This window comes from Lissotriton helveticus, chromosome 8, assembly GCF_964261635.1.
Source record: "Lissotriton helveticus chromosome 8, aLisHel1.1, whole genome shotgun sequence".
Classification (NCBI taxonomy): domain Eukaryota; kingdom Metazoa; phylum Chordata; class Amphibia; order Caudata; family Salamandridae; genus Lissotriton; species Lissotriton helveticus.
In genome coordinates, this window is record NC_136069.1 from 1573072888 (window position 1) to 1574226320 (window position 1153433).

At 47.5% G+C, this 1153433-nt stretch overlaps 1 protein-coding gene across 2 annotated transcripts; it reads left to right on the forward strand.

Annotated features, from left to right (window-relative positions):
* The first annotated feature begins 92217 nt into the window (after nt 1-92217).
* Nucleotides 92218-672129, forward strand: PGM2L1 (phosphoglucomutase 2 like 1). Of its 2 annotated transcripts, XM_078658581.1 has the most exons (14): nt 92218-92672; nt 258405-258572; nt 260990-261096; nt 291166-291250; nt 342974-343057; nt 365216-365409; nt 403977-404166; nt 419562-419659; nt 481621-481801; nt 524011-524104; nt 593609-593738; nt 628701-628890; nt 652734-652867; nt 671460-672129. In XM_078658581.1, the coding sequence occupies exons 1-14, from the start codon at nt 92568-92570 to the stop codon at nt 671560-671562; spliced, it is 1863 nt and encodes a 620-aa protein (XP_078514707.1). In that variant the 5' UTR covers nt 92218-92567; the 3' UTR covers nt 671563-672129. The 2 variants fall into 2 exon arrangements, with proteins under 2 accessions (XP_078514707.1, XP_078514708.1); XM_078658582.1 differs by lacking the exon at nt 258405-258572 and having other exon boundaries at nt 92432-92672; nt 671460-671701.
* Nucleotides 672130-1153433: the final 481304 nt, after the last annotated feature.

Consider the following 1153433-nt stretch of genomic DNA (forward strand, 5'->3'; position numbering starts at 1 on the left):
TTTAAGAAATTTTGATGGAGTCATTTTCATACTTTATAGAGAAATACTGATTCCCAGCGGAAGCGCACATATGGGAAGGCTGAAGACTGGAAGGTTTTCAAATCTGGCAGCACGGCACCCCGTGGTAATTGAAGCAGAAATAGACAGTTCCCCACCTACTTAAGGTGTACACACAGCTAATGAGGAATGGACACTGAATTTACTGTAAGTTATATGTTAATTCACCTGCTAAGCCAACAAGTCCCACAATCCAGCGCGAAATGTTGGTACGCCGTGATTGGCAACTGCTTAATAAAAGAATCTGGTAACGGAAGTCAGGTGATTTGTCAGTGTTGTTTCGTAGGAGCACACATAAATATATATATACACACAATATATATATATATATATATATATATGAAGCTTTCAGGGAATAAGGGTCAGAGATAGTGGAATTTTGGATGCCCCATTGAAGATGCTTGCGAACAGAGGATTAATTAATTCTATTATTTAGGATTCAAATGTAGATCTTATGAGGCGAGGATTTGTTAGGAATTCTTGTCTTATTAAATGAATCTACATACTAGATAAAGACAGGGCACTTTGTTTTGAAAAACTTGACTTCCCCAAGTTGACTAAAGACCAGCTCATTCAGACAGATGCTGTGAGAAGTTGGCCTGCTATGTGATGTCCACTATTCTAGTGGGCACCCTGTATCAGTCCAAACAACCCTTATGGTGATGGTTGTAAAGTCAACCTTATAGACCAGCTATCCTAGTGGTAGCATGGACAAAGCAGTCTTAGGCTAAACTCAAGAGGGCGTGTAAAGACAGCTGTTTTACCATATGTAACCCCTTTAATACCAAATGAAAGGACACCACACAGGTTATATATAAATATATAGGTATTTATTTCTAACACAACCCCTCTGAACTCTTTATGAGATCAGAGGCACAAGCACATAACAAGATACTCAATTATCATACAATAAGTTGCACAATATACAGTAGTACCCTAGGGGCACGTCAAACCATATACTAAAATAGTGGTATAAGAACCACGTCACGGACAAAGGATAGGCCTAGGGCCTAGGGAATCGCTGGGGCTACGCTGTACTACCAAAAGATAGGAAGCAGGAGGCACACCGGAGGCGTGTGCAGTGTCTTAACACACACGCAAGTTACCATAGAGTTATAATGGGAACGAAAGAAATGGAAACTAGTTCTTTTAGGACACTTCCGGATGGACTAGGAGAAAGCTACTGAAAACTAGGACACTAGGATAGTCAATACCCAAAGGAGCACTGGAGTACTTGCATTACCTCACCCACAGGAAGCGGGTGCATAGGTGTCAAAGTGTGTCGGGTTTCGTTGCTGAATCCTATGGAGCCTTGGAGAAAGATGCTGCAGACGACCAGGAGAGAAGTGTACGGTTGGATCCAAGGGCGGATCGAGGATGAAGAGTACCTGAAAGCAGAAGGGACAGAGTCTGGGTCATTAGCCAGTGACCAGGAAGGGACCAGGAAGGAGCCAGGCGATGTCGTGAAGCAATCAGGTGATGTCGTGAAGCTTGTCTCTGCAGCCACGTGGACCAGGAGGTGTCGACGACAACCAGGAGCTGGGCACGGACTTTCCCACAAAGGATCTCGCTGTCGGCGGTGTCGGCTTCCGGATTGGATTCAACAAGCATTGACAAAGGCAACCCATGCAGGAATCGGAGATGTCTTCTGGATCAGACCAACAAGGTCTGATGGGCTTCTCCTTTTCAGGGAAGCAAGGGCCAGCCTGGAGCAACTAGGCCAGTGGTGGAAATTTGTAGGTTCGTCGTCACAGAGACCACTAGCCAACTGGCAAGTGACCGGACAGACGCGTCGAGCACAAAAACACTAGCAGGCCCCACGCGGCACTCGTGGAGTGTGGAGGGCTGTGCATCAGTGTAGAAGGTGCTCGGGGCTGGGGCTTCTCAATCCCCAATGCACAGCTTCGAGGGTGCCTCGGGAGCTGCACATGTAGCAAAGTACAGGTTTTCCAAGATGGCCGGTCACACGTCTCTCGTCACCTCCACGGGACTCAGCTTTGCTGTGGCTGTGGATCGGGCTCAGGGAAGTCTGGAAGTCTGGCTCTTGTCAGGCTCTGTGATCGGGCTCTGGCGGGAGCGTCGATAAAGCAAATCGCAGATCGCTGGATGGTGCCTGTTTGCACAGGGTGGTCACTCCTTGACCACAAGGGAGATTCTTCAGTCTTCTATCTTCAGTAGAACATCGAAGGTCCAGAGTTTCGTTTCAAGTTTCAGTTCAGGATAAATCTAAAATCTCTTGACTCAGCTCCTACCTATATACTAATCTGAGGGGCTGGATTACCTGATAGGTCCCTCCTATGGGTGGGACCAGGGAAGGGGGTGGCTACACCCCTTTCCCTTTGTCCAGTTTCGCCCCAGAGCTGGGGCTGGAGTGCCCCAGAAACTGGTTTCAACCGGACTATACATGGGACACCTTGTGTGCCCCAGGCAGTGTCTCATTTCATTCAGCCCTCCCCGCCCCAATACATTATGGCCTGTCTGGGGTGGTGCTAGCACCTCCCAAGGCAGGAAACCTATTGTCCAAGCCTCCCTCGCTGGAAGGACTCCCAGCAGCAGGAGGTCAGACTTGTGTCTGTGGCAGCTCCATCCATTTTGTGATGCCGAGGCTCTGGTTAACTTTAACCGGGATTACTAGGAACAACATGTCTTCTCCCTCTAGAAGGGTGGAATGCTACCCCCGTCGCCAGATCTGGCGACGGGGTAGTATTCCAAAGCGTATGACACCTTACACGACATGTTTTGATAAAGCCAAACCAAAGTTAGCATTCAACCGCGAGGATGATAATGCACTTAAGAGTTTATGGTATGGCTATATCATAGAGCAGCTATAAGGACATGGTTCCAAAAGCTGCAGACAGGCTCAGCTCATGCTAGGGCCTCATCTCACATAAAACCAAGCACTCTGCCTCCAGGATTGTTAAGGCCTGCCATAGGAGTGACTTATAGGTATATATGTGTCTATATGTAAAGGTAGGTATAGGGATACTACACCTAAGCAAGGCGTGATTACACGACCTTGCCCCAGCTGAGTGATCAGCCAGTTGTGTCAATTTGGGTGGCCAGCCAGGGTTGGCATAATACATGCTACAGCCCCTGGTAGGCCTTGGATGCACCTGTATCTACTCTCACCTCAGCTATTTTGAATAGAAACACTAGCTTTGTCCAAATTATGACATTATGAACAAACGGCTCAGGGAATCGAGGAAACAAACTATTAGTATATGATGAAGACACCTTGTTAGTTGTAAATGCCCAAACAAAACAACTTAATGTTAATGTTGAATTGTCACTGTATTGCATGAGTGCAGGAGAATTTCTGGACATTAGGTCGATTGGGACGAAATTAACATTCTTCCACTTATGAAATCTTGTCATGAATATTGCTTTTCTCAAAGGCAAATTTGAAGGGCCAAAGATTCTGTGAAATATTTGGGGATTAAACTAGAATAATAAATGCACATTTTGAAATGATCGAAACATTAATTTGAACAGGAGTAAAATCAGCAGGAATCTCTAAAGCTAATGCTAGGGGCTAAGATGACTGCAAAACAATTGTGTATTATCAACATTTATAGATGTTCAAGTGTTACCATTGCTGTGTTGTGCCTTTAGTGTTCTGAATCCCTTGCTTTCTTTGTCAATTAATTTATTGTAATATTTCATTTGAATATCTTAGTGGTATCCGAATCTGTCATCCTAACTCCAGTGCCTTCATAACGAAGTGTCAGATCTCTGCCCGATTCCAGGGTTTCTGTCCAGTGGCCTCTCTTCTTCAATACCTGTCTTGAATACTTATTTACCATATAGCCCCATCTTAAATTCAGCATGTTGGTGAAAAATGCGAATTTGAAATCATTCACATATATCTTCCTTTTCTCCTCACTTTTAATGTCCCCCACTTCTATTGCTGTCACACTTGGTGAGTATTCCACAATCATACTTCTTTTACTTCTTTCTTGGTTTATGGACATTATAAATTCCGCTATCAGAGACGGTTCAATTAGCCATAGTATCAAGAACACTAAGGTATATATGTTGGAGGAAAAGCATAGGTTGTATAATGTTCCTCAAATTCACCTTAAACCCATGATGCCTTTTCTTCACAACAATGTGGCCTAGTTAACATACATCAGAAAACACATTTTTACACATAATAGAAAACCTGTCTTAAAAGCAATCGAACTACATCAGTCTGTACATGTGCAATTAAGCATGAAATTGCATTTTGATCATTAACAATGCACAAACATATAAATCTATACAAATGACTCACAGAGGCACTTACCTTATTGCCACACTCAAGAAGGCCTTAACGTTAGGGTTGCTTCACCAATTCGAAAGAGGTAGCAAAGGTCAAACCCCCCTTGGCCTGAGTTTTAACAGCTCCTGTTTTCTGCTGTATGGCTGGGGAAACGTCCATGAGTAGAAACTACATAGTAGACATGGCTCTTAAAGCCCTCCTAACTTGACATTACTGCTGCCACCTTCAAAATCCAGGAGGCAGTGCCAGAAGCACTAAGCAGCAAGCCGGGCATAGCAGCTGCTACCTCCGACTACCCCTAGTTGGCACCCAAGGGGGCCAGAGTGAAGGAGTCAAAAAGGCCCTCTTGATGGGAAATGGCTGCCACAAAACAGTAAACTGTCATTTTGCAGGAGGCTCCAAAAATCTTTACAACAGAGTTGCCAACCTCTACCTTGTGCTATAACCTGTAGCACTGTGGCCTTTGGAATGTTTACCATGTGCTGGCCTCTAGAGCGCCTCCTAATTGTCACTCCTGTTTTCCTAACATTATGTTGTACCTCCCGAACCTTATATGTACAACAGAATCAGTACCAATCAATCAATCAATCAATCAGTAGTGTATAGAGCGCACTACTCACCCGTGAGGGTCTAAAGGCACTGGGGGGGTGGGGGGAACAGTTCCGGGTCAGTCAAAGAGCCAGGTCTTGAGGTCCTTCCTGAATGTGTGGAGGGTCTGGGAGCATCTGATGTTTATCGGGAGCTCATTCCAGGTTTTGGCTGCGATGTAGAAGAAAGCTCTCCCGCCAGATCTGCTTTTGCGGATGCGGGGGACCTCTGCCAGGGCGAGGTTGGCGGAGCGGAGGTGTCTCTTGGGTATGTGGAAACATACTCAGTCGTTGAGGTATTTGGGTCCGATGTTGTTGAGGGATTTGTAGGCGTGGGTGAGGAGTTTGAACGTGACCCTCTTCTCAACGGGGAGACAGTGGAGGCTTCGTAGGTGTTGGATCATATGTTCGTGGCGTGGTGTCCCTAGGACGAGCCTGGCTGCGGCGTTCTGGATGGTTTGGAGCTTGCGTAGAAGAGTTTTGTTGATTCCGACGTAGAGGGCGTTGACGTAGTCTAGTCTGCTGGTATTGAGTGCATGGGTGACGGTTTTTCTGCAGTCAGGGGGATCCATTTGAAGGTCTTATGAAGGATGCAAAGGCATTTGAAGCTGGTGGAGTTGACGGTGTTGATCTGATGGTTCATGGAGAGGGAGGAGTCGAGGATTATGCCAAGGTTCCGATCGTGGTCAGTCGGGGGAGCGGGCTCCCAAGGGTCACCAGGTGTTGTCCCAGATGGAGGTGCAGGACCCGAAGATGAGGATCTCGGTCTTTTCAGAGTTGAGTTTTAGGCAGCTGTCCTTCATCCAGGCTGCCACGTTCTTCATTCCTTCCTGGAAGCAGAGTTTGGTGTCTTCGGGATTCTTCATGAGTGAGAGGATGAGCTGGGTGTCGTTGGCGTAGGATACAATGCTGAGCCCGTGTTGTCTGGGTGCCATGTAGATGTTCAAGAGTGTCGGGCTTAGTGAAGATCCTTGGGGGTACTCCGCAGATGATGTCAGTGGGGTCGGAGAGGGAGGTGGGGAGTCTGAAACTCTGGGTTCTGCTGGAGAGGAAGGATTGGATCCAGTCGAGGGCAGTTCCCTCTATTCTTGCGTTGTGGAGTCTGGTGGCTAGTGCGTGAAGCGAGACGGTGTCGAAGGCTGTGGAGAGGTCTAGGAGGATGAGGGCCGTGGTGTGTCCCTGGTCTAGCAGCATGCGGATGTCGCCGGTGGCTGGGAGGATGGCGGTCTAGGTGCTGTGGTTGCTGCAGAAGCCAAATTGGGAGGCATCGAGGATGTGGTTTTCTTCGATGAAGGCGGTCAGCTGGGTGTTCACGAGTCTTTCGGTGACTTTGGCTGCGAAGGGGAGGAGAGAGATTGGCCGGTAGCTTTTCAGGTCAGTTGGGTTGACCGTTGGTTTTTGAGGAGGGGTTTCACCTCCATGCGCCTCCATTCGTCTGGGCAGATGCCGGATATGAGGGAAGAGTTGATTGTTCATCCTAGTTTGGGTGAGGTGACTGCAGTGGCCCTGTAGAAGATGTGAGGGGGGAAGGGGTCTGTTGGGGCTCCTAACTGCGTCTTCTTTATGGTAGAGGAGATGAGCCAGACGGAAGCGGGGGCCAGGAGGTGATGGTCGGTTTTTCGCAGTCGTGGGTGGCGTGGTGCTGTTTTCTGCTGGCTCGCTGAAGTTGTCGTAGAGGGCCTTGATCTTCAGGTGGAAATAGGAGCTGAGTTTGTTTCAGAGTTCTTGGGAGGGTGTGATGTCAGAGGATTCGCAGGTGGGTTTTGTGAACTGCTGAATGACGTTGAACAGTTCCTTGACATTGGATGCGTTGGTCTTGACTTTGTCTCTGATGAAGGTACTTTTAGTGTCCCTTATACGCTTATGGTAGCCCTTGAGGGCGCTCTCGTGGTTCTTCCATGCTTCTGTGGTCTTCTGGTCCCTCCAGGTTTTCTCCAAGCGTCTGCAGGAGCGTCTGGCTTCTTAAAGTTCGATGGTGAACCAGGCGGCCCTCAGCGGGCATTGATTGGCGGTGCGGCGGAGAGGTGCCAGCTTGTCGGGGTTGTAGGAGCCAAAAGATTTTTGTAGTACTTCTCTCCCAGCGGTGCCCACTTCTGTCACTGTCCAACGCCACCCACACTGCAGCCACTTTCATTGGGTCCCTTTTTCTTACATAGTTCCAATTTCAGCTTTATTGCTATGTACGGTGCTCAATTGATCCCCAACTAGATTTGTTCAGCACTAATGAAATATCGCTTCAAACATTACTTTTCGACATTTGTTAACAAAAAAAAAACAGTGTTGCACATTTGTGCAGACATGGATTGATCTTGAGTTGTGCCTTGTCTGGCGTGATTAGTTTGCTCAGTCCGTGTATTCCTTGTTGTTCTTGTAGCCCAGTATTTAAAGCAGAAAACAAACTGCAAGTACCCGAATAAAATGTAAAATGTGATCTAAATAGGTTATTTGCCTGCCGTAGTTAAATCTGAGAGCTCCCATTGGCTTTGACTAGGGTTCTAAATCTAAATATGGCCATGCCAAAGGCAGACCAGCCAACCTGTACCATATCACTCACTTGCTCATCAGGCGGTTTGCTGGCCCACCTTCACCCAGGTCACGCAATGGCAGGCTAGCCAGTGAGTCGCTCTACGTGAAGGGGTAGGGTCTAAGGCGGTCATGTGCACCACTGGCGCTGCCACTGCCCCTTTGCTGTGGTACCAGTGACTTTCTTAAAAAAACATGTTTGTGTGACCATTTGTAATGTGGTCACTGTAAATCAGTGAAATAGTGAATAAAAATACCTGTGAGTTCCATGGTGGAGACTAGAAAACACCTGCTCAAAAAAAGCACCCTCCGTCCGTGACACATTTATTCGTTTATACTCCTCTATTCTTACTAATCATGACTTCCAGCATTTTCTGCAGACTACCTACAGTACTTGAACTGCATGTATCAACGTCAACCTTTTGTTTGTGTTGTAATTCATGTAATATGTCGTGTTTGCTGAGCTGACAGCTGTTCCTTGAAAAATGCTGTAGTCATCAGATTACAAATGCAAATCTTAGCAAGGTTGACTGAGTCTTGCATCCTACCAAATGCCGGTAAATTGAGTATCATTAAGTTGTTAAATAACATTATTTAAAATAGCATAAGTACATTCTGTGCTAGCTTGTCTACTTTCCTGTACCACCCATGGGTCAATATTATATAGACTGTGCAATGAGTGGTCTGGTGGCTCAGTGGACTAATGCGTTCACTGCAGGGCCCTGTGTTGGACCTCATGGTCACAAGTTCAAATTCCAGCAGGACCACTCAGCCTTCCAACCATCTGAGGACGATAAAATTGGTACCATTGAGTTGGGTGACAACACACATCTGTTATTCAGCGCCAAGATACCCGTAGTGGTGAATGTGCACTTTACAAATACACATGGTATTGTGCAAAAGACAGGGAACCCCATTTGTACCATTTTTTTTATACCTGTGTAATAGAAAATGGAACAAACATTAGTGCCAGGGCAAGCTACCCACAAACTGTATGGATATGTTTACATTACAAGAAGTGGAGAAAATAGATGCCCCACCCCCAGTTTGAAAGCGAAAGCTGCGACAACATTTGATACAAACTTATTCTGCCTGGTTGTATTACACAAGTAACAAAATAGAGTGTAAACTCAGCTTGTTCTTGGGAAAAAGCATGTTTGTTTACATCGCTAAGACACTTGCAAAACTATTTAAAGATCTGGGCTCCCTTCCTCACTTTCCACAGAGTTCTCAGACCTCACTTGCCCCTGATATCTGCTGGCCAGCCCAGCATCTCCCACTCCCATCCTCAGGCTCAGCACACACTCTCTATCAGAAACCACAAATTGACCCTACCAGTGGATGACGCCTACAGTATATATGGGAAACAGCGGTGGTCCAGGGGGCAATTGACAACTGATGTGGAGTCGCATTGAACTATGCATTTTCCTGAAACTTTCCTTTCAAGTGATTTGAGGGGTAAGGGAGGGTGATGGGAGGTAGGAAGTTTGTTGAAGTTTAATATCATAAGCTGGCATCTGGGTTGTAGGTTACAAGGTCTGTATTTGATTTTTAATTAGAAAAATACAAATAAAGATAGATATACAAACTATTTATAACACACATCCATATTATGTATCATTAGCAATGGTTCCACAGTAACTTTTCTCGTTTTGGACAGATGCAGACACCTTTCTGTAAGACAGGAACTGGGGTAAAATCTTTTTTGCACCTTTCTTTATTACCCTAAGAGTAAAACATGGCAACATCGTTTCCTTTTTAGCTTTGCCTACAGCGTGCATGCGCTGCCAGCGAACGCTATTGTTCTTTTATAAAAAGCTTCACAGAGGCTAAGAGCCCACCCATTACTTACTTTTACTTACCAGTGGTTGGCTCCCAAGTCACTCTCATTACCTTGCCTGCTCGTGGTCGGTACCTCCTCCTCACCTCCTCCTCACCTCCTGCTTCCTCCTGGGCTTTAGTCTTCCTCCCTTTGTCCCTGCTGTGGAGCATGGACAAACTACTGCTTCCTGTGGCCAGTGTTCTTCCACTGTTCACAAGCTATTTAAGGTACTCTTTTTTTAAATTTACTTTTCTGCCCGCCCATCGTGAGTTTTATCCAACTCACTCCACTCACTTTGTTTCCCCCCGTCTCCACTCTTGTTGTTCTTTTTTTTTTTTAATCTGGAATTTGGTGAGAACAGACATTACCCAAATATACACTACTATTTTGCAATGTTGCTCTTACGGTGGCCAGGAGACCCACTGTTAGATTGTGGGGCAGCCCAGAGATTCTGAGTGTAGGACTATGGGAGGCAAACGTGGACTGGTGCATGCAGGCAGAAAAGTTTGTATATGAGGCAAGAGGTTACCCACAAAAATGTGAAAAATTATGGGGCCAAAGAAAGTAATTCAGAGACATGGACTGAGCTTGTTGAAGTAACATGAACGGCAGGAGTGAGTACATTGTACGCAGTGCCTGTGCTTACTGATGGTTTCTTAGATGAGGGGGTGGTGAATTCGCTGCATATACTAATCCGATAGCTCCAGGATGTCTGTCACACCCATCTATTTTTTATTCTTTGCCGGAGAATGAGAATGCCTAATATATATATCTGACATGTGTAGGTCTGTTGTTTTGCATAATTGCATTGCTACTGTTTCCATGGTTCGTAACATTGTCAGACATCTTAATAAAAAGAATTAAAAAAAATATATATATATATCTATAGCTATATATATATATATATAGCTATATATATATGCATACATATATGTAATGTAACACTACTAAGGCTGCAAGATGATCTGATCCCCCAGGGTGAATCAACAACATTCTCTACAGAGCTAAGCTTCTTCCTGCTGAAACCCTGATGTATTTTCAGCTGATGTGGGTGTGACTTGATTTTCTCATGTATATGTGCATATATCGAGTTGTTTTATGTTTCTCATTGATTGGTGTTCCACGATGAAGGCAGCCGTGCCCAGTGCAGTCTATAAATATCTACTCATTAAAATAAACACAGAGGAATAGCTGCTTTCCACAGCAGGACTGTGAAATGATTCATGAGTCAGATCACTTACAAGATAACAGGATTAAGGGTGTTAACTCTTACCAGAGGCCTTGAAAGCTAATCAGCAGCTGTAAAGTTATCCTGTCACTTCCAATGAGTGTGAAACAATGTCTAGCCTGCTTAGAGGATACTTCTACTCACATTGGTCAACAGCCACGAGGGCCTCAATGCGTTTATTTTTTCTCCTCCTTAGTAACTTAGCACAGGCAAACCCTCTTGAATGTTAACTAATGGGTGCAAAATGTTTAACCTCAAACGGCTCAATGAGGGCTCTCTAGCAAGACTAGTGGGCAGTCAGAGAAAAGGTGGTTTCTTCCAAATGCCCTAGACTAGAGCGGACAATTGTGCATCCTGAGGCTAGATGCTGGTCCCGGATTCTAGAAGGCCCCCGGGAGTGCAGCAGTCACGTTAGACCGCTCTTTGTGCTCTCCAGGGTCTACCATATTTCTGAAGGGGCCACAGAAACTTGTGCAGCCCCTTCTGTAATACCTAGCTCTCAGTCACACACTTTTCTTGGAAAACATTCCCTCATTTGCAAAGAGAGACTCTCCCATGCAAATTAGACCAAACGTTTGCACAAGTGCAATCATAGACATGAACAGAGGATCTCAGGAGGTGCATTAGGAATGCACCTCCAAGGGGAGAGGAGTTGACCTAAGGGCTAGGGCGGTCGACCTCGAATCTGGGGAACCGGGTTCGAGTCATAGCAATGACGCTGAACATCCTGTGATTCTGGGCAAATCACTTAATCTCCATATGCCTATCAAAAATGAATGTATCCTCATGTAACACAACTGATGCTATGTAAAGCGCTCTGATACCCGATACCGGATCAAGTTCGCACTATATAAAACTCCATAAAAAATATGGTGCACCATTAGTGTTCTTCTAAAAAACATCTTCTGGCCGAGGGACTGAGGGACCCAGAAACCCTTCCTTATAGGCCAATTATCATCTTCTACCACTAGCCCTCACTTAGGACTTCTCCTCGAGGTGCTGTTCTCTGACCCGGGATACTAGTAGCCAGGTCAGGGAAACAGTTGTGCTTTGAACATGATGAGCTACACTGTGTCCTCTGTCCCTTTCCCTATCTGGTCTCACTCATCCATATCAAGACAATATCCCAGAACAGAACAGTCAATCCACCCACCCACCTCTTGTATTTCCAGTCACAACTTTGACCTTAAAGGAGTGATGGTCTACAAACCATAAAATGGTGGCCAGAGGCAGAAAATAGACACAATAATATGGCTGAGATTGAAATAGGTAGACTCAAGTAGAACCTGATCTGGCCAAGCAGCTCCTTGCTCTCAGCAACCTTGCAAACAGCTGGCACTATAAATGTCTTCTATGCATGACATTGAGCCACTACACCAGAAACACCAATGAATATGGAACCACCATAAATAATGTCTCGGTGGCCAAGTAGCAAGCAACCACAAAAGTATGGACGAACCATCCTACACATATGAGACCAATGCCTTAAGTTTGTACATGCTTTTCTTGGATAGGTGAACTATGTCTGTAAGTAGAGAAGGTTATCTCAGTTCAGTAAGGACTGGGATGAGGAAGACGCACATGGAGATAGTGGGTACATCATGAGTTGTCAGGAACCTGATTTCCTTCACTTCTTGGTACGTTTTCTTCCTCTGGGCCACCGAATATCAGAGCCATCCTAGTATACGTGTGTGAGGATGATCATGTTTACAAGACAAGTACTGAGAACCTTTGGCTTGCCCTCCCGTGCTATCTCAGGGCAGTTCCGGGTCTTGTAGTAGACAGCAGCAGTTTCACTAGCTATGTCTCAGAGCGGGGACACACCGGGCAGTGTAGCCATGCGCTCTACAAATGAATAAATATAATATATAAATATCGTTCATCTTTTTGATCTTTTGTTGGGCCAGGAAGTACCCGTCTTCTGCCTCATACAGAATATTGACAAAGACTTCTGCTGTACCATCTATATCCTTCAGAATTACTTGTCAGTCATTGATATCTCGAGGGAACCCTGAGATTATGCTTCATATGAATGCAACCTCTCTACAAGTAACTTCTGCGCTCCTGCTGTTCCAAAATGAAGGATGAATGTATTACATCTGTACAGGTTTCTTCTTGTTCCCTAAAAAGGTACTGATTCTAAATGACTTCATGTTCTACAAACGAATTACTATATTATGGTGCCTCTGAGACATTGTATGCAGCTAGAGTACATCAAGCAGCGTCTTCACAAGATTACCTCAAGCAGATGCGAAAATATTTTTTAAGAGCAGGCAGTGGTCCCACGGATCACTACCTGCCCTTAAAAAATGAAAATAAAACTTTTCATTTTTTTCTTTTGAACGCATCCGGTTTTCCCTTTAGGAAAACAGGCTGCATTTGTAAACAAGCATTTGCAATGTAATAGGTCTCGCATTTACGCAAGTTTAAGCTATTGGCATTGTAAATGACAATGCCTTTTATTTATGTTTTAAAATAAAAGACATTGTTATTTGCAATGTCAATCGCTCAAACTCGCGTAAATGTGAGACCTATTGAATTGCAAATGCTTGTTTAGGTAAAAGTGCCTGCCTTTCACCACAAGAGATCTAAGCCTCACTCCCAGCTCCGCCTGTGCCCCTCATGCAGAAAAATACAGCAAATTAATTAAATAACCAAGCACTGTCGCTAAATTGAGCAGACCGGGCTGCAAATTAATTAAATAAACAAGTGCGCCTGCAAAAGTGAAAGGGCCCGCACTGCAAATTAATTAAATACACAAGCGGGGACGCTAAAGTGGAAGCGGACCGCACTGCAAATAAAAAATAAATAATAATAATGCTCTTAGCCATGATAAAGCATACCGTGTAGCAGGACCAGTAAAAGGTTCAGTCCTTATGGGCAGTAACAAATGGAGACAAGGCGGTAGCAAGGAGGATCTAAAAAGCATATTTACCAATCTGAAGCCAGCATTTAAGAATATGGGCGGAGAGTGGACGAGGCTTCCACAGCATACCCTACTACAGTATGCCTCGCAAAGCGAGCAGCGCATGCACGCTGCTGCTAGTCTTGACCTAAAAAGGTCTCTTTATTGTTAAAGGAAATTAAAAAAAAGAAATGAGCATATTGCACTCTTTGATGCAAGCTGATGTAAAGATTGCACATGCACAAAACGTGCTACAACTCTTTTGCGGGTAAGATTGCTGCATGTGTGGATGAAGCTTTCTCGATGTTTGCGTCAGTGAATTTGATATTATGATTTTGAAACCGGCTACAAGAAAACGCAGCAAAACCTAATGTTTCCCATTTTTTTCATGTTTGTTTAACTAGGAAATATCCAAATGCAGAGTGCCTCAATTTATAAAAATAAGAAAGCTGGACCTCGTGGAATAAAATATTTGTTTTTTAAATTGAGAACTCAGCACAAAAATGAGGGATCCCTATTAGCCGGTGTAAAGCTACCTTGACAATCTGCCCACTACAGCGTATTGTCTGGAGCTGTCACCACGGGGCTAGTGTGCAATAAAGCCTCTGACGGGCTGAACACGTTATATGGGTTTTCCAGGTATCATGGCTGCAGTCCAAGCTCCTCCCCAAATCGTGCATCTGAGGAGAGTGGAAAATCCCTCAAGGCTTGTGTTAAGGATGCTAAAAACACCCACTGTGGCACATAGGTGGGTCCGTGTATCCGTGACGCAGCAGCAAGGCTGCAAGTCTGAGGGTGCTGGCCATCTGCTCCAAGCTCTGGCTACCGCAAGGGCGAGCAGCAGTTCGGTGGTGGAAAAGCCTTAGAGTGATTTGTGAAGAAGAACATTTCAAGGCGCTATTCGTAACAGTACTTAAAATGTGCACATAAACATTTCTCCTCAACATGCAGTTTACAGGTTCCAGTTGGTTTACCATGCCTGCTGTAAACAGTATGTGAGAAACAGGTTCAAACCGGGCTGTAATAGCTCAGAGGGTTGACACGCTTGTTGCAGAGCTTGGGCGTGTAATCTCTAGGGCGCAAATTCCACACCCATGAAGATGCTCTTCCAGCAGGTATTCTATAGCAGGACCGGAGGCTTCTGATTATGCTTACTCACTTTCTTTACTGCAAACACAGCAGCCAATAAAATAAAACCACACATTGTAAAAAACATCAATACCCATGAGGCTTTGAACCACGCCTCCATTATCACAGCCAACCACTGCATCTTAAAGTATACAAAGTAGAGAGACACCAAACTGGCTTCCTCTTTGTTTGCTGCTCCGCAGCCCAGATAAGTGCCTCTCTACCTTGTATACTTGCACTATTGCTGTTTTGCATAGTCTTTGCTATATTTTATTGTTGTTCGATTGGTTAATGCTTTTAGTTATATTACACTGTTGTACAGCTTTCTCTACCTTGTGGGGGCTTGTCTGCTGCTCAGCGCGCGTCTTATTCCCTGTGTGACCTCGAGGTCTCCGATATCAGAGCGCGGCTCCTTTGAGCCTGCTCCGCCTCATTTGTCCCCCTTTCAGCACGTGTTGCGCTCTCCTCGTCCCTAGTGCCCCCGATCTTGCTGCCGGGAGCGCTGTCTGTCTCGATCGCGGTCCGCGATCCGGAGGGGTTTGGCCTCCCCCCGCTGGGAGTGGAGCGCACGTCGGGGCCTTTGCGGGCACCCAGGGTGTGTCTCCAGGGCTCGCGCGTGTCTCTGTGCATGCGCAGCCCCGATCAAGTGCCGATAACAACGCTCTGCCCCGAGCTTTACAGGGGTCTTCACGCAGCGGGCCAGGAGCCGATTTGGGCCTTTGTTTGTACAGATAAGGCAGCATTTTTTGGCTATTTAACCCTATGCTTGTGGCAGGCATTAACCCCTGAGTTACCAGGGCTCCTGGAAGCCACAATTTTTGGTGCCCCTATTGCTGATTCAGATAGGGGTTTTCTACCTCCATTAGTCCTAGAGTGGGACTGTATAAACCTTTTGAGTGACTGTATTGTTGTTAGTGGCTCCTGTGCCCGGCACTACTCCCAACCGACGCCCTTATTCACGGCTGATATTTGAGCTTCCCTCTGGGGATTTTGATTGGAATGTTTATATTCTACTACTGAGTATGGCAGAGTACGACTGTCACCAAGAGGAGGTTGCTGAGTGCGATGATGAGTACTATGAGGAAGAGTCCAAGGAGGACATTATTGACAAAAACTTGACGCAAAGTTGGATAAGGCCCTTTCTTCAGCCCTGTTGCCCTTAGCTCAGAAACTGGAGTTGCTATTACCTGCTACCCCAAGCCCCGCTCCTCCTCTAGTTCGGACCCAGCCCCTGTTCCCCCGGCAAGTGAGCCCTCTGGTTCCTCCTGGCCTCATGTACACTCCTATGCTAAACTATATCAGTCCAAGGAGAGCGCCAAAGATGGCGCTTCTGCTCTTCCTCCCCCACAGTCCTCTCCTGTCCCTGTTTTCGATACCACTACTGGTACTGACACAGATTCATCCCAGGATTCTAAAACGTGCAAGTGCACGATGAAGCGTAAGCATGCTTCCTCACCAATCCTCCTTTCTCCCTTCATGTTCGACCCCTCAGACATAGTTCACCCCAGGTCCTCAGACTGGGTCCCTCCCCCTGCGGTGGCTGAGTATTTGCAGACCCACCTGTGTAAAGGTTTTGAGAAAGAGGTTAGGGCGCGCCTGAAGTTGGAATGCCCACGCCCAGACTTAGCCCACAAGGTGGCTCTCACCCCCGATATAGATACATCGATGACCACCTTCTTAAAAAAGTATTAAAAAAATCCTAAGAAGGGGATTGATCGTGCCCTCCGGGCGTGCCAAGATAAGGTCCTTGACCTTTCAGGCCCTTTAGCGAAGATTCTTGAAATGGCCCTCCAAGCTCAGGAGCCAGGGGCTGCTATCCATCCCGAGGTCCTGGCTGGTTGGGCACAAACGACAATTTGCATGCTGGGAAACGCTAATTGCACCTTGGCTTCTGAACGACGGAAGTCCGTCCTGTTCAGGATTGATCCACAGTTGGTGGAATGGATGTATGACATTACAACGCATGCTTTTACGTCGCATGCCTTTACAACGCGGTATTTACAACGGATACCTTTACAACGCATAATGCTTTTAGGCGCTGGATACTGAATTGTTTAATTTACTATTCTAACTCCAGTCCCCGTGGATAGTAGGGAAGGTGTTGGATAGTACATTAAACACATTCCCTATCCTAGAGTGCCCCCCAGCGCAATGCATTGTAATGGTTTGCGTTGTAAAAGTTGCGTTGTAAAGGCACTGCGTGGTAAAAGTTGCGTTGTAAAGGTTGTTTACCTTGCCAAGTTTGTAAGCACGTTGGCATCCCTCGACAAGTCTCAAGCTTCATTGAAGAGAGTGTTAGATCAGGTCTCCGGTAGGGCCGGGCATGGCAGAGGACGCTCGACCGGCCATTTCTCGAACCCAAGTCCTCAGAGAGGATACGCCCCCAGGCGTGGCAGAGGTTACACCCAGGAACCCGAGCAGGCAGGTTTCTACCCCTCCAGATTGCGCGGCTACAGAGGTCGCTTCAACCGTGGTGTCAACCGTGGATATAAGAATTTCGACACCCAGTCCTCTGGTAAGTCCTGTATGTCCTTTGATCCCCCTAGGGGGCAGGTTTTTACATTTTGTGGTCAGTTGGAAGAAGCTGACTTCAGATGTTTGGATCCTTCAGGCCGTACAGGGTTACCAAATAGAGCTGTTGGATTGTCCCCGCCAGGTGTTTCCCCCCTGCCGTATCCTTTTTTCCCTTCTAGAACAGAATTTTATAGTCTCAGAACTGGAAGAACTTTTGGCCAAACAGGCTATTGCCGTGGGACCCTTCCTCCCCGAAGGATTTTGCAGCAACGTCTTTCTGGTTCAAAAGAAAGGCAAAGATCAACGCCTGGTATTAAACTTAGGAGATTTCAATCCTTATGTGGTCTATCGGCATTTCATGATGGAGGGCATCCATCTTTTAAGAGATCTCCTACTGGAGGGGGACTGAATGGTCCGGCTGGACTTGAAGGATGTCTATCTTACTGTACCAGTTTGCCCCTCACATCAAAAATTCTTGCAGTTTCAATGAAAAGGGCAGTGGTACTGGTATCGCACTCTCCACTTTGGTCTCTAGTCGGCCCCGTGGGTCTTCACCAAACTCCTGAAGCCAGTTGTTTCCCGTCTACGGGAAATGGGGGTGCGCCTCATTGTGTACTTAGACGACATGTTAATTCTGGCGCAGGATCGGAATCTTCTTCTCACACACTAGGAGTGGACGATGTGCCTGTTACAGAATCTGGGTTTTTTCATCAACACCAAGAAGTCATTGATGGTACCGAGTGAGCAGATGGAGTTTCTGGGTTTCCTGATAGATGCAGTTTCTGCCCAACTTCTCCTTCCAGTCACCAAGATCATGTCTATAAAGAGGGAGATCAGATCCACTTTGTCCAAGCAAATGATTTCCCTGAGAGTTCTCGCAAGAATTGTGGGCCTTCTTGCCTCGTCGATCCAAGGCATATTTCCAGGTCCCTTGCATTAAAGGGCTCTTCAAAGAATCAAAATATTTTACATTCAAAAGAGGTTACACTACGATCATTTCATTCCCTTATCCCAGGAAGCTCGAGAGGAGCTTCTTTGGCGGTTGGAGCACATGACGGCCTGGAACAGCCGGGCAATCTTCGGCGCCGCCCCGGATGTGGTTGTCGAATCCGACGCCAGCCAATGGGGCTGGGGCGCTCGCTGTGGCGAATTAACCAAAGGAGGACGGTGCTCAGCAGAAGAACTAAAGTTGCACATAAATTGCCTAGAGTTGCTGGCAGGGTCCTTTGCCATCAGGTCTATCTCACCCCTGAAGAGCAATTGTTGCATCCTTCTTCGAATGGACAATGTCTCAGCGGTGAGATATATCAATCGCCTAGGAGGGACGAGATCCCTCATGTTAGTCAACATAGTGAAGGAATTCTGGCATTTCTGCCTGGATCACAAGATATCTGTTGTGGCGGAGTACCTTCCGGGGAAGTTCATTCAAGTAGCGGACTGAAACTCCAGATTCCTCAGGGATTACAGCGATTGGAAGCTTCACCCCTCTCTTTTTGCTCAGATCATGGACATGCGAGGCCCATACAAGATAGACCTGTTCGCCTCTCGCCTCAATGCCCAGCTTCCCCTGTTCTTCAGTTGGAGGCCGGATCCGATGGCTATGGGAACGGACGCGATCCTTCAGCATTGGGGGCATCAGAGGAACTTTGCCTTCCCTCCGTTTGCTCTGATCCCGAAGGTGGCGGCCTTTGTCCGTCGACAGAGAGCTTCACTAGTGTTGGTGACACCGTTGTGGAAGACACAGTCGTGGTTTCCCACACTATTGGAGATATCTGTGGATCTTCCGTTCCAACTTCCTGTGTTCCCGACACTTCTCCAGGACCCAGTGGGAGCGGCCCACCCACTGGTCCTGCAGTACAAGCTAACGCTGATGGTGTGGACGCTCTCAGGAGACATGAGAGCATTGCAGGCCTTTCACAGGCGGTTGCCAATTTTATGCAACAAGCTTGGGCTCCTTCCACCCGAAAGCGATATTCAGCTTCCTGGAAGAGGTGGATGGGTTGGTGCCTTCAACGGCAGGTGGATCCCGTGGGATCAGATGTGACTGAGATCTTAAACTTCCTGTCAGAATGCGCGGAATCAGGCCTTGCTTACAGATCAGTTAATAATTTCAGATCAGCTATTTCTGCAGGTCATTATCATATTGATGGTAAGCCCGTGGGGATGCATTCTTTGGTTTGTAAACAACTTAAGGGTGTTCGGGTAGCTAACCCTCCCTGTCCCAGGTATTTGACTCTATGGGATGTTTCCAAGGTTCTTTCACTTCTGGAATCCTGACCAGATAACGCTGATCTGTCTCTGAACAACTTTCTGCCAAACTTACCATGTTGCTATGCCTCATCTCTTGCCGGAGAGTGTCTGATGTTCGAGCATTGGATCTGGCTTGTAGGATGTTTTCTCCACAGGGTGTCTCTTTTGTGTCACGTTCGGTGGAGTATCCTTCTTTTCCTCACAATAACAAGATATGTGTTTTACAATGCCTGAAATTTTATGAAGAGCGTACTATTGCACATAGATCTGATCCTTTGGGTCAATTGTTAATTTCTGTCCAGAAGCCATTCAAACCAGTCTCTGCTGCTACTTTAGCTAGGGGGGTTTGGTGGGTGATGTCGGAGGCAGGTATTGATATTTCTGTTTATGGTGCCTATTCTGCAAGAGGGGCTATGGCCTCCAAAGCCTATCTGTTGGGATCCCGTTTGGAAGACATCCTCAAAGCAGCTGACTGGTCTTCAGATTCTATGTTTAAAGTTTTCTATTATAAGCCTATTTCTCATGTTTCGGATGTTGTGATTGATGAGCTTTGAACCAGCATAATCAGAAGCCTCCGGTCCTGCAATAGAATACTAAATTTTCCAGCTATTGCGACAATAATTTTAGATTCTATTAAGGACACGGAGGCGATGATTATCCCACCCGCCGGGGCAGTTTATTCAACTGTCAAGTTGTGGAAGGTTATATTTATAAGACTGATATGTGCCCACACTTTGAGAAGTGAAGTTGTGGGTTCCCTTTCTCAACCTTGTTTCTGTTTTAGGAAATGATTCCAGCAAGAATTAACGGGTCACTCCGGAGGGAGATGCATCGCCCTCATGCTTGAAGCGGATGCCTTCGTGTGCTGCGGATTTATTCTCTGTTGAGAATTCATAAAGGAACTGTTCATATCTCCGTTGAGAGTTTAAGACTTTGGTTTTGGTTCGTTTTTATGGACTGAGTTCGTGCAAAGAAAAAGGAACCCAGTTTGGTGTCTCTCTACTTTGTATACTTTAAGATGCAGTGATTGGCAGTGATAATGGAGGCGTGGCTCAAAGCCTCATGGGTATTGATGTTTTTTACAATGTGTAGTTTTAATTTATTGGCTGCTGTGTTTGCAGTAAAGAAATTGAGTAAGCATAATCCTCGCCTCCGTGTCCTTAATAGAATCTAAAATTCTCGTCGCGATAGCTGGAACATTTTGTATTCTTGTTAAAACGGGATACCCGTTCTGATTATATACCCGAGGTTAACAAAATGAAAACCATTGAGTTGTGTTGTAAGAACAGCTTTATCACACACCAAGAAGCCGAACCTTTCGTGCGTTATGCTATACGGGGAAGGGAGCTCACCTTCGCCAGGAGGGTCGCCATGATACAGGCGATGGGGAGGGAGGAAGCAATGCTGACGGAGTGCTGGAGGATGGCAGGTGGTCGCTGCAGGACGGTCCTGATGCAAGGTGCAGCAACGCTCCTCAGTATTGACAATATGCCATCAGGCCAAACGCGTTTCAGGCCCTTGATTGCTGGCCAATGCAAGACAAGCAGCAAATAATTCACACCAACAGTGGGTTTGCATCCATAATACAAGTGTGACAAGGAGGAAAGTCACTGACCGAACGCCAAGTTCAGCAAAATTTCTGTAACAAACTGGAGTGCATGGTGCTGGTAAGCCCACTGGGGTATTGCACTGCCTTTCACCACAACAGAACCAAGCCTTGCTTGAGGTGCCTGGCTCTAGCCTCTCCTGTGCCCCTCACGCCGAAGAAAACAGCGAATTAATTAAATAACCAAGCACAGTCGCTAAAGTGAGCGGACCGCACGGCAAATTAATTAAATAAACAAGCGCAGCTGCAAAAGTGAAAGGGCCGCCCTGCAAACAAATTAAATAAACAAGCGGGGACGCTAAAGTGAAAGCGAACCACGCTGCACATATATATATTTAAGTGAAAGTGCCTGCTTTTCACCACAACAGAACCAAGCCTCGCTCTAGCCCCACCTGTGCCCCTCACACAGAAGAAAACAGCAAATTAATTAAATAAACTAGCGCTGTCGCAAAAGTGAAAGCGGACCGCGCTGCAAATACTTTTCTTTTTTAAATAGTGCTCTTAGCCATGATAAAGCAGACCCTGTAGCATGACCAGTAAAAAGGTCCAGTCCTAATGGGCGGTAAGAGATGGAGACAAGGCAGTACCAAGGAGGGACTAAAAAGTGTATTTACCAACCTGAAGCCAGCATTTAAGAAGTACAATGACACAAAGCCAATGACAAATATGGGCGGAGAGTGGACGATGCTCCCACAGCATACCCTACTGCAGCATGCCTCGCTGCGCGAGCAGGGAATGCGTGCTGCCGCTAGGCTCGACCTAAAAAACATTGGTTTGTTTAAAAAGCAAACACAGACATGGTGGTCGGCTGTCCCCAGCAGGCCTACATCTCTGTGATATGTGAGATTCCTAAGGGGTTGCAAATTGCAACCTACCGCATTAATGTTAATGAGGTAGGTCTTAAGCGACCCCATTAGGAATCGCAAACAGTGTCTGAGACACTGTTGTACATTCGTTTTGCGATTTGCAAAGTGTGATTTGCAAAACGGAAGGGTCCTACATCTAGCCCAAGAGAATGCTGTCACAGCTGGTAGTTCCTTTTAACAGGGACTAGGAGAGGAGAAGCTAAATCGGACAGTACATGCAAGATCAACGTATGGAAAACATAGTGGGAAGACCGCTCACCCAGGGGCAGAGACTAGTGAACTAGCCAGTGACATATGCAAACTAAAGAAGTGTACTAGAAGCCTCACGGCCTCTTTTTCATCCACTGAATAAATGTTTCAACAGAAGAGGGCATGAGAACTAATTTGGCATTAAGACATAATTTGGAAGTTTATAAATGTTTCATCCAGAAAAATATAATTTTTATTTTATTCTCAGCTTTTAAACTCTTCATTGAGTATCTCGTCTTGTCTTCTCCAGATTGCTGTTTTGTCTACATAAGTCTTCCACGATATGCTTAGGAATTCTGACCAATTTGTAGCTTATCCACTTTATCCACAATTTCACTATCAGCCCATTGCTTGAACCGTGTTAATGATTCGCCCCTTCCTATCTCAGTGATGTACTCCATCTTTATCATCCTGCCAGACTCCTGCATTCTGCAGGTCAGGGTTGTGGGGACTGTTGACCTCCAAGGCCTTGGGGGTCACTACACGTGGGTGCAGCACGCACACATACAGATGAGACACGTACTCAGCTTGCTGGTCTGGGCAGGAAGTGCCGTGCCACTTCCAGCCCGTTTATTTATCTCTTTCTGGCCACGCCTGGCCAGAAAGTGTTACATTGTGTGCTGGTGCTTCCGGGGCTCAGGAGAGACCCTCGGAGCACTAGAGCGCTACATCCCTCCCCAACTTGGATTTTGAAAACTTGGGTTTGAAAACAACAGTCAGTAATAGTTCAGCATCTGAAGTCAGCCAGCTTCTGGCTCGGCTTTGGATTAGGTCTAAGATCATACCTCCATCTGCCTCGTACCGGTACCTGCTCAGCTCTCGGGCTGGGTGTCGAGATGTTTGCGTCACCCTGGTCTGTAGTGTCCATAGACGTGCTCGCATCATGGGATCTTCCCGCTCCAGTCTCGGACTCTTCTTCCGCTGGCTCTATTTGGTCGGCGTTGCGTTGTCGAGTGGCTGGTATTTGTTTGAACCAGGAGACATTCCTAGTTACTTCTTCTCCGTCCCGGCGAGCTGTGACGGCGGTGCCCCGCATTTCTTTGACGACCCATGGTTCAGGCTCAAACGCTGTGTTGAACTTTCCTCCAGGCCTTCGGGTTCGGATTAGCACAGTCTCGCCTGGTAGTATACTTCGGGACCGGGCACGCCTCTTGCTGCTTGCTTTTTCATTTGTTCTCCTCCGCCTTTCTTGGGTGCGCCCGGGGGAGTAAGGTGGAGGTGTCCAGTTGTCGGCCATGGGGAGTAAATCCCTTCTCGGGCCAGCAAACATCAGCGCCCACGGTGATTGTTGCGTGGTACTGTGGGGCGTGCTTCTGTACTCCCGCAGAAATAGTTGGAGGGCTTCCTCGGGGTCTTTTCCTTCAGCAGTGGCAATTCGCAGGATCTTGTTGGTTGTCCTCATGAACCGCTCCACCTCCCCATTTGCTTGAGGCCATTGGGGCGTGATTCGGTGATGTCGGATGCCTAGGCTGTGTAGGAACTCCCGGAACTCGCTCCCCTGGAATGGGGGGCCATTGTCTGTTTTGATGACCATAGGAACACCAAACATGGCAAAAGACTTGCTCAAAAGTGGGCGGATGTTGGCAAAACTGGTGGAGGTGGCAAGATCTACAACCGGGTATTTCGTGTAGTTGTCAATCATCACGACAGTGACTCTCCCATCTGGGAAGCTCCCAAAGTCCAGGCTGAGCCATGACCATGGTGATGGAGCATGCTCCTCCGTGATTACAGGCGCGGGTGTGTCCGCTGAGCTAGTTATCTGGCATGCTCGGCACTGGCGCACCACGGTGTCAACAGCTTCCTCTAGGTCCGGGAACCAGACCTTCTCTCGCATTCTAGCTTTCATCCGGCGGGTGCCCTGGTGTCCTGCGTGTGCTAGGATAGTCGCCCTTTCCTGTAGGGTCTTAGGGATGATCACCCGGTGGCCTCTGAGGATGAGGCCATTGCTTGCTTGGCTCAGGTCATGGCGCACTCTCCAGAATTGTGTCAGGCGCGTTCGGTCGCCCTCGCTCCAATTGCTGACATTCTTTAGGAAGTTCTCCCAGGACCCTGATCGTACGGCCTCTGCTACCCGCTGGATGACCGCGTCGTTCACATACTCAGGTATGATGGCGTCAGCTGTGAGGGCTTGTGGACAAGAGGCAGCTGACAGCATGTCCACAAATTCTTCAGTGGGGTTCTCAAGATCTGTTTGTTGGCATTCCTTTGGGCCTGGATGCCTGGATAGAAAGTCTGCGGGGTTCTTGGCCCCAGGGCGGTAGGCTAGGTCCATTTGGTACTGCTGCACTTGTATGGCCCAGCGTTCTATCCTCGGGGGTGGATGAGGAGCGGTGCCCTTGAACAAGGGTATCAGCGGCTGGTGGTCAGTTATCATGCGGAACGGGTGTCCAGAGATGTATAAGTGGAAATGAGCGCATGCCCACTTCACTGCTAGGGCCTCTCTCTCAACCTGCGAGTATCTTGACTCGACCGGGGATAGTGCTTTGCTTGCGAATGCTAGTGGCGACCACGTGCCGGGCTCGGTTTCCTGCGATATCACAGCTCCTAGACCAACCGGGCTGGCGTCTACTACTATTTCGGTGGGTTTGGAGGTGTCAAAGTAGGCCATTGTGGTGCTGTCTAGCAGCGCTGTTTTTATTTTGTCGAACGCGTTGGCTTCAGTCTCTGTCCATCGCCATGCGTTTTCCTTCTTCGTTAGGTTCCTTAATGGTTCCGCAATCGAGGCCAGGTTGGGGATAAACCTTGCACAGTATTGTGCCATCCCCAGGAAGCTGCGCACTTCTGATGCTGTGGTGGGTGCAGGGGCATTCTTGATCGCCACCGATTTGCGAGGGTCGACAGCAACTCCTTCTGACCCGAACACATAGCCAAAGAATTCGATGGACTTCTTGAAAAATTGACATTTGTCCTTGTGAAGGGTTACGCCATATTGTGCAAGCCTGTGTAGCGTTGCTTTTAGCCTGTTGTGGTGTTCTTCGCTCGTTTTGGCATGGATTAAGATATCGTCGCTGACGTTCAGCACTCCTTGGAGCCCCGAGAGGATTTCTTTGATCGTGTTCTGGAAAATCTCAGCTGCCGATGAGATCCCAAAGTTTAACCTCTTGTAGCGCCTCAATCCCAGGTGTGTCGAGAAAGTTGTGATGTATCGGCTTTCTTCAGCCAGTCTCAGCTGGTGATATCCTGCATTGAGATCTAGTTTAGAAAACCATTGGGCGCCGTTTAGGTCCGTCAGGATGTCATCGACTGTAGGTGTGAGGTGACGCTCACGGCGGATGGCTTTATTTGGGATTCTCATGTCGATGCAAATTCGGATTTTCCCCGGTTGTTTCGGTTTCTCAGCTATGACCATGGGGGACACCCATGGTGTCGGTCCGGACACCTTTTCGATCACCCCCTGTGATTCTAGCAGGTTCAGCTCTTGCTCGACTGCAGCACGCAGGTGGAATGGCACTCTTCGGTGTCGGAGTGCAATTGGTTGCACTGTAGGGTCTATGTGTAGTTTGATAGGTGGGTGCTTGATGGTTCCAAGGCCTGTGAACAGCTTGGGGAACATGAGTAGGATGTCTTCAACTTGCAGTGCTCGCACTGCGTTCGCGAAGGCAATGAGGCCTAGGTCTTCCGCCGTGTTGCTCCCTACCAACAGGTCCGCCTCTTTGTCGATCACATGGAATGTGGTCGTGACTTCCTGGTCCTCTGCTCGGACTTGCACAATCATTTTGCCCCGCAGTGGGAGGGGGTCCTGACTGCCATAGGTGAAGATCCTGGCTTTAGACGGAACAAGTGTGGGTTTCGGATTGAGTGCTTTGTAATGCTGAATGCCCATTACATTTACCGTGGCTCCGGTGTCGATGACTCCGATCGCTGGTGAACCGTGGATTTGTATCTGGCACTTGGGTTGCGGCCGTCGACTCTTCTTCAGCTCACTGACAAAGGATACAAAATAGCACTCGTCATCGTCGTCTGTGGACGAATCATCGTATTGTGGTTGCTGCGACCTGTGCGACCTAGTGGAGCGTGACGTTGTGGGGTCATCTAGCGACAGCTGTTTGACTGCCCCAGCGGCCGATCGCCGTCCTGAAGCGTTTCGTCCTCGAGACCCCCCTCTGCATACGCTGGCGAAGTGGTTGGGGATGCCGCATTTGGAGCATGTCTTCCCTCGTGCTGGGCAGCCATCTTGGGTGTGTTCCTCCCTGCCACAGTAGCCGCACGGTGTTTGACGTCGTGTTCGCGTCGGCCCTCGACCTCTGCTTCCTCGGCTCGACACGCGCACTGCATCCACCCGTTCTGTCTTGATCACTGTTCCTGTTTCGTGGTGTGGATTAAGGGCCGCTTCCATCGCGGTGGCGCGGGCGTCAGACAGCTCGTGGGACCGTGCAAGGATCAAGATTTCGTCGAGTGAGATTCGCGGCTGCCTCAGGATCAATGTCCGCAAATGTTTGTTGCGGCAACCCTGGATGAGTTGTGCTGTGACTTCCTTCTTTTCGTCGCCCTCGGTGCACGTGCTTATCAGGTCTCTTAGTCGCGCATGAAACGCGTCCATTGTTTCCCCTTCCCGTTGTTTGGCTTGTCGGAACTTGAACCTCTCGTAATGGGGGTTTAGTTGTGGGTCGAAATGGGCGTTGAGCGCGTTGACCGCAGCATCGAAATCATTGGCGGCACCTGTGTTGGGGAGGTGTCTAAATAACTTGTAAAGTTCTGTGCCTCCGAAGTGGAGAAGTAGAGAGCGCTTCACTTCATTATCTCTCTCTCGGGTGGCTGTGAAATAATTGTTGAGTTGCCCCAGCCACACTGCCCATCGGGGTGCTGCTGTCCCCGGGTCAATCAGCTCGCTGAAAGGCGGTAGCGCCTGCAATTGTGCATGTGTGGAAGGTGTTGGAGCCTGAGCTGCAGGGGGCGCTGCTACCTGTGGTGCCCCTCCGGTGGCCCCTCCAGTGGCCCCTCCTTGGTTTTGAGACATGGTTGCGTGGGCAGTGCTCTCTTCAGGCGCTGGTTATGCTTGCTTTGCGTTTAATTGTATTGCCCTGTGCTTGTTTAATTGTATAGTCCTGTGCCTGTTTATTTGTATTGTCCCGTGCTTGTTTTACTTTTTTTTTTCTTCTTAGTTCGCTCGTGTGGCTGGGTGTCTGTTCAGAGCGCTGGGCGCGCTCTTTATTATATCGATTTTATTGTTCCTTTGTTCCCCCTTCAGCGTGAGGCGTTGTGCACACACGCGGTGAAACCCGAGGCCTGCGTCGGCCTCACTCGTCTGCGCATGCGCGCACTTCATAAGCGGCCGGCTGGGCCTGTCTCCGGCGCCTCCTGCTTCTCCGCCCCAGCGCGTCGCCGGTACCGGTCCCTCACGCAGCTTCTTGCATATGCTGCTTACCGGTAGGCGATTTCTTCACTTTGTTCTCGTCCCTGGGACTCTCGTGACGGTCACAGGTGCCGGGTCGGCGGGTCTCGGCTGAAACGGGGCTCGGCGTCTCCGGCGCTCCCGCAGCCGGTCCGCTCGTGGGTGTGGGTGGCTCCACTCCCTCGTCGCCAGTGTGGGGACTGTTGACCTCCAAGGCCTTGGGGGTCACTACACGTGGGTGCAGCACGCACACATACAGATGAGACACGTACTCAGCTTGCTGGTCTGGGCAGGAAGTGCCGTGCCACTTCCAGCCCGTTTATTTATCTCTTTCTGGCCACGCCTGGCCAGAAAGTGTTACATTGTGTGCTGGTGCTTCCGGGGCTCAGGAGAGACCCTCGGAGCACTAGAGCGCTACAAGGGTCTCCTGGCTTGCCCTCAGCCTGGCTGTGCTGCCTTCCGGTTCAAGTCGTTGGTTTGGTTGGGCCCAAAGGCTTGAATGCACGGCCAATCTCCCTGAGAATGTCTCCAACACTCACAGTGTTTAAAACATGTTTACAAAATCACTTGCTGGGCCTGACCTTCACTCGTGTATTGTGCGTATATTTTTACTTGCTTGCGTCTCATGTCGTTTTCAATTGTTTTCATACCATTTTCTAACCTTGTATCTGTGGCAGTGATTTGGAGTGTAATATGAATTTAAATAACGAAATAAATTAAATTGCTAAATAAGAACTTTCGTAACTACATTTACATTTTGCAGTACGTTTATTTTATTTTATTTTATGCATTGTTATAAAGCTCAGCTCAACCAAGAAGGTGTCGCTGAGCTGTTCAGAGAACAATAAAAGAGATGGAATATATTGTTACTATGAATTCATGAAAACAAAGTATAGAAACATATAATTATTGGAGACAGTACGTATTAGATAGTTTCGAATGGCTACAAAACAAAAGGAATACCCTTTAAAAATTGAAATAAGATCTGGGGCCGAACACATGATAAACAGTGTCGTGTCAGCTGTTGCCCTGCTGGAATTTGCCAGGAAATACTTTCGTTATTAATTTACCCCTTGCAGCAAAGAAAAATGCATTCGATTGTTCCGTCCTCGCGCACTGTGCCATAATCTTGTGCTATATTGAAATATCCTGATATCTTTTTACTGGTGACAATTTCAAATACCACTGATACAAATCTGTTCATGATCTGGTCAGTACCAACAAGAAGTTGAAATAGCTCACAAAACTGGCCTCATTCATACTCTCTTGTCTTTGCATGCTGGAATGTTATATCAAACAACAAAGGTAACCCTACTCACATAGAAGCAGGGTATTTAAACATAATTAAAAAAAACAACGTTCCTATTGGGTACTGCATGTGTACCTTATAAATTGAGGCAGAACGGCGTAGTATTACTGTAGTCAGACGCTAATTGAGATAGCCAGCATAAAAAAGACAGAAAACTGTTTTGGCAAATTAATATATAGTCTGTATTCAAACATATAAATGCAGACAGTGCAAGGTATGTATATGTGTATATATATATATATATATATATATATATATATATATATATATATATATATATATATATACACACACATATATATATATGTATATATATATATATGTATATATATGTATATATATATATATTCACTGAAAAAAACATAGGTTTCAGGAGTTATATAGTTAGGAATTCGTTTTTAAAAAACCTTTGAAATTCACTCAAAAAACTATAAGTTTTAGTGGTGTTATAGTTAGCTGGACATTTTACTCATACAAAACCAATGAAATTGCTCCTATATAGTTAGTTGTACTAACTATATTTCGCGCACCCGCAATCCACTGCTGATGATGTCACTTATTAGATCATTCATGACATGGTCAGTGACATCACTGATGACATCTCAACGTTTCGGGGAGATTCGTGAAGTGGGGGCTGAGAAAAAGGGGGGTCCCAAAACGTGTTTTCCCCATGTTAATTTCCATAGGACGTTCTGACAAGGCTGCAGCCCGAACCGCTGAGCGGAATTACACCAAACTTGGCAAAATTGTAGGGACTGGTACACAGATGTGCCTTTGCTATATTTGGTGAAAATTGCTCCAGTGGTTTTTATGAAAATTAACTTCAAAAACACATATATATCTGGGCGGAGCCTAACCACACATCCCATCGTGAGATCTGATTGGCTGTCAGCACTTCATCCAAGAAGTGTTGGCAGCCATCTTGGGACCAATATACACGATAGCACCTCATTAAAAAGCATTGTAGTTAATAGAGGTTTTAGGACTTTAGTTACATTATAAATCATTTGTTGATGGTGCCATACTCATTTTAGGAATTTTGGTGTGTTCTAAGGTGATTTTACCATGTGAAAAAGCCTTCTGCTGGGATATCATGAATCATGTTTGAAAGAAAACTATTATCTCATGCTTTTCCCACAGTGGTTTGGAAGGGAACTATAAGCTAAACTGAAAGCATATTTTCTGTAAATTCACATTATCTTTCTCAGTCATGTGAGAATGAAGTCTGACATTCTCAGTAAAACATGTACATCCAACAAGGACAGAGACTGTCAGTTGATTCCTTTGTGTTCTACTGCAGCCTCCTAGAGTGTTCTGAAGAACAACTAGAGCGCTAACAGTCCTACTTATTACAAAGGTATGGCACACCTAAAGCCATCTTGATTGGAATAAAGTGGTAACTCTTAAAACATTTAATTTAAAAAGGAGGTATATTGAGGAGGTATATTTTGCCATAGAAAGTATGATTAGTGCTGCAGAAAGAAAAATTAGGGCACATTTTGAGTGACTTCCCAAATCCTCTTCTATTTCATTAAAAAATTCTGACATGCAGTCTCCCAAGATGGCCACCAGAGACAAAAGAGCCCAAATATCACCCAGTTGTAGCCCAAGTATAGCCCAATGACAGAATGTCCCAGAGTGTTCTAAAGAACAACTAGAGCGCTAACAGTCTTACTTATGACAAAAGTATGGCACACCAGAAGCCATCTTGATTGGAATGAAGTGGTAAGTCTGAAAACATTTAATTTAAAAAGGAACAAAATGAGGGGGTTCATTTTGCCATAGAAAGTATGATTAGCAGCAGACTTCCCTGGTGAGCAGTAGCTTTACTACAGTGATCTAATGAGCAACTAGAGTGCTAACATTCAGAATTTATGGCAAATGTGTGACACATCTGAATGCCTTCTTGACGGAACCAAAGTAAACAAGCATTGAAAATGCAATAGATCTCGCCCTCGTTTAAGTTAAAGCCATTCTGTTTGTAATGAGGTGGCTTTTTAGCTTTGCTTTTATTAGTGTTTTTAAAACATTCATGTAAATAACATGCATATGTATGCATATATGTATATGTATGCATGCATTTATATTTGTATTTATATAGATATGCAGATTATATATGTTTATATATGTATGTATATATATATATATATATACACATACATAAATGCATATGCATATATATGCATATATATATGTGTATATGTGTGCGTGTAGAGAGAGGTAGAGAGGTAGAGGTGTAGAGGTAGAGAGGTAGAGGTAGAGAGGAAGAGGTAGAGAGGTAGAGACTAGTAGAGAAAGAAGTAGAGAGAGGTAGAGAGAAGAGAGTGAGTAATAGAGTAGAGAGTGAGTAGCAGAGAGCAGTAGAGAGAGTAGCAGAGAGTGAGTAGTAGAGAGTAGTAGAGTAAATAGTAGTGAGTAGTAGAGAGTAGTAGAGAGTGAGTGGTAGAGAGTAGTAGAGAGTAAGTAGTGGAGTGAGTAGTAGAGAGCAGTAGAGAGTGAGTAGTAGAGAGTAGTAAAGAGTGAGTAGTAGAGAGTAGTAGAGAGTGAGTAGCAGAGAGAGAGTAGTAGAAAGTGAGTAGTAGAGTGAGTAGTAGAGAGAGAGTAGTAGAGAGTGAGTAGTAGAGAGTAGTAGAGAGAGAGTAGTAGAGAGTGAGTAGTAGAGAGTAGTAGAGATTGAGTACTAGAGAGTAGTAGATAGTGAGTAGTAAAGAGTAGTAGAGAGAGAGTAGTAGAGAGTAGAGAGTAGTAGAGAGTAGTAGATAGTGAGTAGTAGGGAGCGAGTAGTAGAGAGAGAGTAGTAGAGAGTAGTAGAGAATGAGTAGTAGAGAGTGAGTATTAGAGAGTAGTGGAGTAGTAGAGAGTAAGTAGTAGAGAGTAGTGGAGAATATTCCAAAGTTTGGCACAGCACCACTTGCACAATACAATAAGTCCAATCAAATCATATCACTTAGAGTCCTTATTGAAGCGCTGAATCTTGGTGTATATTCAAATGCTTTTATTTTCCTTAAGTTTATGTACCACAGCCAGCTGACGCGTTTCATTCTGTACAACAGAACTTCCTTCGGGGGCGTTCTTATTTCCTTCAAGTTATGTCGGTATCCTGTTGTCATATAACTAGATATTTCTTCCAAATGTTAGACGAGACGTAAGTACATTCTTATTCAAAGTGACTAGGTATCAATTTTACCCACACAACTCGGGCAGACTTGAGTAATTTATAGCATCCTCAAAGTCAGTCTTTCAGAAATTCCAAAGTATAGGACATGATAATCCAAATCCAAATGTTTCTCAAGAAAAGTCATTTTCAATCGTTCAGAATTTCGGCGTTTGGGCAGATATGACCCAGGGACCCCCAGTATGCAAGGGGAATTAGTCCCCCCCTCTGCAAACGCGCCAGTCGCCTGCGTTGCAGAGAGGTGTAAAAAGAGGCATAGCCTCATTACACCTCTGTGCAATGAAGCCCCCTGGCAAATACTGGAGGTACCAGGTGGGCTAGTTGGCCCCCAGGGACCCCCAGTATGCAAGGGGAATTAGTTCCCCCTCTTCAAACATGCACGGGGGCTGGGTTGCAGAGAGGTGTAAAAAGGGTGTGGCCTCATTACACCTCTCTGCAATGCAGCCCCCTGGCGCATACTGGAGGCTCCTGGTGGGCTAGTTGGCCCCCAGGGACCCCCAGTATGCAAGGGGAATTAGTTCCCCCTCTGCAAACGCGCCAGGGGGCTGCGTTGCAGAGAGGTTTAACAAGGGGCATAGCCTCATTACACCTCTGCAATGCAGCCCCCTGGCGCATACTGGAGGTTCAAGGTGGGCTAGTTGGCCCCCAGTATGCAAGGGGAATTAGTTCCCCCTCTTCAAACATGCACGGGGGCTGCGTTGCAGAGAGGTGTAAAAAGGGGCGTGGCTTCATTACACCTCTCTGCAATGCAGTCCCCTGGCGCATACTGGAGATTCCTGGTGGGCTTTCAGGTCTTATATAGTTAGGAATTAGCATTAAAAAAAACTTTGAAATTCACTGAAAAAAACATAGGTTTCAGGCCTTATATAGTTAGGAATTAGCATTTAAAAAACCTTGCAAATTCACTGAAAAAAACATAGGTTTCAGGCCTTATATAGTTAGGAATTAGCATTTAAAAAACCTTGCAAATTCACCTATGGTTTTTTCAGTGAATATATATATATATATATATATATATATATATATATATATATATATATATATATATATATATATATATATATATATATATATATATATATATATATATATATATATATATACCAACAATTGCAGGAACCCAAATTAACTGGAGCCACTCGGAGTTTAAACATCTGCTCTTTTATTTGACTGGCAGCTTGCTGACAGGCGACTTTACCAGCAACACACATCCAAAGTAAACGCCAGACGCGTTTCGGGGCTGAAAATCCCTTCCTCAGCGGCGTAGGTCAAAGGAGAAATAAAAGCGTCTTTCTTTGCACACTTAACTTATAACACACTTGCCATGGTGGGCGTGGTCATTTGCATGGCCTTCTGGGGTGTGTAGTCCACAATTAAATCCCAAGTGGGTGCGCTTGCATAGTCCTTCACATCTTATGACAAATAAATCCCAAGTGGGTCGATGTGTGCTACAGGCGTACTCCTGCCTTGCTTTACAGATGCCAGTCCGAGCACCAAACTGTCAGCTCCCTGCAGAGTAACAGCTTGCTCCGTTCCCTGATTCAAGACGATCCCTTGCTGTCTTGAAAGGACCCGCTTCCAATGCAGTGGACTCCTCGTCACGACCGGGCAGGCCGTTTCTATACCAACAATTGCAGGAACCCAAATTAACTGGAGCCACTCGGAGTTTAAACATCTGCTCTTTTATTTGACTGGCAGCTTGCTGACAGGCGACTTTACCAGCAACACACATCCAAAGTAAACGCCAGACGCGTTTCGGGGCTGAAAATCCCTTCCTCAGCGGCGTAGGTCAAAGGAGAAATAAAAGCGTCTTTCTTTGCACACTTAACTTATAACACACCTGCCATGGTGGGCGTGGTCATTTGCATGGCCTTCTGGGGTGTGTAGTCCACAATTAAATCCCAAGTGGGTGCGCTTGCATAGTCCTTCACATCTTATGACAAATAAATCCCAAGTGGGTCGATGTGTGCTACAGGCGTACTCCTGCCTTGCTTTACAGATGCCAGTCCGAGCACCAAACTGTCAGCTCCCTGCAGAGTAACAGCTTGCTCCGTTCCCTGATTCAAGACGATCCCTTGCTGTCTTGAAAGGACCCGCTTCCAATGCAGTGGACTCCTCGTCACGACCGGGCAGGCCGTTTCTATACCAACAATTGCAGGAACCCAAATTAACTGGAGCCACTCGGAGTTTAAACATCTGCTCTTTTATTTGACTGGCAGCTTGCTGACAGGCGACTTTACCAGCAACACACATCCAAAGTAAACGCCAGACGCGTTTCGGGGCTGAAAATCCCTTCCTCAGCGGCGTAGGTCAAAGGAGAAATAAAAGCGTCTTTCTTTGCACACTTAACTTATAACACACCTGCCATGGTGGGCGTGGTCATTTGCATGGCCTTCTGGGGTGTGTAGTCCACAATTAAATCCCAAGTGGGTGCGCTTGCATAGTCCTTCACATCTTATGACAAATAAATCCCAAGTGGGTCGATGTGTGCTACAGGCGTACTCCTGCCTTGCTTTACAGATGCCAGTCCGAGCACCAAACTGTCAGCTCCCTGCAGAGTAACAGCTTGCTCCGTTCCCTGATTCAAGACGATCCCTTGCTGTCTTGAAAGGACCCGCTTCCAATGCAGTGGACTCCTCGTCACGACCGGGCAGGCCGTTTCTATACCAACAATTGCAGGAACCCAAATTAACTGGAGCCACTCGGAGTTTAAACATCTGCTCTTTTATTTGACTGGCAGCTTGCTGACAGGCGACTTTACCAGCAACACACATCCAAAGTAAACGCCAGACGCGTTTCGGGGCTGAAAATCCCTTCCTCAGCGGCGTAGGTCAAAGGAGAAATAAAAGCGTCTTTCTTTGCACACTTAACTTATAACACACCTGCCATGGTGGGCGTGGTCATTTGCATGGCCTTCTGGGGTGTGTAGTCCACAATTAAATCCCAAGTGGGTGCGCTTGCATAGTCCTTCACATCTTATGACAAATAAATCCCAAGTGGGTCGATGTGTGCTACAGGCGTACTCCTGCCTTGCTTTACAGATGCCAGTCCGAGCACCAAACTGTCAGCTCCCTGCAGAGTAACAGCTTGCTCCGTTCCCTGATTCAAGACGATCCCTTGCTGTCTTGAAAGGACCCGCTTCCAATGCAGTGGACTCCTCGTCACGACCGGGCAGGCCGTTTCTATACCAACAATTGCAGGAACCCAAATTAACTGGAGCCACTCGGAGTTTAAACATCTGCTCTTTTATTTGACTGGCAGCTTGCTGACAGGCGACTTTACCAGCAACACACATCCAAAGTAAACGCCAGACGCGTTTCGGGGCTGAAAATCCCTTCCTCAGCGGCGTAGGTCAAAGGAGAAATAAAAGCGTCTTTCTTTGCACACTTAACTTATAACACACCTGCCATGGTGGGCGTGGTCATTTGCATGGCCTTCTGGGATGTGTAGTCCACAATTAAACCCAAGTGGGTGCGCTTGCATAGTCCTTCACATCTTATGACAAATAAATCCCAATATATGTATATATATATATCCGAAAGAAATCCTCAGACCTCCACACCGCACGGCGTGGCGAAAGAAGGAGACAGACCCCACGGCTTCAGGCAAGATGTTTTATTGTTGACCTTTCTGGCGACGCGTTTCGAGTACCATGTACTCTTGATCTGGATATATATATATATATATATATATATATATATCAAGTCATACAAGGTATCCCCAGTGAGAGACGCCAACAGGTGCGTAAAATAGTCGATTTTTATTGCTGGCAGCAAATTGTAGGCAAAGACAAATGTCGGTTCCATCTGCAAAAATTATCAGCCAGACGCGTTTCAGGAACAGCGTTCCCTTCTTCAATGGCATAGATTCCCTTCACACCAAACCGCATTTCCTGCACACCTTTATCCCAAAATCCTGCCCCAGTGGGCCTGGCCAATCCCTTGGCCTTCTGGTCTTAGTAGTGCACAAATAATATCCTCATGTGAGAAGGCTCGGTATGAAGTCAATAACGGAATAATCACCCCAGTGGGTCGATGACAAACACCATGCTTCGGCTGCATTAAATCCCAGCTGTCAGCTCGAACGCACCTCCCGTTGTACCGATGAAGTTAAATAAATATATATATATTGCACTGCCGTAACGAAAACTGAGGGGGCCTCCCTGCATGGTACATAGAGGGGCCCCCTCCGAGCTCGATCAGGAGCTCTCCAGCCAGAGTGCAGTGCCGAGGGGGCCTCCTGGAGCTTGGGGCCCCCCGCACCGCAGGGGCTGTGGGGCCTCTGTTACCCCCTCATATATTGTGAGCAAGGCTGATTACCATTATAGCTAGGTGAAAATGCCCTACTTGTGTCCTAAAGTAACTTTTAATCGAGCTCCTGTCATGCACTGAGTTGTTATCAATGATGTAATTTCAGATGTTACTATAATGTTAACAATGATATCATAGAACATGTCATCAGTGATATAATATCTGAGGTATTTAGCAGTGCATGGCAAGGGAGTGAGTTGTAGTTACTTTAGGGCACGAGCTTGAGATAACTAGAACTGGTGTATTTCAGTGGCTTTGTTAATTTAAAATGGTACATTTTAGCAAACCTTTTCACCTAACTATAACATCCCTTTAACCTCTGGCTTTTAAAGTGGATTCCAAATGTGTTGTTTTAATGTAATGTAAGATATTTTCAACATTTCCAACTATAACTTCAAACATGCACGGGGGCTACGTTGCAGAGAGGTGTAAAAAGGGGCGTGGCTTCATTACACCTCTCTGCAATGCAGTCCCCTGGCGCATACTGGAGATTCCTGGTGGGCTTTCAGGTCTTATATAGTTAGGAATTAGCATTAAAAAAAACTTTGAAATTCACTGAAAAAAACATAGGTTTCAGGCCTTATATAGTTAGGAATTAGCATTTAAAAAACCTTGCAAATTCACTGAAAAAAACATAGGTTTCAGGCCTTATATAGTTAGGAATTAGCATTTAAAAAACCTTGCAAATTCACCTATGGTTTTTTCAGTGAATATATATATATATATATATATATATATATATATTGCGATACTTAGCAAGCAGTTGACGGTTTGCTAGAAAGATGTAAGAGGCACACGCGGAGTCTGGTTTTCAAAAGCAAGAATGCTTTATTCGGTGCTTAAGTGCCCTCTCCCCTCCATATCGACAGACGCGTTTCGCCTTCGCGGCTTTTTAAAAAAAAAAAAAATATATATATATATATATATATATATATATATATATATATATATATATATATATATATATATATATATATATGAACACCAAATCTTCAATTTGCGTAAAAGAAGACACGGACCCCAGGCTGCAGTAAGGGAGATTTTATTCACCTCTCAGGCAATATATATATATTACCTACTGGCGGTCGCCAGTAGGTATATATAGTTAGGATTTTTTCTCTATGGGATTTTTGAAAATTCTATGTCTAATAACTTTGGCGTTTGTGGACGGAATTGGCTGAAATTTTCAGGAAAATGGAACATTTTGTTTGTGAGCAGCCCCTGAAAATTTGGGGGGGTCGTCAAGGGGGGGCCGAGAAAAAAGGGGGGTCCCAAAACGTGTTTTTGCCATGCAATTTTCCATAGGGCGGTTGGCCTCACTTTTAGCTCGAACGGCTGAATGGATTTCCACGAAACTTGGCAAAATTGTAGATATTGTTTGCCCGATGTGCCTTTGCTAGGTCTCAAGATATGTGGTCCTGTGAATTTTGAGTAAATTAGGTTTAAAAAAAGATATATATCTAGAGCCGCGCCCGGTACGCGTACCGGGGAGCGCTTCGGGCGCGCCACGCGACTTGCGCACGGCAAGCTGATTGGTTCTCGGGTGTCTGTAAACATTCAAAACAGTCCGCAGCGGCCGCCATCTTGTGTCTCGGTAGGATTGAGACACAAGAGGTGGCAAAAATCAAAGGGGGGAAATGAGCAAAAGGGGGCAGGGTACACCCCCCTGACCCCCTAGTTTTGATGTGGGGGCCATAAAAGGCTCCCGCGGGTAAAAAAAAAATTTAAAAAAAATTTGATTTTCGCGGGGGGGAGCGCCCGGTACGCGCACCGGGGAGCTTACTGGGGAGCGTACCAGGAGATAAAAAATGACAGACTTTTTTAAAAAAATTAAAAGGATTTTTTTATAAATTGGAGGTAGTTCTGAAAAGAACTTTTTTTTGATTTTGTTGTTTTATATATATATATTTTTGTTTTTGTTGTTTTATATTTTTTTAGACTTTTTTAAACAATTTTATATTTTTTTTGGATTTTTGTCAAGGGAAAAACAAAAACAGGGATTCCAAAACTGCTCAACAGGAGCAAAAAAAATTGAACATTTAGGGACTGGCAGAGCAGCGGTGTTGCTGTTTCTTTAGGGCAATGAGTTCAACACTCTGCTCCCCATAGCAGAGCAGTTCGTCACACTCCGTCACACTCCGTGCAGAGAAATTTGATGCCTGCAAACACCGGCTGAATGTTAGGGACCATTCTTCCACGGGGTGGTCCCGAAGGTGTTGCTCCACCAGTGGAGGTGCTACCGCCATCTGTGGGTACATTCCGTGCCAGCTCTCTGACACTCTCCCTGGCAAAGTTGTTAGGGTGTCTTCTTTTCACATGCCTGATTAAATTAGCATTTCCAAAACTATATTTTTTCAGAGGATTGCCTCTGGATAAACTACTCCCACATATTTTGCAGGTTACTTTGGGAGCGTTGACTTTTTTTTGTCCTTCAGGGATGTCATAAAATTTCCAGATGAAATGGTTTTTTTTCTTCTGCTGAGGAGGGTCCTCATCTAAAAATCCCTCTGAATCACTGCTGGATGACTCTCTTGCAGCCATTGCTGTAGATCAGAAAAGTAGGAGATAAACACAGTACACAGAACAGCTCTTGCTCTCTCCAAGTACAAAGCAATAGTGAGAGAAATGGGTGGGTTTCACACAATTTGGAAAAAAAAAAGTTCTGAACCAATGAAAAGTGTTATTTCAAAGTCACATGGTTTGACGCGCTTACGCTACGCGCCCCGGGGCGCGTCCCGGGACGTGTATCGTAAGCGCATCGGGGCGCTTACGTTGTGCGATCGTATGCGCTTCCGGGTGCGCTTACGCGGTGCGTCATAAGACGCATCTCGCGGCTACGCGATACGTCTCTTATGACGCAAGGCGTGGCGGCTACGCGATACGTCACGATGTTGTTTTCGTTCGCGGCAATAGCGCTCTCGGGACGCTCATCAGTACGCGCCCCGGGGCGCGCCGCAAGAGTGCGCTTTCCCGTGCGTTCACCGGGGCGTGCCGCAAGAGTGCGCTTTCCCGTGCGTTCACCTGTCCGCGCCCCGGGAGCGCACCAAAAAGAATAAAAAAAAAAAATGACAGAACTATAAAATATAAAATTCGATTTAAAATGTATTATTTTTATAAAGATTTGCTATTAAAAAACCTATGAAATTCACTGAAAAAACCATAGGTTATAGAACATATATAGTTAGGAATTAGCATTTACAAAACCTTGAAAATTCACTGAAAAAACCATAGGTTATAGACCATATATAGTTAGGAATTAGCATTTAAAAAACCTTATTTTACTCACACAAAACCATGGAAATTCCATATATAGTTAGTTGTACTAACTATATATCGCGCACCCGCAATCCACTGCTGATGATGTCACATATTACATCATTCATGACATGGTCAGTGACATCACTGATGACATCACTGATGACATCTCAAATGACATCACTGATGACATCACTGATGACATCTCAAATGACATCACTGATGACATCACTGATGACTACATCCAGTGACTGTATAATTCTGTAAAGTTAAAATATGTCTTACATATTGAAGAATGAGTGGATGTATAAGTGTTTTGATGAAGGATTTAGTAGGGGCATGACTGACTGTATGAGTGACTGATTAAATGTGTCTCACTGAGTGCATGGGTTAGTGACTAAACTGTCTTAATTTGTGCATCATTATGTCTGTTGTTCTGTAAACTGCTGCATGTGTTGATCAGTAGCTATATGATTAACTATATGGGTTATTGATTGGTTGCCCAAGCATTTGTATGGGAGACTGAGTGTGTGTGTGGGTGGCTGGGAGGTGTATGACTCTCTGCATAGATGTGTGAGCAGTTGATTGACTAGATGTATGGGTTCAAAAGTGCATGTGGAAACAGCTGTATGGGCAGTTGACTGTGTGCATGAGTGTATTGGTGAGTGAATGGATATCTCAGTGCTACATGTTAAAGTAAGTACATATGTAAAATACAGTACATGTGAGAGTTGACATATATAAATAATTGTGCATAAGAGCCAGTGAATGTGTGAGTGGCTGTATGGATCATTGTGAACTTGTATCCAGGATTGTATAAGTGAGTAAATATGTTTTAGTATATGTTTGAATAAGTAAGGTGTGTATAACTGTATAGTTGAGGAAATGGAGGTGTGATTGATTCTTTGCATGACTGACTAAGTGTCTGAGTAACTCCATGGATGAGTGACAGTCTATGAGTGTCTGTTTACACTGAGTGTATCTAAGGTTATATTAGAGTCTGAAGAAGTTCATCATATTATCACATGAATGATGTCATCAGTGATGTGATCAGTAATGTCAAATGAGATGTCATCAGTGATGTCATCAGTGATGTCATTTGAGATGTCATCAGTGATGTCATTTGAGATGTCATCAGTGATGTCATCAGTGATGTCATTTGAGATGTCATCAGTGATGTCATCAGTGATGTCATTTGAGATGTCATCAGTGATGTCATCAGTGATGTCACTGACCATGTCATGAATGATGTAATATGTGACATCATCAGCAGTGGATTGCGGGTGCGCGATATATAGTTAGTACAACTAACTATATATGGAATTTCAATGGTTTTGTGTGAGTAAAATAAGGTTTTTTAAATGCTAATTCCTAACTATATATGGTCTATAACCTATGGTTTTTTCAGTGAATTTTCAAGGTTTTGTAAATGCTAATTCCTAACTATATATGGTCTATAACCTATGGTTTTTTCAGTGAATATATATATATATATATATATATCCGAAAGAAATCCTCAGACCTCCACAGCGCACGGCGTGGCGAAAGAAGGAGACAGACCCCACGGCTTCAGGCAAGATGTTTTATTGTTGACCTTTCTGGCGACGCGTTTCGAGTACCATGTACTCTTGATCTGGATATATATATATATATATATATATATATATCAAGTCAAACAAGGTAGCCCCAGTGAGAGACGCCAACAGGTGCGTAAAATAGTCGATTTTTATTGCTGGCAGCAAATTGTAGGCAAAGACAAATGTCGGTTCCATCTGCAAAAATTATCAGCCAGACGCGTTTCAGGAACAGCGTTCCCTTCTTCAATGGCATAGATTCCCTTCACACCAAACAGCATTTCCTGCACACCTTTATCCCAAAATCCTGCCCCAGTGGGCGTGGCCAATCCCTTGGCCTTCTCGTCTTAGTAGTGCACAAATAATATCCTCATGTGAGAAGGCTCGGTATGAAGTCAATAACGGAATAATCACCCCAGTGGGTCGATGACAAACACCATGCTTCGGCTGCATTAAATCCCAGCTGTCAGCTCGAACGCACCTCCCGTTGTACCGATGAAGTTAAATAAATATATATATATTGCACTGCCGTAACGAAAACTGAGGGGGCCTCCCTGCATGGTACATAGAGGGCCCCCCTCCGAGCTCGATCAGGAGCTCTCCAGCCAGAGTGCAGTGCCGAGGGGGCCTCCTGGAGCTTGGGGCCCCCCGCACCGCAGGGGCTGCGGGGCCTCTGTTACCCCCTCATATATTGTGAGCAAGGCTGATTACCATTATAGCTAGGTGAAAATGCCCAACTTGTTTCCTAAAGTAACTTTTAATCGAGCTCCTGTCATGCACTGAGTTGTTATCAATGATGTAATTTCAGATGTTGCTATAATGTTAACAATGATATCATAGAACATGTCATCAGTGATATAATATCTGAGGTATTTAGCAGTGCATGGCAAGGGAGTGAGTTGTAGTTACTTTAGGGCACGAGCTTGAGATAACTAGAACTGGTGTATTTCAGTGGCTTTGATAATTTAAAATGGTACATTTTAGCAAACATTTTCACCTAACTATAACATCCCTTTAACCTCTGGCTTTTAAAGTGGATTCCAAATGTGTTGTTTTAATGTAATGTAAGATATTTTCAACATTTCCAACTATAACTTCACTTTAACCTTTGGTTTTCCCACCCATATCTATGTTTTTTTAATGTTATGAACCAATATAGGCATGTACGACTTAAATAATAAATGTGGCTTGGGCAACACGTTTGCTCTGCAAGTAAATTCAACAATGCCAAACAAAAAGTGCCAGGACTGATGTACTGACCTCTACCAGAGACGTTTGCAAGGATCACTCATGCTGTACAAATAGAACCTATTTGTTCTAAATGTTTGAGGGGATCAGTGTTGGCTACAGATCCAGACAGCTCCCAGATATAATACAATCAAGGCACACCTTTGTTCCAGATTTATCAGCTACTCTCGCCAATCAACATTATAGCCATGTTGGCACATCAATATGGACACAACCCAATAGATAATCAGCTTCCAGGCGTTTCCCCAGCAGGGAAGAAACACACTTTCTGATTGGCTGTAGGATGAGCCAATCGTCCCAAGTTAGACAAAAGATCGTGGAAAGAGATAAAGTACATTCCTTGCCTCACACAGCAGAAATAGGTGAGCTGGAAGGCTTAATGTAGACGCACCAATATGGTGGCCAATTTATCAGATAAAGCACATGGTGCAAGCGGTCTGGAGCTATGCCTGAGTCCAAAAGGTCGAGATTTTAATGTTTGCTTGGATAGGAAGTAGTTGTGTCTAATGACTAATTTGTTAACTGTGAAATAAGGAGTCTAAAATTGTAAGTATAGCTGCTTCACTTGGCAAAACTGTTTTTATTCTGGTTAAAAACGTTATCTTCTTGTGCTTCTATTTCCTTATCTGTGTAAATTGGGAGTGCCTGGAAAACGGTTAAATATCAGTAATGAGTACTAAGAAAAAGATAGGACATTTAAATGTATACCAATCCAAGCCAATGTCCTTGAAGAGAGGTGTCTAACAGCAAATCACTGTCTTGGCAGCAGGAATACAGCAGGCGGCCAGCAGCAACTTTGAAAACAGACCCCTCCCCTTCCTTGGTTGGAGATTTACTCACCCATAAAAATATGTGTGTGAGTACATTTTTTACAAACATAAACCCACATTTTGAGAATGCCACACATCCATTTACACGCAAAGAAATAACAATTTGCATGTTTGCATTGAACTTACAGGCACAAATGGCTCTATGAATTTTACCCATTGTATAGTTATATGAACTTCAAGTGAAGTTTGTGTGCATATACTTATGGTTTCCTCCACACACATACCAGCAGAATGGTGCTTCTGCCACATGCGTGGCTCAACATACTGCTTGAAAAGGTAACACACCTTCTGTTGGGACAAAAAAGGTGCCTTGCATGTCTTGTAAGTGAATGAAGTTGTACATCGCATGAATGGGAATTACAATTTTAATGAGATCGGATTTTTTAAGTTGCAAATTTATTTCTATATGGTTCTGAAACTGTCTTTTTCTTTGAACCAATAGTCTAGTAAAAGAACCTTCATCTGATTGCCTACTGTTGGTTTTAATTAAATGTCCGCGTTCTTTTTACCTCCACTGTGGAATTGTCATCAAATAGCAAGATAGTTGCCCTCATAGAAAACATAGGTAATTACATTAGGTAAGAGTGAACGAAACCAACACAACAAAAAACTCAAATTCATAGTCTGTGATTACATCTGCCTTTGATTTAGATCACCACTGCAGTGAAAATGCATCTTTGTTGTTTGTGTGGTGGGCTTGTGTGTTGGGCCATTGGAGGTTCTCTGGTTGGAGCAATGGAGCTCAGCCTCCCTTAACCAAGTCTGACAGCCCCACCTTCTCAGACTAGCACCAGCACACTGCTGCAGAGCCCAGAGACAGCGACATAGTCGACTGGGCCGGGGCAGAGTCAGCCTGGCCTCTTCCAGTGGTACATGCACGGCTGCACGCCGACAGGCTCAAGTGCAGCCTGTTCCCTAGCCGGCAAAAGTGTTTATTCCCCGGTGGAATTAAACAAAGGTACAATGCAGGGATGACACATGGTGGGGAGAATACTTGACTTTGCTACTTAATTTGTTTTCCCAACAACATTTCAATATTAGCCTTTGGGTGGATGTCTGTGTGCCTTGAGGGGAACCGGAACAACACAAAAGGGTAACGTAGCCTTGCCTGTATAGACTGCATCATTAAGATACCCTCACCCAAGGGAGCAGCATAGGCCAACCTGGCCTGATTCCCCCATGCAGTGATTAGCCTCATGGTATAGCAATGTGCATTGTTGTCGCCTGTAACCTTTATGTATAGTATTCAGTTACATGTGGTGGGTGAAATACTTGTTTCTTTGTAATTAAATGCACTAGCTTGACTATGCTTTAACTGTATGTACATGGTTTGTTGAGTTCTGAGTTTCTACCACACACCACCTTCAGAAGTTAAACTAGGGACTTCTTACTCTGAGTATCAACTGCTGAAGGGGTGTACCTCGTGCTCACTTTTAAGGGTGAAGGCATCCGTGGTAAAAGGATCTCATTGTTACAACTGGAGCTAAATAACCCCTGCACGCCCTGATATTGTCAAAAACTTCCCTAACTTTTAATACTGCTTATTCTTCTCAATAAATAAAGACCCTTTTTGACATACTATCTCAGGCCAAAAAGGGGTATTTATGACAAATCCACACCATGTATGTATCACTAATGATTCTGCCACATTTAAAACATTAACTACCCAAAAAGACTACCAGACAGTGCAAAACACACAGTGACGGGCACTACAGGCCACTGAATAACTTATGTAATTGTGCAGGTAGCATGGGGGACAGCAGCAGGACACAGGCCCACTTGATAGAACAGGAACACAGACCACAATGTCAAAGAACCTTTTTGCTGTCCTGACTTGACCTTTTCCATGCCTAAAGTTTTTGAGTTGCTGGCTGTGTTCTTCCTCTTTCTTTTGACTTGAACTATGTTTATCATTTCCCTTAGGTTGGTTCTTAAAATAAAAGATTTAAGCAGTGGAATTGGGAGGACGAAGAGTAGAAAAGAGGCAGCGCGAATGGTAATCACAAGGAGTGTGAACGAGAGGAGGAAAATGGGCATGCACATAGACATAAGGTAAAGGAGACAGAAACTATCAAAAAAGTACCACAGTTGAGATTGAGACATGGGTGAATAAGAGTAGCAAAGGATAAATATAGGAAGTAGAATGGTACCGTAGAAGCAAAGTAATACACCTACAAGACCTATAGAACAATATTTTCAGTGAGGTACAATGGGTCTTGTTCTTTGATAACTATGCCTTGCTGAAAACTATCAGGACTCTTCTAGGATGAGATCTTCCTTTATTTCGAGAACTGTAGACAACTAGAGGAGTTGTCCTCATGGTGTGATGCAAAATGATAGCCCCCCCCCCCCGTAGAATGTGATGAGGGGCCCCTGAGTCAATTATATTTTACAGCTGCTCACTGGCCCTGGGCGCCTTGGGCCTCACAGGGACGCCCTGGGTCATCCTCCTTTTCTCAAAAATTAGAATTTAGAGTCAGTCGAGAGATTTGAAGGATTTAATCACATTCTGAACCAGTTGGTATTTATGTATATGATGTTATGAAGTGTGAATGTTGCACAAAGATAGTCAGTAGCATATCCATGAAACATAGTATGACTCTCAAAGGGGCAGAGTCAAGGACAAGTTGTTCCTGGGCGATAGGAGGCCTTCCCTGAGGAAATTATGTCATCACACCATCACACATGACCACAGCCTGCATCATGCTGAGGTATCAGCTCTCCAGGAGGGGCAGCAATCAGGGTGGCTCTGTAGAATGCAAAGGCTCAAACATTAGCTCTTTCAGTTGAAATTGGGAAGCAAGAGGTATACATTTAATACATTTGCAGATTTATTCAACCACACTTAATTTGTTATCAGTGGCGGTCGGCACGGATGAGTGGTGACGGGGCGGAAATCGGGGGTTGGTGGGGGGGTAAAGAAAAAATAAATGTAACCTACCTCCTTGCCGCATTTTGTCTCTCCTCCGTCATCTCTCTGAGTCGCCCCTCCGCTGTACAGGAACAAGAAGCACCCAGGCCCCCCTGACCAAATCACATTGCTGCAATGCAGCGTTGTGATTGGTCTGAAAACCGTGATTCGGCGCTCAGCCAGGGAATGGGAACCTGGGCATGTTCTCCATCCAAGTTGTAATGCAGCCTGGGTGGAGAACATGCAAGGTGCTCAAATTAAGCATTGGTATTACCGCCAGCAACCAATCAGGTGAGCACGAGCAGCTCATCCCCAGTTCTTGGGTAGCTGTGTGCTAGAGAGGCAGTGAATGAGGTAGCAGCGGGGCAGGGTTACAGGCCGGGTTAAGTTAGTAACACTGAGGCTGCTTCAGTTAAAGGTTTGCTCGCCTATGTCACTGCGACGCCTTTTCAGCTGCCTCCTGTGACCAAGAGGAACCAGGAACTCCCCGCTGACAGAAGGTTGAAATGTGTAACAAACATGTTTGGAATGTGTACTCTCCCAGACACCAGAGCCAAAGAACAACTGGTGAGGAGTCTCCCCAGCCAATCCCAAGCCCTGGTACAGTCTCTGATAACCATCAGCCAAAGAACAACGAGAAGCTCCACAGCTAATCTGTTAATATTAAGAATCTCATCAACCATTCCAAACTCATTACATTTTCTCACTGACAACCAAATCTTATACAATTGGTTGTGAGCGCCAAAGCTCTGGCTTTATTTGACGGAACTATTGCACAGAAGAATCTCAAATAATTGAATCTCCAAAGGAATTCACTATCTCTACAAAATAAAAGCAACAAGCATTGGCAAGGCCAATGGGTCTCGCCTATGGAAAATCTATTGGCTTTATCAACATGTTTTTTAGACATGTTGCACAGCAGCACGGGCTGCTGGACAAGATGACTTAAAGTAAAGGAAAAAAGGCGCTATGACATGGCCACCACAGACCATGCCACAGTGTTTTTTTCTTTAAGCCATGTTGCACAGCAGCCAAGCTGCTGTGCAATATGTCTAAAAAACATTAAGCCAAGCTAAATAGCAAGGAACCATGGGGGGGTAGCAACACAAACCACATCGGAAGGAGGACAGTGGGGCAAGCAGCACAATGGGGATGCGAGAGTGCTGGGAGGTGGAAGAAACAAGAAAGAGGAAGAAGGGATGGAGCAGCAACACAATGGAGAGGAGGAAGAAGGGGTGGGGTTTGGAGCAAGAGCACGGACAGTGAGAGGAGGGAGGGACTGAAGGCACATGGTAGTGCGTTATATAGTATATCAAAAAACCCTACGGTGATTCCTTTAAATTTGACGCTCACACAAAGAAAACTACATTTTCAAAACCAGCACGCTGCTAGCTTGAGGTCCTCTCAATAGCAGCTACTTACTCACGGGTTGAGGTACATAGCCATCTTGTCATGGTATCAGCACACATGATGACCCTAGGAGGTAGGGGTCCAACAGGACCAACTTTTCTGTACCCTTGTAAAAAAACTGTCTCAGTGGTTCCAGCTGCACTGATCGAGGTCTGAGGATCCTAACCACAACTTTCTGGTTCCAATACAGACAATAAACTGTTGTTTAATTTTTTGACAGTTTGAACAGACAATTCCCTGTACTACACATGGCATTGCAAACATGAGGACTGGTACTTGAATGGATTTACATATACCACAAAACATGCAGGAGGTGCTGGGTAGGAGGGAGGGAGCAGCAACACAACTGAGAGCGGGGTCAAGGAAGAATAAGGAGGTGGAGCGCTCAAGGGAGGGACTGGAGACACATCCACTCATATAGAGTGTATGTACAAATTTAAAATAAATTACTTGCAGAAGTACGCAGCCAGTGGAAATACACTGGCTGAAGACAGGACGCACTACTTGGTCCATGCTCCACACCCAGGACAAACACTGAAGCCCCAGCGGAATGTAGGGGGTGAGTAGCAGTCATGACGAATAAGGAGCAAGGAAATGAAATTGACATTGAAGCCAACCAATGGTAATTAATGGTAAGTAACGGTCGGGCTCCAAGCCCATTTTAGGCTTTTTTTGTTAACAAAAGATTTCACCAACAGCGTAGGGAAAACCTAAAAATAGTCCTTTCCTCTACTAATACAAATGCTGTTCCAATAAAATGGCTGTATGCCATTGAAGAGGAAACTGTCCATGCATTTTGTGTGACAGGTAACTATTATGTACTGTTGCTAGGCCAGTTTAACCAGCCCTAAACTACATCAGCTTAGTTGCAAAGGTTCTAATGTTTGAATTGCTCATAGACCAGTTATGAAAAGGAAGAAATAAGTGTTGGGATGGTGTAAAGAGTGCAATCTGTGACTTGGGAAAACATAAACAGTCCAGATATAAAAAAATACATGCAATCAATAATTAAATGCAATCATTAAACGGATTTCCATACACACGCCTTGGCTTTGTTGTGCTTTTACCTGTGTGTAAGGCAATAGCTGAATGCGACACCTTTGAAACCGAAAACCAGCTTAAAGGCTGGGTGACCTTGTGGTACAACTACAGGTCATTTACAAAGTCTGCTGGCATAATGTAGTCTTTTCATGAATCAATACAATTGGCCAGATGAAAGGAACCGGTGTCCATGGAGGTGATCGTCGCTGGAAAAAAACAGACAAGAGGAGGTGCCATTGGCGCAGTGCAAGGAGGAAGCGTGCAATGGGCAATAAAAACAATCCCTTAGTGAAAACCCTTTAAAGGCAGCGCGACCTTGTGGTACAACTGCAGGTCATTCATGGAGCCTGCTGACAGAACATTGTCTTTTCCTGAATCAATAGGATCTGCCAGATAAAAGGAAGCGGTGTCCACAGAAGTGACTGTTGCTTCAAAAAAATGGATGGGAGGAGGGTCCATTGCGCACTGTGCGAAGAGGAAGTGTACAATGGCCAACAAAAATAATCTTTTAGTAAAATTGCCTCAGCTGAAACAAGCACCCAAAAGAGGGACAATTGAGAGCAATGGACCAACAGAAAGCCAGCATTTCGGAACGGCACAAGAAAAAACCAATGGCAATCGGGTGTGCCAGAAGCCCACAGAAGAGATACAACAGGTCTTGCAGACAGCGCAAGCGCTGTTGAGGCTCACCCTAAAAAGCGCTATGATGCTGCCAGCAAAAATGCATTTAGCATGTTATACTGGCCCACCATACCGCTTTCCCTAAAAAATATTTTGTATCCATGCTGCACAGCAGCCACACTGCTGCAAATCATTGCCAAATTCAACAGCTCTCATAGGCAAGCTCTATTGGCTTTGCCAATGTTTGATTATCAACATATCATGGCGTATCCACTAACTGCCTAGGTACAAAGTCGCTTCCTACCCAGAATCAACCCTATACCATAAAAGTTCATCGTGTCTGCCTCTGCCACCCCGCCATCATTACTTCTGCTGAAGTTGAGCCACATGGACCATTGTCAGGAAAACAATTGCGAGTGTTTCTAAGTGCCCACCTAAGCAGAGGAGACTTAGATTCGCTTTGTACCCCCGATGGTTGCGGCGGTATCCCCATTACAGGCTGCTTTTGCAGAGACAGCTGCATGTGATCACCCCTACCGGATTAATGTTAATCCAAGATGGAGGGCATCATACAGCGATGCACCAGTGTTCTACTTCTCCTGCAGTGTCCTCGAGCCATAGTGTTCCTCCGGTGCGCGCGCTCAGTGAGCAGTGCACTTCAACCATTTAACACAAGAGAGAACAGCGTTTTATGTTCATGCTTGCTCTGAAGAGAAAACTACTTGCCATAATTCCTGCTCTTTTGTCTCCACCTTTGTGGAACGGTGTGCACACCATGGGTATTCCCCATTTTGAAGAGATTAGTGTTTCACAATGTTTTTGGGCAGAAATTCTTCATCACAAATAGAATGCCTGAGGAAGAAGAGAGCGTAAACACACGATGGCGGAGTAATCAGGAGGAGACGGACGTTCTTTGACAAAACAAACATCGGGAAATAATCCAAATTCACCGTCAACTGGTGTGTTGGGTGCAAAGAGAACTTTACCTATAGCTGGACAGGATACCGAAACTCACCACTGACTAGAACCTCCACTACTTTAACTCCACTAAGAACCAGCGACAGATTAATTGTGTTTGGTCCTGAAGAGAATCCTTTACATTGATTTAGGATTCGAAACGCGTCGACCGAGGTGGTAGTCGTGTGTGGTGCCAAGTTTTGGCTCTAAATCAATTTATATATAATTTAGAGTGATTAGAAACGATTGCGAAATAGAGTTTTGGTCTTTATTACTGTGTTGATCTATGGAGCTCATTGATTGCATTATACCACTCCTATGATTGTAAATAGGTTTGGCTCTAGTTCCACCATAAAAGACAGCAATCTAACTTTGGCGAATACTTTGAAATAAACTGACACCAATTACCACCACGTATCAGAAATGTTTTGATATATGTTCACTGTCTTGTGTACACGTGTCTTATGTCTATCTGTGTTGTTATTATTGTGACAAACCACTTTTACATTTATTTCCTCTTGCCCCCCAAAGAACTCTATTCCTCGTCTATCATTAATTACGATGATAGTGTGATGTTGTAAATAGATGTACAGACATTTACATGTATAAATTTCTCCTTTGAAATGCAAAAAACAAATTAAACCAAAAGTAAAAGTAAAATAAAAATAAAAAATTTCTAATTTTCCATGAATAATTTTGACTGAAAAAGTGGTCTTTTTTGAGGCAACGACTAGGAGTGTCTTCTTCAACTGATTGAAAACTAGTGCACAGTATTGGCATTTTTCTTGTTTATTACTGAGGAAGAAGAGGACACTATGAATAGCATTTTCCTAAAGCTTCAGTTTGAAGTAATAGACTTTATTTCTAAAACTGTTTTAGCTTGCCTATGAACTACTCAACTGGACATTTCCTAGAACTTTCATTGAGAATAATTTCAGAACCCCAGCTTAGTCCTCACTTCTAGTTATGTGTTCCAAGGAGTTCAAATGTTAATTGGAATTATCAAAAATTAAGAAAAGGTTTCTTCAAGGACACACCCTACAGAGAGGGGGTAGCCTACTAGCAACTCAGGTTAGACAAGAGAGATTGAATGGAATTAATCTAAGAATGAGAATTGTTGAATGATGATCAGAATTAGTTTGAAGTTAACACTCTTCTCATCCATCTGCAGGTACTGCCACAACCCTTCCCTGAACTAGGCACACCTGCTTCCTGTGCACCAATAAGAAGATCTCAAACAAGTACTGGGAGGCTTGGCAGGTTCCTGAATCTGGAGGCGGTCTCTCTTTCTTTTCCCATTCCCCCTGTGGGTGTTAGTGCAGACTTTAATCAGTCTGTACTGGCAACAGCAGCTGGGACTAGGGAGTTAACCCCTTCCACGCTGATAACGAGCTCAGCTCGTCATGAGGTACACCGCTCGTACGCTCATGACGAGCTGAGCTCGTCATGAACCGCGGGATTTCGCGATTCTCAGCGCACAGCGGGAAAACGCGCCGCGCGCATGTGGTTAAGCATCTGATCCTGGGGAAGTCTGGCACTTAGGCAAGAGTCTTGACACACATGAAAGTAAAGTCGCTGCCAAGGGCAGCTGGTCGTTTAGACATCCAGTGTCAGGCCTGGGCTGTGAGAGTTGGATGCGGTTCGTGGACATGTCAGTCTGTAGGACAGGAGTCTGTTTAGTGGATGTTGGAGATGAGACAGTGGTGTTACCAAACTTGAGGTGGCCCCCTTGCACAGTACACAGAGGCCACCCCCCTCCCTGGCCCCCGTGAATCTAGCCCCTCCCTTACTGCGGTGGGTGCAATGGCTTATGTTACCCCACTGACGCTGCTCAGGAACATGTGAGCCTGTGGGAGACACTTTTCCTACCTCTCCATCACAATTGCAAGGTTTGGGTCAAGTCATGTGCATAGATGACTTTGCAAAGTTCCCTCAAGGACTGTGTAGAAATTAGGGGATTTTGGCAGCTATTCTGAGCCGGAATAAGTGAAATATTCTATAAAGGGTCTAGAGATACACAGCACTGGCTGCACCAACAATGGTGAATACTAAAGACTTTCAACTAAAGTGAGTGCTATCATGCACTACATTCACCACAATACACGTATACAAATCTGATGGTGGTATGCGAGACAGTGTGCTTCCTTTCCCTTTAAAATAAAAACGTCAATACATATGTATTCATTTCCCAAGCATGCATCTGTTAAAATCTCAATAAACACCTTCCAAATCCTGACGCCCTGGTTCAGAATAACACGGATATCCATGTCAAGAATAGCAACTAGAACCCCTTCTAGGAAAATGTGAATTGAGGAAACAAGTTCCCCATTCAACTGAAGATATAAGAACAGTGTGCTGAGAAAAAACATGGCATGGTATATGCTGGAAAGAGCTGGGGGAGTGTGTTAAGCTGCACTTGCAGGCAAAGTACAGTTTGCATTAGGAGAACTGTATTTAAGAGTTTACTAGTTTCTACTTAACTAGGAGCTTCTAATTTGTTTACTTTACATCTGAAGTGCTGAGCTCAAAAAAACTATTCAAAAGACAATAGTGGAAAGGTGTTCCTTAGCAACCGGGAGGCGCCTGAGTGATAACATGAACTAAGCAGGTCAACCATAAAAAGCAGGCAGCTATCGCATGAAGGAGAGTGCTATTCGCTTTCAAGGGTTTTTCTTTTTAGTGTTACCATTGAGTCTAATCAAAAAGTAGATAATGACGGTAATGGCACATAAGCAGGTAAAATGCCAGACGTTACAAAACATATAACGAATTGAAAGGATTTGAAAAACAACTTGATAAACTGGGCAGACTGCATGTCTGCAGAAAGGGCAGTGACTTATAGGCCAGTCAGGCTTGTAGCTGAATAGGTGAGTGGCTAATTCATTTTATTGTATTGTAAGAAATCTAATTGCACTCTGTTGAGTGCCCAGTTTTTCTTTTGCTTTCATTGGGCCTCATTTTTAGCTCAGCTCACCCTGTCTCCAGTTTAGTAGATATATTTGACATTAGCACAAATGGGAATTTCTTCCCCACCCACATTCTCCACTTGCACAAAACTCACACCACTAATTTGACACCCAATATCATCAGATATTGTTAGCTGCAAGTGCTGTGCAGGGTGCTTTATCTCTTTCTTTTAGTCTACTGGAAAAACAACAAAGTGATGGAAGGAATGCTTGATTTAACCCCAGCCACTGGCAATCGCTCTGGGCTGCCCTCCAGACAATCGTTTCTTGCCCACTCAGCCATTTTAGAAAGAGAAACGCCTTTTGCAAATCAGTCTTGGTCCTGCTCCAGACCAGGTTCCCTCCAGATGGAAACATAAGCAACCCAAGACCTACTCTGGTCTCATCAGTGAGATATAGCTTGAACCCACTTCTGTGCATGCCTGCCACGCTTAGGGTGCCTACTGCAAGAACAACAAGGGGATGGAAAGAAAGCTTGAATGAATCTCAGGCATGGGTAATCACTCTCGGCCGCATTCCAGACCATCGTTTTTCGTCCACTCTTTCTTTCAAGATACAGACCCACCTTGTGCAAATCAGTCCTAGTCCACCCAATAGGAACAGTTCAGCCTGAACTTCCAAACCTTCGGTGGCATTATGGGCAAGAAAAACAAAGGACTAGGATGCGGCCCGAGTTCTTAGTAGACTAGGCCTGGGAGACTTTTTTTTACGCCGGACTAATTGGAGTAATTCCAGTATTTACACATTACTCTTATGATGCTAAATTATCGAAATTAGGGCGAGATATATCAAATCAGTTTACCCATTCTGTGTCTATGGGAAAATGTGTTCATACATCTGCACCTTAGACTATTACACCAGCTGGAGTAATTAGGAGTAATATGGGGCAAAAATCCGTCAGCAGGAGCGAAGGGACAAGGAACTAAAAGAGAGCAAGCAGTTTCTGCCTACTGCAGTTTGTGTCCTGGAGTATTTAGTGCTATTTTCCTAGCACAAACTAAATTCTTGGCCCATTTTGGATACAAGGGTGCATATTCCACTAAGAAAATAGCACTGAATGCCGGATTGCGCATCTCACACAATTACGCATAAGTATGAGTGATTTTGCTTTAACCCCTTCCCTGCTGCCGTCGGCCGTTGGCCGTCGTGAGCACTACCTCGCTGGTGCTACGAACGTCCAACGGCCGACACGGCCCCGCCCATTTCGCGGTACCGCCGCACTGCCGCGAAATCGCGGCAGGCGGCTAAGGGGTTAATTATGAGTAATGACGTTAGACAGAATTACACCAGTTATGCCCATCCCCTAGTTATTACCAGTGGTGGAGATTAATTCAAGCATTCCTCCCATCACTCTTTTGCTTACTTCAGTGCGATGCACTAAATACGATGGTTCTGCCCAGACATGGGCCTGTGCTCATTTTGCCACTGGAGACAAGCTAGTCCCAACTTAAGAGCCCAAACTTGCACAAAACTAGTCTTGGTTTGCTTGTGTTCAGAGAGGAGCTGACTCTGCAGTTTGGACTGGACAGTTCCTTTTGGAGAAGGGTCGAGGCTGATTTGCATATGACTGGGTCTGATCTGAGGTGGCAGTGTGGGCCTAAAAATGATGGACTTGGATGTGGCCCCAAATTATTACCAGTGCCTGAGATGAACTCAAGTATCCCTCCCATCACTTTTTTTGTTGATCTCATTAAGCCAGCAGGTATCTCCTTACTGTTTTTATAAATGCAGCTACTGCTGTGCCAGTTAGCATCTCCCAGCCCCTCTGCTTAAGGTGCGGCTGGGCTTGTTGACCCAACAAACAATAAAACTGCATATTTTTGTCAATAAATACTATCTACCCCAAATTTATTCTACATATTTCTTTGTAAATATTCATCATGGATATCGTGAACACCTGAATGGAATTTATTATTTGACAGGTAATGAGCCCAGCACTAGTTTGAAGCAGGCTGATCTCCTTGTGGCACGTCACTTTTGAGTTCAAATGCACACCAATGGCCCTATTGACAAAGGTAAATTCAATTGTAAACATGATCAAATCTACCACGTTTATTTCTGCCAAAATTCACAAACGTATTCCTAGCAAATGTAATCTCATTTACGAGGGCAGAGATCCAGGGACGGCTCCTCCGCTAAGGAGGAGGAGCGTCGCCTCACTGCTTTAAGAACAGTGTAGAGGAAAAATAAAATGATTATAACACAACGTTATTATCATTTTATTTTCCCATTGCTGGGTCCTGGGAGGGGTGGGGTGGGCCAGACCAGGGATAAGGGTGACGAGTGTTAAGCACACTCTAATTGCACATGACTGTTTGGCCGGCTGTCTTGGCCAAGCCAAACAGTCATGTGCACTTTGCATGTTCTCCACCCCGGATGCATACAGCATGGGTGGGGAACATGCACAGGCTCCCTGTCCCTGTCTGAGCGCTGAACCACGACGCTCAGACTAATCACAATGCCGCATTGCAGCGTTGTGATTGGCTTAGGGGAGCCTGGATGCTTTCTGCGACGAAAGAGAGGCAGCGGCTGGCAACGCGACCAGCAGGTAATTTTTCTTTCTTTTTTATTTTCTAACCCGTTTCCTACCAGCCGCCACTGCGGAGATCACCACCACACGTACGGACGTCTAGACACTTCTAAATCCCACTGTAGGGGCGTTCCAAGTCTTGGTTTGCCTTGAAAGTCTGGGAATATCCACAAACATGTACCAGGGTGGGAAGTGGAGTGCATTACCTCTAGATCTATATGCTGGGGCTGTATGGGCACAGGTATTTTCCAGACGGAGAAAAAACAATGTTTGCAGAGGGTATCTTATCCCCCCTGCACATAGTATTCTGATGTAGAGCACTCCAGGCCGTGCTAACAGGATAACGCTTGAAATGTCACATGGCTTGCATATGCCTAGAAATCTATCATTGGTGCAACATTCCATGGGTACTCCCCGGGCCTTTTTCTTTCTTTTTCCTCTTTCTCTTCCCTCTTCCTCCACTCGTGTATATTCCATGCTCCATGTAAATATATATATTTTTTTATACAATAAAAAATTACAGAAATCAAGAAAATTATGTCCAAGCAGAGATGGAGAGCTCCACCCATAATATACTGACTTCTTTTCGGATTGGACCTCCTGTTTCTGGGAACTAGCCGAAAGAAAGCTATACTGGAGTATTCTTTTATTGTAAGTACAAATTTATTCTGCCAACAGCCAAATTCAATTCGGATCGACCAAGAGTGTGGGACGATTCCAGTACATTATGACATAAATCTATAATGATTTCGAAATATAACCAAATGCGTTGAATCTGTTCTGTTATCTCTCGTATTTGTACCCATTAGCCCCTGTGTCTTGGGTATTAATGAGTCATATATCGCTACCGTTGTCCGTCTTCCTGTTGACCCAATAATTATATATCGATTCTTATCGGGGTGATGGGCTCTATATAAAAACCCTGGTATTCCGCCCATCTCTTCCAGATTTTAGGGTGCCTCTACGGACATCCCATAGCCTTGAATATAGGCAGCTCCATATCCGTGCAGTGTTCCATCCCCTTCTTCCAGACTGGAATATTCTTATTGTATGTGTATCCGCCTCCAAATTGCTGATGGATTTACAATGAGTATATTCATCATTGTGAACTACTGGGGTGCTTTACTTGACTTATTAGTAGTTAGTATGCTCCTAATGCACATTCAATTGGATTGAACTGATTAGGGCACAGGAATTGCTGCTAGTGATTTAGAGAACATGCTCAGTACTGTACCTTTGCCACAGACTAGGCCAAGCTAAACATATCCTAATAACTTGGCTATGGGTACCTGCACTGTCAGCTGGAGAATGCCCGCTGGGTGGCTCATTGTAAGGTCTGTGCGAGGACAGCAAGGCCACTCGGCTCTGACTGTCTCTGTTTTTCCCAAGAAAAGGCAAGATATACAGAAGGTAGTGTGCAGACTATGAGGGAAATCACAAGAGCGTACACACAGATTATACAAGCAAGACATGGACACTGACCATTGACTTACAGTCAGAGAGATGTAGTGAGCCTTTTAAATACTAGGACAGAGTAGTTTCTCAAAACATGCACCGCAAGCTTGCTTTTACATTCCATTGCCACAAATTGATTAGAACTATGTAGTGCCGACTCTACACATGGTGAAATGTCCAAGAAGGCTTTATTTAACCTAAAGCGTACAGCAGGGGTGAAAGCGAGCTCCCAGTTCAGATGCCGGCTCCAACAGCCCTAACACATTCTTTGTTAGGCAATCTAGCATTCAGAACCCATTACAAATACAAACAACCCACGAGACTCTACATGCACAAGGAATGCATACACGCACCACAACACACCCCCCTCTTCAAACTTTGAAATAAGGTTTTTTAATAATAACGATAATTTAAAATATATGTTCAACCAAATGCAAAATGAAAATTGCACATGAAAATAGAACCTCCAATCCCCCCCGAAACCCCTAAAAAAAACTTCTTTACTCCACACGCTTTAATAACATCTTCCAACCACTTGGGAGGATGCCTGGTCCTTTTATGCTTGGTCATATCCTATTGAATGTCATCTGTTCCTTTGTGTATCTCATCATTGGTACCCTTAGAAAGTGAATCCTCAATTCCAGGTGATACCTCAGAAGAAGACAAACTTGTTTCATCGCTTCTACTTGCACCTTCTGAATTAACCTCAACCTCATCAAAGGCAGCGGGATTATCCACACCTCCTGCACGACATACCTTTCAGCAATTACATCTTCATCTCCCAAATGCCCAACACTCCTGTTCCTGTCTAAATCTTCATCACAACATGCACCCATATTGCACAATGCCACACGTTTAAGATTCCACACTTTACCATAACTTAATCGGACTGCATTTTGTGGAACTTCCACCACTTCCTCTGGCTCATAAAACGTACTTTCTATTCTATGCACAAACCCTGGTTTCCTAATGCATACTCAATCCCCTGCATTGATGAGTACAAGTTTGGTACTGTTCTTAGTATCGTAATACTCTTTACTCTTTAAATAACTTCATGGTGTCTCTAACAGTTTCAACCAACTAAAGTACCTTGTATCCACCGAACAACGAACCAGGGTTGTTCTTCATTCTCGGATTCCTCCCTCCTATTATTACGAATGGAGACAAACCAGTACCTTTATGCTTGGTCACCCTGTAAGCCCATACAGCTTTCATGACTTGGACACCCAATCTTTGCGACTCGCATATGCAGACTGTAAGACCCCCTTTATCACGCGGTTAAACCTCTGAACTGTGCCATTACTGCTAGGATTATAAAGAGATGTGGCTGTTAATTTCGTGCCAATTCTGTCACAATAATGTTTGAAAGCAACAGACTGAAACTGTTTTACCATTGCCAATAAAATAGTGGCAGGTTTTCCTTTAATGCTGAAAACATGATCTAAAAACAATAGGATTGACTCAGTGACAGCTTTCTGCACAACTTTTATGAAAGGCCACTTTGAAAACAAATCTTGAATTACAATAATGTACATCTGTAATGACCCTACAGGACCTACAGTGTCAATAGCAATAGACTCCCAAGGGTACTTTGGATGATAAACCTCACTCATAGGGAGTCTAAATGTCTGCAAAGATGTGTCAGACCGTGAACATTCTAAGCATTCTCTAAGTGTTCAACCTGTGAATCAAGCCCAGGCCACCAAAACAACAACTTCACAACCGATTTGGTGCGGCCAATGCCAAAATGTCCCCTGTGGCACAATTTCAAAATGCTCTCACATACATTTTCTGGGGGAACGATTCTATGCCCTCTGAAAATCATGCCATGATCCGTGGATAACTCCATTCTTACCTCCCAAAATGGTTTAACCATATCAGACAGCATACTTTTCACAGGCCATTTCTTCAAGACGTTTAGGAAAAGAAACAGGCTGCACAGCACAATGTCTGACTTCTCACAAGACATGTACAAAGATGCCATGTTCTTGAAAGAAAGAGGGAAGGAGCACAAAAGTTACGAGAGAGTGAGCAGTGTTTTCAGCTGAACATTTAGGTCATGTTTCATTCTTTGTTGTATGTAGGGTATACACTTTAGGCATTATTATGAGTACAGTGGTCCTCAGGACTGCTGAACTCGTGATGGGGTCCAACCACAGTCACCACTGCGGGTCCGCCTGAAGTATTCTGAGTGTGGTGGTCGGACTGCCACCTCTAATGGGATCCAGAATCCTACATCGGTGGAGGTGCAGACAGGGAAAGTCATATGCTGGCGGTGCCGATGCAAGCACTGCCGAGCATATTACGACTTGTCTCTCCGTCACATGTTGTGCCCCCCTACAAGTGCACCTTTGTTCCTGCACGGTGTGGCATGCACAACATGGTGCATGCCACATTGTGCAGGAATATGCAGTCGACTTGTCTCTCCACCACCCTTTTCATGGTTGGGAGCCCGCCATGAAAAGGGTGGCGGAGATGCAGGTAAGGGGGCCCTGACAAAGCCCCAGACCACATCTGGACATCGGGGTGCTTTGGCACTCTCACTGCAGTGGTCTGCATGTTAGGCTCTTCTAAGACCCTAACATACCACCGCCGTAAGACCATCACTTCACTCCCCGCACGTCCTCGATTCAACTCGGAATCCGGTGGGCAGATGCACCACAGCCTTGGTGGTCTTCCTTCGGGTGTAATAAGGCCCTTTATGTCATAACCTCAGGACACAATGTTTACTTTTCTATTACAAATCATTAGCGGGTAAGGTAATCAACAGGGTTGTATAGAAGTAAATTAACGTTAAAATACCCAGAGTGCATTAGGTTTTCAAATGAAATGCCAGGACTAGATGGCAAAATGGAGTTTGGAGGAAACCCATGTGTGAGGAGGTCTGAAGTCCTTCAACAATGTAAGGTGTAGTCCCTTTAAGCATAACATCGCCATACATACCATACCATGAGTTTGGTATGGAAGTTGGCCTGGTAATGCTCCTTCCTCCTCACTACATGAGTTGTTCTCTCGTGCTGTGGGCATCCCCCCTGCTGAGCACACCAAATAACGCCCCTGTGCCCTAAACCAGGAACTACTTCATTCTGCATTGGGAACTGAAATATTGAAGGAAGTTCCCCAGTGCCCTTTTATAATTCTATCACATCAGCAAATATCAATATAGGGTAGTCCCTTTAGGGTGGTGCATAAAGGGCCTTACTTCGAGGTCTGGCCACAGCCACCTCTGCGAGTCCGCCCGCTGTTTTTCGAGTCTGGTGTCGAGTGTGGTGGTCGGACCACTGCCTCCGCTGGGATACAGGATCGCGCTGCAGTGGCACAGCAGAAGGGTGCAGGAATATGCGGACGGTGCCGCTGCAGTACCGCAGAGCACATTCATAATTGCATTCCCCATGCCCATTTCGTTGCGGTTAGCCCACCATGAAAAGGGTGGTGGAGATGCAACTAAGGCCACTTCTGGGTCTGGGGGGCTACATGTTGTGCACCCCTGGAATTGCATCCCTGTTCCTGCACAATGTGGCATGCACAACATGGTGCATGCCACACCGTGCAGGAATGTGCTGCAGGCACTGCCACTGCAGTAGAATGATGTTAAGGCTCTCCCATGAGCATAACACAGCCGCCGCCATGAGACCGCTGCAGCACTATCCGCCCTCCCTAGATTAAACTCAGAATTCGGCAGGTGGGCGTACCACAGGCTTGGTGCCCCTCCTGCCAGCGATGCGGTGGCGGTGCTGAGGGAGAACTGCCAAACTCGTAATAAGGCCCTAATCTATGCAAAACCTATTTATTAACGTTTTGCGTGTAGGATTCATGCATTTTGTTTAGTTTTATTACACATTTTTAAAATGGGTAAAAAATAATTTTATCTTCACACGAATCGAGATTCAGGGGGAATACATTTGCTTTGAACCAAACCGTAATTTTTCAATGGATATTTTCCCAGAAGCTAACATATGTTACATGCAGTTTCCCTTATGCAAGATCTGCACTGCGGAGCAAAGGGTTTGGATATTACTCTAGGGATCAAAACTGAAATCTTACTGCCCCTGGACCCTTCTCCTTTTTCGGCAGTTTCCTTTCTGCCCACAAGAATGTGGAATATGCTAAGACTTTGGGGTTACATTTCATACTTGGCTCTTACTGATTCTTAAAATTAAAACTGCTGTCAAAGTGTGCTTTGATACCTTCGAGTTTTGAAAAAGATTGTGCATCTTTTTGCATTCCTACATATAACTCAAATTATGAATGCCTTATTTCTTCATGTCTTGCTCACCGTAACGCCTTATATTTAGGTCTTCCGAAGTGCCAGTTTCACTCACTACAACTGGTTCAGAAAGCAGCCGCAAGATTGCTGGCTAGCTTATAGAGACCATGTGATCCCTGCCCTATCCTCATTCAATCAAAAAGAGGTTATCTATAAATCCCTCTTTTAGGTACATAAAACTTGTTATGCCAAGTCCCAAATCCATTTTATCCCTCCCACAACCATTCTGATCCCTTAGGTCTCAGTATCACTGTATTCTTTAAGTCCTGAAGGTGACGGGAGCCAGTTTAGGCAGCCAAGCCTTTTCAGTGATGGCAGCTACACACTGGAACCAGCTCCCACTAGCTTTACATAAAAAGGCCAACTTGAAATAGTTTCGGAAAGCATTAAAGTCTTTGCTGTTTCATCTATACCATCAGATTTCTGCCTTCTTGCCACAGTGTCTCTTAAGGGGCGGTACCGCCTTTTATAAATATTAAATACAGTATTTGTAATGTCAAGAGGCATGACCTTATTCAGCTAGGAGCACACAACCACCAAGTAAAGAATATTTATTACTTTAGTGGCACTATCTAGGTGACCAATTAATGGCAAAGCTTAGTGGTTTATAAAATGTATTTCACCTTGAGACATCCGTAATACGGTACCTATATAAACAGTTAATAGCCCTGTGGTTACAGCAGTATCAAGCCAGCTTACATTTCTCTGGCCTATGAGTGACCAGATAAATCCACATTACAAGGACACCACTTTTCCATTCCTGGATTTTGTATGTCAAAGTTATGAGGTGTGTTTGGTCCAATTGGCTCACTTAAAATGATCTAAAAATGTCAACACCCGTGATTCACTGATATGCTAGATACAAAACCCAGAAGTTGAACAGTTGTGTCCTGGTCACCCTTTATGGATGCTTTAAGTCGTTACCATTGGTGCAGCAGGGTGCAAAGGGACTTAATGCAAGAAAGAAAAGGCATTAGCAAAGCCAATAGGTCTCGCCTTTGCAGCCTATTGACTTTGCCCATGGTTATTAGCAATGTTATACAGCATCCACGTTGCTGTGAACCATGGCTAAAGAATAATGGAAAACAACCTATATTGGAGCCGGCTAAGTCATTTTGTAGGTGTGTGCACCATGCAAGCATGCACCTGTTAAAAGACAAGGGGGCTTTTTTCTTTTTATTTACCTACCAGCCTTTACCATGCAGCACATTTACTACACAGCCTTTACGCAAATACGTACTTATTATAAGTTTTAACCTTTACCACGCATCCTTTACCAGGTAGTACTTTTTAAAAAAATATATTTTAATAACATAATGTTTATGTTCTTTTTTAAAACAAGGGGGTAAAGGGAGGTCACAGTGATTATATGGTTTACGGGTGGGTAGAGGTAAAGGGAGGTAAGTGAGTATTTTTCAAGTTTAGGGGTGGGTAGAGTTATAGGGAGATCAGAGTAACTAACTGCAGGGTTCAGGTTGGGTAGAGGTAAAGGGAGGTTAGGGTATTTTTAGTGTTTAGGGGTGGGTAAAGGTAAGGGGAGGTAAGGGGGATTTTAGGATTATGGGGTCGGTAGAGGTAAAGGGAGATAATGGTCATTTTAGGGATCAGACAACAGAAGCAGTAAATGGAGGTTAGGAGTAAAACATTGTATTTTGGTGGGTCTCCCCCACCCCAAAAGAAAAAATATATTACAAATGTGGTTTATATGCCCCCCCAAAACAAATTTAAATGTTAGTGTGTGTGTGTGCACAAGATGGACAAGAAAACCATTGAATAAAAAGCAGGCAAAGGAGAGTGACAGTAAAGCCAACCAATAGCACGCAATGGGCGGGCTACAAGCCCCTTGATGTTCTTGGTAAGCTCACAATATGCCTTGCGCTGTCTAGTAGGCTCAACCTAATCAGGTCTAGACATTAGGGCAGCATAAGGGCCCATGAAAGGGGGATGATGGGGAGAAGTGAGTTTATGTTCATAACCACAGAACAGATCTGGGTCCAGATGCGACACATGCTGCCCAGGGGGTCTCTCATGCAGTTTTGGTGTCACAGACTAGAGAAGAAAACAACAGCAGCTGTGGTGGGGACAACACTCTTACAGTGTGAGCCTGAGACTCTCATGTACCATTTTGGGGTGCAGGAACATCATAGGCAGCTACAGAATGAAACACAGTTTCCTTGTAATAGTAGGTACATATATTCAGTCTGTGGCTCATATATGAGTTGTTTCTGAAATAAATGTCATTTCACAGATTGGACTGCTTTTTCCTCATGATAAAGCATGGCTTAAAGTATCACAAATAAGACTCTAAAATGTCACAGAGATCCTTTTGTTACTAGCAGCTCATAAGTTACAATTGTAATATAGCACAGTGAGCGATGACCTGTCATCAAAGAGCTGTATGCAAACTGCATCGTACTGGTTAGAAAGTTTTGACGTTTCCCTGTTTTCCATTATGCTAATTTTGCTTGGGTAGAAATACATTCTTATTAGTAAAACCAACCCCAACCACTGTGGTATGTTTTAAATCCTGAGATCGTGACTCTCCAGACCAAGCACTCTTAGAAAATGCCTATCAGTATGGATAACATGTGAATACTACACATTATAGTACCCTTTTGTCTTATGTATAATTTACTTTCCACTGAGTTACACATGTATGAGTGATTGTCTCTGTACGTGCGTGTGATGTAAACTGCTCTGACACCCTACACTGGTATGAGGGGGGCTATACAACAAATGAAATACATGTCAGAGAGGGGCTAGGGAGAGATGACGAGCACTGTTGGAGGGTGATAGTGAGGGAACCATTGAACGGCCCAAACAAAGATTCTTGCACTGTCAGCCATCTGAAGTAAAGCCGACCTGGACCTCCCTCAGCAAACCCCCTGCCTCCAAATTGTTGTGAGGTGGCCTTGCCTTCCAGATCAGACCTCAGATGCCCAGTGGGTAATAAATGGCCACGGTACAGGACTAAATAGCAGTTTCATGCTTTCCTTTAATCACCTAACCACTAATTTATTGAGAGATGTATGTATTGTAAATCACACCAATACAAATTGTAGTGTAATTAGAAGATGACATGATCAACAATGTTATGTTATGTTATGTTATGTTAAAATTCTTGTAAAGCGCACATACACCCAACGGTTTCTTGGCGCTATGGGCAAAAGGAGACGGACAGAAAGAAGTGAGGGTAACAGAGAGGGGGAAAGGAAGAAGCCTAATCATGTGCTTTGCGGAACAGATAGGTTTTCAAAAGAGATCTAAAGTAGACTTAGGAGGTGGTAAGTCTGAACTTCAAAGGAAATGCATTCCAGAAGGAAGGAGCAAGAAACGAGAATTTGAGCCCACCATGCTTCTTGCGTTTAAATTGGGCGTCGTGAGCAGAGCAAGGTGGGTAGACCGAAGGTTGCGTGATGGTGAGTAATGATGGAGGAGGGAGGAGATGAAGGCAGGGCCGACCCCGGCCAGGGCTTTAAAGATGATACAACTCAGTTTAAATTCGCAGCGCTTGGCTACCGGGAGCCAGTGGAGAGTTTTTAACAAGGGGCGAACATGCTAGTGCCTGGGCTGGTGAAAGATCAGTCTTGCAGCCTGGTTCTGTACCAGCTGCAGACGGTTTAGCTGGTAGGCAGGGATACCAACATAGAGGGAATTGGCATAGTCTATCCTGGAAATTACAAGGGCCAGGAGTGCTAGGGTGAGGGCTTCCGCGGTGAGAAAGCGAGATATCTTGCGGATCTTACGTAGGTGGAAAAAACTAGAGGAGACCACGGTGTTAATGTGGGGCTTCATCGAGAAGTCTTTACAAATGATAACCCCAAGGCTTTTAGCAGAATCAGCAGGGCGAGGAAGAAGGCCCAGGCATGGAGGCCAAAAATTGGAGCTCCATGGGTTAGAGGCGCCCCCGATCAAGACCAGCTCGGTCTTGTCGGGGTTGAGCTTCAAGTGGTTTGCTCCCATCCAGTCGCTGATGAGACACAGGGTGGACTGAAAATTGTGGATGGATTGGCCCGAGGGATCAATGTCAAAGATCAGCTGAATGTCATCCGCGTAATTAAACGCGATGACATTACTGCCTCGTAGGGAGCGGATGAGGGGGGTGAGGTAAAAATCTAAAAGGAGGGGGGAAAGGGAAGAGCCCTGGGGGACGCCACATGTCAACCTAACTTTATCAGCAGAGAAGTGGGAAAGACGCACAGCCTGGTGACGGTCGCTCAAGAAGGAGCGGACACACTCAAGGGCCGGCCCCTGGATGCCTGCAGCCCCGACACGGCCGACCAGAATATCATGGTCGACCGTGTCAAATGCAGCCGACAAATTCAGGAGCACCAGAGCCTGGCTGATCTTGAGGACCGCCCCCCTCCGCAACTCCTCCATCACCGAAAGGATGACAGACTCAGTTGAGTGGGCGGGTCTAAAACGGGCCTGTTGGGGATCGAGAAACTGAGTGCGTTCGATGAATGAACTCAGAAAGTTGGTAACTTGGGCCTCCAGTACTTTGCTGAGGTAGGGGAGCAGGGAGATGGGACGGAAATTACTCATAAGGGATGGGTCAGCATTGGGTTTCTTTAGGATAGGAACAACTTCAGCGGTCTTGAAAGAGCTCGGGACCAAGCCCACTCTAAGCGAGTTATTGAGAAGTGTCAGAGGGGGTATAGGGCAGGCAGTGAAGGCCTCGCGTAGGATGTGGGGGGGGACAGCAATCAGTGGGGGAACCAGAGGCAACCTTCTTTAACAGGACCACGAATTCGTCCTCCGAAATCGAGGGTATCTGTGTGACCGAATGGGGGTTGGGAATGGCAGGGGTAATGGTTGGAGTAGGTAAGGCTGAGGGGGCACGGCAGGAGATGCTATTTTTAATTTTAGCAATTTTGTCAACAAAAAATAAATTGAGGGAGTCACAAAATGCCTGAGAGAGAAGGGGTTTGATGGTAACCCTATCTGGGTGCGAAAGTTCTTCCACAATGGAAAAAATATCTTTTGCCTTAGAGGCTTTTTTTTTTTTTTAAGTAAGCAGTTTATGCCTGTATAATGCCTTGCTTATAATCTTTGAGCAGAGCCGCGAATACCAGCTTCTTCTCGGGGGCGTAGTCTCTCCGCCAGCAGCGCTCAGCCTGTCTGAGCTTAAGTTTCATTACTTTGAGTTCCTCTGAGAACCTTGTCTTCCTTAGTAATAAATCAATACAGAAATTTCTTTTTGAAATGCCTATAGTGTCTTTTTTTGCACAATGATAGCATGACTCATTTAAAGGGAGCCTTAACTGCACTTTGACGTTTTATATGCAGACTGTCTAACTGGACCTATGATGTATACATATGGAAAAATGCCTAATTATAATTGTTTAAGTGGCTGGGTATCCTGATTCACTGTAAGGTCGTCATTTACTATGCTTCAAAAGCTAATACAAGTGCATATATAATGGAAAATGTGTTGTAGAATGCCTAGTTTTTGCCATTGTTTCCTAAATTTTCTTTGGGCCTAGAACCTCCCTCATGCACCCTTTTAGTCGTAAGGCTTGCTCTCTGTGCTCACTCACTACACATCGTATGGGGCTGAGCTAAATTCTTTTTTTTCGGAGCTGCTTTGGTTTCCCAGTCTGGCTCTGCAGGAGGTAACTTGAAACATTAAGTCAAGTTGAACTGAACCAACCCATGCCGCAGTCTCCACCAGACATACAGCCAGCTGACAATGACTTGCCAATCAACTGCAGCAGACCAACCATGGAAGAAATACAGCAAGCCATTAAACATCTGAGAAATGAGACGGAAGCAGGACCTGACAACAATCCTGCAGAGGCACTGAAGGCAGACATTGAAACATCAGTTGACATGCTCTACCCCATGTTTGTAAGGATCTGGGTAGAGGAAAAGTTGCCGTCAGACTGGAAGGAGGACTATCTCATCAAAATCCCCAAGAAAGGTGACCTGAGTAGCTGCACATACTACAGAGGGATAACTCTTCTTTCAACCCCAAGCAAAGTGTTCAACAGAGTCATCCTGAGCAGAACGAAGGAACAAGTCGACGCTCTGTTGCGAGATCAGCAAGTTGGCTTCTGCCAAGATATATCCTGTAAAGACTGGATTGCAACACTACATATCATCATTGAGTAGTCGATTGAAGGAAACTCTCCCCTCTATGTCAACTTGACCGACTATGAGAACGCATTCACCAGCGAGGACAGAGAGACCCTTTGGAAACTCCTCTGGCTCTACGGTGTGCCAGGTACACTCGTAAGAATCATCAGGAACTCCTAAGAGTGAATGACCTACAAGACAGTCCATGGAGGACGACTCACTGAAGCCTTCCAAGTGAGGACCAGAATCCACCAGGGTTGTTATCTCTCGCCTTTTCGCTTCCTTCTGGCAACAGACTGGATAATGAAGACATCCACAGCAAGGAGAGGAAATAGGATTCAGGGGACAGCTTGGATGCGGCTTGATAACTTGGACTTTGCAGAGGACTTGTCCCTACTTTCCATAATCATCTGCAGATGCCAGAGAAGACCGACAAGGTGGCTGCCACATCAGCACAACTTGGCCTCAACATTCACAGGGGAAAAACCAAGATGCTGAAGGCTATCACTGACAGCATCAACTGCAGTCACTCTTGAAGGTGATGCACTGGAATAGGTTGAGGCCTTCACCTACCTGGGCAGTGTCATAGACAAGCAAGGCAGCACAGATGCCAACGTCAAGGCAAGAGTCGGCAAAGAAGGGGCTGCCTTCATTCAGTTGAAGAAGATCTGGAGCTCCAAAGACCTAACACTGCAAACCAAGATCAGGCTTTTAACACCAAAGTAAAAGCAGTACTTCTGTATGGTGCAGAAGGAGGACAATAGTGACCATTACCAACAAACTCTAGACCTTCATCAACAACTGCCTGAGGAAAATCCTCCAAATCCACTGGCCAAACACAATCAGCAACAACAACCTAGGCTGGATAGATCACAGCCCGCATCAGATATCACCAGGCAAGACTTGACCTGGAACCCTAAAAGGGAAAAAAGGAAAAGGAAGAGAGGAAGGCCAAGAAACAACTGGCACGAGGCATCAAGGCTGACTGCAAGGAGATGGAGTACACCTGGAGTCAAATTGAAAGAAACGCACAGGACAGAGGTGGCTATAGATTCCTTGCTGGTGGCCTATACCCCCAGGAGGGGTGGAAGGGTAGTAGGCATAAGCAAGTAAGTAAGTTTAGTCAAGTTCACAGACAATTCTGCATCACAAAAGCTAACATCCATGATTGGTGAGGCATTTATAGATGTGTACAGTGCCTCACTCACAGTAAACTAAATGCACATTTTTGCTGGACAGCTTTAAAACATTTCAGTAAAAACTACTGTATGTTGTTGGCTCTTAAAATTGTGTCTTCACATTTCGCAAAAACACGGTTCTGAAGCAGGCACCATAATGGGCAACATCTTCAACCACTTCTCCATTATGGATTTGATAATATCAGATCTTACATTCCAGACTTTGAAGGGGGTCCAGAGAAGCACACAGTCCTTGAGAGCAACCCGGAGAGTGCGAGTAAAGAAGACAAAAAGTGCAAGGGAGTAGCCAGAAAATTTAAATACCCCCCACTTTGAACCTCTATTGACAGAGCAAGTGAAGAAAATAAGCAAGGCCCTTACTGTAATAGTTTCCTTAACCCAGCTTGCATCCACTCATCTGTCCATCCATCCTGCCACCCTTCCACCCATCCACCATCTTCGCACCTTTCCATTTATCCTTTCATTATTCCAACCAGCTACTGAAATTACATCCATCCATCCGTCCACATATTGATCACTACACCATTGTACAAGGGAGACATCTGAAAAACACATGCACTCTCATGGGGTGTGTTGTGAAGAACACGCAGTATACACCATACAGATGTATATAAACGAAGCTTTAACTCATCCAGACACCTTTTGACCATTCCATCTATCCAATCACCATTCACTTAGCCCATAGATCTGTCATCCTCTCACTCTTCCAGCCATTTATACTTTCACTCTTCTGTCCATCTTTCTATCCCCTTATCCATCTCTCCATCAATCTTTTGTTCCATCCTTTCACTAAATGATCCTTTCACTCTTCTATCCATCCATTCATCCTTTCAACCATCCATTATTGCACTCATTCTTCCTTTTTTCTTTTCCACCTCAATTTCTTTTACTTTGCTATTTCCTTCCTTCTTTGTACCTTTAATTTTTATTTTATGTTATCAGCATTTATAAAGCGCACGTTCACCAAACGGTCTCATGGCGCTAAGGTGACTGAAACACAGCACGCAACTGACCATTACGGATATGCTTGCCTGAAAAGCCAAGTCTTTAAGAGCTTTCTAAACACAGAGTACTGGGCGTTAGATGCGATTTCAGGTGGGAGGGTGTTCCAGATGTGGGGGAGGCAGAAGTATTGAGAATCTGGAGTCGCCAAGTGTCTTTTTCTTAAAAGTAGGACTGGTAAGAAGATTCGAGTACCTAGACATCAGGTTGCGAGAGGGGATGTATTTTTGTATGCTTGCAGAGATAAAAACGGGACTACCAGTCTGAAGAGACTTAAAAAAAAAATAAGGCAACAGGCCTAAAAAATGGAGCGTTTTTCTACAAGCAGCCAGGGCAATTTCCTCAAACAGGGGAGTTGATGTGAAAGTTCCGAGGTTGTTAGTACAGTACTCTGGATGCCTGATTTTGAACCAGTGGGAGTCTTCAGGTCAGACACTTAGAAAGGCTGAAGTAAAGGGAATAGTCCAACCTCAAGGTGACCAAAGCAATAATGGCCTGAGTAAGGGCATCGAAGGAAATTAATTTACTGATCTTTCCAATTTTTTAGAGTTTTAAAAAGCAGCCCCTAGTTGAGGTTTTATAGACAATTTGCCAGAACTCAGAGGCTCTTAACTGAGTTCTTGGGCATGGGGGGGGAAACACATGGTGACAGGCCAGAGTGTAGAACTCTACAGGTCAAGTTGATTTCTGGTAATGACAATCTCTGTCTTGTGGGAATTCAATTTAAGTTGGTTGTCATTCATCCAATCGCGGATGAATAACATCATATTTTAAAAAGAGAGTTTGCATTCCGGGGAGTTGTCTATAGTGAAGATCAATTGCAAATCATCTGCATAATTGTACACTTTGACCTTCATTGGGTTCAGAGAACGCACTAATGGTCAAATATATATGTTAAAAAGGTAGGGAGACAAAAGAAGGACCCCGAGGGATGCCACAGGTCAGCCTAACATTAGGGGAGCGGAAGGTGAAAATCCTAACTGCCTGGGTCCGATCTATCAAAAAAGAGATGATCCAGTCCTGTTCAGAGCCCTCAAGGCCTGCAGCAACGACACTGTCCACCAAGATGTCGTGGTCGACCATGTCAAATGCTGCCAAAGGATCAATAGGCACCAGAGCCTGAGTGGTGTCCCTGCCGGCTGCCTTGCGTAGATCGTTCACCACTGAGAGAATACCCATCTCAGTGGAATGGGCTGGCCAAAAGCCTGCTTGGTGGGGATTAAGGAAGTTAGTTTCCTCCACAAAGAGCAGATGCAGTTATGTTATGTTATGTTATGTTACTCTTGCTTATATAGCGCTCGAATCACCTGGGGCATCTCAGCGCTTTACTCTCGAAACACCCCGAAAGCAGGTAGCACAGAAAGATAGGGGAAGATTTAAACAGAAGTGCCTTTAGATGTTTTCTGAACACCAGGTAAGAGGGAGTTTCTCGCAAGGATAGCGGTAGACTGTTCCAGTATTTGGTTGCGAGGTATGAGAATGCCATACCTCCGAATCTACGAAGTCTGATGCGGGGGACCAGTAGTAGCTGTTGGGAGCCAGACCTCAGAGCACGTGAGGCGACATATTTTTCCAGTTTCTTCTGGAGGTACTCTGGCCCCTGACCCTGAGAGGCCCCGTAGGTGAGGCAACAAATTTTAAACAAGCATTTGCAATGCAATAGGTCTCGCATTATTAAAGTTAGAGCTATTGGCATTGTAAATGGCAATGCCTTTTATTTATGTTTTTGTTTTTAATCATTTACAATGCTAATAGCTTAGCCCCTTCGCTGCGGGGGTAATTCCCCCGCTGTGCTGGGGGAAAAGGTTAAACTCTCGCAAAAATGAGACCTATTGCATTGCAAATGCTTATTTAAAGGACGCCCCAGACACTACTTCCCCAACCTACCAACCTTCAGCTATAGGACAAAACTGCAAGCTTATCTTAACAAGTCCATACCTAAATACATCGTGCTTCGAAGAGCAGAACATGCGCTGCTCAGGAACGACCTTAAAAGTCTCTGTTTTAATAGCATTGAAGTCTGCCATGCTTCTCGCCCTCTTGGAGCTGCATTGGACACCCCTGGGTCGAGTGCAACACAGGAGCTCCTAGCAGGGGGGGCAGGGAAGAGACGGAGGGTAGGAGCCTCTCCTGCTTTAGGTAGAAGTCTGCCATGCTTCTCGCCCTCTTGGAGCTGCGCTGGACACCCCTGGGTTGAGTGCAACACAGGAGCTCCCAGCAGGGAGGGGCAGGGAAGTGCCGGAGGGTAGGAGCCTCTCCTGCTTTGGGTAGAAGTCTGCCATGCTTCTCGCCCTCTTGGAGCTGCGTTGGACACCCCTGGGTCGAGTGCAACACAGGAGCTCCCAGCCGGGGGGGGGGCAGGTAAGAGCCGGAGGGTAGGAGCCTCTCCTGCTTTGGGTAGAAGTTTGCCATGCTTCTCGCCCTCCTGGAGCTGCGTTGGACACCCCTGGGTCGAGTGCAACACAGGAGCTCTCAGCAGGGGTGGGGGGGGGGGGCAGGGAAGTGCCGGAGGGTAGGAGCCTCTCCTGCTTTGGGGTAGAAGTCTGCCATGCTTTTCGCCCTCTTGGAGCTGCGTTGGACACCCCTGGGTCGAGTGCAACACAGGAGCTCTCAGCAGGGGGGGGGGCAGGGAAGTGCCGGAGCGTAGGAGCCTCTCCTGCTTTGGGTAGAAGTCTGTCATGCTTCTCGCCCTCTTGGAGCTGCGTTGGACACCCCTGGGTCGAGTGCAACACAGGAGCTCTCAGCAGGGGTGGGGGGTGGGGGGGCAGGGAAGTGCCGGAGGGTAGGAGCCTCTCCTGCTTTGGGTAGAAGTCTGCCATGCTTTTCGCCCTCTTGGAGCTGCGTTGGACACCCCTGGGTCGAGTGCAACACAGGAGCTCTCAGCAGGGGGGGGGGCAGGGAAGTGCCGGAGGGTAGGACCCTCTCCTGCTTTGGGTAGAAGTCTGCCATGCTTCTCGCCCTCTTGGAGCTGCGTTGGACACCCCTGGGTCGAGTGCCGGAGGGTAGGAGCCTCTCCTGCTTTGTGTAGAAGTCTGCCATGCTTCTCGCCCTCTTGGAGCTGCGTTGGACACCCCTGGGTCGAGTGCCGGAGGGTAGGAGCCTCTCCTGCTTTGTGTAGAAGTCTGCCATGCTTCTCGCCCTCTTGGAGCTGCGTTGGACACCCCTGGGTCGAGTGCAACACAGGAGCTCCCAGCAGGGGGGCAGGGAAGACCCGGATGGTAGGAGCCTCTACTGCTTGCAATAGGTCTCGCATTAGGAAAGTTTGAGCTATTGGTATTGTAAATGACAAATGTTTTATTTATGTGTTGGTTTTGAAAATAGCGAAATTAATAGCTTTGTCATTTACAATGCCAATAGTTTTAACTTTCCCAAATGTGACACCTATGCCGTGTCTTTCTCACAACCACGCTATCAAAGCAAATGCTGTTTTATTAGAAATAACTCACAACGGTTTGTCCTTGTAAAATAAATGATATATGGTCACCCTGGCTCTAAGCTACTTAACTCATGCTGCGTTTTCCAGTGTTTCATATAGAAGGCAGTACGCACTACTTCTTCTGGATTTCCTTTGGCAACACTGTCAGTAAGCATTACAAAACATGCCACGTTTCGACTTGCAAAGGTTTGACCTATTAGCACTACAAATGCTAGTTTTCAAAGCTGTCAATCTGAGTGACTGACAATATAAACACTAAACTGTCAATAAAGCAATGAATCTTAAAATTTCCAAATAATTTGAAAGAGCCCACCTCGGAGAATATACATGATCTTTTATGATCAATATTTTTCAGGCATGAACTTCAACAGTGGTCTCGATTTCCTTGGATAAAATGATGTGAATGAGTAAATCAGTTGCCACTAAAACCATTACCACTAAAGCGGCCAAATGTCATATACAACTCCTTTCAGCCAGTCAAAGCGTTGTGCCACAATTCCTTTCAGCCAGTCATAGTGTTGTGCCAATCAGCATATAGATTTTACTCCATCCTTAAAAAGCGATACTACATGAGGCAAAGTACTATATGTTGGTTAAAATCCCAGGACTTCCTGAAGGTGACCAGCAAGGAGCAGCTTGGGAATCAATGCACCAATCAAAGGCGGTCACTGAGCAACCAGTAAAAGTACCATTATTACAAGGAGCATTTAAAAGTAAATAAAAAAATTAAACACACAACTGGAACGTCAAGTTACGCTTTTAAACAACGTAAGTATATGTACATAAATGCCTACATTAACTGTGCAAGTGGTTTAAGGCCAGGATGAGGCTAAAAGGTAACGTCACATGGGGTGCACCTAGTAACTGTGTTTGAAGTGTCGGCTATTCAATGTGGTCACAATATTTTTTCTCTACGCAGGACCACCTGTGCCTTGCCAAACACATCCAAGTTCCATCGGAAGTTCGAGCTAGGACCGTAGTATTTTTAGTGCGCCACAAAAACATGGACATTTGCCAGGATGGCCTTCGGAAGTGGATGTATTTAAGTCGTTGCGCATGCAAGAAAGAGACCAGTCTTTGACTCCAGGTCCTCGGCCATATTCTGCAAAGTACGAGTTGGGTGGGCCCTGCACTGCTGGTCTCGGACATGTACTTCGCTGACTTGCGATGAACACAAGCTCAGTATCCGGCCTGGGAGGAGTGGGAGGGCGGGGGCTGTCTGCGCATGCGCAACATTTCCAAGTTTCGTTTTGAGGTCGGAGCGCGAGCCGGGCCCCGGAGCGACAGCGAATTGCCGTACCTGAAGTCCCGGGACCCAGGAGGGGGCCCGGGTGAAGACCAGCGGGGAGACTGCGGGACCCCCAAGCCTAAGGGGAGAGCCCCGCATCTTGCAGGCATGGCAGAGCAGCTCGAGTGCTCTGCGAGGCTCCCGAGAAGCCCGAAGCCCGGTTAGGTAAGAGAAAGGAGGGGAGAGGGGGTTGCCTGTCTGGGTGCCTGCGTGTGCGTGTGTGTGTGTGTAAGTAAGTGTAAGTGCGTGTGCGCGCGTGTGTGTGTCTGTGTGCATGCATGCGCGTTAGGCTGACTTGCTGGGAGTATGGGAGGGAAGTGCACGGCGCGGCGCGGGACGGAACGTGCGCGTTCGCGCACCCAAATCCTGGACAAAAGCTCGTAACACCCTTTTGTCCTTCCTTCCCCCGAGACAGGCAACATTAGGTCTCCAGCTGGACGCATCCTTTGGATGCTAACTCCAGCTCGACCTAAAAAGGATCTCTTTTTTTTTTGGAAGCCAGTGTAACCTTCTCAGCAGTGGTTGCGAGGGGGTGCCGGCTGGCATATTCATGACCAGCCTGGCTGCCGTGTTCTGGATGACCTGTAACTTCTTTAAAGATGTGATTCCTATTTCAGCTAGTAATGCATTCCCATAGTCAATACGGCTCATGACTAGGGCTTGAGTAACTGTTCTGCGGTGTTCCGTGGGGATAAACGGAAGGATCTTTCGCAGTAATCTGAGCCTGTAGTAGCAAGCGCCTGACACTGAGGCTACATGATCTAGCATGGACAAGGACTGATTGAGTTTAATGCCCAAGTTGTTGACACAAGATTTAGGCGTGGGGGGCAGGCCCAGTTGTGCAGGCCACCAATCAACATTCCAGACCTCTGAGGCTTTTCCTAGGAGCATCACCTCCGTCTTGCTCGGATTCAGTGGAGAAGTGTGGCTCAATGGTTAGAGCGGCAGACCCTGATGCAGAGGTCTAGCCCGGGACCAGGGTTCAATTCCCCACCTCGGCGGGTCTTGGGCTCAAAATTCCACGGACCTGATAATTCCCGCCTCGGTGCCTATTCCAATCATGGAGTCCCACTCTGCAACTCTGGGCAATAGCTTGCTTAATCTCCACAACGGCCCCCACAACGCTAAGGATGCCTGGCCTCCACCTTGGGGGTGCCCAGGAGTGGACACCTCACAGGAAAAGCCAGGATGGGTTCCACAGCGGTATTCGTACAAGCGCCTTGAGACCCTTGCGGGTGAGTAGTGCGCTATACAAGTATCAATTTACAATTTACATTCAACTGTAAGCAATTGTTGGTCATCCAATTGGAGATCGCAGATATACCCGTTACAAAGCGGATTCTGTCCGCCTCCAAGTTATGGCCAATGTTGAAAAGTAGCTGGGTGTCGTCAGCGTACGAAATTATTTCAAATCCCAGGGCCTCCACCACCTTAGCTAACGGGGCCATATAGATATTAAAAAGCGTGGGGCTAAGGCAGGAGCCCTGGGGGACATCCTTGTCTAGCGCAATTCTATCAGATTGGTAGGGACCCATTAGGATCGATTGTGAGCGGACCGCTAAAAAATTCCGTAGCCATTTATGAGCAAGGCCCTTGATACCACAGAAGCTAAGCCTCTCCGTGAGCCTGTGGTGAGAGATGGTATCAAAGGCCGCGGAGAGGTCAAGCAAAATCAAAATAGCTGAACCTCCGGCGTCCACTGTGGTTCTGGGGGAATCAGTCACTGCTAGAAGGGCCGTCTCAGTGCTAAAACCCCGTCGGAAGCCGGACTGGGAGGAGTCCATGATGTTATTTGACTCAAGGTAGCTGTTTAATTGCATATTAATCCGACTTTCCAATATTTTCCCCAGGAGTGGAAGTAGAGATATGGGGCGATAGTTGGCCAGCTCTGCTGGATTGGCCGTGGTTTTTTTAAGATGGGGCGGACATAGGCTTCCTTCCAGGGGGCTGGAATTACTCCTTCTTTGATAGAAAGATTAAAAATCTTTTGTACTGAGGGGGCCAGACTGTGGGATAGAAGAGACATAATTTTGGGGGGGCAGAGATCTCCTGGTGAGCCCGATTTGGCAGAGGCCAAGGCCCCTAGCGTCTCTGATAGGATAATTGGCCTGAAACAGTCTAAAGAGCAGTCCGTCCTTATAATAACGTCATCTAGATTGACGGTGCTAGTTAGGGTGGCCAGCTTGTCAGTAGGGAAATTTGCATACATTTTTTCAATTTTCTCAGAAAAAAACTCAGCTAGGGAATTGCAAAGGTCCTTAGTCTCAACAGTGGGTTGTTTGCACACCGTTGGTTCAACATAGTCCTTCACGATGTCAAATAGTGCCTTAGCCGAGTTTTTTGATTGCTCAATTTGATTAGCAATGAACACACAGCGTGCTACCTTCAAGTTGCGATGGTAAACTGCCAGGGCTGTTTTATAAAGGTGTGTTGATTGCACTGTTTTATTACGTCACCACTGACGTTCCAGTTTTTTACATAGAGACTTTTCCCGACTCAGTTCTGAAGTGAACCATTTAGCTGAGTTACGGCTTGGGGTGGACCTGGGTTTGTGTTTCGTGGAAATGGTAGCATCCAGAGCTTTCCTCAACCCTTCGTTAAATACTGCCAACATGTAATCTACCCCCCGGTCATCTAGCTGGAAGGTTGTCCGGTAGGCTTCCTCGAAAGCCTGTGGGGTAAGTTTGTTCCATGGCCTGTGTGCGGTAGGGCACCTGCTGCCAACCAGGGGCTGTAGGGGATCGTATTTAAGCGCCTCAATATTAGTAAAAACTAGATCCAGGGTGTGGCCACCTCTGTGCGTGGTCCTTGTATTCTTTGATAGAGGCCCAACTGCTCCATGTCAGTGAGGAGTTTATTTACTTCCGGTAGGGGGCTCAGCCACATAAGTCTTCAAGTACCTTTGCCAGGTAGGGAAGAAGAGAAATAAGTTCACTACTTTCACCTTCCGCCTTTTCCTGTTCCTCCTCTCCATTTTCTAGCTTCCAAATAACATACAGCCTGATTCATCAAGCTTAATTGCACTGGCAAAGGGCCAGATTCTCAGAATCTGGCCCTTTGCGAGTGCAATTTTTGCATTTGGGATTCATCATCCAAAATGCAAAAATCGCTATTAAAGAATTCGCACATTTGCGAGGAATTGCATTTAAGGAATCTCTATTTGAGATTCCTTAAATGCAATTCATGACCCATTTTAAAAATGCGAAATCGCAATTTTGGGCCGCTATTTACCGCGAGGTCAAACCTCGTGGTAAATAGCGAAAACTTAGAAAAATGCATTTAAATGCATTTTTCTAAGTTGCATGTTACACACACACATGTCCTTTGGACATGTGTGTGCGCAACACCAATGTAGATTACATTTCAGGGGTGCTACAGGGTGTCCTTTGGACACCCCTGGCACCCTTGAAATGGCATCCTTATTTGCGAGTAAGGGGCCTTTAGGCCCATAGGAATGAATGGGGAGTTATTCCTTATTTGCGATTAGCAATTTGCTACTCGCAAATAAGGAATGTGTAGGAATCGCAATATATTTAGCAATTCCTACATGAATCCCGTTTTGCAAGTCCTTAATAGCGATTCCTTAATAATCGCTATTAAGGACTTGCAAAACGGGACAATGATGAATCTGGCTGCATATTCTTACTTTTCTCACATTTATTTTCCTTACTATTTATTAGGTGTTTTATATCCTCAGCCTCTTCTCTCACACATTCCCCACCTCTCTGATGACATGATACCCTTCTGAAATTCCATCTACCACCTTCCTCGACCCCCACAAAATCTTACCCACTTTCACCACACAAAAAGGCGCTCTGAATTTGAAAAAAACAGCTTTCACTCTCCCTGACTTTGTCTTGACCCAATCGCCAAGTAGTTAATATTGCTCTCACTATAATCCACAGGACCAACCGCCCTCTTTCCTCCTGAAACAATCCATTCTGTCAACCAAGACGGAACTAACATGGACCCTGGTAAACGCCCCTACAGTAGTTGAAAAGGAGAGATTTGTAACCCCTAATGTGTGGGAGTGTGATACACCCATAGCATGTCCTTGACAGTCTCCTGTACATTACAAAAACTAGCCACTACTAACTGAACGGTACCTTTCACAAGCCTATTAGTGCTTTCTGCCATACCATTTCCTTGGCGATTATATAAAGATGTACGCAAATCTTTAATACCACATTGCTCCAAGAAGGTGACCGTTACAAAGAACGTCAGTTGTGTGCCATTATCTGTAATGAGAATAGAAGGTATCCCTTCCGCCTCAAAAATATCCTTCAACACAACAATAGTACTCTTGGTAGTGATAGCTCTCATGAACCTGACCACCAACCATTTGGACATCAAGTCCACCAATGCAGCCGCAAATCTCAACTTATGCGACAACTCACAAAACAGACCAATAAAATCTAAGCATCCTGTGTGCCAAGGTCTACAAGAATCTTCAATGTGACCCCTTCACTCCTGCATCCCACTCTTAACCACTTCTCGCACTCTTTACAAACACTACAAGCTTCTACCCATTGTTTGATCTGATCATCCAGACCAGGCCACCAAATCTCACTCTTAATCTGTCTGTTTGTCATGCCGTAGCCTAAATGACCTTGGTGCGACAAATTATAAAGTTAAGTTCCAAACCACAAGGACGAACATTACAATCACCTCTCATTACAAAACTAGTTCCACACACCGACAACTCAATCAACACTTTCAAAAATGACCGCACTGAGATTGACACAACATTCTCCCTCACAGCCCCCTTGCGAATCATTTTGATCACCTCCCTTAAAAGCACATCAGACTTCATTTCCTCTTCCCATTCCACACGATTAAACGCTCATATTCCACTGTGAACCACATCTTGCACAGATGCAACCACACCCTTCGCATCAAAATCCTTCACTACTGGACCATCCACAACCTCCCAATCCAAAGACATCCTTGACAAGCAGTCAGCCTGAACATTCCTCCACCCCTGCACAAACTCCACCATATAAATATGTTCCTGCAATCTGGCAGCCAACCTAGTTAAGCTTGCATAACCTTTCTCCGCACCACCTGAGGCTTAAATTTTCAATAATGGTTTATGAACAGTTTGCATAACAAACCGCATACACATGAAAATACTCTGCACCCCACGCAGCCACTAATACTTCATGTTCAATAACGAAATTGTTTCTTTCAGCAGGAGTGAGATTGTGTGAAGCAAACACCACAGTTCATTCTTTCTTCCCATGCACTTGAGATAACACAGCACCTAATAAAGTTGCACTCGCATCCACCATTAATACAGATTGTAACTTATTATCAAATGCAGCAAGAATGCCAACCTCACAAATCTCAGTTTTTATGTAATCAAAACATTTTTGTTGGTCACCCTCCCATACAAATTTGTTTCCATGGCGCAACAACACCCTCAAGCATTCCGTCTTGCCAGCAAAACCTTCCACAAACTTAGAATAATATTCAACGAAGCCTAAAAATTACCTCAACTGATCCTTATCAGAAGGAGACTGGCCATTCTTATGGCTTCCAACAAAGATCGTTTAGGGCTAATATCCCCATCAGATATGGTGTATCCCAAATATTTAATCTCTTCTAACAAAAAGGTACATTTATCTTGATTCAACGTCAACCCAAACTCCCCCAATTTCTTAAGAACCACTCTCAGAACGGCATTGTGTTGTTCCACCGTTTCACCAAAACATCATCCTGAAATAGACATTACTCACTCCTTCCAGCATTGTAGTCATTACCCGCTGAAACACACTTGCTGCTGACGCTACGCCAATCAGCATGCGCGTAAATTGAAAAATACCCTAACCTGTTATAAAAAGAGGTCGAAGCCTTGGAGTCCTTATACAATCTGACTTGATGGTAAACACTCCTCAAGTTCAATATTGAGAAGTACTTACCACCCTTCACTATGGACAACAGTTCATTAATATTGGGCAAACGGAACCTATCAGCCACTGTGGAAAAGTCAGCCCATAACGCACCTGATGCCCAGGCTGCTGGCGCAAGACGCCTCTTAGTTCCCATCTTGAACAATTACCAAATAAAGAGACGGGCGCTGGAAGCAGGAAACCAAGAACAGAGTTTTATTTCTCATGAGGAGAGCCTGTCATGTCGGACACTCGCATAGTGTCTTCAGGAGGTGCTCTAACAAGTTTCTCTGAGGCTTCGTCTTTTATACACATGTTTATGATGCACAAACATTCCTTATTGCAATAAAGACGCTTTGAAGTAGGAGAAAGCATGCTTGGAATCCCAGCTTCAGGCCTATTCCCATACCAGTCGCTCAGATGTCATCCTCCCCTCCTGAATGTAACAAAAGATTGTGATCTCTCAGCCGGACATTCCTACAGGACACGAGGGCAGGAGGGGATGATCAGATCAAAGGTTGGGCAGGCGATAAGATCGGGCACTTCGGTTGGTGTATCACGGTTTTGTTATGCTGGGCAGGAAAAAGGGGGGTGTACATCCACGAGGCTTGGTCTTAGGGCTTGGGACCGGGTCGAAAGGCCAAGTGCAGCTGGGGGGGGCTCGTCAGCAGAGGGGAAGGGTGTTCTTGGGAGGAAATGGGGGGGTGCGGGTCAAGCAGGAGTGTTACTTCTAGAGCAGAGTCACGCAGAGGGAGAGGGTCTTATGGCCGATGCATGAGCAGTGCGCGCAGGGAGGGGGTGCCGGGGGTTTAACAAACGGGCAGAGAGGCCATGGAGCCTAAAATGGCTGTCGTGTACGTGTGTGCATGGGTCTATGCTGGCGGGATAACACAGTCAGTGTTTCGCGATATCCGTTCTGCATACAACAAGGGGTACAGTGAACACAAATGAACGCCGCTTATGTGAATATACATCGCCATTTTCAACAGTCGCCGCTTTTTTACATGAGCTAGTTCATTTCTATACAGTCCATACTATTGGCGGAATGCGGTACATATGTTTTTACATTTGTTGGGTTATTCATACAAGTCTAGAGATCGGCATAATACCTAGTCGGGGTCAATCAAGAAAAATGTTCCGACACATTATAGAATCAGGTTCCGACTTTCTCTCCGGTGACATCAACATACAGTAAAAAGTGCTCTTATACCTTCGGGTCTTGTCAGTGCTATAAGAGACTTTTGGAAAACTAAATACATGAGTGACCAATACAAAAATGGTTGAGGGAGGAATTCAGTTTGATACAAGCAATTAGTCAAGGGGTGGGTAGAAAGTTCAGGAAGGGGGGTCTTCGTCACAATGTCTTTTTAACAGAGTCCGTCTTCTTTTGTTGGCGCTGTTGAGCACCGGCGGTGGAGCTATAGGTCCAGCTCGTATTCATCCTTACGCGTTGCAGGGTGCGATCAGTCCTCTGCTGTTAGATCACAGTCCTGTTTCCTAACTGATCTTCTTAGGGGTGCCTCATGCTGGGCACCTGCGTGTCTTTCTTCTTCCGTGGCAAAACCTTATTCTATCTAAATGCTGCTCTTCTTTTCTGAGTCAAAAGTTATGCGAAAAGGGTGATGTTGTTGAACAATCGAGGGAAGAGAGGGCGGAGTGGGATCAGATCTTTGAACACACCAAGGGACCAAAGGAGCAAAGGATGACGAGCAGGCAGGCCCATCAGTCGGGCTCAAAAGGGACGGGGACTTCAGGCACGAGTGGGTCAGCAAATCGAGGGCTTCAAGGCAGCCCTTCATTCCTTCATCTGCCGAGTTTGAGAGTGGTGCCTCGTCCCGCGTCTCGTTGCTCTGCGACTCCACCTTTGGTCGAGGTCACACGTGCTTCATGATCTGTGGCCAGGCTGTGCGTCACGTCCAGCTCCTCTCCTCCGGTGATTGTATCTTTGAATGAGTACAAAACAAGTTTTAGAAAAACTGGCAGGAGAAGACATTTATACATCTCAATTCCGTCCCCAATCCTAAGTAGGTGGGGGATATGTTCATCGATCACAGTCAGAAGTCATCACTTATGGAGTATGTAGGAGGGCATTCCCACTGAATTCGTAAGCCTATTTGGCGTTCATTCGTGACGTACGTGGAGAGAAATCGGACTCCTATCAACAGTGTATTATATCAAACTCGAAATCGAGTCCTTAGGTAGAGACTCGCCCCTTTTTCTTTTTAACCCAAGTACTGACAATCTTACATTTCCCTTCGGGGTCGGCTAACTCTTGCAAGCAGGGGCGTTATCATCATGAGAGGGGGCAGATGTTAAACATGCTTTTCTTGGGGAGTGACCGTTAATCAAAGTCATCAATTACGCTTCGGGGATAGCTGATATGGAGCTGGGGTCAATCGGGAGAAGCGAGGACGCTTTGGACAGGGAGCTGGGGTCAATCGGGAGAAGTGAGGACGCTTTGGACATCCGCACGTAAGTGCAGAGGGGTGGGGCAATCTGGGCATTGGGGATTGCATTTCTAACGAACTGAAAAACAGAAGACCATTGACATTATAGTCCCCCTATAAAAGGCCAGATTAGGGGACATCAGTCGTCTTACCTGTCCTTTCTTTCATTACCAACTCGGGTTCTATCGTTTTGCAGAAAGGAGAGGTAGTAATATGGCAAGTTACAATCGTTTTAGTTCCTGTCAATTTTGCCGAACACCTTTGTGTTCGAAGAGACCCAATTAGGTTTGTGCCGGTGGGGCACAACGTTACCACAAAAGGGAGGAGGGAACAGGGGGACCCTCAGAGAGAGAGAGAGTCGTCCGCACTCTAAACGAACCATTTGGTACACGTGTGACATGGAGAGAGAGAGAGAGAGAGAGAGAGAGAGAGAGAGAGAGAGAGAGAGAGAGAGAGAGAGAGAGAGAGAAACGTGTACAATAATGGGCCATTCAGTGCGCACACAACACAGAACAGCAGGGGTTAAGTAATACGGAAACACAGGCAGAGGGATGACGTAGATCCATACATTACGTACACACATACTCAGGTGAGGGAGACAGTACATGTATTATATACAAAAATCCAAGACAAAACATAGAACAGTTATTGGCCATAATGATCTCTTCCTGTATGCTGTGCATCCTTAGCATCCTAAGCTCTTTTTTACCTTTTTCTTCTCTTTTATCGTCGGCTGTCTTTACTGGTGGCTTTGGTTGTACACACTTACGCCTTTGGCAATTGGTCAAGAACAAACCTGATCGGGCTAATGTGTTTCCAGGCTGAGGCAACAGTGGGTGTCAGTTGGGAGAACAATGGGGTAGCTTTGAGTTTCATGTCTATGAGGGTGCGAAAAGGATGTGGTAGATTTTAAATGTAAACCTCACCTCAAAATATTCCTTAAACTTTCCCTATTTAGTTAAATGCAGGATGCTTATTCATTAGTGCACGTTATTTTTGGTTGTATTATTCGGGGTGCCAAGCGAAGTCATATTTTGTAGTTTCCGCTTCAGGCTGTCCCCCCAAGCGCTAAGTTCAGGGAGAGAAATAGTCATTGTAGGCACCATAATCAAACCCCTTTTTCCCATCTCTTCGTCCGCTAGATCATCATTTTTTCGTACTTTTAATCGACGTTCCGATGTGACCTGCAGAAAGAGGGAAAAAGAAGGGGGGGGGGCAGCATTTAAAAACACATTAGCGCGCATAAACCCGAAAAGGCTTTTACTTACTACATACTCTGCCTATCTCCACGGAATGCAGTCCCTGCCAACTCGGCATTTAAGCCCAGGTGGACCGCTTAGTGTGGGAGAGATAATTATCGGAAGCCTGTGGATAGCATAGGTCGCCCAAGTGTTGTATTACGGATCGTGTGCAGGGGGGTGGTCAGAACAAAGGGCAGTCAGTGCAAAGTGGGGGGGAGGCGAGCTCGTGCTCTCCTTTGAGGAAAAGGTATTACCTACAGTGGTACGGAGTCGTTGTCGTTCGTACTAGGGGGGTCAGGTGGCACTCCTTCGGGGCGACTTAGGGGCATTTTAAAACAATTTTCCTGATACAGGTAGCATATAAAGTATAGGCTAAATACCAGGATCTTTTAGCGGTTGCTTTAGGCTGTACAAAAATGAGAAACACATACAACAAAAACCTGGACCTTTCATATTTGCAATATTTCTGCGTACTATACTTTTTAACCCTTAACTAATCGAGCTGAGCCATTTCACCTGTATTTTAGTTATATCGGAAATAGTGGTCATTTATTCGAAACTTACCAATTTACGCGTGACAACTACGTTTACTTCTTTTTTCAAAAAATCTTTAATAAAAATGTCGGTGTACAAATACGGGCCTACAACCTCGTGGGCCGGCCACGGAGCAGGCTGGAACTGTACATGTGGGGATACTTAGTAGTGGAAAACTTAGTGGAGTCGGTGGTCGTTGATTTCATAATAAAAAGTGCGACAAGTGCAATAAAATCATATCGAAACTTCAGTGTGAGCGAGTATCATAAGTGTTGAAATTCGAACTTTCAATAATCATGATGTGCCAAAACTTAACAACAATTCATTGTCCGAATGTTCAATCAGTACCCATCTCATGTCAATTCATTGTCCGAACACATAATCAGTACCCATCCCATATCAATTCATTGTCCGAACTGACAGTACACATCCCATATCAAATCATTGTCCGAACACATAATCAGTACACATCCTATATCAATCCATTGTCCGAACATATAATCAGTACACATCCTATATCAATCCATGTGTTTTAAAAAACTGCATACATATCTCATGACACCAAGGCTGAGCAATCGGAGTACAACAAGGAGTTGAAAGCTTCATTTGTACCGGCGCCATTTTGGGTGCAGCCAGGCAGATCCAGGCATAGTCAAAATCTCCACCAACTCGTGGTTGGCCCAGAGCCTCTTTCGGCAGTCCAAGAGTTCCGTTAAAGGGCAACAGAAAGGATCGGCAGTATGAACCATCAGTCAAAGGGGGAGGGAGGCAACAATTTTTTCTACCGGGTCATACTGGGTTTTCACCGGAACTGATCCGAACTGTAGTCTGCAGTATTTTAGTCATTCAAACTGAGGCTGGCGTCAGCATGGGAGCGCCGGCGTCTCGCGGCTACATTTTCATCGTTCCGTGGGCAATCATGGCAGTCATTCCCCATCGAGGGTGTCCGCGGGGGTCGGGGCCCCCATGGCTCTTATGGAATCTTCCAAGTCGAGGAGAACACTTATGATGGTGGGACTCACTTCTTAATCAACAAGCAACTGGGCCATCCCTTCACGCCGGGCCCGCTCCTGTAGGGTGGATCGCCATTTCACGAGTGGGCGAACCCTTGTCGGGTGAGTGGAGCGTTGGGGGTGCCACTGGGGGCCTCCACCTGGGGAGGTGGGAGAGGCTCGTTCGCGCCGCCTCTCCCTCCCAGTGCACCCCACGCCGTTTTTCTCGGCGCTAATATTCACGATGGCCGGACCAGGCGATGAGAGGGGGGGGGGGTCGGAGGCATAGGCAAGACATCCCCCCCCCCCCTGGTGGCCTGCAAGGCGCCGCTTCAGGGCAGAACGGGGAGCTTCTACCAAGCCGTGGCTGGACCAGGAGATGCGAGGGGGGGGTCGGTGGCATGAGCAAGACATCCCCCCCGTGTTGTCGCAGCCATTATTTAAGAAAGAAGAGGGGATGCCCGGATCCCGTCGGCCTCGGCTCCTCTTCTGGCACACCTTACGCGACGACCTCCGGCCGACGGCTGGCAGCAGGACCCGCCCTACACGTGTCGAAGCTCTCGTCTTCCGGATGGGCGTAGCTGCGAACCTGTTGCACTTCGGGAGTTTCCAGAAAGGGGGTAGGTATCTGTTTATTTGTATCTATCTCATGTTACCGTTGTTAGGGCGTGGCAGGCGGTGGGGCAGACATGTTTGGAGCAGTGAGGGGTGGCGAAGCCTGGTTGCCTCGTGGCTGCCGTGATGTCAAGCTTGGCTTCTCTCACCATTTTCATGTTTCTTATTACGGGCTTATTTCTAACGTTTCTTATTTCTAGCGAAATCATGTGTTTTATCGTGAGCTAATTCTAACGTTTTCCTATTTGTAGCGAAATCAAAAACTCATCAGTGGCCTACTGATTTTGCTTTCTTATTTCTTTCTTCCCCTTTTTTTTTTTAGCGTGTTTCATGCTATAGTTTCTGTTAACAGGATACGATGATTACTTCGTTATTGTTGCATATGTCCTTTTTATTAGGGGTGCCCTCTGGTCGAGCCAGATGACCTACCTCTAATAAATGGTCCGGGTGGAACTAGTTTACCAATCAGTGGGGAGTAGATAGGCCCGAGAGATTACAACGGGGGACAAAGGTCCGCCTTACCTACCCTTCACTACTTGCAAAGATTAGACAGAATATTTCTTTTCTACGTTATTTGCAAACAGAGAATACCTCAAAAGAACTATTCCTTGGACAATAAATGTCCAGACAATCAATCAATCAGTGGGGAGAAAAACAGGCATGACGGATTACAACGGGGACAAAAATCTGCATTACCTATCCTTCACTATCTGCAAAGTGGGCAGAATATTTCTATTCTTCCCTGTTTGTAGACAGGGAATATCTCAAAGAGCAATAGTCGATAAAAATCGATAACAAACAATCAGTGGGGAGAAAGATAGGCATGACGGATTACAATGGGGGACAAACGTCTGCATTACCTATCCTTAACTATTTGCAAAGAGAGAGGAACGTTCCTATTCATCGCTGTTTGAAAATAGAAAATGTCTCAAAGAGAACCAATTCTTCAAGTACAATCAATCAATCAATCAGATGGATAAAGCCATCCTACCAATCGGACGTAAAGATGTCCTACTTAACCTTACCCTGACCGGACCGTGTGGGCAATTCTTCGCCTTCCCTTTTCCAGCGCCCGATCGTTCTCTTTCTCCATGTTTTTACCGCAGCATTCCTGTGGGATTCCAGTCAGGACAGTAGGTCACTTGAGAGAGGTCCGTTCGGAATCGGTGAAGTTCATTCAATCGGCAGCCGGGCGAGGGCCCTCTCAAGGCAGGTATACTCCAATCGTTTAGATGTTCACCCCATCGTCTGGACCTCTCTTACCGGACCTTATGTCGCTGATGGGCCCCGCGTTGGGACGCCAATTGTGGAAAAGTCAGCCCATAACGCACTTGATGCCCAGGCTACTGGCGCAAGACGCCTCTTAGTTCCCATCTTGAACAATTACCAAATAAGGTAATGGCGGGCGCTGGGAGCAGGAAACCAAGAACAGAGTTTTATTTCTCATGAGGAGAGCCTGTCATGTCGGACGCTCGCATAGTGTCTTCAGGAGGTGCTCTAACAAGTTTCTCTGAGGCTTCGTCTTTTATACACATGTTTATGATGCACAAACATTCCTTATTGCAATAAAGACGCTTTGAAGTAGGAGAAAGCATGCTTGGAATCCCAGCTTCAGGCCTATTCCCATACCAGTCGCTCAGATGTCATCCTCCCCTCCTGAATGTAACAAAAGATTGTGATCTCTCAGCCGGACATTCCTACAGGACACGAGGGCAGGAGGGGATGATCAGATCAAAGGTTGGGCAGGCGATAAGATCGGGCACTTCGGTTGGTGTATCACGGTTTTGTTATGCTGGGCAGGAAAAAAGGGGGTGTGCATCCACGAGGCTTGGTCTTAGGACTTGGGACCGGGTCGAAAGGCCAAGTGCAGCTGGGGGGGGCTCGTCAGCAGAGGGGAAGGGTGTTCTTGGGAGGATATGGGGGGGTGTGGGTCAAGCAGGACTGTTACTTCTAGAGCAGAGTCACGCAGAGGGAGAGGGTCTTATGGCCGATGCATGAGCAGTGCGCGCAGGGAGGGGGTGCCGTGGGTTTAACAAACGGGCAGAGAGGCCATGGAGCCTAAAATGGCTGTCGTGTACGTGTGTGCATGGGTCTATGCTGGCGGGATAACACAGTCAGTGTTTCACGATATCCGTTCTGCATACAACAAGGGGTACAGTGAACACAAATGAACGCCGCTTATGTGCATATACATCGCCATTTTCAACACCACAATATCCTGATTTAATTACCATAAGTCAGCACAAAATCTCAGTCGGCCATCCACTTTCTGTATGACAACCACTGGAGAAACCCAAGGAGAGGCTTCCTCAGGCTCTTTAACCCCATCCTTTGGCATATCTCCCAACAAACGTTTAACTTCATCTCTCACAGATAGCGGAATCTTCCTGAGTTTGTGTTGCTTAGATACAACATCCTCCTCCAGACAATCCTGTGGATATAACCCTTAAGGCACCTTATGGTTTTGTCAAAAACCCTTAGAGCACCCTCCAAAATATTACTCACAAGTTCATCTCCCAGGACCATAACCTGATTGGGAGCCCTAGGGTTAAACATTATATTAAAATTAAATTGGTGCATCCACCCAAGTATAGGGAAACCGTCGGCTGACTTGTACAACTTACCCTCAGCACACCGTGCCCCATATCTTATACTCCCCTTCATGTAACCTAAGATCTCAATAGTCTCTCCCTGATTATCACCAGGATTAAGATCTTTAGGTAGCAACTCCACCCCCTTCCAATGTGCTCTGAACAACCTTCCTGGAATTATAGTGTAACAATCCAGAATCAACCATGAGGACCACATCATGTCCACACACATTGCAAACTGACTTGGGTCTTAACAATCATCCTCTGCTATTTGCATCATCATTCTTGTTCCTTTCATCTTCTTAACAAGGATCTATAACTATTACCCTATCCCTGGACATACTGTCATCCAGGACATACACCACGCTCACTATGTACTTTTGATCTTTACTCATCTTGTTACCATCTTTACATATATGAGCATAGTGGGCTTTGCGCCTACACTTTTTGCACTCTTTGTTGACTGCAAAGAATCACTTAGAGTCTGCCAAGTGAAACATAATCATGCAACGAGTACATTCTCTTTCACTGCCCTTAACATTGGTTGAAGAGACCCCTCTTGTATTATTTCTAAAATCAACAATTTTTTTCTTTGAAATAAAATTAACATCACCCGCATTATTCTGTCCACCATAACCCACAATAGATACCTCAACACTTTTCTCTCTTCTACCTAACTCCCTCATACATCGTTGAGACTCCTCAATAACTTTAGCTATGCAAATGGCCTTCTCAAGAGTAGAATTTGTTGCTGCCCATAACCCCTCTTATATTTTTTTCTCTGCACTATGCAAACAGTAGATCCCAAATCAATTTATCAGTCATAGTTCCAAAACAACACTTGACAGAAAGTTCCCTTAGACAAGCTAAAAAGTCATCTATTGACTCCTGTTCTGCTAGAGTATAAAATTGGTATCTTGACATAACTATGTTTGCATCCTTAACATATCTATTCTCCAAGTGTTTTACAGCTTCTATATAAACGTCATCCATGGGCTGACCTTTGAGACCTATCACCATTGTCAGATAGTTGAACACGCTTCGTCCCTCACTCCCCAACACACTTAACAAAAAAGCCTTCTTCCTGGCTGGAGAGAAATCCTGTCCATCTAAAGCTGTAATATATTTTTCCAACATCCTCACCCAATCCTCTCATATAATTTCTGGATTGGCAGGCGGTGGAAAAAATAATAGAGGAACCATAATATTACTTTGTACCGCCATGTTGCAACACACCACAATATCCCTAAAAATGCAGTTAACCTTCGCTGAATAAATGTAACATGTAGAAACTTGTGAAGTTAAGCGGTCTGCAGATCCCCGAAGAATCAATCTGCGTAGCAGTGATCTCAAATAACTACTACTTCTTCGGTGATCTGCACACCACAACATGGTGTGCAGATCACCGAAGAACAAGCCTATGATGCCAACCCTGTTGATAACTACCTTGTAAATAACATGCATGCGCTGCGGCATGGTGTGCAGATCACTGAAAGAAAGGGGGATCTGCCAGCTGTACCGGCGCAAGAAGAAGGTGTGCTGCTCCTCAACAGCCTTTGCAACCTGTATACCGGCTCCAAGACAATACTTCACACCCAAGATGCAAGCTTGTCGTGCTCTGCAGTTCAAGCAGTCGCTTACAAAGCAGGTGATGTCAAATGGACTGCCTTCCGCTGGGGATCATGCTTTCCCTGCTAACAACGAGAAATGGCTGGCGTAACCACAATTTGAGGGCGAATCATCCAGTGCTCCCCCACACGCCATCGCTTGAGCACTCTTTGAAAACACACAGTGGATGCCACAAATTTGAGGAAAATAAAAAAACTGAACGTTTTATGATTTACAGTACGCAATCCTTGTAATTCCTTATGCTTTACAGCTTCTCTGGGGCTATACTTCACGTTTCCCCCCACCGTTTCCAAGCGTTCATCCACCAAGATTAGACGCCGCGCGGCAGGTTGCCTATCTGTCTTCACGGTGGTCAGGCTCAACTCGTTGCCACAAACTTTTGTGAAGAACACACGTTGTGCACGATATAGATGTTTATAAACGAAGATTTAATGAAGAACGCAACCTGGCGTCAATATTCTGCCATGAGGTAGAGTCAACTGTCCCCCTTAAAATCTTGCACGCCTCACAATCTAGAACACATAACCACTTACATTATAACAGAGGACTTCACAAAAAAGAGCTCCTGAAAACACTGCTGCAAACCCACGCCCTGTACCAAAAATGGCCCCCACCCTTCCGGCTCACCAAGAAAACAATAACATGCTGAGTTACTTCAAATGTCTGGGAATGCACTTTGCAATCAGACAACTCACTCCTTATTCTCGCCCTTCACTTTTACACTCAGAGCGATCACAATGCACTCACACTAGTCACCCTGCACTCACAATGACAACACAGCACTTATGCCACTCGCCATGAACTCAAACAGTTCTCCCTCCATTTACCCTCCGGTCACATGAGCACACTGCTCACTCTGCACTCACAGTGATCACTCTGCACTCACAATGCACTTGCGCTGTTCACCTTGTACCTCATCCTGCACTCATGGGACACTTTACTCACCTGTCCCCCTCAGTGCTCACTCTGCAATCTCACTCAAACAAGCCCATCACTAACCATACATTCATTCATCCCACTCTGCACTTACAACCGCACCCAAATTCATATGGCCACCTCATTCACCCTGCAGTCACTCCTCTCACCCTACTCTCAAGTTGTAGCATCGCTCATAGTGCACTCACATGGGCACTGCTGTCACCCACACAGGGCAGAGGGTTAATGTCCCTGCTACAAAGACTGTGTACCAAGCAGATCACAGAACTGAGTGTGAGTAAACTACGAGTAGCCCTAGAAAAAAAATTCAATGTTGGTCAGAAAGGGGCTATAGAGATATGAGGTGCATTGTTGGTGAGTGGTAGTGAGGGAATTGATGGAGAAGGAGGAAATGGGGGAGGGGTGCCAAAAAAGACTGTTGCACCGTGCGCGACCAGTGCTAGGGCCAGCCCTGGCTGGGAGTCTTAGCTCCCACCACCCCATCCCCCGAAATTCTGGTCCAGTTGTGCCCCTGGTACCGGTACTCTCCTAGCCCAAGTAGAACTTGAGAAGTGGGGGTACTCTGTACTGGCCCATTAAAAGCACTGATTTCTAGGTAAGCTTCCTTATGTCCCCAATAGGTCTCTGCAGACAAACAGCTGTGCTGTATGGTAGGCTTCGCACTAAAAACTGGTCCCCCATACCACCCTATAACAATTAAAAGCAGCCATAATTGGGGAGTAGTGTGGTTCTCACAGACACCCCAATTATAGCTCCCAGACGGCGTAGCATGGTTTGTAACATTTGGGGGCGGGGGTAGCTTCAGATTTTCCAACGATCACGTTGGCCTTTAATGTTAAAATACATTAAATACAGGACGCATGAGAGGGGTTAAGGGGCAGTGGAAAGGGAGAGGAATACAGATTGGTAGAGGAACTAAGTGAAGGAAAACACATTTTTGTAAACGTGACAAAATTTTCGAAGATATGATTCGGCAGCTTTCTGAGTCATCTCAAACAAGCCTCGAAAAAAGGAGTCTTCAGACCTAAAACCACATTTCCCATGGTAGCAGGATAACGGTTGACGCATGCGCGAAGTGTACTCCCTCGCCGGCCAGGAGCATGACCGAATTCGCTTCTTCTTTTTCTGTCCTCGCGCCGCCTCCAGCGGCTGTCAGTAGGGTAACGGGAGTGAGCGCGCGCAGGTGCTCTAAACGGCAGCTCGTGCACGCGGCTGTCAGTGTGGCGCTGCGCGCGGCGGCGTGAGGGCCGTTATTTACGTTTGACAGAGAGGGGTGGGCTCTTTCCTCCTGCCCCTCTCCTCCGCCGCGTTCCTTCTGGAACGAACGGTGCCCAAGGGAGAGTGAGCGCGAGAGGCTGTTGGAAACTGCGTGGGACGCAGAGCTCGGAGACGCCAACGCCCAGCGCTCCATCACCCCAAGCTTCCATGGCGCAGCTTTCGTAGCCCGAGCTTTTAGCTAATCCCGTGCAAAAAGAGGAGCTGCGACCGGGCTGGTGCCACCATGGGAGACCGCGGCGAGGATGTCAACTCAAACCAGCTGCTGCCCAGGTGCACCGGGGACTCGCAACTGGACGCCGCCGCCTGCCTCTGGCTGCGCTTGGACCAGGTGGGTACTTGCGCCAGACTGTCACCGCTGACCTGGGCTCGTGCTGCAGGCTCGTTTGCATGCCTAGCAGGCGCCGCGAACCTTCTCATTGGTCAGTGCGCGCGTGTTCCCTGAGCTGGTGGCCAATAGGGCGGCAGCTTTACCATTGTTTGATGACATGACCATGTGCTCTGTTTAGCTTTAAGTCTGGGTATCAACACACTTATCATAACGCTAGTCTAATCTGGGCAAAGGGGAAGCTTGAAACCAGAGAGACGATTTGAACCTCTAAATTTAGCCCCCAATTGGAAGTGTCACAGATGCTGAAAATGTATTATTTATTTTGATTCTTTTGTATTTACGTGTTCGTGGGTAATAGGGCAGTTGTGAAAGTGTAGTTATGACCTCAATTTAAGAGATTTCATATGATGATGTAGGAGGTAGCTGCTTATTCAGTATAACCATAGAATTTCATAACAGACTTTGAGATAACTATGCGGAGTACCACACAGATTTACTTATTTATTGATATAAATAAGTATTATTGATATATCTTTACAATTGAAATCTACTGAGGAAATACAAGTTATTGTGATTTGTTGGACGGGACAAAGCGTGCACACTGTGCCAGGCTTCCTGTCTAATCACGATACCTGGCCGCCTCACCGGCGGGATCCTGGCAAGTCCCGAACAGGTTTGAATGGTGGGAGGCCATCCTTGATGAATGTTTGATTACAGGAGACTCCCCTTTGCAGGATCCGTCTGATTTTCTTTAAATTGGCTGAAATTTCAACCATTAAGTGTGTTCTTCCACTACATACACAGCACACCTTAACGTGTGTGCTGATATCTCTCACGTGGCTACCTCCACTTTTGTAGTCACCTCACCTTTTTTTTTTTTTTACACTGTGGTCCTGAAGAAAGCCTTAGGATTACTGTAAAAGGCTGAAACATGTTGACCTACACCTAAAGGATATTGAAGGTACATTGTCCTCTTTACTATATCCCGCCTCAGTTTTTAATCATGTCCTAAGACCATAAAAGGTATTTTTTTTTGTTTCTTTTGTTTGGGTGTTCCATAGAGACATTTTTAACTTTACCACTCCCTGAGCACACCTCACTGAAACAAAAAAAAAAAACGTTCCGCTGTAGTCAGGCGTTGAAGCACAGCTGGGTTGCATTCGGTAGCCCAGCTGGGACCCCAATGATGAAGTATGCCATATACTAGGTTGGTGGGTGAGGGGTCTTGTAACAAATCCATTTAATATCTGTACTCTTTCACATCATCTTGAGTCAACACAAGTATTAACACTTACCTGTGGGTTCGTCCATGTTGTTTGTACTGCTATATTGGGGAAGACGACGTACCCGTCTACTCTTTCCTCGCACTCTTGCTTTCTACATACGCCTCAATTATAAACATGCATAATCATAACATAATTTCATTGTCCTCATTGTAGTAATTTCGTTTGTCAGAGTAATGTCTTATTGTGTGACTTTCTCTTCAACTAAACACTATTTCTAGAGAGAAGCCAAATGGGGGCCTGGGTTTCTATGCATGTTACGTGACCTGAAATCAATGATCATGCGACCTCGGGTCACTGTTGGAACTGAAGAAACACATATAAAACACACTCGGCTCAGGTGTGATTCTTCAAGGGAATGGTAGCATCACAGCAACCTCAAAATCTTCGAAGGCCCTTGTATCGCCTTGCTCCATGTCTTTAGGTCACCAGGCTGGACTTACTTCGGCTTTGCTCCGGCAGTAGTGAAACGCAAACTACCGCACAGCTGCGTATGGTATTTAAGATCTAGGGAAGCACAAGGCAGCTTTGTTGGAGCACCAGCGCAGGGTACTCTACCAACAGAAGGTCAACCTTAGGAGATATCGCTCTGCGCTGGCCTTTCCCCTTGCATAATCATCTGCTAGGGTAAAACTATGCAGTGTATTTAATTAATTACCCAAATGATCTATACTAAATCCAGTAGAGCTGGAATTTCCACACTGCAGAGGGTGCACGAAATTTTCAGTCAGCATTGTTGCCAACTTAGGGCCCAAATAACACATGTGATACCAACAGCTGGCGTTTTGTGGTTTGTTCACAGTTTGCTGAAATACGGGGCACAGTGGACACAGACATTTGCCAGCCATTTTGGACATGTTTCCATTTTCTCACATGATTAGCACTCTATAACATGCTAAAAAATACAAATATGGCAAATACGGTTGGCCTAGAAGTTGCGGTATGTCATAAATGCTCTAGCTTGGCACATAGGGGAAGTTAGACGCTGTTTTAGGTGACTAAAGTTGAGTTCGGATATATTGGGTGGCAAAAGCCACAGTTAACCAGGCTCCAGACAGGAGACGGATTCAAAGGCACATAATCGTATAGGTGGAGTGACACAGGAAAGGAAGGTTTAAACCAACCCTTCAACTGTTCCATACACAAAAGTTTTATTAATGATGACCTGACCAAGTCACCAACCATTCCGAACGTTACCTAACCTCCCCTCGCTTCTCCTCTCCATCACCACTAAACACTCGCTGAGACACTAACGCTGCCTTTCTTTATCCAGTTCCACGTCCATATAATATACAAAATGACATTATTACAGATTTATCCAATAATTTGAGTCACCTACTTTTGCTCGGGGTTAAGTGGCGCTGGCTGTTACTGACCCAAGTCCACTGACTGTCCACTCAACTTTGGAGTCGGATCTTTGTGGTGGTGATCAGTCACATACAAGGCTCTGCTCGAACCTACCTGGCCACAGCAGATGTAAGGTCATAGGTATGTTCTTGATCTGACTCCGTCCTGCTCGCTCTCCGAAAGAGGGGAGTGGGGAAGACGGGCATTGGCCGAGCAGCGGCCCAGCAGCGACAGAAATGGCCAAATTACTGCATGGCTTGACAATACACCATTACAGTGATTGGTCATTACTCTGTGGGCAGAACCTTCCACCTTGCTGCACCATGTGCACAAACTGTGCACCAGAGAGGCCTAGACTAGGCCCCAGCAACCACGTTTATCAGCCAATCCTGAGGCTGATCCCTTGCTGTTACACAGCAAGAGAGCAGCGCCTGGCTTGAGCGTGCGATTCACGGCTCATTTGGAGACTGAGGGTCTGCGGCTTTGAGCAATCCCCGCTCACTAATGTCGAGAAGCCTCTAGTGTGCATGACGAGCTGGCTGGGGAAAGTCAGCTCTCCAACCCAACACGCGCACTTTGTGGCCTAAGTGCCGTGCTCTCGATGCCTGTGACCCATGTGTGTCTGCCTACTAAATTACTTGAACATACACCCCCTTTAGAGCCGCTGCCATACCTGCCGCTGAATGCTGACTCGCAAGTTGCACTTTTTTAATTAGTTTCAAATTAATGTAAGTGCACCTTACTGTGTATATTCATTTGAATGTACTGGTGGCCAAATATCAGTGGGGAACACCCCAATACCCTAAAGCAGGAACCGCCCCTGGTATTAACAATCACTGTTCAGGTATATATAAACAACAGTTTGTGCCACTTGATGTTGGAATATGAATGTTCCCCCAGATTGACTTTGGAATGTTGACCACTTTAATTTATGTAAATTATTTTTGTGAGGCACTGGCGAGCTACAACGTGGCCAAGTCAGAACCCTAGCAGAAGCTCACACTGCCTCCGTGCCATCTCACACACCGATACCCCCTCTGATACCAATGATAACTGAAAAAGTAAACCACAGGTTTTAAAATGCAATGAAATGTGTGGATAATCCCTTGAGCTGAAATTTCCTTATGTCAGATAAAGAAGCTTAAGCTGTCTAGGTCTAAAGGCTGCTGTGACATTCGACATGACATGATGAGGTCTATTGATTTTTTTTTTTTTTGTTGCGACTAGGAAAGTACAGTGAAATGACTCTTCCTGTCAAGGTCACTGGGACAGTGGAAGTGCTGGTCATGTTTTCTCCCTTTTAATCAGGCCAGGGTTCGGCCAGCTTTACTCTGTGTGTTGTTGAAAAGTGCCTTCCTTCTTAGCACTGAAGGTTATGCTAAAATATGTATTTTTATGGAATGCGTCACAGTGAAATTTCCATGCGTTTATTTATTACTTCTCCTCGCCTTTCAAAACAGGGCATACACGTTTCTTTTAGAGAGGGTCTTCACCTTTCACGAACAGTAGACGTGCAAGGCAAGGCATGCGATTTCCAAATCCGCTAAAATGCAGATCTGTGCTGTCCAGTTTTGCTGGTGCTGATCGGAAAGACGGGTAGGCTGTCGTTTGGTGGCCTGGCTTTAAAGATGACCGCAAAATGCAGACCCTGGCTTCGAACCAAAAGTCTTTCTGGAATCTTTTTTTATGTGAATCCGCTGCCACACCGATTGAGCCAGTTTGTTGAATGTGACCAGTCACCTCAGGGGACGAGGTATTACAGGGAAGGGCATGTAAGCAGTTCTGAGTGAATTTCATGAATCACTGAACTGTTCTTATACTGCGACTCGTTTCGATCCCTTCGAAAGGACGATTTTCATTCAGTTTATTATATTTTTTGTTATGCCATTCCAATTTCGTGTGTAGCTCTTTTTATTCAGCCTATATCGCAATTTTAGAACTGATCTATTTATAAAATAATTAAATGATATAAAAAGCTAGACATACTCCGATACCAACCCCCCTTTCGCTGAGACTATTTTGCGTCAATCGATACATTTCTGTGTCCATCAGAAATGCACGTGTTCAGTAAAAAAAAAAAAAACATGGATCCGTAGCGACGATTGAATATTGCATGGAAAGAATGGTACAATTATATCTCCTGACTCACTAGACAGAAGTCCCTTCGCAAAGTCGAGTCAAAGAAGAAATAAAAGCTAGTCCAAAAATACTGTGCTAGTAGATTTATTGCAGTTTCCAGGGCAATTTACCAGTGGCGGCTCCTCCGCCTTAGCGGAGGAGCGTCGCCCCATTGCTATTGCAGCTGTGAAAAACAGAAAATGATAATAACAAGACGTTATTATCTTTTTTTTTTTCGGGAGTCGGACCGGGGCTGGCTCCCTGACGCCAGAGCATGGGGGGGTGGTTTGCACTCCTCAGAGTGCACATGACAGTTTGGCCGAGCCTCTAGGGCCGACCAAACCGTCATGCGCACTTGGCATGTTCTCTATTGGGCTGTGTTGCAGAGCCCCATAGAGAACATGCCCTGCCTCCACAGGCACTACCTGGGCATCCAAAAAAGGATGCTCAAGCAATCACGACTCAGCGCCATGATTGGCTGGGAGAGCCTGGAAGCCTGAGTGCTTCCGGTGCTTCCAGCAGAGTAGGAGAGGTGTGCGGCGGCGGGAGAGGCATGCGGCGGAGAGTGTACAATTTTTTTTATTTGTGTTTAACCCCCTCCACCCCCGTTCCGAGCGAGCTGCCACTGCAATTTACATCCCAATAATATTAATTTGCCTGAAACCAAAATCCACGTGAAACTGCTGCAGTTATAAGCTGGAGTGCTGGTAGCATTCCTAAGAGACCATCCAGTCCATACATGTTCTGGTTGTAGGGCACTGGCACTTGCATCAGGCCATCGCACAATTATGTCAGTTCTGCTGCTTATGCTAGTGGTGTTGGTGTTCGTTTAAGTCAGTAACACTGCAGCTCGTTAATCATGTGCTGCTGTAGCTTAGTTACTGGATGCCGAGGTGCAGATGCTCAGTTCTTACGTGACACTGTAGCTAAGTTACTAATGTAGATATGCTTTGTTATGACAGTGGTGCCGCTCTTCAGTCTTATCCGAGCTCCTGTTGCTCAGATATGCCTTGGGATTTCTCAAATTTTCCGTAATGCCAGAACTAGTGGTCAAACATACCCGTGGTGCTTCAACTCCATTATATCATGCAGTGCATCTGGTGTTACTCGGTGATCCCTGTGGAACTCCTTTATTATGTTTGTGACTTTGCAGCTATTGCATGTTTCTGACTTCTGTTCATTTATAGGGCATAAACCATCCTTCAATGCAAGTATTATTGGGGGTAGTAGGTAAGGGGGTTGAAGAGGGCAGGGTGTAGAGCAGCCATGGCCTTTTCTTAAGGCCCAAAGAAAGCCAATAGTAGATGGCTCAGGGTTTGAAGTAAGGCAACAGTCCAAATAGCCTCATGGATTACACACAATGTTCTTAATAAGCCTGTTTGTTTAAAGTCCATCTCAGTGCTCAGTCGTCCCATCAACTTTCAGATACACGTTCAAACAATGTCTGTGTCGTGGCTTAGCATGTGTGAGAACAACTTTAGTGGCAGGTGCTCTCAGAACACGTTTGGTGGAGGAGGTAACTGACGGAGTGCTGAAACTTTTCAGACACTCACCCCAGTCACAGATCTGGGTTAAATCCATCATCGTTCTTTAGCTCACTTCACCACCTCAGTTCAGACCCAGCCATATGCAAATCAGTCTTGATCCTGTGCCTTATGAGAACAGTACAGCCTGAACTGCCAAGCCAGGTCTTCCCTGAACCGGTGCTTGTTTCCGGTCCAGGGAGGACCTGGCGTGGCTGTTCGGTCTGGGCTGTTCCCATGAGGTACAGGGTCCAGACTGATTTGCATATGGCTCAAGTGAGAGTACAGTGAGGAGTATTGTGATATGTATTACACTGTATCTTATTGTTGGACTTGGGCCTTTCTGCAGGGTCATCCCTGAACTTTTTGCCTTCCTCCTATATTCTCTCTGACCTGTTTTTGTTGGTTTAATGACACTGGGCACTTTACCACTGCTGATCAGTGCTAAAGTGCATATGCTCTCCCTACTATAAATTAATGCTGTATTGATTGGATTCCATGATTGGCTTATTTGGTTTACTGTCAGACCACAGTAAAGTGCAACAGGAGTGCCAGGGTTTGTAAATCCAAATGCTGCTAGTGGGCTTGCGGTACAAAAGGGGGTGGTGATGGACGGAGCATCTGAATCAATCAAACACTCACACCCAGTAAAAAGATCTGGGTTTAATCCATCACCATTCTTTAGCCCACTCTGCCACCCCAGTTCTGACATGGCTATATGCAAATCAGTCTGACCCTGTGCCTCATGGGAACAGTATAGCCCGAACTGCCAAGCCAGGTCTTCCCTGAACCGGTGCTTGTTTCCGGTCCAGGGAGGATCTGGCGTGGCTGTTCGGTCTGGACTGTTCCCATGAGGTACAGGGTCAAGACTGATTTGCATATGGCTTGGTTGGTATGGTGAGAAAAAGAACTATGGATTTAACCCGGATCTCTTGATTTGGGGGTAAATGTTTGCATTGTCCAGCAATGGCTATTTAATTAAACATCAACAAAAAAAGTTTCACATACCTTTCTCACTGTAGGAAAAAAAAGCAGCATATGTAATTTGTAATGTTCAACAGGGATTTTAACGGACATTGCTGTTAGACATTACTGAGTCTCCATGAGAAGATCCTCCTTGGTATTAAATATAGGACTTCAGGATGGATCTCCATTCGTGATGACACCTATTTTATTTTCAGTAGAGTTCACCTTCTCTGTTGGGCTGTTATGTTGCATGTTGAGAAATATCAGTACCCTCTGATCTGACTAGTCGTTTTCCTTAGCAGGTCGGGACAAAACTGCCATCCAAGTGCTAATACATCTCAAAGTGGTTCCCTAGTTCTGTTGACACCTTTCAGGGTTTTCCATTATTAACCAGAACCCCTAAAATCCTCAGGTTTGTAGCTTGTGGCTTTTTCCCCCAGAATCTCCACTCTAGGCTAGGTGGTAGATAGTTTTGGGTGTGCAGCCTTAAATATGTTTTGGAATTAATGTTTGCTATAGCTTCAGTGCAGGAACTCGTCTTTCTGTCTTACCCGCTCTAGCACACATGTTCTTCATTTTAGCCTGGACTCCTCTACATATCTTCCTATGGAAACTTTCAAGCAATGGGTAGGTCTTCCTCTGGCTTTTGTGTGCTCTTACCTGGATCTTGCCCCTACTGAGTTTGTATGAATGCATAATATTTCTGATTAATCTATTACATTTGTAGTGACAACCCTGCTGTGTATACAGTTAATCATATCCTTGTTCAGTTGCCTGTGGGAAAGAGTTATTTTAAGAGTGTTTTTGCCCTTCAGTCAGAGGTGTAGGGGGAGCAATAATTGAGTGTATTCTGTTTCCTCCTGCACGTTTCAAGCTACCTGTCAGACATGGTCTCTTCCGTCTTTCTTAATAAGTGCCACTTTCTAGCTGTCAGGAGGCCTCACCCCATGGCTCCGTTACACCGCTGGTACTCCTAGGCGCCCTTCTCCTGGCTGCATCTCTCTCATCATACACTACATTCACTGAACCATTAATTAGCAGGTTGGTAGCCGTACATCTCTCACTTGGCAGTCCTGTCCATCAAGACATCGTCACTATTTGTTGTGGGCTTCTCCTTGGGAAATAAATGTAGTCTGCAGCTGCAGTGCTCACGTGTCCCGTTGGAAAGCGCTCCGGTCAACCTAGATCCCACTTAATGAGCCTAAGTTGGAGCCTCAAGAGAGAGCAGCCATCTTGGACCACACAGGCTCAACCTCTCACGGAAACACTTTAATGTGCACTATCTACTAGTATTGTTATTATGGAATAATGCTTCTGGCAGTTTAACTGGGGGGACTATGTTAAGGTGCAATATCTACTTGTATTGTTATGGAATAATGTTTCTGGCAGTTTGACTGGGGCACTATGTTAAGGTGCAATGTCTACTAGTATTGTTATGGAATAATGTTTCTGGTAGTTTAACCGGGGGCACTATGTTAAGGTGCAATATCTACTCGTATTGTTATGGAATAATGTTACAGTAGTTAATGTACAATATCTATTAGCCTTTCAAGGCATATGACGCACACTTAGCACTTCGTGACGTGGAGTTGCACTCATAACATGTGCCTCGCATGCCAATCTTAGTGATACAGTGATCTGCCTAGATACCCAACTTGAATGTTCTTTACCCCTGAAAGGCAAAGGACCAAGGGAAAAATATCCTTTGTCAAGTAGGATCTGTGCATGCTGATGCAGTGGGATTGCAAGGAATTGAATAGCTGAGCCTACCTAGAAGTGCCAAACAGACTGATGGCGCGCAGAGTTACCTGCTCAATTTACTATACTCACCTGGGCCCATAAACATACATACTTTTGAACAGGTAATCCGGCTTTTACCTTTGCCAATCAGGATTTTATTCACTATAGGACTTATAACTATACACCTTGACTTGCCAATCCTTGTCACCTGTATTCAAAGTCCTAAGGGATCAAGGGTGTTAGAATAATAGGTAGAAAATGTCATTTAGCTTCATAAATAACCACAGACTCTGGAAAGTTTTAAATACCCTATCTATGTAAATTCTTAAATGTCAGAGTTATTATGGAATAATGTTTCTGGTAGTTTGTTAATTCACAATATCTACTCCTATTGTTGTTATGGAGTAGTGTTTCTGGCAGTCTTTATAGTGGTTTCATTTACCACCCAAACATTCTCGTATGATGGCATCCTTAATTTACAAGTATTGGAGCCCTCTGTGGAATATTTGTATTGTATGTGCCACGTTCATTTATTTTAGGAAATGAAAGCAAATATCTAAACTTTCTAGCTTGAAGAGCATACGCCTGCCTCATATCTCAGTCTTGGCGAAGGAGTGGCAGGGGGAGAAGGATTCGGATAAAAATGCCTTGTGTGATGACTTCAGACTCAACGTGGAGAGCGATAAGATGTGCATAATCGGCAGCAGTTGCACATAGTGTAACATTGTGACCGTATATGCGTGGCCTCCGTTATGACCTCCTGATAACTTGAGAATGTGAAAATGAATTCAGCCGCAAAAAAATAACATGTGCTGAGGGAAACACATTCCGCAGACCGCTTTCTCTCTACTGATCCCACACAATCCACCGTTTTTATAACGAAGGTGGGTAGCCTGTGAAGAGATTGAAAGGACACATAAGGAGTCTGCTCACGTGAGGGAATCGAAAAGAACAAGAATAAGACACTGTTTGCAACAGTACTAGAAATGACAGTGGAGGAAAAGCCAAATGGAGAAACGCAAATAAGAATCTACAAATTCTTTAAGGCTTCTTTCTCAAAATCCAGACAGTTTCCACCAGGGCTTCACAGTTAACTTGGTGGAGGAGACAGATCCCTCCTTCAGGTTACTAGTGGAAGAAATTTGTACTAGGATGGGGGATTTAGTGGCCCACATTTCAACTAGTTAAAAGTCCGCTCTTCTGTACTAAATACAGTACACTAAGGTACCGATTACAGCATGGTTCGAATCCCATTTGTCACTGAGCAAATACCGTACGTTGTGCTATTTGGCCACATGTTTTCAGTCAGAAAATCCTGCTGAAACTTTTGTTGGCAAAAAGCACATCGTTTTGTTTTGTGCACCCAAGACCATGCTCTAGGGACCCCAAAGGGAAAGCCCGGTTTTTGCCAGCAAGATTCTCAGCAGGATTTACATACTGAAAACTTGTGAGTAGATTAGCACATGGGATACATGCCGCCTGAAACTGAATTATCATCAGTGATGTAATAATGGCCTATCTACTTACAAAGACAGTAACAATGTAGACTTGAGTTTTACAGTCCATAAATATTAACTCTCAGACTTCATATACACCTCATAGTGTCACTTGTCAGTTAATGTCAACACCCGTTTGCATGTGTAGAAGTCTGCTCAAAAGATAATGGTATCATCTTTTGAAGGCCCCACATCCATGTGCTTTGTGTGGCACGTGATCTTGACTTTTGGGTGTAATATGTTGCACTGGGCTGGGCGGAAACGGTAATTCATTAAATCCGACAATGGCAGTTGGGACTGCCGTTTACAGTAGCATTGTTTTAAAAGTGATGTATATCAATCTCACCGAAGGAAAATAACTTTGAAAAGCAGAATTAGTGTGCTGGGTCAGTTTACCAATCTGTACTGCATGCTTTGGAAACTGAGTAAAAAACAAAATCTCTGCATGGAAGATACAAGATAGCTCTGGAATACCAAAATGAAGTTCGGCTTTGTTGGTTTGTCAGGGATGGTGTTCTATTTGCAGTTGTTTTGGTGGTGGTGGTAACATTGGTAGTGGTGGTACTGTTATTGATGGCGGTATGATTGGTATTGCTTATGTTGCTGGTGGTATTCTTTATCTGATCAATACATTGCCCAATCATAGACATGGTGCATATAGCCAAGCACATGAAGATAGCTTACTATTTATTATAAAGCACCTTGCAAGTTACTTACTCAGGTGCTTTGTCAATAAATAAGTAGTGCATCCACACAGTGTTTTTTAAATTGTATCTTTTTACTGTCTTCAAATATGCGTGGCATGATTGAACATAATTTCCTAATTGTGATCCCCAGTATTTTAATAAAACATTGCAGTTCCTGGTTTGATCTCTACACCAGCAAGAATGCAACCTAGATACCCAACTTGAATGTTCTTTACCCCGAAAGGCTAAGGACCAAGGAAAAAATATCCGTTGTCAAGCAGGATCTGTGCATGCTGATGCAGTGGGATTGCAATGAATTGAATAGCTGAGCCTACCTAAAAGTGGCAAACAGACCTTGACGTTTATCTGCTTCTCGTAAGCCCTTTCCCTTACTCCACCTCCAGCAAACATCACAGGTCCACTGGTGGGTTCTCCTTGGACAAGTCTGTTTCCCTGACTATCCAGCCTTGTTATCCGAGCATAGCCTCATGAGGGCCTTCTTTCAAGGCATATGACGCACACTTAGCACTTCGTGACATGGAGTTGCACTCATAACATTTGCCTCGCATGCCAATCTTAGTGATACAGTGATCTGCCTAGATACCCAACTTGAATGTTCTTTACCCCAGAAAGGCAAAGGACCAAGGGAAAAATATCCTTTGTCAAGTAGGATCTGTGCATGCTGATGCAGTGGGATTGCAAGGAATTGAATAGCTGAGCCTACCTAGAAGTGCCTAACAGACTGATGCCGCGCAGAGTTACCTGCTCAATTTACCATACTCACCTGGGCCCATAAACATACATACTTCTGAACCGGTAATCCGGCTTTTACCTTTGCCAATCAGGATTTTATTCACTATAGGACTTATAACTATACACCTTGACTTGCCAATCCTTGTTACCTGTATTCAAAGTCCTAAGGGATCAAGAGTGTTAGAATAATAGGTAGAAAATGTCATTTAGCTTCATAAATAACCACAGACTCTGGAAAGTTTTAAATACTTTATCTATGTGCATTTAAAGCCTTTTTCGATTAGGACACACCAATACAATAATGTATAGAAATATTAGGAGACTCTTTTAGACATTGATACCTGGGAAGGGTGAGAAAGGGAAACAGTACAATGACCTTACCACACAGATTATATTTACCTAGAATGGTGTGAAGACCAGCCCTGGCCACGGGCTGGGACAAAAAACACAGGACTTTCCACAGATCAGATGCAAATGAAACCGGACAGGTGCAGAACAGGACAGGTTAATGCGGATCAGGACAGGACAGATGCAGTTCAGGACAGGTGATGATCAGGTCAGGACAGATACGAGTCAGGACAGGAACCCTCAGCTAAGTGCAATGCCTGCGTCACACCCCTCTCTACCGATTGGGTTATCGATTCTTCTCCCCAGCAATTCCCGATTCTTCTGACAGAGTGCTCCGCCAGCACCTCTGCTCTCAATCTCCTATAGCATTCGTTGGGTCAGTGACAGGTCAGCTACTCGGACAAGTCGGACAATCTAACTAGCTAAACCTACCTTAGTTATACCATTTTCAGGGCAATGGACCCCCCGTGTTGCAAATTCGTATATTCCCTTGGTTTGATTGGTCAAAAAGACGAGGAGAGGTCATCACACCATACCAGTATGAGATCGTTTCCATTCAATATTGTAGATCAATGTTCCTGCCCATAATTTACTTTCCCATGCACTTTTATTCCACCCAGCAATAAATGTTTCAAATGTATACACCATGTATTTCATCAGTTCCTCTTGAGGGGTCAGGCTCTCATCTTCCCAGGAATATTACAAGTAAGTCGGAACTTGGCTGCTTTTCAATGCCAATGCTTCAGAGTTTTAGAGTTCCTCTCCGCAGACGCAGCTCTTTCAAGATGGAGTTCAGAAAACATTTGTCGGGCCCAAATACGAGCTAGCAGCAAAGTCACAGAGAAACAATTTAGAACATGGAAATAAATGAATGCACTGTATGCCACTTATTTCTACTCTATTCCCATTACTTTATTTTTACTATAGCTTTATTAGTTAAGTAGCACAAACAAAGTTTAGTTAAAACAGGAGCAGGTGCTTTAGTATGTGAATCATGAAGCAGCCATCTTTAATACTAGTGCGCAGCTGCAAAGAATTCCCACCAAAGCGAAAGATACGTCACACCACGTGAGTGTGGCAGACTCATGCGCAGAAAGTTTCCTGCGTTTTCGGCGGCCATTTTAATGCTTTCGAGTTACTGTTAGTAAAAGCACATAGGAAAGCTTCCCCTAGATACTAAAATGTCGTGTAGTGCGATTTATTAGTTAAACGAAACATGTTGTTTAATAGATTACTCGTTATTTCGAGAGGATTGAATCCAAGCAAGTCTCTATACGTATGAAACCTTGCTCCATCAAGACCTTGACGTTTATCTGCTTCTCAAATCCCTGTGGGTTACTCGTAAGCCTTCTCCCTTACTCTACCTCCGGCACACATCACCGGTCCACTGGTGGGTGCTCCTTGGTCAAGTCTGTTTCCCTGATTATCCAGCCTTGTTCTCCGAGCAAAGCCTAATGAGGGCCTTCTGCTTCGAGGCATATGAGGCACACTTAGAACTTCGTGACGTGGAGTTGCACTCATAATATGTGCCTCTCATGCCAATTTAGTGATATAGTGATCTGCCAGATAGAGGTGAGATTGTGCAAAGTAGAATGATAGAACCTCGTACCTGTCACTTTCTCATGATCCAGCTCTGTTTTCTGAGCAAAAATGTCTTAATTTTAGCCATACAATTCAGATGATCACATTATTTTAATCTCCTTTACCCTCTGGGCTGGTGCAGAAAAGGGGCTGACTGATACTCTGAATACTAAATGACTGTCCGGTAGCAGTGGAAGAACACTGCCAAGTGTGCTAAATGATAAATGAGCTCTGTGTCTGGAAGGGGAGGGAGTTAAGGGCTGCCTGGTGCTATGGCTTGTAAGACTGGTGCTACAAAATGGCGTCTTGCCAACAATCAATTCATGTCTTGCTGTGTCTTGCCAACTTCCAACAAGCAAATAGTCCCTATTGCACTGCCCCTCATGAATTGCATTATGACCGTGCGAGAGAGAAATATTCTTCTGTGCTGACGTATTATGTCAGTGTCTCCAATCAGTGGCTGTTCGAGTCTGATACAAATAACTTGGGGGCGATTACAGTCTCGGTTGGAAAGCCTCCGACCTAAGCTTTCTGACCGAGATAGTCCGTTTAATTTCCGACTGCCTAATTACAATTTAGGCGGTCAGAAGTGAAAGCGGCCGGTCATTCCGGCTGGATTCTGATGGGCTCAAGAAGCCAGACGGCCAGTTGGAGAGCGGCGCGGAATCCATATGGACAGTGTTTTACACCGTCCGGATTACAATTCTCTGTTTCCGGCAGGCTTTCCATGCAAGGCTTTTCGACATTGAAAGCCTTTTGGCACGTGACTTTGGGAGCCCCTAGCAGTGCCCCCTTATGTTTGCGGCCTCCCGTTGCCTGACATCATATTAAGCCCCTTAGTGATTTCAGAGAATTTACACAAAGCCCAATTTATGTGTATTCTCAGCATTAGGTCTTTCTGCACTGTTAACCCTGAGCTAAAAGTGAGCCATTCAACATTTGCCACTCGTGTTGACAGCCAAAATCCACTTTACAGACCATATACCAGTTTAGTGTGTGTGGTTTGTACTGAGGGTGCATGGGGCATGCACCTCTGCAGGCTGCTCCACCCTTGTTTGCCAGTAAATATTGAGCGTTCCTGCATCTTCCGTGCTGTTCAAGTGCTAAGCTCTTTTTCATTCTGCATTGCAGCTCGCTGGTATCTCCTTGTTTATGGTATTTATTGCTTACCACTTGCAGTCTAGAGCTGGTGCTGCAGCTGGAGCAGTTGTATCTCATGAATGGGGAAGTAAGGGATGGGTCAGACAGCCAGAGAGTGATTTGCACTACATTGTTTAGTGTATGGTGGCTTCTGCAAAACTCCACCATTAAGCAAAGGGTGTTAATAAAACTGAAACCAATGACTGAGTTTGGAGCTTTACTGAAAACGTTTCTGAATATGCAAATTATAGGTGTGGGTGGCGAAAAAGTCCCTCTTTGCAATCCTTGAATGGGAGGGACATCCTCCCACTCCACCTGAATTTCAAGTAATGACATTCCCTATTGACTATATAACTGCAGCAACAAACTTTGCAAACACTCAGGTACTCAAAGTCAGACTTGCCTAAATTCATTTTTGTACATCGGACCCAAAATTCTTGCCTACATTCAAAAGGGTCCGCAAAGGTCTAATGCATGCTTTGCAAGAGTTAACATCAGTTTATGTTTAACCATATATTCCTAGGTTGGCAAGGATACTATTTGGAATCCAAAAAGATTTTAATTATAAAAAATGCCTTTTTACCAGCTGTGTGTCATCGCTGAAAAAACCATCCAGGCAGTCCAAGACCTTTTGAGAGCTTGAGTCTTAGGAGTATCGACTACAGTCAATATATATTGGTGAACATGGTTGCTCATCAAACTTACGATAAAGTGCCAGTATTCTAATGTCCCAGAAATCCATGGATGCTGTCTTGGTATTTCTTCTTTGCAGGAAAGTTAAGTTATTTCAGCCCGTGAACAATTCATAAACTTGTTTAATCACTTTTACACTTTGAGCTCCGCGTTTGCTTTCCAACCCATTGCGATATTTCTTTTTGCAACTATCAACTAGCCAAATCTACAAGTTTACATATTTGACGTGATAAACACTGTAGAGGATGTAATGGAATCTCTAAATCTGAAACCTCTTTTATGCCTCCAGTACCTCCTCCCAGTATGACTGCAAATCTTACCAGCATCAGATGTTTACCATCTAGCAGCCCCTCCAAAATGGCATACCTACCTTCCGTGTCTATGTGGAGACCACGCTTTACTTGTGGGATTTCCAGATCCGCTTCCCTCTTGAGAAAGCTGAATAGGTGCGGCCAGGATATCGCTTCTCCATTTCTTCCTATGTTTCTTTCATTCAACTTTTATTAGGTGAGTCTCCTGGAGACATGCGATTCACATCTCCATGCGTTTTAACATATAATGGGACACTATAACACTTTGCAGGTGTACCCAGCCCCCTCAAGTACCAAGTAATGCAATTTATTGATCTTCCCAAGGCCAACTCAGTTCCCAGACAAGCCTACCGATTCATACTTCATCTCCTGTGTACATTTGTATTTGGGGAGTACCTGTCGCTGACTGTCCATGCCTGAGGATATACTCATACATGAGTTGTATGGCTATATGGCCTCATCCCTGTATTAATAAATGCTTTGGTTTAAGATGTGAATAGATTACCATGTATGCAAAAGACAAAAAAGTGAGTTCCCGTTCAACTCCTCAGCTGAGATTGTATAACAACCACGCATCCTTCCTTTCAACCAAGAAACTCATGTTGAAATTCTCCAATTGAGTCATTAACTGTGTGTTTATTAAAGAAGAAAAACTACTATCATTCGGTTTGTTCCTACACGGTTCACAGAAAATACAGCCAAAACCCTGTAAGCTGTGCTCTTCACCTGCGATATGTAGTTCATGATCCGTTCCTCAGGCAGACCAAGTGGCTCCATTGTGGCTCTGGATCCCTTCTGGGAGTGCTGAATCCTAAAGTTCACACTGATCATGAAATAAGCCCAGCAGCCATAGGGGTGCACTCTGCTCCCCAAACCAGAATAGCTGAATTTCAAGCATAATCTCAGTCTGCTCCTTCACCCAAGATACCATGATCCAAGAGCTTTGAGTACCGTGTTATTGGTGATGAGTTATCTTCAATCCGATGAGCTTCCTCTTTAGCGGCTTGTTACTTGATGGGGCGTCCTCATAATATTTCTCTAGGTCTTTCTGTCCGGTGCCTGGAATTCCTCCATTGACATACCCTCTTATGCATTAGTTCGTTCCAGTCCTGCATTTTCAAGCCACATCCATGCACCCATGGGGAACTCACAGAACTGAGTTTTAACCTTAGGTTCTAACGACCAGCCTTGTACGGTTACAACAGGGCAAATTGAACATGATGCTTACATAGTCATTGACCTTCAAGAAGCGTGGCGCTGCAGCTGTACCAAAGCCATGTAGTCAGGGAAGATGTCAACCTTAGAATTTTCAAGATTCCTGGGGCGATATTCCTGTGCTGTTCCCAGTCTCTGTAGTTAAGTTGAGTAATATTCAGCCTATGTGACTCCTCCAGCACCAGTCTTCATTCAGGTGCCCTTTCCTCTACATAGAGCCTCTGCAGTGTTCCACCGAAAACATGCCGCAACAACAATTTTCCAGACAATCTTCAATGTTCTATGGAGCACCAACCAGCGATACGCTGCTCTTCTGTGATCGCCCTTCAGCATATTCCGCTCTGCTTCAGAACGCCCTTCAGCATCTTCCGCTCTGTGCTTCAGGGTCTCCACTGCCCTAGCTAAGTCTTTCACTTGAACTTGCGGTTCTCTCACTAAGGGGTGCAATGATAACTTGGACTCATTTTCTGTAACACTGGCCGCTTTTTGCTGATCTGCTCTGAGCAATGTTAATATCAGGAGTGCCACTTTGGTGTCCAGAATGGCTTGCAAATTAGCATAAGATTTTTCACTGTGTACTGCCACTGTCATTTCCACTATTTTGAGATTTATTTCTGTGCCAGCAGCCACATCGGTATCTGTACCTGGCCCTTTATCCCTGTGTTGGGGCTTTCCCATTTTGGGTTTCACCACAATGCATTTCACGGTTTGCTGGTGGTGCATGTCGGATTCCTATAGTCTCTGCTTCTAATGATTGACATGTTATGAGACACCCTTTTGCTTCTGCTGAAGCACAATTGCTTGTTATTGCCTAGCGCCTTTTTTCCTTTTTAAACATTAGGCATGTTTACTCTCTACACTTTCATTTCTTGTAACGTTTTGCTTTTAGTATTTTTTCAGTAGATGATTTGACTGTAACTCTAGTGCTGAGGCCATGAAACCATTGTTTTCATTGAGCTTCACATTAGTGACGCTAATCTTCAGAAGGGTTTGCTGCATGCTCATGAGGTGTGATTTCAACGTTTTGTTGAGAGGGGAATGTCCCTACACTTCCCACCCTCACCTTGAGTGTTAAGCTGCACGCATCTGATTTCCTATTTTTTTTTTATTATTAACACCAGTCGCACACTAATCTATTGTGTGTGTGTGTTTTGTGGAGGCTGAGGTCTATCCCTTGAAATGAACGTGGTACTGAACCTGTCCTGGACTCCGAGGCATGCATTAAGCGAAGTATTGTCCCTGTCATGGGTTTTGCATGTAGAGCAGTGGGGGTAGCATACAATGTTTTTGTGATCCTGTAGTGGTGACTAGCTCTTTTTTTATCTATGATAGTATTGGTAGCCTACCAGCTCCTGCATGTAAAGTTCTGCTACTATAAATTAACCCAGATCCTATTAACATTCCAGCACCTGTGTGCATCTCTGTAAATGTGTGGAGTGTGTGATGCATACATAGAACGTGTCCAAGTGAAGTAGCGTGAAGCCTGGCCTGTTCATGTGCACAGGATGAAGATTAGGTTGCTTCTACCAGACAGAGGAAGTGTATTGTTGACATTCCTAAGACGGGAGGGAACCTAGACACTGCATTGGGAAAGGAGGAGGCAGGCTTCACTTTAGATATTCAATTAGGTCATTTTGTTTCAAGAAGCTGCAGTGTAGTCTTCTTGAGCAATGCTACCTAGTAGATGATTGGGATGAAATGTGAGATCTGCAGTCTGCAATTCAGAAACTGCAGCCTCAAGTCAGAGACTCCAGTCTCTTTTATTAGGCATAAGTTAGTAATGAGAGTAAAAAAAACACGGCAAAGGGCCTGATTGTTACTCAAACAAAATATAAAAATTCCACTGGATATTCACCTGGAAACCGTAGCCATTAAAAAGCTAACTGTTTCTTTCCCAGAAATGTGGCATGAGCATTAGGGACTCAATTGTCCTTTATTATGTCTCACACACCAGACAGATTAAGCTTTTTGGTGGTGCAACACTTATTGTGGGCTTTTCAGGAATTTATAGTGGGTTTACAGCTTGCCCATTGTTTACCATTGGTTGGCTGTATTGCCGTTCCCATATTCTTGCTTCTTATTCTTTGAATTGCCTTCTTCTTCCTGTGCTTGTCCCTCCCCTGGAGCATAGCCTCTTTACCATCACTTTGAGTGGCTGACTTGTATCCTTCCACTGCTAACTTATAGATAACTACGTTTTTTTTTTGGGGGGGGATAAGGAATTACCACAAGAGAGCGTGTGTTTCCCATCTCTCTCCCTCATGTTCTTTCCGACACATGCTCCATATTGCCCTCTCCGTGTGTTTTGTCGGTTTCATGTCCTACTTCCCTGCTCTCCATTTTGCTCTCTCCCTTGTGTGCTTCTTCCCTAGCTATGTATTGCTCTCTCCGTCAAGTGCTGATTTTCCCCTTCCTGCGCCACCCGGGCATTATTTTTATTTTATCACACTCCCACCCAGCTCCATGCTCTTTAAAAAAAAAAAAAAAAAAAAAAAAAAAAAAAAGTACTTGAATAAATTGCTGCCAGTCCTTGCTCTGTCTTTAAAAATGGAAAAAAGTATTTCACAGTAATTGTTTGAATCAGTACTTTCTGGTTGGCTGAAGGGGTTCCCCCAGCAAGGATCAATGTACTGCTCCAGTCAGGGGCATGTGATTATACACACTGTACAACCCATGCTCACCCTTTGGTAGCTTGGCACTGAGCAGTTAGGTATCCATCAGAAGCAAAGTGTAAAGCAAGAGCGCAACACTTGAACACAACCATATTCTGCACAACACGAGAGACTTCACTCTTGACGTTGAGAAATGTATTTTATATCCGGCACACATTAAACAATGTAACATGAATACTATTAGAAATGGGTTCTCTAGTTGGCAGTGGTTTGCAGCATGGCACGAGCAGTCAGGCTTCTCAGTCAATGTGTAAAACATTTGTACATACACATAGTAACACAGTGAAAACACTACAAAAGGACATTACACCAGTGTAGAAAAATAGCCAATATTTATCTGAATGAAACAAGTCCAAAATGACAAAAATCCACATACACAAATCAAAATATTACTTTTCAAAGATTAAGTAAGTTCAGTCCATAGAAATCTATGAACACGTTTCTTTTAGCACAAAGTACTTTGGATGCGTCAAAATTCAAAGACGAAATGTGTTGGTTCCTTACTCCCAGGGGAGGTGATGTGTTGGTTCCTTACTTCTGGGCAGTGGAGGTGATGCTTTGGTTTCTTACTGCAATGAGAGGTGATCCGCCGATCTCAGGACTCGTGGCCCCTGTTCCTTACCGCAGGTCGACGTCAATGAAGAGGCGGCAATAATCCAGACGCGCTGCGTTGATGCGACGGCAGTGAGGCAGGTGCGAGTGTCGATGTCACAGCCACAAAACAGGTGCTGCATCGAGTCTCCAGCATCAAAGAAGGGCAGCATCGTAGTCTGAGTGGGTGCCTTGGACGTCGGTGACACAGCGCTCGGGTCTCAGGCTGCATGGATTTTTTTTTTTCAGCTGCAAAGCAGGTGCTACATTGAGAAAACAGGAATAAGGAATAATTGAATTATGGCTCCTTGAGAAAGCGCGATAAAGTACAAAAGCGCTTCTAATCGCCTTATCGATAGTAAGTTTTTCTGGCTCGTACATTTTCTCAAATTGAGCTTTTATCTCTTTATGCTGAGGGACTATTTATATGTAACCCCAGGTTCTTTTGGCGTTTTAGTAAGAATCCGTGTGTGGCCGTGTGGTGGACCTTAAGTTATTGATTGGCCAATCTGGTTTTTCACAGGTGATATGATGGTTTTTATTTACCTTTGTATGTACACTGGGTGAGGTTGTGGCTTTTTATTTTATTCTACTTCTTATTTTTTCATTTTCTGGACTTAACACTGGTGTCCTGGTTTGTAGGTCTCTAAGTCTTTTCCTTCGAAGAAGCCTATAAGAATTTTATTGTAATATATTATGCCTTTCTCCATTGTACAGATTATTAATTGCTCAAGTAAATTTCAAGTCCTGAAGATGACCGTATAGTAAAATAACGGTCGAAACGCCGTTGACGCTTCTGGTGGCCTAAATTATTGGAGGACACATTATTGGAGGACACATTATATTTGTGTGTATGTTGTTCCTTCATTGTAACATGTAAGGTCTTGTTGGCCACTTGTCTGGTTTTTGGTTTTTGTGTTTTTTTACCAGCTCTTTTGTCTTGAGCGCAATTGTTCTTTAAAACAAATTTTTTTTTCTAGTATATATAATAAATATCAATGATTTTTTCTACTGTACTTTTGAATTGAAAGGCTCTTATTCTTGTGCTTCTTCTTGTTTAATCTATGTTACTTTTAAATTGTTGCTTTCCTGAACCTCTTGTTAGGTGTATTGACATTGAGAAAACAGGCGCTGAGAGTCGATGTGTGGATATTCTCCACCTGGTTACACTTTCTAGGGCCCACAACTGCATTGGGCATGACTTGACCAGTCCGGGCTCTCAGCAGAAGAGTCCAGGCATTGGTAGAGGAAGTCTTTAGCCCGGAGACTTCTTTACAGGAGGCAAGCATGCACAAGTTGAACCTGGAGAACCTTAGAAGCAGGATACAAAAAGTCCAGTCCTTTCCCTCCCAGGACAGAAGCAGCAGGCCAGCCACAAAGCAACAGGCAGAGTGGCAGTCCGTCCTACATCATCCAGCCTTTCTTCGTGGCAGAATTTCCTCAGTCCAGAAGTGTTCTGATTTTGGGGTGTCAGAGGTCCAATACTTATACCCCTTTCTGCCTTCGAAGTAGGCAAGCTTCAAAGGAAAGTCTTTGTAGTGCACAAAACCCTGCCTTTCCCTGATCTAGCGCCAGACACACCACAGAGGGCTGGAGACAGCTTTGTGTGAGGAAAAGCACCGCCCTATTCAGGTGTCAGTAACAATTTCCCCCACCACGCTAGGTCAAGAAGGTCAATCAGGCTGGTGAGGGGGCCATCAGGAAATGCAGGGCACACCTCAGCTCCCTTTGTGTGACTGTCTAGGGTGAATGCAAAAACAGCCCAACTGTCATCCTCCCTCAGACGTGAATTCTATGGACAGTCAAAGGCCCAGCATAGTAAAGCAAGAAAACGCCCACTGTTAGAACTGGCTATTTCTGGTAGGCTAAGGCTGACGCCAAAGCCAGCAGAAACCACCATTCTAGTCAGGGCAAAGGAGTCACACGCCAAGATAACCCCTGCTCACCCCCTTGGTAGCTTGGCACGAGCAGTAAGGCTAAACTCGGAGGCAATGTGTAAAGCATTTGCGCCAGCACACAACAGCAACAGCATCCTAGGCACACCACAAAAGGAACTCCACACAAGGTTATATGAAAATAACTTTTATATTGTCAAAACACATCAGATAAAAATCACACATGTACATTGTGCCAACTGGCACGGGCATTATTCACAAGGGATTATGTACAAGACAAGGCCACATGGGCCACTGTCATAATCAGCACTTAGTAAAAATAGCACTTCTAGAACTTAGAAGTATAGCACAAAATAACAGTTATAAATCACAACCAGTAACTACTGGTAACAGGTAAGTACCACCTACGCAACCCTAACCACCTTAGGAGAATGTCACGCAGGGAACCAGGACCTTACTAGGACCACCTGTACTGGAAAGAACAACCACCTTGGAATAAAATACACTTAGGGGTATCAGCAAGAACACATTACACATGATGCATCAAAAACACATTCAGAGGTGCAGGGAAGGAAAAACACATGATGCATAAAACCTACATTCAGCGGTGTAAGGACAAGGCACATGATGCATCAAAAACACATTCAGAGGTGCAGGGAAGGAAAAACACATGATGCATAAACCAACACATTCAGCGGTGTAAAATCAAGGAAGACACATGATGCATAAAAACATTCAGAGGTGCCAGACCATAACTCAATAGCGCAAAAACACATGATGCCCAAAAACATTCAGAGGTGTAAGATCAAGGTGCGTAATCATATTAAATGCATTACATTTCCTAGCACCACATCACATTGCGCAAAACTCACATTAGGCAATTACCATCACATAGATAATCACATTGCGCCTAAATAAAATCACATACCAGCCCCCATCTAATAAAGGGACTAAAGAGCCCTGTGTCCAGAATGTCAGGGCGTGCTGCCAATGCAGCGCCAGTCAGGGGTGCGCCACGGGCGCTAAACCTAAACGTTTCAGGTGCCCACTACTTGCTGGGCACCTGGGAATAATCACAACACCTAAACGGTGCAGCTGCCCACTAATGGCTGGGCAGCTGGGAATCAACAAACTGCGCCAGGGCCCTCACTGCCCCTAGAACAAAAGCTGCGCCCAGCTAGAGCCACACAGGCTCTGCAACTCGGCGCACGTTGGAGCCACACAGGCTCTAGGACATAATGGGGGCGAGGGAGCCATCTAGCTCCTTAAGGCAAACATGCCCTTGAGCCTCTCAGCTCCTTAAAACAAATATGGCCCCTTCAGAGCTTTGTGGCTCTGACCAACATGCCCCCAGGACTTGGGAGCCATCTGGCTCTATCAAAATGGTGGGGCAGCCCACTGCCATCTGGGGGCACCCTAAGGCACAATCGCACGGGGCGCTCAGGTCCAACTATGCCCCTCTGGAGCCTTCTGAGGGCTCTAAACATTGTGGGGCCATGGAGCCGCTCAGGGCTCGATCTACGAAATGCCCCCCTGGATCGTTGGAGCCTCTCGGGCTCTATATACCATTGGAGCGGCCCGCTGCCATCCGGGGCCGCTCTGACCGTCACTCTGAGCCCCCAGCCCTCCCGCATTCACCGGCTGCTTCTTGACTCCTCCGGTGGCTGTCCTGGGCGGCAGGGCTCAGCCCAAGAGCTCCTGCTCCTCTCTGGGCTCTCCTGGCACTTGGGGAGCCAGGCGTACGGCGGCACTTCTCTCACAGCACGGGGCTCCTCTTCGGGAACGGAGCCCCGCCGGTACCTCCAGCCGCCTCTTCTCTGGGTGCGGGGCTCCCCCCAGGTCACGGGTGCCCCACAGCGGCAGGCGCCATCTTCCTCTCCGATCGGAATCACACGCAGGGCTCGCACCGCCGCTGCGGGAGCCCTGCTTCCTGTTTCCTTCCTCCGGCCGGAGCCAGCTTGTGACAGGCTGGCGGGGGTAGCCAATGGCAGCGCGGCCCCGCGGACGAGCCCCCAGGCTCCGGGTTGCGCTGCTGAGGGCAGGGGAGATCCTCCTCGATAGACTACGGGGTCAAACAATACCGGGTGGGCACCGGCCAAAACAATCAAGGCGCTCCCAGACGCCAGAGGCCCGTAAACGCGCTCTCAGGCGCTAGAACAGAAATAAAGCGCTCCTAAGCGCTATGGGCATGAATCAAGCGCTCCCAGCGCTATGGACACAAAAAATAAAGCGCTCAAGCGCTAAGGGCGAATACAGCGCTCCCAGCGCTAGATGTACCCAGGAGTCCTGAAAGCACTCCCAGGGCGCCATCAGCAAAGAAAAGTCCTCCAATCAGCCCAGGCAAGGCAGAGGGGTCCCCCAGAAGTCCTCCAGGCATCCAGGGGCTGGGCAGGGCCCAGGGAGGCAAGCCTTTCCCCTGAGCCCAAGCAGCAGCACGCCCCTGGCAGGATTCAAGTCAGAAACAAGAACATTTTGGAAGGGGACATAGCCCCTTTTTATACAGAGAAATCCTTTGTCTAGCAGGGTGCAGGCAGTGTGAGAACCAGCTAGAACTGGTTATAGGGAATTCCTGTCACTGGCCAGGCTAGGGACATCAGACGCACCCCAGGGGGTGGAGCCAGCATTGTGTGGGGAAAACCCAGCCTCACTCAGGACCCTCAGACCAGACAGTCAATCCACAAGCAGGCCCAGGCTCACTCCTCCCCTCACAACAGCATGCTAAACACTCCATTCACCACCGGGGCAGACCCTCCCAGACTCTTGGAGCCAGGCTCACCAGCCAGCCTCAGCCAATCACACGCCAGACACAAATTACACAAATATGCCAACTTCTAAAAGTGGCACTTCCACACTAGACACATTCATGCCGCATACATCATTACGCAGCATTCAATCTCACGAGTTCGTACATACTAAACTCGACCCTGCACTCCCCACACATCAGGAACTACCATGGGCATACATATTCCCCATTCATTCCTATGGGAGGGCAGGTCACTCACCACACATGCACAGAGAGCTCACGCACTTTACACTGTACCACAGTGGAAAAGTGCGCAAAGGCCTAAAATCACCCAACACCAGGTTCCAGAAACAGGCTAGGAAAAAGCAAAAAGTTTAGGGGTGAACCTGCCAAAAAGGGCCAGGTCCAACACCCAATTTTTAAAACTGGGAGTTTCAAACACTGAATTTAAACACCAACTCCACCAAAATATGTATTTTTTAAATTGTGAGTTCAGAGACCCCAAATTCCAAATCTCTATTTATTCCCAATTGGAAGATACACTTTTAAATGTTAAAAGGAGCTCCAATGATAACCTATGGCAGAGATCGACCTTGCAATAGTGAAAAACTAAATTAGAAGTGTTTTTTTGATTAGGACATATAAAACTGACTAGTACATGTCCTACCTTTTAAATACACTGCACCCTAACAATGGGGCTACCTTGGGCCTACCCTAGGGGTGCCTCACATGTAGTAAAAGGGAAATGTTTAGGCTTGGCAAGTGCCAGGTCGACATGACCGTTTAAAACTGCACACACAAATACTGCAGTGGCAGGTCTGAGACATGTTTGCAGGGCTTTTCTTGTGGGCTGCACAATCAGTGTTGCAGGCCCACTAGTAGCATTAGATTTACAGGCCCTGAGCACACACTCCACTGCACTAGGGGCTAACTTATAAATCAGATATGACAATCATGGATAAACCAATTACAGATATAATTTACACAGGGATCACATGCCATATAGTGGTGGTAAAGTGCCCAGAGCCCTAAAATCAGAAAAAACAAAATGCAGCACACAGTTAAAAACAGGAGGTCAGAGGCAAAAAGACTGGGCAAAGTGCACACCAAAAAATGCCTGATCTAACAAATATCATGGAGTTCTGGGCATAACTCACCCTTGGCAATATTACTATAAGTACTAGGCCCCACTCGTGTTGATCAATTCTCGATAATATGCACACATGGGAAAAGTCATATTCTAATCTCCACTCAGCACCCTTATGCGGTGCAACACGTTGTCAGCCCCAGGCTTGCCCCCACAATCCAAATTATGCAACTTCACACGGGTACAGGGTGCACCCTGGGCTACAACGATATCAGTAATATGTACATACACAGAATTATAACACTTTAAGCAGCTCTGCGGGCCGAGGCTGCACTGGTAACCCATTGCTGAGAGTTAAAATGCTTTAAACAATAGATTAGCTTATATACCAACACAGTCAACCAGTATTATGAAGCACAGGCGGTCTCACACACTCACTTTGCACCGCTACCAAGTGTGACAGGTTGCAGCCCTGTCCTTATGGGCACTTTCGCACACATCTGCACCCGACACCCTAAAGCGGTGCCACTGACAACCAAACACTCTGTAGACCCTATGGCTGCAAGCTTCCCACCACCCTTCAATTCACCCCCACTGTCCCAGACACCCCGGATTGAAGTTCACCAGCCCCTCCCTCCGGACACAAGGCTACTCGTGGCTGAGATCACACCTCATCTGGGTCCCTGGAAAGCAGGTGAGGATAGACGGTATGCATAAACAAGAGGTAGATGTTAACAATGGGGGTCTTTGCGCCATTTAGGATGTTCATGAATAAAACAAAGCAGAAAAAGGCCACAGGCAAGAATTTGTTACAAACAGTGGTCCACTATGGCCTTCTGGCACCAGCCTTGTTCTGCTCTTGACCTGCTCTGAACCATCTCAGAAGCATCCTTGCTGCCTAGTCCATTCCTCTCACTCCTACCTGGCACCACAAACTCTTCTGAAGGGCCAGATGGGGGAGAGGGCAGTTGGTGCCCCATGATGGGGCCAGTGAGAGAACAAGCAGTAAATGGGGAACAACACACCGGGGAGCCTCTTGGCTTGAGGAGGCACCCCATCTTGTACACATTGATCCATATGGTGCCCCAACAATCCAGGCATGGTTTGGCGCTCGATGAGATGATTCCCGCCAGACACTTCAGGGTACACGAAGAAGAGTTGCAATTCCGTACCTCCCTAGACAGGAGGCACTATATCCGGTACACCATGATGTCGTTGCACCAGACGATTCTGTACACACACAGGCGCAAGTTCAGCACTGCCTCATGAGGTAGAATAAGACTCTGCAATGGGTGTGACCGCCACCTCCGAGGATCACCACCCGTGAATCGGATTCCGCACGCAATGAGCATGCAGGTGGCATGGCACATGAGAGAAATGTGGCACAGTGGAAGTGGGCCACTTTGGATCCTGCAATTGGTGAGTCACCCCCAACAAGAAGCTTATGCGTGCTGGGGTCCCTGCAGTACAGGAACCACTTCTCATTAGATGCGGGCAACGTCTTGAGCTCGACACTAGGCACTCTGGTCTCAAGGCACGATTCTTTAGTTCCAAGCTCTCACCGCGCTGTCCAGGTTTCAGCAGGCGATGTGGGCACTTAGTGGGCACCTCTATCCAGATGTCATTAGTCGATAATGTGGGACCCTCGTAGGAGATCTTTGATATCCATGGCACCTCCGAGAGAACGGGAGACTAGCCGACGGGTCCTTAGGAGCCCACTTCAGGGTGCCACACGTCAGCAGGTCGTTGGCCCAGGCCAGCCTACATTGAGAAAGGTGTGCCGTCCTTTCCTCAGGCAGTTATCCTCCATGTGCACAGCAGAATCCTCTGGCAATGTGCACAATGCAGTCCAGGTTCTGTGTAGTAATCAGGACAACACAGGTGTGATGAAGTCAATGTAGGTTTATTCCAGTAGTAGATAAACATGTACAAATCCTCACCAACAGGTATATCAACAGTCCTACGTATCCATCAACAGTCCCACCGGGAGCAGCCTGCTAGCTGCTCAGCCCCATCCATCCAACTGTCATTCAGCTCCAGTCATCCAAGCATTCCACACTCAGCCCTCACACCAACATTCCACTCAGAACATTCACACAGGCTGAGCAGCTAGGGACAAGTTAACATAAGAGCTAGATAGCAATGGGACATTACTACATTCTGCTGTCCTGTTACTCCAGAAGGGGATCTCTCTGTTCAATGGATTGGCAGAGGGTAGTTATAACCCATTGGGTCTTTGAAGTTGGGGGAAGGTTTAAAGGGTATTCCTTTAAACCACAGGTGATTCCCCAAAATTTCCATCTTGTCTGCAATGAGGCAGTGGAATGCTGATCTCTATATTTATGGGTGCCGTGATCTGGCCAGAGTCCAGGTGTCACAATTTCTGCCCCCCATATATTCTGCAAAACCCTCAAATGGCAGTGGTAGCGTATCGCAATTGGTTTATGGCCGTCACTGGGGAATGTCCAGATGTGTGCTCCTCCGGCCTCCAGTGTTGACCGGCGCCAAACACAATGGCACACATTGTTTGATGCATAGAATGTTCACTGTCCAAAAGTGCTACGCAAACAAATGATGAACGGAATGCTGAATAAATCATACATTCTCCCGCAGTCAAGAGATCTGGGTTAAATCCATTGCTTTTTTGCTCACCATACCACCCCAGTTTAGACCCAGCCATATGCAATCAGTCTTGACCCTGTGCCTCATGGGAACAGTCCAGGACGAACCTCCAAGCCAGGTCCTCCCTGGACCGGAAACGAGCATCCTGGGACCGGTTTCTGGGTATTACCCTTCATCAGCCAGGCTACCTTGAATGCAGTGGCACAGTGAGCAAGGCACCCACGTCTGTGCATACCCATCCCACTTAGGGTTAAAAGGGCGCCATCAATTGTTCCTTTTTGCATTTGTCACCCGAGTGGGATGGGTATGCCCAGACGTGGGCCCTGTGCTCTCCATGCAACTGGAGTCCAGCTATCCTGGTTGATGAGCTGAAAGCCCGAAACCGGTCCTAGGATGCTTGGTTCCAGTCCAGGAAGGCCCTGGCCTGGCAGTTTGGGCTGGACTGTTCCCATTGGGTCCTGGGTTAAGACTGATTTGCATATGGCTGTGTCTAAACTGGAATGGCATGGTGAGCAAAAAAAACTATGGATTTATGCCCAGATCTCTGTACTAGGGCGAATGTATAACATTGTTCTGCATTCCGAACATCAATTGTTCTTTTTGCAGGGGTCTCCTTTAATGGCATGAAGCCACATTTATCAGCCGTGATGAACACATCCACCATGGTGGTTTCATCACTCAACAGGGAGCTCGGCCTAGAAGAGGCACAGCCCTCCCTTGTTTTTTTCCCTTGGAATGAATACTGTTGTGGCTTGCCTCCAGTCTTTTAGCAGTATTCCACCTTTGTTGGCTGCCTCCTTTGCTGCCTTAAGTGGACCCGTAATTCTAGACCATTGGGACCTGGTGCTTTCCGACTGTGTGCTAGTGGGTTATTGCCTTGGAGAGCTCCAATTCCATGATCTCTGCCTCCAGAGTAAGCCTCCCCTCATCCCAATAGGTGAACTGGCAGATCTCATACAAAGTCAGCTAGGGTGTTTCCAATCTGGGCTGTCTGTGATTAATACAGACCATCCAGGTGAATGGCAAATGCCTGGGCGATGCCCTCGGCATTGGACACCATAGACCCGTCCGCACCTTCTGGACCTACCTCTGTTCTTCCTCCATGTGACCAGCCAGTCCAGGAGCTTCCCACCTTTTTTCCCCACTTTCTGTAGGCGAGCCTGCTTACTCCGGTAGCTACCTCTCACTGATTGAGTAGCACGGGCCCTGTACTTCTCCCGGAGACCTCCAAATGGTTCACACCCTCAGCAGTGGAGGTGGCAATGAAGTCTACCTCACCTCGGGCCAATTCCTCCTCCATGTCTCGCAGGTCTTTCTCTCGCTCTTCGCATTTCTCTTCAATATAGGCTATCAGGTGGCCTAGCATGACTGACTTGTATGCCTCCAATAGGGTGGCGTCTGAAATGACCCGTGCTGTCTCAGAGATAGTTCTCCGTTTCATTGACCATAAGTTTCAGCATGTTCCAATCTGTCCGGTCCCAGGGGTCACGTCTCCACCCACCCCTTTGTCTGGGCAAGGAAGACCGTTTTACTGTTATGATAGAAGAATAATCTGATATGCCTCTGGTAAGGTAGTGTGAATCTCCGGACACTCTCTGCTGGTGTGGGAGACCAGCAGATAGTCCAATGTAGACAGGGAGCACATTGAGTTGGAAGCATAGGAGTACTGGCGCGGAGCAGGATAAGTTCCCCGCTGTATGTCCACCAAGCCAGTCGCCTCTAAGAAAGTGTACAGGCGAATATCAGGTTTGGGTGGTCTACCGGACATTGTTACCCTGTCCAGGTCCCATTGAAGGGTGAGATTGAGGTCCCCACCCACCAACAGGATCCTATCCTGCACCTCCCCCAGCCTCTCCAGCCCAGGTTTCTGCAAGCCGGGGGTGGGGGGGCAGTGCCAGGATGACACAGCTATATTTATTCCATTCCACTGACAGACGCAAAGCACCCTTGAGGATTCACCCAGCTGTTGATAATGTATTGCTGTAGGGACCTACGAGCCAATATTCCTATCCTCCTTGATCCCGATGAGAACCCTGTGTGGACCAGCACTCTGTATCTCCCTCTCCCTAGAAATCCAGAGCTACGCCCCCGCCCCCCCAAGGGTGCCTCCTGCAGCAGTATTATTCCAGGGTTGTGTCTGGTCAGATACTTATACACCAAACGCCTCTTGAGTGTGCTGCCTAGGGCATTCACGTTCCAAGATAAAAGCTTGAGGGTCAGTCTGTCTGTAGAGTGACTATCCCCAGACAGTGGCATGAGATATGTCCTCCTATTAGTGGGTGGTCCCCGGGAGGTGCTATCTTTCCTCTATGTGAAAAACTGTGACACCCCCAACTCCCTCCTCCATCCTTGCTCTACTGGCTCTGAACTATCTGATACCCCAATGCTCAAAGTGTCTGTCACCCCCTTGCATCAAACCTACGTAATGGGATCAAAATATACATTGGTAACTAGAAGTGGGACTGGTCCTGGCTTGCGGCACCATCCTCCAACCACATCTATACCCCTCCCTAGGGCCGCCAGCACAGGAGTCCATATTGCGCCTCCTGGTCTCCCTTTTAAAAAATGTATTCTGCTGTCATCAGGATAACCTATGGCGGACCTAATGGCATTACCAATATATGTTAAACCTTTTTTTGTAGCCCATAGAGTGATAAACGGTTCCGGTCCTGCTGGTCTCATGAGCTATGTTACCAAATAGACTCTTGGACTTGTTTTGTAATATAATATAATGTTTTTAAACAAAGCACTCCTTGTTTTTTAAACCTGACTAAAATTTGAAAATGGCTGCCCCTAATGCTGGTAGTAGTCTAGTTTTGCGCTTGTTTACACAATTCCCAATATATAAGGGCTTAATGAACAATCATCAATGACATTCTAAAGATGTGCAGTGAAAGCAAATCCTTACTCACTGTAATGTTTATTTCAGCGTTGTTGTGGTATTTTAATTCATAAAGTCATTCCAAACTGGGGAGGCGTAGTGAGCAGAAGAACGATGGATTTAACACAGATCTTTTGACTGGGGGTGAATGTGTGATTTATTCAGCATTCCGTCCATCATTTGTTTGCGTACCACATTGCGGGTGAAAATCAACACGCTGATACCCTGAATCGATTTTGACAACCGCTGAAAACCGGCATATCACCAGGCAAGAGTTTAAAGAGGTGCCTTATACTAGGCACGAAGAATCAGGAGACACTAGGTTGAGGATGTGAATATGATTATTTATTTCGCACAGAGCGGGAGAGCGCCGAGCATCCGATGTTCTCCACTACTTCCGCTTTCCTCGCGCGCATGTGCAGACGCTCTCGATCTCGCGTCTTCGCGTGCTACGTCGTGGCGTAGCACGCGAGAACTAGAGCGCAACTCTACATATCTCCCTCTTTTTTATTAACAACAGAAACATTATCATTGAATGTCCCTCAGGATGCTTAACTTCCCCCCAGTTCAAAGTCTCGGAAGCGGGTGGTCCTTACCACCACTCTGCCTGCCCCTGTGCGTCTTACTGGAGTTGAGAGGGCTTCCCCGGTGCCATTCTCTGCAGGGCTCACCACCTTGTCTCTCCGGGTGCCTGGCTCTTCTCTCCTCGGGGTCACTCTCTCCCCTTCTTGTTGTTCTCCCGTCTCCGGCATCCCCTGGTCTCCAATCTCCTCACTGTTCCCATCTGCTCCCGGATCTTCTTCTTCAGCAGGGGTACTTCCCTCATTCTCTCTTTGTCTTTGGTCTTGTTGTGTCCTCCCGTTCTCTTCCGGGGACCATTGTAGGATTTTGTTGCATCTGTACATGCGGTCTTGGAACCACACATTACCATCACTGAGCAGTGCTGCCCTATTGTATACTTGTAGCGGTTGACTGTATTTGCTGTCTCCTTTTCTTCTTAGTACCGCCAATTTAACTCTCACCCATTCCCCTCTCTAAAGGGCTGTTTCCTTCACATTTCTCCTCTGGTTGTAGTGCTCAGTGTATATCCTCTGGGCCTTCTCTAGGTTGTGCTGCACCACTGCAGACCATTTGCTAGTGATTGATTTTTTCCCTCCATGCTACATTGTCCTTGGTGAAGGGGTGTCTTCCTCTTAAGATTTGGAAAGGGCTGTACCCAGTGCTGGTGGGGGTGATGCGGTAGGCCCACAACATACTTTGTACTTCTTTCTCCCAGTCTTTACCCATTGTGATGGCAGCTTGGATGGACCCCATTATGACTCTATTGAACCGCCCCACCTGTCCATTGCTCGAGGGATGGTATATGGAGGTATGGTTGATTTTGATCCCGTTCCTCTCCGCATACTTGTACCACTTCTCCGAGGTGAATTGAGGTCCATTGTCGCTCAGGATAGATCTAGGAATGCCTTCCCTGAGGAAGACGGAAGTAAGAAACTTAAGCACTGTCTCCGCATCCATCTCTTCCTGTACGTGCACCTCCGGTCATTTCGAGTACTTGTCGACGAGGACGCACAGATATTTGGGTGTCCCCAGGGCATCCAGCACATGTCCCAAAATGTCTACAGACACTTCTTCCCAGGGATTACTCGGTTGGGCAAACTTTCCCAAGGCCGGCCTTAAGGGTTTCAGTTTTGTCCGCTCTTTGGCATTGATCGCACTCTCTCACGTGTCTCTCCACTTGGATGTCTACCCCTGGCCACCAGTACATCTGCTTAACCCTCATCCTGGTTTTTACGATACCTAGATGTCCTTCATGTAGTAACGCCAACAAGTGAGGAACAGCGTTGTCGGGGGAACTACTTTGTCACCACTGTACAGGAATATTCCTTTGTCACCCACTGACAGTTCTTCTCTGACTTCATAGAATTGCCTGAGCTCTTCTCGTAATCGTTTCTTCTCTGGCCACCCGTGTATTATGAACTCCTTGACCTCGCAGATGTCCTTGTCTTCTTCATACGCTTGGGTCCACTCCTGATTGCTTATCACCCGTTCAGGGTCTTCCATCACGGCTACCATCCCCTCGTTTTCTGCAGATGGGTTGGGAGCTTCTTCCATAGCTGAAGCTCTACTGAGGTAGTCTGCCACTTTGTTTCGTGTCCCCGGTATGTATTCCACATCATACCTGTACTCCAGTAATTTCAATGTCATCTTGGCAATGTTTGGCGTGGCACTCGCATACCCACTCGAGGTGAGCACTTTGACCAATGGTTTGTGGTCTGTCTTGATTTGGAATCTCGTGCCCCATAGGAATTGGCGGAACTTCCCCATGGCCCACACCACGGCCAGCATCTCCTTCTCAATCACACTGAATTTCTGTTCTGTGGGTGATAGGGATCTCGAGGCGAAACCGAGGGTCTCCATCGTCCCATCCTTCCTCTCCTGCATGAGGACCGCTCCCAGTCCTTTCTCGCTGGCGTCCGTCGTCAATATCGACTGCCCACGTGGATCGTATCCCTGTAGTGGTACAGCTTGACTAATATCATTCTTTAAGGCGTCAAATTCCTTTGGTGCCTCTTCCGTCCATTTGAACAACGTTTTGTCCCTTATCAGCTGCCTCAAATGGTGGGTCTTGGTGGCGAAGTGTTGTACAAACTTACTATAGTATTCGGCCATTCCTAGGAAGGATCTCACCTCTTCTTTGTTGGCTGGGGCCCATGGGTCGCAGATTGCTTTCACATTTGCTCTTTTGGGTGTGATGCCGTGTCCTCCTATCTCATGCCCCAAGTAGGTGACCGACGTCATTCCTAGTCGACACTTCTCCCATTCTGATGTCAATCCGTTGCTCTCTAGCACTCGAAGCACCTTGTCTAGCTTCTTATCATGATCCTTCCGGTCTGTCCCCATCACCAGTATATCGTCCTGGAAGTACCGGACACCCTGGATGTCCTTGAAGAGACTGTGGGTGCATTAGTTTCTGGAACACAGCGGCTGCCGAAGCAAGGGCATTCTGCGGAATTGCTAGCATCTGAAGGGTGTTATGAAGGATGTTAGTTTCCGGCTTGTTGGGTGCAGATGTATCTGGTGATAGGCAGAAGTGAGGTCAATGGCGGAGAACCACTTTACTCCCTTCGTCTTGGTCAGCATCTCTTCTATGCGAGGCAATGGGAATTTTTCCACGATTAGGCACTTGTTCAGCTCTCGAAGGTCTACACAGACGTGGACCTTGCCATTAGGTTTCATCGCTACCACCAGGGGTGCCAGCCACTCCGAGCTGTCTATTGGCTCGATGATTCCATTTTCTTCTAATCTGCGCATTTCCTGCTGTACTGCTTCCCTTACAGCTAGAGGCACGTTCCTGACCTTGTGGGATATAGGTTTGGAGTTCTCTTTGAGTACGATCCTATGTGTGAACTTCTCCAGCTTGCCGACCTTCCCGCCAAACACTTTCGGGAACTCGCTCTTCATCTTCTCCAGGTCTGGCCAGCTCTCTGGGGCTGTCATCAGCACTTGCGTGTCTCCCCCTGGGTCCAATTTTATCCCCAGGTCACCTTGGTCCATCCATCCCAAGACTGATGGGCCCTTCTCAGCTACATACAATTTGCATTCCGCACTCCTTCCTCTGAACTCGAAGATTAGAGCTCTGTATCCGACCATAGGAATGGGTTCGCCTGTGTACGACACCGGTCTAATATCAGGTGGTTCTAATCTTGTGCCCAAGCTGGGTCTGAATTCTTCATTCCACACCGCTCTTTGGACGATAGTGTACAGGGATCCCGAGTCTACTACGATATTGCTATCACTCCTCCTATCACCATGTCGCATTGTGGTTTGCGGGAACGCTTACAGTCAATGCCCAGCACTTGCCCTTCCACACATAGTACATTGTCCTCCTCATCTAGTTCTTCTTCTTCCTCCTGTTGATCCTGCGCCACGTACTTCACCGTGGGTCTCCTCATTTTTCGGTGACATACCTTTTTGTAGTGGCCCACTATGCCGCACAACATGCATTTTGATCTGAACGCCGGGCAACGTTTGTCCTGGATGCATGGGCCTGGCTTCCGCACCAGTAGCACGAGGTCATGCTTTCTTTGTTCTGCTTCCATTGTTGTCCTGGTCTCCCCATCCACTTGTTTGGCCCTTTTCCTTCCATCATCGTGGCCTTACTCCTTCCCGGTGGCTCTGCGTCATCCACCTTGTTCACCATGGTCTTCTGGACAGCTTCCCTTTTAGCCGCGTCGGCACACTGTTTCGACAACTCTGCCTTTTTTACCATGGCTATTACTTCCTTAAGCGATGCTTCTCCGTTTACCCACAATTTGTCTTGTACTGTCTTGTTGGTGGTGTGCATGACTATCTGATATTTTCTGAATTCATCGTGCAGAGCCCCATACTTGCACGTTACCGCCAACTTTCTCAACGCTGCGACGTAGTCATCAATGGATTCGCCGGCTTCTTGTTTCCGCTGCTGGAAATTGTAAGGGTCAATAGAAACGCACACCGCGGGACAGTAGTGGTTGTCAAGATCTTCTATAGCATGCTTGAATACATCATCGTCTGCATTTGGTCTGGGTGTGGGCACCATGTTTTGAAAGACTCTCATCCCTTCCGGGCCTAGGTTGTGCAGGAGTATCCTTCTCTTCCTCGCACTGGGGAAGGGCTCCCCATTTTCGTCTTCCAGGGCTTGAATATAGTTCTTGAAGTACTCCCTCCAGTCCTCCCACTTCATTTGAGGTTGTCCAGGCTTCGGCAAAAATGGGATCGGCGTCGTGAGTGAAGACGCCTGCGCGCTCATTGTGGCGCGTCTGTCAGGTTCTGCCCCTGGACCTCTCGGGCTGCCTGGCGCGTTCGCGCTCTCGCCTTGCGCTTGGTTCGGCCTGGGCTCTTCTGCTCCCCCTTCTCTGCGTCTTGCTAGCTCCGCCAGGGCCTCAGTGGATTGCCGCTGTACTCTCGCCGTACCTGCTGCTGCTTTATGCCTCTGCGTCTGGCACCTTAACGTGTGGGTGGTGTCCCCCCCCCTTTTCTGCGCATCCTCACGCGCTACGTCGTGACGTAGCACCCGAGAACTAGAGCGCAACTCTACAAAGAGTTGTTAAAACAACATTAAAAAGCACTTTCTCGAGATTAGTGTTTGTTTAAAAATTTTCAATCGTGAGCACCAGTATCAAAAGTTGCATATGAATAAGAAGGGACATTCTTCAAACTGAAATTTTTTTTAAGGATATGTTTTTTAAGAAACCAATGTTTGCGTATAAAAATTTCTAAAAATATTAAAGCAATTCTACTGGGTTCTCACACAACAAGTATGGCTTCTGGAAACGGCACGAGGTAGTGCAATAATTGCATACACTTCAACAACATCAAGGGATCCTATGACAGAGCAACGTATTATTTTGAAGCACTTGGCCACTTGTGATACAAAGAATTGCATATATTCACTGAAATATCCATGATGGATGTTGTATATAGGGAAACCGGTGAGGAAGGTCTAAATTTGTATATCCGAGCATAAAAGCAACATTTGAAATAAGAATATGAATTTCAGCATGTCTGCACACTGGCATGAGTTTAATCCTCAATAACATCAGCCAACTTTGTTTCAAAGTTTTAGAAACCATAGAAAATTCACCTGAAATTAACAATAGCAAATATTTGCTACAACGTAAATGTATGTGTACAAAAAGATTAAACAACCTCCAACCAAGAGGAATGAATGGCCGGATCAAATTAGCTTCTGTTTTGTAATGTTTATTATCATTCATCGATGTCATGTTAGACTTTCAGTAGATAGTAGTTGTATGTAATATTTTTATTTTATTTGAGCATAATGATTCATCATTTCAGCATACTTTTTTTTTATTGAAGGTAGGCTGGCAGAGTAGGTTATTATAATATACTTTGATCAGATTTGATTATACTTAGGATAAGATTAATCTTTGAATGGTGATAACATGATGTATGTTTAACCCCTTCACTGCGGCGGCTATTCCGCCGCAGTGCTAAGGGGGCGGGGCGGCCGCGCGGCGGCCGCATGCTGGTGACGGAACCGCTCCGTCACCAGCGTCGGTTGAGCTGTGCTCGTGACGGAGCGGTTCCGTCACGGCCCGCCCCGCTCAATAGAACCCTCAGCGCAGGCGCGGAATTCGCGCCGCGCATGAGCGTTCTATCGAGCTGGGCGGGCCATGACGGAACCGCTCCGTCATCAGCACAGCACAACTGCGGCTGATGACGGAGCGGTTCCGTCATCAGCATGGGAGGGGTTAATAGATATGTTTCCTTTTGAACTTTTCTTGTTGATTTCTTCAATAGCAGTTTATATGTTGACTCAGGACTCATAATTTTAAGCTTGGACATAGGTGTAAGCACCAATCTAACCTCGTTAAGATAGCCTCCACAATTGCATGTTAATGTGCTCTGTTGGGTTAGTCAAAAGCGGGCTCATGTGTCAATTTATAGGTTTCGTCTGCACGGCTCTTGCACTGTGCTTGTGAAACCTGTTATATTCAATACATCTTAAAAGGGACTTACATCCTGCCTTCATTTATTATTGCTCTGTGTGCTAGCCACTTTACCTTTCCTCCGTTTCTATTGGTTGTAGCCTGTACTTACTTCTGTGTTTCTCTTATCAGTTTCCCGTGGCCAAAATACTCATTTCTATCCACTATGGTGGGTGGAACTTTTATTCGTTTGGTTAAGACTGCACAGCGTTTACTATTTATATTTTTTTATCTTTTCCTTGCTGAATGCATTTAGAGAATGCTTGCTTTGTTTTGTTTGTCTTGTCCTGTCTGCACACATTTCTAATCAGCTTGTTTAATCTTCTCTTTCTTTCTAAGATGCATGTTTAGCATGCATTTTATGCATGTTTGTTGGCTCTGGTTTTTGCTTGGTCCTGTATTTATTGTACGATTGGTTGCTTGTATTTGATTAGTAAACTGATCGATGTTGGTTATTATATTTGTATTTATGAATGCTGATTATTGTGCTAACACACTTTTGCTGTGTTGCCTTTTGAACTCGGGCAAATGGCTATTTATGGATTTTAGCTGTTTCTCCAACACATTCTTTACTTAATCTCTTTGTTTCAGCTCGCACTTAAAGCAAGCTTGTAAACTGCATGTGTTATTTGTTGTCAGACGTCATTATGGAAATATAGTTGATTCTGCACACTTTTCAAGCATGCTTAAACGCTGTATGCCTTTTTTGAATTCGTTGAGGCGTTTTATATTCTCTTATATCCTTTTGTGAAGACCGCGGGGGGAAAGCAGTCTCTGGACCTGTTTTACTTACCTATGGGCAGGTTTGTTTCCAGTGCAAATTCTAGAGCTCTGCTCTGTACTTGACATCAGCATTCTTAGTGGCATAAGGGCTACAGTGTTGGACTTAGAAGCTGAGGAAGCGGGTTTGAGTCTCTGCGTTGGCTCAGCATCCTGTGATTCTGGTAAAATCACTTGTGTGATAGGTGCGTGGTTTTTTTTCACTTGGTGCATACATAGTTTTGTCATTTGTTTTTAGAGACCTGTTTCACAGCAGTGCTTGCTTCTGTACAACACTGCTTAAACGTATAAACATTTTTGAAAGCGCTGTGACCCGATCAAGGTTGGCCGCATCAAAGCGCTTTTTTAAAAGAAAACTTAAAGCAATGCTGCATAGCAGCTTGTGCTGCTGTGTAACATGTTAACAAAACATTGACAAAACCAGGAGATTTCGCAGAAGCAAAAACTATTGGTTTGTTTAATGAGATCAGCACTAATGGGGTGTGTTAGAGCTGGTGAATATGCAGGTGCAACCAACAGGTAAGCAAATATATATGCACAATCTGGGATTATGCTCAGTGGTTATACTGTGTCTCGCTATGTTGATGATGAGTTTGTGTAGAATTTAAGTTCACAGGTGTTGAAAATAGCACATGAAAGTCAATTACTTGTTGGTTATGTGGCGATGACTCATTAATTTTGTTGGTGAGATCATAGTCTCATGAAAAGATGTTTTTAAATGTATTTTATTTTTGCTATTTTATATAGTGTGGGTATGGCCCAAAGCCATCGGAGCGCTTTACAGTAATAGCATGATACAGAGCGCTTTACAGCAGTATCAGGATGCAAGGGTACAGCAAGTTTCAGTTACAATAATTATGTTCAGGCATATTGCATAGTTAGATGCGACCAGGACAAATGCAGCTGTTGGACAAGGGGTGTCGTACACAGTTCAAGCATTGATGAAGATGGTGGAGTGACACAAGAAAGGCAGTTTGTTTCCTGGGTAGAGTACTTTGGTATGGTTGAGGGTGATTAACCCAGGTGTCTGTCAAATTGGAGGAACATGGGGTCCTTTTTTAAGGTGGCTATGCAGTTTGTTAGGCTAAGGGGGGGGGGAAGGTAAGGAGTTCCAGATTCTTTTGGCACTACCAGAGAATGAATGGCTCATGTACCGTTCTCCGCTGAAGGTGGGGGGTTCCAGGAGCAGAGATTGAGCATTTCTGGAACTCATATTTGCTCCAGATATTTTTGAAGCGCTCGGTGGGTAATGCAAAGCAGTTTTGAATTGGGCCCAAACTTCAATGGGAAGCCATTGGTGGGTTACCAGGGCTGGTGAAAGGTGGTCAAATTTCTTGAGACCTAACACCAAGCACGCTGCTGCAAGTAGAGTTGCTCTCAGTGAGCCTAGATGAACTTTGGGCATTCCGTAATCTAGTCTGTAGAGGACAAGAGACTGCACCACTGTTTTGAGGTCTTGATCCGGGATCAGTTGTCGAACGCCCCACAGCTGCCTGAGTTGGTGTTGTGCGTTTGAATTGGGCCCGAACTTTAATGGGAAGCCATTGGTGGGTTACCAGGCTGGTGAAAGGTGGTCACATTTCTTGAGACCTAACACCAAGCACGCTGCTGCAAGTAGAGTTGCTCTCAGTGAGCCTAGATGAACTTTGGGCATTCCGTAATCCAGTCTGGAGAGGACAAGAGACTGCACCACTGTTTTGAGGTCTTGATCCGGGATCAGTAGTCGAACGCCCCACAGCTGCCTGAGTTGGTGTTATGCGTTTTTGGCCATGGCCGTGATGCGGCTGTGGAGGTTTAGATGATTGTCAAGGGTGATACCAAGGGATCTAGCACGGTCATTGGCGCACTGGGTTTTTACAAGGTATTGGATGTTTGGTATGCATAGATATTGCTCTATCAATTTGTGGCTGCTCTTGGCAATGTTTAGTTTAATGGTAGTTGTTTTTTGCCGAGCTTCTCATAAGCTTCTTAGTTATATGGTGACAGAGGTGTATTCATTTTATAGGTAATCCCTCTGAAGAAGGGCAAGGAGGTCCGAAATGCCTTGAGTTGAAAATAATTGTTCAGTTGGATGAGCAGTTCGGATGAGACACTTAATGTGAATGATTCAGTGGGCCAAACTAACATTTTAAAATGAAGTGGGATTTTCCTCTGTATCGACTTTATGTATTAAAGTACCACAACATTGAAATAAACATTACAATGTATAAAGATTTGTTTTTACTGAAAGTTTTTCGAATGTCATGGATTGTTCATTAAGCACATCTATATTGGGCATCGGGTAAACCGGTGCCACACAGGATTCTCCAGTATTGAATCTTGCATAGATTCACATGCTTGTATCTTCCTGGTCGTCCGGGTGGGAGTCTTGCGGTAATTAGAAAAGAAGTACCATAGAAATATATAGGAAACAATCAGAAGGAGAGACACACTTTGGCGGTCGTTAGCCTCCTTATGTAGGTCCAAACTTTGACCAATCACAGACCAGCCCTAGACCTCCGCTCCCCAGTCAGAGCCACCAGACCTTAGATTTATAACTGCACGTCATGTGTAAGAGGGTCTCCCTGAGCTGTGCTCCATTTTCCAGTGGTAAACTTTTGACCTTGTTTGAATTCACCTCAAGGTAGTGATAGAGATCATAGGTCACCCGACCAACAATTTCACCATATAGTTTTCGGGCCCATAAATTTTTAATTCATCATATACATTAATCAGGCGACCTTACAAATCTCCACCAGCAACCCTGAGTCCTTCCTATTTAATTCTAGTGTACCCGACTTACCAATCCACCGTTACGGGTACCTATGACCACAATGGATCAGGGAGCTAGCTGTAAAAGAAGGCAGGCAATAATACAAACCCAACGATATAGTACTTCGGCAATAAATGATCGCAGACAACTGGAAGTTTTAAAGGTTTTATCTAGAAATCAGTTTCGGAAATCATTAAGTTTACAGTCAGAAGGCAATCGATAATCAAGATAACGAAAATCACATAACTATAGAGAAAAAATATAAGGGCAATCATTTAAGTTGAAAAAATAGTGAGACAGGGAAACACGCTAAGTAGAATTTAAAATGAAACTCAAGAATAGACATCTATAAATGGGCAAGCTTATGCACGTACTAGACTTATACTATGGGAACGTACTTCACGAATATAACTTTAAAAATAGGATCAGATTTTTAAGAGAAAATTATAAACCACATTTATAATTCAAACAGTACGGAGAGTTGTACTAAAAGGAAGGGTAACATAGGAACATGCTATGAAAATAGAATGCAATGGCTTTTCATATAGTAGATTGCGGACAGCATGGAAATTAACGTATGCAAAGGTATGTCTTTATTAAAGCAAAGACAGAAAAATAGAATGTGCAGTATAGAGTTCTCAGCAATATATTTACCTAGAATGGTGTGAAAACCAACCCTGGCCACGGATCAGTCAAGGACAGGAAATACCCCCAGGAAGGACAGTCATCAATGGGACAGCAGGTGCAGAATGGACACCCCAGGACAGGACAGGAAGACCAGATTAGGATCAGGACAGGACCACCAAGGCAAGACCAGCACCCGCAGTTTGGAAGCAACGCCTGTGCTCCACCCTCTCTGCAGCTATCAGTCAGAACCCCGATTGGGTTAGCGAACTCCCCAGCAAAGTGCTCCGCCAGCACTTAAGGTTTAGTAAAACCTTTGAGTCTATGATCAAATTCGGACAGAGTGCTCCGCAGCGCTCTGTATTCAGTCACCTATTGAGTGCGTTGGGTCAGTGACAGGTCAGCTATTCAGACAAGTCGGACAATTTCTCTAGCTAAACCTAGGCTAGATATACTGTTTTCGGGTCAGTGTACCACCCCCCAATGTTGCAAAGTGTCAGAATCCCCAATTTCGATTGGTCCCAAAGTAGGATAGGTTAGCACACCAATCAGAACAAACTTCTACAAGCTCTAATTTGCATGATATGGAACCGCCTAGCAGATTTGGGGTTCCCATGAGAGAATACACAGAATACAATAGAAAAATATCATTGTAACAGTTTCAGAACAGTCAACTCCATCTTGCTGGGTCAGAGGTTGCTTTCACATGAGCATCTTGACTATAGCTGCCAGCTGGCTGAGTTCCACTGCTCAAGGCTACCTTCTCCCGGGCTCCGCGACATGCGCAGAAAGGACTTCCAAGATGGTTCCCGTCTCATTCAGACCCCCCATTTATCGCGGTACATGAAAAGTAAGCGAAAACAAATTAATACATAGAATATAAATGAATTCATTTGTGTGTCTTGAATAGCTACTTCATTTCTTACTTATAAAAATATACTATGCAATTACGGGTTAGCGCAACAAACAATAACACGAGAGCATCTGCGCAAGCTTCACCACGTTAAGACACATACAGCCATTTTAAAGGCAAGTACGCATGCGCACATTTTCCCACCATAACTGCAACTACGTCACGTGAGTGTGATCAACGCATGCGCAGTAGAAAATCCCCAAGCGGCGGCCATTTTATAGACAAGGGTTATTCGTATTAGTAAAACACATAGGCAAGCATCACTAACATACACGCACATCCAAAATAATAGAAAATTAGTAAGACACACAATTGGATTACAGAGTTATACATAATTCGAGGTTCATTATTCAAGCAAGTCACGTAATATGTGAAATCTTGCTTCATCAATCCCCTCTTTGATGATATTTACTATCATCACAAAAATGGAACCAGATGCCAACTTTCTCTCACACTTTGTGCATCTCAATCTCTTCCAACAGGCGATTCAATTTCTCTTTCACATCTTTGCTAGGGTGAGAATTTTTCACCCTTTTGTAAATCTGATTATTCAGTTCTTCCAATTCGAGCTCATTCACACTGCGTTTCACACCTCTCTTATTCATAGTGTACTTCCTTTGGTGTTTGCGACATTTGCAGCAGACAAATATAAGGAATACGATGAAAACTATCACTCCAATTGGCATCAGTACCTTAAACAGTAAACCTTTCCCTAAATTAGCAAACCAATGACCTACATTGGAGAGACCATCAGTAAGTCTCTTCCAGGCACTATCAACCTCCAGTGGTTTGAGTTCCTTTTCCAAATTAGTAATGTTTTTCACATATCTTTTGATCTGTACACTTTTATCCGGTATGTAAGTGCAACAATGTTGCGCTTTCAACATCCGGCAGACTCCGCCCTCTTTTGCTAATAAGGTGTCAAGCGCAAGTCTGTTCTGCAAAACCATTGATCTGATCGCAACCATTTCGGTATTGACCAGCAGAAATCCATGAGCTGTGTCAGTAGACAACACATCCACTATTGTGGATAATTTGCATATTCTGTGTGTGTTCAGAACCACTCCCACTCCAGGTATCAGTGCACTAAAAATACTACCCATTATTTCACCTACGCTTTCTCTTTTACTACGCACTAAGCCATTAGTGTTTTCACTGCTTCCAGCAATTTCATTCACATGGTATATTTTCGGGAAGACAATGCCAAAGTAGCAGCTTCCATACCAGTGATCCGGCAATTTGAAATAAGCCTTGTTTCCACATATATAATAAATTCCTGGAAACACAGGTTCTGACCCATTTTTGAAACCCCAACCTCCAATTACCTTGTAATTGTGTTCACATTGACTGGAACCAATGAAAATGTTATTATAATAACTAGTCTTCTCGCGGTGAAGACAGAGTTTCCCTTTCCTTTCGAAATCCAGCAACAAAGCAGGGCCACTCCCACCATCTGAGGTGCTTTCCATGTTCTCAGCCCATTTAGGAGTTTCTTGTCTTTTGTCATTTGCCTTTCTTTGGAAACTCTCCCTTCTTTTCTCTGCCATATTTAAAAACATTTTTTCTTGCTCATGTAATGAACAGGTCAAGTTATCTCTGTGTGCGTCATTTAGGTCTATGGTACCTATAGTCAGAAAGTATTCTCCCATATAACGTGTAACGTCACTTTTAGTATGTACAGGATTCAGATTTCCACGTATTGGAAGTTCAGAAAATATCACGTCTGAGTTAGAGTAATAGTACTGTAACGGTCCTCTTTTGTAAAACAAACTTGCTAAAATACTACAGGAAACTCCATAGGTCAAGGGTAGGTGATAAGTCACGCCTTCAGCTACAGAAGTAGGTAGCTTCATGCAGACATAGCAATCTTCTATTTCCATAGTTTCTACATAATGCACGAACAGGTTTGCAAAAACATTTAAATGAGTCTGGTTCTTAACTCCGTGGTAATGTAGTCCTTCCTCATCTGATGCTTTTAAGTCTCGTTTTGTCTGTCTGAGTGCTTTTTCACGTCTTTCTACACTTCGTGTGGTCAGTTCTTCAGTATCAGTAGTCACAGTTTGTGTAGGGTCAATATTAGTATTTTTGCTTACTGTATAAGGAATGAAAACTGTTAGTCCTATCCAAACTATTAACACTATAGCTACACTACATATACATATTTTACAGCACGTTTTACAACAACTGCATCTAGGCCTTCCATTCACACTTGAATCAGACATTTTGCTCAGAAGAAGTTTTCAACCCCTCTTTGTAACTTTGCACAGGTAGCTTACTCTGCGCAACTTCAGGTTAGTTCGTCTTCTTCTTCCGCAGACTGATCAGCAATCGGTTCTCCGTCACTTTCATCAGTTATATCAAGATCCTCAAGATCCTCCAAAATTAAATAGGTCCATTCAGGATCTTGGTATTTTTCGTTCAGTCTTTTTATTCGATCACTCCTTCTTTTGGAGCTTTCTCCAGTTTGCTCTGTGATACGAGGACTTTTCCTTCTTTCTGCAAGTTTTTCTTCTACTGTTTTTATTCTTAGTCTCAATCTCTTAATATATCTTGGTTCGATATTTTTCCTTTTCTAGAGTCTTTTAGCTGGCACTGTGATTTGGCTTTCTTCTAATGCTCTTTTAATCACGTTTGTTTGTGGCACTTCTGTTTCTGTTTCTTCCCTTCCTGTCTGACCAGTCCCAGGTCTTGTATCTATTTCTTCTGCCTGGTTGCTAAGCTGGCCTGGTTCAGGTGAAATTTGGTTTTGGCTTTCTAGTGTCTCTGTTTCTGTGTCCTGAACACGTTCTTCTAATTCTATCTGATCCTGTTCAAGCACTTCGATCCCTTGATTTTCTTCTGCTCGAACCTTTACACTAGTTCTAGTCTGACCCCTTTCAATTTCAGGAGTTAGTGGAGGTGTGTCGATTACTTGCTCTGTCCCTGTCTGACCTTCCCCTTCGTCCTCAGATTTGACGTGAATTTCAATAATCTGAGGGTCTTCGCCTGTGCCTATCTCGTCCTCTCTATTCCACTCTCTATCTTCGTAGGTTCGCTCTCTTGTTCTGATTGGATCTTCAGTTAGGTCGATTATGGGTATCCAATCCTCTTAGCTGGTGCTCGGCTGTTCGTTTTCAGCTACTTCAGGACCAACGTCTGCAGACCCCTCAGCTGGACAACCTTCAGCTCCAGGTTCCTTGTCTGGAATTACCTTCTGTGTATGGCTGGCATGGATCCACTTGGGAACGCCTGCACACTTCACCGCTGTCGTGGTCACCAGTATTATTTGGCGTTTTTCTCCCCACCTCGGTGCAAGGCAACTCGAACGAGTATGTTTCTTGATTCTAACCCAGTCGCCAGGAACCAATTTGTGGACTGGAGTTGTAGGATTGGCGACGGCCTCTTCCCCAATCTGGCGAGAGATAGAACGCACTTGGTCACCTAGTTGCTTGCAGTACTCAAGTACCAAATCATCAGTAATGTTTAACAGTTTGTATCCTGGTACCCATGCTTGTCTCATCACTCTTCCCATCAGGATTTTATGTGGGCTCAGGCCTGTTTTTCGGTCTGGAATACTTCTGAGTCCCATCAGAACAAGAGGCAAGGCATTTATCCAGTTCAAGCCAGTAGAGTCACACATCTTTGCCAACCTTGATTTTATAGTGCCATTTATTTGCTCTACCCCTCCAGATGCCTCTGGACGATATGCACAGTGCAGTTTTTGGGTGATCTGGAATGCTTTACAGAGCTGATCGATTACCTCATTCTGAAAATGTTTGCCTCTATCTGATTCAATTGTGACTGGAACCCCGAACCTAGGTATCAATTCTCATAGTAACAATTTGGCTACTGTTATGGCGTCACTTTGGCAGGGTAGGCTTCCACCCATTTGGAAAATAGGCAGACAATGACAAGGACATATCTCTTTCCCTCACAACGAGGCATGGTGATGAAGTCAATCTGTATTCTCACAAAGGGTCCCCCTGATTTCCCAATTTTTCCCAGTTCAACTACTGTCCTCTTGCCAGCGTTGAACTGCTGACATGTCAAGCACCTCTGGCAGAGTGATTCTGCTACCTTCCTGAACTTCGGATTATACCATGTTTGTTGGAAAACCAGAACCATGGCATCCCTACCAGTGTGTGAACCTCCATGTATCAGTCTTGCCATAGACGCAAGCAGATGTCTAGGTAACAGAGGCATACCATTTGGGCCCACAATGACACCATCCTCACTTCTTGGTCGACAACCAAGTTTCCTCCACTTCTCTTTCTCTTTCGATGGCACAGCATGCTGCCAATCTCTCACTTCTTCCCAGGTAGGCACTTCTTCAAACACCATAAGTTGGCAGCTGTTTCCAAGCCCCCCCAGTTTAACATTTACAGACCTGCAATTTCTGACGCAATGTTTTGCCACTTCATCAGCAAAATTATTTCCCAAAGATACGTGGTCAAGGCCCTTTTTATGAGCAGCACATTTGACCACTGCCAATTCCTTTGGTAATTGGATTGCCTCCAGTAAATCTTGTACAACCCTTCCATTTCGAATGGGAGTACCTGATGAAGTCAGAAATTCTCTTTGTAGCCATAATTGGCCGAAGTCATGCACAACCCCATAACAGTACTGACTGTCAGTATATACTGTTATTCTTTTGTTTTTCCCAATTTTGCAGGCTCTTATTAATGCAATCAATTCGGCTACTTGTGCAGACTTCACTCCAAATAAACAGGATGCTTCTTTAATGCTGTTTAAAGTGACTACAGCATAAGCAGCACCTAGGCCCATAAGTTTGTGTGTCATACATGAGCCATCCACAAAAAACTCCTCATCATTTACAGGCAAAGGTGTTACCTTAATGTCTGGGCGGGGTTTAGTACTGAATTCTGTCAGATCAATGCAGTCATGCTCGTTCTCTCCCTTGGCTTCTACAATCATTGAGTCAGGGAGTAGGGTGGCTGGATTCAGGATATTACACCGAGTAATGACTACATTTGCAGCACCCACGAGAATCCTCTCGTATTTAGTCAGCCGACTAGGGGTGAGATACTGTGTCTTGGTTCGGGTTAGCAAAATTACAACTGTTTGTGGAACATACACAGTTACAGGATGTCCCCTAACAATGGATTCACTCTGTTCTAAACTCGTGCAAGTTGCAGCTACTGCTTTCAGACACCCAGGTAATCCAGCAGCCACTGGATCCAAAGTGGCAGAAAAATATGCCACTGGGCGTCTAGTCAACCCATGCTCCTGAGTTAAGACTGACAATGCACAGTTGTCTCATGTGTCACAGAATAGTGCAAACTCTTTGGAATAGTCAGGCATCCCTAAAGCAGGGGCTGTACACAGGCAATCTCGCAATTTAGTGAATGCTGTTAAGCTTTCATCATTCCATTCCACTGGGTCCTTTGCTCCTTTCTTTGTCATTTTTATTAAAGGCTTTGCCAGGACTGCGAATCCCACAATCCATTGCCTGCAGTAACCTACCACCCCAAGGAACATTCTGACTTCTTTCTGAGTACGGGGTAACTGCATCTTTTGAATTATTCTGACTCTCTCTGAGGTGACTTTTCTGATTCCTTTTTCTATCTGGTGCCCCAGATATTTCACTGACTTTGAACAGAACTGCAATTTTTCAGGAGACACTTTATGTCCCTTTTCACCTAGGTGATTTAGTAAAGCAATGGTGTCAATCACACAGTCTCTATGACTTTTAGACGCCACCAAGAGGTCGTCAATATATTGCACCAGAACAGAGTTTCCAGGTAAAACTAAGGATTCAAGGCACTTTTTCAGAATCTGATTAAAGATCGAGGGGCTTTCTGTGTACCCTTGGGGGACACGATTCCAAACGTACACGTGACTGTTGAAAGCAAATGAGAAAAGAAATTTGCTGTCTGGATGCAATGGGATCGAAAAGAATGCGTGACATAGGTCAATCACAGTGAACCACTCAGCATCCCAGGGAATCTGATACAGGATCACTGCGGGGTTCGGGACAATAGGACAGCAAGGAACAACGATCTTGTTTACCTTTCTCAGGTCCTGCGCTACTCTGTACTTGCCACTAGGCTTCTTGATTCCAATTATGGGGGAATTACACGGACTACTCATCACTTCTTGTATGATGTTGGCTTCTAGCAATTTCTGTATTTCGATGGCAACTCCTGCTCTCACTTCAGCACTCATTTTATATGGCTTGGTATTGGGGTAAACTGCATTTTCTTTCATGGATATTTGTATTGGGTCTACATTGGCCATTAATCCTACATCCTTCCCTGTAAAGTCCCATACTTCTGGTTTCACTGTCTTTTGGAGTTCTTAGGGTAAATCTTGTATAGTCATTCGTTTAATTTCTGATTCAGGTCTTATTAACATTAATTTGTATATGCCATTTTCGTCTGGGCTTTGAATTTCGACGCCCTTTGGGGTGCAAAAGATAGTACAGTTCATTTTGCACAACAAATCACGTCCTAGTAAGTTTACTGGACTGGTGTCACAAACGACAAATCTATGCATTTCTTTAAAGTTCCCTATTGTGATTTCCATGGGCTCAGTAACTGGGGTATTAATCAATTGATTAGACACACCTACTACTTGAATTGCTTCTCCCGAGAGGGGTAGGTTCGGAAGGTCCCCTGTTCTCAAAGTAGAACGGGTAGCACCAGTGTCCAATAGAAAGGTGACATCATTTCCATCAACCTTTCCTTCAATGTATGGCCCTGACTGGTCTACCGGCAAGGAGGCGCCAAGTACGCACTCCTCGTCCTCCCCTCTCAGGCCCCGTCAGTATTGATCGTCGCAGAGAAAAGTGTCATTCAACAAAAACTGCGAAGTTGCTGCATTTCTATTCTCATTGCCTCCCCAGATCTCGATGTCATCACCCTGTGGCGACTTTCCCTTATAATTTGGTTTTGGCGCTCGGGGCAATTGACTTGCCTTTACCTGATGCTGGGTTTTTCTTGATTTTTCATTCTGCGTCTGTGGAATTAAATCAGGGGTTTGGGTATTATCATTCTGCAAATATGGACACTCGTCTCTCCAGTGCCCGATTTCTCCGCACTGGTGGCAGGGAAATTTCTTTTTAGCTTCCTCTCTGCTCATTTTTACTTTGGGCTTCCCTCCACCCCCAGAACCTTGATTTTGGGTATTTTTATTTATTTTATTTAATTGTTTTTCCTGTTGCTCAGCTAATTTTACTTGTGCCCACATGACCTTCTCCTTCAAAGCCTTACGCTTTTCTACCATCTCATCCTCACAGTACTTGGGCGTACCGTAGGACCTCATCCATTTTCTTAGACTGCCAACAAATGTTATTATCTTTGATCCACTGGCAAATTTCGAGTCTTAAACCGTTTACAAACCTGTAAATTAAATGGGTCATATCCTTCATCTCGATGTTATCTATACCACTGTATGTTTTAAACACCTGTAACAGTCTTTCATAAAAGGAGTGTACAGTCTCATCCCTTTCCTGCGTGGTTCTATCTATCTTGGTCCAATCAGTTTCCTTTGCAGGCACCTTTTGCTTCAGATGTTGAATTACCTGTTCATATTTTTTCATCACTTCCTTAGAAGGTTCTCCTGTTTTAGAGTCCCTCGGGTATTCCTCACTAGGCCAAGCTATGGCTATCTTATACTCGGTCCATAAATCTACAGGGACCACAATGTCAAAGAACCCAACCAAGTCTTTCCATAGGCATTTTTGCACCTTTACAAACCTTTCCACTTGCCTGTACCAGTCCTCGGGTTTTTCTCGCAATTTTGGGAAATCATTTGTAAAGGACACAATATCCTGTCTGGACCAGGGCACATGTACATATTTCCCACCTGGCACTTCTCGCATAGGGTACAACTGCTCTGGTTTGTCAACCTCTTTTAGAACAAATTCAGGAGTTACTTGTTTAGACCTGGCCTCATCTTTCTTCCTGGCCCATCTGGCTTTCCATCTTTCTACATCTCCCCATTTCTGCAATACTGTCAATAATTCTTTGACCTGGGCCTTTTTCCCTGACACATTCAGGTTTTCCAAATCTTTGTCTGAGAAATCTGCTCTGTACGGTTTTTGCAATGGTTTTGATTTTGAAATATCTATTCCCATACTAGCTGCAGTGTCTGTTAGCTTTTCATGGAGTACTCTAGCATTTCGGGTAAGACTTTTGCAAATAAACAGCATCTCTTCCTCAGAATAGGTATTTAATCGGTCTAGTCCTACGTTTCCTGCCATTAGTTCTTCTATTTCTACTCTTAATTTGTAGAGATCTAAAGGTTTCGTCTGTGGAGTTTGTTTTTCTAATTCTTGACTCCATTTTTCGATTTCTTCAGGAGTCACCAACGTGACACTCTTAGTACCCGAAGTCGATTCCATTTGAATCTCCCTCGTGTTGAAAGGATTATGTCTTTTCTGCATCCTTTTCCCTGTGTCCCTAATGGGCAGATCCATTAGCGAGACCTCAGACTCGCACTCACTTGTCTGGTCATCTACGATTAAGGGTTCTGGTCTTGGCGGCGCTATAACTGGGGTAATAACTGGAGTTTTTGGACTCCCTTGTCGGTCCCCATATAACGGAACCACTGGTCCAATAGTTACTGGGATTGTCAAAGCGTCAGGGCTTGTATTTAACTGGGAGATTTTCTGAATTACCTCAGCTCTCTGTTGAGCTAGAGCCTCTCGCTCTCTTTCCTGCAGTAGTCTATCCAGGCTTATTTCAGGCACTATTTGCGGAGTCAATGTTGGGGCAGTTGGGTGCGTCATACTAGGTCCTTCACCATAATTAGGTCTTGGGAACAGACTTCCTGTGCCTAGGGATCTTGGTTCTTCCTCATACGGAGGTTGTAAGAAGGGCATTTCTGAACTTGAGGGTCTCGCCTCACCTTTGTATGGAATTCTAGAGCAAAAGTCTCGTTCACGTGAGTATCTCGCCTCTCCACTAGCGGGTATTCTTGGGTAAATATCTCTCGTATCTACAGGTCCTAAATTCTCGGCATAGGGAGATATATGGCAACCCCCTCCTACACTTGCAGATCTGGCCTCATCCTGAAGAGGAGGTCTTCGAGAATTATCCCCTTCACTGGAAGGTCTATTTCTTTCATTGTAAGGAGGCGGACTTCTCATAAACAGGTCATCTAATAATTCATCATCCGACTCTCCAATGGGCACCCAATGTTTACTCTTTTCTGTTTTCTTTTCCCCCCCAGGAGGAAACAGTCCTTCTACAATCATATTCTGTCTCCATTGTTTCATCTTTTTGTCTCGGGTCTCTTGTTTCAGTTTCGGATACCATTTTGTTAAACCTTTATCCATGCGGGGCTTGTCTCTCTCAAAAGCCTCAATCTCCCATTCCTCTAATGCTTCGTACTGCGTTAATCTAGGTCTGGGATGTAAATCATTCATTCGGGTTCTTAAATTAAATAGAATCCTGCTATTAAATGTACCGTCTAACGGAAAAGCCAAAATTCCGTCATCCTTGGTGTATTCCACCCAGTTTTCCAACCATACACACGAGTGGTACCCTTTATCGAACATCATGAAAGATGCGGGAGTATTTGGTGGCGGTATGACAACACCTTCTCTGGTTCTAATCGGTTTGTCCTTTTTGAAATAATTCTTTACCTTATTTACAAGAGACAATTTTCTCTTATTTCCGTACATAATGTCTGTTTTATGACCTTTCCACTGATCGTTCTCAAACCCCATACACCGAGGATCAGGTCTGGTATGCGGTCTATACGAATGCCACATACGATTCCTACGAGTGACTTTTGTTTACAAAATCACTTCCAATCCAAGTGCGTCTTTTATTTTCGTGCAACCAATGAAATGCACGGTTTCAAATAATTTCGACCAATGGGTGCGCGGCCTTTTCGCGAGACAGTTCTCACGCTTCGGCACTCGCCCCTCCTTTACAATTCCAGCTCCGCTACACACCCGCTGCGTCTACCAATCCCAGCGCGGCACGGAGTGACGTCAGAGCAGCTTCACAACTGACTCCCTCCTTCACAAGGTAACGGAAACTTTATTTCTTTCTAAAGTGCTAGTGCTTGGTTATTTAACAACGAATACACATTCGCCACTGTACTCAAGTGTCTAGACAGTAAAGAATCTGTTTCACTGCAAGTAAACTACTTCCATTTACTTTTCACACACTACGGATAGATCTCTTCTGCCTACCCTTCACTCAAGCATTAAGGAACCTGCTACTTCTTTGACTCATCCACTTCTTTTCGGGATATATACTAAGTCTAAAGTTTCACCAGCGAACCCCTTTGCTATCACCCAAGCTCCGATGAACCTGCTACTCCTTCCGGTGCGACCCTTACTAGGTTATATCACAATAGAAGTTTTGCCAGTAAACTCGTTGCTATCATTTATTCAACTATTCATTCAGAAAAACCCTAGTTAGTGCTTCCAGTTCTACCTAACCTGCACCAACTTTCCTTAAGTCAGTGACCTCAAAGCAAGTGGATTCTCTTCACCACTCGCTATTCAATTCCCCCGGGGATTCCCAACCAACATGTAACAGTAACTAACGAATGGGTTAATACATGTATCAGTACAATAATAGGAAAACAATTTAAAAACATTTCATAATTTTTTCAAGCAAAAATTTCACGTGAGTGATCAATTCACATGAACTGCTTACTCTTGTAGCAGCATCAACGTTTGTTCTAGCAGCAATAATTTCTCAACTAGCAGCATCCAACTTGTCTAGCTTTACTAGTCCTACCTAACTTTAACTAGTCCCTAACCATCACCTCTGCTACCAGAAAATTACTGATAGAGATCGTAGGTCACCCGACCAACAATTTCACCATATAGTTTTCGGGCCCATAAATTTTTAATTCATCATATACATTAATCAGGCGACCTTACAAATCTCCACCAGCAACCCTGAGTCCTTCCTATTTAATTCTAGTGTACCCGACTTACCAACCCACCGTTACGGGTACCTATGACCACAAAGGATCAGGGAGCTAGCTGTAAAAGAAGGCAGGCAATAATACAAACCCAACGATATAGTACTTCGGCATTAAATGATCACAGACAACTGGAAGTTTTAAAGGTTTTATCTAGAAATCAGTTTCGGAAATCATTAAGTTTACAGTCAGAAGGCAATCGATAATCAAGATAACAAAAATCACATAACTATAGAGAAAAAATATAAGGGCAATCATTTAAGTTGAAAAAATAGTGAGACAGGGAAACACGCTAAGTAGAATTTAAAATGAAACTCAAGAATAGACATCTATAAATGGGCAAGCTTATGCACGTACTAGACTTATACTATGGGAATGTACTTCACGAATATAACTTTAAAAATAGGATTCCTATACATCTATAGGAAGGGTAAAGAAAGTGGAACACACTATAACTCTAACGAAGTTACTTTAGATCAGATTTTTAAGAGAAAATTATAAACCACATTTATAATTCAAACAGTACGGAGAGTTGTACTAAAAGGAAGGGTAACATAGGAACATGCTATGAAAATAGAATGCAATGGCTTTTCATATAGTAGATTGCGGACAGCATGGAAATTAACGTATGCAAAGGTATGTCTTTATTAAAGCAAAGACAGAAAAATAGAATGTGCAGTATAGAGTTCTCAGCAATATATTTACCTAGAATGGTGTGAAAACCAACCCTGGCCACGGATCAGTCAAGGACAGGAAATACCCCCAGGAAGGACAGTCATCAATGGGACAGCAGGTGCAGAATGGACACCCCAGGACAGGACAGGAAGACCAGATTAGGATCAGGACAGGACCACCAAGGCACGACCAGCACCCGCAGTTTGGAAGCAACGCCTGCGCTCCACCCTCTCTGCAGCTATCAGTCAGAACCCCGATTGGGTTAGCGAACTCCCCAGCAAAGTGCTCCGCCAGCACTTAAGGTTTAGTAAAACCTTTGAGTCTATGATCAAATTCGGACAGAGTGCTCCGCAGCGCTCTGTATTCAGTCACCTATTGAGTGCGTTGGGTCAGTGACAGGTCAGCTATTCAGACAAGTCGGACAATTTCTCTAGCTAAACCTAGGCTAGATATACTGTTTTCGGGTCAGTGTACCACCCCCCAATGTTGCAAAGTGTCAGAATCCCCAAATTCGATTGGTCCCAAAGTAGGATAGGTTAGCACACCAATCAGAACAAACTTCTACAAGCTCTAATTTGCATGATATGGAACCACCTAGCAGATTTGGGGTTCCCATGAGAGAATACACAGAATACAATAGAAAAATATCATTGTAACTGTTTCAGAACAGTCAACTCCATCTTGCTGGGTCAGAGGTTGCTTTCACATGAGCATCTTGACTATAGCTGCCAGCTGGCTGAGTTCCACTGCTCAAGGCTACCTTCTCCCGGGCTGCGCGACATGCGCAGAAAGGACTTCCAAGATGGTTCCCGTCTCATTCAGACCCCCCATTTATCGCGGTACATGGAAAGTAAGCGAAAACAAATTAATACATAGAATATAAATGAATTCATTTGTGTGTCTTGAATAGCTACTTCATTTCTTACTTATAAAAATATACTATGCAATTACGGGTTAGCGCAACAAACAATAACACGAGCATCTGCGCAAGCTTCACCACGTTAAGACACATACAGCCATTTTAAAGGCAAGTACGCATGCGCACATTTTCCCACCATAACTGCAACTACGTCACGTCACGTGAGTGTGACCAACGCATGCGCAGTAGAAAATCCCCAAGCGGCGGCCATTTTATAGACAAGGGTTATTCGTATTAGTAAAACACATAGGCAAGCATCACTAACATACACGCACATCCAAAATAATAGAAAATTAGTAAGACACACAATTGGATTACAGAGTTATACATAATTCGAGGTTCATGATTCAAGCAAGTCACGTAATATGTGAAATCTTGCTTCATCAGTAGTATGTTTTTTTTTTTTTTCAGAACAAGCTTTATTATCATATCAGGAAAGATTGCAAAAACAGTCCACGGTACTCCGAACCCCGGAGGAGCCATGAGCATAACTGTAAGGTACAGAGATTAGCAATCAATGCAGCAATCAACATGAATCAGTTTCGTTCGAAGAACCCCCCCACCACACCACACCACAGAAACAACCCTCCACCCGGGACCCGCCCTAACCCCAAACACGATGTCAGTCCATATTCGGTAATGCAGTCTATATGAAATCAGCAGTACACTCCTACCCCCGCCCAGGTCCATTGAGCCGCTGCTCACCGACAGCATCCCGTTGTGTCGGCGGCTCCAGCCACAGCCCCCTATAGTCCGCCCACCTCTTCCAGATTTTGAAATGTTTTGCAGGGCAGCCTCGTGCTTCGAACACCGGGTGTTCTAAGCTCATACAGTAGTCCAATTCCTGCTTCCAGGCCTCTGTCGGGGGAGCTCGAGAATTTTTCCAGGCACGATCCACGTCCCTTTTAGCCACCACTAGGCCTAGGAGTAAAAAGTGCCTTTTATATATGTTGCCTCCAACCTGCTCTAGGACATGTAAGAGACCCAGCTGCGACGTACGGGGTAGTGTCCAACCCAGCACCTCATCCAGACAATCCCAGACCCGCCTCCAGTACCCCTCCAGTGCCCCGCAGGACCACACCGTATGTATAAACGTGCCCACCTCACGGCCACACCTCAGGCAGTCGGGGGAGGCAATCGGACCAGCCCTATGCAATCGCTCTCTCGTGTAATAGGCCCTGTGCAGGTATTTAAATTGAATGAAGCGTAACCTTACTGCAATAGCCGTCTCCCTTGGGGCTGCTAGGGCCTCTCTCCTGCTCTCCTCATCTAATTCTCCTACATCTCTTTCCCATATAGACCGCAATTTGTCCAGGGAGGGGGAACAGTGTGTAACGAGGGATTGATAGATGCGAGATATTTTTTTATCTTCCAGTTCCCCCATGAACAGTTTGGCTTCCAGGGGGCTGAATTCTGGCAGGGATTCCAGGCCCTCAAAGGCAGGGGAAATAGCGTGTCTAAACTGTAGATATTGAAAGAATTGGGAGTTCGGCATATCGTATTCGTCCCTCAGAGCCTGAAACGATTTAAGGGCCGTTCCCCTCATAACATGTCCCAGTGTCGAAATCCCTATTGCGTCCCAGCCGCGGAATCCCCGCAATGCCGCCAGGGCCGGCAAACGGCCGTTGTGCCACAGAGGAGTCTCCTGCGTCAGTGTGTTCCACCACCCCATACGTCCCAGCGCTCTTCGCCACACCTGAAACACCACCTGTGTAACCATCGGAAGTTTCTTTCTTTTTGCTGCCGAGTAAAGGAGCTCATGTAGGGTATCGGGATCCATCAGATACCGCTCCAAGGCATAGGACGGGTCACTGTGGTCGCCATACCACCATTCGTTTAACACCAACAGGTGGGACGCTTGGTAGTAAGATAGTATATCTGACGTTGCCAGGCCACCACAATATGTGGACAAGAAGCAGGTGCGAAGCGCCACCCGGACAGCGCCTCCGGCCCATAGAAAGCGACCCAGTGCCGAGTTGACCTGGCGGAACCACTGCGGCGAGACAGGGTACGGATGATTTTGTAGTTGGTATAGTAGACGCGGGAGGGCTACCATCTTAAATATGGTGGAGCGGCCATATATATTGAGGGGCATGCGGGACCATGTCTTCATATCGATCGAACTTTGTCCCACACCGGAACGATATTGCGTTCCCACGAGACTCCCGGTATATCCGACAGGAATACCCCGAGATATTTAAGGCCCCCCCGCTGCCACCCGAAGGGCCGACGCCCAGTCGCCAAGCTCCGCACCATCTCCTAGGGTCCATAGAGTAGATTTCTGTACGTTAAGATTGAGCCCTGAGACCTCACCGAATACCCTCATGATTTGAAGGACTCTTGGGCCCGACCTATTAAGGTCAGTAAGAAAGAACAGCACGTCGTCTGCATAAAGAGCGATCCTATCCGACGGCCCCGAGTCCCACTCAAACCCCCTCATCTATGCGGACCCACGCCGCTAACGGTTCCATGGCGAGAGCAAATAAGTATGGCGAGAGTGGGCAGCCCTGACGGGTCCCCTGTCCAATAGGAAAGGTCTCCGAGACAGCACCCGCCACTCGGACCGACGCAGTTAAATCAGTATACAGCAGCCGAATGTAGGAAAGGAAGTGGGGTCCAAGATTTAATCGCGACCTGAGCGCCTGCAAGTAGACCCAGCTCAGGGAATCGAATGCTCGATCTATGTCCGCCAGCAGCAACGCCGCTCGGGCTCCGGTAGCTTTCATCATTTCCAGCGCCGCTTGGGCTCGCCTGATATTATGCCTAGTTGCTCTGTGGGGCATAAACCCAGCCTGGTCCGGGTGGACCAGGGTGGTGATGAGCGGGAGAAGGCGGTTGGCAAGGGCCTTGGCGAGTATCTTTGCTTCAGTATTCAGTAATGAGATAGGGCGATAGGACTCGTGGCGGTCCGGAGGTCTCCCCGGTTTGCAGAAGACCACTATCTCTGCGTGTCTCCCGGCAAACGGCCCGCCTCCCTCGCAGCCTCCAATGCCCTCCCATAGGGTGCCCCTAGCTGAGTATGATATTTCTGAAATAACTCACACGGGAACCCGTTAGGCCCGGTGGCCTTCCCTGCATTCAACTCTCCTAAGGCTGTTCCCAGTTCCTCCGCAGATAGAGGGAGCTCGAGGCTCTCACGTTCCTCATCGGAGATCCCGCGCGGCGGGAGATCCGCAAAAAACTTGTCAACCTCTGCTGCCGGAAGGGATTCTCTGGGGGAGTACTGACCCGCAAAATAGCATGCAAAGCTGTCAGCGATCGCCTTAGGGTCCAAGAGGGAGCCACCAGCTCCACCCCGTAGTGCTGGCAATATCGGCGCCTGAAGTGTGCCCTGGCACAATCTGTATAGCATCGTGCTCGATTTGTCCCCCCACTGGTAGATTCTGCTCTGTGTCGCAAGCCACACCTGGCTTGATTCCTCCAGTTGCAGGGAAGCAGCATCCCGCTGCGCCTGCAGTAGCCGCCGAACATCCCCCTCCTCTCCGGTTTCTGCACAGGAGCTCTCTAGGGTACGCACACGGTCTGCAGCCCTCTCCTGCTCTGCTCCGCGCAACTTACGTGCTCCAGCACACCAGGCTATGTCTACTCCCCTGAGTGTGGGTTTCAATGCTTCCCAGAGGGTCATGTCATCCACTCCCGATCCTCCATTATCAGACCAGTAGTGGGCTATCGCTTCCCGCATATGGGATTGATACTCATCCTGCTGGAGGTGCCAGGTGGAGAGGCGCCATCGAAACGGCTGCCGTCTCCTGTCCAGGCGGAGATCCATTACAATGGGAGAGTGATCCGAGAGCCCACGCGGCAAAGGTAGTATGTTTTTACCCTTCATTACTTAAAGATGTCTGATTGTCCTAAGAAGAGGCTTTTCAGGCCCTGTGGATCCTGTGGAAAAGCAAGGCTATTTCTGAAGATCCACATAAGGATTGCCTTTATTGCCTTTATCGTAACATAAGGGAAAAGTCTTTAAATACTGTAGAACCTTCTCTGCTATAACTTTGAAAGATAGAGAAGCCAGGTTATTGTTAGGGTTCCAGAAGAGGACATCAAAATCAGGTTCTGGGTATGATATTGAAAAGAGCCCTGGCCATCTTCTGATGTGAGGAAGCGTAAAAATGAGGGCTCTACCTCATTAAAGGGTGAAGAAATTGAAGGCAGAAAAATCCTCCATTGCCGAGAACTGTTGTTAATCCTTAGGATCCAGGCCTAAAGAAGTTGTCTGCTGCTTCTCTGCCTGTCACAACTCTCAAGCAGGCTTCGTCGATGATGAAGACACCGTTTACGGACCAGTCATCGAGATCTTCTTCTAGAAGCTTTTCTCTGGTACCAAAGTCACCCGGAATTTCATGTTTACCTAAGGTTTCGCCTTTACTTCCTTCTCACCTCCAAATACGGAGGAATTGGGGGATGACCGTCTTTTTGGTCCCGCTTATAGTCCTTCACATCTCAGAGTCAAATGTCAGGACACTGATATGGAAGAGGAAGCTCAAGCGCAATCGGAGTATATGGAAGGGGACTATTCTTTTCCAGGACACTCCCAAGTTCAGCGTTATGACTCTTTTCGAGAGCACTATCCCTACCAGGCTTATGAGGAGCGTCGGGAGATTCGGAGAGATTCCATGTTGGTCCCAGTCTCCATAGTCCCGGATCTCAGACCTATGGTTAATGATTACTATAAGAGATTTCCGGACTCTCATGCTCTAATTCCTTTGACACCTGGTGGTCTGAGTCTTAAAGTTGCTCCGCCTCCACCTGTGGTTTCTCCGCCGCCTGTTGCTCAGGCTGAGAAACAAGCTCCTCGATGTATTACCATCACCATTACATAGAAAGTGAATCCAGACGATCAGCCCAAGGAGGGCGAGCTCACGCAATATATGAACCTTCTTGGCCAAGAGTGGGATGATTTTGTGGCTCCATCTTGTCCGTCGCCTTCTCAGACTATTTCACCCCCGGAAGACATAGGGGTCTTCCACGAAGTGCTTGAGAAAGCATCCAAGAGGTTTGATCTGCCTCTACCCGTGGTGCAAACCGAATGTTTTCTTTATGATGTTAAGGACACTTCAAAGAAATCCGTCCGATCCATCCTGATTGTCGACCGCATTTGGAGTGAGGGCCTGAAGATAATGAAGAATCCAGCCTCCGTCCCGGCTGTGTTACCGAGGATGGAGAAGAAATATAAGGCACCAGAGTCTGCTCCAGCTTGTTTAATTGGCCATGCTCGTCCGGATTAAGTTATAATGCAGGCTGCCCGGAGGTGTTCAAGGAACCCGCAATCTCCTTGTGCTGTACCGCCTGATAGGGAAGGCAAACTCCTGGACAGTATCGGCAAACGATTTGCAACTATGACAGCTACCGCCTTTAAGGCCTCTAACGCATTGGCGATTTTGGGAAGGTATGACCGCCAATTATGGTCAGATCTGTCTCCTGTTCGCGAATTCCTCCCGGAATATAAGAAGAAAACAGCAAATCACCTCTTGCAGGAGGGTGCTAGAGCGTCTTCTTAGGTGATTGAGTCCGCAATGGATTTATCTTCCATTACATTCAGACAAATGGCTGATGCTGCAGTCTTGTGAAGGCAAGGCTGGTTGAGGTCGACGTCTTTCCGCCCTGAGGTCCAATCCAAGGTGCTAGACATGCCCTTCGGAGAAAATCTTTTCGGAAAACATGTAGGTGAAGAGTTGCAGGGCATTAAAAAGGATACTGAAACTGCACGCTCATTGGGCATGCTGCAACAATGGCGATTCCAGTCCTTTCGAGGAGGCAGAGGTAGAGGTCAATTTTTTTCAGAGACCATCTTACCAGTCTTATAGATATCGGCCATATGGTCAACAAAGCTACAGATCACAGTATGGAGGACAGCAACAGCAATTTTGTTCCTCTAACACTTCTTACAACCAACAGTCAGTCAGATTTAAGCCTGCATGAGGAAAGCTGCAGGATTCATCAGACGGCAGTGACATCTATCGTCCAGTCACCTCAGTTCATTCCCAACATCTTCGGTCTCATCACCTCTCTCCATTTCCGCATCAATGGCTAACCATCACGAGGGGCAAATGGGTGCTGGACATCATCCAACACGGCCACACCTTAGAGTGTGTCCACAAACCCCATTGAACTCTGCCTCTAAGAAAATCTCACCATCATCATTTGTCCTTGTTGAGGCAAGAGATTTCAACGCTACTAAAACAAGCATTTACAATGCAATAGATCACGCATTTACAAGAGTTTGAGATATTGCATTGTAAATGACCATGCCTTTTATTTATGTTTTGGTTTTTAGAACCTAAGTCTAAGGCATTGTCATTTACAATGCCAATAGGTTAAAATCTTGCTAATGCGAGACCTATTGTGCTGAACTACAGTACGCGGGGTGGGGAGAAATAAATCGATGCTGCTTTAGATGCACTCTAGGTGTTGGAAACGGATGATACTACAAACTCTTTTTCAGGCAGAGTCGGTGTCTGGTGAAGCAGCGTCGCTGCAGAGCTTTTGATTACCTCTTGGCGCTCCTGTTGAAGACTGGGAAGTGCTATAAACTCCTGACCAGTGGCACAACTGTCTCTAAAACTATCACGCAGTGAACGACTATGCTGGTTCTCACAGCCAATCGCAAACCCACACTTTGACTCCGCTTATACTCACCCAATGAACAAAAACAATTCTGTCCCTAATTGTAGTTACACAGCCTCTCTACAGTGACCTCGTTTCGCCACAACCAATACATTGTTTCCTTATACCTTACTGTGGCACCTTTACTTCTGGCTTCTGCTGCCGAGTAGTGGGGGCGGGTCAGGGGGTGTCATGTGAGTCCGGGGATGCAGCAGTGCTGGAAGCCAGAGTGCACGTCCTAAACAAAGAAAGTGAAAGAACGGTATGCCGCGCTGTTCAAAAGTATGAAATCAATGTTTGTAAGTTCTTTTTGGTGATCTGCACATAAGAAAACAAAAGTGTGGCCACCACTTTACATATTTAGCATGGTGTGCACGCTATTATTAAAGTGAAAACCGGACTGACCCACTGTCAACGATTAAAAACAATGAACAAAAGAAAAGCACGTCCGCCATTATCTCATCTGAGGCGGCTGCTTAAATAAAACCAGACCTAACAAAAAAAAGTACTGGCACAGAACGACAGAACATGGTTGGGACGGGTAAAGTAGAGAGGGTAGTGTACTGTTAGGGTGGGTGGGCTAGGAGCCAGGTGTCCAGAGGGAGGAAACTGGTTATGATTGGACGCAGCGGCTGAGCCTTGGGTGCAAGGAAGGTAAGAGGCTGAAACAGTAAAGCCGAGTGGGTGGAGGGAGTAAAGTGATTGAAGCTATGGACGCAAAGCCTAGCGTGTGCGTCTGTGTGTGTGTGTGTGTGTGTGTGAGTGTGCGCGCGGTGGGGGGTTCAGGGTTACATGCATCAGAGCCGGGTATGCACAGATATGCAGTGCAAGGCTACAAAGCAGACTAGTGAAGCCGATAAGACGTGTGGCGCTGGGGAAGCGGTAGCGGTGAGCGGGCATGGTGCTGTTTTTAAACAATCCTGTAGAAGGTCCGTGAACTTTGCTGCTTCCGTCTTTTTTCTGCTGCACAATAAACATTGACGAGCAAGGAGCAAGGAACAAGGAGCAAGGGGTGAGGCTGCGACTGAAAAAAGAATGTTGCCGCCGTGTGTGTGCTAACTGTGTAGGCATGAAGGCACAGTGAAACGTGCAGAGCAAAAATAGCTAATTAAGTAGGAAACAGTGAGCTAACTAACCTCTACAATACCGGCGTGGTCTGCGGCTCGCGCATTCACTCGCGAAAGTGAAAGCGTGGGAGAGCGCGAGAACAGACGTGCCCGTTCACCGCCCATGTCTGCTAAAGCGGGCGTTCACACCCATTGTCTGCAATGGGTTTTTAAGCTCGTGCACATCTACTGTCCCACTTCGCAGCCTACACAGCGACAAAAAGACGCGCTTCCCGAGCAGCGCTATGCGCTGCATCGCGAGGCGAGACCTAAAAAGGGGGGATAGAAAGAGTGCCTTTCGGGCAACGAGGGAAAGGCTTTAATTCCAAGTTTTTCTTCGCGAGGCGAGACCTAAAAAGGGGGGATAGAAAGAGTGCCTTTCGGGCAACGAGGGAAAGGCTTTAATTCCAAGTTTTTCTTAATCAATAAAAAATGCGGAAACTGGAGGCAAGTCATGGACCTAAGGCAGTTGAACAAATACATCTAAAAACAGTGTTCAGAATGTTCTCTCCTAGAAATTCTCTTACCAATAAACGAGGGAGATGTTCTAGCGTCTCGCGACCTCTTGGTCGCATACTTTCACATCCCCATTCATTCAAAGCATCGCCAATTCCTGAGTTTCAAGGTGGCTGGGTTTCAATACCAGTTCAAGGTTTTGCCATTCGGCCTTTGCTCAGCTCCCAGAGTCTTCACAAAATGCATGGCTCCGGTAGCAACCTTCATAAGACAGGGACACCAGGTTTACCCCTACTTGGATGACTGGCTGGTAAAAGGGGAGACATTTCACCCTGCCAGAAAATCTACGCGGGCCTGTCAACGGCTCTTCAAGTCTCTGGGGTTACTGCTCAACGCGGAGAAGTCACATTTGATTCTGAACCAATAGCGTGTTTTCCTAGGAGCACTTCTAGACACAAGGCCAATGATGGCATATCCCACTTTGTAACGGAAGCTCAAGATAATGCGCTTAGCATCCCTCCTACGTGCAAAAGAGTTCACTTCTGTGAGAGTATTCAAATCCTTACTGGGGATGCAGTCCTCATGCATCCCGTTGATTCCAAATTGTTGGCTGCACATGAGGCCTCTGCAGGAGCAGTTGGACATGCAGTGGGTGCAGATACACTATTCATTCGAGGACGTCATCTCCCTCTCTCAGGCGATAAAACAGTCTCTGTCATTGTGGAAGAAGGAAAGCAATATTTCTCCGGGACTTTCGTTCCAGCCAGTTCAACCTCCTTATATTAGGACAACAAACGCCTCAATGGATGGTGGGGGGGGGGGGGGGCGCGCATCTTAAAGAGCTGCAAATTCATGGAAAATGGTCCCTTCAAGAAACCCGTTCAAACATCAATCTCTTAGAACTGAAGGCAGTGTTTCTGGGACTGCAGGTGTTTCTTCCCAGAATTCAGGGATCTTCCATTCTAGTAAGAACAGACAGTACCACAACAATGTTCTACCTTGCCAAGCAAAGGGATATCAGGTCTCTCACTCTATCGGATAAGGCCCAGGAGATTTGGAGATGGACCACATAACATTATAGATAGAGCATGTCCAGGGCGTGGACAACGATTGGGAGGATTCTCGGAGCAGAACCAATTACCAGTTTCACGAATGGAAATTAACTGACGCCCAGTTGAAGCGGATCTTCAAATTGTGGGGCACTCCAAAACTGGATCGATTTGTGACAGAAAACAGGAAGTGCGAAACGTTCACCAGTAGATTTCCTCAAAGGAATTCTTGGGATGCTCTGGACGGGAACAGCCGTTTCCCCTCATCCCACGAGTCTTGAACAAGATGTGGCAAGAACCATGCCGTCTAATTCTCATAGCACCGGCGTGGACGAGGAGTTCTGGTACACAGAGCTTCTCTTGTGTTCGCTATCCCCACACATTCTCTTTCGTCCGGCTACCGAACTTTCGCTCGATGAGCAATGGTCAAATTGTTCATCCTCAAATCAAGTCTCTAAGTTTGTTAGCCTGGAAACCTCACAACTATGAATTCGCAGACTTAAACATCTCTCCGGATTGCAGGTCCATTCTGCAGCGGGCCAGAGCTCCATCCACTAACCGTTACTTATTTTGCAAAATGGAAGAGATTCTGTCACTGATGCAAAGAAAGGAAATTGGAGCCTTTACGATCAAGTCCGGAGCAAATCTTGCCCTGCTTGCTTCACTTAGCCAAGTCTAAATTAGCTCACTCATCTATCAAGGTGCACCTCGCGGCAATCTCCAGGTTTCGTAGAAGGCCAGGGGAACTCTCTTTATGGTCAACAAGACTCGTTAAGGAGTTTATGAAAGGACAATTCAGAGTTTTCCCACCCTGAAACGTCCTGCAGTTCCGTTGGAACTGAATACAGTTCTGGCTCAATTAATGAAATCACCTTTCTAACCCATTCATAAAGCTGATTTGAAATATGTTTCTTGGAAGACGGCTCTACTCTTAGCCCTCACGTCGGCGAGACGAGTGAGTGAAATCCAAGCTTGCACGATTGCTGAGCCTTTTCATCAAATCACAGGATAGCTTATCTTGAGGACAAATCCCCAATTAATTCCTAAAGTTCCAACTTCATTTTACTTGAATGAACCAGTTGTGCTTTCCACATATTTTGGGAATCCTTCATCCAAAGCGGAAAGAGCATTGCACTCTAAATGTAAAGAGATGTACCAAGTTCTACATGCACAGAACAAAAAGTTTCAGAAAATCTGATCAGTTGTTTGTGTTCTTTACATCACCTAGAAAGGGTCAAGCCCTTTCAAGAAACAGTATCGCATGTTGGATTTTCTCAGCAATTGTTTTCTGCCACAGCAAGGCTGGACAACCTTTATCTGCAAATGTATCTGCGCACACAACGAGGAAGATGGCAGCTTCTACACCATTGTTTGCTGGTGTGTCGCTTCCAGACATTTGTAGAGTGGCAACGTGGGCAAAGGTGCACACATTTACTAAGCATTACTGCTTAGACTCCGCTTGGAAAGAGGACGCAAGCTTTCCTGAGACATCTGTTTGCCTGAGGTAAAGTGTTTTTATATCTATTATTTGAATTTGGCCTCGTGTATTTGATTGCCACAGTTATGAATTGTTTATGATTCGTATTAATGTATAATTTATAAAGATTATCATGTAATCAATATGTCTCTTCTGGCAAAAAAAGGGCTTCACCTAGCCTCAAGCTATGGCTTTACACTGCTAACTACTCTGATACAAGCATGTGAATCTATGAAATATTCAATACTGGAGAAAAAAACAAGTTACTTACCTGTACACTGTGGTACTCAGTATTATCTTTCATAGATTCACATGCGGGCCTTCCTCCCTCCCGGCTAGGCTTGCCACTTCTGATCTCAGGCTATTTCTTTACCTTAGCACACTTGTGCACAAAATCTGAGGTCTGGGTGCTCTGAATGGGGAGCTTAGGTCAAGGACTGGTCTGTGATTGGTCCGCGTTTGGGCCTACATAAGGAGGCTAACGACTGCCAAAGTTTGTCTCTCCTTCTGGATGTTTCTTATGTATTTCAATGGTACTTCTTTTCTAATTACCACGAGACTCCCACCATGACCACAGGGAAGATGCAAGCATGTGAATCTATGAAAAATAATAATACTGGAGAACCACAGTGTACAGGTAAGTAACTTGTTTTTTACTACCAGCATTCGGAGCAGCCATTTATTTTCAAGGTGGTCTGTGATCTGACAAAGAGGACAGTGCGGTTATTCCCCATTTCAAAATAGGCTCTCTAGGAGGAAAATATTGTTCAGTTAAAGCTACTAAGGGGTGGAGATAGCTATTAAGTGCCGTTTTAACAATTGTGGATTACGTAGAAATGAAAAACTTTTCCAATTGCTTAAATATTTGGACCATTGTGACCTACCTGTTAAAATTAGTTCTTGTTTGTAAGACACTGCTATTCTGTTGCTGTTCCTTTTCTTCTTTCACCTAGTACAAAGATGCATCCATAGTGTATGTCTGTGCTTAATAGGTTTGTATGTATTTAGTCAACAAAAAAAGCACATTACCACTGCTGGGATAGTGCTAGCCAGTATTACCATGATGGCAAGGGGATTGATGCTGAAATTGAATTCAGATGGAATCTGACGCTGTGCCAGCACTGCGTATATTACCTATTTTAAGGGAATACCATTATGGATGTGAATCGCCCTGAAATAATTCGTAAGGTGCATGGGGAGTGTGGTAAAGTATTAGGGGGAGGGGTTGAAACTTGAAGAAGGCTGTATAATTGCTTGAACATCCTTGTATCCAGATAAAAGCTGTTATTTTCTGATTCCCAAATGGTAGATGTCCTTTGTGTTTGTTGGTGGCATTGTGTGTGTGGGGGGGGGGGAGGGGGGAGTGGGAGGCAGGGGCACAGCTGCCTTTACACGGTATGACTGATCATGCAGTTTCCTTACTGTCCTCGGCAAAGTGACATAACGAACTTACACCCAAGCGTAGCGTTAGCTCGGCGAGGGTTATCACCATGGTGTTTGTTGGACTTGGCTGAAAGATCGGATGGTGTTCTCATATAACGAATTGCACACAATGTAAGGTGAGCTGGCTAGTCTGCGCGTCAGCCAGTCGGAGTGTTGTGGGTGTGTCGGGTCACTCTGTGAAGGTTTTACTTTAGTGCTTGCAGTCAGTGGGCCTCTTGAAAGCGGCTCTTTGTTTACAGCTTTAAAAGGACTGGTTACATCAGGCGCCTGCCGGCTCGGAGTCCTACAGGGGATTGAGGAGGAGCGCTCACCTGCGCCCGCTGTCTGACAGTGCTCCCTTCAGGGCCGGTACTATGGAAAGGAGCTTCGCTCTGCACCATGAACCCCTCGTGCCCCACGGGAGGGCGCACCATCTGCACTGCACGTTACCCCCTTGTTTAGGAACAGAAGTACAACCTTCAGGGGCGCAGAGGGCACAATGCACCCTCTGTCATGCCCTGGTGAAGCACAAGAGGAGTTCACTTTACTCGCAAATGAACGCACATTGTGGCTATTAACAGCGACGGTATGTGGCTATTAACAGCGACGGTATGCATTTATTCTAATGCGCATTCCCGTTATGGTGGGTTGTTTTGTTGCTGACTGAGGGCAAAGGGAATCTTGTGTATCCTAATTTAGTTAACACAAGTTATTCGTTTTGAGCTATAAACGTACTTTGAGCTTATCAGTCGACACTAAAAAGCTGCATTATTAAAAATATCCCTGTTCAAAAATACTTCCACAATGTTTGTTGTCATCTCAGCCATCCCCCATTCTCAAACCCCAGTCTGCCCATGCCTTGCTCTGTTGATTTTCAGTTTTGAAGTGCCTTGTTTGGGAAAGTAGGTTAATCGCTAAATCTGCGCCCCTCTGTTACTGCTGGTATGTTTCTGAAAGCTTACAGGGGCATGCACTTGCAGTCCTTGTTTTCAGAGGATTGGCCTGGATCGTAATGGTGCACTCAAATTCCTATCTCGCTGATTGTAGGCCAGATATGAAACTATTTTCGTGTTTCCTTCAGAGTAAACACATCGAGTGTGCCAGCCTCAACGTGCTTGAGTATTGTTAGTCCACATACCAGGCAATGCGCAGCAGGTATTGGCTTTTAGAAGTCGATGTTCTGCCTTTTGGATAAATTGCAGAATAAAAAGGTGACTTAATCCTTGTTTTAATTATTTATCGAAATTGGATCCCTTAAGCCAGTCATGGTGTCATTCTTCCTTTAACACCTGCCAGTTTGTATTCTACGTAGGATTCTGACCTACTTCTATGCTTCACATATTCTTGTATGTGCTTTCTAGTTGTTGTCTTTTTTGGATCGAGCATACCATACCGCTCACCTCAATGTGCTTGGCTGCAAAACACTTATTGTGGGCTAACAAAACTTAAAAGGGTTCACATCCACGCCCCATTGCCTGCCATTAATTGGCTTTATTGTCATTCTCATGTGCTTCTTATTAGATGGCTTTCCTTGTCCATCTTGTGTTTGTCCCTCCCCTAAAGCATAGCCTCTTTACCATCTAGTTGATTGGCTGGCTTCTGTCCTTCCACTACTCACTTTTTGTAATTTCCTCTCTTTTTTGCTTAAGCACTCCATGAGAGTGCATGTTTTTTCCAGCTCGCTCCCTAGTGTGCCTTGCTCCTCCACTAAATATCTGCACCTGTGATCCAAATCGCTGTCTCTCATTTTGCAACACTCTTGTGTGCTTCTTCCCCCTGACAAACTACCTGCCCCTGCCCATGTGCTTCTCTCTTTGCTCTCCTTCATATGGTGCTTTTCTCCTCCCCAGTCCATGTTGTTTCTCCTTATCTCTCCTCCATTGCCCCTCACAACTACCTTCTTCCTTTAAAAAAATAGAATTATTTTTTGAGCGTTAGGACCAGGAAGCACATTGCTGTGGGACTGAGTGTTCCCTTAAAAAAAAGAAAAAAACACAAACCACTTTTTTGTTACTGTTTTTTTTCTTTTACAAATCCATGTCATATTGGAAAATACCGAAAAAATGGCACTCAAGCCTTTTTGTGGGCACGCGTGCATGATACAGGTGCATGCACATGGTATTATTAGGGTGACCAGAATTTTAAAGCAAAAAACCGGGACATTTCACAAAAATAGAAGGACTATAAATTTGTCATGCGAGCGCACAGAATGACAACGCTCCTCAGCAGAGAATTACAAAACAGGCAGTAAGAACATACATAAGATGCAATTTTTAAACCCAGTAGCTTGCCTGTGAATTAAATTGCTTTCTTGGGACAATTGCTAACTATCCCCGCTTTGTAAAACATAAAACACCTCCCCACGTTTTTAGTCGACCCTCTCCAAAAACCGGGACATGAGCTACATTTCTCAAAAACTCCCCGGATAGCTGGTGAGAAACTGGGACCGTCGTGGCAAATCTGGGACACCTGGTCACCCTAGTTATTATGCATGCATACACATAGAAAATAAAAAACGTTTGCCCATGCTGTACAGCATCTTGCCTATGCTGTACAGCGTTGCCAACAGGCATTGGCAAAACCAGTATGCCCAAGAGGCAAAACCTGTTAATACTTGTTTCACAACACAAAGCAGTTGTACATTTTCCATTTATGTAGCATGGAGTTCTGGGGGTCTAATTTCCGTGCATGTAGCCCGGGTCTGTTCTGTGTGTGACTTCCTCACACACATTGTCTTATCTGTATGTGCTATCCTCCTTAGACAATTGTTTTGGGTGCCTAGCATTGCAGATGCTGTTGCCTGGATTTGCGAATGAAACCACAAGCTGTCTTTCATTTGTTGCTTCGTTAGGTCTTTTGCAAGGGCTGATCTGGTATCAAGGTATAAAAGCGCTTAGTAACGGGAAGATAAAGAAGTAGAGTGCTACCGTCTGCCCTTCATCAGACTGTTCTAAATGATCACCTGCTACATTAACAACAAGAGAAACAAGCCTTGATAAATGCATTAGGTTTTGACTTTGTGATAAAAAAAAATTGGTTTGAGTTTAGCTTGGTGAGCAGTTGTCCAATGTAAGTTACTGAAACTCCATAAAAGTGTTATGACTTGTTTATTGAGAAAGATCTGCTCACGTGGACTGCCAACACAAGGTGGGTATATAATTAGAGAGAAGTTGCACTGTCCAATGGGGCAGTGCACTAGAAAATCAAGAGTTAATGTGGATATAATGAATAGTACAGAGGTAGCAAGATAATGGCTATGAGATGAAAAACTAACCATAGTCAATTGAGAATGGCTGGAAAAACTGCTCATGAAATCAGTTAAGGCACATTCATAGACAAATGAGTAGAGGGGGCCACGACTATCAAAAGTGGTCCCGCCCAGGTGAAGAACCTGTGAACAATGGACAAGAATTAATAGGGGAGGGGGTCGGCGTATGAGCCAGAAAGAGACTCTGCATGCAGTAAGGTGAACAAGTGTACCTGGTTGCTGGGAGGGATTATGCCCAACACCGGTAATTATAGTGGAATGGCGATACCATCAGTAATTGCACAGGTCGTGCTCTGCAAGGTGACGTGGCTGGGGAAAGTAAGGGAGGGGAAGAATAAGTGAGCATTGAGACTGGTCGGTTGGACCGAGCACGTGGGAGGCAAATGAGAAGGCACTCATCGGGGAGCTGCAGCAAGTGGTCAAGGTTCAATGCGGGGATCCAGTCCGTTCATGCATTAATTATCTTTACCAATAGTCATATTGAAAGTGTTTTTCATAATTCTTTAATTGAAATTAGGATTCTTCAAAGTGGTTTCTCGTTCATAGAAGTATACTTAATTTCCTCAATGCATACACACGTCTGTATACATACATGCGTCTATTTCTGCCGAAATAAAGCGAGACACTAGCAACTGAGCAGAGGAATAAAAGCAGAACTGAATGGGTGCGCATGCATATTAAGAATGAGAGCACGCGACATATGAAGCACGCCGACAGCTAAAGCAGAGGCGAAAGCAGCTGCCATATTGGAGAGGGACCGGTATGAAACTGAAGTGCCCAACGGGGATAAGGGTGTAATGTAAAACTTGATGTCATAAAGAAAAAGGGCTCAACGCATAGGGCACAGTTAAGGGAAATAAGGAAATGTATGTGGATGAAAGGAGCCGGATATTCTCAGTGTAGTCTGCGCATGCGAGCTACCGAGGGGGACACAGTGGTCATAATGATGACTGTGCACGCACAATTGAGAAAAGTCGGCCATACAGAGAAAGTAATTCCCAATGGCGAGGGAAGACTGGCGGGTATATATAAGGTTGAAACTATGGGTAAGGAAGTTGGGCACACATTGAAACCACAGAAACAATGATACCATGTAAAGCACAACGAGTACAGGCCAGTGACAGAAAATAGCCCCACAAAGCGGATGAAAACAGTACTTGGGCCACGGGAGACTGATTAGATTAGCCAATACAAACAGAGAAAATGTAAGTGGATAGCTGACAAACCAATAAAAAGCAAGGGCGTGATGTAAAGCCCTTTTAAAGATTAAACATTGGGGAGAGGAGTTGGCGTAACGGCTAGGGCGCTCGACCTCGGACCTGGGGATCTGGGTTCGAGTCTCGGTAACGACGCCAAAACCTCCTGTGATTCTGGGCAAATCACTTAATCTCCCCGTGCCTGAAAAATGAAAGTGTGTCCTCATGTAACGTAACTGGAAAATATGTAAAGCGCTCTGATACCTGATTCGGTTCGGGTCTAGTTCGCGCTATATAAAACTCTGCAAAAAACCAAAAAAAAACCATAAAATTTCACAAGCACAGGGCAGGTGAAACCTAAAAAGGACTTATTGAGACAGTTGGTCCAGGGGTGTGGAATTTATTAAAATATCTACTTGTCCATGGGGCAGGTTGCTTCATAAATCTACTTGTCCTGTAACAAAATCCACTTGTTCCTTTGGTGCCATGTTGGGCGGTGACAAATTATGGCAGCAATCTCATTATATAAGAGCTCTTATATAGCCTCTCTGATTATGCCAGGGCCCATACCATAGTAGTGTTTGAATACTGGCAATCCCTTTGTTGCTACGTTTCCGCAGATCTACATACTGGGACTGAAGGTAGTGGTAAACAATAGTTCCAGGGTTAGAATGTCCTTTTGAGTCTGTGCAAACCTACTAGCATGTTTTAAGGGTTTTCAACAACTCTTCTCTAATCTTTTCCAATACTGAGAAATGTTGGAAATTTACTCCTGACAATGGCAGATGTAAACCTTCTTCCAGAGTTGGGAAAAAAGTGGTTGGAGGGAAAATAAGCTTGCAAACACTCAGGTGTTGGCATGAGCAAATCTACACTTGCATATTTGCTCATGCTAAAATGCAGTTCACAAATATTTTCTAGGAGTACTATTTCTTGCAGTACTGCTGTAAATTCGTTTGAACTCACGAAAGGCATATAGCTGCCCTTAATGCAAGGACATATACCAAGGGTGCACTTTTGAGACTTACTTTAATAATTGGGCCCCTAATTTGGTCTGGTGTGAACCATGACCTTTTGTGTTTATTAAAATTCTCGCTCTGTATCGGCTGGCTTCACAGTTAGTGACCGCATTCTGCTCTTTCACAAGGAGCATATCGGCACACAAAGTAGTTTTGTTCAGTGACGGTAACTAATGTGGCAGTGTGTGCTTTTTTGAGTCCAAAAACTATTTTTGCTTTTGCCAATGTTTGTTATATTGGTGAGGGCCCAGCAGCTCTCACATCAATAAGGTTTTACAAAAAGCAGGCCAAAACAAGTCACACATTGCCAAAACTAAAAAGCTGACTACCATTTCAGACCTACTGGCTTTGCAAATGCTTGTTTATTTTTGTTTCCCAAAATCTTATTGAAACTGTTTACACTGATTTTCTAATATGAATATTTTGCGGAAATACTAGCATGCATCAACACATTTTACAAAATGATGCTGAAAAAAAAATGGTAACTGAAACTACAGTAGGTTAGCAAAAACATTTTTTTCCTTCTACCATTTTTTAGGAACATTTTATTTTGAAAGCAAAGAATCATTAATCTTGCTTTCAAGCTTCTGCAAATATTTGCATCTAATCAGAGAGCATTCTGGGAGCATTATGCATAGTCTCATATTGGTAAACTTCGAAACCGTGTGTCCACATTTTTATACTGGAACCACTGTCAGTAGTGTAGTCAGAACTTACATTTACTGAGAGCCTCAGCCTAATAATAAAGGCTCTCAATTAATGAACCATAAATACAAGTTTTGACCATATTATCATATGCACACAAATATTAACTTAACTGCAGGCAGTGCCCTTCCCTGATCCTTAATGTGGTACTGCAAACTGGCAGCCAAAGGGTTTGCGCTGCAAGGGGTTGGGCCTGCTTGTCCCAAGGACAAAATGCACATTAAAACTTGTTGCCCTTGACCCCTAAGGAACCTTGGCTGTGTGAGGCCAATAATTTTAAGAATGTAGGACTTTTTTTTCATCTAAGAGTTTAACCAAATTCACAAACTCCAACTAATTCAAACCGTTCATTAGCCAAATCAGTTGCAGATGAGAATATTCAGAATTTCTTTAAAATCTGTATTGTTTGTGCAATTTCAAAGTTTTATAGAAATCTCCTCTCCCTTCTAAATCCGCTTCTTGTAATTTAACATCTATGCCTGTCTTCTGCATAGTGATATATAATAATGGTGCATCTGCTTTTATTACTTTTTATTCCATGTGGTGAAATGCACTGTTCATTTTACATTCTAGTACTGTACTTTGTCATACACCACTCATTAGCGATCATTTTAAAGGACACAAAACTCCGATATTAGAGTAGAGAATTGGTGTAAAGCACTGATGCACAACACATTCATTCTAGCCTGCAAACTTATTCAGTTTTCATGCTTACCATTGAATATGGAAAGGCTTCCGATTTCGATCCTATGTATGAATATTTAAAAAAAATATATATTTATTTATTGAACAATTCTATACAGGTGGACTCAAAATGTAATTGACGGTATTAACAATTGTAGCCAGGTGTAGATAGCATACATGAATCCATGTATATCAATAAGCATCCAGTTCACTGACACTTCTCATTTAAAATGTCAGCCAGCAGATTGACATTAAAATGGTATTACCTGGTTATCAGGCGCGGTCTAGTATACAACCAACAGTTCCCTCAGGCAACTGCAACAAAGGGCCTTATTCACACAGGTAAATTTACACTATCAGTGTAAGTTTACTATTTCTTTGTTATTCACAATGTAAGAGTGTAGTTTTACGTGTAGTATCTTTTATGTGCAGAGTTTTCTGCAGTTATAAAGGTACTACACGTAAAACTACACTCTTAGTTTGTGAATTACAAAAAAATCATAACCTTACTCCAAAAGTGTAGGTTTACCTTTGTGAATCGGTCCCATAATATTCTGATGTGAAAGGGGGAGGGTTGGAGAGAAACGGGAGAGAGAGAAAGAGCGGAAGGAACAGAAAGCAGAAAAATGATCCCCCCCTAAGACATGTCTTGCGAGCACTGGCCTTTCCCTATTTGACCACCACCCTCAACCGTGCATCTCCCCAGACTTCATTCCCCTCACACAACAGGCTAAATGCTTCCCCGTCTGTACTAAATACATTATCTTAAGTACTATATTAGGGCACCCTTTCACCCTACTTCGCTTCCAATTTTTCTAAATAGCCATCCCGGTGTATATATCCCTCAAATCCTGAAATCCTGCCTTCCATGTGGTTGTTCGGATAACATATATATTTCGCCATGCACCCATTTGTGCAAGTGTCGGAGCAGTCCATCAATGGTGGCGCAGCAAGGGACATTCACGACATAGCAATGCACCTTTTCGTAAGCACCAGTACTAAAACAACAAATGTATACATACATTTGCTTTCTACATGCACATCATTAAGCCTAGCAGTCAAAAGTGAGGCCTGTATTGCAAATGTCCTTCTGGGGAGATCCAACACACATTAGAATACATCCTCCCAATAAAGACCCAGTCCCAGACACTGCCACACCATGTGAGAAAACCCAGCATCTTCCTCTGCATACCTAGGACAATCACTCAAGGCCCTGGGTACATGTGGTGTTTTTTTTAGATTGGGGCAAATAAGTGTGCTGAATAAAATTAAACTGGGAGAATTTTAGTCTGATTTCTTCTGGAATTTCCCTTTACATTGCCAAAGCATCTGGTCCAATCCACTGCTAACTCCTGATTCAGATGAAGCACCCATCATTCTTTGAGTTAGCCCAACAGCCCCTTTCCTAGGTTGTGTAATAGTGCTTTGTAAAGGCGTGTAACTGCCTTCCTATTGTGTCTGTATGTCAGGAGCAACTGCAAGAGCTGGGAGACCTGTGGATCCTCATAGGTACTGTAAGAAGTGGAATATTAAATGTTGAGGCTGTTTAGGCTTCACCATGTAATATTATGACAATACTCCCAAGGATGGTTCTTGGATTCACTGTAATAAATCCTTAGCTCAGTCCTGGTAGAGGGGCAAACAGCAGTCAAGCTTTATCAGAGGAACGTGTCAAGCATTTCAGAATACCAACATGGACGATGAGTAATTGACATGACTCAATATAAATCTAGCACCAGTTTATAAACATAGTGTATTTTTATCTTAATTTAGATACTAAAATGAACGAAATAACTTACTATAACTAGAGTTATAGATTTTAGAAGCAATGTAAAATCAGTACAGAAAAATACAGTAAAACTTTATCCTTGTGGTCAATAGAGAAAACCTCTAGTGGCAATCGTTCACTTGCAGGTTGAGTTGCATTGTACCCTTGCCGGGTAAAGGTAGTGTGGGTCCCTGGACCAATCCACAATAGTCAGCCATTTTACCTGCCCTGTCGCCCCTGGGTGCGGAGTTATCAAAGCTGTCACTTGTGCTGAACAGGAGCCATGGAAGAGCTGCTTTTACTGCTTACGCGGCACTGCTGGGAACAATATGCAAACACAAGATAGCAGGGTCGTTGCTGACATCGGTTGAAGGTCGGATGGAGTTCCCTTTAGGTGCAGCGTTGAGTGTAGGGGTAGTTTCCTGGACTGGTAACTAACGTACCTTGGCTGCGGTAAGTAGAGCAGATGGTTACTTCAACGTCCGGTGGTCCCGGGCACCACAGGAGCTGCTTGAAACTTCAGGGAAGGCATGACTACAGTTTCCACAGTGCACTAAACCATCTGAATTTGGGCGATCCCTCAGAAGTCCCATTGGCCAGCAAATCTTCAGACCTGAAGCGTTTTACGTGCAGTTTGCAGGTGAAAAGTGCCACTAGTTCGAAGGAGTCCGAAGGTGTTTCAGTCTCTCACAGGGGTCCCCCTGTGTTGGAGAAGTGAGAGTTTGGCTAGGCCGAGTCTAAATCAGGCAGTTCCAGGAGGGTTGCCACAGGGACAGAGTATCCCCCTTTTGCTTTTGGCAAAGTCCTGTTGTCTCAGACGCAGGTCATTTTTTTGTCCTCTTCGATGCAGGTCAGTCAGAACTGGGGTTGTAGTGTAAGGGGTGGCCCTTAAATGCTAGATTTAGGGGCATTAAGGGTGAGGGTGCAAGTGGCCAGTGAGCTATTAGTCTCAATTGCTAATCCATCCCTGGGATGTAGGTCACCTTTTCTACCCAGAACCCACTATATGTACCACTTTTAAAAGTGGAAGAGTTCTTCCTTAGCTGTACAGACCGGGCAGCCCACCCTAGAGGTGTGGCTAGCCTTTTGGGGCGTTGTACTGCTCCTGCATACCTAATCTCCCACCTTTCCAGGAGCTAATTTTCCTCGGGCAAAGGGAGGACTGTTTCCTCCTTTTGAGAATCAGCCTTGATGCATATCAGAAAAATGTAGCCTTTGAATTTACCGCCTTGAGCCACTTCAAAAGCCTTCATGGGAGGGAGGAGGATTGACCTCCTTCCTGCCTAGGCCTTTGTTCATGAATCCTGGGAGTGTTCCCACTGCCTAGCAGGAGGTTAAAATCCTGTCTTTGCTGGCAGCAAGCGTAGGCTTCCAGCTAGAGCACAGAGAAGCTGGGGCAACCATGTGGGCAACCCGAAAAGTAGGCACCTGGGTTCATGCCACATTGCCCCTCACGAAAGATTCATGTCAGGGGCGAGAGGCCATGTTTGATACTAAAGTAGATGTATTTAGACAGTACCATAATAGAGCTAGCGACCTCGGATCTGCCCTTATGCAAGGCCATGTTATCCTATGGACCTCCTGTGACTTATAGTGTACTTTAATGGTAAAGGCTACTAAAGGGACATACAAGCTTGCACGTACATGCCCACACAATTCATATAAAGGACCCTGCCTCCTGGGCTCAAGAGACCTTCCCTAGGGGTGAATGAAATATATTAAGAGAAGTGCATTGACTTTGCCACATATGGTGAGGGCAAAGTCAAAATGGAGCAGTTTACACTGTTCCTGCATTCTGCAATTGCAGTCCTGTTGTCAGTAGTTTATTTGGGTCACTCAGGGTGGCACAACAGTGCTTCAAGCCCTGGGGACCCCTTTGCCACCCATGCTCATTCAAAGTCATAACCATCAGCATTGGAGCGAAAAGTCGGGGGGTTGACCATATAAAAAGGGCACTTTCCTACCCGTACTTTTGCAAATAAGGGACAGCTGTTGTGTAACTGCTTTATATAATAAGAAATTGCTAGGACTTATATACTTCCTTGAGATTTGTGAAAGGTTGAAATATATTACTATTGAACATATGTTCCCACAAAGTTAAACCTACTTCTGTCCAAAGTAGTATATTGAATGCCTTTTTGAGTCTGGCACAACTGGGTAACTATCACAAGGCAGCTTGGGTGTGTATATTCAGTTTGCTTTGAACAGAACCTACGGGCCACTCTCATTAGCATAACCTCCCCCTCACCGCTCACTTTCAGTCACATCAGCCACTACAGTACAGTGTGTCCCCCCAATAGCTACTGGCTTACAGCCTCCTGCTCCAGGTCATATCTGTCCCCAAACAACCTCATCAGCCACTGTAATTGTGCTGCTGCATAATATAGCTCATAATTGGGAGCACACAACTCTACCTTGGCTAAGGGAGCATACAATTTAATTACTGCCACCCTCTGCTTTCCTGTACCCCATATCAGCATTGTAAGTAATGACTGCAGCCCACTGAAGAAACCTCTGCTCAGCACCACAGGGATTGCTGCAGAGAAGTGCAGGAACCTGGGCAACACTAACATTTTTGATATTGCCACTCTACCCTTCCGAGACAATGAAAGTGAGCTTCAGAAATTGAGGGATTTTATCCTGGATGCCAATGAATGCCCAAGGTTCCAGTTGACCAAGTCCTCTTCTAAATGATACACATGCACCCAGGTATCTAAATGCATAATATTTCCATTGCTGTCCGGATCTGCTGACGAGAGAGAACGGCAGGGTGTTCCATCCCAACCTGCCGTCCCTGAAGCTAGCAGTATGGTTCCTGAGTTCGTCCAGTATGGACATCTAGGCCTCTCGCAGGACTGTATGCACATTTTAAGAGAGGCAAGGAGAGCTTCTACAAGAAAGACGTATGCTTTGAAGTGGAAGCGGTTTTTCATGTGGTGTGCTGCTGAAGGTCATGACCCGATTCGAGGTCAGGAACAGGTACTGTTACCATACTTACTTTCTTTGGCCAAAGCAGGTTTACAGTATTCCTCTATTAAGGTCCATCTGGCAGCAATAACAGCATATCGAATGTCCCCTACCCAGGTGTCTTTCTTTCAAATGCCAGTTGTGAAGAATTTTCTGGAGGGTCTCAGGAAAGTGTATCCTCCTGTGAGGGCTCCCTCGCCCCCTTGGGAGCTTAATGTGGTTTTGTCTAAATTGATGGGTCCTCCATTCGAACCTATACATAAGGCCTCCCTTCAACATCTGTCGTGGAAGGTGTCCTTCCTTGTAACTATCACTTCTGCGCGCAGGGTGAGCGAGATTCAGGCTTTTTGTGCTACGGACTCATCCCAGATTCCTTCCTAAGGTAGTCTCGGATTTTCACATTAACCAGTCAGTGACACTACCTACGTTTTTTGCTAATCCGAGCTCTTCAGCTGAAAAAGCTCTACACTCTTTGGATTTGAAAAGAGTTTTGAAGTTTTACCTTGATAAAACTAAGAGTGCTAGAAAGACTGATCATCTGTTTGTGAACTACGGTCCTCTGAATACAGGCTTGCCTGCTTCCAAGAGGTCCATTTCTAGATGGATTGTTTCATGCATTTTGTTATGTTATCAGTTGGCACGGAAACAGCTCCCGGGTAGACCGAGAGCGCACTCCACTAGAGGAAAGGCTGCTACTACAGCTATGCTTAAAATGTTGCTGTTCATGAAATTTGTAAGGCAGCTACATGGCGTTCGGTTCACACCTTTGCTCGTCATTACTGCCTTGATTCTGATACTCAGGCGGATGCCCAGGTTGGTCAGGCATCCCTGAGGAATTTGTATGGGTAATATCTATATTAGTATACTGTTTAGAGAGTCTGGTATTCGTCCGCAGGGTATGGGATGGGCTTGCTACTCTATTCAGTGCTTATGACTATTGATGAGTATCCCCTGGAAGAGAAGGATTAGTTACTTACCTGTAATCCTAGTTCTCCTCCAGGGGTATACTCATCAAAGTCATAAGCACACCCACCCGCCTCCCCGGGCAAATACCAGAACTGTCTTTTTTACATGTTACCCATGCAGTTATCACAGTGTTATACGCCGTCCAAAAGAACTGACCTAACTGTCACCTGTGGTGCATGATGGGAGCCTGGAGGCTCACCGAGGTCTTAAAGGCACGGCGCCAGATTTTTTTCTGTTACAATGCAGCCTATCTAGGCTAAAGCTGCCTCTATGATCCTGCCTGTGTTTACCTTTGAAAATAAAGGTTGTGTGTTTCAAAGAAAACCAGGACAGTGTTTTCTTCTTTGCATTATCATATAATGTAATTTATATGTCTTTATTTAGCAAATGTAAAGATTTTACAGGCAATAATGGCAGTTTTTTTGAGCCTAGTATGGTGTATATTGGGCTGCATATGTATATGTATATGCATAATATATATATATATATATATATATATATATATATATATATATATGTTCTGCGTATTTATATGTATATATATATATATATATATATATATATATATATATATATATATATATATATATATGTGTGTATGCAATGACGGTAACACCTGGAGCGCTCCACAGCGGGTGCATGCGAGGGATCAACCGCAGATCCAAATTCTTTTTTAGTTCAAAAAATTCGCAGCACTCAGGAATCAACAAAATGACTGATTTATTTAGCAAACTCCCACAATCAGTCTGTCACACCGACGCGTTTCGGGCATGCGCCCTTTTCTCCCGTGAGAAAGGGCGCATGCCCGAAACGCGTCGGTGTGACAGACTGATTGTGGGAGTTTGCTAAATAAATCAGTCATTTTGTTGATTCCTGAGTGCTGCGAATTTTTTGAACTAAAAAATAATATATATATATATATATATATATATATATATATATATATATATATACATATTATTGGCTATTGCTCCGGGATCCCGCACGTGGGCGGGACTATTCAGTGCTTATGACTTTGATGAGTATACCCCTGGAAGAGAACTAGGATTACAGGTAAGTAACTAATCCTTCCGGACCCTAGGCCCATAACAATCATGCCAATGGTTCCATTGCTAAGGTGAAAATATTAGGCTATTGGGGCACCCTTGCAGAATACCTCTTTCTAGATTAAATGCCACAGAGATCAATTTCCCCACGCAAACTCTGGTCAATGGCTAGTACAGCAACTGAAACTATCCTATATTGTCAGGGCTCACTCCTATCTTCTGAAAAATCATCATCAGGTAGTGTCCTCCCAAGGTATCAAATGCCTTTTGTATGCCTAACACAGCCATCTGAGTGGTGACTCCACATCTTTGGGCCCAATTTATAACTTTGAACAATTTGCATACTGTCAGAAATATATTCCTACCGGATATGAAACCATTGTGGCCTAAATCTACAATAGTTTGCACTATTGGTACCAGGCAGTTTGCCAGCACTTTATATTTCAGTTGTAATAAAGATAGGGGGTGATACGAGCTTAAATTCAGAGGATCTGTTTTTCTTTTTGAAAAGATGACCACCAAACCCCTCCAGCATGTATAGTGCTGCAGCCCCCTTTTCCCGGCTGTCTCATAAACTTGAAATAAGCGAGGAAGTTGTGGCTCATTGGTGGCATTAAACTTTGTGTCCCCTGTCCGTTCTGTGGTCTTACCCCTTGATATCTGTTTGAGTGGCAACTTTATCTCATCTCAATACCTTCATATATTCCTCAATAGTACAATACAACAGATTGATCTGGGTGTGGAACTTGTGTACACCTGAGCAAAATGAATATTCTCGGATGCATAGAAATTCACATATCATAACCTGATTTAGACGCCCATTTCTGTAACTGTCTGACAGCCATAATTGATTGTGTTCCCCTCAGCGGCGGGGTGGATCTGTCTATCTCCGTATTCAGTACACAGTTGGAATCCCTGCACCATAAACAATGGGAGTGTGTGTTTCTAATTAGGGATGGCATGATAACGGTTAAAAAATGCAGCCTGTTTAGCGTTTGGGAGAGTATATTGTAATCGCCGCCAGCGGTCATCTATTCAGATCCCCTCTATCACCACGTATCTGCCCTCCTTGTCAACTGTAGAGCTTTTAAGAACAAATGGGAACTTGAGGCACTCCAAATCAGCACTCCTCTGGCAAAACCTGTTTATGTGGTCCCTACTACTGTATCCCTCCTGCACTACTTAAAGTGGTTTTTTTAATGTCTCTAAACTGCACTAAAAATATATAGGAAAAACAGAACAGGGTGGCTGGACAGGATTATTCATGAAACAATTCACCAGACACACAGTCAATCTGTACCGTGTGACCACTGGATTTAATTTTCCAAACAAGTTTATTTTTCTTTTTTACATTTATCAGCAATTTTTTGAAACACAAGCACAAACAAAACCACTGTCAATTCAAAAGGTTCATATATACAGTATCAGGAATAAGTCTACCTTTTGTCCACCGAACCACAATGTCTCCAAGAACATCATAGCTTTTGAACGCTCAGTCATGTCTGCCTTGAACTCGTTGGAGAAGAAACGCCCTTTCGTCCCCCTAAACATTACGAAAAAACACAAAGAAGCCATTCAAGAACTCAAGACGCAACAGGAAGCAGTAATAAGGCAAGCAGACAAAGGGGGCGCGGTGGTTCTCTGGTCTAAAAATTTATATCGAACTGAAGGTCGGAATCACGTGTACAACCAGGAGTGGTACCGACGGATCACGCATGATCCCACTGCACAGATCCAGGACGAAATTGGAAGATTGGTCAACACTGCCAGAGAAGCAGGGATACTTGGACCAAAAGAATCTGAATATCTGGTGAAGCGTTATCCACGGACTCCCCATTTGTACTTTCTCCCGAAAGTACATAAGGACCCCTTGACACCTCCAGGACGCCCGATAGTGTCCGGGTGTGACTCTGTGTTTGAACCCACCTCCAAATTCGTGGATGTGTTCTTGAAACCCCTTGTGGTTCAGGTACCATCCTACCTCAGAGACACCATGGATTTTATAAACAAGGTGGAAGGGCTGCCATTTGATTCCTCATGCCAATTGCTAGCTACCATGGACGTGTCATCTCTGTATACACAGATACCACAGCAAGATGGCCTGGACGTTATGGAATTATACCTGGAGAACCGACCACGTCCACACAGGGTACCGACTGAACTCATCATCTCTTTCGCAACTTTGGCTTTGAAGAAGAACTTCTTCACCTTTGAGGACGAGATGTTCCTACAGATCAAAGGCTTGGCAATGGGCTGTCCATTTGCCCCTGAGATGGCTATTCTGTTCATGGGCCAATTCGAAGAGAAATATGTTTTGAACAACAACCCATACATAGGTCATATCGCCCAATGGCTCCGTTTCATAGACGACGTGTGGTGTGTGTGGAACGGGACACCGGCACAGCTTGAGGAGTTCCACGTGTGGTTGAACGATAGGAGTCCAGATATAAAATTCAGCCTGACGCACAATGAGAAGTCCTTACCATTTCTTGATGTCGAGATATCTGTGAGAAATGATGTGCTCACATGCTCACTTTACCAGAAGAAAACTGACAAGAATAATGCCTTGCATTATAAGAGCTACCACCCGCGGAGTTTAAGAGACAATCTGCCCTATGGACAGTATCTCCGGGTGAGACGGAACTGTTCCACCATTCAACAGTTCGAGTTACATGGACAAGGACTGACTACGAAATTACAGGAACGTGGATACCCTCGCAAGCTCCTAAAACACTCTATGAAGAGAGCGAGATGGACACCAAGGGAACATCTTCTTGAGAAGAGACTGAGACCGACGACGGAAAGGATGGTCTGTGTGTCTACTTTTGGTCCCCATACCAATCAGCTCCAAAAAATAATCAGAAAAAGTTGGCATTTGGTGCAGGAAATAATGCCTGATATAGGCACACCTCTCTTTGCCTTAAAAAAGAACAGGAGCATTGGCCAAATGATTACATCGACCCGCCCTCCTCCAAAAAAGGATTCACAAGGTACGATTTTTGGAGCCAATCCAGTTTTGGGCCATCGGAAGTGCGGGACATGCTCGGTCTGTAACCTAACAATAGAAGGTTCCCTGTTTACAGATGGCAAAAAGTTCTGGCGACACAATGAACACACGAACTGTAAGACAAAATACACTGTGTATGCCATCCAGTGTCCGTGTAAAAAACTGTACATTGGTAAAACCACGCAGGAAGTCCGCCAAAGAATTATTCAACACCGCTCACGGATCAATAACAAGATCTTGACTGCTCCTCTTGTCTCTCATTTTTTGCAACAGAAACACTCCAGCCAGGATATAAGATGGACTGTCCTGGCGGTTATCAGGGGTGGCAGTGGAGATCCTGACCTTCGCCTTTCTCAAAAAGAGGCGTATCTTATCCTGAAGTTCGATACATCCAATTCCGGATTGAACGAGATGTCTGAAACTGTCAATTTATGATTCCGCCCTTGATGTTGTCCAGTTTGGCTGTGCTGCACTACTATAACTTTCGCTGTGTAATTATTTTCCATTTTCTACTCACGTTTTTAACAATATCCACTGAGTCGCACAAGGTCTAGTATTGAGTCACCTTGTCTTTTGAGTCATGGCAGTGTCTATGGGTGCAATGCAATTATTGCTGTTCAGAACTCTGAAATGTACAATGAATTCAGAATTTTCATGTGCTAGATGGGTATATTGGCATGTACTACTGTAGTGAAAACAACGTGTATGAGGACGTGTAGTGATATTGTGTAAATATTGCTCATTTCGACTGATGAAAATGTCTTTTTTTAAAGTGGTCTTGTAAATATGCCCATGCGCGGGGAGGAATGTCGCGTTTGGATGTGTATATGTACATGCACCACGTTGGGGAAAACAAGGGATATGATGAAATAGAGTGTTATTGTGTAAATGTGGCTCATTGTATTGACCTTGTAAATATGCCCATGTGCGGGGAGGAAAGTCATGAAAATCAGTTGAGCAAGCAGTTGTATTACGAAAATGGGGTTGCTTCTGGCATGCCTCCAAGCATAATATCAGCCGAGACGCTAGTCTTTAGTTGCATCAAAACTACAGATCCCAGCATTCCTCAGGGGCATCACGGTCACTGTGAACCGGATCCAAAATACCTTCTGGTGTCCAGGCGTCCCATCTACAAATTGCACGCCTGTAGAATTATGAAATTGCGAGGCTTTGGGCAGGCTTCCTTGTATAATATCAGCCGACAGGCCAGTCTTCAGTGTTCCCAAAAACTACAGATCCCAGCATTCTTAGGGGCTCCATTCCGTTTTTTGACCACACCCCCTGTTACTGTGAACTGGATTCAAAACACCCACTGGTGTCCCGGCGCTCCACCTACAGACAGCTTGTTCCTGGGAGAGAGTGAGCAACACGGACCTTCTGTGGCTTGATTACTTCATTCAGAAAAGTAAGCATTGCTATGCGCAGCGGTTTGTAACCAGCTCCACTGCTGCCTCCTGACCCTGGCGCTCACAAAGGGTTTCTCTCCTTTTTCAGCGGGCCAACTTTAACTGCCGGCCTGAACTGAGGCCAGTGACCGGCCGCTTCCCTCCCTGTGGTCTGCATAGCCAGGTAGGAACCTCGCGCAAGTCGTTCTTGGCGATTGGGGGGGTGTTGTGCTGTGCACCCATGCCTTGAGAGATATATATTCCATACATGATTTTGTATCACCCATCTAGACCTACACGCGCAAAATAATGTGAGCCGCCCTGATACCTGCAAGCTTCTGAAGCCTGACACCACGCCTTAAGTCCTGCTCTGCGCCTATTGCAGGTATCAGCCCGTTCGCCTTTCCTAGTGCGACCCTTTTAATTCCCGTGCATTAAGCACCTTTATATATGTCTTTTAGGTGTGAACACGACATACCTACGCCACGGCAACCTTTGTGCCCGCGTGCAGGTAAATACTTTCCACTTCTCATGGAGTCTGAGTAGGCATTTTACAGTACGTCAATGTACGTCTGACACCAAATTCTGTACTTTTTTGCAGAATCTGTTTCCCAGTCCCTGTCCTGAAGAGAACCTTGAATACTTAGGTTCGAAACGCGTCGACAATACCACCCTGTGGCTACAACAAAGGGTGCCGCTAGGATGTAAATCATACCACCACTCTGTATCCTAGCCTTGCAACCCTATTTAACATTACACCACAGGCTTTCGTTGACAGGCAGGCTTGTTTTTGATCTCAACCCCGCCTGTCACTTGGTTTTTTCAATCTCTAGGACTGGTTCCCGTTTGTTCGCTTATGGATTAATCTCTGCACTGTATATAATTGCAATTTATTTGAATTATTATACATTTGTGATTGTCTTTTGGTGTGTCTAACCAATCTTTTGTTTGATTCTTTGTTGTAAACTTGTAAATGTGTGCATTTGTAGATACTGTATATATGAACCTTTTGAATTGACAGTGGTTTTGTTTGTGCTTGTGTTTCAAAAAATTGCTGATAAATGTAAAAAAGAAAAATAAACTTGTTTGGAAAATTAAATCCAGTGGTCACACGGTACAGATTGACTGTGTGTCTGGTGAATTGTTTCACGAATAATCCTGTCCAGCCACCCTGTTCTGTTTTTCCTATTGTTGAGATCCGGGTTGGTCAGATGTAGGATCCAATACCTTTACTGTTTCACAGACTAAAAATATATAGGACATTATAAATACATTTCTTTACCTATTAACACGTTAATAAACTGGTAATATGTAGGTAACAACAATGAAACCTACTACTTACCTATATTTAAGACCCTAACCTAGAAAGCAGTGAAATTCAGAACACAGCCAAACTGTGCAGTAAACAAAATGGCTTCTTTTTTAAGTTTGGTAAACACAGCCATTATATACCACTACCGTAGATTGGGGGTCTAGAGGGATAATAGATTATAGACTAATAGGTGTACGTTCCCTCATGTAAATTGAATACAAGTATAGAACACCAGAAGGCTAAAACATGTGTACGTAAGTCAATGTTTAGTGCCTCTCTCAAACGCAATACTACAAACATAGAGTGACTGGGGGAGACATCCCTTAAGGATAAGAACCCTCACTCTGTTATCCTCCAAGTCCTCGGGATCAGCGTGATGCAAAATAAGGGCCACCTCCTGATCTATCCAAACCTTGAATGCTGTTATAGCCAAAGGTTGAGGAAGGATCAGGCGAGGGCAATAAAGCCCGCGGGGAAGGGAGGGAACTGCGGGGAAGGAGATCTGAAACGACAAACAATAAAACACGTTGAATCAGTCCTTTCTCCGTTCTATATCAGTGAAAACAACGAGACACAACCCATCCATCTGACCCCTTACACAATCTACCTGTAAAGAATATGAAAGGTGCGGTAACTGTGGAAGATAATGCTCTTCACCCACATCCGAGTCTAGGATGACTGTGAACAACGTTATTCCCACCTGCAACACATAATGCACAACCAACCTTACACACAGTCCTAATATGTGGCTAGTGGAATGCTGAGGATTAGGATGGAAAGAGTACGTACCCCTCTTTGTTAAAGGATTAACTGCGAAAGGGACATCATGTAGAAGTAACGTGTTGGTGCTAATGACGATAAACCAAAATTATCCTGAACGGGTTGCCTCACCCGGTAATTATGTCATTCATGAACAGTACCTTCTTGTCCAACGAAGCACCAGAAATCTGTAGAGGCACTTGCAGGTATACCTGATTGTTGGTATCCACAAATCAGAAGCTCAATAATACCGCCGTGCCTGCATATAGTATTTCCTACGCCAGGGCAGCAAGACGCCGTAATCCCTTGAATACAGACCGCTTACCAAGCCTGGTAACGTCTGTGTGTTAATAGTAGCGATTTCGTCCTCCGCATAAGCCTACGCAACAGGCTCACCAACAGAGGGCAAAGGTGCAATATGAATCAGGCCGCCAAAAAGGGGAAACAAAGAGTAATCGTCCTCCGCATGAGCTAGGGATAGCTCTTCCAACGGAGGGCAATTCAGAGCCAGGAATCCCTTTGTGTTTGATGAACCAATCGTCCTCCGCATGAGTCTGCAGGACTCTCCAACGGAGGACCTAAACAACAGATTTATCGGCAACCTGCCGATCGCCTAGAGCGTGCAGAACAGCAAGAAGCGCTGTTAAGAATCAAGAACAAGAAATCAGGAAACCGCATCCGCAGTACTCCTCTCCGGGTCAAAGTTCCAAAGAATATCCGACGCTGGGAACAGGAAGTGATTCCGCTAAGTAACCTTCCGAAGCATACCGCAAAGGTCTCTGGGGAATGTAGTTTACCTGGGGAGAATCAACACACTTCCGCATTGCGGAATGCAGCGGCGCTCTGCCGGGATCATAACACACTCACCCGAGGGTGACCTGCTTCATCATATGGGTCCCCCTTACCAGTGTGGAAAACCTAGTCACCACTGGGAGCTACTACTTCCGTGTTTAAAGAAGGAGCTCAGAGATGTTTTAACAGGTAAGGAACAGGATGATAATCCCATATCTGAGATGATAGGTGTAGTGAGGTATGCAGCGCTGTGTGAAGGTGTGGGTTAGTGAGATTAAAACTGCCTAAGTGGAATCACTGAGTAGCTTTATTAATGTGTTCAACTTGACAGGGTTAAAAACAGCACAGTGGTATGGATATAGAACCACTGTCACCTAATGGTCGACATGTTTCAGCCTGTTGATCAAAAACAAAAGTATCAGCGGCTTTCTTCAGGATCAGATGTACTACGTGCTAATGCTGATGCAATAATGTGAACATTATATAATAATAAAGAAAAGTTTTATACAAAACCGGTATTCCTGCTTTTCCTTTTCTTTGTCAGGTCATACCCAGGTATCTATGTATAAATGCAAGTAGTAAAAAAGAGAGGGAAAAAGACACAAAAACACAAATACTGAGTTATCACATGTAACAATTTGTGTAATATTTGCATATATCACTGTATTGCAAATGTGTAAATGCTAGTACTAGTCATAGGTTGATAAGGACTTACCCTCAGTTGTAGGATAGTCCTGCCTCACCTCTACCTGGCTGGCTGCTCTGGAAGGAGACCCCGCACTGCGGGAAAGGAATAGAGGTGTCTAAATAGGTACACCATTTTTTTCTTCTAAAAAACTCAATTGCCCTGTCAAATTAAGAGGCCAAAATTGCCCATAGTAGTAACAGGATGCTAACCCTTTGGATTTAAACTGAGGACAAACATATGGCATACTTTAGGTGAGAATGTTGAAAATGGACTATTGGATTATTCTCACTGAAAAAAGTATTTAACAAAGAGAAAGGTGAACTAATTTAAATTCAAGCACCCAATCTAGTGTTTTTACCACGAAAGAGAGATCAAAGGCTACTAGTCTTACCTGTCCGTCGGTACCACGATACGTGGGAGAGCTTGCCCCGGGAGGTACCGAACAGCAGGCAGACTCTTGTTTTTATCGTGGCCCTCTGATTGTGTACAGCCGAGCGCGACCCAGGGGCCTGATATTAAAGCCGGCTTCGCTAATGCCTGTAGTCACTCCGCGCATGCTAAGGGGGACAATGAGTCCAACCCACGCATGCGTGTTCATAATGCTTGTGTCAAGGAGAAATAAAACAAACCTGCGCATGCGTGTTGAAAGGCTACTACGCCATAGCGCATGCGTGAGAGCTAACCCTTTTAAATGCCCGTACTAAATATATATCGAGTCATCGTATAGAAATGAGAAAGGGCCTAGGTGATAATAGCACCACCATTAAGCCAGTCAAACGGAACTGTGATATTACAGCTAGCTAATATTTGTGATCACGCTACGCATGCTGCTGGGACAATTATTCATCCCTGCGCATGCGTGTTCGTAATGCGAGTGTCAAGGGACAATGGATCAAGCCTGCGCCTGCATGATAGAAAGGAGGTTTAATACGCTATTGTGTGTACATGAGAACCCGATAATGTGTCCGTGCTTGATACATAACGGGTCGTCGGAAAAATGTCACAATACTATATATAGATGGATGGGAAAGAAAGTAATACTAGCACTACCATTATGCTTAGTCAAAACAGACTGAAAGGGCACTACCTTATGCATCCATTCGCGTTATGGTTAAATGAATGTATAAAAGATATTGATTTTCGGCAATGATGAATAATATGTCAAATAATTATAGTGAAGAGAGGGAGCAACCTTTTTCTCATTCTGCTACTCCTAAATCACATAGTGATGAGGTAACCCTAATTATGAATTGTCAGGTGTTGAAAGGTGTTAAAAGTAGAAAGGGGAGGCAGACCTTCTTCTCATTCTGCTACTCCTAAGTCACATGATGATAAGACGACCCTTACTATCAATAGTACTATCTGCGCTAACGGTTGCGTTCTATGTATCCTTTGCTAGCAATGCAGTAATAGTCTCAGATAGAAACCCAGGGTATGTCCTCGTTTAGCCCCACTTGATCTGTTCTGAGTTTGTAAACCCACTGTTGTTCTTTGCGAAAGAGGAATTTTGTGGGATCAGCCAGATGGGGTGGAATCCAGGGTTTATCCAGCACCACTCAACGTAAATCAGTGTCAGCGTGGCCTTTGTCCAGAAAATGATTGGTCAATTTGGTTGACCGTTTCCAACATCTTATTGTGCTCTTATGTTCTTGGATGCGGATCTTTATTTTTCTGGTGGTCATTCCCACATAGCGAAGTTGACAAGGACACCAGATCAAATAAATCAGTCGATCGCTGTTGCAATTAGTATGCTTCCCAATTTTCCATGGACGTGACGTGCCTATAACTATTTCTAAAGTTTTCTCAGTTTGAGGACAGACTGTGCACGTCCCACATGGAAAGTGACCAACTACCTGAGGCATGTTCCAAAGTGTGGTTTGTGACGCAGTGTTCTTGATATCATGAGGGCGAGTATGGACCAATTTGTCTCGAAGATTAGCACTTCGTTTGTACGCAAACAGAGGGCGCTGGATAGTGTTGTTAGCGAAGTTCAGAACCCCCCAGTGTTTGTTAATACTCTTTTTAACAGAGTTTGAAAAGCTCGAGAAAGTGTTGACAGATGTTATTCTCTGGTTGGTTTCTTTAGCTGTACTTTTTTCCAGTAGTGCTTCTCTATTGTTGTTTGCTGCCCTTTTCTTAGAGTTACGGATAAGACCTGTAGGATATTTCTTTTCTTTAAAGTCTAGTGATAGTGCCTTAGCTTGTTTCTCATATTGTTCCAATTCACTGCAATTACGTCTTATACGTAAAAACTGACCAAAGGGCAAGTTTTCACGAAGCGCTCGTGGATGGTAGCTTGGGGAATTGCACGAGGTAGGTTTTCTATAAAGCTCTGTCACCAAAACTCCATTACTAGGTTTTATTAGTAAGTCCAAAAAAGGTAGACTAGTTCTTGAGAATTCAAGGGTAAATCTCAAGAAATTATCTTGCTGATTTAACCATTCGTGGAACAATGTTAGTGTATCCTCATCACCTCGCCAGATGACAAAGATGTCATCTATGTACCTTTTCCAAGTACATAGAAGATTGAAGAATGGGTTGCTAGGTGTTAGTATAGTCTCCTGTTCAACTTTGTGGACATATAAGTTGGCCAAGCTGGGGGCACAAACACTGCCCATACAAGTACCTGAGATTTGAAGGTACAATTGGTCCTCGAACTTAAAGAAGTTTTCTTTAACCGCATGCGCGCTAGCGGGTTTTTCCGCTGTGCGCTGATTTTTGAAAAACGCGCGGTTTGTGACAAAGCCAGCTCGTCATGCGCGTAGCACAGGTAACGCCCATGACGAGCTAGCTTTGTCATCCGCGTCAAAGGTGTGAAGTACTTTTCTAGCACAGAACATCACAAACTCAATGGGTGTTATACTCTCCCAAACCAGGTTTTCAAGCATCAATTTAATGGTGGTTAGTGTCTCTTCCTGGGGAATACAAGTATAAAGTGATTCCACATCAAAAGATACCAGCCAATCTTTATTAGTATGAAACGGTAACTCTTGGATATCGGAAAGAAGGTGCTTGGTATCTTGGATTAAGGTGGGCATTTGTGACACCATCGGTCGGTCGGAGAAATGAATCCACGAAAGTAGACAATTGTTCGAGTGGGGAACCGATCCCCGAAACAATCGGTCTACCTGGTGGTGGTCTAGTGGCTTTATGTATTTTAGGCAATACATAAAAGTAGGGTATTACTGTGTAAAGCGCCTCATGGTCAGTAATCCATTTCTTCTCCTTAGCTTCTTCCACTTTGCTGATGATTTCATTAGTCAGTCGTCTTTTATACATTAATTTAACCATAACGCGAACGGATGCATAAGGTAGTGCCCTTTCAGTCTGTTTTGACTAAGCATAATGGTAGTGCTAGTATTACTTTCTTTCCCATCCATCTATATATGGTATTGTGACATTCTTCCGACGACTCGTTATGTATCAAGCACGGACACATTATTGGGTTCTCATGTACACACAATAGTGTATTAACCCTCCTTTCTATCATGCAGGCGCAGGCTTGATCCATTGTCCCTTGACACTCGCATTACGAACACGCATGCGCAGGGATGAATCATTGTCCCAGCAGCATGCGTAGCGTGATCACAAATATTAGCTAGCCATAATATCACAGTTCCGTTTGACTGGCTTAATGGTGGTGCTATTATCACCTAGGCCCTTTCTCATTTCTATACGATGACTCGATATATATTTAGTACGGGCGTTTAAAAGGGTTAGCTCTCACGCATGCGCTATGGCGTAGTAGCCTTTCAACACGCATGCGCAGGTTTGTTTTATTTCTCCTTGACACAAGCATTATGAACACGCATGCGTGGGTTGGACTCGTTGTCCCCCATAGCATGCGCGGAGTGACTATAGGCATTAGCGAAGCCGGCTTTAATATCAGGCCCCTGGGTCGCGCTCGGCTGTAAACAATCAGAGGGCCACCATAAAAACACGAGTCTGCCTGCCGTTCGGTACCTCCCGGGGCCAGCTCTCCCACGTATCGAGGTACCGACGGACAGGTAAGACTAGTAGCCTTTGATCTCTCTTTCGTGGAAAAAACAATTTACTCCACTGTACGCTACACCTCTCCAATCTACTTCATGATACTTAGAATATTGTGGGATACAGTGTTGAACGCAGCACTGAGGTCAAGCATAAGAATGACCGTGGTAGTACCTCATCTATAATATGCCTTGCAAATTCGGAGACAGGAACATGGCTGACTCATTACTATAGTAGGGACAGAAGCCTGATTGGGTGCCATGTAAGAGCCTAATATCCTCCAAGAAATTGGAAAGCTGCCTGTTTGTGTAAAGCTGCCTGTTTGTGTTTTTCCGCTAGTTTGCCAAAAGAGGCAGCAGTGATATGGGCTGATAATTCTCAGGGCTCGATGGATCCAGTAATGTTTTGTTTGGGGTACACAGCCAGAGGAACGGGAGAGATTAATTACTTCGCAGACAGCAGGTTGGATAATCGCACAGACGTGTTCCAGAATGGCTGGAGATCCAGAATTTTTTTTTTTAATGCTGTTTGTCATTTTAAACAACATACAAACATAATAACAACATCCCAAGCTAGTCAGTTGTATTTTCTATAGCAAGGCCTGGTGCAAACCTGTGTCTTATGTTAATAGAGAAAAATAAACAACCACCTATAGTTATGCCACTACAACAGCACGGGTACACACATTTAGTCAGTTACATTGGTTCGAGAAACTCATCACATCAGCATAGTTTCACATAAAGGCAGCAACACAGTCATCATATAGGGGGTTTTTCTGCACCGACACGTGGCTCGACATACCCCCACCCCTACACCCAAGTGTACATCTGGGTTATAGCATCCGCAAAGTGATACAGTAGTCACAGGTATCGGATCTCTTGTGATCGCAAGTCCATCATTCACACATTAGCCTCTCTGTTCGTCCCATCTTCATTCCCTTGCCCACTCACCCAGAGCATAAATGGTTCCCAAATGTCACCATTCACCGTCAGCGCTCTGTGGGACTCGCGCTCACCTGCCTTTTGCTGCCTTGAGAGAGAAGCTCGCCGCACCCGCCCTGCGGGTGCTGCTTCGTTTGCTTAGACTCTGCCTGTTGCTGTGGGGGCACTTTGCTTTGGACAGAGGGACCAGCAAGGCTACAGGGCTGCGAGCGTGCAGGGACTACCTATCCCAGGTGTCCCTGCGAGACCGAGTCCACCTTCCGGTCCGCTCTCCCTGTAGCTCCGCCCTCTGCCCCTCGGTGCGCTGTGAAAATCACCTGGAACAGCCCTTGACCCTTGGGACACCATTCACCGTCAGCGCTCTGTGGGACTCGCGCTCACCTGCCTTTTGCTGCCTTGAGAGAGAAGCTCGCCGCACCCGCTCCGCGGGTGCCGCTTCGTTTGCTTAGACTCTGCCTGTTGCTGTGGGGGCACTTTGCTTTGGACAGAGGGACCAGCAAGGCTACAGGGCTGCGAGCGTGCAGGGACTACCTATCCCAGGTGTCCCTGCGAGACCGAGTCCACCTTCCGGTCCGCTCTCCCTGTAGCTCCGCCCTCTGCCCCTCGGTGCGCTGTGAAAATCACCTGGAACAGCCCTTGACCCTTGGGACACCATTCACCGTCAGCGCTCTGTGGGACTCGCGCTCACCTGCCTTTTGCTGCCTTGAGAGAGAAGCTCGCCGCACCCGCTCCGCGGGTGCCGCTTCGTTTGCTTAGACTCTGCCTGTTGCTGTGGGGGCACTTTGCTTTGGACAGAGGGACCAGCAAGGCTACAGGGCTGCGAGCGTGCAGGGACTACCTATCCCAGGTGTCCCTGCGAGACCGAGTCCACCTTCCGGTCCGCTCTCCCTGTAGCTCCACCCTCCGCCTAATCTTAGTTACTATAAACAGTGTTTGTCTCCCGCAGCGCGGGACGCAGCGCCGGGGCGAAGACCGGGCTAAGAGCGCGCCGTTTGAGGCCGTTCGAGGTCTAAGAGGGCAGGGCAGGGCCACCCCCCTTGAGTTCATTATATTACCCTTTTTGTTATTAGCGTTAACCTCATTGTGTACCCTTGTTTTCTGCTGTGTCAATGATGTGTTCACGGGGTAGTCGGAGCAAAACTGCCATGGGTCTCAAAAAACCTAGTGGGACTCTGGATGATTTCCTTACAAAGACTAACTTGGCCATTGATGCTGAAATAAATAAAATGCAGCACAGGGTTTCCCTGGAATTAGATGCTGCGCGGAAACTGTCTATGGACATTGCTTCCTCTAAGAAATCGTCCCTAGGAAAGCTGGCCTTAGCACTAACTCCCGAGCGTCCAGCTGGTCCTCGCCCCTTGATTACAATGGCTGAAATGCATCACCCGCCACCCATATCTCCTCTTAAGCAAGTTAAGGTTTCTATTCCAACCGCTTCAGAGGTGCCTGTACCATCTATTTTTGTGGCAGGGAAAAAATCACCGGGAAAAATTGTTATGCCCAGGTCAGCTGCTATCGCTAGAAAGGCTGCTCTCCAGCGGAAAAAAATCCTGGCAAGGTCTATCTTTGCTCGTAAAAAGGCAAGGATTGCCCGTTCCCAGTTTTTTAATAATCGACGTCCATTGGGTATACTAGGGACAGGGGATGCAAAAGATAAAGTTGTCCCTGCTCCACTTGGTAGTGACATTAGTTTTTCCCCAAGTGATGTCGAGTTTGAATCCTTAGTGGAAAATTCCCAGGCCAACCATAACATAGTACCAAATAAGTGTAGATTGAGTGAGGTTGAGGGGGACAGAAGGAGGGATGAGGAATTTTTACAAACAGTTTGGGACACGCTCAAAAAGTTACTTAATCCCCTAGAACTACGACTCTCCCGTATGGAAAACCATTTGTTAGAAATGGATAAAACTATTGTTACATTGGCCAGCCTTAGTCTCAAGCAAATGGAAGCTAGGGTCATACAGGATGGGAGCTTGACTTCACAGCCACCAGTGGCAGATCCACCTGCCCCCCCCACCACAAACCCCAAACCTGTGCCTAAACCTCGTACAATTGTTGGAGATAGTGCCATCAACTCTTTTAATCTTAGCCTTTGTTCTATGCCTCAAGACCCAATACCACCGAAACCCACACAACAAGCTTGCCCTGCTAAAACTACAATTCCACCAAAGGCGAGGGCTCACACTAGCGCATCACAGAACACAACACGTCCCAAACCTAGCCTACAACCTGTTGTACAACGTTCTAACGACTTGATTAACAAAAACTGTCCACCGTTAGAATCTAGTAGACCAAACTTTCGTGGTGGATATATTGATCTACCTCCTGAGGCGAGCTCATATGTCATCATACTAACTGGTGTTCCTTCTCTTGGCCAACAAACAAAAGAGGACCCTTGGTCTCTTAAAAATAAGGTCATTCACTGGCTAAACAAGAACAGACAGATACCTAGTCACCTAAGAAGCCAGGTCTTAATGGTGCGAAGAGTACCATGGGTTGGACGCACTTATAAAAACATTACCGGTGACTGTATAGTGGTGTCATTTGCTGATTCCAACACTGCACAGCACCTTTGTTCATGGCCCTATTATGAAGGTGATCAGTCAATCGTTGTTAGACCCCTCACCTTTTTTTATCCCCCTCAACGGCAATTTGACATGGGTGGGTCTTGGATGACAATTCAAAAGTCCAGGCATAGAGGTTTTGGGTATGGTGGGCCCACACAGAACACTGGATGGCAAGGCGTGCCTACTTGTAACATGTTTGGCTGTTTGGATGAGGTTGACTGACATGGGGGGGGGTTGCTCTACAGCATCCAGTAGATCTCAGCTTGCCTTCCCGGGTAGCACCTAGTATAGATTGCACTATGTTGCCATCGGGTTTACTACTTCCAGTGGACATTGTTGGTGAGCGTATTCTGATTGAGTCTGGAGTTCCGGGACATACTGCGACCTCCAGTTTTAGTAATCCAGCTAATCCAATAAATATGGCATCTTGGAACATAGCAGGTTTAAGGGGTCGCCTGGACAACGATGATTGGGTCGATTTCATCACCACTCACGATATCATTGTTTTCCAGGAAACCTGGTCAGTTGATCCCCTGTTTAGAGTAGGTTTTCTAAACTTTTATACACCTGCTTTGCAGGGTCTTAGGGGCAGGCCCTCAGGTGGGTTAACTATTTGGATAAAAAACTCACTCGGCTTTAGTGTGAAGGAAATCCAGGTGAAGAACCCCGATCTCCTTTGTCTATTATTAAGCAAGGAGAATTGCAAGGATATCCTTTTAATTAATATCTATGCCCGGGGTTGTCAGGGTGGAAAAAAACAACCCATCCTTAATGACTTGGAAGCCTTCCTAAATGAGCAGAAAAGTGACCAGCTCGTTTTGGTGGCTGGCGACTTGAACTGCACATTTGAACCCATTATGAATCTTGGTGAGGATATAGGGCTGGAGGATGACTCTGTCTGGAACATTCCCCCGCTGGCTATAACTAAGGGAGTTAAGGGTACGGAGGCTGCCTTCCACTGGCTTGGTTTCTGTCTGGAATGGGGGTTCCGGGCGGTGAACGGGCGTTGCTTATCTGATAAGGTGGGCAATCCAACTTTCAATAATGGGCTTGGTGTGAGTCGTATTGACTATATTTTGGTCAATATTGATTCCTGGGACACAGTAGTGGACATGTCAATCGAAATAAGGCCAGAGAGTGACCATGATCCGCTCTTACTTGTATTTAAGGTCCCGGGTTTAGCACCCCCCCCAGGCAGAAACAGCCTGCATTACATCAGACCTGGTTTTGAGTGACAATAGAAGACGAGTCCAATGGCCGAGGGTCATAGTAGATCAGGAGCTTGTCAGTCAAATAGAAAATCTTGTCCTCGAAACCAGAGACAAGATGCTTGCATTTTCACCTGACGACGACAGGGCTAAGCCCACTATTGTTGATCTTCACGAGACATGTTTTGCGGCCATTAAAGAACTGCTTACTAGGCCATATAGAAAACAGAAAGTGAAGCAACCCAAAGGTTGGTATACTAAAAATTGTAGAGAGGCCCACAGTATTCTAATCGCTGCTGTTAAATCTAGAAATACCCCAGAAATCAGGACAGCCCGACAGGCCTATAAACACATTATTTGGGAAGCCAAAAGGGAATGGGACGATTCATATTGGACGGAACTCCTTAAAGCCTGTGAATCGTCCAACCAGATTAAGTTTTGGGAGTTGGTTAGGTGGGGTCGGGGTTCTGAATTACTTACTCCGGAAAATTATGTTTCCTCTGCTGATTGGGTGGAATTCTTTTCCTCTCAATTTAAAGACCCTAACATTGTTCATTTAGCTACCGAGTCTGTAGTGGGGACTTCATTAGAAGTTTATGGGGATGTTCTTAACTTCTGCTCCTCTGACACTGAACATGCTTTACACTTAGTCCAGTCTGGGAAAGCCCCAGGCATAGATGCTGTTCCTGCAGATCTTTTTAAATTAAACATAGAATTATGGGTCCCTTATATAACAATTTTAGCAAATTCTATTGCAGCGGGAGCTAGGGTGCCACAATCCTGGAAAGGGGCCGAAATACTTCCTGTACATAAGAAAGGGGATCGAACTTCTCCGAAAATTATCGCCCCATCAGCTTGATTGATACTATTCAGAAAGTGGTATCAAGAATGGCCCTAGCTAGAATCCAGGGGTGGATGGAGCAGAATAATATACTCTCCCCCTTGCAAGCAGGGTTTAGATCAGGTACTAGCACCCTAGACCAGGTGTTTCGCCTTACCATGTTATACTGGAAGGTGGTCCTCTTGGGCGGAGGTGTCATGTACGCCGCCTTTGTCGATCTCAGGTCGGCTTTCGACCTGGTTCCGAGGGCCAAGCTGTGGGATGCCCTTAGACTTATGGGCCTTCCACTTGAACTTCTAGAGCTGGTTAGGCGTCTACACGAGGATAATTTTGCCCGTGTAAGATGGGGGAAGCAGGGTCAGGTAACCGCCAACTTCCCTGTCGAACGCGGGGTTCGGCAGGGTTGTGTGTTGGCACCCACGCTGTTCCTCCTATTCATTAATCGGGTGGTTGCCTTCTTCAACGAAACTCAAACTGATGCACCCACCCTGGGGGGGGGCAAGTACCCCATGCTAATATTCGCCGATGATACCCTGCTCCTTTCTAGGACTCGGAGTGGCCTCCAGGCAGCTTTAAATAGATTTGCAGAATTTTGTTCCGAAAATGACCTTCAGATTAACGCTGATAAAACAAAATTTATGGTTTTTAACAAAAACAAACAAATTACAAGTTCATTTTTATTAGAAGGTGTCCCTATTGAACAGGTCAAAGTCATGTCCTATTTAGGCGTGACTCTTGACCATCAACTTAACTGGAATCCTCAGCTGGAGGTTTTAATTCTAAAATTTGTCCGCCTTACTGGCTGCTTGTTAAAGGAACAAAAAAAAACCTTGACAAAACGCATTACACCAGCTTTAAAAATCTATGAGGCCAAGGTTAATGCAGCCATTTTGTACGGTGCGGACATTTGGGGCTACAAAAGCTTGACAGCATTGACCATAGCACAGAATAGGTTCCTTCGGAGTCTAGTTGGGCTTCCGCAATCGACACCCATAAAACCTTTGCTTTTGGATTTGGGCTGTAGACCTCTGGATGAGATGGCACAGTACCGGCTTGTCGCCTTTTGGCGACGACTCTGGACTACTCATGAGCTTAGTCTCTTTGCCCACGAACTGTGTGAAATTAGATCATTGTGGGGTGCCATGAAAATCCCTTGGTGGCGGGAGGTCAAACAGATTCTGCACTCCATGGGCCTTTCTGAATTATGGTTACATCCGGAATGTGCTAGGTTCCCCTCCAAAGTGGAGTTTAAAGAGCTATTTTGGGCAGCAAAGAAATCTGCATTGGTTTCACTCTCATCAGAAAATAGCCTAACGGGATTGTTCCTAACACATAAGATTATACCATCCCTTGAGCCTTTTTGGGATTTGATATGCAAAGCCCTTGACCGTAAGCTGTACTTTCAGTTTCGGGTGGGAACGTTGCCGATCAATTCCTTTACTGCAAAATGGACAAAGTCTTCTACCTCCAAGTGTCCTTTTTGCTCTGATCAGGTTGAGAGTATTGGCCATATATTTTTTGCGTGCCCAGCATATCGATTGCCCCGACTAAAATGGCTGCAACCAATTTGTAAAACTTTAAATTGTGTAGAGAATCGCACTGCCCTGTTGAAACTACGCGACATGCGCACTGAAAAATCTGTGATTTGTGTTGCTAAATTTCTGGGGTGGATGTGGCTGATACGTGCAAAGAACGTGTAACCCTGCTTTGATTAACTTGTTTTCTTTTTCTTAACTTGTTTTTAAATTTTGTATGTTGCCTACGGGCAATCTTTCTTTTTATATTTGGGGTTCCTTGGAATACGTAAAAATGTTGATATCTTGTAAATGTTTTTATTCCGTGTTCTTTTATGAATTTTTATTCGAAATAAAGACTTATGAACTTGAAACTTGGTTCCCAAATGTCGCGAGGTCTGGAGGTGGGTGGCATTAGTTCCCAAAATGTTCCCAACTGTGTGTGACCATAAGTGACATCTGCGAGCCAGCCCCCGATGGTGCTTTACGCCTGCCCCAGTGTATTGACACTTGCCTTTTAGCGTACAGGAATAGTAGTGCATGCAATTTCCTGAATATGGGTGGGGTATCTTTGACATAGCCCAAAATACTTAATTCTGGGGATGGGGCGTCCTCCTGTCCCACAATCTGATTCACCGATGTAAAAATCGAAGACCAATATTCCTCAAGCTTAGTGCAGCAACATGCTATGTGTAAAAACGATGCAGGGGAATATCCACATCTCCAGCATCTATCCTCCCTCCTGAGCCCCATCCTGTGGAGACTGATCGGAGTCCTATAGAACCTGTGCAAATATTTAAAATGTATTAAACGTAACCTGTAATTAGGAGAAAGTTCCGTAAGTTGCCCACAGCAAAATTCCCATTGCTCTTCAGTAAGAGGAGTGAGAAGCTCGTCATTCCAACGTTGTAGGGATGTAGACTGGTCCACAGGTGCAGTGTTTTGCATTTGCTTATATAACCTAGTTACCAGTCTCCAAGGGGATGGGGAACCCACCAAAGCCTCTAGCGCATGAAAGGTCAGGGGTGCCGATGGAAAATCATCATGTGTGCGGCAAGCTGACTTCAGTTTATGGTATAAGAACATCTCCGAGAAGGGCACAACCTGTCCCTCCGTAGCCACGGGGTGGGGGGGGGGGGGCATAAATTCCTTATCAGGAAATAAATCAGCAAATGTATGTAGGTCTAGCTTCTGCTGCAAGTGTTTACCAATTCCACCTTCAATACATGGTAGTGGGTTTTGCACCAGGGATAGCGAGGGGGCATACAACAGCGGGACACCCGCCCTTCTCCTCCACTCCTCCCACACCCAGCGCAGTGTCTCAGCCGTGTCTACATCCCCCTAGGATGCTTCGCCTTTACGCAGATGGCCACCTTTAATGGGGTCGGTGCTACAGCATCTTGTTCGACAGCTACGTGGGGGTGGAACTGGGTCGGGTGTACCCAGAAATGTAAAAATTGGGCTTGAGCGCATATCGCATAGAGATGCATGTCTGGGGCGTCCAGCCCACCCTGTTTCAAAGGCAATGTCCGTATGTCCAGGAGGCCCTGGCTTGTCCGCCCGCCCATGCCAGTGTGACGAGCTGCGATTTTAAGGTGGCGAAAAAGTGTGATGTGAGCGGAATCGGGACATTAACAAATAAATACAGGAATTTAGGTAATATAACCATTTTAGATAATGCAATTCTCCCAGTAAGTGACCGGGGTAGCTGTGTCCACAGTTTTACCTTCCCTTCCAACCACGTCCTAGCCCTCCAGTAGTTCAAGTTCCAGAAGATCCCTGCTTATCCAGACACCGAAGTATTTAACCTCCTCCGCCTCCCAACTCAGGAAACTCAGATGAAACCTGTGGGGTACTGTCTGTTAAGGGAAACACGACCGATTTAGACCAATTGATGGAAACACCGGCCAGACCCCCAAATCGGATGAAGTCACATAATACTGGGTCTAGGTTTACCTCTGGGTTAGTGAGATAAAGGGTCACGTCATCTGCATATAACGAGATCAGAAGGCTCTTGGAACTGAAACCTATATCCCGTGCAGTGTGGTGCTGTCTGATACGAGCTGCCAGTGGCTCCATTGCTATTGCAAAGAGCAACGGGGACAGGGGACAACCCTGCCTCGTACCTCGCAAAATAGGAAAAGGGCCTGAGACCTGGCCATTCACTTTTATCCGGGCACTGGGTGCGGTGTACAGCGGACGAATTCTAATGGTAAGGAGTGGACTAAACCCCATTCTAGCCAATATGGCAAATAAATATGGCCACTCAAGAGCGTCAAAGGCTTTTGTGGTGTCCAAAAACACCACTGCAGCGTGCTCACTTGGATGTAAGTAATGTAATGTGGAGAATATGGTGCGCAGGTTGTGTGACGTCGATCGCCCTTGGATAAACCCCGACTGGTCAGGGAGAGCTATCAGGGGTAGCATAGGCTGTATCCGGTTAGCTATTAATTTGGCCAGAATTTTAACATGAACATTTATCAGTGAGAGGGGCCTGTATGAATCGATCTCCTCTTCTGATTTACTGGGCTTCAGCAGCATAATTATCATGGCCTCTCTCATAGTGTCAGGCAGTTAGGTTTCCCACTTCCAAAGCCTCCTCGTACAGCGCCAGAAGCCTAGGTGCCAGCTCCTCCACATAAGCCTTGTAAATGGAGGTGGTCAAGCCATCCGGGCCAGGGGCTTTGTCCAGGGGCAGACTTGTGATGACTTGGGCAACATCTTCAGTGGTTATTGGAAGATCCATATACTCCCTGTGTTTGCTGTTAAACCAGACTAGCGCAACTGAATCTAAAAAGGACTCCATCCCCTCTGGGCAGGCATTCTGAGTGGCAGTGTAGAGGTTGTAATAAAAGGCAGAGAAGGCATTTAATATCTCCCTTTGGCCTCTAATCACAGTATCTGATGTGGCGTATATCTCACAAATGTATGTCGCGGTTCTGGATGGCCTAATCCTACTCGCCAACATGCGGCCTGGTCTCTCCCCCTCTCTGTATCTTCTGGCCTCCGCATATTTGCCGAGGAATTTCACCTTGCGCTGTGCCTCTTCAGCATACTCTAGTAATTTTGCCTATAGCAGACCGGCAGTTTTCCGATCTTCTGCATTGTAGTATTGTGTCTCAAGACTTTTGATGGCAGTCTCTAGGGATGCTAGGGAACCTCTTATAGCCTTCAACACCCCCGCCTGACGAGCTATACATTGACCTCTGACGACTACTTTAAAGGCCTCCCAGAGGGTGCTCTCGGTGTCTACTGACCCCCATTGATCTCAAAGTAGTTTGTGATATCTTTCCTGATCTCTTCTTTAAAGGCCTCATCAAGTAGGGCATGCGGTGGGAGTCGCCATGAGAATGCACGCCTGGGCATTTGGGGAATCGATAACTTGAACAGGAATGGGGCATGATCTGATAGGGAGCGGGGCATATGTTCTATGTCGGTGGTCCAGGCAGCCACATCCCGGGATATCAGCCAATAGTCTAAACGGGACCATGCCTTATGATGATCAGAGATACAAGTATCCTTCCTCAGTAAGCTGTGTCTGTCTCTCCATATGTCTATTAGTCTACCATCCTCAAGTATCTTTTGCAGGGCCGTACTGGCAGTCCTAGCAGTCCCCTTTCTATCTAATACATCATCTATAATGGCGTTAAAATCTCCCCCCCCCCTTAAAATCGTGTCACATCCGGTTGCCCTAATTTTCGACCACACAGTGTGAAAGAAATCAGGAGAGTCAACATTTGGGCTGTATACGACCACGATGATGATAGACACACCACATAAGCGTCCCTGTACCAAGATATACCGGCCGGACGGATCTCCGTGAATCAGTCCTTCCCTCCAATCCAGTCCTCGCTTAATCAGTACAGTACAGCTACTCCCCGGGCATAGTTGGAGTAGATGGCCGAGTATACATGACCCCATCGATTATGGCGCAGTTTTTGGGATGGTGTGACATTCAAGTGTGTTTTCTGTAATAGGCAAATATCGATATTGTGACGAGCAAGGTAAGCATGAACTAGCCTCGATTTTCTGCCATCATTGAGTCCCCGAACATTCCAGGTGAGACATCTTAAAGTGTCACGGAATTATGTGTGCAGCTGTGCTATACAATCTTCCTGCAATACCCCTGACATGACGTGGCATCATCATAATAGACATCAGTTATACACCAAATTACAGTTTGACTGGCATTTAACATCAAAACATTACCTCCCACCTTCACCCCCCCCCTCCCCCACCCACCCACTCCAACCCCCCAATTAGGTTGCAGAGTAACCTTCCCTGAGCTCAAACCCAACCAAATCTGCATCAAAAAACGGGAACCTTCCCTTGGGGGCGTAACAGTACCGGCCAACTACCTTGCATTATAAAAGGTGGCCGGGAAATCTGCGGATGTCTCAGCACGCCCAAGACCTCAGTAATTAGAAACAATAAGAAATGATGTGGCGAATGGCATTAGTCCTCTCGTACCCAGATAGGTCAGCTGGACCTTGGCCTTCTGTCTCCGTGTCAAAGTAAGGACGATATACTATTCACATGATACCCATGTCAATCATTGTCACTCAGATGACCTCCTGCCGCTTCCATCCCCGCCTGTTGTTTCTTGGTGTTTTTCCCTCCAACATGCTTTGCAAATTTCAATGCCGATTTCGCATCCGTAAAGAAATGAGGCGTTCCGTCCAACAAGACCTTCAACTTGGCAGGATACAGCAAAGAGTATGGGATCTGCGCCTGTAACAGGATTCGTTTAGCAGGAAGAAATTCCCGTCTCGCCACCTGAACCGCCGGGGTAAAATCTGGATAGAACAAGATGTTATTTCCTTTGTGTGTAATTTGGCCCTTCTCCCTAGCCATCCGCAAGACTAGATCTCTCTCTTGGTAGTTCAATAATTTCGCAATTATGGGCCTGGGCGGCGTTCCAACAGGGGGCTTCTCCCCCAGCGATCTATGTGCTCTCTCCACTGCAAATACCACAGAGAGGTGCGGGTCAAACAGTTCATGGATCAGGTCGGCAACATAGGACTCCATTTTAGTGATTGCGGTCGTCTCCGGAATTTCAGTGATGCGTAGATTGTTGCGTCGCGATCTAGCCTCCAAATCCTCATTCTTAGCCCTGATGACTCCTACTAGTTTATCCATGTGGAGCAGTTGCTCCTTGGTCTCTACCTGGAACTCATGGTATTCAGTATGACAGTTTTCAAGCGCATCAAGCCGCGTCTCATGTGTCATCACTTGTGATTTGACTGAGTCAAGTTGGGACGTTAGGGTGTCAAGCTTAGTGTCTATTCTTTGGAGGCTAAAACGCATTTCTAGCATAAGTGTCCAAAGATCTGGGCTTTGGTCGTCTGTGGCTGAGTCCCGTGAGCTCTCCGCCTGGGTCTCCGGTTCGGATTCCCCTTGCTTAGCGGACCTCTTACTTTCGAACGCCAGCTTGGGTTGCTTAGCATCTTGTCTCCCCATAGCGTCTGGTATGTGGGGCAGTCAGGAAAGGTGGGCAGCCCGCGCCCCAGGATATATACCATGTGAGCCCCGCAGCGGCGCAGCCTATGCCCACCCTGGTCTCAAACAGCTGCCCTCGATATATGCGGCCCAACCGGTATGCAGACTAGAACCTTCGTCAGCCAGAGTGGACCTCTTGGATGTAAACTCCCCGCCCGTGTTCCACTCGCTGGCGGATAGGGCTATATCCAACCGTCAATTTCAGTGTTGAAGTGCGCGCTGCGGTATAGGTCCTCTCGACTGCCGCTGCCCGCAGGGATGCAGGACAAGTTTAGTTAGGGAGGTCTCTCTGCTTGCTAGCGGTTCCTACCCAACCAGGTCCGGTGTAACGTGAGTCCCTCGCCGTCACAGCTTTTCAAGGGGTAGGTAAGCACACAGGTATTCTGCGCCAACCTGTGGGCGCCGAGGATCAGCTCTGGCCCGACTCTGCCTCCGGTCCTGGCCCAGTGGGCTGTCAGAACATACCCTCGGCTCAGGCAAAGGTCATCATCCCGCGCCCACAGCCTCCAGGTCTCACTTTAGGGCATGTACAACCTATTGCACCCTCTCCACAGCGCTCCGGGGACAGATCGGAGGGTGACACAAAATGGCAGCCGAGAGCTCCGTGAGGGCCGCAATTCAAATCTGGGCCAACTGCGGGCTTCACTCACACACCCAGGCTCTGTGTGCCGGCCCTCCCCTGCAGGTGTCTACCAGCAGCTCCCGGGTCCGAGAACCCCACCACTTTCACTTACGCAATGCACACCGCCGTCCTGCCTGTATAAAATGGCGACCACTGGGCTCCTCGTCGGACGACAGGCCAGAATCGCACTCGGGGGCTCCGCCTCGTCAGTGTGGGCGCTTGAGGTCTGGCCACCTCCATCCGGTATCTTGTCAACCCCTCCACGTAGCTCCAACCAGCGACCGCCACAGCCGGCCCCGGAGCAGCGGACCCCTCCACCCGCTCGCAGTACTCTCGCTATCGGCGTCTTCGCAGGGCTCACACGGGCAGGGTCTGTCTTCGCGGATAATCCGCACCCCGCTCGCACCCTTTTGGTACCTTACAGGTGCCTTACAGCGTTTCTCATCCTCTCCGTGTTTTCCTTTTGCAATAATAGTGTTCCCACGGCTAAGCTGAGGTGAGGTGTCTCCGCCACTGTCAAAGGCCTCCGGATCCTCGGGCTCAATTATCTACTTTCTCCGACCGCCGGCCAACTCGACTGTCCCCGGCTGCTCGGCAAGCATGTCGTCTCATTCATATCCAGCTCCACACTGTACAGGGGCCTCAGGATTTTACATGCAGCATCGCCATACTTTTAATGGGTCTGGGCGATACCAGGTCTCTCCGAAGTGTAGGATTTTGGAAGGATTTCGTCCCGACCGGCGGAGCACACTCAAGGAGCAGCCATTCCGCTGCTCAGCAGGCCACGCCCCCCGGAGATCCAGATTTAACAATGAAGCTAAAGGAAGTCCGTTCAGTAAAATAAATTGAATAGAATTACTGTATTTTAACACTAGTGGCTGACTGACCAAACCACATCTCAAGCTGCGGGTGACACCTAACTTCTATAGACGCTCATGGGCATTCGTGCGCTCTACAAATCTGATAATCAAATCAATCTATAGGGAAGGAGATATAGATTTTCTGTACTTTTTAAGCTAAAAAGGAGGCTAGTGCATTGCAACTATCTTCAGAGGGTGACATGAGAGTTTTTACAATTTGAAAGATTTCGCCCGAAAAGTTATCAGCAACTGAGATCTTTTGTGAACAGTGCGCTTGCCGGGTCTGACAAATAAGCTGATGATATTCTTTTAACGCCATCTTAAACTTCACCTTACAACAGTGGTCATATTTTTTCTGCCAGGGGTGCTTACACTCCTTAAAAGCAAAAAGTTCACCATCTAACCACCCTCCTTAGTGCTTTTGTCTCTGAGCGGCTTTTATGATGAAGGGGGCAATCAATTTGGTCAGAGGCTTCTCTTAGCCAGTTATCCATTTGAGTACTGGGGCTGATTACATTGTGATCCAGGCTCAAACTATCACTTTTTATAGTATGATTGAGGAGTCCCTGTAACCCACTACTGAGTCCAAGAGGTTACGAGAGTAGAGATCATGGGTATCCTGTCACAGAATAGGTTTAAAGGGATGGCTAGGTGGTCTGACCATAACAGTGAAAATGTCAATTTTAGCCAAATTAGTAAATATGGAGTCGAGAATATGACCCAATATGTGTGTGGGGGTGGATACTAAAGGGTTTTTTCTATTGGTCAGTTAACATCATCAAAATGAACATTGAAATCCCCTAACAACAAAAAATAGCACAGAACTAGAAGGCACAGTATATCTGCTGATGAGGTTGAAAAACTAACCTTGGCCCAATGGGTCGGTCAATTAGAACTCCCGGCATAACAACGTTTTTTGAGAGGGTCAGAGAGAAAAGGGACATTTCACATGAGGAGATCAGAGGGAACATTCATGGTCTCCCTTGATGATTATAGCAATTTCCTACCCTCTCTGTAATGGCCTATCTTGACTGACCAAGTAACCATGCAAAATGGCCTAAAGCATTTCTCTGGGAGGAGTCCTCATTAAGCCATGTTTCGGGTAAAAAAGACTGCGGCCTGTGTTCCTCAATGAAGTCGCACATTTCCATACTTGACCAGTGACCTTCCATTAAGAGAAAAGAATTTAAAAGGGTTGTGCACTGGAACCGCAAGATTTGTTCTGGTCATCATTGTTGTGGGAGTTTGGAGTGAAAAGCCGCAGTGGCTTCACGTGGAGTCCAAGTTTCCCAAGTTCAAACACCCACTGCAGGCTGCAGGCGAAGTAGGGAGCAGGCTCATGAGATCCGCTTTGGTGTAAGCAATAGGTACTCACCTAAAAGGACCAGGGGTCCTGCCCCTGGTGCCGTCCAGGTTCGTATAGGTGCAGACTAGCTTGCTTTAGGCTTCCTACAGCGGCCTCGAAGTACCCTCTTTTACGGCAAGCTTCCATAAAGCCGAAACACTGACCAAAAAGAACGCTTAAAACCCCTGGTTGCATGGCTTAACACACACCACTGATGATCTGAATCTCACGTCCAGCAAGCCTCCGCTCTCCAAAGGAATGCTCCCAAACAGTTGGTAAACCCTCACACAGTAGAAAATCGAGGTTAAAAAAACTGTTTTTGGAGTCACGCTAACAGGCGATCTTACGAACGGTAACATTTAAAAACAGCATTTTCTGCTACATATTGCATGTATAACTGTTCTTTCCCTGCTTCTGAAAGGTTGGAAGGGCTGGGGATCGGGCACTCTAATATCTGCTAAGCTTCTGTAGTATTGTATCTTTTATAGATTGACATATTGAATCTTCTCCGTCGTCCTGGTTGGAGTCCCACGGTAACAGAAAATAGCAGTATTAAAACTCAACATTCAAATGCCCATAGAAATTCACTAGTCTTTAGCAACCCATTACCATTGTTTTAAAACATACAAGCCCTAGCCATTCAGAGCATAGACCACAGTTTCCTTTCCCTGCAGGGCCACCATACCTCAGATTTCTTGCCACACATCATGTGATTGGGAGTCTCCCTGAGCTCTGCTCAGTCACAGCTTTTCTACTGTTGTCCTTTTAAATTTCCACCTAGCAGTTCATTTCTTCATTTCATATCTTCTTCTGATGTACAGTCCAGGAGTGTGAGTACCTATTTTCTTTTTCATTATGTCTGAGCCCATAGTAGACTACGGCAAGGGGGTCTAAAGTTGATGAAGAAGGCAGCTTATTTTCCTGCGGTGGTACCAAAATAAGAAAAAATACAGGGAACCCGAAGACTCTCCTGCATGTCTGATTAGTCACCCTCGGCCTGATTCTGTTAATATGCAGGCTTCTCCGTGTGCGGCTCCACCTGAGAAGGAAGGGCGCCTACTAGACCACATCGGCAAAAGGTTCTCCGCTATGGCAGCCACTGCCATCAGGGCCTCCAAAGCCATGGCCATCCTCGGGAGATGGGACTGCCAGATGTGGTCCGACATCTCTGCCTTGCTGGAGTTTTTTTCCCCTAGGACAAGGAGCCAAAGTAGGTACTATCAGAAAGAGCCTCTTCCGAGATGATTGATGTGGCTCTTGATATTTCATTGACGCCTTCAGGCAGATGGTGGGGGCGGCGGTGTTGAGAAGGCAGGGGTGGCTAAAAGCAACAATGTTCCTCCATGAGGTTCGGGCAACTTGGTACTCCCTATATAGCGGAGAACACAGGGACACTCCAGGGCATAAACCACGTGATCGCTGGTACAGGTGATAAATTTAGGGATGACTTTTTGCATACCACTGGGGGTTTTGTAGGTTTTACAATTTTCACTATTCCTGCATGCCTTACAAGCATAACACTTGTGAAATCCCTTATTAGGTTATAGCCAATTGGTGTTCGATTCAGTTTGACAATAGCTCTTAACCAATTTGTCACGGAGCGAATTGGTCTTTTATAGGCTATGGTCGGTGAACCCCCAATATCACCCCCAATGACAGGGTCCACCTGAATCAGCCCCCAGTGTTTTTTCATGATCGACTTGAGTCTCCCAGATCGACCATTGTAGGTGGTTTTCATTCTGGGTATAGTGATGGCTTTTTTTATCTGGGATTATTCTGTTTTTATTAAACCGAGCCTCAGCCTGTTTGACATCACGCAACTTGTTTTTTGCTTGGGACAGGATTTTATTGGAGGTCCTCTGTTTGAACCTTTCTAACATGGTGTTCCATTCTTTAGTGGATCCAATGTCTGTACTGCAATTCCTGCGAGCCCGCAGCAACTCGCCATAGGTAATAATGTTGAAAAGAAAGGTCAGATGATGACTGCGTGCGTGTAATGTACTGTTACCCGCAGTCTCTTTCCTAAATAATTTGGTCACAAGTTTGTTGTCATGTACTGTTACGCGAATATCAAGGAAATCACACTGTGTTTGACTGATTTTGTGTGTAAAACTGAGAATAAGATTGTTAGAAGAAAGACACTCAATAAACCTCAAAGCTTTGTTTCTCATCACCATCCCAGATGAAGGTCATTTATATACCTCAGCCATAACGGTACATGGTTTGTGAAAACTTCATTGGCATCTGTGCATTGCGCATAAGACGCTTTATGGACAGGCGCCTGCCTATATTAAGGAACGCCTGACTCCATATCTGCCTAAACAGACTCTTAGATCATCCGACGCCCAGCTGTTGGCCTGCCCCCGTTTTAAAATGGCAACTAAGGGTGGAAGAGCCTTTTCCATACAGACTCCACTGTTGTGGAATAAGCTGCCAGACTATCTTCGGAAAGAGACTAGCCTCTTATGCTTTAGGAAACAGCTAAAAACTCTTTTGTTTAGAGAAGCCTTTGGATCTATATAATCTATTGCTCTTTCCCTTCTTTCTGCGTGAGATTTCCTGGCTGCTCCTTTGGTCATAAGCGCCTTGAGACCTGTAGGTGAGATGGCGCTATATAAGCTAAAGTAACAATAACAATAACAATCTGTCCAGACCACCTGCTCCTCCCACCAGCCATGGAACAAATTCGCCAGGTTGGGGGCGTAGGAGGTGCCCAGGGCAGTGCTAGACTTTTGACGGTACAGTATTTTGTCAAATAGAAAAATATATTCCTTCAAACAATAAGAACTCATCAATTTCTGCATAATCCAATGGTCATAGAGGCAGATTGGTCTCCTCTGTAGATAATATAAACGAGCATCTACACCTTGCTCATGTTTAGTACAAATATATAGAGAACATACGTCCAATGTAATTAGTGACAAGCCTTTTTCCCATTTTATATCGTGGATTCTTTTCAGAAAATCCGTACTGTCCTGAAGTATGATCGTAGATCTTTAACATAGGGTGCCAGAAAATGACACAGGAAAATACGTGTTCTCAAGTAGTCCCCCTTTGGACATGAAGTTTGGTCTAACCAAGGCTTTTGTTGCATGCTTGTGGACCTTTGGCAGAAGGTATAAACAGGGGACACGAGGATTATCATTTCTAAAAAATGTGATTTCCTCATCCTCAATTAGGCCTGCACTCCACGAATTATGCACCATCTCGTGATATCTTGTGATAGTATTCTCGTATGTCTGCCACGTTATGCATTCATAGCAGCTTGTATCGCCAAGTTGACGCAATGGCTTCTGCTTAGTAGTCCTCAACTTCCAATAAAACAATGTTTCTCCCTTTGTCTGAGGGTTTTATTATTATTGAGAAGTCTTGTAATAGATGATTTAATGCTGTCCATTGGTTCTTTATGAGGTTATCCTTGATTCTATAGTTTTGGTGACGCCTTAAACGTATCAGTCCCTGAGTCAGAACTGAATGAAATGCCTCGATGTTGTCAAGCGGGACGTTGGGATTAAAGCATGTTTTACTTTTCATACCTCATTTACATGAAGAATCAATTGTAAATCCTAGGTTATTCAGGGTATTGCCCACATTGTCACTTGTTATAGCTTCCAGATTGTTCTCAAGTTCATGTATATCTAAGATGGAGATCACATCGGCAAGTGTAAATGTCATTAGTGAACTGGTAGTTTGTTGTGAGATTCCGGTATGATTATATCGTTCTGGTTTCCTGGATATTTGATGTAGTTTAATTTAAGTGTACTTACATACAGAAATAGATCAATTGTAGTTTCCACATAATTCCAGTCAATTGCAGGGCAAAATGATCATCCAAATTTCAGTAGTGATTCTTCTTCTGAAGATAGGCATCGCTTTGAAAGATTGATAATGGACTTATCCATCATGTCACTGCTAAAGGACTTTTTTTTGCCAGAATTTGTTACGTCCACTTCTGTTCAGTCTTTGTTTTTCTCTTTGTTTACGCCCCTTCCTCTTAGTTTTCCGCGTCCTCTTCCTACTGCTGCTTCTTCTTTTTGCGGAGTGTGTGCTTTTTGTTCCTTCTGCTGTTTGAATAGTTGGAACTTGTGTAGGAAGGTCAAGGGACGCAGTCCAAAAGGGGCGGCAGGTGTGGTTCTTTCAGGATCAGAACTTCCCTCTGAGCTTAAATCTATCGAGGTCGGATCACAATATCTTTGTTGGTGAATACATTGGGGATCACATTGTGCCCAATCATAGCGTTTGGCCTAGGTTAGGATTCTTCCTTCTGCGTAATCTCATTTATCCTGCAGAAATTTTCATTGTTTTTAGGTCGAGCCTGTAACAGCGCGTATGCGCTGTTCTGGTGAAGACTCATGTAGGGGGTTTAAGAAATCACTTCAGATGCTTGCACACTCTGCGTGTGTGCTTTTACTTTTGCCCCATTCTATTGGCCTTTGCGTGCATCTTTTTAACAAAGACAGCACGCAATTGGCCAAAGGCGGGCGCATTGCTCCGCCCATGTCCTATTGGTAGCGGTTACACACACAGGCCACATCTGTTTTCAATTATCGTGCCCAGACACCGGCGCCATAATTGAAAACAGATCGCTCGCTTTGGCGCACGCGCTTTCACAACACTCGTGGGCTTGTTTCCCTGAAATGGTTCACCCGCTGGGTCTGCACTGGTTGAGGTTTCGTGTTTTGCTACACAAGTTACAAATTAATTCTGTCTTTGTTCCGCTCAACCAAATCACAGTGAATGTTACGATGTCTAACACGACTACAACCACTTGCTCGTCAGACCGTTTTTAGTATACTCTAATGGTGTCCGTTTTCGGACGTGACCCTCAAACAGTGCGTTTGTAACAAGAAGTTAATCGAAGGACACTAGATTAACGTCTGACTTGCAGTGTTTCAACTACTTAGAGTGGTCCCTACAATGGTGGGGAGCACACCGTGTTATTTAAATACCCCTCACACACCAAAAGGACCCTTGGTGTCTTGCTTCATCATTGGGGTCTTCGCACCCCTGTAAGGGATGCAGTGTGCTGCTAACCGACGACTACATGGGAGTTCTTTTATTATTTTGGCTATGTGTGGTGCGTGTGGGGTTTGTATGTTTTAAGTGAGTGGTGGGTTCCAAGAGTGAAAAAGTGAATATTAAAAAGGTACCTGGCATGTGGGGTCTAGAAAAACCTCTAATGGGCCTCCGTGCTGGTACTGTTAAAAGGGTGGTTTTGAGGTATTTTGTATCTTAATGTACAACACCTCATGTGTGCGTCTTCAGGACGGGGTGCACAGATCCCCACCTTACTCACGTTGCTGTGTCTACTTGACGTACCAAAAAAATACAAATGTGTTTTTAAACTAAAAAAGTGGCTACTATGTGCCTACTTATCTATTCATCGGTATCTGCACTGAGAACCTGAAAAAAATGGGAAGGAAAGAACACAAAAAAGAAGCGTATGGTATTACTGTTTTTAAATATCCAAACATGCTGGTTCAGTGACCTAGAAAAAGTGAGGGCAGCGACTGCTAGTCAAATTTTGTCATCCTATTGTAGTGAGGTATACTGTAAATAAGAAGGACAGACCCAAGACGTACAAAACATATAACATAAAACACGCGCTCTAGTTTGATATCTTGTTCAGTTTGTTATGGACAGGGATTTATATATGTCAAAAAATAGTGAGTAAAACAATTCTTGTGCATACTTGCTGCCAAAGTAATGGTTGGCATCATGAGCCTCCAGAATGGTGGGATCGTAGTGCTTAATAGCACCCTGGAAAAAGGTAGGTAGAATAATCAATTCACAGGCTTGGCCTTGTATTTACTTAGTATGATGAAAATGCCCCTGAAATCTGTCTTGGCATGTCATACTCTCTGCCACACTAGAATTCTGGCGTTTTACTTCCCCCAACCGCGGCTCTGCCGATAATGATTGAAGCTCTGTACTCTAACCTTAAATAAACCCATCAAGGTGAGTTAATTGGTGAAAACCGGGAAAATTTACGGGCCAAACTAGGTAATTCCAGTCATGTAATGTCATTGTAATCTCCCACACTGGTAGTGTTATCTATACAGCACACGCGCAATGCGAGAACCGCTCATGCGCCAGTGCCAAACGAGAAACACTTGGTTACTGTTTACGCGCATGCGTGTAGTCTACTGCAGCACCGTTGTTAATGCAGTGTTTCAATGCACGCTGACTTGCAATGTTGTAAAGCTAGTTACGTTTACACGCACCTCAACGGGCTTCTTTATAGCTCAAAATGTGGTCAACTCTTGTACATTTCTTTTCATATCGATTTCATATCCGGCCTCTTTCCACTTGCGGAACTGAAAGGTTCAGATGATGTCGCCAAACATAGGTCGAGGCGTGTCATGAAGTCACTGGATGTCCGCCTAATAAGGCAACGTCTCAATCAATCAAACATATTTGTAGAGCGTGCTACTCACCCGCTAGAGTCTCAAGGCGCTGGGAGGGGGGGGAGCCGCTACTGCTCGAACAGCCAGGTCTTGAGTTGTTTCCTGAAGGAGAGATGGTCCTGGGTCAGCCGTAGGTGGGTGGGGAGGGAGTTCCATGTTTTGGTCGCCAGGTAGGAGAAGGATCTTCCTCCGACGGTGGCTCTGCGAATTCGTGGGACGGTGGCGAGGGCGAGGCTGGTGGAACGGAGCTGGCGGGTGGGTGTGTAGAATGTGAGGCGGTTGTTGAGGTATTTTGGGCCCATGTCATGGAGAGCCTTGTGTGCGTGGGTGAGGAGTCTGAACGTGATCCTCTTTCTGACAGGGAGCCAGTGCAGGTCTCTCAGATGGGCGGAGAGGTGGCCGTGACGGGCGATGTCCAGGATGAGTCGTGCAGAAGCGTTCTGTATGCGCTGGAGTCTTTTCTGTAGTTTGGCTGTGGTTCCAGCGTAGAGGGTGTTCCCGTAGTCCAGTCGGCTGTTGATGAGGGCCTGGGTCACCGTCTTTCTGGTTTCGGTGGGGATCCACCGGAAGATCTTTCGGAGCATGCGCAGGGTGTTGAAACAAGATGATGAGACGGCGTTGACTTGTTTGGTCATCGTGAGGGAGGAGTCCAGGATGAAGCCCAGGTTGCGTGCATGGTCCGTGGGCTTGGGGGCGGTGCCCAGTGCAGGGGGCCACCAGGAGTTGTCCCAGACAGAGGGGGATGGTCCCAGGATAAGGACTTCCGTCTTGTCTGAGTTCAGTTTCAGACGGCTGAGCTTCATCCATTCCACGACTTCTTTCATTCCTTTCTGGAGGCTGGCTCTGGCGGTGGCGGGGTCGTTGGTGAAGGAGAGGATCAGCTGGGTGTCGTCAGCGTAGGAAATTATGTTTAGGTTGTGTTGGCGTGCGATGGGTGCGAGGGGGCTCATGTAGACGTTGAAGAGGGTGGGGCTGAGCGAGGATCCTTGAGGAACGCCGCTGATGACTTTGGTGGCCGCGGATCGGAAGGGGGGGAGGCGGACTCTCTGGGTTCTTCCGGAGAGGAAGGAGATGATCCACTCCAGGGCCTTCCCTTGGATTCCGGTGTTGCTGAGGCGCTGTATTAGTGTGCGGTGGCATACGGTGTCGAAAGCTGCTGAGAGGTCCAGGAGGATGAGGGCAGCTGTTTCCCCGTTGTCGAGCAGGTACCTGATGCTGTCGGTAGCTGCGATGAGGGCGGTCTCGGTGCTGTGGTTTGCTCGGAAACCGGACTGCGAGGGGTCGAGGGATCCGTTTGTCTCGAGGAAGGCGGAGAGTTGTTTATTGACCGTCTTCTTGAAGACTTTGACAGGAAAAGGGAGGAGCGAGATGGGGCGGAAGTTCGTGAGGTCCGTGGGGTCCGCGGTGGGTTTCTTCAGGAGGGCGCTGAGCTCAGCATGTTTTCAGCTCTCCGGGAAGGTGGCGGATGTGAAGGAGCTGTTAATGATGTCCCGGAGTTGGGGTGCGATGATGGAGTCGGCTTTGTTGAAGATGTGGTGTGGACAGGGGTCGGGTGGGGAGCCGGAGTGGATGGTGTTCATCATGCGGGTGGTGTCTTCGGTGCTGACCGCGGTCCAGGTGCAGAGGGTGGTGGTGGGGGGCGCTGGTTCGGTGGTTGGGTGCGTGGTCTGTGCGCCGAAGCTGTTGTGTATGTCAGCGAGTGAGTCGCAGAGGTCTTGCGAGGGTTTGATGTCGTTGTTGCAGGCGCTGGGGTTGGAGAGCTCTTTAACGATGCTGAAGAGTTCCTTGCTGTTGTGGGTGTTATTGTTTAGTCGTTCTCTGAATGTTGTCCCTTTGGTGGTTCGGATCAGCTGGTGGTGTTTGCGGATGGCGTTCTTGAGGGCTGTCATGTTTTCTGTTGGCTGGTCGTGGTGCCAGGCTTTCTCGAGGGTACGGCAGGATTGCTTGGAGTTTTTGAGGTCGTTAGTGAAACATGAGGCTTTCTTGCTGCCGGGTCTGCTGGGAGGATTCTTCAGCGGTGCAAGGTGCAAGGTGCAAGGTCATTGGCGCAGTTGGTGAGCCACTGTGTGAGGTTGCGGGTTGCTTCGTTGGGGTCCGTCGTGTTGGTGGGAGGGTTCTGGCTAAGGGAGGTGGTGAGCTGGTCTGCGGTTATCTTGCTCCAGCTTCTTCGGGGAGCCTGTTGCGGGTGGTGGTGGGTCGTGGGTCTCCTGAAGTTGAAATGGACGCAGCTGTGATCTGTCCAGTGTAGTCCGGTGGAGTGGCTGAAGGAGATGTGCTTGCTGGAGGAGAAGATGGGGTTAAGCGTGTGGCCGGCGTAGTGGGTGGGGGTATTCACCAGTTGCTTGAGTCCGAGGTTGGCGAGGTTGTCCAGCAGGGTGGTGGTGGTGTTGTTGTCGTTGTTGTTTTCCAGGTGGAAGTTGAGGTCCCCTAGGAGGATGTAGTCTGAGGAGGTGAGGGCGTGCGGGCTGATGAAGTCTGCGATGGCTTCGCTGAATTGTGTGCGTGGTCCCGGGGGTCTGTAGAGGAGAGTGCCTCTGAGGGTGGTCTTGGGGTCGGTGTGTATCTGGAAGTGAAGGTGCTCTGCGTCGGTGAGGGTGTCTTCGGAGTTGGTCGTGATGCGGATGGTGTTTCTGTGGACGATGGCGATGCCTCCACCGGGGGCTGAGGAGGCGTTCATCCATGTTTCTGTGAGGAAGGCGACGTCTGGTGATGTTGTGTCGAGGAGGTTCCAGAGTTCGACATCGTGCCTATGGACGGAGCGGGTGTTGAGCAGGATGCACTTGAGGTGATTGTTGCTGTTGCCTGGCCTGGCGGGTGTGGTGCCGGTTCGGAGGCAGGTGAATTTGCAGGCTTGGCAGGTGAAGGGTCCGTGGGTGTGTTTCGGGGTGGCTCGGTGGCAAGCGGGGTTCCGGCCGGTGTTGAGTGCGTGGAGGGTGGCGGCGGCGTAAATCAGTCGGGTTGGCTGGTATCGTTGAGGGCCAGGGGTCCTGGCGCTGGGCACGGTCCAGGCGCGGACAGGCGTAAACGGGCTTGCTTTTGGCGCGCCTTCGGAGCGCAATCGGCGCGCTCGCTGCACGCGGACGCTGCGCGTACACGTGGACTCCGCCATAAATGGCGAAGTGGGAGGGAGGAGCAGCTGGGAGGCAGGAGCGGGGCGGCGAATGGGAAGGGGGTACAGAAGAAAAAGGGGCGGGCCGCAGGGGAGCAGCGGCGGGGAGCGGGGGGAGAACAGATCGGTAAACGGAGGCAAGGGGGCAAGTCACGAATACAGAAAATACAGCGACAAATACAGGCACAGAGAAACCAAAAACACGACGTGCACCCATCTCCCCTCTGACGTGCACCCATCTCCCCTCTGACGTGCACCCTTCTCCCCTCTGACGTGCACCCTTCTCCCCTCTGCCTTGCACCCTTCTCCCCTCTGCCTTGCACCCTTCTCCCCTCTGCCTTGCACCCTTCTCCCCTCTGCCTTGCACCCTTCTCCCCTCTGCCTTGCACCTTTCTCCCCTCTGCCTTGCACCCTTCTCCCCTCTGCCTTGCACCCTTCTCTACCTTGCACCCTTCTCCCCTGTCTTGCACCCTTCTCCCCCTCCCCGTTGCACCCTTCTCCCCTCTGCCTTGCACCCTTCTCCCCTCTGCCTTGCACCCTTCTCCCCTCTGCCTTGCACCCTTCTCCCCTCTGCCTTGCACCCTTCTCCCCTCTGCCTTGCACCCTTCTCCCCTCTGCCTTGCACCCTTCTCCCCTCTGCCTTGCACCCTTCTCCCCTCTGCCTTGCACCCTTCTCCCCTCTGCCTTGCACCCTTCTCCCCTCTGCCTTGCACCCTTCTCCCCTCTGCCTTGCACCCTTCTCTACCTTGCACCCTTCTCCCCTGTCTTGCACCCTTCTCCCCTCTGTGTTGCACCCTTCTCCCCTCTGCCTTGCACCCTTCTCCCCTCTGCCTTGCACCCTTCTCCTCTCTGCCTTGCACCCTTCTCCCCTCTGCCTTGCACCCTTCTCCTCTCTGCCTTGCACCCTTCTCCCCTCTGCCTTGCACCCTTCTCCCCTCTGCCGTGCACCCTTCTCCCCCTTGCACCCTTCTCCCCTCTGCCGTGCACCCTTCTCCCCCTTGCACCCTTCTCCCCTCTGCCTTGCACCCTTCTCCCCTCTGCCTTGCACCCTTCTCCCCTCTGCCTTGCACCCTTCTCCCCTCTGCCGTGCACCCTTCTCCCCTCCTCCTTGCACCCTTCTCTGCCTTGCACCCTTCTCCTCTCTGCCTTGCACCCTTCTCCCCTCTGCCTTGCACCCTTCTCCCCTCTGCCTTGCACCCTTCTCCCCTCTGCCTTGCACCCTTCTCCCCTCTGCCTTGCACCCTTCTCCCCTCTGCCTTGCACCCTTCTCCCCTCTGCCTTCCACCCTTCTCCCCTCTGCCTTGCACCCTTCTCCCCTCTGCCTTGCACCCTTCTCCCCTCTGCCTTGCACCCTTCTCCCCTCTCACTCTCCAACATGCAGCAGTCACGAGTGACGACCCCTCAACGAGGAGTGAGGCAAAGACAGAAGCTGGCACATTGCGGCTGCATCAGGGCATAAAGCGCCCACCCAACGCTCTCCACCAGGTCTCTCACCCTGCACGCACCCAATGCTCTCTACCAGGCCCCTGAACCTGCACCCACCCAACGCTCTCCACCAGGCCCCCCACCCTGCACCCACCCACCCAACGCTCTCCACCAGGCCTCTCACCCTGCACGCACCCAATGCTCTCCACCAGGCACCTGAACCTGCACCCACCCAACGCTCTCCACCACCCTGCACCCACCCACCCAACGCTCTCCACCAGGTCCCTGACCCCGCACCCACCCACCCAACACTCTCCACCAGGCCCCTGACCCTGCACCCACCCAACACTCTCTACCAGGCCCCCCACCCTGCACCCACCCACCCAACGCTCTCCACCAGGCCCCTGACCCCGCACCCACCCAACGCTCTCCACCAGGCCTCTGACCCTGCACCCACCCTACGCTCTCCACCAGGCCTCCACCCTGCACCCACCCACCCAACGCTCTCCACCAGGCCCCCCACTCTGCACCCACCCACCCAACACTCTCCACCAGGCCCCTGACCCCGCGCCCACCCACCCAACGCTCTCCACCAGGCCCCTGACCCCGCGCCCACCCACCCAACGCTCTCCACCAGGCCTCTGACCCTGCACCCACCCTACGCTCTCCACCAGGCCCCCCACCCTGCACCCACCCACCCAACGCTCTCCACCAGGCCCCCCACCCTGCACCCACCCACCCAACACTCTCCACCAGGCCCCTGACCCCGCGCCCACCCACCCAACGCTCTCCACCAGGCCCCTGACCCGGCACCCACCTTACGCTCTCCACCAGGCCCCTAACCCTGAACCCACCCACCCAACGCTCTCCACCAGGACCCTGACCCTGCACCCACCCACCCAACGCTCCCCACCAGGCCTCTCACCCTGCACCCACCCACCCAATGGAGGTTAAAGACAGTCATTTTATGCGTATCTGTGCTCCCAGAGAGAACACTGGGATACCGCCACAGGTTTATTAAGCAGCGCACGAACACCCTCTCTCTCTCCCAATCATTAAATTATTCCACCATTTAAAGAATCCAAAATATGTCATCAATAATGTGATTTTTCTGCCTGATAATGGACTTGGTACAACGTTGCACATGAATTTGAAAAAGCTGTCATAATAGGAACGTTCCTGAATGTCATTTGACAGTTGAAAAGTTTTACCGTTTTTCTGTGTTTTGGTCGGCTGTTTTTTATTTTTTATTTTTTTTTATTTTTTTTTGCTGCAGATTTATATAGCGCAAACTCGACCCTAAGAGCACCAGTCACGTTACACAAGGATACATTCATGTATTCTGTTTTTGTAGGTGCTGGGAGATGAAGTGATTTGCCCAGAATGACACCGGATTCTGAGCTGACGTCGAGGGTCGAACCCGGTTCCCCAGCTCCAAAATTGGCAGCTCGCAGTTTCACTACATTTTGAGGATAATTATATATTTTTTTCAGACCCACATCCTGCACAGCGGCGCGGCGCCCCTGGCTTCTCTTCACGGCGCACACTTTGGGAACCACAGATGTATGACATAGATATTAGGAGTGTACTCCCTGGACAGGTCCTGAGCATGGGTAGAGGAGGGGAGAAGATGGAGCTTGAGGTCAGAGCTACCCACTTTGGAACTGAGGAATCAGGTTTGATTCTGGTTTTGGCTCAACATCCTGTGATCCTGGACAAATCACTTAATCTCTCCGTATCTAAAAAAGGAACATGTCCTTATGAAATGTCATTGGTGCTCATGTAAAGCATTAAGCGCTCTTCTCTATATGCCTGATGAAATTATGTTTTGTTTGAATTCGAATGTATGCATTGTGTGGGAGTGAGTTAGTGGTTGATTGATTGAATGATTGAATTGTATGTCATTTTTTCATTACCTTATGTGTTTCTTTTGGGCTGATGTTCTTCTCTTTTGTATTGTCTACATAAAATGAAATTTTATATGTAATATGATGATCAAAATGATTTTTTTTTTATGCTTCATCATTATTAAAATGTGAATATTATCCAAAACTATTATAATTACAAAAATAAACACTGTAAAGTAAACAGCTGTTCTGTGGGTGTTTATGGTTGGTTTTATATTTTGGAACTCCCCTTTCTCCAGTATTAGGGGTGTCTTTCATAGATTCACATGCCTGAATCATTCCCCGTCGTCGGAGTGGGAGTCCCACGGTACATAAAAAAGCAATAATATGTAGTAAATACCAATAAAAACAAACCAGGAAGTAAAGTAGCCCAGCTACAGTAAGAAAAACTTCCACATCTATGACAATCCTAGTCATTTTGTATAGTCCAAACTACAGCAAACCAGGTGCCAGCACCCACCAGAAGGTTCTCCCCAGAGGCTCAGGCTCTCAGATTTTCTACCGCACGTCGTGTGAAGGGAGTCTCCCTGAGCTCTGCTCAGTTCTTTCAACTTATCTTCCTTTTGGATCATTTTTTCTAGAATGTCTTCAAAGAAGTCTCTGTTTAGAGCCTGTGATTCTTGTGGTAAGCTCCGGCTTTTTAAAGAGGACCCCCACAAGAAATGTATTTACTGCCTCTATCCAGATCATCAGGTCAAGGACTGTAAGATCTGCAGAACCTTTCCTCAAAAGACTCTCAGAGACAGAGAGGGTCGGTTGCTTTTGTGGCTACAAAGGCTTAAGGATTCTGATAATCCTGTTTCTGAGGTTGGCAGTGTTGCCTCTGGTTCCACTTCAGCGTGTAAGAAGAGGCCTGCGTCTGAGGTATTGCCATCCCCTGGGGCTAAGGTTGTTAAGAAGCATCAACCTTCTAAAGGTTCTGACTGGCCTTCTACTTCTAAGGTTACCCCCTCAGGCAAGGGTTTGGAGGTTCCTTCTATACCTCAAAAACGGTCCACCAAGAGCTTGCCTCAGACATCTGACAAGATTTCACCTCAGGAAACTTCTTTCTCGTCGACGACGCCTTCTTCTGTTTTCTCGTCGACGAAGACCTCCGTTGAAGCATCATCCACGTCGACGATGACCTTCTCATCTCCTAAACCATTGATGAATATGACGACGACAGCTTCTTCCCCAACCATGGTCTATGTTACGGTAAGACCAATCTCGTCGACGACGGCCATCGTCGACACCTCGTCGTCGGCTCCTCTGAAGGCTCTGCCGTCGACGAGCAAGATGCCATCGACGGCTTCGTCGGCGAGCTCCATTCCGCCGACGAAGTTGCCACCGTCGACGAAGACGTCAACGAAGGTTGCACCGTCGACGACGAACATCCCGTCGACGAAGTCCGATCCGTCGACGAAGCCCGATCCGTCGACGAAGCCCGATCCGTCGACGAAGCCCGATCCGTCGACGAAGCCCGATCCGTCGACGAAGCCCGATCCGTCGACGAAGCCCGATCCGTCGACGAAGCCCATTCCATCCCGTCGGCGAAGTCCGTCCCGTCGGCGAAGTCCGTCCCGTCGGCGAAGTCCGTCCCGTCGACGACACCGCCGGCGGAGCCTTTGATATCTGCTACTGAAGCAGCAGAAAACGCACAGTCGACGCCGCAATTGTCATCTTGCACTGCGTTACAGGTATGGTCACCGTCGACGGTGTTCTTTACACCAAAGCCATCATCGCAGGTGCCTGACCGACTTTTATACTCAGACAGTGAGGATGATGTGGTTCATACATTCGGAGCGGCGACTAGTCCGTCTGAGCTGAATATCAAGTTGCAAGAAGACGAACTGGAGGATGAACAACCACCTGTACAGATGGAGCCCCAGATGGACAGTTTACCTGTCGCGCAGGTACCAGTTGCCTTTCTGACCAACCTTCAATACATGTTGGACGATTATTATAGAAGGTTTCCACCTTCTGAAACTACGGGCTCAGTGCCTGCTACTCCGGCCACTGAAGTACCGGTGCCAGTTTTACAACCAACAACTCCTGTTTCACCTACTTCGCAGTCTCAGGTGAAGGAAGTAGATCCTCAGTCTTCGGATGAGGAGGAGCAAAGAGAAGAAGGAGAGGTACAGGATGAGTCTGAGTGGGATGAATACCAGGTTCAAACACCTTCCCCTTCGCATCAAGCAGTATCAATTTCACCACCAGTGGATGTGGTTAGCTTCCACCTTTTAATGGAACGTGCAACTAGACGTTTTCATATCAATATGGAGCATAAGGAACAAGACTGTTTCCTATATGATTTTAAAGATCAGCCCAGGTAACAGATTAAGTCTATACCCATCATTGACTTTATTTGGCAGGAGGGTATAAAAGTCATGGCAACCCCGGCATCCATTCCTCCAGTCCTGCCACGTTTGGAAAAGAAATACAGAGCACCGGACAAATCTCCTGCGTGCCTTATCGGACAGCCGAAACTTGACTCTGTGATTGTCCAGGCAGCTCAAAAGAGGGCTCGGAACCCTTCTTTTCCACTTACAGCCCCGCCAGACAGAGATGGCAAACGCCTAGATTTGATAGGGAAACGTGTCTCCACTATGGCGGCTACGACAGTTCGAGCGGCAAATTCATTGGCCATCTTAGGAAGGTATGACCGACAGATGTGGTCGGACATTGCACCATTTATTGATCTCCTACCTGAACCTTCTAATGCTGAAGCGCTCAAGATACTACAGGTAGGCCAAAGAATCTCAGAAGAGATTATTGATTCAGCAGTGGATGTAGCCTCAACGGGCTTTCGGCAGCTAGCGGGAGCTGCGGTTCTTCGCAGACAGGGTTGGCTACGGTCTACTTCCTTTAGACAAGAAGTACAAAATAAGGTGCTGGACTTGCCATATGATGGCGAATATATGTTTGGCCCTCAGGTGGAGGATGCCTTACAGACAATAAAGAAGGATACTGAAACAGCAAAATCCTTAGGTATCCTCCAATTCCGCAAGCCGCCCTTTCGAGGAGCGAGAGGACGAGGATCGTCCTCTACCAGAGGTGGATATAACCAACAATCCTCTTACAGACAAAACAATCAACGATACCATACTCAACGCTATCAATCTTACGGCCAGAGAAAGCCCACTTATGCCCAGAACAGGGGAAAGGCGAATTATCGTGGAAAAGATAAGCGCCAATGAGACTTTTCACCTGCCACCACCACTGCCCTGCTCTCAAGAACGAATTGGAGGACGAATATCCAAATTTTACTCCAATTGGCAGTCAATAACATCAGACAAATGGGTCCTGGATATTGTGGCCAGGGGTCATGCCCTTGAATTCGAGAAATTTTCTCCAAATGTTTCCCCGAAAGGACCACCCCCAGCTCACCTGAAGGAGTTATTTGCCCAAATCAAATTGATGATGCAAAAAGGAGCGATCGAGAGCGTACCTCAGAAGATGAGGGGAATGGGGTTTTACTCCAGATTTTTTCTAATAAGGAAGAAGAACGGAGAGTGGCGCCCGATTCTAGATCTTTGCGCTCTAAACAAGTACTTAAGAAAATTAACTTTGAGGATGTTATCGCTCCAGGAAATATTGCATCTTTTGGCAGCGGGAGATTACATGGTCACCTTAGATCTCCAAGATGCATATTTCCATATTCCCATTCTACCTCGACACAGAAAATTCCTGCGCTTCAGGGTGGCTGGCAGGGATTACCAATTCAAAGTTCTTCCTTTCGGACTATGGTCAGCGCCAAGAGTTTTTACCAAGGTTCTAGCTCCGGTAGCGGCGCACCTCCGGCTGGAGGGAATCCAAATGTTCCCATACTTAGACGACTGCCTTATAAAGGCCAATTCGCGAGCAGTCGTGCAATCTCATCTACAACAGTGTCTACACCTGTTCCAATCTCGGGGGCTTTCCATCAATCTCGAAAAATCCCAATTGAGACCTTCTCAAAGACCAGCTTTCTTGGGAGCAACATTGGACACTCAGAAACTACAAGCCTTTGTCTCGGAGGAGAGACAAATGAAGATAAAAAACATGGCGCAGTATCTGTTATCAAAAAAGTCAGTTTCTGTTCGGCTATACAAGTCCTTTCTGGGGATGGTATCTTCTTGCATCCCATTACTACCAAACTGTCGTCTCAGAATGAGACCTTTCAAGGAGGAGCTAATCCTGCAGTGGTTACAAGTCTCCGGGACGTTCGAAGATCTTATCAAGTTCACACCGCTAATGCAAAACTCTCTACGCTGGTGGACACAAAAACGACATCTCCAGCAGGGGTGTGCATTTCTTCAAGAGTCACCAAGTCTCACCATCACGACGGATGCGTCTCTCGAGGGCTAGGGAGCGCATCTTCAAGGTCTCACAATCAGCGGCAGGTGGACTGCTCCACAAAAGCGATGGCACATCAACCGTCTGGAGCTGAGAGCCATATTTCTAGCACTCAAGGCGTTTCATGCAATCATTCAGGATTCCAATGTGTTGATAAGAACAGACAACACAACAAGCATGCATTACGTCAACAAGCAGGGAGGAACTCGATCTCTTCTCCTCTCCCAGGAAGGCCAAGAATTATGGGCATGGGCCTTACAGCACAATGTAAATCTTCAAGCAGTGCATGTTCCAGGAATAGAGAATGTCTTGGCAGACACACTCAGCAGGACGACAGTCTCCACTCACGAGTGGGAGTTACATCAGCAGACAGTGGAACGCATCTTTCGCCTGTGGGGTTGTCCAGACCTAGATCTATTTGCCACAAAGACCAACAGCAAATGCCAATTCTTTGCAAGCTGGCATCCCCACAAGGACTCTCAGGGGAATGCGTTTTCGATAGATTGGTCTCGGACATATGCGTACGCTTTTCCGCCGATTCCACTAGTCCCCAGGGTTCTGCGGAAAATGAAAAAGGAACCGTGCAGATTGATCCCGATTGCCCCCAGATGGCCGCGCCAGTATTGGTTTACAGAACTTCTTCTTCTGTCAGAGTGCGAACCAATTCAGTTGAATCCAATCCCGAACTTACTCAGCATGCAGAACGGTCAGGTCTACCATCCATATCCAACATCACTGAGATTAGCGGCTTGGCGCCTGAGTACCGCGAGTTCGCCCACCTAAACATCCCAGAGGAATGCAAGGAGGTTCTGGCCAGGGCAAGGGCACCTGCTACCATAAAGACATACAGTCTAAAGTGGAAGCGTTTCTGCATCTGGTGTCACGCACACGGTGTTCATCCTTTTTCAGCAACTCCGGAAGAGATTCTACCTTTCTTCCTACATTTAGCAAAATCAGGCCTGCCTCACGCAACCCTGAAAGTTTTCCTGGCGACGATCTCGAGATATTGGCAGGATGGTACTAATTCCTTATACTCTGCGAGGATTATACAGCAATTCTTTAAAGGACTCTTTAGGATGTTCCCTCCAGTACGATGACCGCCTCCGGTGTGGCATCTTAACGTTGTCCTGGCACAACTCATGCGTCATCCTTTCGAAGCCATCCACAAGGCCGATCTCAAATATCTCTCGTGGAAGGTAGCACTGTTGCTGGCTTTAACATCCTCCAGAAGAGTCAGTGATCTTCAGGCTTTTACAGTTCACCATCCTTTCCTGCAGTTTACAAGTGACTCTGTAATACTCCGCACTAATCCGAAGTACATTCCCAAAGTACCTTTGGATTTTCACCTTAATGAACCTATAATTCTGAAGTCATTTTTTCCTAACCTGCAAGCACCGGCGGAAAAGGCATTGTATACGCTGGATGTTAAGAGATGTCTTAAATTCTATCTGCAGAGGACATCCGCCTTACGCTCTTCTGACCAATTGTTTATCACCTACGGTGCTATTCATAAGGGGCAGGCAGTTTCAAAACAGACTATTGCAAGATGGATATCTTATGCCATTGCCTTTTGCCATATGCAAGCAGGACAACCGTTGCAAGCAGCTCCTAGAGCTCATTCCACAAGAGCAATGTCATCGTCTATGGCTTTATTTGCTGGAGTTCCTATTCAGCAGATCTGCAGAGCGGCTACTTGGGCCAGTCGCCATACATTTACCAAGCATTACTGTCTGGACGCAACCAGCGAAGCTGATATTTCTGTGGGTTGTGCAGTTCTACGAAATCTTTTCAAATAAGGTGAGCCTCTGTTTCCCACCTCCATTACTGCTGTCAGATGCTTCATATGTATGTTTTACCCATGTTTACATGATTGCATTATCCTGTGCTTATGATATGTGTATTTTCAGTTTACACTGTTTTATGACTTATGCTGACAAGCTTTGCAGCCATTGGCGTCTGCCTAGCACGGATTTGTACTGCTAGCTACTCTGATTCAGGCATGTGAATCTATGAAAGACACCCCTAATACTGGAGAAGAACAATAGTTACTTACCTGTAATATGTGGTTCTCCAGTATTGGTGTCTTTCATAGATTCACATGCAACCCGCCCACCTCCCCTCAGAGGCTTTTAGGCTATTTTGGGTTTACCTACACTCCTTGCGAGAAAATCTGAGAGCCTGAGCCTCTGGGGAGAACATTCTGGTGGGTGCTGGCGCCTGATTGGCTGTAGTTTGGACTATACAAAATGACTAGGATTGTCATAGATGTGGACGTTTTTCTTACTGTAGCTGGGCTACTTTACTTCCTGGTTTGTTTTTATTGGTATTTACTACATATTTATTGCATATTATTGCTTTTTTATGTACCGTGGGACTCCCACTCCGACGACTGGGAATGATTCAGGCATGTGAATCTGTGAAAGACACCAATACTGGAGAACCACAGATTACAGGTAAGTAACTATTGTTCGTCCTTCTCATACATTGGGGATGCCCTTTTTCATGTTGTTGAATACTTATTCTGCCCTGGTAGGTTGTTCCCCTTGCCTTTATTAATTTTAGGTTTTCAGGGCCCCTCTACTGTTTTTTGCGCTCATGTAAAGCACTCCAATATGTTTGGGTTGGGTTTGCTCTATATAAAAATTGAGGGAAAAAAATGAAAAAAAATAGTTTCATTTACTCTTTCAATGCTATTTGCATCTAAATAACCGAAGGTGCTCATGACTCCACAAGGAGCATGACCCCCTCCTTTGCTGCAACACCTTCCTTTCTGCCACTGACCAGCATCTCTTTCACAGCTCATCAGCAGCTGAAAGAGTTGATTGCCTTTTTAATGGTTAGAACTGCCAGGCGCCAAAATGCGGGATTATGGGCATCATCTTTTGCCTCTGAGTAAGAAGTGTCTGGATCTTCATTGACAGGCGGGCTTCACAGCTATGTCTGTAGCCGAGTCCTGTGTGCGCTGTTTGTGCACCTCCCCGCCGCCGTGATGCTCTTCTTCTGAAAGGCAGAGACCAGGGGCAGAGCAACCTATTCATCACGGAGGCGGGGCGAAAGTGACACATTCTTAGTGCGACTTTCACTCTTCCTTTGCCACATCGTGCGCGTAACGGCGCACCAGGGCGCCGTGGCGCACAGTTTGGGAACCACAGGGCTATGCCAATGCTTTTTTTTTTTTTTTTTGCTGTATTGTGCTGAGCGCAGTGGTGTAGCGCGAAATAAGAGGCCCTTGAATCTCAAGCATTCATTGGCTTATGCTGAATGGAGGGCTCTGAAGGGTTTCTTCCTCCCCTAACTACACCATACACCTCCCCCACCCCTGCTCAACTCCCCCGCAAGTTTGGCGTGGGCCTGACAATGCCTCTGGCAGTCTGCCCCGGTGCACTAGAGATGACCTTGCACTACAATTCCTACTGTGAACTTCTACATAAAACATTGAACCCCAGCAAATTTATTTCTAACATTCTTTCGCTGCAATTTGTAATAGCCTTGGAAAAAACACATTTCCTGACCATTTTAGACCTCTCCTTGAAAGCTTTTCTCAATACTACGGGGGATGGTACTTGAGATGACTGCGATCGGCTGCCAATTTGTAACAGATTCTATTGTAGGCGCATATGGATTCACAGTTTAGGAAAGCGCCGGAGAGATAACTCTGGAAAATAAAGCACCCACACCATTGCCCCATATTTCCTTAGGTAGTTCAGTGGTAGTAGTTGTGTTGAATTATTTTGCTAAGTTATTTGGGAACGTAGACCAGTGCATTTCAGTTTGTGGACGCGGTACAAAGGCCTGGAAAGTGATTCCTTTATATGATGTGGCGAATGGAATGTGGGTGTTCTAAGCTATTGGGTACGAAAATGTGAAACTTCCAGAGTGTAGAAATTCACATTGAACCATATTAAATAAATGTTAAAATTTGTGAAATTCATCAAATGTTCATTTTTGTGAACAAATTAAGTGAGTAATTCAAATAATAGGAGAAATCATCAAAAAACGAATCTGGGGTCATACTCTTTTTGATAAATATAACATTAGAAATATGCCAATTGATTATTGTCACATACGAGTACGCATTAGGCACATTGTGTAAGGACACCATTCCTCTCATTGTTTTATAGGACAAAGATTGGAATATCTAAGTAAGAGCATCTAAGAACAGAATAAGAAAGATACGATTGACAGCTATGAGTATGTGCGTGAACCCCGCCCCCCCACCAAATAAAATGAAACAATGACTTGCCAAAACATTTTGATTTGGGTACAGACATAATTTTTATTTAACCAAAACATAACATCAGAGAAAATTATAGCCTTCACATTAAGCATGCTACATGAGCCAGAAAAAGATAAACAGCTGTCTTCACATGATCATATTCAGAAATCATAGCACATCCTAAAGACAGCACGAGCGAACAGTTGCATCCTGCTAAAATTACCAGAGAATAGCTATCTGATTACAATGGCTCACTGCAGGATAATTTACATAGCACTCAGGCCCACAATTTACAATTTTACTATTCTATTCTGGGTTTGGTAAAGCGTGACAGCTTCCCCAGCAAAGGGGCGTCCCGGCGCTGAGAGAAGTTACAGACCCTACCAGGAAGAGGAAGGGGGGGGGGGAATGAAAAGCTAACCGGAAGGAAATAGGAGGGTCTTGATGGCTTTTCGGAAGGTAGGAAGGCTGTCTAGGGAACGGATGTGAAGGGGCAGAGCATTCCATAGCTTGGGTCCCAGGACCCTGAAGGAGCGGCCTCCAGTGCGGCTAAGCTTTGCACGAGGAACACTCAAAAGAAGCTGGTTAGAGGAGCGCAGATCACGACCAGGAACGTAGGGGCTGATGAGATTTTGTAGAAGAGTGGGACTTCCCTGCTTGACGATTTTGAAGATCGTGATGAGGGCCTTAAATTGAATTCTGAAGCCAACGGGCAACCAATGAAGTTTGCGGATGGTAGCTCTGGCTGAGCATCTTCGGGGAAGACCGACCAATGTTCTCGCCGCCGCGTTTTGCACGCGTTGAAGTCTAGCAATTTCTGTTTTGTTTGCGCCCAGGAGGAGGACATTCGCGTAGTCCAAGCGAGAAAGGATAGTCACTTGGACAATCAACTGGCGGACCTTCGGATCGAAAAAAACAAGTATAGAGCTGAGATTTCTCAAAAGACCTATACAGGTGGCGGCCACCTTTTTGGTGTGTGTCTGGAAGCTGAGTGTGGCGTCCATCCAAATTCCAAGATTTTTTACAAGGGATTTAGGGAGTGGGATGGAACCAAGGGATGACGGCCACCAGTGTTCATTCCAAAGGCTGGTGTTTCTGCCAAGGAGAAGCACTTCGGTTTTCCCGGCGTTCAGTTGGAGGTAATTGTCCGTCATCCATTGTGCCACTGCTGCCAGGCCATTTTTGAACCTGCAGGCCGCAATGGAGGGGCTTTCCGTGAGGGTGATGACCAACTGGGTGTCGTCGGCATACGACACCAGCGTCAGCCCCCACTCTTTGGCCACCTCCGCAAGAGGCTGCACGTATAGGTTAAAGAGGGAAGGGCTCAACGATGAGCCCTGAGGGACTCCCTGTGTTATGGGATGGGGTTTGGAAAGAAAAGGAGGGGCTGACACCCGAAAGGATCTGTCCTTAAGGAAGGAACGGAACCAGGTCAGAGCGAGGCCAGACACGCCGGTCATCTCCAGACGCTTAAGAAGAATGCCATGGGATACCGTGTCAAAGGCTGCGCTGAGATCAAGAAGAATCAGCGCAGCACTTTGACCGGAATCTAAGATCGTCCGGAGGTATTCGGTGGTGGCCAAAAGGGCAGACTCCGTGCTGTGGCCTGGTCTGAAGCCATTTTGAGATGGGTCCAGGATGTCATTCAGGTCCACATGTTTGGAGAGAATGCCATTGACGTGGGCCTCTGCAATTTTGGACAGCCAAGGGAGTAAGGATATTGGTCGGACGTTTTCCGGTTTCGAAGGGTCCAGGGAGGGTTTTTTGATAATTGGTGTCACCCATGCCTGTTTCCAGGCTGCCGGAACAGTAGCAGATGAAAAAGAAAGGTTAAGTATGTCGATCATGGGGGGTAGGAAGAAGTCAAGCGAGTCCATGAAATGGGTAGGGTTCATAGGGTCTGCAGGGGAGCCAGACTTCACCTTTCTGCACAGTTTGATTAGGTCATCAGCAGATATATCGGGGATTTGAGTAAGAGGGGTGCAATTGGAGGTGAGATTGGTGGGTTTGATGGGGTGGGAAAATTGCTGGGAAAAGGTTTTGTAGATATTCTGGACTTTCTCTACAAAATATGTAGCGAGTTGTTCACATTGTTCAGCAGATGCAATATTGGGAGAAGGGGACCTAGAGCTCTGAAGTTCTTGGACTAGTTTAAAAATTATTTTAGCCGGATTTGGACTTGAGCTGATTTTGTCAGCATAGAAAGCCGCACGGGCCGTACGGATGGCTTTTTGATATGCTTTAAGTTTTGATATGTAGTTGCTTTTGTCTTGATAGTAAAAGTCTTTCCTCCAAAGACGCTCAGTTCTTTTGCAATCTTTGCGCATGGCTTTGAGAGTGTCATTGTACCAAGGGTTGGACGGTGTGGTACGTCCTTTGGTCAGTTTAGCAGGAATAAGAGTGTCAAGTCCACCCGTAATCCAGTCGTTAAAGGCGTTATATGTCGTGTCAATGTCTTGGTTGTCTTCCCGGTGGAATTCTCCTAGGGTATCATGGAAGACCGCGGTGGATAGTTTGTGCCATGGTCTTTTAAGGCGGCGGGTAGGTTCGATTTTGTGCGGCCGTCCAGGGAATAGGATAGTCAGTTTGACAAGATAATGGTCCGTCCATCCCATGGGTATGGGCATATCAGTAGTGGCCTCGTGGATGTTGGTAAAGACCCGGTCCAGAGTATGTCCCGCTAGGTGAGTGGGAGCTTGAATGAGGGAATTAAGCTGTAGGGCAGAGAGATCCGTAAGAAGATTTTTAATAGTGTGGTCGTTAGAAAGGTCAAAATGAAGGTTGAGATCGCCCAGGATGGTAAAATTGGCAGATTTGGTCACCAGTGCAGTAGTCCACTCGAGGAGGGCGTCAATAAACCTGGAAGCAGGGCCAGGTGGGCGGTAGATGTACAGACCAGACATTGTGAAGTGTGGGCTAGCTGTAATTTTAAATCGGGCGCATTCGCAGTCACGAAGAGCTTCTTTAATAAATGAGCAGGTGAACTGCTTCTTATAAATTACCGCAATGCCACCGCCTCTCGTGGCCCGGTTTATAGTAGACATGTGATAGTCGTCTGGAAGCGTGAGATTGGGAATGGCAGACGCGCCATCCCGTAACCAGGTTTCGCGGAGCGATGGTCCTTGACCTCCATATACCGAACAGCTGTCGAGAAACCTGATCCTGCCCAGCACCAGATAGAACAAGCATTTGCAATGCAATAGGTCACGCATTTGACAAACTCTGACCTATTGGAATATATTATAAATGACAATGCCTTCTATTATTGCAGGTTTTTTTAACACATAAATAAAAGGCATTGTCATTTACAATGCCAATAGCTCAAAATCCCGCAATTGCCAGACCTAATGCATTAAAAATGCTTGTTTGATTTTGAAGGTGTCCTCATATGTCTTTAAGCGTTCTTCCATTGATTTTAAGAAATTCAATAACTCATTTATCTTCCTTGTGAGCCTCCAACTGTGATCGAAAAATAGTCAATTCCTCTCTGGTTTTATCAAGATCAATTATGGCATATTTTATTAGGATTTATAACATCCCTTTGCATGTCTTTGCCATAAAAGTTTCCCATTCAGTTAGAAATTCAGGATTGTGGTTCTCATATGTGGGTATGATTGAAATCCAACACTCCCTCTGGACACTGGCAACCTCAACATAATTTGTAAGTGAGGTGACCTCCCACCATTTATTTTGTTCTCGTTTCGAAGGTTTTTCAAAGAGATTTAGATTTTGTTTCAGTGTCAAATCACCTCCGCCTGTAGATGGTCCAGTAACTGTGGGTACTTGGTTGGTATCGCCGTTTTCATTAAAAAGGGAGAGTGCAACAGCTTGCCTCTCAAACAAATCGGAGACTGTGATAGGTAAAAGCAGCTGCGGATTCTTGAATCCAGGAACATTATTGATCTAAACACGAGAATGGCCTTTGGGCTAAATAGAGAAGAGGAATTGCAACCCATATTGGGGTGTATTTACCCCTTTATGTGCTTTGGGAATTTATCCTCTTTTTTTTTTTTTTTTTACTGCATTCATTTCCAACCTCGGTTTCCCGAGATATATTCTTAATTCGTACTCACATCTAATATTTTATGACATCTTTTCATTTGATCTCAGCATAGTGATGTTGGACTCTGTTTGATTATTCTGGATTATTGTTTTCCAGAAAATATACGGTCACTTGCCCTCCTTTTATCTCGTTATTTGGATTGTATTATCCTTTTGACTCTGTCCGAAGGCCCTGCTGTTAGATGAGATAGGATATTCTTGGATTTAGGAGTATCCTATTGTTATTTTCGGAGTTCACCTCACATAGAGAGTGTATTATGCAATCCTTTTTCACTTGTTTTTTTGTTTAATATAAGCACTAATCTTCACTACACACATCCCACCATTGTGCCCATTATATGTCTATTCAATGACAGCCAGTGACATATTTCTACTGCTTTTGTATAAATGTATGTGTATACACAATACTTCATATTTTAAAACTCTATATGTAATTGCTGAGTGGTTGTTATATATAGGTATATGTATCATCTGTTTTGCCTGTTATTAATGGATCACATCAGATACAATGCCCGAGGCTAATCATTCATTTTTTGCATGGATGCTACTATTTTAGGTGTTCGTTGCAGTTGATGAGTTGGTAAAAATGTAATCATTTGAAAATTTAAGAATTTACAAATTTAGTAAATCAAACAGAACATGCACAATAATGTGAATACGACTATCATTAGTTGCGGTATTTTGCACTGCATATTGTATTATCTATGTATGTTCATGGCAGTTCACAGCACGAAACTGTCTTCCATATCTACCAGGAAGCAAGAAATCACTGGTACGGGGAGAGAGGCGGGACACTATGCTTTACGTGAATCGCTAATTAATTTGCAAACACATCGGACGTATATATTTGATTAGTTTAAGTATTTGGGTTTGAATTTTCTGCTCCAATATTGTTCAAATTCCTATGAACTATTTCCAGACAGAATAATTGTTATCTATGTTGTTATCGTGTAAATCATGCTGTGCAGTATGTCTTTTATTTCTGTGATGACGTATTTAGTGGCATGGGTCATGGCGGCATGTTAACTTGACAAGGGCCGTTTCGACTGAAACGCGCTGTACGTTGTGCTCCTAATAAATCACTTGTGGTTAGAATTGGTGTGCTGCCTTCCCTTTCGGATTTTGGACTTTCTTGAAAAACATATATATTGATGTGAGCTCATGATATATGCGCTTTACAATTATTATTTTAGTTTTATTTTCAGGGTCGCAAGGTGGGATGGTTCATCTTGCCCGCCACTGCTGACCCTTTGATAACTGCTTGCTATTCTGATTCAAGAATGTGAATCTAAAAAAGGTACAATACTATTATTAGTGTTGCATGCACTCACTGCTTCTAATGCTTGCCACAAACAGCGGCGAGACAGTAGGCAAACTGGATTAAATGATTTTCACATTTGCAATTTGCACATTGTGTTGGGGGAGGGATCCACTGCTTGTTATGTTACGCATATTTTTATAGAGCACTATGACCCATGGGGGAGATCCAGGCACTTCACATGTGAGTGAGGCCAACCACTTGGGGACTTACTCAAAGAGTCACATCTTGAGCTTCTTCGGAATTCAAGGAGGAGGCTCTGTTGTGGTGAGGGAGAATGTTCCATTCTTTCGGAGCGATGTAAAAGAAGGCCGAACCTCCTGGTCTGTTTTTGTGTATGCATAGTGTTGGAAAGTGGATTTTTAGGAGTGGTAAATATATACCTACCAGTGGCAATAAGGCGACTAACCTAGTCCAGGGCTCAGAATAGGTCTCAGAAAATTATTCCCATGCTCAACCCTTGGTAGCTTGGCTGCGAGCAGGCAGGCTTAACTTAAGAGACAGGCATGTAAAACATTTTAAAAAATCAATTAAGAAAATAATTAAGACACAACATACAATAAAAGTCCAGCACCATTTTATATAAATAGGAAACATTTTGATCTTTAAAATAACACCAAATTGAGAAAAATCAAATATAGGGAACCGTAGATATGTATTTTGTTTTATATAGCCGATTTTATTGGCATACATTCAGCGGCAGTGATCTTAATCATGTTTACATCGTTATTTTGTGAACGTGGATATGAATGACGATTATAAACAAAACTTTTAAATAAAACAAATCCAATGCCATCACATGCTTATTTTGTATATATAAAAGATAGATATGTCATAATTATATTCATCCTTCTTTCAAGGTGTATGCATGTACTGTGTAACATACAATCTAATTTCAGAGTCAATTGTATCCGTCGCTGTCTCAAGAAGTGGTTGGACCAATCCTCTATAACCCGTCCATCTCCGCCATATTTTTGGATGTTTCTGTGGACATCCACGAGCCTGGATGGCAGGAATCTCCAGACTCATACAATAGTCCATGCCATTCCATTTCCCCAGGCCCTTATTAAGGGGGGTGTGTCTAGCTTTCATGCCCTGGCAATGTCTTGTTTGGCAATGGTGAGACACAACCAGAGAAGGTGTCGCTTACACTGGTTACCATCTATGATGTCTCTTATATGTAACAATATCAGTTTGGAGGACCTGGGCAATTCCCATCCTAGGACCCCAGCTAGACATGCCAGCACCCCTGCCCCAAACCCATCCGGTGCTGTACATTCCCATACTGTGTGTATGAAAAACCCCTCCTCACTCAGACAGCGTAAACATGTAAGGGATGCTAGTAGGTCTGTGCGTCACAGCCTATAATGTGTGTAATAGCCTCTGTGTAAGTACTTGAATGGGATGAGTCTGTCGAAGATATAGCAGCCCCTCTGGGGGACTCAAGGATGCCTGGCAAACAGATATAGGGCCCCTAGACGCTGACGATTGGACTGAAGCACTTGAGTTTCTTGAGGGCGGTGGCACTGTGAGTGATGAGAGATTGGTATATTTTGGGGAACTTGTGTTCGCCCAGATCCGCCGTGAGGGGTTTGGCCTCCAAATAATTAAATTCTGGGATTGATACGATTTTGTCTGTGTGTGGAGTGATAGCGTGTCGGAAATGGCAAATATTTGTAGAACTGAGAGTTGTGGGGAGAGAACTTGTCCCTAATGGTCTGAAATGATTTGAGCCGGTACCCTGGAAAATATCACCAATGGTTGATAAACCAATATAGTTCCATTCGCGAAACCGCTGGAGCCCCGATAAGTGGGACAGGAGCTGGTTATGCCAAAGAGGTGCTTCACGAGTAATACAGCCCCACCACCCCATTCGTCAGAGGGATTGACGCCAAGAAAGAATAGCTACCCTGGTGGCAGGTAGCAACATACGATGACTAGAATTGCTATATAAATGGGATGTAACAGCTGGGTCATTCAGAATCCAGCATTCTATCGCATACGCTGGGTCATCGCTAGAGCATTAGCGACAATCATTAATCACCTGCAAATGTGAGGCGATGTAGTAGACTCTTATATCTGCGGCCACCATGCCTCTGCAGTACATGGACTGGAAGCATGTACGGAGATCGACTCGGGACGCACCACCACACCATAGGAATTGTCTCAATAAGGCATTGCTACGCCTAAACCAAGTGGGTTGAATTGGGAATGTATGGGAGATCAGTAATCTTTAAAATGGTCTCTCTACCGCAGCTGCTCTATCACCTGCAGCACTATCCAGAGATGGGGGTAGTCCTATCCAGAGCTTGATGCTGGAACACAACTTTCCCTCAACAATGCCCAGATTGCTGTCCTATGAGAGTTGGGGGGGGATTCAAATAGGAACACACCCATATATAGCAAACCATCCTTAGCTAATTGTAAGTTCCCGCCCACTTGCCATGTCCCAGGGTACCTCTCAGTGGCCATATTGTGGACTTATGAGGATTTAGATACAAGCCTGATGTCTCATCGAAGATCCGCATAATCTGTACTATTCTGGGCCTGGATTTATGTGAGTCTGTGAGAAAGAAGAGCACATCATCTGCATATAGTAGGTATGCATTTTTAAAGATGTAATACTATATAGCACATAGAAACCTAGAACACCTATTGGGACATCTGGTATTGCTAGACCTGGACAAAGTCAAAGTTTCAGCCTGACCGCGATGGAGCGTTGCGCGGCTACCCCTCACGGTAGGTCTCTGTCAACGTTTTTACCTTCTGACTTAGAAACTTTTCTGGAGCTTTTTCTCCCGGGTCCCTCGAAGCTCTCCACTAGTACGGATTTGGTGACTGGGTGAGGGTTTGCCGGTTTGCCTTGCGATGAGCTCCAGGTGAAATGTTTGGAAGTCAGACCTCCGGAGCTTTCCAGCGAGGCGAACCAAGGATCCAGGCCGGTTCGTGGATGAAGGTGGGTGGCTTTGCTCTCGCGGTTAGTCCCAGTCACCTCTTCTTCCTTTGGACTTCAACTTTTACAGAGCTTTTCCTTGTGGGGTCCCTCAATGCACTTCAACAGGCTGGATTTTGTGACGGTTCACTGACTTAGGTTTCGAACAGCTCCCGGTCAAACTCTGGAAGTCGGACCTCCAGAGCTTTTCAGCAGGGCGAACCTAGCCGACAGGGCGAGTCGTGGTTGAGGGTCGCCGGCTTTACTCGCCACGTCGAATCGGTCCACTTCTTGAGCTTTTTTTCAAAGTTGCTCCAGACTTCTCCGAACTTCTTCCTGAAGTACCTTTGAGGGTCCCAAATTGTCCAAAACTTACTGCAAGGGTCTGGAACCTCAAAGATGGTCCTTGAAAGTTTGGGACTTCAATTTTCAGAATCCACTTTGACAAAACCCTTATAAATCCACTGAAAGCACTCAAGGCTGGGGATTCTTGGTGGTGAAGATCCTGGTGAGCTCTGTTAACCTTCAGCTTGCAGGGAGTCCGCTCTTTAGTTCTTTTAAAAAAGGTTTGGTCCACAGGGCTATAGTTCCAGACTGCAGCAAGGTTAGTCCGAGTGCTGGGCCTGTTTGGGGCAAGTCAAAATTCCAGCATGGACCCTTCTTCTGTTGTTTTCAAGGTGTAGATCTGACCTGCTCTGCCCCTCTCACTTATTCAGTGTTCTGTGGGGAGGGAACCCATGTCTAGTTAGGTGCAGGGCAACACCCCAGAGCATTACCATTTCCTCCAAAGTGTGGCACCATCGTCTCCCACAAAGCACTATTGCTCCAAAATTCAATGTTGCTGAAGTCTCAGCAGAGAGGCAAGAGCTGGCTAAACCAACTTTCAGGATGGCTCATGTCCATAGTCTCCTTCCCCTTGGCATCTGCACATTCCTTCCTTAAGCCTGCCATCTGCCTCTCCTCCTGTGCCTTTAAAGCTCATGGCTTACGACCCCCCCTTGCCCTGGCATTCCTATTCAGCAGAACAGTCTCCTCCCACAATGGCTTGTCTCCCCAGGTACCAGGTAACTGAATGCCATGTTAACCTATATGGCTGGGGATCTGCAATGGGAAATTGAACTGGGCAATTTCTCCATCATCAGAACTTTTAAAACATCTTTTATAAGGTCCCTTCCTAGATCTACAGGACCACCCACCCCTGGAACACCTAGGAAAGACGTAAGGGGTTCTGAATATGTACAAATAGTGCAGATCCTCACTCCACAGTGCTCCTAGCCCAAAAGTCGCTATTGGGAAGCACTTTACTGAAATGGGGGAAGTGGTGTGCAATTTTACTAACCCCAGGGTATATGAAACCTATTTTAGAAGGGCCCTCCTAATAAGTACCAGACTCCTCATCCCTGGGACACCTAAGGGAACTGAATATGCCAAAATATTGCTGTTTATTCATTTTTAAGTGCCCCAAACACCAAAGTCGAGTTTGGGCACAATTTACATGTTACAAGCAGTCCTGCAATACAGGGCTCCTCTTAATCTGACCTCAGGCCGCAGCAGTGCACACATGCAAGTGCTGAAAGGGCTGCTGGCCTCTAAACGGCCATGCTCTATTATATACTAGATACTTAAAGGTAGTTTTAACCCCCCTGCCCAATTATCTACTAGGGCCTTATAGGAGAGATCATGCCAGTCATAGGAGTACCCTAACACATAGTGTACCCTAGTGTATGTAGGTGTTTTCACTGTGTTCGAAGTATATTTTCAGCATAGGACTTGCCCTGGTTAGGCAGAGCCCAGGACAATCCGAGTCAGCTACCACCAGTACCAGTCAACAAAATATGGGGGTGCACAAGGATGACTCTGCAACACATAGCAGTAAGAATCTAGCTGAGCAAAGGTGCCTGGACGGTCAGTGGAAGTAAAAGGAGCTGTTCAGGTAGTCTAGGCCTGCGTTGTGTGGTGCTTTATGTTCTTCCACGTACCCAAGAGAAACTTCTGATCCTCTAACCTCGCACTAGCTGATTCCCCGCGCATCCACAGATCCAGGGCAGGCGGAAGATCCTTCTCTCAAATTGCAGCCTAATCCTGGAATGAGCTCCCGGCAAACATCAGACGCGCCTCCTCCCTGAACACCTTCCGGAAGACCCTCAAGACCTGGCTTTTCGGCTAACTGATCTGCGGAGCCCTTCCAGTCCCCCACCCTTCAGCGCCTTGAGACTCCCACGGGTGAGTAGCGCGCTTACAATTGATTGACTGATTGATTGGTGAGAATCTTTAATTTGTGCGCTTATGTATGGGGAGCCAGTGGAGTTCCTTCAGGTGGGAGGTTGTGAATGATTCTGGCTGCTTGTTCTAGGCGGTGTGTCTTTTTGTAGCCTTTTCGTGAGTTGCCTGGGATTTCTGCAGAGAGCAATTTCCCGTAGTCTAATCTGCTGGTGATGAGGGCTCGGGTGTCTCTCTAGTGTTGTTTGGTAGCCATGTGAATATTTTTCTCAACAACCTTTGAGTGTGGATGCAGGATGTGGCGACAGAGTTTCCCTGGTTGGAAATGTCCAGCTTATTATTGATGATGATCCCAATGTTTCCGGCTTGTGAGCTGGGTGTGTCTGTAAGCCACCAGTCTGAGTATGACAGTGAGGCATCGTTTTAAAAAATTACAACTTCGTTCATGTCAGTGCTCATCTTGAGGAAGTTGGACTTCATCCAGGTGGCCACTTTGGTCATGCAGGTGTTGAAGTTGTTGTGACATATACATAAGTTGCTTTGATATGTACATAAATAGAAATTCTATATTTTTTTCATTTTTGAAATTCACTCAGCTTGTTGGTGGTGTAGGTATTTTATAGTGCTGGAGGGAATGAGTTAACAAGGGAAGGACAAGAAACCGTTTTGTGCACTGGAATTCAAAGAAGGAAGTTCACTACAGAAATGGATAAACTGAATTGTAACATGGATTGTTAATGGGCGGGGACGTTCTAAATGGTGAAAGAGGGTGGGGCGGAAGGAAAGGTGTTTCTCTGTCTAAGCAGGCATGTTCATATTTGCCACCGAATTACACGAAGCGCGATCACTCTGTTTTCTGAGTGCAATGAGGATTAAACTGTTCGGACGTGGAAGAAAGGCTTCTCACTCAATCATGCGCCTGTTCATATGTTTTAAATTAATGTACAAATCTGCTTTAGAAATCCCAGAAGACCCGCACTCTCTCTCCCTTTTGTATGTCCTACATTGTTGAACCATCGCTGCTCTGATTGGTTGGTTCAAACATGACCGTCCCTGATGAGGACCCCTATAGTTGAAAGGGCAGTACCTTTGAAATCTTAAGGAGAATTTCCGCCTTTTGCCGGACCTCTTTGATCACCAGCAACATTCCATCTGCATGAATAATTTCCCTTGCCTCCTGATAGCGCGAGATGACCAGTTTAGAATATTTCCAAAACACCATACTCACCTGGGCCCATAAACATACACACATTTAAACCGGTAACCTATTTCCTGCCAATCAGGAGTTTATAATTTATACCTGTACACCTTAAGTGACCAATTGCTTGTCACTTTTATTTCTAATCTCTTAGGTCAATGAATCGGGTAGTTAGAATAATAGGTATAGAATAACAATTTACTTTTATCATGGAATAACTACAGACACAGGAAAGTTTTAAACTCTTTATCTATGCAATATTTTGTGAGTCAAATACCAATACATGTCGGTGAATAATTTTTCAATTAGAAAAATAATGGTCAAAGAAAGAATCTTTAGAGACTTAGCTAAACTTTTAAACATTGGTACCTAGGAAGGGTAAAAAAAGAAAACTGTACAAAGACATACCACACAGATTTATATTTACCTAGAATGGTGCGAGGACCAACCCCTGGCCAAGGGCTTTAAAGAAAGGGCTCCCGACTAATCAGGAGCCAACAGGTCTGTTCTGGACAGGTGCAGGACAGGACCGGTAACCTCTGCTAAGTGCAACGCCAGCGTTACACCCCTCTCTGCAGCTTCTCACGTTCCCTTCTAAATGGACAGATTCTTCTCCTTAAGCAATCTCCCGATTCTTCTTTCAGAGTGCTCGACCAGCCCGTTGAGGTGTACGGCATCCACAATCTTCAGCTTACGTTGGGTCAGTGACAAGTCAGACAATCTGACTGACTAAGCCTACCTTAGTTATACCATTTGCCAGGGTATGTACCACCCCCCAATGTTGCAAGTTCGTGTATTCCCTTCATTTGATTGCTCATTATGACGGGGAGAGGTCATTGCACCATACTGGTATGAGGTCATTTTCCTTTAGTTTAATTGATCTATGTTCCCGCCCATAATTTACTTTCCCAAGCTTTTATTCCACCCAGAAATATTTTTCATTTCATATACAATGTATATATTTTATTTGCTTTTCTTCCTTTCTCTGGGTCAAGAGGTGAGGTTCTCGGGCACATCGCGGGTAAGATGGGACATGGCAGACATTCAATGCCATGACTTCAAGGATTTCAGAGTTCTAGTGCGCACGCACAGTAAATCCAAGATCGAGAATGCAGACACCCTTCAGGCCAAATACGAGATATTAATAAAGTCAAAGGAGGACACGTTCGAATACGAAAATAAATGAATGCACTGTATACCACTTATTTCTACTCTAATCCCATTACTTTATTTTAACTATTGCATTAGCAGATTAGCAAGACAGGTGAGGTTTAGTTCAAGCAAAAGCATATTAGCAAGTGAGGTTCGAAGCGGCCATTTTAGGCACTACTGCACAACTGCAAAGAATTCCCACCAAAAGCAAAGAACGTCATACTACGTAGATGTAGTAGACGCATGCGCAGAAGAGTTCCCGCGTTTTCAGCTGCCATTTTAAGACACTTCAATTACTGGTTAGTAAAGCGCATTGAAAAGCTTCTCCTAGATACTGAAATGTCGTGTGGTGCAATCATTAGTACTTACAAAACATGTTGGTTAATTTGTTACAGGTTATTTCTAGAGGACTGAATACAAGCAAGTTTCTTTACCTATAAAACCTTCCTCAATCTCTCCCACCCCAACTCTCTATCTTGACCATGCTACTCCATCGACCCAAACCCAGGGGTGCACGCCCAGTGACACTCAATGAGAGGGCACCGTCCACGGATTCATAACTGCAGACCACGCTCAGGCAGCAGCAGATTACGTGGCCCGATTGTCCTTTACACCGATCAGTCTGTGCCTGTGCCCTTACCAGGAGTAGTGTGAGGAAGAGAGCCATCACCCAAAGAGGTTCTTGGTGCATGCAGGTGATGAAGACACGGAAATGCCTACAGGACATAACCACCAGCTATGGCCTCTCTCCGTGATGTGGTGGGGACATGTTCCTGGTGACTGTTTAAAGGTGAAACCGAAAATATTTCTGTGGCATCATGTTGACATATAGTGCCATGTTTGGGGCAGCAGGTTTTTCTTATAGAGCAACATTTCTCATGGTTCCCCTAAGTCAGCATGGGTCCCCACCACTGGTAAACCCACAGCCAGCAAAGGCAGACACTGCCCTTTCTGTCTGGGAACAGTGATGTTTCTGTTTTCACGTCATGTTTTTCTTACTCCTGTATGCCATAAGAGTATTTCTGTTTATAGGATTTTACGTTTCTGTTGATTTTTTTTCTTAACCCATTACTCTTGTATAGCTCATATTATGGAGATTGCCTTTATTTATCTGAGTTAGTTCAGATTGGGGATAAGTGTTTATAGGGGGCCACGATAAAGCCCTCCAGAGGTCAAGGCTGAAGGCAGTGCACGTTTCTTAATATGTCTGGCAGTGCATCATAAAGCTGAAAGAGTGCGTTTGGTGTCTGTGTGGTGGGGATATGAGGAACAACATGGCGGATAGAGTAAAAGGAGGGTGTGCATCTGAGTGTTTCAGAAAGGTATGAGACGTAAAAAGTGTAAAAGTATAACCGAGAGACTGCAGAAGAGAGTGATGTAAAGAGGAAAATGGGAGTGATTGAGACGCCCCGAAAATCTCTACTCCTTCCAGACCATAGTAATGTTAAATTCAGTCTGCTTAAATGTTTACATCAGTTTTTGTGTGTATATATTACACATATACACCCCATCTTCGTGATTGCAGGTTGTGGGTGGCCCCACCAGTCCCCCTAACATTCAGTTCTCGACACGCCTCTGCTCTTTCTTTGTGGACGTCTGTTCGTGCACAGATATAAGGGCCGGTGCCTTGAAACCCGCCGCTGAGTAGCCCATGCTCTTGGGCTAGTGAGGAGCCCTGTGACCCAGGCACGCTAGGGTGCATCTCGTCTGTATATGTACCATTGTTTCGGAGTCGCTGTATCTGAAGATACTCACTCTACTGCTTTTCATTTGGCGAAGTCCGAATTCAGAACTTTTTACTAACCATACGTGATTTGTTATGGATGGGATTGCTTGAGAAGCTTTCCTGAAGTTTCGTTAGTCTTATCATTCTGTGAGAATGTGGCCTGCCAATCTGGAAAATCATCATATATGTTGCAGACAAAATTAAAACCTCGGCAAAGATCTGTTTGCTGTGTTAATGAGAGGTTTCCTCTCCGAAATCAACTCTTTGGCAACGTTTTGCTTCAGAAGTCATTCCCGGAGCAGTGTAGGACCGAAATATGGCGCTTTGAAGTCTGATCAGACTGCCAGCCATTAGCAATGCTATGTAACCCCAGCGATGGGTTGAGTGCAGGGTCGCTCGACGAAGAGAGCCCGAGGCTGTTGAATTATGTAATGCAATAGTGGGCCTGGCAATTGGCTGACCTCGTTACAGTAAATGTCAATGCGTGTCAGCTTTCAGGTTTTCTAATTTCAGCAGTTGGTCGCCCCGGCAGTCCATAATCTTCAGAATGCTTTAGGACCTTCACTTGCACACGCACACATGTACTCCTATACATGTGTGCATTTATTTGTATGTATTTGTACACATCTATATGCACCTCTTTACGTGTATATGTTGTGCTCGCCTATTTGTGAACATTTGCTTTGGCACTGCATATGTTTGTCACTGGCAACACCAAAGGATAAAGTGACGTTATAGTTGGCTACGGTTATAACATCATTACATACATTTAAAAAACACTGAAATTCACTGAAAAAATATATAGGTGAACGTGAATTATAGTTATGCATTGAAAGGAGGTAGGAGCTAATGTTTAAAAACCACAACCAACATTGAGATTCGCCAGTTGTAAGTTAATCAACGAACTATTACTTGCACCCCATCATACACTGCTTATGACCTCCTATTGCATCACTTATGGTGCCATGTTAATGGACATTGAGATTTCATCAGTGATGTCATAAAATGACATCCTTGGTGACATCAAAGTTTTAATAAAATAGCTTTCCACCTCCTTTCAAGCAGTCCACAATAGTGATGTCAGTATTAGTTTGTGTTGCAGGAGCAGAAGGCACCTTCTTGCGCTTGCACTTTTGCAGTTACCATTTGGAGAGACAAAGTGTGTAAAGTGTTTTTTTGTATACTACAGCTCATGCCCCTGGTGCAGCTAAGTAATGACTCCATATTGAAAACATAACCTCCGGCCATGGACAGTGCTCTAGCAAGCCCCTCAGAGTGAAGCAGCCCGCACAACCAGTTTCAAGTGCAGTTCATTCATGTGGGCAGTTGGCGCTGTCGGAGCTGGGGAATAGATAATTTAGCCATACAATGTCGTTTAAAGCATATTTACTTATTGGTTGAAAACTTCAATAGAAAGTGCGTTCTTTTGCTTGACTACTTTCAAAATGAACATTTTAACAAATGTGTAGAAAGTTATTTACTTGGGTGTTTGAGCATTTCTAACAGTCCCTAAAATATGACGTGGAGTAGGAGGGGTAGAAAATTAGGATTATTCCTCTACTTATTAAGCTCTAAGGAAGAGAAAGCATTTTTTTCGTCCTGTTTCTGAAGCGCTCTGACTAGTCCAGTATGGCTTGCGATACTTTCACGTGGTACTCCAGTATTGTTTTGTATTTGGTATTAAATGCTCGCTGCAGGTGCAAAGCTGAAACAATGCAGATGTATCCTAGCGGTCTCTATCAAAATGGCAGTCATTTATTCTAGGAAACTTCTAAACTTTTAAAAGCATGGGGAAGATGTTTAATGCAGTGGTCAAATAGTATTTTAACCTAAGGCATGTCAGTGCAATCCATAAAAACACTGCTCAGCGGTTGCTAAGTACAGTAGTAACACCCCTATACTTGAGGCAAGCTTCAAGTAGTGCTCTCTGCTGTGGTTTGTCAGCAGTGTGTTTTGCATGAAAACTTAAAAGCCCTTGGTTCGTGCCCTTTCTTTCATTGGGACTTAATTGAGATTACCGAGGACACAATTACTGTCCATGTTGACATCCGTACTATCCAACACCTCTCTAGTACCTTCCCCGGCAGGTTCAGTTTACTGTAGATTAATATTCAACCAAGCCCTCCACATGCAAAGCCAATCTGTTACCATTATGCTCTCACACTAATTTTTTTTTTTATCCAAGCTAATTGTTGTAAATTAAGTCCAGTGGTCAGTAGTGTTGGTTACAAGAAGAAGGTTTATTAAGACTTAGTTACAGGTTATTAAGATGGTAAATTTCAAGTAAGTAGTAAGTAAATAGCATATAGCCCTGCCAGGAGCAGCATCCTTGCTGCCCAGCCCGTATCTTCAACTGACACTTAATCCAACCCCAACACTCAACGTTCTACATGACCCCACACACTGCTGAGCAGCAGGGAACGCTGGGGAGGATGCATTAAGTTACAACAATAAACTAACTGGCTAAAGGAGAAAGAAAATAATATGGCATACTCTGTCTACATAAGGTAGCCAATTCCTTGGCAATAAATGACTGGTTGAAGAGGGGGAAATTAGTTCTCCATGATTTGGAAACCAGTGGCGAAGTTCTGTGTCTTGAAACACAACAGTATTACTAGGTGCAGATCAATACAATAGAGAAAGCATACAAGAGATTTGAACAATTTCAGATCTGCATTGTGAGGTTTATCCTCCATGCTGAAGCGAGACAAAATCAAGGGCTATAGGAATTCCCAAAATCCAAAGTGTTAGCTTTGAAAAGTTACATGAAAGCGTTTCCTACCTGATTAACAGCTAGAATGCCCTTATCACACAGTAGAAAGCGAATGACCTGTTAATAACAGGATGAAAATGAAATATGAGTGCTAATGACCCTTCAGGACTTGAATCTCAGTAATGATATTTTATGCACAGCCTATACCTGAAAGGAATCCGTGCTGACTGGTTGGAGTCTTTCTGTTCCCAGGTCTGAGCCCTGAGATGGCTCAAGAGAAAGGAGCTGTAGGCCTTTATATAGAACTGGCAGATAGAGAGGTATGTGCCTCTGTCTGGCATCTGGCCAAGCTCTGGATATTCTGAGATGGAAAAATCATTGTTCTCGCTGAAACTGAACATGCCTGAGAGTGATTTGGTATGATTTAGGCTATGCACACCCTGGAATTAACTGCTGTTATGACTATCCTATGCCGTGGACAGGATTAAGGCTATTCCCTAGGTTTAGGAGTGAAGGCCTTCCCAACCTTGATGTTGGCAGAGATTCCCTGGAACAATAGAGGTCAGGTAGCTTATCCCCGTTTATCTTGCTGTTAATAGAAGTAGAGGGGTAATTTCGATTTCTGTTTGGATGGAAATGGTTCACGTCTGCCCTAGTTGTTAGTTTATTACCCCACAAAGTACTAAAGATGAAGTGTTTGCACACCTATGTTTTCTGTGTCCTTCAGTGAGTCTCACAAAACATATTACTCAGGGACTTGGGGGAGAATAGGGGCTCCTTTTGATTCACTGCAATGTGTTAATTGTTTTATTTTTATTTTTTGAGTTGTGATATTGTGTTTCTTCCAAACATCCTCCTTAGTTCTGAATTCAATTCAGTCATTGAGTCCCCAGAGATGAAATCTGGACAAGAAAAGGGAAGATTGTTGCTGTCAGAATGTTCTGATCTGAGATACGTCTCTAACGGCAGTGATGTGATTCCTCCCGTCTCCATATCCAGAGTCAACCATTTTCAATAATGATATGCTGGTCAGTAGTAGACTCAGGCGCAGGTGTGGGAGAGAGGTGGTCGAATGGGATAAGAGGGACAGACACTCTTGATGTCACCACTCGGACCCCTCACTCTGCTGGACGCGGATGTGTGCTAGAATATGGTTTGGGTGGCTTAGAAGCCGTACACTTGACAAATGTGCATTTGATCTCAGGGTAACATGTTTGAATACCGGTTTGTTCACTTAGCCATTCATTCTTCTGAGGTTAAAAAAAGGAACACCATTGAGTTGGGTTACGATAAACATCTGTTATTTCAGCACCAAGCGACCCAAGGGGAAACATACGCTTTACAAATTTATGTTATGTTATTGAGTATGTTTCCTCGTGGTCCAAAGCGTACTTGCTAGGCAACTGAAATACTTTGTTGATGCCGTTAGGGCCTTGTTGTGAGATCTTGTAAAAACTTTAGACAGTGCTTTTACTTTGGAAGTATGTTTTGTAGTTGTAGCTGAGGACAGTTAGATGTTCTAAGGAATTTAAAATGCTTTCTAAGCAAATGTTAACACCTTAAGTTACCATTACAGAGATGAACCTTCACGGAGTATAATCTATAATTGTGTTGCACTTTTAATATTGGGTGGAACAGGTCCCACCATAAAGAATGAGTGTAGTTTGCCTGTTAATTATGTGTTGCATCTGAATCTCCTATTTCGCATGGGTTGGAAAGCTATCATTCACCCTTGGATGTAACCTGTCATGGCCAAAGAAGGGCAATGAATGCAAGACAAACTTGATGTACAGACCAGCTTGCTGATATTTTCCTGTTAGCTTTATTAAAAGTCGAATAATAAATGATTTTTTGTAACTTTAAATATCCTTTTTGTATCACTATGTAAACAACTGATCCTGCAATTCGAAGCACTGTGTGGAGATCCAGCTACTGATTGATTTGCATTGCCTAGACGTCCTTTTCATGACGGAAACCTGGACACTTCCGGGATTGGAGGTGGATTTAGGCCTGGCCTGCCCTTATGGGTATAACATTTTACACAAACCTTGATCCAGGGAACGAGGAGGTGGGATTGGGATTATATTTAAGGAACACTTGAATTTCGCCCAATTGGACATCGATGAAGCTGAAGGGTTTGAACTTATCTCATTAAAAGATCATAAAGGTTGCTCACTGGTGGGCATTATCTGTTATAGACCCCCAGGAGTGGCCAGTCCATCCCATATGCAGGGACTGATTGATGTCATCTGCAATATGGCCCTCACTCACTCCAATTTAATTATCCTGGGTGATTTTAACATGTGGCTGAATGGAAGGCTGGATTCGGGTTACAGTAATCTGATCCAATCATGCAAGAGTTTGAGCCTAGGTCAATGCGTTAATGAAGCCACTCATAAGGGAGGGAACATATTGGATCTGATCTTCTCTAAAGCACAGACTTTGGGAGCAGTTGACATTCTCCCGGTTGACTGGTCTGACCATTATTTAGCCAAATTTCAGATACTGGACCCTAGAAAGGAATGTTCAACCACATTTAAGAGTAAGGGCATCTAAGAGTAGAGATTGGAAGGGACTTTTAAAGAACAAGATCACCTCATCCCTGTCTTTTTTCCTTTGACAAGGATGTTAAGAATGGGGGTTCAGTGGAGGACAACTACATAGATTATTGTCACCAGATTGAAACTAGGTTAGACCAGGTTGCTCCCATGAAAACTTTTAAGATGACCGGCAGACCACCGGCCTGCTGGTATAATGAGCACCTTAAATCCTTAAAACTGACGTGCCGACAGGCGGAGAGGAAATTGAGGAAGACTTACTTGGATGTGGACAAATGTGTGTGGAAGGCTGCAATAGTGGACCATAGGAAGGGAATTGACTCCGCAAAATCAGAATATTTTGGCAATACTATCTTAAATTCTAAAAATCAATCCAGAACAATCTTTCAGATAGTTAAGGATATGACGGGTCCTGAGTGCCCACAATCCACAATCCCGCCACCTCAAGCTTTGTGTGACAATTTAGCAACTTTCTTTATGGTAAAAATAATCAATATTATTGATGGTGACTAATGTTTCTAGAAAGGAAGGCCCTACCATGGAAACTGATGGGCCACAAGATATAGGAAAGATAAATGAGGTAGAGTCAGATTCTCTGACCTCCTTGAACCATTTCATACTTTTCTCGGAGGAGCTTTTTAACAGAACTGCTTTGAGTGAGTCATCAGGTTCCCCTTTAGACCCTTTCCCACACAAAATTTGGAAGGACTTGAGTTCTGAGCTCTTTCCTATTTTGGTGCCTGATTTGTAATAGTTCTTTAACTTTTGGACTAGTAGCAGCGTGTTGCAAACGGGCGGTGGTTACCCTGCTCTTAAAAAAAAAGCAACACTCGACCCGACCTGTGCTGGTAATTATAGACCAATTTCTCTATTACCATATCGAATTAAAATCATCGAACGTCCGGTCAGCAGAACTCTGTCTCTATTCCTGGAATCTAACACTAGGTTGGATGATGTCCAGTTTGGTTTCCGTCCGGGTCACGGAACGGAAACTGCCTTGGTGACCGTGTTAGATGACCTTCGATTGCGGGCAGACAAGGGACAATCTGGCATTCTTATTTTGCTTGACCTTTCTGCCACTTTTGATACGGTCAGCCATGACATTTTTGCTGACCAGACTCGAAGAGGTTGGGGTGTCGGGGACAGCACTAGACTGGTTCCGTTCATATCTTTCTGACAGGTGTCAGGTGTCAGGTAACGACCCCATTGTTACCTACCCCGATGTATCGATATACATTTGTGGGTGTATGCTTGTTCAGGAGGATGCCATACCTGCCAAGCATCACACAGCCCCAGTGAGTCCATCGGAGATACAAAGGTGTTGGACGGATCTGATTGGCTGTGCGCGGGGGGAGGGGAGCTTTATGTCAATGTCCTGGTCTGGGGTAGCGTTAACGTCTCCCTGATGAGCAATACCTCGTATAGTAGTGCAGCAGTGATGTCCATGAGTTTCTCAAAAGTTTGGCAATATAGGTGAGGAGGGATATCTGCATTAAGGATATTGGATGGTTCCCCTCTAGAGTCACCACCACCCCCACATAATGGCCATGGGCATTGATGACTTGGGTGACCACCAAGGGAAGATGTTTTTGGAGTAGGATTGCTGCCCCCCGGAACCCTTGCTAATGCTAGAGTGATGGGCTTGTTGTATCCGAACCCAAGCAGGAAAGGACACTGGGTGCCCATGAGGCGAGTCTCCTGTAACAACGCAACTCCTGGTTGGTGACTTTTGAGGAATCTAAGGACTGCTGTATGCTTAATATGGTCCAAGAGGCCATATACGTTAAATGAGAGAAGGCTGAATTGATCCATTGGGTATGTGTATAGGTTCAAAAGAGCGAATGGGTTTGCCTCTCAGAATGCCGGAAAAGAGTGCCAGGCATGCACAGAACCAATCAGAACTAAAGAACAGAAAACTTGTGAAACCCCAGAAACCCTCCCACCCTACACTTCCACCCCAGAAATATCTGTCGCTCAATTTCCCACAACAAAACATGTGAAATACATCACACGGTATTCAAGGTGGACCTCCTTATATGTAGGATCTTTTAGTCTGCAACTGAAGTGTGTACTGGTCCCAAGGCTGTTAACGGATGTGAGCTGTCTAGAGTGTTACATCTGTCCGTCAGTGGGTGCCTCCCCATCCGGGGTGACCTCACTAAAAGACCTTAAGGTATCATTTTGCGTAAGGGGGACAGTCATGAGGTATTTGACACCAGCCTGGCTCTGTGTCTAAAGATTCAAAGGAGCACCCACGCTGCCCCCACCCTTGTCTGGGCTTAGGATGCTGATGGTTCCAGCAACGGGTAGTATTTGGGGCTGGTGGTCCCAGGCTTATCTGGGCAGCAGGGCCTTGGAGCTCATAGCGTCGGAGGGACTTCTACTCAGACTCCCATTCCTACAGCTTTTCTAGGGTATCGAAAAAGTGGGAGCGAGACCCATGAATGACCTTCACCTGCACTGGGAAGAGCTGCATGTATTTGAGAGACATTGTTCTGAGCTCCTGCTTGACGGCATCAAAGGATTTATGCTGTTTCTGGGTAGCTTTTGTGTATTCCGTGCAAATCATTACATGAGTAGATTGAAAGTGGAGTTCACCATGAGCATGTGCTTGTCAAATAACAGCGTCTCAGTTTTAAAAGCTCAGTATCTTGGTGTTTAAAGGGTGAGAAGGTGCCCCTGAAGGAGGGCTTCTGTGCCAAGGCTCAGTGTGCCTGTTCGACCATGAATCAGGGCGAAGGAGTTCCCTCAGGAATCCAGGACTTGATCCAGTTTTCAACAAAAGTTTCAGAGTTTGGGGTTTCAACCCCCTTAAGGAAGACCACAAAACAGCAGGTTGCTGCTTTGGGATAATAGTTTATTTGCTTCTGCTTTGAGGTCCATCAAGTCGTCCTTGAGGGTGGACGCTCGGTCTTCCGCTTCAGTAACTCTGAGTCAAATTACGAAGATGTTTCTGGAGTAGCACCACATCGGATCCAACGTTGCAAATCCTCGATTTGAGGGCCTCCTAGGGTTTGGGCCATGTTCGCAGCTGCTGGGACTTGCGGACCCGGGCCACTGGCTGTTTGTTGGCTGAGTCAGAAGAGTTTTTTGTGTATTTATCATTCTTAGATTGTGCCACTAACAGTGGGTCTCTGTCCTTTTCCTTCTCTGTCGCAAATAGGAGGGCATAGGGCCACCATTTGTTACAGGGGCGTAAAGGAGCAGGTCCACACAAGTTGGATCTGGAGAGGTGTAGCTGCCTGGCGTAGCTCCATTGAGGCACCAAATCGGTGCTCCAGAAGAGGAGAGACAGATTTTTCAGTTCTTGGCCAGCCGAGGTAAAAGTCTGCCAGCAAGGGTTGCCTCCAGTAGGGCTCTATCAACAGGGCCTTAGGCAAGGGTTGCAAAGTATACAGCAATGTCCGGAGAGGACGGGCCAGGGCACCATTGCGACCAGAGGACCCTGAAAGCAAGGCCCTTGTCTGAGATCTGCAAGTGTTGGTTAGTGAGACCCATGGGCTGGGCACAGCCAAAGCGTCACCTGGTGCGATAATTGTGGCTTCCAGGAACAGCTCGCAGGTGCAAACATAAAAATGAGGCCCGGGGGGGGGGGGGGGGGAACTATCTAGCCACTGGGTGTCTGGGCCCGCGGGAGCCCGTCGCTCCACTGACTCCATCACTCAACCCACGGTTCCCACCGCAGGCTCAGGCTCAATCCAGGTTGAAGGGGGAGAAAGGCTCATCCACCATCTTGTAATTGGTACACGAGCCACGGTCCGGCATTGCGGGCCCCTTGGCGTTGCCAGTTGAGGCCAGAATAGTATGGGGCTCAGAAGAAAAGTTTCCAGCCCACCAGAGTTCCGAGGGCTCCAGCCTACGTTTAAGGATGAATGCACCAACAGCTGGTGAGTCTCCAGCAATCCATGGAGGAGGTGGCCCCGCTTCAGCGCTCGAGGGCAGGCTCCATTTTGGGAAGCATAATCCCAGGACTGCAAGACCCCGCCAGTGAGGCAGGCTCCCTAGGAGTCGGGGAGCAGTTCACGGCAGCCTACAATGGCCTTGGTCGTCGGATGCAGTCGAATGGCAGAAAAGGTCCGAGGAGCATAAGTAAGACGCATCCGCCATCTTAGCTGCTCTGGCCACGCCCCCTCATTTCGGAGTATAATGTTGTGGTGCCTTCTTGAGTTGTGAGTATAGTTGTCATATGGGGAAGAGCTGGCTCTTCCCTAATCTTCTGGAGTGAATATGGTTGTCTGTGAATCTTCTGTTTTAGGGTAGGGAATTTAATAGTTTGGTTAACTGAAAAGAGAACGATGTTCCCCCAACTGTTTCTTTTCTTGCATGTAGGAATTATGAGATGGGGAGCTATTTTTCCTTTGTATGCATTTGTTGATTTTATTCCTGATAAAGAGTGGTCCTTTGCATTGTATTGCTTTGTGTGTGATACAAAGCAGCTTGAAGGAGGATCTTCTGCTAACTGGTAACTAGTGTAGCGCCCTCAAGGCAAGACCGATGTGTGCTTGTGGCTTCACATGTAAGAGTAGTCTTGAGGTAGTGTTCTAAATTCTTTGTAGTTTTCTCATAGTTGGCAAAGTTGAGCTATGTTACAGACCATTAGTATATTCCAATTTTAATAGGACCAGAGAGATGGTACCTTGAACCTTGTATGGGAATCCTAGGTGCGGGAAGATGTCGCAATGTTTTCATTGTGAGAAAGCTTGATTTGGCTACCTTATCCACTTATGAATTCATTAACAGTTTGACTATCATTGTAATTCCAAGTTTTTTACCTCCTTAGATATTATTGGAGGGGCTTCTAGATTATCATGCCAGGTGCAGAGAGGGTCATATGTTTTCCAGTTGCCACACACGAGTATCTTGGTTTTGATGTTTTAATGATATTAGAAATTGGGTTACTGGTTGACTGGGGTGTGAGCCCTGGTCAAGCATACCACAATCCTAGTCTGGCTAAGGTACAAGCAAACCCCAAACTAATTTATGCTCAACCCCCTGGTGGCTTGGAACAGAGCAGTCCGGCTTAATTTAGAGGCAATGTGTAAGTTATTTGTGCAACATCTCAAACAGTAAAACTATGGAAAAACCACACAAAAAGATCCCACACCAGGTTAGAAATGCAGAGCCAGATGTGCTAAATAAAACCAGACCAAAATGAAAAAAATCCAATCAGTAGAACCAGGTTTAGGAATAATTAAAGAATAAACTGTTAAATAGTGGGTAGCAACAGAAAGCGCCAACTGGGGCTATCTGGTCTCGCTAGACCAGGTCAGAAACAAAAGTTCAGGCCGACTGCAATGGCACACTGGTCGTGTACAGTCCCAGATTAATCGTGTTGAAGTTTTACCTTCTCCTGTTTTGTGCTAAGTGTCCCGTTTTCATGGAAGAAGATTGCCAGGAGGAAGGAGAGCACGCTGACGATGGTTGGTGTGGTGTGAGGAGCAGGCTGGGTATCACAGACAGACGGGCAGGCTGAAGCTTCGCATTGGAGATCCATGCAGACGTTCTATTTTTGCTGCACAAGGAGACAGACTTGCAGTGGCTCGCGTTGATTTTCGATGCAAGTGGCACAATTCCTGTGCAAACTGGCCCATTTGCAGCTGTGAAGAGCCCCAAAGCTTGAATTAAAGAGCTCCGGAGCCACACCAAGGGTTCAGGACTTGAGGGGCGCCTCTTGGGGGTCAGGATTTAACTGAATATGGACCCAGGAGCTGTTGGGCAGCCGGTGATGTCCCTAAGGCTCAGATCAGGTGGCCAGCACATTAACTCTTTGAACCACTCAGGGGCCCTGGGTTCTAGGTAGGTTAAAGTTCCTTTTTTCTTTCCTGGGCAAGAGGGAAGCAGGCAGCATGTCAGCACAGCAAGGCAGCAGCTCCTTCAGAGTAGCAGTACAGCAGAGTGGCAGCCATTTCAGCATCAAAGCAGTCCTTCCTGGCAGACTATTCACAGGTCCAGAAGTATACTGAAGTGATGGTGTCTGAGGTTCTTCTTTAATACACCGTTGCACCTTCGAAGTGAGGAGAAGCTTCTAGAGGCATGCCTTTCAAGTGCATCCTCTGTATCTGCCCTAATGCAAACAATAACGTTTTTTACCAGTGTCACTGTGTTATAAATGGATATTGCTCTGGTCTGCACATAGACTTTAATTACATACAGGCCGGGACGGATGATGTTTCACAATCCACAATATCCCGTTCCAAGCATGCTCATTCTAACAATTTTATCTTTTTTAAAACTTTTTATTGGTCTTTAAAGAGAGTTGACTGGCCCAGCTCGTAACAAGCCTTTTCAGACTAGCTTTCATTTTGTGGTTTTCTATATAGGATAATCAGGCATATGGGAATGTCATCAATTGAAGAGCAAGGGGGCAATGGTTGGAACCACTGCCATACATATAAATCATGTAGTCAACCATTTTAATGTTTGGTTGTGGATTGTTGGAGTTTACACAGTTGTCTGTGTGACTGAATGTTGGCCCAGTGACCTATGGTTTGTCAGAGATTGAGGGATAGGATGGTCCTTCCTCAAAGAGTGAATGGCTGAATGCACACTGACCAAGCCACAAGTATGTGCGACATGGACGAAGGGCATAAAAGCTTGTTTCCCTCTGTTACTCGTTGCCACCAGGTGGCACTGTTATAGACCAACTCTATGGAGAGGAGTAGCATTGTTTTCCCTGATAACAAGAAGGTTCCCTTTTAAAATGTAGAGCAAGGTCTGATTGTCGGTACCCGTAAACTGGATTAAAGGGCACTCATGCTACCTGCCTAAGGAGAGAAGGTTCTAGCGTATCAGCCAGGATAACAGTTGATGAGTCTGAAGAGAACATTGTAGGGCTGACACTTAATACCACCCTTGAGGACATTCCTTGGGCCAGCAACAACAGGGTTCTGGTGGGCAGGACACAGCAGCAGTCCAAGAGTTATACAGTTGGGCACTGTGTTCTCCTTCCTAAGTCACTGGTGTATGAACCTCTGGTGCTATCGGTTGCCCCACCGTTCTGAAGGACTGCAGTAGTGTGGTTTGATGACAGGGTTCAATCACATGCTAAAAGCGAACACTATGTGAGTACCATATGTGGGTCCCCAAACAAGCTTTAGGTTCAATGACGACTATAGTTATGATCCTCATTACGTTTTGTAGTCGAAACCTGCATTCCAAAATAATCAAAAACTGAAATCTGCTTTAAAAATAGGAAATCTATTACATCTGTGTGTTGATTTAACAGTTTATAAAACTGAATATCAGTTGAATGTGCCAAAAGGTTGCTTCCAGTGAATCTGTAAGTATTCAGATTTTTCTTTGAGCATTTCTAAATCTACTCAAACGTACTCAAAACAAAAACCATGAATACTTAACCGCATGCGTGCGGGCGGAATTCCGCCCGTACGCTGAGATTTGCGAAAGCGCACTTTACGTGACGAGCTGGGCTCGTCATGAGCGTGCGAGGAGGCTACCTCATGACGAGCCCAGCTCGTCATCAGCGTCGAAGGGGTTAACAGATTAATTTGAAAACACACTTTTGTAACATTCAAGTGATATTCAACTTTATAAACTGTGAAATCAACTAAAAGATGGAATAAATACATTTTCCATTTTTAAAAGTTTTGATTTTTTTAAATTATTTTAAAACTCAGACCTCGCCTATAATACGTAGTGGGGATCAGGGCTATAGTCTTCACTGGACCTACAGCTTGTTTGTGGATACATAATGGCCGAAGGAACAGAATGCCAACTGATCCAACACACCTGAACTTCAAAAGAGTTATTAAAAACAATCACGTTCCAGTAGTGCCCATGAACGAGTTATTAATGTATGTATGCAGAGGTCTGCGGGATTGAGAGTAGTCCCTCAGTACAGATAGTGGAAAACAGATTCTGTAGAAGGGTGTTCAGAGCACTGATCTCTGGCTCCAGTTTTATTTGTCACAACGAGCTAAGCCTCCCTTTTGTTAAGGATTAAATCAGTGCCCGTCCTTTGCTTTTTAGGATGCTATTTAGCAAAACACTGAGGGAGCACTAACAAAAGATATAAAAGATTGCTGCATGTGACAATGGGAGGAAAATCCAGTGGTTAAAATGTATCTAATCTTGTTTGCGCAAAATTGGCCTTAGCTAATTATATGAAAATCCTGAGGGCCCTCACCTTGTTACTAAGAAACCGCTGCAGCTGCGCTGGCATGAAGAAGTGCAGGAATAGAGAATAAAAAGGGAGACCGTAAAAACAAGTGTATTGGACTACCTTACTATGAATCAGGAACGAGTTGGCTCACCACAAAATTATTTGACTGGTAATACGAGTGATTGGGAGGGCAGTTTATTGTTTCATTTTAGAGATGGCACCATAAAATATTGAACTTTCCATTAGGCTTCCAAGCCAACCTAGACTCCTGTCCTTGTCCCTGTGATGGGATATCCGGGCAATCGATGCTGCACTTTTTATTCTTTTTTAGTTTTTATCTTGCATACACTAAGTTTTTTCTTCTTCCTTTGATTAAGATCCGTCATTTTAGCAATTGCAGAGAATCTAATGAGGCATTTCTCTGATTAGAAGATGAGGATATTATTAACTGTTTTAAGCTGTTTTTGAAAGTTGCGGTGCGGGTACGAAAATCAATGTATGCATTGGAAATTTAGTCTGCTCAAGAGTTTGGATTTACACTTTAAAGTCTGCTCTGATATGCACTGTGCTGTTTTTAATATATTTTTAATCACAATTTTATTCTGTACTTTTATGGCTCAAAGATCTGAACCGAATAAAGAATTGATTGATTGATTATTGATTGATTGCATGTATGTATCAGGACCCCCTGCTACTTATATCAGTTCCCAGGGCAGTGATTATTTAAAACCAATCCCTAGGCAACTATGGTGCTATTTAACAGTATATCTAAAGATTGCTAAATAATACTCACAAAATGAAGTAATCGTCATGTGTGGTTCACCATATTGACCTATCCACACTGGGTGTCTCAGCACCTAGGTCATCTCCAAGGTTTGTCCAGGTTGAATGCTGTCCCATTATGGTACCAAAAAGCAGCCCCACGAATGAAGAAACATGTCTGTAGAGTAGTTTACACATTTTCAGGTCACTGCGATGTAACCAGTTCTCTCACTTTCAGAATAAGACCTGGCAAGCCCCTCACCAAGCCCTTGTTCTCCTGCATCCCTCGTTCTCTCTGCTGCATTTGCCATCTCCTCCCCTCTACTAAACGCTGTCGGAAATCAGCGACAGCCCTGGTTATTCTGTGGTTTTACAGAAAGCAAAGAACTCTCCACCATGGTACCTCCACCACCCCTGCCTCCCTTCCAGGTGCCTGTGTGCCTCCTCTTTTGGTGTCTAGATGTGAACTGTTGATGTGCTCCTGCAGGGCAGATACCTGTAGCCTGACTGAGAGAGAAGGTGTGCCTGAAACGCATTACTTCGGAGGGCCTACTGCACTTACTGAGAAGCCAAGTGCTGGTGATCGGACTGACTGTTCTGATCTTAATTCTTCTCCCAGATAAGAGGCTGGGGGTGGTGGAGGTACTATGGTGGTGAGTGCTTTTCTTTCTGTATTCCCACAGAATAACCAGGGCTGTCGCCTGTTCAGACCGCGTTTAGTAGAGGGTAAATAGTAGCATTATAAATGTATGTTGACATATGCCGTTATTTAAAGAAATATCATCCTGTTTTTTAATTTCCATGCTGTTCATTTGCTCAGCTGCTGGCCTATAATTCAGCATTGAGAGTCACTTAAAAGAAGCCCAATTTTCTTTTTTTTATTCACTTTTAAAAATAACTGCAGACAGAATATACATTATTTTCTGTCTGTATTTGTCTGTAAAAACGGATAACAGTGAGCCTTATTTATAATCTACCTTCATAGCTTTGTAAGGCTTTAAAATTACTAAATATATCTCTCCTGTTTAAGCGCTTTAATAGAGAAATTTGGGCCTTATGTATGACCGTTTTTTACAGTTGCAAACGGGCAATTGACCCGGTTGAGACTGCAAAAACCAGTGGTGGCATGTACAAACGCTATTTTGCGAGTCGTGAACTCGCAAATTTGCGTTTGTGAATTGCTATTAGGAAGGGGCATGCCAAGGATGTCCCCTCCTAATAGCAAGCCAAAATGGTATGTACAATTGTTTTGCAACCGCATTTGTGGTCACAAAACACTTGCTGTGTCCCACCTACTTGAAGTAGGTGGTAGGCCACTTTCAAACGGGAAGGGGCCCCAGGGGACCTATTGTGAATGTATGTAAAAATATTTTTTAAGAGCTGGCATTGGTCTCATGGACCACTGTCTGCTCTTAAAAAAGGAAACGTTTCATTTTCCTTTTTTAAATGCATCCCATTTTCCTTTAAGGAAAATGGGATAGATATGAAAAAATGCTTTATTTAAAAAGCAAAACCAAAGGGGATGATGGACGGAGTGTTGAACATTGCAAGCACTCACCCCCAGTCAACTGATCTGGGTTTAATCCATCATCATTCTTTAGCTCACTCTGCTACACCAGTTCAGACATGGCCATATGTAAATCAGCCTGACACTGTGCCTTGTGGGAACAGTCCACCCCGAACTGCCAAGCCATGTCTTCCCTGGAGTGGAAACAAGCATCCTGGGACCGGTTTTAGGTTCATAACCCTCATAAGCCAGGCTATCTTGAATCCAGTGGCCAAGTGAGCAAGGGACCCACGTCTGGGCATACCCAGCCAACTTAGGGCAAAATTAGCATAACCAAAGGTTATGATGGACGGACTGTTGAACATTGCAAGCACTCATCCCCAGTCAACTGATCTGGGTTTAATCCATCATCATTCTTTAGCTCACTCCGCCACCCCAGTTCAGACATGGCATATGCAAATCAGTCTGACCCTGTGCCTTATGGGAACAGTCCACCCCGAACTGCCAAGCCATGTCTTCCCTGGACCGGAAACGAGCGTCCTGGGACCGATTTCTGGTTCATAACCCTTAGCCACTGGATTCAAGATAGCCTGGGTGATAAGTGAGCAAGGGACCCACGACTGGGCATACCCTGCCAACTTAGGGCAAAATTAGCAAAAACCAAAGGGGATGATGGACGGAGAGTTGAACATTTCAAGCAAGCACTCACCCCCAGTCAACTGATCTGGGTTTAATCCATCATCATTCTTTAGCTCACTCCGCCACCCCAGTTCAGACATGGCTACATGCAAATCAGTCTGACCCTGTGCCTCATGGGAACAGTCCACCCTGAACTGCCAACCCGTATTTGAAAAGCAGTCACAGACCTGGTGTGCTAGCCACTCCCAGTGGGTGGAAAATTGCGACCTGCCTCATGAATATTAATGAGGCAGGTCATTTGCAACCCCATTAGGAATCACAAAAACCGTGTCTCAGACACTTTGTGGGTAACAAAATGGCAGGGTCGTACATCTGGCCGTTAATGTATATTTCCATTTTCCCATTCTAACCTTTCCAAGTTGTGGCTCCTAAACTACTTAGGTGGTGTTGAAATGGAAATAAAATTAGGGGTAGAAATAGGCGACATGATTCACCCCTCACCAACCCCCACCAAAGCAGTAAAATAATGTAATCCCTAATTACTTGAATTACCTGTAACCACCTTTGGTTCTTACTTTTCTGAGGAAGAATATCCCATCTAGCAGCCTCTTTTTAAAGCTTTCTGAGAGACAGTAGGGTTTGATCAGGGGACTGCTTCAGATCTTCCTATAAGACAGGAAGTTCTGAAGTTGAACCATTTTCTTTGGAAAATTCTGCAAAAAAAGCACCTTTCGGTCCTATGTTTTTTTTATTTTCTAGGTTGGAATACTATTACAACTCTCTTTCTACATTCCCACCCTTGTTGTGCAGACACATTGTTCCTTCTGAGCTGCATACAGTTCAGATGGGTATTATCCATCCCCCAACTGAAAACCAAAACCACCACTGAGCATGGTGAAAGTCAATTGAAATTCCTTCTTCTGCCCGTGAGAGTGCAGTCTTCCTTTTTTCTTTCTTTTCTGTACAAAACATGATGAAGCTCATAGATTCCAAGCTAACCTGGCAAAAATTTATCAGCTTGTTCGCCAGCCCAAAGTTCCTTTTTTTTGTAGACTAGAACGCTGAAATATCCTTACTAGTTTCCCTTTCCTGCCCGCAACTGTGTAGTTGATGCATAATCCTAACCCCATTTTGATTGTGTGAATAATATTAATCTGTGTGCACTAAAACATGTATTATTCTATCTTTATTGCTGGATGCAACCTTCATAGTTGTATGCAGGCGTTAAAGAAGTTGCCCGACAATACAAAAGTGGAAAACCATAATTTTTAGCCCTCTTTAATTGTGCTCCCAAAAATGTTAAAATCAAAGGGGTTACATGAAGGTGCACGTTGAAAGAAGTGCTTAAAGTGCTCTTTTGGGTATCAACAGTTGTTGGATAATCTCAATAGGCCAGTAGTGGAGACCGCTTGTGGCTCCCTACAGTCCTTACATTTGGCATCAACATTTGCGAGCCATGTTATGCCCAGATGGATTGAAATTTCCATTACTCTGTGAATTTCAGCTATTTAATATAAAGGCAAATTGAGCTTATCCTGAGTGTGCAAAGATTCATCTCACTAGAAGTAAAGTGGCCTCAGGAGCCCTTTGAAGTATTATCCCCTTAAGAGAATATTGGCTATCTTTTTGTACATTTTGTTCATTTTAATAGCTAGAATTACTTGTTATGGCTGAAGTTGAATTCTATACTCTGAATGCCTAGCCAGAAAGGAAAAAAAATGTCGCTGAGATGTAAAAGTAGTTTATTGGCAAGCTTACTGTTAGACGTGACATCCTTTGTGTGGTTTTCCCTTTCTTCCTGCTACCCCCCACACGTTTTGCCTTCTCCCCTCCTGTTGTCTGAATTGTGTTTTGTAGGCATTAAGACTCGGCTCACTTTACCAGTGTGCTAACCAGTGCTAAATGCTTGTGCTCTCTCCTTTAAACATAGTAACATTAGCTTACACCCACATGGCACATTTAATGTATATATAGGTCCCTATTAAAGTGGTACTACATGTCCCCAAGACTTGTAAATTAAATACTAATAATGGGTCTGCACCACTCATTGTGGCACTTTCTTAAGTACCCTTTTAAAATGTCTCAGGTCTGCCATTGCAGCATACAGTGCCAAAATGGCCTGGAAAAATAAACCTTTTGGAAGGCCTTTTTAATACATATAAGCTGCCTCTAGGGTCGAGCCTAAATAGCCCACAGGGCAGGGCTCATTCTTTTTAAACAGTATGACATGTTTTTAAGTTTTACTTGTCCTGGTAGTGGAAACTCCTAAACTTCTAAATTTGTTACCACCTACTACTCCAATAAGATAGCATTAGGTTATCTTATTACATTTAATTAGGTATAAAGTATTTTGGGGACAAGTAGAAATGTCCTGTTTGGTCTGAGAAGAAAAGTAATTTAAAATCCTCTTTAATTGTAAAGTCGCATTTTAAATCACAATCCTGAAAATGCAACTATCAGAAAGTTGGCATTTTGTTGTCCTGACCATTTCGTTTCTGTGTCTTGTGTATTCCTTTCAGACAGTAAGACAAAAGGGGACTAGATGTTGGCACGATGGTCCATCTTGTTGGGATGGGTGAGACTGAGCTGTTTCCTACCCCACTTAAGTTTCAAAGGGCTGACTCAGTACACTCACAAAGGAACTTGACTCCACTCTTTTGTCATCCAAAACCCCTTGGGGTCTGGAAAGGGAACGGAAGTAATTTCCTGAACCAAATGTGGAGGTTTCCTAGAACTTTCACCCACTTCAAAGGACCCTCAGACCAATTTTTCAGTAAACGCATGGACCTGCAGAGGACCCCCAGAGGAATGCCTAGTACTCCAGAGGGCTGCCCTGCCTCTTGAGGACTGCTTTGTACTACAGAGGACTGCCCTGTTGCTTGAGGCCTGCTATGCTGCTTGAACCCAGGACTACCAGAGTGACTCCAAGGGCTAGTTTGCTTGCCTCCTGTGTGAGGTATAGGGACATAACAAGCTCCAGAAACCTCAAACTCTGCACCTGGCCTTTGCTGGGATTTAGTCTGGATGCCCCGAATGGTGCCCATTCAGTCCTGGACCCTTAAGTGTGAAGTGGAAGGTGCTGCTCCTGATGAACCTTAAAAGGTGGAACTTGAAAACCTTTTCACCATACAGTGGCCTGAGAACTAACAGATGACCTGGACCTAACTACTTGCTGATCCATCCAAGGTGCATCAACGGTTGGCCTCACTACACATCAGTTCCTGCTATGTTCTTCTCAGCAGCAAATCCTGTTCAGTGGGAACTCCGAGTGATAGCATCTGGCCTGGTGGAGCCCTCGTTGGCTACAGCCTGCAGCTTCTTTCCTCTGGAGATTTTCAACGTTAAAAAAAGTGACAAGGCCCAAATGTAGAACTTCATTCAGCTCCTACTTGACGATGACAACGCCTCCTCGTCTGACATCGCTGACTGTCTTTTCCTGCTGAACTTTACCTTCTCAGTAACATTTCTTCTAAATTTCTTCTTCCGAAGTCCGAAGGTAATACTAGACTGGGCCAATCCACCTTGTGATGCCAAAACATGCTCCATTGCGGTTGGCCATAGCTTTTGACTTTGCTGAGGTCTTGCATTACTAGATTCCTATGGTTGGCGTTTTGATCCTTTAGGCAGAATCTTCACTAAAAAGTTTAAAAATTCAGAACTCCAGTTCTTCTGATTGGAATTGATTAATTTAGGTCATTTTATTTGTTAAAGTCGACTCTATTTTTCTATATTGGTGTGGGATTTTTTTGAATACTTAACACCGTGCCTCTGGGTTAAGCCTGGCTGCCTTTTGTGCCAAGCTAACAGAGGGTTAAGCATAGATTAATTCAATTACTTTTATGGTTCACACTGATAAGGATACTGGTTGTTGCTTGAGAAGAGGGTTTCATCCCCTCAATAACCCAATTTCTTACATATACTGCCCTAGCTTTATAAGCAAATATTCCTTCTTTCCATTTTCAGAGGCATAGTTTTACCTAAATAGACCAAATGAACTGAAAACGGAAACAGTTTAATGATGGTGTTGGAACAACTACCATCAAACTGTTTTCTTTAAATGCATGTCCCTCTATCTTAAAAGGTTTGCAGTTTTAATCGTTTTTTTTTGTTCTCTTCAATGACTGGCCATGACCGGTGTATTTTTCTGTTTGTCAATCTGTGGATGAGACTTCCCTGGAGAACTATTGTTAAAGGTAAGTAAGTCATCCATCTACTTGCTCCGTCAACAGATACTTGGGCATTTCTGCTTCCCTTGATCATATAATTATCTTCATGTCAAATTGCCTTTTCAGACAGATTAGCCAAATATGGCCATTATGGTGTGGTTCATGACTAGCTACTGAAACTATCCTTGCTAACCCAAGCCTTTTCTAGCTCTTACTGTACTCCGTTACTTTTGAACAACTAACCTCTGTCATTATTTAACATGTACCAGGTTTGATAAATGTACTACAGTAAACGCCGAACAATAGTTCATGGTAATGTACCCATGCTGTATTCTGAAAAGTAGGGCAACAGTCAGGCTGGAAAGCTTAATTAAAGGGAATGAATGTTACATTTGTTTTGTTGAATTACCAAAGGTTCCAGTTTCATCATTTCTGAACCAGGCTTCAATATTTTTTTTATTTCTTTATTTTGAAAGAATCCAAGAACAAGAGCCCAGATTGAAAATCTGTTGCTTGATGGTAAAAACAAAGAGCTACGTGAACGCCTGTGTCGGAGGATGAGCTTTGGGACAGCAGGACTTCGCTCTGCTATGGGGGCAGGTTTCAGCTGCATCAATGATCTCACAGTGATTCAGACAACTCAAGTACGTTGCTTTGCTTGCATGCTCGTCGATAACTGGCAGCATTTTAATCATATGCCTTCATGTAGTCAGAAAAGCTTGATCACCAAAATGTTCTTTCCATTTTAGAATTCTCACTGATATTCATAACCATTGAATAGTTCTCCCTCTGTGAGGGATCCTGAAAAACCTTCACAAGACTTTTATCTTTCTGTATTTCTTCAAATATTTGCAGCGCATATCTAGGGGCTATTTTGTTTGCGTCAACAGTGAATGGTCTCTTAATTGCAATTCACCCTTCTGTATTTTCATGTCACTCCATTTCTTTTATATTCCAACACATTCATTGACATATAACTTTATTTTACCATTGTAAATGTGTTCATGTATATATGGCTGTCTTAAATTTGCTCTTTTCTTAAACCTGTCTAGTCAGAGGGCTGCTTCTTAGGTCTCTCAGTATTAGTTAACTTTATTTTCCTGCACACACTCCCTAGTTGCATGAAGTGATTTCAGGATCACAGACGTTCTGATGGGGTACTAATCAATCTAGCCCCTTTGAGAATGCTTTGTGGCTCATGGGACACACAGCATGTAGCCCTCCAGTTCTCTCCCTGTCTGGCCTGTTAACGAGGAGACCATAGAGCCAGCTAAGGCAGTCTTGTTTGCTTTCCATCCCAGCAGGACCTGGCTGAGCTGCCCCAGAGAGGCTTGAAGTATGTTGGGGTGCCCTGAGAATGAAGGCAGGTGATACCCACCAAAACCTCAGCTACTGATAGTGTTTGCCCAACCCTTTGCATTTGGTAAGGTTGGGGAGCAGAGCGATTTTCCTTTATCCTTAAGGCCATGTTGTTTCCATGTGCTCTCTGCTGGCTCGTCGTGAAGGAGTAGGGAAAGCCACACCCCCATCTGCATAAGGGGATACAAGAGTTCATCTATAACCTAATTCTACACTGTTGTGATCATAGTGGCAGACCAATTGGAGTGATGTCTTGTAGTGAAAATCAAATAGAACCACTCCCCCCTCTTGGAGATTCTCCCCTCAGAGATTTTAAACCATGGGACTTGCGCCATGCACGTGTCACACGGAGCCTTTCAATTTCATAGCCCATGAAGGAGTGGTAGTGCTTACAGTTGGTGAAAGGGCCTTACTTAAATGAATCAGTGAACTTCATGGTGGTTTAAGATGATATTGCTGTTGCAGTTTAACTGAATGCATTAATAGTGAGGTTGATGGTGTTCAAGAAACCCCTTGGTTTAGTGGCTGTGCTCTATGAAGCCTTGGAATAAAATAGGATGAAGGTATACTCGCCTCTAAAGGATGTAGGAAAGTTTAAAAGTAGTATTGAGGAAAAGGCATGGAGGGTCCTGTAAAGGCATTTGGATGTATAGCAACAGTCTTCTAGACTTCACTCAAAATGTACGGTTGGAGCACCGCAGTAAAAGGAAAATGCTTGGGGCGCTTCAGCACACCTCACTGCTAACTCTGACCTACATCGAGTCTCCAAAGCAGAAAGGAAAGAAAGGGGAGGAGCACGAATTATGTAATGGACAATACTCCACTACCCCGTCGATGTCAAACGATCACCTGCATGCTGACCATCATAGATCTCGGTCTCAACGTCCAGAAAGTCAATGTTGGGAACCAGACTGGCATGCGGTCAGACACTGGAACTTGTGCACTTTAAACGTCACTAACAAGCTTTTTGATGCTAAGGCCAACAACGTCAATACACGCTTTACTATCCTGTTCATTTTGAGTGAGCGGTCTTTTCCCCTTGTTGTAAAGACATCATTTTTCACCTAATACATCGTAAGAGAAAAATTGTCTCTTATCAATTTGTAAACTGATTCAATTCTTGCCCACCCTGCCCAGGCTTCAGAAATGTTTGGTATCTTTAAGCGGAGGGGAGAGGGAAGGGTTCAGGTTAATGTATGAAAGTATGTGCAGCTTACCTCGATGCTTCGAAGCAGGATTGATGATATTATTCTACTTGCGTGCTTCCGGGAATTGACCAGTGCTGGGCAATTAAACATTTGTGTATTATCTATATTAGTAGTCTTGAACTTTGCTCATCTACTCCTAGTCCCACGTTTTCCAACTATTCAGGTGTCCAGCAGACCCTGTACGAAGTGAAGAAATTGATATTTTTCATGGTGCAGGTTTGACAATGCAAGAAAGCATCCTTAAGAACGCTTTCCATAGATCCTCCAGCTCCATCGCTGGCACTTATTTATTAACTCCTGCACTGCGGAAGCCTTCTTGCTGGGTAGATTGTGATTATTTTCATAGCCACAGAGTCCGCAGCTAAGGTTAGTACAGTAAGAATGTTTTTCATTCTTTCTCTTTTTTTGTGCAGTATGCATGCTTGAACACAGAATGGAAGCTTCACATAAGGACACAGACCATAACCATCCTCTTTGTTTCTCTATTGCCACAGGGGATGTACAGATACCTTGCCCGATGTTTCCCTGACCTTAAGGAGAGAGGGCTTGTTATTGGCTATGACACTCGGAGTCAGTTGTCCAGCGGCTGCAGCAGCAAGAGGTAATGAGCTCATGTGTATGGTGAAAAAAAAATATTTTGCCACCTCTTTCGGTTTTTCTTCAGACATTAGATACACAGACCCGTATAGTTTTAACCAGAGCAGCAGTGCTGATGAGGTTATAATCTAGGGTTGTATACATCGAACAATTAAGGGTATAGTAGGGCTCTCCTGTGATCGTGCATCTAATATACACACATCTAAATTAGGGATAGAACATGACAGAAATAAATGTTAACGAACTTAGTCATCTGATACTTTAAATTGTTAGAAATCTATAGCTTTGTGCCCTTGTCCTGAATGACTGCCAGGAGCCTACTTGGATATAGCCCTTTGCTTTTAAAAAAAAAAGTATAAGTACAACTTTTCCCTGACACAGCATTTCAGCAGTTGAGCAGATGTACTCAGTAAGATTATTTTGTATCACCAGATGTGAATGCATGTAGATTTGTAGGTATGTTGTGTGGTTTCCACTGGTAATAAAGTAGAACACGTAGGTCAGTATTTCCAGTTTAATGTATCATAATCTAACACTTTACTCCTGAAACCATAGACAATAAAAACAGTGCTTTATCCATACAAAGCAAAAGTATATATGTTTTTATTTTAAACAACGCATAGCATCAATGGATATGTGGCAATTGAAGCCATTAATGGAAAACAGGATCTTGTGAAACTGACTGAAACTGTGCTTTTGTTATTTGAAAAAACTCTACAAAGACCCACTTTTCATAAAATGTGAATTATATTTGGGGTAGATAACCTATGAATGGTAAACCGCTACGTCTAATATCTCTTGAAACGGGAGTTGCTTGTGGGATGAGGCCCCCAATGCACTTATTATTTTTGCATTTTAAATCTTTAGTTAGTTTGTAGCCTGTACTGTTTTTTTTGTTTTGCAAAATAGGTTCTATGGTTGTTTTTTTCAATTAACAATTATACATTTGATTTTGCGAAGTATATTGTGGTAATTACTTGTTATTTAATCAGTAGTAACAGTATACATAAATTCTAGGATTAAGCTAGCCAGGTGTTGAAAACCATCTTTATTGGATGGATAGCTGGATATGTTATGTTATTCCATATAGCTGTTCGTGAGTGTATGAAACTAGACCCTGTCAATTTACAACTTGCATCTCTAATTCTTTTTAGTTTAAGGTGGAGGAGGTGGTATTCCAGTTTGGCAACAAATTCACAATAATTTAACAATGGACTTAGTAAATAATTGGGGAAAGAAATTTAGATTCTGCATCATAGGAATTCCCTTTGAAGTCCTAACCGGTTGAGTAATTCCCTTCTGCATATGGGGACCCCGGAGCACTTCATAATGTGCATATCTATCCATACGTCCATAGAAAGGGGGAATCTCCTTTCATGCCCATATATTGTGGAGTACCCTCTAAAAGTCGATTTATAGGCAGGCTTTTCTGAATTTTAGACTTTAATACCAAACACCCTTTTTTCACCCTACATTGTAGCACCTATGATTCTCCAGTATTAGAGGTGTCTTTCATAGATTCACATGCTTGAATATTCCCGGTCGTCGAAGTGGGAGTCCCACGGTAAATAAAATAGCAATAATGCTAAATATATATAAATATATATAAACATAATACAAGATAAAGAAAGGAAATACAACTGAAATCCTCTAAAAAAGATTCCTACATAGGAATGCAAGGTGTAGAGAAAAAACTATTTGTAACACATTAGTGTCATTATGTTAGTCCAAATTACAGCCAATCAGGCGCCAGCACCCTCTAGAACCTTCTCCTCAGAAGCTCAAGCCCTCAGATTTTCTACCGCACGTCGTGTGAAGGGAGTGACGGGAGTCTTCCTGAGCTCTGCTCAGTTTTCAACTCAACTCTTCTAGTTTCCAGTGTTTATCTCAACATGTCAAGTATAAATACATGTACATTTACATTTAGTCCAAATTACAGCCAATCAGGCGCCAGCACCCTCTAGAACCTTCTCCTCAGAAGCTCAAGCCCTCAGATTTTCTACCGCACGTCGTGTGAAGGGAGTGACGGGAGTCTTCCTGAGCTCTGCTCAGTTTTCAGCTCAACTCTTCTAGTTTCCAGTGTTTATCTCAACATGTCAAGTAAGAAGTCTTTATTCAGACCTTGCTCTTCTTGTGGGAAGCTGCGCCTTTTTGAAAAGGACCCCCACCAGAAGTGTATCTACTGTTTATACCTTGATCATGAGGCTGGCAGCTGCAAGTTCTGTAGAACTTTTTCTACTAAGACTCTTTAAGACCGAGAAGGCCGTCTTCTCCTTTGGCTGCAACTTCTAAAGGACAAGGATTCTGCACTGTCTTACGCAGAAAGTTTTCATTCTGGTCTTTCTACAGCAGCCTCTAAGCGTGGTAGTGTTCAGGAGTTTCCTTCCCCTTTCCTCAAAAAGACTAAAATGGCCTTTTCTCTGGCTCCTGTGGTGTCTTCTGCCACTCCTACCACCTCTACGCCCACGAGACCTGGCTCTCAGGCGTCTTCTGCTGCCTCTCGAGGTGTTTCCACGCCTCTTAAAGTTCCGCCGTCGACGGGAGCGTCTACGAGCGTTCCGACGACGAGAACAGCATTGCCTGCATCATCGACGACGACGACGCTGACTACAACTTCAGCCTACAAGTCGACGAGGGTTTCATTGCCGTCGAAGCCTGTTCCGTCGACGATTCCCATCTCCTCGTCATCGAAGAAGAAATCTTCGTCGTCATCGTCGACTCCGTCGACCAAGGTCTCGTCGACGAAGACACCGTCGACCAAGGTTTCGTCGACGAAGAGATCGTCGACCAAAGCCCCGTCGGCGAGGACTCCATCTACGGAGGCTCTACCAGCGTCGACGACTGCACCGTCGACGACGGCACCGTCGACGACGGCACCGTCGACGACTTCGTCTACAGTGGATTGCCCGTCGACAGTGACCCTGACGACGGCTCCGTCGACGGCCAAACCGTCGACGATGACTTCTTCAAAATTATCTTCGTCGACAGCCAAATCAGTATCGTCGACGTTAACGACGACGGCACCGTCGACGGCGGCACTGAGTTCATTTGCCTCTTTGCCGTTAGTGCCATTGAAGACTACAGACTCTTCACATCGTCGCACTAAGGTTCCGTGCCAACAGATCTCTGATCCAGAACCGCAACCACCTTCTCCAATGTTTGCCACTACCTCTGAGCATGACACAGACTCTAAACATGAAGGGGATACGTTTGGGGCGGCACATAGTCCTTCTGATTTGATAATTAAATGTCAAGACTCTGATTCTGACGACGATGGCGGAGACCAAGAGTCTCCGCAGGAGGAGCAGTTGGTCCAAGTTCCTATGGCTACCATTCCATTAACCTTGATTTCAAATCTCCAACATATGCTGGATGATTACAACCGCCGTTTCCCAGCAACACCACAGACTACGCCTGTGCAATCTCCTGCTCATGTAGCAATACCTCCACCTTCTCTGCCGTCTGTCCTACCACCTACAACTTCGTCTCAGGTTCAAACGTCCATTAGAATCCATACAACGGTTTACCCGCAGGATGCGGATGATGAGGCGGTCCCAGAGCGTGAGGACGGAGAGGTCCCTGACAATTCGGATGATGATGCAGGCGACCAGGATATGGCTGAATGGGACGATTACCGGGCACAGACTCCCTCTCCTCAGCCAGGGAACTCTGGTGAATCACCTCCTGTAGATATCGCCAGTTTCCATCTTTTAATGGATAAAACGGCTCAGCGTTTCAAATTACCAAGATCACAACGCGAGGAGGACTGTTTTCTTTATGATTTTAAAGACAAACCTTATAAGCAGGTCCACACAATTCCTATCATCGATTTTGTGTGGAAGGAGGGAATTAAACTCATGAATGCTCCAAACTCCTTACCTGCTCAGATACCGCGCCTTGAGAAAAAGTACAAGGCCCCAACTTGTTCTCCAGCTTGCCTGATTTCTCACCCCAAGCCGGACTCTGTAGTGACTCAGGCTGCACAGCGTCGAGCACGGAACCCAACGTCTCCAATCACAGCCCCTCCTGATAGAAAGGGTCGACGCCTAGATGCTATTGGCCGCAAGTTTTCAACTATGGCTTCAACATCTGTCCGGGCAGCCTATGCCTTAGCCATCTTGGGACGTTATGACCGGCAGATGTGGTCAGACATTTCAGATTTGATGAACCTCATACCTGATGCTTCCAAGGCTGACGCTCAACAGATTCTTCGCGATGGTCAGAGGGCGTCGGAAGAAATGATCGACTGCGCAGTCGATATTGCTAACACAGGTTTCCGTCTGCTTGCAAGTGCGGCTGCACTCCGACGACCGGGCTGGTTAAAGTCCACCTCCTTCCGGCAGGAAGTCCAATCCAAAATACTGGATATGCCCTATGATGGGGAATCGCTTTTCGGATCCCATATCAATGACGCCCTGGAGTCCATTAAGAAGGACACTGATACGGCAAAGTCTTTGGGCACGTTGCAATTTCAGAAGCAGTCCTTTCGAGGTGCGCGCGGACGCGGCACCCCTTCCAACGTTCGAGGTGGGCAGCAATACCGCTCCTACAATCAGAGCGGCCAACGTTACACGCCCAATCAGCAATCTCGTCAACAGCCCTCCAGACCCTACAGAGGAAAGTCTTCTTATCGTGGATCCAATCCTAAACGCCAATGACTTTTGTCACCCTCAAACTGTTGGAGGTCGAATCTCTCTGTTTTATTCTCAGTGGTCCTCGATCACCTCGGACCGCTGGGTTTTGGACATTGTACGACGGGGTCATACCCTAGAGTTCGTAGAGATTCCTCCTTGTACTCCACCTCGTGGCCCGCCTCCTCCACATCTCGAGGAGCTTTACCATCAGGTCCATCTTCTTCTTTTGAAAGGTGCAGTCGAAGTGGTCCCGAAACATCAAAGAGGGAAAGGGTTTTACTCTCGATTCTTCCTCATACTCAAGAAGACCGGAGATTGGCGACCCATTCTGGATTTGAGGGCTCTCAACCAGTTCCTAAAGTCCCAATCGTTCCGCATGCTGACGTTACTGGAAATCCTGCGTCTTCTATCCAGCGAGGATTTCATGACCACCATAGACCTTCAAGACGCATACTTTCATGTCCCAATTATCAAACAACATCGCCAGTACCTGCGTTTCAAGGTGGGACCAATGCATTTTCAGTTCAAAGTTCTGCCCTTCGGGCTGCGATCAGCTCCTCGTCTGTTCACGAAGGTACTGGCCCCTGTGGTGGCTCACCTTCGTCTACAAGGAGTTCAAATCTTTCCATATTTGGACGATTGCCTTCTAAAGTCTCAATCCCACCATCAGCTATGTCAGGACACTCGCCTTTGCCAGCAAGTGTTTCAGTCCTTGGGGTTGACCATCAACATCGAAAAGTCACAGTTTGCGCCTCTGCAAGCCAGAACCTTCCTGGGAGCGATCCTAGACACAAAGCTCTCGAAAGCGTTCGTCTCGAACGAGCGACGTCAGAAGATCCTTCGTCTGGTCTCCCTTATTCGAAGAAAACAGTCCGTTTCTGTTCGAATGTTAAAGTCATTCTTGGGAATGGCGTCATCTTGTATCGCACTGATCCCAAATTGCAGGTTGCGCACCCGTCCCATTCAGGAAGAACTGGACTTACAGTGGTGTCAGGTCTCCGGGTCCTTCAACGACCTAGTTGCAGTCACAGCCCGCATGAGAAAGAGCTTGCTTTGGTGGGCGCAGCCAACGAATCTGGAAATGGGAATGTCCTTCCTCGTTCACGCACCAGATCTTACGTTGACGATGGACGCCTCCCTGGAAGGGTGGGGCGCTCATCTCCAGGGCCTATCTAGCAAGGGCAAGTGGACTCTGCCCCAACGCACGTGACATATCAACAGGCTAGAATTGATGGCGATCTTCCTAGCGCTCAAGTCATTCCTCCCTGTAGTTCACGGGGAGTCAGTGCTTATACAAACAGACAATACCACCAGTATGCACTATGTGAACAAACGGGGAGGAACCAAGTCTCCACATCTGTCTCACTTGGCCCAGTCAATCTGGGATTGGGCTCTCCGCCATCACATCACCTTGACAGCCGTCCACCTTCCGGGCGTGTCCAACCTCCTGGCGGACTCTTTGAGCAGGTCCACTTCCTCAACACACGAATGGGAACTGCACCAACCAACTCTAGATCTTGTCTTTCGCCAGTGGGGTCGCCCAGATCTAGACCTCTTTGCAACACCGGAGAATCGGAAATGCCTGTCTTATGCAAGTTGGCATCCCCACCTCGGGTCGTGCGGGAATGCCCTTTTGATCGACTGGTGCGATCTATTCGCTTACGCTTTCCCGCCGATTCCATTAGTACCGCAGGTGCTGTGGAAGATGCGGAGACAGCCCTGCCACATCCTGTTGATCGCACCTCGTTGGCCCAGGCAGGCATTGTTTTCGAAACTGCTTCTGCTGTCCCAGTGCGAGCCCATTCCTCTACGTCCTCGTCCAGACCTCCTATCGATGGACAGGGGCCTAGTGTGCCATCTGGACCCCTCCACGCTACAATTGTGGGCATGGAACCTGAGCACCTTGAATTTGCAGATTTGAACATATCCCAGGAATGCAGAGACATCCTGGCTTATGCCAGGGCTCCGTCTACCATCAAGACTTACAAACTCAAGTGGAAGAGATTCTGTCATTGGTGCGCGGCAGCCAATATCCACCCCATTCATTCCACTCCAGAGCAGCTTCTTCCATTCTTCTTGAGCCTCGCTCAGTCAGGACTCTCTCATGCTACCCTGAGAGTTTTCTTAGCTGCAATATCTCGTTTCCGACATGATGGCTCTTCTTCCCTCTGTTCATCCAGGATCATACGTCAATTCTTCAAAGGGCTTTTCCGCAAGTTCCCACCTGTTCGGCGCCCTCCTCCATCTTGGCACCTCAATGTTGTACTATCTCAACTTATGAAGTCACCATTTGAACCTATCCATAAAGCGGATATCAAATTCCTCACCTGGAAGGTTGCGCTACTTTTGGCTTTGACCTCATCTGGTCGCGTGAGCGACCTTCACGCTTTCACTATCAAGCCGCCTTATCTTCAGTTCAAACCTAACGGGGTGTCGCTCCGCACTAACCCCTCCTTCCTACCTAAAGTACCTACGGATTTTCATTTGAATGAGCCTGTGTTCCTCAAAACTTTCTTTCTGGACCCAAAGTCTCCGGCGGAGCAGCGCTTGCATTCTTTGGACATCAAACGATGCCTTAAATTTTACATTGCCAGAACTGCCCCCTTCCGCAAGTCCGACCAACTGTTCATTGCCTACGGACGACTGCGTAAGGGACATCCAGTTTCCAAACCAACTGTTGCCCGGTGGCTTTCTTCAGCCATTGCCTTCTGCCACCAACAAGCTGGCAAACCATTGCAGTCTTCAGTGAGGGCTCATTCTACGAGGGTGATGTCTTCATCCACCACCTTGTTTGCTGGTGTGCCTCTTCATCAGATTTGCCTTGCAGCGACATGGTCCAGCAGGCTCACCTTCACCAAACATTACTGTTTGGATGCCATCAATGAAGCGGATAGCGCAGTGGGACAGGCAGTGCTTCGCCATCTTTTTCAGTAAGGTGAGCCTCTGTTCCCCCCTCCTTAGTGTTTTCCTGTGATTGCTATGATGTGTTACATGGCTGTATTATTATTATTACTGTCTTGGTTTCTTCCTTATATGCCTAGCAATCTCAGTTCTCGGAGGTTACTGCTTTCTATTCTATTCAAGCATGTGAATCTATGAAAGACACCCCTAATACTGGAGAAAACCAATTGTTACTTACCTGTAAACAGGTGGTTCTCCAGTATTGGTGTCTTTCATAGATTCACATGTGACCCACCCTCCTCCCCTTAGAGGCTCTCTTCTCCTCATACACTCTTGGTTACTTTGTGCTACGAAAATCTGAGGGCTTGAGCTTCTGAGGAGAAGGTTCTAGAGGGTGCTGGCGCCTGATTGGCTGTAATTTGGACTAACATAATGACACTAATGTGTTACAAATAGTTTTTTCTCTTTACCTTGCATTCCTATGTAGGAATCGTTTTTAGAGGATTTTAGTTGTATTTCCTTTCTTTATCTTGTATTATGTTTATATATATTTATATATATTTAGCATTATTGCTATTTTATTTACCGTGGGACTTCCACTTCGACGACGGGGAATATTCAAGCATGTGAATCTATGAAAGACACCAATACTGGAGAACTACCTGTTTACAGGTAAGTAACAATTGTTCTTCAACCTTCCACCTACATGCCTAAGGAATGAGGAAAAGTACAACCTGACAGGATTACATGAGAAGAGAGTTAAATAAAACCTCCTGTCTCTAAGTCTCCAGAAACGCCCACTTACTCGACATCTTTTACATCCAGCAAAAGTGTAACACTTTATTTAGTTTCTGTAGATGTTTTCCCGGCTGAATATCATCTCTTTATTAGTAAGTGTCCCTTATGACTGAGGAAGAAAGTTACTCCAGATCACACAGAGTATGTGTAGTGGGTCATGTTTGAAGACCTTAGTGCAATGGATAAAGATATGAAAAACCCTCCATGGAACACTACACTCACTGGAAAGGTGTCACCGTCTCTAAAGAGCTCCAACAGATGAAGATTCAGACAGAGATCTGATAAATGTGAGAAATCTTAGAAACTGCATCAGTGGTATCATTCTCACCGTCGACTATGTCAAACACTATCAAAGACCACAACCTTGACGTCGAGAGCATTTGCCCTGGTTCAACCTCTGAAGCAAAACACCATCACCATTCTACTACTTGACTTAAAAGTTGTAAGCCCTCCTAACAACATCATCCCGACATCAATGCCTTTTTTGAAAATTGCCACTTTCTGATGGATTCTTCCAACCACGGATTCCTCACCTTATGAATATTCCCTGGTGCCAGGCTGTATTTTCAAACTCAAAAGGCAGTAATCCTGTGTGCTGAGAGTCGGCGTTATGTGGCTCAGTGCTAAAATCATTCTGCTCAGGAAGTGAAGAATGGATAATGGAGCTGTACATAGGCACCACCCATGCGCACTAATGTCAGTTCCTTGCTTTCTTTCCTGCAAGCCCTCCATGAGGCCCTTTCCACCATGGTTAGATTTGGATCGGAGGGGAAGTGCACTTCGTCCCTGGAGTTGAAGAGAGGGGTGCGCCAGGGGTGTATTTTGGCCCCCTTTTTTTTCTTCATTCTGTAGGTCAATGGTTTGGAGGCGGCCTTCTTGGAACAGGAGCTAGACGTCCCATTAGTAGGTGCTCGCTAATCACCATTTCTTCTATATGCATATGATGCTGTCTCATGACTAGGACTGCCAACAAGGCTGCAACGATTGATAGAGCTGTATCTAGGGTATGTGGAAGGCTTGGAGCTTTCCACAAACCATCTCAAATCCCATGTGATGGTGGAGGGACCTAGGAATACCAGGTCAAAAAGCGTTGTGTCAAAGGGTCATACCATCTCTAGGGTGGAGCTCTTTTACTGCCTGGGGATTCTTTTAGACTCCAGGTTTTCTTGGCAACCACTGATGAAGGGAAACTCACTGAAACTCAAATCTGCCAATGCGGGGGTTACCCTTTTAGCTAGACGCTTGAGCCAAACTATTGTAGAGGCGATGTTAAAGGTCTGGATGGTTAAATGTATGTCACTGGCCAGCTATGACTGTGAGATTTTGGGTTATGCGTTGTGTCCCCAGTTACAGGTAGTTGAAAACTCTTTTCTCAGGGGCCTCCTCAAAGTTCCTGCAAGCATCTCTTCAGAAATTTGCATGGTAGCATTGGTGGCATAACAGACTGGATTGCCCTTTGTCCCCTTATCTTCTGGCTATCAGTCTGGTTGAAAGAAGATATTTCACTTAATAGGCTCATAATACACAATTGTATGCTATTGGAAGGAGCGATTAGTATTTCTTGGCTAGCCTATATCAAGCTTACTTTTAAGTCTTTGGGTCGACCTGAGCTGTTTTCTAATCCTGAAGGGACAGTCAAGAGGGACTTCCCAGGGGTAAAATATGCCTTTTTTGAAAGGGTGGCTTTAGAATGGGAAGGCTCCTGATTTGCTTTATGTATAACAAGATTTATCAGCTTTTGTTACCTAGAGGGGCTTGGTGTACAGTATTAATCTCCCTCCTTGCTCTTGTGATCATGTGTCCCTCCCTGATACTTTCCATCTTGTTATGATATACCCTTGATTTAACCAACTTAGTCCTGCCTCTTCTGGTGAATCAGAATTTTAGTCAAGTGCGGACAGCTTTTTACTTTCTCCAGATGTTAAAAACACCCACAATGTGTTACTATTTAGCCTGTGTATCATCAGGAGTTGTTAATGGGCGCTGAAAATGAATTCTAGCTGTCTGGTTTTGACAGGACCGTTGTTCTTTTAATTGATAAGATGATCTATTTTTATCCCATGCATTTTTATCTTTAAGTGGATTTTATGTACATATTGTATTGAATGTTGGGAGATTTGGGATACCGATATTATTATTATTATTATTATTTTTTTAATTTTATTATATTGCATGATATATTTTCTATGTAGTTTCATGATTTGAAAGAAAATCGAATAAAGTTATAACTAACAGTTCCTTTATTTTCACGTCTACACAAGCAGACCTGGAGCTCTTCTTCTCTTTCTCTACACTCTGTTTTCATCATTAACTGGTGCATTGGAAAGGAGGGAGCCTCGTACGCTGTAGTGTTGCTTAGGGCGGCCGAGGCTCTCAACCTCGAGCTTACTATGGTGGCGGTCAGAACTAATCTCCTGCCTGAGGTGTTTCAACCGGCGGGGAGCACTTCGGAGCCCCTGCTGCTGTTTAATGAGGCCCTCACTGACGTCCTTTTGGGCACATGGTCCAGGCCCAACACTGGGTCTTCCGTGGACAGGATGGGCGCCCGGCTCCGGGCGACCACACTTTCCTCTCCCAGTACCCCACCCCGGAGAACTTGGTGGTCCAAGCCTCAACCTCCAAAAGCACCTTCCCTAATGCTCCACCGAAAAGGGAATCCAAGAAGCTGGACCATCTTGTCAAGAAGATTTTCTCTTACCCCAGTATTGGAACTTTCATAGATTCCCATGCTTTGTATCATTCCCCGTCGTCGGAATGGGAGCCTCGGTAAATAAAAAAATATCATAACCATAGGTACAAAAGAGAAAATCAGGCCTAGGCCTCATCTCATTTTGTAGCATATCACTCTCTTTGTGTAAAAGAGCCCAAACTTTCTGCAACAACCAATCAGAATAGCCTCACCCCATAGAACCTTCCTGAGAGAGCCTCAGATTTTTCTACCGCACGTTGTGCTAGGGAGTCTCCACTGAGCTCTGCTCAGTTTCTTTCTTTTCAACTTGATTCTTCTACAAATTACTTCAAACTATAATGTCTGACAAGGAGAAGAAGGCTTTGTTCAGGGCCTGTGCTACCTGTGCTAAAAAGAGACTTTTTGTGGCGGACAAGCATGATGACTGTATCTATTGCCTGTATCCGGACCACAAGGCCACAGATTGCAAAATCTGTAGAACTTTTTCGACAAAAACATTAAGAGACAGGGAGGGCCGAATATTGACTTGGCTGCAGAAGATGAAGTCACGGAAGGAGGTGCTGTCTTCAGATGAGGAGAACTCTTCATCTGCTACATCCTCCAGAAAATCCAGGAAGACGGGTAGGTCACCTCCCTCTACTTCTTCTGGGGCCCCTGTCAAGGCCCAACATAAGTTCTCTGACAAGTCTGAGAGGGCTAGTCCTATTAAATCTCCTCACCGAGGTGAAAAGGAGAGGCTGGGACAGGCTGCTGAGGTGGACACAGCCAAGAAGGTGAAAAAGGATGTTTCTGTTCCTTCACAACCATCCCAAAAAGTGAAGGAGACTAAAAAACTGGCTTCTGCCTCTCAGGATGGAAAGCCTGACAAGAAGCAGTGTCCGTCGACGACGAAATCAACAGGTACGTCGACGACTTCTTCTCAGAAAGACCTGTCTTCTCATATAGCTCGCGTCGACGGCAACTCCATTGATGGTTTCGTTAAGGTGCCTTCCTATTCGTCGACGATGGCTGTATACTCGACGTCGACGATAATGACGACGAGGGTAGTGTCGATGGCTGCATCGACGACGAGGACTACGGCGACGACAACGTCGACGACGGCTGCTGTAATGTTGATGACGACGAGTTCGTCGACGATGCCGTCGACGATCAATTCACAGTTGACGATGAAAGCTCCGTCGACGAGAACTATTTCTCCGTCGACGGTTCCATCGACAATTCCATCGACGACGATTACACCGACAGTGCTCTCGACGACGACTCCGTCGTCGAGGTCGTCGACGGTTCAAAAAATCCACATTTCCATGCGAAAGCAGCAAATAATGCCGGAGATGACTTCTCCTAGACGAGTAACACCTTTGCCTCCTACTATGCTGTTGGATGAGGAGTCTGATGACGAGGAGGATGATAATCCGTATGGGGATGCCTACAGTCCCTCGGACTTGAATGTGAAGTGTCAGGATACGGACACTGAGGAATATTACGAACACGAGTATGTCCAGCAAAGCAGACCTCCTCAAGCCTTAGGACAGGACATGGTGGCCATGCCATCCTCTCTAGTCTCGGATTTGCAAATGATGTTGCAAGATTATAGAAATAGGTTTCCATCTCAACCTATAATACAACAGGAGCGTCCTTCTTCTCCTGTTAGACCTCCTGTTCCTGCAAACATTGTGACATCGGTGGTTCCACGGATGGTGGAACCGGAACCCAGCGAGGAAACCCAGCAGGTTGTGGATGAGGTTTCTTCTGATGACAATGTTCAGGAGGATCCTACGCATGATCCAGATCTGGATTATGATAATAGTGGCCCTCAAGATCCGGATGTGTCAGGACAGGATTCGGCTACCTCTCCACCAGCTGACATTGGGGGTTTCCATAACCTCATGGAGAGGGCATCTAAACGATTTGGTCTGCCAATCACGACTGTGCAGACAGACTGCTTCCTCTATGACTTTAAAGAACCATACAAGAGATCAGTTCGATCTATACCTATATTAGAACATGTATGGACAGAAGGGGTCATTCCTGTTCTTCCCCGGCTGGAGAAGAAATATAAGGCGCCGGAAGGCAGTCCAGCATGTCTTCTGGGACAGCCTAAACCAGATTCTGTCATATCTCAAGTGGCACAAAGCAAATCGAAAAATCCTTCAACGCCCCTTACTACACCTCCGGACAAGGAAGGGAGGCACTTGGACAATGTAGGCAAAAGATTCTCCTCTATTTCCAGCCTCCTAGTTCGTGCTGCCAATGCTCTTGCCATCCTAGGCAGGTATGATCGCCAGATGTGGTGCGATCTATTCCCGTTTGTGGAACAGCTTCCAGAAGCAACCAGGGATGAGGCCAGAAAGGTGTTGATGGAAGGAGAGAGATCCTCGTCAGAGGTAATAGATTGTGCTATGGACATAGCGTCTACTGCTTTTCGTGCTCTGGCTGGATCAGCTGTACTATGACGTCAGGGCTGGTTGCGGGCGACCTGGTTTCGCCTGGAGGTCCTGAATAAGATCTTGGACTTGCCATTCGATGGAGAAATGCTTTTCAGGAAGCATGTGGATGACACCCTTCAAAGCATTAAAAAGGATACGGACACAGCAAAGTCATTGGGATCTTTGAACTACCGTAAGGTTCCATTCAGAGGTGCGAGAGGATGAGGTTTCTCCTCTTACAGGGGTGGCAACCAGCGGAGATATTCATCACAATCCTCCCAATCGTACAAACCTCAGTATTCCAAACATCGCCAGGGCCAGTCGGCGTCTTTCTCTCGTCAACCACAGAGAGGACGTCAAAATCGACAAGGGCGAGACAACTCCAAGAGGCAATAGCGGCTTCGTGGCTCTTTCTACTGTTCCTGCTCCACTAATAACAGTGGGGGGCAGGATCTCTCATTGTCTAGACAGCTGGAGAATAATAACATCCGACCATTGGGTCTTGAATATCGTGCAGTGTGGCCATACGTTTGGAGTTTCAAAATCTACCTCCAACCAGAGCTCCAGGCGCCAGTCAAACGAAACATCTGGGATTGTTACGTCTCCAAGCCCACCAGCTTTTTATCAAGGGGCGATAGAGCCTGTACCTCTCTCGCAGAGAGGGAGAGGGTTTTATTCCAGGTTCTTCCTGGTTCGCAAGACGACGGAAACTTGGCGACCCATATTAGATCTACGAGAGCTCAACACTTATCTCATCAAACTGTCCTTCAGGATGGTCACTCTCCAGGATATTCTTCGTCTGCTGAATCCAGGAGACTATATGGCGACTCTGGATTTAGAGGATGCTTATTTCCATGTGCCGATCCACCCAGCTCACAGGCAATACTTGCGATTCACAGTAGGCAAGAGCCATTTCCAATTCAAAGTACTTCCTTTTGGTCTCCGGTCTGCACCGAGGATATTTACAAAGATATTTGCTCCAGTAGCGGCTTTCCTCAGGAAGCAATCTCTGGAAGTTTTTCCCTACCTGGACGACTGGTTAGTCAAAGCTCCATCTTTCCAGGAAACTTCCAGGGCCATTCAAACCTGCATTCAATTGTTCACTCACCTGGGCCTTCAACTCAACGTGAACAAGTCAGTTCTTCAACCGTCCAGGTCAGCAAGGTTTCTGGGGGCAATTCTGGACACGAAACACTGCAAGGCTTACCCAACAGACGAACGTCAAAACAAATTGATGCTCTCGGCTCGCCGATTACTAAAAAAAGAAATCCCTATCAGTACGGCTCTACAAGTCCCTGCTCGGATCGATTTCATCCTGCATACCATTAATTCCGCATTGCAGGCTGCGAATGCGGCCGCTGCAAGAGCAGCTCGACAAACAATGGTACCAAGCAGAGGGCTCTTTCGACGACAGGATTGCTGTGACATCAGAGATGAAAGAGGCATGCGGATGGTGGTTAGTGAAAAGCAACATCGCGAAGGGATTGACTTTCATGCTTCCTCCGTCTCCCATGGTTCTCACCACGGACGCCTCATTAGAAGGCTGGGGAGCGGTGCTCCAGGAACTACAAGTCAGTGGTCATTGGGATCCAGGTCAACGCCAGTGCCACATCAACCTATTGGAGCTCAAAGCCATCCGATTAGACTTGCAGGCTTTTTTGCCACGGATTCGGCATCATTCAGTGCTGGTCCGGACGGACAACACGACGGCCATGCACTATATCAACAAGCAGGGGGGAACCAGATCTCAGACTCCATCCAAAGAAGCTCAACTAATTTGGGATTGGACGATTCTTCTCAAGATTGCTCTAACGGCTGAACACCTTGCAGGTTCGCTCAATATAACAGCGGATGCGCTCAGTCGTCAGAAATCGATCAATCACGAATGGGAGTTAGACCAAACCATTCTAGAGCAGGTGTTTTCGATCTGGGGGACCCAGACCATAGACCTGTTTGCGACTCCGGAGAACACCAAATGCCGGTTCTATGCAAGCAGGGATCACCATCCGGGGTCCTTGGGGAACGCGCTTTTGATTGCCTGGTACGGCGCATTCTTTTACGCTTTTCCTCCGATACCTCTAATCCCGAGGTTAATCAGGAAAATTAAGGCAGAACCGTGCAGAATGATCTTGATTGCACCAGCGTGGCCCCGGCAGTTTTGGTACACAGAACTCCTCTTGCTCTCCCAGGATCATCCCATTCGACTGCGACTGGTTCCTTCTCTGTTGTCGAGGTCTCAGGGTCAAGTGCTCCATCCGGACCCGAGCTCGCTTCACGTGGCGGCGTGGCTCCTGAGTACAGAGAGTACCGAGATTTGAACCTCCCCAAGGAGTGTAGGGACATCTTGTCTTAGGCTCGAGCTCCAAGTACGAACAAAACGTATAAAGCAAAATGGAAAAAATTCTGCCTACGGTGTCAGACACAACATCTTCACCCTTACACTTCAGCTCCACATTAGGTTTTACCATATATCCTGTCGCTGGCTAAATCAGGGTTGGCTCATTCTTCTGTGAAAGTTCATCTGGCGGCCATCTCAAGATTCAGGCGGACATCTTCAGGTCCTTCTCTTTGGTCCGCTAGGATTGTCAAGCAGTTCTTAAAAGGCCTGTTTCGGATGTATCCTCCAGTCCGTCCGCCGCCGCCGATTTGGCAGCTTAATTTGGTGTTAGCTCAGCTAATGAAAGCCCCGTTTGAACCCATCCACAAAACGGACCTTAAATTCCTATCTTGGAAGCTAGCTCTTCTGTTAGCATTGACATCTGCCAGGAGAGTTAGTGAGCTTCAGGCGCTGTCTATAGTGGAACCTTTCCTTCAGTTCAAGCGGGATGTCATGATCCTTCAAACAAATCCGAGGTTCATCCCAAAGGTTCCGTCTGAATTCCATCTGAATGAACCATTCATTTTAAAGTCATTCTTTCCGCGACCTACTTCTCCAGCAGAAAGATCCTTGCATTCTTTGGACGTTCAAAGGTGTTTAAAGCTCTATTTAGAGTGCACAAAACCTTTTAGGAAATCCTCACAACTGTTTGTGTCCTACAGTGCCCCACGGAAGGGATTTCCGCTAACCAAAGCCAGCATTTCCCGCTGTATATTCAGTTCTGCCATCAAGGAGTGGGCAAACCACTTGAAAGAAAAGTCCGTGCCCATTCCACAAGATCTGTGGCATCTTCGGTGGCTCTATTTTCTGGAGTCCCCATAATAGACATCTGCAGGGCAGCAACGTGGAGCAGTACACATACCTTCACCAGACACTACTGCCTAGAGTCTACAATGAAGGAGACGCTGCTGTTGGGCAAGCAGTCCTCAGGAATCTTTTTCAATAAGAGGTGAGCTTTCCCTACATTCCCTCCTTCCTGTATGTCACATTTTGTTTCAGCTATCGTGTTGTTTCTATGGTAACATTTTATGATTTGTTTCCTAGGAGGATAGCTATGTTGTCATGTCATGAGATTCATGTAACAAAATGTGCTTTTATGGCTTACTGCTAGCTACTCTGATACAAAGCATGGGAATCTATGAAAGTTCCAATACTGGGGTAAGAAAACAAGTTACTTACCTGTAACTTTGGTTCCCCAGTATTGGTAACTTTCATAGATTCCCATGCGCCCATCCTCCTCCCCTGGGAAAGCTCGGCCTTTTTACTGAGATAGTGGCTGTTTGCACAACGGCTACGAAAATCTGAGGCTCTCTCAGGAAGGTTCTATGGGGTGAGGCTATTCTGATTGGTTGTTGCAGAAAGTTTGGGCTCTTTTACACAAAGAGGGTGATATGCTACAAAATGAGATGAAGCCTAGGCCTGATTTTCTCTTTTGTACCTATGGTTACGATATTTTTTTATTTACCGAGGCTCCCATTCCGACGACGGGGAATGATACAAAGCATGGGAATCTATGAAAGTTTGGTAAGTAACTTGTTTTCTTCCGCCAGATTAGGACTGTGGTCCCTAAACACAGCATGTCTCTTGGCCCGTTATTCGCACTCAGTGTGGGATATGGTGGCACACGTGTTGCCTCAGTGTCCGGAGGATCCCGGGGAAGTGCTCTCCCAGGCTGTCGCCGCTGGGAGAGATGCAGCAAAGTTTACGGTCCGTTGTGGGCTGGAACCGCCGACTCTCTGGGCAGGACCATTTCAGCGTCGGTAGCGCTTTGCCGCTACTCCTGGATGAGGTCCACTGGCTTTTCAGGGGATGTCCAGAACACCCTGATGGACATGCCTTGTGATGGCTGTCGCCTATTTGGCGACCAAACAGACAATGCCCTAGAGTGCTTCAAGGACTCACGGGCTACAGCCAAGCGCTTGGGCCTCTCCTCCCATCCGGAAGAGAGACCACTGGTCTCTGGTGGAGTCCGGGCTTCACATCAACCTTCTGGAGCTCCGGGTGATTCATTTTGCACTGAAGGCATTCCTTCCCTCTGTCCGGGGAAGAGTGGTGCAGGTGTTCATGGACAACACCACCGCCATGCGGTACTGCAACAAACAGGGCGGGGTGGGGTCGTGGACTCTGTCAGGAGGCCCTCCGCCTCTGGACATGGCTGGAACATCAAGGCATTTCCTTGTTGTTTCAACACCTGGCAGGTTCTCTGAATGGACGGTGGACTAAATCAGCTGCAGGTGCATGATGGATCACGAATGGCGTCTTCACTCTGAGGTGGTGCTAGGTCTCTTTCAACAGTGGGCAGAGCCTTGGTTAGATCTATTTGCCACCGAAGAGAGCGCATAATGACAGCAATTCTGCACGTTGGAATTTCCAAGGAAGCACTCACTCAGGAGTTGCGGTCTGTTGTAAGCCTTTCCACATATGCCACTTCAGCAGATCATGTGCGATGGGGCTCAAGTCATTCTTGTGGCTCCGGATTGGGCACAAAGAGTCTGATATTCCGAGCTGCTCAACATGGCCATCGATCCTCTGATCAGACTGCCTCTTCGGGAGGATCTTCGTGGAGATTGAGCGGCGGCAGTTGACATCTTTCGACCTGCCTCCTGAAGTCTGTGATTTAATCTTGGCATCCAGGCATCCCTCCACAAAGACGTTCTACACCTGCAGGTGGAACACATTTGTGACATGGTGCACAGCAAAGGCTGTGGATCACCTTTCTGCCCGTCTTTCTGAAGTACTCTTGTTCCATATGTCTTTAGCCCAGCAGGGCTCTACTCTGGGCACTATCAAGGTATACCTTTCAGCCATATCTGCCTTCCTTTGGCTGCCACATCAGCCTTCTCTTTTCAAGTCCCCGGTAGTTAACCGCTTCTTAAAAGGCTTAACGCATCTTTTTCCTCTAATCCCTTTCGTTATGCCTCAGTGGGTCTTGAATCCTTTGCTAACGTATTTAATGTGTGCTCCCTTTGAGCCGCTTCACAACTCTCCTTTGCGTCTCTTGACTCTTAAAACTGCTTTCCTGGTAGCCATCACTTCTACTACAAGGGTGAGTGAGCGGCAGGCTCTTTATTCAAAACCTCTTTTCTTGTCTATTATTCCGGACAAGGTGGTCCTCAGGACCCGTCCATCTTTTCTTCCTGAGGTTGGTTACTACCTTCCACATCAGGCAGACCATTACTTTGCCCACCTTCTTTCTGCCTCCGCGTCATTCAAAGGATGAAGAGAGGCTCCAAAGTCTAGACCCAAAACTTGCACTCTCATTCAGTCTGGATCGCACAAAGCAGTCCCGGGTTGATCAACTTTTTGTTGGTTACGTTGGTGCAAAGAAGAGCCATGCTATACACAAACGCACCATTTCTCAATGGTTCGTGTTGTGTATTAAGGCTTGATACTCTCTAGCTAAAAAGGTGCCTCTAGCGGGCTACATGCTCATTCTACCAGGGCAACTGCAGCCACTACTACCTTGGGAAGGGGAGTGCCTCTGAATGACATCTGTCAAGCAGCCACGTGGGCATCACTGCACACGTTCACCAAACACTACTGCCTGGATAGCTAAGTCCGGAGAGACGGCTTTTTTGGCCGTTCTGTTCTCCAGGATTTTTCATTGTGATCTTGGTTTGCAGACCCACCACCCGGGGGGGGGGGGCTATTGGTGGGGTATCTATTCTAGTGTAAGGAATCTATAACTAACGTGTTTCTTTCAAATGCACAAGTAACTTACCTTTGGTAACGATATATCTGTAAGAAACAGTTGGTTATAGATTCCTTACCGCCCCTCACATCCTCCCCATTATACAAACTGATTTCTAGGGTTGAGGTTATCCTTTCAGGGCCCTAGTTTTGTGCACCAATGGTCATTCGCTTGCATGGCTCTGCATTTCTTACGCGGAAAGTAGTGTACAGAACTGACGTCAGCACGCGAGGGCGGCGTCTTAAGTAGCTGCCTGACATCATCCCGGCGACCACGACGCAGACGATGGACGCAGAGAAGACCGACGCCACCTCCCAACGTGCAGAGTTACTGCTGACAAAAAACTTTCCAGATCCAGTCTGACGCCTGGGGGTAATTCTAAGGTAAGGAATCTATTACTAACTAATGTTTCTTACAGATATTTAATTACCGAAGATAAGTACCTTATGATATATATATATATATATATATATATATATATATATATATATATATATATAACTCCAAACAAACTCCACTTTTCTGGGGGCCCCCAATCATGCAGGGTGGGCTCTTGGGCCAGGAATGGAGATCCTGGAAATTGCTGTTATGCTCCCAAAAGGAAAAGAGCCCGACATCGACTTGCTGACAAGTAGACTTTATTCGTCATGAAATGCAGAGAGAAATGCACTCTTTAAATCCTAACGTGTTTCAAATTTCCAGCCTTGCTCACAGGTGAGTGCAATTGTTCTGTGTAGTCCAAGTGGTCATGTGGTTTGCTCCTTGAACCACAAACACCAGCATGCATCAGTACTTCAAATGCGCTGCAAGACATGGCACTTTGCACAATTCTGCCAAATAGCATTTCCACAGCCAATGTCCCACATATTATTGGATGCTTGCTGGTAAAATACCCTGCCCCCTCCCTCCATTCACCGTATTGGGTTTTAGGAGATTCGGAGTTGTGATGGAACCTGTTAATCCTTATCCAGGTCGGTAAGAAGCACCATGCTCTGGCAAGCATAATAAGCGCACATGAGAGATGGAAGGTAATGTATTTTATAAGTACCTGCCATTAGAAAGTCCAGTTAACCGTTTGGCAAAGTATCTCCAGAGGTGCACAATGACTTTGCCAACCTCCTAAGCAAGATGCAGCAACAATTCCATGAGCAGGAACTCATCAATAATTCCTACTTCCTTTGGTCCAACTCTGGGGAATCCTAGACAGATCTCGCCGGGATGCAGAACGCAAAATGCCAAAACTTCGCGCTTTAGGGTTTTATTACCCACAGTTCAAGGGCATAGCACTATGGAATAATTGGTCAGGCATCTTCAGCTACTCTTTTCCACCTCTCCCACTACTATCATAAGTGGTGAGGAAACTCAGGCATACATCTCTCACTTTGATTCTGGTAGCTCCCACATGGGCAAGGCAGTCGTGACACACCAGTTTAGTAGAGCTCTCTGTAGTTCCTCGAGATGCTCCCTAACAGGCAAGACATTTCCACACAGAAACAAGGCTGCCGCACATCAACATCCCAGACAACTCAATATGGCTCCTGAGGCCCTGGAGTTTGTTTACCTAAAATTGCCATCCAACTGTGTGGACATTCTCAGGAGGCGGGAAGCGCAATGACTTATCACTAGAACAGGTAATGTGACTACGTGGAAAAAATGTGTCCACTATTGTAGTATTCTGCTCATTGATCACCTGAAACCTACAATACAACATCTTGTATGCTACCGTACCACTTACAAAAGGCAGGCCTAGCTTACAGGTCTATACAACTACACTTTGTAGCTATTGCTGCATATCGCCAGAACAGTGAACAGCAATCTCTTCAGAATCCTTGTTGATAAAAACATTCATGGAGGGTTTAAAGAGGATAATGCCTCCAAAGTCACCGCCTGCTGTGGTCTGGAATTTTAATGTGACACTAACCACATTCATCGGCCCTCCTTTTGAATCTTTTCACTCATACCCACTCTAGTTTCTCTCATGGAAAGTTGCTTTCTTAGTAGCAATTACTTCCTTAAGAAGGGCCGGTGAGATGCATGCTCTGACTCTAGAAGAACCTTTCTTTCAGTTCTACCCAGATAAGGTAGTCCTTAGAAAAACCCCTACATGCTTGCCAAAATTAGTGTCCTCTTTTCGCCTGAACCAAACTATACCAGTTTTCTTTCCCATAGTGCCCACACCATCAGCTTGCTTCGCCCTGCGCACATTACACTTACATACCAAGGAAACCATGAGACATATTTGTGGGAAACCAGTGTGCAGGTTTATTTGCGTACAACACAGGTACTGATAGGTGGGTCATCTTACAGGCGATCCAATGCAGCAGCCTCTCGCTGACCCGCATGCCCAAGGAGCCATCTTGCACGGCGAGGCGATGCTCTGACGGTGCAGTACATTATCACTTTATTTCGTTAGACTCCCGCCCCCCCTGTCAGGGCGGGAGATGAGGCACACCCCCGGTCGGTTCAGGCCCCCCGACCGCCCGAAGGACTAACGGGGCGCCGACGCTGTTTCCTGGAACCCCCTCGGCTCCAGGTTCTTGGCTCGGGCACCCTACTGTGCCAGGCAGAGGTATTTAGACTGTATCCTTCTGCCGCAGAGGTACCCCTACTGTCCATCTGCTTCCAGATCGCCCTGTACTCCGCCACAGCTCTGGAGGAGGCTTCCGTCGATGACAGAGCCCCCCACCCACCTATCTACTTTCTGACACTGTTTCGTGCACCTCTATCATATTCCCCTTTAGTTTCATGCACCTCTATCATAGTCCCCTTTGCCACACCACTATGGAGATACTTCACAACCGTTCTTAGGACACGCCATTAGTTCCACTATGGAGATACTTCACAACCGTTCTTAGGACACGCCATTAGTTCCATAAACCGCACCTCTAATGGGGATGCGTAGGTACAGGTAGAAAAGACACCTTTGTACACAGGGTGCTGTACTTGTTTGAGCCTCAAAGTGCTCTATTACGTACTGGATACCCAGTTGTCGCATGGTAAAGCCCCATCTGAACCTGTCCGCACTTTATTATGCATTGCTCTCGCCACCTTAGGACCTGAATAACCCATAATTCACTGACTCAGGGCGCCCGCTTAATATGTACCTGTCCCAGGGCCCTCCACCTCTTGTGAATCCTGCAGTTTGAATTAAGCTGTTTGGCATTAGCTGTCAATATCTACAAGAGGGGCCGCACATCCTCGCTTGGTCCCTGCTTCTCTGTTGCATTCTGCATGTTATTTGCAATATTTTATTGGATGCTAATGGAAGACCGCTGATACCAAAAGAGATGCGTATGGCAGGCATAACGTTAACCGCATGCGTGCGGGCGGAATTCCGCCCGTACGCTGGGAATCTGTAAAGTGCACTTTACATGACGAGCTGGGCTCGTCATGAGCGTGCGAGGAGGCTACCTCATGACGAGCCCAGCTCGTCATGAGCGTCGAAGGGGTTAATGCCTGCAGTGAAAAGCCATCATGTATCAACAGATGACTTATTCAGTTAGTATTTGTTATAGCTTTACTTGCAGCTCAAAACTAGAATCCTTCTAACGTACCACCGTGTACTATGAAGGATATGGGACTCCTGTACCTTGTGACCCTTGCCGTCACATGACACTATGTATACTGCTGTGATTACCCACTTACGCAATGTAATGTACATGTATAATGTGCATGTTACTAAAGCGCTCTACCATCCTGTAATGAGAAGAGTAGTGCTATAAGGAATGATAGTGCTTCCTCAAACGTTATTTGGGTAGTACAAGGACAGAGAAAGACATCTGGCAATCTTACAGTGCCTGTACTTATATGTAGGATGAACAAAGTCAAGGCATGACTATCCTAAGTCACTGCCGTTTTGCTGCTGTATTATCCTTGTACCTGTGTTTAGTACTCTTTTTAACATGTAACCGTAATGCGGGCACGGCATAGTGGTCATTATGACAATGGATTTCCGTCAATCCTCCTTCCCGTGTAATGTTGTAAATACGGTATAGTTGCTAGAGGCCTTTCAATGCCATGACCTTGACTTCATGCTCTATCCTTCCCCTCAGGGCACTTAAGGGTGTTATTTCTAGATGTCATATTAGTACACCTTTCTTACTATGCTTAATGGACAAACGTAAGCTGTTTTCGGCCAGTGCCTATTTGCCTTACGAATCTGGTGCTGGAAAACCCGTGATATGTGACCAAGCAAGCGAAAGCATTACGGAAGTCACCCTGTGATCAGGATTAATTACTTGCTGCGTGAACCCAGTAGCCGGAACAATGACAGTGCATGTCCTGGCTAAACACTGCAAGGTCATTACCTGAATGGTCATATCGTAGCCTGGTAGATACACCTAACAGGTGGTATGCTACTTCTCGACTGCTGTTTGCCTTTGCTACTTGAACAGTGCCTATTTTGTTTGTTCCAAATTGTCCTTGCACCTCATGAACTTAACGTCTGCTTTTATCAGTTTTCCCATGTCATTTATTGTTCCTATTGTGAAGCGCTCTCACGCCTTCGGGTAAACCTGTGCTATATGAAAACGCCTAAATAAATAAATGAACGCCGGTGACCTCAAGCAATTGAAAGACTGCTTCATTCCGGGTGCGTGTTTGCCGACCATGCGCGCAAGTGGCTGTGACTCCTGCTAGCCCTACTGAATGTTATGCTGGGATAAGCAAGAAGATCAGAAACAGTCTGATGAACAGCAACCACTACTGACTCAACATGCATTTTTGGAAACCGCTGCCAGCTGTTTGTTCGCACCTCTTTAGAATCACTTTTCTGAGACCTTCTGATTTAACAAAACTTCTAATTATTTATATAGATAAGAAGCAACGGGAAAGGGACCAAAAGAAAATCGTTGGAAGCTGGCACCGCCCCGGAGGGTTCACGTTTCGGCGTTGAAATATTACTGCCTTAGGGCACGGACAATGACACTGTGACCAGGCTCCGGCTGACAGAGATCCCGGGAACTCGCCATGCCTACCAACGCGGCACCGCTTGGGCACTCCCCTTCCCCTAAACACAAAACAGTTTGTTTCAAATTTGGCGACCTTTGATGGTTGCAACATCAATGTGGAGATGCATTACTAATGACCGCGAAAGGCTCTGCAGATACCTATGCACTCAGAATTAACTATAAAGTAACCGGCGACAGCTGCAATGTAAAGGCACCACAACAAGGTCTTCATTTCGTTATGTCATAATTAATGAGGGTGACGGAAACGGTGCCAATGCGGAGATCTGCAATGCATCAAGTAGAGAGACCGCCGCAACGCTATTTTTCGCACTTACATAGCGCTTATGTTTCTTGACTAGGCATTGAAGCGCTTACGCAATTACACTACCGTGGAACGCTAGCCCTTCCCGAACAGACGCTTGCCGAAGGCAGCCCAGAGCGATACTGCCTATACAACAATGGAATGCGTTCGCAGACAATTCCGCCGAATGAGAGCCCGATCCTCTCCCCCAATGATACATTTGAAAATACGCGGCAGTGTCGGAACCCGTATCGAAGAGAAACCCGTATCGAAGGGAAGGCCCAAAAGAGTAACTAAGAACCAGCAATGCTGCATAGCCGGGAATGGCGGCCGGATATGGCAAAACTCGTGGCCGGTAATGGCGGCCAGATCTAGCACCACCCCAGGGCAGCCTCGCAGACTTCGCTGTTGAGCGCTCTGCAGAAGTGTGCGCCCTGCCCTGCTCCAATTGAGGAAGCCACGTAATGCCCAGTTTTTTTCTTTTTTTTTTTTTTTAAACTGCCTTGCATCGGTGCGATACGAGAAGAACATATTCGTCGAGTGAAGAAATGCAACGTCAAATTATGGACCGCACTCGAGAGGTTTTCCGCTTGGTGCCCCCTTCACAATTGGGGTGCTGTGTTACATTTCGCTTACATGGCGGTCAGAAGTTTACAGCTGTATGACCCCATCAGCAGGGAGCATTTCACCCGGACATGTTTCTGTCATTATATGGTTCTGCTCATTTTACCGACGATAACAGTGTGAATTAAAACAGGTACTTATCCCGTATTTTGTTAAACATGAGAGGAACAACTGCATTGTGCACTCTCCGTATGTTTTACTTATTGGAGACTGGTACGTGACAATACACAAGGGGACGCGAAAATGCCGGATGAATGTTGGTCACAGGCTATGAAAGGAACACTTGCACACCTATCCAACCTGGAAAAATCCCCGGCGCAGCTGAGCCAGAAAGAAGTATGCTCAATGTACAGACGTCAGCCTTGTGTCATGAAAATAAGCGCGCGAGGAGGAAGGTGGCGCGTCGTTGCCCACAATCCAGGGTTTGGATAATACCAGCTTGTTTCAAACAGCCTTGTGTCATGAACATAAGCGCGCGTGGAGGAAGGTGGCGCGTCGTTACCCACAATCCAGGGTTTGGATAATACCAGCTTGTTTCAATGACACTTCTTATCAATGTTCAGTTTTAGAGCGCCCTGCGCATCCGTATTCCCTCCTAACCCGACTCAGGGTTGCCTGGCAACTTTTCAACAAAACTGGGACATAGTAGTATTCAGCACAGAATGCATGCCATCAACGTGGAATGCGCTGTTGAAAGTAATAAACATTGTCAGTCACAGCACGCACAGCAAAGGTTCTTTGCCTGTGGCGTTTTCCTTTTGTGGTCTGGATAGAGACAGCTTTAGCTGTCTGCTAGAGCCGTGCGACAGAGAGAAGGTATTACAGGGGTGGTATGAGCTGTTGTACATTTTGCAATGTACAATGTGCTTTTCATTTGGCGAGGGGGCTAAAAATCAGCTATCAAGCCACGGAGTTTCCTTGACCCAGATGCTGACCCTGGCATCCTCTGTGAGATCCAGCTGCATGCTGGGTTCATGCGTTCCCGTCCACAATGTGATCACCATTCCAGTGACGAGCGCACCGCGTGGCCGGCAATGGCGGCGGGATCCCACCCCACCCAGTGCCCAGTCGACTCTCACATACCTTCACCCTCCTGAGGTCGATAATATGGATAGCAATGAGTAGACTAACGATAAACCTCTATAATATTATATTAAGGACAGAGCATTCAGACTCGAGCGCCGCACACAACAAAGCGGGACACATGCTTTAGGTGGAAATACAATCAATCACGTCTGTCCAACCGAGCCACAGTCACGTTTCATGAACATTTAATAAATGAAGACCATCTTGCAAAAGATAGACTTACAACCGAAATGCTGTGAAGCCAATAACTTAATAACTGCTATTAGAAAACATTTGCTTCCTCTCGAGGGCGGCTAATAGGATTGCTGCCCTAAGTCCTGCGCCATCCTAAAGAATTGCGCCAGAAGAAGTATAGCCTCATACAATGGCAGCTGCGAGGGAAACTCATGGGAGGAAGGGGAACCAATATAACTAAAGTATTTTACTGTAGGGTGCCAAACTTTTAAGCCAAAACCGGGACATTTCCTCAAATTGAAACACACGCCCCAAGCGAATTGAAATCCTCCACGGTCCCCCACTCTGCAACGAGGCGGCATGGACGCTCCCCTCCCTGGCCCGCAGAGCAAACTTTCACCCACCAATGATGGACACCTCAAATGTGTCCCCTATATTAAAAGCGTGAGTACGTGACCCCAGGAAGCATGGCGCCGGAACGGTGAATAAGGTGTGCCCAGGCCGGACCTGCAAAACGTTAACAACCTCTACATAGCAGTTATGCCAACCGTAGCAGCAATGTCGGAAAACACACGAACTGCGCTGTGTCAAATTGACTCCCGGAGGTCTAACACGGGAGTGGAGGACACCCATGATGGGCAAACAAAACATGCGAGCCGCGTAGCACCAACACGACTTGCCTGAACAATGTTGAGACGCGCCGGCTAGCAAAGGCGCAAAGAAAGAGACACGCACCCATAGTGCCGATGCTGCCGTTACCAACGTCCCTCGGCTTGGTGACCGAGTTCGGACAAGGAGATGGAGAAACCCCTGAAGGGTACTGCTGGAGTTCGCTCCATCGTGGCGCCATTGTGCCCTCCCCGTCCCAAAAACACCAGGACCGGGAGATGCATGCAAAGCAACCATCACCCGAATACCACCGTGCAAACCCTACATTAGTGCATTGCGGTATCGAGCTCCGTGAAATTACCAATCCGGCAACTCACCTAACTACGGCAGCGAGCGGAGCGCAAGCGGCGACGATGCCGGCCCGCACCCTCTGATGCCCCCCCCCCCCACACCAGATGACCCCTCCATGCCGGGTAGTCAAATGAGAGCCCCAACGGGAAAAGCGGGGACGAGGACAGCAAGAGCGCCCGCAACCCCCCCCCCCCCCTGGATCAACCCTGACATTCAGTAACACCGAGGTTACTAACGATGACTGATTACCGAAGAACAGAGCCCCGGGCATCCGAAGGGCTGAGGACAAAGGACTGCTGATGGCGGCGGCCCTCATTTTGCCCGCCATAACACAAAATAATTATTGCATGTATTTGTAAGGCGCACTTATCAGCCATGGGTCTCAGGGCACTGAATAACTATTGTTTATCGTAACCCAACCAATCGTCCTCGTTTTATCGACCTCGGAGGATGATGGGCTGAGTGGACCCGCTGGTATTTTTAACAGCCTACCTTGACCTGAGCGTACTCTCAGGTCGAGGGACGTACGGCACCTTAGCACCTTGATTCCTGTCGTGCCGGAATCTACTCCCACTCGTTATCTACTTCCCCAAACTATAGTTTGTTATTCCCTACATGCTTCCCTGAAGCTGTTCTCGCGCTAAAAGGCAACGCGTTCCGCTCACCACAAACGCCGCAATCCTCATTCGTGAATCAAACAATTCAAATTTTAGAGGTGTGGCACAACGGCCCAAGCGGCGGACTCCGGGGCGCGTGGCCCACGGCTCAATTGCCCGCAGCAGTCCGCTCAGGCACCTCGTGGCTCCGAGAAACAGCCTGCCAAATCACCCCGAAGCCCCCCCCCCCCCCAGCGCCCTGAAACTCCCAAGGAAAGCAAGCCGAGGGCACAGGGCAACAGGTCTCAATCGCAGTGCACGGCCCGATGGAAGCTGCAGTGTGGCGCGCAGACAGCGCCGGGCTGCCTCGCAACTGCTCTGAATCACGGGGCGTCAAGCGGTCGCCAGGCTCAGACCCTGCCCTCTCAGCTATGGGTGCCTATAACGGGAGGGGGCAAGCCGACATCGCACGGGTAGCCTCGGACACAAGAGGGCACCGAGAAAGAAGAGGATGCAGCACACGCCATCGTGCTACAAAATCCCAGGCCTAAGGGTCAATACTCCCCCCCCCCCCCCCCCCCCCCCCCCGTGGCATCCAGCCACAGGCCCCTGTGCAACCTGGGCTTTACCCAAGGACGGGGCGGGGGGGGGGGGGAGAGCGTGGCACTCACCTCGAACGGACGACGATCCCCAACCGGACGACGACGGAACAGCGCCCGAAACGCGGGATCATCATCATCATCAGCGCAGAGTTTACAGCGCAGAGCAGCCTAGGACTAGGCGCGGGAAAGAAAGGCCGAGCCAGTTGCTGGGCTTGTACATATCCCCCGGAAGCACCTCCCCCGTCCCCCGGAGAGCCCTCCCCATTGGCTGTTGGCCGGGGGGGCGCGCTTCAGGCTCCGCTCGCCCGATGTGTGGGACTAGGGCGCTGTCCGCCCATGCTCCCCTTCGTGTTGCGCTGCCAGCGGCATTCTACACTCCGTAGCAGAGAGAGCTCTTCATACACTAGATGTAAAAAGTGCACTAAGGTTTTATATTGCTAGAAATAAACCTTTCTGTAACACACAACAGTTGTGTGTTACAATATGCAAAGCAAGTATTACTAGAGGATAGTTAAATGTATCCAGACATGTTACAACAAGCCAGGAAGTACATCATCAGTCCCTCCAAGACCGCATTCCACTAAGAAAAAGGGTGCTTTTACAGCTTTTCTGGGCAACATTTCCATAGCGGACATATGCTAGGCAGCCACATGGTCAACTCCACACACGTTCACTAAACACTACTGTGTGGACGTCCTAGCACAGCAATAGGCAGGCGTTGGAAAGATCATGCTCAGAACTTTATTTCAGGCATCTGCACCATCCATTGACTAGCCATCTCCAGGGGAAAACTGCTTAACAGTTTATGCAGAGCATGTGCATCTGTAGGCACATGTGCTAAGAATGGATTCTGTCACTTACCCTAAAATCATCTATTTGTGCTTCATGCTCTGCATACTCCTGCCATCTAGTGTTGGTCTCGGATATTTACAGTTTGTTTTCCTACGAAGAAGTTTTTCGCGTCACAAGGTGTTGTGACTACACTTCTCTGTAGCGATTTGCCTGGCCATCGGCTGCATTGGTAGATTGTTTTTCGCACATCTGGTGCACATGTTAGTGGAACTAGAAATAGTACACCGCAATGGCCACGCATTTAAAATGTAAAGTAAGCAAATATGTACATTAAATACATATTCCAGGGAGGTGGGTGAGCATATGTGAACTTACTAGTAAAAGTATTTGTTTATTACAGTTTGCACTGCATATTCTCCACAACATAGCATTGTTTATTATTTAAACTCTGTTTTCTCCGTTTTACTTTAAAGGCTTGCAAAGCTTGCAGCTGCTGTGTTCCTCGGTAAAGGTGTACCCGTCTTTTTGTTTTCAAGATATGTTCCTACACCGTTTGTGGTAAGATTCTTTCTTTTCCTTACATGTCATGTATATTAAAGGCATCCGTCTATAGGTTATTCTTCTTTTCATTTGTTTTAAATACATTTGAATTTCAGTAAAAACACAATATACATACGCACAGGATCTTCTATGAGAGTTCTACACATAAATCTTGCGAAGCAATAACATTACAATATACCAGGTTGGTATTTCTTATGATGAAGAGTCTGCTCTAAGAGTCGGGAAATCAAGGAGTTGGGGGTCAGTTTTTTGGGGTAAAAGGATTAAGGGGGGACATAAATCTAACTGGAGAGAAGGCGGGAAACATGCCACATATGCCTTATAGTATTGAACCAAAACTGGTAGCAGCATGCGGTGGAAGTTCAAACAACGTAGGGCAGGAGATGAGCTTAGTTTGGCTGGCTCTCCTGCCACCACCACAATGGATTGACTCTCTGGCATCAGAGGGTAAGGCCAAAGAAAGCCGACTGAACGGAGGGCAGAGGGTAACAAATGGAGTAAAGAGGAGATAAGGCAGCGGGTAGTTAACATTAAGAACATTAGAACAGACTTACATATGTAAAATGGAGAGTAAGGTTCATTGAAGTGCATGGTCTGGGCTGACTGAGTAGGAGGTCCGAGCATATGCTGAGAGATGTATAATAGAGGGCCGTTAATATATCCCGTAAGTTCCTGCCATAAGTATGTCCAGTTAACCTTATCAAAGTCTTTAGCCACATCCAAAGTGTAAATCACCAGAGGAACATTCTTGGGCAACTCTTGATTAAGTCTACAACCTGGTATGTTGAGTCGTGAAGATGCTGCCCCAGAATAAAAATCTTTTGTTCCTCCCTTTGGATTCCCCCGACAACCTTAGATAACCTCCTTGCCGATGTACCTGAAGAGATCTTACTGTCGCAATTGAGCAAAGAGACAATCCTATAAGATTCACTGTGTCTAGGATCTTTATTGGGCTTGAAAGTCAGTGAAATAATCACATTATTCCATTAAAGAGGTATATTATCAGCTTACGTCAGTATGCCATTACATGGGATATGTACACGTTGGCAGGATCATCTCTAAAGCGGTATGTTAATCCTCTGCTCCCGTTCGGGTCTGTGGCTGTTCCAGGCTTCAAATGGGATGTAGTTTCGCTACTTTACTCTGGAAAAAGTGAATTTTAACGTAACAGCTGATCTAATGTACGTCTTCAATTCTAGTTCAACTAAGTACATATTCAGAAAGGGCTCACCTCGAAAGACATCTTTAAATAAAATCTGAAAAAAGTCACCGAACGGCGACTCGGTCGCCTTCATCGCAGAGATCGGCAAATAACTAGCTTGGTCCATTAGCTCCTTACTATAATTGCTGAATGTTTCGGATCTTGCCTTCCAGTCTAGCAGGGCCCTACTGCACTTCCCATGTTGAAATTCCTGGTAACTGCTTGTTCGATTTTGAATTGATAATCCTTTTCCTGAATAGCTAATGCTAACTTTTAGTAGCCATTGATTATAGAGTTTTCTTTCTGTTTTGCAGATATGTATTTGCTGTATGATGCAAGCATATCATTTTCTGGTCATTTCTCCTCGGATCTATGTCTAGCAGTCTTCGTTAACATACCTCCGAAACATGCCTTAAATCAGTCCTGCATGGGGCTGAACCAACATTGGTTCCGAAAAAATCTTCTGAAAAACTTTAAATCTGAAACGACATTTCAGGGATCTGCAGACGTTTTCTATCTAAAGTCCATTCTGAAGTCCCACACCTTAAAGGAAAACCCCCTGTTAAACCAATAGCAGAATGACCAGCGATATGGACAGGGATATGTACTGTCTCCACTCCACTGTATGAACTCTTTGGCTGCAGCCAATTCTCTAAATGTCGCACAGTCTTAATTATTTAGTTATTTCAACAATGCTGTCCCCGCTGTCAGGATATTAATAGTTGGGCGCGATGTAGATCTAGCCAGCACTTTGTCAAATAATGTGTGAAGATCTCCCTTATTCTAATAGGTGATGGGTAATCCAACAAATTAACTAAAAACGGATGTGGAGCGCCGCTATTGGGACCATTAAAGGAGGCAACCTAACATGTAGTGGACAGCAGTCTTATCTTGTCTATACTCCGTGTTCTCGAATAGTCTATTTCAAGGTGCAAAATATGTAACCCATCCTTGCTTATGTAAGATGGCTACACCTTTAATAATACTAGTTTGAGTAGAACTGATCACCTCTTGAAAACTATTTGCCCTTAAAAAGTAGATCGTGCATGTGGGCATGATAAAGTGCATTTAATGCAATAGATTTACTTGTCAGTAAGTACAATGGATATATTGAAAAAAGCGGTCTCTTATTTTTTTCCCTCTCGGCCCATTCACATTCGAAGAGAGGAACACGATTGTGTGTGCCCTCCTGCAGTATATCACCCTTTGCCTAAATAATAAATGAAAAAAGACAAATGTAGGGTCTCAGGAAAAAAAGACATTATTAGTCCTCTTAATATTACTACTCCCTACCTTGTGTGCCTCCCAGCCTAGAGAATCCTCCCATAGTCTCAGTTGGCACTACGAAGTGATGATGCCACCATCCTTCCAAACTACTCTGCATCTAAATTGGGATCACTATTGACTTTTGCAACTGGATCACCAACTTCCTCCACTAAACTCAAATTATACAGATTGTATTTCTCCATATTAATCTCAGCGTTGCTGCAAAAGTGTTCTGTGAGACTTGCGTGCTATTTATACCGGGCTCGAACAGGTGAGCTGAGCAATATATGGATTGATCTCGAAAAATACTGATGGATTCTAAAGTGAGAAGCTCCACGTCTACTAACTCCTCTGTATTCAAAACCACCTTTAGATAGGACCTTGTAGGCAATGTAGCCTTACAGGGTCTCTTAGTATCTTGAGATGGGTCTTTTTTTCCATATGACTGCTGACCTTTGGGATTTTTCCAAGTTTGGTCTCTATTTTACAAACAGAAGTGCGTTTTTAATGGAGCTTCAATCCTTACTCCTCTCTCCAGTGTTCCTCACCAAAGTGTTCCTTTGAACAAGACCTTTACTCTTGGGTAAATAGCCAGGACCTTGAAGGCTGGGCAATGACTTCGCCGTGGGTGGCCTCTATAACCCGTCTTTTCTTAGAAGGTATTTTTGTATACCTCCAGGCGCCATTTGGGACATCTGTTTGTATCCACTTCTGACCCTTCTAATGTATTTAATTTAAACCACAATTCGTGTGCAAAACTTTCTAGAAGTGTAAGGCGCCTGCTGTTTCATCATCAACAGTTAATTGAGTTGGACTAAAGTTTGGCACTTCTGAGGGAAATTAATTAATAAATGACATTTTTAAATGTAAACCTTGACCACGCCAAAGATGTGTACTCCTTACTCTACCTTCCTCGTTCATATACAGACCTCTTTACAAACACCCTTCTGCTTAGAATTAACTTGTAATAATAAAGTAACACGAGACTTCATTTGACCCAGTTTTCCCACGAACGTAATAGTTTCACTCAAAAGTAACCGGAAAACCATAATCGAGGGCAGGGAAAGGATTTTAGCAGTGGCAAAATCAGATCGAAAACTAATTTTGCTGGCCTAAACAGTGGGATTTACATATTCTAGTCATCTGGATAAAGGGTTGCTTTATTCTTGACACTGTACGGGGAGTGGGGGTGGGGGGGTATAATTACCTCAAGGTAAAGGGTTAAATGGAGAATAGAGCGAGGTAGATTGTGGCAATGCTTGCCATTCTGTATGGGCTACAACAAAACAGATGAACGTAAGCAAACACAAGGACCCTGTATGTGTGGCTCTGTGACAACACAAGTGCCGACCGGGACATATCATATAAACCGAGGAAAGCGACACCCAAACAGTAAATGGCAATTTACAGGCTGTAGAAGAGAAAAGCCCTGTCCAGGCTCTTTTCACACTGGCTCAGGGTGACTCTCTTGTACCACCACCCTCACCTCAAATTAGTTGGCCACTGGGATCATAGTAGCTAGTAGCAGCCACGTGTCCCAAGCACTGGTGTTGTCTGCCTTCCCTGTTCTACTGCTTCAAAAGAGGTGATCAGCAGTAGTGAGGTCTCCCACAAAAGATAACTACAGCAGGTATGGTACTCAACAGTAGAACTGCGCCTGATTGTAGAGGAGGAAGTCCGACCAGGCAGGATACCCCAGACCAGGGGTCACCAACATGACAGCTACTCTGATCAGTGAAAAACACTCTGAGTGACTCCCTAATAAATGGATTAGATATGCTTCAGTAAACCCAGCGCTCGTAACCTGTGGCGGCAGGGCAGCGGGGCCAGGGACTACACAGCCCATAACCGCAAGGAGGACGCCGAGACCAGCAGCCCTTCCCCCTGATACTGGGGGCTTTTTCAGCGTTTCGCGCCTCCCACTCCGTGGGAGACGCTTCAGTAAATCCAGCGCTTGTGACCTGTGGCGGCAGGGCAGCGGGGCCAGGGACTACACAGCTCATAATCGCGAGGAGGACCCCGACACCAGCAGCCCCTCCCCCATGACACCGGTGGGGTATTAACTCAGAACTCCCATCCCGCCCCGCGGGACGCGCGCGGGCGCCGGGCTAAGCCCGGGCAAAGGGCGGGCCGTCTGAGGCCGTCTGAGACGGATGCCATATTCCTGACTGTTCTGCCCCTTCTATTTCCCCCCCTTCTTATTTCCCCCCCCGTCCTTTCGCACTTAGGAGACAGGGTCTACCAGCGCTGGGATACCTCTTGGTGACTACGCGCTTTACAAAAATAAATAATAATAATAATAATAATGAGGCTGGGCCAGAGCCTTTGGTCTTTTTTCTCAAATCAGGACATCGCCACAGCAATGAAGTAAGACTTACTAGTGCCACTTCAGTCTAGGTAAAGGGTCGATGTACCTTTTGTAGTGGACTTGATGATCACACTCCCAATTTTAACTTTTTGAGGTATTTTGGCCCTCTTTTTAGCATTTCAATCATATCAGCTTCGTGTACATTTGCAAGTAATTTGTGTTTTGTTATCTCCTGCAACCATATCAAAGCGGAAGGGAAATAAAAACCCCTTGTGCACGCTAGTGCAACGCTCGATAATTATCTGGTGAGAGCAGTAAATGTAATCAACAATGAGATTGACAGAACAGAACGGCGACTTTCATTGGGTCCAGGTAGCTTGCCACCATTGCCCTTAACTCCATCACTAGTAGTAAGTAGGGAGTCTAGTAACTTAGCTAGTACGTCTCCGAAGGCCTCAGCCCAAATATCAATAACACCAACCATACTGGCCGATATATCAAATACTTCAACCCAAAGGTCACCAGCTCCTAAAACTAGGAGGGGCTGTAGAAAGGCTCAAACAAAACGAGGTGGAAATAATAGCAATAAGGGAGCCAAAACACTGCCCACAACCGTATCAGGTTGAGCGGAGCAAACAGATTACCATAGTATAATAACATTAAATGACTGTCAAATTGAGCAATTATTGAATATCATTGGTGCTAAAATAGAAAGCTTAATTAAACCTTTGTCCGAAAAGCTAGACTCCCTTTCTAGAGAAGTCTCTAGGCTAGGTGGTCAATTATCTGCCCATAGCGAACTGGTAAAAAGCTCAAGGGAAGCAGCGGAAGGATACATGGTAGGTAATGTTGTTCCAGATATACCGAATCCTGTGGCCCAATGTATTCGGGAGATGGATAAGATAGTAGCAGGTGAGCATAATCCCCAATCTACTAGTGGTAAGAAGAACCTGGTAGCAGTAGAATCCAAGAGTGGCCAGACAACCATCGAAGTCAAGCGGAGTCACACTATCAATTTACCTCCCGATTGTGCTCCGTATGTGGCTGTCTTAACAAATGTACCACCCCTGGAACAGAATAGGAACCAGAATCAGCCGGAATCATATGATTCTCTTAAAAATAAAACGGTGTTCTGGCTCAATCGACAACGTGGGTTCCCTTTGAATTATTCTAATCAGATCCTCACCACCAGAAGGGTCAATTGGATTGGTAATTCCAGAAAGAGTGTTGAGGGTGACTGTATTATTGTTAACTTTAAAAACCCTCACCATGCTGCAACTACCCTGATAGAAGCGGCCTCATTACCATACTCTGATAAAGGTATTAGTTTACGCCCACTTGGTTTTTTCTATAGTCATATTATTCATGAACCCACTGATAGAGATGAGAGGTTTTTTTGCCCCCATCAGACGTATTGATCCATATCCCGTGTTCGAGGTACCTGTGTTAAATCGGTACCAAGCCCTAAGTACCCTAAATGCTAACGATTGACTTAACCCTGATTGTTATATCAGCACAGAGGCGGTGCCCACTAGCCAGGTTGATAAAGAATGGGAATTATCTGAAGACCCCGGGTTTTTGCACACAGCCAACCTAAGTATGGTTGTAGATGAAAGGGGTAGACAAGATAATGATCGAAGTGTAGGGGACGTACAACCAGAAGTTCCCACCCCAGTAATGATCGGCATCTGTGACAAAAATGGGGTATCTATCGTTAGCTGGAATATCGCTGGGTTGAACTCTAACGGTGATACTTTGGGCTGGATGAATTTAATCAATTCACACAATATTATTTGTTTTCAAGAAACATGGTGTACTGATCTAGTTAACTACGAGGGTTTTGTTTCATATAATTTATTAGCACAGGGTTATGTGTCAGGTAGAGCCAAAGGTGGTCTTTTGATATTAGTTTCTATTAATCAGCCTCTGATTGTGGAGAGGTATCGGAGTGTGGGGGCCCATGTACAGATTCTCTGTTTGCATGAGAAGCACAGTTGTAATGTACTTCTACTTAATTTTTATAATAACATCTTTGATAATACCAGACAGCAAGTAGTGAAGGACTTGGCCGCTGCTATTGAGAACTTGATTGCAGAATCAAATGTTTCCTTTGATTTTATTTGGGTAGGCTATTTTAATATCCCGATCTGTGAAATGTCTACCCAAAAGGTCTGTGGGGTCAAAAGTAACACTGAATAGATGACCTGCATTTTCGCCATAATATTTATGGCAAGTTTCCTAATAAATTTATGGGAGAACATGATCTGGAAATTCTACAATATTTAAATGATGAAAATGGCCAGATTGTTCCTACGCTTATGAGTAGGAACTCCAGTTCTATCATTGACCATGTCATTGTGTCTTCTAATATTGTCCCTTATTGTTTGGCCCCTAGGATTGAAGTCACCTCATTGAGTGACCATAATTGTATCATCCAAGAAACCACAATTTGGGGAGGTAGTACTGTTCACCCTGGGAGAACGGTGGTGAACATTAAACCACATAGGCCGAGCGGTGTGAGACTGAGGTGGAAAGGCGAAAAATCCGAGGAATTACTAAGTTCCAACGTTAAAGGGAGTTTAGGAGAAATTAATTTTATCCTAAACAATGATAACGATCAAGACCGGGTTTTAGATAATTTTAATGGCATTAATAAATATATAGATGCTATATTCATTAGGCCTGGTAAAGTGAAATCCAACCATAGATTGGGATGGTTTGACCATACCTGTACCACACTCTTGACTGAATTAAAACATGCATTGACGATAAGGCCTAGTGAACAAACATAAATTGATCATCCAGTTGAGACTAGATTACAAATTTGCCCTGAAACGTAGAAAGGGAGAGCTGCAACAGCAGGCCTGGGAAACATTAACACAGGCTGCGGAACTGTCCAATTGTACCCTCTTTTGGGCTACGGTCAACTCTCCCTTCCTTAAGGATGATTCTATCCCTGAGCTTATTTCTAATGTCTCTAGTGAGGGGTGGGTATCCCATTTCTCCTCTATATTTAAATCCGATTATTCTTATGAAACTAACCGTAGCTCCTGGCCGATTCTGCCTTTGGATATTACTGTAGCGGAGGTAGAACTAGGCATCCGTGCTAGTAAGGGGGGAAAGGCTCAAGGGCCGGATGGGGTCCCTATAGATGTCTATAAAGCCGTTCCGGCGCTTTGGAGCCCTATATTAACAATTGTATTCAACGCAGCGGTATGCAGCGGGGCCCCCATGACATGGGGAGAGTCCATTATAATCCCGATTCACAAGAAGGGGGATAGGTCACACGTAAAAAACTATGGCCCCATCTCCCTGTTAGACTCCTCAGTTAAAATCATGAGTAGAGTACTGCTGGTAAGGTTGGAAGAATGGGCGGAGGCTAATGGGACCTTTGCAAGTACCCAATATGGCTTCCGGAAAGGCCGGGGCACACTCGATCAATGTATAAATTTAGATCTGTTTATCGGGAAATACACCCAGGCCAAACAGGGTTCTCTATACCTCTGCTTTGCAGATTTAAGTAGTGCTTTCGATCTGGTGGACAATTCCATCCTATGGTCAACCCTGTTACAGCTTGGGGCCCCGGAGGGTATAATTTCCTTTTTGACCCGGCTCTACGAAAAATTACAAACTAGCGTGCGCTACGGCGTTAAAGGAGAGTGTATCCCTAAATTTAGTGTTAAAAGGGGTATTAGACAAGGCTGTGTCCTTGCCCCCCCTGCTTTTTACTTAGTTTTTAAAACTACATCGATTTCATTAATAAACAATTAACGCCGATGCCCCCAGGTTAATGGGGTCGAAGTGCCGGTATTGTTATATGCGGACGATGCTGTGCTACTGTCTAGGACCCCTATCGGTTTACAACGATTGATTGATAGATTTTCAGTTTTTATTAAGGACAGGAAATTGGTTATCAATAAAGGAAAAACTCACTCCATGACCTGCGGGGCAAGTAGAAAGAGGTCAAATGCACTTTTTATAGACGGTCAAAAAGTGCTACATGTAGATAAATTCTGCTATTTGGGAATAACTTTCACAAAAGATAGATCATGGTCTAATGAATTTACTAACGTCTGTAATAAGATGGCTAAAAGTGCTCACGGGGTTTTTAGATTCGCGGCCAAGATCGCCGATAGACATATCAGGGATATGTTGCAGATCTACCAAGCCAGATGTGTCAATCGCCTTATACGAGGCCGGAGTATGGGGATACCATTCTGATAGCTGTCTGCAAACGGAGGAAAATTCTTTCCTCAAAAAGCTTTTATGCGTGCCTGTTTCTGCTCCAACTGAGTTAGTCCATAGAGAACTGGGGATTAACTACTTGTCAGATTTGATATCTCTTATGCCCCTTATGACTTGGAGATCCATCTGGCTAAAGGAGGATACAGCTTTTAATAGATCAGGTTTAGAGGACTGTCTCGCATTAGACAAATACTTAAAAATTCCCTGGTTAAAATATATTGTCCATAGTTTTTTGGAAATTTTTGACATAAATATATCGGTTGATCCGCGTGCTGCTGCCGCAATACCCAAAGGTGAGCTGAAGTCAATATTCCTATTGTACAGAACTAAGAGGCGGGCAATTAGGAATGGGTTATTGTCTTCTACCCTGTTTTATAACCATTACATTGTTAATGAAGGCTATCCATCATATTTATCCCAGGTGACTTGACCATCTCATAGATTTGTACTTATTAGGCTTAGGTTTGGGTTGGTACACCACCTGGTGGCATTTCCCCACCTCAAAAAACATCCGACCGGACACTGTCCATGTGATGGTCTATCTAAGCAGAGCACATTGCACTTTCTTATGATATGCAAATTCTACATGAGCTTCGTATTGCCTATTTAAAACCTATGTTTATTAAATACGGACTCCGTTCTATTAATGATGCAATGAAATTAATTTTTAATATGTAATCTCCTGATGTTTGCTTTTTTACTGCTACATTTTTATACAAATCTATTAATGCCAGGAAAAGCATGATGTTTTAATCTATATGTATATCTCGTATAATATTGCAATATTTGTTTTTCTGTGTTTATCTCATGTGCTTTTATGGTCATTTTCATATGCACCGAATAAAGCTTTATGAATTGAATTGGATTAGATATGGGTACATAAAGGCCAAGCAATTTGAACACTTCGCTCAGTACACCAGTCCTGGTACATAGAGCACACTGCTCCCATGTCAAGAGGGCTGCATCTGTAAAGATTTACAAGTGGGATCTCCAAGAACCAGTATTTTTCTTTAGACCATATTTATTTGTTTATTTGTGTCCCTTCTGAAATGTGACTTTCTCACTGGGGTTTGTAGTCTCTGTCACGCAATGCATGGGATAACGCTGCTCTGATTTCTAGAGCCTTAATGGCTCGAGAATAACAATACATTTTGATGGTGGTAGGAATGGTAAAAGGGATAGCTGCAAAACCAGCCCTAGAGTTTTTGCTGTCTTAGGGTAAATGCCCAAGTACTCACTGATACACCAACGCCTAATCAGTTTTTTTTCTTTAGCATATATATACTGCATTTTAACTAGCATCATTAAGGACGAGACCTTTTGAAAGGTACATTCAGATTTCATATCGCTCCACAAGTAAACATGTCTCTGCAGCCATCCCCATGCCAGTGGGAAATATATGAGGCAATGATGAAACGCAAATTAATGAATGAAGAGATTCATTTAGGAAGCTTAGTGCTCTTTACGAGAGAATGAAAGAGAATGGAAAAAGAGGTGGAGAAGACGAAAAAAGAAAATTTGAAAGGAGAATTGAAATAAAGAACCTGGCAGAGAAAAGAGCAAATGAATAATGGAGAGACAAAGAAAGAAGATGCAAAGACTGCGGCAAAGGTGAAACAAGAAAACACTGAAAAAAGAAAGGAGGGGAGACTGAGACAAGATTAAGAAAGAAGGAATGAGAATGGAAAATAAATAAAAATAGAGACCGAGTAGTGAAGGGAATATAGGGATAAAGAAATAAAGGGGGAAAATGATCAAACGGTGTAATGTGAGGTCTTTTATTTATTGTAAGGCCTCTCTCTTACCAGTCAGCAGCGCAACATTGTTTATTTAAAAAAAGGGTGGGCTACATGCTGCTCCTTTGCTGCCAGCTTTGGAAGCCTTACATAACTGGTGGCTCTGTGCTTTAAAGTGTATCATTAGACGGAGTACAACTTAATACTCTGCGTTCGACAGACGGACAATACAACAACATTTTCCAGCATTCGTGACAAGAATTTTTCATTCTATTAAGGACACGGAGGTGAGAATTATGCCTAACAATTTCTTTACTACTCCAACAGCAGCAGATGAAAACACAGTAAAATAGAAAAAAAATATGTTAACACGCTACATATCCCATGAGGCTTTGAACCACGCCTCCAGTAACAACCAATAAACTGAGTCCAAAGTATACAAATTAACAAGGCATCATCCTGACTGCTGCTTTCTTTGCAAAACGCAGCTAAAAAGTCCCAAGTTAAATAGAGAAATAACTGTCCTGACTCTCAATGGAGGGCAACTCCAACAAGGTTCCCACCTGGAACCCGACATCCAAGGCGAAGACCTAGTCCTGCTGCCGCCTGGAATTAAATGTGCTTCGATTTCTGCTCCTGAAATCAGAAACAAGTTTGAGTACAGAAGACAAAAACCCTAGAATACCAGGGAGGGAAAACAAACAACTATATGCATAAAAAGCCAATATGACAGGTGTAAGCCTTACCTGTCTCAACGGGTGGGATAATCCTCGCCTCTGTGTCCTTAATGGAATCAAAAATTCTTGTCACGAATGCTGGAAAATTTTGTATTCTATGGCAGGAACGGAGGCTCAGATTATGCTGTTTCAAAGCTGACCAACAACCACAGATGAAACATGAGTAATAGGCTCATATTAAAACACTTTTAACACTGAATCAGAAGACCAGTCTGCAGCTTTTAGAATGTCTTTTAGACGAGAACCCATAAAAAAAGCTTTAGACGCCCTAGCGCCTCTTGCCGAATGTGCACCAAACACAGCAATATCAATATCGGCTTCCGCCATAACCCATCACACCCACTGGGCCAACGTGGCCGCAGAAAAGGGTCTGAAGGGTTTCTGTATAGCTGAAAGCAAAGGCCCTAAAGGATCGGCCCTATGACCCAAAGTACGTTCTTCGTATACTTTTAAACATTTTAAAACACATAACTTTTCATTATGAGGAAAAGCAGGATGCTCAACTGAACGTGACATGGCTTTCATCCTCCTGGAGATGACAAAAAAAACGCCATGGGGAGAAAAAATGTCTACTGGCTAGGTCAAGAGCATGAACATCAGACACTGGGCGACATGAAATGAGGCAAATAACATAGTGAGTTTTGCAGATAACTGTTTCAGGGACAAATCTGAATTGTCTGGCCAAGACTCTAATAATCCCAGAACTTTGGAGACATCCCATAAGGTAGTGCACCTGGGTTTAGGCAGTCGAGACACTCTAATACCCTTCAAAAGCTTACAAACTAACGGGTGAAAACCAACTGGTTTCCCATCAATGTGATCATGCCCGGCAGTAAGCGCCGACCTGAAATTATTCACAGTCCGGTAGGAGAAGCCTTGACTAGCACACTCTGACAAAAAATTAAGAACATCTTTTAAATCAGATCCCACAGGATCCACCTGCCCTTAAAGGCACCAACCAACCCATCTTTTCCATGATGCAGAATATCGTTTGCAGGTGGATGGAGCCCAAGCTGTAGTATAAATTAGGCAGCCGCCAATGAAAGGCCCTCATTGCTGTCGTGTCGCCGGAGAGCGTCCAGACCATAAGAGGTAACTGGTTCAGAAGGACCAGAGGATGAGGGGAGCCCACTGGGTCCTGGAAAATTATCGGGAAAGAGGGTAACTGAAATGGAAGATCCACTGACCGCTCTAGAAGCGCTGGAAACCACAACTGTGTCTTCCACAATGGTGTGACTAAGATCACAATGCAAAGGGAGGAAAGGCGTAATTCCTCTGAGGACCCCAATGATGTAGGAAGGAATCGTCCCCAACGCCATCGGGTCCGGCCTCCAGCTGTACAAAAGGGGAAGCTGAGAGTTGAGGCGAGAGGCAAAGAGATCTATCTGACACGGGCCTCAAATAGTCGTGATTTGCAAGAAAACTGAAGGGTGCAACCTCCAGTCGCTGAAGTCCCTGAGGAACCTTGAGTTCCAATCCGCAACCAGATTGCTCTTGCCCGAGGTATACTCCGCAACTACTCTGATCTTCTGGGAGAGGTATAAATGCCAAAATTCTCTCGCAATGTTGGCTAGGAGTTGAGATCTCGTTCCGCCCAGGTGATTTATATACTGCAATGCTGACACATTGTTTATCCATAAGGATGCAGCAATTGCTCTTCTGAGGTGAGATCGATCATATGGCAAACTGTAACGGGGTCACCCTGGCGCACCCCGCCATAGGGCGCGAACTGATCAACTGTGCCCCCCCCCTTTTCTTTCCACAGCCCTCGCAATATTCCGAGTGGAACAGCCCAGACACTTACAGCTGTGATGAGGAAGACGCCTGGCCCTTTAACCAGTCCGGAGGTAGAGAAGAGGAGGAGCCCCGCAGGTGGATAAAGACGGAGAACGCCCAGCACCAGGTGTGTCTATACACCGGAGGAGAGGTCAGAGCGGAGAGGTGCGGAGAGGCGGGAAGCAGCGAGGAGGAGCGGAGAGAAGAAGGACGGGAGAGCAGAGAAGAGGAGCGGAGGAGAGGAGGAAGCAGAGAAAGCGTGGCCAAGCAGAGCGGCGGTGTCAAGTGGAGCGGCGAGACTCGTCTCACGGAAGGAGAACAGCCGGATTGGGAGCGGAGCTGGGAGCAGATCTCCGAGGGCTGCGGGGACCGCGCACTGACAGAGGGAGAAGACGCCGAGAGAGCGGAGAAAGAAAGGGGAACGCCTGGAGGCCAACAACACGCGCCGCCCAGCCGTACGCCTGGAGGGGTACGGCTCACTGAGGCGTGGGTGGCCAGCACGGAGCCTCCAGAGCCCCCTAGACGGAGGAGCCCGATTCTGAGGAAAGAAGAGGGTGCTCGCAGAAAACCACGCAAGGAGAGAAGCAGATCTCCTCGGAGGACAGTAGTTCGAAAAACCTGTACAGATGCTCTGTATGACCAATTAAAATCACGAGTCACAAAAACACGTCTCCTGCCCTTTTCTGGTCCCGCGGTTACACAAACGAAACGCCTAACGACTCTAGACAATTTATGTGTAGTTATAACTCTTCAGCTGACCATCGTCCGCCTGTGGCGAACTCTCCACATCTGGCGCCCCAGCGTCTGGTGTCTGATTCTATGATCATATTGGCAGAAGCTCCGAAAATGGCCATGCCATTCCATGCTTCCATGTGGTCTAGCCACCATTGGAGCGCGTCTTGAGCATCTGGTGATAGTGCAATGAGATGATCGTAAGGGAACTTTTTCTGTAGATAATGAATGTTCAGGCGCTGCAATGCTCTGTAATGCAGAGGACCCAGAAAGATGGCCTGAATTGAAGATGCCAGAAGACCCACAATTCTCGCTAGGGAGCATTAGGAAATCATCTGTTTGGACAGTGTCGAGCAAATTTCATTCTTGATTGATTTTATTTTGGAAGGAAGAAGCAATTGCCCTGACAGAGTTGTTCTGAAAGCCCTGAAAGTCCATCAGTTGGGACGGGAATGTCAAAGACTTTTTTTAGATTCATAACAAACCCTAGGTCTTGTAAAAGAGACATTGTCCATTGTAAATGTGTGAGGAGGAGAGCAGGATCTTGTGCTAGAAGGAGCATGTTGTCGAGATAGACGTTCATGCGAACTCCCATTTCTCTGAGCCGAGTGACCACTGGTTTCATGAGTTTGGTAAAGACCCAAGGGGCCGAGGATAGGCCGAAGGGAAGAGACAGATACCGGAACCATTGCCCTTTCCATTGGAATTGGAGAAACTTCTGATGTGAGCGGCAAATTGTAACCATGAAATAAGCATCTTTTAGGTCCAGTCGGACCATCCAATTGTTTGCCAACAGGTCCCTCAACAAGTGAATCCCCTCCATTTGAAATGTCTGTAGACCACAGAGGGGTTGAATTCTCTGAAGTTTAACACCAATCCTTGACCTCCTGCTTTCTTTTGCACCAAGAAGACATTGCTGCAAAAACCTTCCGCCGTGAAGGGGCCTGCAGCAATTGTCTGCTTGGTTAGAATTTCCTGAAGCTCTGAATCTCTAAAAATGTGCTCTTGTACGAAAAAATGGAGAGGGGGCGGAGGAACCACCTGAACAGGCACGTCGACCAACTCTATCTGATAACCCGGAATCGTATGTAAAACCCACACGTCTGAGGTGAGCTTGAGCCAATTGCTCAGGAAATGCAAAATTCTACCCCCAGAGAAACTGTAGGAAAAAATGGGAGAATTACCTGAGGCCTGGGCATCATTTCTGAAGCCTCTGTTGATTCCACAATTGTATCTGCCTCTGAACCCACGGGATCTGGAGGGATAAAAGCCGGCTTGATCCAGCTCATGTGTGTTGCCCCTTTTTCTGGGAGCGAATCCAAGTCGAGGACCTTGTGGGGTGAAGCGTCCGGCCGAGCTTCCTCTGCCACGACCGGCCCTGCCAGAGAGGGGATGGAACACCCTCTTAAGGGAAGATTGCGATTTATCGAGTGAGGTAAAAGTGTTGACGAATTTGGCAATGTCTTTGACAAACTTCTCACCGAATAATTGCCCTTCAGCCAAAGGGCCAGGCTCTGCCTAGGAGAGCTCCACCAGTTGAGGATCTATTCTCAGGACTGACTTCCTTCTCTCAGAAGATAATCCGCAGTTAGCATTGCCAAGCAGGGACATTGCCAGGACTTCAGGGTGGATAGCCACCCCAGTTTCCTGCGCATCCAGCGCCAATTTCAAGATCTTGGCCAAGTGGCTGCAGACATCTAAGGATTTATCTTGACGGGCCCTAAGGGTTCGATCGATGCCTTTCTTCGGGTCTTTTTTTTAATTTTTAAACATTTTTTTTAAGGAAAGTCTGCATTGATGAATACATTTTGAGGGTAAGAGAAGTCTTATTAGCCAGGTCAGGGCGGGGACATACAGATCTGAGGCGGGTCCGAACCTCTTTATCGAAACTCTTGCTCAGGTTATGCTGCATATAGTCCGACACATCTGGAGCGGGAGCCCAGTCAGAGGATCGGGGGTGGACAATGGCAGAGGGATCGAAAGTGAAGGGAGAGGGTTGGACAGGAGAAAGGGAATGCTTGCGCTTCTTGGTGCGCTTACGAGGGCGTGACTCTTGGGAGGTGTCTGAATCAGTGTCTGTATTGGTAACATGGACAGAGGGTGAAGGATTGGGCTGGAGATCAATCTGAACCTGCTCATCCGTTTGCGCCTTAGCTTTGTGGAGCTTAGAATAAATCTGCACATGAGGCCAGGAGGTTCGGGGGGGAGAGAGCGGAGAAGGATTGGGAATATCTGGATGTGGAGGAGGGGTAGAACCCATTAATTTGTCAAGACATTGAGAAACGGGAACTAAGGCGGAGGAGAGAACCTTATCCAGTTTCCTATCTAGAGATTTGTCCATCATAAGTCTCTAAATTATCGTCAAAATAATAATCCTCGTCCTCCATGGGACCATAGGCAGCCAGTTCATCCTCGATGACCTTGGAGTCTGACATCATAGGGAATATAGCAATATTCAAATAACCAATCTTCAGAGAAGAAATCACAATTTTATCCAACCCTAACTCTCAGCTGAGAAAGGGTGTTCGTCGGGAGCAAAGTGCTGGCGCAGAGAGGGCCAAAAAAGGTACCAAATAAGCTTCTGCAAGTAGGACTAATGGAGGGTAGAGCCCTGTCTTCCTACTAGGTGCAGGTCTCACCAAAAATTACTTCACTGAAGCCAAGCAATTAATCAGAGCCCTGAGCCCTGCTGTGCAAGCAGTATGCTAATTGGTTCCTTGCAAGGCCTGGTACCGGCCCAAAAAATCACTACTTGCTGCCAGCCCCTCAATTATTCAGCCCGGGGCAAGGCTTCCTCGAGTGTGATACACGGGATACCAGTGAACACGAACGCAGTCGCGCGCAGGCTCTCGAGACTTAAGGGCCAGCCCGTACACCTCGCTCCATGAAAGGAGGGGGGGGGGGCAATCCCTCCCCGCAGCGAAAAGCGTGAGTCAAGCGGACATCGGCTTGTGAGCGAGTGCTATGCAAGGTGAAGAAACTTACCCAATTAAAGCGGGGTGAGACCATTTTTTAATAATGCGAACAATAGAGCCTAAAACTCGAGCAGCGCAACAAGGACTGTGGGAGCCTGAAAGCACCAGGGAGAAGCGCGAGAAAAACACAGCGCAATCACAAGCATCAAAACACAATCCAATTGGAATATCAATCTAACATATAACCATAAAAGCATGAATTAAAGCATTACAGCAAAGAGCACAAAAGTTATTTGGACAAATGAACAAGGCACTTATCTTTACTGCGGAGCGGCAAAGAAAGAGGCCGTCAGGATGGTGCCTTGTTAATTTGTATACTTTGGACTTAGTTCATTGGTTGTTACTGGATTCGTGGTTCAAAGCCTTATGGGATATGTAGTGTGTTAACATATTTTTTGTCTCGTGACCTACAATGCGCACAAGCGCATTGAGGGATCGAGAATTCAAGTGCTCGAAATCCTCGTCAAACTAAGGGCTTCTTGCACTGCGGTTTTCTTAGAGTTCACGTGAATCACAAGCACGCGCATTCTGACCAGCCCAGCACATCAAAGGGCTTCTCCTCCCCTAATTATTCATGGCCGGCCGCAGGCCAGCCATACTTCTCCTCCCCTAATTATTCATGGCCCGTACTTTCAGTTTCCCGCCCGGCAGCTCTGCATTCCCCCTTGCTTCAGATAGTGTGTATTTGGTAACCTCCCCCCTCCCCTTCTCTGCCTTCCTTGCGCAATTGAAAATACGACTTTGTTGTCTGCAGTCTCAGCCTCTCTCGCTTCTTTCTCTATCAGTCTCCGACACGTCGCCCTTGCACAGTCCCCCTGCTTCTTTCACCCCCTCCTTCTCTCTCCCTCTTTTTCTCTTCTTTCTGTCTTCCTTACTCTGTCTTCCTAGCGAGAAGTACGTGCTATGTTTTGCAAACACTTCTTCGTTTCTAGTAGCATGGCAACAGGGACACTGCACTCAGTTCAAACCCTTTCAGTGACGATGCTTGTACTGCCCTCTGCTCAGAGGTAACCATGGAGCTACGAGCAGCTCTTAACATTTCTACACATCACTGCAATATCAGAAATGAACAAATGAAACTTGTGCAGTTGAAAGAAGATACGCTTCCATTGCAATGTTTCTGCAAAAAGGGTAAAGACTGTGATAATGTGCTTAATCAGCTCACACACATTCTGGCCATCCCAGCACATCAAAGGGCTTCTCCTCCCCTAATTATTCATGGCCGGCCGCAGGCCGGCCGTACTTCTCCTCCCCTAATTATTCATGGCCCGTACTTTGTTTCCCGCCCGGCAGCTCTGCATTCCCCCTTGCTTCAGATAGTGTGTATTTGGTAACCTCCCCCCTCCCCTTCTCTGCCTTCCTTGCGCAATTGAAAATACGACTTTGTTGTCTGCAGTCTCAGCCTCTCTCGCTTCTTTCTCTATCAGTCTCCGACACGTCGCCCTTGCACAGTCCCCCTGCTTCTTTCACCCCCTCCTTCTCTCTCCCTCTTTTTCTCTTCTTTCTGTCTTCCTTACTCTGTCTTCCTAGCGAGAAGTACGTGCTATGTTTTGCAAACACTTCTTCGTTTCTAGTAGCATGGCAACAGGGGCACTGCACTCAGTTCAAACCCTTTCAGTGACGATGCTTGTACTGCCCTCTGCTCAGAGGTAACCATGGAGCTACGAGCAGCTCTTAACATTTCTACACATCACGGCAATATCAGAAATGAACAAATGAAACTTGTGCAGTTGAAAGAAGATACGCTTCCATTGCAATGTTTCTGCAAAAAGGGGAAAGACTGTGATAATGTGCTTAATCAGCGAGGCAAGGCGACTTCGTTTCTCCACTTCCTGTTGCCAGAGGGGGGGGGGAAACATACGGCTAATTCCGAGTTCTTAAAAAAGGGTGCACCCGAGAAAGCGTGAGACAAACCCCCGATCAGTCAAATTCCTTATTAAAAGAACTGTATGCCATTATTAGGAAAAAAATCGAAACCGAAATGGGGATTCCGCAGTATTTTGTTAGTCTCACTAACGCATAACGTCAATAATAGTAGTACTTACACACCCTCAGCCACCCCAGCCCCGTCCGGACAACTGTGCACTTTTGCTAAGCCCAGGATCCCCGGCATTGCCTCTATAAAAGACCACTTAAAGACAAATACTACGCAATTTCTCAGTCAACTTCCCTTCCCCTTTCAACAAAAATACCGTGATCTTTCAACCTTACTTCCTCATTAGCCTTTCCCTCTAGCCAGAAACTCCCAGCTCGTTTGGCATACAATTTTGACAAAAGATAACTTTATCCTGCAATGCCCCAAAAAATACCCTAAAATGCCAAGGCAAAGTGAAAATAATCCAATGTAACCTGTAACAGAAATTACATGGCTTCATTTACGTCGTCCCGTCTGCAGCCCTCCATGAGCCTACACATTCCTCATCGAGAAACCCCTTACGAGCGCTCTGGAATGAAATTAGCCACTACAAAAGAGGGCAGGGTGGCGTTCTTACAATCACAGGCAACGTTATTTTGTTGCAACTTATTAAGCTGTGAATCACACCACACAAAAGGAACAAACGCAAGGGAACGAACTGTTTAAAATAAAACTCGCCACATGACCATTACTCAGCGGTTTTGAAGCACAACTGCGGGGACATTGGTTCAGACTCGAAACGGCGATTATGCAACGGTTCACTAAGGAACGCCCTTCTTGCGACTCCAAAGCCTCTTTAGGGGCCGGTAGGTTTAAGGCAGCACCAGTTTAGGCATGCACACTTAAGAGTCGCACCTAGCTCTCCCATCTCCAACACGCTGCATCCTGTTAAGAGGACGGGCGATGAGGTATTTGACGAGAAATAAATAAGCTGCTTTTGAGAAAACACTATCAAGTATACACCATAAAAAACGCATTAGCCGAAACCTTTCCAATGGACCGATGCTAAACGTAGCACTTCAAGAACAAACAGGCGAACCCGTCAGTAGACACAATGTGGGATTTTCAAAGGACATGAACAACATCAAGAGTTTTAATATGACTCCACTTCTCAAAACGGAAATCTGTAATAAAAAATGTGCACTTTTAATAATCAAAATAAATAAAAAGTTGCGAGTTGCGGCAGTCGGTGTTGGATATTGGGTAACTAATGTGCCCTGTATGATGCGGGGTCCGCACAAAATTCCAACAGTACTTATTCCCTCACTATTTTAGCCTGCACGCACACAAGCATATCATTACAGCCCGAGGCCGACTGCTATAAGGTTATTAAAGGCCCAATCGCAAAAACTGTGCAGGGAGGAAACCCCTAGCAGTCTTACAGAACACAACTCAAATCAGGAAAAGATAGACCTCTTAGGTCTCGACAAAAACCCTTATCTACAGGGAAATACATTTTATTTCTCGAGGCTGCAGCGGTTTCTTCCAACATATTGTAAAACAAGCACTGGCGTTGCCAATAGGTCTCGCAGTAGGAAAGTTGAAGCTATTAGTTTTGTAAATGACAAAGCCCTTTATGTTTTTAAAATAAAAAAAAAATAAAAGGCATTGTTATTTGCAATTGTAATAGCTCCAACTTTCCTACTGCGAGACCTACTGGCAACGCCAGTGCTTGTTCTATTTCACTGTGTTTTCATTGGCTGCTGTTGGAGTAGTAAAGACATTGAGAAGCATAATCTGAGCCTCTGGTTCTGCCATAAAATCCAAGAAAGCTTGCAGATGTCTGTTAAATATATATTTAGCACAGTGCTGGAAATGGAAAAAATACTCATGGATCAATTTTCATTTAACCCCTTCGGGGCTGATGACGAGCTCAGCTCGTCATGGGCGTAACCAGCGCTACGCAGATGACGAGCTGAGCTCGTCACGTAACGCGGGTTTTTTTAAAACGCAGCGCGCAGCGGGAAAACCGCTAGCGCGCATGCGGTTAAAAGCTTTATTCGGTTGAGTATATCAGCCATGCAGCATAACAGTAGTTAAAAAGGTACCAGGAGGAAAATATCAACAGTTTCAGTAACTACCTCTATGCAAAACCTCCATAAAAAACGACGTACACAAATTCATTACAATAAGTAGAAAAAGGTAACCTTTCAAGGGTTTAACAAATGTTCCAGCAGCAAAATCCAGCTATAAACATCATAAAGTGCAAAATACAGGAGACAAAAATGCAACAGGTACAAATTCATTATACGGTTGGAACAAAAGATAGCCCTTCATAAGTTTAACTGAAATTCCAGTGGCAAAGCCAACATGAAACGACAAAGTGCAATGTGCAAAATACAAAAATAGTACACAATCCAATATACCCTTTAAAATACAGCCACTAGTTATTAACAATTGATTTCCTAGTATTGATGGACTTTAATAATGCTAGGTGGAAACACAGTCCTGGATCCTGCATTCCAATGAGCAGGTTCATGGCATCCTGCGCGGCTATAATATTGTACTTTAAAAAAGTAGGTTTTAAATAAAAAAATCCTAAAATTCAAATAGAATTTACAAAAGAGTAAGATATGGAAGCAACTTTGCTGGGAAGCTCCATCACATGGGCAAGGAGCAGTGGTACTCTGTTTCATATTAGGAAAAGCTACCAAATGATGAGCTATTCCTAGTCTTAGGCGTGTCAATACATATCTATGGGAAACAATAGTTACAAAAGTTAAATATGGTTGGAAACCCTTTACAAGTTCCAGTTGCCGATAAAATATCACTGTCGGTTGTTTCTCAGTTATACAAGAACGAGATACCTTTTTCGCCTCCAGAAAAGCTGTTTTAATCTCTAATTTTGATATATCAAAATTAAATAAGCAGGTAAACCAGTAACAAACATACTTTATCCATGGTATTTTGTTGCAACTATCTAACCTTAAGCAGTCTTGAATTAAGGTTTGTGTGAACGCAGTCTCTTCCTTACTCCATATGGATTTCCAGAGGAGGAGGAGGCGTATAGCCGCTAGATCTGAGATATATTCCAGACCCACCTCAATGTGTATTAATTCTGTAGAGGCAGAGGACGGGGCACATAATAAACATTTAAGGTACAGGTTCTCTTCAATTTGTACAATAGCCCCAGAGAACTGCCCCATATAAGGCTGCTGTCACACACCTGGCCTTGTAAATCTCCACTATATCCTTTGGTCTACGAGTTCCTAATTTAGCTGCAAATCTAAATATGCCATTGGCATACCTTGGCATTTTTGACCTGACATTGGCATGTTCGTGAACTCATGGATCCAATACATTGATGGTTACGGTGTGGAGTAGAAAGAGGATAGATTCACAAGGGGCAGAGTCATGAAGAGGCGAGTCAGCCAGTCAACATTATTTTTTTTAAACTCTGCCACAAAAAAATTGGCAACAGGGACAAAGTGACAGTAAACCTGTCCTGGCTTACTTAATTGATCACAATTAGGCGGCATTTTAAAATGTGTTATGTTACTATAACTTGTAGAGCGTACATGCAGCGGATGGTCTTTTGGCGCTAGGTAACTTTCCAACATGACTCGGGATATTTGTCAATAAGTTTGCTTAAACAACCAAGTCTTCAGCATCTGTCTGAACTTCCTATCATTTGAGGTGGTCCTGAATTCCAAAGGCAAGGAGTTCCAGACACGAGGGGCCGTAACTGAGAACCTGACTCCACCTGTTATATTCCTCTTAAATTGAGGAATCACAAAAAAGTTTAAATGGGTGGATCTTAGATCTATAGTGGGGGAACACTTATGAAGCTGAGATTTAATAAAGGCTGGACTTTTAATTTGCAAGGCTTTAAAAATAATACATGTTTTTGAATGTGAATTACTTTGCAGCTTAGAGCCAGTGGAGATCTTTTCACTTGAGAAATATGGCAACATTTGGGAAGTTGATAAATCAGTTGAGCAGCCTGATTTTGAATCAATTGGAGCATCTGTGTAAGGTGCTTAGGAAGTCCCAGTAGAGAGAATTGTCAAAGTCAGTTTTTGACATGGCCAGAGCTATTATGACTTGGACCAAGGTGTCAGTAATCAGAAATGTCCTTATCTTCTTGATTCTGCGGATTTGGAAAAAGCAGAATGGTGTCACTGAGTCAATTTGTGGTTTCAGAGAAAGAACCTCCTTAGTTATGAAGCCAAGACTTTTTACCAACTTCTTTGGAGGGGGGAGGAGAGGAGGAGTCCATCTTATTAGGCCAAAAGGAAGGACCCCAAAGGTCAAGCCTATTTTTTGTGACTATGACCTCTGTTTTGTCAGAGTTTAGTTTCAGATGATTGCTGTTCGTCCAATCCCGGATGAACAGCAGGTTGTCTTGGAAATGCAACTCAGAATTGGGACTGCTATCGGGGGACGTGGCTTGCTGAGCTGCGAAATGGCCGCTAGCTAGGTGAGCTCCGCTGGCCGGGACATCATCCTTGCACTATCCTGAAACTTGGTGAGCACATTCTGTGCAAAATTACCCCTCGTCTACAGCCCGAGGTATGAGGAGCCCGTTGAGCGGCTGGATGTGGCTCTGCAGGGGACGAGTGCAACCTGGTCTGCGGGAGCGGCTCGATGTGCTCAGGTGAAACGCATGAGCAGCGGACTGCGCGGAAATCTAAGCGTCAGCGTCAAGAGTGCGGTAGACCGTAACCTTAACACACAGTGGCGGAGGATTGGCTAACCCCACGAGAGGAGGAGAACCTGATCGGAACTATCGGACGATCAGCGGCATCCATGGGGGGCATTAACTTTACTGTGGCCGCCCCCGGACGGTAAGGAGACAGATTGGGAGGATGGGCCCTTGCGGCTGAAGCGGAAGGTATATGGCATTCTATTATTGAGCGGTTCCCTCCCCTAACAACAGACATTGATTTTATGAGACCACACGCTAAGGGACTGCTGGGCATACTACGTATCTAGAGAATCAAGGTGGCTGGAGGTCGTTATTGCGTGACAAGGCTGCACTTCTCTGTGTGAGGCCTCCAGCCTACAGTACATAGAGGTTGGTAGCTGAGGATGGTGCTGCAACACAGCTGAGGGCGCTTGGCCGCTGAACCTCCCCCTAGAGACCTTGGGGAAGGAAAGGCGACAACTCCTATGTTTATATGACCGGGAGTTCCTGGCTGCAGGAAATTGACAACCCAGAAGTGGGGCCCTCCTCGCGCTGCCTGGAGTTGCTGCTGCACACTCCCCCCCCCCCCCCCCCCCCAGCCATTATTTCCCCATTGACAATGAGGTGAAGGGGGTTCTATACTCCAGTGAAAGGGGTTCGGGTGGTGGATTGCGCGGTGACTCGGACGGACTCCACCACTGGTTTGACCGGTGATAGAGCAATACAGCGTGCGCGCTGGGTCTAAATCTGCAGATAATTGAACCATGGGGAAGCCAGATGCACAACAACCGAAATTAAACTTTGAGCAGAGGAGGAACACGTGGCTCGCGGAACTTGAGTCGGAGGCAGGAATGGAGAGGCAGCTGGACCAGCAGACGGAAGATCAGGGGGAGGATTTACGTACCTTAATGCTCAAAATGAGGTCCAGTCTTTGTAATATAGATTCCAAACTGGATACGCTGACCTCCCAAATGGACGCTGTTAAGACACAAGTGGGAGCACACGAGACTAGGCTGGACGTGCTTGAAAATAGGGCCTCGGACTATCATGATTTTCAAGTAGAGACGAAAGAGCAATTCCTCCAGATGGACAAAGTGATTGGCATAATACGTGCTAAAATCGAGGATTTGGAGGCTAGGTCTCGCTGGAGTAACCTCCGTATTACTGGCATACCAGACACAACAGCCATTGCGAAGATGGAGACATACGTGGCAGACCTCCTACACAAGCTATTTGACCCACATCTTCCCTCTATCTTCGCGCATCGTGCTCTGGGTCCTCGACCGCCAGTTGGCGCTGCACCCAGACCCATCTTAGCCAAGATTCTGAATTACCAAGATCGAGACACTGTCTTATGCCTAGCCAGGGGTAAAGGGACGATCACCTACGGGGGCAACACAATTTCTTTCTACCCGGACTTCACCCCAGCAGTGCAGGTGGCGAGGTGGGAATTTCTCCAAGTTAAGCGTCTTTTGCTGCAGGCCCAGATTCTGTATGCACTTCTTTATCCTGCAAAACTTAAAGTAACCTATGATGGGTGTGCCCATTTTTTCACGGATGCTAAGCCTGCCCTCAAATTCGCGAAGCATATAGGAAGGAAGGCAACAAAACAACGTTCCAAGGGGTCGGCCACCGAAAGAGAACAGTTTAAGCGACAATGGCTAATAAGGATCATGCACCTAGGAGATCCTTGGACTACATATTTGATTGTTGTAGATGGAAAGTTGAATATCACCATATATTTCTTGTTATAGGTTTTTGTAATACAATGCTGTCATGACTGATTGTTGGTTCTACGGGTTTTACATCTGCCAGTACAGATTTCTGCGGCTATCTGAGGACTATTAATTTGATATAGGTCAGGACCTGATGGGGTAAATATACACCTACTACAATTGTTCGTTTTTTTGTTTTGTTTTTAAAAAAAATATTTTGTGTCCTCATAACACCATTATATGCAAATAGTAGCCTGTTAGCCAAACTGTACCTCCCCAGGCTTTTGCGATACTTCCACAGTTCCTGCGCTCGTGCCCTTCCAGTATCCTGGCTGCACTAACCACGCAGGTGTAATCATTGGACATCAAGGAGTTGTATACTCCTATCGCATCCCAATATTTAAAAGCCACCCATATCTTGGATTGTATATTGGATTCCAGTTCAGTATCTATTTTGTCTGTCTTTATTACTTCTCGTAACCAGTCCATCCCTTGTGGCGGAGAAGGTTAATTAATAGTGAAAAAAACTGGATTATGTGCTGGAATATTCCGGATTGGAGGCGGAACTTGCAGAGAGATTAGATACTTAGGCATTAATATTCTCAATGCTATACAGAATGTCCCACAGCATAATTTGGAGAAAGTCACAAAAGAAATCGAGAAAACCGTAGATAGGTGGAAGAATCTCCCATTGACAATATACGGCAGGGTTAACCGGATTAAAATGGTTATTTTGCCGGAACTCACATTCCTTTTTAATTGTATACCTTTAACGTTTCCAAGTAAGCTAATAGATAAAGTACAGGGTAAACTGGGTAGTTTTGTTTGGGCAGATAGGGGAGCACGCATGTCTTGGAAGAAACTCAGGCAAAGATTGGCAGAAGGAGGGCTTGCTTTACCAGATGTGAGACTATATTGCATGGCATTCCAGTTAAAAAACTGTAGGATGTTATTTTACACAACAGGGCACGGGGTGTGGGGAGGATTGTGTGAGGAGATGATAAGAGTGGGGAGGGGAAGGTTTCTGTTTAAATTTGGCGCCAAGAAATTAAAAAAAAAAAAAGTTGAACTAAAGTTATTGAAGGCAGCTTTGATTCTGTGGGTAAAGATCAGGAAAATGCTAGGATTCGGACATTATTCGGGAGAGGCCCCAATATGGGATTCACCTGGCACCCCCGAATACCTGCAGGATCAATTGAGTGTTCCACTCACATGGGCAGGTATAGCAGTTTGGGGGGGACTTAATAGTGATGGATGAAGTTGTCCCATGGGAAATACTATGGAGCAATACAGGGGGATCTCTGTCCCGATTCAAATTTCTCCAGTTAAAATCTTGGGGGGAAGCAAATAGATGTGAGATAAAGAGTCTCGGGGAATTTGAAAAAAAGTTGAAGAACGAGACCGTGGTAAAGAAAGAAATAAGTGGTTGGTATCATACACTATTGACTTCAGAGGAGGAAAAAATTAAAGCCCCCTACGAAATATGGGACGAGGAGATGCATATTCCTGACCCACTAAAAGTATGGCAGCTTTCGTTTAAGTTATTTTATAAAGTAGTCAAACCATCGACCTTGAAGAGAAACCATTTTTTCACAGCAAATAGATTATATTGGACCCCACAAAAACTGGCAAAATTCGCAGCAGGAGTCCAACCCAAATGTCACAGGTCGCTAGGCGAGAGATTTTTAAGAAATGGACCAAACCTTCACCTACTACAATTGTTCTAGAGGATTTGGGTAATTAGTTAAAAAATATATATATATATTGTAAGAGATAGGAATGACTCACCGACATATTTTTGGCCACCCTGAGAAATCCGGGGAGTATGCCGGTGATACCACGCCCCCAGGGAGAGCTCCCACTAGTAGTTGTATTGTTAGTGATGTTTGGGATGGGTACTCTGCAACCTGATGGGGGGGTTGGAGTGAGTGGTGGGTTGGGGGTAGGGGATGTTTTATTGTTTGCCAGATCTGCTTTTTTTATTATTATTTTTTATTTTATAATAACAAAGCATATGGGACAGTTCTGCACAGGATTAATACAACAGATACATGAATACTTTAGCGGGCCTTTCGCAATTACATTCAAGTTTGAATCACAAATATTGGACATGACATTGTAAACATATCGCTACTTCAACTGTACATCCGAACCAAGCACCACTAGTCTGGCTCCTCATCTTCCCCAGTGGTGCTTGGTGGTTCGCAGATGTTACCCCTAAACGTGTTCCACGCACCCCATATCCTACCCCATTTTTTGGGGCAGTCACGGTGGATGGGAACAGCCCTCTCCGCCACCATTGCCCCATCCATGTCCTTACACAAATTACGCAGTGTCCGTGGTACTGCCGAACCCCACAGCCTGGCGATGTTGCGCTTTGCCATTAACATGCCCAACATTACCCAGTCTTGCTGCCGGTGGTTCAGGTCATTAGGTTCCCACACATTTAGCAAGCAGCGACAAGGCTCCGGCAGCAGGGAGATGCCTATTGTTTGAGAAATCGTGCGCATCACTGCCGTCCAATATGTCGCTATGAACCTGCATTCCCAGATGGTGTGGAAAAATGTCCCCTCCTCCCCGCAGCCACGTAGGCAGAATTTATGCATGGCTCTTCCTATCTTGTGCAGGAGTGGTCTGGTGTAGTACGTACGGTGCAGTATTTTGAGCTGGACCAGTTTTAATCTTGCGGGGATCGCGGCTTCACGGGGCGAGGCGAGGGCCTCCTGCCATTTAGAGTCGTCAAAGGGGCCCACCTCCTCAGACCAGTTTTGTTTCAGTGTGGCTGTCACGTCCGGGAGGTTATTAATAAGCTTCCTATACGTGAGGGAAGTGGCCTTATCCTGCATGTGTTCGGTCAGAAGCCTATCTTCGAGAGGAGGCGACTCCTCCAAGATGGTACCCATCTGTATAACCGACTGTAGCGCATGCTTAATTTGCAAGTATCTAAACATATCCGTCTGCGACATCTCATATTGTGTTTGTAGGTGGGCGAAATCTACCACCTTATCCTTCTTCCATAAATCACCTACCACCGAAATACCAATGTTGTCCCAGGCCTGGAATCCCTTACTATTTCGGAGGAAGCCCAACTTGCTTGAGTCCCACAGCGGTGTCATTTGGGTGATAGTTCCCAAGCATTTGAGGCGCCTGTTGGGCCGGTACCATAACTGTACAGAGTGCTGTGTCGGGCCTATCAAGTCTGGAGGTGGACGAGGGCTGTAAAGATTACCCAACAGTCCCCTACCTTCCAAAGAGTGTCTATCAGCAAAGTATGTAGGCTCAGTTTGTGAGGCGTGTAACCAGAAATTAATCTGCTTTAGGTGTGCCGCCCAATAGTATCGTTCTATATTTGGAATTGCAATCCCCCCATCGTACCAGCTTCTAGTTAATTTGTCTTGCGCGATTCGGGGCGGCTTCCCTCCCCACAGTAGATGGGAAACTGTTGCAGCAACAGTTTTGAAGTATCGTGCAGGGACCAACGACGGAGTATTTTCAAGCACCGGATAGGAAGCGGGGGAGCGACATCATTTTATACAGTGCCGCTTTGCCTAGAAGTGTGAGAGGGAGAGTCTGCCACACCCTCACGTCGCGCTTGAACCGCTCCAGGAGGGGGCTGAGATTTAGGCTATAAAATTCATCAGGGTCTGGCGTTATAAAGATACCCAGGTATTTGAATGCTGCTGTGGTAGCCCTTGGGGGGCAGCTCAGTGGCAGAACAGGCGGCGGACAGGCAAGGACGAACAAGATTGACTTAGTCCAGTTAATCATATAACCTGACACTCTACCGAACTTCTCGCACACATTTAGTAATTCGAGAATAGATTTTTTGGGGGAGGTGAGATACAGAAGGATATCGTCTGCGTATAGGGATATACGATCCTCCCATACATCAGTCCATCGGAGCCCCTTGATGGAGGGTTCCCATCTGATCCAGATCGCAAGTGGTTCCAGGACCAGTGCGAATAGCAACGGAGACAGTGGGCATCCCTGTCTCGTGCCTCGAACAAGTGGGAAATCCCGTGAGATGTGTCCATTTGGAACAACATGCGCTAGTGGTTTAGTGTATAGCAAACTAACCCAGGCGCAAAATTTGGGACCAAATCCCATATGTTGGAGCACTGCGAATAAATAAGGCCATTCGACTGTATCGAACGCCATAGTGGCGTCAAGCGAAAGGATGACAGCAGGGTCTTTAAGATAGGGGGCACGTGCCAAGACCGCATGAAGCCGACGGAGGTTGAGGGCTGTGCTCCGATGTGGCATGAAGCCAGATTGGTCCGGATGAACTAGCGTCGCGAGGTGAGGAGTAAGTCGTAACGCCAGCAATTTGGCGAGTATCTTAGGCTCCGCGTTGATGAGTGAGATTGGACGGTAGGAGGCACAGTCTGTCTTTGGCCTACCAGGCTTATGGATCGCGACAATCGTGGCTAGTCGCTGATCTCGTGGCAGCTCTCCTATTTCAAGACTGTCGGATAACATGCTTAGGAAGAAGGGGGCTGTCGTTTGTATCAGTCTCTTGTGCATTTCAACGGGGAGCCCATTTGGCCCCAGCGTCTTGCCGGACGCTAACTTATGGGTAGCTGTCTGCACCTAGTCGGTGGTAATGTCGGCCTCCAACAGAAGCGCTGCCTCCGGGGAGTGCTTAGGGATTGAAAGATCCTTAATATATTCATATGCCTCTGCGATCGTATAGGTTGTCCGGGGAGCATAGATTTGTTCATAGTGGTCGGCTAGGAGATTGACTATGCCATCAGGATTGGAGATCGGGGAGCCTGCAGGAAGTGCTAGTTGGGCGATGACTTTATGCGCTCTTTTTTTCCTATCCAGCCAGGCTAACATTTCCCCTGCCTTATCTCCCAGCTCGTACACCCTGTGCCTAGTGGCTTGTATCTTACTTTGCGCCATTTCTCTCTGAGCCAAGACTTCTGCTTGTTTTAAGCGAACCGTACAGGCGGTTCCCGGAGAAGGGTGGGCCTCCTGCTCTTCGATGGCTACTGCCAGTTCAGCTTCGAGGCCGTCCAATTCCGCCCGACGCTCCCGTTTGTGACCCAGGATGGATGCCATTGCTTGTCCCCGGAGGACCACTTTATATGCCTCCCAGAGCGTACTGGGTGAATCCACCGAGCCCTGGTTTTCTTGAAAAAATTGTGTAGTGGTACGTGCGAGGGTCGACTGAATGGGTGCGATCTGGAGGAAGCCAGCATGCACCGGGAACATGCGTCTTTGGCAGACCTGGTGATGGGTGTATTTAAACAGTATTGGGGAATGGTCCGAGATACCCCTGGGGGGATAGTGACCTCCTCTATACGCTGTAGGGCATCTGCGGATACTAGGAAATAATCAATACGTGTGAGACATTTATGTACTGCTGAATAGAAGGTGTAGCATGTATCATTCGGGTGCTTGAATCTCCAGCTGTCTGTAAGCCCTAGGGCATCTACCAGGCCAAGAAGACGTCACCCACCCTGCGTTTCCAGCCTAATAGGGAATCTGTTCTGTGAGCCATCAATGATGTCATTGAAGTCGCCCCCCATTAGGAGTGTCGCCTCCGGCAGTGTCAATAGAAACGCCGTAAAGGCTGAATGGGATTGTGTATGGAGTGCAGGTGTGTTAGACCCGTCTGCTTCTGAGAGTCCCCTCACCACTATGATTTCTTTTGTTCCCTTGTACCTCCCAAAAGTTGTCGCTTTTCTTTGTCTACCAGGACTTTTTATGTGTTGTTTCATGGGGTTAGATGTTCCCTGACGCCCAGTTGCTCACAAGGTTTGTGGCACCTATTTACAAGGAACCTGGCGAAACCTGTGGCATTACAAACTGGGGTTGTCAACCTGTGTATATGGCCCCAAAATGGTGAACACCCCTTTTTCTTCATGTGAGTGACTCCCATTGGAGCCTTCATGAACCCTGGCCTTTTGAGGTTTGGCGCCCTTTGTTTGGCGCGCATTCCTGACAGGAATTCCTTTATTTCCCTCAGGTACACAAAATGGCTGCTCTAGAACCACAGTACGGTGGCTGGTAGTGTCCCAAATACACCTCAAGAGTGCCATGTCATTGTCACAGCCAGAGAAGGTTCTAGAACCTTCTGGCTCGTGCCAGTACCCCAGGGCACTGGCTATATAAGGCCCAGTCCCTGGCGGCCATTTTAGATTAGATTAGATTGGATTAGATTAGATGAGAAGAGATTCCAGACTTGACACCAGATTGACACCTGCCCTGTTGACCCCTGAGGTGGCTGGTAGCGCGGGCAGTAGAGCAGCAAGGGGGTTGTGGCGTTGTTTCTGACTGGCGTTCCAGTCAGCTACGTGAAAGGTGTCCTAGCGCCTACAGCGCCTGCCCAGCGAGTGCCTCATTGCCCCCAAAGACTGTGGCTAGATTCGTGTGCCTCCCCGCCCCCCCGGTGGTGAATTGTGACGGATTACGCGAGTCGCGAGGCGAGAGCAAGTTCGCCGCGATCGTCAGCTTTGCCCCCTTCGCGACAGGCGCCTCTAGAGGGGAGCTCGGACGTCTCCGAGCCCCACCAGCGTAGAGCGCTTCCTGCGCAGACTGAAGGTGAGGTGGTGCGCCGGGGCGGGGAAAGGCCGGCCTTCGTTGGGCGGGACTAGCGTCTCTGCCACTCCCCAGTGACCCGGGAGCTGTAGCTGTGGGCGGGAACCACCCTGTATGCGGAAGTCGGAGGGAGGTCTGTGGAGCCCCTGAGAACCCCGTCGCTGACGAGAGAGGTGCTGTGCCCGACTGAATCATATCCCGATTGCAGCCGATGTGAGGTGGGCCCGTTTCGTCATATTGAATGCAGCGTTGTGAAGGAACTGTGAACCGGCATTCGTTTGACTGTGCGTGAGGATTGTGTGACCTCTCCGGCAGCCCGTTCGTCAGTCTAAAGACTTTGAACTGGTGCCGCCTGAGTTCTAGCGGTGTTAAAGCCCGTAGGCGCGCATAGACTTCACCGGCAAAGCAGAGATCCTATCCTGGTGACAGCCGAGTGCAAATGAAGTATTCACTGTGTTTCCTTGCCTTTTAGATACACGCGCATACGCCCTGAATGATCCCTAAAGAGTCCCAAACCTTATTCTGTGCTCAGAGAAGCTGTATACATTGTCATTGAAATCAACACAAACTGTAAGAGTTATCTTTCCCATTTGAAACGTATTACAAATGTGATGTTCCTAAAGTATTTAATTGGTGGCAGCGATACCAGAAGAAACATGTGGTTATTTATTTAAATGAACCAGTATTTATTCTGATATTTATTGTGATATTTATTTGTGGTACTCATTCCTGAAGTTATTCTATTTATTGATGCTATTTATTCCTGACTTTATTTATAGAACTATTTATTATAGAATTGAAACCCAGAATTGTATGACCAAAAGAAATGTGTATGTGCTTTCCCAGTCAACCCTATTTACAACAGAGAACTTTTATATAAAGGAATCGTATTTTTCTACAGCAGTGATGTGGTGTCCTTCTTTTTGGTGTGGCTGTGCAGGGAGTTATTATTGGGTCAAAGCCGGCTTAACACTACAGCCTTCACTTGCCTTGTCACTTGAGCCAAGCTACCCCCTTTGTGCTGGGCTTGCCCATCGCAGGTCCAACATAAAATTGGTGCTCAGCGGGTCGGATTGCGAGCCGTGCTTGTTTTGTACCCCATAATAATTCAGTGTGCACCACTGGTACACACCCGGAGTTTTCTCCTAGCGCCCTCAAATTCAACGTTTTGCTTTCTCCAAATTCTTTCCTGGAGGTGGGTGGAAGTGACCCTCAGAGTTGTATCTGTTGTAAAACCACAGCATGTATCATTCGGGTGCTTGAATCTCCAGCTGTCTGTAAGCCCTAGGGCATCTACCAGGCCAAGAAGACGTCGCCCACCCTGCGTTTCCAGCCTAATAGGGAATCTGTCCTGTGAGCCATCAATTATGTCATTGAAGTCGCCCCCCATTAGGAGTGTGCCTCCGGCAGTGTCAATAGAAACGCCGTAAAGGCTGAATGGGATTGTGTATGGAGTGCAGGTGGTATATAGACAGAGACCAAATTGAACAATCGTCCCTCCCACTGACAGGTAAGCGCCGCGAAGCGGCCATGTTCGTCAATTCGTGTTTGCTGCACCACCAATGGGAAGTTTTTCCTAATAAGAATTCCCGAAGAAAACTCTGCATGGGCCAACATCTGGTATCCCCATCTGTCCAAAGCTCGAACCGCTGACCCAACCAGGTGCGTCTCTTGCAAAAAGACCACCGCAGGGCCACAACGTTTCAGGTATTGCAGTACCAGGCCTCTCTTCACTTTATCTCCCAAGCCTCTAACATTCCAGGTAAGTAGAGTGAGGGTTGTCCGTTGAGCCTGCGGCCCCTGCGAGGCGGTTTCAGCCATCATCTATAGTGAGGTGTATCAAGTATCTAAAATTGCATTTGGCCCGCCAGCTATCATGTGCAGTAAATTGTCTCGAGAATCTAGAATTGCGTGTGGCCCGTGAAGCTAAAGTATCGTCCCATAGTGCTGTCAAAACCAGAGTGAGTGTAACAAACCAGTAAGAAACGGTCATATACGTAACAAAAGCAGCAAACTTTATCGCATAAGTTACCTTCCCAACCCGTGTCCCACCCACCCTCCCTGCCTCCCTGCCAGGCGAACCTGCAACTGCCCGCCACCCCAACTTTGCAGAGTGCTTTATTTTCCCTCCCAAAACTGCAATACTTGCGTGTCGGGGGAGAGTCCTATGAAGCCGCTGCCTTTTGAAGTCCCCCAGGCCCCCCACAGTCCAGAATCCCAAGTCAGCTCAAATGTTAATGTCCTTAGTGCCGCATCTTCAATTATGGAGGATTGTCCGCAATACGGCCAGCTCTATTCTTCTTCAGGATGTGAGTCACGGTGGGGCTCCTGACCCCCGGAGCCCATATCTTCTGGGGAATCATCCTCCCTCTCGGCGGCGGTGCGGTCTCGGTCTTCGGTCCTGTTTGTTCACTGGACGCCAACCCTCCAGCCATTCGAGTGTCGTCTCCGGCGAGTCGAAGAACCATGTCTTCCCTTCAGCCACCACCCTTAGCTTTGCAGGAAATAGCATGGAATATGACAACTCTTGTGCCCGTAGCAGTTTTTTAACTTGGAAGAAGCTACGACGCCTCCTTGAAACGGCTGCAGTGTAATCCGTAAAGAAGGAGAGGGTTGAGTTTAATATCCGGATAGGCGGGGAGATCCTTGCTGCTTGTAGAATTGCGTCGCAATCTCTAAAGTTGAAGAGGCGTGCCAGTACTGGTCTCGGGGGCACCAGGTACTTCCACCAGGTACTCTATGAGCGCGCTCGATTGAAAAGAAGTGTGAGTCCCTTCGGTTGTAGCCTAGTTTTTATCAACTCTTCCACATACAGGTCCATTGCCTGGGTCCCTTCCGTCGCCGGAATGCCTATAATTCTAACGTTGTTCCGTCTTGCGCGCCCTTCTTGGTCGTCCAGTTTGTCAGTGAGCATTTTGTTGTCCTTTTCCAGGCGGGCTACCGATACTTGGAGGTCTGATGTGTCCTGAACCAGGGATTTTGCCACTATCTCTACGTCCTTCACCCTATCCGCCATTTTGTGGAGGTCCGCCCGCAGTAGGGAAACGTCCGTAGAGATCGTTCCGACCGTCGTCTGGACATTTGCAAGTGCCTTCATGATGTCCTCCAGTGTTATCTTCTTCCCTCCGTCGCCTTCCTGCACTTTGCCATGAGGTGGCGTTGTATGTGATCCTTTCTCATATGCATATTTGTCCAACTTGGCCTGGACAGTCTGATTTCTGGGCCCTCTGCCTGCCATTTTACCTTGGGTTGTAGGGCTTGTAGCAGATGTAAACGCGGCGGAGTCACAAGATAGTCCGTTATTACGCTCCCAAACTGTTCCGCTCCCAGCGTCCCGGTCCCCAGGATTTTGTAGTTGAGTGGGGGCGAAAGGTTCGCAGCAGCGTGAGTAGGTGGTCCGGGGGGCGAGGGGGGAGGCCGGACAGGCGATGGAGCAGACACCTCCTGTATGACTGAGTAATCAATGGGTCCCGCTGGCCGTCACCCCCAGGGTCCGTTTACAGTCTCAAGGCTTTTGGTAGCAAAGCAGCTCCGGACAAAACCAGACCCCACTCCTTTGCAGGGATTGTTGGGATATGTTAAGGACACTCCTGCCAAGCTCAGGAAATTACATGCATTACTGCTGCTTTTTGCCAAGCGACCAGTTGCCATGCATTGGGGAAGTAAAAGGGTTCCATCCAAAACTGATTGGATAACAGACATAACATTTGGTCACTCGCAACTGACCACATTTTGGGAACTAATGCCCTCCACATTAAGACCCAAGGACATATGGGAACCATTCGTGGTGTGGGCGCTTGAACATCAAGAGACAACGGACGCCATGGGACCCCAAGAATAGCCTTGAAAGAGGTCTGAGGGAGGTGTGAAATGGAATCTGGAGGTATGGCCAATATGTAATATTGAAATAGCGCAGGGGACCTTGCCTCGCTGTCGCGCTGATGCGCTGGTAACATTTAGTTTTAAAATTAAGGGAGGACGGTATTCTACCCCTTACACACCGGAAGTCACTAGACTTCCGGTGCGTATGCACTGCAGGCCATACGGTGAGGATTAAGGAACATTCCCTCCATTACGCACAGCGAACGCGTGCAGCGGGCGATCCGGAGGCGCACCGAAGGTGCGCCAAAGTTAAGCCCGTCTGCCCCCGTCCGTGCCTCGACCGGGCCGAGGGCCATGGACCCTGGACCTAATATACAACTCACAAGGGAATTCATAATGGGGCTTAACTCCGGTCCAAACATATGTGCACAACCACTAAATATAGCAAACTGGGTAGGACCCTGGAGTTGCAAGATATGTAGGGAAAGTTTTGGGTCATGCATAGACACACAGGCAATCAGTCAAACGAGAGTCCTGCGAGGCGGGCTCATCAATGTTAGATCAATGAGCAAACACGCACTGCATATCTTCGACCTCATAACAGAGAGGGACCTAGACTGTCTTTTCATGACAGAGACATGGCTGACGCCCAACAGTAACCCGGATGTCACAAACACTCGTCCCCCGGATACCTTATCTCTAGGGAAGATAGACTAATCCAGAGGGGGAGGGTGGGGGGGAATTGCGATTATATATAGAGATACACTCCACTGCCATACTTTTGAGATCCCAGATCTCAATGGGGCAGAAAGCATGGGCTTTGCAATAAAGGTGCATGATTCATTTACCTTCACTGGAGCACGAATATACCGCCCACCAGGGAGACACGCAGACTTCCTGGAGAGCGTTGGGGAAGTTTTCAGTGATCTAGTTCTAAAATCAGCAAACTTTACACTCCTAGGAGATGCTAATGTGCATTTAGACTCCCCCCCACGGACCCGGCGGCAATGTGGTTTATGGACACGACGAGTGTCCTAGGTCTAACCCAGCTGACAACCAACACCACATATAAGGCTGGACATATTCTTGACTGCATCTACTCCAACCTAGGGACACTTAGTGTTAATACGCCTCTAACACTAACTTGGACAGATCACAATTTTATCCCTTTCAAACTTAGTGAGGGCCGGCAGGAAAATAAATAATTTAGATATGGCGTCAGGACTCCCCCAGGGGGAACCCTGTTGGAAAAATATTTTAGGACAGACGGAGTTTCTAACTACAGCAGTAGAAAACAGACCGACCCCAACGGGAGACCGAATTAGAGATAGCCAGCTTTTTAGGGAGTGGATCAACACACTCAGCTCAGAAAATACCCACGCTGCACCGAGGATAGGCGCTAGAAAGAAGCAGAGGCCTTCTGCCCCCTGGTTCTCTTTGAGCCTAAAGGAAGAGCAAAGGCATTAGAGCGGAAATGGTGTCTAAAGTACGGGGAAACGGACCAAAACAACTACAAAGCTGCGCGCCGCCAGTATCATAGAAGGATAAAAACTGCTAAAAAGGAACACTATACCGAAGCTATAACTAAAAGTAACAACAAGCAGAAAGAAATCTTCAAGATAGTTAACACCTTTATTAACCCCAAATCTATGCAGAAAGACATTCTCCCTTCCCAGAGCCTATGTAGCACAATAGCGGACTTTTTTGAGGAAAAAAATTCACATTCTCACTAAGGACTTTACTCTTTTTTCGGCTCAAGAGGAAACCGAGAACAGCAGAGTCGCCACAATCAGGGCCCCTATGTCCACTTTTCACCCGGTTAGCCTAGAGGAATCCCAGACAGCAATTTTAATGATTAAATCAGGCTCCCCTTTTGATCCCGGCCCGCCCCTTGTTCTTCATACAATGGTCGATACTGTCAACCCCATCATAAATAGCATCATAAATTCCTCACTCAACCTAGGTTTAGTCCCTGAGGAATGGAAACTTGCAGCGGTAAAACCATTGCCTATCTCCCTGCTTCCGGCTCTCTGCAAATTAACAGAGAAATCCGTGAATAAACAGCTCACTGCTTTTCTGGAGGCCAATAACATCTGGCACCCTAACCAAGCAGGTTTTAGGGCGCAACACTCGATGGAGTCAGCACTGATTTTCACCTCCGAAACACTACGAGCTGCATTAGATCAGGGAAAGAAGGCGATCCTGGTACTTTTGGACCTATCCGCGGCGTTCGATATGGTCTCACATACCATCTTGGTGGACCGTCTAGCCGCGACCGGGATAGCTGGGAATGTTTTGGGCTGGATAAAAAGCTTTCTAGCAAATAGGCGACAAGTGGTTACCTTAGGTCATTTTAGGTCAGAAGAAAAGCGGCTCAGCTCAAGAGTACCTCAGGGCTCCTGCCTGAGCCCGACACTTTTCAATGTATATATGGCCCCCCTGATTGCTCTCATATCATCCTGCAACATTAACACCATCTCGTATGCAGATGATACGCAGCTCATCCTGGTGATGGACGACGATACCAATGAGGCGGAAATGAAGCTTAAAAACTGCCTCAAAGCTACGTTCCAATGGATGAGCATGAACCATCTGAAATGCATCTCAGGGAAAACCGAGATCTTGCCATATGGAAAAGAGAATTTGTTTAGCCCCACGTTATGGTCGCCGGAGGACGCCACTGTCCCCCCCCAAACACTGTCCTGTCAGTCAGAAATTTAGGGATCAGATTTGATTCTTCTCTGGCTTTTAAACAACAAGCAGTGACCATAGCAGGAACATGTTTCGGCATCATTAAGGGGCTAAGAAAATTCTTTGACCTAATACCACTCCCCGCGCGAAAAATGGTTGCAGTGGCACTTATAATGTCATGCCTTGACTACTGCAACAGTTTATATGCAGGGACAAATAGGACGGTCGGCCACAAGCTGCAAATGGTGCAACACGCAGCGGCAAGACTGGTGCTGAGATGGAATAGAAAGACGTCCGCCACAGCAGCAATGAACACTTTACATTGGATGCCGATTCACAAACGGGTTCTTTTTAAAGTCCTCCTAATCACCTTCAGGGCCTTTCATGGAAAAGGACCTAGTTACATTCAGAGTATGTTTAAACACTATATTCCCTTGCAAAATCTTAGATCTCTAAAGGCGAATCTCCTTACCATCCCCAACTTTAGACTTAAAACTAGAGGAGGGAAGGCCCTGGCAGTCTTGGGCTCCAAAGCCTGGAACACACTCCCACCGTCCCTCTGCCAAAATACGTCAGAATCAATCTTCAGAAAGACCCTCAAAACATGGGTTTATAGTTTATCCGATGTGTTGTGCAAAAACCTAATCTGAACATATAGATTTTATTTTTTACCGTCAGTGAGGCATGTCACCTCTGCCTAGCCTTTCTAAGCGCCAAGATGCTCCCTGGAGTGACTGCCGCGCTATACAAGAGCTTTTTACATTACATTACATGTAAATGTGCCTGAATATATTGTACGCATTTTGTATTTTATAATTTTAGATGTCATACCCTGTTATGATTTATTGTGCTGAGGGTACTACTGCATCCTTTGTAATGGCTACACTTAGCATGTTATTGAGACTATATATCAGAGCGATTTATGTATATCAATATGGTTAGAGTACACATGACTTAGTTACGCAACGGTAACCCTGTATTGTATAAGCAACTGACTGGCTGTTGTTGTAATTGTATGTAATGTTGGTTTTTTAAATGCCAATAACAAAAAATAAAGAATTGGGAGTGCTATCAATCGTGAAGAGGAGTTGCGTATCATCCGCAGGATTACAAATTCGGACTCATTTTTGGGAGATAGTGAACCAACGGGTGAATATAATAAATTAAAAAGATGAGGGGAGACGGAAGAGCCTTGTGGCACACCACAATTCAAGTAGACTTCAGGAGAATTCAAGGGGTGAAGTCTAACTAATTGAAATCTGTCCTTGAGAAAGGTAACAATACAGTTGAATGCTGAGTCCTGAAGTCCTGCGACCCGGCACCGTCTGCCGAAAGATTATGGTTGACCGCGTCAAAGGCCGCTAACAGATCGAGGAGTACTAGTGCTTGAGTGTTGCCTTTATCCACTTTCTCTCGCATGTCATCTACTACCAAGAGCATCACTGCTTCTGATGAATGAGCTGGGCCGAAGCTAGCTTGGCAAGCATCCAGGAAATCTGAGGCCTCTATAAAGGAGCAGAGATGGCGGGCTACATGAGCCTCAAGTAATTTTGCCAGCTAGGTAAGGAGTGAAATTCACCGATAATTCTTCGGGTTGAAGGGTTTCTCCCTAGCTTTCTTTTGTAATGGGACTACAGTTGTCTTTTTAAAAGAACTAGGGACTATGCCTTGAGTAAGTGATAGATTAAGGAAAGACAGTGCCAAGTCTGGAAAATGGGTCAATTCTGTTTTTAGAACGTTTGGAGGACAGGTATCATTGGGCGACCCTGATTTTACTTTAGTCAGTAAATCCATCAAGCCCCCTTTACTGATCTCAGGGAAGGACAAAAGATTATTTAGATTTCGCAAAGATTGTGAGAGGGCATTATAGGTAAGGTGATTCTATCAGGGTTGGACAGTTCAGAGACCATTTAAAAAAATCTCTAGATTTGTTGGGGGGTGTTCAAGATCTTGCTAGCGGAAAAAAAAACCTTTAGCTTGCCTGAAACACTGTTTATACTCCTTAAGTTGTCGAACAAAGATGTTTTTAAGATCCGGAGAATAATTATTGCGCATTTCCGTGCGGCGCGCAGATGGTCTTGTTTAGATACTTTTAGTTCATCTGAAAAACATTTATTGGCATCAGGATGTCTCATCTGTTTAGTTTTGTAGAGGGGGAGTGAGCATTACTTGCCTCCATAGCCATTCTGTGATTGCTTCCTCGTAGTCATCTATACGACTATCTTTTGGGATTTAAGCACCTACTACATGTGCCCAGCAACTCCAGGGCATAATAACAGTAAGATAACTCGGATAGTTAATGTTCTTCCTGGAGAGATCTGTGGGCATGTAGTCAGAATGGGCATGCAATGCTCCCTCCCCCCCCCCCCAAAAAATGCCCCAGTCTTTCTGCCCCCTCCCAGGAGGCCGATGGGGTCAATAGACCCTTATCTGCCGCCCGGCGGGGCAGAAAGCCCTCTAGGCACCAGGTTTAAAAAAAAAATGATATGCAGGGTTGTGCGAGTAGGCCTAGTGCCCGGGACAGAAAACGTCCCAAAACACCTCATGGACACATCACTTTTTTCTACTGAAAATTGACCCTTTTTTTTTTTTAATTGTGCCTAAATGTGGATTTTGGACCCTAGCTCAGTCGGCACCTAGGGAAACCTAGTAAAGCAGTACCTTTTTGCAGACTAGACAGCCAAGGGAAGACAGGATGGGGTGACTTGTGTGTCTCTTACCCGGTTCTTTTACCCAGAATCCATTGCACACCTCAAACTTTGTGTATCATTTTTATTGGGAGACCAAGGGGAACGCCGGGTGGTAGGACATTTGTGCCGGCACAGTGATCCCACACAGAAATGTAATGATAATGTGATTTTTTTTGTGTGGGGGGGGGCTAAATTTGAGTTTTGCAGGGGATTCTGGGTAGGAAAATGTTGGGATATCCACGCAAGCCGCACAACCCGGGTGTCTAGTTTTCAGAAATGTGTGGGTTTGGTAGATTTCCCGAGATAGCCGCCGAGCCCGGGACCAAAAATGCATGTGCCCATATTTCAAAACAAGGTCATTTTGCGATAGATAATTTTGATGTCCCCATAATACATTAATCCCTTGCCTGTCGCAGGTACTTGGCCCACCCACACAAGTGAGGTTCCATTTTTATTGGGAGTCCTGGGGGAACATTCGGTGGTAGGAAATTTGTCAGCCTGGTGATCCCACAATTTTCCTACACAGAAATGTGAGAAAAATTAGATTTTTGTTTTTTCAGCAAAGTTTTAGGTTTGAAGGGATTCTGGGTAGGAAAACGCTGGAGGGGTCCATGTAAGTCACACCTCCCTGGACTCGCCTGTGTGTCTAGTGTTAAGAAATGTCGGGGATTGGTAGGTTTCCCTAGATGGCAGGAGAGCCCAGGATCACAAACAAGGTATTTTTGTAATCCATAATTTTGAAGTCGCCACAGTACATTTTGGGCCGTTTCCTGTTGTGGGCACTAGGCCTATCCACACAAGTGAGGTACCATTTTTATCCGGAGACTTGGGGGAATACTGGGTTGTAGAAGTTTGTTGCTCCCCTTAGATTCCAGGAACTTTCCATTACAGAAATGTGAGGAATTTTTTTAAATGTTTTATTTATTTTTACAAAGTTTGGGCTTTGCAAAGGATTCTGGGTAACAGGACCTCGAGAGAGCCACACAAGCCACCCCATCCTGGATTCCCTGGCATGTCTTGTTTTAAAAAATTTATAGGTTTGCTAAGTTTCCCTAGGTGCCGGCTGAGCTACAGCCAAAAATCCACAGCTATGCACATTGAAAATAAAGGGTCCGTTTTCTGTGGAAAAATGTGATGTGTCCACATTGCATTTTGGGCTGTTTCCTGTTGCGGGTACTAGGCCTACCCACACAAGTGAGGTACCGTATTTATCGGGAGACTTGGAGGAATACTGAGTGTGTGGAAGTTTGTTGCTTCATGCAGATTCCAGAACTTTCCATCACAGAAATGTGATGAAAATGTGTTTTGTTTGACAAAATTTGAGGTTTGCATGGGATTCTGGGCAACAGAATCTAGGTTTCCTTAGGTGTCGGTAGAGCTAGGGTCCAAAATCCACAGCTAGGCGCATTGCGAAAAAAGGGTAACTTTTTCCTGGAAACATGTGATGTGACCACGTTGCATTTTGGTCCGTTTCATGTCACGGGCATTTAGCCTACCCACCCAAGTGAGGTACCATTTTTATCAGGAGATTTGAGGGCATGCTGGGTGGGTGGAAGTTTGTGGCTCCACTCAGATTCCAGAACTTTTCATCACAGAAATGTGAGGATCATTCTTTACAAAGTTTGAGGTGTGCAAGGGCTTTTGGTTAACCGCTTCCATGCTCATGACAGAACGGTTCCGTCATCAGCGTCGGTGCTCCGGTGCTGATGACGGAACATTTCCGTCATGAGCCAATACGGTTTTAAACCCTTCAGCACTGCAGCGAAATTCGCGCAGCACTGAAGGGGTTAATAGAACCTATTGAGTGCTACACAAGTCACCCCATCTTGGATTCCTCTGGGAGTCTAGTTTTAAAAAATGTATGTGTTTGTTAGTTTCCCTAGGTGCCCGCTGAGCTAAGGCCCAAAACCCCAGCTAAGCACATTGCAAAAAAAATCAGTTTTCACTGCAAAAATATATTGTGTCCATATTGAGTATTGGGCCGTTTCCTGTTGCGTGTACTAGGCCTACTCACACAAGTGAAGTGCCATTTTTATGGAGAGTTGGGGGAACACAGAATAGTATAACAAGTGTTATTTCTAATTGACTTTCTTTGCATTTCTCCCTTCCAAATGTAAGACAATGAGTAAAAAAGAAGTAATTGTCGTTTTGAAAAATGTCCTGTAATTCGCATGCTTGTATGGGTACCCACAATTTCCTTGGTACCTATTTTTCACTCTTTATATTTTATCAAATTAATGGCTATATATCCGGTACACAATAAAAAGCCATTGCAAGACGCGAGTCTGTTATTGGCTCTGGGCATCTCGGGTACTAGATGAACCTACAAGTCCTATATATCCCCGCAACCATAAGGGCCCAGCAGATATAATGGTATATTGCTTTAAAAAATCTGCCATACTTAAAAGAAGTTGACACACATGGCTGTTTTTTTTAAACTCAATTTCAGTGTTTTGTTTCAATTGTTAGTTTCTATAAAAAAACTTGAAGGATCTACACAAATGACCCCTTGCTGAATTCAGAATTGTCTACTTTTCAGAAATGTATAGTTTTCTGGGATCCAATATTGATTTCATACCAATTACTACAACTAACTAGAAGGTGGTTGAAAGCACAACAAATAGGAAAAATAGGCTATATCCCAGTAAAATGCCAAAACTGTGTTGAAAATGTGGGTATTCTGACAAATGTCTGCCTGTTCCTGAAAGCTGGGAAGATGTTGATTTTTAGTAAGCATGGGCGGATTTTGCGGATCCACGATTCGCGTATTTGCGTATTTACGGATCGTGGATCCGCAAAATCGGTGGATTTTGCGGATTTGCGGATCCGCGGATTTGGGGCGGGGCTTCCATGCGAGTGCACATGCCTCTTGTGTGGGTAAAAGGTCCGATTGTTTTTTTGGCCGATGAATGTGTCACTGCATTTGAGCTTCAACTAGTTTCAGCGACCATGTGTGTGTTACTATGCAATCGCCCCGAAGGGCGCAGGGGTCCCTTAGGTGAGCTGTCCATCATAGTGGGTCAATGGCGGGAAGACGGTGCACACCGCGAGTGTGAGGGCGGGGCTTCCATGTCCATGCGAGTGCACATGCCTCTTGTGTGGGTAAAAGGGCTGAGGCTGATCAGAGCAGTAGGTGAAGAGACAGAAGCTTCTGGTCACAGGAACAGCAAAGGGATTGCGCTCCTGAAAGTCAAGGATGCAAAGGCCTCTGTCCAGCATCACAGCTGATTTTCGACGGTAGATTTGGGAAGAAGGCACACCTGCCTCGACGACGCTCACGATTTGTTTTTGGGCTGATGAATGAGTCACTGCATTTGAGCTTCAACTAGTTTCAGCGACCATGTGTGTGTTACTATGCAATCTCCCCGAGGGGTGCAGGGGTCCCTTCAGCTTCCTGGCCACGGGAACAGCACGAGGATTGCGCTCGTGAAAGTCAAGGATGCAAAGGCCTCTGTCCAGCATCACAGCTGATTTTCGACTGTAGATTTGGGAAGAAGGCACACCTGCCTCGACGACGCTCACGATTTTTTTTTGGGCTGATGAATGAGCCACTGCATTTGAGCTTCAACTAGTTTCAGCGACCATGTGTGTGTTACTATGCAATCTCCCCGAGGGGTGCAGGGGTCCCTTCAGCTTCCTGGCCACAGGAACAGCACGAGGATTGCGCTCGTGAAAGTCAAGGATGCAAAGGCCTCTATCCAGCATCACAGCTGATTTTCGACGGTAGATTTGGGAAGAAGGCACACCTGCCTCGACGACGCTCACAATTATTTTTGGGCAGATGAATGAGTCACTGCATTTGAGCTTCAACTAGTTTCAGCGACCATGTGTGTGTTATAAATATTTTACGATGGCGCCGGCAAGCTGCCAGCGCCATCCTAAAATAGTTACTAAATTAGCTTCAACAGGAAGCTCTAATAGATAAAATAAAGCAGGTGCTCGAGCACCTGCTTTATTTTATCTATTAGAGCTTCCTGTTGAAGCTAACTTAGTAACTATTTTAGGATGGCGCTGGCAGCTTGCCGGCGCCATCGTAAAATAGTTACAACAGGCCAGCAAGGCTTGAACTTTTGCCCCCGGAATCCGCCGCTCGCGGATTTGCGAATTCGCGGGAGTTCGCGGATCGCGAATTTACCGAAAATTCGCAAAATCCGCGAGCGGAACGGATTTTGCGCCCATGCTTAATTTTTAACACCACAAACCCTTTGTTGATACCTTTTGCAGGGAAAAACTTTGGCCAATTTCTCAATTCCCTCCTGGGAAACCTCCAAACCCTGGGCACCTTTCGAATCCTCAAGATTTTGGAAGACAAAGACGCAAATTTGGTGTGGATACCTTATGTGGACAAAAAGTTAAAGGGGCGATGCGAGAATACCCCAAATAGCCCAAACAAAATGGCTTGGCATGGGGAGGGGCTGGGGGGGGCAAGCAGGGTAGTGGTTAAAGTACATGATAACATGCAGAACATCTTTTTTTCCATTCTTGACATTGTAGCATTGACATCAAGGTTTTAGGCTTTAGCTAGCTCCCAGCCTGGCTGAGCAATAGGAGTGCCATTGGCCTTCTAAGTGAATAATTTGTAGTTTTGCATTGGGATCAGCTTTGAACTGAAAGTAAGAAACCTCTCTCAACCTGTGTAGGTTGCTGCTCTGATGACAAAGCAGACAAAACATGGTCACCTTTAATGGTCACCTTTAATGGTCACCTTTAATGGTTACTGGTGTTGGACAATTACACACCAAGTAAAACAAATCTACATTTTTCACTGAGACCGTACCTAATCTGATTAAAGAATAACAGCCTGGCCCGACTAGATCCCACCTCCTCATTTCCTGCACTGATTTAGCAACCAGATTTATTTTGAGATTCTGTTCTCAATTCCAAATAATTTCTGTATTTGTGCCTGGTTTCACGGTAGAGTACTGCTGTTTCTGATGGATATTTCTGACTTCAGATTCCACACCTTTAGAATATTCCTAGGTGCAAGACTGGATCTCTGAGATTTAAAACAGCACTGCTGCTTGCTGTTAGGTGTTGGTGTGTGGCTTTGTGTTGACATTGTTGATGATGGAGCCTCATGTAAGTGCCACACCTTTGTATGCAGATCTAGAGTTTGTTCCCACTTTTTTCACATCAGTTGAGTTTTTTTGTGCAAAATTCCTCTCTTCTTCAGTGTGCATGGGGAACAATGTCACCCCCTAAAACTACAAGGTTTAGGCCTTGTGGAGACTGTTGCAAGCAGATGTCTGAAACTGGACCCCCCTCCCTCCCCCACCCTATGCCTCTGATTCTGGAGTACAGAACATAACTCCAAGTTCCGCGGGGATTGTACTCCTGAATCTGGAGGCGATACAGAACTGTGAACTGAAACTGTACATTGCTGAACACTGAAAGAAGTCATGGAATTCCCGCCCCACTCCAGGACAAAGACGCAGACCTGTCCTAACTCTCTGGGCTGTTCCTGCGTCAGGCCCTCATCACGGTTCAAGTCTTCTGGTAAGTTGAAATGGAAACACAAAATGGCAAAGTGGGATGCATCTCAGCCCTGCCATTCTCTGCTAGAGAAGTTGGGAAGACATTCGGGTACCTCTGAGTCTTGCTACCGATCTCCTACTGAGTAGATGTTTCTGCAACTGATCCTGATTCCCTCCTAGTTCCCTTTGGGCCCCATAGTCATCAGAGGACGTCAATCTGGTTACTGCCAGCAGATTCATTCTCTGCGCCGTCTATATCTCTAGAATCTGTCTCAGACTTTGGAAAATAAATCTAATCCAGCATGAAAGTCCCCCTGTCCCTTTGATGTTGATGCACTGAGGAAGACTTCGCCCCAATAGTCATGTCTGACTCCGAGCACAAATTGTCTCAGCCTAGACTGAGGTTGCATCCTAAAGCTGTACTGTTGCACTAATTCAGACAGAACCATGCCCTTACCGTGGAGCCACCCTGCAGTGCTCCAACAACTTTTCAGTTTCAGCTCTCATCAGAATCAACCATTTTTCAGAAAAGACAATGGAGATGATGGGATAATTCCCCCACACTATGATGATGGGAATCTGTACATGGATTTGCATAAGGCATGTGGGTTTGACACTGGGTTGGGTTCCACCAGGCCATCAAAGGTAGAGAGTGCTTCCTCTGCTGCAGTCAGAAGACGTGCAGCTGACGTACTATATTTACAACTACCACCTATGGAAGTTAGAACTAACCTGCTAAGAGACATTCCCCCCCCGTGCAAGCTTCTTCTGAGTCCTTGCTGCCATTCAGTGAAGCCAGGGCTTTCACCTGCAACGGGTCTAATCTTTATTCTTGCTCACTGGTGAACAAGCAGGTGGCCAAGTTTCACATACTGCTGCCAGGCGACCCTGCGTGATGTAACACCCTAAGCCAGAAATTTAGGTGTTTCTGGACTCCACCTGCAGGGCAAACCCTAATTCATTCCCTGGGACTCCTCTCCGCCCATCCGCCTTCTACCTGACGTAGTCATAGAGAATTGAATCAGAAGGGGAATTTTGTTTTTTCATCTGCAAATTTAGCCTAACGTTCGGGCAATTCCTGCTGTGTTAAAGGGAGATATTCACAAACTTTATGGGACATGGTTATCAAGATCTTGCAGACTGTCACAGAAGCATATTGGGCCAACCTAGATCAAACCAACCGGGATGGTCCAGATGTAGCTAAATACGTAATCCGATTTGGACTAGACTCTACTGATTGCTTGGGCACAGCAGTTGGCTCTAGCATGGTGCTTCAGCATCATGCATGTATGAGATCCACAGACTTCTTTGGTGATGTGCAGGCCTGACAGATAGATATGCCATTTGACGGATCTTGCAGAGAAAGTAGATTCTACACTGGAACACTTCAACGAAAGCCTGGCTACTGCGCATTATTTAGGACTCTCAACTGCTGCAAGATAGTACCCTAAAATATTTGCCCCTTTGGAGGCTACTTCAGTGGTTGTGTGTACCGTCAATACCAAGGCTCACAGTCCCTGCAACAGGCACCCCAGTACTTTCGGAGTCAGGGCGTGTATCAAGCAGACTTCATCCAGACCATCAGGGGCAACAAACTTCCGAGTCCCCAAGCCTGAGGCATTAGTCCGTAAGCCACTTTAGTTTGTTGGGAGGCAGGATCAGATATTTCCTCTAAGGGTGGCAAAATATAACATCCTACAGGTTGTTTCTTCAGCTCATTCAACAGGCTATTTCCTGCCATTCCTTTTCGAATTGCCACATCTTCCTCAGACATTAGAGTGGCTTCCAGAGGAGCACTCATCCATCTTGCTTCTGGAGTTGCAGGCCATTTTGGTCAAACGAGCCATAGATAGTGTTCCAGCCCCTTACATTGGGACTGGCTGTTATTCCTGCTATTTCCTCATGGCAAAGAAGGACTGAGACTGCCGTCCTATTTCAGATCACCACCCTCTGAACATTTTTCTGTGGAAGCACACATTCAAGATGGTCTCATTGGCCTAGGTTCTAGGTTACCTAGGTCCAGCTAACTGGGTGGTGGCTTTAGACCTGTAAGAGACATACTATCAGACCCATTCTACTATCCACAGACTCTACCTGCGGTTCAAGGTAGGCCAGGACCATTTTCAGTGTGCTCTTACCTTGGCACCTGGCTATTAAACGCGGGTTCACCAAAGTCAGTCATACACCACCTCCAGGTGACTGCAAACCTCCTGACTTCATTGAGGTTAACTGTCATTATGCCACAGTCACTCCTGACTCCTACACAGACTCCCTTTCATCTGAGCTATACTGGATGCAGTGCTATTTAAGGCCTCCTCTCCATCCCAACGATCCAGGGCATTCAGTGTATGAGCCTGATGTTTCAGCCTTGGTCCTGTATCTTAGTAAGATTGGCTCTGAGGCTTCTTGGAGTTTAAGCCTCCTGTTTTCTGCCTGGTGACAATGCCAGGTGTCATGTGTGGACTCTGCAATGAAAGTGTGTCTTGTAAAGCGCACTGCTACCCGCACCGCAGGCCTCGTAGCGCTAATGGAACCTGAAGAAACCATTCCTTGACCCAGCAGAACAGAAGAACTACTGGCCCATCTCCCTGCTCCCCTTTCCAGCGAAGGTTCTTGGGAAGGCAATCAACCAGCAACTCTCTGAACACCTCGAACACAACCACCTCCTGAACCCCTCTCAATCTGGATTCCGAGCCAACCACAGCATTTAGACAGCCCTGATCGCAGCCACAGATGACATCAGAGTCCTCCTGGACTGCTGCAAAAAGGCCGCCGCCATCCTCTTGGACCTGTCAGCTGCCTTCAACACATCCTGCTCGCATCACGTCCTGTTCCACAGACTCCAACACATTGGAATGCAGGACGACACACTCAAATGGATTGCCTCATACCTCACTGAAAGAACCCACCAAATCTGTCTCCCACCGTTCACCTTGGATACTGGGAAGATTTCCTGAGTCCCCTAGGGATCATCTCTCAACCCCACCCTTTTCAATGTGTACCTGACCCCCTGAACACCATCATATCACACGGACTCAACAACTTCTCATACACAAACAACACCCAGCTCATCCTCTCACTGTCAGCAGACTCAACCACCATCTGATCCTGCTTTCACAGATGTATGATAAACGTCACTGACTGGATGAAAGACAACTGTCTCAAGCTCAACGTGGGTAAGACAGAAGTCCTCATCTTTGGGAGCAATATCTCGCCATTGAATGACTCATGGTGGCCAGCTGAACAATGCCCATTTGGTGCCCATGAGACCACCTTGCAATCTCTGCAACATCTTGTACAGCAAGTTATCTATGAAGAAACAGGTGAACGCAGTGTCATCCGATTGCTTCCGCACCCTACGCATGCTTCCTAAAATAATCAGGTGGCTCCCAGTCAACACCAGAAGGACCGTTACACAAGTCCTCCTTCCCAAGAGGCTGGACTATGGGAAAACACTCTACGTAGGAGTCACCACATGCCTTCTGAAGAGAATACAGACAATACAAAACTCCGCTGCAAGACTCATCATTGACCTTCCCAGATGGACCCACATCACACCCTACCTCAAGAAACTACACTGGCTCCCCATCCAGAAGAGATGCCAGTTCAAGATGCTGACTCATGCATACAATGCCCTCCACAACCAAGGGCCATCTAAAATCAACAAACCCATGACCTTCCACCAACCGACTAGACACCTACGATCCGCCTCCCTCTTCCATTGCAGACACCCTCCAGGATCTGCGAAAGTAACAGCAGAGGATGCTCCTTCTCACACTTGGTGGCCAAAGCTTGGAACGACCTTCCCCTGTACCTCAGGACCACCCCATCTCTCCGGCATTTCAGGAAAGGACTCCAGGCGTGGCTATTCAAATGAACAGATCACCATGAGGCAGTTAGCATCTCAGACGCCTTGAGACCCTCCAGGGTAATTTGCCGCACTTGTAAATCCTTGATTGAGTGAAGTCACGATGGCCCATCTCCAGGGCAACTTGTTTGATTTCATCCAGGTTTCAGATGAGACTGCAAAAGATCTGCAGTGTTGGCCGCTCAACTACAATTGAACCAGCAGTAGATCACTCTCCCTCCTCATCCAGAGCTGACTGTGGTAACAGATGCGTTCTTGCTCGGACAGGGACGTCACTTGGGAGAGGTGGAGATTAGATGACTCTGGTCTTCAATGGAGACCTGTCTCCACATCATCCTGTTGGAGTTGAGGGCCATTTGCCTGGTGCTCAAAGCCTTCCTCCTGTCCATCAAAGAGAGGCTGGTTCAGGTCCTCATGGACAACACCACCTTTATGTGGTATTGCAACAAATAAGGGGAGTGGAGTACTGGGTCCTGTGCCAAGAAGAACTTTGTCTGTGGAGCCCTTTCTTGTGATTGGGTGGCTTTGTTATCTCTCTCAGGGAATTGCTTTTGGTTTAGTTTCTTTCCTGTCTATTGTTGGGTTTGTTTTGCCCTCGAGCATTTCAGTCATACGTTGTTGACACTGGATAAGTTGAATCCATCTAATGCTTACTTTTGTTTTTTAGTTTATATTTAACACTGCAATACACATTTCTTTCTCTGTCATTCTTGTTCTATGCTCTCCTGCACACTATATTTGTATTCCTGTTCGCTGCATCTTGATTCTCCGTCCAACTTTACATTTTGTGTTTATTAATTTAGCAAGGCCTCGGCATCAGCAAACTGCATCTGGGTGGCTGTTTTCTTTGTTTTTTTGCACATTATCATCGCCTTTGTGTGTCCCTTGTTCTCCACTCGCTGATGACCTGCCTCATTTCCAACTACTCTTTCGTTTTTCACATTTATTTAAAATAAATTTGCAGTGGGACCAGCAGCGGCAAGATGCTTTTGGGCAGCTCTTTTTGTTCTTTTTTGCGCTTAAGCTCACTTTCTTCATTTAAATAAAAATTAGGGCCATGCATGAAAGTGCGTTTGCATGAAACCATTAAACTAAAAGCAATGGCAAAACCAGTAGCTCATAATTTTAGTGCCAAAATATGTTGACTGTGTCAATGGTTGTCTGATCTAGTTAGCTAGACCACGCCTCTTTTTCTTTTTTTCCTTTCAGCACTGTTTTATGAGCTATCTATAACCTGGGCACCAATCATAGGGCTCATAGCGTTACATCTATTCATAAAGTTTCCCAGTTGTGCCTTTCGACATGACCTTAAAATGTTCTGTAGGAAATATCAGAAACTATGAGGAAATGTGTCATGTTAGTGACTTATAATAGAAGGCTGCTTTCTTCATTTTAGCCCTATGCTGTACAGAAGCTCAGAGCTGTTGCTGGTGTGATGATCACAGCATCCCATAACCGTAAAGAAGACAATGGCTATAAGGTAAATGTTCAGTTGACATTCTTAACATTTGTAAGTTTGTAACAATTTGTCAATTGTTTAACTCAAAGTGATGAAAGCATTGTGAGAAATTCTGTTTTTTATGCTTCACTTGAGACAATTCAGTTTGTGCATCTCTAAAGAGCCTATGTAATTTATGGTCAACCCTTCTTCTAGCCATTGGTTGTTCTAAATATCATTCCCTTTGTTGCCACACAAAATAAAATAAATATTGATTGATGGGAACAGTCATTCATGACATATGGAGGTTTGCCTTTGCACTACCAGAGGTAGTGGTTTCATGTGCTGGTGAGTGACTGTATAAACATGTTGCAGTAAACAGCAAGACTTGGACCGCACGGACTCTTACATGAACAAATTCACACCATTGCTGCTTTGTGGTGAATGAGGATTGAATGATATAATGATTGAGTAGACATGCTTAGCACAGCTCAACCTACCTTCAGCACTGATGTACTGTGAGTTGTTTTTAGGGAAGATTACTATATTTTTTGGACTGTGAGATTATTTGATCTGACAACCAGCTGTCACCATGACTGACAGAGGAGTACCTATTTAAACCTTGTTCATCTTATGGTAACAAGATTTACACAGATTACCCACATTCACAATGTATTTATTACCTTTAGCCAAGTCATAAGGGATCAGAGTGCAATATTTGTTAGACTTTTACAACTAAAACATTTTAGGACAGAGAAAGCTTAGCTTTATTGCTTATGTATACAGAGAATTTTTCTCCTAGAGGAGATGCCCCCCCCCCTTCAGGTAATGAATCTGTGAAAAGTGCCCCTCCAAGCACTTCCACAAAGGCAGTGCACAAGAGGAGACTTGTACAGTTTCCTGAGCATGATTTATTGGGTACAACGCTCACAGCCACTACCCCTGGTAATTTGAAAGATCAGCATACCTCTAGGCACTGTAGAGGGGATCAACCTGAAGAAGAAATCCTCAAACGATGTATCTTCAGAGGAAACATCATTGATGACGAGACTGTCGCTCCCGCCGATATCCACACAGTCATCGACAATAAAAACTCTTTTTGGCAAACATGTAGATGAAGCTTTGCAAGGTCTTAAAATTGACACTACGAAGGCGTTATAATTTTTCAGTATTGTCGATTGTGCATGTCTTGTTTTCGTGGCTCAAGAATATTTCAGCGGAGATTCTACAATATAGAGGTCTGGGATGTAAGTATTATGCTCAAACACAGTTTGGATTAGATCAAGGATGCTCCTTTCTCTTTAATTATCAAAAACATTGACTCACATACCTCAACCAGTGTACAGCAATCACCTCATTGTTAAAAGCATCTTTAAAAGAAGCTAGGCATGCAGACTTCATATCCAGCATCCATCTCAGCATAAAAGTAAAATCGCTGCATTTCCTTGCATTTATCACTGCAGGATGGAACATCACTGGTTTCCTGCAACAAATTTCCAGCATCTCAACAGCAAACCATCTCTCAATTTCCCAGCATCCACCTCTCCAGAATGTGACATCACTGCATTTGTCAGCATCTGTTACTACGAGAAGTGACATTATTGGTTTCGGACTGTCATTTTCTTCCTCCTCGTCCACTTCGGGCAGTTTTAAGAGAATCTCACAACCTAGGCTTCGCCATCTAAGGTTGGACACAGACGAATGTGTCACCTATATGACCTGTTTGGACTTGGAAGTACCTAGAGGCAAAATCCCTGCTCCAGGTAAACTATTTTCATTGTGTGTCTCACAGACATCAAATTTCACACCATTCTCACACTCACACCTTTCTAACACAATTACCTGTTAGTAGAACTGATGCTTCTAGCCTCATCCACACACCATTCACTAGAATACACTCTGCTCTCACAACACAGCACATGCAATTGATGATTGTCAGTGCACACTCTGCAGCCATACACGCTCCACAGCAATACACCCTCCAGACACCAATTGCATCTTTACTAAGTGCAGCCTAGATAGACTGTTTATAACTGAAATCTCGTTCACATCCTCTTCCACACTTCCTAGATTTTCTCATCCCTAATTATTATAGCATCCAACACATAGACAACATTCAGAGAATGGGAGAGGGACTTGCGGTCATACTCCGGACATTCTGCCTCTGCGCTCTTAGTAACTATAACATGACTATATTTTTTTAGCTCCTTTTCTGCCAATTACCTCTCTCAACTTCCAAAGCAGCCTTATTTCATCTGATCTCCAGACAGGTACTACCAAAAGAAATCTCCGAACTCATCTCTGTCCCATCCAGCATACCCACCCCACAGTCCTCCGAGATTTCTCCATCCCATACAGCTTGTACATGAAAATTCTGAAATAAGCAATTTTTGGGGGGAGTTTTATATAGTGCGAACTCTACTTGAAGGTATCGGGTATCAGAGCGCTTTACATGAGCACCAGTTGCGTTACAGACGGACACATACATTTTTCTTAAACACAGGGAGATGAAGTGATTTGCCCAAAATCACAGGATGTTGAATGTCATTGCCGAGACTCAAACCCAGTTCCACAGCTTCGAAGTCAACCGCTCTAACTTTCTCAAAACAGTGGAATTAAACCACGCATGAATAATCCAACCCAGTCCAAAAGCAACACACTGAAACGAATTCTATCAATATTCCATAATATCTTTTGCCAGACACCTTTTGCCCTGGACTGCCCACTTTGCCATCTCCATCATAACAAAAGGAGATCCGTGGGCCTCTTCTTTTCTATTCATGCACCATATCGTTTGATAACATAACCTCCTCCTTTAGCTTGTCATACCGCGTTTATTTGATTATGCTCAGATATTTAATTCTCTGCAAATTCCACACTTGTACTTCAAGCACACATCTCTGATTGTCTTCCAGCTATACATCACTGGATGAATCTTTTGTTATGTTTAAATGATGCTGAAACTAAGTAAGTGTTATTCCTATCCTCATCTGTACCTTTCTCCCAGGTTGACTCCATCCCATCCTCCCACTTCACTGAGATTAATCGAATCTGCTCTGAACCTAAGTGATCTGTTCATCCCACCATTCAAGATGGAGGCCTTATTCACTCGCATAGCAGCACATTTCCTACTAGTTAACATCCATAAAATCCTCTTCCTGATTTCTTTCACCAGTGCCCAATGGTTTATCGACTCATTGGTTTTCAGCAGACTGGATTAATGCAATAATCTCCGGTTCCATCTTCCTTGCATCTCCTACTTTCCTCTATAAAGGGGCTGAACATTGTATCCAAAACTTTGAGTCTCACCAGGCTTAACCTCACTTCCACCTACCTCGTCAAAGTAGGGTGGGTAAACTCAAGAAAAAAGAGCATTATATAAATTACTAGTATAAATGTACAAATCAATAATCAATCAATCAATATCTTTATTCGTTCTGATTAGGAATAGACCATAAAAGTACATAGAAAGATTGCACATAACCATGATTACGCATAACATTTAAAAATAATCTTACATGGAGAACAATTAAGAAAGAATATATATTCATAGACCGCTTTAAAATTCCATAATACATCAAATATCCATACTTTAAATAAGCAAAAAGTCAAGTCGGAAATACATTTTAAAACACCATTGCACTCGTATAGAAAAAGGCCGACGTTTGAAAAGAATGATGGGAAAGAAGAAAGAACAAAAACCGCAAAACGGGTCTGCTGTGTGCCCCAACTATCCCATGCGCCCCAACTATTCCCCAAAGTTAAACCAAAGCATCTTGAATAAGCTCCTTCTGTTAAGCCACAATGCACATACAATTCTGACAAATTATCCTGTCATACTTTTTCTAGCCCTGATGGCTGCTTTCTAAAAGGTGCAGACACAGTAAACAGTTTCTGGTAAACTCAGGAATTTTAAGTGAAGGAGAGCTGGTCTACAGCTTTGGAAACCTAGCCTCTGTAACAAATGTGTCAAAGTGCTTTTGTGCTGAACTATGAAATTTGCAAAAGAACAAAGTGCAATAGTTATTGTCACAGGGACAAGTGGATACTATTTTTCCCTCTGGGTCTATTTTCTTTTTAAGTAAGGACCAATGAACTAACCCTGCTCTGAAGCGAAAGAGAAGTGATCCCACCCAAACAAATTCAGAGATAAGTACAAGGGAGGTTTATCTGTGTATAATAGACTACAGTAATTCAAAACCGAGGGTTTAGATAGCTCTATTTTCAATCTTGTGTTTACACAATAGTTTTTAGATAATGTATTCACCTCCTCCCTAACGTTTTTGGGTATAAGACTGGGATCAGTGAGCCAGGAGGATACATCCAGGGATCCAAAAGTGTCCCGTATATATCTCAGCCAAGGTATGGGATAAGCCTTTTCCATTGTTAGGCAATTAAGTATAATGTCCTTACAAAGCTTAGCTGCTGGGTTCAGCCAAATGCAAACCCATAATAAAAGTTGCGCCAGCTGAATCTTCTCCGCACTAAATCCCTGGTTTAACTCTAAGTGGGCAATAAGACTAGAGATGGACGGTGGTAAATTCAGCAACCGTCTCAAAGAGGTTTTCCTCAACTTGCAAAGAGCAACATTTATCAGTGTGGCTCACTGGTTAGAAGCGGCAGACCCTGAAGCAGAGGTCGGCCCGCGACCAGGGTTCAATTCCCGTCGTGGCAGGGTCTTTGGGTCAATGTCCGCGGACTCGATAATTCTCGCCTAGGTGCCTAAGCTAATCATGGGTCCCACTCTGCAACTCTGGGCAATAGCTTGCTTAATCTCCACAACGGCCCCATCAGCGCCGGGGATGCCTGGCTTCCCAGGAGGGACCATCTCACAGGGAAAGCCAGGACGGGTTCCCCAGCGGTATACAGCGCCAGGACACTCCGAGATGGAGTAACAGTGCGCTTTACAAGTATACATTTACAAAAAAAAAAAAAACTCCTCCGCCATAGGTAGCTGCACTAATTCACTGCGAGCTATATACCTTCAGTGGAGGTAGCACGGTCCCGCAAATATATCGTTTAATAAGGTTACAGATTGTGATGGCGGTTTTACTTCATTTAAGGCTAGCCTGGGCAAGGTGGGAATCCCACAGCCCTGATGAACAAAAGGTTAACCCTAGATGACAAAAAGTGTCCACACTCGTTGGTTCATGCCAGTTGATGCAATTTTGGTTACCCTTAGTTTGGCTGGACAGCAAGGCATGATATGTGAATTAGTATAGTTAGTTTTAAAGGAGTACAGAAAATGTACCAAAAGAGGGCCCACGCCTTGATCCAGAAACATTAGCCAAATTTTGGTTCTGTTCACTTAATCAAAGGCGGTGGATACATCCATAAAAGCTAAGTAAATAGGGGTGCCCCTGGCCTTGGTATATTCAGAAATTGTTAGAGCCAGGTCCAAACCTTGTTCATTAGTTCCTAGATTCAGACAAAAACCAAATTGAGAGGGGTAGAAGTATGTCCTTGTTATCTGCCCAATTGACCAAACGGTCATAGATGACTCTTTCAATGATTTTAATAGTGCTGTTGAGTGAAATAGGCCGTTAGCACTTGGGCGACATATGATCCACCTTTTTAAATATAGGAACACTTTTGCTGTGGTCCATGAGGGAGGAACATTAACTAATAAGCAGGTATTAAATGTATTCGTGATAAGAGGATGCCAAATCTCAGGCATGGAGCTCAGCAGGTCCATAGGGACCCCGTCTGGGCCTGGCACTTTCCCACCCTTACTGTGATGGATAGCTAACTCCACATCCTGCAACGCTAATAAAAGTGGGAGGGGGGGGGAGTTCTGCAATCTATTGCACAGAACAGATGTCATAATTGGGGTGTCCTCAATATTGTGAATAGAAGAAAAGTAGATAATCCAGTCCGCAAAAAGAGCATTATATAAATTAGTAGTATAAATGTACAAATCAATTAACATCCTAGCCTTCATCTCTGTAGGTGAGACCATATGCTGCTCACTGGCACGTAACTTTCGAACTGCAAATCACATCCTTCTGGCTACACCTAAGCCACTGTGTGCGTCTTCCAATGTTTGTGCCTTTTGCCTACCAGACCCATTTTGTTGGTATGTTTTACAATCTCTTGCCTGAGCCTTAGACTCTATTTTGAGTTCACAATTTCACTGAAAGAAGAATGCTTATTGCAACATAAGATAACAAAGTATTCTACTTTATTTTGTGTTGTTAGGCAACCAAATGTGGTACTGCAAAGATCAGGGAGGCATGGGGTCGAGGGCTCCATTCCAGGAAGAGCTTCAACGCCGAGAAATGCCTCGGAGGTCAAACCACTTCCAGACGGCCACCCATTTGACAGGCTCAGCGAGCTTAGCAGACGTCATCTGGTATATAGTGATGCATCCTTTGGCTGGGTCTTTTAACCACTTGCAGGAAAAATTAGTATCACCATTACTGCGCACTGGGGTTTACGTCAAGTAGCTCACTGGGAGACTAATTCCACCTGCAGTGGGACTCTGGTCTACTGTACGCCTTCTCACTGCCAGCAGTCCTGCTCTTATTTATAGAGATCCTTAGGAAGGCCTGGGTACTCTGATCTGCTGAGTCTAACAGTTTGCTCACAGGTCTGCCTGCATTTTCAGGAGTACCTTCTGTCCCAGCATATGTACACACACACATATATTACATGCTTATGTAATTTAAAAAAAAAAAAAATTACCTGCATGGTAAAGTACTGCTTTAAGTACCTAAAATTTACTTGCGTGGTACATGTACCACATCGTAGAAACTGCAGAGAGAAGGTAACAAATTGTTTCGTTTTATTGACTTTTCTTTATTGTTTATAAATTGTAATACAGCAATGGGTAATATTGTGGGATAGTGGAATTAGGCAATCTTTCGGCAGCAGCATCTACTACATAACCATGGATTCACTGCATTTACCATACAATTTGCAAACATTTGTGCAAGTCTTAAAATGGTTGCCACCAGTTCATGATTTTCAGAAATATCATGAATTTAGCACTGCACTCCTAGTGTTTTTTAATTTTCTTTTTTGTGAGTTTTTCCACACCTCTGGGTGCCTACCTGCTTTCCATTGGTGTCCGGCACATCTCATGGTACACACATTCCTGTGTGAAAATTGAAAAAGTTGCTGAACACGTAAGACTTTAAAGATTCAATGTCTTCTGATACACATTACTATACTAATCTGTTCCAGTGACTGCAGGCTTCCAGGCCCCTAGAATGGCATCTGCTATCTCAGTAGGAAGGCCAAAGGATTCTTCTAGCACTATTAAATCTCCACATATGCAGCCACATCATCTGTGTATTGACTGTTCAGCTGTCAGAGCTGGTCCATTCTTTACAGGTTGGGAAAAGGTGGCCGAACGCTGAATTCTAACAGATAGCCGTACCAAACTATCCTCACCCAGTCTGAAGTTCTCCCTTTGAACCATGCCCAATCTTCCTGCCTTTTTTTTCTGTACACTAGATGTGTACACTAGATGTGAGAAAATTGGTGGCCTCAAGACCAGATGAACCTGGGCCCTGGTTGTCTCAGCAGATTGTGCCAGAGATGGAGGAATGCTAGAAGTCCAAAGAAAGATGTATCAGTCTCCATTATTGATATTTCTGATTGATAGTTACCTTCCTGCAGATTTCTCCCCACTCATCCCCCTCTGTGATGAGCTAGTGCAGTGACAAATGATGCAGCAGAAGTCACATAACAATATTTTTTACCACCTACATAGGCATACAACCTTAGCTACCATAATACATCAATGTCTCAGAGTTTAGCCCATGAAACTCAACATCACTGAATTCAATCCAAGTCTCTTTACCTAAGGGGGGTCCTTTGATGGATCTTTTGATCAAGCTTATAGAGACTCGGATAATTAGAGATGGATGGACACTTCTTCATTGAGGACCTGGAATAAAGAAGTGTCTTCTTAACATGCATAAAACCCAGAATTCTCAATATGATTAAACTCTAAAAATGATATGGTGATGGGTTAAACCCAGATCAGTTGACTGGGGGTGAGTATTTGATTTGTTCAAACGCTCCGTCCATCATCCCCTTTTGTATCGCTTTGTTCGCCCTAAGTGTGGCAGGGTATGCTCAGACGTGAGTCCCTTGTTCCCTTGGCCACTGGATTCAAGATAGCCTGACTGATGAGGATTATGAATCCGAAACCGGTCCCAGGATGCTTGTTTCCGGTCCAGGGAAGACATGGCTTGGCAGTTCGGGCTGTACTGTTCTCATGAGGCACAGGGTCAGACTGATTTGCATATAGCCATGTATGAACTGGGGTGGCTGAGTGAACTAAAGAATGGTGATGGATTAAACCCAGATCAGTTGACTGGGGGTGAGTGTTTGATTTGTTCAAACGCTCCGTCCATCATCCCCTTTTGTATCGCTAGCGTTTTTAATGGCATGCCTTTTGACAGCTCCAGGCTGTTTTGAGATCAGGATTATTTGGTGCTAGAGCGATTCAAGGATTGTTGCACTACAGTACCAACCTTGGGAATGTTGACTCCAGATAAGCCTTTTTCCAACCAATACATGAAAATCCGAGTCTATCCTAAAGGGCTTGTGTATAGACAGTGTCAGCCCTCCCAGCCTGTACTGCAGCAACCAACTCAGCCCTAGCAGACCGATGGTGTGGCTCCAACATAAACCATTCCACGAAGTAGGGTCAGCATTCTTTTTAGACTTTTTCCCCTTGCTGCAACGGCTACAAAGTCACTTAAGCTTGTTTTTGAAGCAGATGCCGGAGTTTGGTTCCTAAACAGTTTGTCTGCCAAAGGTAGGGTCAGTGCCGTCAGCCATAGACCCCCTCCAGACAATGACTGCCCTCCTGACATCTTTGGATTTTATCATCAATGAGCCAAAGGGCCACCTGCGTCCCACGCAAGGCTTCCATTCATAGGGGGGCTCTTATGGACATGCTGGAGTCGGTACAGGACATTCAGGGGTATGATCTGTTCTTCCTGTATCAGTCTCTCCTGAGGATGACTTGGAGGATTCTTGGTCTTGTGCTTCGTGCATCCTTCTTATCCTGAATGCCAGGTGGCATATGAAAACTCCTGCAGTGGAACCTCAAATTCCTGTAGGCCTATTATCATGGTTGACTCACTGACTCCATACAGATCAAACAGGATATGGTACAGAATATGTTGTGGTAGAAAACAAACATCAACACCTGCATCAGGTCACTCACCATTCTCCACGTAGAGGCAGTGGGTTGTGGTGACCATTTGGTTGAAGTTGAGTTCAGAAGTCTCTGTACTCCAGCGGAGAGAAAGCTCTATATTAGTATTTTGGAGCGTCAGGAGATTTGTCTTGCCCTAAAAGCCTACTTGCCATCCTCTGGAAAAAAAAATTGTGATTCTCCTATTAGCATGCCTAGAGAATCTAGATTTCATTAAAGACACGGAGGCTGACATTATGCAAATGGCTTTTAATGCAGTTCCAAGCAGCCGCATGAGTAATAATACAAAGGTTCCAAAAGAACATTGAAACAAGCTAAGAAACATAACATGACAACCATCTGCCTCTTTTAAATCAGGCGAAGAGAAGATCCAATGAAATAACACAAATAAAGAAATCGAAGGCTGACATCCAAAGTAGCTCTGGAGAGGGTAAACAACCAAATGAAAATCCACAAACGTAGCTCACGAAGAAGGATTATCTGAAAAGAAAGAGAGCAATGAAAAATGTGACCAAAGGATCCACCCACAGGACAAAATAATTACAAAATTGAATCAAGGTAAAATATGTCAATGAGAAACAAATGAAACAATTGAAATAACATGTCCATGATAAACACATGAGCAATCAAAGTATAAGTGAGAGCAAACAAGGACTGACCAAGCACCAAACAGGGAGATGTGACGGGTGGGATAATGTCAGCCTCCGTGTCTTTAATGAAATCTAGATTCTCTAGGCATGCTAATAGGAGAATCGCAATTTCATTACAAGAACGGAGGCTACATTATGCATGTTGGTAGCCTTGCAAAACGACATTAGACATGTGTTTAATTGGTTTACAATAGTTTCTAGCAAAGGTACTAGCATTAGACCAGTCGGCAGCTTTAAGAATATCATCCAACTTACCTCCAGACCATAGTGACTTACTCGCCATAGCACCTCTAAGTGAATGAGCTTGAAACTTGGCAACGTTAATACCTGCTAGATTCATAGCAGACTTAACCCATCGAGCAATGGAAGTCAAGGAAATGGCTTTATGGGGTTTAACAAAGGAAATAAGGAGTTGATTCTCATGAATAGGCCGTAGATTGGACATTTTTTTATCATAGGCTTTCATACATTCAACTACACAAAGTTTCGGACAAGGGTCGAAACGAGGATAAAAGATTGAGTCAGACATGGTTTTGGTTCTTCTGTGGACCTCAAATTTAACTCCAAATAAATTATAGGATCTGTTGGAGATCTCCAGAGCTTTAACATCAGAAACTCTAAGACAACAGATAAGGCAAATGAGAGTAGCCAGTTTAATGGAGAGAAGTTTCCTATTCAAAAGAAAATTGTTGGGCCAAGAGATGAAAAGTTCTAAAATCAAATTCACATCCCAGAGGGTTTTGTATTTTGGTTTCGGGGGTCTTTTGAGAAGCATGCTCTTCATTACCCTACAAACAATGACGTTTTTACTGACTGTCTTCCCGTTAACAAGAACATGACCTGCGGAGATAGCCGATCTAGAGCAATTAATCGACGATTATCCTAAACCTTTATCAAAAAGTTCAGCAAGAAAATTCACTACATCAATGATAGGTGCCTGTATGGGATCCAAATCCCTTTCCAGGCACCAACGAAACCAAGATTTCCAGATATTATTATATCTGTAGTGAGTTCCCGGCGCCCATGACTCTCTGAGGAGAGTAGCAGCTGATGTTGAAAGTCCTGAGACTTCGTTGGATCTCCTGACACTCTCCAAGCAAGAAGGTTCAAACTCCCCAATAGGGTCAGGAGGTGAGAATCTCTGTTTACGTCTGTAAGGAGATCCTCTAAAGAAGGTATCAGAAAGGGAGGTTCGAATGTTAGCTCCAGAACTGTGGGGAACCATGCCTGTGACGGCCAGAAGGGAGTTATCAGAACCAGAGCGCATCGGTCTTGTCTCACTTCCTGCAAAACTCTCTGGATCATTCCAAATGGGGGAAAGGCATATGCATTCATCCCTGAACAGGATTGAAGGAATGCGCTCACTGCTAGAGCACCGGGATACGGCATCCAGCTGTAGTAATGCTCCAGTTGAGAAGTGAGACGGCTCGCGAAAAGGTCTATCTCGAAAGGACCCCAGATCGAATTCAGCAAATTGAAAACGGCGAGGTTGAGCTTCCAGTCGCTGAAGTCTGAAAGGAATCTGGAATTCCAATTTGCAGAGACATTCGATTTCCCTGGGTAGTACTCCGCTTTGAGGGCAATTTTGTGTTCTAGGCAGAACATCCAGAGCTTCTTGGCTAGGTTGGAGAGGTCGGCAGATTTCGTACCTCCCAACCGATTGATGTAGGCCACTGCGGAAATATTGTCCATCTTCAAAATGACGGACCTCCCCTGCAGGGAATGCTTGAAGCTCATAAGAGCATAAAGGCCAGCAGTTAATTCGAGGAAATTTATGTGGTGAGGAGATTCCTCCCGAGACCATACCCCTCCAGTATTCTGGTCCAGGAGGCATGCACCCCAACCATGAAGGGAAACAACCAATTCCCTAAAAAAATCTGGTTCTGAACCAAAGGCCCCTTCTTCCGGCCCTCCCAAAAAGATTATTATTAAACACCCTTCTAATGTTATGTTGGGCCTTATCAAGGGCTGTGAAAGTAGACACGTACATTTCGAGTGATTTGATAAGCTCCTCCCCAAAAAGGAGCCCTTTCGGATTTGAGGAAGGCTCTTTTTCGGCCATGTCAGAAAGTTTGGGATCGAGTTTGTATAAAATCAGTCTACGCCTTTCGGTGTTAATACTCGCATTAGCGTTACCCAGAAGAATGAGGGCTCTTTGACTCCATCCTCTAATCAAATCCGTATTGAGAGGGGTACCGTGAAGGTGACACTCTTCTGCAGAGTCAAGAATCCTAGTAAGAGGGCCGAGGACATCTAACAGGCGGTCTTGGCAGCCCTTGAACGATTTCTCCAGCCCCTTCCTAGGATCCCGTCTGAAAAGGAACTTAATTAGCTCAGGATCAAGATTAGGGGTATAACAGGCCTTCTCGTCAATGGACGGCCTTGAGCACTCTGCTCTAAGTATATTCCTCGTCTCCTTTTCAAGGGGAAAACTTATCCATTTTTTAACGAACTTAGAGACATGATCCTGGGGGGACCACTGTGATGAACGAGAATGTTTAAAGTTCAGGGGGGAAAACATTTCCTCCCCGAGGGGGTCTAAGATACTATCTTTCGAGGAAGTAGGAGGTTCATCCTCCGTGTCGAAGAGGCCAACGTCCTCATCATCCAGGTATAACACGTACTCATCCGGATCGTGTGAATTATCGTCAACAAAGTCCCCCATAACATGCTGAGCACCATGAGACAATGAGCCACCAAGGGCATCCGAAATATCCGGGCCGTGATGGGCACCCAAAGATGTGTCGCTAGGGACATCCTTTTGGTTTGAGGTGCGAGGACCTATAAATTGTTTCGAGGTGCTAAGACCCCCTATACCAGTAGAGGTGCTAGGACCTCCTGTGCTCGCAGGGACACGAGATACGATATTATTAGATTTCTTAGTACGTTTGCCACTCACAGGTAAACTATCACAGCAAGGGGTTTCCTCAGACCCATCCTCCTGAGATGGTAGGGGTCTCTTGTAAGGCACGACCTGGCCAAGTGTCTCTAGCATACATGACCTCATCTCCCTTTGGATCAGGAGTCTAAAGCCTTCCCTATCAAAATTAGGGGTCGTGGTATTATTCAACTCCAAATGCTCCAATCTGTTATTTTGTATTATTTTTTTTTTTTAAATAGAGCCTTAAACACTCTTAAATTATCTCCCCCCCTCCTTTTTTTATATAGAGAGCTTTAAACACTCTTAAGTTATCTCCCCCTTTTTTTTAAATGTATAAAGATCTTGTTTTATGTATAAAGATCTTGTTATTAGGTAGCAGTAAAGCGATACCCTTTTTAGGTCTCGCCTGTCGATGCGCATGCGCATCGAGCAAGCGAGAGTATTGGGACTTATCCACTCTTTATCCACACTGCAAGGAATCGTGGCGATTCCTTGCAGTGCCCGTGACTTTTAAGCTCAATGCGCATGCGCATTGAGCTTAAAAGCGCGTGCACGTCCGTCTTTGTTTACCCGCTCCGCCCCCTCCCCGCCGTCTCGCATTTCCCCTGCCGCATCAAAGGCTTTCACGGCCGGCCGGCCATGCTTTCAGTTTCACGACCGGCCGGCCGTGTCAATTACATTCCAAAGCCCGCTCTCCCTGCTCCGCCCCCTGCTCCGGCCGAGACGCATTTCTCCTCCCCCCTCCCCTCTCTTCCCTCCATCTTGTTTCCTTTAGCTGCCCTGGATGATCTATTCTTACTCAAACTTGCACCGCTTTTACTAACTCTTACCCTTTTAACCTTCGCGATGTTTCCCCCTTTTTACCTCCAGTGCTTGATATATCGTTCTCCCCTTTTTAACTCGGTTTTGCGAGGTCTCCGTTTATTTATCCTCTTGCTGGCTCCCCTTTTCTTTACCCCGCCCGGTCCGGAGGATCTCCTCTGCCATAGCCCGGTGCTGGATCTGTCCTCGTTAGCCCGGTGCTGTAATTGCCACGCTCCCCCTTAGCCCGGTGCTGGATCGCCCTTCTCTTATCCCACACATGAGTTGCCCGACCGTGCTAATCCTGACTGCATGAATAAAATCCAGCACAGGCAAACGCACCCGTTCTCCTACTGTAACTTCAATATACTCGCAGGCTCGCCACCTCACCCAAACGTGCTCCCCCAAACAACGCGGCCTGCCACGCAAGGACATCAAACCTGGTTGCTGGTGGTCCCTACAGCTGCTTGAACCAGGTCCCGAGCTACAAAGAAACTCCAGCATTCAGCACCTCCTCGCCTCACCGCCTCGGTCTGCCTCTCACCTTCGTCGGCATCAGGCCTCCGCCCGCATCCCATAACTGCCATTTTGGGAGCCTAGTGCACCACAGGAAGGTTAAGGCGATCTCGCCCTCCAGACTTCTCCCCCAGGACTGCCGCCTCCGCAGTTTTCCGCTGTGAGTCTGCACGCCGAATCGCCTCCCAGCCGCTCACAAACAGAGTGCACATCTCCCGTTGCCGCAGCCGGTGGAAGTCTCCCCCTCAGTGCGCTGCCGTCATTTTAGATGCGCAGCGCCCAGCGCTCAATCGGGTGATTTTGCTGCACTTACACCCTTGTAACAGCACCAATGCGCCCCAGCAGCAGTCCAGCTCATGCACCAGGATTTCCGCAACCAGTTTTGCAGTAAGGGGCCACCTTAGAATCGCCAACCCCTCACCCTCAACACCTCACCCTCACTCACTCACCCTCAACCCCTCACCCTCAAACCCTCACCCACCCTCAACCCCTCACCCTCACTCACTCACCCTCAACCCCTCACTCTCACTCACTCACCCTCACTCACCCTCAACCCCTCCCCCTCAACCCCTCACCCTCACCCTCACTCACCCTCACTCACCCTCAACCCCTCACTCACCCTCAACCCCTCACCCTCAACCCCTCACTCACCCTCACTCTCACTCATCCTCACTCACCCTCAACCCCTCACCCTCCCTCACCCTCACTCACCCTCAACCCCTCACCCTCACTCACTCACCCTCAACCCCTCACCCTCAACCCCTCACTCACCCTCACTCTCACTCAGCCTCAACTACTCCCCCTCACCCTCACTCACCCAAAACCCCTCACTCACCCTCACCCTCACTCACCCTCAACACCTCACTCACCCTCAACACCTCACCCTCAACACCTCACCCTCAACCCCTCACCCTCACTCACCCTCACTCACCCTCACTCACCCTCACTCACCCTCACTCACCCTCACTCACCCTCACTCACCCTCACTCACCCTCACTCACCCTCACTCACCCTCACTCACCCTCACTCACTCACCCTCACCCCCTCACCCTCACTCGCCCTCACCCTCACTCACCCTCACTCACACTCACCCTCACCCTCACACAGTGCAATAGTTCTCAGACCATTTCAGTTAGAGCTTTTAGAAATGTTTATGGCTTTTTTTATTTGTAATACTTTAGCATTGGCTACAGGAAACAAAAATGCTAAACATTTACAAAAAAAAACCCATAAACAATTCTAAAAGCACTAACTCTAATGGTGCGAGACCTATTGCATTTCCAATGCTTGTTATTTTTATTTTTTGTGCCAGGACCGCCGTTCCAGAAGTCGACACCTCGAAGGCAGAGACGAACGGGCAGCTGATCGCTCAACTGCCGATCGAGGGAGGTGAGGAAAGTACCTTGGCAAGGCACACATGAAGGGTGTTTCTTGCCAGGGGCAATTCCTCTAAAATTGCGCTTCCTACGCGCTGAGGAGAGAGAGTGGGCCCGCCGCGGTGTACCTTGTGCTAAAACCACCGACCGTGCGGGCCCCTTGCGTAAGGAGCTAGGCGGAGCTCCCCGGAAGCGCTCCGACCCGGCCCGTGTGCAGGACAAACACCGAGCTTGAGCGAGCGAGGGGGAGGCTGCTAAAGCGCTCGGACCTCGCTCGTAGGTGACAGTAGTTTAAGCCATGATGAATAGAGATCACTAAAGAGCTGGGGAGCGCGGCGCCAAAGACGGTAGGACGCGGTAGCTATGCGGTATAAACGGAAACAAGGCTAAATATATCCACAGCTCAAAGGCAGGTTAATCAAGGCATTAAGAAATGATGAATACATATAGAGAGACGGACATTAGAACAAGGGAGAAGATCTCCACAAATTGCAGATCATTGGGAGGGGAGGGGAGAGGACAAAGGTGGAGAAAGGGCCACCATTAATCATAAACAGTTAAAATATCAATATATAACACTTAAAATATCAATATATAATCAAAACACTCAAAATAGCGAAATATAATCAGAGAAGATAGTAGGCTACTTATCTGCTTGGAGCCGCATTAAAAAGAGGCAGATGGTTGTCATGTTATGTTTCTTAGCTTGTTTCAATGTTCTTTTGGAACCTTTGTATTATGACTCATGCGGCTGCTTGGAACTGCATTAAAAGTCATTTGCATAATGTAGCCTCCGTTCTTGTAATGAAATCTGTTGCAGGTTGTCACAGACAATGCAACCACCATGTGGTACTGCAACAAGCAGGGTGGCGTGGCATCCTGGACACTGTCAGGAGGCGTGCCTCCTTTGCAGATGTCTGGACCAACAGAGCATCTTATTGATTGTCAACTACCTCTGAATGGCAGAGTGAAAGAACTAAGCATGAATTGTCAGGTGGATCACAAATTGTGTCTTCTACCTGATGTGGTGTAGGGCATCTTCAAGTAGCAGGAATTGCCCATGCTAGATCTATCCAGCAGCTGTCTAGAATGTGCACTATCAGCAATTATGCTCACTGCAGTTTCCTCCAAGACATTTGTTAGAAAACCCATTGATGTTAGATTGGACAGAAGCACTCCTGTATGCATTTCCAACACTAACCTCTCGTACCTCGCGTTTTAAGAAGATTAAGACAGACTTAGCCAAAGTACTACTTCTTAGCATTGACTGGGAAAGAGACTGTGGTACCCAGAGCTGCTGAGCATTTGCTCTTTTATCAAGTTTCCACTTTGGGAGGACCACCTGTCTTAGCAATAGGGCAGAGTCCTGTACCCACATTTTCACATCCTACACCTCCATGCGCGGAGCTTGAGCAATAGCAGCTAAATGTATTTAACTTGCCAACCGAGGTGGTGGTTGTCTTCTTCGCTGCTAGAAGTCCTTCCAAGAAGTTGATCTACCCTGGGTGCTGGGACATGTGTTGCCTTCTGTAGTCCCTGAAGCACTGACCCTGTACAAGTTAACCTTTCTGATGTTCTTTTATTTGTTCTTTTGTTAGCCGAGCAAGGTCTGGCGGTGGGCATGGTAAAATGTTAGTTGTTGATTCGCTCTTTCTGCGTTTACCTAACCAAACATCTTTAAGGCACTGTTTGTGATGCGTTTTCTAAAAGGTTTGACTCAAGTTTCCCTCCCAAATCATTTGTTATACCCCGATGAGATCTGAGCTTGGTGTTGATGTTTCTGGTGTGCACAGCCTTTGTACCTGTGCACAGTTGTTCTTAAAGGCTCTTAACACTAAGCTCTATCTCTGTTATTGACATTACATTAGCCCATCTGTGAGTGAAATGGAGGTGCTTTTTAATTCATCTGCCCAACCACCTTCTTTCTGGAAAAACTACTACTGAAGACTTGGGTAACCTTTCTTCTGAAGGTTTTGTATCTCTTCCACTTTGGCCAGTTGTTTACTCTTCCTGTGTCTTTTGTTGTGGCTCGTCCTTCTTAGAGTCAAGACAATGAAGCCTGTACTCCTCCTTTGAAGTCTGTACGTTTTTACATGGACTAAACAAAAGACCATTGCGTGGATGATCAGCTCTTTGTGGGTTTCTAGGGTGCATAGAAAGGGAAGGTGATGCGCAAGATGACTGTGTTTTTTTTTTTTTTTTTTTTTTAAAACCTTTATTGTGCATCAAAAAGAACAAATACGGGCCAATAACCAACCGGCCGGCCACGGATACGGTCAATGCACCAACACATGCAACACGGTGACACAGTAACAGTTTGTCACGAAAAGCAAGCAGCCGAAAGTTACACTGTAAATCATAGCGTTACTGCGTCTCAGGATTAATAAAGGTTTGTTTTACGTTTTCTGGCGGGTAGGAAGGCCTACAGTCGCCATTGTAGCATAAACAAAGAAATCAAAAGAGCAGAGTCCGTGCAGGCATGTCGTAATAGTAATCACGATACTATCATGCAATCACAAAATCCAGGAGTAAGTCACATAGGCGGAAGAGCGGCTCTGAAATCGCACGCAGGATTATAGCAATCAACGTCATAAACCGTGCTCATCACCCCCCACCCACCAACTATCCCAAACACGGACCCAAGAGAAATTAAGAAAGGAAAAACAAAGGCAAAAAGAAAGAAAGCAAAAACAAGGTACCATAGAAACCGAAACCAAACTCAAAACCCATCCCCCAACCCCCACCCTACACGCATGCAGAGGCTATGGCCTACCCCCCCCCAGCAGTGTCTGTCGCCCAATAAACCCGAAATATAGAGTAAGAAGAGAGAAGAAAAAGGGAAAGAATATAGATGACTTCTAAGATATAGGGAGTGAGAAGAGAGCAATCTAATCTATAACTCCCAGTAAGAAGAAAAGAGGGGGAGGAGCCAACCGGATACCAAATCTCTCGGACACCCCAACCATGCAGCCTCTCCTACCCTATACACCGTAACAAGAATAGAGAGTATACAGCACAAAAGAAGGTAGAGAGAGCACAGGTGTCATATCAGTTCACACTTAAGTGGCGTCCCATCCCGAATCCCCACCTGTCAATCAAACCCAAGTAATCATATCCCCTCATGTGGACCAGCATAAGCAGTGAGCTACAAGCATAACAGAAAACAAAGAGCTTCACATTAGCACACTGTAAAGAAACGCTTCAGTCCGAGACCTCGCCAGCCAGGAATGTACCATCCACCAAGGGAGTCCGCTACCCCTGGCCAGTCCGCACACGTCTCCCCAGCCAAAACCCTCGTGGGGCAACCTCCACCAGCAGAACAAAGGAACAAGATGGCCGCTCTCTGCAGGGAGTTGTTGTTCCGAGACAAAATGTACGGGTCCATTCCCGACCAGATCCATGAACCCCACGGATTAGTGTCAACAGGTACCCCCAATGGTGCAAAATAATCCGAGTCAGAAGCGGGGCAAACTGAGCGTGGGCAGGCAGACGAAGTAGACGCTGTGTCTGCGTCGCTAGTTCCGAAGGCAGCATAACCATGGCAGAAGGCATGAGCTTCGATGGAGGTGGAAACAGTGTAGCGCTGGTGGAGAAAGCGGGCATGAAATCGCGGTCACCAACACTGCCGGAGAGATGAAGTGTGGAGCACTCATGCGGCAACAAAGTAGCCCGATCATGAGTCAGGATAGGCAAAGCGGGACACTGAGAAAAGCAAGCCCGCGGGGCACGAATCACCCCGGGCGCAACAGCCTCAAGTCTCTCGCACAGCGACAGAAAGCCTTCACGCATTTCTGCCCGCAAGTTGTCGATGGCAGCAAGAATAGAGCCAGAGGTCAGAACGGCCGGGCGTTTCATCTGTTCCACAGTCCCAGGCGCGGCCACCAAGACAGTACAGTGCCCGGGGTCCCGCAGCACAGTCCAGTTGTTATCCGGGGCAACGTTGGCAAGCAGTGCAGCCGGACCAGCCATCTTAGCCGCCCCACCGGGGAATATACCGGGGCGCGTGGGCACAAGTATCCCAAAGCAAGAGGGACTTAGGACGTAATAGAAGCCACACGCAGGCAAAAAGGAACAGGAGCAGGCTTGTGGGGAGGCTACGGTATGCAGACGCCGGCCACCACGGGGGGGGGGCTCGGCGCCTCTCACCTGTAGATCCCGGCAGCAGAGGCACCAGTGAGAACCCCCGGTCGGCAGGCACACAATTTAGGGCAGGCGTAGCCCCTTAGCCGACAGCAGCGTCCATCAGGGCGCCAGGCTCGCTCCGCATGCAGAACCCCTCGCAGCTCCGGCAGTCGCCATGTCTGGATCTCAGCCTGTGCTTCGGTAACAGGGGAGAAACGAAATCCGCAAATCCCTCAAAATACAGCGGGTACTGAGGCAGGCAGGGACATCGGGGGAGCAACAGGCAATTCAGCGCTCTTACGCCGTCCTCCCGCTAGTATGCCATGGCAGGAGAAAGCTCAGGATAACGTCGCGAGGAACAAAGGATCGAGGAGCCGAGAGACTACACGTCCGTCCCCATCGCCATCTTGGCTCCTCCCCAAGATGACTGTGTTGAGGTGTATATTCCTCTGTATTGACATCTGCTATGCACCGGCTCGAAAGCCTCTCCTTAAAGTTGTGCAAGCTCATTCCACTAGGGGCAAGGCCGCTGCAATGGCTTTGGCAAGAGGGGTACCTGCTCTAGTGACCTGCCCGTCTGTGTCACAGGCATTGGTATATATGTTCATGAAACACTACTGCCTTGACAATGAAGTCAGGCAGGCAGTGGTTGCTCCTCCGCAAAGGTGAAGGAACATCGCGCCACTGCTTTTTAACAGTGTAAAAAATAATAAATAAAATGATAACACAAGGTTATTAACATTTTATTTCTCCTCGCTGAAGCTGTTTTGTGGAGCTGAGCGGGGATGCTCTGCTCAAAGAGCAGGGAGTGGAGAGGTGAGCCCTTTGTAAGTGTGCATGACTTTTTGGCAGGACGTCTTGGGTCGGCCAAAGAGTAATGCACATTTGTGGAGAACATGCCCAGGCTCCCTAACCCTGTCTGAGCGCCAAAACAACGGCGCTCTGACCATTCCCAACGCTGCTTTGAAGCGTTGTGATATGCTCTGGGTGCTTCCTGCGTGGTTCCTGCTGGAAGAGATGCAGAGAGACGACCGAGGAGGGGTTCAGGGAAAAGGTACATGATTTTTTTTCTCTTTTTTTCTCCAACACCCCTGATCCGTGCCAGACGTCAGTTTGCATAAACTTAACATTGTAAGTTTGCACAAGCTTTCACTGCGGAGACTCCTCCATGGTACTGGAGTGATCTGTTATTTTGTTGTGTGGTACATGTAGTGCTGTTAGGGGCCAGAAGCAGCGCTCTAGTCCTTGGTATGTAGTGTTGTAGCACTTAAGCCAGGTGCTCAGCCTCCCTCTCCCACTTCAGTTTGTCCACTCTCACCCCAAGTCTCTCTGTTCTCTCCAAGTTTCTCTGCTGTTGTCCCTGGACTCACCGGTCCACATTTCTCTGCCCTATCCTAGGATGCCCCCTCTCTCCAATTGTCTCCCCTCATCTATTCAGCCTCCCCAGTGGGTCCTCTTTCTCCCAGTCTTTCCGCTCTCCTTGCCTGCTACTCTACTGTCCCCATTGGCTCTCACCTAATCGGTCTCCTCTTCCTCCCAGTCTCTCCTCTCCCTTTTCACTCCCAGTTTATCTGTTCTAAATACCCACCCCAGCCTTTTCCCTCTTGATTTTCTCAACTCTCACTGTCTATCCGGCCTCACACCAATCTCTTTATTATTTCCTTACTCTCTCATGTCTCTGCTTTTGCAAGTACCCTGTCCGTTCGCACACCTGCCATGTCAGTTGGGCGTTCTCACCTCTCCCTCTTATTTGCCTCTCTCCACTTCCTCACCAGCCTGTCCCGTTCCCCTGATTACCCAATCTCTGCCTCGAGTCCTTCACTATCTCTCCCAGTATCTCACTCTCACTATGGCACACATGGTCTATTCTTCCTCCTTTCAGCATCTCCCTGATACTTCCACCCTTTCTCCTCCACCAGCCTCGATCGCACTGCTCTGCAGGTAGAAAAATTTGAAATCGCAGAAGAGCCATCCTGCTGCTGTGACTGTGTGTACCGTTCTAATACATGTATCCCAGTTGAATAGCAGGGCTCACTTACTTCAGTTGGGTTATTTACGCCCGCCAGGTTCTGCTGCAGTATCAATCCTCCAGGTGGGAAATCTGCAGTTGTAAGTATGCATCAGGACAACAAGTTAAGTGCTTTCGGTATCACTCATTCTGAAAGATTCTCTTTCTAACTGCAGATTCTTCACGGCCCTCCCACTCCCAGTTCTGTTGAGTGGCCTCTTTACCATGTAAAAAGGTCCCTAGTTAGGAATCAGGAATTATTGTCCTTATTAATGTCAATTGAAATCCACAAAACTCCACTATTTTGTCAGCACAAAAATCAACTTTTCTAGTTGGGGGTGGGGGACATAGAACCAGACATAGCATGAGTTTTATCAAGGCCTTCGTGGCTAGGAATGTGAGGCAATACAAATACTTCTGAATGTACCCAATAAATTTGTAATTATGTGTTTGTTTATGGGATATGCCTTTTTCCTCTTAAAAGGTTGGGCGCAGTTAAATTAATTGAGCTTGTTAAATTGTTTCAGGCTTTTGGGAGTCTTATATTGCTCCAATTTGGTTTAAAAATACTTTTGTCTGTTAACTTTGTGCCAAATGGTTAACTGATAGTGGTTTCAAACTTGTGGTATATCAATAAAACCCCTTTGGGTCTCTATTTCATTTCCTAGGTTTATTGGGAAAACGGGGCTCAGATTGTCTCCCCTCATGATAAAGAAATCTTAAAATGTGTTGAAGAAAGTGCCGAGCCGTGGAATCATTCCTGGAATGATAATCTTGCAGATACAAGTTTGTTTACAAAAGATCCTCTTGAAGAAATATGTACAGTTTACATGGAAGATCTGAAAAACATATGTTTTTACAGGTATTTATGTTTTAGAATCTGCTAATCTGGTCACATCAAATTTACTTATTATGTATGTTTTTCTGGATAACTGTAGTTTATATTCAAACACTAACTCGTCGGTCTAGCCAGCGAGAATCCACATTTTCCTCATAGATAGATTAACTTTGTACTTACTGTGAAAATATAATATAAATATAATTTTGCATATAAAATGCTTCATTTTACTATGGTTCATTATGTGCAGTGCCGCAGGGCTCATCCTTGAGCCCTACATTGCTCAATATCTATATGAGGCCTCTTGTGGATATTGTTTTACCCTATGCAATCAATATAGTCACATATGCTGATAATACTCAGTTGAAATCACAACCAGAATGCCATACCTTCCTCCCTCGATTCATGCCTGGGAAAAGTGGCAAAATGGATGGATGGAATACTCATCCCTCAAGCTCAATGGAGACAAAACTGAGCAATAACCTTGCCCCAGAGCCGGGACTGGCATGGCCCAACTGTATGGGCCTGCCTCCTCCTTCTAAACCTATAATTAAAAGCCTTGGTAGTTGGCAGCTTCATGCTTGCTCAGAATGCTTTGCAAAATTCTCCCTCTTCTTTCCTTCACTGCTAGGAGACTGGTGGTCCAGGCCCAGATTCTTTCCCGCCTGGACTATGGGAACTCCCTCTATCTAGGGAACCCAAAGACCACTACAAGGAAACTGCAAATCATACAAAACTGCATCTTGTTGCTGCTCAATATCCCCAGAACCCAATCAGCCAGCCATGCATTGAACGCCCTTCATTGGCTGCCTCAAATTGATAGGATAAAGTTTAAATCTCTATGTACTGCTCATAAAACCCTTTGGGGCAAAGGACCTCCAATCACTTGTTCATTGATTTTCCTTTTATTGCCACAGAAAAAGCTTATGCCCAGCCAATCTATTCCTGGCGATAGTGCCTCAAATAAAAATGGAAAGATATGACGGCCCTCCTTTTCATACAACATTGCAAGGCTTTGGAATACCCTTTTTACTCAAGTATTTGAGCTTTCATAGATTCACATGCCTGAATAATTCCCGTTGTCGAGACTAGAGTCTCCGGTATATAAAAAAGCAATGCTTAGTTGGATAGCAAACTGAAAAGAGGCCTAGGCCCATTTCCCTTTTGCAACCTATAACCTTCGTTAAGTAAAATAGACCAAACTTGTCCCTGAACCAATCCGAGCCCCTCACCCTCTAGAACACTCCTGAGAGAACCTTTTGCCCCTCAGATTTTCTACCACATGTTATGCTAGGGAGTCTCCTTTGAGCTCTGCTCAAACTTTGCTTTTTTCAACCTCATTGAAGCACTTTGTTCTTAGAAATTCATCTAGATTGTTTACTACTCTGGACTGTCTTCAAATACATTCCTTAGAGAATGTCTGGAAAGGAGAAGAAGGGTTTATTTGGAGCCTGTGCCACTTGTTCCAAGAAAAGGCTCTATGCTGATGACCCTCATACTGATTGCATTTACTGTCTATACCCGTATCACCAGGCCAAAGACTGTAAGGTATTTCGCAGTTTTTCAAGTAAGACTCTGAGAGATCATGAAGGGCGCCTTTTGATATGGCTTCAAAAGCTAAAGGCCAAAAAGGAGGTTATCTCCAGTGATAGTGATGAGGCTTCCTCCTCAACATCTAGGAGATCTCAAAAGAGAAGAAATCTCCTCATACTCATTCCTCAGAAGAACGTCCTGAGAAGGCCCTAAAAGAGACCACTCATGGGTCTTCTGGGCGCAGTCCTTCAAAATCTCCTCAGTAGAGGACATGCTTCTGGAGAAAGAACATCGAAAAAGACGAATTCTGGCCGTCAAAATCACCTCCTCAGGTCAAAGAACCCTTTGGGAAGTCGTCTTCTATGCCCCCTGAGGTAAAATCTACAAAACCTGCTGGATCGTCGACGAAGAAACCATGATCGTTGACGACGAAGATTGAGGTAAAGCTCATATCAAAGACACCATCATTGCCTATAACAGTTGCCTCTCTGTCGATGACGTCATCGTCGACGGTGGTGTTGATGCTGGTTACATCGACGACGACTGCAACATCGACGACAATGTCGACCGCGGGATCGTTGTCGAGGGTGACGACGACAGTGTCGACGGGAACATCGACGGTGACTGTCGTTGACGACAGATAAAGCTCTACGCCTTGTGTCGACGATGGCAGCAACGACGGTGGTGTCGACGGTGATCTCGTCGACTGGCTCGTTGGCGAGGGAAACTCCAGAAAAGCTGGAAATTGTCAGGAAGAGGAGAATTACACCAGAGATCACCTCCCCAAGCAAAATTACTCCTCTGGTCCCATCACAGCTACTAGAGGAGCAGGATTCAGAGGACGACAACAGACTCTTTGGATACGCCAGTAGTCCCTCACAACTACATGTGAAATGTCAAGATGATGACTGAGGAGGGATATGGGGAGTATCAATATCCTCCACAACAATGCTATCACCAAAGGTACCAGGACGAGATGGTTGGCATGCCATCGTCCATGATGATGGATCTACAGTTTATGCTAGCAGACTATAAAAAGAGATTTCCGCCGATACCAGCTTTTAGGGGAAATCCCTGTCTCGTATCCACGTTCCGTCCCTACTACTCTAGTTAGGAGCAGGGAGTCACTACAAGACGTTACACCTACAACTCCTCAAACAGTACACCACCAGGATCCTGTCACCACTGACTATGATGACCAGGAGGAAGGAGAAATAACAGATCCCAACAAAGAATAGGATGATTACCTGATTACATCACCGGCATATCCCTCACCAGTACCTGCTGATTCTCCGCCGGTGGACATCGGCGGATTCCATAATTAATGGAAAGAGCTGTGAGGAGGCTCCAGCTTCCAATGTCTACAACACAAACGGAGTGTTTCCTATATGATTTTAACGAGCCATTCCACAAGTCTGTACGGGCTATCCCGATTGTTAGCCATGTGTGGGAAGAAGGTTTAAAAGTCCTGAAGACACCTGCGACAGTTACACCTGTGCTCGCTAGGCCAGATTCTGTCACTTCTCAAGCGGTGCAACAGAAATCTAAGAATCCCTCTGCGCCTATATCAGCACCTCCTGACCGAGAGGGGAGACGCTTAGACAATGCAGGAAAGAGCTTTTCATCCATGTCTGCTCTCCTGGTCAAAGCAGCAAATGCCCATGCCATTCTGGGCAGATACAACAGGCAGATGTGGTGCGATATGGCACCATACATGGACCTCATCTCAGAAGACAATAGGCGGGAGGCAAAAAAGATTCTTCAGGAGGGAGAAAGGGCTTCAGCTGAAGTCATTGACTGTGCGATGGATATCACAACCACAGCCTTCCGGGCCTTGGAGGAGCGGCGGTGCTACAGCGTCCGGGATGGTTAAGGGCAACTGCCTTTATACCAGAGGTCCAAAATAAGATTCTGGATCTCCCTTTCGACCGGGGAAGATTTATTTGGGAAACCAGTGGATGAGGCACTTCAGGGTATGAAGAAAGATTCAGAAACTGCGAAGGCCATAGGTACACTACAGTACCGTAAAGTGCCCTTTTGGGGTGCCCGAGGTAGAGGCCAATCATCCTATAGAGGGGGTTACCAACAGGGAAGATGCCCCTCTTATTCCTCATCATCACAACCATACCATCAACAATATGGTCAAAAACAATCAGGAAACTATGCAAAGTCTGCTCCTAGAGGATGAGGAGGTCGTCAATGAAAGGACCATGGTAGAAGACAATGACAACCTTCTGAATCCAGCTGAATTCCTTCCCCATTACAAGTTCCCCTGGGAGGAAGAGTTGTTTCCCATCTTCATAATTGGCAGAAAATAACGACGGACAGATGGGTCCTCATTATAATACAATTCGGACATACTCTAGAATTTCTTCAATTTCCCCCTTGGACTCCACCGACAGGTCAAGAGATCAAACATCTATCTCAAATGCGTCGGGAGATTCGGACAATGCTCCGAAAGGGAGCAATAGAACCGGTGTCGATCTCCCAAAAAGGAAAGGGGTTTTATTCCTGTTTCTTCCTAGTCCAGACAAATGCTCTCCAATGGCGCCCTATTCTAGACCTGAGATCTCTGAATACCTATCTCAAGAACCAGTCTTTCTGGATGGTGACTCTCCAAGACATTCTGCTGCTCTTAAACACCGGGATCATATAACTACTCTAGACTTACAAGATGCATATTTTCATATCCCCATTCATCCTTCCCTCAGACGGTATCTTCGGTTTGCAGTAGCCTAAGACCATTACCAGTTCAAAGTACTACCATTTGGCCTCAAATCAGCCCGAGAATTTTTACAAAATGTCTGGCGCCAGTGGCAGCTTTTCTCAGGAAGCAAAGACACCAGGTATTTCCATACCTCGACAACTGGTTGGTAAAAGCGCCATCGGAAACTTCAGCCCATGTGTCAACTACGGCATGCATGCAATTGTTTGCCGAACTGGGACTGACTTTGAATATAGAGAAATCATCTCTTCAACCTTCAAGGGAGATCATGTTCCTGGGAGCGATTCTGGACACCTCAGTAAACCAGGCATTTCCCTCCATAGAGAGGCAACTGGGTCTTGTGTCTTGTGCCAAGAACTTCACAAGAAAAAAGTGTCTTGCAGTATGCAGGTACAAGTCGCTACTAGGGACACTGTCCTCTTGCATACCTCTCATTCCTTTATGCCGACTAAAAATGCGTCCATTACAGGAAGAACTGGATCGGCAATGGCACCAGTGAGAGGGATCCTTCGAAGACAATGTGGAGATCACGCTGGCTATGGTACAAGCAGTAGCGCGGTGGACTCACAAAAGGAACATTTCGGTGGGTCTTTCCTTCCTGACCGAACCGGCTCCATTGGTAATTACCACAGATTCATCTCTGGAAGGATGGGGGGGCATTCCTTCAGGACCCACAGGTCAGCTGTCGGTGGAAATTGCAGGAATAACAGCTTCACATCAACTTGCTGGAGATCAAAGCAGTAGGCTTGTCATTGCTGGCTTTCCTACCAAGAATTCAGTGAGCATCTGTTCTAGGAAGAACAGACAACACAACTGCGATGCATTATCTCAACAAGCAAGGAGGTACAAGATCACTCTCCCTGTCGCAGGAAACACAAAAGATATGGAAGTGGGCTGTTCAACACAGAGTATCTCTAAAGGCAGAACATCTTCCAGGAGATCAGAATGTCAAAGTGGACGCTCTCAGCAGACTGAAGTCGACCTGCCACGAGTGGGAGATCAACCAGGACATATTGCAAACCATCTTCATCAAATGGGAAGTTCCGACAGTTGATCTGTTTGCGACAGCTCAGAACAGAAAATACCGGTTCTTCGCAGGTTGACATCACCAATGGGCTTCTTGGGGGAATGCGTTTTTGATGGCATGGTCAGGTGTCTTTGCCTACGCCTTTCCTCTGATTCCCCTCCTGCCATGCATTCTCACAAAGATAAAGAAGGAACCGTGCAAAGAAATACTGATAGCTCCGTTGTGGCCCAGGCAACACTGGTTCACAAAGTTGCTCCTCCTGTCGGAGGATCATGCGATTCATCTACAACCAATACCATCCCTCTTGACAATGTCCCTGGGACAAGTACTTCATCCAGACCTGAAATCGCTGCGCTTGGCGGCCTGGCTCCTGAATCCTGTGAATTTCACAACCTAGATAATTCTACAGAATGCAGATATACTAGCAAATGCCAGAGCGGAAAGTACAAACAGGACATACAGGATGAAATGGAAGAGATTCTGTGTGTGGTGCCAAGAACATAATATTCATCCTCTAAACTCAGCGGCACATGAAATTATTCTGTATATTCTAATGTTAGCAAAATCTGGTTTAGCCCATGCTTTTATTAAAGTACATCTGGCTGCAATTTCTCGAAATGAATGAATGGGGATTTATAACGCGCAACTTAGCCCAAGGGCATCAAGGCGCCAGACAAGGCAGATATCAAGTAACAGGTCTCAGATCACCGGGTACATAACTATGAGTAGGCCTCTCGGAAAAGCCAGGTTTTCAAATCCTTACGGAAGCATGCCAAAGATGGTTGTCCTATCAGGTAGGGAGGAAGGGAATTCCAGAGCTTAGGTACCAAGGTGGAAAAGGCCCTGCCTCCCCATCTCGCTTTGGCAAATCTGGGAACTAAAAGAAGATTTTTTGTAGATGACCGAAGGGCTCCACTGGGGAGGTAGAAATAGGAGAACTTCCTCGGGTCCTTCACTGTGGTCTGAAAGAATTATCAAACCATTCATGAAAGGATTATTTCAAACTTTTCCTCCCAGAAGACTTCCTCCACCTCTCTGACAGTTGAACATTGTTCTATCTCAATTAATGAAGCAGCCCTTCGAACCAATTCACAGGGAGAATCTAAAATTCTTATCCTGGAAAGTAGCTCTTCTAATAGCTCTCACTTCAGCCAGAAGAGTTGGGGCAATACAGGCTCTCCTGATACAAGAACCGTTTCTGCAGTTCAAAGATGACAGGGTTGTTCTAAGGACTAATCCGAAGTTCATTCCGAAAGTGGCAACAGATTTTTATCTGAATGTACCGCTGATCCATAAGAGGTTTTCCCCTCAACCATCAACAGCAGCGGAAAAAGCTCTTCATTCATTAGATGTTCAACGCTGTCTGAAGTTCTACTTGCAAAGAACAAGGCCTTTCCGCAAGTCTTCCCAACTGTTTGTTGCTTATAGTGCCCCCAGGAAGGGGTTTCCTTTGTCAAAGAGGGGAATTGCCCAATAGATTTTGAGTGCCATACAGTATTGTCATCAGGCGGCGGGGAAGCCGTTGAATGCATTTGTTCGTGCTCATTCTACTGGTGGCCCGATTCGGGTCACTTGCTTCAGTTGGTGCCCGAACAGTGACACCATACCATCGGACTGACCCATTTCGTCTGCAAACTGGTGTAGGGGACGGGGCCTCGTCAGGTCGGATGGGCAGATCGGGGATGCCCACAAGACCGAGCTTAGTTCTCGCAGCTGTCCCACCTGTGTGATCGGGCGGTGCCTCTCCAAGCGGTCATCCCGGCTGGGGTTCTGAAAGGCGAAACCCTCGGATCTGACCGTTTTTTCTGAAGAGTCGGCAGTGGAGCATAACTTTGTTCAACCTGTGTGCACCATGTGAGTTTGTCTTGATTCTTGGTAAATATGGCGCCATTTTGAATAATCTTGGATATGGTCTAGCGACCATCTCTTGGCATTCTTGAACTTGTTAGGTCTGAGGCCTGTTTATACACAGAGGGTCTGCGGGTACTCTACCAGGCAACATAATGAATTTGACGTACTCTTGAAAATGCCTGGTGCTCGAGCCTGTCTCTTTGGTGCAGTCTGAGGACTGACTCTTGGTTTTGGTGCAGTCTGAGGACTGACTCTTGGTTTCCTTTGTTTGATGTGGTCTGAAGACCAACTTGTTTAAATAATTGTTTTTTAAAAAGGGAGGTAGTATGTTCGGGAATTATTTGTCTGGTTTGAATAGTGAACGTGTCTTATATTAGGATGCCTTGTTTGAGCAAATTGTAGTGTTTGGGGTGCTGTTGTTGTATGCTAATGCCCGACTGGAGGAAAGACAACCTGCACCTCCGGAAGGCACCCTGAACTATGACATGTACATAAAGCACTGCATTGGCCCTATTATGTTTAGTACATTCTCGCACAAATATACGAGGGACAATGTCGAGATTCAGTGGCCACTAACCGGTACCTTTGATGAACAAAAACTTAATGATCTAGGCATAGGAGCTACAGATCACACACTATGCATGGATCGCCATCTGGTGTTGGCCCGGATGTTTGCACTTGTTTTTGTCTTTGAGAAGTCTTTGGAAGTCACGAGATAGGGGACTCCTCCTTTGGATGATAGTGCCCATGGGCATCGTCTCCATCATCAGATTGTTTTTTTCCTCCATCGGGCTCGGATGTGTTTCTCGTGCTCCAGTTCGGTACTGTTACCGATATAACTTTCAACGTGCAATCCTTCACCCTTTCTACAGTATTGTTTTCGATCGCGAACCATACTTGTCTCGCATCTCTCCAACGTCTAAGTCCTCGATTCCTTCCGACCTACCTGGGCCTTAGCTTCTGGCTCATGGTAAGAACTCCATTCAAGAAGTGTCCTCGATGTGGGTCAAAGTTTCCCCACACCGATCTGCATGAGGTGTGTAACCGCTGCCTTTCACCGGAGCACGAGGCCCGAGACTGTGCAGCTTGTGCCTCCTTCTGCTCCAAGAAGACCATTCGAGATCATCAAACAAAAGACTCTTTTATAAAGGACCCTAAAACTGGTCAGCTCATCCTCCGCTCAAAGAAGACACCACTGGATACGCCTGCACCGCCACCACCACCAAAGAAATGGGACATTGCCACTTCTCCAATGACCATTCCTTCTCCATCACCTCCTCCTCCTCCACCTTCTCCTCCACCTCCCCCACCCCACCATTCTCCTACTCCATAACCCCCACCAAGGGATGATGATGATAGTTCAGATTACACAGGGGAGGGTGCAGGTGAAGATCCACCAGGAGACATTGGTACACCTTCTTCCCCTGACCCCTGGAACGATTACAACACTCCAGAGGTCCCTAATGTTCCACAGGAGGATGTACACCCCTCTAGGCCTTCACCTCCAGAGGACACAACAGGATTTAGTCAGCTACTCTACAGAGCTGCACAATACCATGGGCTTAACTTACATACAGACCCAGTGGAAGAGGATTTCCTAATGGACACTTTTGACACGTCACAAAGGACCACCTCAGTATTGCCTATGCTAAAAGGGGTCATCAAGCATGCACCAGAAGTTTTTAAAGGTCCTGTTATGGCTAGAGTTATCAACCCCAGGATCGAAAAGAAATACAAAGCTGCCCCTGCAGACCCAGCGTATATTAACCACTTGGCTGCTAAGGGGTGTGCGAGGGGTTCCATTGACTTTCCATTGAAATCAATGGAAAGTCCATGACGAGTTACCCTTGTCATTAGCGCTGAAGGGGTTAAAGGCCCGTACCCTTCGATTTATTAGGAGTCTCCAACGCTAGGAAAAGAGCCAATTCTCAGACATCAGGTGATGCTCCACCCCCTGATAAAGAGTCCAAACTCTTGGACGCTTCTGGCAAAAGAACAGCGTCCCAGGCTGCTAACATATGGTGTATTGCCAACACTCAAGCTTTGTTAGCCAGGTACGATAGGGCACATTATGATGAGTTAGAGACCCTATTTCAGCACCTTCCAGACCAATACAAAAACAGGGCCAATGACCTTATACAAGAGGGAGAAGTGATCACTAACACTTCCCTTCGCTGTGCTCTCGACGCAGCAGACACCGCTTCTAGAGCAGTCAACACAAGTGTCCTTCTGCGTAGACATGCTTGGCTACGCATTTCTGGTTTTAAGCCTGAAGTTTAAACTTCTATTCTAACCATTTGATCAGGAACACTTATTTGGACCCAACGTAGATTCATCACTAGAAAAATGAAAAAGGATACAGACACAGCCAAATATATGGGAGCATTGCAAGCGCAAGCTCCCAGACCTTCCTTTCGTCGCTCCTTCTACAAGGGCACCTCCAGAGGGTACTCCTCTGACAACCCCTCCATCTCTTACAAGGCTCCCACCCAGTTTACATTCACCAGAGGTTACCAGAGAGGTGGCTACAGAGGCAACAATAACAAAGGTAGAGGCAAAACCAATAATACCAGATCTGCCTCCACACCTACCCAATGACTTCCCTCCACTCAGCCCAGACCATTCCACTCCGGTCAGGGGAAGAATACAGCATTTCCTTCCTGTCTGTAACAACATTACCACAGACAGGTGGGTGTGACGAATCAGTCGGGTTACTGTCTAGAACTTACCTCTACCCGCCACCATACCACCCAGACAGTGTCCAATGCCGTTGGAAAATCTATCGTTGCTCAAACAGGAAGTCATCTCACTCCTGTAGAAGGGTGCAATAGAATCAGTTCCACTGCATCAACAAAACACAGGAGTTTACTCTGTATTTTCTCATTCCAAAAAAGGATGGCTCTCTAAGACCTATTCTAGACCTGAGACCCCTAGACCTGTACATACAATCGGACCATTTCCACATGGTCACACTTCAACAGGTTCTTCCTCTCCTTTCACAAGGCGACTTCCGTGCCACTCTAGATCTCAAGGACGCCTACTTTCATATTCCCATTCATGCATCTCACAGGAGATACCTCAGGTTCGTAGTGGACGGGCAACACTACCAATTCAAAGCACTCCCATTCGGAGTCACCACAGCTCCTTGAGTATTCACCAAGTGCCTCGCGGTAGTTGCAGCTCATCTCAGAAAACAACACAATAATGTCTTCCCATATCTAGATGATTGGCTAATAAAAGCCAGCTCATACAGTCAGCGTGTACTTCACACGCACGCTACTATTCAACTACTCACCAACTTATTGTTCATAGTAAATCACGCAGTCTCATCTGCAACCGTCTCAAATACAACAATACCTAGGTGCCACAATAGACACCTCAAAAGCACTAGCTTATCCCAGTCCAGCCAGGATAGCAAGAATGCAAACCCTTATAACCAAATTTCAGCCTCAACACTCTCTTCCAGCTCGAGTGTTCATGCAGCTCATAGGGATGATGGCCTCTTGCATATTCATAGTGCCTCAAGCAAGACTCCAAATGCATCCTCTACATGAGTGCCTAGCACGACAATGGAACCAGGCTCAAGGTCAGCTAACAGATCTGGTGTTGGTAGACGGTCGTACTCATCACTCTCTGCAGTGGTGGAACACCAAAAACCGTTCCAAAGGGTGACTGTTCATAGAGCCAGTTCCACTGATAGTCATCACAGCGGACGCATCGCTCTCTGGCTGGGGAGCTCTTCTATTGCATCAAACCATACAGGGCATGTGGACTCCTCAACAAAAATTACTCCACATCAACCATCTGGAGTTATTGGCCATATTCCTAGCCCTAAAAGCATTCCAAAAACAAATATCAGGCAAAGCTGTCCTAGTTCGAACAGACCACATGACAGCAGTGTATTACATACAGAAGCAAGGAGGGACACACTCCCTACAAGTCTCCCAACTGGCACAACAGATATGGAGATGGTCTATTCCCCAGAACATTTTTCTCCTAGCACAACATGTTCCAGGAGTCCAGAACAATATAGCAGATCTGTTAAGTCGTCAAACGCAACAGATTCACGAGTGGGAACTTCATCCGCAAGTTATTCAACAGTTTTTCCACATGTGGGAACAACCAGACCTAAACCTCTTCGCCACACACGAAAATGCCAAATGCCCAAGCTTTGCCGTCAGATATCCACACCCATTGTCCAAAGGCAATGCGATCTGAATGAATTGGCCAGGCAGATTTGCGTACGCTTTTCCGCCTCTCCCACTCATTCCACTGGTGGTGCGCAAACTGCAGCAACACTCACTGACTCTTATCCTAGTTGCTCCAACATGGGCCAGACAACTGTGGTACACAATATTGTTGGAACTATCAGTACTCCCGCACCAAAAACTACAACTCTACCCACGCCTCTTAACCCAGAATCGTGGAGAGATCAGACACACCAGACCCGGCACAGCTCAACCTAGCTATTTGGCTCCTGAGGTCTTAGAGTTTGGTTATCTTAACCTTCCCCCTGACTGTATGAACTTTATCAAGGAAGCTAGACGGCCCACCACTAAAGCCTACTTCGCAGCCTACTGGAAATTATTTGTTATATACTGTAACAACCACGATATCAATCCATTAGATGTGCCTATTCAGCACATCAAAAGTCATCTATTACATCTTCAAAGGTCTAACCTAGCATACACTTCTATTAGGTAACATTTTGCTGCATTTGCAGCCTAATTACAAAATAGGCTACACTTATCGTTATTCAGAGTACCTGCCATCAAAGCATTTATGGAAGGTCTCAAAAGAATAATTCCTCCCAGGGTACGACCCTCACCTGTATGGAATTTGAATATTGTTCACACAAGATTAATGGGCCCCCCATTCAAACCTCTACATAAATGTGAGTTACAATTTCTTAAATGGAAAGTCGCTTTCATTGTCGCCATTACTTCCCTTAGAGTTAGTGAGATACAAGCACTCACTATTCAAGAACCATTTTTACAACTCCATCATAACAAAGTGGTTCGTAACCCCTTCGATGCTTGTGACGGAACCGTTCCGTCATCAGTCACGGCTGAGCTGTGCTGATGACGGAACGGTTCCGTCACGACCGTGCCCTGTTCTGGAATGTCCAGCACAGGGGCGTAATCGGCGCCGCACGGAAGTGGTGAAAACCAATCCAAAATTCCTTCCTAAGGTAATTTCTCCTTTTCACCTCATTCAGTCTGTGGAATTGCCCGTTTTCTTCTCTCAACCACAAACAGTCGCAGAAAGAGCTCTACATACTCTGGATGTAAAAAGAGCACTCCTTTATTACATTGAAAGAACAAAACCTTTTCGTAAAACAAAACAACTTTTTGTATCTTTCTCATCACCAAATAAAGGCAACCCCATATCCAAATCCGGAGTTGCAAGGCGGATTGTCAAATGTATACACATTTGTTATCACAAAGCAAAACACACATTATCTGTTGTTCCTAAAGCCCACTCTACCCGCAAAATAGGGGCTTCAATGGCATTCTTAGGGTACATTCCCTTAGATGACATCTGCAGAGCAGCTACATGGTCTACACCACACACATTCACAAAACACTATTGTGTAGATGTGCAAACAAAACAGCAAGCTGCTGTAGGCCAAGCAGTACTCAAAACATTATTTCAAACTGCTGCAACAGATACGGGTGTTCGCCGCTAAGGATGGATACTGCTATACAATCTATGCATAGTGTGCGATCTCCCGAAAGATCTCCCGCCTCCTTACCACAGAGGCCCTTACCCTGGCGCTGTTAGCGCTAGTCATCTCGAGACTTGATTATGCTAATGCGCTTTATGTAGGCATCCCTGACTACCAAGCCAAGAGGCTACAACAGATTCAAAATCAGGCTGCTTCTCTGATTTTTCGCCAAGCCAAGTACCAACATGTTAGCCCTCTCTTGAAAAGCCTCCACTGGCTCCCGGTTAACGCTCGTTGCAAGTTTAAACTGGGCTGCATAATTTTTAAATCCCTTGCAGGTGGAGGCCCTTCTTTTATTTCCTCCCTCCTTCACCCCTACCTTCCCTCACGCAACCTTCGTTCGTCCCAACTGGCTCTGTTATCAGTCCCCAGATTTAAGAGGAAGAAACACGGTGGTCTTAGGTTTTCTTTCTTAGCCCCTACCTACTGGAATGCCCTCCCTCCCCCTCTAAGGCTGCCCCTTCCATACACCAGGTTTAGATCCCTTCTTAAAACTTTTTTGTTTACTGATGCCTATAACTAGTCCTGTTGTCCACTTCTTTATTTCTTTCTTTGTTTCCTCAGCACCAGCGCCAAGAAACCTTCAGGTGTTAGCTGCGCTATAAAAATCTTTTTAACATAACAACATAACATCTGCAGCTCATATGCCTCAAACGGAAAATGCTATTTACCAGTATGCGTCTGTTCTTGGCATGTAGAGCTGCAGATTCACGCGCGCCCACCTACCTCCCCGGCTACCTATATCCGTTCCGGTATTATCTTAATTAGATACAGCATACATGGGCATCTTTGGAGTTTCCTACAAAACTCCATAATTTCCCTGCTGGCGAAAAACAATCTGAAGATGGAGCCGATGCCCATGCGCAGTATCATCCAAAGGAGGAGTCCCCTATCTCGTGACTTCCAAAGACTTCTCTAAGACAAAAACAAGGGTAAACATCCAGGCCCAACACCAGATGGCGATCTATGCATAGTGTGTGAATCTGCAGCTCTACATGCCAAGAACAGATGAATACTGGTAGGTAACATTTTCCTTCCTGCAGGATAAATTGTTTGCAAAACAAAGTAGACAGTTGATGAGTCTCTTCAGGTATGGCAAAAGGAAGCTAGACAAAGGCGCATGTGAGCAGAAAGAGGCCCGGAGAGGGAAAATGCAGACAGTGACTCGGAAAGCAGTGGCGTATGATAGAGAGAAAATGGAAAAAGTTAGTGTGCTGAGAAAAGTTTCATTTGCAATGTGACAAATCTTATGTCGCCCAAGAGGAGGGTGATATATTTGTGGAGGAGTTGTTAGACGCTCGACCTCTGCCTCCCTAAGCCCTGCAGAGAATATACCCTGCTGTCCCGACGCTTCTGTCTTCTTCCCCTCCTATTTCCACCACAGGTTCTTCTGCTAGTGACCTGGCTGCTTCGGCTACAGCACCTCCTGTTCTTTCTCTATCTTCACATGGTACGGAGGCCATCACTGCAAGTCTCCCTGCTACACTTATTGTTTCTGCTTATGCTCTCTCTCTCCATCCCTCACACCCTCAACACAGCCATTACTAACGCTCGTGCCTGCCCCTTCATCTATTGTGCCTTCTTCAAATGTCTCTTCCCCGACATTGTTGAGCTTTGGGACGCTGGTGCGCGGACCAGACGAGAGGAATTGGGCGGCAGCTCGATAAAGAATGGGGCGGGTGCTGATTCAATCTGATGTGGGAAATGAGGATAAAAAGATGGTGGCTGATCAGGCCGCACAGTGGGCCCAGAATGTGATTTACAGCGTGGAGGATGTGTGGAGTGTGGTGAAAGATTATGAGCGGTTTGTGCAGCAGCATGCCCTCAAGCATATTTTTGCCACACTAATAGGGTTGTGGGAACAGTGTTTCAATCGTGTCGTGCCTCAGCTAATTTATGACATCCGGTCCATATGTATGCTGCCGATATGGCTCCTAATGATGTTTTAGTAATGTTGTCATACTGATTGGGTATCAAGGTAGGTTACAACAGAAAACACTAGCGACAGGGTCACACATGAGGGAAGTACATCCTAGTTTTCACCCTGAGATACTGGAGCTGCGTAATCGGCAGAATGCTGTTGTCAGGCAGCGAGTAGAGGCTCACTTTCAAGAACAATGGGTTTACACTCAATGGAAAAGGGGTGAGGTTTTATCTCTTAAGAGTCAGTTGCCGGATCCTAGGAAAAAATTTGACTACATATTACAAAGAATTGACAGAGGCCGCCTCGTCGACAGTGATGGCGTTGGCAGATAGTGAGATGTTTTCCCAGTTGCTGGTCCCAGTGGATATTTGGATGCAGGTACATACGCAGGACCACGTTGTGGAGTTGGGTGTTGCTTGGGATGGGATCAGGGCATGGGATAAAGAGAGGAAGCCCGGTGAGAAGCCTAGGGCTGAGATACCAGCTTTGCCGAGTCGTATTATTACTTACATGCATTCCCTCATCCCACCTAGACGAGTCGATTGGGACAAGTTAGCATTATGTCATCAGAAGAAAGATGAAATTGCCTTTATTTTTTACTGGATTCAATGGTGTGTTTTTAGATTCCAGTGGGCAGGATCTGTCAATGGAGGGAGTTGTCCGATTGTTCGTCAACAGATTTGTTACGAACCTGCTTCCCAAGATTGCGACTCAGTTACAGGCTTCGGAGAGCACTTGGACTAAATCCTCCACGTCAGTGATATTGAGTATAGCACAGTATTGTGAACTAAAGGAAAATGAGGAGAAGGAAAAGGTGGAGAAGAAAAATAGAGCTGAAGATGAAGGTGTTGATGTAGCAGGCCGCTACGGGGAACGGTAGAGGACGTGGCATCGATGCGCCCCAACAGTTGCCCCGCAATAGCAGGTATAGGGCACCTTTGTGGCCGAACTAATGTGCATATTGTAAAAAGGAGGGACATTGGCGGAGTGAGCGCCCGGAATTGTTGCAGAAAGTTGCGGCTCCCAAAGGACGGGGTTCTCGCTGACGGGGTCATGGTGGAGGTGGTCATGATGGGGTCCAGGCAGAAGAATCTTCGCCTGGCTGTTCTAATCAGAACTATTTTGATGACCCTCGAGGAAGGCAGTGCAATCACGATGATTATTATATGGATGAGGTGACCGGGATGGCCTACAGCTAGGACAGCCAGGGACAGGGTGAAGGACGAGTTTAGAGACCTGTAGATCAGCATGGTCCTTATGTCACAGCGGATTTGCACGGCTCGGTTAAAATATTTGTGGTGGATACAGGTGCACTGAATAGCTCTGTTTCTCGTTCACTGGTCCCCACTGGCAGCTCTGTCTGGCCAAAGTAACGTTTCTGTATGTTTTTCAGACGTACCAGTCGTCAGACCCATTTCCAAACCCCTTGATTTGACTATTGGCCCTTTTACTGTGATACGGACTTGGGGTTGTGGCAGATACCGCTAGTCTCTATTAAGGTTAAAGACAATGCTGTTACCTCGTATTCCCCAGTACAAAATACCACAGGCAAGGGGGGAGGGGGGAGCTCTGTTGCAGATTATACAGGATTTTATTAAGTCAGGAGCTATTGAGGAGACCGCAATGAATGTTTGTAATAGTCCTATTCTCCCCATCCTTAAGAAGGCACTCTTGGTTTCTTCTGATGTTCATCCTGATGTCTATCGTTTTGTAATTGATTTGCACAAGGTTAATAAAATAGTGGTCCTCAGTTCCCTGTGGTCCCGGTCATCACCGCCCTAGTGATGATGATTACTTCCACTGCCAAATTATTTTCTGTATTTGACTTGAAAAGTGCTTTCTTTAGCATTCCTATTCATCCAGATGGCAGGCACCTGTTCGGCTTTGCCTTGGCCTGCAGAAGTTTTCGATTCTATTGCTCTCCTCAGGGCTATACTGAACGTCATGGGATATAAAGTCAAGGATTAAAAGATCAATTGGATTCCCTCACACTTCCCCCAGGTAATGTATTACTGCAGTATGTAGACAACCTCCTAATAGCTTCTGACACTGAAGAAGGTTGCAAAGATGCAATGGTAGAATTATTACTACATTTGGCACAACACGGACGTAAAGTGTCCTTTTCGAAGTTTCAATATTGCAACAGGAGGTCACCAATTTAGATCACCCACTGTTGAAGGAGGGAAGGAGACAAACACCTGAACGTATTAGTGCTATTGTTAAAATGCCCATCCCTAAGACCCAGCGGGATGTGCGAGCTTTCATAGGTATTACTTCGTATTGTCCCTACTGGATTCCTAACTTTTCTTACTAACAAAGCTGCTGTTGCAGCTAACCACTAAAGATGTGCATGAACCCTTGCCCTGGACGCCTGAATTTCAACAAGCTTTTGAGCAACTAAAGGTCGCGCTTTGCTCTGCGCCTGTGCTTGGCACGCCTGATTGCCAGAAGCCGTTCATGTTTTATGTACACGAGACTGCTGGTTGTGCGCTTTCTGTCTTAACATAGGCCTTTGGAGGTAAGCAGAGGCTGTGCGCTTATTTTTCTGCCCTGCTTGACAACGTTGCGAGAGCCCTCCCGAGCTGTCTAAGAGCGGTCACGGCCGTGGCAGTCTCAATCCGACAATCAGCAGGACTTGTCCTTGATACCGATCTCACTGTTATGGTACATCATGCTGTGGACATGCTTTTGAACAAAATAAAGACACAGCACCACCAGTGCATGTCTGACCCTCTTTGCACCACAACTCACGATAAAAAGATGTGCCACTCTGAACCCATCGACGTTACTACCCCTCCCTCCGGACAGTGAGGATGGAGATATACATGATTGTATTTTTTAAACGGAGGAAGAAACGAAGGGATAGGTAGACCTGACTGATGTTCCCTTATCTGACCTACAAGGGGAACTATACGTCGATGTATCTTGTTTTAAATTACCAGATGGCACCATCACCGCAGCATATGCTATTACTATGCTGTGTACTGTAGTTGAGACATCACATGTTCCTTATCAATGGACGCAAGCTTCAGAAGTAGTTGCACTCCTTCGAGCTTGCGAGTTAAGTGAGCGACTGCCTTGATATTTATACAGACAACCAGTTTGCCTTTGGGGTTGCCCATAGTTTTGGGCAGCTCTGGGCGGAGAGGGGATTCTTGACTTCACATGGATTAAAGATCTAGAATGGCCCACTGATACACAGGCTTTTGTCAGCTCTGACACTTCCCAAAAAGTTAGCGATAGTGAAGTGCAGTGCCCATAAGGCAGTTACTGATGATGTGGGAAGGGGAAATGTGTTTGCAGATCAGATAGCTAAGGTGACAGCCTGATCTAAAATGAAAAGAATGTTTGTGGCAAGTTCTACTAGATGGGTACCCGGCAATGTGATTTTTGAAGATGCATCGGGGAACGTTAAATAAATCCAAAGCTAGGCAACAATTGAGGAGTTCGCAATATGGCAGGAGAGAACAGGACGTTTAGACGATGACTGGCGTGGCACTGATAAGTTGGAGAAGCAGAGATGGATTTTACCAGGTACTCCCTGTAGTCAGCATGGCGCACAGGCCAGCCCACAGTAGTGCAAAGGGAATATGTAAATTTTTAGATCCTGTATGGCAGAACAATAACATCCCCAAGGTAGCTGCCCACCTGGTGAAGGATTGCATGGTCTGCATGATACATTATCCTGGAAGAGGTACCCCTACAACTTCTGGTAACTTTGCACCTCCTTCCTTCCCTTTCGAGGTTCTCCAGATAGATTTCATCGAAATGGAACGAGTCAACAATTTAAAGTATGTGTTAGTGGTTGTTTGTGCGTTTAGTAAATGGATTGAGCCAAAAATGTACAAAGAGAACCTCTACGTATATAAATTTAAAGTGTGCTATACGTCATGTATTTTCATTGGCCACTCTTGCTTGACCATCGCAAATATTGACATCATTTAAAGAAATGTAAACATTACTCAATTTATTATTTTTTATATACAATTTTCTATACAAATACATTAATACATTCATAAATACATATCATGACAGAATATTTCTTTTAGAAAGAATTAGATCCGATTGCACAACTATCACTCCGCATTCAATCACCTTCGTACCCAAACATACTCATGCGAAACAAAAAATACATACATCACAAATATACTAAAACCGCATAGTATACACCAAATCCCCTCACAACAAGTGCCAGTGTACAAAAAATAGAATTTTAGCTTAAATAGAAAACACAATAAATCACAAATTAGTTTGACTGTTAGTTTGATGCCAAAACAGATCCAAATATTATCAGATCAGTAAAAAACTTTTAAACATGATAAATCAATTTTCATAACAAGTAAGAAAGGGGACTGATTCAAGGTGCCGACGCGCATTTCGGTGGAACCCTTTTTCCTTTTGAGGTATCACCTTCCTCAGGGCGCATGTGAAGAATTTTCATTAGAAAGGGCAGTGGGACCTGTTGTACTTAAATAGGAAGATGCTGATACAAATGTAGTTCTCCTAAAAGCAGAGGCAGCTATTAGGTTTAAAAGGCAAATATAGCCTAAAACAGTGTCAAAGAAGCTCCAAAAGATTGTGGCTCATTCGGTTGGGAAAGCACACGCTTGACCGCAGGACAGAATCATGATCAAAATTACTAGAGAAACAGCTGCAATAAGGAGGGATAGACTCTCACAATAGTGTTAACGACGGCAGGCTTAACCGAAGATCTATCTTCGATCGTGAAGTAGGAAGAAATGTTTGCAGTGTCCATGTGTAGGAGAATTGCATATGCAGTGCTCGTATAAGCGGCTTCCCGACATAGAATCTCACTCCATCTAGTGGGTACTTAAGTTTGCGGCTACAAAAGATTCCCTGGATATATGGATGTATGTGGCCTGCGACTAAAGAGAACATAATGGGGTCGATTCCGATCCGATAAAAAGCGCTCCGAATCGTCGTACGGAGCATATTTTTCCGTACGAATCGTACCCGTAACCGTCTCCGTACGAACGACGTAGTGCGATCCACACCCGATGCAGCTATCCGTACGAATCGTACCAGGGACCGTACGAATGAAATTCCCGTACGAATCGCCCTCTGAAGTCGCTGTACGTGACGTTCATACGTTTCGCGGCTGCTTTTTACGACCCGGCAAGTACGATCCGTGTTGTGTACGCTCCGTACGAGCCTTTTTCTACGGGAGTTGGAAACTGTCGTACAGTCAGAGTTCGCCCCGAAACAGGTACAGCGAAACCAAATAAAACCAAAACGCTGCCTTAATTCATGGAACTGGAGATAACAATAAGGACCTATGGACTGTCAATTTGAGTTCCAATATTGAGTTTCAATATCTTTTTTTTTTTTTTTTGTATAAGAGATATTTATTAGGATATTGCAAATACAATACATAAGCCATATGAATACAAGTGTTTAACTAGATAAAATAAAACATGAGGCATATGACATATGAATAATATACACTAAAAGGAGGAAGAAGAGAGGAATAGGAAGATAGAGAAGGAGAAAGAAGAAGGAAGAGGAAGAAGGAAAAGAAAAGAAAGGGAAAGAAAGAGAGCTCCAAATCATGTATAAGGGGAATATTTGCAGAAAAGGAAGAGACAGAATTAATAGCGGGAAGATTTGGAAGAAAGGTAGGTAGTAAAGGGGAGCCAAAGGAGATCAGATTTAATTTTTAGAGAAGCAGAAGAAGATGAAGCAACAGCAGTCCTATGTTCATCACAAATGAAATTCCACCAGGTAAGTACAGACAATTTGGAGTTATCTTTTCAAGAGGATAAAATCACTTTAAAAGCTAGAGCAATGAAAGATCAAGTAATCTCGCAGTGGAGGGTACAATATCTATATCAGGTGATAAAGATCCTAAAAAAACATTCAATAGTGATAAAGAGGTGGTAAAGCTAAACATTGGCATGCAAATATTCCAAACAGAATTCCAAAAGGATAAAACAGAAGGACATTCGTATAATTGATGCTTGAGCGTGCCCGGTTCTTTAGAACATGACCAACAACGTGGGGAAGATGTTGGTGAAAACTTACAAATACTAACAGGAGTAATAATAGCTCTATGATAAATAAAAAACAAAGATTGAGTAATACGGGCAGCAGCAGAAACTTTAAACAATTTGGACCATAATCTATCCCAAGTTATAACAGAGAGAGAAACGGACAAATCAGTTTTCCAAGCAATCTCAATAGTTGACTTAGAACGAACAATAGCATTTGATAACAGTAATTTATATACAAGGGCAGCTTTAGGTCGGTGAGTCGAAAATAAAGGATATAGAGGAGTAGAGGGAGTGAAAGGTGGTAAGTAGGAGGTAGTGAAAATTTAGACAAGTGAGATTGTATGGCAGTAGTAATGATGGTATATTCATTAAGACAGGAAGCAGGTAATTGATAAATGGTTTGTAATTCATGGAAAGGAATGATAGAATGATAGGAAAGAAATTGATGAACAAACAAGATATCCTTTTCCTTCCAATATTTGTAGTAAAAAGATTTGCCTTTGTATTTAAGAAATTTGTTATACCACACAATAGAGGACAAAAAGCATTGAAGAGGGGTAAAATCCTCAGAAAATGTATTGTAAAGCAGTATTTGGGAGTATTTCAAAACAGGGTACTTGGCCAAAAAAGAGCAATTTGACATAAAAACAATATGTTGAAAAGAAAAATCCTTTAACAGCGAGCGTTCAAAAATAACCCATCTGGGAATTGGAATTTCCAACAAATCATAAGCTAAAGAATAGGATTGTTTAATCAAAAAAGCAGAGTGGTAAGTTTTAAAATTAGGGAAACGAACACCACCTTCATCTTTAGGACGAATAAGTTTGCTTAGAGCACAAAAATTTAGTACAAATGGAATTTATGCGGGAAAAAAAACATTAGGAATTTTAGTAGGGAGCATAGAAACAGTATAAAGTACATGGGGGGTAATCATCATTTTAATAGTATCCAGTCTACCCCACCAGGAAAGATATAAGGGAGACAAAAGTTGGAGGAGGGATTGACTTTTCTTCAAAAGGGCCTTAAAAGTAAATTTAAGCGTATCAACTAAGGACGAAGAAAACCAAATGCCAAGGTACTTAATTTTGGAAGGACACCACGTAAAATCAGTAGTGTTAAACATATATTGATAACAAGTTTATAACCCGAAATTGAGTAATATAATAGATCTTCTCCAAAAAATGAGGGAGAGATGCAACCGGGTTAGCCATATAAATCAGTATGTCATCTGCATAAGCAGATATTTTAATTTCAACAGAGGAGAGTTTGAAACCAGTAATCTGAGAGTTAGTTCTAATTCGCTCTAAAAAAAGGTTCAAGGCAGAGGATAAATAATAAAGGGGAAAGAGGACAACCTTGTCTTGTACCTCTAGACCGTGAAAAAAACCTTGAGAATTGGTTATTGACAAAAATACTGGCTCTGGGGGAAGAGTATAAAAGTTTGACAAAGGAAATAAAAGAGGGACCAAAACCAAACCAATGGAGAGTTTGAAACATAAATTGCCAATTGATGCGATCAAAAGCTTTCTCAGCATCTAAAGATAGGGCTGCAAGAGGGTCTTTAAATTTTGTGGCATGAGAAATAATATTAGAAAACATACGAGCATTGTCAGAGGCTAATCTGCCTTTCACGCATCCAACTTGGTCATTTTTAATCAAAAGGGGGACAGTGGAATCAAGGCGAGATGCAAGAATTTTAGCAAACATTTTACAATCATAGTTAATTAATGATGTAGGGCGGTCATTTTTGCAATGGGAATGATCTTTGTCAGGTTTGGGAATAATGACAATTAATGCATCCATAAAGGACCCAGAGGCCCTGGTATCAGCAATAAAAGAGTTAAAAAGCTGTAGTAGTTTAGGGGCAAAAATTTAGTGAAAAGTAGAGTAAAACTCAACTGGCGGCCCATCAGGGCCTGGTGCCTTCGATTTTTTTCAGAGAATAAATGGCCTGAAGCACTTCCGGAAGAGTAATATCTCTCTCTAATTGACCAAATTCATCAGGAAGCGATGGTGGTGGGGGGAGACCAGCAAAAAAAGTTCTGGGTGGAGGGGTGTGTATCATCAGTATAAAGAGATTGATAATAATCATGGAAAACCTCGGCAATTTTTTCATCTGATGAGACTAGTTTATTAATAGATTCATTGAGAATAGGACCGACAGTCCTACGTTCAGATTTGATTTTTAGATAATTTGCTAACATTTTACCCGCTTTGTTTTGACCCCCATGGAATTTGGACTTAATCTTAAGCAGAGTATTACATGCTTCAATAGTGGCAATTTTATTAAGCTCAGTTTTTGCTACAATTGGATCCTGAAGGGCAACAGTAGACTTAGAGGTGAAGTATGTATGTTCTAGTTCTTTAATTTTCTGCAGCTGATCCTATATTTAGTTCTGTTTAGTTTCTTTTTTCAGAGACATAGGAAATAGTGAAGGCCCGAAGAGCAGCCTTAAAAGCATCCCAATTATTAGGGATAGAGGTGTCGGATGGGTTGTTAAAAGTAAAAAATTCATTAATAAAAATAGTAACTTTTTTTATAAAAACAGTATCAGACAAGAGAAAGGTATTGAATTTCCAGAGACTAAATTTAGAAGAGGTAAGGGAAAGGTCCAGGACAGCATAGACAGGTGCATTGTCTGAAATAAAAATGGAACCAATTTCGGATTTTTGAATAGAGGGTAGTAAAGACTTAATAACCAAAATGAAATCAATTCTTGAACGGGTATGATGCACATTCGAGAAAAAAAAATATTCAAGTGAATCAGGGTTACAAGTTTTCCAAACATCATATAACGGACGAGAGGTAATGGCAGATTGGAAAGATTTATGGGATTTGTCTGGTTGAAATTTACATGAGGAGAGTATCAGAAAAAGGATCTAACCATTGGTTGAAATCACCTGCATCTACGATATTGGGGCAGTCAATTGAGGAGAGAAGAATTTTAATATCATTCCAAAATTTGGGTTCGGGTCGGACAGGTCCATAGATGTTTAATAAAACCAATGTCTTGTTCTGAATCACAATCTTAGCCATTACCCAACGACCATCATCATCATTTTGAGTAGATAGTATTTGGACTGATAAAGCTTTATGAAACAATATAGCAACACCCCCTTTTTTGTTAATAGCGGGAGAAAATACAACTTGGCCCACCCATTGTCTTTTCAACTTAACCGATTCCACACCTGTACAATGAGTTTCTTGGAGAAAAACAATTTGAGAGTTAAGCTTAGATAAATGGGATAGTACCTTATGTCGTTTGACAGGATGTCCAAGACCCCGAACGTTCCACGTAACAAAATTACACATGATTGAAGGCAGGGAAGATGGGGGATATTTGGAGTGGATACACTTCAAGGAGACGACTACAAAAAAGAACACAACAAACAGAAACATTAAATGTGGACAAATCACCCAACGCACTCACATTATTAGAATACATTGATCCTAAAGCTGCAATAGAGAACAAGAAATACTGAAACAAAAAAAGAGATTGTTTAGAAAAAGAACAGCAGAAAAACACATGAGCAATGAAGAAAAACCAGAAAGAGAAAGAGCATAAGAGGGAAGAGAGAAAAAGGAAATAGATAAAGAGAGAAAGGAAGAAATAAGTGGACAGATCAAGGCATAAGAGCCAGGTCTGAGGAGAAAGGGAAAACCAAAGCAGCGGGAGCGTAGTGATGCCAAAGAGGACATGGACTCCAGCGAGCAGTGTAAACGGAAAAAAAAAATTAAACATAACCACAGGAAAGAAGAGGAGACATTTAATAGAAAGTTACAAAGGAGACTTATGAATTACAAATAGCAGAGCAATCTGAAGCGGGAAAAAGAGCAGTATCAATTATTAGTGTCCATGCCAGAGGGAGAAACATTCTGTAAGTATGAGTGAAGCTTCTGTAGGTCATCAAAAGAGCGAGTACGCCCATTATGTGTAATTTTATAAAGACATGGATGGAGGATACCATATTGGATATTTAACTGTCTCATTTGAGTACGAAGATTAAAAAATTATTTGCGCCGAGCATTCGTTGCGTTAGAGAGATCTTAAGAAATAAAAACATTATGGCCAGACCATATGAGACGTCGTTTGAGCTTAGCAGCCTTCAACACATTCATTAACTCTGTAAACTCAAGAAAAAGCATAATGATGCCACGAGGCTTAGTGGCGTTGGGATTAAGACAACCTAAACGGTGAGCTCTCTGAATGTTGAGAGGATGTGACGCAGGTTGAAGTTCCAAGAGTTTATGTAGAAATTTCTGTAGAAATGACACCATGTCAGATCCCTCAATATTTTCTGGAAGTCCATAAAGGCGTAGGTTATTTCTACGATTACGATTTTCAAGGTCCTCGGCATGAAGCTTCAGCTTCTGAATCTCTTGTTCCAATAGAGGGATCTTTGAGGAAACATCCTGAATGTCACTGACACGTTGTTCCAAATTCAAAACTTTACCTTCTATAACAACCCACCTTTCTTCGATTTGTTTAAGTTTTTCATTGGTTGCAGACATAAAAGGTTGGAGACCACGGACTTCCTCCAAAATAGAGTCCAGAACAGGATTTGGAGATGAGAGAATAGGAGAAGGCGGGTCATTTTTTGGCCTCTTTGATTTTGCTCCAGTGAGAGAAGATTTTGTATTGATTGACTCATGAGCCATATTGAAAACGTGAGGTAAAGGTAAGGTAAAGAACTGACGACTTGATAAGAGCAAGCGCTTCGCAGAAACACTGAGACCAAAAATGGAAATGATCTCCAAAAATTCAGAAATATGAAGAACCACAGATAATCTCGCTCAAAAATATGCAAAATAAATCAGTATAAATCAGTTCCAAAATAGGATGGAGGCAGACATGGGCATGGAGGTGAGAGACCACTTCTTAAGATAATAGGATAGTAGCATTCAGAGAGAATAGTCTCCATACAGAGAAAAAAAAGACAAGGTTTCAGAATATATATGGCTTCTGCAGAGAAAAGAAAGCCATTCAGAGAAAAACTGTAGTTTAACTGTCGATAAATAGCATGACCGGAATGGCAATGCATAAAAAACGGGCTTTCGCGCCAATATTTAAAATGGCGGCCGTTTGTTTCACAGAATTAGAAAAGCAGAAGCAGCTGACAAAATAAATACCAGAAATAATAAAAGAACCATCGCGTTTTACGCCACACTTGAATAATTGTCAGAAGTAAAGTGGCTACGCGATATAAAGGCTGGCTGAAGGGACAGCATACCGGCAATAAATGGTGCGTTGGCTTGAGAGAAGGACGCGGGCTCAGCGGTACAAAATGGCGGCCGCCCGCGTCCAAAACGGAAAAAAGTTACCGGTAGCTGCAAATAGTGGAAAACAAGCAGGCAAGCAGCAAACAAAGCCTCTCTCACGAGCAGCCCATCTTCCGATGGCGAGATGACTGAAAAAGGACTCCTTGAAATGCAGAATGAGGTCTGTAAATCGCCTTGGAGACCCGCAGCACTGCGGAGCTCACGAAGAAGCCACCATCACTCCTCGGCACGCAAGCCACGCCCGAGTTTCAATATCTCATTCCATGGAGACACTGCATGAATACATGTAAAATTGTGTTCAACAAAGTTGTACAATTTTTTCATCTGTACTAATGATTTCACTGTAAGGGAGTGGAACACAACGTGTTGACACATTTTGACAACAAGATTTTGGTTTCTCCTTCCCGCAGCCGTGTAGAGCAGAGAGTGGAGCTGCGAACAGAACGAAGCAGCGGAGGTCGCCCTGCAGGGGCACCGCAGGGGCCATAGGAGCCGTGGCGAACGAGATCAGGCCGACAGGAAGTAACCAAACTAACGGAATAGCGGAGCAACGGAGCGGTGGCAGTGGCGGTGCTGGGAAGAGTACCGGGTCCCGTGGAGAAGAGTAGCGGCGTGTGCCGCGAGGCCGTAGCTGAGTGCAAGTGCTGCAGGTGAGCACGAGTGGTAATGGAGCGCGGTAAAGCCCGTGGGGGAAGACGCAGTGAAAATCTACCGCAGCCGCCGTCAGCCGTCCGCGCTCAGTCGACCGCGAGGGCGCCCTCCTTCTCCTCCACTTCTGACCTGCTGGCCCTCATTTTGGCTTCCCTAGTGCCTGGTCTGCTCCAGCTTACCCCCACCGCAAGCACCACAAGGTCCAACTAATACAAGCATATTGCCGCTCTCTCTGCTAGTCACTCCGTGTGCGTTGCTCCCTCTGCACGGCCAGCGTCCCTCCAACATCTTTCCAGCAGGAGCCACATCACTTTTCAGACAGACGGACCAGCAGAGCCACTGAGCCTCGGAAGTATTGGAGCCTGAAAAGAAAGCAGAGTGGAGAGGAACAAAGGTGAGGATATCAGTGAGGTTATTGGCGGTGGCGGTGGCAGTGGTAGCAAGCTGGTTGCAGGCCAGTTCTTGAGCCCGGGCCTGGGTGGGCCGGTTTCCAAACTTCACAGACCCAGCACCTTGGGGAGCCGGCTACCTTCCCAGCACCCTAGCCTCCCAGCCTCCTCTGCCTCCTCCACGCCTCTACCCCCCACGCTCTCCCCTCCCCTGGTTCCCAGCTCCCAGCAATCACCCAACCTACCACAGAGGTCACGGGCTCTGGGCGTATTTTCTGGACATCCACGATCTTCCGGGAGGGCAAGTGCTGCCTTTTAGCCGGCGGCCTCACCAAGTGAGAGCCCCTGGCTACACGGAGAGTCAGCCTGTTAGACCAGGTCTGACCAAAGTCTGCAGTAGCCTCGTGAGCCCTGCTTGCCAAAAAACTTGCAGCTGATTTAATAACTCTCAACTACCTAAGCTACCCAAAAGTCTATACTAATTGGAAGTCCTCAGTCTTCAGCTTTTAGCCTTCAGCCCTACAGTTTACAGTTCTCACAGTGGTTCTTAAAAACTGACAAGAACTAAGAATCAAGAACTAAGAATCACCACTAGAACTTTTCCACAACCTTGAGTCACTTCAGCTCACCGTTATACCCAGATTTGCCGCCTGCTGACGTACCCTTTGAGCCCCAGTCTAGCTCAGGAGCACCAACCATATCAGAAGACAAGCGGCCAACAAGGGGCTAACAAGGGACTTATAAGCTGGATACACTCAGTATTCTTAAAACAACCTTTGTCGCTTCAGTACCTGAGTCATATCAACCAACTCGCATCAAACAAGGCCTCAGACAATCACACTACAGAAGCCACTAGCTTTTGTTGTAGTTCTGTATCTAGGCAGGCCCCGTGGCCACATCAGTGAAAACCAGCGAGACCTCCCGGAACATCTAGCACGGAGTATCATCTAACCAATTAAATAAGAAAAAAATGTAAGAAATTGCTGGTAGACGACACATCCCTCCGGTTCCCCACAGTAAGAGTTTTCTAAGATTTTCAAACATGAGATCAGGGCGGGAAAGGAAAACTCCATCAAAGTCCATAAAAAGTCCGCTAAGGCAAATGCCATCTCCAATAGTTCGGAAGCATCGACCGATCGACCGGGGCCTAATAGTTCCTATAAACCTATCGATAAATCAACCTTAAATAAGGGATTATTTTAGGAACCTAGTGCCACTGGCTGCCCTGAAGAAAAACTCTAGTCCAAGGGCACTGACCCAGGCTTGTCCCTTAACAAAAGTAGTGGCAACCCCAAACCAAATCTTAATCCAGGCTTCGATCCATGAGGCAGTCAATGAAGGCGAAACTTGCCCGCAGCAATTTTTCACATCAACTATGGAACTAAGTAATTCAAATACTTCAGCAATGCCAATAGGCTGTCGATCATCTCAAGTACCAGGACAGTCTCTTCCGGATCAACAGTTAGTTCAAACCGAGCATGCTTTAACTCAACATCTTACCCTCAAAGATGCTAGCCTCTCAACAGCCCAGTCTGCACAGTTTTCAAGTCAGTCTTCTCCACCATCAAAACTCTCCATAGTACCCGACAAGCAAAAAATAAACACCAGTGTAATGACTTCTCAAGTAGTGTCCCATCCCCATCCCCAACTTAAAAATCCAGAACCAAAAATCCAATCAGAAATGGCCAATCCGTCTGTTAACATGGGAAATCGAGAGGGGCCAGGAGACAATTTTATCCTTACTCCCCTAGACCTGTCGTTTTTTTCTAACGATCAACCAAAATCAGATGCCCATGAAACTTCACCAGCTGTCGATCAAAACAGTCTCTGGATTCAGTTACTACAGACACTTCAAACCTCGGCAGCCGCTTTAACTTACCAATCTGATAAAATGGACATGCAGGTGCACCTTTTGACACGCTAGCGGTGTATACCGCCGGTATAGATCAGAAACTAGAGGCACTAAATCTGCTCATCATAAAAGCTCAATCCCAAGCCAAACTGGTTCAATCGGTATGCTGGTGCTCCCCCATTATCGATTCATTATCAACCCTTCCACAATTCCTTTCCTCCGTGATAACAGAAATCAAAAACTTACCATTGGCAGGGTCATCAGTCTCACCAACCCCGCCAAGCAACACAGTCGAGGGCCTAATTGTCACGGAAGACCAGTCCCTACCTATTCCCTCGCATTTTATGGAGTTAGAAGACAGCAAAGCAACTCCCATTACTCCAGTTGAAGAACTCAATAAACATAGGTTGTCTAAAAGGGAAAAAAAAGACTACGGAAGAGTCAGAATAAACATGCAATAGAAACTAAAACACAAAACTCCAGAGGCCCGGCGGATATTACTCTAGACCAAGTACAAGAGCAGCAGCTCCCTTCAGGCGCAAACTTGTACCTGAACCCTGTACCACAAGCTCCGACCCCCCAAAAAGATTCCTGGCAACAAAATACCTACCAAGAGGGAGGACCTCAAGGACGTTTGTCGTTTCTAGAGCATCCAGTGCAAGCAGAACCCGAACCTGCGACATTACAAACACTTCCCCCGTACCAGTTATATCACGATTGGGAATTGAAAATCCCTTGACGCAGTTTCCAGTCACCATCTTCAATAGCTCATCATTAGAGGAGCATAATCCTCATGCCCTGCAACACATAGTCACCCAGCCTGTCCATCAAAACCCTTTAAAAAGCTCCAGTAGCAATCCGCAAGCATCGTCGAGCAGAGGATTTCTTGTCCAGTCATCATCCAACCACCAACACGAGCCGTCTTCATTACGTGCTGCCACACGCAAAATCACACAGGTTTCCATTGAAAATTCAACGAAAATAAAGTCTCCAATGAATGACAATGCTCTTAAGCAGCCAAACATCAATGCTGGCTCCACACTACTGCTAACCCCGGAGTACGTCTCAAGAGGCCCTCATGATATTTTAAATCGCGGAAACATATTAAGACTCTTTAAATCCATCCCAGACTTGAGCACCTTGCAGTCTAACGACATAATCTCCATCCAGTTTATTCCATCATTAGGCACCCGTGCGGGCGAAACAACCCAATTAATATTGGCCACCCCAGCCATCCGAGAATTGGTTCAGTCAAAAGCAGACCAATTCAAAAATTGGGGCATAATAATAGCATCTTTTAGTGCCCCTTGTTATCCATCAATTTTGGAGACTAATCAGGACCAGGTACCCAGTGCAAGTCCGCCCCCATTTTCAGTATTAAAAACAGCGAGGAGTCGTTCTCTGAAAGCAATACAGAAGTACAAACCATGTCAGCAAAACTCGGCAACAGTAGATTGGTCCTGGCTCCCGGGGGCCCTAGCTAGAAGCCAGAATGATTGAAATATTTCCAATCTAGGCATATCAATATGCTCGTGGAACATCAATGGCCTAGGACAAAAAATTAAATTAGCAGCTACTAGCGCCTTCCTAAAGGAGCATGATATCATTCTACTGCAGGAAACCTGGGCAGTTGACAATACACCAATAGAAGGCTACCTCGAATTCGCATTGTTTGCAACATGACAGTCAAAGTTTGGTAGACCTAGCGGCGGTCAAGTAATTTATGTGTCAACCAAACTATCTCAGCATATTAAGCAGCTGAAATGTAAGGAAAATTGGCTCAGTGGAATATTAATGGGAAGCAGACAGACTGGAAGTCAGCTACTTCTTCTTAACGTTTATATATCCCCACGTACCTCAGAGAAAAAGCCTAACCAATAACGTATGCAATTTGCTTAGCGAGTATGGTAGCATACCGACCATAATCACAGGCGATTTCAACACAAACCTTTATAGTAATCTTATTGAGGATCCGGAGTCCACTCTGCAAATGGTTCCATCATACCTAGTCTCACAGTCCATTCCCATTGACAATAGACCATCTAAATTGGGGGAGTACGCAGTTACCCAGCTCAGCAACATTTGTTATACTGTCCTGAATGGACGTTTCCCCATGGATAAACGCCCAGCTTGGACACGATCCGATGGCCGTACCTTTTCCTTCCTGGATTTTTTGCTAGGGAGCATAGAAATTCTCCCATTGATTGAGAATTACTACATTGCACCACAAGGCGATAGCGACCACCGGCCTCAAATAATAACAATACTCACGAAAGCCCCGCGCCACCAGGAGTTCGCTTATATCCACAGAGGCACCTATACAGAGAATTTAAAACGATTGAAATGGTCAGCCAGCATGGCCCCATCTCTGATGGAAAAAAGTAGAGCACTGCTAAATCAACAACTAGACATTGATTCCACAGCCATTAGTACCTGGGCAAATTTTACCAACCAATTGTTACATGCAGTGCCCGCAAAGAGGAAAACTGAGCAGCAGATATTTCAATCACATATTTCACCAGCAACAAAAAAACTAACGTTTCGCAGAAATCAAGCCCTTCGGCAATCAAGGAAGAGCCCTGACAATAAAACAACATTTCTCCATTATAAGCCAGCTCAAGCAGCCTTCAAGTTCGCCTTACGTAGGGAAAAACGAGAAGCCTCCGATCAATTTTGGTTGAAGCTCTTCCATGAAAGCAGGAATTCAAATTCAAAGCAATTCTGGTCCCTGGTGAACAGGAGCCAGCAAGGTGGAACTGGCCATGGCAATGCAAACATCAATGCAGACGAATGGATTTACTTATCTTCTCATTTTAAGATCACCCATTACAAAGATAACGTCCTACTTCGCCAAGCATAAATAACGCAACAATATTTTCGTCGGAGTCTGCTAATCAAATACGGCCGCAGCCAAGCCCCTTACCCATTAGCACACCTGAAGAGCCCGTCCACACAAGTAGGAATAACACCAATTCTCTCACCGAAAAGCTAACAGTGACACCCGAAGGAATAAAGCACAGGATCCTGCGCTCTATAAAGACAGCCAGGGCTGATGGCGCGCCAGGTCCACACGGTCTCCCCCAGGCACTGTTCAAAACAGAAGCCGAATTCTGGTCAGAGCATTTGACCCCCCTGTTTTTGGAATGCCGATTAAACTACGAAGTTCCCGACTCTTGGAGAGGTGCAATCATCCATTCCATTTACAAGAATGGGAAGAGAAATAACCCTAGTAACTACCGAATGATAGCCCTCCTTGATGTGGAGTCTAAATACTATTTTATTGGAAGATCTCTTGACCTGGGCCAACTAAACAAAATGCCTCCCCTTCAATCAAACCAGTTTCTTGGCTAAATCCGGAACAACAACCAACCTACTGACAATATATGTCCTAATAGAGAAAGATTGAGACCAGCAGTGGAGTAAAACAAGGTTGCGTGCTGGCCCCACTCCTTTTTAACCTGTTCATATCGGACCTTTCACCAGTCCTTGATGCCGTTAATTGTCATCCCCCTCAATTAGATGGAGCACGAATCAGTAACCTCCTATACGCCGACGACCTGGTGCTGCTCAGCCACACGAAGGTGGGCTTACAGAGGCTACTTGATGAACTGCTCCCTTATACCGAAAACAACCTTTTAGAGCTAAATCTATCAAAAACAATCACCTTTGGGAAACCTAAGAATTTGCGCGGAGGGTGGCACTTCGACAACGTAAAAATTGATTCAACACTTCACTATAAGTATCTGGGAATATTGTTTGATTCCAGAAGCTCATTTGCTAGGCAAAAAGAAGCGCTGAGAACCAAAGCTCTGGCTTTAGAGGCTGCAGCAACAAAACTGTCAAAAAACCTATTAGGTCCCAGCTTTATCCCACTGCTAAAAGTGATAAAGGCAAAAACATCTAATTCCCTGACGTATGGCCAAGAGATCATGAAGGGAACTACAAACACTCTTCTAAATAAACTGACAACTAAAATCTGTAAACGTGCATTCAATCTTCCAAACTCAGCATCACCGGCACAAGTCCGCCTGGAATTTGGCTTACTTGATCACCGTGGCGTAGAAGCTGGGGCGTTCATAAAGTTTTGCAATAGACTGCGTCAAGCCCGGGAAGATTCACTGGAGGCAAGAAATCCAGAAAAGTTATGCCAGCCACAAATATCGGCTCCATTTGGAGCACAGTTTACAATTACTTAGCATTAAGGATTTTTGGGGAACACCCCCCCCTCCCCCAGACAGGGCAACGCTGTCAAAAAGGAAACACGCCTGGGCAGTAATCACTAACTTTAACCCAGGAGTAGAATCCCTTCATCTATCAACTACCACAGCACTTTACCTGAAACAAAAGTTCCTGGCACTGAGGTTGGGTGAATGGCCCTTTTTGAAAAATCTTCCAGAATGGCGCCGGAAAGACAGCCACACCCAATGCAGGCTGTGTGGTTACCACACCGAGGGGTTGGAACACATAGTCTGCTTATGTCCAACAATGCTTACCTCTAGACGCTTATTATTGCGAGAAGAATGGATAAGAGTTGGAATTCGATCTTGCCGCCAAGCCATAATAGCAGCCTTCAAACCGGATAATATAAAGCTGAATATCGGTTTACCAAAATTTGTAACTAAAGCACTAAGCCAGTTGGAAGTTATCAGGGCCGCCACCCCTGTCCCGTTAGAGCCGAGGGAAACCTCATTACTGGATACACCAATGTCGGCTATTAACAAATTGCTGATTCAAACTTGGTTCGCGACACTTACAACATCAGTTAAGAACCGAAGTAGAGTTTTAATCAAAATGTTACTCCAACAATTTTTTTTTTAAAAATCATTATTTTATGAACACGATGCATGTTTTCATATTGTAAGGTTTTTAATTTACCAACAATAAAGTTTTTATTTGGTTTCGCTGTAAGGACTTGTGGGAAATGTAGTGTTTGAGGTCACGAGGGAGGAACCGAGTTCTGACTTTAAGGGCGAATTAGATCTTGCACTGTTCAGTCGGACGTAATCTTAATTGACTGAACTACCGTTATTGGTCGAATCAGTACTGAGGAAATGTTTAAATTGCCCGTTCAGGGTAGTTTGGGTTAGATGGTAGACTTTAAAAAGGAGAGCACAGAGCGGCCATAACGTCATTTGAATTACAAGCAGGTAACCTTTCTTAATCAGCAACACATTTGTGAGTGGCTACGATGTTTACTCGCAATTAGCTTCAGTTTATAGCATGGGTTAGGATTCATTTTAGCACAAGTTTATTTAGAGACCACGAGGCAAGTAGAGTGTTTAATTAGCAATGCGGGTAGAATGGCAGGTTAAGTATCGAGGATGGAGTGGGGGGAGGTCTCCGCTAGCCGTAAACTCTTGCGATGGACAGAACATTATGTAAACATTGAGGGATTGTTTTATTGATTTTGTTGTCGTTGTTGTTTTGGCAATCACTGAGTGGTAATTGGGTAGTGTTATGTTTCACACAGCATTAGTACCAATGTTGAAAGTGTTTATGTATAATCATTACAGTGTTCACATACAGTGATTAACATAGGTTTTATGTCATTTTCACATTTAAACAGCTGCCCCTGATGAAGGGCACAAAAATAGCTCCAAATGCATTGGGATTGAGATTTTAGCTGCAAACATGGATTAAAGTCCCGTCGTGATGTGGTAAGAGGCCTGGAAGGGCACAACCGCCTCATGTGAAGCAATATAGGCCTTTGGACAGTGTTATCGTGTTCAAGATAATAAAGCGGGAACATTTGGATAAACATTGAATAAACATGTCAAATCTTCATAGCTGTGCGATTGGGCTTGCAGCACAATGTAGCTGCACATTGTTACTTCTATCAATACACGTGCAAAGATGCGAGGCACGGTCAACCCATTCTGCACGCAAACGGAAATAAATTGAGTAACAAGAAAAACGGATAAATAATGGTGTGCAACTGCGATTCCTTTGCGCATCTCATGGTTATTGTCATTGTCTTACAATGGGGTATTCTTCTTTGGTGAACCTCACAGGATTACAATGAGGATCCCACTAATGAATGTCAAATCTCCCTTGTTCTGGCAAATGCTTTGCAAGTTCACATGTGGATGAAGAGATGCAAAGGATGAAACTGAAATGTAGACTCTATAGGCTGCTGGGCTTGAGAAAAAGAACACATAACACTCTACTTTAAGTCCCTTGAGTGCCACTACAGCCCACAAAGAATTTGGAGCCCTAACTATCCTCTGCACTAAAGACAGCAATATCAACGGCCCAGACTGGTGAGAAGAGGATTTCAGCAACCCTCTTTGAGCTGTAAGCTGTGATTTTCTTCTCATGGCGCCTCATCCCCATGTATCATTCCTGTAGGGGAAGCATCATTGAACATGTAAAGAGTGTTAAAAGATTACAACAGATACATTGGAGCTAAATATTGTAAAAATAGAAAAATATTCTTATTTCAGGTTCAAAACTCCCTATTTGATAATACCCCCAAAGAAGTCCATCCTTTATCATAACAAAGAACTCCAACAGGAGTTCAACATCCTGCTGCAAAATTAATTGGTGGGGATAGGGGGCCCAATCTCTTAAAAGTAAAGAGATTTTACTTTGGTTAATTTCTTGTTATAAAAAGGTACCCAAGCACAAAGTCAGACCCTTTCTCAACCTCAAAATATCGAATCAATGGAAGAGAAAAAAACATTCAGGATGACAGATGCAATAGATTCTCAACTCCATTGAGAAGGCTGGATTTGAGCCATACTCCTTCAGGACACATATTTACGCATTGCCATTGTATCACATCGCATTTTCCTAAGGTTTTTCCAGTGAGTACCATCCCAACTGTTGCAAAGTTCTACAGTTCGGCCTGAAATCTGTCCCAAGGGCATTTCCAAAATGCATGCCGTGGTGGCTTAACTTGAGGAGAAGAATATTCATCACAGTATAACTCCACAATTAACTGATCAATGCCTCTCTACCCGGCCTTGTGTTGCAAGTCTCAAGAACACAAGTTCAGCTTGCCTCATGTATTGCATACTCTAAAGGACCACTTACTCAACAGAAAGACCAGTATTGTATGTCTAGGATGGCATAGCATATTTCTGCTCCCAAATGCTTAACTCACGAGAGAGACCTCCTTCAGTAATGTCTAGAAGATCAGTGATGCCAATTCTCGGGCAGATGTGAAAACGCCTTGATAATCTATATCATGGATGATTTTCTTGGGGAATATTAATCCAGAAGGACATCAGGCACATGGTGTCAGTCAGACATGTCAGAAGTTGATTCTCTGCAGACGGTTTTGGGATAACCATCAATAGGTCTTGAAAGATGCAATGTAGCATGGCTCGTTCTGTGAATGGTGATCTCCTTTTTTCTTTTTCAGTTATTTTTTTACTTACCTTCTGAATGAAAACTTTGTTACTAAATGCCCAAATTTGCTCTGCACGTGAACCCAAACAACTGTGGGACTTGCCAAGGGTTTAACCCTTAACCGCTCCTCTTTCTGTTTTTATAGAAGTTTTGTTAAGAATATAATTGAAAATAAATAGCAGTCCTAATATTCCTTCAATTCAAATTTTTTTGCACATGTGGACAATTTGGCTCTTTTTCTGGTTGAGAAAACCCCATTTATACCAATAGACCAGGTAGCCTTGTTTCTGGTCCAGGCAACCAAATTTATGGCAACTTTTCTTTAATGATTGAGGGATTTGCTTCCATCTCTGGTTATAGAATTCATAAAAATATAGGCAGAAGGTGTCTTTGTCAATGCACGAAAGACTGATATAGCCCCAGAACTGTAAGATCTGATTGCCTAAAAACCAGTAAGATACATGGGAATAAAAGTTGATGTCCACATGGCAGATAACTACAAACTTAATTATGCTTCACTTTTGATGAAGATGTAACAGGATTTTAAGAAAGGGAAGTAGTTATCTCTATTGGTTGTATGAAAGGTAAACATAGTGAAGGTGGTGACGTTACCACAGTGTCGGTTTCTTTTTAAGTGCTTGCCCTGTAATTGGGAGAGGATTTTTTTAGGGAATTAAACAGTGTGATTGAATCCTTCATATGTAAGTTTGGGGATGGGGAAAGCATGAATTTTCAGAAATAAATTCTGTAGTACTATAAGCAATGATGCCAGGCTTTGCAGTAGTTTGAGTACCAATATTTAACAGTTTTGACCATAGTCACGACAAGATTGATTATCCCTCATGATGAGTGCCTGTACTGCTAGGCAACACTAGAAAAATGACTTAGGATAAGAGATTATGAGGATATGGTCTCAAAGTTTCATGCACATTCATTTCTTATAAATGTAAGTTTAAAATATTGAAAGCAATATACTAAATAAGTTTCTAGTGAAGAATGAATTGAGCCAAATATTTCAGAGGATTTTACCACGTGAATGAATGGAAAGAAAAAGCGATTTAGGAGATAAAACTGCTTTTAGATAAGAATGCTTTCATCTATTTTTCTGTCTTACATGAGTAGTTTTACAATGAGGTCCGAAAAGCATCTTTAGCTTTTTAAAATTAAGACCCACTTTAAAGAAATAAATATTCGCAGCAAATGGGTATTTCACAAGACCTTTTGTTCCACCTCTTTAAAAGGCTTTATCACACAGATGTATAACATGTTACTTGTAGCTCACCCATATAATCATCAAAACGTCAGCACAAACAGATACATGCAAGACGAGTAAAGTGAAAATAAGGGGCAGAATATTAATCTGAAAAGCATCAACTTTAAAATATCCGAGATTAGAGACTCATTCACTATTACTCATTATATAGTTTATTCTATATGCTAGAACATCTGAACAAATGTTCTAACAATTGCAGTAATAGCAAAGTGCAGTAGGGCCTACAATTACACATTCTGCAAGTACTCAACTGTCAGAATGCTGGTCCGTGGTGCTGAGACGTATGTGACAACTGGTAAAAACCTGTGCAAGAGGACAGTGTAGTTTCGAGAGGAGGAGGGTAGCTAAAGGGGAAAATGATTAAGTATGTTTTTAAAAATCTTTTTTGTGGCATGTTCACTTATTGCTTAATGGTGTAAATTATGTTACCCCACAACGGAAATGGATTGCATGGTCAAAATCAGGACAATTACGATTTTGGAATAGAATGTACGTAAAAACTGGCCAAATTCCAAAAATATGAGGCAGGGATCAATAACATTGACATATGTTTTGTTCCCTTATGGTTTTTAATTCTGACTACATATTCTGTTTGAAACAGTATATCCTCCTACATACTTCTAATAAAACAGGGAACATTACGTTTAGCTTAAAGAACTATGAGAACTGTTAGTTTTGTCTGTGTCCCACATTTATTGGAATATCCAGTGTGTCGTAGTTGAGCATAAACCATTTCAATTTGACCTTTACAATTATCTTCAGCATTTTTACTGAATGTGAAAGCATGTTCATTTTGGTATCTTTACTAATGTGTTTACTAGAATATATAAATGTTTATGCTTGTTTATTTGGTGTAAAGAAGGTCTTTTAAAGTGGCATGTCTTAGATAGTGGTGGTCCTGATACTGTATCTAGTATTCTGTGCACTGTGAGCTTTAAGGCACCAAGTTCAACATGCTTTACTCCACTCACTAAATGTAGTCCTCTTTTACAGGGAGCTAAACACAAAAACGTCTCTAAAGTTTGTCCACACGTCTTTTCATGGAGTTGGTCATGACTACGTGCAGTCTGCCTTTCGGATATTTGGATTTCAACCACCTATTCCAGTTCCTGAACAAATGGATCCAGATCCAGATTTTTCAACTGTAAAATGTCCAAATCCAGAGGAAGGAGAGTCTGTGCTTGTATGTATTTATCTAATGTTTTGCGTTGTTTCTTTAAATAAGGCATAAATATCTTGAAGATTGAAACAATGACAACTTTGGCTATTGGGAATTTTGCAGGCTATCACTGAAATGAACACAGTCGCACTTTAAAATATCTGTTACATTTCGTTTCATCTGTGGTTAAAAATAGGTTTGAAAGATTTGTTATAGGATTTTTCAAGCTTACTACTAATACTACAAAAAAGCTGTACTTGCACTGGATTTAAACAAAAATGAAATAGTTGAGAAGAAAAGACAGGGATTCAAGCTTCTCGCAGAAAGTCAAACTGGTCAGCATAGATACAAATAGATGTTGCGTGATCCATTGAAAGACAACTTGGTAGGCGAAATAACCTTCACCCTTCAAGCACTAAAGAAGAGTAGCGAAATGTATTAGAAGGCAGATGAGCACAAAAGTGACTTTGCAATAGTTTAGGGCTGGAAGCTGACATGGCACAATACACAACGTTGAGTGCCATAAATGTAAATCTTTTTTCCACATTGAGCCGTAAAAGTGTAAAGATGATTGGAAATCCAAAAAAGGTGACTAATGCTAAAAAGCAAGCTAACCGATCCATTTTGGATAACTTGAAACATAAATATTGTAAATAACTCAAGACCATAAAGACCATTTTAATACGGTGAGTACATTAAAGACCACTTCCACCAGACACCACCATCTGCCATACTTCTATCGCACGTCATATGTAAAGGGAGTCCTTTTGAGCAATACTTCCAGACAGATAATTATATTTTGGAAATTTACACTTCACTTTAGCTTTCTAGCAGACTTTTACCCAAGAGGCCATGGCTCCAATTTTAATCAGGGCAGCACATTCTCTAGCTATTTCAGGAATATCTGAAAGACAAATGTCCTCCGATTTTTCTAGAGCTTATTCGCTTTGCATTGAATGTCACCCACTGCTGGATTCAGGTAATTATCTGGAGGAGGCTACATTTGACATATTTTAGGCTGGAGTTCCTAAGCAGGATCTTGTATATGCTTTTGATGCGTAGATTTTCAGAAAGCGCAGCATCTGATTGGGAAGGCAGGCTGCCGGGCATTGGCCAATGGGCCAATGCCTAAGGGTCTGGCTGGATTTTGCTAGCTCTATCAAGCGGCCCACAGAGCCTTACTGTCTCTTCCCCGCCCGGCCACTGTAATTTGGGGCCAGCGTTATGTGGAGGCAGGTTCAGAGGGAGAAGCAGGCAGCAAAATCCCTAGGCCAGTATTCTGGCTTTTACAGACTTTAGCTTGGCCCCCGTGGGGGCGGGAGAGACGCTCAGAAGCAGTGTCCCACTTCTCTGCTGTTATACTGAGGCTCCTGGCTGGGAGCAGGTTATGCGGCTGTTGGGCCACTATCACCTTAACTTGTGAGCAGCAGCAGCTCTGTGCTTTCCTTCACCCCTCTCCTGCCAGGCCATTGCCCTGAGGCTATACTTGGCTGGGGAGGTGGAAGATCAAGTAACGGGGCCCACTGGGGGCCTGTTGTTGACACCTCTGCTCCAGAGTCTTTCAGTCCTTGGCAGAGGGGGAAGGGGTGTATGTTTGCACTGGCCTCACTGTGAGGCATCTTTCACAGAGAGAAAACTTGAGAGAATGTAATGGTAGGGTCAGAGTTGCTGAATTTGGAAATAGGTTAGAGTCACAACCTTAGCTCAACATCCTGTGTTTCTGGACAAATGACTTAATTGCCCAAGGCCTAAAATAAAAATGTATTTGAACTTCTGTAATGTGAACTTCTGTCATTGCCCTTGGGCTGAGTTCACACTAAAAGTACAATACAAATTAATCTTCTGTTTGCTCATGCTTTAAGATTCTGCAAAGGCTGGAATAGTAATAAAAGAGAATTCTTTATACAATACTAAAAATGCCACGATTCCTTCTTGACATGGCTTTTCTGCCTTTTGTTTAGTTTTTACCGATCTGTCATGGATCATTATAGCAGCATTAGACCACATTTTAAACTCTGTTTAGCTTACGTTTATTGTTTAAAGTACATATCGATCAGAGGAGGTGGAGTTGTGGCCTTTGTGCTACTTTATATCACCTCACTTGTCCATACAAAATGTGCTTCTAGCCAATGTTTCTGGATCAATGAGCTTTAAAATGTCATTTATTAAATATTTCTCTCAAAATGAGCCAAATAAGACCAGCCAAATGCTATTTTATAAAAGTGTTAAATCTGGGAATGTGGACCACTGTTTTAAGGGGTGCGCGGACCAAATTGTGATCCCAGTCCGACCCAGATGATGCGCTCCAGAACACAAAAATGAACAGAGTAAGATCACTGGGAGTATCGCAGCAGTCATTTGGCTACCAACTGTACTGTTGCTAGCTGTACCGGATCCACCTACAATTGTACGGTCAATTGTATCCCAAACAACAGTACAGTGTGCCACATCCTTCAAGCTGTATGAAACCGGATTCACAACAGAGGTGGCACCCATACAAGGGCACAGCCAGAAAACACTGACCTAGTTCACACACTGCCCACACCATTCCCAGTAAAGAACTCATGGGTCCCATAGTAGGGCAAATTTAGTCTTGTCTAGAGGAGGTTTAGCCTTTCACTATGGATTGTGAGGGACTTGATTTAGTAAGAGATATGAGCACTCATTGGAGTTCATCCTAAAACCTTCTCCAGCTCTACCAAGCACAATACAACATAGACATCTGAGCCTTCTTCAAGCTGAAACTCTTTACAGGATGTGGAAGAGAGCTCTAGAACTATTCTCCAAATCCCAGTAAAATGGAGGATTATTTTCTCATTTCCTCCTTATCAGAAAGAAGTTGAAGGAATGGGATCCCATCTTAGACATTCAACAGCTAAAAAGATGTATCAAAAAGCAGTCTTTTCTCAATGTACCATTGCAGGACATTCTTATTTTTTTTTAAAGAAATAGAGTTCATGACAATCTTAGAGCTGCAGTATGCTTAAATTCACATGTCTATCCATGTCTCAAACACGAAAATATCTATGATTCCCAAATGGACAGCTGAACCTGCGGACCTGGCTGAATCATCAGTTCCCAAGAAGGCTCTCTGAGATGCATTTCATCTAGAGTGGAGCATTTGACCCCTGTATGCCTTCCCGTCTCTGCCTCTCCTGCCCGAAGTTCTGAAGAAGTTCAGAAATGCCCCGGCGTAAGTAACCCAAGTGGAATGCATTGGCTCCGGAGAGTGTGGTTGCTGGAAAACTGTGCATAAACATCTGTCCTCCAATGAGGCTGCCTCTTCGGAAGGATCATCTGTCGCAGCAGCTACAGGCCAGGGTCCTGCACCCTGGCCTGCGCAATGTATACCCGCGTGCATGGCAGGAGTTTACTGCAATTGATCTACCTCCTGAAGTAGTGGATGTCACTCAGGTGGCCAGGCATACTTCTACTAAATCTGTCTGTGACTGACCCTGTGATAGGTTTTTTGCCTTGGTGTGACACTTGTATCATGGACACTTTGGTGGTTAAGTTGTCAGATGTCTTACTGTTCGTTTTATTTTTGGCCCAGCAAGGACTTGCAATGGCCACTGTTCAAGTTTATCTTTATGCTCTTTTTTTGCCTTTTTGCATTTGCTGGACCAACCATCCTTGTTCCATTCATCTGTTATGCGTTTTCTCAAAGTTTTGGTCCACATGTTTTCTTCTAAACCTTTTGTGATGCCACAGTGGGACCTTAATTTGGTCCTTACTTAATTTATGTATACTCTTTTCGAGCCATTGCGCTACTGTTCCTTAGTCTCCTTGGTCTTTCTCATAACGATCACCTCAGTTCGCCATGTGAGTGAGCTTCAAGCTTGATTATTCCAGCTGCCATATCTACCACCTTGTTAGAGAAAGTGGTACCTAGGACTAGAGCAGCATTTATACTGAAAGCCCTTTCAAGTTGGAAAGACTGTGCCACTACTGATGTTCTTTGCCCCAGACCACCCCTGGAAAGAGGAGGAGAGATCCCATCACTTGGACCCCACAAAACTCAGCTTCTGCATAACTAGCACCAAAGAACATCGGAATGATGATCAGCTGTGTGGCTTTTCTCTTGTACAAAGAAAAACAAGGCAAATTCAGATGTGGACCTTATCCAGGTATATAGTCATCTCCATCTAGGTCTGCTGTGTGTTGTGTTTTGGCATGCGGAGTGCCTGTCCTAGATATTTATCAGTTTGCAAAGTGGGCATTATTGCACACGCTCATGAACCGTTAGTACGTTGTCTGCCAAGTCCAATGGGAACGGTATTTTGGACGTTCGGTCTTGTAGGACTTTTTTTGTCTGACATCACGCCACAGACCCTTCACCTTAGGAGAGGTGTGTTCAGGGTTCTATTCTAAAGGTGAGTAATCTGCTGTTAGAAGTATCCATCAGGAGAATAAGAGCACGTTACTTTCCGTTGGTAATGCTCTATCTGGTGGATACTCTGATGCAGATTCCTCACTGCCCTCCCACCTCCTGTTCTGTTCCATTTTAAAAGATCCCAAATTAGAAATCTGGTAAGGTCAATTTGTTTTAGGGCTTAGTGTCTGACGGCTTGAAGAGTTTCTAAAAAGAAACTGACGTCAGCAAGTTTGGGAGGCGCCTATATATTTTTACATCCATCACAATTGGGGCAGAGCGGAGTTGATACGAAACTGCACAACACCACCTATTGCTGCACAGGGGATATGCTTAAAAATATTCCAGAGGCAGCCTGGGGATATTCTACAGGTGTGGATTCAAGGGTTAGATGGAGTCTCTACCAGAAAGATTTTTACCAAAGATAGTAACTTGTTCTTCACAAAGAAAACTATGGTTTCCCAATTAACACGCATTTGACAGTATCCCTTTAGCATTGATCATTGCCACATCCCAGTACCCATACATTGTTGCCAGTACCTTGTTCGCACAAACCATTGCTAATATGTACATCATTCCTATTGTCAGTTGACCGGTATCATTTGCATTTCAACTGACCAATCTGTTTTTAGTTTCCATCAAGCACCCAATGCAATCATAGTCGGTCCTGTTGTGGTTGGCTCCACCGTTGATGGCGCCATCATGAACTGCCCCACTTGCATTGACAGGAACAGACCTCAGTGGACCCACTTCATTCACCACGACTTAATGCAGCACTCATTTGCCCCAGTATTGGACTTTCATAGATTCCCATGCTTTGTATCATTGCCCTGTCGTCGGAATGGGATCCTCCGTAACAGAAAAATACCATAGCAGTAGGTACAAAAGTTAAAGACCGGCCTAGGCCTCATCTCATTTTGTAGCCTATCCCCCTCTTTTTGTAAAAGAGACCAAACAATTGCAACAACCAATCAGAGTAGCCTCACCCCATAGAACCCTCCTGAGATATAAAGCAAAATGTGTCTCAGCTGCTGTTTATGGGACTGGGCTTTGGGGACCAGTTGACTTGTTACCCATTCAAAGAGTAGAAAACTCTTTCTTAAAATATATTTTATCTGTCCCGAATGGCATTTCTGCATGTATCTGTCATTCGGAGTTGGGCCTCTCCTTTTATTTCAGATCTAATCAAGCTTGAGCCTGTGCTGCTATGGCACAGACGGGACAAAAGAAGCGACAAAATTAAACAGAGACATAATTTTGGATGTTATGAAATTGGATGGGGCCCTGAGGATTCCATGGATCAGCTATGTTCCTAAATTCTTACAAGATCTTAATTACCTAGAGTACTTTACTAATCCCAATGTTTTTAGGGAAATAACCAGGAAGGATTTAAATGCAATGGGCTTGTCATTCATTGCTAGACACTTCCAGGCTATCATCTGAAATTGTAAAACCTTCTGTCCTACACAATCAACTGGTTTTAATTACTTTTAACATTCAGCACTACCTCGCCTTAGTCCTGAAAGGGTTCCTACTAACTCGATTTCTATTGGGGGTTTCCATAGATTAGTCACTTTTCCTTAACTGAATAACTGGTCTCAAGACCTCCAGTTGTGCCCCTGTGATAACATCTCTAAGCAAACTACGATTCATGTTACTCTTTTTGGCTAATTTTATTCTTATGCCAGGAGGAGTATAGTCCCCGTGTTAAAATGGTTTGGGCTTCGTCAATGTCGACCTGCCCTTTTGGCAAAACAACAATTAGACAATGTGCACAGTGTTTTTAGGATGGCAATTTTTTTGAAAAAATGTCCGTGTCAAAGAAAACAAATGCTTTTCTGTTTTTTTTTGTTTTTTATTCTAGGAAAGCTTGCAGCGTTTAATAATGTTTTATCTTTTCACTGAATTCCAATTAATTTTTGTAAATGTATTTTTATATGAACTTTTATATATGAAATATTGTTATGCTTTTATGATTTGGTCCACAATCGAATAAAGCTTTCTTGACTTAATAAGAGTTATGCAATCCGGCAGGAATCAGTGCTCTTACAGTATCATGCATCAGTGCAAGATGTCCTGGTCGCCCAATGACTCCTTTTCTTCTAATATTTTGTTAGTCGATTTAAAGAGGGAGACTGTCACAGTGTTGCCAGACAGCAACTGTTACTTAAAATAGAGCGTGCATAAGAGAATATAGGATAAAGTACTGGTAGAAGAGAGTAGTGTGAAGGTTGTGAAAAAGGGGGAAGAAGACACAGTTTGAGAAAGTGGGACGTGAGAAGGGTGAAGTCTAGATGATGACCCGAGCCAACATTATGCTCTGGTCAATAAAAGCATAGAATAGTACCTGGAAATCACAATATATCTATCTGTAGCATTTGTAGACAGGTTGGTGGCCTCCAGAAAGAAGAGTGGCTCAAGTGAGTGTACAGTGAGGAGTATTGTGATATGCACTACACTGTATCTTATTGTTGGACATGGCCCTTTCTGCAGGGTGATCCCTGAACTTTTTGCCTTCCTCCTATATTCTCTCTGACCTGTTTTTGTTGGTTTATTGACTCTGGGCACTTTACCACTTCTGATCAGTGCTAAAGGTCATATGCTCTCCATACTATAAATTAATGCTATATTGATTGGATTCCATGATTGGCCTATTTGGTTTACTGTCAGACCCCAGTAAAGTGCACCAGGAGTTCCAGAGCTTGTAAATCCAAATGCTGCTAATGGGCTTGCAGCTCTGGTTGTGCCACCCACAGGAGCAGCCTGTAAAATGTGTCTAAGGTCTGCCATTGCAGAGCCTGCGTACTGTCTGGTACTGTCATGCTGACTGGGCAAGTGCACCTACTTGCCAGTCCCTAAACCTTCCCTTAGCTTCATATTAGTCACCCCTAAGGTAGGCCCAAGGGCAGGGTGCATTGTAAGCATAAGGTAGGACAAGTCCTGATGTGTGTGGCATGTCCTAATAGTGAATTACAACCATTTTCGTTTTTCACTATTGTAAGGCTACCTGTTCTCATAGGCCAGAATGGGCTGTTGGAATTGTTACACTCTATGATCCAAACAGACTCAGGGAACATGCTAGCAATTCGAGTTTAGTATGCCTGAACTCAGAATAATAAAATACATCTTTTAGTAACGTTTATTTTAATGTTCTGTGTTTGCAAATACCACTTTTAGAAAGTTGGTATTTGCTTGCCTAACCATTTCAGCCCCCCTCTGCTAGGATGTGTATCTGCTGTCTGGTTTCTGTGTGTGACAGGGCTGGGGAATTCCAGGAGACAGGCTGGTCAGCCAGGTGGTGAATAGAAAGATTACACCATAATGGGTTGGAGGAGTGCCCCTTGACTCTGAATAAGGCTGTGTTCTACCACCATAATGCTGGCTCCACCTCCTGTGGAGCGTCTGATTTCTCTGCCCTAGACCCTGAAAGCAGAAGCCTGCATCATGTCAACAAAGTGCTCAGGAACTGGACTGAACAAGGCAAAGGCCCCTGGCCTGAAAGAACAAAAGAAATGCAGTATAAATATAGGAGCCCTGCTCCTAAGAAATCAGATCCTGTTTAACCACGAAGAACCTCTGCCCGACAAGAAGGACCTGGAAAAGCTGAAGGAGGAGTACTGTCCCTGACCTGGGGATTGGCCTGCAGTGGGTGCCTTGCTGAGAAAGAAGAGGAAAAGACTGAGAGAGACTTTGCAGAACTTGTGCTTCAACCAAATCTCCAATGGCTTGTGGGTGAGCTTGCCCCCTGAATGGAGTGCCATGAATATTGGACTCCTCCTGCCCCAAGAGCCGCTGGACATTGCCCAAAACTTGCCCTGCCGCTGGAGCGGCGATCGAACTGCGACTCAAAACCCTCTTTACTCTGCAGCCGTGTCCTTGGCCGCCATGCACCGTTTGGCTCCACTCTGTACGAGCTGTAACCCGCACTGTCCACTACCGGGCCGCCTACACCCCGCTGCACCCTCCCCCCGTGAGCCGCACTGTTCGCCTCACCGCCCCGGCCGCTGGCAGTTAAAGACCGGTGCGCCCCGCAAGGAGAATCCGCCCCGTACGCCAAAGCGTACCGGCTCCCCTGGCACCGCACTCCAGAAACCGAACCCGCAGTCGCGCACTGAAGAGTACGGCTTGTACGCGCGAGGCGTACCGGCCGCCCTGTACTGCGCCGCTGGGTTCGGAATGGCATCCCCGCTCCAAGGCACGACGCGCATCCCACGCCGCATTGTGAAGCCGCTACGACCCGGACCGTCGGCTTCCCCCTGCAGCCCCGCTCAGACGCCCCGAACCGAGGCATCTACCCGAGCCGGGCCCGCACCGGAGAAGAGCCCATGCAGGCTCCTGGGACACCTTCACCTGCCGCATCATCGGCGTCGACCCCTACGAACTTCAAGGTACTGTGAGAATCGCCCCTGAGTGTGTGCGCATCGGACCAGCGAGTCCGCAACGTTTTTTACTCTTTTAAGACATGAGAGAACCACGCAGTCAGCGCGACACGCAGAGATCATTAAGACACGCATTTGTGAAGTAAAACTTTGCCTTTCTAATAGTATTGTGGCCTAATTTTAAAACGTAATTGGTTCTTGTGCTAAGCCTTATATAAAGTAATTCTTTTTTATACAAAACCTCGTGTGGTATCCCTTGTGTGGTGTTATCATTGAATTACTGTATGCACTTACAAATGCTTGACCCATAACGCTCTGAAGTTTAGCCTTGTCCACTCGCGCCATGCAACCTAGAGGGTGAGCAGGGGTTATTTTAAAAGAGTAAGTCCCTTGCCCTGACTAGAGGAGAGGGTCCTTGCTTGTCACAAGTCCTTACCCGTGCCAACCAGAGACCCCCCCCATTCTAACACTTATGAAGTGTACCCTCTTTTTTTTGTTCAGTAGAGGGCTCCCCTATACGTTGAAAAAGTGGGAGCTGATCCTGCAGCATGTATATTGTTATGAGCAGTAAGGTCCTCTACTCGCATTACCCTTCTTTGCCCTACTACTTACAGTACGAGGTGTGTCCTGCCTTCACACAACTCCACGTGACCTAGCAAAAGAAACCATCTTCCCTTCCTTATGACAGAATCCGCTCAGTCTCCATTCCAAATAAGCCTATATTGTCCATTGTGTTTTTCCCAAGCACTCAGGTTCAAGGTTGTGAACTGGAATGGGTGGGTTAAATGTAAGTACTGAGACAGGAAAGGTAATCCGAATAAAGAAAATTGTCAGTATGTAATCGTCGCAGTACTTCCTTAACCCCTACCTTGTCCCAGTCTTTACAATGTGGGGGCATACCATACTAGTATACTCACAACCTGTTCTAGTCAAATAATGCCAACTGGTCAGTAATAGAACATATCTAATTAAATAAAGTACAATACTTTAAGTTTTATTCTAAAGTAATGGCTGCAAGGACCCTAGTTACAAAATGCAACGGTCTTTCAACCTCTATATCCAGTTATTCGAGTAACTGCTCAACAGATATCATTGAGAGAAGCCAACTCCTCCCCAGCTTCTGCCCACAAGTTTATCATTCTTAGAGTGGATCAGCCCTGTTTCAAAGTTGGCATAGAATACTCTGAGATTCCTATTCAAAGAAATTGCAAATTCGGCCCAGCGGCTGAAGGAGGAGGATGTCTTATGTTCCTTAATTAAAAAAGATTTGTGACTTGTCACAGAATGTTTTATTTCAGCTTCTCTAATGATATCCAGCAGGTGTACATTTTCCTTGGTTCAGAGGAAGGATCAGGTAACGAGCATTGGCAAACCCATGGAGCTCTCCTGTGTGAGAGGTATTGGCTCTGCCAATGTCTTCTAGCTATGTTGTACAGAAGTCTTAGGACAACTGAGTGGAGTGGCATAGAGTAGAGTGGCTTAGAGTGGAGGTGTGTAAATTGGAGTGGCATAGGGTAAATGGGCATAAACTAGAGCAGACAAGCTTTAGGTCGAGTAGCCTTCAGTCGAGTAGCGTAAAGTGGAGTAGTGTACAGTGGAGTAGCATAAAGTAGAGTGGAATGGAGTAGCGTAGAGTGAAGTGGAGTGGCGTAGAGTAGGGTGACATAGATTAGAGTGGAATGAAATGGCATCAAGTTGAGTTGGGGTAAAAAGGAGTAAAGTGACAGAGTACAGTGGAGAAGAGTATAGCAGCGTAGAGTGCCGTAGAGTGGCATTGTGTGGAGTGACGTAGACTGGAGTGGAATGATGAAGATTAGAGTGGCGTAGAGTAGATTGGTGTAGAGTTGAGTGACATAGAATGGAGTGGTATACAGTAGAGTGGAGTAGAGTCGGGTAGAGTAGAACGGCATGAAGTAGAGCAGAGTGTTATTGAGGATAGTGGTGTAGAGAGCCATAGAGTAGCATTGTGTGTTGTGGAGTAGAGCGGTGTGGCATGGAGTTAAGTAGAGTGGCGTGGAATAATGTCAGAGTAGAGTGGCACAAACTAGAATAGCGTAGAGTGGAGTGACATTCAATGGAATGGCTTAGAGTAGAGTGACATAGAGTGGGGTTAAGTATGTAGAGTAGAAGGGCGTGGAGTGGCGTAGGATGCCATAGAGTGGCATGTTGTGAGGTGGAGTGCTGTAGAATGGAGTGATGTACAGTGGAGTGGCGTGGAGTGGCTTAGAGTGGGGTGGAGTGATGTAGAATAGAGTGGAGTCCCATAAAGTGTCAGAGCGCTGTGGTGTACAGGAGAGTGGTGTAAAGTGGAGTGGCATAGAGTGGAGTGATGTAGGGTGGAGTAATACAGTTGTGGGTGTAAGTAACTAGGGCACCAATAGAGATGGCAGATAGGGTGAAAGTAACATAAATACGAAGTCTTACGCATTTGTTAAAAGAAGTAAAAAAACACATTGCATATCCAGGAATAATACCAAAATGCTTATAAAATAAAAATAATAGTGCATTGCAAAAAGACCAGGCAGAACAAAGACCAGAAAGAGCACATGTACTTGACATGCACTATGCTCCAGGGATAAGCTGACACAAGAAAGGAAGGGAGTGAAACAATCGAAATACTGCAAATGAGTGACAATAAAAACACCTAATGGTATGCTGTTGGTGAGTCGTAAGATCACTAAATTGTAAAGAATGCATCTGTAAAGAATACAAATTGTAAAGAATACAGTGCAAGTTCTGTGTGGTCAAGACCTAAAAAGGAGAATAACGTTATCTGCTCAGTATGAAAGACTGATACAACCTTAGTACTGAAACTAGGTCCTAATCATAAAACCATTCTGTTAGGGCTTTCTCTTATAATGAAGACACTTCTCCAAGAATACAAATTTAAGTAATGACTACCAAAAAGGACTTTACTACCAAAAGCTTAAATTGCACCCAAATCTCCCTAAAAAAGAATAAAACGGGGGAAGTTGTAGTATCATAAACACAAAGGATAAGCCCCAGGAAGGCAATACTGACTTGGAAATAACCCTGCCTTCCCCAAAGGGGCACATCCTACCTTTACTGAAACCCACTAAACTCTGAGGGTGGACACAGCAATACTTGGATCTAACTGTTCTGGAGGAATTATAAAACCGAGCGAGGGTCGCAGGATCATGGATCTAAGAAATGAGGTTAGCACCTAGAAGCAAAGGATAACCAGTGATGATCATAGGCCCTAACTAAGCCCCTGCAAGACTCCTTTCAGAGGCAGCTAATTATAAGGAAAGACCTAAATGTTGAAGACCCCCCTTTTTTCTGCCTTTACAAAGAAAGATAACAACCCCCCCCCCCCCCCCCCCCACCCCCACCCCGACTGGGTTAGGGACTGGGTGGACTAAGAAATGGGTAAATTTAAGAGGAAGAAAGAAAAACAGATGGCACTAGGTAAAACAGGGCCTGATTTTTTTTTTTTTAGTCCTTCATGGACCAGTTTAGGAGTGGGGCCTTTAAAGGATTCTGTCTAGAGGAGCGTATGTAAGTTTATTTTGCTGGGTCACATGGCGCCTATGTAGAGCATTGGACACATTTCATATTGTATGGACTGGGTTATGACCTTGTATTATTTTACCTAATCCAATTATATTTGTCAGTCCCTGTACTTTGAAGTAATTGTTTTCTTGACTTCCTTAGAGTACACGCTTTGACAACTGGCAGGAATGTGTCAGCCCATTCTACTGGGTTGTAATCTTTCCAGTATTGGATATAGCATTAATCACGGTTAAGGAAGCAGGGTTGCTGACGTAATCAATGTACAGAGCTTAATTTCTCAAAATGTATCGGTACAGTTGCTTTCTAGTTTATGACTGGACCATAGAACATGTGCTATGCAGTGTGCTTGGCTGCATCTGTAGCAGAATGAATCAGGTGGTAGGTTAACATGGACCCTGAATTCTTGACTATTGCGATGTTCTGCATTATAATGCTCTGTCATGGGGTATTTTGTATCAACACTTTTTAATGCTCTAGCGTGGTCTTGGATCCGAGATTGCAATGTTGGGCGCGTCTCCCCCACATATATTAAGTTACAGTCTCCATTAGTGAAATATACAATGAACTGTGTGTTGCAATTGGTAGCGTCTCATTTTATAATCTTGGCAATGGTTGTATCTGAATCTCTTAGTCTTGTCCCTGCCCAATTCGCACACATTATAATCATTGCATATAAAATAAAAAAAGTTTTTATGACATCCAAGTATCTTCTCCTTGTGTGTGGGGTCCTTTAGCCATTTTGTGATTCCTGTTTTAGGGAGGCCTATGCTTCTTAAAGGTGTGTGGTGCAACCTCTCCTCAGTATCTTTCAGTTTCTCTCGTACCACTATTCTCTTCTTTAAAAAGGTGTTCTGCTGTTCTCTGCCAACTAGCCCACAACTCCTTTTGTGCCTGGTAAGTTGCCCACTGCTTCTGTCATTCTTCTTTGTAAAGCACAATCCTCAGGCTCTCAATATTAGATGTAAGGATGTTACATTTGTAAACAATCTGATCTGTGACCATCTAAAGATCTACAATTTTTGAGTTTGTTGTCATTGGGAAGAGTTGGGTGTGGCTGGGGCTCGATCCATGACCCAATCACTAAACATTTTCTGTGACCTATGATGTCTAATTCCCCCCCCCCTTCCCTCCTACTCCACAGTAATACTCACCAAATTAACCTTTAGATGGTCCTGCCCAACCTTTGGGGCTTTCATGTTTTCAGTCATTCCTCACCACTTCTATCCCACCTGCTTGCGTGATTTGCACTGTCCTTCTGTGATGCTCATAAAGTGCAATGCAAATGCTATTTAACAACAGCTTTGGCAATACTCAAAGTTTTTTTTTTTGTAGTCCTCTTAATGATAATTGATTTTTACAGTCACTCGTCTTTTTCATTATCTCCTATGCTTCCATGCCAGAGATTACTTTGTTGCTATTGTAAACCTGTGCACCGTACTGTGCATATCCCGTTACAATTTTTGTAATTGTACAGATAGTTCTATCCTAGGTTTGTCCAGCACTGAATCGGAAGGTGGTCTTGACACCTGGATTTCTTTTGGATCCAACTCAAACCACTATCTTCTTAATCTTTGTAGTTTTGTGCAGAGAATTACATGCACATTTGACAGTCTTTGGCATTGTGATGATAGTCCAGTTGAAATAAAATTCTAAAGACGGTTGTCCGAAACAATGAGTCCCAACAGAGATAGAAATTCAGTGAGAGAATAGTAAATCAATATCTAGAAGGTCATAGAGCAGGCGTGATTTGCGTTCACCTGACATGCAGTAGCAAATTTGAGGTTTGGTGGCTCAGCCAGCAGATGTGTTCATGGTCCTGGAAGCTGACTAACTGGAGTTTAATCTTTCATTTTAAGATTGGTTACTGGAGGGACAATATTTGCTGGTCATTATTAGGGTATACTTCAGTTTGAAGGGTACTATGGCACTCCCAGCTCAATGACTGGGAAGGGAATGATTCAATCAGTGAATCTGTGAAACTTACCAACACTGGAGAACTGTGGTAACCGATAAGTAACTTGCTTCTGATCTGCTTTTAAATGTATGTATGCATTGAAAGATACATACACAACCTAGCTAAAACAAGAAAAAGCTGTTAGTTGTTGAAGTGATTCAAGATTGTGTACAAATTGTTGATTGGTTAATGAGGAAAGGGGCTCTCTTTACAGTTAAATCTAAGAGACCAGAAAGTTTCCTTGTTAAGGATAATTGATTGTCTATCCATGTCAATGATAATTGATTGTTTGTTCCACCTGGTTACCCACAGTCCAAAGTCTTTGCAAGTTTGCCCTAGCTTTTCCACAGTACAGCCATTCACAAATGAGTTAACCAACAATCCACTGCACCAGTTCTGAGGTACATAGGTTCCACAGCACATCAGCTCTCCTCCTGTGGCTCGGCACACAGTTTAGTTGCTGTAGTAAACGCACCTTGTGTCCCTTAACTCGTACCCTGTTATTGTGCCTCCTTTCTTCCTCCAGCATCTTGTGTAGAGGTGGCTGAGAACCTCAGTCATAAACATTGAGATGGAAGTTCAACCGGGCTAGGTAGAATTCTTCATAGGCATCACAAACAGCTACCTGAAGAGCTACAACTCTCTTCATTGGCAGATCCAGCTACCCTTCAGGAAGGCCCAGTAATCCTTCATCTGTCTTCTAAACTAGAGTGACTGACGAAAACCATTTATATAATGCCTTCTACCTGATTGGGTCCCATGACCGATGTTTAGACATATGGCTGACATACTAGCTGGCTAAAAGTAGCCAGCCAATCCTCCACAGTAAGATATACGTAGGCAGAAATCTTTACCCAGGTGTTCTATGTAGATAATGGCCTCCTTAACTCTGATACTGTAGTGACACAGGTAGGCTCAACCAAAATAGGTCAGCTTCCTCCATGTGGATCTACAATGTGTTGGGGCAGCAGTTACCTTTACTTGGGTAGGACGATAACCTAACTTGCTAGTTATGTTGCCTATTTTAAACTCTGTGGCCATTTTATTGCTGACTTTTCCTGGCTCTTTCATCTTGTTGTAGCTGCAACATGAGTATATAGGTTTCAGTATTGACGTGTTGTTTAAGGCTGAGTGCACCAACAGGTTTCTGTTTATAATTGATAATTTTTTACTTTTTAAGGAGCTGTCTCTTAGACTGGCAGAAAAAGAAGGTGCAAGAGTGGTTGTGGCTACTGATCCAGATGCAGACCGGTTGGCAGTAGCTGAAATTCTAGATAAGTGAGTGCTACCTCTATTTTAAGGACGTGTATAAAGATGAGACTTCTGTTTTATCTATTAAATAAAGAGGGTTGGTGTGTTTAAACTCTAAAGTACAGCTGGGTGTTGCATCCTAAAATATTTCCTTTTCTGCTTCAACACACCTGAACATTTTGAAGCCATTTATAGTTTGAATTTTACCCTAACAAATGATAGCCACTGAACAGTTAATCAAATAGGCAAAGTGTTGTAATGACTTTCTTTTATTTTGCTTGTTTGAGAGGAGGAAGCCATACCAACATTTTTGTACATTTACTAAGTGGAACAGGTACCAAGGAAACTGCTTGCCTTTTGCAAACAGGTTACCACCCAACATTGGGGATTGGTAAAATATCCATGTTTTGGGACCCTATAAACCAACCCCCTATGTACATCTGGCAGACTGTCACACATACTTGCAAAAAGAACAATTGATGGGCAGAACGCTGATCAATGTCAAAACATTCAACCCGGGGCCAAAATCCATTGGTTTTTTGCTCTCCAAGCCATTCCAGTTTAAACCCAGCCATATGCAAATTAGTCTTGACCCTGTTCCCCATGTGAACAGTCCAGACCGAACTGCCAGACCAGGTTCTCCCTGGACCGTAAACCAGCACCCTGGGACCGGTTTCGGGGTTTCACCCCTCATCAGCCAGGCTAACTTGACTCCAGTGGCATGGAGAGCAACTGACCCACGTCCGGGCATACCTGTCTCACTCGGGGTGACAAATGCAAAAAGAACAATTGATGGACAGAATGCTGAGCAATGTCAAACATACACCCCAGTACAGCGATCTTGGGTGAATCCACATACTTTTTGATGTGTTATAGAAATTTAATAGGACCAGGGCATGCTCCTTTGGCTTATCTACCCCACCTCGCCAGCAGCACCAGTTCTAACTCTCGTTTCGCAGACTGGACACAGGTACCCCCAAAAGGAGCCCAGCAGTTCCGCGGCTGAGACTGTAGTGCACGTTGTCTCCTCGGTAAACCAGCTACCCAGTTCATTATTTTCCCCCCTGCAGTCCAACTTGCCAAGCCCATTCAATATGCCTTTCATGGAGCACCACCACCCGTTTCTAGGCAGGATCTGACAATTCTTGCCAGGCCATTATATTAGACTAGTGGGTCCTGCAAATTGTTCTGAAGGGCTATGCCTTAGCCTTCTTTTTCATACTGCCACACTTTTACCCCATCTCCCCTACGACTTAAGGAGAGCTGTCTATCCGTTTTGTGGACATGGTTCCATTTCATGCCTTTTCCACAGGAAAGAGAATCCAGGTCATTCAGCCTATTATCCCGATCTTTCCACCTCAGTCCTGGATTTAATTTAGGTCCAGTCTGAGGCTCCTGGTGTCCTCCTGAATTTTGCTGGTCCAGTACACCAGTTGGCATATGCAGGCTCTGCATTAGGATCTGAAGTGTTAGTGGGCCCCATAGTCAAGGGTACCTCTCCGACCATGTACAGAGTTTAGAGGAGACTGCAAAGATCTGTAGTGGTTATTGCTTGACCGCGTTTTGTTCAGTGGCAGACACCTCTGCATTCCTCACCCATAACTGACAGAGGTCCCAGACCCAGCTCTCATTCTCACTGCCAGTACCAGAAGAGCAGGATTCTTGCCTTCCATGGGCCTCGTTTTTCCTTCTTCTGGTCCTTGCCTTTTGTGCCTTTTCCCATTTTGCCTTACCCTTTTCTGCCTGACTGTGCCTCATTTTTCCCACACTTGTTTTGCCGCTTCCCGCAATCTCTGCCCACTGCCACGTAGCGCCCTTCCATCCTCCCAAGACCTACTTAATGAAGGCCGCAGCATAGCTGAGCTGCTCGCATTCCAATGTCAAGCCCGTCTGTACCCGTCCATGCCAGGACCGTGCCCAGCAACTACACCTGCGCTGAACTCCGAGCCCTAGACTACGGACACCACAATATAATTTTTCTCCTGTATCCACTGCTCCTTCTCCTGCATCATCGGACTGCCCACTATCAAGCCATCAACCACCACACAAACCAACCAGCACAGTGCACCTGCTCCGCAACAACTTGCTTGCCTCCTCCTCAATACACGCTCTCTTTGCAAACACAGAACCAAAATCTGGACCTTATCACCACCCTCATCCCCAGTGTGGTCTTGCTCACTGAGACCAGGCTCACACTCACGTTCACTCCCCACATCTGCACAGCAACATCCAATGGATACAAGATCACACTCCGAGACCGCACCAAAAAACCAGGAGGAGGAATAGCCACCATCCACAAAGAAATCATCCACTGCGCAACTGAGACAGAATATACCATCCAGACCATGGAACACTTCAACTTTAAACTCCAAACAGACGGGAAAGCAACCATTTTTAAGCACCCTCGCCTACAGTCCACCTGGACCAGGCCCCAGCTTCTGCACAGTCCTTTCCTGACTTCGCCTTTCTCTCACAATTGACTCCAAAGACTACATCTTTGGAGCACTGAATTTCCACCTAAGTGACCTCAATGACACCAACATCGCCAGCCTACTTGACAGCATGAATAACATCGAACTCCCCCATCACATCACTGACCCTACCGACACCAGAGGACACATGTTGGACCCCATGTTCACCTCCAGCAACAAGTACAGGCACATCAAAGAACTCACCTGGACCAATCACTTCATCGTACACTTCAACATCTCCCGTCCCTGAACCTCCATCATCGAGCTACCACGCACCCACCACCGCAGTTGGAGTAAATCATCAGGGAGCCAATGCATGGATGACCTCAACACATAATGCCCTAAAACTGCATCTGACCTGGGCCAACCTGTCATAAAATGGCAACTTGTGGATCACCAGCTGCGCCAACATCATTGCTCCTATCAAGACCAGCAGACACAAGAGATCCACCAATCAGGCAGATGGTACACCAAGCAACTGAGAACAGCAAAACGCTGCTGCTAGCAACTCGAAGGTAGATGGCACTAAAGCAAGGAGACCTCAGACACAACCACCTTAAAGACCTCCCTCATTCTCTACCACCAACTACTCAGAGAGACAACCTCCACAACATTGGACTCCGCCAGATCGTGACCGAGCCCACGCACTCAGCAGGACACCCCCTCGACCCCCTCTTCACTACAGGAAACTCCATCACCTTCAGCCACACCACCGAACTCCCATGGACCGACCATCGTTGCGTCCACTTCACCTTCAGAACACCCACCATCCACAGACACCAGCACCTGCTTCCACAAAGAAACTGGACCAAAATCACCGATGACCAGCTCACCTCCTCACTCAACAACTCCACCCCAACCATCGCAGAAAACGACGACCCCAACACCGCAGCCCGAACCCTGCATAGATGGATCTCGGACAGCACCAACACCATAGCCCCCCTCAAGAAAAACAACAATACCCGTGCCAAGAAAGCCAGATGGTTTACCACTGAACTTCGAGAGTACAGGCGCACATGCCGCCGCCTCGAAAAGGCCTGGAGAAACACCAAATCCACAGAAGCCCACAACAACTTCAGAGCCGCCACCAACGCCCACCATCAACTCATCAGAGAAACGAGGAAAAAAGCGATTGAAGACAGAATCTCCACCCACGCACACAACAGCAAGGAACTCTTCAGCATCATCAAGGAGTTCGCCCAACCCACCAGCGAGTCTACCGACATCCCTCCCTCACAAGACCTCTGCGACAAACTCGGCATCTTTTTCCACCACAAAATCAAGAGCATCTACGACAACTTCGACGAAGACAACCAACACACTGAACCCTCACCAACCACCCCCGACACCCGGAAACCAGCGATTGATGACTGGACAGCCCTCACCACCGAAGACACACTGAAGATAATGAAGTCAATCCACTCAGGGGCCCCCACGGACCCCTGCCCCCACCACATCTTCAACAGAGCCGCCAACACCATCGCACCCATCCTCCGCCAAACCATCAACCGCTCCCTGGCGACCGCCTCATTCCCCGATGACTGGAAACACGCCGAGGTCAACCCCCTCCTAAAGAAACCCTCAGCGGACCCCACCGACCTCAAAAACTACAGACCCATCTCCCTGCTCCCGTTCCCAGCGAAAGTCATCGAGAAAGCCATCAACAGCCAACTTGCCACATTCATTGAAGAACACAACATCCTCGACTCCTCCCAATCCGGCTTCAGAAAAAACTACAGTACGGAAACCGCCCTCCTCGCCGCAACAGACGACATCCGCACCTTACTGGACAAACGAGAAACAGTAGCCCTCATCCTCCTCGACCTATCAGCGGCGTTCGACACAGTCTCCCACCGCACCCTAATACGCAGACTCTACGATGCAGGAATCCAGGACAAGGCCCTCGACTGGATCTGCTCCTTCCTCTCCAGCAGGACGCAGCGGGTCAGACTCCCCCCTTTCCTCTCGGACCCCACACCTATCACCTGCGGAGTACCCCAGGGCTCCTCCCTCAGCCCGACGCTCTTCAACGTCTACATGGCTCCACTTGCCCCCATCGTCAGAACCTACGGACTCAACATCGTGTCATATGCAGACGACACCCAGCTCATCGTCTCCCTATCCAACGAGCCCAACACCGCCAGACGCAACTTTCGAGAAGGCATGGAAGCCGTCGCCAAATGGATGAAAAACAGCTGCCTACAACTAAACACCAACAAAACAGAAGTACTCATCATGGGCCCAAACCCCGACGCCTGGAGTGACACCTGGTGGCCCACCGCCCTCGGAAACCCGCCAACCCCCACAGACCACGCACGCAACCTGGGAATCATCCTGGACTCCGAGCTCAAAATGGACCGCCAGATCAACTCTGTCTCATCTTCCTGCTTCCACACCCTCCGCCTCCTTCGTAAGACCTTCAAATGGATCCCCCTCGAACACCGAAAGACAGTCACTCACGCCCTGGTCACCAGCAGACTCGACTACGGCAACGCACTCTACGCCGGAATAAACAAAAACCTCATCTGCAAGCTACAGAACATCCAGAACGCCGCCGCAAGACTGGTCCTCAACCTGCCAAAACACTGCCACATCTCCCAGCACCTGCGCACACTCCACTGGCTCCCCGTCTAGGCGAGAATCACCTTTAAGATGCTCACCCACGCACACAAGGCCCTCCACGGCACCGGACCAGCATACCTGAACAGCCGACTCAAATTCCACGCACCCCAAAGGACCCTACGATCAGCCCAGCTTTCCTACGCTGTGGTCCCTCGCACCAGAAAGACCAGATCGGGAGGCCGCTCCTTCTCCTTCCTCGTGGCAAAAGCATGGAACGCCCTTCCGCTCCACCTCAGACAGACAACATCGCTCCCCATCTTCACAAGAAACCTCAAAACCTGGCTCTTCGACAGACCCCCTCCTTGATGGAATGGAACCTGCACCCCCCCCAACCCCCCCCACCCCTAGCGCCTTGAGACCCTTACGGGTGAGTAGTCGCGCTTTAACAAACTCCTGATTGATTGATTGATTGACAAGGAGGAAAGCCCCAGCAGACCGCATCGAGTCCAGCTGTACCCACAGCAAAGAGCTCTTCAAGATTGTCAGAGCCTGCCTACTACACAGACAACAGCATTTCCCCCTCTCAAAAGCTACCTTTTCCACGTGAAGATCACCACCATCTATAAGAACTTTGAATCCCAGCCTAAATCCTCAGACTTCCTCCACCTTCACACACACCGAAAAATCAACATGGACCACCGACCTACCTCATGGGACCAACTCACTCCTCAGGACACTACCACCATCATGAACTCAGTTCACTCAAGATCCCCAAAGACCCCTGCCCACACCACATTTTCAACTTCAAAAGCCACTGGATCAACAGTGAGCTTAACACCCTCTTCAATTCCTCACTTGCCATGTCCACTTTTCCTGAAGACTGGAAACTTGCAGAAGTCAAACCTCTACTCTAGAAACCATCTGCTGGCCCGAGCAAACTCAAAAACGACCACTCCTTAGTTTTTTTCTCATCCAAAGTCTTAGTAAAGGTCATCAATCAACAACTTACGGAATGTCTAGAGCGGAACCTTCTCCTTGACACCTTACAATCTGTATTCCATGCCAACCACAACACAAGACTGCCTTGTTCGCAGCCACCAGTGACAGCAGAGCCCTCCAAGACTGGGGAGAAACAGAGGCTCTAATCCTCCTTGACCTCTCAGCAGCATTTGACACCGTATCTCATCACACCCTGTTCAGAAGACTGCATCACATAGGTATACAAACAAGTGCCCTCAACTTGGTCACCACCTTCCACACCGGAAGACCGCAGAAGATACACCTACCTCCATTCACCTCTAAGCCCAAAAACATCATCTGCAGTGCCCCCCGAGGATCCTCTCTCAGACCCACCCTTTTCAACACCTACTTGACCAACATCGTCAAATTCTGTGGACAAAACATCATATCCTATGCAAACCACATGCAGCCCACCCATTCTCTCGCTCTCAAAAGATCCCTCCAACCCAAGAACTAACTTCCACAGATGCATGACGAGCATCGGCAAGTGGATGAAGGGCAAATGCCTGAATCTCAACATGAACAAAACTGATCTTCGGCAACAACACAACCCATTGGAACGTTTCTTGGTGGCCCTCGAAACAAGGACCATAACCCAAACTGACCGACCACACCAGAAATCTCACCATTATCTTAGACAGCAAACTGACCATGAAGCACAAGATCAATGAAATCGCCTCTGCCTGCTTGTGCACACTTTGCATTTTATGAAAAGTCTTACAATGGCTCCCCTGAACACAGGGCAGACTGTCACCCAGACCCTACTCTGTACCAGATTAGACGGCAATGCATTGTACGCTGGGATCACCACACACCTTCTGCCTAGACCATACAGAACTGCACCGCCAAACTCTTCCTTGACCTCCCCAGAAGGACCCACATCACTCAGAAAACTCCACTGGCTCCCCATACAGAAGAGATGTCAATTTAAGCTGGTGATACATGTCTACGAAACATTGCACAGCGAAAGACCTGCCTACATCAACCATTGCCTGAACTTCCACTACCCTACAAGACAACTGCACTCCCCCCTCTCTCGCCCACATTCAAAGAAGCAACAGTAGAGGATGCTCCTTCTCCTATCTTGATGTGAAACCTGGAACGACCTCCCTCTACAGCTACGGATGCCCATCTCTCTACTGGAATTCCAGACAGCACTCACACCCTACCTGTCTGACTGAGTCACCTCAACCATCATAAACTTCAACCGCTTGTTACTCTCTTGGGTGATTAGCCGCACTATATAAATTCACTTGATTAATTAATTGATCGATACTGCACTCCATGTCAACGGTCTGAAGCTGAGGGCCATCCGCTTGCTGTTGAAATCCTTAGAGCCATCAAAGGAAGGCTGTTACAGGGCTCACAGACCACACTGCCGCCATATGGTCATGCAAAAAATAGGACCGTTGTGGGGTCACAGATCCTGTGACAAGAGGCCGTGGCACCTGGAAATGGCTGGGCCACCAAAGAATCTTTCTGGTGCTGATCACATCGCAGGATTGTTGAATGCCAGAGTGGAAGAACTCAGCCATCAGTGCCTAGTGGATCTCGAATGGCAATTGCACCTAGAGGTGACACAAGGTCTCTTCCGTGAATGGGCAGACCCTTAGCTCGATCTGTTAGCCACTGCTAAGAAAGCGTAATGTCTGCTCTTGTGTGCATGGAGTTCCATGGGTGTCTCTCACTCAGAGATGCGTTCTGCCTCCTGTATGTCTTTCCACTATACCACTCCTGCCTGACATCAAAGGAGGATCAGTATCAACTGGGCCCAAGTCATCCTAGTGGTCCCTGATTGGGCACAGCAGGTAAGGTATCCAGAATTCTATAGCTTGAGCATCGATCTATACTCAATCAGGCTGTCCCTCCGTGAGGATCAGCTGCAGAAGCAGCAGGACAGTGTTCTGCACCCAGGACAATCTCCACCTTCATTTGTGGTGATTGTGCAGTGACTTCTGAATACCTTCGACCTTCTCCAAAGGTGGTTGATGTTTTCTTGGCAGCCATGCCTCCCTTGACAAAAGCCATATATACCCCTGTCAATGGGGCAATTTGTGACTTGGCGTGGGGCAAATGAAAACACGGTAATGTGTGGAAACCAATGAAGAGATGACTCTACTAGAAGAAAGCATTAATTAATCTTCATCACTGTATTTCACTATACAGACCAACATTCTAAGTCTGGAATCACAAGCAAGTACCAATTCCAAGCATTGTAAGTACTTTATCTGGCAGAAAAACAATACGTGCATTCCCAAAACAAAACATGGTATTACACATATCTTACAGGAAAGTAGTGCGACACATATCAAAAACATATAGCTGTACTTAATTTCTCTTCCAATGGGCAAATTTTCCATGTGGCTGTGAAAGCTGCGTAGTGAGCGCAGTCCATAGAGGAGGTAGTACAATGTAGATTCACACAGAAGAGAACAACAAGCCCTTCAGACAACAGTAGTGTGTATTCTCAATATATGTATGTTAATGTTTTTTTTGGACTCCTCCACTCCTGAAAGTCAACGTGTTTCGGCCCATCCATTCGGGCTTTTCAGGATAGGGAAAGAAGAGAAAAGGACATGGGCCCACGAACGGTAGGGCTCCTGTAGCTCGTCGGGCTTATTGCAGTAACAAAGTTGCCATAAGGAGGACTGCTCTCACTACGCAGATTTTGCAGTCATATTGAAAATTTGTCAGTTGGAAGAAAAATTAAGTATAGTAAGTAAGTAAGTCTGTTTAAATGTTTATATGCAATGGGGCGTTCAGGAGGTATATGGTGTTGAATTGGGATATTTTAAGAATGATTTAGACGTATTATGTGAAAAGTACGATTCAGATTTGATTTTGTTGGTAGGAGATTTTAATCATAAACTTAACCCTAAACGGCATGACCATATGTATTTGGACATTTTGGAGTCCTATGATATAATTCAAGCAAAGTTTCCCGAAAGTCTTTGTTCAATGCATGATGCAAGTCTGAGAAATTACCTAGCGACCAAAAGTCTCTTTTGCTTGAATGGTAGGTTCCCCCAACACTGTCCAGCAAAGAAAACTTTCAAACAAGGGACACAAAATTGCCCTATAGATTGTTTTTATGCCAGCATGGAACTTCAACTTAATAAAGGGCTTCAGGGTTAACCATATACAAGACAGTGATCACAATATTCTAGAATTGGAGCTGGCATATTTCCATCAAATTGCCTGTGAGATAGTAATCATACATCAGATGGATTACCCAAGGCGTATTTCAACACTGTTAACCGAAAAATATATAGAAAGGTTAACCAGGCTCCAACAAAACATCACTCTAGGAAGTGTAGATGGACTAAACCTGGCCTGGTACATTGAAAAAATAAATCCAGTGGTACAAAGTATCACGATCAAACTTAGAATAGATTTAAAGGACACCAAGAGTAAACAAAATACACAGGTTAGCGAAGGCAACTGGTTTAATATAGACTGTTTGAACAAGAAAAGAGAACTAAGGAGAGAACAGCGTAACTTGCGTAAAAAATTTGATAAGTCTAGGGCAGAAAATCTTGTTTAACTAAAGAAAGAATACATCACGCTTCTTTATAGTACCAAAAGAGTCCATAAGGAAACCTGCTGGGGGAAACTGTTGGAGGCTATTGAATCCAAGAACATACGATTGTTCTGGAAGTTAGTACAATCAGTAATAGAGGCCTCAGGTTCTTCAATGAATTGTGTGGTAGAAGAGGGTGCCTGGGAGGACTATCTGAAGGAATTGTATTCTCCGGGGAGAGAAATTGAAGAGGGAGTATTAGGGGACTGGAGTGGTCTGATAGATAATCTAAAACCAGACTTCTCAGTAGAAAATGTTTTTATTACAATGCAGACCCTAAACTTAACAAGAGCTGCTGGCCCAGATAACTTGCAAGCCTTGATAATAAAGTCACGGACATCATGGTGGGCTGAATTTTTTTCTCTAATGTTCTCAGTAATCCTAGAAACTGGGACGATGCCGATTAATTGGAAGGGTGCGATAATTAGACCGATCCATAAAAAGGGGGATGTCTACGCACCTAGGAATTGTAGACTAATTAACCTACTTGATATTGGTGAAAAGATATTTGATAAAATTATATTAGGTAGGTTAAAGACATGGACAGAAGAGGGATCAGTTATCCCAGTTGAACAAGGTGGTTTTAAAGAAGGCCATTCCACAATAGATCACTGTTTTGCCCTATGGGCCCTGGCCCGGAAATCGATAGAACAAAATGGGAAGTTGCATTGTTGCTTTTTCGATTTTCGGGCAGCGCTTGACTCTGTGGACCGTAATAGACTCTGAGAAGACTTGATCAAATATAGAATCCCGGATGGTTTATTGATGATCTTAAAAGAGTTACATGGAGGGAATTGGGCCCAGGTTATTAGAGACATGCAGGGGTCATTAACTCATAAGATAACTGTAGAGAATGGACTTAGACAGGGGTGCGTTCTGGCACCCCTGTTATGTTAAATTTTCTTGGCAGATCTCCCCGTGGCATTAGAAGTTGAAAGATGCGCTAGCCCAAGAATGAGTGGTCACAAAGTGCCCTGTCTCCTATACGCTGATGATCTAGTGATCCTGTATCAAACCGAAATAGGACTCCAAAGGAAATTAAATGTTTTCAAACATTATTGTGATAGAAAAGTATTGACTGTAAATATGGAAAAAACAAAGGTTTTATGTTTTGGGAAGAGCCAGAAGAATTTTCAGTGTTTTTTGGGCCATGACAAATTGGAGGCAGTTAAAGAATATAGATACTTAGGCCTCTGGTTTGACAGTGCTCTAAAATTGCGCACCCACTTGGAGGCTCAAAAAGCAAAAGCTTTTTCATCCATATGTGGGCTAAAAAAATGTAATAAAGATTATGGCGATATGTCACACAGACCAATGCTAAAGGCCTTCGAAGCAATGATCCCCCCGCAAGTATTGTATGGGGCAGAGGTTTTATACCAGAGTGGTAAATATGAGTGGGATCAGGAAGAAGGAACAGTTTTAAAAATATAAATGTCTTTACCTAGCTGTACAATGGTCCAAGCAATCAGAATGGAACTAGGGTTAACTTTTTGGAGTGTGCAATCCCAAATGGCCCTGGTAAGATTTTGGAAGCGTCAGGACCCAGGAGTTGTACAGAAGCTCTCACAATGGTGTAGAGAGGAGATTCAAACAAGTAGCCTTAGTTGGGCAAAGGATGTGAGAAGAATCCTCCAGAAAGTAGCAGGGCGCCTTAATGTGAGACTCTCCCAGGACTCCTTGGTGGCCGATTTTACAAAGAGAACGCTTAGGGAACAAGATCAGTCTTTTTGAAGGACCCAGGACCTGGATTATTTGTTAATGAAAAAATCGGTCCAGTGGTTAAAGAACTCATGGGCAAATGAAGTTTGGTTTCCGTACTTGGATGTATTGCCCAACCAAGGGTTAAGATATGAAATCCTAAGTACCCGAGTTGGGATTAACCCTTGGAAGATAGACTGGAAAATAAAGACTGTATTGATTGGCCCAAATGGTAACTGTAATTGTGGGCTAGGATTAAGAAATTACATATTGCACATATTGCTTGATTGCACATTTGTTCTTGACATACGGAAATTGTTTTTACGTCCTATATTTTTATCACATAAGATAAATTTGCGTGCCCAAGCGGTTTGTTTACTTACAGATATGCCCTAGTTGGAAATCTCAATAGGATTGGGAAAATTCCTGAAGGCCATAAAAGAATGTGTAAGGGAGAAACTGAAGGAGGGGCATTGATCTTAAATGTTTTTAGGACTTTCACAAATGTGAATTTTTCTTTTTCTTTTTTAGTAGGAATTTAGAGATTTCTGTAAATTGTGTTTAATGAATTGTATGTGTTTGAGGGTGTTACCTTCTTTTAACATGTATAGTATTTTAACTATTTATTGCAGTAGAATTTAGATTGTTTACACCATATGGATCCTGATCGTGTTTTGTGTGTTTAAAAGACTATGGTCTAAATAAAAAAAGTTTTTCTCTCTCTCAAGTAAGTCTGTATAGTGACATACAGTGATAGAGATTAGTTCATGTTTTCTTCTAGTAGAGTCATCCCTTCATTCGTTTCCACACATTACCGTGTTTTCATTTGCCAAACGCATGCCCAGGTTGTTGTGAGAGTAAGAGGGCAAACCCCTAGGTTGTGGAACTTAGTGTGGTGCTAGACAGATACATTCACATCACATAAAGTTATCTGACTTTTTGTTATTTGTTTTGTCCCTAGCTCTGCAAGCCTTTTTTTCTGGGTTAAAGGGTACCTTTCAGATCTTTCTGCTTTTTTTGCAGTTCTGGATCAGCCCTCTTTGTTTTAGTCTCCAGTTGTTACGCGCTTTTTTAAAGGTTTACTTTTATTTCCTCTATCTTCCTTTGTCATGCCACAGTGGTACTTGAATTTGGTTCTCACATTTCTGATGTGCACCACATTTGAGCCACTTCACAGCTGTTCCTTGCAGCTCCTCATCCTTAAGACAGTGTTTCTCGGTGCCATAACATCTGCTTAGCATGCAAGTGTAGTGATCTCCAAGCTCTTTATGTAAACCCGCCGTACACCACATTCTTCCCAGACAAGCTGGTTTTGCGGACATGGATATCTTTCTTGCCTAAAATTGTGAAGTCGACCATCCGCCTCACCCCTCTAAGAAGGAGGAGATCTCTTGTACCACATGATATCACTAAGCTTTTACATAGATCATACCAAGGAACACTGGGTGGATGATCAGCTCTTTGCGGGGTTCTCTGGAGCAAAAGAGGCAAGGCCGTGCAGAAGGAGAACCATCACCCGGTAGATCATGCATTATGGTCTGCTACGGATTGGCTAAAAAGCAGCCTCCAATAGGACTACATGCTCTTTCTACTAGGGTCAAAGCTGCTACCACTGAATTGGCATGAGGAGTGTTTGTCCTGGACATTTGCCTAGCATCTACATGGATGTCTTCCGTATGTTCATGAAGCACTATTGTCTAGACAACCAGGTTCGCCGAGGGGGGTATTTTACCTGCTCCGTCCTGTGGGACTTTCTGGTTGGAGTCCCGCCACAGAACCACATCTAAATAGGTACTGCTCTGGTATCTATTCAAAAGATGAGGAATCTGCGGCTAGAAGTTACTATCAGTAGAACAAGTTACTTAACTTAAGTAATGCTCTTTCTGGTAGAGACTCTCTCTAGCTGAAGATTATTCACCGACCCTCCCATCCTTCCCGTTCTGTGATTGGACTTTATCCATTGATTAGATCTAAAGTCCAGCAATCTGCATGATGGGCACATCAATTGTTTTTGGTGCTCTGCATCTAGGGACACAGATATTCTCGAAAGCAACTGATGTCCGCGGGCGGGAGTGACATCTTTACAGGCTCCGTACGCCATTTGTGTGGCAGAATGGCATCAGTGCTGAGCCACACAGCACCACCTACCGGCGGGCACAGGTATTGCTGGATCCATTCTGACACTTAGGGAAAATTCAAACAATGAGGACTCTGCTGCTAAATAGTCTCTACCAGAAAGAGTGTTACTGAAGGTAAGTAACTTATTCTTTACTAGCAGTATTAGCTTTTTAGAGGTACCTAATAGATATTATTCGCTATGCATGTCCATAAAAAGTATATACCACCCTGGATTATTAATTTTATACACTGTTATGACATTGTGTGGCATCGTCACTGATATGGTGCTGTTCAAACCATGTCTGAGTGGAGGAGGGGTTACAGGTGCTGCGCTGGGCTGGATCAGGTCTTTCCTGTCTGACAGGTGTTTCCAGGTCAGGCTGGGCGAGTGCTACTCGAGGGAGATCAAGTTGGGCCAGGGCGTGCCTCAGGGCTCGTCCCTGAGCCCAACCCTATTCAATATCTATGTCTCCCCCTTAGCGGCCATAGTGGAGGGTCACGGCCTCCGCCTGGTGTCGTATGCCGACGACACGCAGCTGGTCGTCTCCCTATCGCGTGCACCTGGTCTTGAAGCGGACATCTTCAGGAATTGCTTGCAAGATCTTGCAACGTGGATGTCCGCTAACTGTTTAAAATTGAACGGTAGCAAGACCGAGGTGCTCGTGGTGGGGGGAGGGCCCTCTGCGTGGTCGTCGGCATGGTGGCCGCCCTGTCTGGGTGAGGTCCCGGCTCCCTGTCAGGAGGCCAAGAACCTCGGCGTGTGGCTGGACAAAGACCTGGCTTTTGGTCCCCAGGTGAGCCGGGTGACGGGGATGTGCTTCGGGGTCCTAAGAGCCTTAAGGAAAGTTTTAGATCTGCTTCCCATTTCCGCTCGAAGGACGCTGGTGCACGCCCTGGTCACCTCACGACTTGACTATGGTAACCTGCTCTATCTGGGGGCCACGAAAAAGGTCATGGGCCGCCTTCAAGTCCTTCAAAACGCCGCAGCACGGCTTGTACTCAGGCTCCCCAGGAGATCACCATCAATTCCTGCTCTTCAAGCCCTCCACTGGCTTCCTATGGAGGAGAGGATTGAGTTTAAAACCCTTTCCACATGTCATCGGATCTTGAATGGTAAAGCCCCTGTACCGCTTCAGAATCTGGTGTCCCACTACGAGCCTACCCGTAAGTTACGGTCGTCTCAGACCAGACTGCTGACGGTTCCCAGGGTTAGGAAGGCTCGTATGGGAGGGAGATCTTTTAGATTTCTCGCTCCCAAATGCTGGAATATCCTGCCTCCAGAACTACGTCTTGAACCTTCTGAAACCCTTTTCAGAAAAAAGCTCAAAACTCACCTTTTCAGCAGGTAACTTCTTATGGGCGGGAGGGCGGTCATTTCTCACTTACTACAGCGCGGGGACACGCCAGTGGCGTCACCAGGCGCTTTACAAATGCCCAAAATAGAAATAGAAATAACCATACAGAATGTGACATAGATGGTACCACTCAGGTCCAGCCGCATCTATCCCTAGATGTAAGAACTTCAATGTCCAGTGGTTCTAACAGTCACACTAGTTAGCTGTCTTTTTCTTTTGTAGTTAATACTTGCATTACTTCACGCTGCTTGGTGGCATAGTACGACTTGAAGCCAAATGTAAGTGCTCGCCCAGTGTGCTGCCATCAATGCTATGCTTCTCTATCTTTCACAGCCGATCCAGAGTACCCACCATTCCTGATTTTGCTGGTTTTCCATCAACTTCTAAACTTTATACAGTGTGCTAAGGAACAATGTCTCCATTTAAAGCAACTGGATTCAAGCTGTGCCACCACTAAAGGAAGCAGATCCCGGTCACAGATTCTCATGGGATGTGTCTTTGGCCTTAGGACACGATCCTGAAGTTGAGTGATATGTTTGCCCTCATCCAAATTAAGGGGATTTGAGACCAGGAGGTGAACCTGTAAATCAGCAGGCACAAGAAGTTGTGCCTTCACACAGGTCCTGCTCGACCATGATCACTCCCACAACCATTCCACTTCCCACTCCAAGTCTTCTGGAAAGTCCAGGTCCAATTGCAACCATGAAAAAGTGAAGAGTGACAAACCCCATCCCATCACCCCGACTCAAAGGCATCAAGATGTAAGTTGTACTTCATCGAGGGCGCAAGTCCTTCAATTGACTCTTGAGCTGATCCCGAAGGTCCTCCGTTTTCCTGGGCCTTGGAAGACCCTGCAGCAGATTGAGACCTTCAAAGAGGCCAGGCTTCGACTATTCAGTGTGCTTCCGGCTCCCACTTGCGAACCTTCAGTACCCAAAGGCATTCATTTGAGTTACTGTGGGTGGGTCCAACACAGTCTGCCCCCTTCTAACCCCCTATCGGGTGGTCCCACTAAAGACTTCCATACCACCCCCACAATCCTCCCTGATGCTGATGCCGCCAGGACTAGAAGATGATTTGATACTGACGCCTATGTCATATTGTTAACAGATTTAACCCCCCCCCCCCTCATTTACAGTGATAATGCTTATACCTTAACTTATAAAAGGCCAATGGGCTTGACCGCTTCCCTGAAATAGAGCTGGACTTTCCAAGTGAGCTACTAAATAAGTGCCCCATATGTAGTGATGATTCAGAAGGCAGCCAAGGTGTTAGAGCAAAGCAAATGTTGGGCAGAAATTCTAAAGGCTAGGTTGGCTCGCCGAAACCCATGCTTCCTTTTAATTATGCTCTAACAGATACGCTGATGGTTACCTGGTTGAAGCCATAATCCTTCCTACCGATGAACAGGCAGGTGGCTAGACATCGTAGACAAGCGCCAGGTGACCCGTATTTTTCGACCAAGCACTCGAGAGAGCCTTATTGTGCAGGGCTCCTCAATATAGGGAACCTTAGAGAATTGATGCCTTTAGAAAACTCATGTATTCTTCAGCCAGCTTGGTGTTGTGATTTGTTAATGCAGTCTGTCTGTTGGGTTGTTTCACCCATACTTATTGGGACATGACCATCAAGATCTTGCAGGCAGTCCCAGAAGGTCAGAGGCCTCTTTGGCCTGGACGATACATGATGGACAAGATGCACCCAGATATATTAAACTATGCAGGTTTGGATACTGCGGATTGCCTTGGCAATGCGGTTGGTTCCAGTGTTGCCGTTCAACAGTATTCCTGTATAACTTCTCCAGCAATGTACCGGCTTCGCTGATGTGCATGCACCTTGATGGTTTCTGCCTCTTCTGTGAAAATATAGACTCCATTTCAGAATGGATAGTAGAGCTACAGCATGTTGAATGGGACTGTTGAGTTCTGCCGAGCAATTTGCTACACATGTTTTGGGATTGTGGGGGCTGCTCCAGAGGCCCAGTATTTAGACAGCCTTCCTAAACAATGATGCAACAGGCACCCTGTCCTTTTTGATCCTTGGTCATGGATCTCACAGACATTGTGTAGGCCTGCAGGTGTACCATTCTTCCAACTCTTCCTCCCCTGCTATACCAGCCAACAAACTAAGTCACTACTGGGGCAGTATGGAGCCCGCTCACATCGCCTTGTTATAGCACATGGAAGCATTGCTGTATAGAATCTGGATACAATCTGGCACATGGGTAAATATGCTAAGATGAGGAATCTACAGGTAAATAGATGAATCCTAAAACTCGGGCTGACATCTGTGACTGGATGAATAGCAACCAACTTGAATTAAACCCCAGAAAGACTAAAATCATCATGGCAGAATGCACACAAGACTTATGAAACACCAATTGTTGGTCTCGTGAAATGGGTTCTCCCTTCAGCCAAAGAACTCTGCTAAGAGTCTTCGAATTCTTGTTCACAAAAATATTTCCATGAAGCCTCAAATAGGGACAGTAGTTTTACCCTGTTTTCTTTTGCTCCAGAAGATTAGAAAATTTGGCAGATTTCTCACCCTCGAAGCCCTCATTCAGATTGTCCTTGCATTAGTCATTTCATGAACAGGCTATGCGAATTCACTCTACCTTGGCCTCCCTGAATACTTGATTAGGAGATTGCAACTGGTATGAACCCACAGCCAAGCTTATTTACCCCAACACCCCACGAGGTCCCCCTGATAAGGAAACTGGACTGGCTGCCAATGAAACAGTCCTTGCTTTTAAGACTGGATGCTTCATCTCTAAATCCTTTCATGACAATAGTCCTAAGTTTATCTCCTCCAGAATACAAACGTACATACCTTCTCGTAACTTGAGGTCTTCCCATCTTAACCTTCTGGTTATTCCTCCTTTTAAGAAGAGACAAAGAGGCTCTAGATTTGTTTTATTGGGCCCCCTTCTCTGGATTTCTCTCTCCCTTAACATCAGAATGTCTAGCTGTTATTTCAGATTTAGACATCTTCTGAAAACATGGCTTTTCACCCAAGCTTACAAATGAGATACTGAGCTGCACGTTATGTTCCTATTCTCAGGGCCAAGAAACCAGCTGGTTTACTTGTGCTAAATAAATATTTTTAACATAACATAAATAGATTATGTAACAGAGTGTTATCAAAGGCAAATAAACGTGTTCATTTCATTTGGGCTTTACTTTAGCAGTGACACCTGAGTGTCCTTTATGAACATCGCATGCACTTGGGAAAGGTGTTGAAGCATAGTAGAGACTCTTTATCGGACCCCAGAACAGCTGTATACGATAGGTATAATTGACGATTCCTGATGTGTCAGATGTTTGGCACCCTATGCCGATTTTCTCCACGAAGCTTGGACATGCCTTGGAGCATATCGGCTTAAAATCTGCTATATGAAGTTATCCACTTTAGAAGGTTAGTTTTAGTTTATTTCCCCTGTATGTCACTCTGTTGTTTCCACTGGCTTTCTAGGTGATGCAGCAGTTCTTGAATATTATACAGGACTGGAGGAGAAGCAAACTTTAATGTTGGGGAGATCTGAGGATCTGCCTTCGTTCCGCTGAGCTTCAGGTACTTTACATTCAGTCATGGTTTAGCTCAATTCTTGTTCTAAGTTGTTTGAGGATAGTTTATGAGAGTTGAGTACTGTTGGCCAATTTGTAGATCTTGATGCTACACCAATAGTATGTGATTACTTTTAGAAATTTCCTTTTTTATTAATGATCAGCTTCCATAGAGCTGTTACAGCTCTCCCATCTCCCTTCTCGTGAAATGGCTGTTCTGTTGCATTGTCCTTCCAACTGTCAAATCTTGGCCTTCCAACTGTCAAATCTTGGCCTCGGCATACAGACAAATTAGATTGCAACTGAAGTAATTGAAGTTGTCCTTCAAAAAGAAAGGTGTGATGTCATGAAGGTAAACTGTGTTGCTTTACTGAAAACGTTGTTCATCACCACCTGCTTCAACGACTTGCTGTGACATGAAATTTTTGTTTGATCCATACTGTGCCTGGATGGAACTTCAAGGTACAGTACACAGGAAAGTGAGATTCCCTTATAAGAGAATAATGGAAGAGAAAAGTTGGACAAATGCACACAAGATCATAAAATCAAGAGACCAAAGGAAATTCTGGGTCTGTATGAACAAATGTTTCAGACCAAATAAGCCACCATTAGCGATAAACATTGCCCCCAGTTTGGGAAAATGTATACAAGCACTCTTAAGTGGAGTCACCCAGTGATGGTGTAAAATGCAATAAATGGGATAGCACTAACGAATTAGAGTATGAAGCCACAAAAAAGTACAAATGAAATTATTACAATCACATCCGCACAGGAGGTACATATCTTTAAAAAAAAATGCATTCGGGGGTGCCTGGCCCAAATAGCAACCCACCTATGGTGTTCAAAGCCACAAAAAAGTACAAATGAAACTATTACAAAAACATCCACCCGAGAGGTACATATCTTTAAAAAAAATGCGATTGGGTGTGCCTGGACCAAAAAGCAAACCGCCTATGGTGTTCAAAGCGATGGAGCAAAAATAGTCAACAATCATGGCACCTCTCCTCCGGTATTATAGAATGGGAGGAAGCATTCCTGAGTCATGGAGGGGCTCCCTGCTTGTACCAATCCATAAAATAGGCTAACAATCTAGTCTAATCGGATGATTGCCCTCCTGGATGTAGAGGGAAAGTGCTATGCCAGTATTATACTCAAAGAGCTGGCAGCCTTGGCAGAAGAACATAAATTGATCACATATACGCACAAACAGGTTTCCAAAAGGGCTGTCACATCAAAGATCACCTAGTTTGCATATCCTATTTGATCGAGGACACGCTAGCGACAAAAGGGTACGCCTTTTACTTAGCATATATCATTTTTCAAATGGCATTAAACAGTGTGGGCAAAATTAAACAATTAGGGCATCCCCCAAACCCTATTAAAAGCACTTCTCACTTTGTACTCAGAAACCTGGGTGAAAATAAGTCCTCTCCTGATGGTCCCTCACCAACACAATTAAAACTAATGAAGAACTAAAGCAAGGATGCATATTGGCCCTGTTGCTTTTTAATCTGTACCTGACAGATTTACCGGAGTGCTTGGCAGAAGTCCTCCCCCCCCCCCCCCCCCGCCAAACTCACTGGAACCAGAATTAAATAAAAGCAATACTCAGATGATACAATACTGCTCGACCAAACCCCGGTGGGGCACCAGTGACCCTTGACTGCACGGACATCATACTGTAGGGCAATCTGCCTGAAAAGAAGCACAGCAAAAACCAAGGAGATGACAATCGCTAGGCATGTTGAAGGAAGGCCTATTGAGGTAGGGGCCACATATAAGTACCTAAGTGTCTATATCGAACACAGGGAAAGATTGGCCACTCCTATCCCTGCAATACAGGGGATGGCACACTCTTTAGAAGGGCCTTCTGCAGAGTGATGAAATCCATGAGTACACTTATCTAGCCCCCCTAATTCGACTAATGGGTGCACAATTCCTACCATCAGTGGCCTTCGGTGCAATGATTTTTAGGGATAAAATGTCTACATGGTTGGACAGAGCTCAATCAACCTATTATCTAGTATTTTTTTTACCTACCCCTTTCTCTCATGCTCAAAACCCTATGGAATTTAATCTGTCATCTCAAATGTGGATATTAACCCCTTCGCTGCTAAGCCTTTTTTTGGGCTATTTGGGGTAGTTTGCGCTTAGGCCCCTGTAACTTTTTGATCACATGAGGTATCCACACCAAATTTGCGTCCCTTTCTTCCAACATCATAGGGATTCTAAACTTACCTAGGGTTTGTGGATTCCCCTGGAGGGGACTCAGAAATTAGCCAAAATATAGCTAAATATTTTTTTAGGGGAAAAAGGGCTACAGATGAAAGTGTTTGTTTTTTCCTCTGCAAATGGTATCAACAAAGGGGTTGTGGTGCTGAAATCACCATTTTCCCAGCTTTCAGGGACAAGCAGACCTTTGTCAGAAAACCGGTACAAAAGGGGGTGGTGATGGACGGAGCATCTGAATCGATCAAACACTCACACCCAGTCAAGAGATCTGGGTTTAATCCATCACCGTTCTTTAGCCCACTCTGCCACCCCAGTTCAGACATGGCTATATGCAAATCAGTCTGACCCTGTGCCTCATGGGAACAGTCCAGCCCGAACTGCCAAGCCATGTCTTCCCTGGACCGGAAACAAGCTTCTGAGGACCGGTTTCTGGCATTCCAGCCGTCTTCAGCCCGGCTTGCTTGAATCCAGTGGCAAAGTGAGCAAGGGACTCACGTCTGAGCATACCCTGCCACACTTATGGCGGCCAAAAGCGATACAAAAGGGGGTGGTGATGGACGGAGCATCTGAATCAATCAAACACTCACACCCAGTCAAGAGATCTGGGTTTAATCCATCACCGTTCTTTAGCCCACTCTGCCACCCCAGTTCAGACATGGCTATATGCAAATCAGTCTGACCCTGTGCCTCATGGGAACAGTCCAGCCCGAACTGCCAAGCCATGTCTTCCCTGGACCGGAAACAAGCTTCCGAGGACCGGTTTCTGGCATTCCAGCCGTCTTCAGCCCGGCTTGCTTGAATCCAGTGGCAAAGTGAGCAAGGGACTCACGTCTGAGCATACCCTGCCCCACTTATGGCGGCCAAAAGCGGTACAAAAGGGGGTGGTGATGGACGGAGCATCTGAATCAATCAAACACTCACACCCAGTCAAGAGATCTGGGTTTAATCCATCACCGTTCTTTAGCCGACTCTGCCACCCCAGTTCAGACATGGCTATATGCAAATCAGTCTGACCCTGTGCCTCATGGGAACAGTCCAGCCCGAACTGCCAAGCCATGTCTTCCCTGGACCGGAAACAAGCTTCCGAGGATCGGTTTCTGGCATTCCAGCCGTCTTCAGCCCGGCTTGCTTGAATCCAGTGGCAAAGTGAGCAAGGGACTCACGTCTGAGCATACCCTGCCACACTTATGGCGGCCAAAAGCGGTACAAAAGGGGGTGGTGATGGACGGAGCATCTGAATCAATCAAACACTCACACCCAGTCAAGAGATCTGGGTTTAATCCATCACCGTTCTTTAGCCCACTCTGCCACCCCAGTTCAGACATGGCGAGGATTATGAATCCGAAACCGGTCCCAGGATGCTTGTTTCCGGTCCAGGGAAGACATGGCTTGGCAGTTTGGGCTGGACTGTTCCCACGAGGCACAGGGTCAGACTGATTTGCATAAAGCCATGTCTGAACTGGGGTGGCTGAGTGAACTAAAGAATGGTGATGGATTAAACCCAGGTCAGTTGACTGGGGGTGAGTGTTTGATTTGTTCAAACGCTCCGTCCATCATCCCCTTTTGTATCGCTTTGTTGGCCCTAAGTGTGGCAGGGTATGCTCAGACGTGAGTCCCTTGTTCACTTGGCCACTGGATTCAAGATAGCCTGGCTGATGAGGATTATGGATCCGAAACTGGTCCCAGGATGCTTGTTTCCGGTCCAGGGAAGACATGGCTTGGCAGTTCGGGCTGGACTGTTCCCATGAGGCACAGGGTCAGACTGATTTGCATATAGCCATGTCTGAACTGGGGTGGCTGAGTGAACTAAAGAATGGTGATGGATTAAACCCAGATCAGTTGACTGGGGGTGAGTGTTTGATTTGTTCAAACGCTCCGTCCATCATCCCCTTTTGTATCGCTTTGTCAGAAAACCAGCATTTTTCTGGGACATAGCCTATTTTTGCTATTTTTTGTGCTTTCAACCTCCTTCCAGCTAATGGTAGAAATGGGTATGAAAGCAATCATGGACCCTGGAAAGCTATACATTTCAGAAAAGTAGACAAAATTCTGAATTCAGCAAGGGGTCATGTTTGTAGATCCTTCCTTGAATATAGGGAAAATTGAAAATTAGCTGAAAGAAAACAGCCATTTGTCATCGTTTTCACCTGTAACTTCTTCTAATTAGGACAGCTGTTTGAAAGCAATATACCGTTACATCCGCTGGACCTTTCTGGTTGTGGGGATATATAGGACTTGTAGGTTCACCAAGAACCTGACAAACCCAGAGCCAATACCTGTGCGAGTGTCTTGTGTCTTATTTATTATGTACCGGGTATATAGCAATTCATTTGGGCAAATATATACAAAATCGGTATGAAAGACACCTATGTATTTCTGAAATTGGAACAAAATATAGTTTAGAAACAGTAGATATTTGCACATTTCCGAAATTGTGAGTACCCATACTAGCATGAGAATTATAGGTCATTTTTTAAAATGACTTCTTTTTAGGTCGAGCCTAGTGCAGTGCGCATGCGCTGCCCTAATAAAACGACCTCTTGGAATCAAACTGTACTTTTCACACGCTTGTGCGTGTTTTTTTTTTGTTTTTTTTGTTACTTTCTTTCTTTTGGTCTTTGCTTTCGAAGGCAGCACGCTATTGGGCAAAGGCGGGTGCATCTCCCACCTTTGCCTGGAAGTGTAGCTGCCTTCGGCTTGCGGTTACGCGCAGCAGTACGCAGTGTGCCATCTGTTTTTAGCGTGCAGTGGCAGGCACAAGCGCTCGCGCACCTCTCCCGGGCTTGTTTTTTTTCTTGTTTTTGTTTGGCGTCCGAGTCCAACGTGGCCCATCTGTTTTTTCACGTCCGCGCGGCAGCGCTTGTTCACAGAGCATCCTATCTGCTAATTTGTTTTTGTTGACAGGTCCTTTTAACCCCTTCCATGCTGCCGTCGGCGCTCTGACACCGCACGTCCTTTGAACCCCAGTACCTGGCGCGCGCTGGGATTCTGTGCTTTGGGGGCGGGAGTTCACCTCTCCTTTCTAAGACAATGACGCCACTATCCGGACAGCACAACGGGCTCGTCCTCAGGTCTCCGCACTCCAAATATATGTTTAACAAGGCTCTCATTTTTTTCGACAGAAACTGGCTCACTTGAGGCTGCGTTTCCGTTTCACAGTGAAGGTAGGAGGTGTGTGCTTGACTCAAAGCATGAAACACTAGTGTTGGACTTGAAACCACGCCCCGTATCCCCTGCTCTGCCTCGCTCCAGCTCCCTTGATCCTGGACTCAGTGCCTGTGTATGCCTGTTTGTTAACATATCAAACAATATTTCCAATGTGTGTCAGCACCGAGCCAGTGCTCTAAAGGGCGCAAACCTGAGGAGTTGTGTTCTGAGGCAGCAGTGATGCAGACACGGCATCTGTAACTTGTTCGGTCCTGCAGACGTGGTGCTTGGGCCGGCAGTGTCAGGTTGATGCTAGAACTAGCAATGGCAGCAGCTTCCTAAAATAGAAGACATGTAGGCAACAGCGCAGCTTATCAGTCTTCTTATCTGCATCCCTCGCGCTGTGCTGCACACTGCTGTCACTACACCGAACACCCGCAAAGCAGGCATTATTGTGCCGCTTGCACGTCTGGCTACGCCTCTTTGGGTTGGGAGGACTCTAGCTGGTGTGTTTTAAGGAGCCAACATCACCCTCGCGCGTTGGAAGAATAAAAGGCTGGGCTGCACAAAACAGACCGTGGAGGAGTAGCCCTCTGCACCGAATCCAACGGCTGCGTGAGCATTAACATGATTCTTATTCAGCAAGGACACCGGATCAAGTGCTGTTTCATCAGTGGGACCCAGAGGCAACAACCCTAGAGATTGCCACAGGGCTCCTAACAGGAAGCCCTATGGCATTATAACTGTTGTGACGTGAGAAAGGTTTCATAAAATATTTCTTCTTCCTTTTGTATTTGTGCACCACTTTTCACCTCACTTAAAGTACTCTACAGAACCCAAGAGAGTGCAGTATTTATAAAGCTGCATTCGAGAGAGAGAGACAGAGACCTAGACAGAGAGAGAGAGATTTGTTTCAGGATATTCCACCTTTTATGAACTTTGCAAAGAAACTGCATGTGCCTATGTGTGTTATTGCAGAGATGTAAATCCTTGCCACTGAGTCCACAGTTTTGTCACACTGCCTCTGTTAAACGATTCTGCCAGATCCTCTGTTTCTCCCAGAGGTGATTACACTCTACAGGTCCTCTGGGTGTGTTCCATGTTATTTTACGACTTCTCCAGAGGATCGCAGCTCTACTCGTCAAGGGTAAACAGAAAGTATACCCCCACATGTTGTGAAGGACAGCCACTGCACCTCACATGACTCTGGGGGCGCTGACTGCTGGTTGGTGGTCGATTATTTACATGAGGGCACAGGATATTTTTTACCTAAATGCGTTGGCATGCTCTACTCATCCATCAAGTAAAATCCATGTAGTCTTTTAGGTTGAGCCTCAATGAACATAAAATACTCAAGTGCCAAGACTTATAAGGTCCAAAATGCGAGACCTATTGGCTATGCCAATGCTTGTTTACACATTGTCTTTCATTTATAGGGTAGAAATTCATCGAAAGTCAATAGGTAATAACAGTTTTTTTTTAAATGTGTTTATTGATTTCCATTAAAGAGTACAAAAGAAAGTCAAAATGTAAACAATAAATGAGACCATTACATTTCGGCTTTCATTATCCATGTGTAAACATTTCATGGGCAGTATCCTTAGACAATATCTTGAGGGTAGTTTGTGCTTACGTACTTCCATGCATTGAGTGATAACCATTCCTTGAATTACAATATCTCATCCATGTCGATGGTACGTACATAGTCCGTACAGAATCGCCAGTAATCTTTCGGTCCAGATCGGGCGGCAGTTCTTCTTCATATGTCAATAATCGATCTCTACAATAAGACATATCTCGAAACCATTGTATCACCATTAGGGCTTTTGTGCTACCCCAACATTGAGAAATTTGACGTTTTGCTAACAATAATGATATGGCACATAGCTTGCGCTTTTCTGCTTGCACGTTCATCAGTAGACCCAGCACACAGATTTTGACCGTGCACGCGATTTCAGTTCCTACCATGTTTGTGAGTTTAGCGGTCACTTCCTCCCAAAACTTCTTCACCTTCACTCAGTTCCATGCCAGATGAATAAAATCAGCCCCACCTGCCCACATCTTTTGCATGTTGCCTCTTCTTGTAACCCAGATCTTTGTAGTTTAACCGGCGTGTAATATGTTTGGTGGATATATTTGAAGTGTATGATGCACAGGTTGCCATTAGGCGTGAGCAGTTTTACTAATGCACATGCCGTTTGCCATTCCTTCTCGGTTAGTGGGTCATCAATCCATGTATCCCATCTCGCCTTGGCTTTATCAGTAGTGTACGGAATTTCTGCCTGCGCTACCGAGTAGAGCCTTGATACCAGGTGTGAGGTGTTGGATGTCGTCAATAGGAGTTGGAGTGTGTTTAAGCTGGCTGGTTCAGCTGGGTAGCCTGAATATAACTTTTGTATTGCTCTCTGCAGTCTATAGTATGTGAATCGGAACATTAAGGTTTGGTTTTGAATGTATGTCAAGTCCCGTGCCTGTCGAAATTGTCCCTCATGATATAGGTCTCCCATCTTGTCGAATCCTACCTGCCGCAGCAAATCCATACCCACAGCCTTCCCAGTTACCGAGAGCTCCGGGTGAAAGTGTAGAGGCAAGGCCGGTGCATATAACGGTACTTTATGCGCTAATTGTCCTAGCCTTTGCCATGCCTTCGCCGTAGTACCAATAGTGTTTGTCTTCTGCATGCAAAGGTGGTCGTTTATGTGTTATTATGGCTGTCAAGGGCACCGGCATTGCATCCCCCCTCCTCCACCGTAGTGTGTGTGAGATACGGTATTTTATGGTACCAGTAAGCAGCATATTGGGGTTGGGCGCACAAGTAATACAATAAAAAGTCTGGTACACAGAATCCTCCTCTCTCATAGGGTAGCGTTAATGTTCTAAGCTCTATGCGTGCCTGCTTGCCCGCCCAAATCAGTTTTAGCACCAATGATGTTATGTTTTTAAAAACTGCACTTGGGGGAGGGATGGGGATGTTATTAAACAGATAAAGGAATTTAGGTAGGATATTCATTTTCACGATCGCAATACGGTCTGCGAGTGAGAGTGGTAGTTGTATCCAACGTTTAATTTTGTCCTCTAAAGTAGAGATAACTCTTCCATAATTTGTGCGGATGACCACTTCGGGATTTCTATGATACCATACCCCCAGATACCTGATAGGATTGGTCTGCCAGTCTAAGGGAAATTCAGTTTCATGTGGTGTAGTTGTGTTTGTTAGGGGAATAATTGACGACTTGTTCCAGTTTATTGGGAGGCCAGAATGTCTACCAAATTTTATGTATTCCCTCAACAGAGGTGCCAAATTTTGTTCGGGATCATGGACGTACAAGAGCATATCATCTGCGTATAATGCTATGTGCAGAGGTCTGGAAGGGAATTGCAATGCCGAATGCTTATGTTTCTGTCGGACCAGACAGGACAGCGGCTCCAAGGCCAACACGAATAATAAAGGCGAAAGAGGGCACCCTTGCCGTGTCCCTATCTCAATGATAAACGTGTCTGATATATACCCATTGATCCTGACCCTGGTAATCGGTTTCGTGTATAATAATGATACCCACTGTATGAAGATCGGGGAGAAGCCCATTCTCTGCAGTATCGTTAGTATATATCGCCATTCTATTGAATCAAAGGCCTTGGCGGCATCCAACATAACCACCACTGCTTTAGTAGAGGGTCTTAAATAATGAGAGAGGGCGAATAGGGCTCTAGTGTTATGGGAAGTGGCTCTGGTGGGTATAAAACCCGCTTGATCCGGAAGAACCAGATTCGTCATCAATGGCTGCAACCGGACTGCAAGGATCTTCGCCAATATCTTAGAGTCTACATTTATCAGCGATAAAGGCCTATATGATTCACATATCTCCGGATCCTTAGTTGGTTTCAAGAGGGCTATTATTACCGCTTCTCTAAGTGTTGGGGGTAGTTCTGGTTGATCAAATGCATTACCATACATAGCCACCAGGTGGGGGGCCAAGATGTCCACATATTTTTTGTAAAATTCACAGATAAACCCATCCTGGCCGGGGGCTTTCCCATTCGGTAATGACTGTATCACCTCTGTCACTTCCTCTACAGTTATGGGCAGCGACAGATACTCCCTTTGATTATCCAACAGCCATGCAATGGCCACATCTTCCAGATAGTTCAGGACTTCTGAGGGGGGAGCCGAGGATTGTGACTTGTACAATGCGCTATAATTATTCACAAAGCATTGTAATATGCCCTCCGTGTGCGTCGTTAATGTGCCATCCTCCACTTGTACCTGTAATATTGCCTGAGGGCCTGTTCCTTCACATATCTTAGCTGCCAGTATTCTGCCTGGTCTTCCCCCTTCACCAATGTTTCTAGCTGTGTGCCTTTTAGTAATATACTTGAGCTCATCCTCTAGATAGGTTTGGTGTTCAGTGTGTATTTGTCACAAGTCCCCCAGTAATGCTGGATCGTGTGTGCGTTCATAGTTCGTCTCTAGCTCTTTCATGTGGGTTTCACACCTCTTAATCTGTTGTCTTATGTCCCGTAAGATCCCCACCGATGTACCTATACATACTCCACGTATAGTTGCTTTAAATTCCTCCCATAAAATACCCGGGTCCTCCACTGTTGACTCATTTAATTGAAAATAATCTCTTATCGCCTTGTGTATAGTATCAGCGTATACTGTGTGTGTCTGTGAGTGCCTTAGCGTTGAATCTCCACTTGAATGGAGGTGGGATATAATGTGGAACCAGGAGCGCCAATAGAATCGGGTTATGATCGGAGAGGACTTTAGGTAGAGTACGTAATTCCCTCGTCCATAGTAAGGTGTTATCTGAACCTAGCCAATAATCTATTCGAGACCAGCTTTTATGAACCACGTTCATATGTGTTGCTCCTGGCGCATTTGGGTATCTCTACCTCCATATATCTCTCAGAGGTATATCTGCCATAATATCTAATACTTTCGCTCTAGCCTTCTTGTGTGGTTCGGTGGAATTTGCAGAACGATCTATTTGATCTACTAGCGCTATATTAAAGTCCCCTCCCCACAATATTTGCGTATCTCAAAGTGTGTGCATGTGATTCCATAGTTCATGAAAGAATTCAGGTGTGTCCACGTTGGGTCCATATATGTTTGCCAGCGTGATCCTCTGTCCCCTTAACATCCCTGTGATTATGACGTACCTCCCATTGGGATCCAATATCACCTCGCTTGTTTTTAAATTTGTTCCCTTCCGTACTAGCGTTATGACCCCTCTTGAATATGATGAAGTTAGATGCGTGGGTTGATTCCGCCCATTTTGTACCAATAGTTTTATGCGTGTTAGGTGCAATATGGGTCTCCTGTAGGAATGCTATATCTATTCCCCACCGATGTAAACCGGCAAATATCTGTCTAATTTTCTTCGGGTTCGTGAAGCCCCGCACGTTCAATGTGATAAGGTTCAAACTCGTGTTACCGGCAGTGTTTACTTTCTGAGCCATTCAATGTTTTGTAACAGTTCCATAACAGTGATAGTGTAAGAGTGTCTATTCACTTTTCTTTCATAACCTCATGGTAGCATAGTACCCTTTACATGCTCCTGCCATACAACATGAATTTCAGCAATGCATCTTAAATGCTTTGGTCTCTGAACTAGAACAAAACCCCTTCCCCACCCCTCCCCACCCACTTCAGCAACCCAATCCTGCCGAAGCCGCAGCCCCCATTGAACAACCCTTGATACCATAACTTGTATGGGGATCACCCATTTGGAGGTCCACCGAGGGTACACTACACCACCCAACTGAATGGATGGGGGCAGATCTTCACTGTAATATATAGACGTATTCTTTGGGAATTATTTCAGTGCATTACATTACAACAATAGTACCCGTGTCTAAACATTAAAGCAATATCTCACAATACCACTTCTCTATTTCTCTATGCAACAGCTGGAAATAAATAACATCGCTGACTGCATTATCTTAAACACGAGTGCCTGAAAGCAGATCAGAAATATGTCCAGATTCATCACATAACATCTAGCATTATTATTAGATCGATGTCAGTGCGTGTCCCTTCATCTGTACTATATTTAACCGGTTCTGCATCATGAGTCATTATGTGTGTCACTGGTAGACCATGCCAGGCGTAATCAACAAACCTTGGAAAAGGTGCTGCTCAGTTCCATTACGTTATCACTGCGTTGCTCATTCATCGCTTAGTCTGTGCGGATCTGTACATCTGAGTTCTCTACACAGTGTCACAGGCATACTTGCAGATTAGGCTGTTCAGTCTAGAGTATTACTTAGGCCTTGGTTGTGGCCATACACTCACCAATGTCTCTGCCATCGTCATCTGCATAACCTTACCCAAGTGCAGCATTTCCAAGCCTTTCATCGCTAATTCTACCGTTACGGCCGTCGCTTCTCTGTCTCCAGTTTAGTACCATCCCTTTAGTCCGAGTCTGGCTGCTGTTCTCTTCTTTCCGCTGTTTTGTTCGCTTTGACACTTTCTTTATAAAGTCTTGAGCGGCTTTAGGACTGGAGAGAATTGTCGATTTCCCCTCCCATGTTACCTTCAGACAGGCAGGATAGAGCATGGCGTAGCTGATCTGCATTGTTCGCAATTTCGCTTTTGCCTCTGTGAACTCTCTTCGCACTTGTTGAAAGGCTATAGTGTGGTCTGGATAGAACTCTAACTTGTTGCCTTGATGATTTATTGGTCCTTTCTCATGTGCTAGTCGTAGAATATTATCCCGGTCCCTATAGTTCAATACACGAGTCAGATTTGGCCGTGGTGCAGCACCCGGTGGCGGTTTCGGTGCAAGTGATCGATGCGCCCTTTCGATGATAAAGATTGACTGTAGGAAATGGGAGCCCTGTCCGGCCGAGGCGTGCGCCAAGGCCGGGCAGAAACCACCATCCCCCGCTAGGGTAAGAAAGGTACCCGCCCGGATAACCCCTGCTCACCCCCTGGGTAGCTTGGCACGAGCAGTCAGGCCTATCTCGGAGGCGATGTGTAAAGTATTTACGCACGCACCCAGCAGCAACAACATCCCGGGCCCCCCCCACAAAAGGAACTCCACACAAGGTATATAAAAATAGCCTTTGTATTGAAAACACACAGTAGAGAGGAACACACGCTTTACAAGGTGCCATCAGGCACGGGCAGAATCTACAGGGGATTATTTACAGGACAGGGCCCTAGGACCACTGTCAGAAGTATACATTAGATAGAAGTAGCATTTGGAATAGAAGGTAACCAGCAAGTTTCATACATATTACCTAGAACCTTAAAAGGGGGAAAAAAGGCAAAGCACCTGACATAACACATTACTTTCCAAGGGCAACATAGGATCATTCACAGGAATTACAGTAGCAAGATCATAGGACACTTTCTAGGCCAACAGGCCTCTCTGAGGCTAGGACGCCCAGGGTTATGAAGTTAAAGTTAGGCTGCAGGGAGCCTAGAGTCAACCTAAACGTGGCAGCTGCCCACGAAGTGCTGGGCAGCTGTGGTGGAAGAGCAACGTAGGAGCCTCGCAGGCTCAGGGGAACAAAGGGGCCATGGTGGAGCCTCTCAGGGCTCGAGAACAGAAGGGGTCAAGGGATGGAGCCTCTGGGGGCTCGAGGGGACACACAGGGTCAAAGGAGGGAGCCTCTTTGGCTCAGGGGGGACGGAGCCTCTCAGGGCTCAGAACATCGTGGGAGCCTTGCTGGGCTCAGGACATCGTGGCAGCCTCGGGGCTCAGGACATCGTGGGAGCCTCGCTGGGCTCGGGGAATCGTGGGAGCCTCGGGGCCCAGGGCAGCAGCAGGACATGGGCGGAGTCCCTCTCGGGGGACTCCGTTTTTGGTTGGAGCCTCTCGGGCTCAGGGCCACAACAGGGCAGGGGCGGAGTCCCTCTCGGGGGACTCGTTTTTTGGTTGGCGGCCTCCCGGGCCTCTCGGGGTCAAGGCGGCGGCAGGGCATGGGCGGAGTCCCGCTCGGGGGACTCGATCTTCGTTGAGGCCTCACGGGCCTCATGGCACAAAAGGTCTCGGCCTGTAGGCGAGGGGCGGGCACCGGCAATTTACCCTGACGCCCCTCCTCTCTATTCGGGACTCACCGGGTCGGCTGGCGCTCGGTGGCGGCCCGGTCTCTCCTTCTCCAGTGGGGGCTCCCTCTTCTGCACGGGGCCCCCCCGCCATGGCTGGCACGGCATCTCCGGTCTCCCTCACGACTCGGGAGACCGGAGGACAACAGGCAAAGCTTCCGCATGGCAGTGGGAGCGGACACACCTCTTCCCGGCCCCGCCCACAACCAGGTGGCGGGCCGGACATCTGCTTCCGGTGTTTTCCTCCGGGCTGCGGCGGTGATTGTTCTCTCGGCAAAAGAGGGGGGGCACCCTCGGGGCACGGCACAACGGGGGAGCTAGGTACGGCCGGGTGGGCACCGGCGGCGTACATGAAGCGCTCCTTTGGCGCTAGCAGGGAAACGACGCGTCACCCCAGTCGCCATCGGATCGGGGGAAAAGAGAGCGCTCTCAAGCGCTAGGGGCGAGATACAGCGCTTCCAGGCGCTGAAGGACTGGACTTTTTCTAAGGTCCAGCGGTGCCAGGGAACAACACCTGAAACCTTCGTGGGATACCTGTTCAGCGCACAAATGACAGAGACACGGGACACTTCCTTCGGCGTCAAAGATCAGCGTTTATTACTGCAGGGAGGCAAAAGTCACAAGAAGTACAACAGAGTGTAGGTTCTGAGAGTCTGCTTCAAATTGCAAATGTGGATCGCTCCTTATATACACGTTTTCGTCATTACACAACATAACGAACAAAAGGTTACAACTCAGTTCCCACAATAAACTTCAAAAGGACTTCTTTCATGTTTTCAGAACCCTGGAACATAATTTCAGTAACATTGCCGGTTCCCAACTGTAAAAGCACTTTATCTCACCATTAGGCACATTCCAATCTAGTTGTAAACGAGCGAAAGAAAGAGACAGGAACAGCTGCAAGGAAGACAGACAACAGTAAAGAAAAGAGTGTGAGGGTAATATCGGAAGCATTATCACAGGATCAAAGGATTCGATCCTAACACATGTGCGGCTGAAACAATAGACCGGCACGGCAAGATTACCCTCAAGCGGAGCCATCTGCCTTTGCAGTGTCATCCCCTTGTCATAAAAGACGCACAAAAGGAATATGCATCTTCCGCAAGGCTTGGGAACTAAGGGTCATAGCGCGGACAGTTGCCTGCTCGCTGACTACGTGAGGGCAAGAAACAAAATGGGTGCCGTATCTAAAATGGAACCCGAGGGTTCAGAAGAAGAAACGCGTAAATAAGGTGAACCCTTCCAAGTAGTGTAGCGAAAACGCATGCACCCACTAAACTCGTTATTTGCGGTTCATTGATACCAAACTCGCCCATATTCGTTCATACCCGAAAACGTCATTACGATTCTTACAGAACCTCAGACGCTCCTTTTGCCCTCATGTAGGCAAGAACTAATCGAAGTCGGAATCGATCTCGATGTTCATCCGATCATTCAGATGTTGCTGGAACATTATTCTATCCATTAATGTCTCTTTGGTAGCAGGTGGCCTTCTTATACACGTTGTAGCACAAAGGCCACATAAGGCAGGACCACACTGTACACAAAGACAACACGTGAACAGAAACGTAACAACAACCCCTATGATCATCAGAATCTTCCAACCCCATGTCGACATTAGGCCCCAAAACCATCCTAGAAGCGTCCAATCTCCCTCGTCCACGTGTATGGACTCTGAGATTTTATGCAACTTTGAGATGGCTTGGTAAACGGTTGGAGCGTTATCAGGTGTGAAAATGCAGCAGCTCGAATGGATGACCTTACACACACCACCTCTATCTGCTAGTACAACGTCTAGAACCATACGGTTCTGTAGCGTCATAAGCCTATCCGCTTGAAGCTCTGCTGTCAGGTTACCAAGGGCGCTTGCAGTGATATTAGCAGTCGATTCAACCACACGAGTCAGCTGTCTCAAGTTCCTACTATTAACCATAGGACCCCAAAACGGTAGGAAACCCTTAAAGAAGTCTCCTGCCTCTTGACCAGCAGTATCCTCTCTACTAATAACGCCTCTCACAACTCTAGTCTTGTGATAATCTGAGGCAACAGTAAAAGTCGGTGGTAAAAGATTCGCGATATAACAGGTGCCTGAGAAATCACGAGGCAACCATGTATAGGCACGATCATAACACACAAAATAAGTACCCTTGGCAGTCAAGAAGACAGGGGAAGAGAGCATCGGTAAGACATACGTTTCAGCACAAGCACTCTTTCCAAACTGAGCTCTCGGATTTTGACCAAGACCTTGCAGACAGAAGTGACCAAGGTGAGGTACGATCCAAATCGGAGACGAGCTCTTAAGCTGTCTATCACCCACTGATATACTATACTCAGTCTCACTCAGATCCTTATATGCTCGCACCTCCTCCTCTGGGATAAGCGATGCATCAAAAATGTCTCTATCTAGATCAGCAATAGCTATCGCCAAAGACTTGTGGTACGGGCCAGGACCAAGGTTTGCTGAGCGTGGCTCTCGATGGGGGTAGGAATCTAGTGCACTACGGAACATAGTTTGGAATGCTCGAGCTGACCCCTGGGGACTATAAGGAAGAACTAAATACGGAATACCCTTATCCATGGTATGCGGCATTAACCCACACACCCAACAATTAGTGGTATTCACCACCAACTGATGCTGATGCAAGAGTTGAACAAAGGAATTGTTCATAAATTCCGCACGTCTGACTTGTTCATGTTGAGGCAGAAGATGAAAGGAATGTGGAGAAATAGTGGAGGCAGGATTCAAACCATGTGAAGGAGGAGTAGGCGAAATGGAAGGCAATAATAATTGAATCCCAAAATACGTTCCACCCACCAGCAACATAGAAAAAGTTAGGAACAACATAAAAATCTGCAACAAAAAACATTTTGTGCGAAACACCTTATGCAATTTAGATCTTTGCGTCGACATTTTCTCTCTTTTCGACAGCATAGTAAATTCCATCCTCTAAAAAACCGTCCGTGACGTTCTTGACGCACTTCGTTCTGAGTAGCGATTATCAATTCCCAGGAGTTCCCAGAAATCGACAAAAGAAATCGACCTAGTGTCAAAAACCGGCTAAACAGAAAGAAGTACCCGCACGGCCCTACGGCCAACCCAGATGATAGGTTTTAAATGAATTGAGCATTCAATTTAATATAAGTCTCTTAGCTGCACGAAAAGAAAAGGGTACATACAATATAAAATGTCCACAATATTCAAGGCAAATGTAAGGGGGTAATGTAAAATCAAAAATAATAAAAGTATTTTATTAGTCTTTATTGCGTGGTCGAAGAAAATATCGACATCTTCCGGGTCGAGTCTGCTCTTCAAACAACGGTTCAGATAGCAAAGCAGGATTCGAGTATTCAGGTAATAGTTCAGAACTCGAACTCTCCAATGTTGCTGACGAAGGTCTTGTCTTAAATGATTCGACAGAAATGTCTGATCGGACTGTATCGTTTTCTACAGGCTGAGCATCACTAAATGGCATAAAGCCCGGGACCGTACTGGTCTCTGTCGAGGCGACTCCTTTCTTGATCCATGCATCTGCTGGCAAAGGAAACGGAACTTTCTTGGTGTGGGTGGCATGCACCCAATGCTTTCTGCCTTCCAGTCGAACAGCCGTCCTTGTTGCCAGTAACACCTGGTGGGGACCCACGAACCTTGGCTCAAGATTTCGTTCTCGTCCAAAATTTCGGGTGAGCACCCAGTCACCTGGTTGGAGCCGATGACCAGGTCCCTCAGTTTGTGCCGGTAAAGCTTGAAAGACCTGTTGATGAATCAAACTCAATTTAGCAGTCAGATCATAAAGATAGTCAATCAACATTGGATATTCAATTCTGTTAAACTCCTTAGGCCTCGGAACTCCCCAAATATTCGCAGGACGGCCGAACACAATCTCATATGGGCTAAGCCCTACTCGAGAGTGCACGGTTGCCCTGGTCGATAAGAGAGCTAAAGGCAAAGCATCCGGCCACGATAAACCAGTCGTTGCCTGGATTTTGGCAAGTTTCAGTTTCAGGGTGCCATTATATCCTTCCACCAAACCTGCCGACTGAGGATGATTAGCGCTATGAAATTTTTGGACTATGCCTAGGCCACGACACACACTCTTCATCACACTTCCCACAAACTCACTTCCGTTATCTGACCATACAATCCGTGGCATTCCATACCTAGGGAAATATTCCTTGAGCAGGATTTTTGCTGTTGACAGGGCAGTATTATCCTTAAGAGGGTAGGCCTCAATCCATCTGGAGAACGCACAAACCACAACTAGAACATATTTCAGATTATTGCATCTCTCCATATGGATGAAATCCAATTGGATAACTTCAAAGGGACATGTAGGGGGAGCAAAGTGACCAGGTGGAGTGGGGGTGCCCTTACCAGGATTATCAAACATACCATACAGTTCTTAACCACTCTCTCCGCACACTTAGTAATCCCATCATTCTTCCATACAGGAGACAACAACTTGCATATGCCTTTCGCGCTAATATGTGCCGTGCCGTGGGCCATTGTAACAACAGCAAGCACATATGCATCCGGTAACATCCATCTCTGTTTTTCTGACAAGTCAACCCAACATCCATTCCCGTCTAACTTCCCCGTGCTTTCTTTCCACTTAGTCTTTTCCATCTCAGTGGCCTCGTTCTGTATTTCCTTTACACTTTCAATTGTGTCTTCACACATGCTAGTCTCCGCTGGCCATCTCACTGAGCTCGTAACATACATTCGATTTGTCAGATCTCTGGCTGTCTCCTTAGCAGTCTCATCCGCAAATGCATTACCACGGGCCACATCATCCGTCACTTTCCGATGCGCACTACATTTAATTATGGCCACCTGCTTAGGCAATGTAAGTGCATCCAAAAGGTCGTTCACGAGCTGTCCGTGTTGGATCTTCGTGCCATGCGACGTAAAGAACCCTCTTTCTCTCCACAATCGACCAAAACTATGCGCTACACCAAATGCATACTGACTATCGGTAAATACATTCACCCGCTTGCCTCTAGACAACACGCACGCTCTTGTTAATGCTATCAGTTCGGCCGCCTGGGCCGAATTCTGACTCAATCTCGCAGTTTCCACAACCGTACTCAACGTCACCACAGCATACGCAGTCGTCACTTGACCATTCGGCAACTTAAAGCATGAACCATCAACATACAAAGTACCATCGGGATCTACCAATGGAGTATTTTTCAGGTCAATACGACCCTTCGTCTCTTCTTCAGTTCTTGAATAGCAATCATGTGGTACTGTATCACCTGATTCCATGCCGATCGGCAACAATGTTGCAGGGTTCAACACATTGCAACGTTTTATCCGTATATGACTCGCCAAAAGGGTTAACTCATACCCAGACAACCTTGCACTCGTCAAGTGTTGAGTTTTTGTTCGATTCAAGAGAGTGTCAACTGCATGCGGAACCATCACCGTAAGCACATTATCCATGACCAGACCTGCGGACTGTCGAATGGACACCGCAGCTGCCGCTGTTGCTCTTAAACAACTCTGCAATGCTCTAGCTACTGGGTCTAAGGTCGAAGAAAAGTATGCACATGGACGCTGTTTGTCACCAAATTGTTGCGTCAAGACACTCAACGCACAACCATCCCTCTCGTGAACGTATAGTGTAAACGGCTTACTGTAGTCAGGGGTACCTAACACAGGAGCCGAACACAACGCATCACGTAATTCAGAAAAACTTTTCTGACACTCTTCAGTCCAAGGCAAACGAGTCGGAACATCCTTGCACGTAAGAGCTAACAATGGTTTCGCCAATAATGAAAAATTCGGAATCCATTGTCTGCAGTATGATGTAATACCTAGAAAGGCACCTACATCTCTCTGAGTTTTTGGCACAGTCATTCGAGCAATCGCTGCAATTCGTTCTGGGGTTAACCTTCTCCTCTCTTTTGACAATAAGTGACCCAAATAGGTTACTTCTTGACAACAATATTGCAGCTTAGAAGGTGACACCTTGTGATGTAGGTCACATAGATGTTGCAACAATGATACTGTAGCAGATCTGCAAATAGCTTCGGTATCTGCAGCCACCAATAGGTCGTCAACATATTGGATCAAAGCCGCACCCGTCGGTAACACAAATGCATCAAGTTGACTTTTAAGGGCTTGGCTTACATCGATGGACTCTCACAGTAGCCCTGTGGTGCGCGTTTAAACCTAAAACATCGACCACCTAATGAGAATCCGAATAGGTCTCTGCTTTCCCCAGCGATCGGAATACTAAAGAACGCATTCTTCAGATCGATCACTGTAAACCAGGAGGCAGAAGCTGGAATCAGGGTTAACAAAGCTGTGATGTCAGGCACCACAGGAAACTGTGGGATCACTATTTTATTTACCTCTCTTAAATCAATTACAAAACGATACACAGGAGGTTTAGTTGGATCGGTTCGTTTCAAAATGGGTAACACAGGACTATTACACACATTTCCCCGAGTTTCTTCGATGACATCTTTTTCGATCAGGTCATAAATGATCGCTAATAGCGCTCGCTCACCATCAAGAGAGATACGATACTGAGGTATACGTGGTAATCGAACATTCGTTTTCAACTGGACCACATAGGGTGGAATGTTTAACAAGCCCACATCATTGGGACCTGTTGCCCATAAAGACGCAGGAAGAGAACTCAATTCCGGTGGGAACTTATCCATTGATAGGTACATAGGAGAGATAACCCTCTGACCTAACGTAAGCTCCACTCCTTCAGGAGAGCAATACAAAGTCGCATATAACCGTTTTAACAAATCCAGACCCAAAAGATTCTCACCACACCCAGTGGATAGAATCACTGGAGCCTCCAGCTCACGAGGACCAATCGCAAGGGACAAAGGGCTAGAGACAGGATTGCTAACAGGGGCGCCAGAGAATCCAATGTAAACATTCGTTAAGCCAGACAAAGGTGCGCCAGGGAGTTTGGAATGCATGATGGAACTTTTTGCTGCACCAGTGTCCAACAGAAAAGGCTCAACTACGCCAGATGTGGCAACCGCGACGTAAGGCCCTCTCTGATCAACCGGAACTGACACTACTCCCTCTCTTTGTCGATGGCTGTCCTAGTAACGGTCGTCTGCAACAATCTCATGATCAACATAATAATCGTCCACATGGTACTGTGCAGATTTATCGGACCCCGCATTTCGCTGGTCGAAACAATTATTCGCGTCCGATGAAACAGTAGAGCGCTCATGATATTGAACGAAACCTCGACCTCTACCTCGAGAGGCCTGTTGAGGACCACCACGACCTCCCCGAGCCGAAACATTATTATAACGATCACGTAAAGCGGGACAATCAAATTTTATATGGCCCTCTCTCCTACAATATGCACACTGATTATACCCAAGCGTAGATCTAAAGTCAGAGGAGTCAGAGCGCGACTGCATCCTAGTGCACTGGGCTCGTGGTCGATACTGCTGTTGTAAATCATTTTGATTTGAACGTGGAGGATATGCCTGCTGCAACAAAACCTTTGTTTTGAGCTCCTTCGTTTTCTTGTCTGAACGATCACTTTCTTCCTTTTCCCTATTCTCATAATATTGAGCCGTCGCTAATATCTGTGCAGTGGTTGAAACAGCCCATGCACTTTCCGAATTTTTCAATTTGTTGCATAGCTCTGGCAACAAATTTAACACAAACTTATCAACAAACAACCGTTGGCCTCCTTCGGTGCTCATGTCCTGACCACTATGATCGACAAATGCCTCCTCGAATCTAGTAAAGAAATCGGAGACACTCTCGTCTTTCTTTTGCTTGCAAGCCGATAATTTATCCCAATTCACCCTCATCGCTGGCATGAGTGTTTTCATAAGTGTAATGATTTTCTGGGGTAGATCCAAAATTAACTGCTCAGGCTTAGCCCCACCAACTTGTAGTCCATCAGCCGCTATTAGTGCAGGCCAATCACCGCCTAACTCATTCACATGATTCGTTTGGCGAATTTTCGCCCAAATCGGTTGCGGTACGACATTACCAAACAGCATGTCGATGTCAGCGAGGTTCATAATAGTAGCATCTACCAATTGGGACAACTCCTTATAATAACCCGCCGGATTCTTACGCGGATCAGGCAAAGATTGTTTCACCTGCAAGACTTCTGATCGCTTCCATGGGAGGTGTATCCAAACACGTTGGAAATGTGGCAAAACTGGGGGATTGGCAGCAGGAGCACCTGGCATCCATACTGGCGGAACCTCTCTCATAGGATATTGACCAGAGTTCGTTTTCGTATTATCGGTGTCATCATCAAATGACACACGAGAAGGCACTGTGCATCTAAAGGCTAACAATCGCTCTAATGCTCGTCGTACATTTCCACCCACAATCATACCGTTCGAAAACTGACTCTGGAGTTCCGTCATCTCAGGCGGTACATTATTCAAGTCATCATTATACCATTCTTCTCTCAAAAAGTTACACATTTTTTCAAACACGAATCTCTGAGTGGGCTCATTAAACTGAGAGAATGTATCAAAAACCATGCGCGGAGGGTAGTTAGCAGGGTGTCTTATCCATCTACGCGCCATAGTTACCAACGTGGCACTCTCCCTTCCACCAGGGATTTGACTTCGTCTCTGGGGAATTTCAGAGACATCGGATCGAAATAACGATCCAGAAAGTGGGGAGTAAAGGGTAGCAACAGTATTAGGGATACGATTACGAACAGAAGGAGAAAGAAGAACAGGAGCAACAACATTAGAAGTGAACGTAGGGACAGCAGAGGTAGCCAGGACAGTTGAGGTAACAGGAACAATGGACTGAGGAGGTACAGGCAAAAGAGCAGTAGGAATAGGAGCAGGTGGTGGGACAAACACAGGACCAACAACAGGCCGACCAGCAGCCGCTGGAACAACAGGAGGAACTACAGGAGGAACTACAGGGGCTGTAGCACCCTGTGCATAAGGAGGTGGTGATTTCAATAAATAGGCTAACAAGGGATCCTCCTTCACATCTTCTTCCTTTTTAACATGATTAGATGGTAAAACCGGATAACATTTATCTACCTGCATGTGATGCAGTCTAGTAGAAACTTCTATCTCTTTTTCTGCTTTATCTCGCTGATATTGTTCTGCACCTTGCATCATCGTAATGATACCTTCTTTTTTATTTTTCTTAAGCTGTTTGATTTCTTTCTGCTTGGCCTCTTTATGCCATAACCGAAAGGAATCAAACATAGCAGGCCTAGCTTTCTTTTTAAACAATTTAGCTTCAAGATTATCTAAAATCGTAATTTCAAAACTTCCATGCGGTGGCCAACTAAGGTCACCATCGTTTTTCGTATAACGAACCCAATATTCATTATATATAATAGGGCCTACACCATGTCGACTATAGAGCTCATAAATTGGAGTTCCAACTGGAGGTATCGGACACGAGTCCTCCAACCGGGAATCAGTGTTATAACATTTAAAGAAACCAAAGAAACCACTACGGCTAGGCATCTTGCTCACTAACCAAGTATGAAACTTCAAGGGTTATCGAAGCGCTAAATCTTCGTGAAAGACAAAACCCTCGGTTTTTGGCAATTGCAACTGTCAAATAACAACTAAGAACCAACAACTAAGCACCACAAATGCAATGGAACCATGCAAAACAACTAAGCTTCAACAACAACCAAGGATACTGGGAGCGACCCACAAATACTTAACTGAGAGTACAATGGCGTCACCAGGAATGAATGAATGAATGAAAAATATTTATAGAGCGCACGATGGCCAAACGGCTTCCTGGCGCTGGGAGCTCTGAAGAACCGAACAGACAGGGCCAGGAGGTTTAGCAGGGGTAGGCCAGGGCAAACAGAAAAGTTTTCAGCGCTTTACGGAAATGAGAAAAAATAGGGATCGAACGCATAGAAAGAGGAAGGGAGTTCCAGAACCGGGGGGCAAGAACAGAGAAACGGGTTCCACCAGTGCGAGATTTGTGAAAGCGGGGAACAGTGAGGAGGGCAGAAGATGATGAACGGAGAGTGCGGGCAGGGGTGTGACGGGAAATCAAAGAATTGATGAAAGCCGGTGCAGAGTGATCAAGGGCCCGGTAAACAAGGCACCCTAGTTTAAACAGAGATCTCTGCAAAATGGGCAACCAGTGAAGGGATTTGAGGACAGGAGTGATGTGATGGGTTTTGGGCAAATGAAAGATGAGACGGGCGGCCTGGTTCTGGATAGCTTGTAAGCGGCGGGTTTCATAGGCAGGGATGCCAGCGAACAAGCTATTGCCATAATCAAGGCGGGAAGTGATAAGGGCGGAAATAATAATTTTAAGGGAGTCGAGAGAAAAAAAACGAGAGATTTTCCGGATCATTCGGAGGGAAAGAAAACAGGAGGACACCACGGCACTGACCTGGCCATGCATGGACAGGTCCTGTCTGACCTTGATGCCCAGAGTTTTAACAGAGGGAACGGGGGTGGGAGGGGGGCCAAGGATGGGAGGCCAGAAAGCAGGGGACCAGGGACTGGATGAGCCGCCAATCAGGACAAGCTCAGTCTTATCTGGGTTGAGCTTGAGGTGATTGGCGCTCATCCACCCAGAGATAAAGACCATGGTGGAGTGAAAAAAGGATAGAGAGTGAGAAGTAGAGGAAAGATCAAAGACGAGCTGGAGGTCGTCAGCGTAGTTATACACAGAGACCCCCAGCTCAAGAAGAGAAGAGATAAGAGGGTGAATATAGAGGTTAAAGAGAAGGGGAGAGAGAGAGGAACCTTGGGGGACCCCACAGGGCACCGGGAGGGGAGAAGCAGAGAAGCCGGGAAGGTGAACGGCTTGAGAGCGCCCTGTCAGGAAAGAGGTGATCCAGGAGAAGGCAGAGCCTCGTATGCCCGCTGCGCTGACACGGTCCAGAAGAATGTTATGGTCGACCGTGTCAAACGCAGCGGACAGGTCGAGGAGGATCAGAGCTTGAGGGGAGTTGACGTCGGCCTTGGCCTTAAGCTCGTCGAGGACGGCCAACACCACGGTTTCGGTCGAATGACCCGAGCGGAAGCCAGCTTGGTGAGAAGCCAGAAGCTGGCTCCGCTCAACATAAACAGAGAGACAGGAAGTAACATAGGACTCAAGAATTTTAGCCAGATAAGGGAGAAGAGAGATAGGTCTGAAGTTAGAGGGAAGAGAAGAGTCGAGACCAGGCTTTTTAAGGATGGGGGAAACAATAGCAGATTTGAATGAAGAAGGGACCAAACCAGTGGAAAGAGAGGCATTAAGGAAAGAGAGAGGGGTATCAGGACAGGAAGAGAAGAGGGTTTTAAGAATGCGGGCAGGGGCACAATCAGTGGGGGAACCAGACTTGATTTTGGTGAGCAAAGCTAGGAAAGAATCCAAAGGGAGGGGAGGAAAAGAGGAGAAGGAGGATTTAGGCGCAGGGGGAGCAGAGTGAGGAGGAGCAAAAGGAGTGACCAAGATGTTAGATTTGATTTTTACAATCTTCTCGATAAAGAAGTTGTTAAGAGAAGAGCAGAGGGCCTGGGAGGGAGTGAAGGGAGGGCAAGCACGATCAGAGGTGGCCAAGTTGTTTACCAAAGAAAAAATTTCTTTGGCTTTGTTGGCCGAGAGCGCCACCTGTTCAGAAAAGTACTTGGTCTTAGTGGCCAGGATGGCCTGCTTGTACTCTTTAAGAAGGGTTTTGTATTTGGCCTTATGGTCAGGGCAGTAGCTGCGGCGCCAAAGGCGCTCTGAGCGTCTAAGCTCCAGTTTAAGAGTCTTGAGCTCCGGGCTAAACCAACGGTGAGCCTCATGAGGGCGGATGGATTTGACTAGCTTGAGGGGGGCTACTAAATCACATGCAGAAGAGAGCCAATTGCCGACTGCAGCAGCCTGTGAGTCAAGGGGAATACCAGTGAGATCAGGGGAAGAAGAAGCAAGGGAGTGAGAAAGGGAAACCAAGTCAGCATGATTCCAGCTACGGGAGAAAACATTCTTGGGGCGAAGGGGCTTGTGAGGGGAGCCAGTAGTGATAGAGAAAGAGATGAGGGAATGGTCAGACCAGGTACATGGGAGGACACAGGGGGGGGAGACTATGTCCTGAGATGACCAGACTTGGTCCAGGATGTGTCCAAATTTGTGGGTGGGAACCTGGACGTGGGACTTAAGGTTGAGACAGAGGAGAGTGGCCGTGAAGTCCTTAGATGCTGAATCCTCCCTGGGATCGCCAGGCCAGTAGTTAAAGTCCCCAAGCAAAAGGACAGAGGAGTTATTAACCACCAGCGTGGCGAGAAGTTCCTGCAGGGAAGCCACGAACAGGGGCATGTTCAGGGGAGGGCGGTAAACAAGGACGACGGTGAGAGGTGCCAGCAGATTGGAAGAGCGAGCAACCAGGAAGTCCACTCCAGCAATGGGTGCTTGGGGGAGAAGCTGAAATTGAATAGTGGATCGGACAATCATGGCAACACCCCCCCCAACCTTGTCCGTGGGGCGGTCAGCCCGAAGGACATAGTGGGAGTGGGGAAGGATGGCAAGAATGTCGGGGAGAGAAGCCTCCGAAAACCATGTTTCCGTTAGGAATAAAAAATCAGGGGAGTCTGTAGTAAGAAGATTAAACAGGTCGAGTTGGTGTTTGCCTGCCGAGCGAGTGTTGAGGAGAAAAGCGGAAGCAGTGTGAGGGGGGGGTGAGGGTCCAATGGGGAGGGGATCAGTGTCTGGCGTAGGGAGGGGAAGAATTGGGTGAGGAGACACAACACGGTCTGAACGGGGAACATAGATATCCAAAGCAACTAGATGCTGCGTGAGGGTGTGGGGGGAGAGGCACGTCAATGGTATAGGAGAGAAGTTGAGCAGGCGTGTACGACAACAAGGAAGCAGGGGGTGTGGCCCCTGGTCCCGGCCCGTCGCGGACGGGCGCAGACGGGCTTAACTTAGGCGCTACTTCGGCGCGCCTTCGTCGCGCCCGCTGCGCTCGTCCGCTGCGCGGCCGGGATAATGGTGCCATAAGTAGGAGACCGGAAGTAGCAGGGCGTGGCAGGGGGTGGAGGGACAGAGGAGCTGCCCCGCCAACCAGAGAGCAGCCCAAGATGAAGCACACGCCCGTCCCCGCCCTCGTGACCTGCCCGTCAGAGGGGGAGGGAACGCTCAGCGTGGGGCGCTCTGGAGGCGGCTACCAGGAAGTCCCAAGAAGATAGGGGGTGCGCGGTGTCCTCAGCGCAGCCCCTGAGGCCCGTTTATCGTCTCGCCGTACAAAGGACTACGCCAGGCGCCAAAACAGGTCGACAGTCAGGGCATCGGTCCGTCGCAGCCGTCAGGAGGCGGGAATCTTCGCGGGAAAAATCTTCGGACCACTTATTTCGACAACAGGATCGATGAAGCGGGGTGCACCTTCCCTCGGAGATTTCACACGAAGTTCCTCACAATCGTCAGGCTTTGGACCGGTACCACTGATGTCGCCCCACGTTGGGCGCCAACTGAAGGACTGGACTTTTTCTAAGGTCCAGCGGTGCCAGGGAACAACACCTGAAACCTTCGTGGGATACCTGTTCAGCGCACAAATGACAGAGACACGGGACACTTCCTTCGGCGTCAAAGATCAGCGTTTATTACTGCAGGGAGGCAAAAGTCACAAGAAGTACAACAGAGTGTAGGTTCTGAGAGTCTGCTTCAAATTGCAAATGTGGATCGCTCCTTATATACACGTTTTCGTCATTACACAACATAACGAACAAAAGGTTACAACTCAGTTCCCACAGTAAACTTCAAAAGGACTTCTTTCATGTTTTCAGAACCCCAGAACATAATTTCAGTAACATTGCCGGTTCCCAACTGTAAAAGCACTTTATCTCACCATTAGGCACATTCCAATCTAGTTGTAAACGAGCGAAAGAAAGAGACAGGAACAGCTGCAAGGAAGACAGACAACAGTAAAGAAAAGAGTGTGAGGGTAATATCGGAAGCATGATCACAGGATCAAAGGATTCGATCCTAACACATGTGCGGCTGAAACAATAGACCGGCACGGCAAGATTACCCTCAAGCGGAGCCATCTGCCTTTGCAGTGTCATCCCCTTGTCATAAAAGACGCACAAAAGGAATATGCATCTTCCGCAAGGCTTGGGAACTAAGGGTCATAGCGCGGACAGTTGCCTGCTCGCTGACTACGTGAGGGCAAGAAACAAAATGGGTGCCGTATCTAAAATGGAACCCGAGGGTTCAGAAGAAGAAACGCGTAAATAAGGTGAACCCTTCCAAGTAGTGTAGCGAAAACGCATGCACCCACTAAACTAGTTATTTGCGGTTCATTGATACCAAACTCGCCCATATTCGTTCATACCCGAAAACATCATTACGATTCTTACAGAACCTCAGCGCTAGAGCCACAGCAGCACAGGGTTCTAAAGGATTCCAGCGGAAAGCGCTCCCAGGCGCTAGGTAGAAAGTATAGCGCCTCCAGGCACTAGGGCAACAGCAAGGGACTAAAGGTCTGGCAGAGTCCAGGCCAGCAGGAGTCCAGGGGCTGGGCAGGGCTCAGGGAGGCAAGCCATCCCTGAGCCCAAGCAGCAGCACGCCCCTGGTCTGTTTCAAGTACAGGACAAGAACGATTTGTAAGAGGACACAGCCCCTTTTTATACAGCACAACTCTTTGATGTAGGGGGGCAAGGTGGGGGGAGAACCAGGCGCCGCTGGTCTGGAAGCACTCAGGATGTGCTCAGCCCCTCACTGTATTCACTGGCAGGGCAGGGTCATCAGTCACACCGCAGGGGCCGGAGCCAGCATTGTTCGGGGAAAGCTCAGCCCCTCCCCTCACATCTGCAGGCTAATCTCACACTCACCCCTGGGGCAGGCCCCTCCAGACTCCTGGAGCCAAGCTCACCAGCCGGCTCCAGCCAATCACACTACAGGCATACTTTACCTTATTATGCCACTTTCTAGAAGTGGCACTTACACGCTAGCCACATTCCTCCAACATACATCATCACATAGCATTTCATCACACAAGTCCACACATACCAAACTCGGGCCTGCACTCCCAACACCTCAAGAACTACCCTGGATACATACATTCCCAATGCATTCCTATGGGAGGGCAGGCCATTCTCACCCACGCATTCAGAGAACACAGCACGTACATTGCGCCCTGTGCGCAATCACCAGATAATCTTAGCACTAGATCACCTATCACAAGCAACAAGTTTCAGGGGTCAACCTGCCAGAAGGGCCAAGTCCAACACGGCTCCCTCCCAGCCAAAACGCAGGGTAGACCAATCACCACAGTGATGGGCTTCCCTGCTTTGGGCGACAAAACACGGACGAGGCCCGCACTGTAGGGACACTCCCCGGTTCTACAAGACAAGAACAACAAGTACACACAAAAAAACAACAAAAAAAAAACAGGGGCCCAACCAGGCTACTCCACTGGTACTCCTTAGTCGTCCCCGGCTAGGACCAGGCCCTAGGCCATCCAGACGCCACTGGTCCCTGCCTCTTCGCAGAGTGGAGGGTAGTAACCCCAGGCCTTCACAAGCCACTCTCCACTCCCTTTCTCTGGGCAGTTCTAACTACCACTGTTCCCTCAACCTAGGGTCCGCACCCTCAGGCTGTCCAGAGGTCACGGGCAAGCATGCCCCACCCTACCTCTACTTCTGAGGTTCTGCACTCTCCCAGGAGAGCACCCTCCAGAACATAACTCTCTTTCCCAGCTTCCAGGACTCTCTCCCTCCACTGGTCTACCACCTGGGATCTAACTTCACCAAGAGGAGCCGCGACACCGTCAGCAGGGCTCATAAATTCCGAATTCAGCTCTCCCCAAGGTCAGCCGCGATAACATCAGCAGGGCCTACTTGTCCAGGATACAACTATTCGTTCATTCAGCACTAAGAGGAGCCGCGACAACGTCAGCAGAGCTCATAAATTCCGAATTCAGCTCTCCCCAAGGTCAGCCGCGATAACATCAGCAGGGCCTACTTGTCCAGGATACAACTATTCTTTCATTCAGCACTAAGAGGAGCCGCGACAACGTCAGCAGGGCTCATAAATTCCGAATTCAGCTCTCCCCAAGGTCAGCCGCGATAAGATCAGCAGGGCCTACTTGTCCGGGATACAACTATTCGTTCATGCAACACTAAGAGGAGCCGCGACCACGTCAGCAGGGCTCAGAAGTTCCAGAAGACACCTGACGCATCAAACACATTCAGCGGTGCACGGAACACATGATGCATCCAACACATTCAGCGGTGTAAGAAAGGCACAGCACTAAGAGGAGCCGCGACAACGTCAGCAGGGCTCATAGATTCCAGAAGACACCTGACGCATCAAACACATTCAGCGGTGTACGGGACACATGATGCATCCAACACATTCAGCGGGGGAAGGAAGAAACAGCACTAAGAGGAGCCGCGACAACGTCAGCAGGGCTCATAAATTCCAGAAGACACCTGACGCATCAAACACATTCAGCGGTGTACGGAACACATGATGCATCCAACACATTCAGCGGGGGAAGGAAGACTACATTTAACGTTAATTCAGCCAGCGCCCCATCTCAGAGACCTGACACTCCAGTATTCAGCACGCTCCCCATCCCAGAGAACGTACACCCAAGTACTGAGCACAACACAACATTCATCCACACACCCCCTCCCGGTTGGCAAGACAGTTTCTACCGCCCCTGATTTCTCAACCTGACCCCATGTGGCACAGGTACCATTACTCCAGGGAGGGAATAGGGAACACATACATTGGATACATTTTCGCTGCCACCACTGGATCTCACCCTACTGGTGACTCCAGAAACATACTGCACTTAGGGGGGATAACTATCCTCCCGAGCTAGAGACACTACCCTCACAGCGCACAAGAACACATTTCTCCAGCAACTGACATTTCTAGCAACTTTTAAAAAACACAATAATCCCCTTTCCATGTGACCATCTAAGATGCAGAGTTTTGTAGTGGGGCCCGTTATCGCTGTGGTACTGCGCAAACACAAGTCCAAATCCCACCGCTAGCTGCCAATGTAGGAAATGGGAGCCCTGTCCGGCCGAGGCGTGCGCCAAGGCCGGGCAGAAACCACCATCCCCCGCTAGGGTAAGAAAGGTACCCGCCCGGATAACCCCTGCTCACCCCCTGGGTAGCTTGGCACGAGCAGTCAGGCCTATCTCGGAGGCGATGTGTAAAGTATTTACGCACGCACCCACCAGCAACAACATCCCGGGCCCCCCCCCTCAAAAGGAACTCCACACAAGGTATATAAAAATAGCCTTTGTATTGAAAACACACAGTAGAGAGGAACACACGCTTTACAAGGTGCCATCAGGCACGGGCAGAATCTACAGGGGATTATTTACAGGACGGGGCCCTAGGACCACTGTCAGAAGTATACATTAGATAGAAGTAGCATTTGGAATAGAAGGTAACCAGCAAGTTTCATACATATTACCTAGAACCTTAAAAGGGGGGAAAAAAGGCAAAGCACCTGACATAACACATTACTTTCCAAGGGCAACATAGGATCATTCACAGGAATTACAGTAGCAAGATCATAGGACACTTTCTAGGCCAACAGGCCTCTCTGAGGCTAGGACGCCCGGGGTTATGAAGTTAAAGTTAGGCTGCAGGGAGCCTAGAGTCAACCTAAACGTGGCAGCTGCCCACGAAGTGCTGGGCAGCTGTGGTGGAAGAGCAACGTAGGAGCCTCGCAGGCTCAGGGGAACAAAGGGGCCATGGTGGAGCCTCTCAGGGCTCGAGAACAGAAGGGGTCAAGGGATGGAGCCTCTGGGGGCTCGAGGGGACTCACAGGGTCAAAGGAGGGAGCCTCTTTGGCTCAGGGGGGACGGAGCCTCTCAGGGCTCAGAACATCGTGGGAGCCTTGCTGGGCTCAGGACATCGTGGCAGCCTCGGGGCTCAGGACATCGTGGGAGCCTCGCTGGGCTCGGGGAATCGTGGGAGCCTCGGGGCCCAGGGCAGCAGCAGGACATGGGCGGAGTCCCTCTCGGGGGACTCCGTTTTTGGTTGGAGCCTCTCGGGCTCAGGGCCACAGCAGGGCAGGGGCGGAGTCCCTCTCGGGGGACTCGGTTTTTGGTTGGCGGCCTCCCGGGCCTCTCGGGGCCAAGGCGGCGGCAGGGCATGGGCGGAGTCCCGCTCGGGGACTCGATCTTCGTTGAGGCCTCACGGGCCTCATGGCACAAAAGGTCTCGGCCTGTAGGCGAGGGGCGGGCACCGGCAATTTACCCCGACGCCCCTCCTCTCTATTCGGGACTCACCGGGTCGGCTGGCGCTCGGTGGCGGCCCGGTCTCTCCTTCTCCAGCGGGGGCTCCCTCTTCTGCACGGGGGCCCCCCCGCCATGGCTGGCACGGCATCTCCGGTCTCCCTCACGACTCGGGAGACCGGAGGACAACAGGCAAAGCTTCCGCATGGCAGTGGGAGCGGACACACCTCTTCCCGGCCCCGCCCACAACCAGGCGGCGGGCCGGACATCTGCTTCCGGTGTTTTCCTCCGGGCTGCGGCAGTGATTGTTCTCTCGGCAAATGAGGGGGGGCACCCTCGGGGCACGGCACAACGGGGGAGCTAGGTACGGCCGGGTGGGCACCGTACATGAAGCGCTCCTTTGGCGCTAGCAGGGAAACGACGCGTCACCCCAGTCGTCATCGGATCGGGGGAAAAGAGAGCGCTCTCAAGCGCTAGGGGCGAGATACAGCGCTTCCAGGCGCTAGAGCCACAGCAGCACAGGGTTCTTCAGTGTTCCAGCGGAAAGCGCTCCCAGGCGCTAGGTAGAAAGTATAGCGCCTCCAGGCACTAGGGCAACAGCAAGGGACAAAAGGTCTGGCAGAGTCCAGGCCAGCAGGAGTCCAGGGGCTGGGCAGGGCTCAGGGAGGCAAGCCATCCCTGAGCCCAAGCAGCAGCACGCCCCTGGTCTGTTTCAAGTACAGGACAAGAACGATTTGTAAGAGGACACAGCCCCTTTTTATACAGCACAACTCTTTGATGTAGGGGGGCAAGGTGGGGGGAGAACCAGGCGCCGCTGGTCTGGAAGCACTCAGGATGTGCTCAGCCCCTCACTGTATTCACTGGCAGGGCAGGGTCATCAGTCACACCGCAGGGGCCGGAGCCAGCATTGTTCGGGGAAAGCTCAGCCCCTCCCCTCACATCTGCAGGCTAATCTCACACTCACCCCTGGGGCAGGCCCCTCCAGACTCCTGGAGCCAAGCTCACCAGCCGGCTCCAGCCAATCACACTACAGGCATACTTTACCTTATTATGCCACTTTCTAGAAGTGGCACTTACACGCTAGCAACATTCCTCCAACATACATCATCACATAGCATTTCATCACACGAGTCCACACATACCAAACTCGGGCCTGCACTCCCAACACCTCAAGAACTACCCTGGATACATACATTCCCGATGTACGCTTCCATGCGGCCTGTATTTGTCGATTCCGGCAGCCCTGCTATTCTTATGTTACGTCGGGAGCGAGCCTCCAACTCCTCTGCCTTAGCCTTAATCACGTCGGACTTTTTCCATGCCATTACACTTGCTCGTCGTTGCTTGTGCCTCGTCCTCGAACGCCGAAATGCGTGTTTCAGCCGGCTCCAGCCGCTCCCCTTGTTTGTCCATTTTTGCTGCCTTGTTGTCCATTCGACATGTTAAGTGATCTAGTTTTCCGTTGATGTCTTGCAGATTTGACTGTATGGCTTTTAGGATGGATTCCATATCGCTTTCTGCCGGCCTATATGAAGATGGCTCGCCCTCCGCCTGCTCTGCAGTACCCATTGGCGCCTATTTAGCTTCAAAAGTTATCTTGGGTTGTGGCCTGTCTGGACGCACCATCGTTGAATGTTATGTGGCTTTATCTATCTGGATGTACCGTTATGACGTTTTACGATTCACTATTTTAAGCTAATGTTGCATCCATGTACACTCTCATACAGTACCCTGTGCACAGTCGGGAAGGTGGGTTATAGCGTTGCAATGTTCCGATATGCGTCTCCTTCGCAGAGAATGGGACTGATTGTATCAGGCTATGGGATAGGCTTATTATGTCTTACTCATCTAACGGCGTCAAGTTTTCCCCTTCTGCTGCTGTTTCTCTTCGTGATGTATTCAGTAGTCGGGACTTCTGAAGCAAGGAAAATGGCGTCCACCTCTACAAACAACTTCCCCAGATTCACCTTCAGAGCTATTGGTTGGGTGTAGCAGGTGGTCCCCATATCACCGAGTCTCCGTCATCAGCCACATCTAGTGCCCCCTTTCACCGGTCCCCTGGTCCAGAGCCGTGCTGGTCAGCTTGTTGTGTGCTCATCACCATTACCCAACACAATTGGCTAGCATGCAATTCTACGCTCTAGTGATATCGCTGTTAATATCCTCATTTGTGTAGGTGTGTTAGTTGTATGCCAATGACTCTGCCATCACAATTGTATTCTGCCGGTCCCTTTCATTAACACCTCCGATGTTGCGCCCCATTGCCACCATTTCGTGGTTCTAGCCTTTCCCGTTTTCAAGTGTAGCAGTGATATTAATCACGCGCGTTCATCTCCGCTCATTAGCGCGATTATGCAGGTATTGCACCGACGTTGCCCCGTTACTTGCCATGTAATATTCTGGCGATACAAAAGGGGATGATGGACAGAGCGTTTGAACAAATCAAACACTCACCCCCAGTCAATTGATCTGGGTTTAATCCCTCACCATTCTTTAGTTCACTCAGCCACCCCAGTTCAGACATGGCTATATGCAAATCAGTCTGACCCTGTGCCTTATGGGAACAGTCCAGCCCGAACTGCCAAGCCATGTCTTCCCTGGACCGGAAACAAGCATCCTGGGACCGGTTTCGGATTCATAATCCTCATCAGCCAGGCTATCTTGAATCCAGTGGCCAAGTGAACAAGGGACTCACGTCTGAGTATACCCTGCCACACTTAGGGCGAACAAAGCGATACAAAAGGGGATGATGGACGGAGCGTTTGAACAAATCAAACACTCACCCCCAGTCAATTGATCTGGGTTTAATCCATCACCATTCTTTAGTTCACTCAGCCACCCCAGTCCAGACATGGCTATGTGCAAATCAGTCTGACCCTGTGCCTTATGGGAACAGTCCAGCCCGAACTGCCAAGCCATGTCTTCCCTGGACCGGAAACAAGCATCCTGGGAACGGTTTCGGATTCATAATCCTCATCAGCCAGGCTATCTTGAATCCAGTGGCCAAGTGAACAAGGGACTCACGTCTGAGTATACCCTGCCACACTTAGGGCGAACAAAGCGATACAAAAGGGGATGATGGACGGAGCGTTTGAACAAATCAAACACTCACCCCCAGTCAATTGATCTGGGTTTAATCCATCACCATTCTTTAGTTCACTCAGCCACCCCAGTTCAGACATGGCTATATGCAAATCAGTCTGACCCTGTGCCTTATGGGAACAGTCCAGCCCAAACTGCCAAGCCATGTCTTCCCTGGACCGGAAACAAGCATCCTGGGACCGGTTTCGGATTCATAATCCTCATCAGCCAGGCTATCTTGAATCCAGTGGCCAAGTGAACAAGGGACTCACGTCTGAGTATACCCTGCCACACTTAGGGCGAACAAAGCGATACAAAAGGGGATGATGTACGGAGCGTTTGAACAAATCAAACACTCACCCCCAGTCAATTGATCTGGGTTTAATCCATCACCATTCTTTAGTTCACTCAGCCACCCCAGTTCAGACATGGCTATATGCAAATCAGTCTGACCCTGTGGCTTATGGGAACAGTCCAGCCCGAACTGCCAAGCCATGTCTTCCCTGGACCGGAAACAAGCATCCTGGGACCGGTTTCGGATTCATAATCCTCATCAGCCAGGCTATCTTGAATCCAGTGGCCAAGTGAACAAGGGACTCACGTCTGAGTATACCCTGCCACACTTAGGGCGAACAAAGCGATACAAAAGGGGATGATGGACGGAGCGTTTGAACAAATCAAACACTCACCCCCAGTCAATTGATCTGGGTTTAATCCATCACCATTCTTTAGTTCACTCAGCCACCCCAGTTCAGACATGGCTATATGCAAATCAGTCTGACCCTGTGCCTTATGGGAACAGTCCAGCCCGAACTGCCAAGCCATGTCTTCCCTGGACCGGAAACAAGCATCCTGGGGCCGGTTTCGGATTCATAATCCTCATCAGCCAGGCTATCTTGAATCCAGTGGCCAAGTGAACAAGGGACTCACGTCTGAGTATACCCTGCCACACTTAGGGCGAACAAAGCGATACAAAAGGGGATGATGGACGGAGCGTTTGAACAAATCAAACACTCACCCCCAGTCAATTGATCTGGGTTTAATCCATCACCATTCTTTAGTTCACTCAGCCACCCCAGTTCAGACATGGCTATATGCAAATCAGTCTGACCCTGTGCCTTATGGGAACAGTCCAGCCCGAACTGCCAAGCCATGTCTTCCCTGGACCGGAAACAAGCATCCTGGGACCGGTTTCGGATTCATAATCCTCATCAGCCAGGCTATCTTGAATCCAGTGGCCAAGTGAACAAGGGACTCACGTCTGAGTATACCCTGCCACACTTAGGGCGAACAAAGCGATTTGTAATTATTTTGGCCACCATGAGTGTGGAAGGGTATGCTCAGACGTGAGTCCCTTGCTCATTGCACCATCAGGATTCAAGCAAGCCGGGCCGAAGACGGCTGTAATGCCAGAAACCGGTCCCCGGAAGCTTGTTTCCTTTCCAGTGAAGAATTGGCTTGGTAGTTTGGTCTGCCCTGTTCCCATGATGCACTGGGCCAGGGACAGACTAATTTGCATATAGCCAGGTTCTGAACTGGGATGGTGCAGTGAGCTAAAAAACGGTGATGGATCAAGCCCTGATCTGTTGACTGGGTAGGAGTGTTCTGATTAACTCAGATACTCTGTCCATCACCACCCACTTTTTGTAATTATTTTGGCCACCATGAGTGTGGAAGGGTATGCTCAGACGTGAGTCCCTTGCTCATTGCACCATCAGGATTCAAGCAAGCCGGGCCGAAGACGGCTGTAATGCCAGAAACCGGTCCCCGGAAGCTTGTTTCCTTTCCAGTGAAGAATTGGCTTGGTAGTTTGGTCTGCCCTGTTCCCATGATGCACTGGGCCAGGGACAGACTAATTTGCATATAGCCAGGTTCTGAACTGGGATGGTGCAGTGAGCTAAAAAACGGTGATGGATCAAGCCCTGATCTGTTGACTGGGTAGGAGTGTTCTGATTAACTCAGATACTCTGTCCATCACCACCCCCTTTTTGTAATTATTTTGGCCACCATGAGTGTGGAAGGGTATGCTCAGACGTGAGTCCCTTGCTCATTGCACCATCAGGATTCAAGCAAGCCGGGCCGAAGACGGCTGTAATGCCAGAAACCGGTCCCCGAAAGCTTGTTTCCTTTCCAGTGAAGAATTGGCTTGGTAGTTTGGTCTGCCCTGTTCCCATGATGCACTGGGCCAGGGACAGACTAATTTGCATATAGCCAGGTTCTGAACTGGGATGGTGCAGTGAGCTAAAAAACGGTGATGGATCAAGCCCTGATCTGTTGACTGGGTAGGAGTGTTCTGATTAACTCAGATACTCTGTCCATCACCACCCCCCTTTTTGTAATTATGTAATATTCTGGAGCATATGAGTTGAGGGCTTTGGTGCACATCGCAATTACAGTCGGCTGTTTGCTTAATACACGGGCGCCGCCATTTTGATTCTCGCTGCCCTTACAGTCCATCACCCAGCGTTTTGTCTCGCAGCGCAGTTAAGCCTTACCGCAGCCTTTCAGGACACCAGGTATTTCTCCGAGTCCAGATTCCCCCGTCAGAGGCCAGTAATTTGCAGCAGTTGTTACACCTCTAGACGGCAGTCGTTCACTCCTGGCATTTCATTACTGACTGCCGCCATCTTACCCTCTGGTCGCCTCCGGCTGCAGCCTCTGGTTTATCCTGGAATTACGGTTTGTCAGTGATCTGAGCTGTTTCGCTTTACTCCCGGTATCTTCCCATTTCACTTTTTGTGTGTGGTGCCTTAAAGTTCGGTCATCCGGCACCTGAAATTCCGCATTGTTGGTGTCTGCCCGGCGGAGCGGTCACATCATACAGCCATTCATTCCGCTGTGCGCCCCCTAGCGCCTCCCCAGGTAATAACAGTTGCTCTACAATTCTAAGTTACCCTAAGTCTCCCGATAAAAATGGTACCTCACTTGTGTGGGTAGGCCTAATGCCCGCGACAGGAAACGGCTCAAAATGCAAAGTGGAAACACTTTATTTTTACAGTGAAAACTGACCCTTTTTTTTGCAAAGTGCCCAGCTGTAGATTTTGAACCCTAGCTCTGCCAGCACCTAGGGAAATCTAGCAAACCGATACATTTTTTAAAACTAGACACCCAGGGGAATCCAGGATGGGGTGAGTTGTCTGGCTCTCACCAGGTTCTGGTACCCAGAATCCCTTTCAAACCTCAAAATTTGTCTAAAAAACACATTTTCCTCACATTTCTGTGGTGGAGAGTTCTGGAGTCTGCGTGGATCCACAAAATTCCATCTAGCCCAAATTCCTCAGTCTTCCGAGAAAAATGGTACCTTACTTGTATGGGTATGTTTATTGCCCGTCACAGGAAACCGCCCAAAACGCAACGTGGACACACCACACTTTGACAGTGAAAACTGACCCATTTTTTGCAAAGTGCCTAACTGTAGATTTTGAACCCTAGCTCTGCCAGCACCTAGGGAAATGTGGGAAACCTAGCAAACCTATACATTTTTTAAAACTAGACACCAAGGGGAATCCAGGATGATGGGGTGACTTGTCTGGCTCTCACCAGGTTCTGTTACCCAGAATGCAAACCTCAAAATTTGTTTAACTCGTTTACAGCGGCGAACATTCCGCTGCGGTGCGGGTGCTCTTAAGGGTGGGGGGGGGGCTGCGTCGGCCAACGGTCGTTCGCATCACCAGAGAGGGAGTGCTTCTGTCGGCCGAGGGGAGCACGGAACGGGTTAAAGAAAACCCATTTTCCTGACATTTCTGTGGTGGACAGTTCTGGAATCTGTATGGATCCACAAAATGCCATGCACCCCACATTCCCCAAAATCTTCTGAGAAAAATGGTACCTCACTTGTATGGGTGTGTCAAGTACCCGCGACAGGCGCCCAAAACCTATCAAGGTGACATCAAAATTACAAATCACAAAACAACCTGCTTTTGCAGGGGGGGGGGGGGGTCCCATGAGTTTTTGGCCCCGGACTCGGCGGCCATCTAGGGAAACCTACCAAAACCCTTTAATTTTTGAAAACTAGACACCTGGTGGAGTCGAGCAAGGTATGGCTTTCGTGGGTCCCCCAACATTTCCCTACCCAGAATCCCCTGCAAACCTCAAATTTTGTTGAAAAAATAATTGAAAATTGTAGGATCATCAGGCTTACACAAATGACCTACTACCCAGCAACCCCCCAGGTCTCCTGATAAAAATGGTACCTCATGTGTGGGTAGGCATAGTGGTTGCAACAGGAAATGGCCCAAATTGTACTGTGGAGACTTCAAAATTACCTATAACAAAACTACCTGGTTGTGGGAGGGCACCTGTTTTTTTTGCCCCCAGCTGGCCGCCATCTATGGAAACCTACCAAGCCCACACATTTCTGAAAACTGGGGAGTCCAATGAGGTATGGCTTGCGTGGATCCCCCAAAGTTTACCTCCCCAGAATGCCCTGCAAACCTCAAATTTAGTGAAACAAAACACATTTTCCACATATTTATGGGTGGAATCACCTTGCCGGCACAAATGTCCTATCCCTCAGCATTCTCCTTAGTGTTCCGAGTAATATGATACCTCACTTGTGTGGGTGTCCAATGCAGAATTGGCTAAAAACATATTTTAAAAAAAATGTAGCGCTTAGAATTGTAGGTGCAATACCCTAAATCCCTACGTTTTGGGCTCTTCACAGTCACAGGCCCTTACCCGATTCACGCAAGTGAGTTATCATTTTACTCGGGAGACTGAGAATAACGCTGGGTGGTAGGAAATTTGTGGATCCACGTAGATTCCAGAACTTTCCCAGATAGAAATTTCAGATAAAAAGTGATTATTTTTTTTAGGTAAATTTGAGGTTTGCAGGGGATTCCGGGTAGGAAAACATTGGAGGACCCACAAAAGCCATACCTTGCCAGCGAGACATCTTGGGAAACCTACCAAACCCACACATTTCTGGAAACTAGACACCTGGGGGAGTCCAGCGAGGTAAGGCTTGCATGGGTCCCCCAACGCTTTACTACCCAGAATCCCCTGCAAACCTCAAATTTAGCTGAAAAAAAATCACTTTTCTCAAATTTCTGTTTGGGAAAGTTCTGGAATCTACGTGGATCCACAAATTTCCTACCACCCAACGTTCTCCCAGGTCTCCCGATAAAAATGGTACTTTACTCGCGTGGGTGGGTCAAGTACCCGTGACCGGCAAGTGCCCAAAACCTTTTGAGGCATCAAAAGTACAAATCACAAAACAACCTGGTTTTGCAGGGGGGGTCCCATGAGTTTTTGGCCTCGGGTTCGGGGGCCATCTAGGGAAACCTACCAAACCTCAAATTTAGCTGGAAAAAATAACTTTTGTCAAATTTCTCTTTAGGAAAGTTCTGGAATCTACGTGGATCCACAAATTTCCTACCACCCAACATTCTCCCAGGTCTCCCTATAAAAATGGTACCTCACTCGCGTGGGTAGGTCAAGTACCCACGACAAGCAAGTGCCCAAAACCTTGAGGCATCAAAAGTTCAAATCACAAAACAACCTGGTTTTGCAGGTCCCATAAGTTTTTGCCCTCTGGTTCGGCAGCCATCTAGGGAAACCTATCAAAACCCACTCATTTCTGAAAACTAGACACCCGGTGGAGTCCAGTAAGGTATGGCTTCCGTGGGTCCCCAACATTTCCCTACCCAGAATCCCCTGCAAACCTCAAATTTTGTTTAAAAAAAATCAATTTTTTCTCACATTTGTGTGTGAGAAAATTGTAGGATCACCTGGCTGCACAAATGTCCTACTACCCAGCGTTCCCCCAGGTCTCCCGATAAAAATGGTCCCTCATGTGTAGGTAGGCATAGTGGCTGCAACAGAAAATGGCCCAAATCGTACTGTGGAGACTTCAAAATTACCTATAACAAAACTACCTGGTTTTGGGGGGGGCACCTGTTTTTTTGTCCCGGGCTCGCCGCCATCTAGGGAAACCTACCAAACCCGCACATTTCTGAAAACTTGTCACTCTGGGGAGTCCAATGAGGTGTGGCTTGCATGGATCCCCCAACGTTTCCCTAGCCAGAATCTCCTGCAAACCTCAAATTTAGTGAGAAAAAACAAATTTTCCACATATTAATGGGTGGAATCACTGTGCCGGCACAAATGTCCTACCCCACAGCATTCTCCTTAGTGTTCCGAGTAAAATGATACCTCACTTGTGTGGGTGTCCAATGCAGAATTTGCTAAAAACGTATTTTTAAATGTAGCGCTTAGAATTGTAGGTGCTATAGCGTAAATCCCTATGTTTTGGACTCGTCACAGGCCATTACCCCATCCACACAAGTGAGGTATCGTTTTACTCGGGAGATTGCGAGGAACGCTGGGTTGGTAGGAAATTTGTGGCTCCACATAGATCCCAAAACTTTCCCAGACAGAAATTTCATAAAAAAGTGTTTTTTTGTTGTTGTTAAATTTGAGGTTTGCAGGGGATTCTCCCCTTTCCAATGATACCTCTCCCGTCTTTCTACGTGATCAGGGGGCTGGGATAGCCCCCTGAGCACATAGCAAGTGAAACTGAAAGAAGCCTAAAGGCTAATTTCAGCTTCGGTTTCTATGAAACGACATCAGCGCGATGTGCGCGCTGATCATTATTTCCTAGAAACCACTGTGGGACTTGGGAGCCTCAGAGGCTCTTCCCCAGCTCCTGATGCTTTGGGGGAGAAAAAGAAATCACAGAGGGATTTCCTGTGCCATGGTGTCAGACACACTGGAGCCGTCTGACACACATGAGCACTTATGCATCGGATGGCTCCCGCCCGTCCGACGCATGCAAGGGGTTAAAAGCTAGCTTGTAGCTTACTCTTTGAAAGCAAAAAAAGCCCCGGATTACACTCTAGAAATCTAAATCTAGTAAATGATAAATAATCTAGGGTCAACCGGACACAGAGTTATAATGCTTGCCTTGAAGCAATTGAAGCCTGTGAAATTTGGTCATCCTCCTTACCCACAGCCGTGGCTGTAAAACTATTAACTAAACAAGCAAAATTAATATCAGCTGAACGTAATGCTTTAGCCATGCAAAACCTGAGTCACAGCAGTTGGGTGTTAAAATTCTCACAGTGGAGGCTTGCCAATTATTTTTCGTCTTTAAAGTCTATAATGAAGCGCCAACTAACAAGACTACGGTTCGGAATAATCCTACTGCTGGGAAATAGCCACACAGTGCCGACTCTGCAGGAAAAGAGAAGGCAACCTCCCCATCTGGCGTATCCTAAATATACAAATGTGTATGAAAGGTGACTCAGTGCAATAAGCCGCTCGTTTTTTAAATTCACGACAGCAGCAAAATCCCTGATGGATTCTGACAATTGTATAGATTTTGATTATCTTGTGAGCACGTCTAGCCATCCTTTTTAAAGTATCGCTAATTCATTGATTTAAAGAGGGCAAGGCCCATAAATTGACATAAGCTTTTATAGAATGATGGAAAAAGTGTTTTTTTAAATGGTTTTTATGCAATCAATTGCAATGATTTTAAGTAATTGTGCAATAAAAACCTATCTATTTACATTGGAAAAGTGTGGAAGATAGACCATCCATCAGAAAGAGCATTGCTGAAGGTAAATAACGTGTGTGTGTATATGTATTCTGTACACAATCTACTGATGGTACATACTGTGGCAAGCTTTCAAACAGCTTGTAATTCCACGTAGTGAATTTTTTCTCTTCTGTTGAACCTAAATGAAGAGATAAATGGGTGAAAGCAGGCAAGTTGGCTGCTTCTGAATGTCTGCATAAGCCTAATGCTTGTGCTAGAGTTGAGCACCATTGTGAGAAAACTAGAGGAGACCCATAGTAGGTAATATTGGTGATAGCTGAAATGTCGAGTGAAAACTGTTGGGGTAACTTCTGATATCTGACTACGGAGGGCCATGTCAATTTCCCAACAGTGCTGCAACATCTTCAAAAAATACACCATGATTGTTGCTGAGTTGTGGGATGTGTAATACAACAGGAACAGAACAGCTTGACGATTAGATGGTGGCACTGGCTCACTAGAGCCAGTAGAATGACATTCTGAGTCCTCTAACTAAGGAGTTCGGAAGCTTATAATTTGGGCTCCGGGTTTTATGTTTAAAATGTTTATTTTTAACATTTTCGTCACTATTTATCCATATTTTAATTTTTTTGGGCCATTTGCGTTTTGAGAATAGAGTTGTAAAATGGTGCATTTTCATATGTATTTAATTGATATACATGCATTCATACTTTGATACCTTTTGTGATTTAGCATGGTAAGCAGTTTAATATACCAAAACACTACACCCACTGTAAATATTAGAATTATACTACAAATGTATGTTCACACATGCCTGTATTTAATGAAATGCCATCTTGTTTTTTTAACTCCCTATGCTGTCTATCTGCTTAGCTGTTGGTCTGGAATTTACAAAAGACAACTTGGAGAGTCACTCACAAGAAGCTCAAATTTCAGTATTTATCTACAGACAGGAAAAATACACATTGTTTTATGTCTGGTTTTATTTGTAGAAACCAGTAAAACAGAAAACCTGGAACTTTGCTTATAACCCAGGATGGGTGTTAAGATTGCATGGTAAAGGATGGCTAGTGGTGGTATGAGATCTCTCCAGAAAAATGTAATAAAGGATTATGCTTTCTAAGTAACTCTTGACATTATACATTTGGAACCCCTCGGGAAAAGAAGCAAGAAACAGATGGTTATTTACTCATAATATTATGTGTTCATACTTTGCCGTTAAAACAAAGCACCTACTTGGCTACTCCCCTTTTCTTCATGCAATGTTAGTTTAGTCCTGTTAACCCCCGTTTCAGATGGGGAGAAAGGCTATTTGATTGTTGGCAGTTACTGTTTATTACTGCAGAAGAAAGAGCTTTGAGTTTTTGCAGTGTTTCTAAATGTCCCATCTGACATATGGGAACAATGAAATCTTCCCTTCACTGTGTGCAAAATTAATATTATCACTTTTTTATTTGCAGTGGTCGATGGAAAGTATTTACAGGCAATGAACTGGCCGCTTTACTTGGATGGTGGATGTTTACATGCTGGAAGGAGAACAATCAGAGAAAACTTGATGTGAAGGATATTTACATGTTGGCAACAACAGTCTCTTCTAAGATCTTGTCAGCAATTGCACTTAAGGAAGGATTTAATTTTGAAGTAAGAACCTGCCTATCTTGCAATTAAATGCTGAGATAAGTATGTCACTAAGCTTTTTATACTATAGTATGGTGGTGCTTGGGTTTGTATGTGCTTGATAACAACCTTCCTCACTCCCCATAAGAAAAACATAGACATTTTTTTCAGATAGTTGATCAGCAGTCTGCTCTCATCTTCACGGGTTATCAAAGACGGAGACTGGAATGTGACTATTAACCCTATTCTGAACAGATTGGGCAGACCAAACGTACAGTATGTCCATGACAAAAGAGCTTTTTGAGACCTGATGAAGGGCCATGTCCTAAGCAAACCCTGGCGACAGTTACATCCACAAACCATGTAGAAGGAGATTGATCTGTCACATGGTGCCCTCATAACACCCAAACTCAAATGGACTATTTTCTCTACAACCCTCTCTTGGCCCAATATTTGTCCAATGCAACCTTAATCCTTATTGGGATTTCAGGTCACGACCTCTCCCTACGAAGACACAGAGGCAAAATGCTGCCTTGCAGGATATGTGGAGAGATATTTGGAGGATAACAAAGACTCCATCCACTCAGCACAGACACTACGGTGGCCAGATAGGCTGTTGTGCGAGGACTGTTGATCAAGGACTCCGTGCTGGCCAAATGGAAGCTCAAAATCAAAACTCAACTTGGAATCACAGATCAGGTGCTTGACCGCTGCTTACTCCTCATCTCAGAACCAGGTGCTCCTTAGGGAGCTCCTATCAGCCAAATTGAACCTGCTTTATACATCAGAAGCAGATAAATGCTTATCCCACACCTGTGAAAGGGATATAAAAGCGGGGCACCTACTGGTCTTTCAACTCTGCCAGCTAGAATCCTCTAGGGTAATTTCCACCATTCACGCTACTGCAAATGGCTGCCTCCTAACCCATCCAACAGCTATAGTTGCAGAGATTTAGAAATATTACAACATATTTATACTGCTGGAGTGCCCCCAACTACAGATGCCAAAGCTTTTTTTTCGTAACGCCAAGCTGCCAAAGCTGACCTAAACTGTATTGCTACACCCTCCGCAATAATAGAAAATACTGCACCCCCTCACCAAGGCACACTAAAGGCAAAGCAGTAGAAACACCCAGAAAAGGATTTCACTCTTATAAAATGAGCCACATTAAGACTGTTCTCAGAAAAGGCACAGGGTTTTATTTATGCAATACTCTAACAAAAACTAAAAAACTATAAAGGGTCTTGGCTCTCACGCAGCAAGGCTGGGCCCGTAATATAATAGAACAAAACAACTGCCAATGCTGAGACTGACTAAACAACTATTTAAGATCGTTTCATGAAGGAAAACATGAAATTCTGCTTTACAGATTGCAACTTAGTCGAACGCTTATTATTCAATATTCATTTAATTTTTCAAATATTTTTTCAAAGAGCAACATATCTTAGTTATGCATTTCAATACATAAAAAAACGAACATATTTGAGAACAAACTGATGAGGACACTGTAAAACAAGTTCATCACCATGCACTTGGCCAATTCCACATTCATATCACATTCATACAAACATCCATCCTAGATCCAAAACAAACAATGAAAAAAGGTCCCTTTAGCACATCTACGTGTATGATTGAACAATGAATGCATCATATGTCACAAATTTAAATTAATCCAATCTTTGGCAAGGGAAATATTGCCTTATATACAGAAAACTTTTTTGTGTTCAGGGACCAGGTTGGTCGACGCGTTTCGAACCCCAGCTGTTTAGTGGGTTCTCCTCAGGACCAATAACTATCTTCAGATCTCCAGCTCGTGATTATAATCCAGTTATGCCAAAATCCAAGTATCACCCAATGACAACACGTGAGTTGCACGGTTGTATGCGTCAAATAATCCTTCCGTATGCAGATAGTGCCCGGCAGACAGGGATTGAATCGAGCAGTAAACGGAACCCACACCCGCCCGGCGATATGAAGACTTGCAAGTTAAGCTGAGCGCGCTGGTTACCGATCTAGACGTTTAAACTCATCCACCCATGGGGTTGAGGACACGATTTCTTACGGTTGAATTGGTTGGACAACCACTATCTGCATACGGAAGGATTATTTGACGACCTTAAATAGTTGTTTAGTCAGTCTCAGCATTGGCAGTTGTTTTGTTCTATTATACTCTAACAAAAAGGCTTTCCTAGATGTTAAATGAACAACGTTAAAGTGTGTGTGTGTGTGTGTGTGTAAGTTTAATTCTCCAGTATTAGGGGTGTCTTTCATAGATTCACATGCCTGAATCATTCCCCGTCGTCGGAGTGGGAGTCCCACGGTACATAAAAAAGCAATAATATGCCATAAATATGTAGTAAATACCAATAAAAAACAAACCTGGAAGTAAAGTAGCCAAAGCTACAGTAGAAAAAACTTCCACATCTAAGACTATCCTAGTCATTTTGTATAGTCCAAACTACAGCCAATCAGGCGCCAGCACCCACCAGAATCTTCTCCCCAGAGGCTCAGGCTCTCAGATTTTCTACCGCACGTCGTGTGAAGGGAGTCTCCCTGAGCTCTGCTCAGTTTTTTTCAACTTATCTTCCTTTTGGATCTTTTCTTCAAGAATGTCTTCAAAGAAGTCTCTGTTTAGAGCCTGTGAATCTTGTGGTAAGCTCCGGCTTTTTAAAGAGGACCCCCACAAAAAATGTATTTGTCTCTATCCAGATCACCAAGTCAAGGACTGTAAGATCTGCAGAACCTTTCCTCAAAAGACTCTCAGAGACAGAGAGGTTTGGTTGCTTTTGTGGCTACAAAGGCTTAAGGATTCTGATAATCCTGTGTCTGAGGTTGGCAGTATTGCCTCTGGTTCCACTTCAGCGTCAAGAAAGAGGCCTGCGTTTGAGGTATTGCCATCTCCTGGGGCTAAGGTTGCTAAAAAACATCAACCTTCTAAAGGTTCTGACAAGCCTTCCACTTCTAAGGCTGCCCCCACAGGCAGGGACTTAGAGGTTTCTTCTGTACCTCAAAAACGGTCCACCAAGAAATTGCCTCAGACAGCTGACAAAGTTTCACCTCAGGAAACTTCATTATCGTTGACGCTGCCTTCTTCTGTCATCTCGTCGATGAAGACCTCCGTCGACGCAACGTCGACGATGACCGTCTCATCTCCAAAACCAAAGATGATTATGACGACGACAGCTTCTTCACCTACCATGGACTATGTAACCGTAAGACCTCTCTCGTCGACGACGGCCGTCGTCGGCTCTTCTGAAAGCTCTACCGTCGACGAAGAAGATGCCATCGACGGTTTTGTCGGCGAGCTCCACTCCGTCGACGAAGTTACCACCGTCGACGAAGACGTCTACGAAGGTTGTACTGTCAACGACGAACATTCCGTCGATGAAGCCCATTCCGTCGACGAAGTCCGTCCCGTCGACGAAGTCCGTCCCGTCGACGAAGTCCGTCCCGTCGACGAAGTCCGTCCCGTCGACGGAGCCTTTGATGTCTGCTCCTGAAGCAGCGGAAAACACACCGTCGACGCCGCAATTGTCATCTTGCACTGCGTTGCAGGTATGGTCACCGTCGACGGTGTTCTTTACACCAAAGCCATCATCGCAGGTGCCTGACCAACTTTTAGACTCTGACAGTGAGGATGACGTGGATCAAACATTCGGAGCGGCCACTAGCCCTTCTGAGCTGAATATCAAGTTGCAAGAAGAGGAACAGGAGGATGAACAACCACCTGTACAGATGGCGCCCCAGATGGACAGTGTACCTGTCGCGCAAGTACCAGTTGCTTTACTGACCAACCTACAATACATGTTGGACGATTATTCTAGAAGGTTTCCACCTTCTGAAACTACAGGCTCAGTGCCTGCTCCTCCGGCCACTGAAGTACCGGTGTCAGTTTTACAGCCAACGAATCCTGTTTCACCTACACCGCAGCCTCAGGTGGAGGAAGTAGATCCTCAGTCTTCGGAGGAGGAGGAGGAACAAAGAGAAGAAGGAGAGGTACAGGATGAGTCGGAGTGGGATGAATATCAGGTTCAAACACCTTCCCCTTCGCATCAAGCAGTCTCTATTTCACCACCAGTGGACGTGGTTAGCTTCCACCTTTTAATGGAACGTGCAACTAAACGTTTTCACATCAATATGGAGCATAAGGAACAAGACTGTTTCCTATATGACTTTAAGGATCAGCCCAGGAAACAGATTGTCTATACCCATCATTGACTTTATTTGGCAGGAGGGTATAAAAGTCATGGCAACCCCGGCATCCATTCCTCTAGTCCTGCCACGTTTGGAAAAAAAGTACAGAGCACCGGACAAATCTCCTGCGTGCCTTATCGGACAGCCGAAGCTTGACTCTGTGATTGTCCAGGCAGCTCAAAAGAGGGCTCGGAACCCTTCTTTTCCGGCTACAGCCCTGCCAGACAGAGATGGCAAACGCCTAGATTCGATAGGGAAACGTGTCTCCACTATGGCGGCTGCGACAGTTCGAGCGGCAAATTCATTGGCCATCTTAGGAAGGTATGACCGACAGATGTGGTCAGACATTGCACCATTCATTGACCTCCTCCCTGAACCTTCTAAGGCTGAAGCGCTCACGATACTGCAAGAAGGCCAGAGAATCTCAGAAGAGATTATTGATTCAGCAGTGGATGTTGCCTCAACGGGTTTTCGACAGCTAGCGGGGGCTGCGGTTCTTCGTAGACAGCGTTGGCTACGTTCTACTTCATTTAGACAAGAAGTCCAAAATAAGGTGCTGGACATGCCATATGATGGCGAATATCTGTTTGGCCCTCAGGTGGAGGACGCTTTACAGACAATAAAGAAGGATACAGAAACAGCAAAATCCTTGGGCACCCTCCAATTCCGCAAGCCGCCCTTTCGAGGAGCGAGAGGACGAGGATCGTTCTCCAACAGAGGTGGATTTAACCAACAGTCCTCTTACAGACAAAACAATCAACGATACCATGCTCAGCGCTATCAATCTTACAGCCAGAGAAAGCCTACTTATGCCCAGAACAGGGGAAAAGCAAATTACCGTGGAAAAGATAAGCGCCAATGAGACTTTTCACCTGCCACCACCGCTGCCCTCAAGAAAAGATTGGAGGGCGAATATCAAAATTTTACTCAAATTGGCAGTCAATAACATCAGACAAATGGGTCCTGGAGATTGTGGCCAGGGGCCATGCCCTAGAATTCGAGAAATTTCCTCCAAATGTTTCCCCGAAAGGACCACCTCCAGCTCACCTGAAGGAGCTATTTGCCCAAATCAGATTGATGATGCAAAAAGGAGCGATCGAGAGCGTACCTCAGAAAATGAGGGGAATGGGGTTTTACTCCAGATTTTTTCTAATAAGGAATTAAAACGGAGAGTGGCGCCCGATTCTAGATCTTTGCGCTCTAAACAAGTACGTAAGGAAATTAACTTTCAGGATGTTCTCGTTTCAGGAAATATTACATCTTTTGACAGCGGGAGATTACATGGTTACCTTAGATCTTCAAGATGCATATTTCCATATTCCCATTCTACCTCGCCACAGAAAATTCCTGCGCTTCAGGGTGGCTGGCAGGGATTACCAATTCAAAGTACTTCCTTTCGGACTACGGTCAGCGCCAAGAGTTTTTACCAAGGTTCTGGCTCCAGTAGCGGCGCACCTCCGGCTGCAGGGAATCCAAATTTTCCCATACTTAGACGACTGCCTTATAAAGGCCAATTCTCGAGAGGTCGTGCATTCTCATCTACAACAGTGCCTACACCTGTTCCAATCTCTGGGCCTGTCCATCAACCTCGACAAATCCCAATTGAGACCTTCTCAAAGACAAGCTTTCTTGGGAGCAACATTGGACACCCAGAAGCTACAAGCTTTTGTCTCGGAGGAGAGACAAATGAAGATCAAAAACATGGCGCAGAATCTGTTATCAAAAAAGTCAGTTTCTGTTCGGCTATACAAGTCTTTTCTGGGGATGGTATCTTCTTGCATCCCATTACTACCAAACTGTCGCCTCAGGATGAGACCTCTCCAGGAACAACTAAACCTGCAGTGGTTACAGGTCTCCGGAACGTTCGAAGATCTTATCAGAATCACACCGCTCATGCAAAAATATCTCCGCTGGTGGACACAAAAACGACATCTCCAGCAGGGGTGTGCATTTCTTCAAGATGCAGCAAGCCTCACCATCACTACGGATGCGTCTCTCGAGGGCTGGGGAGCGCATCTTCAGGGTCTCACAATCAGCGGCAAGTGGACTGCTCCACAAAGGCGATGGCACATCAACTGTCTGGAGCTGAGAGCCATATTTCTAGCACTCAAGGCGTTTCATGCACTGATTCAGGATGCCAATGTGTTGATAAGCACAGACAACACGACAAGCATGCATTACGTCAACAAGCAGGGAGGAACACGATCTCTTCTCCTATCCCAGGAAGCCCAAGAACTATGGGCATGGGCCTTAAAGCACAATGTAAATCTTCAAGCAGTGCATGTTCCAGGAACAGAGAATGTCTTGGCAGACGCACTCAGCAGGACGACAGTCTCCACTCACGAGTGGGAACTACATCAGCAGACAGTGGAACGCATCTTTCGCCTGTGGGGTCGTCCAGACCTAGATCTATTTGCGACAAAGACAAACAGCAAATGCCAATTCTTCGCAAGCTGGCATCCCCACAAAGACTCTCAGGGGAATGCGTTTTCGATAGATTTGGTCTCTGACATATGCGTACGCTTTTCCACCGATTCCACTAGTACCCAAGGTTCTGCGGAAAATGAAAAAGGAACCGTGCAGATTGATCCTGATTGCTCCCAGATGGCCGTGCCAGTATTGGTTTACAGAACTTCTTCTTCTGTCATAGTGCGAACCGATTCAGTTGAATCCAATCCCGAACTTACTCAGCATGCAGAACGGTCAGGTTTATCATCCAGATCCGACATCACTGAGATTAGCGGCCTGGCGCCTGAGTACCGTGAGTTCGCCCACCTAAACATCCCGGAGGAATGCATGGAGGTTCAGGCCAGGGCAAGAGCACCCGCTACCTTAAAGACATGCAGTCTAAAATGGAAGCGTTTCTGCATCTGGTGTCGCGCAAACTGGGTTCACCCTTTTTCAGCAACGCCGGAAGAGATTCTACCTTTCTTCCTGCAATTAGCAAATTCAGGCCTGTCTCACGCAACCCTGAAGTTTTTCTGGCTGCAATCTCAAGATATCGGCAGGATGGTACTAATTCCTTATACTCTGCGAGGATTATACAACAATTCTTTAAGGGCCTCTTTAGGATGTTCCCTCCAGTACGACGACCACCTCCGGCGTGGTATCTTAATGAATGTAGTCCTGGCACAACTCATGTGCCATCCTTTCGAACCCATCCACAAGGCCGATCTCAAAAATCTCTCGTGGAAGGTAGCACTGCTGCTGGCTTTAACATCCTCCAGAAGAGTCAGTGATCTTCAGGCCTTTACAGTTCACCATCCTTTCCTGCAGTTTACAAGTGACTCTGTGATACTCCGCACTAATCCGAAGTACATTCCTAAAGTACCTTCGGATTTTCACCTCAACGAACCAATAGTTCTGAAGTCATTCTTTCCTAACCCGCAAACACCGGCGGAAAGGGCGTTGCATACGCTGGATGTTAAGAGATGTCTTAAATTCTATCTGCAGAGGACATCCGCCTTGCGCTCTTCTGACCATCTGTTTACCACCTACGGTGCTATTCATAAGGGGCAGGCATTTTCAAAACAGACTATTGCGAGATGGATATCTTCTGCCATTGCCTTCTGCCATATGCAAGCAGGACGACCGTTGCAAGCAACTCCTAGAGCTCATTCCACAAGAGCAATGTCATCGTCTACGGCTTTATTTGCTGGAGTTCCTCTTCAGCAGATCTGCAGAGCGGCTACTTGGGCCAGTCGCCATACATTTACCAAGCATTACTGTCTGGAGGCAACCAGCGAAGCTGATACTTCTGTGGGTCGTGCAGTTCTACGAAATCTTTTCAGATAAGGTGAGCCTCTGTTTCCCACCTCCATTACTGCTGTCAGACGCTTTATATATGTTTTTTACACATTCTTACATGATTGCATTCTCCTATGCTTATATATATGTGTATTTTCAGTTTACACTGTGGTATACCTTATATGCTGACAAGCTTTACAAACATTGGCGTCTGCCTAGCACGGATATGTACTGCTAGCTACTCTGATTCAGGCATGTGAATCTATGAAAGACACCCCTAATACTGGAGAAGAACAATAGTTACTTACCTGTAATCTGTGGTTTCCCAGTATTGGTGTCTTTCATAGATTCACATGCAACCCGCCCACCTCCCCTCAGAGGCTTTAGGCTATTTTGGTTTAACTTCACTCCTTGCGAGAAAATCTGAGAGCCTGAGCCTCTGGGGAGAACATTCTGGTGGGTGCTGGCGCCTGATTGGCTGTAGTTTGGACTATACAAAATGACTAGGATAGTCATAGATGTGGAAGTTTTTTCTACTGTAGCTTTGGCTACCTTACTTCCTGGTTTGTTTTTTATTGGTATTTACTACATATTTATGGCATATTATTGCTTTTTTATGTACCGTGGGACTCCCACTCAGACGACTGGGAATGATTCAGGCATGTGAATCTATGAAAGACACCAATACTGGAGAACCACAGATTACAGGTAAGTAACTATTGTTCGTATAAGTATATTGGTCTCGACCTGGGGAGGAGAGCAGTTAGTGATCTAGCGAGGTTGCGGCCGATTCTTTATTGGAGACGGCTCTGGACTACCCCGGAGATTCTGCACTACACAGAGGGGTTTTTAGCCATAATAAATGCTGATATCTTTCATAGGATAGAATGGCTAAAAAACCTTAGGTCATCCTTATATGATCTTGGCCTTTCAAATTTATGGGACAATCCAACTGGGGAGCTCTTTCCAAGTAAAAAAGTGATTAAAGACCTATACTGGGATCATGTAGCAGCAAAAGTGTGGAGTAAAACTAAATCTGATTCCATGACGGGCGTTTTGTGGAAGCTAAACTGTATCCAGTTTTGGAACCCTATTGGGGTAGTATAACCAATCCTGGGGACAGGAAGCTTTTCTTCCAGTTAAGATCAGGTGCCCTTCCATTGAGATCACTGACAGGTAGGTGGAGGAGCTCCTCCACTCTATATTGTCCAGCCTGTGGTGCATCAAATGAAAGCATAGGCCACTTTTTATTCTCTTGTAAAGCCTATGACATCCCGAGGAAAGTTTGGCTAGTCCCTGTCTGTAAAAATCTAGGGACATTTAGGGGTGTAGAGGCCTTACGAATCATTTGTACCTCTACTTATATGCCTGTAGTTTTAGCAACAGCTAAGTATTTGGGTTGGGCATGGTCTATTAGATGGAGGGCTGTTCCCAAGTGTACACTGAATGAAGTATCTTCCCTGGCACCCGTGTAATTATGTACCAAAGTTTTATATCTATTTGTTTTTAATTAATTGTGCATGTTTGCTTAATCCTTTTTAAACTATTGTATTTAACGAGGAAACAAATGTTTAATCATGTATTTTAAATGTATGTTTGTGCTTTTATGAGACTAATCCTCGAATAAAGCTTTTGAATCGTATATGTGTATATATATATATATATATATATATATATATATATATATATATATATATATAATATAGCTCTCACCAAGCACAACACACTCTGTGTGTGTGTGTGTATATATATATATATACACTAAAAAAAACATAGGTTTGATACATGTTATAGTTAGCTGGACATTTCACTCATACAAAACCATTGAAATTCCCCTGTTATAGTTAGTTCAGCTAACTATAACTCGCGCGCCTGCAATGCACTGCTGATGACGTCACATATTACATCCCTCATGACATGGTCAGTGACATCACTCATGACATCACTGATGACATCTCAAATGACATCATTGATGACATCATCCTGTGAATGTGTGTCTTTCTGAAAAATAAATATTTTTTATATATGTATATCTAAAGGTCGACGGAAGAATAAATGGGTAAATAAGTGTCTAAGTGGATATTTTTTTCGTAAAATTGATTGTATAACTGACTTATTCAGTGTATCTTAGTGAATACATGTATTAACGAGTAATGTTTAAATATTTAAATATCTGTATTAGTGTCTCACTTTGTGTATAAGTGGCTGCATGGGTTGGTGAGTAGCTACATGAGTGTGTATATGGGTTAGTTTGTTTTTTGAGAAACAGAATGAGGGTCTGTATGGTTCGGTGGGGATATTACTTAGTGTATAGATGCATGAATGAGTGACTCACTGTTTGTATGTGTTTTGAAGACAGCATGTGTGCAGGACTGTATGAGTGGATGAGTGTGTATGGGTGTGTTAATGAGTGAATGACTGTCTCAATAGTGTCTTTATGAGTAAGTTTGTTTTAAACTAGTATATGTGAGTATTGATGTATATAAGTGATTATATGTGAGAGTGAGAGATTGGACGAGTTCCTGTATAAATAAGTATGTGTTTCTATAAGTGATTGTTGAAGAGAATAAGTATGTGTACGTTTCGGTAAAAGTAAGTGCAGTGGTGTGTGTATAGCTGTATATGCAAATAAATGGATGTTTGATAGTTTATTTGCATGTGTGAGTATGTGTGTGAGTAACTATGGATGAGTGTCGGTGTGTAACAGGACGTATAGGTGTAGGAGTACATATGATGAGTGAGTACATGTATGAGTGACTATATAGAACTGTTGGTGAATGAGTGGATGTGTATGTAGATTTTGGAATTACTGAATAGGTTGTTCTAACTGGTATTGATATCTCCATTTTTTTGAAAATTTTTGTTTCTATTTTTGAATGTGTATCAAGGGTTATATTACGCTGAGAGGAGGTCTGCCACTCTTTCACAAGGATGATGTCATCAGTGATGTCACTGACCATGTCATGAGTGATGTAATATGTGACGTCATCAACAGTGCATTGCCGGCGCGCGAGTTATAGTTAGCTGAACTAACTATAACGGATTTTCAATGGTTTTGTATGAGTGAAATATCCAGCTAACTATAACATGTATGAAACCTTTGGTTTTTTTAAATGCTAATTCCTAACTATAACGTGGCTGAAACCTATGGTTTTTTCAGTGAATTTCTAAGGTTTTTTAAATGCTAATTCCTAACTATAACATGGCTGAAACCTATGGTTTTTTCAGTGAATTTCTAAGGTTTTGTAAATGATATTTTTTAAATGTATTGTTATATTTTTTTATACTGATTTACTACATTATTTTAAATTATTTATCTTTAGATATTTTATTTTATTTTTTAAATTACATTACATATTTTTTATATAAATTGAAAATTAAAAATATTGAAATTGTAATAATTTTTTTAACCCCTTCGACACTCATGACGGAACGGTTCCGTCATGAGCGTCGGTTGAGCTGCAGGAATCTGCGCCGCGCTGAAGCGGTTAATATATTTTTTTAATTTATATATATTTTATATAGCAGGCAATCATATCCTATGGAAGGAAATTACAGTTACTGTAACTATGATTAGAATTACTTTTCAGGATCAGTAGTGGGCTGAAAGATGCAGCACTGAGGTCTCTCCTAATAACAGGTGAGTAAATCTGAATTCGTAGTTCAGCTGATTTTTGAGGAATGTTTTAAAGTTCCAAAACTCCACACTTAAAATAATTTCCAAGGGAAACCAGTCAATGTTAGCCTATGGAAGGAAATTCAAGTATGGTTAAAATTACTTTTCAGGATCAGTAGTGGGCTCAAAGATGCAGCACTGACGTCTCTTGTGATAACAGGTGAGTATTTTGCTCAATAGTGAAGGAAGGGGGCGGGGCCTGAGGTAACATGTGTGCAAACACGCCCTGTGGCGCGTTTTAGGTTGGGGAATTAATTCCTATTCAATCCTGAGGTCCCCTGTGAGCCAACTAGCCCACCAGGTACCTCCAATATGCGCCAGGGAGCTGCGTTGCAGAGAGGTGTTCAGAGGGCACTCTCCCTTTTTACAACTTACTTACTGGAGGTACCTGTTGGACTAGTTGGCCCCTAGTGGACCTCTGGATTGAAGAAGAATTAATTCCCCAACTTAAAAAGTGCCACAGGGCATGTTTGCACACATATCACCTCTAGCCCGGCCCCCTACCTTCACCACTGTGCAAACACGCCCTGTACCGCGTTCTAAGTTGGGGGGATTAAGTCCCCTTGCATACTGGGGGTCCATTGGGTACAACTAGCCCACCAGGAACCTCCAGTATGCGCCAGAGGACTGCCTTGCAGAGAGGTGTAAAAAGGGGCGTGGCCTCATTACACCTCTCTGCAACGCAGCCCCCTGGCGCGTTTGCAGAGGGGAAACTAATTCCCCTTGCATACTGGGGGTACCTGGCGGCCAACTAGCCCACCAGGAACCTCCAGTATGCGCCAGGGGGCTGCATTGCAGAGATGTGTAATGAGCTTCTCCCCTTTTTACACCTCTCTGCAACGCAGCCCCCTGGCGCTTTTTCAGAGGGTTAAGTGATTCCCCTTGCATACTGGGGGTCCCTGGGGGCCAACTAGCCCACCAGGAACCTCCAGTATGCGCCAGGGGGCTGCGTTGCAGAGAGCAATAGTCTTTGGATTTTGGAAGAGAGAGCAGGTTTCCTGCTCTCTCTTCCAAAAACCAAAGAAGTTTGTTATGGTAGGGTGGGAGCCGCGAGGCTCCTGCCCTACCATAGCAAACAGCAGTGCAGGAGCTGGCCCTGGGGGGTGGTGGTCCCCAGGGCCATCCAGGAGGGGGTCCGCGCGGCACCCCTCCCAACAATTGTAAAGCCCCGGGGGTGGTGGTCCCCTGTTTTAAATATTAGTGCCCCGGGGAGGTGGGGTTCCCCGGGGCGTGTGGGGGGCTTTAGCCCCCCCCACCCCCCACACAGGTTTTTTTAAAATGTATTTTATTGGAAGCCCCGGGGGGTGGCAGTCCCCGGGGCTCGGGGGGCCTTAGAGGCCCCCCATCATTAATATCAAATTCCCGGGGGGTGGCGGTCCACAGGGCTGCGGGGGGCCGGGTGCCCCCCCCGCTAGCATAATTACTTTGCCCCCGGGGCGGTGGCGGTCCCCGGGGCAGTGTGGGGGGGGGGGATTGGCCCCCCCATACTTTTTAGCCTAATGCCCCCGGGATTTGGTCCCTCCGGGGGCTAATTTAAAAAAAAAAGCAGACCGGAATTTTTGTTTTTCCACGGGGTTCGCGTACCTACGCGTACCTACGCGGGACCCCCTGAGAAGGCCTAGGGGGTCAGGGTGTTTCTACCCTGCCCCCTTTGCGTGTTTTCCCCTTTGTTTCACAGCTTTCTTGTGCCTCGGTTCTACCGAGGCACAAGATGGCTGCCAACACTTCCAGGTTTGGAGTGTTGACAGACAGTTGACAGCCAATGAGCATGCAGCTCATGCTCGGGAAGGTACACTTCACTGTACGCTTACAGTACGCGTACGGTAAGCACCTATAGATATATCTATGATTTTACTTTTGATTTTCTCAGGAACTACTGAACGGATTTACACCATTTAACAAAAAGGATAATCTGCGAACCAAACTCTACCTTTTTGCTAAATTTGGTGTAATACTGTTCAGCCGTTTTGGCTGTAGCCTTGGCTAAAGGTCCTATGCAAAATTGCAGGGGGAAAACACGTTTTGGGACCCCCCTTTTTTCTCGGCCACCGCTTGACGGATCAACCCCAAACTTTCAGTGAAGGAGCGGAGCAGGCCATCTTTTTGGAGAATTTCGGGAAGATTCGTCCACCGGCGCCAAAGTTATTCCAAATAGAATGTTGCGGATTTCCTATGGAAACTAGGTCCTAACTATAACTACCTACTGGCGACCGCCAGTAGGTAATATATATATTCACTTAAAAAACCATAGGTATCAGGCACGTTATAGTTAGAAATTAGCATTTGAAAAACCTTAACAATTCACTGAAAAAAACCATAGGTTTCAGGGATGTTATAGTTAGTTGTACAGTTCACTCGTACAAAACCATAGAAATTCCCCCGTTATAGTTAGTTCAGCTAACTATAACTCGCAGCCCCGCAATGCACTGCTGATGACATTCCATATTACATCATTCATGACATGGCCAGTTGCAGAGCCACCACCACTCGTCATCGAAGTCTTTGTCTTCGAACAAGTAGAACCACAAGAATTAGGCGAAGCAGCATAGTCTCTCTTCGCGTTCTCCCTATCCGCCATCCGACACGGGAAGTGGAAGGTAGTCGTCCGGTTCCGCCAGCGGAGCTTATTGGGTCGACTCTGGCCTTCCCTCCCTTTCCGGGAAACCGCAGCGACCCCTGCCCGGCTTCGCAACTTTTACAAAGCCTTGCATTTCATCTTTGGGCAGCCCGACTCTGCCAGCATTCACTCTAGTCCCGCGTGGCTCCTCTGGCGCCACCTCTGACGCCGGTCTCCCCCTTGATGTCGGGACCGGCTCTGACTGGTACGTTTGTACCCGTGTTCTCCCCTGATGTTTCCTACCACCCCGAGTGGCTACCAGGAGAGGGTGAGAAGGACTGGGAGGGGTCTGTGGGCCCTCTTGCAGACCAGCTAGAGGAACCAGACTAGAGAGGGGAGTTGGGAGATGCATGTGGTCTGGACACCTCCCCAGACCTTAGCATGCTTTCTCCCCCTACCGTGGCTATGGAGGAGGGTGCATCTTTCGCAGTGGTGTTGCGTAGGACCTCTAATTTCCTACCGTGGCAGTCAGGACTAACCTACTGACTGAGGTGCTTTGCCTCTTCGGAGCCCCTGCTGCCGTTCAGTGAGGCCCTCACAGACATCCTTTTGGGCACTAGGTCCAAGCCCAACACAGAGTTCCTGTGGATAGGATGATTGCCCGACGCCACTGCCCGGCCCTGGGCGACCCCATTTTTCTATCTCACCACCCCACCCCTGAGAGCTTAGTAGTCCAAGCCTCAAATTCCAAGGGCGCATTCCTTAATGCACCACCCAATAGGGAATCCAAGAAGCTGGACCACTTTGGGAAGATGTTTTCTTCCTGAAGCTTGGGACTGCGGTTGGTGAAGACTGCATATCTTTTGGCTGTTACTCCCACTCGGTGTGGGACACGGTTGCGAAGGTGCTTCCCCAGTGCTCGGAGGAGGCCCGGGCCGTGCTCTCGCAGAGGGGAGAGATGCCCGAAGTTCGCCATCCGATGTGGGCTGGATACCGCCGACTCACTAGGCAGGACGATTCCCACGTTGGTAACCCTTAGACGCTATGCCTGGTTGAGTTCTACTGCCTTTTCGGGGCATGTCCAAGCTATGCTTTTGGACATGCCCTTTGATGGCCGTCGCTTGTTTGGCGACAAGGCGGACAACGCGCTTGAGCGCTTTAAGGACTCCAGGGCTATTGCCAGGTCCTTGGGCCTCGCATCCAGCTCCAGCCCAGCGCAGTCTGTCTTTTGCCTCTTTTGTGGCTATGGATGAGGTGCCCCTCCACGTTCCACCCAGAGCTCCAGGTCGGCGCAAGCTGTCCAGCCTCTGCGAAGCCGGGGACATGGGACCCACCGTCGTGGGTCTGGGGGCCAGCGGGCAGCGCAGTCCACCAGCACCCCCTCTGCAGCAGCCTCCAAGCCCTCCTGGTCTGTCCTTTCAGGGCCACCTTTTGCCAGTGGGCGGCAGGATTCGCCTTCGCCTCCCCCACTGGCTCACTATCATGTCGGACAGGTGGGTTTTGCAGATAGTCTGAAGGGGCTACTCCCTCCCCTTTAAGACTACCCCTCCATCCATGCCACCTCAGACTCATTGCATGTCCCTTCTCCAACAGGAAGTTATGGCTCTCTTGGACAAGGGAGCCATCGAGTGCAATCCTGCCCTAGAAGTAGGTCGTGGTTGTTATTCCCCCTACTTTCTGGTGCCCAAGAAGGACAAGGACCTGCGTCCTATCTTGGATCTCCGGAACGTCAACCGCTTCCTCTGGAAGGAGAATATCATAAGGTTGCCCCTAGTTCAGGTCCTGCCTGCTCTCGACCCTGGAGACTGGATGGTAGATTTGGACTTGCAGGACACTTATTTTCACATCCCCGTCCTGCCGGCCCATCGGTGTTACTGACGGTTCACGGAAGGCCATGAGAACTTTGAGTTTACTGTGCTCCCCTTCAGCCTTGGGTGTTCACGAATGTGATGGCGGTGGTTGCAGCTCATTTGTGCAAATCAGGGGTTCCAGTCTGCCCCTATCTCGATGACTAGCTATTGAAGGCGGGCTCGCCCTAGGCTGTCGTCTCCCACCTCCAGACTATGGCCGACCTCTTGAATTCGCTGGGGTTCCCCGTCAATGTGCTGAAGTCGCACCTGATTCCCTCTCAGAAGCTCCTTTTCATCGAAGTGGTTCTAGACACAGCGCAGTTTTGTGCTTATCCTTCCGAGCAGCAAGTCTGGCATATTTGGGCTACGATTCCAATCTTTCGGCCTCTATCCCAGGTTTCAGTCCGGATGACCCTGAGGCTACTGGGTCTCATGGCCTCCTGCATCCTGATGGTGGACTATGCCAGATGGCATATGCGGGCTCTGCAGTGGGACCTGAAGTTCTAGTGGGCACAGCATCATGGGAATCTTTACGATTACGTCCAGATCTCGGAGGGCACTGCACACCAATTGCAGTGGTGGCTAACAAACCGATATTGGGTCAACGGCAGATCCCTCTCCCTTCCCCAACCGGAGTTCACACTGGTGACGGATGCAGCTCTGTTGGGGTTGGGCGACCACATGGGAGATTCGGAGAACAGAGGCCTCTGGTCTCCGGTAGAGCCCGGACTCCGTATCAACCTTCTGGAGCTTCCGGCGATTCGTCTTGCACTAAAAGCATTCCTTCCCTCTGTCCGGGGAAGAGTGGTGCAGGTGTTCACGGACAACATCACTGCCATGTGGTACTGCAACAAACAGGGCAGGGTGGGGTCGTGGACCCTATGTCAAGAAGCTCTCCGCCTTATGGACATGGCTGTAATATCACGGCATATCTCTGGCGGAATACCAGGGTGGACGAGCTCAGCCGCATGTGCATGATGGATCATGAATGGGGTCTTCACTCTAAGGTGGTGCAAGGTCTCTTTCAGCAGTGGGGAGAGCCTTGATTAGATGTATTCACCACCGAAGAGAACGTGCAATGTCAGCGGTTCTGTGCTTGGAAATTTCCAAGGCGGCACTCGCTAGGCAACTCTTTTCGTTGCGGTCTTCTATATACCTTTCCGCCTTTACCACTTCTGCCCAGAGTGCTGAAGAAGATCAAGCGCGACCGGGCCCAAGTCATTCTTATAGCTCCCGATTGGGCAAGAAGAGTCTGGTATCTCGAGATGTTACAAATGGCCATCGATCCTCCGATGAGACTGCCTCTTGGTGAGGATCTTCTGTCGCAGCAGCAGGGGACGGTCCTCCACCCAAACCTGTTCGGCCTCCTCCTCCTTGCATGGACATTGATTGGCGACATCTACCGACCTTCCTCCCGAAGTCTGTAATGTTATCTTGGCAGCCATGCGTCCCTCCACCAAAACTGTATACGCCTGTTGATGGAACAAGCTTGTGACATGGTGTGCAGCAAAGGCTGTGGATCCCCTTTCTGCCCCCCTTTCAGAGGTTCTTCTCTTCATTCTTTCTTTGGCCCAGCAGGGCTCTGCTCACGGCACTCTGAAAGGCTATCTTTTGGCCATTTCGTACTTCCTTCGGCTGCCTGACCAGCCTTCTCTTTTCAAGTTCCCTATTGTAAATGGCTTCCTTAAGGGCATTACTCACTTGTTCCCTCCAACTCCTTTCGTGATTCCACAGTGGCACTTGAACCTCGTTCTCACTTTTCTTATGTGCGCTCCTTGCGAGCCACTGCATAACTGTCCTCTCAGACTCCTGACCCTTATAACTGCCTTTCTGGTTGCCATCAAATCTGCTCACAGAGTGAGTTAGCTACAAGCCCTTTCTTCTAAGCCTCCTTTCCCGGCGGTTAATCTGGACAAAGTTGTCCTCCGCACTAGGCCTTCTTTCCTTCCCAAAGTGGTTTCCCTATAGGTCAGACCATCACTAAGCCCACCTTCTTTCCGCATCCTTCTAAAGAGGAATAGAGGCTCCACTGTCTGGATCGCACACAACAATTCTGGGTGATTGACCAGGTCTTTGTTAGTTACGTGGGCGCCAAAAATGGTTAGGCCATGCAAAAACGAACCATCTCCTGAAGGGTCATTCTTTGCATCAAACTCTGCTATTCCTTAGTGAAAAAGGAACCTCCAGTGGGGTTGCATACCCATTCCACCAGGGCGACGGCTGCCACTACTGCTTTGGGATGTAGTGTCCCCCTTCTTGACATCTGCCAGGCAGTTACGTGGGCTTCACTGCACACGTTTACCAAACACTACTGCCTGGACAGCCAAGTCCGGAGAGACGACTTCTTCAGCAGTTCGGTTCACCAGGACTTTATGGTGTGAACTTGGATCGCAGACCCACCACCGGGGTTGGTATCGCTGGGGTATCTATTCTAAGGTGAGGAATCCATAACCAATTGTCTCTTTCAGATGAACAAGTTACTTACCTTCGGTAACGATTTATCTGTAAGAGACATAGATTAGTTATGGATTCCTCACCGCCCCACCCATCCTCCCCATTCTCTGAACTGACTTCTAGGGTAAGGGACTCTCTTTAAAGGACCTAGTATTTGTGCACCAGTGGTCAGTGCCTTGCATAGTTCTGCGCTTCTGGCGTGGAATGTCGTGTAAAGAACTGACGTCAGTGTGGCGTCTAAGTAGATACCGCAACTTCATTCCGGCGACCACGACTCCATTGACAAACGCAGAGTTGACCAATGCCACCTATTGACACGCAGCAATACTGCGGAGGAAAAAATTCTCTGCATCCAGTCTGTTCCCTGGGGATAATTCTAAAATGAGGAATCGGTAACTAATCTGTCTCTTATCATTAGGGAAGGTAGGTAACTTGTTAATCTGGGGGCCTGCCTGTGTGCGCAAAAGCTTAAGCTAGACAGTCAGAATTCAAGATAGCATGAGGGCTTGTCAAAGCCAATAATAAGAACTTCATAATGCTTCCCAATGTACCATACATGCTCATTTGTGCACCACTGACTATAGCACTACACACTTCATCTCCCAATGTACAACATAATGCACATTTGAGCACCACTGCGTGAGAAAACTACACTCCGAAACCAAGAAGTACATTCCACACCTCTCTCTCATACTTTCAAATGCACATCCCACATGTTCTGTTCATGGCAAGACTGTCCTACTCTGTGAAAGCACCCCCCCCCCCTCTGCAGCTACAAGAACCACAAAAGGAATCTTCAAGGAAAAAGGTCACATGCAGAAAACATGATGTCGCACATTCAAAAAAACACCTAAAGTCAATTAAAACAATGGCAGTCAATGGTCATCATGTGGTCCCAGTACATAGGAGTAGCTCTGGCACTACACCAACCCAATTAGTACAAATAGAAGGAGCGATTACAGCGGAAGAGGTCTCCTTAATGATCAATGCAGTGTCCTTTGGGAAGGCCCCCAAAGAGGATGGTTTCCCAGGAGAAGTGTACAAAGCCCTAAAAATTCAGACCATCCTGATACTCATTGTGGTATACAGGGAATCCTTAGATACTGGACACGTATCCCTGATTTCCTTATAGCCAGAATTTCGGTGATCAGAAAACACGGACGTTGAAATACAGGCCAGAATTTTAGCGACGCTCCTCAACAAAGTCATCACTGCCCTCATACACCCTTCACAGCTGGGTTTTGTCCCTGGCCGCTCCTTCACCAACCGCGTTTGCGTGGATGAGAACGTCCTCCTCTGCTTTGAAGCCAAACAGACCATTGAATGAGTCGACTGGGGCTATCTGTTTTTGGACCATGGAGAGGATGGGCATAGGCTCCAATTTTCTTACCCTTACCAAAGACCAGTATCACAAACCCACCACATCCGTCGCCTGTGATGGGTTCTTCATCTTATATTTTACCATACATTGAGGTACTCAGCTGGAGCGTTTGCTTTCACAGTTATTGTTCCTCTTGGCATTAGAGCCTCTGGTGATTGCCATATGCTCTAACAACATTAGTAGCATAAACAAAGCAATGAGGGAGGTCAAGGCCTTCTATTACGCGGATGACATTCTCCTGACTTTCGCGTTCTTTGGAGATGACAGCCTCCCTGATGGCCCAACTGAATTCCTTTTTCTAGGTTTCTGGCTATAAAATAAGTTGTTCCAACTGCGAGGCGTTGCCCCTGACATCTACAATCACGAGTGCCTTTTATGTATACCCTGCCATTTAAGTCCCTAAATAAAAAAAAAAAACTTTAATATTTGGTGTGTACATGTACAGGGGCCTGTGGGACATGGTCCCTGACAATACTCAACTGATTATGGATTCTGCAGGTGGGCTACCCTGAATCCGTCCCTGTGGGAAAGGTTGAAGACATCAAGTTAAATATTCTCTCCAAATTCAACTACATTTTCAGCACGTTGTCCCTTTTTATACCACCATCCACCCACTGAGGCAGTAAATGATATGCTTACCTGTTTATCTGGGATTTGGACAAACAAGGCATGAAAAGAGCCAAGCTGCGGCTTCCAAGTAGTGGGGAGGTCTACATCTTGCTCACTTGAAGGGCTATTGGTTGGCGCAACAATTGGACCATTCGATTTATCTGCTGCCAGATTCTGGCTGACTCCTACTTGGGTGCCACTAGAACACCATATGCTATAGACTTCTGGCGACCTCTCCGTGTATTACACCTCACAACTGCCCATTATCCCTCTTGCCAACCCCATCATCCTTGCGAGGGGGAGAAATCCACTGGGGTATTTGGATCATACATGACATTTGTATTATTGTTGGCCTGGTCTCCAATGGCTCGATAAAGACCATTATTCAACTGAGATGAGAATTTCGTTCCCCCATCCCCCTAACAGATATGGAGAGTTTCTGAACTGTTGAATTCCCTGTCCCTCATCCTGGGAAGAATGCATATTGACCAACCGTGTTTCTCCTTTGCTCCATACAACAATACCTGGAAAAACTTTGGAGGGATTGTTGAATTATACGCTAGAGTGATTGATGACTGTTTCTTTTTTGACACATCGAGAGCATTAGGCAGTTGGTAGGAAACAAGATGCGACACACAATTCCTGGAGGATGCTTAGGAAACTATCCTGGCCAGGTTAGACAATTGGCTGAGAGAGGTGCCACTCAAGTAGTTATTTTAACTCCTTCGCTGCGGCGGCTATTCCGCCGCAGCGCTGAGGGGGCGGGGCGGCCGCGCGGCGGCCGCATGCTGGTGACGGAACCGCTCCGTCACCAGCCTCGGTTGAGCTATGCTGATGATGGAGCGGTTCCATCATGGCCCGCCCCGCTCAATAGAACGCTCAGCGCAGGTGCGGAATCCGCGCCGCGCAGGCGTGCCGAGCGGGCCATGACGGAACCGCTCCTTAATCTGCACAGCGCCACCGCAGCTGATGACGGAGCGGTTCCGTCATCAGCATGGAAGGAGTTAATATGAAGAAAATGGAGGGAGCACCAAGAATGAAGTCAAACTCTGTTAGATATTGTCTTTTCAGTATCTTTTATTCTCTTTGTGTTAAACAGATGACCGGACAACAGCCAACGCGTTTCGTTCCTTTCAAAGGAACTTCATCAGGGCAAAAAATTGTATGGATCCAATTGTATAAATTAGTAGTAGACGGTCCCACAATACGGCTGATTTGATAGTAGACTCCGGCCAAAGTAATCAAAAAAATGTATGCGAAAGGGTCCAAATGTATGAATTAATAGTAGATGGTCCCACAGTACGGCAGATGTAATAGTAGACTCTGGCCGAAATAATCCTGATTGTCTTCTGTTTTAGGGGCGGTAATGCCCGGCAATCGATTGGTGTATTTTAATATCCTCCACTGCAGGCATTAGTCCCCGGCTAAATTAAGCAGTGCACACCTCAGCACAGATTCTTGTTGAAGATGCAATGAAAGGGATTGCGATATAGTTCACGTTTTATGGTAATGCACTATGCTGACTGAAATCTGGGCACAGATACATGGCCAAAGCATTCTTTCACTCACTTACATATTCTTTTTTTTCTGGTCCTGAAGAATCGCTAAGGATCTCAGCTCGAGACTAACGGGCGCAAAACATGTTGACGCAATAATTCAATTATTCAATCATTGCTAATAACATTTCTGTGTGTTTATACAGTTTGGTAGGTCAAGATTGCAAGAAATGTTTCACAGCACTTATCCCATCAGCATGCTTAATGCTGGTATAGAGAGTAGTCACAGCTAATGTCATCATATAGTAATCATCATTCCAAGGTAGATCATAAATGGGTCTCAAAAATTCACCTGTGTCCTTGATGTAAGAAGGCAGATCTATTACATAGGGCTGTAAAATCTAAGGAGGGTTTTTCCAATAGACTGTCCATCGTGGAAATGATTGGCCGACCAGGTGGTTCCACGGCGTCTTTATGAATTGTTTAGAATGAGGTATAATATTGGTATTTTGGCGAAGCCTTTGTGCAGGTACTTATATTCATCTGAGCTGATTAATCTCATTCATTTCCATTCATCATGTTTAGCATAAAAATCAATTTGGACCTTTAGTACAGGGTGTATGTTGCTCTTTATGCAGCACTGAGAGTCGTTAATTTGCTTGTGGGTCTCATTGATGTATTTGGTAATGGGCCATACAACGATCAGTTTCCCAAGTTGTCTCATTGTGGCTCTAAATATCCGCTCTGCTTCCTTTGACTGTAGATCCCTGTGATTGCGTCCCTAGAGACATGCATGCTGCATTTTCAAATAGAGTAAGTGCTGCGGCTTCCCTGTCCCGCAGCGCGTCTGCAGATATCGTGGTGATTATTAAATTCAAATAGCAGTTTGGATGTTAAAAAATATATACATCAAGCAAAACAATGGAGCATCGAGCCACCCAAGATACCGCTCCTCCCCTTTGTCCAAAACTATTAACTGGTGTAATTATACTGCGTGCACTCCAAGAAGGTTTATGCCACTCCCAAGGTGCTACCATTCATCTAGAAGTCCAGTTCTTTATTGTATATGTTCCAAGTCATCTTATTTTCATTGGTGATAACACAAGACAGGCAACACGTTTCATTCACCACATGTGAACTTCCTCAGGGCTGAAAGAGATGCATAAAATCACATAGATGTGCAACTCACATAAACACGCAAAATACTGATTTACATGGATTATTTCACAAAAAGGTATCCAACAAATAATCCCTATTAATACAAATTCAAGGACAGAAAAGACTATCGCACAAAGACCCACAATGGTATCCCCCATTCATAAAACGTGCATCATATGTTAGCAGAGACAATTAAATCCTGTTAAAATATATCAAGAATATTCTGATCTGAGTAAAACTAATTCAAACAGGAGTTTAAAGGAACTTTTTGAGTGCGGAATGAAAGCTGGGTTTAAATTTTATTTTAGCTGCTTTAACCAAATGTCATCTTGTGTGCCTCATATTCTTTAAAGATGAGATCGTTATGTGACCTAAGCATTCTTCCACTGACGTCCCTTTAGAAGATTTTTTTCTTTACAATTCTTTTGATTAATTTGTAATAAAACAATACAGGTCATATTTGTGTCTATACAGAAACGTTTTTACGCAGAATACCAGGTCTGTTCCACCCAGGGAGCCCCCTACAACGCAGGTATAATAATGTGTTTCCAGTTCCTTGTCTTTCTTTCAGCGCAATTTCAGTGGTTGTGGAGATACATAGCTCTCCTCTGTAAGTCTTCCATTTCCCCCACTTTTTATCTCATTTTTGGGGCACCCTCTATTTTTTAAACACGTCTTTCTCTGCGATCATACATTTGTCCCTTTCTTTAGCCCATTCTCTCGAAGTCGGCCCTTTTGCGGTTCCCCAGCGCATTGCTATGCAATGTTTGCTTTAGAAGATTTGACTTCAGAAGAAGCAAATTGAATTTCTCCTCTAGAATTGTGGGCTCAGCATTTCATTGAGTCTGGTTTATACACATCCTTTGCATTTATCCAGTATAGTTTTGCTGAAGGGCTGATCTTGCCATCCTTAAAACGTGAATGACTTTTCATTGAATAAACAATTTAAACTGGATTATTTTAAACAAGTTGGATATTTTTATATTTCAAGGTGCCACAACTGTGCACTGATAGCCATCCTAGGGTTCTTATGGGCAGTTTTTTTATTGTATTCCAGTGGCTGGGTAATGAGGACGGTTGTGGTCCTCTGCTTGTATACCTCTTGAAGAATGTGTGGCTACAGAGGATAACACCACCCGCCAGCCCATGACGCTATGGTTCCCTATAATCGGGGATTGTAGGACTCAGTTTGACAACTCTGCACATTACACACACTTACTTGGAGTAAGGAGGGGAGATGGGGGATCTCCTTTGGCCCTGATGAATGCCCCTGACCAGTACTGCCAAATATTGTGCGCAGAAACATGTTTGCTTAACCCCTTCGACGCTCATGACGAGCTGGGCTCGTCATGGCGTAGCCTCCTCGCACGCTCATGACGAGCCCAGCTCGTCACGTAAAGTGCGTTTCCGCAAAACCCAGCGTACGGGCGGAATTCCGCCCGCACGCATGCGGTTAAAGATAGATGGTAGGGTCATTACAGCTACATAACTTCCCAATTTTTGGTTTCAGTTGTACCTAAAGTACCCATTGTTAAAGGCACTATCCCGGGTTCACCTCAAGGTATTGTTTTTGGTCTCGCCTAGGCAGCGCATGCACTGTCTCTCCGAGACATCAAGTAATCTATATGTTCTGTGAAACTCCGCCTATTGGTGGGTAATATGTCCTGCTGCTCGCCATTTGTTTAACGTTGGCATGCCTCTTGTTAGCTGGGTTTTTACTGGCTGTTGATCCAATACTGACTTCCGTTTAGTCCGGAAGCAGCAGCGACTAAGTACTGTTTTTATCCGCTTTTCTGTGTGATGCGTGTTTCAGGGGAACTTTGTTTTACGTTTTTGGCAGCCCAGCATGCTGAGTTGCAGTTAATGGTTTCGCTTTCTGGCCTCTTCGTTTAAGGTTGATTTAATTTATGAAGTGGTCTCAGTGTTATTTTTTTTTTTACTCACCCCTGTGCCTCTTCCTTTCCCGGCTCTTGCTGCCTCCCTTGTGAGCGTCTCTGCTGCCCCCAGCTGCGCTTTCCCTCCTGCGCACAACAAGCTCCTGCCTCATTGCTTTCATCCACTCCCTGTGTCTATTTTTGCAGTTTTATGTAGCTCGAACGTGACCAGAGTGCTTTTACATGAGCACCAGTTACATTACACAAGGTCGCATTCACTTTTTTTTAGGTACGAGAATATTGATAAACCATCTTTATTAATTCTGCACTTATGACTATATTTAACACTTGTTACCGTGACGTGACGTCCCTGGGGAATTAATGCTCTTGCTTGAATGCCCCATTAGTCGGTCTTTTTTAGGAGGTTATGATAACACTGTCTTTTGCAACACGGAAGGTGTCTTTCTACAAAGCTCCTTACCCCTATGTTTAATATCGCACCCCCAGACCATGCGGTTATCTCTGCTTTTGGAGCTCACGCTGACCTTGCTTCTGCAAGTGTCTGTTCAGTCGACAGATGTTGCCTCAGACACCCAGGCTGAAGGACGCCTCATGAAAGCATGTGCAGTGTGACTAAAAAACATTCACAAAGCCAATAGTTCACGCATGAGCGCGAACTATTGGTTTAGCCAATGCTTGGTGTTAACTGTGTTACATGTGTAGGACCATGTAAATAACGCACAGATGAGAACTAACCGTACAAATATATTGGCGTCCACTTTCTGCCTCTTATGGGGAGTTTTGCAAGTGTAATACACATTATGGAATCCATATATTCGCATTCAATTTAGTGTACAAGAAACGAGAACTCATTTCATAGTTACCCACAGTAAACCAATTCAGATCACTGCGTCAGGCAGGATCTAGTACATTATAAATCCCTAAAGCCCAGTTCGGATTAAACTACCCTACGCATCAGTCTCCAGTCAGGAACTAGAGGAACTGTTAGCACTGTTAGCACACTTGGTTAGTGCATTTTAACTCCGTGCTGGCCACACAAGTGCTGTATCCTCTGTGTCCCTTATCCTCCTTTTTTCCCCCCACTGGCTGTACTTGTCGTGCCTGCAGCACTCCAAGCTCAGTGGGGCAATATTCTGAGCAAGGGGGGCTGTTGTGCTCGCTCTATTAACAGCGCCTAGAAGTGAGCGAGAGTGGCGCTTCCTGTTGTGTTAATGTCAGTAGCTTGCTTTAATGGCATTCATACCGCACCATCCCAAGTGCATTGTTCTAGAGTCATTATTGAACCCTGTGCTTTTCTGGACAGCACTACTTTAAATACTGCAGTACACAGTACAGGCTCACAGAGCCATTAAAATGGTGGAGCGCCTGGAAGAGGAGGTAAGGCGCTAGTTGTAGCTGTGAAGATACTCTGCGCAATTTCAAGCCAGCCACGGTGGTGTTTGCACACAAAGGGGAACGCGCAGCCTGGCACACAGCCCTGTTACTCCGGAGTCGTAGAAGACACAGGCTAGGACCCCGTGGCATCATTCATACCAGCATGACTTGGCGTGGTTTACCACTCCGGTTCATACGTTAAAAACAATGGTTCCTCACTATAATGAGCTTTTACAGCGCACTCCAGGTATATGAACAATTCTAATCACGGCACTTCAAAAGCCCAGTTTTTTCCAAATGTCATCTTAGGGTATGATTGTGCAAACTACTACATAAAACAATGACTTCTCTGCTGCAGACCACGCCCACCTACAGTGGTGGCTTGAATCAAATTTGACTCCATTTGGAGCAGCACACCTTTTGAACTAAGCCGCCATTGTGACAGTGCTGATGTCATCACCAGTAAAGACCGTGTTTCTCATGAAAGTAGACGGTGTTTTTCACTTTTCATCAGTCTGCCCTGAAATCAGCCTCGTGTTCCTATATCTATTGATGAACGATGACCCACTGACTCTGGCCATGTCTAAGGCTTTGGGTGCCTCAGCCGCAGCCCAGTCACCTGCCTGTCTGTGACTTAAGGACTAACTTAGAACACAGTGTAAGAAAGTCACCAGACCAAATGACATCATCCTTTCTGGTGTTACCGTGCTGTTTACACAGTTGTGCAAACAGGTGCGCGCAAGTGTTATTTGCGCTATTTTAAGGTTTTGTCTACAGAGCGCATTCACTGTGAACAAAAAATCTTAGAAGAGGCTTAGAGCCTGCCCTTTACTTACCATTGATTGGTTCCCACGTCACTAATATCTTTATTCACTATTGGTCAGCACCTCCTTTTCACCTGCAGCTTCCTCTTGGCCTTCGAGTCTTCATTGGTGCCATGGAGCATGACCCATGTACAACTTTCTGTGGCCAGTGTTCTTCCCACCACTGGCCGCAGGCTCCTGCTGGTACTCCTTTTTTGTTACTTTTGGACATGCACGTTAATTGAGGGGATGTCCAAAATTATCTTTTTCCCACCGCCCGTGCCCTCCATTGATTTTTCACTCACTCACCCCTCCTCCTTCTCTTGACCTCAGATGTGTTGACCCCCCCCCCCCCCCAAACACCCCGCGCTGTGCAACATGGCTTACAGGAAACAAGCATTTGCAATGCAATAGGTCTTGCATTTGCGAGACTTGGAGCTACTGGCATTGTAAATGACAAACCTTTTATCTATGTGTTGGTTTTGAAACATATAAATAAAAGGCATTGTCATTTACAATGCCAATGGCTTAAAATGTCCCAAATGCGAGGCCTATTGCACGGCAAATGCTTGTTTAATCTGGATCCTGTCTTCTCCAGTTAGCTTTCATTAACCACTCCCTCTTATTGAGGTTGAGTCAACCATGGTAGTAACAATCTTAATAGGGTGGCATGAGGTCAGCGATGAAGCATTCCGCAGCTAGTGGGTAACTCTTCCTCCACCAACCTACTTGTCACTCTTGGACCAGGATATAGATTAGTGTTCTAATTTTGGATCTTTCTCTAAAATAACATGGTTACGGCCAAAATTGGCTTTTTACGGCCAAAATTGGCTTTTTACAGTGAGTCTTTGTACTTTTGTTTACTTTTATTCTATGTATTATAACTGTTCTTATCTGTATAAAACTGTGTTAAAGCTCACCCCAGAAGCAGCCCAGGTAGAGCCTCCTTGATGAAATGGGCTGAGGCAGAGGTAGGTCATAGGTCTGAAGAATATACTTGTACATCTGCTACAGATGCCTGGTTAGCTAACCTAGATAGCTGAAGAGGCTTGTTATTCAGAAATGTAAGTCTTTCATCAGTCATCACTGCTAGCATGCTCAGTCGTTCTTGATATAGGTACTGCTTAGAGATGAGAACTAACCGTACAAATATATTTGCTTCCATTTACTGCCTCTGATGAGGGTTTTTTCCAAGTGTAATACACATTATGGAATCCATACATTGGCATTCAATTTAGTGTACAAGAAACGATAACTAATTTTGTAGTTACCAATAGTAAACCAAGTCAGATCATTGCGTCAGGCAGGATCTAGTACATTATAAATCCCTAAAGGACAGTTCGGATTAAGCTACCTTACACACCAGTCTCCAGTCAGGGGAGACGGGGACTGGAGGAACTGGTAGCGCACTTGGTTAGTGCATTTTGACTCCGTTAGGCCATTTACAGACATAGTCTTGGTTGTTGATGTGGTCTTTATAAAGAAATGGGATTCAGTGTGAGTTGCTGTGTCTCGGGAATGGATTCTGCTCTGAGCGCTAGTAAAGTTTGAGATGCTGTGCTGGGACAAGACATCGATGTCTCTAATCCTTGTGTTCTGAGGAAGTATGGTATATTGTATTGACACATTGTCCAAATAATGTAATAACATAACTGAAATCATAAGGTATCCTTAACTGTCGACCATCCCTTTAAGGCTATCTTTTAGGCCTGGATTACCACCCACTTACAGTACAATAAGCTGAAAGAATATGTTCTCTCTTCCACCTGTGAAAGAGCGGGTACCCTGAGTGGCAGACTAAAGCAAAAATACATGTGCTGAGAGTGAAACATAGTTGGTTGGTTGGTTGGTTGATAGCTTTATTTCGATATGCAGGTATCATAAGAGCAATACAAAATTTATAAAAACAGCACATCGTCAAAGGACTGTACATTTAAGAACAAAACAGATAAAAAGTAGCAATAAAATCAACAATGTTATTTAAAAATGTATTACATAGATAAAGACAGTCTTTTTGAACGGATCAACCATACACATTTTAAAAATTTAGATACAGCACAGACGACCCGGGAAGATGTATCAGATAATAAAATCCGTAAAGCCACCAAATGCTGGCGAGTACCCAATTGTCTGCAAAGCGGTTTCAACCAGTGAGATCTTGGGCGGGCATAATCTGGACATTCGAAAAGGAGATGGGTGACAGTTTCGGGCCTATTAATGCATAGGGCGCAGTAGCGTGATACCTGCGCGGGCTTGTTCCATCTAGAGATAAGGTCATTTAGAGGTAGTGTACCTAATCTGAATTTAATGAAGAGTCCCCGGTCCATGGGTATCGTAATTATATCCAAATATGGCTCAAGGGCAACAACGTCTTTTATTTGCAAAAAAGCTGCGGTGGAATTGCAGTGACGCTGATTGCTAATGAGCTTGGCAGAGACCCATTCCCAATAAAGTTTTTTTAAGGTCGCCTTCGGAGGTGCACAATGGGTGGACCAGCACAACCCCAAACCTAATTCCCCTAAGAGATTTTTCATATCCTTAAGCCATTTGATCTTATTCCAGCCGTCCAAGCCCATCACCTCTGACAGCCCGTCTGCATAAGATTTTAGCTCCGGAACCCTCCACAGCCGGGCCCAGAGAAGGAGAGGCCGTAAACAGGCCTGATCCTTAATTGCTTTGCAGCCCGTATCCAAAAGCACAGGAACTGTCGGGGTGCTCATCGGGATGGCCAGGAGGTCCTTTAGGAATTTATTCTCAGCTTTAGTCAGTGCCTCCACATTACCTAGTCCCCAAAGCTCAGCCCCATAAAGTGATGCAGTTACAGCTCGGGCTTTGTAGATATCTATTATTGGAGCTACACATTGCTTAGATGAATTCTTGTACTCCTTCAACAGAGCTCCCCCCACCCTTTTGTGACTGATGGTCATTTTATTTATATGGGGTGTCCAGCTCATGACATCACTCATTCTAATTCCCAAATAGTCAAATTCTGACACTCTTTCGAGAGGGATAGAGTTCAGAATGGGAGGGCGGCCGAGCTTACGGGGTGGGTGCATAATGAGGTATTTAGTCTTATCCACATTGATGACAAGTCCTCTATTTTGTGCAAAAGTCCTGGAAGCGGTTCAAAAGCTTCTGGAGACCCTGAGGGGTTTTGGAAATGAGGAGGGTGTCGTCGGCAAACAACAAGGTTGGGATCCTAGTGCCCCCCAGGGAGGGTGCATCTGCTGGTTCGCCAAGCAGGTGCTCTACCACCCCGTTCACATACAGGGAAAATAAGGTGGGAGCTAGTACGCAACCCTGCCGGACGCCCCTAATGACCGGGATCCGATTGGTCTTTTCCCCATTCAGTCCCCATCGCACCTGGGCATAGTTGTCTGTATGCAGTTTGATGAGGAGCATTAAAATATAAGGGGGCATCCCCAGACCATACAACACCCTCCAGAGTTCCTCCCTAGGAACCAGGTCAAAGGCAGTCTTCAGGTCTATAAAGGCCAGATAAAGACTGCCTTTGCCCAGCTCCACCACCTTCCAATAAAGTAACAGGAGTCTAAAGACTTGCTCGATAGTTCCTGTACCTGAACGGAAACCAGCTTGCATATCGGACAGTATGTGGTTGTCATCCACCCAATGGAGGATCCTCCCCAGAATTGCCTTGCCCGCCAACTTCTGGGTTGAATCAATAAGGCTTATTGGCCTATAATTTCCCGGTGTGTCCCGACAACCCTTTTTAAAAATTGGGACCACCTCTGCCCCTTTCCAAGACTCAGGCACAGAACCTCCCTCAAGGATAGCATTAAGGAGGCCAGAGATCAACACCCCCCATTCCCTTGGGTAGGCTCGGAGAAGGTCCCCTGGCAGCCCATCTGGGCCAGCTGCTTTTAGTGGAGCTAGAGTTTTAATCAGATTCGTGACCTCCCGTGCAGAGAAGAGGTCAGTGGCTCTAACCACAGGTGAAGGGGGGGGGGGAAAGGGTCGTTAAGTGTGCCTTCTACGGCAGAGTAGAGTGCCTTAAAGTGGTTAAACCACACCTGGGCAGTAATAGTGCAAGTCCTCAAGGTATCATCTGGGCGGTTTCTGCTACCCACCAGGTGCCAGAACCCTTTGGCGTCTCTCCCTCGACTGGCGACCAGGAGGTCCTGCCAAAAGGTGTCCTCCCATTCCTTTTTGGCATTTTTTAAGCAGTGTGAATAAAGCCTTCTGGCCTCCCTAGTCCTGGCTTGTGATTTGGATTTAACCGCTTCTACAAGCAATATCTTTGCTTCCCTACAGTTATAATTATACCAACCCTGTCTGGCCCGAGGGCGTAATTTCTTCCCGTTGGGTCTGACCGGGACAATAAACAGGTTGGTTAACGCCTGAGTTAGGTTACAAAACCTATTTGACACCCCCACCACCCCACCCTCAAGAGGGTCAGAGTTATCTAGGGCTGCCGCTAGAAGCTGCGTTATAGAGGATGTTATCTCGACTGAGAGCGACAGCCTTGCCCACTTTAGCCGTCGTCCACAGTTGGAGACAGTTGACATGTCAGAGACAGTGGCGCGTCGGGTTCCATTCCCTATACCTTCTAACCACCACGGAGTCATGTCGAGAGAGAGCAAATTGTGATCGCTCTCGACGGAGGGTATGATCGCCATGTCTTTGACCGAACTCCATAGGTTAACGTCAAGCAAAATATAATCGATTCTTGACGTATGGCTAGGCCTGTTGTATGTGTTAGCTCCCTTTTTGTCCGAATTAATCCTGCCATTAAGAGCCCTCAGGTCAAACTCCATTAATAGGGAGTTTACCTGGAGCACCACTTCCGTCCATCTTCTAATAGGGCTGATCTCTAAAGCCGGAATCCCCCTCCTATAATCTACATCTTCTTGTTCTTGTGTAACATCTGAGCCGAGAGGCTCAAATGTGCAGTTGAAGTCGCCCGCTACCACGGTGCAAGACTTATAGGGAGAGGATCGAAGCAAACCCTCAAGGCAGGTTATAGTAGGGTATGCTCTACCCCCCTTGGTGCCTCCTGCATAAATGTTATAGATGTTTAGAATAACACGGCCCTTGGGGGATTTGAGGATGATGTTAAGGAGATCCGGACACTTAGTGTCGTGCTCCTCCACCCTACAATTAAGAGAGGAGGCTACCCAAACAAGGAGGCCTCCCGAGGGGCGACCCATACCAGTCCCTGAGTGTACAGCCGGTATGTAATAAGAAGAATAACCAACCTTATGGGACGGGTCCGTACTCCAAGTTTCCTGGAACAGGCATATGGAGTACCCCTCCACAAGAGTGTTCCAGTCGGGTAGGGCCAATTTCCTGTCCAGGCGGCAACATTCCAGCTGAGAACCCTAACAAGTGGGTCCGCCACAGCCGAAATGCTGCCGGGCTCGACAGGGCCCTCCATGTCTATGTCTCCCGGAGGAGGACAGACAGTGTCAAGCTCGGTTTGGACCATCGCCACCCCTGCTTCCCAAACATCGCCAGGTGCGACCTGCTCCCCAGAAGTAGGCAGTAAGTCATTTCGTACTACAAATCTGGAGCTTCTAGTGTTAGATGTTCTATCCACACTATTAATTCTACCCATACTAGTTTTTGGGTCGTCAAGAGTCTGTCACCATCCCCTCCCTAGGTCTTGCCAACCACCCAAAGGATTACATATCGGGCCAGTGGTGTGGTTATAATACTGTGGCAGTAGAGCTGGTGTGGCAATCTCTGGCCACGGACAACTAGAGGGGCAATTTTGCTCTTTAAACAGACAGGTCAAAACACTGGTGGGGCGTGGGTAGAAAAAAGTAAGGTCAACAATACCAATACCTCCATTACTTGCGCCCCAACCCTGTCTTGTTAGCCATCCTGACACCCTTGGGTCTTGAAAGTTAACCACAATACAGTCCCCCCCAGGCTTTTGGTGGTAGAGCCTATCCAATCTATTCTCCTCACCCCCAATATGAGACCATCAACTTCCCCTGGTAGAGGCCGATTCACCCTTAACCAGTGCATAGCTTTATTTTTAAGCATCTGGAAGGTTTCTCTCTGTCCTAGTAGAAGTGGTGGAACATTTACAAGGACTACTACATAGGGGAAGAAATCAGGGGTGAGGTTCATGGGGGGTTTCTTATGTGGTGGCTTTATCAGGGGTGGTATGGACGGTCTGGTAACAATAGGGACAGGGCGGGGTATAGGTTTGTTTGCTAATGGTTGATTATTAGTAGGTGGGGCAGATGGTAAAGCGGTACCCATTCTGGTACACGCGTCACCCCCTGCTTCTACAGTAACCAGAGGGTTTGCACTAAGCGGCAGTTGTTGCGCCGCAGTCTGAGCTGGGGCTACAATGCTGGAAGGATTTATGACAAGTCCCAATGGTGCTAAATTGGGAGGCTTAATAGGCTTCTTCACAACCGCATTAACATTCTTTGGTGGTAATGGAGAGTTAGGTTGATGCCTTTGCCCCTTAACTTGTGGTGCAGCTTGAGTAGTGTTCTGGCACTTGCTACTTTCGGCCGGCTTAGCCTGAGCTTTTATCAAAGCCTTAGTAGAAAAAAAATTGTCTAAAGTTACCTGCTCGAAATGGTCTAAGCAGTCAGAAAGCTTAGTAATACGTTCCTCTAACGGTAGCAGTATTGACCGTAACAACCTTTCTAAGTCAGGAAACAGGCTGCTTAGGGGTGGCGGTTTATCAGCAATTACCAACCCAGTGACTGGAAGATTGATAGTACTAGGATCTGGGCTGTCTAGTGTCACAACAACCCCCTCTTGTATAGTTTCCCTACCTTGGCTTACTTCGGTAACAGCCTTACTGGGACACTTTTATTTACTTTTCTGAGTTTGTATGGGGGCTTAGCTGGGAAACATTTTCTGGATACAGTATTCCTTTTTCTTTTAGGACCTGATTTAGGGTGGGTCAATGAAACCTGGGTACATAGTTCAGCTGTACAAGTTATAGAGTCTATATGGCTCACACAAGATGGAATCAGTTCGCCTGCAGTACCCCGGATCTCCTTAATAGTAATTGCATCATGAACTAGTTCAGTTACTACAGGCAAGTTTAGTGAAGACAGAGGTGTTACCAATGCAGGATAGATTTGTGCAGAGCGCTTATCAACTGGATTTTTGAGAAGTTCAATGGATAATCTCCGCTCAGCACGCCTCTCTGCAAGCGATATTTCTTTGTCAATAGACTGATTCGGGCGGTTGAAAAATTTGTCTAAAGGACCAATAACTGCTGGGCCAGCATCGCCCGGTGAAGTCATCAAGGCGGTGCTGCTTGGGAGTTCCGGCATTCTTTAAAGTTACCAGCCCTTTTACAACACTTGCTAGTAAGCACTTGTATGGCACAGCAAAGTACTAAGGAATATAAATACCGTCAGTGTCAGGGGGGGTGGCCCAGCCCGGCCTCCTTCAGCCCCGGACGGCCACAGACTGCCCCGCCCTTGTCCCGGGCGCGCTCCCGCGCAGCGGCCCCCAGAACTCTTTTTAAAATAGAGAGGGAAAGATTATGGGCGGGTGGGCGGGGCCAGCAGGGAGAGCAGCCCAGGTGTGGCGAGGGCTCGCAGGGACTCCTGGTAGGTTGAGTCCCTGCTTCCTAGCTCGCAGCCCTGCCGTCAGCTCCACACGCCCCGAGGTCACAGCTCCTCTCTGGATGATGCACGCACTTGGAATGCGGCGCTGCGGGACCAGCGAAGCTGTTCCGGCGAGGTCTCTCTCACACCACAATCCCGGTCACAAGGTGAGAAGTCGTTAAGAGTAGCAGCAAAACAGGCAAAAGGGTCCCGCACAAACAAGCACCTCGCCCGCTTTTCACTCCGTGGGCGGGGGGGCGTGGCCAGCAGGGAGAGCAGCCCAGGTGTGGCGAGGGCTCGCAGGGACTCCTGGTAGGTTGAGTCCCTGCTTCCTAGCTCGCAGCCCTGCCGTCAGCTCCACACGCCCCGAGGTCACAGCTCCTCTCTGTGTGATGCACGCACTTGGAATGCGGCGCGGTGGGACCAGCGAAGCTGGTCCGGCGAGGTCTCTCTCACACCACAATCCCGGTCACAAGGTGAGAAGTCGTTAAGAGTAGCAGCAAAACAGGCAAAAGGGTGAAACATAGTAACTTTGACTCATCTCTGTCACAAATAGCTTCACTCTAGAGACTTTCATAAAAAACTTGACATGTCTGCTACAGTTACTGAAGTGGCATGGTGGGAAAACAAGCGACGGATTGGAATGCAACCTTGAGTGATTGCTGGTGGTTTCGTCTTATTACAAGCATTCCTCCCATCATCTTTTGTGTGTTTCCAGTTACTGGAGTCAGTATCCTGCAAAGATAATATGCGTCATAAAGAAAATGAACAGATGCAGCACTTGCACCACTACTAGATATCAACCCACAATCCACCTTCCAAGGGACCCTATTCAGGATCTATCCTCCTATTCCTCAAAGAAATGTACCTAGACCCTGAAGAACCTATCGGTTACCAGCCAGTTAAGCATTTACCATTCGTCATAAAAATGGATGAGAAAATTGTCAGCAACCTGTTCCATGACACAATCAAGAGCAGTCCAGAGACTGCAACAATCTGCACGGTAAATGACTCCACGCAGAGCACATGGTGCCTTCTACCTTCTCATCCTGTTCAGCTTCTCTGCATTTCTCATGATTTATTCTTATGTACTAAGGAGTTGCAAACAATGCTGAAGCCGGTAGATATAGCAGCAATGTGAAGGAGTAGGCGGACCCAACCACTTTTTGTTCGATAAATATTTGCTAATGTGAAATGCTCACCCTGTGTCAAACTGCATCTACGTTTTTTTTCTTTAACTTTTGCAATAAACTTTGTCCTTGTTGTCGAAGATGTTATTTCGTACTACATGTAAACTATTGACCTTCACTATTTTTTCATTATGTAGGTTCCGCACTGTTAATTGTAGAATATTCTCTGTATTTTTATCTCAACTTCCTGTTGTCTTCCTAAAATTAATTGGGATGCAATGAAAGTATAATAATCATATTTGTAACAAAATAAGTTTTATATAGCTCTGGCTAGACCCAGAGGTATCAGAGCGCTTTACATGAGATATGACATTGTTTCAGAACATTGTTACAGAGTTACATCAGTGACAGTTACCAGTATATGCTTAGGAGAAAAAACGTGCGCTTACACAATAATATAAGATAATTAGCACGTAGGCCAGACTAATGACTAACAAAAGCTTGATTGTATGTCAAATTGTCAGTGTAAGCATTATCACAGATGAGTACCCCATAGTTTTTGGTGTCACTTCTTACATGCAATAGTTTAGGTGCCAGTTTTCCACAATTGGCAATCTAGGTTGGAAGGCCCAAGTGATGCTGCTCTAGGTCATCAGACCTGGGCCCGCTTGAATCCTCTCCTTTCTAACCCGGACTTAGGCACTCTCCCTTTATGCCAGCCATTTGATTGTCTGACTAGTGACAAGCAGAGAGGAGTATCATTCGTCCGATTTCAGTCAGCCTTGCCCTGGAGTTTGATGCATTTTAGCTAGAAGCAACTCTGAGTAATAAACAAATACCAAATACAAATAAACCATGAAGGGTGCACTAGGAGGCATTAGGGTCCCTGCATGCAGTCACTGTTGCAGTCCAATCTAGTGAAAATAAATGTTATTTATCCGAATGTTATGCAATTTTGTGCCTGTTTTGTTGGACTCTAGTTTCCTCTCTTAATTTGCCACACTTGGATGAGTTTTCTCTGCAGTTTCGGGACAAATCTATTTGGGTTGGCTCCACAGAGGTTGCTCTCAATGCAGACAAGCTAAGAAGGCCCAGTCGCCGTTGCTCAAGGTCATAGGATTTAGCTCCCACAAAACCCTCCAACTATCTTCTGTGTCTGTAGCTACATACATATGCCGGATGGGCCTCATATTGGGCATTGTTCCACGCTCTATCAGGAAAAATCTGAAAATGCACCCGCCTGCATACTGTTACCATTAGTATGCAGTTACATGTCTGAAAACATGCTCACATCCTATTGCTTGGCCCCCATCTGCTGAAGGCTGCACCTTAAGAAAGATGATGTCTGTTTACTATTTATACACACAATATCTGAGACCTTTAGAGATGTCCGCTCTATTAAACCGGACGTAAGTACCACGTCTGGGCATATTGTCACAGCTCCGGAACTATATCCATTGAGGTCATGTCTACATGAATTACCACAGTGCTATGCATTGTCCTTCATATGGCTGCACTGTAGGAAAACACTGCCAGCTATTTCCTCTGTAGGAAGTGCTGAGGTTTAGAGATCGCCTGTTGTAAAAACGGAGCACGTTACAAATCAACACCAACTGCCTTTTTAACTTACTTTACGTGGGAAGAGGGTCCTACGGCAGAAGACTGCAATCTGCAGAGGACGGCGGGCACAGAAGACGGCGGGCGGCAGAAGACGGCACAAGTAACTTCCCTCCAACGGCCAGAGCTGCGTATGGCAATCGTATGCCAGTAATGGAGACTACCTCCGACGCCTGTAAAACGCACGTACGACGCATATAGGTACGCACGTATGGCGGCAATGCGTCCTTGGGACAAAACATGTCCCCGGTTTTTGCAGGTGGGACGTATTTTGGCAGAGGCTGCTTCACTATTCCCCACTATGGTCGCGGCTCCCTGCCTCCTCATTACAGCGCACCGGGGTGCCGCAGCGCACAGTTTGGGAACCACGGTCATAGGAGATTCTTCTGAGAAAGAAACAAAAGCATGATATTGATTACCCATTAGTTAGGTAGGATATTAATAACAAATTAAGGTACACACTTACAAGTATACGTTGTCAATCATTAATTGACCAAGTAAATGTTTTAATATTAATAAAAATCAGTTAACACATTCCAGCGTTCGCATGTGTTAATCTGATGTGTTGGAGTCCATTATCGTCCAATCACAACTGCAATAAATATAACATTTGGTGTTCCCAACACAGTGTCCTTAAAATTCACATTTTTTAACCCATTTTATTAGTTTTCGAACGAGCACGGAAACATTGATTACATAAAAGTCTTGCATTTGGATAATCAGTTGCAAAGCTGCCAAGGTTTCAGATATCTATGTGTGACACTTTCATAACTTCAAGATAATTATGAGTGATAGTCAACGACTCTGAGTGACACTTTCTCACGAGCAAAATCAAGCAATCAAGACGAGGAAAACATATGAGTATCAGAAGTTACACTCATTTGAGCAACGAGAAACGCTAAGAAGATCTTAAAACAGCGGCAAAGCACCAGAAATAGAAGGGCACGTACAACCCAACTGTACCAAACAGGATGTGAGAGGCCCCAGCGCGGATGATCTCAGCTGCCAATAAATGATCATCATTACTGTCACTACAGTCATCTGACCTGCCGCCGCAAAACCGGACAAGCCTCACTTAGGAAAGTAAGAGGCTGAGGCACACAGACGGTCACTTTTTCAAAAGACCTACGACTTTGGCTCTGCTGCTTGCAAGCTCTCCAAAATATTACAAGTAATTATACCCAGCCACTCAGTCAACGTGGCACCAGCCGCACCCTAAGAGCAGTCATTAGCCAGTCAGACTGTCTCAGAGGAACTACAGGCTCCGAGGCCTCAGGCTCATGGTGGATTACCACGCTGCCAAACTGAACTGTCTGCCAGCCTAGCCCACCTTTTAGCCAAATTATCACTGACTGGAGTCGTGATGCAGCTGATGAGAATCAGGTTGTTACATTGTTTGTGCTTTAGCCAGCCCAGAGTGAGCCTGCTGCAAGCAGCTCTGACCACACACTGCTAGCCAGCTTTCGGTCAGTGGTGCCAATAGCGCTCCGGCTTGACAGCTGAGGATGTGCTATTATACGTGACTTGGCATTTCAATGCTATGATGCGGACCACCACGCTGAAATGTGTTAGTCTAACGCCTGATGCTTGGTACCTGGCTGTACTGCAGTTGTGCATGCATCTTAGTTCAAAGTCAGGGGCAGAGCACCACTGTTAACACATGGCATCAATAGACGGTGGTTATAAAGCAGTTGTTCAACAACCAATGAAAAGACCTACAAAAAAACTTCCAGGTCTGAGTTGTTCTTATGACTTGAAGTCAGTATTCAGATGTTGTCCAATTTGCTCAGCAGGAGTGGGCAGGATGAGGGGGGGGGAGTCGGTGCCCTTTAACCCACCCTGTCGTTCAATACTATTGTCACATGTAGCTCCTTTCTACACCTTCCCGTCCCTAAATTAATCTTTGCTGCTGCATATCGACTAGTCAATTCAAGTTATAAGGATCTTCAATTGCGCCTGTAATCACTTATCAGTTTTCACCTGTTTTCCTAAAATTCGTAATTTCTTTTTTTTTGCAGAACTGGGAAGCAAAGTTAAGATTTCTGTCCAGTTTCTTCGGTATAGGTAGCTAACATCCTTCTAGCATGGCTACCCCCAATTTTTGTTGGTGTTATTCTGTTTTCTGAATAGTCTGACTGGGGTCCTGCTAATCAGGACCCCTGTCACTGTGCTTTCTCACTAAATTTGACAGTGGCAAGTACATTAGTACCTTCCCAATTGGTTTATGGTGTACCGATGTAAGTCCTTAGTATATTGGTACTAAGGTACAGAGGGCATAGGTACACCAGGGGTCTCCCATGGGCTGCAGAATGTATTATGCCTCCCTTGAGAGACCACTCAGACTGTGACTACAGGCCTGCCATTGCAGCCTGTATAAGCTGGTGCTAGCACCACTTACGATAGATATGTTTTCTTATATCTGAGATCACTGTACTTAAAACGTAAAAGTCACCCCTAAGACACGGCTTTCAATCCTGAAGGGAGGGTGCTAGGTTATAAGCATGAGGATGCCATGCATGAGTACAACATCCCCAACAAACCCTGGAGTCTATTCTCCAGGCTTTGTAAGTGCGGTCAGCCATTTTGATATATATATTGGCCATGTGTCATAACATTACATATGTTGGAGGTATGATTCCATGCACCAGGGGCTCCTCCAGGAAGCCCTCAGGGCTCCCGGTAACAGTCACCCAGGGTCTGCCAGCAAGCTAGTGCTTTGGCCGACCCCAGACACGATTCCGCCCTCCTGCTGCTGAGCTGAGCTCGAGCAGAGGAAGGTAGAACAATAGATTTCCTCTCACAGGGAAGGGTGACCACCTCCCATAGAGGACTTAGTGTATTGGGCTGGGGTGGGGGTGCTTGCCAGCGCCACCAGACTGCTTTAGAGGGCACACTTGTTGCCCTCCTTGCATACTCCAGTTTGAGCCAGTTCAGAGAGCCCTTGGCTCCAGCTCTGGCACAAAACTGGACCACATGGCAGTATCCTCCCCTCTGTCCAGCCCCTCCTCTGGTAGGGACCCTTGAATCATCCCAACCTTTTTTCTAGGGTACTTAGGGGCATACCTGTGGGTGGCTCTTCAGATTCGTCTTGGGACAAGATTCAAACGTGAAACCACTTCAACTTCGACCATCTGGGCAACTTGGACTTCGTTGGCCTTTACCTACAACAGAGACTGCACCAAAGAAGACTCCTGCTGCTCCTCATCTCGCTGTTCTGCAAGTAGTCTTCATTGTCGGTGCCTGTGCTTCGTCCAGGTTTCTTTCCAGGCCTGTGGGCATCAAAGACACCGCAAGAAATCTCCCTTGGAGTGAAGGAGTTGGACCTCTGTATCTGCAGGCACCACAATAAAGCAGACCGTTCTATTGCTCCTGACGTCCCACAGACTCCAAAAGGTGCATTAACACAGGTGGTGGTTCTGCAACTCCCTCGAGGCCTGACCTGTCCACGCATGTTGCTGCTGCTAAGGCTTGTTGGTGCTCCAGCCGTCGACAACCCCCTGGTTCTCAATTTCCGTCGTGGGACAGCTCATGAATGTCTCCTGGTCTTCCATAGCGTCGCCTGGTCCTCACAGCTGCAGCAACGAGGTCACTGTCTTCACTCCTGCGTCTTTCGTCATCAGTGGTCATTGGTCTTCCGTGCCTACTAGTCCCCTCCGAGTGGCATAGACTCTGTCCTCTCTGCTTGCAGGTACCTCTCTTAAAGAATCCTTCCTTGGATTACACTGGACTCTTCCAGCTTCTTCACTAACGGCATCTCTCCTTAAGTCCTCCAGTGTGGTCTGCAGTGGTTTCCGATGTCACTTCTCACCAATGCACCACAGTTCTCTGGTGTAGGTATCCTGGGTCCTGGGGTGGGGTGACTCTCCAACCTTTTGTCTTCCACTGGGTTTCTTCAGGGTCCACTGGGAAGGGTCCTTCTTCATGAAAACGGCAACCACAAATTTCCCATTGACTTGCATTGAGTACACAGCTGTGTTTCCACTCTGCACACAGCCTCCGTGAGGTTCCAGGTTACCTACCTAGGGTGGTTCCTTGGGTCCCCAGCTCTTCTGAGTCTTCTTGTCCAAGTCCCGACTTCAGTTGTAGTTCGCACTTCGCTTCTTTAGTATATGGTTTGGTCTCCTTCTGGAAACCACTGTGTATTGATGCTTACTTACATGTTTACAAATGAAGTGATGTGTGTATTGTGTTGATATCTCCAGGTAGGAGATATACCAATGTGTTACTGAGTATGTATTTTTGCTAACACTGAGGTAAATTTCTCTTTGGTATACCTTTTTACTGCCGTTTTTGTATATGCTCATACTTCCTTACACGAGGCCTTTATGCCAATCATCAAAACTCTTTCTGCACCATCTTACTTTGGGAAATCCTCCTGTAACAATAGTTAGTCAGCAGTTTGAGAAGCATGAGCACTTCCATGATGGGAACCACAGACTGGGACCCTGTCAGGGGGAGGGGTCTCTGCATGTCAATGCTAAATGCCTTCTTTAATCTAGCACATATTGTCACAATATTCAGTTAGGGGACAAATAAAGTTAGCTCGAGGGGAGAATGATGGACCAAGTTAGGGCTGTAGTGATATAAGTGCTAATGTTTCAAGAATCAGCCTGCATTTGTCATGGATGTAATGGTAATGTAATACGACGTATGTGGCATGATCACCTATAGACTTTCAGTACAAGAGTTACACATCTACCCAAACCTTTGCCTAACTCTGGTTTTATTGTTTCTTTTTTTAGGAAACGCTACCTGGTTTCAAATGGATTGGCAATCGCGTGAAAGAGCTGCTGGATGATGGAAAAGACGTCCTCTTTGCATTTGAAGAGTCTATAGGTATGCTGTACTTTATAGTACTCGGCTGGTGTTTTATGTGAGAAATGATTACAAACATGAGTTATTAGCTGCCACCCCTTTCATCTTGCAGATCGAAGGTGTGTATCAATGTAAATATGCTGTGCATCTTAAATCTGAAACATTTTTTTATTGCACGGGGATTTCTCATTAATATAAAATTCCAACACACTTGTAATGAAATGCAAAAGTATTGTCATTCTTAGGTGACATAAACCATTACCACATGATAACATTTCTCCTTTTGTATACACGAACATTAGCGATCTTTTCACATTAGGTTATTTTTACAGCTCTTAATTTGTGCTGGTTGCCACCAGCATGTAGACTTGGGGAACGATAATTTCACCGTCTTCCTTCGGACAGCAGTCCCAATCATTAATGTTCCATGTTTGCCTGTCTCTTTGTGGGCCCACTTAGGCCCTGACATCCATGTCTTGTCACTGCAGCTTCACCACCTCATACAGTCTCATGAATTAATCATGAGGTGCATCTCCTAACATGTGCATCCCATATCCTTTCTTGAGCTTGGTCAAAGCTCGCTTTGCAAAATCTAGGTGGCTAAGCTGAGAGACAGTGGTCAGTCACGCTCTGCCCCTGCTGTCTTTGTCAGTGGCCTCTTTTCCTATTCTCCACAGTAGACCAGTACACTGGCCTCATACGTGCTGCCAGTGTGCCCACCCACTTGAACTGTGACCCGTGACATAGCGAAAGACCACCGCTGCCTGCTATGCCACCGTGTCTCTGGCAGTTAGACATAAACTCGGACTATCGCCACTGCGACTGGTGTGACCCAAACATGAGGTGCTGCAGGCCTGCTCTGGCAAACTGTTGCAGCTTGCAACAAGAGATTCTCACATTCACGTTTATGGCAAACCCCCTCACATAATTGCAGAACTAACTGAGATGCAAAGACCAACATGGACTACCTTCCCAATGTAACTTATCTCCTACTTTGAATACTCAAAATAGAATTTCATGAATATTATTATGCAGTAATGAAATTAGCTGAACTTCATGAATATTATTATGCAGAAATGAAATTAGCTGAACTTCATGAATATTTTTTTTTTTTAAATCCTCATATCCACCATGGTAGAAGAAAGCCATCTAGAAACAGGCCAAAGAACAGCTGTCTCAGTGTTATACCGGATGGGATCTTATGGAGAGAGGGGGCCCGACATCCCACAGCTGTCACTGGCTTAGTCTCACTTTTGGCTGCCTTTGGAGAAGCCCTCAGCATGTCCTAAGCCGGGCTTGACCGGTTATCTGCTGCATCGAAGGCTGAAACATGGGCACCATAGTAGTGTAATCATTGGACCCGGGGAAAAAAAAAACCCGGATCTTTATTGTGCCCAGACCAGCATGTGCCAGAAGGCTCTTTTGTTTTTACTTCCCAATCTAGCTAGATCCATTCTGGCCGTCAGTAGGATGGATGCCAACCAGTCCCCATGTGAAGGAGGTAGGGGGTCCTTCCACCTCCTGCAAATCTCCCTCCTTGCCAAGAGGATAGTGTAGAAGGCAAGACTTCTTGCTGGTCCTTGTGCACCTGTCAGGATCCCAAAGATTAGATGGATAGATCGATGATAACTGGGAAGCCCAACGATATTGTAAGGGTCTTCCCTATTGCTTCCCAAAATGTAGCGACACGAGGGCATTCAAAAAACATATGAGTGTCTGGTGCTGCCTGGAGTCCACACCTTGGACACACGATTGGGTTCCCTAAAGCAAATTTAGATAACCTCTGGGGAGAGTAATACGCTCTGTGCAGGGTGAATAGATGATTCCTGCGAAGCCATGAGGGTTTTACTAAATTCTTTAGGAGCTCAAATGAGGTTGACCAAAGTTTTAGAAGATCTTGACCCGTGATTAAGGTTCCCCAGAGATGGACTGGTAGCGTGAATTCACCATCAGATTCCTCAAGCAAGAGTCTGTACCATTTTGAGACCTCCTTTTTAGATGGACCAATACTCACTAAGTTCGTTATTACTTGACTGAACCCTCCAAGAATGAACCTATTTCTTTTTAAAGGTATAGAATTATAGGCCTGTGTCCAGCTAGTCATTTGTAAGTATTTAAACCTCGAAATTGATGACCCTGTCCTATTCTGGAGGTGTTCCCACGAAAGCAAATCTCCCTCATAGAAAAGATCTCCCCAAACTTTTAGGCCTGCCTCTTTCAGAGGCATGGCTAGAGTGTCTTCTAACCAGGCCGGGCTTTCAGGTAATCCCCAGAGCGGTGTCTTATCACAGAAATACCCTTGTTTTATAAAGTTTGTTAACTCATTCCACATTTTCGCTAATCCATATAGGACCTTCAATTTAATCTTTTTAAAGAATTTCGGGTTGCCAAATTTGAATAGGTACCCCGACTGACTAAGACCTTCCCCCTCCAACATGGCTGAAAACATCAGGCCTACCCCATGGTCTGTCGGTTTTTTTAACAGCATTCGAGTATGCGACAGCTGAAATGCCCAAGCATATAGTTTTAAATCTGGGGCAGCCAAGCCCCCCTTCTCCCATCGCCTCCTAAGCTTCTTCCAGGCAATTCTTGGAAGTTCTTTGTTCCAGATAAAAGAAGTGATATCTGACTGTAGTTTAGATATGTAAGTCTGTTCAAAATAAAGAGGGATGGTATTAAAAAGAAATGAGATTTTGGGCAAGATGGACATTTTAATCAAATTTACTCTCCCAATTAAGGATAGTTGCAAATGGGACCACGATTGCATCAACTTTCTACATTCTTTGGCGACTGCTGAGAGGTTTACAATAGCGAGCTTATTAAGATCTTTTATAATATTTAAGCCCAGATAACGCATTGATTGCCCCGGCTGCACTTCCAGAGCACTGACATCATCATTCCAAACCAACATCTCTGTCTTGGAAGTGTTGATCTGGTACCCCGATATCTGACCAAAACGCCGAGCGATTTCAAATATTACAGGGAGGGCTGTGGTCACATCTGATGTGAAGATAAGCAGGTCATCCGCATATAGAGCCACCTTTCTCTCCCACCCTCTGTGACAAAAAGATCTGATGGTAGTCTCTCTCCTAAGTTGTTGTGCGAGAGGCTCAATATAAAAGTCAAACAACAGGGGGGAGAGCGGACAACCCTGCCGAGTCCCTCTGGTTATAGAAAAGGGATCTGACAACTCCCCATTAATCAGTAGGCTCGCCATTGGACTTCGATACAGCAGACCAACTGTACGGCGGAATCCCTCACCCACACCGAATTTGGCCAAGGCCCCCGACAGGTATACCCAATTGACCCTGTCGAAGGCCTTGGTTGCGTCCAGCGTGAGGACAGACAGGGGCAGGTTCTGTGAAACCGCTGTGTCCATTGCCCCTATTAACTCATAAGTCAGTTCGTATAGCTGTCGCCCCTTTACAAATCCCTTTTGATCTGCGTGTAGAACTGACGGGGCTACCATGGCCAACCTAGAGGCCAATACTGTGGTAAAGATCTTATAGTCCACGTTTAAAATTGAGATTGGCCTATATGATTCACAGGCGTCTTTAGGTTTCCCGGGTTTCAGGATGAGCGTGATTGATGCATTGCCCCATGATGTTGGCGGAGAGTGACCTTCAAGGAGGATTTGATTGAACAGTTTAGTAAGAAAGGGAACTATCTCAGCTTTTAGGATTCTATAAATTTCTGCAGGTAGGCCGTCAGGCCCTGCAGCTTTACCCTTCTTACTTCTATTTATGGCGGCCCTTACTTCTCCTTCAGTTATGGCGCTATCCAAAAATTGGGATTGTTCATTCGTTAATCTAGGTAAGTCTATAAGTGATAGCCAGTCTGTGACCTCCTCAGGGCGAGTTACAGTTTCCTCCCTATAAATGGTTTCAAAGAATTCTTTAAAGGCCTTCCTTATTTCGACATCTGATGTTAAAGATTTGTTACCCACATTAATCGTGGCTACGTTGTTCTGGGCCTGGTCTGTTTTGGTCTTCCAGGCAAGCATTTTACCTGCCCCTTCGCTGTATTCAAAATGGGCCAGCTTACTTGCCTGCCATCTCTGCTGTAATCTGAGATGTAATACTGTACCAAGATTAGATTTCAGTAATGCCATTTCCCTTCTTTGTGTTTCGATGATGGATTCATCTGCCCCTCTACTAGTGTCGATAAGATTTTGGAGGTTAACTATACTTTTTTCAATTGAAGAGATTTGTTCCTTGTACTGCTTCCTTTTATATGATGCGTTCCCTGTTATGAGCTCCCTCAGAAACGCTTTAAACGAATCCCAGATGATCCTAGCAGATGCTGAGTCGTTATCTAAAAAAAAATTGTGAGACTCAAGATTGAAGTATACCATATCCTCAGAAGAGGAGAGAAGTGAACGATCGAAGGACCATCTTGATAGCACCCACTCCGTTCCTTGTGCCAGATCCATTACCACTGCAGAGTGATCTGAAAGATGTATTGGGAGATACTCAATGGATCTAACATGATCAGCTAGCATCCGACTAATTAGAATAAAGTCGATCCTTGACTGGTGTTTATACTTATAGTTCCGGAAGGACACCCCTTGCTGGTTCCCGGACTTCTCTCTCCATATATTGTGGTATCCATACGTTTTCATTGCAGAGTGTAGCATATCCCTAGATTTAGATAGGACTAAGGATCTATTATTGGGGGATTTATCCAAAATCGGGTCTAATACCACATTAAAATCACCCGCTATGATGGTTGGCTCTGGGAAAGACAGCAACTGAGAAAACATAGCCTCCAGTGTAGATGGGTCGTCCTGATTCGGCCCATAATAGCCCAAGATTGTGATTAGAGATCCAGCCATCATCACTGATGCGATGGCCCATCTGCCACCTGGGTCCACCTGTTGAGATAATAGCCTGGCTTTGGCCCCTTTTTTAAAAATAATAGAGACCCCTCTAGTGTTTGCCGTCTGAGTAGTTGAGACTGCAAAGTCAATCCATCTATTTTTCTTAATCAAGTCAGCCATTTCTGAATATATTAGATGAGTCTCCTGGAGTATAATGACCTGCGCCTCCATATCTCGGAGGTATTGTATAATTTTATTTGCCCTAGGTTTGGTGCGCAGGCCATTAATATTCCAGGAGAAGTATTTTATATTAACCATCTTTGTCATAACAGTTCGTAAACAAAGGAGATAGAGGTGTATCCTGTCGATAAAACCCCATATTGCCCAAAAGACTTTCCATAAGATTGCAGATCTTCTTTCTTTCTAACATGTCTTGGCTTACTGAGGACTTTTTTCCATTTTTCCACCCCCCACCACCTTCCCTAGCTAAGTGCCTCCCCCCCTTCCCTCCTCCCCACCCACGGAAAACCCTTGCGATATCTAACCGGAACGATGTCCGGTTGATAGCGCCCCTCCGCGAACTCCCGGAAAGAAACGCCACCCTCTATACGTGAGAATAGAAAAAAAAAAAGGAAAATACCTAGTGATAGCTAATCATTTACATTTTCCCTTTCTAACTTTTAGGGTATTTAAGATTAACTTGCTCTGATTTGTTTTAAAAAATTTTTTATTAGAAACTTTAGATCAGAGAAAGAAAGCATAACAGATTTAACCCCAAAGCTTATTATTAGAGCTAGGAGTTAAGGCCACTCTCTAATTGAGTTACTAGACTACTATTCATGTTTTATTTTTACTACCCATCTGCATCAAGAGATCATCAGCTGCCTGGACTTGACCTAATGTTAATCATCTTATTATTGTACATGATTTTCATAGCAGCAGGGAATGTAAGTTGAGCTGTGGCTCCTAGTGCTCTAAAGGCTTCGAGACGACTCCCAAACTCCCATTGTTTCTCCAAGGTGATTCTTGAAAGATCTGACCTTATCAAGAAAGAAAACCCCTTTCCAGCCAGAGATTTTTGCTTGAGCGCTAAGTTGAGGATTTGCTCTTTCAGAACATATTTGTGAAAGTTAACCAAGATTTTGCGTGGTTTTACTCTCTGAGCGTTGCGTTTGAAAGGATCCCTATGTACTCTTTGGATATCCATAGCAAGCTCTTCCAATGAATGGTCCAAACTCAAGGATTCTTTTAACAATACCGCTATGTATTGCTTTATGTCTGATCCCTCAGAGCCCTCTGGTACGTTCAAAATACGGAGGTTCCCCCTCCTCGCGTTATTTTCTAATGACTCCATTCTATCGGTAACTGCTTGCTCCTCTCTGGAAAGCCTCTGGATATCTATTTTCGCCTGGTCCAAGTGGACCGATAGTGACGATGTTGTCTCTTCAAGGACTCCAGTTCTAATTGTGAGCTCATCAATTTTGTTATCCAAGGACTTGCAATAACTTCTTATTTCAGCTTGGTTGGCAGAAGACTCCGCAAACCCCTTCCTTATTTCCATCGTAAGGGCTGAAAACATACTTAATATAGAAGCTGGAGTTATGTCATCTTTAGCCTCGGATTCAGTTTGAACCGTATGGGATACATTGGGGCATTCAATCTGATCAATGAGATCTCCCCCAAGGGCCATTGCTGCTTCATTGGATCCGCTAAGAGGAACCCTAGTAAGAATCTGGAGATCTAGGTCTGCAACTCCTGAAGGAGTGTTCGGTAAAACCCCCGGCTCTGAGTCCGCCTGAACGAACAAGACCTGTGGAATAGACTGGGAAGGTTGTGGAGGCTGAGTTTTTCCCCCATCTCCTAAAACCAAGGTGGAGTCTTCATGCTCAATGACCCCCTCTTCACTGCCTTCATGCTCCAGCTCAACTTCAAAAATAGAAGAGGCCATATTGCAAACTTCTGTTAAAGGAGAGGGTTCCAATTCTGATTCAGATAACAATACTTGATCCCCTGAAAGATGTAGTATCTGGGGGATAGCTTTGAAATAAGATCGTAAAGATGGCGTAATTTTAGAGCCTTTCTCTATCGCAGTTAACTGTTTTTTAGATTTAGCTTTGGATTTGGCGCTATGCTTAGTGCCTCTACTTTTAACCTCTGTGTTTAAGTAAGAGCATGATTTTTTCTCTTCCACTGCTGTAGTTCGGTCGGCTGAACTTCATGAATATTATTATGCAGAAATGAAATTAGCTGAACTTCATGAATATTATTATGCAGAAATGAAATTAGCTACTTGTTCTCAATATCTAAAGTGGAGCAATGCTCATAGTAGTGCCTGAGCTCTGTTTTTCTGCTCCCAATGAATAAGCTGTTTGCTAAGAACAATGGTCGTGCTAATGAATTTTATTGTTTTTAATTGTGATTCTTTCAGGCAAAGAATACCAAGTCGTTTTTTCTAGTAAATACAGTAGAAGACTCTGCAGGATAATTAGTTTTAGAAGCATTGAGCTCATCCTCTGTGACTTCATTACAGAAGATGCGAAGAAGCAGGGATATTTGGGGCAAAGCGCAGGTCATGGAGGTTGGTGAGTGACATAGTGAGGTGTGAAAGAAGAGTGATTTAGAAGCACATGAAAGCAGCTGATCATCAGAGACCGATCAGACGGAGAGGAAATACATTGGAGCACGGAGGGATTGAAAGTGAGCTATTGAGGAACACCAGCATGATGCAGAAAGGGTGTCAAGTTGCACATGAATGGGGGCTTGGTTGCAACTCGGAACAGTTTAGGGAGAATAGTAGAACAAGCAGGGAGGGACACCGATGTTGGTAACTCAAGGCATGGTGGAAATATCCATGGTGTGATGGTGCTCAGGCTTTGCAAAATGCTGTCCATCACATATTGATGGTAATTCTTGGCATCGTGCGGTGCTGCCCACACCTGATAATGTTGGCCTGTCAATAATGGTGGTAGAGTTTGGCATAAGGAGAATGTCCATGGCATGATGGTACACACCATTGGTATTTATGACCTTGGCATATAGATGTTAACTATTACATTAAAGGGGGGGCGTAGTCTACCCGCGCTGCAGAATGGCCGCTTGCTGAGAGTGCTCTGCCGGCCCGGTCCATAATCCTCGCAATATCCGCTGCTTGGAAGAGCCATCAACCCCTGCAAACCACGCCAGTGCTTTACCTGTGGTGCGTGAAGGTGAATGAGCAGAGTCTGACCACTGCAACTGGCTGCCATTAAGTGGAAGGCTGGTGGCGACCAGAGGCTGTGAAGACTTGCGCCGCTTCTAGAGGCCGAGCGCGGCTGCCACCTCTGATTCCCATCGAGCGCGGCTGCCACCTCTGTTTCCCAACATCCTTGGTTTGCGAAGGAGGCTGTGGGCTGAGGGCTCCGTGGCATTGCCAATTTGCTCCTCTTTGCTTTGCTGGCTGAGCCCACGGCCCAGGAGGCCCCACTGGCGGCGACTTCGGCTGGGCCCGCCCGCCACCCGGGAGCGAGCGGAGATCTTATTAAATATACATAATATCAGTATTATCAGTTTTCCCAAGAAACAGTAAACGGAGGCTTCCTCAATTAAATTCTTTATTCAATCCTCTTTCTCTGCATTTTAACAAACTGATAATACTGATATCTATACTAATATAATAAAGAGAGAGCCCAAACCTTTGAGGCGGTTAATCTCAGGAACCACAGCACCAACCACAACACCCAATACAGCGTTGTAAAGGGCAGTTGCAGTAGAAGGACATAGGCTATGTCGACGCCCACCATATACATTTAAAAGGTAAAAGAACCGTGTTAGCAAAGTAGTCCCTTGTGGGCGTGTCTGTGTTGTGCTGTGGGCGTGTGCTGGGGGCGTGACAAACGCTGGGGGCGTGTGGTACGTTCCGCCCTTCATGCCATGTCTCATATCGTGTGCTAATCCCACCCTGCTCCCTTCAAATACCCCTGCACCCCATAATCATAACCCACCCTTACTCCTTAAAATACCCCAACACCCTTAAACACTAACCCATCTTAACCCTATAAATATACCCTGTACCCCAAAACCCAAACCTATCCCTAAACCCTAAAAATACCCCCTGTACCCCAAAACACAAACCTAGCCCTGAACCCTATAAATACCCCTGTACCCCAAAACCCAAACCTAGCCCTGAACCCTATAAATACCCCTGTACCTCAAAACCCAAACCTACCCCCGAACCCTAAAAATACCCCTGTACCCCAAAACCCAAACCTAGCCCTGAACCCTAAAAATACCCCTGTACCCCAAATCCCAAACCTAGCCCTGAACCCTAAAAATACCACTGTACCCCAAAACCACCCCTGAACCCTAATACCCCTGTACCCCAAAACCCAAACCTAGCCCTGAACCCTTAAAATACCCCTATACCCCAAAACCCAAACCTACCTCTGAACCCTAAAAATACCTCTGTACTCCAAAACCCAAACCTAGCCCTGAACCCTAAAAAATAACCCTGTACCCCAAAACCTACCCCTGAACCCTAAAATACCCCTGTACATCAAAACCCAAACCTAGCCCTGAACCCTAAAAATACCCCTGTACCCCAAAACCCATACCTATCCCTAAACCTACCCCTGTACCCCATAACCCAAAACTATATCTGAACCCTTAAAATACCCAAACACCCCAAAACATATACCTCAGTACCCCAAAACATATACCCCTATACCCATACTTACCTTATCCAAACATTAAAAAAAACATGCTTTTACCATTCATGCATTTACAACGAATTTCGTTGTAAATGTATGAGGGGTAAAAGCATATAAAAAGTAATGCCATGCGTTATACTGGCATTGCGGAGTCATGGTACTTTCGTAATGAAAGTATGCGGAGTGATGGTATGCGGAAAGAAAGTTTCGGAATAATGGGTGTTTACTCTCCCCCGGTAAGTACATTGGTGGCATGGCGGCCCACATCTCCAGCAACATACTCATATTTTTTCACCACCAATTTGAAAAATGCACAGGTCTCTCTCATTGATGGCCAGCACCGACATACACTTTTAGACACACCTCCCGCCACAAGTTCTAGAATTGCGAACTTTAGAGCTGGGGAGCTACATTCGAATCTCGGCATCAGCTCAACATCCTGTGATTCCAGGCAAATCGCTTTGTCTCCCCGTGCCTACCACAAATGAATGTGTTCTTCTGTAATGTAAATTGTGCTCATGCCATGTTGTCGAGTTCGCGCAATATAATAATGCAAGGAAAAATAAAGTAGGGAAACTGGAGTTCACACACTACTGAACGCGCACTCTTAAGTGCATCAGCAGTGCACTGTGAATCGGAGCGTTTCACAGGCCTGTCACAGATAAGAAATGCTATCAAAACGAAATCGTACAAAACAATATACTTCTGACCGGCAGCAATTCATACCCGGACAACGTCACGACGGGCTGCTAGTTATGTATATTTAATTAGTTCTTTACTTGTAAGATGCAATATATGTACTAGATTGTTGAAGGGTGCAGACCATCTCCTGTGATTTATTTCATTGTTGGGGTTGGGCCATTCCTGTCTCACCCCCTTGTCATAATTTGTACATCAATATATATATAGTGTGGGGGAGACATTAACAGCGGACCAACCCTTGCTGCCCTGCAGTCAGCGGGGGCACTCTTCAGCCACACGCCGTGAGGGGAACGGCTGGTAAACCGCGAACGCCGTGAGGGCAACGGCTGTAGTCTACATCGAGGGACTACACTTCCCAGCACCACCCGGGGCCGGCTCACATCCCACACGCGAGCAGCACGCCCGGAGGCGCTTCAAGAGGTTCGCGCTCCACGAGTCCTAGGGGAGACATTAACAGCGGACCAACCCTTGCTGCTCTGCAGTCAGCGGGGGCACTCTTCAGCCACACGCCGTGAGGGGAACGGCTGGTAAACCGCGAACGCCGTGAGGGCAACGGCTGTAGTCTCCATCGGGGGACTACACTTCCCAGCACCACCCGGGGCCGACGCACATCCCACACGCGAGCAGCGCGCCCGGAGGTGCTTCAAGAGGCTCGCGCTCCACGAGTCCTAGGGGAGACATTAACAGCGGACCAACCCTTGCTGCTCTGCAGTCAGCGGGGGCACTCTTCAGCCACACGCCGTGAGGGGAACGGCTGGTAAACCGCGAACGCTGTGAGGGCAACGGCTGTAGTGTCCATCGGGGGACTACACTTCCCAGCACCACCCGGGGCCGGCGCACATCCCACACGCGAGCAGCGCGCCCGGAGGTGCTTCAAGAGGCTCACGCCCCTCTCGCCCCGTGAGTCGCGTGCGGGGGAGAAGCCCGGGACAAGGGCGGGACAGTCTACGACAGTCCACGACTGGACGAGGCTGGGCTGGGCCCCAACCCCTGTTTCTTCGTACCCAGCATCTCAGACTCTGCCGTTTGCCTGATTATTGGTCTACTCCCGGTAACAATAGTATTCCTAAACCTAGTTCCTAATCTAGGGGTCTGATATTGGTTTTACCGTTTATTTTAATATTGTGTTTTTAAGTCATTTCATATTAAGTGCTATTCGGATTTATCACCTATTTTATTTCCATCTGGTAATATCTGTGCTGGTTATATTGTACCCTCCTCCTAGGCAGTATGCCCAAGTTAGTCGGCGGGAATTCCCGCCCCATTATCTCTACACTTGACAACTACTTAGTTAACGTGGTAGACAAGATTAATAAGGAACGAAGACTGTCTCTGGGTCTAGGAAGTGTCCCAGACCCCACGATCCCACTGGTCTCTGCAGAGATCCCTGTCCCTCTGCCTACCCCCTTGTTGATCCCCACCATTAATGACAGTTGTGTAATGGGCTCTCAGGATTGTGCAACTAGGGAGGGTAGCAACGAAATAGAGCCATCACAGGATATCCATGACGTTGAGGATTCTCACAAGGAATCCGATGCTAAGGAATCCGATGCAAACGAGTCCCATAATGACTGACGCCCCGGGTTCCATGGCCCCCAAAACTCATAGAGTGTTGAGGTCAGGGAGACATCTAAATAGACCTATACTGTCCAAAAGGGGGGGGGGGTCGTAAAAGTTAAAAGAACACTGTCTCTGTATCAAACAGGGGGCCCATTGAGCTAAACTGTCTTTATAATGACGCTAACTCCACCCACCTGAAACTAGCTCCGGATCAGCTCGAGCTGCTTATTGGTATGATTGATGCCAAGTTAGACAAAATTGTTCTTCCACTTTTGGATAAACTTGAGGCTGTCTCTAGGGAAGTGATTAGATTGGGTGTGTTGGTGCAATCCAGCTTAAAGCAAAATAACAGTCCGCAACCAGCTGCTGTGGCCGCTGTGGCTGGGGGCAGGACTAGTAAGCCCGTGCATTCCAGCAAAGACCCATCCAGTGTTGGAGTGGCCCGTGCAGGTTCTAGTATTCCTGCACAGTCAAATAGTAGTCCTTTAACAGTTATTGCGCGGCAGGGCGCTACTGGCAAACCAAAACTACCGTATACAGGGGACACTATTAATGTTACTGCAGTAACATCTTTATGCTCTAACGATGTCCCTTTGAACCCCCCCACTACCCGTGCCCCGGGGAATCAGTTGAAGATTACCGAAAGGGGGAAGTCTAACAATTGTGGCCTCTCTCAACGGAACCTCCCACCGGACTGCGCACCATATGTGGCAGTCCTGACTAACGTTACACCAATCGGGGAGGATGGGCTTCACCGCTCTATGGAATCCCATGATTCCCTTAAATACAAAACTGTGGCTTGGCTCAATCGGGAGTGTGGCTTTCCAGTGGCTCTGGCGGACCAATTTTTGACCACTACCAGAACCAACTGGATTGGCACGTCCCCGAAGAACATCTCTGGGGATTACGTTATTATTAATTTTAGTAACCCACACCTTGCCACAACAGCTCTGATCCGAGCCACTTCCCGCCCCTGTAATGAGCAGGGCATTTCACTCCGTCCCTTGGGTTTTTTCTATAGACAACACACTAGCCATCATCCTAGTAACACACGGGGGGAGAGAACGAGGGGAGAAGCTTCGCATAGCTTCTCAAATAGTTTCCAGGTGAACACTGTTAATAGTTTCCAATGCTTTAGTGGGCTGTATCAAAACAATTGACTGGAGCTGTGTACGGTACCCCCAGAATCTTTGGAGAGACAGGCTCTGTCTGGTATGGGACAAAGTGTTTGTATATCAGGGCCTTTGGTTAATATTTTTGGGACAACTGTAGATTGTACGCCTATGGGAAAGGAGGGTGATCCAGTAGGGTGCTCGTAGTCATTATTGGAGCTGTGTACGGTACCCCCAGAAATTTTTGAAAGACAGGTCTCATCTGGTATGGGACAAAGTGTTTGTATATCAGGGCCTTTGGTTAATATTTCTGGGCCTTTGGTTAATATTTCTGGGACAACTGTAGATTGTACGCCTATGGGCACGGAGGGTGATCCAGTAGTACTGGATACTACTAACATCGCTATTCTCCAGCAGGGCAGTAACTGTTCACTTTTGGGGCCTGGTGTCTCCGGTTTTTCCAGCTGTTACATTGCCAGTTGGAATATTGCGGGTATCAGGTCCAAATCAGATTGTCTGGGTTGGACTGAATTTTTAGCTCTCTTTGATATTATCTGTTTACAGGAAACCTGGTGTAGGGACTTTAAAGGATATTATGGTTTTGTCTCTTACCAGTTACCTGCTAAAGGTTCCCTATCAGGTAGAGCTAAGGGGGGCCTTTTGATTTTGATTTCTGTCCAAACTCCTCTGCTGGTCAAAAAATATGTACAAGTTGGGGTACACTCCCAGATTTTATGGCTGCACAATACAGAAGGCCAGAATATTTTATTAATACATTTTTATAACTACGTTTTTGATGATACTAGGGATCAGGTGGTTAGAGCACTATCAAGTGCATTGGATGACATCCTCAAGGATTCCAATGTAGTTTTTGATTTGTTTATGGCAGGGGACTTTAACACCACTACCTGCCCACTCTCAGATGCCAAGGTATGTGGGGCGGTGGACTGTCATGGAGATGGAGTCCCCCATTTTCAACATAACTATTATGGAGATGCTTTAAACAGTCTCCTTGACTCACATAATATGTATTTTATGGTTAACGAGAAAAATGTACAGGAGATTTGCCCCACTTTCACAGGCCGGGGAGCGAATTCTGTTATTGATTTTATTTGTATCTCCTCGAGTCTTGAGGCCTGGATTATGGCACCTAAAGTTATAGACATCCAGCTTAGTGACCACAATTGCCTTATAGTAGAGGCCATGCTATGGGAAAATAAAGGGACCCCCCATCCCGGGGTGTATTATTAACAACATTGAGGCCGTGCGACCTAATGGCACTAGACTCAGGTGGAAGGGGGATAAGGCTGAAATCATGTCCGATTCAATCATTACTAGTTGCCTGGCAGGAATTACAGGGATTTTAGAAGACAATCAAGGTACCACCGGCTCTATTGAGTATTTTATTGGTATTAATGCGGTCATCGACTCCAAGCTTACTAGTACTCTCAAGCACAAGGAGGAACGCCTGTGGGGGTGGTTCAATCCAGCTTGTACCCTGGCCCTAAAGGAACTAAAGTCAGCTTTATCAGTTACGCCTAGAGATACGGGTTTGGTTGTAGATCTTGGAGCCAGATACAAAGAAACCCTAAAACGGAGGAAATTGGAACTCCAACAGGAGGCATGGGACAACTTGACCCTGGCTGCTGAATTGAATAATTGTACCCTGTTTTGGAAAACAGTTAATTCCCCATTCCTCAAAGATGATAAGATCCCTGAATTAACTTCCAACGTTATGAAGGAAGAGTGGGTTTCCCATTTTTCTAAAATCTTTGATTCGGACAGTGCATCCAGGGATTTAGGGGATAGGTGGCCGCATACGCCACTCAATATCACCGTCCAAGAGGTTTTAGATAGCATAAGGGTCAGCAAAGGAGGAAAAGCACAGGGTCCAGACGGGGGGTACCAATCGATGTTTATAAATTGGTCCCGGAAGTATGGGGGCCTCTGTTAACTAATATCTTCAACGCAGCAGTCCGTAATGAGGTGCACCCTACCTGGGAAGAATCTATCCTAATCCCAATATTTAAGAAAGGAAACCGAGGGGACGTTAAGAACTATCGTCCAATTTCCTTGCTGGATTCTTCCGTAAAAGTAATGAGTAGAGTGCTTCTAGTAAGGTTGGAAGAATGGGTGGAGGCTAATGGCATTCTAGCAGAGAGCCAGTTTGGGTTCAGGAAGGGTCGCGGTACGATTGAGCAGTGTCTAAATCTAGACCTGCTCATCGGTAAATATACCCTGGCAAAGACCGGCACTATTTATCTCTGCTTTGCGGATTTGAGTATTGCCTTCGACCTGGTGGACCATGGTATTCTCTGGGCAAAGCTAATCGAAATAGGGGCACCCGAGGGAATTGTGTTCTTCCTAGCACGTCTTTACGCCAAACTACGTGCTTGTGTCCGTTACGGTTCTAACGGGGAATGTACTACTAAGTTTAAAATCGGGCGTGGAATTAGACAGGGATGTGTGTTGGCACCACTGCTTTTTACCCTTTTCATCAATGAGATTGATTCTTTTCTCAAATCTCTGGCAGTGGATGCTCCCAAAATCAATGAGGACAACGTCCCTGTGTTACTGTACGCGGATGACGCGGTCCTAATCTCACGCACCCCCATCGGCCTTCAACGGCTGATGGACGGCTTTTCGCAATTTATTAAAAGCAGAAAGTTAGTGTTAAATAAATCTAAAACTTATGTTATGGAATGCGGGCGAAGGAACAGAAAGAAACAGTTTTCCTTTTTTTATAGAGGGACAGAAGGTCCAGGCTGTTGACAGTTTTTCGTACTTGGGGGTCACTTTCTCAAATAATAACATTTGGGCCAATGAACACAAGAATGTCCGGGCTAAGATGGCGAGGAGTGCTCATGGAATATTTACTATGGCTACGAAACTGGGGGACAGGCGGGTTCATGGCATGCTTAAAATTTTTCAGTCCCGTTGTGTCTCGATTGCCTTGTACGGAGCGGGCATTTGGGGCTACGCCCCGGCAGGGTCTCTTCAGGTTGAGGAGAATGCTTTCCTGAAGAGACTTTTGTGCCTGCCAAGCTCTGTTTCTAATGCTTTAGTGCACAATGAACTGGGTATTTACCATCTTGCCGACTGGATCCTCCTTATGCCACTGATGCTATGGCGTTCCATTTGGATAAAAGAAGAGACCTCATTGTGCAGAGCCATTATTTCTGATTGCCTTTCTTTGGACCATCATTTAAAGATCCCATGGTTAAAGTATATTGTGGATAATTTCCGTGAGATCTTTAACATTAACATCAATGCGGATCGATAATGGACTATTGAGCTGTCTAAAAACAAACTTAAGCACTGTTTTTTACAACAGCTTTCCACCAGGAGACATCAAAAAAGCTCTGAACTCTCAACATGTGTTCTTTATCATGATTTAAATGAATTTGTGGGTTTCCAACCGTATTTGTCACAAGTGACCTGGAAGGCACATCGATTTGTGTTGACTAGACTGAGAATCGGAGTAGTCCACAACCTTGTTGCTTTCCCCTCTCAGCATTCACATCCTGCTGGCCCTTGTCCGTGTGACAATACCACCCCTCAAAGCACTGTGCACTTTCTTTTGCTCTGTCAGCTGTACAAATACCTGCGGATTGCTTATTTGAAACCCCTGTTTGTGAAGTTTGGAGTCAGGACAATACGAGACTGCATGAGCCTGCTTTTTAACTTACATCATCCTGACGTTTGTTTTTATACGGCTACCTTTCTCCTTAAATCAATTATTGCAAGGAAAAGTATGCTTTTTTAACCTTTTTACATTGCTGTATCTCCTGCTTTTGATTGTTGTTTTATATTGTTGTCTTTTTAATGCGGTGCTTTTATGGACTTGCCTTTTGTTCCAAATAAAGCCTTATGAAATGAAATGATATAGTGTGGGTGTCACATTAATCTGTAACTGCGATTTATTTGAGCAATAAGAGTGCAATTGTACTGCTTCTATGACCAAGTTGTTGTAACTGTTTTTGTTTTTGAAATGTCAATAAAAATTTAAAAAATGATTGCATTAGATTGGACTTCCACAGCATACTGGTGTCCTACTGGCCCTAGCACTATATTGGTATTTATTGCTATTTTGTGGGCATCCATTTGATAAAATGTTGATACAGGAGCATACACGGCGGAGTGTCCATATATGGCAGTGGTACATGCTAGTACAGAATGGAAATGAAAAACTGAGGTTTGGGCCTCAAACCTGTGTCCACCCAAAACAAAAAGGTTGTTTTCTAGGATAGCATATTCCTATCTGTGGTTTGTTGAAAATAATCAACATTTCGCTTGGAAAATGTTTCCAAATGAAAAGCGTATAATTGATAGAAAAAGTGCAAATACTCACAAGCTGATATCTGGGAACAAATGATGATAACTGCCAATATCTTATCTAAAAAATGCAGATGAAGTCAGGCATTTAAGAGGGTGATCCTATTCAGACCCCCCCTGGATATTGCGGCAGCGATTTGCAAATTTAGCAGCACTAAAATTGAAATGTAGCGGCATAAAAAATTAACATTTTGCGGTATTATTACAGCATTTTATTTTACTCTGAATCATTCCTTTTCAGCCTTAAATCAATATAACATGTTTTATTAGAGTATTCCACTTTGAAATAGGCATGTTTAAAGTTTCTGCTGCTCCACAGAAGCACAGCTCCAATCCTAACCTAGGCGTCTATTAGGATGGCGGACGGACCTGCGTCCGTCCGTCACCCCCGAGGTGGAGGGAACGTCCGCAGGGGCAGCGGCGGTCCCTCCGTGCGAATCAGGATGTGACCGCCACCCTGGTGGTCACATCCCGTATATTTTACATTGTGGCGGGTGCTGCTTTAAGCAGCACCCGCCGCAATGTAAAATTTGCATGTGTAGCCTTCGCATGCACAACTTGGCAGGCACCGCGTGGTGCCTGCCACCCTGTGCATGCCAAAGCAGGGGGTACCATAGGTACCCCCTATGTGCACCCCCCAACACCCTGGTGACTCGCAATGGGCCCCCAAACACGAAAGACCACAGGCTTTTCCACGGCGGAAAAGCCGCTGCGGAAAAGCATGTTTTCTGCTCCATCCTAATATGGCTGGCGGTGTCTGATAGACACCGCCAACATATTAGAGCTTTTCCGCCACGGTCGGAAGGCGACCGCGGCGGAAAAGCGGCGGACGGTCTTCTCGTCCGCCGATGACCCCCTAGCCATCCTAATCTGGCGGGGGGTCTTTGAAGGCACCGCAGCGGTGAATCCGCATCCTCTGGGCCGGCGGTGGCTTCCTCCGGCCCGGAGGATGCGGATTCACCGCAATCCTAATCGGCCCCCTAGTTGGAGGGGGTCGTATTTCTCCCTGGGATGTTCTAGCACCCATATACGCACTCTTGCCGGGAACCACTGCCTCCCGGACCCGTGAGGCATGAACCTTCCTACTCAGGCACCCTAGACGCAGGATGGTAGTGGGTGGAGAAACTTGTGGTAGTGGAGTACGTTTTCCACAGTTACGTAGGCATAAGGTAAATCGTATACAAATATTACTTAGCGATGGTCTCACCAGCAATCACAACTCTGCCCCAATCATCATATAGGAATGCATGGTGATATCCCTGAAAGGAAACTCTCATGTATCCAAATATATATTTATCCCTATTTGCCTCTTCCCAACCACCCTCTTGACTCATTTACAAAACAGCTGTCCCTAAGCGCTTAATGCTGACCTTGAGGTGCCTTTGCCTAAAAGCGAAAGGGGTGGTGGGGTACAAAGAGCTAAATAAAAGGCCTTATCACTAACCTTTAATTGATAGAGTCCCTTAAGGCTTCATGATTACAAAAAAAAATATTCTTTTTAAGAGGTAATGTAAGGTTATCAGCTGAGTTGTAGAGTAATGGGGACACTTACTAAAATGTTGCCACTAGGTACAGTCTGATTACTTATTGGTAAAATATACATTTTGAAAGCACTTATTTAAAATCTTAAACACTACTTGAGGATGTGGCGTTACAGCTAGAGCTGCCGACTTTGAAATTGAGGAATTAGGTAACTGGTGCTCATGTAAAGTGCTCCAATACCTTTGGGTGGAGTCTGCACTATATAAAACTGTAAAAAAAAAAAAAAACTTTGTGGCAGCCTAACTTATATGGTGTGCAATACTATTTCAAAATAATGAACTACATATTCAATGCTTTCTGTCACAGGCTGGGACTTCTAACTCAATATTCCACACTGCACCAACTAGGATTCAGTTCTGTAGACGCCCCCCGCCTCCCCAACCTTAGATGTCGCATTTGCCACCAATTTGATGTTTTGGGTAGTTTTATGTAGGACAAATTTGACCCGAGATATCGCAGCGCTTTACATGAGCCCCAATTACATTACACAAAGGTCACATTTATTTTTAGGCTTTTCATTTCACTGTTTGTTTACTATTTTTTTGCATTCACGCTTATAAAATAACTAAATCCTTTCAGAATGTATTCTTTTTAGCCACCTCTTTGACCCTGCTACAACCCCAGCCCCGTACCACTCCGGATCACAGATTCTGTACTGTTTAATGCACTTCAAGTCTGATTGTAAATTAAAACTGCCTAGAAATGCATCAAATAGAGATTGTCGCACTTCCAGGCAATCTTCATTTACACTTTGCTGAGGCATGTGCACCCCACAATTTGAAAACCTATAAGTCTAGGGTCTCGCTACCTGTAAAAGTATTGCAAACCAGGTGCCGAGCCACGATTTGTGTGGGTGTACACCCGCAAGATGGCCACAAGATGTCCTCGTTTCCCAAAGGTTGTGACAAAAATTGTGTTCAATATGTTTTCACGAGCTTTTGTCAGCCTCGTGGACAACAAACAATATCAGATCGTGTATTCTCCAAATTTCGCTGGCAGTTTTGTGAAAAGCGCAGCCTTTTTACAAGCAGATTTCGAATTTTTGGGGAAAACCGAAAAATCCTGGATGCTCTGCCTATTCAGGTCAATGAGGACTGGTCACTTTCGGAGGGTGATAAAGGTTTGAAAAGGAGGTGACTCCATTAAAGTCTGTGGAGGCATTTTGTCCGGCGGGTGAATAGAAGTAAAAGGTGCAGGTGAATTGACAGGTATCATTATTGTTTTAAAAAATATTTAGTCATGGTAGATTTTTGAGTAACAAACTCACTGTCAGCAACCCTTCTCTGTCTGCTGTCAGGAATTCCAACAACCCAAACTTAATTCAGTGAGGTAGAAGAACGGAGTTCTCTTCACTCCTTAGAGACCACCATAGCTCAGAATTCTACTGTACGTCCCGTGTAAATCAGACCTCGGAAAGAGCTCTGGTCTTTATTGCCATATTGGCTACTTTGAACTGAAGTTTGACCTTTTCGTCCACTCTCTTGGACTCCTGTGAGCTCCTGCTGTAGTTACTGTAGCATAGAATATTTCAGAGTTTAGTTCAGTGTTTCTGGCCCATGGATAAGGGCTCAACTGCCATGGCGACAGACAAGGAGAAGAGATCTCACTTGAGAATTCGATTCTTTTGCGCTGTTGTCCCAGTGTTAAATGCCGCTATTGCTCTCACTCACAGCATACGCCTCCTCAATATGCCATTTGTCAGACCTTTCTATCAAAGATCTTTAAGTATTATGAAAGAAGTTTGACTTCGTATTTTCTCAAGAGGAATGATTGTTTTTGTAAAACGGATGTCCTCTCGCCAGGGTATGATTGCATGTGCAGTATTCCACCCAAGCAATTCCACAAAGGTTGGGAAAAAGAGAAAGTATTAAGAATTCCCACTTTTGGAATTTTCTTGCAAAGTGTCAAAATTCGCCTCTCAGAAGTTCCTCTTAAAAGGAATAGAGAAAGACTTTGGAGTTCTCGTCACCCAAAATTATGTGAAATTCCAACTCTTCAGACTACTTGTCAGAATTTCCCCCTAACCTGTTGACTACAGGAAACCTCTCCTTGTCAAAAAAAGCACAGCCAATGCCTGCTCCATTGATGAGAAGGAATGCCCCATTGAAGACTGCCTCGTCGACAGATAAGCCCCCCTTGATGACTAACCAATTGATGGTTATGATTCTGTCAAACTTCTCAATCAACTATGATGAAGAAGACCTCGTCGACGGCTCTGGAACAGCACTATAATAAATATCACTTACTCTGTATTTCCACTGTCTTTTACACAACCTCAGGCTTCAGGTTTGAAAGAGTTGTTACAACTCCTAATACACATTCTGAATTTAGAGCTAAATGCAGACATGATTAGGAGTAATTGGATGCTACCTACACACCAGTGTAATTGAATGTGAAATATATCCCAGACTATGAATCCACTGCAAAAGAGTCATGGAGACTTGTGGGGGGCTTATGATAGCAGACATAATTAGGACAAGCATTTTGGACATTAGGAGTGTCCCTACGATGCCAGGCAGCACTGATGTGACCCACCTATATTGCAGGAGCTCATAGACTTCCTGAATATCCTTCAACAGATGATTAACACTTTCCAGAGGCTGATTCCATAGCTGCAGCCTTACAGTCCAGTTCCTCAGCAGATGCCTGCTACTGTACCTGAGCAGCATCCCCAACACTGGTCTAACTTCCATTGGCAGGGCCTTCTCAAACACCACTGTTGCCAATACAACCCCCATTGACTCCTAAGCAGTCGCCTTCACCAATACACTCAATAACTCCCACACCTCGTGACATGGAGGATGTGAGGGGGGCGAACCAGAGGTGGTAGAAGGGGAGATATCTTTGGATGAACTAGATGATGAGAAGACCAGCACGAGACAAAGAATAGAGTCTTTGTCGTCCCTGTTGAAAATCATAAGTTGCTACACCACTCTGCACTGAGGTAGTGAAGGACCATCACTAGAAACTAGGGCTCATTGCTTTTACTATCAGTTCATATGATTTTTATAACTTGGCATGGGCACTCTGAAAATAATATAGACAACGGATTGCCCATAGCGAATTTTAAACACACCACCCAATCTACCACTTTCCCCCACACTTAAGAAGAGGGCATCATCACTTTATTTGGCAAACAGAAAACAAAGAGCCCACTTGGGGGAGCCCGCTATCTCAGCACCCACCCAGAGAGGAGCACGGCCTGATGATGAAATATGCCACTTTGTTCGATGAAGGCCAGTACATCGTTTAAAACTTGCCATTTAGGACCACTTTAAATCCACCTACCTCAGTGCAGAGTTGGTGCAGCAAAGGAAAAGCATACTACTTCATTGAAATGGGGAGGACATGTGCTGTATGGGGAGGACGTGCTGGACCGCTATTTTGCTCTCCATCCCCTTTTCTAATTGATAAAGGCCATGAGTCTCAACCGCAAGCAGTCCTCTCTGGCTTGTACTGCTCGCTTCCATGCTCTGCTAGAGAAAGCAGCCAAAAAAGCTTGGCTTGTTAGCATTGTCTGTGGCAACAACTCTGATCCCTTCTATGACTGCAACTGTATTTCTATGTATTCCCTCAACCGCAGCGCCCAGACCGCAATCAGGACTCTTCCATAGTTTTTGAGCCATGGCCTTTGCGCCCTTAGCGCCATTACTTCATACTGTCTCCTGACTCTAGCAGGCATCTTTCTCAGGCATTACTAGTCTAGTCCTGAAGATGATACCAGAAGTGTGCTTAAGGGATCAAAATGTTGTCAGCTTCTCATGCTCGGACGCAAACTTATACCCCTTATTATGCGGTGCCTGTATAAGCTTTACACAGTATAGGATAAGCTACAGTATAGGATAAGCTACCTTTTACGGTAAGGGGATACCTTTCCTCGCTTTGGCGCCTTCTCTTCACGCTGCTGCAGGCGCGCAGCGCTTTAAAACTTGCATTTTTACTCGTTTTGTCTGGTTGTGTAAAATCTGTGATTTTTAATCAGGTTCTTACCTGTTTTTAATAGCGCGGTAGCGCCCACATTCCTGCACCATAATTGTGCCCCCCACCGCTTGCAGAAGCGGAGCGCTGTCACCTGGCATTACTGTTTCTGGACAGGAAGTTGGGCCGCCATATTGGGGCTGCTGCCTTGCAGCGCGCCACTTCACTCAGCGCTCTAGTTCTCCGAGGGGAGAACGAGGAGGCTGTATTTAAGGCGAGCTGGTGGGAGCTGCTCGACCTTTACGGTAAGGGGATACCTTTCCTCGCTTTGGCGCCTTCTCTTCACGCTGCTGCAGGCGCGCAGCGCTTTAAAACTTGCATTTTTACTCGTTTTGTCTGGTTGTGTAAAATCTGTGATTTTTAATCAGGTTCTTACCTGTTTTTAATAGCGCGGTAGCGCCCACATTCCTGCACCATAATTGTGCCCCCCACCGCTTGCAGAAGCGGAGCGCTGTCACCTGGCATTACTGTTTCTGGACAGGAAGTTGGGCCGCCATATTGGGGCTGCTGCCTTGCAGCGCGCCACTTCACTCAGCGCTCTAGTTCTCCGAGGGGAGAACGAGGAGGCTGTATTTAAAGCTCGCTTCCTCCGCGCAGCGGGGACGCGCAGCGGTGGCGCCTGACTCGCGCCTGAGTCAAGCCAGAGTCCTGCCCGTCTGCGCCCGTCAGCGTCCCGGAGGCGTTGCGGCCGGCGGGTGGGGCTCTGCTCTTCTAGTATGTGTAAATCTGGCGTACTTCTGGTGCGGTACACAGGTGAGGAGTTGCGCTCTCTGAATCATAGGGAGAATTGTTGCTGTTCTGTCTTTCCGGGCCGCCACAGGGGTAAGTCTCGGTGCCCGGGTTGTGGCTGGCGTCCTAACCGGGCTTTGTCCTCAGCCCCGTCTAGTATCATAGCTGGCGCAGAGTACGCCTGCATGCTGCTAAATACCAGATCAGCGTGCAGTCATGCGCAAGACATCTTTGAGCTTCTCGAGACAGAGAAGCCACTCTGTTTAATGTTTGACGGAGACGTGGTGGGGAGATTCCTCCAACCCCGATGTGGCAATGGCAATCCCGCCTGAGTAACATCTTCAGGAAGGACAGAGCGAAGGGCAGGGGCGGTGGGGTCGCTCTGGTGGTGAGGAAGGGCACGTTGTGCACCGTCTTGCCCACGGAGGATATCCGTGGATCGGAATCGCTGGCTTTTTCACTCACGCTAGCGCCGCACCAGTCAGTGAAGGGTCTGTTGGTCTATCGACCCCCTGGCCCGCTCGGAACTTTCTTTGCCGACCTTGATTCGGTGCTGTTGGGTCTGGCCCTGAGAGCAGAACACTGCTTAGTGGCGGGGGACTTTAACATCCGGATGGATGATCCGTCTGACCCCGCGGCTATAAAGCTTTCTGAAGCCATGAATCCACTGGGCCTTATACCTCATTTGCAGGGGCCGACTCATGCTAAGGGGCATACTCTTGACCAGGTTTTTTCTACATCCCCTTTGGTGGTGAAAGAGATTCTCCCGGTCTTGTGGTCGGATCACTGGCTTGCCAAATTTGTGATCAGTGGCACTGCCAGGTCGTCCACCCCTGTCCCACAGCAACGGGGACAAGCTTTTAGAGCATTTAGTAGAGTGACCCCTGAGATGCTGGCACAGGCTGCTTTGAATCACCCCTGTCCTCTCTCAGGTGAGCTGGAGAGGGATTTGGAGTCCTTGCAGGATTGGCTTACGGAGAGGCTTAATGACCTAGCCCCGATGCAGCCCCCCCGCTTGACATCAAAGCGGGTGTCGGCCCCTTGGTTCACTCCTGCACTGTGGGCTACGCGGCAGCAGTGCAAGGTAGCCGAAAGGGCCTGGCGGGCTCACTATGACAGCATGGACAGGTCCGCCTATAAGGCTGTGGTTAAGGTCTACCACCGGGACATCCGCCTCGCAAAGAAAGCCTATCTTGCGGGGAGAATTGAAGCGGCCGGGAATTCCAGCAAGGAGATTTTTACCATCGTAAGAGAATTCATTTCCCCTCGGACCATTACATCGGAAGAGGTGCCCTTAGGCTCCTGGGCGGCGGATCTTGCTTGTTTTTTTACAAGCAAGATAAAACTTATACAGGACTCCTTTTCATCTGTAGTACCTGTTAGGCCGCCGGTGCCCGAGGTTGGTATGTTTTCCTCTGTTGCGCGGGGCGCCATGTTGGCCGAGTTTCCTTCTTTGTCTGCCCCCGCCTCTCTAGCGCTTATGGGCAATTTAAAATCTGGGTCTCCGCTGGACCCTTGCCCAGCTAAGCTCTTGGGTAAATTGGCGGAGGTGATCAACCCACTGGCGAACCCTCTCCTCAACTTGTCGTTGAGTTCGGGAGTGGTTCCGTCAGAGTGGAAGCAGGCCATGGTCATCCCGCTACTTAAAAAACCTGGGCTTGACCCAAAGGTCCCAGCTAACTATAGGCCGATTTCGCTGTTGCCGGCTCTTGTAAAAATTTTGGAGAAGCACGTTCAGTCGGTGCTCTCCAATTTTTTGGAGTCCCACGAGATTCTGCATGACTCCCAGTCAGGCTTTCGCTCTAATCGTAGCACCGAGACCGCGCTCCTTGAGGTTTCTGAAACCATCAAAGGGGTGTTGGATACCGGGGGCAAAGTCATGCTGGTGTTGTTGGATCTGTCGGCGGCTTTTGACACCGTCCCCCATGATGGCCTTCTCGCAAGACTCTTTGAGATTGGTCTCCGGGGGACGGTGCTCAGATGGTTTTCGTCTTTCTTAGCCGGCTGCCGGCAGACGGTCTGGACATCACCTGACTCCGCCATGATGCCGCCATTGGGAGTCGGGGTCCCTCAGGGCTCTATATTGAGCCCGACCCTTTTTAACATCTTTATGACCCCTTTGGCGGCGGTGGCGGAGTCATTTGGTGCCCGGATCGTGTCGTATGCCGACGACACCCAGCTCCTTTTCTCTTGCGAGAGAGGGGCTGACTTTGACGGGGAGAGTATCCGGAATTGCCTTGGGGCGGTGTTCACATGGTTCCAACTGAACAGCCTCAAGTGCAATTCCAATAAATCTGAGGTACTCTTTTTCGGGTGCGATATAGAGCCCAGCTGGCAGGCCTGGTGGCCCGTCGACATGTTCCCACCATCCGGCTCTTCCCCTATGGCTAAAACCTTGGGGGTTAAGATGGATAAGGGGTTGACGATGAAAGCCCAGATTCTTGGGGTGACCGGCACCTGCTTCGGCCTATTAAAAATGCTGCGGAGGTTTCTGCCTCTTCTGTCAGAGGAGCATAGGAGGCTGACTGTGCAGGCTCTGATAGGCTCCAGGTTGGATTATGCCAACATTCTTTACCTGGGCCTACCAGAGTACCTGCTACAGCGGCTTCAAGTTGCGCAGAATGCGGCGGCCAGGGCCATTTTTGGTCTAAATAGTTGTACCAGCGTCTCTGGGCTACTGCTGACGCTGCATTGGCTACCCATCCGCAAACGGATTGCCTTCAAGGCTATGACTTTGGCCTATAAGGCGCTCCACGCGGTGGGGGCAAAGTATCTCCAAAAGAGACTGGCCTTTTACCATCCGGCTCGGTCGCTGAGGTCTGAATCTCTACTCTTGGCGGCGGTCCCTCGTGTTAAGAGGGCCCGCCTGGGTGGCCGCTCCTTTAGTCTATTGGCCCCACAGATGTGGAATTCGTTGCCGCTCCCACTTCGGGGGGCTACTACTCTTCTTGAGTTTAGGAAAGGGCTCAAAACCTGGCTGTTCTCTCAGTAGTCCTCCAGGTAGTTCTTCTTTTATTGTTTGTGTGTTGTTCACTTCTTTTAAACTGTGTTATGTTATTCTGCATTACTCCCCCTTACCTAAAGCGCTGGGACACTCTTTTTGAGTAACCGTTGCGCTATACAAAACAATAAATAACATAACATACTTCAAAATGTTCAATATTTTTTAATGGAAATATTTCCTAGTTCGCTTTTGAAACGGTGCATCTTCCTTTCTGCCCTGATAATCTTGCAACCCATCCTGTTTCGTTGGAAATGCCACAGAATCGATGTGGCCCTCTGGCACAACCCAGATAATATATTTTGACCCCGAGAAAATGCTTGTGTGTACCAATGATCCAGAGTGAGTTCAGACATGGCAAAAGACAGTGTGTACATTGTCCAGTGTTGACCTAAAACCAAATCAATAGATAAAGACCAGACAATGCTGGTTTAAGATCAGACAGTTTCGGGCCAAGACCACCCATTACTGGCTAAAGGTCACAGATCATTGGTCAAAGTCACCCACCGCTGAACAAATATCACAAAAAGCTCGTCCAGAAAAATCACACAACACTGGATCAAAATTATACAACGTTGGACCAAGATCAAACATCTTTGTCATCATGCATAGTTTTTAACCTATCTAATTTGTACTAGAGAGCATGATACTTGCAAATAATGGGTACATTATAATAGAATGGAATTTCTGAATTTCACAGGGCACACACGTAATCAAATTGGCGCTAACCCACGATTTGACCATGCCAGGTAAATGTCATACGTAGTTTGGCCTAACTGATGTATATTTTACTGGACTAACTGATGTATCTTTTGGCCACGGTTCATCAAAAGCCTGAGTTCTTTTTTTCTTTTAAATGTTGTACATGTTCCCACTTGTATGTTGTTCCTTTAATTCCTTACATTAAATGATCATGTCCAGTTGGACTGCTACATTTAGACATCATTGCATCTCTATATAAAAATCTCTTCTATAAATCGTTTCCTTGAAAGGGACCACTGTTCCTGTAAAATACATCCTACTATGTAGGCATTGGCAAATGGGCTCCAAGGCAATGTCTTCTCCTATGCCTTTTTACTATTTACCCTCATTCAGAAGGTCAAAGTGGAGCCATATTTCCTGATTCTAACAGCTGCAGCATATCCACTACAAATGTGGTGTCTGATCTCCTTCGATGGACCAGACTTTCACCTATCCCACTGAAACTTCATCTGTCTGTCCTGTCCAGGAACAATAGGTAAATCCTACATCATGACATAATATCGCTGAACCTGACCGCTTGGTACCTGATCCACTATAATTTGGCCACCTGGGCATCTCCGCAAACTGCAGAGCAGAACTAGTGCAAGCTTGTATGCTTGCTACAACCGAAACCGACAATGCCTAGTAGGAATGTTTCTACCTAAAGTGCAATGATAGAGGTCGTCATGCCATTTCTGTGCAGCTGCACCAGATAGTGCTGTATCTTCTTCACTTACCTAATGAAGAGCGGAAATAATTCTTGGTTAGAGTCCATCTTGCAACTATCTCAAGATGCAGCATATATGATAATCCATCTTCTTTATTTACTCAAAAGATCCTCAACCAGTTCATGAAGGGCCTTTTCTGAGCTTTGTCTATAGTTTGATGCCCTCTGGCGTCATGGGAGCTGAACACTGTGCTTGGTCAGTTGATGCTTTGAGCCCACCTACAGGACAGAGCTTTCCCTGACTCTGACATCAGCAAGGACACTGGGGGAGGTCCAGGCAGTCATGATGAAAGAAGCTCATATGCACTTAAAAAATACAAAGGTATCTTGTGCACCAATGATATTTCATGTCAAAATGTCCTTGAGTTTTCATTTGAGTGGGTAGGTCATTCTACAGTCTTTCTTACTCAACCCTTGCACTTCAGCTGGCAGGACCCAACATTTGCTGAACATATGCTTGCCTATCAGGTTTTACATCTACTGAACTACAGATTTCTGTTCAGTAGATCTGCATATCCACTCCTTTGGTCACCTCAGTCCGAGAAGGTTATTACCCACTAGCTCTCAGCCTGCATCAAATTTCATGAAAAGAAAGCAAAACGTTCCCTTGGCAATAGAGTGAATAAGCATTCCACCAGAAATATGTTGGCCACAACTGCACTCTCATTGTTGGCGTGCCTCTTCTAGATATGTGTAGAGCAGCAGTAAGGAAGAGAAGGCACACATTCACCAAGCACTATTCTTGTATTTGAATGCAGGAGCGTATTATTTATTGGGCCGAGCAGCCTTCCACAGTCTACTTCATTAACTTTAGCCTCCTTCCCGCTTATTCTGAAATTACAGATACTGCTTTCTATTCTGAATCCTGAGCTCAACACTTACACTTCATTGGCTGAAGAGGTGGGTGCCTTACTAAACAAATACTGCAGTTGGGCCTATTTTAACACTGTTTATTGCATATTTAAAAGTACTGGGAATTCCCAGCCTGACGACTAAGAATCACTCAACACACAGAACACAGTGAACCGGGGACCCGAGACACAACGTATGGAGAGCCTTTAGCGAATTGGTTTGTGCTGAAAGTTATCCACTTCAGCCGGACGAGGGGTTTCCTGGTTCCTGAGAGAACTCGGTTTTATAAGAGCGCCTATTCACCTTTAGTCGCCCTCTAACACCTACCCAAAGGATTACTCATCTATTCTTCGGGAATTCGACAAGGACACATATAGACTGTGTTACGACTTTTACATTGTGAGTCTCTAATCAACCTTTATCAACTACGGATGGTCACTGGCCCCGCCGGGTCGGAAATATCACCGGTGGAGCGACCTATACCGGTTTCACGACACGAACGCAAGCACTGAGGAGTCTCGAACACTCTGTTCCAAACGCGACGAAACACGTGTCGGCTGGTTGTGGAACGATTAAACTCTTGAAAATGTTGGTGTTGAGCGAACCTATGAACATTGTTGTCTTTGTCCTTACTAGTTTAAATTGTGCATGTACCTACAGGAATGTTATTAACCAATGATTATGTGTGCATAGACACATTTTGCTAATAGTTTGTTTGTGTATCTGTTGTCACAGACACTCTTTTGAGCGGTCATAGGGTTTTCCCGCTCGCCAGTTGCACCATACAGATATCTTGGAATCACACACATTTTTGCGTACACCGAAGGCAGAGCGCCCATTGACGCCTCTGAGAACGATATAACCCTTTGTAGCTGAGTTTAAGAATCATTCAGGTATGTGGATCTATGAAAAATACCACTGCTGGAGGCCTAGAGGTATAGCTTAGGTGACCATTTTGATTTCCACACCACACCTTCCAAGGAGATACTCAGCCATCATAGCATATGATTCAGCACCTACCTGAAATGGGCATGATGAAACATTACAATGAAGTGCAATATTGAAGTGTAAATGCTATGGTAGACGATTGCCAATGTGAAATTGGGGAGCCCTGTTTTTGCCTGAGGGGACCTACCATGACTCTGCCAAAATACCGCCGACACCGCCAGAGAGTCCACATGCCAGCGCCAGCGCCGTCGCCGCCCCGGGACTCCAATTCCCGGCAGCACCAGTGGCGAGCGCGACGCGCACACCGACCACGAGGGCAGCAAGCGCCAGGAGGCGCATATAGCCAACACAGGGCTCCGGTGGAGCGGGAGCCCTGTTTTTGTCTGAGGGGACCTACCGTGACTCTGCCAAACACCGCCGACACCGCCAGAGAGTCCAGACGCCAGCGCCGCCGCTGCCCCATGACTCCAATTCCCGGCAGCCCCAGCGGCGAGCGCGACGCGCACCCCGACCACGAGGGCAGCAAGCGCCAGGAGGCGCATATAGCAAGAACAGTGCTCCGGTGGAGCGGGAGCCCTGTTTTTGCCTGAGGGGACCTACCGTGACTCTGCCAAACACCGCCGACACCACCAGAGAGTCCAGACGCCAGCGCCGCCGCTGCCCCGGGACTCCAATTCCCGGTAGCCCCAGCGGCGAGCGCGACGCGCACACCGACCATGAGGGCAGCAAACGCCAGGACGCGCATATAGCCAGCACAGGGCTCCCGTGTCGCGGGACGCGCGCCGGGCAAATTCTGGGCCAAGGGCGGGCCCGTTTGAGCCCGTTCGAGGAAGATTGAGGATGGGACGGGGGCCCCCCTTTGCAACTGTAAATTAAGGTTAGTGCCTGAATAACAGTCCACTATTTCCAACTAAACTCTTCTTGTTAATACTACTGCAAGTGAACAAAGGATCAGTTGTTTCCCAAATCCTTGTAGTGATGACTACTTCTAAGGCAGGGAAGGGCAGGAAGTCTATCACTGGAGAGTCAATAGCAGGCACTTTGGATCAATTTCTCATGAGGGCCTCTTCTGTGTTGGCATATGAAATAGAACTGACTGAAAGGAGGTTATCCCTGGACCCCGCCTTTGATAAACGGTCGTCTATGGGCAGACGGGCTCAGGCGCCATCGCCTAACCATCAACAAGCCATAGAAACTGCCTTGCCAGGTGATAATGGAGAGGGGAGCCAGCTACTACCAGCTCCCGGAGGCTCGCCCATTTCTTCTGCTAGTACGGAGCTTACATCAGTTGACCGATCCGTCTCTGATCATAATGTCGAGCATCTTGGTCCATCAACTCCGAGACTGAAAACGCGATCTGCACACAGTTGTAAAGCGGTGGCTATACACCTTGCAGTAGATCCAATTCATAAAAGGAAGCGTGGAGGAGCCCAGCTGAAAAGCAGGAAAGCGAAAATCCAGAAACACGGCAATGTGGGGGAAAGTCCAACAACAAGAATTCCAAATAGCCCCGCCACATGCTAGCCTAGTGTCCAAGTGATTACACCCACACCAAGCCCTAGTGTTGTGTGCCCTACTGAATTTAGATTTTTGGTCCAAATTGGAACTTATTTAGAAAATAGACTCTCACGACTTGAATTATTGTCTGCTCCTGCCCAGGCACAGGATGGAATTAGGGATAAAGGGGGTAATGGAAATCAAGAGAGGCTGTCCAGGCCAACCATTGAAGATGGCCATCACATTGCCACGTCCACCATGAACAACATAGTTGACTTATCTCCCCCCTCTGTACTACCTAACGTTCCCCTACCTCAACCTAGTGTCACTGCTGTGACTAATATCACAGAAACGAGTAGAAGTGTGGAGAATGTGGGTGGTAGTGGGGCTGAGAATCGACAACCTCGAGTAAACAGTAATATGCCCTGTGATGTAATAACAAAAGGACTAACATGTATAGATTTCCCTCCAGAGTCTGTACCAGCCGTGGTGGTGCTTGCTGGGGTCCCAGTGTTGGGTCAGGGAAAAAGGGAGGCTTATAGTGAGCTTAAAAACAAATGTATCCATTGGCTCAATCACAACAGGCCTCTTCCCACTCAGGTATCAGGGGAAATCCTGTTAGCTAGACGAGTGGACTGAGTGGGGCTACGGAAAAAACCCATTGTGGGGGACTGTGTTATAATCAACTTTAGGAACAGTTGGGCTGTTGAACACATTTGTAATTGGGTTCCAGCACGCTCTAAAACGCTAATTCAATCCCTACCCCATACCTACTTTTATCCTGTTACACACACGGATTTTAGTTTTAACAGAGGAGGCCAGTTCTGGGGAGATCGGGATACTTTCGGTCCTTGCGTGCATGCTGGGCTTGCAAATTGGAAGAGAGGCAACATTCACACCCCTATACTGGCAACGTTTCCCCAAAATAATAGATTTAGTGTTTTGGACCAAATTGACTGACGGCCAAGGAGCTATCTGTCCTTTCTTCCCCTCGCTGATGACCAGGGTTCATTAGTAGTTGGAGAAGCCTCTGATGCAAATGAATGCCTCACTCTTATATCTGGTTACCAGGGGGGTGTGTGTCCACTGGAGGTAACCAGGGTTAAAGACACTGGGGGTAGGGGGTGCAAACATGGGGGTATACTGCATGGAGCCCTGTCTCCAGTAATACAGGAGGAAGATAGCTGTGTTACAGTCTTGTTGGAAACAGGAAGGGCCCAGGACAGAGACACAGGGGATAAGGCGCCTAACTACGGTAGGGGGGGGAAGCTCCTTGTAGGCCCACTTGATGGGGATAATGGTTGTTCCGGGGCAAAGGGGGAAACCTTGGGGGGGGCGAGAATAGTGAAAATATTAAAATTCTCTCCTGGAACATGGCTGGGATTAAAAATATATTAGCATGCCCAGAATGGAGTTTGTTCGTAGAGAAATGCGACATTTGTCTAATGCAGGAGACTTGGGCTTTGGAAGAGAATTTGAGGGAAAGTTTCGCCACTTTTAGTATACTGGCTACAACGAAGGGTAGGGGTAGACCATCGGGAGGTTTAAGTATTTGGGTAGGTACACACCTGGGTGCTAAAGCAGCTCAGATATCAACCAATTCCCCTGATGTACAATGTGTCCTCCTAATGCTCCCAGATTCTACACAAATTGCCCTACTAAATATCTATTCGAGGCCTATGCAGAGTGGGCAAGAATCTGGAGTAATTGATCAACTGAGGCAGTTTATTACGACCCTTGATCCAGCAGTTGTTCTAATAGTGGGTGGCGACTTTAACTGTCAGTTTGAGCCCCTTACCAACGCAAGTATAGATGGCATAGCTGACGAAGACCAGTATTGGCGTATTCCTGAATCACAGATTCTTCCAGTTAGAGCTTGGACGCCGCTGGTCCGCCAAATACATTTGTTCCCCCTTTCATCTTCACTGAGGGCTTGTAATGGGAGGACAGAATCGGATAGACCAGGACGACCAACCTTTAATAGGGAAGGGCAAAATTCCCTTATAGACTATATTCTAATTGAACCCAGAACTTGGGACATGGTTCTGGATTTCCATATCCATCCAAGGAAAGACAGTGACCATAATGCCCTGGTTATGACACTTAAACCAGGGATTCTGGGCCTGACTAACCCTGCATTAGAGATCAACCCAGTACAATATCCTCTTTCGCTAACTAACAACAGGCGGAGAGTTAAATGGCCACATACACATGGTTCCCCAAACAGACTTGCATATATATATATCCACAGGCTGTGCCACATCTAAGAGAAATGGGTGAGGTTGGGGCCATGGATACGCATCTAGGACTAGATGATAAGCCTCTGGAAATACACAAACAGCTGACCTTTACACTGTTTAATGTGTTTTATCCGGAAGGAAGTAAAAAGGCAAGACCTGTCTCTACCCATCCCTGGTACGACTCCAGAAGCCGGAAAGCCAAAAAAGATTTGCTATTTGCTGTAAAAGCAAAGAATAAGATAAGGATTAAGCAATGCCGGCTTAAATACAACCAGGCTATTCAAAGGGGAAAGAAAGAATGGGAAGCCAATAAATGGGAGGATCTTAGAATTGCACTCAAGCGTAAGGACTCGAAATCCTTTTGGGCAATCGTTAGCTCTGGGGGGAGAGAAGGCAGATTAGCGACTGAACCCAATATAGCTGCAGCTGTTTGGGAAGCACATTTTGGAGCTTAGTATGCATACTCAGGCGATGAAAGCGCCTCAACTCAAATCCCAGGCCTCCTCCATGAGGATCGACTGGAGGGGGCCTGGGAAATTACTGTATGTGAGGTCGAAGCCGCTATTGTCAAACTTCTACCTAATAAGGCGCCAGGTTTAGACAAGCTCCCGAGGGATTTATTTCGGTCTGAACTGAAAATATGGGCACCATATTTGAGTGTTCTTTTTAATGCCATATTAAAGGGCATGGACCCACCGGATACCGGGCATGGACCCACCGGATACCTGGCGTGGAGCAGAAATAGTTCCTATCCACAAAAAAGGCTGTCCCCTTGTGCCGTCAAATTACAGGCCCATCAGTCTGATAGATATTACTCAAAAACTGATGGGACGGATCATTTTAGATAGAGTCCAGGTTTGGCTAGAGGAAAATGAGATCCTGAGTCCTCTTCAGGCCGGCTTTAGGACGAGTATTTCGACTATGAACCGGATATTTAGACTCCAGGTTTTGTACTGGAAAATGGTGAGCGTGGAGGGTGGCAGCCTCTACCTCATCTTTGTTGACCTGCGGTCAGCATTTGATTTGGTCCCGAGGGATAAGCTGTGTGTTCGGCAGCCCAGCATCTCCTTCCACGACGCAGGGCGGCTAGCCGATCATCTCCGCATCTGGCGTGAGCAGCCGAGCAGCGCGAGCACTCACGCTGATTGCATCTTGCTCTCTTTTGCTGGTTATACAGTAGTGGTAGGTTGGTAGTAGTGTAGGATAAGAGAAAAGTGTGAATAAGTAAAGAGAGAGAGAGATTACAGAGTAGATCCGACAGCTTCAGCGAGCATAGTGTTAGTGACGAACATTTATTTTGCTTGATAGTTCATTCAATTGTTCAGGTTTTAAGGTGGATCAAAGGGGGCCAAGCACCTGTCCAGTGATTCCCATAGGTTCCTGGAGGTGGTTTTCCAGGGTGAGTATCTTATCGCTAGAGTGTCGGCTCCTCTTAGGTAAGTGGTCCATCTGAGCCAACTGCTGTAAGATGCGATGTGGCAGGTTCCATGCAGGATGTCTGCATTATTTGGGCCCGGGCTCATGTGGTGGCACCCAGTGAAACCTTCGAAACCTGGACATTTCTGACCCAGATGAATGAATGATTATATAGGTTACATGATACACACTTTCTATAACACAGAATACTTGCAAATGTCAAAATATGGGTGTGAAAATCACAATTAGTTCACTTCTGTGTGGTGGAATACTCCAAACTTTGGTAAACTACAAAAGTCCTATCATCCTGAGTTCCACACTTCTCCTGATTAAAATGGTACCACATCTATGTGGTTAGGCCTATTGCCCAGGGCAGCAAGAGGCCACAACTTTGACTATGTAAACAACATATGTTATATTATGTTAACGAGCACCTGTTAAGTGCATATCCACAAAATAGGTCTCTTGGCCCTGGGGTAGAAAGAGTCTACTGCTGTCATAGTTATTTATTCTTAAGCTGGTCTGAACAGCCAAGTTTATCGTATTGGAAACCCTCGTAATTCACAGAAGGTCATGCCCTCCTCCCACTCCTTCCCCTCCCCCAGTCTCTTTCTTATATTAATTATATTGACTTACCAGGTTCACATTTTTGGCTTATTTATTTGTGGCCGTCCTGATATGCCCACCCACCCACACGAGTTAATATTATAAGTAGTAGAAGTGTGTCAATGCTTGGTTGTAAGACTTTTGCTGTTCACTACAAATTCGTTATCTTTAGGTATTAGAAATATTAGCACATTAAGTTTTTTTTCCACCAACATTAGTTGTTTGCAGGTAATTCTGGGGAACAAAGATTGATGGCGTTTGTATGTCTTGTTTTCGGAAATGTCTGGGGTTGGTGTTTTTCACTAGGTGCCCACGATAGGCCCACCTACACTTAAGGGGTGCCGTTTTCAGCAGGAGAAGTGTGGGAATACAGGATGGCAAGACATTTGCTATTATGATTTGAATATCTGTGTTTGGATTCCTCAGATTCACCTGGCATTATCAGCAATACAGAAATAAATCGTTTTCATTCACACACAATTTATATTAATGAGATTTTCCATTATCACTTGTTACATTGTTGTGGAACAATGTAAAAAGAATTGTAAATGAATGCTTTATTGTTTGTTCTCTGTGTTGTGGTCTTGCCAAAACCCTGCTAACACTACACATGTCTGCAGCAGGAACAGGTAGTTGTATATTATTTTTGTAGAACTGCCTTCTGTACAAAATTTACAGGTGAAAGCCTTGTGACCCATTTTTTTTTATTCTTACTTGCATCGCTGTGTTCTTTAAGTTCAGTATTCTGCTTCTTTGGAAAAATCTGCTGCAAACTGGAAAGAATGACCTGTTGCTGAATTCACCATTTTGTGTGCTCTTCAGCATTGTATCGCATTAAGGGATCTCCAGTAGATTTTATACTCCCCCGTCAACTCCCTGCACATTTTTGCATGTAGGTATAAAACACAAAGATCGTACATGGCCAGTTTTTTTGAGCGGAGAAAAAATGTAAGCAGTTTCTGGTTGAGGCCAGAAACACAACTCTTTACCTTTGCATTGTATGTGGAAGAAGCTGTATGTCCATCCAAGGTTACATTATTTGTCGGTGTTACAACAAATGGACAGCACAACATTGATGTTTTATGTAAGTCGCCAGGCACTTCAGTATTGGAACTTTCATAGACTCCAATGCTTGTATCATTCCCAGTCGTCGGAATGGGAGTCCCCGGTATACATAAAATAGCAATAGAAACCATTATCAAAACAGAACCTAGGCCAATTCTTGTTTTGCAACCTATCCACCTCTTTTTGTAAAAGAAATCAAAATAATGAACAACCAATCGGATCAGCCTCACCCCGTAGAACCCTCCTGAGAGAAGCTCAGAACCTCAGATTTTCTACCGCACGTTGAGGTAGGGAGTCTCCACTGAGCTCTGCTCAGTTTTTTCCTGTCAACTTAATTCTACAACGTTTTCACCAGTTTTTTCTTCAACAACTTCTTCAGGCTGTCTGATGAAGAGAAGAAGGCCCTCTTTCAAGCCTGGGCTACTTGTGCCACTGAAGAGGTCATACATTGAGGACAAGCACAAAGATTGTATTTACTGTCTTTACCCAGACCATAAGGCTGCAGACTGTAAGATATGCCGCACTTTTTTCACCAAGACTCTGCAAGACTGTGAGGGGTGTCTTTTTTAACCTGGCTCCAGAAGCTAAAATCAAGGAAGGAACCAGTCTCCAGTGACCGTGAAGAAGCATCCTCTGCGACATCTTCTAGAAGGTCTGTAAAAAGGGGTAGAGCTTCTCTTTCACCTTCTGAGAAACGCACTGGTAAGGCCTTAAAAAAACCTGCTGAATCTCCTCACCTAGGTGTAAAGGAGAGGGAAGGACTGTCAAAAGAAGTAGTATCTGAGAGGAAATCCAGCTCTGTACTTCCAACTTCTCCTCCTGCGGCTCCAAAGACCTTCAAAAAGCCCTCCTCATTGTCTTCTGAGGTAAAATACTTGACAAAAATTCACTCGTCGACAACGCTGTCCACGACTCCATTGACAGAAGCTTCAAAGGTACAGTCTTCTTCTCTGACCCCGTCGAAGGGCTTGTTGATGGTGGTTTCATCGTCTCCGGCATTGGCACATATGGGTTCAGTGTCAACGATTCCGATACCGGTGGTGATGGTATCGTCAACGATGGTGTTGACGAGGATGTCGACGACGAGTGTGACGACGACGGCTGGGATGACGACGGCTGTGTCGACGATGCTTTCTTCGTCGTCCACGGTCCCGTTGACGACATCGCAGACAGTGGGGAAAAATTCTATTTCACTCAAAAAGCACCAAATTATGCCTGAGATAGCTTTCCCCAGGACGGTGACTCCTTTACCTCCTGCACTCCTCCTTGAAGAAGAGGAATCGGAAGAGGAGGATGGACATTTTGCTTATGCTAATAACCCTTTCCAATTGCACATTAAGTGGCAGGACACAGATTCTGATGGGAGTACGAGGATTATGAACAGTATGGTCCTTCCTCACAATATCAAGGGGACTACCAACAGGAGATGGTCTCTATGCCTTCCTCCTTGCTAACAGACTTGCAAGCTATGCTGTTGGACTATAGGAAAAGATTTGCAACACAGCCTCTAGTTCCTGTTGTGGTGCCTGTTACTACTGTTTCTCCTTCTTCGTCTTGTTGCCGCTCAAATGCCACCGCCTCAGCCAATGCTTGAAGCTTAGGATGCACCACCTGTTGTGCCCCCGTTCAGAATGACACCCTTCTTTGATGACCAGGGCACCGTCACGATTCCGGATCAAGATGCTGAGTGGGATGACTCATTCCAGATCCGGCTTCTCCTGCTTCGACGCCTATTGATTTCCCCCCTGCAGACATAGGGGGTTTCCATAACTTGACGGAGAGAGCCGCTAAACGATTTGACCTGCCCATGACCAAGGTGCAATCTGATTGCTTCCTTTACGACTATAAGGAACCTTACAAGAAGTCGGTCCGTTCAATACCTATTGTTGGTAATGTCTGGGATGAAGGATTAAAGGTAATGGAAAATCCAGCCACGATCATTCCAGTTCTACTTTGCCTGGAGAAAAATTATAAGACTCCAGATGGTAGCCCAGCCTGTTTGACCAGCCAACCTAAACTGGGCTCAGTCATCTCGTAAGCTGCCCAGAGGAAGTCCAGAAATCTTTCCTCTCCCCTTACCACTCAGGATAAAGAGGGCAGGCATCATGATAAGGCAGGCAAGCGGTTTTCATGTATGTCCAGCCTGTTGGTTAGAGCTGCTAACGCCTTGGCTATACTCGGTCGCTACGATCGCCAAATGTGGTGTGAACTTTCCCCCTATCTAGACCAGTTGCCGGAAGAAGGGAAGAAGGAAGCAAAGAGGATTTTCCAAGAGGGCGAGATAAAATCTGCAGACATCATTGACTGTGCAATGGATATTGCTACTACTGCTTTCCGCTCCTTGGCTGCCGCGGCTGTCTTTCGTTGCCAAATCTGGCTGCGGGCTACTTGGTTCCGTCCAGAGGTCCAAAACAAGATCTTGGATCTGCCTTTTGATGGGGAAGCGCTCTTTGGAAAGCATGATGATGCGCTCCAGAATATTAAAAAGGATACGCAAAATCCTTAGGGACTCTGCAGTACCGCAAAGGTTCCATTCCGAGGGGCAAGAGGAAGAGGTAAAACGACATACAGGGGAAGATATCAACAACAGCGATATTCCTTGTATGGTTCCCAGTCACAAACCTACCAGCCGAACTACAATCAGCGGCCGAATCAATCCTCTTCTTTCTCTTGCTCGAACAACAGAGAAAGACAAGGACGCCAGGGCAGAAACGCCTCTAAGTGTCAATAGCGGCTTGCCGGCTCCAACTGCTGTCCCTTCCCCTGTTACATCAGTGGGAGGCAGAATTTCTTATTACCTACACAACTGGCAACAAATAACATCGGACCGTTGGGTGCTGAACATCATTCGATGCGGCCATAATCTGGAGTTTGTCCAACCACCACCATTCAAGCCCCCTCGCGCCACAGTCTCAAAACATCTTCTATGGTTGGAGGTCCATCACATGCTCCTCAAAGGAGCAATAGAACCGGTATCTATTGCTCAGCGGGGAAAGGGTTTCTTTCTACTCCTGGTTCTTCCTGGTCCGGAAGACTTTAGAAAAGTGGCGCCCTATTTTGGATCTGAGGGAGCTCAATACCGATCTCATCAAACAATCTTTTTGGATGGTTTCACTAAAAGAATCCTTTGGCTTCTCAACTCAGGGTATTACATGGCCACATTGGATCTAGAATACGCTTATTTTCACGTACCCATACATCCAGCTCACAGGAGGTTTCTTCGCTTCACAGTAGCCAAAAGCCATTTTCAGTTCAAGGTTCTACCTTTTGGACTTCGATCTGCTCCACGGATCTTTACAAAGGTTTTAGCTCCGGTAGCAGCTTTTCTTCGAAAACAAAAGCTTCTAATAGATGCATCTGGCAGTGGATTCCTCACCTTGTGAATATCCCCTTGCGTCAGCAACATTCGGAAATTCTTTTTGTAGCTTCGCGCCGTCACAGTCTCAGTCGGCAGTTCTCCGCCAACCCCGAGTGGAGGCTTCATCCGGAGGTAGATCGTCACATCTTTTGGATGTGGGGAACTCCTCTGGTGGACCTGTTCGCCACTCGCAAGAATGCTCACTGCCCGTCATTCTGCACCCTCCAGTATCCGATGCAGGGAGCCTTGGGGGACGCGTTTCAGTTGAGTTGGGACTCGCCACTCCTTTACGCGTTTTCTCCCATACCCTTGATTCCTCGGGTTCTGAGGTAGATTCGCCAAGACCGGGCCCAAGTTCTATTGGTCGCCCCGGATTGGCCAAGGAGGGTGTGGTACACAGATCTTCTCCACCTCTCCTCGTGCCCGCCGCTCCGTCTCCCTTTCAGGGCGGATCTCCTCTCTCAGATGGAGGGGCAGGCTCTACACCCCCACCTCCAGTCCTTACACCTTCATGCCTGGAGATTGAACGGGGCAACCTGAATTCCTTTTCTCACCCACATGATGTGGTGGATGTCATTCTTTCGGCCAGCAAATCAATCTATTTTTACAGATGGTCTAAATTTGTCACTTGGTGTGGAGAGAAATCTGTTGTCCCTTTGAAGGCTCGTTTGTCTGATATTCTGCAGTTTGCTCTTTCTTTGGCGCAGCAAGGGTTTGCTGTTGCCACAATTAAGGGTTATCTTTCGGCTTTGTCGGCATTTCTCTGTTTGCCGGATCAGCCGTCATTGTTCAAATCTCCTGTGGTTTTAAGATTTTTGAGGGGCCTTAGAAATAAATTTCCTCCTACTCCCTTTATTGTGCCTCAATGGGACTTGAATCTGGTGCTTACTTTCCTGATGGGTTCTCCTTTCGAACCTTTGCACAAGTGTCCCATGAGACTTTTGTCTTTTAAGACGGTCTTCCTTGTTGCAATTACCTCGGCAAGGAGGGTAAGTGAGCTTCAAGCTCTTAGTTCAAAGCCCCCATTCTTGACCATTCATGCTGAACGAATGGTTCTTAGGACCAGGGCTGCTTTTCTGCCTAAGGTGGTAACTCCCTTCCATCTAGGACAGTCTATTACCCTTCCTACCTTCTATCATTCCCCACACCCTTCCAAGGAGGAGGAGAGACTTCACCGCTTGGACCCGAAGAGGGCGGTGAGCTTCTACCTGGACAGTACAAGAGAGTTCAGGGTGGATGACCAGCTGTTTTCTGGATTTGCTGGTTGCAAGAAAGGAAAAGCTGTGCACAAGCGCACACTTTCAAGATGGATCGTACTATGCATCAAGATCTGCTACTCCCTGGCGGGTAAGGAACCTCCAGAGGGTATTAGGGCTCATTCTACTAGAGCAAAGTCTTCAACATCTGCTTTGTCTAGGGGTGTGCCTGTTATGGTGTCGGTGACGTCATCGGATTCGCGAGCGATGCCCTGCCTCTGTGACGTCTTCCACGTCGGCGCGAAGCTACAAAAAGAATTTCCGAATGTTGCTGACGCAAGGGGATATTCACAAGGTGAGGAATCCACAGGCAGATACTGTATCTACCAGAAAAAGCGTTACCGAAGGCAAGTAACTTGTTCTTCTGGTCTTTCCTTACCTGGACGACTGGTTACTGAAAGCTCCTACCAGGGGCGAGCACAAAAATCAGTCATAGCATGCACACACCTGTTTGTCAATCTCAGCCTAATGCTCAATGAAGAAAAGTCTTCTCTCCATCCATCCAGAACAGCCAGATTTCTGGAAGCCGTTCTGGACACGTCCATAAACAAAGCTTTACCGACCTTGGAGAGGCAAGAAAAGCTAATGACCATGGCCTCCCGGTTGTTAAAAAGACAATCTGAAAGAAACCTGTAGTGATTCCTTACCTTAGACGCCTCCAGGCGTCAGACTGGATCTGGAAAGTTTTTAGTCCGCTGTACCCCTGCGCGTCGGTAGGCGTTGTCGTACGGCTCCGCGTGCATCGTTGGCGCCGGGATGACGTCGTTGGAGCTACTTAGACGCGCCCACACGCGCTGTTGTCAGTTCTTTCTTTTTCTGCACCAGCAAGCGCAGATCCGGGAAGAGCAAGTACCCCCAGTCACTTTTTGACTGAGTTTTTTTAGGTCTTTTACCTCATCTTTTCGAGTCAATCGACTCCTGGTGTCGTGGGGATGCCCGGGTTCAAGAACTGTGGCGACTGTCAACGCATGATGTCGGTGACGGACCGGTCGTGGAGTCGTCACCATCATTCTTCTGGATCTAAGTCTTTGCACTCGGGGTCAGGTAAGTCGAAGCATTCCAAGAAGAAGTCGAAGAAGCATCGTCGCTCTTCGACTTCCACTCGCCTGTCGCACGACTTGGCTGAGGATGCGGGCAGTGCCACCCCCACGGCTCCGGCGGAGCCTGCGACGTCACCCCCAGCCTACCCCCCCTTCCTGGGTGCGGGGGGGACGCCTGCCCAGGTACAAGAGTTTCTTGCTGCCATAGCCCGACTCTTTGGGCCGTCTGGCCCAGCGGACCAGACTGGGGGTCCTGCTGTGCCATCTCCTGCGGCTCCGGCCCTGGTGTCGCTGGCGCCGCAGGCCCCCCCAAGGATCCCGGATCGGATCCTGATCGATGCCGGTTGACCTAGTGACACCTCAACCGGCACTGATCTCCCCAGCACCGCTTCCGACGTCGCCCGCTCCTTGGAACGACGTTGTTCCATGGTTCAGCACCGATCCGGACACGGTGCCGGATCGACGTCACCCGATGTTGATACTGACGCCGATGGACCCTTTTGTGCCCTATGTCCCGCCTCCTTATTTTGAGCCTGTTCCACAGACTTTGGAGGAAGGGGAGGAGTGGGAGGGGTCTAAGGACCCTCTAGCACAGGACTGTGCTTATGATCAGGACTGGACGGGGGTATTTGGGGGAGGCCAGTGGTCTTGACACCTCACCTGACCTTGGCATGCTGTCTCCTCCTACGTGGCTACGGAGGAGGGAGCCAGTTACGCAGTGATGTTGCATAGGGCGACTGAGGCTCTCCACCTCAAACTCCCTACGTGGCCATCAGGACTAACCTCCTGACAGAAGTGCTCCGACCGGCACCTACCTCTTCAGAGCCTTTGCTGCCCTTCAATGAAGCACTATCTGACGTTCTTTTGGGCACCTGGTCCAGGCCCAACACAGGGGATCCTGTGGATAGGAACGTGGCCCGATGCCATCGCCCGGCTCCAGACGACCCCCTCTTCCTTACCTGACACCCCACCCCGGAGAGTTTGGTTGTCCAAGCCTCAACATACCAGAGCGCGTTCCCTACCGCACCTCCGGCTAGGGAATCCAGGATGCTGGATCAGTTTGGTAAGAAACTGATTTCATCTGCCAGCTTAGGGCTGCGGTCAGTGAACACTGCATGCCTCTTGGGTCGTCATACCCACTCTCTGTAGGACATGGTTGCCCAGGTGCTGCCTAACTGCCCGGAGGAGGCCCAGGTAGTTCTTTCCCAGGCGAGTGCAGCCAGGAGAGACGCAGCAAAGTTCACTAAACGTTGTGGCCTGAACATCACCAACTCACTGGGCAGGTTGATTTCCACGACGGTGGCGCTTCGGTGCCACGCCTGGTTGAGAACAACTGGCTTCTCAGAGGATGTCCAGAACACCTTGATGGACATGCCCTTTGATGGCATTCGCCTTTTTGGTCATAAGGCGGCCAGTGCGTTGGAGCGCTTCAAAGACTCCCGGGCTACGGCCAAGTCCTTGGGCCTGTCGGCCGCTCGGCCTCCTCCGCCTTCTGCCTTTTGTTCCTGTCGTGGCCACGGAAGGGGCGCCCGCAGCATTCGCAGAGCCACAGACCACAGCAGCAACCACCTCAGCGTGGTAGCAGGGGGCCAGCGGCGGGTCAGTCCACCTCCACCCCCGCAGCACCCACTACGAAGCCTTCCTAGTCCGACCTTTCAGGCATATCAGACACCAGTGGGTGGACGAATACGCCATCGTCTCCACCACTGACGAAACATCACTTCGGACAAGTGGGTGCTGCAAATTGTCCGAGGGGGCTACTCCCTCCCCTTCGAGACAACCCCTCCAGCCATGCCACCTCAGAACCACTGCATGTCGAGGGATCACTTGGTGCTTCTCTAGCAGGAAGTTGTGGCCCTCTCGGCCAAGGGGGGCAACAAGCGCGTTCTGATGCCAGAAGTAGGTCGTGGTTGTTATTCCCACTACTTTCTGGTCCCAAAGGACAAGGGCCTGCGTCCTATCTTAGACCTTTGGAACGTCAATTGCTTCCTCCGAAAGGAGAAGTTCAAGATGCTCACACTTGCTCAAGTCTTGTCTGCCCAAGACCCGCAAGACTGGATGGTGACGTTGGATTTGCAAGATGCCTATTTCCATATTCCCGTCCTGCCTTCCCATAGGCGCTACCTGCGATTCATGGTAGGCCACGAGCACTTTCAGTTTATTTTATTTATTTATAAGTTTGTAACGCGCTAGAATAGACTCTATACAGAGTATCTCTGCGCATAGGAGAAAAAGAGAAAGACAGAAAGAAAAAAGACTAGCAGCATCACTTTAGCATATAGTGCAGTTCAGTATGGACATAGGTACATAGACTAAGTCTGAAATAAGAATGTTTTAAGTTTTTTTCTAAAATTCAGATGCTCCGGACATTGCCTAAGCTCAAGAGGAAGTTTATTCCACCAGGTGGGTCCGACAACCGATAGGGCTTTGCCCCCTTGTCTGACCTTCTTTGTGATTGGTACTCTTAATAGAAATTGGCTGCTTGACCTGAGAGATCGAGTAGGATTATATGGGATGAATTTATCCTTCCAATAGGAGGGCCCACATCCACAATCCATGGCATTCAATACTAGCCTCGCTGCAGTGTTTTGTATCACCTGGAGTTTTGCTAGGACACCTTCATTGGCTGACCGCAGGAGTCCATTGCAATAATCCAGGCGACTCAATACTAATGCCTGTACCAGAGTTTTCCTGGTGGAGTCCGGTAGTATTGGAAAAACCTTTCGTAAAAGTCCAATAATATGGAAACATTGGCCAACCACCCAGTTACCATGCTGTTTAAAAGAAAGTTCTCGATCAAGGCGTACCCCTAGGTTTTTTACAACCTGTTTAGGTTCTGGCACTTGGCCAAGCTTGCACGGCCACCAGTCCGGCGTCCACAAAGCTCTAGCCTCCCCGAAAAGCACGACTTTGGTCTTATTTACATTGCATTGGAGATAGTTCGATGTCATCCACTTTGCCACAGCTTTCATGCCTTCGGAAAAGGCCGTCCTCACTTCGTCGGTGAGACTTTTAAAAGGAAACAAGAGCTGGGTATCATCCGCGTAGGAGACTGGGATGAACCCAAACTCTCTCAGAATTCTGGCCAGGGGTGCCACATAGATGTTAAAAAGAGTCGGGCTCAAGCAAGAGCCCTGTGGCACCCCCTTCGTGATGTTAGTCTCTGCCGACCGAAATGGGCCCATGCTGACAGCTTGGGTACGGTTAGATATAAAACTCTTTAACCAGGCTAATGCTGTGCTCTCAATGCCGATCATAGTCAGGCGTTCGATTAAGATATTATTGGATATCGTGTCGAACGCTGCAGACAGATCTAAAAGTACCAGGATAACTGAGTACCCTTTATCCTGGTACATATGAAGGTCATCAATCACTGATAACAGTGCAGATTCGGTGCTATGTTTTGGTCTAAAGCCAAATTGACAACAATCTAGGCTACCAGTCAGTTCGATGTAGTTTGATACATGTTTATTAACATGTTTCTCTATAAGTTTCCCCAAAAAAGGAAGTAGGGATCTAGGCCTAAGGTTAGACCTATCAGTCCAGGGGTTAGAAGGGTTTTTCCTGATAGGCCTCACTAGTGCTTTCTTCCATTCCCCAGGAACTTGACCTTCCATCAGTGAGAGATTCACAAGACATTGAATCTGTGGGCTCAGAGTCTTCCCTACTATCGGCACAATTCTGTCTGGGATGATGTCTGAGGGACTACCGCTCTTAATCTGGCCTAGATAGCATTCGGTCTCTACCAGGGAGATGGGTGGAAAGGTGTCCAAGGTCATCAATCCTGATTCTTTTCCTTTTTCCAAAAGCGAGAATGTTACTCCTGTGCTGGATTAATTGATTCTAGTGATGTCATCATGTATCCTATTTATCTTGTTAGTAAAAAATTGAGCAACTTCGTTGCACAATTGTGACGCTAATTCAGGAGTTTTGCAGGCAGCTGGTTTCACAAAAGACTGGAGGGTTTGGTATAAAATCCTTGGGGCATTTCCTGCGGCTGAGAGTAGAGACTCAATATGTGTTTTTCAGGCGCATCGGATTTCTTTGTGATAAATAGTAAGGGCTGCCCAGTAACGATTCTTGTCTGTTTCATCATGGGTCGTTCTCCACACCCTTTCTAGCTTTCTAGCCGACTGTGCTCCCCTTTGGCCTTACCAGCACCCCTCGGGTGTTCACGAAAGTGATGGCGCCGGCAGTGGTTGCAGCTCATCTGCGCAGATCCGGGGTTTCAGTCTTCCCCTATCTCGACGACTGGCTCTTGAAGGTGGGCTCGCCCCAGTCAGTTGTCTCCCACCTCCAGACTACGGCCGACCTCCTGCATTTGCTGGGGTTCTCCATCAACGTGCCGAAGACGCACCTGATTCCTTACAGAAGCTCCTTTTCATCGGAGCGGTTCTGGACACAGTTTCGGGTTTATCCTCCCGAGCAGCAAATTCGGGACATTCAGGCTATGATTCCTATCTTTCAGCCTCTGTCCCGGATTTCGGTCAAGATGACCTGTCGACTACTGGGTCTGATGGCCTCCTGCATCCTGCTGGTGGATCATGCCAGATGTCATATGCGGGCTCTGCAGTGGGACCTGAAGTGGGACCTGAAGTTCCAGTGGGCACAGCACCTGGGCAACCTGTCCGATCACATCCAGATCTTGGAGGGCACTGAACGGCAATTGCAGTGGTGGCTCACGAATCCCGATTAGGTCAATGGCAGATCCCTCTCTCTTCCTCAACCGGAACATACAGTTGTGACGGACGCGTCCCTCCTGGGATGGGGCGGCCATAGGGGAGAGGCGGAGATCAGAGGCCTCTGGTCTCTGGTGGAGTTGTGACGGACGTGTCCCTCCTGGGATGGGGCGGCCACATGGGAGAGGCCTGTGGCGGAGTCCAAGCTCCACATCAACGTTCTGGAGCTTCGGGCCATCCGACTTGCGCCGAAGGCATTCCTTCCTTCTGTCATGGGGAAAGTAGTGCAGGTGTTCACCGACCACACCACCGCCATGTGGTACTGCAACAAACAGGGCGGGTGGGGTTGTGGACCCTCTGCCAAGAGGCTCTGCATCTCTGGGCTTGGCTGGAACAGCAGGGCATGTCCCTGGTGGTTCAACACTTGACAGAACTCAGCCACTGGTGCATGATGGATCACGGATGGCGTCTGAACTCAGACGTGGCGCAAGTTCTCTTTCAGCAATGGGGAGAGCCTTGGTTAGATCCATGTGCCACCGAAGGGAACACGCAATGTCATCACTTCTGCGCGTTGGAATTTCCAAGGCCTTACTCGCTCGGCGCTGCTTTTCGCCGCGAGTGGAGTGGCGATCTGTTGTACGCCTTTCCTTCTATCCCACTTCTGCCCAGAGTGCTGAAGAAGATCAGGCACGACCAGTCCCAAGTCATCCTTGTGGCTCCGGACGGGGCTCGAAGAGTATCGATCCCCCGATCCATCTCCCTCTCCGGGAGGATCTTCTGTCGCAGCAACATGGGACGGTCTTCCACCCAAACCTGTCCAGTCTCCACCTCCTGGTGCGGAGATTGAGCAGCGGCAGTTGACGTCTTTCAGCCTGCCTCCGGAAGTCTGTAATGTTATCTTGGCAGCCAGGCGCCCCTCCACTAAAACGGTTTACGCCTGCAGGTGGAATAAGTTTGTGGCATGGTGCACAGCAAAGGCTGTGGATCCCCTGTCTTCCCCTATTTCAGAGGTTCTTCTTTTTCTAATCTCTTTGGCCCAGCAGGGCTCTGCTCTAGGCATTATCAAGGGCTATCTCGAGGCCATTTCCGCCTTTTTAAGGCTTCCAGATCAGCCTTCTCTTTTCAAGTCCCCTGTTGTAAATAGATTCTTGAAATGCATCACTCACATGTTTCCTCCTGTTCCTTTTGTGATGCCTCGGTGGGACTTGAATCTAGTTCTTACTTTTCTGATGTGTGCTCCCTTTGAGCTGCTTCACAATTGTCCTCTTCGTGTCCTCACTTTAAAGACTGCTTTCCTGGTTGCCATCACCTCTGCCAGAAGGGTGAGTGAGCTCCAGGCTCTATCTTCCAAGCCTCCTTTTCTGTCTGTCCATCTGGACAAAGTTGTTCTAAGGACTCGTCCTTCTTTCCGCCAAAGGTTGCCACTGCCTTTCCCATCGAGCAGACCATCACTTTGCCCACCTTCTTTCCGCCTACGCATCCCTCAAAAGAGGAAGAGGGGCTCCACCGTCTGGACCCAAAATGTGTGCTCTCCTTCTATCTGGACCGCGCACAACATTTCTGGGTGGATGACCAGCTCTTTGTTGGCCACATGGGCGCTTGAAAGGTCGGGCTGTGCCCAAGCGGACCATCTCTCGGTGGGTCGTCCTATGCATAATGGCTTGTTACTCCTTGGCTGAAAAGGAGCCTCCGGTGGGGTTGCGTGCCCACTCTACGACGGCAGCCACTACTGCTCTGGGACGGGGAGTTCCCTTGCATGACATCTGTCAGGCAGCTATGTGGGCCTCGCTGCACACCTTTTACCAAGCACTACTGACTAGTGCCTGGACAGCCAAGTCCGTAGAGACGGCTTCTTTGGCCGTTCTGTTCTCCAGGATTTTCTGGTGTTATCTTGGTTCGCAGACCCACCACCGGGGTTGGTATTGCTGGGGTATCTATACTTAGGTAAGGAATCTATCACTACGTGTTTCTTTCAGATGCACAAGTTACTTCCCTTCGGTAACGATATATCTGTAAGAAACATTAGTAGTGATAGATTCCTTACCGCCCCACCCATCCTCCCCGTTCTGCGAACCGATTTATAGAGTTACGGTTATCCTTTCAGGACCTAGTTTCATGGCACCAGTGGTCAGTTTCTTACATGGCTCTTCGTTCCTGGTGCAGAAAGTCGTGTACAGAACTGACGTCAGTGTGCGTGAGCGCGTCTAAGTAGCTCTGACGACGTCCTCCTGACGCCAACGACCCACGCAGAGCCGCACGACGACACCTACCGACGTGCAGGGGTACTGCTGACAAAATCATTTCCGGATCCAGTCTGACGCCTGGGGGTAGTTTTAAGGTAAGGAATCTATCACTACTAATGTTTCTTACAGATATATCATTACCGAAGGTAAGTAACTTGTGCGTCACTTTCAGTTCTCCTCTACAAGTCCCTTCTGGGGTCCATCTCCTCCTGCATACCTCTGATTCCTCACTGTAGGTTGCGAATGTGTCCATTCCAGGAATAGTTAGACTTGCAGTGGCGCCAGGGCGACGGATCCTTCGACAAGATCTCAGTTACCGAGGCCATGAGGGACGCCGCATCATGGTGGATGAACAAGAAAAACATTTCTCAGGGCCTTTCCTTCAGGATCGCCCCTGCTTCACACATAATAACTACAGACACCTCGCTAAAGGACTGGGGAGCAGTATTACAAGACCTACATGTAAGCAGCCGTCGGGCGCCCCACCATAGTATTTTACAAATCAATCTGCTGGAACTCAGAGCGATTCGCCTGGCCTTGCAGGCCTTTCCTCCACGAATGCAGCAGTCGGCCGTTCTGATACGTACGGACAACACGACGGCCATGCATTATATAAACAAAGAAGGAGGCTCCAGACCTCGAATGTTGTCACAAGAAGCCAAGACAATCCGGAAATTGGCAATCCAGCAGGAGGTATCACTCCAGGCGGAAGGTGTTCTCAACAAAGCAGCGGACACACTCAGACTGAAGTCGGTCAGCCACGAGTGGGAAGTGGTCAACTCCACTCTACAGAAGGTGTTTCGCAGATGGGGCAGGCCTTCCATAGATCTCTTTGCCACTCCAGAGAACAAGAAATGCCATTTCTAGGCAAGCAGGCTTCACCATACGGGATTGTTCGGGATTGCGCTTTCAATGGCCTGGTCAGGCGCATTTGTTTACGCTTTTCCTCCCATTCCTCTGATCCCCAGACTTTTTAGGAAGCTCAAAGCAGAACCATGCAGGATGAGTCCGATAGCTCCTGCGTGGCCCAGACAATTTTGCTTCACGGAACTGCACCTTCTCTCCCTGGACCTTCCACTTCCACGGCAGCCGATTCCTTCACTGCTGACTATGTCCCAGGGCCAAGTATGGCATCCGGATCCGCAGGCTCTCGGCATGGCTCCTGAGCAGCGAGAATTTCGGGGTCTGAATCTTTCATCAGAATGTAGAGAAGTGCTCTCTCAGGCAAGAGCCCCAACTACCAACAAGACATACATGTTGAAGTGGAGGTGTTTCTGCATTTGGTGCCAGCGAAACGGTGTCCATCCTTTTAAGTCTGAACCACGTGAAGTTCTTCCGTATGTTCTATCATTGGCAAAATCAGGGTTGGCTCACTCTTCCATCAAGGTGCATCTGGCGGCAATCTCTTGCTTCAGACGCACGTCTTCAGGCCTTTCCCTAAGGTTGGTAAGGATCATTAGGCAATTTCTCAAGGGCCTTTTCAGAGTTTTCTCTCCAGTGAAGCCTCCTCCTCTTTGGCATTTGAACTTGGTTCCCGCCCAACTTATGAAGCCTCCTTTCGAACCAATTCACAGGGCGAAGTTGAAATTCCTCTCCTGGAAGGTAGCTCTTCTGCTAGTTTTGACTTCAGTTAGACGAGTGGGGGAATTGCAGGCTCTCACCTTTCAAGAAATCTTTCTCCAGTTCAAAAAAGGTACTCTAATTCTGTGTACCAACCTAAATTCATACGTAAAGTACCTTCAGACTTTCACTTGAATGAGCCGGTTATACTAAAAGGTTTTTTCTCTCAACCAGCTACTCCGGCGGGAAAGGCACTTCACTCACTGGACATTCAGAGGTGCTTAAAATTCTATCTCCAGTGTACTAAGGACTTCAGGAAGTCTTCTCAACTGTTTGTGTCCTTTAGTGACCCTCGTAAGGGTTTTCCCCTTTCCAAGCAGGTGATTGCTTGTTGGACTACCAACGCTATCCAGTATTCTCACAGAGCAGTAGGCAAGCCCATGGAAGGTAGAGTCCGTGCTCATTCCACGAGGGTGATTTCTTCTTCGACAGCCCTCTTTGCCGGAGTTCCTATCTAGGAGATCTCCAGGGCAGCGACCTGGAGCAGTACCCATACGTTTACAAGGCATTACTGTCTGGATTCTGCAAGGCAGAGTGACACAGCAGTCGGCCAGGCAGTCTTGAGGAACCTCTTTCAGTAGTGGTGAGCTTTCCCTTTCATCCCTCCTTCCATGTTACTGTTTTTCGCTGGTGTACATTTTTTGAACCTCGTGTTATATTTTCTAAAGTTTTCGAAGTATGTTATTGACCATTGAAAGTGTCAATTTGATGAATACGCTATTGCTTTGTTCTTGGTTTTATAATGGTCATGGTTCCAAAAATGTGCTGATAACTGCTAGCTACTCTGATACAAGCACAGGAATCTACGAAAGTTCCAATACTGGAGTAAGAAAACAAGTTACTTACCTGTAACTTTGGTTCTCCAGTATTGGAAACTTTCATAGATTCCCAGGCGACCCACCCTCCTCCCCTGGGAAAGCTCAGCCTCTGCCATCTTCAGTGGTGTGCTTACACAACAGCTATGAAAATCTGAGGTTCTGAGCTTCTCTCAGGAGGGTTCAAAGGGGTGAGGCTGATCTGATTGTTTGTTAATTTTTTTGGCCTCTTTTACGAAAAGAGGTGGATAGTTTGCAAAACAAGAATGGGCCTAGGCCTAGGTTCTGTTTTGGTAATGGTTTCTATTGTTATTTTATGTATACCAGGGACTCCCATTCCGACGATGGGGAATGATACAAGCATGGGAATCTATGAAAATTTCCAATATTGGAGAACCAAAGTTTACATGTAAGTAACTTGTTTTCTTCTCTCAGGAGGGTTCTTAAGGGTGAGGCTGATCTGATTGGTTGTTCATTTTTATTGGTCTCTTTTACAAAAAGAGGTGGAAAGAATGCAAAACAAGAATGGGCCTAGGCCTAGGTTCTGTTTTGGTAATGGTTTCTATTGTTATTTTATGTATACCAGGGACTCCCATTCAGACGATGGGGAATGATACAAGCATGGGAATCTATGAAAGTTTCCAATATTGGAGAACCAAAGTTACATGTAAGTAACTTGTTTTCTTCTCTCAGGAGGGTTCTTAAGGGTGAGGCTGATCTGATTGGTTGTTCATTTTTATTGGTCTCTTTTACAAAAAGAGGTGGAAAGAATGCAAAACAAGAATGGGCCTAGGCCTAGGTTCTGTTTTGGTAATGGTTTCTATTGCTATTTTATGTATACCAGGGACTCCCATTCCGAGGACGAGGAATGATACAAGCATGGGAATCTATGAAAGTTTCCAATACTGGGGAACCAAAGTTACTGGTAAGTAACTTGTTTTCATTTCAGCCACTGTCGAGGGAAGCTCAGCATCTATGACAAACAGTGATGACAATCATGATGTCAACAAAAACAGAGCTTTTACCTATGAAAGACAACAGTCAAGCACCTACCTCAGTCACTCATCTCAAAGGTCCCCAAATAGGAACTCAATGACAATCTTCTAGAGATGATTTTCAAACATGGGAAAAGCCAAACCGACCCTTTTTCTAAACCAGACAAATATGAAGTGTCAATTCTTCACAGGGGGCCATCCATAAAGGGGATTATGGTGTAATGCGTTTCCGATAGCATGGTCAAGGACATTGCCCCTTGATTGCCATAAACACTGCAAAAGTGAAGAGGGAAACATGCCTCATGAGCTTAATCCCCTGAATGTATTACCGCCATTATTGGTTCACAGACTTCTTGGAGTTAGCAGAAGTACCACCATTACCATTGGGATCGCATGCAAATTTCCTGATCAGAAACCTCATGCAGGTCCTTTATCATAGACTGGGATCATTGCAATTATTGGTGTAGCTCCTGTCATGTATTCTTGCACCTAGATCTTCCTTCAAGTTGCAAGGCCACTTTAGCAAAGCCAGAGTCAGGTCTATTAATAGAAATTTAGTCACAAAATGGAAAAAGAATTGCATTTGAGGCTCATTAAAAAGGGTTGTATCCATTTTGTGTCGCGCCCTATTGGATTCTGCCATATCTGCTCGAAATGGAATGCCCAGTACTCAATCACTCATCCATCCAAGTGAAGCCATATAAAGGTGCTTCAGCTCACTGGACATCCTTTAATGTGCTCTCACAGGTTACCTAAGAGAATTCTGAAAGCCCTCAATAAAATGGGAATTTAACACAGTTTTATCCAAGTTGATAAAAAGTTCCCTTGAACTAATTCATTCACAGAGCCAGTTTTAAACATCCATCCTGGAGGTTGGTAATGTTGCATGCAGTTACCTCAGTTAGTAGAGTCAGTGAGATCAGTGTTTGTGTGAGTGACCATAGTTACACTTCACTAAAGGCAATGTAATCCTCCCTATAAACTTGTGACTCATTCCAAAACTTCCTCCGGAAGTTTACTTAAATGAGCAACAATTCTGAAAGCATACTTCTAAACCCTGTTGATGCAGCAGAAACACCATACACTCTCAAGATGTATCCAAATGATTAAAGTTTTATCTGAACATAACGAAAGACTTTAGAAACAATTACAAGTCAAGAGCCCTATTACTAGTATTGTTCTCCACCCCAAAGAAAGGATTTCCCTTTGTCAAAGCAAGGAATTTCGAGATGGAACCTCCTGCCACATGAATGTGGGTATCCTCTTTTGCAGACCGCTACTACATGTTCCACCAGTAGAATAGCTAAATCTGCAGCCCCCTACACTGGAGCACCGCTTACTAACATTTGCCGAGCAACTTGGACTAACTGTCACACCTTCACGTAACATTACTACTTAAACACAGCGACAGAGAGAGGAACAGCAGTGGGACAAGCAGCAGTTAGTCCTCTTTTAGATCAAGGTGAGCTATACTGTTCTTCCTTTCGTCATCATGTAATAATGCTTGCTATTATCTTTTAAGTATGTGAATATATGAAAGATGGAAGGTAAAGTTGCTTACTTTAAACTTTAGTTCTCCTTTTTGGCAACTTTCATAGATTCACATGTGACCCTCCCTCCTCCCCTTATATGCGTCTGTGTTTTCAATAAATAGTACATTTCACACCTGTGCTGTAAATATAAGATGCAGTGGCCTCTGGTAGGGTGGACGGGCAGGGCATTCTTTCCTGATTTTCTGGACTATGGATTTTTTGTATTGATGTTCTTTAGAAACAAATGTGACTCGGTCTAAAGTTCTTTCAGACATGTTATGCTCTCAGACTGCTTTAGAGAAGTGTGGCTCAATGGTTAGAGCGGCAGACCCTGATGCAGTAGTCTGGCCGGGACCAGGGTTCAATTCCCGCCTCGGCGGGTCTCGGGCTCAATTTCCTCGGACCTGATAATTCTCACCTCGGTGCCTATTCTGATCATGAGCCCCACTCTGCACCTCTGGGCAATAGCTTGCTTAATCTCTACAACGGCCCCAACAACGCTGAGGATGCCTGACTTCACCTTGGGGGTGCCCAGGAGTGGGCTCCTCACAGGGAAAGGCCAGGAAGGGTTTCTCGGCGGTATTCGTACAAGCGCCTCCATGTAGTCGTGCGCTATAGAAGTGCGTAATTATCATTTATCGTATGGAACTCCAACCTTATCAACTGGGAATGATTCAAGCATGTGAATCTATTGAAGATGATAACAACATAGAACTAAAGTTAAAGGTTAGTAACTTTTTCTGCTGACCCATGCTGTTTACAAGTACTCAATAGCAAAAAGATGAGTGTATGCAGTTTAAGTTGATTTTTTAAAATATTTGTTTTACCCCAATCATCTTTGAATTGGAAATAGTGTGATTTTTTTTCTCCCCTTCTTTGAACTGTTTCTAGTTTGCTTTAGGGAAAGGCGTATTGCTGAAAACGAATAACATGTAATATATTTGGGCTAACTCCTTTGTACACTATACTAAAATGTGAAAAGTAAGACTAAATGAAAGAAGTGGTACTTCCCTAATTACTCAACTGTACTCTTCCTTTAACTAAGTCCTATTTTACCTTGTCATAGTCCTTTGACCTTCCTTTTTAGGTCTCGTCGAGACCTATTGCTGCTCAGATGCCTCTGAAGGGACACAGAAGGGTGCACGAGCGTCGATTTCCCATCGTGGGCGCGCACGCCCAGCTCCCCCCCCCTCCCCAGCCGTGCACATCTCAGTCAGAGTCAGCCATGCCTCTCAGTCGCGCGCGCGCACACACACACACACACACACACACACACACACACACTGCATACACACACACACTGCATACACACGCTCTCACACACTCCCTCACACACACACACACTGCATACACACACGCTCCCACATGCTCTCACACACACACCCCAACCTGCTCACGCGCACACACACAGTCACACACGCGCATCCACACACTCGAACTGAACATCTCCTGTCTCGCTAGCCTGATGCACCAAAAAGCAGTCCCCCTACTCACCGGGCTGACTCAGGACTCCCCCGCTGCTCTCCATGCTGGTCTTTCCTCCTCGGGTCAGGTGTGTAGGGTCAGCGGCTCAGGCGGGGCTCTCCATGACCACGGGAGCCCCGCTAGCTTATTCCCGCAAATCTTCCGGCTGGCTTCATGGGCTTCTCGATGACGAGTTTCATTCCTATACGTCCGATGTGCACGCTCACGGCACGTGGAAACGCGCACAGCGTGACTTTGAGTGTGCGGCCTTCGTGTAGCGTCTCAGGAGCAGCAAGCAAAGAACTGGTCGGTGCCCGATAGTGCACCCTGCTTCTGTTGCGGAGGTTCTTTAGGTGCCAGTGTATTAAGGTAGGATTAATTTCGTTTTTAAATTTCCACTTTTCCTGATCTGCCGTTGTCAGCTGCCCTGTCTCTGTCTGTCTCTCTCGCTGAAACGATGCTTCGTTCCCTTGTGAAATGGATCCAAAAAAGAAAGAAAAACTTTTGTTGGAAGTGTTTCTGACATTTTGCAAAGTGCAGCCTCGGGCCTCTTGCTCCTTGATGACCTTACTTTGATTGAGGCCACATTTCTTGCACAAGTTTGCACCACAGGCAGACAACAGATGAAGTAGGTAGTGGCGCTGCTGACTTGCGCACACTGCTGCAGGTATGGAATGATCATGATGTGCGGCGTGCCGTCCGCCGTCCGCCGAGAGGCTGCAGGTCACAAACAGCACTCAGAGGTCTGGCCCCCCGCCTACCGTGCGACTCACAGCACCCACCGCCCGACGTCACCCGTGGCTAGCAGAGAGTAGAGAAGTTGAAGAAGTTACTTCGAAGACAACACACATAGTAAGTACTAGTAGAACTTTACTAGTAATGCTCGTCCGACTGTCTGAGGCAGCCTGCAGTGCTCAGACATGGCTCTCTGCCATTCTAAGAATGCGGCAACTAAATGTAAAGTAACCCTTCCGGAGTCACATTATACTAACCAGGCCGTGCCGCCAGTTTCTCGGCTTTTCCCTGTTTAGAATGTGAAGTGCGTGGTGCGGCTGAGTTCACAGATCAAAATGCAGGGAGTTCAAAACTGTTTCCACATCACATGAAAATCACGGATCGTGCTTACTTACAAAGAGCGAGTCCTACTTGTCAGGCCATGTAGAATCAATGGACGAGGTGGTGAGTGCCCGGTCTGTGCTCGGTAACTGCCGACCTCCCGTGTCCATCAATGCACACTTGGACCGCTCCCTGCGGGCCCTCACAGTCACCTGTCATAACAGCAGTGCACCCCAGACTCTCCTACGGCCTTTGGAGTACTGGAAGTAGGGTCTCATAGCACCGAGAAGCGGCGTGTGTTTCTGAACGCAGCCCCCCTCCCTTTCTTCCACAGACAGGGGCCGGGCATGGAGGGCGCATCCAATCCTGTGCCAGCTGCTCGACCCTGCTGCTGAACCCTCGGCTGAGCTGGGGAAGAGCGTTCCAGAGAAGCTGGAGGGTAAGCTCTTGGCAGACACGATCTGGAGGGGTGCACGGGGCTGGCCAGGGTGTTGGGGATGCACACATTACTGAAGAGCCTGTTGGGAGTCAAACGAAGTGTCCTCCATCATCCTATGGGGGTGTCCGAAAGTCGGAACTTGACATTTTTCAGAGTTAGGGACGAGTGACTTCAGTGACTCTTAGACGAGTGTGAGGCAGACATAATGTGTGCTGAGCTTTGTAATTTAATTTTGACCTTTAAACTTTCAGGTTTAGAAGTTGAAAGTGCATGAGCAGGACCGCTCTTATAATACCCGAGTTTTTTTAAAATTCAAATATCATACCTCGCATGTTATTAAGATAAATCCACGTTAGTTCAAGTGGGGCGGCTTCAGCTTTCATATTCTCCATCAAATACTAGTTTCTGAACGAGCCTTCTGGTTAGGTCCGACTTTAATCAGTTGCAATAGTTTGCGCGCTGCCGCCATTTCACTGCTAACGTTGAGGTAGAACCCTGCATCCTTATTATACCTGGCCTATGGTTCACTAGTAATGTTCGCTGCATAACACCTCAACCACATACCCTACCTTAACCGCTATGTTTGGCTGTGTTGTCAGTTTCCACAGAAACGATCTCTCCTTGTCTGAGCAATTATTGTCCAGTATCGCAATCAGGACAGTTGCACCTACGTATATGACTACGTATATGAAACTGACTGCATCGAACACTTACATCCCTGCCTAGTGCTACGTGTTAAGACTCGTAGTAGGTTTTGAAATATAACACCACAGAGCTCTGGCTGCCAGCTATAACCTATGTGGGACTGTGTGCCCCTCAACCCGAGGCTTGCCCAGTGCCCGGAGCATGTCTGCGAGTCAGCTGACGGTGTTTGGCAGCTGAGAAGAGATGTTAATGTTGGGGCCTCACATCCATCAGTTGTGGGCCTGGTCCCACTTGTGACAGAAAGGCCCTGGAGCCCCCACTGATGCTCAGCATCCTGATCGGTTTGATTGATGCTAGCAGCAGGGAGGATCCAGGGACCCAGTGTGGGCAAAGGCTGGCTAAGACATCTGAGTATTAGTAGCTCAGCTAACTTGCTATGGCTGTTATTAATAAATGAAATGAATGCTTCAATAATTCTGTGCTGCTTGCATCCTGGGCCTGTAGTGTTCTGAGTCTTAGAACTGTGCACTCTCGCGGTCTGACTCTGTCCTGCTTTCAGCTGCCTGCTGTTAGTGCACTTTAGTTCAATTACTTCTTAGTTTCTTGTTGCTCAAGTGTAATATTTCTGATATGTATGTTTCCCTCATCTTCATTGCTTGATTTTGCTTGCGAGAAAGTGTCACTCATATTTGTTGAAATGTCACTCATAATTACACTGAAATTATGAAAATGTCACACAAAGCATTCTGAAACCTTGGCAGCTGTGGGTAGGAAAAAAAGTCTATACATGTATTCCACTGCCTGACATCCACCCATCTGTACCCATATGTTTCAAGCTCTGTCCTTCTGATCATCTTATTTGCACTCTCAGGGTTCAAAATTCGATAAATAAATAACTAAAGCATTACAGAGCGTTCACAAAGTAGCCAGATTAGTTTTATTAACACCCAAACACAGTAGTGCCACTTTACAGAGTTTGCCAGCGAAGCACTGCTTTTTGTTTTCTCCTCTTTCTTTGAACAGCATTGTTTTCCCTGGGTGATGAGGTGCACCATTCCTGGAGGTACTGCAATACCTGGTTGATGGGTGGAGTGGAAACCGATTAATGTAATCCATATCCGCTTTTTTCCTTATTTTAGTTTATTAAAATGCGAACCACGGCTCTGTGTTTAGGAATGTAGTCTTTTTAAACCATACTGCTCACGGTTAATAGGATATAAGCAATGGACCGTGATACTGGTCCCTCCAGGATCTGTAGTGTTGCTTAAAGTTTCAGTAAAAAACACTCTTGATTTCTGGATAATGAGTATAAAAGTGTTAAGGTAGCCATGTTGTTCTACTTACATTTCACATGCTTTACTTAATCTTGCATCCATATGAGGGTTTGCTTTTTCCAGGAAGGTACTTTTTTTTCCAGGCAGCATATCACTCTTGTGCATAATTTGAATTGTGCCGCATCCAGGTATATATAGCCGGGCACAACTGGGTTGTAGCTGAAGGCAGTGTGGGTGTCTCAGTGGGATAGTATGGTGTTCATTGGGGGATGTGGCACTACGCCAGAGCTGCCGAATTTGGTTCTGGGGAACCAGGTTCAGCCTTCATGAACAGTCCACCAGACCACTCTCCCGAGGGAGCACATTCCCATTGTAGACCTTAGAAGCCCCAGCTAGACCTTTAGAAGCCCAGGCCCAGCCCCACAGCACAGCCCGATGGCGGCACGTGACATGAGTGAGAGTCACGACGCCGCAGCCGCACTAGAGTGAGTGAGTGAGCTCAGCTGACTGACTGAGTCCGGACTTCCGGTAAGTGGGTCTCTGTTACGGACGGTCCCGGGTGGTATTAACTTAAAACTGCTCACAGACTTCTCCCACCCTCAGCTGCCACCTGCCAGCCTGGCCTGTAGACGTTGCTGATTTTGCCTGTCTGGTGTCCTATCCGTCTCCATTCACGCTATGTTTTTGCTCTTCTTGTGGTATTTGTGCTTGCTGTAGGGAGTGTTTGTGGTAATATCAGGGAAATCCATAGCAAAAGTTGGCCCACCAGACCATAAAACGGGCCCTCAAAACAAAAAACATGTCTGTATACTGATTTTGCAGACCAGTCCTTCTGGCACTGCTAGATGCACTGTAGGCCAGCCTCCCTGGAAAATGGTAAACAAGAATTGATGCAATTGTATTTAGTGATAATGTAAAACCTAATAGTGATTGTATGTAGGTTTAAGACAACTGTGGAGGGGTAAAGAGCATATGGTACAGAAGAGAAAACTGGCCCACTTGCATTGTAAATGCTTCATGTTATTTAAAAACATAAACCACTTCAAGCTTTTATCAGTTTACAAAGCACTCAAGGGTCAAGTCAGTGTCCAGGATCTACTCTGCGGAAACTAAAGTAATGAATTCCACAACAATGAGATTTGTTATGGTTTTAACCTTTGGGCAAGGGCTGATATATGCATGCATGGGAGATAGTGCAATTCTTCTAAGAAGAACACTATATTGTCGCATTAAACTGGTGTAAGACGAGAAATATCCACAGCAAATGGTTGGGAAATGTCCATTGCAAATGTTTTTGTGCCTGGTTTTCCACTTTTCACTTATTACAGTATGAGCCCTTAAATTGCTCATTTCCAATTATGCTCGTGAACTTTTCTCCTAGCCCTATCTAGAGGAAATTATGGGGGCAAAAGTGTGCAGAATCGCTCCCCAAAAAGTTGTTCACATGTTATTCCCCGATATATACAGCAGACTTTTTGTCTAGTTTAAAAAATGCCCAAGTATGTTGTGTGAATGGTACTTATTCTGTAATGTTTTTGCTTCGGTTATTACTAGACAACTTGAAATAAGTCCCTAATGGTTATTTACATTTATCTAATAATAACATACATATAACTGTGTTGTGGATAGTGCATATTTACAGTGGTGTGATTAATGGGGAATAGTTTGTGAGAATGCTAATTGTGCAAGTTTTACTCGCTCATTTTCTTCTCACATACTGATTAGTCCCAGCAGTGACTGCAAGATAAACCTGTTGGTGATATAGAATGTATATTTGTCCTTAAATAGTTTCTGATAACAATTTGTGCATAATTTGGGACATGCTAATTTGGGCTGGTTTTTGGGCTGGAACTGGTCTGATTGGGCTTGTTTTGGGCTTATATTTGAGCGGCTTTGGGCTTGGGACGGTCTAAAAATCTGGCAACACTGCAGTGTGCGCCCGTAATGTATTTGTAACCGATCTGCCCGGCAGCCGGCGGCGCCGCGCGGCTTAATTCAGACACACTAATTTCTGTCACCCACCGTCGACAGCCACACTGACACGACATGGCGCCGTTCATCTAAGGCATCTTGGTGATAATTATCGCGGTCGCAATGTTGTGCAGGCCGGCGGGGGACGATTCAGTCACTCAGTCGGGGAGAAGACTGCAGAGGGCATCATGCAGTGTGCTGCAGCTCTGCGGTCGCGGGTCCCTGTGCGGCTTATGCTGAGATTTGAGGTGGTTTAGGGCTGTATGAAAGTTTGCGGGCGGTGCCACAAATTCAAATGTGGCACCTCTCGCAGCACTCCTGCAGGCAGTTCGCACCGGCCCGGGCCGCCAAGCTACAGCAGCTGCTATTAATTGTACCCCGCCGAATGCAGCCAATTCAGAAAAGTTACCCAGGAATTGTAGCGCCAAGCGGCCTCGAGGAAAGTATCACAGGCCTCACAGTCCCCCACTGAACTCATGAGGAGTCTGTACAGCAGCACCCCGATCACTGTGTGGAGGCCGCAGGCAGGGTGGCAAACAGTACTGAAATAGCGTCCTCGCCTGAGCACAGCCTGTCTGCAGTGCGGCAACCAGCCCTTGTAGACCAGAGTGCGTCACTGCCTGCAAGCGTCATCCCCCGTGCAGCTTCTGGACACTCAGACTCATCTGCGACCGGGCCGCCGCCCAAATAGGTACCAGCCCAGAGCCTGTGTTTAAGTCTATAAATGGATCGTGTTATTTCTTGTCCTGATGCTCTATTTCCTTGATGCTTCATTATTGACCTCTATGATGCCTCATTATTGTGTCCGGTATATGGTTTTTGCACTCGCTGGTGCCATATTATTGTTGTGTCCGGATACCCTAGCAGGTGCCTTCTTATTGTCCTCTTTGATGCCTTTTTATTGCCCATGTGATGACAATATAACCCCTCTGATTTGCTCTGCTGCCCTCTCGGATGCCCTATTATTACCCCATCTGAAGCACCACCTTTGTACTCCGTCTTAGATGCCCTGTTATTGTTATCTAATTTGCTATTATTCCTGCCACTGATGCTCTGTTACACCTGTATGGCCCTATCATTGTCCTTTCTGATGCCATGTTAACCCCCTGATGCCCTCTTAAGGCCCCCTCAGATGCAGTAATATTGTTCTCTCAAACGTAGTATGATTTCTTTATTTACTGCCCTGTTATTAACCCATTACCCGTGATATTATTGTCCTGCCTCATGCCGTAATTGCCTGCTCCATCTGTCCGTTAATACCCCTTCCGATACCTCATTACTGCCAACTTTGATGCCAGTGTTGCCCTCTCTATTGTTCTGTTAATGTCTCCTCTGAGGTCTCATTATTGCCCCCTCCGATGCGTTTTTCCCCGCTCTATTCCCTGTTAATGCTCCCTCTGATGCATTCTTATTGCCCCCTCTGATGTAGTTATTGCCCTTTCTGAAGCCCTGTTATCGCCCCCTCCCCTGTCCCTCGTTTGTTTATTTTGAGGTCTTGAAGGAGGAGGGAGGGGGTCAAGAGAGGAGTAAGGGGTTTTTAAGGTTGTTAATGATGGTGGAGCGGTTAGCCGTTGCAATTAATGAAACAAAATATATTTTACATTTTATTTAAAAAATTAGATTAACCACAGTACTCTGGGACCTCATGCACACCAACTTTAGAAATCCTAAACTGTCCTTTGTTGGATTTGGTGATCTAATCTATGTATTACAATACATGGATGATTTGCTATTTTGTCCCATACACGTTTTCTTCCTAACTTCTCTTGATAAAATGTTTAAAGTGTCACATGATTAGATGTAAATGCCACTCATAAGTAGAGTATACACATAAAAATGACATTAATATGCATGCTAAAATCTTGGCAGCTATGTGCGTTAGTCCAACCACTGATGCGTGGTACTTGGCAGGGCTCATGTAATTTATATTTATATGTTTCCCTCGTTTCATTGCTTGATTATGCTCCGGAGAAAGTGTCACTCATAATTCTTTACATGTCACTCATATTTACACATAAATTATGAAAATGTCGCACATTGCAATCTGAAACCTTGGCAGCTATGGTACAGCTGAGGTGCATGCTCGCACGCTCACGACGTTATCCTTCGCTTGTTTTAGGACTTGTGCCCCGAGTAACATGGAATACGGAGACTACTCTGGGGTAATATAAATTTGGCCCAGGCTTACTTAAGAGATTCCGGTAATCGGGCAGGGACACCAATCCAGTTTCACTGCCTGCACTTTATAAAGAGTACATTTTATTAAGTTGTGCTCTGCTATGATCTTTGTGTTGGGCCCTTAACAAACTTGTAATCATCTTCTGAAGCATTCTCCCAGTTTCAGTGGCACGAGCGCCAAGGGGGCACTCTCACGCTAGAAATAATTGACCTTTAGATAAAAAACAAACATGCTGCCCCCTTGGAAAGGCATCCAAACCCTCTGCCACAATGTTCTATTGCGTCACGCAAGCAAATGTGCGGGTCTTTTTCCGCTTCCGGCAAAAACCCTGGAATTTCACATCTCAACCTGCTAGCGTGTGTTTTTTTGTTTTGAAACCTCCCTGTTGTTAATCACCATCACCAAAGGGCCTCCTGTCTGTTGCAACATGCTGATTACTAGCTGGCCGTGGAGGTTCGGGCAGAAATTCTGGTTTCCTGTCTCATGTGACTGGCGCGAGCTGTGGTTCGAGCCGTCAGTCCCTCTCAGGGTTGTTGGCAGCACGAAGCGCTGAGGACTGGCACAGCACCCACGGAAGACTCCTGGGAAGGGGCGATTGGTGCAATTCGGAGCCTTCACCGCGCGTGCCAGTTGAACGTGGTCACCCTCACGAAGAGCGCGCGCCGTGTAAGGCAGCCAAGGAACGCGAGTTCATGCGCCTCCACCCAGGGCCTGCAGCTCCGATCCATTCCAGCGCACACTGCTCGACCAAATGCTCGCCACAGCACCTCCTGAGGCCTACAGTTTCTCAAACTGCCCACAGCATACCGCACTCCCCTCCACCTATCCAGGATCTGAAGCTCAGTGACCCAGCGCCTACAGCTCTATACATTCAATGTACACAGCTCCATCTAGTGCTCAGAGCCCACAGGTCCACCCATTGCCCACAGCTCCAACCGGCGCCCACCTCCTCCACGAAGTGATCGTAGCTCCTGCTCCATACGATAGGCACAGCTCCACCCAGCGCCCACAGCTCCACCCATGGCCGACTACAGCTCTACCACAACCTAGAGGTCACAGCTTCACCCAGTGCCCTCCAGGGCCCCACCAAGTACATAGGGGACTGCCCAGGACCCGCGTCTCTACTCTTTAAGTACCCAAAGCTCCAGCTGGTCCACCCGTGGGGCCCACCTACACCAACCCCTACCTGAGCCAGGAGTGCCCCCGACCCCTTAACAAAGAGCCCTAAGTGCAGTGCGCGAGTTGCCTTTAGCACCAGTGAAACCTCCGATCACACTCGCACAAGCGCCCTGTTCACGACCAGTCACTGAGCGTTTTTCTTTTATTTCGTTTTTACAAAGCACTAGTGCACTCGAGAATGCTTCATGGCGCTTCATGACATCTGTGTGTGCGCGCGCGCCTCTGTGTGATGTCTATTCAGTGCAGGTAATAATAGCCCATAAGATAGCTCAGTGAGTTGAACCCTAGCTAAAATGATCTCAGTGTATCCCTTAGGTTGTTGATCACAGTACGTCAAAAACGATGTTGGGGTCGATACTTATAAAACTGGATTTAATAGCCCTAGGCGACTCCGATCATGAGATGTGCTGCAGAATTGTTCAATGTAAGAATTGCGGTTCATTTTCATTTCAACACCTATTAGGAGCGCTCCGCCCCGAAGAGTAAAGGGGCGTTTTGCATCAGCGAAAGCCACAGCACAAGAATGAACAACCAATAGGAAAGCAATAGAAGAAAGAAAAAAATGGTAAATGAAAACAGCACAGGATACGCGGTGTCAAAGATAACATTTAATTAATTTTAAAAACTCGCGGGTGCTAGCAAGTGGCTGTTCTTAGCATGTGGTGATGCTTCTTTCACCCCGAAAATTAGGACACTTGTTCCATTTTAATTGGCTTTATTAAGTTGACATTGTCTATTAAACTCAACCTGACTTTGGCAATGGTCGGTAAAAAGCCATATTTTGCTTCCTATGTTCTTCTCGTGCGGCCCACTGGGGACGTGGACTGGGGTTGCAGCCTAATTGTAATCTGACACACACACCCACACACACACGCACATCACCACCCGCAATCCAGGTAGTTATATATGTGGGCGCTTCACTCCATTATCTAGAACTTGAAAAAAGTCTTTATTGCTCGATTAACAAAATTCATTGCAATTAAACAAAGATGAGTGTACTTGCCGAGATACCAGATTCAGACGGGAGATGGCCGAATTTTAAAGTCAAAACAGGTTAATTCAAGTCTTTCTCTCTTGTTAAATTGCCCCTTTTCAATACAAGTCAATAGGGTAAATATATCCTAATTTTTTAAATGTCCCTTTTGCTGCTTTCCAAATGTTTGCGTGTATGAAAAAGTCTTTGTCAATCTGCATTTTCCTTGTGCACGACAAGAGGACTGGAGTACGTGGTACACGAGTTTGTGCTTTTCCCGAAGACGTAAGGCCTTATACATTTGCCTTTTGACTTCTTTACTAGTTCTTTCTTCAGTTTGGTTTATTTATTATGAACAAAACTTAAAAGTTGACAGAAATTGACAGAATACTCAGCACCCTAAAACCATCCAATCACCTCACTGACCCCCTTCCTGCTAACGCCGTAAAAGACTTCATCCCTTTGCTACTCCCACTCTGGACTAAAATTATCAATAGCTCACTACAACAAGGAACCATCCCGGACTCCCTCAAAGTTGGACAAGTTACACCTTTACTAAAGAAACCAACAGCCGACCCCACTGATCTAAACAACTACCGTCCGATTACCAACATTCCCACTCTCGCCAAACTCTTAGAAAAATGCGTCCAACTACAATTGACAAAGCACATAGAACAGTTTGATCTCCTCAACCCACACCAATCACGCTTCCGAGCAGGGCACAGCACTGAAACGGCTATGACTCACATAATTGACGACGCCATCCAAATCTTAGATCAAAATAATACCTGCCTCCTCATCCTTCTTGATCTCTCTTCAGCATGCGACACAGTGAGACATGAGAACTTACTCGATCTCCTAAAGACAAGAATGGGCTTCTCTGGGACTGTGCTTCGTTGGTTCACTTCCTTCCTACACAACAGGTCTCAAAAATTCAAGAGCAAAAACTTGATGTCTTCCCCAGTACCGGTATCTGTAGGTGTCCCTCAAAGACCCTGCCTATCCCTACTTTGTTCAACCTAGTTATGGAGCCTCTCACCATCCTGCTACAAGCATCCAATGTACACTTTCACATGTACGCTGATGACACTCAAATATATCTCAAGTTACATTCCCCCAAAGACATCCTGAGTCTGAATTCAACGATCAGAAGCACCCAATCCTGGCTGGCCGATAACCACCTCAAACTCAATGCTATGAAGACTGAGTTCCTCCTAATCTCACCTCCCTCGAAAATATCCTCCACACAAACATGGCTTAAGCACCTAACAGCACTCAATGTCCAACCGACAATCGTGGACTCAGCAAAATCCTTAGGCATAACACTTGACACCAACCTCAACATGCAGCAGCATATCAGCAAGGCTACTAAGGGGGCTAACTTCCAAATAAATACCTTGAGGAAACTGAAACCCTTCCTTCCAGCAAAAGACTTCCAAACAGCAGTACAAGTTCTAGTCATCCCTCGCATAGACTACGGCAGCGTGGCCCTCTGCGGCCTCCCCCTAACGACAACTGCACCCCTCAGAGCGTCACTAAATGCGGCAGCGAGACTCATCACTGGATCAAAAAAACACTCGCATATCTCCCCTGACTTCAAATCCTTGAACTGGCTGCCTCTTGAAGCCAGAATACACCTGAAAATTGCCTGCATGACGCACAAGGCTATTCACCTGAAATCACCCAGCTACCTCACTCATAAGTTGACAATTTCCGGCGGGTCCAGAACTACCAGGAGCACAAACAATCTTCTGCTGAAACCGCGAAGATTCCGGAAGGAAAAAACTTACAAACGCTCCTTCTCTGGAATGGCGCCCAGGATCTGGAACGCACTTCCTCCTGAAACGAGGCTCATCTCCTCCTCCCTTCTTTTTAAAAAAGAAGTCAAAAGTATCCTCATGGCTAAATATACTTGAACAATGCGTCCGACTTACACTGCGAACAGTATTCCAGTATTTTATTATGATATAGCCTATATATTCCTTTGCACATGTGTTGTGACTTATATTAGTCTATATATTTTAGTATATTAGCCTTGATTCCTCATACCTGTACTATACGTAATATGTTTATGTACATGAACTTGATGATTTACCTACCTATTATGCCCCCTTGTTTCCCCTACCCTTCCACAAGCCTGTGTAAAGCGCTCTGTTATCTGCAAAGATCTTGTTCGCGCTATATAAAACTTTCAAAATAAATAAAATAAAATAAATAAAAGTAGTTGAACATAGCTGTTGTTTTCTTTAGACAGAACTAGATTTATAACTGGTCCTGTATGTTTTGGAAACAAATCATCTCCCCTTACTATTCATGATTTATTTTGTTTACTCCTACTTTAAACATGTAGTTCTTACCTGGGGCACCACTAGAAGCATTCGTTCTCAGTAGTATTACTCCACTCAGGACTTTAAGCGGGGTGAAAATAGTGGCTGGGGTGGTCTTTAAATGGAGCGTGGTTTATGTAATTAGGAGCGTGGCTTAAACATGTAAACTACATTTCTATGATTTCCTAAGTGTGCCATCTGAACAGTATTTTGGTGACTCTGAAATTTTTGTTATTGCATCAGATATGTAACACAATTGACAGACTAAAACCAGCCAGAACTTATGACCTTGTGATGATTTTGATGTAAATAACTAATATTGGAAATGTTTTAATCATGTGACTGAATTGTTGAGTTCTGTGGAAGGGGCCTTCAAAATGTCTAAATTACGCCCATTATATTCACTCAATTTTAGACATGTATGCTCTATTTCTCTCTGCGCCCTATAAATACACAAGTAAACCTTACCGGCTCTTGGAGCAGCGATATTGTATATGTTCTGTGTGTGTGTGTGCCTCTGTTCCCGGTTTTCGTGCCTCTGTTCCCTGCTCGTGCCTCTTTTCCCTGCTCGTGCCTCTGTTCCCGGTGCCTCTGTTCCTGGTTTTCGTGCCTCTGTTCCCTGTTCGTACCTCTGTACCCTGCTTGTCATCCGGTGCTTGTACCTCTGTACCCTGCTGGTGCCTCTGTTCCCTGCTTGTGCCTCTGTTTCCTGCTTGTGCCCTGCTTGTACCTCTGTTCCCTGCTTGTTCCCTGCTTGTGCCTCTGTTCCCTGCTTGTGCCTCTGTTCCCTGCTTGTGCCTCTGTTCCCTGCTTGTGCCTCTGTTCCCTGCTTGTGCCTCTGTTCCCTGCTTGTGCCTCTGTTCCCTGCTCGTGCCTCTGTTCCCTGCTCGTGCCTCTGTTCCCTGCTCGTGCCTCTGTTCACTGCTCGTGCCTCTGTTCCCGGTTTTCGTGCCTCTGTTCCCTGTTCGTGCCTCTGTACCCTGCTTGTAATCCGGTGCTTGGACCTCTGTTCCCTGCTTGTGCCTCGTTCTCTGCTTGTGCCCTGCTTGTGCCTCTGTTCCCTGCTTGTGCCTCTGTTCCCTGCTTGTGCCTCTGTTCCCTGCTTGTGCCTCTATTCCCTGCTTGTGCCCTGCTTGTGCCTCTGTTCCCTGCTTGTGCCTCTGTTCCCTGCTTGTGCCTCTGTTCCCTGCTCGTGCCTCTGTTCCCTGCTCGTGCCTCTGTTCCCTGCTCGTGCCTCTGTTCCCTGCTCGTGCCTCTGTTCCCTGCTCGTGCCTCTGTTCCCTGCTCGTGCCTCTGTTCCCTGCTCGTGCCTCTGTTCCCTGCTTGTGATCCGGTTTTCGTGACTCTGTTCCCTGCTTGTGCCTCTGTTCCCTGCTTGTGATCCGCTTTTTGTGCCTCTGTTCCCGGCTTGTGTGTTGCTCTGTGTGACTCTGTCTGTGTGTGTGTGTGGGTGCGTGTGGCTCTGCGTGTGTGTGTGTGTGGTTGCAAATGCAATAGGTCTCGCATTTGCGAGAGATTAAGCTATTGGCATTGTAAATGACAATGCCATTTATTTATATGTTTTAAAAACAAAAATGTCATGAGCAATGCCAATAGCTCTAACTTTAACAAGGACGAGACCATTGCATTGTAAATGCTTGTTATCGATGTGTATGTTTCGAGGATTGGTTTTCATCTTCGGACCACTGAGACTATGTTGAGGAACAGTAGAACTCTTGGGATTGCGTTTATGGATGGGCAGCACTTTACATTCAACTGGAGATGTGCAGTCATGACACACCAATCTCCTATTGCATCCCATTCTTAACCCTTTCTGTCTTAATCCCCGCATTTGGAATTGTGCTGTTTGCTATAAAGTCTCCGCAGCCACTGTGTATTATGGTGTAAAGTAACAATTGTTTATTGCTTCTTTTATTTATATAAAGGGTTTATGTGTGGAACAGCAGTACTGGATAAAGATGGAGTGAGTGCTGCTGTTGTCACAGCAGAACTGGCATCTTACCTGCAAGAAAAGAACTTGACCCTTGTCCAGCAGCTCGCTAACATTTATGAAAGGTAACTTATACACCCATTTTCAGTACTGTCTGTTTTTATATACTCTATTGTTGTTTTGTGTGAGTTGTAAGCAAAACTAATGATTTGTATGGATTTCCAATCGATCTTAGCCTTTCAATTCTGACATGGATTTGTAGTAATTATTTAATTTTAGCACCAAGTATCATCTTCTACTGAAATCATTTGTGCCATCGAGGGAAAATGGTCTTAGCTTGATGCCAATGCTTTTACTTATGAAATTGGCTCTTTTCTTAATTTTATTTCTTACCTGTTAAAATATTGCTTTCTTTATAGGTGTCGCCTAGCGACGCAACTCATGCGCTGCTCGCTCTGAGAGATCTATTGTTGTTAGGTTGCTTGTGGAAGTGGGGTGGAAGCTCTGCCTCTGCTTTTCATTGGCGTGCGTTATACTTATGGTAAATGCTCGCCTTTGATTTGCAGTGAAGCTTTTTGCTCCCCTCCCTGTCTCCTTTCCGGCTTGCCCACCCGGACTGGAGATTGTGCAAGCGCGCAGTGTCTCTTTTGCTCGCGCACGGCGTTGCGTCTCATAGCCTTGTTAAATCTGTGATCACTCTTTTCTTTAATGATTTTCTGTACGTGCAAGGATGACGTGCGCTGCCTCAGCTGCTTTTTGGCAGCACACCTCGCTGTAACTATAACGTCTGTGCGCCTTTATTTTTCATGCATCTTTTTTTCGTCTGCCCTGTGTATCCATTCTGTGCGTCTTTATTTTCCGTGCAGCTTTTTTTCTTCTGCCCTGTGTGTATCCACACCCACCACCACCGCAGCAGTTACAAACCTGGCAGTGGTGGGAGCTTACCCTTTTATTTACGGGGTGAAGCTTCCCAGGGCTGATCGGAGTGCAGAGCACACGGAGTCCACAAACGACCGCACGCGCTATATGTGCCGTTAAATGCGTGAAAGCTGCAACTTCCTCTTTGTCCTGGATTTACGTTACACACAGTCAGTCACCCGCTGCAGGGCACTGCATGGTACAGCATACACGCAGGCCTCGCATTCTTCTTTTTGCTCTGCTGTGAACTTGTCGGTGCTGAGCTATCGAACCTGCTCTCACTCTGCTTAGCCTACTAGCGCCACAAGGATGTTTGTGTCTCGCCGTCTCGTCCTTCAATGAGACCTCAGTCGTTGTATTGCGCCCCAGGCAAATGACCAGTTCCTTGTCCAAGGACTCGTGCTGCACAGATGGTGCCCGCTGAGTCTGTGGTAACCATACTCCTTAAATGCGGCTGCCATTACCCCTAAAACAGCTAAGGGTTCGAGGCAGTCTGGCAGAGGATAATGACTCTCCCTATCTTTGATGCTTACTTGTCTTGCTTCCCCTCACTTCATATATCGGCACGGCACTCGCTTCTATGACACCGTGCTTCATGTTTTGGACAGCACGGTGCAAACAAGGCTTGCTTATTTTGTCCCAGTTTGTGGAAGTGCCTCGCCTCCCTCAGAGTGCACACCGCCTCTGCAGCAGTGGTCCACCTCAATCCTTTTGGCGCCCTCTTTAGATACCGTACTTAATGGTTTGAGCTGCACGGTGCTAACAATGCTTGTAAATGTTAACACAGTTTGGATAAAATAAACAGGCATTGTTAGCACTATGCTGTCCAAAACATGAAACGAGGTAAACTCAGACACCGCCCTTCCATGTTTCGATCAGCACAGTGGTAACAATGCTTCTTTAATTTAGCGCAGCTGCTGACTTTTACTGGCTGTACCTTAAATCTCCTTCACAGCTCCCATACTCTGCTGCATTCACTATTCAGGCGGAAGAAAAGCTGGAGCTCGCAAAGTGCATTCCAGCCTCTTCATAGCAGCAAGAACCTGCTCAAACTGAACAGTTACCAGAACTAAAATAACGGCTTTGCTATCAGGTAAGAAACAAGGAGTTCAGACCTAGTTGAGACCCACGTTGCCTCCACGTTGTAAAACGGGGATTATTTCCTGTGCAAAAACCGAAATCTTAAACTTAATTCCAGGTCCTTAAACACATGTTCATTCTTCCTGGAATGTGTGAAGAATCATCCGTCAACATAATATACAATCAGGCACATAAAAGGTGCCCCAAAAATAAATTCCAGTGATACTAAATATGCATGTAGTTACTACTCTTACTAAACCACCTCCCTATAGTTACCGAAATCACTGCATTGTCAGGTTTTAAAATAAGAGGTGAGACGATGTGTCATAACTGCAAGAGGTGCCGACTTTGAAGTTGGGGAACTAACAAGCAGATTCATCAACCAAAATTGCAATTGCAATAGCTGCGAATTAGCTATTGCGATCGCAATTCATTGATCTGCAATTCATGATACGAAAAATGAACAATTTGCGAAATCGCAAATTAAATCGCACAATCAAGGTGGAACCCCCTTAGCGAATCGGAATTTGCGAGATTCCAATGAAACTGCGATTTAGTTTGCGAATTCGCTAAATAATCGCAAACCAAATTCATCAAAAATCGCAAATTGCGAAAAACCACAATCGCAATTTGCGAGGCGCAATTTAAGGAGAAACCAAACCAGGTGGTAACCATGAAGTCCATTAAAAAAAAAAAGAAAAGAAAATTCCTAAACTAGCTACAGGTGCGGCCCTGACCAAACCCACTTAAGGAGACACAGTAGGAGCATGAGGACATTCACAATGCCAGGATAATACATGGTGGTTAGGCGGCGAAGGCTTCAGGCTGCAGCAAGGACCAGACGCAGGATCCAGGAGCGAATTTTCCGCCAGCGGATCACACTTCTGGGCCAAACAGAGGAGCAAATCTACTCAAAGTACCGGCTGAATGGGGCAATGATTACAAAGCTCATCCGGGACCTTGACCCCCTGATGCAGCACCCAACAAGGAGGACCAATGCCGTGCCCACCCATGTCCAGGTCTTGTGCTGCCTGCACCTCCTAGCCTCGGGAAGCTTCCAGGGGATAGTTGCTGTTGCAGGGGGGATCTCCCAGAGCACCATGTCACGCTGCCTAAACAGTTTCCTGGAGGCCATGCTGACGCGGCTACACCATTACATCAACTTCCCGACCACCCAACAGGACTTGAATCAAACCAAGCTTGATTTTTACAACATTGCGCAATTCCCCCATGTCATTGGATGCATTGACTGTACCCACATCCACATCTGCCCACCAGCACAAACAGAATACATGTACCGGAACCGCAAGTGCTACCACTCACAATATCCAGATGGTGTGCAACGCTAAGACAATCATCACGGACATAGTGGCACAATACCCGGGGAGCACACATGACTCCTTCATATTCCGGCACAGCGGCATGCACACATGACTGGCCAGGGGAGACTTTGGCGAAGGACACCTTCTAGGTAAGTACACATGCCAACAAACAGTACATCGCAACCATGTAGCTGCGCATAACACGCACTCACCCTCTGCTCCTTTCATTCAGTTGACAGCGCCTACGGTGTCCGTGAGTACCTCCTCACCCCATACCTCAACCCTGCCACACCACAGCAACGGCGTTACAATACTGCACACATCCGCACAAGAAATTGCATTGAGCGGACATTTGGGCTTTTGAAGAGCCGATTCCGCATACTACACAAGACTGGTGGGGCCCTCAAATACCAGCCTGAAGTCTGCTGCCGCATCGTGGCCGTGTTTGCAACCTCAACATTGCTACCAAGCGGAGGATACCTGTAGAGATCTCTGGCAGTGAGTCGGATGGGGACAACCGCCCACCTGCACATGTGCATCATGCACGGGGGGAGAATCCTGCTGAAGGACACAGGCGCCGCAACCAAATCACAGTGAACTGTTTCTAGTGCACCCACTCCCCTCACCCAACACTTCACTCATGCATGACAAATGAAATAATGACATGAGTCAGATTAACTTGTGCATATTAAACCTTATTGTTTTTTTCACAATAATGTAGTCATATTATTTTTACATTGCATGAGAGCTGTATTAACTCATGCATCCTCATGTTTGCATGAGAGCTGTATTAACTCATACATCCCCATGTTTGTGAAGAGGGCATGCTTGTATCATCAGCATGGCCCTGCAGGTACATTAGGAAGAGTCAGTGGCGCCTCTGGGCGGATGCTCCCAGTCGCCTTTCGACTTCATCCACTTCAGCATTAGCCCGTGAGGCTGCAGTGGGCCTGGTGCTGCGGCGGGGTACCGTCACCAGCGACAACGACAGGCTGCTGTGGCTGGAATTGCCCTCACTGGCATCATCCCCTCCACTAGCTTGTCCATGGCCAGTCGCCTGCAGACCCTGCACTGCTGTGGTGACTTGCTCCAGGGCCCTAGCGACGTCCTGGAAGCACTGCACCATTTGAATCTGCATCGCTAGGGAGCGACGCGATAGTTGGGAGGTGGCATTCCCGATAATGTGATTGGAGCGTGTGTAAGCTGACAGGGCGGTCAGCAGGTGGCGGCGGCGGTGGACATCCTGCTGGGACAACAGGACCTGGGTGTTTTCTTGGACAGCAGCGGTCATGATTTGCATGCTGTCAGTGAGCTGTCCCACATTACGTGCAGTCTTGTGCAGCTGCAGGTGGATGGCAGCCAAGTGACGTGCCTGCTTCTGATGGACTCGGAGTATGCGACGTTCAATGGAAAGGCCAGGATGCCGGATATTTACCCCCCTGCCAGCGCGTGTTGTTGTCGCGCTGCTCCCTTACCAGTCCACTGGACTGTGATCGCACAGTGGCTGTGCGCCTTGTCTGCCTCCGGGCTGCAACTGTTGTGGCCTGTGCCACTGCCATGGGTGTTACACCGGCTGGTTGTGGCGCGCATGTGGCTGCAGGGTTGTCACTGTCCACAGGGGCAGGTGGTGGTACTACTGCTGCTGGTGCTGCCTGTGATGGTCCTGGTTGGTGTGAAGGACGGCCCTCTCCCTCCGTGTCTTCGGGGTTGTTGTCAATGTGTAGGGCCTCACTGTCCGAGCTGGGTTGTTCTGTGCCACCTGTGATGTAAATGGGACCGTGATTAATGACATGTTTCTTGCACATGGGAGGTTGCTACATGCATGCAGGCTAGCATTCCCTGACTGGCTTTAGGAATGACTCTCACTTGACAGGTCTGGCTGTATGGGGCTATCTGGAAATTGTGGTCACACTACAAGTCCCACAATGCAATTGGGCATTTCTGGTGTGCATGGCCTGCATGACTGGGGTTTTCTAATGGTTAGCTCTGGAGTCATGGCCATTGTCAGGGGACAGGGTCGCAGTCGCATGGCACTTACCTTGGGATTGTTGGGTGGGTCGGGAGGAGTCCAGCCGGGTGACCCCCACGCATGCTTGGGGATTCAGGGTGTCCTCCACAAGGTCCTCCAGTGGGGTGTTGGGTGGTACAGTGGGCTCTCCTCCTCCGGTTGCAATTCGCTCCCCCAACCTCTCTGCAATTCTTTCTTTTGCACGCCCTCTGTGGTCATACCACCTCTTTTTGAGTTCGTCAATGGAGCGCTGGGTCACTCCCACTGCATTGACCTTAGCGCGGATGCGCAGCCAAATGCGCCTCTTGTCCGCCTCAGGCAACTTCCTTGAATCCTTACCGAAGAGCCGGTCATGATCCTTGATGACTCCCTCAATTAAATATTCTAGTTCCTGCTCGGAAAACGTAATTTTCCTTTTTCTTCCAGGGATACTGCTCCCTGCTGCTCCCTGGGACATTTTCTGGTGTTGATTGTGTCCTGGTTTGCTGCTGCAGGTGCTCTGTAGTGGAGCTCTGGCTAGGGCTGCTTCCACTTTCAGGCTCAGTGAGCAGAATGAGGCAGGAAACTGCGTACTTGCTGGTTGTGATGTCATCATTGTGCTCGAAATGCGACTTCCCGTTTTTGCGATCTCGCAATTAGGGAGATCGCAATTAGCGATTTCGGTAATTGCGAGATCGCAATTTCAACAGGGAAAAAGGGCAAATCTGCGATTTTGTTTGCAATTTAGACAAAATCGCAAACAGCAATCGCGGCCGATTACGATTCGCTTTTTTGATTGCTTTTCTACATGAATCCCATTCTGCGAATTCTAAATTGCGATTCGGTAATTTTCGCAATTTGGAATTTGCAGAATGTGGCTTTCATGAATCTGGGGGTTAGTCCAGTCTCGCGTCACCTCAACATTTCTAGGCAACCACTTATTCTCCCAGTGAATGCAAAATACATGGATGTGTCTTGCTGTAATATATCTGGAGCTCCGATACCTTCGGGTCCAGCTCGCGCTATATAAAATTCACAAAACATTAAGTGGCTCACCAACTTCCTGGTGTACAGCAACATAGCACGTTACTTATTTATGTTTGTAAGCTCTATATTTAATATTTAGGGTGTTAAATGCACCTTGGGCTTCAACTATGCAATATCGAGTACATGGTCTGTAAACCTCCGTCTAAGCCTGGTTTTACTTCTCATTTTCATAATGCACAGACTAATTTACAGTTAGCACATGAAGCAGGCATCTCATGTAAGCTGTTAGCAGCAGATCCACACCTGTGTTTTTTTCTTTGCCTTTTTGTGACTAAAGCATGCAAAAACAGGCCTGGGAAAAGATACATCTCAGTATACTGCACACAGATTTGTTGTCTTTCACAATGCTGGTTTGACGAAAAGTGTGAAATAAAAAGGGACAGACATATAGCACATAAGAAAATATTTCTGTATCTTCAGCTGGTTTTAAAGCACATCTATATACTACTGTGGGAAAGATGTATTTTTAGGTTCAAAATCAAGGTAATATGCATAATAGCAACATTTTGTATTTATTAACAACAGAACCGGCATGCAGGGCCGGACTGGGAACCGAACCGGCCCTGGTAAACTGCTCGGCCGGCCCACGGTGGGAGGGAGGGGGGTGCAGCCGATATGTTTGCCAGGGATGGTTTCTGTTGATTTTGTTACAAGGGGCCGGTATTGCCTGCCACAGTAACAAAAACAGCCCCCTAGGGGCCAAAAACCAGCCACCATCCTGGTGGCCCACCGGGGAAACGCCCAGTGCCCGCTACGGCCAGACCGGCCCTGCCAGCATGAGACACTGAGTGTCGCCACTCCACTTCCCTTCTTTCCCACAACTATCTTACACACAATTTCACTCCCTCTGCGCTTCCTGCTTACACATAGCTTCCATACTTTATAGCTTGCACTCTTTCTTTAAAAAACACTCCACTGCAAAAAAACATCATAAATAAAAACAATGTAATTTAGAACACCAATTGCTGTAATTTTACAAATGCAAGACCTATTGCATTGCAAATGCTTGTTCTCTGACTTGTGGTGACATATGAGGTTTCATCTTCAGCACATGCTGTCAGACGACCAATCTGGAAAATGTGCTTTTCGAATGAACTGGATTGACCTCTCAATAAAGACTAGAAATATTGTGGAGACCAGAAATCATGTCTTCTTTACAAATCTACATCGAATAGGTTGATTATAGTGCAGTATTTATAAATCTTTTTCATTCAGGTTTTGAGAAGAATATTCTTCAAAAAGTCCCAAATGTTATAATCAATACCAAAGTCACTACTTCTGCCCCACACTCCAACCTTTGCAACTGATTTGGTATACAGAGCACCACATTAACAACCATGAAAGCTGATGTAAAAAACAAGCATTGGCAAAGCCAATAGGCCTGGCATTGTCTGCCACCCTTCTGGCAATTATTGTTTTGTTTTGTCAAGCTTTTAACAACCTTTGTTTTGGAATATGCCAGGCCTTCATTATTATAAAGAAAACACAATTTGCTACAGGCAAAAAAGGTTTACATTTTTTTGTTTTTTAAAACAGACTGCTAGAAATGGGGATCTCTAGTTGGCAAAGGTATGCACCTTGTCCAAATATGGACCCTTCCTTCTAGTCAGGACAAGGGAGTTGCATACCTAGATCACCCCTGCTCGCCCCCTTGGTAGCTTGGCACGAGCAGACAGGCTTCTCTCAAAGGCAATGTTTAAAGCGTTTGTGCACAACACACATAGTAGGACAGTGAGAACTCTACAAATAGATGCCACATCAGTTTTAAAAAATAAAGTATCTTTAGCTAAAGCGATGGCCCTATAAATAATATCGTTCCCGTAGAATTTTCCTTACAGGGAACATTCAAGGCCATTGATGCCCTGAAAAGTGGGGAAAGCCCCTGGTCCAGTTAAGTTCCTAGCAAATATTTTCCGATCAGAATTTTTATTTTGAGCCTTTATATCAACTTATGCCATTTTGGCTGGTGCCGATATCCCTGATAACTACAAAGGGTCTAAAATCATCCCTGTGTATACAAATAATAGAGATGGGATACTCTTGGTTAACCCCTTGCATGCTGATGACGGAACCGCTCCGTCATCAGCTGCGGGTGCGCTGTGCTGATGACGGAGAGGTTCCGTCATGGCCCGCCCAGCTCAATAGAACGCTATTGCGCGGCGCGAATTCCGCGTCTGCGCTGAGGGTTCTATTGAGCGGGGCGGGCCATGACGGAACCGCTCCGTCACCAGCATAGCTCAACCGACGCTGGTGACGGAGCGGTTCCGTCACCAGCATGCGGCCGCCCCGCCCCCTTAGCACTGCGGCGGAATAGCCTCCGCAGTGAAGGGGTTAATACAAATATATAATGTTGACTGATAATGTAATAAAAGTTTTCTCAAGATAGGTCTTACACAGATAACAGGACTGAATACTGGAAAAACAAATTCAGGCAGGTTTTATGGTCAAGGTCCATACTATTGGCCAGGTATTCTATTTGTATGGGGCAGCATTTGACCTTGTTCCCATGTCTGGCTATAGAAAGTTTTAAAATGCATGGGGGATCTGGATAATCTATTGCCCATAATAATACGCCTTTTCACTGAAAGTTACGCCTGAATAAGATGGGGAAAGAAAGGGGAGTTGACCAATTGAATTAGTATACAAAGAGGTGTACAATACAAATGTGTGCTTGCCTCACTCTAGAGCAATGATGTAATTGATTACTTTGTGGAAAGTAATAAAGACTATCCAGATTGGAAGACTGTAAAATATTTGCACTGCGAGGTGCAGAAGACACTCTTTTAATTTCAAAAACTCCCAAGGGGCTGCAAGCTGCCCTCAACAAGTTCCATCTTTTTCCTAATGGCCAATGCTGGAAATTAGTACAACAAAGAATAAATATGCGGTACTTATTCCACACAGATTATTTCAGGGCTGACTGTAGATGGGGAAACCGTACTTAACAGGGTCAATAGTTTAGAACATCTAGTTGTAAAGCTAGCCAGTACACTCTGTTGGACTTCCCAAATCTTAAGGGCTGCCTAATCATCCATGATAGAGCAGAATTTGTTTTTAAAAATTCGCAGTTCTACTATATTTAGGTCTGTGTCCCCAGCCCTAGAAGTCTATTGTGCGAAGGCTCCAGGATCTGCACCTGGTCGCAGAGATCTGGGGGGAGTTGTAATGATTATTTGACTAGAATGGAGAACCAATTCATACGATTTGTAATAAAAATGCTACAAAGTACCTCAGTGGGTCTTCTTTTTTCGATTTAGACATAAAAGTAAATGCTCATCTAGCCAATCTCAAACCTCTTCTTCATTGACTAAGAATTTGGTCAACTGTTGAAAAGGAACCATGTAAGAACACTTTCGTAAAGTTGAGCAATTTTGATAAAGCTTGCACTCTATCATGCTTAAAAGATGTGAAGGATTCATTTTATTTGAGGAGGCCTCGTGGAAACTCTTAGATTTTAAAAGTATGCTAAAATTTTAGCTCTATATGGACAAGATCATGCCTCCTGGTGCCAAAACTTTTTTTTGTGGAATTCAGATTATGGATCCTACCCAACAATATTTTTAGATTCAAATAGTGACTATCCCAAAATCTGATATATGTCTAGTATGCATGTCTGCACCAGAAACAGAGGCACATGTATTTTTTTGTACGGTGTACCACCATCTTAAGAAAAATGAATTGTCCCAATTTGTCATCATTTGGTCATAAGACAACATTGAACTGTATTAAAGATTTTTAAATTGGATACTAATGATGTTGTAGCCTTTGGATTGACAAAGTATTTGAACTCTGCATGGTGCTTGGGAAAGATTCTGAGGGGCCAGGAAGGGAGACAAAACACTTTAATTGAATTATAAATTATGTATTTTAATCTAAATTTGTATTGTTTGTATTATAATAAGTGTATCACATGAGCTATACACTTGAATAAAACAGAGTGGGCTGGCAGAGCAACTTAGCACATTAATGCAATTGTAACAAATGAAGCACCGTGTTTTTTATCATATTCCTATGTTTATTGCATGAACTAAATATTTTGCTGTTTTATTTTGCTTTACGTTTTATGGGAAATCGCCTGAAATAAATGGTTATCTCCACTAAAAAAGTGGAGGCAGATACCTTGAACTGCCAATACATGTTCTCCTTTGCATGACTAACAGATGTCTCTTCACAGGAAGTTGCAGCCTGCTGCATTTTCTACCTCCATATAACAGCAAAGGGGAAATAGGAAAGCAGACAGAAGAATACTTCTGTTTCCTTAAAGAGGACAATCTAATATGGCAAAAAACCTTTGATAGAAAAACTAAGCAGATTAATAGCAGTAGGAAAGCCAGGCCGATTAATAGCAGGTGAAGATGGGATGCAGAAGATTGAGAGACAGGAGGGCTGGAAGCTTCTCGAGTAAGCAGGAGTGTAATATTGTAAAGCATCCAGTTATCTACTCAGCCAGCTTTATGAGTTTAGGAGTTCTATGACCTAGAACAAATAAGGCAAGAAGGAATTTCCCACAACATTGGATTGGGAAGAATTATTCCTTTGCTAAGGGTAATTTCTGAAGCAGTTTCCTGAAATGTATTATATAGAAATAAAAACAGAAAATCAAGATTTAAGTAAATCACACAGAAGAATGAAACGGTCTCGAAAATAGCATTCATTGTTGCTGCTGCTCACCTAAATTAATCAAGCAGACACACCTGAGAGTAAAGAAACTCACACTCAATTTCGTAAACCAGTATGTATAAAAACATCTTTCATCATATGCTCAAATACCCTTTTTCCTAGGTGCCAGCAAGAAAATGAATATAACAGCCAATATTGGAAAACTGCTACGCGCTCAAACAGCAGCAGAATAATTCTGCTGCATGCTCTAGAAGTGCGAACAGAATATATAGACAGCCTTGTATTTAATGGTAATGTTAGACAGAAATTCAAAGTTTAAAAATTCGAAAATTCAAAATAATTTATTAGGAATTTTAATAAGATATAACACCAATACAACAAGTTTTGCGATTTCCAAAATCCTATGTCGCTTCTTCATTGCTTGTTATTTTAAAAGATATTTAAGAATTTAACCTTTATACAAAAGACAATAAATACATTATCATAAAAGAATGGAACTAAAACGAATATATACATGTGGGACTGAAAAAGGAATTTGGAGAGACAAACATGAAGAGGACATAAACATAAAAAAAAATTACCTCAGTTACTTCTCTCTAAATTCTAAGGATATATATCATCCATCCTGATTCTTATCTCAATTTAAAGGCATTCTAAACAAAGTTCCCCATTTCATTTTACTCTGCAGAGCCGGCACATATTTCATAATTCCTTTTTCCACCATTTTCTCAAAAGATGGTTATCCCTGCTGATTTTCAGGGTATGCTATGAACTTGATGTTTTTACTAAGAATTTCTATGTGCTAATATGATGTAACACTTTATGTGAAATCAGAGTTTCTCTTATTTTTAATTTCTAGAGCTGAAACATTTGTACTGAAGTTATTGATTTGAAAGAATTCTGCCACATTTCTTGGCAAATCTGTATTTGGTAAGAAACATTATCTTAATGTTGTCATTGTTCACAGGAGAAATGGATAGGAATTGCAGTTATTGATTCCTTCTTAAAAAGTATGGGACAAAATACTTTTCTAACCTTTTAATGGTATCAGTCTGTGGGTATTGTCCATGGTTTCGCATCAGTGGCCACAGCAAATCCTGTAGCCTTTAATACAATGCTATCTCAATCACCCCATGTGAGAGATATGGGATTCCATTAAAGGTAGAGGGATGATTTAATTGATGTTGTTTATCATTACCCTACATAACAAATACTGTTTTCATGCATATCTAACTGGATTTAACATGAATTGTGTTTTCTTTTGGGGATGCCTTTATAGATCAGGTTTGCCAATAAGCAAGGCATGTCCTGTGATGAATTCTCAGGTCATGTCTTAAATTACACAAATGTATTTGGATGATTATTATATGGAATTAATAAGTATTATACATTCTTTGTTTAGAATGCCGTTAATTAAGATAAGAATCAGGATGGATGATATTTATCCTTCAAACTTGGAAAGAAGTAACTGAGCAATTTTATTTTTGTCTACTGTTTATGTCCTGTTTGTGTTTGTCTATCCAAAATTCCTTTTCCATTCCCGAATAGATATATCTGTTTCTAATGGATACATCTACCTGTGGATTCCTCACCTTTTGAATTACCCCTGCGCCAGCATTCTGCAGAAACTTTTTTCCTAGCTCTCCCACGAGGACATCACAAAGACACGGCTCCGCTCGCTACTCCATCTGACGTCATCGGAGAAAATAGACCTCGTCAGCCTGCTGACGTCTGTTCCCCTTTTTATCCGCCCGATGACGCGTAACAGTTTTCTGGGACTCTCCATTGATTTCTTTGTTTCTGCCGTTTCTTTTGAAAGAGGCAGCACGATGGTGTCGAAGAAGTCTGGGTTTAAACCTTGTAGAGAATGCAGGGGTCATATGTCGATCACGGACCCTCACGACGACTGTTTGTGGTGCCTATCTTCAGACCATGATGTCAATGGTTGTACCTGCTGTCGGAAGATGAACCCAAAGGCCTTGAAGGAGCGTGAGGCCAAGTTCATGGCAAAGGCAAGAAAGGAGAAAAGAGGTCGAAAAAGATTGAAGTTGAGGTCGTCGACTTCACATGCTTAGAAGTCGAAGAAGCATAAGAAGAAGAGGAGACATGGTTCTTGACGTCATTCTTCGAAGAGTAGTGATTCAAGATCGCCCTCACTGGCACCGAAGCATTGCATTAGAGATGTCATTTCTTCAACACCTTCTCCTTCTCCTCAAGCGACTCCGGCACGTTCTCCGACGCCGACAGGTTCTCAGGAGCGTTCATCGCGCCAAAGGGTACTCCTGGGCCGAGCTCTTCGCCGGCGCCGATGGTTTCTGCTGTGCCTGTACTAGCGACTCCAGTCTTAGACCCGACTTCACAGGCGCCTGCACTGCCTCGTGAGGATCAGGATACAGCTCCGTTCCCATCCTTCCCTGGGCCTGGTACGGATCCATTGCAGTTTCTTAACGCAATGTATGGCGTGTTTGCCAAGGAAGCCTACCTTACCGGTGCGCCTTCGGGCCCTGTGTACCGCGGAGCCCAGGGCAATGGCCATTTGACGTCCTCTGTGGGAGCGTAAGGGATATGTTAGTGGGTTAGGAAGCCCTAATAAAACATATGCTGGAAAGCGCGAAATCTCGGTCTGAAAATGTTTGTCCACTTCGCCTAGCACTTGGGTCCAGTAAGATTGGATTCGGTCACAATCCCACAGCAGGTGCACCAGGTTGCCTACCTGGCCACAGCCTTGCCAACAGAACTTCTCTTTCCTGTGATCTATCTCGTGTACTCTTTCAGGAGTGTAGTACCAATACGTTGTTACTTTCGTGAGTGTCTCAGTGAGCCCAATGTGGTATGCGGAGTGGCACACTCTACAGGAAATTTTCTCCCATTCTTTATGACTGAGGGTCCTGCCTAATTCTTGATCCCATCGCTCTCTGCCCGGGTTATGTATATGAACCTGTGTTGCCTGCAACATCTTATAAAGGTCAGATATGAGTTTCGCATCGGAGGTGCGGGAGATGAGCCACCGTTCATACGGAAGGAGCCGTCTATCTGCGCTTGTTCTTATTTGTGGTTGCAGTGCCCAGTGTCTCGCTTGGAGGTATCGCAACCGTTCTGTCTCTGGGAAGACGTACTCCTGTTTAAATTGGGGGAAGGGGAGCACCCCCTCCGGGCCGTTGATGTGGTATAAGAATCGGCATCCTGCCGATCTCCAGTGTGCGGAAGTCAACCCCACTGTGCCCGGGGTGAAATCAGGGTTATCCAACAACGGGGTAAGTGGAGAGGGGAAAGTGGTGACATCGTGTGAAATATTAGTGGCGTCCCACACTTCTAGGGGAACCCGTGTGATATATGAGGCTTAAAGGTTAGGGGGCCGATGGGGCTTACGTAGAAAGGGGATTTCCTGCAGTGGGCGGCCAGCCACCGCCTGGTCTTGAAAGAGCCAGTGTTTCTCGGACTCCCATTTACTCCATTCTACCAGGTAGCGTAGTTGCGCCGCCTGGTAGTATTTGTGCAGGTCGGGTATTCCTAAACCCGCTGGCTTCCGGGGCGAGCGTGACCAGAGCCTTCCGCAATCTGGGCTTCCGGCCCCGCCAAATGAATTGGGCATGTTCGGATTGTGTCTGCTGGATCTATCCAGCAGGCGGTCGTAACGGTAGCGCCCGAAAAAGATAGAGAATTTGAGGTAAGATGGTCATCTTGACCGCTGCAATCCTACCCAACCAGGAGAGCGGATGATGTCTCCACCGGCTTATCTCCTCCCGAATCTTCCCTCGGAGAGTGGTGTAGTTAGCCATAGCCATGGCAGAAAGTGAGGGGGCCAATTGGATCCCTAGATCCGGGACCGTGTCCAATGTCCATTGAAGGGGATAGAGGCTTTGCAGATAAGCTCTGGTGGGAGAGGACAATGATAGGTCTAAGGCTACCGATTTGTCCATGTTCATTTTGAACCCGGACACTTTGGCAAATGTGTCCAGCTCGGCCATGCATGCTGGCAGGGCGGTTCTTGGGGAGTCTAGAGAGATCAGTATATCCTCTGCATAGAGACTGATTGTATGGTTGAAGCCGCCAAACTTGATCCCCGTTGCCTTCTGATTTTGTCGTATTCTCTAGGCAAGTGGTTCCATATAAAAGGTGAATAACAGTGGAGAGAGCGGGCACCCTTGCCTCGTGCCTCTCGCAATGGGGAAGCTGACTGAGCTGTAGCCATTCACTGGAGCCACCGCCGTGGGGAACTTATAACAGTTAAAGATAAGTTTTCGGAATTTCTCTCCAATCCCCACTTTAGCCATAACCAATTCGAGGTAGGGCCAATGGACTCGATCAAATGCCTTTTCGGCGTCTATTGCCAGCATCATTCTCTCTCCGGGCACTCTGGCAGCTTTTTCTATCAGGTGGACTATTCGTTTGGTATTGTCTACCGTTTGGCGTGCGGGGATAAAGCCTGCCTGATCCGGGTCTATGACCCCGGGTAAGTGGGGAGCAAGTCGGGCCGCTAGGATCCCAGTATACAGTTTAAGGTCTACGTTTAACAATGAAATCGGACTGTAGGCCCCACATCTAGTCCTGTCTTTCCCGGGTTTGGGAATGACTGTTATTGAAGCTTGTAGGTCGTCAGGCGGTATTGCCCCATGTTCGGCAAAGCAATACAAAAGGGGATGATGGAAGGAGTGTTTGAGCAAATCAAACACTCACCCCCAGTCAACTGATCTGGGTTTAATCCATCACCATTCTTTAGCTCACTAGGCCACCCCAGTTCAGACATGGCCATATGCAAATCAGTCTGACCCTGTGCCTCATGGGAACAGTCCAGCCCGAACTGCCAAGCCATGTCTTCCCTGGACCGGAAACAAGCATCCTGGGACCGGTTTCGGATTCATAATCCTCACCAGCCAGGCTATCTTGAATCCAGTGGCCAAGTGAGCAAGGGACTCACGTCTGAGCATAACCTGCCACACTTAGGGCGAACAAAGCGATACAAAAGGGGATGATGGACGGAGTGTTTGAGCAAATCAAACACTCACCCCCAGTCAACTGCCTTGGATAGCTAAAGTAACGGAAGCCCACGTTAACTCAGTTCTGTCTGAGCACCTGGCTCGCAATCAGATACTGGATCCCAGCCAGAATGGCTTCCGGCCAGGACACAGTACCGAGACGGCATTACTTAACATCACTGAACATCTTCGCCAGATACTTGATTCTGGACGGACAGCAGCGCTTTTGTTATTAGACCTAAGCGCTGCTTTCGATACTGTGTCCCACCATATACTGATCCAACGACTAGAGGAAGCTGGAGTTACTGACATCGCTCTCCAGTGGTTTCGATCATTCTTGTCTGACCGAACCTTTAAAGTGGCAATACCACCAGGCCAATCCATCGTCCATCCCTTGGAGCTGGGAGTCCCACAGGGTTCTTCGTTGAGCCCCACAATGTTCAATCTCTATGTGAAACCGTTGGCTGCTGTCGTCAAACAGTGGGGTCTGACAATGACCTCATATGCTGACGACACGCAGCTGGCGGTGACACTCAGCGGAGACCCTGAGGTGGAGGCCCCCAGATTCCGGGCGGGTCTGGTGGCAGTAGCTAGCTGGTTTCGCACCAACTGCCTACAGTTGAATGCCACCAAAACTGAGGTGTTGGTATTGGGGAAGCACGCTGAGCTATGGGGAAACCAGTGGTGGCCACCAGAGCTGGGCGTTATCCCGATTCCAGCTGCTGGAGTGAATAATCTAGGCATTTGGCTGGACCCTGCGCTCACTTTCACAGACCATACTAAGAAGGTGGCGGCCACGTGTTATGGTATCCTGCGGGGCATAAGGCCGGTCTTAAAATACTTCGATCCCCCCACCAGACAGCTCGTGGTCCAGGCATCAATTTTATCTTGGCTGGACTATGGGAGTGCGCTGATGTTAGGGATGAATCAGGCGGAGGCCTCTAGGCTCCAAAGGGTGCAAAATGCTGCGGCACGGGCCATTGTGGGCCTCCCCAGACACTGTTCTGTGTCTGGTACCATCTCGGCCCTACACTGGCTTCCGGTCAGACAGCGGATTAAGTTCAAAGCGTTGTGCTTGGCCTTTAAAATTCTGACATTTTCTTCGCCGCCGGCACTTGCCAATCTACTTACTCCTTACATCCCCCTGAGATCATTGAGATCAGAGGCTCTCCATTTGGCAGTCTGCCCACGTTTTAAACTGAGTAGAATGGGTGGCCGCTCTTTCCGGGTGCTCGCAGCAGGGTTATGGAACTCGCTCCCGGTGTGCACCCGAGCTCTTAATGACTTACTCGCCTTTAGGCAGGCGATTAAAACCTTCCTGTTTCCCGCCCCAGAATAGTCATCCCTTTTTCTTTTATTGTGTGTTATGTTGTAGTGCCTGTCAAAGCGCCAGGACGCCCCTTTGCTGGGGCAGCTGTGCGCTATACAAAAATAAATAACATAACATAACTGATCTGGGTTTAATCCATCACCATTCTTTAGCTCACTAGGCCACCCCAGTTCAGACATGGCCATATGCAAATCCGTCTGACCCTGTGCCTCATGGGAACAGTCCAGCCCGAACTGCCAATCCATGTCTTCCCTGGACCGGAAACAAGCATCCTGGGACCGGTTTCGGCAAACAAATTAAAAAGTCAGGTGAGAATCGGAGCGAGTGCAACGCAAAACTTCTTATAAAAAACGGCAGGAAAGCCGTCTGGCCCCGGGGTTAAGCCTAGAAATAGCGGCAATAACCTCTTCTATGTGAAAGTCTCTCTATAGATGTTTCGTTTGGGGAGTGGACAAAGAGGGAAGTGTAACCATATCTAGGAAAGAGATGGCCTCTGGACCATTCAGCTGACTACCAGTATAGAATGTGGCATAGAAATCATGGAAGGCGTCTGCAATCTCAGCATCCTCCGAGACACGTCCCGTCGGGCGGGACAATCTCCTTGACCTTGTGTTGTTGGCGTGTTATTCGTAACCTGTTAGCCAACAGGCGGCTGCATCTATCGCCCCTGGTATAGTAAGCATGCCGCAGCCGTAGTGCTGCAAATTCAGCACGGTCCATATCTAAGGTCGATAACTGGTGTCGCATAGCTTTGAGTTGCCTCCACACTCTTAGAGCCCCGGGTCTCTGGTGCATTTGGTCTAGTTCATGGACGCGTTGCGTGAGTTCGTCGCGTTTATGCTGACTGTCTCTATTATCCTCTGTTGAGAGGGCAATAAATTCCCCTCGGAGTACTGCCTTTAGCGCTGCCCACTGCGTGGCAAGTTTCGTATCCGAATTGGCATTATGGGAAAGGTAGTCTTTGATCGTGTCTTGAATGTGTTCTACAATGTCCACTATGTAATAACGTGTCTCTAAGGTGCCATATTCTAGGGGGGGTATGATGTAGGTGGGAGGGTGAGAGTGATAGTGACTGGTGCATGGTCTGAGAGTGATATAACTCCTATCTCGGTCGATAGTGCGCACACTGGGCCGGAGGCCAAAAGATGATCTAAACAGTCGTACGTTTTGTGCGCGTTAGAGTAATAGGAGTATTCTTTATCCTGAGGGTGGCAGCTGCGCCAAAGATAGTGTAGGTCTAGTTCCCTCAGTCTGTCTAAGCTGCCGGCTGAAAGCGCCCCTGCCTGGTGAGTGTGTTGGCTGGATCTATCTAGGATATTATCGAACACCAGGTTTAGATCGCCCCCAGGATAATGTGTCTATCTGGCGTGGCTGTGGCTTCGGTGAGAGCCGAATGCAGAAAATTTTCCTGGCCTTCGTTCGGGGCGTACAGGGACCCAACAGTAAACGTGAGACCTCCCAATGCAAAGCGGTATGTCAGCAGCCTCCCCCTAAGTTCTGCGCATTTGTGCAGGACCTCTCCTTTGAATCGTCGTGCTACAAGGATCGCTACTCCCGCTGTCTTGGTGGGGCTGGAGGAGAAGAACTGCATTGGGAATTTACGAGAGCGCAGTCTATAGCAATCTCGCGCCAATAAGTGGGTTTCCTGAAGTAAGCATATGTCAGCTTGCGCATTTTCTAGACAGGATAGGATCGCTCACCGCTTGACAGGATTGTTAAGACCCCGTACATTGAGGGTCAGGACCTTAAGGGTGGTGGGCGGCATAACCTTCGGGGGACCAGATCATGCTACTGTTTGTGGCCCGGTAGTAGCGCCATGGGTATAAACAAGTGTATGGCGCGTAAGAAGTCTCTGTCCCTGTGTAGGCATGAGGTCTAGGGGCTGAGTTCGGGTGTGGAGCACTGGACATCTGCCCCTCCCCCTCCTTCTCAACCGCCCAGAAAACATCCCCCCCCTCCGCCACTCCCCCCTCCCTTCCCCTCAAAAATCCAACAGTTCAGAAGTTTAAAGTCCATCACCCTCCAGGGCGATCAGAAATGTGTACACTCTGGGTAATAGTCAATTCGAAGCACTCCTCCCTCCCGCCGATGAACCGGCATATGAGAGAAACAGCCTGCTGCGGTTACCGGCTAGGCCATAAAAGTCAGCTGGGGTGGGTCGATGCTAAGTCCGAGGTAACCACTTCAACCGCGGCCCGCTGGCCATCAGCAATCTCGCCGTCTCCTACCTTGTTGATGCCACTGGGGTCCCAGGGCTGCAGAACCCCCGGAGCGGGTCAGCGGATCCTCTTCGTCCTCGGGCAGGTCTATCTCTAGAAGGCGATAGGTTTCTTTCAATGAGCGGATCTGATATAGCTTGTTATCCAGTTTGAACACTATGCGGAATGGGTAGCCCCAGCTGTAAGGGATTCGAAGCTGTTGGAGGTGAGCTGTGACAGGTTTGAAGGATCGCCTCTTCTGCAGCGTCAGTGCGGACAGATCTTGAAACAACACTGGCGTTTGATTCCTGAAGGATATGGGATATAGCTGTCTGGCCTTTTGAAGAATGTCCTCCTTCGTGCGGTAGTCCTGCACACACACCAGGATATCTTGCGGGGGGCCGAAGCCCCTCTCGGGGGCCCTACTCTGTGCGCTCTGTCCAGTCGTAGATCTGACTCTAGTGGGCGACCTAATATGTGAATAAAAAGTTCATTTGTAAAGCCAAACAGGTCTTTGGTGTCATCCGCCAATGTCACTCCCCGTATCCGTACGTTATGGCGTCGTGATCGATTTTCCAAATCTTCCATGTGGGACTGCAAATCCACCTGTTGGTCATGCAACCTCAGTATCTCTTGTTGTAGGGCCTCGACGTCCGTGTCTTGCCCATCCTCTTTGGTCTCCAGTGTCATTACCCGCTCCCCTATTCCATCTACCTCTCTGCGGATCTCTTTGACCTCCTCTGTAGATTCTTTTTTGAGGGTGTGGCTGTCGTCCCTCGAAGCAGAGAACAGTGATTCTATGAAGGCTTTCGTGATGGGCTCTGCGCCGTCCGTAGTGCCCGTAGTCGGGCGGGAAACCGCTGCAGCCATATCTTTAGGTGGTGGGGTCACCTGAGCCTTCGCAAACATGTCTTTTACTGTTTTGTCTTTACGCGCTCTCACTCCGGACATGATATATCGGACTCCTGTCGAGGACCGCCTTCTCAGATCTGGCACCCGGTCCTCGCCACAGACCTTGACGCTGCCACCGCTATACGGTCAAGCTCGAGGGAGGCCTGCATGGTGTAGTCTCGCTGTCGTTGATGGCGGGTCCGGGCGTGCACTCGTGCCCGACAACCCTGTCGCCCTTCTCCCTGTATGCAGGTCGGTCCATCTCGCACCTGCTCCGTTCCCTAGGCCAACTCTTGCTCTTCACGCTGCCGCTCTAGCGGCCTCCCAGCCGCAGTATCTACCACCTCCCTCCGCTTCGACCGGGCCTCTTCGGGCTTCTACAGTGGGCTCCCGACCCTATTTCTCCAAAGGGCCGCTTTGGGCGTGGGGTATTGCCAACCAGTCCATCTCCCCACTGCCATCCCCTGCGTGGTGGCGTGGGCCTTCTCTTCGTCTCCCCCGTCCCACGGGCTGCGTATTCTGCTTTGAGATCACCCGGCACTCTTGGAAGCCTGTGGACAGGCCCGGCCGCCTCCGGTTCTCCCCCCACCGGCACTCCGCCCTTCAGGGGCTGTCTTACAGCGTCCCTGTGAGCCCTTCTTGTGCCCGCTTTGAGGCAGTGGCGACCAGCAGTAACTCCCTGACCATGCGCCGCGTGGGCCTCTCGGCGTCTTCCAGACCCCTGAACCGTCCTCTACACCAATCGCGCGGGAGCTCTGCCACCTCTCGACCCCTCACCTGGAATGCCGCTACTCCCTGGAATCGCTGGGCTCACAACCGCTGCCTCACGTGGTTGGACACCTCCGTCTATCCCCTTGCCAGGTAGCCCGGGAACTCTGTGCCGCGGCAGGGTGGCGGGCCGGCAGTCTCCACTAACGTCCCTGCCCGACAGCATCACTAGCAGCTCGTCGGGAGATCGCTCCTCAACTGTCGACACCAAAGCTGTGCTATGTCGTAGGCTACTTCCGCGACCCACCGAGGTGCAGAGTGGTTGCTGCTTCCCTCCGGCCACTCCGGGGCGACCCACTCCTGCGCTCAAAATGGCGGCGGCGCCGCGATCCGCCGTTGTCTCTGCCCCTCCGCAGCGCGTAGTCGTCTCCTCCTCCGATCGCAGTTCTCCAGGTCGGTAGTCGCGGCACGCAGGGCCAACTCCACAGGGCCCCCCACCAGCTAAGCGACGCTCTCCGTCCGGTCGCCTCCTCCAAACTTTCTTCCTGAGGGCCTCCCGAGCTGCAGGATCGCCAGCCGCTGATCGCCTCCGGAGAGCCTTTCCAGTCGCTATTTCGTACTCCTCTCGAAGCCCAGCCACATCAGGGACACCAGGCTCGGTTTGTGGATGCCAACCGCCGCTATAACGGCACTAAGGCCGGCGCTGTTGCAGGCCGTCGGCGGGAGCTCCGAGTTGGAACGTCTCCTCACGCCGCCATCTTGACCACGCCCCCCACTGCTGATTTTGGACCAAATATTTAAACAGAGGTTTTACACTTTCCTTCCTCTGTAGTTTAGCCTCTTTTGCCATTTAATCATACTTTAACTGAGCCTATTTTGGAGGTGTGGAGGAAGCCTCTTTCTGCTCCTGCGGTTTCAAGATCCATAGCAAGAAGGTACAGGCCTGCTCTAAATGATCCTACATTTCTTTCGAGTCATCCTTCGCCTGAAACTTGGTGGTGCAGGCTTCTTGTTCGAAACAATTGGCAGGTTCTTTTCCCCAGACTCCTGGTGACAGGGATTCAAAAAAGCTAGAGCAGTCTGCTAAAAAGGTTTTCTCATCTTCAAGTATGGCTTTGAAATCCACTAATGCAGCCTGCTTGTTGGAGAGATGTATCCATGTTTTGATGGACTCTGCAAAGCTGCTAGTTCCAAAGTTGCCGGAAAATGATAGGATATCATTGCAGGAGGTTGTGTCAGATACTCCGGCAGCAGCTTCTCAGGTCATACAGTCTGGAGTGGACACTGCTGATTCAGTGGCAAGTGTGATGGGCTCTGCTGTGGCTACAAGAAGGCATGCCTAGGGGCGTGGCTAGCCAGGCAGCAAAATGGCCGCTCAGTGAGTGAGCTCCGCCGGCTGCATCATCTAATCCTGCATTAATCCTGCTTCTTGAACTTGTGGGCCCCTGCTCTGTATGTGGGGTGGAATCGGACACCCAGCGGATCCTGCCACAGTCGTTTGGAGCACGCAGAGCGCCGGGGGAGCGGAGCTGTCGCCGCTGGCGGATCGGCCGGACTGTGCGACATCCAAGACCCACTGCTGCGGAGCCGGACTCCGGGTGCCGCGACCCACCGCAGCCCGCGGCTCGTGAGGCCTCTGGAGACCTGCGGGACGCGGCGCGGAAATCTGCCATCGGAGGAGCCGCTGACTCGGAGCGTGCCGGTGAGTCCCCGCTGCCCTGGGAAGGGGTTCTGGGGCACAACTTACCCCGCGGGCGTGGGTGGCCTGACGGTCTCCCCCTGGGCGGTGAACTTTGGCGGGGCTCCTGGGCCGGGTCGGCCATTTTTGCTGGAACCGGCACGCACGGGACGGCGCCGCTGACGATCTGATCGGAGGTCGCGGCCCGGGTCTGCCTCTACCGATTGTGTAGGGAGAAGTGCGGAGACGATCTGTGGGGGGGGCGGAAGTACACCAGAGCCCCCCCGCGTGCAAGCCCTGCACATAAAGTGAACATTCTGGCTCCGTGAATCAAGGCTCGGCTCTACACTGCACCTGAGACATTCACATACTGCCCACGGCGATCTGGTGCCTGGATCGGTGCCCCTGCCACTAGCCCAGGCAGTTCGGCGGGCAGCACTTGGAGCTGAGCTGCCGCGCTGACGAGTTGGATGATCCCGCCATTTTGTGATCAGGGAGCATACTGTGTTGAGCACCTCGGGAGGTGAGAGCCCTGCGGAGCTGCGCGCCGGGGAACTGGGGAGACAGTCTGTCCAGGCTACATATACACCCCCGACCTCTGCTAATACTGATCCGGCACCCCACAAGACCGTGCAAATAAAACCCGTGCGGTCTCGTGGCGTAAGCGACCCGCCGGGTGCCACACCAAGTACGCAGAAATGGGGAAAAATGAAGCTAGGCAGCCCAAAATCAGTTTTGAGAACAAACGCCAAACTAAACAGTCTGCAGCTGAGACGGATGGGGGCGAATCGTCGTTGCAAGGGGCTCCAGCGGACATTGACTTTGGGGCGCTCATAATGGAAGTCAGATCTAGCCTGAAGAGCATTGACACCAAATTAGATGCCATGTCCTCGCAACTGGAATCGGTAAAGACCAAAGTGGATGCCCATGAAACCAGACTGGATTGCTTAGAGAACAGGCAAACCGAATGCTGCGAATTTCAACAACAGGCCAAGAAACATATAACGAATCTTGTGAGGGAACTGGAGACTCTGCGAGCTAAATCGGACGATTTGGAAGCGCGTTCCCGTAGATCTAATATTCGCATTACGGGAATTCCGGAGACGGCGAACACTGGCAAAATGGAGGTGTTTGTGGCGGACCTATTGCACGAACTCTTCGACCCGGCCCTCTCGTCAGTCTTCACGATCGAACGAGCACATAGGTCACTTGGTAAGAAACCACCGGTGGGGGCACCGCCTCGTCCTATCCTAGCTAAACTGTTGAATTTTCAGGACAGGGACCAGATCCTGCGCCTAGCCAGAGAGAGGGGGAAGATCACTCACAAAGGTAACAACATCTCCTTTTATCCAGACTTTACCCCCCTGGTGCAAGCGGCCCGAAAGGAATTCATGTCGGCCAAAAAACTGTTGATGCAGACTGGGGTACAATATTCTTTGTTATATCCGGCGAAACTAAAGATCATCCATGACAACACCACGCACTTCTTCACAGATGCGAAGTCCGCGCTAAAGTTTGCAAAACACATCAGCGGCCCAGGGGCGCGACGGAAGTCGCCCAGACGGTATGAAGGTTCTGCGCAACTCAGCGACAATGACTTGCAGCCTGATTCATGTACGGGCCGTTTTGCGTGGCCCTAATAGCGAATCATAGCGACTCGCTATTGAGGACACGCAAAACGGCATTCATGTAGGAATTGCTAAATCAATAGCGATTCCTACATGTTCTCTATTTGCGAGTAGCAATTTGCTACTCGCAAAAAAAGGAATAACTCCCCATTCATTCCTATGGGCCAAAAGGCCCATAGGAATGAATGGGGAGTATCCCTTATTCTTTGCTACTCGCAAATCAGATAGCGATTTTAAGGGTGCCAGGGGTGTCCAAAGGACACCCTGTAGCACCCCTAAAATGCACATTTGAACAGGTGTTGCGCACACACATGTCCAAAGGACATGTGTGTGTGCAACATGCAACTTAGAAAAATGCTTTTAAAAGCATTTTTCTATGTTTTTGCTATTTACCGAGAGGTCTGACCTCTCGGTAAATAGCGGCCCAATTTTGCTAAATCGCAATTTTTGCAAGTGTCATGAATAGCATTTAAGGAATCTCTAATAGAGATTCCTTAAATGCTAATCCTCGCATATTTGCTAATTCCTCATTAGCGATTTTTGCATTTGGGATTGTGAATCCCAAATGCCAAAATTGCACTCGCAAAAGGCAAGATTCTGAGAATCTTGCCCTTTGCGAGTGCAATTTTGCTTCATGAATCAGGCTGTAAGTGAGCTGCTGATGCAAGAACTGTGCTGTAAATTTCTAGCTTACTTCGCGCCTTGCATAAGGTGCTCTGTTGCCCCCGGCTCCCACTATGGTTGTGCTTGCTTTGCTTAAGTGAGGGGTGGGATCAGGCGTGGTCCCTATTAGACTTCTGCAAATACTTGAGCCCTGCACCCTCCATATGTTTGGCTGAGGTGCTGCTGTTTGACCCTGGGGTGGGGGTACCCTCTGAGTTCAGGAGTCTTCTACTTGCATACAGCCACCCTGTTAACACAGGGGTGTAAGCCGGGAGCACCACGCCCCCATGGGGTGTCTCCCACTGTTTCTGATGTTGGTTTTTCACCACGCTATGCGTGTCTTTCTATGGGATAAGTCACAACCTGATTGGGGGGTTGGTGAGGGTGGGGGGAGGAGGGGGGTGTTTGAAGGTTTGTTATTTCTGGTTCTGGAATGGTGCACTGTGAACTGTCATGTCTCTTCCTTTTTACGCAGGGGATCACTGTGTGTATTTTGTGCGGGTTTTGGACGGACTGCAGTGGTAGGGGCGGCGGGAATCCTGATACTTCTACGAAACTTCCGGGATGGGAGGGGTTAAATTGTGGACCTGGAATATTCGGCGTCTTGGTGACTATAAGAAAGCTAAGTTGATGCATAGTGCGCTAGCCAGACATCAGGTGGACATTTGTTTTCTACAGGAAACGCACATTAACACAACCCCGTCGCCCAGATTGAAGCATTCTAGGTGGTCACATGTATACTCCGCCATTTATTCTAACTATGCAAGGGGGGTGGCTATACTTGTACGAAGAGGGTTGGATTGGCGTGAACACGCCTGTGTGCTGGATCAGGATGGCCGATATGTTTTAGTACATGGCTCGTTACAGGGACGACTGGTAATACTGGCTGCCATTTATGGTCCGAATGTGGATGATCCGGACTTCTTTAGGAACGTCTGGGCAAAAATTGCACTGCTAGATTGCCAGTTGATTGTTGTGGGAGGCGATTTTAATGTTGTGTTGGATGATGACATGAATTGGAGAGGTGTGGGTAGGCCCACGCATGCTAGAGCGCGCCAAGCTGTGCTTGATGTGATGAGGGAGGGGTTGCTGTCTGATGTGTGGAGAGTTCGGCATCCGGGGGAGAAAGTGGGGACTTGTTTCACATGCCATAAAGCTGCTTGGTCGCGCCTGGACTTCTGGCTGGTGTCACCTGAGATGGCGACGTGGGTGGCGGAGATAGACATCCAGGCTAGATCACTCTCAGATCACGCCCCGTGCATGATGGAGCTGTGCGTTCCTAATGCCACGAATAGGGCATTCACATGGCGCCTGCCCCCTAACGCCCTGACAGATCTAGTGTTCACTGAGGAAATCCGGGCAGATATTGTCAAATATTTTGCAGAGAATGAAGGTTCAGCTTCCACAGAGGCCATTGTATGGGACGCCTTCAATGCGGTTATCCGGGGCCAATGTATAGCGAGGCAGGCGGGGGTGTTGCGTTCCATTCGTCGGACGCTAGCCCAGCTGGAATGTGAGTTGAAAGATCTAGACCGGGCTTTTTGCCGGGACCCGACTTTGGAGGTTGCTGGCCGCTTAAAAGCCAAACTGCTTGCCTTTGACGAGGAGGCACAACGAGAAGTGAGGTTCTTGGGGAGACAGGCCGAGGCCCGCAGATATGGAGAGGGGGACAGACCTAGTAGGACCCTAGCTAGGTTGATAACACCTCGTACGCAGACACACTACATTCACACTATTAACAACAGTGAGGGGTCCCTAGTTGTAGGCCAGGAGGCAGTACTACACGCCTTCACTGACTTCTACACATCCCTCTACACTTCTAGACAGCCCAATACCCCTGCCTCTCTAGACAGTTTCCTGGATTCTATTGCCCTGGTGTGGTTTAACGACCGCCACAGACAGTACATGGACCTCCCCGTGTCCGTTCAAGATATAATTCAGGTAATCATGCCAGCTAACAAAGCCCCTGGCCCTGACGGCCTGACAACGACTTTTTACAAGATGTATGCAGAGGAATTGGCGCCGAAACTACACTCTGTGTTTGTTGAGGCCCTTGAACTGAACTCCCTCCCGGACTCGATGCGTGAAGCCTTAATTATCACACTGTTGAAGCCTGACAAGGACGAACTGTCCCTGGACTCCTATCGGCCCCTCTCCCTAATAAATGTGGATGCTAAAATCTATGCCAAAATCATTGCAGACAAGCTCAAGCCGATGTTGCCAATCATCGCACTCCCCGACCAGTCCGGGTTTATCCCTGGCCGTGCCACGTCGCACAACCTCAGGACCATCTTCTCTGTCCTACACTATCTACACCCCTCAGTTCAGGCTGCTGTGGTGTTCCTTGACGCCACCAAAGCGTTCGACTCCTTGGAGTGGCCCTACTTGTTCAGGATTTTGGGCAGGATGGGCTTCAGCTGAAATTTTATGACTCTCATTACACTACTGTATGATGCGCCCAGAGCTAGGGTGAGTGAATGGCCTAGTATCTCAACCTTTTGCCATCTCTAGAGGAACCAGACAGGGATGCCCGCTGTCTCCCCTCCTTTTTGCTATTGCAATGGAGCCGCTGGCGGCCAGGGTTCGACAGCACCATACGGCGAGGGGGATTGGATTTAGCTCTCGTAGTCTACTGATCTCGTTGTATGCAGACGATGTGACCCTATACGTCATCAACCCCGCGGATAACATGAATCCATTGCTCCGCGAATTTGTGCGATTTGAGGGCCTGGCGGGAGTGTCAATAAATTGGTCAAAATCTGTTGCATTTCCTCTAACTGACGCGACCAGTAGGCCGCCCTCGGACTATCCCCTGCGTTGGGAAACTGGCGCTGTTAAATATCTGGGAATCTGGATCAGTCGGGACGTACAGGAGTTATGGTCCCTTAACTTTGGCAGAGCAGTGGACTGGCTGGAGGGGAAGGTAGAGGTATGGAACAGGCTTCCTCTCTCCCTGGTGGCGAGGATAGCACTGGCAAAAATGGTGGTCCTCCCCAAATTTTTGTATCTGTTCGTCAATATTCCGCTGCCCATGACGGCGCATTTTCACGCGCGAGTCAGATCCCTGCTTCTGAGTCTGGTGTGGGCCGGGGGTCAGGCAAGAACTTCTTGGGCACTACTCACGCTCCCTTTACGGCCGGGCGGACTTGGGGCACCCGACTTGAAGTTATACTCGCTGTGTGCGCAGGTGCAATTTTTGCATTTCTGGGTCTTCCCCACCCCTTACCAACCGCATGTGGCGGTGGAGTTGGCCGCCGTGGCCCCATCGCCGCTACGCGTGGCGCTCTATCGTAAAGTCTCGCGCCCTTCAAAAGATGTGGACACTGTAGAGATGATCCGCTGGTCCTGGCGCGAATTGCGAAATAGAGCGGGGCTTTCCATGCTCTATGCGCCTGCAATCCCCTTGCGAGGCAACCCGATGTTACCTTGCTTGTGTGCCAGGGGAGACGCCCTCACAATCTGTGGGAGAAGTGTGAATACCTTCGCGGATATATATCCGAATGGAACTTTCGGGGACTTGGGTGCTGGCACCGACGGCCACCCGGAATCCTTTGCCGATGCGCTTTTGTACCACTCCCTTAGGGAATCTTGTAAGAAGCTGTGGCCCCAGTTTCCCGAGGAACCGCCGCAACTGGATGCCCTACAAAATCTACTCTCGAGACCCTCCCCCAAGAAACTGGTGTCTAGACTATACAATTGCATGCAAGAGCAGGCCCCGATAACTGTACCTACAGCCAAACAGGCTTGGACTGCTGATCTGGTCACTCCTCTGACCGATGAGGTGTGGGAATACTGCTGTAAACAACTCACGGCGCTGTCTCCGAATTATCGTTTACGGCTAGTCCATTTTAAGTTCTTGCACCGGTACTACCGCACGCCGGTGCTGCTGCACCGCATGGGCATCCGGAAAGATGCATCGTGCTGGAAATGTGGCGGGGCGGATGCGTCCTTCCTCCATGTGGCATGGAGCTGCCCTAGACTAGGCGAGTACTGGTCGGACATCTTTACTACCATTAACCAAATCCTGCACAGAACCGATCCACCTTCTCCGCTTCTGGGCTTGCTAGGATATGTTAGAGACACGGAACCCTGTGATAGAAAACTGCATGCGTTACTGCTCCTCTACGCCAAACGACAAGTGTCATTACACTGGGGCCGAAGAGCTTTGCCCTCATTCAACGCGTGGGTTAAAGATGTGACGTATGGGCATGCACAACTCACCCATTACTGGGAGACGATGCCAACCGCCTCCAGGCCTAACGACATTTGGGAGCCCTTCCTACAATGGACTAGGGAGCGTGCGGGCTCGGACACTACCGGTGACTCACCTGACGTGGGAATTTCTGATGATATGGGGTAGGTTGTTGAGGCTGAGTGCGCGATATCGATGGCCTTGTAGCTCCTGCCTGTGCAGATTTGCTTTGGGGCGCGATGTGATCTACGACTGCCTTCCTTTGAGTACTCCCCATGTTAGGCTGCCTTGACATTACTTCCCCCTCTAAGGCCATGCGACCCTCTGTTTTGCTCTGCTCCCCCCCCCCCCCTCTCCCTGTGGGAGAGGCCTCGAGGTCCTTCCGCCCCTGTCACTGGTTATAGTCCTTTTACAGTTGCCCAGCGCGAGAGAGCACGGCCCTGTATGTGAGTGAGGTGCTGTGTGTTTGATATTACAGATCTGCACCAAAAGTTCATGGTTCTTCTTTTCTTTGTTTGTTGGGGTGGGATGGGTGAAAACAGTGCCCGGGGACACATTTCTTCAAGCTGCCGTTTCACCAGGCTACGGCCGGTTGCTCTCTACAGAGTACCGGGGCAGCACTGAGACCTTGAGATCCGTCTGATTGTCTACGGCGCTGGGAAAATGAAATGTGAGACCATTTACCATGCTATTGTTGCACTGATTGGGTACGTGCCGTGCCCTCAACTGTATTACATGTTTCTCCTGAAGGCCATATGGCCTGATTTGTTGTGAGTTTCATCATGCTTTACTGCTTTTCAAGTGACATTTGCCTGCATAGCGGCCTGCCCCCGGGTTGTTGGCGTGACGCAGTGTAACTTTTATTTTTGTGTATAATAAATGTCTTACGCAAAAAAAAAAAAAAAAGAAGGCATGCCTGGCTTAGGTCTTCAGGTTTCTCTCTTGATGTTCAGAATACACTTCTGGATCGTCCCTTTGATGGGTCAAGGCTTTTCAGGAAAAGGCTGATTCTGCATTGCAAAGATTCAAGGACAGTAGGGCTACGGCTTAATCTTTAGGACTCCAAACTCAGTCTAGAGGTTTTGGTTTTAAAAGATATCGTGGCTTTGGCAGGATGTCTTCCTCTTGAGGCCGTCAACAACCTCAATTACAGCAGCAGAACCTCCAGTACAAGTCTTATAGAGGGAAGAACAGAGGTAGATTACGGGATGCAGCCGTCAACTCTCCTCCTCCTCCTTTTCTGCCCTTGCCACTGATGTCTCTGGAAAGCAGCCCTAGATCCCCCATCCTCGAGCATGCTGGTCCTGTAGGGGGTCGGGTGTCCCATTTTCCACCAGATTGGAAATCTATTACATCAGACCTTTGGATTTCGAATCTTGTGGCAAATGGGTATGCCCTTCCGGGAGTCCCCCTCCCCCCCCCCTCCTTGCCAAGGCGGGTGTTAAGAGGACCATTTGTTTCTTCTTCAGCAGGAGGTTCTTCTGTTATTGCAAAAAGGTGCGATAGAGGTGGTTCAGGAGCAGGAAAGGGGTCAGGGATGCTATTGCCGGTATTTTCTGATACCCTAGAAGGATGGCAGGTTTAGGCCTATTCTGGATCTCATGGTCATGAATTTCTACCTCAAGCAGGAGAAATTTAAGATGATGACCCTAGCTCAGGTTCTTCTGGTGTTGCAGCAGGAAGACTAGATGGTGTCGATTGATTTGCAGGATGCGTATTTTCACATTCCCATCCTTAAGTCTCATTGGAAGTATCTCCGTTTCACGATAGGGTCACAACACTACCAGTTTGCGGTCTTCCCGTTTGGACTTGCTTCCGCACCCCGAGTCTTCACAAAGGTGATGGCGGTGGTGGCAGCTCGTATCAGAAAGCCGGGAATTCCTGTTTTCCCTTACCTAGATGACTGGCTGCTCAAAACAAAGTCGCCGTGTAGTATGGTTTAGGGCCTCCTTTTGCGTACATTTTATGTTAGCAGGGTTTATTAGAAATGTAAGCGCCATTTTACCTTTTTGCTGCTTTTTACACACGACACTGTCTAGCTGTTTTTGCAAGTTAACTTTCACGAAGGTCTATACATGAGAAAAGGTTTGTTTTTCGACATCTCTAGACATACATCGTGCCCCCAGTCTGTACAGTGATTGCTGAGCCTTCAAAGTTATCATAACATGTGAGCCTGTTTATCAGCATGTCCGTGCAACACATTCTAGACACAACATTTTGGCAGCTGCGAACCAAGCAAGAGTCTGGCGCCTTTATCATAGCACACTTGCTATAATTTCACACACTTGGAATATTCCAGGGATGCAGAGAGACTTGCTGATCCAGATGTAATTCATACTTACTGAACGGAAAGGTAATGGGGTCGCCCAAAACAAGCTCAAGAGACCTTCTATAGCTTATAATACATAGTTCCTATATAGGGAGGGTGTTTAAACTAGGAGCTATATCACCTGTTTGCACTATCATTGTAATGATTCCTCCTTTTGTATTTTATGGAATTGTAACCATGCTGACCATATTATTTTTAATCATATGTCTGCTTATGTTGGCTAAAATACTGCGCATGAGATCACGTCGTTAAAATAAATATATTAACCTTGCCGTGTCTCCATTCTACTCCTGTTGTCCACTGGTATGAGAGTATAACAAAAGAGTGTTCTCACTTCCCATCGTTCCTGAGATGGTCCTAAGTCGCATGTTCTAGGTTGTCTAATCATTGGTTACTTTGCTATAGGACGAAGAGCTAATGTGACACTGATTGCTAGCTGGTTGGGGTTTTCTAGGAACCGAGGTGAGTTTCTGGAACACCACAATTGACTAATGTCATAGGTCTCTGTGCACAGTTCTGTGTATGAGCAGAAATCCTTGCAACAGCCAAAGATGGTGCTTCATCATCTGCAGGTAACAGCACAGCTGTTATGTTTTGGGCTTCTTGAAAAATGTGCCCAAGTCTCACCCAGTGCCCTCACAACGCAACCTGTTCATAGGGGGACTGGATACTACAGTGTGTCGAGCCTTTGGGGTGCAAAGACAAAATGGAGATAGGGTACTGGTTGGAACAAACTCCGGTAGGGAGACCAGCTAGTGACCCCGGGGATGGGAGTAGACCTGTCCCAGAAGACCGTTTTGGTGCTGAGGCACTGTACCCTTGTCCAGAGAAGTGGTAGGCATGGTGTTGCATGCCCAAGGGCAAAGGTGGGCCTAGTTAGGCTGAATCCATGTAGACCATGAGTGACCTAGAGGTATCTAACCTAGAGCCCGGAGGGTTCTTAGGATCGTCTGGGATCCCTATCATGGGTGGAGATTTAATGGATGGGAGGAGTAGGTGGTCTGAGCGGATAACTGGTGAGTAAGGGGGGGTCTGGTCAGAACCCCTTATAACTAGTTACCGCTGACTACGGGAAGTGTACCCATGTAGAGTTGCTACTTCTTCCCTGTAGGAATCAGCTGGGTGCGGCGTGTGTTAGAAGGTGGTTCTGACACTATGGCCAGCCCAGATTTTTCGCTTTATGAGACCCTAAGTGTTGAGCTTTTACTGTGGGGGAGCCTCATAAGTTGGGACTCACCCACAGTGAACACATAATGAAAGAGACTGCATGGGGATTTTACTGGTGTCCCCCTGGCTTGAGAAGGCCGCTGCACAGCAGCTGGAGTAAAGGACACCGGGCTGGTTACATGCAGATACATGTGTACATGCATGGGCACACGTGTACGGGCTGCGCAGGGGAGATTCCTGGAGTGCGCAGTCCAGGAGCAGCTACAAAGTGAATGGTGTGGCGGGACTTCTGCAGAATTGGGTGGTGACATGGAATAGGCTTTATACAGTGGGAAGAAACATGCAAGGGAAAGCCAGTGTGCTTTAGAGTGTGTATTCCATTATTCTCCTATGGGGATAGGGAGCACATGGGCTAGTTTTACGTTCCTAAGGCCTACAAATTCCAAACACGCACTAAAGTCCACTGTAACAGGTGTGAGAAGAGGTATTCTGCAGAGTCCAAAGTCAGATTTGTACTGCTTTTGGGTCATCCAGAAATGTCATATTTCTCTGAGTCAGCCATAACCAGGGCCTGGCTGGGGCCTGCCCTCAGCAGGCTTGATTGATAACCTTTCTTCTACGAGCTAAAGCCTCCTCTCCAAGGAAGAGAAGATGGGTGGAGCTACAGGCTTGTCCATCAGCAGCTATAACTGGGTGCCAGGTACTAGGCTGCACCAGGGAGAAGGCAGCTCGGGGGGGGGGGGCTTTGTTGCCAGACAGTCCTGCTAGGGTGTCTGGCTGTATATGCGTAATCCTGTGATTTCATCTGTGATGCCTTGAGAGGCTGTAATTGCAACGCATTCTAATGTCCAACAAATGTGCTGAGTACTGTACATGTATTCTTGCTGATGCGCTTAGGTGAAGAACTCAGACTGTTAGCCCTTAAGATGTAGAGGTGTATACTTCAGAGTCAGTAGGAAATGCTCAGTCAGGGTTGTGTGTCACCAGGGCAGGTGTACCTATTTTAAATGCTTGTTGAGGTAATGGGTTGGGTCGCCACTGGGATGATGCCAGTGCGCAGGGCCCTTGCTCCAGGTTATGTTCAACTAACTGCATTTGGGGGCAAGATTGATATACATTCATGGGAATGGTGGTACTAGACCCCACCCCTCTGCGGGAGGGGTGGAGATGTTATGCAATATCACAAAGTAAGTCCCAACAGCTTATGTATATTTGTAAATTGGTGCATAGTATGAAGTAGTGTGTGTTTAATAAATGTACTCTTACTTTTAGAAGGCAAAGTACAGACTTCACAATCAATTATTGAGACTTTTAAAAACAAGCATTGAAAATGCAATAGGTCTAGTGGTATTGTATAACAAAGTGAATGGCTTTAACTTAATGAAAGGCGAGACCTATTGCATTTATAATGCTTGTTTTCATTTACTCCGTTTTTTACAAAGTAGATCAACTTCCCACTGTTTACTAGCACTTTCAGATTTTTCACAACTGCCACCATTAGCATCACAAAGCTTCTCCTCCAACCTTCCTTCGTCCCACTAGTCTTTGCAAGCAGTGTCATCAGGTGACATCACTTTACCGTACGTCACATGTCATGCGATGCGAGGAAATTAACTCCAGCTGTCATTGAGGACAGGGTAAGAGAACGGTTACTCTTACATGGGAGAGAGTAAAGGCAGCGTGATGAAGCTTCTGATAAGAAGCTTAGTTGCCATGACAATGGAAAGCTAGGCAGGAGATGGCGTCGGACTGTCCGTACGTACGCACGCATGTTCTTAGGTTTTAGATGAATGGCGAGAGCAGCCATCTTTGTCCATCCTTACGCGTGCATGTAAAGCTTTCAGAGAATTGATCGCAAAAGGTACTCGCATGGCGAGTGCAGCGCATGCGCTGCTATCGCCGGGCGAGACCTACTTAATATTTCCCCTCAGCCCCGTCTCTCGATGTCCCCCCCGCACTTTGCCCTAGCAACCTAACATTGGAGAACCCACACTAATTGATGGACGCAGCTGGACCAGTTGTAATCTGGAACGCAAGCCACTTCAGTCTGAGCCAAGTCAGTGCAATTCTCTGGATCAGACCAGCGTGCCCCGGAGATGTGACAGCGTTGAACATTGTATCTGGTAGTTGAGCTATTTTTAAAGATGTAATCTGCATAGCTAACTTTACCAAATGATTTTTAACTATTTGTTGTCTGCCTGCTCCTCTGCTCAGTAGACATTTCCTTCTGTGAGTAAATGCAGAGCATATGTACATGTATCACTAACGTATGTTAGCATTAAAATTAAGTCATGTTCTGTGTCTAGAATTGGCTGAAGATCCTCTTTTTGAATACTTGAATGTTTTCCTTTAGATATGGATACCACATCTCAAAGACTTCCTATTTCATATGCCATGACCCAGCCACGATCAAAAGGATATTTGAACGACTTCGAAACTTCGGCTCCCCTAAACAGTATCCTGAATTTTGTGGCTCATATCGGGTTTTGCACATAAGGGATATCACAACTGGTTATGATACTAGCCGACATGATACGAAGTGTGTAAGTTGTGTTTTAATGTACAAACTAATACTTAATTAGCCTTTTCTTATATGACGCTCGCTTAGCAAAGTAAGAAACGTAAAACACATACAATGAAAAGCATGCTTGCATTTTGTGTTTAGCATTTTATCTCGAACGTCTCACCTGCCTTATCGGGCCCAATCTCTTCAAGTAATAGCATTGGCAACGCCAGTGGTTCTGAAATTTTTTGTCATATGTGTTCTTTGTTGCAAATGTAATATTTAGTATGACCTATGTGGATGCACAAACAGTAAACCATATTTACAAGGTCTACCATTCACCCAGACAGCACCCAGACACATTCCACTAGACAACATATGATTACACGCATGAGTACATGCAGATACAGATGTCTTTTGGTGCTATACTGGACAATATCTCGTTGTCCTCATAGTTTATAGAAGGATAAATAGATGGCTGAATAGCTGTGGGGGCCTCTATGGATGGAGTCCTGGATCTGATAGCACCTGTCTGGACAAGTTGCTTTAGGCTGGCAAGGTAGGATGTGTGACTCATTTTAGGATTGTGTCAGTGAAGCCCATGAGAGTTTTCAGGGTGGATCAGTGCTTGATGGTCAAAGGTGAAGGTCAAGTAGGATCAGGGGGCAAGGGTTGTGTTTGCCGTGAAAGACGAGGGTAGTGTTCACTTGGAGGGTTTTATTTCACTACTGCAGAGTGTCTTTTTTTTATCCGTGATTGATAGTCTTGAAGTAGCTTATTGTTGCTGATGTGCGTCTGTAGCTGGGAGTGCTTGCCTTCCACATGTTATTTCCAATATATGGGAAGTGGGTTATAGCACAGAAGTTGGCAAGGTTGGCTGGATCTAGAGTAGGCTTTTTCAGCAGGGGGAAGGATGTCTCTGGTCTTGAGGCTGACTTGGGTGTCCTGGGTTACTGAGGCGTGGAAAGTGTGGACAAGGGGTGTGAAGACCTCTTGTTGCATGAACTTGATGATGGAAGATGGAAACACGTTTTAGCTTTTGACCAGCAAACATAAATCCGATTAAATATTCAGAAAAATATTTTGTCACATATTTTAAATTCTTCTACTAAATATCTTAATGAAAACTTTTTTTTTCTTTTAATAGTTTAGTAAGGCATTTATAGCTAACCAAATTGCCTCAACCTCAATGATCGTTGGAGGAAACAAGCAAGACAAAAAACAGAGCAAGGACAGTAAGGCTAGGCTAACAAAAACGTCTGTTTTTAGTGCTAAGCAGTGTTGCAGGCCGTTTCCAGCTGTACCGTATTGAAACCTAGGAGAGGTACAAGCTGATAACCTTTAGGGTATTCTTCTACTGAACTTGGTCATCAGGATGTGTAGCAGAAAAAAGGGTCTACGAAGGGCAGTGTTTGGCTAGTGACAGTAAGTATGATTTTTTTCCCTTAGACTGAAGCTTAGATTGTGCACACAATTGGTTGAAATCTGCTCACTTTTCCTCTGGAAGACAGTGTACACTTTTCAAAGCTGTTTGGTCAAACCCACAGCTCTATTGTATGTAGATTTATGAGTGATGAGTGTGGTGCGCTGGAAGTCCAACAAGGGTGACATTTACATAATGCACCTACTGCCAACAAGAAAGTGAGTACTTTTTTTTTTAAGTAGTGGAGTTTAAGAAACACGCCTTGTACCTCTGCTCCCATCTAGGAATTTCTATTCAGGGCTGAGCCCTACACTACCCAAGTTTTTTCACTTCTACACAAACTCGTTTGAGTCCAGAAGATTCAACTGAGCAGCAGAGCATTTTATATAGTGCCATTTGGCAGGATCAACGTGTGCTTGCTGAATTAAACGTATATCAAAGATGTAAAGTGACAGACCCTTGCACAAAAGACACACATTCTGTGTTACTTGGCTGATCTCTTGGTATGATAAGGATATGAATGATATGGATAATTAGCTGAATATCCTTAAAAATAAATCTAGGGCTAAATAGCAATGTCACAAATAAAAAGGCATGTGAATGAGCAATGTAACAATTCAGACTTTTTCAATCTTTTTACCGAAATAGCTTGAAACATCTATAGAGAAGAATTTGTAAGTTTGAAAAAACTTGCTTGAACCCTTTATAATGGAAGAGGTGCTGAAACAACAGACTTTCCAATTCTTTTTTTAGGGTGACCTGGAAGAGGTTATCCAGATAATTGTTGGGATGACATTTCAGACCATGAAAGATTGCTTCAATGTCTTTATCTTCCCGAAGGATATGATTTTATGAAGTAGGTTTACCGCACATCAAAGGTGATGCTGGTTTCATGAGATGTCCACTTTCTGGGTGAGATCATTTGATATGCAAGAGTAGCGTGCCTTAATATGTAATGAGGGCTAATTATAACGTATAAACACTTCTTGTCTCCATGTGAAGCCGTTTTAAAGCCATCAGGATTTGAAGAGATAGGTTTAAACTTTATCATCATCTGAGATGAAGGATTACATGCCATGAAAGAGCATGAGCAGATGCCCTACCTCTATAGCCAATTAATTGACATGCGTTTGTAGGTTCAGATTCTTATGCTCAAAGAAGCCTGGTGATTTTGCACATTCCTCAATGACTGGATGACAGTTTGGCTTACCTCAGAACTGCTGTTTAAGCCCTCATCCTCTTGCATCTAAAACTGTCAGCAATTTGGCATGTAGGTGAAATCCCAAGAGTTTGATTTATGAGTGATTTGCCAGTGTCCACCATGTATAACATTATATTGTGCCCACAATCCCAAGTGTTGTAGTATGGGGGATTCTTAACTATCCCAGGGTGGTGGTCATAGCTTGCATCTTTCCACTTTTGGGGTGGGGATAGATTAAACTCCTCTTGTAAGGGTATGAAAGATTTTAGTTCCCCATTCATTATCTCCTTATCCGATAAAGACTTACTTACTACCTTCCATTTATCCCAATAAATAGGTTGCTCTACCGTGCAGATTCTCATAATATTCTGTATGGGTGTAATTTTGTGAAATGTAGCATTGTTTCTTAATATCTTATGCACATTCAGCTAGACTTTAACCATGGTTCGAATCATAAGTTTCTTGGATAGCAATGTAGGTGTTCTAGATGCATTTAACATATGAAAACCTATGCCATCTCCAGTGAGATCTTTTCTGTTCTAACGCCAAAGGCATCAGTAGTTCTTCGCTATATGTACATAAACTACAAAGCCATAATTGTATAGTAGCGCTCAATACTGTGTAGATTCATAACCCCATATTTTCTAAATACTATCAGTTGGTAAATCTTCAATCTGTGCCTCATAATCCCCCATATAAGAGCCCTGATGTCTTGCTCTATGGATCTCCGTTTTGTATATGTAATCATCAGTGGAAGGATACCTAGAACATCACTGAAATCAAACACACAAAATGTGACGAGAAGAAAATCTTGCAAACTTGTTTGGTGCAGGTGCACAGCCGTGTTTCTTCTGATGCATCAATGTAAATTTAAAGATGTATTTATATTTTTTCAGGTGCTCCACGGGTGGCGTCTTCCATCCTAGACGTCTTGTTTGAAACTATGAAAATGTGCTTCTAATGAACTATTAGCTGCATCCCCATAGGCACTCTTTCTCTGGTTCCTCCAAAAAAAACTGAGGACTCCCACACAGTTGAATACAGTTGTTCAAACTTTTCTTTATTCTTTATCCAATTGTTTCATACTTGGTTAATGAAATTTATTCATCATTCCATTTCCATTTTCCATAATTATCCTACTATGACATTGTTGCTTATTCCACTCCTATGCATTTCGGGCTGAAAAGCTCTTCCTCAGGGAGCATCACTATTAATTCAAAGAATAACAACATAAACATTCATCCATCATCTGTGAAAAAATCATCAATGCAGTAACACACTTTGGCAAACTTTATTAGTCATGGCAAAACATGTCGTGATTATACTCTCTCATGGTGAAAAAACTGTTAAAAAGTGCCCGTGCGATGTGTATAGTGCCCGTGTTAACCGACAAGCGATGGGAACTGTGCAAACATCACTATAGCCAAACTTACATGTCCTTAAATCGTTTGTGCTCGCAAGTCTGAAAATACAAAGAAAGCAACATCCTCGTCACATCTTAACAAACTGCCATATTGAGCACTGTCATTCTCAAACCCACCACATGCGGGTGGACTTACTTTCAATAAAAATCTTTTGGTCGCATAAATGCCTTCTTCCGACCTTTGTGGAACGCTCCCGGCGCTTCCATGTTCAAAAAGTGAAGTGCGCGCGATTGGACGCCACGCGTATGGTCACGTGTACCCAACCCCGTAATGGATCCGGACAACAGACTCTACCATGACTACTACAAGAAAACAGCCACCGTCCCTATTCTCTAATGTTTACAATGCTCGAAGAATAAAACCTATTAACCCTTACGCCTTACAAAAGTGTGCACATCCCGAAGTGTATGAAAAAACGAAGTATGTGAGATGTAAAAAACACAAAGCGTGTAAAATCAATTAGTGCAAATTAATGCGTGTACTGGTAATGTGATGCAAATAACCAATGTATCAGCAGCTCAAAGTAACAAAATGATTATTATTCATGCGATGAATGCAATAAAGTACAGCAAACACCAAACTGGTTTCCAAGATTGCAGGCAACTTGAATAGCAGCAAACAGCTATGAAATGTAATCAAAGATAACACGCAAGTTCTATCCCGTCATTGAGACCATTTGGTTTACTGGAACTCAATTTCTGTATCCAAACATTTTCACGTTGCAATAAATATTTATTGTGGTCTCTCCCGTCTTTCTTTTCTATGGATTCCAAGACCAAAAATTTTAACTGCGATATATTGTGATGCTCTTCCAGAAAGTGGGAAGCTACTGTGGACTTCATATTGCGTGTTCAAATGTTGGACTTCTGTTCGGTAATACGTTATTTTTCTTTCTGTCTTGCCCACATACACTTTCCCACACAGGCATTTCAATAGATAAATAACATTGGATGTGTCACAGGTAGCAGAAACTCTGAGTTTAATGTTGTGCCCCTTCATGGGATGCGTTATGGTGTGACCTTTTATTATGTTGTTACAATTGCCGCAATTTTAACATGGTATTGTACCTTTAGGTGCTGTCATTGTTATTGCCTTTTGTTTGAGAGGAAAATCTTGCTATAAGTGTAACCACAGCAGTCAGTCTGGGTAGCATTCCAACCCATCATTTGTTTGCTCACAATGCCAATCACCATGCCACCTCAGTTTGGATCCAGCCGTATTCAAGTCAGTCTTGACACTGCTCCAGTACGGGTTGCTACGATTTTTATGATTTGTGTCATCCCCCCTTAGGGATACGTTCAGGTGAAACCATTTCATATATTCTGAGGGATAATTCTGACAGAGGTGACTCACTTTTAGAATAATCCCCAGGCGTCAGACTGGTTCCAGAAGATTTTGACAGTAGTGCTGTTGCTTAACATCTAGTTGCAGCATGCAGTGCCACCTTAACTTTGTTTCATAATAGGCAGAACCAATATAGGAGCCATCCTTGCACATTTAACATATGTTCCTTTCTTTCCATACCCCCAGCAGCGCATGCTTTTAATTTTCTTTGTCGTTTGCTGAACTTTTTTTGCCAATATTAAACCAATGTTCAGGATAATTATGTTCCCTGCTGAAGACTATAGGACAATGGGATTTAAACCATGCAGTTACAAACAGATGTATGTGACAGACCCCCAACCAGTTATTCCTTTTGTGTTTGGGCTCGAGGCACAACTCCCAAGTTGTGTGATTAGTGCACTCTCATGAATGCAAAGCCAAACCAGTAATATGAAGTGAAGCTGTACTATGCCGAATACCGGAGGAACATTCACAAGTACTATTCGAAGTCAAGAGCGTGGACCCACTCCTGAGGTCATTACAGCTACACAAGTCCTCATCCCGGTCAAGTCCAAATCAAAGTCGGAAAGGAAACACAGAATAGCCAAGTGGGGCTCGTCCCCATCTTCCACTGTATCTTCAGAGAATTTACAAGGGTGTCAGTGTCACTGTGTCTCGCTTCCAGGTTCTGCAATTGATCCAGATTCACCCCAAATACACCACCGACATCGCAACAGATTGAGGGCTTCAGGGAAGCCAGGTTCTGCATCTTTGGTACTGTTCAGGTCCCTCTGGTGCACCTTTGGCCTCAAAGATGCGCAGAGATCTGAAGTTTACACCTACCTTTTCAAAGTCTGTGGCAAGAAAGTACAGACTAGCTCCAACAGATCCTACCATTTTGTTAAGACAGCCAACTCAGGAGAGTCTGATTATTCAAGTGTTTGCAGCTAAGGGTAAGAAGGAGTCTAGTCTTGCAGTTCGCCTGACAAGGTGAACCAATAGATTAGATTCCATAGGAAACAAGATTTTTGCATTGACCATTCTTCCTTGAAATCTTCTAATGATTTTTTTGACATTCAATTATGCATTGTGGTACCAAGCCGTGTGATGGTAATAGGGAATTTGACTGAGGAGTACAGGCAGTATTTCTGGGCTTTCGTATGCAATTTTAAGAACCTGTTGATTGATGGTGTTGCTGCCTCAAATAAAATCATGCAAACACATCTGGTCACTGTGCAAACCTCGGTGCGATGGATGGGCCCCAGTGATGCACATGACCATTTTTCTTTAAATGTGCAGGCCCAGGTAATGGATCAGTCCTTTGATAATTAAAAAGCTTTTGAGGAAAAGGCTGATGCCTCTTTACACAAATTCAAGGAAACTTGGGTGACAGGGTAGGCATTAGGCCTGGCTTCTCCTAGCTTTACATTTAATCAATAGTGTCACTTCAAAGGCTCTAGCTAACTTTGTCTTCATTACGGTAGCCGGAACAGCAGATTGGTTAAGAAGGTAGATTCTTAAAGCAGCAGCACCACCTGTCTTTTTCTCTCTGATTTTTTTTTTAAACTGAGGGATGCTTATTTGCATGTACATGTAACAGAGGCTTGTAGGAAATATCTTAGGTAAGTTGAAGTCTATCTGCAAGCAGAATATTTCTAGGTGGACCTTGTTGACTGTTAAACATTTTTATGACTGGTGTGTACATTTGTTCAGATTGTTTTCAAATGCATTCCACTAGAGGGGTTGATGCAAAATCCGCGTTGCTTAGAGGTGAGCTTATGATGCTGCTATGCTGTCCTTGCTGCATCCTTTTGTCAAACAATATTTATGGAACCTGGAGAGCAACGAATTGTTGTACGGTGTCACACTCCGTATTGATTGGCCGCCTAGTAGCAGTGGGGATAGCAGGAACTGTGTTGGACTGGTTAAAGAACTTTCTCAGCCACAGGAGGCAGGTCACGGTGTTGGGGGAACACTGTTCTGAAGAAAAAATCATACAAACAGGGGTGCCTCAGGGCTCCAGTTTGAGCCCGGTACTATTCAACCTATACATGACCCCCCTGATTGAGCTGATTACATCTTTTCACATCAGCACCATGTCGTATGCTGATGACACTCAGCTCATCCTTGTACTAGACGGGGAAAATGGAAAGGCAGAGGAAAATCTAAGAGACTGCCTCGCCGCAACCTTTGCCTGGATGCGTAAAAACCATCTAAAATGTAACACCGGGAAGACCGAAATTATACCGTTCGGGCCCCAAAACCCTTTCTCCCCAGATTATGGTGGCCACTGGACGCAGAGATCCCCCCTAATACTATCGACACGACCCGTAACCTAGGGATTAGGTTTGATGAAGCACTATCTTTTAAACAGCAAGCAGGGGCTGTGGCAGGGTCCTGTTTTAATATCATCAGGGGACTTAGAAAGGTTTTTGACTTTCTCCCATTGGCAGCCAGGAAGACGGTGGCAGTAGCACTCATAACATCTCGTCTGGACTACTGCAACAGTCTATATGCAGGATTAAATCGATCAGTCCTGCATAGGTTGCAGTTAGTCCAGAATGCTGCCGCCCGTCTGGTCCTAAACTGGCCGAGGAGGTCTTCTGCCTCGGCTGTGCTTAGGGCCCTGCACTGGCTGCCTGTCCACAAACGCATACTGTTTAAGATTTTGGTGATTACCTTCAGTGCATACCACCAGCAAGGACCCAAGTATTTTCTCCCCTGGTTTAGACGTTATGTACCAACACGCACCCTTAGATCGGCCAACATGAATTTGTTGCTGATCCCCAAATTCAGGCTGTCCACAAAGGGAGGAAAATCTCTTGTAACACTGGGCGCTAGAGCCTGGAATAAACTTCCACCCAACTTGCACCTCATCTCCGCTGAGAACAAGTTCCGAAAGGCTCTGAAAACTTGGATTTTCAACCTTTCAGACACAGTATGCATGACTCTGGTCTAGATATAGGGAGATTAGTGTTGATGAGACTGATGTGTGAGTTAATTTTTCCGGCCACTCCACCTAGGCTACGGGCTACAGCGCCAAGATGCTCCCTGGAGTGATAGCTGCGCTCTATAAATATATATTTACATTACATTACATTACAGTATTGACTCTTTAACGGATTTACGTGCTAGAATGATTCCCCATCATTAATCTGGCAGTACCCACTGTTGCATTTTAAAAATAGTATTAAAAAAGCATCTGCATTATTAAAAGGTTTATGAAACCCTCACTTAAGTAGATCAGACACCCTTTTAATAACATCCATTCTTCCGCCAATGAGGTGACAGCTCCACAAATGCCACTATACTTTTGAGTGTTGCTGCACTTTATGTTAAAGGGAGTCCACTCAGAGTTCTGCTTAGAGTTATTCCATATCTGAGGTTTTCTACATCTATTTTTCCCTGGATTAAGATTCCTTTTTTTCTGGAGCTAGTTGCCCTTTCCCATGGATTTTAGTCTTGCGGAACAGTTTTGTGGTTTTGACGTGGCTGAATCACCAAAGTGGATTCTATTCTAGCTATGTGGCTCTTGTGGGAAGAAGAGCTTGTACTTGAATGAGCCTTACTAGGACTGCATCTATTCTCACTAGCCTACAATTTAACCAAAAGACTACAAGGTATGCACAAATGTTCATCCAAAATACTGACAGACTAGGAAGGTTAACTTCTGAGTTGGCTTAAAAAGAAGAGGACCTGTGATCCAATTCCTCTGATGATAAAGTCTACACAAACTATCAATCGACCAGGGTTCGAGCCTCGCGGTTGCGTCTACATCCTGTGATTCTGGGCAGATCAATTAATCTCCCCGTGCCTGAATGTGTAATGTAAATACAGTGTACATGTAAAGTGCTCCAATACCTTCAGGTCGAGTTTGCGCTATATAAATATGCAACCAAAAAAAAAAAAAAGGATGTAAGATGCCTAAAATGTCTTTTTCAGTAGAGGAGTTGGCTTCATATCATCTTTAAAAATCGGCCTCTAGAAATCTAACAAGATGCTAGATCAAAGTGTTCTTTGAGACACGGGTGAGAGCTACAGGGCCAATGGAATACTCATGAATCGGTTTTTGACGTGTTTCACTATGACAGCTGCTGGCATCACTGTCCCCATTGCACCTCCTTCCTGTAAGTTGCCAGAGCCAATACCCTCATCAACACCTAGTACCATTAATTCATTGCTGTAGATAAATCCACGGTCTACTCCAGATTTGTCTACGACAGTCTGAAAACTGTCCTCGTGCAACTGTTTCTTCAGCTACGGCAATGGTGTCAGTCTTGCCTCCTGCTAACAGTCTTCAGTAAAGTTTCTCCACACCATCCAATGAAACTCCTGAATTTGGAAGGAGAATCACAGAATAATGTACCTTTAGACCCGCCATTAATCTATCACAGCGACAAGTCAGTTATCAGGAAAAGAAAACTAGGATGAAGTTAATTTTGACTACTAGTAGGTGGAAAACTCTACTTATAGCTAGTCTTTCGCCACACTTACAATCTGTTCTCAATTCAGATTATCTATTATCAGTCTGTTTACTGGTGTCTGGTTGTTGAATGTCAGCCAACATTCTAAAGATTTAATCCCAGTAAAACTGAATTCTTTTAACTTTTTGGAAAATCCACATACATTATTTCATCTGGTTGGCTGCTTTGGGTGCCTCCATCTTGCTTCATAATCACGTGTCTGGAACCTCTGGACTTGCACTGAATCATATTTAGGTCTGCATTCTCATGTGTCAATGGGGATTAGGATTTGTTTTTATTTGAATATTCACGACAAATTCTGTAGATCCCTATGGTCATTTGAACTCATCCAAAATGAAGCTACATGTCTTCTATGTGTGCTCAGTAAGTATGATTCCGTTTTCCTTAAAAAGCTGCATTGGGCAGCGGTGTGTCTCCTACAGGAGACACATTTATTGGCTAAAGACTGGCATCGCATGAGATCCAAAGCGTTTCCAACTCAGCTCTACTCCTCCACCACGGAGAAAAAAGCAGGAGTGGCCCTACTGTTTGCTAAACACTTCAAAGGCAGGGTGGGGGACAAAGTGGCGGAGATTAAGGGCAGGCTGCTAGCTCACACGATACACATTGGGAGCTTATCACTTACCATAGGGACCATCTATGCGCCTAACGCAAAACAGGAGGCGTTTCTTACGGGGGCACTCTCGGAGGTTCTCGGCACTAGCTCACGACACATATTGATTGGCGGGGACATCAACTTGGTCATGGATAATGTCAAGGACAGGTCAGGTCGTAGATTTGGCGATTCAGGGGCACTGTCCACTGCAGGGAAGCGGTGGCTCACTGACCGGGGGTTTCTGGACACCTGGAGGGAGGCTCACCATACAGCCCCAGGGTATACCTTCTACTCTCATGTGCACCACACGTATGCTAGAATTGATAATTTCCTTAGCTCCACTGACTTGGCCCCCATGACACTGGATGTAGAAGTTGTCCCGGCCGCCCTATCGGACCATGATGCAGTGGTGCTGCGCATGCGGGTACCACGACAGCGGGCGCACAAGGGCAGTTGGCGCCTCCGCGAAACCTTACTCTCCCGCAAGGGAGTCACCGAGCAGATTAGCCAAAGAATCAAGGACTACCTTACCCAGAACGACACGGGGGAGGTGGCTCAAACAGCGGTCTGGGGGGGCGCTCAAATCGGTTATTAGGGGGGAGTTGATTGCAATCTCGGCAGCAGACAACAGGGAACGGAAGGACCGCCGCCAGGAGCTATCGGCACAGGTGCTGGAGTTAGAACAAGTGCATAGTCGCACGGGGGCCCCTAGAATCTGGCGCAAGCTAAAAGCGGCCAGGGCACAGTTGGCGAGCCTGGATCTTGACCGGGCGGAATACGCCGCACTGCGCCTTAAACATATGTACTACGTAGGGGGAGACAGGACGGGTCGTTTACTAGCCAATAGCTCAAGGCGAAAACGGTCCGGGCCAAAATCCCACTCATACGCGAGGATGGGGGCCGGGTGCTTCGGGACGACGACCTTATAGCCAAAGCATTTCAGACATTCTATGCTACACTGTATGCGGCTGACCCCATCGCGGCTGCGGATGCGGGAACAGCATACCTGGAGGGAGCTAATGTGACGGCCCTCAACGAGGCAAGCGCCCTGGCGTTAGACGCTCCTATCCGCTTGGACGAGGTGATCTCCGCTATCGCCCGCCTCAAGCCGCTAAAGGCGCCGGGCCCGGATGGATTCTCTGCGGGCTTCTATAAGTCCTTTTGCCCCCTCCTGGCCCCGGTGCTAACAAAGCTGTTCAACTCCTTCCAGGGGCCGGGATCGATCCCTTCAGAGATGCTGGAAGCGGCGGTTATCGTCCTACCCAAACCGGGCAAGGACAAGACTAATTGCGCGGCTTACCGGCCGATCTCCCTCCTGAACATAGACCTGAAACTTTTCACGGGGATCCTGGCTGCAAGACTGGGCCCTTGTCTCCCCGGTATAATAGAGCCGGATCAGGCGGGCTTTGTCCCAACCCGCCAAAGCGCAGATAACACCAAACGCCTGTTGCACCTGATCGATAAAGCGTGTTTTAACGCCTCGGATGCAGCCCTTCTATCGGTCGACGCTGAAAAGGCGTTCGACCGGGTTGACTGGATCCACCTTGACCGGACGCTTGGGAGATTTGGAATGGGCGAGAGGTTCAGGGCATGGGTGGCTAGTTGCTACACCTCCCCTCAGGCAACGGTTCAGGTAAACGGAACGAGCTCCACACCATTCGCCATAGGCCGCGGCACGAGGCAGGGCTGCCCGCTCTCGCCCCTACTGTTTGCCCTCTACATAGAACCGTTTGCCCAACGAGTGAGGGACAATCGGGCCATCAAGGGCATTACTTTTGGGGGCGAAGAACATACGATCAGCTTATATGCAGACGACGTCTTGGTGGCTGTTAACGACCCCAGGGTCTCGATCCCAGCGTTCCTGGAAGAGATGGAACGTTTCGGTGAGGTGTCGGGCTTTAAGATGAATGTTAGCAAATCGATCGTTCTCCCCCTGGGGTGCAACGCCCACCAAGCCCACAGGGGCTTGTTTAACATAGGTGGGCTAACCACACGTACCGCGCTCCCATATTTGGGGATCGAGCTAACACCTAATACGGCGCAAACCGTGGAGCTGAACTATACTAAACTGCTCACAAATGTCCAGGAGGATATTCGGCGTTGGAAACAACAGCCGCTCTCGTGGCTTGGTCGGGTAGCAGCGGTTAAAATGTCCCTGCTACCAAAGATACTGTATTTGTTTCAAACCATCCCAATCACCCCCCCGATAGGCATGATCAAGAAGTTGCAAGACACCATACAGCAATATGTATGGGCAGGCAAACGCCCAAGGATGCGGCGAGACCTGCTCGCACGCGTTCCCACGGAGGGAGGGTTGGGGGTCCCCGACCTGCGGAGGTACTTTCAGGCTACACAGATGCGATACTTCCTGGAGTGGTCCAGGCCAATGTCAGAGAAGCGCTGGCTATTCCAGGACCGGGCCATGGCTGGGATGCCGCTTTGGAAGATCCCATTCTTGGCTCGAACGGACAGACCAGCATACATTAAGAAACCACCCATCACCAAAACGCTTCTACAGGTCTGGGATGCGGTTGCAGTGACACACGGCCTCACATCCTTCCCCTCTCCAATGACTCCACTGTTCGAAAATCCAGCATTTCCTCCGGGAAGGGTCCCTGGCTCCTTCCCGCAGTGGAGACTGACCGAGTGCAGTTCCGCAGGCCACCTATTCGACACACAGGGCTTTATGTCACTTAGGGACGTACAGGAAGGGTACTCAATCAATAACCCGCAAAATTATCAATATTTCCAACTGAGGCATTGGCTCACTGGAAAGGACATCATACCGCACGTGGGCCGTGCTCTCAGTCCTTATGAGAGATGGCTTCTTGCCAAGACCTCGGATAAAAGGGCGATCACTGAACTGTACAAGATTTTAACTCCGCCCCAGCCACCGAATAAATCCGCGGGCCAGCAGCGATGGGAGAGGGAACTGGGACGCGAGCTCTCACACAGGGAATGGCAGGACATCTACTACCGGGCGCATCATACGGCCCGTAATGTAGCCAGCCGGGAAGCGGCGGTGAAGGTGCCCTATTACTGGCACCTGACGCCAGAGCGCCTACACAAAAGCAACCCCCGCAGGGACCCCTTGTGCTGGAGGGGCTGTGGACACATAGGGACCATGCTTCACCTGCTATGGGAATGCCCGATGGTGCTGGACTACTGGGTGGAGGTCCTTCGGGATGTGGATGAATGCTTCGATACAGAGATCCCCAGCTTTCCTGCGTATGCGATCCTGGGCCTGCCCAACAAACTCACCTTTCCACTCAAATCTATTCGGGGTCGCCAAATGGGACTGGCCATAGGGGCAGCATCGCAACATATTCTTTCTCTTTGGGGTACCCCTAGGAAACCCACTCACACAGGGTGGCTCCATAGATTGTGGTATACACTGGGGATGGAGCGGATACAGGCGTCCCTCACACAGTCCTCAGACGTCTTTAAAGAAACATGAGCACCTTTGATCTCCCTGTTGTCCCAAAAATTCTGAGAACTCACCTGCCCCAAGTATCTTAGAGTCCTTAGACTAGTTGATGACTTCCATACGCCGCCAGGAGATGGGACGTGAGGAGTCAGTGGAGGACACACTTGTACACCATACACCTACATAGCTATACACACCGGACGGAAGGGGGGGGGGGGTAAGGGTTAGTTCTGAGAACGGGGTAGTTGGGGTTAGGGAGGTCCTCTGGGAGGCGGGGTAAGGGGGGGGTTTGAAAGACAGTTAAATAAGGTGCGGGACTCCAGCCCTCTTGCGCGGACTCAAGGTACTCTGCTCCGTAACTGGCTTCCTGCTAAATGCATTGGATTTTGGGGCGGCACTGCACTAGGGCTTTGTCTATCTGTTGGCTGAAATGTTTTACTTGAATGCAACTGTCAATAAAAATATATTTGATCAAAAAAAAAGCTGCATTGGCTTTCTGTACAGAAACCGACTGTTAAAGTAGTGACTTTCATTAATACATTAATTTTCTTAAATAAACCAGACTTGCTAGTTGTAAAATGTACCTGGTACAACTAGTCAGACCAGTACACTATGAATAAGTTTCTCCTGCTAGTCCTGAGAGTAACACCAACTTCATTTGGTGTTAGATCTTTTGCTGTTGCTTCGACCTAGTCTGACTTGCTTTGTATGGTGTAGGACTATTATAGAAGTGTCCCACCAGTCCAACACCTCACACAGATCATTCTCTGCCTCAGAAACCAGAACTGGTGCAACCAGCACCAATCATACTGGCCCATCCTCAACCCCTACTTCAACTATACCATCAAAGGCACCAGTTAGACTACTTCAGCAAGAGGACAAGAATAGCTGGGCAGCCAAAGAGAAAGAGAAAGGTCAGTTGTTCAACTGCCTAAGCACACAATCATCTGAGATGGTGGACTGATTTGCCCAAACAATAGACAAAACAATGCCACTGCTTGTGTATTTGCTGCCTGACAATATAGCGTGTTTCCACCCCATAGTGACAGTTTAATATATGACTTTAAAGAGATGTGAAAAAAGTCTGTAAAGCCTAATCCAAACAATGACACACATGGCAGGAAGGCATAAGGACAATGCCAGCATCAGCCTCCTCACATTCCGTGGTCACAGTGGTGGTTAAGAAATCTAGAGTGCCAGACAGTATGTCAGCCTTTCTAACAGGGCATCCAGATGCAGACTGTCAAAATGCAAGCTATACAACATTGTTCTCACAACCCTTCTCCCTGTACACTCCAACCTGACAGGAAAGGTCATATAATGGACAGGTTTGGTAACAGGATTTCTTCTCTAGTGTCTACTTTCATTAAAGTAAATAATTGTCTGGCTACATTGAAGATCCAGCATCGAATCATAGAAATGCCATTCTGTGGCTTTAACCCACTTGGCTGGCATGTAGCCTAGGCTCTACATTCCAAGACTTACGCAGGTGCAGTTGGATCTTTGATAATTCTACAGTATTAATAGCGCTCACTCTTTTGGGTTATGGGAGGCAGAGGTTAACCTTCTTACCAAGGAGGTTTTAAACCTCTGCTTTACCAACAACCACAACCTCAGGTTCCCTATTACAGACAATCAAACTACCTGTCACCCTACTAGCCAGCCACACCACCTCATTCTAAAGGACAGCCCAAAAAGCAAGGTGGTAACCAGTCCAAGCCTTAGGGCTCTTTGCGCTGTCATTGACTGGCCCCACCAACCCTGTCTCCACACCCATTCTCTCTGGGTCTGACGTTGGCAGGATTTTCTTTTCAGTGGGCCATGATCATCACCACCAGGTGAGTGCTGAATTGGATCCTCTTTGGTCACATGCTCGAGTTTGTTCAGAGACCACCTCATGATTCATAACGGAGAATGATGCACCAACACCTGCAGGAGTTACACACAGAGATTCTGGCCACATTATAAAAAGTGGGCCCAGAAGCCTATCCCAAATCCCAGCTAATGACAGATTTCTAATTCAGGTTATTCCAAGTGAGGAACACGAGGTTGAGGAACAAGAGGGCTTGGAGAATGGCACCCCATTCTGGAAATGTCGTAGCTCAAAATGTTTCAGAATGGTCAGTCTACAAGAGGTGTTGCAGTTACTTCAGGATAGGGGAGTACATGATGTTGGATTTGCAGAACATGTATTTTCAAATCTCCATACACCCCAAGTATTGCAGTTAGCTACTATTGTAAGTGGCTGGACGTCAAAACCAGTTCAAAGTTTTTCCTTTCTGGTTTAAATCAGTGCTCAAACTTAACAAAATGCATGGTCTAAGTGGCTCCTTTCCTTAGGCAAGAAGGAAATAAAATGTTTCCCTTCCTTAATGACTGGTTAATAAACAGAAAACTAATTTCAATGGCAACAAATCCACTGCGCTTTTGAAGGCACAGATGGCTTTGACGTGTCCTTCCCCCGTTGCGGCACACGCATTTGAAATCCTCAGATTATTTACCCCGGTGTTGGGTTGTTTGTAATTACCAACCAAGGCTACTGGTTTCTCGATGTGGTTACATTGTTTCCCTTCCTTTCCGCGTCTTGGTTTCATTGAGACCTGTCCCTCATTGGATACTTGTGCTATATACTTGCTTCACACATTCAGATTGGTGCACAGCGGGTGAATACTCCTTCCCTTCTCCCACCCTGCTTTCTGGTTTTATTATGGACACAATTCTGCAACCGGACCCTAGCTGTGTTTGCTCTCAAAATAATTCAAGACCTCAAGGTTCCCGATGCAGCGTTGTTACGTGCATTATAGGCTCTCCTTTATTAGGCCTTTCCACTCCATACTGGAGTTCTCCCCACGTCCTTTCTTCCGTGCTATTGAGTAATATTCTCCGGTATCATTCTGTAATGTCCTTTTGAAGAGCCTGGTATGTTTATAGGATCGAAACGTCATTGACTCTTGCACACTGACCCTGTCTACAATATTTGACATAGCGTGGATATGCTGCTTTGTATTTGTGGCTAAAATGATTTTCTAATTTGGTCACACATAATATTGACTGAGTTTGTCAATATGATTTTTTTGTTCTGTTTTCTGTTTCTACCCACCCTTTTTGTCTTATTTGTTAAATAAATGTGATCTTATTTGCTTTCATGTACATCAGGTCTGGTTCTAACTCATCAACAAATGTAAGATTGTTGGTCATAGGGACCCTTGTTCCTTTGAACCATTACGTACCGCCTGGTCTCTATATATCCTCGGGTTTCCCTTGTATTTTTGTATAGCAAAGCCACAGAAGCCTTATTAGGCCTTCTCTGAAAATTCTGCTTCTCTTAGTTTGCACAAATAGAACTTCAAGCCTACCAAATACATCCAGTATCTGATCAAGACTTCTATCAGTAGGTTCCATAGCTTAGAATTATTCCCAAACATCAGCCTGGATCCAGAAATCTTTCTTGAGTAAAACCCCTGCACACTGGTAGGTGTCATTTGATTCCGTGTTGCGTTGTCCACGCAGGAAGGGACGTGCAGCATGCCTATTTAGGTACCATTCCAGGGCGCTGATCAGGTTTTTTTTTCCACGCCACTCAGTGCATATCTGGAAAAGAGCTACCCTCGGTCACTTTTTGACGGACCTTTTTACAACCTTTTTTGTAGAAGATTTTTGAAACATTGTCTCCTGGTGTGGCAGGGATGTCCATGAAAAAGGCTGGTTTTAAGCCCTATGGCACCTGTCACTGTCAATGTCGGTGACGGACCCACACCTTCTCTGCCTCTTGTGCCTCGAACGCAACCATGACACCAAGACTGTGGAGTGGTGTGGCTCACTGGTTAGAGGCGGCAGACCCGGAAGCAGAGGACGGCCCGAGACCAGGGTTCAATTCCCGACGCGGCAGGGTCGTGGACCAGGGTCAGCGGACTCGATAATTCTCGCCTCAGTGCCTACTCTAACCAGGGATCACACTCGGCAACTCTGGGCATTAGCTTGCCTCATCTCCACAACGGCCCCCCACATGCGCCGGGGATGCCTGGTTTCACCTTGGAGATACCCAGTAGGGACAATCTCACAGGGAAAGCCAGGACGGGTTCCCCAGCGGTCTACAGCGCGGAGATACCCCATGTGGGGTGATTCATGCGCTTTACAAGACATCATTACATTACATTACAAGACCTGGGTCGATTGTCGCGTCATGCACCCCAAGACCTTATGGGAGTGGCCCCTCAAGTTCCTTGCTGCTGGACATGTAACGCCTCAATGGTCTCGATCCAGGTCAAGAGAAACTTCCTGTGATTGGTCACAGAGCCACTCCAAGCACTCGTCGCCTCACTCAAAGTCATAGAGGCATTCAGGTAAGTCCCACAAACATAAAAAGAACACGAAGTCAAAGAGGACTTCAACTTCGCCCCGTCTGTCAAAATCATCCGAAGTGATGAGGGGACATCGACATTCAAGGCCTTGCTCAATGGTTGAGCCTCGGCCATGGTCGTCTCCATGCTTCCCAGAGTTTCTTGGAGCCAGAGCTCCCACCTCCCAACACCTTGAGTTTTAGGAGACCATGCACATCATATTTGGGTGGCCTGACCACGCTGGCACACTCCCAGGCCTTGTGGCTTTGGGAAGGAGCCCTTCTGGTTTTCCGCCAGCATGTTTGCCCCCGAATCCTTGGATCCATGGATGTATCTGGATAGATGCCAGTCAAGACACCTCGACCTTTCCCAGCACGTTTCCTTTACCGACATCGTTAGCACCACCGGCGCCACCTCCATACTCATCCCTGACTCTGACACAGAGCTGGATGGGTGGCATCGGAAGCAGAGTCTGGTGTCTCGACTTGACTAGAGATATTACTTCCAGGCCGGAGCCTGTGCCCTATTCCTGTGGGCAAGGACTTGGTGATGATTAGGAGGGGACACTGGACTCCTATGAATACTAGCCCATAGATGTCCCCAAGGACACCTGTTAAGATTAAGCAGATGCCAGTGGACTGGACATCGCCCCAGATACTGGCTTGGTTTCTTCGCCTACCATGACTATAGAGGAAGGAGCTTCATTTGCTATTGGGGTGAGGATGGTGCAGAGGTCCTGGACCTTCGGATGCCCTCCATGGCTGTCAAGACAAACGTCCCGGGGCCTGGTCCAAGCCCCGCACCGGGGCTCCTGTGAATAGAACTAATGCCCACCACCACCATAGCCCCAGGTGACCCCAACTTACTCAACCAGCTCTCCACCCAGGGGGGCTTGGTGGTCCATGCCTCCACTTGAAGAATAAATACTGGCACATTCCTTTTCACTCCACCGACAGGGAATCCAAGAAGCTGGATACCTTTGGAAAGAAGATGTTTTCTTCCGCCAGCCTGGGACTGGGGTCTTTGAACACTGTGCGCCTTTGGGGCCGATACTCCCATTCGCTTTGGGACTCTGTTGCGCAGGTGCTGCCTGTGTTCTCAGAGGAGGCTCAAGCCATACTCTCCCAAGCTATTGCTGACAGAAGGAATGCAGCTAACTTCACCATATGCTATGGGCTGTATATGACCAACTCACTAGGCAGAGCGGTTTTATCATTGCTGCCCATCACCTGTACCACTGGAGGTCGATTAGCATCCGACCGCTGGGTTCTCCAGATTGTCCTAAGGGCTTCTCCCCCCCCTTCATAACTACCCCTCCATCCATATCACCCACTTGCGACAGGCTGACAGAGGACCATATCTCTTTGCTCTGCCAGGACACGGCTGATACATCAGAGTATTTACCTGGTGGTTCCACACCTGGCTCTCTAAATGCTAGAGCATTCAAACTCAGGCGAAGATGCCTAACTGATCACAAATTACGTCTCTAACCTGAGGTGGTGCAAGCTCTCTTTCTGCAGTGGGGAGAACCTTGATTAGATCTGTTCGCCACTGCAGAGAACGCGCAATGTCTGCAGTTCTGCGCGCTAGAGTTTCCAAGGCAACTCAGATATGCTTTTCATTTCTAGGGGAGCTTTGTCCCCCTGTACGCCTTTCCACCCATACCATTCCTGCTTGAGCTCTCAAGAAGATTCAGAACGACCAGGCCCAAGTTGTTCTTGTGGCCCTGGACTGGGCTCAGAGTCTGGTATCCCAATCTGTTGAGCATGTCTATTGGTCCTCCTATCAGGCCGTCCCTTCGGGAGGTTCTCCTGTTGCAGTATCAGGGGAGGGAGTTGACAGCTTTGGACCTTTCACACAAGGTCTGTAATGTTATTTTGGCATTTCAGCATTCCTCCACAAAGGCGGTATACACCGGCCTGTGGAACACATTTGTGGAATGGTGTACAGTGAAATAGGTTGACCCTTTATCTGCACCTCTTTCCCAATTTCTTTTGATTATCCTTGCCCTTCCCCAGCAGGGATCTGCATTGGGCATGTTAAAGGTTTATTTATCTACCATCTCCGCCTTCCTACTACTACAAGATCAGCCTTCCCTCTTCAAGTTCCCTATTGTAAATAGGTTCCGTAAAGATCTGCAGCACATGTTTCCTCCAGCTCCTTTCATTATGCCTCAATGGGTCCTTACCTTGGTTCTTACCTTTCTAATGTTTGTTCTATTCGAGCTGCTTCATACCTACCCTCTTCGACTCCACAAGACGGCGTTTCTGGTGACAATAACATCTGCCCAGAGGATTGGTGAACTGCAGGCGCTGTCATCTCAGCCTCCATACTTTTCTTTCTTTCTAGACAAACTGGTCCATCCGGACCTGAGCATCCTTACCTAAGGTAGTCACCCTGTTCCACGTAGGGCATTCTATCACTTTGCCTACCTTCTAAGGAGGAGAGACTTCACCGACTGGACCCAAAAAGAGTTCTGTCATTCAACCTTGTAGTTTTTGTCATTCTTCATTGCCCACACACAATCGTTACCGGCAGAAGACCAACTCTTCTTGATATATGTCAGAGCTAAGAAAGGAAAGGGCATGCGTAAAAGAACAATCCTCCAATGTATTGTACTCTGCATTAAGATCTGCTACATATTGGACAAGAAGCAACCCCCACAAGTTTTGCGTGCTCATTCCACAAGAGTAAAGGCAGCCACTACTTCTTTAGCACGCAGAGTTTGTGTCCTGGACATCAGCTAGGCAGCAATGTGTGTCTCCCTGCACACGTTTAAGAAGCATTACTGCTTGGACAGTCAGGTTCATTGGGACAGGTACTTTGCTTATTAGGTCCCACTGGACTTTCTGGTCTAAATAGTGTTTGCAGACCCTCCGCTTGGGGGGTATTGCTTGGGTGTCTATTCTAAGGTAAGGAATCTGTGGCTAGAAGTCTCTACCAGATGAACAAGTTACTTACCTTCAGTAAAGCCTTATCTGGAAGAGACTCTATCTAGCTTCAGATTCCTAACCGACCAACCCGCCATAATCCTAAAATAACAAATCTGCGGCTAGATAGTGTCTACCGGATAAGGAGTTACGGAAGGGAAGTAACTTGTTCTTCTGTGCACTGTCAAGAACGCCATTTTGGGCAAGCTTCCTCATTGGAAGAGAGGATTCTTAAGCTGGAAGCACTTACATGCAAGTTCTAAAACTACTGACCATATTGGTCCATCTTTTCAAATTACTGATAGGAATGATTCCTTCATGTATTTCTCTCATTCCACTTTGTGGTTGCAGCTGCATAATCTTCAGGAAGAGTTGGACTTCTCAATGGCACCAATCTTCTAGATCCTCAGAGGATAAGATCCTAGTTATTAGCAGGATTGAGGATGCCTGGTTGTGAGGGGAGTTGAGAGCTAACGTGGCAATAGATTTCCGTTTTCAGTCACCACCATCTTATTACATGATAAAATTGGACTCCTCCTTGGAAGGCTGGGATTCTCCCTTTCAGAATTTAGAGGAAAGAGATCTTTACATGCATTAAGAGAAAGTGCTCCAGGTTAATGTTCTGGAATTAAGATCAGCTTTCAGGTGTACGCTGTTAATCTTCAGCCTGTCAAATATTCATATCCTAATGAGAACTGACAACACCAGCAGCACCTTTTTTTATAATCAGGAAAGGATGATGTTGCACTCTTTCGTAGGGCCTCAAATGCTTAGGAGTTGGGTGATCAAGAATGGCATTTCTTGCCCTCTTTTCCGGTATCTTACCTCTGTTAAAAATACCAAAAGTAAAGTTTCTAAAAAAGCATGGCATTTTCATAACACCAGAACACGTTCCAGGAAACACCAAAACATGGGCAGATACCCTCAGCAGAACACTGTATATGGCCCATGAATGGCAGCTAAGTCAGGAAATAGTGGTTGGGATCATATGCAAACGGGGTCATCAGATGTTTGATTTATTTGGCACTTTTGTCAGTAGTAAATACATATTAGTGTCCAGCAGGCAGTTGCATCAGGGACTGGGGTGGAAAGTGTACAAGACCTTTCCTTATGCCTTTCAATCTCTTTCCCTCATTCTGAGAGTGATGAGGACGATCAAGAGGGAGTTCTGACATTTGATTCTCATAGCTCCATAGTGGACTCTTGGGTATTGTTTCATGGACCTTCTTCAGCTATTGGAGGTGCCCTGCAACCTCCTGCCAGGAGTATACACCTACTGCACAGAAAAAGATGGCAGGTTCTCCATCAACATATGGCATCACTAAGCTTACCGGCCTGCTCCTGAAAACCTGGAAAATGCTTAATTAAAACAAGCCAGTAGTCTTCTAAGCTTTTTTTCTTCCATCAAATTAATGCAGGGGAAAGAGCACTCAACGAAGACATTCCCAGATTCCCAAAAGCGGTACAGTTTGTATACTTTAGGCACCCGAAGAAATGTCTGCAACCTGGGTATCGTAAGGTGGATAGTAGCAGCCTTCATTTTTTGCGAATATAAGACTGGTTGTCCCCTGCGCTGTATATTTGAAGCAACTGCAACTCTGCATGCCAAACATCTTCCAGCTGACATTTGCAGAGCGCAACACAGAAGATGTGACCTACATTTAAAAAGCGTTGTTGTTAAAACAGAAGTTTTTTAGAGTGTCAGCCGTTAGAAAAGTCCTCTACAGCATCTGTTCCAGGAAGGTTAGCCTCTTTAAGCATTTCATACAATTAAAATTAACTATAGTTCTGTTTGAAACTATTCACGGTGGTCATTGAGGGGTACATCTCAAAGCTGAGAGGTTAAAGCCCAAGGTGGCAATAAAGGACCATATTATACGTTACCTTTTGTTTTTTCTTTAGATTACATGTCTATTTTGAGGTAGTTAGCTTGGAAATGTGTGTGTTTAACAGAACGACGTTTATTGAAAATATGAGGTACAGTACTGGACTGTACTGTTGGTTGTCCTCTATAAAATGTAGAGAACAATACCTGCATACTTAATTATGTAGTTAGGAATTTGATATTTTCTGGAAAAAATACCCTAAACACATTTTATCTGTAGAAAGATTGTTGAAACTGTACTCGTCAAGGTGCAGCGAACATTGGGCATTGACTGGATTTAGAATGTTTGAGTTCAACATTTCATGAATAAATTGTTGATAAAACATTGAAAAATGTTCAAGGTAAGGGGAATTATGCAATTCTGTTGTGACGTTTACTGCATAACTATGAATTTACAGCAATTGCAGCATAATGGGATGCACGATTCAGAGATCAGTTTGTTTTGTTGGCAACTAAGTCAGAACTGATGTCACCAATACCAAGGAGGCTTATATAGCCTGCTATGAAATCTGAGTCTTGGCAGATTACAGCTCAGCATCAAGCACTGCTACCTTGCCCCAGGTGTTGGCTAAGCAGCTGAAAATGTCTAGATCATGTAGTGGTGCCCATTTGAGGGTTTTGCAAGGAACTTTAGGGGGGCTGATCCATCCATCAGAAATAGCATTACCAAAGGTGAATAACTTTGGAACAGGTTGCCAAATATGTTATTGCAAGTTTTATACATGGTTTGAAATCGGAACATTCTGCCTTCTCCCACAGTAACTATTTTAAAGCTAGGATACATTTTCGTAATCACAAAATTTAAATTTAACAACTTCACTGCTGCAATAATCTCTCACTGTTGTGTTTAGGTGCTGCCTTTGAGTAAGAACAGCCAGATGATCACCTTCACCTTTGAAAATGGTTGTGTTGCTACTCTCAGGACAAGCGGTACTGAACCAAAGATAAAATATTACGCAGAGATGTGTGGCTCACCCACACAAAGGTGAGTGCCCAAGCATTCAAAGCTTTGTTTCTCTGGTGTGTTGTGTTGCTCTTATCTGATGACTAAATCTGAAATTTGAGTTTCGATAGGAAGCAAAATCACCAGAGGCGTCTATGCACGGAGTTGCTCATCTCCGTATGAAAGAGCCCTCTGTATCATGCACCTTTCTAAGGGGCTGCCAAGGACCGGATAACAATAAGGTGTTAATATCAATCCCTAGTTCAAGTGTATCTGATGGTCTTTGTTAAATTTAGTGCTGTAATTGACTGCTTGGCAACATGCTAGAGAGCCCTCTTTGGTGAAGAAAATAAATAGCCTAGAATCGATTCTGCTGCCTTTGGATATGTAGTGATCCTTTCGTTCTGCAGGAAGAGCTTTTGACATTGGCAAACAAAATGCCTAATTTAGCACCATCTATTGCCAAGAAGATTATGGTATAATTCATCCAGCACAGCCTTTGTGGGTTCCTTGTAACTGAGGTGATATATGAAGCTGAACTTTTGACAATTTCACAATGGATTTGGGACTTCTCGAGCGGCTGTCTGCCACAGACATACCTCTAGCCTTTACGAGTAGCCCATAGATTCACTAAGGGCTTCTGCACCATAGTAGTCAATGCTAACCAAAAGCCATTGACATTGGAAATTATAATTAGCCCAGTTAGCTAGAGAGGTTCAGTTTAAGCATTATCTATGGGTGCTCTTAGTCGTCAGGCAAAAATGTTGACAGAGTACCCACACATTGGTATATAAGTACAAAGATGCAACTATTAGGGGTTCCCCTCCTCCAATTCCTATACAGCTCTAGAAACCTCAATGCACCTCCCCCGCGAGTAGAACTGTAATTCAGCTCTAGCTATACAAAGTGAGACCGATGGGATGGCGTGGGACCTTGACTCGGACAACCCCTCTCTGGCAAGGCACTTACCTATGCACCGTGACTTCCCTGCAGGGTTTTTGTCAATGGAACCTAGTGGGGAGATCCAAGTTGGAAGACGTGCTGAAGGGCACTACACTGAAGTCATTCCAATATCTGCCAAAATAATTCCACCTGCATAAGACACAATATCAGAAAGAAACAGGTTAGTGTTAGATTCCTTACCTTAGAATATCCCCAGACGTTAGACTGGATCCGGAAAGTTTTCGTCAGCAGTACCCTTGCGTGTGTCGGTAGGCGTCGTCTGCGGCTTCGCGTCCGTCGTCGGCGTCGTGTTTGCCAGGATGACGTAATTGGAGTACTTAGAGGCCGCCCTTGTGCACTGACGTCCGTTCTTCTTTTTTCTGCGCCAGCAAGGGCAGATCCAGGAAGAGCCTACCCTAGTCACTTTTTGACTAACTTTTTGGCCTATTTTGCCTATTCTTTTCGAGTCGATATCGACTCCTGGTGCCGGTAGGGATGCCTGGATTTAAGCCGTGCGATGCCTGTCACCGCCTGATGTCGGTGACCTACCCCCACCGCCGGTGTCTCTACTGCCTCGGGGCCGACCACAACGACAAGTCGTGCCCCGACTGCCGGGCTTTGACCTCAAAAGCTAGGCGGGAGCGGTCCCGCAAGCACCTCGAGATCTGGCAGGCAGCTCCGTGCCACTCGAGGTCCCGGTCGAGGAGGAAGTTGAGGGACCGGTCGCGGAGCCGCAGCCATCGACGCTCGTCGAGCCATCACCACTCGTCTGGCTCGAAGTCCTCCGGTAAGTCGAGGAAAAAGAAGTCATCGCTCTTCTGACTCCCCTCGCCGGTCACGCGACTCGGCTGAGGGTTTGGGTGACACGGCCCACGCGGCTCCGCCAGAGTCACAGGCGTTGCATCCCTTCCCATACCCTTCGGTCCCTGGACTGCTTTCGACGTCGGAGGAGATACATGACTTCCTCGTGGCCATGAGGACTAACTTCCCTCCGTCAAGGCCTGCTGGCGTGCCTTAGGGCCCTGCAGCCTCGACACCGTGTCCTAGCGGGCCACGGTTCCGGCCCCGGCGCCGTCGGGTGATTGGCCCCGTCGTCGACTTCAGTCCCGACGCCGCAGGGCCCTGGGGGATCCAGGCCTGGATCCCGGTCGACGCCAGTTGACCTTAATGACTCCTCCGCTGGCGCCGACCCCGATGGTGCCACTCCCCACGTCGTTTTCAGACGACAACGCCCCCGGTTTCAGCCCCGGTCTGGGTCCGAAGTTAGAGCGGCGCCGTCTCCGGCGTCGGTGGGTCAGCAATTCACCTATGACCCGTCTCTGTCATTTCTGCCTGTTTATCAGGACACAGATGAAGGGGAGGACGGGGAGGGGTCTGAGGACTGGGCAGATGAGCTAGGGGAGGCCAGTGGTCTAGATACTTCGCCTGACACTGGATTCATCTCTTCTCCCTCCGTGGCTACGGAGGAGGATGCTCCCTATGGTGTGGTGTTGCGCAGGGCAGCCAAGACCTTGGCTCTTGAGCTCCATGCTGCGGCCGTGAGGACTAATCTCCTCACTGAGGTGCTTCAGCCAACAGTAAGCTCTTTGGAGCCTCTGCTGCCGTTTAATGAGTCCCTCACGGAAATTCTGAATGGCACTTGGTCCAAGCCCTCCACAGTGCCCCCTGTGGATCGAAACGTGGCCCGACGCCACCGCCCGGCTCCGGACGACCCCTGCTTTCTGTCCGTACACCCCACCCCGAGAGTCTGGTCATCCAGGCCTCTACGTCCCAGACCGCATTCTCGACTGCTCCTCCAGATCTGGAATCCAAAAAGTTTGACCAGTTTGGGAAGAAACTGTTCTCCTCACTCGGTCTGGGGTTGCGGTCTATCAACACCGCTTGCCTTTTGGGCCGTTACACCCACTCCTTGTGGGATACGGTTGCGGACGTGCTGCCCCAGTGTCCGAGTAGGCCCAGGCACGGCTCGTCCAAGCTCTTGCTGAGGGGCGGGATGCAGCACGTTATTCCATTCGATGTGGACTTGATACCATGGACTCGCTGGACAGAGCGATTTCCACGACGGTAGCGATCGTCGCCACGCCTGGCTGAGGTCCGCCAATTGTTTGGGGGATGTCCAGTCCACGCTCATGGACATGCCCTTCGATGGCCGTCGCCTTTTTAGCGACAAAGCAGACAGTGAGCTTGAGCGTTTCAGGGACTCCAGGGCTACGGCCAAGTCCTTGGGCCAGTCGGGACAGCGCCAAGAGACTTCTGCTTTTCACCCCTTTCGTGGCCAAGGAAGGGGCGCCCCCACGCGTTCGTCAAGCCACAGGCCGCAGAACCAACCTCCACGCAGTCGCGGACATGGGAACTGCCGTGGCGGTGCAGGGGGACGATGGCCGGGTCAGTCCACATCCACTCCCGCAGCATCTGCCTCAAAGCCTTCCTAGTCCGAGCTTTTAGGCCCATTCAACGCCAGTGGGGGGCAGGGCCTGCCATCACCTTCCCCACTGGTGTACCATCACTTTGGACAGGTGGGTGCTGAAATTCGTCCAAAGGGGCTACTCCCTCCCCTTTCGAGGCGACCCCTCCTGCCATGCCACCGCAGTACCACCGCATGTCGGGGATCACTTGCAACTTCTGCGGGAGGAAGTTACGGCCCTCTTGGCCAAGGGGGCCATCGAGCGCGTTCCTGGGCCAGAAGTAGGTCGTGGTTGCTAATCCTACTACTTTCTGGTACCCAAGAAGGGCAAAGAGGACCTCTGGAGCGTCAACGGCTTCCTCCGGAAGGAGACGTTCAAGATGCAGACTATAGCTAAGGTACTGGCTGCCCTAGACCCTGGAGACTGGATGGTAGCGTTGGACTTGCAGGACGCATATTTCCACATCCCCGTCCTGCCGGCCCACTGGCGCTACCTGCGGTTCACGGTAGGCCTCGAGCACTTTGAGTTTACCGTGCTCCCCTTTGGCCTCACCAGTGCCCCTCGGGTGTTCACGAAAGTGATGGTGGTGGTCACAGCACATCTGTGCACATCAGGGGTTCCAGTCTTCCCCTATCTCGACGACTGGTTGTTGAAGGCGGGCTCGCCCCAGACAGTCCTCTCCCACCTCCAGACTACGGCCGTTCTCCTGCACTCGCTGGGGTTCTCCATCAACGTGCCGAACTCACACCTGTGCTCCTCTCAGAAGCTACTTTTCATCGGAGCGGTTCTGGACTCGGTGCAGTTTCGGGTTTCTCCGGAGCAGCAGGTTCGGGATATTCAGGCTCTGATTCCGATCTTTCAGCCTTTAGCCCGAGTTTCAGTCAGGTTGACGCTGCGACTCCTGGGGCTGATGGCCTCCTGCATCCTACTGGTGCATCACGCCAGGTGGCGGATGCGGGCTCTGCAGTAGGACCTGAAGTTTCAGTGGGCACAGCATCAGGGCAACCTGTCCTACCACTCATGATCCCGGAGGGCACTGCGAGACAGTTGCAGTGGTGGCTCACGGACCGCGATTGGGTCAGCGGCAGATCCCTCTTCCTTCCCCAACCAGAGCACACAGTGGTGACGGACGCGTCCCTCCTGGGATGGGGGGGCCACATTGGAGAGGCGGAGATCAGAGGCCTCTGGTCTCCGGCAGAGTCCCGGCTCCATATCAACTTTCTGGAGCTGCGGGCGATCCGGCTTGCACTGAAGGCATTCCTTCCCTCTGTCCGGGGAAGTGTAGTGCAGGCGTTCACTGACAACAACACTGCCATGTGGTACTGCAACTAACAAGGCGGGGTGGGGTCGTGGACCTTTTGTCAGGAGGCTCTACGCCTCTGGACATGGCTGGAACACCAGGGCATCACCCTGGTGGTTCAACACCTGGCAGGTTCCCTGAATGCCAGGGCGGACAAACTCATCCGCCGGTGCATGATGGATCACGAATGGCGTCTAAACTCGGACGTGGCACAAGGTCTCTTTCAGCAGTGGGGAGAGCCTTGGTTCATCAGTACTGCGTGTTGGAATTTCCAAGGCGGCACTCGCTCGGCGACTCTTTTCGTCGTGAGTGGAGCTGCGGTCTGTTATACACCTTTCTGCCTATACCACTTCTGCCCAAAGTGCTGAAGAAGATCAGGAGCGACCGGGCCCAAGTCATCCTTGTGGCTCCGGACTGGGCTTGAAGATGCTGGTATCCGGAGCTACTCAACATGTCAGTCGATCCCCCGATTCGTCTGCCTCTTCAAGAGCACCTTCTGTCGCAGCAACAGGGGACGGTCCTCCACCCGAGCCTGTCCAGTATCCACCTACATGTGTGGAGATTGAGCGGCGGCAGTTGAGGCCATTTGACTTGCTTCCTGAAGTCTGTGATGTGATTCTGGCAGCCTGGCATCCCTCCACAAAAATGGTATACGCCTGCAGGTGGAACAAATTTGTGGCATGGTGCACAGCAAAGGCTGTGGATCCACTTTCTGCCCCCTTTCATAGGTTCTCCTCTTCCTTCTTTCTCTTGCCCAGCAGGGCTCTGCTCTGGGCACTATCAAGGCAATCTCTTCTTAAGTTTTCCTGATCAGCCTTCTCTTTTCAAGTCCCCGGTTGTAAGTAGATTCTTGAAGGGCATCACACACATGTTCCCCCCCTGTTCCCTTCGTGATGCCTCAGTGGGACTTGAACCTTGTACTAACTTATCTGATGTGCGCTCCCTTTGAGCCACTTCATAACTGTCCTCTTCGTCTTCTGACTCTTAAAACATCATTCCTGGTTCCATCACCTCTGCCAGGAGAGTGAGTGAGCTCCAGGCTCTGTCTTCTAAGCCTCCTTTCCTCTCTGTCCATCCGGACAAAGTTGTTCTGAGGACTCGTCACATCGGGCAGTGCATCACCTTGCCCACCTTCTTTCCTCCCTCCGCAGACGAGAGCCTCCACCGTCGGACCCAAAACGTGCGCTCTCCTTTCCTCTAGACACACGCCAGTTCCGGGTGGACGACCAGCTCTTTGTTGGTTACGTGGGCGCTAAGAAGGGACACAAGCGGATCATCTCTCGGTGGGTCATTTTGTGCATCAAGGTCTGGTATTCCTTGGCAAAAAAGGAGCACCTGTCCATTCCACTCGGGCCACAGTGGCTAATACTGCCCCGCTCGGGGACTCCCCTTGCAGGACATCTGTCAGGCAGCTACGTGGGCCTCGCTGCACATGTTTGCTAAGCACTACTGCCTGGACAGCCAAGTCCGGAGAGATGGCATATTCGGCCGTTCCTTTCTCCAGGACTTTCTGGTGTGATCTTGGTTCGCAGACCCACCACCAGGGTTGGTATTGCTGGGGTATCTATTTTAAGGTAACGGATCTAACACTAACCTGTTTCTTTCAGATGCACAAGTTACTTATCTTCGGTAACGATATATCTGTAAGAAACAGTAGTTGGTGTTAGATTCCTTACCACCCCACCCATCCTCCCCGTTCTGCGAACCGATATCTAGGGTTAAGGTCATCCCTTTCAGTGCCCTAGTTTTATGGCACCAGTGTTGGTTTCTGGCGCGGAAATCTATGTACAGAACTGACTTCAGCGCGCGAGGGCGGCATCTAAGTACTCAGACGGCATCCCGGCGAACATGATGCGGAGCCGCAGGCGACGCCTACCGACGCCCAAGGGTACTGCTGACGAAAACTTTCCGGATCCAGTCTGACGCCTGGTGATATTCTAAGGTAAGTAATTTAACACTAACTACTGTTTCTTACAGATATATCGAAGGTAAGTAACTTGTGCTTTATGAATATCTTTAATTACATCACACATTAGACCCCCAAATTTGCGCCCTGGAAACTCTACCTGAATTCCACCCACTTGAGGGCCACCTACTGATTGGTGACCTGGGGCTCCATAAAGTCAAGCAAATTTACCAAACACTGACAACTCACACATGCACAACTCTAGATAAAACTAAGAGAGCATGGCAGGAGGATATTCCAGAATTGACTGAGGTTGACTAGGCTGAAGCTATAGCCAGTCCTTCGGGAGCCGCGTTATCCACACGCTACCGTCTTATTCAATTTAAATATATACACAGAGCGTACTAGGGATTGTCTGCACGTTGTTGGACCTGCAGTTCTGCAGGAGTTATATTTGTTTAACATATTATGGTGCTTTTGGTTTACATTACATCTTGCAAGTACTTGTAGGGCTTCGGTCCATATCGTGCCAAGAAAACCAAATAAAATTTGTTTAAAAAAAAAAAAAAGGATGCACGTAGTGCCACAGGAATATGCCAAAAAAGTACCAGGCAGGCTTAAAAAAATCCCCATTTTCTGAAGGACAGTAGAGCAGGTTTGAGCTCGGATTCCTCAAGGTAGAGGGTCCCAGTAGACACTTACTGCACCCATGTAGAATAACTAAAATTAATATCAAAGCTTGAGAGAGGTTAGGTCCACAACCTAGGGTTATTTTATATAAAAATCCTTGATTGAGCACACCACTTTACCACAGGGCTCCACTTTAACAGGTCCTCTGGGAAACTGGCTACTTGCATAGAACCTGCTTATTAGTAACAGAACAATAACTGGATTTGAACATTAACATATTTACACAAAGTAATAGCATATGTAAATACAACACTTGTCCTCCCTTAAATAAAGAACCATAATAGAGCATAAGACAAAAAGAGCCAAATGTAGTCATTGAGCTTTACAGGTGGACCACCAATCCTACCTTCCCTCTTAACTTGTGATGCCACAGATTCGGTACCAATTGAGCCATCATTATTAGACCTTGACACCTCATCTTCAGTGTCACTACCTTGGCAGGCCACACTTGTAGGAACAATCTCACAAATCATTCGAAACATTAACACTTGGCCTTTTCATTCTCTCCATCTGTCTCATTTCATCACATTTTGTAATCTCACATCTGCATTTGACCACTCTCCTCACATTCCATACTCTTCCATCCTGATGACAACACTGTTCTTATTCACTCACCACTTTCAACGCACAGCCAGATTTGGAATCACCTTTCACTTTAAAACCTGGTTTGAGTATCGTCACCCAATCTCCTACTTGAAACATAGGTTCTCTTACCTTACATTTGTCATCATATCTATTTTTCATTATTTCTTGTTTCATCCTCATTCTTATACTTGGACACCGGGTCTCTTCCTTTCAACAACCGTAAAGGACTCACTTCTGTAAAAGAATGAGAGGGAATAATGTACATCTATAACTTTCCCTCAGCACGTTTTTCCACTCCCTTCTTGATATCTAGGCCCATTCAACACCAACCTTAAGAACACAATTGAATGTCTCAACATTGCCATTTTCTTGTGGTTTATATATGACCGTGGTTACATGCCTGAAGCTACACCTTTTTAGAAACTCCTCCATCTCATGTGTCTTTAGTTGAACCCCATTGCCCTTTATTACCACTTCAGGGCATTCTTCATGGGCAAAAATGTACTTGAAGAATTCCATCACTACATGCAAGGTAGCTTGTGCAACAAATTTGACCTTTAGGCCGTTTTCAATTATAGCAAATTAAGACCAAAGCAAAACATGCCTCTTGCGGTAAACTATACTGGCCATAAATATCAAAAGCCACCTTTTGCCAAGGAAACTTCGGCCAGGACACAGGTTTCAACAGAGCAGGAACTGCTTTCAGCCTTTTGTCACTGTTTATACTCATACCACATTCTCTCACCACCCCGTCCGCCATTCTGTCCATGCCAGGTCACCAAAAGTTGGAGCTGATCATTCTTCTCCTGGATGACATTCCCTGGTGTCCCTCATGTGCAAACCTCAAAATCTCTTCTTGCTTGGACTGTGGAGGAACACATTTTTCTTCGGTAAATATTAGGTCGCCTTTCATTTCCATTTCCTATAGAAAGTCCTAATTTCTGAAGGCACGTTTTTCCCTCTGGGCCAACCTTTCATATGGTAATTTTAGGTCGGGCCTAGAGTCCTCGTGCATGCGCTGCTCTGCAAGACTTCTTGTAGTGGAGTAGGGAGTAGAAGCTCCGTCCATATTTGAAATTGGCTTGCGTCATTGTCCTTCGTAAATGATGGCTTCTGATTTCTTAATAGGCTTGTTAGTCCCTCCTTAGTACCGCCTTGTCTTCATGTGTAACCTCCCATGGCAACTGGCACCTTTACTTTGGTTGTTACACGGTACATGGTCTAAAGACTTGTGAGCACTATTTTCTTTATTGTGTTTCACCTTCTTCAGGCACGACGACGGGCTTGTGTACAATGCCATAGGTCTCGCATTTAAATGAGAGACCTTTGGCATTGCGCATATATATATTTGTTTTGTAGGATCGCGAAACGGAGCGAGCGTGCCCGAGGCACGTAGATATTGCTGCTCCAAATGTTTACGTTTCACACCCGAATGGCGGCATGGAGCCTGCTCAGCTGCTTCTTTACTTTAAAGTTGCAAGTGTATAAACAAATCCCTGTCCTTGTGCTGCTTCAGCCGTCCAGTTTTTTAAATTTTAACATAAAAGTTGAGCTCGACACACGCTCACCCATAGACTCCGCTCACTTTTGCCTGTGCCTTCTTCTGCGCCCCTTCCACTACCAGATGGTGCAGAGTAGAGAGAGCAGCTACACCGTGAACTGTGCAACTTAGGATGGAGCCTAAAAGCCAAAGGATGTCAGGTACTGCAGCATCGTTTGCCCGAGGCATGCTTATAACAGCAGCACCAATCTCAGTCTTGATGACTTCAGCTGTCTCTGCCCTGCACCACACTACTTTTAGCTCACCTGACGGCTGCTTTCACTCACTTTTATGACTGTGGCTTCTTTTTGTCTATTCGGATCCCTGATGCCCTCCTTTCCTGTGGTTTTCCTGGCAGTTGGAGAGGAGTAGGGAGGTGTTGGTGGGAGTCCCTCAGGTCGGCACAGTGGTGCATCAGGACTGGGTGTGCAGGGAGCATGTGAGTGGTGACAGTGTTTTGTGTGTCAGAGTTGTCCATTTCTTTTCACGCTCAGACATGCAGTCACTCACTACGTACTTTAACACTGCTACCATTCACATGGACTGGATAAGTACAAAGTGTGTGTTTACGCACCGCTTGCAGGTTTTCAAAACGGATAAATAAAAGGCATTGTCATTTGCAATACCAATAGCTCAAACTCTCGTATGTGTGAGATCTATTGCATTGCAAATGCTTGTTTTTAGCAATTGCCTCTTCTCATCATCATCCACACTTTTCCTAAATGTCTCCTTCGATATGCTTCTAAATTCCCTGCTCACAAAGCCCTTGATGGTCACAATCATTTCAATGTCATTATGCTCTTTAACATTCTTGTTACTAGGACATGGCAAACTAGACAAGCAATCTGCTGTTACATTGTACTTGTCCGGGGCATATTCCACACTGAAATTTTACTCCTTTAACCTAGAAATAAGGCTGGCTATGTATGCTGTGACATTCCATCCACCACCCAATGACCGAATCCCCACCAACGGATTATGGTCGGTTTTGAAAATTAACCTACTACCCCACACATAGTTGCGATAGTGTTCAATGGCCCACGCACAAGCTAACAACTGCTTCTCGATAAAGGTGCACATCCTTTCAGTATCACTAAGTGTTCTTGACGCAAATGCAACACACCGCTCATCCATCACACACTTTTGAAATAATACCCCAATACAATATAAACTTACATCAACAGTGATGATACAGACTTTGTTCAAACAAAAAGGCTTGAGCGTCGGTGCTTGTGCAATTTCCCCCTTGATTAGCTGGAGCTCCTTTTGTTGTCTATCCATTCAACCAAAAACTGCTTTGTTCCTGGTGAGTCATTATAAGAGTTCCAACATGGAAGCAACGTTTCTTATACATTTCCTATAATATTTGTATAAACCTGCAAATGATAGAAGTTTCTCCTTATTGTCTGAAAGAGGAGCCATAACAATAGCAACTACTAAGGATTTCTTCAGAACCAATCCATTTCCAGATAATCTGTGCCCGGATATTCAACAGAATCACAAGGGAAATTGCACTTTTTTCTTCTTCAGTGTTAGGCCATTTGACTCTAATCGTTTGCATACTTCCATAACACGTTCCATGTGTTCCTTTTCATTCCAGGAAAGTATTTGAATATTGTCATGGAAGTACTTGACATACCTCTAAAAATGTGAAACATTGCCCTTTGAAACACAGATGCCACTGAGGCTATGCCGAAAGGGCATCCTTTTGAATTGGAAAAGACATTTAGGAGTAAGACAAGAAATGAAGTGTTTTGATTCTTCAGTCAACTCTATTTGGTGATAAGCTGAATGAAGATCAAATGTTGAAAATGCTTTTGGCCCCCTCTAGCATACACACTATCTCATTATTATTAGGCAACGGGTGACAATCCACTACCAAATTGGCATTGAGGGCTCTCAAGTCAAAACACAACCTCAAACTTTTATCCAGTTTACGTACCGACACAATGGTAAAAACTCATTCAGATGTTATGTTATTGAGTTTATATAGCACTTGATTCACTGTGGGTGTCTTGGCGCTGCCTTGGAAAAATAAACCATAATGTTAAAGGAATTACAAAGCTTGACTAGGGATTAAAAGCCATGCTTTCAAGGCCTTTGAAAATTGAAGAATATTTTATGAGCATTTGAGATTAAGCGGAAGAGAGTTCCAAAGTTTGGTGGTACCTACCTTACATCTTTTACCGCCCCAGAGTTTTCCTGAATTGACTCCACTTCTTCAATTATCCCTTCATCAACCATACCCTCCAACATTTCTTTTAGTTCATCAATGACATTCCCAGGTACTCGTCTGTGTTTTTGTTTAACAAGTACAGCACGACTTTTAATCTTAATTTTATGACCGGTTTTTTTCAAGTTTCCCAAATCTTCAGAGCATGCCTTAGGAATCTGGCTAATCACCAAATATGTAGTTTGCCATTGGTTACAACAAGTGCCAGCTCTTTACTTCTCGGATTAGGAACTAAGCCCAATTTCCACTGGTCTCTACACCCCAACACATTCACACCCTTGGCAGCCACATCAACTTAATATGAGCCATGTAACCTTTGAATTCAATTTTAACCTCCTCGCACCCCACCCTATCAACCTTGGATCCATCAAAACGTTCTGCAACTATATTGGATTCTTTTAGAGACTTGATACACAATACTCCCCCAAAGTGTTGCACAAAGTAATCTTTTGTAATTATTGTCCATGGTGAGCCAGAATCTGCTATTAGTTCTAGTTGAACAGTTCCATATTCAATAATCGAACTACACAATTGGGTGGTTTAATTTCATCCTGCCTATTCCTACATTCACAAAACTCTTTAATAGATAGAACTACCCTATGTTGCTTCCACCGTCTCCATTACGATCGCAGTCTTCATTTACACATGCAACTTTGCCTCTGGATGTAGTGCTAGTATTGCTATTTTTTTAGGTCCCTACAAACTCGCACAAAATGTCTTATGCACCAACATTTATACATTCTTTACTCAGTACTGGGCATTGAGGTGAGTTGCTACATGATTGATATTGCCGCATGTATAGCAACGACGCGCACTATGAGAGATGCTGCTGTAGCTAAGTTTGCTGCCTAAATGATTTTGCACATTACTTTTATTCTTTTAAAACACTTGACTCTGCCTTATTGTTGCTGCTCACCCAATTACCTGTTTTGCTCTCTTCCCCCCCGGTCCACCACAAGCTCTGCTCGATTGTTGTGGAGGGAGTTCCTGCTCTTCTATTCCACTTCCGGTTGCAAGGGAGGTTGGCGCTCTAGTGCCCCAGCCCCCTCTACATGACCTGATGCCTCAGACGACACGCAGCGGACGCGAGCAACGGGCGCGCAGGCGGGGCACCTAATGCAAGCCTGTCTGCACCCATCTGCGCCTGGACATCGCCAGGAGCCAGGGACCCTGGCCAATTTACTCCTAAAAAGGGCTCAGCTCCACTTAGGTTCTGTACTAGACGGGAGCTGCTGGATTTAAAGGCTCGATCCTATACCCTCTTGCCGGACTGAGTCTTGGCCTTTCCCCAAAGGCCCCTTCACCTGACGAGCTGGCCAGTTTCAGGGCAACTCTGGTAAGACGGTGCCGATTCCTGAGGCTCAATACTACTCTCTTTCAAGTATGGGCTCTCTTATTTCTGAACCTGCTACCCCCCCTGACCAAGCTATAGGTAACTTAAAAGATAAGTCGCAGATGGGATGTAAAGGTTTGCTATGCAACATCCGTTCCCTGCCTAAGCACTCCACTGAGGTCTGGGATCTACTGTCCTCGGTACAGCCAGAGCTGGGATTTCTGACCGAAACCTGGCTCAAGCCTCACTCTGTTCCTTCTATTGCGTTAGACATACCTGAAGGCTACAAGTTCATTAGGATGGACAGACCACTTAAAGTGGGAGGAGGTATTGCTATTGTGGAAAAAGAGAGCATTAATGTCTCCCCACTGGACGAGTGCTGTAATGCTATGATGGAAGTTCTTGTCCTTCGGATAGATTTCTGCTCCCAAGTCAGCTGGAAGGGGACCTTAGTGTATCGTCCCCCAGGACCCTTAGCTGAATTCCCGCTATTACTCACTGAACTAATAGCCCCTCACGTGATTGCGAGCAACAATTGTTTGCTATTAGGTGACTTTAATATTCATAGCAAATGCACTTCCAATGCTGATTCACATGCTCTCATGGCTGACCTAGCACTCCTTGGCCTATCCAAGCTCAATGCAGGCCCCACTCACATAGCTGGTCACAAACTGGACAATATTTTTCCAATTCTCCTAATGTTCAGTGTGAGTCCCCCTTCCAACTAACTTGGTCCAACAACTCGCTGATTGAATTTTCCATTCAGGGCCCAAGGGAGCCGAAGGGATCAAGACCGGCCACATATCACATCCATAGGCAATGGCAGAAAGTCACCTTGAAGAGCTTTCAAACCCCCTTCCTAAGGCCACGGATCATCGCATCGTATAATATAGTAGAAGCCATCGAAGACTATTGATTATCTTGCACCACTGAAACGTCTCCCGATCCACTCCAAACGGCTGCAGGCTGCCTGGTTCTCCCCTCAGCTGCGTGTGCAAAAACAACTTTGTAGGAAATTTGAGACAGTGGCGCATGACCCATGATGAGAGTGATAAAGCTCCGTTTCTGGCCATTTTTTTCTAGTTACCATAATAACATAAAAGTTTTGCATAAAACTTACATTGCCTCCCAACTAGCTATGGCTGGCAATGCCCCTAAAACCCTACATCGTATCCTCCAGTCTTTCACTAATCCCAAGGCCTGTGAGAACCTTGAGGCACCTACGCAATTACTATGAAATGATATCGCACAATACTTCTCACAGAAAATTGAGCGAATCTATGAAAAAATAGTTTTGCCAGGAAGCCAGGGCCTAGCCCCTTTGACTACAGATCTTCCTGAACTGGCAACCCCTCAGCTGCTTGAAAGCTTTCCTCTTCTGACCTCGGCAGATGTTGTAACTCGATCCATAGAGTAAAATCTGGGCCCCCCCCCCGCAACATTATTCCAGCCAAAGTTATCACCTCCCTGGCCACTCAACTCTCCCCCTCGATTGATCATCTCCTCAACCTTTCACTAAGAGAGGTTCACATTCCGTCAGAATGGAAAGCAGCGCAGGCTATGCCCATTCGTAAGAACACCAAGGCCACTCTGACAGATCTGTCCAATATACGTCCCATCTCGCTTTTTCCTTTCCTGGGTAAACTACTGGAGAGACATATTAACATACATCTCGCCAACCATGTCAACCTTACTGGTTGCTTAGACTCCTCCCAGTCAGGCGTTAGACCCAGACACTACACCGAATCAGCCCTGCTAGTGGTCACCGATAACATCAGGATGACCCTAGACAAGGGCCACTCCACGATTCTGGTGCTGTTGGACCTGTCTGCCACGTTTGACATGGTCTAACATCAGATATTACTCAGGAGACTGAAGGAGATTGAACTAAGAAACTCTGCTGTTCAGTGGATGTCGAGTTTATCTGGTCACTCTCAGACTGTCAATCTTGGCCCATACTGTTCGGCACCTATGGAACTGTCCAAAGGAGTGCCTCGGGGCTCATGCCTGAGCCCCACACTTTTTAATATCTATGTTGCTCCCTTGGCCAATCTCTTGAGGACTTATGGGTTTACCCCAATATCATATGCCAACGATACACAGCTGCTTCTCCCTTTTGACAAATTTACACCGTCTGTACAGCTGACCTTCTCCTCTAGAATGAGAGCCATCTCACACTGGATGAAGAGTAATCTCCTCCAGTGTAACGTTGGGAAAACTGAGATTTTGCTCTTCGGAGAGGCCCATATACTATGGTCTCCCGAGTGGTGGCCGCTCAATCTTGGCACACCTCCTGACCCTAACTCCACTATCAAAAACGTAGCATCCGTCTGGACCAAGCCCTCACCCTGAAAGAGCACACCACTCAGACAGCTGGCATCTGCTTCCATATTCTGGGCCTACTCTGCTGAGTCTTTCCTTTGCTGCTTGACTCCACTCGAAAGACTCGGACTCAGGCACTTCTATTAAGCCGGCTGAACTACTGTAACGGTCTGCTGATCTCTGCTAGAGAGACTTCGATCAACAGATTACAGGTGGTCCAGAACGCTGCGGTACGGCTAGTTCCTAATGTGCCCACTAGGACTGCCTCCTGCCCTCTTCTCTTGCAGCTTCACTAGCTTCCTATAAGCCAACGAGTAGAATTCAAAGGTTGTTGTACCATCCATAAGGTGTTTTCCAATCTCGGTCCTATCTATCTGGCGGAGAAATTTACACCCTACCATCCCTCTAGGTCTCTCTGCTCATGCTCCAAACATCTTTTAGAGGTTCCCCGAGTTAGGAGGGCAAGACTAGGGGGGAAAGGCCCTCTCCTACCTTGGCCCGCGTTATGGGAATGAGCTCCCCCTGCACTTTCGGAAGTGCCCTAATCACTTATAATTTAGGAAGCTGCTTAAGACTACCCTTTTCTGTTTCTGATCTTAGCTGCAGTTGCATTATATCTATGTTACTTGTACGAAGCCTAGAGATACTCCTTTGGGAGTCGATTCTGGCGCTATAGGGGAGAGGTGTGGCACCGCGGCCAGGGTGACTGACTCCGAAATCTGGGGATCCCGGTTCGATCCCCAGGGCCGGCGGCAGATTAGCCCAGCACCATGTGACTCTGGGCAATAGCTTGCTTAATCGTCCCGACGGCCCCCAGCGCATAGAGACCCTAACGGGTGATGGTTTGCGCTTTACAAATGTGGATTATTATTATTATTAGATAAATAAATACATAAATAAATGGAAATCCTTTTCAGAGCTTATGAAAACATTCTACCCGCCCACATGCAAAGTTCCAGTGTTCACACTACATACATCCTCAGTTGACATTTTACTCCTTATTCAAATATTTCATCCACTTTTACAATTGTTCCAATGCTTTGGTAGTGCTTATTATATCCTGCAAATTTGTATCACCTATAACCCACAACTGCCCCTGAATCTTATTGCTCTTAACATGTATAATGATTTGATCCTTTCAGTGGTCGCTCCAAAATTGCAGTTTATAGATAGAGCACACAAACCAGTGAGAAACTCATTGATCATTTCACCCTCCTCTGGGGCACGAGTGTAGAATTTAAATCTATTCAGAGCAACACTAGATGTAGGTTTAAAACAATGTATATTCTCACCATGGCTTCGTCAAAAACATTCCTGACCTTCTACTTGCGGTAGTGTTCTGAACACTACTTGTCCTTCTGACCCCAAGCAGTTTAGAAAAATATATTTTTTTCTCTCCATGACAATCTTTCACCATGGAAATCTTTAAGATATGTCATGAATTCCTCCTTCCACCTTACCCCTGGAATGGGAGGTTCACCTTTGGTCTGTGGAACTTTGAAAGGGGGGGGGGTCAAATTGCATTTTCAAAGTAATTTTCAGTCAGTGAACACTGCTCACTATAATATGCAATGAATATTCATAGTTGTTCAGCCCTTCTCTTACCACAAAGTAGGTTAAAGCCACCAAGAACTCTTATTTGAAATGGGCAGCTGACAAAAATAGGTGTTACTTTTGTAAATACCTCGGAAAACCCCTAGTGACGCTCCACACTCTTCCGCTACTGCAGCTTATGGCGGTTGCCTTGGTATTACTCTCCCGTATTGTTGAGTAGTGTATTACATGCAGCGGCAATTGAACTCAATTGATTGCCAGCATATGACGCCCTGATGTGTCATTGCGTATTTCCTGTCCTCAAGGCCTCAGGGACAAATGTTGTCCTTCCTATTGATCTCCAAGAAAACAGCGCATGTCCTGCACCGGTGTGCATTACGTTTCCTCGAGGCGGCGGCTTCACAAGACGGCTGTTGTGCACAGACAATGCAGATTTTTTTTTTAATCAGTAGAACCACCATCCAGCTAAACCACTAACAGCTGGAACACAGCAACTTGTTCCCTATGGTGAACAACATCCATTAATGTAGAATGTCGAAAATATGTAGCTTCAATGGAGACAAAACCGCCCCTGTTCTGCGGATTAGTCTTCAAATCTCGTTATCCACAATCCGGGCTAATTTTATATAAAAGTCCTTTATTTAGCGCAGCACAGTACCATAGGACTCCAAGCTAGCAGGTCTTTGGGAAAAAAATTACTCCTTGCATGGATTCTAGAACCTGCTTAGTAGCAACAGAACAATTACTGCATTTTTAAATAGAACCTACATACACATAGTAATAGCATATGTAAATACAACCTGAGGGTTTTAACATATGTGCTTTTAGATGATTTTTTCCTGTTCAGAATGAGGAATAACATGCAGTATTGACATTACTACTCCTGATTTCTATGCACTTTACCTCTTCCTAACCAGATTTCCCCACCGATATGTTTCCATTTTTTATCTGGCTTGCGAAAAAATCCATATGGACTGTAAAGAATTACAAGGTTTCGCTATCTAGAGCGGGTTTATTTGGTGAAAGGTTTGTGATAGAAAAAGGGCAGCTAGTAATGGTAAGTTTCCACCTCCTCCTTCCAGTTCCAACTGCTCCTGGCTACTCTGTTTAAAATCCAATATTCAGCCGAACCACTTACTACACTGAAGAAAGAACCCAGACTGACTTGCATATAGTTGGTACCTGTTTTTATTAGCTTAGAGGGGCTAACAAATCCGAACTGGAAAGCAGGTCAGAGTGATACCGGTCGCTCATGTTACTTCAAGCTTTACATCCATCTGTTTTTGTGCTGTTTAAGTGAGGTTCCCTCTGTGGGAGGCGCACACACAGTTGTGGATTCCAAGCTTCCAGATTCCAGCTGTGCCTCACTGATGTGTCCCACAAGGCTGAGCTTGGTGTGAGGTTGCTTGCATTCCCCTTTAGAGGGGCTGTAGCCTAGGAGTTTGGGATGGACTACTATTAGTCTGTCTGGAAAACCGTAATTCGCTTCCAGATCTCTACCTAGATTTTTTGTGTTTTTTGCTGCACTTAGCTTTTGCTCCTACTGGATAGGAACAATATGAAAAATACATGACAATTAGAATTTATTTGCACTTCTCCTAGTGCGAACCTTTCTTTATCTTATTAAGCTGTGCTTGAAATGTATATTTGGGGGTATGGGGTGGAACAAGTTGCACATGGGTGGAATAGGTTAGTATTGCTGGTGCGAGGGTTGGTGCCTGGATACAGGTGGTGATGCGCACACTACAACCATTATGGATGTGAGAGTTCCTGCTTTATTCTCTTCAGGTAAATAACTTTATTTTTTTTTATTTCATGTTTCAGTGATAAGTCTTTGTTAGAAGAAGGTCTCAAGAAACTTATTGAAGCACTTGTGGAAAACTTCCTGGAGCCTAGCAAGAATGGACTGGTTTGGCGTTCAGCTTAGTCTCTGGAAGAATGCACATCAAGGGTCCTTGCCACTGCCCATGGAGATCAAAAACTAAGAACACATCTATGTTCTCAACCCACCTTGCTTTCACTGAAATACTTAAATCTATACCTTACAGTTATTTTTGAGCCAGCAATATATTATCCCCTTTGACCCACAGTAGCTGTCTTAAGCCGTTACCTTCATAGGTACTTGTTTTATTTTGTTGTTGTTGACCAAAGAAAGTGCACCATGCTAGTGTAACACTGCACATTTCTGAAAACTATTTATGAGAAGTCATAGAAGCTACTATCCAAGCAAATATGTCTTTGCACACATGGTTATGTTTATAATATATATGTACCACTATTTTTGCTATATATTTTTCATGTATAATGTGTTGTCTCCCAGATAGTCATTGTCAATATTTTTTCTATCATCCTTCTAGTTGTTGTTCTAATGTGATTTATATTGTTGAATGAAAATGCCAACTGGCTAACAATTCGCAACGTAGGTATCGAATTGATGTAACTTTATTTTGAGGTTAAATTATTTTTGTTTGCTGATAAAGAGATACTACTTCTGCTTTAGTGTATTTTTGAGTAAAGCGATAATGTACAGTATCAGATCTTAAAAGCAGTTTTTCTTGCAGGTAGACAACAAAAGTACGTTTTAGTTGTTCACTTACTACATTATATTTTTTAGAGAGCAGTTTTTAATCTTTCTGAACACGGTTTCATGCTTGAGGTTTTGCCGCACTTGACTGTTGTTGCTTCTTAAGGTCGCATATTAAGTATAGAAACATTACTGGCAAATCAAACGTCTGTTTAAAGCTTTGCATTTTTATTATCCCAAATAATTGTCACAAAGTTGCGCAGCGGACACAATTAATCAATCAATCAGGAGCTTGTTAAGCGCGGCTACTCGCCCGTGAGGGTCTCAAGGCGTTGGGGGGTGGCAGGTGTGCAGGTTCCAATCCATCAAGGAGGGGATCTGTTGAAGAGCCAGGTTTTGAGGTTTCTCACGAATATGGGAAGCGAAATTGTCTGTCTGAGGTGGAGTGGAAGGGCGTTCCAAGCTCTGGCCGCAAGGAAGGAAAAGAAGCGACCTCCCGATCTGATCTTTTTGGTGCAGGGGACCACGACTTAGAAGAGCTGGGCTGATCGTAGGGTCCTTTGGGGTGCGTGGAATTTGAGTCGGCTATTCAGGTATGCTGTCCGGTGTCGTGGAGGGCCTTGTGCGCGTGGGTGAGAATCTTGAAAGTGATTCTAGCCTTGACGGGGAGCCAGTGGAGTGCGTGCAGGTGCTGGGAGATGTGGCAGTGTCTTGCCAGTTTGAGGACCAGTCTTGTGGTGGAGTTATGGATGATTTGTAGCTTGTGGGTGAGGTTTTTGTTTATTCCGGCATAGAGTGCGTTGCCGTAGTCGAGTCTGCTGGTGACGAGGACGTGAGTGACGGTTTTTCTGTGCTCAAGGGGGATCCATTTGATGGTCTTGTATGGAAGGCCGAGGGTGTGGAAGCAGGAGGATGCGAAGGTGTTGATCTGGCGGTCCATTTTGAGCTGGGGTCCAGGTTGATTCCAAGGTTCAGGGCGTGGTCCATAGGGGTGGGTGGGCTTCCAAGTGCGGGGGGGGCCACCAGGTGTTGTTCCAGGCGTCTGGGTTCGGGCTCATGATGATTACTTGTGTTTTGTCGGTGTTGAGTTTTAGGCAGCTGCTTTTCATCCATTTGGCAACAGCTTCCATGCCTTCTTGAAAGTTGTCTGGCGGTGTTGGGTTTGTTGGATAGGGAGAGAATGAGTTTGATGTAGTTTGCGTATGACACAATGTTGAGTCCGTAGATTCTGATGATGTTGGCGAGCGGAGCCATGTAGACGTTGAAGAGCGTAGGGCTGAGGGTGAACCCCTGGAGGACTCCACAGGTGGTTGGTGTAGGGTCCGAGAGGAAAGGAGGGAGTCTGACCCGCTGAGTTCTGCCACAGAGGAAAGCGTGGATGCAGTCGAGGGCCTTGTCCCGGATCCCTGCGTCGTGGAGTCTGCATATTAGGGTGCTGTGGGAGACTGTGTCGAAGGCTGCTGAGAGGTCCAGGAGGATGAGGGCTACTGTTTCTCCTCTGTCCAGTAGGATGCGGATGTCGTCTGTTGTGGCGAGGAAGGCGGTTTCCGTGCTGTTTGTTTCTGAAGCCGGATTGGGAGGAGTCTATGTTGCGCTCTTCGATGAAGGTGGCGAGTTGGCTGTTGATGGCTTTCTCGATGACTTTTCCTGGGAATGGGAGCATAACAACTATAAACAATGGTAAATGATTGCCTCATAACCATCTTACAAAATGTTTGGATTATGGTTAGCCATAATACAGGGAAAGAGGTCTCCCACGTCCTATAGATCATGATTATCCCAAAACAGAATCTTGTTGTTGTTACAGATCCTTCTGTAATCTAACCCGATTGTGAAATCCATTGACGTTTGGGACATAGAGCCTATATTTGTTTCAGACTTTATAGGATATCTCCAGTAACAAACAGTTCTCCCCAAAGTATAAAATCATAGAATGTCACCAGATTTTGACAGTCGAATGGCAAGTTAGCCATTTTGCTCAGAGCAGCATCTATTTAAATATGTTCATAAGGAACTATTAGCCACTGACTGACAAAAGGTTAGTTAGCACAAGGTGTCATTTATTTCAAAACATTATCTGGTGTTGATCTGCTAGAGGAAAGTCTTACTTCTGTGACCTTCAATGTGCTTATTTGATAGAATATTGAGGTCAGTGCTGGCAGAATATGTTTTAAATTATATTTTTCTTTTCATAATTTGTGGAGTGTCTTAAATGTTTCATGGTCCCAAATGCAATCCATTTTCAAATGGTTGAAAGGTCAAGGCAACATTGTTAAGCTATTTTTGCAAGAATAGACACAAATAACTGGAATAAATATAGGTATGCTCTTTCTAATTAGAAGCTGACTGAGGAATGATACAAATGCTATGTCAAGGTCGTTATTCGTTGTATTATAGCATGGTAAACTATATAACAATGCTATCACTTAAAGGAATTGTAGCATTGGATAGTTAGATCTGTTCATGTTGAAGAAACATGCTTATTGTATGGATGTCTTACTTCCAGCGATATCAACCTACGTTTATTATTGTAGGTCATGTGGTCTGTGAATGTCCACCTACAAAATGAAGGTGAAGTCTTGATATTGCCACCATTGGTAACCATCTTGCCTTTTCTGTTGTGTTGTAAAATCCTTACAGCAGGCTAGTGGTAAACCAGAAAATTATTTACCTACTGGAGTTATAGAATGGAGCAGTTTGCCAAGGCCTTTAATGCTGATAGCTTTGCACTATTGTATATAGAAAGTTTCTTAAGAGCCTATGATTTTTTTATGAAATGATACGGTATAGCAGAGATGCATGTATTTGCACAACATTTTGCATAGCTAATATGTACTTTTTAAGTTGAATCAGTGGAAGCTATGGAGCTTTGTTTGTGTTACTGAAACATTCACTGTTTGTGGTTCAGTATCTGTATATTAATGGTCTATAGTAAAGGAGATACATACAATACAGAAGGGGACAGAGCAGAGCTGGTTAAGTAATTGAAAAAGGGACACTGAGTAGAAATGTTGTAATCTTTATCGCTATTTTGGTCAGTAAAATGTACTCTGTAGTTTGTCACCTAAGATTGTGATTCACACTGAATGCATGATTATTTGTGATCTAGGTGGGTGGTTAGACTCAACATTGTCAAAACAATGAACTTTCTATTCGAAAATTGCTCTTCAACTGTTTTAATGGGCTAGGGTAAGGATGGCACTCTAATGCTTAATAGATACTAGAAATGTATTTAATCCATGATAACTGCACTGATGCAAGTATTGATGGGTAGGTAAGATCAGGTATTAACTTGTAGTTCTAAATCAACTACCTTACAAATAACCTATTGTGAAGTCTGCTGCAGTGATGCTTGTGTATGTGTGATGCCCCTGCTTCTCTTAGCCCTAGCTCCCCATCTTATCCCTAGGCTAAGTAATAGTAGAGTAGGGAAACAAAACAGACTAATGACTACTCGATAAGAATTCTACATGGATCTGTTACTGAGATACCAAATTTGTGCTGTCCTTCCCAGCAGCACATACCCCAGGTACTTAGATTTGGGAAATAGGTGATGCAATGTTTACCTGAAAGTAATGATACCATGAATATCACAAAGTGTGTACAAAAATGTAGTTTGTGTCAGATGTTTGAAAAAATTCTTTGGCTGAGTGGACACATTGGAGTTGTGCGGAATCATACTCCTGAGAGGGATCCTTTAAAAACCTGACAGCACTCCTTTACATGACTGCCTCTGCCATTCTTTAAACACCTCCTGTTTGCCAATGTCTTACTTTACATCGGTCAGTCAGGAATAGAACATAGTTCTAAATGTTTGTTAGGCTGCTGGTTTCATTAAAGCACCATCTTTCCCATCTAGGTTTTGCCAGTGCAGATGTACAGTAATTAGATTTTTTTTCATGTAGCTCCTTTACTTTTCTCTGTTACTCTTAAATAATCCATGCCTCAAATATCAGCATTACCTTACAGGAAACCACCATCAGGTAGATTATTTTGGATTTACACCCAGGACTGTTCAAACTCCTCTAAATCTGATGCACCTCAAGGGCATGGATTCAATCAATTATAAGGATTTGTTTCTCATGTTTAGGCCCTTCACCTAGCCATTTAGCCCTTGTTACAAATGTGCCAGAGGCAGAAAACATCCTGGTAATTACAAGTTGGACACTAAGGGGCCCCTTAGAAATGAAGAATTATTGGGACAATTTGTAATTCCCGGGCTGATTCTAGCAGTAATTCTGCATTTTCCCCATGACTGGTATGCTTATTGTAGCTGCTTAATGCCTGCTGAAAGTAGCCGAAATGAGCATAAAAATCTGGGGGGGAAATGAAGAATTACTGTCACAATCTGGATAATACCTGTTATTACCAGCCCTATCAGAATTAAGAGGACACTTTTAAGATGGCCTTAGAGGGAAAACCCTTCATGCTTATATGAAGGTATCTTCTCAACGCCATATTTTTTCCTTCAACCCTGGCCGAATATTGTTCTGCAAGGATAATACGTATATGGCAAAGTGCTTTCACCAAAGTCCCCCCATATGACTAATGAGCCTAAATTAAAATATTGTCATTCAGACCATTATACTGTAGTGTGTAAAATGCTACAATGGGTTAAGCCCTGGGCTTCATTTGGGCCCAATCCGTTAGACTAGTAATGTTGCTACAGAGATTCATTACGCATAGGCATAATCCATCTAAAGAGCTTTGTTTTGTTCTCCACAATGAAACATTTCCTAGCTATAGTAATGGAACGCTTCAGTTCTATTAAGGACATGGAGGCAAGGATTAGGCTGTTCTTTCTTTACTTTTTTTTTTAATCAGCAGCCATTAAACGCTTTATTTAACATTTCAAAACCTAATTTCCCATTTGGCACCGGGAAAATACCACAAAACATCTTATTCCAATCAGAGTCCAGCAAGTACCTTCAAGTCTTTTTGCAGACTATCTATCCCCCTCTTTCATTCTGCGACTTCAGCCGATGACTCGAGGATCAATCTTGTTTATTGGAATACATCCCTGATGAAAAAACACAATCCTGTAAGATTCCGTTCCCAAGGGTTTCTTTCAGCCAAATAATTCACAATCAATGACCAAACACAATGACTTATATGTGCTAAAATAGATTGTTAAGCCATTAACCAAACTGGCAGTTACCTACATGTAACCTGGATAATGTACTTATATGAATTTATCATAATAGAAATCTCTTTATGTGGGGGGGGGGTAGAAAAATACATAGCGTGAAAGGGTGGGTTAATCCTTGCCTCCTTGTTCTTAATAGAATTGAACCTTTCCGTTACGATAGCTAGGAAATGTTTCATTCTATTGCAGGATCCAGAGGCAAGGATTAGGCCAGTTTAAAGCTTGTCTATCGCCAAGAATGCAATGTTTGTGACTGTTTTAAAATAAAACCTCTGAAATGTAGAATCTGAGGACCAGTCTGCTGCATTAAGAATGTCTTCTAGACGGGCCCCCAGCAAAAACGTTTTGGAGGCCATGGTCCTTTTCACTGAATCTGCTCCAAATTGGGAAGTGTCAATGCCAGCTTCTAGAGTGGCCCATTTGACCGACCTGCCAATGGTAGGGGAAGACATTGATTTATGAGGTTTAGTGAGGGCAATGGGCAGCTGTTTTTCAACTAAGATCCTATGTCCTAGCTTCATATGTTCTTGCTGCTTTAGCAACACAATTCTGGAACATCTGGGAATACCAGATATGACACCATTTTAGAATTACATTTTGTCCTTCAGGAACTATGAAAGGTAATTTCATCCGGAGTGAATTCACCTGTTATGTCCAGTGCTCTCAAATCGGAGACTGTTCGATAGGAAACCAAACACAACAAGTTAGCTAACTTAGCCGACATCTGTTTTTTTTGACAGATACTTATTTGCAGGCCATGATTTAAACAGGTGTAAAACTTTGTTATCAACCCATACTGTGGAATACTTGGGTTCAGGGGAGGCGGCAGCCTGATGCCTCTAAGCAGTTACACACCAAAAGTGTTCCCCAAGCGCTTGTCCATCCATCGAAGAGTGGCCGGCGGAAATAGCTGATCAGAATAGATTACTAGTCCTATAGGCTAGACCTTCTGATGGTACGGAAGCCAGAAAATTCAAAATGTGGACAACATCCACCCCCATGGGTTCCAATTGTCGTTAATGACACCAACCCAGCTTTCCAGACCAGGCTGTGAGTGGTATCTTGTAGTTGTGCTATCTGCCCAGGCTTTGCCAAGTAGTGAAGCATCTTCCTGTGAAATGCCTGGGACTTTCCAGCACTCCAGGTAATCTTCCATGTCACAAGAGAAAGGGAGCCTGTTAGGACCAGCTGATGAGCATTCCTTTGGGGATCCCAAACGAGACCTGGAAACAGGGGTAGATGTATTGAAAAATCCTAAGAAATATCCATCAGAACTGGAAACCAGACTTGAGACATCCAAATTGGGATGATACCCACCAGGTCTGCCTTCTGCTTCTGAACCTGGGTAGACAATCTCATGAACATTGCAAATATTGGGAACGCATAACCTTTCTCTTTGCTCCAGTCTTGGAGAAACACATTTGTCAACACTGCATGGGGGTCCGGTCGTCCACTTCAGTATCTGTCCAGCTGAGAGGTTAAGAGATCCATCATGAACGTACCCCTCTAGAATTGAATTCCTTGAAACACCGTTGGGTGTAACTTCCACAGACTGATATCTTGGCAGTAACTGGAGTGCCAATCTACCATCTGTTGAATTTTCCCAGAAGATATTCTGCCATGACCATAATCTGGTTGGCAAGGTAATAGGTCCAAAACTCGAGCCATAACTTAGAGTCTTTGATCTCATTCCCCCTAAGTGGTTGACATAGCAGACAGCCTCTACATTGTCCATCTTGAGAAGGACACAACATTGGGTTAGTCTTTGTTCCAGCATTTTACTGCGAAGGAGTCTGCCTTCAATTCCAGGAAGTTTATGTTAAGGGTTTACTCTGCAGATGACCATTTTCCTCCTGTGGAAAATTTCCCACAGCATGCTCCCCAACCAGAGCCGCAGGCATCCGACGATTACAAAATCGGGTTGAGAACCCTAAAATAGCACAGCCGTTCCAGGCCCCCATTTGGGTAATCCACCGTTGCAGTTCTTCCTTGGCCTCCTCTGAGTGGGAAATGGATTGGGAATAGATGAGACTCTGTTGAAGGCGGAAGATCTTGTGACGTTGTAACATGGGGACCAGGTAAAATTGCCTGTATGGATGATGACAGGAGACCCACTATATGAGCCAGTTGGCATAGGAAAGGTTAGGACAGTGTTCTTCTGAGTTTGTGTTTAATTTTCTTAAGCTTTCCAAATGGAAGACTCAGTGTGGCTTTGATTGAATCCACAATGAACCCCAGAAATTTTACGAACTGGGTTGGAGGCAGAGAAGACTTTTGTTGATTACAAACCTTCCACAGTACAGGATATCTATAGTCTGTAGTTGATTTGATGGAGTCGATCTTTGATCCATACTGAGGATGTCATCCAGATAAACAATTCTGATTCCTCAGGATCTCAAGTGTTCCACCAACAGCTTCAGAACCTTGGTGAAACACCATGGAGTAGAGGATAAACTGGAAGGCAGGGAGGTGAATTTGAAAATCGGTGATCGCCATTGAAATTGCAAAAAGCGTCTGTGAAGTGGAAAATAGGGGATTTATGAGATGGGCATCCTTTAGTTCCAAACACACTATCCAGTCGTTTGCCAGTAGCAAACCCCTGAGGGGATGGATGTCCTCCATCTCGATGTGGTGGTAAACCAATTCCCTCATGTTGATGATGTGGCGTTGGCCCTGTCTCTCTTTTCCACCTGGAAGAGATTGCTGAGACAACAATAGGGATGCAAAAAGGCTAAAACAATCGCACACTTCTCTAAGAGATGGGCAGTCTCTAAATCTACTAGATCTGTTTGGCTCTGAGAGAAGGTATGGGGTCTTGGTCTGCGTGGTTGGGATGGTGAACCATTGAACTCTATTTGAAAACCCCATAAGGTTTGAAGGGAACCCAAACATCTGCTGTATGAGCCTCCCAACTGTCGAAGGTCTGTTCCCAAGTTTGATCTCCTCAGAATTTTGAACCCTCACCTTGAAGGGTGTTGTACTCTGGAACCTCCTCACAAACCAAGTCTGCAGGGCTAACTTCTGGTCGGGTAGAAATTTCTTAACCATGATGCATGTTGATATTGTTCTCTTCGTATGTCCGAACCTCTGATGGAGGCTTGATGGAAGGACCGGCTGGTCGACCGGCTGCGGAAAAACACAGGGCGTAAAAATTCTCTTATTCGAAGATTAGGCCTTATCCAGGGAGTTAAAGGTATTAACACATTTTCCAAATACTCAGATAAAGGGATCCTCCAAAGAGACTCTCCTGCATGATGGAGCCTTCTTCTGATGTGGCTAACTCTCCCAATTTGGGGTCTGTTTTAAAAAAGAGAGGTCTGTGCGATTTAGTAGAAATCACGCAGCTGGCATTTCCTAAAAATATGATGGCTCTCTGAGCCCAGTTGGACAATGCCTCCAGGGAAATACCGGAGCCAGATCTTTGCCAATGTCCAGTATTTTGGATATGGGCCCTGTTACATCCAGTAATTTGTCCTGACATGAGTGCCAGGAATACTCAATCCCCTTGTTTGGGTCTCGCACACGTTTTGCTAAAAAGGTAGTCCTTTTGGTGTCAATTTCGAGTGTGAGGGCCAGGGAAGGTCGAGGACACTCTGCCCTCGGGCAGCTACGCGCCTCCTTACCCAGTGGTGTTCATAAACGGCCTGCAATATCGGAAGCAACCTTTGGCGCCTAGGACATTCCTCAGAACGTGGATGTAACAGGTTATGTGGATCTAACATGTTGGAAATAGGAAGATGGTGAGGGAAATCCAGCATGGAATTCCCCTCTGGGATGATCTAACATGTTGAAACGGGAAGCTGGTGAGGGAAATCCAGCCTGGAACTCCCTTCTGGAAAGAAGGCATTTCAAGACTGTCGCCAGGACTGACCTGAATCTCCTTGCCCATCCGAAATGTTAGGGGAGTCATCGCCATCTAAGGGGTCAGGAGAAGGGTTAGAGAGGGAGGAAGGAAGTGCCCTCAGCGGTGCTGGTGTTCTCAGAATGGGGGGCTGGGAATCCATGAAGGCCTTCTTGGTTCATCTACATATTAGCGCTTAGTGTCCAGTGGTGGTGCCGAGGGCTGCCCTGGAAGTATTGGTGCCAGAGGCTCAAATGGATCTACCCTTGGTGTGAGGGGTTTTCGGAACTGTAATTCTATTTTGAGAATTCTCTTCTCCAAGGGCACCACTACGTGGGACACTGCCCTGGAGATGGAGACATCAATGATCTGGCAAAACTGGTTCCCTATAGGAAGATAACCACTTCCTCCTCTTCCATATACTTTTTGATTCTTGCAGAATGAGGGACTGAATAATGCACATTACTGTGGTCCTGAAGAGGGCAATGCATATCTGGGAGTCAACACAGGAAATATAATGGTATTGCCAGAAGGAGCTGTAAATCAGGCACTAAATGACACTTGGGACAATGCACTCCCTTCAATCTAGCAGGATTAATTACTGGTGCCTGGGTGATGTCCCAATAAACTTGCATCGTCTGAGTGTAATGCTACCCAGAGGGATGTTGGACTCCAGGCAGTGGCTCTGTTATGTGATATTTTGGTAAAAATATGTAAAGAATACTTCTCCTGTATTAGGATGCTGCCTGTCGCGCTTCACCAATACTGGGTGAAACTGATGCACCGGCCGCTGGAAGGATGAACGCGCTGAGCCCTAAATCAACAGAGCACCATATGTCAAAGCCTGAAAGTGACAGAAGCGGCCACGGAGGAGCAGGTGCATTCCAACAGCCGTGATGCAAAACAAGACTTCAATTACATGGCAAAAACAATGTACAACACATCACATACCATAATTACAGTAGAAACCACCGATTTACACCATAATAAATACAGTAAGGGAAAAGAGAAGTGCAGCGGTAAAATCACTTAACTGAGGCTGCTGGAGTAGCAAAGAAAGAGGCGGCTAGATTGTCTGCAGAGAGCCCTGAAGAGACTTGTTGGACTCTGATTAGATGTGATTTCTGTGTTTTTTTCCCAGTGCCACATTGGAAATGAAGTTTTGAAATGTTAAGTAAAACATTTATTGTGTGTTGGATAAAAATAAAGTGATGAAAAAAGTCTAATCCTCACCTCCGGGTCCCGACAGAATTCCATCTACAACAATGCATTGAACCAGTGATGAAAGCCCATCCCACTTTGACTCTCCACATGTCGACTCAAGCATAAGAAAGGGTATAACACATGGATGCTCTCTTGTACCAAGTACAGAATGAAGGGGCTGATTTCTATGTTTCTGGAATGTACGCTGTGTTGCCGCGATGACGGAGTATACATACTAGCAACATAATGGCCTGTCCACCCGATTTACATGTGAGTGGACCATTGGTTTGGCTACGGCAGTGCCCACTCCATCACCACCGCGGCCAAATCTATGGCTATATGTCCGCCCACCAAATTAGGATGAGCGGACATATTGCTATTTTTTAACTGTCTGTCACCGCCAGGCAAATCCTGGTTGTGAGGGACAGTGACATGACAATGCTCCCCCTGCCATGGGAGATGACACCCACAGTTTTTTATGGTAAAAAAGGCACTGTTTCAGTATTATTATTTTTGGGGGAAATGAAAAAAGAAAACTGTTTGAAGCATCCTTACTCAGAGCTGCACCTAACAGCAAAATGCATTGGCAGGAACAGATTTGATGGCAGTTCCTGCAAATGAATTATAACTGACCGCCAGCTTGGCGGTCATTAATACATTTGGCGGTGGTCCCTCTACCTTGGGGACAGAGTAATTTACCCTGTTTACCTGCCAGAACGATGAGCCATCAGACAAATAATAAATCCGACCTTAAGTCCCTCTCAACTTTTGCAGTATTGTAGGCAGATTCCATTTAATTAAAGATACTGAAGTAGTGGAGACATTTCATATAGTTCTAAAAACATTATTGCTAAGTCATTGAACATCCAAATATATAAAACAAATTTAAAAAAAGAATGGAGCCTAGTCCATGTAGTCTACTTGAAACTCTTGAAGCCTAATACACAAAGTATACTGATATAAATATGATAACTAACCAATAAAAATATATAAAAGCACAAACTAACACAACTAGAGTTTATAAATGCCTGATAAATCCTATAATTCTTTTATAATATCAAAATCAAACCATGTGCCAAATATTAAAAAGTGTGGTGCGTATAAATAGCAACCTATTGTTACAAATATCAGATTCTCTAACACAGAGTCCAGCCACAATCTACTTATTCCCAACAATATCTAACAACCGTTGTATAGACCAGCAAATCATGTAAATGCCGGATATTGATTTCACAAAATCTTGGGACCACCATTAAATGAGGGACAGAAAACCGAAAGGTGAACGAGTGTCAGGTCGCGTTTAGCACAGAAAGGACAACTAAATCATCATTTGGATTGTCCTTGCTGGTCTCTATCCATTTAAGTAGAGTTGGCACTTGACCCAATCTGAGTTTCAACATCCATCCCCAAATATTCCTAGGTTAGATGTTTTTTAAATACGGTTGTGGCAGAACACTAATCTCAAAATCACACTAAGGATCCAAGGGACACAGTCCCAAATGAGAATGTATCACTCCCTATCAATACCAAAAACTCACAAAAGATACGTTCTACTTGAGTGGGTTTTCTTTTGTTTACTAAGGAAAAGTATTCCTTCATAAGGATGAAAACCCTCACTCACCCGAAGGTGACATGCTTCATTATGGGGCTCCCTCCTCACATCAGAGCCGCAAGGTCCTGAATGTGGGCTACGAGGAGCTGAGGTGTTTTAGATGGGGGGTGCCTCTAAGCAGTGAGGGGCAGAGTGCAAAACCAAAAAAAAGTGAAAGGTTAAAACTATCTCCAGGGACTCAATATCTTTATTCAGTGGTACCCTTCGAGAAGATTAAAAGGTGAGAGGATGGGGGTTCAGAGCGAATATACCCCCTAAGTGGTCAACATGTTTCTGCCTTTAATAGCCTCCAACCGGAGTTCTTAGGCATTCTTCAGGGCCAATAAACAATAAAAGTCATTCTGCATGCAGTGATGGAATCAATCCAATAAATCAGATGGCTTTACAGGCCGTGATAGTTCGAAGGCACGCCAATGATGGTTGATTAATACACCCATCTCCATCTGAAAAAGAAACCTATAAAGATTGCCTTATATAACTATTTTGCACATGAAATATCACAGGGCACATTGACAATTTATCCCCCTAAGATTAAGTTACATATAAGATCATCAAAAGCCAAAAGTGGGTTACCTGATGGAGGAGATACATTCTACCTCTCTACAGCCATATGGTACCCCACGGCCAACTCGGCTAATGAAACCGAAAACAGAAAAATTAAAACAATGACAGTCTAGTGTGGACAACAGTATATATATCCTATACACCATGTAAGATGAGGGTCAGATAGCACTAAATCACTGGACATCCCTATCACAGGCCGGGGATCAGCGAGATGGACTTCATCAATCTCAAACAGAGGTACAATACACAGGTTCATGTTTTAATCCACTTTCGTTGATACATTCCCCTCTAAATGAGAAATGGTCGATCCAAAACCAAAATTAAGTGAAGGATAGAAAATGAGGGAGTCGGTGATGGCATTCGGAGCATACACCTAATGGATGGGTGGAGGTCCTGTTGATCCTCCCAGCAACTTGTCCAATGTAGATCAGAATGCTCACCAACGGAGCCTCAATCGGTGACTCCTCATATCGGGATGTGTGATAGTACACATCTCGAGACCTACTGTAAAAATAAAATCAATAAACCACACAGACTGGTAGCAGTCTATAGTAGCGGGATTACCAAGCATGCCATCTATGGGGGTGGGGGTTGGGGGATCAGCAGGACCTCCACCCGCCTAAGGTATTCAGTATCTTCTGTCAGTTCCTCAGATGTCCTGATGCCCTCACAGAATAACTCACAGAATAACTCTGCCTTTGTTGTGTGGATTTAGGCCCAGATCTCTGTACTGGGGGGAATGTATGACATTGTGCTGCATTCTGTCCATCAACTGTTTTTGCATTTGTCACCCCGAGTGGGATGGGTATGCTCAGACGTGAGTCCTGTGCTCTCCATGCCACTGGAAGCAAGCTATCCTGACTTATGAGGGCTGAAATCCCGAAACCGGTCCTAGGATGCTTGTTTCCAGTCCAGGGAGGACCTGGCTTGGCAGTTCGGGCTGGACTGTTCCCATGGGGCACAGGGTCAAGACTGATTTGTATATTGCTGGGTTCAAACTGGAATGGCATGGTGAGCAAAAAAACGGTGGATTTGGGCCCAGACCTCTGTACTGGGGTGAATGTATGACATTGTTCTGCATTCTGTCCATCAACTGTTGTCTTTGCATTTGCGGGCGTAGGGCGAGAAACTTTACACCGGTCACTACTTATACGTCACCAACTAAACACTATCTATTGTCTCTGAATACTCATACTATGCACTGTCCCCAAACCCTTGTGGTAGACAAGTGGTTAGGACCTATAAGTTGCCCACAATGTAAACAAAATATCGTACCCTTCATGATAAAACGACCCAAAAACGCCGATAGGACTCTCAAGGGAGGCCTTATTAATGCGCGTTCCATGTGCAAGAATGCCCAACATGTATATGACCTTATTGTAGAAAACGACCTTGATTGTCTACTGGTAACTGAGACGTGGCTCAAGGATTGGTCTAATCCGGATATAGTCAAAGCTCTACCACCGGGCTTTTTAATACAGAGACTGGATAGACCTCGCCAACGGGGAGGAGGATTAGCAATTATACATCGCGATTCCCTGAAATGTTCCACCATGGAAATACCCGAAATAAAAGAAGCAGAATGTTTGAGTTTTAATCTTCAAGCTCATGATTCTTTTACCTTCTCTGGTCTATTAGTATATCGACCCCCCGGACAAGCAACTCGGTTCTTAGAAAGTCTCGGGGAAGCACTTGCTAACCTAATTCTACGATTCGCCAATTTCACCCTGCTAGGGGATATAAACTTACATCTGGATAATCCTAATGACCCTAACGTTGTATGCTTTAAAGATACCCTACGCATACTGGGTTTGACAATCCAAACTATGGAGCCAACTCATAATGCGGGGCATATTTTAGATTGCATTTGCTCTAATATACATACAATTACAGTAGAACCACCACTGACCCAAACATGGTCAGATCACAAGTTCATTAGTTTTAATTTGAAAATTGATAATAAAAAAGAAACTAATTCAACTTCATGTAATATAAACTCAACTCCCTGCTGGAGAAAAATCACTGAACACCCGGATCTGATGAACTGGGTAGAGGCAGAAAAACCAGCCCTAGTGGGAAATGCGATCACTGACAATGAAAACTACAAGGGTTGGATGAAAACCATTGGGGAAAGACTGACAACAAGAGGAACCAAATCAAAAAAGATACAAAGAAAAAAATCCGCTCCTTGGTATACCAACTCCTTAAAGGTTACACTAGGAGAAGTGAAACTGTTAGAACGAAAATGGCGACGTCAATATAAGAGTGAAGATAGGGAAAACTATAAAAAGGCTAGGAGGAATTACCATATCTCCATCAAGTCTGTTAAAACTAACTACTACACAAATCTGATTGAGTCAACTAATAACAACCAAAAAGAGATATTTCAAATAGTCAACGGTTTTAGAAAGCCCAAAATATTATCTCAGGAAATTCCACCGTCCCAAGCTCTCTGTGATAAAATTGCGGAATATTTTGAACAGAAAATCACAAATTTCACAAAAGAGTTCCCACAGATCAATCAGTTAACGTTAAATACAGCTGGCCCTATAGTTCCAAAGGACATACCTGGAACCCTAACATGGGAGAGCTTCACCATGATCAGCCCAGCTGATTCCTCCCAAGCCATCTCAAGATTGAACTCAGGTTCTCCTCTCGATCCCTGTCCTCCTCTATTACTCTAGGCCATAAAAGACGAGGTTAATCCAATGATTAATTCAATACTAAACTCTTCACTGCAAACAGGAGATATCCCCACATGTTGGAAGGTTGCAGTAGTCAAACCTCTCCAAAAAAAAGCTATTCAAGATCCTACGACATTGTCAAATCTTCGACCTATATCACTTCTCCCAGCACTATGCAAACTTACAGAGACATGCGTCAATAAACAGCTCACTGCATATTTAGAGGACAACAATCTTCTCCATCCAAACCAAGCGGGCTTCCGCTCTTACCACTCTACAGAATCTGCCCTCATCTTTTTGACGGAAACAATCAGAGCTGCTTTGGATCAGGGCAAAAGAGCAGTCCTGATCCTATTGGATTTATCCGCAGCATTCGACACGGTGTCCCACGATATTTTACTTCACCGCCTGAGAAGTGTAGGCATAGGGGGCACCGTGTTGAAATGGTTTACCAACTTCCTGAGACAAAGAAAACAGACCATCATCTTAGGGCATTACCATTCTGAGGCCAGGGAAGTCCAGTCTGGGGTCCCCCTGGGCTCTAGTTTAAGCCCTATATTGTTTAATCTCTACATGGTCCCATTAATGAAGCTCATCTCCTCCTTTGCTATTAGCTCAATAGCATATGCCGATGACACTCAACTAGTCCTAATTCTAGATGAGGACGCGGCAATCGCTGAACGCTCCCTTAGAGACTGTTTGAAAGCCACTTTTGAGTGGATGAACACAAACCATTTGAGATGTAACACCGCAAAGACCGAAATCTTACCTTTCGGGAAAAACAATCTGTTTTCGCCCCAGACCTGCTGGCCACCCAACGTAGAAGCCCCGCCAAGCACTATAAAGAGCGCCCGAAACTTAGGAATCAAATTCGATGAGGCACTGTCCTTTAAGCAACAGACAAGTGAAGTGGCCGGCTCTTGTTTCAATGTCATAAAGAGTCTTCGGAATTTTTTTGACTTCCTCCCCTTATCAGCTAGAAAAACGGTAGCAGTGGCATTAATCACATCCAGACTAGACTATTGTAACAGTCTGTACGTAGGGATCAACAAAGCAGCCCTACATAAGTTGCAAATGGTACAACACGCTGCAGCAAGATTAGTGCTAAAAATGCCAAGAAAGACCTCAGCATCTGCAGCACTTGACACTCTTCACTGGCTCCCCATACAAAAGAGAATCCTGTTCAAATTACTGACAATAACCTTTAGAGCATTTCATAAAAGAGGCCCAATATACCTGCTCAATAATTTCAATCGCTACTACCCTGGACGTCAACTGAGATCTGCAACGGCCAACCTGATGACTATCCCAAAGTTCCGACTAGCCACTAGAGGAGGAAAATCTCTAGTGGTTAGAGGCTCTAAAGCATGGAACAGACTCCCACATCAACTTCGAGAAATCTCCTGTGAGAGCAAATTCAGGAAAGCCATCAAAACCTGGATTTACAATTTAACAGACACCACCTGTAAAACCCTGGTTTAGAACTGAAGCACCTATATGGGTCGTTACATCTCCCACCTTTTTGGATTACACAAGCCATAAATAAGCGCCAAGATGCTCCCTGGAGCGATAGAGCGCTATGTAAATCCCCAATCAAATCAAAAATCAAAATCAAATCACCCCGAGAGGGACGGGTATGCTCAGACGTGAGTCCTGTGCTCTCCATGCCACTGGAGTCAAGCTATCCTGGCTGATGAGGGCTGAAAGCCCAAAACCGGTCCTTGGATGCTTGTTTCCAGTCCAGGGAGGACCTGGCTTGGCAGTTCGGGCTGGACTGATCCCATGGGGCACAGGGTCAAGAATGATTTGCATATGGCTGGGCTCATGCACTGTCCATTTTCCCTGCAGCTAGGGAACCACACTTTGCACCCCAACCCTAAAGGCTGACGGCCGATTCTATCACCATAACCGGAATGTCACCAAAAATGGCCCTTCTATTCCAGGCTTACAAATATCCTAACCACCACTCCAGCTCTCCTGTTGTCTCTGCATTAACTTGCACCTTCTGGGAACACCTCGCCTTTTTCTGGGTAAACCTGACCTTCAAACCCAGCAAATCTCGATAATGCAATGGGGCTGGAAAAACTGCCTGAATTGATGCGGATAGCAAACCAAGTATCCTTGCAATCCGACATAAAGTTACCCATTCGCTTGCCAACATCCACTTTATCTCCCTAAGGCTCTTCCTCACCTCCTCCAAGGGTAATCTAAACATTCTTTCCAACATCTAAATCTGAAAGCCCAAAAACACCATGTCCTGAGCTGGTTTCGGACATGACTTCTACCTGTTCACTACAGACCCAAGATCCTCCAACACTTGCACTGCCAACTCCGTGTGCTCCTGAGCGAACTCCTTGCTCTCAGCCATTATCAAAATATTGTCTAAATATACATTAAACTTGATGCCTCTTGTCCGCAACCAAGTCACAATTGGTCTCTTCACCTTGGTAAAACACCAGAGAACTGATGTCCATCCAAATGGAATGCTTTTGATCCTCCACATTATCCCTTGCCACAGGAACCTTAGTACATCTTTCTGTTCCCTGCAAACTGGGACCTTCAATTGAGCGTCCTTCAAATCCAGCAAGTTAACTAACTTCCCTTCCATAACAGATCTCTCAGCATATGAAGTTTTCATCTTGAAGTGTTTGAACTGAACCCATTCGTTCAACTCTTTCAACTTTATTACATACCTCATTCCTTTATCCTTCTTTTCTACTAAAATATATTGCTTACAACATTCTCTACCTTTTCTATAGCTCTTTGTTTCTCTAGTTCTTTTACCTCCTGCTACACCATTCTCTCCTCTTCCTTTAAGAAACTTAAAGTGCTTGGCCAACTCCCCAGTATTGGTACCTCTGCAAAACTTAGCCAGTACCCTTGCACTGTTTTCAACACCTACAGATCTGCTGCAATCCCTTTCCATCGCTCAAAATAATGGGTGAGTCTGCCACACAGTTTTACAGGGATACACAAACGGTCTCTTGCACAACATTCCTTTTTGTCCCCATGTCCTCCTGTCTCCTCTGGTTTATCCTCTTCCCCTTTGCAGGTAGAAACCAGAACCCTGATATTCATAGGACCTGAACTCAAGCAAAAAAGATGTCCGAGTGATTCCAAATTCACAGCTGGGGAATCGACCCTGCATTCTCCCTGTCCCATCGAAAACCTTACTGATATCTTTCTGCACTTTCTGTATTGAAATAAATGCTGTGGCATACTTTGCCATCTCCTTCATGAACTTCTCTCCAAACAGGACCTTTGCCTCTAGGGCCGACTGTATTATCAAGTCAGCTAATTTCAGATCTATCTTCATTAGGAGACTTTTCCTGCGCTCAGCACGCAAAGCTGCATTTATGTTTCCCAACAAACACACAGCTTGCTGCACCCATTGCCACAGCTCCAAAATATCCACAGCAATCTCCTGCAAATATACCCCCTCACACATTTTGAAAATCTTTGTTATAGGCTTCAAAACACCTAATAAACAATCCTGATTTCCTTTCAAACCCTTATTAAGACCCCTTATATGATCTCTTCCTGACCTATTCAGGAACATCAAGATCTTAGAGTCTAGCTCAGGTGTAAAAGCCACTTTATTGGCCAACAGTGGCCTTAAACATTCTGACTGGAGTCATGTTCTCACCTCTTTAAGCATATCCCGCGTAATCCAGTACTCCACATATTCGGCCACATGCCATGGCGGAACCCACTGAGGTGACAGAAGGTGTTGAATGGAATGTGGATCGAACATAAAGTCCCTCAAGTGATCATTCACCTGATCAACCTGATCTTTACACTCTTTCTTTATTCTTTTACCTCCTATTTGGTCTTCAACAGTGTCTCCCAAATCTGAGGAATCCAAAATCACTATGTCTCCGTTACTGGAAGACTTATCACAGGCCGGAAAGAGGGATCACAGAGTGCTGTGATCCCTCCATTTGACCCTCTAGCTTTAGCAGCTGCCTCCTCAACAAACCAAACTGTTTGTCTGCTTTTTCCCCACACTATATTTCTCTTCTAATCTCTCCAAACAATCGTCCAATGTTTTTACCCAATTGGGTTGCCAAATAAGAAACTGCCTTGCTCACAGGTTTTTGTACCTTTTCATCAATATTCATCCCTGAAGAATTACAGCTCACCATACTCCATATTTAAATTTACAAACAATCCAGGTCTAACAAATCTTCCTCACAAACCTAAATTAATTTGTTCCCTCACCAGCTAAACTCAAGTGATGGAACTTATATTTTCCTCAGAGGACACCCCAACCCAGCATTCCCTGTGGCAACAGCCTCGCGCTGCGTGGAGAAACGGACTAAAAAGGACCAATAGTCCTAGCCCAGAATATGGCCGCTGTTTGTGCCTAAAAACGAAATCGTAATACTGCAATTTGAAATGGCCGCCCTCTGTACGGCAAACACCAGAGTCCAAATCTTGTTCAGACTCCTCTGCTCAGGACGGTTACCACGATCCAAATCTTACTGCGCAGGCACCAGCCCTAATGGCATCAGCAGACCAAGGTAACTCCTGCGATAAACCCGCCCCATCCTGCGCTTTCACTTGCCTCCCACACATACGAAAATCACTACAAAGCTAAACCACGATTGTTGAGCAATCCCTTGCACGTTCCAGGCTCTATATTACTCAACCAGACTATGCGGGACAGATTGTTGTGCAACAGCTTGCACATGCCCAACTCAATTACTCAACCAAGCTGCGCGGCAAGATGCTGGTCCGTCACACAACCCCTTTCACATGCCAGAGTCAACTGCCTTTTTAAGCGCAACGGCCATAACCGCCCATGCCGAACTCCATAAACTACCCGGATCAGAAGAACTGATTCAGCCCTAGAACTAAGTAAACCTTAACAGCTGAAACGAAAAACTTTTCAGACATTTTCAGTAAGCTTACACATTCACCATATTGACAAACATTTCACCTAAACTCCCAGCTGCCCCATCTCGTACTGGAACGTAAAACTACTCATAGTACATCATCTTAAGAACAAAATAATGCTGTACTTATCTTATAAGTGAGAAGCAACAAAGAAGGAAGATGGCTGCCTGACGGGATTAATAGTGTTTTGGAATGTTCTTAAGATTTTTATTCTAAGTTTTAAGTGTTTGTTCAAGTTGCTACTGTGAGTTGGCAATAAACAGGACATGCATAATATTGACCTCTGTGCCTTGCCATAAAATCAAAACAAACTTCACCTACACAAACTAAACAGAATATACAAGTCAACAATCAAAAAAGCTACAAAAGTTACTAAGACAATTGAAAATGTTAAACATGCAAATAAAGAATTTAATAACATTTTCACAGAATTTCTTAAACCTAAATTCACAGAAGGAACTCATCTCATGTCTCATGAATTTACTAACAAACTGGCAAATCATACACAACCAAAGCAGGCATGTTGGACTCCTATTTAAAACAAGGAGAAACCACCAGCACCAACCCAATTATGACAATCCCTTCCAAGAGTAGTCTATCCCAGCCTCTATATTCCTTCAAACAACTGTCACAAAGTGAATATATGAGTTTAATAAAAGCAAACAGGCCAGCTGGCTGCCTTTCTAATCCTTGTTCACCACAAATCTTCAAGAACATTCTTTTAACCCCCTCTGCTGCCACACCAGTCAAAAAAATCAATAATTCATTAACTACTGGAATCTTTACAGAAGATTTAAAAATGGCATACATATGCCCATTATCAAGGAAAACCAACCTGGACCCTCATGACCCAGACAACTACAGACCGATTACAAATAGACCTGGGCAAACTGATACAAAGCACAACAGTCGCCCAGATGTCACAATTCATTGAAGATAACTCCATACTTTTGGACTTCCAGACACGTTTGTGTCCAGGAATAGGCAGTCTGCCCTCATCACCATCACCATCTGGGCTGACACTAAAAACACAGTAGACTATAGCGGGGTCGCTGCACTACTTCTCTTGAACTTTTTAGCTGCCTTTGACACAGTTGACCATGACACTCTAATCCATAGACACTAGGAAGCCAGCATAGAAGGGAATGCTCTCAACTGGAGCACCTCTCCCAAAGACTTGTAGTCAGTGCTAAATATAAATAGGAGTCTGTGTGAAGAATTTCCAGTGTCCCCCCTCCCTGGTTGAGGAAAGGAAACAAGTGTATTGCTTGTTGTGGGTGGTAGATAATCAACCTCATAAGCTGTTGTATGTTCGGGCTGGACTGTTCCCATGAGGAACAGGGTCAAGACTGATTTGCATATGGCTGAGTCTGAACTGGAATGGCATGGGGAGCAAATAAATGAGGGCTTTAGGCCCCGATCGCTGTACTGGGGTGAATTTTTTACATTGTGAAGCATTCTGTCTATCAATTGTTCTTCTGCATTTGTCACCTTGAGTGGGACGGGTATGGCCAGACGTGGGTCTCGTGCTCTCCATGTCACTGGAGACAAGCTAGCGTGGCTGATGAGGGGTGATTCCCCGAAACCGGTCCCAGCATGCTTGTTTCCAGTCCAGGGAGGACCTGGCCAGGCAGTTCGGGCTGGACTGTTCCCATGGGTAACAGGATCAAGACTGATTTGTATATGGCAGGGTCTGAACTGGAAAGGCATTGGGAGCTAAGAAACGATGGATTTAGGCCCAGATTTCTGTGCTGGCGTGAATTTTGGACATTGTGCAACATTCTGTCCATCAATTGTTCTTTTTGCAGTTGTATGCAATGCTGCCAATCTATGGACCAACTGCTCAGCAGATGTACTAGAGAATTGCAGTAGGAGCAGTCTGTCACCGGTACCTTCCTGGTTGCCATGTGGTAGAGAGCCCCTTCCTACAGCCTGCTAGTGATACCTCCAGTTTATTCAACTCACATTCAATTGATTGCAGTGTCCTACTTCCTGATACTGTTGTCTCAAATTACCTTTTTAAAAGTTTCCCATTCTACCAGTGTGGTTGATGCAGTTTCTTAATTTTCCCTGAAATAGTTACACATGGTCACTCGCTGGGTGTCTTGGAAAGTAGGATCTTCCAGCACGGGCATTAGAAATGCACCATGGATATCTGTGTCCGAAATATAATACCAAAGAGTTGTTCTCTTAGATTGTCCTACCAAGGTATTTGTCATGTTGTACTTGGGCTTGTAGTGTTTTAATTCACACTATCCAGTTCAACCTAACATGCAAATTGTGGTTTGGCAGGAGACCAGGATAAACAGATCACCAGGATTTGCGCATTGGCTACCCATTCAGCCACCCCTAGAGTGCTTTTGGCATTTTGTGCACGGTGGTATTTGGAGAGGGGGAGGCAAGCAATCACAGTCTGTCTTTAAACTCCATTGAAGTACTCACCTTTCAAGAATGGGAAGTTTGGCAACCCTGCCAGCTATTCAGACAGTGTGGCAGAGAAGGATGGCAAGTCTAAATTGGGAGCATGGATGCTACCTTACTATACCAAGGTACCATGAACTTCCCCCTTTACTAAAGGGTACCTGCCTTCTCTGTCTAGCGCTACCATGCCCTAGCCCTCACCCAGACCGTGGCCCCTCTGCCATAAGAGAAAATACAGTGGTGTACATTTGCCCCTCCATTGCCACTGCAATCTGTACTCTTCCGTTGCCATCCGGTGAGACGCTTATGAATAGTAGGTGCACCCTGACTTAAGGTAGAAATCGGTTTTATGATGTCTGATGACCGTATTTATCACTCAGACATTCCAGATGACAACTGTTTAGGTTTTGAGGGGTTTCATGCCTCTATTCTGCATTAGTGGATCTCTTCGCCACACCACAGCTGCTGGAACGCTAAAGGGTCTCTTTCCTGTTTTACCTTCACACCTTTTGCATTAATTAGTTACAGCCCTCCTGAGGAGAGTGAAAAAGTCTCCATGTGTACAATTCCAACCCCAAACAGTAAACTACCTTATTTTGGGCAGTTCAAGAGACTGGAAGTGAACCTATCTTGCAATGGGTGATGCCTCTGCAGCCGTTTTTCGGAAGCCTATATTTTCTAGGCCTCACTTTTATAGTGCCTTTTAGAGTAACTCACAACATGGCTTGCCTTCCATTGCCTTTGTTCTTCTCTCACTTAGTAGTTGGGGCCGCTACTTATAGCTGGCAAAGACAGCTGTATTTACATTTGGCCCCATGTTAAGTTCAGTCTTGTCAATACACCAGCTAAACATTGTCATCTCCTTATTTTTCTTCTCCCATTAAAATAATTCCATGCTGTCTTTGGAGTCATCCCTGGTAGGTCTTCCAGGTCACTCCATGAGCCTTTCGATTGTGTGCCACAGCCTGGCCCCTTTGATTCTGTCTCATCTGACCTTGCTTCTATCCCAGGGCCCCAGAATGTCATTGTCAACACCCTTGTTTGTTCTCCTACACCTGTGCTAGCAGTGGAGCTGCAGTTATTGGCACCCGAGGGTGTCACCTGGATTTATTTGTCCTCTGCTGGTGATATGTTTGTTGCTGTCACACCTTGGAATCCCGCCCCCTCTTTCAGTGGATCCTTATTGTTCTACACAAATCCCATACTGCTGTTGATTGTGCTAGAGCTCTCTATCTTGGCAGGAAACAGAGCGTACATGGGCCTAGTCCTTGCACGTTTTCTTTCTCCTCTAGGTTCAGTGGTGTTACAATGCTGGTGTATAGTCCGGGAATATAATTTCCCTGCTGTCTCTAATTGAAATGTTATGAATAGATATCAAGGACCCCCTGAAGAAGTAAATGCTATAAGTCCTAGGTCAGGGATAAAACCACAATTGAAACAAAACAACCTAGGTACTTGAGCCTAACACTAGTCAAAACTTAATATTGCACAGAAAGAGAGGTTACAAAAAGTATATACTCAATATTTATTACATTCTACATAAAAAAGCAAATATCACATATCAATTACAGATTAAAATTTATCACAATTCATATTAAAAACATAAAAACCAAATATCTGAAAGAAACAGGTTAGTATTAGATTCCTTACCTTAGAATATCCCCAGGCGTCAGTCTGGATCCGGAAACTTTTGCGTAGCAGTACCCCTGCGCGTCGGTAGGCGTCGTCTGCAGGCGTCCCCTGCGGCTCCGCGTCCTCGGCGTCGTCGTCCGTGATGACGTCGCTGGAGTATATAGACGCCGCCTCCGCGCGCTGACGTCAGTTCTTCTTTTTTCCGCGCCAGTTAGCGCAGATCCGAAGAGCAGTACTCCGGTCTTTTGACCAAGTGTTTGTAAAACGTAATCTTTCTACGGTGCCGGTAGGATGCCTGGGTTTAAGAGCTGCGACGAGTGCGACCGCATGATGTCGGTCACCGACCACCATCGACTCTGCCTCCGGTGTCTGGGCGCGGACCACGACGTGGAGTCCTGCGTCGACTGTCGGGCCTTGACTGGAAAAGCTAGGCGGGAGCGGTCCCGCAAGCTTCTCGAGCTCCGAGTGTCGGCCCCGCGTCGAGAGCGGTCCCGGTCCGGTCGGAGGTCGAGGGAGCGGTCGAGGGAACGATCGCGGAGCCGCCATGGGCGCTCCGGGAGTCGCCACCATTCCTCCGGTTCGTCAGGTAAGCACAAGAAGTCGGGGCGTCGCCATCGCACCCCCGACTCCCCCTGACGCCCGCGTGATGCGGCCGGGGGCTCGGGTGGCCCCACCCCCGCGGGCCCGCGTGGGTCACCGACGCCGTCTACCCCATACCCGTCGGTCCCTGGGGAAGGCGCGTCGCGTGAGGAGATCGAGGCCTTCCTCATTGCTATGAGGGCGAGGTCTCCTCCGGCGGGGCCTACGGCGCCTGCGGGGCCGTCGGTCCCGTCTGGGGGCCCGAGCGGTTCGGGTGCTTCTGCCCCGACGCCGCCGGTGGCTCCGGTCCCGGCGCCGCTGGGTCCCTCAGGTTCGTCGCCGGCTGGTCTCCCGGCCTCTCCGGCGTCGGTTCCTTTGGGCCAACCCGTGGTACCGCCTCCGCGTGGTGCAGCGACTCCGCCGTCGGCTCCGGCCGGCGTCGGGTCCCCGGCACCGACGCCGCGCGGCGCCACCCCCATTCCCTCCCCGACTCCGGACACGGAGTCGGACCGGCGTCGGCCGACGCCGGATCCGACGCCGATGGGGCCCGTTGACCCCGATGTCTATATCGTCGACCCAGAATATGGGTATGATGAGGATGAGTATGGAGAGGGTTGGGAGGGGTCTGAGGACCCTTTATCCCGTGCCTGCCAGTATGATGTGGACTGGGTAGGTGATCTGGGTGATGCCAGTGGCCTGGACGAGTCGCCCAACCCTGGGTTTGTCTCCCCGTCCCCTGTGGCGTCTGAGGCAGGTGCTGCCTATTCAGTGGTCCTGATGAGGGCTGCCAAGGCCTTACACCTTGAGCTCCCCGTCGCGAAGGTCAAACCGAACATTCTGACCGAAGTGTTTAAACCGCAGTCATGCCCCCAGGAGCCTCTGCTGCCGTTTAATGAGGCCCTGACGGATGTCCTTTTGGGCACCTGGTCCAGGCCCGCTTCCGGTGCACCGGTTGACCGGAATGTGGCAAGGCGTCACCGTCCATGCTCGGACGACCCTGCCTTTTTATCCACCCATCCCTCCCCGGAGAGTCTGGTGATCCAGGCCTCCACTTCGCAGTCCGCATTTCCGTCGGCTCCGCCCGATCGGGAATCAAAGCGGTATGACCAGTTTGGTAAAAAGGTCTTTTCCTCTTTGAGCGCTGGACTGCGGTCTTGTAATACCGCGTGCCTCTTGGGCCGCTACACCCACTCCCTGTGGGATACGGTCGAAGAGTGTTTGCCGCAATGCCCCCAGGAAGTGCGGGACAAGCTCACCCGGGCCTTGGTTGAAGGCCGGGATGCGGCGCGGTACTCGATCCGTTGTGGTCTGGACACGACCGACTCCCTGGGACGGGCCATGTCCACGACGGTGGCGATTCGTCGCCATGCTTGGCTGAGATCTGCCAACTTTTCGCCAGACGTCCAAAATACACTCATGGACATGCCATTTGATGGCAGTCGCCTGTTTGGTGACAAAGCGGACCACGCGCTGGAGCGCTTCAAGGACTCCAGGGTCACGGCCAAGTCCTTGGGTCTTTCGACCCAGCGCCAGCAGACGGGTTCGTTTCGCCCCTTTCGTGGCCAAGGGAGGGGCGGTCCCACACGTGCTGCCAGCCACGCGCCGCAGAACGCTCCCCAGCGCGGTGGCGGCCGTGGTTTCCGCCGTGGTGGCGGTAGAGGCCAGCGGCGTGGTCAGTCCACGCCTCCCTCCGCTGCTGCATCCAAGCCTTCCTAGTCCGAGCTTTCGGGCTCACGTGACGCCAGTGGGTGGCAGGGTTCGCCATCACCACTCCCGCTGGCGCGCGATAACATCGGACAGGTGGGTGCTGCAGCTCGTTCGAAGGGGCTATGCCCTCCCCTTCGAGTCCACTCCTCCAGCCATGCCACCGCAGAACCACCGTGTGTCGGGGGACCACTTGACACTTCTGCAGGAGGAAGTTACGGCCCTCTTGGCCAAGGGGGCCATCGAGCGCGTTCCTGGGCCAGAAGTAGGGTGTGGTTGCTACTCCCACTACTTTCTGGTACCCAAGAAGGACAAGGGAGGCCTGCGTCCTATCTTGGACCTGCGGAACGTCAACGGCTTCCTCCGGAAGGAGAAGTTCAAGATGTTGACTTTGGCTCAGGTCTTGGCTGCTCTAGACCCACAAGACTGGATGGTAGCGTTGGACTTGCAGGATGCGTATTTTCACATCCCCGTCCTGCCGGCCCACCGGCGCTACCTGCGGTTCATGGTGGGCCACGAGCACTTTCAGTTTATCGTGCTCCCATTCGGCCTTACCAGCGCCCCACGGGTGTTCACGAAAGTGATGGCGGTGGTCGCAGCTCATCTGCGCCGGTTAGGGGTTTCAGTCTTCCCCTACCTCGACGACTGGTTGTTGAAGGCGGGCTCGCCCCAGACAGTCGTCCACCACCTTCAGACGACGGCAGACCTCCTGCACGAGCTGGGGTTTTCCATCAATGTGCCGAAATCACACCGAAATCAAAAGCTCCTTTTCATCGGAGCGGTTCTCGACTCGGCGCAGTTTCGGGTTTATCCCCCGGAACGGCGGGTCCGGGATATTCAGGCTCTGATTCCCATCTTTCAGCCGTTATCCCGGGTTTCGGTCAGGTTGACGCTGCGGCTTCTGGGGCTGATGGCCTCCTGCATCCTACTGGTGCATCACGCCAGGTGGCGGATGCGGGCTCTGCAGTGGGACCTGAAGTTTCAGTGGGCCCAGCATTAGGGCAACCTATCCGACCATGTCCTGATCTCGGAGGGCACTGCGAGACAGTTGCAGTGGTGGCTTACGGACCGCGATTGGGTCAGAGGCAGATCCCTCTCCCTTCCCCAACCGGAGCACGTGGTTGTGACGGACGCGTCCCTCCAGGGCTGGGGTGGCCACTTGGGAGAGGCGGAGATCAGAGGCATCTGGTCTCCGGCGGAGTCCCGGCTCCATATCAACATGTTGGAGCTACGGGCGATTCGCCTAGCACTGAAGGCATTCCTCCCCTTTGTCAACGGGAGTGTAGTGCAGGTGTTCACGGACAACACCACCGCCATGTGGTACTGCAACAAACAGGGCGGTGTGGGGTCGTGGACCCTTTGCCAGGAGGCTCTGCGTCTCTGGCAATGGCTGGAACGTCAGGGCGTGACTCTGACGGTTCAACACCTGGCAGGTTCTCTGAACGCCAGGGCGGACGAACTCAGCCGTCGGTGCTCGGTGGATCACGAATGGCGTCTGAACTCGGACGTGGCGAGAGGCCTCTTTCAGCAATGGGGAGAGCCTTGGTTAGATCTATTCGCCACAGAAGAGAACGCGCAATGTCATCAGTTCTGCGCGTTGGAGTTTCCAAGACGGCACTCGCTCGGCGACGCCTTTCGGCGCGAGTGGAGTTGCGGTCTGTTGTACGCCTTTCCGCCTATACCACTTCTGCCCAGAGTGCTGAAGAAGATCAGGCGCGACCGGGCCCAAGTTATCCCTGTGGCTCCGGACTGGGCTCGAAGGTACTGGTATCCCGAGCTACTCAGCATGACAGTCGGTCCCTCGATCCGCCTGCCCCTTCAGGAGGACCTTCTGTCGCAGCAGCAGGGGACGGTCCTCCACCCGAACCTGTCCAGTCTCCACCTCCATGCTTGGAGATTGAGCGGCGACAGTTGAGGCCATTTGACTTGCCTCCTGAAGTCTGTGATGTTATTCTGGCAGCCAGGCGTCCCTCCACAAAGTCGGTATACGCCTGCCGGTGGAACAGATTTGTGGCATGGTGCACAGCAAAGGCTGTGGACCCCCTTTCTGCCCCTCTGTCTGAGGTTCTCCTCTTCCTTCTTTCCCTTGCCCAGCAGGGCTCTGCTCTGGGCACTATCAAGGGCTATCTTTCTGCCCTTTCCGCCTTCTTAAGGCTACCTGATCAGCCATCTTTATTCAAGTCCCCTATTGTATTACGATTCTTAAAAGGCATCACGCACATGTATCCACCTGCTCCGTTCGTGATGCCTCAGTGGGACTTGAACCTGGTTCTGACTTTCCTGATGTGTGCTCCCTTTGAGCCTCTTCATTCCTGTCCTCTCCGTCTTCTCACTTTAAAGACGGCCTTCCTGGTTGCCATCACCTCTGCCAGGAGAGTGAGTGAGCTCCAGGCCCTTTCTGTTAAACCTCCTTTCTTGTCTGTTCATCCTGACAAGGTGGTTCTTAGGACTAGACCTTCTTTCCTGCCCAAGGTAGTCTCTGCTTTTCACATTGGGCAGTCCATCACCTTGCCCTCCTTCTTCCCGCCTCCGCATCCTTCAAAGGATGAAGAGCGGCTCCATCGTCTGGACCCAAAACGTGCGCTTTCATTTTACATGGATCGCACACGCCAGTTCCGGGTGGATGACCAACTGTTTGTTGGCTACGTGGGTGAGAAGAAGGGAAGGGCGGTACAGAAACGAACCATCTCTCGGTGGGTCGTCCTGTGCATCAAAGCATGCTACTCTTTGGCTCGGAAGGAGCCTCCTGTTGGGCTGAGGGCCCATTCCACTCGGGCTACGGCGGCTACTACTGCCCTGGGCCGGGGAGTCCCTTTGCAGGACATTTGCCAGGCGGCTACGTGGGCCTCGCTGCACACCTTTGCGAGGCACTACTGCCTGGACAGTCAAGTCCGGAGGGATGGCTTCTTTGGCCGTTCGGTCCTCCAGGACTTTCTGGTGTAGGTTGTATTGGTTCGCAGACCCACCACCGGGGTTGGTATTGCTGGGGTATCTATTCTAAGGTAAGGAATCTAATACTAACCTGTTTCTTTCAGATGAACAAGTTACTTACCTTCGGTAACGATATATCTGTAAGAAACAGTAGTTAGTATTAGATTCCTTACCGCCCCACCCATCCTCCCCGTTCTGCGAACTGATACCTAGGGTTAAGGACATCCCTTTCAGGGCCCTAGTTTCAAATGGCACCAGTGTTAGTTCTCACATGGCTCTGCGTGTTCTGGCGCGGAAAAGCTGTGTGCAAAGAACTGACGTCAGCGCGCGGAGGCGGCGTCTATATACTCCAGCGACGTCATCACGGCGCACGACGTCGACGACGCGGAGCCGCAGGGGACGCCTGCAGACGACGCCTACCGACGCGCAGGGGTACTGCTACGCAAAAGTTTCCGGATCCAGACTGACGCCTGGGGATATTCTAAGGTAAGGAATCTAATACTAACTACTGTTTCTTACAGATATATCGTTACCGAAGGTAAGTAACTTGTTCAACATGACAGTGAAAAAAGTGGCAAAAGGAATTAATCTCGGCGCGCGTTTCGGCGACCAGCGCCTTCTTCTGGAGCAGCCACGTTTAATATATTATTCTTTTATGCAGTAAATATTATGTATTATGTCTTCGCCACTGATCATCAAATAATTCGTAAAAACTTTTTGATCTGAAAAAGCATAGTCACTTGCTTCCCGGACTTGCGGATATATAGTAACACAAGAGCTTTAGTAACTGCAGCAATGGCAGAAAAGAAGAGGGGAAGTTCTTCCCGATATGGAGAGTTCCCTATATTGATTATTCTATCCCGATATCAATATGTTAACAGCTCTAGAACGTCCGGGAGCAAGGCGTGGGGGTCTGATAGCTTCTTTCAGTGCCGATAATAATGGCACTGAAAGAAGCTATCAGACCCCCACGCCTTGCTCCCGGACGTTCTAGAGCTGTTAACATATCGGGAAGAACTTCCCCTCTTCTTTTCTGCCATTGCTGCAGTTACTAAAGCTCTTGTGTTACTATATATCCGCAAGTCCGGGAAGCAAGTGACTATGCTTTTTCAGATCAAAAAGTTTTTACGAATTATTTGATGATCAGTGGCGAAGACATAATACATAATATTTACTGCATAAAAGAATAATATATTAAACGTGGCTGCTCCAGAAGAAGGCGCTGGTCGCCGAAACGCGCGTCGAGATTAATTCCTTTTGCCACTTTTTTCACTGGCATGTTATTTGGTTTTTATGTTTTTAATATGAATGGTGATAAATTGTAATCTGTAATTGATAATATGTGATATTTGCTTTTATATGTAGAATTTAATAAATATTGAGTATATACTGTTTGTAACCTCTCTTTCTGTGCAATATTAAGTTTTGACTAGTGTTACGCTCAAGTACCTAGGTTGTTTTGTTTCAATTGTTTCTAATTGAATTGTTTCCTGCCCTCTCATAATATTATATCTCTGTCTCTCCAGTGCATGAGCTTCATCACCTACGGTTTGGGTTGAGAGCCTGGGGGCAGCCTCTGGGCCATGACCAGGTGTGCCCTTTCTGGTGAGAAAAAAGCAGAGAACACGGGTCGGCATTAGTTGTCAGTGTCTGAGACAGCTACTGCTCCATGTGTCTGACCATGTCCATTTCCTCTGCCATCCGTAGATCCACCACTCAATTTTGACTGTCCTGCCCACACTTCCTTTCAAGAAACAGACCTTCTCTGTGAGTTTCTGAATGTGCTTTTGTATGTCAGTCATTATGGGGCGCTGAGACATGTGGTCTGATGATTTGCACTGATCTTCCCTCAAACGACCAAGATCATTTGGCAATGCAATCCCTTAGTCTCCAACGCCTCTCTAGATGCTGTAATGGTCTCCAATATTTTATCAAGCTTGTCAGTGGCCTTTGCATCAATATCTGCTATATAGATTGTGGTGTTTTGCTTCTTCAAGAGGGCTAGGTGGTGTCCATTACTCTACAGCTCTGAATGTTGCCGGGAGCCGCTGCTCCCGGAATCCACACCGCCTGCGGTTGAATGCAGACACAACCCACCGGCTGCCGTGCAGCGCCTCACGGCCAACGCGTGACCGCACCAACAGCGTCAACAGGGCCTTCACCACCTGGCGCACTCTCACCCCCACCGTGACGGCTGACTGCAAGCTCTCCAAGATGGTGACGCGCCTGCGGCTGGCCTCCAGCTTCATCTCCCACCTTCACTCCTGGACTTCTTGACTTTTGCTTTGTCCTGACCGACACTTTGTTGCTGTTTTCGGACAGTTTCTCTGGACTCTAGCCCTCCTCCCATTCCCCCGTCCTTTGACCCTTTTCCCTGTGGAAGATCCTCAAATGTTCCCTCCCTTTTCTGCTTCCCCCTCTCTCCATACCCTTCCACCCCTCCCACCCTCCCTTTGTGCTGTGACTGTATATTGTAATCACTCTAATCAATGGTATTTGCCTTAGACCTTGCACCGTATACCATTCCTATGTGACCCGTAGAGTTTTTCCAGTCATATCCCCTCCCTATGTATATAGAGATAACTCTAATCACTAGTATATGCAGTAGACCTTTGTATTCTCTACCATTCCTATGTGACCATTAGAGTATATCCGGTCTTATCCCTTCCTATGTATATAGAGATAACTCTAATGACTAGTCTCCTATGTGACTTTTAGAGTATATCCATGTGTATCCCTTCCCTATGTATATAGAGATAACTCTAATCACTGGAACATGCAGTAGTCCGCTATGCTCTCTTCCATTCCTATGTGACTTTTAGAGTATATCCAGTCATACCCCTTCCCTTTGTATATAGAGATAACTCTAATCACTAGTCTATGCAGGAGTCCGCTTTGCTCTCTACCATTCCTTTGTGACTCTTAGAGTATATCCATGTGTATCCCCTCCCTAAGTAGATAGAGGTATCATTAGTATATGCCTAGAGTTTATCCATTTGTATCTCCTCCTTGTGTGACTCTATCTCTTGTACATTTGCAATTTTTTCTGTTTGTACCTTTTTAAAACGCATGTAATCCTAAGTCCGTATGTTTTCAACTGGTTCTTATGTAAGTCAAAAATTTTGCAAATTTGTTCTTCCGATTGTAACCTTCATGCCTTATGGTTGTAACTGGGTCCTATGTAAAGCGCTCTGACACCTTCGGGTAAAGTTCGCGCTATATAAAATTGCATAAATAAATAAATAAATACAGCCAGATTTGAGCGCCATGCCTTGAGTGTGGCCAGTGAAGGCCTCAGATGGCGAGATACAGTACAAGTAAGACTGATGGCACAAATACTTTTTGCAGCTTTCAACGTCACTTACTGTGATATAGGGGTGGAGGCCCAGAAAGCTGAGGGCCCATCAATGGAGCGGCCACATTAAGAATTCAGAGAGAGAGGAGGAGGAGGGCAAGGGGTCAGCAAGGCAGTCGAACTTAACCTGGGGATGAAGCCGCTCCGGGAGACGTAAGCAAACTGTCCAATGATTGGAATAGGTGAGGCGTAGTGAGACGAGTGGATATGGTTGCCTAGCCTCTTCCCCTTTCAGGTGTGGAAGAATACCTGAGGCATTGACGTTGTGTTGAACAGCTAAGTAAAAAGTAAAGATTTACATGAACTGCCTGAGGCCAAAGATAATAAGCATACAGAGTAGAAAAGGAAAGATAGCACCTGGACATCATGTTTATAATAAATAAAATTGTTTACTAGCTTTTGTCCTGGTAACATCAGCCTTCCACTCAAAAACATATGATAACCAATTTACACTCTAGGACCATTTTTATACTGAATGCAGCAAATGCATTGTTCTTCAGAGCTTGTGATCAAATGGTTATGCCGTAGTGCTTGAATCTTTTTGGGTGGTGGGCAAACCAGTGCCTGGGAGGCGCTGAATTAGACCTTTATGAACTGAAGCCTGAGCAATAGAACCCAGGCAGGCATGGTTAGGATGATCGAAAATCGAGGTTGAAATACGAGTCTTGGCCAGTGAGAAGAGATGTGAGCCTTCAACATGAAGCTACACATCCACAATTGCCTGTGCTTTTGTAAAATTTCTGTGGTTTCATTTTGGTTAACAGGATTCTCCTTATACTTATGATTGCCACTCAACTTTAGCTGGCCTCCCAGATTGGGTTGGCTTCAATAAACCTACTATTTAAAAAAAAAAACATTTTGCATGTGCTTCTAAAACTTGAGATATAGTTAGTGATTATGAATCGCTCTACCAAGAGGGTACATGGCTCTACATGCCTATATGGTAGTCTAAAACTGAGAACGGTCCAGCTAGATGCTCGTTAATCCATAATTATCCTGACTTTAGTGACCGTAAAATAATAATACATATTTGGAAAGCGCAAACATATCACCCCTTAAGGTTTCAAGACGCTGGGGGCCGTCAATGAGATTATGTGAGCAATTGCCCAGAGTCACATGGTGCTGAGCTGCCGCCGGCATGGGGGATCGAACCGCTTTCTCATCCACAGTGTACTGATGAAGTTCAGTTCTGCCTCAACACTTTGATCCTTCCAGCGGTAGGATGAGAAAATCTCTCGCCAAAAAAAAAAACAACTCACTGTGTGAACAGGTCACAGACTTGTTTGTCTAGAGATGTTGAGACTAGTCGAGATGTTAGTGGGGAAATGAGGCGTTTTATAATTCCACCAGTATTCAGTTTATATACTAGAAAGCCTGGCTCCTGGGAATTTTGTATAGCTGATCTTTCTGAGCATAGTATGCAGGTTCTATTGTCTCATGAAAGTGACTCCATATCGTGTTATTCAGTATGCTTTTTGTTACTTGATTCTGGACAGTTCCATTAGCTCTGTTGTACGTAAGAGGTATGGTTTATTCCATCAATGCTAAGGGGACGCATGTGGTTTTCCACAGGCATGTCTAAGCTGTGAGATGGGCAGAGCGCCTACTTAGTCCACTGCTTGTAATGTGCTTGAGTTGTACTCTTAACTTCATTCAACGAAGTAGACAATATAATCATGTTGTTCTCTTTCACATGTATATTTCTTGAATCTAACTATGGAAATTTCAGTTATCTTGTCCCTTGTTAACAGCTATGACATTTTTCTAATCTGAATTTGTGATTAAGGCATACCATATGTGAAAAAAGGAGAACACATGATTTGATTAATTCTCTTAAGACCTGTGAGCAACCCATCTATTACAACCCCCACCCACCTTTCCACAACACTTTGATTTTTCCAGCCTTCTTCAATCTGGAGAACTAGCGTAGTACATATATACCATGTTGTGAAAGCAGCCCCAGGCATATTGTGGTATGCACTTGTGTTGGATTGACCCTGCCCACAATTCAACTAGTTTATCATCATGCATATGGTAGACATCGCGTTTCCTGTCAGACTTGTTGGATAAAAACACTACATTGTTTTAAATGGATCTGTATGGTTTTGCAAATATCCCTGTATTCCATAACCGCTTTTGCGTTGCTGGCATATAAATATATAAACACAGTAGTAATTCCATAGTGAATATGTTTTAATAAATATTTAATAAGTAAAGCTACTGAAAAGCTAAATAGCACTTCTGAACTTGTTGGCGTTAGGTGAAATCTATGGCAATATTTTAGTGGTAAAAAAACTCAGTTATTATTTCAGCTGGTTGCACTGTTTTCGTATTCCATGTTTGTGTGCATAATTGTTTGTGCTGTAAATGTTTAAACGTTGGCCTTTTCCTATTTACTGTGAAACACATTACCTCGTGTAAGACTGCACTTTACAGATTCAAAACGTCTCTTATTAGAGTATTTTGTGCACTGTTTATGGCTATTGTAAGAATGTGAAAAATAATGAAATCCAACCCAAATACATTGTGGATTGCCTTTTAAATGTCTGAATCTCTGTGCTTCATTTAAATGAGTGAACTGACCATTTCTCAATACTGATGTGGATGGTTTAATTCTGGAACCCAAACGCGGCATTCTTGAGATTGGAGGTACTGTGCATAGTGCTCGTCATTGAGTGAATGAAGTATCTTAGTGCTTGGGGACCATAGGCCGTAGACTTCTTTTTGCATTGATTTCCTTTCTGCAGACTAATGTCGTACTGGGATTTGGTAGCGTCACATGCTTGATTTCTCATAGCTACACATCCATGTTATAATGTAAAACATTTTCATAATTATAATTTACTTTGGACTCAATCTGTTCTACTCAGACAAGGATGTTGTAAAACATATCAATGGATTTCAATATATTGCATGAAATAAGTGGAGTTAAAACTGCCTTGGCTTTGACCTATCCCATTGACACTTCAGAAGCTATACATTTGAAAAACAAAATACCAAATGACCAGTTTCAATCATAGTAGCACTTCTTATACAGATTTCTAACCACAGATTCCCCACCTTCGAATATTCCTCTGGCATCAGACTGGGTCCGGAAAATGTTGAGCAGTACCTCAGGGTGCTGTCAGGTAGCGTCTGTGGCTCTGCATCAACTTCGTCTGTGCTAAAGTGATGTGTGCAGTGCCTCAGGCGCCCCCCTGAGACAGTGACATCCGTTGCTTTCTTTCCACACCAACATCACGGATCAGGAGAGCTACTTCTGTAATTTTTCTGACCACCTATTTGTTGGCTCTTTTTGAGCTATTGCTCCCAGTATGATAAGGACATTTCCCCCAACAAACCTACAGGTTTCAAACCTTATGGGGAATGTCACTTACAATGTCTGTTTTTGATCTCTACTTGCCTGTCTTTGGTGGCTGGGGTTGGACCACAACTCCGTGGTCTCTGCCAACCTGTAAGTCGATGCACCTTAAAGCAATCTGGAAGCAAGCCATTCAGCTTCTAGAGGGGCAGTACTAGAAGGTACTGCATTGTTCTGGGTCCCGAGAAAAATCTTGAGCATGGTCACAGAGTCTTTCTCAATCGGTCATCTTCCCAATCAGTCGTCATTGAAGTCAGTCATCTCCAAGAAGCTTAAAAAAAAAGAAGTTGATGCATTCTCAGACTTCTCCCTCTCGACTTTGTGCATCTAGGCCCCGCTCCCACACCACTCCTGCAGAGGCCAGGCCCACTCCACGTCTCCCTGAATTCACTGGAGCCAAAGCAAACCCTGTCTAATTTAGGGAATTCTTTCAGGCCATGCATTCCATTTTTGGGCCACCAACTTCCTCTGCACACCTTCGAGCCCAATGGAGATGACAGGTGCCCCAGCTGGGATACCACTGGCGAGTCTGCCCCCGATGACAGTTGTGACCTCTGGATCCACCCCAGGATCCGGACTTACTCCGCCACCTGGACCTATGCCCGAGCATGACCTTCTGACACTGCACCTGACAACCCTGTGACCATCTGATGATGCGGAACCCATTCTCAGGTCTCACTCCAAAATGATGGTGCCTCGGCACCCTTCAATGTCGACTCCGGTGCTGACTAGACCACTTCAACCGTCCGGTTCAGACACACTATCTTTGTTCCTTGACAGACCTAATGGGGTGTGTTTTTTGGGGGTGGTGATTACAACATCTACCAGTTCTATGACCTAGCTGATGAAGTGGCCCACTCCTACAATGAGGACAACTGGCATGAGGAGCTGGGAGATGCCAGTGAACTGGACATATCTCCATATTTTGACCTTGTTTCACCTCTGGACCTGCTCTGGAGGAAGGCGCATCCTTTATCATGGTGTTAAGGAGGGCAGCAGAGGTACTCGACCTTCAGTTCCCTTCTGTCCAAGTCAAGACCAACGTCTTGAGAGAAGAACATCAAATGGGGCTATCCTGTATGCAGCCTGCTTCCATCTAATGAAGCCCACACAGACATCCTCTTGGGGGCTTGGGCCAAGCCCTGCTCAGGTGTTCCAGTTATCAGGATGATTACCCATCACCACTGCTCCTCTCCTGAGCCCCTGACTTTCCTCACCCAGAACCCGACTCCCCGAGAGTCTGGTGGTGCAGGCCTCGGCTGCCATAATCAATCACAGCACCTGTCCTACCACTCCTTGAGACAGGGAATCCTAGACACTTTAGGAAAGATATTTTTTTTCCTTTAGCCTAGCACTACGGTCAGTGAACACCACATTCCTCTTGGTCCAGTACACCCACACCTTGTGGGACACAGTTTCGCAAATGCTGCCCCTTGTCTCAGAAGAGGTCTAAGCCATTCTCAACCAGGCTGTTCTTGACTGCCAGTATGCAGGAAAGTGAACCATCTGGTGTGGATTTGACACCTCTGACTTGCTGTGCCAGGCCTTCGCCTCCACAATGTCAGTGCACTGCAATACCTGGCTGATATCAACTGGCTTCTCGGTCAACATCTAGTCATCTCTAATGAACATGCCCTTCGATGGCTCTAGCCTATTCAGCGTTAAGGCAGATACGGTGCTTGAGCACTTTAAGGAGAGTTGGGTCATGCAAGGTTGTTGGGATCCTCCCTGGCACCATGCCAACCACACTCCTCATTTAATCTCTTCCCTGACTACGATATAGGTTATTAGCTGCATTTGCAGCCATATACCCAAGGTCATCAACCTTCCTAGCCTTTTCATGGCCGTGGACATGGATCTCAATGAGGGCATGGGTGTCAAAGCCTGTATACTGTTGAATCCCCTCTCCCTCTGACAGTTGCAGCCTTCACACCTCTTTAGCATGCCCTTGACACAGCACAGTCATTCCATTGGTGGCAGGATCAGGCACCACTGGCCCCAATGTCAAGCAGTCACATAAACCCAATGGGTGCTTCAAATTGTTCAAAGGTGTTATGCCCTGCCGTTTCTGGAAACCCTGCCACCTGTCTCAGAATGCGAAGTCAGAAGATGCAGGCTCTTTTAGACAAAGGAGCCATCAAGAGGGCATGTCAAGGTTGCTATTCCCCCTACATTCTGGTGCCAAAAAAGGATGGAGGCCTTCGCCTTATCCTAGATCCTCTCAATGCCTTCCTACAAAAGAGGAGATTCAAAATGTTTGCCCTAACCCTGATCTTGTCTTCCCTATGTCCCGGAGCCTGGATTGTAGCGATGGACTCAAGGACGTGTATTTCCACATTCTTGTCCTGCAGTCCCACCAGGGTTACCTGCAGTTCACTGTGGGACAGGTGAACTTCCAATTCGCTGTGCCTACTTTTTGTCACTTCTGTGCCCCTTGCATGTTCGCGAAAATGATTGCAGTGGGTGCACCAAATCTTCTGAGGTCAGGAGTCTCAGTCTTACTCTACCTCGATACTGGCCGCTGAATGTGGACTCACCACAGACAGTCGTCACCCCCTCCTGCACTTATTGGCGTTCACTATCAACATGGCAGTCACACCTGACTCCTTCTCAGACGCTTCTTTTCATCAGAGCAGTTCTGGACATGGTGCAGTTCTGCACTTATCCCAAGGAGCAAAAGGCCTTGGGACTATGAGCCCAAAGTTTCAAACTCAGTCTTCGATATCTGTGAGATTGACTGTGAGGCTACTGGGTGTGGTGGCCTCCTGCTACCTGCTGGTGAAATGTGCTAGGTGACACATGCAGGTTCAACAGAGGGATCTGAAGTTCCAGTGGGCACAGCAACAGGGAAACCTCTCTAACCTGATCAAGTTTTATGGAGACTGCAAGAGACTTGCATTGTTGGTTGATGAACCGCGAATAGGTCAGCAGCAGATCCCTCTGCTTTTCCCATCCAGAGCTGACGGCGGTGACCGATCACTTCTCGATTGGGATGGCCACCTGGAAGGGGTACAAATCAAAGACTCTGTTCTCCGGCGAGGCTCCATATCCATCTTCTGGAGCTGAGGGCCATCTGCTTGTCTTTGAAAGTCTTACTTCATCCATCAATGGAAGGCTGGTCTAGCTGGTCTTTGGATTACACCACCCCCATGTGGTATTGCAACAAACAAGGTTGAGTGGATCATGGACCCTGTGCCAGGAGGCCTTACACCTCTGGATATGGCTGGAACATCAGGACCTCTTGTTTGTGCAACACCTGGCAGGATCTCAGAATGCCAGACCAGACTAACTCAGCCTTCGATGCCCTGCGGATCATGAATGATGTCTGCATCCGGGGGTGGCGCAAGTTCTCTTCAGCAAATGGGGAGAATCTTGGCTTTATCTGTTTGCCACTGTATGGAACTCACAATGTCAGTAGTTCTGCACGCTGGTGTTTCCTAAGCAGCTCTCGCTCGGAAGAAATGCCTTTCTGTTGTTACCACACCTGCTCTGAGTTCTCAAGAAGTACGTAACCAACCAGACCCAATTCGTAGATCCTGGCCATGGGCATTCGTTCTGCGATCAGCCTGCCCCTCTGGAAGGATCTCCTGTCACAGCAACAGGGCAGGGTCTTACACTGAACCTTCGCACTTTCCACCGTCATGCTTGGAGATTAAGTGACGACAGTTGAATGTGCTTAATCTGCCTTATGAAATCTGCATTATCTGAAAGAGGCAATTAGTTATAGATTCCTTACCTGTAGAATTACCCCCAGGTGGCGCCAATCCACTCCGCATTCGTTGTTAGCATCGTGGTCACCGGAATGACAATGTGATATCTACTTAGATGCCGCCCTCGTATGCTGACGTTTTTTTCCGCACCAGCCAGCGCAGATCCAGAGAGAGCAGTACTTCCAATCACTTTTTGACTTACCTTTTTGCGACTTTTGTCGATACCGTTTTTGAGTCTATCCACTCCTGGTGCACGTAGGAATGTCCAGTCATCCTCGGCCCGGCTACAAGGCTGATATCTGAAGGAAACACGTTAATTATAGATTCCTTATTTTGGAATTATCCCCAGGCGTTAGACTGGATCCAGAAAGTTTTTTCGTCAGCAGTACCTCTGCCCGTCAGAAGGTGGCATCGGTTGGCTTCGCGTCAGTCGTCGTGGTCACCAGGTGGATGTCGCGGCAGCTACTTAGACGCCAACCTCGCACGCTGACATCAGTTCTTTCTTTTTCTGTGCCAGCCAGCGAAGATAAGGGAAGAACGGTACCTCAGTCATTTTTTGAATAACTTTGTTCTCAACTTTTTCAAGTCTCTGACTCCTAAGGCGCATGAGGGATCCCCGGTTTCTAGGCCTGCAGGTCCCGTCATCGCATGATGTTGGTGACGGATCCACAACACGTGCGTCTTTTTTGCCTGGAGCGCGACTACGACCCCAGTCGTGCTCAGTGCCGTTTGAGGTCCCGGTCGAGAGGGAGGTTGAGGGACCGGTTGCAGAGCCATCACCATTCCGGTTTCAAATCTTCGAAGTGTTCGCACTCAGGGTCGGGTAAGTCCAAGCATAAGAAGAAGCTGAAGAAGCATCGTCGCTCTTTGACTTCTCGTCAGTCGGCCGATCCGCATAGGTACGCAGGTGGTGCCCCTCCTGCTGCTCCGCATGCAGAGCCCGAAGAGTCAACTCTGAGTTTCCCTCCCTTTCCAGGACCTGAAGCGACTCTCGCCCAGCTACGTACGTTCTACAAGGCGATGCATGCAATCTTTGGGCAGAACGACCCTGCCGGCGCGCCTTCGTGCTCGACGGACTCAGTTGGGGGGCCTAGGTCTTCGCTGCTGGCGGCTCCGGTCCACCGCCACAGACCACACCCGTTGACCTCGTTATACCTCCACAGGCGCCCCGGCCGGCGTCAAACCCTGCCTCCATCTCGACGTGCACATGGAGCCGGACCGGCGTCGATCCTGCGCTGAGCGGGGATATTTTGCCCCTGTTCACTCCAGGAGCATTTTTTCAACCTGAGTGGCAACCAGACAATGAGGAGGAGGACTGGGAGGGGTCAGGAGACTCTTTAACTGATCAGCTAGGTTCTGACCAGGACTGGAGAGAGGAACTGGGAGATGCCAGTGGTCTTGACACTTCACCTGACTTTGGCATGTTGTCTCCTCCTACCTCCTGGCCACCCCACTTTCCTCTCCCAACACCCCACCCCGGAGAACTTGGTAGTCCAAGCCTCCGCTTCCCAAAGCGCCTTTCCTACCACTCCACCGGAAAGGTAATCTAAGCAGCTAACCACCTTGGTAAGAACATTTTCTCTTCTGCCAGCTTAGGACTGCGGTCCTTAACCACTGCATGTCTCTTGGGCTGTTATTCCCACTCGGTGTGGGATACGGTGGCGCAGGTGCTGCCTCAATGTCTGGGGGAGGCCCGGGCAGTGCTCTCCCAGGCTGTTGCTGCCGGGAGGGACGCAGCAAAGTTTACAATACGTTGTGGGCTGGACACGCTGACTGTCTGGGCAGAACTATTTCCACATCAGTATTGCTTCGTTACAACGCATGAATGAGGTCCACTGGCTTTTCAGAGGATGTCCAGAACACCTTGATGGACATGCCCTTTGATGGCCCTCGCCTTTTTGGCGACAAAGCAGACAACGCTCTAGAGCGTTTCAAGGACTCACCGGCTACGGCCAATTCCTTAGCCCTCTCCACCCGCCCTGCGCAGTCTGCTTTTCGTCCCTTTAGTGGCTACAGAAGGGGTGCCCCGTTATGTCCCACCCAGAGCCACTGGCCGCAGCAAGTCACCTAACCTTCGTGGGAACAACCATCGTGGTTCCGGGGGTCAGAGGGCGGGCCAGTCCACAAACCCACCCCTTCTGCAGCAGCCTCCAAACTCTTCTAGTTCGACCTTTCAGACCCATTAAACGCCAGTGGGCAGCAGGATCCACCATCAGCTCCCCCACTGGCGCACCATCATGTTGGACAAGTGGGTTTTACAAATTGTCCAAATGGGCTACTCCCTCCCCTTCGAGGTCACCCCTCCAGCCATGCCACCGAGATACCACCACATGTTGGAGGATCATCTGCCCCTTTTCCAGCAGGAAGTTACGGCTCTCTTGGCCAAGGGAGCCATCAAGCGCGTTCCTGTCCCAGAAGTAGGTGGTGGTTGCTACTCCTACTACTTTCTGGTTCCCATGAAGGACAAGTGATACGCAACCAAATAATGGACGGAATGCTGAATAAATCATACATTCACTCCCAGTCAAGAGATCTGGGTTAAATCCATTGTTCTTTTGCCCACTACGCTACCCCATTGGACCCAGCCATATGCAAATCAGTCTTGACCGTGTGCCCCATGGGAACAGTCCTGACCATCCTGCCAGCCCACCAGCATTACCTACGGTTCCGGTAGGCCACGAGCATTTTCAATTTACCGTGCTCCCCTTTGGCCTTACCAACGCCCCTCGGGTGTTTACAAAAGTGATGGCAGTGGTCGCAGCTCATCTGCACAGATCAGGGGTTTGTCGTCCCCTATCTCGACGACTGGCTGTTGAAGGCAGGCATTCCCCAGACAGCCATTTCCCACCTCCATAATACCGCCGACCTCCTGCATTTGCTGGGGTTTGCCATCAATGTGCCGAAGTCGCGCTCGATTCCCTCTCAGAAGCCCCTCTTCATCGCAGTGGTTCTGGACACAACGTGGTTTCGGGTCTATCCTCCTGAGCAGCGACTCTGGGATATTCGGGCTATGATTCCGATCTTTCAGCCTCTATCCCGGGTGTCGGTCAGAATGAGTCTGAGGCTGCTGGGCCTCTTGGCCTCCTGCATCCTGCTAGTCGATCATGCCAGGTGGTGTATGTGGGCTCTACAGTGGGACCTGAAGTTCCAGTGGGCACAGCATCAGGGGAATCTGTCCGATTGCGTCCAGATCTCGGAGGGCACTGCACAACAACTGCAGTGGTGGCTCACAAACCAGGATCCCTCTACCTTCCCCAACCGGACCACACTGTGGTAATGGGCGCATCTCTTCTGGGATGGGGCGGCCACATGGGAGAGGCAGAGATCAGAGGCCTCTGGTCTCCGGTAGATTCTGGGCTTCACATCAACCTTCTGGAGCTCCGGGTGATTCGTCTTGCACTGAAAGCATTCCTTCCCTTTGTCCGGGGAAAAGTAGTGCAGGTGTTCACCACCGCAATGTGGTACTGCAACAAACAGAGCGGGGTGGGGTCGTTGACCCTCTTCCAGGGGGCTCTTCGCCTCTGGACATGGCTGGAACATCAGGGCATATCCCTAGTGGTTCAACACCTGGCAGGTTCCCTGAATGCCAGGGCGTACCAACTCCGCTGCAGGTGCATGATAGATCACGAATGGTGTCTTCACTCGAAGGTGGTGCAAGGCCTCTTTCGACAGTGGGGAGAGCCTTGGTTAGATCTGTTCGCCACCGAAGAGAACGCGCAATATCAGCAGTTCTGCGCGTTGGAAGTTCCAAGGCGGCACTCGGTAGGGGCCGCTTTTCGTCGCTAGTGGAGTTGCGGTCTGTTGTACGCTTTTCTGCCTATACCACTTCTGCCCAGAGGGCTGAAGAAGATCAGGGGCAGCCGGACGCAAGTCATTCTTGTCTCTCTGGATTGGGCACAAACAGCTGCTCAACATGGCCATCGATCCTCCGATCAGACTGCCTCTTCGGGGGGGGTCTTCTGTCACAGCAGCAGGATACGGTCCTCTATCCGAACTTCTCCAGTCTCCACCTCCTTGCGTAGAGATTGAGAGGTGAAGTCTTTTGACCGACCTCCCGAAGTCTGTGACGTAATCTTGTCAGCCAGGCGTCCCTCCAGTAAGACAGTATACGCCTGCCGTTGGAACAAGTTTGTGGCATGGTGCACAGCAAAGGCTGTAGATCCCCTTCTCCCCCTCTTTCTGAAGTTCTTTTGTTTCTTCTTTCTTTAGCCCAGCAGGGCTCTGATCTGGGAACTATCAAGGGCTATCCTTTGGCCATTTCTGCCTTCCTTCGTCTTCCAGATCAACCTTCTCTTTTCAAGTCCCAGGTAGATAACCGTTGATTAAAAGGCTTAAAGCATGTCTTTCCTCCAATCCCCTTCGTATGCCTCAGCGGGACTTGAATCTTGTTCCTATTTAATGTGCGCTTCCTTTGAGCTGCTTCATAACAGTCCTTTAAGACTCTTGACTCTTAAGACTGCATTCCTGGTAGCCATCACTTTTGCTAGAAGAGTGAGTGAGCTCCAGGCCCTTTCTTCCAAACCTCCTTTCCTGTCTGTCCATCCGGATAAGGTGGTTCTCAGGACCCGTCCATCCTTCCTTCCTAAGGTGGCCACTGCCTTCCACATCGGGCAGACCATTACTTTGCCCACATTCTTTCAGCCTCTGCATCCTTTGAAGGAGGAAGAGAGGCTCCACCACCTAGACCCAAAATGTGTGTTCTCCTTCTATCTGGTCTTCCTTTTTTAGCAACAAGGGGCCCCAATTCAGTCAGCCAGGGACCTCGGGGAACAATTTTATGAAACAACAACGGTCCCATGCATGGATTAATAAACAACCAATAAATATAGACGAAATCAATTCTATATTTCAGAAGGACATGCCCAGCCGGACAGAGGTCATTCGGGTTTACTGAATAAACAGAATTCTCAAGATAAAACAAGAATACCTTCCACAAAGCCCCTATGTGGTGCACAAGCCTGTGCCCAACACTCGCGGGGTGATTACAGTTGGAGAGAACAGGAAAGGTTAAAAGGCAAAACAAGCGTTTTCTGTTTACATATGCATTGTACAGAAAATATCAAGCAGCACCGTTACAGAAAGTCAAACAATCAGATATTTGTATAGGGTGCATGAGCAAGTCGACGGCGTTTCGGTTCCACTAAGGAGTCATAGGAACCATCATCAGGACAAACAATTAATTTTGCCTTTTTCACTAGACCTCAATTTTGCCTATAAGGAAAAGATAAGAAGAAAGTATACTTCGTAAACAAAATACATATAAGGAAGAATTAAAGTGACTCTTTGTGCAACGTGCACATGCTCATTGGTCAAGTGGTGGGATCCTACTTTTACCAAGGGTGTAGAAGCGGTGACCTGTGTTTTTTCGTTTTAAGGGCATGCGTCAAAGATTGCTAAATAGTGTCTATAGGACCACAGTGGTTGCGCAGGCAAATGAACGAAGTGCTAGTGAACTATTTCTGTTGTTGGTGTCTACTTAGCGCTCGCCGATTTACGTGAGACAGGTCTCTAAGAGCAGTGGAGGAGCCGCTCTGCTTACCGAGGCAGCGCGTGTTTGGTCAAGGCAAAAGTCGATGCTCAGTATAGCCCGGACCGACAGCCCTGTATAGAGAAACAATCCGCATATTAAAACGAAAGTGCTAAAAACAGTCAGAGTAACAATTAACCGAGGCACGCCATGCATGTAATCTTACCCACTTAAGGCGGCGGTTGCCTAGTTACACAATCGTAACCGGACAACGCCAGGGCAAGCCTAAATGAAACGAACAAGCGTTTTAGACAAAGGAAAGCAGGCTATAGTCAGGAATTAATTCTTTGCCTTGCTTGCTTACTTACCGATATATACGGTCATGGAAATGTTCCCTGGCGTGCTCGTGTGCTCGGATCAGGAAGTGAAGAAGGGGTGGGTGCATTGTGATTGGACAGTGCGCGTGAGATTGTGGGCATAAAAACAAACGAGGGATGTATGGTAAGGAGGCCATCTTGGAGTGATGCCTAAAGTGATTATCATGCAGAGTGACATTTCACATTACAATCTTTTTTAAAAAACCGTTGATTAGTTAACCAAATCCTCAGTTGAATAATCGTTTTGTACAGAGTCTGAAAGGTACGAAAGTCAGATTAAATTAAAGATGTCCACTCCTCTGCAGGTTCAAGCCGGAATTCAAGCTATCCGTCTTCAGTATCCACTTTAATTCTCTCTGTTGAGCATGCGATTTAGGTCGCCCCGTCTTGGTGGTATGATGATCTGTGTGATGACAGTCCAGCGAATCTCATTTTCAGTATGTCCTTTACTCAAAAAATGTTCAACCAAGGGAGCGTTTGGGGTTTTGCACCTAATGCGGCTGCGGTGCTGGGATATTCGTAGTTTAATTTTTTGCTTTGTCTGTCCAACATATATGCAATTACAAGGGCAAAGGATCGCATACATAAGATTACAACTATTACAGTTAGTAAAAGTACGTAAATCATTCTTCACACTTTTTTATACAAATTCTTTACCCTCTATTGCAAAGTCACAGACTACACATGAGCCACATTTGGAATGGCCTCGCAGAGGTGGTAATGACCAATGGTCATGTAGTGTAACATTTCTCCCGGGTGCAGGTGGTAGTGCTGCCCTCACCAATTGGTCTTTAAGACTTTTGCTCTTCTTAAAAGCAAAGAGTGGAGTCTCCCAGTTTAGGGGGCCTGAATTCAGAATGTGCCAGTTCTTTCTTATACATTGTGTTACACGGTGAGATATGGCAGAGAAAGTAGTTACACATACTGTTTTTCCATTAGTTTCTTTTTGTTTGGGCTCTAGCAGAGTGTCGCGGGGACAGTACCAGGCTCTCTTCATAGAGTTCTTTACTAGGCGTTTAGGGTAGCCTCTAAGCCTAAGCTTCTCTGATAAGGTATTTGCCTCTATGAAATAGTCCTCTTTTTTATAGCAATTCCTTCTGAGCCTAAGGAACTGTGAGTAGGGAAGGCTATCCCTTAGTGCTCTCGGGTGACAGCTATTGTAACTAAGCAGGGTATTCCTTTCTGTGGGCTTACGAAATAAGGATGTGTATAGAGTCCCTTCTTGATGTTGAATGTTCAGGTCTAGGAAGGGGATACTATCTTTGTTGTAGGTCAAAGTGAATGTAAGGCCATTACAGTTGTTATTCAGCCAATGTGTCAGTCCTGTAAAGTCCTCAATGGAGCGGCCCCAAATTAAAAAGATGTCGTCTATATAACGCTTCCAGATGTATATACCCTGGTGGAATGGGTTACTGCTAGACAGAATGATGTGGGTTTCCAGCCAATCCATGTATAAAATCGCCAGGGTAGGTGCAAAAATGGCTCCCATGGAGCAGCCACGTACCTGCTGGTAAAACTCATACAGGAAGAAATTCTGGGTAAGACAAATCTCTTGAAGTTGTATGATGAATAGGGTGGGTACCCTATGGGGACGTATTCTAGTGTCTAGAATGTTTTTCATTACAAGTAGTGAGTCTTTCTGGGGAATATTCGTATATAAAGACTCTACGTCTAATGTACATAGAGTCTCATGCATAGGATCAAAGGGGTGGTTCTCGATCAAGTTGATCATGTGCATGCTATCTCTGATATAGCAAGCAGTCGTAGGCACAAAATCCTTCAAAAAGAAATTAACATAGTGGCCCAGAGGTTCTAGAACTGAGCCACACCCAGTATTGGTCTCCCTGGGGGGTTATCAATCCTTTTATGAATTTTGGGGAGTGTGTAAAGAACAGGGGTTCTCGGGTTAGCAATGTTAAGGAAATTATATTCATGTTTGCTTATAATACCATTCTCCAAGCCTTCCATGGTAACGGCATTGATAAGCTTTTGAATGTCTTTAGTGGGATTGCAAGGCAGTCTAGTGTAATGGTCAGTGTTAGATATCTGCCTGAAAAGCTCATTTTTATTGTTACCAATGTCCTGGAGAACTATCCCACCCCCTTTATCTGCTGACTTGATAATCAAGTTGTTATTATTCCTGAGGGAATTAATCGCTGACTTTTCATCCAGGGAAATATTGTAAGGTATAAAGAGATGGGACTTCTCTATATTGGAGATTTCCTTAAGAATGACCTTTTCAAAAGTTATGATTTCTTTTGAGATCATGTTGGAAGTAGGGGAGAAGGTAGATGGTGGTCGGAATGGGGTCGTAACACTCTTAGGTTCCGATGGACTAAGTTCAAAATATGAGCGTAGTCTTAATTTTCTGAAAAAGCCAAGTAATTCAGATTGAAGATTCAGAAAGTTGGGGTAGGTAGTTGGGACAAAGGATAATCCTTTGCTGAGGATGGATAGTTCATGGGTGGATAGAGTATGGTTAGAGATATTGAAAATGGGGATAGTGTTCAGATTGGTATTATCTGTTACCATCTGTTTTCTATCTGGATCGTACATACAGTTCTGGGTGGATGACCAACTCTTTGTGGGCTACGTGGTGCCAAGAACGGTTGGGGCGTACACAAACGCACCATTTCTCGATGGTCGTTTTGTGTATTAAGGCATGCTATTCTCTGGGTAAAAAGGAGCCTCCGGTTGAGCTGCGTGCCCATTGCACCAGGGCGACGGCAGCCACTACTGCCTTGGGAAGAGGCGTTCCTCTAAATGACATCTGTCAGGCGGCCACGGGGGCATCACTGCACACGTTAATGAAACTCTACTGCCTGGACAGCCAAGTCTGGAGAGATGGCTTCTTTGGCCGTTCTGTTTGCCAGGACTTTCTAGTGTGATCTTGGTTTGCTGACCCACCACCTGGGTTGGTATTGCTGGGGTATCTATTCTAAGGTAAGGAATCTATAACTAACGTGTTTCTTTCAGATAAACAAATTACTTACTTTCGGTAACAATATATCTAAGAAATATTAGTTGGTTACCGCCCCACTCATCCTCCCCGTTCTGCGAACTGATTTCTAGGGTTAAGGACATCCTTTCAGGGCCCTAGTTGTGTGCACCAGTGGTCAGTGTCTTGCATGGCTCTCCGTTTCTGACGCAGAAAGTTGTGTACAGAACTGATGTCAGCATGCAATTGTGACATCTAAGTTGCTGCCGCAACGTCATCCCGTCGACCACGACGCCGACGACGGACGCGGAGCCGACCGACGCCACCTTCCAACGCACAGAGGTACTGTTGACAACAAAACATTCCAGATCCAGTCTGATGCCTGGGAGTAATTATAAGGTAAGGAATCTATAACTAACTAATGTTTCTTACAGATATATCATTACCGAAGGTAAGTAACTTGTTCGCTGGTTACAGATCCGCACCGGGTGTGCCTGTGGTGCCTGGATGCGACCGTGATCCCAAGTCGTGCTCCAACTGCCGGACCATGAATCCGAAGTCTTTATGGGAGTGGTCCTGAAACCTTCTTGAAGCCCGGCCGTCTGCTCCACACCGCTCGATGTCCCAGTCACGTGGGAGGTCGAGGGACCGTTGCGGAGTCACCACCACTCATCGTCAAAGTCTTTGCACGCTTCAGATAAGTCAAAGCACAAGAAGAAGTCAAAGAAGCATTGTCGTTCTTTGACTTCTCACCGTTCATCGGCTGGCGTGACGTGGGATGCGGACGGTGCCCGTCCCACAGCTCTGCGTGCGGAGCCTGATGGGCCAACTCCAACTTTCCCTCCCTTTCCAGGACCCGGAGCAACCCCTGCCCAGCTTCGGAAGTTCTACGAAGCGATGCATGCCATCTTTGGCCAGCCCGACTCCGCCAGTGTGCCTTCAGGCCCCATGGACTCGGCTTGGGGCCTTGGGCCTTCGATGCTAGTGGCTCCGGCCCCAGCACCGCAGGGTCCCCTTGATCCAGGCCTGAATCTGGGTTAGCGCCGGTCGACCTTATAACACCTCCCTGGGCGCTGATTCCACTGGCACCACGTCCGCACCCGGTGCCGGTTGTGTCCCCAGGCGGCGTCGAGCCCGGCCTCCATCCTGACCTGGGCACGGAGCCAGACCGACATCGACCGACGCCACATCTGGCGCCGAGCAGTACTTTACCTCTTGTCTACCCTGGTGTTTCTTACAGGCCAGAATGGCAACCAGAGGGTGAGGAGGACTGGGAAGGGTCTGGAGACCCTTTAGCTGACCAGTTGGAGGAATCGGACTGAAGAGAGGAGTTGGTTGGGGGAAGCCAGTGGTCTGGATACATCCCCAGTCCTCGGCATGCAGTCTCCTCCTACCATGGCTACGGAGGAGGGTGCTTCCTTCGCAGAGGTGTTAAGTAGGGCGGCCGAGGCCCTCAACCTCGTGCTACCTACGGTGGCGGTCAGGACAAATCTCCTGGCGGAGGTGCTTCAACTGGCAGTGGCCTCTTTGGGGCCCCTGCTGCCTTTCAATGAAGCAACAGCCCTTACTGACATCTTTTTGGGCACCTGGTCCAACCCCAACACAGGGGCCCCTGTGGATAGGATGATATCCCAACGCCACCGCCCAGCTCCGGGCGACCCCTCTTTCCTCTCCCATCACCCCACCCCTCAGAGCTTAGTGGTCCAAGCCTCTACATCCAAAGAAGTGTTCCCTAACGCACCACCTGATAGGGAATCCAAAAAGCTGGACCATCTTGGGAAGTTGTTTTCTTCCTCCAGTTTGGGACTGCGGTTGATAAATGCTGCATGTATGTTGGGCCGTTACACCCACTCTGGGATACATTAGCGCAGGTGCTGCCACAGTGCCCGGAGGAGGCCCGGGCCGTGCTCTCCTGTGGCAGTCGCCAAGGCAAGAGACGCAGCCAGGTTTACCATCAGATGTGGACTGGACACTGCTGACTCGCTAGGCAGGACGATTTCAATGTCGGTAGCCCTTGGACACTATGCCTGGCTGAGGTAGACTGGTTTTTCCTGGGATGTCCAGGCTACCTTGCTGGACATGACTTTTGATGGCCGTCGCCTGCTCAGCGACAAAGTGGACAACGTCATGGAGCACTTCATTGTCTCCCTGGCTACGGCCATGTCCTTGGTCCTCTCTACCACCCGCCCTGCACAATCTGCTTTTGACCCCTTTCGTGGCTATGGAAGGGATGCCCCGCAATGTTCCGCCCAGAGCCATAGTCTGACGCAAACTGTTCAGCCCCTGCGCAGCCAGGAATGTGGGAACCACCGTCGTAGGTCTGTGGGCCAGCGAGCGGGCCAGTCCACCAGCGCCCCCTCTGCAGCAGCCTCCAAACCCTCCCAGTCTGACCTTTCAGGGCCACCAATCACCAGTGGGCAGCAGGATTCGCCATCACCTCCCCCACTGGCGCATCATCACGTCGGACTGCTGGATTTTGCAGATAGTCCGAAGAGGCTAATCCCTCTCCTTCGAGACCTCCCCTCCATCCATGGCATCTGAGCACCATCGCATGTCGGAGGATCATCTGGCCCTTTTCCAAGAGGAAGTTACGGCTCTCTTGGCCAAGGGAGCCATCGAGGGAGTTCCTGCCCCACAAGTAGGTCGTGGTTGCTATTCCCACTACTTTTTGGTGCCCAATAAGGACAGAGTCCTGCATCCTATCTTGGATCTCAGGAACGTCAACCACTTCCTCCGGAAGGAGAAGTTCAAAATGACCCTTTCTGTGTGGCAGGCGGCCTGGGAGGACATAGATAGGGATGTAAAAACAATGACTTAAGAAATTGTGACAAAGTACGACTGACAGCACCGTGGGGGTATGACACTTTACAATACATTTTTATGCAAATTGAAACATATGCGAAAAACGTAACTAAATAGTATGTTCCTATGTCATAAATGGATCAATCTGCCCCAGGAGACCCTAACGACTCCTTAGAATTGCCTCAGAAGTGATAGGGCATTGTCCTAACAGTCCTATCCGGTATTGGACACCCCTCGAGGGTGCTAACCAGTGGCTCGCCCAAAGAAGCTTTGTTAAACATTCTGGGACCTCAAATGATCCCCTACCACTTACCTGTACTAAACTAACAATGGGTGGTCCTGAAGAAGGTGGAAAGAATTGGTAATATCCACTAAAACGTACGCTGACCTGATGGTGTGACATCCCAGTCACCAACACAGTCATTGAGGGTTGATGAGTCACCCCTGTGATTCTATCTGTGTATATTATGTTGCTCTGGGGTGTGTATGGATGGGAGGTATGTGTGTGAGTTATCTGAGAGGTGAGGACGTGAATGTGTTGTGAGTATGGGGACTTGTAACTTTTAAATAGACTTCAAGATGTTATTTCTCAGGATGTAATGTGACGTGCATTGGATTGGCACAAATTGTATCCACTGTATTTCTACAATGAGATGATAATGTTTCTATTTTGTACTTAATATGTGTTATGAATAAGCACTATTTATTAGATAATGTCTTTCTAAAGGAAAAAAAGTTATTTTGTTTACATAAAATGAATCCCAAATAATAATAAAATGAAGATAAAGGAAAATAAATGTTCATGAGCTTGTGTTACAGATGGTGACCTAATGAGCTGCTGACACTAGCTCAGGTCCTGTCGGCCCTCGACCCTGGAGACTAGATGGTAGCGTTGGATTCGCAGGACACTTACTTTCATATCCCAGTCCTGCTGGCCAACCAGCATTACCTGCGGTTCACAGCTTGCCACGAACACTTTCAGTTTATCATGCTCCCCTTTGGCCTTACCAGCGCCCCTCGGATTTTCACGAAAGTGATGGCGGTGGTCGCAGCTCATCTGCGCAGATCAGGGTTTCCAGTCTTCCCCTATCTTGACGACTGGCTGTTGAAGACGGGCTTGTCCCAGGCAGTCATCTCCCACCTCCAGACTACGGCGGATCCCCTGCACTCGCTGGGGTACACTATCAACGTGCTGAAGTCACACCTGATTCCCTCCCTGAGGCTCCTTTTCATCGGAGCGGTTATGGATACTAAGCAGTTTCGGGATTATCCTCCCGAGCAGCAAGTTTGGGATATTCGGGCTATGATGAGGATCTTTCAGCATCTATCCCGGGTTTCGGTCAGAATGAACCCAACAAAGTGAGAGAGTTACCCTGGTAGGACCAAAAGGGACTGGATAGTATTATACTAAACACAAAAATAATTCCCTTGTGTGTCAAAATACACTTCTTTTTAAAATATCAGTTTACAATGAACCAAAAGAAGTTTTTCTATTTAAACACCTAGGGGCCCATTAGGTTGTAGGGGGGATCCCACCGCCCACATGGCAGTGGCGATCAGCCCTACATCCTTCCCCACCTGCCACCCATTTACCCCCGCCATATTAGTATGGCGGGGGTTAAGACGGTGGACAGGAAGACCGTCCACTGCTTTTCCTCCCAGTCCACAATTTGACTGGGCGGAAAGGGTTTAATATGGCGGCGCCATCCATATTAGCATGGGGGCAGGAACAAGCCTTCTGCCACGGAAAGGCATGCGAAGTCTGCTTTCGAGGGCCTGTTGCGGGCCCCCAGGGTATTGGAGGGGCGGGGGTGCACATAGGGGGTACCTTTGGTACCCCCCTGCATTGTCATGGACATGGTGGCAGGCACCTCGCTGTGCCTATCACCTTATGCATGACAATGCACTCAGCGCATTCCAAGCATTGTAGCAGTCGGTGCTGTGAGCACCGCCCGCCACAATGCTGGGAATGGGGGATGCCACCGCCAAGGTGGCGATGGCATCCTAATCGCCGGTGCGGGACCGCCGCACCACTGGCGGTCGGTCCCAGGACCACTAGGGTGGCGGGCGGGCGAAAGTACACCCGTCAACCTAATGGGCTCCTAAGTGTCCATACACATCGTGATTTGATATACAATTCTTTATTCCACACTTTGTAGGTCTAGTGATCAGCTTTAAATAACAATAAATTTAAAATGCATTTTATTTAAAAACCTTTTTAGTGCAATCTATACACAGTCTGTAATCACAGATTTTTTTTAAATACTTGACAATTTTAAAATGAAAAAAACGCACAAGAAGTCATTTTCATTAAATACTTTTTCTCCTCCAAACAGTACTATGATTCAAATATCACTCTATTTTCCATGTACTTGTTTCTTTGTGTATATATAGTCTACCAATACATACAATATACAACTCTTAAAAACAGTGTATTATATATTTGTCCATGTGTCGACGTGTTTCGGTGTATCTTTAAATTCTTAATACCTTCCTCAGGACTCAATTAAAAAACACAACTTTATCCATGAGAACAGACAATAAATCTAAAAATAAATAATAAATGCAATTAAATTCAATCTTAACTAATGTGGATCAAAATTGGTTATTTTGGTTCAGTGCATTCTATATTCATTAAAATTTTCCAAATAAACTATTGTTAAACCACTTAAAATTGTATTTTTGAAATAGATATAGTACCATACTTAATGGTTACTATTGATCTTATTATATCTGAGATGACAATATAGTAATTTAAAATCTCACCCTGTAATGTCTTTGCAGTGGAATCGCAATGGTATTGATAAAATCAAAACAATTTGTCCTTTTCTGTGAACTGTCTCCTTTTAATTTGGCAAGGATGCACCTCCTATGGATAACATGTAATTTATTATTTATTTCCATGAATCAAACAACAAAACTAAGTAAAACGCCTTGCCCATTGTACTTACTATAATCAGGGCAGAATAATTTTCACTCAGTCATAATGGTTCAGTAATTCTTTTCCATGTTATAAACCTATTGATAGAAGTTTTACATTTGGTTAATGTTATATCCAAACATATAGCAGTGTTTTAATCTGCAATATAAAAGCCACTTGCCATTAACTGATTATACTTTTTAATAATTCCTGTATCAATTCGAGGTATTTTTCTGCTCACAGTGGTAAAGTATATGCAAATATCCTTATGGAGTAATTGCCGCCGCCTTAATCAATTGCATCAGGTCAGTACTCCTAGGTTTAAAACAAGAAGCCCTAAGTTATAACTTTTCTTTTTATAATGGGGCACCTCATTAGAAATCCCTTATTTAAAAAGATTTCATTTCCCAAACCATTTCCCTCTGCTATTTTGTAACCATTCTACTGACGTCATAGCTAATACAGGTTCGGAATGACCAACGTAAATTTTACTCGACAGGGCAGTTGTATCATCGCCTTCATTAATTTATTACTCGTTATACTATCATTTTTTAGAATAATGTTCAATCACATTGCTGATTTTGGTACAGAATATATTATCATCAAGCCTCATCTCAATTATATATAGGCATCCTTTTAAGCGGAATAAATCGCTGTGCCTCACTCAATTTTATTGCAAAATAACAACTACCGCCCAGAGTGCTGTTTTTAACAAACGTAATTGTTTCCAACCCGTACTGCGTCAAAATTATTTTTTCTATGCCTTTCGCCTTTCTTCTATTTTAAACTGTGGCGGTTGCTATATGTTTGGATATAACATTAACCAAACATAAAACTTCTGTCAATAGGTTTATAACATGGAAAAAAATTACTGAACCAATATGACTGAGTGAAAATTATTCTGCCCTGATTATATTAAGTACAATGGGCAAGGCGTTTTACTTAGTATTGTTGTTTGATTCATGGAAATAAATAAATAGCTAATAAATTACATGTTATCCATAGGAGGTGCATCTTTGCCAAATTAAAAGGAGCTGAGCCACAGAAAAAGACAAATCATTTTGATTTTATCAATGCCATTGCGATTCCCCTGCAAAGACATTAAAGGGAGAGATTTTAAATTACTGTATGGTCATCTCAGATATAATGAGATCAATAGTAACCATTAAGTATGATACTATATGTATTTCAAAAATACAATTTTAAGTGGTTTAACAATAGTTTATTTGAAGAATTTTAATTAATATAGAATGCATTGAACCAAAATAACTAATTTAGATCCACACTAGCTAAGATTGAATTTAATTGCATGTATTATTTATTTTTAGATTTATGGGATGTTCCCATGGATAAAGTTGTGTTTTTTAATTAAGTCCTAAGGAAGGTGTTAAGAATTTCAAGATACACCGAAACGCGTCGACTCATGGACAAATATATAATATACTGTTTTTAAGAGTTGTGTACTGTATGTATTGGTAGACTATATATACAAAGAAACAAGTACAAGGAAAATAGAGTGATATTTGAATCATAGTACCGTTTGAAGGAGAAATATATTTCATGAAAATGACTTCTTGTGCTGTATTTGTGAATGTTAAGTGTTAAGTGAATGTTTTCATTTTAAAATTGTCAAGTATTTATGAAAATCTGTGATTACAGACTCTGTGTATAGATTGTACTAAAAAGGTTTAAATAAAATGCATTTTAAATTAATTGTTATCTAAAGCTGAGCACTAGACCTACAAAGTGTGGAATAAAGAATTTTATATCAAATCAAGATGTGTATTGACACTTAGTGTTTAATTATAAAAACTTGTTTTGGTTCAGTGTAAACTGATATTTTAAAGAGAATTGTATTTTGACACATAAGGGAATAATTTTGTGTTCAGTCAGAATGACCATGAGACTGCTGGGCCTCCTGTCCTCCTGCATCCTGCTAGTAGATCATGCCAGGAGGCGTATGTGTGCTCTACAGTGGCACCTGAAGTTCCATTGGGCAAAGCTTCAGGGGAATCTGTCAGATTGCGTTCAGATCTCGGACAGCACTGCTCGACAAATGCAGTGGTGGCTAACGAACCAGGATTGGGTCAACGGCAGATCCCTCTCCCTTCCCCAACCAGATTTCCCAGTGGTGACGGATGCACCACTACTGGTGTGGGACGGCCACATGGGAGAGGCGGAGTCCAGGCTCCACATCAACCTTCTGGAGCGTCAGGCGATCCGTCTTGCTCTGAAAGCCTTCCTTCCCTCTGTCCAGGGAAGAGTAGTGCAGATGTTCACAGACAACACCACCGCCATCTGGTACTGCAACATACAGAACGAGGTGAGGTCGTGGACCCTATGTCAAGAGGCTCTCCGTCTCTGGACATGGCTGGATCATAACCCTGGTGGTTTAACACCTGGCAGGTTCTCTGAATGCCAGGGCAGCCGAACTCAGCCGCAGGTGCATGATGGATCACGAATGGCGTCTTCACTCAGTGGTAGTGCAAGGCCTCTTTCAGCAGTGGGGAGAGCCTTGGTTAGATCTATTCGCCACCGAAGAGAGCACACATTGTCAGCAATTTTGCACGATGGAATTTCCAAGGCGGCACTCATTCAGCAATGCTTTTTGTCACAAGTGGAGTTACGGTCTTCTATACCCCTTTCCACCTATATCACTTTTGCTCAGAGTGCCGAAGAAGATCAAGCGTGACTTGGCCCAAGTCATTCTTGTGGCTCCGGATTGGGCACTTAAAGTCTGGTATCCCGAGCTGTTACCCATGGTCATCGATCCTCCAAACACACTGCCTCTTTGGGGGGATCTTCTGTCGCAGCAGCAGCACCTCCACCTGAACCTGTCCAGACTCCACCTCCTTGCGTGGAGATTGAGTGGTCACAGTTGACAGCTTTCGACCTTCTTCCCGAAGTCTGTAATGCTATGTTGGCAGCCAGGCGTCCCTTCACTAAGATGGTATACGCCTGCAGATGGAACAACTTTGTGGCATGGTGCACAGCAAAGGCTGCGGATCCCCTTTCCACCCCTCTTTCTGAGGTTCTCTTGTTCCTCCTTTCTTTGGCCCACCAGGGTTCTGCTCTGGGCACTCTAAAGGGCTGCCTCTCAGACATTTCAGCCTTTCTTAGACTTCTGGATCAGTCTTCTCTTTTCAAGTCTCCTTTTGCAAATCGCTTCCGTAAGGGCATTATTCATCTTTTTCCTTCTATCCATTCGTAATGCCCCAGTGGGACTTGAACTTAGTACTAACTTATCTTATGTGCACTCCTTTTGAGCAGCTACATAACTGTCCTCTCAGACTTTTAACTTTAAAGACTGCCTTTTTGGTTGCCATCAACTCTGCTCGCTCTTTCTTCAAAACCTCCTTTTCTGGAAGTTCATCCGGACAAGGTTGTCCTTAGAACCCGACCTTCTTTTCTTCCAAAGTGGTTACTTCTTTCCACATTGGTCAAACCATCACTTTGCCCACCTTCTTTCTGCCTCCTTCTAAAAGGAAGAGAGGCTCCACCGTCTGGATCCAAAATGTGCGCTTTCCTTTTATTTGGATCGCACAAGCAATTCCGGGTGGATGACCAGCTCTTTGTTGGCTATGTGGGCGCCAAAAAAAGGTTGGGCTGTGCACAAACGGACTATCTCTAGGTGGGTCGTTTTGTGCATAAAAGCTTGCTAATCTTTGGCAAAGAAGGAGTCTCCAGTGGGTCTGCGCTCCCACTCCACCAGGGAAACGACAGCTACCACTGCTTTGGGACGTGGAGTCCCCCTCAATGACATCGGTCAGGCAGCTATGTGGGCATCTCTGTACACATTCACAAAACATTACTGCCTGGACGGCCAAGTCCAGAGAAACTGCTTCTTTGGCCGTTCTGTTCTCCAGGACTTTCTGGTGTGATCTTAGTTTGCAGACCAACCCCCGGGGTTGGTATTGCTGGGGTATCAAGTTACTTACCTATGGTACTGATATATCTGTAAGAGACCGAGATTAGTTACAGATTCCTTACCGACCCACCCATCTCTGCGTTATGCAAACTAACCTATAGGGTTGAGCACTTCCTTTCAGGACCCTCGTTTTGTGCACCAGTGGACAGTGTCTTGCATGGCTCTGCCCTTTTGGCGTGGAATGTTGTGTCAAAGAATTGACATTAGCGTGCAAAGGGGGCTTCTAAGTAGATACCGCAACATCATTCCGGCAAACACAACGCCAACAACGAAAGCGAAGTCAACCGACGACACATTTTGACACGCAGGGGTACTGCTGACGCAAAAATTCTCCGGATCCAGTCTGATGCCTGGGGATAATCCTACAGGTTATGAATCTATAACTAATCTATGTCTCTTACAGATATATCGTTACCGAAGGTAAGTAACTTGTTTGTTATTCTGGGAGCCAGGCGTCTCTTATCAAAGACTGTATACAACTGCCATTGGGATATGTTTTTGGCTGGTGTTCCTCACATGTTGACTCACCTTCTGCCTCTCTGTCAAATGTGCTATTATTTGTATTGTCTTGAGTCAAGCAGGGTCTTACCATGGCACATAACCCACTCGCGGTTTAAGTCTCCGGTTGTGACATGCTTTCTTAAGGGCTTACAGTATCGGTTCCTACCTACCCCTTTGTGTTATGCCTAACTGGTACCTTAATTTGGTCTTAACATTTTGTTAGACCCTTCAGCCTCAGGGTGGTCTTTCCCCAATCCCTTTGCCTTCTCCACCCTTTGTTTGCTAAATTCATTTTGTTTGACTTAGGACTACAAACCAGTGCTAAAGTGCTTGTGCTCCTCCTCAAATACATGGTAAAATAGGCTTACACCTGATTGCCATATTTAATTTACTTACAAGTGCCTAATTTCCCTAGTTAAGTAGTATACCTTATACCCAGGGCTGGTAAATTAAATAGTCCTAGTGGATCTGCACCACCTACTGTTCCACCCATGTGTCTCAGCCTGGCCATTCTAGCCTGTATGCAGTTTTAAACTGCCAATTTCAACTAGGCAAAATAAACCTTTTGCTAAGCCTGAAACTCCATTTTTCATACATATGTCAACTCTAGGGTAGGCCCTAAACAGCTCACAGGGCAAGGTGCATTGTATTTAAAAGGTATTTAAAAGGTTGGGCATGCATGTTTACATTTTACATGTCCCAGTAGTGAGGCCTACCTCTTGCATAGGATAACACTAAGCTCCCTTATTAGATGTAATAAGTGCTGTTTAGGAGCAGGTAGAAACTTCATGTTTGGTGTCTAAGGAATTGTAATTTAAAACTCTCTTCAATTGTAAAGTTGAATTTTAAGTCCCAGTTTTGAAAATTCTACTGTTGGATGTTATGTATTCTTCCCAGGCAGCCACACAATAGGGGGAGTGGGTGTTAGCAGGATAGGCCTTGTTAGCAGGATAGGCCTTCTTAGCAGGATAGGCCTTCTTAGCAGGATGGGGGACGGAGCTGTGCACAGCCTCACTTACACTTCAAAGATACTGCCTCAGCTCACAAACAACTTCACACTAGCGTTTTGTAACCTCAGACCAGGAGTCAGGCCAGGGAGGAAGGATATTCCAGTCACTTCTGTGGGGTAAACACTCCAGACGTTTCTTCCACTTCAAAGCTGGCACCAAATATAAAACTAGGGCCCTCAGGCCTACTCTTCAGTTCAGTTCCTGTGGAGGAATCATAGAAGACTGTGTCCTGCGGCAGACTGCTTGCTATTCCAAGGGAGTGCCCTGCTGCCTGAAGCCTGCCCTGTGCCATCAGAGGACTGCTCTGCTGCTTGAGACCTACTTTCTTCCTTGAACCAAAGACTTGCAGAGTGACTCCAAGGGCTAGTTGGCTGGCCTCCTGATCAGAGACTCTGGGATAGAAAAGGCTCCATCTATCTTGAACCTGTACCTGGTCCCAGGTGAGTGAGTCTTGACCTTCCAAGTGGTGCCTCTCTAGTCCTGGAACCCTTTGATGGTGGTGCTAAATGTGCCCAGATAGTTGAAAACCACAATTTGGCTTAATAAAATGATCAGCCAATAAGAACTCTGAGAACTGTGAGGAGACTGGAACTACCTGTTCGCTGATCTGATCATGGTGCATTACCAGTCGGCCTGACTTTGCAGTATACCACACAGTCTCCACATTGTGGTGTCCGGTACAGTGTCATAGCAAGCCTGATTGCCTTTTACACAATGTACTAGGAGATCTCCTACATTTGTACCTCTTTTGTACTTTTTTGTGTTTTCATGGAAAAGAGGTAAACAGATTTAGCAAATTCTGCACATGGCAACCAGCCTTGCAATAACCCTGTATGGGATATGTCGCGCTGTATTAAGGACACTACAAATTTGGAGTCTGTGTGGTGTGCCAATTTACAAGCAATATAATAGGAAGACCGCTGTACAATGCTAACATTAACATGGAGCGCAGACACTTCTCGAACTGCAACACATCTAATGTTGTGTACTACATATGGTGTACATGTCTGCTGATTTACACAGGTCTGACAATGCAGCAAGTCAAGGTGCACAATGTCCAGTACAGGAGCAGGATTCGATGTGGGGTAACCTCAGCACCATTGGTAACCCATTGTCATGCACTCAACTAGTCTCAACTGCGGCAACAATACTGGAGCTGATGCGGGACATCCTATCCCACTGAAGACAGCAAATGCCAAGGAACCAAAACCTTAGAACACACACTGTCCCCGAGGGGGAAGGGGGGCTGGGATAAACTAAGAAAGAGAGACTTACAGAATTGGATCTGCTCTGCAGCTGTTCGACACTGCATAACAGAATTTGTCACTTCTGAGACCTATGCTCCCTCGAGGTTCTCCACCATTCCAGGATCGATCAGAGTTTGCCGGATTACCTTTCGACAAGCTTCCGGTCCAACTATGGAAGTCAGACTTCTGGAGCTTTCCAATGGGACGAACCAAGGATTCAGGCTGAAACATGGTTGAAGGTCGGCAGCTTGACTCTTTCTGTTGAGCCGGTCAAGACTTTTAGCTTTGGAATAATTTTTCTCCAGGGTCCCTCAATGCTCTTCATTAGGCCAGGTTCAGTGACGGTTCACCGGCCTGGCCTTGAACGAGATCCCAGTCAAACTCGAAGTCGGACCTCTGGAGCTTTTCAGCGGCACAAACCTGGAACGGCTCGCGGTTGAGGGTCGCCGGCTTGGCTGGCCAGGTCGAGTTGGTTTTTCCAAAGCAGCTCCTAACTTCTGGACCTTCTTCCTGAAGTTCCTCTGAGGGTCTCAAAGTGCCCAAAACTTACCCCAAGGGTCTGGAAGCCCCAATATGGTCTTTGAAAGTTTTGGCCTTCAGTTCCCACAATCCACTAGGACAAACCCCTTACAAATGCACTGGAAGCACTCCAGGCTGGGGGTTCTTTGTGGTGATGGTCCAGGTGAGCTCTGTTAGCCTGTAGCTTGCAGCGAGTACACTCTTTATTCCTCTTGAAGCAAGTTAGGTCCATAGGGCGGTATTTCGAGATTGTGCCGCATGCAGAGTCAGTCAGAGTGTAGGGCTTGGTAGGTGCAAATCAAACTTCCAGCATGGACCCTTCTTTTGTTTCAAACCGCAGGAATGAGACTCTTCCTCCTCTAAGATACTTATTCAGTGTTCTCTGGGGTCAATCTGGAGGGGCACTCCTGCCCAATGAGGTGCAGGGCAACACCCACTGGCATGACCATTTCCTCCAAAGTGTGACACAATTGTCACCCAGAAAGCACTATTTCTCCGAAATTCAATATGGCTGAAGTCTTAGCAGAGAAGCAAGAACTAGCTAAACCAACCTCCAGGATGGCTCATTACAATAACTCTCCTCTCTCCTACATCTGCACAGTCCTTCCTTAAGCCTGCCATCTGGCTGACTTCAGAGAGGACAGGGGGTAAGTGGACCTGGCTGTGTCCTTCTACCGTTGAAGCTGAAGTTTACGACCCTTTCCCTCTGCTCTGCATTCCTGTGGAGCAGGGTCCTCTTACAAGAGAAAGCCTCCCCTCCCTGGGTACCACTTATCACTTCATCAAAGCAGCCTGGCTAATCCACTTAACTCTGACCAATCAGGACAGACCACTGGAAGGCTGAATTTTGGCCTACAGACTAGAAAGTCTTAACTCATTTTCTGTACATTTTAGGATAACTTCAACAACAACATATTGTTGGATTTATCAATACCATTCTCCTAAATCCTTGAACAATAGTTTCTCTTTTGTCCCTGGTGGTAGTTATGAATTCATAATCTATTGCAATGTTAACCTGTGTGGCTGGGGATCTACAATAGGGAAAATTACATGTCCAATTTCTCCAACACCAGGGCCTATAAAAATCCTTTAATAAAGACCCTGCTTATAACTACATGACCCCCATAGGGGGAACTTTAGGGGTCCGAAATATACAAACATAATGTAGAACCTCACTCCACAGTACTCCTAGCACAAGCATATTTTATAAGGGTTCACCTTATAAATAGCTGACACCCTGGGACACCTAGGGGACCCTTGGGGTAGCTAATTGGAGTTTATCCATTTTTTTTAAGTGCCTCTAGCACATAAGTCGAGTATGGGCATAATATACACTTAAAAGCAGCCCTGCAACACAAGGCTACTTTTAAAATGACCTCAGGCTTTCAGCAGTGCACATGTGCAAGTGCAGAATGGGCTTGTGGCCTCTAAACTGCCATGCCCTCTTGTACACTAGGGATTTAAGGTAGTTTTAATCCTCCACCATATTTCGTACTAGGGCCTTTTTGGGGTGGTCATGCCAATCCTAGAGGTACCTCAACCCATAGTGTATACTAGTGTGTGTATGTGTTTTCATTGTATTTTCAGCATAGCACTGGCCCTGGCCCTGGGCCTGGTTCGACTGGGCCCAGGGACAGAGTCTGACCACCAATACCAGTCATCCAAAAAAGATGGGGGTGCCCAGGGCACAGGATGAGTTTGCAACACTCCCCCAGTAAGGAACAGCCGTTCAGGACTATACCCTTTCCAAGCAGTCAAGTAAAACAAGGCTCTGTTCTCAAACTTAGAATCGAAGATTTTCTGTACCTCAAATTCCAAATGGCCATCCAGTGTTATGGGTGAGGAAGTAGGAGCAAATCAGGTCTGTGTATAGTAGGGCTATAATAGGTACAATGAAACACTGGATGAATGGGTAAATCTTCTGGCAACTGTCATTTAACAGCTACTGGGTTAATGATTCGATCAGTAGGAAAGGGACATGCATATCTGGGTTGAAGCTTACGTAGCCCTTGTAATCGCAGTTGTTTAATGGACAGCCAAACTTGAAATCCAACCTTGTAGTCTCTGCCAGTTGTTTTTTTATGTCTGTTAGCATATTTTTCCATACACAACTTAGCCTGATGCAAATGTGATAACACCTGCTGTTGTGAATCAAGCCAAAGTTTTTTAAAAGTCTTGTATGGGAGTTACATTTTCAAAGTGCATTACATTTTTGGGCAACATACTAGGATGCATACCTATTAAAAATAGAAGGACTGAATGCTGTGAGTTATTGTAGGCAAATTCAACGAATGGTAAGAAGGATTCCCAAACCCTAGGAGTACAGATGAATAGTTGGCCCTCCAAATTTATACCGTATTGTTGTTTCTATATTTCTAGATACTGTAGTGCTCCCCTGTTGTTTACCCTGTCCTGATGAAGACCCCGATGTAAGGCACTAGATACGCCTACACATGTAGCGTGGGGTCGAAACGTCGACGGCTACCTCCATTTTTTGTTCAAGTTGACACTCCCGCACTAATTTGAATATACCTGTGTCAACAGAAATTGACCTAAACTTTCGGGATATGTTATGATCCCTCGTTCTTCGGCTCAGAGATCTGAAGCCATGAAACTGTATTGTAATTTGAATTAATTTCGCAATACACAAGTTGTCACCAACTTTATTTCCTCACTTTCTTCTTCCCTCACAGCATCACGCTATCCCACTTCCCTTTCCTTTCGGGAGCACTGTTATTTACCAATTAATATGGTTCATTCATTGTGATTAAGTGACATTGTTTGGTATTTATTTTTATTACTCTACAATAAATTCAACTAAAATGTACTGATTTCCACTGGGACCCTTCTTTACTACACCACTACTTGCCAGTAGAGCTTTGGTCGGGGAAGGAAGGTCAGTAATAAAGTCTATGCTTATGGTATGTCGAAGATTTGGGGCACTAGCAAGGTTTGTAAATATTCTGATGGGACGTAATGGGATGCCTTGTTTTGAGAACATATTAGGCAGGTCTGAATGTAGTCCTGCACATTCCTGGACAATGTGGGCCACCAAAACCATTGCTAACAGTTTGCTATGGACTTTTAACATTCCTGCTAATGTACTGTCATGACACCATATTAAGGCTTCCTGTCCTAATTAGATTGTGGGAACATATAAGGTGATACCATGGTAAGGAAGCTTATTATGTACATGATTATCTTTTTCAGTCATAAAAGCATTTATTTCATCTTGACTCATACTCCGCCTGACTTTAACCAAGAAAGATTCCTGACAATATGTTTGGAGTCTCCAATGTTCTATGTTGTCTATCCCTGAGCGTCCTGATTTGTGTAACCTCCTTTAGATAGTAGATCGGCCTTAATCTGTTATGTGCCTGGACAATAAGTTATAATGAAATGAAATTCACTGAAAAATAATAGCCACCTTGCTTGTCTAGGAGTCAAGGCTTTCAAAGACCTGAGGAACTGGAGATTCCTATGATCAGTGTATGTTGTGACAATATGCTGGTGTCCTAATAGGTAGCGTCGCCATTCTTGAAAGACTAGTTTAATTGCCAAAAATTCTTGTTCAGCAATTGTGTAATTCTGTTCCGCTGGCAATAGCCTTTTTGAAAAGAAGGCACTTGGTTGCATGTGTGCATTTGGGTGCATGTGTCCTGTTGCATCTGCGTACTGGGGCTGTTGGAAATTTCTCCTTGAGTAAGTTAAAGGCAGCATTGGCCTGGAACTATTCTTTTGTATGAGTCTAGTGATGGGGCTTACAATGTCAGAAAAATGGGTGATACATCATCTTTAAAAGTTTGAAAAACCCAGGAAGCTCTGTCCCTCCTTTACTGTGGTCACTGCAACCAATCTAAGTTTGTCCGGACCTTTTTTCTATTCATGGTAACACACTCTGAGGCAAGATTCATCCCAGGAACTCAACAGACAGGGTATGGAATGTGCATTTATCCAACTTGGCAAAAAAGGCATGTTCTTGGAGTCGTTCCAAGACTGTCCTAACATGGTCTCTGTGTTCAGTCATGTTTTGTGAATAGATCAGGATGTCGTTGATGTATACAACAATGCAAATGTCCAGCAAATCTCACCGAACCTCGTTGATAAAGTACTGGAAGGCCGCTGGGGCATTACAGACCCCAAGTAGCATAAAGGTGTATTCCAAAAGTCAGAACTAAGTCCGAAAGGCGGTCTTCCATTCGTCACTCTCTTTTACACAAAGGAGGCGGTATGCACCACATGAGTCCAGTTTGGTGTACACCGAGGATTTTCAAACCTCATCTGACAAGTCTGGAATTAATTGATATTTTTTTACTGTCACTTTGTTCAATGCTCTGTAGTCTATTAACGCCTGCAAATTTCTGTCCCTCTTCGAAATAAAGAAAAGCATTGATAAACCCTAAGGCTAGCATGTCATTTAGGTATCTTTTTTTTTATTGTTCTGTCTCTAGCTGTGAAAGATCATAAACACAACTGCAGGGTACGGAATTAAGTCTATACAACAATCAAATTCCATATGGGAAGGTAGTTGTGTAGCCCTCTGTTGGTCAAAGACGTCTTGAAAGTCCTGCTATTCTACTGGAAGCTCGTTCCAAGGGTCTGGTTTTGAGGCTGCACAAGTCAAGGTAGAGGGAGCTCCTTGTGCTTTATTATAGCTATGAGTTTGACAGTAAGGGGACTCCAAAGTGACCAATAGGAGGTACCTGTCAATGACCGGGTTATACAGTTGAAGCTAAGGGATCCCTAAAATAGCGCCAAAGGTAGTTGTGTCTGTGATCAAAGGTCAAGGTTTCAGTAAACCCATTCTCCCATACTTTATTATAATTACAATTACTAAGGATAACGGAATCGTTGGATAATCAATCCTCCTTGAAGAGAGCTTAGAGCTATCCACGTCTCTAAGATGCACTGGATCATCTTTCCTAACCCATTGGATATGTAAAGACTTGGCCAATGCTAGAACTAAGTTGTTTCTGGTAGCCACTGAATCTACGAGGATTTGTAGAACCTGCCTCTGTTGGGGTGAAATGATAAGGGTGACTGGTATCCTTAAATGTCATGGAACCTTGTGTGAAGTATTAGCCAAGTAATGGGGGTCTGTTCAAGAACTACACCGACTGAGTGACCCTTATGCCAGCCGGGCCCCCCAGTTTTCCTGCACTGTCAGATGTCAATGCACTAGTCTTCTGATATTCCTTCAGTTTGGCCGAGCATTCTCATGCAGAAGTCCCCCTTACCTCTATTCAAACACAGGTTTAATTTATTTCTACATTCTTTTTCCTTGGCAGTCAGAGGACTGCACAAACCCCCAATCTACATGGGTTCTGTAGTATCCAGATTCTTCGACTTTGTCTCTTTCTGCTCAGACTGCACAACTAACAGTCTGGGTTACCCTCTGGGGTGTTCCCCCCCTTTCGTTCATTTGATCTACGTTCAAGCCTGACAACTAAACGAATAAACTCGAAACAATTGAATAGTAAATCTACAATGTGCACCAGGAAATCCCATATTTCTCTTGTCACTGGGTTTCTGAAATTAATTTACCAAAGGCAGTAATGAAGGTAAGAAGGTCCTTATTGCCCTTACAAAGGTTTAACAACTCTATTTCAATTCAATCAACTTTATTTCGCAATTCAATAGAAATGCAGGAAAGTACATATAAAATATACCCCTAGATCCATCAAAGTCCCCTTTTGCGAGTCTGTAATAGCGATTATTAAGGAATCGCTATTACAGACTCGCAAAACGGGTTTCATGTACAAACTCATTTTTTTTGCGAGTCCTACAGCTTCTTTATTTGCGATTTGCGATTAACTCCCCATTCATCCCTATGGGCCTAAAGGTCCATAGGAATGAATGGGAAGACATGTCAATGTGCGAATCGCTATTAGTGATTCGCATTTTGAGTTTGCGATTTCAAGGCTGCAGGGGTGTCCAAAGGACACCCTGTTGCACCCCTGAAATGACATTGGACGCTGGTGTTACGCACACACATGTCCCAAGGACATGTTTGTGTGTAACATACAACTTCGAAAAATGCACTTAAGTGCATTTTTCTAAGTTTCCGCTATTTACCACGAGGTTTGACTTCACTGTAAATAGCGGCCCAAATTTGCGAATTTGCAATTTTTATAAGTTTCATGAATTGCATTTAAGGAATCTGTAGTGTGCTGGTCCCACATGTTAAGCTGACATAAATAGACGCTGTAGAACAGGCCAGGTACATGTAGATGATGTTAATTAGTTCTTCAGATGTAGATATCAAAAGCCCCATCAGGAGCAGCCTCCTAGCTGCTCAGCCCATAAAAAAAACACTCCCATTGCAACAAAATTCATAGAGAAAACATCATGCCAACTGGCATACTGGGGTGTTGGGACTTAAAACCCTCCCCCAACTTTAAGAAAAAAAAATCATGTTCCTAAAAGGAAATGGGACTATACACCCACCCCTATGTTAACCACGTCTTTAAAGTTAACATTTTTTTTTTTTTAAATGAGCATACTGTAGAAAGAAATCAAATACGAGTTAAATAAAACGTTTCACTATAAATATTTCTTCAAATATGAAAAAAAACATTCTCTATAGCCCTTTTGCTTTGTTAGAGCTTAAAATGACACAATGACAGAGGTGTGCCTGTCACCGGTATGAGGCAGACAGGCAAGTTTTATTAACGTATAACACCATTGCTTTTAAGTTAATGGTGTGCCTGTCACCGTGTAATGATGCAGGCAATCCACGATGTGTGAGCAGGACATAGCAGTGATTCATAAGATCAGACGATGTTTTGAATCGCAGATGAAAGTACAGACAGTCATGTTTGAGATAATCCAGAATGCCAAAGAAAACTTTTTACCTCATGTTGACGGTCACCAAAAACATTAATCCCAGTCGAAGCACAAAGCATTTGACACTTTAAAACTCTCACTCTACTTTCATGCTGACACTGCTCACTTATAGTGCTATCATTTCCTTGCTGTCTCCCAGAAATGCGCTGCAGCTCTGCTCCACAATGCAGGCGTAAACTGAATGGTGTAACCTCCATGGCCTCGACTTCAAAATACAAACGTAGCGTTTCCAAAACACTATTGCACCAGACCCAGAAAATGGAGGCACGCAGTTTACGTTGTGCCGGGTGGCTACCAGCACGTTGATGCTTGAGTGTCACTTCAACTTCCCACGACGTCACAAGGGAAGAGTTCTTTGCGGTGAACACACAAGGTAAGTTCCATGCTACATTGCTCGTGCACTTCTTTTAAAACGTAAGCATGACAGTTGAAAATGTTTGAGCATTGCGCAGTGAAAATAAAATGATTCAAATAGTCTAAAACCAGTATGAAATACCCCAACACTGTAACGTGTGCAGCTTCTTTTAAAATGGCACTTTCAAACAAAATTACTCCGTCATGCTTTTGCCTTTCGATCATATGCCAAAATATATTTTCTTAAAATAAAAACTGTGATCGGAATGGCTCAAAAATTAAATAACATTTCTCCAATCATGCTCCGTGTTATCTGCTTTCAAAATAAAGAAACATGAAGTGAATTGCCAGCGCTGCGCTCTAAACTCTCTCTCTACGGGGTCAGAAGCAGTAGAGCACGACTTGGTTAACCCTCAAACATTCACAGTTTGCTCTGACGTTCATAGTCCTTGAAACAGAAAACTGCCTCTCACTAAAGCACAAATTAACCCCTATCCGATGGGCAAAGACACATAAAGTCATTGAATTTCATTCTTTTCTTTATGAGAATAAACACATCTCGTTTTAAAGTTGGCTCTCATGGAGGCTTAAAAAATCTTTTTCTGTTTCATATGCAGTTCGTTAATTAAATTTTCCTGTTTAAAATACCCAGACAAAGCTCACTGGCACGTGGGCTGTCCGCTGTGATGGACACTGATGGGGCAAGCAGGTCGTTATGGTCTGGTTACATGTCAATGATCTTTTACCTTAAGTTGTAATCTTCATAACACGCTACCTCTTCATTTCTTTTCATCTTGTTACGTTTTAAGTTACTGCTTTTTCTTTCAAGAAGATACTTTATTGCTTGAGAGTTATTATTTGCTTACTTGTTAGACTCTAGATGCACTTCATCCTTTAAAATTGTAGGTACGTTGATCCATCGTCGCCAAAATGTAGTGGGCTGGTCCCACAGGTTCTGGTGTAGATATGAAGATACCGTAGACCAAATCAGGTACATGTAGAAGATGTTTATTAGTTCTTTAGATGTAGATATCATGGTCAAGATAACAGCCCCATCAGGAGCAGCCTACTAGCCGCTCAGCCTGGGACCAGCACACTACAGAATCTCAAATAGAGATTCCTTAAATGCAATTCCTCGCACAATTGTGAATTCTATAATAGCGATTATTGCATTTGGGATGATGAATCCCAAATGCAATAATTGAGCTCGCAAAGGGCCAGATTCTCAGAATCTGCTCCTTTGCGAGCCGATTTTCGTTTCATGAATCTGGCCGTAGATTTCTTGTAAAACAGAACTTGAACCCTAAAATTTTATAATATATAACAAACAATTCTCATTTAAAATTTACATTTCACGATAAAATAGAAAAATATAGCAGCAACGTAAACTTCTGGTAAAACAGTCATCTTAAAATGTGATTAAGTTATGCTAAAAGCCTTATGAGTTTTCATGGCTGCCAATAAAAAAAGAAGTCAATGCATAACACACAAACGCAGTTTCTAATTGATAAAAAAGGTAAAGTGCTAGAGAGCGCAGAGTAAATTCTTTTAGAAGTGCAGCGATAAAAATCTTTCTCTCAGTTATATAAAATGGACAAACATTTTTTTACCCTTCTGTCCATGCGATGACAAGGCGATTGAATCGCCTTGTCATCGCATGGACAGAAGGGTAAATTACTCATAGAAAAAACATTATTAGGGTAGCTAGGCATTAACGGAATATAGTTTAATCGAAATCTAATCACAATATAACGGTGCTGATTGTCCTCTACAAAAGCAAGGTAAGAACGAGAATCTTGTGGAATATGAGGTAAACTTTCATAGACCTTTACATATTGTTTAGCCCCTATATCTGTCCCATCTATCTGAAGCAGCTTTCTTTATAAAAAATATCCTTAAATCTTGTTTTAGGAAATTGTTCGCAGATGGTCGGAGTGTCATATAAACGTGCAAGCCCCAGCGATGTAAGAGTTTGTCAATTTTATAATAGCCACGGAGTTTTATGAGCTTGTTCTAGGTTCATTAAGTCTATCAAGATCTTCCGATTTAAAGAAAATTTCTCCTTTTCCACTCAGAAAGCCCAATAGAGAGTGGGGCTAATTTGAAGACATCAGTAATAAATGGCAAACTTATTTCCTTATGTGCAATAAAATTAGTACATGCTGATGGGAGTGATAAGTCTTTTTAGAACATTTATCTTCTAAAACTTGAAGTGCCCTCACATCCGATGTCCCCCATATTGCTGCTCCGTATGTGGCAAGTGATAGCGTTTTGGCCAGATAGATTTTAGAGATTTCCAATAATGGTTTACAGCCCAGTTTTTTAGAGAATCTAAAAATGGCAAGGATACTTTGGGCCATGAGGTTAACTCGACTCTGCAGCATCTCCTTCCAATTCTGGAAAACAACCCCCAGATGGTTAAAACAGTGAACTTGCTCTATTTTTTCAGTGTGTAAATGATATCTCATAAGCTTTTTTTTTATCCCCACCCATCGCTTTATTGTATGTTTTAGCATTGTTAACATTTAAGTCCAAACAGGTCATAAAGGCAGAGTATTGTACAATCAAATTTTGAAGAGCCAAAGGAGTCCTTGCCAACAAACAGCATAATCTGCATAAAGCAGAATTGGGAGGGGGGATGCCAGTACGTGTGGATTACCTTTCGAGGTGTTTACCAGGGTGTTATTTAGATTGTTTGTATAGGGTGTACAGGAACAGCACCTAAACGCACCCTTGTCTGACACCCCTTTCTATTTTAAATGGATTTGTGCATTCGCTGTGCTTCCAATAACGGACCATAGCGGTGGTGTCCATGTATAGGTCCCTTATAAAATCAATTATGGCATCATCCATTTCCTTCAAAATGAGCCAAAGTTTGTTAAGAACAACACAATCAAAGGCCTTCGACAGGTCCATAAAGGCCATGTATATATTACCCTTTTTTGACAAGGTGTACTTTCCTAATATCAGTGCCTAATTGAGACTGATCTATGGTGCCCCTACACTGTCCGTGAGAATCTTGTTTTCCATTGCTCAGGCTTCCAGTTTATTTAACAATAACCTACCCATTAACTTGGAAGTACTATTGAGCAGAGAAATAGGGCAATAGTTAGCAGGGGTAGAAAGATCCCCTTACTTATAGATCAGAATTATAGCAGATTGTTTCCAGGAGGGTAGGTGACCGGAATTGGCTATTGCATTAATCACAGTTAACCATGGAGAACAGTAAGGGATATCTGAAAGAAAGGTGCCCATAGGGACCGTGTCTGGCTCTGGTGCGTTCAAGGATGGCGAATGGGTCAGAGCAAGTGTCATTTCCTCAGGTTCCAAAGAAAGGTATGTGGAGACCTTAGTACAGGGACAAGTGTCTAAGTACATTGCACCTAATTTATTAAGATTTCCTGGAACTACCTTATCCAGGTGTCTTCATCAATGTGTACATCCAGGGAGGGTCCACCACTGTCTTTCAAAAAAGGGGTGTTAATCACCTTCTAGAATGAGGTTCTATCACAAAGAGAAGATGATTGATTTAGGTTATCCCATTCCTTTGATTTGCGCTGTCTTAGTCTAATTTCCCTTGCTGATTTGTAGACATTCCTCAATGTGCCAACATGATCTCTTTCTCTGGGTGATATTTTAAGAGCTTTGCGAAGATTTGCTGAGGCATTAGCACAGTTCTTGTCGAATCAGCGATGCTGTGGAGTATCTCTTACCGGGTTGAACAAGTCAATCGTGATTTAACATTATTTTAGAGATTACTAAACGCCTCAATCACCTGGGTTTGACTTAAAAGTGGGTCCAGGCAGAGGTTAAAATCCTATGGGTTTGCCACTATAAGATTTAGTCTCATAGACTTTATCCCATTCTAAAACAAACCTGTTTTTTCTGACTAAGGTTAGTTTGGGAACTATGCTGCCATTGCGTAGTTTTGGACACAGGAGAGCATGAATACTGTGAATTGAGACTTTAGCTTGTTAATACGTGATCTGAGGATATCCGTCGTGATAACTGATTGTGATTAATATTCCACTCTATAAAAAGTGGGGGAGAGGTTGCCCCGTAATTGGATCTATTTCGTTTAGGGGCTCTAGTTGCCATTTCATCAGTATATTATTTATAACGTCTCCCTGGGGCTCCTGATGAAAATGGCAAATAGGATCTTCTCTGTAGTCTACAATTCCACATAATTCCCGGATGTTTCTTGGGCATAGTTTTAAATAAGAATCACAGAGCAAGATGAATTGTAAAGGTTTAGGATGAAACTCCACTAAATTATCTTAACTAAATGCTGGGGTACCACCTCAGGATTTAAAAATGTATTATTGTAATAAGTCACTTGCACTAGATCCCAGGTGTCATGACCTTTAATTACCAAGATGTGAAAATAAGGTGAAATATTTATAAGACTTAGAATATTAAATGCAGCCAAATTAGACATCAGGGTGAGACCCCCCCCCAGGTCTACCCCCTGTGGCAGGTGTTGCCGGTGTTTGGAACAAACGATATCCATTGATGGTTTTTGGAGCAATTGCCCAAGTTTCTTGTAGGCAGATAATATGAAAATCAGTCAAGGTGTTAAGCCAATTATCATTATCCAGCTTGCTATTATGACCTGCTATGTTCCAAGACAGGAGGGTATAAGATGTGTTATTTGCATCAACGGAAGACACCTTGACAACCGTATGGGCTGAGTCTAGGCAGTCAGGAGCCATATCAACGCTGTTGTTCTATTACTCCCTGAACAGCGAGACCACTGACTCATTGTCAGTGAAATTCCTATCCCACCCCCGCTGCTCCACCATCAAGTGAGGCCCTCCTGAGCCCCTGCACTCTCGAGTGTTGATGTTTGAGGCCCTCCTCCACACGCAGGTTATACCTGCGCCTCATCTCTGGTGGTCCAGTGGACCTCTGTCTTCTTCTCTCGCTCTGCTTTTGCTCTCCATTTTTGACTCGTTTTTTACCCTCACTTCAAGCTCTCCCTTTCACTCTCCTATCTCTTTCATCCACTTTTCTTGCACTTTTCTGCTTTATTCCCCTTTATTCCACTCTTTTCCCTGGTGGTCGAGTGGACCTCTGTTTTCACTCGTTTTTTTACCCTCATTTGAAGCTCTCCCTTCTCTCTCCCTCTATCTCTTCATCCACTTTCCTTGCACTTTTCTGCTTTTTTCCCCTTTCATTCTACTCCATTTCCCTTCTTTAGACCATTTTTCCCCGCCGCTACTGCCCCAGTGGCCCCACCCCCCAGCACGATCAGCGCAACCGGCCCAATCCAGTTCCTCTTCCCACTCCCGCCTCCCAGCTGTCCAGCCCTCCCCGACCCCTACTTAATGGCGACCGCGCAAAGGCAAGCCCGTCTGCGCCCGACCAGCGCCAGCACCCTGGACCTCCGCACCGCCAACGCTACGACCCAGCAGCACTCAACGCACTAAACCAACGGACCCTTCAGCTGTCACCGCTGCCAGCACACCTGTAGCACCACCATGAACACGGACCCAGCACAACCCGCCCGCAAGAACACACCAGAAATGAAGACCCTGCAATGCATCCTCCTCAACGTCAGATCACTCCACAAACACGCCACTGAAATCTGGGACCTCCTCAACGGCACCAACCCGGACGTAGAATTCTTCACCGAAACTTGAACCAACACCACCTTGGGACCAGACATGGCCATCGCCATTCCCCAAGGATACAAGATCTCCAGGAATGACCGCCCCACCGGCCGGGGAGGAGGAATCGCCATCGTCCACAAATCCACTTTCCGCCTGAGCACACTCTCCGACGTGCCCTCAGACCTGATGGAACACGTTCACTTCAAGATATTGGCCATCCCTACCACGACTCTCCGGGCAACCCTCATCTACCGACCCTCTGGCCCCCGCGGACCATGCGCCAACTCTATCACAGGCATCATCTCCGTGCATGCCATTGCATCCACCAACTACACTCTGTTGCGAGACCTCAACTTCCATCTCGACAGCCAACTGGACCTCAACAGCAGATCCCTCCTGGACAACCTCCACAACATTGGACTCCGCCAGATCGTGACTGAACCCACCCACTCAGCAGGCCACCCCCTCAACCGCCTCTTCACAACAGGAAACTCCATCACTTTCAGCCACACCACCAAACTCCCATGGACAGACCACCGTCCACTTCACCTTCAGAACACCCACCATCCACAGACACCAGCACCTGCTCCCATGAACAAACTGGACCAAAATCACCGATGACCAGCTCACCTCCACACTTAGCAACTCCTTCCCGAACCATTGCGAAGACGATGACCCCAACACCGCAGCCTGAACTCTGCACAGATGGATCTCTGACAGCACCAACACCATAGCCCCCCTCAAGAAAAACAACAACACACACACCAAGAAAGCGAGAAGGTTTACCATCAAACTTTGATTGTCCAGACGCGTGTGTCGCCGCCTCAAAAAGGCCTGGAGAATTTCAAATCCACAGAGGCCCACAACGACTTCAGAGCCGCCACCAATGCTCACCACCTACTCATCAGAAATACGAGAAAAAAAGCAATTGAAGACAGAATCTCCAGACAAGCGCACAACGGCAAAGAACTCTTCAGCATCATCAAGGTGTTCGCCCAGCCCACCAGCGAGTCTACTGACATTCCTCCCTCACAAGACCTCTGCAACAAACTCAGCACCTTCGTCCACCTCAAAATCAAGAAAATGTAAGACAACTTCGACAAAGACAGTCACCCCGACACTCTGAAGCCAACGATTGACAACTGGAAAGCCTCACCACAGAGAATACCCTGAAGACAATGAAGTCAATCCACTCCGGGGCCCCCACGGACCTCTGCCCCCACCACATCTTCAACAGAGCCACCAACACCATCTCACCCATGCTCCGCCACACCATCAACCGCTCCCTGACAAACGCCTCGTTCCCCGATGACTGGAAACATGCTGAGATCAACCCCCTCCTGAAGAAGCCCTCAGCGGACCTCACCGACCTCAAGAACCACAGACCCATCTCCCTGCTCCCATTCCTAGAGAAAGTCATTGAGAAAGCCATCAACAGCCAACTCGCCACCTTCATCAAATAGCACAACATCCTCTACTCCTCCCAATCTGGCTTTAGAAAAAGCTACAGCACAAAAAACGCCCTCCTCGCCCCAGCATACGACATCCGCTCCCTACTGGACAGTGGAGAAACAGTAGCCCTCATCCTCCTGGACCTCTTAGCGGCATTCATCACAGTCTCTCACTTCACCCTAATAGGCAGACTCAACGACGCTGGGATCCGGGACAAGGACATTGTGTCATACGCAGACAACACCCAGCTCATTCTCTCCTTATCCGCCGAACCCAACACTGCCAGAAACAACTTTCAAGAAGGCATTGAAGCCGTCGCCAAATGGATAAAAAGCAGCTGCCTATAACTCAACACCGACAAAACAGAAGTACTCACCATGGGCCCAAACCCCGACGCCTGGAACGACACCTGGAATGACACCTGGTGGCACCACGCCCTCAGAAGCCCCACCCCCCCAAGGTCCATGCACGCACACAACTATGGAATCATCCTGGACTCCGAGCTCAAAATGGACCGCCGGATCAACTGTGTCGCATCCTCCTGCTTCAGCACCCTCCGCCTCCTATGTAAGACCTTCAAATGGATGCCCCTTGAGTACAGAAAGACCATCACTCATGCCCTTGTCACCAGAAGACTCGATTATGGCAACGCACTCTATGCCACAATAAACAAAAACCTTACCCGCAAGCTACAAAACATCCAGAACGCCGCCGCAAGACTGGTCCTCAACCTGCCAAGACACTGCCACTTCTCCCAGCACCTGCACACACTCCACTGGCTCCCCATCGAGGCTAGAATCACCTTCAAGATTCTCACCCATACACACAAGGCCCTCCACGAAACCGGAACAGCATACCTGAACAGCCGACTCAAATTCCACGCACCCCAAAGGACCCTAAGATCAGCCCAGTTCTCCTACGCCGTGGTCCCCCGCACCAGAAAGAGAAGATCTGGAGGCCGCTCCTTCTCCTTCCTAGTGCCAGAGCCTGGAGCACCCTTCCGCTCCACCTCAGACAGACAACTTCGCTCCCCATCTTCGCGAGAAACCTCAAAAACTGGCTCTTCGACAGACCCCCTCCTTGATGGATTGGAACCTGCACCCCCCAGCGCCTTGAGACCCTTACGGGTGAGTAGTCATGCTCAACAAACACCTGATTGAATGATTGAGGCCTTAGCTCACCATTGTCTTCACCCCAAATACACCCTATTTGGAAAGGCATCGGTGATGTCTGGTTATTGGGTGCAAGTCAATCACAGGAATACAGGCCTGATAAAGCGGCTAACCTGTTGTGTGCAGGGATTCATGCACTTAATCGACATTGTGATTCTATCTTACACAAGGCGAGCCAGGCTACTACTAGAAACCTTTCCACTTTGAAAACTCTGTGGATTTTAGAAAAAGCCCAGGGGTACAGGAAAAAATCTTAGTCACTAACCTGTGAGTCAAAGGAGGTTGGAAAAGTAGATCTCTTACAATTTGTGGATTGTTAAAATGTAAAACTATACAATCACACTCATAGGCCTTTAGGGTTGGACCAATCCACTGAGTTCTCATTGCCATTATAAGATGGTTCTGACTTAAATGCCCATATCTTGTATGTTTAGAGATCCAATGACGAGATTTGTCCATAAACTGAATAGTGGACTCTCTTTGGGTGGCTCTAAGCACTGGGGCATTTACCAGAACTAGGAGAAAGGGACAAGCCGCCAGAGGGAGATCTAATGATTGATGATATGACTCACTCTGATTCTGGGTAACATCGCTGTGCAGTGAATTAAGAGGAATATTGTAGTTAACGTCCTGTGAACTACTAATGACAGGTCTAGCCTCACAAGCTTTCAGTGGTGGAGGGCCTAGAGATGTTTCCCTCCCACTTGTTTGTGTTGTGCAACTGTTTTATTGTGCTGTGGTGGTGCAGTGAGGCTTTCCCTGACTAAACCTTGTCATGTCCATGATTTGGGGCCTACCAGCCTGGGGATGCAGAGATACGACGATGGGGGGGGGGGGAGGGGATGCGTTATGTAAGGGTTGTGTGAGAGATCATGAGAGATTATCGCTGTCCTGGACAAAAGATTGCTTAGCAAAGAGACGGTACATTGTCTCTTTAAACCTTCCAAATATCATGTAAAACCGGGCCATTATTTTCAATGAGCCCACTTAGCAGCAGTCTCTTCCCCCCCCGACGAGTTAGGATATGATAAAGGCAATCCTAGTTGTATGAGAGGGAAAGGCTCTGGGTTTACAAAGAAACTGCAACTGGCACTGACTGCAGAATACATCAAATTTGTGACTATCCCCAAGAAATCGTTTAGGTGGGGCTGAAGGCACGGGGCTGGAGTGGTAACTGTGACATGAGCAGGATTACCGTTTACGGTAGTGGAAGTGATTGCTTGATTTCACAAATCACCAAAGTGTGAAGGTTGCAAAATGGGACGTGTACCATTGGAAATCATCCCATGCTCCTCCTAGTTACCCATGGGGAGTGGTGAGAGCGAAATCTGACCAGTTCATCCTTAAGCTATTGATGTTCCAGTCGCAAGGACTGAACTTTGTGCTGTATATCCCGTAAAGCCCTTGCTAGATCAAAAAAATTCAGGGTACCTTTGGATAGGGCCTGGGCCAGGTGCTGAACAAGTAAGTACCTGGTCATCCATAACATACGAGCGGTGGAAAGCATGCAAGGCTTGGCCTTCTGTCATGCACTCCCCTTGTCCCAACCGCGGAGATAATATTAAAGCCAATGCGGGACCTCCTATCCTTCCCGAGAACAGCAAATACCAAGGAACCTAAACCTTAAAACACACTATGTCCACCAGGGGATGGAAGGGGTGGGATGAAATTTAAAAAAAAAGAGACTTGTGGTAATGGACACTGCATAACCGGATCCGTTATTTCTGAGACTTTATATGTTTGCGAGGTAGATGTGTACTGGGCCAGATCTATGGTTTTGTGAGGAGGCAATGCACGGGAAATAAGATGTGGTAGTCACCATCCATACACTAGCAGATCTCAAAATACAGTGACATACATCGAATTTGGTGACATGCACTTACAGGTTTTATCAGCAGCATGACATCAGGGCAGAATAACCAAAACCACAGATTGGAATTTGGGACACTCCCAAGGGTTAAGCTCGGAACACAGAATTTGATACAAGGTTCATTCATATATCAAAGACTCTGAAGTGCTTTCTCTAGGCACTACTGTTGACCAGAGTCTTTAATCCTCGCACAAACCCAGTTCTAGTGCTAAGGTTGCGGGAAAGGGACAGAGAGAGAGATAGTCAACTTTTTTAAAGTATACAAGAATTCTACTGGTATTGAGAATGTATGGGAGGCCTTTGAAGCTACAATACATGGATATAACACTTCCAAAGGTATTGGATAAAAGACAGCTATGTTGTTACTCAGGGCTGGGTTGGAGACAGAGCTAAGTCATGCTAGTTTGGATAAGCAACGAATGATAGCTAATGAGGGAGGAAGGCTAGATTACGCATGCAGGAGTATTACTATGAGTGCAGATATATAGCCAACCCTGCATACTTACAAATGGTGTATGAGGAAAGTGAGTACATGGGCAATCTTCTGACCTGTCAGGCTAGAGCTTGCTTAGAGCATAATAAGATAACATCACTAGTAGACATGGAGACAAAGATCTATATCAGAGACTCTCAGCAAATTCAGGAGAAATTTCTCAAGCACTATGATACAATATACAGCAGACAGCCAATTTGGGAGTGCTCAGTAACTTTTTAAATAAGCTCTCTATTCCCAGGTTGAAAATAAATCAAGCACAAGTATTAAAAGTGAAAATCGTCCTTAGCGAGATCAAGGAGGTTGTTAAATCCTTAGCTAATGCCAAAGCCTGTGGGGAAGACAGTCTTCCGGCTGAAATGTATATACGATTTGCACCCTAAATTGTAAAAATTGACCAATCACGTATTGTAGGGGGATGAAATTCCAGGTTTGTTTTGTTTAGCAATGGTAGTTAGCTTTTTAACCACATGCGTGCGGCAGGAATTCCAGCCCTGTGCTAGACATTCCAATCGCGGGCGTGGTCGTGACGAACCATTCCGTCATCAGCACAGCCCAACCGTGACTCATGACGGAATGGTTCCGTCACGAGCATGGAAGGGGTTAAAGAATAGAAAGGACAAAGAGAATAAAAAATTCATGTAGGCCTATCAGTCTCCTAAATGTAGATTATAAGATTATCACAAAACATTTAGCTAATCGGATAACTCAATTAATTGGGAACATTGGTCGATTCAGATCAGTGTGGCTTTGTACCCGACAGACAGTTATTTTCTAATACAAACTTTTTAGCAGAAGCCCTAGATTATTTTGCACGGAAAAGAGTCCCCGCTCAGGTGATGTTTTTAGATGCTGAAAAGGTCTTTGATAAGGTGTGTTGGGAGGGCCTTTTCATCACTCCTAAGTAGTTTGGGATCCCCATCCGATTAGTATAGTTAATATCTAGTCCATATAAAGGGGAAAGAGTGCAAGTTATTATAAATTCTAGAAATATTGTGACTTGTTAAATATTGGGACTTGTGAGGTGACTAGGGGACAAGACAGGGTTGCCCCCTGTCACCTATTCTCTTTGCCCTTTTTATAGAACCATTAGTTTTTGCCATCCTCACAACACCAAATATAGAACAACCTGTAAACGGTATGAATCCTATTAAATTATATGCAGATGACTTAGTGTTGCTTTTTAAACCGGATATGGAAAATCAGAAGAGGGTTTTCTCAATGTTTCAATCATATCAAGACTTAGGAGGGTAGAAGATCAATAAGTTGAAAACAGAGATTTTATTATGTAACTGTGCACATGACACTTTACTATCTGAATCTCATCCATTAATCAATTCCAGACCTAAGCAATATCTGGAGGTTTATTTTGCGGAAAATGTTAAAAACGTATTGAAATTTAATTATATCCCCCTAATTAGTAAGATTAACACATTATTTTCTAAGTGGAACAAGCTGCCTCTCTCTATACTGTGTTGTGTTGCCTTAATCTGGACGTCAGTCTATCCACTGTATAATTGTTTGTGTGCAGCTATTCTCTTGGTACTTCAGACGAAGTTTTTTAATGAAATGGAAGGTATGTTTACAGCTTTTGTCGGGGCAGATAAATCACCTTGCATAGCACTAAACTCTTTATATAGGCCATTGAAAGAGGGAGGACTCGTTCTTCCTAATTGAGAGTTTATTATTTTGCGAATTTTGCACACAGCAATTTTACATTCTTCAAATCTCCAAGTTGGTATGGGTTTGATGATTTTTTTTTCTATTATTTTTTTTCAGGCGTACTATATTAGATTTCCTTTGCCTCAGCAGAGCTTATAAAAAAGTCATGTAAAAGAACTTGCAATGGTATATAAAATATAAGGAACAGTTAGTTAAATATTTTGGTATTCTAATGATTAACGGTGCCACTCAAATGGCTGATGTTCACATGGGGGGGGGGGCACTTTTGGGAAAGATTGTCATTTCAAAGTGGGAATGTAACGGTTTTAGCTCAATCTCAGATTTTATGAATGGGGAATCGTGGAAGCTTTGGTGGTAATATTGGGCCCGGGATTAGGTTTTATACAAATATACTCCAATTGTCTTTCATTACAATTAGAGGTTTCTTAAGGGAATTAGATGTAAGCAGAATTTAGGCAAGTTTGGTATTAGTAGAGGATTTGGTTGAATCCAGAACATGCTGATTCATTAGTGTATGGGTTGCAATTCTTAGACAAAACAAAAGTAAAACAGTGTAAGAGAAAGTTTGGGATAAGCGGCACTCTAAGAAGATATTCACGTCCCACTTGACAGCTGGAATAAGATGAATGAATTTAATTTTACTGTGATGAAAGGGACAAATTTTAGGCAGATGCAATTTTATTCTAAGTGGCTTCTTTATAGAACCCCTACATTGCTACATAGATTAAATACTCCAATTTCCATCTAAATGTTTTAGGTTTAAGAAGGGGGAGGCGGGTTCATGGATTCATATAATTTGGTGCTGTCCAAGAATAAGATTATACTTGTCAGAGACCGAACAGTACTCCTCTCATACTTGAGGGTTGATCCAATCTATTGACGCTCAAACTGCGTTTATGGGGTATTCATCTGATATGAACATGGGCCTCTTGAAAAGAAAAAGAATACATATTCTTGTTTTGATTGCTAGATGAATTTTGTAAAACTGGCGGTCGGATGCAATTCCAACATTTCAGCAGTGGGGATCTAAATTATGTAGACTAAAGGAATTGGAAAGAAGATATGCTTTAAGATCAGGATCTTATGCTAAATCTTTTAGACTATAGTAGTTTTTGGGATAAAACATAATTTTGTAAAGTTCAAAGAAGAAATATGGGAAGTGTGCATTATAATATTTATTGTTTGTGAATATTTATAGGTTGTAAATTGTATCTTGCTTTACCAAATGGAATGTTTTTATAATTTTGAACTATCAGAGAATGACGTTTTTATGATTTTTTTCTGAACTCTTCATTACAAAACGAAACAAATGCTGCAGGGAGGGTCTGGACTATAAACACAAGGAAGTACTGAAGTAAATCACAGAGCGGCCATGATGTAAAGTCTATAGTCTTTGAAGATGTGTATACTCAGTCCTTCTTACTACTATAAGAGGTTTAGTGTGCTCTAACCTGATATCAAATACTTAGTCTAGTTCTTCCACTTGACTGAAGTTCGAAGAAGATCTCAAGGCTTTGACTCGGGGAGTCACAGGGTCCAGAGTAGCTGGGCAGAAGGGAAAGTGGAGGAAGACTTTAAGGGAGCTGGAGCCATAGGAACCTCAGGCTCAGATGGACTTTAAGGAGACTGGAGCGCTTCTCGGTTCTGGCAGGATTCTACAGGTGAGTGGGCAGGGTGAAGCTTGTTCAGAGGGGAGCAAGGCCACGCCACAATTCGGGGTTGGGCTGAGTTTATATATCCTCTCGGAGGCTCAACGGATGTAGTTAGATCACGTGTGGCCACATGGCCATCTGGAAGGTTCTCAAATCTTGGAGAAAGCACATGTTAGTACAATCTCTTTGATCTTACAGAATGCGCAGGTGAAAGTTGATGATCAAAACGAAATAACCGGAAACAAATTTATTGTTTTTACTCAAAAGTGCATAATGGAAAAGAACACCAAGGCCCCAGTATCAACAGGTGCAAGGCTTGCCGTTGGCTCACAGGATTCTGGGGGAAGCTTTTAGAGATTCAATGGAAAACCAAACCAAGGCATTAGTAACAGCGTGTGCAGAGAATCTATTGGTTCACCGGTTTAGGGGGATGCTTGCAGTGATTCAAGCGTAATGGAATTATTGGTCTTGGGGAATATTAGTGATGGTTTCATAGCGCCATGTAGCACCACAGTGGTAAAGCCACATTAGCCCGGCACACTAGGCCCACTACACAGAGGGCGCATGAGGGGGGTTGTAACACCCATTTCATTAAGGCTGGCCACTCATCCAATGACATCAAATGGCAAGTACTTTAGGTGGGCACAGACACCACAAAGGTTTAAACACCAAAGAAGAACATGTGAATTTGTTTCTTTACTCAGATTGAATACAGGAGCCTTAGTGTGTTCTGTATAATGATCTGAAATGACTGTATAATGCCTCGGGTGGTCTTATAGCTATAATTATTTTTATTGGATACTTCTGATATGTCCTTGCTCCCTTGGTTGTACTTTTCTTTCTGTGGGACTTTTCTAATTTGTTTATAACTGTTGACAGACTGGATTCTTTTTAAATTCCTATTTTCATTTGTTGTGCATCATTTGGATCCTTTTTGGCGTTCTTCTATTTTGATTTTCAATGCGTGGTGTCTCCCCTTTGTCTTGTAGGGTCCCTCAAATCAGGGGCCCTCTGCAAAACTCTGGAACACATTGAGGGCGCCAAGCCTCATTCTCAACCGGCATCCTCCATATGGGATCAGCATATGCATCCGATTTAGACAGTGAGGATCTCCACACCGCACTGTTCAGCTACCAGTTTTGATCTGCCTCCGGCCGCTTCTCACTGGTTTGGAACTGCTATGCGCTGTGCTCCTCAGACCCTACATGTACTTAGGCTTTTTCCATAAGGAGAAAGTGGAGTCCTATTCTTCCATTGTTGGGTTTTGATTGTATTTGGGGGGATTAGATATGAATTTTGCAGGCTTACACTCTGTCCCCTGAGTAAGTAAATATTTTGGCTTTATCAAACGATATTTCACTTAATAGGCAAACTGCTTCAGCCTTTGCCACTTTGTGTGCAAGGTAGTATTGATTTCTCCTTTTACATTTATAGCAAGATGGGCCACTTCAATTCTTTGCTAATGTATGTCCATGCAGTTCCAGATTTTCCCCTACTCTTTTCTGTCCTGAAGAGACCTGGCTATTTTATATCGGGTCGGAATGCTGTTGATGTGTATAGCAAACAAACATAAACAGTGAAGCCTTTATATGGCTGAGTAAAATAACTCTGAGGATTCTACCTTGTTTGTTACTTAAACCACACATGAAGGGGGGTGCCATGGAGCCATCATGCCAGATGGCCACATCGAAGTGAAGCCCATTTCGTGCTTTTTTTCTGTGCCGTAAAGGGCCTGCTGCTGCTCCTGCCTTCCAAGCCACACAGGTCTGGGGCCTCCTTCGGCTGGGGGCCTTTGGCTGCGAACCCCACAGTAACAGGTGAGCTGGGCAGAGTGTCAGGCGTTATCTGCTGGTGAGGTCTCAGGCACCCTTTCTCCATCCTCATGGGATCGCAGTGCTGGCAGTGAGGGGCGGCCTGGCTGATGTGGCCTTGCTCCTTGTTTCAGGGCTGCTATCTGGTTGTTGTATTGAATTGGGTTTGTTGGACCTCCTCCCACTCCTAGATTCCCTTGGTCTGGATTCCCAGACCGCTTCCTGGCTAAGCCACTGGTCTCAGGCGGACTATCCCCTAACCCTTGGTTACGTCAAGTTTCCCTCTTTTAAATTGCGAGTTCTAATAAATTCACTTAGAGGCCCTAGTAATGACCCAGGCTCTTAAAATAATCACATTGAACATGAAAGGGCTCAACAACCCAGTTAAGACGTGCTATCCTCTCCCACCTTAAGCACTCTGGAGCACACATCTGCCTTCTACAGGAAACCTACCCCCTTCCTGAATATACCCATAGGCTCCACTCCAAGACATTCTCCCATCAGTTCTTTTCCTCACAATCCACTAAAACCGCAGGGGTTCCCTGGAAAGATTTGTCCTAAACAAGCAGAACTTAAGAGCAATCTACTTGCTTACTCTTTCAGCTTGGCTCCCACACTCTTACAATAGGCTTGATCTACGTGCCAAATGAGGGTCAATAGTGCTTTCTGCGTAGGACAGTGACTGAGATCACTAGATCATCTGATCAAATGCTGTTACTGGGGGAGCAACCTAAACCTGGCCTTTGATAATACCTTAGACAGATCGGCTTAAAGCCAGGGCCAGTCAGGGACCCTTTCTGAGGAGGGGATACAGACACTAAAAGATACAGGGTAATTGACATCTGGAGAGCCTTGCATCTTACAGATTGAGAATATACTTTTCACTCCCATTCCCATAAGACCTCCGCGAGAATTGACTATTTCTTGGTCACTCAGAGCATTGTGTCCCACACCCAACAAGTAGACAAACTAACCCACAGGTAATTGGACCACTCCACAGTGACATTGGCCCTTTCCCTCCCATTTACCCACCCTCCACCCCGAGCTGGTTGCCTTAGAGATACGATACTGCATTGCCCCAAGGTGGCCCAACTGATTTTGAGGACATTACAAGACTATTTAGCGACAAATTACACTCCTCAGACTCCCATAACTATCCTTTGGGATACCCGGAAGGCGGTGATTAGAGGGGAATGTATTGCGATTGCCTCTTCGACATTTAAATGAGCAGAAACAAGAGGGTCCTCCTGACACAACTGGCACAGAAGCTAGAGAGCATACATCAATAGACTTGCACCCCCCTATCTGGCGGCAGCTTGAGGCTGCACAAGCCAACTGTCTGGCCTAGACCTTGACAGGGCCGAGTATGCGGTGCTCAGATTTAACCACACTTTCTTTACTGGGGGGACAGGTGCAGGAGACTACTGCCAATAGGCTTAGAATACAGATATAAACATCTGGGATCTCATAGGTTGTTAGCCTGACGGAAGAGGAACAGATCAGCAGATCGCTGAAACATTTTGCCAATACTACGCGAAACTATATGAGACGCAAGGCCTCCCCTCAGACGCCCTTGATGGTTATGTTTGAGAAGGGGCTACCTCTAAAATAACATAAGACCAGGCTGAGTCTCCTGATTCCCCTATCAGGATTGAGGAGGTGATATCTGCCATCTCAAAACAAAAATCGCTTAAATCCCTGGGCCCTGACGGGCTCACTTCCCTCTTTTATAAGACCCACTGCCCTATTTTGGCCCCATCCTCACCAGAGTATACAAAGCCATTGGGACTTCGTTACTCCCACCAACTATTCTGAAGCCTCAGTAGTCGTAATACCTAAGCCTGGTAAGGACAGACGCCAGTGTGTCTCTTATTGACCAATATCTCTCCTTAACGTAGACCTAAAACTATTCACCAGGATCCTGGATGGATAGCAGGGGTGCGTTTTATAGGGGATGAACACACGCTCAGCCTATATGCGGACGATGTGGTAGCAACGTTATAAGACCCCTGGACTTCCCTCCTGTCCTTCATGGCCGAGCTGGACCAATTTTCCCAGGCGGCAGGCTTCAAGGTCAACCTTCACAAATACCAAGCCCATAACCTATCCCTTACAAACCCCACTTTGGTGGAATTGCAATGCGCTTATCCCATACAATGGGCTCAGCTCGCAATACAACTGCAGCTCACAAAACATACAGCGGCTACAACTCACCACGAACACATAACGCACAATATCACAAACGTATACCACATTACTTTACCAGATACAAGCAAACATACATCGCTGGAGACAACACACATTGTCTTGACTAGGCTGTATAGCCGAGGTAAAGATGACTATATTACCGAAGATACTATTCCTCTTCCATATCCTCCCACTGGAGCCCCCTTCAGGCCACAAATACGCTCCATGCAGCATGAAGTAGAATGCTTCGAATGAGCAGACAAGAGAACTTGCTTACATTGAGACTTGTGCTATAGATCTCCGAGGGAGGGAGGTCTTTGGGTCCCTAACCTGCATGAGTATTACTGGGTGGTACAGTTGAAAACATTTGTGGGGTGGTCACACCCCTAATCTGAGAAGCACTGGCTTTTCATGGACAGAGAGGTAATAGGACAATCTCTGTGGAAGATCCCCTTACTCCGCAGGCCGACATGCCTAAAGGTCTCTACCTCCCATCAGTTATGTTGGCCCCTCTGACGGTGTGGGACAGGATGCTTGGGAAAGGGCCTTAACATTCCCCTCGCTGCTGACCCCCATTGTGGGTAACCCAGAATTCACCCCGGTCTCAACTTTGGGACTTTTATCCAGTGGACTCAGGAGGGTCGTAATTATATTGGGCACTTCTTTGAGTCCAATCCCTTGACCTTCAAGGACTTCCGCCTACAACAGGAACTCCCTTATACTGAACGTTATCGTTATCATCAGATTAGACACTGGGTGATGCATTCCGAGGTCCGACCCCAGGCGCAACACCTTCTCACTCCATTTGAGAAGTGACTGTTATCTAAATCCTCAGATACCCACCTCATGTCTTCTTCAGCCGGCCCCAGCGGTTAATAAATCCCCTGACCAGAGGAGGTGGGAGAGAGAACAAAGTTGCATATTTTTGCAACTGGAATGGGAGGATATTCACTATAGAGCCAGACACACTGCACGCAATGTGGCAAGCATAGAGACAGCTCCTAAAATAGCCACTCATTGGTATCTCACGCCTCCTAGACTCCATGGAAGGAACCCTGCTTGAGACACCTTATCCTGGCGCGACTGCCGCTCCTCTGGCACATTTACTAAGGGACTACCCTAAAATCACCAGGTACTGGACGCAAGTGCTTGATGAAATCGATGCTCATTTTCATACACAGCTCCACGTTTCCCAGCCTACACTCTCCAAGGACTGCCCAACATCCTTACATTCCCTCTTAAATTGCATAAAGGCCATCAGATAGGCCTGGAACTAGAAGCCGCACTTCAGAACATTCTGGCTCACTGGGGGACGGGACACCTTCCTACCCACCTGGGATGGCTCCATCGCCTATGGTATATCCTGGGAATGACACGTATCTCTCTCTCTCTCTTTCCAATCAAGGAACCTCATTCCCAGACCTCTGGAGACCATTTTTATCACTACTTACCTTGGAATTGCATGCCCCAAGTACCTACGGCTTTTAAGGCTTGCAGAGCCTTCTCCGGCAGCGCTCTGAGCTTCAGCTGTGACTTCCAAAAACTTGCCTGACACACATTGTGTGGGATGGAGGATGGAGAGTGGGAGTTGGGGGGAGAGGGGAATTTTGGGGTTATACTGTTTTGAGTAACCTTCATATGCTCCATAACGGTAAGTAGGGTTATAGATTTGTAAGCGATTTCCGTATTGCCTTGTCTCCCTTTGTTCCTGAAAAATCAATTAAGAAATGTAAACCTAATATATCAGTGGCTCCCTAATACATTTTCATCGTTTGATGCATGAAATATGAATTTCTGATTAGGACACTTGTGAACTGAAATATATAACATGAATCAGTATTGCATTAGCTTGCTGATAAGAGCAATTACACTCCTTTAAGTAATTAGCACCTTAAAAACAGTATGCAGATTGCAAATATTATTAACATCTTGAGCTTTAATGTCTTATCAGTTAACTTCACATAATATGGATCTAAATGCACTGAGAAACAATATTTCAGAAATTACTTTAAATTGTAGTCCGTGTTTGGTTTCTAGTTCAGAACTTATCAAATTAATTTCCTCTCTGAATATAAATGTTCGAAATCTGTTCCTTAGTATGATTTGCGTTTTTAGAATACTTTAAACCTATTGAGCTATATGAATGTGGGGGATCTGTAGAAGGAACTCGTCTCAAGTTGTTGTGGGTTTCAGTTAGCAAGATCCCAGTTGCAGCAACTAAACACTTTGATTGCCCAGCAAGGATCCAGTGGGCCACGAGGAACAATAATGAAACTTCAACAATGGTGGCTGCCATTCCCAAATGATGTGAGAGTTCAAGAATCCTAGGCAATGTAGTTCATGCTTGGTGCCGCTGCATAGTGCATACTCTAAAGACGCAAAGCTTTTCACCAGATGGCGCTGAAGTTCCTTGACAAGCTTCAGCCTTTAATTCCTTCGGCTGGAGGTAAGCCACAGTTCATGACAGTTGGATTTCTTCAGTGACAGATTCTGCAGATTGACTGTTTGGATTCTCCAGATGTTGATTCAATTTCATGTAGAGTTTTACGAGTCCCTACTTTTCTGTTTTTTCTTGTATAAGAAGAGTGCATTCTGATAGATCCAGAACTGGCAGACTTAAAGAAAAAACAGGGGGTGGTCATAACAGTCCTAGATCCCATGCACAAAGTGTTCCTTGTAGAAAAGACAGACAGAGGATATTGTTCAGTTATCAATCTTTGCAAATTCAATGAAGGATTGGAATATTGCCACTTCAATATGGAAGGATCCATCCTTTCATGGTTGTGCTCTGTTTGGGCCATTTGGTTTTCGGTTTGGAAATAGAAGGCATGTCAGTCCCCATCTAAACATCCCACCATTAATTCCTCTGTTGGGTGGAGGGAGGACAGTCAGGTTTTTGAACTTTCAGCATTCTATTTGCCCCTTTTCTCTGCACTGTCAGGGGAAAGCTAACCAGGCTTTTACTCCTCCTAGCTTCCAGAGTTCTAATGATTTTACCACACCCGTTCCATAACACAGCATTCTAGATGTGCTAGTTATTCCTCTGAGGAAAGGACGTCCGTACTGTAAGTTGTTAAGTCTCTTCGAAGAAGCCAGGTCAAATATTCAGTGGTGGTTGGATCATACGGTGGCCTGGAGTGCAAGGATGATATTCACAGTCTCTCCAGGTCTACTCATCAGGTTGGACACCAACTGCCTGGGATGTGAGGCTTAATGTGGAGATAGTTCACTTGGTGAATGTGATCTATAGAAGAGTTTGATTTCCACATAAGTTGTTTGGAGCTCCTCGCAGATTTACTGTCGGTTAAGCGTTGCAAGCTGCTGAAAATGCACCAGCTTAAACCCTATGAAGAATCCTTTGGTGCCATGGGAGTGATCACAGCAAAACAAAAGTTAATTGGTCACCCTAGACCGGGTCAAAGTCAAGAGTTCAGGCCTACAGCGATGGAGCGCGGGCCGGATACAGGGACCCACTTAGGCCCGCTGAACAAAAGTACCTTGATCCTTGGGTTGCGGCGACGAAAATGCTGGATGCAGCCAAGCAATGCATCGGTGATCCCCACACAGTTGGGTGATGCACCAGATTTAGTCACGCAATGGCAGCAATACGATGATTCAGAGAGCGATGCACCAGTTCCGAGATGTGGCGGTTCTGAATGCAATGCGCCAGGTTTCTCCATGCAGTTGCAGCAATGCGTTGGTTCGAAAGCTGCATTTCCGGAGGTGATGCACTGGTTCCGAAATCGATATGGTGATCCTGTTTCACAGCAGCTATTCTGCTCTTGCAGCAGAGGATGAATTGGTTCTGATGGAGCAAACACCTAGGCCCATTTTCAATGGTGCTGGACTGGGGTGGTACCACATGGCAGGGCAGACTGACGAGCAGGAGAGTCCAGGTGTTGAAGAAGGTGGTTTGTAAGTCTTTTGTGTTCTTGAGACTTAAAACAACAGACAAGCCAGCAAGCCCTTAGAGTCACTCTTGGTTCAAGTGATGCAGGTCTAGTCCTTCTCACCCTGGCAAGAGAGAGAAGCAGACAGCAGGGCAACACAGCAAAGCTGGGGTTCAGAAAATAGTAGTCCAGCAGAGTGGCAGTCCTTGAGCAGCACAACTGTTCTTCTTGACAGAGTGGTCTGAAGTCAGGGTGTCACAGGTTGAGTACCTATATACCCAGTTGTGCTTTTGAAATGAGGAAGACTTCAAAGAAACCTTTGAAGTGCACATAGGTCTCCCCTTCCTGTCCTGACTCCAGATTCACTACAGGGGAGTATACAGCCCTTTGTGTGTGGACAGGACACAGCATATTCGGATATAAGTGTGAGACTGTGCCCAGTTCCTCCCTCCCTTCTCACAGGAAGGCCCATCAAGGCACATTTCAATTCCCTTTGTGTGTTAGAGGCAATACACAACGCCAAGATGTCACCCCACCCAGACTGAACAGAGACAGGCGGCAGAATAAGTAAATGCCAATTTTCTAAAAGTGGCATTTGCTAAACTGCAATTTAAAATCCAACTTCACCATAAGTTGTGATTTTGAACTGTGAGTCCAGTGACATCAAACCTGAAAAGTATATGTCTTCACAATTGGAAATTACACTGAAGATGTAATACAGTAATTTCAATGTTATCCTATGGGAGAGATATGCCTTGCAGTACTGATCAACACAATTGGAGTTTTGACTACCAAGACAAGTAAAAGTTAAAAGTACATGCCCTCCCATTTAAATATATTGCACCCTCCCCTGTGGGTTAGACAGGGCCTACCTTAGGGGTGACTTATGTATATAAAAATGAAAGGTTTAGGCCTGCCAAGAGGTTTATCTAGCCAGGTCGAAGTGGCAGTGTAAAACTACTTATAAATGCTCTGCTATGGCAGGCCTGAGCCATGGTTAGAAGGCTACTTAAGTGGGTGGCATAATGAATGCTGCAGGCCTACTAGTAGCATATAATTTATAGGCCCTGGGCACATGTAGTGCACTTTAATCGGGACTTATGAGTAGGACTCCCTGTTTTCCGTTTTTACTGATTTTTACAGATACAGACAAAAAACATTGTCTTTCCTGTCTGTATTTATCAATGTGGAAAAAATATTGATAATTTGGCTTCTTTAGTGTGACTCTCCATGGTGAGTTTTTTTACTTTTGGGCCAATGGCTGTACAAATTGGCAGCATGGGGAGTTACACAGCTAAATGAGATGTGCTTGAATGAATGCACATCTCAACATGTATATGTGCTATTATACCATTTTGCAATGTGTGTTTATTATTTTTGGCTGTTTGATGCCTGTCAGGTTTTAGCACATTAAAGTATGAGTGCATGTTTATCCATTAAATAAATACAGAAATATACAAGTTATCAGCTTATCTCTTCACAAAACACAAAATAAATATGGATAAATACCAATAGCATGGCCCAAAAATAAATATGGATAAATACAGATGGAAATGTTCAAAACATAAATACCATAAAACAGGGAGCCCTACTTATAAGTAAATAAAAAATGCCAACTGGGATTAAGCCAATATTCCCATGTTGAAGGGAGAGAGCACAAGCACATCTGAAAGAAACACGTAGTGATAGATTCCTTACCTTAGAATTACCCCCAGGCGTCAGACTGGATCCGGAAAGTTTTCATCAGCAGTACCCCTGCGTGTCAGAAGGTGGCGTCGTGCGGCTCCACGTCCGCCGTTGATGACGTGGTCGCCGAGATGTCGTCCCAGGAGCTTCTTATATGCCGCCCTTGTGCGCTGATGTCAGTTCTTTCTTTTTCCATGCCAGCAAGCACAGATCCGGGAAGAGCAAGTACCCCCAGTTACTTTTTGACTGAGTTTTTTCGAGGTCTTGTCGTAGGGATGCCCAGCTTTAAGAACTGTGGGGACTGTCACCGCAGGATGTCAGTGACGGACGCCCAACGCGTGTGTCTCTACTGCCTGGGGCCCAACTCCAAGTCGAGCCCCGACTGCCGAGCCATGGCCACCGAAGACCTTGCGGGAGCGGTCCCTAAAGTTGCTGGAAGTCCGGCAGCGGCTCCGCGCAGCTCAAGGTCCCGGTCCCGTGGGAGGTCGAGGGACCTGTCGTGGAGCCGTCGTTCCTCTCGATCTAAGTCTTCGCACTCGGGGTCAGGTAAGTCGAAGCATTCCAAGAAGAAGTCAAAGAAGCATCATTGCTTTTCTACTTCCCCTCGTCCGTCATGGCTGAGGGTGCAGGTGGTGCCACCCCTCCGGTCCCGGCAAAACCTGCGACGTCGCCACCCGCCTACCCGCCCTTTCCGGGTCCATCTGCGATGCCTCCTCAGGTGAAAGAGTTTCTTGCTGCCATGGCCCAACTCGTTGGGCCGTCTGGCCTTGCCGGTATGCCTACGGGCCCCGCGGACCTGACTGGGGGTCCTGCCCTTCCATCGCCAGCGGCTTTGACGTCGCCGTCGGCTTCGGCGTCGACTTCGGCCCTAGCGCTGTAGGACCCCCTGGATCCGGGCTCAGTTCCCGGGCGACACCATGCGACACTTGTTGACCTCATAACACCTCAACTGGTGTCGACCCCTCCTCCGCACCACCTCTGACGTCATCCAGTGCCACCGCTGACGTTGGCCCCAGTTTCAGCCTCGACCCGTACACGGCGCCGGATCAGCGTCGCTCGACGCCGGTTCCGACGCCAATGGGGCCTTTTTTCCCCTATGTCCTTCCTCCTTATTTTCAGCCTGTTTCACGGACTTCAGAGGAAGGGGAGGACTGGGAGGGGTCTGAGGACCCTCTCACACAACAGTGTGACTATGATCTGGACTGGGCAGAGGATTTGGGGGATGGCAGTCGTCTTGACACCTCACCTGACCATGGCATGCTGTCTCCTCCTACCGTGGCTACGGAGGAGGGAGCTAGTCACGCAATGATGTTGCGTAGGGCGGCCGAGGCCCTCCACCTCGAACTCCCTACAGTGGCCGTCAGGACTAACCTCCTCAGGGAAGTGCTTCAGCCGGCCGCAACTTCTTTGGAGCCCTTGCTGCCTTTTAATGACGTACTTTCCGACGTTCTTTTGGGCACTTGGTCCAGGCCCAACACAGGGACTCCTGTGGACAGCAATATGGCCTGACCCCATCACCCGGCTCTGGGCGACCACCTCTTTCTCTGCCAACACCCCACTCCTGAGAGCTTGGTTGTCCAAGCCTCTGCTTCGCAGAGCACGTTCCCTTCCACACCTCTGGATAGGGAATCCAAGAAGCAGGAGCAGCTTGGCAAGAAGCTGTTTACATCTGCCAGCTTAGGGCTGCGGTTGGTGAACACCGCATGCCTCTTGGGGCGTTATTCCCACTCTGTGTGGGACACTGTTGCGCAGGTGCTGCCCAACTGTCCGGAGGAGGCCCGGACAGTACTCTCCCAAGCTATAGCAGCCGGGAGAGACACAGCTAAGTTCACCATTTGTTGTGGGCTTGATACCGCCGACTCGCTGGGCAGGGCGATTTCCACGACGGTGGCGTATTGGCACCATGCCTGGCTGAGGACAACTGACTTCTCAGGGGATGTCCAGAACACTCTGATGAACATGCCCTTTGATGGCATTCGCCCTTTTGGCAATAACGCAGACAGTGCGTTGGAGCGCTTCAAGGACTCACAGGCTACGGCTACGTCCTTGGGCCTGTCGGCCTCTCACTCTCCTCCGCCTTCTGCTTTTTGCTCCTTTCGTGGCCACGGAAGGGGTGCCCCAACACATTAATTTCAGAGCCACAGGCCTGTGCAACAACAACCTCAGCACTGCCGCGGACGTTGGAACCGCTCTGGGGGCCAGCGTACGGGTCAATCCACCTCCACTCCTGCAGCATCCACTTCCAAGCCGTCCGAACTTTCAGGCCCATCAGACACCAGTGGGTGGCAGGATTCGCCATCATCTCCCCCACTGGCGCAACATCACCTCGGGCAGGTGGGTGCTGCAAATAGTCCGAAGGGGCTACTGCCTCTCCTTTGAGACTACCCCTTCAACCATGCCACCTCAATACCACCGCATGTTGGGGGACCATCTTGCGCTTCTTCAGCAGTAAGTCACGGCCCTCTTGGTCATGGGGCCATCAAGCCCGTTCCTGGGCCAGAAGTAGGTTGTGGTTGTTATTCCCACTACTTTCTTGTCCCCAAGAAGGACAAGGGCCTGCGTCCTATATTGGACCTCAGGAACATCAACCGCTTCCTCCAGAAGGAAAAGTTAAAGATTTTGATGCTAGCTCAGGTCTTGTCTGCCCCCGATCGACCCTGGAGAATGGATGGTAGCGTTGGACATGCAGGACGCATATTTCCACATCCCCGTCCTGCCGGCCCACTGACGCTACCTGCGGTTCACAGTAGGCCACAAGCACTTTCAGTTTACCATGCTCCCCTTCAGCCTCACCAGTGCCCCTCGGGTGTTTATGAAAGTGATGGCGGTGGTCGCAGCTCATCTGTGCAGATCAGGGGTTCCAGTCTTCCCCTATCTTGACAACTGGTTGTTGAATGCAGGTACGCCCCAGGCTGTCATCTCTCACCTCCAGACTACGGCAGACCTCCTGGATTTGCTGGGGTGCTCCATCAATGTGCCAAAGTTGCATCTGATTCCCTCTCAGACGCTCCTCTTCATCGGAGCGGTTCTGGACTTGGCGTGGTTTCAGGCTTATCCTCCCGAGCAGCGAGTCCGGGATATTCAGGCTATGATTCCGATCTTTCAGCCTCTATCCCGGGTTTCCATCAGGATGACCCTCCGGCTCCTGGGCCTGATGGCCTCCTGCATCCTGCTAGTGGATCATGCCAGATGGCATATGCGGGCTCTGCAGTGCGACCTGAAGTTCCAGTGGGCACAGCATCAGTTCAATCTGTCCGATCACGTCCAGATCTTGGAGGGCACTGCACGACAATTGCAGTGGGAGCTTGTGAATCGCGATTGGGTCAATGGCAGATCCCTCTTCCTTCCCCATCCGGAGCACACATTTGTGATGGACGCGTCCTTCCTGGGATGGGGCAGCCACATGGAAGAGGCGGGGATCAGAGGCCTCTGGTCTCTGGCGGAGTCGGGGCTCCACATCAACCATCTTTAGCTTAGGGCGATCCGGCTTGCACTGAAGGCATTCCTTCCCACTGTCCAGGGAAGAGTGGTGCAGGTGTTCACGAACAACACCACCTTGTGGGACTGTAACAAACAGGGTGGCGTGGGATCGTGGACCCTAGGTCAGGAGGCTCTGCGCCTCTGGACTTGGCTGGAACACCAGGGTATTTTCCTGGTGGTTCAACACCTGGCAGGTACTCTGAAAGCCAGGGCAGATGAACTCAGCCTCCTGTGCATGATGGATCACAAATGGCGTCTGAATTTGGACGTGGCGCACTGTCTCTTTCAGCAGTGGGGAGAGCCCTCTGTTAGATCTATTCGCCACCGAAGAGAACGCGTGATGTCATCAGTTCTGCGTCATGGAATTTCCAAGGCAGCACTTGCTAGGCGATGCTTTTCATTGCGAGTGGAGTTGCTGTCTACTATACGCCTTTCCGCCTATACCACTTCTACCCAGAGTGCTGAAGAAGATCAAGCGCGACCGGGCCCAAATCATTCTTGTGGCTCTGGACCGGGCTCGAAGAGTATGGTATCCTGAGCTACTCAGCATGCCCATCGATCCCCAGATCCGACTGCCTCTTCGGGAGGATCTTTTGTCGCAGCTCTAGGGGACGGTCCTCCACCCAAACCTTTCCAGCCTCCACCTCCTTGCATGGAGATTGAGCGGCGGCAGTTGACGCCTTTCGACCTGCTTCCCGAAGTTTGTAATGTAATCTTGGCGGCCAGGCAGCCCGCCACTAAGACGGTATGCGCCTGCAGGTGGAATACGTTTGTGGCATGGTGCAAAGCAAAGGCTCTGACCCCTTTCTGCCCCCCTTTTAGAGGTCCTTCTATTCCTAATTTCTTTGGCCCAGCAGGGTTCTGCTCTGGGCACTATCAAAGGCTATCTCTCTGCCATTTCAACCTTTTTAGGGCTTCCAGATCAGCCTTCCCTTTTCAAGCCCCCTGTTGTAAGTAGATTCTTAAAAGGCATTACTCCTCTTTTCCCTCCTATTTCTTTCATAATGCCTCAGTGGGACTTGAACCTGGTTCTGACATGTCTGATTTGTGCTCCCTTTGAGCCACTTCACAACTGTCCTCTTCGTCTTCTCACTTTAAAGACTGCTTTCCTGGTTTCCATCACCTCTGCCAGAAGAGTGAGTGAGCTCCAGGCTCTTTCTTCTAAACCTTATTTTCTCTCTGTCCATCTGGAGAAAGTTGTTCTAAGGACTCATCCATCTTTTCTGCCAAAGGTTGTCACTGCCTTTCATATCGAGCAGACCATCACTTTTCCCACTTTCTTTCCGCTGCTGCATACCTCGAAAGAGGAAGAGAGGCTCCACCGTCTGGACCCAAAACGTGCGCTCTCATTCTACCTGAACCGCACTCAACAGTTCCGGGTGGATGACAAGGTCTTTGTTGGCTACGTGGGTGCCAAGAAAGGTCGGGCCGTGCACAAACGAGTCATCTCTCTGTGGAAAAGTAAATTTTGCCATGTTATATGTGCCTACGTGTTCCCCATGTTATGTTATATGTGCATGATCGATATGCATGTATTCCCCTCTGATCGATTAAAGACGCAATTACAGTTGTGTCCATCTCTAGTATGTCAGTTTCCAGTTCTCGTGAATACAACGAATATCAGGCCTATGTAATCCTACGTTGCCACATTTTACAGTGTGCACATTAATTCATTGAATTATCCCCGTTTCTAGGCCTCAAAAGGGCCCGGACTCAGATTCAGCTCCTGTTTCCTGAACCCTCTCCGAGGAGTGATACAGCCCCCACCTGTATCCCTGACCCTTAGCTTACTTTCATGCCTCGCAGTGCCCGGCTCGGCCTGGCTCTGCCTCCCAGTCTGCCAAGAGTATGTTATGTTTCTAGTTATCAGTCCAGCCCTCCTTCTCTGCATTCCTAAGCTACTGAATCGCATCAATAGTTTCCGTCATGGTCTAGCCTTTATGTCTCCATGTAAGAGAAATACTGTATTCATATTCATAGAATATTCCTCGCACATGCAATACATTTAGAATAATGCATGCACCAGTCTTAGTGTCTGTTAGCCTTTATCCTGATAACTTTTGGATTCTATCAACATGTACTATAAACACCAGATACTAGATATGCCTAGGTACATGTCGCTCTGACCCTCCAGACTTTCGTCTCCTCTTCTAGTGCAGAAGTCATAGCCCCCAGTTCTCCCTGGTAACACGTCATTGCCAGTTTACGCGCACCACTAGGTTAGAGGTCCCAGCTGCTCAGGTAGCCCCCTCCATGTTTCCGCCCCGTTTATGACATATTCTGTTACGTTTGCATCACATGTCTATGTATACGCCCTGTACACACCTCTTGTTACACCCACTTTATGCCTTATCTTTCGCGACTGCTACAAACTCCGCCTACTGCTACGCCTACTGTATTGAATGTAATGCATTTGTTTTGATATATATACTGTGCACCCATATTAAAAGTTACCCTTGCCAATTCCCAGATCCTGCCCCCCGCAGCTGCCATCCTATTCCCATGCAGGCTGTCCTGTTCCTGTCCTTTTATACTTAATTAAAGCCTGTCAACTCCAGCTACCTCGAATCTTGACTCTTATTTATTGAGTGTTGGACCTAGATTACCCAAGCCTACATATGGTAGCTTGGCACAGTAGTGGTCTACAGCTAACTCGAGGCGTTGGCTAAGTACTTACAAGTCTCACCCACAGTATCACAGTGATGAACCACTAAAATAAAGACACAACACCTCTGTTTGTAAAAATACCGTTACCTTTTATAAAAATAATATGCTTTTCTTGTTATACTTTTTAGTCAGGGATGAAAGACAATCAAATTACACCTTTTACATGAAATACAATCACACTTCAATATTTTTCCTGTTCAGAATTTAAGAATCAACGGTACATTTAAGGTTTAGAGTTATTCAGGACACAGTATACTTCACTAGAACTTTACAGAAAGGAAAATGCAGCCTGACAGTGCAATTTATATTTAACGACTCATTAGCAGGTACATTAATAGGTACTTTACCCCACAGCTCTTAAGCACTGCTCAACTCAACAGCAAGACCTGAAGGTAGATGTTCACTGTATAACCCACCAGTTATGTGCTAAAAAAAAAGGAAGACACAATAATTTTGGTAAGGTCTCCCCCCTCTGATTGACAGGCACACCTAGCTGGTAGGGAATCTACTTCTTCACTTATCACTAACTGTAGGGGTCTTCACCCAGGAACCCTGTGGTTCCCTGCACCACTTCCTCCTTTCTGCTCCAGTTACTTAGGGGTTACTTTAGTTAGGTTTGGGCTGAACACTAGCCCGTTCTCTTCATTTATGCTTCTGTGTGCAGTTCAGTTTGTGTCCCAGTTGCAGTCCCACCGTCTTGTCTCTTTCTCCCGGTGCTGCTGCCTCCCGTCCCCACTCTACCCGGCTTACTTGTAAGCTGCTGGATGTGCTGCGAGTGCTCTTCCCACTCGCGCTGAAGCCTGGCAGCAGTCGGCGGTCGGGAGAGATCGAGGGAGCTTCTCTGGCCCACCGGCTCCTTACTATGACGATTGTAGCGGCGCTTCTGCCTCCTCAGGATGGGGGAACAGCTACCGGTGCTCCGACGTGATCGGTTCTCCTCAGTCGGCACTGCTCAGCTGGGCATGCGCGAACGCGCTCACTCCCCTTCCGCTTCTGCGCGCTGGCTCCCAGGGAGGACGTAGTTCGCCACACAGACGCTGCTCTGCCTCCTCCGGGCCTGCTCGAACCTAGGCCCCTCCTGCCTCCACAGAAGCGTTTACACGCTGGACATGCGCGGAAGCGCCTACCTTCTCCCTTGACGCGGCCGGTGCCCCCGGGGTACCGATGCCGATCGGAGCAGCGCCACTGCTTCCCTCCAGTCACTTCTCACTTTGGTCTCACAGGAAGGATGTCCACACACGGCGCCCTCGCTCCTCAGGTCGCCAGGGTGCCACAGACACCCGCCTTCACTTCAGCTACTCCACGACTCCGGTAAGCTCAGCGCTGGTTAGGGGTAGCTAGGAATATCTCCAGTTAAAGGTCTCCTGAGAGGATGTAATGGGATTCCAAGATATGAGTGGCTGCTTCCTCAAGTAGCTCGATTTCTTTATCAATAGTTGTTGTCTTGAGAGAGGGATCGGTCAGAGGCTGAAGGGGGAACAATCCTCTGAAGTAACTGTCAGCCTCAGTGACAAACTAGCTGCTCTCAGTGTGTCCACCTCCTCTCACCACTGCCTCACTCCTCTACTCTGGCGTCAGCACAAAATGGCTGCTGGTCACTGGCCTTATATAGGGTGGCCTGAGACCTGCAGAAGTCTCTAGTCAATTCCAGAAGGTTCCCTAATGTTACCCTATGGACCTGTCCTCCAGTAGTGTCCGTTATGGCAGTTGGTGGACACCATTTTAGGTCTCTGGAGATCCCTAAGGTTTCAAGGGGGTGACTAGGCCTCACAAGTGATGAGGGAAAAATGGCGTCATCGCCAAGGAACACCTAGCCCCCTGACAGCATTAAAAAAAAAACTCCTGATGGACACATGTAAAAATAAAAATAGAAACTCTGGGGAGGTTAAGGGGGACAAAAATAAATCATAGTGGTTAGAGTCTTCCCAGAAGCAGGCAGGTCTAACACGCGTCCCCCCCAGCTGAAAGTGGGGAGAACTACCCAACCCCTTGGGAGTTCTCATCACTAAGGCGGAAATACCTGGATAGACCGTCTGCGTTGGCATGGTCTGCCCCAGGTCGGTGTTCCACCCTAAAGTCCATTCCCTGTAGGGAGATGGACCACCTTAGCAACTTCGGATTCTCCCCCTTCATTTGCATCAGCCAACGAAGGGGGCGATGGTCAGTCTGAACTAGGAAGTGCGAACCAAACAGGTATGGTCGCAGCTTCTTCAGAGCCCAGACCACCGCAAAGGCTTCTCTCTCAATTGTACTCCACCTCCTTTCCCTGGGGAGTAGTCTCCTGGACAGAAAGACCACGGGTTGATCCAAGCCCTCATCATTTAGCTGCGATAACACTGCCCCAATGCCATGTTCTGACGCATCTGTTTGGACAATGAATTCTCTAGCAAAATTAGGGGCCTTGAGAATGGGAGCGGAACACAATGCTTGTTTCAAGGTCATGAAGGCTCGCTGGCAAGCCTCCGTCCAGACTACCCGTCGGGGTTGCTTCTTGGAAGTAAGTTCAGTGAGGGGGGCCACGATAGTGCCATACCCCTTCACGAAGCGACGGTAGTATCCAGTGAGGCCCAGGAAGGCTCGGACTTCGGTTTGAGTCTTGGGGGGCTCCCAGGCGATAATGGTCTCAATCTTTGCCTGGAGGGGCTGCACCGTCCCTCTGCCCACCAAGTGACCTAGGTACACCACCGACCCTTGTCCGATCTGACACTTGCTGGCCTTGATGGTCAAGCCAGCCTGTTGCAGGGCATGAAGAACAGCTTGCAGGTGCTGCAAATGGTCCTCCCAGCTGCTGCTGAAGACAGCAATGTCGTCCAGGTATGCAGCAGAAAAAGCTTCCATTCCCGAAAGGACCCTGTTCACCAGCCTCTGAAAAGTGGCAGGGGCATTCTTGAGCCCAAAGGGCATCACACGAAATTGGTAGTGTCCCTCAGGTGTAGAGAAGGCTGACCTTTCCTTCGCCTCCTCAGTAAGGGAAATCTGCCAGTACCCTGAAGTTAGGTCAAAGGTACTTAAGTATTGGGCAGCTCCCAGCCGGTCAATAAGCTCATCCGCCCGTGGGATAGGATGTGCATCAGTTTTAGTCACTGAGTTCAAGCCTCGGTAGTCCACACAGAATCTCAATTCAGGTGTGGTGCCTGGTGGGGCAGCTTTTGGTACCAAAACCACCGGGCTAGACCAAGGGCTACCAGAAGGTTCAATCACCCCTAGCTCCAGCATCTTGGCGACTTCACTTTTGATGTTGGCCTTCACCTTGTCCGACAGCCGGTAGATTTTAGATTTCACAGGTGGGCTGTCTCCTGTGTCCACGTCATGGGTACACAGGTGGGTCCTACCTGGGACAAGGGAGAACAGGGGAGAAAATTGCTCCAGGATCTGGCGGCAATCACCTTGCTGTTCAGAAGTCAGGGATGGCGAGAGAATCACTCCCTCCACTGATCCATCTTTTTCTTTGTACGAGAGAAGATCAGGGAGAGGTTCACTTTCTTCTTCCTCTGCTCCATCGGTCACCAGCATTAAGACAACCTCGGGCCTCTCATGATGTGGCTTGAGACGATTGGCATGCAGCACCCTGAGGGGCTGCCTCGGGGTCTTAAGATCCACCAGATAGGTAGACTTCCCCTTTTTCTCTAAAACCTCAAAGGGGCCTGTCCAACGGTCCTGGAGGGCATTCAGCTCTCCAGGTTCCATTACCCACACTTTCTGTCCAGGCTCCAGTTCCACTGGGTGAGCGTTGTGGTCATACCACTCTTTCATAACTGCTTGGCTGGCCTCCAAGTTGTCTGAAGCCTGCTTCCACAACTTAGCCATTTGGCTCCGGAAGGCCAGCATGTAGCTCACCACGTCCTGGGGAAGCTTCCTGGGAGTCTGTTCCCATCCGTCTTTCACCAGGCTGAGAGGTCCCCTTACAGGGTGCCCATACAAAAGTTCGAAGGGGCTGAAGCCCACTCCCTTCTGTGGCACTTCCCTGTAGGAAAACAAGAGACAGGGTAGGAGGATGTCCCATTTCTTTCGTAGGCTCTCAGGAAGACTCCGTATCATACCTTTCAAGGTTTTGTTAAACCTTTCCACAAGACCATTGGTTTGTGGGTGATAGGGAGTAGTAAACCGATAGGTAACGCCGCACTCCTTCCACATGGCCCGCATGTATGCTGAAAGGAAGTTAGTCCCCCTGTCGGAAATGACCTCCTTGGGGAAACCCACTCTGGTGAAAATCCCCATCAGGGCCCTTGCCACTGCAGGTGCAGTGATGGTCCTCAGAGGTATTGCCTCTGGGTACCGGGTGGCATGATCCACCAAAACCAGTATGAACCGATGTCCAGCTGAAGTTGGTGGATCCAATGGCCCTACAATGTCGATGCCCACCCTCTCAAAGGGGGTGCTAACGACGGGTAGTGGTTCCAGGGGAGCTTTTAGCTTCACCCCAGTTTTCCCACTGGCTTGGCAAGACACACACGTCCGACAATATGTATCCGACGCCACTTTCATTCGAGGCCAGTAGAAATGGGGGACAAGCCGGGCAAAGGTCTTGTCCTGTCCTAGGTGTCCTGCCAATGGTATCTCATGAGCCAGTTCCAGTAGAAAGGCTCTAAAGCATTGAGGGACCACCAAGGCTCTGGCTGAACCGTGGCCAGGTGTCTTGGGCTCACTGTAGAGGAGTCCATCCTCCCAGTAAATCTGGTAGCTCCCTTCAATGTTTCCCGCTGCCTGGGCGTTGGCCTGTTGCTGCAGCCCCTCGAGAGTAGGACACTCTTTCTGAGCTTTGCAGAACTCTTCCCGGGAAGGACCTCCCTCCACATGCCATTCAGTTGGGATGGGTAGGTTTTCCAGGGAAGCAACATTCTCCCCGGTGGACTCCAGATCCACCTCCGCAGGTGGTCCAGTTGTCTCACGAGGTGGAGATGTCGAGGCAGGGTCCTCCGGCCTCCTGTCCTTCTCCTCTCTGGCAGCCGGCTGGGCCATTGTTCCAGGCTCCAGCGTCAATGAACTCCCCCTTCGGGCAGTCGCGGACCTTGTGCTGACACAAGTCCAGTCAGGGGGTCCCAGCATCTCAGAGTGAGTCTGGTACTCCACCCTCCTCCAAGCATTGTGCTCCATATCATTCCCTAACAGGCAGTCAACAGGCACGGCAGGGCTTACGGCAACTCGAAGTGGACCTGCAACCCCTCCCCACTCAAAGGGAACCTCAGCCACAGGATAGTGGCCCAATCTGCCGTCAGCCATTACGGCGGGATGGAGTACATCTGGGATGACCTGCTCTGGAGACACCAGCTGACTCCTTACCATAGTCATGCTGGCTCCTGTGTCTCTCAGAGCCTCCCCTCTTCGGCCATTGATGGTGACCCACTGCTCATACTTAGTAGTATTAGAGGGCAGCTGGGTCTTGGGAACCATCTCTTTATCTCCCAGGGACACTAAGGTGACACCCGCCCGCTCCCCTCCATTAACCAAAGGTATCTCCTCCCCGAGCACTACACTAGTGATTCCCGGGGCTTTTCCTCCAGTGGGAGGGGGTGGTCTTTTTGGGCACCTCACATCTCCTTTATAGTGTCCCACACCACCACACTCAAAACAATGAACAACCCTTGGCTGCTGGCTTTGGCCAGGGGTAGGGTTGCGAGGGGGGTTACTCTTGGGGATGAATCCTCTGCCCCTTCCTTGCGAAGTATTTTGTGGCCCTTTTGAGAACTCCCTCTTAGTTTCCCCTCCCTCTTTCCTCTGGGGGGCGCCCTGTCCTTGCTTCTGGGAATTCCCTCCAGTCCCCTTAGTCGACACCCGGGTACTAACCCAGATGTCCGCCTCCTCAGCAAGCTTCCTGGGGCTGGTCAGCTTGCTGTCCACCAGATGCTGTCTTAGTTCGGGAAGACACTTCTCGAGTAGGTGTTCCTTGAGTATGAGGTCATATAGTCCCTCATAGTCTCCTACTTCGCTGCCTCTTACCCAACCCTCCAGGGCCTTCCTGGCGTAGTCCAAGAAATCTACCCAGTTTTGCGTGCCCAGCTTGTAGCTACCCCGGAACTTTTGCCTATATTTCTCAGGGGTCAACCCAAACTTCTTGAGCAGCGCTGATTTCATAGCCGGATAGTAGGTCTGTTCACTCTGGTCAAGAGCCAACAAAGTATCCCTGCCAGTGGGGGGCATGTATTTGTACAACCCACCTCCCCAGTGGACTTCCAGAATCCCATGGGCCCTTAGCGAGACCTCGTAGGCGGCTAGCCACTTAGCAATGTCGTCACTGGGTACATAACAAGCCATAATATCTTTTGGTAGGTACGGTCTAGGTTCTTTGATGTTGGTCTGGGTATCGCTGCCACCATTCTCTGATTTGGGGGATCCTCGGTTTAGGGCTTGTAAATCCATCTCTTTGATGGTTCGCTCATGTGCCAACCTCCTATCCTCCCTTTCCATGTCCATCCTGGCTAGTTCTATTTTCAACCTCCTCTCCTCCCTCCTATCTTCCAGCTCGGCTTCGGTTAAGCCCCTGTCTGAAACACTGCTGCTTGCCCTTGAAGGTAGCCTGGGACCTGTCAGAAGATTCCCTCTCCCCATTTGGTTCAGCAATGCAGCCTCAGTAACAGTGTCCCCATCACCCACTTCCATTTCTGGTTCCTCCCTTAGGCGAGCTTCTAACCATGCCCTTATGCTTGTCAGCAACTCTCCTTTCTTGGCACCTTTATTGAAAAATACCCCGTTCTGCTGACACCAATCCCTGAGTTGGGCCACAGTATTGGCTTCCAACTCTTTAAGATTCACCTCCAGCTTTGCCATGGTATAAAATTACTCACAGGAGAAACCCACGAAGTGACTTGAGGTTAACCTCCACCCACCACCAGAAGTAAATTTAGAAAAATCAAAAATATAAATTAGGAGGGCCGCAGGGAGAAAACTCCAGGTGAGGTCTTGTGGTTAGCACTGCGTTACTAATAAGTGAGTGTAAGTACAAATCCGTGATCCCACCGCTGAAACACCAATTATGTTGGACCTAGATTACCCAAGCCTACATATGGTAGCTTGGCACAGTAGTGGTCTACAGCTAACTCGAGGCGTTGGCTAAGTACTTACAAGTCTCACCCACAGTATCACAGTGATGAACCACTAAAATAAAGACACAACACCTCTGTTTGTAAAAATACCGTTACCTTTTATAAAAATAATATGCTTTTCTTGTTATACTTTTTAGTCAGGGATGAAAGACAATCAAATTACACCTTTTACATGAAATACAATCACACTTCAATATTTTTCCTGTTCAGAATTTAAGAATCAACGGTACATTTAAGGTTTAGAGTTATTCAGGACACAGTATACTTCACTAGAACTTTACAGAAAGGAAAATGCAGCCTGACAGTGCAATTTATATTTAACGACTCATTAGCAGGTACATTAATAGGTACTTTACCCCACAGCTCTTAAGCACTGCTCAACTCAACAGCAAGACCTGAAGGTAGATGTTCACTGTATAACCCACCAGTTATGTGCTAAAAAAAAAGGAAGACACAATAATTTTAGTAAGGTCTCCCCCCTCTGATTGACAGGCACACCTAGCTGGTAGGGAATCTACTTCTTCACTTATCACTAACTGTAGGGGTCTTCACCCAGGAACCCTGTGGTTCCCTGCACCACTTCCTCCTTTCTGCTCCAGTTACTTAGGGGTTACTTTAGTTAGGTTTGGGCTGAACACTAGCCCGTTCTCTTCATTTATGCTTCTGTGTGCAGTTCAGTTTGTGTCCCAGTTGCAGTCCCACCGTCTTGTCTCTTTCTCCCGGTGCTGCTGCCTCCCGTCCCCACTCTACCCGGCTTACTTGTAAGCTGCTGGATGTGCTGCGAGTGCTCTTCCCACTCGCGCTGAAGCCTGGCAGCAGTCGGCGGTCGGGAGAGATCGAGGGAGCTTCTCTGGCCCACCGGCTCCTTACTATGACGATTGTAGCGGCGCTTCTGCCTCCTCAGGATGGGGGAACAGCTACCGGTGCTCCGACGTGATCGGTTCTCCTCAGTCGGCACTGCTCAGCTGGGCATGCGCGAACGCGCTCACTCCCCTTCCGCTTCTGCGCGCTGGCTCCCAGGGAGGACGTAGTTCGCCACACAGACGCTGCTCTGCCTCCTCCGGGCCTGCTCGAACCTAGGCCCCTCCTGCCTCCACAGAAGCGTTTACACGCTGGACATGCGCGGAAGCGCCTACCTTCTCCCTTGACGCGGCCGGTGCCCCCGGGGTACCGATGCCGATCGGAGCAGCGCCACTGCTTCCCTCCAGTCACTTCTCACTTTGGTCTCACAGGAAGGATGTCCACACACGGCGCCCTCGCTCCTCAGGTCGCCAGGGTGCCACAGACACCCGCCTTCACTTCAGCTACTCCACGACTCCGGTAAGCTCAGCGCTGGTTAGGGGTAGCTAGGAATATCTCCAGTTAAGGGTCTCCTGAGAGGATGTAATGGGATTCCAAGATATGAGTGGCTGCTTCCTCAAGTAGCTCGATTTCTTTATCAATAGTTGTTGTCTTGAGAGAGGGATCGGTCAGAGGCTGAAGGGGGAACAATCCTCTGAAGTAACTGTCAGCCTCAGTGACAAACTAGCTGCTCTCAGTGTGTCCACCTCCTCTCACCACTGCCTCACTCCTCTACTCTGGCGTCAGCACAAAATGGCTGCTGGTCACTGGCCTTATATAGGGTGGCCTGAGACCTGCAGAAGTCTCTAGTCAATTCCAGAAGGTTCCCTAATGTTACCCTATGGACCTGTCCTCCAGTAGTGTCCGTTATGGCAGTTGGTGGACACCATTTTAGGTCTCTGGAGATCCCTAAGGTTTCAAGGGGGTGACTAGGCCTCACAAGTGATGAGGGAAAAATGGCGTCATCGCCAAGGAACACCTAGCCCCCTGACAGCATTAAAAAAAAAACTCCTGATGGACACATGTAAAAATAAAAATAGAAACTCTGGGGAGGTTAAGGGGGACAAAAATAAATCATAGTGGTTAGAGTCTTCCCAGAAGCAGGCAGGTCTAACATTGAGCTACCTGTTTATTGATTATAGTCAAAAATAGAACCGGTAATTAATTATTTATTTACCACATAATGGCACCCGAATAGGGACTTGCCCTTTCCCCACGCGCCGGAGAAGCCACGCAGGCCCCCTGATCCTCTGCAGCCGTGACGGAACCATACCGGCCACGTGCAGATATTTCTGCTTCAAGTATCCCTCAGGCCCACGGAGGAGACGGAGGTTGCGGTCCAGCGTCCAGACGAGGCGGTGGAGGAACGCGGCGAGTCCCGACCAGAGCCCAAGCCGAGAGTCCAAGGTCCGAGGTACCCGGAGGCCCACCTGTAACTGAAGTCCGAAGTCCGTCCGTCCGTCGTCGTAGCAGTCCAGTCCAGTCCGAGGCTTTCCGTTCTTGCTGCCCGGTGAGTACCGTTGCTGGGGTAGTATCTAGACAGGGTCAATTAATTTGTCTCTGGTCCGTGGGTTTGGGTACACAGATCCAACACGAAGTGTCCACCTAGGTGGATGCGGGTCCTGACGTGTCTCTTTATGAGACCGGTAAGTTTCGTACTGTTTTAGCAGTGCATCTAGCCATTCTAGTAAGTTCTGTTCTCGAGAAATTCATGTGTTCTGTTTTCAGTATTTCAGGTAGTATTCTGTTCGAACTGTTATTTTAAATGTTATTCCATGTGTTTTCAATGTCGTGGTATGAATGATTCGTTTTTCAGTTAGTATTGTGTTTATCGTGTATTGTATTGTGTCCAGACTCCAGTCTAAGCCATGCCTCTGTTCTCAAAGTTACGTCAGTTCAAAACTAGAAAAGGTCTGCTCGAGGAAGCAGTTCCTGTCCCGCCTAGGGACAGTCCAGGTCATTTTATGTATCATAAGCATGGCATAAGTGCCATATTATATCTAGACTTATGGGTCGAGTATACTAAAGATCTAGAAGAGAAATATAGATGGCCTGTATCAGGTACATGGGATGCCGAGTGCATCATGCGAGTAGAAGAAGCATTATGGAAAAAGAAAGCCAGACAGTCCCAGAAAGATGCCATCGAGTTATGGCGCAAAGAATCTCATAAAAGAACCGAAAAAGAAATCAGAAAGTTAGAATTAAGTAGAGAATCCTCAGAAAGAGCCCAAGAAAGGGAATTAATCGAAATAGGTGAACGAGTTAAAGCCGAACAGTCAGACAGACAGAGAAATGCCCTCATTAAGGGTATGTATCCTCTTCTTGCCGAGGGCTTGCCGAAAGCAACCCCGGAAGCACCATGTAATTTCCCGCCGCCATTAGTTCCGATTAAGCTACGTCACAAACCGACCGCAGCTGATATTTTTCTCTCGTCCTATTTGGACGACACAGTCCCAGAATATGCAAATCCTGCTCCGCCAGCTCCTGTAAATAATGTAATTCCTGTTCTTCCAGCCACCGGGGCACCTGTTACAGCACCTGTTACGGTACCCCCGGTCCAGCCTACAGTACAAGTACCCGCTACATCGGTCACTCTGCCAGCACGAAGAGTATCCGTCGACGATTCCAGTTTAGGGGCCGCGGGGGGAGGTCCTCCTGGTACCCCGCCGCCACACAAACGTGTAACATTAGTCGAGTTACATGAACGTGCGTTACAGCGTACGCCCAAATATCAGTCCGTTGCAGATATCAGACGAGCTCTTACCGAATGCCGTTATGATCCAGTCCCAGGCGATGATAATATGGTTATATATTCATTGCGTGTAAGACGGGTGACCGAGTATTTGGACACCCTACCGAATATGAAAGAAGATCTAGACAGAATATATCGTTTCATCCGTACAGGAGACGATCCAGAAAGTATTGGCGAAATCATGTCTCTAAGGAAAGCTGAGACCCAGCTCATGCTATTAACATTTCTAATCAATTGTTTAGTAAGGGAACAAGATTGTCCGACTAAAGATCCGACCGAAATGAAAGTCCTGACAAGGTGGAGTGATAATATAGCTGAGGGTAGACACAAGACACTCAGTAGTATAGAAAGTATGTACAAGAAAATTCGTAAGGAAATAATAAGGTTTCACGAGAAACGCAAAGCAGCACAAGTAAGCGAGAAGAAAAACGACTCTTCTACTGAAGAGGTAGACGACGAGAATCCTACCAGAATAGCGTATGTAGGTAAAACTAGACTTCCCGACCGACATTCACGTCTAGAACACAAGAAAGTTTTTCATCTTCCAGCACCAGAACAAGATTCGCTAGAACAAGTATTTCAAGCTACCGATCACATTCTGAAATCACGAATCGGTTATAGTGAACTTAGTACCATGCATGAACAAGAACTAGCCCGATCAGCAGTCCGATGGGTTACTGATTCTACCACTTTTCCAGATGAAATAGTGGCACAAATGTTTCTGAAACTGCCCCCAGCCGAGCAGCGACTGGTGGGTATGTATATGATCCAGCACCTCATTACACTGTATGAGGGACAACATTCTGATCCAGGTCCGTTACATGATGTTCTGAACGAGTTACTCCAGTATAGATGGAAAGGTTTAGGTACCGATTTAATTAGTGTCATTCTAGAACAGCGCCACAAATATAGAACGTTTCTGAACCCGCATTTTGTTCACGTCTCACCTCCAGAAAGTAAACCATTCTACATAGATAGACAGCATCCGTTACGAGAAGTACACCCAGTTAGGACACCGGATGGTGAAATGCAACGAGTATTTGTTTACACCCCTATCACAAAGATGGAACTCTTAGAGATGAAGAAGTTAATTCCCTGTCACGACAAAGATCCAGCAGGGTTCCATCGAGAATTAAAAGACATGCTCCGTATGGGAGAATACACGTATCCAGATATCATTAAAATGTTAAAGGTCCTGTTGCCCGCAGGGGTATATGAGAAACTCAAGGAAAAAGAATGGGAGGTGGGAGAGAAAAAGATTGATTGGACAGCTCTAGAAGCTGAAGATAAAATACGAGTACCAGGTACCGGTCTTGGGGACAAATGTAAAGAATTGCCCGAGTTATTGATACAAGTTTTGCCAAGGTTATTATCCACGAAAAAGGAAGATTGGGATGCAATCTCAGCATGTAAACAGAAACAGGATGAAGACACTAGTGATTTTTATTCTAGATTCGAAAAATGTTTCATTATCAACAGTGGTTTGAAGACAGGTAGCGAGTCATACCCTCATCTTTTTGTTACTAAACTAGTCGAGAATTCAAGTCCACAAGTTAAAAATCGAGTTTTGAAAGTCAAAAGTACCTGGCAAGCTAGTACCCCGTCACAAATGCTTCAGATGCTCCAGTATCACCAGAATAGAATCAGGGAAGAGCAAGAACACGAAAGGAAACGTATGAAAGATACGAAAATGAAAGTACTAGTTGCACAATCTGTTCCACAAGACAGTCAGAAGAGGGGTCCGAATCAAGCCAGTCATCCTGCAGCTCCCGTTAAAGGGACATGCAATTATTGTAAACAGCCAGGTCATTTTATAAACGAGTGTGCAGTTCTGAAACACAACATAGCAACTGGTAAGACTAAAGAAAGACCACGTCCGCCTAGACAAGAACAAGTTTCACCGACTTCTCAGCCACTACAGAATGCACAACAGACAGTTCCAGCACCGCAGCCTATTGCTGCAACACAGCATGTTACACAGCAGATGTACCAGTATGCCCAGACAGAGTATCCAGAGTATCAACCGTATTCATGAAACAGCCTAGAGAGGGAGGTAGGCTTGCCTCTCATCGAGATACCTGTAGATCAAGAGGGTCCCTATGTACACAGTCAAGTATTGGGGAAAGACAGAAAGTTTTTGATTGATACAGGGGCAAGTAGGACTACTATCAGTCATGACGAGGTTCCAGGGGCTCCGCTCTCAGGCTCTAGAAATGTTTCCCTTGGATTTTCAGGAAAGCCTATTGTAAACGAGATTTCAAAGCCAGTTACTCTAGAAGTTGGTCCATTGTCCCGAACTACTGATTTGTTACTTACGAAATCGTGTCCAGAAAATTTGTTAGGTATTAAGACATTGAAAGAATTAGGTGCAGTTATTTGCTGTTCCCCAGAAGGAATACGATTGTTCTTAAGGGACTTTAAAGGTCACTATGTATTACGCGATTTTGATCCAAGATTATCAAATGTACCACAGCATTTATGGGCGCAAGGTCCAACTGATGTAGGTTTTATGCAAATCACACCCCATCGTGTGACTCTCAAGCAAGGTATAGTCCTGCCACGGATCAGACAGTACAGATTGCCACCTGAGGCTGTAGCAGCCTTATCCAAAATTATTGACGAGCTCATTGCTCAAGGAGTGGTTGTAGAAACTGACTCCAATGTATGTAATTCTCCTATCATTCCAGTCATGAAACGTACTGATCCAAATGCACCTCCAGTATATCGATTAGTGATTGACCTTCGAGAACTTAATAAATGTATCATACCCCAGTATCCAGTAGTCCCAGATATTTCATCCCTATTGACAGCCATTGATTCTGAAGCTGCATTTTTTACTGTCATCGACCTCAAGAATGCATTTTTCAGTGTTCCCATTCATCCAGACAGCCAGTACCTTTTCGGTTTTTGTTTAAATGGAAGGAGCTATAAATTCACACGAGCTCCTCAAGGTTTCACAGAAAGTCCTAGTATTTACAGTCAAGCACTTAAGAGACAACTAGACAACATTCACATGCCAACAGACACTGCCCTGCTCCAGTATGTCGATGATCTACTGATCACAGCCCGTTCTGAACGTGACTGCGAGCGAGCGTCACTTACAGTTCTGTATTTCCTAGCCGAGATGGGGCACAAGGTGTCCCCTTCGAAGCTCCAGTTCTGTGTCCAGCAAGTGATCTACTTAGGCCACTTACTGTCCAAGTGGGGTAGGCAGTTGACACAAGACCGTATCCAGTTAATAGCGAGTCTTCCACAGCCCAAGACACAGAAGGAGGTACGTGCTTTTATCGGCCTTACTTCTTACTGCAGACAATGGATTCCTCAGTATGCATTTCTAGCAAAGCCACTGATACAGTTAACGACACAGGAGGCAGCCGTATCGACTGTCCTCCCTTGGACATCTGAACATACACTTGCTTTTAATGAATTAAAGAAAGCCTTATGCCAAGCACCTGTTCTAGCAACACCGAACTACAGTAAGCCTTTTACACTTTTTGTCACAGAACGTGATGGTACTGCATTATCTGTTCTCACACAAGATCAAGCGGGACAGTACAAGCCCTGTGCTTATTTTTCGAGCACATTAGATCCAGTAGCCCAGGCTTTGCCTGCGTGCCTCAAGTCAGTTGCAGCCACAGCTCTAGCAATCAGACAAAGTGATTCCATAGTATTAGGACACTCCCTGACAGTACAAGTTCCACACTCCGTGGAAGTTCTTTTAAACCGAACACAGACACAGCACTTGACCATTGCACGTTTAACAGGTTATGAACTGACACTGTTCCAGCCACACATAGAAATCAGACGCTGCAACGTTCTAAATCCTGCTACCCTGTTACCATCAGTTACTTCAAATCCTGCCACACATGACTGTGTGGAAGTCATTAATACTATGACTAAGCCAAGACAAGACCTGACAGACATTGCATTACCTAACCCCGACCTGACACTTTATGTGGACGGTTCATGTATGAGAACTAGTACAGGAGAACTAGCAGCCGCGTACGCAGTGACTACTGAAACCGAAGTTATAGAAACACGTCGTATTGACACCCTGTCTGCTCAAGCAGCAGAGCTAGTTGCTCTGACCCAAGCCTGCATATGTGCCAAGAACCTGAAAATAAACATATATACAGATTCACGTTACGCATTCGGAGTTGTACACGACTTCGGAGTACTCTGGCAGGAGAGAGGTTTCATGACTTCTCATGGAACCAAGATTCAGCATGGTCTCCTCATTCAAGCTCTGTTAGATGCAATACATTTACCGACAGCTATTGCTATCATGAAGTGCAAGGCACATACGAAAGTTACTGACATCATTTCCCAAGGTAATGATCTAGCAGATCGAACAGCCAAGCTTACAGCTCAGACACCAGACATTCCAGTTAACAAGACACAGACATTCATTCCAGAACAGACTACATGTATGACAGTTAAGGACCCTACACAAGATGTCATAGACATACAGTTACATGCTACTCCTGAAGAAATCAAGAAATGGTCCGAACAAGGAGGGGTCCAGACAGATCAGGGATGGGTGACGAAGGGAAAAGCCACATGGTTTCTCCCCGACTCTATGGTTCAAGTCATTATCAATACCGCACATAGTCCAGCACATCTAGGAGAAAAAGCCATGTTAGATAGTATACAGAACCTTTGGTTCAACAAGCACTTACGAGCTGCAGCCAAGCAGAAAGTCCGTACTTGTATGATATGTTGCCAGTTCAATCCAGGTAAAAGTGTCCCGGTGGAACAAGGTGGATTCCAACCTCCTGACCACCCTTTTGAAGTCCTCCAGATGGATTATATTCAGATGGAGCAATGTCGAGGTTTCAAGTATGTCCTCGTAGTTGTATGCGCTTTGTCCAGGTGGACAGAAGCATATCCAGTTCCAGATTACACAGCAGCGACCACTGCCAAGCAGTTGGTTCGTGAATTCTTCCCCCGTTATGGACTCCCTAGGGTTGTGTATTCTGATAACGGCCAGCCATTCTCATCTGAGTTGATGAAACATGTTTCCCTTTTGTTAGGGTACCAGTGGAAGTTCCATTGTGTGCGCCATCCTGAAGCAGCCGGTCTCGTAGAGAGACATAATCAAACCCTGAAAATCCGTATTGCTAAGACATGTAAAGAGAAAGGTGTAGACTGGCTAGTTGCCCTGCCAGTTGCTTTATTCTTTATGCGCATGGTTGCACATTCCAGATCAGGTCTGTCCCCTTATGAGGTCGTATTCGGCTGCCCCCCAAATATGTGGGGTACACCTAGACCTCGCAGTATTACAGATGTTTCCAGTAATATGTTGACAGATTACCTAGCTTCCTTGATGTCTGCCCTACACTCTTGTCGTTCACAGGTTGCCGCTGCATTTCCAGATAATACCGAAGTGAAACCGCATGAGGTCATCCCAGGTGACCTAGTACTGGTCAGGAACTTTGATCGTTCAAGTCCGCTGGAGCCTCGCTGGAAGGAGCCGAGACTAGTCCTTCTGACCACCCGTACGGCCGTGAAGTTGGAAGGCCGCAAGGGTTGGGTCCATCTGTCGCATATCAAGAAATTTCATGGAATCCGAAAAAAGACTTTTAATGACAATTCCAAAGACTGTTCCATTTCTAAAGACTGCCTGAAACAAGACTCTAAATCAGACATTAATCTCAATCCCGAACTGAAAGTTCCTCTGTTAGAGAAAACTCCGCAACAGGAGTATAAATTAAAACTCCGGTCTAGTAAAATAAGTCAGCCAGTTTAATTGTCTAAGTCCCTCTCGGGTGAAACGGTTAGACAGGTTTCTGACATGTATGAGATAGACCCCCATAGTGAGAGAGTTAGTCAAAACTCTATCAGATGTATCGTCATTCTAAGTTTCCTATTGTTTCTAAGTTTGATGGTTACCTGCACAAGTTATGCATTACATTTATGTTTTCCAATTCCTCATGTAAATAAGTTTTCTAATGTTACAGTAGAGCACACATTTAGTGATCTGCCTCCTCACGAGTTATCCTATCGTCTTGCTATGAGAAATAACACATTCATCAGAATGTTACACTATTCACACCAGACCAGCAATGCCACTAATTGTTGGGTGTGTGGTCGACTCCCCCCTTTCCAGACACCGAAGGGAGTTCTGCCACTCTTTCCTTATCCGTTTTCACATAATGGTTCGTGTGGAGCATGGTCCATGTTAACGTCATCTTCAAATGATATGTCCCTACTGAATAGAACATGTTTTCCAGACAAGCAAGGTCTCCCCCATAGAACAGGGTTAGATCTAGAAAATGAAGTATATAATTTAGGTAATTATTCTTCGAATTTTATGGTATTGAATGTTCAGTCTGATACTACTCCAGACTTACCTGCTATTTCAGTACTACCAGTCAAAAGCGAATTATGTGTCAGAAAGAATGGTTCCGCACATGTAGGACATAGTGATTGTACTACTACTGTCAAGTATAGTGACAGTTGGAAATCTATTTTCAAAGCATCACGTCATTCTTATTTTGTTTGTGGTCAGACCGCATATGTTCGTCTGCCCCTCGATTGGGATGGAACATGTTACATTGCCTTCCTACTGCCACCAGTTTTTCTAGCCCCATCTGATTATCACAGAAACACACATCTAGTACAGGTCAGACATAGAAGGGAGATTGAGTCCCCGATTGTCGATCAAACTGAAACTACTCTAGAACAATATCAAGATTTCAATAAAGGTTTCTTCTTCTTTATAGGACCTATCCAGAATAGTAAGTTAATACGTAGACTAACCAGAACCCTTGAAGCAGTAGTGAATGAGACTACTTCTGCTCTAGGTAACTTAACCGAAGAGCAATCTGCTATGAGATTTGTCGTGCTCCAAAATCGTCTCGTTCTTGACGTCATACTGGCCGATAGAGGAGGAGCATGTAGAGTCATCGGATCTAGTTGCTGCATTTTCATTCCTAATAACGCGCCGTCTGTTTATTCAGCTATAACCAGACTTCATAAAATTGCCCATCAGTTACACCAGAATCCAGGCACCTGGACATGGTCCGGTTGGCTCTGGGATATCATATCTGCCTGGGGATGGAAAGTATTGTCATTTCTAGGTATTGCAGTAATGATCCTATTCAGTTGCTGCCTCTGTATACAATGTGGCCCTGCGATTTGCGGCATTTGTGCTACCTCTTGTATTCCTAGTCCTAAGTCCCGTTCCAAGACAATTCGAGACGAGCAAATGATGCTGTATGAAATGATAGATGGTATCATGAATATAGATGTTTCCTGATGGAAACGTAGGGCACAAGGAGGGAATGTGGAAAAGTAAATTTTGCCATGTTATATGTGCCTACGTGTTCCCCATGTTATGTTATATGTGCATGATCGATATGCATGTATTCCCCTATGATCGATTAAAGACGCAATTACAGTTGTGTCCATCTCTAGTATGTCAGTTTCCAGTTCTCGTGAATACAACGAATATCAGGCCTATGTAATCCTACGTTGCCACATTTTACAGTGTGCACGTTAATTCATTGAATTATCCCCGTTTCTAGGCCTCAAAAGGGCCCGGACTCAGATTCAGCTCCTGTTTCCTGAACCCTCTCCGAGGAGTGATACAGCCCCCACCTGTATCCCTGACCCTTAGCTTACTTTCATGCCTCGCAGTGCCCGGCTCGGCCTGGCTCTGCCTCCCAGTCTGCCAAGAGTATGTTATGTTTCTAGTTATCAGTCCAGCCCTCCTTCTCTGCATTCCTAAGCTACTGAATCGCATCAATAGTTTCCGTCATGGTCTAGCCTTTATGTCTCCATGTAAGAGAAATACTGTATTCATATTCATAGAATATTCCTCGCACATGCAATACATTTAGAATAATGCATGCACCAGTCTTAGTGTCTGTTAGCCTTTATCCTGATAACTTTTGGATTCTATCAACATGTACTATAAACACCAGATACTAGATATGCCTAGGTACATGTCGCTCTGACCCTCCAGACTTTCGTCTCCTCTTCTAGTGCAGAAGTCATAGCCCCCAGTTCTCCCTGGTAACACGTCATTGCCAGTTTAGCGCACCACTAGGTTAGAGGTCCCAGCTGCTCAGGTAGCCCCCTCCATGTTTCCGCCCCGTTTATGACATATTCTGTTACGTTTGCATCACATGTCTATGTATACGCCCTGTACACACCTCTTGTTACACCCACTTTATGCCTTATCTTTCGCGACTGCTACAAACTCCGCCTACTGCTACGCCTACTGTATTGAATGTAATGCATTTGTTTTGATATATATACTGTGCACCCATATTAAAAGTTACCCTTGCCAATTCCCAGATCCTGCCCCCGGCAGCTGCCATCCTATTCCCATGCAGGCTGTCCTGTTCCTGTCCTTTTATACTTAATTAAAGCCTGTCAACTCCAGCTACCTCGAATCTTGACTCTTATTTATTGAGCTACCTGTTTATTGATTATAGTCAAAAATAGAACCGGTAATTATTTATTTATTTACCACATCTCGGGGGTCGTTCTGCACATGAAGGCTTGTTATTCTTTGGCTAAAAAGGAGCCTCCGGTGGGGCTATTCGCCCATACTACCAGGGCAAAGGCAGCCCCTACTGCTTTGGAACGGGGAGTTCCCTTGCATGACATCTCTCAGCCAGCTATGTGGGCCTAGCTGCACACGTTTACCAAGCATTACTGCCTGGACAGCCAAGTCCGGAGAGACGGCTTCTTTGGCCGTTCTGTTGTCCAGGACTTTCTGGTGTGATCTTGGTACGCAGACCCACCACCGGGGTTGTTATTGCTGGGGTATCAATTTTAAGGTAAGGAATCTATCACTACGTGTTTCTTTCGATTCACAAGTTACTTCCCTTCGGTAACGAGATATCTGTAGGGAACATTGGTAGTGATAGATTCCTTACCGCCCCACCAATCCTCCCCATTCTGCAAACTGATTTCTAGGGTTAAGGTCATCCCTTTCAGGGCCCTAGTTTCAAGGCACCAGGTTTCAGTATCTTGCATGGCTCAGCGTTTCTGGTGCAGAAAGTCGTGAACAGAACTGATGTCAGCGCACGAGGGCGGCGTCTAAGTAGCTGCTGCAACGTCATCTCGGCGACCACAACGCCAATGACGGACGCGGAGCCGCACAACGCCACCTTCCGATACGCAGGGGTACTGCTGACGAAAACTTTCCAGATCCAGTCTGACGCCTAGGGGTAATTCTAAGGTAAGGAATCTATCACTACTAATGTTTCTTACAGATATATCATTACCGAAGGTAAGTAACTTGTGCTTTAGAACTTACCAGCAGTAGTAGAGTGTGCAGAGTTGAAAAAACGAGGTCAGAAAATGGAGGGAAGACCAACCTAAGGCTGTCAGGTCTAACAATGTTTAATGTAAAAAGCTTACAAAAGGGTATACAACTCTAATTAAAACCAAGAAAATGGAATTTGGGCAGCACCAGTTGACGGCCTCTAGAAGTGTTGGTGACAAATGATTCTACACAATTTTGGAGACTTGTGGCAAATGGCTCTGGCAAAGCAGTATAAATGTCAACATCCAGGCAGAGGAATGAACAGTACATTTCCAATAAATCTTAAGGGTCTGTGTAGTCAATAACCCATCCACATTCAAGATAATTATTTGCAGCCCAAAATCGAAAACGAGACAGCATAGACCAGCTGTACTGTGGAGCCAAACCCTTAAACATTGCAGCACATTGAAAATACCTAGGTGTAACAATCACTGACCAACTGTCATGGGAAGTCCCTCTGGAAAATAGCCTAGCAACGGCTCAAGGTCTAACCAAAAGTATGATAAGATTTGCAAGGAGACATATTGTGGATCCAAATATTTCAGAAACAGTAATCCGAAACAAAATCAGGGGCATACTGAACTACGTAGCAGAAATCTGGAGAAATGCAACCAACAAATCAGCAATCATCCACCTCGAGAGAACCAACTGGCGGAACTATGGGGCAACATTTTGTTGTCTGTAGGTTAGTTAACTGGGTCTTGATACTTGTAATTTTGGGATATCATTAAGGCGCTTAATCTTTCTGTAGCCTGAGTTTAAAATTGAATTACGGGTTTGGAACAAGCTGTTACACTGTCTGCCATCATGCAGGCAAGTTTTGGATGTGCTAGCTCCGGTTTTACTGGGCAGGGTATTTTCTGCATAGAGTAATACATTGGCAGAAGGACCAAGAGCAGTACTCTATCTTGCATCCCATGGGTTGATCTTCACCATTGCAGTAAAATGAACTCCAATAGTTTCTCTATTTCATATACATATATTAGGTACCTTTAGCCAGGGAGGGTTCAGCCAAACCTTTAATTGCATGGATATACCCTTCAGGCTAGTTTCATTTCATGTCACCAGGTTTTGAACATCAGTGCCTATTCTGTGATGTTTATATTGGTGGGCCAATTGGAAGATATAGTGAAGTCAGTAGATTGGTCAACTGACTCTACTTTTATTAAAATTAATTTTTGAGGAAGTGATCATGTGGCTTTGCTTGTGATGAACAGCTTTAAACATCCATTTTTAAAAAACATCTTCCTGTCCTGAGATAGAATATAAAATGTGTTAGCTACAGAGATGGAAGATTCAGTTCTATAATGGACAAGGAAGAGATGATTAGCTCATTTGGCAACAATTTCCTTTTGGTGTACTCTTACCATACTAGATGGAGTATGAGTATAGTAGTTTGGGTTCCTAGTTTGCTAGTATGATTAAGCAGGATTATTTAGTTTATTATAGAGATGAAAAATCCCCAGAAGGTGTTGAAACTTCTTGAAAACATGAACATTGTCGTGATTTCTCATCCTGGATTTTGATTATGTTTATTAGGCGCTGAAGGTGGATGATATAGGCTGTATGTCTCCTTTTCTTTGAAAGGACCAGAAAGGAATGAAGCGTACACTTGATGTTCAGGATTTTAAGTTGGCTGACTTTGCACAATGAGAGAAGAGCTCAGTCTCCCTGGGCTGATGGGCTTTAGGTGGCTGTTGCTTGATGTTCTTTATTTTAGGATTCCTTGGAAATGTTGTCTTGAAATATGAATGTTTTTGGTAAATGTGTGGTCTTAGTAGCTGCTAAGTATTAAAAGAAAAGAGGGAACACACATAATCCACGCCACCGTGTCCGTAAAAGAATAGAAAATTCCCTTCTTAATAGGACCAGAAGTCCTGCATTGTGGAAATACCAGTCCTCAAATAATTGTTACTCCTGTGTTTAGACAGTACCAGTTCATCTTGTTATAATTTCCTGAAGACCCTGACAGTGAACATCTCCACACAAACTATATTCCTGGTGAGTCCAATTGAGCATACAATCCCATGCATGCATGACTCAATGATATTCTTTTACACAAGCAGCAACATCAGTGCACACCACCTGCTCATCGTTACTGTGAGTAAATCAACCCAACCCCCTGAAAAATTATAAGCAGCTGTGATCGCCCCCATATATCCGTCCCCAACCTGCTTATATCCCCACCTATCCCATCTAAACCCATCCCCTTAATGATTCTGCCTTGACAATAACACTAAACCAAACGAATGCCTCCCACTCATCTCAAACCTCATCTAACCACAGGAAACCCATAACCTCACCATACTACCCTCCCTCACAGCAACAACCCAAGCACCCATCTATAGGGTGGCTGATGTGAGGAATGAGGGGCTTCTTTGGAGACCGTATTCTCTTCCATTGATAATTGGGCAGCATGAGCGGATGTCCTGTGTGCTCCCATGGCAAGACCTGCTAAGAGGAGATGATTGGGTGGGCTAGTGGTGCTGCTGCCCTGTGCATGGGCTATCACTTGGTGGACAGGAATTTCTTGGTGTCGCCAGCCATTGCTGGAGCTTGTCTGTGTCTGCCTGTCAGACAGCACTGCCAGGTGCCCATCTGCTATGTGCCTTGTAAAGTCTGATGTTATCTAACACATTATCACGCCACTTTGTCTCACTCTAGCTGCAACATTTGATACCGCTGAGCTGACCTGGCACGCTGTTGTTGGATGTGGTGTACAATGTTAAGGTGAACCGTGCTCCCCAAATAAGTTCAGAACATGTGTTATGCACAGCACTGCAACCTGTGAGAGGATCCCTGAACTCGATCTGGGATCAGATGGCTGCACTTGCCTCCTTGGAGTGGAGAAGTATGTTTTGCCTCCCTGGCTACCAATTTCTCTATCAGATTATGTGTTGATATGGCTGCAAAGTGACCAGCGGCTGGAACCCACCCTGCCACAAATTCCTCCTCATGTAATTCTGCCATGCATTGCCAGGTCCATCCTCCAGGAGAGGGGCATGCTACTCTTCATCCCCTTCTTCCTTAGTAATATCACATTCACCCTGGCGGACTTTCATGTCAGTAGCAGGATATTTCCAGGTGGGAGGATAAGCAGTGGTGATGGAGTTACCAGCAGCAGCTGAATTGATTGTATAGTTTGTGGAGGCATAATTAGAAGCCACAGGTGGGTAATGGTGTTGCTGGTGGCAGAGGTAGGTTGTAGAGGCCACAGAGGTTGCAGCTGTCACCAGGACTGATGGGGGTACTGGAAGCAGCAGGGATAGAGGCAACAGAGTGGTAGTAGCAAAGATGTAGCAGGTACTTGTCAGCTGCAGTGGAGGCAATGGGTGCTCCCTCTTTTTGCTCATTGTCAAATGAAAAGGACTACTGGATTAGTCACCTGAAATTGTGATCTCATAGTCCACAGCAAGAGTGACATTGTGCCTATTTTGTTTAATTCATGTGTGGTTAAGTGTGTTGACGCATTGAAGATGGTCGAAAATATCCTTATGTGGATATATATGTTCTTATGGCATTTTCCTCTGCAAGATTGTGTCCAACTTTGACTGACTACATGTACATGTATACATCCATCATGTAACCCAGACATTAACGTCTTCCCTGCTGCATAATTGTGCTTTCACTGTTATTTTTAATATTCCATACAATGGCTACTGGGCCTAGCATATCCAGTATGAACCCCTGTCTCTCATCATATTATTTATTTAGATCATGAAGTAGCAAGTCTCCGATTCCAAGTTAATCAAAACTTAAGATGTACTGTATTTAAACACGCCATCAACCAAAAACTTAAGTTGTAATGTATTCAAATATCCCATTTAAAATTATTTATCAAGGCTATTATGAAACAACAAGAATAAAATAAAAATTGCTTTTGCAGGAAGTTAATAGCTCATGTGATTCCTCTTATGTTATTTAGAAACCCATGTTCAGGCTCTTTGTTTGGTAGTCCAGCTCATTGTAAGAGCTGTATATTGCTGAGGCCTATGCGGACCAGGGGTCGTAAAGAAACTTCTTGATAGATCCTTCTTTTATCTTATGTAGGAGTGAAGCACTTCCCAGTGCTTTTGCTGTGCTTCTAAACACATCTGCTAGCTAGGCTCACCCTTCCTTCTATTGCTGCCTCCTTTGTTGGGACACATTCAATATTTGACTATAAAAACAGAATTAGTCTGTTCCACTGTCCCCACCGTTGTGCCTTTTTTTCTCAGGTTCCAACTCGAGCTCTACCCATGAGATTTCAGTGCTGAGGAGCATCTGTAATGAGTTACTCTGATTGCAGCGCACTAGAAATATCACCAGCCGTATTGTGGGCCTTGATGGAACCTCTATGTATATAACTCCACAATTTTGAGGCACACAACAGAACCTTTTTGTGAGAGAGACTAAAAAGAGCTTTTACAAATCACAAAGCTTATACACCATTTGTACTGGACAATATGACAGCAAAAGGCTTCTATTAATCCTATAATATACAGATTACTTTCACATCCTGATTGTTTTTCATCATCTTTATTCATAAGTTCCTCAAATGTGATAAAACAGGATGACATATCCAAGATGAAAACTGCCTATGTGTTTCCGCCACTGGAATACAGGCGGATTTCCTGGAGTTAAATTCTGCCCTTCTCTGACCGAGCATCGCAGAGATATCTGAGCAGACAACGGGGTCGGCATTCTCCGGGCTCGTCTGTTCCGGGAAAGCAGAGCAGTTGAGGCGCAACACCTTCCGGCATAGACAGCAGCGACCCTCTAGGAGTGACGCGGCGGAGGCACAATGAGAGGCCTGCCGGTGCGGAGAGTGCGCACACAGCACAGGGAGGAGATAGTAGCGATCCTATGGGGATCCCGCAGCCATTGCAGACACTCACCGCGAGATGAGAGACGTGAGCGGGGACATTGTTGACATCGCTAGGAGTGCCAGGGGTCCTGGTGGTGAGCCTGCGAGGCTGAGGCTCCCAACACTGTCCTCCTTGGTCTTTTAGGGCGTTACGTTGTATTCAAGAGCCTCTATTTAACGAGCCTGACCCCAAAATGACGCCTACAGAAGATCGTCGCCTGGGGTCATGGGGGCGACACCCTAAGGGAAGCCCCCTTTGGCACGGGGTGGATGGTAATGGCAGCAACAGCTCCGACCTCTAGGGAAGACCATGATTAGCTTTAAGATAAACAGAGTAAGACACCTGAGGTGCCCCGCCTGATCCTAAAATGGCGGCTGTCTCTCCACCTAGCAACTATAACTTGGAAATACTCACCTCAGAAGACAAGCGGACACTGGCTCTGCCCTCAAGCTGCTCTTCTGCACAACAACTTCCCACCCCCCTTGTTGAGCAAAAGATAAAAATGGGGACCGGCTGAATGCTAACACCAAGGTCAGAACCCCTTGCCTGACCCCAAGATGGCTGCCACAGTAGTCCCTTCCATGTTGTGCTCCTACTATAGGATATTAAACTTGACATTGACCTTGCCCCCATCCAGCATACCCATCAGGACATTGAATCTGTGAACTTACCCCCGACCGTGGAGACCTAGTTTTCTAGCCAATGCCCGGTAGGCTACCTGGTAGCTAAAGAGGTGATGGGCTGTGGACTTTCCCCCTCGGCCGTCACCTACCCAGCTGGACGTTGAGGAGATTTTCCTGCGTCTCTTTGTCGTATTCTCCCTCCGACTCCTTTACCCTACCCCATTACCCCTCTACCCTAAATTTATTTCGTCTTCTATGTTCTTTAAATGTTTTCCCATTGAGACCTAGCTATTTGGCCAATGCCCACTGGTGCTACCTGATAGATATAGAGGAGATCGGTTTTGGACTTCCCCCTCGACCGTCACCTACCCAGCCGGACTTTGTGCAGACTTTCCTTCATCTCTCTGCCGTATCTCCCTCCTACCCCTTTACCCTTACCCCCTTCCCCTCTAGACTTCACTTATCTCGTCTTCTATGCTCTTGTAATGTTTTTGTAGCAACTGATGTAAATTGTAACTGATGTAATTTTGTGGAACCTCCTGTAAAGCGCTCTGATACCTTCAGGTCTAGCCAGTGCTATATAAAACTCATTAAATAAATAAATTTTATGGGAATGTGATCGCATACAACCATATTGGCACAAAATACAGGATATCCTTAGCGAAGTGCTCACACTCGTCCTCTGCCCAGAAGCACGGCGATACCTTCTGAATGTATGGGAACCGACGGACCTGAACAGTCAATGCAAACACTGGGTCACACTGGGATTAATGTTGGCAAAGAGAAATATTGCGCAATTGTGGGGAGCCTCGCCGCTGCCTAAAATAGAGGCCTGGAAAACCGACCTAGATTGATGTATGTTCCAGGAAGAGACAGTGTATGTGGCACGGGCTGCCCCCCAAAAGTGGTCCCGGATCTGGAACCCCTGGAACAAACTTCAGAGGGAACATCTGTAACCCACCACATAGCTCCGTCAACACTGATGACTCACCCTCCCCATGAAAAATGTCCTTACTATGCAATATTGCAATATACTGTTTGATAATATATTTGCAAATAGAATGTAGAACTTGATTCCTCTGTACTGTATACTACTTGTCGATGACTATCTTTAACAAAAATACATAATAAAAAAAAAGAAATGTCTCGAAGCAGAGCTCATTGTGTGAAGTCGGCTCGACTTACACCTAAAAAGATGCCACACCCAACAAGACCTCAAGGAAACCTTTACATGATGCAGGATACCCAAAAATCACCCACAATAAGATCTTATGGTTCCTGTGAGATCTTTCTTGCAAGAAGATCTTGTAATTATCATTCCCAAGGGAACTTGGAAAAGCAGTAATTTATGGGGCTGCCGCATAGAATATTGCTCTGGGTGTTTAAAGAAGCACTGAAGGAAAAGGGATCCATTGCATCGCCTGTAGTCGGGCCAAAGCTATCAGGCACCTGAGGGAACATCAGCAAGCCTGAAGAGGGATTGCAGAGTCTGGGTTGGGACTAGTTACTCGTGGTCCAGGCTGGCCATATGTCCTCAATTATGAAGTTTTGATCCCTTTCGAGGATCCATAATAACTGCTGTGAACCTTTTTTATGAAGATGATGGGAAGTGTGGTTTCACCACAACGTATGAAGCCAAAGCTAAAGTCCAACTCCTAATTTGTTGATGAGCAACTAGTAGTGTGATAACCAAAAAAGTAAGACACTGAAAAACTATGATGAACAAGACTTTGCACAATATTGAAATGGTCATCAAATTATTGTTTTATCTTTTCATACAATTGCAGTCTAGTTTTGCTCTTAAGTGTGGTGTGTGCCATAAATGTCTCTCCTGGCTGCTGTCAGTCTTCAAGATGGTCAAGATTATACGTAATACTGCTGGAGACACCACAGGAAATTGGCCTGCATCTTCATTGAGTTGAATACTTTATAGGATATTACCTATACCTTTTAATCCTTTGTCTCTCGTCTGTCGATCTGTATGGAGGTGTACGGAGCCTGGAAGACCTTCCCATTTCTACATCACAATGTACTTAATAGACTTATTCTTTTGGCACACAGCTCCCATAAGCCTCTGGACCATTAGTCCTTACACCATCCTACTCTGTAACAGACAGCAGAGACTTAAAATGACCTTTTACAGGCTTAGATTGCTTGGCTAACCCCCTTCAGTGGATGGATTTGGGAATTATGGAACCTTGCAGAGAGTTCATGGCATCTCTAGTTTGTCTTTGACCTCCATGTTGCCAATGACCTCAAAACTGGCTATTCTGAATGATCAATTTCAGGCACCAGGTGTCTACTGTGCTCTTTTATGAAATCGGTAAGAATGTTTTGAACAGTGATTCTCTTATTCGGGCAGCCAGTGTATCTTATGAAGGGAAAGTGTAATATGTAATCCTGTCTAAAGTTAACTGAATCAATTGTTTGGCCCTGTAATAGTCAAACCAGACGATCACCACGAAAACAGGAACTAAGGATTAGCTGTGGGAAATTCTTCTGGGCTGTTGCTCTTGGGGGACTGGATAAACTGGAGGAGTGCATGATATGTCATTGTAAACTATAAATGATTTTTTGCCTAATTTAGACTAGGAAAATGCTTTTTCCATGAGCAACAAGCAGAACCTATCATGTAATGCTTTCTTTTTAATTAAATTATTGTGAGAAGTTGGCCTGATATATGATGCTCACTAGTTCTAGTGATCACCTTGTATCAGTCCAAACAACCCTTATGGTGATTGGTTGTAAGTCAACCTTATAGACCAGCTATCCTAATGGTAGCATGGACAAAGCAGTCAAAGGATAAACTCTTTTGGCATGTGAAGCCAGCTGTTTTACCACAATATAACCCCTTGAATACCAGATGAAAGGACACCACACAGGTTGTTATGAAAATAAACAGTATATTTATTAATAACAACACCTCTGAACTCTTTATGAGGTCAGAGGGCTAAGCACATGACAATCTCTTAAGTAAAATACGTTAAGTTGCACAAAATCACAATGGTGCCCTAGGGGCACGACAAACCATATACTAAGTAAGTGGAATGTGAAAGTCAATAGTTCAAATGGAGCTGTCCAGAGGCTGTAGGATCGGTGGGACCACACTACACTAACACTAGGTAAGTAATAGGAGGCCCACGGAACGCGTGTGCAGAGTGTGAACTCACACGCGAGATGCATAACAACGTCTATGGACAGTACAGTTTAAAGAAAAAGGTGAGTACGAACAATCCTGAATAGGTAGGACTAAAACGACTGTGGAACTGGACACTAGGACAGTTAAACTACCCTTGAGCACCGAAATGCTCTTGTTACCTCACCCACGGGCCACGGGTGCATAGGATTCAAAGTGCGTTGGGTTCTCGCGTTGAAGTCAATGGAGCCTGAAAGAAAAGATGCTGCAGGCGAACAGGAAGAAGATGTCCGGTGCAATCCAAGGGTGGATTGTTGAAGAAGGAGACCTGAAAGCAGAGGGGACAATGTTCACAGTCACTAGCCAGTGACTGGAGTGGAACCAGGAAGGAACCAGATGTCGTCGTCGTGTTCAGGTGAAGAGTGGACGCTTGACTCTGCAGCCACGTGGACCAGGAGGTGTCTTCGGTGACCAGGATGGAGGCACGAGCTGTCCCACGCAGGCTCTCGCTGTCGGCGGTGTTGGATCCGGAATCGGCGTCAACAGGCCTTGGCAAAGGCAACCCACGCGGTGAGTGAAGAAAGCGTCTGGTGCGGACTAGGAGAGTCCGGGGTGCCCCACTTTTGGAAGGGAGCAAGGGCCAATCTGGAGCAACCAGATCAGCAGTGGAAATTCACAGGTTCGTCGTCTGGGAGGTCACTAGCCAGCCGGCAAGTGACCAGACAACGGGTCGAGCATCAACAAAGCAGAAGGGCCCCACGCAGATCTCGTGGATGCTGGAGGGCTGAGCTTCGGTGCAGGGGCTGCTCGGGGTTGGGGCTTCTCAGTCCCCAAAGCACTTGGTCGAGTTTACCTCGGGAGTCGTGCTGGAAGCGAAGTGCAGTTTCTTCCAAGATGGCCGGTCCCACGTGTCTCGTCGCACCCACGGGTCTCAGCTTTGCTGCAGATGTGAGTTGAGGTCGGAGAGGTCTGGGAATCCGGGTCTCGTCGGGCTCTGAAGTCTGGATCCTCGAGGGAAGACGACAAAGAGAAGCCGCTGGACGCTTGGTGGTGCCTGCTTGTGCAGGGTGGACACTCCTTGTCCACAAGGGAGATTCTTCAGTCTTCTGTGGAGCAGAACGTCAAAGGCCAGAGTTTCTTCTTCTTGAATAGTTCAGGATAATCTAATTTGGAATGGGACCAGCTCCTACCTTTATTCTCCTAAGGGGGCTGCACTACTGACTAGGTCCCTCCCCTGGGTGGGACCAGGAAGGGGGGTGATTACACCCCCTATCCTTTGTCCGGTTTCCCGCCAGAGCTGGGGCTGGGATGCCCCAGCAACTGGTTGGAACCGGTGTATGCACAGGGCACCTTGTTTGCGCCAGGCATGTCTCATTCCTTTCAAGCCTAACCTACCCAATACACAAAATCCTGTCTGGGGTGGTGCTAGCACCTCCCAAGGCAGGAAACCCTTTGTCCAAGCCGCCCTCGCTTGAAGGACTCCCAGCAGCAGGAGGTCAGACTTGTGTCTGTGCTGGCAGCATCCATTTTGTGATGCCAAGGCTCGAGTTAACTTTAACCGGGGTTCTCAGTTACATACATGTTGTGTCCCTCTAGAAGGGTGGAATGCTACCCCCGTCGTCAGAATTGCCGAGGGGGTAGTATTCCAAATCGTATGACACCTTACTCGACATGTTTTGATAATGTTATACCAGAGTTGGCATTTAACTGCGAGGATTATAATGCACTTAAGAGTCTATGGTATTGCGTTATCATGGAACAGCTATTAGGACTTGGTTCCGCAAGCTGCAAACGGGCTCAGCTCATGCCAGAGCACCATCTCACATAATTCCAAGCACTCTGCCTTCAGGATTGTTAAGGCCTTCCATAGGAGTGACTGATAGGAATATATGTGTCCATTTTAGGGTTAGATATAGGTATACTATATCTACAGCAAAGGGTGTTTACACCACCTTGCCCCAGCTGTCATGCAGCCAGTTGTGTCAGATTTAGATGGCCAGCCAGGGGTGGCATAATACATGCTTCAGCCCCTGGTAGGCCCTGGGTACACCTATGCCCTGGGTACAGGGACTGATAAGGTGGCCCAGTACCAATTGGTAAATGCACATAAAGTACATGGAGTCCATTTTAACAGAGAGAGCAGGAAGCCTGGGGTCCTGAATAGCAGGATCCCAGGCCAACTAAGTCAAAAACCAGCAAAACACCAGGCAAAAGTTGGGGTAACCATAGTCAGATATCCACCTTCCTACAATTATCAAAACACGATAAACAATGGCGAGTGAGAAAATCATTGCAGTAAATGTATTTTATGAAGCGCATCAGCCACTGATCTGATATGAAGGCTGTGTAGATCGTCCCCCGGGCGTCCGGGGCTCCATCCAGGCTGACGGCATGGCAGAGTGCCCGGGACGGGCTCCATGCGTCCGGGGCATTCGTCCCCCGGGCGTCCGGGGCTCCATCCAGGCTGACGGCATGGCAGAGTGCTCGGGTCGGGCTCCATGGTTTTGAGGGTGGTCCTCCCCTGGGTGGCGGGGCGCTCCAGGCCGACGGCATGGAAAAGTGCCCAGGACGGGCTCCATGCGTCCCGGGCATTCGTCCCCCGGGCGTCCGGGGCTCCATCCAGGCTGATGGCATGGCAGAGTGCCCGGGTCGGGCTCCATGGTTTTCAGGGTGGTCCTCCACTGGGTGTCGGGGCGCTCCAGGCCGATAACATGGAAAAGTGCCCAGGACGGGCTCCATGCGTCCCGGGCATTCGTCACCCCGGGCGTCTGGGGCTCCATCCAGGCTGACGGCATGGCAGAGTGCCCGGGTCGGGCTCCATGGTTTCCAGGGTGGTCCTCCCCTGGGTGTCGGGGCGCTCCAGGCCGACGGCAAAGTGCCCAGGACGGGCTCCATGCGTCCCGGCATTCGTCACCCCGGGCGTCCGGGCCTGAGAGCTCCAGTGGTCCTCACTGTGCCTGATGCCCAGCCGGGGTCCCCGAGCCCTGCCCGGCGTGGGCAGGCAGAAGCCCTACCGTGAAGGCTCTGGGTGGGAAGCAGGGAGTCCTTTCGATCCCGGCCATCTGGTCGCCCGCAACGCTTTCCTATGGGGCGACTAGATGGCCGTACTTCCCTGGAAGTCCCTATGAGGTGCCATTCACCTCTCGGATCCCAGTGAGGGCTCCAGGAGGTCAGGCACGTTCGCGCCCAGGGTCCCCTGAGCCTCGCGGTGCACACTTGTTCCCAGAAAGAGGGGTAGCCTTCCTCCGGATTACTAGGGACAAGGTACTCTGGGACCCCTCTCGGCCTAGCGGTCCTCAGCTGGCAGCTGGATGGGCCACGATGCCGCCCCAGCCCTGGGTCCGTCCCTGGGCCTGCCGCGTGGCAGGATGCCCTGGATGAGGTCCGGGAGGGCCCGGGCCTGGGGTCCCCGTCCCCCCCGGCCTGCCGCACTGCCCGGGACGGCGGGGGTTCCGTTGTGCTTGGGGAGCCTGGCTGGGTTCAGGAGCTCTGGCCGGGGCTCCGTCCTGGGTCCTGCCGCGTGGCAGGGTGCACGGGATAGGGTCCAGAGGGCCCGGGGAAGGCTACCCCTGCGCCTCTGGGCCTGGGGTCCCCGGCTGGGGTCCTGGGGCCCAGCCGGGCCCCCGTTGGGGTGCTCCGGCCCAGGGCCCTGTCCCCCCCAGCCTGCCGCACCGCCAAAGGCCCGGGACGGAGTTCCGTGGTGCCCGGGGAGGCTCCCCATGCTTGGCTGGGTTCAGGAGCTCCGTCAGGGGCCCCTAAGATGTTGGCCTCCCCACCCGGGGCTCCGTCCTGGGTCCTGCCGCGTGGCAGGGTGCCCAGGACGGTGTCCGGCAGGCCCCACCCTGCGCCTCCGTGCCTGGGAGCACCGGCTGGGTCCAGGGCTCGGGCCCTGGGCCCTGTCCTCCTGCCTGCTGCACTGCCAAGGGCCCGGGTCGGGGTTCCGTTGTGCCTGTGTAGGCCTCCCCTGCTCATCAAGGTGTCCGGGTGCCCCGGGTCGGAGGGCCTGTCGGGCCCCCTGGCAGCCTCCATGGCTGGGGCCCATCTGGGGCTCTGGGCCTCCGGTCCGCCATGCCCTGGCACCCGCTCACTCCTTCTTTGGGGCACAAGGTGTCCAGACAGCGTCCCTTTCATGCCCGGCCATCTGGTTGCCCAGATCCCCTCGGCCATCTGGTAGCCCAAATCCCCTCGGCCATCTGGTTGCCCAGATCCCCTCGGCCATCTGGTTGCCCCTCTCCCCTCGGCCATCTGGTCGCCCCTCTTCCCTCGGCCATCTGGTCGCCCGCAATGCTTTCCTATGGGGCGACCAGATGGCCGAACTTCCCTGGAAGTCCCGATGAGGTGCCATTTGCCTCCCCGATGCCAGCCAGGGCTCCATGAGTTCGGGCACATTTGTGCCCAGGGTCCCCTCTGTCACCTCGAGTGCACGGATTACAAGAAAGGGGGGTAATTTTCCTCCGGATTACTAGGGAGAGGGTCAGACAGACCTCCGTGAGGTCCGGCGATTCTGAATCAGGGGAAGGCAGGACCCGGGCCTGCCCGCCGGGGCCCCCAGGGGCCCAGGTACGCACCTGCCGCTCTGCCCCTTGTTGATGGTCCTTTTCCCCCGCGTTTGCTCAGGCAGAGCTCCGTGAGGCCTGGCGATGCCGAGACAGGGAAGGCAGCACCCGGGGCCCGCCCACCGGGGCTCCCATGGGACCGGAAATGCACCTGCCTCTAGCCCCTCCGATGGTCCTTTTTCTCCGAGTTTTTTTCCCTCAGTCAGACCTCTGTGAGGTCCGGCGATTCTAAATCAGGGGAATGCAGGACCCGGGCCTGCCCGCCGGGGCCAGGAGCCCGGGTACGCACCTGCCACTCAGCCCCTTGCCGATGGTCCTTTTTCTCCTGAGTTTGCTCAGGCAGAGCTCCGTGAGGCCCGGCCATGTTGAGACGGGGGAAGGCATCACCCGGGGCCCGCCCGCCGGGGCCCCCAGGGGCACAGGAACACACCTGCCTCTCAGGCCCCTCCCCGATGGGCCTTTTTCTCCGAGCCTGCTTGCCCCGGGTCAGCGGGCAGGTGGGGGATGCCTAGCCAGCACCCACCCATCCCCATGCGCAGGGCGGCCTGCCATGGGATGCCACGGCCGTACTCTCCGATCGATTGGGCACTCTCGGTCCGTTTAGGGATGGACTGCTTGGCCAGCCTCGGCTGTTGTTTCAAGCAATTAGCTTCCACCCCGCATGGACCGTCCGACTCGAGGGCCTGCCTGCCTGCCGCCTGGCGGGAGGCCCCTTTCAACCGGACACCGGATGCCGCTGCCCAGCAGGTCCGTTAGGCCCCGCGCGCCACTCCGCCGCCCCTCTCTGCCTCAGGATGTTTCCACAGCAGCTCGGAACGAGCGTTCCGAGGGGTGCCGCCGCCGCCAGGCTCCGGCACCCCTGCGTCTCGCTCAGGCAGCGCCTCGGCCCGCCTCTCCCTCCCGGGGGAGACGGCTGGGCCTGCCGGTGCCCATGCGACCGGCGCACCTCTCCGCACCCCTCCGGCGAGCCCTCCCGCCCAGGCGGGTGGGACGCTTCCCCCCCTGACAGGCTCCCGAGAGACGGAGGGTCGCGCGAAGGTGTCCGGTCCGGTCGGGGAGATGGGCACGCGGCTCCCCCCACCCCGTTGTCAGGTGCGGCTACCTGGTTGATCCTGCCAGTAGCATATGCTTGTCTCAAAGATTAAGCCATGCACGTGTAAGTACACACGGCCGGTACAGTGAAACTGCAAATGGCTCATTAAATCAGTTATGGTTCCTTTGATCGCTCCATCTGTTACTTGGATAACTGTGGTAATTCTAGAGCTAATACATGCCGACGAGCGCTGACCTCCCGGGATGCGTGCATTTATCAGACCAAGACCAATCCAGGCTCGCCCGGCCGCTTTGGTGTCACAGGCTTCGTTGCCTCTCGGGCGCGAAGGTGCATCTCCAATAGCTCGTCAGCTACGGGGGCTCACGGGAGCCCTTAAAAGTATTCAAAGATGGGAGCACACTCCTAACCTCTCCGCCGGATCGCCCCTTTGCATTCTGGTACATGCAGTTCGTATGACTTGAAGAGTTAGGAAAAAGTTTGTAAGTGTTTCACCAAGGTTGGTGCAAGTATGTACTTGGTATTTCCAGTATCTCTAGACACAGCTCGTCTTTCGGGATAATATCCCTCATCAGTAGAGATCAGTTCTGGGGTGGCTGAGAAGGCTGCCAAACAACAGTCACAGGCTTCGTTGCCTCTCGGGCGTGAAGGTGTATCTCCAATAGCTCGGCAGCTACGGGGGCTCACGGGAGCCCTTAAAAGTATTCAAAGATGGGAGCACACTCCTAACCTCTCCGCCGGATCGCCCCTTTGCATTCTGGTACATGCAGTTCGTATGACTTGAAGAGTTAGGAAAAAGTTTGTAAGTGTTTGACCAAGGTTGGTGCAAGTAAGTACTTAGTATTTCCAGTATCTCTAGACACAGCTCGTGTTTCGGGATAATATCCCTCATCAGTAAAGATGAGTTCTGGGGTGGCTGAGAAGGCTGCCAAACAACAGTCACAGGCTTCGTTGCCTCTCGGACGCGAAGGTGCATCTCCAATAGTTTGTCAGCTACGGGGGCTCATGGGAGCCATTAAAGTATTCAAAGATGGTAGACCACTCCTAACCTCTCCGCGGGATCGCCCTTTTGCATTCTGGTACATGCAGTTCGTATGACTTGTAGAGTTAGGAAAAAGTTTGTAAGTGTTTCACCAAGGTTGATGCAAGTAAGTACTTGGTATTTCCAGTATCTCTAGACACGGCTAGTGTTTCGGGATAATATCCCTCATCAGTAGAGATCAGTTCTGGGGTGGCTTAGAAGGCTGCCAAACAACAGTCACAGGCTTCGTTGCCTCTCGGGCGCGAAGGTGCATCTCCAATAGCTCGTCAGCTACCGGGGGCTCACAGGAGCCCTTAAAAGTATTCAAAGATGGGAGCACACTCCTAACCTGTCAGGTGGCTTCTTCCTCAGGGTCTGGAGTGATGATATAAGGGGCCCACCTCTCAATACCTCCAACTCTGATTGTAATGATTACACAGAGTATTAAAGTGATTAAGCGGGGGGAAAGGGAATTAGGAAGGGAACAACTGGGAAGGAGATCTGAAAAGGAAAAGTTACTCACAAACAGAAATACACGCACTTTCCTAAGCAAAAAGACGTAAATTAGGACATCAGATTCTGTCCTTCTATCAGGAACTAGCTTAAGAGCTTTGTGGCTTGCGTTTATTCAGACAATCAGATTCTTAGTTGACCTTTCTTTAGATCCGCTATATTGTCGCGATAATACTTCACTTCAGTAGCAACTGCTCAAAGGCATAAGCGGACTAGGTTTTCAATCACCTAAACAATCAGTGTCTTATATTTCCTTATTTTATGTGACTTTAAAAGTATTCGCAAAAAACCATTCATAGAACTACTTATAGAACAAGAATCACACTCGTGAATATGGAAACGAGCTGGAGAAAACATGCATAGAATTTCTACTGAACAAGAATCACACTCGTGAATAAGGTAATGATCTTGAGAATCAAAACAAATGTTCTTAATAATTCACTGAAAGGGTTTTAACAAGATTAGCAATCTTACCTGTAGAGTACGACCTACTCTACTTCTGAATCTGGGTTAGTGACAGGTAATCCCCCAAAAGCTAGCCTCACCAGGAGCCGATCAAGAAGAGAAGCCTCAACAGATTCTAAACTCCTCCTGCAGCTCAGCGAGCGTAGTAGCAGTCTTCAGGCACCCAGAACTCTCCACCGATCAAAAGAAGAAAGCTGGCCTCACCGAGAAACAGAGCCCCAAGATCCTCTTCCTCCTTCACCAAAAGACGCTGAATAGTGACCACGGGGAACTGGGCGCGGCCGCTGACGTCATCGTAGGCACAAGCATGCCAAATCTCACCCATCTCGCGTGAGATGCCAAATCTCACGCATCTCGCGTGAGATGCCAAATCTCACGCATCCTGAGTGGGAAAAAGTTAGTAAAGAGAACAAATATACTAGGACACAAGAACATGCATCTTTAAACATTTGCGACACCACAATCCTCCAGGGGCTACTCTATGACTTTTACCACATAAAGGTTGATCGCACAGCAACAGGCGTATGTGCCTACAGGATGGGGCGGGCCCTAGACGGCAAGTCGCCCTAGTCCTGACATAACCTCTCCGCCGGATAGCCCCTTTGCATTCTGGTACATGCAGTTCGTATGGCTTGAAGAGTTAGCAAAAAGTTTGTAAGTGTTTCACCAAGGTTGGTGCAAGTAAGTACTTGGTATTTCCAGTATCTCTAGACACGGATCGTGTTTCGGGATAATATCCCTCATCAGTAGAGATCAGTTCTGGGGTGGCTGAGAAGGCTGCCAAACTACAGTCACAGGCTTTGTTGCCTCTCGGGCGCGAAGGTGCATCTCTAATAGCTCGTCAGCTACGGGGGCTCACCTGAGGCCTTAAAAGTATTCAATAATGGGAGCACACTCCTAACCTCTCCGCCGGATCAGCACTTTGCATTCTGGTACATGCAGTTTGTATGACTTGAAGAGTTAGGAAAAAGTTTGTAAGTGTTTCACCAAGGTTGGTGCAAGTAAGTACTTGGTATTTCCAGTATCTCTAGACACGGCTCGTGTTTCGGGATAATATCCCTCATCAGTAGAGATCAGTTCTGGGGTGGCTGAGAAGGCTGCCAAACAACAGTCACAGGCTTCGTTGCCTCTCGGGCGCGAAGGTGCATCTCCAATAGCTCGTCAGCTACGGGGGGTCACGGAGGCCCTTAAAAGTATTCAAAGATGGGAGCACACTCCTAACCTCTCCGTCGGATTGCCCCTTTGCATTCTGGTACATGCAGTTTGTATGACTTGAAGAGTTAGGAAAAAGTTTGTAAGTGTTTCACCAAGGTTTGTGCAAGTAAGTACTTAGTATTTCCAGTATCTCTAGACACGGCTCGTGTTTCGGAATAATATCCCTCATCAGTAGAGATCAGTTCTGGGGTGGCTGAGAAGGCTGCCAAACTACAGTCAAAGGCTTCGTTGCCTCTCGGGCGCGAAGGTGCATCTCCAATAGCTCGTCAGCTACGGGGGCTCACGGGAGGCCATAAAAGTATTCAATAATGGGAGCACACTCCTAACCTCTCCGCCGGATCGCCCCTTTGCATTCTGGTACATGCAGTTTGTATGACTTGAAGAGTTAGGAAAAAGTTTGTAAGTGTTTCACCAAGGTTGATGCAAGTAAGTACTTGGTATTTCCAATATCTCTAGACACGGCTCGTGTTTCGGGATAATATCCCTCATCAGTAGAGATCAGTTTTGGGGTGGCTGAGAAGGCTGCCAAACAACAGTCACAGGCTTCGTTGCCTCTCGGGCGCGAAGGTGCATCTCCAATAGTTGTCAGCTACGGGGGCTCACGGGAGCCCTTAAAAGTATTCAAAGATGGGAGCACACTGCTAACCTCTCCGCCGGATTGCCCCTTTGCATTCTGGTACATGCAGGTCGTATGACTTGAAGAGTTAGGAAAAAGTTTGTAAGTGTTTCACCAAGGTTGGTGCAAGTAAGTACTTGGTATTTCCAGTATCTCTAGACGTGGCTCGTGTTTCGGGATAATATCCCTCATCAGTAGAGATCAGTTCTGGGGTGGCTGAGAAGGCTGCCAAACAACAGTCACAGGCTTCTTTGCCTCTCGGGCGTGAAGGTGCATCTCCAATAGCTCGTCAGCTACGGGGGCTCACGCGAGCCCTTAAAAGTATTCAAAGATGGGAGCACACTCCAAACCTCTCCGCCGGATCGCCCCTTTGCATTCTCTTACATGCAGTTCGTATGACTTGAAGAGTCAGGAAAAAGTTTGTAAGTGTTTCACCAAGGTTGGTGCAAGTAAGTACTTGGTATTTCCAGTATCTCTAGACACGGCTCGTGTTTTGGAATAATATCCCTCATCAGTAGAGATCAGTTCTGGGGTGGCTGAGAAGGCTGCCAAACTACAGTCACAGGCTTCGTTGCCTCTCGGGCGCGAAGGTGCATCTCCAATAGCTCGTCAGCTACGGGGGCTCACGGGAGGCCATAAAAGTATTTGTTAGACGGGGACCCTGAGGGTCGGCCGGATACCGAGGGAGAGATCCCCGAGGGGGACCGTCTCCGGCGATCGTACAGACAAGTACCCTCCCTCCCCACAAACAGGCACCACACCAAGTCGAGTTCAAGGCTTTATATAAGGTTCTTAAGGCAAGGATATCAGCGATACAGGATAACTTGGACCCGGGGGTCCTCTCACTTCTAGTCTCTGTAGGGAAAGGGGGTAGCGGGACAGTCTTGGTACCGGATCGGTACAGGTAGTGGTAAAAGGCGAGCTCACAATCCTCGAGCTGGAGGGTCTGTGGATCGGGCCGCGGCAGCGCCAGCAGGCCAAGGTGATAGTCTCCTAAAGCAGAGGGCCGCGGCAGCGCCAGCAGGCCAAGTCGATGGTTTCACGAGGCAGAGGGCCGCGGCAGCGCCAGCAGGCCAAGTCGATGGTTTCACGAGGCAGAGGGCCGCGGCAGCGCCAGCAGGCCAAGACGATGGTTTCACGAGCAGAGGGCCGCGGCAGCGCCAGCCGGCCAAGACGATGGTTTCACGAGCAGAGGGCCGCGGCAGCGCCAGCAGGCCAAGACGATGGTTTCACGAGGCAGAGGGCCGCGGCAGCGCCAGCAGGCCAAGTCACGGATGAGTTCTTCTCGGGTCTCTCGACTCCAGGATACAACTGTCTTCCTGGTCTGGCCCTGCCCCAGTTATAGGTCTGGTCCCCTTTGATGTCCGGACCCTCGCGCCTGGGGGCCGGGAGGTCCGGGATGAGGGAGTCCAGACACCCAGCAGGGGGGTGGAGCCAGCGCCCAGGCGGCCTGGGGTGATCGACACCTGGCGGAGGAGAGCCGTTGACGATTCCTTCTCCCATTGACTCGCCAAGTGGTCACTCTGCCCCCTGGGAGGATGGTGGGGCCTCGATGTCGGGGCCGGCCGGGCCCGGGGTTAGGGTCGAGTGGAGGCCACGCGGCCTCGTGCTGCAGTGCCCCAAGATGGCGGCCGGGTCGATGTCGTGGGGTAGATGGTGACCCGGGCCAGCTGGGTCCGGAGCTGGTGTCTTGTAGTGGAGGGATTGCAGGGTACTTCGGGTGGTCGTTTGTGGACTCTGGCTGGGGATGCAGGGAGAGCCAGGGTCCTGGTCCCATTGCGGGGAGGGGGGACAGCTCGAACATGCGGCCTGTCCAACATGCGTCCCCCCCAGCTGAAGGCGGGGAGAGTCAGCCATCTTCCTGGGGACTCTCCTCCCTGAGGCGGAAAAAGCGTGACAGGCCGTCGGCGTTGGCGTGGTCCTGGCCTGGACGATGTTCCACCGTGAAGTCCATCCCCTGCAGGGAGATGGACCAGCGCAACAGCTTCGGGTTCTCCCCCCGCATTTGCATCAGCCATTGCAGGGGTCGGTGGTCTGTTTGCACCCGGAAGTGGGTGCCGAAGAGGTATGGCCGGAGCTTCTTGAGTGCCCAGACTACGGCGAAGGCCTCCCTTTCAATGGTGCTCCAGCGCTGTTCTCGGGGCAAGAGGCGTCTGCTGATGAAGACCACCGGATGGTCGACCCCTTCGGTGTTGAGTTGGGAGAGGACGGCCCCCACACCATGATCGGAGGCGTCCGTCTGCACAATGAATTCCCGGCTGTAGTCGGGAGCTTGGAGCACGGGGGCCGTGCACATGGCGGTCTTTAGCTTCTCGAAGGCTGATTGGCAGTCCGGGGTCCAGTTGACGGTTTTGGGGCTCTTTTTGGAGGTGAGCTCTGTGAGGGGCCCCACGATGCTGCCATAGTCCTTCACGAACCGCCGGTAGTATCCGGTGAGCCCCAGGAAGGCCCGGACCTCCGTTTGGCTCGTAGGGGGTTGCCAGGCCTGGATGGCAGCAATCTTGAGTTGGAGAGGGGCCACCAGCCCGCTTCCCACTTGGTGTCCCAGGTAGGTCACGGACCCTTGGCCAACTTGGCACTTGCTGGCCTTGATGGTGAGTCCGGCTTGCTGGAGGGCGTGTAGAACCTCCCGCAGGTGGCGGAGGTGGTCGGTCCACTGGTGGCTGTACACAGCAATGTCGTCCAGGTAGGCGGCGCTGAAGTCTTCCAGGCCCGCCAGTACCAGCCGTTGGAACGTTGCCGGGGCGTTTTTCATGCCGAAGGGCATGACTTTAAAGTGGTAGTGCCCGTCTGGGGTAGAGAAGGCGGATCGTTCTTGGGCCCTAGGGGTGAGGCCGATCTGCCAGTAACCCGCTGTTAGGTCGAAGATGCTCAGGTAGCGGGCGGCCCCCATCCGGTCAATTAGCTCGTCTGCCCGGGGGATGGGATGAGCGTCGGTCCGGGTAACTGCATTCAGCCCCCGATAGTCCACGCAGAACCGGAGCTCAGGGGCAACGCCCGGGGCAGCTGCCTTGGGAACCAGGACGACCGGGCTCGCCCAGGGACTGTCTGAGGGTTCGATCACTCCTAGGGTCAGCATCTTGGACACCTCGGTCTGGATGCAGGCTCGTACCCGGTCTGGTACGCGGTATGCTCGGTGTCGAATAGGAGGGCTGTCCCCGGTGTCCACATCGTGGAGGCACCAGGGGGTGACTCCGGGGGTGAGGGAGAACAGGGAGGCGAACTGCCTCAGGAGCGTTTGGCAGTCTTGGCGTTGCTCCGGGGACAGGGCCTCGGAGAGCTGGACCCCTTCCACTGAGCCATCCTGCTCGAGGGCCCTCAGTAAGTCCGGAAGGGGTTCGGAGTCTTCTTCTGTCCCAGTATCAGTAGCCATCAGGAGGCTGAGTTCGGATCGCACAAAATGGGGTTTGAGCCTGTTGGCATGGAGGACCCGTAGGGGGTTCCGGGCAGTCTCCATGTCGATTAAATAGGTGACGGGCCCCTTGCGTTCGATTACCTTGAAGGGCCCGGACCATCTGTCTTGGAGGGCACAGGGCTCAACCGGGGACATCACCCAGACCTGTTGTCCAGGTTCGAACTCAATGGAGGACGTGTGCTGATCGTACCACCTCTTCATGTCCTCCTGACTGGCCTCGAGGTTGGCTTTGGCGGTGTCTCGGAACCGCCGGGTCTGGTTGCGGAGAGCCAGGAGATACCGGTAGATGTCCGGGGGAGTTTTCTGGTGAGGCTGCTCCCAACCTTCCTTGACTAGGCTGAGGGGGCCCCGGACGGGGTGCCCGTACAGTAGTTCAAAGGGGCTGAAGCCGAGGGACTTCTGCGGGACCTCCCGATAGGCAAACAGGAGGCATGGAAGCAGTACGTCCCACTGGCGTCGAAGGGGTTCTTCTAGACCCATAATCATCCCCTTGAGGGTGCGGTTGAATCTCTCGACCAGTCCGTTTCCTTGCGGGTGATAGGGGGTCGTGAATTTGTAGGTGACCCCGCATTGCTGCCAGAGGGATTTCATATATCTGGAGATAAAGTTCGTGCCCCTGTCACTGACGACCTCCCGGGGGAACCCCACCCGGGAGAAGATCCCCATCAGGGCCCGGCCCACCACGGGGGCCGTCACAGTCCGAAGAGGGATGGCCTCGGGATAGCGGGTGGCGTGGTCTACAAGGACCAGGATGAACCGGTGTCCTTGGGCTGTTCGAGGGTCGAGGGGCCCCACAATGTCTATTCCCACTCGTTCAAACGGGGTGGTGACGACAGGAAAGGGTTGTAATGGTGCTTTGATTTTTCGGCCACTTTTTCCGCTGGCCTGGCAGGTGGAGCAGGCCTTGCAGTGGTTGGTGACATCCTTCCGCATGTGGGGCCAGAAAAAATGGGTCACCAGGCGGTCGTAGGTTTTATCCTGCCCCAGGTGTCCGGCAAGGGGGACATCGTGGGCTAAGTTCAGGAGGAAGTCTCGGAAGCGAAGGGGCACCACCAGCACCCGACTGGCCCCTAGTTCTGCAATTTTCTGCTCGCTGTAGAGCAGGTCTTGGTCCCAGTAGATCCAGTGGGCCCCCGAGGTATCCCCGGTGCTCTGGGCCAGGGCTTGCTGCCGGAGTCCTTCGAGAGAAGGACAGGTTTTTTGCTCGGCCCGGAATTGTTCCTGCGTGGGGCCTCCCTCCTGCCGCCACTGTGCCAGGTCAGGGACGTCCCGAAGCTGGTCGGGTCCTTCTTCGGTTTGGGTCAAGGGAATGGCTTCTGGGGCGGCCTCCTCTGGGATGAGCGCGGGAGGAGGTTCTGGCCACTCGGGCTCTTCTGGGCTGGGGACCGCGCGGGCGGTCATGGACCGGGTCGTGACGCAGACCCATTCGGGGAGGCCAAGCATCCCCAGGTGCTCCCTCCGTTCGACAGCTGCCCAGGGAGAGCTTTCAAGGTCGTTTCCTAGGAGGCAGTCCACGGGGGCATCATCGCGGACAGTTACTTTTAACATCCCTGTTACTCCTCCCCACTCGAAGGGGACGCAGGCCATGTGGCATAGGCTTTCGGAGTTGTCGGCTGATCGAACAGGGCAAAGAATGTTCGGCAAGATTTGGTCTGGAGTGACGAGGTGGCGTCGGACCGCCGTTACACTGGCCCCGGTGTCGCGGAGGGCTTCCGCCCGGCGACCATTGATGTTAACCCATTGACCGTACTTCTGTGTGTTGGCGGGAAGGGGGGCCCGCGGAATCATGTCTCTCTCCCCTAAGCAGACCAGTGCCATGGCGGCGGGTGCCCATTCCGAGGGATCGGTCTCGTACTCCTCTTGGTCTTCCGGGATTATTTCTTCCCCTAGGGCCGCCGCTGCAACTTGGCGGGGAGTCGTGTTCGGATTCTTTGGGCAGTTGGGATCACTGGCGTAGTGGCCGGGTCGCTGGCACCTGTGGCACGTAATGTTGGCCCGGAAACCGGCCCGGACGGCAGGGCTTCCCCGGCCAACCGGGGTCGAGGGGTTTCTGGGGGGTGACGAGGGGCCGGGGTCTCTCCCCCGACCCTGACTTCCTCCTCCCCCTCGGGGGCGATACGATCTGGATACTTCGCTGGGTGCGCTCCGGCCAACTCGGGTGCTTTCCCACCGGTCGGCTTCGGCGGCGAGTTGTCGAGGGTCGGTTAGCTTGCTGTCCAGGAGGTGTTGCCGGAGCTCCACGAAGCAGTTGTTCGACAGGTGTTCCCATACGATAAGGTCAAAGAGTTGTTCGTAGGTGGTTACTTTGTTGCCCCTGATCCACCCCTCGAAGGCTCGGCTAAAAAAGTTCACGTACTCCACCCAAGTTGTACCCGGAATCCGTTTGCAGTCGCGGAACCGTTGGCGGTACATCTCAGGTGTGAGCCCGTATCGAGTGAGGAGGGCGGCCTTCATGTGGTCGTAGGAGGTCATTAGCTGGTCCGGGAGTTGCAGCAGGGCGTCCCGCCCTTCGTTGACAAACCTCCCCCATAATCCGGCTCCCCAATCGCTTCGGGGAATCCGGTGGGAGGTCATTGCCACCTCATAGGCTTTAAACCACTGCTGGATATCATCGTTCTTGTGGTATTCCTGGATGACATCTTTGGGGATGTGAACCTTGGGCTCGGTCGAGGCAGACGGGGTCGGTCGTTCGGGGAGCCCGAGGTCTTTATTCTGTTTCTGAATCTCCAGTGCTTTGAGATTGCGCTCATGTTCGTACTCTAGTCTCTTTTCCTCTAGCTCCCTCTGTCTTTGCTTGTCTTCCCGCTCTTCCCTGAGCCGTAAGTGTTCCAGGGTTATTTTTTGTTCTGCCAGCTTGAGTTCCCCATCCAAGCGAAGTCGGGCAAGTTCTAATTCGTGGAGTCTGGTTTTTTCTCTTTCTCGGATCTCTTCCAGGGAGAGATCCGCTCTTTCTTTAGTTGGTGCGGGGCTCGTTTCGGTTGTTTGTGTTCGGGGTACGGCCGTACCCGTTTCTGCCCAAGCTTCTAGGGCTCGTTTGAAGTCTTCCTTTGTGCTAAGACCTGTGGTTGGAAGTCCAAGTTCTATGCAATATTGCTTCAGTTCCCGGTGGTTGTAGTCTTCCAATTTTTCCATCTGAAATTTTTCCGTTGTTCCGCTCTCTATTGACATGGTTGTTGTGTGTGGTGGGGCGAGTGACTTTCTGTACGATTATGCGTAGGTTCGGATCCCGTCGCTGGCCACCAATGTTAGACGGGGACCCTGAGGGTCGGCCGGATACCGAGGGAGAGATCCCCGAGGGGGACCGTCTCCGGCGATCGTACAGACAAGTACCCTCCCTCCCCACAAACAGGCACCACACCAAGTCGAGTTCAAGGCTTTATATAAGGTTCTTAAGGCAAGGATATCAGCGATACAGGATAACTTGGACCCGGGGGTCCTCTCACTTCTAGTCTCTGTAGGGAAAGGGGGTAGCGGGACAGTCTTGGTACCGGATCGGTACAGGTAGTGGTAAAAGGCGAGCTCACAATCCTCGAGCTGGAGGGTCTGTGGATCGGGCCGCGGCAGCGCCAGCAGGCCAAGGTGATAGTCTCCTAAAGCAGAGGGCCGCGGCAGCGCCAGCAGGCCAAGTCGATGGTTTCACGAGGCAGAGGGCCGCGGCAGCGCCAGCAGGCCAAGTCGATGGTTTCACGAGGCAGAGGGCCGCGGCAGCGCCAGCCGGCCAAGACGATGGTTTCACGAGCAGAGGGCCGCGGCAGCGCCAGCAGGCCAAGACGATGGTTTCACGAGGCAGAGGGCCGCGGCAGCGCCAGCAGGCCAAGTCACGGATGAGTTCTTCTCGGGTCTCTCGACTCCAGGATACAACTGTCTTCCTGGTCTGGCCCTGCCCCAGTTATAGGTCTGGTCCCCTTTGATGTCCGGACCCTCGCGCCTGGGGGCCGGGAGGTCCGGGATGAGGGAGTCCAGACACCCAGCAGGGGGGTGGAGCCAGCGCCCAGGCGGCCTGGGGTGATCGACACCTGGCGGAGGAGAGCCGTTGACGATTCCTTCTCCCATTGACTCGCCAAGTGGTCACTCTGCCCCCTGGGAGGATGGTGGGGCCTCGATGTCGGGGCCGGCCGGGCCCGGGGTTAGGGTCGAGTGGAGGCCACGCGGCCTCGTGCTGCAGTGCCCCAAGATGGCGGCCGGGTCGATGTCGTGGGGTAGATGGTGACCCGGGCCAGCTGGGTCCGGAGCTGGTGTCTTGTAGTGGAGGGATTGCAGGGTACTTCGGGTGGTCGTTTGTGGACTCTGGCTGGGGATGCAGGGAGAGCCAGGGTCCTGGTCCCATTGCGGGGAGGGGGGACAGCTCGAACATGCGGCCTGTCCAACAGTATTCAATAATGGGAGCACACTCCTAACTTCTCCGCCGGATCGCCTCTTTGCATTCTGGTACATGCAGTTTGTATGACTTGAAAAGTTAGGAAAAAGTTTGTAAGTGTTTCACCAAGGTTGGTGCAAGTAAGTACTTGGTATTTCCAATATTTCTAGACACGGTTCGTGTTTCGGGATAATATCCCTCATCAGTAGAGATCAGTTCTGGGGTGGCTGAGAAGGCTGCCAAACAACAGTCACAGGCTTCGTTGTCTCTTGAGCGCGAAGGTGCATCTCTAATAGCTCGTCAACTACGGGGGCTCACGGGAGCCCTTAAAAGTATTCAAAGATGGGAGCACACTCCTAAACTCTCCGTCGGATCGCATTTTGCATTCTGGTACATGCAGTTCGTATGACTTGAAGAGTTAGGAAAAAGTTTGTAAGTGTTTCACCAAGGTTGTTGCAAGTAAGTACTTGGTATTTCCAGTATCTCTAGACACGGCTCGTGTTTCGGGATAATATTCCTCATCAGTAGAGATCAGTTCTGGGGTGGCTGAGAAGGCTGCCAAACAACAGTCACAGGCTTCGTTGCCTCACGGGCGTGAAGGTGCATGTACAGTAGCTCTTCAGCTACGGGGGCTCCGGGGAGCTCTTAAAAGTATTCAAAGATGGGAGCACACTCCTAACCTCTCCGCCGGATCGCCCCTTTGCATTCTGGTACATGCAGTTCGTATGACTTGAAGAGTTAGGAAAAAAATTTAAGTGTTTCACCAAGGTTGGTGCAAGTAAGTACTTGGTATTTCCAGTATCTCTAGACACGGCTCGTGTTTCGGGATAATATCCCTCATCAGTAGAGATCAGTTCTGGGGTGGCTGAGAAGGCTCCCAAACAACAGTCACAGGCTTCGTTGCCTCACAGACGCGAAGGTGCATCTACAGTAGCTCCACAGCTACGGGGGCTCAGGGGAGCTCTTAAAAGTATTCAAAGATGGGAGCACACTCCTAACCTCTCCGCCGGATCGCCCCTTTGAATTCTGGTACATGCAGTTCGTATGACTTGAAGAGTTAGGAAAAAGTTTGTAAGTGTTTCACCAAGGTTGGTGCAAGTAAGTACTTGTTATTTCCAGTATCTCTAGACACGGCTCGTGTTTCGGGATAATATCCCTCATCAGTAGAGATCAGTTCTGGGGTGGCTGAGAAGGCTGCCAAACAACAGTCACAGGCTTCGTTGCCTCTCGGGCGCGAAGGTGCATCTCCAATAGCTCATCAGCTACGCGGGCTCACAGAAGCCCTTAAAAGTATTCAAAGATGGGAGCACACTCCTAACCTCCCCGCCGGATCGCCCCTTTGCATTCTGGTACATGCAGTTCGTATGACTTGACGAGTTAGGAAAAAGTTAGTAAGTGTTTCACCAAGGTTGGTGCAAGTAAGTACTTGGTATTTCCAGTATCTCTAGACAAGGCTCGTGTTTTGGGATAATATCCCTCATCAGTAGAGATCAGTTCTGGGGTGGCTGAGAAGGCTGCCAAACAACAGTCACAGGCTTCGTTGCCTCTCGTGCGAGAAGGTGCATCATCAATAGCTCGTCAGCTACGGGGGCTCACAGGAGCCTTGAAAGTATTCAAAGATGGGAGCACACTCCTAACCTCTCCGCCGGATAGCCCCTTTGCATTCTGGTACATGCAGTTCGTAGGACTTGAAGAGTTAGGAAAAAGTTTGTAAGTGTTTCACCATGGTTGGTGCAAGTAAGTACTTGGTATTTCCAGAATCTCTAGACACGGCTCGTGTTTCGGTATAATATCCCTCATCAGTAGAGATCAGTTCTGGTATGGCTGAGAAGGCTGCCAACCAACAGTCACAGGCTTCTTTGCCTCTCGGGCGTGAAGGTGCATCTCCAATAGCTCGTCAGCTACGCGGGCTCACAGAAGCCCTTAAAAGTATTCAAAGATGGGAGCACAATCTTAACCTCTCCGTCGGATCGCCCCTTTGCATTCTGGTACATGCAGTTTGTAAGTATTTAACCAAGGTTGGTGCAAGTAAGTACTTGGTATTTCCAGTATCTCTAGACACGGCTCGTGTTTCAGAATAATATCCCTCATCAGTAGAGATCAGTTCTGGGGTGGCTGAGAAGGCTGCCAAACAACAGTCACAGGCTTCTTTGCCTCTCGGGCGTGAAGGTGCATCTCCAATAGCTCGTCAGCTACGGGGGCTCACGGGAGGCCATAAAAGTATTCAATAATGGGAGCACACTCCTAACTTCTCCGCCGGATCGCCCCTTTGCATTCTGGTACATGCAGTTTGTATGACTTGAAGAGTTAGGAAAAAGTTTGTAAGTGTTTCACCAAGGTTGGTGCAAGTAAGTACTTGGTATTTCCAGTATCTCTAGACACGGCTAGTGTTTCGGGATAATATCCCTCATCAGTAGAGATCAGTTCTGGGGTGGCTGAGAAGGCTGCCAAACAACAGTCACAGGCTTCGTTGCCTCTCGGGCGCGAAGGTGCATCTCCAATAGCTCGCCAGCTACGGGGGCTCACGGAAGCCCTTAAAAGTATTCAAAGATGGGAGCACACTCCTAACCTCTCTGCCAGATTGCCCCTTTGCATTCTGGTACATGCAGTTCGTATGACTCGAAGAGTTAGGAAAAAGTTTGTAAGTGTTTCACCAAGGTTGGTGCAAGTAAGTACTTGGTATTTCCAGTATTTCTAGACACGGTTCGTGTTTCGGGATAATATCCCTCATCAGTAGAGATCAGTTCTGGGGTGGCTGAGAAGGCTGCCAAACAACAGTCCCAGGCTTCGTTGCCTCTTGGGCGCGAAGGTGCATCTCTAATAGCTCGTCAGCTACGGGGGCTCACGGGAGCACTTAAAAGTATTCAAAGATGGGAGCACACTCCTAACCTCTCCGCCGGATCGCATTTTGCATTCTGGTACATGCAGTTCGTATGACTTGAAGAGTTAGGAAAAAGTTTGTAAGTGTTTCACCAAGGTTGTTCTAAGTAAGTACTTGGTATTTCCAGTATCTCTAGACACGGCTCGTGTTTCGGGATAATATCCCTCATCAGTACAGATCAGTTCTGGGGTGGCTGAGAAGGCTGCCAAACAACAGTCACAGGCTTCGTTGCCTCACTGGCGCGAAGGTGCATCTACAGTAGCTCGTCAGCTACGGGGGCTCAGGGGAGCTCTTCAAAGTATTCAAAGATGGGAGCACACTCCTAACCTCTCCGCCGGATCGCCCCTTTGCATTCTGGTACATGCAGTTCGTATGACTTGAAGAGTTAGGAAGAAGTTTGTAAGTGTTTCACCAAGGTTGGTGCAAGTAAGTACTTGGTATTTCCAGTATCTCTAGACACGGCTCGTGTTTCGGGACAATATCCCTCATAAGTAGAGATCAGTTCTGGGGTGGCTGAGAAGGCTGCCAAACAACAGTCACAGGCTTCGTTGCCTCTCGGGCGTGAAGGTGCATCTCCAATAGCTCATCAGCTACACGGGCTCACGGAAGCCCTTAAAAGTATTCAAAGATGGGAGCACACTCCTAACCTCCCCGCCGGATCGCCCCTTTGCATTCTGGTACATGCAGTTCGTATAACTTGACGAGTTAGGAAAAAGTTAGTAAGTGTTTCACCAAGGTTGGTGCAAGTAAGTACTTGTATTTCCAGTATCTCTAGACACGACTAGTGTTTCGGGATAATATCCCTCATCAGTAGAGATCAGTTCTGGGGTGGCTGAGAAGGCTGCCAAACAACAGTCACAGGCTTTGTTGCCTCTTGGGCGCGAAGGTGCATCTCTAATAGCTCGTCAGCCAAGGGGGCTCACGGAAGCTCTTAAAAGTATTCAAAGATGGGAGCACACTCCTAACCTCTCCGCCGGACCGCATTTTGCATTCTGGTACATGCAGTTCGTATGACTTGAAGAGTTAGGAAAAAGTTTGTAAGTGTTTCACCAAGGTTGTTGCAAGTAAGTACTTGATATTTCCAGTATCTCTAGACACGGCTCGTGTTTCGGGATAATATTCCTCATCAGTAGAGATCAGTTCTGGGGTGGCTGAGAAGGCTGCCAAACAACAGTCACAGGCTTCGTTGCCTCACGGTTGTGAAGGTGCATGTACAGTAGCTCTTCAGCTACGGGGGCTCCGGGGAGCTCTTAAAAGTATTCAAAGATGGGAGCACACTCCTAACCTCTCCGCCGGATCGCCCCTTTGCATTCTGGTACATGCAGTTCGTATGACTTGAAGAGTTAGGAAAAAAATTTTAAGTGTTTCACCAAGGTTGGTGCAAGTAAGTACTTGGTATTTCCAGTATCTCTAGACACGGCTCGTGTTTCGGGATAATATCCCTCATCAGTAGAGATCAGTTCTGGGATGGCTGAGAAGGCTGCCAACCAACAGTCACAGGCTTTGTTGCCTCTCGGGCGCGAAGGTGCATCTCCAATAGCTCGTCAGCTACGCGGGCTCACAGAAGCCCTTAAAAGTATTCAAAGATGGGAGCACACTCTTAAACTCTCCGTCGGATCGCCTCTTTGCATTCTGGTACATGCAGTTTGTATGACTTGAAGAGTTAGGAAAAAGTTTGTAAGTGTTTCACCAAGGTTGGTGCAAGTAAGTACTTGGTATTTCCAGTATCTCTAGACAAGGCTCGTGTTTTATGATAATATCCCTCATCAGTAGAGATCAGTTCTGGGGTGGCTGAGAAGGCTGCCAAACAACAGTCACAGGCTTCGTTGCCTCTCGTGCGAGAAGGTGCATCATCAATAGCTCGTCAGCTACGGGGGCTCACAGGAGCCTTAAAAGTATTCAAAGATGGGAGCACACTCCTAACCTCTCCGCCGGATCGCCCCTTTGCATTCTGGTACATGCAGTTCGTATGACTTGAAGAGTTAGGAAAAAGTTTGTAAGTGTTTCCCCATGGTTGGTGCAAGTAAGTACTTGGTATTTCCAGAATCTCTAGACACGGCCCGTGTTTCAGGATAATATCCCTCATCAGTAGAGATCAGTTTTGGGGTGGCTGAGAAGGCTGCCAAACAACAGTCACAGGCTTCTTTGCCTCTCGAGCGTGAAGGTGCATCTCCAATAGCTCGTCAGCTACGGGGGCTCACGGGAGCCCTTAAAAGTATTCAAAGATGGGAGCACACTCCAAACCTCTCCGCCGGATCGCCCCTTTGCATTTTCTTACATGCAGTTCGTATGACTTGAAGAGTCAGGAAAAAGTTTGTAAGTGTTTCACCAAGGTTGGTGCAAGTAAGTACTTGGTATTTCCAGTATCTCTAGACACGGCTCGTGTTTTGGAATATTATCCCTCATCAGTAGAGATCAGTTCTGGGGTGGCTGAGAAGGCTGCCAAACTACAGTCACAGGCATCGTTGCCTCTCGGGCGCGAAGGTGCATCTCCAATAGCTCGTCAGCTACGGGGGCTCACGGGAGGCCATAAAAGTATTCAATAATGGGAGCACGCTCCTAACTTCTCCGCCGGATCGCCCCTTTGCATTCTGGTACATGCAGTTTGTATGACTTGAAGAGTTAGGAAAAAGTTTGTAAGTGTTTCACCAAGGTTGGTGCAAGTAAGTACTTGGTATTTCCAGTATCTCTAGACACGGCTAGTGTTTCCGGATAATATCCCTCATCAGTAGAGATCAGTTCTGGGGTGGCTGAGAAGGCTGCCAAACAACAGTCACAGGCTTCGTTGCCTCTCGGGCGCGAAGGTGCATCTCCAATAGCTCGCCAGCTACGGGGGCTCACGGAAGCCCTTAAAAGTATTCAAAGATGGGAGCAAACTCCTAACCTCTCCGCCGGATTGCCCCTTTGCATTCTGGTACATGCAGTTCGTATGACTTGAAGAGTTAGGAAAAAGTTTGTAAGTGTTTCACCAAGGTTGGTGCAAGTAAGTACTTGGTATTTCCAGTATCTCTAGACACGGCTCGTGTTTCGGGATAATATCCCTCATCAGTAGAAATCAGTTCTGGGGTGGCTGAGAAGGCTGCCAAACAACAGTCACAGGCTTCGTTGCCTCTCGGGCGCGAAGGTGCATCTCCAATAGCTCCTCAGCTACGGGGGCTCACGGGAGGCCATAAAAGTATTCAATAATGGGAGCACACTCCTAACCTCTCCACCAGATTGCCCCTTTGCATTCTCGTACATGCAGTTCGTATAACTTGAAGAGTTAGGAAAAAGTTTGTAAGTGTTTCACCAAGGTTGGTGCAAGTAAGTACTTGGTATTTCCAGTATCTCTAGACACGGCTCGTGTTTTGGGATAATATCCCTCATCAGTAGAGATCAGTTCTGGGGTTGCTGAGAAGTCTGCCAAACAACAGTCACAGGCTTCGATGCCTCACGGGCGCGAAGGTGCATCTACAGTAGCTCGTCAGCTACGGGGGCTCAGGGGAGCTCTTAAAAGTATTCAAAGATGGGAGCACACTCCTAACCTCTCCGCCGGATCGCCCCTTTGCATTCTGGTACATGCAGTTCGTATGACTTGAAGAGTTAGGAAAAAGTTTGTGTTTTACCAAGGTTGGTGCAAGTAAGTACTTGGTATTTCCAGTATCTCTAGACATGGCTCGTGTTTCGGGATAATATCCCTCATCAGTAGAGATCAGTTCTGGGGTGGCTGAGAAGGCTGCCAAACAACAGTCACAGGCTTCGTTGCCTCTCGGGCGTGAAGGTGCATCTCCAATAGCTCATCAGCTACACGGGCTCACAGAAGCCCTTAAAAGTATTCAAAGATGGGAGCACACTCCTAACCTCCCCGCCGGATCGCCCCTTTGCATTCTGGTACATGCAGTTCGTATGGCTTGACGAGTTAGGAAAAAGTTAGTAAGTGTTTCACCAAGGTTGGTGCAAGTAAGTACTTGGTATTTCCAGTATCTCTAGACACGGCTCGTGTTTCGGGATAATATCCCTCATCAGTAGAGATCAGTTCTGGGGTGGCTGAGAAGGCTGCCAAACAACAGTCACAGGCTTCGTTGCCTCTCGGGCGCAAAGGTGCATCTCCAATAGCTCATCAGCTACGCGGGCTCACAGAAGCCCTTAAAAGTATTCAAAGATGGGAGCACACGCCTAACCTCCCCGCCGGATCGCCCCTTTGCATTCTGATACATGCAGTTCGTATGACTTGACGAGTTAGGAAAAATTTAGTAAGTGTTTCACCAAGGTTGGTGCAAGTAAGTACTTGGTATTTCCAGTATCTCTAGACAAGGCTCGTGTTTTGGGATAATACCCCTTATCAGTAGAGATCAATTCTGGGGTGGCTGAGAAGGCTGCCAAACAACAGTCACAGGCTTCGTTGCCTCTCGTGCGAGAAGGTGCATCATCAATAGCTCGTCAGCTACGGGGGCTCACAGGAGCCTTAAAAGTATTCAAAGATGGGAGCACACTCCTAACCTCTCCGCCGGATAGCCCCTTTGCATTCTGGTACATGCAGTTCGTATGACTTGAAGAGTTAGGAAAAAGTTTGTAAGTGTTTCACCATGGTTGGTGCAAGTAAGTACTTGGTATTTCCAGAATCTCTAGACAAGGCTCGTGTTTCGGGATAATATCCCTCATCAGTAGAGATCAGTTCTGGGATGGCTGAGAAGGCTGCCAACCAACAGTCACAGGCTTTGTTGCCTCTCGGGCGCGAAGGTGCATCTCCAATAGCTCGTCAGCTACGCAGGCTCACAGAAGCCCTTAAAAGTATTCAAAGATGGGAGCACACTCTTAACCTCTCCGTCGGATCGGCCCTTTGCATTCTGGTACATGCAGTTTATATGACTTGAAGAGTTAGGAAAAAGTTTGTAAGTGTTTCACCAAGGTTGGTGCAAGTAAGTACTTGGTATTTCCAGTATCTCTAGACACGGCTCGTGTTTCAGAATAATATCCCTCATCAGTAGAGATCAGTTTTGGGGTGGCTGAGAAGGCTCCCAAACAACAGTCACAGGCTTCGTTGCCTCTCAAGCGTGAAGGTGCATCTCCAATAGCTCGTCAGCTACGGGGGCTCACGGGAGCCCTTAAAAGTATTCAAAGATGGGAGCACACTCCAAACCTCTCCGCCGGATCGCCCCTTTGCATTCTCTTACATGCAGTTCGTATGACTTGAAGAGTCAGGAAAAAGTTTGTAAGTGTTTCACCAAGGTTGGTGCAAGTAAGTACTTGGTATTTCCAGTATCTCTAGACACGGCTCGTATTTTGGAATAATATCCCTCATCAGTAGAGATCAGTTCTGGGGTGGCTAAGAAGGCTGCCAAACTACAGTCACAGGCATCGTTGCCTCTCGGGCACGAAGGTGCATCTCCAATAGCTCGTCAGCTACGGGGGCTCACGGGAGGCCATAAAAGTATTCAATAATGGGAGCACACTCCTAACTTCTCCGCCGGATCGCCCCTTTGCATTCTGGTACATGCAGTTTGTATGACTTGAAGAGTTAGGAAAAAGTTTGTAAGTGTTTCACCAAGGTTGGTGCAAGTAAGTACTTGGTATTTCCAGTATCTCTAGACACGGCTAGTGTTTCGGGATAATATCCCTCATCAGTAGAGATCAGTTCTGGGGTGGCTGAGAAGGCTGCCAAACAACAGTCACAGGCTTCGTTGCCTCTCGGGCGCGAAGGTGCATCTCCAATAGCTCGCCAGCTACGGGGGCTCACGGAAGCCCTTAAAAGTATTCAAAGATGGGAGCACACTCCTAACCTCTCCGCCGGATTGCCCCTTTGCATTCTGGTACATGCAGTTCGTATGACTTGAAGAGTTAGGAAAAAGTTTGTAAGTGTTTCACCAAGGTTGGTGCAAGTAAGTACTTGGTATTTCCAGTATTTCTAGACACGGTTCGTGTTTCGGGATAATATCCCTCATCAGTAGAGATCAGTTCGGGGGTGGCTGAGAAGGCTGCCAAACAACAGTCACAGGCTTCGTTGCCTCTTGGGCGCGAAGGTGCATCTCTAATAGCTCGTCAGCTACGAGGGCTCACGGGAGCCCTTAAAAGTATTCAAAGATGGGAGCACACTCCTAACCTCTCCGCCGGATCGCATTTTGCATTCTGGTACATGCAGTTCGTATGACTTGAAGAGTTAGGAAAAAGTTTGTAAGTGTTTCACCAAGGTTGGTGCAAGTAAGTACTTGGTATTTCCAGTATCTCTAGACACGGCTCGTGTTTCGGGATAATATCCCTCATCAGTAGAGATCAGTTCTGGGGTGGCTGAGAAGGCTGCCAAACAACAGTCACAGGCTTCGTTGCCTCTCGGGCGCGAAGGTGCATCTCCAATAGCTCGTCAGCTACGGGGGCTCACGGGAGGCAATAAAAGTATTCAATAATGGGAGCACACTCCTAACCTCTCCACCGGATTGCCCCTTTGCATTCTCGTACATGCAGTTCGTATAACTTGAAGAGTTAGGAAAAAGTTTGTAAGTGTTTCACCAAGGTTGGTCCAAGTAAGTACTTGGTATTTCCAGTATCTCTAGACACGGCTCGTGTTTCGGGATAATATCCCTCATCAGTAGAGATCAGTTCTGGGGTTGCTGAGAAGTCTGCCAAACAACAGTCACAGGCTTCGTTGCCTCACGGGCGCGAAGGTGCATCTACAGTAGCTCGTCAGCTACGGGGGCTCAGGGGAGCTCTTAAAAGTATTCAAAGATGGGAGCACACTCCTAACCTCTCCGCCGGATCGCCCCTTTGCATTCTGGTACATGCAGTTCGTATGACTTGAAGAGTTAGGAAAAAGTTTGTAAGTGTTTCACCAAGGTTGGTGCAAGTAAGTACTTGGTATTTCCAGTATCTCTAGACACGGCTCGTGTTTTGGAATAATATCCCTCATCAGTAGAGATCAGTTCTGGGGTGGCTGAGAAGGCTGCCAAACTACAGTCACAGGCTTCGTTGCCTCTCGGGCGCGAAGGTGCATCTCCAATTCGTTAGCTACGGGGGCTCACGGGAGGCCATAAAAGTATTCAATAATGGGAGCACACTCCTAACTTCTCCGCCGGATCGCCTCTTTGCATTCTGGTACATGCAGTTTGTATGACTTGAAAAGTTAGGAAAAAGTTTGTAAGTGTTTCACCAAGGTTGGTGCAAGTAAGTACTTGGTATTTCCAATATTTCTAGACACGGTTCGTGTTTCGGGATAATATCCCTCATCAGTAGAGATCAGTTCTGGGGTGGCTGAGAAGGCTGCCAAACAACAGTCACAGGCTTCGTTGCCTCTTGGGCGCGAAGGTGCATCTCTAATAGCTCGTCAACTACGGGGGCTCACGGGAGCCCTTAAAAGTATTCAAAGATGGGAGCACACTCCTAAACTCTCCGTCGGATCGCATTTTGCATTCTGGTACATGCAGTTCGTATGACTTGAAGAGTTAGGAAAAAGTTTGTAAGTGTTTCACCAAGGTTGTTGCAAGTAAGTACTTGGTATTTCCAGTATCTCTAGACACGGCTCGTGTTTCGGGATAATATCCCTCATCAGTAGAGATCAGTTCTGGGGTGGCTGAGAAGGCTCCTGTTAGACGGACCGGGAGGGTCGGCCGAGGATAAGGGGAGAGGTCTCCGGGGAGAGCCGTCTCCAGTGAATCGTACAGGCAAGTAACTCCCCCCCCACAGACGGACACCACACAATGATAAAGTTCAACGATACTTTATAGGCAATTCTTCAAGTACGGTAGAATGGTACAAGGAGGTCTGGACTCAGGGGTCCCCTCTATTCTGGTCTCTGTTTGGGGAAAGGGTAGCGGGACAGTCTTGTTACCAAAGAGATGGAAATAGCTCTCAATCCTCGAGCTCGGTGGTGTAGATGAACGGGCCGCGGCGGAGCCAGCAGGTCCCGTGATGGATGAAGGAAGACGACGGTCCGCGGCAGAGCCAGCAGGTCCCGATGAAGGTGGTGGTTACAAACGGTCCGCGGCCACGCCAGCAGGTCCCGACGACGATGAAGGATAGGGCGGTTCCCAAAGCCGCGGCAGCGCCAGCAGGCAAGACGAGGGTGCACAAGACAGAGCTACGGCAGCGCCAGTAGTCCGTCAAGGATGAGTTCTTCTTTGCGTCTCTCGACTCCAAGATACAACTCCCGTCTGGCTCTGGAGCTGTCCCAGTTATAGGGCTGGTGTGCTTTGATGTCCGGACCCTCGCACTTGGAGGTCGGGAGGTCCGGGATGAGGGGGTTCAGACACCCAGCAGGGGGGTGGAGCCAGCGCCCGGGGAGGCGATGGGCGAGCGGTACTTGGCGGGGGAGAGCCATCGACACCTCTTGCTCCCATTGACTGACCAAGTAGCCCGCTCACCTCCTGGGTGGATGTTGGTGCCGGAATGTCTGAGGCCTGGCCGGGCCCAGGGTTGAGGTCGATCGGGGGCCAGGCGGCCTCGTGGTGGAGTGTCCAAGATGGCGCCCAGGATGGGCGCGCAGGCCGGTAGTGGGTCGGCCTACGCGGTCAACAGGTTCGAGTGTAGGGGTCCCTGCGGGGACGGTGGACGTGCAATGGTGGTGTGTGGTACTTGCGGGGCTGGTTCGGGCCTGGTTGGGCCGGGGGAGAGCGGCCCTTCATGTGGCCTGTCCAACATGCGTCCCCCCCAGCTGAAGGCGGGGAGAGTTACCCATTCTCTTGGGGACTCTTCTCGTCGAGGCGGAAGAACCGGGACAGGCCATCTGCGTTGGCGTGATCTGGCCCAGGCCGATGTTCAACTGTGAAGTCCATCCCTTGTAGGGAGATGGACCAGCGTAGTAACTTCGGGTTTTCCCCCCGCATCTGCATCAGCCACTGCAGGGGTCGGTGGTCGGTCTGTACCCGAAAGGGTGTGCCAAAAAGGTAGGGCCGGAGCTTCTTGAGGGCCCATACCACCGCAAAGGCCTCCCTCTCTATGGTGCTCCAGCGTTGTTCCCGTGGTAGGAGTCGCCGGCTGATGAAGGCCACCGGCTGATCACGGCCTTCGGTGTTCACTTGAGACAGGACTGCCCCAATGCCATGGTCGGAGGCATCCGTCTGGACGATGAACTCCCGGCTGTAGTCGGGGGCCTGGAGCACAGGGGCGGAGCACATGGCGGCTTTCAATTGTTCAAATGCAGCTTGACACTCTGGGGTCCAGTTGACTTTCTGGGGCTGATTTTTTGACGTGAGCTCTGTGAGGGGCCTCACGATAGTACCATAGTCTTTCACGAACCTTCGGTAATAGCCCGTGAGGCCCAGGAAGGCCCGTACCTCGGTCTGGGTAATGGGGGGCTGCCAGGACTGGATGGCGGCAATTTTTAGCTGCAGAGGGGCCACCAGGCCGCTTCCCACCTGGTGCCCGAGGTAGGTTACAGACCCTTGCCCAATTTGACATTTGCTGGCCTTGATCGTGAGGCCAGCTTGCTGAAGGGCGTGCAGCACTGCTCGGAGGTGGCGGAGGTGCTCGGACCACTGGTTGCTGTATACAGCGATGTCGTCTAGGTAGGCGGCGCTGAATCCTTCGAGCCCCGCCAGGACATGATTGACGAGTCGTTGGAATGTTGCTGGGGCATTCTTCATGCCGAAGGGCATGACTGTGAAATGGTAATGGCCATCGGGAGTGGAGAAGGCAGAACGTTCTTGTGCCCGGGGTGTGAGGCCGATTTGCCAGTAGCCCGCCGTCAGGTCGAAGATACTGAGGTAGCGGGCAGCTCCCATGCGGTCGATTAGTTCATCTGCCCGGGGGATGGGATGTGCGTCTGTCCTGGTGACCGCATTCAAGCCCCGGTAGTCGACGCAGAACCGGAGTTCTGGTGTGGTGCCGGGGGCAGCTGCTTTGGGGACCAGTACTACAGGGCTGGCCCAGGGGCTGTCTGAGGGCTCGATGACCCCGAGCGTGAGCATTTTGGCTACTTCCTCCTGGATGCAGGCCCGTACCCGATCTGGCACGCGGTAGGCCCGGTGGCGGATAGGGGGGCTGTCCCCCGTGTCCACATCGTGCGTACACCAGGAAGTGACACCTGGGGTGAGGGAGAACAGGCTGGCGAATTGTGACAGGAGAACTTGGCACTCCTGGCGTTGCTCTCGGGTGAGGGCCTCTGAGAGTCGGACCCCCTCTACGGAACCATCTTTCTCCCGCGTTCGTAGGAGGTCCGGGAGGGGCTCGGAGTCCTCTTCAGCCCCATTGTCTGTGGCCATCAGGAGGCTGAGTTCTGTCCGTACAAAGTGCGGTTTCAGTCTGTTAGCGTGGAGGACCCGGAGGGGGTTCCGGGAAGATTCCAAGTCGATGAGGTAGGTAGCCGGACCCTTGCGCTCGACCACTTTGAAGGGCCCTGTCCACTTGTCTTGTAGGGCGCAGGGTTCGGTGGGGGACATCACCCATACCTGTTGCCCAGGTTCAAATTCGATGGAGGAGGCATTCCGGTCATACCACCTTTTCATGTCCTCTTGACTGGCCTCTAGGTTGGCTTTTGCTAGTCCTCGGAATCGCCGGGTCTGGTTGCGGAGTGTTAGGAGGTAGCGAAAAACATCTGGTGGGTTCTTTAGAGGGGGCATCTCCCAGCCTTCCTTAACTAGGCTGAGCGGCCCGCGCACGGGGTGCCCATATAGCAGTTCAAATGGGCTGAAGCCCAGGGACTTCTGGGGGACCTCTCGATATGCGAAGAGGAGGCACGGCAGCAGCACATCCCACTGGCGACGGAGGGGCTCTTCCAACCCCCCGATCATCCCTTTGAGCGTGCGGTTGAACCGCTCAACGAGGCCGTTTCCTTGAGGGTGATAGGGGGTCGTGAACCGGTAGGTAACCCCGCACTGTTGCCAGAGAGATTTCATATATTTCGAAATAAAGTTCGTGCCTCTGTCACTGACGACCTCCCGGGGGAAGCCCACCCGGGAGAAGATCCCCATCAGAGCCCGGCCGACTACCGGGGCTGTCACAGTCCGCAGGGGAACAGCCTCCGGGTAGCGGGTGGCGTGGTCCACTAGCACCAGGATGAATCGATGGCCTTGTTTTGTGCGCGGGTCCAGGGGCCCTACGATATCGATTCCGACCCTCTCGAACGGGGTGGTGACCACGGGAAAAGGTTGTAGGGGGGCTTTCAGTTTGCGGCCGCTCTTCCCACTGGCTTGGCACGTGGGGCAAGATCGGCAATGCTGGTGTACATTGTCCCTCATTTTGGGCCAGAAGAAGTGGGTCACCAGGCGGCTATAGGTTTTGTCTTGACCCAAGTGTCCTGCCAGGGGGACATCGTGGGCCAGGTTTAGCAGAAAGTCTCTAAAACGGAGGGGTACCACTAGGACTCGGCTGGCCCCCAGCTCCGCGATTCTTTGCTCACTGTACAGCAGATCATTGTCCCAGTAGACCCAGTGAGTTCCGGAGGTATCCCCTGCGCTTTGGGCTAGCGCTTGCTGGCGGAGTCCCTCGAGGGAGGGACAGGTCTTTTGTTCTTGGCGAAATTGTTCTTGCGTGGGCCCCCCCTCTTGAGGCCACTGGTCGAGGTTAGCGAGGTCTGGAGGTTGAGCTGGTTCGGGGGGGACGTCACGGTCGGTGGTTTCGGCGGGGGCGACCGGAGGCGGTGGCGCCGGCCATTCGAGTTCCTCTGGGCGGGTGTTGGCACGGGCGGTCATGGACCGGGTGGTGACGCACGCCCAGTCCGGGACGCCCAGCATCCCCAGGTGCTCTTTTCGTTCGACTGCTGCCCATGGAGAGCTTTCCAGGTCATTACCCAGGAGGCAGTCTACGGGGGCATCATCTCGGACCGTCACCTTCAACATGCCGGAGACCCCTCCCCATTCGAAGGGGACGCAGGCCATCCGACACAGACTTTCTGAGTTATCGGCTGAACGTACAGGGCAGAGAATGTTTGGTAAGTATTGTTCGGGGGTCACCAGGTGACAGCGGACGGCTGTTACGCTGGCCCCAGTGTCACGAAGGGCTTCAGCCCGGCGTCCATTGATGCCCACCCATTGGCTGTACTTCTGGGTATTAGCGGGTAGGGGGACCCGCGGGACCATGTCTCTCCCCCCTAGGCAGGCGAGAGCCATGGCGGCTGGCTCCCATTCTTGGTGTTCCTGTTCATATTCTTCTTGTTCCTCTGAGATCTGTTCCTCCCCCAGAGCAGCAGCGGCTACTTGGCGGGGTCTTGGGCTCTGGTACTGGGGGCAGTTTGGGTCGTTTGCATAGTGTCCGACTCGTTGGCATCGATGGCAGGTAACATTGGCTCGATGTCCCGGTCGCGCTGGGGTGCTGCCCCGGTTGGCCGGGGGGGTGGGGCTGGTAGTGAGGGTGACCGGAGCGTTGCTTCTTCCGCGTCCTTGGCCTCCACCTCCTCGGGGACGGTGCTGACCATTGTTGTTCCGGTTCTGTTCGGAGGGCCCATTTCGACTCACTCTGGTGATCTCCCACCGGTCTGCTTCAGCTGCGAGCTGCCGGGGATCCGTTAACTTGCTGTCGAGGAGGTGCTGACGAAGTTCAATGAAGCAATTGTTCGACAGATGCTCCCATACCATAAGATTGAACAGTTGTTCGTAGGTTGTGACCCTGCTTCCTTTGATCCAGCCCTCGAAGGCTCGGCTAAAGTAATTGACATAGTCCACCCAAGTTGTACCTGGGATGCGGGTGCAGTCTCGGAACCTCTGACGGTACATCTCGGGTGTGAGGCCATAGCGGGTGAGGAGTGCAGCTTTCATATGGTCATAGGAGGTCATCTGGTGGTCCGGGAGTTGCAGCAGGGCGTCGCGGCCCTCATTGAGGAATCTCCCCCACAGACCGGCCCCCCAATCGCTTTTATCGATCCGGTGTGCAGTCATAGCGATTTCATAGGCCTTAAACCATTGCTGGATGTCGTCCTCTCGGAAGTATTCTCGAACGACATCCTTGGGGATGTGTACCTTCTTCTCTGTTGCCCCTGGAGTGTGGGGTTGCTCGGGCACCCCTGCTTCTTTATTCTGTTTGCGTAGGTCGATTTCAGCTAATTTCCGCTCATGTTCATATGCCAGTTTCTTTTCCTCGAGCTCCCTTTGTCTCTGTTTCTCCTCTCTTTCTTCTCGGAGACGCAGGTGCTCTAAGTTGATTTTCTGTTCGGCCAACTTTAGTTCAACGTCCATTTTGAGCCGGGCCATTTCCAGCTCGTGTAGTCGGGTTCTTTCTCGTTCCTGGATCTCGTCTGGCGAGAGACCCGTTCTTCGTTCTTCAGGGGCCATGGGGGTTTGTGCTGCTATGTCTTGATCGGGGGTTCCGGCAGCCCCGGTTTCTGCCCAAGATTCCAGGGCCTGCTTAAAGTCATCTTTGGTATTTAGTCCGGTGGTAGCGATACCTAATTCGATACAGAACTGTTTAAGTTCACGATGGCTGTACTCGTCCAATTTCTCCATCTGGAATTTCTCCGTTGATCCGCTGTCTTTAGTTGACATCGTGATTCGCCGTGGGGTGAGCTACTCTCTGTACGGTTTATGCGGTGATTCGGATCCCGTCGCTGGCCACCAATGTTAGACGGACCGGGAGGGTCGGCCGAGGATAAGGGGAGAGGTCTCCGGGGAGAGCCGTCTCCAGTGAATCGTACAGGCAAGTAACTCCCCCCCCACAGACGGACACCACACAATGATAAAGTTCAACGATACTTTATAGGCAATTCTTCAAGTACGGTAGAATGGTACAAGGAGGTCTGGACTCAGGGGTCCCCTCTATTCTGGTCTCTGTTTGGGGAAAGGGTAGCGGGACAGTCTTGTTACCAAAGAGATGGAAATAGCTCTCAATCCTCGAGCTCGGTGGTGTAGATGAACGGGCCGCGGCGGAGCCAGCAGGTCCCGTGATGGATGAAGGAAGACGACGGTCCGCGGCAGAGCCAGCAGGTCCCGATGAAGGTGGTGGTTACAAACGGTCCGCGGCCACGCCAGCAGGTCCCGACGACGATGAAGGATAGGGCGGTTCCCAAAGCCGCGGCAGCGCCAGCAGGCAAGACGAGGGTGCACAAGACAGAGCTACGGCAGCGCCAGTAGTCCGTCAAGGATGAGTTCTTCTTTGCGTCTCTCGACTCCAAGATACAACTCCCGTCTGGCTCTGGAGCTGTCCCAGTTATAGGGCTGGTGTGCTTTGATGTCCGGACCCTCGCACTTGGAGGTCGGGAGGTCCGGGATGAGGGGGTTCAGACACCCAGCAGGGGGGTGGAGCCAGCGCCCGGGGAGGCGATGGGCGAGCGGTACTTGGCGGGGGAGAGCCATCGACACCTCTTGCTCCCATTGACTGACCAAGTAGCCCGCTCACCTCCTGGGTGGATGTTGGTGCCGGAATGTCTGAGGCCTGGCCGGGCCCAGGGTTGAGGTCGATCGGGGGCCAGGCGGCCTCGTGGTGGAGTGTCCAAGATGGCGCCCAGGATGGGCGCGCAGGCCGGTAGTGGGTCGGCCTACGCGGTCAACAGGTTCGAGTGTAGGGGTCCCTGCGGGGACGGTGGACGTGCAATGGTGGTGTGTGGTACTTGCGGGGCTGGTTCGGGCCTGGTTGGGCCGGGGGAGAGCGGCCCTTCATGTGGCCTGTCCAACAGCTCCCAAACAACAGTCACAGGCTTCGTTGCCTCACAGACGCGAAGGTGCAGCTACAGTAGCTCGTCTGCTACGGGGGCTCAGGGGAGCTCTTAAAAGTATTCAAAGATGGGAGCACACTCCTAACCTCTCCGCCGGATCGCCCCTTTGCATTCTGGTACATGCAGTTCGTATGACTTGAAGAGTTAGGAAAAAGTTTGTAAGTGTTTCACCAAGGTTGGTGCAAGTAAGTACTTGTTATTTCCAGTATCTCTAGACACGGCTCGTGTTTCGGGATAATATCCCTCATCAGTAGAGATCAGTTCTGGGGTGGCTGAGAAGGCTGCCAAACAACAGTCACAGGCTTCGTTGCCTCTCGGGCGCGAAGGTGCATCTCCAATAGCTCATCAGCTACGCGGGCTCACAGAAGCCCTTAAAAGTATTCAAAGATGGGAGCACACTCCTAACCTCCCCGCCGGATCGCCCCTTTGCATTCTGGTACATGCAGTTCGTATGACTTGACGAGTTACGAAAAAGTTAGTAAGTGTTTCACCAAGGTTGGTGCAAGTAAGTACTTGGTATTTCCAGTATCTCTAGACAAGGCTCGTGTTTTGGGATAATATCCCTCATCAGTAGAGATCAGTTCTGGGGTGGCTGAGAAGGCTGCCAAACTACAGTCACAGGCTTTGTTGCCTCTCGGGCGCGAAGGTGCATCTCTAATAGCTCGTCAGCTAAGGGGGCTCACCTGAGGCCTTAAAAGTATTCAATAATGGGAGCACACTCCTAACCTCTCCGCCGGATCAGCACTTTGCATTCTGGTACATGCAGTTTGTATGACTTGAAGAGTTAGGAAAAAGTTTGTAAGTGTTTCACCAAGGTTGGTGCAAGTAAGTACTTGGTATTTCCAGTATCTCTAGACACGGCTCGTGTTTCGGGATAATATCCCTCATCAGTAGAGATCAGTTCTGGGGTGGCTGAGAAGGCTGCCAAACAACAGTCACAGGCTTCGTTGCCTCTCGGGCGCGAAGGTGCATCTCCAATAGCTCGTCAGCTACGGGGGGTCAAGGAGGCCCTTAAAAGTATTCAAAGATGGGAGCACACTCCTAACCTCTCCGCCGGATTGCCCCTTTGCATTCTGGTACATGCAGTTTGTATGACTTGAAGAGTTAGGAAAAAGTTTGTAAGTGTTTCACCAAGGTTGGTGCAAGTAAGTACTTAGTATTTCCAGTATCTCTAGACACGGCTCGTGTTTCGGAATAATATCCCTCATCAGTAGAGATCAGTTCTGGGGTGGCTGAGAAGGCTGCCAAACTACAGTCAAAGGCTTCGTTGCCTCTCGGGCGCGAAGGTGCATCTCCAATAGCTCGTCAGCTACGGGGGCTCACGGGAGGCCATAAAAGTATTCAATAATGGGATCACACTCCTAACCTCTCCGCCGGATCGCCCCTTTGCATTCTGGTACATGCAGTTTGTGTGACTTGAAGAGTTAGGAAAAAGTTTGTAAGTGTTTCACCAAGGTTGTTGCAAGTAAGTACTTGGTATTTCCAATATCTCTAGACACGGCTCGTGTTTCGGGATAATATCCCTCATCAGTAGAGATCAGTTCTGGGGTGGCTGAGAAGGCTGCCAAACAACAGTCACAGGCTTCGTTGCCTCTCGGGCGCGAAGGTGCATCTCCAATAGTTGTCAGCCACGGGGGCTCACGGGAGCCCTTAAAAGTATTCAAAGATGGGAGCACACTGCTAACCTCTCCGCCGGATTGCCCCTTTGCATTCTGGTACATGCAGTTCGTATGACTTGAAGAGTTAGGAAAAAGTTTGTAAGTGTTTCACCAAGGTTGGTGCAAGTAAGTACTTGGTATTTCCAGTATCTCTAGACGCGGCTCGTGTTTCGGGATAATATCCCTCATCAGTAGAGATCAGTTCTGGGGTGGCTGAGAAGGCTGCCAAACAACAGTCACAGGCTTCTTTGCCTCTCGGGCGTGAAGGTGCATCTCCAATAGCTCGTCAGCTACGGGGGCTCACGGGAGCCCTTAAAAGTATTCAAAGATGGGAGCACACTCCAAACCTCTCCGCCGGATCGCCCCTTTGCATTCTCTTACATGCAGTTTGTATGACTTGAAGAGTCAGGAAAAAGTTTGTAAGTGTTTCACCAAGGTTGGTGCAAGTAAGTACTTGGTATTTCCAGTATCTCTAGACACGGCTCGTGTTTTGGAATAATATCCCTCATCAGTAGAGATCAGTTCTGGGGTGGCTGAGAAGGCTGCCAAACTACAGTCACAGGCTTCGTTGCCTCTCGGGCGCGAAGGTGCATCTCCAATAGCTCGTCAGCTACGGGGGCTCACGGGAGGCCATAAAAGTATTCAATAATGGGAGCACACTCCTAACTTCTCCGCCGGATCGCCTCTTTGCATTCTGGTACATGCAGTTTGTATGACTTGAAAAGTTAGGAAAAAGTTTGTAAGTGTTTCACCAAGGTTGGTGCAAGTAAGTACTTGGTATTTCCAATATTTCTAGACACGGTTCGTGTTTCGGGATAATATCCCTCATCAGTAGAGATCAGTTCTGGGGTGGCTGAGAAGGCTGCCAAACAACAGTCACAGGCTTCGTTGCCTCTCGGCCGTGAAGGTGCATCTCCAATAGCTCGTCAGCTACGCGGGCTCACAGAAGCCCTTAAAAGTATTCAAAGATGGGAGCACACTCTTAACCTCTCCGTCGGATCGCCCCTTTGCATTCTGGTACATGCAGTTTGTAAGTATTTAACCAAGGTTGGTGCAAGTAAGTACTTGGTATTTCCAGTATCTCTAGACACGGCTCGTGTTTCAGAATAATATCCCTCATCAGTAGAGATCAGTTCTGGGGTGGCTGAGAAGGCTGCCAAACAACAGTCACAGGCTTCTTTGCCTCTCGGGCGTGAAGGTGCATCTCCAATAGCTCGTCAGCTACGGGGGCTCACGGGAGGCCATAAAAGTATTCAATAATGGGAGCACACTCCTAACTTCTCCGCCGGATCGCCCCTTTGCATTCTGGTACATGCAGTTTGTATGACTTGAAGAGTTAGGAAAAAGTTTGTAAGTGTTTCACCAAGGTTGGTGCAAGTAAGTACTTGGTATTTCCAGTATCTCTAGACACGGCTAGTGTTTCGGGATAATATCCCTCATCAGTAGAGATCAGTTCTGGGGTGGCTGAGAAGGCTGCCAAACAACAGTCACAGGCTTCGTTGCCTCTCGGGCGCGAAGGTGCATCTCCAATAGCTCGCCAGCTACGGGGGCTCACGGAAGCCCTTAAAAGTATTCAAAGATGGGAGCACACTCCTCACCTCTCCGCCAGATTGCCCCTTTGCATTCTGGTACATGCAGTTCGTATGACTCGAAGACTTAGGAAAAAGTTTGTAAGTGTTTCACCAAGGTTGGTGCAAGTAAGTACTTGGTATTTCCAGTATTTCTAGACACGGTTCGTGTTTCGGGATAATATCCCTCATCAGTAGAGATCAGTTCTGGGGTGGCTGAGAAGGCTGCCAAACAACAGTCCCAGGCTTCGTTGCCTCTTGGGCGCGAAGGTGCATCTCTAATAGCTCGTCAGCTACGGGGGCTCACGGGAGCACTTAAAAGTATTCAAAGATGGGAGCACACTCCTAACCTCTCCGCCGGATCGCATTTTGCATTCTGGTACATGCAGTTCGTATGACTTGAAGAGTTAGGAAAAAGTTTGTAAGTGTTTCACCAAGGTTGTTCTAAGTAAGTACTTGGTATTTCCAGTATCTCTAGACACGGCTCGTGTTTCGGGATAATATCCCTCATCAGTACAGATCAGTTCTGGGGTGGCTGAGAAGGCTGCCAAACAACAGTCACAGGCTTCGTTGCCTCACTGGCGCGAAGGTGCATCTACAGTAGCTCGTCAGCTACGGGGGCTCAGGGGAGCTCTTAAAAGTATTCAAAGATGGGAGCACACTCCTAACCTCTCCGCCGGATCGCCACTTTGCATTTTGGTACATGCAGTTCGTATGACTTGAAGAGTTAGGAAAAAGTTTGTAAGTGTTTCACCAAGGTTGGTGCAAGTAAGTACTTGGTATTTCCAGTATCTCTAGACACGGCTTGTGTTTCGGGATAATATCCCTCATCAGTAGAAATCAGTTCTGGGGTGGCTGAGAAGGCTGCCAAACAACAGTCACAGGCTTCGTTGCCTCTCGGGCGCGAAGGTGCATCTCCAATAGCTCGTCAGCTACGGGGGCTCACGGGAGGCCATAAAAGTATTCAATAATGGGAGCACACTCCTAACCTCTCCACCGGATTGCCCCTTTGCATTCTCGTACATGCAGTTCGTATAACTTGAAGAGTTAGGAAAAAGTTTGTAAGTGTTTCACCAAGGTTGGTGCAAATAAGTACTTGGTATTTCCAGTATCTCTAGACACGGCTCGTGTTTTGGGATAATATCCCTCATCAGTAGAGATCAGTTCTGGGGTTGCTGAGAAGTCTGCCAAACAACAGTCACAGGCTTCGATGCCTCACGGGCGCGAAGGTGCATCTACAGTAGCTCGTCAGCTACGGGGGCTCAGGGGAGCTCTTAAAAGTATTCAAAGATGGGAGCACACTCCTAACCTCTCCGCCGGATCGCCCCTTTGCATTCTGGTACATGCAGTTCGTATGACTTGAAGAGTTAGGAAAAAGTTTGTAAGTGTTTCACCAAGGTTGGTGCAAGTAAGTACTTGGTATTTCCAGTATCTCTAGACATGGCTCGTGTTTCGGGATAATATCCCTCATCAGTAGAGATCAGTTCTGGGGTGGCTGAGAAGGCTGCCAAACAACAGTCACAGGCTTCGTTGCCTCTCGGGCGTGAAGGTGCATCTCCAATAGCTCATCAGCTACACGGGCTCACAGAAGCCCTTAAAAGTATTCAAAGATGGGAGCACACTCCTAACCTCCCCGCCGGATCGCCCCTTTGCATTCTGGTACATGCAGTTCGTATGGCTTGACGAGTTAGGAAAAAGTTAGTAAGTGTTTCACCAAGGTTGGTGCAAGTAAGTACTTGGTATTTCCAGTATCTCTAGACACGGCTCGTGTTTCGGGATAATATCCCTCATCAGTAGAGATCAGTTCTGGGGTGGCTGAGAAGGCTGCCAAACAACAGTCACAGGCTTCGTTGCCTCTCGGGCGCAAAGGTGCATCTCCAATAGCTCATCAGCTACGCGGGCTCACAGAAGCCCTTAAAAGTATTCAAAGATGGGAGCACACTCCTAACCTCCCCGCCGGATCGCCCCTTTGCATTCTGATACATGCAGTTCGTATGACTTGACGAGTTAGGAAAAATTTAGTAAGTGTTTCACCAAGGTTGGTGCAAGTAAGTACTTGGTATTTCCAGTATCTCTAGACAAGGCTCGTGTTTTGGGATAATATCCCTCATCAGTAGAGATCAATTCTGGGGTGGCTGAGAAGGCTGCCAAACAACAGTCACAGGCTTCGTTGCCTCTCGTGCGAGAAGGTGCATCATCAATAGCTCGTCAGCTACGGGGGCTCACAGGAGCCTTAAAAGTATTCAAAGATGGGAGCACACTCCTAACCTCTCCGCCGGATAGCCCCTTTGCATTCTGGTACATGCAGTTCGTATGACTTGAAGAGTTAGGAAAAAGTTTGTAAGTGTTTCACCATGGTTGGTGCAAGTAAGTACTTGGTATTTCCAGAATCTCTAGACACGGCTCGTGTTTCGGGATAATATCCCTCATCAGTAGAGATCAGTTCTGGGATGGCTGAGAAGGCTGCCAACCAACAGTCACAGGCTTTGTTGCCTCTCGGGCGCGAAGGTGCATCTCCAATAGCTCGTCAGCTACGCGGGCTCACAGAAGCCCTTAAAAGTATTCAAAGATGGGAGCACACTCTTAACCTCTCCGTCGGATCGCCCCTTTGCATTCTGGTACATGCAGTTTATATGACTTGAAGAGTTAGGAAAAAGTTTGTAAGTGTTTCACCAAGGTTGGTGCAAGTAAGTACTTGGTATTTCCAGTATCTCTAGACACGGCTCGTGTTTCAGAATAATATCCCTCATCAGTAGAGATCAGTTTTGGGGTGGCTGAGAAGGCTCCCAAACAACAGTCACAGGCTTCGTTGCCTCTCAAGCGTGAAGGTGCATCTCCAATAGCTCGTCAGCTACGGGGGCTCACGGGAGCCCTTAAAAGTATTCAAAGATGGGAGCACACTCCAAACCTCTCCGCCGGATCGCCCCTTTGCATTCTCTTACATGCAGTTCGTATGACTTGAAGAGTCAGGAAAAAGTTTGTAAGTGTTTCACCAAGGTTGGTGCAAGTAAGTACTTGGTATTTCCAGTATCTCTAGACACGGCTCGTATTTTGGAATAATATCCCTCATCAGTAGAGATCAGTTCTGGGGTGGCTAAGAAGGCTGCCAAACTACAGTCACAGGCATCGTTGCCTCTCGGGCGCGAAGGTGCATCTCCAATAGCCCGTCAGCTACGGGGGCTCACGGGAGGCCATAAAAGTATTCAATAATGTGAGCACACTCCTAACTTCTCCGCCGGATCGCCCCTTTGCATTCTGGTACATGCAGTTTGTATGACTTGAAGAGTTAGGAAAAAGTTTGTAAGTGTTTCACCAAGGTTGGTGCAAGTAAGTACTTGGTATTTCCAGTATCTCTAGACACGGCTAGTGTTTCGGGATAATATCCCTCATCAGTAGAGATCAGTTCTGGGGTGGCTGAGAAGGCTGCCAAACAACAGTCACAGGCTTCGTTGCCTCTCGGGCGCGAAGGTGCATCTCCAATAGCTCGCCAGCTACGGGGGCTCACGGAAGCCCTTAAAAGTATTCAAAGATGGGAGCACACTCCTAACCTCTCTGCCGGATTGCCCCTTTGCATTCTGGTACATGCAGTTCGTATGACTTGAAGAGTTAGGAAAAAGTTTGTAAGTGTTTCACCAAGGTTGGTGCAAGTAAGTACTTGGTATTTCCAGTATTTCTAGACACGGTTCGTGTTTCGGGATAATATCCCTCATCAGTAGAGATCAGTTCTGGGGTGGCTGAGAAGGCTGCCAAACAACAGTCACAGGCTTCGTTGCCTCTGGGGCGCGAAGGTGCATCTCTAATAGCTCGTCAGCTACGGGGGGTCACGGAGGCCCTTAAAAGTATTCAAAGATGGGAGCACACTCCTAACCTCTCCGCCGGATTGCCCCTTTGCATTCTGGTACATGCAGTTTGTATGACTTGAAGAGTTAGGAAAAAGTTTGTAAGTGTTTCACCAAGGTTGGTGCAAGTAAGTACTTAGTATTTCCAGTATCTCTAGACACGGCTCGTGTTTCGGAATAATATCCCTCATCAGTAGAGATCAGTTCTGGGGTGGCTGAGAAGGCTGCCAAACTACAGTCAAAGGCTTCGTTGCCTCTCGGGCGCGAAGGTGCATCTCCAATAGCTCGTCAGCTACAGGGGCTCACGGGAGGCCATAAAAGTATTCAATAATGGGATCACACTCCTAACCTCTCCGCCGGATCGCCCCTTTGCATTCTGGTACATGCAGTTTGTGTGACTTGAAGAGTTAGGAAAAAGTTTGTAAGTGTTTCACCAAGGTTGTTGCAAGTAAGTACTTGGTATTTCCAATATCTCTAGACACGGCTCGTGTTTCGGGATAATATCCCTCATCAGTAGAGATCAGTTCTGGGGTGGCTGAGAAGGCTGCCAAACAACAGTCACAGGCTTCGTTGCCTCTCGGGCGCGAAGGTGCATCTCCAATAGTTGTCAGCCACGGGGGCTCACGGGAGCCCTTAAAAGTATTCAAAGATGGGAGCACACTGCTAACCTCTCCGCCGGATTGCCCCTTTGCATTCTGGTACATGCAGTTCGTATGACTTGAAGAGTTAGGAAAAAGTTTGTAAGTGTTTCACCAAGGTTGGTGCAAGTAAGTACTTGGTATTTCCAGTATCTCTAGACGCGGCTCGTGTTTCGGGATAATATCCCTCATCAGTAGAGATCAGTTCTGGGGTGGCTGAGAAGGCTGCCAAACAACAGTCACAGGCTTCTTTGCCTCTCGGGCGTGAAGGTGCATCTCCAATAGCTCGTCAGCTACGGGGGCTCACGGGAGCCCTTAAAAGTATTCAAAGATGGGAGCACACTCCAAACCTCTCCGCCGGATCGCCCCTTTGCATTCTCTTACATGCAGTTTGTATGACTTGAAGAGTCAGGAAAAAGTTTGTAAGTGTTTCACCAAGGTTGGTGCAAGTAAGTACTTGGTATTTCCAGTATCTCTAGACACGGCTCGTGTTTTGGAATAATATCCCTCATCAGTAGAGATCAGTTCTGGGGTGGCTGAGAAGGCTGCCAAACTACAGTCACAGGCTTCGTTGCCTCTCGGGCGCGAAGGTGCATCTCCAATAGCTCGTCAGCTACGGGGGCTCACGGGAGGCCATAAAAGTATTCAATAATGGGAGCACACTCCTAACTTCTCCGCCGGATCGCCTCTTTGCATTCTGGTACATGCAGTTTGTATGACTTGAAAAGTTAGGAAAAAGTTTGTAAGTGTTTCACCAAGGTTGGTGCAAGTAAGTACTTGGTATTTCCAATATTTCTAGACACGGTTCGTGTTTCGGGATAATATCCCTCATCAGTAGAGATCAGTTCTGGGGTGGCTGAGAAGGCTGCCAAACAACAGTCACAGGCTTCGTTGCCTCTCGGGCGTGAATGTGCATCTCCAATAGCTCGTCAGCTACGCGGGCTCACAGAAGCCCTTAAAAGTATTCAAAGATGGGAGCACACTCTTAACCTCTCCGTCGGATCGCCCCTTTGCATTCTGGTACATGCAGTTTGTAAGTATTTAACCAAGGTTGGTGCAAGTAAGTACTTGGTATTTCCAGTATCTCTAGACACGGCTCGTGTTTCAGAATAATATCCCTCATCAGTAGAGATCAGTTCTGGGGTGGCTGAGAAGGCTGCCAAACAACAGTCACAGGCTTCTTTGCCTCTCGGGCGTGAAGGTGCATCTCCAATAGCTCGTCAGCTACGGGGGCTCACGGAAGCCCTTAAAAGTATTCAAAGATGGGAGCACACTCCTCACCTCTCCGCCAGATTGCCCCTTTGCATTCTGGTACATGCAGTTCGTATGACTCGAAGAGTTAGGAAAAAGTTTGTAAGTGTTTCACCAAGGTTGGTGCAAGTAAGTACTTGGTATTTCCAGTATTTCTAGACACGGTTCGTGTTTCGGGATAATATCCCTCATCAGTAGAGATCAGTTCTGGGGTGGCTGAGAAGGCTGCCAAACAACAGTCCCAGGCTTCGTTGCCTCTTGGGCGCGAAGGTGCATCTCTAATAGCTCGTCAGCTACGGGGGCTCACGGGAGCACTTAAAAGTATTCAAAGATGGGAGCACACTCCTAACCTCTCCGCCGGATCGCATTTTGCATTCTGGTACATGCAGTTCGTATGACTTGAAGAGTTAGGAAAAAGTTTGTAAGTGTTTCACCAAGGTTGTTCTAAGTAAGTACTTGGTATTTCCAGTATCTCTAGACACGGCTCGTGTTTCGGGATAATATCCCTCATCAGTACAGATCAGTTCTGGGGTGGCTGAGAAGGCTGCCAAACAACAGTCACAGGCTTCGTTGCCTCACTGGCGCGAAGGTGCATCTACAGTAGCTCGTCAGCTACGGGGGCTCAGGGGAGCTCTTAAAAGTATTCAAAGATGGGAGCACACTCCTAACCTCTCCGCCGGATCGCCCCTTTGCATTCTGGTACATGCAGTTCGTATGACTTGAAGAGTTAGGAAAAAGTTTGTAAGTGTTTCACCAAGGTTGGTGCAAGTAAGTACTTGGTATTTCCAGGATCTCTAGACACGGCTTGTGTTTCGGGATAATATCCCTCATCAGTAGAAATCAGTTCTGGGGTGGCTGAGAAGGCTGCCAAACAACAGTCACAGGCTTCGTTGCCTCTTTGGCGTGAAGGTGCATCTCCAATAGCTCATCAGCTACACGGGCTCACAGAAGCCCTTAAAAGTATTCAAAGATGGGAGCACACTCCTAACCTCCCCGCCGGATCGCCCCTTTGCATTCTGGTACATGCAGTTCGTATGGCTTGACGAGTTAGGAAAAAGTTAGTAAGTGTTTCACCAAGGTTGGTGCAAGTAAGTACTTGGTATTTCCAGTATCTCTAGACACGGCTCGTGTTTCGGGATAATATCCCTCATCAGTAGAGATCAGTTCTGGGGTGGCTGAGAAGGCTGCCAAACAACAGTCACAGGCTTCGTTGCCTCTCGGGCGCAAAGGTGCATCTCCAATAGCTCATCAGCTACGCGGGCTCACAGAAGCCCTTAAAAGTATTCAAAGATGGGAGCACACTCCTAACCTCCCCGCCGGATCGCCCCTTTGCATTCTGATACATGCAGTTCGTATGACTTGACGAGTTAGGAAAAATTTAGTAAGTGTTTCACCAAGGTTGGTGCAAGTAAGTACTTGGTATTTCCAGTATCTCTAGACAAGGCTCGTGTTTTGGGATAATATCCCTCATCAGTAGAGATCAATTCTGGGGTGGCTGAGAAGGCTGCCAAACAACAGTCACAGGCTTCGTTGCCTCTCGTGCGAGAAGGTGCATCATCAATAGCTCGTCAGCTACGGGGGCTCACAGGAGCCTTAAAAGTATTCAAAGATGGGAGCACACTCCTAACCTCTCCGCCGGATAGCCCCTTTGCATTCTGGTACATGCAGTTCGTATGACTTGAAGAGTTAGGAAAAAGTTTGTAAGTGTTTCACCATGGTTGGTGCAAGTAAGTACTTGGTATTTCCAGTATCTCTAGACACGGCTCGTGTTTTGGAATAATATCCCTCATCAGTAGAGATCAGTTCTGGGGTGGCTGAGAAGGCTGCCAAACTACAGTCACAGGCTTCGTTGCCTCTCGGGCGCGAAGGTGCATCTCCAATAGCTCGTCAGCTACGGGGGCTCACGGGAGGCCATAAAAGTATTCAATAATGGGAGCACACTCCTAACTTCTCCGCCGGATCGCCTCTTTGCATTCTGGTACATGCAGTTTGTATGACTTGAAAAGTTAGGAAAAAGTTTGTAAGTGTTTCACCAAGGTTGGTGCAAGTAAGTACTTGGTATTTCCAATATTTCTAGACACGGTTCGTGTTTCGGGATAATATCCCTCATCAGTAGAGATCAGTTCTGGGGTGGCTGAGAAGGCTGCCAAACAACAGTCACAGGCTTCGTTGCCTCTCGGGCGTGAATGTGCATCTCCAATAGCTCGTCAGCTACGCGGGCTCACAGAAGCCCTTAAAAGTATTCAAAGATGGGAGCACACTCTTAACCTCTCCGTCGGATCGCCCCTTTGCATTCTGGTACATGCAGTTTGTAAGTATTTAACCAAGGTTGGTGCAAGTAAGTACTTGGTATTTCCAGTATCTCTAGACACGGCTCGTGTTTCAGAATAATATCCCTCATCAGTAGAGATCAGTTCTGGGGTGGCTGAGAAGGCTGCCAAACAACAGTCACAGGCTTCTTTGCCTCTCGGGCGTGAAGGTGCATCTCCAATAGCTCGTCAGCTACGGGGGCTCACGGAAGCCCTTAAAAGTATTCAAAGATGGGAGCACACTCCTCACCTCTCCGCCAGATTGCCCCTTTGCATTCTGGTACATGCAGTTCGTATGACTCGAAGAGTTAGGAAAAAGTTTGTAAGTGTTTCACCAAGGTTGGTGCAAGTAAGTACTTGGTATTTCCAGTATTTCTAGACACGGTTCGTGTTTCGGGATAATATCCCTCATCAGTAGAGATCAGTTCTGGGGTGGCTGAGAAGGCTGCCAAACAACAGTCCCAGGCTTCGTTGCCTCTTGGGCGCGAAGGTGCATCTCTAATAGCTCGTCAGCTACGGGGGCTCACGGGAGCACTTAAAAGTATTCAAAGATGGGAGCACACTCCTAACCTCTCCGCCGGATCGCATTTTGCATTCTGGTACATGCAGTTCGTATGACTTGAAGAGTTAGGAAAAAGTTTGTAAGTGTTTCACCAAGGTTGTTCTAAGTAAGTACTTGGTATTTCCAGTATCTCTAGACACGGCTCGTGTTTCGGGATAATATCCCTCATCAGTACAGATCAGTTCTGGGGTGGCTGAGAAGGCTGCCAAACAACAGTCACAGGCTTCGTTGCCTCACTGGCGCGAAGGTGCATCTACAGTAGCTCGTCAGCTACGGGGGCTCAGGGGAGCTCTTAAAAGTATTCAAAGATGGGAGCACACTCCTAACCTCTCCGCCGGATCGCCCCTTTGCATTCTGGTACATGCAGTTCGTATGACTTGAAGAGTTAGGAAAAAGTTTGTAAGTGTTTCACCAAGGTTGGTGCAAGTAAGTACTTGGTATTTCCAGGATCTCTAGACACGGCTTGTGTTTCGGGATAATATCCCTCATCAGTAGAAATCAGTTCTGGGGTGGCTGAGAAGGCTGCCAAACAACAGTCACAGGCTTCGTTGCCTCTTTGGCGTGAAGGTGCATCTCCAATAGCTCATCAGCTACACGGGCTCACAGAAGCCCTTAAAAGTATTCAAAGATGGGAGCACACTCCTAACCTCCCCGCCGGATCGCCCCTTTGCATTCTGGTACATGCAGTTCGTATGGCTTGACGAGTTAGGAAAAAGTTAGTAAGTGTTTCACCAAGGTTGGTGCAAGTAAGTACTTGGTATTTCCAGTATCTCTAGACACGGCTCGTGTTTCGGGATAATATCCCTCATCAGTAGAGATCAGTTCTGGGGTGGCTGAGAAGGCTGCCAAACAACAGTCACAGGCTTCGTTGCCTCTCGGGCGCAAAGGTGCATCTCCAATAGCTCATCAGCTACGCGGGCTCACAGAAGCCCTTAAAAGTATTCAAAGATGGGAGCACACTCCTAACCTCCCCGCCGGATCGCCCCTTTGCATTCTGATACATGCAGTTCGTATGACTTGACGAGTTAGGAAAAATTTAGTAAGTGTTTCACCAAGGTTGGTGCAAGTAAGTACTTGGTATTTCCAGTATCTCTAGACAAGGCTCGTGTTTTGGGATAATATCCCTCATCAGTAGAGATCAATTCTGGGGTGGCTGAGAAGGCTGCCAAACAACAGTCACAGGCTTCGTTGCCTCTCGTGCGAGAAGGTGCATCATCAATAGCTCGTCAGCTACGGGGGCTCACAGGAGCCTTAAAAGTATTCAAAGATGGGAGCACACTCCTAACCTCTCCGCCGGATAGCCCCTTTGCATTCTGGTACATGCAGTTCGTATGACTTGAAGAGTTAGGAAAAAGTTTGTAAGTGTTTCACCATGGTTGGTGCAAGTAAGTACTTGGTATTTCCAGAATCTCTAGACACGGCTCGTGTTTCGGGATAATATCCCTCATCAGTAGAGATCAGTTCTGGGATGGCTGAGAAGGCTGCCAACCAACAGTCACAGGCTTTGTTGCCTCTCGGGCGCGAAGGTGCATCTCCAATAGCTCGTCAGCTACGCGGGCTCACAGAAGCCCTTAAAAGTATTCAAAGATGGGAGCACACTCTTAACCTCTCCGTCGGATCGCCCCTTTGCATTCTGGTACATGCAGTTTATATGACTTGAAGAGTTAGGAAAAAGTTTGTAAGTGTTTCACCAAGGTTGGTGCAAGTAAGTACTTGGTATTTCCAGTATCTCTAGACACGGCTCGTGTTTCAGAATAATATCCCTCATCAGTAGAGATCAGTTTTGGGGTGGCTGAGAAGGCTCCCAAACAACAGTCACAGGCTTCGTTGCCTCTCAAGCGTGAAGGTGCATCTCCAATAGCTCGTCAGCTACGGGGGCTCACGGGAGCCCTTAAAAGTATTCAAAGATGGGAGCACACTCCAAACCTCTCCGCCGGATCGCCCCTTTGCATTCTCTTACATGCAGTTCGTATGACTTGAAGAGTCAGGAAAAAGTTTGTAAGTGTTTCACCAAGGTTGGTGCAAGTAAGTACTTGGTATTTCCAGTATCTCTAGACACGGCTCGTATTTTGGAATAATATCCCTCATCAGTAGAGATCAGTTCTGGGGTGGCTAAGAAGGCTGCCAAACTACAGTCACAGGCATCGTTGCCTCTCGGGCGCGAAGGTGCATCTCCAATAGCTCGTCAGCTACGGGGGCTCACGGGAGGCCATAAAAGTATTCAATAATGGGAGCACACTCCTAACTTCTCCGCCGGATCGCCCCTTTGCATTCTGGTACATGCAGTTTGTATGACTTGAAGAGTTAGGAAAAAGTTTGTAAGTGTTTCACCAAGGTTGGTGCAAGTAAGTACTTGGTATTTCCAGTATCTCTAGACACGGCTAGTGTTTCGGGATAATATCCCTCATCAGTAGAGATCAGTTCTGGGGTGGCTGAGAAGGCTGCCAAACAACAGTCACAGGCTTCGTTGCCTCTCGGGCGCGAAGGTGCATCTCCAATAGCTCGCCAGCTACGGGGGCTCACGGAAGCCCTTAAAAGTATTCAAAGATGGGAGCACACTCCTAACCTCTCTGCCGGATTGCCCCTTTGCATTCTGGTACATGCAGTTCGTATGACTTGAAGAGTTAGGAAAAAGTTTGTAAGTGTTTCACCAAGGTTGGTGCAAGTAAGTACTTGGTATTTCCAGTATTTCTAGACACGGTTCGTGTTTCGGGATAATATCCCTCATCAGTAGAGATCAGTTCTGGGGTGGCTGAGAAGGCTGCCAAACAACAGTCACAGGCTTCGTTGCCTCTGGGACGCGAAGGTGCATCTCTAATAGCTCGTCAGCTACGAGGGCTCACGGGAGCCCTTAAAAGTATTCAAAGATGGGAGCACACTCCTAACCTCTCCGCCGGATCGCATTTTGCATTCTGGTACATGCAGTTCGTATGACTTGAAGAGTTAGGAAAAAGTTTGTAAGTGTTTCACCAAGGTTGGTGCAAGTAAGTACTTGGTATTTCCAGTATCTCTAGACACGGCTCGTGTTTTGGGATAATATCCCTCATCAGTAGAGATCAGTTCTGGGGTGGCTGAGAAGGCTGCCAAACAACAGTCACAGGCTTCGTTGCCTCTCGGGCGCGAAGGTGCATCTCCAATAGCTCGTCAGCTACGGGGGCTCACGGGAGGCAATAAAAGTATTCAATAATGGGAGCACACTCCTAACCTCTCCACCGGATTGCCCCTTTGCATTCTCGTACATGCAGTTCGTATAACTTGAAGAGTTAGGAAAATTTTGTAAGTGTTTCACCAAGGTTGGTCCAAGTAAGTACTTGGTATTTCCAGTATCTCTAGACACGGCTCGTGTTTCGGGATAATATCCCTCATCAGTAGAGATCAGTTCTGGGGTTGCTGAGAAGTCTGCCAAACAACAGTCACAGGCTTCGTTGCCTCACGGGCGCGAAGGTGCATCTACAGTAGCTCGTCAGCTACGGGGGCTCAGGGGAGCTCTTAAAAGTATTCAAAGATGGGAGCACACTCCTAACCTCCCTGCCGGATCGCCCCTTTGCATTCTGGTACATGCAGTTCGTATGACTTGAAGAGTTAGGAAAAAGTTTGTAAGTGTTTCACCAAGGTTGGTGCAAGTAAGTACTTGGTATTTCCAGTATCTCTAGACACGGCTCGTGTTTTGGAATAATATCCCTCATCAGTAGAGATCAGTTCTGGGGTGGCTGAGAAGGCTGCCAAACTAATGTCACAGGCTTCGTTGCCTCTCGGGCGCGAAGGTGCATCTCCAATTCGTCAGCTACGGGGGCTCACGGGAGGCCATAAAAGTATTCAATAATGGGAGCACACTCCTAACTTCTCCGCCGGATCGCCTCTTTGCATTCTGGTACATGCAGTTTGTATGACTTGAAAAGTTAGGAAAAAGTTTGTAAGTGTTTCACCAAGGTTGGTGCAAGTAAGTACTTGGTATTTCCAATATTTCTAGACACGGTTCGTGTTTCGGGATAATATCCCTCATCAGTAGAGATCAGTTCTGGGGTGGCTGAGAAGGCTGCCAAACAACAGTCACAGGCTTCGTTGCCTCTTGGGCGCGAAGGTGCATCTCTAATAGCTCGTCAACTACGGGGGCTCACGGGAGCCCTTAAAAGTATTCAAAGATGGGAGCACACTCCTAAACTCTCCGTCGGATCGCATTTTGCATTCTGGTACATGCAGTTCGTATGACTTGAAGAGTTAGGAAAAAGTTTGTAAGTGTTTCACCAAGGTTGGTGCAAGTAAGTACTTGGTATTTCCAGTATCTCTAGACACGGCTCGTGTTTCAGAATAATATCCCTCATCAGTAGAGATCAGTTCTGGGGTGGCTGAGAAGGCTGCCAAACAACAGTCACAGGCTTCTTTGCCTCTCGGGCGTGAAGGTGCATCTCCAATAGCTCGTCAGCTACGGGGGCTCACGGGAGGCCATAAAAGTATTCAATAATGGGAGCACACTCCTAACTTCTCCGCCGGATCGCCCCTTTGCATTCTGGTACATGCAGTTTGTATGACTTGAAGAGTTAGGAAAAAGTTTGTAAGTGTTTCACCAAGGTTGGTGCAAGTAAGTACTTGGTATTTCCAGTATCTCTAGACACGGCTAGTGTTTCGGGATAATATCCCTCATCAGTAGAGATCAGTTCTGGGGTGGCTGAGAAGGCTGCCAAACAACAGTCACAGGCTTCGTTGCCTCTCGGGCGCGAAGGTGCAGCTACAGTAGCTCGTCTGCTACGGGGGCTCAGGGGAGCTCTTAAAAGTATTCAAAGATGGGAGCACACTCCTAACCTCTCCGCCGGATCGCCCCTTTGCATTCTGGTACATGCAGTTCGTATGACTTGAAGAGTTAGGAAAAAGTTTGTAAGTGTTTCACCAAGGTTGGTGCAAGTAAGTACTTGTTATTTCCAGTATCTCTAGACACGGCTCGTGTTTCGGGATAATATCCCTCATCAGTAGAGATCAGTTCTGGGGTGGCTGAGAAGGCTGCCAAACAACAGTCACAGGCTTCGTTGCCTCTCGGGCGCGAAGGTGCATCTCCAATAGCTCATCAGCTACGCGGGCTCACAGAAGCCCTTAAAAGTATTCAAAGATGGGAGCACACTCCTAACCTCCCCGCCGGATCGCCCCTTTGCATTCTGGTACATGCAGTTCGTATGACTTGACGAGTTAGGAAAAAGTTAGTAAGTGTTTCACCAAGGTTGGTGCAAGTAAGTACTTGGTATTTCCAGTATCTCTAGACAAGGCTCGTGTTTTGGGATAATATCCCTCATCAGTAGAGATCAGTTCTGGGGTGGCTGAGAAGGCTGCCAAACTACAGTCACAGGCTTTGTTGCCTCTCGGGCGCGAAGGTGCATCTCTAATAGCTCGTCAGCTACGGGGGCTCACCTGAGGCCTTAAAAGTATTCAATAATGGGAGCACACTCCTAACCTCTCCGCCGGATCAGCACTTTGCATTCTGGTACATGCAGTTTGTATGACTTGAAGAGTTAGGAAAAAGTTTGTAAGTGTTTCACCAAGGTTGGTGCAAGTAAGTACTTGGTATTTCCAGTATCTCTAGACACGGCTCGTGTTTCGGGATAATATCCCTCATCAGTAGAGATCAGTTCTGGGGTGGCTGAGAAGGCTGCCAAACAACAGTCACAGGCTTCGTTGCCTCTCGGGCGCGAAGGTGCATCTCCAATAGCTCGTCAGCTACGGGGGGTCACGGAGGCCCTTAAAAGTATTCAAAGATGGGAGCACACTCCTAACCTCTCCGCCGGATTGCCCCTTTGCATTCTGGTACATGCAGTTTGTATGACTTGAAGAGTTAGGAAAAAGTTTTTAAGTGTTTCACCAAGGTTGGTGCAAGTAAGTACTTAGTATTTCCAGTATCTCTAGACACGGCTCGTGTTTCGGAATAATATCCCTCATCAGTAGAGATCAGTTCTGGGGTGGCTGAGAAGGCTGCCAAACTACAGTCAAAGGCTTCGTTGCCTCTCGGGCGCGAAGGTGCATCTCCAATAGCTCGTCAGCTACGGGGGCTCACGGGAGGCCATAAAAGTATTCAATAATGGGAGCACACTCCTAACCTCTCCGCCGGATCGCCCCTTTGCATTCTGGTACATGCAGTTTGTGTGACTTGAAGAGTTAGGAAAAAGTTTGTAAGTGTTTCACCAAGGTTGGTGCAAGTAAGTACTTGGTATTTCCAGTATTTCTAGACACGGTTCGTGTTTCGGGATAATATCCCTCATCAGTAGAGATCAGTTCTGGGGTGGCTGAGAAGGCTGCCAAACAACAGTCACAGGCTTCGTTGCCTCTGGGACGCGAAGGTGCATCTCTAATAGCTCGTCAGCTACGAGGGCTCACGGGAGCCCTTAAAAGTATTCAAAGATGGGAGCACACTCCTAACCTCTCCGCCGGATCGCATTTTGCATTCTGGTACATGCAGTTCGTATGACTTGAAGAGTTAGGAAAAAGTTTGTAAGTGTTTCACCAAGGTTGGTGCAAGTAAGTACTTGGTATTTCCAGTATCTCTAGACACGGCTCGTGTTTTGGGATAATATCCCTCATCAGTAGAGATCAGTTCTGGGGTGGCTGAGAAGGCTGCCAAACAACAGTCACAGGCTTCGTTGCCTCTCGGGCGCGAAGGTGCATCTCCAATAGCTCGCCAGCTACGGGGGCTCACGGAAGCCCTTAAAAGTATTCAAAGATGGGAGCACACTCCTAACCTCTCTGCCGGATTGCCCCTTTGCATTCTGGTACATGCAGTTCGTATGACTTGAAGAGTTAGGAAAAAGTTTGTAAGTGTTTCACCAAGGTTGGTGCAAGTAAGTACTTGGTATTTCCAGTATTTCTAGACACGGTTCGTGTTTCGGGATAATATCCCTCATCAGTAGAGATCAGTTCTGGGGTGGCTGAGAAGGCTGCCAAACAACAGTCACAGGCTTCGTTGCCTCTGGGACGCGAAGGTGCATCTCTAATAGCTCGTCAGCTACGAGGGCTCACGGGAGCCCTTAAAAGTATTCAAAGATGGGAGCACACTCCTAACCTCTCCGCCGGATCGCATTTTGCATTCTGGTACATGCAGTTCGTATGACTTGAAGAGTTAGGAAAAAGTTTGTAAGTGTTTCACCAAGGTTGGTGCAAGTAAGTACTTGGTATTTCCAGTATCTCTAGACACGGCTCGTGTTTTGGGATAATATCCCTCATCAGTAGAGATCAGTTCTGGGGTGGCTGAGAAGGCTGCCAAACAACAGTCACAGGCTTCGTTGCCTCTCGGGCGCGAAGGTGCATCTCCAATAGCTCGTCAGCTACGGGGGCTCACGGGAGGCAATAAAAGTATTCAATAATGGGAGCACACTCCTAACCTCTCCACCGGATTGCCCCTTTGCATTCTCGTACATGCAGTTCGTATAACTTGAAGAGTTAGGAAAATTTTGTAAGTGTTTCACCAAGGTTGGTCCAAGTAAGTACTTGGTATTTCCAGTATCTCTAGACACGGCTCGTGTTTCGGGATAATATCCCTCATCAGTAGAGATCAGTTCTGGGGTTGCTGAGAAGTCTGCCAAACAACAGTCACAGGCTTCGTTGCCTCACGGGCGCGAAGGTGCATCTACAGTAGCTCGTCAGCTACGGGGGCTCAGGGGAGCTCTTAAAAGTATTCAAAGATGGGAGCACACTCCTAACCTCCCTGCCGGATCGCCCCTTTGCATTCTGGTACATGCAGTTCGTATGACTTGAAGAGTTAGGAAAAAGTTTGTAAGTGTTTCACCAAGGTTGGTGCAAGTAAGTACTTGGTATTTCCAGTATCTCTAGACACGGCTCGTGTTTTGGAATAATATCCCTCATCAGTAGAGATCAGTTCTGGGGTGGCTGAGAAGGCTGCCAAACTAATGTCACAGGCTTCGTTGCCTCTCGGGCGCGAAGGTGCATCTCCAATTCGTCAGCTACGGGGGCTCACGGGAGGCCATAAAAGTATTCAATAATGGGAGCACACTCCTAACTTCTCCGCCGGATCGCCTCTTTGCATTCTGGTACATGCAGTTTGTATGACTTGAAAAGTTAGGAAAAAGTTTGTAAGTGTTTCACCAAGGTTGGTGCAAGTAAGTACTTGGTATTTCCAATATTTCTAGACACGGTTCGTGTTTCGGGATAATATCCCTCATCAGTAGAGATCAGTTCTGGGGTGGCTGAGAAGGCTGCCAAACAACAGTCACAGGCTTCGTTGCCTCTTGGGCGCGAAGGTGCATCTCTAATAGCTCGTCAACTACGGGGGCTCACGGGAGCCCTTAAAAGTATTCAAAGATGGGAGCACACTCCTAAACTCTCCGTCGGATCGCATTTTGCATTCTGGTACATGCAGTTCGTATGACTTGAAGAGTTAGGAAAAAGTTTGTAAGTGTTTCACCAAGGTTGGTGCAAGTAAGTACTTGGTATTTCCAGTATCTCTAGACACGGCTCGTGTTTCAGAATAATATCCCTCATCAGTAGAGATCAGTTCTGGGGTGGCTGAGAAGGCTGCCAAACAACAGTCACAGGCTTCTTTGCCTCTCGGGCGTGAAGGTGCATCTCCAATAGCTCGTCAGCTACGGGGGCTCACGGGAGGCCATAAAAGTATTCAATAATGGGAGCACACTCCTAACTTCTCCGCCGGATCGCCCCTTTGCATTCTGGTACATGCAGTTTGTATGACTTGAAGAGTTAGGAAAAAGTTTGTAAGTGTTTCACCAAGGTTGGTGCAAGTAAGTACTTGGTATTTCCAGTATCTCTAGACACGGCTAGTGTTTCGGGATAATATCCCTCATCAGTAGAGATCAGTTCTGGGGTGGCTGAGAAGGCTGCCAAACAACAGTCACAGGCTTCGTTGCCTCTCGGGCGCGAAGGTGCAGCTACAGTAGCTCGTCTGCTACGGGGGCTCAGGGGAGCTCTTAAAAGTATTCAAAGATGGGAGCACACTCCTAACCTCTCCGCCGGATCGCCCCTTTGCATTCTGGTACATGCAGTTCGTATGACTTGAAGAGTTAGGAAAAAGTTTGTAAGTGTTTCACCAAGGTTGGTGCAAGTAAGTACTTGTTATTTCCAGTATCTCTAGACACGGCTCGTGTTTCGGGATAATATCCCTCATCAGTAGAGATCAGTTCTGGGGTGGCTGAGAAGGCTGCCAAACAACAGTCACAGGCTTCGTTGCCTCTCGGGCGCGAAGGTGCATCTCCAATAGCTCATCAGCTACGCGGGCTCACAGAAGCCCTTAAAAGTATTCAAAGATGGGAGCACACTCCTAACCTCCCCGCCGGATCGCCCCTTTGCATTCTGGTACATGCAGTTCGTATGACTTGACGAGTTAGGAAAAAGTTAGTAAGTGTTTCACCAAGGTTGGTGCAAGTAAGTACTTGGTATTTCCAGTATCTCTAGACAAGGCTCGTGTTTTGGGATAATATCCCTCATCAGTAGAGATCAGTTCTGGGGTGGCTGAGAAGGCTGCCAAACTACAGTCACAGGCTTTGTTGCCTCTCGGGCGCGAAGGTGCATCTCTAATAGCTCGTCAGCTACGGGGGCTCACCTGAGGCCTTAAAAGTATTCAATAATGGGAGCACACTCCTAACCTCTCCGCCGGATCAGCACTTTGCATTCTGGTACATGCAGTTTGTATGACTTGAAGAGTTAGGAAAAAGTTTGTAAGTGTTTCACCAAGGTTGGTGCAAGTAAGTACTTGGTATTTCCAGTATCTCTAGACACGGCTCGTGTTTCGGGATAATATCCCTCATCAGTAGAGATCAGTTCTGGGGTGGCTGAGAAGGCTGCCAAACAACAGTCACAGGCTTCGTTGCCTCTCGGGCGCGAAGGTGCATCTCCAATAGCTCGTCAGCTACGGGGGGTCACGGAGGCCCTTAAAAGTATTCAAAGATGGGAGCACACTCCTAACCTCTCCGCCGGATTGCCCCTTTGCATTCTGGTACATGCAGTTTGTATGACTTGAAGAGTTAGGAAAAAGTTTTTAAGTGTTTCACCAAGGTTGGTGCAAGTAAGTACTTAGTATTTCCAGTATCTCTAGACACGGCTCGTGTTTCGGAATAATATCCCTCATCAGTAGAGATCAGTTCTGGGGTGGCTGAGAAGGCTGCCAAACTACAGTCAAAGGCTTCGTTGCCTCTCGGGCGCGAAGGTGCATCTCCAATAGCTCGTCAGCTACGGGGGCTCACGGGAGGCCATAAAAGTATTCAATAATGGGAGCACACTCCTAACCTCTCCGCCGGATCGCCCCTTTGCATTCTGGTACATGCAGTTTGTGTGACTTGAAGAGTTAGGAAAAAGTTTGTAAGTGTTTCACCAAGGTTGGTGCAAGTAAGTACTTGGTATTTCCAATATCTCTAGACACGGCTCGTGTTTCGGGATAATATCCCTCATCAGTAGAGATCAGTTCTGGGGTGGCTGAGAAGGCTGCCAAACAACATTCACAGGCTTCGTTGCCTCTCGGGCGCGAAGGTGCATCTCCAATAGTTGTCAGCTACGGGGGCTCACGGGAGCCCTTAAAAGTATTCAAAGATGGGAGCACACTCCAAACCTCTCCGCCGGATCGCCCCTTTGCATTCTCTTACATGCAGTTCGTATGACTTGAAGAGTCAGGAAAAAGTTTGTAAGTGTTTCACCAAGGTTGGTGCAAGTAAGTACTTGGTATTTCCAGTATCTCTAGACACGGCTCGTGTTTTGGAATAATATCCCTCATCAGTAGAGATCAGTTCTGGGGTGGCTGAGAAGGCTGCCAAACTACAGTCACAGGCTTCGTTGCCTCTCGGGCGCGAAGGTGCATCTCCAATAGCTCGTCAGCTACGGGGGCTCACGGGAGGCCATAAAAGTATTCAATAATGGGAGCACACTCCTAACTTCTCCGCCGGATCGCCTCTTTGCATTCTGGTACATGCAGTTTGTATGACTTGAAAAGTTAGGAAAAAGTTTGTAAGTGTTTCACCAAGGTTGGTGCAAGTAAGTACTTGGTATTTCCAATATTTCTAGACACGGTTCGTGTTTCGGGATAATATCCCTCATCAGTAGAGATCAGTTCTGGGGTGGCTGAGAAGGCTGCCAAACAACAGTCACAGGCTTCGTTGCCTCTCGGGCGTGAAGGTGCATCTCCAATAGCTCGTCAGCTACGCGGGCTCACAGAAGCCCTTAAAAGTATTCAAAGATGGGAGCACACTCTTAACCTCTCCGTCGGATCGCCCCTTTGCATTCTGGTACATTCAGTTTGTAAGTATTTAACCAAGGTTGGTGCAAGTAAGTACTTGGTATTCCAGTATCTCTAGACACGGCTCGTGTTTCAGAATAATATCCCTCATCAGTAGAGATCAGTTCTGGGGTGGCTGAGAAGGCTGCCAAACAACAGTCACAGGCTTCTTTGCCTCTCGGGCGTGAAGGTGCATCTCCAATAGCTCGTCAGCTACGGGGGCTCACGGGAGGCCATAAAAGTATTCAATAATGGGAGCACACTCCTAACTTCTCCGCCGGATCGCCCCTTTGCATTCTGGTACATGCAGTTTGTATGACTTGAAGAGTTAGGAAAAAGTTTGTAAGTGTTTCACCAAGGTTGGTGCAAGTAAGTACTTGGTATTTCCAGTATCTCTAGACACGGCTAGTGTTTCGGGATAATATCCCTCATCAGTAGAGATCAGTTCTGGGGTGGCTGAGAAGGCTGCCAAACAACAGTCACAGGCTTCGTTGCCTCTCGGGCGCGAAGGTGCATCTCCAATAGCTCGCCAGCTACGGGGGCTCACGGAAGCCCTTAAAAGTATTCAAAGATGGGAGCACACTCCTCACCTCTCCGCCAGATTGCCCCTTTGCATTCTGGTACATGCAGTTCGTATGACTCGAAGAGTTAGGAAAAAGTTTGTAAGTGTTTCACCAAGGTTGGTGCAAGTAAGTACTTGGTATTTCCAGTATTTCTAGACACGGTTCGTGTTTCGGGATAATATCCCTCATCAGTAGAGATCAGTTCTGGGGTGGCTGAGAAGGCTGCCAAACAACAGTCCCAGGCTTCGTTGCCTCTTGGGCGCGAAGCTGCATCTCTAATAGCTCGTCAGCTACGGGGGCTCACGGGAGCACTTACAAGTATTCAAAGATGGGAGCACACTCCTAACCTCTCCGCCGGATCGCATTTTGCATTCTGGTACATGCAGTTCGTATGACTTGAAGAGTTAGGAAAAAGTTTGTAAGTGTTTCACCAAGGTTGTTCTAAGTAAGTACTTGGTATTTCCAGTATCTCTAGACACGGCTCGTGTTTCGGGATAATATCCCTCATCAGTACAGATCAGTTCTGGGGTGGCTGAGAAGGCTGCCAAACAACAGTCACAGGCTTCGTTGCCTCACTGGCGCGAAGGTGCATCTACAGTAGCTCGTCAGCTACGGGGGCTCAGGGGAGCTCTTAAAAGTATTCAAAGATGGGAGCACACTCCTAACCTCTCCGCCGGATCGCCCCTTTGCATTCTGGTACATGCAGTTCGTATGACTTGAAGAGTTAGGAAGAAGTTTGTAAGTGTTTCACCAAGGTTGGTGCAAGTAAGTACTTGGTATTTCCAGTATCTCTAGACACGGCTCGTGTTTCGGGACAATATCCCTCATCAGTAGAGATCAGTTCTGGGGTGGCTGAGAAGGCTGCCAAACAACAGTCACAGGCTTCGTTGCCTCTCGGTCGTGAAGGTGCATCTCCAATAGCTCATCAGCTACACGGGCTCACAGAAGCCCTTAAAAGTATTCAAAGATGGGAGCACACTCCTAACCTCCCCGCCGGATCGCCCCTTTGCATTCTGGTACATGCAGTTCGTATAACTTGACGAGTTAGGAAAAAGTTAGTAAGTGTTTCACCAAGGTTGGTGCAAGTAAGTACTTGTATTTCCAGTATCTCTAGACACGACTAGTGTTTCGGGATAATATCCCTCATCAGTAGAGATCAGTTCTGGGGTGGCTGAGAAGGCTGCCAAACAACAGTCACAGGCTTTGTTGCCTCTTGGGCGCGAAGGTGCATCTCTAATAGCTCGTCAGCCAAGGGGGCTCACGGAAGCCCTTAAAAGTATTCAAAGATGGGAGCACACTCTTAAACTCTCCGTCGGATCGCCTCTTTGCATTCTGGTACATGCAGTTTGTATGACTTGAAGAGTTAGGAAAAAGTTTGTAAGTGTTTCACCAAGGTTGGTGCAAGTAAGTACTTGGTATTTCCAGTATCTCTAGACAAGGCTCGTGTTTTATGATAATATCCCTCATCAGTAGAGATCAGTTCTGGGGTGGCTGAGAAGGCTGCCAAACAACAGTCACAGACTTCGTTGCCTCTCGTGCGAGAAGGTGCATCATCAATAGCTCGTCAGCTACGGGGGCTCACAGGAGCCTTAAAAGTATTCAAAGATGGGAGCACACTCCTAACCTCTCCGCCGGATCGCCCCTTTGCATTCTGGTACATGCAGTTCGTATGACTTGAAGAGTTAGGAAAAAGTTTGTAAGTGTTTCCCCATGGTTGGTGCAAGTAAGTACTTGGTATTTCCAGAATCTCTAGACACGGCCCGTGTTTCGGGATAATATCCCTCATCAGTAGAGATCAGTTTTGGGGTGGCTGAGAAGGCTGCCAAACAACAGTCACAGGCTTCTTTGCCTCTCGAGCGTGAAGGTGCATCTCCAATAGCTCGTCAGCTACGGGGGCTCACGGGAGCCCTTAAAAGTATTCAAAGATGGGAGCACACTCCAAACCTCTCCGCCGGATCGCCCCTTTGCATTCTCTTACATGCAGTTCGTATGACTTGAAGAGTCAGGAAAAAGTTTGTAAGTGTTTCACCAAGGTTGGTGCAAGTAAGTACTTGGTATTTCCAGTATCTCTAGACACGGCTCGTGTTTTGGAATATTATCCCTCATCAGTAGAGATCAGTTCTGGGGTGGCTGAGAAGGCTGCCAAACTACAGTCACAGGCATCGTTGCCTCTCGGGCGCGAAGGTGCATCTCCAATAGCTCGTCAGCTACGGGGGCTCACGGGAGGCCATAAAAGTATTCAATAATGGGAGCACACTCCTAACTTCTCCGCCGGATCGCCCCTTTGCATTCTGGTACATGCAGTTTGTATGACTTGAAGAGTTAGGAAAAAGTTTGTAAGTGTTTCACCAAGGTTGGTGCAAGTAAGTACTTGGTATTTCCAGTATCTATAGACACGGCTAGTGTTTCGGGATAATATCCCTCATCAGTAGAGATCAGTTCTGGGGTGGCTGAGAAGGCTGCCAAACAACAGTCACAGGCTTCGTTGCCTCTCGGGCGCGAAGGTGCATCTCCAATAGCTCGCCAGCTACGGGGGCTCACGGAAGCCCTTAAAAGTATTCAAAGATGGGAGCACACTCCTAACCTCTCCGCCGGATTGCCCCTTTGCATTCTGGTACATGCAGTTCGTATGACTTGAAGAGTTAGGAAAAAGTTTGTAAGTGTTTCACCAAGGTTGGTGCAAGTAAGTACTTGGTATTTCCAGTATCTCTAGACACGGCTCGTGTTTCGGGATAATATCCCTCATCAGTAGAGATCAGTTCTGGGGTGGCTGAGAAGGCTGCCAAACAACAGTCACAGGCTTCGTTGCCTCTCGGGCGCGAAGGTGCATCTCCAATAGCTCGTCAGCTACGGGGGCTCACGGGAGGCCATAAAAGTATTCAATAATGGGAGCACACTCCTAACCTCTCCACCGGATTGCCCCTTTGCATTCTCGTACATGCAGTTCGTATAACTTGAAGAGTTAGGAAAAAGTTTGTAAGTGTTTCACCAAGGTTGGTGCAAGTAAGTACTTGGTATTTCCAGTATCTCTAGACACGGCTCGTGTTTTGGGATAATATCCCTCATCAGTAGAGATCAGTTCTGGGGTTGCTGAGAAGTCTGCCAAACAACAGTCACAGGCTTCGATGCCTCACGGGCGCGAAGGTGCATCTACAGTAGCTCGTCAGCTACGGGGGCTCAGGGGAGCTCTTAAAAGTATTCAAAGATGGGAGCACACTCCTAACCTCTCCGCCGGATCGCCCCTTTGCATTCTGGTACATGCAGTTCGTATGACTTGAAGAGTTAGGAAAAAGTTTGTAAGTGTTTCACCAAGGTTGGTGCAAGTAAGTACTTGGTATTTCCAGTATCTCTAGACATGGCTCGTGTTTCGGGATAATATCCCTCATCAGTAGAGATCAGTTCTGGGGTGGCTGAGAAGGCTGCCAAACAACAGTCACAGGCTTCGTTGCCTCTCGGGCGTGAAGGTGCATCTCCAATAGCTCATCAGCTACACGGGCTCACAGAAGCCCTTAAAAGTATTCAAAGATGGGAGCACACTCCTAACCTCCCCGCCGGATCGCCCCTTTGCATTCTGGTACATGCAGTTCGTATGGCTTGACGAGTTAGGAAAAAGTTAGTAAGTGTTTCACCAAGGTTGGTGCAAGTAAGTACTTGGTATTTCCAGTATCTCTAGACAAGGCTCGTGTTTTGGGATAATATCCCTCATCAGTAGAGATCAATTCTGGGGTGGCTGAGAAGGCTGCCAAACAACAGTCACAGGCTTCGTTGCCTCTCGTGCGAGAAGGTGCATCATCAATAGCTCGTCAGCTACGGGGGCTCACAGGAGCCTTAAAAGTATTCAAAGATGGGAGCACACTCCTAACCTCTCCGCCGGATAGCCCCTTTGCATTCTGGTACATGCAGTTCGTATGACTTGAAGAGTTAGGAAAAAGTTTGTAAGTGTTTCACCATGGTTGGTGCAAGTAAGTACTTGGTATTTCCAGAATCTCTAGACACGGCTCGTGTTTCGGGATAATATCCCTCATCAGTAGAGATCAGTTCTGGGATGGCTGAGAAGGCTGCCAACCAACAGTCACAGGCTTTGTTGCCTCTCGGGCGCGAAGGTGCATCTCCAATAGCTCGTCAGCTACGCGGGCTCACAGAAGCCCTTAAAAGTATTCAAAGATGGGAGCACACTCTTAACCTCTCCGTCGGATCGCCCCTTTGCATTCTGGTACATGCAGTTTATATGACTTGAAGAGTTAGGAAAAAGTTTGTAAGTGTTTCACCAAGGTTGGTGCAAGTAAGTACTTGGTATTTCCAGTATCTCTAGACACGGCTCGTGTTTCAGAATAATATCCCTCATCAGTAGAGATCAGTTTTGGGGTGGCTGAGAAGGCTCCCAAACAACAGTCACAGGCTTCGTTGCCTCTCAAGCGTGAAGGTGCATCTCCAATAGCTCGTCAGCTACGGGGGCTCACGGGAGCCCTTAAAAGTATTCAAAGATGGGAGCACACTCCAAACCTCTCCGCCGGATCGCCCCTTTGCATTCTCTTACATGCAGTTCGTATGACTTGAAGAGTCAGGAAAAAGTTTGTAAGTGTTTCACCAAGGTTGGTGCAAGTAAGTACTTGGTATTTCCAGTATCTCTAGACACGGCTCGTATTTTGGAATAATATCCCTCATCAGTAGAGATCAGTTCTGGGGTGGCTAAGAAGGCTGCCAAACTACAGTCACAGGCATCGTTGCCTCTCGGGCGCGAAGGTGCATCTCCAATAGCTCGCCAGCTCCGGGGGCTCACGGAAGCCCTTAAAAGTATTCAAAGATGGGAGCACACTCCTAACCTCTCCGCCGGATTGCCCCTTTGCATTCTGGTACATGCAGTTCGTATGACTTGAAGAGTTAGGAAAAAGTTTGTAAGTGTTTCACCAAGGTTGGTGCAAGTAAGTACTTGGTATTTCCAGTATTTCTAGACACGGTTCGTGTTTCGGGATAATATCCCTCATCAGTAGAGATCAGTTCTGGGGTGGCTGAGAAGGCTGCCAAACAACAGTCACAGGCTTCGTTGCCTCTTGGGCGCGAAGGTGCATCTCTAATAGCTCGTCAGCTACGAGGGCTCACGGGAGCCCTTAAAAGTATTCAAAGATGGGAGCACACTCCTAACCTCTCCGCCGGATCGCATTTTGCATTCTGGTACATGCAGTTCGTATGACTTGAAGAGTTAGGAAAAAGTTTGTAAGTGTTTCACCAAGGTTGGTGCAAGTAAGTACTTGGTATTTCCAGTATCTCTAGACACGGCTCGTGTTTCGGGATAATATCCCTCATCAGTAGAGATCAGTTCTGGGGTGGCTGAGAAGGCTGCCAAACAACAGTCACAGGCTTCGTTGCGTCTCGGGCGCGAAGGTGCATCTCCAATAGCTCGTCAGCTACGGGGGCTCACGGGAGGCCATAAAAGTATTCAATAATGGGAGCACACTCCTAACCTCTCCACCGGATTGCCCCTTTGCATTCTCGTACATGCAGTTCGTATAACTTGAAGAGTTAGGAAAAAGTTTGTAAGTGTTTCACCAAGGTTGGTCCAAGTAAGTACTTGGTATTTCCAGTATCTCTAGACACGGCTCGTGTTTCGGGATAATATCCCTCATCAGTAGAGATCAGTTCTGGGGTTGCTGAGAAGTCTGCCAAACAACAGTCACAGGCTTCGTTGCCTCACGGGCGCGAAGGTGCATCTACAGTAGCTCGTCAGCTACGGGGGCTCAGGGGAGCTCTTAAAAGTATTCAAAGATGGGAGCACACTCCTAACCTCTCCGCCGGATCGCCCCTTTGCATTCTGGTACATGCAGTTCGTATGACTTGAAGAGTTAGGAAAAAGTTTGTAAGTGTTTCACCAAGGTTGGTGCAAGTAAGTACTTGGTATTTCCAGTATCTCTAGACATGGCTCGTGTTTCGGGATAATATCCCTCATCAGTAGAGATCAGTTCTGGGGTGGCTGAGAAGGCTGCCAAACAACAGTCACAGGCTTCGTTGCCTCTCGGGCGCGAAGGTGCATCTCCAATAGCTCGCCAGCTACGGGGGCTCACGGAAGCCCTTAAAAGTATTCAAAGATGGGAGCACACTCCTCACCTCTCCGCCAGATTGCCCCTTTGCATTCTGGTACATGCAGTTCGTATGACTCGAAGAGTTAGGAAAAAGTTTGTAAGTGTTTCACCAAGGTTGGTGCAAGTAAGTACTTGGTATTTCCAGTATTTCTAGACACGGTTCGTGTTTCGGGATAATATCCCTCATCAGTAGAGATCAGTTCTGGGGTGGCTGAGAAGGCTGCCAAACAACAGTCCCAGGCTTCGTTGCCTCTTGGGCGCGAAGGTGCATCTCTAATAGCTCGTCAGCTACGGGGGCTCACGGGAGCACTTAAAAGTATTCAAAGATGGGAGCACACTCCTAACCTCTCCGCCGGATCGCATTTTGCATTCTGGTACATGCAGTTCGTATGACTTGAAGAGTTAGGAAAAAGTTTGTAAGTGTTTCACCAAGGTTGTTCTAAGTAAGTACTTGGTATTTCCAGTATCTCTAGACACGGCTCGTGTTTCGGGATAATATCCCTCATCAGTACAGATCAGTTCTGGGGTGGCTGAGAAGGCTGCCAAACAACAGTCACAGGCTTCGTTGCCTCACTGGCGCGAAGGTGCATCTACAGTAGCTCGTCAGCTACGGGGGCTCAGGGGAGCTCTTAAAAGTATTCAAAGATGGGAGCACACTCCTAACCTCTCCGCCGGATCGCCCCTTTGCATTCTGGTACATGCAGTTCGTATGACTTGAAGAGTTAGGAAGAAGTTTGTAAGTGTTTCACCAAGGTTGGTGCAAGTAAGTACTTGGTATTTCCAGTATCTCTAGACACGGCTCGTGTTTCGGGACAATATCCCTCATCAGTAGAGATCAGTTCTGGGGTGGCTGAGAAGGCTGCCAAACAACAGTCACAGGCTTCGTTTCCTCTCGGGCGTGAAGGTGCATCTCCAATAGCTCATCAGCTACACGGGCTCACAGAAGCCCTTAAAAGTATTCAAAGATGGGAGCACACTCCTAACCTCCCCGCCGGATCGCCCCTTTGCATTCTGGTACATGCAGTTCGTATAACTTGACGAGTTAGGAAAAAGTTAGTAAGTGTTTCACCAAGGTTGGTGCAAGTAAGTACTTGTATTTCCAGTATCTCTAGACACGACTAGTGTTTCGGGATAATATCCCTCATCAGTAGAGATCAGTTCTGGGGTGGCTGAGAAGGCTGCCAAACAACAGTCACAGGCTTTGTTGCCTCTTGGGCGCGAAGGTGCATCTCTAATAGCTCGTCAGCCAAGGGGGCTCACGGAAGCCCTTAAAAGTATTCAAAGATGGGAGCACACTCCTAACCTCTCCGCCGGACCGCATTTTGCATTCTGGTACATGCAGTTCGCATGACTTGAAGAGTTAGGAAAAAGTTTGTAAGTGTTTCACCAAGGTTGTTGCAAGTAAGTACTTGATATTTCCAGTATCTCTAGACACGGCTCGTGTTTCGGGATAATATTCCTCATCAGTAGAGATCAGTTCTGGGGTGGCTGAGAAGGCTGCCAAACAACAGTCACAGGCTTCGTTGCCTCACGGGCGTGAAGGTGCATGTACAGTAGCTCTTCAGCTACGGGGGCTCAGGGGAGCTCTTAAAAGTATTCAAAGATGGGAGCACACTCCTAACCTCTCCGCCGGATCGCCCCTTTGCATTCTGGTACATGCAGTTCGTATGACTTGAAGAGTTAGGAAAAAGTTTGTAAGTGTTTCACCAAGGTTGGTGCAAGTAAGTACTTGGTATTTCCAGTATCTCTAGACAAGGCTCGTGTTTTATGATAATATCCCTCATCAGTAGAGATCAGTTCTGGGGTGGCTGACAAGGCTGGCAAACAACAGTCACAGGCTTCGTTGCCTCTTGTGCGAGAAGGTGCATCATCAATAGCTCGTCAGCTACGGGGGCTCACAGGAGCCTTAAAAGTATTCAAAGATGGGAGCACACTCCTAACCTCTCCGCCGGATCGCCCCTTTGCATTCTGGTACATGCAGTTCGTATGACTTGAAGAGTTAGGAAAAAGTTTGTAAGTGTTTCCCCATGGTTGGTGCAAGTAAGTACTTGGTATTTCCAGAATCTCTAGACACGGCCCGTGTTTCGGGATAATATCCCTCATCAGTAGAGATCAGTTTTGGGGTGGCTGAGAAGGCTGCCAAACAACAGTCACAGGCTTCTTTGCCTCTCGAGCGTGAAGGTGCATCTCCAATAGCTCGTCAGCTACGGGGGCTCACGGGAGCCCTTAAAAGTATTCAAAGATGGGAGCATACTCCAAACCTCTCCGCCGGATCGCCCCTTTGCATTCTCTTACATGCAGTTCGTATGACTTGAAGAGTCAGGAAAAAGTTTGTAAGTGTTTCACCAAGGTTGGTGCAAGTAAGTACTTGGTATTTCCAGTATCTCTAGACACGGCTCGTGTTTTGGAATATTATCCCTCATCAGTAGAGATCAGTTCTGGGGTGGCTGAGAAGGCTGCCAAACTACAGTCACAGGCATCGTTGCCTCTCGGGCGCGAAGGTGCATCTCCAATAGCTCGTCAGCTACGGGGGCTCACGGGAGGCCATAAAAGTATTCAATAATGGGAGCACACTCCTAACTTCTCCGCCGGATCGCCCCTTTGCATTCTGGTACATGCAGTTTGTATGACTTGAAGAGTTAGGAAAAAGTTTGTAAGTGTTTCACCAAGGTTGGTGCAAGTAAGTACTTGGTATTTCCAGTATCTCTAGACACGGCTCGTGTTTCGGGATAATATCCCTCATCAGTAGAGATCAGTTCTGGGGTGGCTGAGAAGGCTGCCAAACAACAGTCACAGGCTTCGTTGCCTCTCGGGCGCGAAGGTGCATCTCCAATAGCTCGCCAGCTACGGGGGCTCACGGAAGCCCTTAAAAGTATTCAAAGATGGGAGCACACTCCTAACCTCTCCGCCGGATTGCCCCTTTGCATTCTGGTACATGCAGTTCGTATGACTTGAAGAGTTAGGAAAAAGTTTGTAAGTGTTTCACCAAGGTTGGTGCAAGTAAGTACTTGGTATTTCCAGTATCTCTAGACACGGCTCGTGTTTCGGGATAATATCCCTCATCAGTAGAGATCAGTTCTGGGGTGGCTGAGAAGGCTGCCAAACAACAGTCACAGGCTTCGTTGCCTCTCGGGCGCGAAGGTGCATCTCCAATAGCTCGTCAGCTACGGGGGCTCACGGGAGGCCATAAAAGTATTCAATAATGGGAGCACACTCCTAACCTCTCCACCGGATTGCCCCTTTGCATTCTCGTACATGCAGTTCGTATAACTTGAAGAGTTAGGAAAAAGTTTGTAAGTGTTTCACCAAGGTTGGTGCAAGTAAGTACTTGGTATTTCCAGTATCTCTAGACACGGCTCGTGTTTTGGGATAATATCCCTCATCAGTAGAGATCAGTTCTGGGGTTGCTGAGAAGTCTGCCAAACAATAGTCACAGGCTTCGATGCCTCACGGGCGCGAAGGTGCATCTACAGTAGCTCGTCAGCTACGGGGGCTCAGGGGAGCTCTTAAAAGTATTCAAAGATGGGAGCACACTCCTAACCTCTCCGCCGGATCGCCCCTTTGCATTCTGGTACATGCAGTTCGTATGACTTGAAGAGTTAGGAAAAAGTTTGTAAGTGTTTCACCAAGGTTGGTGCAAGTAAGTACTTGGTATTTCCAGTATCTCTAGACATGGCTCGTGTTTCGGGATAATATCCCTCATCAGTAGAGATCAGTTCTGGGGTGGCTGAGAAGGCTGCCAAACTACAGTCACAGGCATCGTTGCCTCTCGGGCGCGAAGGTGCATCTCCAATAGCTCGTCAGCTACGGGGGCTCACGGGAGGCCATAAAAGTATTCAATAATGGGAGCACACTCCTAACTTCTCCGCCGGATCGCCCCTTTGCATTCTGGTACATGCAGTTTGTATGACTTGAAGAGTTAGGAAAAAGTTTGTAAGTGTTTCACCAAGGTTGGTGCAAGTAAGTACTTGGTATTTCCAGTATCTCTAGACACGGCTCGTGTTTCGGGATAATATCCCTCATCAGTAGAGATCAGTTCTGGGGTGGCTGAGAAGGCTGCCAAACAACAGTCACAGGCTTCGTTGCCTCTCGGGCGCGAAGGTGCATCTCCAATAGCTCGCCAGCTACGGGGGCTCACGGAAGCCCTTAAAAGTATTCAAAGATGGGAGCACACTCCTAACCTCTCCGCCGGATTGCCCCTTTGCATTCTGGTACATGCAGTTCGTATGACTTGAAGAGTTAGGAAAAAGTTTGTAAGTGTTTCACCAAGGTTGGTGCAAGTAAGTACTTGGTATTTCCAGTATCTCTAGACACGGCTCGTGTTTCGGGATAATATCCCTCATCAGTAGAGATCAGTTCTGGGGTGGCTGAGAAGGCTGCCAAACAACAGTCACAGGCTTCGTTGCCTCTCGGGCGCGAAGGTGCATCTCCAATAGCTCGTCAGCTACGGGGGCTCACGGGAGGCCATAAAAGTATTCAATAATGGGAGCACACTCCTAACCTCTCCACCGGATTGCCCCTTTGCATTCTCGTACATGCAGTTCGTATAACTTGAAGAGTTAGGAAAAAGTTTGTAAGTGTTTCACCAAGGTTGGTGCAAGTAAGTACTTGGTATTTCCAGTATCTCTAGACACGGCTCGTGTTTTGGGATAATATCCCTCATCAGTAGAGATCAGTTCTGGGGTTGCTGAGAAGTCTGCCAAACAATAGTCACAGGCTTCGATGCCTCACGGGCGCGAAGGTGCATCTACAGTAGCTCGTCAGCTACGGGGGCTCAGGGGAGCTCTTAAAAGTATTCAAAGATGGGAGCACACTCCTAACCTCTCCGCCGGATCGCCCCTTTGCATTCTGGTACATGCAGTTCGTATGACTTGAAGAGTTAGGAAAAAGTTTGTAAGTGTTTCACCAAGGTTGGTGCAAGTAAGTACTTGGTATTTCCAGTATCTCTAGACATGGCTCGTGTTTCGGGATAATATCCCTCAACAGTAGAGATCAGTTCTGGGGTGGCTGAGAAGGCTGCCAAACAACAGTCACAGGCTTCGTTGCCTCTCGGGCGTGAAGGTGCATCTCCAATAGCTCATCAGCTACACGGGCTCACAGAAGCCCTTAAAAGTATTCAAAGATGGGAGCACACTCCTAACCTCCCCGCCGGATCGCCCCTTTGCATTCTGGTACATGCAGTTCGTATGGCTTGACGAGTTATGAAAAAGTTAGTAAGTGTTTCACCAAGGTTGGTGCAAGTAAGTACTTGGTATTTCCAGTATCTCTAGACAAGGCTCGTGTTTTGGGATAATATCCCTCATCAGTAGAGATCAATTCTGGGGTGGCTGAGAAGGCTGCCAAACAACAGTCACAGGCTTCGTTGCCTCTCGTGCGAGAAGGTGCATCATCAATAGCTCGTCAGCTACGGGGGCTCACAGGAGCCTTAAAAGTATTCAAAGATGGGAGCACACTCCTAACCTCTCCGCCGGATAGCCCCTTTGCATTCTGGTACATGCAGTTCGTATGACTTGAAGAGTTAGGAAAAAGTTTGTAAGTGTTTCACCATGGTTGGTGCAAGTAAGTACTTGGTATTTCCAGAATCTCTAGACACGGCTCGTGTTTCGGGATAATATCCCTCATCAGTAGAGATCAGTTCTGGGATGGCTGAGAAGGCTGCCAACCAACAGTCACAGGCTTTGTTGCCTCTCGGGCGCGAAGGTGCATCTCCAATAGCTCGTCAGCTACGCGGGCTCACAGAAGCCCTTAAAAGTATTCAAAGATGGGAGCACACTCTTAACCTCTCCGTCGGATCGCCCCTTTGCATTCTGGTACATGCAGTTTATATGACTTGAAGAGTTAGGAAAAAGTTTGTAAGTGTTTCACCAAGGTTGGTGCAAGTAAGTACTTGGTATTTCCAGTATCTCTAGACACGGCTCGTGTTTCAGAATAATATCCCTCATCAGTAGAGATCAGTTTAGGGGTGGCTGAGAAGGCTCCCAAACAACAGTCACAGGCTTCGTTGCCTCTCAAGCGTGAAGGTGCATCTCCAATAGCTCGTCAGCTACGGGGGCTCACGGGAGCCCTTAAAAGTATTCAAAGATGGGAGCACACTCCAAACCTCTCCGCCGGATCGCCCCTTTGCATTCTCTTACATGCAGTTCGTATGACTTGAAGAGTCAGGAAAAAGTTTGTAAGTGTTTCACCAAGGTTGGTGCAAGTAAGTACTTGGTATTTCCAGTATCTCTAGACACGGCTCGTATTTTGGAATAATATCCCTCATCAGTAGAGATCAGTTCTGGGGTGGCTAAGAAGGCTGCCAAACTACAGTCACAGGCATCGTTGCCTCTCGGGCGCGAAGGTGCATCTCCAATAGCTCGCCAGCTACGGGGGCTCACGGAAGCCCTTAAAAGTATTCAAAGATGGGAGCACACTCCTAACCTCTCCGCCGGATTGCCCCTTTGCATTCTGGTACATGCCGTTCGTATGACTTGAAGAGTTAGGAAAAAGTTTGTAAGTGTTTCACCAAGGTTGGTGCAAGTAAGTACTTGGTATTTCCAGTATTTCTAGACACGGTTCGTGTTTCGGGATAATATCCCTCATCAGTAGAGATCAGTTCTGGGGTGACTGAGAAGGCTGCCAAACAACAGTCACAGGCTTCGTTGCCTCTTGGGCGCGAAGGTGCATCTCTAATAGCTCGTCAGCTACGAGGGCTCACGGGAGCCCTTAAAAGTATTCAAAGATGGGAGCACACTCCTAACCTCTCCGCCGGATCGCATTTTGCATTCTGGTACATGCAGTTCGTATGACTTGAAGAGTTAGGAAAAAGTTTGTAAGTGTTTCACCAAGGTTGGTGCAAGTAAGTACTTGGTATTTCCAGTATCTCTAGACACGGCTCGTGTTTCGGGATAATATCCCTCATCAGTAGAGATCAGTTCTGGGGTGGCTGAGAAGGCTGCCAAACAACAGTCACAGGCTTCGTTGCCTCTCGGGCGCGAAGGTGCATCTCCAATAGCTCGTCAGCTACGGGGGCTCACGGGAGGCCATAAAAGTATTCAATAATGGGAGCACACTCCTAACCTCTCCACCGGATTGCCCCTTTGCATTCTCGTACATGCAGTTCGTATAACTTGAAGAGTTAGGAAAAAGTTTGTAAGTGTTTCACCAAGGTTGGTCCAAGTAAGTACTTGGTATTTCCAGTATCTCTAGACACGGCTCGTGTTTCGGGATAATATCCCTCATCAGTAGAGATCAGTTCTGGGGTTGCTGAGAAGTCTGCCAAACAACAGTCACAGGCTTCGTTGCCTCACGGGCTCGAAGGTGCATCTACAGTAGCTCGTCAGCTACGGGGGCTCAGGGGAGCTCTTAAAAGTATTCAAAGATGGGAGCACACTCCTAACCTCTCCGCCGGATCGCCCCTTTGCATTCTGGTACATGCAGTTCGTATGACTTGAAGAGTTAGGAAAAAGTTTGTAAGTGTTTCACCAAGGTTGGTGCAAGTAAGTACTTGGTATTTCCAGTATCTCTAGACATGGCTCGTGTTTCGGGATAATATCCCTCATCAGTAGAGATCAGTTCTGGGGTGGCTGAGAAGGCTGCCAAACAACAGTCACAGGCTTCGTTGCCTCTCGGGCGTGAAGGTGCATCTCCAATAGCTCATCAGCTACACGGGCTCACAGAAGCCCTTAAAAGTATTCAAAGATGGGAGCACACTCCTAACCTCCCCGCCGGATCGCCCCTTTGCATTCTGGTACATGCAGTTCGTATGACTTGACGAGTTAGGAAAAAGTTAGTAAGTGTTTCACCAAGGTTGGTGCAAGTAAGTACTTGGTATTTCCAGTATCTCTAGACAAGGCTCGTATTTTGGGATAATATCCCTCATCAGTAGAGATCAATTCTGGGGTGGCTGAGAAGGCTGCCAAACAACAGTCACAGGCTTCGTTGCCTCTTGTGCGAGAAGGTGCATCATCAATAGCTCGTCAGCTACGGGGGCTCACAGGAGCCTTAAAAGTATTCAAAGATGGGAGCACACTCCTAACCTCTCCGCCGGATAGCCCCTTTGCATTCTGGTACATGCAGTTCGTATGACTTGAAGAGTTAGGAAAAAGTTTGTAAGTGTTTCACCATGGTTGGTGCAAGTAAGTACTTGGTATTTCCAGAATCTCTAGACACGGCTCGTGTTTCGGGTTAATATCCCTCATCAGTAGAGATCAGTTCTTGGATGGCTGAGAAGGCTGCCAACCAACAGTCACAGGCTTTGTTGCCTCTCAGGCACGAAGGTGCATCTCCAATAGCTCGTCAGCTACGCGGGCTCACAGAAGCCCTTAAAAGTATTCAAAGATGGGAGCACACTCTTAACCTCTCCGTCGGATCGCCCCTTTGCATTCTGGTACATGCAGTTTATATGACTTGAAGAGTTAGGAAAAAGTTTGTAAGTGTTTCACCAAGGTTGGTGCAAGTAAGTACTTGGTATTTCCAGTATCTCTAGACACGGCTTGTGTTTCAGAATAATATCCCTCATCAGTAGAGATCAGTTTTGGGGTGGCTGAGAAGGCTCCCAAACAACAGTCACAGGCTTCGTTGCCTCTCGGGCGCGAAGGTGCATCTCCAATAGCTCGTCAGCTACGGGGGCTCACGGGAGGCCATAAAAGTATTCAATAATGGGAGCACAATCCTAACCTCTCCGCCGGATCGCCCCTTTGCATTCTGGTACATGCAGTTTGTATGACTTGAAGAGTTAGGAAAAAGTTTGTAAGTGTTTCACCAAGGTTGGTGCAAGTAAGTACTTGGTATTTCCATTATCTCTAGACACGGCTAATGTTTCGGGATAATATCCCTCATCAGTAGAGATCAGTTCTGGGGTGGCTGAGAAGGCTGCCAAACAACAGTCACAGGCTTCGTTGCCTCTCGTGCGAGAAGGTGCATCATCAATAGCTCGTCAGCTACGGGGGCTCACAGGAGCCTTGAAAGTATTCAAAGATGGGAGCACACTCCTAACCTCTCCGCCGGATAGCCCCTTTGCATTCTGGTACATGCAGTTCGTAGGACTTGAAGAGTTAGGAAAAAGTTTGTAAGTGTTTCACCATGGTTGGTGCAAGTAAGTACTTGGTATTTCCAGAATCTCTAGACACGGCTCGTGGTTCGGGATAATATCCCTCATCAGTAGAGATCAGTTCTGGTATGGCTGAGAAGGCTGCCAACCAACAGTCACAGGCTTCTTTGCCTCTCAGGCGTGAAGGTGCATCTCTAATAGCTCGTCAGCTACGAGGGCTCACGGGAGCCCTTAAAAGTATTCAAAGATGGGAGCACACTCCTAACCTCTCCGCCGGATCGCATTTTGCATTCTGGTACATGCAGTTCGTATGACTTGAAGAGTTAGGAAAAAGTTTGTAAGTGTTTCACCAAGGTTGGTGCAAGTAAGTACTTGGTATTTCCAGTATCTCTAGACACGGCTCGTGTTTCGGGATAATATCCCTCATCAGTAGAGATCAGTTCTGGGGTGGCTGAGAAGGCTGCCAAACAACAGTCACAGGCTTCGTTGCCTCTCGGGCGCGAAGGTGCATCTCCAATAGCTCGTCAGCTACGGGGGCTCACGGGAGGCCATAAAAGTATTCAATAATGGGAGCACACTCCTAACCTCTCCACCGGATTGCCCCTTTGCATTCTCGTACATGCAGTTCGTATAACTTGAAGAGTTAGGAAAAAGTTTGTAAGTGTTTCACCAAGGTTGGTCCAAGTAAGTACTTGGTATTTCCAGTATCTCTAGACACGGCTCGTGTTTCGGGATAATATCCCTCATCAGTAGAGATCAGTTCTGGGGTTGCTGAGAAGTCTGCCAAACAACAGTCACAGGCTTCGTTGCCTCACGGGCTCGAAGGTGCATCTACAGTAGCTCGTCAGCTACGGGGGCTCAGGGGAGCTCTTAAAAGTATTCAAAGATGGGAGCACACTCCTAACCTCTCCGCCGGATCGCCCCTTTGCATTCTGGTACATGCAGTTCGTATGACTTGAAGAGTTAGGAAAAAGTTTGTAAGTGTTTCACCAAGGTTGGTGCAAGTAAGTACTTGGTATTTCCAGTATCTCTAGACATGGCTCGTGTTTCGGGATAATATCCCTCATCAGTAGAGATCAGTTCTGGGGTGGCTGAGAAGGCTGCCAAACAACAGTCACAGGCTTCGTTGCCTCTCGGGCGTGAAGGTGCATCTCCAATAGCTCATCAGCTACACGGGCTCACAGAAGCCCTTAAAAGTATTCAAAGATGGGAGCACACTCCTAACCTCCCCGCCGGATCGCCCCTTTGCATTCTGGTACATGCAGTTCGTATGACTTGACGAGTTAGGAAAAAGTTAGTAAGTGTTTCACCAAGGTTGGTGCAAGTAAGTACTTGGTATTTCCAGTATCTCTAGACAAGGCTCGTATTTTGGGATAATATCCCTCATCAGTAGAGATCAATTCTGGGGTGGCTGAGAAGGCTGCCAAACAACAGTCACAGGCTTCGTTGCCTCTTGTGCGAGAAGGTGCATCATCAATAGCTCGTCAGCTACGGGGGCTCACAGGAGCCTTAAAAGTATTCAAAGATGGGAGCACACTCCTAACCTCTCCGCCGGATAGCCCCTTTGCATTCTGGTACATGCAGTTCGTATGACTTGAAGAGTTAGGAAAAAGTTTGTAAGTGTTTCACCATGGTTGGTGCAAGTAAGTACTTGGTATTTCCAGAATCTCTAGACACGGCTCGTGTTTCGGGATAATATCCCTCATCAGTAGAGATCAGTTCTTGGATGGCTGAGAAGGCTGCCAACCAACAGTCACAGGCTTTGTTGCCTCTCAGGCACGAAGGTGCATCTCCAATAGCTCGTCAGCTACGCGGGCTCACAGAAGCCCTTAAAAGTATTCAAAGATGGGAGCACACTCTTAACCTCTCCGTCGGATCGCCCCTTTGCATTCTGGTACATGCAGTTTATATGACTTGAAGAGTTAGGAAAAAGTTTGTAAGTGTTTCACCAAGGTTGGTGCAAGTAAGTACTTGGTATTTCCAGTATCTCTAGACACGGCTTGTGTTTCAGAATAATATCCCTCATCAGTAGAGATCAGTTTTGGGGTGGCTGAGAAGGCTCCCAAACAACAGTCACAGGCTTCGTTGCCTCTCGGGCGCGAAGGTGCATCTCCAATAGCTCGTCAGCTACGGGGGCTCACGGGAGGCCATAAAAGTATTCAATAATGGGAGCACAATCCTAACCTCTCCGCCGGATCGCCCCTTTGCATTCTGGTACATGCAGTTTGTATGACTTGAAGAGTTAGGAAAAAGTTTGTAAGTGTTTCACCAAGGTTGGTGCAAGTAAGTACTTGGTATTTCCATTATCTCTAGACACGGCTAATGTTTCGGGATAATATCCCTCATCAGTAGAGATCAGTTCTGGGGTGGCTGAGAAGGCTGCCAAACAACAGTCACAGGCTTCGTTGCCTCTCGTGCGAGAAGGTGCATCATCAATAGCTCGTCAGCTACGGGGGCTCACAGGAGCCTTGAAAGTATTCAAAGATGGGAGCACACTCCTAACCTCTCCGCCGGATAGCCCCTTTGCATTCTGGTACATGCAGTTCGTAGGACTTGAAGAGTTAGGAAAAAGTTTGTAAGTGTTTCACCATGGTTGGTGCAAGTAAGTACTTGGTATTTCCAGAATCTCTAGACACGGCTCGTGGTTCGGGATAATATCCCTCATCAGTAGAGATCAGTTCTGGTATGGCTGAGAAGGCTGCCAACCAACAGTCACAGGCTTCTTTGCCTCTCAGGCGTGAAGGTGCATCTCCAATAGCTCGTCAGCTACGCGGGCTCACAGAAGCCCTTAAAAGTATTCAAAGATGGGAGCACACTCTTAACCTCTCCGTCGGATCGCCCCTTTGCATTCTGGTACATGCAGTTTGTAAGTATTTCACCAAGGTTGGTGCAAGTAAGTACTTGGTATTTCCAGTATCTCTAGACACGGCTCGTGTTTCAGAATAATATCCCTCATCAGTAGAGATCAGTTCTGGGGTGGCTGAGAAGGCTGCCAAACAACAGTCACAGGCTTCTTTGCCTCTCGGGCGTGAAGGTGCATCTCCAATAGCTCGTCAGCTACGGGGGCTCACGGGAGGCCATAAAAGTATTCAATAATGGGAGCACACTCCTAACTTCTCCGCCGGATCGCCCCTTTGCATTCTGGTACATGCAGTTTGTATGACTTGAAGAGTTAGGAAAAAGTTTGTAAGTGTTTCACCAAGGTTGGTGCAAGTAAGTACTTGGTATTTCCAGTATCTCTAGACACGGCTAGTGTTTCGGGATAATATCCCTCATCAGTAGAGATCAGTTCTGGGGTGGCTGAGAAGGCTGCCAAACAACAGTCACAGGCTTCGTTGCCTCTCGGGCGCGAAGGTGCATCTCCAATAGCTCGCCAGCTACGGGGGCTCACGGAAGCCCTTAAAAGTATTCAAAGATGGGAGCACACTCCTAACCTCTCCGCCGGATTGCCCCTTTGCATTCTGGTACATGCAGTTCGTATGACTTGAAGAGTTAGGAAAAAGTTTGTAAGTGTTTCACCAAGGTTGGTGCAAGTAAGTACTTGGTATTTCCAGTATTTCTAGACACGGTTCGTGTTTCGGGATAATATCCCTCATCAGTAGAGATCAGTTCTGGAATGGCTGAGAAGGCTGCCAAACAACAGTCCCAGGCTTCGTTGCCTCTTGGGCGCGAAGGTGCATCTCTAATAGCTCGTCAGCTACGGGGGCTCACGGGAGCACTTAAAAGTATTCAAAGATGGGAGCACACTCCTAACCTCTCCGCCGGATCGCATTTTGCATTCTGGTACATGCAGTTCGTATGACTTGAAGAGTTAGGAAAAAGTTTGTAAGTGTTTCACCAAGGTTGTTCTAAGTAAGTACTTGGTATTTCCAGTATCTCTAGACACGGCTCGTGTTTCGGGATAATATCCCTCATCAGTAGAGATCAGTTCTGGGGTGGCTGAGAAGGCTGCCAAACAACAGTCACAGGCTTCGTTGCCTCACTGGCGCGAAGGTGCATCTACAGTAGCTCGTCAGCTACGGGGGCTCAGGGGAGCTCTTAAAAGTATTCAAAGATGGGAGCACACTCCTAACCTCTCCGCCGGATCGCCCCTTTGCATTCTGGTACATGCAGTTCGTATGACTTGAAGAGTTAGGAAGAAGTTTGTAAGTGTTTCACCAAGGTTGGTGCAAGTAAGTACTTGGTATTTCCAGTATCTCTAGACACGGCTCGTGTTTCTGGATAATATCCCTCATCAGTAGAGATCAGTTCTGGGGTGGCTGAGAAGGCTGCCAAACAACAGTCACAGGCTTCGTTGCCTCTCGGGCGTGAAGGTGCATCTCCAATAGCTCATCAGCTACACGGGCTCACAGAAGCCCTTAAAAGTATTCAAAGATGGGAGCACACTCCTAACCTCCCCGCCGGATCGCCCCTTTGCATTCTGGTACATGCAGTTCGTATAACTTGACGAGTTAGGAAAAAGTTAGTAAGTGTTTCACCAAGGTTGGTGCAAGTAAGTACTTGTATTTCCAGTATCTCTAGACACGACTAGTGTTTCGGGATAATATCCCTCATCAGTAGAGATCAGTTCTGGGGTGGCTGAGAAGGCTGCCAAACAACAGTCACAGGCTTTGTTGCCTCTTGGGCGCGAAGGTGCATCTCTAATAGCTCGTCAGCTACGGGGGCTCACGGAAGCCCTTAAAAGTATTCAAAGATGGGAGCACACTCCTAACCTCTCCGCCGGACCGCATTTTGCATTCTGGTACATGCAGTTCGTATGACTTGAAGAGTTAGGAAAAAGTTTGTAAGTGTTTCACCAAGGTTGTTGCAAGTAAGTACTTGATATTTCCAGTATCTCTAGACACGGCTCGTGTTTCGGGATAATATTCCTCATCAGTAGAGATCAGTTCTGGGGTGGCTGAGAAGGCTGCCAAACAACAGTCATAGGCTTCGTTGCCTCACGGGCGTGAAGGTGCATGTACAGTAGCTCTTCAGCTACGGGGGCTCAGGGGAGCTCTTAAAAGTATTCAAAGATGGGAGCACACTCCTAACCTCTCCGCCGGATCGCCCCTTTGCATTCTGGTACGTGCAGTTCGTATGACTTGAAGAGTTAGGAAAAAATTTGTAAGTGTTTCACCAAGGTTGGTGCAAGTAAGTACTTGGTATTTCCAATATCTCTAGACACGGCTCGTGTTTCGGGATAATATCCCTCATCAGTAGAGATCAGTTCTGGGGTGGCTATGAAGGCTGCCAAACAACAGTCACAGGCTTCGTTGCCTCTCGGGCGCGAAGGTGCATCTCCAATAGCTCGTCAGCTACGCGGGCTCACAGAAGCCTTTAAAAGTATTCAAAGATGGGAGCACACTTCTAACCTCCCCGCCGGATCGCCCCTTTGCATTCTGGTACATGCAGTTCGTATGACTTGAAGAGTTAGGAAAAAGTTTGTAAGTGTTTCCCCATGGTTGGTGCAAGTAAGTACTTGGTATTTCCAGAATCTCTAGACACGGCCCGTGTTTCGGGATAAAATCCCTCATCAGTAGAGATCAGTTCTGGGATGGCTGAGAAGGCTGCCAACCAACAGTCACAGGCTTTGTTGCCTCTCGGGCGCGAAGGTGCATCTCCAATAGCTCGTCAGCTACGCGGGCTCACAGAAGCCCTTAAAAGTATTCAAAGATGGGAGCACACTCTTAAACTCTCCGTCGGATCGCCTCTTTGCATTCTGGTACATGCAGTTTGTATGACTTGAAGAGTTAGGAAAAAGTTTGTAAGTGTTTCACCAAGGTTGGTGCAAGTAAGTACTTGGTATTTCCAGTATCTCTAGACAAGGCTCGTGTTTTATGATAATATCCCTCATCAGTAGAGATCAGTTCTGGGGTGGCTGAGAAGGCTGCCAAACAACAGTCACAGGCTTCGTTGCCTCTCGTGCGAGAAGGTGCATCATCAATAGCTCGTCAGCTACGGGGGCTCACAGGAGCCTTAAAAGTATTCAAAGATGGGAGCACACTCCTAACCTCTCCGCCGGATCGCCCCTTTGCATTCTGGTACATGCAGTTTATATGACTTGAAGAGTTAGGAAAAAGTTTGTAAGTGTTTCACCAAGGTTGGTGCAAGTAAGTACTTGGTATTTCCAGTATCTCTAGACACGGCTCGTGTTTCAGAATAATATCCCTCATCAGTAGAGATCAGTTTTGGGGTGGCTGAGAAGGCTCCCAAACAACAGTCACAGGCTTCGTTGCCTCTCAAGCATGAAGGTGCATCTCCAATAGCTCGTCAGCTACGGGGGCTCACGGGAGCCCTTAAAAGTATTCAAAGATGGGAGCACACTCCAAACCTCTCCGCCGGATCGCCCCTTTGCATTCTCTTACATGCAGTTCGTATGACTTGAAGAGTCAGGAAAAAGTTTGTAAGTGTTTCACCAAGGTTGGTGCAAGTAAGTACTTGGTATTTCCAGTATCTCTAGACACGGCTCGTATTTTGGAATAATATCCCTCATCAGTAGAGATCAGTTCTGGGGTGGCTAAGAAGGCTGCCAAACTACAGTCACAGGCATCGTTGCCTCTCGGGCGCGAAGGTGCATCTCCAATAGCTCGTCAGCTACGGGGGCTCACGGGAGGCCATAAAAGTATTCAATAATGGGAGCACACTCCTAACTTCTCCGCCGGATCGCCCCTTTGCATTCTGGTACATGCAGTTTGTATGACTTGAAGAGTTAGGAAAAAGTTTGTAAGTGTTTCACCAAGGTTGGTGCAAGTAAGTACTTGGTATTTCCAGTATCTCTAGACACGGCTAGTGTTTCGGGATAATATCCCTCATCAGTAGAGATCAGTTCTGGGGTGGCTGAGAAGGCTGCCAAACAACAGTCACAGGCTTCGTTGCCTCTCGGGCGCGAAGGTGCATCTCCAATAGCTCGCCAGCTACGGGGGCTCACGGAAGCCCTTAAAAGTATTCAAAGATGGGAGCACACTCCTAACCTCTCCGCCGGATTGCCCCTTTGCATTCTGGTACATGCAGTTCGTATGACTTGAAGAGTTAGGAAAAAGTTTGTAAGTGTTTCACCAAGGTTGGTGCAAGTAAGTACTTGGTATTTCCAGTATTTCTAGACACGGTTCGTGTTTCGGGATAATATCCCTCATCAGTAGAGATCAGTTCTGGGGTGGCTGAGAAGGCTGCCAAACAACAGTCACAGGCTTCGTTGCCTCTTGGGCGCGAAGGTGCATCTCTAATAGCTCGTCAGCTACGAGGGCTCACGGGAGCCCTTAAAAGTATTCAAAGATGGGAGCACACTCCTAACCTCTCCGCCGGATCGCATTTTGCATTCTGGTACATGCAGTTCGTATGACTTGAAGAGTTAGGAAAAAGTTTGTAAGTGTTTCACCAAGGTTGGTGCAAGTAAGTACTTGGTATTTCCAGTATCTCTAGACACGGCTCGTGTTTCGGGATAATATCCCTCATCAGTAGAGATCAGTTCTGGGGTGGCTGAGAAGGCTGCCAAACAACAGTCACAGGCTTCGTTGCCTCTCGGGCGCGAAGGTGCATCTCCAATAGCTCGTCAGCTACGGGGGCTCACGGGAGGCCATAAAAGTATTCAATAATGGGAGCACACTCCTAACCTCTCCACCGGATTGCCCCTTTGCATTCTTGTACATGCAGTTCGTATAACTTGAAGAGTTAGGAAAAAGTTTGTAAGTGTTTCACCAAGGTTGGTCCAAGTAAGTACTTGGTATTTCCAGTATCTCTAGACACGGCTCGTGTTTCGGGATAATATCCCTCATCAGTAGAGATCAGTTCTGGGGTTGCTGAGAAGTCTGCCAAACAACAGTCACAGGCTTCGTTGCCTCACGGGCGCGAAGGTGCATCTACAGTAGCTCGTCAGCTACGGGGGCTCAGGGGAGCTCTTAAAAGTATTCAAAGATGGGAGCACACTCCTAACCTCTCCGCCGGATCGCCCCTTTGCATTCTGGTACATGCAGTTCGTATGACTTGAAGAGTTAGGAAAAAGTTTGTAAGTGTTTCACCAAGGTTGGTGCAAGTAAGTACTTGGTATTTCCAGTATCTCTAGACATGGCTCGTGTTTCGGGATAATATCCCTCATCAGTAGAGATCAGTTCTGGGGTGGCTGAGAAGGCTGCTGTTGGACAGGCCACATGAAGGGCCGCTCTCCCCCGGCCCAACCAGGCCCGAACCAGCCACGCAAGTACCACACACCACCATTGCACGTCCACCGTCCCCGCAGGGACCCCTACACTCGAACCTGTTGACCGCGTAGGCCGACCCACTACCGGCCTGCGCGCCCATACTGGGCGCCATCTTGGACACTCCACCACGAGGCCGCCTGGCCCCCGATCGACCTCAACCCTGGGCCTGGCCAGGCCTCAGACATTCCGGCACCAACATCCACCCAGGAGGTGAGCGGGCTACTTGGTCAGTCAATGGGAGCAGGAGGTGTCGATGGCTCTCCCCCGCCAAGTGCCGCTCGCCCATCGCCTCCCCGGGCGCTGGCTCCACCCCCCTGCTGGGTGTCTGAACCCCCTCATCCCGGACCTCCCGACCTCCAAGTGCGAGGGTCCGGACATCAAAGCACACCAGCCCTATAACTGGGGCAGCTCCAGAGCAGGAGGGGAGTTGTATCTTGGAGTCGAGAGACGCAAAGAAGAACTCATCCTTGACGGACTACTGGCGCTGCCGTAGCTCTGTCTTGTGCACCCTCGTCTTGCCTGCTGGCGCTGCCGCGGCTTTGGGAACCACCCTATCCTTCATCATCGTCGGGACCTGCTGGCGTGGCCGCGGACCGTTTGTAACCACCACCTTCATCGGGACCTGCTGGCTCTGCCGCGGACCGTCGTCTTCCTTCATCCATCTCGGGACCTGCTGGCTCCGCCGCGGCCCGTTCATCTACACCACCGAGCTCGAGGATTGAGAGCTATTTTCCATCTTTTTGGTAACAAGACTGTCCCGCTACCCTTTTCCCAAACAGAGACCAGAATAGAGGGGACCTCTGAGTCCAGACCTCCTTGTACCATTCTACCGTACTTGAAGAATTGTCTATAAAGTATCGTTGAACTTTATCATTGTGTGGTGTCCGTCTGTGGGGGGGAAGTTACTTGTCTGTACGATTTACTGGAGACGGCTCTCCCCGGAGACCTCTCCCCGTATCCTCGGCCGACCCTCCCGGTCCGTCTAACATTGGTGGCCAGCGACGGGATCCGAATCACCGCATAAACCGTACAGAGAGTAGCTCACCCCACGGCGAATCACGATGTCAACTAAAGACAGCGGATCAACGGAGAAATTCCAGACGGAGAAATTGGGCGAGTACAGCCATCGTGAACTTAAACAGTTCTGTATCGAATTAGGTATCGCTACCACCGGACTAAATACCAAAGATGACTTTAAGCAGGCCCTGGAATCTTGGGCAGAAACCGGGGCTGCCGGAACCCCCGATCAAGACATCGCAGCACAAACCCCCATGGCCCCTGAAGAACGAAGAACGGGTCTCTCGCCAGACGAGATCCAGGAACGAGAAAGAACCCGACTACACGAGCTGGAAATGGCCCGGCTCAAAATGGACGTTGAACTAAAGTTGGCCGAACAGAAAATCAACTTAGAGCACCTGCGTCTCCGAGAAGAAAGAGAGGAGAAACAGAGACAAAGGGAGCTCGAGGAAAAGAAACTGGCATATGAACATGAGCGGAAATTAGCTGAAATCGACCTACGCAAACAGAATAAAGAAACAGGGGTGCCCGAGCAACCCCACACTCCAGGGGCAACAGAGAAGAAGGTACACATCCCCAAGGATGTCGTTCGAGAGTACTTCCGAGAGGACGACATCCAGCAATGGTTTAAGGCCTATGAAATCGCTATGACTGCACACCGGATCGATAGAAGCGATTGGGGGGCCGGTCTGTGGGGGAGATTCCTCAATGAGGGCCGCGACGCCCTGCTGCAACTCCCGGACCAGCAGATGACCTCCTATGACCATATGAAAGCTGCACTCCTCACCCGCTATGGCCTCACACCCGAGATGTACCGTCAGAGGTTCCGAGACTGCACCCGCATCCCAGGTACAACTTGGGTGGACTATGTCAATTACTTTAGCCGAGCCTTCGAGGGCTGGATCAAAGGAAGCAAGGTCACAACCTACGAACAACTGTTCAATCTTATGGTATGGGAGCATCTGTCGAACAATTGCTTCATTGAACTTCGCCAGCACCTCCTCGACAGCAAGTTAACGGATCCCCGGCAGCTCGCAGCCGAAGCAGACCGGTGGGAGATCACCAGAGTGAGTCGAAATGGGTCCTCCGAACAGAACCGGAACAACAATGGTCAGCACCGTCCCCGAGGAGGTGGAGGCCAAGGACGCGGAAGAAGCAACGCTCCGGTCACCCCCACTACCAGCCCCACCCCCCCGGCCAACCGGGGCAGCACCCCAGCGCGACCGGGACATCGAGCCAATATTACCTGCCATCGATGTCAACGAGTCGGACACTATGCAAACGACCCAAACTGCCCCCAGTACCAGAGCCCAAGACCCCGCCAAGTAGCCGCTGCTGCTCTGGGGGAGGAACGGATCTCAGAGGAACAAGAAGAATATGAACAGGAACACCAAGAATGGGAGCCAGCCGCCATGGCTCTCGCCTGCCTAGGGGGGAGAGACATGGTCCCGCGGGTCCCCCTACCCGCTAATACCCAGAAGTACAGCCAATGGGTGGGCATCAATGGACGCCGGGCTGAAGCCCTTCGTGACACTGGGGCCAGTGTAACAGCCGTCCGCTGTCACCTGGTGACCCCCGAACAATACTTACCGAACATTCTCTGCCCTGTACGTTCAGCCGATAACTCAGAGAGTCTGTGTCGGATGGCCTGCGTCCCCTTCGAATGGGGAGGGGTCTCCGGCATGTTGAAGGTGACGGTCCGAGATGATGCCCCCGTAGACTGCCTCCTGGGTAATGACCTGGAAAGCTCTCCATGGGCAGCAGTCGAACGAAAAGAGCACCTGGGGATGCTGGGCGTCCCGGACTGGGCGTGCGTCACCACCCGGTCCATGACCGCCCGTGCCAACACCCGCCCAGAGGAACTCGAATGGCCGGCGCCACCGCCTCCGGTCGCCCCCGCCGAAACCACCGACCGTGACGTCCCCCCCGAACCAGCTCAACCTCCAGACCTCGCTAACCTCGACCAGTGGCCTCAAGAGGGGGGGCCCACGCAAGAACAATTTCGCCAAGAACAAAAGACCTGTCCCTCCCTCGAGGGACTCCGCCAGCAAGCGCTAGCCCAAAGCGCAGGGGATACCTCCGGAACTCACTGGGTCTACTGGGACAATGATCTGCTGTACAGTGAGCAAAGAATCGCGGAGCTGGGGGCCAGCCGAGTCCTAGTGGTACCCCTCCGTTTTAGAGACTTTCTGCTAAACCTGGCCCACGATGTCCCCCTGGCAGGACACTTGGGTCAAGACAAAACCTATAGCCGCCTGGTGACCCACTTCTTCTGGCCCAAAATGAGGGACAATGTACACCAGCATTGCCGATCTTGCCCCACGTGCCAAGCCAGTGGGAAGAGCGGCCGCAAACTGAAAGCCCCCCTGCAACCTTTTCCCGTGGTCACCACCCCGTTCGAGAGGGTCGGAATCGATATCGTAGGGCCCCTGGACCCGCGCACAAAACAAGGCCATCGATTCATCCTGGTGCTAGTGGACCACGCCACCCGCTACCCGGAGGCTGTTCCCCTGCGGACTGTGACAGCCCCGGTAGTCGGCCGGGCTCTGATGGGGATCTTCTCCCGGGTGGGCTTCCCCCGGGAGGTCGTCAGTGACAGAGGCACGAACTTTATTTCGAAATATATGAAATCTCTCTGGCAACAGTGCGGGGTTACCTACCGGTTCACGACCCCCTATCACCCTCAAGGAAACGGACTCGTGGAGCGGTTCAACCGCACGCTCAAAGGGATGATCGGGGGGTTGGAAGAGCCCCTCCGTCGCCAGTGGGATGTACTGTTGCCGTGCCTTCTCTTCGCATATCGAGAGGTTCCCCAGAAGTCCCTGGGCTTCAGCCCATTTGAACTGCTATATGGACACCCCGTGCGCGGGCCGCTCAGCCTAGTTAAGGAAGGCTGGGAGATGCCCCCTCTAAAGAACCCACCAGATGTTTTCCGCTACCTCCTAACACTCCGCAACCAGACCCGGCGATTCCGAGAACTAGCAAGAGCCAACCTAGAGGCCAGTCAGGAGGACATGAAAAGGTGGTATGACCGGAATGCCTCCTCCATCGAATTTGAACCTGGGCAACAGGTATGGGTGATGTCCCCCACCGAACCCTGCGCCCTACAAGACAAGTGGACAGGGCCCTTCAAAGTGGTCGAGCGCAAGGGTCCGGCTACCTATCTCATCGACTTGGAATCTTCCCGGAACCCCCTCCGGGTCCTCCACGCTAACAGACTGAAACCGCACTTTGTACGGACAGAACTCAGCCTCCTGATGGCCACAGACAATGGGGCTGAAGAGGACTCCGAGCCCCTCCCGGACCTCCTACGAACGCGGGAGAAAGACGGTTCCGTAGATGGGGTCCGACTCTCAGAGGCCCTCACCCGAGAGCAACACCAGGAGTGCCAAGTTCTCCTGTCACAATTCGCCAGCCTGTTCTCCCTCACCCCAGGTGTCACTTCCTGGTGTACGCACGATGTGGACACGGGGGACAGCCCCCCTATCCGCCACCGGGCCTACCACGTGCCAGATCGGGTACGGGCCTGCATCCAGGAGGAAGTAGCCAAAATGCTCACGCTCGGGGTCATCGAGCCCTCAGACAGCCCCTGGGCCAGCCCTGTAGTACTGGTCCCCAAAGCAGCTGCCCCCGGCACCACACCAGAACTCCGGTTCTGCGTCGACTACCGGGGCTTGAATGCGGTCACCAGGACAGACGCACATCCCATCCCCCGGGCAGATGAACTAATCGACCGCATGGGAGCTGCCCGCTACCTCAGTATCTTCGACCTGACGGCGGGCTACTGGCAAATCGGCCTCACACCCCGGGCACAAGAACGTTCTGCCTTTTCCACGCCCGATGGCCATTACCATTTCACAGTCATGCCCTTCGGCATGAAGAATGCCCCAGCAACGTTCCAACGGCTCGTCAATCAGGTCCTGGCGGGGCTCGAAGGATTCAGCGCCGCCTACTTAGACGACATCGCTGTATACAGCAACCAGTGGTCCGAGCACCTCCACCACCTCAGAGCAGTACTGCACGCCCTTCAGCAAGCTGGCCTCACGATCAAGGCCAGCAAATGTCAAATTGGGCAAGGGTCTGTAACCTACCTCGGGCACCAGGTGGGAAGCGGCCTGGTGGCCCCTCTGCAGCTAAAAATTGCCGCCATCCAGGCCTGGCAGCCCCCCACTACCCAGACCGAGGTACGAGCCTTCCTGGGCCTCACGGGCTATTACCGAAGGTTCGTGAAAGACTATGGTACTATCGTGAGGCCCCTCACAGAGCTCACGTCAAAAAATCAGCCCCAGAAAGTCAACTGGACCCCAGAGTGTCAAGCTGCATTTGAACAATTGAAAGCCGCCATGTGCTCCGCCCCTGTGCTCCAGGCCCCCGACTACAGCCGGGAGTTCATCGTCCAGACGGATGCCTCCGACCATGGCATTGGGGCAGTCCTGTCCCAAGTAAACACCGAAGGCCATGACCAGCCGGTGGCCTTCATCAGCCGGCGACTCCTACCACGGGAACAACGCTGGAGCACCATAGAGAGGGAGGCCTTCGCGGTGGTATGGGCCCTCAAGAAGCTCCGGCCCTACCTCTTTGGCACACCCTTTCGAGTACAGACCGACCACCGACCCCTGCAGTGGCTGATGCAGATGCGGGGGGAAAACCCGAAGTTACTGCGCTGGTCCATCTCCCTACAAGGGATGGACTTCACAGTTGAGCATCGGCCTGGGCCCGATCACGCCAACGCAGATGGCCTGTCCCGGTTCTTCCGCCTCGACGAGAAGAGTCCCCAAGAGAATGGGTAACTCTCCCCGCCTTCAGCTGGGGGGGACGCATGTTGGACAGGCCACATGAAGGGCCGCTCTCCCCCGGCCCAACCAGGCCCGAACCAGCCACGCAAGTACCACACACCACCATTGCACGTCCACCGTCCCCGCAGGGACCCCTACACTCGAACCTGTTGACCGCGTAGGCCGACCCACTACCGGCCTGCGCGCCCATACTGGGCGCCATCTTGGACACTCCACCACGAGGCCGCCTGGCCCCCGATCGACCTCAACCCTGGGCCTGGCCAGGCCTCAGACATTCCGGCACCAACATCCACCCAGGAGGTGAGCGGGCTACTTGGTCAGTCAATGGGAGCAGGAGGTGTCGATGGCTCTCCCCCGCCAAGTGCCGCTCGCCCATCGCCTCCCCGGGCGCTGGCTCCACCCCCCTGCTGGGTGTCTGAACCCCCTCATCCCGGACCTCCCGACCTCCAAGTGCGAGGGTCCGGACATCAAAGCACACCAGCCCTATAACTGGGGCAGCTCCAGAGCAGGAGGGGAGTTGTATCTTGGAGTCGAGAGACGCAAAGAAGAACTCATCCTTGACGGACTACTGGCGCTGCCGTAGCTCTGTCTTGTGCACCCTCGTCTTGCCTGCTGGCGCTGCCGCGGCTTTGGGAACCACCCTATCCTTCATCATCGTCGGGACCTGCTGGCGTGGCCGCGGACCGTTTGTAACCACCACCTTCATCGGGACCTGCTGGCTCTGCCGCGGACCGTCGTCTTCCTTCATCCATCTCGGGACCTGCTGGCTCCGCCGCGGCCCGTTCATCTACACCACCGAGCTCGAGGATTGAGAGCTATTTTCCATCTTTTTGGTAACAAGACTGTCCCGCTACCCTTTTCCCAAACAGAGACCAGAATAGAGGGGACCTCTGAGTCCAGACCTCCTTGTACCATTCTACCGTACTTGAAGAATTGTCTATAAAGTATCGTTGAACTTTATCATTGTGTGGTGTCCGTCTGTGGGGGGGAAGTTACTTGTCTGTACGATTTACTGGAGACGGCTCTCCCCGGAGACCTCTCCCCGTATCCTCGGCCGACCCTCCCGGTCCGTCTAACAGCTGCCAAACAACAGTCACAGGCTTCGTTGCCTCTCGGGCGTGAAGGTGCATCTCCAATAGCTTATCAGCTACACGGGCTCACAGAAGCCCTTAAAAGTATTCAAAGATGGGAGCACACTCCTAACCTCCCCGCCGGATCGCCCCTTTGCATTCTGGTACATGCAGTTCGTATGACTTGACGAGTTAGGAAAAAGTTAGTAAGTGTTTCACCAAGGTTGGTGCAAGTAAGTACTTGGTATTTCCAGTATCTCTAGACAAGGCTCGTGTTTTGGGATAATATCCCTCATCAGTAGAGATCAATTCTGGGGTGGCTGAGAAGGCTGCCAAACAACAGTCACAGGCTTCGTTGCCTCTTGTGCGAGAAGGTGCATCATCAATAGCTCGTCAGCTACGGGGGCTCACAGGAGCCTTAAAAGTATTCAAAGATGGGAGCACACTCCTAACCTCTCCGCCGGATAGCCCCTTTGCATTCTGGTACATGCAGTTCGTATGACTTGAAGAGTTAGGAAAAAGTTTGTAAGTGTTTCACCATGGTTGGTGCAAGTAAGTACTTGGTATTTCCAGAATCTCTAGACACGGCTCGTGTTTCGGGATAATATCCCTCATCAGTAGAGATCAGTTCTTGGATGGCTGAGAAGGCTGCCAACCAACAGTCACAGGCTTTGTTGCCTCTCGGGCACGAAGGTGCATCTCCAATAGCTCGTCAGCTACGCGGGCTCACAGAAGCCCTTAAAAGTATTCAAAGATGGGAGCACACTCTTAACCTCTCCGTCGGATCGCCCCTTTGCATTCTGGTACATGCAGTTTATATGACTTGAAGAGTTAGGAAAAAGTTTGTAAGTGTTTCACCAAGGTTGGTGCAAGTAAGTACTTGGTATTTCCAGTATCTCTAGACACGGCTTGTGTTTCAGAATAATATCCCTCATCAGTAGAGATCAGTTTTGGGGTGGCTGAGAAGGCTCCCAAACAACAGTCACAGGCTTCGTTGCCTCTCGGGCGCGAAGGTGCATCTCCAATAGCTCGTCAGCTACGGGGGCTCACGGGAGGCCATAAAAGTATTCAATAATGGGAGCACAATCCTAACCTCTCCGCCGGATCGCCCCTTTGCATTCTGGTACATGCAGTTTGTATGACTTGAAGAGTTAGGAAAAAGTTTGTAAGTGTTTCACCAAGGTTGGTGCAAGTAAGTACTTGGTATTTCCATTATCTCTAGACACGGCTAATGTTTCGGGATAATATCCCTCATCAGTAGAGATCAGTTCTGGGGTGGCTGAGAAGGCTGCCAAACAACAGTCACAGGCTTCGTTGCCTCTCGTGCGAGAAGGTGCATCATCAATAGCTCGTCAGCTACGGGGGCTCACAGGAGCCTTGAAAGTATTCAAAGATGGGAGCACACTCCTAACCTCTCCGCCGGATAGCCCCTTTGCATTCTGGTACATTCAGTTCGTAGGACTTGAAGAGTTAGGAAAAAGTTTGTAAGTGTTTCACCATGGTTGGTGCAAGTAAGTACTTGGTATTTCCAGAATCTCTAGACACGGCTCGTGGTTCGGGATAATATCCCTCATCAGTAGAGATCAGTTCTGGTATGGCTGAGAAGGCTGCCAACCAACAGTCACAGGCTTCTTTGCCTCTCAGGCGTGAAGGTGCATCTCCAATAGCTCGTCAGCTACGCGGGCTCACAGAAGCCCTTAAAAGTATTCAAAGATGGGAGCACACTCTTAACCTCTCCGTCGGATCGCCCCTTTGCATTCTGGTACATGCAGTTTGTAAGTATTTCACCAAGGTTGGTGCAAGTAAGTACTTGGTATTTCCAGTATCTCTAGACACGGCTCGTGTTTCAGAATAATATCCCTCATCAGTAGAGATCAGTTCTGGGGTGGCTGAGAAGGCTGCCAAACAACAGTCACAGGCTTCTTTGCCTCTCGGGCGTGAAGGTGCATCTCCAATAGCTCGTCAGCTACGGGGGCTCACGGGAGGCCATAAAAGTATTCAATAATGGGAGCACACTCCTAACTTCTCCGCCGGATCGCCCCTTTGCATTCTGGTACATGCAGTTTGTATGACTTGAAGAGTTAGGAAAAAGTTTGTAAGTGTTTCACCAAGGTTGGTGCAAGTAAGTACTTGGTATTTCCAGTATCTCTAGACACGGCTAGTGTTTCGGGATAATATCCCTCATCAGTAGAGATCAGTTCTGGGGTGGCTGAGAAGGCTGCCAAACAACAGTCACAGGCTTCGTTGCCTCTCGGGCGCGAAGGTGCATCTCCAATAGCTCACCAGCTACGGGGGCTCACGGAAGCCCTTAAAAGTATTCAAAGATGGGAGCACACTCCTAACCTCTCCGCCGGATTGCCCCTTTGCATTCTGGTACATGCAGTTCGTATGACTTGAAGAGTTAGGAAAAAGTTTGTAAGTGTTTCACCAAGGTTGGTGCAAGTAAGTACTTGGTATTTCCAGTATTTCTAGACACGGTTCGTGTTTCGGGATAATATCCCTCATCAGTAGAGATCAGTTCTGGAATGGCTGAGAAGGCTGCCAAACAACAGTCCCAGGCTTCGTTGCCTCTTGGGCGCGAAGGTGCATCTCTAATAGCTCGTCAGCTACGGGGGCTCACGGGAGCACTTAAAAGTATTCAAAGATGGGAGCACACTCCTAACCTCTCCGCCGGATCGCATTTTGCATTCTGGTACATGCAGTTCGTATGACTTGAAGAGTTAGGAAAAAGTTTGTAAGTGTTTCACCAAGGTTGTTCTAAGTAAGTACTTGGTATTTCCAGTATCTCTAGACACGGCTCGTGTTTCGGGATAATATCCCTCATCAGTAGAGATCAGTTCTGGGGTGGCTGAGAAGGCTGCCAAACAACAGTCACAGGCTTCGTTGCCTCACTGGCGCGAAGGTGCATCTACAGTAGCTCGTCAGCTACGGGGGCTCAGGGGAGCTCTTAAAAGTATTCAAAGATGGGAGCACACTCCTAACCTCTCCGCCGGTTCGCCCCTTTGCATTCCGGTACATGCAGTTCGTATGACTTGAAGAGTTAGGAAGAAGTTTGTAAGTGTTTCACCAAGGTTGGTGCAAGTAAGTACTTGGTATTTCCAGTATCTCTAGACACGGCTCGTGTTTCGGGATAATATCCCTCATCAGTAGAGATCAGTTCTGGGGTGGCTGAGAAGGCTGCCAAACAACAGTCACAGGCTTCGTTGCCTCTCGGGCGTGAAGGTGCATCTCCAATAGCTCATCAGCTACACGGGCTCACAGAAGCCCTTAAAAGTATTCAAAGATGGGAGCACACTCCTAACCTCCCCGCCGGATCGCCCCTTTGCATTCTGGTACATGCAGTTCGTATAACTTGACGAGTTAGGAAAAAGTTAGTAAGTGTTTCACCAAGGTTGGTGCAAGTAAGTACTTGTATTTCCAGTATCTCTAGACACGACTAGTGTTTCGGGATAATATCCCTCATCAGTAGAGATCAGTTCTGGGGTGGCTGAGAAGGCTGCCAAACAACAGTCACAGGCTTTGTTGCCTCTTGGGCGCGAAGGTGCATCTCTAATAGCTCGTCAGCTACGGGGGCTCACGGAAGCCCTTAAAAGTATTCAAAGATGGGAGCACACTCCTAACCTCTCCGCCGGACCGCATTTTGCATTCTGGTACATGCAGTTCGTATGACTTGAAGAGTTAGGAAAAAGTTTGTAAGTGTTTCACCAAGGTTGTTGCAAGTAAGTACTTGATATTTCCAGTATCTCTAGACACGGCTCGTGTTTCGGGATAATATTCCTCATCAGTAGAGATCAGTTCTGGGGTGGCTGAGAAGGCTGCCAAACAACAGTCATAGGCTTCGTTGCCTCACGGGCGTGAAGGTGCATGTACAGTAGCTCTTCAGCTACGGGGGCTCAGGGGAGCTCTTAAAAGTATTCAAAGATGGGAGCACACTCCTAACCTCTCCGCCGGATCGCCCCTTTGCATTCTGGTACATGCAGTTCGTATGACTTGAAGAGTTAGGAAAAAATTTGTAAGTGTTTCACCAAGGTTGGTGCAAGTAAGTACTTGGTATTTCCAGTATCTCTAGACACGGCTCGTGTTTCGGGATAATATCCCTCATCAGTAGAGATCAGTTCTGGGGTGGCTATGAAGGCTGCCAAACAACAGTCACAGGCTTCGTTGCCTCTCGGGCGCGAAGGTGCATCTCCAATAGCTCGTCAGCTACGCGGGCTCACAGAAGCCTTTAAAAGTATTCAAAGATGGGAGCACACTTCTAACCTCCCCGCCGGATCGCCCCTTTGCATTCTGGTACATGCAGTTCGTATGACTTGAAGAGTTAGGAAAAAGTTTGTAAGTGTTTCCCCATGGTTGGTGCAAGTAAGTACTTGGTATTTCCAGAATCTCTAGACACGGCCCGTGTTTCGGGATAAAATCCCTCATCAGTAGAGATCAGTTCTGGGATGGCTGAGAAGGCTGCCAACCAACAGTCACAGGCTTTGTTGCCTCTCGGGCGCGAAGGTGCATCTCCAATAGCTCGTCAGCTACGCGGGCTCACAGAAGCCCTTAAAAGTATTCAAAGATGGGAGCACACTCTTAAACTCTCCGTCGGATCGCCTCTTTGCATTCTGGTACATGCAGTTTGTATGACTTGAAGAGTTAGGAAAAAGTTTGTAAGTGTTTCACCAAGGTTGGTGCAAGTAAGTACTTGGTATTTCCAGTATCTCTAGACAAGGCTCGTGTTTTATGATAATATCCCTCATCAGTAGAGATCAGTTCTGGGGTGGCTGAGAAGGCTGCCAAACAACAGTCACAGGCTTCGTTGCCTCTCGTGCGAGAAGGTGCATCATCAATAGCTCGTCAGCTACGGGGGCTCACAGGAGCCTTAAAAGTATTCAAAGATGGGAGCACACTCCTAACCTCTCCGCCGGATCGCCCCTTTGCATTCTGGTACATGCAGTTTATATGACTTGAAGAGTTAGGAAAAAGTTTGTAAGTGTTTCACCAAGGTTGGTGCAAGTAAGTACTTGGTATTTCCAGTATCTCTAGACACGGCTCGTGTTTCAGAATAATATCCCTCATCAGTAGAGATCAGTTTTGGGGTGGCTGAGAAGGCTCCCAAACAACAGTCACAGGCTTCGTTGCCTCTCAAGCGTGAAGGTGCATCTCCAATAGCTCGTCAGCTACGGGGGCTCACGGGAGCCCTTAAAAGTATTCAAAGATGGGAGCACACTCCAAACCTCTCCGCCGGATCGCCCCTTTGCATTCTCTTACATGCAGTTCGTATGACTTGAAGAGTCAGGAAAAAGTTTGTAAGTGTTTCACCAAGGTTGGTGCAAGTAAGTACTTGGTATTTCCAGTATCTCTAGACACGGCTCGTATTTTGGAATAATATCCCTCATCAGTAGAGATCAGTTCTGGGGTGGCTAAGAAGGCTGCCAAACTACAGTCACAGGCATCGTTGCCTCTCGGGCGCGAAGGTGCATCTCCAATAGCTCGTCAGCTACGGGGGCTCACGGGAGGCCATAAAAGTATTCAATAATGGGAGCACACTCCTAACTTCTCCGCCGGATCGCCCCTTTGCATTCTGGTACATGCAGTTTGTATGACTTGAAGAGTTAGGAAAAAGTTTGTAAGTGTTTCACCAAGGTTGGTGCAAGTAAGTACTTGGTATTTCCAGTATCTCTAGACACGGCTAGTGTTTCGGGATAATATCCCTCATCAGTAGAGATCAGTTCTGGGGTGGCTGAGAAGGCTGCCAAACAACAGTCACAGGCTTCGTTGCCTCTCGGGCGCGAAGGTGCATCTCCAATAGCTCGCCAGCTACGGGGGCTCACGGAAGCCCTTAAAAGTATTCAAAGATGGGAGCACACTCCTAACCTCTCCGCCGGATTGCCCCTTTGCATTCTGGTACATGCAGTTCGTATGACTTGAAGAGTTAGGAAAAAGTTTGTAAGTGTTTCACCAAGGTTGGTGCAAGTAAGTACTTGGTATTTCCAGTATTTCTAGACACGGTTCGTGTTTCGGGATAATATCCCTCATCAGTAGAGATCAGTTCTGGGGTGGCTGAGAAGGCTGCCAAACAACAGTCACAGGCTTCGTTGCCTCTTGGGCGCGAAGGTGCATCTCTAATAGCTCGTCAGCTACGAGGGCTCACGGGAGCCCTTAAAAGTATTCAAAGATGGGAGCACACTCCTAACCTCTCCGCCGGATCGCATTTTGCATTCTGGTACATGCAGTTCGTATGACTTGAAGAGTTAGGAAAAAGTTTGTAAGTGTTTCACCAAGGTTGGTGCAAGTAAGTACTTGGTATTTCCAGTATCTCTAGACACGGCTCGTGTTTCGGGATAATATCCCTCATCAGTAGAGATCAGTTCTGGGGTGGCTGAGAAGGCTGCCAAACAACAGTCACAGGCTTCGTTGCCTCTCGGGCGCGAAGGTGCATCTCCAATAGCTCGTCAGCTACGGGGACTCACGGGAGGCCATAAAAGTATTCAATAATGGGAGCACACTCCTAACCTCTCCACCGGATTGCCCCTTTGCATTCTTGTACATGCAGTTCGTATAACTTGAAGAGTTAGGAAAAAGTTTGTAAGTGTTTCACCAAGGTTGGTCCAAGTAAGTACTTGGTATTTCCAGTATCTCTAGACACGGCTCGTGTTTCGGGATAATATCCCTCATCAGTAGAGATCAGTTCTGGGGTTGCTGAGAAGTCTGCCAAACAACAGTCACAGGCTTCGTTGCCTCACGGGCGCGAAGGTGCATCTACAGTAGCTCGTCAGCTACGGGGGCTCAGGGGAGCTCTTAAAAGTATTCAAAGATGGGAGCACACTCCTAACCTCTCCGCCGGATCGCCCCTTTGCATTCTGGTACATGCAGTTCGTATGACTTGAAGAGTTAGGAAAAAGTTTGTAAGTGTTTCACCAAGGTTGGTGCAAGTAAGTACTTGGTATTTCCAGTATCTCTAGACATGGCTCGTGTTTCGGGATAATATCCCTCATCAGTAGAGATCAGTTCTGGGGTGGCTGAGAAGGCTGCCAAACAACAGTCACAGGCTTCGTTGCCTCTCGGGCGTGAAGGTGCATCTCCAATAGCTTATCAGCTACACGGGCTCACAGAAGCCCTTAAAAGTATTCAAAGATGGGAGCACACTCCTAACCTCCCCGCCGGATCGCCCCTTTGCATTCTGGTACATGCAGTTCGTATGACTTGACGAGTTAGGAAAAAGTTAGTAAGTGTTTCACCAAGGTTGGTGCAAGTAAGTACTTGGTATTTCCAGTATCTCTAGACAAGGCTCGTGTTTTGGGATAATATCCCTCATCAGTAGAGATCAATTCTGGGGTGGCTGAGAAGGCTGCCAAACAACAGTCACAGGCTTCGTTGCCTCTTGTGCGAGAAGGTGCATCATCAATAGCTCGTCAGCTACGGGGGCTCACAGGAGCCTTAAAAGTATTCAAAGATGGGAGCACACTCCTAACCTCTCCGCCGGATAGCCCCTTTGCATTCTGGTACATGCAGTTCGTATGACTTGAAGAGTTAGGAAAAAGTTTGTAAGTGTGTTGGACAGGCCACATGAAGGGCTCGCTCCCTCCCCGCAGGACAGGGCCCGGGCCACCGTCAGCACCATTGCCCGGCCCAGCCGCCATCTTGGACACGGCACCATGCGGCCGCGCGGCCTCAGCCCGACCCCAACCCTGGGCCTGGCCAGGCCCCGACATCCCGGCACCACCCTCCACCCAGGAGGTGAACGGCCCACTTGGCAGGTCAATGGGAGTACGAAGTGTCGATGGCTCTCCCCCGCCAGGTGCCGAGCACCCCCAGCCTCCTTGGGCGCTGGCTCCGCCCCCCTGCTGGGTGTCTGGACTCCCTCATCCCAGACCTCCCGACCTCCAAGAGCGAGGGCCCGGACATCAAAGGGCGCCAGACCTATAACTGAGGCAGCCCCAGGACAGGAAGGCAGTTGTATCCTGGAGTCGAGAGACACCGAGAAGAACTCATCCTTGACGGACTGCTGGCGCTGCCACAGCCCTGCCTTGTGAACTATTGTCCTGCCTGCTGGCGCTGCCGCGGCCCTCTGCAACCTTCATCCTCGTGGGACCTGCTGGCGCTGCCGCGGCCCTCTGCAACCTTCATCCTCGTGGGACCTGCTGGCGCTGCCGCGGCCCTCTGCAACCTTCCTCCTCGTGGGACCTGCTGGCGCTGCCGCGGCCCTCTGCAACCTTCATCCTCGTGGGACCCGCTGGCGCTGCCGCGGCCCGTAGTAACCTCCATCCTCGTGGGACCTGCTGGCGCTGCCGCGGCCCGTTGCAACCTGCATTCTCGTGGGACCTGCTGGCGCTGCCGCGGCCCGTTGTAACCTTCATCCTCGTTGGGACCTGCTGGCGCTGCCGCGGCCCGTTGCCACCTACGACCTCTTCGGGCCCCGCCGGCGCTGCCGCGGTCTGACCCATCCGAACACCGAGCTCGAGGATTGTGAGCTATCACCGTTACACCTCCGTACCCGTGGGTACCAAGACTGTCCCGCTACCCCCTTCCCTTACTAGAGACTAGAATTGAGAGGATCATCGTGTCCTGATCGCCTTGTATCGTACCACTCTACTACCAGAAGTGCCTATAAAAGGTGTTACCCTGATCTTTGTGTGGTGTCCATCTGTGGGGGGGAAGTTACCCGTCTGTGCGATCACTGTGCTCGGCCGACCCTTCAGGTCTCCGTCTAACATTGGTGGCTAGCGGCGCGATCCGAACCAACGCGTACCGTACAGACAGTAACTCACCCTACGACTAAAACCACAATGACGACCAAAGAGAGCGGATCGGCGGAGAAGTTCCAGATGGAAAAGCTGGAAGAATACAACCACCGAGAGCTCAAACAATTTTGCATGGACTTAGGCATTGCTACCACCGGGCTAAGCACAAAAGAAGACTTCAAAAACGCCCTAGAGGCCTGGACAGAGACAAATACCGCAACCCCCCGGGACCCCGCAGCCCCGGAAGTCAACACCACCCGGACGGAGGAACGGAGAACAGGCCCCTCCCATGAAGAGATCCAAGAGCGGGAAAAAAATAGATTACACAAGTTAGACTTGGCACGACTCAGATTAGACGGAGAATTGAAACTGGCGGAACAAAAAATAAACTTAGAACACTTACGGCTCAGAGAAGAGCGAGAGGAAAAACAGAGACAGAGAGACCTCGAAGAAAAAAGACTGGCATACGAGCACGAGTGCAAACTAGCGGAGATAGAAATACGCAAACTGAACAAAAACCTAGGGGTGCCCGAGCAACCGCACTCCCCGGGTCCTACCGAGCAGAACGTCCACATCCCCAAGGATGTGGTCCGAGAATATCACCGGAACGACGACATACAGCAGTGGTTCAAGGCCTATGAGATTGCCATGACCGCCCACCGGGTCGCTCGAAGTGACTGGGGAGCCGGTCTATGGGGGAGATTCGTCAACGAGGGTCGTGATGCCCTGCTGCAACTTCCGGACCATCAAATGACGTCCTATGACCACATGAAGGCCGCCCTCCTCAGTCGATATGGACTTACACCCGAAATGTACCGCCAGAGGTTCCGCAACTGCACCCGGATCCCAGGTACGACGTGGTTGGAATACGTGAACTATTTCAGCCGAGCCTTCGAGGGGTGGATCAAGGGTAACAACGTAACCACTTACGAACAACTCTTCAATCTCATTGTGTGGGAGCACCTCTCCAACAACTGCTTTGTCGAGCTCAGGCAGCACCTCCTCGACAGTAAATTGACTGAACCCCGGCAGCTCGCCACCGAGGCTGACCGGTGGGAGAGCACCCGAGTGGCCCGGAGTGGGCCGAATGAGCAGAACAGAACCAACCAAGGTCACCATCGTCCCCGAGGAGGAGGAGGAGGCCCGGGCCGGGGCAGAGACGCCGCCCCGGCCGTACCCACTAACGCCACCCCGGCCCCAGCAGGCCGGGGAAACCCCCCGATGCGCCCGGGGTTCTGAGCTAACGTGACGTGTCATCGATGCCAGCGAGTCGGCCACTATGCCAGTGACCCGACCTGCCCGAAGAACCAGGCCCCCGGGCCCCGCCAAATGGCGGCCGCCGCCCTGGGAGAAGAACAAGTCTCCGAAGACACAGAGACCTATGAGTCGGAGCAGTTCGAGTGGGAACCCGCCGCCATGACCCTGGCATGCCTAGGAGGAAGAGACATGGTCCCGCGGACTCCCCTGCCCGCCAACACTCGGAAGTACAGCCAATGGGTGAGCATCAATGGGCGCAAGGCCGAGGCCCTGCGTGACACCGGGGCCAGTGTGACGGCCGTCCGCTGTCACCTGGTAACCCCGGAACAAATCCTACCAAACGTACTTTGCCCCGTCCGATCGGCAGATAACTCAGAGAGCCTGTGTCGGATGGCCTGCGTCCCCTTCGAATGGGGAGGAGTGTCCGGCATGCTGAAAGTAACTGTCCGTGACGATGCCCCCGTAGACTGCCTCCTGGGGAACGATCTCGAGAGCTCCCCGTGGGCCGCTGTGGAAAGAAGAGAGCATCTGGGGATGTTGGGTCTCCCGGACTGGGCGTGCGTAACCACCCGGTCCATGGCCACCCGCACCATCCCTAGACCAGAAGAACCAGAATGGGCAGCACCTCCACCCTCGATCACTCCAGAAGAAGACTTCCTCCAGACCGACCACCCGGACCCCACCCCAGAGGGGTCCACACAGCCCCCCGAGCTTCCCGACCTGGCTCAGTGGCGTCAAGAAGGGGGGCCCACCCAGGAACAATTCCGGCAGGAGCAAAAGACCTGCCCCTCCCTCGAGGGATTGCGACAGCAAGCGCTCGCCCAGAGCCAAGGAGACACCACCGGGGCCCACTGGGTTTATTGGGACAATGATCTCTTGTACAGCGAACAGAAAATCGCAGAACTGGGGGCCGGGCGAGTGCTGGTGGTGCCCCTCCACTTCAGAGACTTCCTGTTGAACCTAGCCCATGATGTCCCCCTGGCCGGGCACCTGGGCCAAGACAAGACCTACCAACGCCTGGTGACTCACTTTTTTTGGCCCAAAATGAGAAATGACGTATCCAACCATTGCCGGTCCTGCCCGACCTGCCAGGCCAGTGGGAAGAGCGGCCGCAAACTCAAGGCACCCCTACAACCATTCCCCGTGGTGACCACCCCGTTCGAAAGGGTGGGAATAGACATTGTGGGGCCCCTGGACCCCCGAACAGCACAGGGACATCGCTTCATCCTGGTCCTGGTGGATCACGCTACCCGCTATCCTGAGGCGGTCCCCCTTCGTACGATAACAGCCCCAGTCGTGGGTCGAGCCTTGATGGGGATCTTCTCTCGAGTGGGCTTCCCCCGGGAAGTCGTCAGCGACAGGGGTACGAACTTTATTTCAAAGTATATGAAATCCCTCTGGCAGCAGTGCGGAGTCACTTACCGATTCACCACCCCCTATCACCCCCAGGGGAACGGACTGGTCGAGCGGTTCAACCGCACCCTCAAGGGGATGATCATGGGGCTGGAAGAACCCCTACGCCGCCAGTGGGACGTGCTACTACCGTGCCTCCTCTTCGCCTACCGAGAAGTCCCCCAGAAGTCCCTCGGCTTCAGCCCCTTCGAACTCCTGTACGGACACCCCGTTCGCGGGCCGCTCAGCCTAGTGAAGGAGGAATGGGAAATGGCCCCCCTAAAGACCCCTCCGGACGTCTACAAATACCTCCTGACCCTCCGTAATCAGACCCGGAAATTCAGGGAGATCGCTAAAGCCAATCTGGAGGCCAGTCAAGAGGACATGAAGAAGTGGTACGACCAACATGCCTCCTCCATCGAGTTTGAACCGGGTCAGCAGGTATGGGTGATGTCCCCCATCGAACCATGTGCCTTGCAGGACAAATGGACGGGGCCCTTCAAGGTGATCGAGCGCAGGAGCCCCGTCACCTATCTCATCGACCTGGAGTCCCCCCGGAACCCCCTCCGGGTCCTCCACGCCAACCGACTCAAACCCCACTTCGTGCGCTCAGAGCTCAGCCTGCTGATGGCTACCGACAGTGGCGCGGAAGGAGACTCCGAGCCCCTCCCTGACCTACTGAGGACCCGGGAAAGAGATGGTTCGGTGGACGGGGTCCGACTCTCTGAGGCCCTGACCCCAGAGCAGCGTCAAGATTGCCGGGCCCTCCTGCTGCCGTTCGCAAACCTGTTCTCTCTCGCACCCGGAGTCACCTCCTGGTGCCTGCACGACGTGGACACGGGGGACAGTCCTCCTGTTCGACACCGGGCGTACCGAGTACCGGATCGGGTACGTACATGCATCCAAGAAGAAGTCTCCAAGATGCTCGCCCTCGGAGTCATCGAACCTTCGGACAGTCCCTGGGCCAGCCCGGTCGTCCTGGTCCCCAAGGCCGCGGCCCCGGGCACCACCCCTGAACTCCGGTTCTGCATTGACTATCGGGGTCTGAACGCGGTCACCCGAACCGACGCTCACCCTATCCCCCGAGCAGATGAACTAGTCGACCGCATGGGGGCAGCCCGCTACCTAAGCATCTTCGACCTGACAGCGGGCTACTGGCAGATCGGCCTCACCCCCAGAGCCCAAGAACGTTCCGCTTTCTCCACCCCGGATGGGCACTACCATTTCAGAGTGATGCCCTTCGGCATGAAAAACGCTCCAGCCACTTTTCAAAGACTGGTGAACCAGGTATTGGCGGGCCTCGAAGAATTCAGCGCCGCCTACCTGGACGACATCGCGGTATACAGCCGCCACTGGGCGGATCACCTCCACCACCTCAGAGAGGTCCTGCAGGCCCTCCAACAGGCCGGCCTCACCATAAAGGCCAGCAAGTGCCAAATCGGCCAGGGGTCCGTGACCTACCTCGGACACCAAGTGGGGAGCGGTCTGGTGGCCCCCCTCCAACTCAAGGTAGCTGCCATTCAGTCCTGGCAACCCCCCCGAGACACAAACCGAGGTCCGAGCCTTCCTGGGGCTCACCGGATACTACCGGCGGTTTGTAAGGGACTATGGCAGCATTGTGGGGCCCCTCACGGAGCTCACGTCTAAGAACCACCCAAAAAGAGTCAACTGGACTCCCAACTGTCAAGCAGCCTTCGAGACGCTGAAGGCCGCCATGTGCACCGCTCCTGTGCTCCAGGCCCCCGACTACAGCCGCGAGTTCATCGTGCAGACCGATGCCTCCGACCATGGTATTGGGGCCGTCCTCTCCCAACTGAACCCCGAAGGAGTGGACCAACCAGTGGCCTTCATCAGCAGACGCCTACTGCCCCGAGAACAGCGCTGGAGCACCATTGAGCGAGAGGCCTTCGCGGTGGTATGGGCCCTCAAGAAGCTCCGGCCATACCTCTTCGGAACCCATTTCCGGGTACAGACGGACCATCGGCCCCTGCAATGGCTCATGCAGATGCGGGGGGAGAACCCCAAACTATTGCGATGGTCCATCTCCCTGCAGGGGATGGACTTCACTGTGGAACATCGCCCTGGCCAAGACCACGCCAACGCGGATGGCCTGTCCCGCTTTTTCCGCCTCGACGAGGAAAGTCCCCAAGAAGATGGGTGACTCTCCCCGCCTTCAGCTGGGGGGGACGCATGTTGGACAGGCCACATGAAGGGCTCGCTCCCTCCCCGCAGGACAGGGCCCGGGCCACCGTCAGCACCATTGCCCGGCCCAGCCGCCATCTTGGACACGGCACCACGCGGCCGCGCTGCCTCAGCCCGACCCCAACCCTGGGCCTGGCCAGGCCCCGACATCCCGGCACCACCCTCCACCCAGGAGGTGAACGGCCCACTTGGCAGGTCAATGGGAGTACGAAGTGTCGATGGCTCTCCCCCGCCAGGTGCCGAGCACCCCCAGCCTCCTTGGGCGCTGGCTCCGCCCCCCTGCTGGGTGTCTGGACTCCCTCATCCCAGACCTCCCGACCTCGAAGAGCGAGGGCCCGGACATCAAAGGGCGCCAGACCTATAACTGAGGCAGCCCCAGGACAGGAAGGCAGTTGTATCCTGGAGTCGAGAGACACCGAGAAGAACTCATCCTTGACGGACTGCTGGCGCTGCCACAGCCCTGCCTTGTGAACTATTGTCCTGCCTGCTGGCGCTGCCGCGGCCCTCTGCAACCTTCATCCTCGTGGGACCTGCTGGCGCTGCCGCGGCCCTCTGCAACCTTCATCCTCGTGGGACCTGCTGGCGCTGCCGCGGCCCTCTGCAACCTTCCTCCTCGTGGGACCTGCTGGCGCTGCCGCGGCCCTCTGCAACCTTCATCCTCGTGGGACCCGCTGGCGCTGCCGCGGCCCGTAGTAACCTCCATCCTCGTGGGACCTGCTGGCGCTGCCGCGGCCCGTTGCAACCTGCATTCTCGTGGGACCTGCTGGCGCTGCCGCGGCCCGTTGTAACCTTCATCCTCGTTGGGACCTGCTGGCGCTGCCGCGGCCCGTTGCCACCTACGACCTCTTCGGGCCCCGCCGGCGCTGCCGCGGTCTGACCCATCCGAACACCGAGCTCGAGGATTGTGAGCTATCACCGTTACACCTCCGTACCCGTGGGTACCAAGACTGTCCCGCTACCCCCTTCCCTTACTAGAGACTAGAATTGAGAGGATCATCGTGTCCTGATCGCCTTGTATCGTACCACTCTACTACCAGAAGTGCCTATAAAAGGTGTTACCCTGATCTTTGTGTGGTGTCCATCTGTGGGGGGGAAGTTACCCGACTGTGCGATCACTGTGCTCGGCCGACCCTTCAGGTCTCCGTCTAACAAAGTGTTTCACCATGGTTGGTGCAAGTAAGTACTTGGTATTTCCAGAATCTCTAGACACGGCTCGTGTTTCGGGATAATATCCCTCATCAGTAGAGATCAGTTCTGGGATGGCTGAGAAGGCTGCCAACCAACAGTCACAGGCTTTGTTGCCTCTCGGGCACGAAGGTGCATCTCCAATAGCTCGTCAGCTATGCGGGCTCACAGAAGCCCTTAAAAGTATTCAAAGATGGGAGCACACTCTTAACCTCTCCGTCGGATCGCCCCTTTGCATTCTGGTACATGCAGTTTATATGACTTGAAGAGTTAGGAAAAAGTTTGTAAGTGTTTCACCAAGGTTGGTGCAAGTAAGTACTTGGTATTTCCAGTATCTCTAGACACGGCTCGTGTTTCAGAATAATATCCCTCATCAGTAGAGATCAGTTTTGGGGTGGCTGAGAAGGCTCCCAAACAACAGTCACAGGCTTCGTTGCCTCTCGGGCGCGAAGGTGCATCTCCAATAGCTCGTCAGCTACGGAGCTCACGGGAGGCCATAAAAGTATTCAATAATGGGAGCACAATCCTAACCTCTCCGCCGGATCGCCCCTTTGCATTCTGGTACATGCAGTTTGTATGACTTGAAGAGTTAGGAAAAAGTTTGTAAGTGTTTCACCAAGGTTGGTGCAAGTAAGTACTTGGTATTTCCATTATCTCTAGACACGGCTAATGTTTCGGGATAATATCCCTCATCAGTAGAGATCAGTTCTGGGGTGGCTGAGAAGGCTGCCAAACAACAGTCACAGGCTTCGTTGCCTCTCGTGCGAGAAGGTGCATCATCAATAGCTCGTCAGCTACGGGGGCTCACAGGAGCCTTGAAAGTATTCAAAGATGGGAGCACACTCCTAACCTCTCCGCCGGATAGCCCCTTTGCATTCTGGTACATGCAGTTCGTAGGACTTGAAGAGTTAGGAAAAAGTTTGTAAGTGTTTCACCATGGTTGGTGCAAGTAAGTACTTGGTATTTCCAGAATCTCTAGACACGGCTCGTGGTTCGGGATAATATCCCTCATCAGTAGAGATCAGTTCTGGTATGGCTGAGAAGGCTGCCAACCAACAGTCACAGGCTTCTTTGCCTCTCGGGCGTGAAGGTGCATCTCCAATAGCTCGTCAGCTACGCGGGCTCACAGAAGCCCTTAAAAGTATTCAAAGATGGGAGCACACTCTTAACCTCTCCGTCGGATCGCCCCTTTGCATTCTGGTACATGCAGTTTGTAAGTATTTCACCAAGGTTGGTGCAAGTAAGTACTTGGTATTTCCAGTATCTCTAGACACGGCTCGTGTTTCGGGATAATATCCCTCATCAGTAGAGATCAGTTCTGGGGTGGCTGAGAAGGCTGCCAAACAACAGTCACAGGCTTCGTTGCCTCTCGGGCGTGAAGGTGCATCTCCAATAGCTTATCAGCTACACGGGCTCACAGAAGCCCTTAAAAGTATTCAAAGATGGGAGCACACTCCTAACCTCCCCGCCGGATCGCCCCTTTGCATTCTGGTACATGCAGTTCGTATGACTTGACGAGTTAGGAAAAAGTTAGTAAGTGTTTCACCAAGGTTGGTGCAAGTAAGTACTTGGTATTTCCAGTATCTCTAGACAAGGCTCGTGTTTTGGGATAATATCCCTCATCAGTAGAGATCAATTCTGGGGTGGCTGAGAAGGCTGCCAAACAACAGTCACAGGCTTCGTTGCCTCTTGTGCGAGAAGGTGCATCATCAATAGCTCGTCAGCTACGGGGGCTCACAGGAGCCTTAAAAGTATTCAAAGATGGGAGCACACTCCTAACCTCTCCGCCGGATAGCCCCTTTGCATTCTGGTACATGCAGTTCGTATGACTTGAAGAGTTAGGAAAAAGTTTGTAAGTGTGTTGGACAGGCCACATGAAGGGCTCGCTCCCTCCCCGCAGGACAGGGCCCGGGCCACCGTCAGCACCATTGCCCGGCCCAGCCGCCATCTTGGACACGGCACCATGCGGCCGCGCGGCCTCAGCCCGACCCCAACCCTGGGCCTGGCCAGGCCCCGACATCCCGGCACCACCCTCCACCCAGGAGGTGAACGGCCCACTTGGCAGGTCAATGGGAGTACGAAGTGTCGATGGCTCTCCCCCGCCAGGTGCCGAGCACCCCCAGCCTCCTTGGGCGCTGGCTCCGCCCCCCTGCTGGGTGTCTGGACTCCCTCATCCCAGACCTCCCGACCTCCAAGAGCGAGGGCCCGGACATCAAAGGGCGCCAGACCTATAACTGAGGCAGCCCCAGGACAGGAAGGCAGTTGTATCCTGGAGTCGAGAGACACCGAGAAGAACTCATCCTTGACGGACTGCTGGCGCTGCCACAGCCCTGCCTTGTGAACTATTGTCCTGCCTGCTGGCGCTGCCGCGGCCCTCTGCAACCTTCATCCTCGTGGGACCTGCTGGCGCTGCCGCGGCCCTCTGCAACCTTCATCCTCGTGGGACCTGCTGGCGCTGCCGCGGCCCTCTGCAACCTTCCTCCTCGTGGGACCTGCTGGCGCTGCCGCGGCCCTCTGCAACCTTCATCCTCGTGGGACCCGCTGGCGCTGCCGCGGCCCGTAGTAACCTCCATCCTCGTGGGACCTGCTGGCGCTGCCGCGGCCCGTTGCAACCTGCATTCTCGTGGGACCTGCTGGCGCTGCCGCGGCCCGTTGTAACCTTCATCCTCGTTGGGACCTGCTGGCGCTGCCGCGGCCCGTTGCCACCTACGACCTCTTCGGGCCCCGCCGGCGCTGCCGCGGTCTGACCCATCCGAACACCGAGCTCGAGGATTGTGAGCTATCACCGTTACACCTCCGTACCCGTGGGTACCAAGACTGTCCCGCTACCCCCTTCGCTTACTAGAGACTAGAATTGAGAGGATCATCGTGTCCTGATCGCCTTGTATCGTACCACTCTACTACCAGAAGTGCCTATAAAAGGTGTTACCCTGATCTTTGTGTGGTGTCCATCTGTGGGGGGGAAGTTACCCGTCTGTGCGATCACTGTGCTCGGCCGACCCTTCAGGTCTCCGTCTAACATTGGTGGCTAGCGGCGCGATCCGAACCAACGCGTACCGTACAGACAGTAACTCACCCTACGACTAAAACCACAATGACGACCAAAGAGAGCGGATCGGCGGAGAAGTTCCAGATGGAAAAGCTGGAAGAATACAACCACCGAGAGCTCAAACAATTTTGCATGGACTTAGGCATTGCTACCACCGGGCTAAGCACAAAAGAAGACTTCAAAAACGCCCTAGAGGCCTGGACAGAGACAAATACCGCAACCCCCCGGGACCCCGCAGCCCCGGAAGTCAACACCACCCGGACGGAGGAACGGAGAACAGGCCCCTCCCATGAAGAGATCCAAGAGCGGGAAAAAAATAGATTACACAAGTTAGACTTGGCACGACTCAGATTAGACGGAGAATTGAAACTCGCGGAACAAAAAATAAACTTAGAACACTTACGGCTCAGAGAAGAGCGAGAGGAAAAACAGAGACAGAGAGACCTCGAAGAAAAAAGACTGGCATACGAGCACGAGTGCAAACTAGCGGAGATAGAAATACGCAAACTGAACAAAAACCTAGGGGTGCCCGAGCAACCGCACTCCCCGGGTCCTACCGAGCAGAACGTCCACATCCCCAAGGATGTGGTCCGAGAATATCACCGGAACGACGACATACAGCAGTGGTTCAAGGCCTATGAGATTGCCATGACCGCCCACCGGGTCGCTCGAAGTGACTGGGGAGCCGGTCTATGGGGGAGATTCGTCAACGAGGGTCGTGATGCCCTGCTGCAACTTCCGGACCATCAAATGACGTCCTATGACCACATGAAGGCCGCCCTCCTCAGTCGATATGGACTTACACCCGAAATGTACCGCCAGAGGTTCCGCAACTGCACCCGGATCCCAGGTACGACGTGGTTGGAATACGTGAACTATTTCAGCCGAGCCTTCGAGGGGTGGATCAAGGGTAACAACGTAACCACTTACGAACAACTCTTCAATCTCATTGTGTGGGAGCACCTCTCCAACAACTGCTTTGTCGAGCTCAGGCAGCACCTCCTCGACAGTAAATTGACTGAACCCCGGCAGCTCGCCACCGAGGCTGACCGGTGGGAGAGCACCCGAGTGGCCCGGAGTGGGCCGAATGAGCAGAACAGAACCAACCAAGGTCACCATCGTCCCCGAGGAGGAGGAGGAGGCCCGGGCCGGGGCAGAGACGCCGCCCCGGCCGCACCCACTAACGCCACCCCGGCCCCAGCAGGCCGGGGAAACCCCCCGATGCGCCCGGGGTTCTGAGCTAACGTGACGTGTCATCGATGCCAGCGAGTCGGCCACTATGCCAGTGACCCGACCTGCCCGAAGAACCAGGCCCCCGGGCCCCGCCAAATGGCGGCCGCCGCCCTGGGAGAAGAACAAGTCTCCGAAGACACAGAGACCTATGAGTCGGAGCAGTTCGAGTGGGAACCCGCCGCCATGACCCTGGCATGCCTAGGAGGAAGAGACATGGTCCCGCGGACTCCCCTGCCCGCCAACACTCGGAAGTACAGCCAATGGGTGAGCATCAATGGGCGCAAGGCCGAGGCCCTGCGTGACACCGGGGCCAGTGTGACGGCCGTCCGCTGTCACCTGGTAACCCCGGAACAAATCCTACCAAACGTACTTTGCCCCGTCCGATCGGCAGATAACTCAGAGAGCCTGTGTCGGATGGCCTGCGTCCCCTTCGAATGGGGAGGAGTGTCCGGCATGCTGAAAGTAACTGTCCGTGACGATGCCCCCGTAGACTGCCTCCTGGGGAACGATCTCGAGAGCTCCCCGTGGGCCGCTGTGGAAAGAAGAGAGCATCTGGGGATGTTGGGTCTCCCGGACTGGGCGTGCGTAACCACCCGGTCCATGGCCACCCGCACCATCCCTAGACCAGAAGAACCAGAATGGGCAGCACCTCCACCCTCGATCACTCCAGAAGAAGACTTCCTCCAGACCGACCACCCGGACCCCACCCCAGAGGGGTCCACACAGCCCCCCGAGCTTCCCGACCTGGCTCAGTGGCGTCAAGAAGGGGGGCCCACCCAGGAACAATTCCGGCAGGAGCAAAAGACCTGCCCCTCCCTCGAGGGATTGCGACAGCAAGCGCTCGCCCAGAGCCAAGGAGACACCACCGGGGCCCACTGGGTTTATTGGGACAATGATCTCTTGTACAGCGAACAGAAAATCGCAGAACTGGGGGCCGGGCGAGTGCTGGTGGTGCCCCTCCACTTCAGAGACTTCCTGTTGAACCTAGCCCATGATGTCCCCCTGGCCGGGCACCTGGGCCAAGACAAGACCTACCAACGCCTGGTGACTCACTTTTTTTGGCCCAAAATGAGAAATGACGTATCCAACCATTGCCGGTCCTGCCCGACCTGCCAGGCCAGTGGGAAGAGCGGCCGCAAACTCAAGGCACCCCTACAACCATTCCCCGTGGTGACCACCCCGTTCGAAAGGGTGGGAATAGACATTGTGGGGCCCCTGGACCCCCGAACAGCACAGGGACATCGCTTCATCCTGGTCCTGGTGGATCACGCTACCCGCTATCCTGAGGCGGTCCCCCTTCGTACGATAACAGCCCCAGTCGTGGGTCGAGCCTTGATGGGGATCTTCTCTCGAGTGGGCTTCCCCCGGGAAGTCGTCAGCGACAGGGGTACGAACTTTATTTCAAAGTATATGAAATCCCTCTGGCAGCAGTGCGGAGTCACTTACCGATTCACCACCCCCTATCACCCCCAGGGGAACGGACTGGTCGAGCGGTTCAACCGCACCCTCAAGGGGATGATCATGGGGCTGGAAGAACCCCTACGCCGCCAGTGGGACGTGCTACTACCGTGCCTCCTCTTCGCCTACCGAGAAGTCCCCCAGAAGTCCCTCGGCTTCAGCCCCTTCGAACTCCTGTACGGACACCCCGTTCGCGGGCCGCTCAGCCTAGTGAAGGAGGAATGGGAAATGGCCCCCCTAAAGACCCCTCCGGACGTCTACAAATACCTCCTGACCCTCCGTAATCAGACCCGGAAATTCAGGGAGATCGCTAAAGCCAATCTGGAGGCCAGTCAAGAGGACATGAAGAAGTGGTACGACCAACATGCCTCCTCCATCGAGTTTGAACCGGGTCAGCAGGTATGGGTGATGTCCCCCATCGAACCATGTGCCTTGCAGGACAAATGGACGGGGCCCTTCAAGGTGATCGAGCGCAGGAGCCCCGTCACCTATCTCATCGACCTGGAGTCCCCCCGGAACCCCCTCCGGGTCCTCCACGCCAACCGACTCAAACCCCACTTCGTGCGCTCAGAGCTCAGCCTGCTGATGGCTACCGACAGTGGCGCGGAAGGAGACTCCGAGCCCCTCCCTGACCTACTGAGGACCCGGGAAAGAGATGGTTCGGTGGACGGGGTCCGACTCTCTGAGGCCCTGACCCCAGAGCAGCGTCAAGATTGCCGGGCCCTCCTGCTGCCGTTCGCAAACCTGTTCTCTCTCGCACCCGGAGTCACCTCCTGGTGCCTGCACGACGTGGACACGGGGGACAGTCCTCCTGTTCGACACCGGGCGTACCGAGTACCGGATCGGGTACGTACATGCATCCAAGAAGAAGTCTCCAAGATGCTCGCCCTCGGAGTCATCGAACCTTCGGACAGTCCCTGGGCCAGCCCGGTCGTCCTGGTCCCCAAGGCCGCGGCCCCGGGCACCACCCCTGAACTCCGGTTCTGCATTGACTATCGGGGTCTGAACGCGGTCACCCGAACCGACGCTCACCCTATCCCCCGAGCAGATGAACTAGTCGACCGCATGGGGGCAGCCCGCTACCTAAGCATCTTCGACCTGACAGCGGGCTACTGGCAGATCGGCCTCACCCCCAGAGCCCAAGAACGTTCCGCTTTCTCCACCCCGGATGGGCACTACCATTTCAGAGTGATGCCCTTCGGCATGAAAAACGCTCCAGCCACTTTTCAAAGACTGGTGAACCAGGTATTGGCGGGCCTCGAAGAATTCAGCGCCGCCTACCTGGACGACATCGCGGTATACAGCCGCCACTGGGCGGATCACCTCCACCACCTCAGAGAGGTCCTGCAGGCCCTCCAACAGGCCGGCCTCACCATAAAGGCCAGCAAGTGCCAAATCGGCCAGGGGTCCGTGACCTACCTCGGACACCAAGTGGGGAGCGGTCTGGTGGCCCCCCTCCAACTCAAGGTAGCTGCCATTCAGTCCTGGCAACCCCCCCGAGACACAAACCGAGGTCCGAGCCTTCCTGGGGCTCACCGGATACTACCGGCGGTTTGTAAGGGACTATGGCAGCATTGTGGGGCCCCTCACGGAGCTCACGTCTAAGAACCACCCAAAAAGAGTCAACTGGACTCCCAACTGTCAAGCAGCCTTCGAGACGCTGAAGGCCGCCATGTGCACCGCTCCTGTGCTCCAGGCCCCCGACTACAGCCGCGAGTTCATCGTGCAGACCGATGCCTCCGACCATGGTATTGGGGCCGTCCTCTCCCAACTGAACCCCGAAGGAGTGGACCAACCAGTGGCCTTCATCAGCAGACGCCTACTGCCCCGAGAACAGCGCTGGAGCACCATTGAGCGAGAGGCCTTCGCGGTGGTATGGGCCCTCAAGAAGCTCCGGCCATACCTCTTCGGAACCCATTTCCGGGTACAGACGGACCATCGGCCCCTGCAATGGCTCATGCAGATGCGGGGGGAGAACCCCAAACTATTGCGATGGTCCATCTCCCTGCAGGGGATGGACTTCACTGTGGAACATCGCCCTGGCCAAGACCACGCCAACGCGGATGGCCTGTCCCGCTTTTTCCGCCTCGACGAGGAAAGTCCCCAAGAAGATGGGTGACTCTCCCCGCCTTCAGCTGGGGGGGACGCATGTTGGACAGGCCACATGAAGGGCTCGCTCCCTCCCCGCAGGACAGGGCCCGGGCCACCGTCAGCACCATTGCCCGGCCCAGCCGCCATCTTGGACACGGCACCACGCGGCCGCGCGGCCTCAGCCCGACCCCAACCCTGGGCCTGGCCAGGCCCCGACATCCCGGCACCACCCTCCACCCAGGAGGTGAACGGCCCACTTGGCAGGTCAATGGGAGTACGAAGTGTCGATGGCTCTCCCCCGCCAGGTGCCGAGCACCCCCAGCCTCCTTGGGCGCTGGCTCCGCCCCCCTGCTGGGTGTCTGGACTCCCTCATCCCAGACCTCCCGACCTCGAAGAGCGAGGGCCCGGACATCAAAGGGCGCCAGACCTATAACTGAGGCAGCCCCAGGACAGGAAGGCAGTTGTATCCTGGAGTCGAGAGACACCGAGAAGAACTCATCCTTGACGGACTGCTGGCGCTGCCACAGCCCTGCCTTGTGAACTATTGTCCTGCCTGCTGGCGCTGCCGCGGCCCTCTGCAACCTTCATCCTCGTGGGACCTGCTGGCGCTGCCGCGGCCCTCTGCAACCTTCATCCTCGTGGGACCTGCTGGCGCTGCCGCGGCCCTCTGCAACCTTCCTCCTCGTGGGACCTGCTGGCGCTGCCGCGGCCCTCTGCAACCTTCATCCTCGTGGGACCCGCTGGCGCTGCCGCGGCCCGTAGTAACCTCCATCCTCGTGGGACCTGCTGGCGCTGCCGCGGCCCGTTGCAACCTGCATTCTCGTGGGACCTGCTGGCGCTGCCGCGGCCCGTTGTAACCTTCATCCTCGTTGGGACCTGCTGGCGCTGCCGCGGCCCGTTGCCACCTACGACCTCTTCGGGCCCCGCCGGCGCTGCCGCGGTCTGACCCATCCGAACACCGAGCTCGAGGATTGTGAGCTATCACCGTTACACCTCCGTACCCGTGGGTACCAAGACTGTCCCGCTACCCCCTTCCCTTACTAGAGACTAGAATTGAGAGGATCATCGTGTCCTGATCGCCTTGTATCGTACCACTCTACTACCAGAAGTGCCTATAAAAGGTGTTACCCTGATCTTTGTGTGGTGTCCATCTGTGGGGGGGAAGTTACCCGACTGTGCGATCACTGTGCTCGGCCGACCCTTCAGGTCTCCGTCTAACAAAGTGTTTCACCATGGTTGGTGCAAGTAAGTACTTGGTATTTCCAGAATCTCTAGACACGGCTCGTGTTTCGGGATAATATCCCTCATCAGTAGAGATCAGTTCTGGGATGGCTGAGAAGGCTGCCAACCAACAGTCACAGGCTTTGTTGCCTCTCGGGCACGAAGGTGCATCTCCAATAGCTCGTCAGCTATGCGGGCTCACAGAAGCCCTTAAAAGTATTCAAAGATGGGAGCACACTCTTAACCTCTCCGTCGGATCGCCCCTTTGCATTCTGGTACATGCAGTTTATATGACTTGAAGAGTTAGGAAAAAGTTTGTAAGTGTTTCACCAAGGTTGGTGCAAGTAAGTACTTGGTATTTCCAGTATCTCTAGACACGGCTCGTGTTTCAGAATAATATCCCTCATCAGTAGAGATCAGTTTTGGGGTGGCTGAGAAGGCTCCCAAACAACAGTCACAGGCTTCGTTGCCTCTCGGGCGCGAAGGTGCATCTCCAATAGCTCGTCAGCTACGGGGGCTCACGGGAGGCCATAAAAGTATTCAATAATGGGAGCACAATCCTAACCTCTCCGCCGGATCGCCCCTTTGCATTCTGGTACATGCAGTTTGTATGACTTGAAGAGTTAGGAAAAAGTTTGTAAGTGTTTCACCAAGGTTGGTGCAAGTAAGTACTTGGTATTTCCATTATCTCTAGACACGGCTAATGTTTCGGGATAATATCCCTCATCAGTAGAGATCAGTTCTGGGGTGGCTGAGAAGGCTGCCAAACAACAGTCACAGGCTTCGTTGCCTCTCGTGCGAGAAGGTGCATCATCAATAGCTCGTCAGCTACGGGGGCTCACAGGAGCCTTGAAAGTATTCAAAGATGGGAGCACACTCCTAACCTCTCCGCCGGATAGCCCCTTTGCATTCTGGTACATGCAGTTCGTAGGACTTGAAGAGTTAGGAAAAAGTTTGTAAGTGTTTCACCATGGTTGGTGCAAGTAAGTACTTGGTATTTCCAGAATCTCTAGACACGGCTCGTGGTTCGGGATAATATCCCTCATCAGTAGAGATCAGTTCTGGTATGGCTGAGAAGGCTGCCAACCAACAGTCACAGGCTTCTTTGCCTCTCGGGCGTGAAGGTGCATCTCCAATAGCTCGTCAGCTACGCGGGCTCACAGAAGCCCTTAAAAGTATTCAAAGATGGGAGCACACTCTTAACCTCTCCGTCGGATCGCCCCTTTGCATTCTGGTACATGCAGTTTGTAAGTATTTCACCAAGGTTGGTGCAAGTAAGTACTTGGTATTTCCAGTATCTCTAGACACGGCTCGTGTTTCAGAATAATATCCCTCATCAGTAGAGATCAGTTCTGGGGTGGCTGAGAAGGCTGCCAAACAACAGTCACAGGCTTCTTTGCCTCTCGGGCGTGAAGGTGCATCTCCAATAGCTCGTCAGCTACGGGGGCTCACGGGAGGCCATAAAAGTATTCAATAATGGGAGCACACTCCTAACTTCTCAGCCGGATCGCCCCTTTGCATTCTGGTACATGCAGTTTGTATGACTTGAAGAGTTAGGAAAAAGTTTGTAAGTGTTTCACCAAGGTTGGTGCAAGTAAGTACTTGGTATTTCCAGTATCTCTAGACACGGCTAGTGTTTCGGGATAATATCCCTCATCAGTAGAGATCAGTTCTGGGGTGGCTGAGAAGGCTGCCAAACAACAGTCACAGGCTTCGTTGCCTCTCGGGCGCGAAGGTGCATCTCCAATAGCTCGCCAGCTACGGGGGCTCACGGAAGCCCTTAAAAGTATTCAAAGATGGGAGCACACTCCTAACCTCTCCGCCGGATTGCCCCTTTGCATTCTGGTACATGCAGTTCGTATGACTTGAAGAGTTAGGAAAAAGTTTGTAAGTGTTTCACCAAGGTTGGTGCAAGTAAGTACTTGGTATTTCCAGTATTTCTAGACACGGTTCGTGTTTCGGGATAATATCCCTCATCAGTAGAGATCAGTTCTGGGGTGGCTGAGAAGGCTGCCAAACAACAGTCCCAGGCTTCGTTGCCTCTTGGGCGCGAAGGTGCATCTCTAATAGCTCGTCAGCTACGGGGGCTCACGGGAGCACTTAAAAGTATTCAAAGATGGGAGCACACTCCTAACCTCTCCGCCGGATCGCATTTTGCATTCTGGTACATGCAGTTCGTATGACTTGAAGAGTTAGGAAAAAGTTTGTAAGTGTTTCACCAAGGTTGTTCTAAGTAAGTACTTGGTATTTCCAGTATCTCTAGACACGGCTCGTGTTTCGGGATAATATCCCTCATCAGTAGAGATCAGTTCTGGGGTGGCTGAGAAGGCTGCCAAACAACAGTCACAGGCTTCGTTGCCTCACTGGCGCGAAGGTGCATCTACAGTAGCTCGTCAGCTACGGGGGCTCAGGGGAGCTCTTAAAAGTATTCAAAGATGGGAGCACACTCCTAACCTCTCCGCCGGATCGCCCCTTTGCATTCTGGTACATGCAGTTCGTATGACTTGAAGAGTTAGGAAGAAGTTTGTAAGTGTTTCACCAAGGTTGGTGCAAGTAAGTACTTGGTATTTCCAGTATCTCTAGACACGGCTCGTGTTTCGGGATAATATCCCTCATCAGTAGAGATCAGTTCTGGGGTGGCTGAGAAGGCTGCCAAACAACAGTCACAGGCTTCGTTGCCTCTCGGGCGTGAAGGTGCATCTCCAATAGCTCATCAGCTACACGGGCTCACAGAAGCCCTTAAAAGTATTCAAAGATGGGAGCACACTCCTAACCTCCCCGCCGGATCGCCCCTTTGCATTCTGGTACATGCAGTTCGTATAACTTGACGAGTTAGGAAAAAGTTAGTAAGTGTTTCACCAAGGTTGGTGCAAGTAAGTACTTGTATTTCCAGTATCTCTAGACACGACTAGTGTTTCGGGATAATATCCCTCATCAGTAGAGATCAGTTCTGGGGTGGCTGAGAAGGCTGCCAAACAACAGTCACAGGCTTTGTTGCCTCTTGGGCGCGAAGGTGCATCTCTAATAGCTCGTCAGCTACGGGGGCTCACGGAAGCCCTTAAAAGTATTCAAAGATGGGAGCACACTCCTAACCTCTCCGCCGGACCGCATTTTGCATTCTGGTACATGCAGTTTGTATGACTTGAAGAGTTAGGAAAAAGTTTGTAAGTGTTTCACCAAGGTTGGTGCAAGTAAGTACTTGGTATTTCCAGTATCTCTAGACAAGGCTCGTGTTTTATGATAATATCCCTCATCAGTAGAGATCAGTTCTGGGGTGGCTGAGAAGGCTGCCAAACAACAGTCACAGGCTTCGTTGCCTCTCGTGCGAGAAGGTGCATCATCAATAGCTCGTCAGCTACGGGGGCTCACAGGAGCCTTAAAAGTATTCAAAGATGGGAGCACACTCCTAACCTCTCCGCCGGATCGCCCCTTTGCATTCTGGTACATGCAGTTCGTATGACTTGAAGAGTTAGGAAAAAGTTTGTAAGTGTTTCCCCATGGTTGGTGCAAGTAAGTACTTGGTATTTCCAGAATCTCTAGACACGGCCCGTGTTTCGGGATAATATCCCTCATCAGTAGAGATCAGTTTTGGGGTGGCTGAGAAGGCTGCCAAACAACAGTCACAGGCTTCTTTGCCTCTCGAGCGTGAAGGTGCATCTCCAATAGCTCGTCAGCTACGGGGGCTCACGGGAGCCCTTAAAAGTATTCAAAGATGGGAGCACACTCCAAACCTCTCCGCCGGATCGCCCCTTTGCATTCTCTTACATGCAGTTCGTATGACTTGAAGAGTCAGGAAAAAGTTTGTAAGTGTTTCACCAAGGTTGGTGCAAGTAAGTACTTGGTATTTCCAGTATCTCTAGACACGGCTCGTGTTTTGGAATATTATCCCTCATCAGTAGAGATCAGTTCTGGGGTGGCTGAGAAGGCTGCCAAACTACAGTCACAGGCATCGTTGCCTCTCTGGCGCGAAGGTGCATCTCCAATAGCTCCTCAGCTACGGGGGCTCACGGGAGGCCATAAAAGTATTCAATAATGGGAGCACACTCCTAACTTCTCCGCCGGATCGCCCCTTTGCATTCTGGTACATGCAGTTTGTATGACTTGAAGAGTTAGGAAAAAGTTTGTAAGTGTTTCACCAAGGTTGGTGCAAGTAAGTACTTGGTATTTCCAGTATCTCTAGACACGGCTAGTGTTTCGGGATAATATCCCTCATCAGTAGAGATCAGTTCTGGGGTGGCTGAGAAGGCTGCCAAACAACAGTCACAGGCTTCGTTGCCTCTCGGGCGCGAAGGTGCATCTCCAATAGCTCGCCAGCTACGGGGGCTCACGGAAGCCCTTAAAAGTATTCAAAGATGGGAGCACACTCCTAACCTCTCCGCCGGATTGCCCCTTTGCATTCTGGTACATGCAGTTCGTATGACTTGAAGAGTTAGGAAAAAGTTTGTAAGTGTTTCACCAAGGTTGGTGCAAGTAAGTACTTGGTATTTCCAGTATCTCTAGACACGGCTCGTGTTTCGGGATAATATCCCTCATCAGTAGAGATCAGTTCTGGGGTGGCTGAGAAGGCTGCCAAACAACAGTCACAGGCTTCGTTGCCTCTCGGGCGCGAAGGTGCATCTCCAATAGCTCGTCAGCTACGGGGGCTCACAGGAGGCCATAAAAGTATTCAATAATGGGAGCACACTCCTAACCTCTCCACCGGATTGCCCCTTTGCATTCTCGTACATGCAGTTCGTATAACTTGAAGAGTTAGGAAAAAGTTTGTAAGTGTTTCACCAAGGTTGGTGCAAGTAAGTACTTGGTATTTCCAGTATCTCTAGACACGGCTCGTGTTTTGGGATAATATCCCTCATCAGTAGAGATCAGTTCTGGGGTTGCTGAGAAGTCTGCCAAACAACAGTCACAGGCTTCGATGCCTCACGGGCGCGAAGGTGCATCTACAGTAGCTCGTCAGCTACGGGGGCTCAGGGGAGCTCTTAAAAGTATTCAAAGATGGGAGCACACTCCTAACCTCTCCGCCGGATCGCCCCTTTGCATTCTGGTACATGCAGTTCGTATGACTTGAAGAGTTAGGAAAAATTTTGTAAGTGTTTCACCAAGGTTGGTGCAAGTAAGTACTTGGTATTTCCAGTATCTCTAGACATGGCTTGTGTTTCAGGATAATATCCCTCATCAGTAGAGATCAGTTCTGGGGTGGCTGAGAAGGCTGCCAAACAACGGTCACAGGCTTCGTTGCCTCTCGGGCGTGAAGGTGCATCTCCAATAGCTCATCAGCTACACGGGCTCGCAGAAGCCCTTAAAAGTATTCAAAGATGGGAGCACACTCCTAACCTCCCCGCCGGATCGCCCCTTTGCATTCTGGTACATGCAGTTCGTATGGCTTGACGAGTTAGGAAAAAGTTAGTAAGTGTTTCACCAAGGTTGGTGCAAGTAAGTACTTGGTATTTCCAGTATCTCTAGACAAGGCTCGTGTTTTGGGATAATATCCCTCATCAGTAGAGATCAATTCTGGGGTGGCTGAGAAGGCTGCCAAACAACAGTCACAGGCTTCGTTGCCTCTCGTGCGAGAAGGTGCATCATCAATAGCTCGTCAGATACGGGGGCTCACAGGAGCCTTAAAAGTATTCAAAGATGGGAGCACACTCCTAACCTCTCCGCCGGATAGCCCCTTTGCATTCTGGTACATGCAGTTCGTATGACTTGAAGAGTTAGGAAAAAGTTTGTAAGTGTTTCACCATGGTTGGTGCAAGTAAGTACTTGGTATTTCCAGAATCTCTAGACACGGCTCGTGTTTCGGGATAATATCCCTCATCAGTAGAGATCAGTTCTGGGATGGCTGAGAAGGCTGCCAACCAACAGTCACAGGCTTTGTTGCCTCTCGGGCGCGAAGGTGCATCTCCAATAGCTCGTCAGCTACGGGGGCTCACGGGAGGCCATAAAAGTATTCAATAATGGGAGCACACTCCTAACCTCTCCACCGGATTGCCCCTTTGCATTCTCGTACATGCAGTTCGTATAACTTGAAGAGTTAGGAAAAAGTTTGTAAGTGTTTCACCAAGGTTGGTCCAAGTAAGTACTTGGTATTTCCAGTATCTCTAGACACGGCTCGTGTTTCGGGATAATATCCCTCATCAGTAGAGATCAGTTCTGGGGTTGCTGAGAAGTCTGCCAAACAACAGTCACAGGCTTCGTTGCCTCACGGGCGCGAAGGTGCATCTACAGTAGCTCGTCAGCTACGGGGGCTCAGGGGAGCTCTTAAAAGTATTCAAAGATGGGAGCACACTCCTAATCTCTCCGCCGGATCGCCCCTTTGCATTCTGGTACATGCAGTTCGTATGACTTGAAGAGTTAGGAAAAAGTTTGTAAGTGTTTCACCAAGGTTGGTGCAAGTAAGTACTTGGTATTTCCAGTATCTCTAGACATGGCTCGTGTTTCGGGATAATATCCCTCATCAGTAGAGATCAGTTCTGGGGTGGCTGAGAAGGCTGCCAAACAACAGTCACAGGCTTCGTTGCCTCTCGGGCGTGAAGGTGCATCTCCAATAGCTCATCAGCTACACGGGCTCACAGAAGCCCTTAAAAGTATTCAAAGATGGGAGCACATTCCTAACCTCCCCGCCGGATCGCCCCTTTGCATTCTGGTACATGCAGTTCGTATGACTTGAAGAGTTAGGAAAAAGTTAGTAAGTGTTTCACCAAGGTTGGTGCAAGTAAGTACTTGGTATTTCCAGTATCTCTAGACAACGCTCGTGTTTTGGGATAATATCCCTCATCAGTAGAGATCAATTCTGGGGTGGCTGAGAAGGCTGCCAAACAACAGTCACAGGCTTCGTTGCCTCTTGTGCGAGAAGGTGCATCATCAATAGCTCGTCAGCTACAGGGGCTCACAGGAGCCTTAAAAGTATTCAAAGATGGGAGCACACTCTTAACCTCTCCGTCGGATCGCCCCTTTGCATTCTGGTACATGCAGTTTATATGACTTGAAGAGTTAGGAAAAAGTTTGTAAGTGTTTCACCAAGGTTGGTGCAAGTAAGTACTTGGTATTTCCAGTATCTCTAGACACGGCTCGTGTTTCAGAATAATATCCCTCATCAGTAGAGATCAGTTTTGGGGTGGCTGAGAAGGCTCCCAAACAACAGTCACAGGCTTCGTTGCCTCTCGGGCGCGAAGGTGCATCTCCAATAGCTCGTCAGCTACGGGGGCTCACGGGAGGCCATAAAAGTATTCAATAATGGGAGCACAATCCTAACCTCTCCACCGGATCGCCCCTTTGCATTCTGGTACATGCAGTTTGTATGACTTGAAGAGTTAGGAAAAAGTTTGTAAGTGTTTCACCAAGGTTGGTGCAAGTAAGTACTTGGTATTTCCATTATCTCTAGACACGGCTAATGTTTCGGGATAATATCCCTCATCAGTAGAGATCAGTTCTGGGGTGGCTGAGAAGGCTGCCAAACAACAGTCACAGGCTTCGTTGCCTCTCGGGCGCAAAGGTGCATCTCCAATAGCTCGTCAGCTACGCGGGCTCACAGAAGCCCTTAAAAGTATTCAAAGATGGGAGCACACTCTTAACCTCTCCGTCGGATCGCCCCTTTGCATTCTGGTACATGCAGTTTGTAAGTATTTCACCAAGGTTGGTGCAAGTAAGTACTTGGTATTTCCAGTATCTCTAGACACGGCTCGTGTTTCAGAATAATATCCCTCATCAGTAGAGATCAGTTCTGGGGTGGCTGAGAAGGCTGCCAAACAACAGTCACAGGCTTCTTTGCCTCTCGGGCGTGAAGGTGCATCTCCAATAGCTCGTCAGCTACGGGGGCTCACGGGAGGCCATAAAAGTATTCAATAATGGGAGCACACTCCTAACTTCTCCGCCGGATCGCCCCTTTGCATTCTGGTACATGCAGTTTGTATGACTTGAAGAGTTAGGAAAAAGTTTGTAAGTGTTTCACCAAGGTTGGTGCAAGTAAGTACTTGGTATTTCCAGTATCTCTAGACACGGCTAGTGTTTCGGGATAATATCCCTCATCAGTAGAGATCAGTTCTGGGGTGGCTGAGAAGGCTGCCAAACAACAGTCACAGGCTTCGTTGCCTCTCGGGCGCGAAGGTGCATCTCCAATAGCTCGCCAGCTACGGGGGCTCACGGAAGCCCTTAAAAGTATTCAAAGATGGGAGCACACTCCTAACCTCTCCGCCGGATTGCCCCTTTGCATTCTGGTACATGCAGTTCGTATGACTTGAAGAGTTAGGAAAAAGTTTGTAAGTGTTTCACCAAGGTTGGTGCAAGTAAGTACTTGGTATTTCCAGTATTTCTAGACACGGTTCGTGTTTCGGGATAATATCCCTCATCAGTAGAGATCAGTTCTGGGGTGGCTGAGAAGGCTGCCAAACAACAGTCCCAGGCTTCGTTGCCTCTTGGGCGCGAAGGTGCATCTCTAATAGCTCGTCAGCTACGGGGGCTCACGGGAGCACTTAAAAGTATTCAAAGATGGGAGCACACTCCTAACCTCTCCGCCGGATCGCATTTTGCATTCTGGTACATGCAGTTCGTATGACTTGAAGAGTTAGGAAAAAGTTTGTAAGTGTTTCACCAAGGTTGTTCTAAGTAAGTACTTGGTATTTCCAGTATCTCTAGACACGGCTCGTGTTTCGGGATAATATCCCTCATCAGTAGAGATCAGTTCTGGGGTGGCTGAGAAGGCTGCCAAACAACAGTCACAGGCTTCGTTGCCTCACTGGCGCGAAGGTGCATCTACAGTAGCTCGTCAGCTACGGGGGCTCAGGGGAGCTCTTAAAAGTATTCAAAGATGGGAGCACACTCCTAACCTCTCCGCCGGATCGCCCCTTTGCATTCTGGTACATGCAGTTCGTATGACTTGAAGAGTTAGGAAGAAGTTTGTAAGTGTTTCACCAAGGTTGGTGCAAGTAAGTACTTGGTATTTCCAGTATCTCTAGACACGGCTCGTGTTTCGGGATAATATCCCTCATCAGTAGAGATCAGTTCTGGGGTGGCTGAGAAGGCTGCCAAACAACAGTCACAGGCTTCGTTGCCTCTCGGGCGCGAAGGTGCATCTCCAATAGCTCGCCAGCTACGGGGGCTCACGGAAGCCCTTAAAAGTATTCAAAGATGGGAGCACACTCCTAACCTCTCCGCCGGATTGCCCCTTTGCATTCTGGTACATGCAGTTCGTATGACTTGAATAGTTAGGAAAAAGTTTGTAAGTGTTTCACCAAGGTTGGTGCAAGTAAGTACTTGGTATTTCCAGTATCTCTAGACACGGCTCGTGTTTCGGGATAATATCCCTCATCAGTAGAGATCAGTTCTGGGGTGGCTGAGAAGGCTGCCAAACAACAGTCACAGGCTTCGTTGCCTCTCGGGCGCGAAGGTGCATCTCCAATAGCTCGTCAGCTACGGGGGCTCACGGGAGGCCATAAAAGTATTCAATAATGGGAGCACACTCCTAACCTCTCCACCGGATTGCCCCTTTGCATTCTCGTACATGCAGTTCGTATAACTTGAAGAGTTAGGAAAAAGTTTGTAAGTGTTTCACCAAGGTTGGTGCAAGTAAGTACTTGGTATTTCCAGTATCTCTAGACACGGCTCGTGTTTTGGGATAATATCCCTCATCAGTAGAGATCAGTTCTGGGGTTGCTGAGAAGTCTGCCAAACAACAGTCACAGGCTTCGATGCCTCACGGGCGCGAAGGTGCATCTACAGTAGCTCGTCAGCTACGGGGGCTCAGGGGAGCTCTTAAAAGTATTCAAAGATGGGAGCACACTCCTAACCTCTCCGCCGGATCGCCCCTTTGCATTCTGGTACATGCAGTTCGTATGACTTGAAGAGTTAGGAAAAAGTTTGTAAGTGTTTCACCAAGGTTGGTGCAAGTAAGTACTTGGTATTTCCAGTATCTCTAGACATGGCTCGTGTTTCGGGATAATATCCCTCATCAGTAGAGATCAGTTCTGGGGTGGCTGAGAAGGCTGCCAAACAACGGTCACAGGCTTCGTTGCCTCTCGGGCGTGAAGGTGCATCTCCAATAGCTCATCAGCTACACGGGCTCACAGAAGCCCTTAAAAGTATTCAAAGATGGGAGCACACTCCTAACCTCCCCGCCGGATCGCCCCTTTGCATTCTGGTACATGCAGTTCGTATGGCTTGACGAGTTAGGAAAAAGTTAGTAAGTGTTTCACCAAGGTTGGTGCAAGTAAGTACTTGGTATTTCCAGTATCTCTAGACAAGGCTCGTGTTTTGGGATAATATCCCTCATCAGTAGAGATCAATTCTGGGGTGGCTGAGAAGGCTGCCAAACAACAGTCACAGGCTTCGTTGCCTCTCGTGCGAGAAGGTGCATCATCAATAGCTCGTCAGCTACGGGGGCTCACAGGAGCCTTAAAAGTATTCAAAGATGGGAGCACACTCCTAACCTCTCCGCCGGATAGCCCCTTTGCATTCTGGTACATGCAGTTCGTATGACTTGAAGAGTTAGGAAAAAGTTTGTAAGTGTTTCACCATGGTTGGTGCAAGTAAGTACTTGGTATTTCCAGAATCTCTAGACACGGCTCGTGTTTCGGGATAATATCCCTCATCAGTAGAGATCAGTTCTGGGATGGCTGAGAAGGCTGCCAACCAACAGTCACAGGCTTTGTTGCCTCTCGGGCGCGAAGGTGCATCTCCAATAGCTCGTCAGCTACGGGGGCTCACGGGAGGCCATAAAAGTATTCAATAATGGGAGCACACTCCTAACCTCTCCACCGGATTGCCCCTTTGCATTCTCGTACATGCAGTTCGTATAACTTGAAGAGTTAGGAAAAAGTTTGTAAGTGTTTCACCAAGGTTGGTCCAAGAAAGTACTTGGTATTTCCAGTATCTCTAGACACGGCTCGTGTTTCGGGATAATATCCCTCATCAGTAGAGATCAGTTCTGGGGTTGCTGAGAAGTCTGCCAACCAACAGTCACAGGCTTCGTTGCCTCACGGGCGCGAAGGTGCATCTACAGTAGCTCGTCAGCTACGGGGGCTCAGGGGAGCTCTTAAAAGTATTCAAAGATGGGAGCACACTCCTAACCTCTCCGCCGGATCGCCCCTTTGCATTCTGGTACATGCAGTTCGTATGACTTGAAGAGTTAGGAAAAAGTTTGTAAGTGTTTCACCAAGGTTGGTGCAAGTAAGTACTTGGTATTTCCAGTATCTCTAGACATGGCTCGTGTTTCGGGATAATATCCCTCATCAGTAGAGATCAGTTCTGGGGTGGCTGAGAAGGCTGCCAAACAACGGTCACAGGCTTCGTTGCCTCTCGGGCGTGAAGGTGCATCTCCAATAGCTCATCAGCTACACGGGCTCACAGAAGCCCTTAAAAGTATTCAAAGATGGGAGCACACTCCTAACCTCCCCGCCGGATCGCCCCTTTGCATTCTGGTACATGCAGTTCGTATGGCTTGACGAGTTAGGAAAAAGTTAGTAAGTGTTTCACCAAGGTTGGTGCAAGTAAGTACTTGGTATTTCCAGTATCTCTAGACAAGGCTCGTGTTTTGGGATAATATCCCTCATCAGTAGAGATCAATTCTGGGGTGGCTGAGAAGGCTGCCAAACAACAGTCACAGGCTTCGTTGCCTCTCGTGCGAGAAGGTGCATCATCAATAGCTCGTCAGCTACGGGGGCTCACAGGAGCCTTAAAAGTATTCAAAGATGGGAGCACACTCCTAACCTCTCCGCCGGATAGCCCCTTTGCATTCTGGTACATGCAGTTCGTATGACTTGAAGAGTTAGGAAAAAGTTTGTAAGTGTTTCACCATGGTTGGTGCAAGTAAGTACTTGGTATTTCCAGAATCTCTAGACACGGCTCGTGTTTCGGGATAATATCCCTCATCAGTAGAGATCAGTTCTGGGATGGCTGAGAAGGCTGCCAACCAACAGTCACAGGCTTTGTTGCCTCTCGGGCGCGAAGGTGCATCTCCAATAGCTCGTCAGCTACGGGGGCTCACGGGAGGCCATAAAAGTATTCAATAATGGGAGCACACTCCTAACCTCTCCACCGGATTGCCCCTTTGCATTCTCGTACATGCAGTTCGTATAACTTGAAGAGTTAGGAAAAAGTTTGTAAGTGTTTCACCAAGGTTGGTCCAAGAAAGTACTTGGTATTTCCAGTATCTCTAGACACGGCTCGTGTTTCGGGATAATATCCCTCATCAGTAGAGATCAGTTCTGGGGTTGCTGAGAAGTCTGCCAACCAACAGTCACAGGCTTCGTTGCCTCACGGGCGCGAAGGTGCATCTACAGTAGCTCGTCAGCTACGGGGGCTCAGGGGAGCTCTTAAAAGTATTCAAAGATGGGAGCACACTCCTAACCTCTCCGCCGGATCGCCCCTTTGCATTCTGGTACATGCAGTTCGTATGACTTGAAGAGTTAGGAAAAAGTTTGTAAGTGTTTCACCAAGGTTGGTGCAAGTAAGTACTTGGTATTTCCAGTATCTCTAGACATGGCTCGTGTTTCGGGATAATATCCCTCATCAGTAGAGATCAGTTCTGGGGTGGCTGAGAAGGCTGCCAAACAACAGTCACAGGCTTCGTTGCCTCTCGGGCGTGAAGGTGCATCTCCAATAGCTCATCAGCTACACGGGCTCACAGAAGCCCTTAAAAGTATTCAAAAATGGGAGCACATTCCTAACCTCCCCGCCGGATCGCCCCTTTGCATTCTGGTACATGCAGTTCGTATGACTTGAAGAGTTAGGAAAAAGTTAGTAAGTGTTTCACCAAGGTTGGTGCAAGTAAGTACTTGGTATTTCCAGTATCTCTAGACAAGGCTCGTGTTTTGGGATAATATCCCTCATCAGTAGAGATCAATTCTGGGGTGGCTGAGAAGGCTGCCAAACAACAGTCACAGGCTTCGTTGCCTCTCGTGCGAGAAGGTGCATCATCAATAGCTCGTCAGCTACGGGGGCTCACAGGAGCCTTAAAAGTATTCAAAGATGGGAGCACACTCCTAACCTCTCCGCCGGATAGCCCCTTTGCATTCTGGTACATGCAGTTCGTATGACTTGAAGAGTTAGGAAAAAGTTTGTAAGTGTTTCACCATGGTTGGTGCAAGTAAGTACTTGGTATTTCCAGAATCTCTAGACACGGCTCGTGTTTCGGGATAATATCCCTCATCAGTAGAGATCAGTTCTGGGATGGCTGAGAAGGCTGCCAACCAACAGTCACAGGCTTTGTTGCCTCTCGGGCGCGAAGGTGCATCTCCAATAGCTCGTCAGCTACGGGGGCTCACGGGAGGCCATAAAAGTATTCAATAATGGGAGCACACTCCTAACCTCTCCACCGGATTGCCCCTTTGCATTCTCGTACATGCAGTTCGTATAACTTGAAGAGTTAGGAAAAAGTTTGTAAGTGTTTCACCAAGGTTGGTCCAAGAAAGTACTTGGTATTTCCAGTATCTCTAGACACGGCTCGTGTTTCGGGATAATATCCCTCATCAGTAGAGATCAGTTCTGGGGTTGCTGAGAAGTCTGCCAACCAACAGTCACAGGCTTCGTTGCCTCACGGGCGCGAAGGTGCATCTACAGTAGCTCGTCAGCTACGGGGGCTCAGGGGAGCTCTTAAAAGTATTCAAAGATGGGAGCACACTCCTAACCTCTCCGCCGGATCGCCCCTTTGCATTCTGGTACATGCAGTTCGTATGACTTGAAGAGTTAGGAAAAAGTTTGTAAGTGTTTCACCAAGGTTGGTGCAAGTAAGTACTTGGTATTTCCAGTATCTCTAGACATGGCTCGTGTTTCGGGATAATATCCCTCATCAGTAGAGATCAGTTCTGGGGTGGCTGAGAAGGCTGCCAAACAACAGTCACAGGCTTCGTTGCCTCTCGGGCGTGAAGGTGCATCTCCAATAGCTCATCAGCTACACGGGCTCACAGAAGCCCTTAAAAGTATTCAAAAATGGGAGCACATTCCTAACCTCCCCGCCGGATCGCCCCTTTGCATTCTGGTACATGCAGTTCGTATGACTTGAAGAGTTAGGAAAAAGTTAGTAAGTGTTTCACCAAGGTTGGTGCAAGTAAGTACTTGGTATTTCCAGTATCTCTAGACAAGGCTCGTGTTTTGGGATAATATCCCTCATCAGTAGAGATCAATTCTGGGGTGGCTGAGAAGGCTGCCAAACAACAGTCACAGGCTTCGTTGCCTCTTGTGCGAGAAGGTGCATCATCAATAGCTCGTCAGCTACGGGGGCTCACAGGAGCCTTAAAAGTATTCAAAGATGGGAGCACACTCCTAACCTCTCCGCCGGATAGCCCCTTTGCATTCTGGTACATGCAGTTCGTATGACTAGAAGAGTTAGGAAAAAGTTTGTAAGTGTTTCACCATGGTTGGTGCAAGTAAGTACTTGGTATTTCCAGAATCTCTAGACACGGCTCGTGTTTCGGGATAATATCCCTCATCAGTAGAGATCAGTTCTGGGATGGCTGAGAAGGCTGCCAACCAACAGTCACAGGCTTTGTTGCCTCTCGGGCACGAAGGTGCATCTCCAATAGCTCGTCAGCTACGCGGGCTCACAGAAGCCCTTAAAAGTATTCAAAGATGGGAGCACACTCTTAACCTCTCCGTCGGATCGCCCCTTTGCATTCTGGTACATGCAGTTTATATGACTTGAAGAGTTAGGAAAAAGTTTGTAAGTGTTTCACCAAGGTTGGTGCAAGTAAGTACTTGGTATTTCCAGTATCTCTAGACACGGCTCGTGTTTCAGAATAATATCCCTCATCAGTAGAGATCAGTTTTGGGGTGGCTGAGAAGGCTCCCAAACAACAGTCACAGGCTTCGTTGCCTCTCGGGCGCGAAGGTGCATCTCCAATAGCTCGTCAGCTACGGGGGCTCACGGGAGGCCATAAAAGTATTCAATAATGGGAGCACAATCCTAACCTCTCCGCCGGATCGCCCCTTTGCATTCTGGTACATGCAGTTTGTATGACTTGAAGAGTTAGGAAAAAGTTTGTAAGTGTTTCACCAAGGTTGGTGCAAGTAAGTACTTGGTATTTCCATTATCTCTAGACACGGCTAATGTTTCGGGATAATATCCCTCATCAGTAGAGATCAGTTCTGGGGTGGCTGAGAAGGCTGCCAAACAACAGTCACAGGCTTCGTTGCCTCTCGGGCGCGAAGGTGCATCTCCAATAGCTCGTCAGCTACGCGGGCTCACAGAAGCCCTTAAAAGTATTCAAAGATGGGAGCACACTCTTAACCTCTCCGTCGGATCGCCCCTTTGCATTCTGGTACATGCAGTTTGTAAGTATTTCACCAAGGTTGGTGCAAGTAAGTACTTGGTATTTCCAGTATCTCTAGACACGGCTCGTGTTTCGGGATAATATCCCTCATCAGTAGAGATCAGTTCTGGGGTGGCTGAGAAGGCTGCCAAACAACAGTCACAGGCTTCGTTGCCTCTCGGGCGTGAAGGTGCATCTCCAATAGCTCATCAGCTACACGGGCTCACAGAAGCCCTTAAAAGTATTCAAAGATGGGAGCACACTCCTAACCTCCCCGCCGGATCGCCCCTTTGCATTCTGGAACATGCAGTTCGTATAACTTGACGAGTTAGAAAAAAGTTAGTAAGTGTTTCACCAAGGTTGGTGCAAGTAAGTACTTGTATTTCCAGTATCTCTAGACACGACTAGTGTTTCGGGATAATATCCCTCATCAGTAGAGATCAGTTCTGGGGTGGCTGAGAAGGCTGCCAAACAACAGTCACAGGCTTTGTTGCCTCTTGGGCGCGAAGGTGCATCTCTAATAGCTCGTCAGCTACGGGGGCTCACGGAAGCCATTAAAAGTATTCAAAGATAGGAGCACACTCCTAACCTCTCCGCCGGACCGCATTTTGCATTCTGGTACATGCAGTTCGTATGACTTGAAGAGTTAGGAAAAAGTTTGTAAGTGTTTCACCAAGGTTGTTGCAAGTAAGTACTTGATATTTCCAGTATCTCTAGACACGGCTCGTGTTTCGGGATAATATTCCTCATCAGTAGAGATCAGTTCTTGGGTGGCTGAGAAGGCTGCCAAACAACAGTCACAGGCTTCGTTGCCTCACGGGCGTGAAGGTGCATGTACAGTAGCTCTTCAGCTACGGGGGCTCAGGGGAGCTCTTAAAAGTATTCAAAGATGGGAGCACACTCCTAACCTCTCCGCCGGATCGCCCCTTTGCATTCTGGTACATGCAGTTCGTATGACTTGAAGAGTTAGGAAAAAATTTGTAAGTGTTTCACCAAGGTTGGTGCAAGTAAGTACTTGGTATTTCCAGTATCTCTAGACACGGCTCGTGTTTCGGGATAATATCCCTCATCAGTAGAGATCAGTTCTGGGGTGGCTATGAAGGCTGCCAAACAACAGTCACAGGCTTCGTTGCCTCTCGGGCGCGAAGGTGCATCTCCAATAGCTCGTCAGCTACGCGGGCTCACAGAAGCCTTTAAAAGTATTCAAAGATGGGAGCACACTCTTAAACTCTCCGTCGGATCGCCTCTTTGCATTCTGGTACATGCAGTTTGTATGACTTGAAGAGTTAGGAAAAAGTTTGTAAGTGTTTCACCAAGGTTGGTGCAAGTAAGTACTTGGTATTTCCAGTATCTCTAGACAAGGCTCGTGTTTTATGATAATATCCCTCATCAGTAGAGATCAGTTCTGGGGTGGCTGAGAAGGCTGCCAAACAACAGTCACAGGCTTCGTTGCCTCTCGTGCGAGAAGGTGCATCATCAATAGCTCGTCAGCTACGGGGGCTCACAGGAGCCTTAAAAGTATTCAAAGATGGGAGCACACTCCTAACCTCTCCGCCGGATCGCCCCTTTGCATTCTGGTACATGCAGTTCGTATGACTTGAAGAGTTAGGAAAAAGTTTGTAAGTGTTTCCCCATGGTTGGTGCAAGTAAGTACTTGGTATTTCCAGAATCTCTAGACACGGCCCGTGTTTCGGGATAATATCCCTCATCAGTAGAGATCAGTTTTGGGGTGGCTGAGAAGGCTGCCAAACAACAGTCACAGGCTTCTTTGCCTCTCGAGCGTGAAGGTGCATCTCCAATAGCTCGTCAGCTACGGGGGCTCACGGGAGCCCTTAAAAGTATTCAAAGATGGGAGCACACTCCAAATCTCTCCGCCGGATCGCCCCTTTGCATTCTCTTACATGCAGTTCGTATGACTTGAAGAGTCAGGAAAAAGTTTGTAAGTGTTTCACCAAGGTTGGTGCAAGTAAGTACTTGGTATTTCCAGTATCTCTAGACACGGCTCGTGTTTTGGAATATTATCCCTCATCAGTAGAGATCAGTTCTGGGGTGGCTGAGAAGGCTGCCAAACTACAGTCACAGGCATCGTTGCCTCTCGGGCGCGAAGGTGCATCTCCAATAGCTCGTCAGCTACGGGGGCTCACGGGAGGCCATAAAAGTATTCAATAATGGGAGCACACTCCTAACTTCTCCGCCGGATCGCCCCTTTGCATTCTGGTACATGCAGTTTGTATGACTTGAAGAGTTAGGAAAAAGTTTGTAAGTGTTTCACCAAGGTTGGTGCAAGTAAGTACTTGGTATTTCCAGTATCTCTAGACACGGCTAGTGTTTCGGGATAATATCCCTCATCAGTAGAGATCAGTTCTGGGGTGGCTGAGAAGGCTGCCAAACAACAGTCACAGGCTTCGTTGCCTCTCGGGCGCGAAGGGGCATCTCCAATAGCTCGCCAGCTACGGGGGCTCACGGAAGCCCTTAAAAGTATTCAAAGATGCGAGCACACTCCTAACCTCTCCGCCGGATTGCCCCTTTGCATTCTGGTACATGCAGTTCGTATGACTTGAAGAGTTAGGAAAAAGTTTGTAAGTGTTTCACCCAGGTTGGTGCAAGTAAGTACTTGGTATTTCCAGTATCTCTAGACACGGCTCGTGTTTCGGGATAATATCCCTCATCAGTAGAGATCAGTTCTGGGGTGGCTGAGAAGGCTGCCAAACAACAGTCACAGGCTTCGTTGCCTCTCGGGCGCGAAGGTGCATCTCCAATAGCTCGTCAGCTACGGGGGCTCACGGGAGGCCATAAAAGTATTCAATAATGGGAGCACACTCCTAACCTCTCCACCGGATTGCCCCTTTGCATTCTCGTACATGCAGTTCGTATAACTTGAAGAGTTAGGAAAAAGTTTGTAAGTGTTTCACCAAGGTTGGTGCAAGTAAGTACTTGGTATTTCCAGTATCTCTAGACACGGCTCGTGTTTTGGGATAATATCCCTCATCAGTAGAGATCAGTTCTGGGGTTGCTGAGAAGTCTGCCAAACAACAGTCACAGGCTTCGATGCCTCACGGGCGCGAAGGTGCATCTACAGTAGCTCGTCAGCTACAGAGGCTCAGGGGAGCTCTTAAAAGTATTCAAAGATGGGAGCACACTCCTAACCTCTCCGCCGGATCGCCCCTTTGCATTCTGGTACATGCAGTTCGTATGACTTGAAGAGTTAGGAAAAAGTTTGTAAGTGTTTCACCAAGGTTGGTGCAAGTAAGTACTTGGTATTTCCAGTATCTCTAGACATGGCTCGTGTTTCGGGATAATATCCCTCATCAGTAGAGATCAGTTCTGGGGTGGCTGAGACGGCTGCCAAACAACAGTCACAGGCTTCGTTGCCTCTCGGGCGTGAAGGTGCATCTCCAATAGCTCATCAGCTACACGGGCTCACAGAAGCCCTTAAAAGTATTCAAAGATGGGAGCACACTCCTAACCTCCCCGCCGGATCGCCCCTTTGCATTCTGGTACATGCAGTTCGTATGGCTTGACGAGTTAGGAAAAAGTTAGTAAGTGTTTCACCAAGGTTGGTGCAAGTAAGTACTTGGTATTTCCAGTATCTCTAGACAAGGCTCGTGTTTTGGGATAATATCCCTCATCAGTAGAGATCAATTCTGGGGTGGCTGAGAAGGCTGCCAAACAACAGTCACAGGCTTCGTTGCCTCTCGTGCGAGAAGGTGCATCATCAATAGCTCGTCAGCTACGGGGGCTCACAGGAGCCTTAAAAGTATTCAAAGATGGGAGCACACTCCTAACCTCTCCGCCGGATAGCCCCTTTGCATTCTGGTACATGCAGTTCGTATGACTTGAAGAGTTAGGAAAAAGTTTGTAAGTGTTTCACCATGGTTGGTGCAAGTAAGTACTTGGTATTTCCAGAATCTCTAGACACGGCTCGTGTTTCGGGATAATATCCCTCATCAGTAGAGATCAGTTCTGGGATGGCTGAGAAGGCTGCCAACCAACAGTCACAGGCTTTGTTGCCTCTCGGGCGCGAAGGTGCATCTCCAATAGCTCGTCAGCTACGCGGGCTCACAGAAGCCCTTAAAAGTATTCAAAGACGGGAGCACACTCCTAACCTCTCCGTCGGATCGCCCCTTTGCATTCTGGTACATGCAGTTTATATGACTTGAAGAGTTAGGAAAAAGTTTGTAAGTGTTTCACCAAGGTTGGTGCAAGTAAGTACTTGGTATTTCCAGTATCTCTAGACACGGCTCGTGTTTCAGAATAATATCCCTCATCAGTAGAGATCAGTTTTGGGGTGGCTGAGAAGGCTCCCAAACAACAGTCACAGGCTTCGTTGCCTCTCAAGCGTGAAGGTGCATCTCAAATAGCTCGTCAGCTACGGGGGCTCACGGGAGCCCTTAAAAGTATTCAAAGATGGGAGCACACTCCAAACCTCTCCGCCGGATCGCCCCTTTGCATTCTCTTACATGCAGTTCGTATGACTTGAAGAGTCAGGAAAAAGTTTGTAAGTGTTTCACCAAGGTTGGTGCAAGTAAGTACTTGGTATTTCCAGTATCTCTAGACACGGCTCGTATTTTGGAATAATATCCCTCATCAGTAGAGATCAGTTCTGGGGTGGCTAAGAAGGCTGCCAAACTACAGTCACAGGCATCGTTGCCTCTCGGGCGCGAAGGTGCATCTCCAATAGCTCGTCAGCTACGGGGGCTCACGGGAGGCCATAAAAGTATTCAATAATGGGAGCACACTCCTAACTTCTCCGCCGGATCGCCCCTTTGCATTCTGGTACATGCAGTTTGTATGACTTGAAGAGTTAGGAAAAAGTTTGTAAGTGTTTCACCAAGGTTGGTGCAAGTAAGTACTTGGTATTTCCAGTATCTCTAGACACGGCTAGTGTTTCGGGATAATATCCCTCATCAGTAGAGATCAGTTCTGGGGTGGCTGAGAAGGCTGCCAAACAACAGTCACAGGCTTCGTTGCCTCTCGGGCGCGAAGGTGCATCTCCAATAGCTCGCCAGCTACGGGGGCTCACGGAAGCCCTTAAAAGTATTCAAAGATGGGAGCACACTCCTAACCTCTCCGCCGGATTGCCCCTTTGCATTCTGGTACATGCAGTTCGTATGACTTGAAGAGTTAGGAAAAAGTTTGTAAGTGTTTCACCAAGGTTGGTGCAAGTAAGTACTTGGTATTTCCAGTATTTCTAGACACGGTTCGTGTTTCGGGATAATATCCCTCATCAGTAGAGATCAGTTCTGGGGTGGCTGAGAAGGCTGCCAAACAACAGTCACAGGCTTTGTTGCCTCTTGGGCGCGAAGGTGCATCTCTAATAGCTCGTCAGCTACGAGGGCTCACGGGAGCCCTTAAAAGTATTCAAAGATGGGAGCACACTCCTAACCTCTCCGCCGGATCGCATTTTGCATTCTGGTACATGCAGTTCGTATGACTTGAAGAGTTAGGAAAAAGTTTGTAAGTGTTTCACCAAGGTTGGTGCAAGTAAGTACTTGGTATTTCCAGTATCTCTAGACACGGCTCGTGTTTCGGGATAATATCCCTCATCAGTAGAGATCAGTTCTGGGGTGGCTGAGAAGGCTGCCAAACAACAGTCACAGGCTTCGTTGCCTCTCGGGCGCGAAGGTGCATCTCCAATAGCTCGTCAGCTACGGGGGCTCACGGGAGGCCATAAAAGTATTCAATAATGGGAGCACACTCCTAACCTCTCCACCGGATTGCCCCTTTGCATTCTCGTACATGCAGTTCGTATAACTTGAAGAGTTAGGAAAAAGTTTGTAAGTGTTTCACCAAGGTTGGTCCAAGTAAGTACTTGGTATTTCCAGTATCTCTAGACACGGCTCGTGTTTCGGGATAATATCCCTCATCAGTAGAGATCAGTTCTGGGGTTGCTGAGAAGTCTGCCAAACAACAGTCACAGGCTTCGTTGCCTCTCGGGCGTGAAGGTGCATCTCCAATAGCTCATCAGCTACACGGGCTCACAGAAGCCCTTAAAAGTATTCAAAGATGGGAGCACACTCCTAACCTCCCCGCCGGATCGCCCCTTTGCATTCTGGTACATGCAGTTCGTATGACTTGAAGAGTTAGGAAAAAGTTAGTAAGTGTTTCACCAAGGTTGGTGCAAGTAAGTACTTGGTATTTCCAGTATCTCTAGACAAGGCTCGTGTTTTGGGATAATATCCCTCATCAGTAGAGATCAATTCTGGGGTGGCTGAGAAGGCTGCCAAACAACAGTCACAGGCTTCGTTGCCTCTTGTGCGAGAAGGTGCATCATCAATAGCTCGTCAGCTACGGGGGCTCACAGGAGCCTTAAAAGTATTCAAAGATGGGAGCACACTCCTAACCTCTCCGCCGGATAACCCCTTTGCATTCTGGTACATGCAGTTCGTATGACTTGAAGAGTTAGGAAAAAGTTTGTAAGTGTTTCACCATGGTTGGTGCAAGTAAGTACTTGGTATTTCCAGAATCTCTAGACACGGCTCGTGTTTCGGGATAATATCCCTCATCAGTAGAGATCAGTTCTGGGATGGCTGAGAAGGCTGCCAACCAACAGTCACAGGCTTTGTTGCCTCTCGGGCACGAAGGTGCATCTCCAATAGCTCGTCAGCTACGCGGGCTCACAGAAGCCCTTAAAAGTATTCAAAGATTGGAGCACACTCTTAACCTCTCCGTCGGATCGCCCCTTTGCATTCTGGTACATGCAGTTTATATGACTTGAAGAGTTAGGAAAAAGTTTGTAAGTGTTTCACCAAGGTTGGTGCAAGTAAGTACTTGGTATTTCCAGTATCTCTAGACACGGCTCGTGTTTCAGAATAATATCCCTCATCAGTAGAGATCAGTTTTGGGGTGGCTGAGAAGGCTCCCAAACAACAGTCACAGGCTTCGTTGCCTCTCGGGCGCGAAGGTGCATCTCCAATAGCTCGTCAGCTACGGGGGCTCACGGGAGGCCATAAAAGTATTCAATAATGGGAGCACAATCCTAACCTCTCCGCCGGATCGCCCCTTTGCATTCTGGTACATGCAGTTTGTATGACTTGAAGAGTTAGGAAAAAGTTTGTAAGTGTTTCACCAAGGTTGGTGCAAGTAAGTACTTGGTATTTCCATTATCTCTAGACACGGCTAATGTTTCGGGATAATATCCCTCATCAGTAGAGATCAGTTCTGGGGTGGCTGAGAAGGCTGCCAAACAACAGTCACAGGCTTCGTTGCCTCTCGGGCGCGAAGGTGCATCTACAATAGCTCGTCAGCTACGCGGGCTCACAGAAGCCCTTAAAAGTATTCAAAGATGGGAGCACACTCTTAACCTCTCCGTCGGATCGCCCCTTTGCATTCTGGTACATGCAGTTTATATGACTTGAAGAGTTAGGAAAAAGTTTGTAAGTGTTTCACCAAGGTTGGTGCAAGTAAGTACTTGGTATTTCCAGTATCTCTAGACACGGCTCGTGTTTCAGAATAATATCCCTCATCAGTAGAGATCAGTTTTGGGGTGGCTGAGAAGGCTGCCAAACTACAGTCACAGGCTTCGTTGCCTCTCGGGCGCGAAGGTGCATCTCCAATAGCTCGTCAGCTACAGGGGCTCACGGGAGGCCATAAAAGTATTCAATAATGAGAGCACACTCCTAACTTCTCCGCCGGATCACCCCTTTGCATTCTGGTACATGCAGTTTGTATGACTTGAAGAGTTAGGAAAAAGTTTGTAAGTGTTTCACCAAGGTTGGTGCAAGTAAGTACTTGGTATTTCCAGTATCTCTAGACACGGCTCGTGTTTCGGGATAATATCGCTCATCAGTAGAGATCAGTTCTGGGGTGGCTGAGAAGGTTGCCAAACAACAGTCACAGGCTTCCTTGCCTCTCGGGCGTGAAGGTGCATCTCCAATAGCTCATCAGCTACACGGGCTCACAGAAGCCCTTAAAAGTATTCAAAGATGGGAGCACACTCCTAACCTCCCCGCCGGATCGCCCCTTTGCATTCTGGTACTTGCAGTTCGTATGACTTGACGAGTTAGGAAAAAGTTAGTAAGTGTTTCACCAAGGTTGGTGCAAGTAAGTGCTTGGTATTTCCAGTATCTCTAGACAAGGCTCGTGTTTTGGGATAATATCCCTCATCAGTAGAGATCAGTTCTGGGGTGGCTGAGAAGGCTGCCAAACAACAGTCACAGGCTTCGTTGCCTCTCGTGCGAGAAGGTGCATCATCAATAGCTCGTCAGCTGCGGGGGCTCACAGGAGCCTTAAAAGTATTCAAAGATGGGAGCACACTCCTAACCTCTCTGCCGGATAGCCCCTTTGCATTCTGGTACATGCAGTTCGTATGACTTGAAGAGTTAGGAAAAAGTTTGTAAGTGTTTCACCATGGTTGGTGCAAGTAAGTACTTGGTATTTCCAGAATCTCTAGACACGGCTTGTGTTTCGGGATAAAATCCCTCATCAGTAGAGATCAGTTCTGGGATGGCTGAGAAGGCTGCCAACCAACAGTCACAGGCTTTGTTGCCTCTCGGGCGCGAAGGTGAATCTCCAATAGCTCGTCAGCTACGCGGGCTCACAGAAGCCCTTAAAAGTATTCAAAGATGGGAGCACACTCTTAACCTCTCCGTCGGATCGCCCCTTTGCATTCTGGTACATGCAGTTTGTATGACTTGAAGAGTTAGGAAAAAGTTTGTAAGTGTTTCACCATGGTTGGTGCAAGTAAGTACTTGGTATTTCCAGAATCTCTAGACACGGCTCGTGTTTCGGGATAATATCCCTCATCAGTAGAGATCAGTTCTGGGATGTCTGAGAAGGCTGCCAACCAACAGTCACAGGCTTTGTTGCCTCTCGGGCACGAAGGTGCATCTCCAATAGCTCGTCAGCTACGCGGGCTCACAGAAGCCCTTAAAAGTATTCAAAGATGGGAGCACACTCTTAACCTCTCCGTCGGATCGCCCCTTTGCATTCTGGTACATGCAGTTTATATTACTTGAAGAGTTAGGAAAAAGTTTGTAAGTGTTTCACCAAGGTTGGTGCAAGTAAGTACTTGGTATTTCCAGTATCTCTAGACACGGCTCGTGTTTCAGAATAATATCCCTCATCAGTAGAGATCAGTTTTGGGGTGGCTGAGAAGGCTCCCAAACAACAGTCACAGGCTTCGTTGCCTCTCGGGCGCGAAGGTGCATCTCCAATAGCTCGTCAGCTACGGGGGCTCACGGGAGGCCATGAAAGTATTCAATAATGGGAGCACAATCCTAACCTCTCCGCCGGATCGCCCCTTTGCATTCTGGTACATGCAGTTTGTATGACTTGAAGAGTTAGGAAAAAGTTTGTAAGTGTTTCACCAAGGTTGGTCCAAGTAAGTACTTGGTATTTCCATTATCTCTAGACACGGCTAATGTTTCGGGATAATATCCTCATCAGTAGAGATCAGTTCTGGGGTGGCTGAGAAGGCTGCCAAACAACAGTCACAGGCTTCGTTGCCTCTCGGGCGCGAAGGTGCATCTCCAATAGCTCGTCAGCTACGCGGGCTCACAGAAGCCCTTAAAAGTATTCAAAGATGGGAGCACACTCTTAACCTCTCCGTCGGATCGCCCCTTTGCATTCTGGTACATGCAGTTTATATGACTTGAAGAGTTAGAAAAAAGTTTGTAAGTGTTTCACCAAGGTTGGTTCAAGTAAGTACTTGGTATTTCCAGTATCTCTAGACACGGCTCGTGTTTCAGAATAATATCCCTCATCAGTAGAGATCAGTTTTGGGGTGGCTGAGAAGGCTCCCAAACAACAGTCACAGGCTTCGTTGCCTCTCGGGCGCGAAGGTGCATCTCCAATAGCTCGTCAGCTACGGGGGCTCACGGGAGGCCATAAAAGTATTCAATAATGGGAGCACAATCCTAACCTCTGCGCCGGATCGCCCCTTTGCATTTTGGTACATGCAGTTTGTATGACTTGAAGAGTTAGGAAAAAGTTTGTAAGTGTTTCACCAAGGTTGGTGCAAGTAAGTACTTGGTATTTCCAGTATCTCTAGACACGGCTAGTGTTTCGGGATAATATCCCTCATCAGTAGAGATCAGTTCTGGGGTGGCTGAGAAGGCTGCCAAACAACAGTCACAGGCTTCGTTGCCTCTCGGGCGCGAAGGTGCATCTCCAATAGCTCGTCAGCTACGGGGGCTCACGGAAGCCCTTAAAAGTATTCAAAGATGGGAGCACACTCCTAACCTCTCCACCGGATTGCCCCTTTGCATTCTGGTACATGCAGTTCGTATAACTTGAAGAGTCAGAAAAAAGTTTGTAAGTGTTTCACCAAGGTTGGTGCAAGTAAGTACTTGGTATTTCCAGTATCTCTAGACACGGCTCGTGTTTTGGAATAATATCCCTCATCAGTAGAGATCAGTTCTGGGGTGGCTGAGAAGGCTGCCAAACTACAGTCACAGGCTTCGTTGCCTCTCGGGCGCGAAGGTGCATCTCCAATAGCTCGTCAGCTACAGGGGCTCACGGGAGGCCATAAAAGTATTCAATAATGAGAGCACACTCCTAACTTCTCCGCCGGATCGCCCCTTTGCATTCTGGTACATGCATTTTGTATGACTTGAAGAGTTAGGAAAAAGTTTGTAAGTGTTTCACCAAGGTTGGTGCAAGTAAGTACTTGGTATTTCCAGTATCTCTAGACACGGCTCGTGTTTCGGGATAATATCGCTCATCAGTAGAGAACAGTTCTGGGGTGGCTGAGAAGGCTCCCAAACAACAGTCACAGGCTTCGTTGCCTCTCGGGCGCGAAGGTGCATCTCCAATAGCTCGTCAGCTACGGGGGCTCACGGGAGCCCTTAAAAGTATTCAAAGATGGGAGCACACTCCTAACCTCCCCGCCGGATCGCCCCTTTGCATTCTGGTACATGCAGTTCGTATGACTTGACGAGTTAGGAAAAAGTTAGTAAGTGTTTCACCAAGGTTGGTGCAAGTAAGTACTTGGTATTTCCAGTATCTCTAGACACGGCTCGTGTTTCGGGATAATATCGCTCATCAGTAGAGATCAGTTCTGGGGTGGCTGAGAAGGTTGCCAAACAACAGTCACAGGCTTCCTTGCCTCTCGGGCGTGAAGGTGCATCTCCAATAGCTCATCAGCTACACGGGCTCACAGAAGCCGTTAAAAGTATTCAAAGATGGGAGCACACTCCTAACCTCCCCGCCAGATCGCCCCTTTGCATTCTGGTACATGCAGTTCGTATGACTTGACGAGTTAGGAAAAAGTTAGTAAGTGTTTCACCAAGGTTGGTGCAAGTGAGTGCTTGGTATTTCCAGTATCTCTAGACAAGGCTCGTGTTTTGGGATAATATCCCTCATCAGTAGAGATCAGTTCTAGGGTGGCTGAGAAGGCTGCCAAACAACAGTCACAGGCTTCGTTGCCTCTCGGGCGCGAAGGTGCATCTCCAATAGCTCGTCAGCTACGGGGGCTCACGGGAGCCCTTAAAAGTATTCAACGATGGGAGCACACTCCTAACCTCTCTGCCGGATCGCCCCGTTGCATTCTGGTACATGCAGTTCGTATGACTTGAAGAGTTAGGAAAAAGTTTGTAAGTGTTTCACCAAGGTTGGTGCAAGTAAGTACTTGGTATTTCCAGTATCTCTAGACACGGCTCGTGTTTTGGAATAATATCCCTCATCAGTAGAGATCAGTTCTGGGGTGGCTGAGAAGGCTGCCAAACTACAGTCACAGGCTTCGTTGCCTCTCGGGCGCGAAGGTGCATCTCCAATAGCTCGTCAGCTACAGGGGCTCACGGGAGGCCATAAAAGTATTCAATAATGAGAGCACACTCCTAACTTCTCCGCCGGATCGCCCCTTTGCATTCTGGTACATGCATTTTGTATGACTTGAAGAGTTAGGAAAAAGTTTGTAAGTGTTTCACCAAGGTTGGTGCAAGTAAGTACTTGGTATTTCCAGTATCTCTAGACACGGCTCGTGTTTCGGGATAATATCGCTCATCAGTAGAGAACAGTTCTGGGGTGGCTGAGAAGGCTCCCAAACAACAGTCACAGGCTTCGTTGCCTCTCGGGCGCGAAGGTGCATCTCCAATAGCTCGTCAGCTACAGGGGCTCACGGGAGGCCATAAAAGTATTCAATAATGAGAGCACACTCCTAACTTCTCCGCCGGATCGCCCCTTTGCATTCTGGTACATGCATTTTGTATGACTTGAAGAGTTAGGAAAAAGTTTGTAAGTGTTTCACCAAGGTTGGTGCAAGTAAGTACTTGGTATTTCCAGTATCTCTAGACACGGCTCGTGTTTCGGGATAATATCGCTCATCAGTAGAGAACAGTTCTGGGGTGGCTGAGAAGGCTCCCAAACAACAGTCACAGGCTTCGTTGCCTCTCGGGCGCGAAGGTGCATCTCCAATAGCTCGTCAGCTACGGGGGCTCACGGGAGCCCTTAAAAGTATTCAAAGATGGGAGCACACTCCTAACCTCCCCGCCGGATCGCCCCTTTGCATTCTGGTACATGCAGTTCGTATGACTTGACGAGTTAGGAAAAAGTTAGTAAGTGTTTCACCAAGGTTGGTGCAAGTAAGTACTTGGTATTTCCAGTATCTCTAGACACGGCTCGTGTTTCGGGATAATATCGCTCATCAGTAGAGATCAGTTCTGGGGTGGCTGAGAAGGTTGCCAAACAACAGTCACAGGCTTCGTTGCCTCTCGGGCGCGAAGGTGCATCTCCAATAGCTCGTCAGCTACGCGGGCTCACAGAAGCCCTTAAAAGTATTCAAAGATGGGAGCACACTCTTAACCTCTCCGTCGGATCGCCCCTTTGCATTCTGGTACATGCAGTTTGAATGACTTGAAGAGTTAGGAAAAAGTTTGTAAGTGTTTCACCAAGGTTGGTGCAAGTAAGTACTTGGTATTTCCAGTATCTCTAGACACGGCTCGTGTTTCAGAATAATATCCCTCATCAGTAGAGATCAGTTCTGGGGTGGCTGAGAAGGCTCCCAAACAACAGTCACAGGCTTCGTTGCCTCTCGGGCGCGAAGGTGCATCTCCAATAGCTCGTCAGCTACGGGGGCTCACGGGAGCCCTTAAAAGTATTCAACGATGGGAGCACACTCCTAACCTCTCTGCCGGATCGCCCCGTTGCATTCTGGTACATGCAGTTCGTATGACTTGAAGAGTTAGGAAAAAGTTTGTAAGTGTTTCACCAAGGTTGGTGCAAGTAAGTACTTGGTATTTCCAGTATCTCTAGACACGGCTCGTGTTTTGGAATAATATCCCTCATCAGTAGAGATCAGTTCTGGGGTGGCTGAGAAGGCTGCCAAACTACAGTCACAGGCTTCGTTGCCTCTCGGGCGCGAAGGTGCATCTCCAATAGCTCGTCAGCTACAGGGGCTCACGGGAGGCCATAAAAGTATTCAATAATGAGAGCACACTCCTAACTTCTCCGCCGGATCGCCCCTTTGCATTCTGGTACATGCATTTTGTATGACTTGAAGAGTTAGGAAAAAGTTTGTAAGTGTTTCACCAAGGTTGGTGCAAGTAAGTACTTGGTATTTCCAGTATCTCTAGACACGGCTCGTGTTTCGGGATAATATCGCTCATCAGTAGAGAACAGTTCTGGGGTGGCTGAGAAGGCTCCCAAACAACAGTCACAGGCTTCGTTGCCTCTCGGGCGCGAAGGTGCATCTCCAATAGCTCGTCAGCTACGGGGGCTCACGGGAGCCCTTAAAAGTATTCAAAGATGGGAGCACACTCCTAACCTCCCCGCCGGATCGCCCCTTTGCATTCTGGTACATGCAGTTCGTATGACTTGACGAGTTAGGAAAAAGTTAGTAAGTGTTTCACCAAGGTTGGTGCAAGTAAGTACTTGGTATTTCCAGTATCTCTAGACACGGCTCGTGTTTCGGGATAATATCGCTCATCAGTAGAGATCAGTTCTGGGGTGGCTGAGAAGGTTGCCAAACAACAGTCACAGGCTTCCTTGCCTCTCGGGCGTGAAGGTGCATCTCCAATAGCTCATCAGCTACACGGGCTCACAGAAGCCGTTAAAAGTATTCAAAGATGGGAGCACACTCCTAACCTCCCCGCCAGATCGCCCCTTTGCATTCTGGTACATGCAGTTCGTATGACTTGACGAGTTAGGAAAAAGTTAGTAAGTGTTTCACCAAGGTTGGTGCAAGTGAGTGCTTGGTATTTCCAGTATCTCTAGACAAGGCTCGTGTTTTGGGATAATATCCCTCATCAGTAGAGATCAGTTCTAGGGTGGCTGAGAAGGCTGCCAAACAACAGTCACAGGCTTCGTTGCCTCTCGGGCGCGAAGGTGCATCTCCAATAGCTCGTCAGCTACGCGGGCTCACAGAAGCCCTTAAAAGTATTCAAAGATGGGAGCACACTCTTAACCTCTCCGTCGGATCGCCCCTTTGCATTCTGGTACATGCAGTTTGAATGACTTGAAGAGTTAGGAAAAAGTTTGTAAGTGTTTCACCAAGGTTGGTGCAAGTAAGTACTTGGTATTTCCAGTATCTCTAGACACGGCTCGTGTTTCAGAATAATATCCCTCATCAGTAGAGATCAGTTCTGGGGTGGCTGAGAAGGCTCCCAAACAACAGTCACAGGCTTCGTTGCCTCTCGGGCGCGAAGGTGCATCTCCAATAGCTCGTCAGCTACGGGGGCTCACGGGAGGCCATAAAAGTATTCAATAATGGGAGCACACTCTTAACCTCTCCACCGGATTGCCCCTTTGCATTCTAGTACATGCAGTTCGTATAACTTGAAGAGTTAGGAAAAAGTTTGTAAGTGTTTCACCAAGGTTGGTGCAAGTAAGTACTTGGTATTTCCAGTATCTCTAGACACGGCTCGTGTTTCGGGATAATATCCCTCATCAGTAGAGATCAGTTCTGGGGTGGCTGAGAAGACTGCCAAACAACAGTCACAGGCTTCATTGCCTCTTGGGCGCGAAGGTGCATCTCTAATAGCTCATCAGCTACGGGGGCTCACGGAAGCCCTTAAAAGTATTCAAAGATGGGAGCACACTCCTAACCTCTCCGCCGGATCGCATTTTGCATTCTGGTACATGCAGTTCGTATGACTTGAAGAGTTAGGAAAAAGTTTGTAAGTGTTTCACCAAGGTTGTTGCAAGTAAGTACTTGGTATTTCCAGTATCTCTAGACACGGCTCGTGTTTCGGGATAATATTCCTCATCAGTAGAGATCAGTTCTTGGGTGGCTGAGAAGGCTGCCAAACAACAGTCACAGGCTTCGTTGCCTCACGGGCGTGAAGGTGCATGTACAGTAGCTCTTCAGCTACGGGGGCTCAGGGGAGCTCTTAAAAGTATTCAAAGATGGGAGCATACTCCTAACCTCTCCGCCGGATCGCCCCTTTGCATTCTGGTACATGCAGTTCGTATGACTTGAAGAGTTAGGAAAATTTTTTTAAGTGTTTCACCAAGGTTGGTGCAAGTAAGTACTTGGTATTTCCAGTATCTCTAGACACGGCTCGTGTTTCGGGATAATATCCCTCATCAGTAGAGATCAGTTCTGGGGTGGCTGAGAAGGCTGCCAAACAACAGTCACAGGCTTTGTTGCCTCTCGGGCGCGAAGGTGCATCTCCAATAGCTTGTCAGCTACGCGGGCTCACAGAAGCCTTTAAAAGTATTCAAAGATGGGAGCACACTTATAACCTCCCCGCCGGATCGCCCCTTTGCATTCTGGTACATGCAGTTCGTATGACTTGAAGAGTTAGGAAAAAGTTTGTAAGTGTTTCACCAAGGTTGGTGCAAGTAAGTACTTGGTATTTCCAGTATCTCTAGACAAGGCTCGTGTTTTAGGATGAAATCCCTCATCAGTAGAGATCAGTTCTGGGATGGCTGAGAAGGCTGCCAACCAACAGTCACAGGCTTTGTTGCCTCTCGGGCGCGAAGGTGCATCTCCAATAGCTCGTCAGCTACGCGGGCTCACAGAAGCCCTTAAAAGTATTCAAAGATGGGAGCCCACTCTTAAACTCTCCGTCGGATCGCCTCTTTGCATTCTGTTACATGCAGTTTGTATGACTTGAAGAGTTAGGAAAAAGTTTGTACGTGTTTCACCAAGGTTGGTGCAAGTAAGTACTTGGTATTTCCAGTATCTCTAGACAAGGCTCGTGTTTTAGGATAATATCCCTCATCAGTAGAGATCAGTTCTGGGGTGGCTGAGAAGGCTGCCAAACAACAGTCACAGGCTTCGTTGCCTCCCGGGCGCAAAGGTGCATCTCCAATAGCTCGTCAGCTACGGGGGCTCACGGGAGGCCTTAAAAGTATTCAATAATGGGAGCACACTCCTAACCTCTCCTCCGGATCGCCCCTTTGCATTCTGGTACATGCAGTTTGTATGACTTGAAGAGTTAGGAAAAAGTTTGTAAGTGTTTCACCAAGGTTGGTGCAAGTAAGTACTTGGTATTTCCAATTTCTCTAGACACGGCTCATGTTTCGGCGTAATATCCCTCATCAGTAGAGATCATTTCTGGGGTGGCTGAGAAGGCTGCCAAACAACAGTCACAGGCTTTGTTGCTCTCGGGCGTGAAGGTTCATCTCCAATAGCTTGTCTGCTATGGGGGCTCAGGGGAGCCCTTAAAAGTATTCAAAGATGGGAGCACACTCCTAACCTCTCCGCCGGATCGGCCCTTTGCATTCTGGTACATGCAGTTCATATGACTTGAAGAGTTAGGAAAAAGTTTGTAAGTGTTTCACCAAAGTTGGTGCAAGTAAGTACTTGGTATTTCCAGTACCTCTAGACACGGCTCGTGTTTCGGGATAATATCCCTCATCAGTAGAGATCAGTTCTGGGGTGGCTGAGAAGGCTGCCAAACAACAGTCACAGGCTTCGTTGCCTCTCGGGCGCGAAGGTGCATCTCCAATAGCTCGTCAGCTACGGGGGCTCACAGGAGCCCTTAAAAGTATTCAAAGATGGGAGCACACTCCTAACCTCTCCGCCGGATCTCCCCTTTGCATTCTGCTACATGCAGTTTGTATGACTTGAAGAGTTAGGAAAAAGTTTGTAAGTGTTTCACCAAGGTTGGTGCAAGTAAGTACTTGGTATTTCCAGTATCTCTAGACACGGCTCGTTTTTCGGGATAATATCCCTCATCAGTAGAGATCAGTTCTGGGGTGGCTAAGAAGGCTGCCAAACTACAGTCACAGGCATCGTTGCCTCTCGGGCGCGAAGGTGCATCTCCAATAGCTCGTCAGCTACGGGGGCTCACGGGAGGCCATAAAAGTATTCAATAATGAGAGCACACTCCTAACTTCTCCGCCGGATCGCCCCTTTGCATTCTGGTACATGCATTTTGTATGACTTGAAGAGTTAGGAAAAAGTTTGTAAGTGTTTCACCAAGGTTGGTGCAAGTAAGTACTTGGTATTTCCAGTATCTCTAGACACGGCTCGTGTTTCAGAATAATATCCCTCATCAGTAGAGATCAGTTCTGGGGTGGCTGAGAAGGCTGCCAAACAACAGTCACAGGCTTCGTTGCCTCTCGGGCGCGAAGGTGCATCTTCAATAGCTCGTCAGCTACTGGGGCTCACGGAGGCACTTAAAAGTATTCAAAGATGGGAGCACACTCCTAACCTCTCCGCCGGATTGCCCCTTTGCATTCTGGTACATGCAGTTCGTATGACTTGAAGAGTTAGGAAAAAGTTTGTAAGTGTTTCACCCAGGTTGGTGCAAGTAAGTACTTGGTATTTCCAGTATCTCTAGACACGGCTCGTGTTTCGGGATAATATCCCTCATCAGTAGAGATCAGTTCTGGGGTGGCTGAGAAGGCTGCCAAACAACAGTCACAGGCTTCGTTGCCTCTCGGGCGCGAAGGTGCATCTCCAATAGCTCGTCAGCTACGGGGGCTCACGGGAGGCCATAAAAGTATTCAATAATGGGAGCACACTCCTAACCTCTCCACCGGATTGCCCCTTTGCATTCTCGTACATGCAGTTCGTATAACTTGAAGAGTTAGGAAAAAGTTTGTAAGTGTTTCACCAAGGTTGGTGCAAGTAAGTACTTGGTATTTCCAGTATCTCTAGACACGGCTCGTGTTTTGGGATAATATCCCTCATCAGTAGAGATCAGTTCTGGGGTTGCTGAGAAGTCTGCCAAACAACAGTCACAGGCTTCGATGCCTCACGGGCGCGAAGGTGCATCTACAGTAGCTCGTCAGCTACGGAGGCTCAGGGGAGCTCTTAAAAGTATTCAAAGATGGGAGCACACTCCTAACCTCTCCGCCGGATCGCCCCTTTGCATTCTGGTACATGCAGTTCGTATGACTTGAAGAGTTAGGAAAAAGTTTGTAAGTGTTTCACCAAGGTTGGTGCAAGTAAGTACTTGGTATTTCCAGTATCTCTAGACATGGCTCGTGTTTCGGGATAATATCCCTCATCAGTAGAGATCAGTTCTGGGGTGGCTGAGAAGGCTGCCAAACAACAGTCACAGGCTTCGTTGCCTCTCGGGCGTGAAGGTGCATCTCCAATAGCTCATCAGCTACACGGGCTCACAGAAGCCCTTAAAAGTATTCAAAGATGGGAGCACACTCCTAACCTCCCCGCCGGATCGCCCCTTTGCATTCTGGTACATGCAGTTCGTATGGCTTGACGAGTTAGGAAAAAGTTAGTAAGTGTTTCACCAAGGTTGGTGCAAGTAAGTACTTAGTATTTCCAGTATCTCTAGACAAGGCTCGTGTTTTGGGATAATATCCCTCATCAGTAGAGATCAATTCTGGGGTGGCTGAGAAGGCTGCCAAACAACAGTCACAGGCTTCGTTGCCTCTCGTGCGAGAAGGTGCATCATCAATAGCTCGTCAGCTACGGGGGCTCACAGGAGCCTTAAAAGTATTCAAAGATGGGAGCACACTCCTAACCTCTCCGCCGGATAGCCCCTTTGCATTCTGGTACATGCAGTTCGTATGACTTGAAGAGTTAGGAAAAAGTTTGTAAGTGTTTCACCATGGTTGGTGCAAGTAAGTACTTGGTATTTCCAGAATCTCTAGACACGGCTCGTGTTTCGGGATAATATCCCTCATCAGTAGAGATCAGTTCTGGGATGGCTGAGAAGGCTGCCAACCAACAGTCACAGGCTTTGTTGCCTCTCGGGCGCGAAGGTGCATCTCCAATAGCTCGTCAGCTACGCGGGCTCACAGAAGCCCTTAAAAGTATTCAAAGACGGGAGCACACTCCTAACCTCTCCGTCGGATCGCCCCTTTGCATTCTGGTACATGCAGTTTATATGACTTGAAGAGTTAGGAAAAAGTTTGTAAGTGTTTCACCAAGATTGGTGCAAGTAAGTACTTGGTATTTCCAGTATCTCTAGACACGGCTCGTGTTTCAGAATAATATCCCTCATCAGTAGAGATCAGTTTTGGGGTGGCTGAGAAGGCTCCCAAACAACAGTCACAGGCTTCGTTGCCTCTCAAGCGTGAAGGTGCATCTCCAATAGCTCGTCAGCTACGGGGGCTCACGGGAGCCCTTAAAAGTATTCAAAGATGGGAGCACACTCCAAACCTCTCCGCCGGATCGCCCCTTTGCATTCTCTTACATGCAGTTCGTATGACTTGAAGAGTCAGGAAAAAGTTTGTAAGTGTTTCACCAAGGTTGGTGCAAGTAAGTACTTGGTATTTCCAGTATCTCTAGACACGGCTCGTATTTTGGAATAATATCCCTCATCAGTAGAGATCAGTTCTGGGGTGGCTAAGAAGGCTGCCAAACTACAGTCACAGGCATCGTTGCCTCTCGGGCGCGAAGGTGCATCTCCAATAGCTCGTCAGCTACGGGGGCTCACGGGAGGCCATAAAAGTATTCAATAATGGGAGCACACTCCTAACTTCTCCGCCGGATCGCCCCTTTGCATTCTGGTACATGCAGTTTGTATGACTTGAAGAGTTAGGAAAAAGTTTGTAAGTGTTTCACCAAGGTTGGTGCAAGTAAGTACTTGGTATTTCCAGTATCTCTAGACACGGCTAGTGTTTCGGGATAATATCCCTCATCAGTAGAGATCAGTTCTGGGGTGGCTGAGAAGGCTGCCAAACAACAGTCACAGGCTTCGTTGCCTCTCGGGCGCGAAGGTGCATCTCCAATAGCTCGCCAGCTACGGGGGCTCACGGAAGCCCTTAAAAGTATTCAAAGATGGGAGCACACTCCTAACCTCTCCGCCGGATTGCCCCTTTGCATTCTGGTACATGCAGTTCGTATGACTTGAAGAGTTAGGAAAAAGTTTGTAAGTGTTTCACCAAGGTTGGTGCAAGTAAGTACTTGGTATTTCCAGTATTTCTAGACACGGTTCGTGTTTCGGGATAATATCCCTCATCAGTAGAGATCAGTTCTGGGGTGGCTGAGAAGGCTGCCAAACAACAGTCACAGGCTTCGTTGCCTCTTGGGCGCGAAGGTGCATCTCTAATAGCTCGTCAGCTACGAGGGCTCACGGGAGCCCTTAAAAGTATTCAAAGATGGGAGCACACTCCTAACCTCTCCGCCGGATCGCATTTTGCATTCTGGTACATGCAGTTCGTATGACTTGAAGAGTTAGGAAAAAGTTTGTAAGTGTTTCACCAAGGTTGGTGCAAGTAAGTACTTGGTATTTCCAGTATCTCTAGACACGGCTCGTGTTTCGGGATAATATCCCTCATCAGTAGAGATCAGTTCTGGGGTGGCTGAGAAGGCTGCCAAACAACAGTCACAGGCTTCGTTGCCTCTCGGGCGCGAAGGTGCATCTCCAATAGCTCGTCAGCTACGGGGGCTCACGGGAGGCCATAAAAGTATTCAATAATGGGAGCACACTCCTAACCTCTCCACCGGATTGCCCCTTTGCATTCTCGTACATGCAGTTCGTATAACTTGAAGAGTTAGGAAAAAGTTTGTAAGTGTTTCACCAAGGTTGGTCCAAGTAAGTACTTGGTATTTCCAGTATCTCTAGACACGGCTCGTGTTTCGGGATAATATCCCTCATCAGTAGAGATCAGTTCTGGGGTTGCTGAGAAGTCTGCCAAACAACAGTCACAGGCTTCGTTGCCTCTCGGGCGTGAAGGTGCATCTCCAATAGCTCATCAGCTACACGGGCTCACAGAAGCCCTTAAAAGTATTCAAAGATGGGAGCACACTCCTAACCTCCCCGCCGGATCGCCCCTTTGCATTCTGGTACATGCAGTTCGTATGACTTGAAGAGTTAGGAAAAAGTTAGTAAGTGTTTCACCAAGGTTGGTGCAAGTAAGTACTTGGTATTTCCAGTATCTCTAGACAAGGCTCGTGTTTTGGGATAATATCCCTCATCAGTAGAGATCAATTCTGGGGTGGCTGAGAAGGCTGCCAAACAACAGTCACAGGCTTCGTTGCCTCTTGTGCGAGAAGGTGCATCATCAATAGCTCGTCAGCTACGGGGGCTCACAGGAGCCTTAAAAGTATTCAAAGATGGGAGCACACTCCTAACCTCTCCGCCGGATAACCCCTTTGCATTCTGGTACATGCAGTTCGTATGACTTGAAGAGTTAGGAAAAAGTTTGTAAGTGTTTCACCATGGTTGGTGCAAGTAAGTACTTGGTATTTCCAGAATCTCTAGACACGGCTCGTGTTTCGGGATAATATCCCTCATCAGTAGAGATCAGTTCTGGGATGGCTGAGAAGGCTGCCAACCAACAGTCACAGGCTTTGTTGCCTCTCGGGCACGAAGGTGCATCTCCAATAGCTCGTCAGCTACGCGGGCTCACAGAAGCCCTTAAAAGTATTCAAAGATTGGAGCACACTCTTAACCTCTCCGTCGGATCGCCCCTTTGCATTCTGGTACATGCAGTTTATATGACTTGAAGAGTTAGGAAAAAGTTTGTAAGTGTTTCACCAAGGTTGGTGCAAGTAAGTACTTGGTATTTCCAGTATCTCTAGACACGGCTCGTGTTTCAGAATAATATCCCTCATCAGTAGAGATCAGTTTTGGGGTGGCTGAGAAGGCTCCCAAACAACAGTCACAGGCTTCGTTGCCTCTCGGGCGCGAAGGTGCATCTCCAATAGCTCGTCAGCTACGGGGGCTCACGGGAGGCCATAAAAGTATTCAATAATGGGAGCACAATCCTAACCTCTCCGCCGGATCGCCCCTTTGCATTCTGGTACATGCAGTTTGTATGACTTGAAGAGTTAGGAAAAAGTTTGTAAGTGTTTCACCAAGGTTGGTGCAAGTAAGTACTTGGTATTTCCATTATCTCTAGACACGGCTAATGTTTCGGGATAATATCCCTCATCAGTAGAGATCAGTTCTGGGGTGGCTGAGAAGGCTGCCAAACAACAGTCACAGGCTTCGTTGCCTCTCGGGCGCGAAGGTGCATCTACAATAGCTCGTCAGCTACGCGGGCTCACAGAAGCCCTTAAAAGTATTCAAAGATGGGAGCACACTCTTAACCTCTCCGTCGGATCGCCCCTTTGCATTCTGGTACATGCAGTTTATATGACTTGAAGAGTTAGGAAAAAGTTTGTAAGTGTTTCACCAAGGTTGGTGCAAGTAAGTACTTGGTATTTCCAGTATCTCTAGACACGGCTCGTGTTTTGGAATAATATCCCTCATCAGTAGAGATCAGTTCTGGGGTGGCTGAGAAGGCTGCCAAACTACAGTCACAGGCTTCGTTGCCTCTCGGGCGCGAAGGTGCATCTCCAATAGCTCGTCAGCTACAGGGGCTCACGGGAGGCCATAAAAGTATTCAATAATGAGAGCACACTCCTAACTTCTCCGCCGGATCACCCCTTTGCATTCTGGTACATGCAGTTTGTATGACTTGAAGAGTTAGGAAAAAGTTTGTAAGTGTTTCACCAAGGTTGGTGCAAGTAAGTACTTGGTATTTCCAGTATCTCTAGACACGGCTCGTGTTTCGGGATAATATCGCTCATCAGTAGAGATCAGTTCTGGGGTGGCTGAGAAGGTTGCCAAAGAACAGTCACAGGCTTCCTTGCCTCTCGGGCGTGAAGGTGCATCTCCAATAGCTCATCAGCTACACGGGCTCACAGAAGCCCTTAAAAGTATTCAAAGATGGGAGCACACTCCTAACCTCCCCGCCGGATCGCCCCTTTGCATTCTGGTACTTGCAGTTCGTATGACTTGACGAGTTAGGAAAAAGTTAGTAAGTGTTTCACCAAGGTTGGTGCAAGTAAGTGCTTGGTATTTCCAGTATCTCTAGACAAGGCTCGTGTTTTGGGATAATATCCCTCATCAGTAGAGATCAGTTCTGGGGTGGCTGAGAAGGCTGCCAAACAACAGTCACAGGCTTCGTTGCCTCTCGTGCGAGAAGGTGCATCATCAATAGCTCGTCAGCTGCGGGGGCTCACAGGAGCCTTAAAAGTATTCAAAGATGGGAGCACACTCCTAACCTCTCTGCCGGATAGCCCCTTTGCATTCTGGTACATGCAGTTTGTATGACTTGAAGAGTTAGGAAAAAGTTTGTAAGTGTTTCACCAAGGTTGGTGCAAGTAAGTACTTGGTATTTCCAGTATCTCTAGACACGGCTCGTGTTTCGGGATAATATCGCTCATCAGTAGAGATCAGTTCTGGGGTGGCTGAGAAGGTTGCCAAACAACAGTCACAGGCTTCCTTGCCTCTCGGGCGTGAAGGTGCATCTCCAATAGCTCATCAGCTACACGGGCTCACAGAAGCCCTTAAAAGTATTCAAAGATGGGAGCACACTCCTAACCTCCCCGCCGGATCGCCCCTTTGCATTCTGGTACTTGCAGTTCGTATGACTTGACGAGTTAGGAAAAAGTTAGTAAGTGTTTCACCAAGGTTGGTGCAAGTAAGTGCTTGGTATTTCCAGTATCTCTAGACAAGGCTCGTGTTTTGGGATAATATCCCTCATCAGTAGAGATCAGTTCTGGGGTGGCTGAGAAGGCTGCCAAACAACAGTCACAGGCTTCGTTGCCTCTCGTGCGCGAAGGTGCATCATCAATAGCTCGTCAGCTGCGGGGGCTCACAGGAGCCTTAAAAGTATTCAAAGATGGGAGCACACTCCTAACCTCTCTGCCGGATAGCCCCTTTGCATTCTGGTACATGCAGTTCGTATGACTTGAAGAGTTAGGAAAAAGTTTGTAAGTGTTTCACCATGGTTGGTGCAAGTAAGTACTTGGTATTTCCAGAATCTCTAGACACGGCTTGTGTTTCGGGATAAAATCCCTCATCAGTAGAGATCAGTTCTGGGATGGCTGAGAAGGCTGCCAACCAACAGTCACAGGCTTTGTTGCCTCTCGGGCGCGAAGGTGAATCTCCAATAGCTCGTCAGCTACGCGGGCTCACAGAAGCCCTTAAAAGTATTCAAAGATGGGAGCACACTCTTAACCTCTCCGTCGGATCGCCCCTTTGCATTCTGGTACATGCAGTTTGTATGACTTGAAGAGTTAGGAAAAAGTTTGTAAGTGTTTCACCATGGTTGGTGCAAGTAAGTACTTGGTATTTCCAGAATCTCTAGACACGGCTCGTGTTTCGGGATAATATCCCTCATCAGTAGAGATCAGTTCTGGGATGTCTGAGAAGGCTGCCAACCAACAGTCACAGGCTTTGTTGCCTCTCGGGCACGAAGGTGCATCTCCAATAGCTCGTCAGCTACGCGGGCTCACAGAAGCCCTTAAAAGTATTCAAAGATGGGAGCACACTCTTAACCTCTCCGTCGGATCGCCCCTTTGCATTCTGGTACATGCAGTTTATATTACTTGAAGAGTTAGGAAAAAGTTTGTAAGTGTTTCACCAAGGTTGGTGCAAGTAAGTACTTGGTATTTCCAGTATCTCTAGACACGGCTCGTGTTTCAGAATAATATCCCTCATCAGTAGAGATCAGTTTTGGGGTGGCTGAGAAGGCTCCCAAACAACAGTCACAGGCTTCGTTGCCTCTCGGGCGCGAAGGTGCATCTCCAATAGCTCGTCAGCTACGGGGGCTCACGGGAGGCCATGAAAGTATTCAATAATGGGAGCACAATCCTAACCTCTCCGCCGGATCGCCCCTTTGCATTCTGGTACATGCAGTTTGTATGACTTGAAGAGTTAGGAAAAAGTTTGTAAGTGTTTCACCAAGGTTGGTGCAAGTAAGTACTTGGTATTTCCATTATCTCTAGACACGGCTAATGTTTCGGGATAATATCCTCATCAGTAGAGATCAGTTCTGGGGTGGCTGAGAAGGCTGCCAAACAACAGTCACAGGCTTCGTTGCCTCTCGGGCGCGAAGGTGCATCTCCAATAGCTCGTCAGCTACGCGGGCTCACAGAAGCCCTTAAAAGTATTCAAAGATGGGAGCACACTCTTAACCTCTCCGTCGGATCGCCCCTTTGCATTCTGGTACATGCAGTTTATATGACTTGAAGAGTTAGAAAAAAGTTTGTAAGTGTTTCACCAAGGTTGGTGCAAGTAAGTACTTGGTATTTCCAGTATCTCTAGACACGGCTCGTGTTTCAGAATAATATCCCTCATCAGTAGAGATCAGTTTTGGGGTGGCTGAGAAGGCTCCCAAACAACAGTCACAGGCTTCGTTGCCTCTCGGGCGCGAAGGTGCATCTCCAATAGCTCGTCAGCTACGGGGGCTCACGGGAGGCCATAAAAGTATTCAATAATGGGAGCACAATCCTAACCTCTGCGCCGGATCGCCCCTTTGCATTTTGGTACATGCAGTTTGTATGACTTGAAGAGTTAGGAAAAAGTTTGTAAGTGTTTCACCAAGGTTGGTGCAAGTAAGTACTTGGTATTTCCAGTATCTCTAGACACGGCTAGTGTTTCGGGATAATATCCCTCATCAGTAGAGATCAGTTCTGGGGTGGCTGAGAAGGCTGCCAAACAACAGTCACAGGCTTCGTTGCCTCTCGGGCGCGAAGGTGCATCTCCAATAGCTCGTCAGCTACGGGGGCTCACGGAAGCCCTTAAAAGTATTCAAAGATGGGAGCACACTCCTAACCTCTCCACCGGATTGCCCCTTTGCATTCTGGTACATGCAGTTCGTATAACTTGAAGAGTCAGAAAAAAGTTTGTAAGTGTTTCACCAAGGTTGGTGCAAGTAAGTACTTGGTATTTCCAGTATCTCTAGACACGGCTCGTGTTTTGGAATAATATCCCTCATCAGTAGAGATCAGTTCTGGGGTGGCTGAGAAGGCTGCCAAACTACAGTCACAGGCTTCGTTGCCTCTCGGGCGCGAAGGTGCATCTCCAATAGCTCGTCAGCTACAGGGGCTCACGGGAGGCCATAAAAGTATTCAATAATGAGAGCACACTCCTAACTTCTCCGCCGGATCGCCCCTTTGCATTCTGGTACATGCATTTTGTATGACTTGAAGAGTTAGGAAAAAGTTTGTAAGTGTTTCACCAAGGTTGGTGCAAGTAAGTACTTGGTATTTCCAGTATCTCTAGACACGGCTCGTGTTTCGGGATAATATCGCTCATCAGTAGAGATCAGTTCTGGGGTGGCTGAGAAGGCTCCCAAACAACAGTCACAGGCTTCGTTGCCTCTCGGGCGCGAAGGTGCATCTCCAATAGCTCGTCAGCTACGGGGGCTCACGGGAGCCCTTAAAAGTATTCAAAGATGGGAGCACACTCCTAACCTCCCCGCCGGATCGCCCCTTTGCATTCTGGTACATGCAGTTCGTATGACTTGACGAGTTAGGAAAAAGTTAGTAAGTGTTTCACCAAGGTTGGTGCAAGTAAGTACTTGGTATTTCCAGTATCTCTAGACACGGCTCGTGTTTCGGGATAATATCGCTCATCAGTAGAGATCAGTTCTGGGGTGGCTGAGAAGGTTGCCAAACAACAGTCACAGGCTTCCTTGCCTCTCGGGCGTGAAGGTGCATCTCCAATAGCTCATCAGCTACACGGGCTCACAGAAGCCGTTAAAAGTATTCAAAGATGGGAGCACACTCCTAACCTCCCCGCCAGATCGCCCCTTTGCATTCTGGTACATGCAGTTCGTATGACTTGACGAGTTAGGAAAAAGTTAGTAAGTGTTTCACCAAGGTTGGTGCAAGTGAGTGCTTGGTATTTCCAGTATCTCTAGACAAGGCTCGTGTTTTGGGATAATATCCCTCATCAGTAGAGATCAGTTCTAGGGTGGCTGAGAAGGCTGCCAAACAACAGTCACAGGCTTCGTTGCCTCTCGGGCGCGAAGGTGCATCTCCAATAGCTCGTCAGCTACGCGGGCTCACAGAAGCCCTTAAAAGTATTCAAAGATGGGAGCACACTCTTAACCTCTCCGTCGGATCGCCCCTTTGCATTCTGGTACATGCAGTTTGAATGACTTGAAGAGTTAGGAAAAAGTTTGTAAGTGTTTCACCAAGGTTGGTGCAAGTAAGTACTTGGTATTTCCAGTATCTCTAGACACGGCTCGTGTTTCAGAATAATATCCCTCATCAGTAGAGATCAGTTCTGGGGTGGCTGAGAAGGCTCCCAAACAACAGTCACAGGCTTTGTTGCCTCTCGGGCGCGAAGGTGCATCTCCAATAGCTCGTCAGCTACGGGGGCTCACGGGAGCCCTTAAAAGTATTCAACGATGGGAGCACACTCCTAACCTCTCTGCCGGATCGCCCCGTTGCATTCTGGTACATGCAGTTCGTATGACTTGAAGAGTTAGGAAAAAGTTTGTAAGTGTTTCACCAAGGTTGGTGCAAGTAAGTACTTGGTATTTCCAGTATCTCTAGACACGGCTCGTGTTTCGGGATAATATCCCTCATCAGTAGAGATCAGTTCTGGGGTGGCTGAGAAGGCTGCCAAACAACAGTCACAGGCTTCGTTGCCTCTCGGGCGCGAAGGTGCATCTCCAATAGCTCGTCAGCTACGGGGGCTCACGGGAGGCCATAAAAGTATTCAATAATGGGAGCACACTCTTAACCTCTCCACCGGATTGCCCCTTTGCATTCTAGTACATGCAGTTCGTATAACTTGAAGAGTTAGGAAAAAGTTTGTAAGTGTTTCACCAAGGTTGGTGCAAGTAAGTACTTGGTATTTCCAGTATCTCTAGACACGGCTCGTGTTTCGGGATAATATCCCTCATCAGTAGAGATCAGTTCTGGGGTGGCTGAGAAGACTGCCAAACAACAGTCACAGGCTTCATTGCCTCTTGGGCGCGAAGGTGCATCTCTAATAGCTCATCTGCTACGGGGGCTCACGGAAGCCCTTAAAAGTATTCAAAGATGGGAGCACACTCCTAACCTCTCCGCCGGATCGCATTTTGCATTCTGGTACATGCAGTTCGTATGACTTGAAGAGTTAGGAAAAAGTTTGTAAGTGTTTCACCAAGGTTGTTGCAAGTAAGTACTTGGTATTTCCAGTATCTCTAGACACGGCTCGTGTTTCGGGATAATATTCCTCATCAGTAGAGATCAGTTCTTGGGTGGCTGAGAAGGCTGCCAAACAACAGTCACAGGCTTCGTTGCCTCACGGGCGTGAAGGTGCATGTACAGTAGCTCTTCAGCTACGGGGGCTCAGGGGAGCTCTTAAAAGTATTCAAAGATGGGAGCATACTCCTAACCTCTCCGCCGGATCGCCCCTTTGCATTCTGGTACATGCAGTTCGTATGACTTGAAGAGTTAGGAAAATTTTTTTAAGTGTTTCACCAAGGTTGGTGCAAGTAAGTACTTGGTATTTCCAGTATCTCTAGACACGGCTCGTGTTTCGGGATAATATCCCTCATCAGTAGAGATCAGTTCTGGGGTGGCTGAGAAGGCTGCCAAACAACAGTCACAGGCTTTGTTGCCTCTCGGGCGCGAAGGTGCATCTCCAATAGCTTGTCAGCTACGCGGGCTCACAGAAGCCTTTAAAAGTATTCAAAGATGGGAGCACACTTATAACCTCCCCGCCGGATCGCCCCTTTGCATTCTGGTACATGCAGTTCGTATGACTTGAAGAGTTAGGAAAAAGTTTGTAAGTGTTTCACCAAGGTTGGTGCAAGTAAGTACTTGGTATTTCCAGTATCTCTAGACAAGGCTCGTGTTTTAGGATGAAATCCCTCATCAGTAGAGATCAGTTCTGGGATGGCTGAGAAGGCTGCCAACCAACAGTCACAGGCTTTGTTGCCTCTCGGGCGCGAAGGTGCATCTCCAATAGCTCGTCAGCTACGCGGGCTCACAGAAGCCCTTAAAAGTATTCAAAGATGGGAGCCCACTCTTAAACTCTCCGTCGGATCGCCTCTTTGCATTCTGTTACATGCAGTTTGTATGACTTGAAGAGTTAGGAAAAAGTTTGCACGTGTTTCACCAAGGTTGGTGCAAGTAAGTACTTGGTATTTCCAGTATCTCTAGACAAGGCTCGTGTTTTAGGATAATATCCCTCATCAGTAGAGATCAGTTCTGGGGTGGCTGAGAAGGCTGCCAAACAACAGTCACAGGCTTCGTTGCCTCCCGGGCGCAAAGGTGCATCTCCAATAGCTCGTCAGCTACGGGGGCTCACGGGAGGCCTTAAAAGTATTCAATAATGGGAGCACACTCCTAACCTCTCCTCCGGATCGCCCCTTTGCATTCTGGTACATGCAGTTTGTATGACTTGAAGAGTTAGGAAAAAGTTTGTAAGTGTTTCACCAAGGTTGGTGCAAGTAAGTACTTGGTATTTCCAATTTCTCTAGACACGGCTCATGTTTCGGCGTAATATCCCTCATCAGTAGAGATCATTTCTGGGGTGGCTGAGAAGGCTGCCAAACAACAGTCACAGGCTTTGTTGCTCTCGGGCGTGAAGGTTCATCTCCAATAGCTTGTCTGCTATGGGGGCTCAGGGGAGCCCTTAAAAGTATTCAAAGATGGGAGCACACTCCTAACCTCTCCGCCGGATCGGCCCTTTGCATTCTGGTACATGCAGTTCATATGACTTGAAGAGTTAGGAAAAAGTTTGTAAGTGTTTCACCAAAGTTGGTGCAAGTAAGTACTTGGTATTTCCAGTACCTCTAGACACGGCTCGTGTTTCGGGATAATATCCCTCATCAGTAGAGATCAGTTCTGGGGTGGCTGAGAAGGCTGCCAAACAACAGTCACAGGCTTCGTTGCCTCTCGGGCGCGAAGGTGCATCTCCAATAGCTCGTCAGCTACGGGGGCTCACAGGAGCCCTTAAAAGTATTCAAAGATGGGAGCACACTCCTAACCTCTCCGCCGGATCTCCCCTTTGCATTCTGCTACATGCAGTTTGTATGACTTGAAGAGTTAGGAAAAAGTTTGTAAGTGTTTCACCAAGGTTGGTGCAAGTAAGTACTTGGTTTTTCCAGTATCTCTAGACACAGCTCGTGTTTCAGGATAATATCCCTGATGAGTAGAGATCAGTTCTGGGGTGGCTGAGAAGGCTGCCAAACAACAGTCACAGGCTTCGTTGCCTCTCGGGCGCGAAGGTGCATCTTCAATAGCTCGTCAGCTACTGGGGCTCACGGAGGCACTTAAAAGTATTCAAAGATGGGAGCACACTCCTAACCTCTCCGCCGGATTGCCCCTTTGCATTCTGGTACATGCAGTTTGTATGACTTGAAGAGTTAGGAAAAAGTTTGCAAGTGTTTCACCAAGGTTGGTGCAAGTAAGTACTTGGTATTTCCAGTATCTCTAGACACGGCTCGTTTTTCGGGATAATATCCCTCATCAGTAGAGATCAGTTCTGGGGTGGCTGAGAAGGCTGCCAAACAACAGTCACAGGCTTCGTTGCCTCTCGGGCGCGAAGGTGCATCTCCAATAGCTCGTCAGCTACGTGGGCTCACAGAAGCCCTTAAAAGTATTCAAAGATGGGAACACACTCCTAACCTCCCCGCCGGATCGCCCCTTTGCATTCTGGTACATGCAGTTCGTATGACTTGACGATTTAGGAAAAAGATTGCAAGTGTTTCACCAAGGTTGGTGCAAGTAAGTACTTGGTATTTCCAGTATCTCTAGACACGGCTCGTGTTTCAGGATAATATCCCTCATCAGTAGAGATCAGTTCTGGGGTGGCTGAGAAGGTTGCCAAACAACAGTCACAGGCTTCGTTGCCTCTCGGGCGCGAAGGTGCATCTTCAATAGCTTGTCAGCTACGGGGGCTCACCGGGAGCCCTTAAAAGTATTCAAAGATGGGAGCACACTCCTAACCTCTCCGCTGGATCGCCCCTTTGCATTCTGGTACATGCAGTTTATATGACTTGAAGAGTTAGGAAAAAGTTTGTAAGTGTTTCACCAAGCTTGGTGCAAGTAAGTACTTGGTATTTCCAGTATCTCTAGACACGGCTCGTGTTTCAGAATAATATCCCTCATCAGTAGAGATCAGTTTTGGGGTGGCTGAGAAGACTCCCAAACAACAGTCACAGGCTTCGTTGCCTCTCGAGCGTGAAGGTGCATCTCCAATAGCTCGTCAGCTACGGGGGCTCACGGGAGCCCTTAAAAGTATTCAAAGATGGGAGCACACTCCAAACCTCTCCGCCGGATCGCCCCTTTGCATTCTCTTACATGCAGTTCGTATGACTTGAAGAGTCAGGAAAAAGTTTGTAAGTGTTTCACCAAGGTTGGTGCAAGTAAGTACTTGGTATTTCCAGTATCTCTAGACACGGCTCGTGTTTTGGAATAATATCCCTCATCAGTAGAGATCAGTTCTGGGGTGGCTAAGAAGGCTGCCAAACTACAGTCACAGGCATCGTTGCCTCTCGGGCGCGAAGGTGCATCTCCAATAGCTCGTCAGCTACGGGGGCTCACGGAAGGCCATAAAAGTATTCAATAATGGGAGCACACTCCTAACTTCTCCGCCAGATCGCCCCTTTGCATTCTGGTACATGCAGTTTGTATGACTTGAAGAGTTAGGAAAAAGTTTGTAAGTGTTTCACCAAGGTTGGTGCAAGTAAGTACTTGGTATTTCCAGTATCTCTAGACACGGCTAGTGTTTCGGGATAATATCCCTCATCAGTAGAGATCAGTTCTGGGGTTGCTGAGAAGTCTGCCAAACAACAGTCACAGGCTTCGTTGCCTCACGGGCGCGAAGGTGCATCTACAGTAGCTCGTCAGCTACGGGGGCTCAGGGGAGCTCTTAAAAGTATTCAAAGATGGGAGCACACACCTAACCTCTCCGCCGGATCGCCCCTTTGCATTCTGGTACATGCAGTTCGTATGACTTGAAGAGTTAGGAAAAAGTTTGTAAGTGTTTCACCAAGGTTGGTGCAAGTAAGTACTTGGTATTTCCAGTATCTCTAGACATTGCTCGTGTTTCGGGATAATATCCCTCATCAGTAGAGATCAGTTCTGGGGTGGCTGAGAAGGCTGCCAAACAACAGTCACAGGCTTCGATGCCTCTCGGGCGTGTAGGTGCATCTCCAATAGCTCATCAGCTACACGGGCTCACAGAAGCCCTTAAAAGTATTCAAAGATGGGAGCACACTCCTAACCTCCCCGCCGGATCGCCCCTTTGCATTCTGGTACATGCAGTTCGTATGACTTGACGAGTTAGGAAAAAGTTAGTAAGTGTTTCACCAAGGTTGGTGCAAGTAAGTACTTGGTATTTCCAGTATCTCTAGACAAGGCTCGTGTTTTGGGATAATATCCCTCATCAGTAGAGATCAATTCTGGGGTGGCTGAGAAGGCTGCCAAACAACACTCACAGGCTTCGTTGCCTCTCGTTAGAGAAGGTGCATCATCAATAGCTCGTCAGCTACGGGGGCTCACAGGAGCCTTAAAAGTATTCAAAGATGGGAGCACACTCCTAACCTCTCCGCCGGATAGCCCCTTTGCATTCTGGTACATGCAGTTCGTATGACTTGAAGAGTTAGAAAAAAGTTTGTAAGTGTTTCACCATGGTTGGTGCAAGTAAGTCCTTGGTATTTCCAGAATCTCTAGACACGGCTCGTGTTTCGGGATAATATCCCTCATCAGTAGAGATCAGTTCTGGGGTGGCTGAGAAGGCTGCCAAACAACAGTCACAGGCTTCGTTGCCTCCCGAGCGCAAAGGTGCATCTCCAATTGCTCGTCAGCTACGGGGGCTCACGGGAGGCCTTAAAAGTATTCAATAATGGGAGCACACTCCTAACCTCTCCGCCGGATCGCCCCTTTGCATTCTGGTACATGCAGTTTGTATGACTTGAAGAGTTAGGAAAAAGTTTGTAAGTGTTTCACCAAGGTTGGTGCAAGTAAGTACTTGGTATTTCCAATTTCTCTAGACACGGCTAGTGTTTCGGGATAATATCCCTCATCAGTAGAGATCAGTTCTGGGGTGGCTGAGAAGGCTGCCAAACAACAGTCACAGGCTTCGTTGCCTCTCGGGCGCGAAGGTGCATCTCCAATAGCTCGCCAGCTACGGGGGCTCACGGAAGCCCTTAAAAGTATTCAAAGATGGGAGCACACTCCTAACCTCTCCGCCGGATTGCCCCTTTGCATTCTGGTACATGCAGTTCGTATGACTTAAAGAGTTAGGAAAAAGTTTGTAAGTGTTTCACCAAGGTTGGTGCAAGTAAGTACTTGGTATTTCCAGTATCTCTAGACACGGCTCGTGTTTCGGGATAATATCCCTCATCAGTAGAGATCAGTTCTGGGGTGGCTGAGAAGGCTGCCAAACAACAGTCACAGGCTTCGTTGCCTCTTGGGCGTGAAGGTGCATCTCTAATAGCTCGTCAGCTACGAGGGCTCACGGGAGCCCTTAAAAGTATTCAAAGATGGGAGCACACTCCTAACCTCTCCGCCGGATCGCATTTTGCATTCTGGTACATGCAGTTCGTATGACTTGAAGAGTTAGGAAAAAGTTTGTAAGTGTTTCACCAAGGTTGGTGCAAGTAAGTACTTGGTATTTCCAGTATCTCTAGACACGGCTCGTGTTTCGGGATAATATCCCTCATCAGTAGAGATCAGTTCTGGGGTGGCTGAGAAGGCTGCCAAACTACAGTCACAGGCATCGTTGCCTCTCGGGCGCGAAGGTGCATCTCCAATAGCTCGTCAGCTACGGGGGCTCACGGGAGGCCATAAAAGTATTCAATAATGGGAGCACACTCCTAACTTCTCCGCCGGATCGCCCCTTTGCATTCTGGTACATGCAGTTTGTATGACTTGAAGAGTTAGGAAAAAGTTTGTAAGTGTTTCACCAAGGTTGGTGCAAGTAAGTACTTGGTATTTCCAGTATCTCTAGACACGGCTAGTGTTTCGGGATAATATCCCTCATCAGTAGAGATCAGTTCTGGGGTGGCTGAGAAGGCTGCCAAACAACAGTCACAGGCTTCGTTGCCTCTCGGGCGCAAAGGTGCATCTCCAATAGCTCGCCAGCTACGGGGGCTCACGGAAGCCCTTAAAAGTATTCAAAGATGGGAGCACACTCCTAACCTCTCCGCCGGATTGCCCCTTTGCATTCTGGTACATGCAGTTCGTATGACTTGAAGAGTTAGGAAAAAGTTTGTAAGTGTTTCACCAAGGTTGGTGCAAGTAAGTACTTGGTATTTCCAGTATTTCTAGACACGGTTCTATTCGGGATAATATCCCTCATCAGTAGAGATCAGTTCTGGGGTGGCTGAGAAGGCTGCCAAACAACAGTCACAGGCTTCGTTGCCTCTTGGGCGCGAAGGTGCATCTCTAATAGCTTGTCAGCTACGAGGGCTCACGGGAGCCCTTAAAAGTATTCAAAGATGGGAGCACACTCCTAACCTCTCCGCCGGATCGCATTTTGCATTCTGGTACATGCAGTTCGTATGACTTGAAGAGTTAAGAAAAAGTTTGTAAGTGTTTCACCAAGGTTGGTGCAAGTAAGTACTTGGTATTTCCAGTATCTCTAGACACGGCTCGTGTTTCGGGATAATATCCCTCATCAGTAGAGATCAGTTCTGGGGTGGCTGAGAAGGCTGCCAAACAACAGTCACAAGCTTCGTTGCCTCTCGGGCGCGAAGGTGCATCTCCAATAGCTCGTCAGCTACGGGGGCTCACGGGAGGCCATAAAAGTATTCAATAATGGGAGCACACTCCTAACCTCTCCACCGGATTGCCCCTTTGCATTCTCGTACATGCAGTTCGTATAACTTGAAGAGTTAGGAAAAAGTTTGTAAGTGTTTCACCAAGGTTGGTGCAAGTAAGTACTTGGTATTTCCAGTATCTCTAGACACGGCTCGTGTTTCGGGATAATATCCCTCATCAGTAGAGATCAGTTCTGGGGTTGCTGAGAAGTCTGCCAAACAACAGTCACAGGCTTCGTTGCCTCACGGGCGCGAAGGTGCATCTACAGTAGCTCATCAGCTACGGGGGCTCAGGGGAGCTCTTAAAAGTATTCAAAGATGGGAGCACACTCCTAACCTCTCCGCCGGATCGCCCCTTTGCATTCTGGTACATGCAGTTCGTATGACTTGAAGAGTTAGGAAAAAGTTTGTAAGTGTTTCACCAAGGTTGGTGCAAGTAAGTACTTGGTATTTCCAGTATCTCTAGACATGGCTCGTGTTTCGGGATAATATCCCTCATCAGTAGAGATCAGTTCTGGGGTGGCTGAGAAGGCTGCCAAACAACAGTCACAGGCTTCGTTGCCTCTCGGGCGTGAAGGTGCATCTCCAATAGCTCATCAGCTACACGGGCTCACAGAAGCCCTTAAAAGTATTCAAAGATGGGAGCACACTCCTAACCTCCCCGCCGGATCGCCCCTTTGCATTCTGGTACATGCAGTTCGTATGACTTGACGAATTAGGAAAAAGTTAGTAAGTGTTTCACCAAGGTTGGTGCAAGTAAGTACTTGGTATTTCCAGTATCTCTAGACAAGGCTCGTGTTTTGGGATAATATCCCTCATCAGTAGAGATCAATTCTGGGGTGGCTGAGAAGGCTGCCAAACAACAGTCACAGGCTTCGTTGCCTCTCGTGCGAGAAGGTGCATCATCAATAGCTCGTCAGCTACGGGGGCTCACAGGAGCCTTAAAAGTATTCAAAGATGGGAGCACACTCCTAACCTCTCCGCTGGATAGCCCCTTTGCATTCTGGTACATGCAGTTCGTATGACTTGAAGAGTTAGGAAAAAGTTTGTAAGTGTTTCACCATGGTTGGGCAAGTAAGTACTTGGTATTTCCAGAATCTCTAGACACGGCTCGTGTTTCGGGATAATATCCCTCATCAGTAGAGATCAGTTCTGGGATGGCTGAGAAGGCTGCCAACCAACAGTCACAGGCTTTGTTGCCTCTCGGGCACGAAGGTGCATCTCCAATAGCTCGTCAGCTACGCGGGCTCACAGAAGCCCTTAAAAGTATTCAAAGATGGGAGCACACTCTTAACCTCTCCGTCGGATCGCCCCTTTGCATTCTGGTACATGCAGTTTATATGACTTGAAGAGTTAGGAAAAAGTTTGTAAGTGTTTCACCAAGGTTGGTGCAAGTAAGTACTTGGTATTTCCAGTATCTCTAGACACGGCTCGTGTTTCAGAATAATATCCCTCATCAGTAGAGATCAGTTTTGGGGTGGCTGAGAAGGCTCCCAAACAACAGTCACAGGCTTCGTTGCCTCTCGGGCGCGAAGGTGCATCTCCAATAGCTCGTCAGCTACGGGGGCTCACGGGAGGCCATAAAAGTATTCAATAATGGGAGCACAATTGTTGGACAGGCCACATGCAGGGCTCGCTCCCTCCCCGCAGGACAGGGCCCGGGCCACCGTCAGCACCATTGCCCGGCCCAGCCGCCATCTTGGACACGGCACCACGCGGCCGTGCGGCCTCAGCCCGACCCCAACCCTGGGCCTGGCCAGGCCCCGACATCCCGGCACCACCCTCCACCCAGGAGGTGAACGGCCCACTTGGCAGGTCAATGGGAGTACGAAGTGTCGATGGCTCTCCCCCGCCAGGTGCCGAGCACCCCCAGCCTCCTCGGGCGCTGGCTCCACCCCCCTGCTGGGTGTCTGGACTCCCTCATCCCGGACCTCCCGACCTCCAAGAGCGAGGGTCCGGACATCAAAGGGCGCCAGACCTATAACTGAGGAGGCCCCAGGACAGGAGGGCAGTTGTATCCTGGAGTCGAGAGACACCGCGACGAACTCATCCTTGACGGACTGTTGGCGCTGCCACAGCCCTGCCTTGTGAACTATTGTCCTGCCTGCTGGCGCTGCCGCGGCCCTCTGCAACCTTCATCCTCGTGGGACCTGCTGGCGCTGCCGCGGCCCTCTGCAACCTGCATTCTCGTGGGACCTGCTGGCGCTGCCGCGGCCCGTTGGAACCTTCATCCTCGTGGGACCTGCTGGCGCTGCCGCGGCCCTTTGCAACCTGCATTCTCGTGGGACCTGCTGGCGCTGCCGCGGCCCGTTGTAACCTTCATCCTCGTTGGGACCTGCTGGCGCTGCCGCGGCCCGTGCCACCTACGACCTCTTCGGGACCTGCCGGCGCTGCCGCGGTCTGACCCCCTCCGAACACCGAGCTCGAGGATTGTGAGCTATCACCGTTACACACCCGTACCCGTGGGTACCAAGACTGTCCCGCTACCCCCTTCCCCTACTAGAGACTAGAATTGAGAGGATCATCGTGTCCTGATCGCCCTGTATCGTACCACTCTACTACCCGAAGTGCCTATAAAAGGTGTTACCATAAGCTTTGTGTGGTGTCCATCTGTGGGGGGGAAGTTACCTGTCTGTGCGATCACTGTGCTCGGCCGACCCTCCAGGTCCCCGTCTAACATTGGTGGCAGCGGTGGTATCCGAACCAACGCGTACCGTACAGACAGTAACTCACCCTACGACTAAAACCACAATGACGACCAAAGAGAGCGGATCGGCGGAGAAGTTCCAGATGGAAAAGCTGGAAGAATACAACCACCGAGAGCTCAAACAATTTTGCATGGACTTAGGCATTGCTACCACCGGGCTAAGCACAAAAGAAGACTTCAAAAACGCCCTAGAGGCCTGGACAGAGACAAATACCGCAACCCCCCGGGACCCCGCAGCCCCGGAAGTCAACACCACCCGGACGGAGGGACGGAGACCAGGCCCCTCCCATGAAGAGATCCAGGAGCGGGAAAAAAATAGATTACACGAGTTAGACTTGGCACGACTCAGATTAGACGGAGAGTTGAAACTGGCGGAACAAAAAATAAACTTAGAACACTTACGGCTCAGAGAAGAGCGAGAGGAAAAACAGAGACAGAGAGACCTCGAAGAAAAAAGACTGGCATACGAGCACGAGTGCAAACTAGCGGAGATAGAAATACGCAAACTGAACAAAAACCTAGGGGTGCCCGAGCAACCGCACTCCCCGGGTCCTACCGAGCAGAAGGTCCACATCCCCAAGGATGTGGTCCGAGAATATCACCGGAACGACGACATACAGCAGTGGTTCAAAGCCTATGAGATTGCCATGACCGCCCACCGGGTCGCTCGAAGTGACTGGGGGGCCGGTCTATGGGGGAGATTCATCAACGAGGGTCGTGATGCCCTGCTGCAGCTTCCGGACCATCAAATGACGTCCTATGACCACATGAAGGCCGCCCTCCTCAGTCGATATGGACTTACACCCGAAATGTACCGCCAGAGGTTCCGCAACTGCACCCGGATCCCAGGTACGACGTGGTTGGAATACGTGAACTATTTCAGCCGAGCCTTCGAGGGGTGGATCAAGGGTAACAACGTAACCACCTACGAACAACTCTTCAATCTCATAGTGTGGGAGCACCTCTCCAACAACTGTTTCGTCGAGCTCAGGCAGCACCTCCTCGACAGTAAATTGACTGAACCCCGGCAGCTCGCCACCGAGGCTGACCGGTGGGAGAGCACCCGAGTGGCCCGGAGTGGGCCGAATGAGCAGAACAGAACCAACCAAGGTCACCATCGTCCCCGAGGAGGAGGAGGAGGCCCGGGCCGGGGCAGAGACGCCGCCCCAGCCGCACCCCCGAACGCCACCCCGGCTCCAGCAGGCCGGGGCAACCCCCCGATGCGCCCGGGGTTCCGAGCTAACGTGACGTGTCATCGATGCCAGCGAGTCGGCCACTATGCCAGTGACCCGACCTGCCCGAAGAACCAGGTCCCCGGGCCCCGCCAGATGGCGGCCGCCGCCCTGGGAGAAGAACAAATCTCCGAAGACACGGAGACCTATGAGTCGGAGCAGTTCGAGTGGGAACCCGCCGCCATGACCCTGGCATGCCTGGGAGGAAGAGACATGGTCCCGCGGACTCCCCTGCCCGCCAACACTCGGAAGTACAGCCAATGGGTGAGCATCAATGGGCGCAAGGCCGAGGCCCTGCGTGACACCGGGGCCAGTGTGACGGCCGTCCGCTGTCACCTGGTGACCCCAGAACAAATCCTACCAAACGTACTTTGCCCCGTCCGATCGGCAGACAACTCGGAGAGCCTGTGTCGGATGGCCTGCGTCCCCTTCGAATGGGGAGGGGTGTCCGGCATGCTGAAAGTAACTGTCCGTGACGATGCCCCCGTAGACTGCCTCCTGGGGAACGATCTCGAGAGCTCCCCGTGGGCCGCCGTGGAAAGAAGAGAGCATCTGGGGATGTTGGGTCTCCCGGACTGGGCCTGCGTAACCACCCGGTCCATGGCCACCCGCACCATCCCGAGACCAGAAGAACCCGAATGGGCAGCGCCTCCGCCCTCGATCACTCCAGAAGAAGACTTCCCCCAGACCGACCACCCGGACCCCACCCCAGAGGGGTCCACACAGCCCCCCGAGCTTCCCGACCTGGCTCAGTGGCGTCAAGAAGGGGGGCCCACCCAGGAACAATTCCGGCAGGAGCAAAAGACCTGCCCCTCCCTCGAGGGATTGCGACAGCAAGCGCTCGCCCAGAGCCAAGGAGACACCACCGGGGCCCACTGGGTTTATTGGGACAATGATCTCTTGTACAGCGAACAGAAAATCGCAGAACTGGGGGCCGGGCGAGTGCTGGTGGTGCCCCTCCACTTCAGAGACTTCCTGTTGACCCTAGCCCACGATGTCCCCCTGGCCGGGCACCTGGGCCAAGACAAGACCTACCACCGCCTGGTGACTCACTTTTTTTGGCCCAAAATGAGGAACGATGTATCCAACCATTGCCGGTCCTGCCCGACCTGCCAGGCCAGTGGGAAGAGCAGCCGCAAACTCAAGGCACCCCTACAACCATTCCCCGTGGTGACCACCCCGTTCGAAAGGGTGGGAATAGACATTGTGGGGCCCCTGGACCCCCGAACAGCACAGGGACATCGCTTCATCCTGGTCCTGGTGGATCACGCTACCCGCTATCCTGAGGCGGTCCCCCTTCGTACGATAACAGCCCCAGTAGTGGGTCGAGCCTTGATGGGGATCTTCTCTCGAGTGGGCTTCCCCCGAGAAGTCGTCAGCGACAGGGGTACGAACTTTATCTCAAAATACATGAAGTCCCTCTGGCAACAGTGTGGGGTCACCTACCGATTCACGACCCCCTATCACCCTCAAGGGAACGGACTGGTTGAGCGGTTCAACCGCACGCTCAAAGGGATGATTGGGGGGTTGGAAGAGCCCCTCCGTCGCCAGTGGGACGTGCTACTACCGTGCCTTCTCTTTGCCTACCGAGAAGTCCCCCAGAAGTCCCTCGGCTTCAGCCCTTTCGAACTCTTGTATGGACACCCGGTGCGAGGCCCGCTCAGCCTAGTCAAAGAAGGCTGGGAAATGCCCCCTCTAAAGAACCCTCCAGATGTTTTCAAGTACCTCCTAACCCTCCGCAACCAGACCAGAAGGTTCAGAGAGATGGCAAAAGCAAACCTGGAGGCCAGTCAGGAGGACATGAAAAGGTGGTACGATAGAAATGCATCCTCCATCGAATTTGAACCTGGTCAACAAGTGTGGGTAATGTCTCCCACCGAACCATGCGCCCTGCAAGACAAATGGACGGGGCCCTTCAAAGTAATCGAGCGCAAGAGCCCTGTCACCTATCTCATCGATATGGAATCTTCACGAAACCCTCTCCGGGTCCTCCACGCTAATAGACTTAAACCCCACTTTGTACGCTCAGAGCTCAGCCTCTTGATGGCAACCGACAATGGAACCGAGGAGGACTCCGAACCCCTCCCTGACCTCCTACGGTCACGGGAGAAGGACGGCTCCGTGGACGGGGTCCGACTCTCGGAGGCCCTCACCCTGGAACAGCGCCAAGGCTGCCGAGTCCTCCTGCTACAGTTCTCCACCCTGTTCTCCCTCACCCCGGGGGTCACCCCCTGGTGCTTACACGACGTGGACACGGGAGACAGTCCCCCTATCCGCCATCGGGCCTACCGCGTACCAGATCGGGTACGGGCCTGCATCCAAGAGGAGGTGGCCAAGATGCTCACGCTCGGGGTCATCGAGCCCTCAGACAGCCTCTGGGCCAGCCCAGTGGTACTGGTCCCCAAAGCGGCCGCCCCCGGCACCACGCCGGAGCTCCGGTTCTGCGTCGACTACCGGGGCTTGAATGCGGTCACCAGAACAGACGCACACCCCATCCCCCGAGCAGATGAACTAATCGACCGCATGGGAGCTGCCCGCTACCTCAGCATCTTCGACCTGACAGCGGGCTACTGGCAGATCGGTCTCACACCCCGGGCCCAAGAACGATCGGCATTCTCTACCCCGGATGGCCACTATCACTTCAAGGTCATGCCATTCGGCATGAAGAATGCCCCAGCAACCTTTCAGCGGCTAGTAAACCAGGTCCTGGCAGGACTCGAAGGATTCAGCGCCGCCTACCTGGACGATATCGCCGTGTACAGCCACCACTGGTCCGACCACCTCCACCACCTCCGAGAGGTGCTACAGGCCCTCCAACGAGCTGGCCTCACGATCAAGGCCAGCAAATGCCAAATTGGCCAGGGGTCCGTGACCTACCTCGGGCACCAGGTGGGAAGCGGTCTGGTGGCCCCTCTGCAACTCAAGATCGCTGCCATCCAGTCGTGGCAGTCCCCCATCACCCAGACCGAGGTCCGCGCCTTCTTGGGACTCACCGGCTACTACCGACGGTTCGTGAGGGACTATGGCAGCATCGTAGGGCCCCTCACGGAACTCACCTCTAAAAACCAACCCAAGGAGGTCAACTGGACCCCAGACTGCCAAGCGGCCTTCGAGAAGCTGAAGGCCGCCATGTGCTCCGCCCCGGTGCTCCAGGCCCCCGACTACAGCCGGGAATTTATCGTCCAAACAGATGCCTCCGACCACGGCGTTGGGGCAGTCCTTTCCCAGCTGAACTCCGAAGGGCTTGACCAGCCAGTGGCTTTCATCAGCAGACGGCTCCTGGCCCGAGAACGACGCTGGAGCACCATCGAGAGGGAGGCCTTCGCCGTGGTGTGGGCCCTCAAAAAGCTCCGGCCTTATCTCTTCGGCACCCACTTCCGGGTCCAGACCGATCATCGACCCCTGCAATGGCTCATGCAGATGCGGGGGGAAAACCCGAAACTACTACGTTGGTCCATCTCCCTGCAGGGGATGGACTTCACTGTGGAACATCGACCCGGCCAAGACCACGCCAACGCGGATGGCCTGTCCCGCTTTTTCCGCCTCGACGAGGAAAGTCCCCAAGAAGATGGGTGACTCTCCCCGCCTTCAGCTGGGGGGGACGCATGTTGGACAGGCCACATGCAGGGCTCGCTCCCTCCCCGCAGGACAGGGCCCGGGCCACCGTCAGCACCATTGCCCGGCCCAGCCGCCATCTTGGACACGGCACCACGCGGCCGTGCGGCCTCAGCCCGACCCCAACCCTGGGCCTGGCCAGGCCCCGACATCCCGGCACCACCCTCCACCCAGGAGGTGAACGGCCCACTTGGCAGGTCAATGGGAGTACGAAGTGTCGATGGCTCTCCCCCGACAGGTGCCGAGCACCCCCAGCCTCCTCGGGCGCTGGCTCCACCCCCCTGCTGGGTGTCTGGACTCCCTCATCCCGGACCTCCCGACCTCCAAGAGCGAGGGTCCGGACATCAAAGGGCGCCAGACCTATAACTGAGGAGGCCCCAGGACAGGAGGGCAGTTGTATCCTGGAGTCGAGAGACACCGCGACGAACTCATCCTTGACGGACTGTTGGCGCTGCCACAGCCCTGCCTTGTGAACTATTGTCCTGCCTGCTGGCGCTGCCGCGGCCCTCTGCAACCTTCATCCTCGTGGGACCTGCTGGCGCTGCCGCGGCCCTCTGCAACCTGCATTCTCGTGGGACCTGCTGGCGCTGCCGCGGCCCGTTGGAACCTTCATCCTCGTGGGACCTGCTGGCGCTGCCGCGGCCCTTTGCAACCTGCATTCTCGTGGGACCTGCTGGCGCTGCCGCGGCCCGTTGTAACCTTCATCCTCGTTGGGACCTGCTGGCGCTGCCGCGGCCCGTGCCACCTACGACCTCTTCGGGACCTGCCGGCGCTGCCGCGGTCTGACCCCCTCCGAACACCGAGCTCGAGGATTGTGAGCTATCACCGTTACACACCCGTACCCGTGGGTACCAAGACTGTCCCGCTACCCCCTTCCCCTACTAGAGACTAGAATTGAGAGGATCATCGTGTCCTGATCGCCCTGTATCGTACCACTCTACTACCCGAAGTGCCTATAAAAGGTGTTACCATAAGCTTTGTGTGGTGTCCATCTGTGGGGGGGAAGTTACCTGTCTGTGCGATCACTGTGCTCGGCCGACCCTCCAGGTCCCCGTCTAACAACAATCCTAACCTCTCCGCCGGATCGCCCCTTTGCATTCTGGTACATGCAGTTTGTATGACTTGAAGAGTTAGGAAAAAGTTTGTAAGTGTTTCACCAAGGTTGGTGCAAGTAAGTACTTGGTATTTCCAGTATCTCTAGACACGGCTAGTGTTTCGGGATAATATCCCTCATCAGTAGAGATCAGTTCTGGGGTGGCTGAGAAGGCTGCCAAACAACAGTCACAGGCTTCGTTGCATCTCGGGCGCGAAGGTGCATCTCCAATAGCTCGTCAGCTACGCGGGCTCACAGAAGCCCATAAAAGTATTCAAAGATGGGAGCACACTCTTAACCTCTCCGTCGGATCGCCCCTTTGCATTCTGGTACATGCAGTTTATATGACTTGAAGAGTTAGGAAAATGTTTGTAAGTGTTTCACCAAGGTTGGTGCAAGTAAGTACTTGGTATTTCCAGTATCTCTAGACACGGCTCGTGTTTTGGAATAATATCCCTCATCAGTAGAGATCAGTTCTGGGGTGGCTGAGAAGGCTGCCAAACTACAGTCACAGGCTTTGTTGCCTCTCGGGCGCGAAGGTGCATCTCCAATAGCTCGTCAGCTACAGGGGCTCACGGGAGGCCATAAAAGTATTCAATAATGAGAGCACACTCCTAACTTCTCCGCCGGATCGCCCCTTTGCATTCTGGTACATGCAGTTTGTATGACTTGAAGAGTTAGGAAAAAGTTTGTAAGTGTTTCACCAAGGTTGGTGCAAGTAAGTACTTGGTATTTCCAGTATCTCTAGACACGGCTAGTGTTTCGGGATAATATCCCTCATCAGTAGAGATCAGTTCTGGGGTGGCTGAGAAGGCTGCCAAACAACAGTCACAGGCTTCGTTGCCTCTTGGGCGCGAAGGTGCATCTGTAATAGCTCGTCAGCTACGGGGGCTCACGGGAGCCCTTAAAAGTATTCAAAGATGGGAGCACACTCCTAACCTCTCCGCCGGATCGCATTTTGCATTCTGGTACATGCAGTTCGTATGACTTGAAGAGTTAGGAAAAAGTTTGTAAGTGTTTCACCAAGGTTGTTGCAAGTAAGTACTTGGTATTTCCAGTATCTCTAGACACGGCTCGTGTTTCGGGATAATATCCCTCATCAATAGAGATCAGTTCTGGGGTGGCTGAGAAGGCTGCCAAACAACAGTCACAGGCTTCGTTGCCTCACGGGCGCGAAGGTGCATCTACAGTAGCTCATCAGCTACGGGGGCTCAGGGGAGCTCTTAAAAGTATTCAAAGATGGGAGCACACTCCTAACCTCTCCGCCGGATCGCCCCTTTGCTTTCTGGTACATGCAGTTCGTATGACTTGAAGAGTTAGGAAAAAGTTTGTAAGTGTTTCACCAAGATTGGTGCAAGTAAGTACTTGGTATTTCCAGTATCTCTAGACACGGCTCGTGTTTCGGGATAATATCGCTCATCAGTAGAGATCAGTTCTGGGGTGGCTGAGAAGGCTGCCAAACAACAGTCACAGGCTTCGTTGCCTCTCGGGCGTGAAGGTGCATCTCCAATAGCTCATCAGCTACACGGGCTCACAGAAGCCCTTAAAAGTATTCAAAGATGGGAGCACACTCCTAACCTCCCCGCCGGATCGCCCCTTTGCATTCTGGTACATGCAGTTCGTATGACTTGACGAGTTAGGAAAAAGTTAGTAAGTGTTTCACCAAGGTTGGTGCAAGTAAGTGCTTGGTATTTCCAGTATCTCTAGACACGGCTTGTGTTTCGGGATAAAATCCCTCATCAGTAGAGATCAGTTCTGGGATGGCTGAGAAGGCTGCCAACCAACAGTCACAGGCTTTGTTGCCTCTCGGGCGCGAAGGTGCATCTCCGATAGCTCGTCAGCTACGCGGGCTCACAGAAGCCCTTAAAAGTATTCAAAGATGGGAGCACACTCTTAACCTCTCCGTCGGATCGCCCCTTTGCATTCTGGTACATGCAGTTTGTATGACTTGAAGAGTTAGGAAAAAGTTTGTAAGTGTTTCACCATGGTTGGTGCAAGTAAGTACTTGGTATTTCCAGAATCTCTAGACACGGCTCGTGTTTCGGGATAATATCCCTCATCAGTAGAGATCAGTTCTGGGATGTCTGAGAAGGCTGCCAACCAACAGTCACAGGCTTTGTTGCCTCTCGGGCACGAAGGTGCATCTCCAATAGCTCGTCAGCTACGCGGGCTCACAGAAGCCCTTAAAAGTATTCAAAGATGGGAGCACACTCTTAACCTCTCCGTCGGATCGCCCCTTTGCATTCTGGTACATACAGTTTATATGACTTGAAGAGTTAGGAAAAAGTTTGTAAGTGTTTCACCAAGGTTGGTGCAAGTAAGTACTTGGTATTTCCAGTATCTCTAGACACGGCTCGTGTTTCAGAATAATATCCCTCATCAGTAGAGATCAGTTTTGGGGTGGCTGAGAAGGCTCCCAAACAACAGTCACAGGCTTCGTTGCCTCTCGGGCGCGAAGGTGCATCTCCAATAGCTCGTCAGCTACGGGGGCTCACGGGAGGCCATAAAAGTATTCAATAATGGGAGCACAATCCTAACCTCTCCGCCGGATCGCCCCTTTGCATTCTGGTACATGCAGTTTGTATGACTTGAAGAGTTAGGAAAAAGTTTGTAAGTGTTTCACCAAGGTTGGTGCAAGTAAGTACTTGGTATTTCCAGTATCTCTAGACACGGCTAGTGTTTCGGGATAATATCCCTCATCAGTAGAGATCAGTTCTGGGGTGGCTGAGAAGGCTGCCAAACAACAGTCACAGGCTTCGTTGCCTCTCGGGCGCGAAGGTGCATCTCCAATAGCTCGTCAGCTACGCGGGCTCACAGAAGCCCTTAAAAGTATTCAAAGATGGGAGCACACTCTTAACCTCTCCGTCGGATCGCCCCTTTGCATTCTGGTACATGCAGTTTATATGACTTGAAGAGTTAGGAAAATGTTTGTAAGTGTTTCACCAAGGTTGGTGCAAGTAAGTACTTGGTATTTCCAGTATCTCTAGACACGGCTCGTGTTTTGGAATAATATCCCTCATCAGTAGAGATCAGTTCTGGGGTGGCTGAGAAGGCTGCCAAACTACAGTCACAGGCTTTGTTGCCTCTCGGGCGCGAAGGTGCATCTCCAATAGCTCGTCAGCTACAGGGGCTCACGGGAGGCCATAAAAGTATTCAATAATGAGAGCACACTCCTAACTTCTCCGCCGGATCGCCCCTTTGCATTCTGGTACATGCAGTTTGTATGACTTGAAGAGTTAGGAAAAAGTTTGTAAGTGTTTCACCAAGGTTGGTGCAAGTAAGTACTTGGTATTTCCAGTATCTCTAGACACGGCTAGTGTTTCGGGATAATATCCCTCATCAGTAGAGATCAGTTCTGGGGTGGCTGAGAAGGCTGCCAAACAACAGTCACAGGCTTCGTTGCCTCTTGGGCGCGAAGGTGCATCTCTAATAGCTCGTCAGCTACGGGGGCTCACGGGAGCCCTTAAAAGTATTCAAAGATGGGAGCACACTCCTAACCTCTCCGCCGGATCGCATTTTGCATTCTGGTACATGCAGTTTGTATGACTTGAAGAGTTAGGAAAAAGTTTGTAAGTGTTTCACCAAGGTTGTTGCAAGTAAGTACTTGGTATTTCCAGTATCTCTAGACACGGCTCGTGTTTCGGGATAATATCCCTCATCAGTAGAGATCAGTTCTGGGGTGGCTGAGAAGGCTGCCAAACAACAGTCACAGGCTTCGTTGCCTCACAGGCGCGAAGGTGCATCTACAGTAGCTCATCAGCTACGGGGGCTCAGGGGAGCTCTTAAAAGTATTCAAAGATGGGAGCACACTCCTAACCTCTCCGCCGGATCGCCCCTTTGCTTTCTGGTACATGCAGTTCGTATGACTTGAAGAGTTAGGAAAAAGTTTGTAAGTGTTTCACCAAGGTTGGTGCAAGTAAGTACTTGGTATTTCCAGTATCTCTAGACACGGCTCGTGTTTCGGGATAATATCGCTCATCAGTAGAGATCAGTTCTGGGGTGGCTGAGAAGGCTGCCAAACAACAGTCACAGGCTTCGTTGCCTCTCGGGCGTGAAGGTGCATCTCCAATAGCTCATCAGCTACACGGGCTCACAGAAGCCCTTAAAAGTATTCAAAGATGGGAGCACACTCCTAACCTCCCCGCCGGATCGCCCCTTTGCATTCTGGTACATGCAGTTCGTATGACTTGACGAGTTAGGAAAAAGTTAGTAAGTGTTTCACCAAGGTTGGTGCAAGTAAGTGCTTGGTATTTCCAGTATCTCTAGACACGGCTCGTGTTTTGGGATAATATCCCTCATCAGTAGAGATCAGTTCTGGGGTGGCTGAGAAGGCTGCCAAACAACAGTCACAGGCTTCGTTGCCTCTCGGGCGCGAAGGTGCATCTCCAATAGCTCGTCAGCTACGGGGGCTCACGGGAGGCCATAAAAGTATTCAATAATGGGAGCACACTCCTAACCTCTCCACCGGATTGCCCCTTTGCATTCTCGTACATGCAGTTCGTATAACTTGAAGAGTTAGGAAAAAGTTTGTAAGTGTTTCACCAAGGTTGGTGCAAGTAAGTACTTGGTATTTCCAGTATCTCTAGACACGGCTCGTGTTTCGGGATAATATCCCTCATCAGTAGAGATCAGTTCTGGGGTTGCTGAGAAGTCTGCCAAACAACAGTCACAGGCTTCGTTGCCTCACGGGCTCGAAGGTGCATCTACAGTAGCTCATCAGCTACGGGGGCTCAGGGGAGCTCTTAAAAGTATTCAAAGATGGGAGCACACTCCTAACCTCTCCGCCGGATCGCCCCTTTGCATTCTGGTACATGCAGTTCGTATGACTTGAAGAGTTAGGAAAAAGTTTGTAAGTGTTTCACCAAGGTTGGTGCAAGTAAGTACTTGGTATTTCCAGTATCTCTAGACATGGCTCGTGTTTCGGGATAATATCCCTCATCAGTAGAGATCAGTTCTGGGGTGGCTGAGAAGGCTGCCAAACAACAGTCACAGGCTTCGTTGCCTCACAGGCGCGAAGGTGCATCTACAGTAGCTCATCAGCTACGGGGGCTCAGGGGAGCTCTTAAAAGTATTCAAAGATGGGAGCACACTCCTAACCTCTCCGCCGGATCGCCCCTTTGCTTTCTGGTACATGCAGTTCGTATGACTTGAAGAGTTAGGAAAAAGTTTGTAAGTGTTTCACCAAGGTTGGTGCAAGTAAGTACTTGGTATTTCCAGTATCTCTAGACACGGCTCGTGTTTCGGGATAATATCGCTCATCAGTAGAGATCAGTTCTGGGGTGGCTGAGAAGGCTGCCAAACAACAGTCACAGGCTTCGTTGCCTCTCGGGCGTGAAGGTGCATCTCCAATAGCTCATCAGCTACACGGGCTCACAGAAGCCCTTAAAAGTATTCAAAGATGGGAGCACACTCCTAACCTCCCCGCCGGATCGCCCCTTTGCATTCTGGTACATGCAGTTCGTATGACTTGACGAGTTAGGAAAAAGTTAGTAAGTGTTTCACCAAGGTTGGTGCAAGTAAGTGCTTGGTATTTCCAGTATCTCTAGACACGGCTCGTGTTTTGGGATAATATCCCTCATCAGTAGAGATCAGTTCTGGGGTGGCTGAGAAGGCTGCCAAACAACAGTCACAGGCTTCGTTGCCTCTCGGGCGCGAAGGTGCATCTCCAATAGCTCGTCAGCTACGGGGGCTCACGGGAGGCCATAATAGTATTCAATAATGGGAGCACACTCCTAACCTCTCCACCGGATTGCCCCTTTGCATTCTCGTACATGCAGTTCGTATAACTTGAAGAGTTAGGAAAAAGTTTGTAAGTGTTTCACCAAGGTTGGTGCAAGTAAGTACTTGGTATTTCCAGTATCTCTAGACACGGCTCGTGTTTCGGGATAATATCCCTCATCAGTAGAGATCAGTTCTGGGGTTGCTGAGAAGTCTGCCAAACAACAGTCACAGGCTTCGTTGCCTCACGGACGCGAAGGTGCATCTACAGTAGCTCATCAGCTACGGGGGCTCAGGGGAGCTCTTAAAAGTATTCAAAGATGGGAGCACACTCCTAACCTCTCCGCCGGATCGCCCCTTTGCATTCTGGTACATGCAGTTCGTATGACTTGAAGAGTTAGGAAAAAGTTTGTAAGTGTTTCACCAAGGTTGGTGCAAGTAAGTGCTTGGTATTTCCAGTATCTCTAGACATGGCTCGTGTTTCGGGATAATATCCCTCATCAGTAGAGATCAATTCTGGGGTGGCTGAGAAGGCTGCCAAATAACAGTCACAGGCTTCGTTGCCTCTCGTGCGAGAAGGTGCATCATCAATAGCTCGTCAGCTACGGGGGCTCACAGGAGCCTTAAAAGTATTCAAAGATGGGAGCACACTCCTAACCTCTCCGCCGGATAGCCCCTTTGCATTCTGGTACATGCAGTTCGTATGACTTGAAGAGTTAGGAAAAAGTTTGTAAGTGTTTCACCATGGTTGGTGCAAGTAAGTACTTGGTATTTCCAGAATCTCTAGACACGGCTCGTGTTTCGGGATAATATCCCTCATCAGTAGAGATCAGTTCTGGGATGGCTGAGAAGGCTGCCAACCAACAGTCACAGGCTTTGTTGCCTCTCGGGCACGAAGGTGCATCTCCAATAGCTCGTCAGCTACGCGGGCTCACAGAAGCCCTTAAAAGTATTCAAAGATGGGAGCACACTCTTAACCTCTCCGTCGGATCGCCCCTTTGCATTCTGGTACATGCAGTTTATATGACTTGAAGAGTTAGGAAAAAGTTTGTAAGTGTTTCACCAAGGTTGGTGCAAGTAAGTACTTGGTATTTCCAGTATCTCTAGACACGGCTCGTGTTTCAGAATAATATCCCTCATCAGTAGAGATCAGTTTTGGGGTGGCTGAGAAGGCTCCCAAACAACAGTCACAGGCTTCGTTGCCTCTCGGGCGCGAAGGTGCATCTCCAATAGCTCGTCAGCTACGGGGGCTCACGGGAGGCCATAAAAGTATTCAATAATGGGAGCACAATCCTAACCTCTCCGCCGGATCGCCCCTTTGCATTCTGGTACATGCAGTTTGTATGACTTGAAGAGTTAGGAAAAAGTTTGTAAGTGTTTCACCAAGGTTGGTGCAAGTAAGTACTTGGTATTTCCAGTATCTCTAGACACGGCTAGTGTTTCGGGATAATATCCCTCATCAGTAGAGATCAGTTCTGGGGTGGCTGAGAAGGCTGCCAAACAACAGTCACAGGCTTCGTTGCCTCTCGGGCGCGAAGGTGCATCTCCAATAGCTCGTCAGCTACGCGGGCTCACAGAAGCCCTTAAAAGTATTCAAAGATGGGAGCACACTCTTAACCTCTCCGTCGGATCGCCCCTTTGCATTCTGGTACATGCAGTTTATATGACTTGAAGAGTTAGGAAAATGTTTGTAAGTGTTTCACCAAGGTTGGTGCAAGTAAGTACTTGGTATTTCCAGTATCTCTAGACACGGCTCGTGTTTCAGAATAATATCCCTCATCAGTAGAGATCAGTTTTGGGGTGGCTGAGAAGGCTCCCAAACAACAGTCACAGGCTTCGTTGCCTCTCGGGCGCGAAGGTGCATCTCCAATAGCTCGTCAGCTACGGGGGCTCACGGGAGGCCATAAAAGTATTCAATAATGGGAGCACAATCCTAACCTCTCCGCCGGATCGCCCCTTTGCATTCTGGTACATGCAGTTTGTATGACTTAAAGAGTTAGGAAAAAGTTTGTAAGTGTTTCACCAAGGTTGGTGCAAGTAAGTACTTGGTATTTCCAGTATCTCTAGACACGGCTAGTGTTTCGGGATAATATCCCTCATCAGTAGAGATCAGTTCTGGGGTGGCTGAGAAGGCTGCCAAACAACAGTCACAGGCTTCGTTGCCTCTCGGGCGCGAAGGTGCATCTCCAATAGCTCGTCAGCTACGGGGGCTCACGGAAGCCCTTAAAAGTATTCAAAGATGGGAGCACACTCCTAACCTCTCCACCGGAATACCCCTTTGCATTCTGGTACATGCAGTTCGTATGACTTGAAGAGTCAGAAAAAAGTTTGTAAGTGTTTCACCAAGGTTGGTGCAAGTAAGTACTTGGTATTTCCAGTATCTCTAGACACGGCTCGTGTTTTGGAATAATATCCCTCATCAGTAGAGATCAGTTCTGGGGTGGCTGAGAAGGCTGCCAAACTACAGTCACAGGCTTTGTTGCCTCTCGGGCGCGAAGGTGCATCTCCAATAGCTCGTCAGCTACAGGGGCTCACGGGAGGCCATAAAAGTATTCAATAATGAGAGCACACTCCTAACTTCTCCGCCGGATCGCCCCTTTGCATTCTGGTACATGCAGTTTGTATGACTTGAAGAGTTAGGAAAAAGTTTGTGTTTCACCAAGGTTGGTGCAAGTAAGTACTTGGTATTTCCAGTATCTCTAGACACGGCTAGTGTTTCGGGATAATATCCCTCATCAGTAGAGATCAGTTCTGGGGTGGCTGAGAAGGCTGCCAAACAACAGTCACAGGCTTCGTTGCCTCACGGGCGCGAAGGTGCATCTACAGTAGCTCATCAGCTACGGGGGCTCAGGGGAGCTCTTAAAAGTATTCAAAGATGGGAGCACACTCCTAACCTCTCCGCCGGATCGCCCCTTTGCATTCTGGTACATGCAGTTCGAATGACTTGAAGAGTTAGGAAAAAGTTTGTAAGTGTTTCACCAAGGTTGGTGCAAGTAAGTACTTGGTATTTCCAGTATCTCTAGACATGGCTCGTGTTTCGGGATAATATCCCTCATCAGTAGAGATCAGTTCTGGGGTGGCTGAGAAGGCTGCCAAACAACAGTCACAGGCTTCGTTGCCTCACAGGCGCGAAGGTGCATCTACAGTAGCTCATCAGCTACGGGGGCTCAGGGGAGCTCTTAAAAGTATTCAAAGATGGGAGCACACTCCTAACCTCTCCGCCGGATCGCCCCTTTGCTTTCTGGTACATGCAGTTCGTATGACTTGAAGAGTTAGGAAAAAGTTTGTAAGTGTTTCACCAAGGTTGGTGCAAGTAAGTACTTGGTATTTCCAGTATCTCTAGACACGGCTCGTGTTTCAGAATAATATCCCTCATCAGTAGAGATCAGTTTTGGGGTGGCTGAGAAGGCTCCCAAACAACAGTCACAGGCTTCGTTGCCTCTCGGGCGCGAAGGTGCATCTACAGTAGCTCATCAGCTACGGGGGCTCAGGGGAGCTCTTAAAAGTATTCAAAGATGGGAGCACACTCCTAACCTCTCCGCCGGATCGCCCCTTTGCTTTCTGGTACATGCAGTTCGTATGACTTGAAGAGTTAGGAAAAAGTTTGTAAGTGTTTCACCAAGGTTGGTGCAAGTAAGTACTTGGTATTTCCAGTATCTCTAGACACGGCTCGTGTTTCGGGATAATATCGCTCATCAGTAGAGATCAGTTCTGGGGTGGCTGAGAAGGCTGCCAAACAACAGTCACAGGCTTCGTTGCCTCTCGGGCGTGAAGGTGCATCTCCAATAGCTCATCAGCTACACGGGCTCACAGAAGCCCTTAAAAGTATTCAAAGATGGGAGCACACTCCTAACCTCCCCGCCGGATCGCCCCTTTGCATTCTGGTACATGCAGTTCGTATGACTTGACGAGTTAGGAAAAAGTTAGTGAGTGTTTCACCAAGGTTGGTGCAAGTAAGTGCTTGGTATTTCCAGTATCTCTAGACACGGCTCGTGTTTTGGGATAATATCCCTCATCAGTAGAGATCAGTTCTGGGGTGGCTGAGAAGGCTGCCAAACAACAGTCACAGGCTTCGTTGCCTCTCGGGCGCGAAGGTGCATCTCCAATAGCTCGTCAGCTACGGGGGCTCACGGGAGGCCATAAAAGTATTCAATAATGGGAGCACACTCCTAACCTCTCCACCGGATTGCCCCTTTGCATTCTCGTACATGCAGTTCGTATAACTTGAAGAGTTAGGAAAAAGTTTGTAAGTGTTTCACCAAGGTTGGTGCAAGTAAGTACTTGGTATTTCCAGTATCTCTAGACACGGCTCGTGTTTCGGGATAATATCCCTCATCAGTAGAGATCAGTTCTGGGGTTGCTGAGAAGTCTGCCAAACAACAGTCACAGGCTTCGTTGCCTCACGGACGCGAAGGTGCATCTACAGTAGCTCATCAGCTACGGGGGCTCAGGGGAGCTCTTAAAAGTATTCAAAGATGGGAGCACACTCCTAACCTCTCCGCCGGATCGCCCCTTTGCATTCTGGTACATGCAGTTCGTATGACTTGAAGAGTTAGGAAAAAGTTTGTAAGTGTTTCACCAAGGTTGGTGCAAGTAAGTACTTGGTATTTCCAGTATCTCTAGACATGGCTCGTGTTTCGGGATAATATCCCTCATCAGTAGAGATCAGTTCTGGGGTGGCTGAGAAGGCTGCCAAACAACAGTCACAGGCTTCGTTGCCTCTCGGGCGTGAAGGTGCATCTCCAATAGCTCATCAGCTACACGGGCTCACAGAAGCCCTTAAAAGTATTCAAAGATGGGAGCACACTCCTAACCTCCCCGCCGGATCGCCCCTTTGCATTCTGGTACATGCAGTTCGTATGACTTGACGAGTTAGGAAAAAGTTAGTAAGTGTTTCACCAAGGTTGGTGCAAGTAAGTACTTGGTATTTCCAGTATCTCTAGACAAGGCTCGTGTTTTGGGATAATATCCCTCATCAGTAGAGATCAATTCTGGGGTGGCTGAGAAGGCTGCCAAACAACAGTCACAGGCTTCGTTGCCTCTCGTGCGAGAAGGTGCATCATCAATAGCTCGTCAGCTACGGGGGCTCACAGGAGCCTTAAAAGTATTCAAAGATGGGAGCACACTCCTAACCTCTCTGCCGGATAGCCCCTTTGCATTCTGGCACATGCAGTTCGTATGACTTGAAGAGTTAGGAAAAAGTTTGTAAGTGTTTCACCATGGTTGGTGCAAGTAAGTACTTGGTATTTCCAGTATCTCTAGACACGGCTCGTGTTTCAGAATAATATCCCTCATCAGTAGAGATCAGTTTTGGGGTGGCTGAGAAGGCTCCCAAACAACAGTCACAGGCTTCGTTGCCTCTCGGGCGCGAAGGTGCATCTCCAATAGCTCGTCAGCTACGGGGGCTCACGGGAGGCCATAAAAGTATTCAATAATGGGAGCACAATCCTAACCTCTCCGCCGGATCGCCCCTTTGCATTCTGGTACATGCAGTTTGTATGACTTGAAGAGTTAGGAAAAAGTTTGTAAGTGTTTCACCAAGGTTGGTGCAAGTAAGTACTTGGTATTTCCAGTATCTCTAGACACGGCTAGTGTTTCGGGATAATATCCCTCATCAGTAGAGATCAGTTCTGGGGTGGCTGAGAAGGCTGCCAAACAACAGTCACAGGCTTCGTTGCCTCTCGGGCGCGAAGGTGCATCTCCAATAGCTCGTCAGCTACGCGGGCTCACAGAAGCCCTTAAAAGTATTCAAAGATGGGAGCACACTCTTAACCTCTCCGTCGGATCGCCCCTTTGCATTCTGGTACATGCAGTTTATATGACTTGAAGAGTTAGGAAAATGTTTGTAAGTGTTTCACCAAGGTTGGTGCAAGTAAGTACTTGGTATTTCCAGTATCTCTAGACACGGCTCGTGTTTCAGAATAATATCCCTCATCAGTAGAGATCAGTTTTGGGGTGGCTGAGAAGGCTCCCAAACAACAGTCACAGGCTTCGTTGCCTCTCGGGCGCGAAGGTGCATCTCCAATAGCTCGTCAGCTACGGGGGCTCACGGGAGGCCATAAAAGTATTCAATAATGGGAGCACAATCCTAACCTCTCCGCCGGATCGCCCCTTTGCATTCTGGTACATGCAGTTTGTATGACTTAAAGAGTTAGGAAAAAGTTTGTAAGTGTTTCACCAAGGTTGGTGCAAGTAAGTACTTGGTATTTCCAGTATCTCTAGACACGGCTAGTGTTTCGGGATAATATCCCTCATCAGTAGAGATCAGTTCTGGGGTGGCTGAGAAGGCTGCCAAACAACAGTCACAGGCTTCGTTGCCTCTCGGGCGCGAAGGTGCATCTCCAATAGCTCGTCAGCTACGGGGGCTCACGGAAGCCCTTAAAAGTATTCAAAGATGGGAGCACACTCCTAACCTCTCCACCGGAATACCCCTTTGCATTCTGGTACATGCAGTTCGTATGACTTGAAGAGTCAGAAAAAAGTTTGTAAGTGTTTCACCAAGGTTGGTGCAAGTAAGTACTTGGTATTTCCAGTATCTCTAGACACGGCTCGTGTTTTGGAATAATATCCCTCATCAGTAGAGATCAGTTCTGGGGTGGCTGAGAAGGCTGCCAAACTACAGTCACAGGCTTTGTTGCCTCTCGGGCGCGAAGGTGCATCTCCAATAGCTCGTCAGCTACAGGGGCTCACGGGAGGCCATAAAAGTATTCAATAATGAGAGCACACTTCTAACTTCTCTGCTGGATCGCCCCTTTGCATTCTGGTACATGCAGTTTGTATGACTTGAAGAGTTAGGAAAAAGTTTGTGTTTCACCAAGGTTGGTGCAAGTAAGTACTTGGTATTTCCAGTATCTCTAGACACGGCTAGTGTTTCGGGATAATATCCCTCATCAGTAGAGATCAGTTCTGGGGTGGCTGAGAAGGCTGCCAAACAACAGTCACAGGCTTCGTTGCCTCTTGGGCGCGAAGGTGCATCTCTAATAGCTCGTCAGCTACGGGGGCTCACGGGAGCCCTTAAAAGTATTCAAAGATGGGAGCACACTCCTAACCTCTCCGCCGGATCGCATTTTGCATTCTGGTACATGCAGTTCGTATGACTTGAAGAGTTAGGAAAAAGTTTGTAAGTGTTTCACCAAGGTTGTTGCAAGTAAGTACTTGGTATTTCCAGTATCTCTAGACACGGCTCGTGTTTCGGGATAATATCCCTCATCAGTAGAGATCAGTTCTGGGGTGGCTGAGAAGGCTGCCAAACAACAGTCACAGGCTTCGTTGCCTCACGGGCGCGAAGGTGCATCTACAGTAGCTCATCAGCTACGGGGGCTCAGGGGAGCTCTTAAAAGTATTCAAAGATTGGAGCACACTCCTAACCTCTCCGCCGGATCGCCCCTTTGCTTTCTGGTACATGCAGTTCGTATGACTTGAAGAGTTAGGAAAAAGTTTGTAAGTGTTTCACCAAGGTTGGTGCAAGTAAGTACTTGGTATTTCCAGTATCTCTAGACACGGCTCGTGTTTCGGGATAATATCGCTCATCAGTAGAGATCAGTTCTGGGGTGGCTGAGAAGGCTGCCAAACAACAGTCACAGGCTTCGTTGCCTCTCGGGCGTGAAGGTGCATCTCCAATAGCTCATCAGCTACACGGGCTCACAGAAGCCCTTAAAAGTATTCAAAGATGGGAGCACACTCCTAACCTCCCCGCCGGATCGCCCCTTTGCATTCTGGTACATGCAGTTCGTATGACTTGACGAGTTAGGAAAAAGTTAGTAAGTGTTTCACCAAGGTTGGTGCAAGTAAGTGCTTGGTATTTCCAGTATCTCTAGACAAGGCTCGTGTTTTGGGATAATATCCCTCATCAGTAGAGATCAGTTCTGGGGTGGCTGAGAAGGCTGCCAAACAACAGTCACAGGCTTCGTTGCCTCTCGTGCGAGAAGGTGCATCATCAATAGCTCGTCAGCTGCGGGGGCTCACAGGAGCCTTAAAAGTATTCAAAGATGGGAGCACACTCCTAACCTCTCCGCCGGATAGCCCCTTTGCATTCTGGTACATGCAGTTCGTATGACTTGAAGAGTTAGGAAAAAGTTTGTAAGTGTTTCACCATGGTTGGTGCAAGTAAGTACTTGGTATTTCCAGAATCTCTAGACACGGCTCGTGTTTCGGGATAAAATCCCTCATCAGTAGAGATCAGTTCTGGGATGGCTGAGAAGGCTGCCAACCAACAGTCACAGGCTTTGATGCCTCTCGGGCGCGAAGGTGCATCTCCAATAGCTCGTCAGCTACGCGGGCTCACAGAAGCCCTTAAAAGTATTCAAAGATGGGAGCACACTCTTAACCTCTCCGTCGGATCGCCCCTTTGCATTCTGGTACATGCAGTTTGTATGACTTGAAGAGTTAGGAAAAAGTTTGTAAGTGTTTCACCAAGGTTGGTGCAAGTAAGTACTTGGTATTTCCAGTATCTCTAGACACGGCTCGTGTTTCAGAATATTATCCCTCATCAGTAGAGATCAGTTCTGGGGTGGCTGAGAAGGCTCCCAAACAACAGTCACAGGCTTCGTTGCCTCTCGGGCGCGAAGGTGCATCTCCAATAGCTCGTCAGCTACGGGGGCTCACGGGAGCCCTTAAAAGTATTCAACGATGGGAGCACACTCCTAACCTCTCTGCCGGATCGCCCCGTTGCATTCTGGTACATGCAGTTCGTATGACTTGAAGAGTTAGGAAAAAGTTTGTAAGTGTTTCACCAAGGTTGGTGCAAGTAAGTACTTGGTATTTCCAGTATCTCTAGACACGGCTCGTGTTTCGGGATAATATCCCTCATCAGTAGAGATCAGTTCTGGGGTGGCTGAGAAGGCTGCCAAACAACAGTCACAGGCTTCGTTGCCTCTCGGGTGCGAAGGTGCAGCTCCAATAGCTCGTCAGCTACGGGGGCTCACGGGAGGCCATAAAAGTATTCAATAATGGGAGCACACTCCTAACCTCTCCACCGGATTGCCCCTTTGCATTCTCGTACATGCAGTTCGTATAACTTGAAGAGTTAGGAAAAAGTTTGTAAGTGTTTCACCAAGGTTGGTGCAAGTAAGTACTTGGTATTTCCAGAATCTCTAGACACGGCTCGTGTTTCGGGATAATATCCCTCATCAGTAGAGATCAGTTCTGGGGTGGCTGAGAAGGCTGCCAAACAACAGTCACAGGCTTCATTGCCTCTCGGGCGTGAAGGTGCATCTCCAATAGCGCATCAGCTACACGGGCTCACAGAAGCCCTTAAAAGTATTCAAAGATGGGAGCACACTCCTAACCTCCCCGCCGGATCGCCCCTTTGCATTCTGGTACATGCAGTTCGTATGACTTGACGAGTTAGGAAAAAGTTAGTAAGTGTTTCACCAAGGTTGGTGCAAGTAAGTGCTTGGTATTTCCAGTATCTCTAGACACGGCTCGTGTTTTGGGATAATATCCCTCATCAGTAGAGATCAGTTCTGGGGTGGCTGAGAAGGCTGCCAAACAACAGTCACAGGCTTCGTTGCCTCTTGGGCGCGAAGGTGCATCTCCAATAGCTCGTCAGCTACGGGGGCTCACGGGAGGCCATAAAAGTATTCAATAATGGGAGCACACTCCTAACCTCTCCACCGGATTGCCCCTTTGCATTCTCGTACATGCAGTTCGTATAACTTGAAGAGTTAGGAAAAAGTTTGTAAGTGTTTCACCAAGGTTGGTGCAAGTAAGTACTTGGTATTTCCAGTATCTCTAGACACGGCTCGTGTTTCGGATAATATCCCTCATCAGTAGAGATCAGTTCTGGGGTTGCTGAGAAGTCTGCCAAACAACAGTCACAGGCTTCGTTGCCTCACGGGCGCGAAGGTGCATCTACAGTAGCTCATCAGCTACGGGGGCTCAGGGGAGCTCTTAAAAGTATTCAAAGATGGGAGCACACTCCTAACCTCTCCGCCGGATCGCCCCTTTGCATTCTGGTACATGCAGTTCGTATGACTTGAAGAGGTAGGAAAAAGTTTGTAAGTGTTTCACCAAGGTTGGTGCAAGTAAGTACTTGGTATTTCCAGTATCTCTAGACATGGCTCGTGTTTCGGGATAATATCCCTCATCAGTAGAGATCAGTTCTGGGGTGGCTGAGAAGGCTGCCAAACAACAGTCACAGGCTTCGTTGCCTCTCGGGCGTGAAGGTGCATCTCCAATAGCTCATCACCTACACGGGCTCACAGAAGCCCTTAAAAGTATTCAAAGATGGGAGCACACTCCTAACCTCCCCGCCGGATCGCCCCTTTGCATTCTGGTACATGCAGTTCGTATGACTTGACGAGTTAGGAATAAGTTAGTAAGTGTTTCACCAAGGTTGGTGCAAGTAAGTACTTGGTATTTCCAGTATCTCTAGACAAGGCTCGTGTTTTGGGATAATATCCCTCATCAGTAGAGATCAATTCTAGGGTGGCTGAGAAGGCTGCCAAACAACAGTCACAGGCTTCGTTGCCTCTCGTGCGAGAAGGTGCATCATCAATAGCTCGTCAGCTACGGGGGCTCACAGGAGCCTTAAAAGTATTCAAAGATGGGAGCACACTCCTAACCTCTCCGCCGGATAGCCCCTTTGCATTCTGGTACATGCAGTTCGTATGACTTGAAGAGTTAGGAAAAAGTTTGTAAGTGTTTCACCATGGTTGGTGCAAGTAAGTACTTGGTATTTCCAGAATCTCTAGACACGGCTCGTGTTTCGGGATAATATCCCTCATCAGTAGAGATCAGTTCTGGGATGGCTGAGAAGGCTGCCAACCAACAGTCACAGGCTTTGTTGCCTCTCGGGCACGAAGGTGCATCTCCAATAGCTCGTCAGCTACGCGGGCTCACAGAAGCCCTTAAAAGTATTCAAAGATGGGAGCACACTCTTAACCTCTCCGTCGGATCGCCCCTTTGCATTCTGGTACATGCAGTTTATATGACTTGAAGAGTTAGGAAAAAGTTTGTAAGTGTTTCACCAAGGTTGGTGCAAGTAAGTACTTGGTATTTCCAGTATCTCTAGACACGGCTCGTGTTTCAGAATAATATCCCTCATCAGTAGAGATCAGTTTTGGGGTGGCTGAGAAGGCTCCCAAACAACAGTCACAGGCTTCGTTGCCTCTAAGGCGCGAAGAAGCATCTCCAATAGCTCGTCAGCTACGGGGGCTCACGGGAGGCCATAAAAGTATTCAATAATGGGAGCACAATCCTAACCTCTCCGCCGGATCGCCCCTTTGCATTCTGGTACATGCAGTTTGTATGACTTGAAGAGTTAGGAAAAAGTTTGTAAGTGTTTCACCAAGGTTGGTGCAAGTAAGTACTTGGTATTTCCAGTATCTCTAGACACGGCTAGTGTTTCGGGATAATATCCCTCATCAGTAGAGATCAGTTCTGGGGTGGCTGAGAAGGCTGCCAAACAACAGTCACAGGCTTCGTTGCCTCTCGGGCGCGAAGGTGCATCTCCAATAGCTCGTCAGCTACGCGGGCTCACAGAAGCCCTTAAAAGTATTCAAAGATGGGAGCACACTCTTAACCTCTCGGTCGGATCGCCCCTTTGCATTCTGGTACATGCAGTTTATATGACTTGAAGAGTTAGGAAAATGTTTGTAAGTGTTTCACCAAGGTTGGTGCAAGTAAGTACTTGGTATTTCCAGTATCTCTAGACACGGCTCGTGTTTCAGAATAATATCCCTCATCAGTAGAGATCAGTTTTGGGGTGGCTGAGAAGGCTCCCAAACAACAGTCACAGGCTTCGTTGCCTCTCGGGCGCGAAGGTGCATCTCCAATAGCTCGTCAGCTACGGGGGCTCACGGGAGGCCATAAAAGTATTCAATAATGGGAGCACAATCCTAACCTCTCCGCCGGATCGCCCCTTTGCATTCTGGTACATGCAGTTTGTATGACTTAAAGAGTTAGGAAAAAGTTTGTAAGTGTTTCACCAAGGTTGGTGCAAGTAAGTACTTGGTATTTCCAGTATCTCTAGACACGGCTAGTGTTTCGGGATAATATCCCTCATCAGTAGAGATCAGTTCTGGGGTGGCTGAGAAGGCTGCCAAACAACAGTCACAGGCTTCGTTGCCTCTCGGGCGCGAAGGTGCATCTCCAATAGCTCGTCAGCTACGGGGGCTCACGGAAGCCCTTAAAAGTATTCAAAGATGGGAGCACACTCCTAACCTCTCCACCGGAATACCCCTTTGCATTCTGGTACATGCAGTTCGTATGACTTGAAGAGTCAGAAAAAAGTTTGTAAGTGTTTCACCAAGGTTGGTGCAAGTAAGTACTTGGTATTTCCAGTATCTCTAGACACGGCTCGTGTTTTGGAATAATATCCCTCATCAGTAGAGATCAGTTCTGGGGTGGCTGAGAAGGCTGCCAAACTACAGTCACAGGCTTTGTTGCCTCTCGGGCGCGAAGGTGCATCTCCAATAGCTCGTCAGCTACAGGGGCTCACGGGAGGCCATAAAAGTATTCAATAATGAGAGCACACTCCTAACTTCTCCGCCGGATCGCCCCTTTGCATTCTGGTACATGCAGTTTGTATGACTTGAAGAGTTAGGAAAAAGTTTGTAAGTGTTTCACCAAGGTTGGTGCAAGTAAGTACTTGGTATTTCCAGTATCTCTAGACACGGCTAGTGTTTCGGGATAATATCCCTCATCAGTAGAGATCAGTTCTGGGGTGGCTGAGAAGGCTGCCAAACAACAGTCACAGGCTTCGTTGCCTCTTGGGCGCGAAGGTGCATCTCTAATAGCTCGTCAGCTACGGGGGCTCACGGGAGCCCTTAAAAGTATTCAAAGATGGGAGCACACTCCTAACCTCTCCGCCGGATCGCATTTTGCATTCTGGTATATGCAGTTCGTATGACTTGAAGAGTTAGGAAAAAGTTTGTAAGTGTTTCACCAAGGTTGTTGCAAGTAAGTACTTGGTATTTCCAGTATCTCTAGACACGGCTCGTGTTTCGGGATAATATCCCTCATCAGTAGAGATCAGTTCTGGGGTGGCTGAGAAGGCTGCCAAACAACAGTCACAGGCTTCGTTGCCTCACGGGCGCGAAGGTGCATCTACAGTAGCTCATCAGCTACGGGGGCTCAGGGGAGCTCTTAAAAGTATTCAAAGATGGGAGCACACTCCTAACCTCTCCGCCGGATCGCCCCTTTGCTTTCTGGTACATGCAGTTCGTATGACTTGAAGAGTTAGGAAAAAGTTTGTAAGTGTTTCACCAAGGTTGGTGCAAGTAAGTACTTGGTATTTCCAGTATCTCTAGACACGGCTCGTGTTTCGGGATAATATCGCTCATCAGTAGAGATCAGTTCTGGGGTGGCTGAGAAGGCTGCCAAACAACAGTCACAGGCTTCGTTGCCTCTCGGGCGTGAAGGTGCATCTCCAATAGCTCATCAGCTACACGGGCTCACAGAAGCCCTTAAAAGTATTCAAAGATGGGAGCACACTCCTAACCTCCCCGCCGGATCGCCCCTTTGCATTCTGGTACATGCAGTTCGTATGACTTGACGAGTTAGGAAAAAGTTAGTAAGTGTTTCACCAAGGTTGGTGCAAGTAAGTGCTTGGTATTTCCAGTATCTCTAGACAAGGCTCGTGTTTTGGGATAATATCCCTCATCAGTAGAGATCAGTTCTGGGGTGGCTGAGAAGGCTGCTAAACAACAGTCACAGGCTTCGTTGCCTCTCGTGCGAGAAGGAGCATCATCAATAGCTCGTCAGCTGCGGGGGCTCACAGGAGCCTTAAAAGTATTCAAAGATGGGAGCACACTCCTAACCTCTCCGCCGGATAGCCCCTTTGCATTCTGGTACATGCAGTTCGTATGACTTGAAGAGTTAGGAAAAAGTTTGTAAGTGTTTCACCATGGTTGGTGCAAGTAAGTACTTGGTATTTCCAGAATCTCTAGACACGGCTCGTGTTTCGGGATAAAATCCCTCATCAGTAGAGATCAGTTCTGGGATGGCTGAGAAGGCTGCCAACCAACAGTCACAGGCTTTGTTGCCTCTCGGGCGCGAAGGTGCATCTCCAATAGCTCGTCAGCTACGCGGGCTCACAGAAGCCCTTAAAAGTATTCAAAGATGGGAGCACACTCTTAACCTCTCCGTCGGATCGCCCCTTTGCATTCTGGTACATGCAGTTTGTATGACTTGAAGAGTTAGGAAAAAGTTTGTAAGTGTTTCACCAAGGTTGGTGCAAGTAAGTACTTGGTATTTCCAGTATCTCTAGACACGGCTCGTGTTTCAGAATATTATCCCTCATCAGTAGAGATCAGTTCTGGGGTGGCTGAGAAGGCTCCCAAACAACAGTCACAGGCTTCGTTGCCTCTCGGGCGCGAAGGTGCATCTCCAATAGCTCGTCAGCTACGGGGGCTCACGGGAGCCCTTAAAAGTATTCAACGATGAGAGCACACTCCTAACCTCTCTGCCGGATCGCCCCGTTGCATTCTGGTACATGCAGTTCGTATGACTTGAAGAGTTAGGAAAAAGTTTGTAAGTGTTTCACCAAGGTTGGTGCAAGTAAGTACTTGGTATTTCCAGTATCTCTAGACACGGCTCGTGTTTCGGGATAATATCCCTCATCAGTAGAGATCAGTTCTGGGGTGGCTGAGAAGGCTGCCAAACAACAGTCACAGGCTTCGTTGCCTCTCGGGCGCGAAGGTGCATCTCCAATAGCTCGTCAGCTACGGGGGCTCACGGGAGGCCATAAAAGTATTCAATAATGGGAGCACACTCCTAACCTCTCCACCGGATTGCCCCTTTGCATTCTCGTACATGCAGTTCGTATAACTTGAAGAGTTAGGAAAAAGTTTGTAAGTGTTTCACCAAGGTTGGTGCAAGTAAGTACTTGGTATTTCCAGTATCTCTAGACACGGCTCGTGTTTCGGGATAATATCCCTCATCAGTAGAGATCAGTTCTGGGGTGGCTGAGAAGGCTGCCAAACAACAGTCACAGGCTTCATTGCCTCTTGGGCGCGAAGGTGCATCTCTAATAGCTCGTCAGCTACGGGGGCTCACGGAAGCCCTTAAAAGTATTCAAAGATGGGAGCACACTCCTAACCTCCCCGCCGGATCGCCCCTTTGCATTCTGGTACATGCAGTTCGTATGACTTGACGAGTTAGGAAAAAGTTAGTAAGTGTTTCACCAAGGTTGGTGCAAGTAAGTACTTGGTATTTCCAGTATCTCTAGACAAGGCTCGTGTTTTGGGATAATATCCCTCATCAGTAGAGATCAATTCTGGGGTGGCTGAGAAGGCTGCCAAACAAAAGTCACAGGCTTCGTTGCCTCTCGTGCGAGAAGGTGCATCATCAATAGCTCGTCAGCTACGGGGGCTCACAGGAGCCTTAAAAGTATTCAAAGATGGGAGCACACTCCTAACCTCTCCGCCGGATAGCCCCTTTGCATTCTGGTACATGCAGTTCGTATGACTTGAAGAGTTAGAAAAAAGTTTGTAAGTGTTTCACCATGGTTGGTGCAAGTAAGTCCTTGGTATTTCCAGAATCTCTAGACACGGCTCGTGTTTCGGGATAATATCCCTCATCAGTAGAGATCAGTTCTGGGGTGGCTGAGAAGGCTGCCAAACAACAGTCACAGGCTTCGTTGCCTCTCGTGCGAGAAGGTGCATCTCCAATAGCTCGTCAGCTACGCGGGCTCACAGAAGCCCTTAAAAGTATTCAAAGATGGGAGCACACTCTTAAACTCTCCGTCGGATCGCCTCTTTGCATTCTGGTACATGCAGTTTGTATGACTTGAAGAGTTAGGAAAAAGTTTGTAAGTGTTTCACCAAGGCTGGTGCAAGTAAGTACTTGGTATTTCCAGTATCGCTAGACAAGGCTCGTGTTTTAGGATAATATCCCTCATCAGTAGAGATCAGTTCTGGGGTGGCTGAGAAGGCTGCCAAACAACAGTCACAGGCTTCATTGCCTCCCGGGCCCAAAGGTGCATCTCCAATAGCTCGTCAGCTACGGGGCTCACGGGAGGCCTTAAAAGTATTCAATAATGGGAGCACACTCCTAACCTCTCCGCCGGATCGCCCCTTTGCATTCTGGTACATGCAGTTTGTATGACTTGAAGAGTTAGGAAAAAGTTTGTAAGTGTTTCACCAAGGTTGGTGCAAGTAAGTACTTGGTATTTCCAATTTCTCTAGACACGGCTCATGTTTCGGCATAATATCCCTCATCAGTAGAGATCATTTCTGGGGTGGCTGAGAAGGCTGCCAAACAACAGTCACAGGCTTTGTTGCTCTCGGGCGTGAAGGTGCATCTCCAATAGCTTGTCTGCTATGGGGGCTCAGGGGAGCCCTTAAAAGTATTCAAAGATGGGAGCACACTCCTAACCTCTCCGCCGGATCGGCCCTTTGCATTCTGGTACATGCAGTTCATATGACTTGAAGAGTTAGGAAAAAGTTTGTAAGTGTTTCACCAAAGTTGGTGCAAGTAAGTACTTGGTATTTCCAGTACCTCTAGACACGGCTCGTGTTTCGGGATAATATCCCTCATCAGTAGAGATCAGTTCTGGGGTGGCTGAGAAGGCTGCCAAACAACAGTCACAGGCTTCGTTGCCTCTCGGGCGCGAAGGTGCATCTCCAATAGCTCGTCAGCTACGGGGGCTCACGGGAGCCCTTAAAAGTATTCAAAGATGGGAGCACACTCCTAACCTCTCCGCCGGATCTCCCCTTTGCATTCTGGTACATGCAGTTTGTATGACTTGAAGAGTTAGGAAAAAGTTTGTAAGTGTTTCACCAAGGTTGGTGCAAGTAAGTACTTGGTTTTTCCAGTATCTCTAGACACAGCTCGTGTTTCGGGATAATATCCCTGATCAGTAGAGATCAGTTCTGGGGTGGCTGAGAAGGCTGCCAAATAACAGTCACAGGCTTCGTTGCCTCTCGGGCGCGAAGGTGCATCTTCAATAGCTCGTCAGCTACTGGGGCTCACGGAGGCACTTCAAAGTATTCAAAGATGGGAGCACACTCCTAACCTCTCCGCCGGATTGCCCCTTTGCATTCTGGTACATGCAGTTCGTATGACTTGAAGAGTTAGGAAAAAGTTTGCAAGTGTTTCACCAAGGTTGGTGCAAGTAAGTACTTGGTATTTCCAGTATCTCTAGACACGGCTCGTTTTTCGGGATAATATCCCTCATCAGTAGAGATCAGTTCTGGGGTGGCTGAGAAGGCTGCCAAACAACAGTCACAGGCTTCGTTGCCTCTCGGTCGCGAAGGTGCATCTTCAATAGCTTGTCAGCTACGGGGGCTCATCGGGAGCCCTTAAAAGTATTCAAAGATGGGAGCACACTTCTAACCTCTCCGCTGGATCGCCCCTTTGCATTCTGGTACATGCAGTTTATATGACTTGAAGAGTTAGGAAAAAGTTTGTAAGTGTTTCACCAAGGTTGGTGCAAGTAAGTACTTGGTATTTCCAGTATCTCTAGACACGGCTCGTGTTTCAGAATAATATCCCTCATCAGTAGAGATCAGTTTTGGGGTGGCTGAGAAGGCTCCCAAACAACAGTCACAGGCTTCGTTGCCTCTCGAGCGTGAAGGTGCATCTCCAATAGCTCGTCAGCTACGGGGGCTCACGGGAGCCCTTAAAAGTATTCAAAGATTGGAGCACACTCCAAACCTCTCCGCCGGATCGCCCCTTTGCATTCTCTTACATGCAGTTCGTATGACTTGAAGAGTCAGGAAAAAGTTTGTAAGTGTTTCACCAAGGTTGGTGCAAGTAAGTACTTGGTATTTCCAGTATCTCTAGACACGGTTCGTGTTTTGGAATAATATCCCTCATCAGTAGAGATCAGTTCTGGGGTGGCTAAGAAGGCTGCCAAACTACAGTCACAGGCATCGTTGCCTCTCGGGCGCGAAGGTGCATCTCCAATAGCTCGTCAGCTACGGGGGCTCACGGGAGGCCATAAAAGTATTCAATAATGGGAGCACACTCCTAACTTCTCCGCCGGATCGCCCCTTTGCATTCTGGTACATGCAGTTCGTATGACTTGAAGAGTTAGGAAAAAGTTTGTAAGTGTTTCACCAAGGTTGGTGCAAGTAAGTACTTGGTATTTCCAGTATTTCTAGACACGGTTCTATTCGGGATAATATCCCTCATCAGTAGAGATCAGTTCTGGGGTGGCTGAGAAGGCTGCCAAACAACAGTCACAGGCTTCGTTGCCTCTTGGGCGCGAAGGTGCATCTCTAATAGCTCATCAGCTACGAGGGCTCACGGGAGCCCTTAAAAGTATTCAAAGATGGGAGCACACTCCTAACCTCTCCGCCGGATCGCATTTTGCATTCTGGTACATGCAGTTTGATGACTTGAAGAGTTAGGAAAAAGTTTGTAAGTGTTTCACCAAGGTTGGTGCAAGTAAGTACTTGGTATTTCCAGTATCTCTAGACACGGCTCGTGTTTCGGGATAATATCCCTCATCAGTAGAGATCAGTTCTGGGGTGGCTGAGAAGGCTGCCAAACAACAGTCACAGGCTTCGTTGCCTCTCGGGCGCGAAGGTGCATCTCCAATAGCTCGTCAGCTACGGGGGCTCACGGGAGGCCATAAAAGTATTCAATAATGGGAGCACACTCCTAACCTCTCCGCCGGATCGCCCCTTTGCATTCTGGTACATGCAGTTCGTATGACTTGAAGAGTTAGGAAAAAGTTTGTAAGTGTTTCACCAAGGTTGGTGCAAGTAAGTACTTGGTATTTCCAGTATCTCTAGACATGGCTCATGTTTCGGGATAATATCCCTCATCAGTAGAGATCAGTTCTGGGGTGGCTGAGAAGGCTGCCAAACAACAGTCACAGGCTTCGTTGCCTCTCGGGCGTGAAGGTGCATCTCCAATAGCTCATCAGCTACACGGGCTCACAGAAACCCTTAAAAGTATTCAAAGATGGGAGCACACTCCTAACCTCCCCGCCGGATCGCCCCTTTGCATTCTGGTACATGCAGTTCGTATGACTTGACGAGTTAGGAAAAAGTTAGTAAGTGTTTCACCAAGGTTGGTGCAAGTAAGTACTTGGTATTTCCAGTATCTCTAGACAAGGCTCGTGTTTTGGGATAATATCCCTCATCAGTAGAGATCAATTCTGGGGTGGCTGAGAAGGCTGCCAAACAACAGTCACAGGCTTCGTTGCCTCTCGTGCGAGAAGGTGCATCATCAATAGCTCGTCAGCTACGGGGGCTCACAGGAGCCTTAAAAGTATTCAAAGATGGGAGCACACTCCTAACCTCTCCGCCGGATAGCCCCTTTGCATTCTGGTACATGCAGTTCGTAGGACTTGAAGAGTTAGGAAAAAGTTTGTAAGTGTTTCACCATGGTTGGTGCAAGTAAGTACTTGGTATTTCCAGAATCTCTAGACACGGCTCGTGTTTCGGGATAATATCCCTCATCAGTAGAGATCAGTTTTGGGGTGGCTGAGAAGGCTCCCAAACAACAGTCACAGGCTTCGTTGCCTCTCGGGCGCGAAGGTGCATCTCCAATAGCTCGTCAGCTACGGGGGCTCACGGGAGGCCATAAAAGTATTCAATAATGGGAGCACAATCCTAACCTCTCCGCCGGATCGCCCCTTTGCATTCTGGTACATGCAGTTTGTATGACTTGAAGAGTTAGGAAAAAGTTTGTAAGTGTTTCACCAAGGTTGGTGCAAGTAAGTACTTGGTATTTCCAGTATCTCTAGACACGGCTAGTGTTTCGGGATAATATCCCTCATCAGTAGAGATCAGTTCTGGGGTGGCTGAGAAGGCTGCCAAACAACAGTCACAGGCTTCATTGCCTCTCGGGCGCGAAGGTGCATCTCCAATAGCTCGTCAGCTACGCGGTGTTAGACGGGGACCCTGAGGGTCGGCCGGATACCGAGGGAGAGATCCCCGAGGGGGACCGTCTCCGGCGATCGTACAGACAAGTACCCTCCCTCCCCACAAACAGGCACCACACCAAGTCGAGTTCAAGGCTTTATATAAGGTTCTTAAGGCAAGGATATCAGCGATACAGGATAACTTGGACCCGGGGGTCCTCTCACTTCTAGTCTCTGTAGGGAAAGGGGGTAGCGGGACAGTCTTAGTACCGGATCGGTACAGGTGGTGGTAAAAGGCGAGCTCACAATCCTCGAGCTGGAGGGTCTGTGGATCGGGCCGCGGCAGCGCCAGCAGGCCAAGGTGATAGTCTCATAAAGCAGAGGGCCGCGGCAGCGCCAGCAGGCCAAGATGGTTTCACGAGGCAGAGGGCCGCGGCAGCGCCAGCAGGCCAAGACGATGGTTTCACGAGGCAGAGGGCCGCGGCAGCGCCAGCAGGCCAAGATGGTTTCACGAGGCAGAGGGCCGCGGCAGCGCCAGCAGGCCAAGACGATGGTTTCACGAGGCAGAGGGCCGCGGCAGCGCCAGCAGGCCAAGACGATGGTTTCACGAGGCAGAGGGCCGCGGCAGCGCCAGCAGGCCAAGTCACGGATGAGTTCTTCTCGGGTCTCTCGACTCCAGGATACAACTGCCTTCCTGGTCTGGTCCTGCCCCAGTTATAGGTCTGGTCCCCTTTGATGTCCGGACCCTCGCGCCTGGGGGCCGGGAGGTCCGGGATGAGGGAGTCCAGACACCCAGCAGGGGGGTGGAGCCAGCGCCCAGGCGGCCTGGGGTGATCGACACCTGGCGGAGGAGAGCCGTTGACGATTCCTTCTCCCATTGACTCGCCAAGTGGTCACTCTGCCTCCTGGGGGGAGGTTGGTGCCTCGATGTCGGGCCCGGCCGGGCCCAGGGTGAGGGTCGAGTTGAGGCCACGCGGCCTCGTGCTGCAGCGCCCCAAGATGGCGGCCGGGTCGATGTCGTGGGGTAGATGGTGACCCGGGCCAGCGGGGTCCGGAGCTGGTGTCTTGTAGTGGAGGGATTGCAGGGTACTTCGGGTGGTCGTTGGTGGACTCTGGCTGGGGATGCAGGGAGAGCCAGGGTCCTGGTCCCATTGCGGGGAGGGGGTACAGCTCGAACATGCGGCCTGTCCAACATGCGTCCCCCCCAGCTGAAGGCGGGGAGAGTCAGCCATCTTCCTGGGGACTCTCCTCGCTGAGGCGGAAAAAGCGTGACAGGCCGTCGGCGTTGGCGTGGTCCTGGCCTGGACGATGTTCCACCGTGAAGTCCATCGCCTGCAGGGAGATGGACCAGCGCAACAGCTTCGGGTTCTCCCCCCGCATTTGCATCAGCCATTGCAGGGGTCGGTGGTCTGTTTGCACCCGGAAGTGGGTGCCGAAGAGGTATGGCCGGAGCTTCTTGAGGGCCCAGACTACGGCGAAGGCCTCCCTCTCAATGGTGCTCCAGCGCTGTTCTCGGGGCAAGAGGCGTCTGCTGATGAAGACCACCGGATGGTCGACCCCTTCGGCGTTGAGTTGGGAGAGGACGGCCCCCACACCATGATCGGAGGCGTCCGTCTGCACAATGAATTCCCGGCTGTAGTCGGGAGCCTGGAGCACGGGGGCCGTGCACATGGCGGTCTTTAGCTTCTCGAAGGCTGATTGGCAGCCCGGGGTCCAGTTGACGGTTTTGGGGCTCTTTTTGGAGGTGAGCTCTGTGAGGGGCCCCACGATGCTGCCATAGTCCTTCACGAACCGCCGGTAGTATCCGGTGAGCCCCAGGAAGGCCCGGACCTCCGTTTGGCTCGTAGGGGGTTGCCAGGCCTGGATGGCAGCAATCTTGAGTTGGAGAGGGGCCACCAGCCCGCTTCCCACTTGGTGTCCCAGGTAGGTCACGGACCCTTGGCCAACTTGGCACTTGCTGGCCTTGATGGTGAGCCCGGCTTGCTGGAGGGCGAGTAGAACCTCCCGCAGGTGGCGGAGGTGGTCGGTCCACTGGTGGCTGTACACAGCAATGTCGTCCAGGTAGGCGGCGCTGAAGTCTTCCAGGCCCGCCAGTACCTGGTTTACCAGCCGTTGGAACGTTGCCGGGGCGTTTTTCATGCCGAAGGGCATGACTTTAAAGTGGTAGTGCCCGTCTGGGGTAGAGAAGGCGGATCGTTCTTGGGCCCTAGGGGTGAGGCCGATCTGCCAGTAGCCCGCTGTTAAGTCGAAGATGCTCAGGTAGCGGGCGGCCCCCATCCGGTCAATTAGCTCGTCTGCCCGGGGGATGGGATGAGCGTCGGTCCGGGTAACTGCATTCAGCCCTCGATAGTCCACGCAGAACCGGAGCTCAGGGGCAACGCCCGGGGCAGCTGCCTTGGGAACCAGGACGACTGGGCTCGCCCAGGGACTGTCTGAGGGTTCGATCACTCCTAGGGTCAGCATCTTGGACACCTCGGTCTGGATGCAGGCTCGTACCCGGTCTGGTACGCGGTATGCTCGGTGTCGAATAGGAGGGCTGTCCCCGGTGTCCACATCGTGGAGGCACCAGGGGGTGACTCCGGGGGTGAGGGAGAACAGGGAGGCGAACTGCCTCAGGAGCGTTTGGCAGTCTTGGCGTTGCTCCGGGGACAGGGCCTCGGAGAGCTGGACCCCTTCCACTGAGCCATCCTGCTCGAAGGCCCTCAGTAAGTCCGGAAGGGGTTCGGAGTCTTCTTCTGTCCCAGTATCGGTAGCCATTAGGAGGCTGAGTTCGGATCGCACAAAATGGGGTTTGAGCCTGTTGGCATGGAGGACCCGTAGGGGGTTCCGGGCAGTCTCCATGTCGATTAAATAGGTGACGGGCCCCTTGCGTTCGATTACCTTGAAGGGCCCGGACCATCTGTCTTGGAGGGCACAGGGCTCAACCGGGGACATCACCCAGACCTGTTGTCCAGGTTCGAACTCAATGGAGGACGTGTGCTGATCGTACCACCTCTTCATGTCCTCCTGACTGGCCTCGAGGTTGGCTTTGGCGGTGTCTCGGAACCGCCGGGTCTGGTTGCGGAGAGCCAGGAGATACCGGTAGATGTCCGGGGGCGTTTTCTGGGGAGGCTGCTCCCAACCTTCCTTGACTAGGCTGAGGGGGCCCCGGACGGGGTGTCCGTACAGTAGTTCAAAGGGGCTGAAGCCGAGGGACTTCTGCGGGACCTCCCGATAGGCAAACAGGAGGCATGGCAGCAGTACGTCCCACTGGCGTCGAAGGGGTTCTTCTAGACCCATAATCATCCCCTTGAGGGTGCGGTTGAATCTCTCGACCAGTCCGTTTCCTTGCGGGTGATAGGGGGTCGTGAATTTGTAGGTGACCCCGCATTGCTGCCAGAGGGACTTCATATATCTGGAGATAAAGTTCGTGCCCCTGTCACTGACGACCTCCCGGGGGAACCCCACCCGGGAGAAGATCCCCATCAGGGCCCGGCCCACCACGGGGGCCGTCACAGTCCGAAGAGGGATGGCCTCGGGATAGCGGGTGGCGTGGTCTACCAGGACCAGGATGAACCGGTGTCCTTGGGCTGTTCGAGGGTCGAGGGGCCCCACAATGTCTATTCCCACTCGTTCAAACGGGGTGGTGACGACAGGAAAGGGTTGTAATGGGGCTTTGATTTTTCGGCCACTTTTTCCGCTGGCCTGGCAGGTGGGGCAGGCCTTGCAGTGGTTGGTGACATCCTTCCGCATGTGGGGCCAGAAAAAATGGGTCACCAGGCGGTCGTAGGTTTTATCCTGCCCCAGGTGTCCGGCAAGGGGGACATCGTGGGCTAAGTTCAGGAGGAAGTCTCGGAAGCGAAGGGGCACCACCAGCACCCGACTGGCCCCTAGTTCTGCAATTTTCTGCTCGCTGTAGAGCAGGTCTTGGTCCCAGTAGATCCAGTGGGCCCCCGAGGTATCCCCGGTGCTCTGGGCCAGGGCTTGCTGCCGGAGTCCTTCGAGAGAAGGACAGGTTTGTTGCTCGGCCCGGAATTGTTCCTGCGTGGGGCCTCCCTCCTGCCGCCATTGTGCCAGGTCAGGGACGTCCCGAAGCTGGTCGGGTCCTTCTTCGGTTTGGGTCAAGGGAATGGCTTCTGGGGCGGCCTCCTCTGGGATGAGCGCGGGAGGAGGTTCTGGCCACTCGAGCTCTTCTGGGCTGGGGACCGCGCGGGCGGTCATGGACCGGGTCGTGACGCAGACCCATTCGGGGAGGCCAAGCATCCCCAGGTGCTCCCTCCGTTCGACAGCTGCCCAGGGAGAGCTTTCAAGGTCGTTTCCTAGGAGGCAGTCCACGGGGGCATCATCGCGGACAGTTACTTTTAGCATCCCTGTTACTCCTCCCCACTCGAAGGGGACGCAGGCCATGTGGCATAGGCTTTCGGAGTTGTCGGCTGATCGAACAGGGCAAAGAATGTTCGGCAAGATTTGGTCTGGAGTGACGAGGTGGCGTCGGACCGCCGTTACACTGGCCCCGGTGTCGCGGAGGGCTTCCGCCCGGCGGCCATTGATGTTGACCCATTGACCGTACTTCTGTGTGTTGGCGGGAAGGGGGGCCCGCGGAATCATGTCTCTCTCCCCTAAGCAGACCAGTGCCATGGCGGCGGGTGCCCATTCAGAGGGATCGGTCTCGTACTCCTCTTGGTCTTCCGGGATTATTTCTTCCCCTAGGGCCGCCGCTGCAACTTGGCGGGGAGTAGTGTTCGGATTCTTTGGGCAGTTGGGATCACTGGCGTAGTGGCCGGGTCGCTGGCACCTGTGGCACGTAATGTTGGCCCGGAAACCGGCCCGGACGGCAGGGCTTCCCCGGCCAACCGGGGTCGAGGGGTTTCTGGGGGGTGACGAGGGGCCGGGGTCTCTCCCCCGACCCTGACTTCCTCCTCCCCCTCGGGGGCGATACGATCTGGATACTTCGCTGGGTGCGCTCCGGCCAACTCGGGTGCTTTCCCACCGGTCGGCTTCGGCGGCGAGTTGTCGAGGGTCGGTTAGCTTGCTGTCCAGGAGGTGTTGCCGGAGCTCCACGAAGCAGTTGTTCGACAGGTGTTCCCATACGATAAGGTCAAAGAGTTGGTCGTAGGTGGTTACTTTGTTGCCCTTGATCCACCCCTCGAAGGCTCGGCTAAAAAAGTTCACGTACTCCACCCAAGTTGTACCCGGAATCCGTTTGCAGTCGCGGAACCGTTGGCGGTACATCTCAGGTGTGAGCCCGTATCGAGTGAGGAGGGCGGCCTTCATGTGGTCGTAGGAGGTCATCAGCTGGTCCGGGAGTTGCAGCAGGGCGTCCCGCCCTTCGTTGACAAACCTCCCCCATAATCCGGCTCCCCAATCGCTTCGGGGAATCCGGTGGGAGGTCATTGCCACCTCATAGGCTTTAAACCACTGCTGGATATCATCGTTCTTGTGGTATTCCCGGATGACATCTTTGGGGATGTGAACCTTGGGTTCGGTCGAGCTCCCTCTGTCTTTGCTTGTCTTCCCGCTCTTCCCTGAGTCGTAAGTGTTCCAGGGTTATTTTTTGTTCTGCCAGCTTGAGTTCCCCATCCAAGCGAAGTCGGGCAAGTTCTAATTCGTGGAGTCTGGTTTTTTCTCTTTCTCGGATCTCTTCCAGGGAGAGATCCGTTCTTTCTTTAGTTGGTGCGGGGCTCGTTTCGGTTGTTTGTGTTCGGGGTACGGCCGTACCCGTTTCTGCCCAAGCTTCTAGGGCTCGTTTGAAGTCTTCCTTTGTGCTAAGACCTGTGGTTGGAAGTCCAAGTTCTATGCAATATTGCTTCAGTTCCCGGTGGTTGTAGTCTTCCAATTTTTCCATCTGAAATTTTTCCGTTGTTCCGCTCTCTATTGACATGGTTGTTGTGTGTGGTGGGGCGAGTGACTTTCTGTACGATTATGCGTAGGTTCGGATCCCGTCGCTGGCCACCAATGTTAGACGGGGACCCTGAGGGTCGGCCGGATACCGAGGGAGAGATCCCCGAGGGGGACCGTCTCCGGCGATCGTACAGACAAGTACCCTCCCTCCCCACAAACAGGCACCACACCAAGTCGAGTTCAAGGCTTTATATAAGGTTCTTAAGGCAAGGATATCAGCGATACAGGATAACTTGGACCCGGGGGTCCTCTCACTTCTAGTCTCTGTAGGGAAAGGGGGTAGCGGGACAGTCTTAGTACCGGATCGGTACAGGTGGTGGTAAAAGGCGAGCTCACAATCCTCGAGCTGGAGGGTCTGTGGATCGGGCCGCGGCAGCGCCAGCAGGCCAAGGTGATAGTCTCATAAAGCAGAGGGCCGCGGCAGCGCCAGCAGGCCAAGATGGTTTCACGAGGCAGAGGGCCGCGGCAGCGCCAGCAGGCCAAGACGATGGTTTCACGAGGCAGAGGGCCGCGGCAGCGCCAGCAGGCCAAGATGGTTTCACGAGGCAGAGGGCCGCGGCAGCGCCAGCAGGCCAAGACGATGGTTTCACGAGGCAGAGGGCCGCGGCAGCGCCAGCAGGCCAAGACGATGGTTTCACGAGGCAGAGGGCCGCGGCAGCGCCAGCAGGCCAAGTCACGGATGAGTTCTTCTCGGGTCTCTCGACTCCAGGATACAACTGCCTTCCTGGTCTGGTCCTGCCCCAGTTATAGGTCTGGTCCCCTTTGATGTCCGGACCCTCGCGCCTGGGGGCCGGGAGGTCCGGGATGAGGGAGTCCAGACACCCAGCAGGGGGGTGGAGCCAGCGCCCAGGCGGCCTGGGGTGATCGACACCTGGCGGAGGAGAGCCGTTGACGATTCCTTCTCCCATTGACTCGCCAAGTGGTCACTCTGCCTCCTGGGGGGAGGTTGGTGCCTCGATGTCGGGCCCGGCCGGGCCCAGGGTGAGGGTCGAGTTGAGGCCACGCGGCCTCGTGCTGCAGCGCCCCAAGATGGCGGCCGGGTCGATGTCGTGGGGTAGATGGTGACCCGGGCCAGCGGGGTCCGGAGCTGGTGTCTTGTAGTGGAGGGATTGCAGGGTACTTCGGGTGGTCGTTGGTGGACTCTGGCTGGGGATGCAGGGAGAGCCAGGGTCCTGGTCCCATTGCGGGGAGGGGGTACAGCTCGAACATGCGGCCTGTCCAACACGCAGGCTCACAGAAGCCCTTAAAAGTATTCAAAGATGGGAGCACACTCTTAACCTCTCCGTCGGATCGCCCCTTTGCATTCTGGTACATGCAGTTTATATGACTTGAAGAGTTAGGAAAATGTTTGTAAGTGTTTCACCAAGGTTGGTGCAAGTAAGTATTTGGTATTTCCAGTATCTCTAGACACGGCTCGTGTTTCAGAATAATATCCCTCATCAGTAGAGATCAGTTTTGGGGTGGCTGAGAAGGCTCCCAAACAACATTCACAGGCTTCGTTGCCTCTCGGGCGCGAAGGTGCATCTCCAATAGCTCGTCAGCTACGGGGGCTCACGGGAGGCCATAAAAGTATTCAATAATGGGAGCACAATCCTAACCTCTCCGCCGGATCGCCCCTTTGCATTCTGGAACATGCAGTTTGTATGACTTAAAGAGTTAGGAAAAAGTTTGTAAGTGTTTCACCAAGGTTGGTGCAAGTAAGTACTTGGTATTTCCAGTATCTCTAGACACGGCTAGTGTTTCGGGATAATATCCCTCATCAGTAGAGATCAGTTCTGGGGTGGCTGAGAAGGCTGCCAAACAACAGTCACAGGCTTCGTTGCCTCTCGGGCGCGAAGGTGCATCTCCAATAGCTCGTCAGCTACAGGGGCTCACGGAAGCCCTTAAAAGTATTCAAAGATGGGAGCACACACCTAACCTCTCCACCGGAATACCCCTTTGCATTCTGGTACATGCAGTTCGTATGACTTGAAGAGTCAGAAAAAAGTTTGTAAGTGTTTCACCAAGGTTGGTGCAAGTAAGTACTTGGTATTTCCAGTATCTCTAGACACGGCTCGTGTTTTGGAATAATATCCCTCATCAGTAGAGATCAGTTCTGGGGTGGCTGAGAAGGCTGCCAAACTACAGTCACAGGCTTCGTTGCCTCTCGGGCGCGAAGGTGCATCTCCAATAGCTCGTCAGCTACAGGGGCTCACGGGAGGCCATAAAAGTATTCAATAATGAGAGCACACTCCTAACTTCTCCGCCGGATCGCCCCTTTGCATTCTGGTACATGCAGTTTGTATGACTTGAAGAGTTAGGAAAAAGTTTGTAAGTGTTTCACCAAGGTTGGTGCAAGTAAGTACTTGGTATTTCCAGTATCTCTAGACACGGCTAGTGTTTCGGGATAATATCCCTCATCAGTAGAGATCAGTTCTGGGGTGGCTGAGAAGGCTGCCAAACAACAGTCACAGGCTTCGTTGCCTCTTGGGCGCGAAGGTGCATCTCTAATAGCTCGTCAGCTACGGGGGCTCACGGGAGCCCTTAAAAGTATTCAAAGATGGGAGCACACTCCTAACCTCTCCGCCGGATCGCATTTTGCATTCTGGTACATGCAGTTCGTATGACTTGAAGAGTTAGGAAAAAGTTTGTAAGTGTTTCACCAAGGTTGTTGCAAGTAAGTACTTGGTATTTCCAGTATCTCTAGACACGGCTCGTGTTTCGGGATAATATCCCTCATCAGTAGAGATCAGTTCTGGGGTGGCTGAGAAGGCTGCCAAACAACAGTCACAGGCTTCGTTGCCTCACGGGCGCGAAGGTGCATCTACAGTAGCTCATCAGCTACGGGGGCTCAGGGGAGCTCTTAAAAGTATTCAAAGATGGGAGCACACTCCTAACCTCTCCGCCGGATCGCCCCTTTGCTTTCTGGTACATGCCGTTCGTATGACTTGAAGAGTTAGGAAAAAGTTTGTAAGTGTTTCACCAAGGTTGGTGCAAGTAAGTACTTGGTATTTCCAGTATCTCTAGACACGGCTCGTGTTTCGGGATAATATCGCTCATCAGTAGAGATCAGTTCTGGGGTGGCTGAGAAGGCTGCCAAACAACAGTCACAGGCTTCGTTGCCTCTCGGGCGTGAAGGTGCATCTCCAATAGCTCATCAGCTACACGGGCTCACAGAAGCCCTTAAAAGTATTCAAAGATGGGAGCACACTCCTAACCTCCCCGCCGGATCGCCCCTTTGCATTCTGGTACATGCAGTTCGTATGACTTGACGAGTTAGGAAAAAGTTAGTAAGTGTTTCACCAAGGTTGGTGCAAGTAAGTGCTTGGTATTTCCAGTATCTCTAGACAAGGCTCGTGTTTTGGGATAATATCCCTCATCAGTAGAGATCAGTTCTGGGGTGGCTGAGAAGGCTGCCAAACAACAGTCACAGGCTTCGTTGCCTCTCGTGCGAGAAGGTGCATCATCAATAGCTCGTCAGCTGCGGGGGCTCACAGGAGCCTTAAAAGTATTCAAAGATGGGAGCACACTCCTAACCTCTCTGCCGGATAGCCCCTTTGCATTCTGGTACATGCAGTTCGTATGACTTGAAGAGTTAGGAAAAAGTTTGTAAGTGTTTCACCATGGTTGGTGCAAGTAAGTACTTGGTATTTCCAGAATCTCTAGACACGGATCGTGTTTCGGGATAAAATCCCTCATCAGTAGAGATCAGTTCTGGGATGGCTGAGAAGGCTGCCAACCAACAGTCACAGGCTTTGTTGCCTCTCGGGCGCGAAGGTGCATCTCCAATAGCTCGTCAGCTACGCGGGCTCACAGAAGCCCTTAAAAGTATTCAAAGATGGGAGCACACTCTTAACCTCTCCGTCGGATCGCCCCTTTGCATTCTGGTACATGCAGTTTGTATGACTTGAAGAGTTAGGAAAAAGTTTGTAAGTGTTTCACCAAGGTTGGTGCAAGTAAGTACTTGGTATTTCCAGTATCTCTAGACACGGCTCGTGTTTCAGAATATTATCCCTCATCAGTAGAGATCAGTTCTGGGGTGGCTGAGAAGGCTCCCAAACAACAGTCACAGGCTTCGTTGCCTCTCGGGCGCGAAGGTGCATCTCCAATAGCTCGTCAGCTACGGGGGCTCACGGGAGCCCTTAAAAGTATTCAACGATGGGAGCACACTCCTAACCTCTCTGCCGGATCGCCCCGTTGCATTCTGGTACATGCAGTTCGTATGACTTGAAGAGTTAGGAAAAAGTTTGTAAGTGTTTCACCAAGGTTGGTGCAAGTAAGTACTTGGTATTTCCAGTATCTCTAGACACGGCTCGTGTTTCGGGATAATATCCCTCATCAGTAGAGATCAGTTCTGGGGTGGCTGAGAAGGCTGCCAAACAACAGTCACAGGCTTCGTTGCCTCTCGGGCGCGAAGGTGCATCTCCAATAGCTCGTCAGCTACGGGGGCTCATGGGAGGCCATAAAAGTATTCAATAATGGGAGCACACTCCTAACCTCTCCACCGGATTGCCCCTTTGCATTCTCGTACATGCAGTTCGTATAACTTGAAGAGTTAGGAAAAAGTTTGTAAGTGTTTCACCAAGGTTGGTGCAAGTAAGTACTTGGTATTTCCAGTATCTCTAGACACGGCTTGTGTTTCGGGATAATATCCCTCATCAGTAGAGATCAGTTCTGGTGTGGCTGAGAAGGCTGCCAAACAACAGTCACAGGCTTCATTGCCTCTTTGGCGCGAAGGTGCATTTCTAATAGCTCGTCAGCTACGGGGGCTCACGGAAGCCCTTAAAAGTATTCAAAGATGGGAGCACACTCCTAACCTCTCCGCCGGATCGCATTTTGCATTCTGGTGCATGCAGTTCGTATGACTTGAAGAGTTAGGAAAAAGTTTGTAAGTGTTTCACCAAGGTTGTTGCAAGTAAGTACGTGGTATTTCCAGTATCTCTAGACACGGCTCGTGTTTCGGGATAATATTCCTCATCAGTAGAGATCAGTTCTGGGGTGGCTGAGAAGGCTGCCAAACAACAGTCACAGGCTTCGTTGCCTCACGGGCGTGAAGGTGCATGTACAGTAGCTCTTCAGCTACGGGGGCTCAGGGGAGCTCTTAAAAGTATTCAAAGATGGGAGCATACTCCTAACCTCTCCGCCGGATCGCCCCTTTGCATTCTGGTACATGCAGTTCGTATGACTTGAAGAGTTAGGAAAAAATTTGTAAGTGTTTCACCAAGGTTGGTGCAAGTAAGTGCTTGGTATTTCCAGTATCTCTAGACACGGCTCGTGTTTCGGGATAATATCCCTCATCAGTAGAGATCAGTTCTGGGGTGGCTGAGAAGGCTGCCAAACAACAGTCACAGGCTTCGTTGCCTCTCGGGCGTGAAGGTGCATCTCCAATAGCTTGTCAGCTACGCGAGCTCACAGAAGCCCTTAAAAGTATTCAAAGATGGGAGCACACTCTTAAACTCTCCGTCGGATCGCCTCTTTGCATTCTGGTACATGCAGTTTGTATGACTTGAAGAGTTAGGAAAAAGTTTGTAAGTGTTTCACCAAGGTTGGTGCAAGTAAGTACTTGGTATTTCCAGTATCTCTAGACAAGGCTCGTGTTTTAGGATAATATCCCTCATCAGTAGAGATCAGTTCTGGGGTGGCTGAGAAGGCTGCCAAACAACAGTCACAGGCTTCGTTGCCTCCCGGGCGCAAAGGTGCATCTCCAATAGCTCGTCAGCTACGGGGGCTCACGGGAGGCCTTAAAAGTATTCAATAATGGGAGCACACTCCTAACCTCTCCGCCGGATCGCCCCTTTGCATTCTGGTACATGCAGTTTGTATGACTTGAAGAGTTAGGAAAAAGTTTGTAAGTGTTTCACCAAGGTTGGTGCAAGTAAGTACTTGGTATTTCCAATTTCTCTAGACACGGCTCATGTTTCGGCATAATATCCCTCATCAGTAGAGATCATTTCTGGGGTGGCTGAGAAGGCTGCCAAACAACAGTCACAGGCTTTGTTGCTCTCGGGCGTGAAGGTGCATCTCCAATAGCTTGTCTGCTATGGGGGCTCAGGGGAGCCCTTAAAAGTATTCAAAGATGGGAGCACACTCCTAACCTCTCCGCCAGATCGGCCCTTTGCATTCTGGTACATGCAGTTCATATGACTTGAAGAGTTAGGAAAAAGTTTGTAAGTGTTTCACCAAAGTTGGTGCAAGTAAGTACTTGGTATTTCCAGTACCTCTAGACACGGCTCGTGTTTCGGGATAATATCCCTCATCAGTAGAGATCAGTTCTGGGGTGGCTGAGAAGGCTGCCAAACAACAGTCACAGGCTTCGTTGCCTCTCGGGCGCGAAGGTGCATCTCCAATAGCTCGTCAGCTACGGGGGCTCACAGGAGCCCTTAAAAGTATTTAAAGATGGGAGCACACTCCTAACCTCTCCGCCGGATCTCCCCTTTGCATTCTGGTACATGCAGTTTGTATGACTTGAAGAGTTAGGAAAAAGTTTGTAAGTGTTTCACCAAGGTTGGTGCAAGTAAGTACTTGGTTTTTCCAGTATCTCTAGACACAGCTCGTGTTTCGGGATAATATCCCTGATGAGTAGAGATCAGTTCTGGGGTGGCTGAGAAGGCTGCCAAACAACAGTCACAGGCTTCGTTGCCTCTCGGGCGCGAAGGTGCATCTTCAAGAGCTCGTCAGCTACTGGGGCTCACGGAGGCACTTAAAAGTATTCAAAGATGGGAGCACACTCCTAACCTCTCCGCCGGATTGCCCCTTTGCATTCTGGTACATGCAGTTCGTATGACTTGAAGAGTTAGGAAAAAGTTTGTAAGTGTTTCACCAAGGTTGGTGCAAGTAAGTACTTGGTATTTCCAATTTCTCTAGACACGGCTCATGTTTCGGCATAATATCCCTCATCAGTAGAGATCATTTCTGGGGTGGCTGAGAAGGCTGCCAAACAACAGTCACAGGCTTTGTTGCTCTCGGGCGTGAAGGTGCATCTCCAATAGCTTGTCTGCTATGGGGGCTCAGGGGAGCCCTTAAAAGTATTCAAAGATGGGAGCACACTCCTAACCTCTCCGCCGGATCGGCCCTTTGCATTCTGGTACATGCAGTTCATATGACTTGAAGAGTTAGGAAAAAGTTTGTAAGTGTTTCACCAAAGTTGGTGCAAGTAAGTACTTGGTATTTCCAGTACCTCTAGACACGGCTCGTGTTTCGGGATAATATCCCTCATCAGTAGAGATCAGTTCTGGGGTGGCTGAGAAGGCTGCCAAACAACAGTCACAGGCTTCGTTGCCTCTCGGGCGCGAAGGTGCATCTCCAATAGCTCGTCAGCTACGGGGGCTCACAGGAGCCCTTAAAAGTATTCAAAGATGGGAGCACACTCCTAACCTCTCCGCCGGATCTCCCCTTTGCATTCTGGTACATGCAGTTTGTATGACTTGAAGAGTTAGGAAAAAGTTTGTAAGTGTTTCACCAAGGTTGGTGCAAGTAAGTACTTGGTATTTCCAGTATCTCTAGACACGGCTCGTTTTTCGGGATAATATCCCTCATCAGTAGAGATCAGTTCTGGGGTGGCTGAGAAGGCTGCCAAACAACAGTCACAGGCTTCGTTGCCTCTCGGGCGCGAAGGTGCATCTTCAATAGCTTGTCAGCTACGGGGGCTCACCGGGAGCCCTTAAAAGTATTCAAAGATGGGAGCACACTCCTAACCTCTCCGCTGGATCGCCCCTTTGCATTCTGGTACATGCAGTTCGCATGACTTTAAGAGTTAGGAAAATGTTTGTAAGCGTTTCACCAAGGTTGGTGCAACTAAGTACTTGGTATTTCCAGTATCTCGAGACACGGCTCGTGTTTCTGGATAATATCCCTCATCAGTAGAGATCAGGTCTGGGGTGGCTGAGAAGGCTGCCAAACAACAGTCACAGGCTTCCTTGGCTCTTGGGCGCGAAGGTGCTTCTCCAATAGTTGTCAGCTACGGAGGCTCACGGGAGCCCTTAAAAGCATTCAAAGATGGGAGCACACTCCTAACCTCTCCGCCGGATGGCCCCTTTGCATTCTGGTACATGCAGTTCGTATGACTTGAAGAGTTAGGAAAAAGTTTGTAAGTGTTTCACCAAGGTTGGTGCAAGTAAGTACTTGGTATTTCCAGTATCTCTAGACACGGCTCGTGTTTCGGGATAATATCCCTCATCAGTAGAGATCAGTTCTGGGGTGGCTGAGAAGGCTGCCAAACAACAGTCACAGGCTTCGCTGCCTCTCGGGCGCGAAGGTGCATCTCCAATAGCTCGTCAGCTACGTGGGCTCACAGAAGCCCTTAAAAGTATTCAAAGATGGGAACACACTCCTAACCTCCCCGCCGGATCGCCCCTTTGCATTCTGGTACATGCAGTTCGTATGACTTGACGATTTAGGAAAAAGATTGCAAGTGTTTCACCAAGGTTGGTGCAAGTAAGTACTTGGTATTTCCAGTATCTCTAGACACGGCTCGTGTTTCAGGATAATATCCTTCATCAGTAGAGATCAGTTCTGGGGTGGCTGAGAAGGCTGCCAAACAACAGTCACAGGCTTCGTTGCCTCTCGGGCGCGAAGGTGCATCTCCAATAGCTCGTCAGCTACGCGAGCTCACAGAAGCCCTTAAAAGTATTCAAAGATGGGAGCACACTCTTAAACTCTCCGTCGGATCGCCTCTTTGCATTCTGGTACATGCAGTTTGTATGACTTGAAGAGTTAGGAAAAAGTTTGTAAGTGTTTCACCAAGGTTGGTGCAAGTAAGTACTTGGTATTTCCAGTATCTCTAGACAAGGCTCGTGTTTTAGGATAATATCCCTCATCAGTAGAGATCAGTTCTGGGGTGGCTGAGAAGGCTGCCAAACAACAGTCACAGTCTTCGTTGCCTCCCGGGCGCAAAGGTGCATCTCCAATAGCTCGTCAGCTACGGGGGCTCACGGGAGGCCTTAAAAGTATTCAATAATGGGAGCACACTCCTAACCTTTCCGCCGGATCGCCCCTTTGCATTCTGGTACATGCAGTTTGTATGACTTGAAGAGTTAGGAAAAAGTTTGTAAGTGTTTCACCAAGGTTGGTGCAAGTAAGTACTTGGTATTTCCAATTTCTCTAGACACGGCTCATGTTTCGGCATAATATCCCTCATCAGTAGAGATCATTTCTGGGGTGGCTGAGAAGGCTGCCAAACAACAGTCACAGGCTTTGTTGCTCTCGGGCGTGAAGGTGCATCTCCAATAGCTTGTCTGCTATGGGGGCTCAGGGGAGCCCTTAAAAGTATTCAAAGATGGGAGCACACTCCTAACCTCTCCGCCGGATCGGCCCTTTGCATTCTGGTACATGCAGTTCATATGACTTGAAGAGTTAGGAAAAAGTTTGTAAGTGTTTCACCAAAGTTGGTGCAAGTAAGTACTTGGTATTTCCAGTACCTCTAGACACGGCTCGTGTTTCGGGATAATATCCCTCATCAGTAGAGATCAGTTCTGGGCTGGCTGAGAAGGCTGCCAAACAACAGTCACAGGCTTCGTTGCCTCTCGGGCGCGAAGGTGTATCTCCAATAGCTCGTCAGCTACGGGGGCTCACAGGAGCCCTTAAAAGTATTCAAAGATGGGAGCACACTCCTAACCTCTCCGCCGGATCTCCCCTTTGCATTCTGGTACATGCAGTTTGTATGACTTGAAGAGTTAGGAAAAAGTTTGTAAGTGTTTCACCAAGGTTGGTGCAAGTAAGTACTTGGTTTTTCCAGTATCTCTAGACACAGCTCGTGTTTCGGGATAATATCCCTGATGAGTAGAGATCAGTTCTGGGGTGGCTGAGAAGGCTGCCAAACAACAGTCACAGGCTTTGTTGCCTCTCGGGCGCGAAGGTGCATCTTCAATAGCTCGTCAGCTACTGGGGCTCACGGAGGCACTTAAAAGTATTCAAAGATGGGAGCACACTCCTAACCTCTCCGCCGGATTGCCCCTTTGCATTCTGGTACATGCAGTTCGTATGACTTGAAGAGTTAGGAAAAAGTTTGCAAGTGTTTCACCAAGGTTGGTGCAAGTAAGTACTTGGTATTTCCAGTATCTCTAGACACGGCTCGTTTTTCGGGATAATATCCCTCATCAGTAGAGATCAGTTCTGGGGTGGCTGAGAAGGCTGCCAAACAACAGTCACAGGCTTCGTTGCCTCTCGGGCGCGAAGGTGCATCTTCAACAGCTTGTCAGCTACGGGGGCTCACCGGGAGCCCTTAAAAGTATTCAAAGATGGGAGCACACTCCTAACCTCTCCGCTGGATCGCCCCTTTGCATTCTGGTACATGCAGTTCGCATGACTTGAAGAGTTAGGAAAAAGTTTGTAAGCGTTTCACCAAGGTTGGTGCAACTAAGTACTTGGTATTTCCAGTATCTCGAGACACGGCTCGTGTTTCTGGATAATATCCCTCATCAGTAGAGATCAGTTCTGGGGTGGCTGAGAAGGCTGCCAAACAACAGTCACAGGCTTCCTTGCCTCTCGGGCGCGAAGGTGCATCTCCAATAGCTTGTCAGCTACGCGAGCTCACAGAAGCCCTTAAAAGTATTCAAAGATGGGAGCACACTCCTAACCTCTCCTCCGGATGGCCCCTTTGCATTCTGGTACATGCAGTTCGTATGACTTGAAGAGTTAGGAAAAAGTTTGTAAGTGTTTCACCAAGGTTGGTGCAAGTAAGTACTTGGTATTTCCAGTATCTCTAGACACGGCTCGTGTTTCGGGATAATATCCCTCATCAGTAGAGATCAGTTCTGGGTTGGCTGAGAAGGCTGCCAAACAACAGTCACAGGCTTCGCTGCCTCTCGGGCGCGAAGGTGCATCTCCAATAGCTCGTCAGCTACGTGGGCTCACAGAAGCCCTTAAAAGTATTCAAAGATGGGAACACACTCCTAACCTCCCCGCCGGATCGCCCCTTTGCATTCTGGTACATGCAGTTCGTATGACTTGACGATTTAGGAAAAAGATTGCAAGTGTTTCACCAAGGTTGGTGCAAGTAAGTACTTGGTATTTCCAGTATCTCTAGACACGGCTCGTGTTTCAGGATAATATCCCTCATCAGTAGAGATCAGTTCTGGGGTGGCTGAGAAGGCTGCCAAACAACAGTCACAGGCTTCGTTGCCTCTCGGGCGCGAAGGTGCATCTCCAATAGCTCGTCAGCTACGGGGGCTCACGGGAGCCCTTAAAAGTATTCAAAGATAGGAGCACACTCCTAACCTCTCCGCCGGATCGCCCCTTTGCATTCTGGTACATGCAGTTCGTATGACTTGAGGAGTTAGGAAAAAGTTTGTAAGTGTTTCACCAAGGTTGGTGCAAGTAAGTACTTGGTATTTCCAGTATCTCTAGACACGGCTCGTGTTTCGGGATAATATCCCTCATCAGTAGAGATCAGTTCTGGGGTAGCTGAGAAGGCTGTTAAACAACAGTCACAGGCTTCGTTGCCTCTCGGGCGCGAAGGTGCATCTCCAATAGCTCGTCAGCTACGCGAGCTCACAGAAGCCCTTAAAAGTATTCAAAGATGGGAGCACACTTCTAACCTCTCCGCCGGATTGCCCCTTTGCATTCTGGTACATGCAGTTCGTATGACTTGAAGAGTTAGGAAAAAGTTTGCAAGTGTTTCACCAAGGTTGGTGCAAGTAAGTACTTGGTATTTCCAGTATCTCTAGACACGGCTCGTTTTTCGGGATAATATCCCTCATCAGTAGAGATCAGTTCTGGGGTGGCTGAGAAGGCTGCCAAACAACAGTCACAAGCTTCGTTGCCTCTCGGGCGCGAAGGTGCATCTTCAACAGCTTGTCAGCTACGGGGGCTCACCGGGAGCCCTTAAAAGTATTCAAAGATGGGAGCACACTCCTAACCTCTCCGCTGGATCGCCCCTTTGCATTCTGGTACATGCAGTTCGCATGACTTTAAGAGTTAGGAAAATGTTTGTAAGCGTTTCACCAAGGTTGGTGCAACTAAGTACTTGGTATTTCCAGTATCTCGAGACACGGCTCGTGTTTCTGGATAATATCCCTCATCAGTAGAGATCAGGTCTGGGGTGGCTGAGAAGGCTGCCAAACAACAGTCACAGGCTTCCTTGGCTCTTGGGCGCGAAGGTGCTTCTCCAATAGTTGTCAGCTACGGAGGCTCACGGGAGCCCTTAAAAGCATTCAAAGATGGGAGCACACTCCTAACCTCTCCGCCGGATGGCCCCTTTGCATTCTGGTACATGCAGTTCGTATGACTTGAAGAGTTAGGAAAAAGTTTGTAAGTGTTTCACCAAGGTTGGTGCAAGTAAGTACTTGGTATTTCCAGTATCTCTAGACACGGCTCGTGTTTCGGGATAATATCCCTCATCAGTAGAGATCAGTTCTGGGGTGGCTGAGAAGGCTGCCAAACAACAGTCACAGGCTTCGCTGCCTCTCGGGCGCGAAGGTGCATCTCCAATAGCTCGTCAGCTACGTGGGCTCACAGAAGCCCTTAAAAGTATTCAAAGATGGGAACACACTCCTAACCTCCCCGCCGGATCGCCCCTTTGCATTCTGGTACATGCAGTTCGTATGACTTGACGATTTAGGAAAAAGATTGCAAGTGTTTCACCAAGGTTGGTGCAAGTAAGTACTTGGTATTTCCAGTATCTCTAGACACGGCTCGTGTTTCAGGATAATATCCTTCATCAGTAGAGATCAGTTCTGGGGTGGCTGAGAAGGCTGCCAAACAACAGTCACAGGCTTCGTTGCCTCTCGGGCGCGAAGGTGCATCTCCAATAGCTCGTCAGCTACGCGAGCTCACAGAAGCCCTTAAAAGTATTCAAAGATGGGAGCACACTCTTAAACTCTCCGTCGGATCGCCTCTTTGCATTCTGGTACATGCAGTTTGTATGACTTGAAGAGTTAGGAAAAAGTTTGTAAGTGTTTCACCAAGGTTGGTGCAAGTAAGTACTTGGTATTTCCAGTATCTCTAGACAAGGCTCGTGTTTTAGGATAATATCCCTCATCAGTAGAGATCAGTTCTGGGGTGGCTGAGAAGGCTGCCAAACAACAGTCACAGTCTTCGTTGCCTCCCGGGCGCAAAGGTGCATCTCCAATAGCTCGTCAGCTACGGGGGCTCACGGGAGGCCTTAAAAGTATTCAATAATGGGAGCACACTCCTAACCTTTCCGCCGGATCGCCCCTTTGCATTCTGGTACATGCAGTTTGTATGACTTGAAGAGTTAGGAAAAAGTTTGTAAGTGTTTCACCAAGGTTGGTGCAAGTAAGTACTTGGTATTTCCAATTTCTCTAGACACGGCTCATGTTTCGGCATAATATCCCTCATCAGTAGAGATCATTTCTGGGGTGGCTGAGAAGGCTGCCAAACAACAGTCACAGGCTTTGTTGCTCTCGGGCGTGAAGGTGCATCTCCAATAGCTTGTCTGCTATGGGGGCTCAGGGGAGCCCTTAAAAGTATTCAAAGATGGGAGCACACTCCTAACCTCTCCGCCGGATCGGCCCTTTGCATTCTGGTACATGCAGTTCATATGACTTGAAGAGTTAGGAAAAAGTTTGTAAGTGTTTCACCAAAGTTGGTGCAAGTAAGTACTTGGTATTTCCAGTACCTCTAGACACGGCTCGTGTTTCGGGATAATATCCCTCATCAGTAGAGATCAGTTCTGGGCTGGCTGAGAAGGCTGCCAAACAACAGTCACAGGCTTCGTTGCCTCTCGGGCGCGAAGGTGTATCTCCAATAGCTCGTCAGCTACGGGGGCTCACAGGAGCCCTTAAAAGTATTCAAAGATGGGAGCACACTCCTAACCTCTCCGCCGGATCTCCCCTTTGCATTCTGGTACATGCAGTTTGTATGACTTGAAGAGTTAGGAAAAAGTTTGTAAGTGTTTCACCAAGGTTGGTGCAAGTAAGTACTTGGTTTTTCCAGTATCTCTAGACACAGCTCGTGTTTCGGGATAATATCCCTGATGAGTAGAGATCAGTTCTGGGGTGGCTGAGAAGGCTGCCAAACAACAGTCACAGGCTTTGTTGCCTCTCGGGCGCGAAGGTGCATCTTCAATAGCTCGTCAGCTACTGGGGCTCACGGAGGCACTTAAAAGTATTCAAAGATGGGAGCACACTCCTAACCTCTCCGCCGGATTGCCCCTTTGCATTCTGGTACATGCAGTTCGTATGACTTGAAGAGTTAGGAAAAAGTTTGCAAGTGTTTCACCAAGGTTGGTGCAAGTAAGTACTTGGTATTTCCAGTATCTCTAGACACGGCTCGTTTTTCGGGATAATATCCCTCATCAGTAGAGATCAGTTCTGGGGTGGCTGAGAAGGCTGCCAAACAACAGTCACAGGCTTCGTTGCCTCTCGGGCGCGAAGGTGCATCTTCAACAGCTTGTCAGCTACGGGGGCTCACCGGGAGCCCTTAAAAGTATTCAAAGATGGGAGCACACTCCTAACCTCTCCGCTGGATCGCCCCTTTGCATTCTGGTACATGCAGTTCGCATGACTTGAAGAGTTAGGAAAAAGTTTGTAAGCGTTTCACCAAGGTTGGTGCAACTAAGTACTTGGTATTTCCAGTATCTCGAGACACGGCTCGTGTTTCTGGATAATATCCCTCATCAGTAGAGATCAGTTCTGGGGTGGCTGAGAAGGCTGCCAAACAACAGTCACAGGCTTCCTTGCCTCTCGGGCGCGAAGGTGCATCTCCAATAGCTTGTCAGCTACGCGAGCTCACAGAAGCCCTTAAAAGTATTCAAAGATGGGAGCACACTCCTAACCTCTCCTCCGGATGGCCCCTTTGCATTCTGGTACATGCAGTTCGTATGACTTGAAGAGTTAGGAAAAAGTTTGTAAGTGTTTCACCAAGGTTGGTGCAAGTAAGTACTTGGTATTTCCAGTATCTCTAGACACGGCTCGTGTTTCGGGATAATATCCCTCATCAGTAGAGATCAGTTCTGGGTTGGCTGAGAAGGCTGCCAAACAACAGTCACAGGCTTCGCTGCCTCTCGGGCGCGAAGGTGCATCTCCAATAGCTCGTCAGCTACGTGGGCTCACAGAAGCCCTTAAAAGTATTCAAAGATGGGAACACACTCCTAACCTCCCCGCCGGATCGCCCCTTTGCATTCTGGTACATGCAGTTCGTATGACTTGACGATTTAGGAAAAAGATTGCAAGTGTTTCACCAAGGTTGGTGCAAGTAAGTACTTGGTATTTCCAGTATCTCTAGACACGGCTCGTGTTTCAGGATAATATCCCTCATCAGTAGAGATCAGTTCTGGGGTGGCTGAGAAGGCTGCCAAACAACAGTCACAGGCTTCGTTGCCTCTCGGGCGCGAAGGTGCATCTCCAATAGCTCGTCAGCTACGGGGGCTCACGGGAGCCCTTAAAAGTATTCAAAGATAGGAGCACACTCCTAACCTCTCCGCCGGATCGCCCCTTTGCATTCTGGTACATGCAGTTCGTATGACTTGAGGAGTTAGGAAAAAGTTTGTAAGTGTTTCACCAAGGTTGGTGCAAGTAAGTACTTGGTATTTCCAGTATCTCTAGACACGGCTCGTGTTTCGGGATAATATCCCTCATCAGTAGAGATCAGTTCTGGGGTAGCTGAGAAGGCTGTTAAACAACAGTCACAGGCTTCGTTGCCTCTCGGGCGCGAAGGTGCATCTCCAATAGCTCGTCAGCTACGCGAGCTCACAGAAGCCCTTAAAAGTATTCAAAGATGGGAGCACACTTCTAACCTCTCCGCCGGATTGCCCCTTTGCATTCTGGTACATGCAGTTCGTATGACTTGAAGAGTTAGGAAAAAGTTTGCAAGTGTTTCACCAAGGTTGGTGCAAGTAAGTACTTGGTATTTCCAGTATCTCTAGACACGGCTCGTTTTTCGGGATAATATCCCTCATCAGTAGAGATCAGTTCTGGGGTGGCTGAGAAGGCTGCCAAACAACAGTCACAAGCTTCGTTGCCTCTCGGGCGCGAAGGTGCATCTTCAACAGCTTGTCAGCTACGGGGGCTCACCGGGAGCCCTTAAAAGTATTCAAAGATGGGAGCACACTCCTAACCTCTCCGCTGGATCGCCCCTTTGCATTCTGGTACATGCAGTTCGCATGACTTGAAGAGTTAGGAAAAAGTTTGTAAGCGTTTCACCAAGGTTGGTGCAACTAAGTACTTGGTATTTCCAGTATCTCGAGACACGGCTCGTGTTTCTGGATAATATCCCTCATCAGTAGAGATCAGTTCTGGGGTGGCTGAGAAGGCTGCCAAACAACAGTCACAGGCTTCCTTGCCTCTCGGGCGCGAAGGTGCATCTCCAATAGTTGTCAGCTACGGAGGCTCACGGGAGCCCTTAAAAGCATTCAAAGATGGGAGCACACTCCTAACCTCTCCGCCGGATGGCCCCTTTGCATTCTGGTACATGCAGTTCGTATGACTTGAAGAGTTAGGAAAAAGTTTGTAAGTGTTTCACCAAGGTTGGTGCAAGTAAGTACTTGGTATTTCCAGTATCTCTAGACACGGCTCGTGTTTCGGGATAATATCCCTCATCAGTAGAGATCAGTTCTGGGTTGGCTGAGAAGGCTGCCAAACAACAGTCACAGGCTTCGCTGCCTCTCGGGCGCGAAGGTGCATCTCCAATAGCTCGTCAGCTACGTGGGCTCACAGAAGCCCTTAAAAGTATTCAAAGATGGGAACACACTCCTAACCTCCCCGCCGGATCGCCCCTTTGCATTCTGGTACATGCAGTTCGTATGACTTGAAGAGTTAGGAAAAAGTTTGTAAGTGTTTCCCCATGGTTGGTGCAAGTAAGTACTTGGTATTTCCAGAATCTCCAGACACGGCTCGTGTTTCGGGATAATATCCCTCATCAGTAGAGATCAGTTCTGGGATGGCTGAGAAGGCTGCCAACCAACAGTCACAGGCTTTGTTGCCTCTCGGGCGCGAAGGTGCATCTCCAATAGCTCGTCAGCTACGCGGGCTCACAGAAGCCCTTAAAAGTATTCAAAGATGGGAGCACACTCTTAAACTCTCCGTCGGATCGCCTCTTTGCATTCTGGTACATGCAGTTTGTATGACTTGAAGAGTTAGGAAAAAGTTTGTAAGTGTTTCACCAAGGTTGGTGCAAGTAAGTACTTGGTATTTCCTGTATCTCTAGACAAGGCTCGTGTTTTAGGATAATATCCCTCATCAGTAGAGATCAGTTCTGGGGTGGCTGAGAAGGCTGCCAAACAACAGTCACAGGCTTCCTTGGCTCTTGGGCGCGAAGGTGCTTCTCCAATAGTTGTCAGCTACGGAGGCTCACGGGAGCCCTTAAAAGCATTCAAAGATGGGAGCACACTCCTAACCTCTCCGCCGGATGGCCCCTTTGCATTCTGGTACATGCAGTTCGTATGACTTGAAGAGTTAGGAAAAAGTTTGTAAGTGTTTCACCAAGGTTGGTGCAATAAGTACTTGGTATTTCCAGTATCTCTAGACACGGCTCGTGTTTCGGGATAATATCCCTCATCAGTAGAGATCAGTTCTGGGGTGGCTGAGAAGGCTGCCAAACAACAGTCACAGGCTTCGCTGCCTCTCGGGCGCGAAGGTGCATCTCCAATAGCTCGTCAGCTACGTGGGCTCACAGAAGCCCTTAAAAGTATTCAAAGATGGGAACACACTCCTAACCTCCCCGCCGGATCGCCCCTTTGCATTCTGGTACATGCAGTTCGTATGACTTGACGATTTAGGAAAAAGATTGCAAGTGTTTCACCAAGGTTGGTGCAAGTAAGTACTTGGTATTTCCAGTATCTCTAGACACGGCTCGTGTTTCAGGATAATATCCTTCATCAGTAGAGATCAGTTCTGGGGTGGCTGAGAAGGCTGCCAAACAACAGTCACAGGCTTCGTTGCCTCTCGGGCGCGAAGGTGCATCTCCAATAGCTCGTCAGCTACGGGGGCTCACGGGAGGCCTTAAAAGTATTCAAAGATGGGAGCACACTCTTAAACTCTACGTCGGATCGCCTCTTTGCATTCTGGTACATGCAGTTTGTATGACTTGAAGAGTTAGGAAAAAGTTTGTAAGTGTTTCACCAAGGTTGGTGCAAGTAAGTACTTGGTATTTCCAGTATCTCTAGACAAGGCTCGTGTTTTAGGATAATATCCCTCATCAGTAGAGATCAGTTCTGGGGTGGCTGAGAAGGCTGCCAAACAACAGTCACAGTCTTCGTTGCCTCCCGGGCGCAAAGGTGCATCTCCAATAGCTCGTCAGCTACGGGGGCTCACAGAAGCCCTTAAAAGTATTCAAAGATGGGAGCACACTCTTAACCTCTCCGTCGGATCGCCCCTTTGCATTCTGGTACATGCAGTTTGTATGACTTGAAGAGTTAGGAAAAAGTTTGTAAGTGTTTCACCAAGGTTGGTGCAAGTAAGTACTTGGTATTTCCAGTATCTCTAGACACGGCTCGTGTTTCAGAATATTATCCCTCATCAGTAGAGATCAGTTCTGGGGTGGCTGAGAAGGCTCCCAAACAACAGTCACAGGCTTCGTTGCCTCTCGGGCGCGAAGGTGCATCTCCAATAGCTCGTCAGCTACGGGGGCTCACGGGAGCCCTTAAAAGTATTCAACGATGGGAGCACACTCCTAACCTCTCTGCCGGATCGCCCCGTTGCATTCTGGTACATGCAGTTCGTATGACTTGAAGAGTTAGGAAAAAGTTTGTAAGTGTTTCACCAAGGTTGGTGCAAGTAAGTACTTGGTATTTCCAGTATCTCTAGACACGGCTCGTGTTTCGGGATAATATCCCTCATCAGTAGAGATCAGTTCTGGGGTGGCTGAGAAGGCTGCCAAACAACAGTCACAGGCTTCGTTGCCTCTCGGGCGCGAAGGTGCATCTCCAATAGCTCGTCAGCTACGGGGGCTCACGGGAGGCCATAAAAGTATTCAATAATGGGAGCACACTCCTAACCTCTCCACCGGATTGCCCCTTTGCATTCTCGTACATGCAGTTCGTATAACTTGAAGAGTTAGGAAAAAGTTTGTAAGTGTTTCACCAAGGTTGGTGCAAGTAAGTACTTGGTATTTCCAGTATCTCTAGACACGGCTTGTGTTTCGGGATAATATCCCTCATCAGTAGAGATCAGTTCTGGTGTGGCTGAGAAGGCTGCCAAACAACAGTCACAGGCTTCATTGCCTCTTGGGCGCGAAGGTGCATTTCTAATAGCTCGTCAGCTACGGGGGCTCACGGAAGCCCTTAAAAGTATTCAAAGATGGGAGCACACTCCTAACCTCTCCGCCGGATCGCATTTTGCATTCTGGTGCATGCAGTTCGTATGACTTGAAGAGTTAGGAAAAAGTTTGTAAGTGTTTCACCAAGGTTGTTGCAAGTAAGTACGTGGTATTTCCAGTATCTCTAGACACGGCTCGTGTTTCGGGATAATATTCCTCATCAGTAGAGATCAGTTCTGGGGTGGCTGAGAAGGCTGCCAAACAACAGTCACAGGCTTCGTTGCCTCACGGGCGTGAAGGTGCATGTACAGTAGCTCTTCAGCTACGGGGGCTCAGGGGAGCTCTTAAAAGTATTCAAAGATGGGAGCATACTCCTAACCTCTCCGCCGGATCGCCCCTTTGCATTCTGGTACATGCAGTTCGTATGACTTGAAGAGTTAGGAAAAAATTTGTAAGTGTTTCACCAAGGTTGGTGCAAGTAAGTGCTTGGTATTTCCAGTATCTCTAGACACGGCTCGTGTTTCGGGATAATATCCCTCATCAGTAGAGATCAGTTCTGGGGTGGCTGAGAAGGCTGCCAAACAACAGTCACAGGCTTCGTTGCCTCTCGGGCGTGAAGGTGCATCTCCAATAGCTTGTCAGCTACGCGAGCTCACAGAAGCCCTTAAAAGTATTCAAAGATGGGAGCACACTCTTAAACTCTCCGTCGGATCGCCTCTTTGCATTCTGGTACATGCAGTTTGTATGACTTGAAGAGTTAGGAAAAAGTTTGTAAGTGTTTCACCAAGGTTGGTGCAAGTAAGTACTTGGTATTTCCAGTATCTCTAGACAAGGCTCGTGTTTTAGGATAATATCCCTCATCAGTAGAGATCAGTTCTGGGGTGGCTGAGAAGGCTGCCAAACAACAGTCACAGGCTTCGTTGCCTCCCGGGCGCAAAGGTGCATCTCCAATAGCTCGTCAGCTACGGGGGCTCACGGGAGGCCTTAAAAGTATTCAATAATGGGAGCACACTCCTAACCTCTCCGCCGGATCGCCCCTTTGCATTCTGGTACATGCAGTTTGTATGACTTGAAGAGTTAGGAAAAAGTTTGTAAGTGTTTCACCAAGGTTGGTGCAAGTAAGTACTTGGTATTTCCAATTTCTCTAGACACGGCTCATGTTTCGGCATAATATCCCTCATCAGTAGAGATCATTTCTGGGGTGGCTGAGAAGGCTGCCAAACAACAGTCACAGGCTTTGTTGCTCTCGGGCGTGAAGGTGCATCTCCAATAGCTTGTCTGCTATGGGGGCTCAGGGGAGCCCTTAAAAGTATTCAAAGATGGGAGCACACTCCTAACCTCTCCGCCAGATCGGCCCTTTGCATTCTGGTACATGCAGTTCATATGACTTGAAGAGTTAGGAAAAAGTTTGTAAGTGTTTCACCAAAGTTGGTGCAAGTAAGTACTTGGTATTTCCAGTACCTCTAGACACGGCTCGTGTTTCGGGATAATATCCCTCATCAGTAGAGATCAGTTCTGGGGTGGCTGAGAAGGCTGCCAAACAACAGTCACAGGCTTCGTTGCCTCTCGGGCGCGAAGGTGCATCTCCAATAGCTCGTCAGCTACGGGGGCTCACAGGAGCCCTTAAAAGTATTTAAAGATGGGAGCACACTCCTAACCTCTCCGCCGGATCTCCCCTTTGCATTCTGGTACATGCAGTTTGTATGACTTGAAGAGTTAGGAAAAAGTTTGTAAGTGTTTCACCAAGGTTGGTGCAAGTAAGTACTTGGTTTTTCCAGTATCTCTAGACACAGCTCGTGTTTCGGGATAATATCCCTGATGAGTAGAGATCAGTTCTGGGGTGGCTGAGAAGGCTGCCAAACAACAGTCACAGGCTTCGTTGCCTCTCGGGCGCGAAGGTGCATCTTCAAGAGCTCGTCAGCTACTGGGGCTCACGGAGGCACTTAAAAGTATTCAAAGATGGGAGCACACTCCTAACCTCTCCGCCGGATTGCCCCTTTGCATTCTGGTACATGCAGTTCGTATGACTTGAAGAGTTAGGAAAAAGTTTGTAAGTGTTTCACCAAGGTTGGTGCAAGTAAGTACTTGGTATTTCCAATTTCTCTAGACACGGCTCATGTTTCGGCATAATATCCCTCATCAGTAGAGATCATTTCTGGGGTGGCTGAGAAGGCTGCCAAACAACAGTCACAGGCTTTGTTGCTCTCGGGCGTGAAGGTGCATCTCCAATAGCTTGTCTGCTATGGGGGCTCAGGGGAGCCCTTAAAAGTATTCAAAGATGGGAGCACACTCCTAACCTCTCCGCCGGATCGGCCCTTTGCATTCTGGTACATGCAGTTCATATGACTTGAAGAGTTAGGAAAAAGTTTGTAAGTGTTTCACCAAAGTTGGTGCAAGTAAGTACTTGGTATTTCCAGTACCTCTAGACACGGCTCGTGTTTCGGGATAATATCCCTCATCAGTAGAGATCAGTTCTGGGGTGGCTGAGAAGGCTGCCAAACAACAGTCACAGGCTTCGTTGCCTCTCGGGCGCGAAGGTGCATCTCCAATAGCTCGTCAGCTACGGGGGCTCACAGGAGCCCTTAAAAGTATTCAAAGATGGGAGCACACTCCTAACCTCTCCGCCGGATCTCCCCTTTGCCTTCTGGTACATGCAGTTTGTATGACTTGAAGAGTTAGGAAAAAGTTTGTAAGTGTTTCACCAAGGTTGGTGCAAGTAAGTACTTGGTATTTCCAGTATCTCTAGACACGGCTCGTTTTTCGGGATAATATCCCTCATCAGTAGAGATCAGTTCTGGGGTGGCTGAGAAGGCTGCCAAACAACAGTCACAGGCTTCGTTGCCTCTCGGGCGCGAAGGTGCATCTTCAATAGCTTGTCAGCTACGGGGGCTCACCGGGAGCCCTTAAAAGTATTCAAAGATGGGAGCACACTCCTAACCTCTCCGCTGGATCGCCCCTTTGCATTCTGGTACATGCAGTTCGCATGACTTTAAGAGTTAGGAAAAAGTTTGTAAGCGTTTCACCAAGGTTGGTGCAACTAAGTACTTGGTATTTCCAGTATCTCGAGACACGGCTCGTGTTTCTGGATAATATCCCTCATCAGTAGAGATCAGTTCTGGGGTGGCTGAGAAGGCTGCCAAACAACAGTCACAGGCTTCCTTGGCTCTTGGGCGCGAAGGTGCTTCTCCAATAGTTGTCAGCTACGGAGGCTCACGGGAGCCCTTAAAAGCATTCAAAGATGGGAGCACACTCCTAACCTCTCCGCCGGATGGCCCCTTTGCATTCTGGTACATGCAGTTCGTATGACTTGAAGAGTTAGGAAAAAGTTTGTAAGTGTTTCACCAAGGTTGGTGCAAGTAAGTACTTGGTATTTCCAGTATCTCTAGACACGGCTCGTGTTTCGGGATAATATCCCTCATCAGTAGAGATCAGTTCTGGGGTGGCTGAGAAGGCTGCCAAACAACAGTCACAGGCTTCGCTGCCTCTCGGGCGCGAAGGTGCATCTCCAATAGCTCGTCAGCTACGTGGGCTCACAGAAGCCCTTAAAAGTATTCAAAGATGGGAACACACTCCTAACCTCCCCGCCGGATCGCCCCTTTGCATTCTGGTACATGCAGTTCGTATGACTTGACGATTTAGGAAAAAGATTGCAAGTGTTTCACCAAGGTTGGTGCAAGTAAGTACTTGGTATTTCCAGTATCTCTAGACACGGCTCGTGTTTCAGGATAATATCCTTCATCAGTAGAGATCAGTTCTGGGGTGGCTGAGAAGGCTGCCAAACAACAGTCACAGGCTTCGTTGCCTCTCGGGCGCGAAGGTGCATCTCCAATAGCTCGTCAGCTACGCGAGCTCACAGAAGCCCTTAAAAGTATTCAAAGATGGGAGCACACTCTTAAACTCTCCGTCGGATCGCCTCTTTGCATTCTGGTACATGCAGTTTGTATGACTTGAAGAGTTAGGAAAAAGTTTGTAAGTGTTTCACCAAGGTTGGTGCAAGTAAGTACTTGGTATTTCCAGTATCTCTAGACAAGGCTCGTGTTTTAGGATAATATCCCTCATCAGTAGAGATCAGTTCTGGGGTGGCTGAGAAGGCTGCCAAACAACAGTCACAGTCTTCGTTGCCTCCCGGGCGCAAAGGTGCATCTCCAATAGCTCGTCAGCTACGGGGGCTCACGGGAGGCCTTAAAAGTATTCAATAATGGGAGCACACTCCTAACCTTTCCGCCGGATCGCCCCTTTGCATTCTGGTACATGCAGTTTGTATGACTTGAAGAGTTAGGAAAAAGTTTGTAAGTGTTTCACCAAGGTTGGTGCAAGTAAGTACTTGGTATTTCCAATTTCTCTAGACACGGCTCATGTTTCGGCATAATATCCCTCATCAGTAGAGATCATTTCTGGGGTGGCTGAGAAGGCTGCCAAACAACAGTCACAGGCTTTGTTGCTCTCGGGCGTGAAGGTGCATCTCCAATAGCTTGTCTGCTATGGGGGCTCAGGGGAGCCCTTAAAAGTATTCAAAGATGGGAGCACACTCCTAACCTCTCCGCCGGATCGGCCCTTTGCATTCTGGTACATGCAGTTCATATGACTTGAAGAGTTAGGAAAAAGTTTGTAAGTGTTTCACCAAAGTTGGTGCAAGTAAGTACTTGGTATTTCCAGTACCTCTAGACACGGCTCGTGTTTCTGGATAATATCCCTCATCAGTAGAGATCAGTTCTGGGGTGGCTGAGAAGGCTGCCAAACAACAGTCACAGGCTTCCTTGCCTCTCGGGCGCGAAGGTGCATCTCCAATAGTTGTCAGCTACGGAGGCTCACGGGAGCCCTTAAAAGCATTCAAAGATGGGAGCACACTCCTAACCTCTCCGCCGGATGGCCCCTTTGCATTCTGGTACATGCAGTTCGTATGACTTGAAGAGTTAGGAAAAAGTTTGTAAGTGTTTCACCAAGGTTGGTGCAAGTAAGTACTTGGTATTTCCAGTATCTCTAGACACGGCTCGTGTTTCGGGATAATATCCCTCATCAGTAGAGATCAGTTCTGGGTTGGCTGAGAAGGCTGCCAAACAACAGTCACAGGCTTCGCTGCCTCTCGGGCGCGAAGGTGCATCTCCAATAGCTCGTCAGCTACGTGGGCTCACAGAAGCCCTTAAAAGTATTCAAAGATGGGAACACACTCCTAACCTCCCCGCCGGATCGCCCCTTTGCATTCTGGTACATGCAGTTCGTATGACTTGACGATTTAGGAAAAAGATTGCAAGTGTTTCACCAAGGTTGGTGCAAGTAAGTACTTGGTATTTCCAGTATCTCTAGACACGGCTCGTGTTTCAGGATAATATCCCTCATCAGTAGAGATCAGTTCTGGGGTGGCTGAGAAGGCTGCCAAACAACAGTCACAGGCTTCGTTGCCTCTCGGGCGCGAAGGTGCATCTCCAATAGCTCGTCAGCTACGGGGGCTCACGGGAGCCCTTAAAAGTATTCAAAGATAGGAGCACACTCCTAACCTCTCCGCCGGATCGCCCCTTTGCATTCTGGTACATGCAGTTCGTATGACTTGAAGAGTTAGGAAAAAGTTTGTAAGTGTTTCACCAAGGTTGGTGCAAGTAAGTACTTGGTATTTCCAGTATCTCTAGACACGGCTCGTGTTTCGGGATAATATCCCTCATCAGTAGAGATCAGTTCTGGGGTGGCTGAGAAGGCTGTTAAACAACAGTCACAGGCTTCGTTGCCTCTCGGGCGCGAAGGTGCATCTCCAATAGCTCGTCAGCTACGCGAGCTCACAGAAGCCCTTAAAAGTATTCAAAGATGGGAGCACACTTCTAACCTCCCCGCCGGATCGCCCCTTTGCATTCTGGTACATGCAGTTCGTATGACTTGACGAGTTAGGAAAAAGTTAGTAAGTGTTTCACCAAGGTTGGTGCAAGTAAGTACTTGGTATTTCCAGTATCTCTAGACAAGGCTCGTGTTTTGGGATAATATCCCTCATCAGTAGAGATCAGTTCTGGGGTGGCTGAGAAGGCTGCCAAACAACAATCACAGGCTTCGTTGCCTCTCGTGCGAGTAGGTGCATCATCAATAGCTCGTCAGCTACGGGGGCTCACGGGAGTCTTAAAAGTATTCAAAGATGGGAGCACACTCCTAACCTCTCCACCGGATCGCCCCTTTGCATTCTGGTACATGCAGTTCGTATGACTTGAAGAGTTAGGAAAAAGTTTGTAAGTGTTTCCCCATGGTTGGTGCAAGTAAGTACTTGGTATTTCCAGAATCTCCAGACACGGCTCGTGTTTCGGGATAATATCCCTCATCAGTAGAGATCAGTTCTGGGATGGCTGAGAAGGCTGCCAACCAACAGTCACAGGCTTTGTTGCCTCTCGGGCGCGAAGGTGCATCTCCAATAGCTCGTCAGCTACGCGGGCTCACAGAAGCCCTTAAAAGTATTCAAAGATGGGAGCACACTCTTAAACTCTCCGTCGGATCGCCTCTTTGCATTCTGGTACATGCAGTTTGTATGACTTGAAGAGTTAGGAAAAAGTTTGTAAGTGTTTCACCAAGGTTGGTGCAAGTAAGTACTTGGTATTTCCTGTATCTCTAGACAAGGCTCGTGTTTTAGGATAATATCCCTCATCAGTAGAGATCAGTTCTGGGGTGGCTGAGAAGGCTGCCAAACAACAGTCACAGGCTTCCTTGGCTCTTGGGCGCGAAGGTGCTTCTCCAATAGTTGTCAGCTACGGAGGCTCACGGGAGCCCTTAAAAGCATTCAAAGATGGGAGCACACTCCTAACCTCTCCGCCGGATGGCCCCTTTGCATTCTGGTACATGCAGTTCGTATGACTTGAAGAGTTAGGAAAAAGTTTGTAAGTGTTTCACCAAGGTTGGTGCAATAAGTACTTGGTATTTCCAGTATCTCTAGACACGGCTCGTGTTTCGGGATAATATCCCTCATCAGTAGAGATCAGTTCTGGGGTGGCTGAGAAGGCTGCCAAACAACAGTCACAGGCTTCGCTGCCTCTCGGGCGCGAAGGTGCATCTCCAATAGCTCGTCAGCTACGTGGGCTCACAGAAGCCCTTAAAAGTATTCAAAGATGGGAACACACTCCTAACCTCCCCGCCGGATCGCCCCTTTGCATTCTGGTACATGCAGTTCGTATGACTTGACGATTTAGGAAAAAGATTGCAAGTGTTTCACCAAGGTTGGTGCAAGTAAGTACTTGGTATTTCCAGTATCTCTAGACACGGCTCGTGTTTCAGGATAATATCCTTCATCAGTAGAGATCAGTTCTGGGGTGGCTGAGAAGGCTGCCAAACAACAGTCACAGGCTTCGTTGCCTCTCGGGCGCGAAGGTGCATCTCCAATAGCTCGTCAGCTACGGGGGCTCACGGGAGGCCTTAAAAGTATTCAAAGATGGGAGCACACTCTTAAACTCTCCGTCGGATCGCCTCTTTGCATTCTGGTACATGCAGTTTGTATGACTTGAAGAGTTAGGAAAAAGTTTGTAAGTGTTTCACCAAGGTTGGTGCAAGTAAGTACTTGGTATTTCCAGTATCTCTAGACAAGGCTCGTGTTTTAGGATAATATCCCTCATCAGTAGAGATCAGTTCTGGGGTGGCTGAGAAGGCTGCCAAACAACAGTCACAGTCTTCGTTGCCTCCCGGGCGCAAAGGTGCATCTCCAATAGCTCGTCAGCTACGGGGGCTCACGGGAGGCCTTAAAAGTATTCAATAATGGGAGCACACTCCTAACCTTTCCGCTGGATCGCCCCTTTGCATTCTGGTACATGCAGTTTGTATGACTTGAAGAGTTAGGAAAAAGTTTGTAAGTGTTTCACCAAGGTTGGTGCAAGTAAGTACTTGGTATTTCCAATTTCTCTAGACACGGCTCATGTTTCGGCATAATATCCCTCATCAGTAGAGATCATTTCTGGGGTGGCTGAGAAGGCTGCCAAACAACAGTCACAGGCTTTGTTGCTCTCGGGCGTGAAGGTGCATCTCCAATAGCTTGTCTGCTATGGGGGCTCAGGGGAGCCCTTAAAAGTATTCAAAGATGGGAGCACACTCCTAACCTCTCCGCCGGATCGGCCCTTTGCATTCTGGTACATGCAGTTCATATGACTTGAAGAGTTAGGAAAAAGTTTGTAAGTGTTTCACCAAGGTTGGTGCAAGTAAGTACTTGGTATTTCCAGTATCTCTAGACACGGCTCGTGTTTCGGGATAATATCCCTCATCAGTAGAGATCAGTTCTGGGCTGGCTGAGAAGGCTGCCAAACAACAGTCACAGGCTTCGTTGCCTCTCGGGCGCGAAGGTGTATCTCCAATAGCTCGTCAGCTACGGGGGCTCACAGGAGCCCTTAAAAGTATTCAAAGATGGGAGCACACTCCTAACCTCTCCGCCGGATCTCCCCTTTGCATTCTGGTACATGCAGTTTGTATGACTTGAAGAGTTAGGAAAAAGTTTGTAAGTGTTTCACCAAGGTTGGTGCAAGTAAGTACTTGGTTTTTCCAGTATCTCTAGACACAGCTCGTGTTTCGGGATAATATCCCTGATGAGTAGAGATCAGTTCTGGGGTGGCTGAGAAGGCTGCCAAACAACAGTCACAGGCTTCGTTGCCTCTCGGGCGCGAAGGTGCATCTTCAATAGCTCGTCAGCTACTGGGGCTCACGGAGGCACTTAAAAGTATTCAAAGATGGGAGCACACTCCTAACCTCTCCGCCGGATTGCCCCTTTGCATTCTGGTACATGCAGTTCGTATGACTTGAAGAGTTAGGAAAAAGTTTGCAAGTGTTTCACCAAGGTTGGTGCAAGTAAGTACTTGGTATTTCCAGTATCTCTAGACACGGCTCGTTTTTCGGGATAATATCCCTCATCAGTAGAGATCAGTTCTGGGGTGGCTGAGAAGGCTGCCAAACAACAGTCACAGGCTTCGTTGCCTCTCGGGCGCGAAGGTGCATCTTCAACAGCTTGTCAGCTACGGGGGCTCACCGGGAGCCCTTAAAAGTATTCAAAGATGGGAGCACACTCCTAACCTCTCCGCTGGATCGCCCCTTTGCATTCTGGTACATGCAGTTCGCATGACTTGAAGAGTTAGGAAAAAGTTTGTAAGCGTTTCACCAAGGTTGGTGCAACTAAGTACTTGGTATTTCCAGTATCTCGAGACACGGCTCGTGTTTCTGGATAATATCCCTCATCAGTAGAGATCAGTTCTGGGGTGGCTGAGAAGGCTGCCAAACAACAGTCACAGGCTTCCTTGCCTCTCGGGCGCGAAGGTGCATCTCCAATAGTTGTCAGCTACGGAGGCTCACGGGAGCCCTTAAAAGCATTCAAAGATGGGAGCACACCCTTAAAAGCATTCAAAGATGGGAGCACACTCCTAACCTCTCCGCCGGATGGCCCCTTTGCATTCTGGTACATGCAGTTCGTATGACTTGAAGAGTTAGGAAAAAGTTTGTAAGTGTTTCACCAAGGTTGGTGCAAGTAAGTACTTGGTATTTCCAGTATCTCTAGACACGGCTCGTGTTTCGGGATAATATCCCTCATCAGTAGAGATCAGTTCTGGGTTGGCTGAGAAGGCTGCCAAACAACAGTCACAGGCTTCGCTGCCTCTCGGGCGCGAAGGTGCATCTCCAATAGCTCGTCAGCTACGTGGGCTCACAGAAGCCCTTAAAAGTATTCAAAGATGGGAACACACTCCTAACCTCCCCGCCGGATCGCCCCTTTGCATTCTGGTACATGCAGTTCGTATGACTTGACGATTTAGGAAAAAGATTGCAAGTGTTTCACCAAGGTTGGTGCAAGTAAGTACTTGGTATTTCCAGTATCTCTAGACACGGCTCGTGTTTCAGGATAATATCCCTCATCAGTAGAGATCAGTTCTGGGGTGGCTGAGAAGGCTGCCAAACAACAGTCACAGGCTTCGTTGCCTCTCGGGCGCGAAGGTGCATCTCCAATAGCTCGTCAGCTACGGGGGCTCACGGGAGCCCTTAAAAGTATTCAAAGATAGGAGCACACTCCTAACCTCTCCGCCGGATCGCCCCTTTGCATTCTGGTACATGCAGTTCGTATGACTTGAAGAGTTAGGAAAAAGTTTGTAAGTGTTTCACCAAGGTTGGTGCAAGTAAGTACTTGGTATTTCCAGTATCTCTAGACACGGCTCGTGTTTCGGGATAATATCCCTCATCAGTAGAGATCAGTTCTGGGGTGGCTGAGAAGGCTGTTAAACAACAGTCACAGGCTTCGTTGCCTCTCGGGCGCGAAGGTGCATCTCCAATAGCTCGTCAGCTACGCGAGCTCACAGAAGCCCTTAAAAGTATTCAAAGATGGGAGCACACTTCTAACCTCCCCGCCGGATCGCCCCTTTGCATTCTGGTACATGCAGTTCGTATGACTTGACGAGTTAGGAAAAAGTTAGTAAGTGTTTCACCAAGGTTGGTGCAAGTAAGTACTTGGTATTTCCAGTATCTCTAGACAAGGCTCGTGTTTTGGGATAATATCCCTCATCAGTAGAGATCAGTTCTGGGGTGGCTGAGAAGGCTGCCAAACAACAATCACAGGCTTCGTTGCCTCTCGTGCGAGAAGGTGCATCATCAATAGCTCGTCAGCTACGGGGGCTCACGGGAGTCTTAAAAGTATTCAAAGATGGGAGCACACTCCTAACCTCTCCGCCGGATGGCCCCTTTGCATTCTGGTACATGCAGTTCGTATGACTTGAAGAGTTAGGAAAAAGTTTGTAAGTGTTTCACCAAGGTTGGTGCAAGTAAGTACTTGGTATTTCCAGTATCTCTAGACACGGCTCGTGTTTCGGGATAATATCCCTCATCAGTAGAGATCAGTTCTGGGTTGGCTGAGAAGGCTGCCAAACAACAGTCACAGGCTTCGCTGCCTCTCGGGCGCGAAGGTGCATCTCCAATAGCTCGTCAGCTACGTGGGCTCACAGAAGCCCTTAAAAGTATTCAAAGATGGGAACACACTCCTAACCTCCCCGCCGGATCGCCCCTTTGCATTCTGGTACATGCAGTTCGTATGACTTGACGATTTAGGAAAAAGATTGCAAGTGTTTCACCAAGGTTGGTGCAAGTAAGTACTTGGTATTTCCAGTATCTCTAGACACGGCTCGTGTTTCAGGATAATATCCCTCATCAGTAGAGATCAGTTCTGGGGTGGCTGAGAAGGCTGCCAAACAACAGTCACAGGCTTCGTTGCCTCTCGGGCGCGAAGGTGCATCTCCAATAGCTCGTCAGCTACGGGGGCTCACGGGAGCCCTTAAAAGTATTCAAAGATAGGAGCACACTCCTAACCTCTCCGCCGGATCGCCCCTTTGCATTCTGGTACATGCAGTTCGTATGACTTGAAGAGTTAGGAAAAAGTTTGTAAGTGTTTCACCAAGGTTGGTGCAAGTAAGTACTTGGTATTTCCAGTATCTCTAGACACGGCTCGTGTTTCGGGATAATATCCCTCATCAGTAGAGATCAGTTCTGGGGTGGCTGAGAAGGCTGTTAAACAACAGTCACAGGCTTCGTTGCCTCTCGGGCGCGAAGGTGCATCTCCAATAGCTCGTCAGCTACGCGAGCTCACAGAAGCCCTTAAAAGTATTCAAAGATGGGAGCACACTTCTAACCTCCCCGCCGGATCGCCCCTTTGCATTCTGGTACATGCAGTTCGTATGACTTGACGAGTTAGGAAAAAGTTAGTAAGTGTTTCACCAAGGTTGGTGCAAGTAAGTACTTGGTATTTCCAGTATCTCTAGACAAGGCTCGTGTTTTGGGATAATATCCCTCATCAGTAGAGATCAGTTCTGGGGTGGCTGAGAAGGCTGCCAAACAACAATCACAGGCTTCGTTGCCTCTCGTGCGAGAAGGTGCATCATCAATAGCTCGTCAGCTACGGGGGCTCACGGGAGTCTTAAAAGTATTCAAAGATGGGAGCACACTCCTAACCTCTCCACCGGATCGCCCCTTTGCATTCTGGTACATGCAGTTCGTATGACTTGAAGAGTTAGGAAAAAGTTTGTAAGTGTTTCCCCATGGTTGGTGCAAGTAAGTACTTGGTATTTCCAGAATCTCCAGACACGGCTCGTGTTTCGGGATAATATCCCTCATCAGTAGAGATCAGTTCTGGGATGGCTGAGAAGGCTGCCAACCAACAGTCACAGGCTTTGTTGCCTCTCGGGCGCGAAGGTGCATCTCCAATAGCTCGTCAGCTACGCGGGCTCACAGAAGCCCTTAAAAGTATTCAAAGATGGGAGCACACTCTTAAACTCTCCGTCGGATCGCCTCTTTGCATTCTGGTACATGCAGTTTGTATGACTTGAAGAGTTAGGAAAAAGTTTGTAAGTGTTTCACCAAGGTTGGTGCAAGTAAGTACTTGGTATTTCCTGTATCTCTAGACAAGGCTCGTGTTTTAGGATAATATCCCTCATCAGTAGAGATCAGTTCTGGGGTGGCTGAGAAGGCTGCCAAACAACAGTCACAGGCTTCGTTGCCTCCCGGGCGCAAAGGTGCATCTCCAATAGCTCGTCAGCTACGGGGGCTCACGGGAGGCCTTAAAAGTATTCAATAATGGGAGCACACTCCTAACCTTTCCGCCGGATCGCCCCTTTGCATTCTGGTACATGCAGTTTGTATGACTTGAAGAGTTAGGAAAAAGTTTGTAAGTGTTTCACCAAGGTTGGTGCAAGTAAGTACTTGGTATTTCCAATTTCTCTAGACACGGCTCATGTTTCGGCATAATATCCCTCATCAGTAGAGATCATTTCTGGGGTGGCTGAGAAGGCTGCCAAACAACAGTCACAGGCTTTGTTGCTCTCGGGCGTGAAGGTGCATCTCCAATAGCTTGTCTGCTATGGGGGCTCAGGGGAGCCCTTAAAAGTATTCAAAGATGGGAGCACACTCCTAACCTCTCCGCCGGATCGGCCCTTTGCATTCTGGTACATGCAGTTCATATGACTTGAAGAGTTAGGAAAAAGTTTGTAAGTGTTTCACCAAAGTTGGTGCAAGTAAGTACTTGGTATTTCCAGTACCTCTAGACACGGCTCGTGTTTCTGGATAATATCCCTCATCAGTAGAGATCAGTTCTGGGGTGGCTGAGAAGGCTGCCAAACAACAGTCACAGGCTTCCTTGCCTCTCGGGCGCGAAGGTGCATCTCCAATAGTTGTCAGCTACGGAGGCTCACGGGAGCCCTTAAAAGCATTCAAAGATGGGAGCACACTCCTAACCTCTCCGCCGGATGGCCCCTTTGCATTCTGGTACATGCAGTTCGTATGACTTGAAGAGTTAGGAAAAAGTTTGTAAGTGTTTCACCAAGGTTGGTGCAAGTAAGTACTTGGTATTTCCAGTATCTCTAGACACGGCTCGTGTTTCGGGATAATATCCCTCATCAGTAGAGATCAGTTCTGGGTTGGCTGAGAAGGCTGCCAAACAACAGTCACAGGCTTCGCTGCCTCTCGGGCGCGAAGGTGCATCTCCAATAGCTCGTCAGCTACGTGGGCTCACAGAAGCCCTTAAAAGTATTCAAAGATGGGAACACACTCCTAACCTCCCCGCCGGATCGCCCCTTTGCATTCTGGTACATGCAGTTCGTATGACTTGACGATTTAGGAAAAAGATTGCAAGTGTTTCACCAAGGTTGGTGCAAGTAAGTACTTGGTATTTCCAGTATCTCTAGACACGGCTCGTGTTTCAGGATAATATCCCTCATCAGTAGAGATCAGTTCTGGGGTGGCTGAGAAGGCTGCCAAACAACAGTCACAGGCTTCGTTGCCTCTCGGGCGCGAAGGTGCATCTCCAATAGCTCGTCAGCTACGGGGGCTCACGGGAGCCCTTAAAAGTATTCAAAGATAGGAGCACACTCCTAACCTCTCCGCCGGATCGCCCCTTTGCATTCTGGTACATGCAGTTCGTATGACTTGAAGAGTTAGGAAAAAGTTTGTAAGTGTTTCACCAAGGTTGGTGCAAGTAAGTACTTGGTATTTCCAGTATCTCTAGACACGGCTCGTGTTTCGGGATAATATCCCTCATCAGTAGAGATCAGTTCTGGGGTGGCTGAGAAGGCTGTTAAACAACAGTCACAGGCTTCGTTGCCTCTCGGGCGCGAAGGTGCATCTCCAATAGCTCGTCAGCTACGCGAGCTCACAGAAGCCCTTAAAAGTATTCAAAGATGGGAGCACACTTCTAACCTCCCCGCCGGATCGCCCCTTTGCATTCTGGTACATGCAGTTCGTATGACTTGACGAGTTAGGAAAAAGTTAGTAAGTGTTTCACCAAGGTTGGTGCAAGTAAGTACTTGGTATTTCCAGTATCTCTAGACAAGGCTCGTGTTTTGGGATAATATCCCTCATCAGTAGAGATCAGTTCTGGGGTGGCTGAGAAGGCTGCCAAACAACAATCACAGGCTTCGTTGCCTCTCGTGCGAGTAGGTGCATCATCAATAGCTCGTCAGCTACGGGGGCTCACGGGAGTCTTAAAAGTATTCAAAGATGGGAGCACACTCCTAACCTCTCCACCGGATCGCCCCTTTGCATTCTGGTACATGCAGTTCGTATGACTTGAAGAGTTAGGAAAAAGTTTGTAAGTGTTTCCCCATGGTTGGTGCAAGTAAGTACTTGGTATTTCCAGAATCTCCAGACACGGCTCGTGTTTCGGGATAATATCCCTCATCAGTAGAGATCAGTTCTGGGATGGCTGAGAAGGCTGCCAACCAACAGTCACAGGCTTTGTTGCCTCTCGGGCGCGAAGGTGCATCTCCAATAGCTCGTCAGCTACGCGGGCTCACAGAAGCCCTTAAAAGTATTCAAAGATGGGAGCACACTCTTAAACTCTCCGTCGGATCGCCTCTTTGCATTCTGGTACATGCAGTTTGTATGACTTGAAGAGTTAGGAAAAAGTTTGTAAGTGTTTCACCAAGGTTGGTGCAAGTAAGTACTTGGTATTTCCTGTATCTCTAGACAAGGCTCGTGTTTTAGGATAATATCCCTCATCAGTAGAGATCAGTTCTGGGGTGGCTGAGAAGGCTGCCAAACAACAGTCACAGGCTTCCTTGGCTCTTGGGCGCGAAGGTGCTTCTCCAATAGTTGTCAGCTACGGAGGCTCACGGGAGCCCTTAAAAGCATTCAAAGATGGGAGCACACTCCTAACCTCTCCGCCGGATGGCCCCTTTGCATTCTGGTACATGCAGTTCGTATGACTTGAAGAGTTAGGAAAAAGTTTGTAAGTGTTTCACCAAGGTTGGTGCAATAAGTACTTGGTATTTCCAGTATCTCTAGACACGGCTCGTGTTTCGGGATAATATCCCTCATCAGTAGAGATCAGTTCTGGGGTGGCTGAGAAGGCTGCCAAACAACAGTCACAGGCTTCGCTGCCTCTCGGGCGCGAAGGTGCATCTCCAATAGCTCGTCAGCTACGTGGGCTCACAGAAGCCCTTAAAAGTATTCAAAGATGGGAACACACTCCTAACCTCCCCGCCGGATCGCCCCTTTGCATTCTGGTACATGCAGTTCGTATGACTTGACGATTTAGGAAAAAGATTGCAAGTGTTTCACCAAGGTTGGTGCAAGTAAGTACTTGGTATTTCCAGTATCTCTAGACACGGCTCGTGTTTCAGGATAATATCCTTCATCAGTAGAGATCAGTTCTGGGGTGGCTGAGAAGGCTGCCAAACAACAGTCACAGGCTTCGTTGCCTCTCGGGCGCGAAGGTGCATCTCCAATAGCTCGTCAGCTACGGGGGCTCACGGGAGGCCTTAAAAGTATTCAAAGATGGGAGCACACTCTTAAACTCTCCGTCGGATCGCCTCTTTGCATTCTGGTACATGCAGTTTGTATGACTTGAAGAGTTAGGAAAAAGTTTGTAAGTGTTTCACCAAGGTTGGTGCAAGTAAGTACTTGGTATTTCCAGTATCTCTAGACAAGGCTCGTGTTTTAGGATAATATCCCTCATCAGTAGAGATCAGTTCTGGGGTGGCTGAGAAGGCTGCCAAACAACAGTCACAGTCTTCGTTGCCTCCCGGGCGCAAAGGTGCATCTCCAATAGCTCGTCAGCTACGGGGGCTCACGGGAGGCCTTAAAAGTATTCAATAATGGGAGCACACTCCTAACCTTTCCGCTGGATCGCCCCTTTGCATTCTGGTACATGCAGTTTGTATGACTTGAAGAGTTAGGAAAAAGTTTGTAAGTGTTTCACCAAGGTTGGTGCAAGTAAGTACTTGGTATTTCCAATTTCTCTAGACACGGCTCATGTTTCGGCATAATATCCCTCATCAGTAGAGATCATTTCTGGGGTGGCTGAGAAGGCTGCCAAACAACAGTCACAGGCTTTGTTGCTCTCGGGCGTGAAGGTGCATCTCCAATAGCTTGTCTGCTATGGGGGCTCAGGGGAGCCCTTAAAAGTATTCAAAGATGGGAGCACACTCCTAACCTCTCCGCCGGATCGGCCCTTTGCATTCTGGTACATGCAGTTCATATGACTTGAAGAGTTAGGAAAAAGTTTGTAAGTGTTTCACCAAGGTTGGTGCAAGTAAGTACTTGGTATTTCCAGTATCTCTAGACACGGCTCGTGTTTCGGGATAATATCCCTCATCAGTAGAGATCAGTTCTGGGCTGGCTGAGAAGGCTGCCAAACAACAGTCACAGGCTTCGTTGCCTCTCGGGCGCGAAGGTGTATCTCCAATAGCTCGTCAGCTACGGGGGCTCACAGGAGCCCTTAAAAGTATTCAAAGATGGGAGCACACTCCTAACCTCTCCGCCGGATCTCCCCTTTGCATTCTGGTACATGCAGTTTGTATGACTTGAAGAGTTAGGAAAAAGTTTGTAAGTGTTTCACCAAGGTTGGTGCAAGTAAGTACTTGGTTTTTCCAGTATCTCTAGACACAGCTCGTGTTTCGGGATAATATCCCTGATGAGTAGAGATCAGTTCTGGGGTGGCTGAGAAGGCTGCCAAACAACAGTCACAGGCTTCGTTGCCTCTCGGGCGCGAAGGTGCATCTTCAATAGCTCGTCAGCTACTGGGGCTCACGGAGGCACTTAAAAGTATTCAAAGATGGGAGCACACTCCTAACCTCTCCGCCGGATTGCCCCTTTGCATTCTGGTACATGCAGTTCGTATGACTTGAAGAGTTAGGAAAAAGTTTGCAAGTGTTTCACCAAGGTTGGTGCAAGTAAGTACTTGGTATTTCCAGTATCTCTAGACACGGCTCGTTTTTCGGGATAATATCCCTCATCAGTAGAGATCAGTTCTGGGGTGGCTGAGAAGGCTGCCAAACAACAGTCACAGGCTTCGTTGCCTCTCGGGCGCGAAGGTGCATCTTCAACAGCTTGTCAGCTACGGGGGCTCACCGGGAGCCCTTAAAAGTATTCAAAGATGGGAGCACACTCCTAACCTCTCCGCTGGATCGCCCCTTTGCATTCTGGTACATGCAGTTCGCATGACTTGAAGAGTTAGGAAAAAGTTTGTAAGCGTTTCACCAAGGTTGGTGCAACTAAGTACTTGGTATTTCCAGTATCTCGAGACACGGCTCGTGTTTCTGGATAATATCCCTCATCAGTAGAGATCAGTTCTGGGGTGGCTGAGAAGGCTGCCAAACAACAGTCACAGGCTTCCTTGCCTCTCGGGCGCGAAGGTGCATCTCCAATAGTTGTCAGCTACGGAGGCTCACGGGAGCCCTTAAAAGCATTCAAAGATGGGAGCACACCCTTAAAAGCATTCAAAGATGGGAGCACACTCCTAACCTCTCCGCCGGATGGCCCCTTTGCATTCTGGTACATGCAGTTCGTATGACTTGAAGAGTTAGGAAAAAGTTTGTAAGTGTTTCACCAAGGTTGGTGCAAGTAAGTACTTGGTATTTCCAGTATCTCTAGACACGGCTCGTGTTTCGGGATAATATCCCTCATCAGTAGAGATCAGTTCTGGGTTGGCTGAGAAGGCTGCCAAACAACAGTCACAGGCTTCGCTGCCTCTCGGGCGCGAAGGTGCATCTCCAATAGCTCGTCAGCTACGTGGGCTCACAGAAGCCCTTAAAAGTATTCAAAGATGGGAACACACTCCTAACCTCCCCGCCGGATCGCCCCTTTGCATTCTGGTACATGCAGTTCGTATGACTTGACGATTTAGGAAAAAGATTGCAAGTGTTTCACCAAGGTTGGTGCAAGTAAGTACTTGGTATTTCCAGTATCTCTAGACACGGCTCGTGTTTCAGGATAATATCCCTCATCAGTAGAGATCAGTTCTGGGGTGGCTGAGAAGGCTGCCAAACAACAGTCACAGGCTTCGTTGCCTCTCGGGCGCGAAGGTGCATCTCCAATAGCTCGTCAGCTACGGGGGCTCACGGGAGCCCTTAAAAGTATTCAAAGATAGGAGCACACTCCTAACCTCTCCGCCGGATCGCCCCTTTGCATTCTGGTACATGCAGTTCGTATGACTTGAAGAGTTAGGAAAAAGTTTGTAAGTGTTTCACCAAGGTTGGTGCAAGTAAGTACTTGGTATTTCCAGTATCTCTAGACACGGCTCGTGTTTCGGGATAATATCCCTCATCAGTAGAGATCAGTTCTGGGGTGGCTGAGAAGGCTGTTAAACAACAGTCACAGGCTTCGTTGCCTCTCGGGCGCGAAGGTGCATCTCCAATAGCTCGTCAGCTACGCGAGCTCACAGAAGCCCTTAAAAGTATTCAAAGATGGGAGCACACTTCTAACCTCCCCGCCGGATCGCCCCTTTGCATTCTGGTACATGCAGTTCGTATGACTTGACGAGTTAGGAAAAAGTTAGTAAGTGTTTCACCAAGGTTGGTGCAAGTAAGTACTTGGTATTTCCAGTATCTCTAGACAAGGCTCGTGTTTTGGGATAATATCCCTCATCAGTAGAGATCAGTTCTGGGGTGGCTGAGAAGGCTGCCAAACAACAATCACAGGCTTCGTTGCCTCTCGTGCGAGAAGGTGCATCATCAATAGCTCGTCAGCTACGGGGGCTCACGGGAGTCTTAAAAGTATTCAAAGATGGGAGCACACTCCTAACCTCTCCGCCGGATGGCCCCTTTGCATTCTGGTACATGCAGTTCGTATGACTTGAAGAGTTAGGAAAAAGTTTGTAAGTGTTTCACCAAGGTTGGTGCAAGTAAGTACTTGGTATTTCCAGTATCTCTAGACACGGCTCGTGTTTCGGGATAATATCCCTCATCAGTAGAGATCAGTTCTGGGTTGGCTGAGAAGGCTGCCAAACAACAGTCACAGGCTTCGCTGCCTCTCGGGCGCGAAGGTGCATCTCCAATAGCTCGTCAGCTACGTGGGCTCACAGAAGCCCTTAAAAGTATTCAAAGATGGGAACACACTCCTAACCTCCCCGCCGGATCGCCCCTTTGCATTCTGGTACATGCAGTTCGTATGACTTGACGATTTAGGAAAAAGATTGCAAGTGTTTCACCAAGGTTGGTGCAAGTAAGTACTTGGTATTTCCAGTATCTCTAGACACGGCTCGTGTTTCAGGATAATATCCCTCATCAGTAGAGATCAGTTCTGGGGTGGCTGAGAAGGCTGCCAAACAACAGTCACAGGCTTCGTTGCCTCTCGGGCGCGAAGGTGCATCTCCAATAGCTCGTCAGCTACGGGGGCTCACGGGAGCCCTTAAAAGTATTCAAAGATAGGAGCACACTCCTAACCTCTCCGCCGGATCGCCCCTTTGCATTCTGGTACATGCAGTTCGTATGACTTGAAGAGTTAGGAAAAAGTTTGTAAGTGTTTCACCAAGGTTGGTGCAAGTAAGTACTTGGTATTTCCAGTATCTCTAGACACGGCTCGTGTTTCGGGATAATATCCCTCATCAGTAGAGATCAGTTCTGGGGTGGCTGAGAAGGCTGTTAAACAACAGTCACAGGCTTCGTTGCCTCTCGGGCGCGAAGGTGCATCTCCAATAGCTCGTCAGCTACGCGAGCTCACAGAAGCCCTTAAAAGTATTCAAAGATGGGAGCACACTTCTAACCTCCCCGCCGGATCGCCCCTTTGCATTCTGGTACATGCAGTTCGTATGACTTGACGAGTTAGGAAAAAGTTAGTAAGTGTTTCACCAAGGTTGGTGCAAGTAAGTACTTGGTATTTCCAGTATCTCTAGACAAGGCTCGTGTTTTGGGATAATATCCCTCATCAGTAGAGATCAGTTCTGGGGTGGCTGAGAAGGCTGCCAAACAACAATCACAGGCTTCGTTGCCTCTCGTGCGAGAAGGTGCATCATCAATAGCTCGTCAGCTACGGGGGCTCACGGGAGTCTTAAAAGTATTCAAAGATGGGAGCACACTCCTAACCTCTCCACCGGATCGCCCCTTTGCATTCTGGTACATGCAGTTCGTATGACTTGAAGAGTTAGGAAAAAGTTTGTAAGTGTTTCCCCATGGTTGGTGCAAGTAAGTACTTGGTATTTCCAGAATCTCCAGACACGGCTCGTGTTTCGGGATAATATCCCTCATCAGTAGAGATCAGTTCTGGGATGGCTGAGAAGGCTGCCAACCAACAGTCACAGGCTTTGTTGCCTCTCGGGCGCGAAGGTGCATCTCCAATAGCTCGTCAGCTACGCGGGCTCACAGAAGCCCTTAAAAGTATTCAAAGATGGGAGCACACTCTTAAACTCTCCGTCGGATCGCCTCTTTGCATTCTGGTACATGCAGTTTGTATGACTTGAAGAGTTAGGAAAAAGTTTGTAAGTGTTTCACCAAGGTTGGTGCAAGTAAGTACTTGGTATTTCCTGTATCTCTAGACAAGGCTCGTGTTTTAGGATAATATCCCTCATCAGTAGAGATCAGTTCTGGGGTGGCTGAGAAGGCTGCCAAACAACAGTCACAGGCTTCGTTGCCTCCCGGGCGCAAAGGTGCATCTCCAATAGCTCGTCAGCTACGGGGGCTCACGGGAGGCCTTAAAAGTATTCAATAATGGGAGCACACTCCTAACCTCTCCGCCGGATCGCCCCTTTGCATTCTGGTACATGCAGTTTGTATGACTTGAAGAGTTAGGAAAAAGTTTGTAAGTGTTTCACCAAGGTTGGTGCAAGTAAGTACTTGGTATTTCCAATTTCTCTAGACACGGCTCATGTTTCGGCATAATATCCCTCATCAGTAGAGATCATTTCTGGGGTGGCTGAGAAGGCTGCCAAACAACAGTCACAGGCTTTGTTGCTCTCGGGCGTGAAGGTGCATCTCCAATAGCTTGTCTGCTATGGGGGCTCAGGGGAGCCCTTAAAAGTATTCAAAGATGGGAGCACACTCCTAACCTCTCCGCCGGATCGGCCCTTTGCATTCTGGTACATGCAGTTCATATGACTTGAAGAGTTAGGAAAAAGTTTGTAAGTGTTTCACCAAAGTTGGTGCAAGTAAGTACTTGGTATTTCCAGTACCTCTAGACACGGCTCGTGTTTCGGGATAATATCCCTCATCAGTAGAGATCAGTTCTGGGGTGGCTGAGAAGGCTCCCAAACAACAGTCACAGGCTTCGTTGCCTCTCGGGCGCGAAGGTGCATCTCCAATAGCTCGTCAGCTACGGGGGCTCACAGGAGCCCTTAAAAGTATTCAAAGATGGGAGCACACTCCTAACCTCTCCGCCGGATCTCCCCTTTGCATTCTGGTACATGCAGTTTGTATGACTTGAAGAGTTAGGAAAAAGTTTGTAAGTGTTTCACCAAGGTTGGTGCAAGTAAGTACTTGATTTTTCCAGTATCTCTAGACACAGCTCGTGTTTCGGGATAATATCCCTGATCAGTAGAGATCAGTTCTGGGGTGGCTGAGAAGGCTGCCAAACAACAGTCACAGGCTTCGTTGCCTCTCGGGCGCGAAGGTGCATCTTCAATAGCTCGTCAGCTACTGGGGCTCACGGAGGCACGTAAAAGTATTCAAAGATGGGAGCACACTCCTAACCTCGCCGCCGGATTGCCCCTTTGCATTCTGGTACATGCAGTTCGTATGACTTGAAGAGTTAGGAAAAAGTTTGCAAGTGTTTCACCAAGGTCGGTGCAAGTAAGTACTTGGTATTTCCAGTATCTCTAGACACGGCTCGTTTTTCGGGATAATATCCCTCATCAGTAGAGATCAGTTCTGGGGTGGCTGAGAAGGCTGCCAAACAACAGTCACAGGCTTCGTTGCCTCTCGGGCGCGAAGGTGCATCTCCAATAGCTCGTCAGCTACGGGGGCTCACGGGAGCCCTTAAAAGTATTCAAAGATAGGAGCACACTCCTAACCTCTCCGCCGGATCGCCCCTTTGCATTCTGGTACATGCAGTTCGTATGACTTGAAGAGTTAGGAAAAAGTTTGTAAGTGTTTCACCAAGGTTGGTGCAAGTAAGTACTTGGTATTTCCAGTATCTCTAGACACGGCTCGTGTTTCGGGATAATATCCCTCATCAGTAGAGATCAGTTCTGGGGTGGCTGAGAAGGCTGTTAAACAACAGTCACAGGCTTCGTTGCCTCTCTGGCGCGAAGGTACATCTCCAATAGCTCGTCAGCTACGAGGGCTCACAGAAGCCCTTAAAAGTATTCAAAGATGGGAGCACACTTCTAACCTCCCCGCTGGATCGCCCCTTTGCATTCTGGTACATGCAGTTCGTATGACTTGACGAGTTAGGAAAAAGTTAGTAACTGTTTCACCAAGGTTGTTGCAAGTAAGTACTTGGTATTTCCAGTATCTCTAGACAAGGCTCGTGTTTTGGGATAATATCCCTCATCAGTAGAGATCAGTTCTGGGGTGGCTGAGAAGGCTGCCAAACAACAATCACAGGCTTCGTTGCCTCTAGTGCGAGAAGGTGCATCATCAATAGCTCGTCAGCTACGGGGGCTCACGGGAGTCTTAAAAGTATTCAAAGATTGGAGCACACTCCTAACCTCTCCGCCGGATCGCCCCTTTGCATTCTGGTACATGCAGTTCGTATGACTTGAAGAGTTAGGAAAAAGTTTGTAAGTGTTTCCCCATGGTTGGTGCAAGTAAGTACTTGGTATTTCCAGAATCTCTAGACACGGCTCGTGTTTCGGGATAATATCCCTCATCAGTAGAGATCAGTTCTGGGATGGCTGAGAAGGCTGCCAACCAACAGTCACAGGCTTTGTTGCCTCTCGGGCGCGAAGGTGCATCTCCAATAGCTCATCAGCTACGCGGGCTCACAGAAGCCCTTAAAAGTATTCAAAGATGGGAGCACACTCTTAACCTCTCCGTCGGATCGCCTCTTTGCATTCTGGTACATGCAGTTTGTATGACTTGAAGAGTTAGGAAAAAGTTTGTAAGTGTTTCACCAAGGTTGGTGCAAGTAAGTACTTGGTATTTCCAGTATCTCTAGACACGGCTCGTGTTTCAGAATAGTATCCCTCATCAGTAGAGATCAGTTCTGGGGTGGCTGAGAAGGCTGCCAAACAACAGTCACAGGCTTCGTTGCCTCTCGGGCGCAAAGGTGCATCTCCAATAGCTCGTCAGCTACGGGGGCTCACGGGAGGCCTTAAAAGTATTCAATAATGGGAGCACACTCCTAACCTCTCCGCCGGATCGCCCCTTTGCATTCTGGTACATGCAGTTTGTATGACTTGAAGAGTTAGGAAAAAGTTTGTAAGTGTTTCACCAAGGTTGGTGCAAGTAAGTACTTGGTATTTCCAATTTCTCTAGACACGGCTCATGTTTCGGCATAATATCCCTCATCAGTAGAGATCATTTCTGGGGTGGCTGAGAAGGCTGCCAAACAACAGTCACAGGCTTTGTTGCTCTCGGGCGTGAAGGTGCATCTCCAATAGCTTGTCTGCTATGGGGGCTCAGGGGAGCCCTTAAAAGTATTCAAAGATGGGAGCACACTCCTAACCTCTCCGCCGGATCGGCCCTTTGCAATCTGGTACATGCAGTTCATATGACTTGAAGAGTTAGGAAAAAGTTTGTAAGTGTTTCACCAAAGTTGGTGCAAGTAAGTACTTGGTATTTCCAGTACCTCTAGACACGGCTCGTGTTTCGGGATAATATCCCTCATCAGTAGAGATCAGTTCTGGGGTGGCTGAGAAGGCTGCCAAACAACAGTCACAGGCTTCGTTGCCTCTCGGGCGCGAAGGTGCATCTCCAATAGCTCGTCAGCTACGGGGGCTCACAGGAGCCCTTAAAAGTATTCAAAGATGGGAGCACACTCCTAACCTCTCCGCCGGATCTCCCCTTTGCATTCTGGTACATGCAGTTTGTATGACTTGAAGAGTTAGGAAAAAGTTTGTAAGTGTTTCACCAAGGTTGGTGCAAGTAAGTACTTGGTATTTCCAGTATCTCTAGACACGGCTCGTTTTTCGGGATAATATCCCTCATCAGTAGAGATCAGTTCTGGGGTGGCTGAGAAGGCTGCCAAACAACAGTCACAGGCTTCGTTGCCTCTCGGGCGCGAAGGTGCATCTTCAATAGCTTGTCAGCTACGGGGGCTCACCGGGAGCCCTTAAAAGTATTCAAAGATGGGAGCACACTCCTAACCTCTCCGCTGGATCGCCCCTTTGCATTCTGGTACATGCAGTTCGCATGACTTTAAGAGTTAGGAAAAAGTTTGTAAGCGTTTCACCAAGGTTGGTGCAACTAAGTACTTGGTATTTCCAGTATCTCGAGACACGGCTCGTGTTTCTGGATAATATCCCTCATCAGTAGAGATCAGTTCTGGGGTGGCTGAGAAGGCTGCCAAACAACAGTCACAGGCTTCCTTGGCTCTTGGGCGCGAAGGTGCTTCTCCAATAGTTGTCAGCTACGGAGGCTCACGGGAGCCCTTAAAAGCATTCAAAGATGGGAGCACACTCCTAACCTCTCCGCCGGATGGCCCCTTTGCATTCTGGTACATGCAGTTCGTATGACTTGAAGAGTTAGGAAAAAGTTTGTAAGTGTTTCACCAAGGTTGGTGCAAGTAAGTACTTGGTATTTCCAGTATCTCTAGACACGGCTCGTGTTTCGGGATAATATCCCTCATCAGTAGAGATCAGTTCTGGGGTGGCTGAGAAGGCTGCCAAACAACAGTCACAGGCTTCGCTGCCTCTCGGGCGCGAAGGTGCATCTCCAATAGCTCGTCAGCTACGTGGGCTCATAGAAGCCCTTAAAAGTATTCAAAGATGGGAACACACTCCTAACCTCCCCGCCGGATCGCCCCTTTGCATTCTGGTACATGCAGTTCGTATGACTTGACGATTTAGGAAAAAGATTGCAAGTGTTTCACCAAGGTTGGTGCAAGTAAGTACTTGGTATTTCCAGTATCTCTAGACACGGCTCGTGTTTCAGGATAATATCCTTCATCAGTAGAGATCAGTTCTGGGGTGGCTGAGAAGGCTGCCAAACAACAGTCACAGGCTTCGTTGCCTCTCGGGCGCGAAGGTGCATCTCCAATAGCTCGTCAGCTACGCGAGCTCACAGAAGCCCTTAAAAGTATTCAAAGATGGGAGCACACTCTTAAACTCTCCGTCGGATCGCCTCTTTGCATTCTGGTACATGCAGTTTGTATGACTTGAAGAGTTAGGAAAAAGTTTGTAAGTGTTTCACCAAGGTTGGTGCAAGTAAGTACTTGGTATTTCCAGTATCTCTAGACAAGGCTCGTGTTTTAGGATAATATCCCTCATCAGTAGAGATCAGTTCTGGGGTGGCTGAGAAGGCTGCCAAACAACAGTCACAGTCTTCGTTGCCTCCCGGGCGCAAAGGTGCATCTCCAATAGCTCGTCAGCTACGGGGGCTCACGGGAGGCCTTAAAAGTATTCAATAATGGGAGCACACTCCTAACCTTTCCGCCGGATCGCCCCTTTGCATTCTGGTACATGCAGTTTGTATGACTTGAAGAGTTAGGAAAAAGTTTGTAAGTGTTTCACCAAGGTTGGTGCAAGTAAGTACTTGGTATTTCCAATTTCTCTAGACACGGCTCATGTTTCGGCATAATATCCCTCATCAGTAGAGATCATTTCTGGGGTGGCTGAGAAGGCTGCCAAACAACAGTCACAGGCTTTGTTGCTCTCGGGCGTGAAGGTGCATCTCCAATAGCTTGTCTGCTATGGGGGCTCAGGGGAGCCCTTAAAAGTATTCAAAGATGGGAGCACACTCCTAACCTCTCCGCCGGATCGGCCCTTTGCATTCTGGTACATGCAGTTCATATGACTTGAAGAGTTAGGAAAAAGTTTGTAAGTGTTTCACCAAAGTTGGTGCAAGTAAGTACTTGGTATTTCCAGTACCTCTAGACACGGCTCGTGTTTCGGGATAATATCCCTCATCAGTAGAGATCAGTTCTGGGCTGGCTGAGAAGGCTGCCAAACAACAGTCACAGGCTTTGTTGCCTCTCGGGCGCGAAGGTGTATCTCCAATAGCTCGTCAGCTACGGGGGCTCACAGGAGCCCTTAAAAGTATTCAAAGATGGGAGCACACTCCTAACCTCTCCGCCGGATCTCCCCTTTGCATTCTGGTACATGCAGTTTGTATGACTTGAAGAGTTAGGAAAAAGTTTGTAAGTGTTTCACCAAGGTTGGTGCAAGTAAGTACTTGGTTTTTCCAGTATCTCTAGACACAGCTCGTGTTTCGGGATAATATCCCTGATGAGTAGAGATCAGTTCTGGGGTGGCTGAGAAGGCTGCCAAACAACAGTCACAGGCTTCGTTGCCTCTCGGGCGCGAAGGTGCATCTTCAATAGCTCGTCAGCTACTGGGGCTCACGGAGGCACTTAAAAGTATTCAAAGATGGGAGCACACTCCTAACCTCTCCGCCGGATTGCCCCTTTGCATTCTGGTACATGCAGTTCGTATGACTTGAAGAGTTAGGAAAAAGTTTGCAAGTGTTTCACCAAGGTTGGTGCAAGTAAGTACTTGGTATTTCCAGTATCTCTAGACACGGCTCGTTTTTCGGGATAATATCCCTCATCAGTAGAGATCAGTTCTGGGGTGGCTGAGAAGGCTGCCAAACAACAGTCACAGGCTTCGTTGCCTCTCGGGCGCGAAGGTGCATCTTCAATAGCTTGTCAGCTACGGGGGCTCACCGGGAGCCCTTAAAAGTATTCAAAGATGGGAGCACACTCCTAACCTCTCCGCTGGATCGCCCCTTTGCATTCTGGTACATGCAGTTCGCATGACTTGAAGAGTTAGGAAAAAGTTTGTAAGCGTTTCACCAAGGTTGGTGCAACTAAGTACTTGGTATTTCCAGTATCTCGAGACACGGCTCGTGTTTCTGGATAATATCCCTCATCAGTAGAGATCAGTTCTGGGGTGGCTGAGAAGGCTGCCAAACAACAGTCACAGGCTTCCTTGCCTCTCGGGCGCGAAGGTGCATCTCCAATAGTTGTCAGCTACGGAGGCTCACGGGAGCCCTTAAAAGCATTCAAAGATGGGAGCACACTCCTAACCTCTCCGCCGGATGGCCCCTTTGCATTCTGGTACATGCAGTTCGTATGACTTGAAGAGTTAGGAAAAAGTTTGTAAGTGTTTCACCAAGGTTGGTGCAAGTAAGTACTTGGTATTTCCAGTATCTCTAGACACGGCTCGTGTTTCGGGATAATATCCCTCATCAGTAGAGATCAGTTCTGGGTTGGCTGAGAAGGCTGCCAAACAACAGTCACAGGCTTCGCTGCCTCTCGGGCGCGAAGGTGCATCTCCAATAGCTCGTCAGCTACGTGGGCTCACAGAAGCCCTTAAAAGTATTCAAAGATGGGAACACACTCCTAACCTCCCCGCCGGATCGCCCCTTTGCATTCTGGTACATGCAGTTCGTATGACTTGACGATTTAGGAAAAAGATTGCAAGTGTTTCACCAAGGTTGGTGCAAGTAAGTACTTGGTATTTCCAGTATCTCTAGACACGGCTCGTGTTTCAGGATAATATCCCTCATCAGTAGAGATCAGTTCTGGGGTGGCTGAGAAGGCTGCCAAACAACAGTCACAGGCTTCGTTGCCTCTCGGGCGCGAAGGTGCATCTCCAATAGCTCGTCAGCTACGGGGGCTCACGGGAGCCCTTAAAAGTATTCAAAGATAGGAGCACACTCCTAACCTCTCCGCCGGATCGCCCCTTTGCATTCTGGTACATGCAGTTCGTATGACTTGAAGAGTTAGGAAAAAGTTTGTAAGTGTTTCACCAAGGTTGGTGCAAGTAAGTACTTGGTATTTCCAGTATCTCTAGACACGGCTCGTGTTTCGGGATAATATCCCTCATCAGTAGAGATCAGTTCTGGGGTGGCTGAGAAGGCTGTTAAACAACAGTCACAGGCTTCGTTGCCTCTCGGGCGCGAAGGTGCATCTCCAATAGCTCGTCAGCTACGCGAGCTCACAGAAGCCCTTAAAAGTATTCAAAGATGGGAGCACACTTCTAACCTCCCCGCCGGATCGCCCCTTTGCATTCTGGTACATGCAGTTCGTATGACTTGACGAGTTAGGAAAAAGTTAGTAAGTGTTTCACCAAGGTTGGTGCAAGTAAGTACTTGGTATTTCCAGAATCTCCAGACACGGCTCGTGTTTCGGGATAATATCCCTCATCAGTAGAGATCAGTTCTGGGATGGCTGAGAAGGCTGCCAACCAACAGTCACAGGCTTTGTTGCCTCTCGGGCGCGAAGGTGCATCTCCAATAGCTCGTCAGCTACGCGGGCTCACAGAAGCCCTTAAAAGTATTCAAAGATGGGAGCACGCTCTTAAACTCTCCGTCGGATCGCCTCTTTGCATTCTGGTACATGCAGTTTGTATGACTTGAAGAGTTAGGAAAAAGTTTGTAAGTGTTTCACCAAGGTTGGTGCAAGTAAGTACTTGGTATTTCCTGTATCTCTAGACAAGGCTCGTGTTTTAGGATAATATCCCTCATCAGTAGAGATCAGTTCTGGGGTGGCTGAGAAGGCTGCCAAACAACAGTCACAGGCTTCGTTGCCTCCCGGGCGCAAAGGTGCATCTCCAATAGCTCGTCAGCTACGGGGGCTCACGGGAGGCCTTAAAAGTATTCAATAATGGGAGCACACTCCTAACCTCTCCGCCGGATCGCCCCTTTGCATTCTGGTACATGCAGTTTGTATGACTTGAAGAGTTGGGAAAAAGTTTGTAAGTGTTTCACCAAGGTTGGTGCAAGTAAGTACTTGGTATTTCCAGTACCTCTAGACACGGCTCGTGTTTCGGGATAATATCCCTCATCAGTAGAGATCAGTTCTGGGGTGGCTGAGAAGGCTGCCAAGCAACAGTCACAGGCTTCGTTGCCTCTCGGGCGCGAAGGTGCATCTCCAATAGCTCGCCAGCTACGGGGGCTCACAGGAGCCCTTAAAAGTATTCAAAGATGGGAGCACACTCCTAACCTCTCCGCCGGATCTCCCCTTTGCATTCTGGTACATGCAGTTTGTATGACTTGAAGAGTTAGGAAAAAGTTTGTAAGTGTTTCACCAAGGTTGGTGCAAGTAAGTACTTGATTTTTCCAGTATCTCTAGACACAGCTCGTGTTTCGGGATAATATCCCTGATCAGTAGAGATCAGTTCTGGGGTGGCTGAGAAGGCTGCCAAACAACAGTCACAGGCTTCGTTGCCTCTCGGGCGCGAAGGTGCATCTTCAATAGCTCGTCAGCTACTGGGGCTCACGGAGGCACGTAAAAGTATTCAAAGATGGGAGCACACTCCTAACCTCTCCGCCGGATTGCCCCTTTGCATTCTGGTACATGCAGTTCGTATGACTTGAAGAGTTAGGAAAAAGTTTGCAAGTGTTTCACCAAGGTCGGTGCAAGTAAGTACTTGGTATTTCCAGTATCTCTAGACACGGCTCGTTTTTCGGGATAATATCCCTCATCAGTAGAGATCAGTTCTGGGGTGGCTGAGAAGGCTGCCAAACAACAGTCACAGGCTTCGTTGCCTCTCGGGCGCGAAGGTGCATCTCCAATAGCTCGTCAGCTACGGGGGCTCACGGGAGCCCTTAAAAGTATTCAAAGATAGGAGCACACTCCTAACCTCTCCGCCGGATCGCCCCTTTGCATTCTGGTACATGCAGTTCGTATGACTTGAAGAGTTAGGAAAAAGTTTGTAAGTGTTTCACCAAGGTTGGTGCAAGTAAGTACTTGGTATTTCCAGTATCTCTAGACACGGCTCGTGTTTCGGGATAATATCCCTCATCAGTAGAGATCAGTTCTGGGGTGGCTGAGAAGGCTGTTAAACAACAGTCACAGGCTTCGTTGCCTCTCGGGCGCGAAGGTGCATCTCCAATAGCTCGTCAGCTACGAGGGCTCACAGAAGCCCTTAAAAGTATTCAAAGATGGGAGCACACTTCTAACCTCCCCGCCGGATCGCCCCTTTGCATTCTGGTACATGCAGTTCGTATGACTTGACGAGTTAGGAAAAAGTTAGTAACTGTTTCACCAAGGTTGGTGCAAGTAAGTACTTGGTATTTCCAGTATCTCTAGACAAGGCTCGTGTTTTGGGATAATATCCCTCATCAGTAGAGATCAGTTCTGGGGTGGCTGAGAAGGCTGCCAAACAACAATCACAGGCTTCGTTGCCTCTCGTGCGAGAAGGTGCATCATCAATAGCTCGTCAGCTACGGGGGCTCACGGGAGTCTTAAAAGTATTCAAAGATTGGAGCACACTCCTAACCTCTCCGCCGGATCGCCCCTTTGCATTCTGGTACATGCAGTTCGTATGACTTGAAGAGTTAGGAAAAAGTTTGTAAGTGTTTCCCCATGGTTGGTGCAAGTAAGTACTTGGTATTTCCAGAATCTCTAGACACGGCTCGTGTTTCGGGATAATATCCCTCATCAGTAGAGATCAGTTCTGGGATGGCTGAGAAGGCTGCCAACCAACAGTCACAGGCTTTGTTGCCTCTCGGGCGCGAAGGTGCATCTCCAATAGCTCATCAGCTACGCGGGCTCACAGAAGCCCTTAAAAGTATTCAAAGATGGGAGCACACTCTTAACCTCTCCGTCGGATCGCCTCTTTGCATTCTGGTACATGCAGTTTGTATGACTTGAAGAGTTAGGAAAAAGTTTGCAAGTGTTTCACCAAGGTTGGTGCAAGTAAGTACTTGGTATTTCCAGTATCTCTAGACACGGCTCGTGTTTCAGAATAGTATCCCTCATCAGTAGAGATCAGTTCTGGGGTGGCTGAGAAGGCTGCCAAACAACAGTCACAGGCTTCGTTGCCTCTCGGGCGCAAAGGTGCATCTCCAATAGCTCGTCAGCTACGGGGGCTCACGGGAGGCCTTAAAAGTATTCAATAATGGGAGCACACTCCTAACCTCTCCGCCGGATCGCCCCTTTGCATTCTGGTACATGCAGTTTGTATGACTTGAAGAGTTAGGAAAAAGTTTGTAAGTGTTTCACCAAGGTTGGTGCAAGTAAGTACTTGGTATTTCCAATTTCTCTAGACACGGCTCATGTTTCGGCATAATATCCCTCATCAGTAGAGATCATTTCTGGGGTGGCTGAGAAGGCTGCCAAACAACAGTCACAGGCTTTGTTGCCTCTCGGGCGTGAAGGTGCATCTCCAATAGCTTGTCTGCTATGGGGGCTCAGGGGAGCCCTTAAAAGTATTCAAAGATGGGAGCACACTCCTAACCTCTCCGCCGGATCGGCCCTTTGCATTCTGGTACATGCAGTTCATATGACTTGAAGAGTTAGGAAAAAGTTTGTAAGTGTTTCATCAAAGTTGGTGCAAGTAAGTACTTGGTATTTCCAGTACCTCTAGACACGGCTCGTGTTTCGGGATAATATCCCTCATCAGTAGAGATCAGTTCTGGGGTGGCTGAGAAGGCTGCCAAACAACAGTCACAGGCTTCGTTGCCTCTCGGGCGCGAAGGTGCATCTCCAATAGCTCGTCAGCTACGGGGGCTCACGGGAGCCCTTAAAAGTATTCAAAGATGGGAGCACACTCCTAACCTCTCCGCCGGATCTCCCCTTTGCATTCTGGTACATGCAGTTTGTATGACTTGAAGAGTTAGGAAAAAGTTTGTAAGTGTTTCACCAAGGTTGGTGCAAGTAAGTACTTGGTTTTTCCAGTATCTCTAGACACAGCTCGTGTTTCGGGATAATATCCCTGATCAGTAGAGATCAGTTCTGGGGTGGCTGAGAAGGCTGCCAAACAACAGTCACAGGCTTCGTTGCCTCTCGGGCGCGAAGGTGCATCTTCAATAGCTCGTCAGCTACTGGGGCTCACGGAGGCACTTAAAAGTATTCAAAGATGGGAGCACACTCCTAACCTCTCTGCCGGATTGCCCCTTTGCATTCTGGTACATGCAGTTTGTATGACTTGAAGAGTTAGGAAAAAGTTTGTAAGTGTTTTACCAAGGTTGGTGCAAGTAAGTACTTGGTTTTTCCAGTATCTCTAGACACAGCTCGTGTTTCGAGATAATATCCCTCATCAGTAGTGATCAGTTCTGGGGTGGCTGAGAAGGCTGCCAAACAACAGTCACAGGCTTCGTTGCCTCACGGGCGCAAAGGTGCATCTCCAATAGCTCGTAAGTTACGGGGGCTCACGGGAGCCCTTAAAAGTATTCAAAGATGGGAGCACACTCCTAACCTCTCCGCCGGATCGCCCCTTTGCATTCTGGTACATGCAGTTCGTATGACTTGAAGAGTTAGGAAAAGGTTTTTAAGTGTTTCACCAAGGTTGGTGCAAGTAAGTACTTGGTATTTCCAGTATCTCTAGACACGGCTCGTGTTTCGGGATAATATCCCTCATCAGTAGAGATCAGTTCTGGGGTGGCTGAGAAGGCTGCCAAACAACAGTCACAGGCTTCGCTGCCTCTCGGGCGCGAAGGTGCATCTCCAATAGCTCGTCAGCTACGTGGGCTCACAGAAGCCCTTAAAAGTATTCAAAGATGGGAACACACTCCTAACCTCCCCGCCGGATCGCCCCTTTGCATTCTGGTACATGCAGTTCGTATGACTTGACGATTTAGGAAAAAGATTGCAAGTGTTTCACCAAGGTTGGTGCAAGTAAGTACTTGGTATTTCCAGTATCTCTAGACACGGCTCGTGTTTCAGGATAATATCCCTCATCAGTAGTGATCAGTTCTGGGGTGGCTGAGAAGGCTGCCAAACAACAGTCACAGGCTTCGTTGCCTCTCGGGCGCGAAGGTGCATCTCCAATAGCTCGTCAGCTACGGGGGCTCACGGGAGCCCTTAAAAGTATTCAAAGATGGGAGCACACTCCTAACCTCTCCGCCGGATCGCCCCTTTGCATTCTGGTACATGCAGTTCGTATGACTTGACGAGTTAGGAAAAAGTTAGTAAGTGTTTCACCAAGGTTGGTGCAAGTAAGTACTTGGTATTTCCAATATCTCTAGACACGGCTCATGTTTCGGGATAATATCCCTCATCAGTAGAGATCAGTTCTGGGATGGCTGAGAAGGCTGCCATCCAACAGTCACAGGCTTTGTTGCCTCTCCGGCGCGAAGGTGCATCTCCAATAGCTCGTCAGCTACGCGGGCTCACAGAAGCCCTTAAAAGTATTCAAAGATGGGAGCACACTCTTAACCTCTCCGTCGGATCGCCTCTTTGCATTCTGGTACATGCAGTTCATATGACTTGAAGAGTTAGGAAAAAGTTTGTAAGTGTTTCACCAAGGTTGGTGCAAGTAAGTACTTGGTATTTCCAGTATCTCTAGACACGGCTCGTGTTTCAGAATAGTATCCCTCATCAGTAGAGATCAGTTCTGGGGTGGCTGAGAAGGCTGCCAAACAACAGTCACAGGCTTCGATGCCTCTCGGGCGCAAAGGTGCATCTCCAATAGCTCGTCAGCTACGGGGGCTCACGGGAGGCCTTAAAAGTATTCAATAATGGGAGCACACTCCTAACCTCTCCGCCGGATCGCCCCTTTGCATTCTGGTACATGCAGTTTGTATGACTTGAAGAGTTAGGAAAAAGTTTGTAAGTGTTTCACCAAGGTTGGTGCAAGTAAGTACTTGGTATTTCCAATTTCTCTAGACACGGCTCATGTTTCGGCATAATATCCCTCATCAGTAGAGATCATTTCTGGGGTGGCTGAGAAGGCTGCCAAACAACAGTCACAGGCTTTGTTGCCTCTCGGGCGTGAAGGTGCATCTCCAATAGCTTGTCTGCTATGGGGGCTCAGGGGAGCCCTTAAAAGTATTCAAAGATGGGAGCACACTCCTAACTTCTCCGCCGGATCGGCCCTTTGCATTCTGGTACATGCAGTTCATATGACTTGAGGAGTTAGGAAAAAGTTTGTATGTGTTTCACCAAAGTTGGTGCAAGTAAGTACTTGGTATTTCCAGTACCTCTAGACACGGCTCGTGTTTCGGGATAATATCCCTCATCAGTAGAGATCAGTTCTGGGGTGGCTGAGAAGGCTGCCGAACAACAGTCACAGGCTTCGTTGCCTCGCGGGCGCGAAGGTGCATCTCCAATAGCTCGTCAGCTACGGGGGCTCAAGGGTGCCCTTAAAAGTATTCAAAGATGGGAGCACACTCCTAACCTCTCCGCCGGATTGCCCCTTTGCATTCTGGTACATGCAGTTCGTATGACTTGAAGAGTTAGGAAAAAGTTTGCAAGTGTTTCACCAAGGTTGGTGCAAGTAAGTACTTGGTATTTCCAGTATCTCTAGACACGGCTCGTTTTTCGGGATAATATCCCTCATCAGTAGAGAACAGTTCTGGGGTGGCTGAGAAGGCTGCCAAACAACAGTCACAGGCTTCGTTGCCTCTCGGGCGCGAAGGTGCATCTTCAATAGCTTTTCAGCTACGGGGGCTCACCGGGAGCCCTTAAAAGTATTCAAAGATGGGAGCACACTCCTAACCTCTCCGCTGGATCGCCCCTTTGCATTCTGGTACATGCAGTTCGCATGACTTGAAGAGTTAGGAAAAAGTTTGTAAGCGTTTCACCAAGGTTGGTGCAACTAAGTACTTGGTATTTCCAGTATCTCGAGACACGGCTCGTGTTTCTGGATAATATCCCTCATCAGTAGAGATCAGTTCTGGGGTGGCTGAGAAGGCTGCCAAACAACAGTCACAGGCTTCGTTGCCTCACGGGCGCAAAGGTGCATCTCCAATAGCTCGTAAGTTACGGGGGCTCACGGGAGCCCTTAAAAGTATTCAAAGATGGGAGCACACTCCTAACCTCTCCGCCGGATCGCCCCTTTGCATTCTGGTACATGCAGTTCGTATGACTTGAAGAGTTAGGAAAAGGTTTTTAAGTGTTTCACCAAGGTTGGTGCAAGTAAGTACTTGGTATTTCCAGTATCTCTAGACACGGCTCGTGTTTCGGGATAATATCCCTCATCAGTAGAGATCAGTTCTGGGGTGGCTGAGAAGGCTGCCAAACAACAGTCACAGGCTTCGCTGCCTCTCGGGCGCGAAGGTGCATCTCCAATAGCTCATCAGCTACGTGGGCTCACAGAAGCCCTTAAAAGTATTCAAAGATGGGAACACACTCCTAACCTCCCCGCCGGATCGGCCCTTTGCATTCTGGTACATGCAGTTCGTATGACTTGACGATTTAGGAAAAAGATTGCAAGTGTTTCACCAAGGTTGGTGCAAGTAAGTACTTGGTATTTCCAATTTCTCTAGACACGGCTCATGTTTCGGCATAATATCCCTCATCAGTAGAGATCATTTCTGGGGTGGCTGAGAAGGCTGCCAAACAACAGTCACAGGCTTTGTTGCCTCTCGGGCGTGAAGGTGTATCTCCAATAGCTTGTCTGCTATGGGGGCTCACGGGAGGCCTTAAAAGTATTCAATAATGGGAGCTCACTCCTAACCTCTCCGCCGGATCGCCCCTTTGCATTCTGGTACATGCAGTTTGTATGACTTGAAGAGTTAGGAAAAAGTTTGTAAGTGTTTCACCAAGGTTGGTGCAAGTAAGTACTTGGTATTTCCAATTTCTCTAGACACGGCTCATGTTTCGGCATAATATCCCTCATCAGTAGAGATCATTTCTGGGGTGGCTGAGAAGGCTGCCAAACAACAGTCACAGGCTTTGTTGCCTCTCGGGCGTGAAGGTGCATCTCCAATAGCTTGTCTGCTATGGGGGCTCAGGGGAGCCCTTAAAAGTATTCAAAGATGGGAGCACACTCCTAACCTCTCCGCCGGATCGGCCCTTTGCATTCTGGTACATGCAGTTCATATGACTTGAAGAGTTAGGAAAAAGTTTGTAAGTGTTTCACCAAAGTTGGTGCAAGTAAGTACTTGGTATTTCCAGTACCTCTAGACACGGCTCGTGTTTCGGGATAATATCCCTCATCAGTAGAGATCAGTTCTGGGGTGGCTGAGAAGGCTGCCGAACAACAGTCACAGGCTTCGTTGCCTCGCGGGCGCGAAGGTGCATCTCCAATAGCTCGTCAGCTACGGGGGCTCAAGGGTGCCCTTAAAAGTATTCAAAGATGGGAGCACACTCCTAACCTCTCCGCTGGATCGCCCCTTTGCATTCTGGTACATGCAGTTCGCATGACTTGAAGAGTTAGGAAAAAGTTTGTAAGTGTTTCACCAAGGTTGGTGCAAGTAAGTACTTGGTTTTTCCAGTATCTCTAGACACAGCTCGTGTTTCGGGATAATATCCCTGATCAGTAGAGATCAGTTCTGGGTTGGCTGAGAAGGCTGCCAAACAACAGTCACAGGCTTCGTTGCCTCTCGGGCGCGAAGGTGCATCTTCAATAGCTCGTCAGCTACTGGGGCTCACGGAGGCACTTAAAAGTATTCAAAGATGGGAGCACACTCCTAACCTCTCCGCCGGATTGCCCCTTTGCATTCTGGTACATGCAGTTCGTATGACTTGAAGAGTTAGGAAAAAGTTTGCAAGTGTTTCACCAAGGTTGGTGCAAGTAAGTACTTGGTATTTCCAGTATCTCTAGACACGGCTCGTTTTTCGGGATAATATCCCTCATCAGTAGAGAACGGTTCTGGGGTGGCTGAGAAGGCTGCCAAACAACAGTCACAGGCTTCGTTGCCTCTCGGGCGCGAAGGTGCATCTTCAATAGCTTTTCAGCTACTGGGGCTCACCGGGAGCCCTTAAAAGTATTCAAAGATGGGAGCACACTCCTAACCTCTCCGCTGGATCGCCCCTTTGCATTCTGGTACATGCAGTTCGCATGACTTGAAGAGTTAGGAAAAAGTTTGTAAGCGTTTCACCAAGGTTGGTGCAACTAAGTACTTGGTATTTCCAGTATCTCGAGACACGGCTCGTGTTTCTGGATAATATCCCTCATCAGTAGAGATCAGTTCTGGGGTGGCTGAGAAGGCTTCCAAACAACAGTCACAGGCTTCGTTGCCTCACGGGCGCAAAGGTGCATCTCCAATAGCTCGTAAGTTACGGGGGCTCACGGGAGCCCTTAAAAGTATTCAAAGATGGGAGCACACTCCTAACCTCTCTGCCGGATCGCCCCTTTGCATTCTGGTACATGCAGTTCGTATGACTTGAAGAGTTAGGAAAAGGTTTTTAAGTGTTTCACCAAGGTTGGTGCAAGTAAGTACTTGGTATTTCCAGTATCTCTAGACACGGCTCGTGTTTCGGGATAATATCCCTCATCAGTAGAGATCAGTTCTGGGGTGGCTGAGAAGGCTGCCAAACAACAGTCACAGGCTTCGCTGCCTCTCGGGCGCGAAGGTGCATCTCCAATAGCTCGTCAGCTACGTGGGCTCACAGAAGCCCTTAAAAGTATTCAAAGATGGGAACACACTCCTAACCTCCCCGCCGGATCGGCCCTTTGCATTCTGGTACATGCAGTTCGTATGACTTGACGATTTAGGAAAAAGATTGCAAGTGTTTCACCAAGGTTGGTGCAAGTAAGTACTTGGTATTTCCAGTATCTCTAGACACGGCTCGTGTTTCAGGATAATATCCCTCATCAGTAGAGATCAGTTCTGGGGTGGCTGAGAAGGCTGCCAAACAACAGTCACAGGCTTCGTTGCCTCTCGGGCGCGAAGGTGCATCTCCAATAGCTCGTCAGCTACGGGGGCTCACGGGAGCCCTTAAAAGTATTCAAAGATGGGAGCACACTCCTAACCTCTCCGCCGGATCGCCCCTTTGCATTCTGGTACATGCAGTTCGTATGACTTGACGAGTTAGGAAAAAGTTAGTAAGTGTTTCACCAAGGTTGGTGCAAGTAAGTACTTGGTATTTCCAATATCTCTAGACACGGCTCATGTTTCGGGATAATATCCCTCATCAGTAGAGATCAGTTCTGGGATGTCTGAGAAGGCTGCCAACCAACAGTCACAGGCTTTGTTGCCTCTCCGGCGCGAAGGTGCATCTCCAATAGCTCGTCAGCTACGCGGGCTCACAGAAGCCCTTAAAAGTATTCAAAGATGGCAGCACACTCTTAACCTCTCCGTCGGATCGCCTCTTTGCATTCTGGTACATGCAGTTCATATGACTTGAAGAGTTAGGAAAAAGTTTGTAAGTGTTTCACCAAGGTTTGTGCAAGTAAGTACTTGGTATTTCCAGTATCTCTAGACACCGCTCGTGTTTCAGAATAGTATCCCTCATCAGTAGAGATCAGTTCTGGGGTGGCTGAGAAGGCTGCCAAACAACAGTCACAGGCTTCGATGCCTCTAGGGCGCAAAGGTGCATCTCCAATAGCTCGTCAGCTACGGGGGCTCACGGGAGGCCTTAAAAGTATTCAATAATGGGAGCACACTCCTAACCTCTCCGCCGGATCGCCCCTTTGCATTCTGGTACATGCAGTTTGTATGACTTGAAGAGTTAGGAAAAAGTTTGTAAATGTTTCACCAAGGTTGGTGCAAGTAAGTACTTGGTATTTCCAATTTCTCTAGACACGGCTCATGTTTCGGCATAATATCCCTCATCAGTAGAGATCATTTCTGGGGTGGCTGAGAAGGCTGCCAAACAACAGTCACAGGCTTTGTTGCCTCTCGGGCGTGAAGGTGCATCTCCAATAGCTTGTCTGCTATGGGGGCTCAGGGGAGCCCTTAAAAGTATTCAAAGATGGGAGCACACTCCTAACCTCTCCGCCGGATCGGCCCTTTGCATTCTGGTACATGCAGTTCATATGACTTGAAGAGTTAGGAAAAAGTTTGTAAGTGTTTCACCAAAGTTGGTGCAAGTAAGTACTTGGTATTTCCAGTACCTCTAGACACGGCTCGTGCTTCGGGATAATATCCCTCATCAGTAGAGATCAGTTCTGGGGTGGCTGAGAAGGCTGCCAAACAACAGTCACAGGCTTCGTTGCCTCGCGGGCGCGAAGGTGCATCTCCAATAGCTCGTCAGCTACGGGGGCTCAAGGGAGCCCTTAAAAGTATTCAAAGATGGGAGCACACTCCTAACCTCTCCGCCGGATCTCCCCTTTGCATTCTGGTACATGCAGTTTGTATGACTTGAAGAGTTAGGAAAAAGTTTGTAAGTGTTTCACCAAGGTTGGTGCAAGTAAGTACTTGGTTTTTCCAGTATCTCTAGACACAGCTCGTGTTTCGGGATAATATCCCTGATCAGTAGAGATCAGTTCTGGGGTGGCTGAGAAGGCTGCCAAACACCAGTCACAGGCTTCGTTGCCTCTCGGGCGCGAAGGTGCATCTTCAATAGCTCGTCAGCTACTGGGGCTCACGGAGGCACTTAAAAGTATTCAAAGATGGGAGCACACTCCTAACCTCTCCGCCGGATTGCCCCTTTGCATTCTGGTACATGCAGTTCGTATGACTTGAAGAGTTAGGAAAAAGTTTGCAAGTGTTTCACCAAGGTTGGTGCAAGTAAGTACTTGGTATTTCCAGTATCTCTAGACACGGCTCGTTTTTCGGGATAATATCCCTCATCAGTAGAGATGAGTTCTGGGGTGGCTGAGAAGGCTGCCAAACAACAGTCACAGGCTTCGTTGCCTCTCGGGCGCGAAGGTGCATCTTCAATAGCTTGTCAGCTACGGGGGCTCACCGGGAGCCCTTAAAAGTATTCAAAGATGGGAGCACACTCCTAACCTCTCCGCTGGATCGCCCCTTTGCATTCTGGTACATGCAGTTCGCATGACTTTAAGAGTTAGGAAAAAGTTTGTAAGCGTTTCACCAAGGTTGGTGCAACTAAGTACTTGGTATATCCAGTATCTCGAGACACGGCTCGTGTTTCTGGATAATATCCCTCATCAGTAGAGATCAGTTCTGGGGTGGCTGAGAAGGCTGCCAAACAACAGTCACAGGCTTCCTTGGCTCTTGGGCGCGAAGGTGCTTCTCCAATAGTTGTCAGCTACGGAGGCTCACGGGAGCCCTTAAAAGCATTCAAAGATGGGAGCACACTCCTAACCTCTCCGCCGGATGGCCCCTTTGCATTCTGGTACATGCAGTTCGTATGACTTGAAGAGTTAGGAAAAAGTTTGTAAGTGTTTCACCAAGGTTGGTGCAAGTAAGTACTTGGTATTTCCAGTATCTCTAGACACGGCTCGTGTTTCGGGATAATATCCCTCATCAGTAGAGATCAGTTCTGGGGTGGCTGAGAAGGCTGCCAAACAACAGTCACAGGCTTCGCTGCCTCTCGGGCGCGAAGGTGCATCTCCAATAGCTCGTCAGCTACGTGGGCTCACAGAAGCCCTTAAAAGTATTCAAAGATGGGAACACACTCCTAACCTCCCCGCCGGATCGCCCCTTTGCATTCTGGTACATGCAGTTCGTATGACTTGACGATTTAGGAAAAAGATTGCAAGTGTTTCACCAAGGTTGGTGCAAGTAAGTACTTGGTATTTCCAGTATCTCTAGACACGGCTCGTGTTTCAGGATAATATCCTTCATCAGTAGAGATCAGTTCTGGGGTGGCTGAGAAGGCTGCCAAACAACAGTCACAGGCTTCGTTGCCTCTCGGGCGCGAAGGTGCATCTCCAATAGCTCGTCAGCTACGCGAGCTCACAGAAGCCCTTAAAAGTATTCAAAGATGGGAGCACACTCTTAAACTCTCCGTCGGATCGCCTCTTTGCATTCTGGTACATGCAGTTTGTATGACTTGAAGAGTTAGGAAAAAGTTTGTAAGTGTTTCACCAAGGTTGGTGCAAGTAAGTACTTGGTATTTCCAGTATCTCTAGACAAGGCTCGTGTTTTAGGATAATATCCCTCATCAGTAGAGATCAGTTCTGGGGTGGCTGAGAAGGCTGCCAAACAACAGTCACAGTCTTCGTTGCCTCCCGGGCGCAAAGGTGCATCTCCAATAGCTCGTCAGCTACGGGGGCTCACGGGAGGCCTTAAAAGTATTCAATAATGGGAGCACACTCCTAACCTCTCCGCCAGATCGCCCCTTTGCATTCTGGTACATGCAGTTTGTATGACTTGAAGAGTTAGGAAAAAGTTTGTAAGTGTTTCACCAAGGTTGGTGCAAGTAAGTACTTGGTATTTCCAATTTCTCTAGACACGGCTCATGTTTCGGCATAATATCCCTCATCAGTAGAGATCATTTCTGGGGTGGCTGAGAAGGCTGCCAAACAACAGTCACAGGCTTTGTTGCCTCTCGGGCGTGAAGGTGCATCTCCAATAGCTTGTCTGCTATGGGGGCTCAGGGGAGCCCTTAAAAGTATTCAAAGATGGGAGCACACTCCTAACCTCTCCGCCGGATCGGCCCTTTGCATTCTGGTACATGCAGTTCATATGACTTGAAGAGTTAGGAAAAAGTTTGTAAATGTTTCACCAAAGTTGGTGCAAGTAAGTACTTGGTATTTCCAGTACCTCTAGACACGGCTCGTGTTTCGGGATAATATCCCTCATCAGTAGAGATCAGTTCTGGGGTGGCTGAGAAGGCTGCCAAACAACAGTCACAGGCTTCGTTGCCTCTCGGGCGCGAAGGTGTATCTCCAATAGCTCGTCAGCTACGGGGGCTCACAGGAGCCCTTAAAAGTATTCAAAGATGGGAGCACACTCCTAACCTCTCCGCCGGATCTCCCCTTTGCATTCTGGTACATGCAGTTTGTATGACTTGAAGAGTTAGGAAAAAGTTTGTAAGTGTTTCACCAAGGTTGGTGCAAGTAAGTACTTGGTTTTTCCAGTATCTCTAGACACAGCTCGTGTTTCGGGATAATATCCCTGATGAGTAGAGATCAGTTCTGGGGTGGCTGAGAAGGCTGCCAAACAACAGTCACAGGCTTCGTTGCCTCTCGGGCGCGAAGGTGCATCTTCAATAGCTCGTCAGCTACTGGGGCTCACGGAGGCACTTAAAAGTATTCAAAGATGGGAGCACACTCCTAACCTCTCCGCCGGATTGCCCCTTTGCATTCTGGTACATGCAGTTCGTATGACTTGAAGAGTTAGGAAAAAGTTTGCAAGTGTTTCACCAAGGTTGGTGCAAGTAAGTACTTGGTATTTCCAGTATCTCTAGACACGGCTCGTTTTTCGGGATAATATCCCTCATCAGTAGAGATCAGTTCTGGGGTGGCTGAGAAGGCTGCCAAACAACAGTCACAGGCTTCGTTGCCTCTCGGGCGCGAAGGTGCATCTTCAATAGCTTGTCAGCTACGGGGGCTCACCGGGAGCCCTTAAAAGTATTGAAAGATGGGAGCACACTCCTAACCTCTCCGCTGGATCGCCCCTTTGCATTCTGGTACATGCAGTTCGCATGACTTGAAGAGTTAGGAAAAAGTTTGTAAGCGTTTCACCAAGGTTGGTGCAACTAAGTACTTGGTATTTCCAGTATCTCGAGACACGGCTCGTGTTTCTGGATAATATCCCTCATCAGTAGAGATCAGTTCTGGGGTGGCTGAGAAGGCTGCCAAACAACAGTCACAGGCTTCCTTGCCTCTCGGGCGCGAAGGTGCATCTCCAATAGTTGTCAGCTACGGAGGCTCACGGGAGCCCTTAAAAGCATTCAAAGATGGGAGCACACTCCTAACCTCTCCGCCGGATGGCCCCTTTGCATTCTGGTACATGCAGTTCGTATGACCTGAAGAGTTAGGAAAAAGTTTGTAAGTGTTTCACCAAGGTTGGTGCAAGTAAGTACTTGGTATTTCCAGTATCTCTAGACACGGCTCGTGTTTCGGGATAATATCCCTCATCAGTAGAGATCAGTTCTGGGTTGGCTGAGAAGGCTGCCAATCAACAGTCACAGGCTTCGCTGCCTCTCGGGCGCGAAGGTGCATCTCCAATAGCTCGTCAGCTACGTGGGCTCACAGAAGCCCTTAAAAGTATTCAAAGATGGGAACACACTCCTAACCTCCCCGCCGGATCGCCCCTTTGCATTCTGGTACATGCAGTTTGTATGACTTGACGATTTAGGAAAAAGATTGCAAGTGTTTCACCAAGGTTGGTGCAAGTAAGTACTTGGTATTTCCAGTATCTCTAGACACGGCTCGTGTTTCAGGATAATATCCCTCATCAGTAGAGATCAGTTCTGGGGTGGCTGAGAAGGCTGCCAAACAACAGTCACAGGCTTCGTTGCCTCTCGGGCGCGAAGGTGCATCTCCAATAGCTCGTCAGCTACGGGGGCTCACGGGAGCCCTTAAAAGTATTCAAAGATAGGAGCACACTCCTAACCTCTCCGCCGGATCGCCCCTTTGCATTCTGGTACATGCAGTTCGTATGACTTGAAGAGTTAGGAAAAAGTTTGTAAGTGTTTCACCAAGGTTGGTGCAAGTAAGTACTTGGTATTTCCAGTATCTCTAGACACGGCTCGTGTTTCGGGATAATATCCCTCATCAGTAGAGATCAGTTCTGGGGTGGCTGAGAAGGCTGTTAAACAACAGTCACAGGCTTCGTTGCCTCTCGGGCGCGAAGGTGCATCTCCAATAGCTCGTCAGCTACGCGAGCTCACAGAAGCCCTTAAAAGTATTCAAAGATGGGAGCACACTTCTAACCTCCCCGCCGGATCGCCCCTTTGCATTCTGGTACATGCAGTTCGTATGACTTGACGAGTTAGGAAAAAGTTAGTAAGTGTTTCACCAAGGTTGGTGCAAGTAAGTACTTGGTATTTCCAGTATCTCTAGACAAGGCTCGTGTTTTGGGATAATATCCCTCATCAGTAGAGATCAGTTCTGGGGTGGCTGAGAAGGCTGCCAAACAACAATCACAGGCTTCGTTGCCTCTCGTGCGAGAAGGTGCATCATCAATAGCTCGTCAGCTACGGGGGCTCACGGGAGTCTTAAAAGTATTCAAAGATGGGAGCACACTCCTAACCTCTCCACCGGATCGCCCCTTTGCATTCTGGTACATGCAGTTCGTATGACTTGAAGAGTTAGGAAAAAGTTTGTAAGTGTTTCCCCATGGTTGGTGCAAGTAAGTACTTGGTATTTCCAGAATCTCCAGACACGGCTCGTGTTTCGGGATAATATCCCTCATCAGTAGAGATCAGTTCTGGGATGGCTGAGAAGGCTGCCAACCAACAGTCACAGGCTTTGTTGCCTCTCGGGCGCGAAGGTGCATCTCCAATAGCTCGTCAGCTACGCGGGCTCACAGAAGCCCTTAAAAGTATTCAAAGATGGGAGCACACTCTTAAACTCTCCGTCGGATCGCCTCTTTGCATTCTGGTACATGCAGTTTGTATGACTTGAAGAGTTAGGAAAAAGTTTGTAAGTGTTTCACCAAGGTTGGTGCAAGTAAGTACTTGGTATTTCCTGTATCTCTAGACAAGGCTCGTGTTTTAGGATAATATCCCTCATCAGTAGAGATCAGTTCTGGGGTGGCTGAGAAGGCTGCCAAACAACAGTCACAGGCTTCGTTGCCTCCCGGGCGCAAAGGTGCATCTCCAATAGCTCGTCAGCTACGGGGGCTCACGGGAGGCCTTAAAAGTATTCAATAATGGGAGCACACTCCTAACCTCTCCGCCGGATCGCCCCTTTGCATTCTGGTACATGCAGTTTGTATGACTTGAAGAGTTAGGAAAAAGTTTGTAAGTGTTTCACCAAGGTTGGTGCAAGTAAGTACTTGGTATTTCCAATTTCTCTAGACACGGCTCATGTTTCGGCATAATATCCCTCATCAGTAGAGATCATTTCTGGGGTGGCTGAGAAGGCTGCCAAACAACAGTCACAGGCTTTGTTGCTCTCGGGCGTGAAGGTGCATCTCCAATAGCTTGTCTGCTATGGGGGCTCAGGGGAGCCCTTAAAAGTATTCAAAGATGGGAGCACACTCCTAACCTCTCCGCCGGATCGGCCCTTTGCATTCTGGTACATGCAGTTCATATGACTTGAAGAGTTAGGAAAAAGTTTGTAAGTGTTTCACCAAAGTTGGTGCAAGTAAGTACTTGGTATTTCCAGTACCTCTAGACACGGCTCGTGTTTCGGGATAATATCCCTCATCAGTAGAGATCAGTTCTGGGGTGGCTGAGAAGGCTGCCAAACAACAGTCACAGGCTTCGTTGCCTCTCGGGCGCGAAGGTGCATCTCCAATAGCTCGTCAGCTACGGGGGCTCACAGGAGCCCTTAAAAGTATTCAAAGATGGGAGCACACTCCTAACCTCTCCGCCGGATCTCCCCTTTGCATTCTGGTACATGCAGTTTGTATGACTTGAAGAGTTAGGAAAAAGTTTGTAAGTGTTTCACCAAGGTTGGTGCAAGTAAGTACTTGATTTTTCCAGTATCTCTAGACACAGCTCGTGTTTCGGGATAATATCCCTGATCAGTAGAGATCAGTTCTGGGGTGGCTGAGAAGGCTGCCAAACAACAGTCACAGGCTTCATTGCCTCTCGGGCGCGAAGGTGCATCTTCAATAGCTCGTCAGCTACTGGGGCTCACGGAGGCACGTAAAAGTATTCAAAGATGGGAGCACACTCCTAACCTCTCCGCCGGATTGCCCCTTTGCATTCTGGTACATGCAGTTCGTATGACTTGAAGAGTTAGGAAAAAGTTTGCAAGTGTTTCACCAAGGTTGGTGCAAGTAAGTACTTGGTATTTCCAGTATCTCTAGACACGGCTCGTTTTTCGGGATAATATCCCTCATCAGTAGAGATCAGTTCTGGGGTGGCTGAGAAGGCTGCCAAACAACAGTCACAGGCTTCGTTGCCTCTCGGGCGCGAAGGTGCATCTCCAATAGCTCGTCAGCTACGGGGGCTCACGGGAGCCCTTAAAAGTATTCAAAGATAGGAGCACACTTCTAACCTCCCCGCCGGATCGCCCCTTTGCATTCTGGTACATGCAGTTCGTATGACTTGACGAGTTAGGAAAAAGTTAGTAACTCTTTCACCAAGGTTGGTGCAAGTAAGTACTTGGTATTTCCAGTATCTCTAGACAAGGCTCGTGTTTTGGGATAATATCCCTCATCAGTAGAGATCAGTTCTGGGGTGGCTGAGAAAGCTGCCAAACAACAATCACAGGCTTCGTTGCCTCTCGTGCGAGAAGGTGCATCATCAATAGCTCGTCAGCTACGGGGGCTCACGGGAGTCTTAAAAGTATTCAAAGATTGGAGCACACTCCTAACCTCTCCGCCGGATCGCCCCTTTGCATTCTGGTACATGCAGTTCGTATGACTTGAAGAGTTAGGAAAAAGTTTGTAAGTGTTTCCCCATGGTTGGTGCAAGTAAGTACTTGGTATTTCCAGAATCTCTAGACACGGCTCGTGTTTCGGGATAATATCCCTCATCAGTAGAGATCAGTTCTGGGATGGCTGAGAAGGCTGCCAACCAACAGTCACAGGCTTTGTTGCCTCTTGGGCGCGAAGGTGCATCTCCAATAGCTCATCAGCTACGCGGGCTCACAGAAGCCCTTAAAAGTATTCAAAGATGGGAGCACACTCTTAACCTCTCCGTCGGATCGCCTCTTTGCATTCTGGTACATGCAGTTTGTATGACTTGAAGAGTTAGGAAAAAGTTTGTAAGTGTTTCACCAAGGTTGGTGCAAGTAAGTACTTGGTATTTCCAGTATCTCTAGACACGGCTCGTGTTTCAGAATAGTATCCCTCATCAGTAGAGATCAGTTCTGGGGTGGCTGAGAAGGCTGCCAAACAACAGTCACAGGCTTTGTTGCCTCTCGGGCGCAAAGGTGCATCTCCAATAGCTCGTCAGCTACGGGGGCTCACGGGAGGCCTTAAAAGTATTCAATAATGGGAGCACACTCCTAACCTCTCCGCCGGATCGCCCCTTTGCATTCTGGTACATGCAGTTTGTATGACTTGAAGAGTTAGGAAAAAGTTTGTAAGTGTTTCACCAAGGTTGGTGCAAGTAAGTACTTGGTATTTCCAATTTCTCTAGACACGGCTCATGTTTCGGCATAATATCCCTCATCAGTAGAGATCATTTCTGGGGTGGCTGAGAAGGCTGCCAAACAACAGTCACAGGCTTTGTTGCCTCTCGGGCGTGAAGGTGCATCCCCAATAGCTTGTCTGCTATGGGGGCTCAGGGGAGCCCTTAAAAGTATTCAAAGATGGGAGCACACTCCTAACCTCTCCGCCGGATCGGCCCTTTGCATTCTGGTACATGCAGTTCATATGACTTGAAGAGTTAGGAAAAAGTTTGTAAGTGTTTCACCAAAGTTGGTGCAAGTAAGTACTTGGTATTTCCAGTACCTCTAGACACGGCTCGTGTTTCGGGATAATATCCCTCATCAGTAGAGATCAGTTCTGGGGTGGCTGAGAAGGCTGCCAAACAACAGTCACAGGCTTCGTTGCCTCTCGGGCGCGAAGGTGCATCTCCAATAGCTCGTCAGCTACGGGGGCTCACGGGAGCCCTTAAAAGTATTCAAAGATGGGAGCACACTCCTAACCTCTCCGCCGGATCTCCCCTTTGCATTCTGGTACATGCAGTTTGTATGACTTGAAGAGTTAGGAAAAAGTTTGTAAGTGTTTCACCAAGGTTGGTGCAAGTAAGTACTTGGTTTTTCCAGTATCTCTAGACACAGCTCGTGTTTCGGGATAATATCCCTGATCAGTAGAGATCAGTTCTGGGGTGGCTGAGAAGGCTGCCAAACAACAGTCACAGGCTTCGTTGCCTCTCGGGCGCGAAGGTGCATCTTCAATAGCTCGTCAGCTACTGGGGCTCACGGAGGCACTTAAAAGTATTCAAAGATGGGAGCACACTCCTAACCTCTCCGCCGGAATGCCCCTTTGCATTCTGGTACATGCAGTTTGTATGACTTGAAGAGTTAGGAAAAAGTTTGTAAGTGTTTCACCAAGGTTGGTGCAAGTAAGTACTTGGTTTTTCCAGTATCTCTAGACACAGCTCGTGTTTCGAGATAATATCCCTCATCAGTAGTGATCAGTTCTGGGGTGGCTGAGAAGGCTGCCAAACAACAGTCACAGGCTTCGTTGCCTCACGGGCGCAAAGTTGCATCTCCAATAGCTCGTAAGTTACGGGGGCTCACGGGAGCCCTTAAAAGTATTCAAAGATGGGAGCACACTCCTAACCTCTCCGCCGGATCGCCCCTTTGCATTCTGGTACATGCAGTTCGTATGACTTGAAGAGTTAGGAAAAGGTTTTTAAGTGTTTCACCAAGGTTGGTGCAAGTAAGTACTTGGTATTTCCAGTATCTCTAGACACGGCTCGTGTTTCGGGATAATATCCCTCATCAGTAGAGATCAGTTCTGGGGTGGCTGAGAAGGCTGCCAAACAACAGTCACAGGCTTCGCTGCCTCTCGGGCGCGAAGGTGCATCTCCAATAGCTCGTCAGCTACGTGGGCTCACAGAAGCCCTTAAAAGTATTCAAAGATGGGAACACACTCCTAACCTCCCCGCCGGATCGCCCCTTTGCATTCTGGTACATGCAGTTCGTATGACTTGACGATTTAGGAAAAAGATTGCAAGTGTTTCACCAAGGTTGGTGCAAGTAAGTACTTGGTATTTCCAGTATCTCTAGACACGGCTCGTGTTTCAGGATAATATCCCTCATCAGTAGAGATCAGTTCTGGGGTGGCTGAGAAGGCTGCCAAACAACAGTCACAGGCTTCGTTGCCTCTCGGGCGCGAAGGTGCATCTCCAATAGCTCGTCAGCTACGGGGGCTCACGGGAGCCCTTAAAAGTATTCAAAGATGGGAGCACACTCCTAACCTCTCCGCCGGATCGCCCCTTTGCATTCTGGTACATGCAGTTCGTATGACTTGACGAGTTAGGAAAAAGTTAGTAAGTGTTTCACCAAGGTTGGTGCAAGTAAGTACTTGGTATTTCCAATATCTCTAGACACGGCTCATGTTTCGGGATAATATCCCTCATCAGTAGAGATCAGTTCTGGGATGGCTGAGAAGGCTGCCATCCAACAGTCACAGGCTTTGTTGCCTCTCCGGCGCGAAGGTGCATCTCCAATAGCTCGTCAGCTACGCGGGCTCACAGAAGCCCTTAAAAGTATTCAGAGATGGGAGCACACTCTTAACCTCTCCGTCGGATCGCCTCTTTGCATTCTGGTACATGCAGTTCATATGACTTGAAGAGTTAGGAAAAAGTTTGTAAGTGTTTCACCAAGGTTGGTGCAAGTAAGTACTTGGTATTTCCAGTATCTCTAGACACGGCTCGTGTTTCAGAATAGTATCCCTCATCAGTAGAGATCAGTTCTGGGGTGGCTGAGAAGGCTGCCAAACAACAGTCACAGGCTTCGATGCCTCTCGGGCGCAAAGGTGCATCTCCAATAGCTCGTCAGCTACGGGGGCTCACGGGAGGCCTTAAAAGTATTCAATAATGGGAGCACACTCCTAACCTCTCCGCCGGATCGCCCCTTTGCATTCTGGTACATGCAGTTTGTATGACTTGAAGAGTTAGGAAAAAGTTTGTAAGTGTTTCACCAAGGTTGGTGCAAGTAAGTACTTGGTATTTCCAATTTCTCTAGACACGGCTCATGTTTCGGCATAATATCCCTCATCAGTAGAGATCATTTCTGGGGTGGCTGAGAAGGCTGCCAAACAACAGTCACAGGCTTTGTTGCTCTCGGGCGTGAAGGTGCATCTCCAATAGCTTGTCTGCTATGGGGGCTCAGGGGAGCCCTTAAAAGTATTCAAAGATGGGAGCACACTCCTAACCTCTCCGCCGGATCGGCCCTTTGCATTCTGGTACATGCAGTTCATATGACTTGAAGAGTTAGGAAAAAGTTTGTAAGTGTTTCACCAAAGTTGGTGCAAGTAAGTACTTGGTATTTCCAGTACCTCTAGACACGGCTCGTGTTTCGGGATAATATCCCTCATCAGTAGAGATCAGTTCTGGGGTGGCTGAGAAGGCTGCCAAACAACAGTCACAGGCTTCGTTGCCTCTCGGGCGCGAAGGTGCATCTCCAATAGCTCGTCAGCTACGGGGGCTCACAGGAGCCCTTAAAAGTATTCAAAGATGGGAGCACACTCCTAACCTCTCCGCCGGATCTCCCCTTTGCATTCTGGTACATGCAGTTTGTATGACTTGAAGAGTTAGGAAAAAGTTTGTAAGTGTTTCACCAAGGTTGGTGCAAGTAAGTACTTGATTTTTCCAGTATCTCTAGACACAGCTCGTGTTTCGGGATAATATCCCTGATCAGTAGAGATCAGTTCTGGGGTGGCTGAGAAGGCTGCCAAACAACAGTCACAGGCTTCATTGCCTCTCGGGCGCGAAGGTGCATCTTCAATAGCTCGTCAGCTACTGGGGCTCACGGAGGCACGTAAAAGTATTCAAAGATGGGAGCACACTCCTAACCTCTCCGCCGGATTGCCCCTTTGCATTCTGGTACATGCAGTTCGTATGACTTGAAGAGTTAGGAAAAAGTTTGCAAGTGTTTCACCAAGGTTGGTGCAAGTAAGTACTTGGTATTTCCAGTATCTCTAGACACGGCTCGTTTTTCGGGATAATATCCCTCATCAGTAGAGATCAGTTCTGGGGTGGCTGAGAAGGCTGCCAAACAACAGTCACAGGCTTCGTTGCCTCTCGGGCGCGAAGGTGCATCTCCAATAGCTCGTCAGCTACGGGGGCTCACGGGAGCCCTTAAAAGTATTCAAAGATAGGAGCACACTCCTAACCTCTCCGCCGGATCGCCCCTTTGCATTCTGGTACATGCAGTTCGTATGACTTGAAGAGTTAGGAAAAAGTTTGTAAGTGTTTCACCAAGGTTGGTGCAAGTAAGTACTTGGTATTTCCAGTATCTCTAGACACGGCTCGTGTTTCGGGATAATATCCCTCATCAGTAGAGATCAGTTCTGGGGTGGCTGAGAAGGCTGTTAAACAACAGTCACAGGCTTCGTTGCCTCTCGGGCGCGAAGGTGCATCTCCAATAGCTCGTCAGCTACGAGGGCTCACAGAAGCCCTTAAAAGTATTCAAAGATGGGAGCACACTTCTAACCTCCCCGCCGGATCGCCCCTTTGCATTCTGGTACATGCAGTTCGTATGACTTGACGAGTTAGGAAAAAGTTAGTAACTCTTTCACCAAGGTTGGTGCAAGTAAGTACTTGGTATTTCCAGTATCTCTAGACAAGGCTCGTGTTTTGGGATAATATCCCTCATCAGTAGAGATCAGTTCTGGGGTGGCCGAGAAAGCTGCCAAACAACAATCACAGGCTTCGTTGCCTCTCGTGCGAGAAGGTGCATCATCAATAGCTCGTCAGCTACGGGGGCTCACGGGAGTCTTAAAAGTATTCAAAGATTGGAGCACACTCCTAACCTCTCCGCCGGATCGCCCCTTTGCATTCTGGTACATGCAGTTCGTATGACTTGAAGAGTTAGGAAAAAGTTTGTAAGTGTTTCCCCATGGTTGGTGCAAGTAAGTACTTGGTATTTCCAGAATCTCTAGACACGGCTCGTGTTTCGGGATAATATCCCTCATCAGTAGAGATCAGTTCTGGGATGGCTGAGAAGGCTGCCAACCAACAGTCACAGGCTTTGTTGCCTCTTGGGCGCGAAGGTGCATCTCCAATAGCTCATCAGCTACGCGGGCTCACAGAAGCCCTTAAAAGTATTCAAAGATGGGAGCACACTCTTAACCTCTCCGTCGGATCGCCTCTTTGCATTCTGGTACATGCAGTTTGTATGACTTGAAGAGTTAGGAAAAAGTTTGTAAGTGTTTCACCAAGGTTGGTGCAAGTAAGTACTTGGTATTTCCAGTATCTCTAGACACGGCTCGTGTTTCAGAATAGTATCCCTCATCAGTAGAGATCAGTTCTGGGGTGGCTGAGAAGGCTGCCAAACAACAGTCACAGGCTTTGTTGCCTCTCGGGCGCAAAGGTGCATCTCCAATAGCTCGTCAGCTACGGGGGCTCACGGGAGGCCTTAAAAGTATTCAATAATGGGAGCACACTCCTAACCTCTCCGCCGGATCGCCCCTTTGCATTCTGGTACATGCAGTTTGTATGACTTGAAGAGTTAGGAAAAAGTTTGTAAGTGTTTCACCAAGGTTGGTGCAAGTAAGTACTTGGTATTTCCAATTTCTCTAGACACGGCTCATGTTTCGGCATAATATCCCTCATCAGTAGAGATCATTTCTGGGGTGGCTGAGAAGGCTGCCAAACAACAGTCACAGGCTTTGTTGCCTCTCGGGCGTGAAGGTGCATCCCCAATAGCTTGTCTGCTATGGGGGCTCAGGGGAGCCCTTAAAAGTATTCAAAGATGGGAGCACACTCCTAACCTCTCCGCCGGATCGGCCCTTTGCATTCTGGTACATGCAGTTCATATGACTTGAAGAGTTAGGAAAAAGTTTGTAAGTGTTTCACCAAAGTTGGTGCAAGTAAGTACTTGGTATTTCCAGTACCTCTAGACACGGCTCGTGTTTCGGGATAATATCCCTCATCAGTAGAGATCAGTTCTGGGGTGGCTGAGAAGGCTGCCAAACAACAGTCACAGGCTTCGTTGCCTCTCGGGCGCGAAGGTGCATCTCCAATAGCTCGTCAGCTACGGGGGCTCACGGGAGCCCTTAAAAGTATTCAAAGATGGGAGCACACTCCTAACCTCTCCGCCGGATCTCCCCTTTGCATTCTGGTACATGCAGTTTGTATGACTTGAAGAGTTAGGAAAAAGTTTGTAAGTGTTTCACCAAGGTTGGTGCAAGTAAGTACTTGGTTTTTCCAGTATCTCTAGACACAGCTCGTGTTTCGGGATAATATCCCTGATCAGTAGAGATCAGTTCTGGGGTGGCTGAGAAGGCTGCCAAACAACAGTCACAGGCTTCGTTGCCTCTCGGGCGCGAAGGTGCATCTTCAATAGCTCGTCAGCTACTGGGGCTCACGGAGGCACTTAAAAGTATTCAAAGATGGGAGCACACTCCTAACCTCTCCGCCGGAATGCCCCTTTGCATTCTGGTACATGCAGTTTGTATGACTTGAAGAGTTAGGAAAAAGTTTGTAAGTGTTTCACCAAGGTTGGTGCAAGTAAGTACTTGGTTTTTCCAGTATCTCTAGACACAGCTCGTGTTTCGAGATAATATCCCTCATCAGTAGTGATCAGTTCTGGGGTGGCTGAGAAGGCTGCCAAACAACAGTCACAGGCTTCGTTGCCTCACGGGCGCAAAGTTGCATCTCCAATAGCTCGTAAGTTACGGGGGCTCACGGGAGCCCTTAAAAGTATTCAAAGATGGGAGCACACTCCTAACCTCTCCGCCGGATCGCCCCTTTGCATTCTGGTACATGCAGTTCGTATGACTTGAAGAGTTAGGAAAAGGTTTTTAAGTGTTTCACCAAGGTTGGTGCAAGTAAGTACTTGGTATTTCCAGTATCTCTAGACACGGCTCGTGTTTCGGGATAATATCCCTCATCAGTAGAGATCAGTTCTGGGGTGGCTGAGAAGGCTGCCAAACAACAGTCACAGGCTTCGCTGCCTCTCGGGCGCGAAGGTGCATCTCCAATAGCTCGTCAGCTACGTGGGCTCACAGAAGCCCTTAAAAGTATTCAAAGATGGGAACACACTCCTAACCTCCCCGCCGGATCGCCCCTTTGCATTCTGGTACATGCAGTTCGTATGACTTGACGATTTAGGAAAAAGATTGCAAGTGTTTCACCAAGGTTGGTGCAAGTAAGTACTTGGTATTTCCAGTATCTCTAGACACGGCTCGTGTTTCAGGATAATATCCCTCATCAGTAGAGATCAGTTCTGGGGTGGCTGAGAAGGCTGCCAAACAACAGTCACAGGCTTCGTTGCCTCTCGGGCGCGAAGGTGCATCTCCAATAGCTCGTCAGCTACGGGGGCTCACGGGAGCCCTTAAAAGTATTCAAAGATGGGAGCACACTCCTAACCTCTCCGCCGGATCGCCCCTTTGCATTCTGGTACATGCAGTTCGTATGACTTGACGAGTTAGGAAAAAGTTAGTAAGTGTTTCACCAAGGTTGGTGCAAGTAAGTACTTGGTATTTCCAATATCTCTAGACACGGCTCATGTTTCGGGATAATATCCCTCATCAGTAGAGATCAGTTCTGGGATGGCTGAGAAGGCTGCCATCCAACAGTCACAGGCTTTGTTGCCTCTCCGGCGCGAAGGTGCATCTCCAATAGCTCGTCAGCTACGCGGGCTCACAGAAGCCCTTAAAAGTATTCAGAGATGGGAGCACACTCTTAACCTCTCCGTCGGATCGCCTCTTTGCATTCTGGTACATGCAGTTCATATGACTTGAAGAGTTAGGAAAAAGTTTGTAAGTGTTTCACCAAGGTTGGTGCAAGTAAGTACTTGGTATTTCCAGTATCTCTAGACACGGCTCGTGTTTCAGAATAGTATCCCTCATCAGTAGAGATCAGTTCTGGGGTGGCTGAGAAGGCTGCCAAACAACAGTCACAGGCTTCGATGCCTCTCGGGCGCAAAGGTGCATCTCCAATAGCTCGTCAGCTACGGGGGCTCACGGGAGGCCTTAAAAGTATTCAATAATGGGAGCACACTCCTAACCTCTCCGCCGGATCGCCCCTTTGCATTCTGGTACATGCAGTTTGTATGACTTGAAGAGTTAGGAAAAAGTTTGTAAGTGTTTCACCAAGGTTGGTGCAAGTAAGTACTTGGTATTTCCAATTTCTCTAGACACGGCTCATGTTTCGGCATAATGTCCCTCATCAGTAGAGATCATTTCTGGGGTGGCTGAGAAGGCTGCCAAACAACAGTCACAGGCTTTGTTGCCTCTCGGGCGTGAAGGTGCATCTCCAATAGCTTGTCTGCTATGGGGGCTCAGGGGAGCCCTTAAAAGTATTCAAAGATGGGAGCACACTCCTAACCTCTCCGCCGGATCGGCCCTTTGCATTCTGGTACATGCAGTTCATATGACTTGAAGAGTTAGGAAAAAGTTTGTAAGTGTTTCACCAAAGTTGGTGCAAGTAAGTACTTGGTATTTCCAGTACCTCTAGACACGGCTCGTGTTTCGGGATAATATCCCTCATCAGTAGAGATCAGTTCTGGGGTGGCTGAGAAGGCTGCCAAACAACAGTCACAGGCTTCGTTGCCTCGCGGGCGCGAAGGTGCATCTCCAATAGCTCGTCAGCTACGGGGGCTCAAGGGTGCCCTTAAAAGTATTCAAAGATGGGAGCACACTCCTAACCTCTCCGCTGGATCGCCCCTTTGCATTCTGGTACATGCAGTTCGCATGACTTGAAGAGTTAGGAAAAAGTTTGTAAGTGTTTCACCAAGGTTGGTGCAAGTAAGTACTTGGTTTTTCCAGTATCTCTAGACACAGCTCGTGTTTCGGGATAATATCCCTGATCAGTAGAGATCAGTTCTGGGTTGGCTGAGAAGGCTGCCAAACAACAGTCACAGGCTTCGTTGCCTCTCGGGCGCGAAGGTGCATCTTCAATAGCTCGTCAGCTACTGGGGCTCACGGAGGCGCTTAAAAGTATTCAAAGATGGGAGCACACTCCTAACCTCTCCGCCGGATTGCCCCTTTGCATTCTGGTACATGCAGTTCGTATGACTTGAAGAGTTAGGAAAAAGTTTGCAAGTGTTTCACCAAGGTTGGTGCAAGTAAGTACTTGGTATTTCCAGTATCTCTAGACACGGCTCGTTTTTCGGGATAATATCCCTCATCAGTAGAGAACAGTTCTGGGGTGGCTGAGAAGGCTGCCAAACAACAGTCACAGGCTTCGTTGCCTCTCGGGCGCGAAGGTGCATCTTCAATAGCTTTTCAGCTACGGGGGCTCACCGGGAGCCCTTAAAAGTATTCAAAGATGGGAGCACACTCCTAACCTCTCCGCTGGATCGCCCCTTTGTATTCTGGTACATGCAGTTTGCATGACTTGAAGAGTTAGGAAAAAGTTTGTAAGCGTTTCACCAAGGTTGGTGCAACTAAGTACTTGGTATTTCCAGTATCTCGAGACACGGCTCGTGTTTCTGGATAATATCCCTCATCAGTAGAGATCAGTTCTGGGGTGGCTGAGAAGGCTGCCAAACAACAGTCACAGGCTTCGCTGCCTCTCGGGCGCGAAGGTGCTTCTCCAATAGCTCGTCAGCTACGTGGGCTCACGGGAGCCCTTAAAAGTATTCAAAGATGGGAGCACACTCCTAACCTCTCCGCCGGATCGCCCCTTTGCATTCTGGTACATGCAGTTCGTATGACTTGACGAGTTAGGAAAAAGTTAGTAAGTGTTTCACCAAGGTTGGTGCAAGTAAGTACTTGGTATTTCTAATATCTCTAGACACGGCTCATGTTTCGGGATAATATCCCTCATCAGTAGAGATCAGTTCTGGGATGGCTGAGAAGGCTGCCAACCAACAGTCACAGGCTTTGTTGCCTCTCGGGCGCGAAGGTGCATCTCCAATAGCTTGTCAGCTACTGGGGCTCACGGAGGCACTTAAAAGTATTCAAAGATGGGAGCACACTCCTAACCTCTCCGCCGGATTGCCCCTTTGCATTCTGGTACATGCAGTTTGTATGACTTGAAACGTTAGGAAAAAGTTTGTAAGTGTTTCACCAAGGTTGGTGCAAGTAAGTACTTGGTTTTTCCAGTATCTCTAGACACAGCTCGTGTTTCGAGATAATATCCCTCATCAGTAGTGATCAGTTCTGGGGTGGCTGAGAAGGCTGCCAAACAACAGTCACAGGCTTCGTTGCCTCACGGGCGCAAAGGTGCATCTCCAATAGCTCGTAAGTTACGGGGGCTCACGGGAGCCCTTAAAAGTATTCAAAGATGGGAGCACACTCCTAACCTCTCCGCCGGATCGCCCCTTTGCATTCTGGTACATGCAGTTCGTATGACTTGAAGAGTTAGGAAAAGGTTTTTAAGTGTTTCACCAAGGTTGGTGCAAGTAGGTACTTGGTATTTCCAGTATCTCTAGACACGGCTCGTGTTTCGGGATAATATCCCTCATCAGTAGAGATCAGTTCTGGGGTGGCTGAGAAGGCTGCCAAACAACAGTCACAGGCTTCGCTGCCTCTCGGGCGCGAAGGTGCATCTCCAATAGCTCGTCAGCTACGTGGGCTCACAGAAGCCCTTAAAAGTATTCAAAGATGGGAACACACTCCTAACCTCCCCGCCGGATCGCCCCTTTGCATTCTGGTACATGCAGTTCGTATGACTTGACGATTTAGGAAAAAGATTGCAAGTGTTTCACCAAGGTTGGTGCAAGTAAGTACTTGGTATTTCCAGTATCTCTAGACACGGCTCGTGTTTCAGGATAATATCCCTCATCAGTAGAGATCAGTTCTGGGGTGGCTGAGAAGGCTGCCAAACAACAGTCACAGGCTTCGTTGCCTCTCGGGTGCGAAGGTGCATCTCCAATAGCTCGTCAGCTACGGGGGCTCACGGGAGCCCTTAAAAGTATTCAAAGATGGGAGCACACTCCTAACCTCTCCGCCGGATCGCCCCTTTGCATTCTGGTACATGCAGTTCGTATGACTTGACGAGTTAGGAAAAAGTTAGTAAGTGTTTCACCAAGGTTGGTGCAAGTAAGTACTTGGTATTTCCAATATCTCTAGACACGGCTCATGTTTCGGGATAATATCCCTCATCAGTAGAGATCAGTTCTGGGATGGCTGAGAAGGCTGCCAACCAACAGTCACAGGCTTTGTTGCCTCTCCGGCGCGAAGGTGCATCTCCAATAGCTCATCAGCTACGCGGGCTCACAGAAGCCCTTAAAAGTATTCAAAGATGGCAGCACACTCTTAACCTCTCCGTCGGATCGCCTCTTTGCATTCTGGTACATGCAGTTCATATGACTTGAAGAGTTAGGAAAAAGTTTGTAAGTGTTTCACCAAGGTTGGTGCAAGTAAGTACTTGGTATTTCCAGTATCTCTAGACACCGCTCGTGTTTCAGAATAGTATCCCTCATCAGTAGAGATCAGTTCTGGGGTGGCTGAGAAGGCTGCCAAACAACAGTCACAGGCTTCGATGCCTCTAGGGCGCAAAGGTGCATCTCCAATAGCTCGTCAGCTACGGGGGCTCACGGGAGGCCTTATGTTAGACGGGGACCTGGAGGGTCGGCCGAGCACAGTGATCGCACAGACAGGTAACTTCCCCCCCACAGATGGACACCACACAAAGCTTATGGTAACACCTTTTATAGGCACTTCGGGTAGTAGAGTGGTACGATACAGGGCGATCAGGACACGATGATCCTCTCAATTCTAGTCTCTAGTAGGGGAAGGGGGTAGCGGGACAGTCTTGGTACCCACGGGTACGGGTGTGTAACGGTGATGGCTCACAATCCTCGAGCTCGGTGTTCGGAGGGGGTCAGACCGCGGCAGCGCCGGCAGGTCCCGAAGAGGTCGTAGGTGGCACGGGCCGCGGCAGCGCCAGCAGGTCCCAACGAGGATGAAGGTTACAACGGGCCGCGGCAGCGCCAGCAGGTCCCACGAGAATGCAGGTTGCAAAGGGCCGCGCCAGCAGGTCCCACGAGGATGAAGGTTACAACGGGCCGCGGCAGCGCCAGCAGGTCCCACGAGAATGCAGGTTGCAGAGGGCCGCGGCAGCGCCAGCAGGTCCCACGAGGATGAAGGTTGCAGAGGGCCGCGGCAGCGCCAGCAGGCAGGACAATAGTTCACAAGGCAGGGCTGTGGCAGCGCCAACAGTCCGTCAAGGATGAGTTCGTCGCGGTGTCTCTCGACTCCAGGATACAACTGCCCTCCTGTCCTGGGGCCTCCTCAGTTATAGGTCTGGCGCCCTTTGATGTCCGGACCCTCGCTCTTGGAGGTCGGGAGGTCCGGGATGAGGGAGTCCAGACACCCAGCAGGGGGGTGGAGCCAGCGCCCGAGGAGGCTGGGGGTGCTCGGCACCTGGCGGGGGAGAGCCATCGACACTTCGTACTCCCATTGACCTGCCAAGTGGGCCGTTCACCTCCTGGGTGGAGGGTGGTGCCGGGATGTCGGGGCCTGGCCAGGCCCAGGGTTGGGGTCGGGCTGAGGCCGCACGGCCGCGTGGTGCCGTGTCCAAGATGGCGGCTGGGCCGGGCAATGGTGCTGACGGTGGCCCGGGCCCTGTCCTGCGGGGAGGGAGCGAGCCCTGCATGTGGCCTGTCCAACATGCGTCCCCCCCAGCTGAAGGCGGGGAGAGTCACCCATCTTCTTGGGGACTTTCCTCGTCGAGGCGGAAAAAGCGGGACAGGCCATCCGCGTTGGCGTGGTCTTGGCCGGGTCGATGTTCCACAGTGAAGTCCATCCCCTGCAGGGAGATGGACCAACGTAGTAGTTTCGGGTTTTCCCCCCGCATCTGCATGAGCCATTGCAGGGGTCGATGATCGGTCTGGACCCGGAAGTGGGTGCCGAAGAGATAAGGCCGGAGCTTTTTGAGGGCCCACACCACGGCGAAGGCCTCCCTCTCGATGGTGCTCCAGCGTCGTTCTCGGGCCAGGAGCCGTCTGCTGATGAAAGCCACTGGCTGGTCAAGCCCTTCGGAGTTCAGCTGGGAAAGGACTGCCCCAACGCCGTGGTCGGAGGCATCTGTTTGGACGATAAATTCCCGGCTGTAGTCGGGGGCCTGGAGCACCGGGGCGGAGCACATGGCGGCCTTCAGCTTCTCGAAGGCCGCTTGGCAGTCTGGGGTCCAGTTGACCTCCTTGGGTTGGTTTTTAGAGGTGAGTTCCGTGAGGGGCCCTACGATGCTGCCATAGTCCCTCACGAACCGTCGGTAGTAGCCGGTGAGTCCCAAGAAGGCGCGGACCTCGGTCTGGGTGATGGGGGACTGCCACGACTGGATGGCAGCGATCTTGAGTTGCAGAGGGGCCACCAGACCACTTCCCACCTGGTGCCCGAGGTAGGTCACGGACCCCTGGCCAATTTGGCATTTGCTGGCCTTGATCGTGAGGCCAGCTCGTTGGAGGGCCTGTAGCACCTCTCGGAGGTGGTGGAGGTGGTCGGACCAGTGGTGGCTGTACACGGCGATATCGTCCAGGTAGGCGGCGCTGAATCCTTCGAGTCCTGCCAGGACCTGGTTTACTAGCCGCTGAAAGGTTGCTGGGGCATTCTTCATGCCGAATGGCATGACCTTGAAGTGATAGTGGCCATCCGGGGTAGAGAATGCCGATCGTTCTTGGGCCCGGGGTGTGAGACCGATCTGCCAGTAGCCCGCTGTCAGGTCGAAGATGCTGAGGTAGCGGGCAGCTCCCATGCGGTCGATTAGTTCATCTGCTCGGGGGATGGGGTGTGCGTCTGTTCTGGTGACCGCATTCAAGCCCCGGTAGTCGACGCAGAACCGGAGCTCCGGCGTGGTGCCGGGGGCGGCCGCTTTGGGGACCAGTACCACTGGGCTGGCCCAGGGGCTGTCTGAGGGCTCGATGACCCCGAGCGTGAGCATCTTGGCCACCTCCTCTTGGATGCAGGCCCGTACCCGATCTGGTGCGCGGTAGGCCCGATGGCGGATAGGGGGACTGTCTCCCGTGTCCACGTCGTGTAAGCACCAGGGGGTGACCCCCGGGGTGAGGGAGAACAGGGTGGAGAACTGTAGCAGGAGGACTCGGCAGCCTTGGCGCTGTTCCAGGGTGAGGGCCTCCGAGAGTCGGACCCCGTCCACGGAGCCGTCCTTCTCCCGTGACCGTAGGAGGTCAGGGAGGGGTTCGGAGTCCTCCTCGGTTCCATTGTCGGTTGCCATCAAGAGGCTGAGCTCTGAGCGTACAAAGTGGGGTTTAAGTCTATTAGCGTGGAGGACCCGGAGAGGGTTTCGTGAAGATTCCATATCGATGAGATAGGTGACAGGGCTCTTGCGCTCGATTACTTTGAAGGGCCCCGTCCATTTGTCTTGCAGGGCGCATGGTTCGGTGGGAGACATTACCCACACTTGTTGACCAGGTTCAAATTCGATGGAGGATGCATTTCTATCGTACCACCTTTTCATGTCCTCCTGACTGGCCTCCAGGTTTGCTTTTGCCATCTCTCTGAACCTTCTGGTCTGGTTGCGGAGGGTTAGGAGGTACTTGAAAACATCTGGAGGGTTCTTTAGAGGGGGCATTTCCCAGCCTTCTTTGACTAGGCTGAGCGGGCCTCGCACCGGGTGTCCATACAAGAGTTCGAAAGGGCTGAAGCCGAGGGACTTCTGGGGGACTTCTCGGTAGGCAAAGAGAAGGCACGGTAGTAGCACGTCCCACTGGCGACGGAGGGGCTCTTCCAACCCCCCAATCATCCCTTTGAGCGTGCGGTTGAACCGCTCAACCAGTCCGTTCCCTTGAGGGTGATAGGGGGTCGTGAATCGGTAGGTGACCCCACACTGTTGCCAGAGGGACTTCATGTATTTTGAGATAAAGTTCGTACCCCTGTCGCTGACGACTTCTCGGGGGAAGCCCACTCGAGAGAAGATCCCCATCAAGGCTCGACCCACTACTGGGGCTGTTATCGTACGAAGGGGGACCGCCTCAGGATAGCGGGTAGCGTGATCCACCAGGACCAGGATGAAGCGATGTCCCTGTGCTGTTCGGGGGTCCAGGGGCCCCACAATGTCTATTCCCACCCTTTCGAACGGGGTGGTCACCACGGGGAATGGTTGTAGGGGTGCCTTGAGTTTGCGGCTGCTCTTCCCACTGGCCTGGCAGGTCGGGCAGGACCGGCAATGGTTGGATACATCGTTCCTCATTTTGGGCCAAAAAAAGTGAGTCACCAGGCGGTGGTAGGTCTTGTCTTGGCCCAGGTGCCCGGCCAGGGGGACATCGTGGGCTAGGGTCAACAGGAAGTCTCTGAAGTGGAGGGGCACCACCAGCACTCGCCCGGCCCCCAGTTCTGCGATTTTCTGTTCGCTGTACAAGAGATCATTGTCCCAATAAACCCAGTGGGCCCCGGTGGTGTCTCCTTGGCTCTGGGCGAGCGCTTGCTGTCGCAATCCCTCGAGGGAGGGGCAGGTCTTTTGCTCCTGCCGGAATTGTTCCTGGGTGGGCCCCCCTTCTTGACGCCACTGAGCCAGGTCGGGAAGCTCGGGGGGCTGTGTGGACCCCTCTGGGGTGGGGTCCGGGTGGTCGGTCTGGGGGAAGTCTTCTTCTGGAGTGATCGAGGGCGGAGGCGCTGCCCATTCGGGTTCTTCTGGTCTAGGGATGGTGCGGGTGGCCATGGACCGGGTGGTTACGCAGGCCCAGTCCGGGAGACCCAACATCCCCAGATGCTCTCTTCTTTCCACGGCGGCCCACGGGGAGCTCTCGAGATCGTTCCCCAGGAGGCAGTCTACGGGGGCATCGTCACGGACAGTTACTTTCAGCATGCCGGACACCCCTCCCCATTCGAAGGGGACGCAGGCCATCCGACACAGGCTCTCCGAGTTGTCTGCCGATCGGACGGGGCAAAGTACGTTTGGTAGGATTTGTTCTGGGGTCACCAGGTGACAGCGGACGGCCGTCACACTGGCCCCGGTGTCACGCAGGGCCTCGGCCTTGCGCCCATTGATGCTCACCCATTGGCTGTACTTCCGAGTGTTGGCGGGCAGGGGAGTCCGCGGGACCATGTCTCTTCCTCCCAGGCATGCCAGGGTCATGGCGGCGGGTTCCCACTCGAACTGCTCCGACTCATAGGTCTCCGTGTCTTCGGAGATTTGTTCTTCTCCCAGGGCGGCGGCCGCCATCTGGCGGGGCCCGGGGACCTGGTTCTTCGGGCAGGTCGGGTCACTGGCATAGTGGCCGACTCGCTGGCATCGATGACACGTCACGTTAGCTCGGAACCCCGGGCGCATCGGGGGGTTGCCCCGGCCTGCTGGAGCCGGGGTGGCGTTCGGGGGTGCGGCCGGGGCGGCGTCTCTGCCCCGGCCCGGGCCTCCTCCTCCTCCTCGGGGACGATGGTGACCTTGGTTGGTTCTGTTCTGCTCATTCGGCCCACTCCGGGCCACTCGGGTGCTCTCCCACCGGTCAGCCTCGGTGGCGAGCTGCCGGGGTTCAGTCAATTTACTGTCGAGGAGGTGCTGCCTGAGCTCGACGAAACAGTTGTTGGAGAGGTGCTCCCACACTATGAGATTGAAGAGTTGTTCGTAGGTGGTTACGTTGTTACCCTTGATCCACCCCTCGAAGGCTCGGCTGAAATAGTTCACGTATTCCAACCACGTCGTACCTGGGATCCGGGTGCAGTTGCGGAACCTCTGGCGGTACATTTCGGGTGTAAGTCCATATCGACTGAGGAGGGCGGCCTTCATGTGGTCATAGGACGTCATTTGATGGTCCGGAAGCTGCAGCAGGGCATCACGACCCTCGTTGATGAATCTCCCCCATAGACCGGCCCCCCAGTCACTTCGAGCGACCCGGTGGGCGGTCATGGCAATCTCATAGGCTTTGAACCACTGCTGTATGTCGTCGTTCCGGTGATATTCTCGGACCACATCCTTGGGGATGTGGACCTTCTGCTCGGTAGGACCCGGGGAGTGCGGTTGCTCGGGCACCCCTAGGTTTTTGTTCAGTTTGCGTATTTCTATCTCCGCTAGTTTGCACTCGTGCTCGTATGCCAGTCTTTTTTCTTCGAGGTCTCTCTGTCTCTGTTTTTCCTCTCGCTCTTCTCTGAGCCGTAAGTGTTCTAAGTTTATTTTTTGTTCCGCCAGTTTCAACTCTCCGTCTAATCTGAGTCGTGCCAAGTCTAACTCGTGTAATCTATTTTTTTCCCGCTCCTGGATCTCTTCATGGGAGGGGCCTGGTCTCCGTCCCTCCGTCCGGGTGGTGTTGACTTCCGGGGCTGCGGGGTCCCGGGGGGTTGCGGTATTTGTCTCTGTCCAGGCCTCTAGGGCGTTTTTGAAGTCTTCTTTTGTGCTTAGCCCGGTGGTAGCAATGCCTAAGTCCATGCAAAATTGTTTGAGCTCTCGGTGGTTGTATTCTTCCAGCTTTTCCATCTGGAACTTCTCCGCCGATCCGCTCTCTTTGGTCGTCATTGTGGTTTTAGTCGTAGGGTGAGTTACTGTCTGTACGGTACGCGTTGGTTCGGATCCCGCCGCTAGCCACCAATGTTAGACGGGGACCTGGAGGGTCGGCCGAGCACAGTGATCGCACAGACAGGTAACTTCCCCCCCACAGATGGACACCACACAAAGCTTATGGTAACACCTTTTATAGGCACTTCGGGTAGTAGAGTGGTACGATACAGGGCGATCAGGACACGATGATCCTCTCAATTCTAGTCTCTAGTAGGGGAAGGGGGTAGCGGGACAGTCTTGGTACCCACGGGTACGGGTGTGTAACGGTGATGGCTCACAATCCTCGAGCTCGGTGTTCGGAGGGGGTCAGACCGCGGCAGCGCCGGCAGGTCCCGAAGAGGTCGTAGGTGGCACGGGCCGCGGCAGCGCCAGCAGGTCCCACGAGGATGAAGGTTACAACGGGCCGCGGCAGCGCCAGCAGGTCCCACGAGAATGCAGGTTGCAAAGGGCCGCGGTAGCGCCAGCAGGTCCCACGAGGATGAAGGTTACAACGGGCCGCGGCAGCGCCAGCAGGTCCCACGAGAATGCAGGTTGCAGAGGGCCGCGGCAGCGCCAGCAGGTCCCACGAGGATGAAGGTTGCAGAGGGCCGCGGCAGCGCCAGCAGGCAGGACAATAGTTCACAAGGCAGGGCTGTGGCAGCGCCAACAGTCCGTCAAGGATGAGTTCGTCGCGGTGTCTCTCGACTCCAGGATACAACTGCCCTCCTGTCCTGGGGCCTCCTCAGTTATAGGTCTGGCGCCCTTTGATGTCCGGACCCTCGCTCTTGGAGGTCGGGAGGTCCGGGATGAGGGAGTCCAGACACCCAGCAGGGGGGTGGAGCCAGCGCCCGAGGAGGCTGGGGGTGCTCGGCACCTGGCGGGGGAGAGCCATCGACACTTCGTACTCCCATTGACCTGCCAAGTGGGCCGTTCACCTCCTGGGTGGAGGGTGGTGCCGGGATGTCGGGGCCTGGCCAGGCCCAGGGTTGGGGTCGGGCTGAGGCCGCACGGCCGCGTGGTGCCGTGTCCAAGATGGCGGCTGGGCCGGGCAATGGTGATGACGGTGGCCCGGGCCCTGTCCTGCGGGGAGGGAGCGAGCCCTGCATGTGGCCTGTCCAACACCTTAAAAGTATTCAATAATGGGAGCACACTCCTAACCTCTCCGCCGGATCGCCCCTTTGCATTCTGGTACATGCAGTTTGTATGACTTGAAGAGTTAGGAAAAAGTTTGTAAATGTTTCACCAAGGTTGGTGCAAGTAAGTACTTGGTATTTCCAATTTCTCTAGACACGGCTCATGTTTCGGCATAATATCCCTCATCAGTAGAGATCATTTCTGGGGTGGCTGAGAAGGCTGCCAAACAACAGTCACAGGCTTTGTTGCCTCTCGGGCGTGAAGGTGCATCTCCAATAGCTTGTCTGCTATGGGGGCTCAGGGGAGCCCTTAAAAGTATTCAAAGATGGGAGCACACTCCTAACCTCTCCGCCGGATCGGCCCTTTGCATTCTGGTACATGCAGTTCATATGACTTGAAGAGTTAGGAAAAAGTTTGTAAGTGTTTCACCAAAGTTGGTGCAAGTAAGTACTTGGTATTTCCAGTACCTCTAGACACGGCTCGTGTTTCGGGATAATATCCCTCATCAGTAGAGATCAGTTCTGGGGTGGCTGAGAAGGCTGCCAAACAACAGTCACAGGCTTCGTTGCCTCGCGGGCGCGAAGGTGCATCTCCAATAGCTCATCAGCTACGGGGGCTCAAGGGAGCCCTTAAAAGTATTCAAAGATGGGAGCACACTCCTAACCTCTCCGCCGGATCTCCCCTTTGCATTCTGGTACATGCAGTTTGTATGACTTGAAGAGTTAGGAAAAAGTTTGTAAGTGTTTCACCAAGGTTGGTGCAAGTAAGTACTTGGTTTTTCCAGTATCTCTAGACACAGCTCGTGTTTCGGGATAATATCCCTGATCAGTAGAGATCAGTTCTGGGGTGGCTGAGAAGGCTGCCAAACAACAGTCACAGGCTTCGTTGCCTCTCGGGCGCGAAGGTGCATCTTCAATAGCTCGTCAGCTACTGGGGCTCACGGAGGCACTTAAAAGTATTCAAAGATGGGAGCACACTCCTAACCTCTCCGCCGGATTGCCCCTTTGCATTCTGGTACATGCGGTTTGTATGACTTGAAGAGTTAGGAAAAAGTTTGCAAGTGTTTCACCAAGGTTGGTGCAAGTAAGTACTTGGTATTTCCAGTATCTCTAGACACGGCTCGTTTTTCGGGATAATATCCCTCATCAGTAGAGAACAGTTCTGGGGTGGCTGAGAAGGCTGCCAAACAACAGTCACAGGCTTCGTTGCCTCTCGGGCGCGAAGGTGCATCTTCAATAGCTTGTCAGCTACGGGGGCTCACCGGGAGCCCTTAAAAGTATTCAAAGATGGGAGCACACTCCTAACCTCTCCGCTGGCTCGCCCCTTTGCATTCTGGTACATGCAGTTCGCATGACTTGAAGAGTTAGGAAAAAGTTTGTAAGCGTTTCACCAAGGTTGGTGCAAGTAAGTACTTGGTATTTCCAGTATCTCTAGACACGGCTCATGTTTCGGCATAATATCCCTCATCAGTAGAGATCATTTCTGGGGTGGCTGAGAAGGCTGCCAAACAACAGTCACAGGCTTTGTTGCCTCTCGGGCGTGAAGGTGCATCTCCAATAGCTTGTCTGCTATGGGGGCTCAGGGGAGCCCTTAAAAGTATTCAAAGATGGGAGCACACTCCTAACCTCTCCGCCGGATCGGCCCTTTGCATTCTGGTACATGCAGTTCATATGACTTGAAGAGTTGGGAAAAAGTTTGTAAGTGTTTCACCAAAGTTGGTGCAAGTAAGTACTTGGTATTTCCAGTACCTCTAGACACGGCTCGTGTTTCGGGATAATATCCCTCATCAGTAGAGATCAGTTCTGGGGTGGCTGAGAAGGCTGCCAAACAACAGTCACAGGCTTCGTTGCCTCGCGGGCGCGAAGGTGCATCTCCAATAGCTCGTCAGCTACGGGGGCTCAAGGGTGCCCTTAAAAGTATTCAAAGATGGGAGCACACTCCTAACCTCTCCGCTGGATCGCCCCTTTGCATTCTGGTACATGCAGTTCGCATGACTTGAAGAGTTAGGAAAAAGTTTGTAAGTGTTTCACCAAGGTTGGTGCAAGTAAGTACTTGGTTTTTCCAGTATCTCTAGACACAGCTCGTGTTTCGGGATAATATCCCTGATCAGTAGAGATCAGTTCTGGGTTGGCTGAGAAGGCTGCCAAACAACAGTCACAGGCTTCGTTGCCTCTCGGGCGCGAAGGTGCATCTTCAATAGCTCGTCAGCTACTGGGGCTCACGGAGGCACTTAAAAGTATTCAATAATGGGAGCACACTCCTAACTTCTCCGCCGGATCGCCCCTTTGCATTCTGGTACATGCAGTTTGTATGACTTGAAGAGTTAGGAAAAAGTTTGTAAGTGTTTCACCAAGGTTGGTGCAAGTAAGTACTTGGTATTTCCAGTATCTCTAGACACGGCTAGTGTTTCGGGATAATATCCCTCATCAGTAGAGATCAGTTCTGGGGTGGCTGAGAAGGCTGCCAAACAACAGTCACAGGCTTCGCTGCCTCTCGGGCGCGAAGGTGCTTCTCCAATAGCTCGTCAGCTACGTGGGCTCACAGAAGCCCTTAAAAGTATTCAAAGATAGGAACACACTCCTAACCTCCCCGCCGGATCGGCCCTTTGCATTCTGGTACATGCAGTTCGTATGACTTGACGATTTAGGAAAAAGATTGCAAGTGTTTCACCAAGGTTGGTGCAAGTAAGTACTTGGTATTTCCAGTATCTCTAGACACGGCTCGTGTTTCAGGATAATATCCCTCATCAGTAGAGATCAGTTCTGGGGTGGCTGAGAAGGCTCCCAAACAACAGTCACAGGCTTCGTTGCCTCTCGGGCGCGAAGGTGCATCTCCAATAGCTCGTCAGCTACGGGGGCTCACGGGAGCCCTTAAAAGTATTCAAAGATGGGAGCACACTCCTAACCTCTCCGCCGGATCGCCCCTTTGCATTCTGGTACATGCAGTTCGTATGACTTGACGAGTTAGGAAAAAGTTAGTAAGTGTTTCACCAAGGTTGGTGCAAGTAAGTACTTGGTATTTCCAATATCTCTAGACACGGCTCATGTTTCGGGATAATATCCCTCATCAGTAGAGATCAGTTCTGGGATGGCTGAGAAGGCTGCCAACCAACAGTCACAGGCTTTGTTGCCTCTCGGGCGCGAAGGTGCATCTCCAATAGCTTGTCAGCTACTGGGGCTCACGGAGGCACTTAAAAGTATTCAAAGATGGGAGCACACTCCTAACCTCTCCGCCGGATTGCCCCTTTGCATTCTGGTACATGCAGTTTGTATGACTTGAAGAGTTAGGAAAAAGTTTGTAAGTGTTTCACCAAGGTTGGTGCAAGTAAGTACTTGGTTTTTCCAGTATCTCTAGACACAGCTCGTGTTTCGAGATAATATCCCTCATCAGTAGTGATCAGTTCTGGGGTGGCTGAGAAGGCTGCCAAACAACAGTCACAGGCTTCGTTGCCTCACGGGCGCAAAGGTGCATCTCCAATAGCTCGTAAGTTACGGGGGCTCACGGGAGCCCTTAAAAGTATTCAAAGATGGGAGCACACTCCTAACCTCTCCGCCGGATCGCCCCTTTGCATTCTGGTACATGCAGTTCGTATGACTTGAAGAGTTAGGAAAAGGTTTTTAAGTGTTTCACCAAGGTTGGTGCAAGTAGGTACTTGGTATTTCCAGTATCTCTAGACACGGCTCGTGTTTCGGGATAATATCCCTCATCAGTAGAGATCAGTTCTGGGGTGGCTGAGAAGGCTGCCAAACAACAGTCACAGGCTTCGCTGCCTCTCGGGCGCGAAGGTGCATCTCCAATAGCTCGTCAGCTACGTGGGCTCACAGAAGCCCTTAAAAGTATTCAAAGATGGGAACACACTCCTAACCTCCCCGCCGGATCGCCCCTTTGCATTCTGGTACATGCAGTTCGTATGACTTGACGATTTAGGAAATAGATTGCAAGTGTTTCACCAAGGTTGGTGCAAGTAAGTACTTGGTATTTCCAGTATCTCTAGACACGGCTGGTGTTTCAGGATAATATCCCTCATCAGTAGAGATCAGTTCTGGGGTGGCTGAGAAGGCTGCCAAACAACAGTCACAGGCTTCGTTGCCTCTCGGGTGCGAAGGTGCATCTCCAATAGCTCGTCAGCTACGGGGGCTCACGGGAGCCCTTAAAAGTATTCAAAGATGGGAGCACACTCCTAACCTCTCCGCCGGATCGCCCCTTTGCATTCTGGTACATGCAGTTCGTATGACTTGACGAGTTAGGAAAAAGTTAGTAAGTGTTTCACCAAGGTTGGTGCAAGTAAGTACTTGGTATTTCCAATATCTCTAGACACGGCTCATGTTTCGGGATAATATCCCTCATCAGTAGAGATCAGTTCTGGGATGGCTGAGAAGGCTGCCAACCAACAGTCACAGGCTTTGTTGCCTCTCCGGCGCGAAGGTGCATCTCCAATAGCTCGTCAGCTACGCGGGCTCACAGAAGCCCTTAAAAGTATTCAAAGATGGCAGCACACTCTTAACCTCTCCGTCGGATCGCCTCTTTGCATTCTGGTACATGCAGTTCATATGACTTGAAGAGTTAGGAAAAAGTTTGTAAGTGTTTCACCAAGGTTGGTGCAAGTAAGTACTTGGTATTTCCAGTATCTCTAGACACCGCTCGTGTTTCAGAATAGTATCCCTCATCAGTAGAGATCAGTTCTGGGGTGGCTGAGAAGGCTGCCAAACAACAGTCACAGGCTTCGATGCCTCTAGGGCGCAAAGGTGCATCTCCAATAGCTCGTCAGCTACGGGGGCTCACGGGAGGCCTTAAAAGTATTCAATAATGGGAGCACACTCCTAACCTCTCCGCCGGATCGCCCCTTTGCATTCTGGTACATGCAGTTTGTATGACTTGAAGAGTTAGGAAAAAGTTTGTAAATGTTTCACCAAGGTTGGTGCAAGTAAGTACTTGGTATTTCCAATTTCTCTAGACACGGCTCATGTTTCGGCATAATATCCCTCATCAGTAGAGATCATTTCTGGGGTGGCTGAGAAGGCTGCCAAACAACAGTCACAGGCTTTGTTGCCTCTCGGGCATGAAGGTGCATCTCCAATAGCTTGTCTGCTATGGGGGCTCAGGGGAGCCCTTAAAAGTATTCAAAGATGGGAGCACACTCCTAACCTCTCCGCCGGATCGGCCCTTTGCATTCTGGTACATGCAGTTCATATGACTTGAAGAGTTAGGAAAAAGTTTGTAAGTGTTTCACCAAAGTTGGTGCAAGTAAGTACTTGGTATTTCCAGTACCTCTAGACACGGCTCGTGTTTCGGGATAATATCCCTCATCAGTAGAGATCAGTTCTGGGGTGGCTGAGAAGGCTGCCAAACAACAGTCACAGGCTTCGTTGCCTCGCGGGCGCGAAGGTGCATCTCCAATAGCTAGTCAGCTACGGGGGCTCAAGGGAGCCCTTAAAAGTATTCAAAGATGGGAGCACACTCCTAACCTCTCCGCCGGATCTCCCCTTTGCATTCTGGTACATGCAGTTTGTATGACTTGAAGAGTTAGGAAAAAGTTTGTAAGTGTTTCACCAAGGTTGGTGCAAGTAAGTACTTGGTTTTTCCAGTATCTCTAGACACAGCTCGTGTTTCGGGATAATATCCCTGATCAGTAGAGATCAGTTCTGGGGTGGCTGAGAAGGCTGCCAAACAACAGTCACAGGCTTCGTTGCCTCTCGGGCGCGAAGGTGCATCTCCAATAGCTCGTCAGCTACGTGGGCTCACAGAAGCCCTTAAAAGTATTCAAACATGGGAACACACTCCTAACCTCCCCGCCGGATCGCCCCTTTGCATTCTGGTACATGCAGTTCGCATGACTTGAAGAGTTAGGAAAAAGTTTGTAAGCGTTTCACCAAGGTTGGTGCAAGTAAGTACTTGGTATTTCCAGTATCTCTAGACACGGCTCGTGTTTCGGGATAATATCCCTCATCAGTAGAGATCAGTTCTGGGGTGGCTGAGAAGGCTGCCAAACAACAGTCACAGGCTTCGCTGCCTCTCGGGCGCGAAGGTGCATCTCCAATAGCTCGTCAGCTACGTGGGCTCACAGAAGCCCTTAAAAGTATTCAAACATGGGAACACACTCCTAACCTCCCCGCCGGATCGCCCCTTTGCATTCTGGTACATGCAGTTCGTATGACTTGACGATTTAGGAAAAAGATTGCAAGTGTTTCACCAAGGTTGGTGCAAGTAAGTACTTGGTATTTCCAGTATCTCTAGACACGGCTCGTGTTTCAGGATAATATCCCTCATCAGTAGAGATCAGTTCTGGGGTGGCTGAGAAGGCTGCCAAACAACAGTCACAGGCTTCGTTGCCTCTCGGGCGCGAAGGTGCATCTCCAATAGCTCTTCAGCTACGGGGGCTCATGGGAGCCCTTAAAAGTATTCAAAGATGGGAGCACACTCCTAACCTCTCCACCGGATCGACCCTTTGCATTCTGGTACATGCAGTTCGCATGACTTGAAGAGTTAGGAAAAAGTTTGTAAGCGTTTCACCAAGGTTGGTGCAACTAAGTACTTGGTATTTCCAGTATCTCGAGACACGGCTCGTGTTTCGGGATAATATCCCTCATCAGTGGAGATTAGTTCTGGGGTGGCTGAGAAGGCTGCCAAACAACAGTCACAGGCTTCGCTGCCTCTCGGGCGCGAAGGTGCATCTCCAATAGCTCGTCAGCTACGGGGGCTCACGGGAGCCCTTAAAAGTATTCAACGATGGGAGCACACTCCTAACCTCTCTGCCGGATCGCCCCGTTGCATTCTGGTACATGCAGTTCGTATGACTTGAGGAGTTAGGAAAAAGTTTGTTCGTGTTTCACCAAGGTTGGTGCAAGTAAGTACTTGGTATTTCCAGTATCTCTAGACACGGCTCGTGTTTCGGGATAATATCCCTCATCAGTAGAGATCAGTTCTGGGGTGGCTGAGAAGGCTGCCAAACAACAGTGTGTGGAGGTGCAATATATTTATAAGGATTTTTACGGAAATTTTTAATTAAAGTGAAATGATAGGCTCTCTCTTAAAGATGAAAAGATGAGAGCACATGTGCTTGTTTAAAATACCCCTCACACACTAAAAAAATCCGTTAGTGTCATGCTTCATCATAGGGGTCTTCCCGTCCCTATAACGGGGCGGGGCGTGCTACGACCAGACGGACTACGCGGGAGCACTATAAATGTGACAGAGCTATGTGTAGGTGTAGTGATGAAAAGTGGAGTGTAGGGATCTAACTAGTGAGTGCAAAAAATACAAAAATTAAAAATTCCCTGGCTAGTAGAACAAATACACTTTATTGGAGTCTCTGGCTGGGAATGTTAAAACAGGGGATGTAGGTAGAGCAACTACTGACTACCAAGTCGACATGTTTCATAGGCAGTCCCCTACTGCCTACTCATCAGGACCAAATCGTGATCCCTACTGTAAATAGCTCAGTTCTAAAATAATAGGCCTACTGTCCTACAAATATACCGGCAAAAATAAGCTGGATATTTGTGCCTCAGGGCATGAGCTGGCCCAGGTGAGGCAAGGCATCAAAAAATAAATGCCAAAAAACGATGACCATTGGTCTCTGTAAAGGAAAAGGAGGAAAACGAGGAAGAAAGCACAGACATATTCATGTCATTACTGCTGGTCATGAAATGTGCATCGTTGATACGCTTTGATATTCACAACCATAACCTGTTTGATAAAATTCATAATGCTAGGTACAATCACCTTCACCGCAGGTTTGAATGTATTAGTAAAAATGCACCTCTTGTTATTGGACAGGGTGTACGTCATAGAACCATCCAAATGGACGTGGTTCATTCATAACCCATCATACATACATTAGTGGCTCAACACATTCATACATACGATCCCAAAAGCATCAAGAAGGACATCAATATTTCGTATTTCTTCAAGATCGATATTCTAGACACAGTATATCGTTTTTCAGCATAGCTATTCTGGAAATCATGCCAGTGTAGGAGGTCATAAATTACACTCGTTATATACATACTTTTCGGTAGTTTTCTCAGTGCCCCATGAGCTGGTAGGAGGAGGGTGGTTAGCGCGGTCTACTGAAAAATAAATGTGACCGCCCCCACTGTTAGACGTGGTTCGTTCGTTTCCTGACAGTGAAATGGCCCAGTAACCCGTTTATTAAAGACTCGGGGTCTGAGTCTATCACTTACGTTACCGGCTTGAGCGAATAGCCTGTCATTCCTCCCGTCCGAGCTCCGTGGGTGGGTCGGCCCTCGTCTGCCGGTAGACTTATATTGTGCCTTCCATCAAGCACATTGTTACACGGGGAAACGCCCAAAGCAAACACTAGAATGGGCAAATCCAAGATGGCCGCCGCAGAACGGCTCAATGTGAGGATTTTGACCGGTAGTCTTTTCTCGTTTTCTAACGCCAGCGTGAGGGTCCCGGATTCGCTCAATGCAGCTAAATATAAATTATATATTCATACTCTGCCTCATTATTCAATTCTAACCCTCCCAATTAAAAGTTTTTGGTGTTCTCAGGTCAGGCAGAGAAAATAATAAGAAATAAACAAAAAACTTAATGTAATGTGATATTCAAAGGACACCCCATTCTTAGTACTTGATACTTGGTGTTCCTAGGTCAAAAAAATTTTGATGAAATATAAATTCAAAGTGTAGTGAATATTCTCAGTTTCAGGAAACAAAATATTTTCACTCTAATTATCATGGGTCACATTTGTCGTTCAGCTGGTGGGTTTTTTTGCGCCCGGTCCAGTGTTACTGCATTCCTGCTAGATTGGTATAGCCCTAGGGTCATAGGAATCAGCTCGCAGATTACCCAAAAGGACAGATAGGTTCATTATGTATCTATTGCATGGGGATAGACGGATGAGGTTCACACCTAACCCCAAGGAATGGCATTGTTCCAGAGTTCATGTTTGTTGATTACATCAGGTAGGGATACTGGCTTCAGAAGGCCAGCGGATCACAGCTGTCCCCAGGGTATGTCATCGTTCAGTCCCTTTTTATGGGACTGAATGCGAAACATCCATCTCTGTTCTTTTTCCAGGAGGTACCTCTCGTTGTTCACAAGCTCAACTACAGTCCAAGATATTTCGCCAGGTTTATGGTTCATCTCTAGGTAGTGATTCGTGAGTTTCGTGCTGGTCTTTTTGCATTTGATGGTGCTCTTGTGTTCACCTATCCTGACTTTCACTGCCCTGCTCGTCATACCTATATACTCCAATCCGCAGGGGCATACGATTAGATAGACCACATTGGTACTATTGCAGTTGCTGAAACCCCTCTGCTCCCAGGTTGTTCCATCACTGAAGGTCAGATTATTGCTTTTCTTTGTAAGACAACATACTTTACAGTTTCCGCATGGATGATGGCCATGTACAAAGTTGGGATTCTTCTGCACAGGATTGCTGTTTGCTTTCGGTCTGGTGTGGACTAAAGCATCCCTTATGCTCTGTGCTTTTCTGTGAGAGAACAACGGTTTCGGTATTTGCAACCCACCGCTATTCAGAATTTTCCAATTCCTGTTGATAATCTTGGTCACCTGATTCGAACAGGTATTATAGGTGGTGACACAGATTGGTCTCTTCTCCTCCTCTTTTTGTATTTTTTCTTCCAATAGGCTCTCCCGGCAATTGTTTTTTGCCCGTTTGTATGCCTGGTCGATGATCTTATCAGGATACATTCTGGCTTCCAGCTTCCTCTTCAGATCCTTAGACTGCAGTTTGAAGTCTCCAATTTCCGTGCAGTTCCTGCGAAGACGCAGGAACTGACCATACGGGAGATTATCCCGCAGATGTCTCGGGTGAAAGCTGTTGTACAAAAGCAAACAGTTCTTCGAGGTGTCCTTGAAATGAGTTGTCGTCCTCAGTCTGCCTTCTTTGGGGAAGATGTTCAAATCTAAAAATACCAAGTTGGTGTCGGAGGTGGTACTGGTGAACTTTAAGTAGTTGTCCTGCAAGTTCAACCAGCTCAAGAATTGTTTTGAGGTCCTCTCATCTCCATCCCAGATGATCAGGATGTCGTCGATGTATCGTTTCCATACTTTGATATTGTCTCGGAAAGGGTTATTTGGATGAAGTATTTTAGTCACTTCTAAGTGGTGCACATATAAACCAGCTATGCTGGGAGCAAATGTGCTTCCCATACTACAGCCGTGTTTTTGTAGATAGAGGGTCCCTTTGTGCTCAAAGAAGTTCTCTCTAAGGGCAAGGGAACAGCATTCCATCACCACGTTGCGCGGTGTTTGGTATTCCCAGAAGTCCTCGAAAAGGACGTCTTCCACAATCTCTAGGGTAGCATGATGTGGCAAGCTGGTGTAGAGACTCTCTACGTCACAGCTGATCAGTAATTGGTTGTTGGGATCAAAGGTGATGTTTTCTAATAAATTTAGGACATCCTTTGTGTCCCTGAGATAAGTTGACGTTTTTTGGACAATAGGTCTGAGGAAGGCATCTGCAAACCTCGACAGAGGTTCCAACACTGACCCAATGCCAGATACGATAGGTCGTCCTGGGGGGTTCTGTAAGTTCTTGTGTATCTTGGGGAGTGTGTACAGGTACGGGGTCCTGGGGTTCTTTTGGCACAGGAATTCTCCCTCCTTCTTGGTGATCCAGCCGTGTGTCACAGCTTCCTCTACCATTGTGCTGATTTTTGTTACTATCCTCTGTGTTGGATCCGTGTGGAGAATTTCATAATTTCTTTTATCTTCCAACAGTCTCAAGCATTCTGCATCGTATTGGCTTGCATTTTGTATGACGGTGGCGCCGCCCTTGTCAGCCGGTTTGATCACTATACGTTTGTTATTGCTCAACTCCCGTAGTGCCTGTCTTTCTGCATTTGTCGTGTTTTGGAAGGTACTCCTTTCCCGTGGGTTGATGTCCTCAAGTTCTCTCATTACCGATTTTTCGAAAGTTAATAGTTCGATTGGTAGAGTGTTATTCATCGGTGTGAATGTAGACTTTGGTCTAAGTTTGGTATCACCAGGTTCACTCTCATCTTTTTTATCTTTGAAAAAGACTTGCAACTTTAAACGTCGCATGAACTCCTGGACTTCTTTGCATAGATGGAATTTGTCCATGTTGGAAGTGGGTACATACCCCAAGCCTTTCTCCAGTACTGCTTTCTGTGCTTCCGTGAGTTCACAGTCAGAGAGGTTTACCACCAGACTTACTTCTGACTCTTTTTGGCGCCTGTCATGCTTCTCGTGGCTACCCGTGGGGTTTCTTCCTCTCCTGTGTTCCAGTGTACGGAAGTGCCCCTCCGGTTTCTTCCTCTCGTCTGTCCCTGGCGCCCCCCTAAAAAAGGCGCTGGTTGGTCGAAGTAGCCATAATCCTGTTGTTGATACCCCCATACGGGAAAAGGGCCTTGTGGGTGTTGAAAAGGGGGTTGTGGACCGAATTGTGGTTGTGGCGGATATACCATATGGGGTTGAAAATTATTCCACCCTCTGGGGCCCCGGTAATTGGATCTACGGAAGTTCCTCCTTCCTCCCTGAAATCTTGGGCTCTTATTGCGGCTTGAGTTCGATCCGCTGGAACCCGAGTCTGATGATTCATCATCTGTGATTTCATTTGTTGATTTATAGTCATCCTTTATGTAGGGGTAGACCCTCTCTTTGGACCATCGGCTATTGTCTTTTTTTAGTTTCTCATATTTGCTATTCTTCAGGGTGGTTTCGAAATCATTGAGGGATTTATTCATCTCTTCAAGAAATTTTTTCAAATCTGCTGGAGATTCGTAACTTTTTAGGCGAACTTCAATGGCCTGTATTTCTACTTTCAGTTCGATTGCCAACCTACTAGCAGTTTTTATGATTAGCACAATCCAATCACGGGTGCATCTCCATGAGATCTTGGACCAGTCAACTTTAAACGTCTTATCGTGCAAGAAAATAAAGGGTTCGTTGCGAACTATAAGGCCTGCTGGGGCTGTGTTAGCCTGGAGATACTGGGTCATCAGCAGGCCATGGATGGCGGTCTTTATTTGTGTCCTTCTGAGTTCTTCTAGTTCATCCCAGTCATTATTCTTTGTGGATGCGCCATCTGTACTCAGACCTTCAAAAGTTCCCAAAGTAGCCATGAGGTTAGAGATCTCATCCTCAGTGAACGCCAGACCTAGATCAGCCATGGTTGTTTGTCAATAATCAAAGTGAAGAAAAAGTCCCAGAATCAGCCCAGGGATCGGACGCTGGATGCGGAATCACTGTCGTTATGTAGTGAGAGCGACAATGTCAGTTTCTATTCTTAGGGGCTCCCGCAGCTGTGCGCTGCCGAAAATCACAAAAAATCAAAAGAGGGAAGCGTAGAGGTTGAGATAGAATCACCCTCCTGGACAGTTCATCAAAACATATGGATTCTATCAATGTGTGGAGGTGCAATATATTTATAAGGATTTTTACGGAAATTTTTAATTAAAGTGAAGTGATAGGCTCTCTCTTAAAGATGAAAAGATGAGAGCACATGTGCTTGTTTAAAATACCCCTCACACACTAAAAAAATCCGTTAGTGTCATGCTTCATCATAGGGGTCTTCCCGTCCCTATAACGGGGCGGGGCGTGCTACGACCAGACGGACTACGCGGGAGCACTATAAATGTGACAGAGCTATGTGTAGGTGTAGTGATGAAAAGTGGAGTGTAGGGATCTAACTAGTGAGTGCAAAAAATACAAAAGATGGGAGCACACTCCTAACCTCTCCGCCGGATTGCCCCTTTGCATTCTGGTACATGCAGTTCGTATGACTTGAAGAGTTAGGAAAAAGTTTGTAAGTGTTTCACCAAGGTTGGTGCAAGTAAGTACTTGGTATTTCCAGTATCTCTAGACACGGCTCGTGTTTCGGGATAATATCCCTCATCAGTAGAGATCAGTTCTGGGGTGGCTGAGAAGGCTGCCAAACAACAGTCACAGGCTTCGCTGCCTCTCGGGCGCGAAGGTGCATCTCCAATAGCTCGTCAGCTACGTGGGCTCACAGAAGCCCTTAAAAGTATTCAAAGATGGGAACACACTCCTAACCTCCCCGCCGGATCGCCCCTTTGCATTCTGGTACATGCAGTTCGTATGACTTGACGATTTAGGAAAAAGATTGCAAGTGTTTCACCAAGGTTGGTGCAAGTAAGTACTTGGTATTTCCAGTATCTCTAGACACGGCTCGTGTTTCAGGATAATATCCCTCATCAGTAGAGATCAGTTCTGGGGTGGCTGAGAAGGCTGCCAAACAACAGTCACAGGCTTCGTTGCCTCTCGGGTGCGAAGGTGCATCTCCAATAGCTCGTCAGCTACGGGGGCTCACGGGAGCCCTTAAAAGTATTCAAAGATGGGAGCACACTCCTAACCTCTCCGCCGGATCGCCCCTTTGCATTCTGGTACATGCAGTTCGTATGACTTGACGAGTTAGGAAAAAGTTAGTAAGTGTTTCACCAAGGTTGGTGCAAGTAAGTACTTGGTATTTCCAATATCTCTAGACACGGCTCATGTTTCGGGATAATATCCCTCATCAGTAGAGATCAGTTCTGGGATGGCTGAGAAGGCTGCCAACCAACAGTCACAGGCTTTGTTGCCTCTCCGGCGCGAAGGTGCATCTCCAATAGCTCATCAGCTACGCGGGCTCACAGAAGCCCTTAAAAGTATTCAAAGATGGCAGCACACTCTTAACCTCTCCGTCGGATCGCCTCTTTGCATTCTGGTACATGCAGTTCATATGACTTGAAGAGTTAGGAAAAAGTTTGTAAGTGTTTCACCAAGGTTGGTGCAAGTAAGTACTTGGTATTTCCAGTATCTCTAGACACCGCTCGTGTTTCAGAATAGTATCCCTCATCAGTAGAGATCAGTTCTGGGGTGGCTGAGAAGGCTGCCAAACAACAGTCACAGGCTTCGATGCCTCTAGGGCGCAAAGGTGCATCTCCAATAGCTCGTCAGCTACGGGGGCTCACGGGAGGCCTTAAAAGTATTCAATAATGGGAGCACACTCCTAACCTCTCCGCCGGATCGCCCCTTTGCATTCTGGTACATGCAGTTTGTATGACTTGAAGAGTTAGGAAAAAGTTTGTAAATGTTTCACCAAGGTTGGTGCAAGTAAGTACTTGGTATTTCCAATTTCTCTAGACACGGCTCATGTTTCGGCATAATATCCCTCATCAGTAGAGATCATTTCTGGGGTGGCTGAGAAGGCTGCCAAACAACAGTCACAGGCTTTGTTGCCTCTCGGGCGTGAAGGTGCATCTCCAATAGCTTGTCTGCTATGGGGGCTCAGGGGAGCCCTTAAAAGTATTCAAAGATGGGAGCACACTCCTAACCTCTCCGCCGGATCGGCCCTTTGCATTCTGGTACATGCAGTTCATATGACTTGAAGAGTTAGGAAAAAGTTTGTAAGTGTTTCACCAAAGTTGGTGCAAGTAAGTACTTGGTATTTCCAGTACCTCTAGACACGGCTCGTGTTTCGGGATAATATCCCTCATCAGTAGAGATCAGTTCTGGGGTGGCTGAGAAGGCTGCCAAACAACAGTCACAGGCTTCGTTGCCTCGCGGGCGCGAAGGTGCATCTCCAATAGCTCATCAGCTACGGGGGCTCAAGGGAGCCCTTAAAAGTATTCAAAGATGGGAGCACACTCCTAACCTCTCCGCCGGATCTCCCCTTTGCATTCTGGTACATGCAGTTTGTATGACTTGAAGAGTTAGGAAAAAGTTTGTAAGTGTTTCACCAAGGTTGGTGCAAGTAAGTACTTGGTTTTTCCAGTATCTCTAGACACAGCTCGTGTTTCGGGATAATATCCCTGATCAGTAGAGATCAGTTCTGGGGTGGCTGAGAAGGCTGCCAAACAACAGTCACAGGCTTCGTTGCCTCTCGGGCGCGAAGGTGCATCTTCAATAGCTCGTCAGCTACTGGGGCTCACGGAGGCACTTAAAAGTATTCAAAGATGGGAGCACACTCCTAACCTCTCCGCCGGATTGCCCCTTTGCATTCTGGTACATGCAGTTTGTATGACTTGAAGAGTTAGGAAAAAGTTTGCAAGTGTTTCACCAAGGTTGGTGCAAGTAAGTACTTGGTATTTCCAGTATCTCTAGACACGGCTCGTTTTTCGGGATAATATCCCTCATCAGTAGAGAACAGTTCTGGGGTGGCTGAGAAGGCTGCCAAACAACAGTCACAGGCTTCGTTGCCTCTCGGGCGCGAAGGTGCATCTTCAATAGCTTGTCAGCTACGGGGGCTCACCGGGAGCCCTTAAAAGTATTCAAAGATGGGAGCACACTCCTAACTTCTCCGCTGGATCGCCCCTTTGCATTCTGGTACATGCAGTTCGCATGACTTGAAGAGTTAGGAAAAAGTTTGTAAGCGTTTCACCAAGGTTGGTGCAAGTAAGTACTTGGTATTTCCAGTATCTCTAGACACGGCTCATGTTTCGGCATAATATCCCTCATCAGTAGAGATCATTTCTGGGGTGGCTGAGAAGGCTGCCAAACAACAGTCACAGGCTTTGTTGCCTCTCGGGCGTGAAGGTGCATCTCCAATAGCTTGTCTGCTATGGGGGCTCAGGGGAGCCCTTAAAAGTATTCAAAGATGGGAGCACACTCCTAACCTCTCCGCCGGATCGGCCCTTTGCATTCTGGTACATGCAGTTCATATGACTTGAAGAGTTAGGAAAAAGTTTGTAAGTGTTTCACCAAAGTTGGTGCAAGTAAGTACTTGGTATTTCCAGTACCTCTAGACACGGCTCGTGTTTCGGGATAATATCCCTCATCAGTAGAGATCAGTTCTGGGGTGGCTGAGAAGGCTGCCAAACAACAGTCACAGGCTTCGTTGCCTCGCGGGCGCGAAGGTGCATCTCCAATAGCTCGTCAGCTACGGGGGCTCAAGGGTGCCCTTAAAAGTATTCAAAGATGGGAGCACACTCCTAACCTCTCCGCTGGATCGCCCCTTTGCATTCTGGTACATGCAGTTCGCATGACTTGAAGAGTTAGGAAAAAGTTTGTAAGTGTTTCACCAAGGTTGGTGCAAGTAAGTACTTGGTTTTTCCAGTATCTCTAGACACAGCTCGTGTTTCGGGATAATATCCCTGATATGTAGAGATCAGTTCTGGGTTGGCTGAGAAGGCTGCCAAACAACAGTCACAGGCTTCGTTGCCTCTCGGGCACGAAGGTGCATCTTCAATAGCTCGTCAGCTACTGGGGCTCACGGAGGCACTTAAAAGTATTCAATAATGGGAGCACACTCCTAACTTCTCCGCCGGATCGCCCCTTTGCATTCTGGTACATGCAGTTTGTATGACTTGAAGAGTTAGGAAAAAGTTTGTAAGTGTTTTACCAAGGTTGGTGCAAGTAAGTACTTGGTATTTCCAGTATCTCTAGACACGGCTAGTGTTTCGGGATAATATCCCTCATCAGTAGAGATCAGTTCTGGGGTGGCTGAGAAGGCTGCCAAACAACAGTCACAGGCTTCGCTGCCTCTCGGGCGCGAAGGTGCTTCTCCAATAACTCGTCAGCTACGTGGGCTCACAGAAGCCCTTAAAAGTATTCAAAGATAGGAACACACTCCTAACCTCCCCGCCGGATCGGCCCTTTGCATTCTGGTACATGCAGTTCGTATGACTTGACGATTTAGGAAAAAGATTGCAAGTGTTTCACCAAGGTTGGTGCAAGTAAGTACTTGGTATTTCCAGTATCTCTAGACACGGCTCGTGTTTCAGGATAATATCCCTCATCAGTAGAGATCAGTTCTGGGGTGGCTGAGAAGGCTCCCAAACAACAGTCACAGGCTTCGTTGCCTCTCGGGCGCGAAGGTGCATCTCCAATAGCTCGTCAGCTACGGGGGCTCACGGGAGCCCTTAAAAGTATTCAAAGATGGGAGCACACTCCTAACCTCTCCGCCGGATCGCCCCTTTGCATTCTGGTACATGCAGTTCGTATGACTTGACGAGTTAGGAAAAAGTTAGTAAGTGTTTCACCAAGGTTGGTGCAAGTAAGTACTTGGTATTTCCAATATCTCTAGACACGGCTCATGTTTCGGGATAATATCCCTCATCAGTAGAGATCAGTTCTGGGATGGCTGAGAAGGCTGCCAACCAACAGTCACAGGCTTTGTTGCCTCTCGGGCGCGAAGGTGCATCTCCAATAGCTTGTCAGCTACTGGGGCTCACGGAGGCACTTAAAAGTATTCAAAGATGGGAGCACACTCCTAACCTCTCCGCCGGATTGCCCCTTTGCATTCTGGTACATGCAGTTTGTATGACTTGAAGAGTTAGGAAAAAGTTTGTAAGTGTTTCACCAAGGTTGGTGCAAGTAAGTACTTGGTTTTTCCAGTATCTCTAGACACAGCTCGTGTTTCGAGATAATATCCCTCATCAGTAGTGATCAGTTCTGGGGTGGCTGAGAAGGCTGCCAAACAACAGTCACAGGCTTCGTTGCCTCACGGGCGCAAAGGTGCATCTCCAATAGCTCGTAAGTTACGGGGGCTCACGGGAGCCCTTAAAAGTATTCAAAGATGGGAGCACACTCCTAACCTCTCCGCCGGATCGCCCCTTTGCATTCTGGTACATGCAGTTCGTATGACTTGAAGAGTTAGGAAAAGGTTTTTAAGTGTTTCACCAAGGTTGGTGCAAGTAGGTACTTGGTATTTCCAGTATCTCTAGACACGGCTCGTGTTTCGGGATAATATCCCTCATCAGTAGAGATCAGTTCTGGGGTGGCTGAGAAGGCTGCCAAACAACAGTCACAGGCTTCGCTGCCTCTCGGGCGCGAAGGTGCATCTCCAATAGCTCGTCAGCTACGTGGGCTCACAGAAGCCCTTAAAAGTATTCAAAGATGGGAACACACTCCTAACCTCCCCGCCGGATCGCCCCTTTGCATTCTGGTACATGCAGTTCGTATGACTTGACGATTTAGGAAATAGATTGCAAGTGTTTCACCAAGGTTGGTGCAAGTAAGTACTTGGTATTTCCAGTATCTCTAGACACGGCTCGTGTTTCAGGATAATATCCCTCATCAGTAGAGATCAGTTCTGGGGTGGCTGAGAAGGCTGCCAAACAACAGTCACAGGCTTCGTTGCCTCTCGGGTGCGAAGGTGCATCTCCAATAGCTCGTCAGCTACGGGGGCTCATGGGAGCCCTTAAAAGTATTCAAAGATGGGAGCACACTCCTAACCTCTCCGCCGGATCGCCCCTTGCATTCTGGTACATGCAGTTCGTATGACTTGACGAGTTAGGAAAAAGTTAGTAAGTGTTTCACCAAGGTTGGTGCAAGTAAGTACTTGGTATTTCCAATATCTCTAGACACGGCTCATGTTTCGGGATAATATCCCTCATCAGTAGAGATCAGTTCTGGGGTGGCTGAGAAGGCTGCCAACCAACAGTCACAGGCTTCGTTGCCTCTCGGGTGCGAAGGTGCATCTCCAATAGCTCGTCAGCTACGGGGGCTCACGGGAGCCCTTAAAAGTATTCAAAGATGGGAGCACACTCCTAACCTCTCCGCCGGATCGCCCCTTTGCATTCTGGTACATGCAGTTCGTATGACTTGACGAGTTAGGAAAAAGTTAGTAAGTGTTTCACCAAGGTTGGTGCAAGTAAGTACTTGGTATTTCCAGTATCTCTAGACACCGCTCGTGTTTCAGAATAGTATCCCTCATCAGTAGAGATCAGTTCTGGGGTGGCTGAGAAGGCTGCCAAACAACAGTCACAGGCTTCGATGCCTCTAGGGCGCAAAGGTGCATCTCCAATAGCTCGTCAGCTACGGGGGCTCACGGGAGGCCTTAAAAGTATTCAATAATGGGAGCACACTCCTAACCTCTCCGCCGGATCGCCCCTTTGCATTCTGGTACATGCAGTTTGTATGACTTGAAGAGTTAGGAAAAAGTTTGTAAATGTTTCACCAAGGTTGGTGCAAGTAAGTACTTGGTATTTCCAATTTCTCTAGACACGGCTCATGTTTCGGCATAATATCCCTCATCAGTAGCGATCATTTCTGGGGTGGCTGAGAAGGCTGCCAAACAACAGTCACAGGCTTTGTTGCCTCTCGGGCATGAAGGTGCATCTCCAATAGCTTGTCTGCTATGGGGGCTCAGGGGAGCCCTTAAAAGTATTCAAAGATGGGAGCACACTCCTAACCTCTCCGCCGGATCGGCCCTTTGCATTCTGGTACATGCAGTTCATATGACTTGAAGAGTTAGGAAAAAGTTTGTAAGTGTTTCACCAAAGTTGGTGCAAGTAAGTACTTGGTATTTCCAGTACCTCTAGACACGGCTCGTGTTTCGGGATAATATCCCTCATCAGTAGAGATCAGTTCTGGGGTGGCTGAGAAGGCTGCCAAACAACAGTCACAGGCTTCGTTGCCTCGCGGGCGCGAAGGTGCATCTCCAATAGCTAGTCAGCTACGGGGGCTCAAGGGAGCCCTTAAAAGTATTCAAAGATGGGAGCACACTCCTAACCTCTCCGCCGGATCTCCCCTTTGCATTCTGGTACATGCAGTTTGTATGACTTGAAGAGTTAGGAAAAAGTTTGTAAGTGTTTCACCAAGGTTGGTGCAAGTAAGTACTTGGTTTTTCCAGTATCTCTAGACACAGCTCGTGTTTCGGGATAATATCCCTGATCAGTAGAGATCAGTTCTGGGGTGGCTGAGAAGGCTGCCAAACAACAGTCACAGGCTTCGTTGCCTCTCGGGCGCGAAGGTGCATCTCCAATAGCTCGTCAGCTACGTGGGCTCACAGAAGCCCTTAAAAGTATTCAAACATGGGAACACACTCCTAACCTCCCCGCCGGATCGCCCCTTTGCATTCTGGTACATGCAGTTCGCATGACTTGAAGAGTTAGGAAAAAGTTTGTAAGCGTTTCACCAAGGTTGGTGCAAGTAAGTACTTGGTATTTCCAGTATCTCTAGACACGGCTCGTGTTTCGGGATAATATCCCTCATCAGTAGAGATCAGTTCTGGGGTGGCTGAGAAGGCTGCCAAACAACAGTCACAGGCTTCGCTGCCTCTCGGGCGCGAAGGTGCATCTCCAATAGCTCGTCAGCTACGTGGGCTCACAGAAGCCCTTAAAAGTATTCAAACATGGGAACACACTCCTAACCTCCCCGCCGGATCGCCCCTTTGCATTCTGGTACATGCAGTTCGTATGACTTGACGATTTAGGAAAAAGATTGCAAGTGTTTCACCAAGGTTGGTGCAAGTAAGTACTTGGTATTTCCAGTATCTCGAGACACGGCTCGTGTTTCGGGATAATATCCCTCATCAGTGGAGATTAGTTCTGGGGTGGCTGAGAAGGCTGCCAAACAACAGTCACAGGCTTCGCTGCCTCTCGGGCGCGAAGGTGCATCTCCAATAGCTCGTCAGCTACGGGGGCTCACGGGAGCCCTTAAAAGTATTCAACGATGGGAGCACACTCCTAACCTCTCTGCCGGATCGCCCCGTTGCATTCTGGTACATGCAGTTCGTATGACTTGAGGAGTTAGGAAAAAGTTTGTTCGTGTTTCACCAAGGTTGGTGCAAGTAAGTACTTGGTATTTCCAGTATCTCTAGACACGGCTCGTGTTTCGGGATAATATCCCTCATCAGTAGAGATCAGTTCTGGGGTGGCTGAGAAGGCTGCCAAACAACAGTCACAGGCTTCGTTGCCTCTCGGGCGCGAAGGTGCATCTCCAATAGCTCGTCAGCTATGGGGGCTCACGGAAGCCCTTAAAAGAATTCAAAGATGGGAGCACACTCCTAACCTCTCCGCCGGATTGCCCCTTTGCATTCTGGTACATGCAGTTCGTATGACTTGAAGAGTTAGGAAAAAGTTTGTAAGTGTTTCACCAAGGTTGGTGCAAGTAAGTACTTGGTATTTCCAGTATCTCTAGACACGGCTCGTGTTTCGGGATAATATCCCTCATCAGTAGAGATCAGTTCTGGGGTGGCTGAGAAGGCTGCCAAACAACAGTCACAAGCTTCGTTGCCTCTTGGGCGCGAAGGTGCATCTCTAATAGCTCGTCAGCTATGGGGGCTCACGGGAGCCCTTAAAAGTATTCAAAGATGGGAGCACACTCCTAACCTCTCCGCCGGATCGCATTTTGGATTCTGGTACATGCAGTTCGTATGACTTGAAGAGTTAGGAAAAAGTTTGTAAGTGTTTCACCAAGGTTGTTGCAAGTAAGTACTTGGTATTTCCAGTATCTCTAGACACGGCTCGTGTTTCGGGATAATATTCCTCATCAGTAGAGATCAGTTCTGGGGTGGCTGAGAAGGCTGCCAAACAGCAGTCACAGGCTTCGTTGCCTCACGGGCGCGAAGGTGCATCTCCAATAGCTCGTCAGCTACAGGGGCTCACGGGAGGCCATAAAAGTATTCAATAATGGGAGCACACTCCTAACCTCTCTGCCGGATCGCCCCTTTGCATTCTGGTACATGCAGTTCGTATGACTTGACGAGTTAGGAAAAAGTTAGTAAGTGTTTCACCAAGGTTGGTGCAAGTAAGTACTTGGTATTTCCAGTATCTCTAGACAAGGCTCGTGTTTTGGGATAATATCCCTCATCAGTAGAGATCAGTTCTGGGGTGGCTGAGAAGGCTGCCAAACAACAGTCACAGGCTTCGTTGCCTCTCGTGCGAGAAGGTGCATCATCAATAGCTCGTCAGCTACGGGGGCTCACAGGAGCCTTAAAAGTATTCAAAGATGAGAGCACACTCCTAACCTCTCCGCCGGATAGCCCCTTTGCATTCTGGTACATGCAGTTCGTATGACTTGAAGAGTTAGGGAAAAGTTTGTAAGTGTTTCACCAAGGTTGATGCAAGCAAGTACTTGGTATTTCCAGTATCTCTAGACAGGGCTCGTGTTTCGGGATAATATCCCTCATCAGTAGAGATCAGTTCTGGGGTGGCTGAGAAGGCTGCCAAACAACAGTCACAGGCTTTGTTGCCTCTCGGGCGCGAAGGTGCATCTCCAGTAGCTCGTCAGCTATGCCGGCTCACAGAAGCCCTTAAAAGTATTCAAAGATGGGAGCATACTTCTAACTTCCCCGCCGGATCGCCCCTTTGCATTCTGGTACATGCAGTTTGTATGACTTGACGAGTTAGGAAAAAGTTAGTAAGTGTTTCACCAAGGTTGGTGCAAGTAAGTACTTTGTATTTCCAGTATCTCTAGACAAGGCTCGTGTTTTGGGATAATATCCCTCATCAGTAGAGATCAGTTCTGGGGTGGCTGAGAAGGCTGCCAAACAACAGTCACAGGCTTCGTTGCATCTCGTGCGAGAAGGTGCATCATCAATAGCTCGTCAGTTACGGGGGCTTACAGGAGCCTTAAAAGTATTCAAAGATGGGAGCACACTCCTAACCTCTCCGCCGGATCGCCCCTTTGCATTCTGGTACAGCAGTTCGTATGACTTGAAGAGTTAGGAAAAAGTTTGTAAGTGTTTCCCCATGGTTGGTGCAAGTAAGTACTTGGTATTTCCAGAATCTCTAGACACGGCCCGTGTTTCGGGATAATATCCCTCATCAGTAGAGATCAGTTCTGGGATGGCTGAGAAGGCTGCCAACCAACAGTCACAGGCTTTGTTGCCTCTCGGGCGCGAAGGTGCATCTCCAATAGCTCGTCAGCTATGCGGGCTCACAGAAGCCCTTAAAAGTATTCAAAGATGGGAGCACACTCTTAACCTCTCCGTCGGATCGCCTCTTTGCATTTTGGTACATGCAGTTTGTATGACTTGAAGAGTTAGGAAAAAGTTTGTAAGTGTTTCACCAAGGTTGGTGCAAGTAAGTACTTGGTATTTCCAGTATCTCTAGACACGGCTCGTGTTTCAGAATAGTATCCCTCATCAGTAGAGATCAGTTCTGGGGTGGCTGAGAAGGCTGCCAAACAACAGTCACAGGCTTCGTTGCCTCTCGGGCGCGAAGGTGCATCTCCAATAGCTCGTCAGCTACGGGGGCTCACGGAAGCCCTTAAAAGTATTCAAAGATGGGAGCACACTCCTAACCTCTCCGCCGGATTGCCCCTTTGCATTCTGGTACATGCAGTACGTATGACTTGAAGAGTTAGGAAAAAGTTTGTAAGTGTTTCACCAAGGTTGGTGCAAGTAAGTACTTGGTATTTCCAATATCTCTAGACACGGCTCATGTCTCGGGATTATATCCCTCATCAGTAGAGATCAGTTCTGGGGTGGCTGAGAAGGCTGCCAAACAACAGTCACAGGCTTCGTTGCCTCTCGGGCGCGAAGGTGCATCTTCAATAGCTTGTCAGCTACAGGGGCTCACGGAAGCCCTTAAAAGTATTCAAAGATGGGAGCACACTCCTAACCTCTCCGCTGGATCGCCCCTTTTCATTCTGGTACATGCAGTTCGCATGACTTGAAGAGTTAGGAAAAAGTTTGTAAGTGTTTCACCAAGGTTGGTGCAAGTAAGTACTTGGTATTTCCAGTATCTCTAGACACGGCTCGTTTTTCGGGATAATATCCCTCATCAGTGGAGATCAGTTCTGGGGTGGCTGAGAAGGCTGCCAAACAACAGTCACAGGCTTCGTTGCCTCTCGGGCGCGAAGGTGCATCTCCAATAGTTGTCAGCTACGGGGGCTCACGGGAGCCCTTAAAAGTATTCAAAGATGGGAGCACACTCCTAACCTCTCCGCCGGATCGCCCCTTTGCATTCTGGTACATGCAGTTCGTATGACTTGAAGAGTTAGGAAAAAGTTTGTAAGTGTTTCACCAAGGTTGGTGCAAGTAAGTACTTGGTATTTCCAGTATCTCTAGACGCGGCTCGTGTTTCGGGATAATATCCCTCATCAGTAGAGATCAGTTCTGGGGTGGCTGAGAAGGCTGCCAAACAACAGTCACAGGCTTCGCTGCCTCTCGGGCGCGAAGGTGCATCTCCAATAGCTTGTCAGCTACGTGGTCTCACAGAAGCCCTTAAATGTATTCAAAGATGGGAACACACTCCTAACCTCCCCGCCGGATCGCCCCTTTGCATTCTGGTACATGCAGTTCGCATGACTTGAAGAGTTAGGAAAAAGTTTGTAAGTGTTTCACCAAGGTTGGTGCAAGTAAGTACTTGGTATTTCCAGTATCTCTAGACACGGCTCGTTTTTCGGGATAATATCCCTCATCAGTGGAGATCAGTTCTGGGGTGGCTGAGAAGGCTGCCAAACAACAGTCACAGGCTTCGTTGCCTCTCGGGCGCGAAGGTGCATCTCCAATAGTTGTCAGCTACGGGGGCTCACGGGAGCCCTTAAAAGTATTCAAAGATGGGAGCACACTCCTAACCTCTCCGCCGGATCGCCTCTTTGCATTCTGGTACATGCAGTTCGTATGACTTGAAGAGTTAGGAAAAAGTTTGTAAGTGTTTCACCAAGGTTGGTGCAAGTAAGTACTTGGTATTTCCAGTATCTCTAGACGCGGCTCGTGTTTCGGGATAATATCCCTCATCAGTAGAGATCAGTTCTGGGGTGGCTGAGAAGGCTGCCAAACAACAGTCACAGGCTTCGCTGCCTCTCGGGCGCGAAGGTGCATCTCCAATAGCTTGTCAGCTACGTGGTCTCACAGAAGCCCTTAAATGTATTCAAAGATGGGAACACACTCCTAACCTCCCCGCCGGATCGCCCCTTTGCATTCTGGTACATGCAGTTCGTATGACTTGACGATTTAGGAAAAAGTTTGCAAGTGTTTCACCAAGGTTGGTGCAAGTAAGTACTTGGTATTTCCAGTATCTCTAGACACGGCTCGTGTTTCAGGATAATATCCCTCATCAGTAGAGATCAGTTCTGGGGTGGCTGAGAAGGCCGCCTAACAACAGTCACAGGCTTCGTTGCCTCTCGGGCGCGAAGGTGCATCTCCAATAGCTCGTCAGCTACGGGGGCTATCGGGAGCCCTTAAAAGTATTCAAAGATGGGAGAACACTCCTAACCTCTCCGCCGGATCGCCCCTTTGCATTCTGGTACATGCAGTTCGTATGACTTGAAGAGTTAGGAAAAAGTTTGTAAGTGTTTCACCAAGGTTGGTGCAAGTAAGTACTTGGTATTTCCAGTATCTCTAGATAAGGCTCATGTTTTGGGATAATATCCCTCATCAGTAGAGATCAGTTCTGGGGTGGCTGAGAAGGCTGCCAAACAACAGTCACAGGCTTCGTTGCCTCTCGTGCGAGAAGGTGCATCATCAATAGCTCGTCAGCTACGGGTGCTAACAGGAGCCTTAAAAGTATTCAAATATGGGAGCACACTCCTAACCTCTCCGCCGGATCGCCCCTTTGCATTCTGGTACATGCAGTTCGTATGACTTGAAGAGTTAGGAAAAAGTTTGTAAGTGTTTCCCCATGGTTGGTGCAAGTAAGTACTTGGTATTTCCAGTATCTCTAGACACGGCTCGTGTTTCGGGATAATATCCCTCATCAGTAGAGATCAGTTCTGGGATGGCTGAGAAGGCTGCCAACCAACAGTCACAGGCTTTGTTGCCTCTCGGGCGCGAAGGTGCATCTCAAATAGCTTGTCAGCTACGCGGGCTCACAGAAGCCCTTAAAAGTATTCAAAGATGGGAGCACACTCTTAACCTCTCCGTCGGATCGCCTCTTTGCATTCTGGTACATGCAGTTTGTATGACTTGAAGAGTTAGGAAAAAGTTAGTAAGTGTTTCACCAAGGTTGGTGCAAGTAAGTACTTGGTATTTCCAGTATCTCTAGACACGGCTCGTGTTTCAGAATAGTATCCCTCATCAGTAGAGATCAGTTCTGGGGTGGCTGAGAAGGCTGCCAAACAACAGTCACAGGCTTCGTTGCCTCTCGGGCGCGAAGGTGCATCTCCAATAGCTCGTCAGCTACGGGGGGCTCACAGGAGCCCTTCAAAGTATTCAAAGATGGGAGCACACTCCTAACCTGTCAGGTTGCTTCTTCCTCGGGGTCTGGAGTGATGATATAGGGGGCCCACCTCTCAATACCTCCAACTCTGATTGTAATGATTACACAGAGTATTAAAGTGATTAAGCGGGGGGAAAGGGAATTAGGAAGGGAACAGCTGGGAAGGAGATCTGAAAAGGAAAAGTTACTCACAAACAGAAATACACGCACTTTCCTAAGCAAAAAGACGTAAATTAGGACATCAGATTCTGTCCTTCTATCAGGAACTAGCTGAAGAGCTTCGTGGCTTGCGTTTATTCAGACAATCAGATTCTTAGTTGACCTTTCTTTAGATCCGCTATATTGTCGCGATAATACTTCACTTCAGTATCAACTGCTCAAAGGCATAAGCGGACTAAGTTTTCAATCACCTAAACAATCAGTGTCTTATATTTCCTTATTTTATGTGACTTTAAAAGTATTCGCAAAAAACCATTCATAGAACTACTTATAGTACAAGAATCACACTCGTGAATATGGAAATGAGCTGGAGAAAACATGCATAGAATTTCTACTGAACAAGAATCACACTCGTGAATAAGGTAATGATCTTGACAATCAAAACAAATGTTCTTAATAATTCACTGAAAGGGTTTTAACAAGATTAGCAATCTTACTTGTAGAGTACGACCTACTGTACTTCTGAATCTGGGTTAGTGACAGGTAATCCCCCAAAAGCTAGCCTCACCGGGAACCGATCAAGAAGAGAAGCCTCAACAGATTCTAAACTCCTCCTGCAGCTCAGCGAGCGTAGTAGCAGTCTTCAGGCACCCAGAACTCTCCACCGATCAAAAGAAGAAAGCTGGCCTCACCGAGAAACAGAGCCCCAAGATCCTCTTCCTCCTTCACCAAAAGACGCTGAATAGTGACCACGGGGAACTGGGCGCGGCCGCTGACGTCATCGTAGGCACGCCCATGTCAAATCTCACCCATCTCGCGTGAGATGCCAAATCTCACGCATCTCGCGTGAGATGCCAAATCTCACGCATCCTGAGTGGGAAAAAGTTAGTAAAGAGAACAAATATACTAGGACACAAGAACATGCATCTTTAAACATTTGTGACACCACAATCCTCCAGAGGCTACTCTATGACTTTTACCACATAAAGGTTGATCGCACAGCAACAGGCGTATGTGCCTACAGGATGGGGCGGGCCCTAGACGGCAAGTCGCCCTAGTCCTGACATAACCTCTCCGCCGGATAGCCCCTTTGCATTCTGGTACATGCAGTTCGTATGGCTTGAAGAGTTAGCAAAAAGTTTGTAAGTGTTTCACCAACGTTGGTGCAAGTAAGTACTTGGTATTTCCAGTATCTCTAGACACGGATCGTGTTTCGGGATAATATCCCTCATCAGTAGAGATCAGTTCTGGGGTGGCTGAGAAGGCTGCCAAACTACAGTCACATGCTTCGTTGCCTCTCGAGCGCGAAGGTGCATCTCTAATAGCTCGTCAGCTACGGGGGCTCACCTGAGGCCTTAAAAGTATTCAATAATGGGAGCACACTCCTAACCTCTCCGCTGGATCAGCACTTTGCATTCTGGTACATGCAGTTTGTATGAATTGAAGAGTTAGGAAAAAGTTTGTAAGTGTTTCACCAAGGTTGGTGCAAGTAAGTACTTGGTATTTCCAGTATCTCTAGACACGGCTCGTGTTTCGGGATAATATCCCTCATCAGTAGAGATCAGTTCTAGGGTGGCTGAGAAGGCTGCCAAACAACAGTCACAGGCTCCGTTGCCGCTCGGGCGCAAAGGTGCATCTCCAATAACTCGTCAGCTACGGGGGCTCACGGGAGGCCATAAAAGGATTCAATAATGGGAGCACACTCCTAACCTCTCCGCCGGATCGCCCCTTTGCATTCTGGTACATGCAGTTTGTATGACTTGAAGAGTTAGGAAAAAGTTTGTAAGTGTTTCACCAAGGTTGGTGCAAGTAAGTACTTGGTATTTCCAATATCTCTAGACACGGCTCGTGTTTCGGGATAATAGCCCTCATCAGTAGAGATCAGTTCTGGGGTGGCTGAGAAGGCTGCCAAACAACAGTCACAGGCTTCGTTGCCTCTCGGGCACGAAAGTGCATCTCCAATAGCTCGTCAGCTACGTGGGCTCACAGAAGCCCTTAAAAGTATTCAAAGATGGGAACACACTCCTAACCTCCCCGCCGGATCGGCCCTTTGCATTCTGGTACATGCAGTTCGTATGACTTGACGATTTAGGAAAAAGTTTGCAAGTGTTTCACCAAGGTTGGTGCAAGTAAGTACTTGGTATTTCCAGTATCTCTAGACACGGCTCGTGTTTCGGGATAATATCCCTCATCAGTAGAGATCAGTTCTGGGGTGGCTGAGAAGGCTGCCAAACAACAGTCACAGGCTTCGTTGCCTCTCGGGCGCGAAGGTGCATCTCCAATAGCTCGTCAGCTACGGGCGCTCACGGGAGCCCTTAAAAGTATTCAAAGATGGGAGCACACTCCTAACCTCTCTGCCGGATCGCCCCGTTGCATTCTGGTACATGCAGTTCGTATGACTTGACGATTTAGGAAAAAGTTTGCAAGTGTTTCACCAAGGTTGGTGCAAGTAAGTACTTGGTATTTCCAGTATCTCTAGACACGGCTCGTGTTTCGGGATAATATCCCTCATCAGTAGAGATCAGTTCTGGGGTGGCTGAGAAGGCTGCCAAACAACAGTCACAGGCTTCGTTGCCTCTCGGGCGCGAAGGTGCATCTCCAATAGCTCGTCAGCTACGGGCGCTCACGGGAGCCCTTAAAAGTATTCAAAGATGGGAGCACACTCCTAACCTCTCTGCCGGATCGCCCCGTTGCATTCTGGTACATGCAGTTCGTATGACTTGAAGAGTTAGAAAAAAGTTTGTAAGTGTTTCACCAAGGTTGGTGCAAGTAAGTACTTGGTATTTCCAGTATCTCTAGACACGGCTCGTGTTTCGGGATAATATCCCTCATCAGTAGAGATCAGTTCTGGGGTGGCTGAGAAGGCTGCCAAACAACAGTCACAGGCTTCTTTGCCTCTCGGGCGTGAAGGTGCATCTCCAATAGCTCGTCAGCTACGGGGGCTCACGGGAGCCCTTAAAAGTATTCAAAAATGGGAGCACACTCCAAACCTCTCCGCCGGATCGCCCCTTTGCATTCTCGTACATGCAGTTCGTATGACTTGAAGAGTCAGGAAAAAGTTTGTAAGTGTTTCACCCAGGTTGGTGCAAGTAAGTATTTGGTATTTCCAGTATCTCTAGACACGGCTCGTGTTTTGGAATAATATCCCTCATCAGTAGAGATCAGTTCTGGGGTGGCTGAGAAGGCTGCCAAACTACAGTCACAGGCTTCGTTGCCTCTCGGGCGCGAAGGTGCATCTCCAATAGCTCGTCAGCTACGGTAGCTCACTGGAGGCCATAAAAGTATTCAATAATGGGAGCACACTCCTAACTTCTCCGCCGGATCGCCCCTTTGCATTCTGCTACATGCAGTTTGTATGACTTGAAGAGTTAGGAAAAAGTTTGTAAGTTTTTCACCAAGGTTGGTGCAAGTAAGTACTTGGTATTTCCAGTATCTCTAGACATGGCTAGTGTTTTGGTATAATATCCCTCATCAGTAGAGATCAGTTCTAGGGTGGCTGAGAAGGCTGCCAAACAACAGTCACAGGCTTCGTTGCCTCTCGGGCGCGAAGGTGCATCTCCAATAGCTCGTCAGCTACGGGGGCTCACGGAAGCCCTTAAAAGTATTCAAAGATGGGAGCACACTCCTAACCTCTCCGCCGGATCGCCCCTTTGCATTCTGGTACACGCAGTTCGTATGACTTGAAGAGTTAGGAGAAAGTTTGTAAGTGTTTCACCAAGGTTGGTGCAAGTAAGTACTTGGTATTTCCAGTATTTCTAGACACGTCTCGTGTTTCGGGATAATATCCCTCATCAGTAGAGATCAGTTCTGGGGTGGCTGAGAAGGCTGCCAAACAACAGTCACAGGCTTCGTTGCCTCTTGGGAGCGAAGGTGCATCTCTAATAGCTCGTCAGCTACGGGGGCTCACGGGAGCCCTTAAAAGTATTCAAAGATGGGAGCACACTCCTAACAACTCCGCCGGATCACCCCTTTGCATTCTGGTACATGCAGTTCGTATGACTTGAAGAGTTAGGAAAAAGTTTGTAAGTGTTTCACCAAGGTTGGTGCAAGTAAGTACTTGGTATTTCCTGTATCTCTAGACACGGCTCGTGTTTCGGGATAATATCCCTCATCAGTAGAGATCAGTTCTGGGGTGGCTGAGAAGGCTGCCAAACAACAGTCACAGGCTTCGTTGCCTCTCGGGCGCAAAGGTGCATCTCCAATAGCTCATCAGCTACGCGGGCTCACAGAAGCCCTTAAAAGTATTCAAAGATGGGAGCACACTCCTAACCTCCCCGCCGGATCGCCCCTTTTCATTCTGGTACATGCAGTTCGTATGACTTGACGAGTTAGGAAAAAGTTAGTAAGTGTTTCACCAAGGTTGTTGCAAGTAAGTACTTGGTATTTCCAGTATCTCTAGACAAGGCTCGTGTTTTGGGATAATATCCCTCATCAGTAGAGATCAGTTCTGGGGTGGCTGAGAAGGCTGCCAAACAACAGTCACAGGCTTCGTTGCCTCTCGTGCGAGAAGGTGCATCATCAATAGCTCGTCAGCTACGGGGGCTCACAGGAGCATTAAAAGTATTCAAAGATGAGAGCACACTCCTAACCTCTCCGCCGGATAGCCCCTTTGCATTCTGGTACATGCAGTTCGTATGACTTGAAGAGTTAGGAAAAAGTTTGTAAGTGTTTCACCAAGGTTGGTGCAAGTAAGTACTTGGTATTTCCAGTATCTCTAGACACGGCTCGTGTTTCGGGATAATATCCCTCATCAGTAGAGATCAGTTCTGGGGTGGCTGAGAAGGCTGCCAAACAACAGTCACAGGCTTCGTTGCCTCTCGGGCGCAAAGGTGCATATCCAATAGCTCATCAGCTACGCGGGCTCACAGAAGCCCTTAAAAGTATTCAAAGTTGGGAGCACACTCCTAACCTCCCCGCCGGATCGCCCCTTTGCATTCTGATACATGCAGTTCGTATGACTTGACGAGTTAGGAAAAAGTTAGTAAGTGTTTCACCAAGGTTGGTGCAAGTAAGTACTTGGTATTTCCAGTATCTCTAGACAAGGCTCGTGTTTTGGGATAATATCCGTCATCAGTAGAGATCAGTTCTGGGGTGGCTGAGAAGGCTGCCAAACAACAGTCACAGGCTTCGTTGCCTCTCGTGCGAGAAGGTGCATCATCAATAGCTCGTCAGCTACGGGGGCTCACAGGAGCCTTAAAAGTATTCAAAGATGAGAGCACACTCCTAACCTCTCCGCCGGATAGTCCCTTTGCATTCTGGTACATGCAGTTCGTATGACTTGAAGAGTTAGGAAAAAGTTTGTAAGTGTTTCACTATGGTTGGTGCAAGTAAGTACTTGGTATTTCCTGAATCTCTAGACACGGCTCGTGTTTCGGGATAATATCCCTCATCAGTAGAGATCAGTTCTGGGGTGGCTGAGAAGGCTGCCAAACAACAGTCACAGGCTTCGTTGCCTCTCGGGCGAGAAGGTGCATCATCAATAGCTCGTCAGCTACGGGGGCTCACAGGAGCATTAAAAGTATTCAAAGATGAGAGCACACTCCTAACCTCTCCGCCGGATAGCCCCTTTGCATTCTGGTACATGCAGTTCGTATGACTTGAAGAGTTAGGAAAAAGTTTGTAAGTGTTTCACCAAGGTTGGTGAAAGTAAGTACTTGGTATTTCCAGTATCTCTAGACACGGCTCGTGTTTCGGGATAATATCCCTCATTAGTAGAGATCAGTTCTGGGGTGGCTGAGAAGGCTGCCAAACAACAGTCACAGGCTACGTTGCCTCTCGGGAGCGAAGGTGCAACTCCAATAGCTCGTCAGCTACGAGGGCTCACGGGAGCCCTTAAAAGTATTCAACGATGAGAGCACACTCCTAACCTCTCTGCCGGATCGCCCCGTTGCATTCTGGTACATGCAGTTCGTATGACTTGAAGAGTTAGGAAAAAGTTTGTAAGTGTTTCACCAAGGTTGATGCAAGTAAGTACTTAGTATTTCCAGTATCTCTAGACACGGCTCGTGTTTCGGGATAATATCCCTCATCAGTAGAGATCAGTTCTGGGGTGGTTGAGAAGGCTGCCAAACAACAGTCACAGGCTTCGCTGCCTCTCGGGCGCGAAGGTGCAACTCCAATAGCTCGTCAGCTACGGGGGCTCACGGGAGCCCTTAAAAGTATTCAACGATGGGAGCACACTCCTAACCTCTCTGCCGGATCGCCCCGTTGCATTCTGGTACATGCAGTTCGTATGACTTGAAGAGTTAGGAAAAAGTTTGTAAGTGTTTCACCAAGGTTGGTGCAAATAAGTACTTGGTATTTCCAGTATCTCTAGACACGGCTCGTGTTTCGGGATAATATCTCTCATCAGTAGAGATCAGTTCTGGGGTGGCTGAGAAGGCTGCCAAACAACAGTCACAGGCTTCTTTGCCTCTAGGGCGTGAAGGTGCATCTCCAATAGCTCGTCAGCTACGGGGGCTCACGGGAGCCCTTAAAAGTATTCAAAAATGGGAGCACACTCCAAACCTCTCCGCCGGATCTTCCCTTTGCATTCTCGTACATGCAGTTCGTATGACTTGAAGAGTCAGGAAAAAGTTTGTAAGTGTTTCACCAAGGTTGGTGCAAGTAAGTACTTGGTATTTCCAGTATCTCTAGACACGGCTCGTGTTTTGGAATATTATCCCTCATTAGTAGAGATCAGTTCTGGGGTGGCTGAGAAGGCTGCCAAACTACAGTCACAGGCTTCGTTGCCTCTCGGGCGCGAAGGTGCATCTCCAATAGCTCGTCAGCTACGGGGGCTCACGGGAGGCCATAAAAGTATTCAATAATGGGAGCACACTCCTAACCTCTCCGCCGGATTGCCCCTTTGCATTCTGGTACCTGCAGTTCGTATGACTTGAAGAGTTAGGAAAAAGTTTGTAAGTGTTTCACCAAGGTTGGTGCAAGTAAGTACTTGGTATTTCCAGTATCTCTAGACACGGCTCGTGTTTCGGTATAATATCCCTCATCAGTAGAGATCAGTTCTGGGGTGGCTGAGAAGGCTGCCAAACAACAGTCACAGGCTTCGCTGCCAATCGGGCGCGAAGGTGCATCTCCAATAGCTTGTCAGCTACGTGGTCTCACAGAAGCCCTTAAATGTATTCAAAGATGGGAACACACTCCTAACCTCCCCGCCGGATCGCCCCTTTGCATTCTGGTACATGCAGTTCGTATGACTTGACGATTTAGGAAAAAGTTTGCAAGTGTTTCACCAAGGTTGGTGCAAGTAAGTACTTGGTATTTCCAGTATCTCTAGACACGGCTCGTGTTTCAGGATAATATCCCTCATCAGTAGAGATCAGTTCTGGGGTGGCTGAGAAGGCCGCCTAACAACAGTCACAGGCTTCGTTGCCTCTCGGGCGCGAAGGTGCATCTCCAATAGCTCGTCAGCTACGGGGGCTATCAGGAGCCCTTAAAAGTATTCAAAGATGGGAGAACACTCCTAACCTCTCCGCCGGATCGCCCCTTTGCATTCTGGTACATGCAGTTCGTATGACTTGAAGAGTTAGGAAAAAGTTTGTAAGTGTTTCACCAAGGTTGGTGCAAGTAAGTACTTGGTATTTCCAGTATCTCTAGATAAGGCTCATGTTTTGGGATAATATCCCTCATCAGTAGAGATCAGTTCTGGGGTGGCTGAGAAGGCTGCCAAACAACAGTCACAGGCTTCGTTGCCTCTCGTGCGAGAAGGTGCATCATCAATAGCTCGTCAGCTACGGGTGCTAACAGGAGCCTTAAAAGTATTCAAATATGGGAGCACACTCCTAACCTCTCCGCCGGATCGCCCCTTTGCATTCTGGTACATGCAGTTCGTATGACTTGAAGAGTTAGGAAAAAGTTTGTAAGTGTTTCCCCATGGTTGGTGCAAGTAAGTACTTGGTATTTCCAGTATCTCTAGACACGGCTCGTGTTTCGGGATAATATCCCTCATCAGTAGAGATCAGTTCTGGGATGGCTGAGAAGGCTGCCAACCAACAGTCACAGGCTTTGTTGCCTCTCGGGCGCGAAGGTGCATCTCAAATAGCTTGTCAGCTACGCGGGCTCACAGAAGCCCTTAAAAGTATTCAAAGATGGGAGCACACTCTTAACCTCTCCGTCGGATCGCCTCTTTGCATTCTGGTACATGCAGTTTGTATGACTTGAAGAGTTAGGAAAAAGTTAGTAAGTGTTTCACCAAGGTTGGTGCAAGTAAGTACTTGGTATTTCCAGTATCTCTAGACACGGCTCGTGTTTCAGAATAGTATCCCTCATCAGTAGAGATCAGTTCTGGGGTGGCTGAGAAGGCTGCCAAACAACAGTCACAGGCTTCGTTGCCTCTCGGGCGCGAAGGTGCATCTCCAATAGCTCGTCAGCTACGGGGGGCTCACGGGAGCCCTTCAAAGTATTCAAAGATGGGAGCACACTCCTAACCTGTCAGGTTGCTTCTTCCTCGGGGTCTGGAGTGATGATATAGGGGGCCCACCTCTCAATACCTCCAACTCTGATTGTAATGATTACACAGAGTATTAAAGTGATTAAGCGGGGGGAAAGGGAATTAGGAAGGGAACAGCTGGGAAGGAGATCTGAAAAGGAAAAGTTACTCACAAACAGAAATACACGCACTTTCCTAAGCAAAAAGACGTAAATTAGGACATCAGATTCTGTCCTTCTATCAGGAACTAGCTGAAGAGCTTCGTGGCTTGCGTTTATTCAGACAATCAGATTCTTAGTTGACCTTTCTTTAGATCTGCTATATTGTCGCGATAATACTTCACTTCAGTATCAACTGCTCAAAGGCATAAGCGGACTAAGTTTTCAATCACCTAAACAATCAGTGTCTTATATTTCCTTATTTTATGTGACTTTAAAAGTATTCGCAAAAAACCATTCATAGAACTACTTATAGTACAAGAATCACACTCGTGAATATGGAAATGAGCTGGAGAAAACATGCATAGAATTTCTACTGAACAAGAATCACACTCGTGAATAAGGTAATGATCTTGACAATCAAAACAAATGTTCTTAATAATTCACTGAAAGGGTTTTAACAAGATTAGCAATCTTACTTGTAGAGTACGACCTACTGTACTTCTGAATCTGGGTTAGTGACAGGTAATCCCCCAAAAGCTAGCCTCACCGGGAACCGATCAAGAAGAGAAGCCTCAACAGATTCTAAACTCCTCCTGCAGCTCAGCGAGCGTAGTAGAAGTCTTCAGGCACCCAGAACTCTCCACCGATCAAAAGAAGAAAGCTGGCCTCACCGAGAAACAGAGCCCCAAGATCCTCTTCCTCCTTCACCAAAAGACGCTGAATAGTGACCACGGGGAACTGGGCGCGGCCGCTGACGTCATCGTAGGCACGCCCATGTCAAATCTCACCCATCTCGCGTGAGATGCCAAATCTCACGCATCTCGCGTGAGATGCCAAATCTCACGCATCCTGAGTGGGAAAAAGTTAGTAAAGAGAACAAATATACTAGGACACAAGAACATGCATCTTTAAACATTTGTGACACCACAATCCTCCAGAGGCTACTCTATGACTTTTACCACATAAAGGTTGATCGCACAGCAACAGGCGTATGTGCCTACAGGATGGGGCGGGCCCTAGACGGCAAGTCGCCCTAGTCCTGACATAACCTCTCCGCCGGATAGCCCCTTTGCATTCTGGTACATGCAGTTCGTATGGCTTGAAGAGTTAGCAAAAAGTTTGTAAGTGTTTCACCAACGTTGGTGCAAGTAAGTACTTGGTATTTCCAGTATCTCTAGACACGGATCGTGTTTCGGGATAATATCCCTCATCAGTAGAGATCAGTTCTGGGGTGGCTGAGAAGGCTGCCAAACTACAGTCACATGCTTCGTTGCCTCTCGAGCGCGAAGGTGCATCTCTAATAGCTCGTCAGCTACGGGGGCTCACCTGAGGCCTTAAAAGTATTCAATAATGGGAGCACACTCCTAACCTCTCCGCTGGATCAGCACTTTGCATTCTGGTACATGCAGTTTGTATGAATTGAAGAGTTAGGAAAAAGTTTGTAAGTGTTTCACCAAGGTTGGTGCAAGTAAGTACTTGGTATTTCCAGTATCTCTAGACACGGCTCGTGTTTCGGGATAATATCCCTCATCAGTAGAGATCAGTTCTAGGGTGGCTGAGAAGGCTGCCAAACAACAGTCACAGGCTCCGTTGCCGCTCGGGCGCAAAGGTGCATCTCCAATAACTCGTCAGCTACGGGGGCTCACGGGAGGCCATAAAAGGATTCAATAATGGGAGCACACTCCTAACCTCTCCGCCGGATCGCCCCTTTGCATTCTGGTACATGCAGTTTGTATGACTTGAAGAGTTAGGAAAAAGTTTGTAAGTGTTTCACCAAGGTTGGTGCAAGTAAGTACTTGGTATTTCCAATATCTCTAGACACGGCTCGTGTTTCGGGATAATAGCCCTCATCAGTAGAGATCAGTTCTGGGGTGGCTGAGAAGGCTGCCAAACAACAGTCACAGGCTTCGTTGCCTCTCGGGCACGAAAGTGCATCTCCAATAGCTCGTCAGCTACGTGGGCTCACAGAAGCCCTTAAAAGTATTCAAAGATGGGAACACACTCCTAACCTCCCCGCCGGATCGGCCCTTTGCATTCTGGTACATGCAGTTCGTATGACTTGACGATTTAGGAAAAAGTTTGCAAGTGTTTCACCAAGGTTGGTGCAAGTAAGTACTTGGTATTTCCAGTATCTCTAGACACGGCTCGTGTTTCGGGATAATATCCCTCATCAGTAGAGATCAGTTCTGGGGTGGCTGAGAAGGCTGCCAAACAACAGTCACAGGCTTCGTTGCCTCTCGGGCGCGAAGGTGCATCTCCAATAGCTCGTCAGCTACGGGCGCTCACGGGAGCCCTTAAAAGTATTCAAAGATGGGAGCACACTCCTAACCTCTCTGCCGGATCGCCCCGTTGCATTCTGGTACATGCAGTTCGTATGACTTGACGATTTAGGAAAAAGTTTGCAAGTGTTTCACCAAGGTTGGTGCAAGTAAGTACTTGGTATTTCCAGTATCTCTAGACACGGCTCGTGTTTCGGGATAATATCCCTCATCAGTAGAGATCAGTTCTGGGGTGGCTGAGAAGGCTGCCAAACAACAGTCACAGGCTTCGTTGCCTCTCGGGCGCGAAGGTGCATCTCCAATAGCTCGTCAGCTACGGGCGCTCACGGGAGCCCTTAAAAGTATTCAAAGATGGGAGCACACTCCTAACCTCTCTGCCGGATCGCCCCGTTGCATTCTGGTACATGCAGTTCGTATGACTTGAAGAGTTAGAAAAAAGTTTGTAAGTGTTTCACCAAGGTTGGTGCAAGTAAGTACTTGGTATTTCCAGTATCTCTAGACACGGCTCGTGTTTCGGGATAATATCCCTCATCAGTAGAGATCAGTTCTGGGGTGGCTGAGAAGGCTGCCAAACAACAGTCACAGGCTTCTTTGCCTCTCGGGCGTGAAGGTGCATCTCCAATAGCTCGTCAGCTACGGGGGCTCACGGGAGCCCTTAAAAGTATTCAAAAATGGGAGCACACTCCAAACCTCTCCGCCGGATCGCCCCTTTGCATTCTCGTACATGCAGTTCGTATGACTTGAAGAGTCAGGAAAAAGTTTGTAAGTGTTTCACCCAGGTTGGTGCAAGTAAGTACTTGGTATTTCCAGTATCTCTAGACACGGCTCGTGTTTTGGAATAATATCCCTCATCAGTAGAGATCAGTTCTGGGGTGGCTGAGAAGGCTGCCAAACTACAGTCACAGGCTTCGTTGCCTCTCGGGCGCGAAGGTGCATCTCCAATAGCTCGTCAGCTACGGTAGCTCACTGGAGGCCATAAAAGTATTCAATAATGGGAGCACACTCCTAACTTCTCCGCCGGATCGCCCCTTTGCATTCTGCTACATGCAGTTTGTATGACTTGAAGAGTTAGGAAAAAGTTTGTAAGTTTTTCACCAAGGTTGGTGCAAGTAAGTACTTGGTATTTCCAGTATCTCTAGACATGGCTAGTGTTTTGGTATAATATCCCTCATCAGTAGAGATCAGTTCTAGGGTGGCTGAGAAGGCTGCCAAACAACAGTCACAGGCTTCGTTGCCTCTCGGGCGCGAAGGTGCATCTCCAATAGCTCGTCAGCTACGGGGGCTCACGGAAGCCCTTAAAAGTATTCAAAGATGGGAGCACACTCCTAACCTCTCCGCCGGATCGCCCCTTTGCATTCTGGTACACGCAGTTCGTATGACTTGAAGAGTTAGGAGAAAGTTTGTAAGTGTTTCACCAAGGTTGGTGCAAGTAAGTACTTGGTATTTCCAGTATTTCTAGACACGGCTCGTGTTTCGGGATAATATCCCTCATCAGTAGAGATCAGTTCTGGGGTGGCTGAGAAGGCTGCCAAACAACAATCACAGGCTTCGTTGCCTCTTGGGAGCGAAGGTGCATCTCTAATAGCTCGTCAGCTACGGGGGCTCACGGGAGCCCTTAAAAGTATTCAAAGATGGGAGCACACTCCTAACAACTCCGCCGGATCACCCCTTTGCATTCTGGTACATGCAGTTCGTATGACTTGAAGAGTTAGGAAAAAGTTTGTAAGTGTTTCACCAAGGTTGGTGCAAGTAAGTACTTGGTATTTCCTGTATCTCTAGACACGGCTCGTGTTTCGGGATAATATCCCTCATCAGTAGAGATCAGTTCTGGGGTGGCTGAGAAGGCTGCCAAACAACAGTCACAGGCTTCGTTGCCTCTCGGGCGCAAAGGTGCATCTCCAATAGCTCATCAGCTATGCGGGCTCACAGAAGCCCTTAAAAGTATTCAAAGATGGGAGCACACTCCTAACCTCCCCGCCGGATCGCCCCTTTTCATTCTGGTACATGCAGTTCGTATGACTTGACGAGTTAGGAAAAAGTTAGTAAGTGTTTCACCAAGGTTGGTGCAAGTAAGTACTTGGTATTTCCAGTATCTCTAGACAAGGCTCGTGTTTTGGGATAATATCCCTCATCAGTAGAGATCAGTTCTGGGGTGGCTGAGAAGGCTGCCAAACAACAGTCACAGGCTTCGTTGCCTCTCGTGCGAGAAGGTGCATCATCAATAGCTCGTCAGCTACGGGGGCTCACAGGAGCATTAAAAGTATTCAAAGATGAGAGCACACTCCTAACCTCTCCGCCGGATAGCCCCTTTGCATTCTGGTACATGCAGTTCGTATGACTTGAAGAGTTAGGAAAAAGTTTGTAAGTGTTTCACCAAGGTTGGTGCAAGTAAGTACTTGGTATTTCCAGTACCTCTAGACACGGCTCGTGTTTCGGGATAATATCCCTCATCAGTAGAGATCAGTTCTGGGGTGGCTGAGAAGGCTGCCAAACAACAGTCACAGGCTTCGTTGCCTCTCGGGCGCAAAGGTGCATCTCCAATAGCTCATCAGCTACGCGGGCTCACAGAAGCCCTTAAAAGTATTCAAAGTTGGGAGCACACTCCTAACCTCCCCGCCGGATCGCCCCTTTGCATTCTGATACATGCAGTTCGTATGACTTGACGAGTTAGGAAAAAGTTAGTAAGTGTTTCACCAAGGTTGGTGCAAGTAAGTACTTGGTATTTCCAGTATCTCTAGACAAGGCTCGTGTTTTGGGATAATATCCGTCATCAGTAGAGATCAGTTCTGGGGTGGCTGAGAAGGCTGCCAAACAACAGTCACAGGCTTCGTTGCCTCTCGTGCGAGAAGGTGCATCATCAATAGCTCGTCAGCTACGGTGGCTTACAGGAGCCTTAAAAGTATTCAAAGATGAGAGCACACTCCTAACCTCTCCGCCGGATAGTCCCTTTGCATTCTGGTACATGCAGTTCGTATGACTTGAAGAGTTAGGAAAAAGTTTGTAAGTGTTTCACCAAGGTTGGTGCAAGTAAGTACTTAGTATTTCCAGTATCTCTAGACACGGCTCGTGTTTCGGGATAATATCCCTCATCAGTAGAGATCAGTTCTGGGGTGGCTGAGAAGGCTGCCAAACAACAGTCACAGGCTTCGCTGCCTCTCGGGCGCGAAGGTGCAACTCCAATAGCTCGTCAGCTACGGGGGCTCACGGGAGCCCTTAAAAGTATTCAACGATGGGAGCACACTCCTAACCTCTCTGCCGGATCGCCCCGTTGCATTCTGGTACATGCAGTTCGTATGACTTGAAGAGTTAGGAAAAAGTTTGTAAGTGTTTCACCAAGGTTGGTGCAAATAAGTACTTGGTATTTCCAGTATCTCTAGACACGGCTCGTGTTTCGGGATAATATCCCTCATCAGTAGAGATCAGTTCTGGGGTGGCTGAGAAGGCTGCCAAACAACAGTCACAGGCTTCTTTGCCTCTCGGGCGTGAAGGTGCATCTCCAATAGCTCGTCAGCTACGGGGGCTCACGGGAGCCCTTAAAAGTATTCAAAAATGGGAGCACACTCCAAACCTCTCCGCCGGATCTTCCCTTTGCATTCTCGTACATGCAGTTCGTATGACTTGAAGAGTCAGGAAAAAGTTTGTAAGTGTTTCACCAAGGTTGGTGCAAGTAAGTACTTGGTATTTCCAGTATCTCTAGACACGGCTCGTGTTTTGGAATATTATCCCTCATTAGTAGAGATCAGTTCTGGGGTGGCTGAGAAGGCTGCCAAACTACAGTCACAGGCTTCGTTGCCTCTCGGGCGCGAAGGTGCATCTCCAATAGCTCGTCAGCTACGGGGGCTCACGGGAGGCCATAAAAGTATTCAATAATGGGAGCACACTCCTAACCTCTCCGCCGGATTGCCCCTTTGCATTCTGGTACCTGCAGTTCGTATGACTTGAAGAGTTAGGAAAAAGTTTGTAAGTGTTTCACCAAGGTTGGTGCAAGTAAGTACTTGGTATTTCCAGTATCTCTAGACACGGCTCGTGTTTCGGTATAATATCCCTCATCAGTAGAGATCAGTTCTGGGGTGGCTGAGAAGGCTGCCAAACAACAGTCACAGGCTTCGTTGCCTCTCGGGCGCAAAGGTGCATCTCCAATAGCTCATCAGCTACGCGGGCTCACAGAAGCCCTTAAAAGTATTCAAAGATGGGAGCACACTCCTAACCTCCCCGCCGGATCGCCCCGTTGCATTCTGGTACATGCAGTTCGTATGACTTGACGAGTTAGGAAAAAGTTAGTAAGTGTTTCACCAAGGTTGGTGCAAGTAAGTACTTGGTATTTCCAGTATCTCTAGACACGGCTCGTGTTTCGGGATAATATCCCTCATCAGTAGAGATCAGTTCTGGGGTGGCTGAGAAGGCTGCCAAACAACAGTCACAGGCTTCGTTGCCTCTCGGGCGAGAAGGTGCATCATCAATAGCTCGTCAGCTACGGGGGCTCACAGGAGCATTAAAAGTATTCAAAGATGAGAGCACACTCCTAACCTCTCCGCCGGATAGCCCCTTTGCATTCTGGTACATGCAGTTCGTATGACTTGAAGAGTTAGGAAAAAGTTTGTAAGTGTTTCACCAAGGTTGGTGAAAGTAAGTACTTGGTATTTCCAGTATCTCTAGACACGGCTCGTGTTTCGGGATAATATCCCTCATTAGTAGAGATCAGTTCTGGGGTGGCTGAGAAGGCTGCCAAACAACAGTCACAGGCTACGTTGCCTCTCGGGAGCGAAGGTGCAACTCCAATAGCTCGTCAGCTACGAGGGCTCACGGGAGCCCTTAAAAGTATTCAACGATGAGAGCACACTCCTAACCTCTCTGCCGGATCGCCCCGTTGCATTCTGGTACATGCAGTTCGTATGACTTGAAGAGTTAGGAAAAAGTTTGTAAGTGTTTCACCAAGGTTGGTGCAAGTAAGTACTTAGTATTTCCAATATCTCTAGACACGGCTCGTGTTTCGGGATAATATCCCTCATCAGTAGAGATCAGTTCTGGGGTGGCTGAGAAGGCTGCCAAACAACAGTCACAGGCTTCGCTGCCTCTCGGGCGCGAAGGTGCAACTCCAATAGCTCGTCAGCTACGGGGGCTCACGGGAGCCCTTAAAAGTATTCAACGATGGGAGCACACTCCTAACCTCTCTGCCGGATCGCCCCGTTGCATTCTGGTACATGCAGTTCGTATGACTTGAAGAGTTAGGAAAAAGTTTGTAAGTGTTTCACCAAGGTTGGTGCAAATAAGTACTTGGTATTTCCAGTATCTCTAGACACGGCTCGTGCTTCGGGATAATATCTCTCATCAGTAGAGATCAGTTCTGGGGTGGCTGAGAAGGCTGCCAAACAACAGTCACAGGCTTCTTTGCCTCTCGGGCGTGAAGGTGCATCTCCAATAGCTCGTCAGCTACGGGGGCTCACGGGAGCCCTTAAAAGTATTCAAAAATGGGAGCACACTCCAAACCTCTCCGCCGGATCTTCCCTTTGCATTCTCGTACATGCAGTTCGTATGACTTGAAGAGTCAGGAAAAAGTTTGTAAGTGTTTCACCAAGGTTGGTGCAAGTAAGTACTTGGTATTTCCAGTATCTCTAGACGAGGCTCGTGTTTTGGAATATTATCCCTCATTAGTAGAGATCAGTTCTGGGGTGGCTGAGAAGGCTGCCAAACTACAGTCACAGGCTTCGTTGCCTCTCGGGCGCGAAGGTGCATCTCCAATAGCTCGTCAGCTACGGGGGCTCACGGGAGGCCATAAAAGTATTCAATAATGGGAGCACACTCCTAACCTCTCCGCCGGATTGCCCCTTTGCATTCTGGTACCTGCAGTTCGTATGACTTGAAGAGTTAGGAAAAAGTTTGTAAGTGTTTCACCAAGGTTGGTGCAAGTAAGTACTTGGTATTTCCAGTATCTCTAGACACGGCTCGTGTTTCGGTATAATATCCCTCATCAGTAGAGATCAGTTCTGGGGTGGCTGAGAAGGCTGCCAAACAACAGTCACAGGCTTCGTTGCCTCTCGGGCGCAAAGGTGCATCTCCAATAGCTCATCAGCTACGCGGGCTCACAGAAGCCCTTAAAAGTATTCAAAGATGGGAGCACACTCCTAACCTCCCCGCCGGATCGCCCCGTTGCATTCTGGTACATGCAGTTCGTATGACTTGACGAGTTAGGAAAAAGTTAGTAAGTGTTTCACCAAGGTTGGTGCAAGTAAGTACTTGGTATTTCCAGTATCTCTAGACACGGCTCGTGTTTCGGGATAATATCCCTCATCAGTAGAGATCAGTTCTGGGGTGGCTGAGAAGGCTGCCAAACAACAGTCACAGGCTTCGTTGCCTCTCGGGCGAGAACGTGCATCATCAATAGCTCGTCAGCTACGGGGGCTCACAGGAGCATTAAAAGTATTCAAAGATGAGAGCACACTCCTAACCTCTCCGCCGGATAGCCCCTTTGCATTCTGGTACATGCAGTTCGTATGACTTGAAGAGTTAGGAAAAAGTTTGTAAGTGTTTCACCAAGGTTGGTGAAAGTAAGTACTTGGTATTTCCAGTATCTCTAGACACGGCTCGTGTTTCGGGATAATATCCCTCATTAGTAGAGATCAGTTCTGGGGTGGCTGAGAAGGCTGCCAAACAACAGTCACAGGCTACGTTGCCTCTCGGGAGCGAAGGTGCAACTCCAATAGCTCGTCAGCTACGAGGGCTCACGGGAGCCCTTAAAAGTATTCAACGATGAGAGCTCACTCCTAACCTCTCTGCCGGATCGCCCCGTTGCATTCTGGTACATGCAGTTCGTATGACTTGAAGAGTTAGGAAAAAGTTTGTAAGTGTTTCACCAAGGTTGGTGCAAGTAAGTACTTAGTATTTCCAATATCTCTAGACACGGCTCGTGTTTCGGGATAATATCCCTCATCAGTAGAGATCAGTTCTGGGGTGGCTGAGAAGGCTGCCAAACAACAGTCACAGGCTTCGCTGCCTCTCGGGCGCGAAGGTGCAACTCCAATAGCTCGTCAGCTACGGGGGCTCACGGGAGCCCTTAAAAGTATTCAACGATGGGAGCACACTCCTAACCTCTCTGCCGGATCGCCCCGTTGCATTCTGGTACATGCAGTTCGTATGACTTGAAGAGTTAGGAAAAAGTTTGTAAGTGTTTCACCAAGGTTGGTGCAAATAAGTACTTGGTATTTCCAGTATCTCTAGACACGGCTCGTGTTTCGGGATAATATCTCTCATCAGTAGAGATCAGTTCTGGGGTGGCTGAGAAGGCTGCCAAACAACAGTCACAGGCTTCTTTGCCTCTCGGGCGTGAAGGTGCATCTCCAATAGCTCGTCAGCTACGGGGGCTCACGGGAGCCCTTAAAAGTATTCAAAAATGGGAGCACACTCCAAACCTCTCCGCCGGATCTTCCCTTTGCATTCTCGTACATTTAGTTCGTATGACTTGAAGAGTCAGGAAAAAGTTTGTAAGTGTTTCACCAAGGTTGGTGCAAGTAAGTACTTGGTATTTCCAGTATCTCTAGACACGGCTCGTGTTTTGGAATATTATCCCTCATTAGTAGAGATCAGTTCTGGGGTGGCTGAGAAGGCTGCCAAACTACAGTCACAGGCTTCGTTGCCTCTCGGGCGCGAAGGTGCATCTCCAATAGCTCGTCAGCTACGGGGGCTCACGGGAGGCCATAAAAGTATTCAATAATGGGAGCACACTCCTAACCTCTCCGCCGGATTGCCCCTTTGCATTCTGGTACCTGCAGTTCGTATGACTTGAAGAGTTAGGAAAAAGTTTGTAAGTGTTTCACCAAGGTTGGTGCAAGTAAGGACTTGGTATTTCCAGTGTCTCTAGACACGGCTCGTGTTTCGGTATAATATCCCTCATCAGTAGAGATCAGTTCTGGGGTGGCTGAGAAGGCTGCCAAACAACAGTCACAGGCTTCGTTGCCTCTCGGGCGCAAAGGTGCATCTCCAATAGCTCATCAGCTACGCGGGCTCACAGAAGCCCTTAAAAGTATTCAAAGATGGGAGCACACTCCTAACCTCCCCGCCGGATCGCCCCGTTGCATTCTGGTACATGCAGTTCGTATGACTTGACGAGTTAGGAAAAAGTTAGTAAGTGTTTCACCAAGGTTGGTGCAAGTAAGTACTTGGTATTTCCAGTATCTCTAGACACGGCTCGTGTTTCGGGATAATATCCCTCATCAGTAGAGATCAGTTCTGGGGTGGCTGAGAAGGCTGCCAAACAACAGTCACAGGCTTCGTTGCCTCTCGGGCGAGAAGGTGCATCATCAATAGCTCGTCAGCTACGGGGGCTCACAGGAGCATTAAAAGTATTCAAAGATGAGAGCACACTCCTAACCTCTCCGCCGGATAGCCCCTTTGCATTCTGGTACATGCAGTTCGTATGACTTGAAGAGTTAGGAAAAAGTTTGTAAGTGTTTCACCAAGGTTGGTGCAAGTAAGTACTTGGTATTTCCAGTATCTCTAGACACGGCTCGTGTTTCGGGATAATATCCCTCATTAGTAGAGATCAGTTCTGGGGTGGCTGAGAAGGCTGCCAAACAACAGTCACAGGCTTCGTTGCCTCTCGGGCGCAAAGGTGCATCTCCAAAAGCTCATCAGCTACGCGGGCTCACAAAAGCCCTTAAAAGTATTCAAAGATGGGAGCACACTCCCTTTGCATTCTGATACATGCAGTTCGTATGACTTGACGAGTTAGGAAAAAGTTAGTAAGTGTTTCACCAAGGTTGGTGCAAGTAAGTACTTGGTATTTCCAGTATCTCTAGACAAGGCTCGTGTTTTGGGATAATATCCCTCATCAGTAGAGATCAGTTCTGGGGTGGCTGAGAAGGCTGCCAAACAACAGTCACAGGCTTCGTTGCCTCTCGTGCGAGAAGGTGCATCATCAATAGCTCGTCAGCTACGGGGGCTCACAGGAGCCTTAAAAGTATTCAAAGATGAGAGCACACTCCTAACCTCTCCGCCGGATAGCCCCTTTGCATTCTGGTACATGCAGTTCGTATGACTTGAAGAGTTAGGAAAAAGTTTGTAAGTGTTTCACCATGGTTGGTGCAAGTAAGTACTTGGTATTTCCTGATCTCTAGACACGGCTCGTGTTTCGGGATAATATCCCTCATCAGTAGAGATCAGTTCTGGGGTGGCTTAGAAGGCTGCCAAACAACAGTCACAGGCTACGTTGCCTCTCGGGCGCGAAGGTGCATCTCCAATAGCTCGTCAGCTACGGGGGCTCACGGGAGCCCTTAAAAGTATTCAACGATGGGAGCACACTCCTAACCTCTCTGCCGGATCGCCCCGTTGCATTCTGGTACATGCAGTTCGTATGACTTGAAGAGTTAGGAAAAAGTTTGTAAGTGTTTCACCAAGGTTGGTGCAAGTAAGTACTTGGTATTTCCAGTATCTCTAGACACGGCTCGTGTTTCGGGATAATATCCCTCATCAGTAGAGATTAGTTCTGGGGTGGCTGAGAAGGCTGCCAAACAACAGTCACAGGCTTAGCTGCCTCTCGGGCGCGAAGGTGCAACTCCAATAGCTCGTCAGCTACGGGGGCTCATGGGAGCCCTTAAAAGTATTCAACGATGGGAGCACACTCCTAACCTCTCTGCCGGATCGCCCTGTTGCATTCTGGTACATGCAGTTTGTATGACTTGAAGAGTTAGGAAAAAGTTTGTAAGTGTTTCACCAAGGTTGGTGCAAGTAAGTACTTGGTATTTCCAGTATCTTTAGACACGGCTCGTGTTTCGGGATAATATCCCTCATCAGTAGAGATCAGTTCTGGGGTGGCTGAGAAGGCTGCCAAACAACAGTCACAGGCTTCGTTGCCGCTCGGGCGCAAAGGTGCATCTCCAATAACTGGTCAGCTACGGGGGCTCACGGGAGGCCATAAAAGGATTCAATAATGGGAGCACACTCCTAACCTCTCTGCCGGATCGCCCTGTTGCATTCTGGTACATGCAGTTTGTATGACTTGAAGAGTTAGGAAAAAGTTTGTAAGTGTTTCACCAAGGTTGGTGCAAGTAAGTACTTGGTATTTCCAATATCTCTAGACACGGCTCGTGTTTCGGGATAATAGCCCTCATCAGTAGAGATCAGTTCTGGTGTGGCTGAGAAGGCTGCCAAACAACAGTCACAGGCTTCGTTGCCTCTCGGGCACGAAGGTGCATCTCCAATAGCTTGTCAGCTACGCGGGCTCACAGAAGCCCTTAAAAGTATTCAAAGATGGGAACACACTCCTAACCTCCCCGCCGGATCGGCCCTTTGCATTCTGGTACATGCAGTTCGTATGACTTGACGATTTAGGAAAAAAATTGCAAGTGTTTCACCAAGGTTGGTGCAAGTAAGTACTTGGTATTTCCAGTATCTCTAGACACGGCTCGTGTTTCGGGATAATATCCCTCATCAGTAGAGATCAGTTCTGGGGTGGCTGAGAAGGCTGCCAAACAACAGTCACAGGCTTCGTTGCCTCTCGGGCGCGAAGGTGCATCTCCAATAGCTCGTCAGCTACGGGCGCTCACAGGAGCCCTTAAAAGTATTCAAAGATGGGAGCACACTCCTAACCTCTCTGCCGGATCGCCCCGTTGCATTCTGGTACATGCAGTTCATATGACTTGAAGAGTTAGGAAAAAGTTTGTAAGTGTTTCACCAAGGTTGGTGCAAGTAAGTACTTGGTATTTCCAGTATCTCTAGACACGGCTCGTGTTTCGGGATAATATCCCTCATCAGTAGAGATCAGTTCTGGGGTGGCTGAGAAGGCTGCCAAACAACAGTCACAGGCTTCGTTGCCTCTCGGGCGCAAAGGTGCATCTCCAATAGCTCATCAGCTACGCGGGCTCACAGAAGCCCTTAAAAGTATTCAAAGATGGGAGCACACTCCTAACCTCCCCGCCGGATCGCCCCTTTGCATTCTGATACATGCAGTTCGTATGACTTGACGAGTTAGGAAAAAGTTAGTAAGTGTTTCACCAAGGTTGGTGCAAGTAAGTACTTGGTATTTCCAGTATCTCTAGACAAGGCTCGTGTTTTGGGATAATATCCCTCATCAGTAGAGATCAGTTCTGGGGTGGCTGAGAAGGCCGCCAAACAACAGTCACAGGCTTCGTTGCCTCTCGTGCGAGAAGGTGCATCATCAATAGCTCGTCAGCTACGGGGGCTCACAGGAGCCTTAAAAGTATTCAAAGATGAGAGCACACTCCTAACCTCTCCGCCGGATGGCCCCTTTGCATTTTGGTACATGCAGTTCGTATGACTTGAAGAGTTAGGAAAAAGTTTGTAAGTGTTTCACCATGGTTGGTGCAAGTAAGTACTTGGTATTTCCTGAATCTCTAGACACGGCTCGTGTTTCGGGATAATATCCCTCATCAGTAGAGATCAGTTCTGGGATGGCTGAGAAGGCTGCCAACCAACAGTCACAGGCTTTGTTGCCTCTCGGGCGCGAAGGTGCATCTCCAATAGCTCGTCAGCTGCGCGGGCTCACAGAAGCCCTTAAAAGTATTCAAAGATGGGAGCACACTCTTAACCTCTCCGTCGGATCGCCCCTTTGCATTCTGGTACATGCAGTTTGTATGACTTGAAGAGTTAGGAAAAAGTTTGTAAGTGTTTCACCAAGGTTGGTGCAAGTAAGTACTTGGCATTTCCAGTATCTCTAGACACGGCTCGTGTTTCAGAATAATATCCCTCATCAGTAGAGATCAGTTCTGGAGTGGCTTAGAAGGCTGCCAAACAACAGTCACAGGCTACGTTGCCTCTCGGGCGCGAAGGTGCATCTCCAATAGCTCGTCAGCTACGGGGGCTCACGGGAGCCCTTAAAAGTATTCAACGATGGGAGCACACTCCTAACCTCTCTGCCGGATCGCCCCGTTGCATTCTGGTACATGCAGTTCGTATGACTTGAAGAGTTAGGAAAAAGTTTGTAAGTGTTTCACCAAGTTTGGTGCAAGTAAGTACTTGGTATTTCCAGTATCTCTAGACACGGCTCGTGTTTCGGGATAATATCCCTCATCAGTAGAGATCAGTTCTGGGGTGGCTGAGAAGGCTGCCAAACTACAGTCACAGGCTTCGTTGCCTCTCGGGCGCGAAGGTGCATCTCCAATAGCTCGTCAGCTACGGGGGCTCACGGGAGGCCATAAAAGTATTCAATAATGGGAGCACACTCCTAACCTCTCCGCCGGATTGCCCCTTTGCATTCTGGTACCTGCAGTTCGTATGACTTGAAGAGTTAGGAAAAAGTTTGTAAGTGTTTCACCAAGGTTGGTGCAAGTAAGTACTTGGTATTTCCAGTATCTCTAGACACGGCTCGTGTTTCGGTATAATATCCCTCATCAGTAGAGATCAGTTCTGGGGTGGCTGAGAAGGCTGCCAAACAACAGTCACAGGCTTCGCTGCCAATCGGGCGCGAAGGTGCATCTCCAATAGCTTGTCAGCTACGTGGTCTCACAGAAGCCCTTAAATGTATTCAAAGATGGGAACACACTCCTAACCTCCCCGCCGGATCGCCCCTTTGCATTCTGGTACATGCAGTTCGTATGACTTGACGATTTAGGAAAAAGTTTGCAAGTGTTTCACCAAGGTTGGTGCAAGTAAGTACTTGGTATTTCCAGTATCTCTAGACACGGCTCGTGTTTCAGGATAATATCCCTCATCAGTAGAGATCAGTTCTGGGGTGGCTGAGAAGGCCGCCTAACAACAGTCACAGGCTTCGTTGCCTCTCGGGCGCGAAGGTGCATCTCCAATAGCTCGTCAGCTACGGGGGCTATCAGGAGCCCTTAAAAGTATTCAAAGATGGGAGAACACTCCTAACCTCTCCGCCGGATCGCCCCTTTGCATTCTGGTACATGCAGTTCGTATGACTTGAAGAGTTAGGAAAAAGTTTGTAAGTGTTTCACCAAGGTTGGTGCAAGTAAGTACTTGGTATTTCCAGTATCTCTAGATAAGGCTCATGTTTTGGGATAATATCCCTCATCAGTAGAGATCAGTTCTGGGGTGGCTGAGAAGGCTGCCAAACAACAGTCACAGGCTTCGTTGCCTCTCGTGCGAGAAGGTGCATCATCAATAGCTCGTCAGCTACGGGTGCTAACAGGAGCCTTAAAAGTATTCAAATATGGGAGCACACTCCTAACCTCTCCGCCGGATCGCCCCTTTGCATTCTGGTACATGCAGTTCGTATGACTTGAAGAGTTAGGAAAAAGTTTGTAAGTGTTTCCCCATGGTTGGTGCAAGTAAGTACTTGGTATTTCCAGTATCTCTAGACACGGCTCGTGTTTCGGGATAATATCCCTCATCAGTAGAGATCAGTTCTGGGATGGCTGAGAAGGCTGCCAACCAACAGTCACAGGCTTTGTTGCCTCTCGGGCGCGAAGGTGCATCTCAAATAGCTTGTCAGCTACGCGGGCTCACAGAAGCCCTTAAAAGTATTCAAAGATGGGAGCACACTCTTAACCTCTCCGTCGGATCGCCTCTTTGCATTCTGGTACATGCAGTTTGTATGACTTGAAGAGTTAGGAAAAAGTTAGTAAGTGTTTCACCAAGGTTGGTGCAAGTAAGTACTTGGTATTTCCAGTATCTCTAGACACGGCTCGTGTTTCAGAATAGTATCCCTCATCAGTAGAGATCAGTTCTGGGGTGGCTGAGAAGGCTGCCAAACAACAGTCACAGGCTTCGTTGCCTCTCGGGCGCGAAGGTGCATCTCCAATAGCTCGTCAGCTACGGGGGGCTCACGGGAGCCCTTCAAAGTATTCAAAGATGGGAGCACACTCCTAACCTGTCAGGTTGCTTCTTCCTCGGGGTCTGGAGTGATGATATAGGGGGCCCACCTCTCAATACCTCCAACTCTGATTGTAATGATTACACAGAGTATTAAAGTGATTAAGCGGGGGGAAAGGGAATTAGGAAGGGAACAGCTGGGAAGGAGATCTGAAAAGGAAAAGTTACTCACAAACAGAAATACACGCACTTTCCTAAGCAAAAAGACGTAAATTAGGACATCAGATTCTGTCCTTCTATCAGGAACTAGCTGAAGAGCTTCGTGGCTTGCGTTTATTCAGACAATCAGATTCTTAGTTGACCTTTCTTTAGATCCGCTATATTGTCGCGATAATACTTCACTTCAGTATCAACTGCTCAAAGGCATAAGCGGACTAAGTTTTCAATCACCTAAACAATCAGTGTCTTATATTTCCTTATTTTATGTGACTTTAAAAGTATTCGCAAAAAACCATTCATAGAACTACTTATAGTACAAGAATCACACTCGTGAATATGGAAATGAGCTGGAGAAAACATGCATAGAATTTCTACTGAACAAGAATCACACTCGTGAATAAGGTAATGATCTTGACAATCAAAACAAATGTTCTTAATAATTCACTGAAAGGGTTTTAACAAGATTAGCAATCTTACTTGTAGAGTACGACCTACTGTACTTCTGAATCTGGGTTAGTGACAGGTAATCCCCCAAAAGCTAGCCTCACCGGGAACCGATCAAGAAGAGAAGCCTCAACAGATTCTAAACTCCTCCTGCAGCTCAGCGAGCGTAGTAGAAGTCTTCAGGCACCCAGAACTCTCCACCGATCAAAAGAAGAAAGCTGGCCTCACCGAGAAACAGAGCCCCAAGATCCTCTTCCTCCTTCACCAAAAGACGCTGAATAGTGACCACGGGGAACTGGGCGCGGCCGCTGACGTCATCGTAGGCACGCCCATGTCAAATCTCACCCATCTCGCGTGAGATGCCAAATCTCACGCATCTCGCGTGAGATGCCAAATCTCACGCATCCTGAGTGGGAAAAAGTTAGTAAAGAGAACAAATATACTAGGACACAAGAACATGCATCTTTAAACATTTGTGACACCACAATCCTCCAGAGGCTACTCTATGACTTTTACCACATAAAGGTTGATCGCACAGCAACAGGCGTATGTGCCTACAGGATGGGGCGGGCCCTAGACGGCAAGTCGCCCTAGTCCTGACATAACCTCTCCGCCGGATAGCCCCTTTGCATTCTGGTACATGCAGTTCGTATGGCTTGAAGAGTTAGCAAAAAGTTTGTAAGTGTTTCACCAACGTTGGTGCAAGTAAGTACTTGGTATTTCCAGTATCTCTAGACACGGATCGTGTTTCGGGATAATATCCCTCATCAGTAGAGATCAGTTCTGGGGTGGCTGAGAAGGCTGCCAAACTACAGTCACATGCTTCGTTGCCTCTCGAGCGCGAAGGTGCATCTCTAATAGCTCGTCAGCTACGGGGGCTCACCTGAGGCCTTAAAAGTATTCAATAATGGGAGCACACTCCTAACCTCTCCGCTGGATCAGCACTTTGCATTCTGGTACATGCAGTTTGTATGAATTGAAGAGTTAGGAAAAAGTTTGTAAGTGTTTCACCAAGGTTGGTGCAAGTAAGTACTTGGTATTTCCAGTATCTCTAGACACGGCTCGTGTTTCGGGATAATATCCCTCATCAGTAGAGATCAGTTCTAGGGTGGCTGAGAAGGCTGCCAAACAACAGTCACAGGCTCCGTTGCCGCTCGGGCGCAAAGGTGCATCTCCAATAACTCGTCAGCTACGGGGGCTCACGGGAGGCCATAAAAGGATTCAATAATGGGAGCACACTCCTAACCTCTCCGCCGGATCGCCCCTTTGCATTCTGGTACATGCAGTTTGTATGACTTGAAGAGTTAGGAAAAAGTTTGTAAGTGTTTCACCAAGGTTGGTGCAAGTAAGTACTTGGTATTTCCAATATCTCTAGACACGGCTCGTGTTTCGGGATAATAGCCCTCATCAGTAGAGATCAGTTCTGGGGTGGCTGAGAAGGCTGCCAAACAACAGTCACAGGCTTCGTTGCCTCTCGGGCACGAAAGTGCATCTCCAATAGCTCGTCAGCTACGTGGGCTCACAGAAGCCCTTAAAAGTATTCAAAGATGGGAACACACTCCTAACCTCCCCGCCGGATCGGCCCTTTGCATTCTGGTACATGCAGTTCGTATGACTTGACGATTTAGGAAAAAGTTTGCAAGTGTTTCACCAAGGTTGGTGCAAGTAAGTACTTGGTATTTCCAGTATCTCTAGACACGGCTCGTGTTTCGGGATAATATCCCTCATCAGTAGAGATCAGTTCTGGGGTGGCTGAGAAGGCTGCCAAACAACAGTCACAGGCTTCGTTGCCTCTCGGGCGCGAAGGTGCATCTCCAATAGCTCGTCAGCTACGGGCGCTCACGGGAGCCCTTAAAAGTATTCAAAGATGGGAGCACACTCCTAACCTCTCTGCCGGATCGCCCCGTTGCATTCTGGTACATGCAGTTCGTATGACTTGACGATTTAGGAAAAAGTTTGCAAGTGTTTCACCAAGGTTGGTGCAAGTAAGTACTTGGTATTTCCAGTATCTCTAGACACGGCTCGTGTTTCGGGATAATATCCCTCATCAGTAGAGATCAGTTCTGGGGTGGCTGAGAAGGCTGCCAAACAACAGTCACAGGCTTCGTTGCCTCTCGGGCGCGAAGGTGCATCTCCAATAGCTCGTCAGCTACGGGCGCTCACGGGAGCCCTTAAAAGTATTCAAAGATGGGAGCACACTCCTAACCTCTCTGCCGGATCGCCCCGTTGCATTCTGGTACATGCAGTTCGTATGACTTGAAGAGTTAGAAAAAAGTTTGTAAGTGTTTCACCAAGGTTGGTGCAAGTAAGTACTTGGTATTTCCAGTATCTCTAGACACGGCTCGTGTTTCGGGATAATATCCCTCATCAGTAGAGATCAGTTCTGGGGTGGCTGAGAAGGCTGCCAAACAACAGTCACAGGCTTCTTTGCCTCTCGGGCGTGAAGGTGCATCTCCAATAGCTCGTCAGCTACGGGGGCTCACGGGAGCCCTTAAAAGTATTCAAAAATGGGAGCACACTCCAAACCTCTCCGCCGGATCGCCCCTTTGCATTCTCGTACATGCAGTTCGTATGACTTGAAGAGTCAGGAAAAAGTTTGTAAGTGTTTCACCCAGGTTGGTGCAAGTAAGTACTTGGTATTTCCAGTATCTCTAGACACGGCTCGTGTTTTGGAATAATATCCCTCATCAGTAGAGATCAGTTCTGGGGTGGCTGAGAAGGCTGCCAAACTACAGTCACAGGCTTCGTTGCCTCTCGGGCGCGAAGGTGCATCTCCAATAGCTCGTCAGCTACGGTAGCTCACTGGAGGCCATAAAAGTATTCAATAATGGGAGCACACTCCTAACTTCTCCGCCGGATCGCCCCTTTGCATTCTGCTACATGCAGTTTGTATGACTTGAAGAGTTAGGAAAAAGTTTGTAAGTTTTTCACCAAGGTTGGTGCAAGTAAGTACTTGGTATTTCCAGTATCTCTAGACATGGCTAGTGTTTTGGTATAATATCCCTCATCAGTAGAGATCAGTTCTAGGGTGGCTGAGAAGGCTGCCAAACAACAGTCACAGGCTTCGTTGCCTCTCGGGCGCGAAGGTGCATCTCCAATAGCTCGTCAGCTACGGGGGCTCACGGAAGCCCTTAAAAGTATTCAAAGATGGGAGCACACTCCTAACCTCTCCGCCGGATCGCCCCTTTGCATTCTGGTACACGCAGTTCGTATGACTTGAAGAGTTAGGAGAAAGTTTGTAAGTGTTTCACCAAGGTTGGTGCAAGTAAGTACTTGGTATTTCCAGTATTTCTAGACACGGCTCGTGTTTCGGGATAATATCCCTCATCAGTAGAGATCAGTTCTGGGGTGGCTGAGAAGGCTGCCAAACAACAGTCACAGGCTTCGTTGCCTCTTGGGAGCGAAGGTGCATCTCTAATAGCTCGTCAGCTACGGGGGCTCACGGGAGCCCTTAAAAGTATTCAAAGATGGGAGCACACTCCTAACAACTCCGCCGGATCACCCCTTTGCATTCTGGTACATGCAGTTCGTATGACTTGAAGAGTTAGGAAAAAGTTTGTAAGTGTTTCACCAAGGTTGGTGCAAGTAAGTACTTGGTATTTCCTGTATCTCTAGACACGGCTCGTGTTTCGGGATAATATCCCTCATCAGTAGAGATCAGTTCTGGGGTGGCTGAGAAGGCTGCCAAACAACAGTCACAGGCTTCGTTGCCTCTCGGGCGCAAAGGTGCATCTCCAATAGCTCATCAGCTATGCGGGCTCACAGAAGCCCTTAAAAGTATTCAAAGATGGGAGCACACTCCTAACCTCCCCGCCGGATCGCCCCTTTTCATTCTGGTACATGCAGTTCGTATGACTTGACGAGTTAGGAAAAAGTTAGTAAGTGTTTCACCAAGGTTGGTGCAAGTAAGTACTTGGTATTTCCAGTATCTCTAGACAAGGCTCGTGTTTTGGGATAATATCCCTCATCAGTAGAGATCAGTTCTGGGGTGGCTGAGAAGGCTGCCAAACAACAGTCACAGGCTTCGTTGCCTCTCGTGCGAGAAGGTGCATCATCAATAGCTCGTCAGCTACGGGGGCTCACAGGAGCATTAAAAGTATTCAAAGATGAGAGCACACTCCTAACCTCTCCGCCGGATAGCCCCTTTGCATTCTGGTACATGCAGTTCGTATGACTTGAAGAGTTAGGAAAAAGTTTGTAAGTGTTTCACCAAGGTTGGTGCAAGTAAGTACTTGGTATTTCCAGTACCTCTAGACACGGCTCGTGTTTCGGGATAATATCCCTCATCAGTAGAGATCAGTTCTGGGGTGGCTGAGAAGGCTGCCAAACAACAGTCACAGGCTTCGTTGCCTCTCGGGCGCAAAGGTGCATCTCCAATAGCTCATCAGCTACGCGGGCTCACAGAAGCCCTTAAAAGTATTCAAAGTTGGGAGCACACTCCTAACCTCCCCGCCGGATCGCCCCTTTGCATTCTGATACATGCAGTTCGTATGACTTGACGAGTTAGGAAAAAGTTAGTAAGTGTTTCACCAAGGTTGGTGCAAGTAAGTACTTGGTATTTCAAGTATCTCTAGACAAGGCTCGTGTTTTGGGATAATATCCGTCATCAGTAGAGATCAGTTCTGGGGTGGCTGAGAAGGCTGCCAAACAACAGTCACAGGCTTCGTTGCCTCTCGTGCGAGAAGGTGCATCATCAATAGCTCGTCAGCTACGGTGGCTCACAGGAGCCTTAAAAGTATTCAAAGATGAGAGCACACTCCTAACCTCTCCGCCGGATAGTCCCTTTGCATTCTGGTACATGCAGTTCGTATTACTTGAAGAGTTAGGAAAAAGTTTGTAAGTGTTTCACCAAGGTTGGTGCAAGTAAGTACTTAGTATTTCCAGTATCTCTAGACACGGCTCGTGTTTCGGGATAATATCCCTCATCAGTAGAGATCAGTTCTGGGGTGGCTGAGAAGGCTGCCAAACAACAGTCACAGGCTTCGCTGCCTCTCGGGCGCGAAGGTGCAACTCCAATAGCTCGTCAGCTACGGGGGCTCACGGGAGCCCTTAAAAGTATTCAACGATGGGAGCACACTCCTAACCTCTCTGCCGGATCGCCCCGTTGCATTCTGGTACATGCAGTTCGTATGACTTGAAGAGTTAGGAAAAAGTTTGTAAGTGTTTCACCAAGGTTGGTGCAAATAAGTACTTGGTATTTCCAGTATCTCTAGACACGGCTCGTGTTTCGGGATAATATCCCTCATCAGTAGAGATCAGTTCTGGGGTGGCTGAGAAGGCTGCCAAACAACAGTCACAGGCTTCTTTGCCTCTCGGGCGTGAAGGTGCATCTCCAATAGCTCGTCAGCTACGGGGGCTCACGGGAGCCCTTAAAAGTATTCAAAAATGGGAGCACACTCCAAACCTCTCCGCCGGATCTTCCCTTTGCATTCTCGTACATGCAGTTCGTATGACTTGAAGAGTCAGGAAAAAGTTTGTAAGTGTTTCACCAAGGTTGGTGCAAGTAAGTACTTGGTATTTCCAGTATCTCTAGACACGGCTCGTGTTTTGGAATATTATCCCTCATTAGTAGAGATCAGTTCTGGGGTGGCTGAGAAGGCTGCCAAACTACAGTCACAGGCTTCGTTGCCTCTCGGGCGCGAAGGTGCATCTCCAATAGCTCGTCAGCTACGGGGGCTCACGGGAGGCCATAAAAGTATTCAATAATGGGAGCACACTCCTAACCTCTCCGCCGGATTGCCCCTTTGCATTCTGGTACCTGCAGTTCGTATGACTTGAAGAGTTAGGAAAAAGTTTGTAAGTGTTTCACCAAGGTTGGTGCAAGTAAGTACTTGGTATTTCCAGTATCTCTAGACACGGCTCGTGTTTCGGTATAATATCCCTCATCAGTAGAGATCAGTTCTGGGGTGGCTGAGAAGGCTGCCAAACAACAGTCACAGGCTTCGTTGCCTCTCGGGCGCAAAGGTGCATCTCCAATAGCTCATCAGCTACGCGGGCTCACAGAAGCCCTTAAAAGTATTCAAAGATGGGAGCACACTCCTAACCTCCCCGCCGGATCGCCCCGTTGCATTCTGGTACATGCAGTTCGTATGACTTGACGAGTTAGGAAAAAGTTAGTAAGTGTTTCACCAAGGTTGGTGCAAGTAAGTACTTGGTATTTCCAGTATCTCTAGACACGGCTCGTGTTTCGGGATAATATCCCTCATCAGTAGAGATCAGTTCTGGGGTGGCTGAGAAGGCTGCCAAACAACAGTCACAGGCTTCGTTGCCTCTCGGGCGAGAAGGTGCATCATCAATAGCTCGTCAGCTACGGGGGCTCACAGGAGCATTAAAAGTATTCAAAGATGAGAGCACACTCCTAACCTCTCCGCCGGATAGCCCCTTTGCATTCTGGTACATGCAGTTCGTATGACTTGAAGAGTTAGGAAAAAGTTTGTAAGTGTTTCACCAAGGTTGGTGAAAGTAAGTACTTGGTATTTCCAGTATCTCTAGACACGGCTCGTGTTTCGGGATAATATCCCTCATTAGTAGAGATCAGTTCTGGGGTGGCTGAGAAGGCTGCCAAACAACAGTCACAGGCTACGTTGCCTCTCGGGAGCGAAGGTGCAACTCCAATAGCTCGTCAGCTACGAGGGCTCACGGGAGCCCTTAAAAGTATTCAACGATGAGAGCACACTCCTAACCTCTCTGCCGGATCGCCCCGTTGCATTCTGGTACATGCAGTTCGTATGACTTGAAGAGTTAGGAAAAAGTTTGTAAGTGTTTCACCAAGGTTGGTGCAAGTAAGTACTTAGTATTTCCAATATCTCTAGACACGGCTCGTGTTTCGGGATAATATCCCTCATCAGTAGAGATCAGTTCTGGGGTGGCTGAGAAGGCTGCCAAACAACAGTCACAGGCTTCGCTGCCTCTCGGGCGCGAAGGTGCAACTCCAATAGCTCGTCAGCTACGGGGGCTCACGGGAGCCCTTAAAAGTATTCAACGATGGGAGCACACTCCTAACCTCTCTGCCGGATCGCCCCGTTGCATTCTGGTACATGCAGTTCGTATGACTTGAAGAGTTAGGAAAAAGTTTGTAAGTGTTTCACCAAGGTTGGTGCAAATAAGTACTTGGTATTTCCAGTATCTCTAGACACGGCTCGTGCTTCGGGATAATATCTCTCATCAGTAGAGATCAGTTCTGGGGTGGCTGAGAAGGCTGCCAAACAACAGTCACAGGCTTCTTTGCCTCTCGGGCGTGAAGGTGCATCTCCAATAGCTCGTCAGCTACGGGGGCTCACGGGAGCCCTTAAAAGTATTCAAAAATGGGAGCACACTCCAAACCTCTCCGCCGGATCTTCCCTTTGCATTCTCGTACATGCAGTTCGTATGACTTGAAGAGTCAGGAAAAAGTTTGTAAGTGTTTCACCAAGGTTGGTGCAAGTAAGTACTTGGTATTTCCAGTATCTCTAGACACGGCTCGTGTTTTGGAATATTATCCCTCATTAGTAGAGATCAGTTCTGGGGTGGCTGAGAAGGCTGCCAAACTACAGTCACAGGCTTCGTTGCCTCTCGGGCGCGAAGGTGCATCTCCAATAGCTCGTCAGCTACGGGGGCTCACGGGAGGCCATAAAAGTATTCAATAATGGGAGCACACTCCTAACCTCTCCGCCGGATTGCCCCTTTGCATTCTGGTACCTGCAGTTCGTATGACTTGAAGAGTTAGGAAAAAGTTTGTAAGTGTTTCACCAAGGTTGGTGCAAGTAAGTACTTGGTATTTCCAGTATCTCTAGACACGGCTCGTGTTTCGGTATAATATCCCTCATCAGTAGAGATCAGTTCTGGGGTGGCTGAGAAGGCTGCCAAACAACAGTCACAGGCTTTGTTGCCTCTCGGGCGCGAAGGTGCATCTCAAATAGCTTGTCAGCTACGCGGGCTCACAGAAGCCCTTAAAAGTATTCAAAGATGGGAGCACACTCTTAACCTCTCCGTCGGATCGCCTCTTTGCATTCTGGTACATGCAGTTTGTATGACTTGAAGAGTTAGGAAAAATTAGTAAGTGTTTCACCAAGGTTGGTGCAAGTAAGTACTTGGTATTTCCAGTATCTCTAGACACGGCTCGTGTTTCAGAATAGTATCCCTCATCAGTAGAGATCAGTTCTGGGGTGGCTGAGAAGGCTGCCAAACAACAGTCACAGGCTTCGTTGCCTCTCGGGCGCGAAGGTGCATCTCCAATAGCTCGTCAGCTACGGGGGGCTCACGGGAGCCCTTCAAAGTATTCAAAGATGGGAGCACACTCCTAACCTGTCAGGTTGCTTCTTCCTCGGGGTCTGGAGTGATGATATAGGGGGCCCACCTCTCAATACCTCCAACTCTGATTGTAATGATTACACAGAGTATTAAAGTGATTAAGCGGGGGGAAAGGGAATTAGGAAGGGAACAGCTGGGAAGGAGATCTGAAAAGGAAAAGTTACTCACAAACAGAAATACACGCACTTTCCTAAGCAAAAAGACGTAAATTAGGACATCAGATTCTGTCCTTCTATCAGGAACTAGCTGAAGAGCTTCGTGGCTTGCGTTTATTCAGACAATCAGATTCTTAGTTGACCTTTCTTTAGATCCGCTATATTGTCGCGATAATACTTCACTTCAGTATCAACTGCTCAAAGGCATAAGCGGACTAAGTTTTCAATCACCTAAACAATCAGTGTCTTATATTTTCTTATTTTATGTGACTTTAAAAGTATTCGCAAAAAACCATTCATAGAACTACTTATAGTACAAGAATCACACTCGTGAATATGGAAATGAGCTGGAGAAAACATGCATAGAATTTCTACTGAACAAGAATCACACTCGTGAATAAGGTAATGATCTTGACAATCAAAACAAATGTTCTTAATAATTCACTGAAAGGGTTTTAACAAGATTAGCAATCTTACTTGTAGAGTACGACCTACTGTACTTCTGAATCTGGGTTAGTGACAGGTAATCCCCCAAAAGCTAGCCTCACCGGGAACCGATCAAGAAGAGAAGCCTCAACAGATTCTAAACTCCTCCTGCAGCTCAGCGAGCGTAGTAGAAGTCTTCAGGCACCCAGAACTCTCCACCGATCAAAAGAAGAAAGCTGGCCTCACCGAGAAACAGAGCCCCAAGATCCTCTTCCTCCTTCACCAAAAGACGCTGAATAGTGACCACGGGGAACTGGGCGCGGCCGCTGACGTCATCGTAGGCACGCCCATGTCAAATCTCACCCATCTCGCGTGAGATGCCAAATCTCACGCATCTCGCGTGAGATGCCAAATCTCACGCATCCTGAGTGGGAAAAAGTTAGTAAAGAGAACAAATATACTAGGACACAAGAACATGCATCTTTAAACATTTGTGACACCACAATCCTCCAGAGGCTACTCTATGACTTTTACCACATAAAGGTTGATCGCACAGCAACAGGCGTATGTGCCTACAGGATGGGGCGGGCCCTAGACGGCAAGTCGCCCTAGTCCTGACATAACCTCTCCGCCGGATAGCCCCTTTGCATTCTGGTACATGCAGTTCGTATGGCTTGAAGAGTTAGCAAAAAGTTTGTAAGTGTTTCACCAACGTTGGTGCAAGTAAGTACTTGGTATTTCCAGTATCTCTAGACACGGATCGTGTTTCGGGATAATATCCCTCATCAGTAGAGATCAGTTCTGGGGTGGCTGAGAAGGCTGCCAAACTACAGTCACATGCTTCGTTGCCTCTCGAGCGCGAAGGTGCATCTCTAATAGCTCGTCAGCTACGGGGGCTCACCTGAGGCCTTAAAAGTATTCAATAATGGGAGCACACTCCTAACCTCTCCGCTGGATCAGCACTTTGCATTCTGGTACATGCAGTTTGTATGAATTGAAGAGTTAGGAAAAAGTTTGTAAGTGTTTCACCAAGGTTGGTGCAAGTAAGTACTTGGTATTTCCAGTATCTCTAGACACGGCTCGTGTTTCGGGATAATATCCCTCATCAGTAGAGATCAGTTCTAGGGTGGCTGAGAAGGCTGCCAAACAACAGTCACAGGCTCCGTTGCCGCTCGGGCGCAAAGGTGCATCTCCAATAACTCGTCAGCTACGGGGGCTCACGGGAGGCCATAAAAGGATTCAATAATGGGAGCACACTCCTAACCTCTCCGCCGGATCGCCCCTTTGCATTCTGGTACATGCAGTTTGTATGACTTGAAGAGTTAGGAAAAAGTTTGTAAGTGTTTCACCAAGGTTGGTGCAAGTAAGTACTTGGTATTTCCAATATCTCTAGACACGGCTCGTGTTTCGGGATAATAGCCCTCATCAGTAGAGATCAGTTCTGGGGTGGCTGAGAAGGCTGCCAAACAACAGTCACAGGCTTCGTTGCCTCTCGGGCACGAAAGTGCATCTCCAATAGCTCGTCAGCTACGTGGGCTCACAGAAGCCCTTAAAATTATTCAAAGATGGGAACACACTCCTAACCTCCCCGCCGGATCGGCCCTTTGCATTCTGGTACATGCAGTTCGTATGACTTGACGATTTAGGAAAAAGTTTGCAAGTGTTTCACCAAGGTTGGTGCAAGTAAGTACTTGGTATTTCCAGTATCTCTAGACACGGCTCGTGTTTCGGGATAATATCCCTCATCAGTAGAGATCAGTTCTGGGGTGGCTGAGAAGGCTGCCAAACAACAGTCACAGGCTTCGTTGCCTCTCGGGCGCGAAGGTGCATCTCCAATAGCTCGTCAGCTACGGGCGCTCACGGGAGCCCTTAAAAGTATTCAAAGATGGGAGCACACTCCTAACCTCTCTGCCGGATCGCCCCGTTGCATTCTGGTACATGCAGTTCGTATGACTTGACGATTTAGGAAAAAGTTTGCAAGTGTTTCACCAAGGTTGGTGCAAGTAAGTACTTGGTATTTCCAGTATCTCTAGACACGGCTCGTGTTTCGGGATAATATCCCTCATCAGTAGAGATCAGTTCTGGGGTGGCTGAGAAGGCTGCCAAACAACAGTCACAGGCTTCGTTGCCTCTCGGGCGCGAAGGTGCATCTCCAATAGCTCGTCAGCTACGGGCGCTCACGGGAGCCCTTAAAAGTATTCAAAGATGGGAGCACACTCCTAACCTCTCTGCCGGATCGCCCCGTTGCATTCTGGTACATGCAGTTCGTATGACTTGAAGAGTTAGAAAAAAGTTTGTAAGTGTTTCACCAAGGTTGGTGCAAGTAAGTACTTGGTATTTCCAGTATCTCTAGACACGGCTCGTGTTTCGGGATAATATCCCTCATCAGTAGAGATCAGTTCTGGGGTGGCTGAGAAGGCTGCCAAACAACAGTCACAGGCTTCTTTGCCTCTCGGGCGTGAAGGTGCATCTCCAATAGCTCGTCAGCTACGGGGGCTCACGGGAGCCCTTAAAAGTATTCAAAAATGGGAGCACACTCCAAACCTCTCCGCCGGATCGCCCCTTTGCATTCTCGTACATGCAGTTCGTATGACTTGAAGAGTCAGGAAAAAGTTTGTAAGTGTTTCACCCAGGTTGGTGCAAGTAAGTACTTGGTATTTCCAGTATCTCTAGACACGGCTCGTGTTTTGGAATAATATCCCTCATCAGTAGAGATCAGTTCTGGGGTGGCTGAGAAGGCTGCCAAACTACAGTCACAGGCTTCGTTGCCTCTCGGGCGCGAAGGTGCATCTCCAATAGCTCGTCAGCTACGGTAGCTCACTGGAGGCCATAAAAGTATTCAATAATGGGAGCACACTCCTAACTTCTCCGCCGGATCGCCCCTTTGCATTCTGCTACATGCAGTTTGTATGACTTGAAGAGTTAGGAAAAAGTTTGTAAGTTTTTCACCAAGGTTGGTGCAAGTAAGTACTTGGTATTTCCAGTATCTCTAGACATGGCTAGTGTTTTGGTATAATATCCCTCATCAGTAGAGATCAGTTCTAGGGTGGCTGAGAAGGCTGCCAAACAACAGTCACAGGCTTCGTTGCCTCTCGGGCGCGAAGGTGCATCTCCAATAGCTCGTCAGCTACGGGGGCTCACGGAAGCCCTTAAAAGTATTCAAAGATGGGAGCACACTCCTAACCTCTCCGCCGGATCGCCCCTTTGCATTCTGGTACACGCAGTTCGTATGACTTGAAGAGTTAGGAGAAAGTTTGTAAGTGTTTCACCAAGGTTGGTGCAAGTAAGTACTTGGTATTTCCAGTATTTCTAGACACGGCTCGTGTTTCGGGATAATATCCCTCATCAGTAGAGATCAGTTCTGGGGTGGCTGAGAAGGCTGCCAAACAACAGTCACAGGCTTCGTTGCCTCTTGGGAGCGAAGGTGCATCTCTAATAGCTCGTCAGCTACGGGGGCTCACGGGAGCCCTTAAAAGTATTCAAAGATGGGAGCACACTCCTAACAACTCCGCCGGATCACCCCTTTGCATTCTGGTACATGCAGTTCGTATGACTTGAAGAGTTAGGAAAAAGTTTGTAAGTGTTTCACCAAGGTTGGTGCAAGTAAGTACTTGGTATTTCCTGTATCTCTAGACACGGCTCGTGTTTCGGGATAATATCCCTCATCAGTAGAGATCAGTTCTGGGGTGGCTGAGAAGGCTGCCAAACAACAGTCACAGGCTTCGTTGCCTCTCGGGCGCAAAGGTGCATCTCCAATAGCTCATCAGCTATGCGGGCTCACAGAAGCCCTTAAAAGTATTCAAAGATGGGAGCACACTCCTAACCTCCCCGCCGGATCGCCCCTTTTCATTCTGGTACATGCAGTTCGTATGACTTGACGAGTTAGGAAAAAGTTAGTAAGTGTTTCACCAAGGTTGGTGCAAGTAAGTACTTGGTATTTCCAGTATCTCTAGACAAGGCTCGTGTTTTGGGATAATATCCCTCATCAGTAGAGATCAGTTCTGGGGTGGCTGAGAAGGCTGCCAAACAACAGTCACAGGCTTCGTTGCCTCTCGTGCGAGAAGGTGCATCATCAATAGCTCGTCAGCTACGGGGGCTCACAGGAGCATTAAAAGTATTCAAAGATGAGAGCACACTCCTAACCTCTCCGCCGGATAGCCCCTTTGCATTCTGGTACATGCAGTTCGTATGACTTGAAGAGTTAGGAAAAAGTTTGTAAGTGTTTCACCAAGGTTGGTGCAAGTAAGTACTTGGTATTTCCAGTACCTCTAGACACGGCTCGTGTTTCGGGATAATATCCCTCATCAGTAGAGATCAGTTCTGGGGTGGCTGAGAAGGCTGCCAAACAACAGTCACAGGCTTCGTTGCCTCTCGGGCGCAAAGGTGCATCTCCAATAGCTCATCAGCTACGCGGGCTCACAGAAGCCCTTAAAAGTATTCAAAGTTGGGAGCACACTCCTAACCTCCCCGCCGGATCGCCCCTTTGCATTCTGATACATGCAGTTCGTATGACTTGACGAGTTAGGAAAAAGTTAGTAAGTGTTTCACCAAGGTTGGTGCAAGTAAGTACTTGGTATTTCCAGTATCTCTAGACAAGGCTCGTGTTTTGGGATAATATCCGTCATCAGTAGAGATCAGTTCTGGGGTGGCTGAGAAGGCTGCCAAACAACAGTCACAGGCTTCGTTGCCTCTCGTGCGAGAAGGTGCATCATCAATAGCTCGTCAGCTACGGTGGCTCACAGGAGCCTTAAAAGTATTCAAAGATGAGAGCACACTCCTAACCTCTCCGCCGGATAGTCCCTTTGCATTCTGGTACATGCAGTTCGTATGACTTGAAGAGTTAGGAAAAAGTTTGTAAGTGTTTCACCAAGGTTGGTGCAAGTAAGTACTTAGTATTTCCAGTATCTCTAGACACGGCTCGTGTTTCGGGATAATATCCCTCATCAGTAGAGATCAGTTCTGGGGTGGCTGAGAAGGCTGCCAAACAACAGTCACAGGCTTCGCTGCCTCTCGGGCGCGAAGGTGCAACTCCAATAGCTCGTCAGCTACGGGGGCTCACGGGAGCCCTTAAAAGTATTCAACGATGGGAGCACACTCCTAACCTCTCTGCCGGATCGCCCCGTTGCATTCTGGTACATGCAGTTCGTATGACTTGAAGAGTTAGGAAAAAGTTTGTAAGTGTTTCACCAAGGTTGGTGCAAATAAGTACTTGGTATTTCCAGTATCTCTAGACACGGCTCGTGTTTCGGGATAATATCCCTCATCAGTAGAGATCAGTTCTGGGGTGGCTGAGAAGGCTGCCAAACAACAGTCACAGGCTTCTTTGCCTCTCGGGCGTGAAGGTGCATCTCCAATAGCTCGTCAGCTACGGGGGCTCACGGGAGCCCTTAAAAGTATTCAAAAATGGGAGCACACTCCAAACCTCTCCGCCGGATCTTCCCTTTGCATTCTCGTACATGCAGTTCGTATGACTTGAAGAGTCAGGAAAAAGTTTGTAAGTGTTTCACCAAGGTTGGTGCAAGTAAGTACTTGGTATTTCCAGTATCTCTAGACACGGCTCGTGTTTTGGAATATTATCCCTCATTAGTAGAGATCAGTTCTGGGGTGGCTGAGAAGGCTGCCAAACTACAGTCACAGGCTTCGTTGCCTCTCGGGCGCGAAGGTGCATCTCCAATAGCTCGTCAGCTACGGGGGCTCACGGGAGGCCATAAAAGTATTCAATAATGGGAGCACACTCCTAACCTCTCCGCCGGATTGCCCCTTTGCATTCTGGTACCTGCAGTTCGTATGACTTGAAGAGTTAGGAAAAAGTTTGTAAGTGTTTCACCAAGGTTGGTGCAAGTAAGTACTTGGTATTTCCAGTATCTCTAGACACGGCTCGTGTTTCGGTATAATATCCCTCATCAGTAGAGATCAGTTCTGGGGTGGCTGAGAAGGCTGCCAAACAACAGTCACAGGCTTCGTTGCCTCTCGGGCGCAAAGGTGCATCTCCAATAGCTCATCAGCTACGCGGGCTCACAGAAGCCCTTAAAAGTATTCAAAGATGGGAGCACACTCCTAACCTCCCCGCCGGATCGCCCCGTTGCATTCTGGTACATGCAGTTCGTATGACTTGACGAGTTAGGAAAAAGTTAGTAAGTGTTTCACCAAGGTTGGTGCAAGTAAGTACTTGGTATTTCCAGTATCTCTAGACACGGCTCGTGTTTCGGGATAATATCCCTCATCAGTAGAGATCAGTTCTGGGGTGGCTGAGAAGGCTGCCAAACAACAGTCACAGGCTTCGTTGCCTCTCGGGCAAGAAGGTGCATCATCAATAGCTCGTCAGCTACGGGGGCTCACAGGAGCATTAAAAGTATTCAAAGATGAGAGCACACTCCTAACCTCTCCGCCGGATAGCCCCTTTGCATTCTGGTACATGCAGTTCGTATGACTTGAAGAGTTAGGAAAAAGTTTGTAAGTGTTTCACCAAGGTTGGTGAAAGTAAGTACTTGGTATTTCCAGTATCTCTAGACACGGCTCGTGTTTCGGGATAATATCCCTCATTAGTAGAGATCAGTTCTGGGGTGGCTGAGAAGGCTGCCAAACAACAGTCACAGGCTACGTTGCCTCTCGGGAGCGAAGGTGCAACTCCAATAGCTCGTCAGCTACGAGGGCTCACGGGAGCCCTTAAAAGTATTCAACGATGAGAGCACACTCCTAACCTCTCTGCCGGATCGCCCCGTTGCATTCTGGTACATGCAGTTCGTATGACTTGAAGAGTTAGGAAAAAGTTTGTAAGTGTTTCACCAAGGTTGGTGCAAGTAAGTACTTAGTATTTCCAATATCTCTAGACACGGCTCGTGTTTCGGGATAATATCCCTCATCAGTAGAGATCAGTTCTGGGGTGGCTGAGAAGGCTGCCAAACAACAGTCACAGGCTTCGCTGCCTCTCGGGCGCGAAGGTGCAACTCCAATAGCTCGTCAGCTACGGGGGCTCACGGGAGCCCTTAAAAGTATTCAACGATGGGAGCACACTCCTAACCTCTCTGCCGGATCGCCCCGTTGCATTCTGGTACATGCAGTTCGTATGACTTGAAGAGTTAGGAAAAAGTTTGTAAGTGTTTCACCAAGGTTGGTGCAAATAAGTACTTGGTATTTCCAGTATCTCTAGACACGGCTCGTGCTTCGGGATAATATCTCTCATCAGTAGAGATCAGTTCTGGGGTGGCTGAGAAGGCTGCCAAACAACAGTCACAGGCTTCTTTGCCTCTCGGGCGTGAAGGTGCATCTCCAATAGCTCGTCAGCTACGGGGGCTCACGGGAGCCCTTAAAAGTATTCAAAAATGGGAGCACACTCCAAACCTCTCCGCCGGATCTTCCCTTTGCATTCTCGTACATGCAGTTCGTATGACTTGAAGAGTCAGGAAAAAGTTTGTAAGTGTTTCACCAAGGTTGGTGCAAGTAAGTACTTGGTATTTCCAGTATCTCTAGACACGGCTCGTGTTTTGGAATATTATCCCTCATTAGTAGAGATCAGTTCTGGGGTGGCTGAGAAGGCTGCCAAACTACAGTCACAGGCTTCGTTGCCTCTCGGGCGCGAAGGTGCATCTCCAATAGCTCGTCAGCTACGGGGGCTCACGGGAGGCCATAAAAGTATTCAATAATGGGAGCACACTCCTAACCTCTCCGCCGGATTGCCCCTTTGCATTCTGGTACCTGCAGTTCGTATGACTTGAAGAGTTAGGAAAAAGTTTGTAAGTGTTTCACCAAGGTTGGTGCAAGTAAGTACTTGGTATTTCCAGTATCTCTAGACACGGCTCGTGTTTCGGTATAATATCCCTCATCAGTAGAGATCAGTTCTGGGGTGGCTGAGAAGGCTGCCAAACAACAGTCACAGGCTTCGTTGCCTCTCGGGCGCAAAGGTGCATCTCCAATAGCTCATCAGCTACGCGGGCTCACAGAAGCCCTTAAAAGTATTCAAAGATGGGAGCACACTCCTAACCTCCCCGCCGGATCGCCCCGTTGCATTCTGGTACATGCAGTTCGTATGACTTGACGAGTTAGGAAAAAGTTAGTAAGTGTTTCACCAAGGTTGGTGCAAGTAAGTACTTGGTATTTCCAGTAT

Bases quoted from the DNA above. Each gene is read 5' to 3' on its own strand.
- PGM2L1 (XM_078658581.1), top strand. From the start codon at position 92,568: ATGGGAGACCGCGGCGAGGATGTCAACTCAAACCAGCTGCTGCCCAGG. The intron at 261,097-291,165 runs GTAATGAGCTCA...TTTACTTTAAAG, and splicing joins AGCGGCTGCAGCAGCAAGAG to GCTTGCAAAGCTTGCAGCTG. The intron at 524,105-593,608 runs GTATGCTGTACT...ATTTATATAAAG, and splicing joins TGCATTTGAAGAGTCTATAG to GGTTTATGTGTGGAACAGCA.